The 1,153,433-nt window shown below is 36.5% G+C and overlaps 2 protein-coding genes, 1 long non-coding RNA gene and 5 pseudogenes across 7 annotated transcripts; 2 read left to right on the top strand and 6 right to left on the bottom strand.

Annotated features, from left to right (window-relative positions):
• Nucleotides 1–5,706: 5,706 nt before the first annotated feature.
• On the bottom strand, nucleotides 5,707–6,745 carry LOC129481783 (FUN14 domain-containing protein 2-like). The gene has a single exon (XM_055276932.2). It carries the CDS (start codon nucleotides 6,734–6,736, stop codon nucleotides 6,167–6,169), a length of 570 nt encoding a protein of 189 aa, XP_055132907.1. The 5' UTR covers nucleotides 6,737–6,745; the 3' UTR covers nucleotides 5,707–6,166.
• Nucleotides 6,746–347,383: 340,638 nt separating this feature from the next.
• LOC134736631 (uncharacterized) lies at nucleotides 347,384–852,218 on the bottom strand. Of its 3 annotated transcripts, none has more exons than XR_010120744.1 (4): nucleotides 851,988–852,123; nucleotides 795,252–795,365; nucleotides 651,697–651,881; nucleotides 347,384–347,798 (listed from the first exon to the last, which is right to left on the bottom strand). It is a non-coding gene; the product is annotated as an uncharacterized lncRNA (long non-coding RNA). The 3 variants fall into 3 exon arrangements; XR_010120742.1 differs by lacking the exon at nucleotides 347,384–347,798 and adding an exon at nucleotides 535,263–536,277 and having other exon boundaries at nucleotides 651,697–651,777; nucleotides 851,988–852,218; XR_010120743.1 differs by lacking the exon at nucleotides 347,384–347,798 and adding an exon at nucleotides 535,263–536,277.
• Nucleotides 852,113–1,047,552, top strand: DPH6 (diphthamine biosynthesis 6). 3 transcript variants are annotated; one of them, XM_055278625.2, is made up of 9 exons: nucleotides 852,113–852,342; nucleotides 855,880–855,974; nucleotides 859,908–860,101; nucleotides 944,574–944,647; nucleotides 948,600–948,718; nucleotides 994,198–994,259; nucleotides 1,022,758–1,022,852; nucleotides 1,031,060–1,031,147; nucleotides 1,032,462–1,033,762. In XM_055278625.2, exons 1-9 carry the CDS (start codon nucleotides 852,113–852,115, stop codon nucleotides 1,032,513–1,032,515), a joined length of 1,011 nt encoding a protein of 336 aa, XP_055134600.2. In that variant the 3' UTR covers nucleotides 1,032,516–1,033,762. The 3 variants fall into 3 exon arrangements, with proteins under 3 accessions (XP_055134600.2, XP_055134601.2, XP_063495141.1); XM_063639071.1 differs by lacking the exon at nucleotides 1,032,462–1,033,762 and adding an exon at nucleotides 1,038,636–1,047,552 and having other exon boundaries at nucleotides 852,203–852,342; XM_055278626.2 differs by lacking the exons at nucleotides 944,574–944,647; nucleotides 948,600–948,718; nucleotides 994,198–994,259; ... (1 more) ...; nucleotides 1,031,060–1,031,147; nucleotides 1,032,462–1,033,762 and adding an exon at nucleotides 876,403–878,417.
• LOC129482600 (heterogeneous nuclear ribonucleoprotein A1-like) lies at nucleotides 1,001,480–1,004,377 on the bottom strand (annotated as a pseudogene).
• A 26,333-nt stretch (nucleotides 1,047,553–1,073,885) lies between the features above and the next one.
• Nucleotides 1,073,886–1,075,246, bottom strand: LOC129482605 (large ribosomal subunit protein uL4-like; annotated as a pseudogene).
• Nucleotides 1,075,247–1,096,970: 21,724 nt separating this feature from the next.
• Nucleotides 1,096,971–1,097,997, bottom strand: LOC129482601 (histone-lysine N-methyltransferase SETMAR-like; annotated as a pseudogene).
• Nucleotides 1,097,998–1,113,323: 15,326 nt separating this feature from the next.
• Nucleotides 1,113,324–1,115,730, top strand: LOC129482602 (splicing factor 45-like; annotated as a pseudogene).
• Nucleotides 1,115,731–1,130,052: 14,322 nt separating this feature from the next.
• Nucleotides 1,130,053–1,130,436, bottom strand: LOC129482607 (nuclear transport factor 2-like; annotated as a pseudogene).
• Between the last annotated feature and the right edge of the window lie 22,997 nt (nucleotides 1,130,437–1,153,433).

Genomic DNA, 1,153,433 nt, shown 5'->3' with positions numbered 1-1,153,433 from the left:
TCACCAAACAGGGGCAGTATGTTTGAATAATAAAGATAGAACACTGGGTCTTTGTCTCTCTCAGGATTGAATAATTGTCAATACAGTCACATTATACCTGTGACTCTGAAATGCCAGCTATAGGGCTTCAATATGCAGGGCTCATATGAAGTGAAGGGGCCAAAAACATATTCTCCAGCAATTTGGACAAACTTTTCCAGAGAATTGAATGTTTGTGGAGACAAAGAAAAGAAAATATTTAAAATGTCCTGTAAAGCCAAGAAGTTTTGACCATTGCAGTCACCCAAAATAAAATGTGTCATTGTTTTACGGTATTTTAAAGTTCACTTTTACTAAAAGTGCCGTATTAACTTATACTGTAGCTAATATGGGTGGTTCAAGTGCACTATTACCTGTAAAGCAAATGTTCAGTTTTCAATTATGCTATGGTCTTATTTTCCAGAAATCTTGACTTGAATGCTTAGTCACTTTCCGTTAAACGCAGTGACAGAATATAAAATGAACTTCCCACCAGAATTGTTGGGTATACAGATATTCCCAGCAAAGACAAACCAACATTCTAAAATGAATGCTAGAAATCGTTGACTTTCTGTGCCTGAATCCAGGATATATTCAAAGGAAGAAGTCAGAGAAACAAAATAGTTATGCAATGAATGAGGTTTCCTTTTTTACTTAATTATTCTGTGTTGAGTTCAATTATCCATATTACTTGAAGCTCTATATTTAGAAGGAAAAGAGAGACTAGAATAAGGATGTTTCCAAAGTTGAACCTCAGGTTCACAAAACTCTGGATAAAACAGGAGACATTTTTCTATAGCTGAATATCAATCAGTAAAGTTTTATACTTACTTAAGTACATGTAGCATTTTCCTGCTAGGAAAATGGAGAAATTGAAATAAATCTTCAGGCTGGACATAAAGACAAAAACCTGGAGATAAGAGATTTGAAAATCCCAGGAAGAAATCTGATTTCAGAAAAGAAAGAGACTTAAAATGAAGCAAGAGATGAACGGTACCTTTTACCCAAATAATCTCTGTCCAGAATTTTTGAAAACAAACACAATTTCTGTTATTCTCTATATTAGACTTCATTTTTCTTGTCCCCATCTTGAATTATCAATAAGTTGTCCAGAAAATTCAAAAACGCAATTCTGGTGAATATTTTGTACGAGTCAGGAAAATAAAGAACATGAAGATTCTCTGTTGAGAAATCTGTTTTCTCAAAATTTTTGGTTTACTTTTTAATATTTGTGAAATAATAATATTCATGTTTTATCAAAATGTGTGGTGTTTCTCTGATCAGAAATTCTCATGTAGATATTTTAACTTATCTTCATCATAAATCTTCTAAAAATTTTCTGAAATATGGAATTATTAAAGAAACGAGAAAGAGGCATTGTGTTTAGATTTTCTTTTAACAATATTTTTCTGATGTCAAAAGTATAGATATTTATTGTCAAAAGTTTAAACTAAAAGAAAAAAAGGCCATTACCTCTGACTCTCTTTTCCAAAGGTTAATTCCTGTTAACATACAAACACATGGTTAGAATTACACATACTGTTTAGTTACCTTTTTTGTTTTTTTTTTTTTTTCACACAACCATATATAATGAGAAACCTCCTTTTAAACAATAAATGTAGACAGTTCTTTCAAATGGTTTAACTTTAAAAAGTAATAGCACGTCATATTCTTATTCTTTTTGGCTAAATCATATTTCTGTTAAGTTTTGCTGTTTTCCATTTTCATTTCCATTTATTTCCGGAGGTGAGATTCAATTGGACCAGAACGGGGCAGGGCATATTGATTAAGATTCAATTTATGATCTTTATGTTTTATTTCTGTTTTTGATCTCCTTTCTTAGCCTCGTCACACAAGATTTTTCAATCTGTACATATTTTGTATACTTAATGAATTTAATAAAATTTGTGAGTAAAATGCTATGAAGATGTTGACATAACGTATTAATATTTCAAGAAGAAAAAACATATTTAATGCCTGATATAATACTTTATTAATTTCCTGATAAAATGCTATTCTGTCCTTGATTCTTATACAGTTAAACAATACCTCGCTCTTATTAATTTAGCATAATCAAGGATTATAATCACTAAAATCATCAATACTCAAGACAATCAACTGAAAAGGTCAGGATTTCTAAGAACCCTTTCAAATGATATAAAATTGCTTTTTTATATGCCAGAAACAACCACTTAGAAATCATAATGGAAAAAAAATCTTTCAATTTATAATGACATCGATTATATAAAATACATGAGAATAATCTTAACAAGAGTAACTCGTGGTTGGTTTACCTTTTGAGCAAATTCTGTTTTTACTTCCCACTGATTCTGACTTCAAAGCAGGACTCAGTGGGTATTCATATCCTCGTCATAGGAAATATACTCCTCAAAGTATTCAGAAACTCTGTAGAATTTACTAAAGATGTCATTGACTTTTGGCTGGAAGGTTTACATGGCTTTTTCCACAAGAACATTCCCTCAGTATTGTCTCCCCCTGTCTGCCTGTTTTTTTTGTAATCTATAATTAAATTAGGGAGGTCCTGCTTTGACCCTTTTTCCATGCAGCCTTTAATCATGGAAACTAATAGGGCATGTAAATGGCCAAGATCATTTATATATGAACAGTTCATAGAAACAGTAGGGAAAGAATTGTTTCTAAAATACAACTGGAGAAGGATATAAACATATAAACATGAGTAGGAAATACAAAGCTAATAAACTAAAAAAAATTCAACCTTAAAAAAGAATTACAAGTTAAAGAAACAATAAAACATCATTTTCACTTAACAAATTTGAAATATTTTAAAAAGATGAACATGTGTGTCAGGTTTTTGTGAGGTATCACTTGTACTCTCAGTGGTAGTCAAAATTGTTAGAATTCAAACAAGAAATTTGACAATATTTTCAAGAGTCTAAAATGTAGCCAATTTTCTTGATTTAGTTCAGAACCTCATCATCTCAGTTGAAACATCCTCCTAATTAATCTCCTTGACAACAGCTTAAATCTTACCACACCAGAGAGAATTCTTCCCAAGAAATAAACCTGATTACGCCAGGCTCCCTGGTGGGTCCCCAATCCCTAGTTAATGACATTGTTGTGTCCCTTATGCAAACACATGCAGGCCATTCATAGACAACCAGCAATAGATACTGTTTATTGGACAATTATATTTTAGTAAGTTTTCTAGGTGCTTCTGAGTTTATGTCAGTTAATACTCATAACAACCCAATGTAGTAGGTGCAATTGTTGTCCCCATTTTACATGTGAGACACAAGGTAGTTAACTAACGTTCTCAAGGTCATCCAGTCAGTTTGAATCCAGAGTCTGAGCTTTAACCTCTATGCTACAAAAAGATACCTAACCTTAACCTCACCTACCAGTTTCCCTGAGCATGCTACCCTTCATCCACATGAATATTCCTCCCATTCCCTAAATGTAATTGGCTCCTTGATACTTTAGGCATAAGTTAATTATTTTGCCTAGGATTCCTGTACTCAGCCAACCACTGATACAACTTATCCTGAAAATCCAGCACTAACATACTCATCACATTGTATTATTAATTATTTTTACACCAGTTATGGCAGAAACTCTTATTCATCTTCCCCTTTTTAATGAAAAATCCTCAGGTTTCCTTGTGATTAGGTGTGGCCCTGTTTCTAAGTTCTCCCCAGTGTTCTTTGTAGTTGTGGGAGGTAGAGAAGAAAGTTCCCTGAATGTGGGGTGGGGAAGGGTGTTCTTTCTCCCAAAATCCCCTTCTTGCTAGAGCTCTAGCAGCCAGATTGTGACCTTGAGGATTAAAGATCATAAAGGGAGAAGATCAAAGAAGTCTGAGTCCTTGGTGGCTTCAGAAGCCACCATACCAGCCTGGGGCTGCTCACCTGTGTATGTATACCAGTTATGAGTAACTGTATGCAATTCCTAAGTAACCTATTTCTAAAACCTAGAAACAAAATTTTTACTTAGTATTATTATTATAATGCTTGGATCACAGTCTCTAGCATGGAGTAAGAGGCACTTCTGAAAATGCTTGTTAAATACATGTAATTTTTTATACAAGGAAAGTGTAAGTAATATTATCATGAAAGGCAACATAAGTAAACACTGGGGATTTGTGACAAATTTTTCTTTTAATCCAGGCCTGTAATCAAGTTCAAGAAGCTCTCTTTCACATCACAAGATAAGATAGCAATATAAACATATACTTCCATTTTTATAATCCATTTCCTACCAAGTTTTTGGTGCTTGGGGTAAAATGGAGAATCGGGACGATGTTGTGCTCGATTCAGGTTAAGAAAGTCCTTACATCTAAGCATTATGCTGAGGCTTGTGTGAAAGTGGGATTTATCCCTGAATGATCTTGATGATTGTTTTAGCAGTCTAATATAACTTATTTTGAATTTTATACGTTCTTTTTTGCTTTAAAAATACATGCTGCATCCAGGGAGGGATTGTGTCAGATAATCTGGAGAGCGTTGAACAAAACTCTTTACTTTTGCAATGCTTAGTTAATATTTAGATGATGATGCCAAATTGCTTCCTTTTTTATGCTGTTTACAGAACTCAAGAAGAAAACATGAGATTATTTATTGCCTAAGTCAAGTGCCCAAATAACAGATTTGGAAGACAACAAGAGATTACACAAATAAAATAAGAATGCTATTTTAAAATGCAATATCCTGAAACATACCTGATTACATACTTACGATCCTGGATTGATGGAATCAATAAAATCCGAGAAGCATTTTATTTCCACACTGGATGTATGTAGCAAACCCTAAGTCTGCGTTTTAAGAGGCTTATAGGGTACAACCGGTTTCACTTTCTCTCTGGGTTCTCCCATAGAGATATTGTAACAAAAATAAACACTCCTACTCAGATTTTTATTCATAATTCCATGATATTTGTGCATTTGGGAAACTGTATTGCTTACTTCAGTAAGCCCATCTGATTTACCTTTTTATTTTCATTTTTTATTTTTTTAAACATTGAATGTTTTATTTTAACAAAAGAAGAAAAAGTTTACAAAATATAAAAGATTCCAGAAAGCTTTGAGCTAGGGATTGAAACCATAAAGGTGATGTTAAAAGCTCATCATTATTTTGTTATGACTTCAAGAGTGCAAGTATTCAGGTAGAAATATTTCCTGAATTGTTGATCCACCATTCTGCATTCTTTCTTCACTTTTCTCGCTTAAGTTCTGACCACTTTCTGAACATAATTTGTTGAATAATGGATATTTAAAATGAAGTTTTTTCCAGATACTATGGCTTTCTTTTTTCCTCTAATAAAAACATTCCAAATCAAGCCAGTTTTGCAATTTGCTTTAAGCAGCTGCCTAAGTCGGAGGTTACTAAGAGGTGTACTCTGTGAAGTAAACTTAACTTCTTAGCATTAAAACTACAGCATTGAGCCTGGCCCAGTATCTCATCAACTCTTCACCAAAACCAGGACTCAGCTGGCAGACTGGCCCCAAGGACTGCTTCCTGCATCTAGTTTACTCAGCCAATGGTGCCCATCAAACCAGCATCTCCTGTGGGACTCTTCTGGAAGAAAAGGCCTCTCTAGTTGGAAGAGGCCTCATGGAATGTAGTTATTAATTAGGGAGAAAGAAAACAAAGTACTTGGCTGTGACAATCAATCAAAAATGGCAAAAACCTTTCCTGATAGCATAAAAAGTTCCCTTGGACTAAATGTTTTGAATTTTTTTTCATGCTTAAAGGCAAATGTATTCAGTTCCTTTCCATGCAGCACACAATAAGGTTATCTATGTGCTTATTTCTTTTCCAAATCAACAGTTTGGGACAACCTTTCAGAATCCATTCATCCTCCACGGTCAGCCATCTTGCAATGCTTTCTCATAAGTGTCTTGCATAGCGGCAAAGGAACCTTCTTGTTGACCTACAGACTGACCAAGTAGGGGGTGTACTGGGAGGAGAGCTAAGGACTATTGTCTCTTCTGCCACCATCAAGCTCATGGTGCCACATTAACTTGTACCAGCAGATGCTTATAGAAGCCACTGGGATTTGCCATGGCAGGGAGGAAGGCATGGGAGAAGAGGAGGAGGGACTCGATGTCCTATGATGGAGTGTAGAGGCTGCTGGCTGGAAAAAATCAGGAACAATGAACATGAGGTCATCTTCCTTAGGATGCCACGGCAAGCAGAAAGCCTCCGAAAAATCCCCCAGTCACTAGAACATTCTTCTTCACAAATGACACCACCTCCTCAGCTTTGCTCCTGACCTCAGTAGGTATCTGATTGCTCTTACGGATCTTCAGCTGCTCTTTGGCTTTCTTCATGTCCTTCTCCACTCGTTGCCAGTCAACTTTGATGTACCCAGTATGGTTTGCAAGCTGAAGGAGAAAAAATCCACCTCCCACAGCTGTTGCAGCCAACTTTCCAATCTTCTGGAATATGAAACCCGTGCACCATCCAGTGACACCTCCAATGAACAGCTGGGTTGCCACGCTATACTTTTCTGCTGAAGGTCCAGATTCCTGCCCGAAGAGCTTACGCCACCATGGCTGCTTCTTAGCAAATTCCGCAAGGTCCAGTGACTCAAAATTTCCCTCAAACTTTCCTTGACTGGACGCGGCCATTTCGGTGAGCTTGTCTCGCGAGGACACACGTAGAGGATCTGCGCCGTAGGACGCGGAGTGGCACGCAGTTGTCGCCACCACTTGGCTTCCGGCACGTGGGGCAGATGTTTCCATTCCCACGGCGGCAGCGGAAGAGCAATGTTTTGAATTTTTAAAAGGCTAAAAGGAGAAGCATGTCCCTGATTTTATTTTTCTCAGGGACTGCATGAGTGCCACACTATCTGGAAATGCAGGTGAGCAACGAGACATCAACATGGGCTTGACCTTTGCTTTTGGCATTAACAGAATTCTGAAGCAAAGTAGAAGAACAAGCCTACTTGTTCTTACTACTCTGCCCATGTCATCTTTTCACATCACCTTGTATACATATTGAAGAAAAACAGCAAGATCATAATCCTGACAATCAAAAAAAGCCCCCCCAATAAACAAATCAAAAATAACACAAAACAAAACTTTTTTTTTTTGTATTTTTAAGAGCAAGAATAAAGAAAAGAAAAGAATTTATTTCTGGGTCTCAAAGTTAATAAACATAATAATGTATTAGGTTGTAACTATTATGCTCACTATTCCAACCTTTTTTTTTTTAGTTTACAAAATGTATTACTGTCACTTTTAAACATTGTGAAACAAGAAATGGATGTGCACAACTCGACACTTTTCTAGCATTCTTGAACTAATTCACAAATGCAAGAAAATAAAAGAAAAATGAGGGAAATGATGAATGTAGGTAGTTTGGTGTTAAAAACTAACGCAGGAATGATGCACATTGTCACAGAAAGAAGAGGGGAAATTCCCCATCCTGTTTTGCGTGCTATGAGGGTCAAGTTTAGATAAAGATACATGAATAGGTAGGTAGAATTGGTAGCATAACAAAATTTAATGTGATGAAGAAAAGAATTCATAAGCATTTGGAAAAGTAAGGTGCGTATGGCAAAGTTTCTAGAAGAAACGAGGAGCTATGAAATGAGAAGAAATTGAATAAACAAGTAAAGATGACTTGACTTTCCAGGGGAGGTTGCCATTCTGATGGAGCCACAGAGCTTCTTACCACTCAAAAATAAAAAAAAAAAGAGAGAGAGAGAAAGATACTGTAATTCTATATTGAAGCCAGAGAATTAACAGAAATAAACAAAAATTTAATGACCTATAATTTTATCCTTCTCGAGAAGGATCTCAAATTCATGCATAGAGCCAACTGCCCGATTTATGTAGGTCATTTTAAAAAATGTTTATTATAAACACTATTAAAATCAGATCACTTTTTTGGTTAAAAAAAAAAGCGGCCAGTTAACTTTCTGTATTTTTTTTTTTTTTAGTAGAGATGGGGTTTCACCACGTTGGCCAGGCTGGTCTCAAACTCCTGACCTCAGATGATCCACCTGTCTCTGCCTCCCAAAGTGCTGGGATTACAGGCATGAGCTACCGTGCCTGGCCAATACCTCCTAAATTCTAAACACAGTAATATATACTGTACATACATTTCTAAATTTAATTTAATCTTCAAAATAATTCTATAAAATAAGTAGTATTACATATATTTTACAGAAGAAAAAACTATATTTTACTCGTCTACTTATAACAACAATAGCAATCATTTATTGAATGCCTAATAAATCATGAACCACATAATTACATTTCAGTCAATAATGAACTGTACACACTATTGTGGTTCCATAAGATTATAACACTGTATTTTTATTGTGCCTTTTCTGTGTTTAGGTATGTTTAGATACTTACATTGTATTACAGTTGCCTACAGTATTCAGTACAGTAACATACTATAAACATTTGTAGCCTAGGAGCAATAGGTTATACCAGATAGCCTAGGTGTGTAGTAGGCTACACCATCTAGGATTGTGTAAATACACTCATGAGGTTCGCACAATGATGAAATCGCCTAACAACACATTCCCTAGAAGGCATCCCTGTCATTGAGTGATGCATGACTGTATGTAGTAGGCATTGCACTAGGAACCTCACTTATTTTTACATGATTATGTATTGCCTTGTTTGAAACTGGATTTAAGGTAGCTTATTTTAACTATTCTTTAATTTTCATAGCAACTCTGAAGAGAGAAATCTTACTTTAGAGATGATGAAAAGATATCTTTACCGACAAAGTTTTATTTATCAATTTGATATTTAGATAAACAAATCATCAACTGGCAATTCTGGGGGAGTCTTTTCCTGATTGCCTACCCTTGCCTTATCCTGTTTATCGTAAGTCCTGATAGTGGCCAGAAATTGCTCTCTTTAGTGCTTGCTCTGTTTAAGATATTTACTTATTTTATAAATGTTACTTTCTGTACACAACTAGAAAATACAGCTGAATGAAAATTGGAAGAAAATTATGTTTCCTTTTCTGGAATACTTTTCCCATTCTTCATTGTCCTGCCTCTTTGAGCTGAAGAGTCACTTCATAGGGGAGCTTTCCCATCCCTAGGTCAGGTCTCTCTTTCAAATGTTCCTCTAGCTCTGCACAATTTTACCCTAAAGCCTTCAATAGCATTTTGATTAAGTAAATGCTTTTAAAAAATAAGCTTATTTACTCAATATATATTCATGCTTATCCTCGTATATGTCAGGGACTATGCTTAGTTCTATGAAGTAGCAAGTAAAACAAACATAGTGCCTCCTTTTATGTCTGTTGTCCTGAAAGAACACGGGTGCCATGAGGGTGGGCGGTGTGTCAATGGGCTCATGATCGTATTCACAGATTCCAACTTGTTTCTTGATGTATGGATATGTGAGACACATCTGTAACCATGTGATTGAGAAAGGTCGAAAGGAAAAGGATAAGCAAAGATATAACAAGCAAATGCAAACAGAAACCAGAAGGCGGTTTAGTAACATCAGACAACATTGAATCAAATGCAAAGCATATTATAATGACAATGGTGCAATCTTCAGTGTGAATCTGATATCCATATTTACGTACCATATGATCAAACACTAACATTTATATCAGTTGACAAAATAATGAACCCATAGAAGAATCTTATATATGTATGTACATATTTTTCCAACTTCTTTTTGCCGAAAAATACATAGGTATAATAAGTCACGTGAAATACCTGAATCTGGCCATCAAGTCCTGAAATTTAAGTGGGTACTTGGTTACAATTCATGAATACATAACGTATTGAAATACTGGGGGATTTATTTTTTCCTGAGTTAACAAACGCAGGTCACTGCCCTAGTTTTTATTTTTATTTTTTTTCTCTCTTCTGGGTATGCTCTGTCATGTTCAAATTCATGTCTCTGTAACTCTGAAGTCTGTGTTCCTTAAACTAAATGTAATTTCCCTTTTAATCTCAATCTTCCCTATCCTTTGTTTTCTCCTGTATGTCTATGGGTCAGATAGAACTTTGGTGGCAAGTAATAGAAAAAAGCAGAAAAGAAGGCATAAAAGCAAGGATCCCTTTTTTTTTCTCAAAGTATTGAAGTTAAATGATTTCAAGACTAGAATTTAAAAAATCTTGTTAAGCTCTCATTTAAATGTGAGGGTGTCACAAATATGTTTTCAGGCATACAAAGCATCAGAAAACATATCACACTAAGACAATCTTTAAAGAGCTGACTGTATTAGAGGTTGTACTCCAAAAATAAGAGAAATACATACAGAAGGTAGTAATAAGGTAATGGAAAGTGAGGGTGTAACTTACTAAGTGTTAGTTGTATTTTTTAAAAAGGCATGAAAAATGAAACAAGCAAAAATAAGAACTGGACAATACAAAATTAAAAATTCAGACATGCTGACCTGGGTGGGGCTGAAGGAAGAGCCCAAGTACACTTCCTGCTTTACTGAGGAGAGGTAAGGATACAGATTCAGTTAAGAAATTATTAGAGAAAGATAAACATAATGTGAATGAGTAATGAGCAGAAGAATAAAAAGTGAATGCATGATTTTAAGGTTAGAAGAAAATTCATACTAGTCAAGAGAAAAGGGAAAAGAAGAAAAATAAATAATATTTAAAAAGATGAGGAAAGATTTAACAGAAAATGGATACAATTCACTAATCAAACATAGAAATAAATTCAATTAAAATATATAATATGTAGTAGAGGAGGCATCACAAAGAGAGAGACAGCTGATGTTAATAGAGCTATACATAACTGATACTGATATTCATCCTTTCAAGGACAAAAATCTAATTTCATCACAAAGCATACCCTCTATGAAGAAAAATGTAACTTAAACACCCTTAAATAATATTTGTGTTGGATTTGAAATCTATAGCAATAATGAAATAGCCACAAACAAGCTGCCCTTTGTCAGGGTATACTCTGACACTCCATGCCAGGCTGCCTTCCTTGAGAATCTCCCCCTCGCTTAGGCTCTAAAACCTTGTTCTAGGCTGTCCAGGTGTGTGCAGAAGTTTAAAACTGGATTCATATCTTATGCCACGTGTGCCAGTAGATACCAAATGAATTAAAGACCTAAATGTGAATGGTACAACCATAACACAAAGAATAAAATGTAGGAGACTATCTTAGTGATCTAGAGGTTAACAAAAACAACTTCTCATGCAAGATTCAAAAATAAGAAGCCAAAGGTTAAAAGAGAGAGAAAAATATGACAATATCAAAATAAAGGATTCCTACTGCATAAAGAACACCATAGTCACATACTGAGAAGAGATATTTGAAACGTCTAAAACTTACAAGGAATTCGTATCTAGAATAGAAAAGAAAACTGAAAATTCCTAAGAAAACGGCATAAAACACACAAGGAAAGTGTACAAAAGTTATACACAATTTCACAGAAAAACTCGAAATCGAATAGATGTTTGAAGAAATGCTTAATAGCAATAGTTGTCAGAGAAATGTTAATTAGGACAATAATGAGATGGACTTGGCCGGGCGCGGTGGTTCACACCTGTAATCCCAGCACTTTCGGAGGCCAAGGCAGGCAGATCACGAGGTCAGGAGATCGAAACCATCCTGACTAACACGGTGAAACCCCGTCTCTACTAAAAATACAAAAAATTAGCCGGGCGTGGTGGTGGGCTCCTGTAGTCCCAGCTACTCCGGAGGCTGAGGCAGGAACCCGGGAGGCTTGAACCCGGGAGGCAGAGCTTGCAGTGAGCTGAGATCACGCTACTGCACTCCAGCCTGGGAGACAGCGAGACTGTCTCAAAAACAACAACAACAACAACAAAAAATAATGAGATGGACTTAACACCCAACAACATGCATTCCATAAGGACAAATGGAATATCAGAAAAGTAGTGGCAAGTTTTAGTGAGTAGCGAGGAATTTTCCTAGGGAAGTTTGGTACCATTTGGTAAGATTATGTCTACCTCTGCCCAACAATCAGTGAGTATCCTGGAGAAATTCTTCCCTTTCACTGCAGAGTGATATGTCAAAACAATTCTTCTGTCTTTGTTGATGGAGAATTGGGTTCATCAACAGAGAAATGGATAAGTAAGATATGGTCTATTAATATATGTTATAGAACAATATGTGCACAAAAAGCAACCAGCTGGATGTAGAAATAAAAATTTGGGTAGATTTTAAAGAACGGTGTTAATAGGACAAAAGTAAAAAGTGGAACGCAATTTATAGCATAATAGCTTTTGTGTCATGTAAACATATAAGCACAAAAAACTGTACTATGTATTTTACAAGGCTAGGTGCATATTGAAGGAAATATAGTAAACATGTTTAAGTGGGTGCATAGGAAGGCAGGGTAGTAGAAGCAGGAGCTGAACATAAAGAGGCAAACAAACAAGCGAGGGTCTTGGGCAGACTGGTGTCCCAAGCTGGGGGGTGGCTGGGGTGGTGGGAGTGGATCTCAATTGCTGGCCCCTCTCCAGCTGGAGCAGCTCTCTTTCTTGTGCATTATGAGGGTCTTCTGAGCAAGATTTCATGAGAGAAAAATTCCCAGTGCTGAAAAGCAGTTTTAAAGACACTGACCTAGTGGATAAAGTATTGTGCATAAAAGCAGGTGCCTTAAATTCCACAACCTGCCCCAACACAATCCGTGTGCCTTAGGGTGAAACCCTGAAACTGTCTGTCTTTGTTTTCCTATCTGTAAACTGAGAACAAAACACCTCTGTTTTTCTTAATCTCTCAAGATTGTTATGATAGAAAAAGAATCTGATGACCCTTGAAGTTATATCTAAAATCAATGAGTCATGTAAGACAATACCTGTTGCTGCTCTATATTAATGTGTAGAGTTGTTCCCACCCAGAAATTCTTGTGTAGCACTTGTGAGCAGTAAAAAAGTACATGGAAGCAGGCTTAGGAGTATGTCTGTTGAAATCTCTGTACTCATCCCGCCCCAAGTGAGTAATGAGATGAGGTCCAGGCTAGTTTCCTTTAGGACGAAATAAATAGTATGATTTACAAAATGTCTTATGTGTGTTACCTCCCATCTCTTTTTCTGATTTATCTCTTTAATTAATCCAATGATTCTCTAACTTTTTGGTCCCAGAGACATTTTATGCTCTTGAAAATTGTTGAAAACCCCACAGAGCTTTGACTTTTGTGGGTTATATCTATTGATATTTACTGCACTAAATATTAAAACTGTGAAATTAAAAATATTTATTAATTAATTCATTTTAAAATAATACTAACAAACTGATTTTAGTTAACATAAATAACATATTTTCCCAAACAAATAACTATATATTCCAAAATAAATATTTACCAAAAACAAAAAAATTAGGACAGTCTAATTGTTTTTATAGTTTCACAAAAATTTTTAAAGATGCTTTATAACTGCTTCCAGAGGAATATGTTTAGTAAAATGCTTAGACATCAAATATAGTCTCACAACATTTTATAGCATGGAATATATAACTTCCACCTTTAGAAAATAGCCTAACACCAAATCTTTGTCTTTCACTTGTTATTGAAGGAGTATTTTCTGTTTTAAGCTTGATGAAAGAAACCAGGAAATTTTGACTTCAACATATTTGTCTCACAAATGACTTTTATAATGAACATTAAACCTGTCTAGAATAACATTAGGTTGAACATAAAATTACTAATATTTGACTACTCTTTTGACCTTTAAAAATACAATTTTATACAGTTTTTCCTAATATTAGGGATAGCAGAGCAAAACCATTTGTATTCTTTAAAGAAATCCTTATTAAGGAGAATTTTACTTTGTTTAAGGAAGAATTTTACTTTGTTTAAGGAAGAATTTAGGTTATACTTTAAGAAAAATAGTTTTGCCATATTGGAACAGCTTCTGAAAAAGCTTCATTTGTGGATTGAGTCCTGACTAATGGTGGAAGATTCAAGATGTTCTAGAAGTTTACGATAAAGTTTATCAGTTCTCACCTTTTAAGTTTAGCTATAGTAGATAACGTTTCACTTGAGATAACTGCTTTTAATTATTTTGAAATCAAAATGCTTACCAGACATTAGGGACAGGGTTGATAATACAAATCTTAAAATTGTTTATTTTTATTATTGCTAAATAGTGTTAATAGTACTCAGTAAAATGGTACCAGTATAGCAATAATGCTTTTCTTTGAATTAGAACCTATATGTTTGTCTATTCGAAATGCTTATTGTGATATATATAATAGTGATATAAATATACATCCATGTGTTGACACTTTTTACCTACAATGTATTTCTTTTTAAACCAAAGCCCATCCTGTCATACCCAGGAGTTACAGAAAGATATTGCTCACCATCGATGCTTCATATTATAAAATACAAACAAACAGTTACTGTGTTCTCATATTTCTAATGTACTCATACATTAGAAAGCATCACTTTTTAATTTATAGGAATCTAAATTTTAATCATTATTTCTTTCCTTGAACTGTGTGCTAGTTATAAATTATTCTAAAGACACTGTGAAGTGTCAACAAATCTTATAAGACAGTATACCTCATTTAGTGTCTTAAATCAACAGTATTTTACACTGGGGGCAAGGAAACCAGGATTTTTGGCCAAAATAAGGTATATGAAAATACAGAAAGACCTTTTTTTGTCTTTGTCTTTTTTTTCTGACATCATTGTATAGAAAATTCAAAGTTCTTTTGCCATCATCACTCAGTTTTGTAGGTATCTTGGTCCATGGCTAGTTAAGATAAGACCTGCATTTATTGAGTACCTTATCAAAGACTGTTGGAAGCATCCTACCACCAGTCTTTAAAGAATGCCCATAAAGTAGAGGAACTTCTAACTAAATATAGGCCAGTAGGAGTGGAAGTAATATAATACAGAATATAATTTTCGGTAGAGAGGTCAGGTTCAAGAAGAATAATAGCCATTCAGTTACTGACATTAAGGCAGCAATAAATGGAATACAAAAAAGTGATAGAAAAACAGTGGCAGTGTCTGCTACAGCCTGGTGTTTCCCAATCCTGTGTCCCACATTCCATCCTACACAGTGTGCATCCTATTGCCCCAGGCCACCTATCTGGTACATCTGGGGAAAAAAGGAACGAAACATCGGATGCTGGCTGTGGAATGGGCTCTGAGAATTTGTCAAGAATCCTAAGTCAAAGACAAGAAGCCAGACTCTCATTATGAAGCCATGTGTCTTTTTCTTTGGGAAACAATAGAAGAGCGTAAATGTGCTCAGACAAAAGAGCATAAATAATAGCTGTGTTTTCTTTTAGCTTACTCTTTTTGGTAAGAACTAACCCCAGCTCTTTTAGCTTTTCCTCTTAGGCTATGTTTCTGGTCAAATCATTTCTGAATCTCTGCTTTCTGACTTCTGTGTTTTTTATATTGTGTCTGTGGCACCCAAAACTCATAGACAGTATTTGAAAAGAGTGTGCTAACTAATGCTGAGTCAATAAATGGAGGGTTGGTAGAGCTCTATTACTATGTATACTTATATGTACAGCCTGTGATGCAAGCAGGATGTCATAGGAAGCTGGGAATAGGCCACCTTTCATTTCCTGCCCTATAGAAGCCCATTTCTTTTCTTCCTTAGCTATTGTTCTCTCCCTGACTAAGAGATACGTTGGACAAATGCATCATAGTTGGAACCGATGTTCGTTTGCAAAATATATAATGTGATGTGTTTGATTAGAAAAACCATCTACATCAGTTTCTAAGATGTGCTCATATTAGAAAGTTAGATAAGGTGCAAAAATGTATCTTGGGAGAGGACAGTAATTTTTTTTCTTCTGGCTGTCAAATTAGTATGACATAAAGTCTTTGCTTGCTTTTCAAAAAATGTACTAATTTGTGATCTTGGGTCCAGAAATTTGGGAGAAGCATAGAAGTATTTTATAAATACTACTATTTATCAGGATGTAAGCATGAATTTGCCCTGATCTCCTTTGCTAATTGGTATCTCTCTGTCAATAATACATATACATTTTTAATAATGTTATCACAACTCCCTTCTCCTTATCTGTGGTTCTGGTCCATCTTCCTTTCATCAGTCTCCTTAACCAAGCCTCACAGGGGAGGTAGATTGTGTAGCATGGGACTGCCTGAGCTATATGCTTTTTCCCATTAGAGGCAGGGTGGTAATAAGAACTCATGTGCAGAGAAATAACTATTTATTTGGAATCCAGGACAGGGCTTTACTAAATATTTTAGATATGAGTCTTGTTTACTATTGTAGTTCTTTTGACATCATTGATGGCATGAAATGGTGGTTCAGCTGCTAAACTTATAGACATGCTATAGCCAGCAGACACATGCCTTTAATGAGAATCTTGATTCAAAGTAACTGTTACCAACATCAGCAATCCCACACAGGGTTCCCATGCTTCAGAGAGCAGTTATTCGCAGAAATTCCCTTCATAAACATACTGGGTTTCACCAACTTGTCATTCTCATGTACAATTATCTGATGATATCTCAGTAGCAGACTATCTGTGTTCTTTTAAGAGCTTCAGAAAATAACATCACAAACAAAATGCAATAACACCAGTAAGATTTAGAACTACTTGGAAAAAGACACTTTTGAACTAATTTGATTAATACCATCAATTATTCTTTATCTATTTCCTTGTTGCCACTCATGATTTGACACTTGTGGAGTAAACTAATGTTAATATAATGCATTAGGAAGAATTCCCCTCCTGAGAGCCACTGTAGCACAGCAAAGTGATGTTTAATATTTTCTATGATATTTATTTAACTAAAATGGCTGATTAGATGTTAAACAGAACATAGGTTAATGATCTTTGTTATTGGCATTATAAAAAATTAAAAAAGAATAAAAGAAGGTTAATGATGTATGCCATTATTATTACAGAGATTAAAAGCATGCAGTTGTTGGCTGCAGTGAAAAAAATGGGCACCAAGCTGTGAGTAATTAACAAAATTATATTATCCTCTAACTTTATAATTAACTAGTTTGTGTAGCTGTAGTATTTTTAAATGTTGGTCTTCATTGCCTTCATGTAATATAAAAATCTACGCATAATTTTATATCTAAATATTGGAAAGCAAACTCATAATTATTATTATTTTTTTACTTCTGAGAAAGAGCCAGTGAAATCTATAGCCACTACCAAGGAAAGCACACTAGAAGAGACGAGATACCGAAGAACTTCTAGACGTGGTGGAGTTAGTGGAGATGTTGGAAGCTTTGGAGATCTTTTTTAGCTTTGGGAACAATTAAAACTTTCGACCCTTTGACCATCTCTACCAACCCAGGAATGCTCTTTGTTCTTTGAATTGTTTAATGAAAAGACTAGTTTTCTTTTTTCACATGAATTGTTTTTATGGTTACTATATTTAGGAAATAAAAACATAGGATGCCCAGTTAAATGTAAATTTCAGATAAACTATGAATAATGAATAATGTTTTACCATTCAATGCTCGCATGCAATATTTTGTGTATATTTATACTTTTAAGTTATTTATTTATTTTGAGATAGAATTTCGCTTTGTTGCCCAGGCTGGAGTGCAGTGGCATGATCTCAGCTCACTGCAACCTCTGCGTCCTGGGTTCAAGCAATTCTCTTGCCTCAGCCTCCTGAGTAGCTGGGATTACGGGTGCCCACCACCAAGCCTGGCTGAATTTTTTTTTTTTTTTTTTGTATTTTAGTAGAGACAGGGTTTCACCATATTGCCCAGGCTCGTCTTGAACTCCTGAGTTCAGGCAATCTGCCCATCTCGGCCTCCCAAAGTGCTAGGATTACAGGCGTGAGCCACCACGCCCATCCAGGTTATTTATTTTTTTATTAGAAATTAAAATTTAACTGGCGATTCTACTTTTTATCTGGCAACCCAAATTATTTAAAACCTTCTGAACTTTATTGCACGAATACTGGCTAGTAAATTCAGACATTGGGTTTGAAATATAATATCTTCAAAGGCATAAAAAAGCAGATTTCCCTTCCTTGCAGTTAAACTGAAACTTGTACTGTTTTTCTAAAGTATACAGTCATTTGTTACATAGAATTTACAAGAATATTTACATCTATTTATGTGGAGAGAGTGTGCTTTTTATACTGTTGGCCTACATAAGTTTCTAAATAAAGGTGCCTTTTCCCTAAGTTCCTTTCTGTGTCCTTGGTATCATAGCTAGAACTTGTATGCTAATAGGGTATGGATCGAGTGGGGCGAACAAGAGGAGAAATCAGATGATGGTGAAAAGTGTGTTAAAGCAATGTATGTTTGTTACTTTGGTTACCCGTAAATATTGTCCTCCTGCTTCTCATCCTCACTCCTAGTCACAGCATGGCAAACGATGTCCAAAAAGTTGTGGATTTCTTACTGCTTATTGAAGATATTACTAATACACAGTCTTTCTATAGTTTAAAAAAGAATGAATAAAATATCTGCTAAGAAAAGCTGGGATATTTAGGCTCTGATGAAGTTTTAGTAAGCTAATTTTTAAAAGTTAATTTGTTAAACTTTATGACATTACATTATTTTTGCTTAGTTGTCTAAAGTGAGGCATTTTAAAAGAACAAAAAATGCTTGATTCAGTCCTCTTAAATTGTTGGATTTCAATAGTTTGTTTCTAACTACATGTTTTTCTAGAGGAAAAGATACACAGGTTTTCTGAGTTTTTCATTTTCATTCTTTTTTAAAAAAATTCTTACCTTGGCATTTTTTCTTAATTCACTAGACTCCATATCTTAAGCTAATTCATCTTTGGTCATGATCCAATTTGAACTGCAGTCAACGAAGGTGTAAGTTCCCAGGAGTGATAATCATTTATTTTTGTATACTATCCAGGGAAGAGTGTTGTGTAAAAAATTCATGTTTCTCTAATATTTACTCATGAGTTGAGCATGTTGACTTGTATCTTTATGTTTCAGTTGGCATTTGTTTATAGGTAAGTTTTCTTAAACTTGTTGATATAGCTCTTAAACTTGTTGATAGCCTGCACATTGAGGCCTGCTTATGAAATACTTGAAATTGTGGGCGGGGTGTGGTGGCTCACGCCTGTAATCCCAGCACTTTGGGAGGCCAAGGAGGGTGGATCATGAGGTGAGGAGTTCGAGACCAGCCTGGCCAACATAGTGAAATCCTGTCTCTACTAAAAATACAAAAATTAGCTGGGCAAAGTGGCACGCTCCTGTAGTCCCAGCTACTTGGGAGGCTAAGGCGGGAGAATCGCTTGAACCCGGGAGGTAGAGGTTGTGGTGAGCCAAGATCACACCACTGCACTCCAGCCTGGGTGACAGAGACCTAGAAATTTTGTGTTGAATCTTTTCACTCAATCAAAATTTAATTTTCACTAATCCCTTTTATTGTATGTATGCTGTGTAGTCACAGAGATACATTAAGGCCAAACCATATGATATTACCAATATTTATCTGTTTTTCATTAACAAAAATGAAAATTTCATATGGGCCAACTAAACACAAGTTCTCTTGTCTTCCCTGAAGTAACTTGGGAATGTATGCACTATAGTACATGGTAATTCATGGTAAGTTGTAGTTATGTAGCCCAATGCTTTTCATACTCTGAACATCTGTGTGAGGGCTCAGAATACTTTTATCTACTTAATTATTTTTTCAATGAGCCACTTTTAAAAAACTTTGGGAAATTTAACTCTTTTAAGGAATATTATAGAAAAATGCATACCAGTTTGAAACGCTAGTAAAATATTTTCTAATAGCTCTCATGTTCATCAGTGTAATAACAAATTCACCTTACCTACCATGTAAGACTTATGGTATACCTTGGAAAAACCACTGGAATTAATAGAAAATGCTATAAGAGTTCTGAAACGTTGATCATATATATCTATATCTATATCTATATTTTTTGAGACGGAGTCTTGCTCTGTCACCAAGGCTGGAGTGCAGTGGCGTGACCTCAGCTCACTGCAACCTCCGCCTCCAGGGTTCAAGCAATTCTGCCTCAGCCTCTCGAGTAGCTGGGACTACAGGCGCCAGCCACCATGCCCAGCTAATTTTTTGTATTGTGGTAGAGATGGGGTTTCACCATGCTGCCCAGGCTGGTCTCGAACTGCTGAGCTCAGGCAATCCACCCACCTTGGCCTCCCAAAGTGCTAGGATTACAGGCGTGAGCCACCATGCCTGGCAACACCGATCATTTTTAAAATGTTTCTGGAAATTCAGGTGGAGAGAGAAATATACATATATTTTCGAGATGGAGTCTCACTCTGTTGCCAGGATGAAGTGCAGTGGCTCGATCTCGGCTCACTGCAACCTCCGCCTCCCAGGTTCAGTGATTCTCCCGCCTCAGCCTCCCAAGTAGCTGGGATTATAGGCGACTGCCACCACGCTGGGCTAATTTTTGTATTTTTAGTAGAGGTGGGGTTTCGCCATGTTGGCCAGGCTGGTCTCGAACTCCTGACCTCAGGCGATCCGCCCACCTCGGCCTGCCAAAGTGCTGGGATTACAGGTGTGAAACACTGCACCTGGCCAAAATCTGTTTTTTAATAAAAAATAAATCTGAAAGAAAAATGGAGATGTCAATTGCTTTCTAAATTTTATACTAGATGCTAAGATATACTAGGTTGAACCATTAAAAAAATCAGCATTAATAGGGAGCAAAAATATTTCCATATTGGCAGTTTCATATAATTTAATCTAGTATGTAATGAAAAGCATTCCTTTTCCTGAAGGAAATTAAAGCAACATTGTAGTTGGATTATCCATGAAGACATGCAGTATACTTCCCAGAGGGGCTTTCCTATTCTTCATTGCCACGGGTAACTTGTTGACCCTTCAAGCTGTTGACCCTAACTTGTTGACTCATTCCCTGGGCCACTTTACGGCAGTATTTTCAATGATCTTTTATATAAGGCAAGTGAAAGCAGTGCAGGTAATAGTGGGACTAGCTACAGTAGCACACCTGTTTATGTTTACCAATATCCTGCTCTGATTAAATGAGACATCTACAAAGAAGATCACCTGTTAAGAGATAGCTCATTTGTCTCCTGTCTACAGCCAGCCAAGTGGATGGAAGTACATCAACATAGCTGGGAGCGATCATCATGTTGTGAAGTATGTGGAAAGCAGACAGGCATGAGATATGCACACATGAATTGTCCTCTTTCAGACATCAGGCTGCTACATTGCTAGTGTATGCCTGAATCCAGTATGCCCAAATAAACAGTTTAGTTTTTCTGATATTACCACTTGGATTCCATAATATGTGGTGACACCAAGATAGCGAGAAAATGAGAGACTTCAGAGCATGAAAGATTTTGCTAGCTTTCTGCAAAGCCAAAATATCTATGAAAGCACAACTAAGAAATTTTATGCAGTTACTTTTTTCCTACTCAACAGGCGTTTGTCATTATTTCTCTTTTTAAAAAGAGAAATTTTCCTTTGGAACTTGAACTGCAATTATGAATGCAAACATGCGTTATACAGAGAGAAATTCATGCAATGTTACCTACATCATGTACTTCATACTTGGGAAAGATACTATTTTACCATATTCTCTACTTATCTTTTGGGGGATGGCACTTAGGGTATTATTCCAGTGAGAAGATATAATTGTCACTGGGGAATTAGAGAAGGTAAGGTAAAGTGTGTTAAAACGAATATAGAATTTAAGCTACTGAACACATTGAAAGTGTTCAATAAATAATTGCTTTATATAAATACACATTCTTAGGCCTGACTCCCAAAGTGCTGGGATTACAGGTGAGAACCACTGTGTGTGTTCTAAGATGCAGAAAAAGCTCAAAACATTAATTTATGATAACTTATAGCTTATGACTGGGGCAGGTGTATCACCCGAGGCCAGGAGTTCGAGACCAGCCTGGCCAACATGGTAAAACCCTGTCTCTACTAAAAATACAAAAATTAGCTGGGTGTGGTGGTGTGTGCCTGCCTGTAATCTCAGCTACTCCAGAGGCTGAGGCAGGAGAATCGCTTGAACCAGGGAGTCAGAGGTTGCAGTGAGCCAAAATCATGCTGCTGCATTCCAGCCTGGCTGAGTGAGACTCTGTCTCAAATAAATAAATAAATAAATAAATAAATAAATAAATAAATAAAATAAAATAAAATAAAATAAAAACATTCTATTAAAGTCAACTTTAATAATTTCTCTCTTTAATAAATGCCTTTAACAACTTTCTGAAAGCTTCTTGTTTAAAATTTAGGTGCAGCTCAATCTAAACAGACGACATTTTGCATAATTTAACGTTTGTGTATAATTAATACAAATGACTTTTGATTGATATTTAATATTTTATATATACTCTATACTGGATTAGTATATACACAAAAACATTAGCATAATATAATTGAGTAGTAAAGTTTCTAACTATAATAATTCTTGAATATAATATTTTTAGTTATTACTTTCAGGAATAGCCTTTGAAACGTTAACAAATTTTAACCAGTGTAGTTCTTATGTAGTTCATAACAGAATGTACTATTAAGGAATACTACCTTCATAACATGTGTAGAAAGAAAATGTAGAAGTTGTATATTTGATGATGAATGAAATTTTATAGAAGAATATTTGATATGTAAGCTAAGCACATTTTACCAAATATATTATTAGAAGTTTATGTGAATGAATACACAAACATTTTTTAACGGAATAGCGTATCATTATAAAAGTGTTTGAGGAGGCCAGGTGCGGTGGCTCACGCCTGTAATTCCAGCACTTTGGGAGGCCAAGGCATGCAGATCACGAGGTCAGGAGTTCGAGACCAGCCTCACCTAAATGGTAAAACCCGTCTCTACTGAAAATACCAAAATTAGCTGGGCATGGTGGCATGTGCCTGTAATTCCAGCTACTCAGGAGGCAGGAGAATCGCTTGAACCTGGGAGGTTGCAGTGAGCCAAGATCATGCCACTGCCCTCCAGCCTGGGTGAAAGAGCGAGACTTCGTCAAAAAAAAAAAAAAAAAAGCGTTTCTGGAAAAGGAGCTAAGATGTCTTCATTACTTATTTCAAGATTACTGCAAGGCATCAATAGTCAATAGTCATAGAAATCTTACAATCCTGTTTCTCATCTGCTATTGAACAAAAATATAAGTGGTTTAGGGTACAGTTGCTCACCTATAAATTCTGTTTCAACAGATATTAGCAATTTCAAATTGTGTATTTAAAACTATGTTCATTTAGTAATTAAATAAAATATGGTTTGTAGGAGGTAATGAATTTTCATTCTCCTTTACTTATTAAAGTGCATTAACGTTTTATCATAACGATCTTGGGAATGTAACAAAAATGATCACATACAAATGTTTTGGTAGGAATGTATTCATTTCTCCAACCTAATAATAAATTTGTAATTGACAACAGTCATGAAGAGGGTGGTGAGGAAGTGCATCATTAGCAGGTAAATTTTTTTTAGTCAATCTTACAAGTGATTTCCGAAACATTGGGTTAAATATTACGTTTGGCAGAAAAAATTTGCTCCAGCTGCTCCTACATTAGTCAATGTGAATTCTATCATACGAGGCCTTCAACATTGCTCATTTTCATTGCTCTGTGAAATAATGATTATACAATTTCAAAATAGCCAGAACATAAATAGATAAAAGAAACAAAACATATTGAAAAATGATTGAGAAGTTTGAATATTCTTTACAGGATGGAAATGGGTTAGCAAATTATTCTTTCAAATCAGAGATCTATTTTCACATCATATATTCGAAAATTATCACTCATGAACTCTGTTTTGTTTTCTTCCATTATCAGTAATAACCTTAAAAATCTTTAACCTTTCATAGCACAGGTTCAGTATTAACTGTCAGATAACATGTCTCACAGGTTAATTTTTCTATTGAATTTTTGCACTTCTGTCAGCAGGCATGACATTATCGCTCTTTAATTTCTTCAGTGAAGCACATTGCCAGTAGGAAATTATTTCTTGTCTGGATTTGTGTTTTGTAACGACATGCCAAATATAGTAAAGTCTAAGATATAATCTAACTGGCATCACACTTTGTATATAACACTTATTGAGTGCATATGAATTAGAACGCAGGGTTCATTGTGCCTGGTTTTCTTTTATCATGAATCTTGTGTTCTATGTTATATTTTTCCCCTTCCATTTACTTATATATGAAAAACAAATTTTACAGTAAATGGCACATAAGAAAAGACTTTACATTAAATTGAAGCAAATTTAGGGACAATTAACTCACTAAGTAGTTAACATAATTTTTCGACAAAATTGAATTTATAAACCTGTATTTCTGTGTTTGCATGTGAATATACAATATTTTGATATAGTTATAACACTGAAAAGTATTGCCCTTAAAAATAAAAGTTTTACCTCTGACTATCATGTACATTGGTTAAAAAACATTTTAATCTTTGTAAAGAGTATAATTTAGAGTTACTATTTACTTTACTAAGAAATAACATAAAGGTGTTATGAAAATAAATTCAGATATCAGCAGTACAATATTTTCAGGAAATAAGTAATTTCTAAGGTTAACTTTAGAATATAGCACAGTTACCTAAAATAAATTTTCCAGAGTAGAAAAAAGTACAAACCTTCCACTTTTGTCAATATGAGACACAAAAACCTAAAAAATTTCATTTGTACAGAATATCTTCTGGTTTGAAATAGTACCTTTGAAAGAGATTACATGTTTATAAACATATACTTTGGCATAGGTTTACTATTTTTAATGTACTTTACTAAAGTATTGGTCTACAAAGGTTTGGAAATTAATAAAAACTAAACCCTGATCCTTCAGCTCAGGTAATTTGAGAAGAGCTTAGGTATAACAGGCTAGATGTACTGCTCGAGGAGGAGACAAAATGTTGGTTTTACAAAAATTGGAAGCTCATACCTGATATTCTCACAAAAGTGAAATGTTTAGTGGACGAACCATAGCAAAAACAACAGAAAGTAGACAATGAAAAATAAACAATATCAACAATCCTCTGCAGAGGAGGGTTGTTTAGATAATTCACGTTTGAGTGGATGGAAGAAGTTTCCTGTAAGGATTCCTAACAACAAGCCTTTTCTCCTGCCAGTTTGAGGCCCCTAGTCATCTTACCTATGTGATTCCACAAAAAAGTAAAAAAAATTAAATACAAAGTGTTTCTTGTGTAGAGTTTTCTAGACATTACCTTCTCTTCATAGAATACAAGGATATAAACTTGTGGTATTCTAAACAGTTCCCTCCCAACTTATATGCTATTATTGTTCAAGTTAATAATATTGTTAACCTTAAACCTTTTAATAAATATAAATTAAATATGGTGAGTAACCACTAAATGAATAAATATGAAATATAGCTCAAAAACTGGCAGGGAGAATTGTAATAAAAAATAGAAAAAACTTAATAAAAATAATTTCAAATATATTATAATGACATCACAATAACTGTAAATAGACCAAATTCTTCAATAAAATATACATATTTTCCAAATGAAAATGAAAAGAAATTCAGGTACGTTTTAAAATAAGAGAAACAGCTAAAATATAAAGACAAAGAAAGATTCAAAGTAAAAGGTTAAAAAGAAAGCTACAAGTCACATTCTAAATGAAATATGTCTATAGCTATATTGAAAGAGAATAAAATAGAAGGTAAAGTAAAAATTTCACCAGAAATAAAAAAGATGGCATTTTGCCTCCCAAATCTGAGCAATGTATCGGGTCTTTTAAAACCTAAGCTCTACTACATATTAAGATTTAACATAAATCTATAATAAGATAGCTTGGTAGTATGCAGAGATGGTGCATACTGGTGAATTAGAATAGAGATCCCAGAAACAGATCTCTGTAGATATTGAGATCTGATACAGATTAAAGTTGATAATGGCAAAATGATGGCTTAGTAAGTAAAAGATCATTAAATCCACATCTCACTATCCACAAAAATCAATTCTAGGTGCATGAAAACTTAGCTTTGAAAACCAGCACTTCAAAATTTTAGCACAGATTATTAGAAAATATCTTTATGCAGGAAGTCCTGGCTAATCAGACAAGAGAAAGAAAAAAGATCATCCAGATTGAAAAGGAAGAAGTAAAATTATCCTTGTTTGCAGAAGTTCTGATCTTATATTTGAAAAAACCTAAAGATTACACCAAAAAACTATTAAAACTAATAAATTCAGAGGAGTTTTAGGATATAAAATCAATGTATAAAAATCAGTAGCATTTCTATATGCCATCAGTGAACAATCTGAAAAAGAAATCAAGAAAGTAATCCCATTTACAATAGCTACACATAAAATTTAAAATACCTTGGAATTAACCAAGAAGTGAAAGATCTCTACAGTGAAAACCATAAAACATTGATGAAAAAAATTAAAGAGGATGCAAAAAAAATGGAAAGATATTCCATGTTCATGGACTGGAAGAATCAATATCATTAAAATGTTCATATCATCCAAAGCAATTAATAGATTCGGATGTAATCCCAATAAAAATATCAAGGACATTCTTCACAGAAATAGAAAAAACAATTCTAAAATGTATATGGAACCACAAAAGACCCAGAATAGCCAAAGCTACGCTGAGCCAAAAAAAAAAAAAAAAAAGAAAGAAAAGCAAAACTAGAGGAATCACATTTCCTGACTTCAAATTATACTACAGAGCCATAGTATCCAAAACAGCATGGTACTGGTATAAAAACAGACACATGGACCAATGGAGCAGAATAGAAAACTCGGAAACAAATCCATACATCTATAGTGTATTAGTTTGTTCTCACACTGCTAATGAAGACATATTCAACACTGAGTAATTTATAAAGGAAACAGGTTTAATTGACTCACAGTTCAGCATGGCTGGGGAGGCCTCAGGAAGCTTACAATCATGGCAGAAGAGGAAACACATTCTTCTTCACATGGTGGCAGCAAGGAGAAATGCCAAGCAAAGCCCCTTATAAAACCATCAGATCTCATGAGAACTCACTCACTATCAGTAGAATAGCAGCATGGGGGTAACTGTCCCCATGATTCAATTACCTCCCATAGGGTCCCTCCCATGATACATGGGGATTTTGGGAACTACAATTCAGGATGAGATTTGGGTGAGGACACAGCCAAATCATGTCATATGGTAAACTCATTTTTGACAAATGAGCCAAGAACATACACTGGAGAAAGGACAGTCTTTTTAATAAATGGTACGTGGAAAACTGGATATCCGTATGTAGAAGAATGAAAATAGACCCCTATCTCTTGCCATATACAAAAATCAAATCAAAATTGATTAAAGACTTAACTCTAAGACTTCAAACTATAAAACTACCACAAGAAAACATTCAGGAAACTTTCCAGGACATTGGACTGGGCAAATATTTATTGAGTAACACCCCACAAGCACAGGCAATCAAAGCAAAAATGTACAAAAGGGATCACATTAAAAAGCTTCTGCACAGCAAAGGAAACAGTCAACAAAGTGAAGAGACAAGCCACAGAATAGGAGAACATATTTGCAAACTATCCATCTGACAAAGGGTTAATAATCAGAATATATAAGGGGCTCAAACAACTCTATAGGGAAAAAATCTAATAATCTAATCGAAAAATGGTAAAAAATCGGAATAGACATTTCTCAAAAGAAGGCATACAAATGGTAAATGGGTATATGAATAAGTACTCAACATCATTGATCATCAGATAAATGCAAATCAAAACTGCAATGAGATATCATCTCACCCCAGTTAAAATGGCTTTATCCAAAAGTCAAGCAATGGCAAATGCTGGTGAGGATGTGGAGAAAAGGGAACCCTCACACACTGTTGGTGGAAATATAAATTAGTACAACCACTATGGAGAACAGTTTAGAGGTTTCTCCAAAAACTAAAAATAGAGCTACCGTGTGACCCAGCAATCCCACTGCTAGGTTTATACTCCAAAGAAAGGAAATTAGTATATTGAAGAGATATCTGCACTCTTGTGATAATTGTAGCACTGTTCACAATAGTCAAGATTTGGAAGTAACCTAAGTGTCCATCAGCAGACGAATAGATAAAGAAAGTGTGGCACATATACACAATGGAATACTCTTCAGCCATAAAAGAGAATGAAATCCTGTCATTTACAAACAACATGGAAGTGGAGGATATAAAGTGGCATAAGCCAGGCACAGAAAGACAAACTTTGCAAATTCTCACTTATTTGTGGGAGCTAAAAATTAAAACAATTGAGCTCATGGAGATAGAGAGTAGAATGATGGTTACCATAAGCTGGGAAGGGTAGTGGAGTGCATAGGTGAAGTGGGAGTGGTTCACAGGTTCAAAAATATAGCTAGACAAAAAGGAATAAGACTTAGCATTTGATATCACAACAGGGTGACTAGAGTCGGCAATCATTTATTGTATATTTTAAAATAACTAAATGAGTAGAACTGGATTGTTTGTAGCACAAAGAAAGGATAAATGCTTGAGGTGATGGATACCCCATTTACCCTGATGTGATTATCATGTATTGTATGTCCATGTCAAAATATTTCATGTACCCCATACATATATACACATACTATGTACCTATAAAAATTAAAAATTAAAAAAATCTTCATGAAATTGGAGTAGATGATTATTTAATATCAAAAAACCTACATTAAAGTTAACTTCTATTTATTAAAAAGGTGAAAAGACAAAAAACAGGATTAGTGTCATATAGTTTATATATAATTATATATTATGTATTATATAATTATGCTATATATAATACATTATATAAGATAATATAACTATAATATTAAAATAGAATCAATTTATATTATAAAATATTATTAGTCATATGTATTATTTGTATCACATATAACATGTCACATATAGTGTACATATTCCTGTGAATCAAAATTAAATAGACAAATAACCCAACAAGCCAGAGAAAAAGGTGTGAAAAAGTTAAGAACAGTTATGAACAGCAAAACCCATAAAGAGAAGAATGATTAATATAAAATTTATTGGTATATCTGGTAGGAAAATAGGACTTCCAAGCAAGGATGACAAATGGGAAGCTTCAGAGATATTCATAAGGTTCCAGTTACGTAAGTTGAGTGGTGAGAACACTAATGTTCATTTTATTATTATTCTATAAACTATTCATGCATGTTGCATATACCCTTCTTTATGAATGTGTAATAACAAAGTTTGGTTAACATAAATAAAAGAAATATATAAATTGTAATCTATGCGATGTTTTGAGATCTATGTACAATGTTCTTTTTTTTTTTTTTTTTGAGATAAAGACTTGCTCTCTCCCCCTGGCTGGAGTGCAGTGGCACAATCATGGCTCACTGCAGCCTTGACCTCCAGGGCTCAAGCATTCTTCCCAGTTTAGCCTCCCGTGTAATTGGGACCACCATACCCAGCTCATTTTAAAATGTTTTAGTAGAGATGAGGTCTCACTCTGTAGCCCAGGCTGGTCTTGAACTCCTGGGATCAAGTGATCCTCCTACCTCAGCTTCCCAAAGTGCTGGGATTACAGGCATGAGCCACCATGTTTGGCCTTTTAACAATGTTCTTGTTGAACATTAAGGTGCATTAAATGAACTAATCAATGAAACAGGAACAGACAAAGAAAATGAAGATATTAAGCTTAGTTGAGGCCTAGTTGACATAGAAAAATGCCTTAATTAAGTGATAATCAAGATTCTCTTTTATGTTGATAGGGCAGTATATTTAATATCAGTAATACATAGTGAACCAAAGATCTCAAGTAAATATTTCTGATTACTCATAATTTTGTCTGATAAGTAGATAATTATGTTACTTCATCAAGATACCTGCAAAAGATCTGGTGATAAATATTTGAAAGATGAATTAAACATATAAATTATCAATGTTAAGATAAATAATTTTAGGCAACAATGTAAGAGAGATCACAAAAACAGGTAAAAAAAAAAATTAATTCAGACCAAGCAGAACTGACCAAGTGGCAAACTTGCTCTGTCAAATGTATGTAAACGTCAGCTCTTTATGAGTCTTTTTCATCATAACGTGACTGATTACACTTGATCTTTTTTAAACTACAAGGGCCTTAAAAAGCATTTTTACCAAAATGACTGGAAAGGTATGTGTGAAGGCACAATTAGAATCATGATGGGATATTTAGTTGAAGCTTGACAAAATTTGCCATCAACACTTGATATAAAGGAAAAGCTTCCATCAGATGTGATAATGACTGGAAATTGTCTCATAGATTTTTATGTCTCAGTCTTCTGTGTCTTTAAATGACTATGAGGATTCTATTTGTTTGCAAAAATATATTTAACATGGCAGAAATTTTTCTGAAATTAAGAGGAACAGTGAAAATTGTTGGTGAAATTGTTGGTGAAAATATAAATATGTTAGATTTCTTTATCTCACATAATCATTACTCTTAGAGGCATATTTTTTTGTGTGTGTGCTTTTAATTTTCAAATGTTCTCCACTTTCAGTTTGTCATAAGTCTTCAACAATGTCAAAGGAATAAAGTATGACACAAAAGGTGGTTGCACCCACAGCTTATGAATTTCCATGTATTATTCTGTTTCCGACAATGAACCAAATTCATGGCTGGGTTCTTTATTGAAATTTTTTTCCTTTTCTCATAATAAGAATTTAAGTTTATGCCACATTGCATTTGAGATTAACTGGGTCTCAATATTTTAGGCTATAGTAACATTTTCAATAATCTATATTATTTGGAAAGTTTTATCATCCGATTATTGTATTTTCCTATCATCTAATTTTTACATTTGTTATCATTCAATTATTATGTTTGTTAAATTTACAATGGATATTTTCAGAACACAATAACAACAACAACAACAACAACAACAACAATCTCTGCTATGCCAGCTATTATGTCAAGCATTTAACTTTTAATTCTCATATCAGACTTATGAGATAGGCACAATTTTATACTCTTTTTACTGATGGAAAAAAATGGGGTTACAGAGGTTAAATAATGTCAGACCACACATTTAGTAAGTTGTCTGAAACATGTTATAGAACATCGAAATCACATCTTTCTGTAAGCATTACCCTGTAGTCCCCTCTTCCAGAATATTTTCTAAATATTCATCTTTAACTTCTTTTCTTGTACATTTGTTATCCATTTAACAAGTGTTCTTTTTATCAAACCAATTTCCACCATCCTATGACAGTAATAGTCCTGTTATTCTTAACCAGTGTTCAAGGACTGTGGAGCAATCATCAGAGGCTAGGGGCCATTGATCTTATTAAATTTATATTTAAATTTTATTCAGAAATTGCTCATTTTATTTTTCTAACATATATGGATGAGTTATATTGTAAGAATGTGTTGCTGAATACACATTTATTTTCCCAAAATTTTAATATGAATCTCCTCTATGCTTTTATCTATTAATGTGTATTTATATAACTATAGACGCAACTACATCTACTTATTCATACTTGAGATTATTTAACTACAGCAATACTACAAAAACAGCTTTTACCCAAAAAGAAATAGTGCAATGGAACATTTGACCCTGGAGAATTATTGAAGTTGAAAAGTTACTAGGTTTTTTCCTTTAAGTTCCACAATTAAACGTAAACTAAAGTAGATAGACATAAATACATCAAAAGTTATATATCTCTGGTTGCTTGAGCTAATGATATATTTTTAGGCACATCCCATTCTAAAATTAGTCTGCTGAAATGCAGCACTATAATCTACTTTCTGAATCCTATAAGGTGCCGTCTTAAAATTAGGGTCACAAGAAGGTGAAGACAGGCAGTAATACACTTGTTGACCCTTCACAGGAATTCCAGATAAAACCCCAGAAGTTGAGTCAGAGATAATCACAAGATCTGGAATTTACAATAACAAACTCTCCATATATCTACCTGTCAGACCTCTTCCTCTTAGGGTGGGACAAAAGGTCACTAAAATAGCTTTTTTTTTTTTTTTTTCGTAAAAATGTTTTCGCCCTTCTTTGGGAGTGGGAAGAGTAATGAGAAGTTATAGTACAAATTAAATAGGATGTTAAAATTCTCTTTTCATTGAAACTAAATTTATTCTTAAAGGCCCTAACATTTATTAAATATTAAGAATTTTTTTCAGGCCGTATATAATAAAAGTTGAGGAAGAGTCATAAAAAGAACAACAAAGAAGGAAAACAAAGTATTGATCACTCATACAGATATCAAATGTTAGAAATTTCTAAAAATCGAACACATGGAAAAATTCTAACCTAAATGAAATTTAAAACCCACACAATTTTATAAGTTTTTATGCAGCCATATTCTAAGGTGAGATAATGTGTTATTAGAAAGGTACCACACTCGGCCGGGCGCGGTGGCTCACGCTTGTAATCCCAGCACTTTGGGAGGCCGAGGCGGGCGGATCACGAGGTCAGGAGATCAAGACCACGGTGAAACCCCGTCTCTACTAAAAATACAAAAAATTAGCCGGGCGTGGTGGCGGGCGCCTGTAGTCCCAGCTAGCTACTCGGAGAGGCTGAGGCAGGAGAATGGCGTGAACCCGGGAGGCGGAGCTTGCAGTGAGCCGAGATTGCGCCACTGCACTCCAGCCTGGGCGACAGAGCGAGACTCCGTCTCAAAAAAAAAAAAAAAGAAAGGTACCACACTCAATCCTTTTTTCCACCTTTTTTCCTAGTAAATAAAAGAAATAATGAGACTACTGTCTATTACTATTATATTTTTCCTAGCAATAATGCTGACAATCATATTCTGCTTTCCGAGGATTTTATAGGCAATAGGATGCAATGTGGAGTTATATTTTTCTAGTTTTTTGGTTAAGTTCTATAATATTAACATCATGATTTTACTTGCCTTTGCAAATTTGGTATCAGCTATAGCCTAATATCAAAGAAGTAAGTCCTTATCTAATTTCTCACTTCTCCCCCTCTTGGATTGTGGTTTAAAAGGCAAATATTACAGACTTTTCAAATTATTTTCATGAAACATATCATAGTACTGTGTCTTAAAGGAATATACACAGTATGCTTGAACTTACACCTTGGTGATACTTAGTATTTCATAGCATTTCTAAAAAACAAACATTTTTCCTCTAGCCAATAATTCATTGCATGTCTCAAAGCTTCTAAGTGATCATTGAGTTGTTTAGTAGAAAAAGAATTTCAATTTTTTCAGATGATGGGCATATGAGCTAAAATCATGTAGGAGTGTTCTTGAACAAAAGTTTTATATAAGTTTTTGTGGTTGAAGCAATGGCTAAAATTACCATAATAAACTAGCTTTCTCATAAGAACAAGAACCATAAAAAAATAAAAAAACTCAGCTTTTTTTTCAAAAGTGGAAATACAGTAATATCTTATTTTCTTATTTTCATATCTTATTATGTAACTAGGACTACTAGGACTACAGAAAAAATTGTTGTTAGAGGCAATCAATATTTTCCAAAATCCAAACAATGCATGCATATTGTCACTCACCTAAAGGACCTTATCTATCTGGTATTGATTCTGCATGAGCTTGCAACTTTCCATTAACAAGAGATGCAGAGACACTAGAATAGGGACTAACATTTATTAAGATGCTATTCTCAAGGCTATTTTTCATTTTAGAGATGAAGCTGAGGGTGTGAGCCATATTTATTTTGCTCACTTTTTATCCTTGTCACCAAGAACAGTACTTGGCACTCATTAGTGCTCAGTACATACTTGGTGATTAAAAAAATATTCTGAGGCATGGATGACAATGTTGGATTTTAACTGGAGTTATGTGATTCCAGGATAGGGACTATAAAGATATAGGAATTTCTATATCTTTAAACAGTCATATCAAAGAGACTGATGTTCATATCACATGATTATAGACATAGAAAAAACTGATCAAATCGAAATTGAGTTTCTGCATTTTTATAAAGTAAGCATTTTATCACTAAATATTTAAAATGTTACAGAAAAAATATTTTTAAAGAGGCAAACTTGAAAAATCTTTCTAAATAAAGTTTGTGCAAAACAATTAGAAATGCCACTTGCAATCTAAGTTTATCTGCCAATTTGAGACTTAATGATTTTTGCTTATCTTAGGATTTTTTTCCATCAGTTATCCCTTGTTTCTCTTAAAAATATGGAAACTGGATTGGTATCAGTACTACAGTACGTGCCAATCAATGATCAAGTTTACAAAGGGTTGCTTCCTGGCTTATAGCATGTACATTCTTTTTGGTTGGTTGATGATTCGTCAGGTTATACGAGTAAAAATAACCAATAAGATGACATCTGCATTTATTTTCCCGGATTTTACTTATAAATTAAGTACATCATTTCTCCAAAGCTAGATGAAATTTCTTATCTAATTCCTATGACTGTTTTAGGAAGTTTGAATTAACAATAAATGAAACAATATTCTTTTCCTTTATCTCAAGGATTTCATTTGAAATAAGATTTCTTAATTTCTTTTTTTTTTTTTTTTTTTTTTTTTTTTGAGACGGAGTCTCGCTCTTTCACCCAGGCTGGAGTGCAGTGGCGCGATCTCGGCTCACTGCAGGCTCCGCCCCCCGGGGTTCACGCCATTCTCCTGCCTCAGCCTCCCTTGTAGCTGGGACTACAGGCGCCTGCCACCTCGCCCGGCCAATTTTTTGTATTTTTAGTAGAGACGGGGTTTCACCGTGTTAGCCAGGATGGTCTCGATCTCCTGACCTCGTGATCCGCCCGCCTCGGCCTCCCAAAGTGCTGGGATTACAGGCGTGAGCCACCGCGCCCGGCCCAAAATCTTGGCTCTTAATTTCTTTTTGCATCATTTTTATGGTCTCATCAGTTTGTGTAGCATCCTTAATTCCTTGTTGCACCTGACAAAAGGGATGATCCACCTTTTTCTTCTTTCTTTTTTTTAATTAATTTTTATGTGGATTTCAGATGAGAAAGGATGCAGTATTACTTTGACTGCCTGCCATAATGTAAAATGCAGTAAAATGTACAGCTGGTGATAGTCTATTTAGAATTTTTAAATGAAATATAAAGAAAAAGACCAGGTGCTTAATTTTTACATGCTGCATTTCATTTGAAAAATTCATGGTACCTTTTTGAATAATTTTTACTCATGCAGATGTTCTGAATATTGGAGACAGACGTTTATTTTATTTCCTTGGTTCCCATTTCACATTCAGCTTTTGCACAAAGAAGGTGGGTTGAATGGCTATATTATTTGTGAGTCAGGATTCCAAGGATAATTATTCTGAGATAATTCTCAAATGACTCATGGCAAGACCTTTCAATGATGTGTTCCTTGGTTTTTTTAGTTCAGATCTGGAGGATAATGGTTGTTTAACATATGGGAAAGGAACTTTAGGCTATTTGAGAAGAAATATATGTCAGGAGGAATGTGTTGACTCTTAAAATAATAGATAAACCCATTTGTATTCTTTGTTAGAGGATGAATCATTGCTTTAAGAACTGTGTGTCACATATTTCAGAATTGTGAAATTCCCAAATATCAAAGTTGCTTTTTCTTTTTTGCCTGACAAACATTATGAGAAATTCAGTCTGAATTACTTATAATTAAGTGCTTAGAACTTGTAATGATTCTTCAAGCTTTGTCCCCCAAATTACAAATATATCAAAAATCTCAACCAATGTCCTACCTGTTAGATAAAATGTGGAACATAGCGGGATAGCTTACAGGGACATATGACTGATATTCATGGGTAATCCATGTATTTAAGTGATGATTTACCAGTTTGGTTAATGAATGAATAGGCAAAGGACATCAGGATATGTCTTGTGAGCGATTATCATTATCAGTAATGATGAAGATGAATTCATTGTGAATTCGGTTACTTCCTGTATTTAATAATATTCATTTTTCAAAGTTATATCATTCTGGAAAAGAAAAATTACTAATGGATTTCCATTTGACAAATTATCTTCTAGTAATAAATTGTAATGCATAGTATCCTTTTAAAAAGAAGTATTTGCTCACTGCTACTTATTCTCCCCATGTTGACCCTACTAACAGGAAGAATACATATGCCTGGGAAAGAGATCCTGTTGGGCTTTGTCTACCTCTGTTTCTCATTAATTGATTCAAGTTGATGTTTAAAAAAAAATTTCAAAAAGAATGTCCATTGTCTTAAATGACTGTATATTCTTGCTATTCATAAATTTCATTCTGTTTTCCTGATTTACCCCAAAAAAAGGCAGTTTTCCTGTTGAGGTTAATTTGGGCAATGTAAAATAACCTCATCCTCTAAAAAACAAGGCTGAAATACTTTATCCTGGCTATCAGTGACAGTCATTTGTTTTTCACTATATTTAGATTTTCTCAGTATTCTTCATAAGTCATAAGTTGAACAGGATTGTGCTCTCATTTTGGTATAATGTAACGCTGCTGGCAGGGAAAACAGAAATACACAAAATTAAAACCGTCAATTAAAAAGAACAAAAAAATTTTTTCATTATTTCTGGTCTCAGTTACCACACCGTTGCTAAAAGCAGCTCCATGTGATACGTTACTGTGATTAGTTTCATCCCTGATTGTAAATGGTGCCCCAAACGTTCTTGGGCATGTAGCAAACCATTCATGCTAATACAAGCAGTTTGTGTAAGTGTGTGGGAGGTATACAATTGAATTAGTTCTGTGCCTTCCTAAACATTGACATATACACCAAACACAACACATTTTCATCATTTTCAATATGGCCCTAGGAAGGATAATATTCCTTCAGCTTTCTCTGTCTTGTAAGAAGAAACAAAGTCTTTTGTTGTTTTCCCTCATTAATTGATTCTTTCATGGATCAATGATAGCGTTGTGGTGCAGGGTGGAAAGGGGAGTGATCACTGTGAAATAGTAGAGCAGTGCATTGTGTAGTTTTGATGTTAATTGTAGGCACAAGTTCACTTATTACAGAACCAAGTGAGAAAGGCTGGGAGGGAAGAGGAAATAGCACAGGTTGTGTAATCACACATACTCACAGACACACACAGGAATCACCTAAAGGACCAAAAAAGCAGTAAAAAGTAAAACCAACAAATTCTGCCATGAAAATTCTCAAATTTCACATTTTTCCTGAATAAAGAATGAACATATGAGAGAGGATATTAAAAATTATAAGTGCTCAAAATCCCAGGTATGGAAAAATATATATTAATAACTATCATAATTGCAAAATATTTTGCTTTTTACATCAATGCTGGTAGGACATCAATGTTGCTGATGTTTGCAATTTTGGGGGAGCAAGGGTGGAACAGAAAGATATATGGAAGAAACTGAGCTTGTAAGTAGTATAGGTATTGCCTCCTTGCCATATTTCTTTCAGGAAATAAATAAAGTGATGTTTTTTGCTGATTCTTTTTTTTTTTTTGAGACGGAGTCTCGCTCTGTCGCCAGGCTGGAGTGCAGTGACGTGATCTCTGCTCACTGCAAGCTCCGCCTCCCGGGTTCACGCCATTCTCCTGCCTCAGCCTCCTGAGTAGCTGGGACTACAGGCACCCGCCACCACGCCCGGCTAATTTTTTGTATTTTTAGTAGAGACGGGGTTTCACCGCCTTAGCGAGGATGGTCTTGATCTCCTGACCTCGTGATCCGCCCGCCTTGGCCTCCCAAAGTGCTGGGATTACAGGCGTGAGCCACCGCGCCCGGCCTGTGCTGATTCTTAATACGACCAAATGGCCTTTGTTTTTAAAAGAGGAAGATAAAGTAGAATTTCACCTTAATGGAATTAAATAAATGTGTGTGTATGTGCATATGTATATATGTATGTAAATATATGCTTAGCTGAATAAACATAATGACCACTTTTGAATTTAGTGGGCTTCCAAACTCAATAATCCAGCACTTAAAATATCAGAAAAATTTCTCAGAAATAGGAAATGGGGGTCCAGTAAAGCTAAGTTAGTTAGTGCCAAATCTGACAATTTGGTCTCTTACTTTTCCTGTATCATGCCATTCTGGCGATTGGGTGAATGAAGACAAATTGTGATGCAAGCCTCAGATTTTTATTTCTGCCACTTTTCTGACTTCATGCAACTGATGACCTCTCTGTAATTTTATTTCTAACTTTGGGACCAAAATATTGTGTCTTCCACCAACTTCTTTGTAAGCATGAATCAGTTAACACCTATAAATCAGTTTGTGGCATTCAGGGAAATGTGTGATGTAAATATAAGGTAGTTGTAAAAACAAAACAAAACAAAATAAAAACCCAGAAGCTAATTTCCTTCAAAAAGCATTGATATTTAGGGAACATAATGCTGGCTTTGTCTAGCTGAGTTGCCAATATTTGGAAACAAAAGTTTTATTGTGTCACAGGCGGCAAGAGCAGGTGAGTTCTTTCCTAATGAAACAGTGAAAAGGAAGCATTGAAGACTTTCAGTCCTATATGGGCAGAAGTAAAAATGTGGGGGAGAGAAAGGAAAGACAGTCAGAGGTACTCTGATGATACTTAAGTTTGATTATCTTATTATTATATCTTAAAATTGTATATATAGAAAAATCAATATATGGGTTTTAGATTCTCCCATTGGTTCTCTAAAATCAGAGTTCCTAGAAATAGGTCATTGTATCCTTTTATCCTTTTAGGGGCCAATAGGATGTTTGTATATTAATGATGTAGAATAGAGAAATCTTATAGAATAGCTTTAATAAACTGAACAGAGTTCAAAGGTCTCCTTAGTAACTAATTTAATGTTGGTCTTTGAAATGCCTATTGTGTATTAAAGTAACAAAAATGAAATGCCTACGAAAATGTATTTGCCGCTACTAAAAAATGAATAAGCAAGTATGCTGTGTGATGAACAAGGAAATTCAATATATTTGCTAGCTTTGCCCTGGACCCTCTTTGTAAGGCTGATCCATACCAGAAAATACTGAAATACTTCCTTTATGATAAGACTATCCTATATACAAGTAAAAAAATAGCTTAAGAAAAAAAAGCACAGTGAGAAAAGGGGAAAGAAAGAGAAATGAAGGGAGGAAGGCAAAGAGGGAAGGGGAGAGGGAGGAAAAGAAAGGTAACAAATATCTATCTTGCTTCCCTGTTATTGGGATGGGGAGGGAAATCACTAACCTCAAAGGTTTTTCAGTTTAGTTTAAGAAAATTCTTAAGGGGACATTTGTTAAAAAGAAAAAAAAGGAAGTAGGGAATGCAAAACTCTATATATAACAAATGGTAAGATATGAAAAACTTATTTATACTAGACACAGCTATGGAGAGAAGCATAGGTTCTTTATTTTATTGCTAGCTGATCTATTTTGCCTGTCCTCCACACAGCTAGGTAAGCAGGTGAATGGATGAGAAGGGGAGGGGACTAAATTCGGTCCAATCTCTTCATTTCATTTGGATACGTCTTCGATCCTTCACATCTCTTTCCTCCTCTTTCCCAAGATGGCATCTGAATGTATGAGGTGGCCTCACTAACATATTCTTGAGGGAAAGGGGACCTTGGACCCATGATGTCCTCCAGCTCCCCTGTCTCTGAAAATGTTCCTTCATGTCTCTGGTGGCTGCTTGCCCAGTTGGCTTTCGTGGCTAAAGTGGCATTCCACAGGTCTGTGGGTCTGGGGGTGTGTTGTTCAGGACCCAGTGAGACTTTCTGGTTGACGTGGTCTCATTGCAGCTTCAATGTAGTTTCTATTGACACCACAGAACCCTCTGAGTCTCTGCCTGGCCTCATTCTGCTGTAGCCAACTGCCATGATGAACCTCACGGAGAATCTTGCTGGCTGTCATCTCAGCTGCTGTCTGAGACCCCTGTCCTAAAGCTTTCTATGTTTCATCCACAGTGTATAGGAAACAGAAATGGCTCCGTAAAGCTAAACTCTGCAACCCCGTTGCCTAATTACTGTGCAATCGCTGTCAGGTTAACTTTGTATGACCATCCTATTGTGTGCTTCGGGCAGTGGGATCTGTGCACCAATTTCCTCCCAGAGTCCTTTGGGCTGTATATTCTCATCAAGCTCTCAAATACACCATCTTCTTTCCAGGTTGAGATTTCACTTTTCTCACCCCCAACTTCTCTTGCTCCCTCCCACTTTTTCTTCTCACAACCCTCCGGGGCTGGATGAAGCAAGAGTTTTATTTTTAATACTTCCTCTTACGTCATAGCTATGACTTCTCTTATATCTGAGTCTCTTCTTTCCTAACTTCAGTCTTGTTGCTAAGTATTATTCATGCGCAGGGATAGAAGAAAACAGGACAGAATGGCCTAAATGTAGGGGAAAGTTTTGGAGGTATTTCAAAAGTATCCGACACATTACAGAAATAACAAGACCACCAAAAAGTTGAAGGCTGTAGGCTCTGGAAGGATGACATGGGAAAGGGTTCTAGAGACACAGACAGCGATGGGCTTAAGGAGAAAGTTGGCCAGTGACAAATTCCATGAGGAAGGTTGGCAGAAAAAATTTAACTTGCTTATATTCTGCGTTGTACTTCTCCATTTTGTGCAAAACTTAATGAAATTTTACTCCATGCAACAGCTCTGATAAAACAGAACTTCATGCTTTCTGCAGACCAGAGTAAGGAAGGAGAACAACTCCAGGGAATAGATGACTGGCAAAATTCTAGAGGATCAAACTGAGAACATGAGTTCAGAGTGAGAGGTGTCAGGAGAATTAAAGTGATTTGCCCTTCCTCTTCTACTGCACTACCATCTTCATATCAAATTCCCAGAAATGGAAAAGTGAACAAGAAATCCCTTAGTAGTGAAATTACTGTTTTTTTTTTTTTTTTTCAAGTTACCTCTGTAATCAAATTACACAGTATAGCAAGACATAATTAGAGCATACTTAACTTACAAAGAGTTTCCTTGAAAGCCTAATTCAGTTTAGGGCATGTATGCCTTTTACTTTATCTAAAATAGTTTACTTGCTTTATTTGAAGGTATTCCTGAATTGAGTGCTACAACCAGGTAGAACAGTATTTCAGAGGTCAACATCAACCATAAATATTCTTAGAGAAATACAGTAAATGCAGGTTATTTCATGTGAAGGGAACTTGATTTCAGGTCTCCTGATACCCCACCTGTATCTAAAGGAAGAGTTTCAGAGCCCACGAATTTTACCACGTGTGTTTTGTTACCACTGAAAAGAGACACCTGACTTGTGTTCACCTGAATCATTTATTATCCTTTTTCTTTCTCTGCCTCCACTCTGGGCTTTCTAGAAAGAACTTTTTGCTATAAAGTCATTTCCAAGTCATGCTTCTCTTACTGTATTCTTTCCAGAGTTAATTAGTTCCAGAATTTTCATCTTTTTTTTAATGGAATCCTAGCACCATTTTCATTAATCATTTTTGTTCTCTGAATCTTCCCTCTGGCTTCTGAGACTGCATATTTAAGGGAAACAGCCAATAGTTAATTTGTATTTTTTTTTGGCAAAATATAAAAAAGATTATCATCTGTTTTTTCTGTCTTTTAATTCAGTACAATAACTCATTTGCTTGCCTGACCACTGCATCTTATGCAATAAAATAGTCATGTGCAAATGACATTTTAGATGTGAGTTTGAAAGATCTGTATTTCATTAGGACCCCATAATGTGAGTAACTCTTTGGATACTATAGCACGGCAGGGAGCCTGTTTTATAATGCTATATTTGAAAGATATATTTATTGTTCCCCCACAAGAAAAAGCCAAGAAGAGAAGGAAAAATAAGTTAAACTTTAGTCTTGGGGCAGAATCCCTGGAGTACATTTGGGGCCATCAAAAATCTGACCCCTCTTCCCAAACGAAAGCAAAACTTCCAGGAGTTCTTAGTCAGCTTATAAACAAAGAAGAGAACATACAGAAGTAATGAAATTTCCAACTGTGGAGAAAAGCACTCATTTATTTTTTTAAGATCAAGGAATGATTGATGTGGTTGCAATTTGATGTTTGCTTTTAAAGAAACTCTTTATTTCACTATATTACCCTCTTTCCTTTCCTCTAGCTATTTTACAGCAAAGCAATACTCACCTTATTCAGACTTCCAGGGTTGGATTGAATGAAGCTTGGTTTATTTTTCTGTTCTTCCTATTCTTCACTCCCTAGTAATTCCACATTTGTGACAGTAATAAAAATTGTGGCAAAGTCATGTCTGTTTTTACTGCTAAACTTCCAACTGCTTTTGAGGTCCTTCGTTACTCCTTTGAGCACGTTCATTTAGGCAAATACATATAATACGTTTGGTTCAGTGTTAGTTAAACCCTATTCATCTCTAAATTTCAATTAAAACATGAATCAGGAAGAGAGTTTCTGTGTGTGTGTGTGTGTGTGTGTGTGTGTGTCTGTATGTGTGTGTCTGAAGACTGAATTTATTAAAAATATCACTAAAGCATTTCTGTGCTGGTGGCAAAACTAGTTTAGAATTCATGATGCTTTTTTTATTTGGTTTTTTGTTTGGTTTCTCAAGGCAGGTTTGGGAGGACTGTGCACAGAAGACAAGTAAGGCTGAGCATCTTACAATCTCCTTCTAGAATGTCCATGTTAGGACTTTTCTAAACTACACAGAGACATACACAGACACCAGAGAGGTAGAAAGCTGGTATTTCTTTCATATAGGTAATATTCCATTCCGAATTTTTTGTATGTTTAGGAACGTCTTCTAAGTTACAGTGAGAATTTATCAGAGCTGAGGGAGAGGAGCATCCTGTTCATTCCTTGCTTCTTCTAGAAAAGCTCTCTGAGGAATTACAGTAAGAGGGATCTTCACTGAGATTAATGGATGACGACAAGTATGTGTAAAGTTGCCAAGTCACACCCCAGCATTTCAGGCATTCAGGACTACACACAAAGGTCCTCAGTACTACATGGCTCTTTGTAATAGGAGCCAAATACAAAATGCCAAGTGTCAGCCACCAAACAGTTTCAAAGGTTTGCTCTAATATATAGTGATATCGCTTGTTCCAGTTACCTGGGAACTTTGAGTGAGGGGTGGCTTCATTTCTTTCTACTTTTATGCAGACCCCCTTGTCGCAGATTTCTACTTAAAGCCATTTATGACTGTAGCAGATGTTTCCGGTTTAGAAAGAGTACTTTTTTGAACCATTTCTTTCTAACTTTCTTCCCTCTCAACTCCTCCTCCTTGCTTCTCTCAGGAGCTAATTCCAGCCAGGTTGGAAATTACAAGCATGTTGTTTAGTGCCGGGAATGATGTGCCGACTGATGAGCAAAGGTAGGGCTTGAACTGGGGTCCTGAGGAATAGACTTCAATAGATTAGAGTATCAGTCTACTGAGAAATGTGCCATGCAGAAGCTTGATTTTCCTTCAGTCCAACTTAATTTTTCAGAGTCTGTAACTGACACTGGCAGTTCTGAGCCCCTCATTCCTTCAGCATAATTTATCAGCACAAGGTCAGAGAATTTTTGGGCCTGTTTCTCATGAGCGGTGATAATTATGCATGTAGACAGCCCGACTCGTATTATGTAATGCACTGAATGAAGCAGGGAGAATGGTTTTGATTTAGAATCATAAGCACCGTCACCAGACCCAAATATGTCCAGCATCCAAGTAACCCAGGAATCACCTCTCTTGTTCTGGATCAGATCCATCAACACACCCCCAATGAGGACACATCCTTCTCCTTATGACTATTGATGGGCTTTCAGCCTGACAATTCAGAAATGTGCCATTGATGTAGGCCACATCCAGGGCAGAATGCCTTCTGGGATTCCTCAGTCATCGGCCTAAGAGGGAGTGTTTTGGTGGCAGGAAATGTCTCCAGATAATGCATTCTTCTAATTTCTTTTTCAAATACTTTGCATCTTAGCTACTAATCAGGGAGGCTCCCACTTTTGCCTGTCAGAGCCATTCACCCATTTGGCTCAGGTTTTGGGTGTGAGAATGGAGGAACTATGTTCATTTCACTGCAAGGATAAGCAGATCAATGCTCCTGTCACTGTCTGGTTAGATGATATTTCACATCACTCTAAACAAAAGCATTTCCAAGTAAAGATGAAAAGTGGTAGTAAAAATAGAGCGTTTAAGTAGGTACTCTGTGCTACCCTTTCCTACTAAAAACCCAGAAGATTTTATTAACACTTAAAGCTCCTTTTTGACCCTTAGGGAGTTTTTATATTTCACAAGCTGTATAGCTTCTTAGCCTTGAAAATAATTAAAGGGATTTAGGAAGATGCTCGGGTTACCTATAACTCATGAAATAGTTAAACATAGGTAAACCAGATAGTTGAAAGTTCACATCAGAGAGGAAAAGCATTAAAAGAACACTTTAGTAATGAGTGGCCCAGGTCACGCTTCAGGACCACCCAGAATTCTTCCCTAGACATTCAATGCAGGGGACAAATCAATACCTACCAGCCTTGGTCACTTTCTCACTTTTCTTCTAAGGACTATTGCTGTTGCTTTCTTGGAAATAAAACAAAGACACTAACCAAAACCCTGCTGCTCTTTATTGAATGATGTATTGACAGGCATAGATTCACAAAACATGCTAGCCATGATATTGCACTGTGTTGTGACACTGATTTGTAAAAACAAGCATCTTAACCATTTGTCATTTTTGCATTGTTTGCCAGCTTATCTTTTCTTTAACAATTTTCCAAGGTTATTTATTTTTGTGTGTGGCTGAAGATAAATATGTTTCATTTGAAAACTCTTCTTTAGTAACATCGAGAACAAGAGAAACCCAGTTATATATTTTTTGTGAATTTCTCCAGTTTGTATATTTTCTCTTTCTCTTTACATCATTTCAATCCAATCAGATGTCTCAAGGAAGTGGATGCCAGGAATGATGAATCACTGAAGCCTGTTGGGGGATCCACACTCGAGGTAGGTGGGAGAGTGCTAGAACACTAAAGCATGCCACGGCCTCCCAACAGAGATAATACCTTATGCCTGACAAATTGAGAATTGGCATCTAATAACTTGGTATATTGAGAACTAGACTATATAAAAATGTATGTCTGGGAAAAATATTTAAATGCTATTTTAACTGCCAGAGAGAAAGCTACCATTAGTGGCTCATAGTGATGTAGTTTAGAGAAGCTTAACCTTGGTGACTCTATATGGATACCTTATACAACAAAATTAATAAGGTATGCTGGTGGTTATTCTTTATCTGTTAAGATTTTAAATAATCCATGTGATAAAAAGTCAAGAATTTATTTTAGTTAATGTCATTTTATTATTTTTGTTCTATTTGTGTGTGTTTGTGTTTCTGAATTATATAGTGTATTTTCTCCATTACCTTTCATTTTAAGCACTACCAAAAATTCTGTTACATTATGGCTTACTAAGAATGCTATTGGATGATGTGATTTTTAAAATGCCTATATAATACTAATATTTTCACAAATATATGCAATACATATATTCAAAAGCCTACTTTATTTTTTTCTTTTGTTGAAAAGAATACTTTTTGGTTAGATATTTAAAACAATCTAAACTATTTCATAAATATTCTGCAGGAAAGCAGTGTGAGTTCAGAACTGTAGTTTGTATTGAGACAGTATAGTGGAATACACCTTGTTATGTTTTGTGAAGAAATTCCTAAACACATTAGCATGGAAGTAATAATATGAATATTTTTCTTATTTTCTGAGAACGCTTCATAGCATTCTTTTCATGTTTCATCATTTTATTTTTCGCCATCCTCAATTGCTCTTGCTAACAGCCAAATTGGAAGACAGCATTAGTTTCTATCTCAAAATCTTAGAGATGAAGAGGAAAGGTAAATTTGTATTCCTTTACTAATTTTAGATTTGAGATCAGCACAGTTTTATATTTGTATACCAAATATATATAAAACGATATTTCTCCCAAGGTTCAGTTCAAATCAGTTCATCTCTCTCCCTCCATTCCCCCCAGCAGATCATGTGTTAGGGTCTATAGAATGGCACAGAGGGAGATTATTTATGCTCTACCCTCTCAAATCGAGGAGAGGGACCACCAGTAACATATGCCCTTAAGCAGGCTGATGCTTAGGAAAAGGATAGACCGTTACATGAGAATTTCACAGAAACAGTGAAACTAAAAATGAGGGCCTAAGAGCAAAGAACATAGAATTTTTATCCAGTGAAAAGTGGTTAAATTTTTTTTTTGAGTTGGTACAGTGTGTCTTGCATAAAATTTGCCACTCTACCTCAGCTAGGCAGGATGATGAAGCTGTATTTCATAAACAAATAGATGGTTATCAACAGGAGATTTCTAATGCTAATTAATTTAATTTCCTGCATCCAGGTGCCTTCTAGAAACTGTATTCATTATTATTAGGTATATCTAGTTAACACCAGTTTAATTATTTTCTGATTCTTAGCCTTGCCAAATGTAGTTTTTCCAATTTCAGTCTTTTCAAAGAACATAACTCCTGAAGTTAAAAAGGAATTCCTATCTGATGCAGAACAGCTATAATGGTACAGAAGCTGTTGAGCACTAAATCAAAATGAACTATTTCAATTAAGCACTAGGAAGGTTTTGGTGGAGATGAGTTTGAACTAGATAAGCCCTCACAGGGTTCATTTGAAGGCTTAGAGATAATGCTGTGCTGGATTAGTCTTAGTCTTCACAAAGAGGAACCTCAGAGGGTCACTAAAGTCTTCTGTCAATGTCTATTTTTGCCTCTGTGTACCAAGTGCACCCAAGTCCATTCATTGCCAGCTGATGAGAGTCTGCAGGCCTGTTTGCTATTTCGGCTAATCAGGGAACAGTTCGCAAAAACTCAGTTCTTCTTCTAAGTTTCTGGCCTCTCCTCCTGCTGTTGTGGAGGCAGTTTTTGCTGTGATGAGGTAGGTGAGATTTAGATCTATCCTAAATGATGCGTAAACCATGCAACCCTGACTGCTGTTAACCACCATTTGCCTTTGCTGGGCTCAAGCCAGCTTTTCGTTGGCATAGCTGATTTTGCTCGTGGTGAACTGGGGCAGGGGCAACACTGATTGAAAAAGGAAGTTGGCCCTTATCTTTGGCTATAAAGTTGCCCAAAAGGAACCTTTGAGCAGAATTCTCATGCTTGATTTTTTTTTTTAATAGTTATTTCCCAGCCCAACGCAGGGAAATTTCCCAAGGACCATCACGTTTTACTTTGGTAGCATCCCCAGGATTCTCTTTACCTCCCTCCGTTCCAGCAGTGTTGTGGTACATCTTCACATCTTTAAATGCTTTGCTTTCAATGCATTGGTTTTCTAGGTAAGCATTAGATTCTAAATTCAGGTGTTATGGAGCCAAACTACTAGCAATCTCTGAAAGCTTCTCATTCTTACTTCCCAGAGTTTCGTTGTGTCCTTAGCTGTTGTATTAACAATTCAGCTCTCCAGATGATCTCCCCATGGCATTTGCAACATGGGCATCTGGAATACAGTATTATATCTTTATGAGAGACACAACTAATTTTTACACATATACCAATATAAGCATTTCTTTAAAAAGTTCCCAACAATGAACACAAATAAACTAACCATTGCTAAGAATTATTTTGGGGAGTGGAGTTGGCCTTTATCTGGTGAAATTCCTGTGGACAGAGAGCTTGAGACTGGTGGTTAATTTTATATCAGATTTCAGCCAGCCGGCAGTTACTCTTGTCTGCCGGTAGACTACTTTCTCTGTCACTTGGTATTAGATGTATTACACACCAAGCAGTAATTATCTTTGACACATAATTATTATGGTTTTGATGACAAGAAAGTCTTTTCTTTGAGTGCTTTCATAACATATATTCCTGAAAGTCCAGGCTTGCAAAATGCAGCTAAAAATTAAAAGCGTTTGGATTCAGATTGAATTTGAGGAGAGGGAATAAAAGAAAAGAATTTCTTGCACATGGAGGAGAACAGTTTGAGAAGAGCAGAAAAATAAAAAGAGAGAAGGTATAGACTATTTGAAAGTTTCCCAGATGACCTCACCTAAGTAGGTTGCTGAATAGGAATAAAATCTTCAAGGGTCATTAATGCATTGGGGAAAAGCTGCCTGGATGCAGCCATGTCACTTACTCAGCAGGAAAAGGGTGCCTTTAAAATAATAAACTGATGAAGGCTTGGATTTAAAGAGAGAGGAGAGAAAAGAAGGAGACTCCCGGCAAGGTCACACAAACCACACAAATGAGTTTCTAATCTTGCCACATGGGCATTTTCCAGCTCTGAGCTCTGAGTCAACCTCAGCTGCAGGCCTGGATGAGCAGTTTAACAATCCTTGCCCCTAAAGACAGATTTTTTTTTTTTTTAAATAAATGATCAGAATCAGGCATCTTGAGTTTCTTGAGCCCGGGGGCTCTGTGGTATCTAAACAGGCAAGCGTCTGGTGCCCCTCAAGCTGTGCCTATGGCTGTGTTTCTTAATAAGTCCTGGTCACCAAGCTGTGGCTGCAGAGCTTGGTATAGGCTCACTTGGACAAGTCCCCGAAACTTACGTTTAGGAGCATCTGGGGACAGTGGGAGGTTGTGAAGAGGGTGAATAGGGTGGAGACTAGGGGAGAATGGGGGTGTGTTGGAGAGACTTGCTGAAGACTAGCATTATAATACATGGATGTAATAATTTAACTCTAGGAAGTTGATGTTATCCAGGATCTGATTAGCCCAAGAGGAAATCTACTGGGTTGGGTGATGATAATTGGGCTGTGACCAAATCTGGTTTCCTTTTCTCCATTTAGAAGTAAAAAATGTGGACACCAGGGAGTCACTTATATTCCCAAGGGTGCTCCCTCTCCTCATAGACTTCTCAGCTCAAACTCAAATAATAATAATCAAGCAAACATACTTGAATGCAGCTCTAATTTTAGTTCATTTTATTATTTAGAGATGGAGAGTGGAGGAGGGGAGGAGGCGGAGGCTGCCATCTATGACTAACACTGTCTCGCAAGCTCTTAAGCCATATTTAGTAACACGGAGTATAAAAATAAGCTTTTGGTCCAATTTTTTTTTAAGTTGACTTCTGTTTCCTTTCTACTGTTCCCTCTCCCAAAGACGGATTTAACTAATTACACTTTCAGCTGAATGCTGATAGACATGTATTTATTATCAGTGCTGTAAGCCCTGGAATTCTTTTTTCCCTCTGTGAGGCCACAGACATATATATTAAACTCCAGTCTCTGTGAGCTGTCAGAGTTATGGTCCAGCCAGAGCAGTGCAATATGATAAAGTTTTCAGGCCCTGTTTAGTTAAGACTGAAGATCTGGTACCCAGCCAATATCCACCACTCAGGGCTCTTTTCACAGTCCAAAATGATTTGGCTTAAACGTTTCCAACTGTGATGGGGTCCCATTTCAGTGATTATGCAGTCATTCACTTTTCCACATCAACATCAAAGTCATTAACAGCCGAGTATTATTGCATTGGCTGGAATTCAGTTAAGAACTAGAGGGAAGTTGCCCTTTATTAAGATAAATCATTGCCTTGGTTATGTCACCCATGAAATAATCAATTTACTGTGTTGGTTAATTTCCTTCCTCTTTGATCTGTGAATTAAATTCAACAGATCATTGTTGCACACAACTACCACTCAAAAGATGTTTCAAGGGAAAAATGCATACATATGTTCTGATTGCTGCGGTCTTACAAGTATGATAAACAACACAGCAACACTGAGGGATCAGTCCATTCTATCATGTATTTCCGCAGTTATCTTATCTTCCCAATGCTCCAAGGGCAGCGTAACACGCTGATCGAGCTGGGTGATCCTCTCTCGGAATTCCTAAAGTGTTCTGCTAAGAAATAAAATGTTAAGCAGAGCTAACCTTAATGCTTTTGGGATCATAAGCTTCTACCAAATCCAATGTAGGATATTCTTGTCTGGAATTTAGGATGAATAAGCAGTGATCTTTACAGGGATATTCACTTATAAATGTGAGGCATCCTTTAGAAGAATCTCTCTCATAAATACAAGGCATTCTTTGCTCCATAATTCACGGTTTCTTATGGGGAAAAGAAGTTGAGTGGGATGTTTTATTTTTCCTTGCTTTGGTGATTCCTCTGAGAAATATTCTTGCGCCTGGATGATTTAAAAATATATATTTTATAATGAAATATTTCAAACATGCAGACAACTATAGAGAATAATATAATAAAAATCCATGGACCCTTAACACAATTTTATCAAGTCTTAATATTGCACTTTAGGGGTGTGTGTGTGTGTGTGTGTGTGTGCATGTGTGCTTTAAGGAAATACATCTCATAGATATAGTTGAGGACTACGGTGTATTCCTTTTCTATCCTTATTTGTTCTCTGTCTCCTCAAAGGAAATGGTTATCATGAGTTCATGCATATAAATGTTTTCTGATTTTTTTGACTACATACTTTTATGACTATGAACAACATATATGCTATTTTACAGGTTTTTTTTAGCCTTTTGAAAAATGATATTACACCCTATGCATCCTTTTGTATCTTGTTTGTTTCATATACATTATATGTTTGGGATTTACCAGTGGTAACACAGGTAGATCTAAGTCACAATCATTTTAACTGGAACACAGTATTTAATTGTACAAGTATATGTAAATTTTAGCTATGTGTCTTTGTGCACAGGTATGAGCTTTTTTTCTCCTAGGGCACATACCAAAAAAAACAAAAAAAAGGGGGTGTGTAGATTTTTGGGTCATCAGTAATGCACATCTTCCATTTTACTAGACATTGGCAAATTGCCAGTTTATATTCCCACCACTAGTAAATGTGAATCCTAATTTCTCCAAACCTTCTGTACCAGAATGATTAAGAATAATTTTCTTTTTAGAAATCTGGCTTAAGCATCTCTTCTCTGGCTTCCATATGCTGTCTCCACACTGAAAATACAGTGGAAGATTGTAGCCATCATCATTCTAATGGAGGTGGAAACTGCCTAGATAATTATCTCTTAGCTCTGTCAACCTTGACTTTGTAGATCTGGCTGAAGAGATACATGTAGTCAAGATAATGGAAAAGGTTAGGCTATGGTTTGAAAAATTTGGCTAGCTCTTCATAGTCAGCTGGGGTGGAGACATCTGACAATTTCCTAGATACTTCAGGCCCCAAGCAACACTTTCTCAAAATGTTAAACAACTAACACAGGGCTGAAATCTTAATCTCTTCAATCTCAATTTGCACAGATATGACCAAACTACTGTAAAAAAATTTTTTAAGGCTCTTGAGTCATAAAAATTAAATAGCGTTTATTTGGTACTTAAGAGAATATTGAGCGTGGTGACCACTATTATCTTGTACTTAGGTTAACATGAGACACTGCATCTAAGAATTTATAATAGAAAAAGTAAAACCAATATTAACTGAAAGTAGTAGGATCAAACCTAAACATGCATAGGAAACGATACCACCAAATGTGGTTAATCCCAACTTTAAAATGGTGGTCTTCCCAAACAAGGTGACACAAGCTTCATATGAGAGACACAGAAGAGGATTCAGAACTAGGTCTTCAGCCAGACTGAATTAAGGTCACTCCCCAAGCAAGAGGGAATAGGGCCTGGCATCAGAATCCATTCTACATTTTGTATATTTAGTTATATGTAAGTATACATATTGTATAGAACAGTCTAAAAATTATATATTGACATGATTATTTTACTTTACTCTTTTGCAGATCAGGGACTGGAAATTTTCCCATGTCACTTTTGCTATTTTAGGTGGACGTTAGGCATCAAACCAAATGTGTGTTTTGTTTTTTTTGAGACTGAGTCTTGCTCTGTCGCCCAGGCTGGAGTGCAGTGACGTGATCTCTGCTCACTGCAAGCTCCGTCTCCCGGGTTCACGCCATTCTCCTGCCTCAGCCTCCCGAGTAGCTGGGACTACAGGTTCCCGCCACCACGCCCGGCTAATTTTTTTGTATTTTTAGTAGAGACGGGGTTTCGCCATGTTAGCCAGGATGGTCTTGATCTCCTGACCTCGTGATCTGCCCGCCTCGGCCTCCCAAAGTGCTGGGATTATAGGTGTGAGACACCGCGCCCGGTAAATCAAATGTGTTTTAGTGGATCCTATTTCTATTTCAGGGAGAGAGTGGCTGTGTTCACTATTCTCAATTTGCTCCATTCATTCCCCACCTACTTTTGCTGCTCTGGAATGTAGCACCCAAAGTCTTCTTCTGTCCTCTGGCTTGTGGTTGGGTTTTGCGAGTAAGAAGCACCAATAAGAAACTGGGGGGTGGAGAGATAGGTAGGGTCTTTATCCCTTCCCCACTTGCTTCCTTAGAACACTTGCCAAGCAACAAATTATTTAAAACATTTCCCAAATTCATGGTGGGAACATGAATTCTGGATTGGTAAAATACAATATCACTGGAAGAAGTTAGGTCTTAAATAATTGTGCCTATTATTATTATTATTATTATTATTTGAGATGGAGTTTCGCTCATGTTGTCCAGGTTGGAGTGCAGTGGCGTGATCTGGGCTCGCTGCAACCTCCGCCTCCTGGGTTCAAGAGATTCTCCCGCCTCAGCCTCCTGAGTATCTGGGATTACAGGTGCCTGCCACCATGCCCAGCTAATTTTTTGTATTTTTAGTAGAGACGGGGTTTCATCATGTTGGCCAGGCTTGTCTCAAACTCCTGACCTCAGGTGATCCACCCACCTTGGCCTCCCAAAGTGCTGGGATTACAGGCATGAGCCTGTAATAATAATAGTGCCTGGCCCCTTTTATTATTTTTAATAAAGGCAAATAAAGGGTAAAAGTTTTATTCTCAGATATCAAATTATAAATACCTTTAATATGTGTGAGTTTACTCAGAAACATATTCAAGCCTCAGTTTCTTCACCTACAAGATGGAGATAATAGCAGTACCTACCTGAAGGACTGCCAAAAAAGAAGATATAAGTGAATAAACGGAAAGCATGTAGCATAGTACGTAATACATAATAGGTGCGCAACAAATTTGAGTAATTAGTACCACTCATGTTTTTTTACTTCCATTTACTGTATCTTCTCAGAAATTAAATTATCACTTGTAGTTTTCAAAGTAATTGGGAAAATTTTTCCAGGGTGCAGTTGAGAGATTATCTTTGCCAACTTCCTTGTAAACACCTGTGGGTAGGATAATAGTTTTGAAAGATTCATTTTTTTCTCCTCTTATGTTTTCCAATTGGGACCCTGGGGCCAAGTAATCCTGGTTTGAATTCTGGTTTCATCTCTTACTAATAGCATCACCTTAGATAAAACTAGTTTTCTCATCTGTAACTTTGTAGGGATGTAGTAGGGAATAATCAGAAAACTCATGTAAGTCACTTAGCACTAAATAAATGTGAGCCCTAATGATATATTATGGCCATTATTATTATGTTTAGTTACTCTTCAGGTGGCAAGGATAGGGTGAAAGTGACAAAATAACAAGCTGTTGGGCTCTGCGCAGTGAGCCCGCTTCTTCCTTAAGAATACCCTGCATCCAAGGGGAACTCTAGAACCTTGCTCATTACTGCCTCCGTGTGTTTGTCCATCTTGGAAAATAGTACGCCACCAGGCGGGCTTTGCTGTATTTAGTCTATGCTAAATTGGGAGGACCTTTACATGACATATTATGTGCAGCATTTCATTTAAGACAAGGTGATGGCAGGATTTGAAAGATACACTGAGGTATACTGATTTCAGACGCCCCAAGTCCCATGACATCTAACAGCTAGGTGTCATTTTCCCCAGTAAATCAATTTGTAAGTAAAATAACTTTCAGGGAAGGAGAGAAGATAATAAAAATTCTGTCCTAGCAAAGCCTTTCCAGCTCATACTCGTTGACTTTGTGGTTTGTTTCTGACTAGAGGGAATATTCAGGGGCTGAAGGGCCAGGGAAGATGCTACTGGTGGAATCATCCTAAAACGTCTGGCACTCTCATCCACTAGGAGGATCTATGGGAACAATAAACCCAGGACAAATTCTGTTCACTTATGCCCACAGAAACAAGAATTTCTCTTTCTTTCATTTATGACTAGTTTTTGGTACTACTGATGTCAAGATACTCTGTTGGGTCACTTCTGAAAAAGCGAAAGAGTAGGGGAAAAAAACACAAGTATCAATTATGGACATCCTAGCATTTTGTGGGCTGAAATCTTTGTTGGAAGTGTCTGATATTTCAAACATACAGACTTTAAATTTTTCTAGGCTAAGATAAATGACATCTAAACAGCTCAATCTTTTTCAAAGACTTTTTATTTCAAAGATGGTCATTTTTGATGATAATTTCTCATTCTTAGATATTATTATATTAATATTTAGGGGATAAACTGGAATTTAATGGTAAATAAAGTTTAAAACTAACTACATTTGGTGTTAAATGGCCCCATCAATCTTTATCTAAAATTTACCAAAGTTGGACATTAATCTATCAAGTGGTTGGAAATTGCCAGGGTATGCCTGGCTACTTTTTAGCAGTTCATATTTTATAATATTACTGTCTCCACATTACTAACATTAAGCATAATTTCATGGCAGAAGACAATTAGATTAATGAATGACTCTTGTGTTGTCAAATCCCATGAAAGCCATTTCTGCAAAACGAACTGGAAAATCTGTTCTGTATTTTAGTTTCTACGCTAGACAAAGAAGGCCAACTCTTGTATTCAGCTACTAACATATAATCCTGCCCTGGAATTCTACCCTCAGAAAATGGTTCAATAAATTCACGTCCAAAATAAGTTCAAGTCCAGTGAAGCAGTTCATTATTCATCAGGTAGGATATGAAAGAGAAGCTTAATATTTTACTGATGATTCCAAGCCCAGTAAATTTTGTTATTTCTAATTCAGGTAAAAAGTCAACTCTCTATTACTTGTAATATTTCTGAATTAGAAGTGATTTCCTGTTTGAATTGATCACCATATGTAGAAATTTCAAGCCTTGATTATTTTTCCTCACTGATAAGTATTTTTTGGCCTGTTGAGAAGTTGATTTTCCTAGAATTATTGTGCAACAAATAACCTTAAAAAGCAGAAAGTTAGACCATTGAGTCTCATTCAGGATTATGTATGCCAGAAACTCCCATAATGTGGGTCATTTTATTAGATTGTCCTTTCTGTACTTTGGAATATGTTTCTTGCAAAGTCAGATGAAAAAGAAGACTCATATCATAGCAATAAGTGAGAAATGTTAGCCTTTGAATACAGCTGAGGTCATTGTGCCAACCTTTCATCTTATAAGAAATGATGGGTCCAGAGAACTTAAGGGTCAGGACCCAGGTAGTTAATAGCAGAAGCTGAATTAGCAGGTGGGGATTTGACTTCTAATTTAATGCTCTCTCTCCTATACTAAGCTTGTTTCCATCTCTATTACTTCTCAAAAAATCTGTCAGATAGTTAGCAAATGTTCAATGACCTAAGGTGAGTGCGTGAGACTAATGCGCTGCTGGAAGGTGAGGGAAGCTAAATCCTCAAGTGACACACGATGGGGTTGCTGTGTCACAAACGCTCCATGGGTGTTGTGGGCAGGCAGGAAGGAAGAGTTAAAGAAAGGGGAGAATTAAGCACAGCAGCGGGTAAGCCCTTCCTCTGCAATACGCTGAGAGTGAACAGTGTTTCAAACCTAAGAAGACAATTTTTCCACAATTGCCCCAGGCTTCTCATCAGGGCAGCTGGAGAGAACAGGATAAAGAAAAATTTCTAAAATCTTTGGGAAGGGATTTGAAGGCATACCAACAAAGAGAAAAATCATGAAATCATGAACAAACTTAAAGCATAAACAAAATTAAAAGACAAAAGGACAAAGTAGGAAGAGATATTTGCAACATAAAAACATAAGTAAAGTATTAATATCTCTTTTGTAGCATTGCTGTTGTTAACAATGAGAAAATGATAAACATAAATAAAAAAATAACAGGAGGTACAAGGATGTTAAAAGGGAGAGATACACTTTTTTCAATAAACATGAACAACGTTATTCTCACACAGAATCAAATAAATGAAAAAATTCAAAACATTTTTGAAAAGCTATCTTTCTTATATCAAACTACTAAAGATTAAAAATAATCAAAATGGCTGGGTGTAGTGGCTCATGCCTGTAATCCCAGCTCTTTGGGAGGCCAAGGTGGGCAGATCACTAGAGGCCAGGAGTTCAAGACCAGCCTGGCCAACATGGTGAAACCTCATCTCTACTAAAAATACAAAAATTATCTGGGTGTGGTGGCACACACTTGTAATCCCAGCTACTTGGGAGGCTGAGGCAGGAGAATTGCTCGAACCCGGGAGGCAGAGGCTGCAGTGAGCCAAGATCGTGCCACTGCACTCCAGTCTGGGTGACACAGCGAGACTCCACCTCAAAAATAAAATAAAATAAAAATGTATTGAATTGAAAGAGACATGGGTTATTGCTAGTATCACTGGGTGAGTCTTTTATTGGTATAAATTTATTAGGGAGAAATTTAACAATCTATCCTTAAAGCGTCAAAGTGGCTCTAGTTTTTGATCCAGCAACTCCACCTCAATTCTAAGGCAAAAGTAACCTAGCATGAAGTTTAAAAATGTGAAGGCCGGGCGCGATGGCTCACGCCTGTAATCTCAGCACTTTGGGAGGCCGAGGCGGGCAGATCACGACGTCAGGAGATCGAGACCATCCTGGCTAATACAGTGAAACCCCGTCTCTATTGAAAATACAAAAAGTTAGCCGGATGAGGTGGCGGGAGCCTGTAGTCCCAGCTACTCAGGAGGCTGAGGCAGGAGAATGGCGTGAACCCGGGAGGTGGAGCTTGCAGTGAGCTGAGATCGCGCCACTGCACTGCAGCATGGGAAACAGAGCGAGACTCCGTCTAAAAAAAAAAAAAAAAAGCGAAAAAAAATCTAACAATTGAGGGACTGGTTAAATAAATAAGCATAATCTATGTAAAGTGCAGTTTTCTTATTGAAAGAATGTACATATTAATAGTACCTATCTTGTTATTTTGTTGTGGAGTTTGAGGAAAATGTATGCAGTGTAGTGTGCATAGTAAGCACTCTATAGCCATAGTGTTATTATTATTAATTATTATTATTTGAGCCAGGGTCTCACTCTGTTGACCAGGATGGAGTGCAGTGGCGCGATCTCGGCTCACTGCAGCCTTGATTTCCTGGGCTCAAGTGGTCGTCCCACCTCAGGCTCCTGAGTAGCTGAGACTACAGGCATGTGCCACCACGTCCTGCTAATTTTTGTATTTGTTGTAGAGACAGGGTGTCACTATGTTGCCCAGGCTGGTCTTGAACTCCTGGTTTCAAGCCATCCACACCTCAGCCTCCTAAAGTGCTGGGATTACAGACGTGACCACTGTGCCAGGCCTGTTTAGGATTATGTACATTGTTCGTTAAAGTTTTTAAAGAAACTTGGGGAAGAATGTTCCAGGTGGATGGAAATACCGTGAGATGTCATGTGTTTGGCAGGCTTGCTCTGGGAAGAGCAGGCTGGGCTGTGTGTCTGGAGCCTGGTGAGTGCAGTGGAGCAGTGGGAGATGATGATGATGAGTTTGGAGAGGTGAATGGGGTCCGATTGCATATGGCCTTTCAGACCATGTTAATAACCTGACATCTTACATTGATCTGTTTACTGTCTTCTCCACAAAGATTAATCTCCACCAGGGCAATTATTTTGTTTTGTTCACTGCTTTACCTTAGAATCTAGAACTGCACCATTCAGTATGGTAGCCACTAGTCACATGCGGCTCTGAGCACTTGACATGTGGCTGGTTGCAATCGTGATGTAAAATATCTCAGCTAAAAAATATTTTCATGACATGTCGAAACGATTATATCTGGATATATTGGGTTAAAATATATCACAAAAATTAATTGCACTTTTTTAACTTCTCATAATATTTAAATTATACACACATTTAATTTGTTTTATATATATTTAAAAATGCGTATATGGCTCATATAATATAAATATTAAAAGCACAGACATAAAAGTCACATAGCCATCACCCAGTAAATGTTTGTTGAGTTAGTGAGTGAACAAATTTTTTTGCCTTGCTTCCGTTTGACATGACCTCCTGATTTTAAATTTGTCTTGAAAACTATGGGATTTGTGGTTAGAAGAGAACTTTTCTCTGATTAATATCTGTCCTTGCAGCCTCTCCCAGATGCTTATTTACTCCTGATCTCTCCTATCTGGCCCTTTTGAACATTGAATACACATGTGATTTGCTCTGGTTGAGGTAGAAAGTTCTGCTGTTGCCTGTGTACATAGACTTGGATGTGACAAGATTGAACAACAGCTCTAGTAGTTTGCGAATTTTAGATCCACTGTCATAATCTTGGTGGACATTGTCATCAGGATTTAGGCAACGAATACAGCAACACATAATTTATTGGAAATGTCACAAGCTGACATACATGTAAAGGAAATTATGACATTAAGTGCCATTCATAGTGAGAAACATGTATGTGTAGGAAAAAACTCTGAAGTAAAGAGGCTGATTTTTAAAAATTGGTTTAAAAAACCTGCATCTTTCTAGGCATCTCTAACTGTAGAGGGTTAAGTTTATATCTGTGCATTTACCTGTAGGGGGTTTATATGCATCTGTGTTGACCATGTATATCTTTATATAAACAAATTTTCCCAGCTATAGAAATTCAGATGAGTAAATTTTTAGAATTATAGATGGCCATAGAAAGTGTTTTCTAAGTGGATGACAGACACTGGGGCTGAATCCTGCTTCAGGCAGTAGCAAGCAAGTTAAACCATCACTGATTGACTTTTATTAACTCTGATTTGTAAGGCTGATAGGCTCAGGCTTGCAGCTGATGGACAGCTTTTTGTCGCCCAGCCAAGATATGAATCCTAGAGAAATGCCAAAGAGAAGAGACAGTGTTGTTCCCTAAAACCCATTGTGCTTTGAACATTTGCTACTGTTTTTTCTATTTTACATACCCAAGCTGAAATGTTTTTACCAATTATTTTGTCATTCTTTATAAAACTTAGTTTAATCAGACGCTGAGTCTGATCTTTGTGCTTTAGGCTATGGCTGTAAATAGCAGCGAAGTGGACATACTATTTGTTTAAGGAGCTGGAATGCATTGGTTCAGTTAAGAGAAAGCACAGAAGAATATGAACACACCATCTCTTTTCTCAACTCCTAGCTCCCTCCAAAGATTTTTTTTTCCCTAAGCTATCCTTAAATAATTTTTTATGGACTAGTTAGCTATGATTTGAAATCCTCGCATGTAACTAATATACTTATTTCTCCTTTTTGCTTCATTGAGCTCTAGGCAAAATTATGAAGCTTACTTTTGACAGCTCCCGGCTACTTTTTTCATCCAACTCACGTTTGTTGAACATCTACTGCAATGGGCCAAGCCCTGGGCTTGAAAGGTGCTTTTGCAGGCATTGTATTTAAACTTCACAAAGTTATGAAGTTGCAAGTGTTTTCATTCCTATTTTCAGATGGAGAAATACATTCTCTAGGATGTTTCTAAAATGTCTCACGGCCTGTATGTAACAGCATCAGGTCCTCTAACTCTGTTTAGTGCTTTTTCTGTCATGCACAGCTCCTCCAAATCCTTCTTTATGTTCCACTAATTAAAACCTGCTCTCTGAAATGATCTGATAATCTCATTCCCACTTAGATGTAAAGTCTGTTGAGGCTTAATGGGCTTCTAATTTCCTTTGAGATTTCTTCTTTGACCCTTGAGTTATTTAGAAGTCTGTTACTTCATTTTGAAATATTTGGAGGTTTTCTAGATATCTTATTGTTATATAATTCTAACTTAATACTGTTCTGATCACAGAACATACTCTATCATTTTGATCCTTTGCAGTTCACTAAGACTTGCTTAATGACTTATGATCTATTTTGGTGAATGACCCATTTGCACTTGGAAAGAATGTGTAGTTTGCTGTTGTTGTGCATACTGTTCTCTAAAAATATTTTAGGCCACATTATTGATATTGTTCAAATCTTCTATATTCTTACAAATTTATACTTGTTCCATCAGCTACTGAGAGAGGGATGTTATATCTCCAACTGTGGACTTGTCCATTTCTTCATTTATGTCTGTAAAATTTTTATTTATATATTTGGGTACTTCGTTATTAGTTTCATATGCATTTATGATTATTATGACTTATGGATGAGTTGACTTTATCATTATGAAATCTCCTTTTTTTATCTGCCAATACTTTTTTTAAGTCTACATTCTGACACTAACATACCACATCTCCATTCTTATACTTAGTGTTTGTATAATTTACTTTTTCTATCTTTTTACTTTTAGCCTGTCTATGTCTTAATCTTTTCAGCATGTTCTGGTAAGCAGCATATATGCAGTTAGGACTCATTTTTATTTTCTTTTTTTTTCTTATTTTCTTTATTTTCTTCCCCTAGTCTGACTTTTTTTTGCCTTTAAACTGGGGCATATATTAGTTTGTTTTGTGCTACTATAACAGAATACTTGAGATTGGGTAATTTATAAAGAACAGAAATTTACATATCACAGTTCTGTAGGCTGGGAAGTCCAAGATCAAGGTGCCAGCATCTGCTGAGGGCCTTCTTGCAGCATCCTTACATTATGGAACATGGAAGGACAAGCCAGCCTAACACTATGTGAAGCTTATGTTATAAGGGCATTAATCCCATTCACATGGGAGAAGACCTCATGGTCTGTCTAATCACCTGTAAAAGGCCCCATCTCTTAACACTAACACATTGGCAACCCCTGAATTTTGAAGGGGACACATTCAAACCATAGCATTCTGTTTCTGGCTCTCCAAAATTCATGTTCTTCTCATATACAAAATACATTCATTCAATTCCAATGGCTCCAAACATCTTAACTTGTTTCAGCATCAACTCAGAAGTCTAAAGTCCAAAGTCTCACCTAAATTAGATATTGGTGAGACTCAAAGCGTGATTCATGCTGAGGCAAATATTCCTCCAGCTGTGAGCCTATGAAATAACACAAGGTATATGCTTCCAAAATATAATGTTGGGACAGGAACAGGACATACATTTCTATTCTAAAAGGGATAAACAGGCAAGAAGAAAGAGGTAACAATTCCCTAGTAGGTCCAAAACCCAATGGGGCAAACAACGTTAAATCTTAAACCTTGAAAATAATGTTCTTTGAGTCAATGTCTCATCTTCTGGACACACTGGGGTGGGGGCTTTTTCCCCACAGCTCTGGGAAGCCTGACACCTGTGGATTTGCTGGACACGGCACACACAATCTGATGAGTTGGGGTCTTGTGTCTGCAGCTTTTCCATGCTGACATTGCATACTGGTGCCTGACATTGAGGGTTTGGCCCTGCTCCCATAGCTCAACTAAGCATTGCCCTAGTGCAGGCTTTCTGCAGTGGCTCTGCACCTGGAGCAAGTCTCTGACTGGGCCCTGAGGCTGTCCAAAACATTGAAATCTAGCTGGAGGAAAGCATGCCTCCACGTCTTGTGCACTCAGTGAGCCTGCAGAACTAGCACCATGCAGACACTGCCAAGGTTTATGGCTTGTGACTTGCAGAGCAGTCTTTTAAGCCCCATAACACAGCATTAGTCCGTTTACATTCAATTTAATTCTTGATATGTTTGGATTTAAGCTTACTATCTCGGTGTGTGTTTTCTTTTTGTCCCATATGCTTTTTGTTTATCTACTTTTCCTTTCTTGCCTTCTTGGGTGAAATGAGTATATTTTAATATTCTGTTAAATCTCTTCTACTCTAAGATTATGCCTCTTGGTATTATTTTTTAGTGGTTAGTCTAGTTATTAAAATATTCATCTTTAACTTTTTATAGCCTACTTAAATTCTACAACTTTTTAATTAGTGCAAGAATCTTAAACCATTATACTTCCAATTATTAGCCATGTCTGCCCATCATGCTTTTGTTGTCAAACATTCTATTTTGACCCAGGCTATAAGCCCTATAATATAATTTAGACTTTAAACAATCAATAATGGGTCTTTAAAAAGTTTTACAGATATCTATACCTATCTATCTCTATTTGAAAAGCTATAGGTATAGCTATATTTGAGGTGTAAAATACATTTTATATGTAATTAAAATAATTTTATAGGATTTAAAACATTTAAAAATTTTCTGTGTATATTTGTATGTGTAAATTATACATATATATATAACATCAGGATAATTTCTGAAAAATCCTTTATATTTGTCAACATATATCTCTCGTTTGATGTTCTTTGTTCCCTACTGCAAAACAAATTTTACTTTGGTATTTCCTTTCAGACTAAAGAACTTCATTTAGCATTTCTTGTGGTACAGGTCAGATAGAGACAGATTTTTTCAGCCTTTGTCTGTCTGACAATTTCTTTATTTTTTCTTCCTTCATAAAGAATATTTTCACTGGATTTAGTATCTAGGTTGACAGTTTTTTCTATTAGAACTTGAAAATGTTAGTTCATTTTCTTCTGTTCTCCACTGTTTCTGACGAATAGTCATACTTCATTCTGATTGTTGTTCACTTGAGTATAAAGTGTGACTTTTTTCTTCAGGCCGCTTTCAAGATTATATTTGACTTTTAGCACTTTGACTATGATGCATATCAGTGTGGTTTTCTTTGTATTTATCCTGCTTGGAGCTTAATGAGCTTCTTGGAACTGCAGATAAATGTGTTCATCAATTTAGCAAAATTCTCAGTCATTATTCCTTCAATTTTTTTTGCTCCATTTTCTCTCTTATTTATTTGGAACTCCAATTATGTTTTTGTTAAACCATTTGATATTGCTCCTCAGACTTTTAGATGCTGTATTTTTTCACACACTTTTCCTCTTTGCATTACAGTTTGGATAATTTTATTGGCGTGTCTTAAAGTTCACTGGTGTTTTCTTCCTCTGTGTCTGGTCTGCTGATAAGTGTATGGAAAGAATTCTGATGGACTTTGTTATTATCTGCTTTAGTTCTAGAATTTCCACTTGGATCTTTTATATAGTTTCCATTGCACTAATGACATTTTCCATTTGCTCATCTGTATCTTTCACTGGTAGATCCTTTAATGTGTTATTGTGGCTATTCACTTTAAAAAATTTTCTGATTATTCTGACATTTGGATCATATCTGAATCTGGTTCTTTTGACTCTTTCTTTTTTTAAATGATGGGTCTTGTTTCTTTGCATCTCATATAGTTTTGACTGAATGCTGTATATTCTGTGTAAGATAAATGTAGAGACCTATGTAAATAATATTTGTGCCAAGAGGAGTGTTTTTCCCTTCTTCTGTCACACTGCTAGTGTGGGCACTGAGTCAACCTATTTTGAATTGAACCAGGTTTGGGCCATATTGTTACTTCAGTAAGATTTCATTCAGCAGAGTCTTCAAATGATTAAGGGCAGGTTTAATGCATTCCCTTTCCCAGGGCTTTGGAGTTGTATGTCTGGAGTCATTTTCTCAGTTCTCTTGCATTGCCTTCATTCTTCACTTAGCAGGTCCCACACACCTATACTTAGTATGGGGAAACTTCTTGAGCTCTTTTACCTACTTCCAGCAATAGGAACCCACTGGCTGCACTCACTGTAAGACGGAGTGCCAGAAGAGTTTCTCTCACTTCTCCTCTCCATCCTCAGACTACCAGGCATTCAATGCCTGTGCCTGGCTCTGTGTGTATGTGTGTACGAGGGGCCATTTGCAGCTCTCCTGCCTTGCTTCCAGTATTTCTGGGGACACTTGGTGAAGGCCTATGGAAAAGACTTGACGTAGTTTGGTTCTGTGTCCCCACCCACATCCCGTCTTGATTTGTAATCCCCATGTGTTGGCAGAGTGGCCTGGTGGGAAGTGATTGAATCCTGGGGACAGACTTCTGCCTTGCTGTTCTCATGACAGAATTCTCACAAGATCTGTTTTTTTGATAAGTGCATGGCTCTTCCATTTCACTGTCTCCTGCTGCCATGTAAAACGTGCCTTGCTTTCCCTTTGCCTTCTGCCATGATTGTAAGTCTCCTGAGGCCTACCAAGCCATGCAGAACCGTAAATCAATTAAACCTGTTTTCTTTATAAATTACCTAGTCTCAGGTAATTCTTTATAGTAGTGTGCAAATGGGCTAATATAAGACTTGGTGGGTGGAAGCAGAATACACTTTGCATGACTTTGATTATTTTAAATTTGTTGAGGTTTTATGGCCCAGCATATAGTCTATCTTGGATATGTAGAAAAATAATGTATATCCTGCTGTTATTAGGTGGCATGTTCTATTAAAGTCAATTAAATCCTTTTTGCTTGATGCTTTCATTGAGTTCTTCTATATCTTTGCTGATTTTCTGTCTAGTTGCTCTATCAGTTGTCGAGAAAAGAGTGGAGAAGTTTCTAACTATAATTGTGGGTTAATCTATTTTTTTCCTTCAGTTCCTCCCTCAGCATCTGATGACACCCAAGTCGGGGAGGGGAGGGAACCTTGAAATCTAGCTGGAGGAAAGCATGCCTCCATGTCTTGTGCACTCAGTGAGCCTGCAGAACTAGCACCATGCAGACACTGCCAAGGTTTATGGCTTGTGACTTGCAGAGCAGTCACAACTGTAAAGATACAGATGAGCAAATGGAAAATGTCATTAGTGCAATGGAAACTATATAAAAGATCCAAGTGGAAATTCTAGAACTAAAGCAGATAATAACAAAGTCCATGAGAGTGGAGTTTCCAGCTCCCCACTCATCCTCTATTGACACCATGGGGGTGGCCTCTGGCAACTGAGTGGTGGTGAAAGTCATGACTTTCCAGTAGGCTTCTTCTGACACTACACTGCTGAGAGGGGACAGGTACTTCTTTGCTGCCAAATTGAGGGGTGACATGGTGAAGTTCTGACCCTTCACATGATATCCATTGAGAAAATCTTCTCACTACTCAGTGGGGATGAAACTCTGCTTTCTACGTGGCCTTTCTGACACCATCCTGGCAGGCTGGCAAGGGAGGAAGAATAGATTTTCAATCAGCTTTTGCTGGTATAGATATGGGTAAGAATAAGTTTTTTCTGTGGTATTTGCCTGGAGTAAATATTTGTCTAAAAGCCTTATATCTTGCTAGGCTGCCTCTTTCCTGGTCCTTTAAATAAAGAGCTGGCTGTTGTTGTTGTTATTATTGTTGTTATTGTTTGGGCCAGCTGGCACTTCATTGTGACAGCAGTTCCTTTTACCTAGTACATCATGTCTAGCTTTCAAAAGAAAAATTTCAAGACATACTAAAAGGCAAAAACACAGTTTGAGGAGACAGAGAAATTATCAGACCCAGACTCAGATATGGTAGAACTGTTGAAATTATTATATTAGAAAGTTAAAACAGCTCTGATTAATATGCTAAAGGCTCTAAGGGATAAAATAGACAGTATGCAAGAACAGATGGGCAATGTAAGCCTTAAATTTTGTACCCTGCAAAGTTATCCTTCAAAAGTGAAAGAAAAATAAAGAGTTTCTGGGACAAATGAAAATCGAGGGAATTTGTTGCCAGTGGACATGCTTTGTAAGAAATGTTAAAAGAAGTTCTTCAGAGGGAAGAAAAATGTTACAGGTCAGAAACTCAGATCTACATAAAGAAAGGAAGAGCATCAGAGTAAGAAAGAATGAAGTTAAAATATATACTATAAGTTTTTTCTTCTTAATTGACCTAACAGGTTACAGTTTGTTCAAAATGATAATAGCAACACAGTATTAGATTATGTATGCTTTGTAGATATACCAATGCTATGTATATTTGTATAACAAAGAAATGAAAGCTAAGTGACAGAAGGAATAAAAAAGAATTAGGAATATTTTGTGATTGTAGGATACTTGCACTACCAGCAAAGTGGTATAGAGTTATTTAAAAATGAACTTGCTTTAGCTGTAATTGCATATTGAAAACACTAGGACTACCACTAAGGAAAAATAAAAAGGAAGTATAACTAGTAAGCTAAGAAATGAAGAAAAATTGAATCATATAAAATGCTTAGTTAAAACCACAAAGGGCAGAAAGAAAGTAGAAGAAAAAATAGGAACAAAGAACAAGAGCAATAAATAGAAAACAGTAACATATATGGTAGATATGAATCCAAATTTATCAAATTACTCAACATCAGTAGTCTAAATATTATAAGAGAGATTACCAGAGTGGCTGACAAAACACGACACAGCTATATATTATCTAAAGGAAACCAACTGTAAATATAAAGACACATATAATTTAGAAGTAAAGAAATAGAGAAAGATATACCATGCTAACAACTAACAAAATAAAGCAGAAGTAGCTATATTAATTTCATATAGAACAGATGAAGTTAGCAGGGATAAGGAGGGGCATTATGTAATCATAACAGAGCAAATTCTCCAGAGAGACATAACATTCTTCAAGGCGTATGTACCTAACAACAGAGCATCAATATACATGAGGCAAAAACAGATAGAACTACAAGAAGGAATAGATGAATCCACTATCAAAGCTGGAGACTTCAACAACTCTCTAACAGAAATGGACAGGTCTAGCAAGGAGAAAAATCAGTAAGGGCAAAATTAAACTCAACAGCACAATCAATCAACTAGAAATAATTGACATCTATAAACTACTTCATCTAACAACATCAGAATGCACATTTTTCTCGAGCTCATGTGGAACATTTGACAAGATAGAGCATATTCTGAGCCATAAAACTCACCTTACCAAACTTAAAAAGGTAGAAATTATAAAATGTCTGCTCTCCAACCATAATGGAATTAAACTAGAAATCAATAATAGAAAGATATATGGCAAGTCCAAAAACATTTGTATATTAAACAGCACGCTTCTAAATGACACATGGTTCTAAGAAGAAATCTCAAGATAAAGTATTTTAAAATAAATGGAAATAAAATACAGCTTATCAAAATTTGTGGCATGCAATGAAAGCAGTGCTTACAGAAAGATGTATAGTATTGAATGAATATATTAGAAGAGAAGAAAGATATGAAATCAATAATCTAAACTTTCACCTTAAAATAACTAGAAAAACAAATTAAATCCAAAGTAAGCAGAAGAAAAGAAATAATAAAAATGAGAGCAAAGAATCAAAGAATTGAAAACAGAAATTATTGATTCTGTCAGTGAAGAAAATCAACAAAACCAAACCTAGTTCTTTGAAAACATCAACAAAATTGATAAGCCTCTAGCCAGACTTACTAAGGATAAAAGAAAGAAGACAGGCCGGGTGTGGTGGCTCACGCTTGTAATCCCAGCACTTTGGGAGGCCGAGGTGGGCGGATCACAAGGTCAGGAGATCGAGACCACGGTGAAACCCCGTCTCTACTAAAAATACAAAAAAATTAGCCGGGCGTGGTGGCGGGCGCCTGTAGTCCCAGCTACTCAGAGAGGCTGAGGCAGGAGAATGGCGTGAACCTGGGAGGCGGAGCTTGCAGTGAGCCGAGATCGCGCCACTGCACTCCAGCCTGGGTGACAGAGCGAGACTCCGTCTCAAAAAAAAAAAAAAAAAAAAGAAGACATAAATTTCTAGCATCAGAAATGAAAGAAGAAACATCACCACAGATCCCATGGAACTTCAAAGAATAATATAGAAATATAAACAACTCTATGTTTACAAATTCAATAACCTAGATAAAGAAAACCAATTTCTTGAAAGACACAGTCTGCCAAAATACAAGAAGAAATAAACAGTTTGAATAGGACTACCTATATCTGTTAAGGAAACTGAATCAACAATTATTAGTAACCTTTGAAAACAGAAAACACCAGACCCAGATGGATTTACTGATAAGTTCTATGAAACATTTAAAGAAAAAGTTATACCAATTCTCTACATCTCTTTGATGGAATATAGTTGCAGAGCGAATACTTCCAAACTCATTCTATGAGGTCTGAATTACCCTGATACCAAAACCAGGCAAAGATATCACAAGAAAAGAAAACTACAGACTTATATCTCTCATGAACATAAATGCAAAAATCCTAAAAATATTAATAAATTAAATCGAACAATGTATAAAAATAATTATACACTATAACCAAGTGGGATTTATCCCAAGTATGAAGGCTGGTTCAGAATTTTGAAATCACTTAATGTAATCAATCAAATCAAGCTAAAAATGAAAGGCTACAAAAGAAAAATAACATGATTGTATCAATAGATGCAGAAAAAGCATTTGATAGGTTCTCAAATTCATTCATAATAAAAACTGTCAGCAAACTAGGAATAAGGGAGAAATTCCTCAATTTGATAAGGAATATCCAAAGAAAGCTAACATTATATTTCATAGTGAGAAACTGGAAGATTTCCCACTAAGATCAGATATAAGTCACGGATGCCTCCTCTCATCATTCCTTTTCAAAATTGTACTAGAAGTTCTAGCTAGTGCAATAAGATGAGAAAAAGAAATGAAAGGTATACAAATTGTGAAGGAAGAGATAAAACTGTCTTTGTTTGAAGATGACATGATAATCTATGTAGAAAATCTGGAAGAATTGATAAAAATAACTCACCTGGGATTAATAAGCAATTATAGCAAGGTTGCAGGATTCAAGGTTAATATACAAAAGTCAATCACTTTCCCACATATCAGCAAGTGGAATGAGAAATTAAAAACACAATATCATTTACATTAGCATCCAAAAAATGCTTACGTATAAATCTAACAAAATATGTACAAGATCTATATGAGGAAAGCTACAAAACTCTGATAAACAAAAGAAGAACTATATAAATGGAGAAATATTCCATGTTCATGATTAGGAAGACACAATATTATCAATATGCTAGTTCTTTCTAACGATTTATAGACTTAATGCAATCCCAATATAAATTGTAGCAAGATATTTTGTGGGTATTAATGAGGTGATCCTAAAGTTTACATGGAAAGGCAAAAGATGGAGAATAGTCAACATAATACTAAAGAGGAAGAACAAAGTTGGAAGACCGACTTAGCAGGACCTCAAGATGTACCATAAAGCTATGATAATCAAAGGAATATGGTTTTGATAAAAGAGAAGACACATTTATCAGTGGAAGAGAATAAAGAACCCAGAAATAGGCCCACACAAATATAGTCAACTAATCTTTGACAGTTCTTTGACAGAGCAAAGACAGTTTAATAGAGAAAAGATAGCTTTTTCAAAAAATGGTGCTGGAACAACTGGACTTTCATATGTAAAAATAAATAAATAAATAAATCATTCTAGACAAAGACCTTATATCCCACAAAAATTAACTCAAAATGGACCATGGATATGACTGTAAAGTGCAAAACTATAAAACTCCTAGAAGACAACTCAGAAGAAAAAACCTAGATAACTTTGGGTATAATGATGACTTTTTAGATAGATCACCAAAAGGATGATCTATGAAAGTAATAATTGATAATCTGGACTCATTAAAATAAAAAAAATCTGTTCTGTGAAAGACAGTGCCAAGAGGATAAGAAGAAAAGCTGCAGACTGGGAAACATTATTTGCAAAATACACATTTGATAAAGGACTCTTATACAAAATATACAAAGAACTCTCAAAACTCAACAACAAGTAAACAAACAACCTGACTTTAAAAATGGGCCAAAGGCTGGGTGTGGTGGCTCACACCTGTAATTCCAGCACTTTGGGAGGCCAAGGTGGGCAGATCACCTGAAGTCAGGAGTTTGAGACTAGCCTGGCTAACATGGTAAAACCCTGTCCCTACTAAAAATATAAAAAAATTAGTCAGCTGTGGTGGCACGTGCCTGTAGTCCCAGTTACTAGGGAGGCTGAGGCAGGAGAATCACTTGAACCTGGGAGGTGGAGGTTGCAGTGAGCCGAGATCATGCCACTGCACTCCAGCCTGGGGGACAGAGCGAAACTCAGTCTCAAAAAAAAAAAAAGGCCAAAGACTTTAACAGACAGTCACCTGTCTGAGTATTAACTCATAGGATCTCAAGGTCCCACAATAGGCCATCCGCAAGCTGAGGAGCAAGGAGGGCCAGTTTGAGTCCCCAAAATGAAGAACTTGGAGTTCGATGTTTGAGGGCAGGAAGCATCCAGCAGGGGAGAAAGAGGTAGGCTGGGAGGCTAGGCCAGTCTAGGCTTTTCATGTTTTTCTGCCTGCTTTATACTGTAGCCATGCTGGCAGCTGATTTAGATGGTGCCCACACAGATTAAGGGTAGGTGTGCCTTTATTAGCCCACTGACTCAAATATTAATCTCCTTTGGCAACACCCTCACAGACACATCCAGGATCAATACTTTGCATCCTTCAATCCAATCAAATTGACACTCAGTATTAACCATCACACTCACCAAAGAAGGTATATTAATGGCAAGTAAACATATGAAAAAGTGTTCAACTTCACATATCATCAGGGAATTGCAAATTAAAACCACAGTAAGATACCACTTATCAGAATGGACATTGTTGAGATATTTCAACAATGAGATTCACATCTATTAGAATGGCCAAATATTCTAATATTGTTGTTCACTTTAACAACATCAAATATTGGTGAGGATGTAGAGTGATGGGAACTCTTATTCAATGCTGGTGGGAATGCAAAATGTACAGCCACCTTAGAAGGCAGTTTAGCAGTTTCTTATAAAATTAAACGTACTCTTACCATAAAATACAGCAATCACACTCCTTGGAACGTTCCCAAATGAGTTGAATACTTATGTCCAAACAAAAATCTGCACTCAAACATTTATGGCACTTTTGTTTGTATTGGCTAAAATTTGGACACGACCAAGACGTTCTTCAGAAAGTGAATGGATAAATAAACTGTGAGTGGAATATTATCAGCACTAAAAAGAATATCCAGAGTGGAATATTATTCAGCACTAAAAAGAAATGAGGTATCAAGCCACAAAAATACATGGAAGAACCTTAAATGCATATTACTCCGTGAAAAAAGCCTATCTAAAAGGGCCACCTGCTGCAAATTTTCAACTATATGACACTCTGGAAAAGGTAAATCTGAGAGGAGACAATAAGAAAGGATCAGTGTTTGCTAAAGTTTAGGAGGGGATGGAAGAATGAATAAGCAGGGCATAGAGGATTTTTAGGACATAATATTAGTTTGTATGATACTATAATGGTGGATACCTCTCATACATTTGCAAAAATACATAAATTGTACAACATCAAGAGCGAAACTTAATAATGTAAACTATGGACTTGTGTGATGATGTATCATTGTTGGTTCATCCGTTGCAACAAATGAGTAAATTACCAGGACTTATAAAAACAGTGACTGCCAACATTATCTTTTTTACAGCTGGTTTGATATTTTCTGATTATTATATATGACATTGGCATCATTAAGAAGTCTAGTGTCTGGAAAATAGCATTTATGTCCTAAATGTTGAACAGAAAGAACACATACATGAATAAATGAATGCCCAAATCTCAGCAAAATGGTGAAATAGGGCAAAGTTCCCTAAAAGAGTGTTTTTTTCCTTTGTTAATTACAAAGTACAAAGTTTCTAATTGGAAAAGCTCTTCGTTCGTCTTAATGAATGAGCAGCATTTATGACCTAGATAGGCCCACTAAACTAGTCAAAGAATTACATGTGTTTGGATGGGTGTCTCTTAGCCACACTTAGATGACAGGGACTGTTTGTTACTCATTTTATATCTAGCATAGAACCTCAAAGGGATGACTTTTGAACAGTAAGTGCTTAATAAATATTTGCTGAGTGACTGTTAAAAACGGATCCATTTAGTTTCCTAGGTAACTATGGCACAGGATCTCACTTTAAAGTTGGAATTTATACTTTATCCCAATCAGTAGTGTTATGGACTAAATTGTGTCTCCATTCCCAAATTGATATGATGAAGGTCCAACTCCCAGTACCTCACAATGTACTTGAAGACAATATCTTTAGAGGTGATTAAGTTAAAATGAAGCCATTAAAATGCAGCCCTAACTCAGTATGACTAAATCCTTATGAGAAGAAGAAGAAGAGACACCAGGGACACAGAGAAAGGGGATGTGAGGATACAATGACAAGGCCAAAGAGAGAAGCTACAGAAGAAACCAAACCTGCTAACACCTTTGTCTTAGACTTCCAGCCTCCAGTACTGTGGGAAAATAAATTTCTTTAATTTAAGCCACCTGGTCTGTGGTGTATTGTTACAGCAGGCCTGGCAGATTCAAGCCATTCCTTTGAATAAATAACAAGGAAATCCCATGTTTTAAATTTATGAATGTTTTATTTAACAAATATATAGATACTTCTTCAAATACCTTGGCAAACTGGCAAATAAGTATCTCTCAAATGTAAAATCTTTGTTTGATATCAATGTTTATTTTCCCCTCTATTCTTTTACCATTAAAATTAACAATATACATACATCCTATTTATTTCCCCCCAAACTTCCGTGTTTATCTTACAATCTGCTTTGGTCTGACTTGTGTTAATTTGGCACCTTTTATTTGAATTGATTGGAAGCTGAGGACCTCAAAGAGGGTTAGTCCCCAGTGCCTCCAACCATGTAATTTGATATTCAGTTCAATGTGTTCCTGCAGGGCCAGAATTGGTTTTATGCAGCAATTTTCCCTTCATGCATGTTATTTCACCCCACCCTCACCCCCACCCCAAAACATCTTAGATGACACCCTTTCAGGTTAGAACTAAGGAGGAAACAAACACTGATGGCATTTTATCAGCAGGCAGTGACCCAAGTATAACCACAACCCAAATTTCAGGGAGTGTACTTTTTTAACACTCCTACCGGAGGCATGATGATAATAAGTCAAGTCAGACACAGACATTTCCTTCAACTTTTGCCAGACGATGTGGCTCCTTGAAGCAGATTACAATGAAGTCTGTACAAAGCAAGAGGCATGTTGGAGCCTCTCTCCCAAAGGGAAAACAGTTTCCAGTCTGAGACTGACCCCGTAAGTGGAGTCAAAATCCAATGGTTGCATCATCCTTACAGCATGCTATCTAACCTGAAGGCAGCCTACAGGGTGGCAGTTAGAACACACATCCCTGGTTTCAAGTATTCGTTAATATTTTTTAAGAGGATATGAGAGAGTTTTAAAGGGTAACAAAATCAAATTTTGAGAGGACTTTTATCCATATCATTTAGTTTTTTTTTTTCCAGACAACATTTTTAGGTTGGTAAGCCTTGAACTCCATGAGTTTTATAAGATGACATACAAGACATTTTTAAAAATCATAATTACAATATGTTTGTTGCATTATTCACATCTATCTGATATAAATATGCAAATTTAGTCAGAAAATTGAGAAAAGATTTAGATGCAGTTTCCAAAGACATTTCATTTCAACTTTTGTTCTTTCTTGGAATCCTGTTTATCACCAATCAGAGTTGTGTCTGGATTTGCAATAGGTTCTGGGGACTACAAAGGAACAGAAGTCATGGTTGAAGACTTTACTCCGTTCCCACAATATGCTAGGAGCTGTCAGGCATGCAGCATTCTTCACTATCAAAACCCCCTGTTAAGTACAATTTTCTGTTCAAAATAGATCAAAATTACTTTTTTTTTTTTTTTTTTTTTTACTGTTGCCCTGTATCTTTGGCATCTCCATGAAGTTTCGTGGGTTCCTTGAGTTGGAGCAGCGGTCCCAGCCTTTTTGGCACCAGGGACCGGTTTTGTGCAAGAAAATTTTTTCATAGACCAGGGTGGGGGGATTGTTTCAGGATGATTCAAATGCATTACATTTATCATGTATTTTATTTCTATTATTACATTGTAATATATAATGAAATAATTATACAACTCACCATAATGTAGAATCAGTGGGAGCCCTGAGCTTGTTTTCCTGCAGCTAGACAGTCCCATCTTGGGATGATGGGAGACAGTGACAGGTCATCACTGTCTTCCAGACACAGATTAGATTCTCATAAGGAATACACAACCTAGGTCCCTCGCAAACACAGTTCACAATAGGGTTTGGGCTCCTATGACAATCTAATGCTGCCATTAATCTGACAGGAGGCAGAGCTCAGGTGGTAATGCAGGCAATGGGGAGTGGCTGTAAATATAGATGAAACTTGGCTTACTTTCCTGCCGTTTACCTCCAGCCATGCAGCCCAGTTACTAACAGCCCACAACTGGTACTGGTCCATGGCCTGGAGGTTGAGGACCCCTGAGTTGGAGGATATTTGTATGCAGGAGTAACAGCAATGACTCAGATTTTCTAGGGTTGTTCTCTGTGATTTAAATGGTAACCAGATGCTCTTGGGTCATGAATGTCAAGGGTGGTCTTTAGTGTTGTGAAGAAAGTCCTATAGATTTCTCACTGACTTGAATTACTTATTTGTGCAATGAGATAGTGAAATTGATTTACCCCACAATGATTTCTTATGTGGTAACAGGAAGGTTAATGGTAGGAAACCAGCGGCCATGCTAAAATGATGCCCAAGGACCAATTTAGGAGGGCAGCTACCTCAGAAGCCACCTCCACCTTTTATATCTGACACTTCGCATGACTTACATGAGAAAATGCTGACTCTTTTACATAGTCTACTCATCAGGTCCCACTTTCAGGCTGAAAAACCTCTTGGTTTAGTCTAGAATCTAGGAATTCAGGGGTATATGGTAAGAGAAGGAAGTGCTAGAGCCTAAATGGAATTTCACAAGTGATGTCATTGCTGGGGAAGAGGAGGCTGAGAATCAGCCTACCAGCTGGTTCCTTAGTGGCCAAGAGATGTGAGGAACTGATGCAAGTTTTTAGATAAACCAGAACTAGTTCAGCAATATCTAGTCTATTTTTCTGCCTTATTTTTGCCCTAGGCATTTTGACCTATAATAGTTTTAAAAAATGACAACCAGATGTAGTCCTTAAACTTATGCTATGTACGATCTTGAGGGAGGGGTGACAATAAAAATAAATAATTACATAGTTAAAAATAGTTGGGCAAAGATACAGATAAGAGAAGCTGACATATGTGGGTTACAATCAATATATTTTCTCTTAAGAAGTAAAAAGTCCCCAGGACGCCTGTCTCCCCATATGGACTTAATTAACTTGGTTGATATTCAGACTTGGTTTGGGGCTTTTTCAGGGGTGGGAGGGGCAACTTTGGTGCCATGCAACATTCAGTATTTTGATTCCAGGAAAGAAAAGTGATAATGATCCATATTCCATTGTGTACTTTTTATATAATGCAAAGTTACCAAATGTGAACATTTTAATTGGGCTATTCTAAGCAGTACCATTGTTATAGGCCTTCTTGTCAAGATGAATCTTACATTAAAACATTTCTCCCAAGCAACCACAAAACCCAGAATCATAAAAAATTTAAGAATTGCTAAAATACAAAGGACCTGTACCTCCTTACATTGTTTGTGTTTTGCATTTCACTCAGCTTGAGTAATGAAGCTAAATTTGGTTCGTTTCTTTTATACTTTGTCTGTCTCTAATGAGTTTCACTTTTGATTTTCCATGAGCTCACTGAATGATGTTGTTTTGGGGGCTTACATGGTCCTGGCATTTTTGTCTATATTCTCAACAATCTTACGTTCATGGAAAGAAAACATTTCAGGGCATACGAGGGTTTGTAAAGGCTTGAATACTTTGTCAGATGACACTTTGGGGTTAAAAAAACTTAAATAGGAAAATGAATGGAATTTTATGGAGCTTGGGTTTATTCTGAAATAAGAAAAGTCAAGCTTTATAGTCCACCAATATTTTCTCAGTTGCTTAATAAATTTCACAATTATGCTGAATTTTGTTGAAGCACTATAATATGAATGGATATGTTACAGTCTTTAATTTTTATCTGTTGATGTGTGTTATAAATCCTGGTAATGTAGGCACTGTATATATTTAATAAACACAGCTTGGATGCAGCATATCTTTCTAATAAGCATAACGCGAGCTCAGTCTGTGCCAGCTTGGTTAAACCAACAGATGATTTTAGCAGGAACAAAATGTTTTTGGTTTTCAGAGAATTCTACTGTGTTATTAATTGGTAATATGAATGAGCAATCAATATGCACCTTGCTATATGTTCTGTTAAAAGACTCATTTTAAATTAAATCTTCTAAGGTAAATAATTATTATTGAGTACAAAATGGCTGAATTGTATCATTTATGCCAAGTCTTTCTAATTATTTAGTATTTTTTAGTAAAAGGATAAGACTGCTGCCTCTGGATAGGTGACAGAAGTGGAGATTAAGCTGGCATTATCAGTGGTTTATATTCAGCTGGAGGATTACCTCACTCCCTTGCCTCTTCGCTACGTTGGGTATGCTGCCTTGTGGCCATTCTGCTGTTCATTAGCGCCTCTACCAGAGGTGTGTGGGATGAGAAATCCTAGTCAGCCCCACTTTACTCCTTGTCAGCAATTCTGGTAAAAGAAGGAGCAGGGGACAAGATTGAAACTAATGGCTGAAATGAGGTTTGAGGATTATCTGTGGTTTTCATTAGCCCTCTTCACTTGTTAACAAGCTGAATCCAGAGCTGAATGCAGTATTTTTTTTTATTCGCCTGTATTTAGTCCCTGATAAAAATTCTGGTTTGCTATTTATGCCATACTAATAAGCAGGATATAAGAAAAACTGAATATACTAGAGAACTATAACTTAGCTTTGAAAAAATGATGTTACTATATACACAGGCAAGGGTGAGATTTTTAAACACACGCACACACACACACACACATTTTTATAATCAATTCCTTGCAAAGTATCTCATCTTCTCTGATGTTTTCTGTTATTTTATTTTTTTATATGAATGGTTATTAGCATAAGACACATTAGCCTGAAAGTGCCTTAGTCAATTGTTCCAAAATGAGACAAAGAAATTTAACACGGATTTTGTAATGGTTTCATGAAACATAACTTTAAAATTGCAAGTGTTTGATGTCATTAAATAAACACAGCACTGGCCGGGCGTGGTGGCTCACGCCTGTAATCCCAGCACTTTGGGAGGCCAAGGCAGGTGGATCACGAGGTCAGTAGATCGAGACCAGCCTGACCAACATGGTGAAACCCTGTCTCTACTAAAAATACAAAAATTAGCCAGGCGTGGCGGCACGCGCCTGTAATCCCAGCTACTCAGGAGACTGAGGAAGGAGAACAGCTTGAACCCAGGAGGCGGAGGTTGCAGTGAGCCAAGACTGCGCCACTGCACTCCAGCCTGGGTGACAAAGTGAGACTCAAACAAACAAACAAACAAAAAATCGTAGCACAGCACTTCAGTTGTAGAAATCAAGAATCAAGAGTATACAACTACATAAAAAAAATTATCAGCTTTAACGTTATGTGAATCAGCTCTTGAGATAAAATAGCAAGTGTCAGCATTATATGTGGGTTGACATAGGGCAGTATCTCAAAGAACTCAGGCAGATGTGAATGGAGAGAGCACCCTGGAAATCTGTGTCAGATGACTCCGTGGCCTTGGTGAAAATCAATATACTGATGTTAAACATGCATGTGAAAAGTATGAATGAAATTATTTTGTAAAAATATGTGAGTGGATAAAGCAATATTCCCCAGTAATATATTTAATATAGTCAACTGTAATATGAAAGTATAACTAAATCAACAAAATACTGTAAGTAGACATTTGACAGTTTTATCTACACTCCTAAAATCTTTATATATATTCAACTTGTCCAAAAATGACTTCAGGATTTTTATCAGAAATATCAAGTATGATCTTATATTCAGGGTTTGTCTTATGTCAGAGCATATATTAATTTTTTAAAACCAGGTTAAATTTGACTGTGCCAGTTTTAGCTACAAGAGGCAGACATATCTCTAGGCAGACAGGGATGGGTCCCCAGTGAAATCCAACCTTCAAGCCAAAGATAGTTTAAAGCCTGAAAACTGAGCTGTGGTTCTGGATAGAGCCCACAACTGGAGTGAGACTTACCCTCTCTCTCTCTCTCTCAGTTGGTTCCTTCTGGATGATGCCTTTTAACCAGTTGAATGGTGCTTTTTCCAAAGTCTATCCATGGACCAATCAGCATGCACTCCCCCATTCTGAGCCGATAGAAACTCTGGACTCAGCCTCACAGAGGCCTACCTGCTTTCAGGCCACCTCTCACAGCTGAGGGCAACCTGCTTTCAGGGTCCCCTCTCGCTGTCCAGAGCTTTCCTTCTGTCACTCAGTAAAATTCTTCTCTGCCTTACTCTCCAGTGTCTGTGTACTTTATTCCTCTTGGTCGTGGTACAAGAACCTGGACTCGCTGAGCTGTGGGTGGTGAGAACAAACGGGCTGTAACACGCCCCCGTTTTCTGAGCTATGGGCAGCAGGTGCGAAGGGAGCTGTAACAGGCCCCCAGTTTACCACGCTACTGGCGGTGGGTGCCAAGAGAGCTATAACACGCCAGTTTGCCTAGCTGTGGTTGTGAAGAAGTGAAGCCATTGGGCGCCATTCCCTCCTGGCTGCCTTGCAGAACTACAAAAACTGCAACATTTCTTGGGGGCTGAGACCTCGCCACTCCCTGGGTGAGAGCTGTGACACCCCTTGGGGCTTGGCGGTTGCTGCCATCTCTGAGTTTTCAGGCGCCACCATGTTTCCGTTGTTTAGACACTGGTGCCCAACACAAAATTTACTCGTGGCACACCTGGTCCAGCTGTGGGCTAAGCACAGAGTCCCTTTTCTCCCACGGGATCTGGGCTGGGACACGGGCTGAGTGCAGCCTGCTGGGCCGAGTGGGCAGAGCAAGGGTGGCAGGCCTGAACAAGGCCTTAGGCAGGGGATATGGCAGGCGCAAAGATTTCTTGCTGGCAAACTGGCACCAAAAAAATCCTGTAACACTAGCAATCGAAACTGTCACTAATTGTAGAGGGAAATATAGGATTAGCCCACTACCAAGGAAAAATGACATTTGAAGAGAGTTTGATGCATTCAGCACAAATATAATACATTTTGACTATACATGCCTCCAAAATAGTCTAGGCCATTTTATGAAATTCTACGTGATTTAAACCTAGATTTTCATTGTTAGGAAAACTGAGATAGGAAAGTTTATTGAACATCATACTGTCTTTGAGATATAGGCTCCTTTGAAACTGTTCTTTGGGTGAATCAAAATCACTGCCAAAGTACACATTAACGTTTGTGAATTGACTAGAATGTTCATTTCATAGCACATAACTGATGTTGCTATTATTTTTATTTAGTCAGTTTTTTAAAATTAGGATTTAGGCAGCCAAGCATTACATGAGGATAAGGGTGATTTAGTTTTCTGTATTAATATGGCAGCTTGCATCTATTTCATGACATTTTTCTATAAGATATTGGTATTGAGAACACATTTTGCTTTTGTTTTTAATTCATGCATCAAAAGAGGTATCCTGGCTGGGTGTGGTGGCTCACACCTGTAATCCCAACAGTTTGGGAGGCCAAGGTGGGAGGATTGCTTGAGCCCAGGAGTTTGAAACCAGCCAGGGCAACATAGTGAGACTCTGCCTCTACAAAAAAAGAAATAAAAATTAGCTGGGTGTGGTGGCATGTGTCTGTGGTCCCAGCTACTTGGAGTGCTGAGGCAAGAGGATGGCTTGAGCCTGGGAGGTCAAGGCTGCAGTGAGCTATGATTGTGCCACTGCACTCCAGCCTGGGTGACAGAGTGAGGCCCTGTCTCAAAAAATATAAATAAATAAATAAATAAAAGAGACATCCTGAGCCACAGAAGTTCAACTTTGCAACAATTCGGTGGATCCAGAAAATAAGTAGAGTCTAGTCTATGACTCTCTTTGTTTCCTTTAATCTTATACGAGCATAACAATGCTCTGAGTCTCCATCTTCTTTCTGGAATTAGCCTGTGCGATCTATGAAAAAATATCTCACTCTTCATTTAGGTGACCTTGATGTTAGTCCACAAGAAAGGAACTTCTGGAGCTTTCCCTGACCAATCTGTGAGAACCTGCAAACTGGAGGCTCTAGAACCAGGCTCTAGAACCTATTGTCTAGGCCTCCCTAGAATCCCCCAATCTAAAACCAAAGCTTAGTCCAGAAAACTAACAAATGTCAAGTACCATCTTTCCTGGACAAGCCAGGAACATGTTATTTTCCTTAAGGTGACTTTGTAAAATATTTGAATAGTGTTTTTGTATTGCTGTTTTTGTATTTTGGGAATAGTCTGGAAATTGGTACTGAAATAGGTGATTGACGCCTGGGGATGCCCTGGAAGCTGAAGAATTATGGATTAATATTTGGTAATATAATGAATTTATATTTTATTTTTTGACAAATCTTTGGGAAAAGGCCAGAGTTCAGATATTACCTTAGAGAGTGTTTAGTATAAGCAGTGCAAGTTAGCGACTAGTTCATTCCACATGTCATGAATATGGGTCTGATGTGTGTTATACATCAATAAAATTTATTTTATTTTTCTTTGGATTGTCAGGCATCTTACAGCAAAATAACATGGTGGAAGGATAAGAGAGTTGAACAAGCAGCATATGAAGTGAGGTTATTTGGGAATTCCACTGCTTTGGAGAAGTGGGGACTTCAGCTGAAGCTAACAACCTATCTTCTGCACAGCAGTGAGTGAAGCCAGCTTCATGTAATGGGGAATTATGTGGGACAATACTCAAATACATGCAGCAGTGGATGTGGCACAGATGGCTAAGACGAGGAACACTATGAAGGCCACACCTTCATTATGTGTAGAAATGCTCATCCTGTTCTAGCCTGGCCACCCGGAGCAGACAGGCATGAAAGTGGAGGGCAGGGACCCACTGTCCTTGAGTTGCTCACTCTGAAGTGACCAAGTCCTTCTGGAGAGTAAGCCCTTGGAGAAAATGAATTTGGCATTATATGTCAGACTCTGCTTACTCTAGCTGGGGAGAGAGAACAGCAGTATGGAAGAATCAACCTGAGATCTACACAGATGCACAAGTTTATTAAGTCTATACAGTTTCACAAGTTTATTAATATTACTATTGTAAATCGACATTGTCCTGTCAATTCCTGTCTGTGGCATACTTACAAGTTGTTAAATGCTATATAATACCTTTGAGAGATGGGATGAGATGAATGAAAGTTATTCATTTCACTTATAGTTTTAAACAGGGAAATGAAGCACAGGCAGAAAACTACCTATGAAGGCTCCCCACGATATCTCTGTGAGTAGCAGAGCTACCAAACCTGTTGTCTTCCTAGTAGAGCAAGTGAGATCTATGCAGACCAATTACACTGGATCAAGGATAGCAACCTTCTCCCTTGGTCTCTTTATGGTGACTATTTGGAAGTCATGCCTGGTCTATCTATTGAGTTTTTATGAATTAAACCATTATATTGTTCAGATTAAAAAAATTTAATCTTGGTGTTATTAAAGCAGACAACAATATTGTTGAAATATAGAGCTACAGTATGTGTGTGAAGAATCGGGTAGGCAAAAGAGTAGTAAGAGAGTAAGGAGGAATAATGGCAATCAACATAGCTGATCTCTAAGAAACTGTTAATTAGAGATATTGTATGGTCTATTAGTTGTATAAGTTTTCAATTGCTGCTTTAACAAATTGCTTCACACTTGTTGGCTTAAAACAATGCAAATTTATTATCTTACATTTCTGTGGGTCAAAGGTCCAATACAGGTCTCACTGGGCTATAATCAACATGTTGGCAGAGCTATGTTTGTTTCAGGAGGCACAAGGGCAGAGTTCCTTTCCTTGCTGTTTCCAGCTTCTGGAGGCTGCCCACTTTCCTTGACTCATGACCCCTTCATCTTCAAAGCCAGCAACATCCCACCTCTTTGACTTTTCTTTCATCACAACTGGGAGAAATTCTATGTTTAACGGCTCATTTGATTACATTGGGCATGCCTGAATAATCCAGGATAATCTCCCTAGCTCAAAATCTATAATCTTAATCACTTCTACAAAGTCCCTTTTTCCATGGAAGGGAACAAAGTCATGGTTTCTGAAAATTAGGACATGAACATATTTGGGGAGCCATTATTCTGCCTAACTCATTAATATATTCTGTTTTTCCATCCCCCCAAATTCTCTTCCTTTTGCTTAGTCATAGAATTTTATCTTAAGGTCTTTATCAGTTCAAACTTTGCTTACTTTTTTTGTTCATTCATCCATTTGTCTATTTCTCTACTTCTTCATTGTTTACATATGTATGAAATATTTATTTAACATCCCTTCTGTGTCATATTACTCTCTGATCTCTTGGAAAAAATATAGGGAAGGCAATTGTTCTATGACTATTTCAAAAATACGTAGACAACTTCATGCTTGTTGAATGGGAAGTACTAAGTAGAAGACGGAACCCTATTGTCAGAGTAAGTATATGGAATAATGTTGGTCCTGAATTCTCTGTGACATTCATGGGTCACTTGGTTGGATAAAAGTCCTGTGATAGAGACTGTTAGGTGTACCCCCAAATCTATTCAGCCTAGGGCTGACCAAAGAGATTGTGTCTAAATTTACTAAGTTAAGTCCATATGAATTTATTAAGTCAGGGTTGGCCATCTATGGCCCATGGGCCAAATCTAGCCCCCTGTTTTTATAAATAAAGTTTTATTGGAATACAGCCATACACATTCATTTACATAGATTTTTTTTGCAGCTCTCATGTTATAATGGTAGAGTTAGGTATTTGTGATAGAATCTGTATGGCATGAAAAGCAGAAAATACTTAATTATCTGATCATTTTACAGAGTATGTTTATCAACCTCTGGTCTAAGCCAACAGGAAACTTGCAGTATCTGTTAAGGTGCTTTCAGTATTAAGTAACAGAATGTTTAACTAATAGCGGTTAAATAATGAAGAAATGTTACAGCACGAAAAGTAAGTGTAAGGTTTATTAATTACATGCCTCAAAGAAATGATCAAAGACCCAGATCTGTTCAGCCTTCCTTCTCTGCCACATTGGCAGGTTGGCTCATCTATTCATGGTCTAGGCTGGCTCTTACCTTCCCAGGCATCACATCCTCATGTACCTCATCGCAGGCAGAGGAATGGGGCCCTTCCTTCACAGGTCACTCCTTATCAAGGAAGGATGGCTTTGTTGTACCTCCATACTGACCCTGGAGGAAACTTGTTTTTTTGTGTGTTTTTTTTTCTTTACTTTTCACTACAGAGAACTGTGTCACATACTCATGGCTAATTACTGGCAAGGAGGGCAGAATGACCATGACTATCCAAAACTTATTTTATTTTATTTTATTTTTTTGAGACAGAGTCTTGCTCTGTTGCCCAGGCTGGAGTGCAGTGGCGCAATCTCCGCTCACTGCAAGCTCTGCCTCCCGGGTTCATGCCATTCTCTTGCTTCAGCCTCCCGAGTAGCTAGGACTACAGGTGCCCGCCACCACACCCAGCTAATTTTTTGTATTTTTAGTAGAGACGTGGTTTCATTGTGTTAGCCAGGATGTTCTTGATCTCCTGACCTCGTGATCTGCCCTCCTCAGCGTCCCAAAGTGCTGGGATTACAGGCGTGAGCCACCACGCCCAGCCCCAAAATTTGTTTTTTGGAACTGAGAGAGGTCCCTTTCCTAAGCACGTGGCTGCTGGGAAGAACAGCCGTACAAAACTGGCACTCTGCTGGGAAGAAAAAGATAGAAAATGGCTATGTGGCCAAGTGTCTGCCCTCCTTGCACTAGCATCTGTTTGCCAAATCTAATGCCTTTCATCTCAGATCTGCCTATGTTGACTCATTGTATCTACTCCACCTACATTTTATGCTGCCTGACATTTTCATGAGTAAAGTACCCAACTTTTGAATCAAGAAACCAGTTTTGGATTCCTGCCCATGTTTCTCTCCTGACCAAAACCTCTTATTTCTAGCACAGTGGTTGAATGAGATGCTGTGGAACTATATTAGGAGTCAAACTGACCACAATTTGTATTTCAGGTATGCCAATTACTTACTATGCCACAGGACTTTTCCTCTTTAAAAGGAATATAATAATAGATCCTATTTCACAAGTTATTATAAGGATAAAATGAAATGATTTAAATAAAGCATTTAACACAGTTCACATAGAAGCGCTCAGTGAATGTTGTGTTTTACAATTATCCCACTCCCATCATTGCACAGGATGTTCATAGTAGTACTTCCCTGAGATAAGCCTGAAATAGGACATGAGAATAATAAATTAATTATTTTCACTACTGCAATATTCTTCTTAAAGGTCTTCCTGCTTTTTCATATCCAACCTCTGTAACAGTGCCAGGTTAAAATACAAAAGGAGCAAATGTGATTAGATGGCTCTTCCCTTTAAAAACATAAAATGAGAACTTCTGCTTCTGGACATGGTAAAGTAACTGATATTAGACTTACCATGTCCCTTCTAAAGAACAGCAGGCCTGAGCAAAAAGCATATGAGGTAACTGTTCTCAAGCATCTAACAATAGGCTGCATAGAACCACGGTCCTCGAAAAAAGGGACATTCATAAAGCAAACTGCATTTACCTCACCTTCCTGCTAAGAACATCTTTCCCAATGGCAGGAGGTAGAGTCCAAGCACAGTCACAGTTTAGCTGATGAAAAGGCAGAGGTCAAAATTTAGAGATGCTGAAGTGACTAGATTTTAAAGAAAAAGGTATTTGAGAGGAGATACCTGCGTAAAGGGAGGGCCCACTAAGTCAACTTGGGAAATTACTTTGGGTTGTTTCCCAAGGGCCAGGGTGTGTCTAAATAGGGCAAGGCTTTCTGAAGTCTAGAAGAGATGGCTTGCTCTGGGGCTGAGAGGTGAGCAAAGCAATCAGAGGTCATGCAAGGCTGAAACATGGTGGGTTTCTGGTCCACCAAAAGTGAAAAGACCTCTCTGGGTACCTCTGGCATTACATGGAGGCATGAGAAAGGCCATGCCTAAGCCATAAATGGCATGCCCTAGAGAAAGAACTATATTCTAGGACTAAAGCAAAATCTAAAACAGAGTAGTCCTCACTAAGCATAAACAGTTTGATAAGATTAAGAAGACCTTCCAGTAATTTAATTGCCTTGCTGAAAATAAATACAGCAGAAAACATAATCTATGCTCTCTACAACATAAATTTAAAAATTACCCGACATGCAAACAAGCAGGAAAATATGACTGATGATCAAGTAACAAAAATTAGTCACTAGGAGCAGAGACTGGAGTGACCCAGATGTTGGAATTACCAAACATTGCCTTTAAAGCAACCATTATTAGTATGTTCAAAGATTTAAAGAAAAAGAAGACAGAATGAGTGAATCTATGGGGAATCTAAGCAGAAAAAGGTAATCTATAAAAAATAACCACATGAAAATTTTAGAACTCAAAAGGACAATATCTGAAATGAGAAATTCACATTACCAGTATATTGTATATTATAGGAAAAATCGCTAGCAAACCTGAAAAGAGATCATTTGTAATAATCGAATATGAAGTACAGAGTAAAAATGACTGAAAATAAATGATCAGAGGCTCAGTGACTTGTGGGACAATATCAAGTGGTCTCAGTTATTTGTAATTGGAGTTTATAAGAGGAAAAGGAAAATAGAACAAAAATATTTAAAGAAATAATGGCTGAGAATTTCACACTTTGATGAAAATAATCAAAGTACAGTTTTAAGAAGATCAGTAATCCCCAGGAAAAACATATACAAAAAAAACCTAGGTACATTACAGTTGAAGTGTTTAATAATAAAAATTAAAAGCTGTCTTAATAATAGAAAAAAGAGCATTACATACAAGGAAATGACAATATACAAATTATGGCTGAACTTTCGTCAGAAACCAGGAAAGTTACAAGACAATTGAAAAATACTTTTAATGTGCCCAAAGAAAATAAAACACTCAGTCCAGAGTTTAACATCCAGAAAACATTATTCAAAAATGGAGGCAAATTGAGATATAGAAAAACAAAGCCTGCATATTCTCATTTATTTCTGGGAGCTAAAAAAATTAAAAAAATTGAACTCAGGGAGATAGAGAGTAGAATGACGATTACCAGAGGCTGGGAAGGGTAGTGCGGGTGGGGGAAAGGAGAAAGAGGATGATGGTTGGTGGGCATAAAAGCGTAGTTAGGTAGAATGAATAAGATCTCATATTTGATAGCACAACAGAAATTACTACAGTCAAGAAAATTTATTGTACATTTAAAAATAACTAAAATAGAATAATTGGATTGTTTGTAACACAAAGAAGTAATAAATATCTATCTTGAGGTGATAGATACCCCATTTACCCTGATGTGATTATTATGCATTACATGCCTGTATCAAAATATCTTGTGTACCCCATAAATGTATATACCTACAAAAATTAAAAATAAAAAAGAAGGCAAATTAAAGGTAGTTTGGGTAAAAAAAATCTGAGAGAATTCTTTGCCAGAAGACTGGGACTATAAGATATGCTAAAGAAAGCTCTTTAGAAATGATACTAAATGGAAAATCAGAGCTACAGCAAGAAATGAAAAGGACTAGAAATGATAAATATGTGGGTAAGTATGAAACTTTCTACTTTCCATAGAAATTTTGAAAGACTATGGTCTGTTTAATGCAACAGTAGTAACATTTTATTGTACATTTTAAACACCGTTAGAAGTAAAATGTATAAGCAACAAGAATACTCATGATGAGGGATGAATATATGGACATTATATTAATTACAATGTTATAAGATTCCTGTATTTTATGTGAATTGATACAATATTAGTTCAAAGTAGACTGTGATAAGTTATATATTTTGATAACTAGACTAGTAGTACTAAAACAGTAATACACAGAGGTATACAGAAAAGTCTAAGAAGGAAATAGAATGACATACTGAAAAAATATTATATTGACACCAAAGAAGTAAAGAAAAGGGAACAAAAATCCGATGGGCTAAATAGAAAACAAATAACAAGATGGTACATTTAAACTCACTCATATCATAACTCTATTAATGGAAATATACTAAATAATATGAAAATTCAGAGACTTTCTGACTGTATAAAAACAATATTTAATTACATTTAAAGAGATATATCTTAATATAAAAGCATTAGAAATTGAAAGTTAATGTATGGAAAATATATTATGCAAAGAGTAAGTACAAGGAAGCTGGTGTGGCTATGTCGATATGAGATTAAGTCGTCTTTTTCTTTTCTTTTCTTTTCTTTTCTTTTCTTTTCTTTTCTTTTCTTTTCTTTTCTTTTTTTCTTTTCTTTTCTTTTGAAACAGAGTCTTGTTCTGTCACCCAGGCTGGAGTGCAGTGGCATGAACTTGGCTCACTGCAACCTCCTTCTCCAGGGTCCAAGCAATTCTCCTGCCTCAGCCTCCCAAGTAGCTGGGACCACAGGCATGCACCACCATGCCAGGCTAATTTTTTTATTTTTAGTAGAGACGGTTTCACCATGTTGGCCAGGCTGGTCTCGAGCTCCTGATCTCAGGTGATCCACCAGCCTCAGCCTCCCAAAATGTTGAGATTATAGGCGTGAGTCACCGCACCCGGCTAGATTAAGTAGTCTTTTAAGGCATAAGGATTGTCAGAGGCAAGGAGATTTACAAGAGAAAAAGAGGGGGTATTTCGTAATGAGGAGGGGTGCAATTAACTAGGAAGACACAACAATCATAAATGTATATGCATCAAATAATAGATTCTCAAAATATGTAGGCAAAATTTACATAATAGAAGAACAGATAAATTTATGATAATAATGGGAGGTATTAACCTTTTTTCAGTAATTGGCAGAAAAAGTAGACAAAAAAATTTTTGAGACGATAGATTTCAGTAACACTAGCAAGCAAGTTGACCTAACAATTTATAGAACACTAGTTTAATAACTACAGGATTACACATTCTTTTCAAATAATGATTGGTTATTTAAAGAGATATACCATATAAATGGGCTAAAAGTGAGTTTCGACTCATTTTAAAAGATTAAATTTTATAGAGAATGTCCTCTAGAATTAAATTAGAAATCAATAGCAATAACAAATCTAGAAATACTCTAGGTATTTGGAAATTAAAGAATATTTTGTATGTAATCAGTAGGTTACAGAATAAATTGCAAGGGAAATTAGAAGATATTTTGAGCAATAATAATTACAATTTATCATCTAAACACTTACGTGATGCAGCTAAGACAGTGCTTGGAGAAAAATTTATAGTTTTATATTAGAAAAGATAACACATTTTAAATAAGTGACCTAAGCCTCCTTCTTAAACTAGATAAAGAGTACATTAAATGCAAAGTTAAGTAGAAGGAAAGAAATAACAAAGATAGAAGCAGAACAAGTGAAATAAAAATTAAATGAACAATAGAGAAATGAATAGAGCAAAATGTGACTTCTTTGAAAATATTAATAAAGCTAATAAACTTCTAGCAAGACTGTTTAAGGAAAAACACTAGAGAAATAAATATGATTGAAAGAAGGAACATCATTATATATGATCTAGATATTAAAAGGATAGTAAGATAATATTATGAATAACTTATTTCAATACTATCAACAATTTATATGAAAGAGACAAATTCCTTAAAAAATAACTTACCAAAATTGGCATAAAAGGAAATACAAAATTAAAATAGAACTACATTTATTAAATAAATATATAATGAATATATTAAATGAAATAAATTTATAATTTAAAAAACTTTTCCATAAAGAAAATCTCAGGCTCAGATAATTTTCATGCTGAGATTTATTAAATATTTAGTAAAGAAAAAAGCCAGGATTACACAAATTCTTTCAGAAGACAGAGGAAGAAACACGTTTCATTTTATGAAGCTAGCATAACCTGGATACCAAAACCTGACAAAAGCATTGTCCTCTTCTCCGCAACTGAAAAATAACAACAACAACAGCAAACTTTTTTTTTTTTTAACCCCTAGGAAGCTAGGCATAAAAGAAAATTCCTTCAATCTGATAAACAGCATTTATGTATAGCTATGATTTATAGCTAACATCAGTTTTAGTGGTGAAATATTGAATATTTCCCAAGATTGGAGAAAGGCAAAATTGCCGGCATCCGCTGCTTCTATTTAATATTGCTTGCAATAAAGCAATATAAGGCAGTTAAAGCAATAAAAATTAGAAAGGAAAAGCAAACAGTGTGTATTTGCACACTGTGTGAAAGTGTGCATGTATGATATTTCTATTACACATAAAAATGCTAAGGAATCTACAAGGCAATTACTAGCCATAGTAAGTACAAATCTGATAAGTCAAGTTTGCAGGATACAAACTCAAAATACAAATAAATATTAGTTGTAGTTTTATATATTTGACGAAAACAAATTAAATTAAAAATTAAATTTAAAATTTCAAATACAATTTAAATAGTAAAAACAAGACAAACTTCATGGATAAATATAACAAAATATGTGCAAGAATGCAGCACCAGAAAGTATAAACCATATTTAAAAAATCACGGAAGATTTAATAAATGAAGAGCTGTGCATGGATTGGAAGACTGAAACGTGTTAAAATGTGAGTTCTGCTCAAATGATCTATAGATTCAATGATATAAAAATGATCTGTGTTGTAGAAATAGCTTAGTTGATTCTAAATATATATGGAAACAAAAATAATAGTCAATATAATCCTGAAAAAGAATACATTTAGAGAATTCATGCTACATTTCTTAAAGACTTACTACCAAGCTACTTGTAACCAGGATAATATTATTTCTCTTTAACTGCATATTATGAAAACATCAACATATATAAAAGATACTGAATAGCATAATAATGTAACACTCATGAACCCACCTTCCAGTTTTAACAATTATCCACTTATATCAACTATTGTTTTATCTCTATACTTCTACTTTACCTCAATTGATTATTTCATCTTAATTTGCCATCCTAAGACATCAAAAAAGTGAATTTTCCCCTAATCTCTTATGTGGTTACTCTGTGGTGTAGCTCATGTAGGAAAGACAGAATCAATTGTTTATTTCCCCCCTAGTTTATCAATTGTTTAAATGAAGATGTGGAACCCTAGCATCTTCCAGAGATGACTAACTTTTGTCTAAGAATTATCAAAGGTGCCCGAATTTAAACATACTTGATGTTTCACAGTCCATTGCAAATATATCTTTATTGATGCTCAGTTGTTCTATCTTGGATTAAAAAAGGTTGATTCAAGGTGGTTGCTGAGTATCCTTGATAGCTTTCTTGCTTGTGCTGGGATAATCTTCTATATTTCTTGTCTCACATCTGGAATTAGCAACCACTTAAAATACTTGAAATATTATTTTTTCCTTCTTATAGAGAATGGTAATGGGAGGGAAAATCTGAGTATTGGGGTGCTCATTGCTGGTGGGTTGGTCTTATCATAGACATTTGCTGTGTAGAAAACGTGTGTGTGTGTGTGTGTGTTGCTTTGTGTGTGCTGTGTGTGTGTATGTGTTATAAATAAAATAAATATGTCATTGACTTTTACCAATTCATTTTCAGGATATCAAAGTTTGTTACCTAACATATTAATCCCATATATAAAAGTAAATCATGATATTTTAGATTGGGATACAATTTTTTATATGAATTGTAATGCTTTTAATTTTGACATCAATAATAAATGAAGAGGGTGCCATTTTTATATGTCTCTTAGGTAGAATGTCTTGGGTAGAACAAGTTTCTCTGGATCACTGAATGGGCCAAACACCAATCAGTTCATGTATTTTAAGTTCCCATTATTGTTTTGTGCTAAGCAATGGAAAAATATGGAAAATACTGGATTGATTAATTGAGAATTCATTATTTTGATCACTATTCTGCTACTTGGAAATATTTGCATGATCCAGAGTGTTGAGTAGGTTACCTTCTGCAGTTACCTTTCTCAATAGTTTCCTCTGGAAAATAACATTTTCTTGATCATATTTAAACGAGTGTGCAAACATAGTCTCAAGACAAATTTCTTTTTTTCTACCAGCTCTTTTTTCTATGAGGTTTCTCCCACCCCCAGACACCCTCATAAAGAAATTCGGTAGCCGCCATTGTCAAGTGATAATAGTTAAATGGGGAACCGATTTGCTAATAACAAGACAAGAGGAAAGTAGAACTATGTTCCAGGGTGTTTGCTGAGTACTTTCACATGAAATAATAATAATACCCATACCTGAGCAGACTTACTGAAATTTTGAAACTTTCCATATATTAACACTTGACCCCGTAACCATCATTTTCACTGTACAGATAAAGAGACTGAAAAACAAAGAAGTGAAGCAAGTTGCCCAGCTCAGGTTCCATACTCTTTACCGTCCTGGACCACCTCTCAGCATGTTATCTAATCTTATTGGACATCCAGGATAATTTTTTTGATGTAGACATCACTGTCCCCATTTTACAGATAGTTAAACTGAGGCTCAGGGAGATTAAATGATGTAAGTACATAAAACTTGAAAATTTGGACCTAAGATTTCTAAATCAAAAACCTGTGTCCTCTGTTTTAGATACAAGTGAACAGAATAATTATTTAGATAAAGTAGCTTATTAGTAATATATAATTTGTCTCAGTTTTTATTTTATGTAACAGAATATTAAAATGTTATAAATTACAGAAGTATTAAATATAGAGTTGTGTATTAAAATGTATTTGGCAACTTGATTAAAGAAATAAGTAGAGGCAAGAATTTGGATGTCAGTGGTTTGTTTTTATACAGGTCAGTGAGAGCGTATTTGCCTCTTTTCTCTTAAAATAAATACATTAATAAAATGATGCACTTTTGTGTGCCATATTTTATTCTTTGCTAGCAAATTTTTTATTTTATTTTATTTTATTATTTTATTTTATTTTCTTGAGATGGAGTCTCGTTCTGTCACCCAGGCTGGATTGCAGTGGCACGATCTCGGCTCACTGAAACCTCTGCCTCCTGGGTTTAAGTGATTCCCCTGCCTCAGCCTCTTGAATAGCTGGGACTACAGGTGCGTGGCACCATGCCTGGCTATTTTTTGTATTTTTAGTAAAGATGGGGTTTCACCATGTTGGCCAGGCTGATCTCAATCCCTTGACCTCAGGCGATCTGCCCACCTTGGCCTCCCAAAGTGCGGGGACTACAGGCGTGAGCCACGTGCTCAGTCGCAAATTATTTTAAAAATTAATATATAAGAAAAATGGAACTGGCTAGTTTATTTTTATTCAAAAGGAAAACAAAAATCCTCCTGGTGTAAAGAATGCCCGGATAAGCTTAGAACCAGTTGGAATTAGGTGACCACATTAGATAAAATGGAAGTAAAATTTGAAGGATCGTTTACAGGCATTGACTCTTCATGTCTTTGGCTCTGCCAAATGCATCCCCAATCAAGAGACTCAGCCCTCCAAAAAATTCATGACATGCTGATTTCTGTATGGGTCATTTATTGACTGTAATCATAGGATTTGTGTTACTCTGTTGAAATTCAATGTTGAATATATTGATGTTAAAAAATCTGCAATCTTGGCTTATTGGCCTTATCATATTTATTTTTTAAAACCTTAGAGTCTTCATTAATAACTGTAATTAAGAAGAAAAATTATAAAACCAACTTTCTTTTCCAGCTATTTTTCATAGTAAACAAAACAGAGGTACACCAAAGACATATAAAGTAAAAAGCGATTGAACTGCATTTTAAGGAGAGGCCTGACCATCCCCTACTCCGACTGCTGCAGGCCCTGGTCAGGGGAAGTAAAAGTGACACTAGCGGTTTATCATGCTTCCAGACCAGAAAGTAAAATGAAAACCGTTACTACCTCTCGGGATGCAAGAAAGTACAAGAAAGGACTAAACCAGTTGAAGATGTTATCTCAATGGAAGAAGGAATCCTAATTAAATTGAAGTCTTAAAAGAAAGACGATCTATTTCGCAAGACTGATAGAGACATAGATTTGATGAGTCAACTTGGTCTTTTCAAGGCTTTACTCTGGCTTCTCTTCTATTTATGTGTACGATTAGAAAGATAAACAGCCTATAAGAGCTTGCTATCTACCAAATCCAACCATGCAGTCTTAAAAATTACTTCTGGGTTTACAGATAATTATTGTACCAAATAAGTTGATACCAAGAATTAGTAGGATTGGACTAGAGTCAAACCCACTGCACTTATCAAGGCTGTACCAGACCCTACTGTGTCCTTTATGTGTTGAGGTCTAAGGATATCTAGAAATATATGGCATGATCACTGCCCTCAGGGAGCTGACAACATTGTATGCTAGCAAGAGGCAAAAACAACAAAAGAGAATGTAACTTATAACTGACTGAAAGACCAGTGTGTCATTTTGAAAGCAGAGAAGGCTGATTTTGGATGAACTTTTTAATGAGAACTTGAGTTTTCGTATCTGTAAGGTGAAAATAAGACGATCAACTTATGGTTGAAATGGCAAAGATGCATTTCCTATGAGACAGCCTTGTATATACTAAGCATTCGATACATAAGAACAGTGATGATAATGCTAATAATGATATAATGATGCCCCTAAGTGACAGACAGAAAATAACTGGACTAATAGGGATATCTCTGCAAGCTGGGGTGGTTGAGCAAGGCACCTTAGAGTTAATGGGATCAGAACCCAGTGGTTCTGGGCCCCAAAGTATGAACAAAGGTGAATGAGGCAAAAATGTGACCTGTGTAAGGATCACTAAGGGATCCTTAGACCCTTAGAGTCACAGGAAGTTTATACTTTGGCCTTGGGAGCAGGTAATGATACTTAAATGAACACATTTGTCCATAGTCTCTGAATGACTCAGCCATGAGCCTCAGTGCTTACGATTACTGTGGAATTGGTGCCAGCTTGGCCTCATCAAGAATGCTAAATGTAATGTAATTTTAATGACTTCCATTGTATTTGAGGCTTCCTTGCTAAGATCCAGCATCACATTGCACATTTAAACTGACCTGGGTATGCTAATGAAGATTAATTGTTCATTGATTAAGGAAAGATGAATCACCCTATTACTGATGTGAACTTTCCTTCCTGAAGTAAAAGTGTATTGAGCTTCAAAATATTGGCTCAGATATGGTGAAAGGCTCTATTTAATTGTCTTCCATTTTATTTTACCCTGATGATAATGGTAACAAAATGCTTATTCCTCTTGAAAAAAAATCAAATGGAAGTTTTATTGTTTTTTTTTCCAAAAATATACAAAAGTCCACACACAGTGATTGAGTATAGTAGAGGGTTTTATTAACACCATTTTCTCAAAACTTGAATGAACTTGTTCCTATGAATCAACCCCAGATAGTAAGTGTTATCATTTAGGATTGCATTAAGCTGCATGTAAACAGAATCCTAAACACAGTAGCTTAGTCAAATTAGGGGTTAATTTTATGTACCTAAGAGGGAGACTGGAGAACTCAAGGAGCCGTTTTTTTTTTTTCCTCCCTCCCATTTCATTGATCCAGGTGTGTGATATTTGGCGTCTTGGTTGGAGGTTGGCTGCTGTACCAATGTACACTATGTCTGCATTGCCAGGCAGGTAGAAAGGGAAGAGCAGAGGGCCAAACTGCCTGTACTATCTGAATCAGTCTATTTTCTGCAGGCAAAAATGGCAGGCAATGTCTTTTTCTAGAGTATAATATATACCCAACATATATATCCAACATACTTCTGTTTATATCTTTTTGGCTGGATCCATGACTCATAGCTATCCACTGTTTCCCAAAAAACTAGGAAACCTGATTGTCTTTTAGCTGAGAACATTGCTTTCCTAAACAGAATTGGGATTCATTTAGCAAGAAAAAAGGAGGAGATGGCCTATGTTGATCAGCATAGTCAATGGAATGGGTTTCCTTGCTAGGCTTCTCCTTGAGGGGAAGACTCTAGAAACATGACCATGACATATTAGAACTCCCTGCAGTGTTATCGGAAAAGCAGTGGTAAGGAAAGTGGCAACCACATGATTTCCAAACCTTAGAATACTTGACTGGGGCTGGAGAACTCCTGAACTTCAAGTTCAGCTTTGCTTCTCTCAGGTTTCGACAGTTTCCCTATTGTCCCCAGGCAGATTTTCTGCTTTCATAGTAGATCCTTCTTTATTTTAGCAGTATGGTTTGATGCATGTGTGCTGTAGACATGCAGTCTACATGGCAGTAAGGCACCACATTAAAAAGTACAGCATCTAGAGGTAGAATACCTATGTCCAAACTGTACCTCTGTCACTAATTTAGCTATGTGATCCTGAGCGAGTTGCTTAATCTTACTTTGCCTCAGTCTTCCTATCAAATGGTAACAATATCCTTTTTCATAGGGTTTTCCTGGAGATTAAATGAGTTAATATATTTATCGTATTAAAAATGCCCATCACATAGTAAACACTCAGTAAGCATTAGCTGTTATTTAATTCAACAAACTTTAAGATAGATATATAAAATAAAAATGATATGAAATCTAACCTTTTGAGAGTTTGTTAATTTGGGAAGATAGATAATATAGAAATACTTGAGAACAATTTTAAGACAGATTTTAAGGAACTGCACGGTTGGGCAGTAAACTATGAGGCCCTTTTTTGCCTCTGCATTATTATTTATCTTGTTAGATGAACATGAAACTCTGAGTTTGGGCACTGAATCTTCCACCTGTTTGTATATCCAGGGCCCAGCTTATGATAGACACTCAGTACAAATTTATTGATAATTATTACAGGAAACTTAACTAATTTGAAGATCATTGTATTTTTGGTAATTGAAAAAAGACTTCATGAATTATGAGAGTTATGATCTGGAAAGTATTATAAGAATTCAGTAAGCTGAAAAGAAAAGAAGAAAAGAAAAGGGCATTCTAGTAGGGAAGGGTATGGTAGAGTGTGATGGAATGCTATGTTAAAAAGGACAATGGCAGCAATGTGTAAAATGTACATAGTGCATGGCAGATGACTGACTTACTTTATCTTGGACATGATGGAGTAGTGATGAAGCTGGTTTTATCAGTTGGTTGAAGACTAAAAAAATGTGAATATTTTTGAGTATCAGAACTGGTCTGAGACACAGTAGAAACAATTACAGATTCTTTCACAGGAAAATATCATAAGAATATTCACATTTTAAGAATTAAGCAGTGGAGTGCATAATTAGTAAAATTTGAAAAAGAAAAACTAGAGGTCAGAAGACCTATTAGGAGATGATTAAAGTCCAGAGGGGAGGTCTTAAAAAGGGCAGCTTCTCTTCAAAGGCCTGAGATTAGAAGTGCAGTCTCAGTCTCTTTTTGAGGGCATAATAACAGCTTCAAAAGGCATCCTAGTCGCTTCCTAAATTCCCTAAGGAATTCTAAGCATTTTTCTAAACACTCAAAATCACTTAGGAAGAATTATTCTTTCTAAATATGGGAAAATAAATTGCAAAGTGGGAAAAAAATAACTAGTTAGTGTATATAGGTTTTTAACCCACCTTTATTTTTAAAAGTTATTCACTTGCTGGATTTTTTGTATAGTGGCACCATACTGTAACATTTTACTTTACATGGCTGCATTTTTTATGATCTGAAGATTTTTGAAAGGATTTTGTATCCTTTATTACATGAAGCATTGTATCTCCCTTATTAATCTGTTGTCCCTTGAAGTAAGATAATTGATGTATATTTTTCCACCTCCTACATTGTTGAAAGTGATGACTTTGGTTAATACTATAGCAATTCAATGAAACCTAACAGCATGAAATCTTCCAAAATTCTCATGAAAGTTACTGACAGTACCTTCCAATAAACGAATGAATACTTATTGATTGGCTTATATGTGCTAAACATTCTGAAACTCACCAATTATATAATGTTGAATGAAACAGACATAATTCATGCACTCATGAAATCTGCCATCTAGCTCATAAGACTGATAACAAACACATAAACAGATAAATAAATAAGAAATTCCGGTCGGGCGTGGTGCCTCATGCATGTAATCCCAGTACTTTGGGAGGCTGCTGCAGGCAGATTGCTTGAGCCTAGTAGTCCAAGACCAGCCTGGGCAACATGGCAAAACCTTATCTCAAACAAAAAACAAACAAACAAACCCACCCCCCACCCCCCACCAAATAAGCCCCCCAGATTAGCCAGGCGTGGTGGCATGCTTCTGTAGTCCTAGCTACTAGGGTGGCCGAGGTGGGAGGATCACTTGAGCCTGGGAGGTGGAGGTTGCAATGAGCTGGGATAGTGCTCTGCACTTCAGCCTGGGTGACAGAGCAAGATCCTGTTTCAAAAAAAAAAAAAAAATTCTGATGAGTTATAAAGGAATTAAACAAAATGTTGAGGCAGAGAAGTGAGAAAGTGGTAAAGTGTGAGAGGAGTTGAACCTATTCAAGAGTGTGGTCACCTCCAAGGAAGAGATATTTAGGTGGAAACTGAAAGATAAAATGGAACTAGTCTTGTAAGTTTCAGGGGAGAAGCATTTTAGTAAAAGATACAGCATATGCAAAAATATAAAGTTGGTGTATCTCTCAAGGCACACTTAAAGATAGTAGGTAAAGAATTATATTGAATTTTTAAAGACAGAAGGATTTACAAAGGTATGGGCAAAATTAAGAACAATCAACTAGGGGTGGTGAAATACTTTAGTTAACATCCTGCAGAGAATAATGTTAAAGTCTGAAGAAGATATTAAAAAAAAAAACTACTTAAAGGTATTAGAGAGCAACCAACTGTAGGTAGAAATGGAAGAAAAGTGGACCTCTGAAAGAAGGAAATAACACTAAATATTTCTTATTTTACCACTGTTTGCTGGGTGGATGGCTTCAATCAGAGAAAGAGCATGCTGGCTAAGACTCAGAATGCTGTAGTTTTATAGACTTGAAGTCCCAGAGGACAAGGTCCAGAGCTAGCATAGTAGGTGTAAAGTGAGGGAAGTAATCTTGACAATGAAGGAACCAAAGAGGTGGAGAACTAAACACTCTGTGTAAACGTTGCCCAAATTCCTGGCTAACCCCTTAAACTGTGAATGCATAGGCAGGGTCTAAGGAGCCCAGCTAAGACTAAAATAACAGAACAGAAATCTCAGCTGTTGCCCAGCACAGGGACAATAACTTTTAGACTTTGAATTTAGAGAAGTTAACTGCCCACTAAAACAAACAAATAAAATATTCAACAATCTTTGGAGGAATGTCACAGAATCCAGAGTCTCTACAAGATATTATGCAAAATCTCACACTCCTATACATACAAAAAAACAGGAAACGTGACCTATACTCAAGAGAACAGGCAAACAGTAAAGACTGACACAAATTACCTGGGTGTTGAAATTAGCAAACAAGATTTTGAAGTAGCTATGAAAGCCATGCTCAAGCACACAAAGGAAAATATGCTTGTGATAGATAAGCAAAACTCAAGAAGAATAAACATAGGAACAATAAAAAAATGAAACAAATGGTAAAATGATATATATAAAAATCTACTATCAATATTTATATTTAATATAAATGGACTTAATGCTCCAAATAAAAAGGAAACTATATATTATTTATAATAGATAAATTTTTATTATAGTGGTACAGATAGGTTAAAAATGCTAAAGTAGAATTCAAAAGAAGAGTATTACCAGTAGGACCTGTATATGTATGTATTTACTTATATAATTATATTTATGTTTATATTTATTATGAGAAATTGGCTTATTCAATTTTGGGAGCAGGTTAATCAAATGCAAAGTCTGTAGAGGTGGCAGTCAGGAAGGGAAGATTATGAACAAGTTCAAATCTTACCAGCATGGAATAAGGCTTGTTGTCCATAGCTAATCTAGAAGAAACTATCCATGGGAAACAATAATAACTGCAGACCCAGTGGCTGTTTGAAATTTCCCCCTTAGGGAAGACCTAAGCTCTCTGTTAAAGGCCTTCCAACTGATTAAGTCAGGCCCACCTCAAATGAATACTCTCCATTTTGATTAATTTAATATTAGCTAAGTAGACGCTTTAATCCCATCTGCAAAATCCCTTCACAGCAGCACCTACATCAGTGTCTGATTGAAAAAGTCGAAGATGTGTATATGCTTTAAAACGTATACTTCCTCCCTTCTAGTCTCCAACTCTAGCCAAGAAATATCCTTGTAGTCCACACTTCCAACTGGAAATCTACTGGAAAGAGAAGTCTTATGACTGTAGCTAAGCCTAATCAAGTTAACATATCAAAAGCTATCAGGCCAGCAATAAGAACAAATATTTCATAGTGATAAAAAGTTAATTCACAGAAATGTATAATAGTTATAAATGTGTGTGTCTAATAAGAGAGTTTCAAAATACAATGAGCAAAAATTTACAGAATTAGAGGAAGATACAGATAATTCCATAATAATTGTTGAAGATTTTAAGGCTCCTCTCTCAACAATTGATAGAACAATTGGTAAAAAATCAGCAAGTTCATAGATAAAATGAACACCAGCCACTTCCTTCACCTACTTGATATTTATAGATCATTAAACCAAATAGCTTGCACCTAAGTTTAGAAACAAAATAAATATTTTCACCCTCAACATTCCCATTGAACACTGCATGAAATTCTCACCAGTGTGACATGGCAAGAAAATAAAATAAAGGACATAATTATTTGAAAAAAAGGTAAAAAATGTATGCATTTACAGATGCCCTTATTATTTACTTAAGAAAAATTCGAGGTATGTACAAAACAAGTATTAGAACTAAAAGTAAATGTAGCAAGATTATAGGATACAATGTCAACATACAATTATCATTAGTATTTTCATATACTAGTAGCAATCAGAAGCTGAAATTTTTAAAAAGTTTCCATTAAGATAGTGTAGACAAAACACAAAATACTTAGAAATAATTTAGCAAAATGTGCAAATCCTCTTTATTGAAAGTTATACATCATTGCTAAGATAAATAAAAGACCTGAAGAAATGTAAAGAAATACTATATTCATGGATTGGAAGACTTACTATTGTTAAGATATCAATTCTTTCCAAATTGACCTATAGTTTCAAAGCAATTTCATTCAAAATTGCTGTGGAAATTGGCAAGCTAATTCTAAAATGCATGAGAATTCAACTAAAAACCTTATAACAAGCAAAGCCATTTTTAAAAAGAACAAGTTGGAAGATTTATCCTATCTAATTTCAAAAATACCTATAAAGTTATAGTAATCAAGACAGTATGGTGTTAAAGGATATATATAAGGATATATATAATATGTTTTATACATATTTTTTTTCCACCTCTCTCTCGCTCTCTCTCTCTCTATATATATATTCATTCATATCAGTGAAACAAAATATGCAAAATATGAAGTCCAGGAAAAAACTCACATATATATGGTCAGCTGGTCAACTGATTTTTACAAAGGGGCTAAGACAATATGTGGAGAAATGATTACCTTTTCAACAAATGGTTTTGGAGAGAGATAGAGAGACTAATTTTTGTCCTTATCTCTCATCACACACAATAATTAATCATTTGGATCACTGACCTAGGCATAAAAGCTCAAATAATAAAGTTTCTTAAAAAAAAAAACCATTAAATTAGGCTGGGTGTGGTGGCTCATGCCTATAATCCCAGCACTTTGGGAGGCCAAAGTGGGAGGATCACTTGAGGTCTGGAGTTTGAGACCCGCCTGGCCAACATGGCGAAACCCAGTCTCTACTAAAAATACAAAATTAGCTGGGTATGGTGGCATGTGCGTGTAATCCCAGCTACTGGGGAGGCTGAGGCAGGAGAATCACTTGAACCTGGAGAATCCCTTGAACCCGGGAGGCGGAAGTTGCAGTGAGCTGAGATCGTGCCACTGCACTCCAGCCTGGGCAACAGAGCGAGACTCTGTCTCACAAACAAACAAATAAAAAACCATTAAATGAAAATCTTTGCATCTTGCTGATAGGCAAATATCTTCAGGTACAAAAAGCAATGATAATAAACAACATATTTAGACTTCATCAAAATTAAAATCTTCTACTCATCAAAAGTAATCATCGAGAAAACAAATAGGCAAGTCAAAGACTGGGGAAAAATATTTGCAAAACATATTTCTGATGAAGAATTTCTGTTCAGAATATATGCAGAACTACTACAACTCAATAATGAAAATGCAAACAACCTGGTTAAAAACAGGCACAAGATTAGAATAGACCCTCCTCAAAGGAACAATAAGCACACGAAAAAGAGGTCAATATCATTAGACATCAGGAAAGTACAAATAAAAATCACCATGAGATCTCATTATATTCCCCCCACAGGAATGTTTGAAAATCTTAATAAAGGAATGGTTAGAGATCCCATCATACACCTGTTGGTGGGAGTTTAAAATGGTACAGCACTTTGGGAAAACTTCTAGCAACTTATTATAAAACTATACATATATTTACCCTATGACCCAGAAACTCCACTACTGGTAATCAATCTAAGAAATGTTAAAGTATACATCAATAAGTTTGTATAACAAAGTTCATTAAAGCATTATTCATAATAGCAAAAAAATGGAAACAGTCCAGTATTCATCAAGAGGATAGAAACAAAATAGTGGCATATTCAAACAATTGGGATACTAATCAACAATGTAAGGAGCAGACAACTGATGTAAGTGCCAACATGGGTAAATCCTTGAAAACATTGTGCTGAGTAAAGGAAGTTTTCTACAAAGAGTGCCTATTGAGTAATTCATCTATGTGCATTTTTAGAATGGGCAAAACAAATGTATGATGAAAACAATCAGCATAGTTGTTGCCTCTGGAGGTGCTGGCAGTGGAGATTGGGAAGGAACATGAGAGAAATTTCTAGAGTGATATTAATTTTCTATATCTTGACAGCAGTTTGGATTATCCAGATATATAAATTTTCAAAACTGATAGAATGACACATTTAAAATTTGTGCAATTTACAGTAGGTAAATTTTACCTAGAAATAAAGATGAAACTTAAACTCTGCTAATGATATGCATGCTGAAGTGTTTAGGTGTGATATATACTAATGTCCACAACTAACTAAATTACATCAATACATATGAGAGATTGATACATAACTAGAAGGACAGATGAATGGGTAGATATGTAATACATCAAAAATAGCAAAATGTTAATTGTAGAATCTTGGCAATGAATTGGGTGAATACTATATAGTTCTTTCAACTTTTCTGTATTTTTGGCAATTTTTACAAGTAAATTTTTGGAAAAATTACAGATGATTGGAGGATCCTAAATGCAGTCTTCTCTTCAGTTCCAACCCTACTTCATATCCTACTTCATAACTGTACACCAATGTTTGAATTATAAGAAAAAATAACCTTTCATAAGAGTGGTTAATAATTACTTTAGTGATACATGTAAATGACTCCCCCATTCCATGATTGGCATGCCCAGAGTACTGTTTTTAACATGGGGAATTGCTAATGATAAAGTGGCCTCATTGCATTTGAGCTGAATATGTATGCAGACTAAAAATTAGTCTAACTTGCCTGTAGTATTTAGAGCTATCAACCTAAAATCCTAAGATTAAACATATTAATTGTTCCATATTAGCAGCATTTAAAGGAGTGGCCTCTTCAGATTTGAATCTATAGTTAACAGGTCACTATCGTGCCTCTACCTTCACCCTTTTTTATTTTATTACCTCCCTGCCTGCTGGAGGTGATTGCTGTAGAGCAGGGGTCCCCAACACCCGGGCCGCTGACCAGCACAGGTTCATGGCCTGTTAGGAGTTGGGCCACATAGCAGGAGGTGAATGCGCGTTATCCACCTGGGCTCTGCCTCCTGTCAGATCAGTGGCGGCATTAGATTCTCATAGGAGCACGAACCCTATTGTGAACTGCACATGTGAGGGATCTACGTTGCGCACTCCTTATGAGAATCCTAACTGATGCCTCATGATCTGAGGTGGAACAAGGAACAGTTTCATCTGGGAACAATCCCCGCACCCCTCTCCACTCGGTCCATGGAAAAATTGTCTTCCACGAAACCTGTCCTCGGTGCCAAAAAGGTTGATTACTGCTGTTTTAGACAACTGCACTATTTAAATTTTATATACTTAATTTACCACAAATCTAGAAGCACTTAAGATAATCACACAGAACACCTGAAGTTTTCTTACTAGAAAAAAATATTTTAAATAATAAAGTTGTATGGGATATCATGTGTCCTAAGATTCAGATTCAGGGTTGCTGAGAGAGGGCTTCCTAACCCACCCTCACCACTATCTTTGGCTGAGTATATTTACGGTGGCAATGGGCTATTTCTCAGCAATTGCTTTCTAGGAATTTATCTTTCCCTCCCCAAAGAGTGGGCTTTAAAATGAAGCACATAGTTTCTTGAAAATATCATATTAGGGTGGTTATTGTGTTAAATGCTTTCATTCTCTCACTCTGTTTTTATTAAAGCCACTCTTCTCTTGGGGGATGGGGGCAAAGACAGTCAGAAAGGGGCAAAAACACAAAAAGACAAAAACATTCCAGGAATGCTGTTACTGCTTTCATAGGTCACAGCCTTCTCTGAAAATTTGTCAGGTGTCCTCTCCCTCTATCTTGCAGGTGGTTAGAATCATAATTGGGACCTAAAAAAATAAAAATAAAATAAAAAAGTTGTGGCTGGAGATCAAAAGTTAAAAACATCATTAATTATTGATAGGCCTGGATTTTGACAAGAGCATCCTTTGGGTCAGAGATGAGTTAAGAAGCACTTAACAAATAAGCAGCCTTGCAGATTATTTTTGCAGTTCTTGTTAGAACAAAAGAAATATATAAAAAAAGATAGGATTTTATTATCTAGATATGACAATCTTTAATTCAAAAAACGATTATTGTATTATACAAAGGCTTGCCTCTCAACCAAACATTTAAAATGAATGGTAGGAAAAAAGATGATCACATAAAAAGATAGGTGGTCAATGCCAAGTGTGACATTCACGTATTCAGAGAAAAACATTTTTCTTTATCTCACTCTCTACTCCTTTTAGCTATTGTTTTGAGGGAAAGCATTTTTGTTCTTTTCAATGTGTATTCCTTTTGACCATTGTAGACTAATTTGAATTTTTTCTAAGTAGGTCACAAATAAGTTACGATGCTGCTCCTTTCTATTTTAACAGCAGCATAGTAACAGCGAGCCACGTTTTAGAAGGAGAGGCTTCTGGGTACCAGTTAGAACAGCAGTAAGAGTCGAGACATGATGTGTTCCTTCTTTATTCTTTACCCCCCACATGAAAAGGCCTTAGCCCCCAGCTTTGCCTCAGGCCAAAGCCATGAGGCCATAGCCTAAAGCTCCTGATGAATCCTTATAGACTTCTCTGGTCAGAGTTTCTCAGGCAAAACCTGCACAAAACAAATGCTTTTCACTTGATGTCTGCCTCTTGAAAGCTTGGAGCAAAGATATGTCTTTGAAAAAAACAAAACAAATTTGAAATTATGCTTATAAGGCCATTTTTTATTTTTTGCCATTTGTGTATGCAGCAAACGCTAAATATTGTATTGCCTAGCAGGAAGTCAAATACAAGTGCCCACTGTGTCTTAAATAAAATAAGAGGCATGTTCATTTAGAAACTGTGAGTGGTAATTCAACATGAAAATCTGGGGGCAAAGAAATGATCTTGGGAGCCCCTGGGCCAACCTGGAGAACTGGCACATGGGCAGTCAGCAACCTGCTTTCCTTCATTACCAATGGGATGTGCATTGCCTTTTTTCCCCTGTCTTTATTCATTTTTCAACAGCCTGCCACATGCAATATGCCAAATCTCATATAAAAAAGCCTTCTACATACACACACACACACACACACACACGCACACGTGCACACACACACGAACTAAAGAACCTTCAGCAGATCCTGACATAGACAGACAGTAAAAACAGCCATCTGCACTGAAGCCCAGGATTTATTCAATTATACTTGCCCGAGTCATTTGTTTGGCTTTGCAATGTAAAGAGTTCTGTTTTATTGTTGGGACTTTTCAGCCTGTCTAATTGTTTTCAAAACTCTTCTCCCCAGATGCGTTTGGCATTTACCAACAGTGAACAAGCACAAGCAGTGGAACACAAAAATGTGTGTGCATCAAATGAACATGAAAATCTTCACCCAGGTCACCTGCCAGAATCAGACTACGGTTCCTGGTATTTAATGGAAAGGTTAAAAGAAGTTTATAGCTTTAATGCCTGTGGCACACTGATTACTTTTCAAGATTTTGAGGATTAAAGCCTACGAGAGTCTTTTGAGCAAGTTTGAACAGTGGTGTTGGGAAGCATGAATGGCAGGTGGCTGGTCTACAAAATCTCATCCAGGTTCAAGCTTCTGGACACGATGTTATCAACACCCCACTCAGATTTCATGTTTGATCCTGAGGACTCTATCATCGCTCTAATCAAGTCAGATAATGTGGCCAATGCTTCATTTTTATTTAAAGCAAGGCTTTTGGTACTATGTATGCTTTCAGTTAAACCACATAGCTGCTTTAGCGTAGTATTATTTGTGACCATAGCTGTTTTCTCCAAATGGTCATTAATATTCTTGTTAAAAACAAAGATAGAATAATCACTGAGATTCTCTTTCACAAAGCCTCTATTCTTATCAATGGCCATATAATGCTGATATCTTTTGGGTCAAAATGGAAAGATTTCATGCTGTACTTTGAAATACAGTGTTATATAGCACAATAAGTCTATCACAGGAAATCTTAAGTTTAATGTACAAAGCATATAAAAAAACCCAGAAAATTTGAAATTTTTTTAACCAGAGATGAATCCAGTATTTTGGGTGAAAGCCTTGTTTAATGTACACCTGCTGAAAACGTTTCATACATAAACACAGATGGATATCTCTATGTATGTACATATATATGTATATGTGTGTGTGTTTCCATGTCTGTCTCTATCTTTATACCTAACTTGGAAAGTCGATTACCTTAGTAATAGTTGGGCATATTTTATCCTGGCTTTTAGCTTACAACAATTATGGAAAGTCTGAATTTTTTTCATCTGTCTTCATTTGAACATGTCAAACATCTGTTAATTTGTTCCAGTCAGAATCATTTTACCCTATAAAAGAATCAAGTGGAAGACTACTTATAGTTTGTCTATGACATTTTGTTAAAAATTAAAAGCTTCCTCCCTCCCTCCCTTTCTTCCTTCCTTCTTCCCCTCTTTTCTCTATCCCTCCCTTCCTTCCTTTCTTTTTCCTTCCCTTCTTCTCTTTTCTTCCAAGTGTCAGTGCTTGGCTAGAATTGAAAATAAACTACCCTTTCTTTCACTGTTTCCAAAAAAGTATGCAAATGGAAATTTAAAAGCTATCACATAAAAGTATATCCAAGTAAAATCCTATATGAGAGACATGAACATAAAAACAAATGCTCCTAACTGTAGAATCAGGCAAAATGCCATGTTGCTGTGTGCAGTCATGTAGTCAACTAACTCAGATTACCCCTGTGGTGTTTTCCTTTCCAGAATTATTCAGTGTCTCAGATTCAGATAGGAAGGGAATTCAGCGTCTTTCATTTCTGAGTTGCACCCATAGGTGATACACTGTAGGTGACCTTTGTATCTTTTTGTTTCCCCAAATGCTAGCCTGAAGACATCTGTCCCTTGGGAGAGCACTAGTAGATTTTTTTTTCGGGAGAAACTCTGAGAGTTGCTCAGTTTTGGTGCTTAGTTAGAAAGCTCTCCATGGGCTCAGATAGAAGCTTTCCTTTGCAAGACATCACAAGTGAAGAGTTGTCTCCTTTTATTTGGGGGAAATAACCATCAGGGTCAAGTCTTCATTTCTATGGTGTCCTGGCTGCTTCTCTATTACCTGCTTCCTCTTATCATTTCATTTTCTAGGTACGAATTTGAAACATGGTGGGTTATGGCTTTGTCTTTCAAGATTTCTTTAGTAGGATTTTGGGATCAATATGTGTTTGGAGCTGAGCAGCCAGAACTATTTCAGTTATGCCTTTGGAGTCCTGCTGCAATATTCAGAGTTTTAGAACTTTGATTTATGTGAGAATGGGATACCATAGATACCATCCCTACCAACGAATGCACTGTTTTGCATCTGTTCGCGTTGCTTTCCTATGGGTAAAACAATGACCGTTGCTAATTTATATGCTTTCTAAAAACATTAGTTTGTTGGGTATAAAATGTGGTTTCTCTGGGTTATAATACTGCTGCCAGACAGATGCATGTTTTCCATATTATTAGTGTAACTTCGAAACCAACAAAGACAGTGAATTCATTGTATTTTATTTTATTTTATTTATTTATTTTTTTGAGACGGAGTCTCGCTCTGTCGCCCAGGCTGGAGTGCAGTGGCGCGATCTCAGCTCACTGCAAGCTCCACCTCCTGGGTTCACGCCATTCTCCTGCCTCAGCCTTCCAAGTAGCTGGGCCTACAGACGCCCACCACCACGCCCGGCTAATTTTTTTGTATTTTTAGTAGAGACGGGGTTTCATCGTATTAGTCAGGATGGTCTGGATCTCCTGACCTCAAGATCCGCCCACCTCGGCCTCCCAAAGTGCTGGGATTACAGGCGTGAGCCACCGCGCCCGGCAATTCACTGTATTTTAGATACCATTTAAATCAAGAAAACCGAAGCTTGGGAAATGGCTATTGGGAATGTGAAAATACTTTTTTTTTTTTTAAATTGGTTTGTTGTTTAACGTGTACTTGAGTGTCTACTGTGTAGTCCCTTACATTTATTCTTTCTCTCAGAAATGATTACTGGATGCCCACTGTGGGCTAGGCACGGTGTCAGATGTTTGGGTTACAGTGATGAATTGTAATGGGAAGAGAAGTGTGGACGTGCCAAGAAGATTCCAGGGGAAAACAAAGCTAAACTAATACAAAACATTAGGACATTGACCTTTGTTTGAACCAATAAATATTAAGGAATTTGAAGTTATCTGACAAGTAGAGAGAGCTAAGGATGGGTTTCAAAAATTTTTCCAAGTGGTCGAAGTATATTTACAGAAGGCACTGCATGATAACAGAGAATAGTGTGAGGCTAAGTGGGTAAAACTGGGGCAACTAAGAATTGAGCTTCTCATAACAAACTTCTTGACTTTAGAGCCAGCGCAGAGTTTTTAAGGGAGCATGCGAACTTTCCTTCACTTGAAAACGTGAACGTTGGGCCACCTCCCGCTCTGTCAGATGATTTAGCTTTTATCTGCTGTAGACAGGGAGTTTGGACCAGAGGTCCCTTCTTGTCCTTCCCACTGTCACTGATTCTCTGATACATATGTTGGAAAACAGCTTTTGTCAAAAAGCAACTTGCCACAATTGGTTCTTTATGACGTTTTTCCCGACTTTGTCCAGAGTGAAGTGAGGTTTAGTCTGTAAGGAAGGTGAAGGTGACAGTCAGTTTCATGAAGGGTACACAATAGCCTGCTACAAGTGAGGTGCTGAGTCATCGCACTACTCTCCTTTTAAGTTATTAGGCCACATCTCACTCGAAGATGAAGCATTTCATCTCAGGAGTAGCTCCTTTTTATTGCAGCATTGCCCTTTTCTTTGCCATAATTAAGGTTCTGTCACTGTTTCCCTTATAAACTCCTATTTTCTGGAATTTATAACTAAAGGCTAAAAATTCCTTCTAGGCTGAAACTTGAAAACTGCAATCTGATCTTTTTACATGTTGGATTTTTTTCCTCTTCCGTAAAGGAAGGATAAGTTCAGCTGAGCTTAAAAGGGTCCTGATGTGGGAAAAATTAGACTGAGGATTTTCTTTTAGTTTCAACTCTATTGTGTCTAATGAACTTTGAGTTTACAGACTTTGAGCTTTTAAATGTTAGATATATGCCTTAAAGGACTATTTAGAAATAAATGAGGTTTAGAGTTTGTAAGAGTCTTGTCTTTACTATAATGTTTCACCAACTATACTCTAAGGAAAAATGATGAATAAAATAACTAGAAATCCCTTTTCAAAATTAGTGCATTTTTGTAGCTAATTATTTAGCTATTTCTGAGCTTCCCTAACCCAAATAGCTTTATGCCACACCTCTAGCAGTCTGATCCAAAGAGCATCTGTTAATGATGGCAAGCAATAGATTTAAAAAGTAACAGAAAATAGCAAAGGAGAAGCAATTTTTGCCTATCTCTTTTAGTTTTGGTTGAGGGAAACTGGGAACGCTGAATTCATAGAACACTGCATTTCAAAGGCAAAGAACAAGCTAAGTAGAAGTGTTACCCTAGTCCTATTGATCCTTGGGGTCCAGGAAGCCAAATTTGAATCAATTGAACTCTACTTGGTTTAGGATAAATGATTTGATGAATCTTCCCAAAAAAGTCATTTTATTTTTTCTAGGTATATAAGTCCAGGTATAAGAGAAGTTATTTACTTCACAAGAGTATGAAAACCTGAAAGGATAAACATTCATTGATTCCTGTCTCTTGCATTCATGTCTGGATGTGTCTGACCCTCAGACTTAAAAAAATAAGAAAATTCAAACCTACAAATATCATCATTTTATGCTTTCCCCTTTTCTTCCCCTAGATAGATATCCCCGGAATTTAGTGTGAATGTCCTTGCTTCTGAGACTTTCAATTCTTTATTTTTTATATAAAAGTAGGTTTCTTTTGATTTAAAAAAATGCATTTTTTATGCCAGAAGGGAGATGTTTTATGTTTCTTTTATGTTCTCTTCTTTTCACTCCACATGAATAGATTTACCAGTTTTATTTTGTATTTTCAGATGAATACAATTTCATGTTAAGCTGGACAAATTTATTCAACCCCAGTGCAAGTACAATTTTAAAAAAATAAATAAAGCAAGGTCAGGCTAGCTTTGGTTTTTTAAAAATATTTTCTTTTATAATAAATTCTCTTTCAAATGATGCCTATGTGTATATTTTGACATAATCATGGGTACAAATGTGCAGTGTCTGAAATCTAAAATGACACTGGAATATCTCTTCTTGCATTAGCATTACTTTAGTATTCCTACAACAGAGGATGATTTGGGGAAATACAGAGGCTTTCGGTTTATATATATACACCTGATTATGATTCCACTTCTTTTAGCTACAGATCCAATTTCATACCATGATGGATGTACCTCTCAGAGTTCAAAAGAAGTGATGGCAAAAAGAAGGGCTTTAAATAAGGCAACCATGAGAGCCCAAGATGTGAAATTCAAAATCAAATGCCATAGAGTTAAATGATGATCTAGTTTTTGATTTCTGCTCCAACAACTGAGGTATATTTGGGGTCTTCAAGTGTAGCATCATGTATGAAAACAGTACTAGGAATCCAGACAAGGATGACTGTGACATTTATGTTCCATTTCATCTAGTATTTTGTTTTAATCAATGACTTTAAAAGCCATGTCCTGGGAGGGCAGAGGTGTCATCACTTTAGGGGAAATAGGTAAATCACCACACACTAAAGAGGTGCAAGAATTAGGCAAAATGTTGAAATGTTGTTCTCATTTTATTTTTGGCATTATGATACTTTAGACATAGTCAAAAAGTTACTGGTGATTTCAGCATCCTGGAGATTTCAGGTGGGTATTGATAGGTGGTTTGTAGAATATTCTCACAAGAGTCATTGCATTAAAGTAACGGATGACGCTGTTGGTAGTTGACGATTATTCTACATTAAACTTAAGAAGCAAGTAGTTATCTGGCTTTTTTGCACTCATGATGTGTTTATCATAGAAATTTTTGATATGCAACAGAAGTTAATTGACTATTTCAATTTATTTGATCTCTGGTTGAAAACAGAAAGGAAAGAGAGAAAAGATGGAAGGACAAAAGGAAGAATTCATTCCTTCGAGGCACAATATTGTGCCTTCAAGATACCAAGTTTAAAAAGAGAATACTCTTTAATAAGGTAAAATGAATTGAATATTAACAGTATTGTGCAAATTAATTTACTTTGCCATGATAGTGTACATGATGGGTTTGGGTGAGGCAGGAGAATCCTGTGGCTTGAGATAGGGGGTTCTCATTGAGACAAGGGACAATACAAGGGGGATGAGGGACACAAAAGAGGAGGAAACAGACGCCAAAGACCAATTTTGATTTTGTTCTTGGATTTGTCTAATGCTGGCCTTGAACACAGTTCTTGTGAGTTCTATCAAATAGTACTGAAGAGAAATACTACTCCTTTCAAAATTTAGTTGAGTTTCTTTGTTTGATAAAATACTAGTAAGTGGAACACCCATGGAACCAGAGGCAGGAGATTGGCTGTCACTTAAGAGCTGTCAGCATCTTTCCAACTATTTTATTAAATGAGGGACATTTAATGGTACCTAAAATTTCTCTGCCTTATAAAATGCAAAAACGTATCCATTCAGTTCTATGAACTCCAAATTAAATTGGACAACCCTAGGTTTATACTTCCTATTGTCTGCATGTACAAATTGATAAACATTTTATAATATGAATTTGTGAATTTTTGGGTCACAATTCTGAGTTAGGTTAAAATCATTTTGCAAAAACTATTGTCACCTGCAGGCTCCTTGCAATAGGACGCTAAGTTTCTTTAGTAATTTTCTTTAAAATGTGGCTGTTGTAGTGTTTAGAGAGAAATCTGGATAAAAAGAACTGAAGGAACCCTTTTGGTATATTCAAAATTGAAAAGGAATATTTCTAATTCTAATGTGCCTGAGTAATTCTCAGAGAACAAAACCTTGGAGCAAATATCAAAAGGTTATAGTCTTTTATTATGATTAGTAATAATAATAAGACGAAGAAGAAGAAAAACAGTTTTTCCCTCTTAACTGCTTTTGTTGTCATATACTGGAAAAATAAATTCTAATCTAACATTTTATTCCTCCTCCATTCTCCTTGTCTCAAACTTGTGGGGTTCTCAACTTGAAAACTTATTTTTCTCTTTCAAAATGTGCATTACAGCACAAATGACTTTCTGACTTTGATGTTGTCAGAGAAACTTGGGCACTATGTAATTAAGCTTCTGCTTTAAAGTATTTCTCTCAACAAACACAGGCTTCTAGGACTAAGACTACATAATAGATGTTATTAACTGTACATATAAATAGGAAATGTGTCTTGCAAAGCATTTTATTAACTGAATGAGCTTGCCTTATTCCAAAGTCATCTCTTTGCTAATAATGACTCATGAGTTTCCTTTCCATTATTTAAAAATAACGTAATTACAGGTGATTCTGTAATAATTTGACATATCTTATATTCATATCTGAACCTATTAATTAGAGACAACATACGTATTTATAATGCGCCTTTATTATTCAAGTTAATCCCTTTAATCCTATTTGAATAGCCAGATAAAAATTAATCCCTTCAAACATCTTTATAAACAAACATTTAAAGTCACCTATTTTCATCTTTGTCCTCAGCACCTACGCTGAAAGCTTTCATGATTGATGTTGATAGATGTAATAAACAAGTGATTGGGCAAGAATAATATGCAAATTTGTTTTCTTTGCACAGAAGGGATATGTATTCACTGAAGAGTTCTCCTGATCCACAGGGGTTTAAAATCACAGAGAATCATTTTAGAGTGTGGTAATATCCTTAGAAATTAATGATTCAATCATTCTTGGGGGTTAAGTTGTCGTGGAGGTCCTTGACTGTTCCTGAGCCCGTCCATCTCATAAAATAAGCAGGCGTCTATTCGAAGACTTTCTAGACCAAGAGGACCAGGCTAGTACAAGGCCTTTAGGTTTCTCAGAGAGCCCCTTGGAGTAGGCATTTGCTAACATAATAATAACAGAAGGAAGCCACACTGAAGCCAGTTTTGGATTCTTTTTCCAGCACTGTGATCCTCACCATAAGGTCACTGGAAGCAGGGGAGGAAGCAATTGTTTTTCCCTGCTGTGAGCAATGGATTTGAACATGCCTCACACTGCTTTCATGCTGCGTTTTCTTTCCCTCCCCTTTCCCCATAACACAAGTGTAAACTGAGCATGGGAAAGTCCTTTGGGCACTAAAAATAACACAGTCTATCCACAGATCAACTGATTATCTTATTTCACTTATTTCCTCAGAATTATGCAGAGTCCATCAATTAAGTAATGATAACTTTATAAACCAGAAGGAACTAAAAAATAGGTGATATTCGTTTATGTTTTGAATATTTTTGTTACAGTGTAGAAAATTTGAGAAATATAGTAAAGTAAAAAGGAATACAATAAAAAAAATCAGCAGGCATAAACTAAGGAGTAACTATGCTTGATATTTAGTTTAAATTCTTCCCAGGCTTTAACATGGTTTAATAATGGAGATCGTGTAATAGAGATAGCATTACATCTTTTTTCATGTTATAAAAGTCTTTGACAGCATATTTTTAATTAGCTACATGACATTCCTTCTCATTTAAGAAAATTTAAGAAATTTTTAAATTTAAGAATTTAAAGAATTTAAATGTAAGAAATTTAAATTGGATTTAAGAAAAAAATTAACCAATCTCTTTTTATTGGAGAGTAAGGCTATTTTGATTTTAGTTTTGTTAATAAGAATTCTTCGAGTCTCCTTTAATGTAAAAGTATTTTATCTGTAATTATTTCCTTAGAATTTATTACTATGCATGAAATTTACTAGGTCACATCGTGTGAATATTTTTAAAATTCTTGATACAGAGCTAAATATTTCTTTGAAAAGTTTGTACAAGTTTACATCCCCAACAGTATATGAGAATGTCTATTTCTCACATTTTCAGAAACATTTAGAACTATTGTCCAATTTAAGTTAGACAAGTTACTTGCTGATAAATGCTATTTTATTTTTTGTTTCTATTCTGAGTTCTGAATAAACTAGCAAAGTTTTGTACTTAAACATTTGTTGCTTCACACTTTTACTATTTCTTCTGAGAATTGTTCTCCCTTCATCATACCCTTTGCCATTTTTTTCTTTCAATTGTTTGTGCTTCTGATATTGATTTCTAAGAATTCTTTACATAACAAGGATATCTATCAGCACCTTGTGCACCACAGTTATTGAAAATATTATATTCCAAGTTTTATTGACCTATGTATTTAATTGTTCCTGGTGTAGAGGAGTTATGAATGTTGGGAGACAATTCTGCATGGATCTTTTTGTTTCTGCACATCTTGTGAACAGAGACGCTAACAGCTTTTTGTTTTAGGACTATCTTTTCAAGGATGTTTGTCCAGCAAACAGCCCTGGAAAATAGACATCGTGTCCCCATTGGAAGCATAGGAAAGAGGATCTTAGTGCCCATGAGAAAAGGTTAGGGCTCCTTAAACTCAGGTTCCTCTCCTGTAACTCAATCCGCTTGTCCAGGTGTCACCTGAATACCTTCACATTGTTCTGTGGGAAAGGAATATCGCGGAACCGATACAAATTTGCCCTGGGGGGGTTATTAAAAATAATCATTTTGTTAATTTTATACCATCTTCAATGTTTTATTACTCTTCAGTGTTTTAAACTCTTCCTTGTTCAATTTGGATATTTGTTTTCCAAAATGTTTCTGTGTCCTGAGTATTTTCAAATTTATGATGATAAATTTCTGCAATATATTTCCTTATAATCAATACATCTTAAATTCTGTTGTATCTTTTGGCGATGAACCCTTTTTGAATTTCTTAATTTAATAATTAGGCTTGAAAGAAATTACCTCTACAATTTCTTAGTTCATTTTGTGGTTCAGTTTTGCTTTCTAATTCATGCATTTCTGCTTTTAGTTGTATTATCTTTACTCGTGGTTTGTTTTATTCTCACTGTTATTTAATTTTTGTTGTATTTTAAATTTATTCTTTTTTTTATGAAATTGTACCAGTTAGGTTCTTTTTGACTACAAATGGTATAAATGCGGACTCCAAGGAGTCTAACAATAAAAGTATATATTAATCGCTTTGTTTTTTTTTTTTTTTTTTGAGACGGAGTCTCGCTCTGTCACCCAGGCTGGAGTGCAGTGGCGCAATCTCGGCTCACTGCAAGCTCCGCCTCCCGAGTTCACGCCATTCTCCTGCCTCAGCCTCTCCGAGTAGCTGGGACTACAGGCGCCCGCCACCACGCCCGGCTAATTTTTTGTATTTTTAGTAGAGTCGGGGTTTCACCGTGGTCTCGATCTCCTGATCTCGTGATCCGCCCACCTCGGACTCCCAAAGTGCTGGGATTACAAGCGTGAGCCACCGCGCCCGGCCATATTAATCTCTTATCCCTGTTAAGTCTAGAGGTAGAGTAGGTGCTATGGATGAGTACTTGAAGATTTTATTAAGGACTCTGGTACTTTTCATCTCTCTTCTCTGTCTTCCTTAACATCAGGTCCCATTTCAGACAGGTTAACATCATGGTCACAAGGTGGCCATGTGGTAGCCAGGTTACATACTTTCTTGTTCATTTTCAGAGGAAGACAGAAAGCTTCTCTTCCAGATCCTTTTCTGTCACCTGATTAGACCAGTGCAAGTCATGGGAGCATCCCTATTTCAACAGCAGTTTGCAAGGAATGGTATAACTAATTCAATTAGCCTGTCAGGATCTATGCCCACAGCTGGCAATGGGGTGACCTTCATCTCAGTCATGAAGGGCTAGATTGATGGACAAATTTGGGGTTCTCTTAGAAAGAAAGAAGGGGTTTTTGGGTAGGCCACCAGCAGCATAAATGAGAGTCTTCAAGGCTAAAATTTATATTGTGTTTGTCCACATTACAAAAGTTTTGGTATATGACCATTTTTATTATTTAATAATCATCTGTAAATTATTTTATCCTCTTTGATTTGTTATACTGGGATGTGCTTTTGAATATCTAAGTGTTAAATATTTTCTGTTTAAACAAGTGATTGACATATATATATATATATATTCTGACTGCTCTAATTTATCAAAGTTTTCTTTGTATCTATCCACATCAATTTGTAAATGTTCCAGTGATGGGGAGCTATATATTCAGATAATTTTATTGGTAGTTAGCTTTAAGAGTCACAATAAAAAATAACTTGAAGCAAGCTCTTTAATTTTATTTATTTAACAAACACATAGCTGACCAAGTGCCAGGAAATTTTTCAATTGCTTTGTAAATATTACTTAACGTATCCTCACAACAATCCTGAAAGTTAATCCCTGTCATTATTCTATTATTCAGACGGCACAGAAAGGCTAAGTAACTTTTACAGGTCACACAGCTGGCAAGTTGCCGTGCTTATGTCTAAACATGAATGTCCTGGTCCCAGAAGCTATATCTTTAACACTCTCCTAAACAAGCTATCAACCAATAAAAAAGTAATAAAATGACCTCTGAATACAATCTGAATAGATTGAGTGGCATCAAGTCTAAATTTGCCTCTCCAGTTCCAAACAAAATAACCAAAACAATTTGTAAGAAAGAGGAGAAAAAAAAAAAAGAACTGGTAGCAATCAAATAAGGAAAAGGACACTATATCTTGTCATAGTCTTCAAAACATGGGGACTAAGGAAAAAAAAGATTTGACGGGGTTCAATTTATCTCTAAACCACTGTCATTTTCCTCTTTAGTACTAGGAAAACAAGATAAATGTTTAAAATCCAGAGAAATCTCACTGATAATGTCCTGACTTTGAGAAAGGGTTCTGAGGCGTGAGTAGATAGTCACACATAGAAACTGTTACCTATCAGCAAAAGATCTTAGCAAAGGAAGGCAATATTTGGAATTTTCCATTGATTCCTCTTGATCAGGAAGAAATGAAGCATTAAGGTAAAATATTCATAATTTCATAGGAGTTTATCTTCCTCCTCCACCAAAAGAGACACAGTGCAACTGCAGCCAGGAGCTAAAATAAATGAGACAAAGACCCCACCCCCCGACAGAAAAGGAAAATGTAAGCAAAGCTGTATTAAGATCCTCCAGGAAGTACCTACCATAAGCCTCTAATATGTAGGACCAAACACATAAATATTTAATATTGCTCATTTAAGAAGTCTTGAAAGAGTGAGGTCTTGGCTTCAGAACTCTAAGTTGAGCTGGGGAGATGATTGAAAACTCAAGGATAACCTCTTTGAGTGGGTGTGACAGAATCTATCACAACAAAGGAGATAGAGGACATTTAATGAATTTGGAGAAATTAAGACAAAGCCAAGATTCAGCAACCTAACTATATATACAATTCCAGCTACATTCTTATGCAATAGTTATTCTTGCTTTTTCATTAAACATTGGGTTGGGGTTGGGAGTTACCTGACTGAGGAATCACATCTGAACCTGATGAAAAGACCTATGCATCATCCAGGAATCCTGGACAGGTATTCCTGGATACAGTACTTGTTTTAGGGGAGGGAGACCCATATGGAAATAGGAAATAATGTAGGCAATTATACAGTTGATAACCTGAATGGAAGACTTTGGCAGAGACTGTTAGCAGCTCATCAAAACCTGTTTCTTCTGTTGGTTATATAACATAGGTGGATTATGTTTCTCAGTCTTCCTTGCAGTTTGTGTGGCCTTTCTGACTGCATTCCAGCTGACAGAATGGAAACGGAAGTAATTCCAGGCCTATGTCCCCCAAACCCATCTACACGTCATGTTCTATGTCCAGATATTCCTGGGCAGTACTTCCAACAGCCTGAGTCCCTGAATTGCTTTTCGGATTAGACTTCTCCCCATCAACCCTTTCCAAACTGAAAGCACATTCAACCTTTATGTGAACAATGAATAAGCTTCTATTGTGTTTGTGCTATTATTTTTTAATTTATTTGCCACAGCAGCTAGCCTGCTCTAAATAATATAGGAAAGCTTTTGACAAATGCCAGAAAAGATGGCCAACATCTCCAAGGTTTTTATTCACAGTTATTCACCATTTCAGATGAAGAGAGATTCCTTTTATCTTTCAGCAGTCTCAAATCAAATATCACGGTGTAGAGTTGTTGGTTTTTGTATTTTATTGTCATTCCTGCAGCATGGGGGAAGGTCAGGCCACAATCCCTTACCCTCTGAAACCACATGAAATTGCTTGTCCATTGGGAAAAGCGTATGTGTTACCAGAAGAGACAAAGGATGGGGGGTGAAGAGAAACAACTTTTGAATAGTATAATCTAAATGTACTAGTACAGATAATTTATTATATTATGATCCCTTTAGTGTAAACATTTCTAAATATTTTTTTCCCCCTTGGGTGTGTGTGTATGTGTTTTCCCCTTTGGAAGGGATAAATAAGAAACTGCTTAGCAGTTGTTACCAATGGAAAGAAGGCCTAGAACATTAAATTAGCTTTACTTTGCATTTTATACCTGTCTGTACTATCCAAAAATTTAAACTTTAAGCAGGTATTATTTTATTCATTGATTTTAAAATATTTTAAATATTAACAGATATGTATTATGAGATGACATTGTGGGTCAGATTTTCTACTTTATAATCTTAGGCATAAAAACTAATTTTAAAGAATGTGAAAAAAGTGAATTAGACAATTTTACTAACATAAAATAGTGAATGTGACTTGTTTTTTCTGCCTCTCCAACTCTTCTCTATGGGGCTGATATATACACTCTGAAGAGGTTAAGATTATTATGGTCTTATTGTTAAATTAATATTTCTAATATTATATATGAAGTATTTCACTATAACTTACTTTATGTTTAATTTAGCCTAATGCATTTATAAATCTAATTCTGATTTTATAAAATTAATAATCACTTCAGTGCTTTATACTATAATTTGTGTTTCTTCTTTAATTCACTGCATGACTATCAGATGCATGATTATTGAGTAAATTTTTCTAGAACATAGTAATACGTTTTCTGAGCCTTCTATCTGAGAATATTTCTTAATTGCCTTTGTACATAAAAAAGTCTTGGCAGACCACAGAATTCTTGGATCTCATCCTTTTCTATTCAGAAATCCAAAGATGATGAGTCTAGTGTCTTCTGGCACTCAACATTCTAAGAAAAGCTAAGGCTGATCTAATTTCTTTGTAATATTTTTTATTGCCTAGTTCCTGAAAGAAGTTTGTGTTTGCTCTTGAAATTCAATAATGTTGCCAGGATATTTCTAGGTATTAGCTATTTCTTATACACAATATTTCAATTATAAGATGAACATTTTTCATTTTATTATGTCTTAAATTGGGATACACATTGCAATCAATGATTAGAAAGGATTATGTAATATTTTAATTGGCACCAGTTTTTTAACAGTGAATTTGAAAATAATGGTATGTTTTAGAACGACTGGACTCTCAAGTTTGAGGAAATAATAAACTATGGTCTCTATTAACATATTCTCTTATTAGGTTCCTTAATATTTTAAATTATTCTTTAAGTAAATCTACATATTTCTTGATATACTTATACCTACTTTGGTTTTCTTTGTTACTTCTTAAAATATCAAATTTTCTTATCTCTTGGAACTCATTTGCATATGGGTAAGCTTTTGATTTTTGTATATACCACCTTGCTGAATTACTTTAATGCTCTACTTGTTTTTTCAGTTGATTCTCTTGGAGTTTCTATGTATGGATTCATACCATTGGCATACAAGAATACTTTTGCCCTCACTTTCCAAAATGCTTGTCTCCTGTATTTCCTTTCCTTCTTATCGGCCAGTGCTTGTTCTGATTGGTTGTTACATAAACTCTACTGTTTAAATAACTTGTGCACCACCCCATGCTATATGACATGTTTCTACTCCTCTTTGGAGTGAGAAGAAGGTAAATGTGATTCATAATGAACCTATGTGATTTATAAGTGCACTTCATATCACAAATTAGCATATATTTCTTTAGTTTTCATCAGCTGCCTCCAAGCCGATTACTCCTTCACCCTGACATTCTCCCCACCGGCTTCCTCCAAACATGGCTCATCTGAAGGCTTTCCCGTTGACCCCACTTCATGCTCTATGGTGTGAAAAATCATCATTATGACCAACTTGTATATTGTCCACAACATCAGACTAACTGTTCTAACTAAAGGACGGCTGGTCAGGTGTTCTGTGCTTAGCATCTAGAACCTTTAAGAAACTGCATCTTGTAAGAGAACTGTAAACTTTTGTGTGTTTTCTCAGGGTTCTTCTCCAATTTCATCCTAAATTCAATGTGCTTGGCAGCTATTTTTTTTATAACTTGAAGCCTAGGGTTGTGACTGTCTCCTGGTTTCATAATAATGGAGATTATTGTTTTCATCTTTTTATTTATTTTTTTTAAAGTGAGTGATAGATGTAAAGAAAAACTGAAATGACACCATGTTCTTTCCTAATGCAGCTGGTTCACATGACATTTTTCTTTTAATAAAGCTCTCTTTCGCTTTATCTTGATTGTATTATCTTCTTAAGAACACAAAGTAGATGCATTCTGAAATAAATGTATTATTAGTTTTTCTTATGTGTTTTATTTTAAAATCACTTTTTTAGGTTTGATTCCCTCCACCTCATTAGACCAATTTTTCCTTTATGTTATAGATTTTTGTAAAATGTATTATCCATATATTTTGTTTGTTTGCATATACTTAAAAGTGGAGAGAATTTGCCAGGTCTTGCCAACCAACAGACTGTGTATAATCTCTTTGATATTTTTTATAGTAATGCGGGGATGTGGTGGGGTGTTAGGATACACAGTTCAAGTTTTATGCTGGAAAATAACTTGATGTTCATAGCCTCCAGCTAAATGTGCAGTCTAGAAGGCATTTATTTAATGTAACTTGGCTGGTTTGAGGTGAGATTAACTTTATTGTTGAGTGGTATGTGCCTTTTTCTTTACTAGCTAGTTCTGCAGCAGTTTCCACACTAAAGATCTATGGCAATTTATAATTTTCATTTTCTAAGTTGGAAATTTGAATATTACTTGGGCTGTTGTTTCAAAGAGTGATTTAGCCTCAGGTAAGCCAACTCTCCATTCTAATATCCACATCCTAAAATATCTTTATGGCTATCTATACATTGTAACCCAAATACAGCAAGGCCATTGAAGAAGAAACAAAAACTACACCCTCTTTTGTGGTTTTTGTTGGTATAAGTGGCTAGCCTTGAAAAGGAATTCCACTGCTTTATGACTATAATCCTACATTTATAGAATTACTAAAGGTTTTCAAGAGCTTTGTGTCCTTTAATGAATTTTAGAGGGAAAATTATAGGGTAGGTTGTTGTAAACAAATATGGCTATATAAAGACTTTGCTATGCTTTTCTTCTTGCATATTATAGTTTTTCCTAAAAACTTCTTGAAGAATTTCTATTTTTTTCAGAAATATATGATCTAGTTTATTCCTTGACTCAGTCCTTTGCCTTTCAATTTTGTTAATATTTCTTTAACTATTTTACTATTTTATGATTTGAATTTACATCTCAGCTGAGCAAAGGAGGCAAGAAGAGAGGAATTTGGAGTTATTGCTTTCACATGTTGATTTACAGTCTTGCCAACACTTTGAAATGTTTGGATCTATTTTCCTACTACTAAGAATAATAAAAAGATCTTACATTTGTTGATCATATTTCTATTTCTCAGCAATGATAATACTTTCATCTGGGCTTCGAGATGTTAAAATCATATACAGAAATGTCAGAGCTGATGCACAAATATATTCAACACAATTCTCCTTTTAAATGGAAATTTTCATAACAGTTGATTTGGTGCCTAACGTGATTTTCTGTCAAATGTCTATGGCTTAAGGTAATCCATGCCAGGCTTTACCTTTATTTTCCTAAATAATCAAAAATTGTTTGAATTTGAAAGTTCATACCTTCTGTATTCATCTCTGGACTATAATTTCATTCTAAGAAACTGATGTAGATGATGCCCTCCCAGTGCTTCCTTGCCTCTGGAATTGAATCAGACATGGCATTCAACCTCTGTCCACACAGGCAAAATGAAGTGCAAAACTGAATTAATTAACCAGATGTCTCTAAGGAAAGTAATCCACTATTGAGGAGAAGGTAGGAGTTTGAAGCTAGAATTATTATTATTTTTAAATTGGTTAAATTCAAAACATAACTAATTGCTCAACTTGGCCAGAAAATTGGCAGCTCCTCTTTGTGGATAGGGGTATCTAGTCTTAATCTCTCAAGTGTTCAAATTCCTGTAATAAAATTCTACTAGAACTAGAGTTACTGTTTAAAAAAATCCCTGCTCTATTCTCACTGAATTCAAACTTTTCCCCCCATGAGAGGCCAATTCTTTTTCCTTTCAGTATTAACTAATTCAGAAAGAAGGGCTAAGTTAATATTTAAAGTCATGCTCCTTAAAATGTCTATCATAATTTTTAAAAAGAAAAAAAGGGACTGGGCACAGTGGCTCACACCTGTAATCCCAGCACTTTGGAAGGCCGAGGGGGCAGATCACAAGGTGAGGAGATTGAGACCATCTTGGCTAAGACTGTGAAACCCCATCTCTACTAAAAATACAAAAAATTAGTCAGGCATGGTAGCGCACATCTGTAGTCCCAGCTACTCAGGAGGCTGAGGTAGGAGAATCGCTTGAACCCGGGAGGCCAAGTTTGCAGTGAGCCGAGATCATGCCACTGCACTCCAGCCTGGGCGACAGAGCAAGACTCCGCCTCAATAAAATAAAAAAAAAAGAAAAAAGAATTCTTTTTTATTTAAAGGCTACTTCCTTCTATCTATATCTTTTCTCGGTGCATAATGCTAACATCAATGAACCTCACTGGTAAAGTTTTTGGAGGAAAGCAATGCACTTTTCTAAGCACAACAGACAAGTTGAATTCTTCTTGAAATTAAAAATAATCATGACGACATTTAAAAACATGCCTGCAATGGGTCACTGAGTGTATAAAGAAAATATAATATAGTTGATAATAAGTAGATATCCCATATTTTCCAAGTACCTTCTTACTGGGATTCATACCAAAATGGCATAAAATCCAAGAATGTTCTCATGAATTCCACATTTTCTGGACTGATTTGAGGGAAAACACTTAGTAAATAGGTGGAGGTAATTAGGTCTTGTGAACTGGAGCAAGAAAGCCTTAGGAATTGGGATTTAAAAGGGCAAGTTCAGTCAGGTGTGGTGGCTCATGCCTGTAATCCCACCACTTTAGGAGACTGAGGTAGACGGATTGCTTGAGCCCAAGAGTTCAAGAGCCTTGGCATCATGGTGAAACCCTGACTCTACAAAAAATACAAAAAAAAAAAAAAATAGCTGGCCTTGGTAGTGCACACCTGTAGTCCTAGCTACTAGGGAGGCTGAGGTGGGAGGATTTATTGAGTCCGGGAGTTTGAGGCTGTGGCAGGCTATCATGCCACTGCACTTCAACCTGGGCAACAGAGTGAGACCCTGTCTCAAATAAATAAAAAATAAAATGGCAAGTTTCTTCTTATCTGACAGAAGAAAAGAGGCAGTCCTTTGTCAATGGAGGTGTCAAATATAAAATTTAGGAAAGAAGAGGGTAGCCAGGTTGTGGGAAATCACAGAAAACAGAGTATTTACCTCTACAAAAATAAAAAAAACATTGACAAAGAGGTTCGGAGGAGATGCTGTCCCAACTCTCTCATTCATATGAGTTTTCTGGATAATTTATGGCACATATTTCCAAGGTGTTCATTGAGCAGCAAAACTTTGCCACTTTCAAGATGCTGACGTAAAGAGAAAACCAGGTGGTCACGTAAAATTTACATTGATCTGGTCATAAATGCCTAAATGGCAATTCCTTGGAGTTCATATTTTCTTTCTCTCTTGGGTCAACTTGAAATTAAGATACTCTATTTTGTTTCTTTATGGTGTAAAACTATCCAGAAATGAATATCCTGGGACTCTTTCAAGCCAATAGCAAACAGGGAAGTAAATCCATTCAATGATACATTTCCTAAAGCCACACGACTACAACCATCTGATTTTTGACAAAGTTGGCAAAAATAAGCAGTAAGGAAAGGATACTCTATTGAATACACGGTGCTAGGATAACTGGCTAGCCATATGTAGAAGAACGAAACTGGACTCTCCCATTGCCACACACAAAAATTATCTCAAGATAAATTAAATATTTAAATGTAAGACCTCAAACTATTAATATAAGAATCCTAGAAAGAAACCTAGAAAATATTGACTTTTCAGACACTGACCTTTACAAAGAATGTAAGGTCCTCAAGAGCAATTGCAACAGAAACAAAAATTGACAACTGGGACCTAATTAAAGCAAAGAGCTCCTGCACAGCAAACAAAACTTTCAACAGAGTAAACAGACAACCTACAGAATAAGAGAAAATATTTGCAAGCTATGAATCCAATGAAGGTCTGATATCCAGAATCTATGATGAACTTAAACAACTCAACAAGTTAAACATCTATAACCCCTGAGCAGTGAGACTTGCAGACAGGGGCAGCTTGGTGACCTGGAATCAGTCTGCATATACTATTCTTGGGTGTCCCACCCTACTTCTCTGAGGCTATGGTGCAGCGGGGCCCTCTCTGCTCCATCCCCAAGTAGTAATTCCGGCATTTGGAGCACCCACTTGCCTGGACTGGGAGCCTGAGCTGCCCCCACCCTTGATGGACATAGATTGTGGTGAAGTGGGTCCCTCTCTGTTCCACCCCCAGGCAGAAATCCAGGCATCTGGAGCACCCATTCACCTGTCAACAGCCTGAACCACCCCACCCTTCTTAGACATAAAACATGATGCAGCAGGACCCTCTTTGTTTCACGCCCAGGCAGATCTCCAGACATTTAGAGCACCTGCTTGCATGCATCAGCAGCCTGAGTCACTCCAAACTTCTTGTGCAGAGATCTTGGTGCAGAGGAGCCCTCTCCATTCCATGCCCAGGCAGATCTCCAGGTACTTGGAGCAGCAGCTTGGCTGGATCAGTAGTAGCCTTAGCCGCCCCATCCTTCCTGTGCAGAGATCCTGGTGCAGGGGGGCTCCAGGCAGATGTCCAGACATTTGGAGCACCTGCTTATTTGGTTCAGCAGCCTGAACTGCCCCACTCTTCTTGGATATAGATTGTGGTACAGCAATGCCCTCTTGGCTCCATGCCCAGGCAAATCTCCAAGCATTCAGAAAACCAGCTCACTTAAGTCACCCCACCCTTCTTGCGCAGAGATCTTGGTATAGGAGGGACCTCTGTGCTTCATGCTCAGGGAGATCTCCAAGTATTTGGAGCGCCTATTCACTTGGATCAGCAGCCTGACCTGCCCCATTCTTTCTGTTCAGAGATCCAGGTATGGGGAGGCCCTTTCTGCTTCATGCTCAGGCAGATCTCCAGGCATTCAGAGGACTCACTTATTTGGATCAACAGACAGAACTGCCCTACCTTTGCTGGACATAGATCGTGGTGCAGCAAGTCCCTCTCCATTCCATGCCCAGGCACATCTCCAGGCATTCCGACTACCCACTATTTTGGATTGAGAGTTTAGGCCACCTCTTATCTCTGTTCAGAGAATGTGGGCCAAGGAGGTTTTCCAGCTCCACACTTGGGCACATTTCTGAGCACTAGGCCATTTGCCATGTTCTTCCTAGGTGCTGGTGCTTGTGCTTGCCATCAGGGGATCCTGTAGGTAGACCTGCCTCATAAAGCCCCTCCCATAGTGACCCTCTTCCCACAGAGGGAGCAGGGAGCTCATACCACTGTGCACTCCATGAATCAGCCCATTGCCTGAGGCAACCAATTCATTCTCCAGTAAACAAAGATAAAGTATATACCCAGCCATGTTGGCTGCATTCAGCTCTTACCTATAAGTGCCCTCTACTGTCCTGTAGGTCAAACTGCATAGCCCAATATAAAGCCTTCCAACAGAAGTGCATAGGGCTATAGAAACAAAGCCAAAACACCCAACCCACATTTTCTACAGTCACACTACCTGGGTGGAGGTGGTGGGGAACATGGGAAAGAATATATCTCATATATATATATATCTCATATATATGTTACATATATATGTATTAGACATAACATATATATATATTACATATATAAGAATATAGATGTAGTAGGGAAAGAAGGAGACAAAAATTCTAATTGCATGAAAATATTTACAAGATAAGAAGTGCCTGCATCTCCAGAGAAGAAGGAACCAATGCAAGAATTCTGGCACCATGAAAAATCTGAATGTAGTGACACCACCAAAGGATCACACTAGCTCTCCAGCAATGGTCCCTAACCAAAATGGAAACTCAGAAATGACATAAATAAATCAAAGCATGGATTGCTAGGGAGCTCCATGAAATTCAAGACAATCCATGAAATGAAGGAAGAGATAAACATCTTAAAAAGAAATCAACAAAAGCCTCTGGAATTGAAAAAAATTTGCTTAAGGAGTTTCAAAATACGATTGAAAGCTTTATCAATAGCCTGGACCAAACAGAATAAATAATTTCAGAGCTTTATGATGAGTCTTTCAAACTAACCCAATCAGACAAAAATAAGGAGAATATTAAAAAGAATGAACAAAGTCTTTGAGAAATATGGGATTATATAAAGTGACCAAACCTATAAATTATTGGCATTCCTCAGAAAGAAGGACAAAAATGAAAAACCTGTAAAACATATTCGAGGAAATAATTCAAGAAAATTTTCCAAATCTTTCTAGAGAGGTAGACATTCAGATCAAAAAAATCTAGAGCACACATGTGAGATACTTTACAAAATGAACATCACCAAGGCACATAGTCACCAGACTATCCAAGGTCAATACTACAGAAAAAATCTTAAAGGCAGCCAGAGAAAAAAGTTAGATTACATACAAAGGGAACCCCATAACAGTGGTCTTCACAGCAGAAACCTTATATGCCAGGAGAGATTGGGGGCCTGTTTTTGGCAGTTTTAATTCTAACTTACTATTTTATATCCTGCAAAACTAACCTCATAAGTGAAGGAGAAATAAAATATTTACCAGACAAGCAAGTTCTAAGAGAATTTGTTACTAGACCAACCTTACAAGAGATCCTTAAAGGAGCTCTATACATGAAATTGAAAGAATATCTGCTACCACAAAAACACACTTAATTATATAGCCCACCAACCCAATAAAACAACCACACAATTAAAAACTACAAAGAAATGAGCTAACAACTTCACAATAGGATCAAAACCTCATATATCAATATTAGCCTTGAATGTAAATGACTTACATACCCTACTTAAAAGGCACAGAGTGGCAAGTTGGATAAAAATACAAGTTCCATCCATTTGCTGTCTTCAAAAGACCCATCTCACACATAAAAACACACACAGATTCAAAGTAAAGTGTTGAAGAAAGATATATCACACAAACAGACAAGAAAAAAGAGCAGGGGTCACTATCCTTATATCAGATAAAACAGACTTTAAACTCACAGTAAAAAAGGACAATAATGATAAAAGGCTTAATTCAACAAGAAGACATAATTATCCTAAATATATATGCACCCAACACTGGAGCACCCAGACTCACAAAACAAGTAGTTATAGACCTAAGAAAAGACTTAGAAAGCCACACAATAATAGTGGAGGACTTCAACACCCCACTGACAGTGTTAGATCATTGAGGCAGAAAACTAAGAAATTCTGGTCTTAAATTTGACACTTGGCTAATTGGATCTAATAGACATCTACAGAACACCCCACCCATCAAAAACAGAATACACATTCTTCTCATCTGCACATGGAACATACTCCAAGATCGACCACATGCTTGCTCATAAAGAAAGTCTCAATATACTGAAAAAAAAAATTATACCAACCATTCTCTTCAACCACAGTGAAATAAAAATAAAAATCAATTCCAGGAAGATCTCCCCAAACCACACAATTGCATGAAAATTAAACAACTTCTTCCCGAATGACTTTTGGGTAAACAAAAAATTAAGGCAGAAATAAAATAAATTCTATAAAATAAATGAAAACAGAGATACAACATGCCCAAATCTCTGGAATGCCATGGGAATACCAAGATGAATCACGTACAAATCTTTTTCTCATGAGACTTTCATATGAGTTGACAAGTTAAGGCAAAGACAACCAGGAGGTAATTAGGTACAGCAGGTCTTTGAATAACATTGTTTCACTCAATATGACTTTGCTATAACATTGATGAGAAGAAAAAAAATTGATTACTGGCTGGAGCCACTATCTGTGTAGAGTTTGCGTGTTCTCTCCACATCTGTGTGGGTTTTCTCTAGGTTCCTCGGTTTCTTGCCACATCCCAAAGATGTACACATTAGGTTAATTGCTGTGTTTAAGCTTTCCCAGGCTGAGTGAGGGTTAGTGTGTATGTGAGTGCGCCCTGCAATGGGATGGTGTCCTGTCCAGGGCTGGTGCCCACCTTGTGCCCTGAGCTGCCAGCATAAGCTCCAGCCACCTGTGATCCTAAACTGGAATAAGCAAGGAAATAATTATTTTACTTGTTTTTATTAATTAATTTGTTTTAAATGTTTGTATAGCCCACATTTATTTCAATGTTTAATTTTAGAAGAGTTTTGGTGGATGGAACTGGAAATCGTATGTAAGAGGAAATAAGCCAGCCAAAGAAAGATCAATGTCACATGTTCTTACCCATATGTGGTAGCTAAAAATGTTGATCTCCTGGAGGTAGAGGGTATAATGATGGTTACCAGAGGCTGGGAAAAGAAGAGGTTGGGAGAGGGATGAGGATAGGTTGGCTAATGGGTACAAATATACAATTTGATAGAAGGCATGTGTTCTAGTGTCAATTGCACGGTAGAGTGACTATAGTTAAAAATAATTTGGTATATATTTCAAAGTAGCCAGAAGAGAAGATTTGAAATGTTCCCAACGCAAAGAAATGATAAATGTTTGAGGTGGTGAATATCCCAGTTACCCTGATTTTATAATTAACACATTGTATATGTGTATCCAAATGTCACATATACCCCATAAAATGTACAATTATTATGTATCAATTTATTTATTTATTTATTTATTTATTTATTTATTTATTTATTTTTGAGACGGAGTCTCGCTCTGTCGCCCAGGCTGGAGTGCAGTGGCAGGATCTCAGCTCACTGCAAGTTCCGCCTCCCGGGTTCACGCCATTCTCCTGCCTCAGCCTTTCCGAGTAGCTGGGACTACAGGCGCCCGCCACTACGCCCGGCTAATTTTTTGTATTTTTAGTAGAGACGGGGTTTCATCGTGGTCTCGATCTCCTGACCTCGTGATCCACCTGCCTCGGCCTCCCAAAGTGCTGGGATTACAAGCGTGAGCCACCGTGCCCGGCCTTATTATGTATCAATTTAAAAAGAAGTGGTCTGGGTCTTTATTTAGAAGTTTGGTGATGTTTTTATGATCAGAAATATGCCAGTGCCTGGGCATAGTTAGTGTTTAATAAATGTTTGCAGACTGACTGAATGAATGGGATAAACTGTGCACTTAACAAGGAGCATCAAATAAGGAGAAAAGAGATGAAGAGCATAAGGTAGGAAATATGGCCTTTTTGTGGTATCCCAACATTGATATTTAGATTTTATTCTCAAGCATATAGAGAGCCATTAAATATATTTTTTAATTATGTTATTTATCCAAGAGCAGATGCATACTGTGACTTTAAAACTATCTGCTTTACATAATGGCAGCGTGCACATAGATAAAAGTGGAAAAATTGACAGTAAGGGAAAGAAGTTTCCTCTCTGATGGATAAAGTATAAAATAATCATACAAAGAATTATCTCCAATCAATCATCACCTCCTGTAGAAGAGGGAATCCTGGGCAGTAGTTTTAAAATATTCTTCTTCTACAGGCAAGCATATTCCTATTATTGAGGCTGACTTGATTTAATGTCTTGAACATTCATGGTGTAGACATTCATTGATCGTGTTTATATGTCTGTGTCTGCCTAGCGGAATACACATTTCTTGAGGTCAGGGAACAGGTCTTATTTGACTTGGTATCTTATGTGTCTTTACATAATTGATGTTCAAAATCTGTAGAATAACTGAGGAATAGGCTCCCCATATTCCAACTTTCTGATGCCCTGTGAAATAGAGAGATTTACTAAAAGACTACTCATACTACCAAGAAAAGAAATTGTTTCTATGTGTTAGTCTCGGTGAACTTTCTTGATCTGTATCTTCCCATGATAGGTATATCCATTCTCCCCTTGCTGACAGACTCAAGTTTCTGGCTGGCACAAGTCAGCGAAGCAGACCCTAAACTAGAGCCATTTTGTAAGGTAAATGCCATCTTCCGTGAGAGTGAGCATTCCTTTTCCAATGACACCTTGATCTCATCACACCTGCCTTTCCAAAGGGTTCAAATTAGAAATATTGATAATTTTTCTTATGTTAGGAAAAGAATAATAAGCCAAAATACCTGAGTTCCAGAAGGAAAAATTTAGGCTAAATGGAAAAAAGAATCTTTTAACAATTGCCATACTTAAAAAAAAAATCATATTCTGAGCTTTGCTTTATATGATGTTCAGACATTGTGCTTTGGCCTGTAAGGATTTGGGTAACCTGAATAGCCAGAGAGGCATGGTCCATGTTTGCTCTTCAATTCCATGACTCAGTAGGTTTTTTTCAAACCTAATTTGTTTTTCATGCTTTATCAAAGAATGAAGGCAAAGTTTATAAATGCATTAATGGTGAAACAGATGACAGCTTTAGTACAGGCTTCATTAGCCATGTCAGTACAAGTTCAAACACTGAGGAAAGAGAACATTTTATTAAATATCACCTGAAGACAGCAGAACAGAAAACAGCAAAAAAGAAAAATGGTCACTAAAAAATTTAGTGCTGAGGAACACACACTGTATTTTTCACCATTTGCCATATTTACTGAAAAATCAATGGCAGATTTCCTGTAGTGTGACTGTGGTGTGACAAACTCTTATTATAGGTTAACATCCTATTACACCAGTTCATTTGTGTAAAACTTTCTGCTGGAGTGGCAAATATTAATAGCATCGTCAGATAAGAAACAAAAGCTAGAGTCTTCCAGGTATAAGAGGGAAAGGGGCATCTCTGAGAATGGTGATATGTAATTTTTGTTTTTATTTTTGTATAAATTGTTATTCTCAACAAAAGATTTAAGATTGCTCAACAAAATACAGAGAATCCAATAAGACAGAATCAACGTTTAAAATAGATGAAGGAAAGGGGCAAGAAAATTAGAATACTAATAATAAGTTGGGCTTGAGAGTAATCTGTGTGCATCAAACGTTGGGAGTTTTCATTCTTGAGTGAGCTGAGCCATGGATGTGACACTGAAGTTTTGAGCAGCCAACTTAAAGGAGAATTGATCAGCTTTATGATTCACAGTGTTTAAAGAGATAAAAAACAAACCAGGTCATTGCTCATAAATATTCTAATTTTTTCCCATTCTATGCCCAGATATAAATTTATCTCATGGATTCTGAGAGAGAGAGAGAGCACATTGAAACATGGGAAACAGTATTCTAACAGTGCTTTCACAATGAGCCTACATATAATTTTCTACTACATAGCCTGATAGAATTATACCCCAAAGCAACGAAGTAATAAATCTTTGGGGAACTAATAGAATGTGTTTGAGGGGTGATGTTTCCCACCAGAGTGGCATAATGAAAGAAAGATTTTAAAGTATACCATGGACTAGATAAGCTCTATATTCTCTTTAGGCTATTTAAACTCTCTCATTCTCTCTTATTTTTTTCATTTAAACTTGAGATTTTTAGGTACCTGGACAAGGTAGCTGGTTAGTCTGGCCAAGCCATAGGCTTCAATATTTAGTCCTGCTGGGAGTGAATTTAACATACTTCCATGAATATTGAGGCGCCTGACAAGAACACCTAGAAGGCCATTCTGCATTCCACAGAAGTGACCTTAGGATGGCCAAAATTTCCCTCAGTCTCTTCCAGGTTGTGGAAAAGCCTCTTCTTGGCCATGATATTCAGAGGGAACCAAATTAACTTGATGGTATCATGTCATGGTATAAATAAAAACTAATTTATATTCTCAAATTTTTCAGTGTGACTCCACAAAGTGAATCAAATGGAAATAGCTTCCATCTCTGAAATCTGAGATTGAAAATTGATAGCACAAACTTATCTAAGAAATGTAGAATTTCAGAAATTAAGAACCATGGAAATAAAAAGATCAGGGGAAGAAAATATATCCAAGCCTCCATTGCCATTCATTCTTCCTTTATGTATCTGTTCTGCATTCCTCAGATCCTCAGATTTGTCCACCTTGCCTCACCCTCTAAACGGGCACCTGATGATGGAATGATTCCGCTGGATTTGTCTTTCCAGCAGTTAGAACGAATCTCATGATAGGCAAGTCAATGTTGGCTGAGTAAATTAATGTTGCTTTTTTTTTAGCCCCATCTATATAAGTAAAAATCACGTTGCTAGTTTAGGAATAACTAAAAGTTTTATTTTTAAATTGGTTAACAAATGAAATATTGATGTTGCATTATTAATTTAAGATTGAGATAAGGAACGAATAAAAATTGGGGAGATACTTGAGGAAAATAGTGTAAAAGTTGACAGAAAAAAATTTTGACAGTACATTTTTCTATTTTTGCTAATTATTTTTCATATATTTGAAACCAAACAGAAGAAAACAACAACAACAACTTCTTAGCTATACTGTTTTACAATATTTGTTCGATATGTGCTATCCATCATTTAATTCTTTGGTGAAGACAATAGTGACAGGGAAATGAATACTTTGCCAAAGATGGGCTTAGGAACCTTGAATATTTGTGCAGGTCCAGGGTTGTCAGTGCTGTTGAGGTTGCAGAGGCGAGAAATGAAGGCTGCAGAGAGTGAAGCGGGGTTTTAAGCTCAATAGGTTACTCTTGGGTCTGGGGCAGAGCCCATTGGGAATTAGGCACATTTGCCCTGATCCTCAACCGGTAAATGGGTATCCTCCCGACAGTTTCAAAGTGGTTCCGGATGTGTTTAACTTCTCTCTCTGTGGGGGGCTAATCTCATAAATATTTCAGCCATACAAGCAACAGTGTCTGGGGTGTAATGATCACTTTGAAGTTTGTTTGCTCGTCAGTGCATTTAAACAGTTTAAATGTTCCAGCTATAGGATTAGATGCCCCAGTGAATTCATTTCATTTACCCCCAGCAGTGGTTTCCCAATACTATAAGAGGTTTACATGGTATCAATTTAGAGACATGCTGCTTTTGAAGATTTTCCCCTTCACCCTCTCAATTTTCTACCTCTCTTAAGGTCTTGCCTAGAAAAATATTAGGGGTCAGGTTCAGTAAAAGGGGCATTATGGTTATGCCTTTCGGTCATGCAAAAGACAATTTTCTGAGTTGTCTTCTAAAGTATTGTTAGCTCAATACGTAGAAAGCAGAAAATCAGAACAAAATTAAGGCCATTTTAGAATTTGTGCAAAGATTATACATAAATATTGAACCACTGTACAGCCCAATCTCTGAATTAATCATGCCATTTTAGAATGGAGAATTTTGAATACTGATTGTTTCACTAGCTGTGCAGCAAGTTGATACCAGATTGCTTTGTAGACTTTAACCCTTAGGAACTGCAGATAGTGTATATTGCCTTCAAACATAACCCAAAAATTGTATTTGAAAATTAAGTAGTGATTTGTAGTGGTCCTTCAATGCCTAACAGTTCTATGACAAATTCTGCACACTAATTCAACACCAGAGAATAGATTAAGCCTCTCTATCTTTGGATATAGAAGGAATAAAGTTGTCCTGAGCTACTGTGTCCACTGAAAATGATCTCTGGGACCAGCAGAAATTAATGTGGAAATACTTAATATTACACATATGAAAAATTTCCGTGAAGTGAATAAAGTCTTTCATTTTGTATCATTGCAAAATGATACAAGAATATATTACTATTTTTCATTATGTTTACCCTCTCTTAAGTAGCTCAAATGACATATTTTAAAGTAAAATGTTCATATTTACAAAAATTTGGGGATATTAAACAAGTACTTTCCAAATACATTTGACTTAGAGGATTACTATTTCTTAGACATTTTTGTTGTCCTTTTTTCTGAAAAAAACACATGTTCATTTTAGAAAACTTAGAAAAAACAGTTATTAAGAATCAAATGAAAATTATACATAAAATTCAACAATATTTATGTAACCAATATTAAAATGTCGAGATTTCCCTTTTTCTTTTTGCTGTACATCTTTTTCAATAATTATAACTATACTATAAATAAATGCTTTCTCGTGTAGGCTATATCACGAACATTTTTCTTTGTGATTAAAATTGTTACTGAATGTAATTTTCATGGCTGAAGAATATTTCATTTATGAATATACCTTAATTTATTTCAATGTTTCTATTTTTGATTAGATATTTAGAATTTTCCTAACGTCATGATACATAGTTTCTATTTGTTAGAAATAGTTGTTGGGTCGGATGTGGTGGCTCACACGTGTAATCCCAGCACTTTTGGAGACCAAGGCAGGCGGATTGCTTGAAACCAGGAGTTAGAGACCAGGCTGAGCAACAAAGTGAGAGCCCATCTTTACAAAATAAAAACAAAAAATGTAGCTTGGTGTGGTGGCATGCACCTGTAATCCCAGCTACTCAGGAGGCTGGGGCAGGAGGATCGTTTGAGCCCAGGAGTTTGAACTATGATTGCACCACTGTACTCCAGCCTAAGTGACAGAGCAAGACCCTGTCTCAAATAAAAAAAAAAAAAGCAACAGTTACTGGAATCATTGGGCCATAAGTTCTGATTATTTTAAAGATTCTGAATATATACATATATTCAAATATTTTTCAGAAATAATCTATACAATCATTAGCGAAGTTAAATGTCTTAAAATATGCTTATTATCTTTTACATTTTTTTCATGTTCCTTGTCCATACTCCAGTCATTTGTCATTTGAGTATTATTCTGAGGATGTTTGTGTTATTTTTAGAGATTTTTTTTTTAAAAAACAGCTCATCATATTGGGGATATTACCTTTCTCTGTATTTGTTATAAATATCTTCCCCCAGGCTGAGAAGTACTATTTTGTTGCATCTCCTATCATATTCTTACCCTGCTGCTATAGCATCTGAAAAAAGAACCTGTTTAAATGACCTCCTTTAGAATTGTGTATTTTTATTAAAATAAGAAACAATTTTGTCCTAAGAATTTATGAGTAATTGTCTCAGTATTGTGGAGAACGGATCCTTAAATTGCTAAAGGTATGATAATAGATTTTTTTTTAAAGAACTAGATACATTTCAACTACTTTAGTCTTCCCTGGATGCTCATGCTTCTGTTTTCCCTATATGTGCCTCTGCCACACCCCTCCCCCAACCCTATCGCCACTTTCTCTCTGTTTTTCCCTGAAGGAGAAAATTTCTTTCTTTAAAGTAGGGTGAGCAATCAATTGATCTTCTCTTCCCACTGTCTGGTTAGATTACCTAGGGACTTGCAGCAGCTCTCTTAGTGTATGGCTTGCTTACCACACACAAAAGGCTCTGCATGCAGAAAATGCTAATATCACTCTGCTTGATCCTATTTTAAGGGACTTGCAGCATCCCATACTTAGTGATACCATGCATAATCAGCCAGGCAATGTTGCTTGATACGCTTTATTTTGATCTCACTTTGGTTTAGTTTGCCAACAGTGAATTGGCCTAATCTCTCACTGCAGTTATTTTATAATTATCTCAAATGTTTAAGAAATATTCTAGGCATTGACCAGGTTTTAACTTTTCTTCATGACCCAGCGGAACTTAGGTGACATCTGCTTTTGGCCTTGACTTAGTCATTTCTCTTACCCCATAATCAACACCAATTCAGGATCAAGATGTATTTTATCTTCACTTGAAACCCGGACTTAGTATTTTGCTAGGCATTTATGGAGAATTAATAATCAACACTCCAGAAGATATACCCAGATACCAGACAAGTGGAAATATTTTTGTCTCTCCTGTGGTTATTCTGATGCTTTGTAAAAAAATAATTATAATATGCATATATTTGTATATTTATAGAAATACTTGTAGCTTTGTGTTTTAGTGTGAAAAAGCTCATTCCATGGCATGACCTATGGGAGAGATTATGGAGGTCTTCAACTGTACATGCTGTAGGAACAAACACCACTTAAGCTAGGCTCTGCTTCCTAAACAAGTATTTAATCTTCTCATTAAAGATATATGAAACTAAAAATCAATGAGCTCCAGTGTTAGAGCATTTTAGTGGAACTAATGGATACACCTTGTCAACATTAGAAACTTCACTTGTGGTTTACAGTTGTACACCAAGAGAAAACATGAATCTAGAAATATGGTCTCTGGCTAGAGTAATAATTGGGCTGTGAGTTCTGGATAAGCAGGTCTCATAAATAAATAACATATGGAATACGTATTGCCAATTCACATTCTCTCACATTAAAAAGATATGGTGAACTCTTAATATAAAGCTTAAGATAAAAGATGGCAAACTTCTGCTTGGATACATGCCCTGTCAAGCCTCATTAGAAAGATTCTTTGTGCAAATTTAAACCTCTGACAGACTGATATCATGAACTATTTAAACTGAGAAATAGTTTACAAGACTTGTTTAGAGATATAAAAAAATTTCACTTCATCAAGAAAATACAAGTAAAAATAGTGATATATTTCCAGCTAAATAATAAATAAAAATTTCCAGCCATTTGAGCAAGAACAAACACCTAGAACTTGAAATGAATCTCATGCAAACCATTTTATAAATAACACTAGATTATCTTTTATAAATAACACTAGATTATCTCTAAGAAAATCTTACAGCATTGATTACCTACTACTCATTACCTACTCATTTTGCTTCTAGATTTCAAAGTTTTGTTTTCTGTCTACACTCATTCTAGACAATGCAAGTAAATAAAATGAACACACAAGATAGATTACAAGCTCCACAAAGCCAGAAACCATATCTGTCTTCTTTAAAACCTAAAGTAGGGACCACTGTATAGCAAGCACTTACGTTTTCGTTAAATCAATGAATGAAGCGTAATGAAGGTCGTATATGAGTCTTGGCTGGATTGTGAACTAATACAGCAGTCCACTCTGGCTCATGAGGAGTCAGCAAGAGGCTGTTGTGTATAGTCCCAATTCTGAACCACTGCCAGATCTTTGCTTCATTAATCTTTGTGTAGATTCGTCTCTATACATGTCATTCATGATTTTGTAGCTCTTCACTTAGTAGAAATAAAACAGCTAAATGCAAAACTCTATTAAAGTTTCAAGCTAACTAAAGGGACTTACTTTTAATTCTAACCACAAGACCAGATGGCCAGTAAGAATTATAGAACACATGTGTCTTGGAAAATGGAGAAGAGTATCTCATGCAGCCTTTTAGTCCAGAAGATGTTCTTTTTCTCTGGACACTAGGGAAAATTCTATCACTACAGGTGCAGAGAGTAGTAATTAGAAGTTTTTCAAAGGCATTTTTGAGATATCCAAAAGAAATTACCAAAACTTTAGCAGTCCCAATGCTACTCAACATATAGAAACATCTAAAACAGAATTATGAAAAAGGAAGAAGAGACTCCACACAGTCATAGAATAGACATATGGCTCTCTGCTATACTGATGAAGGCTCACACCAAAACCTTAGTGTATAGCTCACTCAAATGCTCCACTTAGTTATCCATCTGTACTTCTCTTCACAATCATTCTGGCTTTTTCTTCTTGAGATTAATGGTAATTTATACACAGTTGATTCCATAATACAGGTTCAGCCCTTTTAAGTGATTTTTATTTTTGTTTTTGTTCTTACAAAATACCAGCTTTATTTGACCAGGATGACTTAACTAGTGGACCCAAATGGTAGTTTTGTCATTATTCTGCTTTCTTATTGGCAATATAGATGAGCATAACCTTAAAAACACAATCCGCTTAGAATGAACTCACATCAAACTGCATGTGGTGATGAAACTCCATTCAGAATGATTTATTACAGGGAAACTATCCTGACCATAACCAGCCTCTTGGACTTCTTCAAAAGGTCATCATAAATAGCTGATAGAGCATCGGGTCATCTTACAATTTTGGTGGACAAAATTATACTTCCATAGCTGAAAGGAGTCATTAATAAATATTTATAAAAATAATATAATGTATATAAATGTAAATACATGTTTACAAATAAATATATCTCTTACTTTACTTTCATGTTGTGGAGTCTAAGAAGAGCAGAAAACATAAACTTCTTGTAAAGAACCTGGCATCTCTACTAAAAAACATACCCAATCTTTTTCTCAATCATAAGGAACTCTGCAAGAAAAGCTTTAGGAAAAAGCTTTTGGCTCCTATATTAGTGTGGTTCTATTTTTATTTTTTTTTTAGTCTATGTGATTTTACACTGATATTTTTAAAATCATTATGCTTACTAGCGGCTATTTTGTTTTATGTATTTTGACCTATTTAATTCTATGTAGTTTATTTGAATAATTTACTCTTAGGAAATTCAAAGCCAAATATATAAAGTAAATATTGTCATGAGGGGATGCTTTTTGGTACTAAAAGAAGATACTATGATTATGGTAAATGATAGCCACGTGGGATGGAAAGAGAAAACAACTCTCCATAATTTTTAAGAGAGGAGTCATAGAAAAGAATGGAAACAGACATTGCTCACCATGAGATATTGAACAATAGTAGCTTTTAAAGTTACTCAGAGTGTATGAAGAGTGAGTTTATTGTAAAAATGTGAACACTCATCTCTCGCTTCCCAATCCTGCATCAACAGGACTCCTTGCAATGCCTTGAAACTATAAGCATATTCCTGCCTTTGTACCTACTGTGTACAGATCAAATGTCATCTGATGAGAGAGGCTTTTTCTGATCACTTTGTAAAAAATAGCAAGATCTCTTCCTGGTAGATGTCTTCACCCTGCTTCCTGCTTTATTTCTCTGCATAACACCTGTCAATTATACAACTTTGCTTGATGCACAGCAGGTGCTCAAAAAATTTTGTTGAATGAATGAAATTATGGACAGATGGAAATGAAAGGTTCTTAAAGAAAATCTTATCATTTAGGAAATAAGCATATGCTTTATAATGCATTCCCAATAAGTGAAGTCCCTGTCCACTCATATGTTTTGTTGATGGCTTAACACTCAACCTTCAACAGCGATAATTCACGTCATGAAAAATAATGTGTTTTGCTAACAATAACTTAAGATTTTTTTTCCATAAAACTATCATTCTTCATTAGAAATATAGACATTTTTTGAAAAAGAAAGGGAATCACAACAGTAATGTTATTAGTTAAAAATAAATACAGAATGGAAACACATCTGAGAGTTGATTGCTGTTAAAAAGCGGTGTGTCTCTGCCATAATGTCGTCATTATTTTTTTTAAAAAATGAAGAAATGTATATGATAGCAATTTTAGAAAATATTGCAAAACACTAAGAACATGTAAATCATGTTTTATTTCATCATCAGAAGTGACATGTTAGTTTGACATATACCTTATATAAGTGTTTTAGATGATGCTAAAAAACATTAGTATTACATTTTATGAGTATTTGGAACCTGCTTCTTTTGTCTATTTAATGGTATATCAAAAATATCTTCCCATATTATTAAATGTTACTCTATAACCATTTAATGGTTTTATAGTATTTCACTTTATGGGTGAAAATGACTAATTTCGTCATCTCCTATTAATGGACACAAGTTGTTTATGATTTTTCGGTTAGAAACAATGTTGGGAAAAACATCAGTGGAGTAAATCTTCATAACTGTTCATGATTATTTCTGAAAATGCATTTCTACAAGGAGATATTCTAGGCCATAGGACGTATGCTTTCTCATTTACTTCACATTTACCCTCAACTTATTTTCTAGAGATTATAGCAAATTATTCTTCCAAAATCAGTGTACGTGTAAGTATATTAATTTTATATAATGAAAAGGAGAAAAGGTTGATATTTTGACAGCTAGGATAGAAATTTACTTTAGATTAAAATTACCTTTGTTTGGTAAATTACTTTAATACACGTTTGTGGTAAAAGGTAAGCTCTCTGAGGGCTTAGAGGTTATCTTGGGCCAACGTTTTAGTGGAGGGGGAATAGCTGCTTTGCGTGAGACACAGGAGAAAAAAATACATTTTCATCTTGAATCAGGTAAGATGAGTCCTGGACTAGCTGAATGGCCAGTAAAACCCCATGAGTTTGGGAGTTTCACGGGTACATGAATATCATTACTTAAAACAAAATATAACTGTTGAAATTGTTTACATCGCTGTTATAGAAACCCAACTCACGTAAAGTTAAATTTACTCTACTTGTGAAAGCTGTGTGCATGGAGTTTTTCACAGAAGTTGAAGAGAGGTTAAGTATCATTTTGAGGTCTCTGTTGGGCAGCACTTGAGTTGGTAAACATGGAAACAGGAGCCCAGGGAAAAAGGAGTCATGAAAATCAAGTGCTCAGGAATGTGCTGAAGTATTGGCAAAGAACTTGTATTTCCGATTTCTTCGGGAGAAGGAAGAGATGGGAATGGTTGAGTAAAGTTCATAAATTTCCTAGAGTCATAGAGGCCCCCAGCTGATATCTGGTTTATATATTAGTAAACTCTTGTTATCATTTTTGAAGATATTTTAACATGAATATTAAAGTTGTTATAGGAGACAATATTCAATGCCAGTTTTGTTATTGTTTATATTAAATCAATAATACTGAAAAGAACAGAACTTACTAAATCATATTTTCTATTGCTTGCAATGAGATACACACAAGCATATAGTGAATGTAAGGGCAGATCAGCATATAAAAGCTTAAGCCTAGGTAGGGTTGCCAGACTTAGAACATGAAAATATTCTATACTCACATCAAAAAAAAATGTTATTTGTTTCTCTGAAACTCAAATTTAATTGTGTGTCCTGTATTTTACCTGGCAACCTTCACCTTGGATTTCTTGTGGGGATAAAGCAATCATTCAGACAATACACTGAATGGTAACAGTGTGAATTCTGTTTGGGAGGCCAGGGTGAGCGGATCACGAAGTCAGGAGATCAAGACCATCCTGGCCAACATGGTGAAACTCTGTCTCTACTAAAAAAACAAAAATTAGCTAGGCATGATGGCAGGTGCCTGTAATCCCAGCTACTCAGGAGGCTGAGGCAGGATAATTACTTGAACCCAGGAAGCGGAGGTTGCAGTGAGCCAAGATTGCACCACTGCACTCCAGCCTGGCAACAGAGTGAGACTCCATCTCAAAAAAACAAAAACAACCGAACAAACAAAAAAAAAGAAAAGAAAAAACAAGAAAACCCACAGAACATCCTAAGTCAAAGTAATAGATTCAAAGTCTTGCAGATGACAGTTCTAGAAGATTAGGGTTCAGTGTAGTAGTTGTCTTTACTAACTAGTTATCTCATGAGGCAAGCAAACTTTCTGTAGCTGCTAAACTGGAAACCACAACAATATGGCCTAGTTCACTGCAGATGGCCAAGACCTCGGGACTATGGGATGTAGCTTCTTTAAACACAGAACTATAAGACTTTGGTTGTACTGATCTCTTGAAATGTAAATTGCTGAACACTCATTGGGTCACTGCATCTATCTGTCTGAAAAACAGGAGAGATGAAAACCTCAGAAATTTCTCTAATATGATTGACATTAGTACTCAAGAAAATCACTTCCCTGGTTTTGCTCAATGCTTAGATCTTTTGCCCTCAATAATGTTAAAGAAAGTAACTGACATTACGTATCATTATTTATTATTTAAAATGAGTTGTCTTGATAAAACAACTGAAAAACACAATGTTACCAGAGTATACTTTATTAATCTCTATTTCTATTATTTTAATGTAGCCAATTATAGAATTTAGTGCATTGCATTGGTTTTAGATTTAAAGGAACATGGGCCTGAGATCCTAGATTGCCACTTCACCTACTAGAGACCCAACAATTCCACCCTTTGGTATATACCCAAAGGAAGTGCATGTCTAAGTGTTCTGAAAGACATGTATAAGAATGTTCATGGCAACTTAATTATCAACGGACAAAAACTAGAAGCAAAATGTCACTCGATAATAATGGATATATATGTATGTCAATAAAGATAAACCAACTAGAGCTATATGAAACAACATAGATGAATATCACAAAGGCAATACGAAGTGAAAAAAAAATCCAGGCACAAAAGAAGATATACTGTATAATTCCGTTTATATAAAGTTTGAAAAAAACAAGCAAAAGTAAACTATTGTTTTGCGGATGCATGCTTAGGTATAAAAATACAAGAAAAGCAATGACCGTAAAACTCAGGACACTGATTGTCTTTGAGAAAAAGGATGTGGTAGTGATTGGGAAAGGAGACGACGGTGCACATGTGGAGCGCAGACAATGTATTAATTCTCAATGCAGTGCACAAGTGTTTGGTGTGTGAAAAAACATTGAGATGTACGTCTTTCCATTGTACAGCTTTTTTTGTATGTACAGTATACTTCACAATGAAGAGGTTAAAAAATTAGAACAAAAACCAACTTCAGCCCAGTTGAAATGAAATGATACATAATTTATAGCAGCATGAATAAATAGCATTTTCCCACAGTTCTGGTCTTGACTGTAAAATTAGCCTTGGCTATCTCCCTAGCATTAAAGAAGTGATATGGTAAGTCACAAAAACAACATCTTTAGCAGGTTATCTGCTAAAGGATAACCTTTAATTTTAGAGAAAAATAGGAGGCATATTACTGAAGATATTATAAATTCTGTTCATAGTTGGCTTTAAAGTGTCTCTCCAGGATTCTGCTTGGGATTCTTCCAGAATAATAAAACTGAATATGTTGCATAGAACTATTATTTAGCAACTGAGTTTTATAAAGGCACCTCAATCTAGATTGCTATTCAATATTGTTAGGAATATACAAGCCTATGTGCTGTTGATCAAAATATATTAATATTAGATGGTTTGTGACATTAAGCTATTAATTTTAGCAGATATACTTAGAAACTTAAAATTATAAATCTAGTTCCCTTTTTCTGATAGGAATAGTCAAACATGTGAAAAGCCTACCAAAATCAATGAACTGGGTTGAAGCTCTAGATCTGTAAATGCTTGTATGAGCATGCATGCCTTTGATTTTTTCCTCCTGTCTTTGTAACCAGGACGAGGCCGTCCACAGATTGGCTCAGGCCTTTGATGCAAACTCTACTGCCAAGATAGTGGTAGTTCCTCACTCAAGCATTTGGACTGAGAGTGGGAGACTAGCGGGGCAAAAATTAAATCCAGGCTATTGCCAGTAAAAGAGGTAATGGATGCCCACCACACTTCTAGACTGGCCTTCCCTTTTCTCTAACATATATCCTTTAAAATGACAGAGAACTCTGGTCTCTTATAGGTTGAAATAGTCTACTTTCAAATTATTTATGTATAAGTATATTCATGAGCTAACAACACAATCTCCTTGTCTACCAGCTCTTTGTGTAAACGGCTCTGAGGCTGAGATGTTATCATTAACCCCCCTTGTACTGAAGTCTAAGCTGATATACTTTGATGAAGGAAGACAATCTTTTTTTATTATACTTTAAGTTCTAGGGTACATGTGCACAACGTGCAGGTTTGTTACATATGTATATATGTGCCATGTTGGTGTGCTGCACCCATTAACTCGTCATTTCATTTACATTAGGTATATCTCCTAATGCTATCCCTCCCTCCTCCCCTCACCCCACAACAGGCCCCGGTGTGTGATGTCCCCCTTCCTGTGTCCAAGTGTTCTCATTGTTCAATTCCCACCTATGAGTGAGAACATGCAATATTTGGTTTTTTGTCCTTGCGATAGTTTGCTGAGAATGATGGTTTCCAGCTTCATCCATGTCCCTACAAAGGACATGAACTCATCATTTTTTATGGCTGCATAGTATTCCATGGTGTATATGTGCCAAATTTTCTTAATCCAGTCTATCATTGTTGGACATTTGGGTTGGTTCCAGGTCTTTGCTATTGTGAATAGTGCTGCAATAAACACACGTGTGCATGTGTCTTTATAGCAGCATGATTTATAATCCTTTGGGTATATACCCAGTAATGAGATGGCTGGGTCAAATGATATTTCTAGTTCTAGATCCCTGAGGAATTGCCACACTGCCTTTCACAATGGTTGAACCAGTTTACAGTCCCACCAATAGTGTAAAAGTGTTCCTATTTCTCTACATCCTCTCCAGCACCTGTTGTTTCCTGACTTTTTAATGATCGCCATTCTAACTGGTGTGAGATGGTATCTCATTGTGGTTTTGATTTGCATTTCTCTGATGGCCAGTGATGATGAGCATTTTTGCATGTGTTTTCTTGGCTGCATAAGTGTCTTCTTTTGAGAAGTGTCTGTTCATATCCTTTGCCCACTTTTTGATGGGGTTGTTTGTTTTTTTCTTGTAAATTTGTTTGAGTTCTTTGTAGATTCTGGATATTAGCCCTTTGTCAGATGAGTAGATTGCAAAAATTTTCTCCCATTCTGTAGGTTTCCTGTTCACTCTGATGGTAGTTCCTTTTGCTGTGCAGAAGCTCTTTAGTTTAATTAGATCCCATTTGTCAATTTTGGCTTTTGTTGCCATTGCTTTTGGTGTTTTAGACATGAAGTCCTTGCCCATTCCTATGTCCTGAATGGTATTGCCTAGGTTTTCTTCTAGGGTTTTTATGGTTTTAGGTCTAACATTTAAGCCTTTAATCCATCTTCAATTAATTTTCGTATAAGATGTAAGGAAAGGATCCAGTTTCAGCTTTCTACATATGGCTAGCTAGTTTTCCCAGCACCATTTGTTAAATACAGAATCCTTTCCCCATTTCTTGTTTTCGTCAGGTTTGTCAAATATCAGATAATTGTAGATGTGTGGTGTTTTTTCTGAGGGCTCTGTTCTGTTCCATTGGTCTATATCTCTGTTTTGGTACCAGTACCATGCTGTTTTGGTTACTGTAGCCTTGCAGTATAGTTTGAAGTCAGGTAGTGTGATGCCTCCAGCTTTGTTCTTTTGGCTTAGGATTGACTTGGCAGTGTGGGCTCTTTTTTGGTTCCATATGAACTTTAAAGTAGTTTTTTCCAATTCTGTGAAGAAAGTCATTGGTAGCTTGATGGGGATGGCATTGAATCTATAAATTACCTTGGGCAGTATGGCCATTTTCACGATATTGATTCTTCCTACCCATGAGCAAGGAATGTTCTTCCATTTGTTCATATCCTCTTTTATTTCGTTGAGCAGTGGTTTGTAGTCCTCCTTGAAGAGGTCCTTCACATCCCTTGTAAGTTAGATTCCTAGGTATTTTATTCCCTTTGAAGCAACTGTGAATGGGAGTTCACTCATGATTTGGCTCTCTGTTTGTCTGTTATTGGTGTATAAGAATGCTTGTGATTTTTGCACATTGATTTTGTATCCTGAGACTTTGCTGAAGTTGCCTATCAGCTTAAGGAGATTTTGGGCTGAGATGATGGGGTTTTCTAGATATACAATCATGTCATCTGCAAACAGGGACAATTTGACTTCCCCTTTTCCTAATTGAATACCGTTTATTTCCTTCTCCTGCCTGATTGCCCTGGCCAGAACTCCCAACACTCTGTTGAATAGGAGTGGTGAGAGAGGGCATCCCTGTCTTGTGCCAGTTTTCAAAGGGAATGCTTATAGTTTTTGCCCATTCAGTATGATATTGGCTGTGGATTTGTCATAGATAGCTCTTATTATTTTGAGATATGTCTCATCAGTACCTAATTTATTGAGAGTTTTTAGCATGAAGTGTTGTTGAATTTTGTCAAAGGCCTTTTCTGCATCTATTGAGATAATCATGTGGTTTTTATCGTTGGTTCTGTTTATATGCTGGATTACACTTGTTGATTTGCATATGTTGAACCAGCCTTGCATCCCAGGGATGAAGCCCACTTGATCATGGTGGATAAGCTTTTTGATGTGCTGCTGGATTCGGTTTGCCAGTATTTTATTGAGGATTTTTGCATCAATGTTCATGAGGGATATTGGTCTAAAATTCTATTTTTTTGTTGTGTCTCTGCCAGGCTTTGGTATCAAGATGATGCTGGCCTCATAAAATGAGTTAGGGAGGATTCCCTCTTTTTCTATTGATGGGAATAGTTTCAGAAGGAATGATACCAGCTCCTCCTTGTACCTCTGGTAGAATTCGGCTGTGAATCCATCAGGTCCTGGACTTTTTTGGTTGGTAAGCTATTAATTATTGCCTGAATTTCAGAGCCTGTTATTGGTCTATTCAGAGATTCAACTTCTTCCTGGTTTAGCCTTGGGAGAGTGTATGTGTCGAGGAATTTATCCATTTCTTCTAGATTTTCTAGTTTATTTGCGTAGAGGTGTTTATCTTTTTTTTTTTTTTTTTTGAGACGGAGTCTCGCTGTATCACCCAGGCTGGAGTGCAGTGGCGCAATCTTGGCTCACTGCAAGCTCCGCCTCCCAGGTTCACACCATTCTCCTGCCTCAGCCTCTCCGAGTAGCTGGGACTACAGGCGCCCGCCACCACGCCCGGCTAATTTTTTGTATTTTTAGTAGAGACGGGGTTTCACCGTGGTCTCGATCTCCTGACCTCGTGATCCGCCCGCCTCGGCCTCCCAAAGTGCTGGGATTACAAGCGTGAGCCACCGCGCCCGGCCGTAGAGGTGTTTATAGTATTCTCTGATGGTAGTTTGTATTTCTGTGGGATTGGTGGTGATATCCCCTTCATCATTTTTTATCACGTCTGTTTGATTCTTCTCTATTTTCTTCTTTATTAGTCTTGCTAGCGGTCTATTAATTTTGTTGATCTTTTCACAAAACCAGCTCCTGGATTCATTGATTTTGAAGGGTTTTTTGTGCTCTATCTCCTTCAGTTCTACTCTGATCTTAGTTATTTCTTGCTTTCTGCTAGCTTTTGAATGTGTTTGCTCTTGCTTCTCTAGTTCTTTTAATTGTGATGTTAGGGTGTCAATTTTAGATCTTTCCTGCTTTCTCTTGTGGGCATTTAGTGCGATAAATTTCCCTCTACACACTGCTTTAAATGTGTCCCAGAGATTCTGGTATGTTGTGTCTTTGTTCTCATTGGTTTCAAAGAACATCTTTATTTCTGCCTTTATTTCATTATGTACCCAGTAATCATTCAGGAGCAGGTTTTTCAGTTTCCATGTAGTTGAGTGATTTTGAGTGAGTTTCTTAATACTGAGATCTAGTTTGATTGCACTGTGGTCTGAGAGACAGTTTGTTATAATTTCTGTTCTTTTACATTTGCTGAGGAGTGCTTTACTTCCAACTATGTGGTCAATTTTGGAATAAGTGCGGTGTGGTGCTGAAAAGAATGTATATTCTGTTGATTTGGGGTGGCGAGTTCTATAGATGTCTATTAGGTCCGCTTGGTGCTGCAATCCTAGTCTCTGATAAAACAGACTTTAAACCAACAAAGATCTAAAGAGACAAAGAAGGCCATTACATAATGGTAAAGGGATCAATTCAACAAGAAGAGCTAACTATCTTAAATATATATGCACCCAATACAGAAGCACCCAGATTCATAAAGCAAGTCCTTAGAGACCTACGAAGAGACTTAGACTCCCACACAATAATAATGCGAGACTTAAACACCCCACTGTCAACATTAGACAGATCAACGAGACAGAAAGTTGACAAGGATATCCAGGAATTGAACTCAGCTCTGCACCAAGATGAAGGAAGACAATCTAAATGGAATGAATCTAAATGAATAGGAGGAGGCACATTTGGTCTCAGACTGGTCAAACGAAGCAACACCATTACCTCTGATTTCAGCATTTTTTCTTCAACTCTTAGTCTGGCTGTATTGTGTTGGAAAGATGTGAATGACAATACAAAGGTCAAAAAGGCACTCGAGTTCCAATACATCAGACAATAAGGATACAAACAAAGCTCCTTTTACGGGCTTCCAGTGACGCATGAAGAAACCCATTATTGGGCCATTTGTATGTTTTCTCTAAAATGGCAATCCTTGGCAGTCATGCCACAGTAATGATATGTTACAATGCCCTGCAAAGAGCTCATGCAGGAAAAGGCTGTGGAAGCTCAGCCTCCTTCCTTTTATGGAGAAAGGTCAAACTCCTGTCACTCTTGCTGACACAGCACAAGTACTAATCTCTGCACCTTGTAGTCAACCAGAAATGGTGTGGGCACATTAGACAGCTCGTTCAGGGTTCCTGACTGTTCTCACTGTGAATTAACTCAGTGCTACACATGCACAAGCAAAATCCCAGTTTAGACTTTCTTGCCTAAAGGACTTAGGCCTGCCATTTCTTCTAAAATTATAGCCAAATGGCTATGATTTGGCAGCTACCAGAGAAAAAGACTATTTTGTTGAGGCATTTTGGCTTCATTCTGCACTGTCAGAATGTTGCTGAAGGCCATGTTAGAAAGACAGAAAAGAGATGAGGTAAGAGAAAACAAATCTTACTGGAAATGTTTTCAGAGCTTCTACATTGCTGAGCAATTTACAGTTATTGACTCTTCACATGGCAATAATTATGGGACTATCAAATTAGATTCAACTGTGTATCACGTTTTTCTCTTTGATGTTGACTTGGGGATACTTCTAAGAATTATATATAGTCATGGGGAACAGAAAAGTAGTTTTTCTGTAAGAATTTTATTCTTTAGAGTGAACCACCACTTCAGAGAAATGAATTATAATGTTTATTTGAAATACATTCTCAGGGTTTTCTAAATTACAAATTATATTTGTTTTAAGATTTTTTATGTACTTATCAGTATTCATGTAAAATTTCAGTATTTTTCTACTTTGTAACAGAAACAGCATTTTCCTTTTTTTCATATCTTGGTCCTCAATTTTTATTGTATATATTGCCCATCTAAAGAAATCAACTTTGTGGGAGTATATTTCTATATGGTTATCGATTCTGGCAGTTGTGATGCCATTTTACTTTTAGTAATATTTATTGTTCTATTTTATTCTGTCATAGTTTAGGAGGAAATTATAAATATAACAGTGTTATAGGATTTTCTTTCCTACTTTGCTTTTCTCCTACTTTAGTTATCTCTGTCCAAAACTTATTGGTGGCATATTATATAGCCGTTGAAATCTGTGTTATGATTTTCCTTGGCAACATATTCCAATGCTCCACAATAGTACGGATAAAAAATGTTGCAGTTCATCATTATTATTATATCTGCATTGCACAATGTTGAATCTTTATTTTGAAGCTTGATTTAACATCCATCAATAAGTGTAAGTCTTCGAGTTGCCCAGGAAAGTAGAGTGTAAGGGGGGCAGATACTATGAGGGAGAGACTAGGATTGGTTCATGGTGAAAAAGTAGGAGAAGGTATTCTTTTAAAATCTATCAACTCCTGGGTAAGGCTTGGAAAAGGAGTAATGTAGATATTAGTCACTGTTACTGAGCCCTATAATTTAACTGATTTTAGTATTTTTCAATAATTAAAAGAGCTTTCAGAGAGTAGCAGTGAAATCACAAATGTCCCAGTAAAGGATAACAGAGAGTGGGGAAGGTGGGGGGCAGGGGAGAGAGAGAGTGAGAGAGGGAGAGAGAGAGGGAGAGAGAGAGAGAGAGAGAGAGAAACATATTCAATCCACTGTTCCTCTTTTTCTTGTCATTTCTTGGTGTCTACATAGTTTTATCATACTTGGTGCTTGGTGGTGGTCAGCTTTTTTTTTTTTTTTTAATCTCTGTGAGACTCTAAAAAGAAACCTTTGTAAAGCTGTAAGCCACTTGAGAAACTTATGCTCTGTTACATTTAATCTGGGAAGTACTTTGAGGAAGCTATGAGTATTTTGCTTTTTGCTCTCTGTCTTTAGGGGCAATGTAATAAAATAGCTGTAATAATAAGGAAAGGAAATGGGGAAGAAATCATGTGACCAAATGACTTACGGAGAAGCATGTTTCCCTGGTGTTCCCATTCATTTATCTCTACTGTATAATGCATTTTTCTTGTTTTACTGGGTAATTAAACCTTCAACACTCCCAAGTTTGTGAGGAATCTGAATCCCATTATGGGGAGATGCCTGAGTTTGATTTCCTTGTATTATTATCAGAGGCTGGTCTGTTTCAAAGGAAATGTTTTTGATAATGTTTGGAGAGGTCTCTAAGGAGAGTACCTACTCTTGGCAAGTTAAGCACTGTCACATGTCTTGGCAGGTTTTGCTGAACTTTTAGGTTAACTCCTACAGCTGTTTCTACCCTTCCCACCTAAATTTTGTTTTAAACTTATTGCCTTGTCTGCTTCTTAATAGGGCAGGATCGTTTTTCAGAGGTAGAGCTATTTTTTTCTTTCAAGTTACGTTTTTATGAAAAGGAAAAAAAGAAGAATCCACATCAAAGCCCTTATGGGAGAGAACACAGGTTTTCTGCATGTGTCTCCTCTAGTATAACAGTAGTCTGATACCAATCCAAGAGATGAATTACTTAAAAGTTACACTTTCTATTCTGACCCTTTGGTTTTAAAGCCAACTTTTGTGTCATATGTCTTTAATCTGAAATGCACAGCAAGGATCATAATTTACATTTATTTGTTGTCAGATCGAGGTAAGAGGAAGCTACAAACTTCTGTTTCGAATGTTGCCTTTCTTTTGGACACGTAGTTCTTGCATCTTTCCCCAACCCCTAACCCTTTTTTTCGATAATGAATAAGCAAAGTAGTTCTAAAGTTTTTTCTTTTTTCTGGAAAAATCACATCAGTGGTCAACTATGTATCTGACCTAAGAATGTACTCTATCTGGAAAGTAGGAGACAAGGCAATTTCACAGTGGGCCAGTCTTGAACAAGAGCTTTATTGATGCATCCAGAAACAGAAGATGCAATTTGAAAGACTGAATAGTCTTTTGGCTTCCTTAAGGAAAGTGTTTAAATCTTGAAGTAAGTTTATTTTTTTGAAGAGATCACTAACTTACCTGAGTTTTCAAAAATATATTGAAATTGGAAAAAAAGAAATATTCTAGCTAAAAGAAATAATTAGGCACTGTCATATTATGGGATTTTAGAGCAATGTGATGTTTTTATTAGTGTTAAATGATTTTATAGGTAATAACAAGACTGAATGAGAAGTAAAATTCATATTCCTTATCTTTTTTACTGAAAAATCTTTGTGCAGCCATTTAGTTTTTAATATTGTTTCTCTGGAAAGAAACAATATTAAATGGCTAAAAATGTAGGTTTTTTTTTTCTTTTAACAGTAGGCATTGTGGTTTAATAGAAAAATGTCATTTGATTATTTGGGTGACCTGGATTATAGTGGGGCATTGTTATGAACTGTGAACATGGATTGTGTACTGAACTTCTAAGTCTCAATGTCCATCTCTAATAGTGGTCACTTTAGGCTCTAATGTTCTATCATTCTATAAATACCTATTTTCTGATTATAAATTTTTGCTGGAAACCTCATTGACCTGGCTTGTATTGCTATCATTATCCTGATTCCAGTATCCCTTCCTCCATATCTGGAGCCTGGACTGCATATTTTAACACTAAGCATAATTTACTCCATTTCTCTCGCCCCAAATAAAAGAAAGAAATTTTCTGCAAGAGCACTAAAAGCTCAGAAACCAGATGTGGTTTGTGTAGACATTCATTATGAATTTGCAGCACATTATTATAGAGACAGCCAAACCCAAAGGCACACTTGGAGAAGAGAGCAATAGGGACAGAGACTTAAGTGATTCTGAAAGGAAAAGACTTCTTCAAAAATACTTAAATGTCTTAATTTTTCAGTTTGGCAGACTGGTAATACAAATTAAGAAGAAGTCCCCTTATCCCTTACCCTAACAAGGATTTCTATATTGCTTTGGGAGCTTTTGGTCAGGGTACGTGGCTTACTTTGTGCCCAGTGGCGCAATGCGTCATTGGAGTCATAGCATGCTGATTCCAAATGAGCTGGGATTGAATCTTGGCTGTGCCATTTGCTAAAACATTAACCATAGAAAATTTAAACTTTCTGAGCCTCTTTATTCTCCTTTAACTATAAAGGAGGATAATAATACCTACCTGGTCATTGTTAGAATTGGATATAATTTTCGCCTGACAAAATTATGTGCTTAATAAGCAAAAAATGGTAGCAGCATTATCAGTTAGAGTAGCTGAATACATGTGTCCTTTGAAGGTGATATGGTTTGGCTGCATTCTCTCCCAAATCTCATCTTGAATTGTAAGCCCCATAATCCCCACGTTTTGTGGGAGGGATCCCGTGGGAGGTAATTGAATCATGGGCATAGTTTCTCCGGTGCTGTTCTCACGATAGTGAGCGAGTTCTCATGAGATCTGATGGTTTTATAAGCCTCTGGCCTTTCTCCTGCTGGCATTTACCCTCCTTCCTGCAACGATGTGAAGAAGGATGTGTTTCCTTCCCCTTCTGCCATGACTGTAAGTTTCCTGAGGCCTCCCCAGCACTGTGGAACTGTGAGTCAACTAAACCTCTTTACTTTATAAATTACCCAGTCTCAGCTGTTCTTTATAGCAGCATGAGAATGGACTAATACAGAGGGGTAAATTGAAAATCTCTGGAGTTGTTAATTAGGGTGTCATAAACAGAGAAGTTGGAGACATGAGACATTATCTGTGCTGGGCATGGCTGAGGGGCACATGCTAGCAGAAAGCTTTAGGGAAAGCTTAAAGCGTGAAAGGTAGAGAGATATATTAAGTGAAATTAAAAGGTGAATTGTAACAACTCCACCTTTTAATGATAGCAGGCTCCAGGAGACAGCCTGCCTTGAACGAAGTGGGAAATTGCCTTATATCCTTCAGATCCAGATGGTATTGTGAGACAAAATACATTTTATTGTAGTAACTTTATTATTTTTCTAATATTACAGTTATCCTATGTGCTTATAGTGGATGTTGAGATTTTTTCTGTCAGGATCCTTTCCATCTTTTCTGAGAGCACCCTCTAATGTCCTTTGAGAAAAATCTGTTCCCTTTCCTGGTCTCAGCCAAGTGGTTTGCATGAGATTGATGCTACACTCTGCTCTTTGGGGGTGCACCTTGAATAGCTAAGCCAGTTGGTACATGGAATTACATCTTTGAACAGGGAATGATTTTGGAGCAGGCACTTGAAAACCTGTAAGCCTTCTTAACGTCTCAAGACCTTTGCTTGGAATGCTGGGGCATGGACTCTTTTCTCCTCCGGACTTAAAAAAAGAAGTGAGAGCTTTGAGATTGTCAGAGTAGAAAAGGCCTGAATAAAGTGATCAACAGTGTGAAAGCAGAGCATAGAGAGGTGACAGTGGGACAATCTATCACTTTCAGTGTGCACTGGCCAGTTAACAAGCACACTGAAGTTTTATTCTTGCTTGCCATATTATTTCACTATGTGCAAAACTTCATTAGTAAGATGAAAGCTTGTCTGAATAGAGCCTTACCTGACATTTTGGTTATGTGTGCCCCCAAATGTATTTTCTTTGTATAAGCTAGTTTTGCTTGGGTTTTATGAAACTTTAAAGATACTAATGATATACTTGTTGATGATTAAAAATTTAGAAATAAGCAAGGAGAAAAAAATATATTCTGTTTCTAATCTTTATATCAATAAGCCACCGTATATTTTGGAATACATATATCCAGTCATCTATTTCTGTGTGTATGTTCATGTATACATTGAAATATTTTTAAAATGGGAATGATTCAATATTGCATTCCTTGTGATCTTTTTTACTAAAATTATAGTCGTTTTTTAATATATCATTATACTATAATGTTATTTTTAGTGGTTTCATAATTGATTATATATATACTGTAATTTAGTTAGACAATTTCTTTTTTCTTTTTTTTTTTTTTTTGAGACGGAGTCTTGCTCTGTCGCCCAGGCTGGAGTGCAGTGGCGCGATCTCTGTTCACTGCAAGCTCCACCTCCCGGGTTCATGCCATTCTCCTGCCTCAGCCTCCAGAGTAGCTGGGACACAGAGTAGCAGGCGTTCGCCACCACACCCGGCTAATTTTTTTGTATTTTTAGTAGAGACGGGGTTTCACTGTGTTAGCCAGGATGGTCTCCATCTCCTGACCTCGTGATCTGCCCACCTTGGCCTCCCGAAGTGCTGGGATTACAGGCGTGAGCCACCGTGCTGGCCGACAATTTCTAATTTAATTGTCTTACATTAAATAACTAAATTGTAACTATTTTCACTATTATAAGCAATGTTGTGATGAATATATTTGTACATAAAGTTTGGCACATATTCTGAAATATTTTCAAAGGAAAAATTCTGAAAAGTGAATTTGATGATTAATGGGTTTGCATGTTTTTAAGATATTGATATATAATCATGCATCATTTTACATTGGGGATACATTCTGAGAAGTGCATCACTGGGCAATTTCATGATTGTGCAAACATTATAGAGAATACTTACACAAACCTAGATGGTGTAGCCTACTATACTCTTATGCTATATGCTATAGCCTATTGCTCCTGGGCTACAAATCTGTACAGCATTTTACTGTACTGAATACTTAGGCAGTTGTATCACAATGATAAGTATTTGTACATCTAAAATATCTAAGACATAGTAAAATATGGTATTATAATCTTATGGGATCACTGTCATATATGCTGTCCATTGTTGGCCGAAATGTCAGGATGTCATGCTTGACTGTATATATGTGGCTTCCAGGATATATATAGCAATTTATACTTCTACCAAGAGTAACTGAGAGTTCCTATACTCACAAAACATCTTATACTCACAAAAACATCATTATTACTATTAGAAATTTGTCAATATGATAGATACAAAAGGCTAGCTGTAAGTTACATTCCATATGTAGATGTGTAGACATGAAGTAGAGCTTTTGCAGCTAGTAGTGTGCATAAGGAATTTTTTTTTCTCTTAAAGCTGAAAGAATTTTGAATTATGGTCATGTTTATATGGAACTGCAGGATTAAATAAGTTGGTGGTTCATTTTAGTTGAACAAATAGCTTAATGTATCTTTACTTATTTATTATCTATATTACCTATTTTTAAAGATAGAACACTAAACCCATTGAGGAAGTGTAGTAAGAAGAAGAAAATAGAGTACTCTGTACTGTAGCAACCAATCGTTCATAACTGAGTTCAGTAAGGTTTACTTTGCTAAAATATAATGTATGTATGAACTTTTATGAATATGGGATTCTATGAAACAGGCAACATCCTGTATTTCATCTGGAGTTATTTTCTACTATTGTCACTATTCAACTAAAGGCATTTTTAAAGGTTATTTTCAAAAAGATGATCGAGTTACTTCACATATTTCTCTTTCAAAGGCTGGAGAAGACATGCTTTCAAGGATTCCTAGCAAAAGAATTGAAGAATATACAGAAGAAGATAGGGAACATAAGGAGAGGCAGGTTCAAAGCAGCATTGAATGATTTGACCCAATTGTGCCCCTAAGTCACTCTGTTTGGTCAAAGAAAGTGTGCAGGTCCTGACTTTCAAGGCACCAAACTTCCCTGTCTCGAAGGCTGAGTGATTGGGGTCACCAGAATGTAACACTTCAAAATACTCGTCTGGTTTGGCGGAAATATCCTCTTAGCAACCCACTGATTCTTTCAGGTCAGGCTTAAGGTACATATGACAGCACTGTTACTGACCAGAGAATTATCAGACCCCCAAAGATGTAATTGCTAGCAATATAAGGGGCTGTAGGAGAGAGAGATGATTTTTTTAAAATCCCATTTCAAAAATGGCTATACCTTTCTCACCTTGACAGAGAAAGTAGATCTTCCTGAAATGCTTCCACTAGCTTCTTTGTCTGGGTGACTATGAACACTTGAAGATAGAAACCTTCCTGATCCCTACAGCTATTTCCGTTAACTCATTGAAGACCAAATAATGTGTGCGCTCAGCTGCTGAACTGTTTTAATGAGGTGCCACTGATTTTAATGGGGCAAAAAGATGGATGATTTACACCAGATGTCCATAAGGGCCATTCGGGGATTGCTTTGCTGGACACATAGTACATCATGTTGCTCGTTGAATTCTTAAGGGGTTAACTTGACCTTTCCTTTAACACAGCATTAAAAATAATGTAATTTCCATTCTCGGTGTCTCTTTTATTTATATAGAAAAGCTTAATGACAAACCCACCAGGCCTCTGAGAGCAAGTTTCTCATTTATGTCTTTGCCATCCATAAACTCTAGTGGGTGATTTTGAAAGTAAGAATAGACACCAGTGGATGCTTTACCCATGAGCATGAACCAGGCTTTTATTATCAACACTTCTAGCACTGAATCATTCCAAGATGAAAGATGATTTTCTAAAAACTGTTGGTCAGTGTTGTACACCTCATTTCTAAAAAGCTTATTTCTACTCAGATAATCAATACCATTGCCCCTTGGAGTATGAAAATAAAATTAAAAATAAAAAGCATAAGCATAAATATTCTTTGAGACATAAAGTCTTAGGCATTACATTATTATTCCTTATTTTCTAGATTCTGGTGAAATACACTTCTTTACTATTTGTTAAAAGTTAGCCATCTGATTCAAAGGCTTGGACAAAGGTAATCTATTGGGGGATATAACTCTTTGGGAATGAGAGAAGAATGTATAAAATATTTACAATATTTAGTTGGTCACTATTATGGGCAATGGGACTCAGTTCTGCCAGGGCCTTCTAAGTGGCTTTATAGACTGTACCTCAGAAATGTCCACCCACATGTTTTAAGAAAGTATTTATGCACTTGTTCACTTCTGCAAATGATCTGGGTTGCCCTGTGGCATGGTAAGTCCCTGGTGCTATCAGTTCATGTATGTGTGAAGGTTGAGATAGTTCACACAACTGTCCCACCACGTTCCCAGACTCATGCTAGTCCAGGAAATAAGAACAATACATGGTACAGCTGTAGAGTCAGATGACACCTCCATGAAGCTTCTGCAATAGTCACTGGGCAAAAACACAGGAAAAGAAGATGAAAGAACACAGTGATGTACTAAAGGCCCCTTCTCTGACCAGTGGCATTATGGGTCCCCAGAAACTAGTGATAGCATATTAATAATTCCCAAAAGGTCTATGTTGTTTTTCTTAGGATCTATCACAATGCTTACTCATAAAATTATTATCGGAAGCTTTTCCTTAATAGTATCTGGCCTCTCCTTTGCTAAAGCTTCTCTGGATCTGGGAATTGACTCAAGTAAGGGAACTGGTTGAGGAAAACTTGCTTTGCATTTTGGTAGTTAGAACTAAGACTTTATTCATTAGTTCTGGAGTTTTGAGTATACAAAGAAAGTAGGACCTGAGTGAATTGCTCATCTGTTTCATTTGTAGGGATCTCATGGTAACTAATCACCACCAAAGGTATCTCTAGTTTGGAACATTATAATCATCGCTGTGGCCTTGCTGCTTATTACAGTAATCGTGTGGTTAAATGTACCTGCTTGTCCATGGGATCCTGCCATCTCTATTGAGGTTATCTTACCAAGGTTTCTTTGAGAGTCATCCATAGATTCTCTTGGGAGATATAATTAGCTTTTTGGAAGGTACATGACACATGAAAAACCTACTCCAATATTTCTGTCTTTTTCGTTCCTTGGATTTCATCTACTGTTTTTTTGTTTGTTTTTTTGAGATGGAATCTCTCTCTGTTGCCCAGGCTGGAGTGCAGTGGCGTGATCCTGGCTCACTGCAATTTCTGCCTCCTGAGTTTAAGCAATTCTCCTGCCTCAGCCTCCTGAGTAGTTGGGATTACAGGCACGCACTACCACGCCTGGCTAATTTTTGTATTTTAGTAGAGATGGGATTTCACCATGTTGGCCAGGCTGGTCTCAAACTCCTGACCTTGTAGTCCACCCACCTCGGCCTCCTAAAGTGCTGGGATTACAGGCATGAGCCACCGCACCCGGCCTCATCTTCTGTTTTAAACCAAGAGATTTATGGCATTTTATCTTAATTTAAAGGCCTTTATTGTTTTAGGTATTATCCCCATTCTCAAGAAACCAATTAACACATCTATAATAGCTCAAATAAGCAAATTTATTTTATAAAATAATGTCAACTCAAAATCTGTTCTTTTCTCTATCATGCTCTGAATCCATTTCCACACAAACCTCAAATTTCAAATACCTCCAAATAAAATCATAATGCTCGAAAACTTACTTGGAGTATAAGCCTTCTTTTTCTGCGTTTGACTTTGTAATTTCTTTCTGAGGATTTCTGGGTTCTGATTTAATTTATAGTTTAGGAGATGGTAATGGAGAATTATGTGTGTGGGGGGAGCGGTGTGTGGGTGAGGGAGTGGGGCAGAGAAGAACTGATTTCTTCTTAATAGATAACTTCCTCAGCAGAGGGTAATAGAGTCTCCAAGGAACTCTGGATTGTAACTGTGTTTAGGTTCAGCTAGGCTCAATAACCAGTCCACGGTTCTCCTCATTTCCTTGAGGTTCTCTTGTCTGCTTCTGATTTCCTCTTAGTAGTCAAGAATTGTATTCCTGAACAACAAAAACTGACTGTGATTAAGTTAGTCAGGAAAAGACATTATAGCTATCTGGTAACTCACAGAATTCACAGAAAGGCTGGAGAAATAGTCAAGGCAAGGTATAGCCACGATCCCACATCCAGATGCCAGAGCCAGCATCATTGAATATATGTTGCTATCATTGTTGCCCCTGCAACCACTGGGTATTCACGACCGTGTCAGTAAATTCTCTCTTTCTAAAAATAAACATTTTATTTAGAATGGTTTTAGATTTACAGAAAAATTGAAGAGATAGTACAGGGAGTTCCCACGTAGTCCTTGCACGGTTTCTCCTGTTATTAAGATGTTATTTTAATATGGTGTGTTTGTTACAATCAATGAATCAATATTGATCCAAATTAGCTAAAGTTTATCACTTACTCAGGTTTCCTTAGTTCCCACTTATGCCCTTTTTCTGTTACAGGATCTCACCCAGTATAATATCTTTTATTTATTTGTCGTATCTTTTTAGGCTTCTCTTAGCTGTGACAGTTTCATAGATGTTCCTTTTAATAACCTTGACAGTTTTCAAAAGTAATGGTTGAGTATATTGTAGAATGCCCTTCTTTTGGAATTTGTCTGAGATTTTTCTCATGATTAGACTGGGGTTACGAGTTTTTGAGAGGAAGACCCCAGATGTAAATTGCTATTCTTATCATATTATATCAAAGGTACCTACTATCAACATGGTTTAAGACTCTGATGTTAATCTTGATCACCTGGCTAAGCTAGTGTTTGCCAGCTTTCTCCACTGTAAAGTTATTATTTTCCCCCTTTCTCGTCTATACTTTGTGGAAAGAAGTCACTATGTGCAGTGTCTTCCTAAGGAAAAGGGAGTCATATTGCTCTCCTTTAGAATGGAATATCTATAGATGTGGTTTGACACTCTTCTGCACAGGGGATTTGTCCCTCATTACCAATTTATTAAGTTGTTTGATCACTCATTTATAGCAATATGGACTCACTGGTATTTATTTTATTCTTTGGGTTATTACCTAAAGCTCTTTTCTTTCTTTCTTTCTTCTTTCTTTCTTTCTTTCTTTCTTTCTCTCTTTCTTTCTTTCTTTCTCTCTTTCTTTCTTTCTTTCTTTCTTTTTCTTTCTTTCTTCTTCTTTCTTTCTCTTTATTTCTTTCTCTTTCTTTCTCCCTTTCTTTCTTTCTTCCTTTCTTTCTTTCTTTCTTTCTTTCTTTCTTTCTTTCTTTCTTTCTTTCTTTCTTTCTTTCTTTCTTTCTTTCTTTCTTTCTTCCTTTTTTTGAGATAGAGTCTCACTCTTCACCCAGGCTGGAGTACAGTGGTCTGATCATGGCTCACTGTAGCCTCAACCTCCCTGGGCTCAGGTGATCTTCCCACCTCAGCCTCTCAAGTTCGTTGAACTACAGACGCATGCCACGATGCCCAGCTAATTTTTGTATTTTTTGGTAGATACGGGGTTTCGCTATATTGCCCAGGCTGGTCTCAAACTGGATTGCTGGGCTCCAGCAATCCACCAGCCTTGGCCTCCCAAAGTGCTTGGGACTACAGGTGAGAGCCACCATGCCCGGCCTCAATACTTGATATGGTTCGCCTGTGTCCCCACCCGAATCTCATCTTGAATTGTAGTTCCCATAATCCCCACATGTCATTGGAGGTAACTGGTGGGAGGTAATTGAATCATGGGGGCAGGTTTTTTCCCGTGCTGTTCTCGTGATAGTGAATAAGTCTCATGAGATATGATGGTTTTATAAAGGGCAGTTCCCCTGCACACACTCTCTTGCCTGCCACCGTGTAAGATATGCCTTTTCTCCTTCTTTGCTTTCTGCCATGATTGTGAGGCCTCCCCAGCCATGTGGGATGGTGAGTCCATTAAACCTCTTTTTCTTTATAAATTACCCAGTCTTGGGTATTTCTTCATCACAGTATGAAAATGAACTAATAGAATACTATTTTCTTTACCTCACTACTCAAATTTTTCCAGCTTTAGGAGGTCTTTCAGTTGGCTCCTGTGTCCATTTGACATCTCTCTCCTTGTGAATATGTGTGTGTGTTTTAAGCACTTCCTTACTTTTTGGCACTACAGAATGCTCTGTGTCATCTTATTTATTTCCTGCTCCAGCCCTAGAATCAGCTGTTTCTCCAATAAGGCGTGGTTACTTTTATTAGAAAATGGCATTAGAAACCAAGATTTGGATTCTAGATATGCTTATGGCTACTGGGATATCATTTATTTTCGGGTATCTCAGCTGACAGAGAAGAAAAATGTATGTGTATAAACTAACCCTTGTATATGTACATTTATCTGTATCTGTTATATTTCTCTGTGTAACCATCCATAACTATAGTATGGTAAACTTGAGTTTTCTGATACCAACAAATCTAATCAATTAGTGCATAAATATTTCTAGCCTTCTCCCTTTGCTTATCTGTAAATTCTGACTGCAACAGTGAGGAAACTGGCTCCTACCCATCCACTTACTTAACTGGTCAATTCCCATATACATGTAAAACAATATCAATTTTTAACCCATTTCCCATTGCACATTTAGCAAATACAGTGCTTACATGTAGTTCCTTTTTTTAAGTCTTACAGATTCTGCTCATTTCCAAAATTACTTACTTCAACAACTTTTCCACTCACCTTCTTCAGTGAGATTCTTTGATATCTTTGTAATACATTTGAAATCTCTTGTCACAGTTGTCTTCATTCCTTCCTGGAATCCCTGATCTTCTAAATGATTTTTTTTTAAATGTACACTAAGGTTTACTTCTGGTGTTACAAGGTTTGATGTTATTGGTTTTTGCATGCGTTTTCATGGGTTTTTTTTCTTTTTTCTTTTTTTTTTTTGAGGCAGATTCCTGCTCTGTCACACAGGCTAGAGTGCAGTGGTGTGATCACAGCTCACTGTAGCCTTGACCTCCCAGGCTCAAACAGTCATCCTGCCTCAACCTCCTGAGTAGCTGGGACCACAGGCATGCATCACCACTCCCAGATAATTTTTTTATTGTTTGCAAAGGTGGAGTCTCACTATGTTGTCCAGGCTGGTCTTGAATCCTGAGCTCAAGCACTTCTCCTGTCTTGGCCTCTCAAAGTGCTGGGATTACAGGCATGAGCCACCATGCCTGGCCTTTTATGGGTTTTGGTAAGTGCATAGTATCATGTATTCGTTAGTGCAGTATCACACAGAATAGTGTCACCACCATAAAGTTACCTTGTGCTTCACTGATTCATCCTGCCTTTTCCTCCTTGATAACCACACATCTTTTTAAATTTTAATTTTATTTGTAATAATTGCTTCTTATGGAGCAGGGCTAAGCCATAGGCAGTGTGCCCAGAGTTGGTCCACTAATCTTTTTACTGTCTCTATAGTTTTCCTTCTCCAGAATGTCATGTAATTAGAATTATGTACTGTGTAGCCTTTTAGACTCATTTCTTTCACTTAGCAGTAGGCCTGTATTTAATATTCTGCCATGTCTTTTTGTGGTTTCATAGTTCATTTCTCTTTATAGATGAATAATATATTATTATATGGGTGTATCACAGTTTGTCCATCTACTCACCTATAGAAGGGTATCTTGGTACTTCCAGTTTTTGATGATTATGAATAAAGCCGCTGTAAACATTTACTTGTGGGGTTTTATGTGGACATAAATTTACAACTCACTTGAGCAAATAGCTAAGAGAGCAATTGCTGGATCATATAATAATAAGACTATGTTTAATTTTCTAAGAAACTGCCAAACAGCTTTCCAAAATGGCTGTACCATACCTCATTCCCACCAGCAACGAATGAGAGCTCCTGTTGTTTCATCCTTGTAGCATTTGTTATTTTCAATTTTTTGGATTTTAGTCATTGTAATAGGTGTGCAGTGGTGTCAGATTGTTGTTTTAACCAACAATTCTCTGATGACAAATGAGGTTGAGCATCTTTTTACATGTTTATTTGCTATCTAGATATCTTCTTTGAATTGACGTCTGTTTAGAGCTTTCGCCCATTTAAAAATAGGATTGTTTGTTTTCTTATTATTGAGTTTTAAGAGTTCTTTGCATATGTTAGATATTGTATCTAAAACACACCAGATATGTGTTTTGCAACGTTTTTCTTCAGTCTTTGGCTTGTATTTGTATTCTTTTAACAGTATCTTTCACAGAGCAGAGGTATCTAATTTTAATAAAGTCCAACTGACCATTTTTCCTTTCATGAATCATACTTTTGGTGTTGTATCTAAAAATTCATCACCAAACCCAAGGTCACCTAGATTTTCCCCTATGTTTGCTTTTAGAATTTGTATATTTTGTGTTTTACATTTAGGTTTATAATGCATTTCACATTAATTTTTGCAAAAGATGTAAAATCTATGTCTAAATTCATTTTATTTTTGCACATAAACCTCCGGTTTTCTAGCACCATTTCCTGTAAAGAGTATCCTTTCTCCATTGAACTGCCTTTGCTTTTTTGTCAATGATCAGTTGACTAAATTTGTGTGGGCCTGTTTACAGGCTTCCTATTCTGTTCCATTGAGTCTATTCTTTCGTCAGTACCACACTCTGTGGATTACTGTAGCTTTATAGTAAATCTTGAAGTTTTTGGATGTCAGTACTCCAACTTTGTTAGTATTGTCTTGGCTATTCTCTTGTTTAGTATTGTGTTGGCTATTCTCAGTCTTTTGCCTTTCCATAGAAACTTTAGAATTGGCTTGTTGATAGCCACAAAGCAGCTTGCTGGGATTTTGTTTAGGATTGCATTGAATCTATGAATAAAGTTGGGAAGAACCAATATCTTAACAACCTGAGATTATCCCAGTCTCTGAACATGGAATATCTCTCCATCCATTTAGGTATTCTTTGATTTCTTTCTTCAGCATTTTGAAGTAGTCTGAATGCAGAGCCATATTTTATTAGATTTATACCTGAATACTTTAATTTTTGGTGCTGTTGTAAATGGTAATTTTAAAAATTAAATTTTTAATTATTTATTGCTGTTACATAGGACAGTAATCGACTTTTGTATGTTGTATAAGTCTGCTATAATTATTATTCTTGTTCCTCTAGGTAAGGTGTTTCTTTTCTCTGGTCCTCAACTTTTTTCATGATTTTCTCTTTGTCTTTGGTTTTTTGAAATTAGAATATTACATGGCTAGGTGTGTGAGTGTGTGCACACTCATGTGTGCATGCGTACGTATGTGTGAGTGTGTGTGTGTGTATTGGGTATATTTCCTGTTTGGTGTTGTCTGAACTTCCTGGATCTATGGCTTCTGTCTGTCACTGATTAATTTGGAAAAGTTCTAAGCCACTATTACTTCAAATATTTATTCTGCTCCATGCTCTTCTTTCGTTTCGTATATTCCAATTATGCATATTATAACTTATTAAATTGTTCCACAATTCTTGGACGTCTGTACATTATTTTTAATTATTTTTTCTCTTTGAATTTCAGTTTGGGAAATATCTACTTATTTTTAAGTTCACTAATTCTTTTCTAAGCTGTCAATTTTATTGATGAACTCATTGAAAGCTTTCTTTATTTCTATTATAGTGTTTTTTGTTTCTAGAATTTCCTTTCAATTATTTCTTAAAGTTTCCATATTTCTTCTTACTTTACTTATCTGTTCTTGCATGTTGTCTACAGTTTCCATTAGAGCCCTTAATATACTAATTGTTGTATTTTAAATTCCTTGTCTGATTATCCTAATATCAGTATCATGTCTGAGTCTGACTCTGATGCTTGCCTTTTCTCTTCAGACTGTTTTCTCTTACCTTTTAACAGACTTTGCAAATTTTTATTGGAAGCTAGGCACTTGGAATCAGGTAATGGGGACTAACATAAATAGCCCTTGTAGGATTTATGTTAATGTGACTAGGACTTGTGTTGTGTTAATGTTTGCTGTAGCTGTAGGTGCTGGAGGCTTCAAATTCCCCTGGTATCGTTGTTTATCTCTTCCCTCTTGACTTAGGGCTTCCCTAAGTATTCCTCTTCAGAGATATTGTGTGTCTGGCAGTTTGCTCAGCTGTAAACCACTGTTATTTTACTGAAGCCCTATTGTGGTTGTGAATTGTGGGGGAGAGGGAGCATCCTATTCCAATTAACATTCAGTCTTTTTGTGGGCTTATGTCTTAAGGCTGACCTTCACAAGCTTCTTTTTTTTTTTTAAGGTATAAGTTTTATCCCCTGCCTCCTACTTCTTTCTTGGTGTCAGTATTTCCTATTTATATCCTTCAGATACATGACCACAGTTTAGTTTTCTACCTCCTGCTGAGGTCAGATAGAAATTTGAAGAGGGAGAAAGTAGCAGTAAAAATTATTATTATTATCAGCTAACTAATCTTCTCTCTTCAAGTTTCCCAATGGTTGAAATGAACCATGAGAAAATGCCTGAAAACCACTGATGATGGAGTGGTTCCCTGGGCCAGGTCTGTGGTGATCTTGAATCTTCTGAAGTCATCTCAGGATGTCAAGTTTGAAGATGGCCTTTGACAGCTGCTTTTGATGAGTGTCACGCTTCACTCACTTGTGCCGCAAGCATGTACCTCACAACTGTGCTTTTAATAACGTATAACACATAGTTTAATTAGATAGAGACTTAAATCCATCAAACCTCTCAAGCAACTACATTGTATTAGGTGCGTTCTTATATATTATCCCATTTACTTATCATTAAAAGCTTAATTGAGTAGGCATCATTAGTTCCATTTTTTACAAATAACAAAACTGAGGTTTAGGGCGATTAACTACAAACTGTCTACATATTCTTTTCTTCTAGCTGAGAGAATTCTCCAGCAAAGTCTTTTCCTCTGGAAGACATGTCTTAGTTATGGCAAAGCTGTGGGCGTATTTCACGAGGATTACTCTTCTCTTTCTGCCAGATTCGAGAGGGCATCTTTCTCAGATCTTTACCATAAAAACCTTTTAGACTCCCTGGAGATAAAGCTGACGAAAACATGGCAGCACCCTTAAACCTGTGGCTCCCAGAAGTTTCTCACTCTTACAGTAGCCTCAAACTAAGCCTCTATTCCTAGGTTAAAATTACCATTTAACTGTGTCTACCAGTTAATGACACAAGCAGCTTCTGTTCTGGGTAAGCAGATCTCAGCTGTGATTGCCTGGATATGCCTCCAGATTCTGTTGCAGCTGTTTACATGGAGACCTAAGTTCTCTGATAGATAAGAGAAATAATTCATTTTCATTTGTCCAGCTCTATTTTAAGGACAGAATTAAGACTGCCATGCTATTTCTATGTCAGAACTGAAACGATAAGTTCCTCATTGAACTCTTGGATCCATTTAAATAATTCCTGATGATTATATAGTAAACTGTCATGTCACTTGGTCAGTATAGGGTCCTCCCTTTCAACAGGCTTCTCCAACAAGAGGACACTGAGCTCTGCCTCTCACATAAAGATTCCTCTGAAAGAGCAAAGGTGTTTTGATTCTGCCAGCCAATCAGAAGACTGTCTACAAAAGGTTCGACGGCAAAATTCCAAGAATATTTCATCCAGTTGAGTATGTACCATTAAATCAATCCACTCACAGTGCTGGCTGTTGTAAAATATCACTGAGTGATCTTTTAGATGATGTCACACCCCAACCTAAATAAATGTAAGTTTCTCCTCATTTTTTTAGGACACAGACCAAAACCCTTAGTCAGGCAAATGAGTTATTCCATGATCTGCTCCTGACTCCTGCTCCGGTCAATTCCACTGTTCCTTTTATTCAATAACCTGTATCCATACTGGCCTCCTTAAGTCCTTAAGCATCTTTTCCCACTTCATAACCTTCGCATGTGCAGTTGGCTATGACTATAACATTCCTCCTTTCCCTGGGTAACTTTAGTTCATATTTAAACTTGAAGCTTACTAGTTTTTCAGTGAAGGCTTCTTGGGTCTTCAGATCAAGATTGTCTCCTTCATTGCAAGCGTTCACAGAACACTACATATTTTTTGGCAAGTATCACAACTGTCATTATTTACATTATCATGCAATTCTTTGTTTAATGTTTATCTTTTCAATGGACTATAAACTCCAGGAGGTTAGGGACTGCCTGTCTTGTTCACTGCTGTATCCCTTGTACCAGCAGAGTTCCTAGACAATATTTTTCGAATGGATAAATTATGAATAAATAAATTCAATCTTTAATTACATTTATGGAAAACTAAATCCTTGATTTAGAATTAGAAGCTACAGAAACATACAGACGCAATAATGAAATGACCAAAGATTGCCAAGGAGAAAACTAGGAGAAGATATTTAATATGAATAGTAATAAAAAATTTCTCCCATAGAGACACTCGATTAATACTTGTACGGAGACTAGATTTCTTACAGTTTTCCAGAGGTGGATGTGACTTAATATTTTTGGATACCAAAGGAAAGGATGAACTCAGAATGGTGGAGAACTCATGGCCACTCATATTACAGCATCAGTAAAAATGATTACTATTATTATTATCAACTAACATCTTTTCTCTTCAAGTTTCCCAGTGGTTGAAATGAAACATGAGAAAATGCCTGACAACCACTGATGATGGAATGATTCCCTGGGCCAGGTTTGTGGTGATCGTGAATCTTCTAAAGCCACCTCAGGATTTCAAGTTTGAAGATGGCCTTCATCTGTTGCTTTTTATGAATGTCACACTTCACTCACTTGTGCAGCAAGCATGCACATCACAACTGTACTTTTAATAATGCATAACATAAATAGTTTATTAGATAGCAATTTAAATCCATCAAACTTCTTAGTGACTACATTGTACTAGATATTCCTCTATATTATCATATTTAATTATCATTAAGAACATCATGAAGTAGGCATCATTATTTCTGTTTTTTACAAATAACAAAACTGAAGGTTAGGATGATCAAGTAGCTTAGTCATGATCATATAGTTAATTTAGTGTCATGAAGAATATATGAATCTTAGCTTTCTGAGACCCTTAAGATTATAAGCCTCATTTTGTGAGCAGCTTTATAGTCATTATCAGTATCTATGGCATTTCTGGAATTATGTTATTATTTGGTACTGCCTTATATGTAATTACTGCCCAAATTACCTTAAACATTGATGATATTAAACCTGTGCATTCATTGAGCAGTGGCACAGATGGATACTGTCTTTTTGTTTCCAATTGTATAACTATTGTCCCACACCCAATCCAAAGAAAGAATCCTGGACTCTCAAAACCAAAGCTCTTCATAAATGTACATTTAACAAGAAAAAAATGGAAGTGTGCAGGATATTACGATTCTACAAGCAGCTGTTATGCATGGAAAGTGAGCATACTTTATGGTAGTTTTTAATATCTACTCCAGCTGCAAAAGTGTAATATAATCTAAAAATTATACAGAGTAGTATCCATTGAAATGTGTAAACTTTATTGACAAGAAGACTGCTTCAGAAGAAATAGCAGAGCCCATTTTGTCAATTTTGTTTGGAGGGACATTTTGGTAAATAACAGAACAGCGCACGATAACTTATATGACACTTTAAATTGCATCTCAGGGCACCCAGCCAATTTTGCAACTTCCATAGTATGAGAAGAAAGCAATTTTGTCAAACCAGAACACAAGGCAATCTTAATAAATGTGCTATGTGTTGTTACTTACATAGATGATGTGTATATGTATTATACATACTTGTTACATAGATATAGGGACATACACACATACATACATGCACTCACACACAGTTTGTTTTTGTTGTAACAAAAACCAAGTGAGAATGCAGGTGACACAGGGCAAACCATTACTGGAATAAATGGAGAGTTTATTCTTAGAGCAATGAATATTGTACCTTACAATCTATTTGGTATGTGACTGCTTCCTCACTGAGAAATTTACCTTTTACTAGTTTGCTAAGTTTTTTTCTGTTGTGTATATGTTGAGATAATCATAATTTATCTTCTTAATATATTAGCATCATAAATTACATTAATAGGCATTTTTTCATCTTTGCATAAAATAGGAATTACATATTATCTGTTCCTTGAATGATTTATTGAATTTACTTATAAAACAATTGAATATAGGTTTTGAGGTTGTTGGTCTATGCTAATAAACACTGATCCAAATTTTTTTTCTTCTTGGACTATTTTTGCACGAAGCATATTATTTCTCTCAGTTTTCAAACTTATTAGCCTATGGGCTTTTGTTAATATTATTTTTATTAATTTAGAACTACCTTTTTGGTCTGGAATTTTTTTAATATAATTGGAATTTCTTTTATTTGCATCTTCTTTTATTTTTTGTTGAATCTGTCTTGCCAGAGGTTCATGTTAATAACTTTAAGTCTCAGCTTTCTGTTTTATAAATATTCTCTACTGTTTTTTGTTCTGGATTTAGTAATTTTTCTTTTATCTTTATTATTTCTTTCATTCCTATTTTTAGTTTTTCTCTGTGACTATCATTTAATCTTTTTGAGTTGAATGGTTAGCTTCATTTTATTTTATCTTTCCAGTTTTTCTACTTTATATATGTAACACACATTGTGGATTGTAGGGTTTTTACTATTTAATTCTAAATATTCTATTTTTTCTTTAGTATTTACTTTTAAATGCAAAGAAGTATATTACTTATATGTCATATACATGAGACTTTTACTTAGATTTTTTATATTGATCTACAGTACTGTCTTCAGAGAACATAAACTATATGATTTCATCCTCTGGAATTTTTTTTTTTTTTTAAGAGACAGTGTCTTATTCTGTGCCCAGGCTGGAGTGCAGTGGCAAGATCAGAGCTCGCCTCATTTAATTATCATTAAAAACATCATGGAGTAGGCATCATTATTTCTGTCTTTTACAATAACAAAACTAAGGTTTAGGATGATCAAGTAGCCTTGAACTCCTAGACTCAAGCGATCCACTTTAGCCTTCCTAGTAGCGAGGACTATATCCACATGCCACCACACCCGGCTGATTTTTTTAAAAAACTTTTTTTGTAGAAATGGGGCGTCTCGCTATGTTGCTCAGGCTGCTCTTGAACTCCTGGTCTCAAGCCTTCCTCCCGCCTGGTCTCCCAAAGTGTTGGGTTTAGAGGCCTGAGCCACTATGCCTGAACTCCTCTGGAATTTATTGAAGTTTCTTTTGTGGCCAAGTTCAGAACCAATTTTTGTAATGTTTTGCGTTTGCTCAAAAAGAAAATGTGTATTCTATATTTTTAAGTAAAAAAATTTTAATAAATAATATTTTGAGGTTATTAATTGAATTATTTAGGTTGTGTATATCCCACTTAGTATTTTCTTGGATTTATCTAGTTTTTTCTGAGAGGGATACATTAAAATCAACAATAAGAATTATTGATTCGCCCGTACATTGTTTTTTTAAATTTACGTATTATTTTTGTCTCTCTGCTAATTTATTTTGTTTTTAATTTTTTTTTGGTAATTTCAACTTTTATTTTAGATTCAGGAGGTACATGTGCAGGTTTGTTACCTGGGTATATTGCGTGATGCTGAGGTTTCGAGTATGAATGACCAATGAGTATAGTTCTCAATAGTTAGGTTTTCAACCCTTGCTCTCCTCCCTCCCTCTGCCCTCTGGTATCCCGAGAGTTTACTGTTGCCACCTTTATATCTATGTGCACCCATTGTTTAGCTCCCACTTACAAGTGAGAACTTGTGGTATTTGGTTTTCTGTTCCTGCATTAATTCACGTAGGATAATGGCCTACAGCTACATCCATGTTGCTGCAGAAGACATGATTTTATTCTTTTTTGTGGCTATGTAGTATTCAATGGTGTATATGTCCCACATTTTCTTTATCCAGTTCACTGTTGATGAGCACATTGGTTGATTCCATGTCTTTGCTATTGCGAATAGTGCTGCGGTGAACATACAAGTACATTTGTGTTTTTGGCAGAAAGATCTATTTTCTTTTGGACATATAACCAGTAATGGGATTGTTGGGTTGAGTAGTGGTGCTGTTTTAAGTTCTTTGTGAAATCTCCAAACTGCTTTCCCCAGTGGCTGAACTAATTTACATTCTCACCAAGAGTATATAAGCATTCTCTTCTCCACAGCCTTGCCTGGATCAGTTGTTTTTTGAATTTTTAGTAATAGCTAATCCGATTTGTGTGAGATGGTTTTGGTTTGCATTTCTCTAATGGTTAATGAGGTTGAGCATTTTCCTATGTTTGTTGGCAGCTTGTGTGTCTTCTTTTGAGAAGTGTTCAGTCGTGTCTTTTGCCCTCTTTTTAATGGAGTTACTTGTATTCTGCTGTTGAATTAAGTTCCTTATAGATTTTGCATATTAGACCTTTTTTGGATGCATCATTTATAAATATTTTCGCCCATTCTGTAGGTTGTCTGTTTCCTCTGCTGATAGTTTCTTTTGCTATGCAGAAACCTGCTTGGTTTCACTTGTCAATTTTTGTTTTTGTTGCAATTGCTTTTGAGGACTTAGTCATAAATTCTTTCCTAAAGCCAATATCCAGAATGGTGCCTCCTAGGTTTTCTTTTAGGATCCGTATAGTTTGAGGTCTTACATTTAAATCTACGGTTCATCTTGAGTTAATTTCTGTATATTGTGAAAGATAGTGGTCCAGTTTTATTCTTCTGCACATGGCTAACCAGCTATCCCAGCACCATGTTTTGAATAGGAAGTTCTTTCCCTATTGCTTATTTTTGTTGACTTTATAGAAGATAAGGTGTCTGTGGGTGTGCAGCTTTATTTCTGCGTTCTCTATTCTGTTGCATTGGTCTATGTGTCTGTTTTTGTACAGTGCCATGCTGTTTTCATTACTTTAGCCCTATAGTATAGTTTAAAGTTGGGTAACATGATGCCTCTGGCTTTGTTGTTTTTGCTTAGGTATGCCTTGGCTATTCTGGCTCCTTTTTTGGTTCCATATGAATTTTAGAATAACTTTTCCTAATGCTGTGAAAAATGATAGTAGCTTGATAGGGATAGCATTGAATTTGTAGATTGCTTTGGGTAGTATGTCTGTGTTAATGACATTGATTCTTCCAATCCATGAGCATGGAATATTTTTTCCATTTGTTTGTGTTATCTACGATTTCTTTCAACAGTGTTTTGTTTTGTAGTTTCCCTTACAGAGATCTTGGTTAGATGTATTGCTAGGGTTTTTGGGGTGTGGCTATTGTAAATAAGATTACTGCTTTACATAGTCTACAACAATATTGTGAGGAGCAGGTGTGTTACCTTTACTCCATTGTTTCTTTGACCAGTAAGTAACATATTTTGTACTTTACGACACCTTTTTTCCTTGAATTCTATTTTGTGAGAAATATTCACTACTCCAACTTTCTGTTGACTTATGTTTGCCTGACACATTATTTTCATTCTTAAGTTGTCAACTTTTTGATTTTCTTTAAGTGTGTACCTTAAAGGCCATTGCTTCTCAAACCAACTGGGGGAAAATCCAGGTATTCTAAATTTTTTATTCTATTTCTGTATCTTCCTTTTGTAAAATGCAATAAATATGTTTTCTAAAAAAGAAAATAAATAAAGCCATTCAAAATACAAGCCTGCTTTTTATTATTAGCTTAGACAGACATGGAATTACTTTGTCAAATTTCTGTAACATTTAATACATTCTAACTCAATTTCTACAGTTATTTTGTCACAGATTAGTAACAAATAGGTTACAGACAGTTACTAATCTGCATGTACTTTGTATAGCCCCTTTGTGGGAAACTATTTCTAGATCTTGGTTGTTTTGTTAATCTAACCGGAGAATCTGCCTTAATTGGTGAGTTTAATCCATTTAAATGCATTATAATTACTATTATGTTAAGATTTATTTCTGCTATCTAAAGTCATAATTTTTATTTACTTTTAAAATTATAGATATGACAGTTTCCAATTCAGACTGATATGTTGTTATATTTGTGACTCAAATACCACAAATTGTTTTGCTGATGCAATATTTTTAAAATAGTTAATAGTTCTGGGTAAAATTGTGAATAAAAGAAAGCATGTTTATTCCTGGAATAGATCGACATATATTTAAAGTGCAACCATACTTTATTTTTATACAAAACAGTTATATTCTGGGCTCAGATAATGATACCAGTGACTAAAAGAGATTAAAGCTGATTCACAGAGGGAATGAGAGGCAACAGAGAGACAGACTGTATTGATATTTGCCTGCCCTTCCCTTGATTTGGTGATTTTCGTACTTTTTGCTTTAGTTGGTTCTAATTGAATTTCTGTTGTTTGCTACTAAAAGAATCTGAAAAATAATATGGTTATTTATCAGCACAATATTATTTTACATCAAGGATAATCAGGTATCATTATAGGATGCTAGAAGGAGCAGAACAAAGATGTTTAATAAAGCCAAAATAATGAAAATTATAGCAAACAGAAAATTATTTAAAATTACGATGGATTATACTATAAAAATAAACTCATAGGAACACTCACTGTGTGAAATTGAAACCTAGTATATGGATTTTTAAAAAGGAAAATAGATTAGATTAGATAAAGAAATTGTGTGCCAAGTTAAAGTATTAAAGAAGGTGTCTAATCATAACTAAAACATTAAATCTATTCCATGTAAATTCCCTTTCTGAATGGAAAACTAGGACACTTACTTATCGTATAATCTTTACGAGGTATCATTAGATGCTCTCTGACAAGACAAATGTTTTCATTGGAAATGGCTACCTTATGATATAGTAGATGTTTTCAGGATACCAGTGTGTAATAATTTTGTCTTTGGTTCAGCTTTGGTGTAGATGTTCTTTGTAAAGTCTGCAGAAGAAGAAATTTCCATTGCAATTGAATGTTTCATTATATAGAGGTCAGGTATAAAATGTGTGCTAAGATGTCTCAGGTAATGGAACATTAATTCGAAACAATGAAATGTTAAAGAATGGTAAATACCACTACTTCTGTCTTGTGTTGTTCCTTCAGTAGAGTATGAAGTATGTGCTCTTTGATAATCAACTATAGTTAGAGATGAAGGACATGGAAATTAAGATGTAAGAGGAGAATCATTTAAGGGAAACTTTAATGAATAAATCAATATATTCTCTCCGTTTTTGAAGATTTTTAAGTTTTTTAAAATATGTGATACTCACATACATGCAAATATTGATGTGTTGAGCCTACAAAGTAAAAAATAAAACAAAAGCTAATACGTGTTTAATTTTCGGCTAATTTCCATTTATCCCTTTTTTTAATTACAATTGCTCTTTGTCATTATGGGAACCACCAGTTTCCCAACTCTCCCCTGTTCTGATCCATAACAGTTCTCCTGAGTTCATTTTCTGGTCCACCCAGCCTGGATCCCAAGGTTAAAGTTTTAGAATTGATATGTGAAGAAGCAAAAGAAAAGTCAGAAAAATAGTAGGTGTCAAAATGAGGACCCAAGATCAAGTGCTACTGCTACCAAGGCCTTAGTAAAGTCTGCTATTACTGCCACTTCCTTCCTTAATATAACAATATATTATAGCGTTAACTTTAAAATAAGAACTTAGTATTCATTTTTATCTTTTTCTTAGAGCAGAACAAGCACCTGATATATACTGTAGTAGGAAAAACTACATATTTTGTGTATGAGAATGACATTGCCTGTGTTCTCTTTTAAATGTACACTTTATTAACATTTTTTGATGTTGATTAATAATCAAGTTACAAATATATATTCATTTTATCTACTAGAAACAAATATATATTCATTTTATCTACTAGAAAATTTATTAATACTATAAATTAAGGCATTGGATTATAGAGAAAGTGCCTTTATTTATTTAGCAATTGATTATGAAGATAAAAATAATAATATTCTAGTAAAAGTCCACACGTAAGCTATTAAAAATGTCAATTAAAGAGGAAGGAAAACAGGAGTAGTATAGGATCCATACAGCTCAAAAATACTAAAACAGTTGGATATATTATCAAATTTGGTGGTAGAAAAGCAAAGCAAAAATAGTTTGAAATTATTTGCTTTGATGGAAAGTGTTATTCTTTTTCATCTTTCATCAGTTTGTTTGCTTCTCTATGTAATCCAGTGAAACCAACAGTTTTTATTGTGTGTCAAACTGACATTCAGGTAATGAAACAAATCTGCAATTCTGCTGGAAGTTATGGTCTAATTCTTGAACAAAGAGCATTTTAAGTCTCATTATGTATTTTACTGAATTGTTAATTAACTTTTAAAATTTTATTGCTGTTATTAAGTACAATGTGGAATGATTTGCAATATTTCAACATAACTCTATTTACTACAAACAATTGGAAATTATATGAATCAATATATCCTGTATATTGTTTGCATTATTAACAATATAACATAAAGAAAAATCATAATGACACAGGATTTTCTTCTCAGTCACTGCAAGCCAGGGACCTCTGGCTGGCAATGCCTCGCCTGGGCTTCACTTAGCCATGCTACCTGCTGCAGGAGATGGCCACCCACTTGGCCCACCTGATCTGAGTCTGGCTTGTGCACTGGCTCCCAAGTTCTTGTCCCACGTTCAAGAAGAATGAGGATGCACTGACAATCAAAGCATGAGCAAGGTGGAGAATTCTATTGGGTGATGAAACAGCTTTCCATGGAGAGAGGACGCAGGGGTGGTCCCACTACCTCAAGGCGTAAAAGTCTCCTTAACATGGCTGAGTATGTGGCTTTTTATGGGCTCAGAATGGGGGAGGGGTAGGCCATAGTTAATATTGAAAAAGGCAACATTCAATTGGTTAGAAGTCATTATTCAGAAAGAATCAACTGGGAAAGGGCAGGCAAACGGTAACAGAAGTTCTCACTCTGGGTGGCAGATTTCATCTGGGACCAGCAATCTGGTCTCTTTCAGCATTCAGGCTGTTTTTGGCTTGAAGGTGGGGTTTCTCTGGGGATGTTCCTATCTGCCTAGGCATTTGGCTGCCTCCTGCCACTCCCAATAACAGTGGAAGTATCTAAATAGAATGACAAAATGACCAACCATCTTCTCAATTTTAAAATGTATGGCTCAGAAATAACACCACACATCTACAACCATCTGATCTTTGACAAACCTGACAAAAACAAGCAATGGGGAAAGGATTCCCTATTTAATAAATGGTGTTTGGAAACTGGGCTAGCCATGTGCAGAAAACTGAAACTGGACCCCTTCCTTATACCTTATGCAAAAAATAACTTGAGATAGATTAAAGACTTAAATGTAAGACCTAAAACCATAACAACCCTAGAAGAAAACCTAGGCAATACCATTCAGGACATAGGCATGGGCAAAGACTTTGTGACTAAAACACCAAAAGCAATGGCAACAAAAGCCAAAATTGACAAATGGGATCTAATTAAACTAAAGAGCTTCTGCACAGCAAAAGAAACTATCATCAGAGTGGACAGACAACCTGCAGAATGGGAGAAAATTTTTGCAATCTATCCATCTGGCAAAGGGCTAATGTCCAGAATCTACAAAGAACGTAAGCAAATTTACAAGAAAAAACAAACAACTCCATCAAAAAGTGGGCAAAGGATACGAACAGACACTTCTTAAAAGAAGACATTTATGTGGCCAACAAACATATGAATAAAAGCTCATCACCACTGGTCATTAGAGAAATGCAAATCAAAACCACAATGAGATGTTAACTCATGCCAGTTAGAACGGTGATCATTAAAAAGTCAGGAAACAACAGATGCTGGAGAGGATGTGGAGAAATAGGAACACTCTTACACTGTTGGTGGAAGTGTAAATTAGTTTAACCATTGTGGAAGAGAGTGTGGCAATTCCTCAAGGATCTAGAACCAGAAATACCATTTGACCAAGCAATCCCATTACTGGGTATATACCCAAAGGATTGTAAGTCATTCTACTATAAGGACACATGCACACATATGTTTATTGCAGCACTATTCACAATAGCGAAGACTTGCAACCAACCCAAATGCCCATCAATGATAGACTGGATAAAGAAAATGCAGCACATATACACCATGGAATACTACGCAGCCATAAAAAGGATGAGTTCATGTCCTTTGCAGAGACATGGATGAAGCTGGAAACCATCATTCTCAGCAAACTAACACAAGAACAGAAAACCAAACACCACATGTTCTCACTCATAAGTGAGAGTTGAAGAATGAGAACACATGGACACAGGGAGGGGAACATCACACACTGGGGCCTGTCGGGGGTGTGGGGGGCTAGGGGAGGGATAGCATTAGGAGAAATACCTAATGTAGATGACGGGTTGATGGGTGCAGCAAACCACCATGGCACGTGTATACCTATGTAACAAACCTGCACGTTCTGCACCTGTACCCCAAACTTGAAGTATAATTAAAAAAAATAAAATAAATGGTTAACTATATCTTATTTATAATAGATTTTAATTAGTTTAACCACGTAGATGAATGCTACTATTTAAGAGATAACATTACAGATGAAAATATAATCAGAACCCTGGGAAGAGCACCTTTCTCAAGGCTCCTGATTTTGTAAAAGTATTTCATATAGTGTTGCACATACATCAATAGTATGAAATAGTTGAAAATCTATTTAAAGTATGTGACTAATATAGACCAATAATCTGAATCTTTCAGTCCCAAGACTTTTATTATACTTTCGTCTTCAAACTGTATTTATTTTCCAAATCATGTAGATAATTACTTTAACCTTCTACTTTATTTGAATAAATGCTATCCTAATATATTCACATATGTTGTTTTATTGTCACTTTATTAGAAAGAAAGGACCTTACAAAATATTCTTAGAAATTTATTCAACCCTTTCAAACAACTGGGTTCATTTCACTCTGGCAATATAATGAGATAGAATTACATTCCAATGGTATTTTTTTGAAAAGTTCATCATAGGCATGGCAGAAATTTCCAAACAGATTTCAAAAGTCTTGTTCTCCCTTTTCCCAAAAGACTTACCTTTACATGTAACCTAGATTATCCATGTCAGTTTCTTTTATGGCTTTACCACATCTTCCGTTTTTCACATATTTACATCTTTAGTTACCTGCTTTATGTATTTATGGATGTAGCTATGTATGTATGTATTTACTTGCTTATTAGCCATCACCTCTATCAGACTTTAAGCTTCATAAGGGTATGGGATTCATTTTATCTACTGCTATGTTCCCAGCATCTCTTCTAAAAACTAGAATGTAAGGTAAGGTTTTTTGTCTGCTTTACTTGCTACTGTATCCACAGCTTGTAATATACTGAATGGCCTAATAAAAAATAAATTTTGGGAGTTGATGAATATAGTAGACACTTGGTTAAAAATTTATTGAATGAATATATTAAATTATACCTACAATTCAAGATTTTTTTTCTGGACAGTGTTTCTAGGTGCAGATGCACCCCAATTTTGGTTGTATTCAGATGGTAGCAGTATGCTAATTTTACAAAGCAGCACTACAGTCTTGCGCATCTTTAGGCTTATGTGCTTTTGCAAAGTATGGCATTCAGAATTCAGAAATTCTCAATTTGATTTAAATACCTTAAATTATGCTCTATAGAGACAGAGGGTATTTCCAGAGGAAAACGGAGTTGCCCTTTTTTTGTGGGAGGGCATATCTGTGGATCTAAATATATTAATTGAAGTTATAAAAATAAACTATATCCAATATATTCTACTAACTGATAAAAGAAAACACTTCACAAGGTTTTATCTAATTATGTTCAACATTCTTGAGAGGGAGAAGGTGGGAAAAAAAATAAGTCATGGCTCGTTTTAGACCTAGATTTTCTATGTAGTCACCTGATATTTTCTCTATTCCAGGAAAATTATGAGCTAAGATGGTAGACATAATTGTGACAATTCTCCTGTTTAAAACTTAGCATTTTCTATGAAGAAGAAACCTCAATTATTTGGTGATGATAGGAGATTTGCTATGAATACCTTCACCTACTTAGCACCATATTTTGTGTCAATGCCAAGTAATAGATTAGAAACCTTGCCATTATAAAGTTAAAATTAATCAATTCTTAAAATATGGCCACATTGTCAAGTTATTGCTTCTTTGTATCTTAATAATACATGGTTTGAAACAGCAGAAGTCTGTGGAAGAAAAGGAATCATGATTTAGGGGCTAAAAATACACCTCTATTTTTTTCCCCTGCTCCCCTGTTTTTCTTTCTTTCTTCTTTCTTTCTTTCTTCTTTCTTTTTCTTTCTTTCTTTCTTCTTTCTTTCTTTCTCTCTCTCTCTCTTTCTTTCTTTTAGACAGAATACACCTCTGTTTTTCCCCCGCTCCCGTTTCTTTCTCTTTCTCTCTTTCTCTTTCTTTCTCTCCTTCTTTTCTTTCTTTCTTTCTTTCTTTCTTTTAGACAGAATACACCTCTGTTTTTCCCCCGCTCCCCTGTTTCTTTCTCTCTTTCTCTTTCTTTCTTTCTCTCTTTCTTTCTCTCCTTCTTTCCTTTCTTTCTTTCTCCTTTCTTTCTTCCTTCCTTCCTTCCTTCCTTCCTTCCTTCCTTCCTTCCTTTCTTTCTTTCTTTCTTTCTTTCTTTCTTTCTTTCTTTCTTTCTTTCTTTCTTTCTTTCTTTCTTTCTTTCTCCCTTCTCACTCTGTTGCCCAGGCTGGAGTGCAGTGGTGCCTCAGCCTCCTGAGTAGCTGGGACTACAGCTGCATGCCACCGGGCCCAGCTAATTTTTGTATTGTTAGTAAAGATGGGGTTTCTCCATGTTGGCCACGCTGGTCTTGAACTCCTGCCCTCAAGTGATCCACCCACATCAGTCTCCCAAAGTGCGGGGATTACAGGAATGAGTGAACACGCCCGGCACCCCCTATCTTCTAGCTCTTCTAAACATTCCCCACATCTACTTTCTCTAGTGGCAACTTTAACGATTAGCCCTAACTGGCACCACTGTGTCCAAAAGAGAGAAAGTAAATGGCTGGAATAGGAATGAGGGACAATAAATGAGAAGAGAGGCAAAAATACAACACATTTTCTTAAAAAAAAAAACCGGATAATTTCATTCCTTCAACAAATTATGGGCTATTTGCCTACCTAATTTGATCTTCCTCCAAGACCCCAAATTCACTCATACTCATGAATCATTTTTGAAAATAAAAGAAAAATGCATACTAAATACATGACAAGTCATGTTATGTTGACGTTTTTCTCTCTTCACTCCTGTAACTGATTTTGGCACCTTAATACAATGATGATAGCACGCAAATCCTTATACAATAACCTAGTTAGGATTCCTACAATAAATAATTCCTATTTCCATCACTTTTAAATCATCATTGCAAAAAGTAGAGTACAACAATGTGGCCTTATGTTTCTTATTTTCCAGATCAATTTGTTTTTTTTTTTTTAATTTATAATGAACACAACTGACACTTCCTAATCATATAAAACATGCCAATCCTTTCAGAAGCAAATCTGATTTAACATCAAGGAGCCTGGCTTGTGCTCACAGAGGAGATTTCCCCTGACTGATCTCCAGAAGTTTTTGGCTGGTACTTAACACATTTACAGAGTTGAGATTCAAACCAGTTTCCTAATACTTGATGGGCAAAATTCGCTTTCGACTGAGCCAAGGAATCTACTCTCTGGTCAGCATAGCAGAAAGTATGTGCGGGCAGGTGACATCGGAGTTTCTTGTTTGTATTTTTGGTGGAGAAAAGAGAAACAAATGTACACAAATGGAAATTGATACTAAAAAACTCTGGAATAAAATAGAAACTGCTGCTTTGAAGGTAGAGATGTATTCACCTTAAACTTTCAAACAGATATATGGAGGGGGAAAGAATATAGGCTTACCTTCCTATTTTGTTTTGCATCTCAAAAGAGTTTAACCTAACAGACAAATACCACTAATCCTATCTTAAGGGATACATAATTTTCCAATAAGGCACTTTGTGGGTATTTTTGGCCTGTAAAACAGATAACGGATGAGTTCTCCTTGCTAGCTGCAAGCTGGAGCTTGTGTCAGGCTTCACTAGGCACACAAGGCTCTGATTTTGTATCATTAAAGACTCATTATGTCTTTTAACTTCTGTTGAAAGCATTCATCCATAGCTCTAGCTACTGTCGAAACAATAGAGGCTCCTAGCACAGTAATGATGCCTTTTTTTTTTTTTTTTTTGGCCAGTTTAAAGAGGCTTTAAGGGATGGTTTGGCTTTCACAATGCAGAAGCAAAAAGCTACTACTCAGGAAAATATGAGAGGTTATTTCTGTAAGTAACGTCAATTTTAAAGAGTGGCAGAAAATCTTCTGATGTGAGTTTCTCAGAGCTGCGAGTCTGCATATACCTGAATGCTAAATTCCTATTGGGGAAAGATTACATTTTCCAAGGAAGAATGGCATGCCTTACTTATGCTTAACCTCAAAGAGAGAAAATACTTTAATAAGAATGAAATGGGCTTGGTGTATTGATCTTGCCAATTTGTTGGATATTAATATATATTTGGCAGTGAGCTAAACTCTCCATTGAATTCAACAGTGGATTATATGAACAGTAATTTCTACATTTGCCAGCTTTGTTTACACTTTCATTATACCTCTACTGTGTTATCTGATGCCTTCATACAGTTTTCAATCTTATAGCCACTTTAATCTTCTCCTGCACTCAGCATATCTGAGTGAGTTTGTTGGCATAAGGGAATTTTGAAGGTTATATTACAGTACATGAATCAACGGAAAATGAAATGCACTGGAGACACGATCAGCCAGTTTTAATTCATTGCAGAAAGTTATAGATACCAAAATGCATTTAATGTAATCTGATCTCTTTATTCAGTCCTGAATTTACGAGCAATTCACCAAGAGTCAAATGACAACTTTGTTTTAAAAATAGTAGTCTATATTGAATGCCATTTTAATATATCTCTGACATATTTACATTTAAAAAGTAGGGAAAAGTGGGATATTTGAACATAAATTTCTCTTCATAGAAAAGAAAAGCCTGAGAAAGATGATACTTTTGTTCATTGAATCATTATCTGTCATTATAACATAGATCAGCTTGGTGATAACAATTAAATAAATCCAGCTCATCAGTCCAGCTGATAAACAGGTTAGAAGCCCCCAAGATTACCGAGCGTTTCATTCATTATAAGGAGGAGGCCAATTGTGCCATTGTACTCGGCTCTATAAACAGCATTTATGGAAACAAGACTGCTCTTTGCCTAGAATGATCAAATTGGTTCAAACTGGTCAACAAGAAGATATGGAAAGGGGTTTCCCAAACAGCTTCTCCAACAGCGACGTGAATACATGGTAAACTTCAGTCAACTGTTGTTTGGTTATAAGATGTGGGCCTTCATTCTGCTTCCTAAATCATTTTTGGTAATTTTGACCCCATCAAAATCACTAGTCTTACCTGGGGAAAAAATAAGGTAACTTTTTCTGACTCATATTTGAGAAATCTCCCTTTCCTATATACCATAGCACAGGCATTTAAGTTAAAGGAAAAATGTGAAAATTCTACTTGCTATTTATATTTCATATACAAAATTTGTCATCTACTACAAACAAATAAATTTCCCAACTTGTGTCTCTGGAAACTTCTTATTGTTTATATAGAAAAGCTCTGTAATTTTAATAAATCCAAGGAAATAATGTTATTTGTTGTAACAACTATACTTATAGAAGTTTAGCTTACTAAATGTGGAAATTGTTATATATTATTGTAAAATAATATATAGTACTTATAGAAAATAAATATATATTTTATGTATTTATATTATTTATAAGTATAATTGTATAAATATATTTTTTACTACATATGTGAAATAAAAATTGAGGTTTTACCATAAATTTTGTGGAATAACGAGCATTTGAATGGAGGGTGTTCTGAGTGGTTGGTTGAATAGAACACTTTTGTAATTAGAACTGAATTCTGTATTACTTTAGAGTTACAACGATCATAGTAAACATTTTCCTAACAAGGCTCAGCTAGTTCTTATTTAATAGATACAAATTTCCATTCCAAGAATATTCCAAACTAAAACTGGAGCACATTTAAAAATACTCTTATTTACTCAGTGCATTTTACTCTGTTAAAAGAATGATATAGTACATTTTCCTGATGTTTGTTTTAAAAGTAGGTCAAAGAAATGGTAGGAGAAAAAGGAGATAGAGGGTTAGAAGGGGAATAATTTATTTTCAGAATCAAGGACCAGATGACTTAAAATGTTTAGTTCATAGAAATCAGGAGTAAAAACAATTTATTAGAATCATCTACCTACAGTTGTCCAAATAGGCCTATACCCACAGAGGGAAGCTTGAGCCAATCTAGTTTAAATGAGGTAAGAAAAAGAGTTTCCACCATTTCCTTTGACAGGGTGATTCTCTCAAACTCCAACAAACCTCAGTGTTAGGAAATACTTCTTAGTATACAACTTAATATTCTCTTGCTCTATTTCATTCAGTTACTCCCAATTATTCACCCTCTGCTACATTTCTTATGTGTTTATTTCTTTCAAAAACTAGTTGCCTAGTCATACACTCCTTTAATTTCCACCCATTCAAGCTACATTTAGTCCTTTATGATTTCATTATGATTGAATTCCTCCAGTCAAAGGTATTTATTTTTCTTATATCAAAATGATTTTTTTTGGTGGAAGGTAGAGCTGTGAGGTGAGTGTTTTAATTATGCTCTTATAAGTTGTATGAAGAGAGTGTAAACACTGAATGTCTCACATTGTAGCCTAAGACAACATACTCCTGAAAATCAGATACTGAGAGCTTTCTAATGTTAACCATTTGTTACATCTCTTCCTTTTGAATATTCAAAGACTTTGAATTTTTGGTGTAAATTTCAAGTGACCTTTGTTGTGCAAAAAGTGCAACTTTTCATGATGACGCCAGATTTGCCAAATAGAATGAGAATTACATATTATTTGCCTTTGAGCTGCTTTTTTTCACAAGCTTTGTAATTATTTCAATTATATTTAAATTACAAAAATGATCACAACAAAAATACAATACACTTAATGGAAAATGGAAGAACTAACACTGTCTTTGGGTGCACAGGCTTACAATGAAACAATAAGTGACTTAAATTGTCATTATTTTGTGTTAATAGAACCTTGGACTGAAATGAGAAAGATAGTATTCGAAATTGATTTTCTTTTACTTCTAGGTAAGAAGACTGGCGGTGCTGCTGGAATGAAAGGAGTGATAGAAGACAGGTGAGGGTGTGAGGAGAAAAGATAAGAACAAAGTCTTGAATAGCAGTTTGGAGGAGAAAATGCCCTTTACTTAGAAGCGAGGTCTTAGAACACTGAAATCAGTGTTTGCAAAGGACAAGAGACCCAGACAAGGTCCACTTAACGCTATCCCAAATCCCAAGCCAACAACCTCCCACCCTCTTGATATCTTTCAGCATTCTTTCCTCCTTCTCAGCAGTTTCTTCTTTTTGCCTGTATTTGGAGCTGGCTTTTAAGAGATCAAAGTTTTATCCTTTGTGGGAAAGTTCAAATTTTAAAACATTCTGAAGATAAAAAGACTTCAAGATTTCAAGTATACAGAAAATATCTTTAAACAAAATGTTATTTATGTAGATAATTATATAGATAATTACAGTCTTGTTGGGGGTGGCTTCTACTAGTTAGGGTTCTCTCGAGAAAGAACCAATGGGACATATATGTGTGTGTGTATGTTTGTGTATACGTATATATATGTATATATATACACATACACATGTATATCTTTTTGTGTGTATGTGTGCTTTTTTATACACACACACACACATATATATCCACACACACACACACATATGTATATATACACCCAAAGATATTTATTATTAGGAACTGGCTCATGTGATTCTGGAGGCTGAGAAGTCCCACAATGTGCCATCTGCAAGTTGGATGCCCAGGAAAGTGGATGGTAGAGTTTTAGACCAAACCCAAAGGCCCAAGAACCTGGAGAGCCAATGTCTAAGGGCAAGAGAAGATGAATGCATTAGCTCAGAGAGCAAACTTGCCCTTCTTCTGCATTTTGTTCAGGCCCTCAATGGATTGGATAATGTCCAGCTGTACTGGCGAGGACAATCTTCTTTATTCAGTCTACTAATTCAAATGCTAATCTCTTCTAGAAACACTCTTATGAACACACCCAGAAATCAAGTTTTACCAGTTCTTTGGGCATTCAGTTAAGTCGATACACAAATTTTAACCATCACTTGGAGTCAGCCCACCTCAAGTTTCAATTGTCTCCCAAATGTCCAAACTTATATATATATATAATGAAAAAAAATTCTGCAATTGTCAGAAATGTGTAGAACTGATTTAAGTACATGAAACCTGATATGGTTTGGCTCTGTGTCCCCAACCAAATCTCATCTTGTAGCTTCCATATTCCCACATGTTGTGAGAGGGACCCAGTGGGAAATGATTGAATCATGGGGGTGGGTCTTTCTCATGCTGTTCTCTTGATAGTGAATGGGTCTTACAAGATCTGATGTTTTTAAAAACAGAAATTTCTCTGCACACGCCCTCTCTTTGCCTGCTGCCATCCACGTTAAGATGTGACTTGCTCCTCCTTGCATTCTATCATAATTGAAAGTCCTCCCCAGCCATGTGGAACTGTAAGGCCAATAAACCTCTTTCTTTTGTAAATTGCCCAGTCTCAGGTATGCCTTTATCAGCAGCATGAAAACAGACTAATACAAAACCAGTTATGCAAATTGGCAAGTATGTTTGAGTAAGGATTCTTTGTTTCCCTAACAGCCTTAACATTGAAACTTTTTCATCTTGGTAGGAAATGGAAGCAAGAAAAAATTATGAGGGTCAACTTTTTTGAAAGATCAGTCATTATCTTGTCCTGATATTCTTTGCCTTCTTCAACAATTTTTGTTTTGTTACACCTCTGCAGTATACTATCACACCCCTTAAATTTGCCACATGAACAAACTTATTTATGTTTCTTCTTGAAAAATCATGAGTCTACTCACCAGAATAAGTGTTAAGAACAATGGTGCTTTTGAATCGAATGAATAATGCAATATTTTATTGGTGACACTCGTAAAAGGGTGAGCATTGCAAATACTACAAACATTAATATAACCTGTGGTCCTCACACCACACTTTGAAATTTGTTTTTGCAATCACCAGTAATTGAATACAATCAATCAATCATTGTTCCATTACATATGTTAATTCAAATATTTGTAACTTTATTGCATTTTGAAATTTGCTGTCTAACTAGATTGCCAATGCTATCCCAGAATGCACAAAGAAAAGAAAGCACTGTTACAGAAATCAAAATAGAAAGTAAAAACTCTGAGTGTAGTTGTGGCTGAGGGTTAGGGGGCAATGGTGCAGAAAGGAAAGCTGGGCTAGAAATGGTGCATATTAATTCATATAGCAACTACATTCATCCATTTGAGGTAATGCAAACTCATGATAAAAGTAAAATGACCAAATCCAATTATATGCATCAATTCTACCTTCTTGAGCAATTATCATTCTTTTGTAAACTGCAATTTTGGCCACTTGTGTGTACCAACCCTTAATTGTCAGTAATTCTCTAGTTTTCTAGCATTTTGTAATGAGATATTTAGCACACAACATTGCTGCTGCCAGCTATTTACCTCGTGGAATTGAATTATCAAACAGACATTAAAAAAAAATCATGGGAGGCAGCCACTTACAGCATTCTTAAATATTTTGTTCTTTTATTTGATATTTAAAGATGGCAGATTCTTGCCAGAATGTGCAGTGATCTTAAGGTCCCAGACGATAGCTGCTACCTTCCTTTCCATGTCACAGTCTCATCAAGAATTACAGAAAGTTCTCTCTTTTATTAAATAATCCTGATACAGACAAGGAAAATATGACTGCATCTACTGGTTACATAGGTATTATTAAAACTCTTCATTTTTCTCAGAAGTAGTAGGAATAGATACTGGTCATAATGCACAAACCAAGCTTTCAAAAGGTGTCTGTATGTACTTCCAAAGGACTGTAGTCTTTAATGTGTTTCTCCATATACTTGAGTCCGCCGATGGGTGACAATGTTGAGAGATTACTGTCATGGGAATCCAGGGTGGGTATGGTTGGGAAGATTACCTAGATGATTTCACATTTTCTTTCAAAAGAAGACCGTGTCACCCATTCTTCTCAAAGACACGTAATGGTTTTCCAAGAGTGACTTTCGGTGGCATTTTAAATTGGTTAGTAAAAGTGATGCTGATGGCTAGTGGAGGAGAGCTGGTCCTGGACATGGGACATTTGGCTTCTTCTGTGCCTCTGCTCCTCACTAGCTATGCAATTCATTTACACTGCCTGGGATGTGAGTTTGATGTTGAAGAGATTGAGTTCAATTTGTAAATACCTTCAAATCTCAAATTTTCTTAACTGCTAGTAATCTGTGAGTTGTGTATTTTCCCAAGCTTTCAGATGAGCTCGTGGTTACTTGAAGCTAATTTTATGTAGTTTTTACCACTTTCTGATTGCCCATTCTTGTGTTTGTTGCTTTTTTTAAAGTGAATTTTAAAAAGTGAGTAGGAGCGATTTTGGCATTAATCCTTTTCTTACTTCTTTTATTGTTTGACCCTATTTTTTTTCTCTTATTATTTTTGGACTGCTAAATTGAAAACACATTTAAAAATTTTTTGTTTCCTGATCTCTTCGTGTTTGGAATGCCTTATGTTAGACTTTGATCTTGTTTGCTTGCTCTCATAATGTTCCATTTTGTCCATGGTCATCCTGAGAAGATCTTTCTGAAATCAGCATTCTGCTCACCCTATTCTTTTTGCATTTTCTTTATTGCATATTCATCAAGGCCTAAATTCTCTATTCAGATTTGGAGTCTCTTCCAACTTACATTGTAATTCTTATTTATTTCTTAGGTTTAAATAGCATTCCATTTAATCCATTTATGTCTGGATGTCCACTACCTTATGTCCAGAACTAAGTGTATTCCCTTTCCACCCATGACATACAGTTATATACATTGGTTTTCATCCACAGTTCCTGGCTCATAACTTCCACAGCCCTTGTTACAGTCTTGGGGGGCACTTAAGGCCCCAGAAGGAGGCCTTCAAAAACAGCCTCTCTCTCTCTCACCTTTTGCTGCCCTCCTTTTTCTTGCCCAAAGCAGGACTCTAATCTTTCTCTGCCTTTCTGATTGTGAGTAATAAGACCTTCATTTGAGAAGGGGTCCTTCCCATACCCTGGAGGAAGAAATGCTGCATAGAGAGGCCAAGAAGAATCTGGACAGAACTTGTTGGGTTTCCCCACTCAGCCTATGAGCATTAGATCATACCCTTTTTGTTCAATCATTTCTACGCAGTGGTCAGTCATGCCTATCCAGTGAAGTCTCCATAAAACGTCCTGGAGTGTGGTGTGCCCAGGTGCATGAAAGCTCTGTGTCCCTTCTCTCATACCTCACCCCATGCATCTCTTCATGTAATAAGCCAGTAAACATAAGTGTTTCCTTGAATTCTGTGAGCTGCTCTAGCAAATTAATTGAACCCCAAGATGGGGTCATGGGAACCTCAACTTGAAGCAGGTCAGCCAGTTCTGGAGACCTGGACATGCAACTGGTAGTGAGGTAGAGGACAGTCTTGCAGGACTGAGCCCTCAACCTATAGGATCTGACACTACCTCCAGGTAGATAGTGCTGGAAGTGAATTGGAGGACACCCAGCTGGTGTGTGCTGCAGAACTGATGGCTTGCTTGGTGTATGGGGAGAAACCCCTGCATACAGAAGTCTTTTGTGATGATTTTTGTGGTGTGAAAGCAGAAAAAAAAGTTCATTTTCTTTTTAATTTTTTCAGACTACCCCAACATTTCTTTTTTTGTTAGACAATAATATCATTATCCACAGTCTTTGCTGCTAGAAATTTTGGCAGCACCCTCAGCCTCTCCTTTCCTATTCATCTTCCAATGGGTCAGCATCCCCATTGCCACAGCCTTGGCTTGTGCATTCCCATTTCAATTCATATCCTTCCCTCACTTCCAGAGATGTAATCTTTATAGAGTTAAGCTGTGTGAAGGGAGTTCCAAAAGATTGAAGATGCTTGTGGGAGGGATTTTGGCATCTCTTTTCTCAGCTGGTTATTTGGCCAGGCAGCTGACTTGTTCATTTGCCCTGCATCTACCTGGGCAGAGCAAAAGTAATTTGAGAGAAAGAGATGACAGCACAGAGCAAAAAAAGAGTGGCAGAGCAGCCATCACGAAAGTGCGTGAGTTCTCTTTGGGTCAAGGGGCATCACGGAAGCCTGGAGGCTAGAGCAAATGACTCACAAAGGGACTGTATATTTTGATGGGGGCAGGAGCTAAAAGATTTGGAAGACACTGAGATGGAGCTGCTTGGTGTCTGTACACAGAGATTCACAACAGCCAGAGGAACAGAGACCAGCAGCCCCAAGAGATGTATATAGAAATAGGCCTTGAAAAGGGAAGGTGCAGGATGTGTCTGTGAGTGGAGCTGTGTCTCCGAGCATATCATAAACACCCCATAGCCCCAGAAACAAGATCAAAACGGGGACTTACCTTTCCTTCTTCAGGTCTCCCCAGCCATACAGCTGGGCTGCAGTGGATCTCTTTAAATGTGGTAGAAAAATAGAAGTTTTAAACTGAAAATGAAGAATTGTAACTTTAATAACTGGAAGTGCTTGGGAGGTTTCGAAATCTGCCCAAGATGTGGTTTAGCATAGGTCCATGAGATAGGGAAACTTGACACAGTGTGAGGAGCAATGATAAAGACAAAAAACTGTACCTTCACCCTACCATTCTGAGACAGTTGAAAAAACTATCTAGTTATCACTTAACCACATTGTATGATATTTTTCTACTTACGTGTCTATTTCCCCAGCCAGGGTCTCTGTATCCCTAGTAACTTACATTTCATATATGCTCAAAAATATCTATTGAATTAATGGGGGATAACATGTACAAATAAGTCACTCTTTGAATCAGTATTCCAAGGGAGATGTGAAGGACACAAAAAGGGGAATAATTAGGCAAAAATGATCTGCAATTTTTAAGGTGATAAGTGCTATTTAAGTAGTGAAACATGTATATTCATAGCTAAAAATGACATTCATAATTAGTTGACTGTATGTATCCAATCCTTCTTCCCTCTCTATCTTCACCTCCCTTTTAATCTAAAATCTTCCACATCTACAAAAGACATGCAATGCTATTATGCTTTAGAATGCCATTTACTTTGGTTGTAGTCTCTTGACTGGCTAGTTTTGTATGTTAACCAACACTAACCTGTGTGAAGATGATATGTAAAACCGAATTAAAAGAGGCCATTGTTTCTTCTAGGTCAGCATTTTCCCTTCTTCACATTTTTTAATGCAATATTCTCAAATCATCTGACATGGTTCCCTTATTCGGTTTTGAAACTGCAAATATGAACTTTTCATGATTTTAGACCCATGTCTGTGTGAGGCTCTTTCAGAAGATCGAGTATATGTTACTTTTCTTCTTTAAAAAATTGTACTTTCCATTGCTTTCTGCTTTAGAGCAGCAAACCAATACTGCCATCCACTGTTTCTTTGAATAATCTTTTCCCCACAGTTCTCACCAAGATGTTTTGAAGAAAAACCTGACAATAAAATTAAATCCTTTGCAAGGAAGGGGAGTTTGTTAATTTTGAGCAAGCACTGCCTCAACTATCATAAAGGAATCAAACATGACTTATCTTCTTTTTCCAAATACCTCCACGGAGGAGAAACATTAAAAAATGTGACCAAGACCACGAGCAGTCTGTAGAGTCAACTTTTTTCTGGGTAACACAGGAGGGAAAAATTACCTAGTTCCTCTTTGCTCACTGTTGAACTTTGCTTCATTCACCCCTGGGGTTAAGGGCCATCTCTCACCCCAGTCACATTCTAATGCTTCAGGAGGAAAGCCAGTCTTCTCCAAGCCAGCAAACAGGGTGCCTCTCTCTGTCTTACATTCCCATCAAAGAGGCTTCCAGAGAGGAGCACATATTCCTCATATATAAATGTCTAACTGATTTTATTCCTTTCTGTTCTGCTCCACATCTATTCCACCTTTACTGTGTATCTCTTTTTAGTCTTACTCTTTTCATTTCAACTAATACATTTGTAACTAAGATTATGAGAAATTCTTTATTTTCTTCCCATATGAAATAGAATGGACCCTTTAAATGACACAGCTCAACTCAAGGGGCCAAGATTTAAGGCAGATAAAGTCATTGCTACAAGACCTTGAGATGACCCGGTCCAATTCCCTGATTCTACAAGTGAAGAAACTGAGACCCAGAGAGAAGTAAAACATCTAGAGCCATGGAATCAGTCAATAGCAAAGCCAGTAACAAAACCTGCCTCTGAACCCGTGGTCAAATATTATTTTCCTGCAAAATGCACCTTCTAGAAGCACAGTTCATATTTCTGCCCCTAGGCTACAGACATTTTAAATGGCATTAAAAAAAACATAAACCTCCCTGCAGGCATCTTTGTTCCTCCATGCCTCTCATCACTCCTCTTGCCTCTCACCTCCTGAAAACGGAAGATGCCTAGGTTGAGAAGGGATTGGCAACAGTCACCTTCTTTGTCCATTTCCCTCAGGAGGGGAGAAGGTATGGGAACTAGTGGCCTGGAAAGGGGAACAGGGAGGAGGACTGTCTGTCTTTTTGTCCTGTTTCAGTAAGAGGACAATTGAATGTTATTTTACTTATCTAGATTTATAGCTTCTGCACTAGGAGACATCAATTCCTTCATTCACTCAGGCACCATTTACGTCCGAACTGTTCTTTAGATTTATGCAGGTCATATCTCCTTATTATCTTTGAAATAGCCCTAAAGCAGGCTGAGTGGTAATACTAGAAAGCTGAGCATCTCTCTCAGTGTTTATTCAATGTTATTCATTCAGCAAACATAACCTGCTTGAATAAACACACAAATACGTGTTTCCTGTTCCCATCAGATGCCCATTCAATGAGGGGTTACCATTTTTGACTTTATGGATTGACATTGTATGGATGTGAGATTGAGCCATACAAAGCTTTACTGCAAATGATGATGGGACTGGAGTGCTTTAAGAAAAATCATTGTTTTCTCTTAACAATTTTTTCCCAAATAAGTGATTATTAAAGATGAAAGTGATTTAGACAATCTACTGGAGGCTAGTAGGTATAAAATACATTGTGAAAGGACTACAGTGGGTAGAAAAGGGCACCAATTAGTTTGGTTGTAAGGTAAAAGGTAGGAAGAAAATGACTATTTACCAAAATCCTATTATGTATCAGGCATTGTGTAAGAAATTTTGAACATGTTATTCCATTCTTCATAAAGCTGTGGAAGTCATTCTAATTATATTCACTTTTCCGATGAATAAACTAAGACTAGGAGAAAAAGGGACTTCCCTGAGTTTACTTAGCAGATAAGAGTCAACATGAGGAAAGTGTCCAGGTGTGTCTAAAGAGACGGCTTACAAAAGCAAGTGAGCTTAAGGCATACACTGGCAACAGGAAGTCAATTTACTTGTCTGGAGGGGAGAATTCATAAGGAATATTGAGGTAGGGGCCTAGTAAGACTAAAACCCTGAATGCTACATTAAAATTATTTGATTTTATTCTGTACACAATGAGGAATCATTGGTGCTTTTTAAGATTGGAAGGGTCATCGAAGTTGTGTTTTAGGGAAAGAAGTCTGGGAGTCTTGTACAAAGTGGACATTGCAAACAATAAGACCAAGTTAAATACTATTACAATAGCCCAGAAATGGAACTACAGTAGCCCCCCTTATCCATGGTTTTGCTTCCTGTGTTTTCAGTTACCCTTAGTCAACCACAGTCTGAAAACAAGTGACTACGGCAGAATAAGATATTTTCAGAGAGAGAGAGAGGCAATGAATTTCATTACAGGACATTGTTATCATTGTACTGTTTCATGATTAATTATTGTTAATCTTTTATTGTGCCTAAATTAAACTTTCTATAGGTATATGTGTATTGGAGAAAACATAATATAAACAGTCAACTCTTTGCATCTGTGGGTCCTACATCTGCAGATTCAACCAACTGCAAATAAAAAATTTTTTTAAAAAAATTCAGCAATAAAAATCATACAAATAAATAATACAATATAACAACTATTTACATAGCATTTACATTGCATTAGGTAGTATAAGTAATCTAGAGATTATTTCAAGTATTTGGGAAGATGTACCCTAGGCTATATGTAAATAATATGCCATTTTATATAAGAAACTTGAGCTGTTTTGTATTTTGGTATCTGCAGGGGGGGTCCTAGAACCATTCCCCTCCCCAGGATACTGAGAGAAGACTGTATAGGGTTTGGTACTATCCTTGATTTCAGGCATTCACTAGGGTCTTGGAATGTATTCCTCACACATGAAGGGGGACTACTATAATAGGAAGATAAAAAGAAACTATATAGGGTGACGTACTTCTTAGTTTGTTGAACCTGCTATAACAGAATACCATAGACTGGGTGGCTTATACACAATGGAAAACTGTTTCTCACAGTTCTGGAGGCTGGGAAGTCCAAGAACAAAGCTCCAGAAGACTCAGTATCTGGTGAGGGCGAGCTTCCTGGTTCATAGACAACTGTCTTCTTGCTGTAGCCATAAATGGCAGAAGGGGCAAGTGAGTTCTCTGGGGCCTCTTTCGTAAGGACACTAATCCCACTCATAAGGGCTCTTCATGACCTAATTCCCTACCAAAGGCCCCACCTCCAAATACCACATTGGGCCTTAGGATTTAACATACGAATTTTGGAGGGACACAAACATTCAATATAGCACCTTCAATTAACACATAATGGCCTGAAAATGACATTAATTAATTCCACAATATTTATCACTGCTGTAGGTATTGGCATTTTACACTTCAATAAGGAACCTATTTTTAAAGATTAAACATTTTATTTTGAAACGTGGATCTATATGCAAATTATAGGAAATAATGAAAAGAAATTGTTTCTTCTGTTTCCTAATATCTTGCAAAATTATTATACAATATCACAGCCAGGATACTGACATTAATACATTCTCATGATCTTATTTGGATTTCCCCAGGTTTACTTGTACCCATATGTTTTTTAAAAATTCTTATTTATTCTACAGGCCTAGTACTTGTTATTATGTTTAGTTAATCAGTTTCTATCATAAATCCTCATCAGTTCTCTAGTTCACCACAAAGAGAGTCTAAGAACCTTGTTAAATGCACCACTGATCACCCTTTCCTTCACTCAGGTCCCAAACCAATATTCTCAAACTGTGTTTAAAACTTACTTCTTGTAGTTAAAACCTGCTTCTGCTTTCCTTCAGCTGGTTTTTATCTATCCTGAAAGTTTTGGAAAACTTGTTAGGCTTTTTTCTGTCATTCCAATAAATACAATCCGTTAATTTACTGGAATAGTGTTCATCTTAGAAAGTCATGTATTCTCTTGGTCTCAAGACACATTCTTCTCTCCTGCAAGGGTCTGTCTATATTATGGCCTCCAAATGAAACATACCAGACTGATAGATGTTATTTCTTATTCAAATTGAGCATTGTGACTTTGAGTGTTATTTCTGATGTCTCTGGGCCTCTCAATATTATTGCCAGATTTTTTTGAGGTATAATAGACAAGTAGCAATTTTATATATATATATTTAAAGTAGACAATGTGATATTTTGATATACACATACATCATGAAATGATTACCATTATCAAGATGATTGGCATATCTGCCACATGACAAAATGCTTTTTTTTTGTGGTGACAACATCTAAGATCTACTCTCTTGGCAAATTTCAAGTATATAATACAATGCTATTAACTATAGTCACTATGCTATACATTACATGTCCAGAATTTATTAATCCCATACAACTTTGTGCCTTTTGACCAGCATCTCCCCCTTTTCCCCAACCCAGCTTCTATTAATCACCTTCATATTCTCTACTTCTGTAAGTTCAATTTCTTTAGATTTCACATGTAGCTGTGATCATGCAATATTTGTCTTTCTGTGCCTCACTTATTTAACTTAGCATAAAGTCCTCTAGTTTCATCCAAGTTGTCAGAAATGACAGGATTTTCTTTTCTTAAAGCTAAATAATATTGTATTGTGTATATATATCACATTTTCTTCATCCAGTCATCCACTGATGGACGCTTAGGTTGATTCTGTATCTTGGCCGTTGTGAAAAATGCTGCAATGAACATGGGAGTGCAGATATCTTTTCCACATGCTGATTTAGTTTCCTTTGGATATAAACCTAGAAGTAGGATCGCTGGATCATAGGGTAGTACTGTTTTAAATTTTTTGAGGAACCTCCATACTGTTTTCTATATTGGCTGTACTAATTTACATTCTCATTAATAGTGTACATGGTTCCCTTTCTCTACATACTCACCAACACTTGTTAGCTTTTGTCTGTTTTGTAACAGCTATTCTACCAGGCATGAAGTGGTGTCTTATTGTGTTTTCAATTGGCATTTGCCTAGTGATTAGTGATGCTGAACAGTTTTTTCATACACGTATTGGCCAGTTGTGTGCCTTCTTTTGGGAAAGTTTGGTTAGACCCCTTGCACTTTTTTAAATTGAGTTTTTGTGTTCTTGTGACTGAGTTGTTTGAATTTCTTACACATTTTGGATATTAACCCCTCATCAGATGTGTGGTTTGCAAACATTTTTTTTCCCTATTTTGTAGGTTGTCTTTTCAGTCTCTTGATTCTATCCTTTGCTGTGCATAAGTTTTTAGTTTGATGGAATCTGATCTATTTTTGCTTTTGTTGTGTATGCTTTTGGGATCATATCCAAAGTAATCATTGCCCAGATCAATACTAATAAGTTTTATCTTATGTTTTTTTTTTTCTAGTAGTTTTGCCTTTTTAGGTCTTACATTTAAGTCTTTTTTTTTTTTTTTTTTTCTTTTTTTTTTTATTATACTTTAGGGTTTTAGGGTACATGTGCACAATGTGCAGTTTTGTTACATATGTATCCATGTGCCATGTTGATTTCCTGCACCCATTAACTCGTCATTTAGCATTAGGTGTATCTCCTAATGCTGTCCCTCCCCCCTCCCCCCACCCCACAACAGTCCCCGGAGTGTGATGTTCCCCTTCCTGTGTCCATGAGTTCTCATTGTTCAATTCCCACCTATGAGTGAGAACATGCGGTGTTTGGTTTTTTGTCCTTGCGATAGTTTACTGAGAATGATGTTTTCCAGTTTCATCCATGTCCCTACAAAGGACACGAACTCATCATTTTTTATGGCTGCATAGTATTCCATGGTGTATATGTGCCACATTTTCTTAATCCAGTCTATCGTTGTTGGACATTTGGGTTGGTTCCAACTCTTTGCTATTGTGAATAGTGCCGCAATAAACATACGTGTGCATGTGTCTTTATAGCAGCATGATTTATAGTCCTTTGGGTATATACCCAGTAATGGGATGGCTGGGTCAAATGGTATTTCTAGTTCTAGATCCCTGAGGAATCGCCACACTGACTTCCACAATGGTTGAACTAGTTTACAGTCCCACCAACAGTGTAAAAGTGTTCCTATTTCTCCACATCCTCTCCAGCACCTGTTGTTTCCTGATTTTTTAATGATGGCCATTCTAACTGGTGTGAGATGGTATCTCACTGTGGTTTTGATTTGCATTTCTCTGATGGCCAGTGATGAGGAGCATTTCTTCATGTGTTTTTTGGCTGCATAAATGTCTTCTTTTGAGAAGTGTCTGTTCATGTCCTCTGCCCACTTTTTGATGGGGTTGTTTGTTTTTTTCTTGTAAATTTGTTTGAGTTCATTGTAGATTCTGGATATTAGCCCTTTGTCAGATGAGTAGGTTGCAAAAATTTTCTCCCATTGTGTAGGTTGCCTGTTCACTCTGATGATAGTTTCTTTTGCTGTGCAGAAGCTCTTTAGTTTAATGAGATCCCATTTGTCGATTTTGGCTTTTGTTGCCATTGCTTTTGGTGTTTTAGACATGAAGTCCTTGCCCACGCCTATGTCCTGAATGGTATTGCCTAGGTTTTCTTGTAGGATTTTAATGGTTTTAGGTCTAACATATAAGTCTTTAATCCATCTTGAATTAATTTTTGTATAAGCTGTAAGGAAGGGATCCAGTTGCAGCTTTCTACATATGGCTAGCCAGTTTTCCCAGCACCATTTATTAAATAGGGAATCCTTTCCCCATTTCTTGTTTTTGTCAGGTTTGTCAAAGATCAGATAGTTGTAGCTATGCGGCATCATTTCTGAGGGCTCTGTTCTGTTCCATTGATCTATGTCTCTGTTGTGGTACCAGTACCATGCTGTTTTGGTTACTGTAGCCTTGTAGTATAGTTTAAAGTCAGGTAGCGTGATGCCTCCAGCTTTGTTCTTTTGGCTTAGGATTGACTTGGCGATGCGGGCTCTTTTTTGGTTCCATATGAACTTTAAAGTAGTTTTTTCCAATTCTGTGAAGAAAGTCATTGGTAGCTTGATGGGGATGGCATTGAATCTATAAATTACCTTGGGCAGTATGGCCATTTTCACGATATTGATTCTTCCAACCCATGAGCATGGAATGTTCTTCCATTTGTTTGTATCCTCTTTTATTTCATTGAGCAGTGGTTTGTAGTTCTCCTTGAAGAGGTCCTTCACATCCCTTGTAAGTTGGATTCCTAGGTATTTTATTCTCTTTGAAGCAATTGTGAATGGGAGTTCACTCATGATTTGGCTCTCTGTTTGTCTGTTATTGGTGTACAAGAATGCTTGTGATTTTTGTACATTAATTTTGTATCCTGAGACTTTGCTGAAGTTGCTGATCAGCTTAAGGAGATTTTGGGCTGAGACAATGGGGTTTTCTAGATATACAATCATGTCATCTGCAAACAGGGACAATTTGACTTCCTCTTTTCCTAATTGAATACCCTTTATTTCCTTCTCCTGCCTGATTGCTCTGGCCAGAACTTCCAGCACTATGTTGAATAGGAGCGGTGAGAGAGGGCATCCCTGTCTTGTGCCAGTTTTCAGAGGGAATGCTTCCAGTTTTTGCCCATTCAGTATGATATTGGCTGTAGGTTTGTCGTAGATAGCTCTTATTATTTTGAGATATGTCCCATCAATACCTAATTTATTGAGAGTTTTTAGCATGAAGGGTTGTTGAATTTTGTCAAAGGCCTTTTCTGCATCTATTGAGATAATCATGTGGTTTTTGTCTTTGGTTCTGTTTATATGCTGGATTACATTTATTGATTTGCGTATGTTGAACCAGCCTTGCATCCCAGGGATGAAGCCCACTTGATCATGGTGGATAAGCTTTCTGATGTGCTGCTGGATTCGGTTTGCCAGTATTTTATTGAGGATTTTTGCATCAATGTTCATCAAGGATATTGGTCTGAAATTCTCTTTTTTGGTTAAGTCTCTGCCAGGTTTTGGTATCAGGACGATGCTGGCTTCGTAAAATGTGTTAGGGAGGATTCCCTCTTTTTCTATCGATTGGAATAGTTTCAGAAGGAATGGTACCAGTTCCTCCTTGTACCTCTGGTAGAATTCAGCTGTGAATCCATCAGGTCCTGGACTCTTTTTGGTTGGTAAGCTATTGATTATTGCCACAATTTCAGAACCTGTTATTGGTCTATTCAGAGATTCAACTTCTTCCTGGTTTAGTCTTGGGAGGGTGTATTTGTCGAGGAATTTATCCATTTCTTCTAGATTTTCTAGTTTATTTGCATAGAGGTGTTTGTAGTATTCTCTGATGGTAGATTGTATTTCTGTGGGATCGGTGGTGATATCCCCTTTTTCGTTTTTTATTGCATCTATTTGATTCTTCTCTCTTTTCTTCTTTATTAGTCTTGCTAGCGGTCCATCAATTTTGTTGATCTTTTCAAAAAACCAGCTCCTGGATTCATTAATTTTTTGAAGGGTTTTTTGTGTCTCTATTTCCTTCAGTTCTGCTCTGATTTTAGTTATTTCTAGCCTTCTGCTAGCTTTTGAATGTGTTTGCTCTTGCTTTTCTAGTTCTTTTAATTGTGATGTTAGGGTGTCAATTTTGGATCCTTCCTGCTTTCTCTTGTGGGCATTTAGTGCTATAAATTTCCCTCTACACACTGCTTTGAACGTGTCCCAGAGATTCTGGTATGTTGTGTCTTTGTTCTCGTTGGTTTCAAAGAACATCTTTATTTCTTCCTTCATTTCATTATGTACCCAATAGTCATTCAGGAGCAGGTTGTTCAGTTTCCATGTAGTTGAGCGGTTTTGACTGAGTTTCTTAATCCTGAGTTCTAGTTTGATTGCACTGTGGTCTGAGAGACAGTTTGTTATAATCTCTGTTCTTTTACATTTGCTGAGAAGAGCTTTACTTCCAACTATGTGGTCAATTTTGGAATAGGTGCAGTGTGGTGCTGAAAAAAATGTATATTCTGTTGATTTGGGGTGGAGAGTTCTGTAGATGTCTATTAGGTCCACTTTATGTAGAGCTGAGTTCAATTCCTGGATATCCTTGTTAACTTTCTGTCTCGTTGACCTGTCTAATGCTGACAGTGGGGTGTTAAAATCTCCCATTATTATTGTGTGGGAGTTTAAGTCCCTTTGTAGGTCACTGAGGACTTGCTTTATGAATCTGGGTGCTCCTGTGTTGGGTGCATATATATTTAGGATAGTTAGCTCTTCTTGTTGAATTGATCCCTTTACCATTATGTAATGGCCTTCTTTGTCTCTTTTGATCTTTGTTGGTTTAAAGTCTATTTTATCAGAGACTAGGATTGCAACCCCTGCCTTTTTTTGTTTTCCAGTTGCTTGATAAATCTTCCTCCATCCCTTTATTTTGAGTCTATGTGTGTCTCTGCACGTGAGATGGGTTTCCTGAATACAGCACACTGATGGGTCCTGACTCCTTATCCAGTTTGCCAGTCTGTGTCTTTTGATTGGAGCATTTAGCCCATTTACATTTAACGTGAATATTGTTATGTGTGAATCTGATCCTGTCATTATGATGTTAGTTGGTTATTTTGCTCGTTAGTTGCCATAGTTTCTTCCTAGCCTCGATGGTCTTTACAATTTGGCATGTTTTTGCAGGGGCTGGTACCGGTTGTTCCTTTCCATGTTTAGTGCTTCCTTCAGGAGCTCTTTTAGGGCAGGCCTGGTGGTGACAAAATCACTCAGCGTTTGCTTGTCTGTAAAGTATTTTATTTCTCCTTCACTTATGAAGCTTAGTTTGGCGGGATAGGAAATTCTGGGCTGAAAATTCTTTTCTTTAAGAATGTTGAATATCGGCCCCCACTCTCTTCTGGCTTGTAGAGTTTCTGCTGAGAGATCAGCTGTTAGTCTGATGGGCTTCCCTTTGTGGGTAACCCGACCTTTCTCTCTGGCTGCCCTTAACATTTTTTCCTTCATTTCAACTTTGGTGAATCTGACAATTATGTGTCTTGGAGTTGCCCTTCTTGAGGAGTATCTTTGTGGCGTTCTCTGTATTTCCTGAATCTGAATGCTGGCCTGCCTTGCTAGATTGGGGAAGTTCTCCTGGATAATATCTTGCAGAGTGTTTTCCAACTTGGTTCCATTCTCCCCATCATTTTCAGGTACACCAATCAGACGTAGGTTTGGTCTTTTCACATAGTCCCAAATTTCGTGGAGGCTTTGTTCATTTCTTTTTATTCTTTTTTCTCTAAACTTCCCTTCTCTCTTCATTTCATTCATTTCATCTTCTATCAGCGATACCCTTTCTTCCAGTTGATCGCATCTGCTACTGAGGCTTCTGCATTCTTCGCGTAGTTCTCGAAACTTGGCTTTCAGCTCCATCATCTCCTTGAAGCCCTTCTCTCCATTGGTTATTCTAGTTATCCATTCTTCTAATTTTTTTTCAAAGTTTTTAACTTCTTTGCTATTGTTTTGAATTTCCTCTCGTAGCTCAGAGTAGTTTGATCGTCTGAAGCCTTCTTCTCTCAACTCATCAAAGTCATCCTCCATCCAGCTTTGTTCCGTTGCTGGTGAGGAACTGCGTTCCTTTGGAGGAGGAGAGGTGCTCTGTTTTTTAGAGTTTCCAGTTTTTTTGGTCTGTTTTTTCCCCATCTTTGTGGTTTTGTCTACTTTTTGTCTTCGATGATGGTGATGTACAGATGGGTTTTTGGTGTGGATGTCCTTTCTCTTTGTTAATTTTCCTTCTACCAAACAAGACCTTCAGCTGCAGGTCTGTTGGAGTTTACTAGAGGTCCACTCCAGTCCCTGTTTGGCTGGGTGTCAGCAGCGGTGGCTGCAGAACAGTGGATTTTCGTGAGACCACAAATTCAGCTGTCTGATAGTTCCTCTGAAAGTTTTGTCTCAGAGGAGTACCCGGTTGAATGAGGTGTCAGTCTGTCCCTACTGGGGGGGTGCCTCCCAGTTAGGCTGCTCAGGGGTGAGGGACCCACTTTAGGAGGCAGTCTGTCCGTTCTCAGATCTCCAGCTGCGTGCTGGGAGAACCACTACTCTCTTCAAAGCTGTCAGTCAGACAGGGACATTTAAGGCTGTGGAGGTTCTCGCTGAGTTTTTGGTTGTCTGTGCCCTGCCCCCAGAGGTGGAGCCTACAGAGGCAGGCGGGCCTCCTTGAGCTGTGGTGGGCTCCACCCAGTTCGAGCTTCCTGGCTGCTTTGTTTACCTAAGCAAGCCTGGGAAATGGCGGGCGCCCCTCCCCCAGCCTCGTTGCCGCCTTGCAGCGTGATCTCAGACTGCTGTGCTAGCAATCAGCAAGACTCTGTGGGCATAGGACCCTCCGAGCCAGGTGCGGGACACAATCTCCTAGTGTGCCGTTTTCCAGGCCCGTTGGAAAAGCGCAGTATTAGGACGGGACTGACCCGATATTCCAGGTGCCGTCTGTTTCCCCTTTCTTTGACTAGGAAAGGGAACTCCCTGACCCCTTGCGCTTCCCGAGTGAGGCAATGCCTCGCCCTGCTTCGGCTCGCGCACAGTGCGCTTCACCGACTGTCCTGCACCCACTGTTAGGCACTCCCTAGTGAGATGAAACCGGTACCTCAAGCAGAAATGCAGAAATCACCCGTCTTCTGTGTCGCTGGGGCTGGGAGCTGGAGACCGGAGCTGTTGCTATTCGGCCATCTTGGCTCCACCTCATTTAAGTCTTAAATCATTTGGAGTTGACTTTTGTATATGATGTGAGACAAAGGTCCAATTTCATTCTTCTACGAGTGGATATTCAGTTTTTCAAAAACATTTATTGAAGAGACCATCCTTTCCCCACTGTATGTTCTTGGCATGTTTGTTGAAGATCAATTGATCATAAATGTGTGGATTTATTTCTAGGCTCTCTATTCTGTTCCATTGGTCTATATGTCTGTTTCAATGCCAGTATCATGATGTTTTCGTTACTATACCATCATAGTATGTGTTTAAATTAGGTGGTGTGATATCTCTAATTTTGTTCTTGTTCAAGATTGCTTTGGCTATTATGCATCTTTTGTGGTTCTATATGAATTTTAAGATTTTTTCCCGTTTCTTTGAAAAATTTCATTGAAATTTTTATGGAGATTGCATTGAATCCGTAGATCATTTGGATAGTATGGAAATTTTAACAATATTAAGTGCATAAATTCCTAGAAAATTTCAACCTACCAATACTGAATAATGTAGAAATAGAAAATATGAACAGAACAATAATGAGTAAGGAAATTGAATCAATAATAAAAAAATCTTTCTACAAAGAAAAACCCAGGAACTGATGGTTTTACTGGTAAATTCTGCCAAACATTTAAGGAAGAAATAATCCAATTCTTCTCAAACTCTTCCAAAAAATTGAAGAAGTGGAAACATGTCCAGACTTACTTTATGAGGCATCACCCTGATACCAAAGGCAAACAAGGACATTGCAAGAAAAGAAAATTATAGGCCAATATCCCTGATGAACATAACTGCAAAAACACTCAACAAAATACTAGCAATTCAAATTCCACAGCACATTAAAATGATCATACACCATAATCAAGTAGGATTTATCCCTTGGATTCCAGTATGTTTCAACATATGCAAACCAAGAATTGTGATACACCACAACAATGAAGGATAAAAAATTTTATGATCATTTCAATAAACATAGAGAAAGTATTTGACAAAATTCAATGAACTTTCATGATTAAAAACTCTCACAACTTAGATATAGGGGAAATGTACCTCGACATAATAAAGGCCATAGTGACAAGCCCACAGCTAACATCATACTCAATGGTGAAAAGCTGAAACCTTTTTCTCTAAGAGCAGGAGCGAAACAAGGATGCCCACTCTCTCCACTTCTGTTCAATATAGTATAAGAAGTCCTAGTCAGAACAATTAGGCCAGAAATAAAAAGACATCCAAATTAAAAAGGAAGAAATAAAATTATGTTTGCAGATGATGTTATTTTATATTTAGAAAATCCTAAAGATTATACAAAAATTGCCAGAACTAATAAACTAATTAATTAAAGTTGCAAGATAAAAAGTTAACATGTAGGCTGGGTGTGGTGGCTCATGCCTATAATCCCAACACTTTGGGAGGCCGAGGCAGGTGGATCACCTGAGGTCGGATTTCGAGACCAGCCTGACCTGACCAACATGGAGAAACCCTGTCTCTACTAAAAATACAAAATTAGCCAGGCGTGGTGGCACTTGCCTGCAATCCCAGCTACTCAGGAGGCTGAAGCAGGAGAATAGCTTAAACCCGGGAGGCGGAGGTTGCAGTGAGCCAAGATCACGCCACTGCACCCAGCCTGGGCAACAAGAGCAAAACTCTGTCTCAAAAAAAAAAAAAAAGTTAACATGTAAAAATCACTTGTGTTTCTGTACATTAACAACAAACTACCGTCTCCTCCCAAATTAAAAAAAAATCCTACCCCATTTGTAAGCATTAAATAATTAGGAATATATTTAACAAGGGAGGTGAAAAATCTGCATACTAAAAATATCAAACCATTAATGAAAGAAATTGAAGAAGACACCAATAACTGGAAAGCTATTCCTTTCACTCGAAACTGGTGTGATGCCGTGGGGCACTGACTGCATCTTCCACCCTTTCACTCTTGTTTTGTATTACCTTTTGTTCCCTTCATCATCCAAGGCTCTCATTGTGTCTGCTGATATCTCCTAAGACCTTCTTTTTGGAGAGGATCTACAGGCTCCTACATGGTTCATGCAGCTAACAAAGAGAAGCAAATACATGGAACTGGTGGAAACTAGGGTTTCCTGTCTATGGGAAGCAGCATAATGTGAAGAGGACTAGTTCAGAAAGCAGACTGCCTGGATTTGAACCCAAGCTCTGGCACTTACTGGCTACGTGATCTTGGGCAAATTAATTTCCATCTCTGAGGCTCATTTTCTTCATTTGTAATACGAGGATAAGTAACAATACCGTCTCAGGAGCATTAATTTAAATATTAGATAAGCAAATATAACTAAAGCACTTAGCAGAGTGTTTGGTACAAAATAAGCATCAACTTTTATTGTCAGAATTTTAAGTCATAGATATGCATGTCATATGACATTCATATGGCACCTATAGGCCTCCCGATGGCTAGATTATTTTTAGAAATTGTCTTTTCTTATTTACCAAGTCTTTTTTACCCTGTGTCATAATTGCTGCTTTGCTGGATAATATGGTGAGATTTTAAAAATATAAATTTGTCATCTAAAGGGTAAAAAAACACACATTTGCAGGGCTTTTCTTGTAGATTGTCATGCTAGAATGATATCTGAGTGTGTTTTTGAAAAAGGGAACAAGTTTAATTGAACAGGTATTATGTGTAGTCTTGTATTAACATTATAAAACTGTTATCTCAGTCTTTAAAATAACACTTCAGAGCTGTATCAATTTTTTTTCCTAATTTTGTTTTTTAAATTTGATTTTTTAAACTTTTTAAACTATTTGAGGTTTGGGGATACATATGCAGGCTTATTATGCAGATAAACTTGTGTCACAGGGGTTTGTTGTTAATCAGAAGAGGATACTAGGATGGAATAAATAACTTTCTGTACGTCATAGGTCTAATTTCTGGCAGACCAAAAGTAGAAAAAATACAGTGATCTTTATACCTTAATATATTCCTTTCTCTTTTTATTGTGTACATTCTTGGAGAGTCTGTAGTAAAAATAAGTGTCTTCTACTTCTTCCAACAAAAGTGATTAAGAAATGAGGGGTTAATAAATATATTAATGTAATAAAAAAAATGAAGATTTTGGTTACCAAATTCTTTTGTGGGAAAAGAGTTTTTAGAGGATCATTGGAAGTGAGTCTTCCAAGCCTAAATTTTCGTTGCCAATTCCAGAAAAAGCTCAATTAAGAGCCTTAAAATAATATTAACTGTTTTTAAAAATTCTTACTTTTTTAGTATTTTAAGAGTAAATTAAAATAATCTTAATAACTCAATGAAACTGTTTGCCTTTAATATTTTTGTCTTTCTTTGCATCTTACATCGATGTAGCTGTTACAAAATAATATTTTGAGACAGAAAGTGAAAACAGTAGAACCAATGATTTGGTGGTCTTTAAGAGTGCCAAAATGTTGTCAACAAAATGTTGATTCTCAGTGTGTCTAGTCTTCTTCCTATTCCCCACCCATCTATATTTCTCTGCCAGCAATCAAGCTGGTTAAAGTTGGGAAAATTACCAGATGCAGCAAATGCCACCAAAACCAAAACAAAACAAAAAAACAAAACCCTGAATTAATAGCTAGGAAAACTGTCCTCTGAATAAACTCTTGTCAAAGGCAGAGGGATTCTCAGTTCAGGGAGGGTAAATGTCCCTTGAAGAAAGGAATGGAACAGCCAGCATTCCCTGAATCCATACCTCAAAAGCCACTGCCCTTCTTTCAATCACAGACAAGCACTATTTATCTACTTGTCTAAGTTCTTCTGATTTCTGGAAGTTCTCAGCAGCTTTGTCCCACTTATTAATGATTGGTTCTTGTGCTATGATACGGTTTGGCTGTGTCCTCACCCAAATCTCATCTTGAATTGTAGCTCCCATAATCCCCACATGTCATGGGAGGGATTCTGAATCATGGGGGTGGGTCTTTCCCATGCTGTTCTCATGATAGAGAATAAATTTCATGAGAACTGATGGTTTTATAAAGGGGTATTTTCCTACACAAGCTATCTTGCCTGTGCCATGTAAGACATGCCTTTGCTTCTCCTTTGCCTTCCACCATGATTGTGAGGCCTCCCCTGCCATGTGGACCTGTGAGCCCATTAAACCTCTTTCCTTTATAAATTATCCAGTCTTGGGGATGTCTTTATTAGCAGTGAGAACAGACTAATACAGGCTCTGATACATGTTTTCTTTCCCCATTGATTATTTCATCTTTATTTTTTACATATGACCACTGTATTTTTCATATATGACCATTTAATTTTTCATGTATGACTTAATGACCACTGGTTTTGGTTATTTGTTTTATAAATGACAGAAAATCAAAGCAAATTCAATTTTGTGAAAAGAATTTATTGGGTTTATGGAATCTAAGGAAAAGTTGATCAACAATTGAACTTTGAATCTAGCTGAGAATCCATGGGATTCAACAGTCACATTTGAGTTACTATATTTTAAATATTCAACTTGTAGCACACATAGTCTGGCTAAGATTTCTAGGAAAATAAATAAATAATATGTTGCTTATTTATTTAGCTGGTTTGACATAGTATTCTAATAAGGTCTAACCAATTGCCAGCTACCACCATCATGTCATTTACCAAATTTCTTGCCACATGATTGAGATCTCAACATTTTTGTAATATGTTCAAGCTTAATTTAACTAAAGCTCCACATGTAGTTAAATGACATTGATCCATGGTTGTGTCTTTAAATTTGATAATAATGAATTTATTTAGTCATCTCACATCTGGGCTCCTGCTTACATATCTCATTCTAAAAAATGCCATGAATGTGCACCCATTCAATTATTGCTTAAGAATGTTTAGTCCACCTGACCCCATAGCTTAGTTAGCACCTAGGAAAGCTAAACTGCTAACACATATTCAGAATATAAGATGATATTCTCACAAAATAAGTCTTTACTTCTGCAAATGCTTTTGCTGCTGCTCTGTAAGTGAGTGACAAAGTAGAATGAAAAAGAATGAGAGTTCTTGACTTCTTTACATTTTTGTTTAATATTTAATTTTTAAAAGCTCATTACTTTTGAGTTAAAAAAAGAAAATATTTTACTACCACTTTACATTCCACATCAATATTTTATTTTCATATGGACAGGCATTATCTGCCAAGTTTTCAAATAAAATTTTATATTTTAATGAAAAGATATTTTAGTTCATTCAAAAACATTATTGTATGGGCTTCCATATATGAATAAGTGGAATAGGTGTTGCCATACCAAAGCTTCCACCAAAAACAACTAGAAAAAATAGATTCATTAAAATATCATATGTTTAACAGCATCAGAGAGCTGCTGAAATGATAAGAATAAGGGAGCTAAAGAATATGAGGAGGAGAGGGTCATAGAGAAGTAGGCTGGCATTTTGCAGTTTCTTTTCTCTAGTTATATTTGCAAACTCTGGGTATGAGCAAGAAGTCAAATTTCTGGACTTTCCCCATGCAGAAATCAGCAGCTGCTAAATGGAGGAGTCAACCAAGCATCTGACAGTCTTGCAGGGCCACATTAACAAAATTTGACACTTGAGAGACCTTAAATTTATGTTTTTCCTCTAAAGATATTTGCTGAATTCTGAAATTTGGGGGTGTGAGAAAATCACAATAAAATGGGAAAACAGTAGGGTTTTCTTCAATTTCCTGGCAAAGAGGTAAAGACTTCATGTCCTGCCAGGGAAAATGACTGTCATTTGAAAGCCCTGGAGAGTTATGCCATGTAAAGAAGAAGTGAATGAAAATTAGACTGAATTCAGCTAACTCCCAAGCTGGTAAATCTTCACACTACCTAGCTGAGGAAAGGGTGAAACCACTCTGAAGGATGAGCTCATCCATAGCCTCTATAATGTCTTTATGAAAAATGTATGGCATTAAAACAAAAGTAATTAAGCCTGTTAAAAGATGAAATCATGAGACTAGAAATCAAGAGAATAATCAGAATACAGGAAACATAACCAAAAGGCAATCTATCTATTGATGTTAGCAGATGTGAACTTTAAAGTTAGCGAAGATTAACAGTTTAAAGGACATCAACAAAATAATGAAGAAATATGGATTAAAAGAAAGGGAATTTTATGAGAGAATTTAGAATATATGAAATAAAATAAATAGGTATTCTAAATATGAAATCACAGTATCTGAAATGAACCCAACAGTTATATTTAGCTGCATATTCAACACAACAGAAGGCAGGATTTGTAAACTGAAAGATAAATTAATAGAAAATATCCAAATTGGAGCATAGAAAGACAAATAATTGAGAATACGGAAAAGAGCATGAGAGACATTAGGACAATTTCCAAAGCTCCCCTACACATGTAATGACAGTACTTTAAGGTAAGGAGGAAGAGAATGAGGCAGAAGCATTATTTGAAGAGCTAATAGTGGAAAATATTTCAAAACATACTAAACATAATGACCCACAAATTCAAGAAGCCCAGCAAACTGCAAGCAAAATAAATGCAAAGAGAGCCCAACTCAGGAATGTTACAATTAAATTGTTTGAGACCAAAAATAAAGATAATATTCTTTAAAATATGCAGAGAAAAAAGACATTACATAGAAATAACAAGCTTATAGTTGACTTCTCAACATGAACTATGAAAGCTGAAAGAAAATGGAAAGTGCTGAGAAAAAACTGCCAAATCCTTCATCAGAAGTTAAAATAGAATAGATATAATACAAGATCTATCAATTGTGAAAGTAAAATGTAAAATTATAGTTGAAAAGGTCTTCTTATCATTAATGACATGTTTTCTCAAGAAAACAAAAATTCAGAGATATTTTCACCAGTAAACTTTACTAAAAACAGCTACTAAAGGAAGTTCTTTGACTAGAAAAAAATTGTCTCAGATGTAAACATAAAAATGCAAAAGGCAGGAAGGAGATAAATAAATGTAATATATTCTAAAGTTCTAGCATTCTCAGACAGAGGTAAAATTAATAATTTGCAATATTTTGTAGTAGGTCAAGAATACATTAAAACATTACAATCTTTAATATCATCACTAAAATGGTAATTAAAAATACATAGCAAACAAATTAATATTGCAGGATGAATAAGAAAAAATTGATTAATCCAAAGGAAGACAGGAGAAGAGAAAAAAACATAGGACAGGTAGTCAAATAAAAGACAAATAACAGAATGGAAGAAGTAACTCTAAATATATCAGTGATTACATTATATACAAATAATATCTATAACTCTCTAAGAAAAGGGAAAACAACCCAGTAGGCAAATGAGCAAAATGTTCAAGTAGGCACTTCAGAAAAGAGAACTAACAAATGTTGAAGCGACATAAGAGGTTCTCGATTTCATTAGTCATTATGGAAATGCAAATGACAAATACATTGAGAAACCATTACACATACTATATGAATGGCTAAAGTATAAAAAAGACAGGTAAGGCCGGGCGCGGTGGCTCACACCTGTAATCCCAGCACTTTGGGAGGCCGAGGTGGGTGGATCACGAGGTCAGGAGATTGAGACCATCCTGGCTAACACGGTGAAACCCCATCTCTACTAAAAATACAAAAAATTAGCTGGGCGTGGTGGCGGGCACCTGTAGTCCCAGCTACTCGGGAGGCTGAGGCAGGAGAATGGCGTGAACTCAGGAGGCGGAGCTTGCAGTGAGCTGAGATAGTGCCACTGCACTCCAGCCTAGGCGACAGAGCAAGAATCCATCTCAAAAAAATAAAAAGATAGGTAATATTAGGGATTGATGACAACATGGAGAAATTGCAATTCTCGTTCACTACTAGTGGGAATGTAAATTGGCAAAAGAAATTTAGAACTTTTTCTTGTAAAACTAAACATACGAAATTACATTATGTAGTAAATATAAACATAATAATTCACCAATTCCTCTCCCATGTTTATATTCAGTAGAAGTGTGTATGTGTGTGTATAGTTGTGTGTGTGTATTCACCCAAAAACATGTTTAATAATATTCAAAACAACTCTATTCATGACAATCCAAATATCCATAGAATGGATACATAAATTGTGGTATATTCATAAAGTGGAATAATATACAACCGTATGAATGCAAAAAACAAGCCCACGGTTACATGCAAAATTATGCATTAATATCACAAATACTTGAATGAAAGGAGCCAGTCATGAAAGAGTACTTATGATATGATTCCGTTTATGTAAAGTTCAAAAACAGGTAAAAATTATCGGTGCTATAAGAAGTCAGGATACTGGGTTATACTTGATAGGGGTGTACAAGAGCAGCTTTTTAGGTGCTGATAATACTCTGTTACCTCATCTGGTTGCTGACCACAGATGGGTTTACTTAGTGATCATTCATTCAGCTGTGCACTGGAGGTACCTGCAGATTTCTGTATGTCAGTTATTTTTCAGTAGTTTGCTTATAAATTATTATGTACCCACTGAATACACAAGACTGAACTATGCAATTCTCTCTTCTAAATTGTTTTTTAATTATAAGTACTCTGCTAGTAACTGCCAATTGTTACATGTACTGAAAACTGAAGCGTTGAGAAACAATGGCAATGACATTATGTCAGTCACCATACTGTGAGATTTTACATGTATCTCTCCAAATCTCATAACAATCCTGCTTTTAATAATGTTACACAAAAGCAGTTTGTTTCATCAGATAAATTTATCTGAAAGTTAACTTTAAATAAAATAAGACAATAAAGATAAAAATTTTAAAGAAAATAAGACAAAATAAAACAAATATTTTATAACAAAATAATAAACCACACCACACCGAAGTTGTATGATATTCAAAAGGTTGAAAGCTACTAAGCCAAGTAGCCTAGCATTTAAAAATTTGTGAATTGCATCTTTTTCCAGGCACTTAAACAAATCACTTAGAATGTATTGAAAACTTACCAGGTGTCAGACATTTCTAAGAACTGTGTAAGTTACAAAGGAACCATATGTCTTGGTTTCATCCCTCAAGAATCAAACAATCTACTCAGGGATACAAGAGTTAAATCTGCAAAGCAACAAAGGGAGTAACACAAAGAAATGTAGTTTAAACTACTAAATTATCCCAGGTATTCCATGGGTAGTCTAAAATGAAAGATATCGATGCAGGATGGAGTGATTGGAAAGCTTATTGGAGGAGGTGGGGCAAGAGCTGGGCTTTGTGAAGGTGATTGACTAGCAAAGTTTCTTGGAGATCTAATTAACACGTGTTGTGTTGGACAGCTGAAGATTACCTGTTCTATAATAGTATGAATTGATATCATAAATGGTTCTGATGCCATTATGATGTATCATGTGTGAATAATTCATGCATAGACTAATGGAGCCATACAATGGAACTGCAGGGGTGTTACAAATTAGAATTTATGTGCATTGACATAGCAGTGAGTAGGAGCTGGTGTAGTGTTTGCCCCCCTCACTATTCCAAGCTGTGCATTGAATGCACAAAAATCTTTCTCAAAATCATTTATACAAACAGTCTTACAATGTATGCCCAAAGGAAAATTGGAGGAAGGGGGCAAAATCACTTGATTTTGAGTTTTACAATGCACCCAACTTTCTGAACATTATTTTTAAACTTGTCTTCAGTTGGAATTTTAGTTGATAATATGATTTAATTATCTCGAAATTCTAAGTGTTACAGCATTAGATTTCTTGAATAAGCCCACCATTCCTTTGCTATTGCCATTGGATTTTTCTTTTTGCCTCTGAAATTACCAGAATTAATATACAATTGGCCCTCCATGTCCATGTGTTCCAGCTCTGCCCATTCAACTGACCACAGATTTAAAATATTTGGGGGCTGGGTATGGTGGCATATGGCTGTGATCCCAGAGCTTTGGGAGGTTGAGGTGGGAGACTACTTGAAGCCAACATCTCAAGACCAGCCTGGGCAATATAGCAAGGCCTCATCTCTACAAAAAATAAAAACAAACAAATAAAAAAATCAGCCAGGCATGGGGTCATTTGCCTATAGTCTCAGCTACTCAGGAAGCAAAGGTGGGAGGATTGCTTGAGCCCAGGAATTTGAGGCCACAATGAGCTATGATCATTGTTACTGTATTCCAGCCTGAGTGTCAGAGACCTGTCTCAAAAAAAGGGAAAAAAAAAACAATAAAAATAATACACATGGAAAACATGACGTCAAAAGAACCGTTTACATAGCTTTTACATTGTATCTAGTATAAGTAATCTAGGAATGATTTAAAGTATATAGGAGGATGTGCATAGGGTTATTTGCAAATACTATATCATGTTATATCAGGAACTTGAGCCATCTGTGGCTTTTGGTATCCTCAAGCGGTCCTGGAACCAAACCCCTACAGATACAATGAAAGAACTATATTAGTTTTCTAGGCCTTTTATTGGGAGCAGGAGTGCAGCAAAATTTAACCCATAACTAGTTACTAAATAATTAGTATTTAACAAGTTATGGTGTTTTGTATTATTTAAAATAAAGAATTTATTTGACAGAGCATTTTGAAGATAACTTTTACCTTTGTCCAATCATTATTACACACCTGGAGGAGGGACCCAGTTCGCACTTTGTTATTGTCATGTTCACTGAGAGCTTCAGAGTCTTAGAATTGAAAGGGACTTTAAAGGTTCAGTAATTCTCACATGATGATCAAGCAACTCATACTAATCCGTAACAGATTTTGCTGTTCTATACCAAAGTGAGAAAAATAAAACCTATGTCATCTCTTGATTTAGTTAGCTAGATATTTACTTGGCAAAGTTAGAAACTGTTTTTTTTTTTTTTTGCAAGACTTCCCTTAATTTCAATATTCAATATTCAGTATTCAACTTCCTATATTTTTCTTTAAAATATGTTTATTTTACGAAATGATACTGGATGTTGGTATTGTTTGAAAGTCTTCACCGGGCATGATAAAAACTTAGTAAGCATTTTTTTCAGTTTCCGATGGAAAAACATTCCTGGTCTATGAAATTTATGTCTGGGAACCATTGACCTAATCTAATGACCCTTTTGTTACTGAAATTCTCTCCACAATATGCCCAGCATATTATGATTAAGAAATTCTACCACTTTTTAATATAGTACTTTCCATTGTCAGGCAATTTTTTAAAGAAGACTTTTAAAAAAAAATTCACTGAGATTTTCTTAAAAATTTTCCTGTTTGATTTTTACCTCTGAAATCATGCCAAGAAAGGATAATTCCTGTTCTAAATGTGGACCAACAAATATATAAAGTATTATTTCCCCCATGACCAAACAACCCTGTTTTCTTTGACTTCCTCATACAATATTATTGCAAATTACTCAACTTCCTTCCTGTCCTCTAAATCTGTTTTGTCGGTGATACTCAAATCCTGGATACTCAAGAATGAATACAGTATCTAGTAGAGAATAACTCATCTTCAAATCTCTAGATCTTATGTCTTTGTTAGTACACCTTACTATTTAGCCAGTTTGTCAATCATTTTGAATTTTGAATTTAATGTTTCCAATATTTTTTCTACCTGTGGCTTACTATTCTCACTCAGAAAACCAGAAAGTAGCATCTTAAGAAATGGCAGGTAAAAATTTACTTGTAGACAAATCACTCAGGCAAATTATAGAGCTTTCATTTAAATAAAAGATAAAAACAAAACAAAAACAAACTCTTGCTTCAATGTCTGGTACCTCCTGAATGGTCATCTTGTTAAATTCAGTTCTCTGTAAGGAATAATACTGGTTGGTAGTTAAAGAGTTAATTCATCTATGGACTGCTCCATTTTCGCCAAGATAGAGCCATAACATAAGTTCAGCAAAGTTCAAAGTTTATAAATAAAGTTTTATTGGAACATAGCCACACCCATTCATTTTGTGTTATCTGTTTACTTTAGCGGTATAATGGCAGAGCTAAGTAGTTGCTACTGAGGTCATATGACCCACGAAGCCTAAAATTTCTACTATCTAACTCTTTAGGAAAGTTTGTTAATTCCTGAGTGACAGGACTATTTCTACTATACATTTTGGGGATAAGAAACAAGTCAGAGAGAGTTGAAGGGAATAAGAAAAGGTGAGAGAAACTTTCATGAACACCTATAATTAGAGCAGAGCTAGTTCTCAACCTTCTCAGCAAGAGGTGAGTACTGGTTGGGAGGAGAAATGAACAGCACTGACCTAATTATTATAGATTTGACATTTGCTTGAGAAAAGATTAGTTCCATATGGCAAGGCTAAAAAACTAGATGCTACAGTGCTGAATTGCTGCAGAGGAGCAGGCAATTTTGCAGTAGTATATGTACTGTTATTTATGCATTACATTAAAGCTTTTTTTGCCACAATGTTCAGACCCCTCCCCTCCACCTTAAATTTGAAAATAAGGCAAGCCAAACAATCCTGTATTTCACTATGTAGTATTCACCAAGAGGAGATTTTAAAGAGCTGACTAAACAGATTCAAAAAAATTAAAATAACATTCATATATCCCACACTGCTTTAGGAGCAGTGAAATAAAACCCGAAGAGAAACCACTATTTGTAGTGAAATTAGTTTCTGTTTTATCAAATACATAGCAACAGGAGGCTGATTGTGCAGATGTAATTCATATCTTGGTGGTGATTTAAAAAGATCCTTTTATATTATAAGAGGTTTGTTTTTGTTTTTGCTTTTAATCTGGAAAACAAAAGAGAAACCAAGCAAACCTCTTTTTTTAATGTGTGTGAAATGTGTTGGGATCCTGCAAAGGAAATTGAAGAAAGAAAGAAAAAGATGAAAATTTGAAATGATGTTAAAAATGTCTGTGTGTAATTTTTCACTTGTGAATTAACAAACAAACAGACAAATGAGAAACTATTTTTGCTGTGCAATGAATTTGCATGGAAGACCATAAAATTTATCCACGGTGCTGTCCAAGATGCTTTTGCATGTCTATGGTGCTGCTTATCAGGCTTGATCTTCTTATTGGTTCTAGATATTTCTTTTTCATCAGAACTCTCCGCCCTGTGTTACATTCACTCGAAGCTTCAGGATGATGTCATGGATCCTGTTTAAGAAACTTCAGAAATAAAAGCCCATCTGTAGCACCAACTTTGTGACAAAACCTGAAAACTCCTGCTCTTACTCCCACAGAATACAAGATATCTATATTATATAATGTACCTTGACTGGAAAAGCTAATGGCCTACAATGCCCTTCTGAGCCCTGTTGGAACCTGAAGCAAAAGGGCAAATACGCACTTCTATCCACTTATCAAAATATTTTTTCATAATTTGAACCAAGTGCAAAAGTTAATAGAAACTACATTTTTAAAAGTGAATATATGTAAAACACTGTATTGCCAATCTCTCTGTACACTATTGTTAAATTAACCTGACTGGAGGGGAATGTGATCACGATGTGGACCAGGAATCAGGACTGATAGGAAATAACTGTTTTCATTGCATACGAATGCAGGATCATAAGACAAACCAATAAAATAACATTTGACTGATTTTAAATTAGCCTTTATTTAAAATTTTGATATTTTGGTCATCATGGATTTTCATTCATAAATTTTGGGTTTAAAAAAATATTGCAATACAGTATTTTTATTTTGACTACTGAGCTTTTTGTCATTTCTTTAAATGTGGTTACTGAGATGAGTACCTCACTTGTGTCACCCTAATCCTGGGCCTGTTAAACTGTTATTCAGATTTTTGCCTAAGATATGATGTTGCTCTTTAAGAAGCAAAAATATCCTGGGTAATCTTCTCCAATACATATATCTAGTCTAGAGTTTTTCAAATGTCCTAGAAACACTAGAATTTCAGAGATATTAATAGGTGTTCCATGAAAAATAAAGGCATTTTTTTGTCAAAGAAGTTTAAGAAATTGCATATTACATCTGTCTCTCTTTCTCTGTATCTCTCTCTTTCTCTCTCTCTGGAAACTGACAATTATACTACCTTTTGAGGTTCTGAGAAGTTCCGTGATAAAGATAGCTGCTAAAACATACTTAACCACACTTACTTGACTTGTTTCATAGAGCATCTGTTATCATCTTGGGGGATACCCATGTATTATTTAACTATTACTGCACAACAGATGACCCTAAAATGTAGTGATTTAAAATGACAATCAGTATTTACTATTCTTACAGTTTCTGTGGATCAAGAATTTGGAAGCAGTTTTACTGGATAATTTTAGCATGGGCTCTCTCATAAGATTCAGCCATGATGCTCACCAGGACTGTAGTCATCTGAAACCTCGACTGGGGCAGGAGGAGCAGCTTCCAAGGTGACTTCCAAGGTAACTGGCAAGTTGATGCTGCCTTTTGACAAAAGATTTCAGTTTAGAAAGATTTACATGTGGATCTGGCCACAAGATGCTTGAGTCCTCATGACGTGACAACCAGCTTCTCTCAAAGCAAGTGACAGGAAAGAGACATGCAGAAGCTATCCTTTTTTAATGACTTAGCCTCAGAAGTCAAACAGTATCATGCTGATGACGTTCTGTTTATTAAAAGTGAGTCATGAGGTCCAGCCCACACTCAAGAGGACAGAATAATGCCCCTCTGTTGCAAGGGAAGAATGTAAAAGAAATTGTGAATCTATTCTTAAAACATCATAGAACATAATCTGGGAAATTTTGCTGCAATCTTCTGTTTTCTAACCAGATATTTTTACTCATTGAGGGCAGAAATCCAAGCTTAATCCTAGACTCCCAGCTGGCTAGCTATGCACTCTAATATACAACAAGCTTAGGTAATTGTAGGGAATATCTGTTGTTTTTGCCTACCTTCCTCTCTGGTTACAGCAATTCACTTTTCTTTTGAGTTCCAGCCATCCACTTATCCACAACTCCATGTGGGTTTGGTGAGAACATCAGTCATGGTGCCACCAGTACCACCATCATCATAGAGGTGTGCATAGGACCAGGTGGCCAATCAGAGACCCCATTCTCTTGTTTCCAGTGATTGCATTAGTGGTAGGCACATGATCCAAGAAAGTTCTCTAATAGTTTATATTTGTTGCTGAGGAATAACAGATGCAAAATCACAGAGAGGAAAGCATCTGTAGGAGACATAAAGAGAGCCAACAGAGATGACAAACGGTAAGAAAATCCTAATGGTTTACTTTAGCCACTGGATTCAATTGTGCATGAAGCCATTTAAGTTATGTGGACCAAGACATTCGTTTATTTTTAAATCTAGTTTGAGTTGTTTTTTGTTTTGTTTTGCAACTGAAGGAGTTCCGATAGTTCAGGTATGATGGCTCAGCATAGATAATTTTTTTTTAACAGTGCCTTCCAAGCATTAGACAAAACTAAGAAATAAATACAACAAATTTATGGAACAAACTGGTCTATTAGAGACAAAATTCCAAAAATGCTTTATTTCTTTTTTCTGTATCATTTGGAGCTGTTCGTTCATTTTTCTCTACCCATGAGTTATCTCTTGCAGGTCCTCTAGCTTTTCCAGTCACTCTCAGATATGAATAAACAGTAATATATTTAAGGTAATAGAAAGGGTAGCTTTGTTTAATATTCCACACCCAAACTCTCATTCGAATGAACATTTCTCATTTCTCTGCTTCCCTATCTTAGAAAAGGCGCAGTTCAACTTTTACCGATGTCCCCACTCACTTTTCCACACCTTTTTTTTTCCAACATCCTGGGCCACTGGCTTCTCCAAAGTTGGAAACAGGTTCAGAGAGAGATTTATGAGACAGAAGCGACCTTTGGGTTTCACTGAATATTCAAATCATTGCCTTCTTCCCTGAATCTTTGGGGAAGTTTTTGGAGAGTCACACACACATGCACACACTGTTACACATTTCCTGAGACTTCTCGCTGACTTTTTCCAACCTAGGTCCTGCCTCTTTTGGCCAGCTGCTTATGACTTGATGCCTGAATTCTGGAAGTCCACTTCCACAGATGTTATTTGTTGGATTCACATTGTCCTGTGGCTGTTTCTTTCATGCAGAGTCCAGGAGAACCAAAGTCTTCTTTGAGGTCACCCTTTCCAAAGGAACCACCCATTGTCCTGCTGCACCAAACTCTGGCAGTGTAGGTTTTTCCTAGGGTGGGTGATACCTAGGAGTCACCAAGGCTGTTTGGGGTCTCTTTCTGTGAATGCCTACAAAGACCCTGCAACTCATTTTAGAATGTGAGCGTACTTAGAGTTCTTGGCTCTGGAATTTCAGCCAAAATTAGATAACAGGAAAGGTTCTAGTTTAATATACTTCACAAGTACGTCAGCCTTAGTTTTTAGGATAGATTTTGAGCAGAGGGCTTTGGTCACCACTTCTCATGATACTCTTTTTTTATTAACCCATCAACATCTGCTTCTTTCAAGGCTGGGCCTGGTGGTGACCTGGATAAGCTAAATGTATGAGTCAGGAAAGTGTGTTTTAAACATCCTTTCAGAGAAGTTGACAAGAAAGCAGTTAGCGTTCTTGAACTTCAGTCGTTTATTGTCAAATGCATGTGGCAGAGCTATCACAAATGGGTTCCCAGGAATAATACTGACAGATGCATACATACAACCACCTGTAGCTCACCTATAAAACATATTCTTTAGTTGAAAGGGGAGAAATGCAGAACAAAGAGTCAGAAAGCCTGAGATTTAAAAAGCTTCTTGAATGAATATAGTACATTTCAAAGTAGGCATTGTTAGCCTACCTTGTACAAGGATATGGCATTAAATTTTATAATTTATATAACACAAGAGATCCTTCTCCTAAGAAGTTTATAATTGCATGACAGTTAGACTGTTGATAAATGCTTGAGGGGATGGATACCCCATTCTCCATGATGTGTGTATTTCACATGGCATGCTGTATCAAAACATCTCATGTACTTCACAAATATAAACATCTAATACCAACCCATAAAAAACATTTTAAAAATGATAATAAAAGTTATACTGTTCAATAGCTTGCAAGAAGGGACATCAGAATTACAACCACAGGTAAAAATGGATACATTAGGGATGAATTTTGGAAGGGGCAAAAAAATAGAAAGCAGTTAGAAGGGGAGCACATAAATTAGGCATGAATGATTATTAGAAGATAACAGCATATAGTAAAATATAAATAAAAATATTATAATTTTCACATTAATTTAAGTATCAAAATTTTTAATATAGCTTGCTTCTTTAAAAAATGACTGGAGCAGATCATTAATGCTTGATTTTAGACTCTAAATTGTAGTTATTTGGTTTATTTTTAAAAAGGAGATGGAAACATGCTTTTTACCTGTTAGTGTAGAGGCTTCTGACTTTTGAACTGAACCAAATGGTCTTCCCTGAAAGTTCCTGAAAGCTACTTGGTACAAAGTGTTCTTTTATTGATTTTTAAAATGCTTTAATCAATAGTATAAACCATTCATACCTAATTTAAGTGCTCTCCTTATAATTGCCTTCTACATTTTTATTTCTTCCAAAATTCACCTCTAACATATCCATTTTTACCTGTGGTTATAATTCTGGTTTCCCTCCATGCTAGTTATTCAATGATACAACTTTAGTGCAATCAATGAGTCAGTTCTGTAACTCAACAAATGTTACCCTGAAAGGTGACATTCTATAATATTATCATTGTTTTATACATAAATATCATTTTATTTTCCAGTGTTACTGTTGCTAAAACTCTTACTCAGTAACAGATAAGATTAAGTCACAGAATTTCCAAATTCATCAAAAGTACTTGTTTTTGTTTTTTTAAAGCAAGATTTCTAAAAGTGAGTTTTAAATGCAAGGTCTAGCTTTATGATAGAAGTACAAACTTAAAATTTTAGGAATTTTGTTGGAATAATGTTCAAAATCCTAAATGAGGCCTACTAGGTCTTGTGCAGTAGAATATGATTCTTTTGTGGTAGCGAAAGATGGTCAATGATAAAAGAGACTCAAGATAAGCCTAGAAAACCAGTCTCTCTCCTGCTTCAGAATCTTCATTTAGGTCAAGTGCAGGGATTAGTGAAAAAAAGCCAATTAGATCTGAAGGGAGCATGCATACAGTAGGAGGATCATGAGGTAGGTTGGGGTAGGACTGTGTCAGCATTCAAGGAAATGCCTGAGTGTGGTCTTCATCCTGTAGGCAGTAAGTTGCATCCAAAGAATTCTGAGCAATGGTGTGGCGTGATCAAATCTGTGTCTGACTGCAACGTGGAAGAAAGATCTGAAAAGTACAAATTTGGGGGCCCATAACCTAGTGAGGAGGCTGTTATAATTATCTTAGTTACACAGGACACATTATTTAGTAGAATGTTTCCCTGAATTCTTACAGTTGATAATCTAGAATCAAAGCACATATCAGAAAGTTTTACTGGTAGTTGTTAGGTCAAGTGTACTTAGCGGCATCCCAGAAGATTTGTCAGTGGCTGCGTTTTGTCTGGTGCTAATGGCTGATGATAGTCCAGACTTGAGTCAGAGATTCCAATGCTAATTCTGATAAATCTTGCTTCTATCCATCCTCTCCTGGTATCCTATGCTTGGCTTCCAAATTTCATGGTCACAATAGTCTAGGCAATGAGAAAGTCAAAAGTTAGGATATTTTATTCACCTCAAATCTGATAAGTTTCAGAGTAAATGTCTCCTCTAAGGAATATTTGGAGTTTTAAGGTTGCACATAAGAAAAATCTGAAAACCTGGAAGATGTGTATCAAGTATTTTATTGAGACATGGACGCAGTATTCAAGTGGCTAAAAGAAGGCCTATTTTTGGCATAGATTCCTTTCTGTTGTGGATAATGGTCTACTTTTATTCAGTTTTGTGCAATGATCACCCAAAGGAGTGTTAAGAGAAACGTGATTTAGAGAATGATAGAACAACCTTCTGAAACAGACAATGGATATGGCTTTAATATGACAAATATTATGGATCTAGATAAGGCACTTAAATAATAATGCAGGCTTCAGATTCTCATGCTGAGTGATTCAATGAAGCACTATAAAGTCTCAGGATATTCTGGCTCTTATCACTCAAAGTTTGTAGAAATGGTATTAGAGAGATTCAGGTTTTGGATTTATACTCAAAATCATTGAAATTTTATCTTCCAAGAATAAAGAGATTTAGATTCAAGTGTTTAGAAGGCCTATGATATGTGTGTGTGTGTGTGTGTGTCTGTGTGTGTGAAGTATCAGCTTTTAGTTGGTAAAATACTGATCTTTGATGAGGGAAACCAAAATTCTTTCAAATTATATGTAATAGACATTAGTTGCCCTACAGAACTATTTTCCAGTTTGGTGAGTTACCTTTTTCCTTGATTCCTGTTTATACTTTCCAGTCCAGCTAGGGAAAATGAAATGGATCCTATTCGGCCAGAATTCTCTCCTGAAGTCTTACAAACTCAGAGGTTTGTTAAAGTGCACTAACACAAAGCAAACCAGTTTGTCTGTTGGAAAATTTCTGAGCGGGCTCCATCTCAACTCTGTTCTATTGAGAGGACCCATAGGCATTTTCAAGGAGTGTGGATTTTATGACTGCAGCTTGAGTGCAGCTGTGTCTTTTCCAATCTAGGGCCAAGAGACAAAATGCAATATGAGATTTTTAAACATTCCAAGGCCCATCTGCCATGTAACCCACTTATCTTTGTGGCTGCAAGTTCTTTATTGATCCAAAATGGTAAAGAAAAAAAAAATGGTAACAAAGGGGGAAAATGCAGAGGGAGAGAAAAGCCATAATTCCTTTCTTTTGTTGTTCTTCCAGCAGCATCTGTGAGCAATTGTCACAATTACTAGTCAAACTGTATTTGACTTGTTGCCAAGATGAATTTTCCAAAAACCCAGTGTAAACAAACTCTGCAAGTACTTCCTCATTTGCCAAGCCAGTAATTATTTACTTTGTTTGGGCCTAGCATTAATGTCAGTTCAGCTTTACAGCCTGTAATGTGTTTGTTAATGAAACTGTGAGGTCTAAAGCTACATATTAACCTTGCCACCCTTCAATTTTGAGCTCAATAAAGTTGCACCATGGTTTTGTAAACTAGTGTTGGGGGACAGGCAAATGATTAATTATATTTTTCCCTTTTCCTTTATCCAAGCAAATTGTTAATCTTTAAGCCTGCCTTGCATTTAAAAGTTAACAAACTAAAATCCAGCTGCTGGGAGATATGATATTATTTAGACAAGTCTCCGTGGCTGTTTTGATGCCATATTTGGAAGTCCTCAGCAGTGATGCTTGCACCGATGTTTAGTAACCTTGCAGGCACTGTGTGCCTCTTGAAAGGAAGGAAAATACCTTAGAAAATCTGGGAATATCTATTTGGTAAAAAAGTGATGGAATACATGGTTGGGACCTAATATTCATTTCATGGAACTAAATCAAAGTCAGGCGTTTTGAGGATATTCGGGTAATTCGGCTAATAAAGTAGATAAAAATTCCTCATAGAGGAGGAAGCCAAGAGCCTAGGGAGAAGGAGACTTCTGATTTTAAGGATACGATATTTTTCCCTCAGTCACAGTGGAATCTGTTCTGTCTCTGGTGTTAAATATACACTGTGCAGTGACTGCACTCTAGAATACAACAGAAGGCAGGTAAAAAGCTCGATTCTCATAGAATTTCTATTCCATGGGAATTGGGAGGACAGATAGTAATCAAGGAAATAAATAGGCAGATTAGTTTCAGATCAGGATAAATATGACAAAGTCAGTAAAATAAAGGGATAAAGCATGAAGTCACTGGTTTGGGTGGTCAGAGAATGCATCTTTGAAAGGGAGACATTTGTGCATATTGTGACACAGCCCCCGTTAAATGTATGGGGATAAAACTTTTCAAGAAAAGGGAACAGCAGCAAGTATTTGAGCTCTTTACTAGGTGCCAAGAAGACGAGGAAAGCTGGTGCTGGTGTTGCTACCCAAACAACTTTAGACGTGAAAGGAAAGAAGTGATGGGTTTTAGGATTACACCTTCAAGAACAGAAATTCTTCTGAAGATTACTGGGGTAGCCTTGATTTGTTTAGGAGAGGGACAAGCATGAAGGGGAAAGCACCTGGCTGATACTAGATAAAAATTCCCTGTAAAAACATCCCTTTTTATAAGCGCCTTCGTGACCACCTCCTTTTCCGAGTGTTTGAAGGCTTAAAAGCCTCAGGAACTGTCTACAGATCTGACTTACAGATGAAGTTTAGTTCTTTACTGGGGAGCTATGACTATTTGATTTACCTGACATGGAAATTGACTCTAGATAGTGGTGTCTATTTTCTCTAATATAAAGCTGTAATGTTTCAGGAAGTTAGATGATTATTTTCTCCTTTATCTCTGGAGAAGGTGTGAGTAAATCCCCCCAAAGGAATAATTTTGTTTAGCATCAGAAACTGATGGTTGTGTTTGATTATGTAGTTCTGAGCTCAGAATAGGCATTTTATGCAAAAATCGATATGAATTATGGAAAGAATCTAGCATTTTAGTTACACAGTGTAGAATTTTATAGTTAGCTACAGTGAGGAAGGAAACTACAGAAGGCAATTTCAAGAATCTTTCAGGAATCCTTTTTCTGGGGAAATACTTTACACTTAACAGTATAAGTTGATGAAAAATGCACAAATTGGATATTCTCAAAATAAATGGTGAGAGAGAAAATGTAAAGAATCTTATGAAAAATGTCAATTCCTTATGAAAAATTATATTTTAACTCCCTTGTATGCCCAGAGTCCTTGCATTCATATCTTGTTTATTTAACATATTTATTTTGAGGTAATCTTAGCTTATGCGCTAAAAATTTCAACTTGTCGTACCAAAAATATTTTTAAAATAACAGTCCTCCAACCCTGGTTCACATAATCACAAACAGAACAGAAATTGGTGGATAATTGGATTGAGCTCTGAGCTTAAAGATGAAGGAGACAAAAGCATGCCCCAAAGAAGCGTTTGATAGTCTTAGTCTTATCTGTGGATGTTTTACACCAGGCATGGAGGCAGTATTTGTTTACAATAATTTGTGCTATCTGCAGTGACATTTTATTTGAGCTGGTATCCTGTATCTAAGCCAGAACATTCATGTATAAGGGTTCGTTTTGCTCTCTCACTTTGGTTCAAATGTGATACTAAAGCAACAATGCCTCTTTTGAAGGCAGAGCTGGCAAGCTGAGGAGCTTTTTTCTAATACAGGGACACAAGCTGTAGAGCAAGAATGATAACAAGACAATGACGTGTCACGGGAGCTTTGCAACAGCTGTAGTCTTCAGAAGGTCAGAAACAGTGCTGCAAGCTACCTTTGTAGATAGAGTGTACAGAACTTAATAAACTTAACCTCACTGGATTTGGAGTAATCGTCAACCTGCTACCCCTCTGCTCATGCTTCTCAAGTAAATCTTGTAAATCCCCAGCGATATCTGAGTTTTTAAAAAGTGTCATCATTTGTGATAATAATCACTGAAAGATACACAGAGGCTCTTCCATATTGTTTATGGCTGGAATTTTAAAGAGCCACTACATAGACGAAGAATGAGGTATGTTTCCTTGTTAATGATCCAATGAGCCACACGTGTTTTCATGCATGTCATTTAGCCATTCTACGCAGATGCACACTGAGTAATGCTCCAGGCATTTCTACTTTTTTCTTGTTCACGGTCTTCCTTCTCCTCCTTTCTCTCAGCCCTTGTTTCTAGAATGTGCTCTTCTAAGTCAGTGGTGATGAAGTTGAGACTAACTTCAGTAGACATTGTGAAGCTAAGTGCTCAATGAATTGTTTTTAAAATATTTTAATTTATGCTGATGACTGCAAATAATTTTTTAAAAATTTATTTTAATCTATTTGTAAATGTTTGTGCCCGTCTCTGCAGAGTTAGGAATATGGAACAGAGAGAAAGGTTCAAAAATGTGGAAAGGATTCTATAATAAAAAATAAAATCTATTCAACAAAAATGCTTGCTTATTTTAAAAATTGTACTTGTGGAAAGCAATGATGACACTCATATTTAAAGTAGATTGAGAGTCATCCCAAGATCCCAAGATTGTAACCTACTGTATGAAAGACAAGGACTTGGTTTAACAAGTTTTTTAAGCTGGAAGAAACTCCTGGAGGCAACATAGATATTTCAGACTTTTTTTTTTTTTTTTTGCCTATGGATTTTACTGATAAACCCATATGTAGTTTAATTACCTTATGCTTATTTTAATATCAGGGTGATGGAGCACTATATCTTATTCACCACATACTCCAGTTGTACATTGTACTTTTGTCTGTTCATTTGCTGATTCATTGATTCACTTTTACTAAGTGTCTGCTATGAGAAATATTGTGAGGATAAAAGGAGAAACAAGATCGAGCCTTTACCCTTGGGACCTCCTTAGGGCACATTTGACTGTGCTCTCACATACACTTACACACATACACAGGTTAACAAAGTAGTTCGTGCACCAAATAATGACCTTGCCTTGTCTGCTTGGAATCTGGTGGTCAGAGTATGAAGAAACACTTATTTTCAGCCTGAGGCCCAGAGAGTCACTGAGATTTCTCTGACCGGATACAAAACAGCAATGAGGATGAGAGAAAGAATTTTTTAATGCTTTAGAATAAACTGTATTGAGCCTAGTAAGTTGAGTAAAATCTCAGGTTTCTTAAACTATTCAGTTCTCTACAATAAACTTTAACTCTAGATGTTAGTAAGCCATTACATCCCTCTCTGAATGCAGGCATGGCACACAGAATCCCACTCCCAATTCTTCTCTACAACCAATAGGAGAAGAAACCAATATCTCAAATCCCACAGATGTCCTCATTGGTATTTTGTGATTTTCACAGTCATTTTGTGTATACCTTCTGAACTGCAATTTAGAATTAAATTATCTCTTGTTAGTACTGGTGACCCAATGTTCTGGATAAAAATTTCTTTTGATCAGTTAAGTGATAAATTTATTGAGAAGTACATTTGAAGTACTACTCAAATATTTCTCAAATATTTGAGAAGTATATTTGTTTATACTTTGGATTCTTCCAAATAGTATTTGAGGATGCTGGGCTAAGAACAATCTTTAGCTCACATTATGCCTATATCTATTTAGGTAGACACCATGGCTTCTCTGTGGATGTGCTTGTGGGTTCATTTGATTTTAAAAGCCAAAGCATCAGCTCATGTTTTAAGATGAATAAGCTTGTAATCACACCTTATGCTGTATTATATCTCTACTTGTACCATCAACAAGACAGTGAGCTTCTTGAGGACCAGGATTATGTATTACTTATCTTTATAGCTTCAGTCCCTAACACTATGCTGAAATATAGGAAAGCCTTGAATAAATAGGACCTAAAACAGAGATGAGGAAGGGTCAGTCATGAAGGTGGCAGCAAAGTGTGATTCCAAATGCAAAGCATATTTTTGAAATGCAAATGCATACTTTCAATTTCTGAGAAACAAATTCACCCTGGAAAATAACATCTACTGAACATACAAAATTTAAATATTAACTACCATTTATTGAGCTCTGAGTGTGAATTAGAATCTGTGTGCCAAGCTCTTCATATACAATATCTTATTTAATCCTTGCAACCACAGGAGCGATAGGTAAAAGCAACTACAATACAGCAAAATAAATGTTGTGATTGTGTAATAGAAACTGCTTGGGAACAAGAATGCTTTCTGTTTCCTATTCTGTTACTGATTTGTGTCTCTGGTATTAGAACCAGGCACCGTTCTAAGTACCAGAAGTGGATTTAACAAGAAGGAAAATACTGTATTTGGGGCTTAAGGTGAATCTGAAATGAGTAAGACAAAGTCTCTACCCTAAAGGCCTATAAAGAGCTTGTTTAATGTATTTGGCATTTGGAAGAGTATTTGTACACTTAGTGACAAAAGTTGCATCAGAATATTTGGGACTAAAGCCAGACTGCAGTGGACTGAGGATGAACACAAGCTATGGAAGTGAACAGAATATATGACATGTTCTTCCAAGAGGTTGATGAAAAGAACAAGAAAGGGAAGGGTAATCTGGGGGAAATTAGGGTTGAGGGAAGGTTTTCTTTCTACTTGTTTCATTCAGAAGACGTTGAGTCCACCGTCATGTGTAAATAAGATAAAGAAATGACAAAGAGGAATGCTCTTATAGTAAAAATATAAGAAAGGTAGAAGACAGGTACAGAAATAAGCAAAAAGAAATGAATGCAAGATAACTGATGTACAATTCCATACATCTTTTTGAAAATTTAAATGAATTCCCCCTTTTTTATGTACGTGTTGAAATTCTATGTGTTATCCAGTGGGAGGCTTTGCTTACACTTCTAATCCAGTTCTCATTAAGCTTATTATTATGTTTTCATTCACTTTTCCAAGACAGTTAATATTCCTTTAAACAATCTTGTATTATAAATAATATTACTGATAAAAGTAATACATGTTAATTGTAAATAATTTGGAAAATACAGATGAGCCAAATAATTTTGTATTTTAAGTTCATTCTAAATATACTCATTATCTTTCCATCAGTAGGAATTATGATGATCATGGCCACCACTGAATCAGTCTCTCTCTTTTCTATATTTTGAAAATGTATATTGCTTTTTTTGAAATAAATACAGGATCACATAGCCCAAACTATTATAAAATCTGCATTTTAAAACAATATTTCTTAGCAATATTTCTTTTCATGTCATTCCACATAAATGTGTCTCATCACTTTATTGGCAAAAGATAATTCAATTGTAGGAATTTATTATAATTCATCGAATAATTCTTTACTGTTAGATAAAATTTTAGTGCTTTTAGATTGTACTATTATAAACAAGTATCCATGACTGCCCTTAGAATCCTAGAAGTCAATTGCTGAGTCAGAATATGCACTATGTTTTTGTGGCTTTTGTGATGTTTTTTCTGATTGTCTTCCATAGAGGTTATACTTAATGTACACAATCAACAGAAGAATATTAGAGGGGTTATTGTCCCTCACCATGGCTAATACTAGAGATTAGCATGAAAAATCCTTTTAAATATCGAATTTTATTTCATACATACTTCTTTAGGGTCCTACTTTGTATTTTTATATAAAGATTGGATTTACTTCTGTTGACTCTGTCATTCCTTGGTCGTTTACTTATACGGTTATTTGATATATTTTTGTTTTGGGGCTGAATTTCTCTTAGTGTGTGGCAAGCACACTTTTAATGTTATGTGTTGAAATATGAGCCACTTATTAGACATTTATATTCTGTAAATATTTCCTCTTTTTGTCATTTGCAATTTACTTTATAATAATTTCAGTTGTGCATACATTTCAAAAATTTGAAGTATTAAGCAGTTTTCTTTATGGCATTCCTGTGAGGCTAAGGACTGTATAAATATTCACCTAGTTTGTTTATGGTTTCACTTTTTATGTTTGAATCTTTAAACACTTGGAGTTAATTTCATTGTGGAGTATCAGGTGTGTAGTACGGATTTAAGATTATTCTTATGTTTGGCTAGTTGTCTAAACACCACTAATTGAATAATCAATCATTTTCCTCCCTGATTTGAGGTACCATTTCAAATCATATATTAAGTTCTTATAAATGACTCTAGGTGTAAATATTATAATTTTCTCAATTGATATGTCTGCCATTTCCTGCAACAATATCACATAATTTATTTTATCATACTTTGTATTGTCACTTGGACGAGATTTTCCTGTCTTTTATGATTTCAAAATATTTTGGCTTTTTAAACATATTTATTACATTGCTATCCTCACAGTTATTTTGGCAATTATATCCATACAATGGAATACTAGTAAGCGATAAAAAGGAACAAACTACTTACACAGCTACACCATCGATGAGCCTCTAAAACATTATATTCATTGAAAGAGCTAGACATGATCGATCTAATAATATATGATTTGAGTTATATGAAATGTCTAGAAAAGGCAAATTTATAGAGACAGAAAGTAGGTTAGTTTTTACACGAGACTAGGGGTGGAAATTGGAAATAACTGTAAATGGCAATAAGGGATTGTATTTGTAGGGATGAAATGCTCTAAAACTAATTTAGGATTTTGGCTAGACCATGCAGTAAGGTTACCAAAATTTATTTTATTGCACCGGAAAGGAGTGATTTTTATGATATGTAAAATACAATTCAATAATGTTGTCATTTTAAAAGAATTATTCTAGCAAATTAATAAAAATTATCACTGTTTTGTTAGAAACTGGACTATATATATTAATTTTATAACTGATTTCTAAGAATACTGTTTTCTCTTCTGAACTATGATATTTATTTTCTAGGGAATTTCTAGAACTTTATTACTATAACTTCACAGTTTTACTATTAATCCCCTAGATCATTAGGTTTTTTGTTTGTTTTATATTTAGGAGGTTGCTATTGTTGATCATTTTCCCTCATTAAATAAAATAGTGCTTATTGATAATACAAATAGAAGACTGCTTGATTTTTATGTATTTACTTCATAAATAGTCCCATTAATAAAACTGATTATTAGTTCCAACAAGTAAGCGATTCTGGAACGCACTGAAAAGTGTGAGTTACATTAGCAATCTGACTGACCTCTGGACCAGAGATTTTAGAATAACAGGTTATAGATTTAGCCACAACTTGGGTAATTTCACTGTGAGTTTTCTTCCCCCGGAAGTTGTTAGGTGGAGGTCACTTGGTCCTGGAAATTCATCAACATTTAGTTTGTCAATTTGGTTTAAATTGAGAATATCTACTACCAATATCAGACCTTGAACCTATGGCCTACCAATATGAAAATAGAATTTTAGAATGGGGATTTTTATAACAGCATGCTTAGTAAATTAACTATCTAATATGTAACAGTGATTAGCATTTCACTGAATTCAAGCATATGTTAAGAGATCACAATCAGAATCCTGGCCATCAAGTAAATTAACAAACCATTTGGCTGGGAATAGAATGATTAGCACAGGGATAATCTCCTCTATTGCTGATGATTATTGGGCTTGAGACAGTTATCTGATATCCACATGTTTCAGCAAATATTGAGCAAATCTTTACCACTAGGAAAAATAAATGAAGATTTTAGTTGTTTACATTCGGTTGCTGACATATTTACCATTTAAAGACACTCTGTTATACTAATGTACACTCTAATTACCAGATAAAGGTGTATGAGAGGAAGTTAGAAAGGTCAAGTTGTGGTAAATTTATGGAAAAAGAAGAAAGAGAGAAGGTGGTATGTTGGAATTCACTTAGAAATATGTATCATTGTGAGGAAAGATGTAAATTTTGAAAGTGGCCCTGAATTATTGGAGCAGAGAAAGTATGACTCACAAAGATATTGTGGCATGATATTGCTGTTCATTTAGAGTTGTAGTAATTTTTAACTTTTACTACTGGATGCAGTAATATCAAGAGGCATTTGACATATCTGCTGGTTCCATTGAAACACCTCCCATTGTATGACAGTTACAAAATGTTTTCCTGGATAATTAGGATTATCCCCCAGCCAATAATGTAAACCTTAATTTTTGCCATTTACCTTTTGGCACAAAGACCCCCAAACTGCAGTCTCAGTTTATCATTAAGTTGGCATTGCTCCATGGTGGAAGCATAAATCTCGCAGGTACAAAACCTCCAAATCAATAGAACAAAAAGTTAAAAGGATGGAGTAAAAGGTTATTAATGGGTTATTACTTGGACAAGCAGGTAAATTTGGAAAGTGGCTCTGAAATATTTGAGCAGAGAAGGTATGCATTACAAAAATATTTTGGCATGATAGTCTTGTTCATTTTTTCACTTGTGTCAACCGCTTGGTGTCCAGATGCTTGGGATATGGCTATAAAAGAAACAATATTATTTGTTGTTTCTAGTTTGGAGCATACATTGTTATTCTATCTAAGTGGCTTACTTTGCAATAAGATAGATGATAAAATTAGTGAATCCCATGAAATTGAGCCCATTGTACATCTTATTTTACCGAAAGTCTGTTCCTTGTTCAGGAGCAATATTGCATAAGATTCCACGATGAAGTTTTCAGAAACACCACAGATTGTAGAGTTATATATATCATGACAGATAGAGAAATAAAACTCAAATCCAGCTTGTGTCTAACCTGTGTCATAAATTAGATTCCTTGAAAAGTAGACTTGGAGATAGGTTTGTGTGTAGGATGTTCATTGAAGGGTGCTCTGGGAACCATCGACTCTGGATGGGTGAAAGGATGAGAACTGGAAGGAAGTTGTGAAACAATCACTCAAAGTTCTTGGCCAGCCCCTATAGGAAGTTCTAAATCTGGAATTGCCCTGCAGTTTTGTCATGAAATGGGGACACAGAGACTGGACCTTTACATAGTTCCATCAACAAAGTCTTTAGAGTACAGAACATAAGAATTAATCAATGTTGTTGGATCCATGAATAAACATTCCTTTCTTTCCTGGTGCTTGAATTCATACTCTCAGGGCATACCATCTTTTATCTATCTGGTTATGAAGAACCACTGTACTAGAGGCCTTCTGGTGAGAATTTTCATGGGATGTATATATGCTCATACTTTAAGCTTATTCTGAGAGGTCTTCCCCAAACCTGTTGGCCGCAACCCTTCAAACGTGGTCTAGTCATAGAAAACTCCCAGGAGTCTAGGTGTGTTGGAGGTAGTTACTACTGTGGCAGAAATGCACATGTACTAAGAGTGGGAGCAATCCATTTTGAATCTTGGGACCTAGTTGACCCTATTGCCTATTGTAATATCATTTATATCCCTACATTACAGGAGAGAAACCTTGATCATAAGGAATTTTAATCTTTTATAATGGTCAGAACCACACTTGTCCTGCATGCTTGCCTTTGCTCAGCAGCAAAATTGGTATCAGGAGGAGATACCAATTCTGTGTTCAAAGTTTTTCTCTTGCCAAGATAGCCTGGAAAAAATGTCAGTCAGTACTTCTATTCACAAGACATGCATAAATGGAAGAGACTCACTGAGAATTGTTCCCCCCACAAATGCATTATCATTTTATATATTGCTGAATTAGATTACTAATATTCTATGTAGAAATTTTGCATCCATTTTCACATTTGTGATTGGTTACACTTTTCCTCTCCTCTAATGTTTTAGTCAGGCTTTGGTGTCAAGTTTTGTTGGCTTCATGAAACAAGTTGGGAGTATTCTCTTTCATTGTTCTCTTGAAAAATTTGCATAATATTGATATTATTCTTCGTTCACATATTTGGTTGGAATTCACCAGTGATGCCATCAGAGTTTGGAGTTTTCTAATTGAGAAGGTTTTAAATTATATATATATAATTATTAGAAGATTATATAGAACTGTTCAGATTATCTATTTTTGTGTGTCAATTTTGTTAAGTTCATGACTGCAAATTTGTCAAATTTATATAAATGATAAATTCATTGGCAATATTTTCATAACATCCTTTCTGAAATATTGGAAAATGTTTGTTCCAAGCTCTCAGCAAATAATTAGGAGCCAAAGGAAATGTTCTTAAATTGTTAAAAGAGTTTTACAAAAAAATCTAAAACAAACATCCTACTTAATGGTAAATATTTTAAAGATTTTCTTTTAAGATAAAAAGCAAAGCAAGTTTGCATTTTATTACTATTATATTTAACATTATACTGGGGTTCTTAGCCCATGAGCAAGGCAAGAATAAATAAAATAAGTTCTAGAAAGGGAAGAGTGAAATCATTATTATTTGCAGATGACATAATTGTCTGTGTAAAACAGCTAAACATTTACAGACAAATTATTAGAATAAAAGAGCTTAGCAAGGTAAATAAATATAGATTTACAAAAATTTCTCTGTACAAGTAGCAACTAATAAAAATGATATTTTAAAGTATATACCATTGGTAATAGAATCCAAAAAAAGAAATAAAAGGCATACAGACCAGAGAGGAAGAAATGAAACTATCTTTATAGGCATGTAACATGATTATATAAGAAAAATATCCCCAAGAAAATTTTTAAAAATTCAAAAAAAGTGAGTAGATTTAGCAAGGTCACAGTATACAAGACCAATACACATGCATTAGCTGAATATCTGCATTCTATACATGAGCAACTGAAATTGAAAGAAATAATACCTTTTACAATGGCTTCAAATCATAAAAATATTAAGGGATGAATATTACAATGGCTTCAAAACATAAAAATATTAAGGGATGAATCCAACAAAATATGTACATCATTTATATGCTGAAAATTAAAAAATTTGGATAAATCAAGGAAAAGATAAATAAGTGGAGACATAAACCATGTTCATGTATTTGGAGAGTCAGTATTTTAAAAACATTCATTATTTTCATTTTAATCTAGCAATTCAATGCAATCCCAATTAAAATCACAGCAGGCTTCTTATATAAATTGACAAGATAATTCTCACTTTTATATGGAAATATAAACGAATATAATATAATAGAATAAAATAAAACAACTTTGAGAGAAAGAGAAAGGTTTGGAGGACTCATACTACCTGAGTTAAAGACTTAAAGTTTCTGTGGCCTAGACAGTGTAGCACTAGAGGAAGAATAATATAATTCAACAGAAAAGGATAAGGTACAGAAATAAATCTACATACAGATGCTCAATTGATTTTTGAAAAAGTGTCAAGATAATTCAATGAACAAAGAATAGTTTTATCAACAAATCTTGCAGGAACTCTTGGACATCCTGATATGGTTTGGCTGTGTTGACACCCAAATCTCATCTTGAATCATAGCTCCCACAATTCTCACAGATTGTGGGAGGGGCCTTGTGAGAGGTAATTGAATCATGGGGGGCAGGTCTTTCGCATGCTAATCTTATGAGGGTGAATAAACCTCTTGAGATCTAGTGATTTTATAAAAGGAGTTTCCCTGCACAAGTTCTCTTCTCTTGTCTGCTGCCATGTGAGACATGACTTTCATCTTCCACCATGATTGTGAGGCCACCTCAGCCGCGTGGAACTGTGAATGAGTCCATTAAACCTCTTTCTTTTGTAAATTGCCCAATCTCGGGTATGTCTTTATCAACAGCATGAAAACGGACTAATACACATCCACATGCAAAAATGAACCAGTCTGTACTCCACACCATATACAAAACTTAATTTGAAGTAGCCTTAAATGTAAAACCTAATAATGTGAAATTTCTAGAAGAAAACATAGAAGAAAATCTTTATGATCTTGTGCGAAGTATTGGTTTCATAAATAGGGCACACACATACCCATACAACAATAAAAAAAACCACAAAAGATTACTCTTCATCAAAATAAAAATCTTCTGCTATTCACAATACATTGTTAAGAAAATTAAAATACAAGGTAAAAACTAGGAGAAAATATTTGCAAAACACCTATTTGTGAGGTCTGGTATCTAGATTACATAAAGAACTCTCACAATTATATAATATAACAATAAACAACCCAATCAAAATAAGCAAAAGATTTGAGTAGACACTTCACCAAAAAGAGATATGTGTAAGCACATAAAAACATGCTCAACACTATTAATCATAAGAGAATTCAACACTAAAAGCATAAATGAGATTTAGATACTTACTAAAACGACCAAAATTAAGCAAACTAACAATGCCAAGTCAAAGATGCAGAGCAACTGGAACTCTCATATGTTGCTGTTGAGCAAGCAAATAACTATAGCTTCTTTGGAAAACAGTTCAGCAGTTTGTAACGTGGTTAAGCATCACCTTAATATTTGACCCCATAACTCAACTCTTAGGTTTACACAAGAGAACTGAAATCTTGTGTTCACAGAGAGGACCATTTGCAAATGTTTATAGCAGCTGTATTTTTAATCACTGAAATACGGAGACAATCCAGATGTCTATCATCTGAGGAATGGATAAATAAATTGTGGTACCTTTATACAATAGAATACTATTTAGCAATAATAAGAAATGAATTGTGATATATACAACAGTATGGTGAATTTAAAAAGCATTATGTTAATTTTAAAAGCCAAACACACAATAAAACACATTCTATATACCATTTATATGATATTTTGGAAAAGACAAAATGTTGGGGACAGAATTTAGATCAACTAGAGGCTAGGAGTGGAAATGATATCACAAAGTATCACAGGTCAATTTTAGGAAGCAACAGAAATGCTTTTTTTTAATCTTGATGGTGACAGCTCTGACTATATTTGTTAGTTAAAATCATATATTTAAAAATAATTTTTTATGTAAATTATACCTTAATAAAAATAGATATATACTATTTCAAATAGCATCCAGACACTAAGAAACTAGTAATAAATTTAACAAAAGATGTGCAAAATATGTGAAGAAAGTTATAAAACTTTACTGAGCAATATTAAAAAGACCTAAAAATGGAGAAATATAATAAATTGAAGGATGGAAATACTAAATTTGGGTCAATTCTCCTCAAACTGTTTTATAAATTCAATGTAATATTAATTAAATCCCAAAAGGATTTTTAAAGTACTTGACAGCTAATTCTGAAATATGTATGGAAATATAAAGTAATAAGAGTAGCTAAGATGTTGTTGAAGAAGGAAAAACAAGGTAGCAGGTCTGAAATTCTAGATACCAGACTTAAATCTATTCTAACCAAGACAGTGTGAATTGACATGGAGATAGAAAAAGAGAGGCGAAATGAAGAAATGTGTGCGTGGGAGTATTGACACTTGCTATATGACAGATGTGACACAGTACATCAGTGGAGAAATAAAGGCCTTTCAATCAATGGAAAAACCAGAAATTGAGCATCTATATAAAAAACAAGGCTGGGTGCAGTGGCTCACACTTGTAATCCCAGCACTTTGGGAGGCCCAGGCGGGTGGATCATGAGGTCAGGAGATCAAGACCATCCTGGCTAACACAGTGAAACCCCATCTCTACTAAAAAATACAAAAAATTAGCCAGGCGTGGTGGCGGATGCCTGTACTCCCAGTTACTTGGGAGGCTGAGGCAGGAGAATGGCATGAACCCAAGAGGCGGAGCTTGCAGTAAGCCGAGATGGTGCCACTGCACTCCAGACTGGGAGGGAGAGCAAGACTCCGTCCAAAGAAACAAACAAACAAGCAAAAACAGAATTAGGCTCGCTGTTGCATCATATTCAAAAATAAATTCCCAATGGAATAAATAGTTAAATATGAATGACAAAGCTAAACAACCTCAGAAAGGTGCTATAGGAGAACAACTTGCAGTCTTCAGATTGGTTAAGAGTTCTAAACTTCAACAACATTAATGTTGGCAAGCATGTGAAGCAATAGGAATTCTCAAGCTGCTCATCAGAGTGTAAATTTGATTTATCCAGTATGAAATATTGCTTGGCAGTATGTGTGAAAGTTGAATGTAAGCATGCCCTATAGCCCAACAATTCCACTGTAAGCAGCAACATTTGTAGCAGCCAAAAACTAGAAGCACCCCAAATGCCCATCAATAGAATGGCTAGATAAATTGCAGCAAGTTCATACAATGGAATATTACATAGCAATGAAAATAAGCAAACTAGAACTACATGCGACAGCATGGATTAATCTTAAAAATACAATGTTAAGTGCAAGTGTCAAGATGCCAAAGAAACCATATAGTATAACTGTATTCAAATAAAGTTCTGAAGTCAGAAGAGTGGCTACCTCTGAGGACGAAAGGGGTTTTCATTTAAAGGGACAGTTTGGTAAAGGGTTTTTTTATGGAGCTTGTAACATTCTATCTCAACCTAAGTGGAGTTAATGGGTGTTTGCTTGAAAATTATTTAGCACAAGTATTATTGTGCCTTTTCTGTATGTAGGTTATATTTCATGTAAACATAATTTGAAAAGCAAAGCACAAAATAGAAATATTTGGGCACTTACCCCATAATTATGCAGTCATGTGTACTTTTCCTAACCTTTGAGATGGAAGGTAAAATGTATAGCAGTGGCCTTTGACTATCAAATCTCTCCAGGAAGTTGGCATCATGGGCAGTTACTCAGTCTGACTTATCAAAGCAGCCACACAATGGGAATAGACATTATGGTGCTATGATTATAGTAGTCATGCCTATTTATATCTTCAGCACTATAACTCATTGATTAGCAGATAAAAACTGCTCAGTGCATGTTTTCTGAATGAATGACTAAATAAATGAAGAAGTGAATGAATTAACAGCACATCTCACTGAAGCCTACCACCTCACTGCAGAGCCTGGAAAACCAGTTGACTTCCCTGGAATAATTCCTTAATGGAAAACTATAAATAAATTTTAAGGAATAATAACCCTCAACTCTTCGGACTTTGGAGTAATTTTTAAAATAATCTATGAACCTTTAAAAGTCACGAGGAAACTGAGCCTCATCTAAGAACTACTGAATCAGTCTGCTGAGGTAGGACCCTACCTGGTGTTTAAAGAAAGCATCAGAGAATATTCTAAGTCATTCCCCTAAAATGCTACATAAAGAACACTAAATAACCAACTCTACTAACCTCACAATTATCTAAAACTTTGAGAATGTCTTATTTTCCCCTTTTCAAATACAACTTCTGATAGATTTCTATAAAAACTTACCAAATCAACCCACTTTCTACCTTTTATCGGTTACAGATTCCCATTCAGAAGCAAAATGGCTCTCCGTGGTAAGCAAATACGTAATTAAGATTTACTTTGGTTCAATGAAAATATGTCTTCTTTCTAAAGAAGGCCCCAAGGCTAGGTTCAAAGTAGGCAAGGTTAGATATGGTGGATTTATCGGTAAATTTAGCCCAGTGTAAGAGGCATGTCTTCAAACCTATTAAAGATGGTGCTTATGTGATAGTCTGTGATGTCTTCCGCCTAAGGATTTGGGCAATCCGTGCACTTTACTTCGGCCTTGAAAGTGGATTTATAAGAGAGAAAAGGAAAGTGCTGGGATTTTTTGTTTTCTTGGTTTAACACCCTCCCTTTGACCACATAATAGTCCCCAAACTCACACAAGCAGTTCCATATGGAGATGAGGAATGTCTAGCCAAAACATGTTGTTCAGCTTATTAGCCTTGGGCTGAATAAGTTACTCAGAATATCTGGCATGGCTACCCCATTTGAAAAGCAGGGGTGGGATGGCCATGTTTGCCTTTTCATTCTCCCCCTAGAGTTTTAGAGGAGAAAACAAATAGTTAGTGAGGCAACACTGCAGGCCAGAAGCCCTGTGCTCAACTGTTTTCTCTGAACATTTGAAAAGCCTCCCAAGAGCAACGACCCAGATTTCTTTGCACTTGACTGGCTTCAGAGAGACGGGCACATTGCACAATTTTCATTGTTGTCTAGTTTCATATTTGATCCTTCTTGAACAAGACTATCAAGTTGCTTTGGTGTGAATCTTGGCAGAAAGAGCTTCTTCTCTACAAGAATTTGAAATACTGCGAAAGGCTAAATAAACTGGCTCCAACTGTAAGCTCTATCGTAGAGAAGATGTAAGATCACAGGAGAATTAGAATACATCTTATTTTTGAGAACTTCTTGAGACGAAATTAATTTTTGTAAGATATAGGGAGTGTAAAATTGTGTTTAAATGTAATTATAATGTTATTTGAGGTCCCCCCCCACTCCACCGACACCCCAATCAGTTGGGTAGGAGACTCAGTTAATCCCTCTGTCTCTAGTTCATGTATTAATTGGCACATCATGCAATTATTTTGCTTACCCATTTTGGCATCATTCAGATTTACAAAATAAAGGACATGTAGCTTAGTATTAATTTTTCCATCAGCTCTTACTCATCTTGCCCATATGCTCAACCTTCTCTCTTTCTTTCTTCTTTCTTTCTTTCTTTTTTCTTTCTTTCTTTCTTTCTTTCTTCTTTCTTTCTTTTCTTTCTTCTTCCTTTCTTTCTTTCTTTCTTTCCTTCCTTCTTTCTTTCTTTCTTTCTTTCCTTCTTTCCTTCCTTCTTTCCTTCTTTCCTTCCTTCCTTCCTTCCTTTTTCTTTCTCTCTTTTTCTTTCATTTTCTCTTCCTTCATTTTCTTTTTCTTTCATTTTCTTTCCCTCCCTCCCTTCCTTCCTTCCTTCCTTCCTTCCTTCCTTCCTTCCTTCCTTCCTTCCTTCCTTCTTTCCTTCCATCTTTCTTTACCCCTCCCTGTCCTTCCTTGTTCTTTCCTGCCCTCCATCTCTCTTTCTTTTCTAAAAAAAGCCATACATACCTTAAGAGAATCTTTGAAACTAATTCTGAAGACTGTTAAATGTAAGTAATAAAAGATTCCTTCTACAAATATAATTCATAAAAGAATAAATTTTGGAAAAAAAGTTAAACCACAAAATTTCTAGACTCCCTGCCTTTTTTAGAAAAAAAATATTGACTGTTTTTTGAGGAAGATGATCTAGTAAATAATGCTGAATTCTGCAGCATTTTAACTAGGCTAACCCCCATGACAACTAAGTGGAAGACCCCTGTGGAAAAGCATGTGGTAAATTACATATCCACTTGTCCTGTAAAATAATTTCATGTCCCACTAATTCAACCCAACAAAACCCAAGAGACTAAGTGACACTTTTAGGCAGCAGTGAAGAGCAATTGTGGCAGCACCCTACAAGAATGTTCATTTTGCATGGCTGCAAAACATTTGCATGATATACAATTTGCCAATAATTACCCTGACATTTTGATGGAGCCTGACTTCCATATTTGTAAATATTTGTGGTTGCTAAGTAACCAGTTATACTTATTTACATTTGTGTACAATGTCGTTTGGTGGCAAAGGAGAGCTTTAGACTTCACAGCCAAGGGACATTACCTTCTAATACATGCCTTCTAAGGAGTTTCTAATAGAAATCTTTTATATAACATACTTATATTGAAAAATTTCAACCCTTTTCACAACTGAACACTTCTGGTTTATTATATTGCTTTTTCTAACACAGACTGTTTATATGGAACAAGATATTCTCTTCTACTCTCATTCATTCTTTCATTTCAACATACTTTTAAAAATTATTTTGTTTTAGATTCCGAGGGTACACGTGCATCTTTATTATATGGGTATATTGCATACTGGTGGGGATTGGGTTTCTAGTGTACTCATTAGTGAACATTGTACTCAATAGGCAATTTTTCAACCCTTACCCCTTCCTACCCTTTCTTCTTCTGGAGTCCCCAGTGCATTTATCTTATTTTTATGTCCATGTATACCCATTGCTTATCTCCCACTTGTAAGTGAGAACATATGGTATTTGGTTTACTGTTTCCGAATTAGTTCACTTAGGATAATGTCCTCCAGCTCCATCCATGTTGCTAAAAAGGACATGATTTCATGCTTTTTATGGATGCATAGTATTCCATGGGGTGTATATATACATATACACACACACACACTATATATATATATATATATATATATATACCACAATTTATTTATCCAGTCAACTGTTGATGGACACATGTTATCAACAGACACTTTTGCAAGACCCTATATTAGGTCCTTTGGGCAATTTGAGGATTGTCCTACCTTCTCCTAAGAGTTTAATAGAGAAGATAAGATCCATGAAAAAACTCAAGTATGCATATAACCTAATTGCCCCCAGGTCTCCCTAGCCAATGAGGACTGAAATATCCCGCCTGCTCTAATAGGAACTGCAGACAGGAAGCATCCCCGTCAAGCATTTCTGGGAGATCCTAAGGAATGCTTTCCATATGTTCACAAAACAGATTGTGAGCTCCTGTTACTATGAGGTATTGATCCTGCCTTTATTCTTCTATATTGGCTTCTTTTATTTTCGTCTTCTTCTTACAAAGCCCCTTGAACAGTCTTCACATTTATTCACCCCTCAGATACTTCGTGAGTACTTCCTGTAAGACAGGCACCCCCTTTCTTCTAGATGTAAGTAATAAACACTTTGGGAAAAGCACTCGACTCTTGGCACTTTGTGTATATGTGATTGGGGGAAGGGTTAAGGAAAGGCAAATCAGATGATTTCAGATAGTGACAAATAAGGGAGCAGGCATAGTGATACATGCCTGTAGTCTTAGCTACTCAGAAGGTGGAGGTGAGAGTACTACTTAAGCCCAGAAGTTGAGGCTACAGTGAGTTATAATTGCACCACTGCACTCCAGCCTGGGTGATAGAGCAAGAGCAAGATCCTGCCTCTTAAAAAAAAGTGACAAATAGGGGAGATGACACAGAAGTTGGTGAAAGGGGTTACAAAAAGTGAGCAAGACTCTCTGAAGAGGAGGCATTTGACTTGATGAGAAGTTGCTACTGATGTTAGCATCCATGAAGAGAATGCCAATTGCATGTCCAGGGTATTGTGGATATTGTGGTTCTGTCATTGCTAATCCTCAACTTTTGGATTGCAGATATTCCCTCAACTCCTCAACTTTTGCCATACTTTGTTATCCAGACCCCAAAGAGCACACTTGTTTCCAATACCATTATGTCTTTCATCCATACAACTCCTTCAGTTCTGGGGATATGGACAGACACCATGGCAGTAGTTCCACACCCTCATCTCCCTTCTCCCCAGGTGCTAATCAGGATTTGGGGGGACTGAAACATGTAAAATCAGGGCCTTCTTCAAGAAAAAGAACATAATATGAATACAAAATTATGTACAGAGAATTGGAAAGGAGCCAAGCTTGGTCCTTTTTTGTTTGGCAATGGGAGGATCCATGCAGAGTAACCCATATACACAGAAGCCCAGGAAGCACTCTGCACAAGCCACATTCAGAGTCTCAGTTTGAGACCCTGTGATACAAAATAAAAAGATGCACTTACTATATGATTGATAAAGGCAAAGGGAGATAGGAGTTGAGAAGAGGGAAAGATTGCATCCCAGTGGAGGCAATCAGTAGACACTTTATGCAAAATGTGCTATCTGGGCTGCAACTTAAAGGATGAATAAAATCTGCATACTCAGAAATGATGGAACAACTTTATTGAGTGCCTCATCTGTGCATAGTTCTTCCATATCCTATAACACCCTTTTCAAGAACATCCCACAGTGGGAAGCTTCATTTTACAGGTGATTATGCTAAAGGCTCAAAGTTATATAAATGATATTGCATAAGATGCTAACTTATTTAACTCATGTTTCCCACTCAGGCTCGTCTGAGTCGAGTGCCCTTTCCCTTATGCCAGGCTGACTCTCATTTTGAGCAAAGGACTAAGGATTACAAACCTTGAACAAGCATAGAAACAAACAATTGAGGTACTGGCTGAATCACAAGGAGTAGGGATCAATGAAGTTGGAAAAATAGTTCAGGAACAGGTTATTGAGGGCTTAAATATTACTTAGCAAGTTGCATTTTATTTTATATTAATACATATAAATAAACAATATCACAAATCATGGCCAAATTCCATCAGCATAACCTCTCGCTGCATGTGAATACAGTAAGGGCACATTGCAGTGAAAACACAGCTTGCATTAATTTCTACAAGGGCTACCCAGACATCATATCAACAGTGCTGAAAAATAATCACCATTTTACTGATGTTTGAAATGCCATGATGTAAAATTCGTCCTTCATCCCCTGTTAAACTCTTACCTCTGAAAGGGGCAAGAATGAGTGTATTTGAGATTATTAACTTGTTCCCTGGGAGCAGCCTTAGAGAAGCAGGCAGCATGAAAGTAGAGGCTGAGGGAAATTTAATGTCATAAACAAGAGGAAACGCCACAATTTTTGGTTGTATCCTTACTTTCCATCATGTGGCTCAGTCACACCTTTGTTCTCCTCTAAGTAGAAAGAATCCAGAGCCAAAGCCACAGGTACAATGGGTCTGTGTTTCAAGTAAGGAAGAGCCACTCTGTTCTGTTGAAGTCATCTCTGGAGCAAGCTCTAGAGCAGGGAAGCAGTGTGTAACAAGCAGAGAGGAGAGAGAAGTCTAGCAAGTGGAGGATGACAGCAGACTCCCTCCCGGGAGCAGCAGCTCCTGTGGTCTCATTGCTGGTGGGCTGTCAGCCTCTTACCAGCTGCTTCCTGGTGACTCCTGCTGGGTGTGTCTGGGAGGCTTCATACACTTTGATTCCAACTGCATTTTGTTATTCTCCTTGAGAGGTTTCTCATCTGGGATCCCATGTGGGGACTGGCAGAGGCATGTGTTTCTGTTTGTAAGGCTAGAGAAGATGTTAAGAAAAAATTGTTAAAGGAAATGCAAAGTCCATATTTTGTTCTAGAGAGAACCTTTGGGCTACTTGGTCATTAAATGTTGCCAAGCTCCATCTGGCAACTCAGCCTTGATTTTGCTATTAAGCAAAAATAAGCAACATTCCACAAAGTTGTGCAATCTGTTGACTGGACTTCATAGATTTGTTAAGAATGTCAGGGAGGGTCCATCAAGCAGTGCACACTGTACTTGTTTCTCTAGAGCATGAGCTTCTGAGGATACGAGCCACATCTTTCTATCAATTACTGAAGCTAGTTTAGTGTTTTGATTTAAATTTGTGGAATGAATGAATGAATGACTAGATTTAATCCCTGATTGAAATGAATCTTGACATGAGGCTCTTCTGCAAATGATCTTATCTGTGATCATGCAAACCGAGGAGTCCAGATTGCACGTGAGATAAAGAAATGTAACCTTGACGGAAGGAAGAAATGTAGAGCTGAAGTTTTGTTTTTTGTCTTGTTTTGTTGTTTTTTTTTGGGGGGGGGGGAATGGAGTTTCGCTCTTGTTGCCCAGTCTGGAGTGCAGTGGTGCGATCTCGGCTCACTGGAACCTCTGCCTCCTGGGTTCAAGTGATTCTCCTGCCTCAGCCTCCCTAGTAGCTGGAATTACAGGTATGCGCCACCACGCCTGGCTAATTTTGTATTTTTAGTAGAGATGGGGTTTCTCCATGTTGGTCAGGCTAGTCTCAAACTCCTGACCTCAGGTGATCTGCCTGCCTCAGCCTCCCAAAGTACTGGGATTACAGGCATGAGCCACCGTGCCCAGTCTAGCTGAAGTTTAATTCTGAGTTTTGCTTGTAAGTAGAAAAGAAATCCAGCTGGCCAGGCGTGGTGGCTCTCACCTGTAATCCCAGCATTTTGGGAGGCTGAGGTGGGTGGATCACCTGAAGTCAGGAGTTGGAGACCAGCCTGACCAATACAGTGAAACCTTATCTCTACTAAAAATACAAAAATTAGCTGGACGTGGTGGTGTGCACCTGTAATCTCAGCTACTTGGGAGGCTGAGACAGGAGAGTTGCTCGAACCCAGGAGGCGGAGGTTGCAGTGAGCTGAGATCGCACCACTGCGCACCAGTCTGGGCGACAGAGACAGAGCAAGACTCCATCTCAAAAAAAAAAAAAAAAGAAAGAAAGAAAAGAAATCTACAAACACCATCAAGTGATGATGATTAGTGTCAGACACTAATAACAGAGTAAATGTTATAACAGAGTAAATGTGGTGAAATGATCATGTGAATTTCATTCGTGCTCCTTTCCTCTTCAAAATGCTTTGATAGCTGCCCACACCACCTTCTGGAAAATAACAAACACATTGGCCAGATTTGCATCACCTTCTCTTAGAAACTGCTCTTCATCTAAAGGAACATGTTCAATTGGACAAACATGAACTCAAATCCCACCTTCTACTACTTCCTAGTTATGTAACCTAAGTTAATTTCCTTTTGTTTTTAAGCCTCAGCTGCTTTATCTGAAAATTATTGGAAAAAATAGCCCTCCTTTATCAGAAATTTGACTTTAAGAGGTTTCATATGACAAATCCTGGAAGAAAAAGACATTTTCATAAAACCAATCTAAACCCATAAAACTCAGAATTCACCTCATAATGATTCTCAACTCCATTCATTTGACATTTACTGTGGATTTTCTGATTCTTAATTAATACTATGCAATGAATGTTTATGTTACCCCAAAATTCATACATTGAAACCCTTATCCCCATTGTGACAGAACCCCATAATGGGATTAATGCCCTTATATAAAATGGAAGAGACACAAGACTAATCTGCCTGTATATACCAAGGAAAGGCCATGTGAGGACATAAAAGAAAAAGGGCTGTCTTAGTTCACAGGAATACAAGATTGATCTTGTGTCTTATCGGTTTTATATAAGGGCACTTATTTATCATTTATCTGCTATTACAGAATACCGGAGACTGAGTAATTTATAAAAACAAAAATTTATTTCTCATATTTCTGGAGGCTGGGAAGTCCAAGATCAAGGTGCTGGCATCTGTTGAGGGCCTTCAGAAGAGAAAGAGCAAAAAGGAATGAGTGTTGTGTCTTCAAATGGCAGAATACAAGGTGAAACCACTCCACTAAGCACTTTTAATAGCAGCGTTAATCCATTCATGAAGACAGAACCCTTATGACCTAAACACGTCCCAAAAGGTCCTGCTTCCCAATATGACTGCACTTGGTATCAAGTTTCTGACATGAATTTTGGGGACTACATTCAAACCATAGCTAGGGCCCTCATGAAGACCCTAACCATGCTGGCATCTGATCTCAGATTCCCAGCTTCCAGAACAGCAAGAAACACATTTGTGGGTTAAGCCACCCCATCTGTTGTATTTTATTACAGCAGCCTGAACTAAGACTATCAGTTATTTTTCAATAAGAATAGCTACTATATACTAAAATATGTAATACAATAGTCACAAGTACTAGACCCTAGCTCTGCTGCTTGCTAATTGTGTACTGTGGGCAATCACTTTACTATTTTATGTCTCAGGCTTTCACTGAAAAAATGAAGATAAAAATATAATGGTTGTTTTAGTTCATGTAAAGTGCTTAGCACAATATCACATAATAGTAAATATTCAATAAATGTTACCTACCATTATCATCTATTTACTATGCATCATCAGGCATTATACCTTACATACCTTAGCTCATTTAACCTCACAACCACACAATGAAATAGATACTACTATGTCGATTTCAGAATTAAAACAAAGCAAAACTATAACTTACAGAAGTTGAAGAACATGTTTAATGACACTATTGTTAAATGGTGGAGCCAGGATTCAAGACAAGATGCATATAAATTTCAATGCCTAAGTTATATTCCCAAACATCCTGATTTTATTGGTCTGGGGTTGAGCCCGAGAATTGATATATTTAAAAATTTTGTTGATTTCCTGTATAGCTGGAGTCAAGAACCCCACTAATCTAGAGATTTTCAGTTTTCACCTCCTCCAACCCCCTCACCCTCACCCAAAGTAATGAATTAGAATTTCTCAGAGTACTGCTTAGAAAACTGCATCTTAAACAACCATTCCAGGTGATGGTCAGACTATCTTGGCCATCATTACTCTGTGTATATATTTTTTCCTTTAACAGGTGGCCAATTCCTTAACATCATGTATGTCTTCCTCATAGGAGTATTTTTAGCATTTAGTTCAGTGCATTACAATCTTAGCAAAATAAGTTTCTATTGGTTGTTGAATGGTTAAGGACACTGTAAGAATGAGGTTGCTGAGAGAGGTTTAGAGTGTGAAATATGGCTGAGAGGACAACTCAGGTGTGGTATACAGGTGAATGATATTGAAGAGTTTTAAGGCACCTGTATTCTTGCACAGAAAGATACAGAAAGCTGGGCATAGGGCTTAAGCCATGCTCTCCATAGTACTGAACTATTTACTACGTAAATCAAAACAGTAGATAATTCAGAATAGTGCCTTAAACTAGTCATAACGACAGCCTTCTTAGTTTACAGTCAGGACAAATGAGCTTTCTTTCTTATTGTTATCTTCTCAAATACATTTTCTTTCTGCCACTAAATCTGTTGTGCTTTCAATCACCTGCATCTTTCCTCTGAATACTGAGAATCCATAATAGAAGCAAGCCCACATTAAAGGTTAGGGCTTGATTGGGGCAAATCCTTTCAACTTGCAAGATTGAATTAGCAGAGGTGGCCTGTGTGAAGTCCAGTAGATACTGAGCTTAGACCACAAAAATAGCTGACTCGAAGTTAGGACCTGGCCAGATTTCCCAGCTTTGAGAAATATAAACTGAATGTACACTTCATCAACAAACTTAGCTATTGCTTCAGTATGAAGCTTTAGACATGGAGCACTCTTCTACAGATGAAGCAAAGCCTTTTGGGTTTTTGCTTAGTTTTCAATTGCATTGGTTGCAGACGACTGTTAAAAACAAACAAAAAACCAATTCAGTGCTCTCTGGAAAAAGACCAAATATGAATGTTCTGTTTTCATTCACATATGTTTTCCATTTATTGGAAACTGTAGAAATTCATCTATGCTATTGATTCTGACAATGAGTATTAGAAGATCTTAAAAGACCTTTGGAGATTGAAGCCGAAATAAAATTGACACATTTTTAAAGGGGTTCTTCATCCCTGTTCCCTTCTCAAATACTTTCCCTTATTTTATTAATGTTTTCATGATCAGAAATGGAGGAAAAATCACCAATGTATTAGACTTTTATACACATTTCCATGTCTTTCATCTCAATTATCTCTAATATATGTGGGTGATTTTATTCATCTGGATTTGCTATATGCCTTTTTTGTTATGCTTTTGCAGTTTGTCCATTTATTTATATTTTTCTCTTTATTCTTTTTCGAGTAAGACACTGCCAAGAGAGTCTAGTACCTAATTAATGAAAAAAAGAGTCTACAAAGATTATCTCCAAGCTTTTCAAATAATATTTCTTTTACTTTTGAAAACACTCAGGTTGTTTGTGAACATGAGTTGTCATGAGGTATTGTTTTGAGTGGCCAAATCAATCACAATTTTAAAAATTTATTTTAGTCAAATTTGGGTTTTGTTTATATTTATATAGAATTATAGAAGAAAATATTCTATTCAAGCTGTTTTGATTGAATTGGAAAGACCCATCTCCCCCATCTCCCCCGTGACCTTTATTTCTTTGGAGGAGTTTTCTAGCAAGTTGGTTGCTAGTTGCTAGTTGCTAGTAAAGGTCTTTTTTTTTTTTTTTTCCAGAGATGGCATCTTGCTATGTTGCTCAGGCTAGTCTTAAATTCCTGGCCTCAAGGAATCCTCCTACCTCAGACACCCGAGTAGCTGGGATTACGGGTGTGAGCCACAGCACCTGGCTCTTTTTTAAAAGTTATTATGGTAAAAGAAACATAACACAAAATTTACCATCCTAACCATTTTAAGTGTACAGTTCAGAAGTATTAAATACATTTATAATGTTGTGCAACCACTACCACCTTCCATCCCCATAACCCTTTTCATCTTGTGAAACTGAAACTGTGTACCTGTCCAACAATAACTCCCTGCCCCTTTCTTCTCTCCAGACCCTGGCAATCACCATTCTATTTTTTTGTATCCATTTTGACTGCTCTAAGTACCTCATATAAGTGGAATCATATAGTATTTGTATTTTTGTGACTTGTTTATGTCACTTAGCATACACAAAGTTCATTCATATTGTAGCATATATGAGAATTTTCTTCCTTTCAAAGTCAACACTCCATTGTCTGTATATGCAAAATGTAAATTTTGCTTATCTTTTCATCCGTCAGTGGATACTTAGGTTGCTTCCACATTTTAGCTATTGTGAATAATGCTGCTATGAACACGGTTGTACAAATATCTCTTTAAGATCCTGCTTTCAATTCTTTTGGGTATACATCCAGAAGTAATGTTGCGAGATCATATGGTAATTCCATTTAAATAATTTTGAGGAACTTTCATACTGTTTTCAAGAGCAGCTGTACCATTTCATATTCCCTCCAGCAATGCACAGGGGTTTCAGTTTTTCTACATGCTCATCAACGCTTGTTATTTTCTATTGTTTTTGAAGGCAGCCGTTGTAATGGTTGTGAAGCAGTATCTCATTATAGTTTTGATTTGCATTTCTTTTATGATTACAGATTTTGAACATTTTTATGTGTGTATTGGCCATTTGTATATCTTCTTTGAAGAAATGTTTATTCAAGTTCTCTGTCCATTTTTAAATCTGGTTGTTTATTTTGTTGTTATGTTTTAGGAGTTCTCTCTATAAGATAGATTTTAATTCCTTATCAGATATATGATTTGCAATTTTTTTTCTCATTTTATGTTTGCCTTTATACTTTATCGATATCATCTCAATAAAGGAATTTTTACAATTTTCCTGAAGCCCAATTTGTCTATTTTTTCTCTTGTTGCCTATGCTTTGCTGTCGTATCAAATAAATTACTAACAAATTTAACACCGTGAAGTTTTTGACCTGTTTTCTTGTAAAAGTTTTATAGTTTTACATCTTACATTTAGGTCTTTGAACCAATTTAAGTGAATTTTTATATGGTATTAAGTTAATGGTCCAACTTCATTCTTTTGCATGTGGATATCCAGTTTTCCAGCATCATTGTTAAAAAGACTGTCTGTCTGCTACCCGTTGAATGAACTTGACCCTCTTGTCAAAAATCATTTGACCATGTAAAAGTTTATTTCTGGTCTTTATATTCTATTTCATGGGGCTATAATTGTTCCTCTACCACTACCACACTGTTTTGATTACTGCGGCTGGGTAGTAAGTTTGAAATCAGAAATTGTGAGTTCTCCAATTATGTCCTGTTTCAAGATTGTTTTGGCAACTTTGGTTTCTTAAGAATTTGTATGATTTTTAAGATTATTTTGTTTCTGCAAAAAAAGTCATTGGAATTTTGATGGGGATTGATTTGAGTAGTATTTTTATCTCAACAATATTAAGTCTTCCAATCCACTAACTTGAGATGTGTTTTCATTTATTTTCTTCTTTATTTTAGCAATGTTTCGTACTTTTCAGTGTATAAGTCTTTCACTTCCTTGGTTAATTCCTAAGTATTTTATTATTTTTGATGCTATTGTAAATGAAATTGTTTTTGTAATTTCCTTTTCAGAGTGTTTATTGTTAAGTGTACAGAAATGCAATTGATTATTATGTATTGACCTTGTATCTTGCTACTTTGCTGAATTCATTTATTAATTTCAACAGAGTTTTTGTGGAATTTTTAGGATTTTCTATATGTAGGATCATATCATCTACAGAGACAGTTTTACTTCTCCCTTTCCAATTTGTATGCATTCTATTATTATTATTATTATTCAGCCCAATTCCTTTAGCTGAACTTCCAGTACTATGTTTAGTAGAAGTGGCAAAATTGGGCATCCTTGTCTTGCTCCTTATCTTAGAGGAAAAGCCTTTTTCACCAGTGAGTATGATATTTGCTGTGGGTTTTTCACATATGGCCTTTATTATGTTGAGGTAGCTTCCTTCTATTCTTAGTTTTTTAAGTGTTTTTATCATTAAATGGTGCTGAACTTTATCAAATGCCTTTTCTTCATCAACTGAGATGATCATGTTTTCACCCTTTAGTATGTTAATATAGTGTATCACATTGATCTATTTTTATATGATGAACCATCCTTGCATTCCAGGAATAATTCTGATTAATTATATTGTATAATTATTTCAATATGTTGCTGAATTTGGCTTGCTAGTATTTTGTTGAGAATTTTTGCATCAATGTTAATTAAATTGATGCAATTTAATTAACATTTTTATGTTAATTAAATGGTCTATAGTTTGCTTTTCTTGTAGTCTTATCTGGCTTTGGTATCAGGATCATGCTCACCTTATAGAATAAGTTAGGAAGTATTCCCTCCTTTTCAATTTTTTGAAAAAGTTTGAGAAATATTGGTGTTAATTCTTATTTAAATGTTTGGTAGAATTCACAAGTGAAGCCATTGGGTTCAGGGCATTTCCTTGGTTAGGAGATTTTTTATTACAGATTCAATCTCCTCACTAGTTATAGTTCTATTGAGATTTTCCATCTCTTGCTAACTTATTTGTATTCCTAGGAATTTGACTATCTCATTTAGGTTATTGAATTTCTTGGTGTATAATTGATCACAGTACTCCCTTATAATCTTATTTCTGTAGAATTGGTAATATCTCCACTTTCGTCTCAGATTTTAATCATTTGAGTCTTTGATTTTTATTAGTCAATCTAACTACATGTTGTTAATATTGATCTTTTCAAAGACCGAATTTTGGCTTGATTAAATTTCTCTACTGGTTTCCTATCCTCTATTTTTTTGTCTATGCTGTAATTATTATTTCTTTCCAACTGCTAGCTTTGGGTTTAGTTTGTTCTTCTTTTACTAGTTCTAAAAGTTATAAAGTTAGGATGCTGACTTGAGATATTTTTGCTTTTTAATGTAAGTATTTATAGCTATATATTTTCTCTTAACTATTGCTTTCACTATGTCCGATAAGTTTTGGTGTGTCTTGCTTTTGTTTTCATTTATCTCTAAACATTTTCTCATTTCCCTTGTGATATCTTCTTTGATCCATTGGTTGTTTAAGGGTGTGTTGATTAATTTCCACAAATTTGTGAATTGTCCATTTTTGTTTCTGTTATTAATATACAACTTCATCCCATGTCATCAGAGAAGATATTCTGGATGTTATATAATATATCTTTTTCAATCTATTCAGACTTAATATTTGGTCTAACATATGGTCTATATTGGAGAATGTCCCATGCAAATTTGAGAAGAATATGTATGCTGTTGTTGTCGGGTAGAGCATTGTGTATATGTCCATTAGATTTAATTAGCTTATTGTGTTGTGTAAGTCCTCTATTTTCTTATCTTTTGTCAGGTTGTTCTTCCTGTTATTGATTGTAAGGTACTGATTTCTTCAAATATTTGTAGAGCTGTCTACTTCTCTCTTCAATTCTATTTTTCTTCGTGTATTTTAATGTTCTGTTATCAGGTGTATAAAAGTAAATAATTGCTTTATCTCCTTGCGCTATTGAAACTTTTATTAATATATGATGTCTTTCTTTATCTGTTTTAATCCTTTTTTATTTAAAATCTATTTTGAGGCCAAGCACTTGGCTTATGCCTGTAATCTCAGCACCTTGGGAGGCTGAGATGAGAGGATTGTTTGAGAACAACCTGGGCAATATAGTGAGAACCCATCTCTACAAAAAATTTAAAAAATAGCTAGGCAAGATAGTATGAGCCTGTAATCCTAGTAGCTGAGGAAGCCGAGGAAACAGGATCATTTAAGCCTAGGAGCCATGATCATGCCACTGCCCTCCAGCCTGGGCAACAGAGTGAGACCTTATCTCAAAAAACAAAAATGAACTTGTCTGATATCAGCATGCTGCTCTTTCTTGGTTACTATTTGCACAGAATATCTCTTTCCATTCTTTCAGTTTTAGTGTATTTGCATCCTTGGTTGTAGAGTCTCTTATAGACAACATATAGTTACAGCATGTTCTCTTAGTCCCTTCTGTCAACATCTATTATTTCTTTAAAGAAATTAATTTATTTACATTTAAACAAATTACTGATAAGGAGGAAGTTACTTCTGTCATTTTGCAATTTGTTTTATAGCATTTTGTCTCTCATTTTCTGCATTTATTGTCTTCTTTTATGTTTAGTTGATTTTGTTGTAGTAAACACTTAAATTCCTTTCTCATTTCCTTTTTTTTTTTTTGTATATTCTATAGTTATTTTCTGTGTGGTTACCATGGGGATCACATTTAACATCCTAAAGTTATAACACTCTAATTTGAATTTGTACAAGATAAACATCAATGAAATACAAAATCTCTGCTTCTTTAACAGTTCTATCCCCACCCCTTTTGGTCGTTGTCACAAAATTACGTCTTTATACATTATGTGCCCCAAAACATAAACTAATAATTTGTAATACATTAGTCTCTTAAATTATGTAGAAAAAAATGTGGGATTACAAACCAAAGTTACAATAATACTAGCTCTTAGAAATTTTTTTTAATGTATTAGTCTCCTAAGTCATGTAGGAAAACAAAAAGAATTACAAACCATTGTTATAATAGTAGTAGCTTTTATACTTGCCCATGTATTTATCTTTATTGAAAACTTTAATTTTTCGTACAGCTTTGAGTTACTACATAGTGTCTTTTCATTTCACCCTGCAGGATTCCCTTGAGCATTTCTTTCAGAGCAGGTCTTGTGGTAATGAACTCTTTCAGCTTTTGTTTATCTGGGAACGTCTTAATTTCTCCCTCACCTTTGAAAGACAGTTTTGTCAGATGTAGTGTTCTTGGTTGACAGGGCTTTTTTCTTTTTGTACTTTGAGTATATTAGTTCACTGTTTTCTGACCTTCAATGTTTCTGATGAGAAATCTGCAGATAATCTTATTCGAGGATTCTTGTATGTAATGAGTCACTTCTCTCTTGCTTCTTTTAACATTCTCTATCACTTTGGCTTTTATAAGTTTGATTTTATTATGTCTTGATGTGGGTCTCTATGATTTCATCTAACTTGGAATTCATCAAGATTCCTGTATGTTTATATTCATGTCTTTCATTAAATTTGAGGAATTTTCAGCTATTATTTCTTCAACTATTCTCTCTGACCTTTTCTCTTTCTCTTCTCCATCTTGGACTTCCACAGTGTATATTTTGGTCAGCTTGATGGTATCCCAGAATTCTTTTAGGCTTTGTTCGCTTTTCTTTATTTTTCTCTTCCTATTTCTCAGATGTGATAATTTTCCTTGTCTTATGTTCAAGTTAACTGATTCTTTTTTCTGCCTGTTTAAATCTACCTTTGAATTCCTCTAGTAAATTTTCTATTTCAGTTATTATATTTTTGAGCACCAGAATTTCTTATTGGTTTCATTTTAGGTTTTCTACCTCTTTATCAATATTTTACTTTTACCTATTCATTGTTTTCTTGACTTTATTCACATCTTTTTTTAGTTCTTTGAGCACCTTTAAGATAAAAGCTTTAAAGCCTTTATCTAGTAGATTTGCCATCAGGTCTTGTTTCAGGGAATGTTTCATTTGATTTCTTTCTTTCTTTTTAATGAACCATAATTTCCAGTTGCTTTGTATGCCTTGTGATTTTTTGTTGTTGTTGAAAACTGAACATTTAATTTAAATATGTGATAATTCTGGAAATTCTCCCTCTTTCTCAGGGTTTGCTGTGGGGTTTTGCTTTTGTTTTTGTTTTTCCTTGTTTTTGTCTTTGTTTTGATAACTATAGGCTGTCTCTGTGCCAAGGATAAGCCTGAAGTATAAGCTTAAGTTCTTCTCAGTACTTTTCTGAGCCTACATCTTTCCCTAGGTTTGCATGGTCATTTTTATTGTTTTCCAGTGGATGCAACTACTTTCGACTATCCTAGTCTTTAATGTCTCTCGAAAGGAGAAAAAGAAAAGTAAAGAGGAGAAAGGAAAGGACACAGAACCCTTAAGTCTTGTGTAATCTACTTTAGCAAGAGAAGGGGCTTGCAACAATGGTAGGAGATGCAACAACAATGATTGCCTTTCTCTTTGTCTACAGCTCTGTGATCAGAAGCAACAATCAGTGATCACAGCACATATCCCTGATATTTGGAGGACAGAGTCCTTTTTGCTTCACCATCACCTCCTGTACCATGGCTCTTATAAGCTATGTGCAGGTTGCTTTAGGAATGTGTGCACAGCTGGCTGCCATAGGGATAGAGGTAGGGGATGGGTAACTGTTATAGCTGACATTGATTGAAATTAACTATAATTTACTGTCCAAGCATTACCATGGAAGTTTCAAGCCTTTAATAGACCCAAGAGTTCCAAACTACTTATATTAGATATATTCTGTCAGTGAAGTGTTGTCTCAGTGGAAAGATAGATTCCTGGTTCTTCCTTCTCCACTATATTCCCAGAATCTTATAATGTTGCTTTTACATTGCTAAGTATTGGTCTTTACTGATTTTTCAAGAGGCCTTCCAAATTTGGAGGCATGTACTAATTTATATTAGAATAAAATAAGGAAAACCCTAGTGGGAGAAGCTCTGTATTCAAGGATAAGAAAACAGAAGGATTTACAAAATAACAATGGCATATGAGGACACATGCAACATTCACACAAGAATAGAATATGCATAATATCTGAATAAAGTAATGTTCAAACATTTGTTGCAATCTCTGTTGGCATAGCTGACTTTACTGCTCAAAAAATAAACTGAAATGGCCAGGCATGATGGCTCACGCCTGTAATCCCAGCACTTTGGGAGGCTGAGGCGGGTGGATCACCTGAGGTCAGGAATTCGAGATTAGCCTGGCCAATGTGGCAAAGCCCTGACTCTACTAAAAATACAAAAAATTATCCAGCTGTGGTGGCAGGCACCTGTAATCCCAGCTACTTATGAGTCTGAGGCAGGTGAATTGCTTGAACCCAGGAGACGGAGGTTGCAGTGAGACAAGATCACTCTACTGCACTCCAGCCTGGGTGACAAAGCAAGACTCTGTCTGAAAAAAATAAAAATAAACTGAAAGATTGGAGATATCATTAAAGATGAAGTAATGGCATTTTTACACTATACATCTTTTTGAGATCCCCTGAAAACAACAGAAAGAACAAGAAGTAGAAGGAAGCAAAAGTTCATCTTTTTTCAAACAAGAGAACTACCACAGTCCCAAACCACAAAACTGAAACATATCAGCAAAATGCTATAAAATCTAGAGCAAGATGAAGGAGGAATCTGAAAGCTGACATGTAAGTCTCTAGACCTTGAGCAGGACACAGATCTTTTCTAACTGTATCACAATCTGGAACTGTTCATCTAAGAATCCTAATATTAACATGGTTAAAGAAGGAAAGGATGTGGGTGCACCACTGAAGATGTACATCAATTCTATGTAAACTGATTTTTGACACCTCAGACTGGCCAAGGAAATAGGATTTAAAGAATAAAGAAAGCATGATGATACATTTTTTCCAGTTTCCTAAGTGAGTGAGAAAGAGGGAATAAAGGACACAAGGGCCAAAAAAAAAAAGCCTGAAGAATATAAAACATGAGGCATTTTGCCGTGAGCTACTCCAGCCAAAGGAAGAAATGGGTTGAGTGAGAAGGTGTTCAAAATCCACAAATCAAGAGACTGTAGCAATTCCTATTAAACAAGTTTCATGGCGGTTGATCCAAGGGATTGAGTCACTCTTTGTTTTGGCAGCTGAGAATCCCCAAACTGCATATTGGGAGAATATATTCAATTTCCCTTTTTACTTCTTAATTGTAGGAATCTATATAATGAAATAAAACATTATATCATAATTAAGTATGTCATGTATTTACTCAAAACATTAATTCTTCTGAGTTAGAACTGATTGACTTCTTATGCAAACCTCAGCACAGATCTTAGGAGATTTTTCTAGAGGTATTTTAAAGTTAATTCATAGAAAATTCTTTTTAAAAATGGAAATAAGAAATAAACACTCTATTAACAGAAGTCTGCAAAATGGTTCAGAATGTACCACAGCTAAGCAAGAGAATAAAGGGCCATTTCTTTCTCTTGGTAGAAAACAGGTGTCAATACCTGTTTAAATTCATAAGTCGAAAGCCTGGAGATGAGACTATAATTCTCTCCTAAATTCTTGAGATACTCCTTTTTCTTTAACTATCCGCATACTCTCTAAGTGTTTAGCTGCTACAAGTCTTTCTGCCCATTTATTTCATATTTTTATGAACTCATAAAGCATTTAGCAAATAATGTACATATTTCATTACAAGTGTATCATCATTTGTGTCATCATTTAATTGCTTCATATATATCAAGAAATTTGTTTTTCAAACAAAATTAACACATTCTTGTGTTACTCAATTTCTTGTGTTACTCAATTATAAGCTCGTATTATCCATTAATAATTCCATGCCATGTTAAATTGGGAATACCTTGGTTGTACTTTTATCTCAATGGCCAGTGAATATGCATTGTCTTTATTTTTTCACAGATTTTATTTTTTAGAACAATTTTAGAATCATAGTAAAATTGAATAGAAAGTACAGATAATTCACAAATACCACCTGCCCCATACAAACACAACCTCCCTCATGATCAACATCCCATATCAGAGTGGTCCATTTGTTGTAACTGATGAAACTACATTGATATAGCATCACCCACATCCATAGTATACACTAAGGTTCACTTGGTTTTGCACATTCTATGGTTTTGAAAAAATATATAATGGCATGTATCACCAATTTAGTAAAGTACAGAATAGTTTCGTTGCCCTAAAAATCCTCCACTCTCTGTCTATTCATCCCTCTATCACCCCTAACTCCTGGCAACACTGATTGTTTTATTGTCTTTATAGTTTTATCTTTTCTGGAATGTCATATAGTTGGAATCACACAGCAAGTTTTCAGATTGGATTCTTTCATGTAGTAATATGCATTTATTTATTTAAGTTTCTTCCATATTTTTCCACAGCTTTATGGCTCATATCTTTTTAGTGCTGGATAATATTCCATTGTCTGGATGTACCACAGTTTATTTACCCATTCACCTACTGAAGGACATCTTGGTTGCTTCCAAGTTTTGACAATTATGAATAAAACTGCTATCAACACTCATATGCAGGTTTCTATGTGGACATGTTTTCAACTCTTTTGTGCACAATTGGTGGGTCGTATGGTAAGGATATGTTTAGTTTTGAAAGAAACTGTCAAAATTTCTTCCAACTTAGCTATACAATTTTGCATTCCCACCAGCAATGAGTAAGAGTTCCTGTTGCTACACATCTTCAAGAACATTTGGTATTGTCAGTATATTGAATTTTGGCAATTCTAATAGGGTTATAGTGGTATCACATTGTAGTTTTAATTCACAATTATGTTAAGCGTCTTTTCATATGCTTATTTACCATCTGTGTATCTTCTTTGGTGAGGTGTCTGTTCAGATCTTTTGCCCATTCCATTTTTCAATTGGGTTGTTCATTTTATTGTTGTGTTTTTAAAGTTCTTTGTATATTTTGGATAACAGTCCTTTACCATATATGTCTTTTGCAAATATTTCCTCCTGGTCTGTGGCTTGTCTTCTCATTATCTTGAAAGGGTATTTTGCAGAGCAGAAGTTTTTAATTTTAATAAAGCCTAACTGATCAATTATTTTTTTCATAGATCATGTCTTTGATATTGTATCTAAAAAGCTATTGCCAAACTCAAGGTCATCTAGATTTTCTCTTGTTATCTTCTAGGAGTTTTATAGTTTTGTATTTAACATTTGAATATGTGATCTATTTTGAGTAAATATTTGTGAAGAATGTAAGGTCCGTGTCTAGATTCATTTCTTTTTTGTATCTGGATGCCAAGTTGTTCCAGCACTATTTGTTGAAAAGATTATTTATGCTCCATTGTATTGCCTTTGATCCTTTGTTAAAGACCAGTTGATTATATTTGTGTGGGCCAATCTCTGGGCTCTCTATCCTGTGTCTTTAATTTATATACCTATGTATTGTCTTTTTAAAAGCAAAAACAAGTGCTGTGAGTTATTCAAGGATGGATTGGCTATTTTATCTTTGAATTGACAGTGTCTTATGCATGATAAGTGCTCACAATACTTCTACATTTAGTGATATAATTATACCTAAAACATGGATTCAAAATAAGTACATTCTGACTGTGCCTTTCATTTAGAATGTATAATTTATATATGCTAGGTTAGATTTGTTTCAATTTTGTTAAGGAATTTTGCATCCATTTTCATGAAGAATTTTTGTCTGTAATAATCTTCCTTTTCCTTCCCCTTCCTCCTCTTTCTTCCTCCTTTCTCCTCCTTCCTCCCCCTCACTCCCCCTCCTCCTCCATATCCTCATCCACCTGCTCTTCCACGTGTGTGTGTGTGTGTGTGTGTGTGTACATATATATAACTCTTGATATAAAGAACAATTTTGAAGGACTCACAGTGTCTAACTTCAAGGTTTATTATAAAACCATGTTGACATAATGTATTGGTATAAAGACTGATAAGTCAATAGAACAGAGTAGAGAATTCAGAAATATACCCATACTTATGTGGTCAACTGCTTATCAACAAAAATGCCAAAGAATGTCAATGGGAAAGAAAATACTTTTCAACAAATGAATTTGGATTATCTAGATACTCCTATTTAAAAAAAATACCTCTGAACATCCTACACATTATACTCAAAATTAATTTGAGATGGATCATAAACAAATATAAAAGCTGAAATAATGAAGCTTATAAAAGAATATATCGAAACATATTTTCATCATCTTAGAGTAGCAAAGATGTATAAGATATGACAAAGAAGCACTCATCATAAAAATTTGAATTTCATCAAAATAAAAATCTGCTCATTTATAAACACCATTATGAAAATGCATAAACACACCATGGACTGGAAGAAAATCTTTACAATAAAAAAATGAGACAGAGAACTATGTTTAGATTATATAAAGAAATACAACAAGTCAATAAGTCAAAGACACAACCAGTACACAATGACAATAGACTTGAAGAGATATATCACAAAGGTAAATTTATAAATATTCTATAAGTACATTTAAAAGTGTTCAAAATTATTACATTTCAAGAAAATTAAAAATAAAACCACAGTGAGTTACTACCATACACCCACAATAGAGTTAAAATTAAAAAGACATCACCAAATGTGGATAAGGATGTAGGGCTACTGGAACTCCCATACGTGTCTGGTGATAATGTAAAATGGTATAGACACTTTGGAAAATGGTTTTTAGTTTCTTATTGAAAAAATGAAACTTCTCTATGACCCAGTAGATCTATAATTTTATCAATTTGCCCATAAGAATTAATGACATATTTTCATAAAAATCATTGTATGAGAATACTCTTAGCAATTTCATTCATAAAAGTTCCCAAATGTAAACAATAGTTATATAGAATGGAATACTGCTTGACAATGAAAAGGAATAAACCACTGACACATGAAAAAATATGGATAAATCCCAAAATAACATACTGAGCAAAATGAATCAATTACAAAACATATATAATCTATGATTTTATCTATAAGAAGTTTATAATAAGAAAGATTAATTGATGGGGAAAGAAATCAGAGTATGGCTGTACATTTTGGGGATACAGGTTGTCTGTGGGGGGAAGGAAACATGAGGAAACTTCTAGGTGATAGAAATTTTGTACATCTTGCTAGCACACATTTTTCAAAGCTTATTACACTTACACTTAATATCTATGTATTCAACTGTATTTGAGTTAAACTTCAATATGACAAAAATACATATATTCAACATTTATAGATATGTACACATATATAACGTGAACATAATATATGGTCAATGCAAAAACAACACGAGTATCTCAACAGATGCAGAAAACATCTTTGATAAAATTCAACATCCCTTCATGTTAAAAAACTCCCAATAAACTAGGTATTGAAGGAACATATCTCAAAATAATAAGAGCCATGTATGACAAACCCATAGCCAATGGGGGCAAAATGAAAGGGCAAAAGCTGGAAGCATTCTTCTTGAAAACTGGAACAAGAAAAGGTTGCCCTCTTTCACCACATACTACCATTAACATAGTATTCTGCCCCAAAGTGTTCTGGCCAGGGCAATCAGGCAAGAGAAAGAAATAAAGCATATCTAAATAGAAAGAGAGGAAATCAAACTATCTTTGTTTGCAGATGACATGGTCCTACATCTAGAAATCTCCATCATCTTAGCCCAAAAGTTTCTTGTTGACAAGCAACTTCAGCAAAGTCTCAGGATAAAAAATCAATTGTGCAAAAATTGCTAGCATTCCTATACACCAATAGTAGGCAAGCTGAGAGCCAAATCATGAATGAACTGTCATTCATAATTGCCACAAAAAGAATAAAATACCCAGGAATACAGCTAACAAGGAAAGTGAAGAACCTCTGCAAAGAGAACTACAAACCACTGTTCAAAGAAATCAGGAATGACACAAACAAATGCAAAAACATTCCATGCTCATGGATAGGAAGAATCAATATTGTGAAAATGGCCATACTGGCCAAGCAGTTTATAGATTCAATGCTATTTCCATGAAACTACCATTGACATTCTTCACAGAATTAGAAAAAAAGTATTTTAAAGTTCATATGGAAACAAAAAAGAGCCCAAAAAGCCAAGGCAATCTTAAGCAGAAAGAACAAAGCTGGAGGCATCACCCTACCCGACTTCAAACTATGCTACAAGGCTACAGTAACCAAAACAGCATGGTACTGGCACAAACACAGACACATAGATGGAATGGAACAGAATAGAGAACCAGAAATAAGACCACACACCTATAACTGTTTGATCTTCAACAAACCTGATTATGGGGAAAGGATTTCCTATTTAATAAACGGTGCTGAGAGAACTGGCTAGCCATATGCAGAAAATGGAAACTGGACTCCTTCCTTACACCATATACTAAAATCAACTTGAGATGGATTAAAGACTTAAATGTAAAACCCAAAACTATAAAGAACCCTGGAAGAAAACCTAGGCAATACCATTCAGGACATAGGCACAGGCAAGTATTTCATGACAAAAATGCTAAAAGCAATTTCAAACAAAAGCAAAAATTGACAAACACATCCTAATTAAACTAAATAACTTCTGCACAGCAAAAGAAACTATCAACAGAGTAAACAGACAACCTAGAGAATGGGAGAAAATTTTTGCAATCTATGCATTTGACAAAGGTCTAATATTCAGCATCTATAAGGAACTTAAATTTACAAGCAAAAACTTTACAAGAAACAACCCCATTAAAAAGTGGGCAAAGGACATGAACAATTCTCAAAAGAAGACATATCTGTGGCCAGCAAACATATGAAAAAAAGCTCAGTATCACTAATCATTAGAGAAATGCAAATCAAAACCACATTGAGATACCATCTCACACCAGTCAGGATAGCTACTATTAAAAAATAAAAAAGCAATAAATGTTGGTGAGGTTGTGGAGAAAAAGGAATGCTTTTACACTGTTGGTGGGAGTGTATGTTAGTTCAACCATTGTGGAAGACAGTGTGGTAATTCCTTAAAGACCAAGAGGCAGAAATACCATTCAACTGAGCATTCTCATTACTGGGTATATACACAAAGGAATATAAATTGTTCTGTTATAAAGACACATGCATGTTTATGTTTTTTTGTTTGTTTTGTTTTTGTTTTGATGGAGTCTTGCTGTCGCCCAGGCTGAAGTGCAGTGGTGCAATCTTGCAAGCTCTGCCTCCCGGGTTCACACCATTCTTCTGCCTCAGCCTCCTGAGTAGCTGGGACTACAGGCACCCTCCAAAACACTTGCCTAATTTTTTTTGTATTTTTAGTAGAGATAGGGTTTCACTGTGTTAGCCAGGATGGTCTCGATCTCCTGACCTCATGATCTGCCCACCTCAGCCCCCCAAAGTGCTGGGATTACAGGCATGAGCCACCGCGCCCAGTGAATGCATGTGTATGTTTATTGCAACACTATTCACAATAGCAAAGACATGGAATCAACCTACATGCCCATCAATTATGCGGTGGATAAAGAAAATATGGTACATATATACCATGGAATACTATGTAGCCACAAAAAGGAATGAGATCATGTCCTTGTCCGGGACATGGATGGAGCTGGAGACCATTAACCTTAGCAAACTAATGCAAGAACAGAAAACCAAATACCACATTTCTCACTTATAAGTGAGAGGTAAATGAGAACACATGAACACATTGGGGGGAACAACACATACTGGGGTCTGTCAGAGGGTTGGGGGTGGGAGGAGGGAGAGGATCAGGAAGAGTAGCTAATGGATGTTGGGCTTAATACCTGGGTGATGGGATGCTCTGTGCAGCAAACCACCATGGCACACATTTCCCTATGTAACAAACCTGCACATGCTGCACATGTACCCCTGAACTTAAAATTTGGAAATTAAGAAAAGCTTTAATTTGCCAAAGACCCTAGATATAATATTCACATTTAATGTTTACTTAGACATTATATGGTGAAGACAACTAAGATAAAGGGATCTCAAATTTTTTAAAAATATGCTCAATGAATAAACTACAAAATTCTGTGGATGAAAAATTCACTCATCTTTAGGTTGAAATGGTCCACTGAATATAAAGCAGAATGAATTAAATTGACCCACACATCCACACATATTTTGATCATAGTTCAATACATTAAAGACAAAGAGAAAATTCTAAAAGTTCCCAAAGAGTTTTTATACCTCAAAAAAGCAAAATAGATTAACATTAGATATTCCATCAGTAATGCAAGAAATGGTAAACTTAGAATTCTATACTAGACCACTAACGTTCAAGTGTGTATGAAGAATGAACATGCTTTTTGATGTCTTAGGACTTAGACATTTTAATATTCACAAACTGTTTCTTGAAAGATTACTCAGGATGGTCTTCTACATAAAAAGCTGATTCATTAACAAAAACAAAGCACAAAAAGGTCAAGCTAGAGATTTAGGTTGCCAGAGACTGTAGGGCAAAAATAAAACTAAAAATTAATATGAAATATATATTAATGTAAATGGTACGATAATATATCTGGAGAATCAAAGAAAATCCATAAGAGATTTCATTATAAAGCCAATACGAATGTCAATATTAAAAAAGAATGTTTTTAATATACCAGCAATAACCATCTAGAAAATAAAATGAACCCCTTTTACAATCATCACAACAAAATACATAGAAATAAACTTAAGACATGTACAGAATTTATATGAGGAAAGCTGTAACTCAATTGGACATGAAAAAAACTTGAATAAATGTAAAGAAATATCTTTTTGTTGGTATAAGAATCAGCATTATCAATATCCAACTGATCCTAAATTAACCAAATATTTTTAAAGATTTCAGTGACATAATGTTTCAGGAACTTGACTAAATAATTCTGATATTCATATGTAAAGTAAACATGGAAAAAGTATTTAGAAGTGTAACAGAAGGAATTGCTCTATCAAATATTAAGATATATTACAAAATTATAGTCATCGAAAGAATATAGACTTGTGGTATTATAGATTGGTTGCTGTTAGGAATTGAACTGTGTCTTCCCAAAATTTATTTGTTGAAGTTTTAACCCCCAGCCCCTTAGAATGTGACCTTATTTGGACATAGAATCATTGCAGTTGTAATTAGCTAAGTTAAGATGAGTACTAGAGTAGTGTGGGTCCCTAATCCAATATGACTCCTTATAAGAAAGGGAAATTTGGACATAAATATGCACACAGGGAGACTGTCATGTGAAGATGAAGCCAGAGCTCAGTTCTATGGTTTGAATGTTTTTGTCTCCTCCCAAGATCATGTTGAAATTTAATCTTCAGTACAACAGTATAGGGAGGTGTGGCTTCAACAAGTCATTGAGTCATGAGGGCTATGGTACACTTATAGAAGGGCTTGATAAAGGGAGTTCTCTTTTTGCCTTTCTGTCTTCTGCTATGTAAGGACACAGTGTTCCCACCCTCCAGAGAATGCAATGTTTAAAATGCCATCTTGGAAGCAAACAGCAGCCCTCACCTGATACTGAACTTGCCAGCACCTTGATTTTGGACTTCCCAGTCTCTAGAATAGTGAGAAATATATTTCTGCTTTTTGTAATTTACTCAGTCTCATGTGCCATGTTATATGGCAGTACAAAATAACTAAAACAACAGAAGTGACGCTTCTACAGCCAAGGAACACAGAAAAGTACAGCAAACCACCAGAAGCTGGGGGAAAGGAATGGAATAGCTTCTTCCTTACGGCCCTCAGAAAAAAACCAACCTGCTGGTACCTTGATCTTGGACTTCTAGCATCCAGGACTGAAAGGCAATACATTTCTGTTATTTAGGTCAGCCAATTTGTGGTACTTTGTTCTGAAAGCACTAATACAGGTGGAGGAAAATGGACTATCAATAAATGGTGTTGAAATAACTAGCTGGTCATTTGGATAAACGAATCGGGTATTTACCTTTCTCATACTAAGTTTAATTACAACTTTATCAGTGTTTAATATTTAAAAAGTATTGGAAGAAAACATTGGTGAATATATTTTAAAATCTTAGTGTGAAAGCATTTTTTAGCATTATACAAACTCCAACAACTGTAAAAAACTAAAAGCTACCACTTTTTTAAAGCCTTTAAACTAGTATAAGTTGTAAATATCGATAATATAAAGTATTGGCAAAGTTTTTTGCAAGTGGCACTCTGATACATGGGAGATCCTTTCCATCTAACAAAATATAAATTATATATATTATAAAAATAAATTATATATATTATGTAGTATATATATACATTCTTTAGCTCAGTAAATGCACACACAGACACACACACACATACACATATATATTCTTTAGCTCAGTAAATCATAAAAAATTTATTTCAGTATATAATTGGTCAAATACTCAGCATTATACATTATACACCCACACACACATGCACACATGCACACACACAGCGTATGTATCCATGCAGCATTATGAAAATAGAGAAAAACTAGAAACAAACTAAAGTTCATCAGTTGAGAGTGGTTAAATAAATTATTCTTCATTAATAAAATAGAGTTGTCCTCATCCATTAAACATGTGACACATCTCTATTTAACAATATGGAAAGATCTCCATGACAAATTGTGGAGTGAAAAAGCAGGTTAAGAATGAATGTGTAGTATGATCTTCTACACCTTCTGCACACACAGAAAGTTTCACCATCTGAAGTCTAGAAAAATAGTGAACAAAACTGTAATATTGAACACAATAGTGATAGAATTTAAGATGACTTCTAATTTAGTTTCCACACTTTTTATCTTATTTAATATTCCAACATGAGCATCCATTAATAATAATTCTGAGGCTATTTCCATTATTAATATAATTTTAAATAAACATGTTTTAAATATTTATTCTTTTTTTCCCTAGCAATTCTATTCTATGAATGTATCTTAAATAATTAGAGATGTACCCATGAATTTACATGCAAGGATGATATTTGTTTTTAATTTTGAAAATTAGGAAATTGCAGAAATACATAACAATGAAAAAAATTTATAACATAAATTTTGCTGTATTCAAGCAAATACTATGCAGCAATAAAGTATAGTATTATATAGGTCAGTATATAAGATTCAAATTTTGTGGGAAAACATGTATATATGTACAAATACTTAGAAAAAAAGCATTGAAAGACATATACCAAATTATTAGATGTGTTTTTTTCTCAGGTACAGAATTACATTATTGATATTTCTTCACAATTCTTTATAATAATTACATATGACAGTAAAAATATACAGTATGGAAACCTTTTTGGTTGTTGTTACATGTGTATATTCTAACAAGCACAATGTACATAATTTATGGAAAGAAATGTTTGAAATAACGTGTTCGTTTTCCTTTTCTTCCCAATCCATCTACTGTTCACCACATATCACTCCTACAAAGGCGGTTTTTTCTGGGCTCCTTCACCCTGAGATCAGTAAGAATGCCTTGTACTCACAGGAATCAAAGAAGTGTACCATCGAGGAGACAGATTGCCCTTTCCGGGAAAGGAATCTCTGTCTTCATCCTTCCTTGTTCCTCCCCCCCTTCTTATTTTAGTACTTTTGGAGATTAGAGATGTTAATTGTATGACTTGTGGAATGCAGCTTTTCTTCCAACAGCTGTGTTTATGGTATATAATCTATTAGCTGCTTATATGCCAACATTTAAAAGCATTCTGATGGATACTACTCAGCAAGGGATTAATCTTTTCCAGCATCACCCTCTTGACCTGCAAATGTACATTAGTGAGGGGGTATAATGCCTGCTCTGACATTTGTTTGCAATGCATCCAAACACATTCTGGGATGTACATTCAGGTTTCCTGGCATTGAGACAGATTGGCGAGTCAGCACTAAGACATATAGTTCCTATATGCCAGGGTTAAGAAAACTAGATCTTCTTGAGCATTTCCGTTGAGCTCTGTGCTATATATTTTCATGTAGACCCTCCCCTTAGGCTTACTCTGCTCACATCAGCCATACAACTTCAAGTACAGTGGGGGACATAAGGTAAATAAAATCTAATAAGAACAGGTTTTGATTTCCTCTCATGTGCCCTCTGCACATCATTTGGTCAGGACCACCCTAAAAAATAAGGCAAGTAGAGGATTGCCTTTCGAAACCTTCTCCACTTCTCTACCCAATGGCTTCTCTCGTGATATCTGAAATTTTAGTTTCAAATCCTGGCTTTATCATCTACTAGCTGTATGAACTTGGATAGATTACTTAAGGTGCTGAAGCTCTGTAATGGGTATCATATTACCCCTATCACAGGTATTTGGGGAAGATAAAATAAATCATACATGTGAACCAGAAGAGACCTGGAATATAAGAATTACTCTATACATGTTTATGGAAACGAAGTAATGTTTTATATTTTAAGACTGAATCTTTTGAGTCATAAACGAGTATTTTATAGTTGCTGTTTATGATTTCTCTGTTAAGATAGGACAATTCTTGGGAAGAGCAGTGTCATATGTAGAGAATAGATGACATATAATTCAGGTTACTTGATAGCTTCCTGAAATTAATAAGACCCACTTGGGAATGATCCCAAAATAAGTGTGTGAGAGGGTGAAAGAGGCAAAGTCTTTCACTAGTCAATGGATCTGATCCTCTGCCATCAATTATTATGTTTTGGCCTGGGTAATTTCTTCAGTAATGTTTCTGCTAAATATAAGCAATAAATTTCATCTGAAAACCAGTTCAGATACTCTTTTATTTACAAGTGTCTAATCTCCTGGCTTTTAAACAATTTCCATCTCTTGTTATTAAACATTTTTTTTAAATACAGTATAAACAATCCTAAGAATTTAGGTCAAAATGTAATAGCGTTTTCTACCCTTAGTCAGCTTTGGAGTTTGACCTTGACTTTCCTCACTGTGAGAAAGCAAAGAGAATGGATCAGCATAAACCTTGAGAACATTCAGATCTTGGATCAAATCTTGCTCTGCCACCTTATTAGGTGAGTGGTTTGGGGCAAGTCACATAATCTTCATCATCTCAGTTCCTTGTCTGCTCAGTGGAGATGATAATACCTACTTCAGAGAGTTGTAGTACCAATTAGGTGAGATAAGATATAAGAAAATGTGTCTATCACAGTTTGATATATTAGCAGGAATAAAATACTGGTCAGTATAATTGGCATTATTGTTGTATTTGGCTGCTGTGACATCATTCATATTTTCACTGGAAATGCTTTGAGCAGGAGAAGGGACTAATACAGGCTGCTCATGAGTGAGGGTGAACACTGAAGTTGTTGTCTAAAGTAGCAACTGGTTTACCAGGTGGACTAAAAAATGCTTCCACAAATAGTTATAAATGTTAGATATTATTTTTATGTTTAGAGAATTTATTTTTTTTTTCCTTTGAGACGGAGTCTTGCTCTGTCACACAGGCTGGAGTGCAGTGGTGTGATCTTGGCTCACTGCAACCTCTGCTTCCTGAGTTCAAGTGATTCTTCTGCTTCAGCTTCCCAAGTAGCTGGGATTACAGGCACTCACCACCATGCCCAGCTAAATTTTGTATTTTTAGTAGAGATGGGGTTTCACCATATTGGCCAGGCTGGTCTTGAACTCCTGACCTCGTGATCCACCTGCCTCAGCCTCCCAAAGTGCTGGGATTACAGGTGTGAGCCACCATGCCGGCCTGTTTAGAGATAATTTCAAATTGTGATTCATTTTTGAGATGGACTAATATTTCAATCCCCGTGATGGAACACAATTGCTACAATGTGTCAGTGCCCTCCAGCTGAAGAACACTAGGAAGATAATTCACTTGAACAAAGTTGGGTTTATGAGCTCATTGCAATGAAGGGAAACACACCATGGAGACCCTTGGGCCTCTGAGAATGATGGTGTTAGAAAAGGACTCTGTCCTTGCAATAGTTTACTGAGAATATGGTTTCCAGTTTCATCCATGTCCCTACAAAGGACATGGAGTCATCATTTTTTGTGGCTGCATAGTATTCCATGGTGTATATGTGCCACATTTTCTTAATTCAGTCTATCATTGTTGGACATCGCAAGGACAGAAAACCAAACACCACATGTTCTCATTCATAGGTGGGAATTGAACAATAAGAACACATGGACACGGGAAGGGGAACATCACACTCCGGGGACTGTTATGGGGTGGGGGGAGGGGGAGGGACAGCATTAGGAGATACACCTAATGCTAAATGACAAGTTAATGGGTGCAGCACACCAACATGGCACATGAATACATATGTAACAAACCTGCACATTGTGCACATGTACCCTAAAACTTAAAGTATAATAATAATAATAATAAAAAAGAATATCATAAGGAGGAGAAAAAAAAAAAGAAAAGGACTCTGGGACTTGAGCTTGTGTTAGGGGATTGAGGGTAGGTTCAAGAAAGCAGGGCTTTGCACTTGATTGGATGCTGCCAGGAAGGAAGAATACTTCTATGATTGCGTATCTTAATAAATCTGATTATAGAAGGCGAAAGGAATAAAGCAAGCCTAAAGCAGCAGTCATTCATAGCAGCCAGGATAGAAAGATATTTGGCCATTTTTGTGGTTGAGTCTTTTAGGAGAAGTCTTCTTTCTGTCTTCACCCATCATGGTCACAGAGCAGCCTTGTATGATATTAGTGCTTTGTGAAATTCAGTTTGGTGTGTTCAACAGGAAAACACCATGGACTGTGAGTGCCAGGCTAGCTCCTTACATTACCAGGACCTAACTGATAGTGGCAGGCCAGGTCCTGCCTGTCAAGGTTTGCTTTTCTCTCTCAGCTTCTCGTTCTCAAAGTTATTTCAAGGAAAATTCCAGTCAAAATTTTACCGACACCGCAATTCCCCAAACTTCATTCCATGCCATGGTATATAATTACTTAATATTTTCAATCAATGTATTTTAAAATTAAATGAATATATTTTATAAAGAAACTTCATATTATTATTGTAAGTTGATATTAGTATTACTCAAAAAGAGTGACATATAAAAATAAAGACAATATAAATTCTAGCCAGATGACTTTGCCCATTGGCATCTCTCTTCATTATAAAGGGAGTCTTGAGCATGTAGAGACATGTGAAAATATTACTAAACTGAAACTTTGTGTTTGTTGATGTGAAGGACTGAAAAAGAAATAGAAAATAATGTATTACTACAATAACCAACACTATTTAATACCAAGTCTGCATGACTGCTAAAATAATGACAATTGCTACCTATTTTACTGCTATTGTACACCTTTTACATTTTGGGAGACACCAACTCTTGATTCTGGACATGACTAGCTCTCTGAGTCCAAAATATACAGAAAAACATTCTTTCTTTTGGTAATTCATTCCAGCTGTGTTATTGAAAACAGTGCCTATGTGACTTGAGATCATAAGAAAAAGAATTGCTCTAATTCATTTTATTAACTGTTTAGTGCAGGTCGTTTTGCCCAGAGAGGGAAGGACCTTGTACATTGTGTGGGATTTACATAAAATTTAGTTTTAATAAACACTGTCATGCAAATGCTCTTGATTTATTTACAATTGCCTATGCTTCCTTTCATTTCTAAAGTAGCAAGATCAAATTTTGCAGAAAAAAAAATGAATCAAGAAACAGGATATTTGCATCTCCTTTCAATAACTGTATGACATTGGACACATTGCTTACCTTCATTTTTCTCATCTCTAACTGAATAGGAAAGGTTCACTTCAAATCAGGTAATGTTGCAAGGATGAAATAAAATAATAGGCTGAAAAATAATGTTTTCAAATAAGAATCAGAAGACCCCACTCATCCACTTTAATCAGCATATGCTGAACTAGGGCTTTTAGCCCTAGAGCTCTTTCTTTCTATGAAAAGCTCAGCACAGCAGTTTTGATCACACAATAGTTAATCTCAAGCATGTAACTTTCCATGATCATCTAAACTTTAGTTGTAGATTGAATGCTAAGTTGTTTTCCTTTCTTTTGAATTTTGATGGCCTTTTTCCAGATGGTGCCATGTAGTACACTGCTTGTGTTGTAGTTCTTGAAGACTTTGAAAGCTCTTTCCATCAGAGATGCCTCGCCACCCCACCGAGGACCCAGAATGACCAGCCTTCCCATATGTTTCACATCCCTGCACTCTGAATTCTTTTGCTGCCTTGCCTGCATAACAAATATCAATATGGTTCTGGACCTGGATTTCTCCCAGGTGAGCAGACTTCAAAGTAAGTGTAAGGTCTCCAGGAGAAGCTTTTTCTTTGTCCATTGCCAGCTAGCGTCTGGTTTCCTTGGTGATAGTGTGATTAAAGGAGGTGGCAAAGATAGGGAGAAAGCGGGGAAACCAAAGAGGCTTGTGATTATCCAGATCTGGAAGTGAGTGAAGGAAGGGAGACAAAATTAAAATTTCCATCTGAAACAACAAATGAGGTTGAGAATGACAAATTTAGTGCAAGTAGCAGGTTAGCAGTGACATGGCATCAACACATATACCGTAACTTTGCATGTCATTATTTAACATGTTAATATATCACTATTATATGCTCATTACTGGTGGCAGCATCACACCAAAGAGTAGATCATTATTTACTGGAGGGCCATGGCAGTGACTGATGAGAATCATATAATACAGCAGCTATCTTAGGTTTTTCATGATGGAAAGAAAGTAATACTTTTTTTTTTATGCCTGTGTGTAAGTAGAACTTGAGATATGATGGGCTAAGGTAGAATGGTCTTTCAATTCTTTTGCCAAGGGCTTTAATATCATTCCCAGCCTGAATATATAAAATTTACCTGTATTACCCTTTCAGTTATACCTTTTCACTGTTTTTTTTTCATCTTTCTTTTTAAAGTCTTTTTCCCTTTGTTGCCTCTTTACCTCTTTTAGTCTCTTCCTTCCAGGCTAAGTAGTATGTTCTCATAAATGCTGTACTTCTTTCTTTTTTGTAAATTTTTAGTTGCTACCTAATGATTACACACATTTCTGTGTATATGTGATATTTTGATACATTCATGCATTGTGTAGTAATAAAATCAGGGCAATTGGGATATCCTTTATCTCTAACATTGATAATTGCTTTGTGTTGGGAAAATTCTTAATCTTTCTTCAAGCGATTTTGAATGATACAATAAATTGTTGGTAACTACTGTGCAATCAAATAGTAGAACTCTTAAGCAGTCTGTAAGTATTTATTGAATACCTATTAGATTCTCAGCATTTGCCTGTTAATCCCAATTTGGTGGGGTACAAGTCTAGTTATGTTGGTCTAGTGTTGGCTGTTAAATCTAAGCTGCCTTCTTCAGAGCATTTCAGATAATGAAATAATGAGATCAATGGCCTGCCTTAATGTAATGGTACCTCTTTGTGGGAGAGGGGATAAAGGGCAAAATTAAGAGATGATGGGGGAAATTTTATCAGATTGTGACCTCTTTGCAAGCAAGACACATTAGCCTTTTCATCGTGCACCATTTTGTAGAAAGGTGTCTGGCACATAGAAAGTGTTCAATGAACAATGCTCACAGAAAGAGAGCCATTCACACTCCATGGAAGATGTTCACTAACATTTTGTAAAATGAACAAATGAATGGAGGAAAAAGGGGGGTAGGTCTTGCTGTCTCGGAGGTGGCAGAGGCAGAAGAAAGTCCATGTATGAGTGGACCCACGCAGTTCAAACCTGAATTGTTTAAAGGTCAGCTGCATATTTGAGTACAGTACATAGTTGAGTACGGCAGTTATTGCCATATACTTGAGGAATCTCACCCTCTTTACCCTCTTGACCATATTTGGCCCTGAGAAAAATAGACTTTCTAGAAAATTATTTTTAGAACAATATTTCCTTTTACCGTTTTCATATTGTTTCCTGTCAAAAGCACACAAGTTTCAGATTTTCTCTGAGAACAAAGGATCCCATAAGGTGGGCTATAGGGTAACCAGGACCATTTGGGGATATCAGCTCAAAATCAAAGTTCAGGAAATCCTTTATCAAGCTAATATCTAATAATTTCTGTTAGGTCATTTAATTTTGGAATTTGCTTTAGGAAGCTCCAGTAGAAAAATCTAGTATAGTATATGAAGTTGACATCAGTTTGGAATATTAGCTGCTTTATCATTTTTTCATTTTATTAGCCATTTTACTTTAAGATGTTTGCAATGGTATATAACCATTTCTACATTTTTATTTTTCTGGCCTCATCATCAAGATCATCCCCGCTGTAAAAGTTGTTCAATATTTACTAATCTAAACACTAATTACCGTTATCAAATCTTAATAGTAATATTTTATGATTTTGTTTAAAAAAAGTGTATCAAAAAACAGATGATTGGTGGCTTATAAAAGGCTAAAGAAATACATTGCTCATTTTGAAAGATGTAAATCTTATATTGCTCTCCATGAATTTACTGACAAAACCTTCTGCTAGAATCGTAATATTGGAAGGGAAACCCTTTTTATTGTTGTTGTACTTGGGAATTTGATGAACATTTAGCCATACTTGAAAAAAGAAATCTTTTACTTATTAAAAGATTAAATTAAATTAAAAATCCTTTTTAATTGAGTGACAAGGAAGCAATATGTAGTTTTCTTTAGCTACGTTGCCAAATCCTACCACAGTATGTTAATGCATTTCACAATACATGGACACATCGAGGACAGAGCCGATGGTAAAGCCTGCCTGCAGAGAGCTTGCCCTGCTAGTGAAGTCGATTGGAGGTAAACACCTGTTCTCTTCTGTTACAGAATCCTTGCCAATAGATCGTACCTGATAGATTATCTAAACTGCTCATTATTTATTTTATTCTTCTGGAGGATGACAGGAAGAATAGGTCTAAAGAAGTCATTAGAGAAATTTAGGCTCATGTGTGATTTATTTTCTCATAACCACTTCAGTGAACCCAACTCATCACCCCTATTTTATTGAATTTTGGTGAAACCTAAAATGTATTTTGGCAGTGGCCCTTTTTATTTCTTTACTTCTCAAGCAATATGAAATTTAAAGAGAACACAGTCCATATATGTTATCTTCTTTTATTCTTAACTCCTCTATGTAGTATTTTGTAAAGTAAGTTAATGTTCAGAAATTTGTTGGATATGTCATTTTTAAATATAGAAGAAATATTGTCAGAAATAAATTAATATTCCTAGGGAGTTTAACTTTTACTCTAAATTATAAAATAATAATCATTACAGATTCCAAATATGAAATGGTTTTATTGAAATATTTCAACTACAGCAGGTATTAAAAAGAGACTGTCTACCAGATGTAAAGCACTAGGCAAATATGAATTAGTTAATTTAAGTACAGTATATATAGAATTTAAGATAATTTATATATAATATATAATAAATATAATTATATAACAATATGATTATATAATTATATAACAATGATTATATAATTATATATAATATATTAATGATGTATTAATTAATATATATATCTTTCTCTCTGCATGTACTATTTATGTAGATAATATATAGGCTAACACCAGTTATCTCAAGGCTATGTTTATCTTTGAGATTTATCAAATCTAACATGGAATGGGATTTCTGAATAGTTTTAATGCATTGAATTTTGAATAGAGAAAATTTTCTTTTAAACTCACTAAGGATGTGTATCAGTCAGTAACTAATCAGAAAAATAGAAGTAACTCTAGAGATTTCATCAGAGAGATTTAATATGGGACTCCAATATGCTGGTTTTAGGAGGAGCTTACAGGAGGGGTTTATAGAGCCAGAGCTCGACCTCTGCAGACGTTGCCCAGTGGAGCTGGTGCCTCTGAGCTTGTGCAGTGGAGCTGGTTCTGAAGCACAATGTGCCAGAATGAAGGGTCATTGTTCAGGCAACTCAGACAAGTCTAGTAAGTAAAACAGAAAGAATCAAATCCCTTCCCTCATCCTCCTGCCTGCAGACCTTTCTCTGGTGTCCCTTACTAACTAAACATACAAATGAGAAATAGAGTTTTTAGAATCCCATTCTCAGTATCGCAAAGCAGAGAAGAGAGTTGGGGCCCACCAATAGCAGAATAGCTGAAAGAGGTGGCAAGCGTCAACAGAGCACCTTAGCTGTTTATCTGTCTTCTAATGCAAATGATCATTCTTCTTCAATGTCTTTTATAAATTTCTTTTTTAAAAAATATAGATTTTCTTAGATTCACACAAAATCTTTTCTTACAACCAGGCACTGAACCCCGGATCCATGTCACTGCCTTTTGTTCCCTTGCTACATCCTGCAACAGATCCTTTCAACACACACTTTCTTATTTGCACATAGCACTTAACCATGGAAAACAAACACAGCATTACCCAAAACAGTCTCAGTATGATCTAATATATTTTTTCAGCTATAGGCAATTGAAGCGTATGTTAAGAAATGCAAAGTATGGGCTTCCCAACAAAACGTGGTGCTCCAGAATTCACTTGTAAAGCCCCACTTCCTGCCAAAGTGATGGCATTCATGTAGGAGCAAACAGGGTTCATCACCTGGATGCCCCATGGAGTTTGGTGGGAGGCAGTCTTGTCTTGCATCACTTTTTCCTTCTTCAGGCTACAAGTAATTTGAAGACTGCTTCCTTTGTTATTAAAGGAATTCCTTACTACTTTTATTCTATATATGTATGTGTGATGTTGTATGCATGTGGAATCCTTTTACTTAGCTAAAATAAACTTACCTCTTAAATAATCGATGGCTCCATTCTCAGCAAACTAACACAGGAACAGAAAACCAGACACCACATGTTCTCACTCCATAAGTGGGAGTTGAACAGTGAGAAAACATGGACACAGGGAGAAAAACAATACACACCAGGGTCTGTCAGGGAGTGGGGAACAAGGAGAGGGAGACCATTAGGGCAAATACCTGACGCACGCAGGGCTTAACACTCAGATAACAGGTCAATAGGTGCAGCAAACCACCATGGCACATGTATACCTATGTAACAAACCTGCACATTCTGCACATGTATCCTGGAACTTAAAATAAAATACAAATAAATAAATAAAGTAGAGCCTCCCCCCAAAAAGAAATAATGAATAGAAATCTTAAGTAAATTTTCACCATTAGAGATTCTATTTTATTACAGCTATTCATTTTCAATGTATAAATAAAATCACAGAAAGTCCTGAAAAATAGTTGATGACTCAAGATAATAAAATAATCAAGTTTTGATTTTGTAAATTTTGTTCTTTAGATGGTGAAGTTTGCAGGTATGAGCAAAAATGGTAAGTTAAAGATGGAAATACATATAGAATATGGCCAGTGCTACAAGTAAAGGGAGTTGGCTAGGGTTGAAGAAAAGATGTTTTAAAATAATACTCTCAAGTAGAAATTCCAACTTTACCACTTACTGGTCATGTACTATTGGCCAAGATCTAGACCTAAGTGAGCCTCAGTTTCCTCATTAGGAATATTATTACTATCTACTTGATAAAATTACTGTGCAGATTGAATGAGATTTTGTAGGTAAAGGAATTTAGCCTAAGACTTGGAATACAGTAAATACTCAAGAATACTAGAGGGTGAAAAACTTTCCTGGGCCGTGTAAAAGATATAGTTCTTTGATTAAATATGATCAAATGTCTCTGTTTCCTTTCAATCTATGTAAAACATACAAAAATTAAGATCCAGTTTTCTTTCTGCCATAAGCTTGCGGCACAGTGGTTCTGGTTGTGTGAAACTGTCTTTTTATTTAAAGAATTATTGAATTATTTTAAAGTCATTTTGTAGAATATTTCTCTCTAGACGTTCCCCCCTTTAAAAGAAATTTAGAAGAGGTAGATGATGGAGAGAGGGAAATCTAGAGGACAGTGAGCCAAAACCCAAAAAGCCCTTTTGACTTAACTATGTATTCTACCCCTTCCCTGACACACTTACCGGGTTCCGAATCCACCATGCTAACAATTACACCATGGAACCTCACAGTCTGCACACACCTGATCTCACGGCAGTGAGACAGCAGATGAAAACAGACCGTTTCCTTTAGGGAGCATCATTCTATTTCTTCTAACCTACCTCCCCCTTACTTGTTTATTGAATCAGAATCTGGTAGACAAATTGCTGTGAACACAATAGAAACAGGTGATATTGCACCATGACCATTAATATTATTTTGGATTTTTTCTCTTTTTCATTCCTTTGGGAATCTGAGGATACTACTCACTGGATAGAAAACTTTAAAAGTTAAGACATTACATAAAAGTTAACTTAGAATTTTGACCTGAGTCTTTGTTCTTCTAGCTGTGTTTGTTCTGTGTATAATCAAACACTTAGCGGCTAATGTAGAAGGACTCAGGTCCTTCTTATATGGTCTATTAAACAGTGTACATCTATCACCTGCACCCCCAACAATTTTTAAGCCAACACATCCTTTAAAGCTCAGCTCATATGTCTCCTACTACCATGACAAGTTTTATCATCACGATCCCTTGCCCTGTGTGTAGGCCTGTGTCACAGTCTCCTGAGCTTACTCTTTCACATCTGCTTCTCACACTGAACCATAAACTACTTGAAGGTAGGACAATGTCTCATTGAACTTAGTACTCCGGAACCTAGCTGTAACTACCACAGCAAGTATTCCATAAATTATATATTAATAAGCTAGTGAGCCCAGTTCAAATGGCTGAATAGAAAGTCTGACACTGAATTAGGAAACAGGAATAATAAAGAACACCAGAATTGAAAAGAATATTGTCCGGCTGGATAGAAAGAGCCATAAACCTTACATAGAGATGGCGATGAGAATGTTTGTGAAGGTAAGTTGATAGAATCTCTGCCTTTTACTTATAAACAGATTTATTTTTCTGGCTCTAATAACATTCCATACGTAAGTGAAGGTCAAGTTGAATTAGAACAACAGAATTGTTCTAATAGGTCATGAAGGAAATAGAATATTGTCCAAAACAGTAATTAAGCAACTTTCAATTTTGGCCACACTTTGCTGATTAAAATCTCTTAAAAGAAAGAAATTAAATAAAAGCATCAGCAAACAAACAAAATACACCTTTGTGCCGTATGCAACTTATGGAGTACCTGATACGACCTAAAGAATGAGTACACTGAGTGGAGGGATGGAATTAGAAAAGTTTCACGTATAGACAGAATTAGTTTGGGAAAAAAATGTAATAAATGTTTTATAAAATTCAAAATTTCTTAGCTAGACATGGTAGGTTCTATACGATGTGCCTAACCCTCCCCCAGACTCTACTCATTGGTTCAACCTTATTTCCTTCCACTTTCCTGCAGACCTCATCAAAGACATCACCATTCCCCACCAGTCTTTTGCGCACATGTCCTTCTACCCCTGCCACCCTTCAGCCTCTGCCTAAATGCCAGCCCCTCCATGGCATCTTCCCTGGCTCCCCCAGTGTGAGTGATTCCAGCATCTGTGCTCTAGCATTTCACCATGTCATATAATTTATCTCTCTGTCTCCACGACACGAAAAAGTGTATCCTTGAAATGAGGGGTCTTGTTATGGTTGTGTTTATGTTTCTACCACTTAGCACCAGGCCTTTTAAAGAGTATGTGTCTAATGGATAAATTAAGGCTAAATGAGATTTTAGAAAGTTTTAGAACTTAAAAAAAATGTATTGAGGAAATGTAATTTTTGAAGATTTGGATGTGAATGTGTTACATCAATTAAGACGTATCTGGGGAAAAATAAGTAAGAGGAGAAAACTAGGCCCCAGCAAAGCAAACAGCTGAAGCCTCAGAATGAGAGGGCAGACCTGGGCTGCATTGCAATTTTTGCCACAGTATAAATCTTACTGGGTGATAAACCCAAGGAGATGTACAACACAGCTTTCACAAATCAACATTTTCTCGGTATATGAAAGATCCATTTGGAGTTCAGGCCTACCAGTTCAATACCTTTTCCCTCAATAATCATAGCAAGCAGAAGGTATTTAACTTTATGAATTATAAAATGACAAGAAACATTCCTGTATTGGTTGCAGATTCAATCCCACAACAGGTTCAAAAGTTCAGAAGCAGCTAATACCCAAATTTATCATACTATAAGTTACTACAAGAGCAGCAGTTTTAAATAATATATACTCTAAATTATTGAAGGTAAGCAGCAACAGGTAAGAACATGGTATTTTTAAGTATCCTCTTGTTTCTGAAAATGGTTTAGCACTTTTCAAATACTCCTCAGCATAGTAAATAATAAAACAATGCACACTTTAATATTAGTGAATAGCTGCTTGGCATGTTTTCTTGTAAATAGATATTTTACGTACTATTTTCTATAAATGTAATAATTATAATTGAACATTTATTGAATGCTTATTCTTTGGAAGAAACACTTTAAAATATTAACTACTCAAATTTTGCAAACATATAAAGTGCTTTCTGTTATCAAGCTCATTGTACAGATAAGAAAACTGTATATGGGAGAGCACCAAAAACAACTTCTTATTTTTATTTCCAAATCTAAACTTACTCTGTTGCCTTTGCCCGGAAGGTTTTCTCCTCTTCAACTTGCTGCTCTATTCTATGCTGTCTTCAAGACTAATGCAAATCTTTCATGCACTTTCCTACAGTCTTCTCTGATTTTTCTAGTCCTAATTTGGCTCCTTCTCTGTAATTATTCACTCATTTATTATTTTATTCATTCATCGAAACATCCACCCATCCATCAAACCTTTACTAAATTTTGTTATGGGAAAGGCTATGAGAGTTGCTGGAGATTTTGCATTAGATTTGTGTTTTTGATTCACATAGTGATTTTGTCTTCCTAATTACATCATAAACTGCTTGAGGGTAAGTACATCAGCTCAAAGCCTAAATGAGTTAGGAGATGACAAAGGATAAATTCCAAAGTATAGTTGGGGTCAGGAAGTCAAAAAAAAAAAAAAAAACTAGAGCAAGAGAAAGAAGTGTTTGAGTAATTAGGAGAACCAGGAGAATTTTCTGTATTATTCAGTTTTTCAGAGTGGTCTGTAAGATGAAGAATAAGAAAAGACAACCACCTTTGGGTAGTTAGTTGGAGTTGTAAACTGAAGTGCTCAAAGAAGCATGCGACGTAGAAGTGAGAAGCAGCCTGATACAGAGCTATCAGGAGTGATCTCGCCTAAGGCCCACTGGTGAGTGCCTCCCTATTTACAAGCACTCAATTCACAATTCCAAAAGTAATAATAAGCAAAACATTGCTGTCGGCTGGGCACGGTGGCTCAAGCCTGTAATCCCAGGGCTTTGGGAGGCCGAGGCGGGTGGATCACGAGGTCAGGAGATCGAGACCACCTTGGCTAACATGGTGAAACCCCGTCTCTACTAAAAATACAAAAAATTAGCCGGGTGTGGTGGCGGGCGCCTGTAGTCCCAGCTACTCGGGAGGCCGAGGCAGGAGAATGGCGTGAACCCGGGAGGCGGAGCTTGCAGTGAGCTGAGATCCTGCCACTGCACTCCAGCCTGGGCGACAGTGCGAGACTCCGTCTCAAAAAAAAAAAAAAAAAAATTGCTGTCCTAGCAAGTACTTCTGGAAGATGGGTTTAGCTAATGAAACATCAGTTTAAGGCCTCTGGGTAATAGTGAATGTTTACTGAACATTTACTAAATATTGAACACCTAGTGTGATTTTTATGTATTAGCTTGTCTGGGCCACAGATGCTCAGACATTTGGTCAAACATTATTCTGGGTGTGTCTGTGAGAGTGTTTTTGGATGAGATTAACATTTGAATCTGTAGACAGAGCAAAGCAGATTGCTCTCCCTAAAAAGGGTGGGTTTTATCCAATGGGTTAAAGACCTGAATAGAACTAAAAGCCTGCCCTTCCCCTAGTTCCTGCCTTTGGTCTCAAACTGAAACATCAGCTTTTCCTAGGACTCAAGCCTACTTTCCTGCAGACTGTAACTACACCATCAGCCCTCCTGGGTTTCCAGCTTGCTGTCTCACTTTGGGACTTGCCAGCCTGCATAATCATTTGAGCCAATTCTTTACTTTCTCTCCCCTTGCCCCACACAAGTCCACATGCAAACACACACACATGCACACATCCTATTGGTTCTGTTTCTCTGGAGAACCCTGACTAATACAGCATGATATGGAATTTATACACAATTTGTCTGTTAATCTTGATACCAACCTATGAGGTTGGTCCCATTGTTAGTCCCACTCAGGTGAGGAAACTGAGGCATGGTATGTTTAAGTAACATCCTAGTAAGCAAAAAAGCAAGGATTTAAACTAAAATCTCATGCCAGGTGCAAGGTTTTTATCCACAATGCACACTTCTACTGCCCCAAAAAAGATCTCTTGTGCCTGAGAAAGTGGTAAGCGTGTGGGGATAAAAGCCAGATTGCAGAGGGGTTAGGAGGTTGATGAAGAAATGAAGGCAGTAGCTTTAGATTTCTCATTCAAGTATTTGGCAGCAGAAAATAGAAAAGAAGTAAGGTGCTAATTATTAAAGGAAATAAGGTCAAAGGATGAACATTTCAATGCATGAGAACCTGTCAATGTTAGAAAGTAAAAGATGCAGAGAAAGGGACTGAAGAATGTCCATGGTTGGGAAGAAATTGCTGCCTTCCTTTTTCTATGAAAAAAAGGAAAATAATCCCAGTCATGCTTCTGACCTCTAGGCAAATACCAGGTTACCTTCTGGGCCATTTAAATGTATCCTTCATTCCTAGCTGCCAGACAGTATTTCCTTGCCTTGCTGATGAACAAGGCTCTCTGACAGATATTGACCATATAGTTGCTTTTTTCTTTCATCACCATTCAATTTGCTTAAATAAAAAGTCCAATGAAAAATGACTTCCTTGAATATATCTACGCAGCATCTATCCTCTCCCGTTATTTTTGGATGTCCCTCTGGAGTGATTTGGCTATAGGCATGTAACTCCCCGTTCACCACATCTAATATGGAAGTCTTAAATTTTTAAAACTGCCTAGGCAGTCTGTGGACAGTACAGTGCAGGTTGTCCGTTTGTGACTTGAAATCTGATACTCTGAATCGAAAGGAATTAGTCATCATATCCATCTCTATTGCATTTCGTGTCTCCTTTTCCTCCCCGTCGTTCACCAGACAGTAATGTTCTCCGATCAAATATTCTCTATAAATTGAGAGAACATTTAGCTGATTTATGGGGCTTTTAGCTATTATATACTTACCTATTCAATAAAAGTAAGTACTTACATCACATGACACATATGCTACCTTCACAATATAAGATCTTTCCTTCAAGGGATTCAGGCATCAAATTGTAATGAGATTCTTGTAGCTAATACATCACTTAAGGGCAAACTGACGTTCTGAATCTATTTCTTTTTTTCTTTTTTTTTTTTTTTTTTTGCTTTTCATCAATGGAATTCAGATCATGGCATTCTTTGTAAGATCCCTAAAATTAAGTTTTTTTTTTCATGTAAATCTGTTGAATAAATTAGAGTAACAATTTGGTTTTGCACTTAAGGGAGAAAAAGGGCTACTGACTTGGTCTTTTTTTTCAAAATTGCCAATTTCCAGAGCCGGAAGCAGAGTAAATGCTGCCAATGCGTACATGCCCTGGAAAAATCTTGAGGGAAAATACATCTTATGCTGATCTAATTTTTCCAAATTAATAAATCAATAATTAATGAATAAATATTTACTTTGTATAAATCTTTGAGTGTACAAAGAAGTATAAGACATGACCAACTGTATATTCCTTGCAAATCCATCTAATTCAGAGTTTCTCAGTGTTGGTACTATTGACACTTTGAGTCATTCTTTGTTGTCGGGGGCTGTCTTGTGCATTGCGGAATGCTTAGCAGAATCTGGCTTCTACCCACCAGAGGCCAGTGGCACTCTCTCTCTTGCGACAACCAAAAAATGTCTCTAGACATTGCCAATAGTCCCCTGGAAGGCAAAGTTCAGGTTGACTAGACCCTGTTCATCCTTATTTGCATTCTGGTCCCTTTAATCTCTGTAGCTTTTGGTTCCTGATCTGGAATGTTCTTTCCTCCTTGCTGCAAACCCAACTTTATACACATAATAACAAATAACTACCATTTACTAAATGGCTACTCCCTGCCAGGTATAGAGTTAAGTGTTTTACGTACATGACCTCAGCTATTCTTATTCCCACCTGTAAAGCTCTGAGAAGTTAAGTAACGCGACCAAAGTCCCGCAGCCAGTGTGTGGCAGAATCAGCATTTGAATCCAGTGCCACTTGACTACAGCCCCTGAGTTCTCAACCATAAAGGCAGTGTGTTACATAGTCACTCATCACTTTGTATATCTGGTATTAAGCGGAAGATGGGTTAATACAATAGAGGAAGGAGAGTTTATTCTCTGGAATTGCCTTCCCTCCAAATAGAATGTCTGGAATTTAACTCTTCTCATAAGTAAGGTTGTTAATCCATGAGTTGTTCATTGTGAAGAGAAATAGCCAAAACCTGTGACAAAGAGAAGCTACAAATTCACATGTTATAAAGTTAAGAACAAAAAGTCCATGCAGAACATCAGTTGGCTGGTAAGTAAACCCCGAGGGCATAGGAAAGACCCACCACTAGTCAGGGAGGTAAGGAATGTAACCCCCAGAAAGGACACGGAGGTGGAGAGAGCCTGACTCTGAGTAACTGGAGGAAAAACATCATTTCCCAGCAAGGAACAATTAATGATTAAATGAAATTTCTACCTACATTATCAGGAATTAATTAGGTATAGAATATTTTCTTAGGTTGAATTTGATCAATTTTTTACATGAAAAACAATTTGTCATTTTGGTTCATCTGAGCTAATTTGTATGTATTTAATATCTTTATAAATGGCTTGATTTAAGGTATTATTAAACCAGAAATACTGTGATGTGAGCATAAAAGTTTGAAAGACACTATCTATGTGTACAAGATATGGTTTCTTTGATGTTTTTTAGGTTGTCTATTACATAATAAGTGACTTACACAATTTGTCCTCAAAATGGGACAGAGTTTGCTTACTGCCTGATGAATAATATTATATTAGACAGTGTGGATAAGGCAGAAAATGATTATAACACAATTTCTAGTCCCCAAAATACTTAAAATCTAGTAGGGTAATTAAGACACATCGACAAGTAGCTGTAACATAATGCAGAATGTGGTATGTGCAATAAGTGTTCTAAAAAGGATTTCAGAGATTCTGAGGAGAGAGCATATTCAGTTTTAATATCAGAGACGATTTCTGGGAAAGAAAACATTTAAAATGTGTCTTAAAAGAGTGAGCTGTAAGGTGTAAAGAGGAGATGGAGGAAAAGATGTCATTTTAGGTACGGAGGGCAATGTAAGCAAAGATATGAGAGTGGGAGGGGAGGCTGTTGGGATCTTTTTCAATCAACAGCTATAGGTAGCATAGGAAATTTCAACACGTTTTCTTGAGCACCACCTCTGTGCCAGGCAATGTTATGTGGCATTCACGAAATAAGACTGATAAAACCCAGGCCTATGCTCAAGGAGCAGGGAGAGCTAAGACAAGAAAAGCTATTTGAGGACAGACCAGGGGGAGCTTTGAATCTGACCTCCAGACTAAGAGAGTTGCACAATACTTAACCATTTAAACTTTCAGACAGGGACCTCTGTTGCAATGTAATTAGAATTACATTTTAGGCAGATGAATTTCATAGACAAATGAATCTAGGAACATAGAGAGAATTTTTAGGAGGTTATCATAATGGTCCAGGAAAAAGATAGTGCAAGAATAGAAAACAGATTTATAAGTGAGAATTTCAGCAGGAGAGATCATCAGAATTGGGCATTTGATTTGTTGACATGTATGTGTTGGCAGTGGTTTATCCTTTTGAGTCTAACAAGCTAAATTTATCTGCTTTTTAAAACATGAGAAAATGTGATTAAATAGTTGTCTTCGCCATTGTCTGTAAACACAATTATACTAAAAACGACTTGATGGATGTATTTCAGGAACAGTAAGGGGAGGCGACGATCCTTGGCTCAAAAAGAAAACTGAAGGACTAAAATAAAGATTTTCTGGCAATTCAAAAAAGCTTTGAAGATGATAGTTTTTTTAAATTTAAACTCACAAAGCACAATAGAATTAAAATGCCTGGATTATCTGGACTAGTTACAGTCCAGAAATTGAGTCAGTGCAATTGATATAATTTCTCTCTTACCTTTGCATATTTATTTTAAATATAACTTAATGCAAACAACAAAAATCTACAACACCCATTTTTTAAATTAGTACTCAAATATTTTCTTTTCCTTTTTTTTTTTTTTTGTTCATTTCCCCAGAGTACTCAAATATTTTCAAGGGGAAATTAGCTTAAGGAATTTGTCTTGGCATATCAAATCCTGTATACTGTAAGCATCAAGAAATTTTTATTCTTTTCCTCTAACACTGCAAAAATAAACAAAATTTGCACCCTTAATATCAACATCTAAAAAATGAGACTGCTAGAAATGACATTGTTAATGCCAATACTGTATCAATACCATGCAGGCACACTGAATGTCAGCCAGTTGGGAGAAAACATCCTTTCAACAACATCCCCAGCCCAGTTCCAGCAAATTCCTATCACAGCCAAGGGCAAAACTCTAAAGACGTACTCTAATCTACAGTTCTGTCTGCCAGGCTCTAAAGTCACATGGATTAAATTTACACCCTGGAAATTTTTCTTAAGAGGCACCACCTTTCATGGCAGGTGAAAGAACCAGAGGGCGCTGATAAAATCATTGCAAAAGGAGGACTCCGTTCTACTTGTGTTGTCTGGTGATCCCAAGAAGAGAATTAAGATATGGCTGGTGTTCAAGTAGCATTCCTTCACAGATCAATAGATGACGCCAAAAGAATCAGTCAATCCAAGGAAGCGTCTGATCTCACCCGAGCAGGGCCTCATGTAGCTCAAACAGTGGGTGAAATTTTCTCCCTATTTTTCATCAAAGTGGTGTAGTCAAGGATCACTGAGGCAAGAACAAATTATTCAGCATTCAGGTATTGTCTAGGAGAATGTTGCAGGTGTCTACCCCTGCAAACCAGTTTTCCTGAATGCCGTGGAGGAAAACTTGAATTTAGTTCAAAAGCCTATCCCTTGTTCTAGGTGAGTCTACATTTAGGCAACATAAGAAAATTATCTGAATATTAGTTTTTATCCAGAATAAAAAGAATTAAGAAGAATAAAGACAAATCTTAATTTGGGGGTGGGGAGGGAGCGAGGAGAGTGATTAAAAAGTCAATGTCTTATGATTTTTAACAGAAATGTATCTAAATGAATTTTTAGAGCCACATTATGATATATTCAATATTAAATCCACGTTACCGAGGCAGAGGCGGGCAGATCACTTGAGGTCAGGAGTTCGAGACCAGCCTGGCCAACATGGTGAAACCCCATTTCTACTAAAAATAATAATTAAAAAAAAAGTAGCCGGGCGTGGTGGCAAGCACCTGTAGTCCCAGCTACTCGGGAGGCTGAGGCAGAAGAATTGCTTGAACCCAGGAGGCAGAGGTTGCAGTGAGCCGAGATCATGTCACTGCACTCCAGCCTGGGCAACAGAGCAAGACTCCGTCTTAACCAAGGAAAAAAAAGAAAAAGAAGAAGAAGAAAAAGCACACAAGTGAAAAACATGACAATAACCATTTTTAGAAACCTAAACATAACTTCGAAATGATATGCCAACCTGTTTCTCACTCCTCTGGAGATAGGAAAAGATGAGATATTTTTATCTTTATTAAGTGAAATAAAAATGAGATGTAATGAACCTCTGGACCAGGATTGTCCAATAGGACTGTCTGTAATAAAATAGAACTTTTACCCTGCTGTCTGATATGTTAGCCACCAGCCATAGGTTGCTAAGTGAGCACTTGAAATATGTGACTGAGGAACTATATTTTTAATTTTGCTTAATCTTATCAAGTATGCATTTGAATTTAAATCCCTACATGTGGCTAGTGGCTATTGTGTTGGACAGTTCAGGTCTAGGCAATGCCAATTGCTAAACGTTAGACATGTGGTCCTGAATAAAGGTAGGAGAGTGTGGCCAATCTTGCAAGACCTTTTGCTGATCATCTTCTGCATTTGGTCAGACCTTTCCTACCATAGCCGCATATTTGCCTTACTTATTTAAGTAGAATTTCATAAGCTAGAGTGAACTCTGGAATTTGAAAACCTTAAATAGCTAGATGTATGCTTCATTTTTAAAGCTTATGAAGTAGAGAAGTCATGTTTAAGAAGCCATGTAGACAGTTATTATTTAGCTAGGTGAAGAGCTTGAGAAAGATTATTATTGTTAACCAAAATGTATTTCCTTCCTATTGCCTCAGGTTAGAGGAAGAAATGCATCTCTTGCATAAATCACAGGTGGCAGTATAATATCATATCACAGATGGTGTCCAAAGTAAAAGTCAGTTTGTGTTTCAAACTGATTTGTAACAGTAGCGTAAAGGTTATAAATAGGAAAAAGAACTCAGAATGCTTTTCTCCAGGAAAACTTAAAATTAGATTCCAACAGCAGCCCCAGAAACCAAATTAACCTCTCAGTGATATTACTACATAATACCACGGCGTGAAGTGATACAACTGTACTAGAAGTTAAAATATTGAGATATTATTGCATACTCAAAAATTAGCCACTGCCTTGACCGAAACCCTCCCAGCCTTTTCCGTTTAAGACCAGCATGTCTCCCATGAGAAAATCCAGAAACTAAAGGACTGAAGCTTGGACCAGCAAAGGGCTGCCTGGACTTGAACCGCAACAGGCATTTTTCATCATTGGTCACTGCCTATGCTGTGTTCATTACCAAATAGTTTCCATATAATCCCTAGCATACTCTTCCTATAGTATTATTGTACTAGAAGGTATGTTAACTGTGGGACATATACAGATACTCCTTGACTTATGATGGGGTTACATCCTAATAAACCCATCCTAAGTTGAAAATACCATACATCAAAATGCACTTAATACTCCTAACTTGCTAAACATCATAGCTCAGCCTAGACTATGTTAAATGTGCTCAGAAGACTTTCATTAGCCTACAGTGGGGCAAAATTATCTAATACCCACCCTATTTTATAATAATATGTTGAATATCTCATGTAATGTATTGAATATTGTACTGACAGTAAAAAACGGAATGGTTGTGTGGGTACTCTAAGTAGATTTCTACTGAACGCACATCATTTCTACACCATCATAGAGGTGAAAAATCATAAGTTGTACCATCTTAAGTCAGGGACCGTCCTTGCTGGATTTCTGAAAGATCACCAACTTTTAAAACTGAGTAGCAAAGGTGTAGAATTGTATAGAAAATATATATTTCTATTCCACATTCTAAGTTCTATGCAGAAGTATGGCTAACTGCCATGTTGTTAAACTATCAAATACATACAGGTTTATGCCCTCTAAAATCCTACTTTGAGTAGCTCTGACCCAGCAATCAATCCCTTTGCCTAATTCCCATGGGTGAGGTGGTGTCCTTCTCCAGCTTTGTGCCTGCTAAGTAGAGCCCACCACTGAAAAGGTTTTCATAGGCTGAATTACAGTGAATTACTAAGAGCAATTTAAAAAGGGAGATGTATATTTTCCTAGAGGTCTGTTTTTCTAGGAAGCATTTTTGGTGGGATTATATAGTTTGGATGAGTTATTTCACATATGAAGATGATTCTTAATTTTTAATCCTAAAAACTAGGAGAAGATTAATCATTGAGAGGAAAATTGATACATTAAAAGCATTTTAGCATTAGTGCCCTACATTTTTCTAACTTCTCTTAGTTTCACCAAATTCTAAACTTCTCAGCAGTGTATGACGAAGCCTATTATAACATTATTTGTTAGATAAACCTATGATGAGTGTTTTAAACAAGTCATGAAACCTTTTGGCTCACTTCTGATAGTTATAAATTTTTATTTAGTCCCTAATCTCAGAACATTTACATAAAGAATTAGGTCATGTAACTAATATGTTTTTAGATTTGAGTTATTCTTTTGCCCTTCTGCTCCTTTGAAAACCATAAAAATATTGCATGCTACAATGTCAACTCAATCTTGTGTATACTTATTCTACTTATGTAATTTATTTGCCAGTGACATATTCTCTAGCCGTTAGAAGATATAGAGATGATGTATCATATGTATTTAACAGCAGTTGTCTTAAGAAATGAATGTGCTTCACGTTTTGCATAGTTATATGTTTTAACCTGTCTTACATACTATTCCTTGTGGATTCTGGGACTCTGGCACTAAGTTAATTAATATGATTCAGATAAAGGTGTTCCAAAGAAAATAAAGAATACCACTATTAATACCACAATCACTGTTAAGTGGGATTTTTCCACTGGGATACCATGGAAATTTTTTCTTGACCCTAAAAAGATGAGTTTTTTTTTTTTTTTAAATCCTAGAGAAAACCAGAATCCTAAATAAAAAGGGAGGATACTAGATACAATATTTATCTTTTCCTTTTACTTTCAAGTAATTACTTTGCTTTATGACCTTGCCAGCTGGACCACAACCAAGCTTCTTACACAGAGTGAGTCAAAACTAATCCATCTTCTCTATTAGAAAGGGTTATGAACTGTCCCCAACCATGACACTTTCAGAAGACAAATTTGGAAAAGCCTCTTTCAAGAGACCGCCATCAGTTAGGAAGGGTTGGTGCCTTTCAAAGACTGCTCCATTCAATACCAGTCATCTCAAAGAGTAGGGGCAATTTTCATCCCCTATTGTCAACCATCTATAACACAGTCACTGCAACATGAAAGAGAAAGGCTATTCCTTTGCGTAGATGTTTGTGAACATAATCATCAGAGAGCAAATATATGGTGAGGCAGAACTTAGCACATCAAATTCATGACATGCAGTAGGTTGGCTACCCTCAATCAGAAACAAATAAAACAATGTGAAACGTAATCAGCATCAGCAAGACTATCTCACATCTTGAGATTCTTTAGATGCATTTTTCACCTCCAAAATTTGGAAGATGACCAAAAGTTCTAAAAACATTCACACAAAGTCTGAACTGAAGGTTCAGAGAAGCTGAATTTGGAGATTCCAAATGGGGCAAAGCCAAGAAGTTAAATGGAACTGATTTTAGTCCCAAGGACCTCACTAACTAGAAGTGGGAATTAGGCACTTTATTTCTTGGAGCTTAATTTTCTGTATCTGCTAAATGAGAACAAGAATATTCTTTATTCATTTTCCACATAAAGGCTAGAATGAGACTTGGAGGAATATGTGTAGCCCCCTGCCCCTCCAATGAAGTACACATACTCCTGGTTGCAAGGTCCTTGAAACCATGGGATACCAACATTGCATCTTCCTAGAGCATCAATTTTACTATAAGATTTTGTAAGATCGTTGAAATAGTTTTGAATTTGGCTTTTTTATTAAGATAAAGATAGTTATATCATGGATTTTGTGTGAATCATTAAGATAAAATGTAAAATTTCAAAAAAAATCTTACTTTGGGGGAACTTCTTTGGCCCATACTCCAGGAACTCCAGCATTAATCATTCATTCTTGTCTGCTGTTTGTGATTCTTAACTGGAAAAGTTTGATAATCCCCATAAATGAAAGCATTTTAAAACTTAAAAGCTGTCTACAAACGCATGCTCTTCATAGCAGTCTCAATGGTAATTTTGTCAAATAAGGGAGCATCCTTGAAAACTGTTTTTATCCAGTATCTCTTTTTTATGCAGAACTACCAGTTTGTTCTTCCATTTGGGATGTTTGTCATCATCTCATGTATCTACTTACATACATACTTTTATTACACCCATTCCCCAGTAAAAGAAGTAGATCTGAGAAGCTAAATTGAGTTATCCCCAGAAATAAAGAGACTGATGAATAAACGCTGGCCACACCAGCCCAGGCTCCCCTAGGGGTCCTGAGACTGGCTGGAGCAGAGTGGCAGATGGGGTACGGTCTCTAGTCAGCCATACTCAGCTGGTCCCCTGTGTCTCCCATTCTGACTATGATCATCATCTGAATATGCATTTCAGCCTCACTTTTCTAATGCATGCAGAATAGTTTTAACTAAGCACCATGAAGATTTCAACCAAATGAACAGAAAATCTGTAGATTGTGTCCTGTATTGGAAAGATACCGATATTTATTTTAGTGCCTCCAATATAAACTCAAACTCTAGGGATGGCAAGCATGCGAGAGGCAAGAATCACTCCGAATAGTTAAAAATCTAGCTGACTTAATTATGATGCAAGCCTAGTATGAAACCCATGGCCTCCCTCTAGCCAGCTTACAAAACTTTACAGAGTGCATTTCATCAGTTAATTTCACTTCTGGTCATGTCATATGTTTTCCACTCTAATTTTTCTTTTACTCTGATTTCTTCACCACTTTTTATATTTTACCTTGTAATGTGTGTGCATGTGGTGTGTGTACTTGGCAGCAACCTTGTGTATGTGTGTGCATGTGTGTACTTGGAAGCAATCCTGAATGACATAATAAATACAATATTTTTATTTTTTATTATTTTGCCTATGAGGTTTTTTTAAAATCCAAAAGGAAGCCAGAATCCTAAATAACAAGGGAGGATACTAGATACAATATTTATCTTTTCCTTTTCTTGAAAATGATTAGAGGAAATGAAGAAAATACAGTTAAATTCTTCTTAGCAAGGTTCTCCACATTATGATTTTACTCAAAATTCCTTTTCCCTTTTCCACACCATGCATTCACACATACTAAAACTTACTTTGCAGACTCTTGTTATAATATTTGTATCTGTTTGCTGAATACCTCTTCGAAACAGGAATTTTACTGGGGTTTTTTTTGCATAGATTATTTTGTGTAACCCTCACAGATATCCCCATTTTAGACATGAGAAAACTATAATTTGTGGTCATTTTCGGCCTCTTAGCTTCAATCAAAATTCTCCCTGGTTCTGTTATTTCTAGGAAAGCAAAGTAATGCCATTGGAAGATTAATAACAATAATAGTAATTCCTTGAGTACCTACTACGTGCCATCTGTAGGTATAATGCTGACCTGGCTACATCTGCTATTTTACTTAATTCCTACAGCAAACTTGAACATGGCCCTTGCTCCTTTTGTAGCTAGAGATTCTTAGATAAAGTGAGGTTCCATGACCTGTACAAGACCCCTTAGCTACCAAGCATTCGAACCAAAATTTCAGAGCAGGTCTGCCTGTTCTAGTGTCAAATATAACATTCTTTAATTGCACCGACTAGTTCTTCATTGTTTATAAGTTGCAGGTAGTGTGTCGCCCTGATAATTTCTTTCCTAAGTTATTTTCCCGCTTGCAGAAGTTTCTGTTTATATATTCTCACCCTCAATTTTTTTTTAAAAAAGGTAATCCAACATAAGAGAGAAGAAAAATTGACAGAGAAGAGCATAAATGAATTTAAATGGAGAAATCAGGCTAGGAGCTATTTCTCTGGGATTCCTGCTTGTTTGCTGGTAACTCACCTTTGTAAAGTGGCCATATGTTCTCTCCCCACTAGCTGGCAATAACAAGCGGAACGTGCTGCTCCCAGCCCTCTTAGCTGGCCTGCTTCTCATTTCGGTCCTCTTCAGTCTAGAGGCATCACTTACAGAACAGCTGTAATCATACTATTAAAAGCAGTACATATAATTTAAAAAACAAATCCCAGACACATGTAACTACTGTATTGCCGTCTCATCTGTCTAAATGTCATATTGAGTGGGGCTACGGTGGCTGGGGAAAAGAAAAGTTGCTGCCTGCCACTGCAGTTCCTGAAGTCCAATATTAGGAACATATCTATAGAAGCACATAGAAGTGGTGATGAACAACTGTGGAAAGAATGTTAGTGATTTGGAGGTTCAAGCCAAGGAGAATACTGTTAACCCCAGCCCAGCCTCTGTATGTGCAGCGTGGGGAATCTTTAGGTCTGTAGGAGATTCAAATCCAGGTTTGGTTCACTGGGTTCCCATTGATCCATTACTTCTGAAATCACTTTGAATTCTGCTGTTTAGTTTAGTATATTATCCTACCTCTTTCTCTCCTCTTTGCCAACAATAGTTAACTAACATAAAATGTTCTGATTCAACCCATCAGGCAAAGCCAGAGATCCAAACTAATGAGTCTCAGAAATGTGAATTTCATTAAATGTTGAACAGGCGACTTTCTTTTTTTTTTTTTTTTTTGAGACGGAGTCTCGCTCTGTCGCCCAGGCTGGACTGCAGTGGCGCCATCTCGGCTCACTGCAAGCTCCGCCTCCCGGGTTCACGCCATTCTCCTGGAACAGGCCACTTTCAATCAGTTTGGAAGCTTCTGGGAATCATGAGCTGAGGTTAGAGTGTTCTCACAACTTGACCACACTCAGATGTTTACTGTGGCCAAGCTAGAACAAAAGCTTTTGTTTTATTTTATGCATCAAATTTTTCTGGAACAGAGAAGTTAAATGAGTAGAAATATGTAATGGACATTAATGATGTGATTTTTTTCTTGTCCTGTATTGTTTTCCAATTGTTTCACTATGTGTGTCTTTTTCAGTTAGTAAGTTGGAAGGTGAAGGAAAGATAGGGGCTTTGTATTTATTATCCATCATTCACAACACTTTAACATAAGCTATTTTAATTTCTAATTTCTTACATATTGATAGAGGCTCTTACAACATATTGTAACTGTTGTTCTTACAAAATGCTATGCCTGCTTCATAAATAAGTAGTTGCCTTGAAATTTTAGGCTTCTCAAATTTATATCTACAGATGACATTTGATATCCTGTTTTATTGGATAATTGATAGTGGGACAATTCTACAGCAAGAAGGCTTTATCACACTCTCACGTGTGTCTGCTCCCTGCTGGAACAGATGCAGTCCTCTCTTCAATCAGTACCAGCTAAAATACTTCACTAGGCTGAAAAGCTAAATATGTTATCTAACTGCGTAAATTGGGCATTCGATTCTGTCTTTTATAGTACCCTCGAGACTGGTTTAGAAATTCTAAGAGTCTAAAGGAATCAGCCTCATACTAAGTATTATTCAGCATCTCACCTAAAATGCCACTTCTTTGAGCACTGTGGATATTCTACAAGTTTTACATAGTCATACAAACTGGCACATGTAACTGCTTTTTAATGTTCGATATAATGAATGTGTAATCAAGAGGTAAGTGGTAGATTTCAAGACAAATAGCTAGAAAAGAGGATTATTGAATTGCATTTACAAAGTGGAAAAGATACATCAAAGGAAAAAATAATGAAAGTCATCCCAGGTGAGAAAAAGCAAGAAATTAAGAGTGTAAAATAAGCTATAAATGTACTTAAAATAACATGTGGAAGAATAAGTTACACACAAACCATCCAAATGTCCCAAGTGGACAACGAAAGAAGTGGAAGTCATGAGGAAGTTCTATTAATGTGCTGTGGTCCACTTAGGCATTATAAGTGGACATTACATATACGTACATAATATATATATATTATATATATACATATACATTTTTTATATATATACATATACATTATATATATATATATATATATATATAATGCCACTTAGGCATTATTCATCTATTCATGTTTCATGTTTTGGAACTCAGATCTTTAAGCCTCTCTAGTATGTCCCAGTGCTTTTGTGGGATTTAGTTATACATTTACTTAACTCTTCTGCTACGAGGAAAAGTTGGTAGGAGGTTGAGTTTGTGCTACATTTGTCTGTGTATTGCCAGCATGTGGCACAAAGCCCAGAACACCAACAGCAAGATTAAAAATAAAGTTAAATAAATGAAGAAATAAGTGGATGAATAAATGAATGAATTAAAAAACATCTTGTTAAGAAATTGGAAAACTCAGAATAGAGGTTAGTAGCTGATTACTAGCAATCTACTAGTTGGCCTTGAAATTTTCCTGTACATCTGTAAGTTGGTTGACCTTAACATACCATCCACGACCTAAACTAATTTTAACTTCCCTCTTTGTTAACTAGCACACAATCTTTGCCCTCAACAAAGACAATTGGTAAGATATCGGGTCCAGAATTTAGGAGAAAAACATTTTTAAAAGCTACATAAAGAGTAATTCCTCTCTCTAAAACTGCTTTAAGTCTGCACAAGAGAGCTCATAACAAATTAAAAATAGCATCTCAACAAAATTAAATATACACTATGATTTTAGTTACTATCCAATATAAAATTTACATGGATAGGAAAATAAAAGACAATGCAATACATTAAACTAGTAACACTAATTGCTTTGAGGTGGTGAAATTATGGGCAATTTCTATAGTTTTTACAATAATCCACGTTTTTCTTGATTAGTTAAAAAGTTAATTTTAAGAATACTTTTAAAAATGCAAAGTTTCATTAAGCTCTCAATAGCAAAATACTAGTTACTATGAGAAGAGTGACTTCCAAAGTAAAAGGAATGATCAAAATGATATCAGGTGAATGAGAGACTTCATAGTGGAAGTCAGTTCATGCATTTGTGGGGAGGGCAAGTGGGGAGCTCAGGATGCACTCAGGGTTTCTGGATAGAGTCACTCCCCTGGCCTATGGTCATACAGACACATTTATTTGGCCTGCACAACATGGATTAATTCGAGCAAAACTTGTTTCTTTGAATTTGGTCTGACATTTAAAGCTTGTGAAATGCCACACACAAAATAAGAACCATATTTCTGGTTTCTCTTGAAAATTGAATCTATGGCAATGCCTAATTCACATTTTTGCATGGCAACAATGATCTAGAGCTCATAAGTACCACAGCTGGTCACATTTTGTTCACTTTGGTTTTCCCCCTCCACCTAGCTTGCCACACTTGTTTATTTTCCCTGCCTGCATCTCAGGAGGCTTTTGATATCCTGACTCCATTTTAGTTCTTTTTTCTTCAAATAAGGAAACAGAAACTTGGGAGAAATAGAAATTCTTTTTTTTTTCTCTTGTTGTATGTGCTCTCTTGTGAGTTTTGTGTGAAGAGCTGGGGTGACAGCAGAAGGACTTGACCTGTAATATTTAACCAAAAGAAACGATGACCCAAATTGCCATCAGTGAGTGAATGGATACACACAATATGTGATATGGTTTGGCTGTGTCCCCACCCAAATCTCATGTTACATTGTAGTTCCCATAATCCCCACTTGTGGGAAGGACCCAGTGGAAGGTAATTTAATCATGTGGGTTGTGACCTTCATGCTGTTCTCGTGATAGTGAGTTCCCACAAGATCTGATGGTTTTATAAGGGGTTTTTCCCCTTTTTGCTCATTCTTCTCCTTCCTGCCGCCATGTAAAAAAGGACGTGTTTGCTTCTCCTTCTGCCATTATTGCAAATTTCCTGAGGCCTCTCCAGCCCTGTGGAACTGTGAGCCAATTAAACCCCTTTTCTTTATAAATTACCCAGTCTTGGGTATGTCTTTGTTAGCAGTATGAGAACAGAGTAATACAATATGTTATAGACATACAGTGGAATATTATTCGACCTTAAAAAAGTAGGAAATGCAGACACATGCTATAACATGGGTAAGTCTTGATGACATTATGCTTAGTGAAATAAGCCAGACGTGAAAAGACAAATATTATATGATTCCACTTATATAAGGTACTTAGAGTAGTCAAAATCATAGAGACAGAAAGCCGAATGGTGGTTGCCAGGGGCTGGGGGGTGAGCGTAGTGGGGAGTTACTGTATAATGGGTAGAGAGTTTTAGTTTTATGAGGTGAAAAGAGTCATGGAGATAGATGGTGACGGTTGTACAACATTATGAACAGTACACTTAAAATGATTAAGATGGTAAGTTTTATATTATTTTGCCCCAATAAAAAATTAATAACATTTAAGAACACAGTTTAAAACAGAAATGGTGAGATACATTATTGTTTCCTTTGAGTGGAATGTATGCAAGAATTTAAGATTTCATGTCAGCCCAGGAGGGTAGGATGTAGAATCTGTAGACTTTGCAAGTGGCTGAAATTTTCATAAAGTGGTAATTTTTCTGAAACTAATCCACTTCTAGAGTTTGGAAAATTAATATTTCTAAGGCAAAAGTGACAAATTTGAGAGATGAAATGGCTATTCGTATTTAGAGGTTCATTTTGACCAGGATGAATTAAATATAACTATTAAAGACATATATTCAAATTATGCCAGATTAGAAATTATAGAGTCCTTCCCAATGGCAAAGATGCATTTACCAGGCAGCAGTTTGAACTTTCCCTGGGCACTCTCAAGAATAACGCTTTTGCCTGGGGAGTGAGGGGACAGGAGAAGGAGACTGAGAAAGCAGGACAAAATTAATGACCTCTGGAACTCCCAGATATGCACAACTCAATTTTCTCTAATATTTAGAGAAGGACAAATACAGGTGAGATCAAACTAGCCAATGTGTGTCTCTTCTATCTGGGGGTGTTCATCCCTCATGACTCCCTGAAGGTGCTGGCTTTGTCATACATGCAGCTGGAGCTGCTGACTAAACTGCAGTGAGAATATAGCTCTAACCTCACGAGGGGTGTTTCTTGTCAAAAGCAAGGTAGCCATGTTCTCACTGGCCTCTGTCCTCAAGTACAAGGAAGGAGAAAAGTAAAATCTCTTTATTTTTATCCTCTTGATATGTTCAAAGGGTTTTTCTTAGTTTCCAATTATAGTTAAATTGCATTTATTATTACTTTTCATCTCTTTAGTCTATGTCATAATTACTAGGTCTCCTCCCATTTATAAATCTGGCACATCAGACCGCAATGTGCACTGTCAGCTCCTATGAGTGAAATCTATTGCACTTGCGGAGCTGTCCCACTTTTGCCTTTGTAGCAACTTTTAGACCACAATAACCATCATCAGTTTAAAGCAAGCAGATCCATTACATTTCCTCTGTTCCTACAGCCCCACATTAAGCTAATATTATCTATTTCCCAAGTGAAAAGAGTCCTTCCAGTCCTATCAATTATTAATTCCTTGCTTGCAGCTAATGTTTTCTTTGAATTATTTAAATGCATCTTCATTTATCAATAAACATAAAATGTTAAACAAAGAATACTGATGAAGGGCATTATTTAAGCTATAACATTTTATGAGATTATTTCAAGCGCCTTTTCTGATTTATTAACACAATATATTTTACAATTATTTTTCCCTCTCTAAAAAAAGTTATTCCGGGTATCATCTAGAAGTTTGCGGATTTTGTGAGTGCTGTCTTCAACTTCTATTGTGATTTTGACCAGTTTCTTTTAACATATTCTTAAATTCTTATGTATACATCTGTGTGTACCTCTCTCTCTCTCTCTCCTTCTCTCCCATTCTCTTTCTCTGTGTATATATGTATACACACATACATTTACACACAAATGCGCATATATAAATGTACATGAGTATTTTTACTTACTAATACGTGAGTTCATTATCCCTTATCTGATTCTTAAGAAATTAAAGACACAATTAAGTTTAAATCTTCTGTTGTGAATTCTACAACATTGTATTCAGCAAAGCATATTTGTATGGATTTACAAACATGTATACAAACATGAATTAGGCAAGTAGACAAAGAACAGTACTTTTTATTGTTTAAAGATACAGTTTTGATACTGAGGCAAATAAACAACAAAACTGCCTACCATTTATTATGATTTTTTAAGACTTAGCAATAGCACCCACATGTGTACATGTGCACAAACACTTATACGAATACATCCTACTTGCCTATATTGTTTCATTTTTCTGTTTTGTAACCCAAAATAAAATATGGCCTACTGACAAGTCCAGGTACAATATGAGTACATTTTTATCCTATCACCTTCTAAAATACAATGAAACTGAGTATTCTAAGTAAATATTCCATGTATACCAAATCAGAAAAATGAAATCTTTGTGCACACTGATAAAATAAAAACTTTAAGGTAATAATTAATGACCCAATTCATGCCCCTTTCACTGGCATTTATTTTAGAGTGATGGTATTCTTTAAATGTTATACAATTAGTTCTAATCAGTTCTTTCTAAAATTTGAAAACTCTGCATTCTCCGCTGATACAAATTATCCAATAAAAATCTCTATACATTTACAATCATGGTGTTATGTTAAGACATACATATATGCTAACAACAGTTATATAATTATTTTAAATATTCAACAACATGCTTTGAAATATCAAAGATTGTTTACTTCATAGCACTAAAAAAATTCAAATAATTATATACTATTTCAGCAATACAATTTTGAAGCAGGCGATGATCTTGGAAGTCATGTGATCCAGACCCTACTGTATAAAAACTAAGAAATTTGTATCTAGGAATGTTATTGACTTGCCCATGGTCATAAAGCTAGTAACACTCACTACTAAAGTTTATAGATAAATGTAAGTTTTTGCTGCATTTGCTTTGGAGGAAAGAAAACTGTACATTTCAAATGGCATATATGGTTTATCAATATTTGCTTTAGGTTGAAATTCATTAATTTTTAAAAAGTCAATGGAAACAGAGTTACCTCTCAATATAGTAAGGCTGTGATTGTATAAATGAAGTTTTGCAAACAAAAATGTAACAAAATTCAGGTAATGGTAACAAATCATAATGTGCATTGTGAACATCTGTAAGATTTTAAATTGTATGACATAAGGTTCGATAAATTATTTTGTGACATCAACTCAGGATAAGCCCTAAGCAAAATGTGAACTAAGGGAAATAGTTCTTTTATGTGCTACCCTCGTCCTTTTAAATAGTGGATAATCTCTAAGGCAACAGCTAATAATTGCTTACCTCCAGTTTAAGGCATTTCATATACAAGGTGACAGGCACTATCCTAGCCACTTTAAATAAAATGTTTTATTGTTTCTAACAACAACCGTTTTGGCCAAACTTTATTGTTTCTGTTCGATGGAGGAATCCACACTCAACAGAGGTGAAGTGATTTTCCTGAAGTAATTAAGCGGATAGGAAAATCTTAAAGCCCATGCTTTCCCATTAAAAACATGCAACTTTATCACATGAAAGCCATGAAGAGCTATCAAGGAAGTTTTGTTTGTTTGTTTAAACAGCTTTATTAAAGTATAATTGACATACAAAAAAACTCACATATTTGAAGTATACAATTTGATAAATTTTGACATATGTGCATACTTATAAAATAAGCACCCTGGTCAAAATAGTGAATATGATCATCCTCCTCCAAAAATCTATGGATCAGTTTGGGGATAACTGACACCTCGATGTTGCTGAATCTTCCTATCCTTGAATAAGGTATACTTCTCTAATTATTTAAATCACCTTTAATTTGTCTCTGCAGTGTTTTGTAATTTTCAGACTACAAGTCATACACATCTTTTGTCAGTTATTCCTAAATATTTCATATTCTCAGTGTTATTGTAAATAACATCAATTATTGATATTTTTGAATTATGGTATTTAAAAAATTCAAACATTCAATTTTAGTTGCAAAGATGTGGAATACATGTGATTTTTGCATATTAATCTTGTACATAGTAATTTCACTAAATCCATTTTTTGTTATAGCTTTTTAATAGATTTCATTGGATTGTCTACATAGTCATGTCATCTGTGAATAAAGACAGTTTTACATCTAGCTTTCCACTCTTGATGCTTTTTATTTCCTTTTCTTGCCTAATGTTTAATAGAAGTGGTAGGGACATCCTTGTCTTGTTCTTGAACTTGGGAGGAAAGCATGTAGCTTCTCACCATTAAGTATGACATTAGTTGTAGGTTTTTGTAGATGTCCTTTGTCAGTTTGAGAAAGATCCTTTCTCCTCCTAGTTTGATGAGAGTTTTTTTTTTATTATTTATGAATGGGTGTCAGATTTTATCAAATGCTTTTTCTGTCTAATGAGGTTACCATCTTGTTTTTAATTTTTAGTCTGTGTTATGGTCTGAATGTTCATTTCCCCCACAAAACTTGTATGTTAAAAATCCTAATCCCCAAGACGATGGTATTAGAAAGTGGGCTCTGTGGGAGGTTATTATAAATGGAATTTATATCCTTATAAAATAGACCCCCAGAAAGCTAGCTAGTTATTTCCAACATGTGAAGACACAGCAAGAGGGGCTATTTATGAGTAGGCCCTCATGCGGCCAAAGCTGCTGTCACCCTGATCTGGCACTTTACAGCCTTCAGAACTGTGAGAAATCAATTTCTAGTTTATGGTGTTTTGTTATAGCATCCCAAATGGACTAAGACAGTCAATTTGCTAATATGGTGAATTATATTGATTTTTTAAATTTTGTTTTGTTTTTTGAGACAAGATCTTGCTCTGTCACCCAGGCCTCACCCTCCTGGGCTCAAGTGATCTTCCCACCTCAGCCTTTTCAGTAGCTGGGACGACAGGCATGTGCCACCCCACTCAACTAGTTTTTATTGTTATTATTGTGATTATTATTACTTTGTAGAGATGGGGTCTTGCTACATTGCCAAGGCCGATCTTGAACTCCTTGGCTCAAGCCATCCTCCTGCTTTGGCCTCCCAAAGTGCTGGGATTTTAGGTGTGAACCACTACACTCAGTCTTGATTTTTTATTGTTAAACTACTCCTACATTCCTGAACTAAATCATCCTAGGTATTTTGAATTATCTTCTTTATATACTGTTGGATTCAAATTATTAAAATAGTGTACAGAACATTTTAATATGTATGTATAATTTAAATCTATGTGATTTTAAACACATTATATAAATGTGAAATATTGGTATCTAGAGTTTTTTTCTTATAATGTCTTTTTCTGGTTTTGATATTAGGGCAGTGCTGGAGTCATGGAATAAGTTGAAAAGTATTCAGTGTCTTTCAATTTTCTGGAAGAGTTTGTATAGAAATGGTATTTTCTCTTTCTTAAATACTTGGTAGAATTCACCAGTGAAGCCATTTGGACATAATGTTTTCTTGAGGGAAGGGTTCTTTTTAAGAGAAAATACAATTTCTTTACAGGTATATAGCTATTCAGGTTATCTATTTTTTCTTGTATGAGCTTTGATCATTTGTGTTTTTCAACAAATTTGTCTATTTCCTTTAAGTTGTCAAATTTTTGGCATAGAATTTTTCATGATATCTTTTTATCCTTTTAATATCTGTCAAATCTATAATGAAGACACCTCTCTCACACTTGATACTGGTAATTTTTTCCTCTCTTTTTTGTTCTTGATGTGCCTAACTCAAGGTTTATCAATTTTATTGATCCCACAGTTAGAGATTTTGGTTTTATTAATTTTCTCTATTGTTATTTTCTATTTGACTTCTTATTTAGCCTTTATTATTTCTTTTTTTCTTCTTACTTCAGCTTAATTTTCTTTCTTTTTCCCTGTTTTCTTAAAGTAGTATATGTAGTCATTGACTTGAGAGCTTTCCTCTTTTAGAATGTAGGCATTTAGTGCTACTATACATTCCCCTTCCCAATACTGCTTAAGTGACACCTACAAATTTTGATAAAATCATGTTTTCATTTTTATTCCATTCAAAATACTTTCTAATTTGAAGCAATTCATATGCTACTTTGTTTGTCCAGACTTAGCTAATAGGGTCTGGACCAGCTAGCATGGTGGTAGTGCAAAGGAAGATAAGTGAAGATACAACAGGACCTATTGACTTGCTATGGGGGCCGCAGAGAAGAAGGAAACAAAGTTCATGAAATAGGGGTATCTGGATGGAATGATAGCTTTGGTTTTGAACATGGGAGTTTTAATGTCAGAAGATATCTAACAACATTATTCACCATCCATTTAAAAATTTGAGATGAGTATTTAGGAGAGATCACAGATTAAAAAAAAATCTGGGTGTATAAGTCATTCACAAAGAGATCAAGCCAAAATATTGGATTAGAAATCTAAAGAGCACAATTCATAGAATTGTAGTTGACCCTTAAAGATCACAGGTTTGAACTCTGCAGGTCCACTTGTACTTGGATTTTTTAAAAATAAAAATTACAGAGTGTACCTGCCTCTCCTGCCTCCTCTTCCACTTCCTCCACCTCTTATGCTTCTGCCACCCCTGCAACAACAAGACCAAACCCCGTTTCCTCCTCCTCATCAGCCTACTCAACATGAAGACCACAGAGATGAAAACCTTCATGATGATCTACTTCCCCTTAATGAATAATAAATATATTTTCTCTTTCTTACGATTTTCTTTTTTTTTTTTTTTTGAGATGGAGTGTTGCTCTGTCGCCCAGGCTGGAGTGCAGTGCCGTGATCTCTGCTCACTCCAAGCTCCGCCCCCCAGGTTCATGCCATTCTCCTGCCTCAGCCTCCAGAGTAGCTGGGACTACAGGCACCTGCCACCATGCCTGGCTAATTTTTTTGTATTTTTAGTAGAGACGGGGTTTCACCATGTTCGCCAGGATAGTCTCGATCTCCTGACTTCATGATCCACCCGCCTCGGCCTCCCAAAGTGCTAGGATTACAGGCGTGAGCCACCGTGCCCGGCTGGTCTTATGATTTTCTTAATAACATTTTCTTTTCTCTAGCTTTACTGTAAGAATATCATATGTAATACATACAGCATATAAAATATGTGTTAATTAACTGTTTATGTTATCAGTAAGGCTTCTAGTCAACAGTAGGCTATTAGTAGTTAAGATTTAGGGAAGTCAAAAGTTGCACACAAATTTTCTCCTGCATGGGGTTTGGTGTCCATAACCCCTGCATTAGTCAAGGGTCAACGGTATTAGTTAACCAGTATATGAAACTCTCTATGTGCCAGGCATTGTTCTAAGCGCTTTGCATACTGAACTAATTTAATAATCACACAATCTTATGAAGAAGCTGCTACCATTATTCTCATGTTGTAGATACGAAAACAAAGACAAACAGAGATAAGCAATTAAGTAATGGAACTGGGATTTGAACCCAAGGCAACCTGGCTCCTGAATTCATGCTTCAACTACTATATTGTACTGCCATTCGACTCCCAAAAAGTGTACTAGGTGGTATCCAAAACAAGTGTCTAGATGATTATAACTTATTAAGATATTAACTTGTGTTTTGTATTCATAGTTGACAAGGATTATAAAGAATAAGCACTGTTAGACTTTTATTCTCTGTATTATTGCTTTTCTCTCATTAAAAACAAACAAACAAACAAAAAACTAGCTAAGATCTTTGTGTTTGCTTCTGTCCATTGCAGTTGTGTTTCCAGAACCTAAAGCAGAGATCAGCTAAACAAAACTTCCCTCCTGCTTTTCTTCTATGACAGCTTGTGTTCATTAACTCTGCGAAAGTATTATGCTAGGGTGAAGGACAGAGGCAACTTCTAGCTATAAAGGGAAGGAAAGCGGGCCCTGAAAGTAGTAGCAAGGAGTGAGGATATTCCGGGTGCAGTGGTTCATGCCTGTAATCCCAGCACTTTGGGAGGCCAAGGCAGGTGGATCACTTGAGGTCAAGAGTTCGAGATCAGCCTGGCTGACATGGTGAACCACCATCTCTACTAAAACTACAAGAATTACCTGTGTATGGTGGTGAGTGGTGAGTGGTGAGTAATCACAGCTACTTGGGAAGCAGAGGCAGGAGAATCCCTGGAACCCAGGAGGCAGAGATTGCAGTAAGCCGAGATCACACTACTGCACTCCAGACTGGGCAACAGAGCAAGACTCTGTCTCAAAAAAAAAAAAAAAGAAAGAAAGAGCACAGAACCGAGACATCAGTCTCTCTGCCTCAGCAAAGATCCCCTTGACACAAACGGTAGAACCATCTGACCATGAGGGCATGTAAGTTGGATAATAGAAAAGTATAGGGTGAACATAGTGGAATTAAAACCCAGGCCCTTACCCTGGTTGCCATTTTTTGAGCATTACATAAGTTTCCCAGATTTGAGATCTCCCAACATTAAATTTACCATCAGCTCAGTAGGATGGAAAGTTGGAGTAATTTGCTTAAAAATTTGATTTAAAATGATGATCAGTAAAACATGTATTTTACACCTGAATTTTCTAAGAAAGTATATACCTAATACCCTCATTCTAGAAATACATTCACTCAATCAATCTCTTAACAGGTATGTTTAAAATTCCTATTATGTGCCAGACATTATATAAAGTGCTGGGATTACAAATATGTGTAAAATACTCTTTGCCATTTGAAGGCTTCTCAGTTTGGTAATTAGGATTGCAATTAGATGCAATAAGCAATAGAGGCTTATGTGTGAAGCATTAAGAGAGAAAAGGAGATAGAACAAATTTCATAGAAGAAATTGTAGCAAATTTGGGCAACAAAAACCAAGTAGAAAGATTACCAGGTGGAATAGATTAGAGGAGACAAGAGTGTTTTCAGAAAGAGAAAAACTCCCCTTGAAAGAGCACACAGTGTGAATAAACAGCACTTTTGAGAAACACCGTAAGATCTTTGAGGCAGATAGATCACAGTTTGAATGCCTATTCTACCATTAGGCATGGAACACCTTTGGACCAAGCTTTACTGTTTTTGTTATTCTCTTTTTGAAATAGGGGTACTTACAGCCTCCTCATGGAGTTCTTGTGAGGGTGAAAGGAGATGACATACATAAAATCCCAGCCTAACCATGGGCCTTTTACATGTATTTTTCCCTACCTTCCCAGGCCATCATCAGTACAAATGTACTCTGTTCTAACCCTGTGTGTGACCAGAGGAAAGAGAACATGTTTCCAACACAGGAAATGAAGATGGAAGTGTCTTTAGGGGACAGATTAGAAAAGGCCTTATGTTCCAGCCTAAGAACTACAAACTTAGTCCTATAAAGAATGAAGTGCCATTTAAGGCTGTTGAGCAGAGAGTTTATATGATTAAATACTTGTTTTAGAACAGGAAAGACAGGACATACTGGAGGGAGGAGAGCCTGGAAGGCAGGAGGCCAGTTGGAGCTTCCACACAAGCTGAACACAAGATGATAAGGGCCTAAGAGAGAGGCCCTAGAGGTGTGAAAGAAGGGAAATGCTGAAGAGATTCTTTGGAGGTAGAAGTGACAGCAATAGGTGACTGACCAAATAAGGGACTGAAAGGAAGCCATCACTGATGACCACATGGTTTCTAGCCTTCAGCCACTAAGAGTGCTAGTATGATTGACTTAGGGAGAAATATGTTTGAAGATTTCCAGTTTTGTTTAGACATATCAAATTTGAAGAGCTTGAAGAAGATCCATGAAAAATAAGTTGTGGTAAGTCAGATGCATATATACTTGGAAAGTAGAAGAGCACTGACCCAGAGGAGAAAGGAATTTATTCCTATCTTCACTCCAAGGTATATCAAAATCTGTATGAGACATAAAAAATGAAGAGGCCTGACATTTATTAGCACAGCTTTATGAAAACATCTTCTACCTATCATGTCATTTCAAATCCCAAGATGTAGACCTAATTATTATTAGCTTTTCAGTGTTACAGATGGAGAAATCATGGATTATGACAGTAAGCTACAACAGCAGAGATTTTCTTTCAAATATATGCAAACATAATCAACAGAAGAAATACTTTTTTGGGAAAGATAAAATTAATGGTAGATATCCTTAGACTGGGCAGCAGAGAATTGACTGAATTATAAAATGACAACATTGGTGATTAACAAGGAAAAAAAAAGGATGAATACATTGTAAAACAGCCAAGAAATTATATAAGTATACGAAGAAAAATTAAGTGGGTGCTACCGATAAGCCTACTAAAACCAAAGAGAATTTAAAATAATAAGGCCTATATTCAAATATGCTGCTAGGATATTTGTTCATGTGCTCAGTTTTTTATACATTTAACATTTTTTCATTCTCTAATATGTGGCTGGTATTCAACTAAGTGCTGAGGATACAAAGATGAATTAGAAATATTAAGTGTTCAGAAATTCATGGTTTGGTGGGAGAAAGACAAAATGGTCATTTGAACTGTGTGGGAACCATTTCAATAGATATGTGTCCAAACACTTCAGAGAGTATAGAAATGAATGATAGGAAGGGCTTCCTGAAAAGATTGATGCTTGACTTAAACTTTAAAGCACAAGAGGAAAGCTAGTCTAAGGGTGCCGAGGAAGGAGATGCTAGGCAGAGAAGTTGACATAAACAAGGCAGGGAAATAAGAAACAAAGTGGTTCTCAAGAGGAATTCTGAATTCTGAGCTGCTTGGTTTGTCATGAACAAGAGTTGAGTAGACAGTATATGTGAAGGGAAGATCACGAGGAACTTGTTGGCTTCTGTAGCCTCAAGCACTTGCCAGATTACCCAGCTGCTGGGTTTTTGCAGCAAGATGGTGTCCTGAACTAGGGCCACAGCAGCAGGAATGGACACTGAGCACTTTTCCCCTGATAGTTGAAGCACTGGATCTGTTGAATTGAGATGGCTTTTGCCTCAAAGCCTTCAGAAGTGAGTCCTCATTACATTTGAAAAGATTGGATTGAAGCCATTTCAGAAAAATTCTCAAACTCAAGATCAGTAGTCAGGCTTTATGGATTGACTTGTTCATCTATCTCCCTCAAATTTCTTTTAAGAAATGACAGGCACCATTAGAGATTCCCTTCCCAGAAACCTCTGCCTCTGCTGCCACCCCTGTCCCAGCAGCCTCAGGGATACATATTTCCTGGAAGAATATTTTGTCATCAGAAGTGCTGACTGTCTCTCAGACAACCCTTGGGCCAAACAGGAAATTTACAAGTAAGCCCTCAATATAATTCCCTTTGGTTCCATATCCGAGTATAAAGCATGTAAAATGTTCCCTTCTTCCCTTAAAATCTTTAATAAGCACTTGTTGGGTAACTAAGATAGAAAACAAAATCTATACCGTGTTTCTATTCTGGAGTGAAATTCTTATTGAAGCCTACATTATAGTCACATTAATGTCACATTGGCTCCTCATGATTAATAATAGTGCAATGAATGAATTAATAATGATTGGCTACTTCACTAAGATTTTCCCTCCCCCAGCCTTGACATGAAGAGGATCCAGGGCATTGATTATCACAAATATAATGGATTGATTCATCATTTATGGGAAAAGAGCTTCTCTTCCCATAAAGCTTATTTTTCCTCCCCCTCTACTCCCGGAAATATATTATCTTTGGCAGCAACTCAAAACCATCCACAGATTATTCATTGCAGCCAACAATTATAATTAAGGATGGTGATTTGAATACTAGCCTTAAGTGAATGAGTATGTCTCACACAAACTATGTTTCATATAGAAGCTGTACCCAGAAGGATCTTTTCCTCTCTAGTCTCCCCATGAATGATAACAATTGGATAACATGGTTGCCTTCAGAATAGGATGATCAGTTATGCTGCTGGCTTAAACTGTAGATGACATATTATCTACTGTATTACCCACTGGAAACCTCAAAACCCGTTTAGGAGGTGATATCTTTATACACTTCATCTTACCTTATGGCTACTCATCTTTTCAGCATGTGTACATTAACTGAATTAACTGTCCAATTCATTCCTTGGGTTTCTTCTATGGCTTTATAGTAAACATCCCTGTTGAGAAGAGTTACACTTTTGTCTTGCTAATTGAGAAACAGCCCTTCACCACAATCTATTGTAATTAAAAGCACAGCCCTCAGGATTGCCCTCACATTAGGCCCTATCCTTTGATTGGCTAATATTGGGCTGAAACTTTCACATTTATCTAGCATTAGCTTGCTGTAGCAATTTAACATAATTGTGTTTTAATTGCATTTTAAAAAATATTGGCACATTTCCTGCCCATTGACATTTGATCCATATGCAATAAAAGGAATCTAGTGTTAACCTCAAAAATTCTACACCTAAGCTATGCATTAAGAAAATGATGTCTGTTTATTGCCACACTTCACATTGTGTTTTGTATTTTAAGTGTCCTTCATCTGCTAACGAGCTTTTGTGGTTTCATAATGAAAAGGTCAATATTTCTTCTCTAGAAAATGTGAGTAAATGGGCTATAAAAGTGGCTGTGTTTTACACACGCCTACGTGTGATACAGCAAAAATTCAACATGAGTGCCCACTAGTTCATTTCAGCCAGCATTAATAGAGGGCCTACTATGTGCTAGGCTCTGCATTGTTCAAGGCATAGAGGTATATGAAGATGAAAGAAAATGCCTTTGTTTTTGAGAGAAAATAGTAGAAAAATCATTTCAATACAACAGGATACATAGGATAATAAATATTTTTATAAATATTAATATAGATCCAAGGTAGGCAAAATAAAGAAGAATTCACAGAGAAAACAAAACTCGGGAAGGCTTAAACCAGGAGATACTCTGTGACAATTCTTATTGTCCTTCCACTATGGAAATAAAGATAAGCTGCTAGAAATTAAACTGCCGCCAAGTACCAACAGGCTTTAGTTGTTTATTTGTTTATCCAGTGTTGTGTGCTTTGTGTAAAGGTTTTAGGTATTCATGGTTTATTAAAGTTCTTTTAGTTCATATGTAGCTTTAACCCCAAAATTCCTGTGATATTATGACATCATAAATTTATCCATGAGCTGCCTGTGAGCTCTCCATAACCCTAAACTTGAAAAATTAAAATAGTAAATGACAAGAGAAAGTATTGTGAAAGTCAGCCTATCTATGTTGATTGTCTCCAAACTAAAGATGCCGTGTGAGGAGAATTGAAAGAGAACACATCTTGTTTAGGATTTTTGTAATTCAGAGGTGACCTACTCATTACAAAATTAAAACCAATGGCAACAAAAGCCAAAATTGACAAATGGGATCTAATCAAACTAAAGAGCTTCTGCACAGCAAAAGAAACTACCATCAGAGTGAACAGGCAACCTACAGAATGGGGGAAAATTTTTGCAATCTATCCATATGTCAAAGGGCTAATATCCGGAATCTACAAGGAACTTAAATAAATTTACAAGAAAAAACAAACAATCCCATCAAAAAGTGGATGAAGATATGAACAGATGAACAGACACTTCTCAAAAGAAGACATTTATGTGGCCAACAAACATGAAAAAAAGCTCATCATCACTGGTCATTAGAGAAATGCAAATCAAAACCACAGTGAGACACCATCTCATGCCAGTTAGAATGGTGATCATTAAAAAGTCAGGAAACAACAGATGCTGGAGAGGATGTGGAGAAATAGGAATGCTTTTATACTGTTGGTGGGAGTGTAAATTAGTTCAACCATTGTGGAAGACAGTGGCGATTTCTCAAGGATCTAGAACCAGAAATACCATTTGACCTGGCAATCACATTACTGGGTATATACCCAAAGGATTATAAATCATTCTATTATAAAGACACATGCACATGTATGTTTACTGTGACACTGTTCACAATAGCAAAGACTTGGAACCAACCCAAATGCCCATCAATGATAGACTGGATAAAGAAAATGTGGCACATATACACCATGGAATACTATGCAGCCATAAAAAAGGATGAGTTCACGTCCTTTGCAGGGACATGGATGAAGCTGGAAACCATCATTCTCAGCAAACTAACACAGGAACCGAAAACCGAACACCACATGTTCTCACTCATAAGTGAGAGTTGAACAATGAGAACACATGGACACAGGGAGGGAAACATCACACACTGGGGCCTGTCATGGGGGTGGGGGGCTAGTGGAGGGATAGGATTAGGAGAAATACCTAATGATGTAGATGATGAGTCGATGGGTGCAGCAAACCACCATGGCATGTGTGTACCTATGTTACAAACCTGCACGACTACACATGTATCCCAGAACTTTAAGCATAATTTAAAAAAAATTTAAACAAAGCATATAAATTTGCTTTGAAGAGCCAGCTTATGATCACATCAAGGGAGAGTTTGTTTGTAATTACATGGTACGCTACCAGAGAATTACTACTTATGTCATCTGGCTTTTATAACCTGGGGTTGGTTACATAATTCTGATTTTTTTTTACCAACTTATTTTTAGATTCACCAGTATATAAAGATATATTATTTCACATAATACTTTTAAAGAGCTGATGGAAAAATGTATCACACAGTATTTGGAACATGCAAAACATGATGGCTATATATATACCACTTTTAATATAAAAACCCTCTGTTAATAAGAAATAAAAAAGCTAATAAAAACATAAAAAGGTTTTTTGGCAGAAATATTGAAAGTAAACAGAGTGATATGCACTATTACTATCACTCCTGTACTAGAGAAAAAGTGTTTCATTTCTGATGGCGAGCTAAAGATTTATCAAAATTAAAAGAAAGGAAGAGGGAAAGAAACAGAGAAAGAAGAAGAGAGGAAGATGATTTGAAGGACAAGCATGTACATAAGTTTGCTGTTCTGTTGTTTGACTTGGTTGCTTACTATTTATTTGAAGATTTAAAAATGCAGCTAATATATAACTGCTGTAAAATTTATAGCTATATTTTATCTCCTAAATTTATCACCCTCTATTTACACCCTACAACTCCTTAGTTTGTATCTTCTATTTTTTTTTGTAAAAATCTCTTTCCTTAGAACAGCCTCTTTCATTCTCCTGTCAGAATAATCCTTCTAAAACTTAGATCTAAATATATAATTCCCTGCCTCAAAAACCTTTCAAGGATCCCAGGGAATTTCACCCCAAAATATGGCACAACTGTGTGTTTATTCTTTATTTTATCTTTGTAAAATTGATACATAATAATTGTATGTATTTATGGAGTACATAGTGTTTCCATGCACAGTGATCACATCAGGGAAATTAGCAAATCCATCATCTCAAACATTTATCATTTCTTTGCCTTGGGAACATTCAATATCCTCCTTCTATCTGTTTGGAACTGTATAGTATATTAACTACAGTCATCCTACAGTACTTTAGAACTCTAGAACTTACTCTTTCAATCTTGGTGTAACGTCGTATCTTTTCACAATTCTCTTTCTATCCTTCCCTTCCCCATACCTTTCCCAGCTGCCAGTAGCCTCCATTCATTTTAATACTACAAGATCAACTTATTATTTGCTTCCACATATGAATGACAACATGTAGTGTTTAGCTTTCTGTTCCTGGCTTATTCCACTTAACATAATGTCCTCCATTTCCATCCATGTTGCCATGAATAACAGGATTTCATTTCTCTTTATGGCTGAACAGTAATCCATTGTGTATAACACATTTTCTTTATCTATTTGTCTGTTGTTGGACACCTAGGTTGATTCCATATCTTGGCTATTGTGAATAGTGTTGCAATAAACCTGGGAGTGCAGATGTCTGTTCAATATACTGATTTTTCTTTCTTTGGATAAATGCCCAGTGGTGGGATTGCTGGATCATATAGTAGTTCTATTTGTAATTTTTTGAGGAATTACCATGCAATTCTCCACAGTGGTTGTGCTAGTTTATATTCCCATCAATAGCGTATAATAATTCCCTTTTCTCTGCAGCCTAACCAGCATTTGCTATTGTTTTGTTACCAGAGGCAAATTCGTACAGGTCTGCAGCAACTCCAACCTTGCCTCCTTGGAGGAAAGAATTCCACTGAGGGGCAGAAGAAAGTTTAAGGCAGAGGAAGAGACCAAGGCAAGTTGTAGAGCTGGAGTGAAAGTATATTTAGAAGTTTTAGAGTAGGAAAGAAAGGAAGCAAAGTACACTTGGAAGAGGGCCAAACGTGCGACTTGAGAGATCCCGGTGCCCCATCCAGCCCTTGACTTGGGGTTTTATACATTGGCATGGTTCTGGAGTTTGCATTTCGTCTCCCTTGATTCTTCCCTTGGAGCAGGTTGTCTGTATGTGCGGTGGCCTGCCAGCACTTGGAAGGGACTGCAAGTGCAGTGTTTACGGAAGTCGTGCACGTGCTCATTTGAGGCATTTTTCCCTTACCTGTCAAGCGTTCCTAGAGGAAAGTCATATACTGGTTAAATGCCACCATTTTGCCTTTTAGTGTGCATGCTTGAGCCCTGTCACCCAACTCCTGAGATTTTATCGGGAAACTGTTTGTCACCAGCTCCAGGTATTTTGTATCTATTGGGACACTGTCTTCTCTGGTGCTGGCTGTGACAAATTGTCACTTTAGAGAGACAGTTTACAACCTGACCATCACCAGATGATCACCTGACATTCCTGGGTGGGTGGTGTGGCAGGGGTGGAGGAGGGGGTGTTTCTTCCTGCCCGGCTCAGGTCTGCCTAACTACTTAGTCTAACAGTTTGTTTTTTTTACGGTAGCCATAATAACTGGGATGAGATACCTCATTGTACTTTGGTTTGCAATTCCTTGATGATTAGTGATGTTGAACACATTTTTTTCATATATTTGTTGGGTATTTGGATGTCTTCTTTTCAGGAATATCTGCTAAGATAATTGCCCATTTTAAAAAATTGAATCATTTCCTTTTTTGCTGTTATTTGAGTTCCTTGTAAATTTTAGATATTAATCCCCCATCAGGTGAACAGTTTGAAAATATTTTCTCCCATTCTTTAGGTCAGCTTTTCACTCTCTTGATTGTTTCCTTTGCTGTGCAGAAGCTTTATCATTTGATTCCATTAGTTTATTTTTGCTTTTGTTGCCTATGCTTTTGAGGTATTATTCATAAAATCTTTTCCCAGGCCACCGTCCTAAAGTGTTTCCTCTATGTTTTCTTCTAGTAGCTTTATAGTTTCAGGTCTTACATTTAGGTCTTTGATCCATTTTGAATTGATTTTTTAATAGGATAAGAGGTAGATGTCCAGTTTAAGTCTTCTGCATATAGATACCCAGTTTTCCCAGCACCATTTATTAAAAAGACTGTCCTTTATCCAAAGACTGTTCTTGGCATCTTTGTAACAATTTGTTGACTTTAGAAACATGGATAATAAACTCTGTTTCACTGGTCTATGTGTCTGTTTTTATGCCAATATTATGCTGTTTTGGTTACTACCTCTTTGTAGTATATTTCAAAGTCTGATAGTGTGATGCCTCTAGCTTTGCTCCTTTTCCTCAGGATTGCCTTGGCTCTTTGGGGTCTTTCGTGGTTCCAAATAAATTTTAGGACTTTTTTTTTTCTATTTCTGTGAAGAAAGTCCTTGGCATTTTGAAAGGGATTACACTGAATCTGTAAATTATTTTGGGTACCATGGTCATTTTAATAACATCCATTCTTCCAATTCATTAGTGTGGGATGTCTTTCCTTTTGTTTGTATCCTCTTCAATATATTTCATCAGTGTTTTGTAATTTTCCTTGTAGAGGTCTTGCACCTATTGGTTAAATGTATTCCTAGGAATTTTATTTGTGGTAGTTATTGTAAATGAAATTGCCTTCTTAATTTCTTTTTTAGCTAATTTGTTGTTCTTTATAAAAGTGCTACTGATTTTTATATATTGATTTTGTATCCTGCAAACTTGCTGAACTTATCAGTTCTATGAGTTTTTTGGTAGACTCTTCAGGTTTTTCTGTATGTGAGATCATGGCATCTGCAAACAGGAACAATTTGACTTCCTTCTTTCCAATTTGGATGCATTTCTTTCTCTTGCCTAATTGCTCTGGCTAGGACTTCTAGTGCTATGCTTAGTAAGAGTGCGGAGCGTGAGCATCCTTGTCTTGTTCCAGTTCTTAAAGAAAACATTTTCAGCTTTTCCACATTTAGACCACTGTTAACTGTGGGTTTGTCATATCTGTCCTTTATTATTATATATACAGAGGAAAAGTATTGAGACTCTTCTATATATAATTTCTTGAGAATTTTTATCATGAAGGGATACTGAATTTTATCAAATGCTCCTTCTGTACCTCTTGAGATGATTATATGGTTTTTGTCCTTCATTCTATTTATATGACGTATGTAATGTATTGATTTGCATATATTGAAACATTCTTGTATTCCTGTGATAAATCAGAGTTAATCATGGTGTGTTATCTTTGTGATGTGCTGTTGAATTCGGTTTGCCAGTTTTTTTTTTTTTGAAGATTTGTACAACTGTTCATCAGGGACACTGGCTTATAGTTTTCTTGTGCGTGTGTTTGCGCATTCATGGGTGTGCATGTGTGTGTGTGTCCTTGTTTGATTTGATATCAGAGTTCTACTGGTCTCACAGAATGAGTTAGGAAGAATTCCCTTTGTTCCTATTTTTTGAATAGTTTGAGAAGAATATATATGAATTCATCTTTAAAGGTTCAGTAGAATTGGAAGTGAAGCAATCTGATCCTGTAATTTCTTTTCTGGGAGATGGTATTACTGGTTTAATCTTATTACTACTTATTGGTCTGTTCAGGTTTTCTATTTCTTCTTGGTTCAATGTTGGTAAGTTGTACGTGTCCAGGCACTTATTGATTTCTTCTAGGTTTTTGAATTTATTGGTGTGTAGTTGCTTATAGTAGCCTCTAATAATCCTTTGTACTTTGTATTTTTGTGATATACATTGTCACATTCTGGTTTTATTTAGTTAGGTCTTTCTTTATTTCTCAGTTAATCTACCTAATGGTGTGCTGATTTTATTTTTGTAAAAAACCCTTTTTGGGCCGGGCGCGGTGGCTCACGCTTGTAATCCTAGCACTTTGGGAGGCCAAGGCGGGTGGATCACGAGATCAGCAGATCGAGACCACGGTGAAACCCCGTCTCTACTAAAAATACAAAAAAATTAGCCGGGCGTGGTGGCGGGCGCCTGTAGTCCCAGCTACTCAGAGAGGCTGAGGCAGGAGAATGGCAGGAACCCAGGAGGCAGAGCTTGCAGTGAGCCGAATTGCGCCACTGCACTCCAGCCTGGGAGACAGAGCGAGACTCTGTCTCAAAAAAAAAAAAAAAAAAAACCCTTTTTGTTTCATTTTGTTTTTTCAGACAGTTGCACTTTGTTGCCCAGGCTGGAGTGCAGTGGCACAATCACAGCTCACTGCAACCTCAACATCCTTGGGTCAAGTGATCCTCCCACCTCAGCATCACAAGTAGGTGGGACTACAGGCACACACTGCCATGCCTAGCTAATTTTTTTATTTTGTAATTTTTTTGTAGAGACAGAGTCTCCCTATGTTGGCCACGCTGGTCCCAAACTCCTGGGCTCAAGCTATTCTCTTGCCTTGGCCTCTTAAAGTTTTGGAATTACAGGCATGACGCACTGCACCCAGCCTCATTATCTTTTGTATTGGTTATTTTAGTCTAAATGTTCTTTATTTCTGCTCTGTTTTTCATTAATTCCTTCCTTTTTCTAATTTTGGGTTGTTTTGTTCTTGTTTTTCTGATTCCTTGAGATGCATCATTATGTAATTTGAAATCCTTCTAGTTTTCTAGTTTTCTGTTGTAGGCTTTTCTTTGTATAAACTTGCCTCTTAATACTGCTTTTGCTGTGTCCTATAGGTTTTGGTATGTTGTGTTTCCATTTTCATTTGTTACAGGCATTTTCTAGATTTTATTATTAGTTTATTTCTTCAGTTGTTGGTCATTCAGGAACATGTTGTTTAATTACTGTGTATTTGAATTGTTTTGATTGTTTTTCTTGTTATTAATGTTTATTTATTTTTTCCTTATAGTCAGATGTGATACTCGATATAATTTCAAATTGTAAAAAAATTTTGAGATTTGTTTTGTGTCCTAACATATGGTTAATACTGAAGAATGTTTCATTTGCTGATGAGAAGACTGTTTATTCTGTGGCCGTTGGGTAAAATGTTCTGTAAATGTATGTTAGGTCAATTTGGTTATAGTGCAGTTTAAATCTGATGTCTCTTGGTTGATTGTCTATCTAGATGATCTGCCCAATGCTGAGAATGGTGTGTTGAAGTCTCCAAGTATTACTGTATTGAAGTCTATCTCTCCCAAACAACATTCGCTTTACATAACTGGATGGCTGTTGTGCTGGGTGCGTATATATTTACATTTGTGATATTATCTTGCTGAATCGGTTTTATTATATAAGCCCTTCTTTGTCTCTTTTTACATATTTTTGACATGAAGTCTGTTTTGTCTGATATCTTTCTAGCTGATACTGTTCACTTTTGGTTTCTGTTTGCATAAAATATCTTTTTTCATCCCTTCACTTTCAGTATATGTGTATCTTTACGTGAAGTGAGTTCTTGTAGACAGCATACAGTTGGGTCTTGTTTTGTAATCCATTCAGCCAGTCTATATCTTTAAATGGGAAATGTTTACATTCAAGGTTATTATTGGTAGGTGAGGATTTACTCCTGTCATTTTATTGACAATTTTTTGTTTGTTTTATATATCCTTTATTCCTTACTTCCTCTCTTATTGTTTAATTTTATTGTTGGGTGGTTTTCTCTAGTAATGAGGTTTTATTCCTCTCTCTTTCTCCTTTGTATATCAGGTCTACTGGTGAGTTTTATAGGTTTGAATGTTTTAAAGTTGGTGGTGATCATTATTTCACTTTTAGACATAAGAATCCCTTGATCATTTCTTGTAAGGTGGTCTAGTAGTGACAAATTCCCTTAGTTTTTGCTGGTAAAAGATTTTATTTCTCTTTCATTTGCTGGATATAATATTCTTGGCTGCCAGTAGTTTTTCTTTGAGTACTTCAAATATATTAAACCATTTACTTCTGGTCTATGAGGTTTCTGCTGATAAATCCTCTATTAGTCTAATGGGGATTCCCTTATATATGATTTGATGTTTTCTCTTGCTGCTTTTATAATTCTTTGTCATTTACTTTTGACAATTTGACTATAGTTTACCTTGAGAGGGCTTGTTTGGGTTGAATCTATTTGGAATTCTTTTAAATTCCTGGACTCGGATGTTCATCTCTCTCCCAAAATTTGTGAAGTTTTCAGCTGTTATTTCATTAAATATGTTTTGTACACCTTTTCTCTTCTCCTTCTAGACACTCATAATATGAATATTCATTCTTTTAATGGTGTCTCATAAATCCGGAGGGTTTTCTTCATTCTTATTCTTTTTCTTTTCTTTTATATTTATTATTTATTTATTGTCTGCCTGTGTTATTTCAAAAGACTTATCTTCAAGTTCTGAAATTCTTTCTTCTGCTTGGTCTAGTCTGTTGCAAAAACCCTCAATTGTATTTTTTATTTGATTCATTGAATTCTTCAGGCCTAGGATTTCTATTTGGTTCTTTTTTATAATATCTATCTCTTTGTTCAATTTCTCACTCAAATCATGAATTATTTTCCTGATTTCATTGGATTGTCTATCTGGATTCTCTTGTATCTCATTGAGTTTCCCGAAGACTAGTTTTTGGATCTTTTTTCTGGCATTTCACATATATTATGATTGGGGTCTGTTATGAGAAAATTATTGTTTTCCTTTGAAGGTGTCATGTTTCCTTCCTTTTCAGTGTTTAATATGTCTCTACTTTAATTTCTATGCAACTAGTGGAAAGGCTACCTCTTTCAATTTCATAGAATAGGTTTCATAGGGAAAGACTTATTCACATGAATGGGTCTTGGAATATCAATATGTTGGGATGTGTTGGCCTTTGTTCTACTTGGATATAGTAATATAGTTTCTTCAGCTGTAATTCACAATAGTGAAATTTGCAAGTGTCTCAGTGGCCAAGGTAAGAATTTGCAGCTTGGTGGTAACATAGCTTTGCTGGGCTGTTTCTCAAGTCAGGAGTGCATTCATGCACACAGTGGGTTGGCTAACTTGGAGTGTGGCTTGCTGGGGTTGGGGCCATGACACTGTTACTCTGGCCAAGTACACAAACACATAGTTGCTTGGATACCCTGGATGTGCCTGCCAGGAGTGGCCCACAGGGCTGTTTCTCAGGCCCAGGGAATGTGTACCAGCTGCTCAGCCAGTCTAGGGGCATGTTTGCCAGAGGTAGCCTATGAGGCTATTTCTCAGGTCCAGGATGCAGATATAATGCTACTCCTCTGGCCTGGTGGCATGCCTAATGAGTAGCCTATGGGGCTCCTTCTAAGGCCTGAGATGCAGGTGGAAGTTCCTTGGCTGGCCTGGAGGTGAGTCTGCTAGGGATGGTCCATGGGGCGTTTCCCAGGCCCAGTACATGGTCACAAGGCTGCTTGTTTGGCCTGAGCACTGGCCTGAGCCAGTGCTGACCCATTATTCTTCTTCTGATTGTTTTAAATTGAAGGCCCTTGAGGTTCAGAAGAAACTGGAAGAGATTGTAGTCTGATATTCCCTTATCTATCTTAAGACTAGAAATGCCAAAAAGAACACAATTGCCTTTTATTCACTCCTTGAAATTTCATTATCTAGAGAGGAAAAGAAGACTGAAGAATACACACAAATAGACTTTTTAACAAGACAATGTCTGCTTCTTGGACTCATTTAAACTCCAAAGAGAATCATTTACATGTTACTTTCTTTCATGTCCATTAATTTTCTCTAATAATCATATATTACCCCTCAAAGGAATTGCTTACAGTTTCCATCTCCCTGCTCCCCTATGAAGAAGGGTATATAAGCATCTAAACCTTTTTGGGTTATTGGGTAATCAGTCTTCTGTAATCCTCCCATGCTAATGTACTTTAATTAAATTGCATGCTTTTTTTCCCTGTTAATTTGTCTATTTTCAATTCGTTTCAACAGACTTAGACTAAAACCTTCAGAGGGAAAATTTGAGTTTTTCTACACCTTCAATAATTCTCCATGGCTTACCAAATTAAACGCAGGTTCTTCATGCAGGCCTTCAGAATCTTCAGCTCTACGTCCTCGACCAGACTAACTTCCCACTGTTTTTTTCAGCCTGTAACTGACACTCTTTCCTTACTGCATGATCCATTTTTCCATTGAACATGCTCTACAATTTTGTTCCTGAACTTTGTGTTTATACTATTGTCTCCACATGGAATATTCTCCCCACCTTCCAGTTTCTCCTGTTGAAAATCCACCCATTTTCAAGCTTATCTTCACATGCCATTATCTAACCAGTTTCTTAATAAACATTTTTTTCTCTCTCTCATTTGAACTCTCAGGGTATGCAGCACCTCTGCTATGGCATTTGTTTTCATGCATGTGTTGATTTTTGTCTTTACAACAAGGACTTGTGTCAAACAATAAGGAAATAGAGATAAGTCACAGATTCTCACTTAACTTGCTCATAACTTCCCAGTAGAAGCCAATAAGCACACAGGTGCCCATCACATAGCGTGATAAGTATTGTGGCAAGTCCAAATTCCTGCGGCAGGGGGGAATAAGAAAGGATGAAAAGCAAATTCTCAGACTAAGTGATTTGAGAAAGACTTCCTGAAGCAAATGGCATGAGTTGGAGTTTAAAATTTGTGTAGAATTTAGCAGGGTCAGAAGAAAAATGTCACTTTAAAATAGGTTAAATGCCAAGGCCATAGTGATGGAATACTGGGCTGCTGAACTGGGTTGTGTTGCTTTATAGGAAAGGATCATTAAAGAAATATTCAAGAATTTTAAGATCCAGTTGTTAAGACTGTTGATAACTTGAAATCAACCATGCTGGGAGAATTTACACCACGGACATTGGCAAATACTATAAATCAGGGCTGTTTTGTTTATTTTCAGAGAGCCAGTGAACCAGGACATCACTGGCTGTAAAAGTGCATGAGAGGTTCAGAGAATTGCAAGTGGCTGAATGTTCTACTCTAGTTAGCAAATTATATACCAAAGTTAACCCTTTGACTAGATTGTTAGCCTTCTAAAGGAAAGGTTGATTCCTTATCTATTCTGAATTTCTCTGGCTACACCTCCAACAAAAGTAGGTAGGGACTTAGGCCATCAATTAATATAGATTAGCAAAGAATCACTTCAGACAAAAAAATGCTTCTTAAAATTTGGTTAAATGTATTTGCATTTCAATGCTTATGTTTACTTTATCTCTCATAATGAAAATAAACATATCTTGAAATAGTGTAGTTTAGAAACAGTTATCTACTCAGAAGGGGGCTAAGGGATTATTTTAAAGTGGTATTTATACAATAGATTTAGTTTTTACTTAGAACTATTTATCATAGTTTTCTAATAACTTCTATTTTATTTTTACATTTTAGCTAGGATTGAGAAGAGATCAGTTGCCCAAATTAAGAAACAGTATGCCATTAAGAAGGAGGCTTTAGAAAAGATAATTTCAAAGAGAATCAAAAGTTCTCTTATACTTGACTCAAGTTCTCTGTTTATTCCACTATGCACACTCCGCTCCCAACCATTGGTCTGGTTGACTACAGAACCCATTTGTAATATTTGGTGAAAGGAGAAATAAATTATGAAATAATAACCACCATTTATTAAGCATTTGCTTGGTGCTAGGTACTACTCTAAATCTTTATATAACTATTTTATTTAATGTTCATAAGTACATTATAATCCTTTATTTACAAGAGGAAACTGAGACTAACAGGTTAGGCAACTCTTAAAGAGCTTTGTAATAAGGAATGGCCAAATGACTGATAGAAATAAATAAATAAAATCCCTTTCATACTTGTTTGAATATAAGCTAACTTCTTCACGATATATTTTATAAACAGATAATCAAGTTGACTAGAAATCAGGGAATGAAGTAGTTTACTGAATTTTCTGATTAACTATTAAAAACAATTCTTAGTTTAAATTTTGGTTTCAAATTTTCTAAAACAGAGCCATACTTAATTTCCTTTGCAAAAATAATAGAGATTGAACATGTGATTTTTTTCATCTTTGGGGAATTTTTTAGCACCTCTACGTCACCATCTAGTTCAGTGTAGGTAGAAGAGATTTAGGTGAAACTATAGTAAACTAAGAAAATATGCCAGCCATTTCAACATATTTGTTTTACTATTTTTTTGTTTATTTTTTCCCTGAAATTTGGAGTAAAATGTAATGGTTTATTTGATGTATCAACTCAGATTCTAAGTAGTTAGATTTTTGTTATATATTTTAATATCTTAATATTATCCTAACCTACTAGGTAGAGTTTGTATCACTAGGCAGTATGGCTAGGTTGTCAGTAGCCTGGCTTGGTGACTGAAACTTATCTGATGTTTCTTCTATGCATCTCCAGTTCCAGAGCCACCATTTGAATGGCATATTTTCAAGAGCAAGAACAATTTATTTGTTGATTCCTTAGGTGTTTTCTTTCTTTTACAACATGAAAACAAAAGTTGTTCATGATATCTTTATTGTTTTTTTACCCAACCCATATATACCCCCAATTAAAATATTTAATAGATTATGTCCAATAAACAATTCTATTTATCTATAGTGTATTTAAGAGTCATCTGTCTTAGAAATTTCTTTGACTAATTGATAAGAAAGTCAAGATTATCCTTTCTTGATCCCTTCCAAAGTTTCCATTTCTGGTAGATTGTATTATTATCCCCAAACCTTCTCTATACTTCCTGTGAAAATAGTATCCATCTTGTCCATTTCCAAGTGATCCACAGTGCCTATTGCAGGGGATAGGGGGTTGGGTAGCGTATTTCTCACCAGATATCAGGATTGGCCATATGACTTAACTGGACAATGACGTGTCAGCAGAAACCTTAAGAGCCAATGCATGGTTCTGGTAGTCCTCTAGCAAAAGGTGGCAAATTGCAGAGAGAAGGTGCTCCTTCAGCAGGACTGGGAAAGAAAATAAACCTCTAAGCAGAACAGTTCAGCTGAAATAGTCAGCTGTCTTTCCAGCCAATATTCAACTTAAGCAATTGTCAAACTGTTGTTGTTGTAAGCCTCTGAGATTTGAAGATTTTGTTACCTCAGTGTAACCTAGAAAGCTGACTTGTACACCATGTAACATGCCAAGAAAACCTACATAAAATTAATCAAAGAGAGTAGGTCCATCTCTTCTCTCTCATCGTTGTTACCTTCCAGAGATATATGACCACACTGAACTCTAATTAAAGTTTATTTTTCTTTTCCTATGTGAATGAATAGAAACTTATGCATTACAAGATGGTAATCTCATAAAGGTGGGGAATCAGCATTAAACATTGTATCTGTAACTCTTTTGTAAATTCTTTGCAAGTAGTTTCCTTTACAAGTTTTCCGATGACAGTAGAAACATTTTCCACATTCTTAGGAATACTTGGGATAGTTATAAAGTCCTGAGGACATAAGCTTCCTCAAAAGACCTTCACTTTCTCTTCTGAGAGACTTTATGTACACCACCCAGGAACACAGTGATTCTTCCTTTTGTTTCTCATCTTCAGGAGAGGGTCCTTTGGTAATATATTGGCTTTAATTTCATGAGTATAGACTTCTTGCTTCTACTAACTCTAGATCTAGTTACTGAATCTAGTTGCTGAGATACTTGCCCCTTAAGACTATTCTCCTGCTTGGAAATTATAGCTATAAACTGATTAAAGAAACCACCCTCTCTTCTCTTAAAGATAGGCTTAGTTATTACTTCAGAAACAATGTGATTACACAAGATTAGTTAGATTAATCAATGCTTTACAAGGTTAGTGAGCTCTGCTAAATTAGATAGTGCCTTAGCTACTTCCTCATTTTGAGCACTGCCAAACTAATTCAACTGTTGTTGGTTTTTTTTTCCCTTAAATCCAATTCTTATTACTAAATGTGACTCCCACCCCCACCAATCCACCTTCATTTGTGAATTGGGAAGGTTGATATTTTTCCTGCTCTGTCCTGAAAGAATTTACAATGTAGTTATTCTGTCAAAAGAATGGACCTTAGTCCTCAGACCTCTGGGCTTTCCTTTGGTCTCCCCCACCCCCTACCCTGCCACCAGACTCTCAGTCGCAGTCCACCCTATAGCTTGTTAATGGTACTCCATCTATTGACCCATAACAGGACAAATGTTGATCACCCTTGAACTTTAAAAATATCAGACACTGCTAGTATAATAACAAACAAAATGAGATACAATTTCAGCTTTGGTTCTCAACTCCCCTCACCCTCAAACATTTGATCTAGGAATTACTTTTTCTTGAAAGAGTTTTCTGTCACGTTTCTCTTTGAATAGAGGTTGTACTATCCCTATAATTGTGATCTCCTTCAAGGAGCCACTTGAAAACAATTGCTCTAACATGTTATATATATCAAGATACATTTTTTATAAAGGATTGCTTAATTTTTAAGATGAGGTTTCTTTTTTTAAGTCACTTATCTTTGATTTTATTTATTCTAAAATCCTGGCAACTTATTTTGGGAAATACCAGCGAAGCTGGATTTTGGAATCATATTCCTTCACATATGGTACTAATATATCTCTGTCTTTGCCTTCATGCAACACAGCAACAGATGTCTAACATTTCTGGTTTTTAATAGGCCTCTGATCTCGGGAAGGTCCTTTTTTGGAATAGGCAATGGTATGTTTTTAAAGCTACAGCTCATTGGCAAGATTGTGTTTTACAAGATTTGTTTTTACTAATGATGTAAATTTCAACCTTGTTCTGAGATTTTCTTAACACATAAGCTAGCAGTAAATTTGCTTGCTGTAGAGATAGGCACTTGTATCATTAAAAGGAAAGCCTTTTAACATTAATAGACTTAACAGGAAAGATCAGCTTTAACTCTACCTGTAAGTAAAACATTGTGACCTGTGGTCATGAGTTTTTAATTGATACAGCCTATTTTAACTTTTCACAGATGTCCTATTGGAACAGCACTTTAACATACATTCTGAAAACTTCAGATAAGTAGTTTCGGTTCAGGATCTGTAAAGGAGAGAGTAAAGGGGTAAAGAGTTCTTGTTTAGTGAACTTGTTTAGTGGAAAGTTGGATTTGATTTTCACCATGGGTAGTCACAATGAAAATTGCTACTGAAATATTCCTTTATTATAGCATTTCAGATCTAGTTGAAAGGAGATGAATCACACAGGGGAACTTTAGTTCACATATGGTCTGAAGGGATAGACTGCAAGGGACAATACCATGATTTGTATTAGTGGATGATTATAGCCTGTTAATAATTTTATGGTGATCTACTATGCAGTCAAGATTTACATAATTATATCACATTAAAAATGATGATGAAAAATAACTGTATCAGAAAACTTTCTGCTTAACAAACACAATATTTAAATATGAGATTATTCTCTAAATACATTCAAAAGGTTCAGGCTACAGAGGCCAAAGGAATATGCCTACTTGAGCATCATCATAGTGGTTTATATGTTTAGCAGTATCGGTTATTGTGAAATAAGAATGGAATGCGAAAATTCTTTAAATAAAAAAAATAATTGAATCAAAAGCTTCATTTTGAAAATATTTTAGAGCAAACACAAGCTTTGTGGAAAGATGCTTTTCCAGACAATTATTTTGTGTTTCTTAGTTTTCCAGTTTTTAAGTAAGATAAACAGTTAAATCCAACTGTTTTGTGCTTAATATTTCAATGGCTACTTTAAACATTCAAATGGCTAGTTCAATAGGAATGATGACTTTTGGACATTGAGGAAAGAAGTCTATGTGGGTGTGCACCTGCAGATGTATGTGTGTGTGTATTCATGTATGTGTGTATCTGTGTATTGTGTAGCATTCATTTAAAAATAGAAACATTCTGGAGAAATCAATTTTTTTTAGTGTGGAAAATCATGGGAGTGGGGAGTACAAGGTATTTGGAAATCTTTCAGGAAACAAACCTGTTTAATCAAAGATCAAGCAGCTTTGAGCTAAAAGAATAGCGAGATTCAATCTGTTCTAATTTTTAGATCTCCCATCATCAACTGAGATTTTTAAAAATGAATTAAATAAGAATATAAGGAAGGTAATTATATCAATCTACTTTACTTTGGTGCAAAAAGCAATAAAATAACCTCGCCAAGTTTATACGTTGGTTTGTAAAATTCTATTTGCCTTTATTAACCATTGCTTAAGGCTAATTTCTCAGGCAAGATCATAATTTTATCCATTCCTCATGCTGTGCTTTCATCAGGGGCTACATCGAGAGGCTAAGAAATGTCATACTTCAGAAGGCTATGAGGAGGCTGCTATTTTGATTATTTTTGATGTGCCTTAATTGTCACCCCCAAAAAGTATATTTTAATAACCTTTGTCATTACTGAACAAAAGGGATTTAAATTCTACCATAAAGAGCTTTCTTCAATGTCAAACATCTGTTCTAAAACTTATCATAGCAATATACTCACTGAACTGCATGAACAAATTTGATTAGCATCAACTTCTGGGAATGGTTTCTGGCTGATTGACCTGGGGACCTTATCTTTAAATATTGGCATTGTATGGATTAGCCAAAATCCAGGAGAATGTCAGATATTAAGGCACATAATTGCAGGTTAATTGGAAGATAAGGATACTTTAATCTAATATGAACAGGGGGAAATATTGATGGTATTAACTTATTAGCTTGGCTGAGGGAAATAATCTTATTATCGTAAAGAGGACTAAGGTAGCGCTGTCTTTTTGTAAATGATTCTTTCCTGAGAAGTTTCTGTAATAAACACTTTGAATCTCTGGCTGTAAATTTTTTTAGGTTGCTTCTTTTTCTTCTTCTTTTTTTTTTTTTTTTTTTTTTTTTTTTTTTTTTTTTTTTTTGGTGCTCTCAGCCACATAGTAATGACCTATATAAATTAAGGAGGTCTCAGAAAAATCGGAATTTCTTATGTTTCAGGGAAATACAAATAGTGGTGCTTATGTAATGTAATAACCCCCTTTTTTGTCCATACTAAAGGAACATAGTGTATATTACAATTTATAAGAGTAATACTTTGGGCATATTCATGTATTTGTTGGCTTTCAAATGCCAAAAAGATTCTGGTTTAGGGAAATGGTAAGAGACATGGAGACAAAACAGAAACTTTTGAAATCTGGAGGAAATGTTCAGTATTTTAAATTTTATGCTAAGTTCTTGATGCTTTAGTTTTAGACACTCTTTAAAATGCCACTCTTCAAAACTCACATTTTCATAAAGTTATTGGAGTAGGGTAGTGGAAAGTAAAGAGAAAATTCACTTTTTTTCTAAGCACCTACTAAATGTTAGTCACTTTAAGACTTTGAGGGGGTGAGATGAGTGCTATTAAACATCCCTTCAGACCATGGAAGTGGGCTTAAGGGAAGTCAAATAATTGCTCAAGGGCATGCAACTATAAAGGGGAGAGTGGCCTGTTTCTCAGGGTTTCCCATATTATGAATTTATGTGTGAGATAAAAGTTATGTGCCCAAGACACAGTCATCTCCAGATTCCTTTCTCTATCAGGTCATTCTCATCTCCTTCTTCACCCTTGGTAGCTTTCTCTACTGGGAAATGAGTGACAAAACAAAAGAAGAAGTGTTGTTAGCAGTGGTGACCTAGTGAGTCTCATGGTAATAGCTTCAAGCAAGGGAAGCAATTCTTTCTCACTTTCTACAGATTTTCCTGATGATTATGGCTCTGACATGGATTAGTGATGTAAACTTAGACAGCTATTGTAACTTCCTTAAATCCCATTTCCTATGAAATGTGTATGTGCATGTGTGTAGGGGGAAGGTGGGCAATGAGAATTATTGCCATTAGTGAAGAATGCTAGGAATTTCAAGGATGGGATCTGTATGAAAACCAACCAACCAACCAACTCCCCAGATTCTGAGGCATCAGTAATTTTGTATTTCAATTTGGAAGGATGGTTTCCTAGGTTATCTCCAACAATGCTAAAATCATAATTCTGGTTCTCAAAATTTGGGTAATGAAACTATTTCTACTGGGTTAATCACATCAGTTTTTCTGCCAATCTCAGATCCATGGCAATACCCTGCTGTTAAGAGGTGGAAGGAGTTACAGTGGCAATATTCTGGATTTGTGATACTTCAAAATCTGAAATTTTTATAGCTAAACCATTTTTAAAATGCTGAAAACTTAATGTGTTTCAACTATGTCACATATATGCTTTTCTGATATGTCTCCACCATTTTTGAGCACTTCCTTATTCTACAACACAAGATATTTCACACTCATTTTGTAATTGCTCAGCTTTGGAATCAGCCATTTTCCCAAGGAGAACCTCTTCGTTAAGTGGAGGCTGATACTTAGAAACCAAAATCTGGGCATGGAGTATGCTCATTGGTACTGATTGCTGCTATGTATGTCTCAGTGAACAGAGCTAAGAATATATGTATGTATACACATACACACACAAATATATATCCACCTGTACACCTCTCTATATATGTATCCACCCACACATATCTATGTCTATGTCTATATCAATCTACATGTGTAATAGATTGATCAATAAATGGATAGAATATATGTAGATTGATAGAGAAATACAGATGTGTGTTGGTGGATATATATGCATATATATGTATATGGACGAGTGTTTATACATGCATATATTGAATAGACTTGTATATTATATGTATATACATGTATATAATAGATACACACACATACATATATATATATATAAGTGTAATCATGAGTTCATTCTGATAACTCCAAATCCAATCCAGTTCCACAGGGCTCATTCTAGTCTTCCTGCTTTCCAAATCTGTAAATTTCTTTTGGACAATGGGAAATCTGTTTGTCATTATGCACAATATATATACTTATTTTACTAAATCCTAGATTACACAGAAAGTAATTTCAAAATTGCTTACTCTTACCTTTGTGGGGGAAAAGAAAACTACAATCAGAGTTCAACATTGGTTTACAATTCTTTTTGTCTTTAGCTTGAGGGTATTTAATCCAAATGCCATTGCAAAAATAATGTGTGAGTCCACTCCCTCCTGTTCACTGTAGTTATGCTATTCAATTGAAATCAAATTTGGTTCATTTGGTTCTATTTATAGTTTATTTTAAGGAATTTCCTCCATTCTTTTTGATGATTTTTTAATGAGCTATTTTTTCACATGGTTCCAAAAGTTAGAACTATTTCATTAAGCATATTCAGAGAGAGGCCTGTCAACTTTCTCATTTTTTTCCGTGCCAATACTGCTCATTTCCATCTGCCCATAGAAGTACACCGTATCATTAGTTTTTAACTTGCTGTTCCTTTTGTGTATTATTTTATTTCACTTTTTTTGTGCATTCCTTTTTTGTTGGTTTTTAAATTTGCTTATCATAATGTAATAAGATAAAATAATATAGCTATTACTCATTCTTTGATACAGTTATATAGAGTAGTCCATGGAAATGCTGCAATTATTTATTCAGCTACTATCCTATGTATAGCATTCACATTGTTTATAAATATTTTCAAATTACAAACAATATTCAATAAGTAGTCTGTGTATATGTGTTTATATATATGTAGAGGTATATCTTTTGGCTAAATTTCTAGAAGTGGCATTGCTGGATCAGAGATAATAAGTTTTGATAGCTATTGACATATTCCTCTTCATAATGGATATTAATATCCCCACCAGAAAATTTTAAGAGTGTCTGTTTTCCCCACAGCCTGTCTAATGGAATGTGTTGTTATCTTTTTAATTTTTATTCCTCCGATAAATGAGAAATGGTATCTCTGTATGATCTTAACTGCTTTCTCTTATGAGTGTGATTGACTATTTTTCCATATACTTAAAGGCTATTTTAATATATATTTTTAAAATTGTCTCTTTATATTTTTGCTTATTTGTCTATTTTTATCTTTTTCCTCAATTTTTAAAATTTATACTTCTAATAGCAGTATAGCAGTATATAGAAATTTTCATTAACCACATTAAAGCCAACATTTTTATTGTTAAGCTAATTTTTGTCAGTCTAGAGGGTGTGCTTTTAACTTATATTTTTCTAGTTACTTATGAAGTATGTTGGCTTTCTGTTTTTGTTGTTGTTGTTTAGGGAAGTGTCTATTCAGGTCTTTTGTACATTTTTTATTTGATTGTCTTTCTCATAATGATTCTAATGAATTTATAATGAATTAGAATTCTTTAAGTGTTCTAGATTCTATTCATTTGACTGTTACCATGCCGCAAATATTTTCTCCAAGTCTTTTTACTGGCATACACTGATGACCCAGAAGTTCTGTTTTCATATGGTTGAAAATGTCATTTTCCCTTTTATTTAGCACTTTTTACATCTTGCTTAAGAAATCTTTGTCTATCCTGAGGACAGAAATATATTCTCCCTTATTGTCCTCTAAAATTTTCATAGTTTTGCCTTCAAAATTTAACATTTAATTCACCTGGTGTTGATTTTCAGCTATCTGATAATATGGGGATCAAATTTCTTTTTTTCAACATGGATAACCAATTGTCCGATGCCATTTACTGAATAGTCTGTACATCCCCTACTCTCCTGCAATACTAACTGGACCATAAATGAAATGATTACATCTCTATTTCATTTTAAGATTTTCTACTCTGTTAAATTGACATGTCCCTGCATAAGTAGTACATTGTTTAAAGAGTACAATATTAGTCTAAGGTTGGATATTTGCTAACACTACTTCCTCTATCAAGTCTTTTTCTTCAGGAGGAATGTGCTATTTTTGTTCCTTTACTCGTCCTCCTAAACTTTAGATCAGTTTTTAAGTATCTCCAAGTCTCTTTCTCTTGCGTTCTCTCTTGGCATTCTCTCTTTCTCACACACACGTGCACACACACACACACACACCCGTTGGCATTTTGATTGGGATTAAATTGAATCCATAGATCAATTTGAAGAGAATCGACATCTTCGCAATATTGAGTGTTGTGATCTCAGAACATGATATCTCTCTTGATTTTTATACCTTCTTTCAATAAAGTTTATATTTTTCTCCATAGGGAGCTTACACTTGCTTTGTATATTTATTCTTAAGTAATTTACATTGTTATGCTACTGTAAGTACTGTTTTGTAAATTTCATTTTTAATTCTTTGCAACTTATGTATAGAAATGAAATTTATTTGGTATTTAGGAAATGTACTATAGACAAATTTAAATGTTAATAAATCCTACATTGATTACTTTGAGACTTATATGCTAACAATCATTATCTGTGAATGTTGGCATTCAATCAGGCTGGTGGGAAAAATATTAGAGATAGTTATAGAAATAGACACAAATCTTCTTGGAAGGCCGAGAAGTTTGCATAGCTTCGGTAATTAAATGTATAGGGCATATGATGAAGAAAATAATGTGCTAGAGACATTTTCTTCTTGCTAATCAGACTTTTGAAATGCACTTGCAATAATACTTAAGATAATTCATACAGCTTTTAGTTTTTGAAAGCTAAAAATGTAAACATCACCTGTGAAAGTAACAGCTAGGGACTCTAATTTTAGTTGCTAAAAATACAAGTGTCTTTTTTTTTTAGATTTATCCAAGTTTGGGTCCCAAATACAAATTTTCTAGTAGAAAATAGTTTATGAAAATCTTTTTTTTTTACTATATTCAGCCAGCCATAAAGACGTTAGTGACATTATTCAATATACCAGTTGAAAGGAGTATATTTGGTATCACAACTGTACATTACATAGCTATAGGAGAAGCACAGCAACTGACACTGAAAAGATTACTGTTCTTGCAACATTATGTCAAATTTATATAATTTGCCAAAATTTTTAAAAATATAATTGTTATTTTAAACAAATATTTTAAATAAATTTTATGTTTAATGTTGTATCCCAAAATTCATTCTGTGACAATTTTATCTGGCTTTGACTGAATACTTATCTTAATATTTGGCAACTTAGCATTAGGAGAAAATGAGCTTCGGAAAATGCGCTCTCGGGTGCCCAGGAAGCCTCTTGCCCCTGCAGGCTTGAAAGTGCCTGCTCCTGCTGCCTGGCCTCTCCCTACTCCCGGTGCCTGCTCCAGAGCAAAGCAAAGTTGTGGCCAAGCCTGGGTGCTGTCACAACCCAGCTGGGTATGCGCGTGCTCAGAGTGGCACTGACACGCCCTGCCTCCTCAACGCCCTCCAGACTTTGGGCGCAGATGAGCATGGGAGGAAGGACAACGTAGGGCTGAGGGCGGTTCAGGGCGGGCCTGCAGTTGCCCCTTGGCACAAACAGCCTGCGTCCCATGGACAACATGTCGATGGCAGCAAGAGGCAGACAGGCTTCTGGGTGGAAAGGGGCAGGCCCGGGGTGAAGCCCCACTTTCAAGCCAGGGATGCTCTGAAGCCTGGGGACCAGGCTGTCAGTTCTGGGTGGAGTCTGCAGCCTAGAGTGATGACTTAGGTTACCTTTTCTGGGTGGGCCCATGGCCACCCATGGACCAATCAGCATGCACTTCCTCTCTGCTGAGCCATAACAGCACCCCCCCCCACCCACCCCAGCCGACTCACACACAGATATGGGGACTATTAGCTGCTGAAAGGTGCTACTACTCACTCCTGGTCTCCTCTTCACTGAGAGCTGAACACTCATCAGGATGACCTGCCTGCAGAAAGAAGCTACCCACTTCGGTCTCTGAGAGCTATTCTGTCACTCAGTGGAGCTCCTCTGCCTTGCTCATGCTCCAGTTGTACCTCGTTCTTCCTGGATGTGAGATAAGAACTCAGTGCCGGCCAAATGGCAGGACTGAAGGAGTTGTAACACAAACAGGGCTAAACACCTCCTCACCCCTTACACCATTACAGGCAAAGAGAAGGAGAGAAGAGCTGTGGCCCTTCAGGGAGCCCAGACCTAGGGACTCCCTGAGCCAGGGCTGTGATACCCTCTTTGGGGCTCTGCAGTTAATGGCATCTCCAAGCTTCTGGGCACCACAGTGTTCCCCTCCTCTAGACAAGAGTATCCACAGCAGAAACTACTTGTGATGCATCTTATCCAGCCACAGGCTGGCATGGAGCCAGCACCTGTGCCGGCCCTTGGAGCTGCCTGAACCAGTGTAGCAGCTGGCATGCCTGGCTGTGCACAGTGGCAGGATCTTGTGCTTGCTTGCTCACACACCCCTTGCTGTTCTGCACCTGGATCGTGTTCGGCAGGCATGGGATCTGGGCAGATAGTGCAAGCCGAGCACAGCCTGCCAGGTTGGGTGGATGTAATGAGCCCAGCAAGCCCAAACAAAACTCAGGCAAAGGCCTCACCAGCCACAAAGGGTTTCAGCTGGAAAAGCCACACCCTAAGGGTCCTGAGACAATAGTATCATTCAGTTCTAGATGTTTTTAACTTCCACTGTGATATCTTTTTAACCTGTGAAGTATTGAGAAATATGCTTCTTAATTTCCAAATGTTTGGTGTGGATTTGATTGGATTTTGTTTCATTAGTAACATTTTCTTATGTGTTTCAATTTTCTTGTGTATAGTCAAATAAATATGTTAGGTCTTTCTTTATGTCTGTATTTGTCATCAGTTTGTAAATGTTTTACATGTGCTTGGAAGGAATATTTACTCACTACTGGAGTGATGAAAAATTCTTTATATATGTATTAAATCAAATCGGTTTGGTTTGTTCAAATCTTCTATATTTGTATCTGATATTTTGTGATCTAGTTTATCTACTAATTACTGAGAAATGTATGTTAAAAAATATGTTACTCTGATGGTAGATTTATCGGATTCTCTCTATAGTTCTGACAAATTTTGCATTACATATTTTTCTTTTTGTTATCCCATTCATAAAGTTTAAATTGTTATATATTTCTGCTAAATTCAACTTTTATCATTTATACTGCTTTTGCCTTAAAAGCTATTTTGTCTGACTAGCATAGTTACAAAAGCTTTCTCTGGATTATTACATGCCTTCTGTATTTTTTGATGCTTTCATATTAAACATTTATATTCTTATAGTTTAGATTTACTTTTGGTAAATAATATATAGCTTTTAATTATTTTAGTCCAGTTTGAAAATTAATGAATTTAACTAAATTAAATGTTGTCACATTTTATAATAATTATAATAGTTTTCATTCATTTGGATTTTCTATTGCATTTCTTTTTTTTTCTTCGTGTCTTCTTTTGATTTTTTTTACTATTCCACTTTTCTTTTGGATTCATTTGTTTATTATTCTACTTTTTTATCCCCCAATTTTAGGAAACTGATTTATGCAATCCATTTTCTACAGTTTTAGAATGCATAAGTTAAAATTTACCCATTTCCCAGATAATGCAGGAACCTTAAAACACTTTATCTATATTTATCATTTCCCAGTTTATTATCAGCACTACAATTCTCTATTTTTTTAATCTGAAGAAATTATTATTTTTTTAAAAATCAATGTTCATTTGGATTTACCCACATATTTACCACATATTCTTAGCCATTTATTTTTTTTCTCACTTTAATGGCTGATGTGATTAATACAAGTTATCAAGGGAAAATAGGTTGGTTGTAACACAACTGGGGCATAATGAATGTTTTTGCAACCCAGGGGATACCCTGTGGCCACTCACAATACTATCCCGTCAAGTGACAAAAGTTATCAAAACGGCAATGGCCCAATACAGGCAAGACTACCAAGGGCTCTGACCCAAGAGAAATAAAAGTTTGTGTTCCCTCAGTAGGTAAAGAATCATGTTCAACTACAGTCCTTAAAGAGGAAAAATGAAACGGGAAATGAGCAATGGAAGAAGGTATCAAAAATTTTAGTCTCATAATAATTGCAAGTCCAAATGCATTTTTCCTTGCTTTGCTAGATATATTTGTGAGCGTGTGTGTTGTGAGCAGGCTAGTCAATTTTTTTTAATTCTCAACCTTTCATTCCCTTATGTTTTATAGAAGTGCTTTTAGAAACTAAATTATAAATTTGTCTATAAGATAAAGGATAAAACAATGGAATAATTACTAAACTGGAAAAGGCAAACACATTCCCCAAGGTGGACCCAGCGACGTGGGACTTTTTTTTTGAGACGGAGTCTTGCTCAGTCGCCCAGCCTGGAGTGCAGTGACACGATCTCGGCTCACCTCAAGCTCCGCCTCCCGGGTTCACGTCATTCTCCTGCCTCAGCCTCCCGAGTAGCTGGTACTACAGGCGCCCACCACCACGCCGGGCTAATTTTCCTTTGTATTTTTAGTAGAGACGGGGTTTCACCATGTTAGCCAGGATGGTCTCGATCTGCTGACATCGTGATCCACCCGCCTCGGCCAGACCTCTGCATTTTTAGAATAGGGTTAAGGGGATTTCTATGATACAAGATCTAGTTTCAAAACATAGATAGCATGTTGTTTTTCACTATCATTTGGAAGTTAAACAAAGGTAAAAGTTTGAGCATGGTTTCTGAGTAGCTAAAAGGTTAGACATAGCATCCATTCCCAACTTTTTAATGATTTGTCTCCACATGGTGATGGGTAAAAGTAGTTTATTTCCTATTATCTTTTACATTGAAAATGTAGCCCTTCGTGGTCTCAGATCTATATGGGTGGGATGTCTCCTATAATACTTTTCATCTGAGACAAGTTTTGTTTCCTCTTCTTCAGGAACCAAAAGGACATTGGAAACTGAAGCTCATGATATCCCAGGGTTAATAATCCCTCAGAGTAAAGATGGGCTCCTGGGCTCTGCCTACCTCTGTGAGTACATATTGTACTTACTTGTGGCCTCTAAGGATTCTCACCAGCTTCAGTGCATTTAAAAGACTAATACAATTATCAGTATGTTTAGATGAGTGAATATCAGGAGGAGAGTAAATCAGGGTGTTTGGCTTGACATGCTGCAGTGGGGATATTAGTCATGGCAACTTTCTTAGTCTTTACATTTTTCAAAGATCTTTTCATTTTTTTAGGAGACACAAATAATGGATTACATGTATGGCTTTAGTGGCTCTTTCCATTTCCCCTTGTGCTGCTTTGCAATGAGTTAGCTTAGCAGAGCTGACACAACAGAGCAAGAAGACAGGGTCTGAATAAAATGCAAATGACCCTCTCTTACAAGGCTTTTCCCAAGAAGGAAGTGCCTATTTTTACAGAGTTGACTGGACGTTTCTTGCCATACTTCCTATCTCCAACTTCCTAAGAAATGTGCAAAAGTTAAGAGACAGGACCTTGCTTCATGGTGCTTCTTAGGTCAGACAATTTATGGAATAACGGGCTTTGGGGAGAAAATATTTACTTATGACTCTTGGCTTATAAATTTTTTCCTGTAAACTATGCCTATACCATTTCTGGTTAGTGTTTTGCACTCATGGACTTTGCAGAACTTTTATCTTTTACTGTCTTTAATGATACTTAGCACTCTCAGCATTTTGATATCTCTCCATTATCATCTGGCATCTATTATTTCTGATGAGAAGTTTGCTGTCAGACCAAATACCTTTTTTTGTATGGGTTACTCATCCTTTCTGACTATTAGCTTCTAAAATAATTTCTTTTACATAGTCTCATAATTTAACTTAGCTGTATCTAAATTTATTTTTGTTTTTATTCCTATTTTTGTATTTGCTGTCCTTGATGCCTTGAGTCCACTTTTGATCTTAGGATACTTGGAAAGTTCAGATTTCTTCAAATATTTATTCTGCACCATTTCCTCTATTCTCTTCTTTAGGAAATATCACGTGATAAAAGGTAGGTCTGCACAGCCCACAGTCTATTTTCCATTGCTTCATTATATCCCCTCCTCTCACTTTTTTTTTTTTTTTAAATCTTGCATGTTATATTCCAGGTCAATCCCTCTTTTATGTCACTGACTTATTCTTCAACTTTGTCCAATACCAAGTAAACTACATTTTCTTGAGTGTTTGAATTTCAAAGACTGTGTATGTCCTTTCCAAGATTTCTAATTGGATTTGTTTCATATCTTCTTGGTCTTGCTTCATTTCCGCCTATTTTTGTTCCATTAGTCCTTGCTTTTCTTTAATAGAACTTATTCTTCATTTTTATTTGGGCACTAAATACATTTATATTGAAGATTTGTCAGACTGTTTCATCCCGTTAATTTCTCCCTGAGAAAATTTGTGTTCCATCTGCGGATTTTCTTGTCTGTCTTTCCCAGTATTACGTTGGGCTCTTTATTAAGCAGATCCTGGGTAAAGAATCTGAGTTCAGGTAGTTTATTTGGAAGGCAACAAAAGCACCAGTAGGAGAATGGAGAGGGGAGACAAGGAAGGAAAGCAGCCAATAAAAGATGGATCACCAAGCCAGTTACTCTTGTGTAAAACTAGAGGTGAAACTCACAAGGAAAACTCTGGGAGCCTATGTAGATCAGATCTCTCAGACTTATCCCACCCAAGGGTCAAGGGAATCTTTATGCACCAATTTCCTTTAGTCAGTTTGAGGCTGCTTCCAAAGGGCATTAATTCTCCATCACTTTTAGCATGCCAGACCAGTGGACAAAGCAGGCTTCAGTGGCCATAGGAAAACAAAGACAAAGAAAGGCAGTTGTTAGAAGTCAAACCAATGTCGTGCACTGAAGTGGTGAGTGCAAGGAGATAAGGACAGTATTTGTTACAGCATTAGCTGCTTCCACGTTTTGGCTGGTTTGTAATAGGAATTTCACTTGTTTCTTTGTTCTCTCCTTTTATGTATGATTTAGATGTTTTAGCATAGTGTTTATCCAGCCTTAAGGTCCCGAATCCCAAACCAAGAGCATACAGTAACCTTCCTGGGCTGCTGTCCCTTGACAGTGGTGGGGATAATATTGATCCAGTCAGTGCACTGCTAGGTTACTTTGACCACTTCTTTGTTGCAAGAATATGTCCATATTTGACTCCCAGCCTACAACTTGTTAAAAGCCATAGCCTTTGGCAGTATTTAGCAACTTGTTTTCAGTCTTATTTTGTAATCTAGAAAGCATTGGTTTAAGCAGTCTTGTTTACCAGGTAGCAGAATGTTACCTGTGCTCACTGTCAACCTGCTTCTTAACTTGGAGGACAGCAAAATTGTGGGTTCAGACTCTTTCACTACTTTGCATTTATTTTAATTTTCACTTTGAAAAGTTATTTCTTTCTTTTTTGTTTTTTTTAGCTTGGCTATGTTTTTTGGTCTTCTATTTGTATATTTTACCTATCATTGATGTGTTTGGGCAGAGGGAGTATTACAAATTGTGATTTTACTGTGCCATGTTGTCTGGAAATTTGCTACCTTTCTATTTTAAATAGAAAAATATAATTAATTTTTTCCATATGTGACATTTTGGGGGGAGAGGAAGATCTGCCTTTTTGTAGCCATTTATAAACACTAAGTTGCACTAAGAGCTTCTCAATGTGAATTTTTAAAATTTCATTTAGAGAAAACTGTATCTGTAACCTTTCTGTGGTCTAAATATGTCATTTAAAAATAAATCAAAGATCTTGATTCACTGTTAACTAAGATGTTCTAAAAATAACTTGTCCAATTTTTGAGATATAATAGATCACTTAGAAATTATCCCCAAAGAGTAAATGAGATTATTAAAAAATTGAAAATGAAATATCCAAGGATAGAGAATTAAGAACTAGAGAATAATTCTAAGGACTTAACCCTTTTCCACAAGTATGCCAACAGCTGTAGTAAAAACAAAGGAAGTCTACCCCATGTCCTCTTTCTAACCTTGCCCACACCCCTCTGCTTTCAATTCAAAACCATTCAAAGTTTGGGAAGCCCGCAGACTTATGTGGAATGAGAGTTCATCAGGACCTCTATGTCTAAAAGCTATAGATTAAGCACAAAGACAGGCTGTACAGACTTCCCAGGATTGAACTTAATAGCTGTAAGAACAAAGGAGCAAAATATCCTGGACAAAGCTAATTCTGGTCAAAAGATAATCTCATAGTAGGACCTAAGTAAATATTAAAATATATTTCCTCCTACCTTCTCCATATGTTACTCACATGCAGCAAGGTCACTAGAATAAATGGATATTCTGATGCATAGTAAGCCTATATCTCTTTATACATGTCAAATAAGGGAGAATAAACACTGACTCATCTAACATAGAACAACTGTTTCTTTCACATCATGAATATTTTTACTTTGCATAGGATGAAACTTTATTTTATAAAATTAATTGAACACTATTAGAAGCCACTACAAGTGAGTAATTACCAAGTCCTCATCCTCAGAAAATTTTTGAAAAATAATATCGAGCCTCACAGTCTTACTGAAGACTAAGACGGAGCAACACTTTTAAACTCCCACCATGCGGCAGACAATGTGTTAGGGTCTTATGTATATACACTTGAAGTATCATTTATAGCCTACCAGCCGAATACAGTGTTATCTTATAGGTGAAGACACTGGGAGTCGGAAAATCAGAGTAGCTGAGCCAGGATTCAAATCATTTTTGTCTTTCTTTAAAATTTGTGCTTTTTGTACCATAGCATGGTGGTATGCTCTTTGTAGGATTGGTGTGAGGGCTGGAAATGATACATGTGTATCTCCTGGCACACAGGATGAAATCAGTGTTTATTCTGTATTGTGCAATTATTATTACTGTTACTTCACACTGTGTCCAGGTGGATTAGCATAGGTCCTATGCTACCTGTATAGAAGTTATTTTGTAGAATGTCTGCTTTCCAATTTCAGTTCACCTTGTGGCCACTTACTACCAGTAGCCAAAATAAAAAAGAGACAAGCTAGCTTACTGGGTCTTTCACAGACACTTACCTCTCCGAACAATCAAAAGCCCCGGCTTATTTCTCAAACAGGTATGCAATGAGGCTTAGCAGCTGTGGATGCGTTCCCAGATCTGACTTTTGATGTAGAACTTGACCATTCTGCTGTACAAGTTTATTGAACACTGGGGTAGCACCAGGGAGAAGTAAGGGTGGAAAGGGTCATTTAGCTATTTCGGAGAATAAAATGCCAATAAATCACCATGGTATAGCCTAGTATTTGCTTAGAACCCCTTGAGGTTTCCTGGGTAAATAGCCAAGAGAGGGCAGAAAAGTGAACTTGGTTTTTTCTCTTCCTCAAAGTGCTTAGAAAGGAGCCTGGAGGCATTGGGAGGATATAGGGAGCCTTTTTCTTCTCTGTTTGCATTCTCCATCCTGTGTCTTGGGCCACTCTGGCAGCCTATCACTCACTTCAGAGTATTTTGTCCCTTTCACTTTAACTTTGTAAGTTTTTATAGATCATTTTTATTATTTTACAGAAAACCAGAGGCCCTGCTTGCATAGTAGACCCAATGAAATAGCTACATTTTAATTAAATTTACGCTGCTTTTATGACACCAGTGGGTAGCCTTCACTACTACCCGAAGAAACCCCAGAACCATCAGATGTACTTCACATGTAATTAATCTCTAATGCTCGATTTTGTAAGATGTGTAATAATGCTGCCTGGATAGAAATGAGAGCTTCAGAGAAGAGTCATATTAAAGATGAAGAGAGAAGCTTTAGGAAGAATTGGTTTTCAAGAGAGCAACTAAGTGTGAACTTTATTAAAAGGAAAAGAAATAATGGGAATAGCTTGCATCAAGTAAAAATGCTTCCCATCTTCAGTTTTTCAGTTTCTTTTATTTTGCCCCAGACAAATGTTTCAGGGTTTGTTTTTATAATGCATACCATGTGTAATGTTACATTTATAGCCTCATAGATTTAATATTTGGGCAAGGGCAAGATTTGTTGTATTCAGGAATTGAAAAATAAAAAAGGAGAGATAAAGAAAACCCCCACTGTAACTAAACCTCTTAGAATTTAAATCCTTTTCTTGAATATATTTTAGGATATTATTTTCAAATCAAGAATTTTTAATTATCAAACTAACCAATGACATATTAAAATGCTACCCAAATCACTCATGCTGCACTTTGCATTTTTCACTACACCTAAAAATGCATCATCTCACTTGAGCCTCACACACATTGGGAGGAAGGAAACATTGTTGCCCCGTGTTTTACAAAGTATGAAATGAAGAGCTAAACAGTCAAATTGTTTATCCCTAGTAGCTAACGTAACCTATGACTTCTGATTTATAATTTAATGGCTCTTCCACTCTACCATCCTGATCCTATTACCACTTCTGGACCTTTTCAAAACTTCATGTACATCTCCATATACACTTCATCTGATATTAATAACATTCTAATGATTGCTGATTAAGTTTTGGAGAAAAATTTAACTAGAAGAGATCATTCCATTACTCTCTAAAAAATTCTTAGTTATCACCATGTAGCTTTTGTGACACAAGATCGTTTTATGATACCCCCTTTTCTGGCTTCACCCTTTTCTTGGATTCTCCACATTAGATAACAGTATCTCCATCTACTCTGCAAGACATGTTAGAAACTTTAGCACTATTCTTGACTCTTTTCCCCCATTCATCATATGCAATTACCAAGTTTCTTATTCTACCTTCAAAATGCCTTGGATAGCCAATATCCCCCATTCTGTTCATTCCCACTGCCACTGCTCAGATTTAAACCCCTATGTCTTTGCTGAAATCTACCCATAAACCATAAATCTAATTTCTCCTCACTCTATTCTCAATGTGACAAATTATTGGAACTATTGTTGGAAAACTTTGATTCAATCATGATTCTTCTCCACTCAAAAAAACTGTATTTCCTTCCCTCTGCTTGCAATAGAACATCCAAGTATGTGAACGTGTTAACCATGTCTTTCCACACGTCAACCCAGTATTCTCTTCCTTTCATTCTACCCTGTACTCACAGCAGACAACTCACCAACTCGTTGTGTGCATTGCATGTGTCCAACCTCTGTGCCCTTGCTTGCGGGCAACTTCTTTCTATTTACATGGCCAGATCCATCTGCAAATGTCCTAATCATTCGCTCCGTTGAAATGATATTTTCCCTGATTCCCCCTCACCCTGCAAAGAATCTCTCGGCTTCTCTGTTTTTCATCATATTAAATATAATTTTATTATAGCCCTTTCATATTGTGTCTTCATTTTATACCTGATATTTGGAGAGCAGAGTCACATGGGCTGTGTGAGAAGGTTAGGTCCCTGCAAATTAACACTAAATTTTTTTATTGGATGTGACTGGGATGAAAGACTCACAGTCTGTCCAAGAACTAGTAACATTTAGACTTTTTTTTCTATCTTTTAAAAATATTTTCCAAGCCACCAGGAGAAAGAGTGAGAAACCATGATTTAAGTAAAAAAGGCAAGAGGAATAATACTACTTAGCACCAGTTCTAATTATGTTAAGCATAGCTTAGCTACTAGAGCCTCATTTATATGGTCACTCAAGTGGACACAAGCAGAGAAACAAAAGGTTAACCTGCCTGGAAGAATCCATGTGGTTTGGTGGGCCTTTCCAAACTCCACCTGCTCTACAAGTATTTTAAGGACATGTGTGTGCGTGTTGGTATGTATGTATTTGAGTATATGCATGTATTTCATGTTCTTGAGGTTAGTCCAGCTATACTACATTTTTTAATTCGCAGTCTGAAATATAAATATTCACTCCAACACTTAACAATACTTGCATGCACAGCTACTGCTGTGGTGACCAACTCTGAGAGGGATCCAACTGAGTTCCCTCCAGAAGCAATCCCAGATATTGTCCTGTGGTCAGAAACATGCTCTGTATAGTTCTAATTCTTTGAAATTATTGAAGACACCAGGCGTGGTGGCTCATGCCTGTAATCCCAACACTTTGGGAGGCCAAGGCGGTGGATCGCCTGAGGTCAGGAGTTTGAGACCAGCCTGGCCAACATAGTAAAACCCCGTCTCTACTAAAAATACAAAAATTAGCCAGGCGTGGTGGTGCAGGCCTGTAGTCTCAGCTACTCAGGAGGCTGAGGCAGGAGAATTGCTTGAACCCGGGAGGTGGAGGTCGCAGTGAGCCGAGATTGCGCCACTGCACTCTATCCTGGGAGACAAAGCAAGACTCCATCTCAAAAAAGAAAAAGAAAAGAAAAAGAAATTATTGGAGACCTGTTTTATGGCCCAGTATATGGTCAGTTTTGCAGTTTTGGTAGACAATCCATGTGCACTTGAAAATAATATATATTTTGCCATTCTTCAGGAGCATATCCTGTGTATATCAGTAAGGTAAATTTTGTTTGTTTTGTTGTTTCATATGGATTCTTTGCTTATTTTATCAATTACTGATCATCTTCCAGTGTGATTGCAGATTTTTCTATTTCTTTCTTGTAATTATATGTATTTTGAAACTATGTTATTAGATACATAAACATTCAGAATTGCTTTCTAGTCCTTATAGACTGACCTATTAGTTATTATGGAATATTCTTTTTTTAATTTTAGTGATGTATCTTGTCTATGGTCTACTTAGCCTTCACCAGCTTCTTTTATTTAGTGTTTTCATGGTATTTCCATTTTTACCTTTCTATTTTTATCCTTGTATTTAAGGTGTGTCTCTTGCATATATATATATATATATATATATATGCTATGTATTATTAGTTGTTTCTTTTAATCCACTTCAGCAATTATGGTCGAGTTACACTGAAAACAATTAGTGATATTTTATCTACCATATTAGTTTTCTGTGTGCCTCACTTTATGTATAAATTTGTATTTTTTTGACAATTTTTTCAGGCAATGCCAGAGTTTTACAATACTTTAGCTTCTGTTCTTTTTGGTGTCAGTCTTTTAATTCTAAATATATTTTAAATTCCATAAGGCATCATGATTGTTTTGTACAGCCATTATACCACATATTTACACTTTCTGATGGTTTTTATTTCTTCCTGCATTTTTGGCTTTCAATTTAGGATCATTTTCTTTTGACCTAAATACTCTATTTAGTATTTACTAAAAGTGGTCATACTGGTATCAAAATATGTCTGTATTTCTTTTTTTACCTAGAAATATCTTTTTGCTTTATGTTTGGAGTTTATTATTATCAGATAGAAAATTCTAAATTTAAAGTTTTTATGTTTTCCAGTAATTTTTAGAAACCATTCTCTTGTCTTCCGGAAGTTTTCATCATGTCTGTTGAGAAATCGACTGTGAGTCTTAATATTGCTCTTTTGAAAGCAATGTGCTTCCCCCCAACCCCCCTTTAACTGCTTTTAAGTCTTTGTCTTTGCTTTTCACTAGTTCTACTAAGACATTGATAGGAATGTTTTTCTATGTATTTTATCCTTCTCGGGGTTATATCACTTCTTGAATCTTTAGCTTAATGGAATTGTGCTTAATGGAATTAGCTTAATGTCTTTTGTTAATTTTGAAAAATACTTAGCCATTATCTCTTCAAAAATTGCTTCTGCCCATTCCCTTTCTCCTACCATTCTAGGACTATAATTTCATATATGTTAGACCTTTTTTGAATGTGCCAATAGTCTCTCTTGTTATTTTCTGTACCTTCTCTTTTTTATTATTTATGCTTCAATTAATAGTTTATACTCAACTCTTTTTCTTTGCCCAATCTGACATTAAACTCAAATACTAAGTTTTTAGTTTCAGTAATTGCATTTTTCACTTTCAAAATGTTCACTAAATTCTTTTTATATCTTTTATTTGTCTGGTGAAATTCATTATCATTTCATGCATTTTTTGGACATATTCATCAATGTTATTTTAAATTGGTGTCTTGGTCAGCTGTGGGCCTGTTTCTATTGTCTAGTTTTCCTTTGAGTCATCTTCCTTTTATATTGAATAATATTTATTAAATGCCAGACTTTCACAAATTAGAAATTATAAGCAATGGGAAGTTGTGATCTCTTTTCACCAAAGGTTCACCTTTTTTCCTGGTAAGCTACTAAAGGAGAAGTAGACACCTAAATCCAATGAGGAATCGATTTGATTTCAGACTGAGTTTCACAGCTCATTACATTATTCCTAACCCTATTTCACCTCAGCTCCTAGGGTAGAGACTCCAGGGTATCCAAATGAGAGCCTAGGATGTTTACGTGGGCCTTTTTTTTTCCCCCTAGGTCCTGAATTCACATTTTTGTCATTAAAGTGCACTCTATTAAGCTTTTCACCTGCCTCTTATATCATAAAGCTTAGGAACTGGCAAATTATTCAAAAGAAAAAGGAATGTGGAGTGTCAGGCTTGCATCTCTGTAACTGTTCTTCTCTCCAGAACCTTGGTCACAAATCCTAGTTATCTCAGAAGACCTAAATTCTAATTTTTGTCTCCTTAGTCCTATGAGATCACCAAAAGTTTGCTTATATTTCTTCTCCTAGCAGCTACTGTTTCCTGGCTTCTCAGCCCTTTGCCTGCCCTGCTTAAGAAATTGGCATATGTCTTAAGGAGAGAAATAGCAAGCAGAATGTTGGGATCACCTCCGAGAATTTCTCCCTCTGCAGGATTTTGGTCCCTCAAAGTTATGAACTTCTCAGAAACTCTCTGATGACTACAAGCAGATATTTTTCATATTTTACCCAGACTTTGTAGTTACTAGCCAGAGTAGAACTACATTAACATTAGCAATCACAGATTTCTGTGTTGTTTCTTTCTACTACAAAACGAGGCTTTCTCCAATAAGAAAGCCTATGGTGTTGAAAGAAAAAATATAAGCATGTTGACTGATTTTGTAAAACAAGTTTACAGAGTACCACATTAGTGTCCCAGTGCAGTACTGAATACTACATATGTAAAGAGTAACAGCACTATCTTTGTCCTTAAAGACTTCCCAGTCCATTTGAGTGGTAAGCAAATAAACATATGATGTGCACTGTGTGTTAAATGCTATCATAGACATGTGAATAGGATTCTCCAACAAGCAGAGGAAAAGGAGATCTATTTAGTGAGGGAGTCGGGAAGGGAAACAAAACAAATCCCGTCATTATGGTGGCACATTCTGATTTTCTCCATTTAAAAGTTCTCTACTGCTCTACAGGATCAAAGGGCACATCTCCCCAGGTATCACAGAGGTAGGTCAAAGTACTTTTAGCTCTTTATTGTCCACTACATATTAGTTACAAAAACACTGTAGAAAAGAATTGAATGTAACCTATATATCAGCTGGGACCTTCTTGCCCTTTGGATTTCAGGGTATAATTGGCCCAGACCCTAGACAATTCCACAGCCTATGATAGCTGCTAATTTTTGAAATTTACAATCTCAGCATCCCCAGGACTTCTGCCTCCTACAACCTTGTACGGCCTTTAGTTTTACTCCAAGTATGATATGTCAGTTTGGAATCTTTATGCTTTAAGGAATAAAAATTCCAACTCAAACAATAAGGGGATTAAACATTAAAGGGGCTTTACCGACTTACCTAACTGGAAAATGAAATTGTAGGGTAAGGATTGGTTAATTCAAGGTTACGTCATTGCTGTCTCTGAGTTCTGCTGTTCGCACTGTAAGCTTCATCTAAGGTTGGCTCCCTTGTGGCCATAGGATGCAACCAAGGCTGCATTTTTCTTCAAGTCTATATGAGAGAAGGTTTTCCTCTCAAATTTCCAGCAAAATTTCTAAATTGGATCTTTGTACAGGTAAAGTTATGCCCACCACTGAAACTATGGCTGTGCACAGGAAAACAACATACTAGGTGGGTGGGGCTATCTTTCCTCAAGTGCAAGAACTGTGATTGAAGGGGCAGACTTCCAAATGAAAATCTGGGTATCATTAGGAAAGGAGAACAAGACACAAATGCTTTGTACATAACCCAAAATATCCACTACATCCACCTAGACATAAAAGTCACTTCCCATTGGAGTTCCTTCCAAACAATGTATCCGCACACAGAGCTCTAATGAAAATTGTAGGTGTTACCAAAGTTTGTCTAAGCAACACAGAGGTATTGGTGTAATATGCATATTACAATGCATATCTCATAACAAAATTCCATCTCAGTTATGACTGCCTCCCTATCCCAATATTTTTATCAACCCTCCCTTATCTAGTATTATATCACTCAAACTTCCTAAAGAAAATATCTAGGCCTTCTGACTCCTTTTTCTTTGTGGGAAGCCTCAATACCAGGTAGCAAATAACTTAAGGTGAGGGGTGGGGAGTGTGCAGAAACTTCTACCTTAACGCTTAGTTACACACCTCTCAAAGGTAATGGCATCCTCGAAAGGAATTAGTGGAGAATAAGTATGTCTCCATCTCATTACATTAGAAGATACCTCTTTTTAAAAAGTGAATATTTTCACACAATAACTTATGATATAGTTTGGATTTGTGTCCCTGCACAAATCTCATGTCAAATTGGAGGAGGGGCCTTCTGAGAGGCGACTGGATCATTGGGGGTGGATTTCCCTCTTGCTGTTCTCATGATAGTGAATTCTTTCTCATGAGATCTGATGGCTTCAAAGTGTATGGCACGTCTCCCTTTGCTGTCTGTCTCCTGCCACCATGTGAAGAAGCTTCTTGCTTCCCCTTTACCTTCCGCCATGATTGTAAGTTTCCTGAGGCCTCCCAGTTATGCTTCCTGTACAGCCTGTGGAACTGTGAGTCAATTAAACCTCTTTTCATCATAAATTAACCAGTCTCAGGTAGTTCTTTATAGCAAGTGAAAATGGACTAATACAACTTGTGTGCAAATATATAGCATTCATCACAACTAAGAAGTGAAAACATTCCAAATGTTTATCTACTGGTGAAAGAAAAAACAAAATGTGATATATCAGTGCAATGGAATACTACTTAGCAATAAACAGAAACAACTACTGATATGTACTGCAAAGTGAATGAATCTCAAAGACATCAAGCTAAGTGAAAGAAGCCAGATGAAAAACTCCATATGCTTTATTATTCTATTTATCCTAAATGCCCAGAAAGAGCAAAGCAAACCTTATAGAGACAGAATGCAAATTATTGGTTGCCTTGGTCTAGGATGGGAATAGGGATAGATGGCAAGTGGACATGCGGGATCTTTTGGGGGTGATAAAATGCTCTAAAATTGGGTTAAAATGATAGTTGCACAATTCTATAAACTTACTAAAATTATTCCATTCTTAAAGTGGGTACATAATGATACATCAATAAGGGTTTTAGGAAAAAAATAGTAGATATGAACATGTTTTGGTAACTGAAAAGTGTGTGAAGTGAACATGCGTCTCTTACAGGTGAAAATATTAATAGTCAGGCTGTAAGTCATTTTCTCTTTTCCCTGACTCAGTGGTCATGGGAATAAGTATAACACCAGTACTTCCCTCAGCCTGGGTGTCTTTGTGACTACAATGAGCAGAGCCACCATACCGACCTGCACTGAACACGTGATGTGGTCATGAAACAAACTGCTGTTGGATAAAGCCATTGGAGAAAACAATATAAATGAAAAAAATACACATGTACAATTCATGTGAGAGGTATTCATGACATGACCGTGCTTTTCATTATAACCCAGATTTTTTTGTATCCCCAAACAGCCTAATATTGAACATGGACTGGCTTTAGATTACTCATCTTATGTCACCAAATAATGAAGGCTTTGGCAATTTTATGGATAGAAAAAAAGAATATTTTGCCTCATAGATACCACACAACCATGATATGAGAGAGTACATTTCACCTGCTTCCTTGATTTTCCCAACCTCATAGTCTTGTCACAATGAGAGAAAAAGCCAAGAGATACTTCGAGCTTCTAAAAATAATTAAAAAGTTAAACAAGGTGCAAATGCAAGGTGTCTGGGTTTTATTCAAAAGTCAAAATTATTGATGAGACATATTATTTAATGACTAATGCTGTGACATCCTTATTGCATAGCTGCAATTGAAAATATTAGCACATTGTGATATATTGGAGGCAAGCATTTTGGTTTTTATACTTTGTATTTAATTCATAAAACATTCTTTTCACTTATTGCTCCCTCTCTTCCCTGGCAAGGATAAACTCATGCACTGAACTTAGATCAGCTGTCAGAATCTGTGAGCTCTGAAAGGACCCTAAATTTGGCAGAATACTTTCCCCCTCACAAGAAATATTCCAAATGAACAAGCTGGAGTCTGGGCTTTCCATCCCTCACAACCCAAATTTTTCAAGTCTTTAAACTCCTTCCCTCTCCCTTCAGCTTTCAAGGGGAATTGCACTGATAGGTTTCTGTTCATCAAAAGAATGGAATGGCAGTGGCTCTGCTATTCCCAGGACACCTCCTGCTGGAAAAGGGCGGCTTCTCCCCTGAGAAGCTATTATAAAGAACAGTTCTCCAGCTCCCATCAGGAATATATCACTCCACTTCAGTTATTGTTCCTGTGGATTCCTTTTCCTCCTCTCTCTCCCCCACCCTCAAGCAGTTTTTAAAATCCATTACCTAGGGAGTTTCAAATTGTATCTGACCTATTGATTCCAAGAGATGGCCGTGCTCAATGGGCATGCAATACAATATACAACCTAGAGCCCAGAAAAAGGCAACTTGCTGATGAAGGAAGGAGGACAGAACAGTAAACCACAATCTGGAATTTTTAGGGAAATGAAAGAAATATTTATTAAGTGTTCTGACTTGGGGTGAGAAAATGAGAAAATGAGAGAACGAGATGGGGTATATGAAGAACCTTTGTAAAGCATAAAGCATTATGCAGATATAAGATGGTGTTTTTATTAATAATTTTTAAATGTAATCTCAATTAGTTCAGGGCTACATCTCACGCTTATATTTCATCCAAATATCTATTCTGGATTTTAAGATGCCCTGTTGCTGGCTTATATCTATAATCAGAGGATATTTGAAAACGAAAAGGGTATTATACCAAAAGCTGTTAGCTCTCACAATTTTGCAGTGCCTGGAAAAGACTTTGTGGAAGGTAGCAGGAACACCTCAGAAGCAAACACTACTTAAACCACCCTGTGATGCAGAGGATCTACCAAAGAGAAGTCTGCAGGAAAGCTGCATCTTTTGCACTTTACACTGGATATAAGTGTCTGCTCTAAAATAACTGCTATGCTATGGTCCAAAGTATTGGATAATATAATTCTGTATAATTCAACCAAATCTTCATTTCATGCTAACCTGTGACCCAATCGCTATGTTAGTGTGTCTGGGGATATTAAAAATATGTAAGACATATTTCACAACTTCAAGGAGTTAAGCATATAATGGAAGGAACTTACAATTAATTGAATTGGTTAAAAAGTGGGGTGGGGGGTGTTAAAAATTTACCAGATTTATTTTTCCTTTTATTTCCTTTAACGTATTAGCTTGGACAATCAACAATTGTCATAGTTTGGAGGAAATGTGAATATGTACAAATACAATGGAGACACCAGCTTTCATATTGTGCCTCAAGCAACAAAGCCTTTTTCTCTGTTCTGCAGAATAAGTGTCGAGACATACAGGATTAGATATATAATGTGTGGCCACTCTCCAGTAACCACTATTGAACTTCAAAATTAGTTTAGTCATTAGCTTTGACAAATGAGGAGGCTGTTATTGATTTTTACACATGTCTATCATGGGATCTATTTAAAAAGAACAGTCAATTCTAAGAAAGATTATGTTAATCTTATTGGTTTGATTTAATAATTGGAGGAGGCAGAGCAGGGAGTGAAAAAGAGAGGCCAAGCAATTGGCAGTATCTATCTGTATCATTTTCTTAAATCAATTCAAAAAACAATTTGGAAAAAAAATCAAGTCTATCTGTCTTTTCTAACAAAGCTAAGAATATATTGATAAATCATTCCAGACAATGTTAACCAACAGTTTGAGAAGTTCACGAAAAAGGACATTGACAGGAGGGATACAATTACTAATTTATTTGTCTTTTTATGGTTCAGTTAAGAGTATCTTAGGTAGTCTAGCACATGGCAGCCCGTCAAACTTCACAGGGTAGCTGTCAGAATTTTGACTGATGTACAAGAGCTCCTTGCTCATGTTTGCCCTTCCTTTCAGTGGAGTGCACACAGGTAAGACAGCTTGTTGGTAATTTTTATTTAATGCTCCCAGGATCTGTGGCTACACTTTTATTGAAAGTTCTGACAATAAAATTCCACTCCCTGAAATTTCCAAGGTTTCTGCTGTGAGCGCTTCTCCACTTAAACAAGATCTTCCTCTGGGTTTAGACAACTCTTGAGGGTCTTTTCTGATGCCTTCTGATCTTGGAGACAGCTGTTTAGTATGTTGGATATGGTTTTATTTTGTTTTGTTTTTTGTTAGCTTTACTGGAAAGGCATCTAAAAGAAAAACAAAACAGAAGGAATTAGCAGTGCAAAGGCACATCAGGGCTTCAGGGAGGCCTTCATAATTCCGAATTAGCAAATGCCAACTTGAACCCAGTTTAACAATTTTTAACCTTTTCTCCACTCCCTCTCTGTTCCTCAGCTTCAATCCAATCCACTCATTAAATGAAACTGCTCATTCCATACTAGTCCTGGATGTCAGTTCTAGAAATTTATTTTTCTAAACATTGAAAAAGGTTTTAGACTGGAAGACTCAAACAGGCTTGAGTCCTGGACTCTTCAGTGTTGGATCAGAAGGCTTTAAATTATACAGGAATTACAGACCAGTGTTCACTCCATTTTAAATGCTTGAGCAGATGTTTGAAAAAAGTAAATTGCAATATGGCCATAAAACACCTTAATGTACTAAGGGCAGGTGCCTAGCATACTTCATCTTTACTCCATCATACAATGTGATATTCAGAGACGTATTCTTGTATTTCAAAGTTCATGATCAAAGCTATCACAATTTGGTTACCAATGTGAAACCTAAAACTTGACCTGTATTTTCACACAGAAAGTTGGAATTGCTAGGGAATAAGGCTTGATTGGTAAATCTTTTGAAGGCACATTTTAATAGTTATTAGAGATAATTATTTTCTCCTAAGGTGGTAGTCATGTGGTACACTCTCACTGTAATCATATAACCTCTTATATCTGTGTAATTCCAACATTTTGGACTACTATCCCTAATAGCATAATTATTATTTCAAAATAGAAAGGATACTTTATCACAACATTAAAATGTAGGAAGTATATAAACTCAGAGTAAGTGTAGTCCTTTAAATTGAATGTTTAGCTTTATCAAATAACTAATTTCATTGTTGCATTGGTAAAGATAAACTTGATTATTCTACAGAAAAAAAAATCTAAAACCTCAGGGCTTATAAAACAACAAAATGCATTCTTTGTTCAAGCCACACGTATACTGATTTTTTTGGTTTTTTGTTTGTTTGTTTTTTGAGGGATTGATACGTCCTCCCACAAGGATGAGAAGCCTGAAAAAGCAAAAGAGCAAGGCAGCCCACACAGTGAAACGTAATATTTCTCTGTGGAAGGAACACATATCACCTCCACCCATGTTTATAGTCCAAAGCGAACCACATGACTCAGCTCTAGTTCCACAGGGCAGGAGTTTATAAAACTCTTGCATTGAGTGACTCTGGATATTAGTAGACATTACCTAGCCACATTTTTCATTGTAAAAATGAAGAAGCCCCAGTGATTTTTCCATCTCTGCCTCCTAAGTGGCTATTACACCAATTGGCCTATAGTAGAAGTTACTACTTGAATTAGGTTTCAAACCCACGTTTTCTGACTTCCAATTCATGTTCCTTCCCATAGCAAAACCTATCCCCTTAGTGCTATGATTCTTTTAAACGTGTACAAAGATAAAGATAAAAAGTATATTTATAAAGAAGTCAGAATCCAAGGAGTGCTCCTACATCTTTATCTTTTTTTGTTTCAGAACCATCCCCTAAGGTAATTATGTCAGGTGTTTTACCCTGACTTTGGATTTAAGGAAACTAAGGTTTAGCAAGAAAGTGGCTTACGTAAGATCCTATAATAATTGGTAGAGCAAGACTCCTGTCTGAATCCCCGAATCCTATTGTGTGGGGAGTCCTGGTGTTTGCCAGCCATCTGGGTGGCAGCAGGCCCTGGAGTGAGCAATGCACCCTTGAGATCTACTGCCCTGCATCTGTTTCAGGTTTGCTCATCTTCAAACTTTTTTGTTATGAACTTCTTTTCAATCCTTTGCCCTGACTTTTCTCCCACCACAGTGGGGAAATACTAAAGCTCATATCAAACTAGAGATGTGCAACACATGTTTTCCTTATGGTGTGAACTTGTGACGTCACTATAGGGCAAGGCAAAGCAAATTCAGAAGCTGCTTACAGAAGCAATGTCCCACATCGTTTGATTTCAAGCTTTTTGTGAAACTTACTAAAATTAGGGTCTAAAATATTGTTTCTGACAATTACCTTGACTTTTCGTGTTTTTAAAATTCCTAGATTTTTTTTTTTTTTTATCGGTGGAGTTTTTTTTTACATTTCACTTTAAGTTCTGGGATACATGTGCTGAACGTGCAGGTTCGTTACATAGGTATACATGTGCCACGGTGGTTTGCTGCACCTATCAACCTGTCATCTAGGTTTTAAGCCCAGCATGCCTTATTTGTCCTAATGCTCTCCCTCCCTTTCTCTCCCAACCCCCAACAGGCCTCGGTGTGTTTCCTTCCTTGTGTTCTTTGATTTTTTAATCATAATCATACAGGCTCCTCACCCTCCCTGTTTCTGACTTATATTAATATGTTTATTGGCTGAGTAACATCCAAACATCCCACTTTTACTAAGAGGCACTGGGATACTGATTGTAAAGCATAGGCAAAAATAATTTAGTTCTCCTTTCTAAATTTCCACTGATATTCAGCTATGTCTTCATGCTACCAAAAGGTTGTCTTTTTTGTCAGCCTACCAAACGCTCCCTGAGATTCTGCTACAGCATAAAAACAAGTTTTTGAATCTTCAGAGAGAATGTTTGCCTGACCTTGCCCCAAAAGTATACAAAGATCAGATTGACATATTAGAAATAAGCCTACATATTTCTATATTTTAGCTGTAGATACAAAAGTATCTAACATTTTCTTAGAAAGTTATTTTACCCTGATAGGAATGTGGTTGTTTTAGGTCTTGAAGGATTATTGGTTACCCTGTGGTTTCTGTGAAGTGCAGATGTTTTCAAGATGGTGTTACGTGTGAAAATCGTATATTTAGAAAGATTTGAGCTCTTAGACATTCCCTGGAGGTAACTAAGTTTAACACTTTGAGGTTCAAGTGAGAATACAGATATTTACATAAGATTTTACAAAAGATATCATTTTAGTTATGTTTATAATCTCTATATAGTTACTTTAATATGTTAATAGTGCACAAATTAAAATGTAATTAAGTAATGTGATAATCAAAACATTAATTTATTCAATGAAAATTGAAATGATTTCAGTCAAAGTTTATTTCATTTTTGAGAATATTTTGAAGTCATCAGTGTTTTGGAAAATAGAAAATTCACCTTAATGTGAGTTAAAATTACTGTTTCTTTCTTAACTGTAAAATGGTATGACAGTATCTCTCAAACCAACACGAAGATTAGGTACACTGTAGTTAATGCAGTGCTAATTCTGCTGACATTAGTTTAGAAATTCTTATAGATTAATATTCAGCTGTAATTAATATTCAACAAATCCAGTAACACGTTTTCATTTATTGAACTTGACTTTTCTAGCATGTCTGACACAGTTTACCATCCGTTTCTTCTTCAACATTTCTCTTTCTTCCTTTTTTTTTTTTTTTTTGAGACAGAGTCTCACTCTGTTGCCCAGCCTGGAGTGCAGTGGCGCAATCTCGGCTCACTGCAACCTCCTTTTCCCAGGTTCAAGTGATTCTCCTGCCTCGGCCACTTAAGTAGCTAGGACTACAGGCATGTGCCACTATGCCTGGCTAATTTTTTTGTATTTTTAGTAGAGACAGGGTTTCACCATGTTGGCCAGACTGGTCTCGAACTCCTGACCTCAGGTGATCCGCCCATCTCGGCCTCCCAAAGTGCTGGGATTACAGGTGTGAGCCACCATGCACGGACAAACACTTCTCTTACACAAACTTCACGAAACTGAACTAGCCTACCTTTGCTCTTACAACTCACATCCCTGATTGCTCTTTATTTTCTCCTCAGGTTTCTCTTCCTTCCTTGCATAACATACACATAATGGATATTTCAAGTCTTGATTTTCTTTCTACAATGCCTTTGTTTTTTCAAACTTTAAGTCCAGGGGTACATGTGCAGGATGTGCAAGTTTGTTACATAGGTAAATGTATGCCTCACAGATCATCCTATCACCCAGGTATTAAACCCAGCATCTGTTAGCTATTCTTCCTGATGTTCTTCCTTCTCCCACCCTCCCCCCACCCTCCGACAGGTTCCAGTGCATGTTGTTCCCCTCCGTGTGTCCATGTGTTCTCATCATTCAGCTCCCAATTATATGCGAGAACACACAGTATTTGGTTTTCTGTTCCTGTGTTAGTTTGCTGAGGATAATGGCTTCCAGCTTCATCCATGTCCCTGCAAAGGACATGATCTCATTCCTTTTTATGGCGTCATAGTATTCCATGGTGTATATGCACCACATTTTCTTTATCCAGTTTATCATTGATGGGCATTTGGGTTAGTTCCATGTCTTTGCTATTGTGAATAGTGCTGCAATAAACATATGTGTTCATGTATCTTTTTAATAGAATAATTTATATTCCTTTGGGTATATACCCAGCAATCCCATTGCTGGGTTGAATGGTATTTCAGCCTCTAGGTCTTTGAGGAATCGCCACACTGTCTTCCACAATGGCTAAACTAATTTACACTCCCACCAACAGTGTAAAAGCATTCCTTTTTCTCTACAACCTCACCAGCATCTGTTATTTTCTGACTTTTTAGTAATAGTCACTTTGACTGGTGTGAACGGAATCTAATTAAATTAAAGAGCTCCTGCACAGCCAAAGAAACTATCAACAGAGTAAACAGACAACCTACAGAATGGAAGAAAATTTTTGCAATCTGTCCATCTGACAAAGGTCTAATATCCAGCATCTATAAGGAACTTAAACAAATTTACAAGAAAAAAAAAACAATCCACTAAAAAGTGGGCAAAGGACATCAAAAGACACTTCTCAAAAGAAGACATGCATGCTGCCAACAAACATGGAAAAAAGCTCAAATCACTGATCATTAGAGAAATGCAAATCTTCAACATCTTTGTATTTAGTTACTCTATGGCAGTGGTTATCTTCAGTTCCAAATTTGCTATTTCTGCTGGACATTCTTGTAATAGTTGTCTGAACTTTAAATGTGACATTCCAAATATAACTTTTATTGTCTCTCCCACTACCAAATTTAAAAGCAGAAGCTCCCACAGACATTCACATTTCCGCCAGTGGTATTGCCAATCACCTAGTTATCCAGGCTGGAAGTCTTAGCCCTCAATTTTACAAATGTCTCACTATGAAAGTATTCTCACTCTAAGTTGTTAAATTTAGTGTTCTAACTCTAAACTATCACTTGAATTTATTTTCTTCTTCCTATTTTTCTGCAAATTCATTTTCTTCACCTTAACTTGGACTGCTGAATAGACCCCTAACCAATCTTCCTACTCGTAGTCTTTCACTTTGCTAGTCCATCCATCATACCACTTCTACATCAACCATCTCATTATTCCATCCTTCTGCTTGGGAAAACCAAACAAGAAAAAAATGCTCCCTACTACCTGGACAACAAAGCCCCAAATTCCTAACCTCACTTTATTGATCCACCTTTTCTCTCATCTTCACCTATTCCTTCTTTCTCTAACCTATTTTCTAATCTGTATCCGCTACTATTCTTATGCATATAATCTGTTTTTATCAATAAAAATTACCCCATATTTTCTGACTGTAACTTGCAATTCCCTACCTTACACCTTTGACAAGTTTTTGTGCCAGAAATAGCACAGAGTAGGGGCAGATTGCACCACTTTCTTATCCTTGTCTGCTGGACAGTTTGCCCCCTAAATACATAAAACCCAGGTGAAAATGGGACGACCGTTGGGAGGCTGAGGCGGGCGGATCACGAAGTCAGGAAATCGAGACCATTCTGGCTAACATGGTGAAACCCCATCTCTACTAAAAATAACAAAAATTAACCGGGTTTGGTGGCGGGCGCCTGTAGTCCCAGCTACTCGGGAGGCTGAGGCAGGAGAATGGCGTGAACCCGGGAGGCGGAGCTTGCAGGCTTGCAGTGAGCCGAGATGGCACCACTGCACTCCAGCCTGGGCCACAGAGCGAGACTACGTCTCAAAAAACAACCAACCAAACAAACAAAAAACGGAGGACCGGTATTGAAAATACAACTTCAAGGAAAGGCTCTATTTTGAAGCCCCTGACAGTAACATTGTCGTAGGTAAGTCTGCCTCATATGGATATATTTAAAGCAACCACTCTTTTGATACCTTCCTGTCCTATTCAGTCTGAACTCAAATTCTAACACATCCATTTAACTTTCTTTTATTCTTTAAGTTGAAAGAATTTCTCCAAGCACTTCTATAGCATTTTATTAACTTCTCTAAGGAGCTATTTTCCGTTACAGTATTATATTGTTTTATGTACCTATCTTACCCTTCATTTCTAGTTTATAAACAAGGTGAAGACAATCCGTATAACACTCATTTCTGTATATTCCATATAACCTAAAAAAGACATTCAAATATATGAACTATTTGCATCTGCTTAACTAAATTTTTTATAGTAGTGGGAGTCAAGCTAGATTCTCTCCTTTTTTAATCTGGTCCATTTCATTTGGTTTTTGTCCTGACATTATAAACCAGCAATTATTTATATTTTCATTTCACAAAGACATTGCATTGTGTCTATTATTTGACCTCTTCTCTACCGATCAAATTTATTTTTTTTTAAAGTTATTATATACTTCCTTAATACATACTGCATCTTTATGGAGAAATGTATATACATACGTACATATTCATATGCACACACTTAAATAAACATATGTATATCTGTATATATGTCTATGTTCTGACTACTAGGATTTTGTGAGATGAAACATTTCTTGGAATCTATGACAATGACTTGTGTGTTTAACTTTTTGTGTCCTGTCAGTACATTGCTCAATGCTGGATGCATAGTCAGTGCTTTATGTCTAGTATCCATTTTTAGTAAATTATTATATTTTTTGGAAACTCAAAATATGGAGCACTGATCAGTCTTGTATATGTGTACATGAATTATAACAATTTTTAATATCTGTATGTGGGAACTAAAAGCAGGATTGCTTTCCACTTCTCAATTACACGTGATCTCCAAGTCACACATAAAGCAGGAAAAATATTTAAATTACATTTGGGGAAGGCAATTTCCCCCCCAAAATCACACTGAGGAATCTGCACAATGCCATGAACAGCTACGAATTTAGAGTTATCCTAAAGCTGTCAAACATCTGCATCTTTCACATCTGGGGCAGCATCTGTTCTGTGTTGTTAGAAGAAAACAACAAAATTGGGGTAAATGCCACAGCACAATATCAAATTCTACAAATCTAACAAATGTATTTATTTATCGCCAATCAAGTGGCCAAAAAGCGGTGTGAGGCCCATACTAAGATGCTTGATAATTGCATTTCTCAACTCCCTTTAGAAAACGCTATACTCCAGGCCTGGGAATAACAAGCTTTTGCATAACAGCACTGGGGCCTATAAATAAGAAACTCATTAAGCTACCTGTAGCAGGCCTCTACCCCAGCCCTGCACTGGCTTGGGGAGCTTAATGAGGTGATAATGAGGAGAAAATGGTTTAGCTCCTTTTTGGCCTGGTTTGCCATGGGTAGCGAAATCCCAGTCTTCAGTGAAACAGCCACCATAGAGCCCAATTCATCATTCAGGGTGGGTCTATACCAGAGAAATAATTTGCTTCTAGGCCCCGAAGTTATTTGGCTCTCCTGTCTGTGGAAACAAAGCAAGCTATTCATTCACATTTGAAGGGACTGTCCGAATAACACCAATAAAGGGTGTTAAACTAGCTGGTCATTAGCATTTGAAGGGAATGGCCAAATAACACCAACAAAGGGTGTTAAACCAATCCACATTATAGGTATTGGGGTGGGAGAACTGTGCAATTCTAAGTGGATTAATGCCAGCATTATATACTCACTATAAGCCTGGCCTCCTCACTAGGGTTTTATATTCATTGCAGGCTGGACCAAACCTTGGCCAAGCTCTCCCCTTCCTTTTCCCTACAAAAACAAAACAAAACAAAAAAAAAAAAACCCCAAAAATTAAAGCAGTGAGCTGGGGTTAAGATTATAATGTTTAGAGAACAGAAGAGATCAGATCACCAATCTGTTGGGCATCCAAGCCACAGTGCCAAATTCAGCAGGATGTTCTATGGCGGTCCCCAAGAGGGGGTCGGGAGAATAGATTGGTAACCAGTTTTATTTGAATTGAGCTTTTCTCAGTTACACTAACTGATACGGCTGCTAACCCTCTCCAAGTGAAGGAAAAAACAAAAGGAAAAAGTGAAATCAGAATTTCAAGAGGAAAATGCCTCAATGATCACTCAGTCCAGTGTTTCAACCCAAGTGGAAATCCTTTGATAATGACCTTCAGGGAAGGACCTTCATCCTCTAGCTGAAAGCAACCTAGGAAAGTTAGAAAAAGCATACTTCTGGGCTACAGTCAAGGATCCAATCCCTACTGTGGGCATGAATACTATTCTACCAGGGGAGGAGAGCTACATGGTGCCCATGTGCAGCACAACCAGAATTCTACTTACATTCTTTCTTTCTTTCTTTCGAGACAGGGTCTTGCTCTGTCACCCAGGCTTGAGTGCAGTGGTGCCATCTTGGCTCACTGCAACCTCTGCCTCCTGGGTTCAAGCCATTCTCCCGCCTCAGCCTCCCGAGTAGCTGGGATTACAGGTGCCTGCCAACGCACTCGGCTAATTTTTGTATTTTTAGTAGAGACGGGGTTTCACCATGTTGGTCAGGCTGGTCTCCAACTCCTCCTGACCTCAAGTGACCTGCCCACTTTGGCCTCCCAAAGTGCTGGGATTATAGGAGTGAGCCATCGAGCCTGGTCTCTACTTACATTATTTCATTCTTCAAACACTTTTGTAGGGTACACAATAAAAAGCCTCGTTTTGTAGATAGGAAAATGGCAGTGAAGAGAGATTCAATTGCTTATCCTGCCCGATGCAGCTAGGAAGTGCTGGAACCAAAATTCACACACAGAGAATATGGCTTTCTATAACACGCAGATTGGGACCCAGGGAACCAATATACTCAGCTGAGAGGAGATGGTGAAAATTTAAAGGTAAGTTTCTAGTAGACATTCCAAGTAAATCATGGTCTATTGGACATATAAATTTATCTTTGCCCCACACCAAATCAACCACAGAGAATAAAAACCATCGCAAGCTCACAAGGACAAAGACAAAGGGAGAGATAAAGACAGCAGTTGAGAACAGTGTACATTACACTTAGCAATCCAAATACATTTACAAATGAAAGTTGAACTCTTATTATCCACAAGGGATAGGGGAAAGCAAGGCCAATAAAAAGCAACTCAGTTTATCCTTCAGAAAGTGGCACAAGATAGGGGGTATGGAGTCGGGGGTGCAGTTGTAATCTCTGAACCAAGAGGCAGGATGAAGACTGGTTCAACGTCTGTTCAGCTCCAGGAACCCCTCCACCAGTTCACCAGGCCAGGCAAATGTTTCCTCCCACACCCTTCATCACCCCAATCAATTTGTTGTTGGTTGGTCAGATTGATTCATAGTCTGCCATAATCTTAAAGCTCAGCAGGTCTGAAAACTTCATTTCCCCTTTAAATGTAATCTTCCCACTGAACTTACTCATTTTGGTGAATTTTACTGAATTCTCCCAATCATCCAGGCATGAAGTCTTCTTCAGTTTTAAATGCTTTTATTATTCAATATGTTTAATAGAGATATGAGAATACGTGTATGTTTTGAGCGACAATAGTAATATGAATACCTTTATATCCACCACATTTATGATCTAGACTATAAACCACAGGTTTGCATTTACTGCAACATTCCTTTCCTGCTCCATCTTTTGCTTCTTCCCAGAGGAAAACACTATTCTGAATTTTGTGTTTTTCATTTTCTCACCTTTAGATGTTTTGTCACATGTGTATGCATCCCTAAAGAAAATGCTGCTTATATTCACTTCCTTTTAAGCTGTGAAATATTATCATACTGTATGTAGTCGCTTTTCAAGTCAATGCCATGTTTCAAAAATTTATCCATGTCAGCCGGCGCAGTGGCTCATGCCTGTAATCCCAGCACTTTGGGAGGCTGAGCGGGGGCGGATCACTCAAGGCCAGGAGTTTGAGATCAGCCTGGCCAACATAGTGAAACCCCACCTCTACTAAAAATGCAAAAATTAGCCAGGTATAGTGGCAGGTGCCTGTAATCCTAGCTACTCGGGAGGCTGAGGCACAAGAATCACTTGAAACCGGGAGGAGGCAGAGGTTGCAATGAGCTGAGATTGCACCGTTGCACTCCAGCCTGGGTGACAGAGCAAGACTCCATCTCAAAATAAATAAATAAAAATAAAAGTTAAAAACAAATTCATCCATGTTATAGTATTTGCAGTGTTGTTACTTGGTGATATCCTGTGTATGAATACACCTCAATTTATTGTCATTTTCTTCGTTTCTGATCATAGTTCTAGTTTTTTGCATTTATAAATTATGCTGCTATGTACACTGTGTGCATACCTCTTGTATATGTATATGCAATAGTTTGTTGTTGTTGTTGTTCTTATTATTATTCTTGTTTTTATTAAATACCTAGGAATAGAATTGCTGGTCATAGGATGTGAGGTATTTAAATTTACAAAATAATGCCAAATTGTTTTCTACACTGATTGTATTAGTTTGCACTCTCAACAGTACAATATGAGTTTTCATTTGTCCCTCATCTCACTAGGTGTATCCCTGATTACCAAAAAGATTGAGAGTTTTTCATATTTAGAGAATGTTTCCTATTCTCTAAAATGCATATATATATATGCATATATATGTATTAATATATGTATGTATATATATAAAATATACACACATACATATTAGCTATACACACATAATATATGCATACATATTATGTATATATGCATACTATATATGTAATACTGTGTATATCTACATATTGTGTGTGTGTATGTATATATATATATATGCATTTTTAAAATATACTGTGTCTTTTTTTGAGACAGAATCTCACTCTGCTGCCCAGTGCAGTGGTGTGATCTTGGCTCACCACAACCTTGGCCTCCTAGGCTCAAGCAATCCTCCCACCTCAGCCTCCCAAAGAGCTGGGATTACAGGCGTGCACCATCACACTAATTTTTTTTGGTATTTCTTTTTGTAGAGGTGGGGTTTCACCATGCTGCCCAGGTGGTCTCAAACTCCTGGGCTCAAGCAATCTGCCTACCTCAGCCTCCCAAAGTGCTGGGATTTACAGAAAAATTGAGAAGACAGTGCAGAGACTTCCATATATCCTGCAGTTTCCCCCAGTTTAACATCTTTTTTAAAATGTGGTACATTTGTTACAATTGGACCAATTTTGACACATTATTATTAAATAAAATCTCCATTTTGTTTAGATTTCCTTAGCATTAGTCTAATGTTCTTTTTTCATTCTAGGATCCCATCTAAGCTGCCATATTTTATATGGCCCTCATGTCTCCTTAAGCTCCTCTTGGCTGTGACATTTTCTCAAATTTCCTTGTTTTTGATGACCTTGGCACATTTTGTTTTGGTTTTTTGAGACAGTCTTGCAGCAGTAAGCTGTGATCACACCACTGCACTCCAGCCTCGACTTTGCGGGCTGAAGTGATCCTCCCACTTTGGCCTCCCAAGTAGCTGGGATCAGAGGCATGTGCTAGTTTTTTTTTTTTTTTTTTTTTTTTTTTTTTTTTTTTCTGATTTTTAGTAGAGATAACGTCTCACTATGTTGCCCAGGCTGGTCTCGAACTCCTGTGCTCAAGGAATCTTTCTGCGTCTGCCTCCCAAAGTGCTGGGATTACAGGTGTGAGCCACTATGGCTGGCCGACCTTGGCAGTTTTGTGTATTGGTCAGGTATTTTGCTCCTCTATGTTCTCTGTCTAGGGTTTTTCTCATAATTAGACAGGGATTATGGGTTTTAGCAATATAAAACATAATATTTTCTATCAGGTTCTTTTTTTAATTTGTAGTAGCTGTTTTGATATTCTGCTATTAATCCTTGCTGATTACATATTCTTCAAGTCTGTTATCTTCTTTCACCTCTTCATATAAAACAAATTTAAAATTATAAAATAATATTTATCAAGATTTATTCTTCTTTGATTAATGTGTGTGCATGTGTGTGTCTTGCCAAAGAAAATCTTTCCAATTCTGAGTTCTTAAAGATACTCTCCTAAACTGTAATTTAAAAGTTTTAAAATCTTGACTTACACATTTAATTCTAATCTATTTAAGTTTATTTTCTTGTATTGTATAATGTAAGGTACTAAGTGATTTTTCTATATGGATTAACAATTGTTTCAGCAGCATTTAATCTGTATCATGATATTTTTCCGCGGACTATACACCACCTTTGTCATATATCAAATTTCCAGAGATGCCTGTATCTGTTTATGGCTGTTCTTTTCCATTCCATTGATTTCTGTGTCTATCCCTGCACCGGTACCATACTGTCTTAAACCACAGCTGCGTGATGAGTTTTGATATCTGGCAGAGTAAGCTCCCCATTTTATTATTCTTTAGGAGTGGCTTGATTTTTCTTATGCCTTATGTCTTTTCTATATATTTCAGTGTCTGTTTGTCAAGTTCCTTTAACAATTTCCATTGGGGTTTTGATCAAAATTGCATTGAAACTTTTCAGTGATTCAGGGTGTTTTTCTAATCCATGAATATAGTATTGCTCTTTGAGATTTTCTTTATTGTTTTTATGTGTGTGTTTTTTATAGAAGTCTTGCATGTTTTTCTTAGATTTTTAGGAATCATTGATTTGTTGTTATTGTACATTGTTACTTTAATTTTTCAAATCATTTATTGCTGTTTACAAATATTATGGTTTTGTATCATCTTGTATGTCTAGTAACCTAACTTATTGATCTAATTTTCCAAATACTGTTCCGTAACATTCTTTGTGATTGTCTATATTGAGAAATGTTTTATCAACAAATACGGGTTATGTTTCTTCCTTTCCAAATCATATAAATGTTTTGCTCCTTTTATTGTAGGGGCTAGAAACTTTAGAAGAATGTTGGCAACAATTAGTTTTAGTGTACCTCCTTCCTGATATTAATAGCTATGATTCTAATGTTTCACCATTAAGAATGTTGTTTGCCGTAGGTGTTTGGGTAGATACTTAAAAAAAAACCTTTCATTTTAGGTTCAGAAGTACATGTGCAGGTTTGTTCTACAGGTAAATTTGTGTCACAGGGCTTTGTTTTACAGATTATTTTATCACCCAGGTACTAAGCCTAGTACCCATTAGTTATTTTTTTTCTCCTCTTCTCTCTCCTCCCATCCTCCACCCTCAGGTAGGCCCGTGTCTGGCTCCCACTTATAAGTGAGAATATGTGGTATTTGGTTTACTGTTCCTGCATTAGTTTGCTAAGGATAATGGCCCTCAGTTCCATCCATGTTCCAGCAAAAAATATAATCTAATTCTCTTTCATGACTGCATAGTATTCCATGGTATATATTCACCACATTTTCTTTATCCAGTCTACCGTTGATGTGCATTTATGTTGATTCCATGTCTTTGCTGTTGTGAATAGGGCTGCAAAGAACATATGTGTTTATGTGTCTTTATAGCAGAATGATTTATATTTCTTTGGGTATATAACCAGTAATGGGATTTCTAGGTCTAGTGGTAGTTCTGTTTTTAGCTCTTTGAGGAATTGCCACACTGTTTTCCAAAATGGTTGAACTAATTTGCACTCCCACCAACAGCTTATAAATGTTCCCTTTTCTCTGCAATCTTACCAGTATCTGTTATTTTTTTACTTTGATAATAGCTATTCTGACTGGTGTGAGATGGTATGTCATTGTGGCTTTGATCCGAATTTTTCTTTAATGATCAGTGATATTTTGTTTCATATGCTTTTTGGCTGCATGTATGTCTTCTTTTGAAATGTGTCTGTTCATTTCCTTTGCCCTCTTTTTAATTTTTTTTCTTATAAATTTGTTTAAGTTCCTTATAAATGGGAATATTAGACCTTTGTCAGATGCATAGTTTGCAAATATTTCCTTCCATTCTGCAGGCTGTTTGTTGATTCTGTTGATAGTTTCTTTTGCTGTGCAGAAGCTCTTTAGTTTAATTAGATCCCATTTGTCAGTTTTTGCTTTTGTTACAATTGCCTTTGGTGTCTTCATCATGAAATCTTTGCCCATTCCTATGTCCAAAATAGTATTGCCTAGGTTGTCTCCCAGAGTTTTTATAGTTTTGAGTTTTGCATTTAAGTCTTTAATCCATCTTGAGTTGATTTTTGTATATGGCATGAGGAAGGAGTCTAGTATCAATCTTCAGCATATGGCTAGCCAGTTTATCCCAGCACTATTTATTGAATAAAGACTCCTTTCCTCCTTGTTTTTTGTCAGCTTTGTCCAACGTCAGATGGTTGTATGTGTGTGGCCTTATTTCTGGGCTCTCTAGTCTGTTCCATTGGTCTATACCAGTGTTGGGGAGATTATCAGTTAAAGAATACTCCCTTCAAGACCTAGTATGCTATAAGAGATTTGTGTTTGTTTTACACAAATATATTAGTGGATATTCAGTTTTATCAAATGATTTTTCTATATCTGTTGAAAGAATAATTTGAGTTTTCTTCTTTAATCTGCGGATTTGGTGAATCACAATTATGTTTCCTGGCATTAAATCACCCTTGAATATTCCTATAATAAATGTAAGTTGATATTTGTTTCATTTTTTTCTAAAATTGGATGTGTTTTGAGAAATTTTTGCATATAAAATCATGAATGAAATGGACTTAGAGTTTTCTTACCTTGTATACCCTTTTTCTGGTTTTGATTTCAGAGTTATACTAGTCTCATAGTATGACTCGTAGTGCCCCCTATTTTTATGTCCTCTGGCAGAATTTATGTAAGATTGAAATGGTGTGCTCCTTGAAAGGTTTTAGACTTCGCTGGTAAAACCATGTGGTCCTGGTTTTCAAATACTTTTATATCTATATAATATATATATTTTCAATGCCTTTTCAAGGCATTTATAATAAGTTATATTTTTCCATAAATGTGGCTATTGCTTTAGGTTATCTATAATATTTAAGCATTCATTGTTCCTTTTCTAATTTCTTATATTAGATGCTTAAGTTATCATTTAAAAAATTTTTTCTAATATAGTTTGAGGCTGTAAATATCCCTTAAATGTGCCACTTTTGCAGCATTGTACAAAGTTTGTTTTATAATATCTTAATTATCATTCAGTTATTTTTTCTCCAAATTCCATTGTTTTCTTATCTATACCATGTTATTTTAAACTGTATTTTTTAGTTTCCAAAGTATTTAAAAAATTTTGTTATTAATTTCTCCACAAATTGGATTGCCATTTAAAACAAAAAAGCATGGGCCTAAGGCATAGTTTTCTTGTCCCAGGACTAGCATTCCCATTTACCCCAAGAGCAGCATTTTCTTTCCTATTTACTCACATCTTGCCACTCTTACTCTGCTTTCAGGTCACTGTTCCTTTTTATTTATTTATGTATGTATTCGTTCTGAGAAAATTTCCCTTTCTTTCATGTGATTTCAGCAATGCATCAAATCGTATTTGTGTGAGCATATCCAGGATCTAGATGTTTTCTAGTAGTAGTGCTGTTTGTAATATCTGCTTGATATCTAGTGAATGCCAACAGGGTTCTCCAACTACATTTAGAAATTTATTCAAGTCAAATGAAAATACAGAGCATTCAAAAGTTTGAAATGCTGCACAACATTTTCACCTATTCAGGCTATTCTACTCTGTAGTGTTCCCCAATTGCATACTAAGAAAGGATTGAATAATACACAGTATTAGTCTAAAAAAGTTTACTTTAGCTACGTTTGCTTAATTTCAGGCTCACACCATCTCTGGTGTAGATAATTATGTGTATTGATTTAAAGTGTCTTCCTTTTCAGCTCTGACATAAAGATAAATAAATAGATGGTGTTGCCAAATTTTCTTGGCTATATAAAGAGGTGATTGGTATAGATGAGCTCTAAGATACCTTTCAGTTCTAAGAAAATATACTTGTGTCTAAAAACAAGAAAATAGCATTTCCCATGAATTACCTGCCAGAGAATAATTGAGACTTCAGTAAACATTGCATTTTTCCTGTTAGTGGAGTAGCAACTTCTAAAGTACTTTTTTTTAACCCTTTAGTTCTTAATAACAACCTAATGCTGCCCTCAAGTCACTAATAATTGTTGCTGTATCTACCTGCCATTTATGGATTGAGATTTAGTGCAGTCTCTGTTAGTAAACGCAGATGGATACTCCATCCCTAAAATCAAAGTTCAAGAATGTACCCTTGGAACAGGACTCCTGGGATAGAACAACAGCTCATCTTGCAGCCCATAACCAGACAGTTCAGAAAGACCAGTTTATTGAATTGAAGCAAATTTGAACCAGTGATATTTATGAAGGCAGAATCCAGGAAGAGGAAACTAAGTCTGTAAGGTTAAGAAAATATAAAGAGTGGCCTTAAGAGTAATAGTCATGGTCTGTGAAAACAAGCACTGAAGTACTATTTATGAAAAATACAGGTGGTATTTGGGTGCAAGTTGTGGGAAAATTCTAAGCTTTATAATTTAGGACTTACAAAAGAATAGTTTTCTTGAGCCATCGAAATGACTTGTGAAAGATTTTATATATATTAATATATATAAATATAAATACATAATTTTTCACAAGCCATTTTGATAATACAGAAAAATGAGAATAGAGTATATATGTGCACTCTCTACATATACACACAGTATATGCACTATATATAGACACCTACACACATATACACATGTATTATGTGTATGTATATAGGTGTGTAGGTGTCTCTCTAGATATATGTATAAAATGAACTTCAATAATGTATCATTATCTTTTTATAAAAGTATTGAAAAACTAGATTTTATTTTTGCTTGAAATAATTGAAGTAATGAAATACTAGAAAGTCCTTAATGATCTTTACAGGGACTTAACTATACTTAAAGATCTACAAATACATTAGAAAATAAACTTGAAAATCTTCATTTTTGAGATCAGATTCATAGGAAATCTGTACTTATAATCACTATTGGCTTTGTTATATAATAAGATAAAAATAATAAATATTACTATGCAGAATTGAGATAATTATGTAGGCAATAATTCTACCCCATAAAAATTAGTAAAATGATTTGAGATTGATGAACTGGTTTAAACCACATTACTGTAAGGTACAAAATTTAATACATATTTTTCAACTTGAAAGGTTGACAGGGGAAATATATGTAGAGGAGTGACTAAGCAGCATACAAATATTCTTTTTAAATTAGATAACAATAAATCAAAATCAATTTCTGTCATTAACTTTTTGGAAGCAAATGAAGTTAGTGTCTTTACTTTTTCAGGCTTGAAATTTCTGCTCATTCTTTAGTTTTCAATTATAAATGAAAAATCTTATAATAAAAGAGAGAAGAGATGTCTGGGTAATTTATCTTATAACATTAGTGGGTAAAACAGAGACCTCTATATAGTTCTTTGAAGAAGCAGCTCATTCAAAGATGGACTGGAATTGTCACATATCACTCTTACAAGTTTTTTCTTGTATATCAGTTTTCTTCTGGGAAGTGAATCTACAGTAATAGCAGCATTGTTTGTCAATGTCCTCCTGTGATTGTTAGCAATGCATCCTTGCACATATTGTTTCAGACAAAAAATTAGTATTTTGCATTAGAAGAGGATAATTAGGCAATAAGATACAAAAGCGAGCATGGTTATCATGAGATAAACACACACATGGGGTGTTATGAGGCACAGCCAAGTGTCTGTAATCCCTCTAGGGTATGATTATCTCATGATAACCACACACCCTGGAGTTGCCTTATTGCTATTATAAAATATCTTTATTATAGGAAGAAATTGTGCATTTTTGTGCAGAAAGGCGACAGAGCTGGCAATTTAGAATGCCGAACAGCAGTTTCAGCTGAGCTATGTGGTTTACATAGATTAATCTATCCCATTGGAATGTTTCCCCAGCCAAAAAAAATGTTCCCTAAATCCAAGCAGTCATAATCTGTAGTGATGTGCAGCTATTTGGAGCATTTGAGAAATTCCCTGCCTGCTTCTTAGGCTGCTGGCTTGATGGTTGCATGGGGTGAATGCTGAGATGCACAATGACGAAAGGATATATGTACACACTGTTCTGGAAACTTGGTGTTCTGGGAACCCAAATTGTGATTCATGCAAATGTCAAATTTCTACGCTACAATTTTATCTTGATCAGAGTAAATGTGTTAAAAAGTAGTTAAAAAGACTACTAGGTAGAAACATAAACATTGGGACGAAACTCAACAAGGTAAGGGGAGAGTTCATGAATGTCCTACGTAAGAGATTACAAACTTACTGCCAATGGACTGAAGGGGACTGAGGGCTTTAAACCCGAAGAAATGAGAGCCAAAGGAAAGTATGAAAAACATCCATTAATATCTGAATTATAATCAGGAGCGGATTTATTCTCTATTGCCCCAGAGAAAATTAATTTAAGTGGAAATCATGGGGAAGAGGATTTCATTTTATCATGAGAATTCACCTTTAAAGTTTGAGTGGTTATAAAATATAATGGTGTTTCCTGAAAAAGAAAAACAATGTTTAAGCAAAGATGAGTGATAAATTAGGAGAGATTTCTTCATTAGAGAGGTTTCCTCATATCTCTAAAACTGATTCTTGAATAAAAATTAAAGTTATGGACACACACAATATCTGAGAAGAAAATCAACATTACCAAATGTGTGAGGACTGAAAAGAAATTGTGAATCCAAAGCATATCCCAGATACCTTCTGTTGGGAGTAGAAATCAGTAGTTCTTGTATGCATCATGAGTTTTTAAGTATTCTAAATGCACTAAAATAAAACTTCATTGTATTGAGACATCTTTGCTGGTTAAGTCTAAAGGATTGGTTATATGAATATTATTAGATTTAAAAATCACAATTCTCTTTTCTATGAATCTGATATATTACTAGCCTGATATTCGAAAAGTGATGAAATCAGGGCATGGGCAGTAGACATTTTAGCTTAGTTAAGTTTCCACTGTTATTAAACAAATGTGGGGTAAACTCACCAACAGGCCAGTCTATAAATTGTGTATAAAATGAAATCAATATTTATATTCATGCGTAGGCAGCCAAATCTTCAGGGGAAAAAAGAGTCCAGAGAATTTAGCCAAGCTTTGGTACTTTCATAATGGTCATCAAAATGTGTCAAATCTAAAGTAAGACTGTTGTTTAATATAGAATATGAAATGAATGTAATCAATTTGATTGAATAAAAAAATTCTAAGAATATATGCCATGCCTTTTAAATGCAGAAAAGCCAGTAACTGGTTTAAATGTAAACATAAATTGCATCAACAGATCTCCTATCCAGCCATGGTGATGCTTCATTGGTTTCTGCATTTCACTAACTGATAAGCTTTCATGTAAAATCAATACCTCAAAGTCTAATATATTTTGCATTGTTATGTTGTGGGTTCTGTAAGCCAAAATATATTTTTGATGTATAACTCTAGGTCTTTATTTTACAATAAAACTTGCCATGGGGAAAATTTAAAGGGGCACCATTTGTTTTCTAAATACGCAACAGTATCTTTCACGTAATTGACAATTGTTTCAACGGAATGTTATCATTTCTAGTTTAAATCCCCATCTTTTAATTTAGCCCTAGGCCATACCTTTTAAAGAAAATGCCATCCATGAAATATCAGATGCTTCTACAGGGCCAGACTTGTGTACCTTCCTAGTAGAGCTGTGTGAAAAATTTCACACCTACACTGAAACTGCCAAAATATGCTTCTTCACTCTTTTCAGTACCAAGGGGAAAACATATACTTCTTCCCTTTGGGCAGTTTTGACAGTTTTAATACAAGTGAAAAGCAGGTTTTGCCAGCAAAAAAAAAAAAAAGGAAAGAGAAAGAAATCTTGAATTATAATGTGACAATCTCATAGTCAAGGGGGAGGTGGAAGGAAGAGTCTCATCCAGGGATGACCACATGATCAGCAGCATTCATTTACTTGTGGAGAAGATCAGGGCAAGTGAAGGTGCCAGATGTTTTAAAGGAAAAGCTAATACTAAATAAAAATAATAAAACATGGCAATAAAAATTTGAGCTTCCTACAGCGTTTCCCCTTAGAGTTAAATCATAAGTAAGGCCAATTACTTCTAAGAATCTATCCCACATTGACAACATTACTCCCTCCCCTCCTACCCACCCCATGTTCTGTCAACATTTAGAAATCTTCCTTGGCATGAAGAGAGAGATATAAAAATATAAAAGTCAACTAACATATCCCTGAGACATCTCATTGCCCTGTAGAAAATTACCCTTTCTTCTTCACTCTCTTCTTCTTGAAATTTTTAAGGAATTCTCCACCTTTATGAGAGAGGGAAAAAAAAACCTTATTTGCAGAAAGGTTTTTAAATAGAAAATTGTTATTTATGATGACCACTTTTCTCAAACACTGCAATTCCCAAACACTCGAAAAGTTTGGAAAAAAAAAATAATAGGTCCAGAAAATACATATAGATGTAGCATAGGGAATTCAGCCGAGCAGAGAATTCTTCTGGATCCATGAATTTCTATAGCATTTTACACTCTTTAGTCATGCTTTAAAACAATTGAACACCCAACATAAACATCAAGTCAATGGAAAATCAAATGTGCTGAACCGTTCTGCATCCACCCAAACTCATCTGGTAGAATACTATACTTTCAGAACACATGGAATGAATTTGAACTTGACTCTTATGTAAAGTCTGCACTACATGCAGTTCAAAGCATTTACATAAAGATGCTTCTTTTGTCACTTTGAAGATAGGGTTACTGTGTATTGAGAGACAAAAGTGGATGGACCTTTTACACAAAGAGGGAAGTCGCTTTTATATTGTTTGGCTTTTCTAGTGATCTTAGAAGAGGACAATTTTGAGTTCTATATTTGTTAATTTAGAGAAAAACTGCTGATGAATGTATTTTAGGATTTGCCATTTGGATTATTTTATACTTATTCATTAAATAATGTAAATAGTCATTTCAGTAAATGTTATTTTATTTCAACTTTTCTGTACCTAATCACCGTAGACTATTGAATCTACAAAACTAATGTCTGGGCATAAGATAAGCAGACACTATGCCACATGTCAACATTTTTAGTGGGGAGAGAAACAGAAAGGGAAATTTGTTTTACTGTTTGTATAGTTTTCAAAAATGGACTTTTCCAATGACATTACATAACTTTGTAGTCTCATTCAGAGTTGAGGTCAACTTTCCCTCCTAAGGACCCCTTCCAAACAACCATCTTCTGACACTATGGCTCTGGGGATTGGGGCAGGGTTTACAGTGTCTTCTCACTGTCAATGCCTTTCATTATCTCCTACTTCTCTCATCCACTGAAGTTGGTCCTCCAGCCTGCTTGTGTGTCCTCACGTCTGCTAATGCCAGCTCTAACCCATTACTGGTCCTAATACTATTTACACTGTCCTGGCACCATTCAGATAGTTACCATTGGTACTGCTTCCACAATACTGCCTCTTCTAGAGATGCGAAAAGGTTGTACTCACTACTCTGCATATCCTCACTTTCCCCATCATATCCTAGAGGCTTTGGGCGAAAAAGTGTTTGTTTTTGAAAAATGTCTCCTTTCTCTTTCCTGGTGACTCAGATTCATGTGCATAGGGGCTGAGATAGAAAAGTGGCCAATTCCACGTTATCCTCACACTGTTCCTTCTCTTTGACTACGGAGTAAAGGCTACAAGAGTAAAGTTTTGCCCTTGGCTTCCTCTCAGGACAATTTCTTTTCCAGTCACCTTCTCTGCTCAACCCACTTCCCCATCATGGACCCATACACCCAGGATACAGATACGGTTTTGTCTAGTTGTGGCAGACACTGATGATTTTTTTCCATTGTGTGTTTGCTCCTTTACTTTAGTAACAGAAACTCTCCACCAGTTTACCCCTAAATCTCAGCAAGACGTGGTAAATCAGCTAGACACTATATTCCCCAGCCTCCCTTCTGGTGACAGGTGACTCGGTTACTAAATAGTTGTGTGGTAGATTGAACAAGAAGTGACCATTTAAGGCTGACTTATATACAATCCACTCTCTTTCATTACCCCTTCAGGGAATGACAAGAGCTGGCGCAGCTGCCTTGGGCCCAGAGATGGGAGCCACACGTGGGGGATAGCAGAGAGGACCAGGGTCTGGGCTCTACAGATCCCATGGAGGAAGCAGAGCCACCAGCTTTGGACTGCCCATCTCTGAATTGTTACCTAAGGGGAAAATAGGCTTCAATGTTTTTGCCCCACTCTATTTTTGAGTATCTTTATTACAGCATTTTGACCTGTACTCCAAATAAAATACTATGGTTGAAAAGAGAGGAGGCATTCAGTATGTATTTTATTATGTACCAGAAAAAGTAGTAAATCAATGAACTCAATCAATTTTCTTCTATATTTTGGCAGGAGATGTTTGGAAGGAAATACTTTCACAATTACATCACTGAAATAGCAACAAAAGGTGACTGGACACCTTTAGCATTAGGGCTAATACAGCTTGCAAATAAACTGAACCGGTATCTCAAGACAAAAAAATGAGGTTGAATGTGGAAACAGCCTGTCTATATAAGAACTTTGTGTACCACAAAGTGTTAGTTATATTATCATCATTTTACTGATATAATGTAATAATTATTATTTGTGTTTTAGCCTGCTCAGAGACTTGAAATAACATATCTGCTAGTATTTTAAATATACTTTAATAATCAGACAACAGGATGTTTAAATGCTACATTTATTCATTCAACATATATTTGTGGTCAATATGCAGAAAGCTCTAGCAGAGGATGTATCGCAGGTCAATGTAACAGTGATCCTGAAAAAACTGATTCAAATTGTATTAATACATGTGTTCGAATTCAGATGAATAGTCACACAAGGCACTAAAATGTACATATCACTAAACGCAAATTTCTCAATTGCACATTTCTTGATCTGTGTTTGTAGATATAGAACATATGCATATAGAAAAATGCAGAGAACAAATGAGGACATAGCTTAGGAGAAGGCTAATGGGATGTGTTTTAGCAAAAAGGCCGTAAGAAAATAAGAAAAGGAATGACTGGTTTAAAGAGCAATTGAGCGAGAGGAGAAAGGTAGTTCCACGGGGTAGCATTAGGTAGGAAACTCACATTTTTTTCCGACTTGGAATCTGTGGGAAGCATTTTTAATGTTATGTACCTCTTTGTATGTGTAGCTACATAACTGCCTTGTCTTTTCATGAAGGTAACTGGTTCAGCCTGTGAAATGTTCATTGATCTAAGTGGATGGGTCTGAGGGGAAGGGCTTGTCAGCTGGGACAGCTTATCAGAAGGGAGTTGTTCTTCCCACCCACTCCTTTCTATTTCTTCCTAAACCAGGGAAAATTCCCCTGGGAGTATCGAGGCCTCAGAGGGAACATTGCAGAGACTCAGGAGATGAGAAACGGTTTGTAAATGAGCATTTAAAACATGAAAACACTCTTGTTTTTAAAGCCAATGAGTATAAAGTACCAGTAGGAGACGTGAGTTGACAGCTGGGACTCTTCATCCGTCTGGCCGAGGGATTCTGAGTCAATCGCTGACGGATGAGAAGTAGGACTGGGAGAGCTTGGGCCTGTCAGAATCTGCTCAAAATTCCTGGGCTTGACATTTCAAACCAAATTCAAACCTTCCAGAGCTTGAGATTAAAGAGAATGTTTACAGAAAAATAAAAGAGGCTTGAAAATGCTTATTAAGAGGCATCTTAGAAATCTTTATAAAGCGTCATCTGTGATTATTTATATGCAAATGAATCTGAATGTGCTTGGCATACATTATGGGGGGTTTTCAGATTTTATAAAATCATGCTGATCATGAAAAAAGAAATCCACACCCATAGAGCCACTAGAGAGTTTGAAGCAAGGGCAGCTTGTCCATTCCCTGTTTGAAGCAGAACCGGGTAATGAAGGGTACGTGAGTGCTTTTCATCCAGTCACTGCAGGACAGCTTTTGCTCCTAGGGCTACATTATGAGCCCAAAGACAGCTCCAGAGGTTCCTGGGAGCATGAGATGTGCTCAGAGCTTCAGGTTTGTATTAGAGAGGCCTTGAGCAGGAATTTACCCTTTGCCCAGAAGAAGATTCTAGGGCCCGTAATCATTCCTGTGTGTTTTGGAGTAATCTGTACTGCTTCCTTCAGGAGTTTCTATACTTCCCAGACGGTCTGGGAAGTACAAGTGGCCTCTCTCAGTAGCAAGACTGGAACCGGGATCCTGAGCCTTTGCTAATCATAGTCTGAATTGCTGAATAGGTTTCCCAAGTGCAGAAGGTAGCCAGAGAGTGGGAAACATAGACAAGCATTAAATAAAGACAAAAAACTGCCACCAGGTCCTCAAGCTACTGTAAGTAGGAAAGCCATGATTAGGTTATACAAGCTAAAACAGGGCACTTTGGAAAATTTATAGAACTACTGAGTCCCTACCTAATGATAAGTTACTAATGGTCAGGACAAGAAAGATGCATCCCAGAAGTCACAGTGGTGTAAGGGAGTTGGGCTGTGTGCTGTGTTAACAAATAGTCAGGATCTTCAGCTTTGTGAATAACCAAGCAATGCATCCCCAGAGCAACAGGTGGTCACGGGCCCATCACTCCAGCCACAGATTCCCAGGGCTGACAACCACAGGCTCATGTGTGTTTCTGCTTTTCCCTCTCACAGTCTCTTCTAAAATCAGTAGCACAAGCTCAGGGCCAAAGCTGGCACTGAAGGAAAATCTGAAATAGGCCAAAGTTTGCATTGAATGCCTGCTCCTGCTCTTCCCACCCGGCCCTCCATGCTCTTGTCCAGATCTGTTCTTCTTGACAGCAGTCATCTTGGCCAACTCTCATTTTAGGTATAAGGTATATAAGTCTCCTTCAGTCTCAGGTGCAGTCCTTATACCTAAAATTGAGAGCTGGCCAAGATGGCTGCCTAAGGTGTTTGTCTTGAAAAAGATATTATATTTAAGAATAAATAAATAAGCATCTATTCAATGATTTGGTTTCTTTTCTAGAACTCTTTAGATTATCTGTCACTGTTTCATTGTATAAGTCTGATTCACAATACAAAACAGAATTTTCCACAGATCATTCAAAAGGAAGAGACTTTTATGAAAGGAGTGTGGACAGCATTTAACGAACAATTAAAGAATGGTGAGGAGTTTAGAAACCAGCAACAGAAGAAACCATTAACACCCCTGCGGCTAAAGGAGAAAGTGAGAAAATGGGATCACTGGAGCTCAGAGAGAGCGCAGGAGGCAGGGAGGAAGGTGGCTATCTCTAGAGGAGACAAAGCAGAGAGGGAGCAGAGAGGAAATACCCCAAACACAGTCTCCTCCCGCCAGTGTCTCCCATGGGTTGAATCCAGACAGCAGAAGTCCAAGAGCAGTCCTTACGCATCAGCCAACTGGTCACGGAGCAAGACAGAGGAGGATACAGGCTGGATTCATGAATGAGATGGGATGTAGAAGAAAAATCAGGACAGGAATCTAATTCCTATCTTTTTTCTCTAGCTTGGTTTGTATTGTTATATATTTTAGTATTACAAAATCACAGTATTTCCAATCTACTACCTAATATTCAAACTCAGAGTAATGAATAATATAAATCCATCAAGTCCATATATACCAGCTTTTTAAATCATTCTCCTATTGTTGGCAATTGATGCTATTTCTAGAGTTTTTCACAGCCGTACATCTGTAATAAACATCGGCATATAAATAAATTTGCAAGTTGAAATTATTTTCTTAGAATCCTCAAGGATTAGTTCCATTAGAATTCCAGAGTCAAGGAGAATTAACATTATTAAGGCCCTTGATATATTGCCAAATTGCTTTACCAACTAGCCATATCAAAATACATTATTAACAGAAAGATAGCTTTATAAATAAAAATTTATAAATGAAAATTGCTACTTTCATTATGGACAGGACAAATAAAAGTGGAAAACAGCAATAAAATGTGAGTACAGAGCATTATAGATGAACTTTTGTTCTAGAAAATTTAAAACACATTCTTTTCAAGATAAAAATAATTATCCTCTTAGTCTTCCAGATGACAATTTTTTGTGTTTTATCTTGAATTTACAAAAGAAAAAGGAAAAAAAATCAATCTAAGTAATGTGTAACAAAGAATTGAAATATCTGCCAAACAGAATACATGACTTTAGGTAAAGAATTGTAGCTATACGTTAGACTGTAGAAAATACGGGAAAAATAATATTTTATGTGATGCTCTCCTTCCTTAATAGCTTGTGCTCTAACGTTTCCAAATCTATTTTTGAGAATAGTAGAAGATTGACATTTGCCAGCTAATAAATTCAGAAGCATGTATCTGGGCTTGCCCTCATAATTGTATAACTTATATTTAGGTACATATATCCACCCTTAATTCAACCTCACTAGAAATAAGTTTTATTTCAGCCTATGTTTAGACTATTTTCAATATCGAAGACAGTGATACTCATTAACTTTCCCATACTTGCTTTCATTGAAGTAGCAATTCCAGTTAATGTACTGTATTTTACAATGGGTGTTTATTTAGTAGGCTGAATAATAATCTGACATCTCCTGGCTTCCTGATATGGTCTTTGATGTTCTCAAATGAAGTCTGAACCCATTTACAACTATTACTATTTATGGAACATACACATCAAAACCTTTAACACAAAACAACATTCTTTGAAAAAGGACTGGGAAAAGAATCTGAACTGTTTATTTTCAAGACCTTTTTGCCAATAAGAGAAATCCTAACGTATTCCATTTTATGATCTAGCACACACATACACACACACACCTCACTTTCACACATACACAAATTGTAATCAAAATTGCTTTAGCGAAAGCTGAAATATGAGGTATTCTAAATAATTACCACAGCAGAAAAAATTATTCGTTATATATCTTATTTACAATAATCATATTAATAGTCCTCAAATTATAACATATCAAAATTGTTAATTCATTCAGAAAAAGCAAATGTATTAACTTAGCAGAATCCAAGATAATCTGATTACTGCTATAGCCTTTGCAATGTAAAATCCATACTGAATATCGTGATAACAGATTTATCAGCTAAGCAATTATTGGGTGGACCTCTTTTATGTGTATGCAACATATTTAGTAAATCTTATTATCGTATTTAGTTTAGGAAACAGAACAGAGTCTTCAGAAACGGAACTTACGTTACATTTATAGTCTGTTGTTTGGAAACCAATGATTTTCTCTTCTGGCTATTTGACATTGTATTCCACTCCTGACTTCCTTGATATATTATGCTCCTGACCTTAATTCTCGACTGCTATTCTCTAATTACTTTCTGCTAGGAGAGTTGGTAACTCCTAACATATTTGTGGAATTCCTTCTCTTCTTTGCTTTAGGGAAATCATCTACTCAGAAGAAACATTTTACCAGTTTTATTTTGTCTTCTCTCAGCCTTAATAGCCTCTCGTTGTTAGGAAGCTTCAGTTTTCTACTGAAAAGTTCACTTAGATTAACTACGAAAACCTAAAGGTGGACAGATAAGTCAGAAACTAAAGTTGGCAATTTTTCTACTCTACAACTTGATGTTTTTTTTTGTTAATTTTCCATTTTCTTTCAAGTCATTAGCAACTTTGTTTCCTCTTGAAACCATGCAGTTATTTTCTATTACCTCATCCTTAACATCATCTGTGCACTAGACATTACAAAGAGCCCTACACCTTCTTTCCATCTCCAGACTGGCCACCGTAAGTTAGGCCCCAACCATTACCATTATACTTCTGTCTCCGGAGTTGGTTTCTTCCGGTGCGTTTGCGGTCTCGCTGACTTCAGGAAATGAGCCACGGACCTTCGCCGTGAGTGTTACAGCTCTTAAAGGTGGCACAGACACAAAGAGTGAACAATAGTAAGACTTACTCTGAAGAGTGAAAGAACAAACTTTCCACAGCGTGGATGGGAACCCAAGTGGGTTGCTGCGGCTGGCTGGGGTGGCCAGCTTTTATCCCTTTATTTGTCCCCGCCCATGTCCTGCTGATTGGCCCATTTTACAGAGTGCTGATTGGTCCACTTCACAGGGTGCTGATTGGTCCATTTTACAGAGCACTGATTGGTGCATTTCACAAACCTCTAGCTAGCTACAAAGCACTGATTGGTGCATTTTACAATCCTCTTGTAAGGCAGAAAAGTTCTCCAAGTTCCCACTTTACCCAGAAAGTCCAGCTGGCTTCACCTCTGGCAGTCAAGAATTGCAAAATTAAAAAAAAAATCCTGTGACCTGGAGAAATTTGATTCATGATGGAGAAGGGCCAGATGTACGAACCCTGAGTTTATGACAGGGTATTCTGTGTGCACTGGCTTTAGTCCATTTCACTACCATTTCTCCAAACTTCCCACTACCTGGGGCTTAACTTCTCATTGCTGCTTTTTGGATAAAGCTTGAACACTTATACGCACCTAGCAGGCAAATCTTTCCAGAGCTTTTTACTGAAATACATTTCATCTGTGACTCTTTATCTTCCAAGTATGAATTTTCAGCTCTAGCTAAACTCAACTGCTCAGGCCTCTCACTTTTCAACCTCTTATTATTTATTCAAATTGCTGCCCCAGCTGGAACACTCACCACCTGGGGCCGATCTGAGTTTTCTTCTACCAAAAGGTCTTTCCTGATTCTTCAGCTACAAGTAACATCTTTTTCTGAAAGTACCTTTTGGTACATAAGTTATCTGGTATATGTTTTACATTTCTCTTAATACCAGTAACTTTTGCAAATGTTTATAACGTGTCTCTCAAGCTGTATTATTGTGTCTCACATGGCAACAAGCATTCATAACAGGGTATCCTGCTTAGCTCAAGTTCTGAGAAAGACTGTAACTTGGAGATGGGTTAATGATACCTCCTTTTAAATTTGATTTATGTAATGTACAGTCCTAAGGACAGTATTTTCTTTGCATGGCATTGTGTTTAGATCTGTAAGTCTGTTATTTCTAATCTTCACACCCCTAAGAGTTGGTGATCTTTCATGTTTACAAATAAAGAATCTTAGAAATTAATCCGTTACTCAAGGTCATGCAGCTCATAAGTGTCTAAGCCTGGTCTCTATCCCAGCCTCACCAGCCTCTATATCCTGTTTGCTTTCCGCTGTGCCCTGGTATTTTCCTGATTTGATAATTTATGTTTAAAAACAGAATAATTTCTTTATACAGAAAGTGTGTTGGATTTTTTTCTTTTAAATACAAAGGCCCAACTTTTCTCTCTGCCTACCCCATCTCTCTATCCCAACACTTTTTGTCTCTGGTATACATGTCTGTTTTGCATGTGGTAGGAGTTTCTGTGTACTTAATACAAATTTTGGAAATCCTAGCTAGTGACTCCAAGAACCTCATGGAAAAACAATAAGATAGATGGAAGATAACTTTAATCCTCCCCATCATAGTCCCCTAGACTAAGACCAGCGGGGAAAGTCTACCTACCCCACCCTCAAGGGAGTATACCAAAGGAAGGAGCTCACTCTAAGAGGTGACAGACTTTTTGGACACACACTTGCTCCAAAGATGGTTTGGTGTTGGAAGAGAGTGAAAACTTTTAACAAATCTCTCCATCTACCCCTTAAATTATTCTCTAATCCAAACATTAGACATGTATAGCCTGATGGTGTGAAAAATATTAAAATATACACATTCACAATTTCACCACTATCCTCCTTACCCAGTAAGATAGTATTATAGATAATAGTTTAGAATGCAATTTTGCCTTAGTTTCTTTTCCATTTCTGCTGCTTACTTACTACCTGACCTTGTCTCAATGCTACTATCTATTTACAAAGTGGGGATGATGTTATTACTTACTCCTTAGAGTTGTTAGCATTGGATTAAAATAAAAGAGTGCATGACACAGAAGTACCCCAAAATGTTAGCTACTTTTATTATTACTGCTTTCCAGAACTTTACGGTGATGACTGAAGTAATGGATTAGAAGAAGAGAAGAACTGAAAGAAGTTAACAGCGGCTGTTGATTTATAATTATTTGGATCGGGGTAACATTCTTATACATAAAATTCACCATTTTAACTATTTTAAGTGTATAATTAAGTGGCTTTTAGTATATCTACAATGTTGTTCAACCATTACAATTGTCTAGTTCCAGAACTCTCTCCACACTCCAAAATGAAAACCCGTGTCTTTTAAGCAGTCAGTCCCCATTCTCAGCCCCTGGCGATCACTAATCTGCTTTCTATCTTAATGAATATATCTAATTATGTATATTTATTTTAAATGGAGTTTTACAATATGTGGTCTTTATGTCTAGCTTCTTTCACTTAGTGTCATATTTTCAAGGTTTATTCACGTTGTCGTATATGTCAGTAGTTCATTCCTAAGTTATGGCTGAATAATATTTTATACACAATATTTTGTTTATCCATTAATCAGTAGATGAATATTTGAGTTTTTCTACCTAAATGTCAGCATCGTCTAAAAAAATTGAATACAGTGGAGCAGCAGAATAAGTAGATTATATTTTGGCTATTGTGTTTTTTCCATTCTTTTACTTTTTTTTAACTCGTTTGTGTCTTTGGATTTAATGTGAATCTCATATATACCATACAGTTAGATCATGTTTTTAATCCATTCTGCCAATCTTTGCCTTTTAATTGGAGAGGTTAATTCATTTACATCAAATATAATTACTGATAAGAAAGAACTTACTGCTGCCATTTTGATATTTATTTTCTACATGTCTTTTATCTTTTTTATTCTGCAGTTCCTCCATTACTGCCTCCTTTTGTGTTTAACTAATTACCATTTGGATTCTCACTTTTTTACTGCATATTTTGTAGTCATTTTCTTAGTAGTTACTCTGGGGAATACAATTATCATATTACCTGTAATAATCTAGTTTAAATTAATGGCAACTCAATAGCGCATGCATACCTTGTTACATTGTGCTTTGCAGATATTGCAGTTTTTTTTCAAATCAAAGGTTTGTAGCAACCCTGCATCAAGCAATATATTGGTGCCATTTTCCAACAGCATGTACTCACTTAATGTTTGAGTCACATTTTGATAATTCTCACAATATTTCAAACTTTTTGATTATTATCATATCTGTTATGGTGGTCTGTGATCGGTGATCATTTGATATTACTATTGTAATTGTTTTGGGGTGTACAAAACATGCTCAAATAAAACAGCAAGCTTAATAAATGTTGTGTATGTTCTGACTGCTCCACTGACTGGCCAATATCCCCATCTCACTCCCTCTCCTTAGGCATCCCTATTTGCTGAGATAGAACAATATTAAAATTAGGCTAATTAATAAGCCTACAATAGCCTCTCAGCATTCAAGTGAAAAGGAGAGTCACGTGTCTCTCACTTTAAATCAAAAACCTAGCAATGATTAGGCTTAGTGAGGAAAATATGTTGAAAGCTGAGATAGGCTTCTTTTGCCAAATAGTTAGCCAGGTTGTGAAGGCAAAGAAAAAGTTCTTGAAGGAAATTAAAAGTGCTAGTCTAGTAAATACACAAATAAGAAAATACATAGCCTTATTGCTTGTATTGGAGAAAATTTTAGTATTCTGGATAGAAGATCAAACTAGCCACAATATTCCATTCAGCCAAAGCCTAATTCACAGCAAGGCCTCTTTTCAAGTCTATGGAGGCTGAGAGAGGGAAGCTTCAGAGGAAAAGTTTGAAGCTAGAAAAGGTTGGTTTATGAGGTTTAGGGAAAAAAGCTATCTCTGTAACACAAAAGTGCAAGATGGTTGCAGCAAGTGCTGATGTAGAAGCTACAGCAAATTATCCGGAAGATCCAGCTAAGATAATTAATCAAAGTGGCTCCACTAGACAACATATTTTCAATGTAGGTGAAACAGCCTTCTATTGGAAGAAGACGTCATCTCAAGCTTTCATAGCTAGCAAGGGGAAGTCAATGCCTGGCTTCAAAGATTCAAAGGACAGGCTGACTCTCTTATTAGGGGCTAATGCAGCTGGTGACTTTAAGTTAAAGCCAGTGTTGTTTACCATTCTGAAAATCCTAGGGCCCTTAAGAATTATGCAAAATCTATGTTGCCTGTGCTCTCTAAATGAAACAGCAAAGCCTGGATGACCGCACATCTTTTACAGCATGGTTTACTGAATATTATAAGCCCACTGCTGAGACCTACTGTTTAGAAAAAGAGATTCCTTTCAAAATATTACCGTTTACTGACAATGCACCTGGTCACCCAAGAGCTGTGATGGAGATGTACAGGAAGATTGATGTTGTTTTCATGCTGGCTAACACAATATCCATTCTGCAGCCCATGGATAAAGCAATAATTTCTACTTTGAAGTCTTATTATTTAAGAAATACATTTAATAAGCCTGTATCTGCCATTCATAGTGATTTTTCTGATGGAAATGGGCAAAGTAAACTGAAAACCTTCTGGAAAGGATTCACCATTCTAGATGTCATTAAGGAAGTTACAATTGGCCAGGCACAGTAATCCCAGCACTTTGGGAGGCCAAGGCAGATAGATCACCTGAGGTCAGGAGTTCGAGACCAGCCTAGCCAACATGGTGAAACCCCACCTCTACTAAAAATACAAAAATTAGCCAGGCGTGGTGGCAGACACCTGCAATTCCCAGCTACTCAGGAGGCTGAGGCAGGAGAATTGTTTGAACCCAGGACGTAGAAGTTGCAATGAGCCAAGATCGCACCATTGCACTCCCGCTTGGGTGACAAGAGTGAAACTCCATCTCAAAAAAAAAAAAAAAATTATGATTTACAGGGGGAGGTCAAAATATCAACATTGACAGGAGTTTAGGAGAAGTTGATTACAACCTTCATGGATGCCTTTGAGGAGTTCAAGACTTCAGTGGAGGAAGTAATTGAAGATGACAGAAATAGCAGGAGAACTAGAATTAAAATAGAGCCTGAGGATTTAACGGAACTGCTACAATCTTATAATAAAAGTTGAATGGATCAGGAATTGTTTCCTATGGATGAACAAAGAAAGTAATTTCTTCAATGGAATCTATTCCTAGTGAAGATGGTATGAATTCTTTGTTGTCATTATTGAAATGGCAATGAAGTATTTACAACATTACATAAACTTAGTTGATAAAGCAGTGGCCGGGTTTGAGAGGATTGGCTCTGATTTTGAGAAAAGTTCTCCTGTGGGTAAAATGCTATCAAACTGCATCTCACGAAATCTTCCATGAAAGGAAGAGGCAATTTATGCAGCAACATCATTGTCTTATTTTAAGAAATTGCCACGGCCACCCCAACCTTCAGCAACCACCATCCTGGATAGTGATTAATCGGCAGCCATCAATATTGGGGCGAGACCCTCACCCAGCAAAAATTTATAGCTAGCTGAAGTCTCAGCTGATTGCTAGCATTTTTTAACAATAAAGTATTTTAAAATTAAGTATACATATTGTTTTTTAGATATACTGCTATTGTACACTTGATTGACTACAGTAGAGTGTAAGCATAACTTTCACATGCACCAGAAAACCAAAAGAATTTGCACAACTCACTTTATTATATTTGCTTCACTGCAGTGGTCTGAAACCAAACCGCAATATATTTGAGGTATGCCTGTATAGAAAAACTTTACTCCAACATATCTGTGCTCTGCCCTCGTGTTGTTACCATACGAAATTACATCTTTACACACTATGAACCCATTAATGTAGCTTCATAATTATTGTTTTATTCATTTATCTTTTAAGTCACATAGAAATAGAAAGAGGTATTACAAATCCAAACTATAATAATAACGGCTTTTATATTTACCTATGTATACTTTTACTGTTGTTATTTACTTCTTCATATGATATTGGGACACTGTCTAGTGTCCTTCATTTCAGTCTGAGGAACTTCCTTTAGCATTTCTCATTAGCAAGGACTAATAGCAATGAACTCCTTCAGCTTTTGTTTACCTGGGAATGTCTTAATTTCTCTTTCATTTTTGTGGGGTAATTTTCCTAGATATAGGAGTCTTGGTTTACATTTTAATATGGCCTCCCACTGCTTTCTAGCTTTCATATTTCCTGATGAGAAATTGGCTGTTAATCTTATTGTGGTGTCCTTGTACATGAAAAATTGTTTTTTTCTGTTTCTGCTTTCAAGATTTTTTTTTTTTTTTTTTGGCTTTTGAAAATTTGGCTCAATATGGATTTCCTTGAGTTTATCCCATATTGCACTTCCTGGTATCAGCAACCTATAGTAGCAATGCAATCTACCATCTTCAAGGCAGAGCTAGGAAGTACAGGATGGTAGCAAGCCTAGTAAAATAAAACAGAGCTCTTTTACTGAAATCAAACTATTATTTATTTATTAGGCATTTCTCTGGTTGTGGTAACTTTTTGATTAGATTCCAGAGACCTAAAAAACTTGATGTTGACAGTTTTTGCTAGCTTAGTCATTGCTTTGTGAAAGAAAATAGTTTGGAATTCACTACCCCTATCATTTTTGCTAATGTCAAATATAAATGGATTCATATTTTCTATTTTCATATAATTGATTTATATTTTCTAAGTCCTGTAGAATTGGAAAGGCATAGCTAGAATTTTAACAGGAAAATGAGAAAAGAGTCATCAGAACATGTGCCAGGGATCCCCAAGACCACACCTAGGTTCCATGATTCACTAGGAGGATTCATAGGACTCAGCAAACAGTTGTACTCACAGCTATGATTTTTTGTAGTTAACAGATACAAAGCAAAATCAGCAAAAAATAAAAGTACATGGGGACAAGTCTAGAGGAAACCAGGTATAAGCTTTCAGGAGTTTTCTCTAAGTGGAGTCACATAAATTGCACTCAAGTCCTCCAGCAACAAATTGTGATAATATATGTAATATGTTATTTACCAAGGAAGCTCATTCAGTGTCCAGGGATTTTACTGGTAGTTTGTCACATAGGCATCCTCTGCCTGGCACATAACAAAATTCTAGACTCCCAGAAGGAAAGCAGGTGTTCAATGTAAACCTCATTGTTTATGCAAACAGTTTAGGCACACTTAGCAATTCTTATCAATGACAGTGGTGAGAACTCTCTTGAAAGCCAAGGTTACAAACATCAGTCAGCCTTGCACACAGGCCTTTATAAGGATAGCAGTCTCAGGCCTGCTTTGTTAACTCTTTTCTGGACAGGGCACTTGTCACACTGTATTGAACTCCGGGACACAGATGAATAAAATAGATACTTAGGAAGTTTTGTTGTACATTTTGTGATGCAATTTTCCTCCTTTGTTTTCATTTGTTAATCAGGAAATTTCAATAAGACTTGCAATATTTTTCTACACTTTGGATTGGTATTTTTGCTTGGTTGCAACACTAAGCTAAGATGGATCTTAAGTTGAAAAATTCCAGTTTTATTCAGATTTTGGAAGCATACTTCAAGAGAAAGGTGGAGTATAATAAAAAAATACAAATAAAAACTGCTATCTTCAGAGTATCTCAAACGAATAAACTGAGAGCACCAGGAAACCTCACTGTAGGCTGGTACAAAGTGTAGCCCATAAGTTAGAAGATTTTTTTTTTCTTCATATCAGCTGAGTGACCACTAAAGAAACAGCCCAGGTCATCACAGTAGCCTCCAAAGTTTGGGATTCAAATAGACAATGTGGGGACACCAGAGGACAAGACAGGAGTAGTAGCTGCTATCAAATGTCCACACAAATGCATCCCAGCCATACTTTGGGACTATGACAATAAAGAATCATGTATAGGCTAAAGGAGGAAAACATGGTCATTTGTGAGCTCATGGGAGTTATCCATGGGACCCCTCTTGTCCTAGCCTGCTAGAGTTGCCATTACAAATACCACAGGCTGGGTGGCTTATATAACAGAAGTTTATTTTCTTACAGTTCTGATGCTAGAAGTCCAAGATGAAGGTATTGGCAGGTTTGGTTTCTCTTGAGGCCTCTCTTCTTCTCGGCTTGCAGATGGCCATCTTCTCACTGTGTGCTCTCATGGCCTTTCCTCTGTTTGCCTACATGCTGGGTATTTGTTTATCTTCTTCTAGGGACAACAGCACTACTGAATTGAGGCCCTACTTTTATAGCCTCATTTAATCTTAATTACCTCCTTAAAGGCCCTATCTTCAAATATAGTTACATTAGGGGTTAGAGATTCAACATATTAATGTGGGAGGTTGGAACAATTCAGCTCATAACATGGCCCGACACCCAGAATTGTCATTTTGCACCCAGGCCAAGTTCAAAGAACCAGCTTGAATAAAGTCACCATTTTTAGAACCAAAATTATATATATGATCATAGCATTCATTTCATTCACACCTCTGGGGTCCTCAGGAGGCTGGAATTCTAGTGGGTAGCCGGGTTAACTGTATTATTATTCTTCATCTTATCATATTACACTTTCTCCCTAATAGCTACTCCTTAACCTGCTCTTATGATTAATTTAGATATTTGAAAGTGATCAAATGCACCACATAATCTTTTCAACATACTCAGAAAGGAAGCAATTCCATACAGAATCTTACTACATATTTTAATTAGACAGAATTGTCATTTGCACCCAGGCCAAGTTCAAAGAACTAGGTTGAATAAAGTCACCATTTTTAGAACCAAAATTATATATATGATCATCTCATTATGATAGTATCGCTAAACCGCTTCAGGTTTAATGAATTATTTTACAAATAAATGCATAAATACATAATGTTTCTCTTCCTTACAATGAACCCTTAATGCAGCTATTCTCATGGGGGAAAATAAGAAAAGAGTGAGAAGTTTAAGTGAAATGTCGATCTCCAATGTAGCAATTAGCATTTTCAGGTAGTTTTAGGCAAAAGTCAGTGTGAGCTCTTAGAGTCTCTGATGCCTTCCAGATGAGAGAAGACATTTTAGGCTATACAGTGGTGTCAGGCCTCAGTGTCATGCCTGTGCTCTCTCAGGACATGCCCAGGCAGGTGCTATTTTCATTACAAAATAGTTCATTTAACACCCTAAACAATTTTAACTGACTTTGTTCACCTCATTTAATGTTCTCCCTGTGTTCAGCTCCACAAATATTTCAGAAGTGAAATAAACTGGGTTTCTGGGATTGCTCTGCTCAATAGGGCACCATTCATGTGGCAGCACATATGCATCTTAGCTTCTGGAGTTGAGCAGTGCACACTGCACAGCTGTACCCACAAGCCCTGGGTGTGAATGCCCTGACAACCACTGGGACTTAGCCTGGCTAAGCATGTCCAGACTTCCTCTCCAGAAACTCTAGCTTGAGACAGTTCTGCTTTTTCTCCAAACTTAATGAATACTGTAGAGAACCCAATATTATTCTACCCTCTGATATTATCTGTCTCTCCCACAGCTGAGCAATACTTTGGTGATAGCATCCAGGGCAGTGAGTTTTGGCATTATCCTGTCTAATTCTCTGTGATTTGGAAATTTTTAGAGTTAGGATTCTTAAAATGGATTGGCCTAGGCCCACTTAATTATCTATAGCTTCAGCCTAGAGGTAATAAATAAGATTAATATAGTATTTAAGGTAAGTGGCACTGGGAAGCCTCTCCATTGATTATAGAATGCGTTAAGATTTTGTCTTTCATGTCCACATGAGAGGAAACAAAGGAAAGCTGGAAGGAAAGTGATTCATTAAATGTCCTTTGTCTAAAAACCTTGGGATGTTTGACATCCTATTTTTCCTGACCTCTGAGTGATCACTACCACAGCCAGGGATAATGTTTTTAATGTCGCAGTTTGAACAGGGCCCAATATTTTAAATTAAATCCACAGATTAAGCCTTATAAATTTCCTGGTTCCGTTGCCTTACATTATTGGAGCTATTTCTGTTTCCTTTGCTTTCATAGATCTAAATAATGAAAACCCTTTATAGTTCATCCAAAGCTCACCGACTCTGACATGTGGTATTCACATTTTATGAGTAATTTCCAGGGTACTTCCTATTTTCTACTGAGCTGTATGCCAAGATAACTTCTGGATAGTGTAACAACATGGGTAATTGGCAATTATCCAGGTTTGTTTTGGATATGTTATGGAGGTGTTTCTACAAATTAAGGACCCATGCAAACAGGTAAATTTTATTATCTAAGAATAATTCTCATTGGGGAATATCCCCTTACTTTATCTCCCTTTTCATATATTTATATAAAATTGCCTCAAATGGTGCTTTCTATTCCTTTGAAAGATACCATCAATAGGTACCCAAAGGCAGCCATAATTAGGTAAGCCGGCCAATTAAACAAGCAAACACAATATCTTGTTAGCAATTGGCATCAATTGCTGGGTGACATTTTGATAAACTGCTTCAATATAATGTATAGCATTTTGGTGACTTTTCACTTCTCCAAAGGTTATAGTCTCTGAAAAGTAACATTGAGAAAGCTGATATTTAAAGGGTATAGGAAAATTCAAATAAATAGCTTGTTCTACTTTTAGGTATCTCTTCTCTTCTCACAGTAAAATCCCTGATAGTCTACTTGGCCTTTTTATTCTACTTGTTGAGGTTTCTACTATTGTAAGGGGAAGATGATACATCTTTTGCTTCCTAAAGCGGATTTGCTATCACTCAAAGCCTCGTTCTGCATTTTCAATAAGAAATTTAACAGTTGACTCATTGCGAAGATCTGTATGGCTTCTTTGCTAAGAGAGGTCTAGAGATTTCTATCCCGGTACTCATAAATGAGCCTTTTAGGAGATTTCCTCAAACCACTGTGAGGAGTGCACACCACATTGCTCATGGGTGGAAGTCAAGATCTACTCCAGCAAGACTCTAGGATCATGTTTTTCACATGATTTGCAAACTACCTATCTTAAAACAGCAACTGACGTGCTTCTTAAAAAAATGCAGATACTTGGGTCAAAGTCCACATCAACTGATTCAGAACCTTTGACGATGGAGCCAAGGACTCCTCATTTTTACAGGCTCTCCGGGTAATTTTTGAGCATACCTTTGAAAACTACTGATCTAGGCCATGAAGAACTATTTTGATTATCTGGGGAACTTTGAGCCAGATCCTGCCTTGCTTCTTCCACACATATTAAACTTGCAATATTCTCTTTCAGCAGGAAAGTCACTTCTATTGCTTACACTTTAAGACAAAAAAAAAAAAAAAAAAAAACTTGCCTTCTTCCAAAATGACCCATCCTCAACTTTTTTGTCCAGCCTGTTGCAAATGATCTGCTCTTGTACATTGTATCCTGCTCATGGACATTTTGGGGATGGGCGTAATATCATCATTTTGAGTGGATAATTCTTTCTTTCAATTGCCCTATGCAGCTTATGAAGTGCCACATAAACTTCTTGTACAGCCTCATTAGAGAAGCTGGAGAGCTGGAGCAAATGCATGGCTCTGTATGTGAGCAGAGCATGATCAGGGCATTTCTGAGCACTAATTGGTTGAACCAGCCAGTGGTCCCATTGTTCAGTCAGTGGCCACAATCACAGGAGTGCGGGTGACATAATTGTCCTTTCAAAGAAGGCTGTATCTATTTCATACTTTACCTGGTATATAATCAGTTTTATTGATTCTAAATAAATACCCGACATTTGGTTGCACAAATTTTGCAATAAAGGTTCCAGAAAGCAATTTCCCCACAACACAATAGCTGAAAATAGACTGTAGGTCAAGCAAATTGCAGAAGGTTAATGAGGCTGGAATATGTTCATATCAAGTCTCCTCATTTCCATGCACCTGCCTTGGAGGTTGATGGAGAGGCCAAGGCTCAAGCCAATAAGATCCTCATACATGTAAGGCTCAAGTGGTGGTCACCTCACACATCTCATGCAAGAGCCCTTACCCAGCTTTGAGAAAGGTGATGAGGCACATCTCTCTATCCTCAGATAACGCTTAGCAGCCTGTATAATTTATTTAAAAAGAAGAAGTGTTTATTGAGCTTCAGCCATAACTTATGGTCCTACTGCTCAGAATCTATTTTTTGAGGGGTGCTACATTTGACTACCCCTCCTTCCCCATTGTCCACTATCTCTGCAACACAGGATATCCTATCAACCTACATTGGGAGAAATTTTCTTTGACTGCTCCTTCAGGCCCTGGGTCTTATGCCAACTTACTGGTTTGTATCAATTCATGTGTTTTGTTTTCCCTCATTTGCTTTGGAACTCCTGATGTGGACTGTGCTTTCTGCTGGCGCATTTCAGTGCCACTGAAAGCTAGACTCAGTACTCAGCTGCAGCTCCTGGCCCTGCCCACTCTTACATGTCCATACTCCTTTTCTTCTTGAGTACCTGCCACAAGGTAAATACCATTTGCCAGATTCCCCTAATCAAACGACTTCTGTATCTGGTCATTCCAGATCTATCTGGCCAGTGCCTACCACGACTTAGTACTGACAGCAAAGATAAAGAATACTGAATGCATGTGACTATGAACTCTGTTCCCAACCCCCTTTAATGGCTCTTCATTGAATTCTGTAAAGCACATGAGGAGTGAAGAGATCAGTATTTTATATTACAGGTGGGGTGGTGAAAGTAATATGTATTGAGTACCTGCTGAGGAGTAGACATTTTATCTTTCTTATAGCCAGAAAATTCTTCTTGGGGATGAGAGAAGAAAAATTGAGCATATACAACAGTAAAAACTAGATATGACAAAAATTACTTTAAGAACAAAGTATGAGAGCATATCATCATTTTAAGGAAGCACTGGGCACAAGAATGTGAAATACGAAAATAGTCAAGGGACGTATAAAGAGTAATTCAATATTAAAAAATAATGCTGCAGAGGAAAGTTTAGAAATCTCAGATTCAGAGACTGGAAAGTTCAACCTTTAACACAATGAAGACAATGATCATGTCTATTGTGTTTATTACTCCGTCCTCCGTTCGACTTCATTTTTAGGACATGGTAGAAACCCAAAATACTTTTTAAATGAATGCACAAATGAATGAATTAAATAATTTTTTGGATAGCAAACTAAACTGCATTATATAGCTGAAATATGTACAGTGACATTGGTGCATCAGCTAATTTTGTCCAAAAAAAGACCTGTGTGCCTGCATCCAAAATAAATGCGGTTTTAGAAAGTAATACATTTTATTTTGCTACTTGATATTATCCCAATAAAGATTAAAGATCTTAGTCATCTATCCACCTGTTTTCTTTTAAAAAATATAAGAAAGGTTACCACTTCTGAGTGCATTAATTTACCGTACAATTTCTTAGCATGGTTACTTTTTACATTATTTAGAGAAAATGTGTCTTCCTGCTAGAAGTATTTGCATTGTATGTATAGAGTTACTTATTGCTTGGATAATGCCCTATTAATTTCAATGGATTCTTTTTGACATAAAAATGGATTTGCACTGAAGGGCAAACACTACCTCCATATGTATCCAGGCTGCATTACAATTGAATTCATCACATTATACATTTATAGGTGTCTACCCGTGTTACACTGCTGAAATGGTCTGCCATAAAAAATGGCCATGTGAAAGCTGGTTTAAATTTCATGCATTTTTACTTGCAAAGTGTCTAGTTAGATGAACAGAAGCCTCCAAGATTAAATCCTTTCCAACATGAATATGCTAACGTGACTCTCAGGAAGCAACACCTCAGCACTTCATCCAGTGCCTTTTCTTGAGATTCCAATGACAGATTTGTTTTAGGGTCAGCATGTTGGAAAGCGCGAAAAATTTATTTTTTCAAGCTCACAGTGGCACATCAAGAGAGGAAAATGTAATCTCTTTCTTGTTTGCTTTGGCACCATTGATGTTAGTAAGTGAAAGCCTCTATGTGATCTTCAAAAGCCCGATTTAGCATTTAGGACCTATTAGGTTATATCTTTAGAAACACTTGTTTAGTATATCTATTAAATTTTTTAGACAATTAAAATGTCTTTCTTTTCCTTACTTAGCCTGAAAAAAAAATGCCTATGAAGCTGACTTCAGGTTTGGAGGCCAAAAACATGTTCCTCAGGGACAAACGTGGAGACCAGACTTACGAATAATAGAAATCTTTCTGTTCAGGGTGCTTCTTTAGGAGAACACTAATTTTGTGTGATTTTTATCAAGTTTCCTTGCTTTTCCATGAGTTAGAAATCTCAAATGGAGGTAAATGTATTATGGAAAATAACAGTATACTAGTAGTAGGAAAAAAAAATCAGTAGATCTCTTCTATGACTTCAGCAAACTAAAGGGAAAAGTGTTAGTGCATTAGTGTAAGTGTTAGTATTTTGGGATTTTACTTCTGTCACAATAAAAACAAAATAGAACAGAAACTGATAAGATGAACACCAGATTTAAATCAAAACCTATAGGTTTACATTCCAGTTCTGTCCTTCCTAATTGCATGACCTCAAAAAAGCCATTGGCTTCCGCCGTGTCAGTTGTTTTACATGTATAATGGGGATAAAAGTACCAATTTGCATCTTTATACAGGGTGGGCATCCCTAATCTAAAAATCCCAAATTTGAAATGCTCCAGTGAGCATTTCCTTTGAGCATCATGTCATTGCTCAAAAAGTTTTGGATTTTGGAGCATTTCAGATTTCAAATTAGGAATGTTCAACCAATAAGTATATAATGCAAATATTCCAAATAAAAAAATATGAAATCTAAAACACTTCTGGTCCCAAGCATTTTGGGACCAATTAAATAAGATATGTATGTTATAAGCTTTGGAAATTTTAAATTAATGGTATTTGTTATTATTTATTAAACTCACATTATACTTGCTTTTACTGGCTTGTCTCTTAATTCTCTTAGGTTTGGGGTTTTTTTTTTTTTTTTTTACTTTTGATTTCAGGAATTTAAATATTTCAGTATTCAATTTTTCATGCCTTAAAGACTACAGGTTTTTTAGGCATGGCCTGTGAATTCTGAGTCATATCTTTTTTGGTTAAATTAATACAAGGTGGCTTTATTTATCATGATGTATTAATGGAATATGAATGAGGCACAGTGTATAAGAGTATCAGCTCCCTATGTGAATACATGTGGGTCTGTTACATATAGGGGACATAGTGAATTGTGAGATGCTGAAAGTGTAGGTGTTCCGCTTCTTTTTCTCATTTCTTCCCTTCTATCAAAAAAAGTTATTAAATACCCAAGATATAGAAGTAATACATATTAATGCAGATCAAACTGGCTTATTGCAAATTTTAAAATATAGGGCCCATACTATTCTTTTGTCCTCCAATATGTTAAAAACACGTATTTAGTAAAACTGTATTATAACACTCAAATTAGTTCGATTTTTTTTTAAAAAGCCTTTTCAGAGAAGTTAGCGGGTCAAAGATAAGGTGGAAAATTAACAGTATCTTGAGTTACAAAGGACTTGAATTCTTTCTGTAGCTGGGAGTTTGAAAACTATTAATCATGTTATAACTTAAAAAGATATAAACGTGTACCAAGCAGAAAGAATTCTGTTCAGGTCTGCTGGCTCAAATACAATGGGCTGAATAGCAAAGTCCTGAGATTTCTTAGATGCATAATGTTCTTACAAATGGTCCATGCTATGCTAATAAAACTATTGTGACTGGGAGCTTTTGCAGTAGAAACTGACAGATGAGGCAGAGTTAAGTACTTTTTCAGACAAGCTACTACAGTAAATCATTAAGGCACACAAACAATCATCCTTCATCAGCGTGCAATTTGTTTCATAGCAATTGCAAATCGAAAACAATGTAAACAAACAAATCGACAACTAATGAACATCCCCCACCGCTTACTGTAAATAGATCTACAACTTTAGAAGAACACTTTATCCAACACATTGTCAACTCATTGTAAACACATCTACAACTCATAAACAACTCATTACCCAGTATGTTGTCACCTCATTGCAATTAAAGTTGAATGCTAACTGTACTGTATGTTCCCGCTCTGAATCAGATTATACCCAAGGAAGAAAATGCTAAGGAGAGCCAGTTCAGGAATGAGAAGCCTTTTATTTTACTTCTTCCTCACATCAGTTTGACTTCTTAAATTATTTGCCAAGGTTTACATAGAAATTAAACTGCATTTTTACCCTTTCCTCAGGTAGCCCACATTTTCCATTTACATAGAGAAGGCAGTGGTTTCTCAGCACAAGTTTCTTTCACAGAGGAAAAGTAAATGTGTAAAGTATTCCCCAAGCAGTAGTAAAACTCGCAGCTTTTACTGTAATTGCTTTGTGTGAACTGCATTTGGCATCCTTACCTGGTATATAATCTTTTGGTTAGGGCCAGTGTTTTTTACAGTCTACAGGATGATTATTTTTGGAAAGCAAACATGAACTTATGAATGTCACCACAATTTTCCCTTAATGTTAACTACGTAAGGATTTAAGTGGGCTTATTCACCATTCTGATTTACATAATCCTTATATCACATAGGAAGTATTGCCAGATTATACGGGTCTGCCTATGTGTAACATACATGCAAATACATATACAACACATAAATAGATTTACCAGCGATTTGACACATTAGAAGGGTAGATTTATGAGATGAGGGTATACTTTTATAGTTTTTTAGTTTCTTATTTTTTTTCCTTCTGATTCAGACCAAGCTTCAACTGTCTTGGTTAATCTGTAAGAGGAAAGGATTTGAATTGGAATTCTACTAAATAAAAACGATTTACAAGCTCAATATGTAATCCTATGTAAACAATTATATGTATGATTTAACATGTTTATAAGCATTACATTCATGCCAGTCAACACAAAAGGACTCTGAGGGAGTAGAACAACCTGTGATTCAGAGGTTTGAGTTCTCTGTCTGGCTTTGCTTCTAAGAAAGTAGATAGTTTTTAAAGTTGTATTCTAAAATGTCAGTCTTAGATTCCCCCCTGGAAGATTAGAAAGATTACCTCTAAAGTTTTGTCCAACTCTAAGTTTTATTCTGAGTATTTTTAAATATCTATAGCAGAGGTCCCCAACTCCTGCACCTCAGACTGGTACTGGTCCACAGCCTGTTAGGAACTGGGCCGCACAGCAGGAGGTGAGAGCCCGGAGAGCATTATCGCCTAAGCTCTGCCTCCTGTCAGATTAGTGCGGCATTTAGATTCTCATAAGAGCACGAACCCTATTATGAACTGCACATGCGAGGGATCTAGGTTGCATGTGTTTGAAATGCTTGTTCTCTAGTGCCATAAAGAAATAGTACTTGAACATAAATTTAATTTTTTTAGCAAGGCTATTTTTAATTTTTTGTAGAAAGGGTATACTTGTCAACAGTTTTGTTATGAGAGTATATTGAACAAAGGAGACAAGGCTATTTATAACCTGACGTGGCTACCCTACTGCTGTGTCCAGTTTTTATTGGCTGGAACAAGACTTTATGTTTTGTATGTGTCTCGACTAACTAGTAACTTAGAACTTTTTAAAAGAGGCAAAGGCAGAGGAGAACAAAGGAAGGAGGAAGTAACTTGTGGAATGTTGAGAAAGGTAAAAATACCTCTAAATAAGGAAGGGGAACAGGCTATGACTTAATGTTTGCTTGGACTAGTATAAGTATGTTAGGGCAAATATTTAGGCTAAATTGTGGGAGTTAAGAACATAAAGTATATTAATTTTTTTATTATGGCTAGTAGATATTTAAGAATGTTGGCCAGGCGCGGTGGCTAACACCTGTAATCCAGCACTTTGGGAGGCCAAGGTGGGCAGATCACCTGAGGTCAGGAGTTCAACACCAGTGTGGCCAACGTGGGGAAACCCTGCCTCTACTAAAAATATAAAAATTAGCTGGGTGTGGTGGTGGGTGCCTGTAGTCCCAGCTACTTGGGAGGTTGAGCAGGAGAATTGCTTCAACCCAGGAGGCAGAGGTTGCAGTGAGCTGAGATCACGCCATTGCACTCCAGTCTGGGTAACAAGAGCAAAACTCCGTCTTAGAACAAAAAAAAAAATGTTAGCACAGGTCTTTGAATAAATTTTGTTTTTAAGAGAAGTTACTATTTATTCCTAATTAGACAGGAAGGAAAGTCTGTTTGAAGAGGAACCTCTACTTTACTTTTCACAAATGCTCTTTATGAGAATCTATTGCCTGATGATCTGAGTTTGAGGTGGACCAGTTTCATCCCCCAATCACCGACCCCCTCCCCAATTCACAGAAAAATTGTCTTCCATGAAACTGGTCCCTGGTGCCCAAAAAGGTTGGGGACTGCTAATTTATAATATAGCTAGCACTGGGGTGCTTTGGAGAATATATAAGATGAAATGTTTTTTATCTTATGAAATCATGGGATGCTTCAAGTCTTTAGAGCCAAATAATTAAATCTGAATACATTTCTGTCACTTGCTAGCTGTGTAACATGTCCTTTCTGACCCTTAGTTTCTGTAGCTCTAGAATGAGATTGTAGGATTATTGTGAGGATTAAAGATTAAAACACCTGTGAAGTATCTAGTGCAATGCCCAGTGATGAACAAGTATTCAAAAAATAGTAGTGATTATATTGATAATGATGATGACAGATGACAATGGTAATGATGGTGATAGCCAAACTAACTTACTGTCTTAGAGGGAAAACCCAGACCAATAATCTATCCGTTCATTCATTCATTCATTCAATCCTATATCCTCTTCTATTATCCTCTTGGCCATTATAGACAGGTCATGATATTACATGTCATTCACATTAATATTTTCTTAGGAAAATAGTTTTTGGATGAGCCATGGATTTTCTAGTGTATTCTTCTGTGACATATTCTAGGATGAAAGTACTCTAAGTAGTGGTGCAATATTGAAGTATGGCCTCCAAATTTAAACAATATTAAAAATAAAGATAGTATTTTTTACTGCAAAGGAGACTTTTGAAAATTTTCTTATATATACCACTCTCATAATAAGTCAATATACTAAATTATTAAAAAGACTGACAGCTTATTATAGTATAAAGCTCAAAGAATACCGCTCTATTTCTTTTAAGGTATAGGGAAATTGTTTCTCTCTTCTTCTACTCCAAAAAGGATCTCATTTACTCCCCCCTCTTGTCTTCGTCTAATATCAGAAATGGAATCTTTGACATTTTTCATAGATTTAGCCTTCTATTTCCATAGGCTGAAAAATCTAAATATTATTTATAAAAAGGAATATGTTAGAATTAAGACAATTAGGGCAGCCATTTGTGAGACACGGTTTTAGAGAATGGGGTCAAGGACTTAGGGGAGTTGGGTCATGTAGGATCTTTCAGGTTAATGTCAAGACTTTGTGCTTTGACTGAGATGAGATTCTTCCAGTGCTCTGTGCTGAATAGACTGTAGTGGTGGTTGGGGTGGCAGAGGAGGGCAGTGGGGGGCGGTGCTGGGGAAATAGTAGAAGCAGAGAGAGCAGCCAAAAGCTTCTTGTAATAATCCAAGCAAGAGATGGTGGAGGCTTAGACCAGTGTAGTGGTGGTGGGGTGGTGAAAGGTGGTTGGGTTTGTGATTTTTAAAGATCCAGGACTCAGAACTTGATGATGGGTTGGATGGTGTGGGAAACGAAAAATGAAAACAGAAAATTAAGTGTCCTACTGAACCGGACTTACTTGACCAGTTAGGCAGTCAGTTCATCTCTCTCACCCTCAGTTCTCTCATAGAGATATTATGAAGATTAAATGAGATAGATGGCACATAATTACCCCTCAACAAATATTAGTTTTTAATTCTTCATCTGTCTTTTGCGATATCAAACATTCTAGAAATAGTATTCTGTTCTCTGAGATTGTGACACAGATCATTTTATTTTATTATTGCTCTCAGTCAATGATAGATAGACAAGATGCCACAAAATAAATTCTAGGACAGATAAAGAAAATGATCATATTATGTCATAAAAAACTAAAATGTATTAGATATTCCAAAGCAGATACATTTAAAATCCACATTTCTTAACCAAAATTGGTGGACTGCTGGCAGTAATGGTTAGTCTTACAGGCCTGAGCCAGTAAAGAGGCTTCCCAGTGCAGCCAGTCACGTGCTCGTGGCAGCAACTTCCCTGAGACCTGGAGCCATCTGGAAAAATTGGGCCTGGCTTCAAAATGGCTGCCAGCTTCCTCTGAAGCCATATGCAAGACAAATGTCTTACTTCCTTGGGACATTCTGACCTAATCAAGTGCTCAATTGTTTGTTTGTTTTCAAAGATTCTATCCGATTTCAAATATTTCTATCCAACTACCTTTGGGTACAGCAAACTAGCTTGAGATATTTATTCTCAGGTTGTCTGGTGCTCAGCTCAATCATGAAGAGAAAGTGCTTGCTGCAATGTGCTTTCTAGGAGGGTCAAACTCTTGTGATCACAGATTGCACTTCTGGCTCTCATGAATGATATGTTCATGAAAGTAAACAGGGGAGAGAATGGAAAACACAGTAACATGATAATAGCCAGTGTTTACTGAGCATTCTCTGTGTATCCTTCACTGTTGCAAGTATTTTACATTTAATAGCTCACGTGCACAATACCCTTGTTAAATATCCTGATGATGTCCATTTCCATAAGTTAAACTAAAGCATACACAGGCTAATTTTTTTTTGTCCAAGCACAGCTAAGTGGTCAAGCCAGGATTTGAACCCAGGTGTCTAGCCCGAGGCTGTACTTTAAAGCAGTACTCAATTCTGCTCCTATCATCATGTTCAGAAAAATAAATCAAGGAACATATCAACTCATACCGAGCCCATTAAAAACATTTATCTGCATTAGGAGTGGCATCTCATTAATACTAATATAAAGAGAGTAGGTGAGCTGAAAGGCAGATGAAGGTCTGAAAGCTTATTTACACTCCAGGCCTCTGGGTGGTAATCTCTACCATTTAAATGACCTAAATCCCTAATGCTGTAGTATAAACCATGTTGTTTTAGAGTTCTCCGAGACCATCTTTAAATCAGCTGTTCTCTCCATTGCCAGTCAGGTTAGAGCTTCTGGGTGGCCTTCCAGGAAAAATTCAACTAGAACAGACTGAAGAGTTTATGAAATAAAAAGACAAGATGACAAGATCTCAGCAGGAAAATAATATTATACCCTTCATGTGAAAATAATCGGAAAAAAAAAAAGTTCATTCTTACCTCTCAACTCTTTCTCCCTTCCTCCATCCATTCTGTCTTTGTCTTATACACCTAGATTCCTCTTGAAGCCTATTGAATTTCCAGATGAAAATATGTGCTCCAAATGTGCTAATATCTTCCATGTGTGTAAAACAGACATAAGCACATTATGCTATAGGCAATAGGCATTTAAGACACATAGTTGCTAAGATTTGAATCCTATGAACTTTATTCAACCAGGATGCTGTATAAAATGTTGCACAATGTCATATCTGCTCTAAAGTGGGGATTATAATGATTTAGACTCTAAAAGGAAGCAAAACTCGTGATCCTCTATAAAAATGAACGTAAATGATTTTAACAAAAATTTTATTTTTTCTTTATTATTTACTTTTTATTTTAAGATTGAAGCTTCTTAGTAATATGCATTCTTTCAGTGAATTACATTACTTACAAAAATCTACAGCTTACCTATGGTTTGAAATTTACAACATTATTGGTATTTAATCTCATATTCATTTCTGGAAGCAATAGAAAAGGAAACTTCATAAATGCAAGCAAACATTGATTGCATTGGCAATATGGAGCTCACCAAAGCCAATGAAAGTTCAGGCTATACATTGTACTTAAAACAAATGAATTCTGCCAACCTCCACACCATCTGGTTATTTTTTTTCACTTTTCCATAACTCATCCTGTTCTCTCCTTCTGTACTTTTCTTATCCTTCTGCTTCTTTTAAGTCTCATCCTAATTTGCCCATTTTGTCACCCAGCTGAGACAATCTCAGACCTTTTCTCTAAGTCTTGGCTGACTTTATGTTAATTCCAGATAACTAGCTATGGCTTAAACATGAAGATAGATAAATTGTATATGAAAATCTGTTGAACAAATGGAGATGCTTTTAACAAGCACCTAATCTTTGTTTAAATAGATTCTGTTTTCTTTTGTCTTCCTACATAAATAAGATCATACCTGTTGGCCTCCTTCTATCCCTTATCCCCCAAACTGAAAAATCCCTCAAATTATTAAGCAAAGAAACATTCATTTCTGGGCACTATGCTTTAATATCTACCCACAGTGTTTTGTCTGCTCTGCAGAAAATTTCAAAAATGCAAAAAATTGGCTGGGCAAGTTTCATCACATCTGTAATCCCAGCACTTTGGGAGGCTAAGGTGGGAAGATTTTAAGAGTTTGGGACATCCTGGGCAACAGAGTGAGACCCTGTCTCTACAAAAATAGATAAATAAAAATTTTAAAAATGCAAAAAACATAGAAGAAAAAAAGTCATTGATATGAAATTTCCATTGAAAACACAAAATGTTCCAATTGTTGGACATTTAGACTATTTTCTATAAACAGTAATGAAAATTCTTAAACATAAGTAGTTGTTGATTGTGACTAAAACATATATTTTCAACTGTTTCTCATCAAATTTCTGTAACCCAGGAATTTCTCAGGAGGTAGCTTATCAAACATTCAGATCTCTTAGACTTTATCTCCTCCCTTAGAGTCTTCCTACCTACAACATCTACAGAAGCTACATTTTAAAGCAACATATTACAGCAAGTTCTATATTATAAAATATGTTTATTAAAATAATGGTTTTATTAACTTTTCAAATCTATTTATTAAATTTATACAAAAGGGACTACTAATGGAGCATTTTGTAAATAAATGCCTTATGAACTTCGGTCTCATAGATGTCTATGAGATTTCTCATAGGAAAATGCTAGCAGTTATTATATTCTACTTTAGTTACCATAAATGTTGAATGTCTATGAGATTTCTCATAGGAAAATGCTAGCAGTTATTATATTCTACTTTAGTTACCATAAATGTTGAAAATACATATCCAACATGTATAACTTACCTAATAAAAATAAATATGTGTTAATTTGGTTTGTCCTTTTTAATACGTCATTTCTCAAGTCACCATATACAGTTTTGGAAATATTTATTTTATTTTTAATTTTCACAAAAAGTTTGTCAACATACACAAGAAATTACACCTTAACAAAAATTTCTAAACCATGAAAGAATCAAAACTCTGAATGAGATGTTTCAGCCGTCAGATTTGTGACCCATGTTTGCAATGAGTGATGGATTACGAACGAAAGGGTTAAGCTGTGCACGCTGGTAGATGATAGTGAGGAAGTAGGTTCAGGACTCCAATGTTCACATAGGTCAAGGCCTAGTGGAGTCAAAGTTCAGGGATACCAAGAGTACAGAAAGCAGGGGACCTGGAGAAACATGCCCTGGAGAATTTCAAGGAAGTGAGGTCTAAGAACACTGTTTGGAGCTAGGGACTAGGCTATTGTACCAGCCCTCACCCAGAACAGAGACTAACATCATAACCCTGAATCAGCCTCTTGGATGGTGCTTACTATTATTGAAAAGGTTGAAACTGGCCATAAGATAAAAGTTGAAGGGCTCTTTCCTAGAACTTCTATGACCTAGCTAATCCGAGCCACCAGGGCACAAGATTCAGAAGGTTGTAATAGAACATTAAAGCAAATGGAACAATCCAGGACTGGCTTATCAGGAGGGCTTGGAAACAGATTAGACTAGAGGTAAGCGAGCACACTAGGCCTTGGCCTGCCTGAAACTTGGCCTCCTGCTTGTGGCCCATTAGCACACACACGCCATAAAACAATCAACTACAGAGTGTATCAGAATTGGGCCTTTAAACCAAAATAAAGATGTGTGAGAGATGTGTGAGAGTCATAGAAAAACACAGACTCTGAGACAGAGCAGCCAGACTCCAGTCCTACTCCTGCATGGATTAAATGTGGCATTCATTCATTGATCAACCTCTTGGAACCTGATTTTCTCTCATATAAAATAGTAATAATAAGTAAGAGTAGTAATTCCTTATAAGTTCTATCATGTATTAGAAACAATCTAAAAAAGGTAAGACATATCAAATATGAATAAGTAGAAGGCATTATTACTATAATTATTATAACTATTACTTAAAATTCTAGGCTAGAAATAGAAAGTAAAGAGAAGAAGCCTTGAGTTTCTTAAATAAACACCAAAATCCAGTGATATTTCTCCCTCCACTACACTTCAGTGTGTCCATCCAACCACCTGTCCCCAAAAGCCTGATACTTGTTATTCAGTTCTGAAGCTCTTAAAACCCTGGTGACGTTAGGATTCTTTTTGTTGTCTAAGGTCAAAGTTGTTAAAATTGCATAGGTGAAATTTTGTAGTAATCAAGATACCATTTACTGAGAACCTACTTAATTACCATCATTGTGTTAGGTGAACCTCACATACTAGTTCTCATTTTATATTCACGAAACTCTATGAGGTAGATATTATTTATTTTTTACAAATAAGCAACTGAAGTTGAATATGATAATGGGAATTTTGTTGATTTTGTTCAATAATACGTCCCCCAGCATTAAAACAATGCCAGGCATATAATAAACATTCAACAAATACTGTTGAATAAATACATGAAGACCTTTATCCATGATCACCTAACTGGCAAGATATGGCATAGGGAACTGACAGGCTATGGAATATGCATATTAAGTGTTCATTTGAGTGCTTGCTTAATCACAACTAAACATTTACATATATACTTTGCCTTTCTCTTTTTCAGACGTATGGATTCTCTTTTGATTCTGAGTTTTCAGAAAAAGCACTCGTTTCTGAAATTTCTGGGCAGATTCAGGAGAAATTCACTGATTTTTCACTAGTCAGTCATTGGTTCTTTATTCTATGCCTACGTTTATCAAGAGCTCACCAACTTGAGGTGCCTGTGGGTCCTTCTTATGGTGTTATGAAATAGGTTGACTATGATATGAATATGGATTAGAGATCAGAAAAGAGGTCAGGAATAAAGTTGCATATATGGAGTTCATTAACACATACAGAATGTTCAGCAAATATATTTGTGGAATCAACTGGTTCACTAAGCCACTGAACTGGATCTGGTCATTGAAGAATGACCTGCAGAGTGAGAAGAGAAGAGAAGAAGAAATAAACATGGATGGAGCAGCCTACAAAAGGTAAGCAGAAAACTAGTTCACAAGACACATGGAGAAGTAGCTGGAAATGTGGGAGAAGAGCTGGGAACAAGTGGCAACATGGCCACGAAAGCCAGTGGAAGTACAGTCTTCAGGAAGAACTGAGTGATTAATTTTGTCTAATTCAATTACAATCAGACAAGATAATTGAAAAGTCTCCATTGTATTTATCAGGTGGTGAGGCAGTGATTTTTTTTTTTTTTTTTTTTGATTACTGGCATGAGAAGTCATAGTGTAATGTGTTTCAGGAAAAATTAGGTGGTAAGGTAGGAGCAGTGATAGACACCATTCTTTCAAATACGTTAACTGTGAAGCTAGTGGAGTGGTTGTGCAGTAGGTAGATTTTCAAAGTTTGAAAGACATGAAGACATCAATATGGGGAAGAGGTTGAAGCTGAAGATAAATCCAATCTGGACTCTGACAGAAGCCTTTGAGGGAACTGAGGAGGAGGGTAGGACTAGGCTTGGAATGTGCAGGGTAGTTAGCCATCTGTGCCTTGAGTAAGAGGATGCAGTCTTCTTACATCAAGTTAAAAGAGGTGAAAGGAAAAGGATGTCTGTAAATTTGGCGGAATTTTTTCACATATTTTTTGCAAAGAGAGGTTGTGGAGTATAGGCTTGAGGAAAGCAGTGGAAACTTGAGATAGTTGTAAAGAAAAAAGAAGATTGAGCTGGCAGGCAGTGTTGAGAACCTAATAAAGTTGGTTCCCAAATTTTTTTTTAATTTTTTTTTCTATTTGGAAACAATTTCAAAATATTCCATCACAGATTAATTTCTTGTAGCTGTAAGATGACCAACCATAGCAGAAGATCAAATGTCCTATAATGGAGTGTTTTGTTGGAAGGAAGACTTAGTGTCTAGTTAATTTTTCAGCTAACTCCTGTACAACATTGGGTGAAATGCAGTTCTTTGATAAACAGGAGTGAAATATTTGTTTTCATCAGTGGCAATTGCAATAGTAGTGAAATTCCAGAATACCACAAGTAAAATGCTCACAATATCTTTCCAAATTGCAGCAAATATATAAGGGTATTGGAGAAGAGTATTTTATAAACTGTATTTTAAATATATATACAAGGATATTGTAAATACTCTCGAAACCTTTAGTCTCTTAGGAAAAAAAAAAGTAAAAATCAGGTTATTTAACCCTGTTAAAGCTCTATATACCACTTCAAAAATCAGACCCCAAATTAGTGATTTTTTTTGGTGGGGGGCAAGTTTTGATTAGAGATCAGCTAGAAGTTTTTGGCTATGGCAGATGTCATGAATAAACTATTAATTTGGGTTAGGGAAAACTTGATATATTTCAGACTTGACATATTCTAAACATTACTGATATAGTTTAGATTTCACAGCACCTATTCAACTTATCAAAGTTCTCTATTCAGCAGATCCTGGAGAGTTCTCACCTGGCCATTAACATTCCCAAGTGGGTCCCTATTTCATAGCAGAGATTTACTTTCAAGGGGATGAAATCCTTTCAATTATTTAATAATGCCTTATGTGACGTATTTTTAAAAAAACATTAAAAATGTCACTCAGAATCCTTCCTTATTCTTAATTCCACTTGGAGGGAAAAAGAAACTTTTTAAAGAAGTGTTATTCAGAATTATTCCTAATGCCACTTGACGGGAAAGGGGAATTAAGTGAAGCCATAGTGGAAGAGCTGATAAGAAATGTCTTAACACAGTATTCTCACTTTTAGTGTCAAGCATTCTGTTTAATATTGTTACCTATCAACCAGCCATTCATCACTCACCAAGTCATAAAACATTTATTTTGAGTAAGACACAGTACAGGGTTCTGTACTCAGATAGTTTCTACCCTCAAAGTGTTCACAGTTAAGAAGAGTAAAACAACAGCAGCAAAATGATGACTAACCATTAGCGCAAACATGGATGCATGCATCAAGCACAGAAATAACACCAAGGAGGGAATGATTTTCTCCACTGGAGGGTCAGAAAGGCATTTCAGAGAAGATAACATCTGAATTGGCATTGGAAGTATGAATGTTAGTTCACTGTATGAAATTAAATGAGAGGCCTTCCTATTTTACAGGCAATTACCATAGCAGAGAATGGAGATCACTAGGACATAATGCCTAAATCAAAAATCTCACATTCTCCAAGTTCCCCCAACTCACTCTTTTGATCATTCCTGTATTTTGTGCTTCTATTGTACTCAAAAATAGGGGCTTATTTGTACGTTCATTTTTAATTGTCCTCAAATTGCTTTCAGTTTTTCTTGCTAAAGTAGAATTTCTTATTCTGACTCCATCTCAAACTAAGGACTATTTTGTGCACAATGACCTTAAATGCTATTTGAATGAAATTCCATTCATAATAACCTGTATGTATCATTTTGTCACTGAAATGAAAAATGGCACATGGATGAGATTCAAACATGGTGCCTTAGTGGAGCCAAAATTCTGTTGTACATGTTTTCTACATGAAAAGATCCAGAACAAAAGGACTCATTATCAGATTACAGTCTCAAATAGAAACAGTTGGGAAATTTAAAGCACTAAAATAAGACAATAAAGAGGAAAGCCTACATGTTGGACTGCACAGATTTCTTGGAACAGATAATATGTTTAAAGTTATTTAATTGACTTATTTTGATATTTAAAATATTTACAGTACCTATTTATGCCTTTAAATAATCTCCTCTTTATCAAAAAAGATCTATTTTAGATGTTAGTCCATTTTCTGGCCCTAACCTTTGCTTTAACTTTTTTTTTTTTTAATTTAAAGCACACATTGCTGTCTTAGTGCACAGTTATCCCAGACACTTTTTGAATAAAAATTCTTCAAGAGGAAATCCTGGCTTCATTACAATTCTCTTTTTAATCTGCTAAAATCCATCCAAATTTGCTTTCTCTAATTGCATAGGAGATTTAGAGAAACGTCCAAGAATCTCCAGGACTTGTAACCTTTTTTTTCCTTCACTTGTTTCCAAACTGTGTCTGTGTTGTCAGACAAAATATTGATATAGCTTGCTTAGCTAGATTTAGTAGAATCTAGGACAGTGATTTATAGAGCAGAGGCAAATCCATGCTAAACCTCAAGGTCTGGAAGTTTAAGGTTTATGTTGATATCTATTTGGATCAGTATTTCCTCTACTTGCTTATAAAAGTAAAATGATGTGTGAATAGGTAACCAAGAAACACAAAGCATAATGTTTACCATTACTATGCTTGCCACTTGCATATTAGAAGGTGTGTTAGTACTTTAAGGATTCTCAAAGTGAAAACATGTCAACGCAATAAACAAGGGCAGAGTAGTGCTGAGAGTACACTGAAGATTGAACAACATCTTTTTAGACTGAGAGGGACAGAAAGCAGGCTGCAGGCAGATGAATTTCACATTAGACTAAAAAAGGAATCTGAGCACATCTGGAATCTGAGCACATGTATATGTATGTATACACACACAGATGGAGCTGACAGCATATATGGCACAGACGTGTGTGTGTATGTATATACATGCACACAACATAAGCACACGTGTAGAGTATGTGTGTTTCTAAATATATACACATGGACTATTATCATTGTCCTCGGGGTATCAGCTTGTCAATCCAACTACTGAGAAACAGGCCAGATTGGCCTTTTGCCTCTAGCAGGATGTCCCGAGGTAGGCTTTTGCGTGTGGCAGGCAGCCAGTACAATACATCACCACAGCTGGATTAGGAGGATAACACCAACAAGGCCAGACCAGGAATAGGAATAAATCCTGATGGTAGAATTGTGTAGGGGATTTTAGAGATTGCTTATCTTTTTTTAAATCCCAAACCACTATTTCCACAGCCAAAACGGAAGGAAACAGTTGTCATTCAGAAAAGGGTGAAGAAAAGGACAGTGGGGCGCTGGAACTAGGACATGACCTATGATGTTGAGACTCCAGCCAGCAGTTACAGACTTGGGAATATTGCAAGACAGAGTTCAAAGGTGTCCAAGAAAGGCCTTTAGTGTTTGGATCCTGGATTCAAGTTTCCTGGCCCTATTTACTGAGCTTTTCCCCAGGAAGTTAAGGATTTAAAAATAGCTCCAGTGTGGGGTGCAGGTTTACACAGTGTGTTGATATCTTCATATATAAGCTAATAGCATCTACCTTAAATGAACAGAACTTGTTCTATCCTGTAGATCCTGACGTTTAGTCTTTGGGTTTTAAACTGATTCTCAAGAATCTGCTTAAATCAGATTATTTTCTTCAGGAAGAATTGGAGTTTAGTTTCCCAGTATCTACTTTGGTTACTACTTTAACACTTTAAAAATCTCAGAATGATTTTTAAATAATAAGCTCATAACAATACAAGAACATTTTGCTTATTAGCATAACCTTTTACCAACCACATCTACTCCTCTTATAAAAATATAAGAATTCAGAATTTGCACTTGGTGGCCATCTGTTTTCTCTCTGAACATTACTTTTAAGTCCCTTTCTTTGGGTTGTTATTAAGATATTTTAAATCATGATGTTCTTGCACAGCATGTCAGATAGAAATAATGATAATAAAATAAGTGTGTAGAGCAATTTACTTAGAAACAGGAGAGAGCAAAAGAAAATTAGCGAATGTTTAATTCTAGGCAGAAGGCCAAACTATCCGAAACCCCCTCCTCCATCTGCCCTTGCCATATTTTTAAAAACCCACCTTCAGGAAGTATAAATTTCTTTGTCTACAGCAGCAAAGTTTCCACGGAGTAATGTGGAATGCGGGGGTTAAGGTCAAGGCCCCAGAACCAAACTGACTGAATTCAACCCCCAGCTCTGCCACTTCACGGCTGAGTGACTTTTGGAAGAGTACTTAACTCCTCTGTGCCTTGGATTCTCCATCTGTAAAATGGGGGTGATGTTAGTCTAATGGATGGGTTTGTTGTGAGGCTTACCTTAGTTAATGTGGGGAATGCATTCAGAACTGTGTTTGCAAAGCATTAGACAGCACATTGTAAGCCTCAAACTGTTGGCTATGAAGACTTTTGAAGAATGCCAACAATCATAGTCATCTGGTTCATTAGTCTGCCTTTAGTTAAGGCTGTGAAGGTAGTCTTTAAGACCTTTATAGGTGACCACTTCCAGGTGTATTTGTATTCATGAACATGCTATTTCCTAATACATCTGGAAAAAATTTATCTGCTCATCCTTAACTCCTTATTCAACTCTTCTTAATAGGAGCAAAGGGGATTTCTGTGGAGTCAGCACAGTATCATGTCCCTGGTTCCCTCTGGTTAGTGTATATTTGGACTGTGGCCAAATCCCCACTAAACTTTATATTAATCATGTTCATTGGATTCCGCTGGAAAAGAATGATAAAAGAACTAGGGAGGGAAGCATTTTTATTAGAGCTCAATGTGTATTTTTTTTCTCTAAACAATGAGCATTTGGGAACTGAGCTTCTATGTTAGCAATATTTGTATCTTAATGTAAAATAATTGCATCAGGAAGCATTTTGGTTTTAGTCCAACTTCAGTGCCTTTTAGAATGTGCTAGTATATAGCTATCCAGGTGCATTTTTATTGCACATTCTCATAGCAGGCGGTGCATGGCAGATGCTTTTACAAGCACAGTTAGGTGCAGAGCTGACCAAAGCTAGAAAACCTCACTTATTGGACAGACAAAGATGATTCAAAGCTTCACAACTGTTTATTCCCCATTACAGTATTTAAATGTTCAACCTTTTTGTTCTCCTAATCCCTGAAATAATTATGAAAATCTACTTTTAAGTTAGATAAAATGTTCCTTAGTGAGTTAAATTATATAATTTCAGACTTGCTGTGACTATTGACATTTGAAAAACAAATTTTCTAAATATTATTGGGATTTCAATTTAGCACAATCTACTTGAAAAACACATAAAAGAGATTGTCTTCAACAATTGAGACTGTTACAGCTTTCCCTTTTATCCTCAAATTGTATATTTATTCCAATTTTTCGACTAAATTTTGTTTTAATACATATGTTAGCATCCTTGTCTTTTATTGATTACCATGTTACTTCTCTGTAGTAACAATGTGTGTAAATTAAAATCTTATTTATTTTTATTTGGTATTAGGCTCTACAGTAAAAATATTTTGGATTTGGTTACGATTATTAATTTTATTGGTAAACAAATTATGAAAACAGCAGAAATAAGTTATCAACCTCAATAACAAAAATTATGTACAATAAATTTCATTATTTCATTGGACATGTATTTCTTAATGACATGGATGTGTCTGGCTTCATTTTTAATTGATTTGTGTGTTTACAGATGAACTTTATTGCCAGAATTAAATAGCACCATATCAATTATATTTATTTTCTCATTCATCGTTATTAGAACTGAAAAATTAGGCTGGGCGCAGTGGCTCACGCCTGTAATCCCAGCACTTTGGGAGGCAGAGGCGGGCAGATCACAAGGTCAGGAGATTGAGACCATCCTGGCTAACATGGTGAAACCCTGTCTCTACTAAAAAATACAAAAAATTAGCTGGGCATGGTGGTGGGCGCCTGTAGTCCCAGCTACTCAGGAGGCTGAGGCAGGAGAATGGCGTGAACCCAGGAGGCGGGGCTTACAGTGAGCCGAGATTATGCCACTGCACTCCAGCCTGGGCGACAGAGCGAGACTCCGTGTCAAAAAAAAAAAAGAAGAAAAAAAAAGAATTGAAAAATTTTGTTCACACAAATAGAGAGATGGAAATTAAGGTTTCCTAACAGCATGCCATCTCAATTCTTGGTAGTCCTGTGAGCTATATGCCAAAATATCACATCCTAATATATCATCAAAAATTATTTTTAGTGCTCTACATCTAGCAACTTGAATAGATACTCCTTCAGTTTTACTGAAAGAAAAGAAATATATACAACCTGTCTTGCAAAATTCTTTGTCACCCAGTCATTACAGTCATTCATTGCCTTGATTTCTGGGAAATATACCAAGTAGGCTTTACCAAGACCTATCAGATAGCCATTCATTGTTGTTGCTACTCATTCATTTTGAAGCATTTTATTTAGCCCTGATTCACTCAAAAGAAGGTTGGAAAAATAAAAATATTGTTAATTTCAATACACCTGTGAATATATTTTAAAATAAAAATCCTTTCATCTTATCACATACTTTGAATATATTTTGTCAAAACTTGGAGCTGAAAATTCAGTTCATTCCATTTTGGGAAAATATTCACCATTTAACTTACATGGTATTGTCGGTTCTCATTGTCTAAAACCAATCAATCAAATCAAACTGAATTTTTGATATTAAAAAAGTCTGATGTTATTTTTCAGTTCACAAATATGTTATTACATATCCCTGTGACAGCATCTTACTTCTGAGCTCTAGTTCTAAGATACATTGTGTACATAAGTCAGCAGTAAGTAGGTAGCTAGTTATAAAGATAGATCAGGCATGGAGATTTGCCTTAAATTTGTCACCTTGAAGAAATTAGGCTACCCGACCCTTTCTATTTCTGCAGGCTCTCTCTTTGCTTTGTTTTCAAGGGGCTCCCCAGTGGGAACCATTCATTGCTTGACAATATTTGGCAGAGGAAAAGGGCAAGATTCTTGCAAGAATCCCATTCTTCCTTCTTAACAGACATATGCTTAAGAAAGAGAATGACCTTAAAATTTATGGTGCTTTGATTACAAGTGGTGTAACAGATAACAATATTAAACATTATTCCTTCTTTTGGCATGCTGGAGCGTTTTGTACCATAGGGCCAGACGAGTGAATGGGAAAATTTCTTTTCAAAAGCAGGAGAAGAAGGACAATTATTAAAGAGGAGGCAGAAGAGGAGAACGAGCATTGTGTCTCAGCCACAGGCCTATTACCAGACAGAATTTCATGTGGATGTTGGAAACCAGCAAATTGATTTCCTTATAACTATTGCTACCACAAAGACCTTAGAATGGCATACAGCCCAAGTACATGTATCCCATGTGAAGACTGCTAGATTATAGGACTCTAAGTCCCTCTGCATGTGATCTTAGCAATGGAACTAGTGCATATCTCATACTTAGGTAGGAAAAGGGACTACCTACTTGATATGATTTTAAGAGCTCGAGGAGCTTCTCTGTAAACCCCACTGCCCCAGGTTTTGATGCCTGAAATTCCACTACTAAAGATTCATTTTACTTTTATAACCTATAAAAGTGCTTTTTCAATCCCTGGGGAAAAAGTCTTTGAATCATGTATCCTTATAACTTTGCACCTTACACTTATACTTTACAAGTGTGAATGAGATTTTGATCCTTATCTGAAAACATGAGAGTGGGACAAGTATAAAGATTGAAGGAGGTAGAAGGAGATAATGGCATAAAAAGGGCTTACCGTACCCAGACTGCTTCATTTTGTTTAAGGATCATTATGTGCTGTGGCTTCTAGGTCCAAGGGACTCTTGACATCTATCTGTGAGTTTCTATGATCCATAAATGTGGATGAGCTTAACTGCATGAATAATATCCACAGTTTATTGTGTGCTAACATACAGCAACACACAGCAATTGTGTGTTACAGAGTCCCAATCTCAGTCTAGGTTGTATAGATATTTTATTACTACTTTAAACTTTGAAAGGATTCCATGTGTTAGGTATTATCATCCTATTTCAGGAAACAGAAGTGTTCTCTGTTACACAGCTAGTATGTTTGCCTGGTTTCAATGTCTACAGTCTTTATACTATATGTAAGTTGTCTTAATTGGTAAGACTAGGCCATGTTACACAAATACCAGATATCTTTCCATTCTCGTTGTTTTGCTTCCACACACAATTATTAGTGAGCAGTATATGAAAGTGAAGATGATTTAGGGAGATGCAAGAGAGTTAGCATCACACATTCTACAGCTATCAATCTCAGGCATAGCTCTTGTTCTTAGCCTCTTTTTGGCATGAGGTGGAACAGTCTCTTCTTCCCGTGTGTTCTAGTTCTGTTGGCTCTTTTTCTTCTCTTCCTGGACATCATGATTTCCAACCTCAAATGCCTCTCTCCTCTAGTAAAGAAACTCATTAAGGTTGAAATTCTGTCCCCGAACTGCATACCTTTTATTCATTCAAACCAAAGCTATGACAAAATCACACCCTACTATTACTCTTCGAAACCATTTAGAACTTATTATTGTGCCTTTGGCATGCTCTTTAAGGATCTCATGCTCATTTCAAGGAGCTCCTCATGGAAATGTTCCAACAAATGTGGGCTCCCTACTTCAAGGAATTGTTAGGCCTACTGCTAAGATGATCAAATATTATTTATGTTGTTTGCATTATAATTCCATGTTAGGTAGGTAATACAAGTGAGCAATGAGGCAGGAGATGGTCACTTTTTAGTATTCTTCATTGCTATACAGAATCAGAAGATGATAACTTCTCTGTATTTTTCCTTTGTGAGTATAACACCTTCCCTATCAATTTCACAAAGTTGTTGTGAGGATCAAAATAAATTACTTATGTTTTCCTTGAAAACTATTTGTTCTGAAAGGTATGAAGTACTATGCAAATTGAAATGACATTTATCATCATTATTCTAACAAGTTCATCTTTAAAGAAATTAGGATGTTAGGCAGATGAGTCATATGAAAATAAACTCTCTGGGTCTAGAAAAAGATCTGTGTGTAATCATTTACTGAACAAAGACAAGTAAGTCACATGTGCATCCAGGCTTACAACCCCTGGCTTATAGGAAAAAATTATAAAAGAGATAATATCTAAACTTCTTATCAACATAGAAGGACCTTCAGAGTTTGGCCTGTCCTTCCTTTTCAATCTCACCTTCTCTCTCTCTCCACAACCTATACTAACCCTCCTGAAAGCTTTACACCTTCTTACATCTGTGTCTTTGTACACGCCGTCTCCCAAGCCTGGGATTTCCTTTCGGGTTTGTTGGATGAACTGCCACTCAACCTTTAAGACACAAATCTGACTTCCCAAGGCAAAGTGAATTGTGTGGTTCTCTCTACTGCGTACTCCTGCAGGGTTTGGCATGCAGGCCTACTGTACCTTTTTTTTTTGGAGATGGAGTCTCGCTCTTTCGCCCTGGCTGGAGTGCAGTGGTGCGATCTCAGCTCTCTGCAACCTCCACCTCCCGATTTCAAGCAATTCTCCTGCCTCAGCCTCCCGAGTAGCTGGGAATACAGGCACATGCTGCCACCCCTGGCTAATTTTTTGTATTTTAGTAGAGACGGGGTTTTACCATGTTCCCCAGGCTGGTCTTGAACTCCTGAGCTCAGGCAATCTGCCAGCCTCAGCCTCCCAAAGTTCCAGGATTACAGGCATGAGCCACCATGCCTGGTTGCAGGCCTACTGTTCTAATTATTCCTGCTAAAAATTATATGCCTTGGCTGTCCGCTTTTTGCTAAGCAATTTATTAAGCACTTTACATTGCATATCTCAAATGTTAGTGATTAAGGTGTAATCATTTGTTAATCTGTTCATTCAAGTTCATAACAGCTAGCTTTGTTGGCTGCATGAAAATAGAACCTTTCCAGGAAATGTCAAAAAATAATTTTGAACAAATTAACATACTGAAAACCCAGTTTGTGGCAAGCACAGTACTTGGCACTGGGATAAGGTAAGTGGGAGAATTTCTGTCTTTAGGGAGGTCACAACCTAGTGGGGAAGCAGGCATTTAAACCAACGGTTGCAGTTTAAAAAGACTTAACATAGAACAGGAGAAACCTGACACCTCCTAAGAGTGGCCATGCATCTGCTACCAAATGATAAAGAGAAACACGACAGAGGAAAAGCTTAATGAAGCAGGAAGTTATTCCCGGTGCTACAAGAAAGTGGAATACAAAGTTTTGCCTATACAGACAAAACTTTGGGGCACACTGTAAACTTGGGGTTGCTTTGTAAAGTGACAACAAATGTCATGAGGTCATAGGGTAGTTCACAAAATATTGATCAAAACCAATAATTTTTATCAGCAGCTTCTCTAAAGCCTAGAGCTCAACTAGGAAAAGTTGCCATCTTGCGCCGAGTATTCCATCTACCTTCAAAATGGAAAATACAAACATGAACAACACATTTGGGGTGACCGTGACCACCTGACCTCCCTCCTACCTTAGGAGACATTTTTCTCATTCCTCAACTGGAACTCTTGCAGATTTTGACCTAGGGATTATCAATAGCAGAGACATTTCTCTCTTTCTCATTCTGTTTCCAACTGCAGAAGAGGTCACTGATAAAAATGAACACTGTTATGGTTTGTTTGTGTCCTCCGCCACTTCATATTCCTCTGTTAAAACCTAATCCCTAATACAACAATATTAAGAGGTGGAGAATTTGGGAGGCGATTAGGTCATGAAGGCATAGCCCTCATGACTGGAATTAGTGTCCTTATAAAAGAGGCCCTAAGAAGCTTGTTACCCTTCCACCACAACTCAACTAGAAAGTGCCATTTATGAAGCAGAGACCGAACCCTCACCAAACATGGAATCTGCAAGTGTTACAGGAAAGGGCTCCCAATCTAGACCCCAAGAGAAAGTTCTTGGATCTTGCACAAGAAAGAATTCAGGACGAGTCCGCAGTGCAAAGCAAAAGCAAGTTTATTAAGAAAGTAAAGGGGTGAAAGTACAGCTACTCCACAGACAGAGCAGGGTGATCCTGAAAGTACGAGGAAGAATGTGCCCACCCTAGGTACAATATTTGTTTATATTCAGGATAAAAAAAGATCATGAAGTGATGTGCTCTGCTCCAAGGGTTTGTAATAAAGGATTAATTTTCTTAATTACTATATTTGGCAAGAATCATTATTATTACCTTTAAAGCAAAATTAGGAATGCCTTTGTTCTCAAGGACATTCCCAAGTCTGGGTCTGTTTAGTAAACATTATCAATCTGTTTCCTTAACTGTAAACATCTAGAGGCTAGGAATACCTTTCTGGGAGTGCAGCCTAGCAAGTCCCAGCCTCATTTTCCTAGCCCTCACTCAAGATGGAGTCGCTCTGGTTTGAACGCCTCTAACACTGGTGTCTTGATCTTGGACGTCCTAGCCTGTAGAACTGTAAGAAATAAACTTATGTTGCTTATAAGTCATTCAGTTTATGGTATTTTGTTAGAGCAGCTCAAACAGACTAAGACAAACACTGAGAATGAAAAGTAGCCTCAACACAATCTCCAACCAAATCATAACCTACTACCATACATAGACTCCAAATTAATGGACTTTTACAATAAGACATGTTCACATTGTTAGAAATGAAGAAATTATTTATTTATTTATTTATTTTTCGTAGAGACAGGGTCTTGCTATATTGCCCAGGCTGGATTCAAACTCCTAGCCTCAAGCGATTCTCCTGCCTCGGTCTCCCAAGTTGCTGGGATTACAGGCATGAGCCACCATGCCTGGCCTAGATATAAAGAAATTATATCAAAATGCATAATACGAAACATGGCAACATTTTAATTAGATTTAACAGAGCTTCACATAAATTAATACAGGACGCATCTGAAATATGATTGACAAAAACTGTAGTGTAGAAAGTTGTAGCTGAGAGATTAAAAATATAAACATCTGTTTAGACGTTAAAGTCATGGAGGCAAGTGTTTGTCTTAGCTATTTTGTTCTGCTTTCTTTTGTTTTGTTCAACTCGTTCATGGGTAAGAGGAAGAGAAAAAAATCATGGCAAAAATATAAAAATCAATTTTAGTATATGCTGTATTTAATATATATTAAGATTTTAATACATGCTAAAGTTAAAAATGTAATGTATATTGATTTGTTCAAAATTTGTGTTTGACATTTGTTGGAAAGTTTCTATTTTAATACAACTAACAAACTTAGTTGTTATTAATTTGAATTAACAAATTAGCAAGTGATTACACCTTAATTACAAGAATTTGAAATATTTAATGTAAAGGGCCTAATAAATTGCTAGAAAAAGCGGACAGCCAATGTATCTGGGTCTTCAAGGATGAGTGGCAGTTCATCCAACAGACCAGAAAGGAGATCCCAGGCTTGGGAGAAAGTATATGCAAAGACAAGGACATAAGAAAGTGTAAAATGCATAGCAGGTAGTTTAGGGTGTGGAGAGAAAGAGAAGGTGAGATTGAAAAGGGGGCAGAAGCCAAACTCTGAAGGTCCTTTTATGCCATGATAAGGAGTTTAGAGTCTCTGTCATTTATCATTTTTCCTACGATCAGTGGTTTCAACTCCAGATGTACACGAGTTACCTGGGGAGATTTAGAAAATACTCATGATCATCTCCCTGCAACACATACCAACACATAGACAGATTTTGCAAATGCAAATATAGGACACACGGTTAAATTTGAATTTTAGATAAACAATTATTTTAGTCAAGTATGCCCAGTGGAATATTTGGGACATACTTACAATACAAAGTATTTATCATTTCTTTGAAATTCAAATTTAACTGGATGTCCTGTATTTTTTTCTGGCCACCCTATTCCATCAGAACAAGGGAATAGAATCTCTGAGGTGGGGCCTGGCCACCTGTGTTTTGTAAAGCTCTCCAGGTGTTTTTCATGGGCAGGCAGGGTTAAGAAGCGGTGGTCTAAGTAATGGACAGTCATCCAAGTATTTCAAACAAGGGGGTGGCATGTTTAGAAAGACCACTGTATAGAGACTGGAAGAGGGAGAGGCTGGTGGCAGAAAGATCTGTGAAAAGATATTGCAGGCATCTCGCTTAGAGATGCTTAAACTAAAGCAGTAGTAGTGAACATGGAGCAAAAAGAAGATCCTTGACCACTGGCATGGTGACTAATAACTTGTGGGGAGAAAGGGGCACACTAGGAGCAGAGGATGGCCACTCACCCTCCTTAGCTCTACTCCTTTCCTCCCTCCTATAGCTTGGGTTTCAGCACAGCTGCTAGGCGACCATGGACAGGATACTTATCCTGCATAAGACTCAATAATTCTTTTATAAAATGGGGAGGGGGTAATATTTACCTATTTTGGAAAACTGTTGTAAAGATTAACAGAAAAAAATACATTTAAAACCCTCATTATTTAATAAGGCATGCTAAGCACCCAATATATTCTGGCCGTTGTTACTATGTTGTTGTGATTATAAATTTAAGCAGATTCTAACACTTCTTTCTCTTCGCCCTCACATCCTCTCTCCAGTTCCTTGCTGTTTCTGGTTTCTTATTCCTGTTTCTCCCCCCTTTTCTTCTCCCTCCCTCAAAAATGGCTTTTTGAATTCTAGAGTGTCAGGAGTTACCTGTTCAAGAGCCTATTTGCTGAGGCCAGTTTAGACTCACTTAAGCAACAGAAAGATAGAATCAGGCTGAATGCGATAGCCATTACTAATTCCAAGACTAAGTAACTGTAGAATGGTTTAGAAAATCACAGAACTGTTCCACGATTCCATTCTTTAGATAGCTGAAGTAAAAGAATAACAGGCTCCAAGAATGTCACAATGAAAAGAGGTTTAGCATGTATAGACCTTCTACAGTGTTACGTAAATCAATATAATACCTTCACATAGGCACAAAGTTTTTACTTAATTCTTTTAACCTGTGAAGATCTCCCTTTACATCCGGTATTCTGGAAAGGCTACAGGGAGAGGAGTCAAGTGGGCAGGTTCTTTCCTGGATGGATCCTGAATCAAAAATAAATTAATAAAACTTATCAACATCGTTTTGGGAGCCACCTGGGAAATTTGCATATGGAGTGTATCTTAGATGACCACACGAATAAATGCTTATTTTTATGGTATGGTATGGCAATGGATTATGGTTAAATGTGAGAATCCTCTTATTTTTAGGGGTATATCATTATAATGCCTATAACTTACTTTTAGATGGCTTAGCAAAAATAATTTGAAAAATAAATACACATACAGACACACATAGATGAATACATATCTATTCATCATATATATATATGTATATGAACATGTGTATGTGTATGTGTATGTGTGTGTATAGAGAAACAGAAAGGAAAACACAACAAAACTGATGAATCTAGCTGAAGGATATATATGCGTTTGTTACGCTACTTTTAAAAAGAAAATAAATTTAAATTTAGAATAAAGAAGAAGCAAGAAAAGTACATTGAAAAATAATTAACGCAGAATATTGTGGTAATGATTATTATTGTCAAAAAAAAGGTGGAGCAGCTTCCAGAATCAGACAGAATTTGGTTCTAATCTAAGTTGGATCACCTGTTTATTAGCTAGGGAACATTGGGCAAATTAGAGAATCTCTCTAAGCCTCAGTTTTCTCATCTATATAAACAGGGTAATAATAACAGTAACAAGAATAGCTAGGTGTTATTTAACTGTCATTGTTGTAATGATTAAATAATAAAGGTAATGTATTTAGCCCCAGTGACTGGCAGATGCTAAAAGCCCAGAGCTCTCTTTGACCATTGTAATATCAGAGGACCTGAGAGTAAATTCAGGAAACAGCTGTATGTTCACTCTATGATTTCCACTGGGTTACTTTTTTCTTTAGGATTTTTAAAATTTGTCTGCAAGAAACTGGGACATCAGTAAAAAGCTAGACCACGCTTTTGCAGGATAAATAAGAAGAAACAGAAAGCCTCTTTCTGTAGAGTAGGTAGCATAAAGGTGGCATTCCCTCTCACTGTCATCTCTAAAGCCAGCAATAAACAAATGATAAAAAATGTGCTCGGAAATTTCAGCTCTACAGCAATAGCTGAAACAAAAGCAGAAAATTGTAGCTCTCTGTGTAATAACTAAGCCTCTCATTATGTGCTGCTGTATTAAATATAAAACATTTTCATTTCCTTTGTATAGGAAATTCAATAGGGCCTGAAAAGGGGGTCAACCAAGTGGTGTGACTTTCACAGTAAAATGTGAGTAATGCTAATATTCCTTTTCCAACTCTTGAGTGACTGCAAACAACCAAACAGATAAAATGTAGCTTTCATAAAACTGGAGGTTTGGTGGAGAATTAGCATGAGACTTGTGCTCTCCACTTGTTAGGGGAAGTTTGGCCAAGAGCTCAGATTTATGCCATGAAATTTAAATGGTTTTCTCCTGAGATTTTCTTGACAATATCATTGTATGTGGCTGAGTTAGTTTATTGGCACCTTTGTACGGGGATTGTTTTTGGAAGAGTGGGGAGAGTGTCAGGTAGGGGTGAGGGTAACCTATTTCTTTAAGAAACCCAGAACTTATGAGGCTCTAGGGAAGTTTAAACCCCGGAATTTGGAAGAGTAACACATGCAAGAGACTCCAAATGGTGAGGCAGAATCAACAACATTTACAAAACTACGTTGGGAAAAAAATAACATGGTAAGATCACAGTTCTTTTGTTGGGGTGTTTATAACATAACACATGGCTTCATCTCGCCAGGCTTCTGAAATGAGAATCATATTGCTAGAAGATTTTTATGGATCAGGCTTTAAATTCACATGCAAGTTTGCAGGGAATTTTGTACAAAGACGAAACTCAAATTGAATTAAGACCCAGGTATTTTAGCATCCAGGAAAGGTTATTCATGGTGTGCCTGATACAATTTTACTAACTTAGAAACAGGAGATCACAGACTGAAGTTAAGGAGGGAGGTTAGGCCTATAAGAAATTCAAGCAGAATTTAATTACAAAAAGGGTGGCAGAATAATGGTGCACATAGCTAAAGGCAGCAATAGATGCAGGAATTGTAAATCAGCTCAAGCAAGCTGAGAGAAAAAGGAAATCAAAAGGAAAACAAATCAACTTTCTTAAAAATATCCTAGGGTTAACTTGAGCAAGTCTCAGTGGATCAGAGAGTCAAGCCTTTATCCTTTCAACGTCCCTGTGCTTTGAAAAAGTCACAGAAACAGCAGTTCATTGATTTCCACAAAGGCCAAAGACCTGTGTCATCCACCCAATTGAATTCTTTTGTGCTCTACATGTGCTCACCCTATATTGTCTGTCCCCTTACAATTTTATCTCCCCATGTATACATTTCTCACACCCTGGGTAGGACACAATTATTTCATTCTTGCCAACATTCACTATATAATCACCTTGGGAACTGACATTTCATTCTTGTCCTTGCAATACACAAGAGGAATTAAAGGTCCACGTCCTCTGTCTTTAACGTCCTATTCCTTCCATGCATTTCAAGGATAGTAGCTAAATATCATTGCAAGAAAGAATTCATCTCAAGCTGAAACTTAAAAAAACACACACACATCCAATAATAATTATACTGTTTTTTAAATAACTATATTTCTGGACAAGGAAATAAAAAGAAGCAAGGCCAACATAAAAATGCCAAAATAGCTGAGAATGCTTGGGAGATGGAGCTCACAATGGGACTGCCAGAAAGCTTGAGCTAACATTAGAAACATGTGAAAGCTGGCAACTCAGGCTCACGTGGAGCTAGAGAAACAGTGTTTTTGTATATTCCAGTTCCTGTTGGTTCTGATCCCTTGAATGTTGCTTGGGGTATTACACTCCCAATTCCAAACAAATTTCAGCTAAACCTCAAAATATTTTCAATGATAAGAAATCAAACATGATTTCTACTAAGCCTAAGTCAGCTCCAATTTCAATAAATCTTCAAGAGTCTATTTAGAATAGAGAGGTGTTAACAAAACTCTCCTAGGAAAGCACTGACCATTCTTAGAGCTAATTTTCAATGGTTTTTAGTTTTGTCTTTTTTGGCTTTATATTCTTAAGTGAATTCACTCCTTCTCTGTTGCACCTCTCAACCCAGCTTCTAATACTTCTGAATCAGGCTCTTTATTTTTTTAAAAGTAACCCAATTGACATTTATTGGGCAGGTGTTAGCCAGGCGTCTTCTCTGTAGGGAGAGAAAATTATTTTAGAAGATTCCCCCACTCTCCTGCCTTTCCGACTAAGTGAATTTCAGCACCTGATCCAAATCACGAAGGTCATCCATTAGCAGAAAGCAGAAACTAATTTGGCTTTCCCTGGCACCTTTTATACTCCGTGATCATCTAATAGTTTGCATAGAGTTAAGTGGGAGCCTTAGACAAGAATAGTTTGTATGCAGGTGGCACATTAGAATGTCACCAAGTTCTTCCAGCCAACTTATAACATATTTTAGATATAAGGACCTACCGAGAGAGTGGCTGTTCAATTTATTGACTAGTACACTTTGCATTTAATTTTTTGCTAGATCCCAAATAACAATTTCTGCTCTTAATTAATAAAATAGTAGCAACACAAATAGATTTATGGTAGGTTTTTCTCTTTTGTCATGCTGTCTTCTCTCCTCTGCCATTAGTTCAACAGACTATTACTTCGAAAGAGTAGACCTGTATTTGATTGGCATCATGGTTACTGTGACATCCTAGATAGAGATGAAACATGTGGGTAGATTTACCCTCTGCCTCCCATTGGCTTCTTCCATAGAAAACAAGAGAACAGATTGATCAAGAAAACACAGAATAAATAAAGGTGAAGAATCTGCGGAGGCAGCCCCACATGAAGAATTGCATTAGTTATTTTTAGATTTATGCTTAGAAGACAAAAAAATCTATATGAGCCCTTGCCTGCCTGTATCTTCCCACCAAGCTTTTAAATATATATATATATTTTTTCTTCAATTTAATCACTTTGACATTATTCCAGAGAAATACTTTTTCATTCTCTCCTATTGATTTATAACTTCTTACTTTTCTTACCCTTGTCAAAACTTCTCACATATGACCCAAGAGCTAGGGAACCAAAATCAGTACTGACCTGTTTTGAGTGTCATTATGTGGTGATCTTAAATGACCCCTAAACACTTTTGTCAATATTTATTGATGGGATCCACAGGCGCTCTGAGTGATCCCACTCTGGAGAGGCATAAACCAATGGCAAATTGAGCAGGGAGAGGAGGTGGTCCTGCTGTAGGCCAGGCTTGGTGAGGCAACATTGAGATGCTCAGGGGCCATTGATAAAATGTCAAACATTTCAAATTTCTGACTAGCTCTCTGGCTAATGCCATGCTAAGCAGAACATGACTATTTCCTCCAAGGAACAAGCGGACACACAAACATACAGAAATAAACACAGACTCTTTCCCTTTTCCCCCTCTCTCACACATGCGCATACACACACACACACACACACACAGTCTACAGGGAAATTAAGCAGTGCCAACGAAACACTGTACTGAGAAAGTTCTTGGATAAATTAACAACGCAATTACATTACATGACATGCCACAAGATGGATGAGGAAAACTTGGCTGGTATTATGTTCTGTTTTCAAATTGCAATTTATTTGAGGGTTTTAATGGATGCCTTATTAAAACATCTCGGCCCTGGTCAGGTTTCAGCATATGTCACAGTGGCCTGTGATTGATGACACCCACTGCTGCTTCTCTTGCACATTTGCAGGGAATTTAAGCAAAGAGGGAATGAGCTGAGGCCCAGCTTTGTATTGATCGTGAGGAGGTGTGCTGCCTGGGAGCACAGTCTAATAACATTCTCTTAGCTGAACTGCTTCACATGAAGGCATTTATTACGAGAACTAAAATGTTATATTGCTCAGAATAAAAGAATATTGTACAAACAAAAGAGTTAGCAGTGAGCGGGGAGAAAAAGGCTATGGCATGCTACGGACCATGCCTCGTTATCTTTCAGAAGCCACATTTCCAAGTGTTGATGGGAAAAATGAATAAAACTGTGCTTCTAAAAAAGGAAAAAGAAATAAAAGAAAAATGATGTGAGCTTTTTTTTTTTTTTCTGCTTCCTTCGACCAGTTATATGTAACAACTGAGTTTCGTGATGGACAGAATGCCAGAAGAGGATTGAGAAAAGAGCAGCCCAAAAGCCGCCTGGAAAATAACGAAATATCAAAATTCATTCTAGGACATTCCTCATGGGGCCATCTGAAATCTTTCTTATTTTAATACATGTTGTAGTTACATTTTTTACTAGTTCCCACCTATCAAATTTGTGAGAGCTATTCATACCTGAAGAGCATTTGTTCTTAGATCCACACTATCAAAATTTAATGGATTTCTGTCACGTTTTAATTATAAAAAGGATTACTCTTGAAATCTTACTACTTAAATTGTTGTAAATCCTTATCTTCATTGTCAAGAAATTTGTATTTCATACTATTTATTCAGAAAAGCATGATTCCAATTGTATAAATGTCATATACATGTATATATCTAGTCATTTAAGAAAAGACTGGAAGGATAGAAAACAAAAGGGTAGCAGTGTTATCGCTAGGAAAATAAATAATGGATGAGAAAAATTTTTGTCTTATTTGGGCTTTTCTGTAGTTTCCTAATTTTCTACAACAAATATTTAATATTACTTTTAAAATCAGAAGAAAAAAGCATTTCAAATAAATTTGTGATGACTTGGTTTATAAAAGAGTAATCAGAAATGGATATATTTTTGAAAGTCTAGAATGAATATAATCTCAAAGACAAGGAATCATTTTGCAGTAATAGGTGAGTATTTCATAGTAAGCAGAATCTGTGCATTGAAAATTTTAAAACATCAGTAACAGGTGAGACAGAATGCAAATATCCCCATGCAATACAGAAAAGCAAGTAAGAAAGCCAAAAACAAGAAAGAAAGAAAATGTGATGCATTCCCAAACTCTGATAATGTTAAAGTTTGTCAATCCCAGTCCAAAGGATTTTTTTTTTGCTTGACCTGCTATGATTGCCATTATTTGAACTGCCACATTTATTATTTTGTTAGCCTTTGAGGGCCTATAAGCATCTCACCTAATTATATTGAATCACCTAACATCACAGCCAAAGCCAAAGCGGGTGAGAAAATGGCCAACAGCCTTCCTTGAAATGGGAAAAAATAGTTAAAGAATGAACAAACAGCAGAAACCAAGAACACTCGGGAAAGACAACTTTATGAGTCTCCCAGGAAATGGATACCGAAAACATTTTTTAAAAGTTGACAGAAATTGTTAAGTTGGAAAAATGGATTTCCTAGTATTGTCAGTTGAATGTACCTTCTAATGTACAAAATACCAAATTTACAGTCTTGGAATAGATTGTGATAGCTTTGGTGGAGTGATGCTGGGGAAAAAAAGGGTAATGTTACTTAACCTCCAAGGCCCCTTTTTCTCTTGGACTTTAGATTTCATATCCCTCTTCTATGTCATCTCATGGCCCCTCATCTTTTGTGACTGAAAGTCTGTTTATCAAAAGGGAATATCGTTCTTTTTCTTTTACTACAGAAGTGGTTATATGCTATCACAAACTGTAGGTTTCTTTGTTCCAGAATGAAGAGCAGTTCTCCAATCTTGGAGAATTACTTTCACTTCAAGTCAATGAACATTGATTGAACATCCCCTGTGTCATGATTACCTCTTTGTGGCAATAGATGTCTTTGAGAGCCAAGATCTTCTCATTATGAAATACATACACCCAGGCATGCCACAGGTTGGCAGCCCAGCAACGCCAGGTTATAACTAAAGAATTGAAGCAGTGGCCGGGCGCGGTGGCCCATGCCTGTAATCCCAGCACTTTGGGAGGCCGAGGCGGGCGGATCACAAGGTCAGGAGATCGAGACCATCCTGGCTAACACGGTGAAACCCCGTCTCTACTAAAAATGCAAAAAATTAGCCGGGTGTGGTGGCGGGCACCTGTAGTCCCAGCTACTCAGGAGGCTGAGGCAGGAGAATGGTGTGAACCCAGGAGGCAGAGCTTGCAGTGAGACAAGATGGCGCCACTGCACTCCAGCCTGGGCGACAGAGCAAGACTCTGTCTCAAAAAAAAAAAAGAATTGAAGAGTGCAGTGATAAGATATGGCCTCTGAACTTAAAGCACAATATCTTTTAGGGTAATTCACACATTGTATCAATGATAAGTTAATACTAATAAAAGCACTGTGACTCTGGGGTTGGGTACTTTGATAACCTCAAACTCTTTTGGTTTCATTTGGGTGATTCTTTAAATCTAAGTTACCAGAACTATTTTGAAGTGAGGGGTGGTCTTGCTAGTATTTTGCCTGAAAAGAAGCCCTTGCCCTTGCTGGAAGGAGAATAAACAGAGCCTTCACCAGGACAAATCCATCAGGAAAAAAGTAGAGGGTGTGTGGCACTTAGGGGAAATTTTCTTTTCTTTCTTTTTTTTTTTTTTTTTAGATGCAGTCTCGCTCTGTCTCCCAGGCTGGAGTGCAGTCGTGTGATCTGGGCTCACTGCAACGTCTGCCTCCCAGGTTCAAGCGATTCTTCTGCCTCAGTCTCCCGAGTACCTGGGACTACAGGCACCCACCACCATGCCCGGCTTTTTTGTATTATTAGTACAGACGGGGTTTCACCATATTGGCCAGGCTGTTCTCGAACTCCTGACCTTGTGATCCACCCGCCTCAGCCTCCCAAAGTGCTGGGATTACAGGCATGAGCTACCGCACCTGGCCTAGGGGAAATTTTCAATAGCACAAAGCAGGTGATGAGCTCAGAGGTGTAGAGACAACGTTGGGAGGCACTCGGGATGGTGCAATTTTCAGGAGCAGAATCTCATGACACTGTGGGGCACAGAAGGTAGAAACATGGGGTGAGAGGAAAAAATGAACACAAAAAAAGGACAAGAGAACCCAGAAGTAAAAGGAGAATACTGCACAGTACACGAAGTCTAATTGAGGACACTGCTCTTTGCGTAACTTCTAGATTGAGCTCCATGAAACACATATATAAGTCGATGACAGATGGAAACTCAGATTGCTACCCAGTGGTGGCTAAGTTGATATCACCCTCTGGCTCATAACAGGTTCCATCAATCACTCCATGGGCAAATGTTATTTGATAACCAAACCAAATCAATCTTCATATAATCCACTCATGATTTGACTTTCCCCTTGTGTAAGCAGGTTCATGGTGGTTTGTGTTATTCTTAAGTAATTCCTTTGCATTTTCAATTTAGGAATCTATATTATTTAGGGTTCTTGCTTACATTAGAGACCAATTCTACCTAAATTAGTAAAAGACTATTTCTTGAAAAACTGTCAAGAACCTGGGAGAGTCAATGAGAGGTTAGATAACGGGAAATGGAGACCAGTAGATCAGCAGAGGACTGACTAGGGCTGGATGGCCTCATTCGCATGTCTGATGATTACATATGCAGGGAAGCCACTGGGTTATGGGTCTCTCATCTTGCCTCATAGCCTAGGCACTTTCACATGGTTAGCTGGGTTCTAAAAGCAGCCAGCAACAGAGCGCACCCCCAATGTGCAAGCTCTTTTCAAGCCTATGCTCACATCATGTTTATTTACGCCCCGTCAGCCAAAACAAGTCCCACAGTCAAGCCCAGAGTCGATGTACAGGGGAGCCACAACGGCATGGATACAGAAGCTGTGATTCACTGGGGGTCATTATATTTAAACACTCAGCTTCTAGCTTCCATAACGAAGGGGAAGTGCCTGGAATTTTTCTTCCCTAAAGCCTATTCACGACGAATGAATGGAATAAAAGAGAATAAGGTGATATTTGGAAGAATAATGGATAATGGGTGGCCAAATAAATGACAAATAGCCACCGTGGAACCTTAATTAGATTTCTGAAATGGGATTAACTGAAACCAGATAGACCCTAGTTTTATTCTTTGGAAAACTCTGGAGTACAGACAGGTATCATCTGTAAGGGATTTGTGTCTTTCCTAAATGACCAGTGTCTCATTAAAATGCATGTGAACTTTCCAAACAAGCCAAGAAAACTATGAATTATAATCTTGGTCTATTTTTTAAAAGCAGCCATAATAAATATTCCTCAACTGATTTAGGTTACATCTGTTCACATTTCAATTCTTATGTCTAAATGAAAAATAATAGAAGCCAAATGTGAAATGTATGTTTTAGAAGAATCTCACTGCTCTAGAAACTTGTTATGTGGACACACTGTTTCTTTCCCTTTGCTTTGTAAATAACAGTTACTGTACAAAACCACACTACTCAAAGTGCATAGATAGATGAAAATAAGTAGATATTTTCTGGCAGTGTAGTGCACAAATATAACCTCTCAACCTGCAGCATCCAAAGGTTAAGTCGCAAAACCGAGTCCATTAACCTTTCTAAATGGTTGTGATATTAAAAACTGACTCTTAATAGCTAAGGGTCATCATCTAATGCAATAACCATCAGCAATAAAGAATTATGGATTAAGAACATTATCTATCTATAAAACAGTCATTTATGACACTTGTGCAGAGACCATCTCTAAAATGCACAGATACCCATGGCCAAGAGTTCAGACCTAGTAATATACATTATGCTTTTATTAGTTGTAGTTATATTAGTGAGCTTTTAAGAGAAAATCATAACATTTTTAAAAGGTTTGGGGTGTTTACTTCAAACATGAAACTAACAGAAAATTTTCAGAATTCCCTTTCATTTAGCTGTAATTCAGCCAGGTGGGGCTAATTAACTAAAAATGTCAAATACAAAAGAAAAGAAACATGCTTTTACATTGTCTAGTTCCTGTGTTACAGAATTTGGACTCATCTACGTAATTGAGGAACAGCCTCTTACATAAAAGCTTATATTTCCTTTATCAAGTAGACAATTCTTTATTTGGATTGAGTTTTTTTCTGTTTTTATTATGACTTAATTAATTCAATATACACTAATGAGATAATTACTATGGACCATCCGCAGGTATATGCTATGTTTGAATCCCACAGATATGAAGGAAAGAAATATTGATTTCCTCATAAAGACTCGTCTTCAATCAATGTTCTTAAAGATCAGAAATTACCACAAAATACAATCTTCTTAAAAAGTAGAACTATAAAATTAACCAAAATCAGCTATATTTGCTAAACATACTGTATTAATCTATGTTTATAACCTACAAAAACAAAAGGAAATGTACTCAAGGTTTAAATCACAGTGGACCTTGTTCTAAGGAAATGGAGAAAGGCAAAGAGAAAAAAATTAAACAGACAGACTATTTGGAGGTGCTTTGTATTTTACTATTTTCTTTAAACTTTTGTTGATAACACTTTTGTGTTTTTCTATGTGTTATTTGAAATTAGTTTACATAGATTTCCCCCACTAGAACTATACAATGTTCAGGGTTCATAATTAATGCCCCATACCTATATCATTTGTATTTGATGTTCCAAACTAATATTGAAGAAAATGCCATTGTTCAAAAATGCTGAATAGATGCATTACAAGGGATCTGCTATTTATGTCAGATTTTCTAACGTGTTTAAAAATGCATTTACTGTGAGGCCAGCATCATTCTGATACCAAAGCCTGGCAGAAACACAACCAGAAAAGAGAATTTCAGACCAATATCCTTGATGAACATTGATGCAAAAATCCTCAATAAAATACTGGCAAACCGAATCCAGCAGCACATCAAAAAGCTTATCCACCATGATCAAGTGGGCTTCATCCCTGGGATGCAAGGCTGGTTCAACATATGCAAATCAATAAACGTAATCCAGCATATAAACAGAACCAAAGACAAAAACCACATGATTATCTCAACAGATGCAGAAAAGGCCTTTGACAAAATTCAACAACCCTTCATGCTAAAAACTCTCAATAAATTAGGTATTGATGGGACGTATCTCAAAATCATAAGAGCTATCTATGACAAACCCACAGCCAATAGCATACTGAATGGGCAAAAACTGGAAGCATTCCCTTTGAAAATGGGCACAAGACAGGTATGCCCTTTCTCACCACTCCTATTCAACGTAGTGTTGGAAGTTCTGTCCAGGGCAGTCAGGCAGGAGAAGGAAATAAAGTGTATTCAATTAGGAAAAGAGGAAGTCAAACTGTCCCTGTTTGCAGATGACATGATTGTATATCTAGAAAACCCCATTGTCTCAGCCCAAAATCTCCTCAAGATGATAAGCAACTTCAGCAAAGTCTCAGGATACAAAATCAATGTACAAAAATCACAAGCATTCTTGTACACCAATAATAGACAAACAGAGAGCCAAAATCATGAGTGAACTCCTGTTCTCAACTGCTGCAAAGAGAATAAAATACCTAGGAATCCAACTTACAAGGGATGTGAAGGACCTCTTCAAGAAGAACTACAAACCACTGCTCAATGAAATAAAAGAGGATACAAATAAATGGAAGAACATTCCATGCTCATGGGTTGGAAGAACCAATATCGTGAAAATGGCCATACTGCCCAAGGTAACTTATAGATTCAATGCCATCCCCATCAAGCTACCAATGACTTTCTTCACAGAATTGGAAAAAACTACTTTAAAGTTCATATGGAACCAAAAAAAAGCCCGCATCGCCAAGTCAATCCTAAGCCAAAAGAACAAAGCTGGAGGCAGCACGCTGCCTGACTTCAAACTGTGCTACAAGGCTACAGTAACCAAAACAGCATGGTACTGGTGCCAAAACAGAGACATAGATCAATGGAACAGAACAGAGCCCTCAGAAATAATGCCACATATCTACAACTATCTGATCTTTGACAAACCTGACAAAAACAAGCAATGGGGAAAGGATTCCCTACTTAATAAATGGTGCTGAGAAAACTGGCTAGCCATATGTAGAAAGCTGAAACTGGATCCCTTCCTTAAACCTTATACAAAAATTAATTCAAGATGGATTAAAGACTTACATGTTAGACCTAAAACCATAAAAACCCTAGAAGAAAACCTAGGCAATACCATTCAGGACATAGGCACGGGCAAGGACTTCATGTCTAAAACATCAAAAGCAATGGCAACAAAAGCCAAAATTGACAAATGGGATCTAATTAAACTAAAGAGCTTCTGCACAGCAAAAGAAACTACCATCAGAGTGAACAGGCAACCTACAAAATGGGAGAAATTTTCTGCAACCTACTCATCTGACAAAGGGCTAATATCCAGAATCTACAGTGAACTCAAACAAATTTACAAGGAAAACACAAACAACCCCATCAAAAAGTGGGCGAAGGACATGAACAGACACTTCTCAAAAGAAGACATTTATGCAGCCAAAAAACACATGAAAAAATGCTCATCATCACTGGCCATCAGAGAAATGCAAATCAAAACCACAATGAGATACCATCTCACACCAGTTAGAATGGCCATCATTAAAAAGTCAGGAAACAACAGGTGCTGGAGAGGATGTGGAGAAATAGGAACACTTTTACACTGTTGGTGGGACTGTAAACTAGTTCAACCATTGTGGAAGTCAGTGTGGCGATTCCTCAGGGATCTAGAACTAGAAATACCATTTGACCCAGCCATCCCATTACTGGGTATATACCCAAAGGATTATAAATCATGCTGCTATAAAGACACACGCACACATATGTTTATTGCGGCACTATTCACAATAGCAAAGACTTGGAACCAACCCAAATGTCCAGCAACGATAGACTGGATTAAGAAAATGTGGCACATATACACCGTGGAATACTATGCAGCCATAAAAAATGATGAGTTCATGTCCTTTGTAGGGGCATGGATGAAAATGGAAACCATCATTCTCAGTAAACTATCGCAAGGACAAAAAACCAAACACCGTATGTTCTCACTCATAGGTAGGAATTGAACAGTGAGAACACATGGACACAGGAAGGGGAACATCACACTCTGGGGACTGTTGTGGGGTGGGGGAGGGGGGGAGGGACAGCATTAGGAGATATACCTAATGCTTAATGACGAGTTAATGGGTGCAGCACAACAATATGGCACATGGATACATATGTAACAAACCTGCACATTGTGCACATGTACCCTAAAACTTAAAGTATAATAATAAAGAAAAGAAAAGAAAAAAATGCATTTACAAGCAACTTGTGAATATGCATTCTCCCATCTCAAAGAGCTATAAAGAAGTCATCTTCAATAACTCTTTTTAAGGGTTGCTTGTTTTTTCCCTCTGCTTCTAGGAATCAAAGCTCTCATGAGTTCATAACCTGAGCCAAAGAAAAAGGTAGGTGATACCCTCCTGGACAATAGGATCCTTAGCTTCATGGTCTAATTCAGATCATCTGGGTGCACATTTTCACTCAAGAATCCTTCAAAATACCTATCCCCGATATCTCATGATTCACTGGTTAGCATGACTAACACTCCTGATTTAGTACTATTACCTAATGGATAAGGCTAAAAAAAAATGTCAAATTGAATTGCTTAAAAAATATCCCTTAGGCCGCCTGTAATCCCAGCACTTTGGGAGGCAGAGGCAGGCGGATCACGAGGTCAGGAGATTGAGACCATCCTGGCTAATATGGTGAAACTCTGTCTCTACTAAAAATACAAAAAATTAGCTGGGTGCAGTGGCACATGCCTGTAGTCCCAGCTGCTCGGGAGGCTGAGGTAGGAGAATCACTTGAACCTGGGAGGCGGAGGTTGCAGTGAGCCGAGATTGCGCCACTGCACTCCAGCCTGGGTGACAGAGCAAGACGCCATCTCAAAAAAAAAAAAAAAATCCCTTCTGCATTGTGACTCTTTCCCATATCCACCCCCAACTTCTTGTTACCCCAGTCTTAGTTGAGACTATGTTATAACCAGTGCCCAAAAAACTCAAGAAATTCTATGGGTTTGAGTTAGTAAGTCATATTAGTAAATCACATACTGGTAAGCTATAAGCCATAGTCAAAATTTTAAATTAAAAGAAGAATATTCTCCAAGACCCACTGACTAATAATCACAGAAACATAGCTTGTGATTTTTTTCCCTTTTATGGAAACCTAAATGTTTATTTGACATACCAGAATATAAGATCCTTGGAAGTAGGTTTTATATCTTATTCATCTTTGCACTCAGTATATCTAACCTAGTAATCAGAGCTCCATAATGATATTTAAAATTAATAATAAGTATTAAGCATCATTTAGTTGAACGTTCAGTGCATTTCAACAGATATTAACACATAATAAGTTCTTGAAGCACTCATGTTCTCAATAGGACCACTGTCATGGTCTGAATATTGGTACCCACCTAACACCCCCTACGAAATTTTATATGTTAGAATTCTATCGCCAAGGTAATGGTGGTAGGAGGTGGGGCCTTTGCAGGCAATTAGGCTATGAGGATGGAGCCCTCATGAATGGACTGATGCCTTCATAAAAGAAGCCTGAGACAGACCCCTGGTCTCTTCTATCAGGTGAGAGTACAGCGAGATGCACCATTTATTAACCAGAACGTGGCCTCTCACTAGACATTTACTGTGTTGGTGGCTGGATCTTAGACTTCTCAGCCTCTAGAACTGTGAGAAATGAATTTCTGGTGTTTATAAGCCATGCTGTTCATGGTATTTTGTTATAGCAGCCCAACCAGACTAAGACAGCCACCAGGTAGAAATGAGTAGAGGGTAGACACCTTGCTTTCTTTCAGTAAATTTCCCTTAGGACCTGTCCTTTAGTGTGGCAAGTTTGCCAGATTGCTTTCACCACAGGATGTTAAAACAACATAATCATCAACCAAACTATGTTAACCAGAATCCCCAAAGGCGTATATTTTATGAAGTAAGTAGAAGCAATGCAATTTCCCAATGAGTACAATGTCATTCTAAATACTATTGTCAGCAGTTCAAGTTCTCAAGGGTGCCTAGTGTATTATCTATTCATATCGATATCTTATCTCTTCATACCGATATCTAGACTTTTCTTCTGTAGTTATCTTTGTAACTTTTATAGTGACCTGTTGAGATTTCCAAAATAGCATATGTTCCTTTTCGTTTTTTTCTGCTTCTGCATCTTCGTCTTCATCTCTTTTACTCCTCTCCCCATTTTTCTCCCGTTCTGTCTTCGCACTCTCCTTTTGATTTTTGTAAACTGCAAATGGCAGCAGGGTAGATTTTGTGTTTCTCCAGATTTCCTCAAATTGCTGAGCATCCAAGTTTTATTCTAACCACTGTCTACTGGATCATTAAGCAGATACTGATATAGAGGGAAATGAATTCTTTTATATGAGATATCATTCTAAAGTGTAAATCAAGTCAATCACTTTTTAAGTAATTATACAGAGGAGTATTTTAAATAATCCTGTAAGGAGGCATTCTACTTATTCCAACAATACAGATATTACTCAAAAAAAAAAAAAACTGGGAACTTCTCTGAAGTCTTCAGGGCCTATGAAAAATTTTTTTTTCAATACTCATTTGGATATATAAATTTGGGTGTTTTATATTTTTAGATGGTTCAGAGAATTGATTGGATAAACAGTAGCTTTATTAGTCCTCAACAGAAGTCAGAAGTTTATTACATAGAAATATTTTTAACATTAAGTCTTCTTTCAGATAGAAATATGATTCTGCTTAGATAATCTGGCAGGGTTTGCCTTCCTTCTGTGATTGAGTTTCCATATGACTGATAACAGTCATAGGCACCTAAGAAGGGAACTGTCTCTGCAATCCTTTTATGGATTGAGGATCTTCTAAGAAAGGGTAGAAAGTAAAAATGATGGGGGCCTTTTCCCCCTAGGCAGCTCCTCCGTAATGACATTCAGTTACGGACCCTGGAATGTTAGCAGACAACATGAATCCCTTTCCTCTATTTCCAGTTGGATCTCCTAAAAAAGTCATATATGTTAGTGCATTACAGTTCTCTGATCTTGGGAGAGCCTTCCTTATTTGTCCAGGACAAAGACCTACAAGTTTATGTAGAATCTTATTCATTTTCATGACTTGTTTACTGCTATTCTTTCTTCACTCTCATTCCTACACCCAACACAGCTCATGACATATGAAAGCATCTGATAAATATTTGCTAAGTAGATGAATGAAGGAATAGATGGTAAACCCTAGCTTATTGTCCACTCTTCCTATCTCCACAGATGCACTACAAGGGAATAAGAGTTGGGATACTCCTTAGGATATAGACTCTCAAAGGAAATACCCAGAATGTGATGATATTCCCTCTTTTCCTTTCTCCAATTTATTTTTCAAGCAATTTTTCTAGGGAAAATAATTCCTCCGCCCTTGCCTCATTTTCTCATCTAATATTCTTTTTTTTCTAAATAAAAACTATCTAAATGTATCTAAATAACATAGTGGCTTGTAATCTATTTCTTCGAGTTCAAAAAATTGCTATTGCTCTCAGTACCCACAAAATAACATCTAAAATAAATTCTCTGGTTAAATTTTTGTATGTTAGGCTTTCTTTTCATAGAGCCTTCTTGGATGCTTATGCTGTCAGCATCTCAGAAGGTTCTTACTAAAGAGTTAGGATTTGACAGGCAAGCCAACTGTGCCAATTATCAACTTACTGCCTTTCATCTCCAAAGCCACTCTTCATTGCCTGCTTGTGATCCTGGAACATTCCTTCCTTGCCAGTGGGCATGAGGTTAATCTTTGTTAGTAGAGGGTGCTGGAGGGACACTGGAAAAGGAAAGGGGCCCTGCTCCTGCCTCCCATGTGCTTTGTTTCTTCCTGTTTCTGCAGCGCTGGGATGGTGTGTGGGACACCAAGTGGAGCCCATCCCCTGTGAGTACCATGATAGCAGAGACGTGGTTTTGTTATGGGGCCTACCCAGCCAATCAGACTCTGGTAAATCATCATTAATACGTCTAAGTTCATCATTATTTTTCAAGCAATTTTTCTAGGGAAAATAATTCCTCTGCCCTTGCCTCATTTTCCCATTCTCCTTACCAGTGGTTGGTCTCAGGATAAACACGTGATCAAGTTTGGGATGACAATATATGATATGTGAGGAGAAATATTCTAGAGACAATTACTTCTAGGAAGGATTTTTTTATTTAACAAAAATACACAAGATAAAAGCAGTTGCAGTTTCTGTCTCTAGTGTTGGCGTATGGAGATGTGATACCTGGAGCTGAGTGGCCTTTTCAAGACCAACAACAATAATAGTTGTCATGTTGAGAATGGCAGAATGGGAAAAGGAATAGAATTTAGACCTTAGGCGATGCAGTTGAAATACGGCATTATTCAACCCTGAGATACTGACCTTCAAACTTCTTATTATGTGACGCACAGAAAAATTAAAACAACACATACTGTTTGGGATATTTGTAGTCTTCTAATTAATTGCAACCTAAAACATCCTAACATTTCTCAAAACAAATTTAACAAGCACTTCCTGCTCCACACCTGTGAACCCAGGAATCTGGTTTGATTCTGCAAAAGGCTAATATCAATCTTAGGCCCTGAAAATGTACTCCTAGGACTGCTTGACAGGAAGGCTACTTTGTTACATCTACTATAACAAAGATGAGATCTAGAGATTTTTATTTTAAGACATGGAAACAAATCCCTCTCCTGACTTTAGTTCTCTTTATGCTTTCCATTTTGGTCACTTTAATTTCTTAAACCATGGAAATGGTTTTTCTTTGTAGCATATAAAAAGGCAAAATAGCAAAGTAGTTTAAAGCACAGGCTCTGAAGTCAAAAGGTTTTTGTTCAAATCATATCTCCTCTATATTGAACCCATTATATAACATACATAAAATAGGGCCTCTGTTTCTCAGCTTTAAATGGATATAATAGGATCTGCCTCATAAGATTGTGCTTGGAGCATAGCCATGATTGTGGTGACCTTATTTTGCATTCATAAAAACCTCAATTAATTTTACCTTGACAAGCAGACCACCAATAGACAGACTCTGGGAATGATCAGGACAATTCAGATGAAATGTTGGAGGCTTGGAAGGAATAATTCTACATGAAAATATACCTATTTATTTGGGGCCTCATCAAGAATTCTGAGCAGAATCTCACATCTTTTGAAGGAAAACTGGATTCTTAGGTTACAGCACAAACTAGCCCTCCATGCAAATTCATGTACTGATGCAGGGCTTCTTCACTTTTGTACTAGAAAGGACAACACTGATGAACCTGAATAGCTGAGAGAGAGAGGGGCTGGTTGAATATCATCCAGCATCTCCACTACATGGTGTGTGTTTAATGTGATGTCTGCGAAGAAGAATGGAGATAGAATATTTCTCATGCTTTGAGAAGCAACGACAGCAACAAAAAACATTGAAAGCTCTGCCTTTTCATCTGTTTCCCCTTACCTTTGATTTTTTTTTTTCCAGGTCAAATGGTAACAGCACTGAAAATCTGACTATAAAATAGGCAAACAAATCACAAAAGCCATTTTCTCTCAAAATATACACAGGCACCTCATGTAGTGGTGGAGCTTACAAAAATTAAGTAAATAAATAATGGGTGAACACTGCCATACATTTCAATGCCTCACTCATATCTTGGGATATTTGCAAGTGTGTATTTGCAAATACGTGCTCCCGGGCTTTCACATATCCAAATTCCAATTCTGTGCAATTTAAATTGCAAATATTATATAGTTAATGTGCAATTTACACAGAGACTCCAAAAATGTATCTTTAGGGCACTGACACTACACACGGTGATTTTTTTCTTGGTAATAATGTGAAAACTTGAATTTTTAAATTGTTTCCTTTAATAATAATTGCCAGATTTAGCACTGCAAATGGTTTGACAAGGCAATAAAGCTTTGTGACTTTATAACCCTGTGCTTAAACTGTTACGCCATGACATTTGGTGACCATTAGGTACATTTAATCTGATAGATTCCCCCACACACCCCCACTCACATTCCACACCTATAAACAGTAAAAAGACTCTCAGAACGTTGGGACAAATTTTGAAAAACGTTCCATGGTTCCCTGTGTCCTCATCTCATTATTAAGTATTCAATTGTGCATTCCAGGAAGAAGCAAAGGAAGCAATCATGTTTGAGGGTTAATTCCAGGAGTATTAGACAATCATGACTGGAGAAGGAGCCACAGAAAAGCTAATAGCACCTTTTAACTCTCTTAGAGTAACTCTTGAGATTTATGCTGCACTAATAATTACTTGGCATACAAGATCATCTGCACTCTTGTTTTTTATTAAATTCTCTCTGTCACTGGAAAGGACACAGTTACGTGGTTTGATATCTGCCTGTACTATAACGTAGCCTTTGAGGAGTGCTGTGTTAAATACAAGCATGAAACAGGAGGAAATGTATTTTCTGACCTTATGGGAATTTGATATCTAACTAAGCATGGACATGCATTAAATCAAATTCTTGTCCAAATCTCTTGAACTAAAAAACTGCTTCAGGAAGTGTTTTTTTGTTTGTTTGTTTGTTTTTTTAACACTTTATCTTCATGTGAAACAAACCTCAGACAAAACGCTGAGGTCTTGCTCAGGGGAAAATTGTTAAAATACAGCACAGCAGAAACACTAGGGAAACATAGTATTTGCCTAACAAATTTCACATGATGGTCTGCAATGCAGAGCTGGTAGACCTGTCAACTTTGTACCTGAACACTTACCCTTCTCTATGATTTGATTTGGATAAATGTGGGCTGTCTAGGATTTTTATGTGTCCCTTTATTTTTCTGATCATCTCTAAACTGTGCCCTTAAAAATAATAGCCTTTTAGAATCACTAGAAAACTAAAATTTATCTTTCTTACCTTATGTTCATTTTTCTCCAAAACACACATATCTTGTGTTTTCAACATAAAACAAAATGTAATCAGCCACTTACAAAATAAATCCGGTTTACCCTAATAGAGTTATTTTTACAAAAAGAAGCTTACATGCAAGTATGTAGATGGCTAATAAAGGAATGTCTATGAGATATTTTCCCTGTCCAAGAATGCCAAGACCTCCAATATTTTTTTCTAAATTCCCTGTTAAACTAATTCTGTGTGATAGGCAAATATGTCCTCCACATGCTGCTGAATTAAAATTCAGCTTTCAGTGAATAAGATTAATTGCCTCTTCAGACAAAGCTGGATTTGCGCTCCTATTAGAGAAAGGGGAGGGGGAGAAGCAAGGGGCAGGGTGCCAGCTAGACTGCAGTATTCAGTTACACGTGAAATGATTTGTAATTCTGAGTAATCACTTAGGACAAGCCCTTGCACCATTTTATCTATACATGACTCTAGGCCAAAGTCAATACTCATAGTAAAATAATGAGATGAAGCTAACTGAGCCCTTTTATTAATGCTCCAAGGAGCAAATCTGATGCTTGAGTTGCTCCCATTGAAAGTATCTACTTCTTTCTAAAAAATGAACAAGTGGGTCAGGATGCCCAGTAGCAGCCAGGGTACCTGTTTCAACAAAATCATAAACAACAGACCCTTCCTGCCACCCCCTTTTCTGTTTGTGCACCAGGCTTCACCCAGCTGCAGGTGAAAGCACATGAATTTTGCATTACCTCTAGGCTCATTAAAGAAATCTGGCTCTCTCCTAATAGTTTCCCCTGACTTAGGGGACACACATACAACACACACACAGCATGATGAACCTTAAGAAAAACAATGCATAGTACTTCTGCTTTCTTTTCATCAGTCTTATGAAGAGAAGCGACTGTTCTAGCAAATGCACAGCTTGGTGACAGAGTCAGCATGCAACTGTTAGGGAAATGAGATGGATAACCAGCTGTCCCAGTTTCCTGGAAGTGGGGCATGGGAAAAGAGTGGGTAGTGGAAAGGAGGGGGAAGCAAGGGTGTAGGGAAATCCTTGCTTTTAACCCCCAGATTTTGTTTTCCCCTTGTATCACCATTGGTCAGGTGACCCATCTGACAAATAGATACTAGCATTAAATAACTCCCCCACTAAGTAGCAGGCGATGTATTGCTCTTCTCTGTGCTATTGAAGGCCTAAAGGATCACTAGGAAGATTTAAAAACACATTTTCCTTAATGTTGTTTTCTAAAACTCGGAGAGTGAGAGAAACAAACTAATTTATGCAGTGGGTAACATTGTGTTTTATTGGAAAAATGCAATAAAATGTTTCTACTCTTCACAGAAAAAGAAATGTCTGAAGTGACTTTTGCTTATAAAGGCAAAAATCTCCATACATATGTACTCCAAAATCAGACAACATAGGTATAATAGATGAAAGGATATAAAGACACCTACATTCAAATTTCAGATTTGTCACCTATTAGGTGGGTGACTTTCCCAAATCTGTTGGGTATCTGTGAGTACAGTTCTCTCATCTATAAAGGGAGGATTATTATAAATTTACAAACAAATTTGTTGTGAAGGGTAATGCTTAGTTCAACATCTAACATGTAGACGTGACTACGTGCATCTCTCCCTTCCCCGCATTAAACAGACCATATAGAGACTTCAATTTAATTACTCCTTCTAACATTTATCTGATTAGAGCTTATAGTAGGTGACCAAAATAGCTTTTTGGAATGTCATTTCCATTGTGTCTTCATCGGTAGAGATGCCAGCTAATGTAAAATTGCCCACTGAAAGGCTTAGATGAAGTGTCAACCAAATAATCAGTCATGAGCCACAGAGAAATTACTGAAGGGATTCTAGGACCTCCACACGAAATACATGCTAAGTTCACATTCATTACATTTTTCTCAGCCATCACTTGGTTTTGCACACATCCTGAACTAGGAATAGTATTTTTTTAATGGTGATATCCCGTGACTATGTAGCTAAAACTGTCCTGGAAGAAATTTTCAGTTTCTTGAGGACTCGAAGTATGCAACACACATATTCATATAAACACTCAGCAACTTGCTAGATGATATACAATAAGGCCATCCGAGTAAAAGACAAAACACATGCAAAGTCTCCAACACTTCAGAAAGCTTGGTATTAGGGACACCTGCAAAAATTTGGTGTGATTGGAAAGCAGAGTGTAGTTGGGGGAGTGGAAAAATGGGGGGAAGGAGGGAGATAAGCCAGAGCCAGTCAGATGGTGCTTATCAGCAATTCTGAAGTGTTTGCACTTAATCTGGAGACCAGAAGCTCTCAAATTTTAGTGTGAAAAAGAATCACATAGGGAGCTTGTTAACAATACAGAGTCTAGGTTCTACTACCACTAATTCTAATTAAGAATTTCTGGTGTGGTTCCTTAGCATCTGCTAACAAGCTTTCTAGGTGATTTTGATGGAAGGTGCTACACAAAACTCACTTTGAGAAAGACTGCTGCAGGATATGGGAAGTCAGTCATTAGGGATTTATCAGAGGAGGGATATAATCAGATATACGGTATAAGAAGATGAACAGCTGCTGGAGGATAAATTGGAAGGTACCAAGATGAGAAGGAGGTGCATAATCAAACTGAGAAGCTTTTTCAATGGGGCAGGAGAGAAATTATGGGGCCACTGAACTAAGGAAATAGCCATGGGACAAGAATAAAAGGGAAGAGATATAATAAGCAGGACTTGGTGATTTACTGCTTGGAGAAGGGAAGGATCTTAGATGACTTCAAGTTTTCTGTTTTGGGTTTTGCTGTAGATAATTATATATTTGTTGAAATAGATTATATAGGAAGATGAATAACTTGGGGGATAGGAATTACATTTTGGACACGTAAGGTTTAGTAAAGTGGCTTAAAGCATGGCCTTTGGGTCAGATAAGCTGAGTTTAAAGCCTTACTCTGCCACTTTATTTCTGTGTGACATAGGCAAGTTGCTTCCCCACTCAAATGTAAAATAGGTGGAATCAGAAATTTTGGTGAGTAGAGAAGTTAAAAACTCAGCATAGTGCTTGAAAGGAGGTGCTTTAAAGATGTTAATAATATTCATGATTGCTATTAATTTTAACATCATCGTCACTAGCTAGCTGGAGGTATTCCAAAGACAGATGAAAATATCACATAGATGAATGTTAAAACTTTATTACAGATAAGGTCATCCAGAGAGAGAGAAACATTTGAAGAAACCAGGACTGATAGAATCCAGGGAAATGCAAATGCTTCCACTAATAGATGAATTCAATGAAGCTGAGGAGTGGTCAGAAAAAAAGAAAAGCAGAAGTACTGTAGGTCAAGTGTGTAGAATAGCTTAAGAAGGGGAAAGTTGTTAACAGTGTCATATGCTTTAGAAAGGTGAGGTAAAATAAAAGCCAAAAAATGTCTATTGTGTTTGACAAATGGAAAGACTTTGGTGACGTTAACCAGCATGGCTTCAACGATTTTGGAAGAAGACTGTTCTCAGGAGGTAAAAGTAAATGGGAGCTGGGGGGATAACTAAAGTAACTCTGTAATGGCAGAAACGATATGATAGCAAGAAGAGTCAGCAGGCGGAAAAATATTGGGATTTCTTTTTTAATAAGAAAGGGCCATAAGCACATATTCAAGCTTGAAGAAATGACCCAGTGGAGAAGAGAAAGACAAAAAGACAAAATCACTGATGCAGGACAATCTGAGAGGAGAAGTAAAAGAATGTAATAGAAAATAATACCACGGGCCAGGCCGGTGGCTCCAGCCTGTAATCCCCACACTTTGGGAGGCTAAGGTGGGTGGATCACTTGAGGTCAGGAGTCCGAGACCAGCCTCGCCAATGTGGCAAAACCCTGTCTCTACTAAAAATAGAAAAAAGTAGCCGGGTGTACACCTGTAATCCCAGCTACCCAGAAGGCTGAGACAGGAGAATTGCTTGAACCTGGGAGGTGGAGGTTGCAGGGAGCCAAGATTGTGTCATTGCACTCCAGCCTGGGCAACAGAGTGAGACTCCATCTCAAAAGAGAAGAAAGAAAAGAAAAGAAAAGAATACCATGAATTGGTCCTGGCCTGTCAGTGAAGGGAACTACTTCTTTGGCTCTGAAGGGAAAAACATCGAAGATTGGTCCAATTTCATTAGCCTGCCATGGTAGAATATAAAGCTGAGTGTATTCCTGCCAGAGAATACCAAGTTCCTCTCTAAAATTGGAGTAAAATCTCTGGTGAAGGTGAAGCAGATGTACTGGGAGGCGAGGCAGGTACTGGAGGAGAGAATTAAGAATTTTGAATAAGTAATAAGGGACAAGAGAGTTGGCCAACAACTTGTAAAAGTCACCAGGCAGCAATGAGACACATAATAATCTGTGTGCTTACTTGACTTTCTCTAGCTTTCTCTAAAGCTTGAGTGGTTGTAAGATCAGAGATGGATAATGGGTTTAATTTAGTTACATTTTCTAGAGCAGACATGGTAGAAGGACAAGGCAATAAAAGATGGGATAGTGTTAGAGAGAATGAAGTTAAAATAATAAACCAAGATTTAGAAGAGAAGAAAGTGAAGGTATAGAAAAGCTGATAGACAGAAAATTCAGGGATCCAGGGAGTATGGAGCTCAATAAGGCAGAAGAACAAGAAAAGAAGATTAAAAAAATAAGAAAAATAGTAAGAATTGAGGGATTAGAGTATAAATTAGGGGCATATAATTTCAAACGTGAAGTCGCCTCACATGTCGATAAAATATTGTGTGTTAATGAACAGGGCTGACATTAAAACATTTAATGGGTAGTGTAGATGGTTCAAACACTGCTGCCCCAGCGCTGAAGCCAGGCCTTGGTGCTCCTCTACACAGGACCAGGAGTCAACCCTATCATTGCTGGAGTATGGGGAATGCTGGAGGGGTTCCCAGGGAGCGAAGGTTCATGCAGAGGGAGGGAGCACCCAGGTGTAAGTGTTTAGTAACCAGCACAAACATACTTTACTATTTGCACAGGCAGTATATACTGGTTGAACACCACTTCTAACCATAAACTGAGTGAGTGAAGAAGAGGGAAGCCGAAGACCACTGGAGTAGAAGAAGTTAAGGAGGGTGTTGGATGTGTCATCCACAAGAATGTGGAAAACATTCAGGATGATTAATATAATTAATATAAAAAAATCTAGCAGATGCTTAATTCTTCAGTGAGTGAAGGTCAGTGCCTTGGTGACTGAAGCAGCAACGACGAAGCAAAGAAAACAGTATAATCTAATGGCATGGCAGTCACAGAAGGACAGGAATTTCCAAATATATGCAGAAAAATCAGTGCTCAGTGAGTGACAACTTGAAATTAGGAAGCTGACTATTTAATTCTGTAGAATAGAACAAACTATTCTCTTTGGAAATATAGGCATCAGGAGAGACTATTCAAGGTATTTGGTTTTGCTTTTATTTTCCTTTCTCCTCCAATGCATAGACCAAAATCTGAGGTTTACTTTCTGCCTCTCGGCCTGGAATATTTGGCTAATGTTCATCTCAGCTCCCATCTCATGTAACTCCTGGGTTCTGTCTATATAGATAGATACTGTTGTTCTTTGGCAACATGCAAGATAAACAGATTCTGAATGTGCTTATTTGATTGTCAGTAGGAGATGTTCTATTTGCCTTCCATCTAAAATGGGGCCATGTGAACAGGAGCCGTGGTGGTTGTGGATGCGATGGTTAGAACCCTAGAGATTCCAACTCTGTACAGATTTTTCCCTTCTACTCTTCCTTTTTTTTCTTCCCCCAACATACTATTTCTCATGTCCTTTTGTCTTTCTATTTCCTCTCTCGTTCCCTATTTAAATCTAACGCATGTTTTAATATTCTGAAACCACACAGATGCCCCATTCCTTTATATCCAAACCTGGTATCTTCTCAAAAACAAAAACACATAAATAAAAATTGACTTATTTGGGCACTAGGGAACCTAAATCTGTATCATTAATTTTGTATATATTCTCATTAATTTGTATCATTAATTTGCCTCTGTGTCTTATAAAACCAAATTTAGTTGCTTACTTTGCAAGTTTTGGCAAAGGCCTCTGATCATTCAAACTGGCTCCCTCAGTTTCCATATGTGGGAAAATATCCATCATTTACCCCATCATTCTTCTGAGTCTGTTAACAGATTTAATAGTTTAAGCTACTATGTTACAAAGGAAATACATTTTTAAAGTCAAAATAAAGCTGGTATTACTGTAATAGTGGCATTATTGAAAACATCTTATGCAAGTATCTACAATGTATGCTAAACGTAAGTGGTTAAAATGATTTAAAATGAGTTTTTATTGTAAATTACGAATAAGAACATATAAACATTTAAACCCTACCTTTGAGTGAAAATTGACTCTTTGAGGAATTTTGTCATTTAGCAAATGTCTTATTTTATACAACATAAAGGGTAAAAAGAAGTGTTTCTGCTTAGGCTTGAATAAAACCAAAAATATATTCATTTAATGTATATAAATATGTGAAGTAAAAAGTGAGCCTTTTCTATATTAAATAAAATAAAATAGCTAATAACTCTTGTTGTTCCACTTAAATTGTTATTAGAAAAAGAGTACTTTAAAACCCTTTGTGTGTGTTTTTTTTCTTCCTTCCTCTGAATACTTTGGATAGAAAATCTTAACATTTTATTTGATTATTTAAGAGTTCTCTTTGGAGTGGCAGTAGATAGAGATATCATTATGTATAAATAAATAATTGGAAGGTTTCCATGTCCAGATAAAATTCTAAAATCAGATAAGTGGTTTCATTTTATCTCTTATTATTTAGTGGTGGGAGGCCTAGTTTTCCCCTCCCCTCAATGGCCTGCAGTTCTCCCAAGATTGCTCCCCCGGGCTCCCCTGTGGCTTGAGGGATGTTTTCGGGATCTCATCAACCCTTTTAATCTGATTGCCATTCTGCATTTTAATCTCTGCTCCTAGGTCCCCTCATAAATTGGGAAGTACTACATTGCCTCCCCTTTCTCTCCACCTCCTAAGCCACATGCAGTCCACAACAGTTCAGGAGTTACAAAAGCCAGATTATAGATCTACTTCATTATAAAAATGTGTTTGGTGGCACTTTTTTTCTGATAGCCAATAACGTAAGATTCAGTAAACAAACTTATAATTGCTTATGCCATTTAATAGCCTGATGGTCGCCACTGATTGGTGCATGATTTATTAAAAGGTAAATAGAATTCATTAGTTCCTATCTTAATTTTTTAAACAAATATTTGCTTAACACCTAAAATATGCCAGCAATTGGGCTGGCATTAAGAATACAAAGATGAACAAACATGTTCTCTGGCTTCAAAAAAACACAGTCAAGTAAAGAGACAGTCAGGTAAATAATTATAAATAATTATAATAGAGTAAAACAAAACATAAAGTATACAATTTCATTTGGGCCCAGAGGATGGATGAACTGACAGGACTGAAAAGAAGGTCAGAAATGGTCCAGTTGGATATCATATAGAAGATAATGTTTGAACACTCTTTGAAGGAAGAATATGAGATAATATAAGAAAGTTACGTCAGTCACAGGTGTATACAAAGGCTCAGAACGGAAAAAAACCCACAGGAAATAGTTACGTACCTGTCAGTACTTTGGTATATAGAGAATGTAAGATGCCTGTTTATGTATCACTAAAATTGACATCATAAATTCCTGTGAGGCAGTAAAGACTTTTTTTTTCAGGATCAGGATTTCTTCAACTTAGTATGTCTTTGAAGTCCCATGGTAATGCAGAAGGGGGCAGGTAGGGCTGCCAGAATCGTAGAACACTACATTGGATTCATAATGCCTTCCAAAATCAAGTAATGTGGCAACTCAAGCCCATTTAAAAGGGATACCACTGACAAACAGGAAAAAGATAGAGGCACAAAATGCATGTTATCCCTTCATAGCCCTATCACAGCATAGAACTGAATTTGTAGAAATTTAGAGAACTGAAATACCAACAGAGTTCACCACCAAAAACTACACCACAAGCAAATTCATTCTTTCAAAGATCCTACTTTCTTATCACCCTTGCATCCTTCTGGAGCACTCTCACTGTAACGATCCTTTGACCTCACAGAGGAGTTCAATCTGTTATCCTTATCACTTCATTTCTATCTACCAAGCCCCTCAGGAATTCACTTCTCTCCTTCAATAGATCATGTTCCACAGCCCCTATGTATAATGAATATTTTGTAAATGCCCTCAATTCCCTGGGCCCTTTCTTCTTCCATCACATTCACCTTGCAAATTCCAATGATGCATCCAACGATGTGTTGTCTCTGGGCCAACATCGGCGAAACTGAGATCTGCTGGACGAAAATTTCCTAACAGGGCAGATTGAGATCATAGGTAATTAATGGTCACCAGCCTCAAACGATGATTTAACACCGTGAGACCAAAGTGATCTCTCACTCACCACCACAGTGACTATCTACTGCTTTCTTCCTGTACCTCCAATTATCCACCTCCTTTTTTTCCCAGCAGATAACCTGATCTTCTCTTTAGTGGATCATTACCATCAGCATTCATATACGCTCTAATATCTCACACTTTTTTTTTTTTTTTGAGATGGAGTCTTGCTCTGTCACCCAGGCTAGAGTGCAGTGGCGCCATCTCGGCTCACTGCAAGCTCCGCCTCCTGGGTTCACGCCATTCTCCTGCCTCAGCCTCCCAAGCAGCTAAGACTACAGGCGCCCGCCACTGCGCCTGGCTAATTTTTTGTATTTTTAGTACAGACAGGGTTTCACCGTGTTAGCCAGGATGGTCTCGATCTTCTGACCTTGTGATATGCCCGCCTCAGCCTCCCAAAGTGCTGGGATTACAGGCTTGAGCCAGCACGCCAATATCTCACACATTTTTGAAAAAATGAAAATCAGAACAAAATTTTGACTCCACATGCCTCTCCAACTGATACGTAATTTCTCTTCAAACCAACCTCAACTTCATCACTTACCAGGGGAATCTTGTTTACACACTCATTATTCTTTTTATTATTATTATTTTTTATACTTTAAGTTCTGGGATACATGTGCAGAACATGCAGGATTATTACATAGGTATACACATGCCACGGTGGTTTGCTGCACCCATCAACCCATCATCTACATTAGGTATTTCTCCTAATGCTATCCCTCCGCTAGCCCCCCCAACCCCATGATAGACCCCAGTGTGTGATGTTCCCCTTCCTGTGTCCATGTGTTCTCATTATTCAACTCCCACTTATGAGTAAGAACATACAGTGTTTAGTTTTCTGTTACACTGTTGGTGGGAGTGTAAATTAGTTCAACTATTATGGAAGACAGTGTGGCTATTCCTCAAGGATCTAGAACCAGAAATACCATTTGACCCAGCGATCCCATTACTGGGTATATACCCAAAGGATTAAAAATCATTCTACTATAAAGACACATGCACACGTATGTTTATTGCAGCACTGTTCACAATAGCAAAGTCTTGGAACCAACTCAAATGCCCATCAATGATAGACTGGATAAAGAAAATGTGGCACATATACACCATGGAATATTATGCAGCCATAACAAAGGATGAGTTCATGTCCTTTGCAGGGACATGGATGAAGCTGGAAACCATCATTCTCAGCAAACACACTCACTATTTTAATGGTTATTGCTGATGATTTCTACATCACCAAACCAGTTCTTGTCTTAACCTCTCAGCAGCATTCAAAAATTTTTTCCCACTCCTTCCTTCTGGACATAACCTCTTTATTTCTGCAGTAACACACTCTCCTGGTCATATTTCTATTCCCTTGTTTTCTTCTTTCTCAGGCCCAAAGTAGAGTCTGAGTGAAGATTTAGGTGCAAGTAGTTGATGTAACAGGTGACTCAAGGGGACAGGTGTTAGGGACTTCAGAGAGTGAGATAGGCAAGGAGGATGAAGAAATAAAAGTGTGTTATGAAGGACAACATGTTAGGCAAGAGGAATAAAGAGATTAGTTCCTTTGTGGCCTTCTGAGAAGGATATAGAATTTTTCCCCATAATGGCCCAAAAGACTTTGCCATTTCTTCCTTTTTAACCCATCAGTTAATTTTTGTGCTCCTTAAGATTCAGACCTGGGCCAACTTTTAAAAAATCACTTTAATATTCCTCCTCAGTAATTTCAGACATTTTCATGCTTTAAATGGCATATAAATGTGTATGACCTTTAAACTTGCATCAACCACATAGATTGCTATTCAAGGTATAACTTAACTTTCTCCATGACATCTCCATTTGGAAGTTTGTCAGGCATCTCATATTTAGGATCCCCAAACTAATCTCTTGGCCTTTCACCAATCCTGCCCCAAACCTGTTTTTTAAATTTCCAAATATTAATAAATGGCATGTCCATTCAGGCAGTTCTACAAATGGAAACCTGGGAATCATTTTGAAAATCATTTCTTCTTCCTACCTCCATCTAATCCATCACCAAGTTCTAGCAATTCTACAACTAAACTGAATTTCAAATCTGCCTCTTTTTTTTTGTTTTTCATCTTATTCCTCATCTAGACCCAGGCAAGAGTCTGTTTCCATTGTTGTTCTCTTATAATCCACTCTGCACACAGTACTTGGTGTAATATTTCAAAACCATTAATTGAATTTTATGACTCTCCTGATTCAAGGATTTAATTATCTTCATATATTATTTAAGTAGGTAACAATTTGTACTGGTTTTCTTGGGGCAAGTCCTGGTTTACACCTATTGCTGCAGCTTAATTATCATCAACGTCCACTTTAGTTCTCCAAAGTGTCCTGTTTTTAACAATAAATTGTATGGTCATTCTACCCTTAAAATAAAATACAACGTTTCTATAAGAACCACTCCTAACTCATCTCACATTATTACACTGTAGCCACTTTGAAAGTACCAACAATTTACAGGTTCAAGGTCTTTGTACTTTCTGCCCCCCTGAGTACAATACACCCTCTGTGAGCTCTCCTCCTGGGCAACTCTTACTCTTTCTTCAAAAATTCGCTTAAGGCCACCTTCTAAAATAGGCGTTTCTCAGTTCTGTTACATACATCATTTCCATTGGGACATTGTTTAGTATCGTCTTTTCATTCCTAATGCACTGATAAATATATTTGTACATTTATTTGTTAATACGTATCTTCCCCTCTATATAGTAGGCTCTATGAGGACAAAAAAAACATATCCTCCATTTAGTAATGTATATTACTGCTAAAATAGTGCTGAGTCACATTATGGGTGTTCTCTAGGATTCTTGAAACAGTAGAGAAGAGAGGATAGAGAAAAACAAGTCAAGATCCTTTAATACACTCATTTTATAAATCTGGATAAACAAAACCTCTTATTACTCTGACCTACTGAAGTGCAATGAAGATGTTCATAGAAAATGCGAACACAGAAGACATACATGAAATTTTCTAGAACTTTATGAAAATGAACAAAGTTATCTAAATTTAATGGAAAAAGAAACAAATTCCAGAGACAATATTTTTAAATGCTTTGGTAAAAAAAGGAGGCTTTACTAGCTTTTTTAAAACAGTAAATTAAATAGATACAATACTTAATGAAAAAAAAGCTTACAACAAAAAAGCATATAGAAATATATATCAAATTATTCTCTGATTAAGGATCATAGATGGATAAAGTTTTAGAGCTGGAAGGACCCTGGCCATATGCTAGTTCAATTCTATAATCTTGCAGAGAAGGAGGCTGAGGCCCAGGGAGCTGAGGTAAAGTTATAAAGTCAACAGTAAGAAAAGATCTTCCTGCTTTTGCATAATCAGAAAGGTCTATGGCAAAAATATTTGTTAATTTACTAGTAACTCACACAAAATGTAGTAAACAGGTACAACTTTAGAAATAAAAATAAACACACTAGGTCTATAAGAAGTTAGCCTTTAAATAATCTCTTCTACTAAGAACTATCTTCTATACCCCATCGGTCTTATAACCGAAAGAGATTAAAATGTTGTGATTAAAAAATACACATTTATATCTATAGCATCCATTCGCAAAGGTAAATTATTAAATTATACTTCAAGAGTTTTGCTCTTGTTGCCCAGGCTGGAGTGCAGTAGCACCATCTTGGCTCACTGCGACCTCCGCCTCCTGGGTTCAAGCGATTCTCCTGCCTCAGGCTCTCTAGTAGCTGGAATTACAGGCGCCTGCCACCACGTCTGGCTAATTTTTTGTATTTTTAGTAGAGATGGGGTTTCATCATGTTGGCCAGGCTGGTCTTGAACTCCTGACCTCAGGTGACCCACCCTCCTCGGCCTCCCAAAGTGCAGGGATTACAGGTGTGAGTCACCATGTCCGGCCAAAATAAAGTAGCTTTTTCAATGCAATAAAATAACAACTATATTGTCATATAGTTAACAAATTACCTTATTTTCTTTAACAAAAATTGTTCTTTATTGGGTTTCTTCCTTTTAATGAATTTTATTTTTCACTTTATGACATGTCTTTATGTAAGTTATTCTAACAGTGAACTCACAGTCCCTTACTAAATTTTAAGTCTTCAAAAACACATATTTCACAGAGGAGTAGTTACTTAAAGAGTTTATAGCATCATATACTGGATGCTTTCTTTGCACGTTAAAATCACATATTCCTTTACAGAAAGCTCACACCATTTGTTTTTCAAAACAAAACACGTCACCTATCCATCTCTCTACCCTAAATAGGAAAGTCATATTACAATAAGAAGAATGCCCCCCATAGAGGACCCATCACTGCCATACAGCAGCAGGAAAGGCAAGGTGAGCACAATGGCATATGTAACACTGCAATGTCCCATTGCAACTCCTGAGACTCAGAGGTCAAATATTTTCTCTACGGACATTCTATGCCCTCAGGAATTCCTCCACAAATCCAGATCTTACACACAGCATATTATTTGTCTGACTCCAGAATGTGAATATGGTCTGCTAATTTTTATGCTGTACCCTGGTTTTAATAAATGTTTACATTACATATTTAAATATGAATATTAAAGAATGCAAGTGCTTTTAGTACATATTAAAGGGAACATAATTTCTTTACAATAAAAATACTAGTCAAAGAGTCTCGGTAATACAACAATTGACTAAAATGGAGAGATAGATATGGAAGAAATTATTTCTCCATCAAAGCTCTCCAATGTAGGACGTTTTTTCAAACTGGAAAACTTGCCACGCAGAATATTCTCCACCCCAGAAATATAAGCCAGTATTTAGCAATTATATGAAAAACAACTTTGAAGGCTGGTAAGATCTCTGTGTGAGGTTTTCATTGCAAAGACCTTATTTCAGATATGTCATGTCTAACTAGGAAATTGTAATTATTTTGATAGAAGTTCAGGGCTCGACTTCTTTTCTTGAATATTTCAGCTTCCCTTCTTTGAGGTGGGAAAAGTGACTAACGACACCCTGGAAATGATTAACTTAAAAAGAAACAGCTAAGAGTATTTGATCTTCTTTTGATGAAGTGTGAATACTTGATCCTTTTCCCCAAAGTGGAACCGGACTAAGCCAGCTCTGAGAGAATGAAAAGAGTGTGAGTAGAGGAGTGAGAGGAATGCATTTGTTCTTGTTCCTTTATCTCAGTGAAGCTACTTTAACTGGTGGAAACTGCTGATAGTCAATCTCATATTTTCACTTGGCGTTTGACATCAATGTTGTCAATAGAGACATAATTGTCTCTGTCAAAAGCATCATTCATTTCCAAATTGCAGAGTTATTTACAGTCGTGTCTTCACTCAATGTAACACTACCGCTCAACACTCAGCTGTTCCTTCTCTGTTTTAACTAAACATTCGGGCAGACTTTTAAAGAAGCTCTATTTTAGATTAGGCTAACAACCCGAAAATGAACCCAAAGAGAAAAACTTCTCTTGTCCAAATACCATGTCGACAAATGGATAGAATTTTTCACAAAAACTGGCATTTCAAAATGAGTTCTGTTTGGTAAGGGACATGGCGCTGAAAAGCGACACTTATAATGACAGCAATGTGGATCCCCAATAAAGAAGACTGGGTTGTATTGTGCTATAATTATAACCATTTTAAGTGTGTGTGTGTGTGTGTGTGTGTGTGTGTGTGTGTGTGTGTTTAATCTGGAAATCAATTATAATAATATTGCTTCCAGTTAAGCATCTACTATAAATCTCTGTTTATAGAAACATGGTTGATATGGGTCTTTGATTATAGTTAAATAGGAAATATTGTGAGGAAAACTTAGTCTTCTGTTTCTAAGGACCCAAATGAGTAACTACTTACTTCATAGTTTCTATGCACCCAGCATGGTGCTAGAAGCTGTCTAGCATATAAAAGAATGATGGTGATATAAACGAAATAAAAACTCATGGAAATCATGCAATGTTTTTTTGAAAAAACTTACTGTAATTTGGTTGTCTCACCCTCTTCTCTTTCAGAGAACAAATCTTAGTGTATCAAAAAGAAAAAAAGGAAGAAAAAAAACCTCTGTATTTCCCAAAGGCAACTACTTATGTCTTGTTACTAGCAGAAGACATGATAATGGTAAAGAGGCAGTGGGTGAAATTTGGAAAATTGGAGGCAGGTTTCAAGCTAATTTGATAGATTTTGATAAACAGAATTTTGATAGTGCTTTTCCTAAGAAAAGTATTACTATAAATCCATGTGGGATCCCTTACCCTTGATGAAAATGTACCGAGTAGATAAACTAAAATATACATACATACATACATATATACATATATCAAGCACTCCAAATATGTTTTTGTCATCTGGACAAATTGGAACTTGGATTATTTTGAAACCAGTGCATTTTTAAGTAACAACAGCTACTACTTACTGTAAGCCTATTGTGTGCCAGGTGTCTTGCATACATGATCTCATTCAAGCCTACACTCCAGACCATAAATGTATGATCATTACTCACATTTCATAGATTAGGTAAGTAAGGTGTGCAGGGATTCAAGGATTTTCTTAAATCTTTGTAGTTAATATTAATAGTGGTTAGCTAGCATTACCACCAATGTAAGTAATAGGATTTTTACATGGATTTTTCTCTTTCACATCTCACAACAACACCGAGGTAGGAACTATTAATATCTTCATTTTTACAGATAAAGAAACCAATAAAAATCTTAGCCTCTCAACAACTCATGTTGTAAAGGACCTTACTTAGCTCATATGTGATTGGGCTGGGATTTAAACATGGTTTTCTGGAGTTTTTTTTTTACTCCAAAACCAAGGCTTTTATCAACTAGCCATACCAATCACTCCAAGATCAAAACTGAAGTTTGAATTCATATATTTTGTTCTCAATAAGGGCACAAATTCCATCTTACCTTACTGTCCTGATAGAAGTTTAAGAATATCAAAAAGTTGCCGTGATCTCTATCTGGTCGTGTGGTTTCCTTTTCTCTCTGTCTTCCTCAGCCCATTCTTACCCAAGCCTACCCAAGACTCCTCAACTCTCTATTTCGTGAGAAGCCCTCCTTTTATTTTTTTTTTTTAGTATCATAAAGTTTTAGGGAACAATGCTAATGTTCGCTTTTCATTTTATTGTGTTCTCCCATCTTTGCCCAGCTTTTCCTATAGTACCTACAGCACTAGGAGACCAGGCTTCTAAGAATGTAGACCGTCCTTCCTGCTGATAAACTGCATTATAATTTTGTCCAGTTCATTCTGCATCTTGGTATAGTGACTGGTGCCAAACCACAGTACTCCTATATTTTCTGCATCTGGTTATTTTGTAAGGGCCTTGGTTTTATATTCTCTTTCACTGCCCAACTAGGTTGCATTAACCATAGCCCCTTCTCCTTTCCTCTCAATCTCTTGCCTTCCCTGCCCCAACGCCACTGTTTTCCATACATTTTTCCATATATTTCATTCACTGTATTTCCCTATATTTCATTAACATTTCTATTTTCACATGTGCATTGCCCCATGGCAGTCCATTTTGCTCAATCCTCATCTTCAGATCTCCATATGCCCCCACCTCACTATTTTCTCACCCATAAGCATGAAAAAGACTTTGGATCCCACTTTTTATTACATACACACAGTTAAGATAACCAGAAGCAATATCTCTAACTATAGAGAGATTCATACATAATATTTGTGGGATGTTTTTAATGAATACATCTTTTACCATAATTGTTGTCTTTGTACACGTCTATAATTACATGTGTTAGGCTGGTTCACCTTCCTCCTCCTTACATTCTTGATTAAAATTAAAAAAACAAAAAGTCCAGTTTATAAGCATTAGTTATTGAATTGTCACCTTCTCACTCTGCTTATTGACAATAATTTGGAAATAGCAAACACTGTGTCTGATTTATTAGGCCATCCATTTACCATGGCCTGGGGCCACTTCTAAGTGATTAATGGTGTGTGAGGTTGTTGCAATATTAAAAAGATCAACCTGAACCTTAACTCTAGGCATAACAAACCCTTCAGAGCCTTACAATAATTTTGCTTATTTTTTTTATTTCTAGATGTCAACAATGAAATAAACAAATCCTTATTACTCCTTAACTTTGAAATATTAATAACAGGCTTAAGTAATTTATCTAAAATTCAATACCTATAGTCATTGTGGAAATCTGCATGTCTTGTGAGATTTGTTAGCCAGTGATGAGCAGCCTGGGATACACACACATGCCTGCGCTTGTATAATTCCAGCTGAGAATGAAAGAATCCTTTTTGGGGACATTTTGCTTTAAAGTATTATAATTCTGTGTTCTATGGGATATTTCAGAATCCTTCCTTAGTTATATCTTTCAAATAGCAATTTATAGTCTACAACGTATTTTTAAAATTATTATATTTCACTTACTTTCTTCAAGGTAGCTAGTGCAAGTAATGTTAGAAATGGAATGAAACTGGGGAATACTAAATGATTTTCAAGGTCATCTACTGATTGTGGCCTTGAACCCAGATCTGATTCCTAGTTCATGGTTCTCTCTACCATGCTTACCTAAATATTAGACCAGACATGTAATACCTACAGTGAAAATTAAGCTTTAATCCTTTAAACAGAAACAAAATTTAATATATTCTATCATACTGTATTTGATCTGGTGTGAAGGGAGAAAGGAATATTCTGATTAATTTTACTTTCTGGTTTCCAATTTCTAAGAATTTAAACCTGGAAAAAATACATTCAACATCATGAGAGAATTTAAACTTTAATCCAAAGGGCACTTCAAAATCTTATAGTACTTTAGAGTTGTAATTTTTCCATTAATTTTTACTGTTTCATAGAGATAGTGTGAGCCAAGAGATTTCCAATGGAACAGTACACCAAAGCACCTTCTTTTCTACATGGCATTACCTTCTGGCTGCATCCATGTGAATAAACCACAAAGTAGTAAGAATTTTTTCAGAGCAGAAACATGTTATTTTTTAAAGCTTGAGACAAGATCTCCCTCTGTTGCCCAGGCTGGAGTGCAGTGGTATAATCACAGCTCACTACAGCCTCAACCGCCCAGCCTCAAGTGATCCTCTAACCTCAGCCTCCTCCTAAGTAGCTGGGACCACAAGCATATACCACCACACCTGGTTAAATTTTTTTAGTTTTGCTTTTTAATGTTTTAAAAACCATTTTTTTTGGTTTTACTTTTTAATGTTTTTTGTTCATTTTGTTTTGCTTTTTAGAGATGGGGTTTCACTGTGTTGCCCAGGCTGGTATGAAACTCGTGGCCTCAAGCGGTCCTCCCATCTCATCCTCCCAAAGTGCTGGAATTACAAGTGTGAGCTTCCATGCCTGACCCAGAAACATTTTAAATGCCTGCACTTTTTGACATAAAGAGTTTTTCATTGTATGAAAGGACTTCAATTTTTCTAAGGGCTTCTCTCTCATTAAAATAATGGTTGCAAATATTTTGAAAATACACTTTAATATACTTGAGGATGAAATATTTACTTTAGATACATGCAGTAATCTTCAGCTCCACTTTGAACACCAAGGCCATAAATATATTGTGCTTGTCTTTGATTCTGAGTGATCTTAGATGTTCAGTGAGGAAGGTGAGAAAGATGAGGAAGATCAAAGCTAAAATGAATCATAACAGGAATAAAGTTAACCCCCAAAAAAGTAGTTTTTATGGAGTACTGGTTTCCGATTGAGGCTGTACGTAATTACCACAGACTTGGTTTGAAACAGTATAAATGTATTACCTTGTAACTTAGGAGGTCAAAGTCTGCAAGGGGTTTTATGGAGGAGCTAAAATCAGGGTGTTGGAATAGCTGTGTTTCTTCGGAGGCTCTGAGGAAGAATCCCTGCCTCCCCTAGGATAGCTTCTAGAGGCCACCTACATTCTTTGGTTCATGGCCGATCACCCCAGACTTTTTTGTTTGTTTGTTTTGTTTTTGAGACGGAGTCTCACTCTGTCGCCCAGGCTGGAGTGCAGTGGCGCAATCTCGGCTCACTGCAAGCTCCGCCTCCTGGGTTCACACCATTCTCCTGCCTCAGCCTCTCCGAGTAGCTGGGACTACAGGCACCTGCCACCACACCCGGCTAATTTTTTGTATTTTTTTTTTTTAGTAGAGACGGGGTTTCACCGTGGTCTCGATCTCCTGACCTCGTGATCCGCCTGCCTCAGCCTCCCAAAGTGCTGGGATTACAAGCGTGAGCCACCGTGCCCAGCCCACTGCAGCCTTTTCTTCCACTATCGCATCCTTTTTTCTGACTGTAAACCCCCTGACTATAATTTATAAGGACACTTGTGATTATAATAGGTCCATGCATAATCCAGGATAATCCTCCTTCCTCAAGATCCTTAACTAATTAAATACACAAAGTCCCTTTTGCCACGTAGATCTTGGGGGTTAGAACGTGGACATCTGTGGGAGGTCATTCTGCCAAATACTGTATGCATAAAATATTGTAACTTTTAAATAAACATTGAGATAATGACATTTTTTAAAACAATACTCTAATGTAGAATTGATTTCTTTATACGAATATTGTGATCTGTGTAGGAAGGGTATGAGATGATAATACCACCTGGAAGTTATTTTTACTAATCAGTAGTATAGTTGATTTACTAATCAAATGTACAGTATATTTCAGCTGAAAGCAGCTCTCCAATGTGGGAGTGTGTGTTTTCCCTTACGGAGCAGCATACAGAAATTTAAATTGTGAAAAAGTGTTTTAGGCTGAATGTGCACTGTGGAATATGTTCGAAACAAAGTTTTCCATTAAAATTGGCATTTATGAGTCTCTTGCTAACAGCTACTACAATGATCAGCTGTGACCTCATTAGTAACATGAGCAGTAAGGAAGGCAAATATGTATTGTTAAACTGGTTTCCACTCTAACGGTGTTCTAGTGAATAAGGAGTTAAGGAAATGTCGTGCTATCCATATTAACTGAGATAAGGCACAGGATGATTTTGGCCTCTTGTTCCAGCAGTCTCATACCATGTTTTTAAAGTTATTTTCTTTCGCTCTGTCGCCCAAGGCTGGAGTGCAGTGGCGCAATCTCGGCTCACTGTAAGCTCCGCTTCCTGGGTTCATGCCATTCTCCTGCCTCAGCCTCCCGAGTAGCTGGGACCCACCACCATGCCTGGCTAATTTTTTTGTGTTTTTAGTAGAGATGGGGTTTCACCGTGTTAGCCAGGATGGTCTCGATCTCCTGACCTTGTGATCCGCCCACCTAGGCCTCCCAAAGTGCTGGAATTACAGGTGTGAGCCACCGCGCCCGGCCTTTAAAGTTATTTTCAATAACACTTAGCAATTAAGAAGCTTAAAATTACATGTTTTAAGACTTGGAATCAAATAACTTCACTTTCTAAAGACTTAAGGCAATGGAAATTTTTTCATTTTAAATTTCACTTTCATTCTTAATTATGACACTCTAGGAATCTCTGTATTTGTCTTTTAAGGTAATTCTTCTCTTGGGTATTATAAAATGTTTGTCTTGTCTTTATGTTTGTTTCCCTTGATTCTATAAATTGCATCCTAAAGTCCAGAAAATGCTGTGTATAAATATATATTATTTCAGTGGCGTGCTGGGGGCTGGCTTGTACCAGCTCCTGAGACTTGATTTTGTGTTCCTTTCCTCCTAGCTCTGAGTTCATTGACAATGTTGGTAGCTTGAAATGGGCCGTGGTGGGAGTATTTACACCACAAAATTGGCAAGCACTCCAAATAAGGGCTTTTTCTTTCCCCGAGAGCTGATTATTAAACATTTACTAGCATTTTTCTGCATACACACACACACACACACACACACAGAGTGCTAATTCAGTTAAGGATTTAGGCATATTCTAATTAATCATGGTTGATCAGTAGCCAATGTGATTTCTCCTAAATGATATAATATGACATATTTTGAACTGTTTAATCTTTCCCAGATCTTAACGCTGTATTATAGTTTGTTCATATCATCACACAATTAAAAGACAAAGATAATATAGGAAAATAAATTTCTACTTCGCAATACATATCAATTAATATACCCAATATAATGATAGATGCATTAAGAAGGACACGTCACTGGTGAAATATTCTTGCCAAACATGTATAACTTTAGTCGAATCATGAGACAATATCAGACAAACCCAAACTGAACGTCATAGTTAAGAAAATGGGTGAAGTTTTAAGGACACGTTACGAAACAAATCATCAGTACTCCTTAAAAAAAAAAAAAAATCAAGGTATTAAAAGACAAGAAGATTGAGGAAGTGTCACATACTAGGGGAGATTAAGGAAATGTGACACTAAATGCAATGTAAAAACCTGATTAGATAATGATCTAGAAAAGGAATATTAGTGTGAAAATGGGCAAAATTTAAATAAGGCCTGTAGATTAATAAACAGTTTTGCACGAAAGTTACTTTTGTTTCAATAATTGTTCTATGCTTATGTGAAATAATAACTTTAGGAGAAGCTGGGAAAATGATGTACAAAATTTCTATACTCTTTGTAATTTTTCATCTGAAACCGTCTAAGAATACCATGACTGTGTATTGTTTAAAATGTTTTTTAAAAAGAATATGTTTTGGAAGTAGGAAACTCTGGCTTTGAATCCTGATTGTATAAAACTTGAGATTTCAAACAAAATGTTTACATTACTTTGTATTTAAATTTAAATTTACTTTTCTTATCTACGGGAGAGGTGATAATTGAGTTCATTTCACAAAACGGTAGCAATCAAATGATGTTTTCTAAACCTTCTAACACAATGCCTGACATATAGTATACACTGAATAAATCATTGTTAAAGAAGCTTTATGATTTTGATGTTGGAGAAAACATAAAACAGTTAAAATGTATTGACAGTTAGAAGGTTCTGAATGTCCTTACATTGATCGTCCGTGTCCTCAAACAGACATGATTATGAAGAATCAAAACTAGCTTCCAAAAGAGGCAATTAAAAGCTTCCACGGGCATAAGGGCCACATTCTTGGGTCTAAAAGAAAGAGTATGAGGAGTTATAGAGCTAGATTAAACTGGCCCAATGTAGTATAAGCTGTACTTTGGGATCTGATCCTGTAAACACAGTGTCATGTCCTGGCCATTCAACCCTGGAGGCACAGATTTCATGATTTCTGAATTGGATAATAACACAGTTGCCTGCCAACTCCTATGCAATCTCCCAGCATTGTACAAGCATATCTTCCTGCATAAATGCCAAATATACGGCAGCTTAATTTTAATCATGTATATTTAGAAGTGTGTTGTGCTTCTAGGTTTACCAGAAATTTTCCTTGGTGACAAATACATACTTCCTAATAAGTTTTGACCCTGTGGGCTAAAGGCAAAATGTTCAAAGTAATGCTACCCCAAGACCTGTGCTCCCACTTGCTTTATCTGTATGTATGTACATATATGTGTACATATGTACATAGAAAACATTTATACATATATGTATTTTATATAGAATACTTCTTAGTTTGGTTCAAACATAAGCAGCCAGAGTCACTTTAAATGCTAGTGAACACCATCATCAATGCATGTGTCAAAACTCTGTCATAAGTAATAAAAAATTAATTTAAATAATTAAGAAAGGTAACCTTTGCTTTATTATGCTAAGCTCTCAGTATTCATTTTTCCTTATTTGGATTGATCACAACTTCCAAATATTATGACCAATGAACTTGAAGAGGTACATTGCTCTTGAAATGTGTGTAAATTATTTTAATAAAAATTTCACCTGCAGACAAAACCATCTACTTCCATTCTCTGCAACCTCATTCTTAAAGCAAAATTTACATCACTTAGATACTAATCTAATGACAGGACAATAACCAAATGGCCCAACAACATCAGTAATATGAAAATTTAACATCATGAATAATCTTTTCATAATTGCCAGGAGGAACTCAATGAATTGTCTTAATTGTATCAGAAAGCCTCATGCATGTGGTTAGGTCTAAAAACACAGGTTTCTGAATATCAGTTGAAAATATTTTTTACCAGGCCATTTTCTACCCAGGCTTGTAGAAAGCACTGTGTAATGGGAGCAACCGCAGATTCTAAGAACAGCTTCCAGCTAGAGTCCAGTCGGCTATTCATCTTTGTGGCTAGGAAGGAAAGAAAATTCTCAAGTACCTTCAGGGGTTTTATAGATACTGTTGCTTCAACTCAGTATTTCTGGTCTTCATAAAACAAGAGTGCCAAGAATGACATAGTGAAGCAGTCAGTTTATTCCAAATGCTGAAGTGCTTACTCTACCTTGCATTTTACAAGTTTACAATTTTGGAGCCATTTGAGCTACTCATTGGCTCAGTGGTGCAATATTTTTTTAAAGTTATTTCTGACCATAACAGACACTTTAGACCTGCAGTGATGAGCAAGCCCCAGAGGCAAAATACAATAAAAATTTAAGGGCTGTTCGGTGAAGCACTGTGGCTTCTTTGTGGAGGAGTTGAATGGAAGTGGGAGGGCTGGCCTGCTATGTGATTATTTCTGACAATGCTGTTTGTTTTATTTTCATTTTATTGAAGTACTTTGGGGCATTGGTAGGTACGATCCAAAAGAAAAATAAACTTTCATCTAAGATGTTAAAGTTTTTTGGGGGAAGGATGGGTGGTGAGGCGGGCACTGTTCTTTTTTGATCTAATAAATGCTTTTTGAAGCAGATGAGATATTCAGAAATGAAACTCAAATTACCTTCACTATGCTTCATACCAGTCGCTTGTGATTGACTTTCTGTCCATATGAAAAAAGATGAGACACATTTAATTCTAGATTTTGATTATTTTAGCTAAATAAAGCCCAGTATATTCCACTCTTCATTTTATGTGATAAACTGTAATCTATTTCTTACCATAAAATCTGGGTGTATTACAGTGTTATTAGAGGTATGCTTGCTGTCTCTGAAGACATCCATAACAGGAAGCTAGTGCTACCTGTGTTGGTATTGTACTTCACTAAATATATAAACTGAATTATAAACAATTCAGATTAGCTTTCATTTGAGAACCACAGAGTTTTAGTGGGTCCTAGGCTTAGCCAGATATTATTTTATGGATATGTTTCACAGATCCCTTTCCTAGCAAAAACAATTAGTGTGAATGTTCTTATACTCTTCACTCAAGAGTAATAGTTGTGAAAAAGAAAATAAATAATATTTTTATATTATACATACATATGCTATAATATATAGCTTTTTGTAAATATAAATACATTATGTATGCACACATACATACTGGATGATGTATTTATTCAAATGTGTATAGACACATATACATATACCCTTTCATCACATTTATTGATGAGCACTGGACCGTGACACCATGACAATTGTCTGTCCGTACTGGAATACTGAAGAATTTGCTAACGTGACAATTCACTGGCAAAGAACTGAAAGAGCTCTAAAATCACTCAGGAAACTTTGTCCATCACACTCTCCTCTAACGCTTCAAACTTCCCTTATCTCCTAGCTTCTTCCTCTTGTCAGCCCAGAGGAATACTCAAGTCTAGCCTGCCTGTCTTTGAGAAAAGAAATGTATTTTCTCCTTGACACATTGGTGTCCTACTAATCTCAAGGATTTCTGCCGATATTTTTATTTGCCTTATAATCAAGCTTCTGGAAAGAATAGTCTACATCTGCTAATTTCTTGCCACCTTTTCACTCAATTCCCTATAAACTGATTTCTGCTTCTACCAATCATTTGAAACTATCTAATTTTCGACCTAATTTTCAAACTGGCTTCTGGCATCACTCATCTACTAATGACTCCCAAAGGACCTCACTTGATAAACCCACAGGTCAATAATTTTTCATCTTTCTTAACCTATCAGCATTTGACAAAGAACCACTTCCTCTTTCTTGGAATACTTCCCTCTGTTCTGGGAGGTTATACTCTCCTGGGTTTCTTCCCACTGCTTTAGTTGTTTCTTCTCAGCCTCCTTTCCAGGTCCTTTTTCACCTCCCAGTTTTCTGAACAGTTAAGTGTCTGGGGGCTCACTCAGTGAACTTTGTCTCTTTCAGATCAACTCTACTCTTGTGGATCTCGTTCTATAACAATGATTAAATATCACCTAAACACTGTTATCTGAACTCTAGACTTATATGTCAACTATTACAGATATTGGACTCCACTTGAGGCCAATATTGATCTCAGTCTCACATTTTCAAAACAAGTTTCTTTTCTGTTGTTGTTGTTGACTTAATTTTTTTTTAAATTTCAACAGTTTTTTGGAAACAGATGGTTTTTTATTACATAGGTAAGTTCCTTAGTGGTGATTTCTGAGATTTTGGTGCACCTGTCACCTGAGCAGTGTACATTGTACCCAATGTGTCGTCTTTTATCCCTCACCCCTCACACCCTTCTCCCTGAGTCCCCAAAGTCCATTATATCATTCCTATGCTTTGGGGCCCTCATAGCTTAGGTCCCATTTATGAGAACATATGAAGTCAAAACCAAGTTTCTTATCTTCTTAAACCCCTCACTCCATCTCAGTTAGTGAAAACTCTAGCTTTCCATTTGCTCCATGCCAAAAACCTTGGAGTCATTGTCACCTCTTCCATTGTGGTCACATGCCACATCTAATTCATTAGCAAATACTGTCAGTTCTTCTTCAAATACATCTTGAATCTAATTGCTTCTTCCTTCTTCTACCTGTACTACCTTGTTCAACGACCATCATCTCTCTCCAGGATTATCAGGATGGTCTCCCCACTGATTATTCTACTTCTATCCTTTCCTTATTCAGTCTATTCTAACATAGCCTACAACATGATCCAGCAAAAATATGAGAGATCATGTTATACTTCTGCTCAAAACTCTATAATGGTTTCCCATCTCAGTCAGAATAAAAGCCAAAGCATTCACCATAGCCAACAAGGCCCTGTATGATCTGGCTCACTCTTCACCTCCTGCTAATCTCTTCCTCATTCTTTTCTAGCCTCGCTGCTCTTCTTCCTTTTCTCAAACGTGCCAGGCATTTTCCAGGTTCAGGGCCTTTTCACATGCTCTTCATTCCTTCTACCACACTTTTCCTTAGATATTCACATGACTCACTTTATCTTCTTTATACAAGTGTCATCTCATTAAGGCCTTTACAGGCCACCAATTCAAAACTGCAATGCCACCATCCCTGTCATCTGCTTTAGTTTCTCAATAACACTGACATCCATTCACATTTTTAATATTTTAAATGATCACCTGTTTAATATATTCTACCCCACCTTACCCTAACACCACTGGAATACAAACTCCATGAGCACAAAGATTTGGATCTGTGTTCTGTGTCTACTGATGTAACCTCTAGAACAGTTTGTGTGCCTGGAATATAAATGAATAAGCAAATACAGGAATGAAATCTACATTTCTCAGACACATAATTTTAACTAGACATTTGATATCTCATATGGCTGCCCACTGCTGTCTGAGAGAGAGATCCACAACCAAACTCACCATTTCACTAACAAGCTCAAACCCCAGTTCTACAAATTATCTGTTAAGAAACTGCACTGGGTCCTTGCTATCTTTTCCTATGAAATAGGGATAAAATTCCCTACACTCAACATTTATTCTTTCCCTGACTTCAATCTCTACTTTGCTTTTTCTTCCACCTCCATAAGTACTCATTTGCAGTCTCTTGCTGGATGGTATTCCTCTTCTGAGTGTCCATTATATGATGATATTTCCTGCTCATCCTTGTAAGCTGTGTTCAGACCTCTCCGCAATAGTCTTCACTGCTGACTCCCCTCACCCTACTGCTCTACTCCCACATATCCTGCCACAGACTGAATGTTTGTGTCTCCACAAAATTCGTATTAAAACCCTAATTCCCAGTGTGATGGTATTTGGAAATGGAGCCTGTGGGAGGTAATTAGAATCAGATAAGGTCATGATGGTGGAGACCCGGCGAAGGAATTAGATCCCTGACAAGGCAATGAGGGGAACAGAGCTCTTTCTCTCTGCTATGTGTTGATTCAGAGAGCAGGCAGCCATCTGTGAACCAGGAGGAGGGCCCTAACCAAGAACTCAATCATGCTGACATGCTCATCGCAGACTTCAGCCTCCAGAACTGTGAGAAATAAATGTCTCTTGTTCCAGCCATCCTGTCTATGGTACTCTGTTACAGTAACTCAAACTGACTAAGGCATATCCGCACACGCCAGCTCAGCACCCTGGCCAGGCACTAACATTGTACTTACCACATTGTATTAAGAACACCTTTTACTGCTCAATTTCCCCTATAGAATATAAAATGCCCAAGGACAAGAGGCACATCTTAATCTTAATGTTAATCTTAATCTTTGGAGTCCCAAGGTCCTGGCAGAGGAACAGACCCACGTTAGGTGCTCAATAAATTATTACTGAATGATGAATGAATGAGTGAATGGATGAATGAATAAATGAAGTAATATCACAAAGAATATTGGAAGTAATGACAATGTTTTCTTGCATACTTTGAGATTTGCATATTTTTACTGGAGCATTTAATAATATAGCTTACAGATGAAAAGTCACAGATTTGTGATCACTTAAAACATGTCTCCACTACTAAGCTGGTGAGAAAGCAAATAAACTAACTTAGTTTGACCTGAAATTATCCAGTGAAACTCTTATGTCAATATTTTGCAACTTTTTGGATAAAATGGCCTCATGACTTTCACAGAAAATTGACAGTGAATGTAAAAATATAATGCAGGAAAAATTGTCGTCTCTTGTGTTTCTGCAGTAAAGAGAGTTTAAGGAGGTCTTGGACCCTGGCCAATGGCTGTATAATTATTTACTTTCCCCCATTTGCTTTTCTTCCCTCTATATTTCACTTGACAAAGACCAATGTTTAATCACATTACCTTCATTAACTGTATTTTCATTTAAATGACAGAGTTGAAAAGAGGTAATAGTCTTAGAAATATGCTGCTCTTCCATAATCCACATTGCCACCTGTGGAAATCTTACAGGAAAGCTATTAAGAACGGAGTCTGATGCTGTGGCAGTAAAACTCACAGTATGTACTCATTAGGTTTGTTCTTTATGTTGCTTCAAAAACTATATTCTGTTCTTTGAATATTACCATTAACTTTCATAATGTGCAGCCTTCATAATGTGCAGTATATATGGTTTTAAAGAGTAACATAAAAATATAGATGTATAAATCAAGGACAAAAAAGTTAATTGGAATTCCATCATTAAAAAAGAAGATAAAAAGATAGTTTCCCCACTATTTTATATAAATAGCATACCAATATGATTTAGGGAAAGCTTACATTTATTGACCATGCTTATCACTGTATTAATAAGTATAATGTGATTATACATTTTTCCCTCCATGGTGTTAGATGCAGAGGTTTTGCCTTGCCTTCATTCATTGGGTTTGGGTTTTTTGTTTAGTTGAATTTAAGAGATTCCTTTGAGGGAGAACGCTTAAACAACCAATTTGATGTTTATATATTGCTTTGAAATATTGAGATTAAGTTGCCTTAAGAATCTGAAGATGTCCTCTAACTTTTGTCTGTATCATGTAAAAAATGGGTTGGATGAAAAATAAAGAAACTATAATGTGCCATTTATATAATGATAAGAATTATTTCCAAAGATGATTTTTCTAATTTTTGAGTGGCATTAGCTGTCTAGGCAAGGCCAAGGGCATTAATTATAGAGAGGATGCTAGGGTGGAATACTTATGTACCTTTCATTGTTATAGAACTTCATTTGGGAGTTGATATCAGTGCTGTCTCCAATACCATTCATCTGACACTTGGTAAATGAGTTGTCAGTAAAGAAGAAAATATATTAATAGTTCAGATCAGTTGAAATAGGTGCTCTTATGTGTTTTACCAGAAAATTCCCCCTTCAGTTAACTCAATATCTTTTCTGACACATTTTTGTTGCACTAAAGTGTCTTTTATGGTGTGTCAGAGTTATGAATACTGATAGACCTTCTCTTAAAGTGCCCCTCAAGTTCACTGCCATTTGCTCATTAGGTTTGCTTTTTATTGCATGTCAGAATGTGCCTCCTTTTACGCACCTTCTAATAAATGGGAATTGATGAGAACCATGTCTCCAGAGCAGGCGGTAAATTCAAAGGTCTTAAATGAGGAAGTCTGTGAAGCATCCAAGACTGGGGCACGTGCCCGTGGATCTTGATCTGGCATACGGGGCATAGCTTATTTGATGTTAAGATTGAAGAGGCGCACTTTCCTAAGCAGTACTTGAAGTTCAGAAATGGAAACAGTCCATTTCCCCATTGATCAAAGGACAGAAAAAGCTATCTTTTTAGAGATGTCTCCAGACTCATTTTCAATTGAAATTTATTTATATAAGTCACACAAATTGTAACTTTGCAGGAAGTGTTAGTATACTATTTAGAACTCTACCATAAAATTTGTAAGGTGAAGGGGTCAGTGGTAGATGAAGATGTAGCAACAAAGAAAACGATGGTGGTTACTACCTAGCAGTGGAGTCAGGGGACTGGCATGTATAATCACTGGGTCATTTGCAGAATGTGAAGATGAAACTATAGCTGAGGAGGCAAAGGGATAGGAGAAAAGAGCAATGCCTCTGTCTCAGGTAGAGTTCTCTGTTTGGCTAAGCACAGTCTGGAAACCCAACCCTATGCTGCCAAGCTCTGGGAAACATCTGACCACCATCAGCATCTTCAGAAGGCAGCTCTTTAGCTCATGGACATTTGCTGAAATGGCCTTGGTAAGCACCTATGATCATGGAAAAATATGTGAATTAGGTTTGCTGATGAAATGAGATATAGAAAGACGTGTGTTATATGAGTTTCTAATGTGGCAAGGAATAGCTTGCTGACTCAAAAAGAAGGCAGAAAATCAATCAGCCAGAAAGTTGCAACTACCCAACAATAATCCATTGGAAAGAGAAGGGAACCCAGAACCCTGAGGGCTTTTCAGAAATTTCAAATTAGTGTTTCTCAATTATTTGTCTACTACTTTTATGGTTTGGTTCATATCCACAAAGTATTATTAATTTAACATTTTTATTTAAATTAGCCTTACCCTGTATAACAATATATGTGATATACTAGTTTTATATTTTCTAATATATACTAAAATAAACACATAACTATGAAAATTAAAAATTTAGTAACCCCTGGTCTACCTTAAATCTTCTCACGTTCTGCCACTGGGACAACTTCCGTGCTTTGGGGACGCTATGCTAAATGAAAAGAGCAAAATGTCTCTCACATATTTTGGAGAGGACCAGACCTGCAGGGTCTGGGGAAGGGATTTAATATTATTTGTTTGTAGTTTAGACCCTGCCTGCTTCCAAGAAGATTTGGAAATTAACACATGTATACAATAAGACTGTTAAAGTAAAAAATGTATAAATATCAGAACCCTGCAGAAGAGGAAGCAAATATAATGTCCCTCCAGGCTGAAATAGTTACCAGGTTGAGTATTAAATTTAGCTCTGTGCTTTCTGGAAAGGTTAACATTATATCTAACTTGCTCTTGGGCTTTATGACCTCTGTTGAGCCTTGTTACCTAAGGGAGATACCCATATGGAAAAACACAGCATTCTTTTTCTATGTTAAGAAGTGTTGAAGTTTCCCAGAATTTCTGTTGAAAATTCCACACACCCAGACATCAGTTGCAAACCTGACAGGTTTTGTTAATAGGAAGAGTGGGAGAGCTGGATCTGTCAAGGTAAGCAGTGTGTATGAGAGTCAGTGAGGCTTGAAGTGGAGGCTTGCTTGGCAGAGGTGAGAGTGCATCTGAGGCTCAATGTCATGAATCTGTGGGCAGTCACAACTGCTAACTCCTGTCTAGTGCTGTGTTCCAGTTGTCTACTGCTGCATAACAAGCCACCTTAAAACTTCAGGCAATTAAGACAAAACTTATTTAATATTTCTTAAGGTCAGGGGATTGATTGTGCCCCGTTGGTTGGTTTTCACTTGAGGTCTCTCAAGCCCTTACCAGCAGCTGTCATCTAGGCCTGCAGTCACCCAAAAGCTCAGCTGGGCTAGATGTTCAACACGGTGCACTTGCATGTCTGGCAGTTGATACTAGCTGTCGGTTTTTGAAAGCTTAGCTAGGCTGGAGCACCGAATCATGGCTTTGTTGTATGGTTGCTGCTTCTAACTGCAGAGACTGGGTTCTTGGAAGAAATGTCCTATGAGCAAATATTCCAAAATGCAGGGATCAGGAGTTGCTGGGCTACTTAAGGGCCACATGCAGAACTTCAGTTGTATATTATTGAATAGAGCAATCACATGGCCTACTCAGATTCAAAGTGGTTGGAAAAATAAACTTCTAATGGTGTAAGGACAAAATCACAATTAAGAAGAGTGTGTAAAGTAGCAAATTATATTGTGACCATCTTTGGAAAATATAATCTATCACATCCTCCAAGAGCTCTCTGTACTCTGGAATCAAAGCAGATATAAAGAATACAAATAGGTATTTTGGGAATATTATTTAAGGCATGGCATAAAGTCATGTAAGCACTGAACTGTAAGTTGTTGTGACTTTGACATGTAAAGAAATTGATTATTTAATTGTGAGGACAGGAAAGAGTTCTAGACCAAAATTCTCCTTCTGTATATTTTATTAGCTGTGTAGCCTTGGGATAGTAACTGGGCCTTCTGACTGTGTCTATATAACAAGAGGTCTGGATTGGATGATCTATAAGAGCCATTATCATTCTTAATAACTAGGAAACCATGAGCTTGATGCCTATGTGCTTGCTGTGGGTCAGGGAGAATAATATGGTGAATGAATTGCTTATAAATCAAAATAACACATTTTGAACAGGGTTTGCTTTTCTGGGAATCAATAATTGACATTAAATACTGTAGAGAAAGTTATTGATGACATTGATTGTTAGATTAGTCCTTTGGCTCTAGAGTCAAAGGCAGGCATTTCCTAATGATCTTCTATAATATACAAACTTTTAAGTTTCTTTTCTATGTATTTCACTCCAATGTGAACTCAAATAATCTCTGACCTGCTAACAGATGTGGAAGCTGACAAATTTATTTGTAAGCAGAATAATTACTGCTTAATATTGATTTGTAAATCCACACTGCCATTCATTGAATTTCTCCAAGTAGGAACAAGATATATCCAAGTCTACGACTGTGGATGGCTACGTGTGGATCCCTACTTAATACTGAATGAGACAATGCATATCTGTCACAAGGTAATAGATGATAGCTGTATCTAATTGCAGATAAAAGAGGACCAAGCCAATTGACATCTCTCTGCTCTCAAGAAAATAATGTGAGCAGCACATAAACGTGTCCTGTGTTCCACACAGGTGCCAGGGGACTTTGGAGTTGTGGTAAATGAGATGGATTCTCTCCAGTGAACAAACCAAGAAAGGGTTGGAAAACAATATAAAATGGTCAGACATCTTCTGGATAGAGATTGTAGAGGAGTTTGGCATAGGATATGAGCCTTGCTAGCTTTTTCTATAATGACAAGTTTAAATAGGACCAACTTGCATTTTTATAAACAGGAATCACTTCCTAGAATTCTAGGTTTTCCCAAATCAAACTCCTGAATGTCAGTCTCTCCCACTTCAGTCATGGATAACTGCCCTCTCTCTGAGCATTACACCATATTTATCTTAAGGAAAATGATAGACCAGTTTGTAGCATATCCTAAATTCTCCACTTAAATTGTGCTGAAATAGACACACAATGGGACACCATCAACTAAGCATCCACTGAATGACTATTACATACAAGACACTGTATTGGAGGCTATCAAAGGGTATATTCATTCATTCATTCTTCTTTTTTTTTTTTGCTTATTCCATGAACATTTCTGAGTGCCTACTCAATGACAGTCCCTGTCTGTTGTGAGAAAAGATTTTAGTTGTCTATCTAACAACCATTCATCCTACTCCCTCACATACACACTATTCCACAGAGGCAACCTGGTATTCATCTTAAAGGCAACAACTCTGGGGCCAGATCACCTGAGTTACAACCCTGCTGTCACTGCTGAATAACTATGTGACCTTATTTAATTAATTAATTTATTTATTTATTTGATACAAGGTCATCTTGCTGTCTCACCAAGGCTGAAGTGCTTTGGCACGTCCATAGCTCACTGCACCCTCAAACTCTTGGGTTCAAAGGATCCTCCAGGTTCAGCCTCTTGAGTAGCTAGAACTACAGGTCCACACAATCACACTTGGTTAATTTTTAATTTTTTTTTGTAGATATGGAGTTTCACTATGTTGCCCAGGATAGTCTCAAACTCCTGGCCTCAACCCATCTTCCCACCACTGCCTCCCAAAGTACTGGGATTACAGGCATGAGCCGCTGTGCCTGGCCCTTAAGTTATCTAATATCTTGATAAGTTATAGATAATAACCACCTCATATAATTTTTGTATTAAATGATTTAATACACATTTCTATATCTCTTTATATATGTTTAATAACTCTTAGAATAGTGCCTCCCATGTTGTAAGTGCTGTGTAACAGTTGATTTTGTTCAAGTCTTCGTAGGCCATATTCTTCAAAGGAGACTAAGTCCCTTCTCAGCTGAAGGTGCATATCAACTCTGGTTGAAATGACTCATGTAAATTCCATTCCTCTTGTCCATGATGTAATGTTGTTCTGTCCAGTAAAATGTGAGGGGAAGTCTGGAGTGGATTTCTAGTACAGTTTTTCGGACTTTTATGAAAGAACATAAGGAAGAGATGGTCTATCTTCTCACCTCTGGAAGTTATTGTTGAGGATATAAGATTGGAGCAACTTGGGGATGTGAGGGGCCACATAAGGACAAACGTGAACATTCCAAAGATGGCAGAACAAAATGTAGAAATGGAATGGGTCCCTGAGGCCTTCACTGAGCCCTTGAATTCAGTGATCTTGGAACATACAACAGGACTTGTCAGATAATAAAGATAACAAAGCCCTCATTGTGTGAGTCATTTTGCTTGTTTTCTGTTACTTGCTGTTACGATCATCAGGTGAACTGGCACATCATTCTTCCCTGACCATGAGGAGTCATGGCATCATTAAAATTTCTTTTTTATTTAAACAAATATGAGAAATGAAACACGCTCAGACTTTCTAGTAAAGAAGAACAAAAGCCCACCTCAGAAGATGAATAAGCAAGCCATATACCCTAATTCAGGTGTGTGGTATTTATTTTAATACATATAAAAATTACAATAGATAGAAGTGTAAAATGGTGTGAGATTGATTTCATCAGTCTTGTCACATAAGAAGAATAAATGCTCTGGGTCGCTCTCACACTGCACAACGACATAATAAACAAGGAAAACATGGTCATGACTCCTTCTGTATGAGAGATGCGATAGTTGATTAAGTGCAATCTATTAGTAGCTGCCAGTAACAAGAAAGGTTAATTTGAACCAGATAGTCTCAGGTTTCAACCTCTTCTATGGTTGCAAATCTGGATAGGCGTCCTTTGCTTACTGGATCAAGCTACTGACAGGCAGATCTGAAATGGTTTTGGCTTCTCCCTGTGGCCCCAGAGCCAGGGAATCCAATAATAGTCTTTTCCCTTTAACTCTCAAACCTAGGGATGATAGTGGCTTTTTGCTACTGTAATGTCCTGATTGCCTCATTATCACTTGTTTGTCTTCTCAGCACCTCCCTCTATTAAAATTCCTCCTATCTGGGTGACTGTTGTTGTCCTGATTGATACACTATCCTTGGTTCTTATTCTGAACTATGGAAATTATAGACATTAGTTGTAACATCCTAGACTCAACCTTGACTTCTCCCAGTGATCCTACCTTTCCAATCATTGATGATCATACCATCTTCGGTTGTATTTCAGAAGGGACCTACATGCCCCTGATTTCATGTATTCCCCAGACAAGGTCAACCTGGTTGAAACACAGCCTCACTCTAGTATATCAATGTGTAATTAGTTCATTGTTTCATTTGACCTATGAATAACTATGACCAAGAGGATATCAGAATTTATACAAAGCCATGTTATTTTGGAATTCTAATATAGTTTACTTTGCTATATATGATGGTGTTTTCATGCGGAGACTTTCATATATAAATAATACAGAAAACCTTTAACATGGACTGTCCCACATAAGCAAAGCCACAACAAAAAACACATGAAAAGAACTATTGAAGGGCGAATGGTGGGTAATAAAGTAATGGAAATTATGCAATAAGATGCTAGAGAGCCAGCTAAATCTAAATCTCTAACAAGTCATGCAGAGTCTTAAGGTTGCAGCCCATGGCAATGGAGAATTTTTGGGTGGACCTCACTCTGCTGTGCCTGCAGAGGGGTTGCCCTGGCTTTCTATCTTCCTTACTGAGAAGAATTTTCAGCAGTTCAATAGAAAACGTTTACTGGGGAAAGGTGGTATTTTACATAATGATCTTCCTGCATTTGATTCCACACATGTTGTTTTGTCTTTGAAACATGCTAAAAGATGTATGTAAGCTGTCTGGCACTTTGTGCTTTTATAACCTGTGTTGTTTCAAATCCACAGCAAAGCAATTTTAAGTATTTGGGATAGCACTTTCTTATGTCTGTTCTTTCTTTCTCCAGGCAGATGAGCTCATCAGACACTATTAGCCCTAGCCATAGATGTTTACAGGTAAACCACTGTCTGAACTGAACTAGTAAAACTGCTCTAAGCTGCAGATTCCCTGAAAGTAAAGTATTAACTATCTATCATGTACTATGATGAATGAAGCCCATTAGATAAAGAAAAAGTCTGTTTTATTGATTGAAAAATAATTAATCTTTAAGAAGGTGATAAGCCTCATTTTCCTCTTCATATTTGGAAGGATCTCGTGTCTTGAGCTTTGGCGTGAGCATGCTGAGATGGCTGAGTGCAAGAACCACAGATGCTTAAGAGGATATGATGGAAACTTCTAGGTTTGTTACTAAACCAATTCTCTAACTTTTAAAGTGGCACAATAAGAATAATGGGGTTAAGATGTGTTCTGAATTTTCTATAGGAATATGTACACAAAATCAGATTCTGCTCTACAATGTAACAATTTTGGCAATTTCTCGAAATACCACTATTTGTTCCATTATGGTTTGGTACCCAAGTTAAAAGTCTCTCCATATCAGAAGGATGTCACTTATGGGAAAGAAGAAAGAAAAATTTACTTTCTAGAGTATATTATTTTGGAAACACAATGTATTGTTTACCTATAATAAAATATAATGGTAATATTCAAACATGTTCATATCACCTTGTTGTATTTTTAAACTATAATTTTTGGCAATCATCAAGGAAGAAGACACAACAATAGGGTGGCATTGCAATTACAAAACAAACAAAACAATTCTCCCAGGCATTTCTGATGCAGAAGAGTTTGGGGATGTATGTCTTGGCAAGTCCAAAAATCAAAATGCAATTATTCTTTATATTTGGTTTTGTATTTTACCAGTGATAATGTAACAATTTTACCCACATATAGAACATAAGTAAATTATGCTACAGGCCTTGCAAAGCAGTATATTATTTTGTATCCACAGAGCTAGGTTCACACAACTTCTGCTTACTAGTTGTGTGACTTTTAATAAATATTTAATCTCTATGACTTTACCTTTCCATCTGAACAATGGAGATAATACCTCTCTCGTAAGATTGTTTGAGTAGTCAAATAAGACAATGTAAGGAAAATGATAACTCACAGTTAATGCTTACTTACAATTCTCATCTAGATGTAATTTCCCTTTTTTTTATCTTAATACAGAAATCTGAACACTATGGTCTAAACAATGTTCTCTGAAACAAATAATTGCAAAAAGTAAAATCAAGGCTACCACCAGCCTAGAAATGAAGGATTTGGTAGTTATTCCTTCTCCTGCCCTAATCATTCAGTTATTGCATTACACAAAACTTCCCAAATGTCCTACATGTCCATGATTACAACTTCCTTAGGACTTTTATTAACAAAGGTAGTGCACTGAACAATGCTAATTTTAATGTTCAACCAACGCAATAACAAAAAAACAGAATTCCTATTCCTTTGTTTCCTGGACATTATGTCCTGTAGTAACATAAAATGTCATCATATAGGTAATTGCCTATCCAGCTCTGCATAAGACTGGCTTTGAACCTGTGTAAGTGTATACAACTAAATTTGTCTAATCCTGCCTGATCTTGCTTTGATAGGCTGAAACCAGGTTGACCATACGTGTGTGAATGGCTATTACCCTGTTGTGCCTTGGGGCACTGTGGTGCAGGTTGTGTGTACATAAAGAAAGGAATTCACCTGAAATAGTGCAAATGGATTGTGAAAAATATTGGAATCACAAGATTTCAAACCCTTACTCATTTATTTACACAGCCAAAATGATAGATATTTGTTATTTCTGAAATAAGTAATGTAATGAGCAGACAGATGAAGAGGAGGGGACTTTTAGAGTATTTCTATACTTTTCTGAGTTACTAATGCAAATATCCTGGCCTTCTCATCCATAAATACCATCTTGCAGACGTTCCATCTCTCTCCTGAGATACAATTAAAAGTTATAGAAGTTGTCATTGAGGCTTCCAACTTTGCCTGTCACCCTTTGGTTTTGTTACTCTTTTTGTTGTCTTAAGTTTCATGGGTAAAATGGAAAGATGCGTCTCTAGAGCTTTTGATCTTAAAATTCCAACGAAATACTGGTAAATTGCTTTATCATTTTGGGGGAATAGTAATACCACTGATGTCGTAACCATGAATAGAATAATTTAATGACAAATATTGTCGATACTAAGAAATTTTAAGTTTACTCCTCCACAATATCTCATCCTGATGTGGTATCTTCGTGATGACAATATTAATAATACATAAACATTTTTACTTTGTTTTGCTGATATATTTATATATAAATGTATGTATGCATGTATGTATGTAGATATGCTTTACTAAGGAGACGGGCAGGGGATATATGAGAGGAGAATCTGCTGATCAAAGGGCTCTACCTGATACCAAGTTAACAGTCTACCTGGTCTTCCCTATCTACTCCCCATACTCCAACTTAACTAGTTGCCATGACATTGGTAGACAAAACTCAAGATAATCATAGGCTCCCTACTGGTCTGCCACTATGATGTGTTTAGAATTCAAGTCTTCCCAGATCCTCTTTAGTAGCCCAAATAAAACAGCAACAATAATAAAGGAAGTTCTACTGCTTTAAAAAAAAATTGTGAAATGTAAATAAATTGTTAAAATAACTATTTTTCTAACATAAACCTATAATAGAGAAGAGTCTGAGTCAGGGCAGCTGCATTAACCTTAACACAATTAAGAGCCAAACAATTACACACACACGGCCTACCAGCCTACCTGCTATTTGCTGACCCTGCATAGGGGACACATATGTGTCACAACTGTAGTCAGATCAGAGTTGAAGGCAGAGCCCTGAAATTCACATTTTGTTAAAAAGGGGTGTTTTCTGAAGCATATTTACATCTCAGGCTTACATCATGTCTTTACATTTTATAAGGCATAATTTGAAATTTTCTGGCCCACTCAGCTGTGAGCCAGAAGACAATGGAAGTATTCATTACTTTTGGCATGATTCTGTCTGTTCCTAGAAGAATCTCAAACTGTCGTTGACCTCAACACATTTTTCAGCTTAAACCCCCATACATCTATGTAAGTCAATGTGTTCTTTTTGTACTTTTGCATTCTACTCCAAACTCAGCCACAAAAGTAAACTTTTGGCAAAAATGGTTTAGGTTCAGTAAAATACCAAATAGGATTTGCCAAAAGTTATTGTCTCTTATATTTAAGCCTCTGCCTATTCTGGGCAAAAGGCAACCCACATGTCTTTAATTCATTTATACTAAATGAGGTGAAATATTTTGTCAGTAGTCTGCTGTCTAAAGACGTTTTTGAGGTTATTGAATTAAGTTTCTTTTCCCCTTGTCTTCATGTCCCCATTGATCTGAATCCAAATACTTACTTTATAACTAGTGAAGCTCAAATAGTAAGTGATTCTTTTCAGCTTAAAGCCTAGTAAAATGTATACTCTTGTTTCTCACTCTTTATCAAAGTATTTATGACCTGATTATTTATTTGAATATAGTCTTCAAATACTTAACAAAATCTTACTAAATTATACAGTTTTCTTTGATGCTAAAACAGAAAAAAGAAACCTGAATATAAAAAAGCATGTCCCAGTTTGTATCAGAATAAAGATTAAATAATCATCTTCTTGTTCTTTTCACTATTTGACTCTACTTTAAATAAATTAATGTAGATTAACAGTCTGTTTTTCTGTTAGCAGCATCCAAAACCATGATGGGTCTTTTCCCATATTAAATATTAATATATAGATTTAATATGGAAGAGTTGGCTTTTTCTGACCACTCTTTCAACCACAACCATACATATCCAGTCTCTACTTACAATTTATGATTTTTCTTTGAAAATAATTGAACACATCTGTTGCAATCCTGTTCCAGTATTGCAAAAAATAAAAATTAAAAAATGTAAATTCCGCTGAAAGTCAGATATGCTGATAACAGTCTGCAGCCTGATACACTTGAAAATACTGCACAACATGCAAAGGAAATTTCATGAAATAATAACCCATAAAAGAGTTATGTGAAGAACAGCCATGGACCTATAGAGTCAGGGCACTAAAGCATGGTGACAGAAACTGTTTTCCAAAGAAATAGTTTCCCTAACCTCAATCTTTATGTCAAATTGACTGAACCCATGTCAGAAAAAACTTTTCTCTAAACTGAATTGCTCATATTGCTGCTTAAATCTATTTTACCTCATCAAGTCATCTGTAAACACTCAGTCAGCTGGATCCCAAGCTCTCCTATAGTAACATGTTATGTCCTGAAAATTATCAATGGGCTTGGGAAGAGTATGAAGAAATGAGACACTGATAACTGCTTCATGATGGAACTGACTAGAGATGGGAGAACGGAGCACAGTTTATTGGGCAGTTACATGGATATTGAAGCCAGGGGGCTGCGGTTTAAAACCTCACTCTGCTATCTACCCACATATTATCTTTGGATACGTTACCTAACCTGTCTGTGCCTTCGTTTACTCAAATAAAAGAAAGACCACAATGGAAATTATTTTATATAACTGTCATAGAATTAAATAAGCTAACACTTGTAAAGCAACTGTAGCCCACTCCCCCACTGCCACCTTACAAACAGCTCATTCATTCCCATTTTTTTTTTTTTTTTTTTGAGGCGGAGTCTCACTCTGTCACCCAGGCTGGAATGCAGTGGCGCCATCTCGGCTCACTGCAAGCTCCGCCTCCCAGATTCACACCATTCTCCTGCCTCAGCCTCCTGAGTAGCTGGGAATACAGGCATCTGCCACCACGCCCGGCTAATTTTTTTGTATTTTTAATAGAGACGGGGTTTCACATTCATTTCTATCTCTTTGTCTTTCTAGAGCCCACTGCCTGTGTCTTTGTCAAAACCTGCCCAACTAAAGCATTAAAACCAGGCTACCTATCTACCTCCTCCTGGAAGAGCTCCAAGATTAATTCTATTTAATGCCAATTTCAATCTTACCTCAGGACTTGAGTAATGATTAAAGTATTTTTACAGAGATCTATTGTTTTGAAATCATATCATTTTATATGTCTGATGTCTATCTCCCCAATTAGAAAACCAGCTCCAGAGCAGAAATATATTTCTCTTTTGTTTCTTGCCTACTCTATTTCCTTATCTTTACGACACACGCACATACTTTAAAGGTCAAAACCATTTACTTAGTTCATTCATTTAAGAAGTCAATGTCACTAAAAGAGACATTTAATCTAACATGTTTTAAAATTTTTATCAATACATAATAGTTGTTCAAAGGTATACGTGATATTTTGATATAAGTATATAATGTGTAATAATCCAATCTGAGTAAAACCTCTTTATTATTTCTTTGGGTTGAGAAAATTCCAAATCTTCTAGCTATTTTGAAATATACCATAAAACATTGTTAGCTATGGTCACATTATTGTGCCATTAAACACTAGACCTTACTCCTTCTAACTGTATTTTTATACCTATTAACCATTCTCTCTTCATACCCCCTCCCTACTACCCTCCCCAGCCTCCGATAACCACCATTCTATTCACTACCTCCATGAGATCAATTTTTTATTAGCTCCCTTGTATGAGTGAGAGTATGTAATATTTCTCTTTCTGGATACAAATAAAATTTACCATCTTAGCCATTTTTCAGTGTACAGTTCAGTAGTGTTAAGTATATTCACTTTATTGTGCTACTAATCTCCAGAACTCTTCTATTTTGCAAAACTGCAACTCTGTACCCATTAAAAGCTCCCCCCTTCTTCCTTCCCCCCATCCCTGGTAATTCCTATTTCACTGTTTCTTTGAGCTTGACTACTTTAGATGCCTCATAAGTAGAATCATGCAGTATTTGTCATTTTGTGACTGGCTTATTTCACTTAGCATAATATCCTAAAGCTTTGTCCATATTGTAGCATGTGTTGGAAAACCCTTCCTTTTCAAGACTGAATAATATTCCACTGTAGGATAAACATTTTGCTTATCCATTCTTCCATTGATAGACACTTAGGTTGCTTTCACCTTTCAGCTATTGTGAATAATGCTGCTGTGAACATCAGCATTTGCCATGTGCTATATATATCTGAGACCTTGATTTCAATTTGGGGGGATATATACCTAGAAGTGAAATGGCTGCAAAAGAGTTTGATATCTAATAGTTATAGATATTTTCACACTATTAAAGAAATCATTGATGCTCTATTAATATTATAGTCAGTTATTGAATGTCAGACCTGATACTAGACCCTGGGAATGTAAAGATCAATAGGATGTGGTCCCTACTTTTAGAAAGCTCACAAGATTTCAACTTCATGATGTATAATTGAGTGCATGTGAGCCCTAAGAAAGAGGAGAAAGGCTTCATGGGGGAGGTCACTTTTGAGCTGATTCTCAAGTTATAAGTAGAAATTTACTAGGTAGAGGATCAAGGAAAGGCATCCTAAGGGAAAGAAACAACAGGTACAAAGACACAAGAGGTGGAATAGCACAGTAGACTGAGGGAATCATGAGGCCAGTGTGGCTGTAACGTAGGCTACGAGGCAGGAACCAGAGAATGAAGAACTAGAGTGAGGCCAGATTGAAGTCTGATTGTGAAGGACACTGAATGACAAAGTAATAGTTAAATTTAACTTGTAGGCAAGGGTCCTTTCAGGAAAGTACTGATGTGAATTGCTTCTGAGAATAAGAGAGGGTGGTGGGGAAGATTGGTGCCAGAGATAATAGATACAAAGCCATTGAAAAAGCATAGGCAAAAGATAATGAGGGCCATCTTTTTGTTTGGTTATTTCTGGTAAAAGTGACTGCTGAAAAGGGTGTGGGGAGACAGAATACCAGAGACTAAACTCTTGCTATTCCCTTATTAGCTGTCACTTAACCTCTCTGAGTTGTGGGATCCCATCTATAAAATATGAACAATAATACCCAGAGGATTATGAAGATTGAGCAAAGTGATGCTTATGAATGTGCTTTGTAAACTGCCACATTATGTGCAAATGTAAAGTGATCTCAATATTATTGTTATATACTCATCAATCTGATAATTTATTCAGAGAAGTGCATTATTTTAAATGTATTTTCCAGCTAACAAGTTATTCTATTTTCACTAATAACACAAGGTTGAATAAATCAAACCTCATTAAATAGAAGTCAATTCTTTCCAGTCCCTTGCATTTAAAATTAATGATGTAAAATGGTGTGGTAGGAAAGAAAATGGAGCTGACCAATCATTTCTGATCTACATGGATCCATTTTTGCCCATGTTTTCTCCCAGTTACATGACCTTTACTATCAGTGAGGACTACAACTTTTGGACATGTATAAAACCCAAAAAAGTTCTTTTTGTGTAACCCTTCAGTTTTTTTCAGCCATACACACACAGAAAAGATAGAAATATGGAATATTTGTCAAGATGATTTCATATCCTGCAGATGGGCATTATAGAAATGCAGATGCTGTTGGGTTATTTAAAGTGCTGTGGATGCAAAGGAGGACATTTTAGTTTTGAACTGACATAGGCTCTAGACACAATGATGATAATAGGAGTTAGCAAGACTCTCCATTTATTCCATGCATTAGCAGCCCTGAGTTGTACATTTCCCAGCTACATCATGAGAGGAAGGCATGGCAGCCCTTGAAGGTGTGTGTGTGTGTGTTTTTTTTTTCTCCCTGAGAAGAGACAGAAAGAAAATAGCAATTATTTTTCGAATCTAGAATAAATTGCTAAAAATTTGACTTGGAAAAGTAATCATGCAATTGTGAATACTCTTCCTTTCACTATGTGAGGGGTCAGAAGCATAACTGTTAAAACGATTTTGAGGGAAATTTTTAACTAAGCAAAAGAGTTAACATGTTAGTCAGAAAGTAAGTAGTAGGTCGTTTGCATTGACTGGGCCATGTGTCAATGTTTTTGGCACATATAGTTTGAGTAGGATAGTAATCCTTGATATACAGGGTAAATTGCTTAGCATTTCAAATATCCCTTCAGTTTTGGGGAATAAGTAGTGATGAAGTTCAAAGTGTGGCATGTTGTACCCCGTCTTCAGATACGGCTGCAAGTGTGTACTTATCTGTCTAGCATTAGAATCCTGGACGGATTTCTTTTACTGGCTCTGTCTCTGGTTTAGTAGAGCTGCCACCTAGGATGCCATCTACTTCCAAATCAAAAATTATCCTTCTTCTTGGTTTCTCTTGCCACAGAAGTATCATTTTTTTCTTTCAAATACTGTTTGACTTGTTACTTTTTGCCTCCAAATAATAGTTGGTATTTTATTTACATTTTTTGCCTTCATTGTTTCCAGAATGAATGTGAATCAGAATTATAGTAACATTTTAGTACACACCTTAGTAAATATTTTCACATATTCTGTCTGTTTGCTTTCTCTCCCAATATCTTTATCTATGAAGATTTTTTCTTTTTATCTCTTGTGGTCCAACCCTTTTGCCATGTCAAGTTGATTCTCACAGTTAGAGAAACGATTTGGAGGGAAATTTTTAACTAAACAAAAGACTTAACATCAGTCAGAAAATAAGTAATGATACCCAATATCTTTAACTCCCAATATGTCTAATTATCTATGAGGATATTTTCTTCTTATCTCCTGTTGTGTAGACCTTTGGCCATCTCAGGCTGGTTCCCATAGTTAGAGGAAACTAACAACAGTGATGTGAATACCTTCTCTATTAAAGGACACTATTTGGTGAAATAAATCCCAGTGAGATAATTCCGACATTTTCCTCAAAGTTACAAATTAAAAGTTAAGTAGACCATTACAAACCAGTAGAGGTAGGTTAGTCAAATTCAATCAAAACCTAGAGCTTAGGCACAGCCAGTAGGTAAGAGGGTGATAAATAAGAGACTGCATAAAAGCTGCTGCTACAGTCAGCAGGACATCTTAAACAACAACTGTATCCTAAAACACACCAAAACAGATAGGAAGGGAGGGAGGTAAATAGCTAGCTGGATAGACAGATAGAAAGACAGACAGACATATGATATCAGTCACTGAGAGGTCAATCTGTAGAAGAGAAAAAAATAATGTTATTTAGGCCGTGTCATATTCCTAACCATTTCAAATACCTTAATTGGTTAATCATGTCCATAGCAGATAAAATCATAGATAATATACGAAAAGAGAGAAACAGCCTTCATGTATATACTTTGCTATCCTTTAAAAGGGCCTATAATTCACCATAACAATATTCCCCTATAAGCTTCTGTGAAGCAAGTTCCCTGTGCACTGGGTACTAACTTGTCTGAGTCCAGCAAGACAAATCACGCACATATACAACAAACTGCACAAAGTGAGTTTATTACTTACAGATAGACAGCAAGAGACAACAGAAGCTTAGGATTCAGGGTGAGTTCGTCACCCAAGACTCGGGAAAACGCTATCCAGAACAGATTTCTTGTCTGCAGGTGCCCCACTTGCACAGCAGCTGAAGGACCGCAGAATGCAGCCCACTCTGGGTTTTATACCCTGGGTCCATGTGATTCACTGGGCTAAAGTGTTGTAAAGGACATACTGTTTCTTAGAGGAGAGGGGACTAGAACAGAGTCCAGGCTATCTGGTCAGTCTCTTCCTATCTCAGGACATTGCATTCTCACCACATTCTAGAGTTATTCTGAGAATTGCAAGCAAAAAAGGGGAAGAATTGCATCAGTCTGAGGCTGCCCACTGAACTGCTCTTTAGCAACATGTTCTAAGCTGTCAGAAAAAAAAAATACCACTTTATATTTATTTAGAGACCTTCCTAAGAATCTCCCAAGGTAATTTTGTTAACGGGTTGCACATCAACCTTGGAACTTGATCCCCTACTTGGGTAGCTCTGCTCTGGTAGCATCCAGCATGTGGAGAGGCAGTGCAATGTAAAGCAGGAGTTAAATGCTGTCATTCTGGAGCCAAGTTGACTGGCTTCAAATTTTTTGCCCGAGCATTCATTAACTGTGACTGGGTATGTTGCTTACCCCACCATGTCTCAGCTTTCTCATCTGCAAAATAATAGATTCTCCTCCTTAGGGAGGGACTCCACGTTACAGAGTGTTAAAACCACTTACAAAACTTGGTACAGGTTTAAAAAAAAAAAAAAAAAAAAAGGACAGAATTACTTTCCTTCCTTTTTCTATTTTTCAAAGCCAAAGTCCTGCAATATCTAGGGTACCTGACTAATGTTGCTGAATCAAAATTCAAGCAATACTGGAAAAAACATCTGCCTTCCATTCACATTGGCTACCACTATAGCTGAAAGCAGTGCCACAGTTGCAAGATTTCACACGTGGGCTAAAGAATCCAGCCAAGTCTTTGAGTTACTCAATTATCCTAATAGCAACAACGAGCTGTGTTAAAACTGAAAGCCCTCCTTGACAACTAGTTGAAACTGGGTCCTCTAGTCACATACTCTCAAATCATCCTGTAATTCTCCTTTGTCATACCTACCACGATTTTATTTAAATAATTATGTAGTGTCCACCACCCCTCTGTTCCTGCCATTACCCAGCCCTCATGCCCCAGAATGTAAACTCAATGAGGATTTATCCAGTCCTCCAGTGTTTAACGTAACACTTTGGGCAAAGCAGGTACTCAATAAATATTTACCGAATGAGTAAATGGTAGATGGCAATTATATACGTGCATAGATTTAGATATTTTCTACTTTTAAGTGTAAGCTATGAGTCAGGAATGAGACCAACATCCATGTCCATATTGTCAGTTTCAAAGTCAACTATATGCGTCACCATGTAAGTGTTCACTCAATTCATCTGAATTTAACAAACACTTCTTGAGTACTACCATGTGCTACAGTGCTCAGGATATAGAGATGCTTTCAACAAGTTCACCCTCCCCACATACCCTTTTCCCATCCAGATATATCAGTGGGCAAACTTTATATTACGATTTCATTAAACAAGCATTTGTTGAGTAATTACCGTGTACTCTGTTAAACACCTCTAGCCTGTGTTTCTTCCTTGGGTCTTCTTTTAATGGTACACACAGGAACACTTGCTCTCTTTGTTATGTATTGTGTGACTTTGCCTGTGAATAATCATTTCAGAGGAATAAATGGGTTCTTCCGGGTGAGCCACCTGTGTTTGCAGCAATGCTATGTATTTGTTGTACATAGACCAGGAAGTGTTGCAGTTAAAAATTTAACTTGGTTTCTTTTTTTTTTTAATTTTTTTTCATTATACTTTAAGTTCTAGGGTACATGTGCACAACGTGCATGTTTGTTACCTATGTATACATGTGCCATGTTGGTGTGCTGCACCCATTTTTACCCTCCTGAGTTCCTTGCAAATTCGATGGCTTGCCACAGCAGCATGCTCTCCAGTCAGGGAGTCTATCATTTCCATCTTAAGACTCTGCTGTCTCAACATTTAACTTGCAAGGTTGCTATGGCAGGGAACAGAAACCATGGAAATCTCACTGTTCTTCTCTTTGGCCCAGACTGACATTACACTTATTGTCCATTGATCAGAGAGAGTCACACGACCCTACCTAACTGAAAACGGATCCAGGAAGGAGCAGAGAACCAGACATGTCTGAGTGCTAAAAGTCTTTACCACACTGTTATATTATCCTTTTGTCAGGAGCAACTTGAATCAGTGGAGAGAACTGTGAGATAATCACAGACCACTAAAGCTGGACTTGATTAGAGAACATCTTCCATTCTCCGATTTTGCACCAGAAGGGACTGAAGCGAAAAGGTTACCCACAATTTCAGAACTAGTTAGAGGCAATACAGTAACTAGAAATTAGGTATCCAGAATCCCTAGCTGCCATGCTTCTCACGGCACAGTCCCCCGTCTTTCCACATGAGCTCCTCATCAGTAGGAGGCAGCAGAATCAAATAAAAATAGAGCCTTTATGGGGCCACCCAGAGCCAAGCATTTCATATCAGTTGATTAAATGGAGTAAGAGCCTTCTATCTAATTTCAGTGGAAATTCCAGTTCCTTGAGCTTTCTATTTTCATGCAGTGTATTATTTGCAATGAGAAATTCAGTAGGCAGGAACTGAATTTTGTTGAGCCCTGAGGCCTGGATTTTAAATTTTTATTAAGTATGTATGTTGCCCTCCCACATCAAGCACAGATACTTAAATTCTGGTTTGGAAAATTTGCTGGCATTTGTTGGGCATATATGAACTGCATTGTATCCTCTGGCACAGATAGCTTAATTTATATAGGTTATTCTCCCCTATTTATAATTTTTAGTGATGTTGAGAATAGATTTAGAATTTAGCAGTTTAATTTCCCACATTAGCTGAAAACACATTTGGTAGAAGAGAAGTTTTTAAAGAGAATATTCTTTAAATTGCCTGACTTGGGGTTCAGGTCATAGGATGCCAAAATATACTGAATTGTCTGTCTCTCTTCTTCCTTCACAGTCCCCTCTTTTCATGTACCTAGACCAAACATGCTTCTCTACTCAAGGGCCCTTTGTGCACTGACATGAGGGGTGACAAAAGAAGGTGGTAGTGGTAAACATCTTATTAGCAGGAGATGGGATCCATCAGCCTTGACATCAACTAAACCCCAAAGTGCCCTCTGATGCGTGTATACATTTGGATGTTCTTACAGAGCCTTCTGGAGGCACAGCAGGCAGGAGCACAATTCAGGCCATTTCAAGTGCCACTCCACAACCACTTCTGAACATTTCCCAGGAAACTTCCTTCCATCCTTAGAAGCTCCCTCAGCACAGCCTCTCCCACCCTGCCTAGCAGTCTGAATATTCTAATACCATTCCATTTTCTCAAAGTCACCCAATATTTAAAAAAAGATGAAAAAAATTAAGATTAGGTCTCAGCTTTCTCCTCCTTTTCAAATTCTGCTTCTTTAGCCCAGTACCCTCCAGCTGTGCATGGAGATCAGTGACTTTTCAGATCCAATGCCAACTTCAGTCCAGAAATTGGCTGGCAAGCATTGCCAAGAGACCAGGCAATTGGCCGGTGCCCTCTGATAAATGTATACTTCCCCGTCCCTTCTCTGTAAACCAATTAGCTTCTTGTGCTGGCATGACTCTCCCCAGTCTGAGCCAATGCCCAAAATGGGAATTCTAGCATGCAACTCAATATGCTCCTCCTTAGCAAAAAGACAGCTAAAGAGAGACTTTAATCATAATGTTATACAAATTAATTGAGAATAGAACAGGTAAGATTTATCAGAGTAACTAGATCACACTCAAGACAATACCCCTTTGCTTAGAGCCCACAGGTGCATGTGGCATTTGTCTGTGAGACACCATATTTATCCTTGATAACCTTTATTTATTACCTTGCACTACATTACTGGGACCTTGTTCAGTTCATTGAACTTCCCTGGGCTCCACCCCTCTGAGCTGCAGAGTGGGGATCTAATATAGTTGTTGTTCTTTCTCACACTGTACAGAAGTGAGACGTGGTTATTAAAATGCTTTTAACAATCATAAAATAATATACAATAATTACAAAGTCATTTATTTTTTGCCAGGGTATTAAAAGGTATAACCATTTGAAAACTAATGTGTAGTATTACTGCATCAGCTAGAATTACACCTGGCTGCCTGTGACAGAAAATCCAAAACAACAGGTGCTTCTATATAAAATATGTTCATATTTCTCCAATAAAGTGTCAAGAAATGAAGTTTGTTGCTGGTAAGATACCAAGAAGTTACCCAAATTTCTTCTAGTCTGACATCCCCATAGTGGCATCTCTATTCTCACAGTCCAAGATGGCCCCTAGACCTCCAGTCCTCATATCTATATTGCCGATACCAGTAAAGAAGAAAGGAACAAAGAGAAAGAAGGGACAATGGATATATGCAAGCTTGCTTTTAAGGAAATATTCTGAAAACTGCCACACAAACACTTCCACTTAAATATCATTAGCTAAACCTTAGTTAAATGGTCACACTTAGAAGCAAGGGAGGATAAGAAAATGTCTCTTCCAGATATCCATGTGTCCAATTTAAAAAATCAAGTGAGAATGGGTTTTAGGGTTAGCAACCAGCAGTTTCTGCTCCACCTAATAAAATTGAATATACATATACCCTATGACCCATCAAGGCCATATGTAATTACATGCTTTATAGAAACTCTCTCATATGGCTAGACAGAAAAACGCACAGGGGTTTTCACTGTAGCAGTTTTTCAAAGAATAACATTGTCTGAAGGAAAGGAATGAGTAAATAAATTGGTTTATTCTTAGTACAAATCATACATCAACATACATGAGTTAATTACTTTCATTTACATAAATCAATCTAGATATATCTCAAACAATTTTGAGTGGAAAATAGCAAGCTAAAAAATATATATGAAGTATGACACTATGCAAATTTTAAAAATACATGGAACAATACTATTATTCTTTATGAATACAATTATATATAGAGAAAAGGTTTAAAATACATCTGGATGACAGACCACATATACAATGGTGGTCCCATAAGATTCTAATATGGTATTTTTTACTGTACCTTTTTATGTTTAGATATGTTTAGATACACAAATTCTTACCATTGTGTTACAATTGCTTACTGTGTTCAGTACAGTAACCTGCTGTACAGGTTTACAGTCTAGGAACAATAGGCTACACCATATAGCCTAGGTGTGTCATAGGCTACACTATCTAGGTTTGTGTAAGTACACTCTATAATGTTCAAAATGCCTAATGACACATTTCTCAGAACATGTCTCCCTCACTAAGCAACATATGATTGTAATTATAGAATTCTAGGCAAAATACTTATCGGCTGTAGTTGCTATCTCTTATTGCATTACCTTTGGAGTCATAAGGTAGGTGCCAGCTAAGTATGTAGAAAGTCAGTAGAGATCCATTCACCCCAAAGAGTGGAATATGTGTACTGACTTCCAAAAATTGCCTAGTGGTTAACCAAAGGTTCTGCACAGACCTCTATTTCAGGTGACAGGTTAGAAACTATTACCTATAAGCAAGGTACAGTTTATTTTATATCTTTTGGATTATCTTAAAAGTTTCTTATTCTACTGCTAGAGATTCTTTCCTTTGGCAATTCTGTGCCATGCCTTTCCACGCTTGAGAAAGGGAGGGACATTCAGGGAAAAAATAGAGTTAAAGTGAATTTTCACTAGAAGGACACACACTAAAGTTAGAACTAGTTCCTGCAGAAACTTCACCTATAACTAAAGAAAAGTCTACTGCTCATTTTTATTGGGTATTAGTGAAATACATACATCATTTATTGACATAAAGGTCTATATGTAAAGAAACAAACTGATTTCTTTTAAAGTCATAAAAATCAACTATCCTCTGACTAAATAGAAAAGTTTTCTTAAGTAGAAAACCTTTCCACTGATTATTAGCCTGCCTATAAATTTCAGCTTTCAAATGCCATAGGACTATATTCTTGGTCTTTGCAGAATTTCTCCCAACAGATTCCTATATGTACAAAAAGATTCATACAAATGTGGGGGTTCCATTACAGACTCCAAAAGAAGATCTCTTTCCCTTCTGCTTTTTCTTGGTTTTATGTACAGCAAGGAAGAGTTCGCAAAGGAAATTCCATTCCTACTCTAAAAATTGAAATGGCAGCTTCTATTTTAGGTGGTCTTAGCATTAGTTATTTTCCAAGGAGAAAGAAACCAGTGTTATTTTTCTAAATGAAAAGAAGCTAGTGAAAAAAATTAAAAATATTGCTTGGTTTCCAATTCTTAAGGGAGTGGTATCCAGAGAAAAACAAAATGCCTTATTTCGATGTCATTTGAATGTCCAAAGTTGATATCTTTCACAAATGGAGTAGATACCTCTGTGGCTTGCCTGGAGAACTTTCAGAATAGCCTCCAAACTAAAACTATTTTATTCACCAGCTTGCCTCCATACCTGAAATCCCTACTAGTTATGTTCTTTTTCTGTGCCTCTGCATTCCTTATAAGAATTCTACAACTTCCTTAGGCCGGGCACAGTGGCTCATGCCTGTAATCCCAGCACTTTGGGAGGCCAAGGCAGGCGGATCACCTGAAGTCAGGAGCTCGAGACCAGCCTGACCAACAGGGAAAAACTCTGTCTACTAAAAATGCAAAATTAGCTGGGTGTGGTGGCAAATGCCTGTAATCCCAGCTACTCAGAAGGCTGAGGCAGGAGAATGGCTCGAACCCGGGAAGCAGAAGTTGCAGTGAGCTGAGATTGTGCCATTGCACTCCAGCCTGGGCAACAAGAGTGAAACTCCATCTCAAAAAAATAAATAAATAAAAATTTTAAAAAAAGAATTCTACTACTTCCTGCTGCCAACAACGCAGCAAAGTTGACAACATAATATTTGGTAAAATAATATACCTGATTACTAATAGTTTGTTCTTTTATTTTTGAGTAGCTTCTCATTGTGTGTGTGTTCCAAATGTTATACATCCATTCACCACTTGATGACTATTTGGGTTTTTCCACTTTGTACTATTATGAATAAACCTGGTATGGACATTCACATTTAAGTCTTTTCATGAACACATGCTTTCATTTTTCCTGGATAAATGCCAAGAAGTGGCGTCAAATGGTAAGTGTATGTTTGACTTTATAGGAAATGCTGGGTCAAATGATAAGTGTATGTTTGACTTTATAGGAAATATCCAAACTGTTTTCCAAAGTGATTTTATCATTGTACATTCCCACCAGTACTGTAGAAGGTTTTAGTTGGCCTATGTCCTCAAAGTAACTTCTGAAAGGAAGATAGAAAAGAGTAACAAGAGGAGACAGAGAGTTTAGTATAATATAAACCTCTTTACAGGATCTCCCAGTGTTGAAAACTACCTCCTAGTAGCTGCCCTTCTCTCTCATCTACCTTGCTTGTTTCTGTCTACAGATGTTCAAAGATGGGTATTACCCTAAAAAGAGAAGCATCCATCTCCTTGGCTAAGGCAAAGGTCTGCCTTAGATTATCAAAGTGTTTGGAGGCTGTTTACTGGTTTTCTTCCTCCCGCCTTTTCAGATTTATCATCTGTCCTGATTCCTGTTTGCCTACATTTAAGACCTTTTTACACCTCCTTTAATCTCTGAGTTGTGCCTTCCTTGCTTGTCATCTGCCTGATGAACTTGTTTTTATGTTTCTTTTTCATTAGTGCATGGACTCCGACTTCCCTACTTTGTTCATACTGAAGGTTTTATTTTGACTCTTCTTGAAAAATGGCCTAAGCTGGCTGGGCACGGTGGCTCACGCCTGTAATCCCAGCACTTTGGGAGGCTGAGGCAGGCGGATCATGAGGTCAGGAGATCGAGACCATCCTGACTAACACGATGAAACACTGTGTCTACTAAAAATACAAAAATTAGCCAGGCGTGGTGGCAGGCGCCTGTAGTCCCAGCTACTCGGGAGGCTGAGGCAGGAGAATTGCTTGAACCCGGGAGGCAGAGCTTGCACTGAGCCAAGATCACGGCACCGCACTGTAGCTTGGGGGACAAGGTGAGACTCCGTCTCAAAAAAAAAAAAAAAGAAAGAAAGAAAAATGACCTAAGCCAATTTGGTCACACCTATTATGACCTTTTTGGTAGATAATTATAGCCACTATATAGAATTATAGCCATAGCCTCTCCAACGTGAGCAAGTTTCTAAATTCTCCAAGATATGGTGACATTTATGAAACACATTTTTAATAGCAAGCAGGCACAGAACAGTTTACACAACTTGCTTTGTAAGTTCAATGAAACCCTAGTTCTCTGTCCTTTTAAAGATGCCTACCTTATCTTGCGTAGGAGATTCACTAGAGGCAGATGGATCAATATCAGAAGCAGAATTTCATGTCCCTGATAACCTACATTGGAATGAATGGCTAGATACAGGATAGAGCCACAGGCACCATCCTTGAGGGTACAGGCTAGATTCATAATTTCTATTTATGAAAGGGTGGGGAATGTTCTAAAATACTCTATCCATTCCACATACCACGAATACCACTCATTTCACCAGTAAAAGCCTACTTTTAAAGTTTATTATGCCAACTAATGAACCACAAATTTCACCAATGAAAACTCCTTTTTAGCTTTCACTCTAACATCTGGTGCTACTCAAAGATAATATAACCAAAAGCACTTATAATAGGCATATTTAGGGCATGGACCTTCTGAAAACATCTGGCCACCTCTGAAAATCAAATTTCTGATTAGAACAGTATATAGCATGTTACTTAAACTAAGCAGTACCCACATATACACACACTACTTAATTTTTTTTGAAAAAGTATTTTAAAGTATATTGTAGATACCATAACAACCCTGGAATCCTGCCTTGGAAATAACATTTATTGAACACCCACTATATGCCAGGCAGTCTGCTAGGTGTTTTATAATTATACTTAACATACCTCATCTAGAAAATTATAACTCGAGAAGTAGGTATCATTATGCATGCTTATTTTAAAAAGAATTTTAATTTGCCCAAGGTCATCTGAGGCAGTAGAGCTGGTGTTAAAATCAAAGTCTACTGATCCTCACAGTGATATTTTAGCTAATTTTCAGTTTAAGTGATATAAACACATTTTTTTTCTGGGATCTACTCAAAGATATAACTCTAAGTCACTGTTTTTTAAATCTTTTGTTTGTTTTTTAATCCTTCTTATACTTTTTTGGTTAGTAGATAGCTTGAAGAATCTAATTAAAGTACTTGCCTTTCTCCCTATCAGAATGCACATACATGCCCAATTTTGCCAATAACTTCAAAAAGTTGTGAAAACTTCCTTTTTCCTCCCAAGGCCCTGCATGAATCTTAGATTAAGAATGTTTGCAACAAGGAATGTTAAATGTTTCTTTACTATAGGATTGTAATCTACACTATTTGCTCTGGCTTTTTTGTTTGCACTTCTGAATGTGTTACTTTTTTCTAAGATACGACAGCTGTTTACCTTCTCTCTGATGGTGCTTCTTCATTTTGTAATGTCTCTGGACATAGTTGATTTGCAAAGACCAGCAGCAGGAACCCCTTTTTGGTGACTACACTTACAAGGTGTGTGTTATACCATTTTCCCTGTATTCATATCTCAGAAACACTACCTGATGACTGTCCAAAGCCACTATGGAAACACAGTCTCCAAACCAAAGGCCCATCCAAGATTCAACTGGCCATGAAGTGGCCTCACTTTGATCACCTGAGCACAACATCACACCTGTATTTTTCTGTGTCCCTCCAGGTTCTTTAATGCTATTGACATTATATGAACTTTCCTAGACTTGGTATGGTGGCAGGTCTCTGTGTCATGTGACAAAAGTCCTTCTCTAAAGCCAGTCTGTGAACCACTGTTAGCATAATTTAAACATTAATTATGAAAACTGTCCCCCAAATGCCATGAAAATAAATAAACCACTGAGCCACTACTGAGCAAACTACCTTACTGCTGAGGCTTAGACAAACAGTAGAATGATTAGTAAAAATGCATTACTAGGCTCAATTATATTTCACACAGTATTTGACAATCCATAGGGCCCACTTCTGTTTCCCCCATAAATAAGATATACAATTTAATGGTTCTCTTTTATCTCACACATCATAGAGAATCTGCAAGAACATCACTTAACCTCTTCAATTCAACTTTCACAGGCTATATACTTACAGATATGAATGAACAGAAATAGTAGCAGTTTTGATTTTTTGCTATGAATATGTACTTTTATATTGCCTCTGATAAAGTGAAAATATATATTCCAATATGGGAAAATTGCCAATGCCATACATTAAGAATGATTCTGAAGCTTACTGAAATACAACTAGCTACGGAATTTGGCATTTTTGGTCCATGCTGAATCCATTCCAAAGTATTTCATTACATAAAAATTACTAAAAGAACCTCATCTCAATTGAGTTTTTTCAATAATTCAATCTTCAGGCATATGTAGAAACATCAGCATGAAAATGAAATGATAATGCAAGGTAACCACATACGAATTTATTCTAGGCAGAAATTAGTGAAAAATGATCTAGTATTATAACTATTCTCTGCTAAAAAGGAACTTGTTTTTTGTTTGTTTGTTTGAGGCAGAGTCTCGCTCTGTCGCCCAGGCTGGAGTGCAGTGGCGGGATCTCGGCTCACTGCAAGCTCCGCCTCCCAGGTTCACGCCATTCTCCTGCCTCAGCCTCCCGAGTAGCTGGGACTACAGGCGCCCACCACCATGCCCGGCTAATTTTTTGTATTTTTAGTAGAGACGGGGTTTCACTGTGTTAGCCAGGATGGTCTCAATCTCCTGACCTCATGATCCGCCAGCCTCGGCCTCCCAAAGTCCTAGGATTACAGGCGTGAGCCACCGCGCCGGCCAGGAACTTCTTTTTTAATCCATTCGGTGATGATTCTTAAAAGAGGCCATCCACTATAACGTGATGATCAAGCACGTTTTGGCAACACCAGATACAGGCAACATTTTGAGAAGCTGCATTTTCCTAAAAAATATCTTTGTTTTCCCTGTAACATTTCAAAGCATTTTGATCTTAGTTTTTATCTCATTCTTACTAAACTTTACTAAATTTAAGATTCAATGGGTCAATCAGTTTTTTTCTCATATATGAAATAGGGGCAGTAACAGTAACTACTTAATTTTCTTGTTATGCAAATTAAATCAAATAAAAAGCCTGGCATAGAAGACTTCTGGTTTCAGCGCCAACATAGAAAAAGCTTGTAAATTGTCAACCCGGCCCTTACAACAGAAAAGCCTGGACAAACTACAACCAAAACACTTTTTTGGACCCATTTTTAAAACTGAGGTCATAGGCAAATAAGCACTCCACAATCTAGAGAGACAGACACAACTAGACAGACACAGCCAAGATCTGCCTACCTGGAACATACACAGCTAGAAACGTAAGTGATAGGAACACTTATATGATAATTTTGGTGAACTGCTGAAGGCAAAGCGTGGACAGCATGAGAGTGAGGAAATTCCGAGAGTTTCAATGTTAGGAGGGTCCCCATATTTTCATGGGTTTTACTTCCAGGAATCCCACAAGGTTCTTATGATAAAGATCAGAGAAAGATTTCCCTCTTATATCTGGCTCTGGCAAGGGATGGGGAAATGCAGTCATCAACATGAAACAAGCCTAGAGCTTAATTCTTTATAACAAAGACCTATTCTCCAAGATAGAAAACTTTGCCAAGGAATACTCTGTTTACCTCAGTTCCTATCACTCAATACAACATAACTGGTTTTCAACAAAAATTACAAGGCTAATAGGAATGGAAAAGCTACGTAACTTTGGAAGAAAGCATGACAGAGTCTTATCTCAGCTAGCTCCTCCCACACCACCAGCCCACATACCTCTGGCATCAGCCCTCTCCTCCTCTCTGTAGACTTCCTGTCTCATCTAAGGTTAAAAAGTCAATAGAGTAAGTATTAATCCATTCTCGTGCTGCTAATAAAGACATACCCTAGACTGGGTAATTTATAAAGGAAAGAGGATTAATTGACTCACAGATCCACATGGCTGGGGAGGCCTCACAATCATGGTGGAAGGAAATGGAGGAGCAAAGTCACATCTTACATGGCAGGAGGCAAAGACAGCTTGTACAGCGGAACTCCCATTTATAAAACCATTGAATCTCATGAGACTTATTCACTACCATGAGAACAGTATGGGGGAAACTGCCCCTATGATTCAATTATGTCCACCTGGCTCCACCCTTGACACATGGGGATTATTATAATTCAAGGTGAAATTTAGGTGGAGACACAGCCAAACCATATCAGTAAGGGATTCAAGAAAATAGATTGGAAATTCTGAAGTCATGGTGAGGGGTGAGGGTAGGAGTGAGAAAGTTATGCCATGGAGAAATAAAAACTTGGGAAGGTCCAGAGACACAGGCCCGCTGAAAGACTGAGATTTAATCATAAGACAATAGAATGTCTCCCTTCCCCATACCTGATCACAACACCAACAGAACTTCCACTGGTGTATGATGATAGTGGATTACAGCTAAAGAGCTGCAAGATGCAGACTTTCTCTGGGGAGTATCTAGAGAAGCCCAAAACTAAGAAAGGAGACAAAAGCTTCAACACTAGAGAAATTTGAAGTCTCTGGCACCTACAGCTACAGCATACATAAACATAGTCCAACCACTAGACTGACTTAATCCTCACACTGAAGTCCCACTTATCTCCATTTCTACCACCCACTGCAACACAAAAGTGAACCTTCCTTAACATATAAATTTAAAAAAAATATTTAGGATCCTGGGGATTTCCAGGATGTAATGGGGAATGTGACAAAATAATCTCACTGTATTATAAATATATAAAACAATCTCACTGGAGGAGGTGAGGGGAAACAGTGCTTACTAGTGCAACTTTGAAAATGAGAGGAGCATGCAAGACTAAAGACAACAGAAACTGTACATAATACTGTGCTCAATTGATTGTTTCCCGTGAGGGTATGAGTTAACAATTCTGCTACCACGATACGTGTATACTGGAATTTAAAAAATAAATAGATGGCTGATGTTGGGAGCCAGGTTTCTTACTTTGGAGGGGAAGTTACAAATAGGCAAGAGATTGAGGCTAGAATGATCCATGATACAGTGGATTAGAATAGGGGACGTCAGTATTAATTTGTGTGTACCCTAATAAAGATACTGATGGTTACATATAGAAATATGTATAAATATGTTTATATACACAGGTTAGTATACACACTCATTTCCTTGCTTTGTCAACTGAAAGGACCAAAAGTTGTAGCACTTGGTTACAATGAGCATGCCTAGTATCCAGATCTTGGTTTCCAGTTCTCCAATAAAGGGAATCAGGAATCTTAGAGAAGTGGTTGAGTCTTAGACTAGAGCATAAGATGTACAAGATAAGCATGAAGCATCTTATAGTACCAGATAGTATGTGGACAGCATGAGAGTGAATTCTTTCTCTCTCTCTCTCTCTCTCACACACACACACACACACACACACACACACCTTATAACAGGGCATGGTCAAGGGACACAGGAGCCAACTGAAACAGCTCCCAATTGTCAAAGCTGGAATAGCTCGAACCAGAAAGTAAAGTATTATTAGATTGTAACGTAAATAAATAAATTAGGGAGAATAGACAAATGCCCCATGTAGGAAAATTCTAAGTAATTTATGTAGATACTCCATCCTTGAGAGGGCAGAACATAACTCACTACTTCTTATAGTGGGGTATATATAGTGACTTCCTTCCAAAGAGTACAGTATAGAAAGGGAAGGGGGAATAGTAACTTTTATAGTCAAGAGAACTGACACACATCACCTTAGCCAGGAGATCAAGGTTAACACATCAACAGTGATGTCATTTTGATAGTATGTACCCTTGATATGATGTGATGAGAATGACACTTTACCTCTATTTTCTTCCTCCCCAAAATCTATAATCCCAGTCTAATCATGAGAAAAACATCAGAAGAATACCAATAGAGGAACATTCTACAATGTATACCAGACTCTGTAAGACTGTCAAGATCATCAAAAAACAAGAAAAGGCTGAGAAACTATCACAGCCAAGAGTAGCCTAAGACAACATGATGACTAAATGTAATGTATTCAGGATAGGATCCTGGAATAGAAAAAGGACACTAGGTAAAACCTAAAAAAAAAAATCAATAAATTATGGATTTTAGTTAATAATGTATCAATATTAATTGTGCAAATGTACCATATTAATGTACATGTACCATAATAATGTACCTATAATAATTATTTCAGTCAGGGTTTCACTCTGTCACCCAGTCTAAAGTGCAGTGTTGCAATCAGGGCTTACTGCAGCCTTGACCTCCTGGGCTCAAGCAATCCCCCCACTTCAGCCTCCCAAGTAGCCGGGACCACAGGCGTGCACCACCATGCCCAGCTAATTTTTGTATTTTTTTGTAGAGACAAGGTTTTGCCATGTTGCTCAGGCTGTTATTGAATTTCTGAGCTCAAACAAGCTGCCCGCCTCAGCCTCCCAAAGGGCTGGGATTACAGGTGTGAGCTACTGCGCCTGGCTTTAATTAAAAGTATTTGAAACTGAGCGCCAGGTATAGGGGAACTCTGCACCATCTTAATCTTTCTATATCAATGTATTCTAAAATTAAAAGTCTACTTTTTAAAAAGTAGGTAGCATGATCTCTACCTCATGGAATGTACTTAATAAATGTCAACTGTTATTATCTTCTACGTGACAAATACTAAGTCACCAGGGATTTCTGTGGTCAAAGAGAAGTCAGATAATTATTAGATGCTTAAATAGAATATTGACCTGTAATTAACCTGAATAATTCTAGATCTAAAAAGAAATGACTAAATCATAGATTAGCCAGATTACCAGTCTCTCATTTTGCTTCAAGAGTCAACCATAGAATAATATGAGAGTCAGAATATAAGGTAGAAAAAATATAAATCCTAAGTGATTTTCTCTCTTAACCTACAAGCCAAAATGAACAATATTGCCTACTACCAAAAGCCTTGTATTGCTTTCAGGGAGATGTCATCTGGTCCACTTTTGAAAGCTTGCTGCATAGTCCTCACAAGGTCATTTATATTTCAATAGTAAAGACCCTTAAGGTATAAGCATGCATGCAATATTACTAAGGCTCAGAGAGGCCGTTTAAAAATATTGGAGGAGATAAGAGATGTGAATAGAAATAATCGAATATTTCATTGGATAATTATCTGCTTTTTAAAAATTACTAACATTCCTTGGCATTCATCCCTTTTCTCATCTTTCAAATATATCCTTTTGAGAAATTTTAAGTTGCTGAAGATATTGTCAACTAACCATTCATTTACAATCAGGGCCATGCGGGGCATGGGGGGAAATGTTGCAAAGCTTTATTTCAAGACTATTTTTCACTTTACAAAATGAAGAAACTCCTACAATTTCCCGTAGCTTTGGATGAACCACATAAACATAATCTCACCTCTGAGTTTACTATACCTCACCCAACCTTCCCATGTTTTGTCTTCTAGATAGGTTGCAGTTACCAAGATTTGCCTCCATCATTTCTGATTTCTTCGTACAAATAAATTCATAGACTCATGACAAGCCTTGGATTTAAAGGTTTCATTGTGCTGTTAATGGAGAAACTAGCACACAACCTTGCTTCTGCCATTGCCCACCAAGGTCTGTCTTTTAAAAAAAATTTATGGATTAATCAAAGCCATTGCCAATATTTATATTTTAATACTAAATTTACCCATCAAAGATGATATGTAAAATATTGAATTATATATAGGATACAAAATGATCTAGTTTTTAATACTCCAAAAATATCTGCCCATCAAAAAGTCCCTCTGCATCCTCTTCTCATTAGGATGCATAAACAATAGTACATATACAATGGCTACACTGGCCAGTTTAAGAGTTTTTCCCAGCATGAGTTATAAAGCTAGTCAAGTTAGTCATGAGAAGGCTTTGTTTTCTAGCACACAGTTTTTATTCTCAGAACCACCTGCTTTAAGCACGATGTCAACACATCCCTAAGTGTACATTTATACTAAAGTATATTTCCTCCCCTTTCAGCAGTATTTACATTTTACTAACAATGCCTAAAGACTTTCTAAAAATCCCATGAAGTTAAAAGGTGCAACTCTGTAATGGTGGAATTTTATACTCAGATAATGGAGGGAATGGAAAGTGGAAATGCTCAAAGCTGCTTCAAACGCCAGGCAGGCAGCCTCGTGTTCTACTGTTTTTCATTTATTTTTTGTATATAGCCTCTTGCTATGTGAAATCACTTCACTTTGTCTAAATTATATTTCTTTTATAAAAACAGAGTTTGAACAGCATTAAATGGCATTTCAATAAAATCCATATGTAATTCCATCTCAAGCACAGATTTTGCAAACATTTTTACATTGCTAGATTTTATTTTAATTGTTACAAACAGTAAATTTACTTTCTTTGCATTCCACTTCCTAATGTGTTCATTCATTTAAAAAAATACTGAAGTACCTACTATGTGCCAAGTACTGTTCTAAGTGTTGGAAATATATCTTTGAACAAACAGATAAAATTCCTGATTTCATGGAGCTTACATTCTGTTGAAGGGCAGAAAAATGTACACAATAAATATAATACCTAAGAAAATGATACATGCTATTTTTTAAAATAATAAAGCAGGGTAAGAGAGCTTAAGCGTGAAGACTGAGAAGAAAGATAAAATATAAGACAATATAGCGGGGTAGCTATACTTGCATGGTGACATTTGAGCAAACACTTGCAGGAGATTAGTTAGACATGTGGGCATCTGGGAAAAGATACTTCTAGAAAGAGCAAATAGTCAGTGCAAGTTGCAAAGTATCTTGCATGTCTAAGAAGCAACAGAGAGGCCAGTATGGCTAGGGCAGAGGGAATAACAAAGAGGGTAGAAAAAAATGATGTCAGAGAGGCAATAAAGGCCAAAAAATGTAGGGCCTTGTAAGCCATTTTAAGGATTTTGGCTTAATTATTATGCAATTTTCGGCAAGTGGTTAACCACTTTAAGGCTTACTTTATTTAATATGTAGAAAGAGGAGCAATCAACTAAAAAAGAGGCACTGCTAATAAACCAATATGAAGTTGAAATGAAATAATAAACATTAATTGATCCAAAATAAGGTCAAAAACAAACACATAAAAAGAGGAAAAAAAAGGAACACAAAAGATGGAGATAGCACAATTAAACCCAACCAAAAGACAATGATCATTTCATTAAATGTAAATGGTCTAAATATATCAATTAAAGAACATACTGTCAAATAAATAAAAAACTAAAATCTAACTATATGCTGTCTATAGGAAACATGCCATGAATATAAAGCACAGGAAGGTTAAAAGTGAAAGAAAGGAAAAAGATATATCATACTACATCTAATAAAAAGTAAAGTTGGGGTAGCCATATTACTACCAAAGTAGATTTCAAAGTAAAAACTCTTATGAGGACAAACATCACAATAAAAAAGAAGACAATATACCAAACATAACAAATCTAAATGTATCTGTACCTCATAACAGAACTTCAAAATATAAGCAAAAGTTTATAGAACTGAAAAGAGAAATGGACAAATTCATAGGTATACTTGGAAATACCAAAATTCCCTTCTCTATAATTAACAGAATAAGTAGACTAGAAATAACTAAGAAGACTTGAACAACACCATGTACTAGACCTCACCAACATTTGTAGAACACTACACCCCAAAATGGCAAAATACACATTAGAAAATGGGCATTGAATATTTACCAAGCTAGCCCATGTAAAAAAATATTAATAAATACAAAGAGACTGAAATTGTAAGATGCATATTCTCTGACCACAACACAATCATAGCAGAAAACAATAATTAAAAGATATCTGGAAAATCTCCAAGAATTTGGAAATTATGCAGCACATTTCTATATCATGGGTCAAAAAGAATCACAAGGGAAATTATAAAGTACTTTGTACTGAGTGAAAATGATAATACAACGTATCAAATGTGCAGAATGTAGTCAAACATGCCTTAGAGGGAGATATGCAGAATAAATTACTTATAATCAAAAACATGAAAAATTTCAAATCAAGTCTCAACTTACACTTTAGGAAACTTGAAAAAGGAAAATTAAAACAAGCCAAAGAACCAAAAAAGAAAGTAAAATTAAGAGTAAACATTAATAAATAAAAAGATATATCAATGAAAGCAATGAAAATAAAAGGAGAGATACATCAATGAAAGCAAAAGCTGTCCTTTGAAAACACTAATAAAACTGATAAAACTCTAGAAAATGTGGCACATATACACCATGGAATACTATGCAGCCATAAAAAATGATGAGTTCGTGTCCTTTGTAGGGACATGGATGAAACTGGAAAACATCATTCTCAGTAAACTATCGCAAGGACAAAAAACCAAACACCGCATGTTCTCACTCATAGGTGGGAATTGAACAATGAGAACTCATGGACACAGGAAGGGGAACATCACGCTCCGGGGACTGTTGTGGGGTGGGGGGAGGGGGGAGGGACAGCATTAGGAGATACACCTAATGCTAAATGACGAATTAATGGGTGCAGGAAATCAACATGGCACATGGATACATATGTAACAAACCTGCACATTGTGCACATGTACCCTAAAACCCTAAAGTATAATAAAAAAAAAAAAAAATTTATAATGTAAAAAAAAAAAAAAAAAACAAAACTGATAAAACTCTAGCAAATGTAAATTGGAAAAATGCAAAGAAAAAATAATTACCAAGATCTAGAATGATAAGTGGTTCATGAATAAAGATACTACATGCAATAATATGATAAAATATTTTGAACAACTTTATGCTAATAAATTTAAGAGCTTAGGTAAAATAACAAAGTTGCTAAAGAACACAAACTTCCAAAGTTCACTCAAGAAGAAAAAGAAAACCTGAATAATCCTGTTTTAAATAAATTGAATTTATAGTTTAAAACCTCACAAAGAATACTCAAAGCTCTAATAGCTTCACTAGTGAATTCTATCAAATGCTTAAGGAGTAAATACCAACTCTACACAAACTCTTCCAAAAATTAGAAGAGAACACATCAATTTTATTTTATAAGGCTAGAATTGACCTGATACCAAAACTAGACAAAGATATTAGGAAGTAAATGGAAGGAAAAAAAATGAGAAAAAAAAAACAAAAAACTAGAGACCATTATCCCTCATGAACACAGGCACAGCAAGTGCTATTTTTTTAGCAGATTGAATCTGACAATACAGGAATACCTTGTTTTATTACACTTTAATGTGCTTCACATATATTGTGTTTTTTACGTTGAAGGTTTGCGGCAACCCTGCACCAAGCCAGTCTATAGGTACCATTTTTCTAACATGTGCCAACTTAATGTCTCTGTGTCACGTTTTGGTAATTCTCCCAATTTTTCAAATTTTTCCATTGTTATTACATTTGTTACACTTATCAGTGAGCAATGACCTTTGATGTTACTGTTGTAATTGTTTTGGGGTACCATGACCTCCACCTGTATGAAACCGTGAACTCAACTGGTAAATGTTGCGTGTGTTCTGACTATTCCACCACCCGGCCCCCATCTCTCTCCCTTTCCTAGGGCCTCCCTGTTCCCTGAGACACAATATTAAAAGTAAGCCAATTAATTACCCTACAATGGCTACTAAGTGTTCAAGTGAAAGGACGAGTCACATGTCTCTCAGTTTAAATCAAAAGCTAGAAATGATTAGGCTTCATGAGGAAGGCATGGAGAAAGATGGCATATAGGCTCAAAGCTAGGGCTTTTGCACCAAACAGCCAAGTTGTGAATCCAAGGAAAAAGTTTTTGAAGAAAGTTATAAGTACTACTCCAGTAAACTCGCAAATGGTAAGAAAGTGAAAGAGCCTTATTTCTATATGAGGAGAGTTTTAGTGGTCTGCATAGAAAATCAAACCCACCACAACATTCCCTTAAGCCAGAACCTAATCCAGAGCAAGGCCCTAACTCTCTTCAATTTTATGATGCTGAAAGACTTGAGGAAGAAAAGTTGGAAGCTAGCAGGGTTTGGTTTATGAGGGATAGGGAAAAAAGCCATCTCCATAACACAAAAGTGCAAGTGAAACACCAAGTGCTGATATAAAAGCTGTAGAAAGTGACCCAGAAGACCTAGTTAAGATCATTGATGAAGGTGGCTACACTAACAGATTTTTAATATAGACGAAACAGCTTTCTATTGGAAAAGATGCCCTCTAGGACTTTAATAGCTACAGAGGGTAAGTCAATGCCTGATATCAAAGCTTCAAAGGACAGTCTGACTTTCTTGTTAGGGGTAATGCAGCTGATGACTTTAAGTTAAAGCCAATGTTCATTTACCATTCTGAAAATCCCAGGGGCCTTATGAATTATGCTAAATCTATTCTGCCAGTGCTCTCTAAATGAAACAGCAAAGCCTGGATGTCAGCACATCTGTTGACAGCATGGTTTGCTCAGTATTTTAAGCCCACTGTTAAGGCTTACTGCTCAGAAAAAAAAGATTTCTTTCAAAATATTACTGCTTATTGGCCACGCACCTAGTCACCTAGGAGCTCTGATGGAGGCTCTGATGGAGATGTACAAGAAGATGAATGTTGTTTTCATGTCTGCTAACACAACATCCATTCTGCAGCCCATGGATCAAGAGTAATTTCTACTTTCAAGTCTTATTATTTAAGAAATATATTTTGTGGCCAAGGGTGGTGGCTCACACCTATAATCTCAGCACTTTGGGAAATTGAGGCAGAAGGATAGCTTGAGGCCAGGAGTTCAAGACCAGTGTAGGCAACATAGTGAGACCCCTATTTCTAAAAAAAAATAAATAAATAATAAAATAAATAAAAATAAAGTAATGCATTTTGTAAGGTTATAGCTGCCATAGATTGTGATTCATCTGATGGATCTGGGTAAAGTAAATTGAAAACCTGCAGAAAGGACTCACCATTTATGATGTCATTAATGAATTCATGATTCATGGAAAGAGGTCAAAATGTCAGCACTAACAGGAATTTGGAAGAAGCCGATTCCAAACCTTATGAGTGACTGACTTTCATGGGTTCAAGACGTCAATGGAGGAAGTAACTTCAGATATGGTGCAAGTTAGAAGAAAACTGGAATTCGAAGTGGAACCTAAAGATGGAACTAAATTGCTGCAATCTTACGATAAAACATAAGGATAAGGATAATGCTTTTTATGAATGAACAAAGAAAGTGATTTATTGAGATGTAATTGATTTCTAGTAAAGATGCTGTGAACACTGTTGAAATGACAACAAAGGATTTAGAGTATTACAGAAACATTGTAGATAAAGCAGTGACAAAGTTTAAGAGGATTGGCTCCAATTTTCACAGATGTTCTGTTATGGGTTAAATGCTGTCAAATAGCACTGCATGCTACAGAGAAATCCTTTGTGAAAGGAAAAGACAATCAACATCACAAATTTTGTTGTCCTATTTTAAGAAATTGCCACAGACACCCTAACCTTCAGCAATCACTACCCTTATCAGTATGCAGCTATCAACACTGATGCAAGACCTTCTACCAGCAAGAAGATTATCATTCGCTGAAGGCTCAGATGATCATTCACATTTTTTAGCAATGAAGTATTTTTAACTAAGGAATCTACTTGTTTTTTTAACATAGTATTATTGGACACTTAATAGATGACAATATAATGTAAATACAACTTTTGTATGCACTGAGAAATCAAAAAAATTATGTTACTGACTTTATTGCAATATTTGCTTTATTCCAGTGGTCTAGCACCAAGCCTGTGATACCTCTGACTATCGCAGAACCTGTCTATAGAACCTGCCTATAAAAAGATAATGCATCATAATCAAATAGGGTTTATCCCAGCAGTGCAGTGTTGGTTAAACAATTGAAAAGCAATCAATATAATTCACCCTATTAATATACTAAAATGGAAATTATAGGACAATCTTAATAGATGCATTAAAAATGTGCCAAAAATCTATACTAATTCTTGAGAAGAATGATCATGAAATTAAGAATAGAAAAGAACTTCCTCAATTTGCGAAAGGGCATATTTGAAAAACTTGCAGCTTGCATTTACTTATTGGTGAAAGACCTTGTATGATCAAGAACAAGGAAAAGATTCTCTCTTCCACCACTTCTATTCAACATTATACTGACTATCCTTACCAATAAGAAACAAAGTAGGAAATAAATGGCAGACAGGCTAGAAATAAATAAAACTTTATTTGCAAGCAACATGATCATCTGTGTAGAACATCCTAGTAAGTCTGTAAAAAAGATACTACAGTTAATAAATGAATTTAGTAAGATCAGCTGTTAGAAGGTAAATATAAATAATTTAATTGTATTTACATATACTGACCATTAGAAATTTTAGCTTAAAACTATGATATCATAAAAATGTGAAATACTTATAAATTTGATAAAAGATATATGAGACTTGTACACTGATAACTGTAAAATATTGTTGAGAGAAATCAAAGATGATTAATACAGGTAGAGATATGTCATTATCATTGATTAACATACTAACACTAGTGAGTTTTCCAATCACCCTCAAAATGATGTATAGCTTCAACACAATTTAAATCAAAATTCCAATAGAAATTTTCATATATTACTGGTAGAGATACAAAATAGTATAGCCTCTTTGGAAGTTTTTTACAATGTTAAATATAGATTCACCCTACGACTCAGCAATTGCAATCCTAGGTATTTACCCAACTGAACTGAAAAATTACATTTGCACAAAATCCTAAAGCAGCTTTATTTATAATTGCCAAATGGTGGAAATAGCCAACTCAATAATAAGACAAATAATTCAATAAAAAATAGGCACAAATATAAATAGAATTTGACTAAACAACACATAGGGATTCCAAATTAGCACATGCAAAAATACTCAATAGTGTTAGTCATTAGGAAAATGCAAACTAAAGCCACAAGGAGATGCTACTACACACCTCAGTAGAAGAGCTAAAATTACAAATACTGACACCACTTAGTGTTGGCAACAAACTCATACACATGGCTGGTGGAAATGCAAAGTGATTAAGCCACTGTGGAGAACAGTGGCATTTGGTATTTGTTACAACTATTTGTATAGACATGTATTTTCATTTCTCTTGCGCAAATTCATAGGAGCAGAATGTTCCAGGGGGCTTTCCTAAATAGTGGATGATGAATTACATGGTAACAATGTAAAGAAATAAGTACCTTCCCAGAGTTAGAAAATAAGAGAGCCAAACAATGAAAAGCAGGAAAGTGAACAGTGATGCCTGCAAAACAGGAATGGTGAGGGAATTGGTGTGGAATACTGGAAAAAGAACAGCTCCAGTGTTGGGTAAAATAAATGATTCTATTTTCTAAGATAAACTAGAGGGGTGCGGCCCTTGAAAGGGACTAAGGAGAAGAGCTGACGCTCAGTTAACTTGTAAGTGCACAGCCTTTCCAAATTGGTCCTGAGCCAATAAGCAATCCCAGAAATGTAATAAAAAATCAAACACCTGCAAAGGTCATGAGATGTTACCCTCCAGGAGATCAGGATGTACTCCACTCCTGATTCACAAAATCTGACGTGGTTTCAGGAGCTCTTGCTGCCACGAGGAAGTCTTTCTAGGCTGAGCCAGTCCTATGGGTCCACAGACACACAAGCGCGGTGGGTTGTGGGATAGGACTGGGAACATGCAGGAATCAGTCATTTTATTGGCTGAAGCATAAGGTGTATAAAGGGGAAAATTAGACTGAATAGGTAAATTGAGGTCCGACTAAGAAGGACCCTGAGTGCCCTCTTTCTGATTTCTATTTTATATTTGGTGCTTAATACCAGGATTTCCCAGTTGGAAGAATAGAGAGTGACATTATATTAATAAATGCGTAACTGCATGGCGAAAACATTCTATAGTGAAGTGTAGCTGTGTCTAATTATTTTTGGGCTACACATTGCTGTGGGCATTCATTGCAAGCTACAAGTGCCATAACTAGGCTTTACTGTAGGAATCTAAGTGTGTGGATCTATCTTTCTAATGCAGGAGTATTTGTGTTACTGTGAAGGAATGACTTAGAAGAGAGAACCCAGTCCCCTTCATGCCTTTGCTCATAGAATTTGTGTTTGTTTGTTTGTTATTTGTTTTTTGTTGTTGTTGTTTTTCTTTTGAGACGAAGTTTGCTTCTTGTTGCCCAGGCTGGAGTGCAATGGTGCAATCTCGGCTCACTGCAACTTCTGCCTCCCAGGTTCAAGTAATTCTCCTGCCTCAGCCTTCCGAGTAGCTGGGATTACAGGCACGCGCCACCACACCCGGCTACGTTTTTGTGTTTTTAGTAGTGACGGGGTTTCACCATGTTGGCCAGGCTGGTCTCGAACTCCTAACCTCAGGTGATCCACTGGCCTCAGCCTCCCAAAGTGCAGGGATTACAGCCGTGAGCCACCAGGCCCGGCCATCATACAGTTTCCTTTGCCCTGAATATCCACTCCCTGAGTCCCTTCATACCTACATCCTATGGTTTAGTGGCTAAGCAGATGGCCTGTGGAGTAGGTGAAGGTCTGTTCACATAAGAGCTCAGTATATGTTAGCTATTGCTATTAATACTCATCCTTCCAGCACAAATGCCAATCCCTTGATAATCTCCCTTTCATGTCCCCCACATCTCTCCCTCCTAAGCTAAAAATTCATCTCTCCTTCCCTTCTAAAAATCCATATCACTTTGTCAGTGTCTACTTTTAATTTGGCACTCCAATAATCTATGTAAGTTCATTATCCCCCTTGCTAGGTGGTGAGCTTCTTGAAAGCAAGGTCCGTGTCTTCTCCTTCACGCCCCTCATTTTGGCTGAGATGCCTTACAGTAGGTGTCATAGTGAGTGTTTGTGGATCATGAAGCCACAAAAAGGCACTACTTATCTTTTAAAGATATTTCTTCTCTTGTTATGGAAGCTGAGAATTGACAATATGTGAAAGTTAATGACCATTATGAAAGTGTTTTCCAATGTACCAGGTACTCATATTTGAAAGTAAGTTGCCCTCTCCATACTGCAAAATCAAAAAACAATACATAAAGAAATCTGCACATCCGTGCAATGTGTGATAGCTACCCTGATTTTGCAGAGATGTCAAGGAAAAGTCACCTCATTTTTTTTTTGGCTGAGGAAACATATGCTATTCATCAGCATAATTTTTATGAGAGATAACTTTAAGAACCCCACCTTCTTAAAGAAAACCCTAGTAATTGTTTTTTATTTATTCTAAATTATGAGAGGCAAAATTTATTACTAATTCCTCAATTATTTCATTATGCAGCACTAATAAAAAAATCTTGACATCTCAATTATGTTTAGCAAAGAATCATGTAATTTAATAAATAATTTTTGACTGAAGTGATTATTTACTTAAAACATAGAATATGCAGGAGGAAACTTAAATAATATTTTTCCTGTGCCATATAATAAAATAATTGTGCAATTAGTAATAAACAGTGTGCAAGAATGACAAACGTTTTATTTAAAACTTCGGGAACAAAAGCATATCACTTGTGCTTTTTTCCAAGCGAACAAAATCCTATGCTATATTAATCAAAGGGGTTTTTATATGCCTCTGGCAGCAGTGTTTTAAAGTAAACCCTTAATATCAGATCCCAATCCCCAGTTTCAATTTGCTTCCAATGGAAAGGACATTAGAGTTTATAAAATACTCCTTGATTACTTTTTTGAAGGCCTGAAATCTTGACATGTCCGTGACTTGCTCACACTGCATCAATATACAGTGGTTGAAAGAGCAATACCCATAGTGAACATTGCCACATCGACTTACAGAATCATGCCCTTGAGAAAAAGCCTGAGAGAAAAAAGGAGCACCAGGCAGTGACAAAAATGAAATAGAACTGTCATCTGGCAGTTCTTCATAGTCCGTCAAGGAAACTATTAAAGATGTACAAAGAGCCAGAGAGTGCTTGGGCAAAGGTTGTTAAACCACCACTTCAAGGGCAGGTCACTGCAGGCTGCTCAAGACTTAGTGAGGAGACCAGCCAGTGCTCACTAAGGACTGTGGTGCCCGCCGTTTGTGCCTGTCCCTTGCTGGCAGAGGAAATGGAGCTTTTTCATCCCCTGGTAATTCAAACTGCGGACTTTAAAATAAACTGTAAGTCAACTCTCAAGTATATCCTTTTTTTTAGTAACAGAATGGAGATTAATTTTTGGACTGGTTCAGGAATTATATAAAAAACCTGTCTGGTGTTGTTTAAGCCAAGTTCAAATATCAGTTTGGCCCATTGCCAATTTGTAGCACCTTAGCCAAATTATTTAGCTTCTCCGAGCCTCGTTTTCTCCTTTTTCACACACAGGAAGTATGAAATCAGAACTTTTTATTTTATTTTTCTCTCATTTCCATCTGCTATATTTTTCTTATGGAACACTTCTGTTACCCCTTCTGTGTCCCCCTCATTTGAGTTTCCTAAATCCTAAATCCCTTAGGTCAGATGTGCTTTGCTGTTTGACAGCTAGTTGTTCTGAAAGTGGCAGGACATTATGGAGATTGGGGAGCTTTCAAGCAAACTTCTCCATCTAACCAGCACCCTATACACACACACACACACACACACACACACACACACACGTACGAGGTGTTCATGTGTTTTTTCCTGGAATCATGCATACCTGTTTTCTAGGGAGATTATCATTATTCCTGAGGCCTCTGTTTATCCCTCAAATTATTCTAATAGCCAGAATTTCACCTAGGAAAGGAGGAGCAAATGCTACATCCAGGCATTTATTTGGGAAAAGTAAAGCCTTTTCTTTCTGTTTATATCGCCCAGTGTAGATCCTTATTACACAAAGTAGAATTGGGGAAATTATCTAAAAATAGAATGCATTTAAATGTCATGCTAATGGCACATGTATACATATGTAACAACCCTGCATGTTGTTCACATGTACCCTAGAACTTAAAGTATAATAAAAATATATATATAACAAATAAATGTCATGCTAAGTAATATATAGCTGACAAACACATATTCACCCTACATTTCCTTATAATCTAGAACTCAAAATAAAAAACCAAGTAAATTATAAAGAATTACTATCAATTGAAAGTAAATAAGACATCTTGAATATGGAAGACAATAGAAAATTATAGTTCAGTTTAAAGAAATTAAAAGATTGGATTCAGTCACATGTAGTAATTAAATCCCTAATGTGAGTATAGGAATATTGGAAGTTGAAATTGTATTGTATTTTTTGTTGTAACAATCAAAATTCTTGTGGCCATTTTAAATTCAAATCCCTTTATTTTGGGTAAGGGAGCAGTGTTGTTCACAGACCTCTCTAGAAGACATTTTGCTTCTAAATGCAATTCAGAGTGCTCATATAATCTGAGGCAAAGCAGGAACTTTTTAAAGTCATTTTTGGGTAGGAGAAGAGTTTATTCCCATCTCCTTTTGTATCCATTTTAACCATTTCTAACTCTTTTAATTATAACCTGCTCTTACTTATCCCAAAGACTTTGTTTTTTACATAAAGAGTACCATGTCTAGAATAACTTTTGACTTTCATTCTAATGGAGTTTTCAGCTTCTACTACACTAACTATAGTTTAGGGAGTTATTTTGGAGGTATTTCTCTTGTTATTCTCATATCAAAAAAGTATACTATAGACTTATATTCACATAAGGATACTATAGATTTACAGCAATAAGGTTTTTTACAGTTTCACTAATTTCTCATGCAGACAGGCCTTTTTTTATTTTTTCTTGTTTTGAGATGGAGTCTTGCTCTATTGCCCAGGCTGGAGTGCAGTGGCATGATCTCAGGTCACTGCAACCTCCTCCTCCCAGGTTCAAGTGATTCTCCTGCCTCAGCCTCCTGAGTATCTGGAATTACAGGCTTTCACCACCACGCCTGGCTAATTTTTGTATGTTTAGTTGAGACGGGTTTTTACCACGATGGCCAGGCTGGTCTTGAACTTCCTGACCTCAGGTGATCTGCCTGCCTTGGCCTCCAAAAGTGCTGGGATTACAGGCGTGAGCCACTGTGCTTGGCCAGGATGACTTTTTTTTTTAATACTATGATTCCCCTATATTCTTCTGGCAAGACCAAACTACACCATTTTAACCCAAAATGTTCTATTTCTCATAACATTAGGAGATATAGAATTCAATTTACAAACTTGGCTACATACATAACTACAACAAATAATATAATGCCAAAAACATCAGTTACAAAAGCATAATATAAAATGAGTCATTTCCTGCTGAATGGAAGGTTTGGAAATCGGCCATATAATCTAATTTTTCTTGAACAGATCATCAGGGGGCTATCATCACTGTCATCATGATTGTCACTAAATACTTTTACCAGAGACCCAAAGCTTATGCATTTGAGAGAATGGCCTCTTCCAGAAGAACTGATTCTGCCTTTTATAAATTTACTTTCCAAAATGGATAAGAGAATAGACACGAATAGCCTTTAATTCACAAATTATAATTTTGGGTGTTTTTTTTCCAGAGCGTTGCTTTAAAAAATGTTTCTTTTTTTTTCATTTCCCAGTTTATATAACCAATAAGTTCTTTCTCTTTTAAAACAATACAGTGTACATTGTTCCTGACTGCACATCATGACCAAAAAGAGAGCAAGATACATATAAAAATTTAGCAAAGCTATAGAAGCCATTGTTCATTTCAGTGATCACTTAATACTGAAGTTTTGTATTGGCTAATAGTCTGCCAAATTCTAGAAATTGTATGCAGGTAATGATGATAATAGTGAGAAAGAGGAGAAGAAGGAGAATGAATGCACTTTGTATGAGTAGTTCACATATGTAATCATATTTAATATTTATACAAGCTTTTTGAGGCAGATATTTTCTTCTTTTTACAAATGAGGAAACGGAGGCACAGCAAGTAACCTGTGTGAGGTCCCATAGTGAGTAGATCCCCTAGCCAGTCGGTAGCAGAACCAAGATCCTGAATCCTGGACTGTTTAATTCTAGACCTTTCATTCTCAATTTCTTATAAATTGAAGATACAAGAAATGCACACATAGAAAAGTTCATGAACATGGCCGCAGAGTACTGTGGATCCATTAAAATACCAGCTTCTAGAATAGAGAGATTACCCCAGGTAATTTTTTTATGCCAATTGTGTAATGTGGGTATAACTGTAAAGGTGATTTATGAAAGATGAGAGTGTAGTGAACTGGCACTATTACAACAAAATGTTTAAAGAAGGTGGAACTGGAGAATGAGCAAAATCTTTATCAGCTGAGATTGGAGTATAGGAGTTGGAGATGGTACACCAGAAATACACTGAGTACGCACGTGGGTAAAAATTGCACATGTATATCTTTGGTGAAGGGATAGCTGTGAAACTGTTTCAAATAGCATCCTAATCACTATTACATTATAATTTAATCCCAAATATTGCATGGGACATACTTGTATTAAGAAATATTTTTTATCTGAAATTGAAATTGGGCATATTAGATTTTTCTTTGCCAAATCTGGCAATCCTATATAGCACATTTACCTGATTTTTATTAATGTCTAACTGCTTCAGCCCTGGCCCGCCCATACCAGAATATATATTCCATCAGCTCAGGAACCTCATCTATCTTGTTCCCCCACCATATCCTCAATACGTAGAACAGTGCCTGGCCTTGGTATAATAGGTGCTCAATGGATGTTGTGAATGAAAAGGAAAAAGGTTTTGTATTATTTATTTGTTTAATTAAATTTCAAAGCTACCATGTTTGATAGCAGAGGGACAGAAAAAGAAATTTAAGGTTGAATTGGATCATGAAGGATGGGGTTCAGGGAGGCAGTAGGTATGAAAATATAAACCTAGGTAAACTGGAAAGCAGAAAATGTGACAGCATAAACAGAGGGGCTTTGGAGAGATGGGTAAGGAAGAGGTGGCTAAGCCCTTACCTGGGAGGAGTGGGAGGGAAGAAAATAGAGTTTTATTAATGGAGATAGGAAAAAATGAGGGAAATGACACTGTTTGTTGGTAATTTTAATCAAATAAGCAATGCAAACTCCTTAGAATTTTGGTTAAGGATGACAATTTTTAAAAGATATAGAGAGAGACCCTTCTAACCTATTATGGATCTTGATGTACATGAAAAATGACATGAGTAGCAACAGATGTTCTCCTTATAACTTTTTTTCCCCAAAATACCAACATGGATTAGAAATGTGCAAAACAAAAGATTCAAACTAACCCAAATTCTTCTAATTCTCTAACTGCAGTGACACGGCTGTAACCAATTTTCCTTTTAAGTTTAAAAAGGGGGAAATAATTTTATCCAGATTAGTACTGCCATTTTTCAGCCCATGCAATATAATACTATGGAGTTGCTCTTAAACTAAAAAGTCAAATTTAAGTTGCGGACACAATTAGGCTATTTAAACCATGGTTCTGATAGATGTATTTAGAAGTTTCACAACCAAGATAGAATAATGCAAATTTTCCCCAATTCATTAATTTAAAAAGTCATATTTATTTAAACTATTGCTCTTGTGGATTTTTCTTGTACATTTGGCATCTGCCACTCTTCATCTAGCATAAGATGGCATCTGATTTAGCACAAAATGGTACATTACATAATTTTAAGCTTTATATGTCAACAATTTATGATGTTCGGTAAATGCCATCATGATTTCCAGATGCTTCGCCACCTGAATCAGATTTAAATGATGGCAAAATCTTTGATACAGATGCTTGAGAAATAGAGAGGAGTATATATGTTCAAATATGTCATCTCAGCTCAAGCTCAAAGAATACCTCCTCTCCAGCCAGGCTGCCAATTTGGAAATGCATTAGTTGTCACTTATATGAGAGCTAAAAAAAGTTGATCTCATGGAGGTAGAGAGTGAAGTGATAGTTACCAGAGGCTGGGAAGGGTGTGTGGGTGGAAGGAGAGATGAAGAGAGGTTGGTCAATGGGTACAAACATACAGTTAAATAGAAGTTATAAGTTCTAATGTTCCATAGCAGAGTATGGTAACTATAGTTAGCCACAATATATTGTATATTGCAAAGTGTGTAGAAGAGAGAACTTGAAATGTCCCCCACACACAGAAATGATAAATACTTACATATTCTATGCATGTAATGAAATATCACATGTACTGCATGAATATGTAAAAGATTATGTATCAATACAAATATAGATCCTCCCCAGTGGGAACTGAATCCTACTCTGTGTTAGTGCAGCAACATTTACCTGAAGGCCACCAAAGGGAATAATTATCTTCACTGTCATAAGAAATACTAGTAGACAGAAATTAACAACTTAATCAAGGCAAATTATCAAAGAAATACCAGACAACTGGTTTGTGCAAGGTAAGGTGTCCTGAAGCTTACAAAGAAGTGAAAAATACAATGCCTGCCCCCAGTGAGCTCAGAGCCCAGTTGGCAAAATGCCATGCAAAGATAACCAGGTTAACAGTACAATACTTAATGAGATATCAGTTTAAGAGATGGTGAGAAGATACACATATATGCACTTTGACGGTATATCACCGCAACGATTTGAAATGAGAAAAGATAATGGTCAAAGGAGAAATGCAAGAAATGAAAAGAGAAGAGAAGAAAGACGAGAAATGGAGAAATATTTCCAGCCTCTGCCTAGCCATGTGTTATAGAGTTCAGTGACTGCCCCCTTACAGATTTCATTATCTTTACTACTTGATTCATAAATTTAAATTCATTTCTTGGTTTTATCATTGCTTTTGGTCAGTACTACCTACTGAGAACTAGTCTATCTGCTAAAAACAAATTATAAAGAGTATCAAGACCATGTTGGATCTACCTCTTCAACCCAGCAGAGAGTTGGAAATACAGTAGGGGCTCAGTAAATGGTGAATTAGTTAGTTAACCAAATGGTGAAATACTACTTCTGGTCAGGCACAAAGCTATGATCTACATATGTATACATTAGGTAGAATTTACCAGAGCACATTTTATAAAATATTCACTTAGATGTACCATAGAGGGACAACTTCTGAGTTGAAATAATTTGGAAAATATACAATATCCCTCATAGATATTCACCATGCATGTTAACATTAAGGGTTTAAATTGTGGTTTTATTCTAGTTCCAGAAAGGAAAAAGTTGCCAGGCAGCTAAGACACTTGAAATTAAAAAATATTTACTACCTTTGTTATGAATAAAATCGAGAAGGGGAATTTCATAAAACGTAAATCTGATTTACATATAATTATTTGGTACATATTTTATTGGTAATATGGTCACTCTATGGCATTCAAGGAATACATAAATCATAGAGTTTAGTAGCCATTTTTGGCTTTAAAACATTCTACTTAATGCCTAAAATAAATTTCTGAGTTAGTAAAATCTTTAAAACCGTAATAAAATCTGGAAGGAAAATGTCAAAGGGGAGTTTCATGTACTATAGATATATACACACTACACATGTATGTGGGAGAGACCGAGTATGTGACAAGAGGTCAAGTCATCTTTGCACACCTAGATTAGTTGGGCAATCACATGAAATACAAATTCATCATCTAGAACAAATGTATGTGGGACCATAATCAACATCATATAAACTTAAATAATTATGTTCTGCAAAGCAGGTACAGGATAGTACCAATCATAGCAGTAAAACATCAAGAAAGTCACTTCTTCTTTTGTCTTATAAATTTCATGAAGGAAGTCTTGCATGCTCTGTTGTTGCAATTAAGTATGCTATTTGGATACCTTCAATTATCTTCTTTATTTCTGAAAACTGATTACATTATTGACAATGACACAAGCATTTCAACAAATTACAAATTATTAGATAAATGTTCAATGGTGAGTGATTGAGGGTCTTGGGGCTAATACTTCAATGAATGTTATATAAAAGCAGACTCTTACAGTTTCCTGACTAGCTGTTGAGAGATATTTTTATTTTTGAAATCCCTATTCCCCAGCTTAGTTCTTGTTATTAATTGTTTTGAGTGCTTTTTCAGTAAGTGTGACTCACTTAATTTTTAAAATAAACAAACCATGTCTGTTTTAATTTTGTACTCCCAGTCCCCAGATCAAAGCTAGATATTATCCTAGGTGTTCAATATCTAGTCATATTCAACAATGAATGTCAATGGACCAAAGAACAACTAACTTCTGGCTACCCATTCCATAATATTTGGGAGGAGTAGTAAAAGTTCTTTGTGATTGATAACATTCTCAGAAATGCACACAGCATCTTCCTGAGTTAATTAGGAAACTCAGGAGATCCTGTGTACAAGTTGCCTATCAGATATATTTTAGGGTTATGGTAAATGTTAGTGGAAGTTCCATAAAAACCATCTACAAATCTCTAGTTCTGCTTAACCATTTAGATGGTGTAAAGCATGACAGGACATAGTACCCCAGTACCTCAAGACAGTGTTTACCACCATTATCATTAATGGAACATTATGATTGCTAAATCCCCAAAATCCTGGACTATCTTATGACTGCACTTGCAGTCCATATGGCCTCAGTGGATTGCCATGGCACTGCCTACTTTCACTTATCCTAAGCATGATTTTCCATAAAATGCACTGAGTTTGACAAAGTTCTATTTAATAATTATTTTCTATGGGCCAAAATATCTGCTAGTTACTATGCCTGACCAAGCATTTCTTCTTGAGAACTTATAATCTGGAATAGACAAAGTTTTAAAATGTAATATGTCATTAAGGAATATAACAGCTATATTTTTTCATAATAATGCACCATAACAAAGCATGCCTGTACTGAGTGCCTTAAAAATATTAGCATTTATTTCCTGCATGAGTCTGTGGGTCATTTATTTAGGGCTTGGCTGTCCACCTCTTCTGATCTCAGCTGAATTTGCTCATATAGCCAAAAGTCAGCTGGCTACTGCTGATCTAGGATGCATAGGCTGGGATGGCTGGGGTGATTTAGTCCTGCTCTATGACTCTCATCCTCCAGCATATTTTCATGGAAATTGCAGAAGAGTAACAGTCAAACAAAAATAAGCACAGGCTCTCAAGCCTGCGCATGTGTTGCATCTGCCAACATCCCATTTACCAACCAAGTTCGCATGGCCAAACTTGTCATGGGAGTCGGGAGATTACAAATCACATAGCATAGGGTGTGGATACAGGATGGGATGACAAATTGGATCCATTACTTCAATCTACCACTGGGCGTAACTACTATAGAGAAACACCAAGCAGGGGAAAGGGATAGAAAGTGAAGGCATCAGGTAGCGTGATGCCTCCAGCTTTGTTCTTTTTGCTTAGGATTGTCTTGGCTATGCAGGCTATTTTATGGTTCCATATTAAATTTAAAGTAGGTTTTTCTAATTCTGTGAAGAAAGTCAATGGTAGCTTGATGGGGATAGCATTGAATCTATAAATTACTTTGGGCAGTATGGTCATTTTCACAATATTGATTCTTCCTATCCATGAGCATGGAATATTTTTCCATTTGTTTGTGTCCTCTCTTATTTCCTTGAGCAGTGGTTTGTAGTTCTCCTTGAAGAGGTCCTTCACATCCCTTGTAAGTTGTATTCCTAGGTATTTTATTCTCTTTGTAGCAATTGTGAATGGGAGTTCACTCATGATTTGGCTCTCTGTTTGTTATTGGTGTATAGGAATGCTTGTGATTTTTGCACATTGATTTTGTATTCTGAGACTTTGCTGAAGTTGCTTATCAGCTTAAGGAGATTTTGGGCTGAGACGATGGGGTTTTCTAAATATACAATCATATCATCTGCAAACAGAGACAATTTGACTTCCTCTCTTCCTGTTTGAATACTCTTTATTTCTTTCTCTTGCCTGATTGCCCTGGCCAGAACTTCCATTACTATGTTGAATAGGAGTGGTGAGAGAGGGCATCCTTTTCTTGTGCTGGTTTTCAAAGGGAATACTTCCAGTTTTTGCCCATTCAGCATTATATTGGCTGTGGGTTTATCATAAATGGCTATTATTTTGAGTTATATTCCATCAATGCCTAGTTTATTGAGAGTTTTTAGCATGAAGGGGTGTTGAATTTTATTGAAGGCCTTTTCTGCATCTTTGAGATAATCTTGTGGTTTTTGTCATTGGTTCTGTTCATGTGATGGATTACATTTATTGATTTGTGTATATTGAACAAGCCTTGCATCCCAGGGATGAAGCCGGCTTGATCGTGGTGGATAAGCTTTTTGATGTGCTGCTGGATTCGGTTTGCCAGTATTTTATTGAGGATTTTCACATCGATGTTCATCAGGGATATTGGCCTGAAATTTTTTTTGTTGTTGTGTTTCTGCCAGGTTTTGGTATCAGGATGATACTGGGCTACAGTAACAAAAACAGCATGGTACTTGTACCAAAATATATATATAGATCAATGGAACAGAACAGAGCCCTCAGAAATAATGCCACACATCTACAACCATTTGATCTTTGATAAACCTGAGAAAAACAATGGGGAAAGGATTCCCTGTTTAATAAAAGGTGTTGGGAAAACTGGATAGCCATATGCAGAAAACTGAAACTGGACCCGTTCCTTAAATATAATACAAAAACTAACTCAAGATGTATTAGACTTAAATGTAAGACCTAAAACCATAAAAACCCTAGAAGAAAACCTAGGCAGTATCATTCAGGACATAGGCGTGGGCAAATACTTCATGACTAAAACACCAAAAGCAATGGCAACAATAGCCAAAATTGACAAATAGGATCTAATTAACTAAAGAGCTTCTGCCCAACAAAAGAAACCATCATCAGAGTGAACAGGCAACCTGCAGAATGGGAAAAATATTTTTGCAATCTATCCATCTGACAAAGGGTTAATATCCAGAATCTACAAGCAACTTAAACAAATGTACAAGAAAAAAACAAACGACCCCATCAAAAAGTGGCCAAAGGATATGAACACACTTCTCAAAAGAGGAAATTTATGTGGCTAACAAACATATGAAAAAAAGCTCATCATCACTGGTCATTAGAGAAATGCAAATCAAAACCACAATGAGATACCATCACATGCCAGTTAGAATGGCAATCGTTAAAAAGTCAGGAAACAACAGATGCTAGAGAGGATGTGGAGAAATGGGAACGCTTTTACACTGTTGGTGGGAGTGTCAATTAGTTCAACCATTGTGGAAGACAGTGTGGCGATTCCTCAAGAATCTAGAACCAGAAATACCATTTGACCCAGCAATCCCATTACTGTGTATATACCCAAAGGATTATAAATCATTCTACTCTAAAGACACATGCACGTGTATGTTTATTGCAGCGCTGTTCACAATAGCAAAGACTTCAAACCAACCCAAATGCTCATCAATAATAGACTGGATAAAGAAAATGTGACACATATACACCATAGAATATTATGCAGCCATAAAAAGGGATGAGTTCATGTCCTTTGCACGGACATGGATGAAGCTGAAAACCATCGTTCTCAGCAAACTAACAAAGGAACAGAAAACAAAACACCGCATGTTCTCACTCATAAGTGGGAGTTGAACAATGAGAACACATGGACACAGGGAAGGGAACATCACACACTGGGGCCTGTCGGGGGGTGGGGGCCTAGGGGAGGGATAGCATTAGGAGAAATGCCTAATGTAGATGATGGGTTGATGGGTGCAAGAAACCACCATGGCACATGTATACCTATGTAACAAACCTGCATATTCTGTACATGTATCCCATAAATTTTTTAAAAGACGAAAGAAAGTGAAGGCATCTGGGAAGGAGCCAAATCAGGTGACACTTGAGCAGAGATTTGAATTAAGTGAGGTAGAGAGCTATGTGCATAGTTGGGAAAGAGAATTCCAGATGGGGCCTGTGAAGAAAAGTGACTCCAAATGCCATGAAGCCATCTTGTATTTGGTGTGATTAAGAGACAGCAAGCAAGGTAGAGCAGGGAGAGAGGAAGAGAGTGGCAGGAGATGAGAAAGGGAGCAGGAGGTCAAATGAACATCCAAGGAAAGACCAGGCAGGGCTTGTGGACCCTGGCAGGGACATTGGCTGTAATGATGAGTGAGACAGAACACCACTGGAGGATCATGAACAGAGGAATGACTCCATCCTAACTTGTTTTTCAAACCTTCTCATTTCTGTAAGGAAGACCAATTTTAGGGAAGCAATGGTAGAAGCACAGAGGTCAGTTAGGAGACCATGTTCCTAATTTGTCAGCAACATGATGGTTGATGAGTTACGAGTATAGTGTAAAGATGGTGAGTTGGGATGATATTTGAATACTTTTAAGGTAGTGCTGAGAGGATTTACTAAAACTTGAGGTTGATGTGCTAGTTGATATTACACATGCACATATACACATATTTTCAACTACTCATTAAAATATGAGCATAGTTAAAACAAATAAATGATCATCCTTGTAGCACCTAAAATCATCCTGTTCCTCTAGAAGGTGGTACATAAGGCTGCACCTTGGAAAACACTGTCTCTACACATTTAGATGGATCATCCAGGTTAAAACTCCAAAATGAATTAGATGGTCAACAACTCTTGGATTAAAAGCTCACAGACTATTAAATTCTATTGGTGACTGAAAATATAAACTCAAATGACAAATTTGTTGTACTAGAACCTGGCAAATGGAAAATTTTCTTCCTTCGTTATTAAAAAAGCAAATGCTTTCTAAGTCTTTATGATTTCCCCATTATCACGGAAATTTGACATTGGTTTCTCACATCAGGGAATTTTTCTCAAAGTGTTTAATAACCTAGGCTTTACTTCCTTGGTTTATTACGTTTACAACTTGGAAAGCTCCCAAGGTTTCTCCCTTGTAGGAACAGAAGTACACACAAATCTCAAAATAATAAGCACCTCCTACTGTAAGGAAAGGTGCTCTGGAAATGTAAAGAGAACAGGGTACCGCCACTTCCCCCAAGATTGTCAGACTCTTAATATATTTTATTCTTGCTGTCACTTTATTTTATGAAAATGAAAGGTACTTTTTACAGGTATTAAATTTTAATTTTGCCCCAGAAAAAGTGAAATTCTCTATAAAAATTATAAGTTTCCACAGCAGCAACTTCATAAAAATGTATGATCTTGCCCCTCAGGGTGCCTCCTCACTTGTTTGAAATGAAAAGCTGTTTGTACTCATGGTTGGAAATACACACATCAGAAAAGATAAATCATGCAAATATTTGCAAAGCAGGAACAGTAATTGTTTGGAGCCTCAGCAGTGAGCTGCTGCACACCACCGCAGATAGGAATGTTGGAGGAGAACTCCAAATGACAACTCCTTTGGCCAAAGAAAGCCAGGACAGAACACCAATCTTACAGACTGGTAACTACCAAAAGCATCCCCGGTATGTTCCCTTAGGAATTGAGTTTTGACAGTCATATTGCCAAGTATTATTAGAGTTGAAATAATTTTTCTTAAACATCTGCAAGTGGCACTATGGTAGACAGGATTTAAAAATTAGAACTGGCACTTTGGTATCAGGTGGCTATTTGCCCTGGCAATGTTCTTCCCTGCTGTATTCAAGGAATGCTTTTATGAAGCCTCTGATTTATTTTGTTTTATAGTTTAAGGAAGAGGAGACACTATCCTTTACTTTTTGTAAGACATTTAACATGTTAAAAGAAAGTCTAACTTAAAATGAGATGTAATTATTGTTACATTAAAGGATGAGGAAGTTGACTGGTCCTATTGGAAGGTTTTTTTTGTTTGTTTGTTTTGAGACAGAGTCTCGCTCTGTCACACAGGCTGGAGTACAGTAGTGTGATCTTGGCTCAGTGCAACCTCCGCCTCCCAGGTTCAAGTGATTCTCCTGCCTCAGCCTCCCAAGTAGCTGGGATGACAGGGACGTGCCACCACACCTAGCTAATTTTTGCATTGTTACTAGAGATTGGTTTTACTATGTTGGCCTGGCTGGTCTTGAACTCCTGACCTCAGGTGATCCACTGGCCTTGGCCTCCCAAAGTGCAGGGATTACAGGCATGAGCCACCATGCCCAGCCGAAAGATTCTTACCAACAGCATTGGGGAGGGCTTAATGGCCCTATGTAGCTGACTGGAATATGATGCTGTGTTTATCTGGGTGCTGGACATGAGACCTTGCCATGAGACATACCTAAGAGGCAAACAACTCCTCATCTATGCATCCACCTACAAATCTCTACCATAAGAGACAGAAGTAGGAAAAGAGAGAGTTAATGTGATAGCAAATCAGAGGTTCCTGACAGGCTGACTACACAGTGAGTGGGGCCCTTTACAAAATAAAAGTGTGGGACACCTTGCTCAGAAGTTTAAGAATTTCAAGGTGGCAGCAGCAGAGATGAAGCAAACACATGGCCCTGTGTGACTGTACGGGTGACATTTTATCAATGAAGCTGGCCCTGATTCTTGACATAAGGAGTGTAGGCCTCAAAGAATTTTGTGGCATCTTTTTTGGTATTTGGGCAAAACAGCTACAGGACATCTTGTATCTTGAAAGAGGGGACTGAGAGACTACTCATTTTGGTGAATTCAAGAACTGTATCTAGCAGTGCTTTCTGAATTGAGTATTTTGAAAACTATAGAATCTTTGTATTATCATTTAGTTTCCTATTTAAAATAGTCATCTTGGAGTAGGAATAAAGACAGGCTTAAATTTATTTAAGTGTGAGAAGTCTCCTGTATCCTATTTCTTAGAACTTTGAAGGCCAGGAGCAACTGTTAAGTCATCCAACAACTTCAACTGCACCTGTGGTCATAATAACACTAAATACCATGCCTAAGAGAATGGTACTAAGACCCCTCCCTTGCTTCCCCTGATCCCAGATTTTCTCAGCTTCAAAAATTCTATATAAATATATATTACTCATTTATGGTAGATGTTCCAAAGAAAGCATGAGAAATTACCAGAAACAATATAATAAACAACTCCTCAAATAAAATAAAATAACACGAGAAAAAAGAAACAGTATTTTTAGGTATGAACTTTCTGTTTTTACTAAGTAAAACCATTTACTTCCTGGTTTTCTTTTAGTGATGATACATATTATTTCTCGAACATTCAAACCACTGAACACTGTCATACAATATATTCCCATAATTATAGTGATCTCTGTTTACAATTATCAAACTTCCTTGATGTGACAATGTCTGCCAATTTTTAAAGACAGAAAGGTATTTTGCTCTTTCATGTTGAGTCAATAATAAAAAATAAAACACAATTTTCTCCCCTACACAAATCCAATCAGCTCAGGAATACTCTCACCTGAAAAACCAAGATAAACCAGAAATCCTTGAGATGCCCCCCTCATCTTCCTACTGGGTCATTCAGTGTGTCTTCAAGGCTGACCATGATAACCAAGTTGTGCTGTTTTCACCCACATAAAGTGTTCCTGAAGGAGGGGGAGGAGACGGTGAGATGTTCCCTTGGTACCCACCTCTGGCAACACTCTGATCGTGGTGTCAAATGGATTTTGAATAGTCAGCTCTCCATTATCTGCACTGTCAATCTTCTGCTATAAATCTTGTTTTCAAGTTCTGCTGGGATAATTGAACTTGATATATGTGGGCACAGCTAACTATCTTTTGTTTATTTTTGCCTTCCCATGCAGCCTGCCACCCAGCAGGAGGCCCTTCAAAACTCAGTCAACTACCTTCACCAACCCAGGAAAGGTGTGACAACTAAATAGAGTCAAATCAAGGCAGCAGCAGTGAGTTCTGTTTTGGCTGATTCATCATGTGAACCCTCCCTCACCTATTATCCTTGGGATAGAGTCAGGTGCAGGGAGTGACTCAGCATTTAAGGAGTACAGTAGAGAGGTTGCACAACTTTCAGTTTCTCTGACTGACATCAGTGCATCACCAAATGGCTTCCTGATAAGAGTTCGTTGTTCAGGCTTGGCTCCTGCCAAGAACACACTGCTGACTTCAGAAGCAACAGAAAGCAAGAAAGAAGTCACAATATCTAAGATTCTACTAGTTTCACCAGCATTATTATCAGAAACTTCCAAGACACGTATACAATTTTTTTTGCATGTGATTTTCACTTGTGTTAAGCTTGTAGATAACCTCTTTTTGCTGAAGATCACTTATTTCAGCCATTGTAATTCTTCATAGGATACTGGTCTGAGTGGGAAAAGCTTAAGGGCTAAAGAGAATCAGAAGGAAAGAAGGAGTCTCAGCCACAGGCCTCAATGTCCATTTCCCACATGTGGAAACACCAGGCAAGTAGCCCCTGCTGTTTAAACCACAGATGCCATAGGGTTTTGGCCCTTTCTGCAATGACCGCTTAGAAGTTAGGAACTTAACTTGCTAAAAGTGCCACAAATTCGCAGAACATACATTGTGAAGCCACATGATACTGGATTATCCTTGGTGCTGCTCCTTTCCAATTAGCCAGGTAATCCAACAAAGACATAAATACATGCTGCCTGGCAAAGGCTCTCATCCAGGAAGAAAATGAACACTGGCACCATAATAAAGACTTGACTTTATCCTGACTAATTCACCTGAAATCCATTTATATTTTGATATCTTATACTGAATTAATTTTGATATCTGAAGGCTTTTATGTCTCTAGGGAATGTCAAATTAGCCCTGAGGAAGGAAAGTTCAAATCACAGAAGACAGTGTCTTTAATCCAAAATGTTATGTGCAATGTCTTGTGCCTCCCACTCACCATTACTTATGAGACAATACACTTTAAACTTGCTAAAAATGGGCCCAGCGCAGTGGCTCACGCCTGTAATCTCAGCACTTTGGGAGATCAAGGCGGGCGGATCACGAGGTCAGGAGATTGAGACCATCCTGGCTAACACAGTGAAACCCCGTCTCTACTAAAAATACAAAAAATTAGCCGGGCATGGTGGCAGGCACCTGTAGTCCTAGGAGGCTGAGGCAGGAGAATGGCGTGAACCCGGGAGGTGGAGCTTGCAGTGAGCCGAGATAGGGCCACTGCACTCCAGCCTGGGCGACAGAGCGTGACTCCGTCTCAAAATAAATAAATAAATAAACTTGCTAAAAATGAGGAGGCAACGCTAATCATCCAAACTAGACCTTTCTATTGCAGAGCAGAACTTTCCTATAAGCAATGCTGCAGACTTCTGAAAAGTTCAGGGACCGCTCTAATTAATAATATCAAGGGAAAATAGAGGCTTTAATACTTTATTTTGCCAATCCAAAAGCATCGGTGGTATAGCCATAACTCTTGGCATCAACAAGGACTGTACACCTACCTACTCTATCCTGTTAGGACATTTTTGGTCTTTCATATGACAATGACTTGCAATAGGTAGTCACTGTCTTCTGGCAGGGAGTGAGGCAGAAAAAAGGGGAAACAAGCCCCAGCAATTACTGTGCAGTACTCAAATCTGCCTGCCAACAGGAGAACAGTGATTTGTGAGACACATCAAGAGGTGCTGGCAAGATCAATATGTGGAGATCCCTCTGATAGAGGAATAATGAGTTGACAAAGACCAGTGTTCAGTTGGGTCCAAGCCCAATAAGATTACTGTTCAGCATCATCAATATTGTCTCCGTTTGGAACTGACACAATCAGACTGGAATCAATTGTATTTTCCACAACACTGTCACACATGATTTTAAACTTTGGCTCACAACTCTAGAGGAGCTTGCAGATGTTGGCAGATTTTTGCCAACTTAAGGGATGTCATTATTAAGTAGGAGTTTCACCCCACGGTAATTTGTGGTTCTGTGTTTCTCTGAGGTCTATGTACTGAAAAGAGAAGACAAGGAGGAAGAGACAGAGGAGATAAGGGACTAAGAAAAGAGATTTTTTTTTTCTTAATCCCTCCCTTTTTTGTTTTTTTTAGTGTAATGACCAAATACGACATGTAAATGTGTAGGCCATTTCTTAGCGTCAGCTTAATTTAAGTTGGGGATCAAAGATTTTTCCTGAAACATAGAATCATGAAAATTTTTCAGCTCTGAAGCAACATAACAATAAAATTGTTATGTTTCATCATCAAAAGGCAGAGGGGATAAGTACATGGCTCTGTCTAGAAAATATTAGAAGTTGTTCAAGGAGTTAGAAAATCTAATAAGCAATTTGATTCTTAAACAATTCCCGCAGTCCCCTCCAATGTGTTTTATAAGCCATTACTCCCACTACAGAAAGCTATCAACTTCATGTTTCCTGAGATCCATTTATTCAGCCCTGCCCATATGGCCATCCCAGACCTCTGATACCAGCTGAGTGATGTAGCCATCCAGAAGCGCCATGCAATACATGGCCACAGAATTAAATCCTTATAATTTGATAAGAGACAGGGTGTAGATTTCTCTTTTGCTACAAGCATACGGAACAATGACTGCTGGATCTTTCCCACTCTCCATCTAAATGTAAACTCCATGAGCAGCAAGTGCTATAGAAAGACAACCAAATTTGCAGTGCCAGACTCCCCAGATCAATAGGTTTACACTGTACTTAACAAACTCAGGTCTTTAAACCATATTAAAACTGTCAGTAGTCCTGTCCCACCAAACTAATCACAGTCACTATAGGGTCTCTCTCCCCACTTCAGGATGACATCAGTATTCTGTGATTTCATGCAAAGCAGACATTTACAGTGGTCTTTCTGGTCTGTGATTACCACCACTGATTATCTTCAAGCCCATGTGGTCCCTAAGAAGCAGGCTTGTGTCTATCTTCTTCAACAGGATATCTTTGTGGAATTTGGTACCTTGATAGCTGTAGCCCAGCCTTCTTAGGTGAATCAAACCTAAGTCATTTCCCTTTGAAGTCCTGTCTTCCCACCCTTAGGCCCTGTGAAGAAGGGGAAGCACCCACCCCAAGGTATCCTAACCACTGCTGCTTTGCCTGGTGGGGAAATCGCCTTCCTTTTCCTCCAAGGCTCTCATTTCTCTCCATTTCCTTGGGATAATCTCCTCAAAGAGTTCAGGTTAGAAAACAAGGCAGAAAAGGAACTTGTCCTTGGGTTATTTTTATTTTAACTCCATTACAAAGGGTCCCAGAACAAAAAGGTGAGGTTACCATCTCAAGGTGGGGTTGGAAAAATGAGAACAAAACACAAATTAAAATCTCAACAAATTATTCTGTCAACCTCCAGCTAGGTGGCCTTGGAAAAGTCCCAGTAAAAGTGCCGGTACCTCTAATCCTCATCAAAATTTTAGATCTAAAAAAAAAAAAAAAGAAAAAAAATATTTCTGAGGATCAAAAGAGGGCAGGCATATGAAAATGTTTTTTGATGCTAAATATTAGTGGTAGCAGTTATTCTTGATTTTGTAATTTTGTAATGCCCCTTGCGTAGCAGATACCAATTTGCAGCTGGGAGATGAAAGAGAGAAAAGAGAGTCCAGCCTTCCATACACCATTTCTTACGTAGTTTGGATCTGGTCTGAACAGACTGCTATACTGAGTTCCATGCTAACTAAAATCCCTGGAGACTTGGCAAAGGCATCACTTTCAGCACTCCTCTGGCTGACTAAGAAATGCCAGTGCCTCCATTAGGCAAACTCCCATAGGAACATCTCCATTCTCTGGGGTTCTCCTGACATCAGCTTGGCCTTAAAGATTATGAGCATCTAGGGAAGGAGTGGGGAAATGTCAGTGCGTGTGTTTGATTTGAATCTCTGTATGTGTGCAGTGTTGAAGACTTGAGTGTCCCTAAATGGTATTTAAATAAATGCCAATGTTCAGGGCTGGCTTTATATATAAGCGGGTTAGGCCTCTACCTATTTGACTTAAACACGCCAAAGCATCCTTGGCGGGAAATGGAACTCCTATCAGGTAGTACTCCAGCCCTAGAAGTACTTTCTTTAAAAATGTTGAACTTGACTTGGTTAAGATATTGCTTCATACGTTCTTAGATAGACAGCAGCAAGAGTTGGCTTATCGGACCATCACACACCAGGATTTGGGGTTTTAAGAGTCAAGGAAAGAGGAGTAGTACATTATCAATATGAAGGGAAGAAAAACTCAAAGCACAGATGGGGGAGGGGTTCTGGTGGGTGCTGAGTAAAACAGGTAGAATATCAAAGCAGAAGGCCTTGTATATCTAGAAGACAGGTAGTGGCCCCAGGAACTAGGTAGGAGAGCAACAAAGAGAAAGTGCCAACCAAAGACAAAAAGGAAAAACACAAATGATTTGTCTGTGCCACAAATTGCTTGGCAAGGTCTTTCCCCCATTCACATTTGATTCCACTGAAATTGATATCACAGACATTTATTTTTTACTCATAAAATATGACAAACATGACCTGAAAAGACTCCTCTAACACTAGGAACCACCTACTTGGTTTGTAGACCTTGTCTGTAGTTCAGATCCACCATTTATTAACTATAGGCTCACATCACTTACACTCTCTGAGCCTCAGTTTCTTCACTTGGAAACTGATGATAGTAGTATCTGTAGGAATCCGGCAGAACAGATCTAAGTACAGATCTCAGAGGTCCAACCATTTACTTTTTAAATAATATCATAGGAGAAGCAGCAACAGATTCCTTTCCACAATTTTCCGGCAATAACAGAAGATAAATTATGTTAACCTGTAAGTTAACTTGTGACAAAGGTGGCATCCATCTTAAAGCAGGCCAGGCTCATTGTTCTAGGTCTGTCTCCTGCTTAGAGGATCCAAAGTGAAAACCACATTTTAGAGATTCCAGTTGCCTGTCTAATGTGTTCCCATGGGTGTCACATGTTTTTTTCTACAAATTCAATTGATGGGCAATTGTGATGAGAACCCCAAGGAAGATACAACCCCTACAACATGAACTGACATTTACAAATGTTCCTTTACTTTCCACCCTTTTCTGCTTTTTCAGATTCTACTCAGAATTGATTCCACACTAAGAACTGAAATCAGGGCTATTCAGTGAATCACTCAGTTCTTTGCTAGAATGGTGGCCTGACCCTCTGTAGAGTCATTCTTAAATTATAAGGTTTATAGGAAGCAACTGGAGGAAAAACAATTTAACACAGATGATTCCTGAGGTCTTTCAATATGTCCAGTCATTTTTCCTGTGAGCTTTCCAGAAAATACTCTAGACTTAAAGATTAAGAACTACATATTTCCTCTTCATCCTTGTATGTTGCAATTCAATTTTATCATTTTCTACTCAATATGCCAAATCTCATGACCTGAATAGATAGGATTTGGTGTTGTTTTCTGAAGGTAAATGGCAAGATATCACTAAAGAAACTTTTTCAGAATTATTATATCCTTAATGATACTCTAGAACCTCGGTTTTACCAAATTGTACAAGCCTTATAATAAAACATATCTATATGTTACATACAAGGAGTCAAAATTTTATGGAAAATGTGTATTATGAAAAAACTATTCATGGATTTCAAAATTTTTTACATCAAAATAAACTCATATTAACTTGTTAAAACATGTCTGAACAAGATCTAGCTTGAGGCATTGAGAAGGCTAAGACATCAGTTTGAAAAGAGCCCCTATCAGAAAAACATGAATTCTGCTAAAATTGAAGCAATGTTACCAGAAAGGGGTCCCCCCAATCCATACCCCAAGAGAGGGTTCTTAAATCTTCCCCAAGAAAGAATTCAGGATGAGTCCACAGAGTAAAGTGAAAACAAGTTTATTAAGAAAGTAAAGGAATAAATAACAGCTACTCCATAGATGGAGCAGGCTTGAGGGCTGCTGTTTGCCCATTTTTATGGTTAAAATGCTAAACAAGGTGTGGATTATTTATGTCTCCCCTTTATAGACCATATAGGGTAACTTCCTGACATTGGCATGGCATTTTTAAACTGTCATGGCGCTGGTAGGAGTATATGTCTCACAGAAATTCTGTAGGACTAAGTGAATTAATTCATGTGAAGCACATGGAACAATGTTTGGGACATGGACAGCAACAATTAATGTTAGTTATTTTATGAGAAAATATAGATGCTGTGTTAAGAAATTAAATACTTTATATATGGTGAACTTTCATTATGGATATTAAATGTTATTATTTATTAAAACCCTAAATTAGGTTTTAAAATTAAAGCTGCTAACAAATTACATTTAAATAATTTAAAGCTTAATAATATGGAAAAAGATTTCTAGGAGGGGTATATTCACAACTTTTGAAAGAATATTGAGTTATTTCAGTTAACCGGGACAGAACAAAAGACATTAGGAAGAGGATAAAGCAAACTAGGAACCACAAACTGAAGGGAATGAATTGCAGACTTTGAGACAATACACATCTGGTGAAGGGAAATTCAATAAATGAGCATTTAAACAGGCATTCAGGAGTCTTACATAACCTAATGCAGAACACAGGATGATGGTTCAAGACCTATAATCAACGAGATAAGACAATCTAGATAATGGTGATATATTTATCATCTTAGCTAGATTAGCACTGGGAGAGATCTATGAGCAGGTAATAGGAAAGAGGGGCCCAGCCTAGAGGTAAGATACAAAATCAAACTCCTGACATGGGAGAGAAAGTCTGACGAGAACGAAGGGTACAAATACTTTTACGACATCACCACAGGAACTCAGGTCTAGGGAATAATGGAGATCTAGTTATGAGAAGTGGAGCATAAATTGGTGGCTAGTTCCTAAGCAAGTGGTATGCTCCAAGGGAAAGATCCGATTTTCTGGGTCTGTGAGTTTCCGTAGTATAAATGCTCTCAACGTGGCTGATTGTAAGCTACTTACGTGACATCATCTAGCTGGAATTCCTGAGAAATTAACAATTGGCTCTCATGAGCTGGTATAAGTCAGCTCCATTATACCTGGAAGCCTGCTTTTTAAAATGTAGTCAAAAGGTTAGGACAGGCAAGGAGTTAGAATTTCAATGCTGAATCCCCAAGGGCTAAGCTAGAGCTTCTTCATTCCTCCTGCCAAAAGCCAAGTTTGATCTTAAAAAACTAGACAAGGCTGAGCTTTTAAAATGGGCAATCAGGTAGCCCCACTAAAAACAAATGAGCAAGCCTGAGAAAATCTGGGCTGACTCCCCTACAGCTGCCCCCATACCTGCATAGTTTGGATCAGAAAAAGTGAATCCATGTAATCCTTAGCCACCAACACTAGCTGACTAGCCAGTTCAGGCTCAACACAGAATATCTTGATTAGCAGCATGGACTCCTGATTCCATGATAGAAACTGAATTGATAAATGCTTTTTTAGGAAAGAAAATGCTATTTCATTTTTACTCTTATAAATGATCCCATTCTTCCGGAATAAAGTTGAAGAACAACCAGTGACAATAACGTTAATAGTTAGCATTACTTGAGAAAATGCTGCACAACTGGCACAGTTCTAGGCTCTTTACTTTTATGGTCCACACTAACCCCTATTGAAGTGGCTTCAATCACTATTCCCTGGAGCCCAGAGCCTCTTAGAGATGCCTGGGGCGGGGTGGGGGGGCACTGAGGAGGGAAGAGAAAACCAAGGTGCTGGGGCTTTGCATTCTCACTTTCACTTAAGCAGAGTGGCTCCACTTTCATCTGTTTATGTACTGAAATTTCATGGAAGATTTCTTTCCAAAAAGGACCTCTATTGATTTTTTTAAACTGAGAACACAAAAAACCTCAAAGTAATCCTATAATTTCACTTTTTTCTTGCTATAAAAAATTTTTTAAATCTAAGATAAAAGACACATAACATTTCCTATACATATCTGTACCTCCCTAAGGTAATTACCTTCCAGAAGCTTTGTGTTGTTTTTATTGTGTCCACTTATTAAGGTAGATTTTACCTTCTATATTTAACATCTGAGGAAATTTATACTTGCCCAGACTAGAAACAGATGAGCAGGGATCCTAACTGAGGTTTTTCTCTTATGTTCTTATGGACAAAAATAGGCAGTTACCTCTTATTCCCTCATACAAAGACCGTATAAATTGGTCCCTTTGTCTTTCTGTGAAATCCAGCGGTACAGCTAATGATGACATTCACCTCTGCCTAGTCTACCACTTACATCTAAGTCAACTGTCCCCCAGAGGAGGAAGCCCCACACTAAATTCCATAATACACAATACATACTCATGGGAAGGGAATAGACCAGATAGATGGTTGATGCTCTGGCCCCATGGGTTCATATAGTTCTTAAATGTTATCTCCTCCTTAGGCCAGGCTTTTATCATTAAGCATTAATACTACCTAAAAAGGATAAAAGATTGTCATAAACTTTGAAAGATTTCAAGAGCAAATAAATGCTAGCTTATCAATTTCAGAGTCAAAGAACATTAAAATTAAATTAAAAATATACAATTAACCTAATACATTTTGAATTTGGACTAATTGTTTGAAATTCAAAAGGACCCCAGGATATTTTTCACTTGAAACACAGGAATAAAAAATTTATACTAAACAGGCAGAGTTTGCCCTCAAGGTTGAAAACATTAATCATCATGCATCTAACTGTTAACTGTAAAAAATCATTTTTCTTCTGATTTAAAGGGAATTATTTAGTGAGTGTTTTTAACTTCTCTGCTTTCTCAAGCAGAAGCAGTAACATGGGGTCAGGTTCTGGGCTCCTGTGCCCCTTCACGTCCCCTTTCTCTACAAGGAGCTGCCTTTGATATACAAGGGAGCTTCTGGCCCAAAGAATGCACAAAGCCCAGGAAGAAATGAGGCTTCTAGGAATGTAACTGAGATTTAGTTACTAAATTCAGGAAATAATTGGAGTTGAACAGTCTTTCTAAGAAGAAGGTATATTTTAGCCCCACATAAAAATGAACTTGAGGCAACAATCAGTAGGGAAAGGTCTTCCCAGGACTCTCTGAAGCTTTCCACAGTATTCAGAAGACCATCAAGCTGGAAACAGCTTTTTTTTTTTTTCTTAAAAAAAAAAAAGGTTTTTCATAGGTTGGGTGAGAATATTTAGTACCAGGAAGGAAATAGGATAAACCAATATACCTTATAGTCTATTTACATAGGTTTTCCATGGAGCCAAACCACCACAACTACCTGACTGGCCTGTAATGTTATTGTTAGGCTCTTCAGTACTGAAATTTCCTTAGGTAGGATCCAAGATAGCTTTCATGATACAAACTATATTCCACAAGTTATATTAAAATAAGACTCAAAAGGATTCATTATCTCTGATTCTTGGTTACAGATTTATTTCATCTGAGACAAGGAAATTTCAGATTATTTTTTAAACTCTCTGGTTCTGGACAACATACCTGCCCGATTTTGCTTTGGAAAACACCCTTTCCTTTTATAGATATGGATTTTAGAAAAATGTCCATTATTAATTGAGTTTTTGGTTGCTGTTTTTTTAACAGTAGTCAAAACTTTGGGCAAGGGCTATCTACTAGGATTAATCCTCCTCATATCTTTGACTAGTGAAGCAGGTCATTTTTATACTTCTAAAATGGTTATTATTTGCAGTGTAGTGAATGCAGAGATTGTAGCAACATGTTCACTTTCTAGTCAAATTCTAGGATGTTTACTTTGGAAATATGGCTAGAACAGATATTAATTTGTAGCTAACTTCAGTGCTTTTTCATACATTTTTCAAAAATGAAATATATTGAGTAATTTACTACACGCTAAGCCCTGTGCTACTTAGGAACACATACTTTACAGGTACTGTAGTATTATGACTTTCATAATTTTGAAAAATGCCAAATTTCATTAGATGTCAGCAAAAATATATTTTTTCTTCCCATTGAAGTTCCCAGATACCCTGAATTGCATCCATAAACCCTGATCAAGGCAGGGTTGTATAGATTGTAACAGACACAGTCATTTGTCTGCCTGTATCCCGTCAGGTTTCTCATCAAGTATACTAGCTCCCAGTGTGCTTGTATTGCAAATACCCAGCCTCTGCATCTACAGATGGAAGGGAGTAAGGGGCTTTATGTTACTTTGTGGGCATCCCTTAAACAATGACTGACCAGTACAGGGGTCTAAATAATCTTAACTTCTTTTGCCACTGATTGGAATACCTCTAAGTTGTGACCAACGTGGTCCTCAGAGGACCTCTGTGTGGCTGAGCCAAAGTTACCATTCTTAGATCTTGCATCCTTCTCTTCTAAGTCCCTACCAATTTTTCCCAGGAACACTTCCTAAATAAATCACTTTCACAAGAATCCTCATCAGAGAATCTGCCTCTGAGGAACCCAACCTAAGACACAGGTCATGGTAAGACTTAGATCAACAAGATATAAAATTACTTATATGCTCCAGCTTACTTTATGTAAATAACTACTGTAATCAACAAAATACTCAAATTCATGTTAGACTGGGAAAGATTTAGGACAAATGTATGGAAAGTACTTTCACTTTTGATTACAGTTAGTAATTTGCATTACTAACTCTCCCTCTGAGAACGTCTCTGATAGAAGAGTAGAAATTTTAAAAAGACTGAAAACCAACAAACTGTAAACATTAGAGTAAATATTAACCAATATTGACTGCATAAAAGTAATAATTGTTTTGTGAATGTATGTGTGTTTGTATGTGTGTGTGCATTCATGTCTGTTCTAAAAAGAAGGTAGGGATAAATGAAATAAAATTATTGTAACATCTTTGCATTATTCAACAAGAGGATAGAGTACTAATTAGTATTAAACATCTGTAAGTCAAGAATGCATGCTGTGAGCTCTAGTATAACAAAAGGACAGTAAATGAACATATAATTTCCAACCTAACAGAAAAAGTAAAATTATGAAAAATAATTACTCTAATAGAAAATAAGCAAGGTTTAAAAAAAAGAACAAAGAGTAAATGGAAGAAACCAGGTGAACAGATAGTAGACTTAAGCCAAATATATCAATCAATAAATTAAACATAAATAGAATGCTTCAATTAAAGACAAAAAGATTGCCAGACAATCATAGATAATAAAACCCAAATATTGCTTCAGAGATCTATCTAAAATATAAGGATTCAAAAGTTTTAGAAATAAACAACAAAAGCTCATTTTAATATTATTCACAGTAGAATTTAAGGCTAAAAGGATTGCTAGAGGTAAAACGAACACTTAATAATGATGAGACATAATTCACCAGGAAGATATAATTCTAAATGTATTGTAGTTAACATACCCTCAAATATATATAAAGTAAAAATTGACAGAACTAAAGAATTAGACAAGTGAACAATTTCAATAAAGAGTTAACACCTTTTTTAGTAAGTGATAAAACATATAAAAACTTGGAAGCGACACAGAAAAATTTAATGATATGATCAAAAAGAAATGTAATTCAAATATATAAAACAAAGTGGCCACCAATTTCAGAATATACATTCTTGTTAAGGATATATTACATTTTTTCCAAATTTACCATATATTGGGCAATAAAACAATTTCATACAATTTCAAAATAATATATAATATGACTTCATATTATATGATTTTCAGATCTCAATGCAAATAAGATAGAAATCAGTAAAACTATAACTGACAAATCCCCATATTTTTGAAAATTGGGCAATATACTTCTAAATAATGCAAGGATCAAAGAAAAATTTAAATAGTTTGAGATAACATGTGAAACTAAATGATAATGGAAATACGACCTATTAAAACTTGTGGAATGCTGCTAAAATTATTTGTCAAGGGGGGTTATAGCTTTAAATGTATGTATTCAACAAAGAAGGAAGACTAAAACTCAAAGCTTGCATCTTTAAAAATTAGAAAAAGAATAGATATTTAAGACAGAGGATAGATGGAAATACATAAAGAAATTTAAAAATAAGTATTCAATAGATAACATCAACAAAATCGAACTAATTTAAATTTTTAAAGATTAACAAAGTTAAATTCCCGATAAAACTGACAAAATTTTTAAAAAATTCGTTAGTAACCAATATCAATGTGAAAAAGAAACATCATTCTAGATCCTGCAGATATTAATGTTACACCAATAAATTTAAAAATCTAGATCAAAATTTCTAGAAAAATTCAACTTAAAACTAAGCAAACAATAAAATTTTGAATAAATCATCTGTTCATCACAATACACTGATAAGAGAGTTAAAATGCAAACCACACAGTGGAATATCTGAAACATACATAACTCATAAAGGACTCCTTCACATGGACATTTTAAAAATGTAAAACTTTGACAAATCAATAAGAAAAAGATAGCTACTTATTAAAGATAGGGAGTAAACATATGAAAGGGTGTTCAAGTCCATTAGTAATAAGGGAAAAGAAAATTAAAGCCACAGTGAAGAGTCAACTGATCTTTGACAAAGGGTCAAAGGCAATACAATGGAGAAAAGACAGTCTTTTCAATAAATGTTGCTGGAACTGAACATCTGTATGCAGATGCAAAAAAAAAAAAAAGGTGAGGGGTTACAAAAGAGATTACAGACCTAAATGTAAAATACAAATTTATAAAATTCCTGGTAAAAATTCCTAGAAAGTAACATAGGATAAAATCTAGATGACCTTGGGACTGGTGATGACATTTTAGATATGATACCAAAGGTACAATCTATAAGATAATTGATAAACTGGACTTCATTAAAATTAAACTGGACTTCATTAAAATTAAAAATTTTTGGACACTGTCAAAGAACACAAGCCACAGACTAGGAGAAAATATTTGCAAAAGACCTATCTGATAAAGGACTATTAATCCAAATTATACAAAGGTTTCTTAAAACTCAATGACAAGAAAACAAACAGCCTGATTAACAAATGGGCCAAAGAATTTGACACCTCACCAGAGAAGACATACAGATGGCAAATAAGCATATGAAAAGATGCTCCACATCGTATGTCATCATAGAAGTGTAAACTAAAACAATAAGATACCACTACACACCTATTAGAATGGCCAAAATCTGGAACACTGATAACACCAAATGCTAGTGAGGACATGGAGCAATACAGTTGCTAGTGGAAATGCAAAATGGTGTAGATACTTTGGAAGACAGTTTGGCAGTTTTTTGGAAAACTAAACACAATTTTACCATATGATCCAACAATAGTGCTCGTTGGTATTTACCCAGATAGTTGAAGATATAGGTTCACAAAAACCGGCACACGAATGTTGATAGCAACGTTATTCATAATTGCCCAAACTTGGAAGCAACCAACTTGCCCTCCAGTAGGTGAATGGATGACCTGTGGTACATCTAGACAATGAAATATTATTCAGCACTAAAATATGAGCTATCAAGCCTTGAAAATACATGGAGGAACTTTAAATGCATATTACTGAGTAAAAGAAGCCAATCTGAAAAGCCCACATACTATATAATTCAAACTATATGGTATTCTGGAAAAGGCAAATCTATGGAGACAGGGGTGTCAAAGATCAGGAGATGTCAGGAATAAGGGAAGGAGGAGAGATATAGGCAGAGCACAGAGGATTTTTAAGGCAGTGAAAATACTCTGTATGATACTATAATGGTGGATACAAGTCAGTATACATTTGTCACACTCTTAGAATGCACAACACCGACAGTGAACCCTAATGTAAACTATGAACTCCAAGTGATAATAATGTGTCAATTTAGGTCCATCAACTAACAAATATACTACTCTGGCAGGAGATAATAGTAACTGGGGAGGCTATGCATGTGTGGGGCCAGGGGTAAATTGGAAATACCTGTACCGTCCTCTCAGTTTTACTGTGAGGCTAAAACTGCTCTAAAGTCTATTATGAGACACAACCACAATGATTACTTAAAACATTAAAAATAACTAATGACGGTGAAAAGGTAGAGACATGAAGACTAATACTCAGATACAAAAGAATGCACGCTGCATGATTCTATCCATGTAAGTTGAAAAAGCAGATAAATGAAATTTCACATTTAGGTTGTAAAACTATAAAGAAGCGCGAGAAAGCAAAGATGGTGGTTACTTTAGTGGAAAAGTAAGAGTGGGCCGTGACTGGAAAAAATATTCTAAGATGCTGGCAAGTGGTGGCCACTTGGCTGTTTCTTTTTCATGGGAAGTTATTGAACTACACATTTTTGCTTCATGAATTATTCCATATATATGTTATGTTTTAAATTAAAATAATTAGTTGATTTTAATCTTTTAAGAGCAAGGAAATAAAATTAATGTTTACCAATTTAGGGAATACTAATGTTATATAGTTTCGGTTTTGTTGCTTTATTGTTTGAATGATCGTATTCCATTCCATAAATTCAGAACATTATAATATTTTGGCAACTCACAAACAACTGGTAATTGGCATTTCTCAATACAAGTCTTCAAAAATCCTAATAAAATGCTGCTTAATTTAAATTTAGCCTGTTCTCTGCTAGATATGAAGTAGGGCATTTGGGTTAATCAACTCCTCTGAATAATAGAGTTACTATCTATATCATACATGGGTTACACATTTTTAAGATGTTAGAATCCATTTTTAAAAATCATTTTGTGCAAACAATACTGAGCATAATTAAACTGTTAGTGATTCAACAAACAAAATTACCTCATTTGAGTACCTTTAAATTCTTAATGAGCATCAATTGTCAATGTACTATTAGCGTACAGAAGGGCTGGGGAAACTAAGTTTTGGTGGACAGGATTTCATCTAAGAGCATTTCTAGTTAGTGTTCCAAAGGGCAAGGGTAGTGTCAGCTTACCTAGGAAATTGGAGTTTCATTTAGACAATGTTCAAAACACATTTTTTATTGAGTCTCAGTGGTAAGAGGATTGCCTTTATTTTCACCTCTTTCCTCCTCCATGACAATCTATCCCAATCTAATTTGTAAAGCCTTATTAGTGCATACACACACGCATGTACACAAAGAGTGTTTGGCTTATATTTATACAGATTTTTAGAGTCTACGCCTGTTTTTCTTCTCTCCCAAGACCTTTCAGGCTTTTCTTTTTGGAAGTCAGAGTAGCCGTTCACAGAAATATCATGAATAGCATGGTATACAAAACACATTCTATATAATAGATATTATGGTACTGTGAATGCAAAGATAATGCTACTATGTGTTACTGTCCTGATATTAAAGAGGTAATATAAATTATTCTACAGATGAAACTGCGTATTATAACTTTTCACTGCTAGTTTTACACAAACTCTGAAAGCAATTTTTAATTTCTGTGCATAAGTTGAAATGTAAAAGTATTTGTTTTTCATTACAGCTGATTTTCAAAAGTAAGGGCCTTAAAAAGTTAATACAGTTAAATTTTAATTTAACCTAGAATTATGGAACTGTACTCTTAGCATATAACCCACCCCCCACCTCGCCATACACATGCCCCCACACATACTGTATCACAAAAGAGAGAAAGAAAAACACCTACGCTGAACTTAACTTACCACATTTTTATTATCATGGTTAAGGTTTACCAAGGACTTTCAACCATCTTGCAAATCCAATGACAGCCAAAAGTAAGTAAAGTAGTTCAAAAGCAGAGCAAGCTGACTCATAAAGAGCCCTGCTTCCGAGAACAATAGCAAAGGGTGTCCTTCTAAGCTCAGAAACAAAGAAAAAGTTTGAGCTAAATCCAGATGATTTAACTTTTGCTCATGAAAAGTGTATTTCCTCTACCTGTACTATACTCTGTTCCTATAAGTTTGACATGGCTCTGGTTTAAATACGATAGAAACAAAGAGAGGAAGTTATGTTTGGTATCCTTTACATTTACGTCTTCAAGGTTGTTTGGAAATCTTTTAGGCAGTCTTCCTTTCTCCAAATATTCCCTTCCGCTGTTTCTTTAACTGGAAGGGGTTTTTCATTTTATACACTGTACATTTCCAAAGTATGTATGGTTCTAGGCATGGTATTTGCTTTCCTTAGAGATATGAATCGCTTTTGTTCATTTACCTTCTTTGAAATTCATTTCTAGTAGCTGCAGAGCTGCTGCTATGGAGTGTTAATAGGCTTCTAACATAGCTGTCATTTCAAGTAATAGGTGCCAAGCTTTCAGCAGCTTATTAACACATTATAACAGCAACCCCTATACTAAACAAACAAATTGCACAGAGGAGGACACAAGCAAAATTAGTGTGTACAAATATATATATTCATATGTATACATACATACAGTATATACTTAGGACTCATCAACATATTTGGTTCCATACATGATTAGACCAGAATTGGCACTTTGTTTTTTATGAATATTCACAGGGAGAAAGAGTGGATCGGATTTGTATTTGGTCCCAAATGTGAGACGAATACAAACTGGTATAATTACTGAAAGATTTCCATCCTCTCAGCCCAGCGACACTCAAGACCGAAAAAATTGCAGACTTGTGGTATTTCACATCATGGAACTGTGCTAACGTGATCTTTCAGCGCCACTTCATGGGGGATGCTGCAGAGGAAGAAAAAGTGGAAATAAGCAAAGAAATACACCAACTGGCAAAACTACTGAGAAAGGAAGAGATACAAATATGAAAATATGCTTCTAAGAGTCAAAATTTGCATTTGGATATGAACACTGGACCAACTCTCTACAAACACAAATATATTCTTCCAGATGCAGGGGCAGACATATGTACAGATAAATATGAGAATGTATATTCACACATGCTTTATGTAAATATGAATAAATACACACACGCACATATACACATATATACATATGTATGTATATATAGATACACTGTCCTTTACAAGTGTTTATATATTTAATGGTTGCATAAAACTTCCTCACAGCTTTCTGGAAGACATATTTCAATAAGGGCTCTAAATTTTACATTGTAGTAAAAGCTGACCTTTTTTGAGTATAAAAAAATCCCAGAGCAATTTATAATCATGTTGTAATATATTTGGAGGTTGTAAATATATTAAATCCAACTTTTAAATCAGCTGGACAATTTTATAAAATTTACTAAAATTTGTAGTATTAAGGAGGATGACTTGATGGCCTCTGGTTATCTTGCAAGATTTAATGTGTGCTACTTTTTATTGTTACTAATAATGACAGGTGGCATTATTAATTGTTGAGTAAGTACCAGTGCTGAGCTAGTAATGTTATAAACTGCACATACTACTCTGAATATTTCTAGTATCTGTGAACAACTTTCAAATCTGGGAAAGTAAGAGAAATTCAAAACAAAAAGCCAAATTTAGTGATAGAATTAGTTAATTGAATAATGACTGACTTTTGCGATAGAAATTATTTCTTCACAATACTACTCTTGCTGGACTAGATATAACTTGACATCATAGCTAGAAGAGCAATTATTTTGAAGCCTGTAATAAAAGATAATAATCGATTTTAAGAAACTCCATTACAAAAAAAAAATGCCCTGGTTATATATAGCTCAAACCCAAGAATGACTGTAAGAAACTTTTAATTCTTACTTGCCATTAGGGTACAGTTTACAGAAATAATTAATGACATTTAATTCAGCAAACAGCATTTTCTTTTGAAGGTAGATACAGTAACATATAGATAATTAAGTCCCAAATTTTGAGGTCTATTCTGTGGTTCTCCCAACTATATCCCTTGCGTTGGCTCTCATCTTACCCTTGTCTAGCAAGGAGTTTGTAATATCACCTGCAATGTACTTCTCTTGCATTTTATAATTCAAGTTGTTTTTCCTACCTAAAGAGCCTTTGGAAATTAAAGCATTCATTTTATTTTATACTCTGGAAACCACTTAGTGAATTATAACCTCAATACTGCCCTCATTTTAGATGTCTCAGATCACACTATTATGCATGCATGCTACTCATAGCATTATATAATAAGCTATTTAAAGACTATGTCTTCAGCCAGGCGTGAAGACTCATGCCTATAATCCCAGCAATTTGGGAGGCCAAGGTGGGAGAATTACCTGAGCCCAGGGGTTCGAAACCAGCTTAGGCAACATAGGGAAACATCATCTCTACAAAAAAAAAAATTTTTTTTTTAATTAGCCAGGCATGGTGGGGTGTTCCTATAGTCCCAGGTACTCAGGATGCTGAGGCAGGAGGAGCCCTAGAGCCCAGGAGTTTGAGGATGCAGTGAGCCATGATGACACCACTGCTCTCCAGCCTGGGCAAGAGAGTGAGACCTCATCTTTTTTAATAAAAATAAAATAAAGACCATGTCTTCTAGACTACAAGCTCCTTGGGAGAGGCCTGTGTCTTATTCATCTTTGTTTCCCTAATATCAAGTACAGTACCTGATGCATGGAAGCTGTTCCATAAATGTTGAATTCATGAACAAATTAATGAATAAAGATCAGGTCCTCTCTACAATTTCAAATGTCTTAGCTCTCACTGCTTGGTCAAATCCAATTTCATTTTCCCATAAATATCTACTTCTAGTTCTAACAACGATCTACACCTTAAGTTATAGCCAGAGAAAGAAAAGTGTCTGCAAGTCAGGACCTCATCCCTTTCTAAGAACTTCTCCTGTTTCTTTGCCTGAGTAAACTGATGCCTACAAAAAATAAATACGCAGTAGGGTCAGGGCCGAGGGGCCTTTTGTGTGATTTTAGTAGAAACATTTTTTATAGAAAAGTATCTGCAATAGCCTCCCAGGAGTTTGGTCAACTCACCCCAGAATTTGGTTTCCAGTGACAGTTATATGATATATGTGTGAAAATAATGGGTAGTGGTTTCAGGTTATGAATGTTATTTTGGTTGACATTCCCAGCAACTACCATGATTTTAAAAGAGAAAAACAAAAGTAAAAAAAAAAAAAAAATAAGTAAATAAGAGAAAGAAGAAGAAAACTAAAACAAAAGAACCAAAACCTCCAGCTACATATTTTATAGAAACTACTCAAGCCAGTTTGGAAAGGCTGAATGCCACATGACCCATAAAATATGAACTTTCAGTTTTCAAATGATGAGGGGAAGTTGCTCTGTGTTCTCACCAGAGTGTTTTTAATATCTCCTCTATAAATATATATATGATTAGACTATGATTATAACTCTATATATAATAAAGGTGGGTAGCAAAACGTGTTTTCTACCTCAACATTGTTTATGCTATTTTAATAAGTTGAATAAACTTGGGAAACTAAGAAAATGTCACTTTTCCAACTCTTCCAGGAAGGAATCTGACAACTGCTACATAATCACTGAAATGCTGCAATTTGTTAAAATGCTCCTAACAATTTTTTTCAGACTTTTATCCAAAGGCTAAAGTATGACAGAGAGAGAGCGAGAGAATTGGGCTAATGATGATTAACATATTACAGAGAGGGAAGGCTACCATGATTAATTTCAAAGTCACAGTGCTAGGGAGTTGGCACCTTCACAGAATCTCTGATCAGGGGAGAGAGCAGGAGTTTGAAAAGAGTGCAAAAAAACACAGCCTTTAAAATAATGAACAGCTTTCCCAAGTCTTGCCATACTGCAAAAACACCCATACACCACGTATGCAGACAGTTCTCAGGGGCTCATAAATTAATTTAGTGACAAAAGATTGTACCCAAGTGATAAAGGTCCAGTACTACGATTATCTTTATGGATAATTGGGGCCATAAAATAGTTCCAAAGCACCTTTTATTTGTCATCTGTTGACAATTCAACCAATTCTCCTGTCTGCCATCCTCCATATTTAATAGGTCCCTATCGAAGTATGCAACACGCTCGTTCGTATGGGAAGAATGTCTTCATATTGTTATGCCATTGCATATCCTTTACTTCCTTATGTTGTTCATCAGTCTACCCCCTGCTCTTTTTTTTCTATGACGCCTCTGAGATGGTACCCATAGCAACACCCCTGAGAAGAAGGTGAAAGTGAAGATGCTGCAGTCATCCCCAGCGCACAGTGCTGACAATGCCAGTCATTAATGCAGCAGCTTCTGCCTGCTCAGATCTCGCTCGCTCCTCTCTGGTCTTGTTTCCCTCCAGTAGCAGCCACAGAGCTCACTCACGGAGATCCAGAGACTTGCTGTTAATGATTTGTCACTTGTTTAGAACACCTCAGGATGGCAGGTCTGTATAATCTGCCCTCAATGGCACTGCCAGCTTGCATTAGGAAACAATTACTTAGTTTATGACTAGTAAAGTAGGCACCAGAATTTCCAATTAAACTCGCATGTTTCCAAAGGAGCCTGGGTGCCCCTGTTTTTCAGGAAAGAACAGATGCCCCCATTAGGGACAGTTCTACTCACTCCTGCTTCAGAGTAAGCCACGTGTAAATCAGTACCATCTAGATTCATAAACTGGGGGTGACAGAATACGGAGAATGATTTTATGTGAATTCAGTCATTGCCATTTATTTAGGATCTCACAGTTTGTTAAGATCTGGGTAAAATGAAACAATAGACACTTGCCTAAAGGCTTTTATAATATAGAACAAACAAAAGACACTAGCATGTAACATTATTACTTTAATCACTACCCGCTTTCTTTGTGTGTCTGTGAGCACATGAATTGGAGAAGAAAAAAAAACAATGATTATGGATTTATTCCTCTTCTTTTATGTTCTGAATAAATATTAGAATCCATAGATTGTTTAATCAAAATTAAGAGGTTTCACTATAAAAAACAGTATTAAATATTTAACATCAAATATAAACATAAGATTGTATAAACTGGCTAATTTAAAATGTTTTACATTGAGTAGATCTTGACCTAAATATATTCCATGAATTTGAAATCACTATATTTATTGAAACACAAGTTTTTTTCATAGCTAAGAAAGGTCAGATGTTATTGAACCTCAACTCCAAAAAGTTACAGCGTTTCCATGTAATAGCTCTCATAATATCATATGATGATAATAATAAACTTAGAATCTTATTCAAAATTCCAGGAAGAGTATATAGATATTTAACCAAAAGTCTGCATGCATGAATATCACATATTTCTAAATCCCGTTTCCGCTCCCTCCAAAAAGGGGAGGAAAACTATCCATTTATCAGTAGCAGTGTGAAAGGAGAAGATTTATCATTTTAAATTTTTCATTGCAGATGGTTTTCATTTTAAAAGGCGGGGAAGGATTTTTTTGAAATCATTTTTTTTCTTAATGCAATTGAGCCAGACGTTTCTCGTAAATCTTGTTGCTTTAGTAGACAATACTCAATTCTCTAAACTTTATATGCAATATCCAGCTTTTTTTTTTTTAAGATGCTCCCAGGCATGAAAATGAAAGCCATCTGAGAGGTGGCATCATATTCAAAATATGCCATCCTGGCTACTCCCCTTCTCCTTAGCTCACACTTCATCTAAGATGTTCCTCTTTGCACTCAAACAAAATGGGGAGTCTCAGTGAGTTTTTAAAAGATTTCTTTCTTCCTTTTTCGGGTAGGGGCAAATAAATGAGCCTGCCAGTCAATATATCTTTCAAGTTGGATAGCAAACTGTACCCAGTGATTCACTGAGGTCATTGAGTCAGAGAGACAAAATAAAAAGCAGACCACAGGGGAGAAAGCAGAGAGGGGATGCTTCCTTTGTAATTAAAAAAGAATTATTTGATACTTGATTTGAATTTCCTGCATGATGTCACTCTCTTTAAGGAAGAACAATTTAACATTTGTGGTACAGCATTGGGTATTTCCATCGAGCAAACATGATGGTACTGTACTTTAGATTCATTGTTATTCTTAAAGTACATTCACTGTCCATTTTTGAGGCATCAGGATCCCTAAAAGATGTACCTTAAAATGCCATCAATCAAAATTTGCCAAATTTACATGACAAGCTTGTTCTAAGGTGCATTGCATATGTATATGTCATAGCTATCATAATTTTAAATATGTATCATATATAATGATGTATTCGTATATCATATATATCTTTCTTGTTCTCTATGTATCTTCTAACGGGAGTTTCCTTGTTATTTGACCAGATTAAAAGGATTGCTTTCTCAGATTCTGGGTTTGAGTCTCTTATGAACTTTTATGACCAGCTTTAAAGATATAAGGAATTGTATAAAATGCAATCACTGATTGGCATGTATTTTGTAAGCTCCAAGTGGGCAATTCTAATGATGAATTCCACTTAAGATTTTATTAAATCAATATGTATTCATATTTGCAAATACTTCAAAGAGATGCGACTGAAAATTCAATGAAGATTTACAGAAAGTTCTTCTTTTTGCAGACAACAAGAAGTTCTGGCAGGTGAATGGAAGCTAAGCTCTCCTGGATGGAGAGTGTTAGAAGAGACACTGGAAACTCAGTCCCATGATGCTCAGTTTAGTGTTCCTATTGTTACAACCTGTGATTGCACACAGAATGAGTGAACAAGGAACATCTCAGCAATTGGTAAAACGATCCTTCACCAGCCAGGACCTTTTAAAAGAATTGTCTTATAACTTCATCTTAAAGAGCATCTTCTGACATTTGTTTGCTGAAACATACATTACACTTCTGCTATCTCATTCCTTTTCCACATATGCTTCCTAAGACTGGCTTTATATTATTAAAATATGAAAGTTACTGGGAAAAATAATTCCACTTTCAAGCTGTAGGCCTTTTCCTACAGCTCAAAATTATCACATTTATTTGAAAGAAGTTTCTTTAAAACATCTGGAAGATATACTAAAGTGATAAGCTGGGAGAAAAGAAATCCTTTGCTCCAGGAATACATTCTTAAATATAATGCTGAAAAACATAATACAAACAGGAAAATGAAAATCACCCATAATCCTATCACTGTGAGATTATATTTCCTGCATGATATATATTTATTTTTCTAAATCAAACCTCATTTGGCATAGGACCCAACCCCCTAGGAAATCCAACTTAAGTCATTTTTTTATTTCCTCTCCTTTATGATCTTACACAGAACCATAGAACTTACATAATCCAAAAAACTTTGGAAGAAGGATCTTCCAAATTGTCCTTCAGTCAAGTGTAGTCTCCAAAACAATGATCATGGTCAACTCAAAGGTATGTTCCTGTTGTCCCTTTCAGTCATGTAGACCCACTGCTCTTGCTCAAGGCCAGTTTAAATAATCTTTAAAAGCATACTTTTTATATGTGTATAATGTTCCATCCAATGGTTATGTCATAATTTCCTTATTCCTATAATTCGACATTTAGATTCTTTCAAGAATTTGTTATTACTTGTAAGCTATAAAACACTGCAGATACACACAAATCTTTGGCCACATCTCTATTTTATAAGGATAAGTTTTTAGCAATAAGATTCCTGTATTAAGTACAAATAGCTTTAAGGATCTTTATTCTAACATCAAAATTACTTTTCAAAAATGTTAATGTATTAATAACTTAGTTTTTACAAATATTTGTTGCAGATTTTCTTGTCTGTTTCATTTTTATTGAAATGAATAGCTTTAATTTTTATGCAGTCAAATTTATGCATATTTTTCTTTGTAGTTTTTTCTTTTGTTTTATGCTTAGAAGTCCCTTCTGTATCTGAAAATCTAATATTATTTTAATTTAACACATTAGTCAAACAAAAATGCATTTGCTACAAAGAATGAGCTTAGAACCTCTTTCCCCCCGCCACCACCCCAAATAACTAATCAATTCCCATCACCATTTCCTTTGCCCAGTAACTTACAGTTTTTTTTTTTTTATATGGGGGGCCCAAATATCCCTATGTGAAGATGAGCATTTGGGTCAAATGAGTAAGAAACTTACTTCTGGGAAAAATTTAAAGGGGGCACAAAAAAAACCTTCAGTAATCAATATAAATAATATTTCAATACAATATTTGAAAAATCAAAACTAATGCAAAAATTTCAAATAAGCAATACATCAAAATTTTAAGAAAATTCAGAATCGAGTCCTGTAGCCTTCTGGTGTCATTCTTTAAAATCAAATCTATATGAAGTAACATGATTGCTAGCAGTCTCCCCAATATTTCCAGGGATACCTGTAGGACGTACATTCTCAGAGTGCTTACATCTCATGCCAAACCCTTGCTCAACTGTCCAACACTTGTGACCATCACATCACCACTCTGAACAGCTTCATTCTTAGCAGGGACACAGTCCCTTTGTCTTTATTTCCCAAGGCACTGCTAACGCAAGGCTGTTACACTTAAATTTTTACTGAAAGTTTGGAGGTAATTGCGGGAGAGTACAACACAGACCAGGAAACACCCCAAGATTCATTGTGAAACATCACTGCATCGAAAATTCTTCAATGGCACCCCCAGATCATGGTCACAGTGATTCCTCCTTAATTGGCCAGATGCCAGGTTGATATCTCCATACTGATTTATCTTCCCTATCACGTCTTTCCTGAGCTCAACAATTGTCAGCCTTCCTTCCCTTTTTTTTCAGTTCAGGTTATCACAGGAACACCAAAAATCCTTATTTCTTTACTGTGTAAAGTAAGCTCCTAGAGTATTGGCCTTTGTGTCAGATAGTGCTAGTTCTTTCTTCATCTCTTTCCCCTGGCCCTTAGCATTTCAGAGCTTGCCAGTCTGACTTCCAACTAACAGCACCTCCATTTACTTACCTGAGGCTTTATCTGACCACCAAATTTTGTTTTGTCTACAGGAGCAGCAGGTTGGAAGTGCCTAGAGAGTAACAACCTATCCTTCTTCCCAATCCAGCACCCTTAGACCAGTAACTGAGAGAATATGCTGTGTAAATACGCGAGTGGTCTCATCTTCAGTTGGAGTGGATGAGTCTATAAGTGTATGTTTTACACCAGTGCTCACATTTCCCCAGCAAGATCAGGCTCCACTTGCCCACAGTGGTAGGGTGCTTGATAAAAACTATCTGGGCCACCTTCCCTCCCTGTCTTACTTCTCTGCTCCCCTGCCAATATTTCCTGGGATCGCTAATCAACTACTTGTGGAAAAATACTTATCTCAGGGCCTGCTTTCTAAGATAGCATTCATGGCTAAAAGGGCAGTCTAGCCCTCTAAGTTTAACTTTACAAAGAACAGACAACTTTGGCATCACATTTTTTCCTTTATAATGCTTCAGATTTGGTGGATTAAGGCCCTTGGTTGAATTAATTCAGCCCTCTCCCCCATCAAAACAGCCTCTATAAGCAGGAAGGGATTAGATGTTTGGCAGGGTCTGAAAGAGATATAATAATATATCTTCTGCTACCCATAGCAAACTCCAGAGGATGTAGCTTTTAAAAATCTTTCCATTTCATTTAAATTCTAGTACGTATATATTAGGAGTCTTTTTCCCCCTAGCTTCCATTTTTATTTTCATTGATCCATATGTCAGTACCATAGATTTTATTATTATAGCTTTTACTATGTTTAAAATTCTACATCAATTTGTCTTCAGTTTCTGCTCCCCTCCCTTTTATTTTATCTGGTCTTATCCTTTTTAAGATCAAATTTAAAACAGTTGTAAAATTTAAGAAAAAAATTCTGTTAATTTGGAATAAAACTAAATTAAACCTAGAAATTAGGAAGAAGCTAGTTTTTGAAAAATTTTTTCTCCATATTGGAACATGATATATCTCCCCATTAATCAGTTTTCTTTTATATGTCTCAGAAAAACAGGGGTTATTGCTTCAGATAATAAAGCACATCTTTCTTATTGTTACAAATATGAAGTTCATTTGGCTGCAAATATGAAGCACATATTTCTTAAAGTGAAATTAGAACAAAAGCTAAAAATAAAGGTTTTTATTTTTCCATGGTGAATTCAACCACAATGTGGTACAATGAAATGGATATTTGCTGCAAGTATAGTGGTCTGTTTTGGTTTATAGATAAAAATTCAAAAAGTTTTAATTAAGAGATGGCTTATAGCTCACAGGCAGACTTAATAGTATTAAAGATACACAGCTTTTGATTTCAGAGACAATCAACAGGGTAGACAATGTAACACCAAAGTTATGACTCCTATTTTTTATGTTTGAAATTTCACATTTGTTCATACTCCTTTCCAGAAATAATTTTAAATACCTTAAAATGAAAGATATGTATGATAAGATTAATTAAATAAGAATCAAGAAAATGAGAAAGAAGCATTTTTCCTTTCCCCAAAAATATTTATTTAAATCAAACTGTATTTCATTTAGATACTTTTAAGTTCTGGGGCTAGTACCAAGTGATCTGACTCTTAAGCATAACACTATGTATTACCTGAGAGATCACAAATCTTAGAAAAAGTATAGACCCTAAGAGACAGGGTGCAATACAATTAACTCAAGAGAACTTCAAGTAGCCAGTTTTGCTCTCAGGTACTTAGGAGAATGGACTTCAAAACCTGTCTTTGCCTTTAACTTGCTATGAAATATTAGCCAAATCATTCAGCCTATCTGGGACTCTAGTTTTTGTTATTAGAAAAGTTATAGATTCTAGCTCTCAAATCTTTGGTCTAAAATGACACTTACTCTGAATAGTTAAATCTGGGTGACTTTCCAAACCATTCATAGTTACTTAGGTAGCCAGCAGTTATTCAGGAAACGTACTTTTTTAAAAAACCACTTATTGAGATGTAATTTAAATACCATAAAATTCATCCATTTAGAGTACAATTCAATGATATTTTAGTCAAAATCCTCAATGTGGGTAAGTTGAAAGGGTTATTTAGACCATAAATTCCCCTTACTAAATGGTAAAAAATTGATAAGGCCACTCAAGTCATATTTTCTCGATGTGCGTTTATTTGGAATACTTCAAATTCCCATGATATCAGACATCATGCTTAAATATAAGTCTACAAAGATTTCAGAAGCAAAATTTATGTGAGGGATATTCAGGGTCCTGCTTCAGACATTACAATAGGTAAACCAGTTTTAGGTAATAGACTCACAATACAGATGGTATAGCTCAACATCCTAACAAGAGAAGAGAAGGACAGGTATCTAACCCTATATGCCTCTGCTCTGCTATATGAGCCTTGGCCAGTTCTCTCTGCCTTCATTGTCTCATGTTGGATAAAAGTGTGATCAGTTATAACATAGCCCCTATTATTATAAATATTATAGACATCTTTGTTAGTTAAATATCAATATGAAATTAACTGTTCTCCAAATTAAATATTGGTCCTTAGATAACAAAATGTATGTGTTTTGATGGGAACCAATGGAAAGACATATAGAAAAATATCTACATGGTAAAATTGCAATCAAAAGATTCATATTATTAATTTGAGAGTAATACATGTACAAATGCTTCCAATTATTTCTGTGGAAATTTTTTACTGGGTTTATTTGAACTCCCCTGTGCAGAAGGTTCTGATATGACTCATTGTATTCAGCAGAAGTAAAATTCAATTTCATGGTTGATCTGTATAATCTGCTAAATTCAATGTTTGAAGGCTTTCTACTTATGATACAAAATACTGACGTAACATGATTTTGGCTGGTGTGATTCCCGCTTTCCACACTGGATTCATTGGTCTGAATTGAGATGGATAGAGATGTCAGAGGAGATGGGTGGTGATCATGTGGACATTGAGCTGCTTACTGAAAGAAGAAATTCACGTTTTCACTGCACATAGATGTGTTTCAAAGCCACATGGTCTGAATAGTACATACGTCCTCACATTAATGATCAGTAAAATAAATATTTATTGAACACCTATTATAGGCAAAACCCTGTGCCAAGTGCTGTGGCAAGTGCAAAGATGAATGACAGGAATCCTTGACTTACAGTAGGGTGAGAAGTATGCATAAATAACCTTAATTGAAAGCTGACTAGAAAGGACATTGCAAGAGAACGGGGGAAACTAACTGGATGAGGGTTCATGGAGACTTATTGAAAGAGCACAGATTTGAGCCAGGCTTTAAAGGTAGAGCTTAATTACTGACCTTAATCCGAATTAAGTCACCATGACTAAATAAATTTTAATTAAAGGCATTAATTATCAGTAAAAGATTTGCCAAATCCTCTATGTGTATACAAAGTAAATATTAAGCCACATGCTCTGCACATTGTATTTGTGGAACGCTCTTTAATATGATTGTGACAAAAATTATAGCACAACAGTGAAAATATTTAAAACAAGAAAAGTCACTGCCTCATGTTATGTATAAGATAGAATCTTCAAGTTAGAATATCTTAAGGCTTCCAGCAAATACGGTATGTGAGTAAGATTTCTTTTTTTAAACAATAGCTGTGTAATGAACTCCTCAAGTGAAAATCACAAATGCAAAATCAAGATTAGGAAGTTATAACCTGGAATTTAACACACTGGAAATAGTTGGGTCTCCATGTGCTATCATCTGCCCCTGACTATTAAGCTTTCATGGCACCGTCTCTGGTTCCAGGTCACTAAGCACACCACCCTCTAGACCACTGCCATACCGTCACTTTCCCAGGATGCTATTGATGTATGATGCTAAATTATCACATAATGAAGGACCAAATTCTCAGCCTTTTCTAATCTTCACAGAAAATGAACTTTAATTCAAAACTACCACTGGCTAATTAAACTTTCCTGTGATCTAATTTGCTCTAATTATTTCCTTAAATTGAGATGTAACCAGGGTTATATAAAATTATCCTAATAGAAGATTGGATTTTACTCTGAGTTTTAAGCTACAATAGGAGTTTCTGAATTGTTGCAGCCTGTTGCTGGATGTGGACACCAGTCTACAAAAATCAGAATTGTGCAAAATAAAATAAGCTTTTTCTTCCTCTTTGAAATCTTAAGGTAAAGTTTTACTCTCCGAAAATACTAAAAACTGAGGTTATACTGAACGATTTTGATATAGATCCAATGGAAAACTGTCATCTAAATTCAATACATTGATCACAAAATACTAACTATAAGACAAATTAGCTCTTCTTGAAGACTATGAAATCCAATTATGTGCTGTATTAGAAGATTCTCTATCAAATTGTATTTTCATATCTCTGTGGCACTAGGATGGTAATTTTTTTTTTTTTTTTTTTTTTTGAGACGGAGTCTCGCTCTGTTTCCCAGGCTGGAGTGCAGTGGCACGATCTCGGCTCACTGCAAGCTCCGCCTCCCAGGTTCACGCCATTCTCCTGCCTCAGCCTCCCGAGTAGCTGGGACTACAGGCGCCCACCACCACTCCGAGTTAATTTTGTTTGTATTTTTTAGTAGAGACGGGGTTTCACCGTGTTAGCCAGGATGGTCTCTATCTCCTGACTTCGTGATCCGCCCGCCTCGGCCTCCCAAAGTGCTGGGATTACAGGCGTGAGCCACAGCGCCCACCCTAGGATGGTAACTTTTAAAAAAATGTCCCATGTTTCTTTTTTGTAGGAGGGAAGGAAAGGAGAGAGCAACAACCTCTGGAAGAAATGGAAGTGGTTATCACTAATGCAAACATATTACATTGAATGAAAATCTTCTTTCACAGCTTTGAAGCAAACACACAGAAGACATGAAGAAAATGAGTCCACAGCCCAAATTATTAAAACTAGAGTTTGGAACCTAGGATATGCTTCATTTTGGCTAACTAGATCCCTTCCTAGTTATGCTGGTGCAAACTTTGTAATAATACACAGTCTGGACTCCACCAATGGGAATAATTACCATCTGTAGAAGTATTATGAAACTGCCTTATAAAAGTTTTTTATCAAATAAATATATAAAATTAAACTCATCTATATTTTTAATGTACCTCATTGTAGTTCATTATGTAAGGGCCCCCATATGTTCTGTATCATTAGTGAAACATTCTCAGTGGTGTAATGATGTAGTACATACACATGGGGTAAAGTAATGCGTTTTTTCATTTCTTCTGCACATTTCATTACAGAGTAGAGATGCTGCAATTTTTCACTCAAGATTCCATTTTGGTGTGGAAAAGAAGAAATAGACCTGGAGCCAAAGCTGCATCCAATTTCTCTAATTTTATGAGTCAGCAATTGATAATTTGCTGAGGATAACTTTTCTTAACAGTCCTCTTCCTTATCAGTGCTCAGGAAAGGAAGGACACTGTAGATCCTAGTACTTCTAAGCCAACCAGGCATGTATGATTTCTGAGGAATATGAATGGATAATTGTACCAATGATAAATTGCGGCTCATGCCCCAATTCCTTAAAGGGAAACTGCAGTTTGTGGCAGATAAGAAATGTAGGATCCCATGTTTTCCAAATTTAGTTCTCTTTAGTATTTTTGCTGTAGAGATGATCCATTTTCTTTGGCTTGATTGGTATAACTACAGCTTTCTGACGACTTCATCAAAAAGAAAGCTGTTCCACAGAGTGGCCTCTGTCTTTGGGTGATAGGAAAGGCTGCTTCACAGCTCATAGGATACCTGTGCACTGTTCTCATGGAATTTTTTAATGAAAAGTTACAAACCACCACACAGAAATACAAAAGACGTCTTAAGTATTTCCATGCGATGTTTCAGGGCCCCCACTGTTTATACAGTTGTTGCTTCTCCACTTTGCCTAGCTTTTTATTCTCTCCTTTGTTGTTTACTGAGAGTAATAAAGGGCAGCTGGCTCCTTATGGTTTGACTACCACACTGGCTGTGAAATTTCCTTCCCCTGTCTCCCAGGCTTCTTCTCACCTTGGCTCAGTTAGGTTATGCAGTTGCAGCAGGAGCCCCAGAGCTCTGCCCTCCTTACACCCCTGTCCCTAACCTGAAGATACCTCCTTTCAAGAAGGAAGTCTTGTTATTACACATTATTTTACTACAGAACTACTGTTGAGCAGAGAGGACCAACTGGGCTCAATTAAGCATTTCTTGGCAGTATGGGTGGCTGTCTACTGTAGGTTGATACCAGAAAACATGCTTTATTTTTCTGTGGGTCTACTCAGCAACATGTACTTTTCCCACTTACCATCTGCAAATATCTGATCTCATTTTCTGTTCCTTCTCTTTAGGAGAACTGTAAAAATTACTATTTTCTTTCCTATGTTAGGATTAGAGAACTGGGTCGGGGAGGGAGGTAAAGGAAAAGGAAGAGGCAGAAGAGACCCCCATGAGTTATTGGGAAGAAAAGTTAAAACCAAGAAGCCAGCAAGTCCCAATTGTCTACTAAGTGTCTCTAAATAATAAAGCAGGGAGACAATAATGTTGGGCAGTTTCTGTTTTCTGTTCAGCATCACCTCCTTGTTTGACATTAAGCTTGATGTCTACCAAGGCCATGGTAGACCAGTTCCTCCTGCACTCCTCAAGCTGGAATCTTTGCAAGACATCCAACACACAGATGATGCCTCGGCTATAGTACTTTGTTCCAACAAAAGCCAATGAACAGCAAACTCCCTGGTAAGCTAATGAACTGACTTCCCTCAAACCCAATCCGCTGTTTTGTTTTTCTACAGGAAATTTTATTCTCTTCAGTGAGGCACAGCACTCATAGATAAATTATAATAAGGGCTGAGCTGGAACACAAGTGTATGTTTGCTGCCTTCCCTAACAGATTTCAATTCATCCAAAGGGCACTGCATCTAGTATGTGATATTCTGTTGATAGACAAATAATGTCCTACATACAGCTGTGCACATTGTTACACAGATGTTGGATTGAGACTACAGTTGATACAGTTCATGTGCAGAAAGAAAAAGAACAGTCTATTAGTGCTAATTCTCTTTCTTTCTTAAACAGGTTCACTATTTGACCCAGACCCTCCACTTGGTTTATCTGTAAAATATACTAGATCCAGTCTCTTCTTGTTCTCTTGATTCAGAAAGGAGTTAATAGAGCTAAAGGTTTTGGCCTTTTGCTGACACCTCCGATTCCAGACTTTAAACACGAATGCTCTCACTTTCCCCAGTCTCTGAAACTACATTCTCTGGGGACTGGGAAGTTAAAGCTGAAATTAGATAGCTACAAGTGCTAACACCTGCTACAAAGTTCATCTATTTTTGCTGGCTTTACAGCCGTGTTGGCATTTCAGCAGTTTACTCAGTGAAAGATGGAGAAGGGCGCCATGGCCCTGTCATGGTGTGCTATCCTTTTTCTCAGTGGCTTCTCATTTTGCTGCCTTACGAGCCCGCTGCTTCAACACTGTGACCCAGAGCAGCTGCTCTCTGGCTTCTGCCTTACGACCTGCAGGAGTCAGACCAAGGGAGGTGGCCACAAATGCCTTACTCATCTGAGGGAGCCAGAGGCACTTGCAGGTGACTTCAGAGAGTTTTTTCTTTTTCATTAGCTGGGGGGCAATGAGGGAGAAGGCCTACTATCCTAGTCTCAGGGAGATAAAAATCCCCAATTTGAGGTTTTAGGCTGATGCAGAAAATAAGAAACGTAAAAAGTGGCTTAAGAATCACTCCCCAAAGAGAAAAAAGCAACGGAATTGATCTCAGCTGGGAATCCCTATGCTTAAGAGGTTAGGAGAGGTGGGAGAAGAGAGAAAATTGGCAAGAATGAGAAGTTCTGGGCTCAAACCGATTGACGTGACCTCAGTTTGCTTTTTCATTTTGAAATGCCATTGAGGAAGTGAGGTACCCAGCCCCAAATGTTCTACTGTCCCCCTACAGCTGCTCCTCCTGAACAGAGGCAAGCCCCACAGTCGGCACAGCAGCATGAGAGTATCGTCGTTGGAAGGTGGCATCCGGTTCCTGCTCTACTCACATCTAGTGGTACAACTGGAATCAGGTTACGAAGCTCTACTCTTGCAAAAACTCTCAACATTAAATGGCCTCTTTTATGTTCTAACCTGCTTCTCCTTTCATTCATCTCTTTCCTTTCCTCCTACTTGCCAACTCTTCCTCTTCCACTCCACCATTTAGAAAACTGCTATCCTTTGGCCCTTCTGTTTTCTGGAAGCACAGGTCATGTCCTGCTCTGCTACTTAGTAGTCTGCCCTAAGTTGTTATTTATAACTCATTTCTTGAGCCACATCTAGTGGTACGGGAGGGACCCGACCTAGTGAGTTCGTTTTTCCTCTCTCCTTTTTCACATCTAGAAAATTGCTTTCTCATCCCAGCAAGGTTTGACTACATCTCTTTCCATCTAGTTTTGCAGCACAAAAACAACTAACTGTAATTCTCAATAAATTACTGGATGCTGGTGGGGAGGGTCTGTAATAAAAACTATTCCTAATACACATATGCATTCAAAGGTAATTTCTTTGTCCTCTATAAAAGTCCTATTGCCCCACTTATGTTAGAGCAACCAGAGGTCTTAAAAAGTAATTTCTTTCAGCTTCATTTTTCTGGAATGAAATCTGAGATTCAGAAAGATATATTATGTCCAACTTCCTGCCTTTCTCTTAAAACATTTTTAAAAGATCTGCCTTAAAATGAAAATCTCTCAGCTCTAGGTTTCTGCATGTAGCTGGAGGAAACAAAGTAGCTCTTCCCCCTCCTTTTAAGTTCATGCTAAATTGCCTTGAGACTGTCCTCACCTGGAGGCTGAAGCTCTGATGGGCAAATCCATCCATCTGTGCCAGAGGCCCGCTGAAAGTACAATCTCATTTGCACCTGCCATGATTTTGGGAGCCCTGCATCATGGAGACAGAACACAGGGCTTTGTACATAGAGGGCTGACTTCAAAATGCAGCTGCAGATGGAAGCACAGCAAGGGCTTGTGGGCAGCCAGGATTTTCTCATCACCAGTGAGACAATGAGAACACCACAGGGTTGACGATGACTTCCAAACAGATACCCTATTAGGGTGGCCTAGGAAACACAGTGGGTGATTAACGTTTCATCTCTGGGTTCTGAGCCTGACTTACTTCCACTAAAAAGGCATTGAGTGGCAGCACGTGGCTTCCCCTTCCTCCCAATGCCCATCAGGTTGGGCTGTGATCAACACCAACCCAGAGCAAGCTCAGTGGGAATGCGGCCCATGATGACAGAAGCAGAAGGGAAGGTGCCTGACACTGCCCTGTCTGCCTTTTAAGCCACTAACATTAGCCTTTTCATATGCAGATAAAATTCACCCAAACTATTAAAGAGCAAAGAAAAAAAAATTTCATCACTATTACATGGATGTTCTGTCAACAGCAGTAACAGTAGCAGTTACAGAATAACTACAGATAATTACAATCATTTAATTCAAAGTACCAAGTCACTTCATGCAGAACATGACTCATTTATCATTATTGACCTTAGAAGAAGCAAATTTACCCAAATCAATAAAGGTTCCAAATATCCATTAAAGCAGACAGAGATTGGTTACAAGTGTTAGGAGCTTCTATATACCTGGATTAATAGGGGGAAGTAGATCTGGATGCTTTTGATTAATGAAGAGATTTTTTTTTCCTTTTGAGACAGTTATTTGAAACAGAATTGATCTTAATTTCTCCTTTAATTCATGTTATGGAAAGGCAGTTGTTTTTGTTAAGAAGTTTCATTCCCATTAGTTGCTGAAACATAGTGTAATTACGAAGAGAAGTAATCTATAAACAGGTAGAGTTCAACTTTGTTTTTAATGGACTCTTCAGGGCTCCCTTGAATATTCATGTGGCAGAGATCAGTCTGGTAGGAATGGACCAGACATCATTGTGTTTGTCTTTTAAACTACTGTTGTGAGCTTCTTCACACTCAGATAAAATTCACCCAAATTATGAAAGAGAAGAAGAAAAAAAAAATCCCATTACAATTAAGCGGATGTTCTGTCAACAACACTAACAGAAGCAGTTTCAGAATAACTACAGATAATTACAATCTCCCTGTTGTAGAAATGAGAAGATTTAGGCTGCTTTTGAGAGTCTGGTATTCAAAAATAAGGCTGTGGATGGAAATTGAGATAATAAGTCAGTTCTGTCACTTGAGCATCAAATAGTTCCAGCTGATTCCCAGGTGTGTTACAAACATTACCTCATTTAATCCTAATGCTGAGGACTGAGAGGTTAGAGACGGGGGAGGTGAGAATTGGAGAAATTCTCTGCTCTCCACTATATACACAGTTTAGAACATGCCCCACCCAGCAGGTCAGTCTAAGGTCCTAGGATAGAGAATTCGGACTTCTGTCAAAAATGAAATAGATCATGAAATGAGTTAGCATGAAATTAGTTGTGTGAAAACAAATTATAAGTCTATCTGTTCTGCTGCTGTCAAAATTGTGAGACTTCATGACAGAAACTAAGAATTATGAAAAACTACAAATGTCATCCCATAGGAAGACCCATTACGACAATGTCCAATTGTTCTCTCACCCCTTTCCCACCCCTCTGGGGCCTGTACCCCCATCTGCTGGGAGAGGAACTGAGGCAGGCTCCCCCAACTTCACACAGCCAGCAAGGATGGGGCTGGCATTTAAGTCCACATGTGTCTGACTGCAAAGGCCATCCTCTTCCCACTGTATTGTGCTGTCTTCAAGGGTGTTTAGGGGATCCCTACTAGGCCAAGCATTCCACAAAGAGATCATCTGGAAGAACTAAATCAACATTCTTAAATGGGTTTTGGATGTTCCCTACCCCCAAGAAGAATAAATGATCTTTCCCCCTCCTGCAGGGGTTTCTCAGGATCAGGTGCAGCATAGCCCACACTTTACATTGATTAGTTCTTGTAAAGAAGCCGAATTCCACAGACCTCTCATTGAATATGGAGTTTAAGATCCTTACTTGAAGAACTGAGAAAATTTTCCCCAGCTAAAAGTCCAGCACCACAGGAAATCCAGGTACTGGCAGGGAGGGAATCAGCTGGAACCTCTAAAGAAGCAATTGCTTCCTTAACACCATCTGGGGAAGAAAAACTAGAGAATGGAGGCTGAGAACATGGAAGGAAGCTCTAAAGGAAAAGGGAAAAATGCACAAGAAGCCTAAGTCCCTGGGACTGAAAATTTGTTCCATTTGTGTTTCTCTGTAGGAAGAAATAAAGAAATGCTGACAAGGCGTGCCAGGCTGAATCCCCTGAGCAGTTGGCCTGTTTGACTTTGTGTGATGGTGGGCCAACCTGTGTGCCTGCCGGCTCACACCACTGTAGCTCTTCAAACACATTCTATAGATCCCGCTAATAAATTCCGTTTGGCTGCAACACTTTCCCAGTTCCAGGCAGTCGCCTCTGAAGTGTAAGTGCAGCCTGTCTTTAAGCCAGGCTACTGCCACTTACTGGTGATCTGTACCTCTTTGGAAAACTAATCTATGCTGCATTTAAAGGCAGGAAGCAGAGTTTGAATGAAAATGCAGTCCCATGGCTAGGGGACACAGCTCTCACACCTTCTGCAGCTCCAGAATAAGTGCTATGTTTTAAAAATATATATGTATGTGTTGGCAACATTGAAAAGGGGGCTAAAAAAACATCCCCCACAGAAGTGAGAGCAGCAGCAAAAGAAACGTTAGCGCCCTGCTGACGGGAACAATAGAGCATATGGACATCACACTGCACTTGCCAAGCAGACGAGGGCAGGATGATCAAAATGGAGTCAATCTGCTTCTCTAATAGCAGAAGAATCGCCTGTGTGAACACTGTCTCCAAGCGTGCAATGAAGCTCTTTAATTGCCTAAGAAAGGAGAGGGTTTGGTTCACATTTTAGCTAAACGTACTCCTTCCACTGGATGTCTTTATCTCAGAGCACTTCCTAGGGTGAGTCTCAGGCAAGTCTGAGTCCAACCATCTTGGACTTTAGTGCAAAGTCTTAGGTGGATCCACACACCTAAGACTTTCCACTAAAGCAGAATATCACCTGGGAAGAGGTCTCACTCAGGAACCATTCTTGGCTGGCATGGAGGTGGAGCTGACTCAATCACTGCATAGACCAAGTCCTGCAAAGTTCAGCTCAGGCTTCCCACCAAGTGGCTTCCTGATTCCTACCTCCTTCCTTCAGTATCCAATCCCATTTCCCTTCTCATTATGGCTGCCCTTAGAGCAAAGAGCAGAGAGGAGGTTAAAAATGAGATTGTGTGATCCAATCACTCTAAAGGTGCCTTTATGTCTACATTATTAGAAATTGTTTTTGTAGTAGTGTTATTGGATATTGAGCAGACTTACTGAGGTCAGCAGATACAGGACATTGAGATGGTTAAAGACTGAGTTGAGTGAAGTGGGCCTGACACCTTCTCACAGAGGGAAGTTCTACAAGCATCAAAATCAGATGGTAGGATGGACCAGACAGGAGAAGTTCTGGACTAGTTGCCAGGTGGAGGACATAGGCCGCTGCACGAAAGCACAAAGGCATGGAAATGAGTCTAGCATTCTAAAATCATACTAGTTCAAGAAGAACAGAAAGGGGGGTCGCAAGCACATTGCCAGAAGGTAACTGGAGTCCAGGATTCAATCTAAGTCTTCAATGAGTGCAGGACAGGAAGTGATTAGACTACTAGGGAATGTATGAAGAAACCCCATATTCATTCATTCTACGGACACTAGAAGACCTGATATATACCAAAACCTGTGCAGATAAAGTCTAGGAGGTCTGAAAGTAGATTTTAAGCACTTAATTAGGACTAGACTTTAGGAGGGTGGAAATCCTGCTACTGGGGACCTATGAGGTCACTTGAGCAATCTAGCCTCTGAAAAACTAGGGATAAAAATTCAGGAATCTCATTATGACTAGTAGAGAGTGCCAGAAGGGTAGCAGTTTTTTTAATTCTTGTACACTGATATAGTCCAGTGCTTAGAATAAGGTCTGGCAAATAGTAGTTCTAGTAAGTGTCTGTTGAAAGAAAGAGAAAGAAAAAGCAAAACATGAGACTAAGATATAGAACTGAGAGAACGTGGTTGTAATGTAAAATTCATTCATGTGGTCTGCAATATTAGTTACTTGGGTGTGTTCATTTGGGGAAAGTTCCTTGAACTGTATACTTGGGATTTGTGTACTTTTCTATGTAGATTTTTGTAGTTTCAATGAAGACTTCAAAAACATAAACTCAAAAAATCAGTCACTGACAAGCTGAGATATAAAGATAAACCAAAATGATTACCATAGAACAATCCTTAGTTCATATAGGTTTGTCCAAAAGTTAGTCTTAAAAACTTAACTCTCAGAATTACTTAAGTAATCTGGAGATTAAAATACTAAGGTTCCTGGGGTAGAGGAAGGAAAGTCAAGCAATCTACTAGCATGAATGTTTAAGCCTCAAGGTCAACTCTTCTTTTTCAAAGTTTTTCATTTTTAGTTACAATGGCAATTGAAAGGGGAAAAAAATGGCTTGATGGAGCCCATCTCCTTTCCTGAGAATCAGCTTGAAATAGATTTCACATTGCTGTGGATTGATTAGTAAATTGTTCACCTTATAACCATGTTCGATTGGTACTCTAGCTCCCTGTTTCTTGCCCTAAGATTTTTTTTTTCTTTTTAATTCAAAAGGCACAGTGAACCTAAGTAGAGGCCTTTGGTCTTTTACTCTGGTCCATGGCTTAAATACTATACACTGACACAACTTCCAAATATATATTTAAAGCACAGACTGCTCCTCTGAGCTTCAGACTTATGTATCTATTTAACTGCCAGTTCCACGTCTCAACTTAGATGTCACACAGGCATTTAAAATTATCCCACAAATACATTCATGTTTCTTAATGCCCACTCCCTCCTCTCCAGTCCAAACTGCTATCATGTTGCACCTAAACAGATGTGAAACTCTCCTTCCTGATCATCCTTCCAACCCTGTGCTTCTACCATCTATTTTCCAGACAAAAGCTAGAATATTTTTAAAACATTAATTGAATGACTTTACTTTCCTATTTAAAATGTTACAATGACTTCTCATTGCACTTCCATTATAAGTGAAACTTTTTCTCATGATATTGGAATCCCTGAACAACTGCACCTATCCTCTAATTTCATCTTTTATGTGCAGTTCTCTTCATTATCCATAGAGCTGCAGTCAAAGTGGTCTCCTTCCAATTCTTCAAACCTGCAAAATAGTTTCCTGCCTCAGTGCTATTGCACAACCTGGAATGCTCTTCCCCTATCCTTTCCATGGTTCAGTTTTCTTCTTTTCTTGGTTCACAACGGAAACATCACCTTCTCACAACCTGCTTTGATAAGATTTGTAAGAGGGGTTCTCTGTAGTCCATTGTCATTATTGTCCATTCCAGGACCCTATTCATTTCATTCATAGTACTCATCATGATCTCCTGCTATACATCTGTGTTTTTTTCCTTGCTTTTTCTTGTTTATCATCTGTCTCCCACACCAGACCAAAACCTGAGAGGAGCTCTGAGCCAAGGCTGTTTCATTTACCACTATCAACTGACTACTGGGCAAATGTCTGACACATAATAGGAACACAGCAAATACTACTTAAATGAGTTAATGTGTCAAATTTTAAAAGGGAGTAGAATGTGTTTTAAAAGGAAGAAACAAAGGAGGAAAGAATAAAAGGAGACAGCAAATGGGCATCAGTAGTACCTTAGATGAGGTGAGGCAGAATCAGAAAATGTTGAGATATTATGAACCAGCTGTAGAAGAAAGAAAAACCCCCAAATCAAAAACTGTAATTTCCCATCAGACATAATTTGATTTGCCATAATAGCATGTTGTTCTAATTAAAAAACATTTAGTGTAAACAATGGCTTTAAAGAAAATTAATGTAGTCATAATTGTATAGTTAAGGCAGTGCTAACAATTTCAATAGTGAAACCTCCCTAGTTTAGTGGCTTAACATTGCAAAAGCTTTTTTCTTGCTCCCATAACAGTCCAATATGGGAGTTTCTAGTTGGATAGATCTCCTTGAAGAGATTAATCAGATGCTCCACTGTCTTGAACATGTGACTCCCACTATTCCCCTTCGAGTTGACTCCCTCCCAGGTAACTGGAAGGGGAAAATAACATGAAGGGTAATAAGTGGAGAAGATTTTATAGATGAAGCCCAGAAGTGGGCTGTGTCATTTCTGATCGCATTCCATTGGCTAGAACTCAGCTTCACAGCCTCATCTAGCTGCAAAGGAGCCTGGGAAATGGAGTTTGGCTTTGTGTCCAGGAAGTGGAGGAAATGGGTGGGAGATCAGAGAGTAGTCTGTGTTACAATATTCTTTGTCTTTGAAAAATGCCTTTCAAATGTTTTATTCAAGTTGTCAGTTAAGTGAAAAGAAATAGTGTTTACAGCATGTGAATGGCAACTCTAAAAATAGAAGGCCCATTTAGTACATACTTTATGACAAAAATTTCCTCAGGTGCCCTAGGTCAGCTTCCTAGAGGTCCTAGTCAATCTCCCTCATTCATCAGTGAGCTGTAGGAGACAGTGAAACGTGCTCTCGGCTGGAGTCCCTAAAGTGTTAATGTGCAAGGTCTGTGTGCAGAAGGCAAGCTGCCATAGATCTCACTGACTTTGGCAGCAACTCAAGGGTTATATTTTTCTCAGGGATGAAATATTCTTGGATAATTGTTCCAACATGTGAGACCCAAAAATGTTTTTTGTAGAAAAGATCTCAGGAAATAGAGACAGACAAAAATACCTACTAAGTTATCTAGTCCACCTCTTGGGAATCCAAGCAGATTTATATACTTCAAGATATTTCACAGGATAATCCAGCTGCATGTGGAACAGCTAGTTGTGGACCTCCCTGTCAGCCTGCCTTTATGGTGCATGATACAACCATGCACGTGCACAATCATCATCCCTCTCAAACACAGGCTGAGTCGGCTTTATGGGTGTGCATAGACTGAACAGATGCCTATGTAATATGGCATGAGAGATGCTGGAAAAAAGATTCCATGTCAAAAATATCTCCCCACCTAGTGTGTAATACTTTCTCAAGATGCTACTGTAAATGAATACCTTAATATGAACCTCTCACCTTTGTGTGAAATTAGGTTACCAGGTCCTTCTTCTCTAGCACAATTTGCCAAGATCAGGACATTAATATTTTAAAGATAAAATAGGATATAAAAAGATAATTATGGAATATATGACCCCGTACAGGAAAAGGAAGCCTGGGAAGCAGCTCTGGGCACCTGTGCATGAGAACTAACTGTGCAGGAAAGATATTTGTGTCATTGTAATATGCTTATGTAAATAACCAGTCTCTTTCACATATTAAATACAATTATGGCAATCAGTTATGCAAGATCAGTGATAAACTATACTTGATTCCACTTTAACATCAGAATAGATTTCTGTAATCTATTCATGTATTCTATTTCAACTATATTTCTAGCTCAGGCCTACAACTCTTTCTTGGGAGTCTCTTCCAGTTCCCCCATTACACAGATGACAAACTGAGGTCTGAAGATATAAAGATTTCACAACGACAGAGCCACAACTATTACTCAAGTCTCCAGATTTCTCATTTGTGGTTTTTTATAGTGTGTGATGGCATTTAGTATTTATTATTATACTAAGCGCTGAGTAAATTAGGTTATACAAAGAAAAAATACAGTAAGTGCCTGCTCTCAAACATCTTTCTATTAAAAGGGAGAAATTAGGCCTACACATATCACAATAAAAATTAATTAATGGGAAATATTGGCCCCATTCTTGATGTTTCCTTTTTGTGATAAAAATTCCAAAAACAAAAGTCACCCCAGTCTTTACTCTGCCCCTGGGGAGGTAGACTTTAGTTTGGAAAGAGTAACTGGGCATATGTAGTTCTGTTCTGTTCTCCTTATGAGCACTCATAACTAAAGAAAGCTCAAGTTCTCTGTACCTACATGCCCTCAGTCTTACTGCTTAAGATAAAGTAAATAATCCTGTCTGATTTGGAGCATCAGTTACAAAGCACAATTTATTTTGATACTAAGCCAGTTCTTTCAACGTAGTCTTTCTTCTTTGTCTTATTCCTCAAATTCTTTAGTTCCATATGGGGAGAGAAAAGTACTGTTTACTGGTGACCCCCTTGGACAATATTCTCTAATGGTTTGGGGCTCAAAATAAGGTAGAATATAGGCCTTATGACATCACTTTAAAGGCATAGAATGGGAGAAGAAGAGGGTGTCACAGGTCTGGAAAACTACAATAGATCTTAAGATACTGGACTGTGCAGATAGGAGAATTTGAGGAAGTGAAGTTTTAAGCCTTGCAATTAGATGTTCCAAACCAGAGGTTTCAAATCAAAGGTCTTCAAAGTCCAGGCAGGTAAAAACATAAATATGTGCAGCAAATAATTATAAGACAATAAAATAATAAAACATAAATAAGCTTTTTCTTTAATTCTTGATGGTAATCAATGGGTCAATCAAACAAAAAAAATACCTCTATGAGAATATTTAACTGATCTAATCTAAACTATTCTTAACAAGTATACGTCCAACCTATGCTTGGATACACCAGGTGTCACGGCCTCTTGAGGTGAACCATGATGATCAGAAATTATTCTTCTATGAAAGCAAAATCTGCTTCCTTGAAGATCACACATGTCCTTGCTAATTTCATCCTTGAAGTCATTTAGAACTAAGCTAATTCCACTCAGATCTTAGAAATTTCAAGGCAATCCGATTTTAGGTGTCATCAATAGGAGTCAATAAGGTGTGTTGAATAAGGGAGGGGATAGTCTTATGTTCCCCTGCACTAGTGTGAAAATACCTATAATATTGTATCCTATAAAATGTGGGAACCACATTTTAAAATAAAACCAGATGGAATGGAACATGTTTTCAAAGGTGAACTACAATACAAGGATAGTGAGGGAATTTAAAAAAAAAACACATCTTTCAAGAGGACACTCAGAAGGAGATCATCAGAATCAGTGTTTTTGTCTACTTCTGACTGAGTGCCCTTGTAGGCTTTTTTTTTTTTTTTTTTTTTTTTGAGGCAGAGTCCCGCTTTGTCACCCAGGCTGGAGTGCAGTGGTGCGATCTGGGCTCACTGCAAGCTCTGCCTCCCGGGTTCACACCATTCTCCTGCCTCAGCGTCCCAAGTAGCTGGGACTACAGGCACTCTCTACCACTCCCGGCTAATTTTTTGTATTTTTTTTTAGTAGAGACGCGGTTTCACCGTAGCCAAGATGGTCTCAATCTCCTGACCTCGTGATCCTCCTGCCTTGGCCTCCCAAAGTGCTGAGATTATAGGCGTGAGCCACCGTGCCTGGCCTCATAGGGCTTTCTTTTAAGGTTCTCAACATTTTATAGGATACAATATTGCAAGTATTTCCAAACTAGTGCAGAAGGACACAGAATTATCACATTCCATATGTTACACACTTTATTTGCTCCTATTTGTGCCACCTAAAATTATATTACTTCAGAGTGGTTACTTTGAACTAAACTATCCAGATCACCTTTATTTATATGGCTGGTAAGCTACATAGCCTACTCTATGCTTGAATCATTGAACACAAAATATTTTTTATGTTCAAGTTCACCTAGTTAGGGCTGGCCCCTTACTGCAATTAACAAAATGCAACAAACCTTTGAGTTAAGATGCACCCATTGGGTGCATCTCCTCCCTTTGGGTACTAAGAATTTACAGATAAAGTTCCCTGCCATCAGACAGCTCACACAGACTTCAAGGACACTAAGAAAGAAATAAAAGAAACCACAAAATGATAAACACTCTGATGGAATGCTTATGAAAAAATGCCTTTGGAATAAAGAGGAAGACACATTTTTACACTAGTTGGAGGCTCGGGGGCATTAAGGAATGCTACAGAGAGAATACGTCATTCAAGCTAGGCCTTGAAAAATGGGTAGTAATTTTTTTGGAATCAAGAAGACATGGAGGAGGAGGAGGTTATTTCCAGATGATGGAGCCCCTTGAGGAAAGTTTTAAGCTGTGAAAAGGCAGGACACATGAAGAAATTGTTGGACAGCACAGAATACATGGAACATAATGGCGAGAAACAAAGACTGCTGCTCCAGGCTGGGAAACACAGACTCCCGGCTGAAGGCAATGGAGAACCATCAACAGGTTACAAAGCAAGGGTATGGGGAGTCTGTGTTTTGTGGTTCCTGATTCTATCGAGCAAATTATTTATTATTCTTTTCAGACTTCTTCTCTCTAACTTCTATTTGATATTGACTCGTACGTTTTGTCTAAGTTGTTGATTGAAATGTTGAAGTGGACACCTCAGCCAGCTCCCTCATGTTTACATCATTCCACTCATCTGGTGACAATGGAAATAGTGAGGATAAGATGAAAAAAGGAGCCTAAAGAAAAAAGTGCCATGCTCTGGACATGAAAGCATGTTAGAACCCAGTGACACTCTAGTTATGTAGATTGATGTAAAGGCAGAATCAAGGATCATTTCAAGGTCTTTAGCCTGAGTCAATGCAGAAAATGTAATTCCAGAAACAGAGTGTGATTTTTGAAAACAGGAGAGAGATGAGTGGAAATGTGCTGATTCTCTCTTGGGGGCTATTGAATATCAGGAGTTGGCAGGACCATAAGTTACAAAGGTCTCAAAGCCTATTGTACATTCAAGATGAAAGTTTGGGTGAGAGATCGGAGCTGAAAATGGAGATTTGGAAGTCATCCACTTGGATGTGTATCTGAAACTCTGAGAGCGGACAAGGTTTTGGAAGTGATGAAAGATGAAGTTAAAAATAATTAACTCAACATGATTTGTTTTGCTTACATCTCTCATACTACTGGATTGTAGGTGGAGAATGCAAACATATGACTTTTTAAATTTCTCTTATCCATCTTAATGATCAGGAAACATTTAAGAATAATATCAGAGGAATTGAGGAGAAGTTGAAACATTCAGGGATTGCCACCCATAGGCTGATTCTTGTCTGCATAATGAGGAGTCAAAGAAACATAACTGAATCCAGATTATACTGTATGCTCTGAGTTTGAAATGATGTCTGCCAGAGTTTGGTTTGTTTGACCCTCCAAATCTCATGTTGAAATTGGGTCACCAGTGTTAGAGGTGAAAGTGTTTTGGTCAAGGGTGCAGATCTCTCATGAATAGATTGATGCCTCCCTGGAGGAGGGAAGGTTGGTAAGTTCTTACTCTATTAGTTCCTGCAAGAGGTTGCCCTAGAGCTGGTTGTTAAAAAGACCCTGGCGCCTCCCCTCTCTCTCTTGCTTCTTCTCTTGCCATATGATCTGTGCAGCTGTGGGCTCTGCTTCACTTTCCACCAAGAGTGGAAGCACCCTGAAGCCCTCACCAGACACAGATGTTTGTGCCATGCTTCTTGTACAGTCTGCAAAACTAGGAGCCAAATAAATCTTTCTTTATAAATTACCCAACTTCAGGCATTCCTTTATAGCAACAGTCAATAAATTAAGACAATGCCCATCAGCAAAATGAATCACCTTCCTTCCCTTAAATATTTTCCCATCACAGATTTTTTTAAATGGTGCTGATAAAAACACAACCAGAAAAACCTTATGCCAGTGATGCCATTTGTATTTAATAAAATATGCTTTAACATTTACCCTTGAGCCACAGAAACACTAAGGTTCTATTTATTATTTTGTCATTGACTTTGATTAGTGTGTCTTGAACCCAGCTTTAACTCTGTAAGAGTGGGTATACACACAAACACACAGTGTACTTTGTTTTGTTTTGCAAATAGCTCCTCTCCACCAAAAAAGTCTGATTTCAAAGGTTTGTTTATAGTAGGAAATAACTACCTGAAGCTCAATTTCTTCACTTTTTCCAATTCTCTGTTAGAAAATTCATCTCTAAGTCACTGTGAAGTACTAGGAAAAGCTGGATTTGGATATTGTTTCCTATCCATTTTTTTCTACAATTAAAAGTCTGGTACAAAATCATTTTTCAATTTAATATTTCTTTGCTCCCAGCATCCTCCAATGTGTGCATAGATATTCACTGTCCCACTGCATTTGAGATTACTAATTTGACGGGGGAGGGCTCCCATTAATATTGTTCTTCTTTAGCAGAGGTCAACTCTCCTCAGAATCTCCTTCAACGTAGCTTGACCAGGGACGAAATTTATGAATTTTGAAAATATTGTCAGTCAGCATTGAATGCATTTACCCATTTAAAATGAGTTTTGTTTCAATGCACTTTGCTGTCATCCATGGTAATTGGAAAGTCAGTTTGAGATATCTTCTAATGTGCTTTTTAAAATTGACCAAGGCTGCAGAAGCAGCTTCTTAAACCAAATATAATTAATTTCTGTCTGTCCAACCTGATCACTGTAGGCTGACAGTCCCTCAGTATTTCTTATTTTTAATGTATTTTTTTTTCAGTAGAGTACACCGTCTTTTCATCTCCCTCTGTCCTCCTGCAAATTGGCACTTTCTGTCTTCTAGGAGGCTCAGTACCATCCAGTGATTTTCCTCCACTTCACAGTAAAAGGCACTAAACTGGGGCATCCACAGGAAAACACACCCACCTAACTGTATAGCACATTCTCTTTTCTTTCCCTGAATCTTCCTCCATGTGATCTTTATGGTTTCGATAGCTCTCAAGTGTCAACAGAGACCTGAAACTTTTCAACCGTTGGCTGCCTACCTCATTCACTCTCCATTCCTCCCAGGCAGCAGCCTAAGTAGAATGGAATGTCGAAGCACCTGATTGGCTCAGGGACGGAGCATCCATTCTCCAGGAATGCCCTGTAGATACCAATTGAAACAGCATCATCCATAAAAGTAATCCATAGACCCATTTGCTTTTCATTTTTGGCTTATGATAGCAATAATGACTATAACACAGGGCCCAGGAATTGATGACCAGCTGGGGTTAATGGCCCTTGGCTGCACTGTGGGCTATCAACTCCCCCAGCTGGTCATTAATCCCCAGGAAATGCCCCATACCTTGATCGTTATTACTTAATTAATGCCTCTTTCACTTTCAGCCTAAGTGGTCAGAGCACGGTAACCCTAACAGCAGCTTGCAGTTGGAACTGTGTATTTCCACTCAAATACTGGAATTCCCTATGGCTGCATACATATTTTAAATTTTTCCTAGAATAGTTGAGTATGTTTGCCTCGGGCTTTTTTTTTTTCCCCTTATAAAAGGTTGGGGGTTGGTAGTTGTGAGGGTTTACTTTTCAAGTGACAATTTGCTACTTGCATATAAGAACTACAAGGTCAAAAGGAAACGAGAATGTGCTCATCTTGCCTTTTGTTTTTAGGTTGTCTAAATTGCTTTTTCTTCAAGAGATCTAAATGCAGAAATAAACAGGAAAAACAAAGGGGGGCTCCCCTTCTGCTGTTACTTAGAACAGACTTCACAGTCCTTGAAATGGCATAATAACAGAATTTATTTGGCTGTTGTAAAACTTCAAGTGCTCTCATAACTAGTTAAATAACACCTGGGATAAATATTCTCATAGTATTAGCATTATTATGTATCATATCTTCAGAGATTGCTATAAAATATCATCAAAGAATAAGTTACCACGCTGTCAAAGGAGATAGATTTTGTTCAGTTTAGTGGTGACTGGCAAATGTGAGTAAAGGAAAAATATGGGAAGTTTTGTCTTAACACACAATTACTACAAGGAACAAGCCATATGCTGCTTTGGGTCAGTTGGGTTTATACACAAAGAACTGCCCGTTTATGAGCCAGATATCAACCCCAAGTGATCTTAACTTCTTCTGTCTCAAGGAAATGTCTACATTTATTCTCAGCAGAAGCATAAAAGAAATGCAATCCTCTCCTCTTTGTATTCTGAGAGGAACTGATGTTATCTGGAGAAATATGTTTCTAAGAGATTAGCAGTGATTCATGACCATCAGAGGCTCAAGCGTGTAGAACAACTTAGAGGAGATCATTTGGGAAGATCCAAACTGTAATGCTTTATCTTAAAGTTTACTTTCAGAATCACACATCTCCGGGATGGATGTTGTAAGTAGAAATGGACTCTCACCAATGGAATCATTGAATCTTAGGGCTGGACAAAGCAGTTTGCAGCAGTCATTTAGCTCCCTGACTTAACTTCATACAGGATTAAGCATACTGGATCTAACCCCAGTAGATAAAAATCTATCCTGAATTTAGTTGTATGACCACTTCCCTAAATGTATCCTAAAGATAAGCAGTTGTAACTGATGGATAATTTTTCCATGTAGACAAGCTTGAGTTCATTGTCTCTTCTGTTTTCAGGGCAGATGGAAATTCCTTGCCTAGCCTAGATTTTTATAAAATTGTCTTCTCCTCTAGACTTCTAAAGAAACAAAGTACCAACTTCTTTATTTTTTCTTCTGAAGTCTTTTATAAATTATAGATTCAAGGGAAGGGGTATATGTGCAGGTTTGTTACATGGGTATAATGCATAATGCTAGGGCTTGAGCTTCTAGAGAGCCCATCACCCACATAATGAACATAGAACTTAGTAGGTAGTTTTCCCACCCTCTTGCCCTCCCCACTTTTGGAGTAGCCCTCCCCTACTGTCTGTTGTCTCCATCTTTATGTCCATGTATACTCAGTGTTTGGCTCCCACTTATAAGTAAGAATGTGCAGTATTTGATTTTCTGTGTCTGAGTTATTTCGCTTAGGATAATGGCCTCCAGCTGTATCCATGTAGCTGCTAATGACATAATTTCATTCTTTTTATGGACATGTAGTATTCCGTGGTGTATGTAGATACACACACACACACACACACACACACCACATTCTCTTTATCCAATCTTTATCCAACCCAGTGTTGATGAACACAGGCTGATTCCATGACTTTGCTATTGTGAACAGTACTGTGATAAACATGTGAGTATATAGAGTACAAGTGTCTTTTTGATAAAATGATTTCTTTTCCTTAGGGTAGATAGATACCCAGTAGTTGGATTCCTGGATTGAATGGCAGTTCTATTTTTAATTCCTTGAGGAATCTCCATACAGTTTTCCTGAAGTCTTATTTTCCTACAATTTTTCATCTTTGTGTCACTAGTTTCTTACAGTTTCGTAAGATCTGCTTTTGGTTGTGTGTTTGCAGATTGTGTGTAGATCAAGCTTTAGGATCTGAATAATGCAAGGTATTAATTGAGAATTGCCTCATGGCCCATGGTGTCTGTACTGAATCACAAAATATTACAGTCTAGGTCCTTCTCTGTTGATGACCTGTCATATGCTTGAATGGCTCCAAGATGGGTGCCCTGTGTCATTTTTCCAGCCTCTCTATTCCACAAGCACAAAGAGTGTTTACTGTAACTGCACACTGTACCACACATGGAGCATACAGAGCTTCAAACAAAAAAAGGTAGAGTCCATGCCAGCGAAGAATTCACAAATTAGTTTAGAAGACACACAGATAAACAGACCCGAACAGATAGTTCACATCAACAGAGCTGTTGCTCTAATAGATAGGAAGTTCAGAGGATCATAGAGAGGCATTGGAGGGGCACCTAGCTCAACTGGAAGATTTAGGAATCATTCCCCAAAGAGGTAATATCAGAACTGAATTGTAAAGAAAGAAAGAGAGTTCATGAAAAGAGAAAAGAAGTGTGTTCCAGTTAAAAGGAGCAGCATTTATAAGGGCACAGAAATATGAAAACAAGTAGTCCTGGAAAATGGTCCACGGGTTGACATTTCTGTTGCTTCTATGTCATCTTCTACTCACTTAAAAAACTTCTAAGTAATTTCTTGCTGAGTCTCCCCAACCCTGATCCTCTTCCTCTCTCTGGATACTATTTTCCACCTGTCATGCTATGCATCCTCCCTCTTCTGCAAGTTCCTTGGGCAGGTCTGGTTTCCAGGGCCACCTCTGTCCCTGTCTGATCAGCATGATAAACTCTGCACTTCTGTTCAGAAACCTCTTCTCCCTCACCCTGGACACGTTAGGTGATGTTAGTTCAACAGTTACACATCCCACACTTGCAGCTTATTGTAAGCTATTTTGTATTGTTGATTTGAGGTCAAATTATTCTGTCCCCTATGCAGTCATACACAAAGGATACTTTTTAAAAAATCTAATAAATTTTATCTTAGAATAATTTGGAACTACAGAAAAAAGCAAGTATGCTACAGAGCTCTCATATACTTCATACCCAAATTATTATAGAACTTTGTCACAACTAATTTGAATAGTAATACATTATTAATAACTAAAGTCTATTCTTCATTTAGACATCCTTGCTTTTTCCAAATGTTCTCTTATGGCTCTAGAATCCCATCCAGGAGACCACCTTACATTTAGTTATAAAGCCTTCTTAGGCTCCTCTAGATTGTGACAGTTTCCCCAACTTCTCTTGTGTTTTGATAACCTTGGCATTTTGAGGGGTGCAGGTCAAACATTCTGTACAATGTCCTTTAATTTAGGTTTGTCTGATGTTTTCTCACAGCTAGACAAGGGTTTGGAGAGATTTGGGGAGGAAGAGCACAGAGGTAAATTGCTATTTTCATCACATGATATCACGGGTATAAGCTATGAATGTGATCACTGATGACTTATCAACCGGACTCATCACACTTGATCACCTGCCTGAAGTAGTATGTCTCAGTTTTCTCTACTGTATAGTTACTGTCCTATATCATAAAAACAATATGCATAAGCCAGTATAAATCTTCCTTTTTTAAGCTGTTTTTCCCTGGTCCCATAAGTAAAAATGTTTTATATTTTAAAGGCTTAAAAATAGATCGACAGAGTAAATATATTTACTCATGAAACATAAAACTCTATATTACATTTAGATGTAAGTGAGATGCTTTTCTATACTGCCCTCTTTAGAACAGAGTCCCTATGAGCAGCCCATACTTACGGTGGGGAGTTTATGTTCTACATTCTTGAGGAAGGAATATATACACATAAATTAGTTGAAATTCTTCAACAAATACTTTTTTTAGTGTACAAAATTCATTTAGTAATAATAATAATGTAATATATAAAATCTGTGACTATATGTATTTCTGAAAAAATGATAGAGATAGAGACAGATGTAAATGTAGATATATAAAAGTCTATGTTATGAATATGGAAGGGTGTATAAGAAACTAAGAACACTGGTTGTGGTTGCCTTTGGGAAGAAGAACTAAGGGTGTGAGGCACCTCATGTACGACTCAATACAATATACAATTTTATGTTTCTTGAATTATTTACTCTGTCCATCCATTTTTAAGTCTCTAAAATGTAAAACATTATTATTTATGGAACTAAGTAAAAACAATGAAGAAGACAAAGGAATAGTCACATTAGCTTATGAATATTGCTTTTATCATACAGGATAATGCCAGATCAGTGATCTCTATGACCACTCTTGGCACCTGAAAATAGATCACAGAATCTTTCAGAGTATACAAGGGAAACATCAATGTTAGCGGCTGGTTTTGATAATAAATAGTATACGCCAGAATTGTATGACTGTGTTCGGTGGTAGCAGCAATTGGGCAAGATAATCAATAGTCTGATTAAAAAAAGAAAGCCCAAGAGTCTTCTAAGCCTAAAAAGTTGATTTGCTATTTTAGTACATGTCATTGAATGTACAAACTACCCTAGTCATCAGATTTACTAGGAGAATTACCTTCCATGTAGGCTTCAACGAAGATTAATATTGCCGTTGATAAGGAGAAATGCCTATGGTAGGTTATTCTCTTGAAAGGTGCTTTTCTCTATATTGTCTAACCAGTGGTTCTCAAGGGATAAATAATTTGAATTGTATCTCATAGTTGCATTACAGAATTAGTGTTTGTTTGTTTTGCTTTTGTGTTGAAGTAAGCTTTCACTATTCCACATAAAAGATAACTACTCTATATGTGAGACAAGGGTTATGTTGCTCAACAGTTCATTAAAGAGAATAAACTAAACCACTTAAATTGTTTAAAATAACCTTCTAAATTTGGGAGCAAAATATTGTGGCAAGAGTTAATACAGATGTAATAAGAAAAAAAATTTAAAAAGAAGGCTAAATGAAAGGATCCAAATGAAATAAAAGCAAGAAAAGTAGGGTACTTTAAAAATAAAGATCAAAATGGACCATTGATCTCTGCTTAGAAGGGAGAAATAGACACTGGGAAGTCAACAGAGGTGTTAGCGCCTTCAGAGCAGGGACTCCTGTAGATTTTACATGCCTTTCGACACAGAGCTTTGCATAATTAAGGACTGATTTAATATTAATATTGTTTTTTTTATTTTGATGCATAGTCAAAGAGAAAAAGAAGAAATAAGGCTGACCAAAGAAAGTAGGTCAGGAAACAAACAAACATGCTTTTAGAAAACAGGGCTACTGAGAGCACTTTTTAGACCTTTCAGTTGTCTCAAGAAGTCATAGCTTCTCTTCAGCTTAATGCATATGATCCTAAACATCTTTTTAGAATTATATCCACCACTTTTATTTGGACAAAGCCCACACTACACAAAATCGCATGCCAAGTTTCAACTAATATCACATTAACTCTCTGCTTTCTCTGCCATAACATACTGTAATAAATGGAGAGTTTGTTAACTGGGAGGGGATTGTAACTTAGTCCTTATACCAGACCACTATAAAATTTTATCAGTGCTGCTCCAGTAGGGATAAATACACAAGTAAAATTGTCTTCTCCTAATATGTTATTTCAAGTCAGTGTCAAATTTACAAATGGAAGTAAAAAGTCTGTTAAGATGAAACCCTTACTCTACAAATTTACCAATAATTGCAACAAATTTAGAATTTATATCATGGTGAAGTCTAACAAATTAGACAACATTTGAATAAATGTATTATATATCCCTGAAATCTAATGTGGATAACACATATGGAGAGAGAATGACTTATCTGATTAAAAGAATGAAGTCATTTTAATTTCTAATCAATGTGTTGGTTACTAGGATTTATAGTAACTGGTATATAAAGAATCTTAGTCATAAGATACAAAATAAGTATTTTTATTGCAATTGTACTATCAAATGGTCGTATGGACCTTGGTCTAAAAAGAGATTGTATTCTATCTAGTGTTTCACTATTTCTAGTAGATAAAGCTATGTCATTAGGAACTACATATTGATTTTAATTAGAACAGGCACTACACCATTAATATGAGTTGTGATGCCACTAAGACAGTTGTCAAGGGGGGATTAATTAATTAATTGTAAATTAATTAATTGAAAATGAATCAAATCAACCTAGGAAAATGAATATAGAACTTGGGAAGGGGGAATTAAACTCACAAACCAGATTGAAAACCCAAGGCAATCTAAATTGTTAATCAAGACGGGAGAAAATTAAGCAACTCATTAAAAGAGAGTACGTGTTGTTTTTCAGAAAGCAAGGTAATAACAATAAAAGCCATGAACTAAATTCAAACATTTTCCTTAAAATAGTATATAAAATTCCAAAAAAATGCTAAGATTTTGCCAGTTTATGCTACAGACCTGGAAAAATAATTTGTAGTATTTAACACTCTTGACACTCATCACAAATTAGTCACTTTATTTTCTGTTCATGGCTAAAGAGGAAACACTCTCAAATGCTTGAAAGGAAATGAATACATTAAATTGAAGTAAAGCTCTGTTATATAGAGAGAGTTGTGCCCTGCTTTTTTTATGGGTTTCTCTCTAGTTACTGGAATCCATTGTTTATGAAACTCAATGCTTCCAAACTGAGCAAAATGGATAGTTGACTTACAAGAAAAGGTTATGTTCGGAAAAAAAAATTAAACTTTACAAATTCAACTATGAAAAATATAGATATAGGTGGGAAAATCTGACAAAAACATATATTTCTGCTATGGGGTGACGTTTTTATTTAAAATATCTTTGATATTTCTATGTCTATAAAAAAGAGAAAATCATTAGGAGACAATCGACAAAGAAAGATGATGTGTCAATTATTAGGACTGAGATAAAATATCACAAAGTGAAAATTAAAGTCATATGTTCATGAGACTCTGATTTCTAACAAATACATGTTCCAGATAGTCCTCACTTTTCACAATGCTTTTCCAGAAGCAAGGCATCGAAAATGAATGCTAAAAAGAAAAATCCTGTTTACTCTGGCCGTATTTTGTCTGTAAACAGACTCTTGCCTCTGCCAAAACATAAGTTGAAACCAATTGTAACAAGCAGTGCTACACTTTATTAGGTCTTTGTTAGAGAATTAATTAACAGAGTGCCAAAATTTGAGGTGGTGAGAAGAGGGCACGCTTGTATGTGCACTTCACACGTTTAGAGACTATTTGGTCAAATGAGTGTGCTGCATTACAGCACAGACTTCTCTGACTTAACCTTTAAGGCAGACTATGATATGGCCCTGCCTAGATAAAGTGCCTCTACTCACACAAAGTCAGCTGCAATCTGTCCTATAACAGTTCACACTAAGCCTGTAGTAACCACAAAAAGACACTATAAATGCTTACATATGAATTAAGTTTCTTAATTTAATGACTACTTATTGTGCACATACTATGACTTGTGCACTATTCTGGAAGCCTGGGATATGTTGATAAACAAAATAGACAAATATTTCTGACCTTGCAGAATTTATATTCTAGTTGGCTGACACAGAAAACAAAAAATAAAAGTAAAAGTAATAAGTAATGTTTCATATTAGAAATAAGTTCTGTGGAAATAAAAAGGAAAAGGAAATCAGGTTATGGGGATTAGGAGAAAAGGTACAATATTAAATAGGGCAGTCAGGGTAGGCCTCATGGAGAATGTCACATTTAGAATGTTCTTATTCCAGAAAGAAGAGATGGAGAAAAGCCCTAAAAGGGACACCAGACTTGCATATTCAAGGACCAGCAAAGAGGCTGAGGAAACGAAGAGCCAGGATATATGGAGCCTTGTAGACCACTGTCAAGACTGACTTTCCCTTGAGTGAAATGAGAATGATTAAATGTTTTTGAATAGAAAATTGATGTGGTGTTATATTATTACGTGATGTTACTTATGTCTCAAAAGGATTGCCACAGTTACTCTACTGATCATAAGGGAAAAGGGTAGAATCAGAAAGACCAATTAGAAGGGTACTGTGATAATCCAAAAGAAAAATGATGGAGGCTCAAGCCTGGGTAGCAGCAAAGGCAATAATAATTCGTCTAGTGATCCAATTCTAGTTATATTTATATGGTAGAGCCAACAGGATTTGCTAATGTAGTGGATATTGAATATGAAGGAGGGAGGAAGAGAGAGAGACAATCAAGGATGATACCAAGGGTTTTGGCCTCAGTACTTGGGAGGATGGTATTGCCTTCAACTGATGGGGAAAACTGAGAGCAAGTTTAGGAGGAAAGATAATGCTATTAAGATTTAGATACTTAGAGTTTGAGATGCCTAATATATATCCAAGTAGAAATATAGAGTAGACTCTTGATTTTATGAATCTGGAGGTTAGAAAAGAGATCTGGGCTAGATATAGAAATTTAGGGTCTGGATGTAAAATGATTTTTGATGCCATGACACTAGATGAGATTACCAAGGCAGGGAGCATTGAAAGAGAGTAAAGAGGACCAAGGTCTAAGCACTGGGACACACCAATATTCTACCCCCTGGGTGAAAGAGGAAGAATCAATAAAAGAGACAGAAGGACTGACCAGTGAGGTAGGAAGAAACCTAAGAGAAGGTGGGGTCCTGAAAGCCAAGTGAAGAAAGAAACTCAAGAAAAGCCAGGAATAGCGGCTTATGCCTGTAATCCCAGCACTTTGGGGGGCCGAGGCAGAAGGATCCCTTGAGCCCAGGAGTTCGAGACCAGCCTGGACAACATGGTGAAACCCTGTCTCTACCAAAAAAAAATACATGCATATATACACACACACACACACACGCATACACACTCACACACACACACACACACATAGACAAATTAGCCAGGCATGGTGACACATGCCTATAGTCCCAGTTACTTGGGGGACTGAGGTGGGAGGATCATCTGAGCCTGGAGAGATCGAGGCTGCAGTGAATTATGATTGCACCACTGCACTCCAGCCTGGGAGACAGAGTGAGATCTTGCCACAAAAAAAAAAAAAAAAAAAAAAAAAAGTCTCACGAAGATGTTATCAACTATGTTGACATGTTGCTGGAGGTTAATGGAGTAAATTTACAGAATGCAGAACCCACTCATTAGGATTATGGCAGTAATTAACTAAAGATTCTTTATCGACATAGTTACATATGATCCTAATCTCTAGGGTTAGATAGGGACTCAAATCCCAACATCACCACTCATCATCTTCAGCTAGTTGCTTCATGGTATCTGAGCCTAGTTTCCTAGATGTCAACCTCACAGATCTTCTGTGAAAATTCAGTGAAATGATTTATGTAGAATCACCCATGAAATGCTTGTGAAGGAATAGGTACTTATCACTTTAAATATAGTAATACAAAGAATACAAATATTAACATAAATGCAAATAATTTCACAATGATTAGATATATTAATTTTATAATATTATTCACCATATTATATATTATATGACTTCTGCTATTTATATTACTGAAAATTCATTTACTCATTTGTTCTATGTCTTATTCAATTATGTATCCAATATTCTTTGGCATTTACTGTTTGCCAGCCACTAGCACCCAAGAAAACAAAGATAGACAAAACATAGAACTTATCATTCCTACAATTTAAAGTACACCAGACCCTGCAATAAATATTCTAGAGTTTATTTTTCCACTTCCTGTGGGGAATTTGAGCAGTGGCTCAATCCCCTACCAGGCAGGTGACCTTAAATAAGTTACACAAACACTCTGATCTTCAGAAAAATGGGACACACTTTCTCTATTTGCAAGGTGGCAGTGAAGATTAGCAAACATACATTAAATCTTCTAGTATCTGTTACTAAGTAGACATTCACAGAAGTATAAGTCTTATTATTGGTGCTATGAATTCTTTACCTTCTCTCAAAGAGACTACAGACTAGCTAGAAATGAATCATTCATGGTTTCCACTTGTATTGGTAGTTGACAAGTTTTTATGCCAATATAACTGATACTTTGACAAACAATATTCTGTCTGTTTATAATTACTTATATCCTGTTTCTTTTCACAAAGGATTTGAAACAGCTTAAATGGAGATTTTATAAAGTGGTAGTAATAAAAATAGAAAATCAAGAATGCATATATGCAGAACTATATGCTATCATAACCTATTTTTCTATTTGGTCATTTCATATTTAATTCAGAGTGCCCTGGTATCCAAAACTAAAGGGAAATATAATCAGTAAAAAACAATTCTCATTATCAATAAAGAAGAAGATTCTGGTGGCTCACCAAAAGCAAAGTTTGTTTAACATTGAACTCTAAAAGAATATACCTTAGTAGAGGCCTCATAGACTATATAGAGAGTGATACAGACTAGAACCTCAATATTTTTGCAATAAATTTAGATATGGATATCATACAAATGTTTTCTTGTATGACCTTTCATGTGAAAATGGAATCCTAATGTAAAAAATAATTGAATAGTGATAATTCTATGGCAACATAACTAACACAAATAGGTAATAATCATATTGCTTGAAAATCCAAAAATGCTCACCAATTTTTGTGTGCATTTTTATATCTTTTATCCTTGTTTATTTATACATTATATATGTACATATATACACATATATTTATACCATTTTAGAATTGCTAGAGAAGTGAATGAGTTTTAAATCATCTACAGTAAGTATGGCTTCTCTTCTCAGATTTTCAATGGGAGCTGAATGGCAGACAAAGGCTAAGAAATGGTGTTCTGTACTGTCGGATGAGAGCAAAAGAATATTTTTTAGAAACCAAACTAATGAGGTTAGGGTGACATTCTATTAGAAAATGTGTGACCTTTCCAGGATTTTCACTTAGATGGACATCCAGGTAGGTACATTCACCAAGATGGCTTGCAGACCCAAAATTTTTCTGAGAATTTTTAAAATATTTGCATGGCACTTTATTTATTATTTTTATGTTTATAGATTTAGGGATACAAGTGCAGATTTTCTACATGCATATATTGCATAGTGGTGAAGTCTGGGCTTTTAATGTTCACCTGAATAGTGAACATTAGACCCAGTAGTCAATTTTCAACCCTCACTTCCCATCCCACCCTCCCTGCCACCTTTTGTAGTCTTCAGCAGGAAGTCTGGATCAACGATCACGTAAACAAATGCTCCTTTGAAGTCCCAATGACAAATCCATTGGAAATGTGTCTTCAAGAGTATAACACTAGAATTTTCTTTACATAAACCCATATACTCACAGAGATCTCCGGGGCCTGGTTCACATGTGAAAGAGAACATCCAAATCTTGCTGTTCTCGATTTTCATATTAATTTCTAACATTCTGGCTTGCAAAGATTTTTTTTGTTGTTGTCTCTTGTATTTGTGGTTGTTGCTGCTGTTATTAATTCCCCCTCCATTTTAAAAGTTACTGGCCAATTCTGATTTTCCTTTAAAGATACTCTAGATGTTACTGGGGAACTGTCAGAAGTAATGAAGAAAAATCCTAATGTGCTGTCCAACTGAAGTCCATCTTTTGAGAGGAAAAACACTCATAATGAAAATGAGTTGACAGCTTACTTGATGATATTTACAGCTGGATATGACGTCAATCGGAAGGATAATACAGATCAATTTTAGTGGCAAGCAGCTAAGCACGCTTATTGATCTGGCGGCTTGCTACTCTACAAATGGCAAAGACCATTAATATGCTAGCACCCGGGACATGGAAGAAGCATAAAAGAATAAGTGACTTTGAGCCTTAAAGAAGATAATTTAAGAGTGCTGATTTGAGGATCACAAGGGAAAGTGTGAATTCATGATTTAACCTCCATTCACTACCTCTCAACTAAAAATTGATCGCCATCCTAGGAGTCATATTTCATTTGAGATAAATTTAATATATTTCATAATTTCCTCTCTCAGTCCTTTGCTTTAAGGGATGCCATTTGCTGTCCAGCTAATCCTAAAGTAGTTTTCTTTTTCTTCTGGAAGAACAGAATCACTTCTGCTAAAGAAGTGACCATGTAGATGAAAGATGAATCAAAAGCATATAAGAAAAGGTCTGCTTCCGTATTTCCTTTCTACCCTATAAGGACAATAATATTAGTCCCTCCCTGGAATATAAAAATGGATAAGATCATGTCTATTACATGCTGCTAGAAGACATTTATTTTAGAAACCAGTAAAGGCTGTCAGTAGTACCCACATAGTAGTCAATATTACAAATATATATCACTTGAATGTGGCCGCTGCTATTGAAACTAAACTTTTCCTACTCTGGAGGACATGTGAATACCCCACGGCTCACCAAATACACTTTTCATTCAGACATCTTGCATTGTATTTTAATATACCTAATGGAGTCTTACCAAATGGATGTTAGGTGGGCTGTCTGTAATAATGAACTTCCTAACCTCTAGAGATGCAGTACATCTGCTCAGATCAAAATGTGTTGTTTATGAAGCTCCCACACTCTGGAGACATATGTACAGTACCAATGTGAAAATAACAAGTTTCAAACTCTTCAAATGGTTCCTAGTCAGCCAGTAAGGAAGCATTAACCCTCACAATGTGGAATAAATTCTTCTGCAAATTTACAAAAGGTTTAAATTCTTAGTAACAGTATCTGATGTACAAAGACATCTGATATACACGGTCATCATTGATAGGGAAAACTGATAAATTTCAGTCTCAAGAGCTTCTTACCTTCTTGTATGAATCCAAATAGCCAATTAAAGTGAGAATAGAGAACTAAGTCAGGAATTCATAATGATTTACAATCTCTTACAATCAATATTTTCCCTTCTTTTCTTAGTGCTGTTAGATTGAATGTGATTCTGATTTGTTCTTTTAAGAAATAAATAAACAACCACTTGCTTCACCAATATGCATATTCTCCATACCTATTGGTTAGCATCCAGTGATGACCCTCATAAGACATTTGAAGCTACTGAGCCATTTATAAATCTTGGTATTAATCTCCAAATGTAAAAAGGAAGTTCCAGATATTATAATACTATCACTACTTTATTATTTTCTAAATGCCAGTTCTACTTTGTCCTGAATATTTTTCCTATTACTTTATTTATTAGGATTATTACTTTACTCTCTAGCAAAGTTTGGATAAATTAAAATAATTTCTTTTCTTGAAAGCACATATCCTATTAATAATTTTGAGGTGAGTGGATATTGGGAAAAAATCCCTAAAATATTACAGATATGTACCTTATTTCTCACATCCTTTTCTATAAGGTAACACAATATTAGAATGTATTAATACTCATATGGTGTAACAGCACTCCAAACTCCAACACTTATGAAAAATGGTTTATTGAATAAATGAGTTAGTTCTAACAAAGTATGAGAATATGAAATGTCATATTTCATACATCAAATGTGAAAGACTTTAAAATTATCAAAGATGTTAAAAATTTGTTTAATTTTAAATTAAACATTTTAAATTTAGAATTAAAAAAATTAGTTCCCCGTGTAGAGATCTTTCACTTCCCTAGTTAGCTATATTCCTAGGTATTTATTCTTTTTACAGCAGTTGTGAATGGGAGTTCATTCCTGATTTGGCTCTCGGCTTGATTGTTGTTGGTGTAGAGGAATGCTAGTGATTAAAGATGTTAACAGTGAAAAATCTCAAATAAGCTGAATGCCATTGGTGCCTTGTCCACAGACTGGGTTGGTGTGAGTTGTCATGAATGTTGGAGGATTAACCTTGACATTCCCAGCCACCTTACCAGGAAAATATTACATATACATGTGTGTGTGCACACACATACACACACACAAGACACAAGGTGGAATGAACAGCTTACAGCCAATAACTGACTCAAATGGAGGTACAATAGGCCAAGTCCTTACCTAATTATAAGAGGCTCTGTCTATGGTACAATATTTGCTCCAGTATTCCCTGTGGAATCAGGTTGAAACCAGAAACATCCTTGCTTAGATCCTTTTCCTACCATATCCTAATTCCTCTCTACTTTTCTCTGATGACTATTCACTTAATAAACAATATACACCCAAATTCTTATCTCAGGCTCTGCTTCTAAAGAATCTGAACAAAATATCAAGCAAGTGCTGGAACTGTCAAACACAAGAAAAAGATATACTTCTCATGCTCTTTTGTAACAAAGAATATGTTAGCATTAATTTTATTTTGTTTGTTTTAGTAGGCAGTTTTCGAAAAATGTTAGTATAATAAAATGAAACCATGGCAATCGATGGAATAATTTCATACATAAGAATTCATATTTCCAGTTCTAGAAATTTTAACTTGCTGTGAGTTCTAGCCTTGATATCTGGCCTCTTGCTACCCGCTAAGGCCAAAGTTCCAGCAGTGGCTTTGCTGAAGTTTATTTCCAAAGCCCATACAGATCACTCAACTTCCCCCTTCACTCAGCCTCTATCCTGCTCTATTCACTATTTTATATTATTATATTTACCACTTCCAGGGCAAGGACTTGAGCAGTACCTTAGACCATAGAAGTTATTAAATATCTGTCCAATCTATTCATTTCACTACATGAGCTAATAACTGAGGTACAAAAGAGAAAGCAGGAAAAGAGATGTCCACTCAGTAACTACACAGCTAGAGAGAAAAGAATGGGAAGTCAGACATTTCCATATCAGTTCTACGGGAAGAGACAGAGACCCGTTCCTAATCATTGTCACTGGCTCCAGAGAGAGCTAGAGAGGAGGGGGGATGCCAATATTAAATTACTCATGACTCCTCTTGACCTCAAAAAAGAATATTTATTTCCCTTCAGTTCACATATGCTGCCCAGAACTGAGCTTCCTGGAATTTCTATTAAGAATCTAGATTACATAGCAATAATTTTCAGGTGCCACAATCTCTACTAATAGTAAGTTGCAAAAGAAGTGGTACCCTGCGGACAGCAGAAAGGAGACACGTCATAGAACAGTCCAGAGCTGCAGAGTTTTGGAGACAATTTGAATGGATATGAATGACGGATAGAATTTACAAGAGGTAGAAATCACAGTCCAAAAATTCCAGGTATAAGAAATAGACATTTTCTTATTTTTCCATAAGCCAACTTCATTTCTCTTTCAAGCTTATCCTTGATTCTGCCTAGTTAGCAGAAGATTTAATCTTCCTATTTGGAGAGGCTTCCCCTCTTCTTCCCCAAGGTTAGTTAGTGTTCGAGGAGATCTGCATAGGGCGGGGGTATTTTGAAAAGACCTTGTGAGTAGGAAGGGAGCTATGGCTGGTAGTCATGGTTTGTGGGTGACTTGTCTCTTGTTCCTGTCCACTCAGCTCCTTGGACCAGCAGCCTGCTTGCAAGGCCTTTCCTGTGCATTTCTATGGGGCTGCCTAGATGCATGTTTCAGCCATTCCCTCTTTGGGTCATGCCAACTGTGCAGGCTGTAGCGCCCCTGTCTCAAGAGCTTACTGCCCTCTCCACTCTCATCACTAATCTGTATCTCTTCTCCTTCTCCTGGTCCAGGGGAATGTTTTGTAGTCTCAGGAAAAAATCTTTCCCTTTTTTCTTAATGTTTGCCACAAAAGCACTCTCTTTATCTTGTAGTTTCAGGTGTCTGTAGGGTCTCAAGCTTGTTGGGGGTCTCAAATTTTGTCTGCCATCCAGTGGCAGATTTTCATAGGGGAATAAGTGTATATTTTGCTCTTGGGTTCTATCCTTATTTCTTTTCTAAGAATCACGTGCTGTGGTCTGAATGTTAGTGTCTTCCCAAAATTCATATGTTGAAATCATAACCCTTGATGTTATGGTATTAGGAGGTTGGGCCTTTGCAAGGTGATCAGGTCATGGCCGAGTCCTTATGAATGGGATGAGTGGCCTATAAGTGAAACGTCAGAGAGAGCCTCACTCCTTACTGTGACGGCACAGTAAGAAGGTGCATCTATAAGAAATGGGCCATCACAGAACATTGAATCTACTGACATCTCCTTATTGAACTTCCCAGCCTACAGGACTATGGTTAATAAATTTCTGTTGTATATAAGCCACCCAGTTTATGATATTTTATTATAGCAACCTGAATTTGCTAAGACATAAGTAATATGTCTTCTAATATCTCCAATTAGAAAAGCTCTTACAAATCACTATTTCTCAGAGATGGTGAGTTCGTGTCATCTCCAATTTTAAAAAGTTGATGGTCCAACTTGAAATTATAGAAGTGTATTCCTATTTAACTGTTCTTACTCATGAGGTGATTGACTGTTCCCAGAAAGGCCCACGAAATACTCCCTTTGAATGTTTACAGTCATGATTCCTGTACATTGAAAAGTCTGTTAATAGTATACTTGTGTGTCTTTCTACCTTTCCCATTAGAAAGTGCCTGCCAAGTAAATCTTCAACATTTCCAACATAAAAAAATGAGAATGGAAGAGGACATTCTTGGCAAAGATAAGAGGCAAAGAACATAGGCAGCATTTTCAAAAGATGCTGGTTTAGCCTTCAGACAGAACCAACAAGGGCAAGTCTAGAGCCACTTTTAAAACAGTTTTAACAGTTACCCATGTCAGAAATTCCAAAAGCTGTGCATTATGAGAAAAGTTATTTTACTATGCGGGAAACAAGTTTTCATCCATGGAATTAAAGAGTTAAAATATTTTCTTTCTTTAACTCCCAACCAGTAAAATTTCTTAGAAATCGTAAGAGATGAAATGGAACCAAGTCAAAAGTCAGTCCCTTTTCTTTTTCATTTATTTCAATCTCTTTTCACAGAGACAACCATTGAGACAAGTATTTTTTTATGTCAACTCGCTGAGGACTGACTGCAGTCATCAGAAAAACGCAATAATTGATTTCAATAATTAATTCTTGCTTGCTGAAGTAATGTTGCTTATGCACTTCTCCTCAGGCCCCAGTTAAAAGGAATTCAGAGGCAGGAGTGCATAAACAGCTACATTACTTTGGGGAGCTAAAGTCCCCTAACATACTGTAGATTTGGGAAGAGCTTTTAGGCCTGGGGCTATTTGAAGTTAATTCCTATAAGGTCCCCTGTTACCTCATGTTGTCCATGATTTCCTAACCACTTCAGAGAAGTAGAAAGCTGAGTGGAAAGCGAGACACTTTTGCAACAATTGATCTCATCTCACTCAGAAAATATACCTTTGGACTAGACCAAAAGCTCTCTCAAAAACAAGAGAGAGAAAGGGCTCTGGAATGGAGGGCATCAGGGAGGAGGAGAGCTGGAAGAGGAAAAATAGTCGGAGACGAATGTCAAGAGAAAAAGTGGAGAATGCTACTTGGGAAACCAAATGACTGGCCTCTTTCACTGAAAGGATTTCTAAAACCCAAACTACTTCCAACTGTAGTCAAAAATGTTAAAGTAGAGTCAGTTTATGGCCCTTTCCTAAAGGATTAAATAGTCTATGCTATCTTGCTTGCCCAATCCATACTAAAACTAAACTGACTCCATATGACAATATTTTATTATTTCCTCCAAGCTATTTCCATACATCTTTTAAAATAATGCTTTGTACACTTTCATACAACCATATAAAGGTAAAACTGAACTCAAATACTATGCTATAGAATATTTATTATTAATAAAAAAGGCTGTTAAGTACCCAGATCTTTGCAAATTTAATAGTGAAAAATAACTTTAAACCTGCCCACAGATATACCCAGCTCCCCTTGACCCAAAATGTGTCACAACATAGACTTTTCACTAATTGGGGAATTTACAACCCCAAGCCGATTGTGATGTCAATGTTTTATTGTAAATTAAGGCCGATAAAGGACTAGAAAGCATAAATGGAAAGCAGGCCCTTATTAGGCACTGGCCCACTCATAGTCATGCCCAGGTACAAGAACCAACCTCTTGTTACTACTGGTCCCAGGGCGATAAAGTTCCTGATGTAAAGAACAGATTAAAAGTAAAACTAGACCAGATGTTTTTCCTATTAGATGGATTAAGTCAGACCAAACCTAAAATTAGGAAAACATGCAGGGATGATTTACTGCTGCGCTGGGTTGGGTGGCTGCGCTGGGAGCCGTAGCCAGTGGCTGCAGAGCCAGATCTCTGTTTATTAATGGGACTGTGGGAGCAGGAAGGCCTCGCCTCTGACTGCTCCAAAACTGCTGAACGAGGACTCCAGCCTGGTGATGAAAGCTGCTCTCTGAAGGTAGACCCTCAGTAAAAACATTAAAATCTACTTCAAACACAGCTGATGGTATAAGGGGTAGAGGAAAAGGCCAAGTTTACTATCTTCCTTAATAAAAATTCTCAGGAATAAAAGTACCAAATTAGCCCAGCTCAAAGGATTGTTTTTCTTAAACTCTTGTTATGACTGAGAAAGTCAACTTCATTGAGACTTATGTAGGCCAAACTCAGACAATTCAACCCCAAAGTGTTACTTTGCATGCTGAGCTCTGAGAGTATTCAGTGGAATATTGATACCTTAAGAGTCAGCCAATTTTACCTCACTGGATAGAAGCAGTGAGACCAGTTTCAAAAAAATAAAGAGTCCCGCTGTTGTTATAACCACTAGTTCTTTGACGAATGCAGCAGCAGCTGAGTGTAGCTTCTTGCCCGGAACTTGACACAAGAAGAAAGAATTATTGGAATAGCAGCCTGTTATCTTGAAATACAGGAAAACCTAAAACATGTTTTCACAGACAGTGAATTAAGTGTAATATCAAACAGTCTTTTTGACAGGTGCATCTTGCAATAGTCTTCCTCAAAAAGTACTAAATTGTTCATATATTAGGCACTTTTCAGTATCTGCAAGTTAGTTTTGTTGTTATTGTTTGTATTGTTTAATCTTTTGTTTTGCATCCTCAGAATCAGCTTTAATGTAATGGAAAAGATATTTGGATACAAATCCAGACCTGGGTTGGAACTCATGAGCTGTCACTTAATAACTATGACTTTAGATATGTCACACAAATTCTATGAGCCTGTTTCCTTATTAGCAAGAATAACCTGAAATGTACGTCCCAGGATGGTTATATGGGTGAGATAAGATGATGCCTGTAAAGAGCACAGGGCCAGAGAATAGAAATACATTATCAATAAGTTTGCACCAACTATATGCTTGCCCACCTCCTTTATATTTGCAATATTATGCCAGTTGTCATGAGAAAAGTTTGCTGAAGATCACATCAACCACAAGGCTTGCAAGAAAGCAAACCCTCAGGGTTCTCCCAACCATACCCACAGTCATGGGGGCTCCTGGGAAGACTATGTTTTTCTTGCTTTTTCAGAGAGAGTATGCTAATGATTTTTCAAACTTTTACATTTTTTCATCCTTCAAAAGTCTTTAGAGGATTAAATGACTGTCACCTTTTGCTGATCAGGACTGAGTTATGGTAGACTCCATGGACATATGGCTATGCCTAGAGTCAGAACTGTCCTCAGGCAATCAAGGAGGTCCAACTCACATGTTGGTAGGAGAGTAGGGGATATAGACAAGCCCCAATATAAGACCAATAACCAGCAAAGGTTGTGTACATGGCTGAAAGCTGAATGCCTAAGCTGGACCCAAGAGACAGGAAGGCAAATGAAGGGAAGTCACGGCTTCCAGGGAGTTAAGAAGCAAGCCAGGGAAAAGAATTAAAGATAAATGGACACAAAAAAGAAGAAAACTAGTTCTGTCTCTTTTCCTCTCTCCCTCTCTCTCTCGCTCTCTCTCTAGCATATACAGACACATACACACACACACGCACTGATACGATAGTACCTCCAGTTTTTCCTTTCTTGCTGCAACAGGAAACTTCAGAGAACAATTTTTATAGGTGAGGTAAAATGACACAACAAATACTGTGCTGAAATTTTTAAACAGGAATTTGGGAAATCTGTTGTTTGTATTCATAAGCTGTTTGTCAGCAGATGGAAAAATATTACTTTTGAAGGAACAAATGGTTACTACCTAATTTATGGCATATATTAACTCAGAAATATAGCTTCCCTATTACTTGGGGTGGTGGACACACATCAGAAATTACCATATAGCAATGTGAGTATTTGTTGTACCTGGACATGTTAGTTTGGACCTCATGTGTGTTGCACCAACGATCAGGCACACCACTTTGAAGTGTTGGAAATTATAAATTATTTTCACTTGTAGAATGCCAGAAATGTGACCTATATCTAATATGACAGACTTTATTCCAAAATAGACATAGTCAATGCATGGCATGGTTAGAATACGTAGTAAAATAGCTACATATTGTAAAATAGCTACAATAATGTGCTGGTGGTGGTGTCATTTAATGAAACTTGAAATTTGTCATTTCAGTTGGGTTCTTGATATTTAATAAGATTCCTCAGGCTTTGGGGAAGGATATTTAGTCTCCCAAAAAGAATATGTCACTAGACATTCCATGTTAGAATAAACATATACTAAAAGCATCATTATTTGTGATCTTCCTTGTACTTAATATTTCCTTCTTAAGTCTAAAATTCTAGCTAATCGAGTTAAGTGCAAATTTATGTCACTGTCACAATACTTAATCTAGCTTTGCACTATAGTATACACAAATGTACTTGCGAGTATGAGGAGGCAATGGAGTTAGAGGAGAGGGTCATGTATTTATGTGCTGGTGAAGGATCTCTGTAAGACTGTCATCACTCAAAAGCCACGGTCTCCTTCAGAACAAGTTACCCCATCGCTAACCACATTTTTTTAGTGAAAAATGCTGATTAGTTCATAACACCCACTCTAGGTAACACAGACATCTCTCTAATTTTTTCACATAGTAATGAATATTCTAGATTTTAAAGAACTATTGTGGAAACTCAGCAGTTAATGGATCATATTCTGATTATACACTATTTTCATTAATACTTAGTGTAGTCCTATATTGACCTTTAAAAGTAAATGATTTAAGTAGATGAAACATGTTTGATATCCATCTTTATCAAAATTCCAGATTATATATCAAGGCTTATAAAGGGCATAGCTTCTGTGTTCTTTTTATAACTGTTGCTACAGTAATCACAAGGCTGAATATGATCTTGAGAACTACCTGCACATCCAACTGTCTAGAGACAAGACTACACTTAATCCAGAAAGATAGCTGTTCATCCTGTTCTTTAAAACCTCAGAGGAAGCATATAGTCCTTAGATTATCATGGTAACTATGCAATATCTGTGAGTAATAATACAACTGCCTTTTTTTATGGCTACTGCATTAAGAGTATTTCTGCTCATTCCATTTTAAATTCTGTTAAAATGTAAGTGTGAATTCACTGTTAAACAGATGTATAACCTATGAAACTCAAAGAAGAATAGAATTTCAAAGAATGAAAATTGTTCTACATGAAAATCTTGTTCTATTACTTTGGAAGTATTAGACTGCTAAATTAATAAAGATGTTCGGGTGTAATTCTTACACAGTGAAATGCTGAAAATGCCTATAAAGTGAATCATATTGAAAGCTCTCTGTTTAAAGGACCCATGTAGGAAATACTTTAATAAAATAAATATTTTTATGAATTCAAGCGAATATTTGCCTAAAGTGATACTCACCTGTATTCAAGTTTATTTTCATATTCAAATTAACTGTCACACCAAATCGTATTGACCCCTTTTCTACTGGGCCATGAGGAAGTCAAATTTGGACCTACAAAAGGGACACTAGAGATACCTGTGCACAGCGCAAACTTTCAGCCTGATATTTTTTATTACAGGATTGTTTTTAAAGTTATTTACAGCCGGATGCGGTGGCTCATGCCTGTAATCCCAGCACTTTGGGAGGCTGAGGCAGGCAGATCATCTGAGGTTGAGAGTTCAAGACCAGCCTGCCCAACATGGAGAAACCCTGTCTGTGATTAAAATACAAAAAAAAAAAAAAAAAAAAAAAAAATTAGCCGGGCATGTAATCCCAGCTATTCGGGAGGCTGAGGCAGGAGAAATCACTCGAACCTGGGAGGCAGAGGTTGCGGCAAGCCGAGATCATGTCATTGCACTCCAGCTTAGACAACAAGAGTGAAACTCTGTCTCAAAAAACATAAAAAATAACAAAATAACAAAATAAAGTTATTTATTTTTTACAAAGTATAACATTATATAATACAAAATTCAAAAAGGACAAATGAGGATAGAGTGAAAATTAAGTCACTCTTTGTTACAGGCTGAATTTTATCCCTTCCAAAACTTATATGTTGAAGGCCAAACCCCCAGTACCTCAGAACATGACTATTTGGAGGTAGTAAATTGAAATGAGGGCTTTATGGTGGATCCTAATCCAATCTTACTGGTGTTCTTATAAAAAGAGGAAATTTGAACCTACAAAAGGGATACTAGAAACACCTGTGCACAGAGGAATGACCATGTGAAGATCCAGCGAGAAGGTGGCCATCTATAAGCCAAGGAGAGACCTCAGAAGAAACCAAACCTTGTTGACACCTTGATCTTGGACTTCCAGCATCCAGAACTTGTGAGAAAATAAATATATGTTGTTTAAGCCATATCTATTGTACTTTGTTGTGGCAGCCCTGGAAAACCAATACATCATTTCACCACCATTCCTCAGCCACGTAATTGGCTGGAGGCAACAACTTTTATGACTTTAAGTATTATTCCAAGGAGATGTTATGCAATATACAAGCAAATATAAGACACATGCATATGTAATACTATACATTCTGTTCTGTGTCTTCCGTTTTCACCTAGTAATCTATTGTATGTTCATTTCATATCAAAATTATTATTTCATGGATACATAATGTTCCCTTGTATTAATATACTATCATTTATTTAACCACTTCTCTATTAACGGATATTTAGATTGATTCCAATACGTTGTTATTATAACACAGAGTACAGTGGATATTGTATATGTGGTCACATTTGTATGAATATATTTGTAGAAGATATTTCTAGAAGTAGAATTGCAGAGCAAAAGATATGTGTATTTAAAATTTATAACAAATTGCCAAATGCCTACCATAGAAATTACAGTAATTTAGACTCATACAAAAACAATATGAGAGAGTGGCTATTTCCTCACATTCTCATCAACACTGGGATGTATAAAACTTTATATATGGTATCTTATTATAAGTTTAAGAGTATTTCTATTATTATGAATAAGATTAAGCTTTTTAAAAATCTTTTAAGCACTATTTGGATTATCTTTTCCATAAGCCATTTGTTCATATTCCATTCACTTTGTACTATTGGATTAATTTGATAAATTCCTTACATATTAAAGACATTAGCCTTTGTTCTATAATATATGTTTACCAATTATTTTTTCAGAGTTTATTTTTTTTGTATGTTTATGATGCTTTTCTCATGTACACTTTATGGCAAATTTTTCAAGTTTTTTAGGTTTCTAAGTTATCTCACATTTAAAAAGGTATTCCCCACTCTGAGATTTTTTAAATCTCTATTTTCTTCTAGTAACTTAATGGCTTCAACTTTTTCATTTAAATGTTTGATCTATCTAAAATATATTTTGTTAAAAGAAAGGAGGTAAGTAGAGCATGGATAATTTTTAAAGATGTTTAATTTCATTGGCCCAGTACCTCATTGAATAACCCACATTTTCCTCATGGATATGGAATTTCACATTTATTACATACCTGTTTTATTTTTATCCATTCATGAACATTGGTTCTGTTTCATTTCTCTGTGTGTATACTCATTTCAATGCCTAAGAGTTTTAGTTATTGTAGCATTATAAGTTTCAACATCTAGGAAAGCACAAATCTGATGACTTTTCTACTTTTGAATTTCCCTGACTTATTTATGTATATTTATTCTTCAGAAATGTCTTTTACATCAGCTTGTCTAGTTGCCAAGAAACCACTTGGATGCCATTAAATGTATCGATTATTTTAGTAACAATTGATACCTGTAGTATTGAGTCTATGTAATATTGAAAAATTCCTTTCTAGTTATAGCATCTTAGCATTTCCACTTAGTAACATGTCGTTTCCTTTAGATCAATTTTACATATTAATTGTTCTATTTACTGCTAGGTATCTTACCATTTTGTTGCCTTTTTAAATTGAAAAGTTTTGAAATGTTCATTAAAAATACTGAAACTGACATATAAATACAGAAATCACATTTTGAGACAGAAATGAGATTATAAATAAACAACACTTAATCACACAAACAAAAATCAGACTTCTCATTTGCAACATTTGAAGTTACAAAATGCTAGGTGTCAAAAAGAGATTACTGATGGAAAAAGATTAGTCATACATCAGGAAGGAAAATCATTTTAGACTACAAAAAAATGGAGAGCAATCACAGAGTCACTCTGTGTCAAAAATAAATAAATAAATAAGGACTAACCGAATACAAATGAGCCAAAAATCAGACTTTGTAATGATGAACGATGAAGAGGAGAAGGGAGCATGACAATACATGTCAAATGATAGATAGATAGACGTAGACACTGAAAGATAACAGAAATATGTTATATGAATGTTTTTACATCATTTAAAACTGAAAACAGAACAAAACAATACAGTCCAGAACCAAAAAACCCACTAAAGTATCTAATTGAAACTTGGAAATTGGGTTAAGTAAGAAGTAAGAAGAAGAGGACATAAATGTTCTAAAACTTGATAGGGGCTGCAGGTGTGGGGATGTGGGGAGGATGAGAGAAGTAAAATTATCCCAACAGTTTCACTATTTGGAGAGGTGAGAAATGAAAGAAAAATAGGGTATCTTGCTGAATGAAATGGTATCTTGTTTTCAAACAATAGTAGAAAAATAATGTGCCTGAACATGACAGCTGGGAAGGGGACCATAAATCACATGGAAAATCAGAAGAATTTCAAAATTTAACCATGATGAGCAAAGAGAATAAATAACAACTTAAGTGAATCAATGAAAATAAGATAGAAGAAAATGAGGGAGAAAACAGGTTAAATTAATACATAAAGTAAAATGAAAGGCATAAAATAAATCAAATTGGTCATTACACTAAATAGACAAAATCACCAATTAAAAGATAAAAACTACCAAGTTGGATCTACAAAACAAAATCGGTTCTATGTAGTTAATAAGAAATATACTTAAATTTAAAAAGAAAAATTGAAAAGAGACATGAGGCAAGTGCAAACCAAAAAATAAATAGTGCTATGGTTTAAATATGTCCCCTCCAAAAGTCAAGTGTTGCCAATGGATGGTATTAAGAAGCAGGACCTTTAGGAGGTAATTAGGCCATAAGGGCTCCTCCTTCATTAATAGGATTAAGGCTCTTATAAAAGAGGCTCTAGGCAGCATTTGGTTAGCTTGTCCTTCCACCTTCTGCTATGTGAGGACACAGGATTCCTACCCTCTGGAGGATGCAACCCTCACCAGGCAACTGAACCTTCCAGCACTTTTATGTTGGACTTCCCAGCCTCCAGAATTGTGAGAAAATAGATTTCCTTCTTATAAATTACCCAGTCTCAGGTATTCTATTAAAGCAGCACAAATGAACTACGGCAAGTAGTAGTGGCAATATTATTATGAGATATGCTGGAATTTAAGTACTTGAATAGTTGTAATACACTTAGCTTTTGTTCACATTAGTATGGGAATGGGCTAACTAAAGTTAAGCATATTTTAGGTTCAAGATGTCTCTCTCGGAACCTAGAATATGCCAAAGTACCTGGTTTATATACCTGGGAATGTATAATTTAGCATTTCTCAAAATTATTTGATTACTTTTGTGCAGCAAAGGCAAGTGAACTGTGGAATTTCCTGATTTGGGGGATGAGGAGTGACAATTGCCCAATGCAATCCTCTAAGTATGAAACTGCAATGTCTGTGGTAGTGCTCAGGTTGTTTTCTTTTGATCAATTCCTTGGATATTTTAAGAATTTCTTCTTTTAAGAACTACCACAAGACCGCATTTGAGTTTTAAATTTTGTTGCTTTTTTTTAGGCCTGGTAAAAATGACTTTGAAAGGTATGGGAAGTGTTTACTACTCCATATTTGATTTTTTTGCTGGGATGGTGCTGAAACAAAATATGGGAATAGGTGTGAGCAAGCACACAATTTAAAAATCAATATGGGCTGGGTGTGGTGCTCATGCCTATAATCCCAGCACTTTGGGAGGCCAAGGCGGGTAGATTACCAGAGGTCAGGAGTTTGAGACCAGCCTAGACAACATGGTGAAACACCGTCTCTACTAAAAATACAAAAAAATCAGCCAGGCATGGTGGCAGACACCTGTAATACTCAGGAGGCTGAGGCAGGAGAATTGCTTGAACCTGGGAGGTGGAGATTGCAGTGAGCCGAGATCATGCCATTGCGTTTCAGCCTGGGTGACAGAACAAGATTCTGTCTCCAAAAAAAAAAAAAGAAGAAGAAGAAGAAGAAGAAGAAAATCAATATGGACATGGACATGGACATTGAATAAAAGTGGAAACAATTCAGCACCAAAAACAAGGAAATCCAAATCCCCATGCTACCTGCCACCAAGTAAAAATGGAGCTATTTTAGTCTGGTATTTTCCCCCCAGTGCTTGAAATATTAGACAGAGTTATCTTAGAGCAGCATCTCTAAAAACTCTGGCTGGAAGAAGCACAAGAGTATGATCAACCAAGCAGCAAAGACTTCGAGGATATATGTGAATTTAGGGGGAGAAAAACAAATAAAAGGCAAATGGCTCATATAAAATAGATTATTTCTTAATCACCAGACAGTTTAAGGCAGATGTATTTCTTCTTAGCTGGTGGCTCCCTACCATGTGATAATTCAGGAAAAATGGTGCCTTCTCCTTTGCGGCTCCACAATCTTCTAAATCTCTTTAGCTATTTGCATTTAGCCAGCAGAAAGGGGAAGGAGGGCATGAAGAATACATGCCTGCTTCTCAAAAGCCTTGGCCCAAAAATGGCACAGATTATTTCAACTAACTTTTCACTTACTAGAACCCAGTCAAATGGCTTCACCTAACTGCAAAGGAAGATACGAAATGTATTCTGCTTAGGTAACTGAAAGAAGAAAAATACATAGATTTGGTAAGCAGCTAGCAGTCTTTGCCAAAAAAGGCAATGAATCTTCTATCAAGCAAGACATCAAGGTTCTGCATGGTAACCTGCAAGATGTAACTGAAATAGCACAAAATAGTGCCTGGAGAATGGTAAAATGGAGATCCAAAGAGAAGCAAAAAGTGTACTTTCTTTTGTTTTATTTTTCCTACAAATTAGTTCCCCAGACAAAAATATCATTTCTTTCTTCTTTATTTATTTTAATTGACAAATTAAAATTGCATACATTTATGATGTATAACATGATGTTTTGAAATATGTATACATTGTGGGTGACTAAATTAAGTTAACTAAATATGCGTTACTTCACTATACTTACCATTTATTTGTCTTGAGAACACTTAAAATCTACTCTGTTATCAATTTTCAAGTATATAATACATTGTTATTAACCGTAGTGTTCATGTTGTACAGTAGATCTCTTGAACTTATACATCCTATCTAACTGAAATTTTGTATCTTTTAACCAACATCTCCTGACCCACCTCCCCAGCCCTGGTAAGTAGCATTCTACCCTCTGCTGCTATGTGTTCAACTTTTTAGATTCACTTTCCATGACCAGATAAACCCATAGGAGCAACTCTACCATGAACAATAAGTAAACCATCCAGATTCCACTGTGCAGGTGAGGATAGTTACCACCAACACCTCCAAAGAAACCACAAATCTGCTCCAGAAGACACTTAAGCACTAAAAAGAACTGCCTCTGTGTTGCATTGAGGTTCAAATTTTATATTAATAACATAATGAAAGACCCTGGTTACTTTCTATAAGATCAGTTAAGACAAGAGCCAAGGAAAAGGATATACACAGATGTTTAGTACCATTAGTTTAATGTCCACATTTTAAACAAATATATCAATGTGAGATATATTTCCTTAGCAACAGTTGATACAAACAAGATCAAGGACAACTGAAGCAGTCATTGTCCAACATTCTTAAAGGTTAAAAAAAATTCACCCTTCCAAAAAGTTCCTGGTAAAACTTCTAAAGTTTAAGGAGAATTTGGATCTCAGAATCTGGCCCACGGTCCAAAAATATGGGACCAATGGATCTGGAAAATATACACATCTGGTATCACGGTAAAAATCAGGTATGGATAGGTTGTCCTCCTGACAGAAGAAACCATCAAGAACTACAGAAATGGATCAGCATGACTATGCACCCCATAACAGTCTATTTTCACCAGGATATGGTGGGGATCTCTGAAGAAAGCCCGGAACTTAAGTAGAAACATGGGGTTTTGCTGACACTTTTAGGTGAAGAGGAACCCAAAAATCTTTGCAGTACACCAAAGAAGGAGAGACAAAATATCTCGGTTTGTACTCATGTTCAAAACAAGGTGTTGCCTGCTCTTTTGACCAGTTCAACTCTCTCCAATCCCTTCCTAACAATGTGACCAATCCTTGATATTGCTGGTGGTCCTCTATCTCCACCAGATAAGCCCGGCAATGGTTCTTGTCTCCTTTACCAGCCTGCATCGTTGAGACTACCTTTTGGAATCTGTAGTAGGCTAGCTTGATTCCACCCAAACCCTCATGGTATTCTTCTCTACATTTTCTATTCTCAATATTGTGTATAATAAAAAGAAGTGGGGTGAAGGCAAGAAGTTAAAAGAAGTAGGTAATTAAAAAGAGCTCATACAGAACCCAACTCATTGACTCTAGGGACTAAAGGCTCTATCCATATATTGTATATTTGCCCAATACTCCAGTTCTGAGTAAATGCACAATATTGTTTGACTAACTGGAAATGAACTACCAAATCAAAGAAAGAGTCTAGTCTATCAAAAAAACAGCTTGACTCTTTTGGATTGATTCAATCATTCAAAATCATTTGATGCATGTAAATAGCATTTCAAAAACACATAAGGCTTCCAGTTTTAAATCAGGGATGTAGAAAGCTGGAAAGAGAGTTATTTCCAACTTTACAACATGATAAAAGCTGGAAAAAAAAAATAAGGCCAGGTGTGGTGGCTAATGCCTGTAATTTCAACACTTTGGGAGGCCAAGGAGGGCAGATCACCTGAGGTCAAGAGTTCAAGACCAGCCTGGCCAACATGGTGAAACCCTGTCTCTACTAAAATACAAAAATTAGCTGGGCATGGTGGCATGCACCTGTAATCCCAGCTACTTGGGAGGCTGAGGCAAGAGAATTGCTTGAACCCGGAAGGCGGAGGTGCTGTGAGCCAGGTTCGTACCACTGCACTCCAGCCTGGGTGACAAAGTGAGACTCTGTCTCCAAAAAAAAAAGCGAAAAAAAATGACTCTTACTGAACTCATCATAGCACTCAGGTTGACAGACAAAGGACTGACAACAAATCTAGAGAGAGACATGTGCTTACAGGAAGAAACAGGAACAGAGTCTTGTTTACCTGGGAAAGACATTCCGAAACACTATATAAGCTGGTAAACAGATTAGGCTAGAACATTTCTAACAAATGCTGAGGGGTTAGTGTGACATAGTGTGTGAGTGCAAAATCCCAAAAAGGATCACCAACATAAAGGAGCTTGTACCTTCTTGCAAGTTTTTTCTCTAGGAAACTCATAAGGAAAGTTAAGAAAAATTCTGAGAAATCTTGTCCTATGGTGCTGGTTGTGGGAGAAGAACAGAAACCACTATTAAACCTTCCCAAAACCATCTCCCCTAAGGAAGAGAAGCCTCAATACGCAATAAGAAGGCCATCAAAATTGTAACATAAAGACAATGATAGAAATCTACTGCAACTGAAGTAGAAGAAGGAGCAGAGGAAAAATTTCCTTCTTGAGGAATGTGTATGAAGATATGCTAGGCCTAGCATTGCATCTAGGCCTCCCTAATACTGACGTTTAATCGAAACATCAGAGAATGTCCCTCCGTACCACCCACCACCACATATTGAAGAAAAATAACAATGAAATATAGCTGAGAGAGCTGCAAGAAACAGACTGTCCCTGACAAGCAGCATACAGGGAAGTTCCAAAGCCAAAGGGACAAGCAAGAAATCACACAGGGAAATTTGATGCACTGAGGATAACCACAGCCATAACAGACTTCATAGCCAATCTAAATCTTGACTAGATTAACACAAACACCCACACTAAAGTCCTAGCGAAAGGAAAGCCATGTTTATCTCTATATTAAAAAGATTACCTAAGTATTATTGCTCTATTCAACATGTTTAGTTTTCAACAAAAAATTATAAAACATAAAAAATTTAAAAGACAAGGAAAAACAAAAGAGACATTGCAATCATCAGAACCAGACTTAAATATGACCAAACATTGGACAAGGAATATAAAATATCTATAATTAATATGTTAACAGCTCTAATGGAAAAGATGGATGACATGCAAAATTGGATAGGCAATTGCAGCACAAAGATGAAAACTCTTAGAAAAATTCAAGTGCTAAAAACATTCTAGAAATCAAATACACGGTCATAGAAATGAAGAATTTCTTTGATGGCTTCATAAGTAGACTTGACACAGCCAACGAAAGAATGAGTGAGCTTGAAGATATGTCAGTAGAAATTACCTGAACAGAAACACAAATAGAAAAAAAGAACAGGGAACAAACAAAACTGTGAATCCAAGGTCTACTGGATAATTTCAAATGGTCTAAAATATGCATATTTAGAATCCCAGAAGGAAGAAGTAGCAATGGCATTAATGGGACAATGAAAAAAATATAAAGATATAACGGCCAAGAATTGTCCAAATTTAACAAGTGATGTCAAACCCACAGATTTAAAAAGCTCAGAGGATATCAAGCAGGATAAAAAAAATTAAATGAAAACATACCTGTCATGTCATATTTAATGAAAGACAAAGAGAAAATCTTAAGAGCAGTCATAGAAAGAAAGAACATTAGCCATAAAGTAACAAGATAATTATTACAATAAACATCAGAAAATAAGTTAAAAAAGGAGACAATGAAGTTTTACATTTAAAATAACTGTCAAGCCACTATTTTATCGTCAGTAATAATATCTTTTTAAAAATTAAGAGTAACTAAAGAATTTCTCAGAAAACAAAGCAAAACACTGAGGAATCCATTTGCATCAGAACTTCTCCAGAAATTTTAAAGGAAATAGTTTAGGCAGAAACAATACATCACTGCAGCATGATAAGGAAAGCTTTTAATAAAAAAATTTTAAAAGAATATGATATAGGACAGAAACTTAGATATACACAAATAAATTTTTAAAACATCAGTAATAAAATAGTTTTTAAAATTTCTTCTAGTTGCTATAAAAGTTAAATAACTAAATAATAGTGACAATGTTTATGTATTTGTATCATATGTAAGAGTAAGGTGTATAACAACAATGGCACAAGGGGTGGGAAGGAGGAATTTGGAAAACACTGGCATAAGGTTCTAGCAATAAACATGAAGGACTATAGTATTATTTGAAGATGGACTTACCTAAATTAAAACTTCATATTAGTCCATTCTCACACTGCTATGAAGAAATACCTGAGACTGGGTAATTTATAAAGAAAAGAGGTTTAATTGACTCACAGTTCCACATGGCTGAGGATGCCTCAGGAAACTTACAGTCATGATGGAAGGCACCTCTTCACAGGGCGGTGGGAGAGAGAATGAATGCAAGCAGCAGAAATGCCAGACGCTTATAAAGCCATCAGATCTAGTGAGACTGACTCATTGTGACAAGAACAGCATGGGGGAAACTGCCCCCATGATTCAATTACTTCTACCTGGTCCTGCCCTTGACACTTGGGGATTATGGAAATTACAATTCAAGGTGAGATTTAGGTGGGGACACAGAGCCAAACCATATCAAACTTATATTACAAACCCTATTAAAACAACTAAAAAGTTTTTTAAAGAAGTATAAATAGTAAATAAACAGAGGACATAAAGTGAAATTATAAAAAATATTTAATTAAACCCTGGAATACAAAAAGGAGGAGAAGAAAGCAAAGAATTAATAAAACAAAATAGGAAAAAGCTAGCAAGTTGGTAGATTTTAATCCAGCTATATCAATAATCACTTTAAATATGAATGATCTAAACACACCTATGGCTGTCAGAATGAACAAAAAATGCAACACAAAGCAGTATGCTATCTCAAAGCAACATACTTTAAATGTAAAGACACAGATTAGATAAAGTAAAAGGATGGTAAAAATTATAGCATGTGACCACTAACTGAAAGTGAGCCGGAATGACTATATTAATTTCAGATAAACTTCAGAACAAGGGATATTATTAAGGATAAGGAGGGACATTGGATAATAATGAAATCAATTCTACAAAGGACACAAATTTTAAATGTGTATTAACAATAGAACTTCAAAGCACATGAGGCAAGTACTAAGAGAAGGGGAAAAAAAGAAATAGACAATAGATGAGCTCACAACTAGAGTAAGGAACTCCAACATTTTTCTCTCAGTAATTAATAGAAGAAGTAGGCAGAAAATCAGTAAGGAAATTGGAGACTTAACCAACACCATCAGCCAACTTAACCTAACAGCTATTTACAAAATATGCCACCCAACAACAGCAGAATACACATTCTTCCCAAGTGCATGTGAAACAGTCACCAAGATAGATTTTGCTTTTTGTTTTTGGGTCGGGGGTGGAGGCATGAAACAAGAAAATAAACTTGAAGGAATAGAAACTGTACAGAATGTGGTCTCAGACTATAATTGATTAAACAAAAAATAAATAATGGAAAGATACCTGGAAATGACCAAATATTTAGAAATTAAACAGCATGCTTTAAAATAATCTGTGAGACACAGAAGGCTCAAAACAATTAAAAATATTGTGAACTAGGCCAGGCATGGTGGCTCACACCTGTAATCCCGGCACTTTGGGAGGCCAAGGCGGGTGGATCACCTGAGGTCAAGGGTTCAAGACCAGCCTGGCCAACATGGTGAAACCTCATCTCTACTAAAAACGCAAAAATTAGCCAGGCTTGGTGGCAGGCACCTGTAATCTTAGCTTCTCGGGAGGCTGAGACACAAGAATTGCTTGAACCCAGGAGGCAGAGGTGCAGTGAGCTGAGATTGCACCATTGTACTCCAGCCTGGGCGACAGAGTGAGAGTCTATCTAAAAACAAATTTGTGAACTAAAAGAAAATAAAAATACAAGTCAAAGTTTGTGGATGCTGGTAACACAACATTTAGAGGAAAATTTATAGAAATAAATGCTCATATTAGAAAAAATTTAAAGTGAGTAACTGATAATATTAATGCAAGCAGAGGGCAGAAAAATATAGAATTGCACACCATTTTACTCAAATGCTTTTAAAAAACTCAACTAGGATGTTGAGGGATTCAGGATGGAATGCAGACTGTAAAAAATTAGTCTAATTATATCACACATGTCTATGATATAAACTCACTAAAGTGCAGGGTTCGGGGATTGGGGCAGGAGGGGAGGAGCTAACCTAAGCAACTGTGGAAATGGTAATTTTACTTGATATGGCAAAGCTAAAGATAAAAAGAACTGCACATAGCCATTGTTCTCTAACCATTTTTCACACCAGGAGTGGGTTAGCAATTCTATACATATGTCATATACCTTGCTTATTTGAATGTATTTACTTATATGTATTTATTTGAATGTATTTACTTATATGTATTTACTTATATTTGAATGTATTACTTATAAATAATTTCTAGATAATGGGAGCCAGGTTTCTCATTATAGCAGGAAGAGATTACAAATAAACAAAGCAGAGGGGGAGATTTGAGTGAACCATGTTATGCTGCATTAGAATTACAAATATCAGTATAAATTCGTGTTTCTTTTAACATATCACTAGAAAGATAAACAAATGTAAATGTGTATGTTAGCATACATAAAATATTCCCTAGCACTATTCACTGAGAGGGTCTAGACACAGTGAATCCCCGTTATAATGAGCATACCTAGCACCTAGATTTTGATTTCTAAATATAATTCTTCAATAAGAAAATCCAGGGTTCTGTTGAGAAATGGGTGATTTTACAATTGGAACAAGAAAAATACAGGATGAATCTGGAGCATGTTGTAGGGTCAAAAAGGAAGTAAGTATTCAAAAATCTAAAAATAAGAGAGGATGGAGACATGTCAAAAAAGTATAGGAGCTAACATACACCTGAACACTCCTCCTGAAGGCCTGAGGATGGGCCCACTCAACCTGCTGCTGCCATCACAGCTGCCACCCACTCCCACATGCCACCCGCAGGAGACTGGCTTACCCAGCTCATCCCAGTCACTGCCAATACCAGCACAGGCAGCTTGTAATCTAAAAGGTTTTCCTGCCACTGCTACTGCCATAGCCCACGCCACACCCACTGCCCAGGGGTCCAAGGACCTGCTCATTTACCTGGCCCACTGCTGCCACTGCCAGCACTTGAGCAAGATGCCTGAAGACCCAGCAATCAATCTGCCTGAATCCGTTAACACTGTCCTTATCATATGTCATCCAGTGGCCCAAGAAAGACAGGCCAGATCATACCACCACTGGAGCCCAAAGACTGGCCTACCTGGCATCCCTATTATCAGCAAAAATTCACCACAGCCTCCGCTAATAACCACACCATGAACCACTGAGAAAATTACAGACAACACTGACACTGTTTACAGCCAAAAATCATACAGAGAAAACACTACTGCACATACCCAGAGTCAAAGCCAAAGTACCCTACCCAAATAACACCATTGATACATCTTTAGAAAAATCCTCCCACATGAAAGCAAACTCAAAAAACTGGAAGAAGCAACTGTTACACCAGATGTGTGGATGTCAATGTAAGGACAGAAGAAATATGAAAAAGCAGGGAAATATGACACTTCCAAAGGAAAAAAAATATTTTCTTATCAATAGATTCCAATGAAATAAAAATTTATAAAATCCCCCAAAAGAATTCAAAATAATAATATTAAAGAAGCTCAGTGAGATGCAAGATAATGCAGATAAATAATATAAAAAATAAGAAAACCAATTAAGGATATGAATGAGAAGTTACCAACGACATAGATGTCATTTAAAAAAAAAGTAACCAAACAAATATTCTGGAAACCAATAATTTATTGAATGAAATAAAAAATACATTTAAAAGCTTAAGCAGTAGACTAGATCAAACAGAAAAAAAGAATTTTAGAACTTGAAAACAACTCTTTTGAAATAACCCAGTCAGACAAAATTTTTAAAAAAAAAAAAAGAATGAATTTTAAAAGCCTATATGACATATGGAACATCATAAAGTAACCAAATATTTAAATTTCAGGTGTGTCAGAAGGCAAACAGAAAACAAAAAGAATAGAAAATTTACTTAACAAAATAATAGCTGAAAACTTCTGAAGTCTAGCAAGTGATTTAAATATCCAGATAAAGGAAACTCAGCAATCCCCATATAAATGCAATTTGAAAAGATCTCCATTTGCACATTATAGTGAAACTGCCAAAAGTCAAAGACAAAGAGAGAATTCTAAAAATAGCAAGAGAAAAGTATCTACTCATTTATAAGCAAACCACCTTCAGATTAATAGTGGGCTTCCTAGTAGAAACCTTACAGGCCAGATGTTATCCATTCTATCTAACTATATTTTTGTACCCATTAACCAACTCCACTCCCCCAACCCTACTGCCCTTTCCAGCCTCTGTTACCCATTTTTCTACTCTAGCTCCATGAGTTCAATTGTTTTAATTTTTAGATCTCACAAATAAGTGAGAAAATGCAAAGTTTGTCTTCTTAGGCCTGGCTTATTTCACTTAACATAATGACTCCCATCTCTATCTATGTTGTTTCAAATGACAGGATCTCATTCTTTTCCATGGCTGAATAGTACTCCATTGTGTATATGTATCATATTCAACAATAATTTGTTGTACATTTAAAAATAACCAAAAGTGGCCTGGCGCGGTGGCTCACGCTTGTAATCCCAGCACTTTGGGAGGCCGAGGCGGGCGGATCACGAGGTCAGGAGATCGAGACCACAGTGAAACCCCGTCTCTATTAGGGCACCTGTAGTCCCAGCTACTCGGAGAGGCTGAGGCAGGAGAATGGCGTGAACCCGGGAGGCGGAGCTTGCAGTGAGCTGAGATTGCGCCACTGCACTCCAGCCTGGGCGACAGAGGGAGACTCCGTCTCAAAAAAATAAAAAAAAAAACATAAAAATAACTAAAAGTATAATTGGATTGTTTGTAACACAAAAAAGGATAAGTGTTGAGGTAATAGTATCCCTTGATGTGATAATTATGCATTGTATGCCAGTATCAAAATATCAAATGGACCTTATAAATATATATATGTGCTATGTATGCACAAAAATTAAAAATTAAAAAGAAGAAACCTTAAAGACCAAAAGAAAATGGGATGATATATTTAAAGTGTTGGAAAAAATCGCTAGCTAAGAATATTATATCCTGTAAGGTTATCCTTCATAAATGAAAGAGAAATAAAGTCTCTCCCAGACAAGCAAAAGCTGAGGGAATTCATCACCATTGGACTCATCCTGTAAGAAATGTTTAAGGGAGTCTTAAACCTGGAAGCAAAGGGACAAAATCTATCATCATGAAAAACCATTAAAGTATAAAACCCACTGGTAGAGTAAACACACAAATAAAGAAAAGAAAGGACTCAAATGTTACCACTATAGAAAACCACCAAACCACAATGTTAACTGAACAATAAGAGAGAAAGGAATAAAAGACATACAAAATAACCAGAAATTAATTAAGAAAATAACACAAATAAACCTTCACATGTCAATAATAACCTTAAATATAAATGAATTAAACTTTTCTCTTAAAAGATATAGACTACCTGAATGGATCAAAAAACATGACTCAACCATATGCTCCCTCCAATAAATGCACTTTACCTGTAAAGACACATATAAACTGAAAGTAAAGGAATGGAAAGCTATTCCATACAAACGGAAACCAAAAGTGAACAGGTATAGCTATACTCATATCAGACAAAACAGATTAAGTAAAAAAAAAGAAAGCAAAAAAGATCATTATATAATGATAAAGGGCTCAACTTAGTAAAAGGATATAATACTTCTAAGCATATATGCACTCAATACCACAGCACCCAGATATATAAAGCAAATATTAGACCTAAAGGGAGAGATAGGCTCCAATACTGTAATAGTTGGGGACTTCAATACTCCACCCTCAGAATTAAACACATCATCTAGGCAGAAAATTAACATAGAAACAGTGGATTAAACTGCACTTTATACCAAATGGACCTTACAGACATTTACAGAACATTTCATTAAACAGCCATAGAATACACATTCTTCTCATCAGCACTTAGAATATTTTCCAGTTTAGACAATATGTTGGGACACAAAACACGTCTCAACAAATCTTTAAAAATCAAAATCATATCAAGTATTTTCTCAGGCCACAATGTAAAACTAGAAATCAATAACAAGAAGAACTTTGGAAACTGTATAAATGCATGAAAATTAAACAGAATGTTCCTAAATGACCAATGGGCCAAGAAAGAAATTTAGAAAGAAATCAAAATATTTCTGAAACAAATAAAAATGGAAACACAACATATCAAAATCTATGCAATACAGCAAAAGCAGTGCTAAGAGGGAAGTTTACAGCAATAAATGCCTATGTCAAGAAAGTAGAAAGATTTCAAATAAACAATCTAACAATGCATCTCAAGGAACTAGAAAGGCAAAAACAAACCAAACCTAAAGTTAGTAAGTGGAAAGAAAGAAATAATAAAGACCTGAGCAGAACTAAATAAAATAGAAACTAAAAAAGTACAAAGAATCAACTAAACAAAAAAATGGGTTTTTTGAAAAGATAAACAAAATCAATAAGCTGCTAGCTAGACAAACCAAGGGAAAAGAAAGAGAAGATCCAAATAAGCAATCAGAATTAATACCACAGGAATACAAGAGATTATTGGAGACTATTATAAACAACCATACACTAAAAAACTTGAAAACTTAGAGGAAATGGATAAAATTCTAGACACATATAACCTACCAAGATTGACTCAGAAAAAAATAGAAAATCTGAACAGACAAATAACAAGTAATGAAATTGAATCAGTAATACAAAGTCTCTCAACAAAGAAAATTCCAAGACCAGATGGCTTTACTGCTGAATTCTACCAAACTTACAAACAAGAACTAACACCAATTCTCCTTAAGGTATTTCAAAAAATTGAAGAGGAAATAATTCTTCCTAACTTATTCCACAATAACAGCATTACTCTGATTCCCAAACCAGACAAGGGTGGAACAAAAAAGAAAACTACAAGCCAATATCCCTGATGAACACAGACATAAAAATCCTCAACAAAATATTAGCAAACTGAATCCAGCAGCGCATTAAAAATATTATACACCATGATCAAGTGGGATTTATCCCATGGATGTAAGGATGGTTCCACATATGCAAATCAATAAACATGACATATCACATAATAGAATAAAGGACAAAAATCAAATTATCATCTCAGTAGACACAGTAAAAGCATTTGAAAAACTTCAACACCCCTTCATGATAAAAACTCTCAACAAACTAGGCATAGAAAGAACATGCCTCAACATAATAAACGTCATATATATCACACACCCACAGCTAACATCATACTGAATGGGGAAAAGCAGAAAGCCTTTTCTTGAAGAACTGGTTGAAGACAAGGAAGGATGCACACTTTCACTACCCCTATTCAATATAATACTGGAAGTCTTAGACAAAGAAATCAGGCAGGAGAGAGAAATAAATAGCATGCAAGTTGGAAAGAAGAAGTTAAATTGTCCCCCTTTGCAGATGACATGATCTCATATCTAGAAAGACCTAAAGACTCAGCCAAAAAAATTCATATATCTGACAAATAAATTCAGTAAAATTGTAGGATACAAAATCAACATACAAAAATAGTGTTTCTATATACCAAAAAAGAACTAGCAGAGAAAGAAATCAATAAAGCAATCCCATTTACAATAGCTAAAAAAACTAAGAATAAACTTAACCAAGGAAGTGAAAGACTTTTATGAGGAAAACTACAAAACACTGATAAGATAAATTGAGGAGGATACAAACAAATAAAATGACATCTCATGCTTATAGATTTAGAGAATTAAAATAATTAAAATGACCATATTACTCAATGCAATTTACAGACTTCATGCAATCTCTATCAAATATCAATACCATTTTTCACAGAAATATTTTAAAAATCCTAAAATGTATATGGAACCAAATGAGTACCCAAATAGCCAAAGCAATCCTAAGCAAAAAGAATAAAGCTCAAGGCATCACATTACCTGATTTCCAAATATATTACAAGGCTATAGCAACCAAAAGAGCATAGTATTGGTATAAAAACAGACACATGAAACAATAAAGCAGAATAAAGAACCCAGGAAAATCCATGTATTTACAGGCAACTGATTTTCAACGAAGATGCCAAGAGCATAAATTGGGGAAAGGACACCCTCTTCAATAAATGGTGCTAGGAAAATTGGATATCCATGTGCCGAAGAATGAAACTGGACCCCTATCCTTACCCCTACAAAAACCAACTCAATGTGGATTAAAGACTTAAACATAAGACCCAAAATTATAAAGCAACTAGAAAAAAACATAGGGGAAAAGGACATAAATCTATGCAAGGATTTTTATGGTTAAGACCTCAAAAGCACAGGCAACCAAAACAAAAATAGAGAAATGGGACTGTTTTAAACTAAAAATCTTCTGCACAGCAAAGGAAACAATCAACAGAATAAAGATACAGCCTGTTAAATGGGAGAAAATATTTGCAAACTATTCATCTGGCAATAAACTAATACCCAAAATATACAATGAACTGTTGGCATGAATGTAAATTAGTACAGCCACTATGGAAAACAGCACGCAGATTTTTCAAAAAGCTAAAAATAGAACCACCATACTATCAAGCAATCCCACGACTGGGTATTGATTCAAAGGAAAGGAAATCAGTATATCAAAGGGATACCTGCACCCTCATATTTACTATAGCACTATTAACAACAGCAAAGAAATGGAATCAATCTTAGTGTCCATCAATGACAAATGAATGAAGCAGCTGTGGCATATATACACAATTGAGTACTATTTGGCCATAAAAAAAGAAGGAAATCATGTTATGCACAGCAACCATAAATGGAACTAGAGGTCATTGTGTTAAGTGAAATAAGCCAGGCACAGAAAGACAAATATTCCATGTTCTCCTTCATATGTGGAAGCTAAGAAAGTTGATCTCATGGAGGTGGAGGGGAGAATGAAAAATACCTGAGGCTGGAAAGGGTGAGTAGGTGGGCAGGGAAAATAAAAAGAGGTTGGTTAATGGGTACAAACACACAGATTAAAAAAAGGTAAGTCCTAATGTTCTATAGCAGAATAGGGTGACTAGTTAACAACAATGTACTATACATTTCAAAATAGCTAAAAGAGATGACTTGAAAGGGTTCTAAAACATAGAAATGATAAACATTCAAGGTGATGGATCCCTAAATACCTTGACTTGATCATTACACATTCTATGCATGTAACAAATTTCACAGTATCCCATAAATATGTAAAACTATTATGTATCAATAAATAAAGGATATAGGAACCAACCTAAAAAAGCTCCCACTGGTCAAAGCTGTTGTTTGAGTATCAAAATTAACAAAAATAGTATTGTGTTATAACCAAAGGAGTAAAATAAATACTCTTGGGTCAATACTGATATAAAGACATGAATTAATCAATTAATTAAGAAATGACAAATATTTACAGAAGAGATTCAAATAATATCTGTAGATATTCCTCCGTCCAAGAGATAGAGTTTAATTTCCTTCCCCTTGACAATAAACTGGACTCAGTGACCAATTGCCAATGATTAGTGTAGAAAAAAATATTAGTACTTTTACAATGGAGAAATTGAGCAGACATCACCTTAAGTAAGTGACTAGGGTTGACATCAATATTGGTAAGTGCTGTTGGTGTCATATACTTCCTTATGTGATAAGAAGGGTATTTCACCTCTGTGGTATTCTTCCAAAAACCCATAACCCCAGCCTAATCATGAGAAAATAATCAGACAAATCCAAATTGAAGAATATTCAAAAAAATTCCTGACCAGTACTCCCCATAACTGTCAATGTGGTAAAAAAAAAAAAAAAAAAAAAAAAAAAGAGTGCAGGAGGGAATTGCCATAGGGATTAAATAAAGAGACAAAGATTAAATATATTGTGGTACACTGGATTTGACGATAACACAGGAAAAGGACATGCTGAATTCTGAATAAAGTCGATTAATTGTATTGTTCCTATGTAAATTTCTTAATTTTCACACATGTACCATGCTTATGTAAGGTGTCAGCATTAGGGGAAATTAAATGGAGAGTACACAGGAATTCTATGTACTAACTTTGCAATTTTCTATAAATCTAAAATTACTGCAAAATTAAAAGATTTTAAAAATATCTGCCAAGCATGACTCTATAATATATGAGTGGGATTTTATATAATAAAAATACTAATACTTTATTAAATCATATGAACATATACACACACCAGAATTGCACAGAAAGAAATGTTATTTTTTGGAAGAGGATGCTTATACTCTAAAGTTACTTTTACACTTATAGAAATGTTCAATGCAGTGTATTGTTTAAAACTAACATGTGTGTTTGCTGTTGTGCTGATATGCTCCTTAAAGTCTACATAGGCATGAAGTCCTTGCCCACGCCTATGTCCTGAATGGTATTGCCTAGGTTTTCTTGTAGGATTTTAATGGTTTTAGGTCTAACATATAAGTCTTTAATCCATCTTGAATTAATTTTTGTATAAGGTGTAAGGAAGGGATCCAGTTGCAGCTTTCTACATATGGCTAGCCAGTTTTCCCAGCACCATTTATTAAATAGGGAATCCTTTCCCCATTTCTTGTTTTTGTCAGGTTTTCAAAGATCAGATAGTTGTAGCTATGCGGCATCATTTCTGAGGGCTCTGTTCTGTTCCATTGATCTATGTCTCTGTGGTGGTACCAGTACCACGCTGTTTTGGTTACTGTAGCCTTGTAGTATAGTTTGAAGTCAGGTAGCGTGATGCCTCCAGCTTTGTTCTTTTGGCTTAGGATTGACTTGGCGATGCAGGCTCTTTTTTGGTTCCATATGAACTTTAAAGTCGTTTTTTCCAATTCTGTGAAGAAAGTCATTGGTAGCTTGATGGGGATGGCATTGAATCTATAAATTACCTTGGGCAGTATGGCCATTTTCACGATATTGATTCTTCCAACCCATGAGCATGGAATGTTCTTCCATTTGTTTGTATCCTCTTTTATTTCATTGAGCAGTGGTTTGTAGTTCTCCTTGAAGAGGTCCTTCACATCCCTTGTAAGTTGGATTCCTAGGTATTTTATTCTCTTTGAAGCAATTGTGAATGGGAGTTCACTCATGATTTGGCTCTCTGTTTGTCTGTTATTGGTGTACAAGAATGCTTGTGATTTTTGTACATTAATTTTGTATCCTGAGACTTTGCTGAAGTTGCTAATCAGCTTAAGGAGATTTTGGGCTGAGACAATGGGGTTTTCTAGATATACAATCATGTCATCTGCAAACAGGGACAATTTGACTTCCTCTTTTCCTAATTGAATACCCTTTATTTCCTTCTCCTGCCTGATTGCTCTGGCCAGAACTTCCAGCACTATGTTGAATAGGAGCGGTGAGAGAGGGCATCCCTGTCTTGTGCCAGTTTTCAGAGGGAATGCTTCCAGTTTTTGCCCATTCAGTATGATATTGGCTGTGGGTTTGTGGTAGATAGCTCTTATTATTTTGAGATACGTCCCATCAATACCTAATTTATTGAGAGTTTTTAGCATGAAGGGTTGTTGAATTTTGTCAAAGGCCTTTTCTGCATCTATTGAGATAATCATGTGGTTTTTGTCTAAAACACCAAAAGCAATGGCAACAAAAGCCAAAATCGACAAATGGGATCTCATTAAACTAAAGAGCTTCTGCACAGCAAAAGAAACTATCATCAGAGTGAACAGGCAACCTACACAATGGGAGAAAATTTTTGCAACCTACTCATCTGACAAAGGGCTAATATCCAGAATCTACAATGAACTCAAACAAATTTACAAGAAAAAAACAAACAACCCCATCAAAAAGTGGGCAGAGGACATGAACAGACACTTCTCAAAAGAAGACATTTATGCAGCCAAAAAACATATGAAGAAATGCTCCTCATCACTGGCCATCAGAGAAATGCAAATCAAAACCACAGTGAGATACCATCTCACACCAGTTAGAATGGCCATCATTAAAAAATCAGGAAACAACAGGTGCTGGAGAGGATGTGGAGAAATAGGAACACTTTTACACTGTTGGTGGGACTGTAAACTAGTTCAACCATTGTGGAAGTCAGTGTGGCGATTCCTCAGGGATCTAGAACTAGAAATACCATTTGACCCAGCCATCCCATTACTGGGTATATACCCAAAGGACTATAAATCATGCTGCTATAAAGACACATGCACACGTATGTTTATTGCGGCACTATTCACAATAGCAAAGAGTTGGAACCAACCCAAATGTCCAACAACGATAGACTGGATTAAGAAAATGTGGCACATATACACCATGGAATACTATGCAGCCATAAAAAATGATGAGTTCGTGTCCTTTGTAGGGACATGGATGAAACTGGAAAACATCATTCTCAGTAAACTATCGCAAGGACAAAAAACCAAACACCGCATGTTCTCACTCATAGGTGGGAATTGAACAATGAGAACTCACGGACACAGGAAGGGGAACATCACGCTCCGGGGACTGTTGTGGGGTGGGGAGGGGGGGGAGGGACAGCATTAGGAGATACACCTAATACTAAATGACGAGTTAATGGGTGCAGGAAATCAACATGGCACATGGATACATATGTAACAAACCTGCACATTGTGCACATGTACCCTAAAACCCTAAAGTATAATAATAAAAAAAAAATAAATAAAAAAAAATAAAGTCTACATAACGAGATACAATTCTTGTGGTTTTTTTTAAACCTTGCTGGGATTCCATGCAGTGATAGAGATGCCTTTAAGAATGTTTCACAGATGCTTCAAATCATTCATTTCTCATAAACATATGGGGTCTATTCTTCTGTCACTGTGTGTAATTCCTATTGACACTAATGGGAACTGTGCATGCATTTCACTATAATTTGTCCCCAAACAAACTGAAACTCATCACTGTTGAGATGAGAAGCAAAGCAGCAACCAGAGGAACTGACTCCCTAAAACTCAGATTCTAGAATCTTTTCTCTCAAAATTCCAGTTATAGAAAGTTAATCTGTCATAATTTCAAGATAATAAACTATAATAAGTCAAAATATAATACTTATAGATATATTATTTGTAGGGCATGGTATCTTCCTAAATAAATTACCTTTATTCAACTACAATAGAAATAGCTCAATATTTTGGAGTACAACCGAAGAAAAATGTCAGTGCTACAAAAATAGCTATAAGGTACTAGTTGGTAAGAGTGTTATATATTTTGAAGACCTCTATTCATATCTCTATAAATTAACTGCTCATTTTTTCAAATGTCTTTTTACAAAATCGTGTCCCCATTTTTAAACATTAAATTAAATGTAGATTTTTTTCTATTTAAAATTTAAGATTATAACACGTATCCACCAAGAAGGAGAATCTTAAATTAAGGAGATTTGTTCACTGTTCCACGGTCCCATTTCCACATCAGAAAACATAACAAAGTTCCTACTTGTGTATCTCAGCAGTGTCATTTTGGCCAGGTTCCAAGATGTAGGGGGTTGCTTCAGATCTCAGTGGGAGGCAGCCATTATGTGTTTGGGGGAAGCCATTTGAAGCTGGCAGGTGAGCCAATTCTATCACCGAGGAGAAAGTACTGCTAGTAAAGTCACCTTGTGACAAATGTCTCCCTGCTGTGGGTTAACTTCCAGAAAGAAGGTTTAGAGAACACATAACAGTTCACAACAAGGAAATCAAACAAAATAAATTGGGCATAATTTGACACTGTTAAAATAAGAAGTGTCACTAGCGCTGCTATGAAGTGGGAGTTATGAAGAGCTTCTGCAGAGATTAAACATTTAGTTAGACAATAAAATAGCTTGCTGGTCAAGCCAAAGACATTATTCTTAATGCTTAAACTGATGGAAACTAGTGAATAAGTCTTTTTGACAAGCAGGGCTGCCAGAGAGTAACAACTGGGTCTTAAAAAGCATGCATGTATTTATGTAATTGATAAGTCCCAAGCAGAGAGAAATAGCAACATTATAAAAGATAAAAAATAGAAGATGATGTTTTAAAAAAATTTTCCAACAAATTGCAGAGAACTGGCCAGAAAAATTATTGTACAGAAACATGATTTTCTTTTCCAAATCCACCTGAATCTTGGTAGACTAAAGAGAAATATTTCCACATTACAGTGTTTCTCATACTAAAATAAGGTCACTCAATTTTCAAACAAATACTTCCTCAGCATGTTCTGAAATGGTTTAAGCTGTATGTAAGGAATGCCTAGTGGAAAGAGGATGGAACTAATATGAAATAGTTCAAACAGAAATGTTGGCAGAAATTAGCAAAAAGTAATAGCCATAAAATATAGTGAAAGCATATTCAGTGTTTTTTTTTTCCACCTCTGCCCATCCCTCTCCCATTTACTAACAAAAAATATTCCATATATGCTTTTGTTTACAGGTGCCCAGTACTCGCATTCAGGCTTTTACTCCGCCAGTGCACACCTACTTGGGACAAAACCTTATACCTCACCTTTTAACTTTATTTATTAAATTCTAGTTTACCTGAAATTACTATTAGAAAGAAAGTCATTAAATTAAATGAATTCACACTAACATATGAATCACTACCCTTGTAAATTGTTTGCTATCTAAAACAGTGTTTCTCAAAGTATGGTCTCTGGATCCATGTACCACGCTAAACACTCACAATCTGGACCCACTGGATCAATCAGAAGTGCTACCTATCAAACCATTTCCCCTAGGTGATTGATATGGAACAAAATTTGGAAAATCAATGACATAAGGAATCATTGTCAAAGAAAACACTGATAACTCAAAAGGCTGGCCTTTAGAATTTCAAGAGTAATTGGGGGGTGGTATTTTGTGAAAGAGATCTTTGGCACTTTTCAGATCATACCAGAAGTCACTATCTTGAGTATGTATGGCCTTGGGTCTGGGTGAGATAGACAATGTTATTAATAAACTATGGCTAGTATGACTCCTTCAGCACAGATTGTGAATGGTCCTTGAAATCAAGGAAGAAGAGTAAAACAAGATTTACATTTGTCCTGATCATTTAGCTTGTAGATTTGTAACACTGATTTTCAAACACATATTGAACAAATAAAATCATAGCCTTTGGCCACATAGTGATGACATAAGATACCATAAAAATTACTCATATTTGACTTTCTTTGACATGCAAAGAAAATGCGAACAAGAGCAAAGTATGCTCTATAAATATAACTTCAATGATCAAAATAAGAACTCTTAGATTATGATTTGGCCAGCTGAGATGATGTTTCCCCAAACGCCTTTTTCCAGGAATTTGTCCATGCTTTCTCCTCTACCTCACTAAATCCTGCCTATTTTGAATCCAGCTTGAATGCCTTTTCCCTGTCTCGAACCTTCAGCTTAGATTCGTCCTCCAAATTCTCATAGCATTTGATCATGACTATAAAGATATGTAGTACTTTCTCTTTTTTATTTTATTTATTTATTTATTTATTTATTTATTTTATTATTATTATACTTTAAGTTTTAGGGTACATGTGCACAAAAACCAAACACTGCATGTTCTCACTCATTGGTGGGAATTGAACAGTGAGAACACATGGACACAGGAAGGGGAACATCACACTCCAGGGACTGTTGTGGGGTGGGGGGAGGGGGGATGGATAGCATTAGGAGACACACCTAATGCTAAATGACGAGTTAATGGGTGCAGCACACCAACATGGCACATGTATACATACGTAACAAAGATATGTAGTACTTTCTAAGTTGTATTAACGTTATATGTGTGTATGTATACATATTGTTATATGTGTAAATATACATGAATATACACATGTGTAATATACTTATGCACATATACACACACTATATATGTGTATTCGTCCATTTTTATACTGTTATAAAGAAATACCCCGGACTGGGTAATTTATGAAGAAAAGAGGTTTAATTGACTCAGTTCTGCACGGCTGAGGAGGCCTCAGGAAACTTACAATCATGTCAGAAGGGGAAGAAGCATGTCTTACACAGCAGCTGGCAAGAGAGAGCAGGCAAAAGCAGGTAAAAAAAACTGTCTTATAAAACCACCATATTTCTTGAGAACTCACTATCACGAGAACAGCATGGGGGAAACTACCCTCATGATCCAATCACCTGCCACCTGGTCCCTCCCTGGACATGTGGGGATTATGGAGATTACAATTCAAGATGAGATTTGGGTGGGGACACTGAGCCAAACTATATTAATATGTACATACAAATATTAGTATAAATATATTTTTAAAGCTTCTATACTTGAACATGAGCTGCTGAAGTGAAGGATTCTGCTATGCTAGATGAATTAGACACGCTAAAATGAAGCACATTCCAAACTATGCCTAAGGAAGGAAATGAGGGGAATAGGGAGAGAGGGAGGAAAAGAAGAAAGGAAGGAGAATTCTCACCAGAGAGGCTGCAAGGAATTTTAAGACTTTGTTAGTGCAACCTCTGCTTTTAAGCCAACTACCCATTAAATGAGGAAGGTGGGCTTCTATGCATTTCTTCCCTTCTCACTTTTTAGGAATTTGGCTATACTGCCCGTATTCATCTCTCTGAATGCAATAACTTACTCAATGTAGAATACTTTTTTATTCCAAACTAGGTCTTTCTTTCTAATTTCCTATTTCCATATACACAACTAAACATCTCTACCTGATTATCCCAAGAAAATGAGAAATGTAAATTTAATTCATCCAACTTTTACTGGACACCTACTATATGCTAGCTCCTCTTCTGAGCATTAGAGATACAGCAGTGAATAAAACAGAATGAGCTGTTGCATCACAGAGCTTACATATCTATATGATAAAAGCCACATAGTAAAATATATAAAGAATTAATTCAGAAAGAGAGTAGAGGCTGCTTGAGGAAGAGGGTTTGCTAATTTTGTAATGCAGGGAGGTGACTTTTCAGCTGAGATTTGAATAGAGGAAACAAGGCAAGTGGGCTACAGGAGGAAAGTCCATTTCAGACAGAGAACAATAAGTGCAAAGGTCGTAAGGTATAAGGAGACAGCTGAAAAGACAGTGTAGCTGGAGAGGATGAGTGAGGAGGAGAGTTAGAGAGGTATCCAGGGAGACCATGTGGAAGTTTAAAAGCCATGCTCAGGACTTTGGATTTTATTCCTTAATAGGCAGCCACTGGAGGGTGTGAGCTAGGGTGTGACATGATGTGGCTTATGATTCAAAAGAAGCATTCTGCCCACTGCAGGTGCAGGGCATGTGGAGAAGCAGGGAGACTCTTTTGTCGTCTCTTGCAATGATCCTGAGGAGAGATGACTTGGGCGGGGCAGAAGCAGCATATAATCTGAAGGTAAAGGCAATAAAATGTACTGATAGATTGGATATAGGGAGCAAGAGAGAAATCTAAGAGCTAGATAAATAGCAGTGTGATTTTATAACACAGGGAACACTAGAAAAAGATCAAATTGGTGGGCAAGCAGTTTCTAAAGTTTTCTGTTTTAAATATATAAAATGTGATATTAAATACCTAGGTGCAATATTAGATAGGTAGTTAGATATGATTCTAGAATTCAGGGGAAACGTCAGAGCTAAATAAATATGGTAAACACATTAATATAAATGGAATTGACACCCATGTAACTACGGGAGAAGACTTAGGAAGTGAGAATACCTAAAAAAAAGAAAAGAACCAAAGGAGCCAGAAACTCATAATTCTGACACACAACCCTCTCCTTCTGTAGTTCCCATTTATCCTTCAAGTCTCAAATAGTAGCTTTTCTAGCAAGACTTCTCTATTCTCTGTTCTCCCACAGCATCCTGTACAGACTTTTGCAACAGTGCAAATGACACATATGGGTGGCCTTTTTAGCATGCTAGCAGACTGGAAACGTCTTGACCTTAGGACTGTCTTAATTATTATTATATCCCCATTAAGTCTTTTGTTAGCCAAAATGAATGAATGAGCATTTGTAACCCCCATTAATTAAATATGTGTGTATATGGAATTTAAAGATTCACCAGTGTGAAGCAGAATCCTTTATTTTCTTTTAGCTTTGTTCAAAAACCAGTGAAGAATTTCTCATATTATAAACTCATAGATTAATAACATTCCAATGAGGTACATATAATTTTTTGAATAGAGCACAAAGCCCCTAAAGGAAGAATTACAAATAAATCTACTGTAAAGATGTCCTAGTACCCAACAGTTATTTTTCCTGATCCTCTCCCTCCTCCCACCCTCCACCCTCAGGGAGGCCCCTGTGTCTGTTGATCCCCTCTATGTGTCCACGTGTTCTTTTTGTTTGACTCCCACTTATAAGTGAGAACATGCAGTATTTGGTTTTCTGTTCCTATGTTAGCTTGCTTTAAAAAAAAAAAGAAAGAAAGAAAAAGATGTCCCATCAGAAATCCAAAACCAATTTGGCTCAATTTTTTGGCAAGAATTCTAAGCACAATGAGTGGTTAAAGTTATAGGCAATGAGAGCAAAAAATCATGTAGACCACGCCTTGAAACACTTTAAAAAACTGGTAACAATTTGACCTATATTTTCCCTTCTTTTTCTCTGATCAAAATAGTCTGCTTTACTTTTCGACTATTATGGGAACAAAGTAAGTGTATCGAATTGTCCATTTTTTAGGAGAAACTATAAATGTAATAATTTACACAAAGCCTTCTCTAAAATCAATACATTTTATCCTAGGACTATTTTAAATCTAAAATTGATATTGTTAGGCACTGATTTATACAACACTTGAAATCTGCTGTTAACAGACATATAAGAGAAGAAGTGAATATTCCTGGCATACAACAGCAGATTGAAGGAAAACGGGAGAATAGTGTTTTACTTCTCCCATGTTCGGTAGGAGATTGAAAGCTTTATCTGAAGTCTTGGGGAAGTTGTTAAGACTATAAGGACAAGTAATGAAATGTCTTTAGACAATGTGGTGATGAAATTTTAAGAGACAAACATAAACAGATAGTGGTAACTTTCCAAATAAACATTAATCCATTAGGATAATTGTTACTCAATTATTGCCAAATATTACAAAAACAAAAATAGATGAACAGCTCTCTTTCCTTTTCTTCCACCACTTGCTTTCTTCTAGTCATCCTCTGACACATCAAAGCTACAGCCCTTCCCATTCCAAGCCCCACTGCCCACATTAAAGTTGAATAACTTCAGAGTGGTGAGAGGAGCAAGTCATAAGCACCTGCCTTGGACTGTGTGATTCTCACAAGGTCAATGCTTCATAATCTGTTTATCTCAAAACACTAATATATTTTCAAATGTTTGTAGGTGTTCTTGAAAAGATAGTTCCATAGTCAAAGGGTAAAAAATACTGAAGTGAGCAAAGTTAAACAGGTTGGTTTATTTATTATATGATATTAATTCTTATTGTATCTAAGATATTTTGAGCATTTCCTGTGCACCTGGAACTATGCTAAATGCTTTACATAAAATATTTTATGTAATCTTCACAACAAGCTAGGGAAGTAGATACTACTATTCTCTCTGTTTTATAGTTGAGGAAACCAAGGGTAGAACTGTCTTAATTATTAGTTTGATAGGTTAAGTAGCTTGCCTAGTTTTGGGCAGGGCTGAGGCTCAAACTAGGATTATTTAACTCCAAAGCCAAGCAATATATTTAACCAGTTTGATATATAGTCTCCCTGCAGGATTATTATCAGAGCATTTAATAGGCTAGTGTGATTGTGAATTTCCAAGAGGGAGATGCAATAAACAGCGTTTCCCACTTATTGGATTCTAACCCACCTTTTCTCTACAGAATCCTGAGCCACCTGCAGAACGCTGTTTCCTATTCTACCCCTAAGGTGAGGATAGAGTTTCCCTTGTTCTCTCTCACCCTTTTTTGTCATTGTCTTTTCAAGAACAGTCCTATAGTTGTGCATTTTATACTCCTTTAGGACCTAATTCCCAATTAAAGAAAGACTTCTCCCTGCCTCCAAAGCCAAAATATTCATATTTCTTAATATCTTAGTCTTGGGATAATATATCTTGTACCTCTGACTCCTTCTTGGAGTAGTGGAAGCTTCTCATGAAGTTTTTATTATTTTTCCATGGCCCGAGGGCCCAAGAGAAGTCAGGAACTTCACCTTTTATCATTAGTTAACATTTCCTGTGTCTTATGTCAAGTCTTCTGTGGGGACAGATACTGTCTTTTAGTACATTTCATAATGTTTACCAGTGTGCTGCACACAGTAGGCATTCAAGGGTAATGAGGGATATGGCCTCTCAGGTCCTTTCCAGAACTAGGAAATCTATGTTCATATTTGAAATATAATTTATTTTTCATGCATCCTATCTCAAATGCATTTCATTTTGAATGCATACCAAATACATCAGTATTTAGTTATGCTTTAATTGGCCAGCTTTCCAAATACCCAAAGAAAGCAGGAGAAAGCTCTCCAGTAGCTAACTGTGATGATATTAAACTACAGAAGTAGAAGTTTTACTGAAATTTGCTATTTCATTTCCTCTTGTTTCCTACAGTTTATTGAAACTGACACATATGAGTATTCATGTTCTTCTTACACAAATTTTAGTGCAAGTAAGTATAGTGTGTTTTCTACATTTGTCACCCTTTTAAACTCAACCTTCTGAAAATCCATTAATGAAAAGCTGGCTAGACAGAAACTTAACAGGGTTCCTTTTCTTATCCCATGACACACGTGCCTCTTAAAATAGATCTTTATGTAGGCCTAATTGGTAATGCACATGCAGATGCATAGTTAGTTGCCCAATTGCCCAAGCAACCAGGTCGCAATGGGTGTAGATGTATTTTTCTTAGGATATCTGCTGGCAAATAGCTTCAGTGATTTAGCCTGTGGAAAACGAGCTCTGTTTTGCTTAATGTTTTAGGTTAGGGAGTGGCTGGCAGCATTCTGTGAAAAAGTGACACTTTCAACACTGTAAGTGATTTACTGACTTTATTTAACAATATCTAAACCATTTTAACCAACAGTATCATATAGCTTGGCACATTATACCACTACAGATCTTCCGGAAAGGATGAAATGGCCAAATATTTACATGCATTCCGTTTTCTTTACATATTTGTATTTCTACCATTTTGAAAATTAGAATATAAACATTCTGTTTAAAAATCTGTTCTCCCCCACATACTACATATTCAAAGAGCAAACACACTTTTTCCCTTTGATGTGTGTGTGTGTGTGTATACATATATATGTAGGTGTATCTGGGTTTCCATACTTTAATATCTATGTCCACCTAATAGCCCAAACCCTTTGTTTTATGATGTGGAGCAAAATTATAAAATCTGCTGTCCCTGTAATTACATTGCCCTTTGTCGTCTCTTAAAAAAAAAAAAAGAAAGAAAAAAAAGGTTGTGTTCAAATTTTCCCCCTGTTTTATTTGCACCCTATTAACAACTGTTACTGGAGCTTTAATTATGCCCCGGTGATTGCGGAGTTGTGGCTGACTTGTGTCATTTTCCTCCCAGGGGATGCTTTATAATTACCAGCATCCATCGTGGCTGCCTGTAAGCTGATGCTTTTTTATTACCAGTTCAATAATCACTGCATCCTTGCGAACATCTGCTCTGCAAGCCATGCATCGGGGGTCCCAGCGCCTGTCACTTGATGTTCCCTCACCACCGTGACCTTGGTGCCCTCGCCTTCGGTTTATATCTAATTTGTTTACCAGAGGCTCTGTCCAGAAAGTCTCCCAGGAATGCAATTAATACACTAGATTTGCAAACAAAAGAAAATTTTGCCCTTTCTCTCCTTTCTCTTTTTCCAGATTATTGTCTTACTCTTAGATTCCATAATTCCTATTCCTAGGAGAATGAATCCGTTTAAGACTTGCCAGAACAGAGAGAATGAGACATGAGTTTATTTGGGAGCTATCCTCCTGCTTGTATTGAAAGTAAGTAGATATTTTAATGGTAATTTTACCCCTGAAAATATAGGATGGTGACTAGTGAGTTACAATAGGAAATTTTATATTGTATATTTTATATTTATATTGAAGTATATTTTATACTTCATTCATGTGAAGGAAAGGACAACTCGTTTGTCCCCATTCTGATTTTATTTTCTTCCTGACCCCTGTCTCATCATTTACTTTCTTATATTAAATAAGCCTTGCTGCTCTTTGTTTTGTGGAATAATTCCTTTCTCTGCAACCACTCTCCTTCTTTTGGGCCTTTTGGGTTCCTTCTTCTGTCTTTTCCTTCTTGCTTGTCTCCTTACTTTACCAAAATAATATAAGTCAAAGATAAAAATGGGTAAAAACAACACATCTCAGGCATAGCTTCTGGTCATCCTGATGGTGCTTCTCCCTTCTGACTCACTATTTATTATTAATACAGCTAATCTGGGCACTGCTTACTAATCCTGGCTAGGTCTGATTTCTTTAAATAAAAACTAAAGTTTCAAAGTTTCAGTTATTTTCATAAGTATATCAAAAACTGTGCTGCTATATTTGGAGCAGACAACAGAACATTGACCAGATCTACACAGTCATTTGACATGCACCCATGGCTTTACCCTTTCACGTTTGTAGGTAAGTGACACTGCAGACCTGGTGAGACTGTTTCATGTATGTCTGATACAGTGCATGTATTTGCTGAACCACCTAAACCATAGTAATTCCTAAAATCTCAAAAGTAGAAACAGCATAGGTTAAACTTGCAGCAAAGTCAGGGAGAAGGAAGGTTGTCTATGCTGCCTCTGCCACTGCCCTAGACGAGCATTGAAGAGAAGGCTCAACCTCGTTCTCTGTACCCATAGGACCCAGTGTTCTACTTAGTCCATAGTGTTCACTGACTAAATGTTCCTTCAGTGATTGGATTACTTACTTGTAGATGAAATTCTATTGTAGAGTCATTAACATAATATACCACTTAATCCCAACCTAGGATGAAAAATATCCACATGCGCATGCACGCACGTGCACACACACACACATACACAAACACACACATACACAAAGACTATTACATAAGACCTTGAGACTTACTGGTCAAGACCATCATTCAAATCCATGAAGTTTAGTTTAACTTCCATGGAGTTAGTTTAGTTTAACTTCCATGGAGTTTAGTTTAACTTCCATGGAGTTTAGTTTAACTTCCATGGAGAAACAGAAACTAATTGCACTCCCAGGAGATGAAAACGAGGCCGACTGCATAAGAACAAGTACTAAGTAGGACTCTCTTCTTCTCTTACCTCCCACATGACCAAATCTCCACCCAAGAGTCTGAATAATGCTTCTGTTGACTGCAACCAAGGGCTACATTTTACAGGGAGTGAGAGAGAGCAGACAGAGTCATGCTGCCTAAACCTGGCCCAACTCACCTACTAGCTTAGTGGCGAGATCTAATATCTAATCTAGCATCTAATGCAGCTGTGGAATATCTGCCCTGAGTCGCTAGTGTAAGACCTGGATTTGAACTTCAGGACCTAGGAGATAAAGTGGAGACAACCATAAGGCAAGTAAAAAAGAGAATGAGCATAGAGAAAGAAGAAAGGAATGGAGGGAGGAAGCAAGAGAAGGAAAGAGTAAGAAAGGAAGGAAGGCAGGTGGGCCAGACACAGCCAATAAAATTCATAGTTGGAAGATTAATTCACTACAGATAAAATGAAAATAGTAGCATAATCTACAAATTTCTTTTTCAAAAAAGATTATGGTTAGGACTCAAATAATTTTTGAAAAACTAACCCGAATCCCAAATGTGTAAAAAGATATCATAAAAGAAAACAGAAGTAAACAATATTAAGTGGATGTGAAAAAGAAACAATTAGAAATCCAGAAAACGGAAAACTATATTAAATAATTGAAATTTTAAATCTTACAAATTAAACTTTAAACTTCATATTGTTAAATATAGAATGGGTAAGTTGGAGGGCAGGCTGCCCCCAGCGTGGGAGCCAGCCTGAGCTCGCTTCTCCAACACCACCTGGAGCTTGGCACACATGGCATTCAGCTTCAGGCTGCCCTTGTGATTGGCCACCATGGTGGGCTTGCCTGCAGGTGGGTCTGTGCACCGGGTGCCCTGAGCTGCAGGGATGCAGGAGGGCATGGAAGTCGGAGGTGTGCAAGCCCAAGCACAACCCACCCTCCTGAACAGTCCTGCATCCCCCAAGCTGCAGGCCTCCCCCATCGACTAGAGTGCCATCAAACTGCCCTGAGACTGCCTGGCCCGTGTCTGACTGAAAAATTGCTCCAGAATGCAGCACCAAAAGATTAATAAATTAAATAATATGAAATAGTAGTTGAGACAACAAAATTAACTTATGAGGACCCAATGTACATTTAATATGAATTCCAGCAAAAGAAATTGGTGGAATGGCAGAGAAATGAAACTTAAAAAGGCAATGCTGGAGAATATTCCAGGTTTGAAGACAGACAGGTCCAGTACAGTTAAAAACATCAAGGGTTGGAAAACTAAACTGTGTATAGTACTATATTTTTCAAAATTCGCATTATTTTGAAGAGTTTTAAAATGTTCCAACAATAGAAAAGTCATGAATAATAAATGAGAAATTGCTTATGTAACCCTTCTAGCCCATCACTGAGTATACTTTACATGTGTTCAATTTTATTTTTTCCTTTTATAAATTTTTTCTTACTATTTAATTTGTTGAATTGTCTTTATGACCGCCACTTTTTAAAGAGAACATGAAAGTCATTTGAAAGTAGAGACCCATTTTAGATACTTATCCCAATTTTCGATGTATTTAGCATAGAACTTTGTTGATGTTGCAAACTTTAAATCCCTGAGAGTCTCTAACACACACTGATATTTAAGACAACAAAATACAAGGTAAAACTAATTTTCACAGCTACAGTCTATGACGGAGACAGGACAGAAAATTGATCGTTCTTACTGCCAAATAATATTATTTGCTAAAGCTCTTAAGATGCTTCTAATGCATGTGCAACATCCTCACGAAATTTTTATGGAGAGAAAACTAGCTAGCAGGGATTAATATTTGTATCTGTTTTTTAATAAGGTCATAAAACTCAGTTAATACAAGTATAAACCATAAATCAACATATGTGGGTAGAGGGAATCCTAAATTTTAGAAAGTGATTATTTCCTCAGCAATTAGCAGTTTATTTTAGCACAGTTGAGGGTCTAGGGATTTGATGTGATGTTGTTGTCTACCCACGAAGGCAGATAAGCAGCATAATTACCTTCTGCCCCAGGACATGGAGTAAGGGAAGACGGACAGAAAGGACAGGACAAGCCAGCAGCATCTATTCTGGTGTCAGTATGTGAATGTATAGCTGAAACAGGTGATGGGCTTGTCCTGTACCTTAAAGTTAGGATATGAAGCCGTATCAACAGCTGACATCATCATAAGTGGGATCCAATATTCCCTCACTTCAGCCCTTAATGGCTTCCCCCAGCCTTCCCTACTATACTACTGCTACTACTACTACTATAGATTCCTGACTGCTTCTGATCGCCATAGCACTCTCTGCTTCCTTCCTTTGTTCTCCAATTTAGTGTTCTGCCTTCCTTTGCAGGACTACTGGATGTACATCGCAGTCGTCAGGACCCCTTGCCTCTGAGTAAACCCATAAGGAGTGCTGCCATCTGGTTTTTCAAACCCAGTGCTGAAAGAGGGCTCAATTTTCTCAAGTGAAACTAAGGTCAGAGCAGAAAGGGACCAGAAAATGCCTCAATTGCAGTGTGGTAGAGAAAGCTATTCACAGGGAGGGGTACTGGGAAAGTTGTTGGACACTGGTTGCTGCTGACCACAGTACCCTGTCAGAAGCAGGTGCTGGAGAAGCAGCCCATGTCACAGAGCATGGCATTGGAGAAGCTGCCTTGAGATAAAGGCAGAACTGGCTAGATAATTGCAGGGCCTAGTACAAGACAGCAACAGCAGAGCACTAAGCAATCATAGGGCCTTGAGTGACTGCACAGGCTGCATGCCCCTGAAGGTGGTCCTGGGTGTAGAAACTGGGCGCTGGAGAAGACACTTCTGCTATAGGAGCCAGATGCTTAAGATGCCATCTCTGCCATAGGGGTCTGCCAATAGAAGCGAACAGGAACCAGGAAGGAAAAGTCCTTCCTCCTGCAGTGTCTTCCCGGTGCCCTCAATAAACATAGCTTATCATGGTGCAAGCAAGAAAAGGAAAAATATTTAAAACGCTCACCTATATTTTGCAGATCAGTCAGTAATAAGTGAATTTGGAGCTAAGGGACAATTCACTGATAACTGGCACAAGTAGCTAAGGCCAGTGGCACCAAGATGTGGTAAAATCCTTGGCTCATCTCAAACTCAAATCCACAAATCTGACCTCACAAACATTTCTCTATTCACTTTTTGCTGAGAAGGAAAAAGATACATTTAAAAACATTAGTTGGTTCATTCCGGTTTCCATCTAGGCGTAATCAAAATATTACTAATGCTCTTAACACACAATTTTCTTGACCAGAACAAATACAGCCTTAGGCCCAGTTGTCCAATCCTTCAATTCGTCTAAATAAGCATACCTAGACTATGAAGTTCTGCCAATTTAATGTCCTGCCCTTTATTCACCAGAGTGCATTTCTATCTCTAATAGTTTTCTGTTTTTAAAATAAGAGAAAAAAGTTGAGTCACTCATTCTGTGGTTGTTAGTTGGCTCAAAACATTTCACTGAAACACAGGATTAGGATGCATTTGACAGACAAACCCATTAGGTCTTTGCCTGCACTGGGCAGATTCTTGGCTTCTGTTTCTGTTACCTGATTGGCAAGTGATTGAAACTGATTGATGGATGTGGCAGTGAAAACCCCACTGCGTTAAACCCAGAATGTGTGGTTTTACAAAATGCATCACTTAGACTAAGCGAAGGGATTCACCACAGGCTGACTGTGATCAGTCAGAAAGGGTGCTGCCCTCACTGCTAGCACAATGGTTCCCTGCATCATGACACTTGGAATGTACAGCCTGTAAAGGAGAGGCTGGCAGTGAAGCTGGTCAGGCCTTAGCCTGGTGTATGCTACCAAGGCACAGGGAGGGGGCCACAGCCGTGCAGCTCCTGCCAGGGAACCTTCCTCATGCTGCACTATTTACAGTGATGATGAGGGTCTGGGGAGAACAGGGAGATGAACAAAGTTCTGGAATCTCTTTCCTCTTAATCTTCATCCCTGTGAGCGGTACATGGCAGGGGTGCCCTAAACCTGTTCCCTCTCTTCTGCCTCACCTTTTATACTTCACTGTGCACTTTAAACTCCATAAAGGCAGAGGGCAGAGACGCACTATTTTGCTTTCTCGGTCTGTTTTCAGATGCTGAAACAGCATTTTGCACTGTGATATGGTGCTATACATAGCACTTTTTAAACCTTGGACCTCAAAATGCTACTTCCATGAGGACAGGAATTTTCATCTGTTTTGTTTGCTGCTACATTCCCAGCACCTAGGAGGACTGACACTCCTGTGAACTTTAGTAATCCCCTTTCCCTGTCCCCCTTTCTTAAGAACACTTTACTTTGGACGTGATAGTATGGGATTTCCTGCCTGGTCCCCTCCCTTTTACTCCCCATTGGATCTACATTGGTACCTCCAATCCCTCAATACCTTTATGGTGAGCTCATGAGCCCATTCCATGACAATGTTGGTTTCGTTCAGGAGTAGCCAATCAGAATCCTCCTCTGAGATATTTCAGTCTGTTACTGAAAGATAGATTTAATCCATTCCGGTGGTAGAAGCAATGAAGAGATAAAATTTAGGATTTGTCTGTAGCCATGTTGCCTCACAAGAAAGAAGTGGTACCACCTGGATTGAGAAAATAAAGTCTATACAGAAGAGGTGGAATAAAAAGATTGAGTGACGGAATCCTCATAGTATCCAGGACTCTGGTTTACAGTTGTACCTGAAACCAGCCGCATCTCTGGCCTTTCTATGGGTTCAATCTTCAATTCTTCCTGGGTTTCCATTAATAAGTAGATCCTCTTTCACCCAAGCCAGCTCAAAGTTTAACTACAAGAGTCAGACACTCTTGCCCTCCAAGATCTATTTACACACAGCAGGCAGGGTGGCATTTTTTAAACATCTCTCTGCTTTATTAGAATTCTCTGATGGTTTTCCACTGCATCTGAAATAAAATCCAAACTCCTTAAGATGGCTAACAAAGCCTCTGCCTTCTTCTTTAACCCCACCCTGCTCCACTCTCCCTTTTCCGCCTGTCCTCTTTAAATTCCTTAATCATGGTCTTTGCACAAGCTGGCCCCTTTTCTGGGAATACCCTTTCCTCCCTCTTCATTTGCCTCGGTCTTTCTTTTCACTCAAAGCTCAGCTCAAGTGCTGCTCCCTCAGAAAGACCTTTCCTGATCACCTGATATAAATGGTCACTCAACCACCCTGTATTTCCACACATTCTCTCATTTTTGATAACAGAGAATTATCTTCCAGGTGGTATTTTTCTTATTTACTCATTCTTTATTATCTATCCTTTCCACCCCCAGTCTCCACAAGAACAGGGACTTCATGTGTCTTGTTCACTTGCGTGTCCCCAATGCCTAGAACTGTGCCTAGCACATAGTTAGTGTTCAATAATTCTGTCCTGGATGAATACATTGATAACACACCTTGTCATCCTAATACCAGCTGTCCACCAGGCTTCAAATGAAGAGGAGTGTAGCTCCTCATAAATAACAAAAGGTTTGGGGACCTGTTCATGCTACTAAAGTGCCTTTCATAAAAATACTTCACCTTAAAACCACAGTACATAGGACACTCTATTTGGCATTTCATCCAGTAGAAGGATGCAGGGTAATTATATTATAACTACAAACATGACTGCATACCTTAGTTGGTTGGGAATTAGATATTAGAGATGTGCACATGAACAAGACATCATCCTACTTATTCCAAAGGACTGCTCAATTAAGACTGACATGAAGAGGTATGTAAAATAAAATAGGTTATTTTTTCTAAGTCCTTACTACATGCCAGGCACAAGGGTTGACATGTGTTACCTATGACGTAGGTACTGGCCAAGGTCTCAGGCCCAGTTAGTAGGAGCTCCAGGCTACAAACACAGGCAGTCTACTCCATGCTCTTGACATTATTCCACACCATCTATATATGCTCTAAGTACACCAGAGCCATCAATGACATTTGGGCAACACGAAAAGAGCTGTTATTTAATTATTTGATTTGGTAATACCATGTAGCCCACAGCTGCATATGTAAGGGCTAGCTGAGATCTTAAATATGCTCAATAAGTAGTGAAAGTCCCTGGAATAAGGATAATTTTCTTTTCAAAAACTATAAATATTAATGATACCATGCAGCCAGACATGGGGCATTGGGGGAGTAAGGGTACTTCTTCATTCCCATTCTCATTATTCCATTTCAGCTCATGAATAACTGGATGGAGTCTGTGGTCTTCTTTCCAAATCAATGAAATGATTTTCAGGTTAGAAAAGTAATTCAAATTTACTGTCCATATATCCATGTCATTTCTATCCCTCCTCTAAACCTGATATATATGATTATTTAGGAATGCTTCAAGTTTAAAGCCAGTGTCTACATGATGAATATGCAGGTCCTCAATCAAACACTCTGATTAATGATAATGTGATCATTTGTCAATGTTAAGTTATCAACATTCACAGAAGGCCAAGCATGCTGCTTTCCACCCACAACCCCAATCAAAGCTGGCTGGGTCTCCACCCGCAAGAAAAACATCAGCCCTTTAACACAGCATGTCAAATCACCTGCTGATGAGTCAAAGGAGTAAGAAAAATAGTATGTGTGTTTGTGCTTAAGTGCTGCCTTATTAAAAGTGGTTTCCGTCGTTTCTATGTATTGAGGGAACACTCACTTATGGAGAGCAGTTCAATGTATTCATAAGAAACTAATTTTTAAAAATCCTATTGTTGTTCATTTCTCCTTTAAGAAACTGATATTTTTGTCCAATAATGTACTTTTGAGCTTCAGTAGCTCAATAAAAAGGAGTCCTTCCTTTTCCATCTCTAGCAAGAATCTAGAAAAAAAGAAAAATACAGACCATAGTTTTTCTGTATGCACCAGTAATTGGGCCATTGTAAAGGCAAAGTTGGTCAAATATATCTCTTTGGTGGAGAATGTAATTTTACCATATCACCATTGACTATCCTAAGTAATTTTCTGAGAACAATTATAATTCATTTTACTTTACTTGACCTCAGTAAATACTGCTTTGAAATTAAAAACTACGGCCAGGCATGGTGGTTCACGCCTGTAATCCCAGCACTTTGGGAGGCTGAGGCGGGCAGACCACAAGGTCAGTAGATCAAGACCATCCTGGCCAACTTGGTGAAACCCTGTCTCTACTAAAAATACAAAAGTTAGCTGGGCATGGTGGTGTGTGCCTGTAGTCTCAGCTACTTGGGAGGTTGAGGCAGGAGAATCACTTGAATCCGGGAGGCGGAGGTTGCAGTGAGCCGAGATCACGCCATTGTACTCCAGCCTGGTGACAGAGCAAGACTCTGTCAAAAAAAAAAAAAAAAAAAAAAAAACCTACATATCACTGTACTGACTTCATTACACATCTCTGAAATATCTGAGGACAATAAATTCAACAGTGTTGCTCAAGTACAAAGATGGAAAGCAAATGATACAGGTTTGATGCATAAATGGCCACTCAATCCTGTATTTCCATACATTCTTTGGACAAGTTAGTTTCTTTATTGAGCCTCAGTTTCCTCACCTGTAAAATGATTTGGATACCTAACACATGTGGTCCTTGTAAGTTGTACATAAACACTTATGTAAATCACTGACCATAGTTAAGACTAGCAGATACCCCACAAACATTATAATAACTATTATTCTTATCATTAATAATCATTTATACTATTATTATAATAATTTATATTCCTTGTGAGAAACTGAAGGATTGTATCACAGGCAACAAAGATTATTTAAAGTTGAACTTCACTGTGGTCTTTGATAATTAGGCATTTTTCTCAGCAACAGTCTCATCTATTCTTATTCTTAAACATATTAAATATTCAAATTGCACTACCCAGTTGTAAATATATTCTTACTACTGAAACACGTACATAAATGTAAGCAGAATTAATGCTTAGTTGATGTATTATGGAAGAGAAGAGGTCTACTAAGTAAATATCACTTAAGCAAACTTACACAACTTTTATTTTTCCATTGCTTTCCATGACTTTTCCATAGGAAAAAAGTCTCACAAGTAATTAAGTTGAAACACTGAAATGAGGAATGGTGTTTACATACTTAGCAGTATCTTCTTGGCTATGGAATCCCGTCCTTATTTACTTGCCTTCCTCTCCTATCTTCCTTATCTTGATTTTTTCCAGGCCATAAGAATGTCTGCAATTAATAGTGACCGTCTAACATGTATCTAAAATGTCTAGAATTTACTTTTCTAACCTTCACTTGGTCTAACTTTCTACAAATTAGCAGAATTGGGATGTGTTCATACCTGTTTTTGGTTACTCATGTCTTCTAATAATCTTAGCATAATGGCTGGGGAACTGGGCTTCAAGGCCATACTGTCTGGGTTCAAATCCCAGTTCTGCCACTTACTGTTTACCCTTAGACAAGAGACTTCATACTGTAGGCCGAGGGTATCTCATCTCTAAGTGAAAATTATAACATTAATCCCTATCCAAAAATATTGTTATGAAGACTAAAGGAGTTAATCTGTCTGCTTAGTGACTGCCACATAAGAATTACTTAATGAGTGTTTGCCATTATTATAACAGTTGCTACATTTTTTTAGCTTAAGATATTTTTCAGGCACAACAAAATGGTTTTATGACCTTAATTAGTGCTCCCCTTTTTTCCCAACTTAATGGCTCTAAATTTCTATAAAACATCTACTTAAAATATAGTCTTAAAAGTCTATGGTATTTGCTATGACCAATATTTTTCAACTAGTGAATATCCAACATCAACTTAGCAGACTAATTCTACTTCGACAGTTTTTTTAAACCATGTTTTATTTAACTAATCAATATTATTTATTATGGTTTATTAGCCCATCAAATGCATGATTCTTAACCTTAATAAGGAGAAAAATGATATGCTTATAATTTACTCTGTCCTACATAGTTAACTGTTAGCAGCAGAAATATTTTTAAGCTGACTTAATTGGAGAGAAGTAAGCCACAAATGAAAGGGAAATATTTACAATCTAGAATGTTGCCCTTGTCATTTCTTCAATTACTTCCACCTTTAGAAATGCATTATGGAAATAGAAATTTTAAATTACCTATGAGGGCCGTCAAAATAAGTTCTGTTAGTTTATCGAGTTTTAAAAATCTTTGTAACCATAAAAAAAGATTTGAAGCATTTTTATGAGGTCTGAGATGCAATGTTTAGAGCTAACAAACTAGACACTTGGGTAAAGTCTAACCATTCAAAACTTCCGTGAGACTTATGAAATCTGCATAACATAGGAAGACCATCTGCATTCCTGTCATGAAAGTTCCCACTGAGTGTCGTTCAAACACCAGTAAGAGTTTCTTACGATTCTCAAATGGTGTATAAAGTATCATCACATACAGTTTCTTTCGTATCAGGAGACAAACTTTGCCTGTCTTACCTTTCATCCTAGCATAAACCAGGTCTCTTACAAATCATTATTTGAGATGGTTATCTATCAGCCTTGAAGTCTTTCTTCCAGCTTGGGTGGCCACTCTAGTTAGGGTTTGTGCCTTTCATTGGCATGGTACTTTACTGACTACTTTTGTACAAAAGATATCTAGATTCTATTAAATTCTCATGGTTTACTAATTAACTTCCGCTCATTCCTGTTGCATTCTTTTTTTGGGTTGTATAAATAATTTCTATTATTTTTATTCATCACCACAAAATGACATGACCTGCTTCTTTCTACAGGCCTGCTGTGTTTCTCAAAATAGAAGATGAATCTATAAAAGAGATATGCTTCTCCCTATTAATGCCAGCTTTTTACTTAAGCACCAAATTGTCAGAGGAAACAGAACATGTGTTCCCCCAAATAAAACAAAACAAATCTCATTAATAAAGAATATTTTTATCTATGAAAAAGAAAGGCAGAAGTTTCAGAAGATCAGTAACCTCTGACATTAAAAATCACAGTATCACAAAGACAAAAGCAATGGCATCATTTTCATTTCAATAATGTGTTTCTTTCCCAAGTAAAAAAAGAGGCAATTGAAAATGCAACTTTTGTTTATTCTCAATGCATTAAGGAATGAAAGTATACTCAAAATTGGTAATTTTATTTATTTTCATGAGGAAAGAGGAGCAGATTCTTCACCAATACACTTTTTTTATTATCAGGTTAAAAGCATACTTCCTTGAAATCTTAGTATTAACCCTTTACAACAAGTTGTCCATTTTTTTAAAGTCTAGGGAGGATTTTGCTTTGTAGCAGGAATATTAGGTAAGTAAAAAAACATATTTGCTAATGAGAAAAAGTTATAATCGGCATTCCTGCTGCTCTCACTTGCTTTCCCACTTGTTCTCTCTTCACTCAAAATCCAATGTTATTTACAGTGGACTTTGGTTTGAAATTCATGCAAATAACGCCGTGTTTCCACTGTTTGTCAAAGGTAAACAGGCAAACTGCTCCTGAGTCACAAGACTGGTTTTTGCCAAATTTATTAAAAGACTTTATGTTCAATTTTATAAGAGATTGTCAGTACTTCTTATTTACAGCAATTTCCTTTCCCAGAGACCAGGCTCGAAAACACTGTCAAACCAAGTCTGTACCTAACATCACTGGTGACTGATCTGGGACAGACCCACAGTGTGTTCTGTGCTTGAGGATCATCAAAAAGACAATTCAGACTAGGACTAATTTTGCCTTTACTCCGGTTCATAACTGAACCAGCAAGGAAGTACTATAAAGGATATATAAACTAAGAAGATGATCAAATGTACACAGCTCCCCAGTGCCTCTCTAACTCCTCACAGAGATGTCCCTAAAGTTCAGTGATCAACAGGGACCACAGACAGTGAGAAACTGCCAAAAATGAGAAACGGATGCCCAGGGACTCAATTTCCTTTCTACACGTAGTCACGTCCACATATAGTAAAGTGACCACAGTCTACTTGACCTCTGTGTAAGGACTTCTTGCCATAATTGCATCCTTCTTACTCTATTACACCTGGGTTGGCAGGCCTATTTTTTTCTATATCTGGCTTAATAAAGACAGATATACATCCACTTCTGCATTCAACCTATTATAAGTTGTTTTGGCTGCAGTACATGAAGAAAATCTAGCATCACACAGATATGTAAATGGAAAAGGAAAGAAAAATATAGTAACCTTTTCAGATAATTATTCTTCTTTGACAATACATCAACAATTGGTAGTTTCTTAAAAGTTGGTGGCGTGGAATCTGAAACATATCAATAAGCTTTTCATATTCTGTTACATTAAAACCCACTGATCTATCTTACATTTACATGAATCTTTTATCCATGCATAATTTTGTAATATTACAAACTGGTCATTTGGAAAATATTGCTTTACCAAATAATACAGATCTTCAAAATGTTGATATATTTTTTGTACAATATCAAAAATCATATTTGACTATGTAACCACCAGTCTCGTAAGACACTATGTATGTATGTACATACTGGAAAGCAGTTAAGCTCATTGTGGAGGAAACGAATTTCCCCAAATCACACAAGAGCTTTTCCTCAAGATAGCCATTGTACTTTGATATACGACAGTGTTTTATGCGTATTTTCCATAAATTACTAAAAAAGTACTCGAGGATTAAGATTTAATAAAACTAATCATTTTTGCTTCATAAAAGACATTATTAAATAAAACATATTTATTTTACTGTGAGTGCATGGTGGTGATAAATATAATGACCACTAGTACAATTTGGTGCCACATTCCTACAAGGCACTAGCAGTTTTATCCAACAATGTTTTCGTGCCATAAGTGCAAATAACAAGAAAAGAAAATATTGACCAGGACAAAACATCAGATTCAAAACAATGATTCAATACTTGCGTAATTCCAGTGCTTTGAATATTTCAACCACTTGTTTGTTTGACAAACATTCACAAAAAAAAAATTATATTTGGGTGATTAGCTGGTGGTAAGACCTCCTGGTATCATAAGCAAAACATAAAGCAAACATAAGCAAAACAGCAAGTCCATCCATGGCTGTAGAACCCCCCTTTTGAGAGACAAAAGTACAACACTGCCCATGAAATATTAACTCAGCCTTCCAGTTTATAGCTAAATCTTTAATAAAATGAGTCAGTTGGCACTGTCATTTTTTTTCTTTTTTACTGATTTTTAATCCAGCAGGCATACAGCAATGTCTATTGTACAAGCTATTGTATGGAGCTTCTCCAGCCAAGGCACTGTAATAACTTACCCTGCAAAATGATTCATTTTTCATTTCTAGTTTGAAAAATTGTAATAAACATTTTTTTGCTTTTTAATGAGCTTAGCATGTCTACATGAATGTCTCAATGATGCTGCAACGTAGCTGATACCCTAATAATATTCAAAAATATTCTAGTGCATAAGATACAATGACGATTTCTAGTATGTATAAAGCCAAGGATAAGATAGCTTTCATCATATTTTCCTCCCTTTTTTACATTTTATTCCAATTTATTTGGTGTAAACCATTCTTCCATGAGATTTCACCTTTTCAGAAATTTTAGACAAAACACACAACTACTTGGGAAGACAAGCCTTCTAATCTCCTATCTGTAAACCAATAATCAAACTTTAAATGCAAGAATATATTACTTATTTTTTTAATTTCCAGGCTTTCTTGAGATATAACTAGCAAAAATCATATATGTTTAAAGTATACATGTTTTGATATATGTGTACATTGTGAAATCATTACCACTATCAAGGTAATTAACATAATTATCTTTTTTTAGTGATAAGAACATGTGAGATTTACTCTATCAGCAAATCTGAAGTATACAATACAATATTGTTAACTATAGTCACCTTGCTGTATTTTAGATATGCAGAACTTACTCATCCCACATAACTGAAACTCTACCCTTGGACTAATATCTCAAATTGATCATTTTTTTTAATTTTTAGAATAAATAGCTCTAAATACTAAATACAGTTAAAATAAATTTTAACATTTATAAAATATTTAAAAATATTTTTCTTAATATTATTGCAAGACAAGACACAAACTATACTTCTTGTATCTCTGTATAGGTGCAGAGAAAGTTTCATCACTTAAAAATAAAAAATTTATTGAACAATAATGAGTTGCAGAGATTACAGATGGCATAATCACAAATAACTCGTGTAAACACCATAGAAGTGATAGAAAGCAAGCAGTTCATATCTAAAACCACACATATATTTATACCCTCAAACCACTCTTTTAGAAAGTTCCATTAAACACAAGAATTCACCAACAACAACAACAAAAAAATCTACTGGTTGTCAGATCACTAACACCAGCACAAGTTAAGTGGTATCTGGAAAGCTTTACTGTATGCTCATGAGAGAATGGAGGAGAAAAGGCAAATATTGAATTATTATTATGTATTATTATGAAAACAGCTTTCTTTTTGCAACATCCTAAAAGGATCTCAAAGAACCTTTGGAGGCCCTGAGCCACATCTTGAGAATCATTGCATATATATTATTATAGACAGAATTATTTTATCATTTGTTTATGAGTTACAAATTTTGAACAGTGAAGTAGCTGGAACTCTGGCTCAGCCAACTAAATCCTGGCATGACGAAAAACAAGATTAGAGGTGAAAAACCTAATTAATTTCACCTGGAGGATGGGACTCTTACAAACATATTATACTGTCAATCATCTAGCAGTTTTGTAAGCTCATAAGTGAGCATGAATAAGATTGTGACTTCCCAAAGTTTTCAAGTCTGACACATTTTTTTGAAGATCAAAAATACTTTCAAATATCCCATATGATAGCAAATGTACTGTTTTTAAGTTTCCATTCATTGAAAAAGGAAAAGGCAATTGTACAGACTACACGGGATAATATATGTAAACTGCTTAGCATATGCCAGGCCCATAGCAAGTGCTAATTAACAATCTAGTCCTCCTTACTCCAAGAATGTCTTTCCTCAACCTAATAAATAATAGAAAATTTACCAAAAATTCTAGGCAATAATTCAAACTCTGAATCAGTGCAACAAAAGGCCTCCAGTGCAAAATTTAAAGAAATATATATTTATTGTAGCAAGAAATTGCAAATTGTTGAGAAAGATTCAAGCTGGTTCCAGATGAGGCAGAGACAACCTTGGATTGGCAGCAAACTTCAGGATTATGTGTATGTAGCTAAGTAAAGAACATCAAAAGTCCCATTTGTAAAAGCCATTGAGGTCTTAGTACTTCCGTATTTTCAGTATTATAGAACCTCTAAGTCTATGGGTAGTTATCTCTTCCATCCACTAAAACTCCAGTGTATAGAGTATTTGCTTCTATAGATAAATGTCATTCTGGCATGTAAATGACACTAGTAAAGCAAGACATTCTTTCAGCTATTTTCCAAAGGGCAGTAACAAACCAAATACGCTCTGAATTTATTAATTTTCTATTTGTATCTCTCAATGAACCCATCCCCACTGCCCTTAGGCAGACTTTAAAAAAAAGAAATTCTTAACACAATTAAATCAAAACATGCCACGAAAGTGATCAGCAAGACAAACAAACAATAAAACAAATATCAACTCATTCTCAAAACTAATGTCACCTTTTAAAACAAACTTCCCTGTTTCAGCATTGACTTCCCTATAGCATATGTGCCAGCAAATTGATGGGTCTTGGCTATGAAATTAAAATGCCCAGAATCTGTTAAATACAGGAAACTGGTTCTATAAAGAACTATCTTCTATTTCAAATGGAATGTGTATTCTACACTTCAGATTTTAAATCCGTGACAAGCAGGACTTGTAGTCTAATGGATGGCTTCAGAGTCAGAAAACCTGGGTTTATGGTTTGGCCCTATCACTAGTAGTTGTTTCTTAATAGATATTTATTAAATGAATAAAAAGTCATTGTGATACACTCATAAAAGCCCATGAAATAGTTAAATGACAAGCAATTTAAACAAAAACCACAGCACGGGGGAAAAGAAGGAAACTTATACTGTGGCAAATATGATCTAAACGGCTTTTAACTAAAGAGTCTTTTCTGGAGAGTTTCTGCTTTCTGCAGGAGGCAGAAATATATATCAATCCCTTCCCACCAGAGCAGCACACAGAGAGGATAAAGTATTTAAGGACAATATTGGTAGGTATATTTACAGAAATTAGAGAATTTTAACAACTCTTGGAGTTGCAATATCTGTAAGAATTTGTGCGACAGCAAATTCAAACTTAAAGTAACTAACCTATGGAAATAAGTGCAAACCCTGAAGTTATTTTGCTGTAAACTGTGAACTCCAAACAACTACAAAGATGGAGAATTTCATGCAATTGGTACACTATTGCAAGTACAAAAAAAATCATAGGTGTGACATGGAACAACATAGGTAGTGATGGAGAGTGGCTTAACAGGTAAGAGTCCACAAGTGATTTGGAGGTAGGAGACCACAGAGGAGCAGAACTCAGATCAGGAGAAAGACGTAGTCACCTCTTGCTACAACTACTAGTTAAGATTTTCACATGCATCTTCCAAGAGGATCAGCCTATTATATAAGAATATTACACACAGCCGGGCACAGTGGCTCACATCTGTAATCCCAGAACTTTGGGAGGCCGAGGTGGGTGGATCACCTGAGGTCAGGAGTTCGTGATCAGCCTGGCCAACATGGTGAAACCTTATCTCTACTAAAAATGCAAAAATTAGCCAGGCGTGGTGGTACATGCCTGTAGTACCAGCTATTTGGGAGGCTGAGGAAGGAGAATCATTTGAACCTGGGAGGCAGAGGTTGCAGTGAGCCGAGATCACACCACTGCACTCCAGCCTGGACAACAGAGTGAGACTCTGTCTCAAAAGTAAAAAACACAAAAGAATATTACACACTTTAGTTTTAATAAGCCTTAACAATAGAACTGTGATCTAACTATTCTGAGATCCAAAACACATCAGTATATCTTTGTGTGATATGTCCAGTTATTTCAGTTGAATTTATCTTTTTAACATGTCCTGCTTTATGTGACATTTCTCTCCTTGGCAAACTTCATTCTCTCTAGGCAAAAAGATGATTCATAGAGATAGCTCATATCAAAATTTTTATACATTTGAGTGCTGTTACTTTGGCGAGTTTTTTGCTTACTTTGTTTTATTTTTTGTCTTAAGCATTACACTTGTTTTCTTTTGTTCAGTAAATTTATAGATTCTTCAGATTGCTACTGCTTCTTGTTTTCTTGATTTCTAGCAATTTCGCACTTTTTAAACTTGCCATGAAGAATTAAAGTAGGCAAAAGAGTATAAATCACAGACTTCTCTATATGGCTTGCTTATTGGCAGTTTGGTAAGTATATTAAAAGATTAAGATCATTAATTAATCCAGATTTTTGGTATTTTGTGTATTTTCATTATTAATCTTCTTTTTATTTTCTTTCCCTCCTACAACTAAAGGTTGGCCCTTTAAATAATTACCTTTGTCTCCTGTCTGCACAACCTTGATTAGCTGTGGATCTTTTTTCTGGTTTGTTGATGTCTTCTGCAAATGTTTCACTCTCACCAGTGAAAGCTGAAACTGAAGCAACTTGAGAGGTACTTTTTTCTTAACCTCTCCAGTGAATTTTCATCATGTCTTTTGACACACTTAAAAAACCAGATTACCAGTCCTGGGCTGCAACAGAACAGAAGGGTTTGCAACATTCTAGAAAACAACAGCTGGAGCTTGGACTTCCATACTTTGTTTCCATTGAGACATTTGTCCTGCCTCTACACCAACATTTTTTGCACAAGCAGTCTTCATTTTTTGAAAGTCTGTGCTCCTGATTTTGAATTTAAGAAAAAAACTCCACTGGTCTTTTTAAACTAGAGCTCAGACTCCCAGACATTAGTCTACCCCTTCAAGAAGTGGAACAAGCCGGGCGCGGTGGCTCACGCCTGTAATCCCAGCACTTTGGGAGGCCGAGACGGGCGGATCACGAGGTCAGGAGATCGAGACCATCCTGGCTAACACGGTGAAACCCCGTCTCTACTAAAAATACAAAAAATTAGCCGGGCGCGGTGGCAGGCGCCTGTAGTCCCAGCTACTCGGGAGGCTGAGGCAGGAGAATGGCGTGAACCCGGGAGGCGGAGCTTGCAGTGAACTGAGGTCGCGCCACTGCTCTCCAGCCTGGGCGACAGAGCGAGACTCCGTCTCAAAAAAAAAAAAAAAAAAAAAGAAGTGGAACAAGGTGGGGAAGTGAAGTGGAAGGCAGGCAAGCTGAGAAAGTGTTCGACTTTCTAGGCCTTGGTGAGTAGAGACAGGGTGAGTACTTTCAGTTCTCTCGTGAGTACAATGCACTTAAATCCAAATACAAATGAATATTAAAATGCCCTTCCAGAGACAAATACAAATGCTTGGGGGATTGTCTCCCTTCTATTAGCGCAGGTCTGGAGAAGTTTACAGTATCTTACTAGCCAGAGATACCTACTCTTGTACTCCTTACCCTCTCAGAAAATAACTAGACCAGAAATGCCAGGCTCTGCTCTAAAAGCACTAAAAACTTCACTAAGCAAATAAAAGTCATTTCCTAAAATCACTGTCATGGTGAGATTTCTAAATCTAAACAAAACAATGTATTAAGTTGGTGCAAAAGTAATTGTGGCTTTTACAGTTTCTGTTGTTGTTGTTTGTTTTTCTACTCTTTGCAGATTGAAGCATTTCTGGGTGTTTTTTTTTCTCCTCTCTAAACACAGATCTTCAACTAAGTCATAAAAACAAAGTATGTTCACCTTTTACAAGAGAGTTAGTCATTGGTCTCTTACAGAAAATGTCCCTATCTTCAGCTTCCTTCTACTCTTTTAAATATATTTTCTATGGAAACAGTGGCTACATTTAATCTGATTCAGAAACCTATCCCTAGTAACCAGCAAAGGAAAATGTTACAGCTGGGCCAGATTACATGGTGCTCACTTTGGGCATTGTGTATTTTTGTGTGTTTGTGTGTATGTGTATTTGTTCATTTATGTTTAATGAGCACCTGTGGAGAGACATCATAAGTAAGTCAATATTTATTCTCCCATGTGCTTTTAAGAACATTTGGCAGGTTATTTGTTAAGGGGCAGGAGCAAAGGAGATGGAAGAGCATACCCAAAGCTTTTTAGCATGTCCTGCCATTTTTATACAGAAAGCATTGAACAGATGGCTGTGGCTTCACAAAATTCTGGTTTCAAAGTTGATCACTCTTAAAGGAGCTTGGATAACTCTTACAAACTCTGGTGATTTAAACCAAACTTTTTTTTCCTCCCCTGTACAGAGTAAATCCAGTTCCCAGTATGCTTTTGTCATTAGCAAAAACTCTGAGGGTGGTTTCACAGGGATTTTTATGCATTGTTCTATGTTCTTTGTTTGATTTATAAACTGCTGAGGGGAAATGGGGTCGTAAACCTAATCCAGGTTTATGATATAAAAGGGCAGCACATTTTAGAAACACCTTGTGGTCTTACAAATAGAGTTAACTTTAAGCAATTTATTTAGTTAAGTAACTGACTCAACTATGTATTAAATTGCTGCCAGTTGGAAATAATGGAGCTTGGCAGTTTTACTGTCAAATATAGTGAGTATAGGAAAATATGTGGAGACGGGAGACTTGCAAAAGAACGAGCTGTTGCAGCATTTAGTGATGGAAAAATCAAGTAATTCACCTTGACTATACTCAAAGGGAAAAAATTGAAAAGCAAGCTTCCACTATTAAACAGTTAATTATAGTGTGTTTATGTGTATAGGGCTTGATTGTTAATTGCTTAAACTAAGTTGCTCTATAAAGACAAGTGCTTGTTGCCTGGATTCCTATGTGCTTAGAGGTTGATCTGAGTGTTGAGCTGGTCTGTTTTCCAGGGTGTAAATTGATTGACATAAATTTAAAGTCTGGATTTTAGAAAAGAGGTTTTACAGAATGTCTTAAGCAAAAGATAAACTATGAGGGAAACCCATAACTTCAATAGTAAAAGTAAAAATCTACATGCTCTGTTTTACTATGACTTTTGAAGGAGCATTTCTTAGTCTCTTTATTCAAACCAGTAAGAAAAGGAGAAGAAATAAAGTAAAATAAAATAATATTTGCATAACCTATTCTGGACTATAAGATTTTACATCTTTAGAGACTTTGCGACCAGTTATAGAAAATAAGATCCCTGGGAAAAGATCCAAGAACGTGTAATAATTTGGGCTGGAGCAAGGAAGGCTGAGGCCTAATATAACAAGGTCTTCAGGCCTGTGAAAATTATTATGCAACAGAGACAACCAGCTCTTCTATTGGCACATGAACATGGAGCTTAAATTGGCAGAAGTTGCAACAGAAATAATTTGGGATGAAAATTCTAAGAATCAATAAGTTTCTGTTCTTAAGGTTTTTAAAAATTAGATGCTAGGATTCTACAAATGTCATAGCAGTATTTCATATGGAATATAGACACACACTTAAATTTTGTATTAACAATTTATGTAAGCTTTGGCAATCAAGACTTTGAATTTGATCAGAAGTATAATCTTCAGGAAAACTATCACTATGAGCTATAATTGCTTAAATTGTGTTAACCACAGCATGTAGTTTAGTTAAGCTGTTGGTTTATAAATAACCAGAAGATAAAAAAAAAATGGCAAAAAGTAAATCTTGTGTCAGGTAAGGTCATTCTGTCCTTTACATTTAGCTAAAATTAGCTCAAGGTCCCTTGTCTATGTCTTTTGGAAGGTCCATGACCTCCAAGATTTCCAAGAATTTCCCAAGCTGAGGGCCCTGTGGCTTCAAGTTACTTTGAACTTGAAATTCTTTGTCTCACACTTGGGTCTCACACTGCAGTTTAAAAATAATAATAGTGTTAATGAAATACAGTGTTACAAGGCATTGTATGAACAGTAGACTTTTACGTCAAACCAAATTTTCATTCTTTTTAGAACAGCTTTGTAGGCACACTGGTGTTGTCAGACATAAAGTTCTGTTAAGCCAGTGAGCCTTGACTATACTGAGTAGGGATGGTCTACGGAAAAGTGTAGCCAGTTTCTGTAATAAATCCTGGAAAAGTATATCAAGTCAATTCATAAAGCACGTCACCAACATAAAACCAAGAGCAAGTTTCCCCATGTCTTTCTTCTGTTGCACACTGTCCAAATTGCAGAAAAAGGGACATCTGATAGAATTCAGAGGGAGAGTAATTAACTGAAGGACAGCATGCAGTTTTGAAGTAAATTGTGTCTGGTTCAAATCATAGTAGAGAACAGAGCTTTTTGTTCTTTCCTTCTGTGAACTTCAAGCTCAATGGTGTAAAAACTGTTCAAAATGAAGTAGCTCAGTTGATGAATTAAGCTAAGAGATAAGTATGATCTTAAAATGATATACTACCTCAAGAAAGTCATTTTATCTTTCCCATTAGTAATGACAGTAAAAAAAGAGCATTCCAACATTTCTTATTTGTAATAGTGTCTGTTTATTTTCTTTTATCAAACATAAGGCTTTTCTCCATTATTCTTACTAGCTTTCTTTGAGTTAAAAGTATAGCCCTATAAAAAGGGATGAAATCACCTGCCCATTGACTTTCTACTCAGTAAACATTTTTTTTATTTTCTTCAACTACAACTTTCATAATTTTCCTAGTCACCATTCTTCTCATCTATTTTTACATCCCTTAGTTTGCATGTCAGCCCCAAATGCCTCAACCCATCAGTTAAATTAGTTCTGTTTCTGCAACAGCTCACAAAAGGGTTTATTGGTGAAACTCTTCCTCTAATCTAGCTCTTATTGCTGCATGTACTATTTCTTTATTGACCTTAGTTTGGAGAGCTTTAAAATAATACGTATCAGCAAGGGTTATATGCTTTCTAATCATATGTTTTCTCCTGCTAATCATTCAGTTACCTGATTAGAAACAGATGCAACCTATTTGAAATGTGAACTTCAGCGAACTGCTAGTAATGGTTGCATATTTTTTAGATACTCTATGTATATGTTATGAAATGCCCTAGAAGGTTTTCAATAATAAGCATTTGGATTATATTTTATAGTTGCAATGTTTTTCCTGCCAAATGAGCCATTCCAACCAAAACAAACTGACAAACAAAACAAAAAATAAGCAACAGCAACAAAGATTCAACCAGCATTGAAAGCCACAACACTTGTAAGTAATCTGCAAACAAGAGTACTAGAACTGCAGTAATACAAATTTTAAAACAGAAAAAGCCTCTGCCCTCAGTTTATGATATATTGAAAGAAGTAAACACATCAACCACTATTTATAACTTGAAGCAGAATATGATAATCACTTTCATTAAAGTACTTACAAAGTGTTATGTAAAAAAAGAAGAGAAAAAAATACTTTTGTCTAGGGAGAATCAGAGAGGGCTTGATGGAAAATGTAGCGTTTGTGTTGGATCTTGAAGAAGGAGTAGGATTTCAGTGGGCAGAGATGGAGAGAAATTCTAGGTTCCAGCCACAAGAGCATCAGCATCTACCTCTAAAAAATCCTCAGGGTCCATGCCAATTTGATTCACCCCTAATTTTACCGATAATAGGTTAAATTACTGATTGGAAAGAGGTTGATATTTTGTTGAAGTAATCCATATCAATAGCACAGTACAAATCAAAGGAACTTGAACTGAGCCATATTACAAACTACTTTTGTACAACTCCCAATATAAATATACTCAAATATTTGTTTAATCAGACTGCCAACGAACTAAAATTTTCTTAAAAGAAAAAAAAAATGTCCAGTGACCCTCTTCAAATCAGAACTGAATCTACGTGGGGTTTTTCTTTAACTTTTATAAATACAACAAAAAATTAAAGCAACCAGTATGTTCTCCAAATCAAATCTGAGCTAAACCAATATTGATTACATCTGGTTCATATCTGTGGTTATCAATAAAGCACCAATTACATGACCAAAATTTGGAAACCAAATTCTAAATCTTACTAAACTGAGGTTTTTGCAACAGCGATTTGACAATTTGGAGAGTTTTTAATTTAGAAAAATTCTCATCAAGGGCAAAACAAAGTACAAAGAGTTCCTGAGCTTAAATTCCTGGTTCAATATTTAAACTGTATTTTCCTTTGTTGCCAAATGATTCATTTGGACATTGCAAAGTAAATATGAAAACATCTGGGGGGATATTTTTGCCGGGCGTTACTTACTAATAAGGACAACCAGATACCTAAAAATGTGCAGCTTCTTAATGAATAAATGCTTGTCAAGTGACTGCTGAGTTCATCTTAACACATGCTCTTTATACACACTGGCTCTCTCAGTACCATGAGAAGCAGAGAGGCAGGGATCTGATGACTAAATAGACCTTTTTATTCATTGCTTTGATCTACCACCAATTCTATTTAGTCATCTCTGCTCTGAAAACCAAATTCCTTTATAACTCTGAGGGCACATGATGGCTTGTTTTGGCACTAACTCTGTACAGCTAAAACTCTGGGCTACAGAAGCCAAAAGATTTAAGAGCCTCTCACCTCACAAACTTGAGTTTCAGGTCAGGGCAGTGACAACCTGTCAGAATCTTGTTTGTGGCACCCAAGCAAGCCAAGCGCATGGACAGCGGAAATGGCTAGAAAAATCCTCAGACCCTTTTCCTCTTGGTCATTAATTCCATTGATTATTTTGGTGTTTAAATACTAAGACAGGCCCTGGTGCCAGCCCAAATACAACTAGTCAACTTATATTTCCATTGGCCTTTTAGAACATGCAGATGTACCAAAATCCTAAAACACAGCTGAGTTAAAAATTAAAAAAAAAAAAAAAAAGAAGAAAAAAGAAAGAAGCAAGGGGGAAAAGTGTTCCAAACAAACGAAATGTTGATCTGCCTTTTATTAATTTCATTTTTTATCTTCTTGTGTACAGACGTTTGACAGCTGTGACATTCATGGGCAATGCATTTGAAAAAGAAGACATAAATATTCAGAGACATATTAGAATGCTGTTCAATGTAAGCACCTGTCTACTTAGTGTTGACAGAAAATCATTTACTTTGCTTTATGCATGTTCCCTCCAGAGACCACAGAGGTCCTATTTTATTTAAAGAGCTGGTCCTAACATCAGTGCTTGCTCTTGAAACTGCAGTATATGCAGCTAATTATATTTATTGAGGAAACAATTTTGTTTTATATTTTCAATAATACTTAAACAATTTTGTCAATCTTGACCTCAGAAATGATTTTCCCCAAGGATTCAGTTAACCAAAGACTTCATACAAGGCCTGAAACCAGTGTCCTTACACTACACTGTTGCCATTATCACCTAGGGAAGTTTTTGAAGCACAACTTTCAGAGAGAAGTGTGCGAGGAAAGACTGCAAGATCTCTGTGGGTCTAAGGAAAAACATCACAGTCAATAAAATCCATGCTAGCATCCACATATACGCATTTATTATGTATTATAGTGATATAATCTGAGAAATTCATATTGCATAAAACAATACATCATTAAAAGCTACATGAATCATGACTTGTAAATTAAATGTATCAAATTTGGTGAAGTTTTTGTTTCTTTTCTACTTGGTAAACCTTTGTTTCTTTTCTACCCTGGCCAAATCAGAAAAGTAATCTCAGATCTTGAGTGAAAGGGTGACCGCACATGGAGAAAAGGAAAGGAAAAGAGGGAGGGAAGGAGGGATGGGAGGAAGGGAGGGAGGGAGAAGGAGAAGGAGAAAGGAAAGCAGAAAGGAAGAAAAAGAGAGAGCGAGGGAGGGAGAAAAGGAGGGAGGAAGAGAGGGAAGCTAACCTTTATAGGGACACTGAGATTACTGTGAGGTGACCTCGTTAGGTGATTTCTATGTGGCCCCAGGAAGCCGTCTAACTTGTTCTCAAGCGATTAAAATAGGCATGCCTAAGTTAAATAATTATTCCCCCAGAATAATTTCCTTTCTTTACTTGAAAAAGTATGGTTTGCCATGGGTTGACGCTTGACTACTGAGAAAAATCCTTTAGCTGAATCTCAGGTCAGAATTAGAAATGTACCATATCATCAGAAACATAATGAAACACAAGCGGGAGTGAACAAAGCCTAATTTTTTGACTACGACATTTCTCTCCATTTTAGTTTTACCTGACATGAGCATAGAGTGATGTTAGCTCCCCTGATGTGGCGCGGGTGGATGAGGCTTGGGGGAAAGGCAGACAGAGACCTGGGAGCTCACGACTTCCAAAACCTTACAATGCTGCCACCTACAGGCAGAAACTTCTAAAGCGGATTCCATCCATACTGTGTTTTCCTACCCTTAACAATGAAAAACACGCAAGATTGTGGTAGAAGACCAAAGCCCCAAACCCAGAGTCCTGTAAAGAGTTAAGTCACCAGGTGATGTGAAAGAACAGGCCCTTTAGCTTAGCTAGTTCAGTGCCGTTACATAATTTAATTAGGATCATCACACGGCAACCGAAGCTGTCTAGAGGAATTATGAGCCACAAGTTCAGATCACATGTGAATCCCTTTGCTCAATTAAAGCTAAGCAATTTTTAAGGTTTTTTTTTTCCTCTTTGCAGTATATGCAAAGAGCAGTGAAGCGTGGCCTGCATATTTTTCACATTAAAATTATTACATAAAGCCTGTAGCATTTGAAATACTTATGGAAATGGAAACGTTACACTCTGACCTTGGGCATTTAAACTTCGTCATTTTTAAAGCTATTGTTGCCATGCTCTCCTTTGTTCTAAGAAAATTACTGTGGTTAGTTATAATAGCTGAATGAATAATTACTGGGGGAAGAAAAGAAATATGTAATAGTGTCGAAATGATTCTTGAGCCTACATTCTCCTAAACAGAGTTTTAATTCTGTTTTGAAGTCCCAGCATTGTGACTAAAGGCATTATCCTACTTCTCTCTTCTCTACTGTAACTGCCAGAAAAAGTGATAGCTTTCTTTCTCACTAGACTATTCAGTCTACTTACCTTTATGTCAGGAGAAACTCTGCTAAGAACTGGATGATGGAAAGAACTTCTGGAAGAGTCTGATTCTAGGTTGATCTATTTTTTACGATGTAAGTACATGTAGCACCAAGCATATTAGGCAAATGTTCATTGTCAAGTTTTCTCTACACTTTTAAACTACCCTTGAGCTTTTAGCTTTTTTTCTTATTAATTATATCAGAAAACAAGAAAAACGGCAATATTTTCTATTTTTAACTGTGTTTTTAGACGTATATAATCAGATACAGAATAATAATTTCAGTATTTTAAAATTATAGCATGGGATCATATTTGTTAGTCATATTTATTAAGATTACATTTTCACATCAAGCTACCAGAAATTTTTCAAACTAATGGAAGCTTAGAGTTAATTTTTAAATGTTTAGTTGGAGGAATAAGTATTACCCTTAATAAAAGAGCATCGTAATATAAATTGCAGTACAAAGATGCAAATAAATACATGTCAGTGCTAGAAAATACATTACATTTAGTTGAGGATCTCTAGAACTTGGAGTAGACTGATTGATTGATTATAAAATCCCCGGTATTTCCATATGTATTAAGACAATTGAAATTAGAATGGACAATGGAACTTCCAATAAATACTGTGGGAAATTCTTCACTAACTTACAGATGAAAGATAACAGGCAAAACTCATTTTACAGTATTATAGTCTACTTATTATTTGCAACAGAAAAAAAATTCTGAATTTTAAGGGCACACACAAACATTATATTGGAATCACGTTACTTATTATTTTCTTAGATGAGAGATTACACACAATGCAAAAATGATGCAATCTTTTTTAAAAATTTGAAAAAGGTAAATTTTCCTACTTTTGCAACCAGATATTTGCAGGATTAACAACTCCTTTAAACAATAGTTGGATTTAACCATAATCAGAATATAAATACAATAAGACATAACTAAGGGGAATACAATTTTTTTAATTTCCATATTTGCTACAATAAATGTTATGCCTAGAAATTTTATAGCTAACAGAAACACAGAAAATACTATACCCAGAGCTAGAAAACTGTTTCAGTACAAAGCAAGTCTGATATATTACCTTCCAAATACACAGCATATCCCTGGTAAAGTTGTAAATTATGGTTGCAAATGAGGCCACAAACAAAATTTTGCTCAAGGCATGAATCATAAATTCAAACAATAATCATCTCCTACGTGAGGCACAACTACTTTGTTTACTTCTTAGACACTGTTTCCTAAACATGAAGATGAAACTAGGTCAAGGAAATTTAGCATCTTTTTCTCATGAAGCATGCTATGATATTGGGTGGCACTGCCTTATTTAAAATTGCACAAACCTTTTAAATATTAAAAATCTATTTTAGAGTAGAGTCCTTAAGCATTTTGACATTTTACCTGATGATGACACGATATCATTAGAACTATAGCCATTAAATGAGGAAAAATAAATTATTTACATTAGTTACCACTGGAATTCTACTATGTTTTTTGTATCAAAAATAAAAGGATATTTAGCTAATGTTAAATGGTACTTTTAATCTATTTAGTTGATCTGATGGTTTGCTGTTGCTTGCACATATCTAGGGAGTTAAATGTTTTTCTCTTTCATATTTTTAGAATTTCTAAAAGCCTAATTCTACTAAGACTTTTTTAAGCACTAAGCTTAAGAAGAATGGCCTTTAATTAAGTCGTTCAAATCATAGAAAGAATCATGATGTTAAATCACTTAAACGCAAGTTCTGAGAATTACCTCGGAAAAACATACAATTGTAAAATATTGTTTGGAATAAAAATTTGAACATTAACTTAACAATTTTTATTTGTGGACAATAATGAATAGCAGTATGTTCACTCATCTGTAAGGTCCTTTAGTGTCAAAAACATTCTGTTCTTTCAGCAATTAATATCAATAATAATAATGATGATGGTCACATTGATTAAATGCTTACAATATACTAGGAACTGTGCTATGTATTTTATATGGATTATCCTATTTAATTTCACAATAACTCTTTAAAGCAGAGATCATATTTATATCAGTCTTACAGACTATGAAACTGAGGCTTGGAAAGAAAAATGCCTTCTCAATGGTCACTCTGAGCCAGGCACTGAGCAATCAGAGGTGAGCTGAAGGGCTATTTACTGAAGAAACCAATAATCTATTCATTAAAACTTTCTATCAGTATATAAACCAAGGGGGACAAATAAAATTTGATTTGTTGCAAGCCTATTCAATTGAAATTAAACAACGTATGGGTACTCACATGGAACTAATAAGCTGGCACAGTGATCTACATAATGCAATCATTCAAAAAGTGTTTATTGATACTTAAGTACCACTCTCTGCTAGATGGTGTGAATTCAGTGCTTGGCAAAATGAAGGTATCTTTGCCCTCAATGAGCTTTTACAGTAGTGGAGAAAACCAAACAATTTTTAAAGTCTACAAATAAAATAATTAAAAAATCAACCTGAATAGAGAATAATGTAATCTGGGCAAGTGGTCTGAAGATGTTTCTGAATAGGTGACACTTGCACTAGGACCTTAAGGAATTGCCACGCTAGGACATAGTAATGCCAGAATTATTAAGAAATATTTTTAGGCAGCTAGATAGGGTAAACGTTCTTGGCAGAAACCAACAGAAAGGCGGCTTAAAGAGCCAGGCTGGCAAGCTTTGATATGCAAATGCTGGCAATTAGAAACAGGGTCTACACAATATGGTCATTCCCGCCTTCTCCTTGTCACCAGGTGTGCCAAGTGTCATGACCACTTCCAGATAACACCATGTGCTCAGAATATCATGGCAACCTGCATTTGCATATTAAACAGGTAAGGTAGGAGGGCCAGGTTTTTCACTGGCTACGTGAATGACACACCTGGTCAAACCAATCCCCTGGGCCCTGTGCAAACCAAACACTGCCTCCTCCAGCCACTGATACAACCAACCATTTTTCCACCATACATGGCATTCCTCTCTGTTCCAAGCCCTCCTCCCCCTTGCCTCTTTACAGGGGAGCTGTTTTCTTTTTTCTTCCTTCTTTCTTGCCCATTAAACTTTTCACTCCTTAAAACCACTTCATGTGTGTCCGTGTCATTAATCCCATCGGCGCGAGACCAAGGACCCTGGTGTTCCTCCAGTCATTGCAGTTGTATCAATAGGACGAGTATTCTAGTCTAAAGGAAATGCCATGTGCAAAAGCCTTGAGGCTAGAGAAACCAAAGTGTAGCATTTACCAGAAACGTGCATGGTAAGTTAATGGGTGCAAAATGAAGGCTCTTTGTTTTCACACCCACTCCCAATTTTTCCTTCATAGTCTATTACCTTCATCAATTTCTCTTGGCCTTCACACCAACATTCAGTCAATAACAGGTTTTAGCTTGGACGTGTTATCCCGAATCTGTCCACTCCTTTCTATTCACCATCCTAGTCCAACTTATTATGATGTTTTGCCCGGACTACGGCTCTAGCTCCCTAACTGGACTGCCTGCTTCCAAATGGCCTTCTTCAATTCTCCCCACAGCAGCCAGAGTCATCTTTTGACAATGTGAAGCAGTTCACAAAACTACCCTATATAAAGCCCTCTAATAGTTTATCTGTTCTTCTTTCTGGTATCTGCAGGATGGGTTCCATCTTGTCTTTTGGATTTTCACTTAAATGCCACCTTCTAAATGAGCCCTTCCCTCATGGCTTAATCCTCAGGTGAAATCTACTCACTATAGCACATCATATATACTCCTTTTAACTCTTTGTGTATGGCATATCTGCATCTCCTGGACATAAGCTTTTTGAGGAGGAATCTAGACTGTCTTAGTCACTGTGTCTCCATCACTTAGAACAGTGCCTAGCACATAGCAGACATTCAATTAAACTGAAACGATTGGAGTAGTACACAGAGGTCAAATAGTCTATGGATTTTTTGACCACTATAAAAAGCTGGGAGCTTTATTCAAAATTTAATAGAAAACTTTTGGAAAATTCTGAGCAGGATCAGAAGCTCATGCTGGTTATTGCTGTTTGAAGAGTAGATTGAAGAATAGCAAGAGCAGAAGCAAGACAGATTAGAAAACCAATTCAGAAATCCAAGTGAGAAATGGTTTTGGCTTGGAGTAGGGTGGCAGTATTGGCAACAGAGGAGAAACTGATGGACTTGTAATATAATTTCAATTTGCTGATGAATTAAATGTGAAAAGGAAGAAAAGTGAGAAATTAAGAATTATTTCTAGATTTTTATTTATTTATTTATTTATTTATTTGCCCAAGATGGTGGGGAGGGAGGAGTTAGTAGACCTGGAGGTAGGACAACAAATTCAAATTGGATGCATTTAATCACCTTGAGCCAGACCCTAAGTTTCTGGTAACACATTTAGGTCTGTTTCAGGTCTAGTATTTCTCCACTGAGGGGCAATTTAAATAAAGGTTGACCTATGAACAGAAACAAATATCACTTTAGCAGATATCCTGCCTAGATTAGAAGGCACCACTATGAGATGCAAATAACAGCCCATGAATGATGATAAACATTTAATTCTTCCTTTTCTTATTCTGGTTTTCTAAAGAAGCCAAAAACAATTTTGTTAGGAATTTCCAGCCCTAAATGTAAGAAAGAACTCACAGATCGATAAGGCTTTCACTGCATTTAATTAAAAGAAGATTATGCTACAGGTTTTTACTCTTCCATTTCTACTTCACAGTTCCTGTGCACCAGGGGTATGTGGGACAGAGAGGAGGAGTAGAGCTCAGCTGATGTCACTAGCAGCTGTGTGTTAGTCACTGCTGCTGAGGGGGACCTGAGGGTATGAACCATGGTACTGGAGCTGGAGGAGGAAGCCTTTGTGGGAGTGGAAGAATGACAGTGATTGTGGAAAAACTGTGCTTAGAGGAACAAAGCAGGAGAATGGAAAGAACCTTGGGTGTCTCTTGGCTCTAAGATGAAATGAAATGATGCCACAGTTGACTTGAAGATTGATCCTCTACTAGATATCAAATTATTCAAAAATTAAAAATCACTTTTCAGTGATATTTTATCTTTATGACAAAGGTAGCCATTATATTCATCTTCATTCTTCTACTAATATTGTTTACGAAACAAGAATCTATCAGCTCTAATTCTAAATTTGTTAATGTCTAGTAAACAAAGATTTAGAATACAAAGCAAAGATTAAGAATGCAACTAAATGACAACAAAGACGTCACTTTGGATGTAAATCATTCTTAACATTCTTGCATAAAAAATAAAATAACTATTTGTTGATAATTTCTCAGGTAAAATAGAATACCATAGTCAATGTTATACTTGACATAGATGATTATGAGAATTGACTGATTAATGTTTCCAATTATAATATAATGTTGTAAAAAAGGAGAGACCACCAAAGTTAATGTAATTGTTGTGAACATAACTGAATTTCAATAGTAACCTCAATACATAGCCAAATGAAACACGGACAAAGGAAAAGCATACATCAATGTAAAAATCAACAAAATAAACTAGAAATTTCATTTACAACATTTCTGTATTTTTTAATTAAGAAATGTGACCAAGGATGTCCACTTCCTGTTCACTCTAGGTGATTTAAAGTACTTGAGGCCAGGTGTAAAGTACAGGGACAGGAGCTTCTCTTCTTCCACACTACTGGGCCCACTGGGCCCATTAGGGATTCTAAGTCTCCTGGGACACAAACAAGTATATTCCTCAAGGGTCCAAAGATATGGCAAGCATAGATTCAGCCCCTAAATGGTACTGACTCCCTGTTTGTAATAACTGTGCAGTAATGCTGGTAGGACAAATCCTCTCTGGCCTCCATTTTGGGGCAGATTCTGGTTCTCTGGTCTACACAGCTCCTGAGTACTTGAGTGTTTAGCCTCACATCAGTTCTTCTCCCAGGTTACTAGCCACAGTGCCTTTTGACCATAGGCTGCCTGGTGAATAATATTCAGGAATGGAGGACTCATGTCCAAACCTCCTACCCCCACTCTCCCTGTTCCTTCTCAAGTTTCCTCTCTTTATTTCCACCTTCTCTACCCTTTGTCTTTCATCCAGAAAAGGCTTCCTCCTACTTATTTTCTCCCCATGGAACTTAATATCCCATCTGTAAGAGACTGTCAGCAAGGACCCCAGCATTCAGCAACATGTAACGTATTTGCCCTCTCTGCAGTAGTAAGAGCCAAATCCCCAATCTGTGACCACCTTTCCCTGGAGAGAGAGGAAAGGTTTTTACTCCTACTGCTGTCTCAGTCATTTTTAGAATGAATGAGATGGCTTGTGAAAAGATGACATTAAACAAGTAAACATATACACAGAGGGACATATGTTCTCATACCTGATTATGAACACTGGCATTTAAGCAATTCCTTCTGGTCAAGTGACTTCTTAAATCTTTAGATCTTATTTCTTCTCTCTCCTGTAAAATAGCAAAGAGTGACTCCCTTGATAGCAATGCTTTCAAGCATCAGGAGATTCTCAGAAAAGTGTCTCATTAACCTGGAGAAAGGTGTGATTTTCACCCTAAACCAAAGAAAATAAAAAATAGGCTTTACCAATATTAACCTGACTCATTTTTCACATAGCAAAAATAGTATATAGAGTGTTCTAGGATTCCTAGTGTCCTTCAACCCCTTCAAGAAAGGAGACACGATTTCTAACGATATATTCTCTCTTAAAAAACAATAAAATGAAGTGGTTCCTGTTCTGCACCTCAGGTAAATATATGTGTTTATTTATAGTGAAGCCATTTAGGCATAGATACAGCTGAAGAACGGAGATATACCTGAATAATTGAATAGAACTCAGCATGGTTGTAAAGTCCACCAGACCCTCCTAATAGAAGAAATGCTATCTGCCACCTACCCATTTGAATATATTTGAAGAGATCTTGCCATACCTTGTTAATGTTAAAGCACGTTATGTTGAACTAGATTTTAATGTAATTTAGATATCATTTATATTAAATACAGCTCTCTCTTGCTTTTGAAAATGTATACTAAACTCATACTTCAAAACTGACTGAGACCTCATCTGCTGAGTTTCAGCCTGGATCAAATTTTTTATAAGCTAATTGTAAATCCCTAAATATGGAGAGTAGTGATGAAAAGTGTCAGCTAAAAAAATGATAATAATACATTCAATAAATCTTTTTTTCTAGTTTAACCCAAACTACACATGAAAAACAGAAGCATATAAATTCATACCATGTGTAAATATAATGGCAGAGTAAAATCCAATAGGAAATACACGTCAGAAGCTGTGGCCTGAAGTATACAGGTATGGTAAGCATATCAAGTGCTATTTCTCTGCCTCTCATAATTTCATTGATGTGTGCCATCCAGTCTTGCTAATATTTGGCACTCTTTTTTTAGTAGGCTATGAAACAATCCTGTGAGCTGTGTCAGTACTATTCTTATTTTACAAAGGAGACACTGAGGGAAAGGATGGCCCCACAGCTAGTCAAAGTAAGTAAGAGAGAGTCCGTACTCTTGATTTCACTGCTCTGCACATCAAGAGTCAGCAAACCATGGAGTTCACAGTCACAAAGGAGCCAAAAGCCATCAAGCTACCTGAAAGATTGGCTTCTGGACTCAAGAGAAAATGCTGACATAGATAAAATATGATTCTAGCAGGCTCTTTTTTTTTTTTAGAAAAATCCATCAATAACAAGTTCATGTGGTTTTCCTCCCCTTATGTTTGTTCCCTTTTTCCCCTGCACTGTATTGAAGGACCATGGCCACAAGTATGAACTGGTTGGCAAGGCTACATATGTATCTGAATTAAATGTATGTATAAATTACAATGCCTATGAAAACAATCCTTTGTATCCTTAGGCCACCTTCAAGATAACAGTCTCATACACCAGAAGTCAACTGATTTGTGATTAAAAAATAAAGAATGTGACAGTCACCGAATAAATGAGTAGTGATTGACTAAAAAGAAAGAAGTAGTGAAGGAATGGAGGAACTAGAAGAGGTAGCACAGCCTCCTAAAAAGTTTGGCTAAACTCTTAGAGACAGCATACCATTTTTTATAAGTCAGACTTACAGGAAAGGTGGAACATACACACCATTAAATACCATGCAGCCATAAAAAGAATGAGATCATGTTCTCATAGAAAATGTGGAACATATACACCATGGAATACTACACAGCCATAAAAAAGAATGAGATCATGTTCTTATAGAAAATGCAGAACATATACACCATGGAATACTATGCAGCCACAAAAAAGAATGAGATCATGTTCTTTGCGGGAACATGGATGGAGCTGCAGGCTGTTATCCTTGTCAAACTAATGCAGGAACAGAAAACTAAATACCACATGTTCTCACTTACAAGTTGGAGCTAAATTATGAGAACGCATGGACACATAGAGGGGAACAACAGACACTGGGGCCTACTGGAGGGCAGAGGGTGAGTGGAGAGAGAGGATTAAGAAAAATAACTAATGGCTGGTAGGCTTAATATCTGGATAACAAAATAATCTGTACAACAAACCCCCATGACACAAGTTTACCTATATAACAAACCTGCAAATGTATGCCGAACTTAAAATAGAAGTTAAAAAAAGAAGTATAAAGCATTACTCTTATTCAGAAGAGGCATACAATGCCATCAACAGAAAAAAAAAAAAACCCGCTGTTGGTGACAAAATAAACTCAAGAGCTTACAAAGCAATAAAATCAAGAATGAAAGAAAAATGGTAAATAGTGAATTCTCATAATGTGATAGCAAAATTGAAAAAGTAAGGATTTGGAGTCATATGATCAGGGCTAAATCACTCAGTGGCCAAATGAGCTCAAGGAAATTCTAAAATTCATAAATTCTTACTTTTTTCACAGGCAAAATAACACACCAGTAATCTTTGCCACAGATGTCATTTATGTGGATTAAGTTAGTTATTATAATCCAAAATGAGGTCCAGTGGAAACCTCATCAGGAAAGCCTTGTGACTAAAGTGTTAAGTCTAAATTCTAATAGTTTATTTTAAAGATGTTTCCTTATCTATATCCTGTCACTACAGAACCTAGGAAATTCAAGATGGTGACTGGAAAGAGAGATCTCAAGCCATGTTGAAGTAGAATTGAGTAACTGAAATAATTTATAAAGTCAAGGAAATTAAAGAAGAAAACAACTAGTTACTTACCTAGACTTTCAAAATACCTCTAAATGTACAGAAGTATTGCAACCAAGAATTCATTCTAACTCTTGTCAACCCACAATAACAGCAAGGCCTTTATGTGGAGGAGTAGTATAAGGCAAAGCTTGACAGTTTATCTTGTCATTCCAACAATCAGCAATGTTTATTGAACATCTGTAGGCCTTCCCAATGCCATGATATTACAAAGTGCTCTAAAATTTTTTCGCTTAACACATATCATATTTTTTTCTCCTTAACCTCCTCCAATTTAACTGATCTCTTTGCCTCCCAACAGCCTGAGGTGTGGAGGCCTGGCTCATACAAGAGCTCACAACTGCTGGTTCTGTAATCTCCAGGGTTGCTGCAGTAGCAACATTTACATTTTCATTACTGACACTTCCCAACCAGATAATATCACTTCATACATTGTAGACCCTCTGAGTCTTCCAGATGCTTGGCCTCTGATCCACACAGGCCTGTTATCATTAGACAGTTTCCCTTCACTCTTCTTGCACTGACTAGCTTGCGAGGCCAAAGATTCACCTTACTTTGACTTGTGACCCACTTCTTTAGCGTTTCCCATTGGGAGCAAGATTTCAGAGGGAGTCTAAGTATTAGAACGCCTGGGTACTTTCAGTTGCACCTGTTTTATTCTTTATGAAGTCATTAGAATTTGGCTGAGAGGACTGACAGCAGGTAAGCACTGAGTTTCTACAAGAGTAGCTCAGCATGACACTTTTTCCTAAAGTGCAATGGAGTGCATCCTGTAACAGAAAACTTAGCCACTGTCAACGATCTTTTAGTTTTATAATTTGGTGTTCCCACATTATCTCTCCTAGGATTTCTCCCTCTAGTCTTGACACTTCCTTCAGACAAACTCTGAAAATTGAATGGGAGGATCTTGGGTAGGAAGAGCTGGGGAGAAAGTGTCGAGAACCCTATATAAGGAAATGAAAACAAAAAAGCATCTGCAGTCTGTATTGGATACAGATGTATGCAAGGCCGTGACTCTGTCCTGTAAAATTCCCAAGAATGCACCAGCTGCATATGGCTTCCTAGTAGGATGGAGAACAGAGATGAGATCATCTAATAAGCCCTCCTTTACTATTGGAAACAGAGTTATAAATTGAGATATTGTCCTGGATCTATCTGATACCTCAAAAATTAATGAGCAACAACTATGGGAAGGGGATTGGGCTAGGGTTTGGGACCATGTTTCTTCTACCTGCCCCTCTTTTCCTACCCATGCTCATAATCATGGATTATTAATTCTCAGCTGGATTCTCAAGATAGTTTTCTAATAGATCTCTCCTCTTCCAAAGCAGCTTTTACACTACTATGGGATTGATTTTTCTAAAATATAACTTTGATCATTTCATTCATCTGATCAAAAGCCTTCAGTGGTTCTCTGTTGTATACTCAATTCAGTCCAGTGGTCTCAGCTTAACAGTTAAGACCCTTTACAAAATGGCCCTTTTCCACCTGCCTTTCCCCTCTGGGCACTCTGGTCTAGCCTCTGACTGTAGCCCACAAAGTCAGCAATTTTATGGAATCTCCAAGATAAGCAAGGGCAAAGCAGCCAAGTATGGTAAGGCATCCTGGGAGTTTCCTCCGTGCTTAGGAACTGATGAGATGCAGGAGTATCCCTGTTGGAAAGGAGGCTGGTGATAGCCAGTAAAGTATGCAAGAATGATGAAGCTAGGAAAGACCTTCCAACCTATAGACAGTGGAAATATTACATATTTCATACACATCACTCAACCAGATAGTTCTCACAAGATGCTACTCTCAAAAGAATAGAGCTCACACCCATGCAAAGCTAGTGATCCCTCATGTTTGTATAGGAGGACTTTGTGGTAACAGCAATTGGGCCCAGCTTTTCTTCTCTCCCTCCCTTCCATTGACCTATGGACTGATTGCTTGAGCCATCACTTTCTCCTCCTTAATTGGAGAGTATTCTTTTGTTTTTTTTTTAATAACAGCTCCATATTACATGAGAAGACGACCTACTGCTTTAAATATCATCACCCCACTCAGTAGCTGATGTGGTTTGGCTGTGTTCCCACCTAAATCTCATCTTGAATTGTAGCTCCTATAATTGCTTCATGTTATGGGACAGACCCAGTGGGAGATAATTGTATCATCAGGGTGGTTTCCTTCATACTTTTCTAGTGGTAGTGAATAAGTTTCACAAGATCAGATGGTTTTATAAGGGGAAACCCCTTTCACTTGGCTATCACTCTTGTCTACCACCATGTGAGAAGTGCCTTTCGCCTTCTGCCATGATTGTGAGGCCTTTCTAGCCACACGGAACTGTAAGTCCATTCCATTAAACCTCTTTCTTTTGTAAATTGCCCAGTCTCAGGTATGTCTTTATCAGCACCATGAAAATTGACTAATACACTAACATTCTGTGTGACTGTGTGCCTTAAAAGTGCATGAAAGGGGCCGGGCGTTGTGGCTCATGCCTTTAATCCCAGCACTTTCGCAGGCCGAGGCGGGCGGATCACGAAGTCAGGAGATCGAGGGAGACCATCCTGGCTAACATGGTGAAACCCCGTCTCTATTAAAAATACAAAAAATTACCCGGGTGTAGTGGCGGGCGCCTGTAGTCCCAGCTACTCGGGAGGCTGAGGCAGGAGAATGGTGTGAACCTGGGAGGCACAGCCTGCAGTGAGCCAAGATCGCGCCACTGCACTTGCAGCCTGGGCAACAGAGCGAGACTCCCTCGCAAAAAAAAAGAAAAAGAAAAAGAAAAGAAAGTGCATGAAAGGGGAACACTGAGAGCACTCGGTCCCCACCTCCCTTGTTTAGACCTCCCCACTCCATTTCCCATGAAATGCAGCACAAGACAATTAGGTCTGTGATTCTCACTTCTAGTCAATGCTATATTGGAGGTCTAAGACAGCGCAAACGAGAAAGAACAAAAAGGTTTATAAAAATTGAAAGAAATAAAGCTCTTTATTTGTTGATGAAATGACTTTGGTTAAATAATCTACATACACTCCTAGAATTAAAATCTTAGCCAAGTCACAAGATACAAGGGCAATGTACAAAATTAATTATATATCAGCAAAAACAATTTTAAAAAATGTTTAAAACCATGTAAAATATCATCAGAAACATTTAATACCAAGGAATAAATATAACAAAATGTTGTGTGAGCTGTCTACACAGAAAATTATAAAATAATACTGAAACTTCAACAATGGAGGAATATATAATGGTTGTGAACTGGAAGACTCAATGCTCTAAAGATCTTTCTTCTTTCTCTTACTTTTTTTTTTCATTGTTGTTGTTGAGACAGGGCCTTTCTTTGTCACCCAGGCTGGAGTGCAGTAGCACAATCATGACTCACTGCAGCCTCAAACTCCCTGACTCAAGCAATCTTTCCACCTCACCTCGGCCTCCTGAGTAGCTGGGCCCACAGATGCACACCACCATGCCTGGCTAATTATTTTATTTTACTTTTGTAGAGATGGTGCCTCCTTACATTGCCCAAGCTAGTCTCAAGCAATCCTCCTTCCTCAGCCTTCCAAAGTGCTGGGCTTTCAGGTGTGATCCACTGTGCCCAGCTCTCTAAAGATCTTAATTCTTCTCAAATTGATTTATAGGGTCAATCAGAATCACATCAGGTGGAGTATTCTTGGTGGTGGTGGTGATGGTAGTGTTTTGCAGAGGAGAATGGTGCATGTGTGTTAACAAAATAACAAACTAATTCTAAAAATGTGTATGAACATGCAAGGGGTCAAAAATATCCAAGAAAGTCTTAAAGAACTAAGCTGAAGGATTTATACTATGAGATATGTAAACTTATCATAAAGCGATCGCATTAAGACAGTGTTATTGGCACAATAACCAAAAACACCAATGGACAAAAGCGACCAGAAACAGATCCATGCATATATAGATACCTGCTTTATGACAAAGGTGGCACAGAAGTGTGGTGAGAAAAAAAAGTGGTCTTTGGAGTCTAATGGAAGTCCATACAGAAAAAAAAACAACTAATCTCGATCTCTATACTTCATACTATACACTAAAATCAATTGAAGATGGATTGTAGCTCTAAATCTAAAAGAAAAACCAAACAAACCTCTAGAAGATAGCACAGGAAATAACATCACGAGATTGGAGGAGGATAAACATTTCTTAAACAGGACGCAAAGACCACTATCATAAAGGAAATGATTGATGACTTGGAAGACATTAAAATTCGAAACTTCTTTTCATTAAAGACACCATTTAAGGAGAGAAAAGGCAAGCCACAGAGTGGGAGTAAATAATTCATAATATGCATACCCAATAAATGACTCATATCCAAAATATATAAAGAATTCCTATAAATCAATTTTTTAAAACCAAGATAACTCAGCAGAAAAAATAGAAAGAGATTTGAATAGGCTCTTCACAAGAAGATATCCAAAATACAAAATGACCATATGAAAAGGTGTTCATCCTCATTAGTAATCAGGGAGAGGCAAAGTCAAATCACAATATACCACAACGTACCCACCCCAAATTGCTGAAATTAGAAACCCTGACAATGCAAAGAATTGACAAGGATATGGAGCAACTGGAGCTTTCCTATGCTTTTACTGGGATGTAAATTGGTACAATTGCTTCAGAAAACTAGCAGGATCTACTAAAGCTAAATGTATACAAATCCTAAGACCTAGACATTCCACCTAAAAAACAATTATATACGTGTGTATCACAAGACATATACATGGCAGATCCTTAAAAAACTAAACATAGAATTACCATATGACCTAGCAATTCCACTCCAAGAGAAATGAAAACATATATGTCCACATAGAAATTTGTTCGCAATGTTTATGTCAGCATTATACAAAAGGTAGGAATAGCCAAAAGGTGGAAAAAACCCAAATATCCATAGATGAAAGAAAGAACAAATTAAGGTATATCTATACAATAGTATATTATTCAGTCATTTAAAATAAATGAAATACACATACTACAACTTGAGTGAACCTTGAATCCATTATGCTCAGTGAAAGAAACCAGACACAGAGGTCACATATTGTATGATTCATTTTATACGCTGTGTTCAGAACAGGAAAATCCATACAGACAAAAAACAAATTGATGGTTACCATGGGGCAGGGGCGGGCGAAATGAGGAATGATTACTTCATGGGTATGGGGTACTTTTCTGGGGTTATGAAAAAGTTCTGAAAGTAGAGAGAGGTGGTGGTTTCACAACATCGTGGATATAGTCAGTGCCATTGGACTGGTATACTTTAAAACGGTTAATTTAATGTTATATGAATTTCACTTCAAGTAATAAAAAAAGAGAACTAAAAAATGGCCCTTTTCTCTCTTTAATTTCATCTTCTCTGGAAAAGGTATCCCTGTTTTATACAGGGAGTCCTTACTGTGCATGATACTGGCACAAACTTCAGTTACCACAGTTAAGTTAAGTCAGATTACACCAGGCCTCCCCAAAATGGCTCAATTTTAGTTATCACAGTGTATTAACTGTGAATAACTGTATAAAGAACAAGCTTCACATCTAGTGCGTTAGTCCACAAATCACTATGTAAATAACAGATATGCATCCTAATCAGTGACCAATTGCATCACTTCTGAAAGTCTGCCAGTGATTGGTCACTGCACTTCTGTTATTCAGTTCCTGCCCAGACAGTGAATATAGTTGTGTTGCCTTGCAGTCTCCCAGTGATAAATCCATATGACGTTTTATAAAACTGGAGCATTGAAAGAAAGAATTGGCCAATAAAGATGAAAATGAGGAAATGAAAAGTGATAACATCAAAGTGAAATTCTAATCTAATGTAAATGGAGTTATGAAAGAAATGGTTGACCATGAGACTGTTAGCACAGTTCCTTAATCGGGTGGGGCTACTATAACAGAATACCATAGACTGGATGGCTTCGAAACAACAGAAATTTATTTCTCACAGTTCTGGAGGCTGAAAGTCTTAGATCAGGCTGCAAGCATGGTCAGGTTCTAATGAGAGTCCTCTTCCAGGCTGCAGATGGCTGACTTCTCATGTCCTCACTTGGCAGAAAGAGGGTGAGGGAGCTCTCTGGGGTGCCTTTTATAAGGGAACTAATCCCATTCATGAGCACTACACCCTCAGGACCTAATTACTTTCCAGAGGCCCCACCTCAATACCATCACACTTGGGGCCAGGATGTCAAGATCTGAATTTGGGGGTTGCAGGTGACACAAACAATATGGCTCCCTTTTGAGAGACTCAGGATAAACCACCAGAAGAACTTAGTGAAGATGAACTTATCAACATAGATAGAGAAGCAGTTTTGATGAAAAAGGATGAAGATATTCCAGAGGCAGTGATGCCAGCAAATAACTTCATATTAGAGAAACTCGCAGAGATATTTTATGACATTGAAAGCTCAAAGGACAAAATGTTTGAAGCTGATTAAAACTTAGAAAGCAGTATGACAATATGCCAATGCGTAGAAAAAATGCTCACTTCCCCATGTAAATTATACAACAAACACTTTTACAACTACTCTTGTAAGTTTTTACCAAAAAAAAAAAAAAATGTTGTGCAGTTGACCCTTGAACATTTGTGGATTAGAAGTGCTAACCCCCTAAAATTCCCATATAACTTTTGACTCCCCCAAAACTTAATTGCTAATAGCCTACTGCCAACTAGAAGCCTAACTGATAATATAAACAGTCAACTAACACATATTTTGTATGTTACGTATATAATTATATACTATATTCTTACAATAAAGTAAGCTAGAGAAAAAATGTTATTAAGAAAATTGTAAGAAAGATATATACATATGTGCTGAGGAGGAGAAGGAAGAGGAAGGACTGGTTTTGCTGTCTCAAGCCTGGCAGAGGTAGGAAAAAATCCACATGGAAGTGGACTCACGCAGATCAAACCTATGTTGTTCAAGGGTCAGCTGTACTTTAATTCTTAATGTTTCTTATGTATACTAAATCTTTTTTCATTTACTTATATATTTACAATTGACAGTAAGACAGTTTTTACTCTTCTGACAAAAGAATTTAAAGTCACAGGGCCGGGTGCGGTGGCACACGCCTGTAATCCCAGCACTCTGGGAGGCCGAGGCGGGTGGATCACCAGGTCAGGAGATCCAGACCATCCTGGTTAACACGGTGAAACCCTGCCTCTACTAAAAATGCAAAAAATTAGCCAGGCGTAGTGGCTGGCGCCTGTATTCCCCACTACTCAGGAGGCTGAGGCAGGAGAATGGCGTGAACCCGGGAGGCGGAGCTTGCAGTGAGCTGAGATCGCGCCACTGCACTCCAGCCTGGGCGACAGAGCAAGACTCCGTCAAAAAAAGAAAGAAAGAAAGGAAGGAAGGAAGGAAGGAAGGAAGGAAGGAAGGAAGGAAGGAAGGAAGGAAGGAAGGAAGGAATTTAAAGTCACCGAAAAAAGAAAGGAAGGAAGGAAGGAAGGAAGGAAGGAAGGAAGGAAGGAAGGAAGGAAGGAAGGAAGGAAGAAATTTAAAGTCACCGAACAATTATATTATGATTTTTCCCATTGATTATTAAGCCCACTTTGCATGGTTTCAATGCCAATTCTGTGATCCCACCTCTCTATCCAAAGCTACAACAGCCTGTACTCTATTTTGTATAGTCCGTATTTCAGTCTAGATACTCACTATACCACCAATTTAAAATATTTGTATATCTCTTAGCAGTATTTCTGCCATATACTATTAGCTAATTTTTTTCCACCACTCCTTCCTGGCTTAGTGACTTTGATCATGATATTTTTATACTCCGTAACTACTTGTCCTTACAATTTAAATGTACACTCCTTCATCAAGACATTTCCTGATTTTCTGCTCACTAAATTAAAGTGACCGCTTTCTCCCTCCTTTGAAACCTCTCCCTACTATAGTAAAAAATACTGCCTGATTAGCAACAATCACCTCTTACCATACTGCTAAACACATACATATAAGAAAAAGGACAAAATGGACTAAGAGAGGAAAAACTAGAACTTCTCTTCTGTTTTTCATAAATATAAAAATCCGAAAGCAGAACTTATCTATAAAACAGATTAAGGCTTTTTATTTAGGTATTTATAGAACACTGAATACTTCTAAAACATTTATGTTAAGAACAAAGTCTACATGAGTTTTATTCCTCAAGGGTGTGAGAAAAAGACAACATTGTACAAGTAAGTATTTTAGCAGTCACTCCAACAACCTCCCAATTGCTGTGTTCAATTGCACTTTTATACATTGCCCTTGAATAAATAGTTGCTTGGCTCTGAAATTTCTTGAACTGACAGCTCTTTTTTGAAGACCTCACAAGACTTTAATAAAGACAGCTAAAAAGCAATTGATTTTCCCCTGGTTGAACTATGTATTCAAAAGATTGGTAAACAATATCTACCATGCTCTCCCTTAAGAATGCATCCTTTGATTTGTTCTTTGAAGAAAAAAAATACACATAAGTCAATATTTGTTTTCTTTTTATAATAACCATATACAGTGTTTCCTGGGACAGTAGTGCAATATTGCTACTGTTGTTTGGGAGTAGGAAAAATAGTTTTCTGCTCACATTCTCCTTCTATGTGATTTACATGAAATTAGTTCTAGCTAATATCAACTTCTGTCCACCTCACATACAACATACTACGTTACATTGCCAGGTGCCCTACATCGAATGCCACCCCATCTATGGTGGTGGACATAGCAGCAGCCATTGTATTTATAACCCCATACTCTTGGCCATAGTTGATTAGACCAGGAGTGTGCACCTGCCTCAATCTCAAACAAAGTCCCTTCTCTTGGAAATTGGATTTTGAACTGAAAGGTAGTCCTTTTTGGGGTGTCTGGATCTGTGAGATGTAGGCTTAGAAATATGGAAAGGAAATTTCCCTTTGTCATGCAGGGGAAAAAATCAGTTTTCAGAGAGAGAGAAAAAAGTAGCTTTCCTGGTTTCAACTCCTTTCTAAGCCCAAGTTTCTTCATATTACTGGGTTCCTATTAGACATTCCTTTATTCTTATAATGAATTCCCCTTGCCTGCTTAAGCTTATTAGAGTTGTGTTCTGTTACCTGCCACTATGACAGCAAAAACAAGGAATATTCTAATGCAGCTGTTTAGAGTTCATTTCTGAAATAAGAATAATGATGACATTATTATCACAAATCTCAACAGCAGATAAACAGAAAAATGAATACCCCCCCTTTTTTTTTTTTTTGAGATGGAGTCTTGCTCTATTGCCCAGGCTGGAGTGCAGTGGCACGATCTCGGCTCACTGTAATCTCTGCCTCCCAGGTTCACCATTCTCATGTCTCAGCCTCCCGAGTAGCTGGAACTACAGGCACCCGCCACTGCACCTGGCTAATTTTTTTGTATTTTTAGTAAAGATGGGGTTTCACCGTGTTAGCCAGGATGGTCTTGATCTCCTGACCTTGTGATCCGCCCGCCTCGGCCTCCCAGAGTGCTGGGATTACAGGCATGAGCCACCACGTCCAGCCTGAATACCCTTTTAAAGTGAGAATAAACTGTTAATTATTTGTACATAAAAAATGTGCAAGCTCTTCCCAAAAAGGCTTTGTTACCTGTCCTAAGCTTGCTATGTAGGTCTATACCGCTAATTTGCTACAGGCAAATTGACCTGCAACTCTCTAAAAGCGCATCAGCCTTTCATATAACAATCAAGCCTTTTAGACCTGCAAGTAACTCTCTATCTAAGGAGGATATGTGGTCTCAAACACTCTAGTACATCTTTTATCTGAGACACTCTCGTAAATGCATAACAATTGCAGCATCTTAACAGAGTCTGTGTTGGTTTCCCTGGTGCCACAAAATTCTTACTGGAGACTACGTCTCTAATCTGACCACTGACCATAATGGTGCTTGTTTGCTTCCTGTCTAATATTATTTACCTTTAGAAATGTTCTGTTATTGATGTTTTTGAAAGTTCAGATTTTCTAAAACGGACTTGGTATTCTCTCCCAGAGGATTTTTTTCTCCATTCAATTTCTTGTGGGTTTTTAACCTCATTCTCATCACTAAACAGCATACAGGAACAGAGCAACAAAACTAACTATAAATTTGAGGAGCTGGGTAAATGGAACCAAAACATAGGGATAGCAGGGAGCCAGTTTCCTAAGTTTAGCAGACAATGCAGCCAATTCTTAAATGGGCCCTCAGCCCATTCTTAATTTATTAAAAATAACATGATTATACAATCAAGACTCAGAATAAAGAGTAATTTCTCCTTTTCTAGAAACACAAATAGTAAGGTTTTTTTTCCAGTATTTGTATTTATTCCTGAAAAAATTTTTGGATATTATCAGATGTTGTAAGAGATATTTAGCCTACAAATTTTACTGGTCCCAGCAACATAGTTCAATCTAACACTTTAAATAATCCATCAATCAGCTAATCATTTCATAATAGCCTAGAAAACAATTAGCAAAGTGATTAATTTACTATTCTACTGCCAAAGTTAATAATTGCTTGCTTTTAATTATGATGTATTCTGTTTTGTTCTAAAGGCTCTGTCTCTACTGTAGATTAAAATGTATTTGATTTTTATAAATATGTTTAAATGAAATAGAACATTTCACAGCAGGAATATGGGCTCAGGTAATCTTTTCAAAACTGACATTTGATTTCAAAAAACAGTATTATTTAAACAAAAAATTATAAAACAAAGCAAAAAGAATGAGAATAAATGTTTTTAAAGTACTTTTCTTACTAATAGTTATTAATACACAATTTATAATATTGACTGTCATTTCTAATTCTACTTATCAATTACCAGTGTAATTATATTTTGAGTTTAGCTTTGATACTAACTGCAACAGCATGGTAAAAATTTTGAATAAGAAAAAGTTGAATGAATACAAGCATGGGCACATAAGCTAAACTAAATTCAACTTCATCATCCCATATAGAAAATGTAGCTTTAATAAAAGAATATTTAGTATATAACACTTAAAGTTATAAGAAAACATGTTGAATATGAATTACAAATTAACAAGTTATAAAAACACATATTTTAGCTGCTGTGTAATGCAGCATGAAACTTCCTCAAAAAGTTAAACATAGAGTTACCACATGATTATACTTCTAGGTGCAATTAAACTTCAAGGTACATACCCAAGAGAATTGATAACTGGCATTCAAACAAAAACTTGTACATGAATGTTCATAGCAGTATTATTCACAGTAGCCGAAAAGTGGGAAAAACTCAAATGTCCATCAACTGACAAATGAATAAACCCAGTGTGATGTACCCATACAATGCAATATTATTTAGCCATAAAAAGAAATACTGATACATGCTACAGCATGGACGAACCTTTTTTTTTTTTTTTTTTTTTTTTTTGAGACGGAGTCTCGCTCTGTTGCCCAGGCTGGAGTGCAGTGGCGCGATCTCGGCTCACTGCAAGCGCATGGACGAACCTTTAAAATGCTATGTTAAATGAAAGAAGCTAGACACAAAAGGCCACATTTACTATTATTCCATTTACATGAATTGTCCAGAATAGGCAAATCCATAGAGACAGAAAATAGACTAGTGTTTGCCAGGGGCTGGGAAGAGGGGACAATAGGGATTGACTGTTAATGGGTATAGCGTTTTTTAGAGAGATAATGAATATGTTTTAGAATTCGGTAGTGATGGTGGTTACATACCTGTGTGAATATACTAAAAACAACTGAACTGTACACTTCTAAAGGGGAATTTTATGGTCTGTGAATTATATCTCAACTTAAAAATTATATGAGAATAAAGTTTTTTCAGACAAGGAAAATTAGATAGAACATCACCAGTGCATGTGATAATAGATAACTCGATTCTGTGCATCATATTTTATCAAAAAATGGACTGAATGCAATGAATAATCTGTATATACAGAAGCATCCCCTCACAGATATTCACCATGCATAAATAATACCTCCAGGAAAAAGTGGGAGCCACATTTTAAAGCACTGGGTGGAATCCAGAGAAAGAGAATGCCACACTGGGCTTCAAGTAGGCACAGAAAAAAATAGTATTTTACTCTGGAAACATTTTTGGGGCTTTGAATCTGTAATCACTAGAAGCCTGCTAAAGTAGAAATAGGAACTTAGAACAGCTTGTGGAAAATGAACTGAAGTATCCATACAAATTTTGATACTAGTTTAGTGCTAACCACTCAGCTGAGTCCCAGTAGCCATGACACTTGTGCAACCTATTTGTGTCCCTTGTGTTAGTTCTAACGCCAGCCTTTCCCCCAAATTTTCTATACCACAAAATATTCAAGAGAAAAAAGAAAATGAATTTTCAGCCAATGATGCAAGTGAACGCTGTTGGGGTTTTTCCAGTAGCTGCTAGAACATTGCACCTTTTCAGTACAGTATCTTGATAATGCCAATACTCATTTTGTGCCTTCTCTAGACAGAGCCTTCTATCTCCAAGACTGCCTCAGAGAATGAGATCCCAATTCCTTAGAGTAAGAGTGTGATTTGTTGAAATTTATCTGTAGTCCCAGGCAATGTCAGTATACCAAAATGGATGCATTTAGTGTTAACTACCTTACTAGCAATTTCCCTTTTGAGCACTGGAATGTGATAAAGCATTAGAGCTTTACTCTTTGGAGTGAAATGTAATGCTGCATGGGCTGCAAAAAATAGATTGGAGAGAACTTCTCGCAGCCATTTGTCCCAGTAATTGACCAATAGAGAACAATAAAGCAGTATTCCTCAATACCAATATCCTATTGGAGCATCTTGCCCTTCCTCTTACACATCTTATAAATTGGAATGCTAGTAGGACAAACACACTTCTCCATTAAATGGATAAATTTGACCCCTTCGACATGAACAACAGCAGCACAGCACCTACAAACAACAATGAAGAGATCCATTTCCATTGCTTCCCAGAACTTGTGGGCCTCTTTAAGGGCAAAAGTAATCTTTTCACGTTCTATCTTGAGACAGTGACCAGATTGGCTCTGAAGCTCGTGCCTACATTCATCACATTCTGACAGTAGACATCTCCAGTTAACTTTCCTTCCAAGTAACTTCTAAACTTTATAAAATTAAATAATCTGATGAAAAACGTCAGAAGGTATAACCACAGAAAGAATATCATGGCCAACAGAGAAGTGAGGATTTTGCCAAAAACTGCTACTTGCGTGTTAAAAATGCATCGTGCACATCTGCAATAAGAAAGGATCCTGTTCCTCTGAAAAGGATAATCTCATAACACATCATTTGATGTGAAAGATCACCTAACAGCCTACTCATTTTTGACCTAACCTAGTGCTCTGTTGGAATAGTTATATGGAAGAAAAAAAGCATGCTTTTTCCAGGTAACAGTCTAGTAGTTTTTCCCGCCTCAATTCCTCTTTTTCTCTGCTATCTCTGGCCCCAGCATGTGATTTTTTTTTAAAGCATTGCAAAATGTCAATACACAAACAAAGGAGACCAGAAGCAACCCCCTGCTATCACAGAATCTTGTTTTATAAACTGAGAAACACTGACATGTAATGAAACCTTATTCCTTTTTTTCCCCTCCTCTTTGTAAATGATTTGCTTCCCCCTCCTTCTTCATGTATAAATAAACAGAAAAGTGTCTGTATATTTGGTGTTTTTTCTCCTTTGGTCTTCATAATCAAGGGCTATTAACAGCAATAGATCTTATCTGTGGAATGGCAGTCCCTCTGCACCTTCGGTTCAGGTTTTTGTTTATGCTTGGCTGCCATTGTGGCTGTTCCTGATAGTTTTAGGTCAGCCATGACAGACTATGGGTGACACTAAATAAACAAGCTGGGAGTCTGGGACCAGCCAGGAAGGAGTGGTACTAGGGCTCATGGTTTGATTTTCCTTGATTAATCACCCCTTTTATTTAGAAGAACTTATTGTGTACAGTACCTGCTTGTCTGGCTAAGCAAATTACACTATCAACCAGCAAGGACTTAGAAATCCTCATAAACAAAGAGAAACAAGGAAGACAGGTACAGCTTACTCAACTGCAAAGTGAAGCTGCTGGCTTTAGCAGCATGATCAGGGCTGTTTATTTATTTTCAAATAGTGTATAGCTCTTTCTTCTGCTGCTTGTTATCCTGCTCTGACCTAAGTAACCTTGTCAAGCCACCTCCCAGGTTGCCCAGATCGCCACAACCAGCAGACTAATCATTCTGAATGATAAGAAGGACCATGAGTTTTTTAGTGATCAGTGTGTCAGTATCCATCTTGGCTCCCCAGAAGCACTCTTTGTGTGTGTGTGTGTGTGTGCACGTGTTACAGCTACTAGGTTTAGAGAGGTGGCTGCCGAATGGCGCCATGCTTTATTGTATTTTCTGCTCTGCAACTCAGTTCAGAATCATCTCCTGTGTTTCTACTGTAGAGCAAGCACTACAGCACTCACTGTAAAATCATCATTATCAATTAATTTCCTCAAATTGGGCTCATGAATTAAGCAAAGATTTGTGACTTGCATAGCTGGCTATAACCACCTGAGAAGAAAACAATTTACTCCTCAAACTATACGTAGTGTAAAGACATGACTGTCAGGAATATTGAGAATCTTTGGTTCACATTCAGCAGGTTAACTAACACAACGTCCTGAGAATTGTCCACATTGCAATAACAAAGGTAAGTATAATAATAAAATTCAGAAAAGTACCAAATAATTCAATTAGAAAAACAACTACTACCAAAAGCTATGAACAGAGAGTTCATGGACAAATATGAATATAGACCTTTACCAGTCATTAAAGAGGAATAAATATCAACATTATTAAAATATAATTTTTCACCTATCAAAAATGCAGCATTTAAAAATCACGGGTGATACTCTGTACTGGTGAAATTATGGTGATTTGGGTTTTCTTATAGTCTCCTGCTGCTAATGAGAAAATACATTGACATGATCTTTCTGGAAAGTTAAAAGAATTCCTGTGGCCACCATCATATTCTAAGGCAGTTCTTAAACTTTAATGTGTATTAGAATCACCTGGGGATCTTTTTAGAAACTCATGTTCTGATTGAATAAGTAAGTCCAGGTGAGGACTGAGCCTTTATTTCCAACAAGCTTACAGGCAGTGGGAATGCTGCAGGTTCAGAAACCACACTTAAATTGAAAGTACTAGGAGGCTCCCCAGCAGTTTCCCCAGAAAGGCTTGTACTATGGAAGTGGATGTGGAAGGCAGGCAACAGCAAACAAGTGGTGACCAGGGTATGAGACAGTGAGAGAAAAGGATGACCCAAAGTACAGCCAATGCTTTAAGCCTAGAGCTTTCTTAAGAAGTTGGTGAGTTCTATTTCGGATGTGATATTTGGAAGAAACCAATGATGTAATCTTAAGGATATTTGTAAAAGGCAGGGGGACAAGCACGTATAGAGCATCAAAGAATGTTTAGAGTAGAGGCATAATAGGTTGAACCACATGAAACTGCCAAGAGTCAACCACTTTTAACCTATAAAAATAGCCATTTCATATGGTTCAACCTGTTAAATTTGAAGATTGGTTTAATGGAGATGATAATTGGACATATGAAGGTACATGAGACTAGCAAAGCTAAGCAGGAAGACTGAGGTTGGGAAATGTCCACATTTAGGGAATAAGCAGAGAAGGTGAAATAAAGGGTCTGTGTTGGTTTGTTAGGATTGCCATAATGAAGTGCCACAGACTGGGTAGATTATAATAAAAATCTATTTCTCACAGTTCTGGAGGCTGCAAGTCGGAGGACAAGGTGTCATCAGAGACAGTTTCTTCTGAGGCCTCTCTCCTTGGCATGTAGATGGCTGTCTTCTCCCTGTGTCTTCATGTGGTCTTCCTTCTCCACATGTCTATGCCCTAATTTCCCCTTCTTATAATGACACCAGCAATATTGCATTAGGGCCCACTCTGATAACCTCATTTTAATTGAATTCCTCTTTAAAGACCTGATCTCCAAATGTAGTCACATTCTGAAGTACTGGGGGTTAGGACTTTAATATATGATTTTGGGGGGGCAACACAATTCAGCCCATAACAGAGACAAATAGGGAATTTTTAAAAAGATAGAATGAGCCAGCATTGCATCCTCAGAGTCTGGAAAAAACAGAGTCTCAGCAGTGAGCCCCATATACAAGAATGCAATGTGAAGATGATAGATGAGTTGTTGGAAGGGGCCAATGGACTCGAGATTTGAAGGTCTTTGCTGACATTTGGAAAAGCAGTTTGAGTGATAAAATTGGCTGTGGACTCAGTCAGAATAGGAAGGGAAAAGCAGTTTGAGTGATAAAATTGGCCGTGGACTGAGAATAGGAAGGGAAAGAGGTGAAGACATCATAAGAATATTAAAGAGGCCAATTGGACCAAAGAAAACAAACATAAATGTATGGCAGTCCTGGGTCCAGACCCAGTATGAACTGAGAAACTTCATTTCTCTTCCATTGAGTGACTTCTTCACTTCCCTAGAAAGAAGCCCAAATTTCATTATCTTAAACAATGTGTAGTCCTATTTCCTATCACCACGTCTATAGTACCATTCCTGGTGCCTTTAGGATAGAGTACATATTGTGAGTATACACAGTGAATCATTGACAATTCACCCCCCTCTGGTAGATGGAGTTTACTAAGGACCAACTTCAGAGAGAGGAAGGAAAATGGCTCTCTTTAATCTCAAAACATATCTGGGAATGAAAGTTAGCAGTGAGTCATTCAAATAACTTATGATTATATGACTGTCTTAATCTGTTTGCATGGCTGTAACAAAATACCATAGACTGGGTGACTTAAACAACAGACATTTATTTCTCACAGTTCTGGAAGCTGGAAGTCTGTGATCAGGATGCTGGCATAGCTAAGTTCTTGTTAAAGATACTCTTTCTGGGTCAGGCACGGTGGCTCACACCTGTAATCCCAGCACTTTGGGAGGCTGAGGCGGGCAGATCACAAGGTCAGGAGATCAAGACCAGCCTGGCTAACATGGTGAAACCCCATCTCTACTAAAAATACAAAAAATTAGCCAGGTGTGGTGGTGGGTGCCTGTAGTCCCAGCTACTTGGGAGGCTGAGGCAGGAGAATGGCGTGAATCTGGGAGGCGGAGCTTGCAGTGAGCCCAGATTGCACCACTGCACTCCAGCCTGGGTGACAAAGTGAGACTCCATCTCAAAAAAAAAAAAAAAAAAAGAAAAGAAAGAAAAAAAGATACTCTTTCTGATTTGCAGGTGGCCATTTTCTCCTTGTGACCTCACATGGCAGAAAGCAGAAAAGGAAGCAAGCTCTCTAGTGTCCCTTCTTATAAGGTAACTAATCCCATTCATGAGGGTTCCACCCTCATGACCTAATAACCTCCCAAAGGCCTCACCTCCTAATGCCACCACACTGTGGGTTAGGTCTTAACATATGAATTTTAGGGAGATACAAACATTCATTCCATAGCAATGACATCATTTACGTAACAGCACATGCCACACCCCAATCTGGCAGAGAAGATGCAGTTTTTATTTTCTATAGAAGTTTTATCTGTCCTCATGACCTTCATATCAGTAGATATCATGGAAAAGGAAGTAAACTTAATCCAAATAAAAATATTTTAGTTCAAATATTCAGCTCACTGATAATTCATTCTCCATCAGGATTGTCTTAAGTATTCTCTTTTGGAAATTTAGCCACTTGCAGATTTTGACACCTTTTCCCTTCTCTTATCAAAATGATATTTGGGTGTATGTTGGAGGCTGGGGCTTATCAGGTCTTTGTGGCAGGGGTTGGAAGGAGCCCTCAGACCTGACAGTGACTCTAGCCTCTCTGGTCTCTGCTGTCATGTCTCTTTCTCACCAGGTTGCTACTTTCTCTGAAGGCATTCAGGTCTGAAGTCAGTAGCTGGTGTTTGGCTCATTGATGAGTTAATGTATGGCTCATTCCCACTTGACTGTGGCCTGGAGGTGACCCCTGATTCACCTTGACCCTTAATGTTGACTCCACACAGGTGTCCCGCACTTAACCGCTGCTTTGGTTTACTTTACCAGAGCAGACAGCACGGTAGGCCCACTGGACCTCAACCATCTCAACTAGAATATGAATTCAGCAAAAGCAGAATTTTACCAGTAGATTTTACTCACTGCTATATTCCCAGTGCCTACAACAGTCTCTAATGCATAGCTGGCATGCAATAAATATTTGTGGGTAAATGAATGTGCTAGGATTGGCTCTTGCCATGCTAACGAAGGAAAATTCTTCCTCTCGCTCTCTTCTTCATACCTAGTTCAAGTTTATTCGTCAAGACTACAAAAATCTTTATTTGAATATCAGAACCTGGATGTTAATTCTTTTTTTTCACTGTGTATCACTTCTCTAATGAGTCTTAATGCTTTCTCTTTCCACCCTTATCCAGAGGCAGATAGTTTCCTCAGCCTATAGATCCTTTCATTTCACCAGCAGGGGTGAAGGCATAAGGAGAAAATGAAGTTACTTTTCACATTAGAAAATCTGATGGGACTCTGCCTCTCCTCTTACTTCTAGGGAGCAAGCCGGCCTGCCATACACACCCATTCACCATAAGTCACAGTTGCTTGTGACTAGTGACTAAGCCCATTGGGTCCTGGGAGTCAGCTCCACCAGCTCATTCAAATAAAGTACTCGGGAATATATTGTTTGGATTTTATCAGTAGTAAAGATGATCTTTCAGGACTCCACTAGCTCACTGCTGATTTATTTCTTGATTAGTTCGGAATCTGGGCACGAAAGAGAAGAGTTATTTACTGTTCTGCCTCAGAAACCCCCAAAATTTGAATTTCCTCTTCAACCTCAATACATAAATGCATACTTCATCATTAGATAATGAAAAATCCAAAGTGTGCATAGTACAGATGAAATAAATGCCTAGGTTGAACCGTTCAGCATGTTGCAAAGTATAGGCAATAACAGGGCTTCAGCATCCCACTGCTGTCCAGCCTCATCCATTTGTGTCCTTCTTGGCCAGAGCCACTTACAGCTTGCCCAGATTTTGTAAAGAAACAAATTTCAAGAACTTTTTTGTTAAAGAGGGGGAGGGGGGAGGGATAGCATTAGGAGATATAACTAATGCTAAATGACGAGTTAATGGGTGCAGCACACCAACATGGCACATGTATACATATGTAACAAACCTGCACGTTGTGCACATGTACCCTAGAACTTAAAGTATAATAATAATAAAATTTTTAAAAAAAAGATCAGCATTATAAAGTTCTTCATTGGCTAGTAGTAATGCAATGAAAGTTGGGAAACAGAGAAGCTTACTTAGTTCATATCCTAGGCATTTCTCTGTGCTCCATTGCCGTAGCTGCAAACGGAACGAGTGGACTAGACGAGCTCTAACATGCCGTTCTATAATTTTTCTAGACAGTTTGTCCTTTTTATCTCTTAAAATAAGAAAATAGTCTCAGCTAGAGGGCAAAAACTTTCATAAAGTCACCTTTAAATTAAAGGCACTTCTAAACACTATTTTTCTAAACTAAGTAAAATTACCGTCGCATTCCTTCAGAGATATTATTTGCAAACCAGTTCTGAGTGGTAAATTTTTGCTTCCAGAATGCATTTTAAACAGTGACGCTTTTCAAAAAGGGTTTTTTGGCCAGAGTAGTTGATGCCAGGATAGTTTAATTAGTTATGCATTTGCCTCCTATCCAGGTCCAATAAATATGCATTCATCAGCACAGCTGCATCACAGCATGCACATTTAAATTAAAGGGGCTTCCTCAGATGCTGGGGCAATCCTGGCATCTCTTCCCTTTGCCAGAACCCACATCAAATCCTGAATCACTTGTCTCCTTGGAATAATTTCATAGGTGTCTTCTTGTGACAGTCACAAACATGTTGCCAGTTTTGATTTTCATATTGTTGCCTAACAACCTGGGGATTATTTTATAACTACAATAACAGCACCTAGTTTTTTAAACAATTTTGAATGTTTTCTCTCCATCTTAAATGATATACCTCAATGGAATTTGGTAAAAGAGATTCAAGAACAATTGCCCCATGCTTTTATGTTCACTACTGCTTTTCTAGAAGAAAACGTCATTAACTGAAAGTGAAATTAAGCCCCAAAGATACTTTCTTGTACATTAAGTTTCAAATGTAAGTTATCTCAGCTAATAGACATCAGAAGAGCAGATATTTAAAATAAGATGCTATTTCTGGAGTGTTAACATTTTTAATGACATAGATATTATTTTGTTCCCAATCAGAAATTCCTAGCTAACAGGGAAAAGGACTATGTCAGTTCTGACCAAGGCTGTGTCAGTCTCTGAACATTCATCCACAACTTGGACGTGACATAAGCAATGACGGATGAGCCAACATGCTGTTTGCTGTCCCCTGCAGAGAGGGCGGGCTTCCTTCTTTTCCAGAAAGACAGGGAGACAAGGATGGCAAGGAGATGGATGAGCACTCATAAGGCACCCGCAGGGGCACTGTGTGTGTAACAAGCATCAGTGGCACCTGCCACCACATGGAAACAGGCCAGGAGTCGTTAGGACCAGCACCAACTCCTCCTAGACTGGACTCCTCAGGGTGGAGCCAGAGCAGAAAAGACCTCTCTTAACCACCTGCCAGTCCCCTCCCATGGCATTAAGGTGGCAGCAAGTTACAACTGCCACCATCCCCCAACATTGTTTGCAGTGTGAGTATCTCAAAGACAGCCACAGGATGAATGAAACAGAAGGGAATGGCACAGGGGAGAGAGGAAGAAGTGAAGAGAGAGATAGAGAAGAAGATCTTAGTTTTTTCTCCTACTGTTCACTCCTTTAAATAATGAGAAGTTTAATGGTTTCCGCAGTTCTAAAATACACCTATGCCTGCCAGTTTCCTGAAGGTTAATTGCTGCCGCTGGGGGAGCTGCCCTATATTGCACTGCCTTTTAATGACTTTCTTGTAGGCAAACACCAGAAGAGGCCTGCCTGCAGGTGTGCTGCATGCCTGAGAGACCCACAGCCCCTCCCAGGAAAATAATCAAAACGAGCCTGAGTTATTGGAAAATTTTATTAGTGATTGATATTCAGGGGCAAATGTTGCTAGACAATTTCACATTTTTATCTGTCTTATAGGCTTTTTTAGTGAAATTTTCAATTATACAGCAACTGTTCTTTCCCTGTCACCTTGAAGTTTCTGTACTATCCACAATGTGTTCGTACAATTCATGCCTTTGAGAGGTTGACAAGGAAAGTGAATGACATAAAGCAGCCAAGTCCTGGGCCACAGACACACTGTTTCCCTTTCCCCTGGACAGAGACTCCATGTTCAAATCCAGAAATTGAGATACACTGACACCTGTCTGAAACAGGAAATTCCAGGACAGAGAATTACCATAATTTTTTACAACAAACTATCTCCTAGTGACTCCGGAATTAAACTGACCTACATTCAGTAGGATTTCTAACCTGAAAAGTGGTTGTTAAAAATGTATGCCTTGCCATTCTTTGAATGTAAAAGAAAGAAACTGTTACCAGGCAAAGGAGTTAGTTTTGCCACTCATTTTTCTAGTAACATCAGAGTAATTACTTGCTTTCCTTTAAAACAGTTCTCACCTACATGGCCCTCTCTCATATCTTTAGTCAATTAACAATGAGACTCACACACATACACTGGTGTTCCCCTACTCAAACTATTCATGGAAGGAGGTGGAAAAGCAGGCAGCCACCCCTGTGGTATGTACAAGGACAGGAGACAAGACCTCCCTCCACTAGTCATAATATGCTAGAGGGGCTGTCCTGGTTATCATTACAGCTTCATTTCTTTAGTTCTGGAGGGAATTTCTATCTTCTTTGTTTCCACTTTTATAAGACAATAAAATTAATAGTGGCCACATGTCTTCTTTGTTAACTGTGTAAGTGCAGTGTGGCAAAATACACACAGAAACACAGCAACAGGTTTAGTGTGGAAAGATACGTTGTTTTATTCCCAGCTCCATCAGTGTGAATTTGGGTCAGGCACATTGTTTCCTTCTGCTCCAGTTCAGTCATCTATACAAAATGGAATTAATACACTCCGCCCCACCCATGTTCCTGGATGGTTGTGAAGGTCAAAGGAGATCATTTATAGAGGAATGCTGTGTAAACTATAGAGGCTCTGTCCATTCAATGTGTTATCATTATCAGTTAATATCTTGGTGACGATTAAGTAATAGCTTAGTTACCTCAACTCTGAGACCTAGAAAAAGATGCCTGGAATGAGGTGAGCAGTTCTAAGCTGAAGAATGCTGAGCATGATGAGGAGAAAAGACTATGAATAAGGGGTAAGGCATCTAGAGTAGTCCCTCATTAGTAGTATTCATCAAATATGTATAGTATGCCTTTTCCAGGCACATGGAGGGATTTGATTTCCCTGCCCAATTTAATGACAGTATGGCCGTATTATTTACTTTGCAACAAAATGTAAGCTGAAGTACTGTTAATCAACAGGATACCTCCACCAACTTGGGTCTTTGACAGGTTATGATGTACAGAAAATCTTTGCTAACTCACATTAGACACAGAGCATCAGTAAGAAATAATCTTTGTTGTGTTAAGTCACTGAGATACTAAGATCATTTGCTAGCTTTATTCTGCTGGTATAGATCAAAAAATAAACTCTGTGCACTAAACATCTGCTTAGATTCACCCCTGTCTCTGCTACACTTTATTTCCTGCTTTTTGATGGGAGAAACGTTGGTAATTGGTTTTCCTGTGAATAATTTACATTTATAACACTGATTCATGATTGGTCTAATCAGTAAGTTTTCTTTGGTTTATTTTACCAAAAAGTCAAGAGTAGACGCATTGTGGCTCAATTTGTAATTTGCTGAACATTTGGCAGTTTATCCTGATGCAAAACTGAGCGAACTTCTCTGTGCAGGAAAAGGCAACTTTGAGGTCTGGCAAATAACAAATAAATGCTAAACAAATTCTGGAGGAATGTTAATGGAGAAAGTCAAATCATGTTAGTTTTCACGAAAAAGTTTGAAGCTTAAAGAAATGTCATAAAGGATGAAAAGGGTAGATTTAGTAGCAAGAAGAAGGAAGAAATTTTAGGAAGACTAAAGAGCAAATTTATAGCCACAAAAGGGCCCACCCTGGTCTTGACCATAGGTGGGAAAACCAACTGGAGGATATTTGAGGCCAGTGCCATCAGACACCTTTGATTGTAATCAATAAAAGCCAACTCCAATTTAAACAGAAAACAAAGTTTATTTGAAAGATAGTGAATAGCTGACAACATTGTAAAGAAATCTAAAGGAATAGTCTCAACAAGGATGAATCAAAGCAAAATTGGAAGTCCAGAGTGCAGGGAAAGACAGACAACCTCCTCAGGGATAAGTGAGCTTCTGCCTCTTTCTGGTTGCCACTTTCAGGCTTTCTGTCACTCTGCACTTGTCAAATTCCAGGAAAAAGGACTGAATCATAGACTTTAGCATAGGCTATAGCAAGGGCAAGACACCTTGGTAGACAGTCCCAGTAGATCATGCAATAGAACAAGCAGATTCCCCTGTACCCAAATTGAGATGATGTCACCCAGAGAAACGAATGTTGAGTAGGAAAAAAAAAAAGAAAAAAAAGAAAAGAAAGAAAATGTACACCAAAACCAAGCAACAGAAATGTAGTCCTGCAGGGCATTTAGATTTGGCTTACAAAATAGCTAGAAGATGTAGTAGAATTGGCATTCCCTAAATAATGTTTATAGAAGATTAAGCTTACTCTTATATATAGGTTATAAAACGTTTAAAAAAGATAAAAGCAGTAGATAACTACACTACTAGGCACCCATGTGACACAGTTACGGCCTATAAAGTGCTGGTTTTTCAAGAGAAGAAGAGATTAACTTGAACCCTCTGAAAAATTGTTGTAAGTATGTTTGGACTTGGATTTGGGGGATTGAAAGAAAATGGAACTTAAGATGACTCACGCTGCAGCAAGACAATCAAATTATGTAGAAGAGTTTAATACTGAGCAGATAGTGGTAATTAGAAATGATTCTCATTTAACAACTTTGAAGGCAACAGACGAATTTCAAGATTCCTGCAAGTGATTAATCTTTTCTCTACATGATAAATTGAACTGAATTTCTATGTTGGGACTCAGTGAATGCTGATGGGCCCAAAAGTCTCCTTTTAAATCCATTTTTTAAAAATTCATTGCCTCTCTTCCTTCTATTCATAACTGTAAGAAATGTTCTTCAGATTGTGGAGAGTTCTAAATGGATTGATTGCTTGTTTTAAATAGCTCTCTCATTTCCTTTGGGGAAGGAATTGTACTTTTAAGAAGGCCTGCTCTGAGCCATAATGCAAGATCATGATTCAGGGCTCCTCTTATATTTTCAAGCAGGAATATGAAATGAGACACCTACATTACCTGAAGAGAGTTAGAATTTTTCTCAGAAGACAATAGACTTTGCTGTTTTATCTGAATTGGGCGTGTGAATGTGGGGTATGTGAATTCACATCCGGGAGCCCTCAAAGAAAGCATAGGAAGGGCAGTGTAGGGAATGTTGAGAAGCATGAGAAATTAAGCACTAAAGGAGCAGAATATATCCTTCTAAGGAAAGAGGCTATGACAGAGAGGAGGGGAGATTTAGGCTGACAGACAAGGAAGTGGGAGGATAGAAGTTTTCAAAGGTTAACAACTTAATGAATGTTAAATTTCCAAAAATAGAAAAAATAAGATGTATGTTCTCATTTAAGAACTCGACACTCAGAGTTAAGAATGTTATTTTACTTCAATAATACAACTCCTAACAGAGAAAAGAGCCTGGAATCTAAGTATTAGGGTTGAAATATACCTTCTCTTAGGAATCACAAGTTCAAAGTCCAGCTGGCTCCACGGATCTCCCTCCAGTCCCACAGAGGGACTAACTGAAGAATGGGCTGTGAGGAGAGATCTTTATTGGGGTCTTTCAGAAGAAGATCTTCAGAACCAAAATATATTGTAGTTTGAATGGACTTAAAATGAGTCTCTGAGGCTCAAGACTCTAAAGAAATTCTAACTCTTGGGGAAGGTTTGGAAGGCTTTTTATTTATAATGTTCACAAATAAAAAATGGTAGCCAGCTGTTCTCCTGATCTGGTCTTTGCCAAAACCAGAAGAAGAAAGGATCTTAAATCACAAAAACAGGATTGTTTAAACATAAGGAAAGACTTGCTACTTTGGTTCAGTAGAAACAAACATTGTACTATGGGGTTCAGGAAACACAGATTCTAAGGCAGAGCTTTGCCACTATCAGATTAAAGAGGACAAATTATGAAAAGTGTATGAGCCTCAGTTTCCTCTTCTTTAGAATAATGGTGTTGTACTAGATTCTTATTCATGTCACTTATATAGTTAGTGGCAGAGCTGTGTCTGGAATCCATGCTTCTCAATATCATCCACTCCCTTAATCCATTATCCATCTCCAAACTGCAATAAAAGGCTTGATACAAACTGAGGAAAGAGAGATGAAATTTTGTTTGGAAAAAGATGGTTAGAGCTGAGCATTTGAAGGGATGGGGTGCTTCCTTACTATCATGCCACATTGGGGAAATGATTCAGTGAAACCTTAGAAATGCTGAAACTGGTACCTGACTTTCACCTAGAAAAGTTGAATGATGAGTGAGTGACTTGAGTTGCCTCTATGAACACAGTGAAAATAAGCACAATGGATACAAGATACCCTTTGATCAACAACAGGTAAGGGTACTTATTTCCCATAGGTGGAATACAGCAGCAGGTCTTTAGTATTTGAAAACTTCCCACCCAATAGATGGAATAGACTAAAAGCCTCTGTAAATGCAGGAGAAGCAGACCAGAAACAGGAGTCAGGTGCGGTTATTCAGAGGTGCATCACCTGTAACAAGGCATGATGTGGCATGAGGTCTCTGCCATGAATCTGAAAAGAACCCACAAGGTCTTTCATGAAACACAGAACCAGTACCTTTCCCTGGGCCACACATAGGACCCCAATGACATTAGAACTTGCTCTTCCCAACCTCTTCAGGGAGAACTACAAACCACTGCTCAAGGAAATAAGAGAGGACACAAACAAATGGAAAAACATTCCATCCTCCTGGATAGGAAGAATCAATATCATGAAAATGGCCATACTGCCCAAAGTAATTTATACATTCAATGCTATTCCCATCAAACTGCCATTGACATTCTTCACAGAATTAGAAAAAAACTACTTTAAATTTCAAATGGAACCTAAAAAAGAGCACTTATAGCCAAGACTATCCTAAGCAAAAAGAACAAGGCTGTAGGCATCACACTACCTAACTTCAAACTATACTATAAGCCTATAGTAACCAAAACAGCATGGTACTGGTACCAAAACAGACATATAGATCAATGGAACAGAACAGAGGCCTCAGAAATAACACCACATATCTACAACCATCTGATCTTCGACAAACCTGACAGAAACAAGCAATGGGGAAAAGATTCCCTATTTAATAATGGTGTTGGGAAAACTGGCTAGCCATATGCAGAAAACTGAAACTGGACCCCTTCCTTATACCTTATACAAAAATTAACTCAAGATGGATTAAAGACTTAAATGTAAAGCCCAAAACCATAAATATCCTAGAAGACAACCTAGGCAATACCATTCAGGACGTAGGCATGGGCAAAGACTTCATGACAAAAGCACCAAAAGCAATTGCAACAAAAGCCAAAAATGACAAATGGGATCTTATTAAACTAAAGAGCTTCTGCACAGCAAAAGAAACTAGCATCAGAGTGAACAGACAACCCACTGAATGGGAGAAAATTTTTGCAATCTACCCATCTGACAAAGGTCCAATATCCAGAACCTACAAGGAACTTAAACAGATTTACAAGAAAAAAACAACCCCATCAAAAAGTGGGCAAAGGATATGTACAGACACTTCTTGAAAGAAGACATTTATGTGGCCAAGAAACATATGAAAAAGAGGTCATCATCACTGATCATTAGAGAAGTGCAAATCAAAACCACAATGAGATACCATCTTGCACCAGTCAGAATGGTGATTATTAAAAAGTCAAGAAAAATAGATGCTGGCGAGGCTGTGAATAAATAGAAATGCTTTTGCACTGTTGATGGGAATGTAGATTGGTTCAACCATTGTGGAGGACAGTGTGGTGATTCCTCAGGGATCTAGAATCAGAAATACCATTTGATCCAGCAATCCCGTTACTGAGTATATACCCAAAGGAATATAAATCATTCTACTATAAAGACACATGTATGTTTACTGCAGCACTATTTACAATAGCAAAGACATGGAACAAACCCAGACCATCAATGATAGACTGAGAAAAAGAAAATGTGGTACATACACACCACAGAATACTATGCAGCCATAAAAAAGAATGAGATCATGTCCTTTGCAGGAACATGGATGAAGCTGGATGCCATCATCCTCAGCAAACTAACACAGGAACAGAAAACCAAACACCACATGTTGTCACTCATAAATGGGAGTTGAACAATGAGAACACATGGACACAGGGAGGGGAACAACACACACTGGGGCCTGTCAGGGGGTAGGAAGCAAGGGGAGGGAGAGCATTAGGACAATTACCTAATGCATGCAGGGCTTAAAACCTGGATGACAAGTTGATAGGTAAAGCAAACCACCACGGCATGTGTATACATACAAACCTGCATGTTCTGCACATGTATTCCAGAACTTAAAGTAAAATTTTTTTAAAAAGTAGCATTTAAAAAAAAAGAAATATCTCTTCCTTTCTCATTATACCTCTTTCTTGTACCCAACTTTCAAAAAGTGAAATTTTAATAGTATCTGAAAGTTAGAAAGTAGGTAAAGTGAAGGAATAAAAACAAGGGGGGAAGGAAAGGAGGGAGGGAGGGAGAGAAGGAAAGAAACTTAGCATAGTCCCTTTCCCTACCATAAACTTCTTTTTTTTTTTCTTTCTTTTTAGACAGAGTATTGCTCTGTTGCCCAGGCTGGAGTGCAGTGGCTGTAATCTCTGCCCATTGCAACCTCCGCCTCCCTGGTTTAAGTGATTCTCCTGCCTCAGCCTCCTGAGTAGCTGGGACTACAGGTGCACACCACCACACCAGTTAATTTTTGTATTTTTAGGAGAGACAGGGTTTTGCCATGTTGGCCAGGCTGGTCTTGAACTCCTGACCTCAGGTGAGCCACCCACTTCAGCTTCCCAAAGTGCTGGGATTATAGGCATGAACCACCACACCCGGCGCCTAACATAAATTTCTAAATATGGGTCAAGCCTGAACTGCTGAGCCACAGTGGGGAAGGGAGAAATCTGAGATTGGATGAGAGATTAAAATTTTGATCTTAGGCTCAAGTGGATTTAAAATATTTTTTAAAGAGGCGGGTAGACTATTGTTCAGCAATGACTCACTCCCCTTTAACTCTGGAGGAGTATGCTGCCCTGCTTATTTAAGCATTGGGTTGGAAGTGAGTATGTGAACATTCCAAGCCCAGACCTGCAGTTGAAATCATGAGTGTTTTCTGTCACTCTCCGGGAATTCCTGACTTCACTAAGAGAAGAACATGCCCCAGAAAGCCTGCCCCTCCAGCTGGGACCTCATAATGAGACAAATGGAGTAGAGCTATATCTTAGTCAGTTTGGGCTGCAATAACAAAATGTCTTAGACTGGGTGGTTTATAAACAATGGAAATTTATTTCTCACTTTTCTAGAGGATTGAAATCTGGGATCAGGGTGCCCTTATAATCAAGGCCCTCTTCCAGGTGGCAAACTGTCATCTTCTCATTGTATCCTCACATGGGCAAAAGAGGGTGAGCTCTCTAGGGTCCCCTTTACTCATTCGTGAAGGCGCCACCTTCATGACCTACTTGCCTCCCAAAGGCCTCACCTCTTAATAGCACCACGTTGAAGGTTAGGCTTTCACCATTTGAATAAGGGAGGGGGTGACACAAACATTCAGTCCCTTGCAAACTACTACAGGCAACTGAACAACTGCAGCCTGATGCAGAGCCACTCAGCTGAACCACTTGCCGATGAACATGAGAAACAAAGCTTATTGCCTGAGTTTGAGGATGGTTGTTGTACATCATTATTTTAGCAATAGCTGACTGAGATCAATAGTAATACATTCACATAGATTAAAAGTCAAGGAGACTAAAAAGATATTCAGTGAAAAGTTTCCCTCTCTCTACAGTTATTCGAGCCAGCAACTCCTTCCCATCAGCAAATGTTTGTATTACTTCCTTGGTGATATTCCAAGTGATATTTAATGCATACGTAATTAAATATGAATATATACGCTTTCCCTTTTATTACATATAGTTTATGGTATTCACTCTCCTGCTCTTTTTCCCCCTTAACACTTTGTGTCAATATATAAAGAACATCATTTTTTGCCACAACATGGTGTCCATTATATTAATGTATGGATGTTAGTTTCTAATACAGTACCTGAAAAGGATCAAAACAAGTTAGGAGATCTGCCCAATATATCGTCCAGAGGCAGTCATGGAGAAATGATGGGATGTGATTGAAAAGCTATATCAGCAGAGGATAAAATTGTTTCCTGCCTTGAACCCTACTGAGCCTAGACCATTCAATAAGCCAGTTGTTGTTGGGATTAAAAGTTAATATATATATTAACTTAGAAAAGTTAATATATATATTAACTTAGAAAAGTGTCTGGCGTATATTAAGTGCTCAGTATATATTTAGTATTACAATTACCATTTTCATAATCTGCACCCTTCCTTCTCAGGTTCACCCCAATCAATATATTGGAACCTCTGAGGTGGCATAATTTGCCTCCTTCAATCCATCCACCGACTCAATTTTTTTAATAGTTCTTATTCCCCTTGACTTCTCTGCAACATTGAAAATGATTTTCCCCTCCTTCCCCTCTGTCCAGCTTTGGCTGAACTGACCTCGCACTATCAAAGTTTCAAGGGTTCTTCTTCCACCACTCTGAGAACTGCTATGCTGTGTCCTCATCCCTTCTCATTGTCTATGTTTCACATTGGACCAGCGCCATATAGATTTTGGAGTCAGAGAGACTGGTTCAAATCTGAGTGATATGTTAATTCTTATGCAATCTGGGACCTTGCTGAGCATCATTTTTTTCTAATACATAAAATGGAGGGAATTACACATAGTCCACAAGATTTTTGTGAGATTTAAATGATATAACATAGATAATGTGCATAGCACATAGTAGCTTCACAATAAACGTTATCTCCCTTAACTGCAATTTTTTTTATCCTCCCTTTCCCTACTGAGTTTTTGTCATTTCCATGGTTTCACCAGCTATCTCTAAGTAAGTGATCCCCACAACTCTATGTATCACCTCATCCCTATTTTACAGACAAGTAAACAAAGTCTCACCTTTTCCTGTGTCCACGGACCTGTTAGACATCACAAATAAATGTCATTGGCCTCTCCATTGCAACAGATCCAAACCAGTCTTTCTTCGCCCACTGATTCCCAATTATTCTGACCCCTTGTCCCTCGCATTTCTGTGAATGATGCCAGTTACCCATTCTTCAAACCTCGCAGCCCTCTTCAATTCTTTCCTCTCCCATTGCTGATCTTTCCATTCATTTGCCAAGCCCACACCTTCACAATGATTCTTACAAAATAAAAGGTTTTCAGAGCTGGGAGAAATTTTCATGATCACATAGGAAACCATCTCCATTCCACAGATGAAGCAAACTGAGACCTGTAGGAATAAGGGGAGGTTTAATTGGAAGAGAGTTTGGACCAACATCTAAGTCCTCTGACATACAGGACAGTGTTCTTTCTGTGACACCTCACTGATAGACTTATTTCTCAACATTTCTGCTGCCTCCACTGTGGTGCAAGCCATCACTATGCCTGTTCCTTTGTGACAGCAGCCTTCTACCTCTCTTTCTGGCCTCAATTCATCTACCCTTCCTGACAAATCTCACGATAGCACAGCTCTTCCGCCATTAGGCAGGAGTATGGTGTCTGCCCTGGTGCCCACAGTGTAGACCTACAGGACTATTTTTCATGCTTGGTCTTTTATGTAATCACCTTCACGGCTTCAGTCATATTCATATTCACATACATTTTAACATTTATGTAGTAGTTTTCTCAACTGAGCTTCACATGGACTCACTTTTTTTCTACTTAACTTCATTCTTAGCAATCATCATCTGTGAAATCATGAGTTGGGTTCACTAGCATATTTGTGAATGTATGTTGAAATATATATTATCATTAAAATTAAAAGATACCTTCCTGTTTGTCACCTAAAAGCATGTCAAGGACCACATTATGGAGACACTAAATCAGCAAATCAGTGAATATTCAAGGATGACAGTATTTGGTGTGAAGAAAATTTTCAAACAATTAGAATATTCTGAAAATGAGGTACTAAGTTTCACTAGAGATATGCAAACCAAGATTGGTAAATAAGGGATGTTGTAGAGGAAACATATCCAATAGAAGCTTAGCTTATCTTGAAGGTTTTGACTAACCCTCAGAGTCCAGTAGTTTTTAGTTTGCTACTATCAAGTTAATGTTTTGTAGAATCCACTTTAACTCAGCTTTCTTCCATGAAAAAAGCTGTAGTTGCTTCCTATTGTCTTCTAAATAAGGTATGTTATGAAATGAGTGACTCACTTCTTCCTTTTAACTTACTAAAGTTTCTAGTAAATAAAACCTGCTTGTTTATTTAATCAACTTCTTTTAACTTTCACTCCTCCAGGCATTAATTTTAGTTTCCCTCCAGAAAAAAGACACTTTCAACCCCAAGTCTAAGGTTATTCCCTAAGGGGGAACCCCATTGGAACTAATAGAAGGCATGAATGTTTTAATTCTTTTGGAGTTATGAACATTTACCTCATACTAGATCACAGAATAAAGCCTGGGGTACTCTCATTCTTTAATTTCTATTCTGTTTTTGCTTCCCATTTCTTTTAAAAATAAAAACTTCAACATTCTCAAAAAAGTGAGAAGACTCTAGACTACTACTCTCTCTCTCTTTCTGAAGAAGAGAATTTATAGCTTTTAATGGTTGTGAAAACCAGGAAATAATAGAGAAATCATGCATTCTGCAGGAATTCTCCTGAGTGTATTAAATTAAACTGACAGCGTTGATATCGCTATTCATGTTGAAATAATTAGCAATTCTAAGGCTATTAATGGTGTATTGTATCACTGTTTTAGAATTGGTAGGATGAATGCAAAAACCTTTTGGTGACTTTTGCTCCTACTAAAATTTAATTAGCCTTAGTTACTGACCTCATGTTTTATGTAACAGTACACTCCAAAATGATCTCATAAAGAATTGAAGTTTTGGAAGAAAATCATTCTTGCTTTAAAAACTAGCATCACATAAAAGTTCTCTGAGTGTTTTTTAACTACTTTTGCAAAGTATTCTTATAATTGCTAAGATTACCTATGGGACTGACTGACTTTGAATTTAATTGAAGTAAAAATGCGTCTCTTTGACAAGGTCACTTTTTAAAGTGGAGCTGCACTACTCTGCATTACGGTTCTGATTTTTTTCATTCTAAATTAACTATGATCTATAAAATTATCGATAAAGAATAATACCTTGGCCATCAAATATTAATAATGATTACAAGAGATGAAAACTACCTTAATGCGCATAAAATTTATGGTTGGTAATGATCTCTACTAAATCTGCAAGACTGGGTCTGTACAGTGAAGAGTAGGCAATGTAATAGGGATCAATGGCAGGATCTAATTCAGATCTTGCTCTATAAGAGATTTGAGACTATGAAGTCTACCCTAGCTGAAATTAAACCAACCCTTAAAACAAAACAAAACAGGAAGTACCACAAATGGTATGGTGGCGTGGTGTCACTGAGAGTAGATGAGAAGTTAGCCCACCAAGAATTCCATGTGGCTTATTTGGAGTTTTTAAAAAATACCTTATGATTGCATGTTGCTCTGAAAGCACATTATGGTAATGACTATTTTGTATTACTAGCTAATCATTTTGACAATTTCTTCTTTTTTTTGTATTATTATACTTTAGGTTTTAGGGTACATGTGCACAATGTGCAGGTTTGTTACATATGTATCCATGTGCCATGTTGGTTTGCTGCACCTATCCCATTTTGACAATTTCATAGATATTGGACTTTCTGCTCCTTCAGAAAGTTGCTACTAAATGTACCCTCCCAATTCCAAGAAAAAGGAAAAGTATGTTCTAATCTTCCTTCTGGTAGGTCAGTTGGCCCAGAAGCTTACACTAAACTTCCTTCTGATTCATGCTGGGCAAATGACGCGCAAGAGCTCAATATGTTCAGAATGCAATGTTTGAGCTACATGTGGTTCTTTAAGACTTATTTCAGGATACAAGTTTATTATGCTAGGAGATGCAGGGCACATAGTAGTGGTGGGGCTCTCTTTGTTCATAGTATTTGCAAAAATCAATTAAGGCAGGGATGGTATTCCAAGATGATTCACAAACTGTGACCATTGAAGCATTAGCTTTAAGGAATGAAGGAAGCAGCCTGGTGGGTTAGAAAGAGCATCAGACCAAGAGGTAAAAGAAAAAAACAAACAAAATACTGGTTTTGAGATTCAACAACGTGCAAGATGCAAACAAGAACAAATCACCAAATTCCTATGAGCTTTAGTTTCCTCAGTCATAACATGAAGTTAATATATATTGACTCCCAAATCAAGTGAGTTAATAGATATAAAATATATTTGAAATCCCAGGAGCTATACATATATAAGTTGCTGTTATTACTAAAGGTAACTCAATTTTACCATGTAAGACCATGTGCATCATGTGGGACTCCCTGAACCGGGACATGTGGCCTACACAGACATACCCTTCTGGTTCTATCCCATCTCCACACAGAAGAGAGAGTTGTAAGAATTCTCTATGTAGCCAAGTAATTTATTGTGCCCATGATTTATATCATATTACAATCAATCAACAAACTAATATTGACTACCTGCTCTGTGTGGAATGGCGTGTTAAGCCTCGTGGAATTTCAAAAAAATTAATGAAAAAAGATATATCATTGAATTAAAAGTACTGAGCAGACACATGAACAAGATAAAGAATGCTTAGAAAAAAATACAAAGTCAAAGGAAGCTATCTCGGTGTTCGTAGATGACTAAACTGTATCAATAAAGGAGGAGTTGTTGAGGAAGAAACTTGTTAAAAGGTCCTAGGCCTAGAGTAGCAGAGTGCAAGGGGTAAAGGTATTTTCAGGGAAAAATAATGGTATGGTACAGCAAGGACCTATTTCATGGCTTCCTTCAGTGGCCTGTTTAGTCTCACAGTCATATATTCACCCCTTACTTCTCCTCCAGACATTTGTCCAATAAATAACTATAGCTTTAGTACTGCAGAGATCAAATATATATATATATCTGCTTTCTAGAAGCATAAGTCCTAAAATAAAATTAAAGCAAAAATGGACTCTTATTAGAAAGATTTTAGAATCTTCCACATATGCACATCCAACAACAGAGGGCTTCCTGGAAAAGATGGATTTTTATGTAGAGAGTTTAAAAGGACACATATGTGCATTCCTAGCTGCTCCTTTTTCTTTGCAGAGGTAGAGCGAGGTTTTCTTTTTTCTTTTTATTGTAGATACAACAGTACAGCACTAGAGGCTGAGAATGTGAGTGTTACATGCAGTGAGACTTGCTGAGTGACCTTAGGCAAGTCACTTACCCAGCCAAGTCTCAGTTCTTCCACTCAAAATAAGAATTTCATATGTTCTTCATATAGCACATTGAATTCTCATGAGGTAAAAAAGATGAATTCATAAAGATGAATTATTTGCTGCTATTAAGATTCTCTTTAAAAAAATTTCAAAATATTTGTAAGAAAACTTTTCACCCTTTGAGTACAAAATTTTCACAACACTTACTCTTTTCTATATTAACTGGAACTGAGCCATGAGAAAGTCCACTATGTATGAGAAAGGCTGAAAATGAGACTCAGCCCTTGTGAAACAGAAGACTCTGTCCCTGAGACATGCAATGCAATCCAACCAAGGAGAGGAGGATTACTCCACCTCATCGTGGAGGACTGCTCTTCTGCTCTTATTGAAAATTTTCTACATCCTCTACTAATTATTCCTAAATGTACATATAAATTAGCCACTCAACAAGAATATTTAAAATTGCCTTCCAGGCCGGTCATGGTGGTTCATGTCTGTAATCCGCACACTTTGGGAGGCTGAGGCAGGCGGATCACTTGAGGCTGGGAGTTCAAGACCAGCCTGGCCAATATAGCAAAATTCTGACTCTACTAAAAGTACAAAAATTGGCCAGGCATGGTTGCACACGCCTGTAATCCCAGCTACTCAGGAAGCTGAGGCAGGAGAATTGCTTGAACCCAGGAGGCGGAGGTTGCAGTGAGCCAATATCGTGTCACTGCACTCCAGCCTGGGTGACAGGGTAAGACAGCCTAAAAAATAAATAAATAAAAATAAATAAAATAAAATCACCTTCCAATTATATTTCTGGACTTCAGCCTCTCAAACTGTTCAAGAAGAACAAATAGAATTCCTTCAAAGAAAAACTAACTTCTCAGGGGTCTTTCCCATAGACTGATAAGGAAAAGTGACTTCTTTAATGAAAGTATAATGTCATAGAGTGTAGCTCAAGAAAATGTGGAAGAAGTTATCTGATCTGGAGGCCTACTTTTATTATTATTATTATTATTATTATTATACTTTAAGTTTTAGGGTACATGTGCACAATGTGCAGGTTTGTTACATATGTATCCATGTGCCATGTTGGTGTGCTGCACCCACTAACTCGTCATTTAGCATTGGTTGTATCTCCTAATGCTATCCCTCCCGCCGTGGGAATTGAACAATGAGAACACATGGTCACAGGAAGGGGAACATCACACTCTGGAGGCCTACTTTTTTAAAAAGTAACATGTGAGTAGAAAATCATGAAGACTCAATATCCTCAACAATTCTACATGGGTTTTCAAAAATCAAAATTTACCTGTCATCAATGTCATAGAATGGAAGAAATGCTATTTTTTATTTTCTCACGTGAATTTTAGATAACAACTTGAAAATGGATTCTTGAATTGACAGTGCCAGTAGTCAAATCCCATCTTCTAACCTTATCCCCAGACAAGGTCAGGGAAAGCTCTTGAAAGTGGCTTATTTTACATCGTAGCCTCAGGTTAAGCCAAAATAATCCAGGAGGAGGAAAACAACAACCATAACAACAAAAAAATTCCCACAGTGAGCTACACACCCCAGATGCCCAGACTTTCCATGGGATCTTAAATAAGGGTCAGAGGTCAGTGCTAAGGAGCCTGGTGAAACAGTGAGAACCAAGATCCTGTTTCCATTTTAATGCCCTTATGTTTATGTTTTGCGTTCTGCAGGGGAAAGGCCCAGACATTTCCACTTCCAGGGAGGCCAGAGAAAACTGCACTCGATATAGTAGTTTGACAGAAAAACAGGGGTGTTTCATTGGGCTAAGGGTAATCTCAGTTCAAAAAATACAGAACTACCAAAAAGTACAGTTAGCTGAAAGTTCACATCCAATGCTGGCCTAAAATTAAAGTACCTTATGAAAATAAAGGCCATTGTTTTCAATCTGCTCCTTCACCTCTCCACCCACACACCTCCAGAGAGGGCTGCTTGTGTTTAAATTTAGCAGCAATGTGAGTTACATAATTGTCATGCGCCAGCTCAATGTCCCAGTCTCCCAATTTGTCATGCCTGACCTTCCTATCACACTCTGATAAACTTCATGCTATTACAGCTGCTTATTTTGTTTATCTTAGAGACTGAAATGATAGTTTATCATTCATTTAACTTTACCTACTTTCTTGGCCACTTACTTCAGTAAAAACTTGTTTTTCTTTCTACAAAAAAATTTTCTCCCGTGGGTAAAATGCTGGACCTTAAAGTGCCATCTCTTTCTCAGCTTCTGAACCTTTGGTGACCTTGGAAACTAGATTCAAATCAATGCTTCATGTAGTTCCTGAGCTTATCACTTTTAGATAACTTTAACTTCTGGTTTCCAGGCCAGGCCTCACTGGAAATCCTGGGACAACATAAGCATGTTCATTCTAGAGGGAAGTCCAGGGGGGATCGGAAATGCCACAGTCTCTTCTATCCTGACCTTACCAAAGGTCTAGTTGGTACTGGCTGGAATTCAGGAGGAGTGAGCTTCCCTAACCATCTTGTGGCTGAACAGATGAGAGAAAATGACAGGACAGCCTCTCCCAAAAGAGACAAGGAATGTGGTTATTTGGTCTAGGTCTACTACTAAAAATGAAAGAAGTCACAGGCCCTAATGGTTAGCAATTGCTAATAAAGTTTACTTTTACTGTGTGCCTAGTCCGCACAAGCCCTAAGATAGGCCCTTTATGTGGATCAGCTCCTTGAACCCCTCCGCCAGTTCTACAAGGACTAGTTATTGCTGTTGTTAGCTACTGTTATTCTCCCCATTTTATGGATGAGAAAACTGAGGCTTAGGGTGATTAATCTTAAAGTTAAAAAACTAGAAATGGCTAGAGGCAGGTTTCAAACCCAGTCTGACTTCAAAGCCAGCCATCTGTTCTCTTCACTATGACATTCTCTGTCACAATATGACCAGGTGCCAGAATCACTTGAGGAATGCTGATCCCCATTTCCTGCACCTTCTCTACCACTTCCCAACAAGATTCTATTTCAGAAGGCAGGTTGGGTTGCAAGCATCTACACATTAAAAAACAAGTAGCCTGCCCAGGTGGTTCCAATACAAATCAGAGTTAGAACCAATGACTACTATAGATGATAATGTAGGTCAATAGATTTTGTGAACTCTGAAGCACTCTATGAATGCTTTTACAATCAATAGGCTCCTTGTGACAGCGACTTCATGTTACAGATCTTTGCATTATTTCTTCCCCACTCACTCATTGAACAAATATATTCCAGGAACAGCAAAGGCCTTTCATAAACGTCAGAAAAGGTCTCTGGAGGCAACAGATCTTAAAGACAAGCTCTGTGATTCCATATGATAATGTGCACACAGTGGGCATTCAAGCAGCAACTACTGAATTGTTGAAGAATGGTAGGATATGAGGGATATAACAAAAGAAATATTTGTATGTATTGCTTTGCTTTAACCTTTTAATTGTTGTTTGGGTCAGACATGATCTTTGAGAATCACCCTTTTGGTGAGCTGCTACACAAAAAGAACTTCTACTCTGCATTGACTCTGTCAGCACTATTACCCCAACCTCCTTTCTTTTCAATACTAAACACCCGTTTCTATTGGTTTGGTGCACAAACATAATGCTTCCTGCTCTTCAGTGAGGAAGATACTTTCACTTTTCTTTTATCGTGCTGGTGATGAGTTTATACTCTTCACCCACACTTTTTGTGGGCCATTAAAATTCATGAAAAGTGATATTTCAGTTGGCTGTGTCCCTAAGTTCTCAAATTCCAGTTTGGTTTACCTCCAGTTTCCTGCTAGCCATACATCAAGCATTTCTGTTATGCTAGCCAAAAAAGCAAACAAAGAAACAAGATGTGGGTTTGTAATCCTAAAGTCATGGTTTGTACACTTGGAAATTTTTTACAAATTTTGTAAAATTTTTCTCTTTTTCTATGTTTGGTCTTGCTTTCTATGTCTGATAAACAGGAAGTGCCTCAGCAGCAGTCAGCAGTCATAAATTAATTCAGACTTTCAGACATGTAAACTGTTTCTACCAAAAATAAAAGTATATCTTATAAATTAACATATCTGAGAGTATATACTTGAGGTGATTCAAAATACATTCTTTCATCAGACAAAATCTCACTTTAGTGATCAACTCTATTAACCCATTTTCATACCATCCTAGACTCACTTTTTTCCTAAAATGATTTGAAATATATACACATAATAATTATCTTCTTAAAATGAAACAAACAAGATTCCAATCTTTCTTCCCAACCCCCCCAACTCCACCCTATAAGTTGCTTTTCTTTTAAAATATAACTGATTTCAGGAATTTGCCACGATTTTTTACATGAGTAAGAAAAATAAGGAGTATAATATTTGAAAGTAATCATTCAAAAGTTACAAACATATTTAATATTAAACATTACCCCCAAAATTTAAGTCCTTCTTTGAGTGTCTACAATAGGGGATACCCACTGGAATCCGATCTAGGATCATTTGTTTAATTGGGAACGTGGCCATGAATTTGGGAAAAGAGATGAGGCCAAGGTTTATTTACCCAGATCCTGCTCCTGTTCTAAGGGCCCTTGCAGTCCATGGATCAAGGGAAATGCATTGTTATCAAAGGAAATGGAGAGGAAGGCCCAAATCATCTGGATAGTGAGCCTCCTGTCAAGAGCCTAAACTTGCCTCTTGAGGGGCAAACTGGAAACCAAGTGAAGCTCAGCACTGTCTCTGGACCAGAGAACTAGAAATTGGGCCTAGAGTTTTCTCACTTTGTTTTGCTGTCAGACTATAAACAAAGATATTTTTATTACCTTCTGAACAATTTCCCTTTCTAAACACCATTTGTCAATCAAGTTTGGGCATGCAGAGGATGCTTGCAGGGCCAGGAAAGAAAACTTCCCGATAGATAATTGTGTAGTATCCAACCCCGAATCCATGGCCTATTTTTCAGTATCTTCTGCATACCAAACACTGGGAATTTAATGGAAAATAAGAAAGGCAGGGTGATGAAAGATAGTATCAAAAGACCTAAGATGAGGCTGGAAACTATGTCTCAAATAATAGAATAACACTGACTCAACCAAACTATTCTACTAACTGCAATTATATCAGAATTTCTACTTTCTGGCTTCACTGGAATTGAAGATTAAATTTTTACAAAATAAAAAGAAACAGAAAATCTACAAATCTATTTTACATTTGAATTTCCATTTACTGTATTTTGTCTTTTTGTTGTTATTATTTTTTTAAGAAAGGGTCAGAATGGATAGCTTCTAGAGGAAGTAGCCACTAAAATCAAACTTTCATTACCCTTATTCATGACCCCACTGGAGCCAGATGTCGTAGGGATCTTTGCAACCCACAGATGAGCACTTTACCATGAGACAAGTTTGTAAGAATAAATTTTGGGGTATGGAACAAACTCTTTAAAAATAAGGCAGTCCCACCTTAAGCAAATACATGTTTTGAATAAACTCTGTTCTCTGGAGCCATGAGGAGCCTTTACACCTTAATCATTTGAGATATCTTAGAGCTTGAGACAGTTTCTTCCTCATTGTCAAAGTGATCCAAAGTGATCTTCTATCAAAACCATCTCTTTTCCAATCTTGTCTAAAAAGAATGGGTATTTCTTTTTATTTTTTAAAGTCGTCTTAATGAAAAGAGAATTAAATTTGTCTTTTTTCCTAAGAAATATATTTCCTACACCCTTACCCCCCTTAGCCCATTAGAAAGTTACTACGTTTTTACAAAAAGAAAAATAATAATAATAATAATGTTGAATCTGAGGTCCCATGGGAACTGACCAGATATAAATAGAGAAAACAGGATTTGACTCCTTTGGGGCAGTTTTAATACCAAATGTTCCTATTTGTGTTTGATTAATTGCTCTCAAGGTGGTTTTTAACTCTAGAAAATGCAGGCTTTATAAACTTCATCCCCAAGGATGCAAAGTTACTTGTTTCAGGAGTATATGTAAAAATTCATCTTATTATTATATCAATTGGGTCAAATTATAGCACTTCAGAAAGCATACATATGCTTTTCAAAGAGGGTAAGGAAAGGGGGCTCCTGAAAGTCTCTCAGAAAGATAGCACAGTGGGAGGGAAACAGAACACCCTTCTGTTTTCCATTAAAGTTATGTTCTGCACCAAGTTTGATTGCTAAACATCTGGCAGCCTTTTGTCTGATAACATAGTTCAATAGGGTGGACAGTGCTAAGCCTTTGAGCTCCCCTTCTAACTCTTAAGTGGTAGGTGAACAAGACAGGAAGATAAGAACTCTAGATTTTTCTCTTCTATCAAAAGTGGCAAAAGAGGTTTATGGTCTTTCCTTATTATTTTTATTCTTGGAGGTTCCACTGTTCCCTTTTCCCTGAATAAGGTACAGGAGAAACTATGCGGAAACTACTAAAATGCTTTGCCCACCTCCACTGCCAAGAACTAAGCCTTCTGCCTTTTCATTCACTGCTGGGAAGGAACCGATATTCATGATCATGTCTTTAAATGCTTGTATTGGCTGAAAGAATGTGGGGTAATTTATAGTGAAAGAAAAAGTAGAAATGTCCAAAGTGAGGAGGTCTGAAAGATTCTTCTACATCCTTTGGCTCTGATAATGAGATTATGCATCATTTGTTTTCTGACAACTCTTCCCTTCATTAAACTAGGCTATCATTTCCAACAACAACAAAAACTTATTTATGAAGCTGGAAGAAATTGTAAAGGTCACAGACCTAACTTTACATTTTACAGATGAAGGAACTCTGTCTCAAAGAGGCAAAGGGACTCATTCAATGAGACACAGTTACATAAGAGTATTTGAGGGGATTCACAAGATGCATATAGCACAGTATTTTTTACAAATAAGGAAATAGTTGTTTATGAAAGGAGGGAGAAACAAAAGCCTGTGATATTACCCCAAATGTGCTAGAGTCCTGTATAGATAACTAGAGATATGTTGGCTATAAGTCTACCTCTGAGATTCCTAGCAGCCAATGCAAAAAAGAAAAATGATTTGTTACCTAGTCACTATCCATTGATAAAAACGAATCAGTTTTTACCTGGATTCTCAGTAAGAAGTTCCTGCATTACAATGTAACTTACCCCTAGGTAAATGTATGCCTATAATAGTGAATGTCATGGGGATCATGCTCCTCGAAGAAGTCTTATGGCATAATAGATAGTAAGCTTCCTAGATACCAAAAGGATTCCATTTAGGTGCATTGCTTTGAAGTTTGGATTATTCAGAAAGGAAATTTGCATGAAGAAATGAAAGGTGTAGAGCTCTTTCAACGTACACTTATCAAGTATTTACTTTTGGCCAGGCTGTATTCTCAATGCTTCACGTGCATGAACAAAATTCATCCTTAAGGCAACACTATGAGATATATACTATGTCTTCCCATTTTACAAATGGGGAAAATAGGTACATGACTTGCCCAAGTGCAGCTCTTGAGGGCTGGCTCCAAAGTCTGAGCTCTAAGCCACTACATGCCACTGGCCAGTACTGTCAGAGGCATTTGAACCAGAGCACCAGAGTAGCTCCATCTTGAATAGGGGCTGGAGAAAATGAGGCTGAAACCTAAGGGGCTGCATTCCTAGATGATTAGGCATTCTAAGTCACAGGGTGAGATAGAGGTCAGCACAAGGTACAGATCATAAAGACCTTGCTGATAAAACAGTTTGCAGTAAAGAAGCTGGCTAAAACCTACCATAACCAAGATGGCAATGAGAGTGACCTCTGGTCGTCCTCACTGCTACACTCCCAACAGCACCATGACAGTTTACAAATGCCATGGCAACATCAGGAAGTTACCCTACATGGTATAACAAGGGGAGGAACCCTCAGTTCCAGGAATTGCCATCCCCTTCCCAGAAAACTCATTAAAAATCCACCCCTTGTTTAGCATATAATCAAGAAATAACCAAAAAAAAGGGGGCAACGAGCGGCCCATGCCACCGTTCTACCTATGGAGTGGTCATTCTTTTATTCCTTTACTTTCTTAATAAACTTGCTTTCACTTTATGGGCTCACCCCGAATTCTTTCTTGCGCAAGATCCAAGAACCCTCTCTTAGGGTCTAGATCTAAAGCCCTTTCTGGTAACAGTACCAGTACTGCTTGACTCCCTAGTAGGGCATCTCTCTCTCTTATGTGTTTTCTGTTCTTCCAACAGTTCTCTACCTCAAGATCTACTAATCAGCAATTATTGATACTAAAAAATATCTTTTTGGCGAATAGTGTTGTTTCTCCAACTTGTACACCAAACACAGCTGAAAGCTAACATTTTTAAGCCCTGGATCTACAATGAAGAGAAACCAATTCTCCAAACCAATTGTTACCAAAACCAATCAACCCTTAGAAATGCTGAAAAGGACCGTTTTCTTCTGATCTCTGTAGGAAAATAGAACAAGAAATGCAAGTAAAGTTCCAGGGCTCCCAGTGAAATAATTCACCATAGAAAAGGCTCCTGACACCACAGGGAAAAGCACTTCTGCTAACACTTCGAAATGTCCCTTAACCATGCTCTTCTACTTTGTAATGATTGCATGTTTTCCCTTTGGGCCTACTAAAGTATTTAATTGCAATTACGCTCATTTACATAGCAGATGAGGCTAATTGCTGGTATTAGTTACCAAATGTATGCTTGTATTGTGAGTGTGAAAAAAATGCCCTACAGAAAAGAAAACGACTGTGCCTCTAATTAAGGAGTTATGAAGTCAGAATGAGCTGGTTCCAAGATGTAAATATGAAATTGAGGGCTTTCAGAACTCTATAATGGTTTTTTATTACTCCATCTCACTTCCTTGATTACACACAATGTTTAGGGACTAAAGATAAATACAGTGCAATGTTCATAGTGCTGACCTGATTGCTAGGCATGTTCTCTCACACGTAGAGTGAAATAAACGCAGTTGTCTTGCAAACCCATGATAAATGGCGGGTTTTGAGTACCTGGTCTTCATTTACTTGGCTATTCAATTGCTAATTCTGGTTCCACTTATTGCAAAAGCAATGCTGGCATCCTCAAATACACACAATTTGGTATCCAAAGCTTGTTTTGTACATGTAGTGTAGAATAAACAAAGAAATCATAAAATGTACAAATTTTGGGGGGAGGGGGAAGACTAAAAGTTAGAAATCTCTAGGCTATTTTGGTCTTCCTTGATTAATTTCTGTGTAGGTACCATAATGCCTAAAAAATGGAATTCTGTGGTGACTTACCTTGAGGAAGCTTCCAATTTCATTGGGGAGAAAATTTACACACTTGAAGCCATCTCCATACATATAGTTCCCTATACATTTCATGCCTGGAAGAATTTAAGGCAGAATGGTAGCCAACAATAAAAGATGGCAATATTTAGTGCTAACTGTAACCAGTTCAGGGGGTCAGAGAGGCGAGTTGTCAGAAAGGACAAGAGGCCTTTGAGTAGGCATCATAAGAGAATGTTTGCTTAACAAAAATCTGCAGTGAACCAGTAGTCCAACTCTCACAGCACTCCAGCTGCCGAGACTAACAAACTCTGGTGTTAAGAGTTTTTGTCTCCCGTGATGATTTTTCACCTGTACATTTTATTTTCCAGTTTCTCATTCCTTTCTCTTCTTTGTTCTGGATCCTCGCCACGACATCCTATGCCTCCTCATAAGTGAAATTATTTCATTAAAAAAAATAAACTTTTCAGGCTTTAAAATAGACTTGCTTAATTTTCTTTATACTGAATGCTTAGTATATGGTGTAGCGTTCAGTTACCTACACAGGTCACTTCATGAAATGAGTCTGGCTGTCAGCCAAGCTTCTGCCTCTCCCTTTTCTCTATGAAAAAAAAAAAAAAAAAAAAAAAGATGGGTGTTGGGGAAGAAAAAATAAGGGGAAGAGAAAGAGAAAGGATGAAGAAAATCCTCCTAGCCACCAAAAAAAAAAAAAAATTCATTCCGTGGATACCACGGCCTCACCCTCCTTAGTAAGCATTCTTTTGAAACACAGGCCTTTGGTAAACTAATCCCAGGTGGTATGATGACAGGGTCAGCAGAGTGTTATTTTTTAAACTTGTGTGAAAATTTATTTTGAGTTTTATCTCATTCTCTGGGCACTCAGGCAGTGCAATCACTAAGCTCTGGTGCCAAATGTAAACAGGACATCCTTTCAGATATCGAGGTCCAGCTGGCGAGAACACACACCCTCTGCTTTTTGCCCTGTTCGGGAAACCAACCCTAGTCCTTTCACAGAGAGATGCTGGAGCAGGGGAAACCTGCTCCTGCATGTGAGATGTAAACAGAATCCTTAAAAACATCTTTTTTATTGCTATTGTTTGATGGGTTCCTTACCATCTCCTAATTCTTCTTACACCACAGCAACACCTGCAGGCTAAAATTGTCACAAACTCTCCATGGTTGTGATTTGTCACAAAGTTTTACATTTACTTGAGATAGTTTATATCTTAGACCATGGGATCAGAGACTGTTAGGGCTAGAAGGCATTTGAGAGCTCATCCAGCACAGTTTTCTAATTTTGCAAATAATAATAGATGCTGAAGAGTGAAAAAGAGGCGTATATAGCCTTTGAGTAGCCCAATCTTCAGATGAATTGCTGCCCCGTATACTCACGGAAGCAGGTGGGCTATAAAGTAACAAAAAACATGAAGCCTAATTGGAAGGAGCTATATGTATATGCATATTTTTATCATTTATCTGTATAACACAACACCAGAAAAAGTAAAGCTAGTATACTAATAAGAGCTCAGTGAGGTACAAGTTTCAAGTAATGTAGAGGTTTATAGTTTAAGGGCATCAGTGAGAAATAACTAGTCAGGAAATGCTTTAGGGAGGAGGTGAAATTCCCATAGTGCTCCCTCTTCCACACCGGCAAAGGGGAGGAAATACTCGCACCCAGGAGTTTGAGTGGCTGACTCCAATTCTTGCTGATAAAAAATTTTATCAATTTTTATCTCTACTGCCATTTTTATTTTTATTTTTAACTTGTCTTCTCGTTGTTTCCTACTCTGTTGCATCAATTCAGGGAGCCCCATTTCAAACTCTATAGGACTACTCTCACATGTCTGCTCAACTCACTGACTCATCTCTCTGGAATTGCTCATAGGAGTAGCTCCCCAGCTGGCTGATGTATCATTACCTCACTTCTCCACTCACCCTACCCAACTCCACTGCAAAGAGGTGATTAGATCAAGGATGAAAAGCTGATCCACTTTAAGGTCATCCACTTCTCTTAGGAATTTGAAATTCAATGATAACAGAGTTCCATTAGTTTTTACATTCAGTTGGAAGTATGGGGCTGGGTGCAGTGGCTCACACCTCTAATCCTAGAACTTTGGGAGGCCGAGGCAGTAGGATACTTATAGCTCAGGGGTTCCAGATGAGACCAGCCTGGGCAACATAGTGAGCCCTCATCTCTACAGTCAAAAAACCCGCCAGACATAGTGGATACCTGTAGTCTCAGCTACTCGGGAGGCAGGGGCAGGAGGATCACTTAAGCCCAGGAGTTTCAGGTTGCAGTGAGCTATGATTGCACCACTGCACTCCAGCCTGGGTAGTACAGTGAGATTCTGTCCCAAAAAATAAAATAAAATAAATGGAAGTATATCAAGTGCCTCAGAGACCCGAATGCCAGCCATGTGTACCAGAAGCAGAAAGAGTTGGAGAAAGAGTACTTTCTGGCTTTCCTGACTTTCCTAGGACTGTTTCAATCTTTTCCAAGGGCTAGCTACACTCCTGCTCTCAGGTACCCATCAACATCTCTATATTCCTATAATAAATTCTCAATATTTACTTAAGTAGCTTGAGTTGTTTTCTGTTACTGAAAACCAAAGAGTTTCAATTAAAACTCACATCCTGGGCTTGAATATTTTCCCATTAATTCCATCTGGCCATCTGTCTAATTCTAGAACCACCCAAACCCAAGCATTAAGAGCAAGTTCAAACTAGTCCATTATTGTTTTCACCCCATAGATCTGTCAAAGGACTAGCAAGGCCAAGTTCAAACCAGATTTAAGAACAGTTAACTAAAATCAGATTACTCTTAGCAGCTTTTCAAACATGCAGTAATTGAATAGAAAGAAGTAATCATCGGGGTCTCCAATACAGCCTAGCTCCTAGTGTATTGACTTATCAGAGCAATCTCACTTTAAATAAAACTTGAAATAATATTTTTATTCTATGCCTTTACACTCTCACATTTGTATAATATGGTAGTTTGCTTAAAAAATCAGTAAAACAAATATATGCTTATGCAATAGTATGGTGCTATGATTTAAAATAAAACATTTACAAAAGAAGTTTGGCTTTATAATGAGATTCCTAAGTAAATCTGATTGGAGAATGGACTGGCTATGGTTAGAATTGATTTTGCTAATATCATGTTCAGGTTTGAAAAGAGGAGCACATCTATTTGAAGACTGAAAATTTTCACTGGTCAATCAACACACACTGTCTGTAGTCAGGTGAACATGTCAAGAATAACACTTTTCAAGACTTTGGTTCTTGCAAACAGATTATTTTCTGAAGAATCACTAATTTTCTGTTTCTTCAAGAAGGTCACAGAGACTCTGAAGCATCACATTCCCCCTCCCATGCCTGGGTACCAGTCCTCCCGTCAATCCTCCATCATTATGGTAACACTGCCCAGGACCGAATCTAGGCTACATTGTGAAGCCAAGCTCTGTTTCAGTGTCCTCTCCAAAGGTAGGTTCTCAGAATCCCCATGCTACCTCTTCAGACCAGGAATCCTCCCTTTCATTATCCCCATCTCCACCCTCAGCAATTTTTTCCTGGACAGTGCCCAGTGCTTTTGACTTCACCATTTTCCACCACCATTATTTACCTTTCCAAGTCCTTTTACGTTAGGACCTTGGTGTCTGCTGATAAAATGGCAAGTATTTAGATGGTTCTGATACATTAATTCACTACCTCCTTTGGCTAATTAGGTTTACATTTGAAGACGGCTTCTGGAGACAATGTTTATTAAATTTCAGAAGGTCCAGAATATGTTTTAATCCTTTTTTGCATATCCTATAAAATGCAATGGGGTACAGATCTTGTAGTAGCTGCCAAATATAAACTTGGATTGAATTCCTGAAGATAATTAAATTAGATTAGTTATTCTAGGTTTTTCTCAATGTCTTTCACCTATCTCTCCTCTTCTTTCCCGCATATCCCATATGGTCATGCCAGATGAGGCTACATTAGTCAAACTATATGTGGCTCTAGGTAAAAATCATGTAATATATCTAGAATTTATTAGTTTGTTTCTGTATTATGGCCCTGATGAAATCATTTGGACATACTGTATCTCAGTTTCCTCCCCAGTTAAATGGGGTTACTATTGATCTATTATTCATAGAGTTTTTGGTAACATTCTGTTTTGTTAAAACACTTTGAGAGCCTTCTAGGAAAACTGTCAGAGAAAACTTAATATGTACTATTAAGGTTTTTTTAAAAAAAAGGTACTGAGCACCTATTGTACACAAAGCACTGCATCAGTTATAAAAGACACAAATATGACTAGTATTTTCTAAATTTAAAAAACTACACTCTAATGTGGAATTTTATAATAGATTATTCTACTAATGATAAAACCACAATATGAGCAACAATATTTCTTTAACTGCTATGGAAAAGAGACAAATTTTTTTACTTTTTTTGTCTTTTTTACTTGTTTTTCAGAAGTTTTCCCATAAATAAATGAGAAAAAGTTATGAAGAACCTCACAAATTACTTACAAGTTGTGGCCTAAAGAACATAAGCGAGTATCTGAATAATTTCCTACGCTTGATTAGGTGGCTGAGCAGAAACTGACCTTCTATCTATAGAACTGTCCTTTGAATGCCATTTGTCTCTGTGGACTCAAGGAATTTACTGTGGAGTGCCTTGCCAACAGATTGTTCACCTTGTTAATATTAACCATGAACTTCAGGTCCTGCTGTATGTACTCAAAAGGCAATATAACATAGAACATCAAAGCCCAAGAGACAGCTGAAAAGAAATGAAGATAACAGTTAAGCTAGGGAAAACTGGAAAACTTCGAGTGGCTCTAAACAGAGTTCCCCCCACCCTCGTCACACAACACACTGACCCTGTCACATAGTTTGGTTGCTAGGTTGAATTTATATTATTCCAAGAACTTCCACCTCTGGAGAACATATTCAACTGGAAATGACAAGTGTTACAGGGAAATGCTAAAATTTTAACACATAAAATTTGAACACACAGGCTCCTTCAATCAATATTATCTTATGGAAAATCTCAGAAGTTTTAAGGTCAAATATGCTAGAGATATTCTGAACATTCATCAAAGATGCTGTTGTTAACAAGTTAACAACATTGTTTTTCTTCCTAATTTCTGTTCATATGGAGGGAATGCATTTCTGAAAAGAATGTTCTTTAAATGTTCACTCAAAAACATGCAAAGAAATTTAAGAGTGAATCATATTCTCCCATTCTGCAGTTGGAGGCTGACCTGCCAGCAGCTTACTCAACACTCCAAAGAGAAAGACTTTTCTTGTCTAAGAGTGCAGATAAAAGCTCTCATTTCAAAACTTTCCTCTCTTTGTAAGTCATAGTTCTTTGAGTCAGGACATGAACCTAACATTAAATGCAGCTGTCCAAGAAGTAGGTGTGCACAGGAAATGGGAAGGTGATAGGGAACAGCAAAAGGGCATTTTTATCTGGTCTCCGGGAAGGCTTGTGGAAAATTTTCCAGATATTTTATGGAATGACAAGAGAGGTAAAAAATTCAACCTTGGAGAAATATGGCAAATTAAGGCACAGAATTTTTATAACTTTAGGCATATAAAAGTTAATGGGGTGTGTGTGTGTGTGTTCACGCAGGCACAAATATACCTGTCTATGTGTTTTAATTGGTGAGTGCTAAAAATAATTCAAATCTTAGACAATTATGTTTTTTCTTTTTTTATCCAAATATTTTAATCCAAATTTAAGTTATGGGTTCAGTTAATTTTATCTGTTACTTTTCTGTGACCTTACGACACAGTAAGAATCTATCACTCAATCAATAAGGAATTTCTCTACTTTCCTGCTTCCAGATATTTTCTATGATAATTTTTCCTGACCACCACTCTCTACCCTTTTTTGTGTGTCTACTTTGTGAATTCAGCACACCAAGTAACAGAATTGGGTTCTGAATATCAAACATGCGTTGCATTCTTGTAAAGAAAGTGAATATGATTTATTAAAAATTATATTCACCCTAAGACATACAATTCAAAAGTTGGAGTAAAGTGATGAATCTTGGACATCACTGTAACTCTGCAGGCTACACTTTTTCATATTGACCCTTGACCTGGTCTGCTGACAAATTTACAGTTTCAGAGAAGCCTGGAGTGTAACAAAAAAGCTGATATTCTCCCTTTGTATCTGCTCCTTATCCCTTTGCATCATTTTGTGTTAAAATAGCCAGCTTGTCAAGTGTTTGGCCTTTCAGAGATGAGCACTAGAAATACAGGAATACATAGATGTCTTTTTATATAGGCTTTTTCCACCAAATTTAGCTGCAGGGAGATATAAAAGACAAATGTGTTGACAAATGACAAGATGTTACTCACTGTAAAAATATTATTGCATGCACACAATTTCCTGGTATGGGGCATATATTGACTGCAACTTTGTTCAAAATGAACTGTATATTAAGAGAAACATCTTGCTTTGTGATCTGTTCTAGCTTGATTTGGAATTCTCTGAAAGCAGCTGTTTTAAAAAAAAAAAAAAAAACCTTGCCCTAAACCTAATAATCACAAATAGACATGAATTTTCCCATGAGAGGCCACAAATTAAAAAATGATTTTATTTGGATCAAAAGCGGTTTTGGCCAGAAATAGATAAAAATATTTCAGATAAAGTATGTGAAGGATGTGGCTCTGGAGACACATTAAGGAGTTTAACTGCCAACCTCTGTTGAAATGAGTGTTCTTCAATAATGATGTACAGATAGGCATATGGCTATTGAATTTATTATCTATATTTCACTTAAGCCAAAGTCTTTAAGGACAACTTTGGCATCAGAAATAGCATTCATGTTTGTGAGGGCCTCAAGGCCCTCTTACCTCATAAGTGTTAATGTATAATTGATTCTAATGTATTGATTACCCAAAGAATATGTATTGAAGTTCCAATGTCTATGAGCAATAATAAAAGGATCATGTAGTCTAATTTCTTATTTAGCTGAACTGAATCGTCTTTAGTATATCAACTATTAAAATGATATAATTATGAATTCATGCATAGTAGTTTTTATTCTTCATCAAACCTTGGCATTCTGAAATCTAGGTTAATATCACATCACAAAATCATTATGGATGAATCAAATTGGAGCCAGTATCTGGAACAATTATATATAAACAGAACAAACCTGAACACATTCTACTTAAGCAATCTGGGGCTCTTGAACATATAACTCATTTGGCTTTTAAAAAATTATGTCACAGAGGGCATCAGACCTCTGCTAGGGTTATGAAACTAGATGTCTTATTCTAGTGATCTCAAACAGTTGCGGCAAAATAGCTCTAGTTGAAGGTTATTCAGTATTCTGCATGTTAATTACAGTTGTCCCAGTGGTTTATGTTATGTCTGGAAATAGCACGACAAGCAAGCCCATTCTGGATTAGACAAGGCACCCGGTAGACACAACACTGAACTCAAGGTCTGTATTTGGGCATTGGCATGAGCAAATCCTAACTGTGTTTGGCAGAAATGCAGGTCTAATGATTCTTTCCAAGACTAATCCAAACATAAACGAATGACTGGACTTGGTGAAGTCTTTGGCATACTGCATTTCAGGCAAGAAATAGGTCCACTACTTTTTCCATTCTTTTATTTAAAGTCAGTATTTGATTCTAAATATTTCCTACTCCCTGTGCTAGTCTACATATCTTACAGGGCTACCACACAAAGAGGCAAATATTTTTCTGTGGGGTGGGGATTCTATTGAGGTCAGTGTTTCAGAGCTTGGTACAGGATGTCCCTTCAGCATTCTGAATCCTGGCTCAGTGAAATCACTGATAAGCCAAGCCTTTACTCTTGATTTCCCACAGAGTTGAAAAAAGTATAGCCGAAGTGACTCAGGAGAAATGGGGAAAATGTGTTTTCCCAGCCCAGCAAGCTCCTCCTGTACTCCCCCACCAACCAACATACTCCCACACACTATCTCTGGCTCTTTTTTATTTTTTTCTTCCTCTTTGGCTTATGTTGTTCTTTTTTGGTCCCTGGCCCTAGTTATGACAGCTGATTGACATCGCTGGCAGTTCCCCTTGTGTCTGGTTAGGCAGAATTCCCCCTGCAAAACTAGGATACAAAACAAAGAGCAGACAACAGTGCAGAAAGGAAGGCTGAACAAAACAGAACCAGGAGAGATGCAATATTGTTTGCTGAAAATATTTTTAAATTTTTCAAAAAGAGGGAGCAAACCTTTAAAAGATTGTTTTAATCGTCTATGTTGCTTTTTTCTTCCCTCCTCTCTTTCTGGCCATCCCTTCCCCCCACCCTCTACATACCATTTTTGGCTTCCATTTCTCCATCTGCGTTCTTCCTTGTATTTTTTTTTCCTGAGTCATAAACATTTTATCAGTCAGAGTTTTTGCTATTTCTGACCTTTCTCAGAGCCAAACATTTGTTTTATCTTATTTATTTTTCCACCTGAAGAGTTAAATCATGATGGTATCAAGTAGAATTATGAGCAATTATTGCTCTACCTCCTCCCATTTAAGACCTATCTTTCACTGTCCTGAAGGAAACTAGATGTTTTGCTGCTCTCAACACTCCCACTATGCAGAGTCCAACACTCCCATCCAAAGATAGTCTTTTCTAAAATTTTTTCACATGATAAATGGACCTCTCTATTTTCCCTCTACTTAACCATCTATTAAGTGGATAATTTCCCTGAGAAGTTCCTCTCAGTTCTCTGTCATATTTCAAAAGATCACAAACAATTATGTTCATTGAGGTGTTGGTAAGTTAATATATCATCCTTTTGCTAGTACATTCCTTTCAATAAATACTATTAAGGCAAAGAAATAAATATCAACTGATGGAAACTCAGGCTTCAGCAACAGGACTTTTGAGTTATTTTCTGGTTTTATAATAATGGCAAACACCTATAATTTTAGGGCAGAGTTTTGTCAGGTGTATCAGTCAGGGTTCTAGCAGCTCCTTAATCTTCTTTTTCTTTCAGCAACTTTGTATAAAATGTGAATTTAACCTTTATGTTACTCATGTTAATATACTTCCATAGTTTCTCTACCTCCACAGAACATTCTCTTATATTATTTTTGTGTATGGTAAAAATACATGATAAAAGACTTGCATCAAGAATTTTAATGAACTCCTAAAACTCAACACTAAGAAAGAACAAGGGCTAGGCACAGTGGCTCACACCTATAATCCCAGAACTCTGGGAGGCCGAGGTAGGCAGATTGCTTGAGCTCACAAGTTGGAGACCAGCCTGGGCAACATGGCAAAACCCTGTTTAGATAGATAGATAGATAGATAGATAGATAGATAGATAGATAGATAGATAGATATTCAACAATTAGCCAGGCGTGGTGGTGCGTTCCTGTGGTCCCAGCTACTCACGAAACTGAGGTGGGAGAATTGCTTGGGTTGCTTGAGCCTGGGAGGCAAAGGTTCCAGTGATCCAAGATCGCACCACTGAACTCCAACCTGTCTGGGCGATACAGCCAGACTTTGTCTCAAAGAACAAAAAAAAGGAAAAAGAAAAGAAAAAACAAGCAACCCAAATTTAAAATGTCAAAGGACTGAACAGATACTTCACCAAAGAAAGTACTGATGGTAAAGTAGCATATGAAAGGATGCTCAATAGCATTAGTCATTAGAGAAATACAAATTGGAGCCATAAGATAACATGACAACCTATTAGAATGGCTAAAATTAAATGACTATGCCAAGTGTTGCTAAAGATGTGTAGGAACTGGAACTCTCATACACTGCTGGTGGAAATGCAAAATGGTACAAGCACTTTGGAAAACAGTTTGACATTTTCTTTAAAATTTAAACATACACCTACCTAATGATCTAGCCATTTTACTCCTTGATATTTACTCAAGAGACATGAAAGCATATAGTCAAACAAAGACTTATAAACAAATGTTCATAGCAGCTCTATTTGTAATAGCCCCAAACTGGGAACAACATAAATGTCCATCAACCGGTGAATAGATAAGCAAATTGTGACATTTCTGTGCAATAGAATTATACTTATCATTAAAAAAGAGCAAATTGATAATATGCACAAGCAACAACATAGACAAATCTCAAAACAATTACACTGAATTTTTTTAAAAGCCAGAAAAAAGGAATACAAAATTGATGTCTTAATTTAGATAAAACTCTAGAAAACTGCAAATGAATCTACAGTCACAGAAAGCAGACAATAATTGCCAGAAAAGGAGTGGAGATGGGCAGGAGAGAGGGTTCACAAAGAGGCACAAAGAAGCTTTATAGGGTAATGGACACATTCACCCTCTTGAGAGTGATCTTAGTTTCACATGTCAAAATGTGTCAAATTCTACACATTAAATATGTGTAATATATTGTGTGTTAATTATACCTCAATAACACTATTCAAAATCAGTATGGTGGCTTGCCTTCTAAAATTTCTTTGCTCTGTTTTTCACCCCTTCCATTTAACTGTCCTCTTTTTCTGTTAAATTTTAATCTTATTTCCAGCAATCTTTCCTTGTGGTAGAGGGGCCCTGTCCTAGAAAGCAGCATCAGTTTTGAGAGCTTATGGGAGCTAAACAAGAACCATGAAACCCTTGAACTCTTCTGTTCTTAGAGTGAGCAAACTCCCACATTTTAGTCACTGCTATGAAACTGGCCTTCCACATTTCCAGGGAATACCTGTTGACTATCTAGGGGCTCTACTCTTCTCACCCCATTGCTTCTCCCTACTTTCTCCCTCACTGATATCAATGGCATGCAGCTCTTGTGTCTGTAAATGGTTTTTCCTCATTCACTTGTCTTTTTTTTTTCTTTCCTGAGATGGAGTGTCACTCTGTTGCCAGGCTGGAGTGTACTGGCATGATCTTGGTTCACTGCAAACTCCACCTCCCGAATTCAAGTGATTCTCCTGCCTCAGCCTCCCAGGTAGCTGGGATTGCAGGCGCCCATCACCTTGCTCAGTTAATTTTTGTATTTTCAGTAGAGACGGGGTTTTACTATGTTGGTCAGGCTGATCTCAAACTCCTGACCTCAAGTGATCTGCCCGCCTTGGCCTCCCAAATTGCTGGGATTATAGGCATGAGCCTCTGCACCCGGCCTTGTCTTTTGAAGTTCATGGAGATATCTTATCACCCAGTTTTATGTAAAATGTTGTCTATGGGTTGTTTATTTTGCTGTTCTTTGTCTGTTTTCATACAGACTTAGAAAGTTCCAAAAACTAGGCTGCCACTGCTGCCCCCATCTTCTCAAAATCCCTAGATGACATTTTTCTGAGATTTTTTTTTGAGTTTTTGAAATTATTCTTGTCAGGCATACACTGGTTGCTCTGTTGGCAAAAATCAAATACTGTGCTTTGGTAAGGCCATACATCCTAAAACTTGTCATTTATTAAGTAGTGTATATTGAGCATCTACTACGTGCCAGATTGGTTTCAGATTTGGGGGCTATAGCAGCGAACAAGGTAGATATGGTCCCTGCTCTCATGGAGTTTAAATTTAGAAGAAGAGACAGACTGACAAATACAATAAATAAAACAAACATACTAACATATTATTTCAGGTTTGAAAATTATCAGCATGCAAGTAGTAATTGAAGCTTTGGCAATAGATGATGTGACTCGGGGAGAGCATGTTGAATTAGAAGAAGCAAAATTCCCAAATAATTTTAAGATTTTAGGTGCAGAATTAGAAGAGAACAAAAAAAGAAAAGCTACAGGGGTGGAAGTAGGCCAGGAGAGATCAGAGTTATGAATGAAAATGGAGAAGAGTTTGGAAGAGGGAGATGCAAAATGATTATTTCATATAGCTTGTCCAGTAAGAAAGGAGATAGGATAATAGCAGAAAAAATATGCAAACTCCCAACAGTGTGTTTTGTTATTAAGAGAGAAATTTGGTGGTTTTGGGTTTGATGAGGAAGCAACAGGGAGAGAGAGAATACAAAGACAGTGATTTTGTACCACTAAATCCATGTATAAAGCACTCTTAAAATTTCCTAGCATGCTTTGTTAAAAGTAGGGTCAGGCACTGGGTATACAAAGATGTAAGACTCTATCCAGTCCTGCCCCATAAGATACTCATAGTCTAGTAGAGAGCGTAGGCAAGTAGACTTAATTTATTAATTACATTAACCATCTTAAATTGGCTGCATCAGCACTGAGTGCTAGATTGTAAACTAGTTGGTGGAATTTTATTCCTGGAAGGGACCTTAGCAAGTATCTACTTTCTTTTTTATATGATTAAACTGAGTCATAAAACATTTAAATAACTTGTCTAAGGCATAGCTCATTAATAGAAGATTCCCGATTAGGAAGGAACATTGTCCAGACTCCCAGGGATTTTTTTAACTTATACAGTGTAATATCTTACTAAAGGCATGCACATTTATGTTATTTTAAAATACCCTATGCATGTTTAAAATATTTAAAAATCTATATGGTCGATTCCAGAAAAAAAGCAGACATAGATAAAGCTGAAACTATCCTGCTATCGACATCTAGAAATAATAATCTAAAAACACAACAAAATTTTTAATGCATATCTAAGTTTGAAAGAAAAAAGGGAAATCCCAGGTGGCAGAAACAAGGGAACTGAAAGCCCTAATTGTAAGCACATGAGCTGACTCTGCAGCAGCCTTCGGGTAGGGTCCTCAAATTTGGCAACAGCCAGGGGCTTAGGATTGCAAAGCATATTCAAGAACAGGGAATAAGACTTTGGGCCTTATATGATGCAAAGATTTAGAACTAAAACTGAGCACAAAGTCAGGACCTTCAAAGCCACATCTTCAGAGAAAAGGAGAATAGGAAGAAAATAGACCACCACACAAGGGATATGTCAAGGAAGCTTGTCTATGAGCTCCAGGGAAAAAAAAATGATTAATTAAAATCCCAAGTCTGTAACACGCACAGACTTAAGACTAGATGGAATTTATATAACCTTCATTGTTCAGGGTTCCTCAGATGAGAAACTAATAAAAAAAAAATTGGCCTTAGGGACACAAGGCAGAAGTAAAAGTAAAACCACTATGGAGAGATACTTAAGTACAGAAAGCAGAGAATTTACACACACACACACACACACATTCACATGCACACACACACCACCTCTAAAGACATTCTCATATTTAAAAGTTACAAAACACACATAAGCAAGACCCAGTAACAAAATCAGTGGGAGGATTAACTTCTTGTAGCAAATATTCATTACCCTCCTAGCATGCCTTGGACCTTGGACATACCATTTCATGTTTCTTGTCAACTTTCACCTGTAGGTATCTGTATATCTTTGCCTGAGGATTGCCTCTAAATTAGCAGCATAAGCCTTGAATACAACTGGCTACATGTTCCAAGGAGTTAACACTCAACCAATGACTAAGATATAAACACCCCAGCTCCCTTACTCCTAGGCAGAGGAGGGACATGCGATTAACTCTGAAGCATGTGTTCTATGCTATTTCCCACACACTTCCTTCATCTCCCAAATAAACCACTTGCACTTGAATCTTCTGAAGGTTGACTTCTGTAGACATCAGAAATAATAAAATAATAGAATAATAATTTGAATAAGAATATAAAATATTTAATATTTAAAAGTGTTAAAGACATGAAAGAAGGAATAAAAACATAGGTAAAGAACAAAACTTGTGCCAAAAGAAGAGGCAAATTTAGAAAAGAAATGAAAAAAACTTAGAGAATAAACAACTGCAATCACTGAAACTTCAGTAAATGGGTTAAACAGAAGATGAGATACAGATACTGAGAGTCAATTAGTGAACAAAGGCATAAATCTTGGGAAACTACCAAAGAATACAGCACAGGGAATACAAATTAAAAGAGACCAAAAAAAAAAACCATGAAAATGAGAATAACAGCTATAGCGGATAGACAGAAAAGGGCAAATATATTTCTAAAAGATGATTTAAAAGAAATGGGATAGAGAAAATGATATGGTTTGGTCTGTGTGCCCACACAAATCGCATGTCGAATTGTAATCTCCAATGTTGGAGGTTGAGTCTGGAGGGAGGTGACTGGATCACGGGGTGGATTTCTCATGAATGGTTTAGCACCATCCCCTTAGTACTGTTCTCATGATGGTGAGTGAGTTCTCTCGGTGAGTGGTTGTTTACATGTGTGTAGCACTCCCCACCCCTCTCTTGCTCCTGCTTTTGCCATTTGAACTGCCTGCTCCTGCCTTGCCTTCTGCCTTAAGTAAAAGCACTCTGAGACATCCCCAAAAGCAGACTCTTCCATGATTCCTGTACAGCCTGCAGAACTATAAGCCAATTAAACCTCTTTTCTTATAAATTACAGTCTTATAAATTAGCAAGAACTTATTAATACAGACAATATTCAAAGATAGAAATGGCTTAGCATTGCCTAACTTAAGGGAATGCCTATATAAGGCAAATCATTTCAAGCACAGCAGACTTCTCTCAATAGTACCAATAGATACTAAATAATATCTTCAAAGTGTTAGGAGAAAATAATCGCCAACCCTGAATTCTATGCCCAGCTAAACTATTACTCAAGGCAAACTAAAAATATTCCTCAGATGAACAAAAACTGAGAGACTCTCCATTTACAGACTATTATTAAAAGAACTACCAAAAACTGGACTTTATAAAGAAGAAAATTATGGAAGAAATAAATGGAATATAGGAAGCAACAATTATCAAAGTAACAGATTAAATATGTAAAAAAATCCCTGAAGAAACATTGACTATAAAAAGTAATGGTCACTTATGTAGAAGGAGGAACTAAAACCAAGGTTGTTCTAAAATACTAAATAATACTAGCATGTAAATAGAGATGGTAATACAAGTTAAAATACTCTAATGATCTTGATCTTGTATTGCTTGAGAGGAAGACCAATATACTGATCATTTTAAACATTGTTAAGACAAGCATGCATATTAAAAATGTCAGGATAACTACTACGAAAAATGGAAAGTATTTCTACTAAACCAGTAAAGAGAAAGTAGGAAAATAAAGAAAACATTATCAATCCAATGTAAAGCAGAGAAATAGAAACAATGAACAACAACAAAAGGCAAACAAAAAAAATCACAAAAGAGGCTGTGCACATACATACACATCGGTACTTACCATGATAATAAATGGACCAAGAAACTTTCAGATTGGATTTTTGGAAACTAGCCATATGATATTTTATTTTGTTTATTTTGCAACTTTAACTTTTTTTCTATTTTAGATTAAAGGGATACATGTACAGGTTTGCTACATGGGTACACTGCATGATGCTGAGGTTTGGGCTTCTAATGATTCCATTGCCCAAGTAGTAGACATAGTACCCAATAGGTGGTTTTTCAACACTTGCTCCCCTCTCTCCTAGTTATATGATATTTTAAAAAGACTCAAAAATATAGCATAGATAAGAAAAATAGAGAACTAATAGTAAAATGCCATGTTTTAAAAAGAATATTATCAATAATTTAAAAATGAAAGAAACCATTGAACAGTTACACAAATTCATATTGTTTAGCCATTGCTATTCAACAATTAGCTATTGCTATACAACAAACCACCCCAAAGTTCAGTGGGTTAAAAACATAACTTTTATAATTTCACATGAGTCCGGTCAGCTGGGAACTAGTGGGGATATGGGCCAGGATCAGCTAACTTTGACCGGGCTCACTTGCATCTGCAGACAACTAGGGAGTTGGCAGGACTGCTAGTCCAGGATGGCTTCATTTGGATGCTAGCTCCTGACTGAGGCAAGGAAGAGGATTGTGAATGGGTTGCATGTCTCTCATTATCCAACTGGCTAGCATGAGCAGTGGCAGGATTCTAAGAGAGAAGAGAAACACAAAAGGCCCCTCGAAGTCTAAGCTTCTAAGAGGCACACTGGTATTTCTACTTTACTCTATTAGCCAAAGCAAGTCACAAGACAAATTCATTTTCAAGAAATGGTAAAAGTGACTTCATCTCTTTGTGAGAGGTGCTACCAAGTGACAGCCAAGAGCATAGATGTCTATGGAGGCCGTTAATTGGGATGATCAATACAATCAAAATACCACACTCAGAAAATACCAACAAAAATAAAGTTAATATTATTATAATATTAGATAAAATAGATTTTAAGGTTAAGAGCAACAATACCAGAGTCAATATATATTATGAAAAATGAACATATCATCAGAAAGCTATAATAATATCAAACTATGTCCACCTAAAAAAACACCCTAAATAATTTGACTGAATTCAAGTGAAAAAATTCACAAGTTTACAATTATACTGAGAGATATTAAGGAACCACACAAGTTAATAAAAAAATAAAAATTTATAAGTAATGAGGATATACAAGATGTAAATAGCAATATAATCACAATCTAAGGAAACCATATAGAACTCTGCATCTAAAATTTAATATATACACAGTACTTTTATGCTTATATTGGAACATTTACAAAACTGACCATGTATTTGGCCCAAAACAAAGTCTCAATGAGTACCAAAAACTTTCTATCATGCCAACCATATTACATCTCTCACCACGTCACAAAAAGAGAAAAATCACAAATATATATGAAAAATATAGCTAGTACCTCAATAAAAATGTGGTACCCACTCCCATCCCCCCATAAAGGACCCTTCAGTTTGGAAATATAAAATGCACAGGATAATAGATAAAATTGAAACTGTCATGGGAATTAGCAAAATATTCAGATGTGAAGAACAATGAATATGCTACACAGCAGCATTTAAGGGCATTGATAAAGCAGTACTTTAAATATCTGTTAAATATGGGGAAATGGAAGTGAGAAGAACAGGGTGAAAAGAGATGTTCAATTTTTAGTGAAAATATTCACTGTTTGAATATTTTAACATTGTAAATGTACACATAAATTACTTATGTAATTAAAAATAAACAATTCAGAGGAAAGGGGGAAATGGTTAATTAGAATGTGATTTTGGAAAATAATTCTAATAGGAAAACTTCAAATATAAATGTACATGCATCCATATATACGCATTCAAGAGCAGTCTAGTTGTTGAAACTTGTACTCAGGAGAAACAATACAAGGCATGTTTGCGTACTACATACAGATCCTTCCAATATGTCCCTTGGAGTGATTCTAATGACTCCAGGTTTGTATTATTTTCATATTGAAATAGCCCTCAATAACAGCTAACAAAGACTTCATTATATAAAGATTCACTTCATTTATTTAACATGTTAATTGTGTGCCAATCACTATGCTAGATTCTTGGATATAACAATGAATATGATCATAGTAATTTCCTAATGAAATTTGGAATTAGTGGAACTTGATGGGTGTCTGTGCTCTATATTCAATACTAGAGATATCAGGAAGTCAGTGGTAATACACTGTTTCTGGAAAAAAAGAGAAGTCAAAACTGATTAAAAATGCAATAAATTAGTAGACGTCAGAAAAATCCAAAGCAAAATTAGCAAAGATAAACACAGAGAAAACAATGGTGGGGGTGGACTGGGTGGAGACATGGTTTTTCCCCCTGAAATAGCCTGCATGCATGGACTTTTAGACTATGAAAATGTCCTTTTTCCACCCCCACCACACAATTACAACCACCTGTAAAATCTCTGTTTTGTAATATGTGTCCTACCCTCACTCATGTACCCCAAACAGCAGCGGCACATGCATTCCAGAGGTATGATGTGTTTCCCTCCATCAAAACAGTTTTCAAAATTAGAAGCATTTCAACTGTTCTGAACTTGTTATTATCATACTTTCTTGCTGCGTTTGAATTTAATCTTCCCAATTTCACTGACAATTACAAAGCATGCAGGCAAATTTTCTAAGTAGTTATGCCTAGGGGTTTCCATAAAAGTAATGTTCTTACAGACCATCAGAGCATTGGATTGACTAAATGGTTTCTGAGAAAAAGGTCAACAACAGCTGAGCATGCCAAATTAGACTGAAATCCTAAGTATTTAACCCACTGAGGTATAGAAGAATAACATGTGGACCACCAGAAAGAAGCCACAAAGGTAGTTGTCTTTATTATATTTCTAAAAACATATACAATCTGTTGGGCAAATAACTGTACTAGAAGAAATAATCTGAAAGATTAAGACAAACACTTGAAATACAATATTTTAGAAGGTGAAATGTGGAACTTTAACCGAAGTGCTTTCGGAGTATTCATATTTAAAAAGGATTTCCATTTTCATTTTCCAAAGAGACTTTTGGAATAGCAAAGGAAATACAAAAATATTCCACATTAGATAGGAAAACAGAGATCCAAAAAAGTAAAGTGACTTAACTAGGGTCATACATTAGAATTTAATGTCTCTGTTATTAGCAAAAAAGGACAACAAACCTGTTCCTTCTAGTCATCTTTAACCTGAGGACCATTGTACTACAAATTTAACTCCATCACTTAGAATTCTCCCCAAGTCCTGAATTTTGATTGCTGAATTTACAAAGTATAAGATACACTTGAAACTAGGTCTCTTCTTAGATTTCTGAAGTCTGAGGCAAAGAAAAAAAGGAAACTGGTTATCTATGTTGGATATTTGTGTATTCTCTGATAATTATTGATTTTGGTTCCTTAGTAACAGAGGCACATGTGGCTGGAGACAAAATAACCTACTGTCTGATCAGAAGATGTTACAATGATGCTACTCAGTTGAGAATTTCTTTAATTTAGCTCCAGATAAGAGATAAATACTTACATGCTGAAGGGATATAAGAGAATAAGTGTCAATGCATTGACTTGAATCTTTGGCAATAAATCACATTCTTTGGGCCAGTTAGTTGTGAATAGCTAATCACTTCAATACTCTCTTTTACTGCATAGAGAAGATGAGCCCCTGCTAAATATTTATAAATGGCAATTGTCTATACAAACTATGCCATTTTCTGATGTGAGGGAATGCAAATGAGACTGAGCAAAGAACTAAAAACACCAGCTTGCTTTTCCTAGGAAAGTACATCCTGGGATCCTTGGCACCTTTCTATTTGCTATTTCTATATTAAGCTAACCTTGAGCTAAAGTACAGTGGGACAATGAAAATAAATGAAGAGCAAAAAGCATGTGGAATGGTTAAGGAGGGCCAAGATCATCAGTCAAGTATGTGTGGGAGGAACAAAGAGAGAGAAATCACAGAGTTTATCATCTAGTCTGAGAGGGAACATCTACACATTTGGAATGATTTATCAGGTATGACAAATGACTGGCAAATGTAAACTACTAAGCAAAAACGTCGATTAACCAGCACCATTAAGTGATTAGCATGAGTTGCAATTAATTTTATTTTTTCAATTCATATGTGTTTAGCTTGGTGGAAGAGGAGATTGAGAAGCAACACACACTTTTATTGTTTAAAAACTTTCTAAAATATGTTTTTGGACCTTTGTTATTCTAGCAAGCGTAGTTATAGTAACCATGGATATTCAATTTTCTGAGACAGCTCCCATTTCAAATATTTGGCCTCACTACTTCTGTAAGTATATTTGCACAAGACATGACATGTTTCCAGATTTGAGGTAGATGATCTCCATTGAATCTTTCATTCAGGATTTTGTAAAGACTTGAGGCTGTCAGGCTGAGCATCAGCAATCTCATATACAGAGGCAGATTAAGAAGTGACAACAGATTGCCATAAATGCATGCTACACATGAATTTAGTTTCTTTTGTGAAAAAGAAATCTATGAATTTATTTTATTAACAGTTTTTCCTTAAAAATAAGGCATATCAAAAAGATTACAGTTTGTTCAAGACTTGAGTTCATTGATCTAACAAAGAGGTCACAAACATAAAGGAAACCGTGTAGAGATTTTATCATAATTAATGCAGTTATTTCAGACATTGGACTTGAGTTATGGCTATGAAAATATAAACTGTCATTTTTGATTCATCACAGTATTAATTATAATATGAGACAAGACAACGTAGGTTAGTCCACTCAAAATTTATTCCCAAAAAGTTTTTTCCTTTCCTCCCTCTACTCTAAAAATTGGTAAGTTAAATATTCAATTTCCCGGCCCCTATTATAACTAAGATGGTCATGTGGCACAGTTCTTCATACTAAGAGATAGGATGAATTCTGCTGAAAAGTCTTCCCTTCCAGAATAAAAAAGGCAAAGCATTACAAGATAATACCTTCCCCTTTTCTTGCTTGGAAGACATACAGAATAGATAAAAGCTTAATACTCTTCTTACACTAATGAATCAACACAGCAAGTAAAACATGACAACCTCAGAGAGGTGGGCCCTGATATTGTTAAGCTGCAATGTCACTGCCAAAAGCAACCCATTTCTGGCCTTTTTTGTATGCAATAACAAAAAAACCAATAAGCATCTTTTTTCAGCTATTGTTTATTCTAATTCTTACAACTGAACACACCCGTAACTACTATTAATAAAAATGTCTGCTGGGCGCGGTGGCTCATGCCTGTAATCCCAGCACTTTGGGAGGCCGAGGCAGGCAGATCACGAGGTCAGGAGATCGAGACCATCCTGGCTAACACGGTGAAACCCCGTCTCTACTAAAAATACAAAAAAATTAGCCGGGCGCGGTGGCGGGCGCCTGTAGTCCCAGCTACTCAGGAGGCTGAGGCAGGTGAATGGGTGAACCCAGGAGGTGGAGCTTGCAGCGAGCCAAGATTGCACCACTGCAGTCTGGCTAGGGCGAAAGAGCGAGACTCCATCTCAACAACAACAACAACAACAACAACAACAACAACAAAGTCTTCTTTTTTTTTTTACAAAGTTTAATAAGGGCACTTTCCCATGAACTGTTCTCATTGTTTCTAACCACAAACCTGTGCAGTTTATACTATACTATGCTATACTAAACTAATACTTAAGTATTATTCATAGCAGTAGTGTCAGTAATAACAAGTATAGTAATAATACAGCAGCTTAGATTTATAGCATTTGCCATGTGCTGCTAGTATACTAAGGGTTTTGTAAGCATTATCTCATCAAAGCCCTAGCCTTTTAAAATCATCCTCAAGATTTTTCTAAACTATACGTTTCAAAAGCACATGTAAATTATTCTTATATAGTTACCAAATTCAAATTTAAAGTACAAATAATTCTTAGACATTTTTTAAAGCCAAATTTTTTTCCAAGAAACATCAGTAAGAGGCATTGTAGCCACATTTGAAAAAGAGGGTGTTCTTTCTTTCACCCAGCCCATCAAGTAGAGTTTAGTACCGCTCATTTGCTCCCATAATGCCATTTGAATATCTCCACCAGACGTTTTGCCACATTCTATTGCAGTTAGAATCTGCCTATCTCCCCCACAGGATTTTCTTTTTTTTTTTTTTTTTGAGATGGAGTCTTGCACTGTCGCCCAGGCTGGAGTGCGGTGGCGAGATCTCGGCTCACTGCAAGCTCCGCCTCCCAGATTTGCATCATTCTCCTGCCTCAGCCTCCCGAGTAGCTGGGTGACTACAGGCGCCCGCCACCACACCCGGCTAATTTTTCTGTACTTTTAGTGAGAGACGGGGTTTCACCGTGTTAGCCAGGATGATCTCATCTCCTGACCTCATGATCCGCCCGCGTCGGCCTCCCGAAGTGCTGGGATTACAGGCGTGAGCCACCGCGCCCGGCCCTCCACAGGATTTTCTTACGCACCTTTGTTTGGGTGCACCTAGCATACTTCATATAACATTGCAACTACTCAATACATATTTTTCCAGTAAACAAATAAAACTTTTAAATATCATCTTTAACTTTTTTCCTGTAATAACTCTGCTCTTTGCCTTCAGTTGTTTCTTTAGGTTATATTGTCCTCTAAATTTTTGCCTCTAGCAAAATTTCTGAAAAATATGAAAAGGGCTTAGAGCAATTTGACTTTGTGATTGTGAGGACTGGTGCACTACCAGGATGTTAGCCTATTTTGTTTAATTTATTAGGGTGATGAGCCTCTGACTTTCCTTCACCTCATTAAACAAAAAGGAGTCAAAATAATAAATTTGATGTTGAGTCAAACTACTTGTTTCACTTAAGGAATTGCCAGTTCAAACAAAACAGTGATTGAAGCACAGTCTATGTCCAGATTATATGTTTGAAATGTGAAAAATAATTCCCCATAGGCTAAGACCTCTCTATACCAGTTGGTGTTTTTCCAACATCAAAATAATGGCAGAAGACTGGACTCTGGTTCCTGCCTGTGATCCAGGCACTTTGGGAGGCCGAGGGGGGCAGATCACTTGAGGCCAGGAGCTTGAGACCAGCCTGGCCAACATGGCGAAATCCGTCTCTACTAAAAATACAAAAATTTGCCAGGTGTGATGGTGCACGCCTGTAATCCCAGCTACTCAGGAGGCTGAGGCAGGAGAATTGGTTGAACCCAGGAGGCAGAGGTTGCAGTGAGCCAAGATCGTGCCACTGGACTCCAGCCTGGGCAACAGAGCAAAACTCTGTCTCAAATCATAATAATAATAATAATAATGGCAGAGGTTTTTATAAGGTTAAACAGTATATAAACATAAACCCCCCTCACATACACATATACACATTTACACTCACACACATATTTCTATGAAAATGTTTGGCTCACTACACCTGTGCCAGAATCAATAATACTGTTAAATTTCAACTTCAGGACCCCTTAAAAATAGTAACAAGGCCAATAAAACCCCAAAGTTGATGGGGGGAAAAAAAAACATGTTTTGTCTCTGAATCCTTTAAATAAATGATTCACATATACAAGATCAGCCAAATTTGGCTTTTATATTTACTATCCTAGTGTGCTTTGTATATTGAGAAAGCAACAAAATTTTTCAAATTTCAAGGAATTGCATTTGTGTCATTAATAACTGTATTCTTGGAAATAATCTCATTATTCTTGCTGTCATAAGATTTTACACAAAGGGTTATGTAAATATTATTGGTCTATGTCTTGTTTTGACCATTATTAGTTTGCAATTTTATGCTTTTTAGAATGCATTGAGTCATTAGATCAATAAACATAAAAGGAACTAAGGAAGGAAAACTAATTGCTGTAATTGTTTCATAGGTCTGAAAAGCTATCTGTGAATAAATTTTTTCAATGAAAAAACTCAGTTATAAAATTTTGGTTGCTTGTGGTTAAATTGCACATGTTTGGGATTATATTATATAAGGCAACAAAATTGTGAGCATCATCTTTCCTTTCTTCCTTCTGAGCAAGAAAGATCCCCAAAGTAGCTTTGAGGATACTTTATTTATGGGCCTGCTAGTTCAGGAGCCACACACCAATTCATCATGCTCCTGCTCTGTGCCATCTGTTATAAATAAATATCCCTGCCTGCAACTTTCTGTCGGGGCATGTGTTTACTGTTATGCAGATGAATGCAATATGGGAAGACATTAAAGTTAAAAAAGAGAAAAATTGCTTATGAAAATGTCTATCGAACGTATATATTCCTACTACTTGTGTACAAAGGCTCAGATCACATGCAGGCCTCTAGCCCAAGCAAGCACTAACTCAGAGCTCCTCGTTTACCTTGCAACTACCTGGGGAATTGCTGAAAACAAGCTGGGCCAACACAGCCAGGTTAACAAAGATGTGCACCACAAGCACCTTCTTCCCTGAATCCTTTTAGCCATTTCATACAACATATTGTTGTAACTTTGGGGAAAGAAGGACAGATAGGTAATGTGGAAACAGTGTTAGAGAGTTTTGAAGGCAGCAGTCAGCATGCAAGCTGAAGAGTGAGGAGAAGCCTCCAGGGGTCTGTGAGAAGTAGAAAGACATGGTCAGAGCTTTCAGGAAGCAAAATAATTCTGAGAAGTGTGCAGAAAATGTTTGAAGTGGAGAGCGCCTGGGAGACTGGGAATCAAGCCAAACAAAAAAATGATGACAGTGACTCTGAGCTCGAGAAACCCTAAACAACCTCTGGAACTAGTTACTGAATGCTCACAAACCTAGGCCAGTAGAAGCCTTTTTTCTCCCAGAGCATTTTATGCCTCTTCTAAAGCATCTTTAGTCAATAAAATTAGGATGAGGAATCTGAAGACATTCATTTGATTTTTGGTTGCTTCAAATTATTGTTTATATATTAAGTTTATATACTGTTTATTAATACATTTATCACTGATTAAGAGTATATATAAATATAATAATGTTGTGATTACTTTTCATACCAGTAGTACATGTAAAAAAAAAAAAATCATTGTTTTCAGTGGTGAAATACAGTGCTACTTAATACAGGTAATCTTACCTTAAAAATCTGTTTACGGTCATGATTTACTCTTGCTTTTTTTTTCATAGTTTTTTAAAAAAACTATATAACTTAGCTGTGAGTTTTTTGTAGATAAGTGTGGCACAGGTAGAATATTTACTTGATGAATCTATATGAGGAAAGGGTACCTCCAAATTAACATAAGAGAATACATGATTTTCTGACTTCAAGAGGAGCTGCAATCCTCATCCACAGTGTGTCATTAAAGCAGTCTCTTGATCCATTTTTAAAAGTCTCTTCTACCAACATTTTAGTATGCTGCAATGTTTTCTGTTAGTCATTTTATTATTTCCTTTAAAGATTTAATTCAATTCTTTTTGATATGCTTCTCCAAAGATTAATTGTTCCTATCACTTATCTTTAGAATAAGATGACTCCTTAAGAATAAGCCCTGATCCTTTCCTTTTCGATTGAACTTAAATATTTCTGGTTGGGAAGCAGGGAGTTTGCAGATGAATTTAAATTAAAAAAAATCCATTTTATTGACTATGGATATCATTACTTTAACCATTTTTTTTTTTTTTTTTGCTCATAGCATTTTCCAAAATTTTGAAAGCTTCTAGAATGCTAAACTGCTTATTAGAAGAAGTAAGTTGCTAATAAGAAAGCACCTACAATTACTCATTATTTACCAAATTGCTTGATTCTGGATTGTAGTCATTGCTAAAAGTAGTAAACACTAAAGAATTGTAGAAAAATATTAATTAATGCCCAATTACACTTCTCAATCACAATCTAAATAGATTCACAGGTCAGGAGTGTAGACACTACCTGTGTATTTCTCCAACTGGAAAAGCTACAAATTAAGAAACAACTTTCACACCTGGAACCTTTATAGTGGCAGAGTGAATTGTACTTTTCACTCTCACATTCATTTAAGCTACTGCACCAGCAGTTATTGGAAATAGGCTTTGCACTAAACAAAATTCACATTTGAGTAAAGTTGAGTGTGCAGCATGATTACATATGGCTAGACCTTAGATGGTTGGGGTGGGTTGGGGATGGTTGCAAGTTTCAGGACATGATATCTTCTACTTTGCCAATCAGGCTGAATGTTTCTTATTTCCTTTCCACCTGAACTGTTTGCCAGATAGGAGATGGCAAATAATGAAACTGATAGTAACTTTCCAGTGAGTAAGAACAGTCCCTTCTATCTGAGAGGAAGAATGTCGGGTCTGCAAAAGCCAAGTGATCCACAGCACCCAAGAGGAAAAACACCCCAAGTGACTCCAGCACCTTGGGGCTCCTCCCCAAACAAGTCCTGTGCTGCTATCAGTTTTGATAAGCAGGCTTTCCTCACCCATGAGGCTATAACATGATAATGTCATTCAATAACCCTCACACCCTTTCCTGCTATTTGTCCAGCACAGGAAACTAAGGATTTTCTTGTCGTGTGGACACAGCGGAAATATCCAGCTAGCAAATACTGACCCTCGCATGCAAACAGACCCATATCCTCTTTCCGCCTGACAACTTCCTTCCTGCATGCTAAGAACAATCTACCCTCCTTTTTTTTTTTTTTTTTCCGGACTTTATACTAACTACTCTGAAAGCCCTTGGGGAGAAGACCAAAGTAAACTTCCACTCAACAGCTGGATTTTCAGACAAATAGGCTGACATTAACATGGGTGAAGGTATTGAAGATGCCCTCTAAATATGGTGACATTGTATTGGTAACTGTATCTACACACCACAAGGAACCCCTGTGCTTTGCAATTACCTGAAGAATTTGGCCTTTAAGGACAACCGCACTAGATGTTTCAGATCCAAATCTAAAGTATTTAAAATTATGCCATAGGTCAGAAAGGTCTCTTCTCTAGCTATACTGCAGAACTTGACCTGTTATTATACTATTGTCTTTCAACCTAGGAATTTAAAGATATAGAAGTTTACACCTAGAGAGGCAGAGGATCTTATGGTTGCACATCCAAATCAGCAGCTAAATCTACTTTGCTCATCCAAGCAGCTTCTTACTAGAGATTTTCAAAATCACTATTCATTTTTTAACTAGGTGGTAAGACCTGGAAAGCTAAGTTGTTTTACTAGCTAATCACATCTCACACCTTAAGCAAAGGCAGTGTGGCTTTTCAAATTTCTTTCTGAAATACTGAAAGCTTAAGCCTCATGGTCAAACAACCTGGTGAGTGTAGGCTACATTTTCTCATAAGAATAACTTGCTGATATTCAACAAACACAAAACTAAGCTCTGAAAGCCTAACCCAAATCTGAAAAAAAATGTTTCTAAACAGGCTTTGCATCCTTCCATGGAATTAGTTTCTTAGAATTTGGTGGTTTATAATGGGCAAAGTTAAAAAGCTCATTGAATACTGTTGTCAATAATTCCATTTGGTTTAAAACATTTTACTTCCTGGGCAAACCTAGTACCAGGATATGCCACTGCAACTAAGTCTCAGAGGTGTGCAAAAGGCACGAGAAGGCTATTAGTTGAAAGCAGTGCTGCCAAGCATGAAGTTTATCCTCAGCTGCCTCTTGCCTCAAATGTCCTCAAATACTCTCCCAAACTCAAAACTTCTACATATAAAATGATACCTAACAATGGCAGACAAGAATAAACACTGACATTCCTTTGTGGCAGTTGCAGAACTGGTAAATAGTATTCATGGCCAAATGATTACCTTTTATCAATTTATCCAACTGATGAGTTTTACATATCTAAACCACACATAAAAATTTATTTTAAAAAATATAAAATAGTAAAGGAAGGTAAAAAGTATTTTGGGTGTTATCACCAGAATTCTAGTGAGGGAGGGACTAAAACTCAGTCTTCCAACCCCCAACCAATGATTCAGTTGATTAGATATTTCATCATCATGATCAACTAGAATAATCATAAACATGATATTAAAAATATCCCAAACACTAGTTAAGTGTTTATTTTCTGCCAGGGAATGTTCTAAGAGTCTACATGAATTATCTTATTAAAACCTCTCTACAACTCTAATAGGCACATATTATTATTTTGAGGTATTATGTTAATATCTGATACTTACTGCATGTTTACCATGTAAAGGGCACTATTCTAAAAGAACTAATTAAATAATCCTAACAGAAACCCTGAGATGGAAGTGTATCACCATTTTCACAGATGAAGAAGCTGAGACAACAAGACTAAGTAACTTGGTCACAGTCATAGAACTAGTAAATGGTGAGGCTGGGCCTATAGGAATCAGGGAACCTGAATTTCATCACTCTAAAATTTAGTCAGGACCTTGAGTGAGTCACTGAGTCACAGGTTCCTCCTCTCTAACATGGGTCTAAAACTAATTTCCCCTCCCCCCGGACAGGGCAATTATTTGGGCCAAATGAGAAAAGGTGTATGAGTAATTAACGTGAAATTTCTCTTACTCTTTACAAACACAATTTAAAAACACTAGAGCTAAAAGACAGGCTGTATGCCAATTAAACATAAAATCCACATTGCTTGTCTTGCGGCTTTTTGTTTCTTCACTTTCTTTAATGATTTCTGACATTTTCATAAGCTAGTTCAAAAGAAAGCAAGCCGTGCCATTTTGAGAGCAAAGAGCAATTTACTTTCTAATTGATTGTATAAAATGTCAAGAAAATGAAGAAAATGGAAATGGTATTGGCTGCAGCCATAAAAACAACCCAGTATAACTTGTATGAAAGTTCTCAAAAAGTGCTTTTAAAAGAATAGAAACGTAAACATCTATTCTAGTTATATGCTTAAAGATGCTGCTACATCAGCTCTAATGTTTATCTCTGGAAGCAAAGAAGCGCTGGGGCCAATTTTAGTTCAGTGCTTCCTAAGGGTGTCCTGATCTCAGAGTGAAGGTGCAGGGTAGGGGAATAGGGATACTCAGCAGCTCCATCACCAGCCCTTAGACTTAGGGATGCTCCTGCATGCACACATATACACACATGCACACACACACACACACACACAAACACATGGCCCCAGTTCCACAAATACATCTCATTGGAATACTGACCCTCTTGGGAGTAATGGGTGGCACATATGAATGAACACACACTTCTGAGTGGATTGTCAGTTTGAGTTGAGAAGATGAGATTCCAGAGCTCGAGAGAAGCGTCGTTTTAATAATTTCTCATATTATCTTTATCTTTTCTTCCTTCCATAAGGATGGCTGGAGGGTGGTAATAACTAATGCTTATTGAGTACGTTCCTTACGTAGGTGCTTTGCTGAGTTAGCCACATTATCTCTCCTAATACCACATTCCTCACTGTAGATGTTGTTATGATTCCCATCTTAAGCATAAAGAATTTGAGGAACAGAGAGGTTAAGAGTGTACCACTTGTAGGTGACGGAGCTGTGATACACGAACCTACAGTTTGGCTCCAGCTTCCATGTGCCAAATATTAACGGATAACTTCTGACAAAAAAGAATAACAATTAGAAGAATAGAAACCAGTGAATTTATTTTAATAAATCAACAGATAGTTGTGCCATGGTAGGTATAGAGTGTGAACGAGGTAGCTATGTCTTATTTTTGTCAACATGGAGCTCACTGTCTAACAGAGAATATAGATACTGAATATGTAATTTTAAGTGTGTCAAATCTTCTTTAGAGTTAAGTACACGTGCTAACAGCATCTCTCAAGAACCCTTAACCTAGTCTATGGGATATCTGAGGAAGCAGCATTTACACAGAAAGGAGAAGGATAAATAAGTATTATGTAGATAAAAGGTGTATGAAGTACCCTGCAGAGACAGCAAGCAGTGTGGGTGCGAAGACAGGAAGGAGTATTTATTTTAGAGATGGGATCTGGCTATGTTGCCCAGGCTGGAGTGCAGTGTTTATTCACAGGCACAATCATCATAGCTGCACTATAGCCTCAAATGCCTGGTCTCAAGTGATTCTCCCACCTCAGCCTCTTCGGTAGCTGGGATTACAGGCACGCACCAGGATGCTTGGCCAGAAGGAGCATTTCAATATAAACCAATTCCATACATCTCTACCCACAGGCTACTCAAATGCAAAGGATGATGCAAGTGTTCTGAGTCAACAAAGATGAGTAAGGTAAAGCCACCCCATTCAGGAACTCTCAATCCAGTGGGAGAGGCAAACCCATACATAAATGCAAGAAAAATGGGAGTAGCTGACATAAGAAGAGTCAAACAAGAAGACGTAAGAGGATAAAAAGAGAAATTAACATTGATGTTGAAAGAATCTTTCAACTGGTCCTTGAGGGATGGGCGTAACCTTCAAAATGTGGTGAATTCTCCACACCTGAATGGAGAAACAAATGGGACAGCAGAGGTTAGCCTAGCAGGTGATGAAAGCGCTGTAACTCCCCCTACCAGCCCTCAAAAATATATGCATGAGATCCTAAACCAAGGGAATCAGAAGCAGCTAATGAAAATCAAGGCATGGCCATGACAGCAGCAGGGAGAGCAATAGGAAAGGGCTGTGCTGAGCAAATTCTTGGCATTGTTCACAATTCGTTGTTACCTTCCCAGGAAGTGTGATACTGGGAGGGCAAGCTGAGTTAAAAGGCAGAGACAAGAAGGGGTAGATATCTGCAGCAATGTGAAAAGAACCAAAAAGGCAAAAAGAGAGTGAGAAAAGACATTATCTTGCCTCAGGGGACAACAGCAAAAAACATAGTCCAGAGACCTTTTTATAGTTGTGACCACACAGCCCCTGAAACATAATAGCTGGCCATTGTGTAAGTATAAAGAGAATATGAAAGCCCCTGAAATATATACGTGATCTGCACAGAAGCAAAAACATGAACACAGTCAAGTGAAGGAAGAAGCTGAAGAACTGACCTGTGACTAATAAACAATTGTCAGCTCCCTAGTACAACATGCTATAATAAATAATAAAAAGTAGAAATACACCTGTACAATATGCCTGCAAGAAATAATAATACATAACAAACATTTGTACAATAATTTATAGTGCCTGAAGCATATATTTTGACATCTATTATTCCAACTAATCTTGTAAACCACCTGTGAGATAAATGTAAATCATGTCAAAATGGAATGCCAGTAGATATGTATCTATTGAGAGATAAATGGCCAAGAATAAGATTCTAAATAGGTGAATCTGGTCCTAGACCAGTCAACCCTCTACAAGTTCCCTGAATTAAAAAAAAAAAAAGTTCAAGGGAGCAAAAAACTATTTATTACTACAGTAATTGGGGCTTTGACCCCAACACTGACATAAGACTCTAAAATTCTGGTATGAGCCATGTGGAAGATTTCCTTCACCCTAACAAAGTAGACTCAAGTAGAGGAAAGTGAAAGCAGTTCTCGGGGCTTATATTGCCTCCTACCACCACAATCCAAAGCTGAATATCAGATCTAGCCATTCTAATGAAAGAAAAAGCCAAAGCAGAATGCATATGCCAGTGGGAAGTAGTAGAAATTGCAAAAGCAAGGGAGTAGCTGCCCTAGATTTCAGCCTGGACACTGATGACCTCTTCCAAGTCACTCTCACTTCACCAGTCACATGTTAGCAAGAGAGATGGCCTATTCCCCCTAAAGGGACTTATCTAAGCTCATGGAGTGGGGATGGGGGAGCAATTTAAAAGGGCCACATTAGTATGTAAGCCAGCCTTTAACCTGGCACAGCCCTTGGCACTGTGACAACAGCATGAACCCAAACAATTGATAGCAGCATTCCTCTGGAAAAGAAGCCCTCAGTTTCTCCTACAGAGAAGTATTAATATCCCTAGGGGATGGTTAGTGGGTATAAAAAATTAGTTAGAAAGAATAAATAAGATCTTAGTATTTGATAGCATAACAGGGTGACTATAGTCAACATAATTTAATTGCACATTTTAAAATAATTAAAAGATTATAACTGGGTTGTTTGTAAGACAAAGGATAAATGCTTGAGGTGATGGATTTCCCATTTACCCTAATGTGGTTATTATGCATTGCATGCCTGTATCAAAATACCTCATGTACTCCATAAATATTATATATACCTACTATGTATCCATAAATTTTATATATATATATATAAAATTTTTGAAAAGAAGTATTAGTATCCCTGTTTCATAGCTATCAAATGACTTGGCTCAGAACATGCAATAATAAAAAGTGAAACCAAAAATGGAATCTAGATCTCCTACTACTTTAAATGCCCTACTCTTGGTTAAAATGAAAATTTGGGGGGCTTATTAAATTAAATCTTCATAATGTGATTTGTATATTCTCAAATAATACCTTTGTTTCCAAAGTCCCACTCAAAAACTCATTTTTGTGGCACAAATGCCTTAAGCAAGGTAAAATAAAACAGCAATCTTGTCACCATGCTGATGTCTTCTTAGAAACACATACGAGGGTCTTTGAGGACCACAGTCCAAGGCTCATACTGCTCTAGTTGCTGAATGTGAGGAGGGCACAGAGCAGCTGCGGACCTGAGACCACAGATATTTGGTGATCTTGAAGCAGGGGCCCTGGCTATTGTGTTTCTCAATATCTTTGCAAACACAGAGGAAAGCATCAGTAGTTGTGAATCTCGTTCTAAGAATCAAGGTTCTGTACTCAGATGCTATTATGACCTGTCGAGAAGTTGATGGGTATGCTTTGGAAGCCATTTTAATCTAATATTTTGCCTATGAGAACTTGTTTGGTTTTAATAAAAGTCCTCAATAAAGATGCATTCTTCAGTACATCATTTCTCTTGCTTCTAATTTTAGAATTTGGTATATAAAAGCTAAGAGAGTGTGAAGGAAATAGATGGCGACCTTATGACATTTGGCATGATTTCTGAGGCAGGTGTCAGATAGGTTCATAGGTACTATCTTGCCAAATTTTATCAAAACCTAAAAGACAAAAAGAGACAGAAAAAAATACACACTTTATAACTAACATCAAAAAGGAAGTCATTTTATTTTTAGTACATTTGCTTTGGAGGGAGAGCCAACTAATTGGAAAGAGTCCATAATTTAACCAACATCAGAACTCCTCATTACATTTCCCATTGAAACTTAATAAATGTTAGTTTCCAGATTTACTGACTTCACCGTTTTCTCCAGTTAATGATCAGCAAGGACTTTTTATTAATGTAAATGAAAACAAAATGAAGACCCGAAATCCTGTGATCAAGAATTGATTTTTGGCGGACAAGCAAAATTGTTTGGTCTATTTTTATGGTTGATATAATTGTATTCAAAACCCATAAACAATGTACATCCACGTCAATACTTTTTCAGCTGATCTTTGGTCATAAACTTTAATTAAAACAAAACATCCCTTAGGTAAATCAAAGGAAGTGCCATTGAAATAATATAAACACCCGAGGAAACCTTGGGCTGTTTCCACACTCAAGTCTGATTAGATGAAAAAGCACTAAGCACTTGTGTCAGCAGACTAACCAATAGAGTTTATGATTATGCGAACTGCCTCTAGTATTAAAGATCTTTGGCACAGGTTCTGGGAAAGGTTGTGCCAAATTTCCCTATTCCAAGAGAGAGTTTTCCACTTGGAGGCTGTCGTATCTATAAAGGCTATCTTTCACGAGCAGGGTGTCCTCTATTTAGCTGTCAGAAGGCCTGTCTATCGCAGGATTCAGACTGTCTGTCCCATTTGGCTGATGTCATAAACTTACGCTAGAGTTATGGCAGAGAAAACATGTTTTCCATTACACCCGCACCAAAGTGTTGATTAAGGTGGCACATGTCAGACCTGGGAGTAGCCAGCATTCGAAAACAGTTTAGACCTTTTACAGATGCTGAAATTGTTTCCAGAAAATTCAGTGTCCAACTTATCTTATTGTTCCTTTTCTTGTATTAAGAGAGAAAAGAACCTAGGGCCTTTTGTGCTTATTTTTAAGCTAGTACTTTAATTTTGAATTTTTATTTTTTACCACACTTGGGTTTTGTTTTGTGTTTGTGGTCAAATAATCTTTGGATATTTAACAAATGGATTCTATACAAGGCAAAGGTTTCAAATTTTACTTGAGATTTAGTGTTCTCTGTAAAGGGACTTTAAGAAAATTATTCCTAACCTTTTTAGAATGCTGACTTCTTTAAAAAAATCTATTATACGTTTTAAAAGTATTATATATTCTTTCTTAGAAAACAATTGTGTGGGATCACAAACCTTACCTGGCACACTTAGAGTTCCAAGGGTGTCAGGTTAATGACTCTTACCTAAGTGAAGACTGAAATAATCATATAGCTAGCAGAGGATATTTTTATTTGTAAGTTGGAATATAGTTCCTCCACAAAACAGAAATACCAATGAGCCCATGTATTTTAGCAGCTGCTGGGGTTTGGTTGATTCTTCTTGTTCGAGAAAGTAGGAAAAAGCAGAGACTCTTCCAAAGGCCAGCAAGCCCTTATGTATAAGTCCTCTACAAAAGACCAACCCCTTGCAGAGTATATTGATTGCTAAGGACCATTAGCCAAAACTGCATCACTTCCCTTTTGGGAAATATACAGACCACAGCTTTAAGGTGACAATGACTAATGCGGATATACAGATCCTGTGGATATACAACATATACTACGGATATACAAAAAAGGCACAACTAGTTTTTGCCTTCAAGATAAGTACATTCCAGTGGAGGAGACAAAATTGTACAGATAGTAATAGAAGTTGATTGGCCCTAGGACACAATAACACAAAGTGGAGTGGTTCCAGAAGTATGTAGGGTTATGGATGACAAAGGCAGGAGGGGTTTTCTTGTGCTTAGATGAGATTCCTACTGAAATGAGTTTTAAGTTGAATAAGCATTACCCATCAAGCAGGGAGAGTAGAGTTCTAGACAGAAAGAACACCATGTGAAAACATGTGGCAATATAAAATAGTGTGACACTTTAAAGAAAGTTCAATAGTCCGGTATATGGCTGAGACACATGATTCTATGGAAGGAATTATGAGGTTGTGCAGATAGGAAGGACCATGTTAAAGATTTGAATTCTACCATGAAAGCAATGGAGAGTCTGAAGCATTTTATGTAAAGTAATGACATGATCAGATTTGTATTTTGAAAAAGGGTATGAAAAAATGGTTTGTAGGTGAAAAGGTCTAGAACAGGGAGCTGCTCATAGGCGATTGCAGGAATCTCTGTGGAAATGGTGGAAGGTGTTTCCTAAGTCAGTGGCAACAGCGATGCAAGAAAAGAATACAAGAGATATTTAGAAACAGTTTTGATTACTTGGTGATGGATTAGATACGGAAAGTAAGGAGAGGCATATCTGATTATAGCTCCCAAACTTCCCTGATTCCCATTATTTACACCAGTAGATTTCAACTGGGGGTTATTTTGCCCCCCCAGGGAATATAGTAATCTGGAGACATTTTTCATTGTCAGAAGAGGAGGGGATAAGGAAGGCAGAAATGCCACTAAGCCAAGGATGATCCACGGGACAGCCCCTCGCAACAAGGAATTATCTGATTTGAAATATCCACACTGCCAAGGTTGAGGAGCCTTGTTATACAGCATGAAGTAGATCTCTTGCCCTAAAATTGAAAGCACTTTACAATATTACCCAACTGCCTTTTCAGACTAAATTCCTATCTCCCTACAACTGCTTTTGTAGCAACCAAGCAAAAATGACCTATTTTGATGTCCCAAACATGCCTCTCACTTCCTATCTTACCAATCTTGGTTTTACTCTTATCTTCTCATCCAGAAACATTCTCCTTGGACCCATAACTTGCTGTCAAAATGCCACTACTGTCTCCTCCACAATGTCTTTCATAATCTGTCCTCCTGGATAAACTCCCTCCCTCGTCTGCACCTCTTTTAGGCACTTATTACATATACCTTGTACATGTAATGCTAGCTGATTGACATTGTCTTATCCTACTGCCTGAAAAAAGAACCTGATAGAGCAGCATAGTGCCTTCAACAAAGTAAGCATGCAATAAGTACTTGTTGAAATTAAGTATGATTTTCTAAATATCAGTTGTCTGAAATTGTCAATGCCTCGGCTTCCTTTTATGCATGTGGGCAATTTGGAGTTGACAGGTTCTCATTTATAAATGCTAAATAATATGTAGTGCCAATAAACTGCAACCAATGCTTAGTTCTATAAATGTTGTATTTTATTAATACACCAATCACAGACAAACAGAGAGCCAAATCATGAGTGAACTCCCATTCACAATTGCTTCAAAGAGAATAAAATACCTAGGTATCCAACTTAAAAGGGATGTGAAAGACCTCTTCAAGGAGAACTACAAACCACTGCTTAATGAAATAAAAGAGGATACAAATAAATGGAAGAACATTCCATGCTCATGGGTTGGAAGAATCAATATCGTGAAAATGGCCATACTGCCCAAGGTAATTTATAGATTCAATGTCATCCCCATCAAGCTACCAATGACTTTCTTCACAGAATTGGAAAAAACTACTTTAAAGTTCATATGGAACCAAAAAAGAGCCCACATTGCCAAGTCAATCCTAAGCCAAAAGAACAAAGCTGGAGGCGTCACGCTACCTGACTTCAAACTATACTACAATGCTACAGGAACCAAAACAGCATGGCACTGGTACCAAAACAGAGACATAGATCAATGGAACAGAACAGAGTCCTCAGAAATAATGCCACATATCTACAACTATCTGATCTTTGACAAACCTGACAAAAACAAGCAATGGGGAAAGGATTCCCTATTTAATAAATGGTGCTGGGAAAACTGGCTAGCCATATGTAGAAAGCTGAAACTGGATCCCTTCCTTACACCTTATACAAAAATTAATTCAAGATGGATTAAAGACTTACATGTTAGATCTAAAACCATAAAAACCCTAGAAGAAAACCTAGGCAATACCATTCAGGACATAGGCATGGGCAAGGACTTCATGTCTAAAACACCAAAAGCAATGGCAATAAAAGCCAAAATTGACAAATGGGATCTAATTAAACTAAAGAGCTTCTGCACAGCAAAAGAAACTACCATCAGAGTGAACAGGCAACCTACAAAATGGGAGAAAATTTTCGCAACCTACTCATCTGACAAGGGGCTAATATCCAGAATCTACAACGAACTCAAACAAATTTACAAGAAAAAAACAAACAACCCCATCAAAAAGTGGGCGAAGGACATGAACAGACACTTCTCAAAAGAAGACATTTATGCAGCCAAAAAACACATGCAAAAATGCTCATCATCACTGGCCATCAGAGAAATGCAAATCAAAACCACAATGAGATGCCACCTCACACCAGTTAGAATGGCCATCATTAAAAAGTCAGGAAACAACAGGTGCTGGAGAGGATGTGGAGAAATAGGAACACTTTTACACTGTTGGTGGGACTGTAAACTAGTTCAACCATTGTGGAAGTCAGTGTGGCGATTCCTCAGGGATCTAGAACTAGAAATACCATTTGACCCAGCCATCCCATTACTGGGTATATACTCAAAGGAATATAAATCATGCTGCTATAAAGACACATGCACACGTATGTTTATTGCGGCACTATTCACAATAGCAAAGACTTGGAACCAACCCAAATGTCCAACAACGATAGACTGGATTAAGAAAATGTGGCACATATACACCATGGAATACTATGCAGCCATAAAAAATGATGAGTTCATGTCCTTTGTAGGGACATGGATGAAACTGGAAACCATCATTCTCAGTAAACTATCGCAAGGACAAAAAACCAAACACCGCATGTTCTCACTCATAGGTGGGAATTGAACAATGAGAACTCATGGACACAGGAAGGGGAACATCACACTCCGGGGACTGTTGTGGGGTGGGGTGAGGGGGGAGGGACAGCATTAGGAGATATACCTAATGCTAAATGACGAGTTAATGGGTGCCGCAAACCAACATGGCACATGGATACATATGTAACAAACCTGCACATTGTGCACATGTACCCTAAAACATAATAATAATAATAATAAAAAGAAATCAAATACACTTATCTGTACAGCCCATCAACTACCTCAGAGTTTCATCCTTAAGTTCTTCTTCCAGTCCAGGTTTTGGATTTGCTTGGTAAAGCAGATGCTTAAGATTCCTTCCACATCTTTACACACTGATTTACCTGTCTACCAGATGTTCTACATTGCCCTCCAACTGCTCATTTGAAGCTATTTAATTCTGCAATACATGTTTCACGGCTGATATCCTTAGAACATTTTTCTGCCTGGTAAAATAAAACCTATTCCTTGTCAGCCTAATAGATGCCACTAAACTACTTCGTAGAAATACTGGGAAATATGAATGGCATGGATGACCAAGACTTTGCTTCTGGATTTTTACCTTATTGCCTTTTGACTTTTATAAGACTTACTTAAGGACAAGGATTGAATATTGCTTACTCCTCTGAGGCCCGTGCATTCATGACAGGCCTATCCTTCACCAGGGCACTAACTTATTTCTCACCACCTGTGAAACAATTTTTTTCAAACCTTGTAAGATCTATGAAATTGAAAGAAACCTGTTAATCACCTATTACTGTATATGGTGAGGGTAAGCTTGGCAGTCTGGTTGCTGCCGCTGTGTTTGGCCTTGGGCTATGTGCAACACCCTCAACATCAGGGCACAGGCAAATCTTCAGCAGGCAAAGTGGCTTAAAAATCAAACTATCCTCCAAGCTATAGAGACCTTCTCTCTGTCTGATATAGCTGGTTTTAAAAAAAAATATGGGCAAAGTATGCTTTTTCCCAAAACAGACTTTTGTGAATTATCTGCACCAGGTGGCTGTTATATTCAGGTCAAAAGGTTATGGCCCATCTCCGTTCTCCCAAACAGTTGAGACTTTGTGGCATTTGGCTTCTAGGGATGAAGCTCATTGTGTGATTCAAAGGGTAAATGATAGGCTCTGATTTTATTCTTCTGTTTTAGTCTATACTTAGTGCCAATTAATATTCTAGGAGATAGATAGATAGAGATATTAGACAGAGAGAGAAAGAGATGTAAAATAAAGTCTTAGGAGGCCAGTTCTTCCTAGGAAGATTAAAAGTTGGAGGAGAAAAAGTCAAAATGCTTTGATGTTTCCTTGACCTCGTTATTCTAGTCAGAATTATAAGCCATTTACTTCCATCCTCCCTCCTCTAAGGTGATCTGGGTAAAGGCATTTTTCTTATCTGTGCCTAACCAAAGGTGAACATATTTCACTATAATATAAGCCCCTGAAGACCACGGGGCTTGTATGTCTTTTTAAGTCTTATTCATCTTTATTCGTCTTCACGCCAACTGGCCCAGAGCTTTGCACGTTTTAGGTTTCCAGTAATTGTTATTGACTTTACGTTTTGTCAGCCTGTGTTATGGAAACAGGTGTGGTATGAAATGGCTCTGCCAAACCTCTCTGACTACAAGTTCTCTCTGTCTAAGTGTTGAAACTTCAGTTTTCAGATGAAATTCTCAACTAACATTTATCATACTGATTTAAAAATTCATTTGTATTTTGCAAAATTTGAAAAAAGTTAATTTTATTTAGAAAGAAAATGAAGAGAAATGGAGAAAATTATTACTATTAGAAAAGCAAGAGACAGATATTAACTGTCAAAATGACTCAAAAATGTGCTGCCATTAAATGTTGTTAATTATATATTTTATCCAAGTGTTTAGATTGTCCAAATGTGTATTTTGATGCATTGTTTCAGTAAAGTAATAACATTGAAATGAGACATAATAGATATTTCACTGGGACTTTTATTCCCAAACCAATATCTCTAACAACATCCTTCCAAAAATGTTCAAATAACATTTAAGGTCTACTTCAGCACAAATTCAGCCAATATAAAATGAAGTACTTATTTGTCCATTATATGTTAAATATTAACAACTTGTATAAGAATGATTTTATATACAAAGTCATAAAACACTTTTTATATCTTCCAAGAACCTCTACAGACTGCTTTGATTCCCATAATCTTGAGGTGAACAGAAAAAGCGTTGTTTGTCCAAGTTTACAGGTAAGAAAACAGTGGCACATAATTTTAAATAACTTGCCTGAATACATCTTTTTTTAGTAAGGGGCAGAGAGAGGAATGTCACACTTCAAATTTAATGGCAGACTGTGCTTGACTGCTCTATTTGTATCACCAGGACATACATCGCAGAGTGTGAGGACATGCTAAACACTCAAACGTTTGAATCATTCATGTATTCAAAAGTGATTTATCAAATACTCATAATGAAGGAAGGAAGGAATAAAAATCATCTGACTCTAAATGAGGGTTTTATCCAAGCTGTACAGATAGTAAATTTAGAATCAAGGTGGAAGATGCTGCCATATACCTCCAGATTACCCTTCAAGACTGATAGATTCTTTCTTTCAACACAGATTACAGTTGTGTCTCTCTCCAGAAATTGCCCTTGGTCAACAAAAACTGCCTAAGTTTGTGTTTTCTTTGGGGGACAGCTTGTATCCAGCGACTGGTCAATGCAAGGTTACCAAGCCCTTTCCCACAATTTAGGATATCTCTAAAGGATAACCCTAGCTTCAATACTCCCTGTGGGATCATCAGAGGCTGCTACTGCAACCACATTGTAGCTCAACATCTTCAGCTGCCGAATCACGTGGCCCTTGCTTCCTCACAGGTGTTGATCCTGAGAGGGCACCTCCATAAAACTCCTGCATTCAAATCTCTACGTCTCAGTAAAGTCTGTTCCCCCAAGACCCTGAACTGTGACACTTGGTACCAGAGTCACATGGGGCAGAATCTAAAATGGGATTTTGACTCTTGGGACCCACTGAGCGACCCACTAAACTTTAAGTTTCAGGTGTCTCTTGGTCACTTTGTGCTCCTCAGACCAGCAGGTAAGGAGAAAAGTCACCATCCTGACAGACACAATTTACCTTGAAAGTCAGGAGGAAGCTCATCTGTTTTTACACACACAGGTCAAGGGGCTAGGCAAAGTGATGAATACCTGTAATGTCAGCCCTCTGGGAAGCTGAGATGGGAACAATGCTGAAGCCTAGGAGTTTGAGGCTACAGTGAGCTATGATCACACCACTGCACTACAGTCAGACCTAGTCTCAAAAAAGATGAAGAAGAAGAAGGAGAAGGAGAAGGAGAAGGAGAAAAAAAGAAGAAGAAGAAGAAGAAGAAGAAGAAGAAGAAGAAGAAGAAGAAGAAGAAGAAGAAGAAGAAGAAGAAGAAGAAGAAGAGGAAGAAGAAGGAGAAGAAGAGGAAGAAGAAGAAGAAGAAGAAGAAGAAGAAGAAGAAGTTATTGTTGTTGTTGTCTGGTTCCTAGGTGATCCACTGGGGCATATCTTGGCACTCTAGTTGCCAATTTTAATAATAAATGGACAAGTACCTAAGCCATGGCCTGAGAAGATCACAGTGACCTTGAGGTCATAGTTGAGAGTTTGGTGACCCTTCCAGGTAAGTTGCCTGGCCCGGCAGAGTTAATCAACGATGGTGAGGGGAAGTCTGGAATGCATACTTGAGCAGAGCATTGATGAGTATCAGGTACAAGCTGTACTGCCTATGGCTGTTGTACCTCTAACCTTTTTCTTTAGGGTTTCCCCAAGAAAAGAAAGCAAGTACAGAGAGTAGGTCTTCCCAGATAGGGTGAATTTATTCCACGAAAAAAATGAATTCAAGTGGCAGAAGGAGTGTGCTGTACTAGATGCTGTGGTGTGCCTCCACATCTCCCTCAGGGCCAAGCTATCTATCTCTTCAACTCTGATCCTCCCCAAGAATTACCCTTGGCCAAAGGAACCTGCTTGACCAAGTTCATGTTCCCTCTCCAGGGAAAGATCACATCCAATGATTGAGCAATATAAGGGGACAAAAATTTAATCCCCTTGCCTCCATTTGGGATATCTCTAAAGGAATATCCCATGCTCCCTGCGAATTGCTTGAAACTACTGTTGGGGCTGCATCACAGTTTAGTTTTCTCTCTGCCCATCCTGCTTTCCATTGCTACTCAATAAACTGCCTGCAACCAAATAGCCAAATTAGAGCCTGTTTTCCAGATTCTGACAACCCCACCTTTGATAACCAAGAATCCAACTGGATATTATTTCATACTTTATATTATACATCCTTAAAAGTTCCAAAATTTGTTGTTTTCTTCCTTTAGGTTAAAATTTACCATTCCAGTGACAGAAGCAAAAGCAAACATCAAAATGACTACTTCATTTTTCCTCTAATGATTCTGGTTCTTGGGTTGTGATAACCTTGCTTATCAAATAACTGACTATAACACTATTGAGCTTTAATTTCATCTTATGCAGCAGCTTTTTTAAAACAGCAAATATTTTATAAGGCTTGTCTTCCTGCTGACTCAGAACCCATGTGGTAGCAGGTCTGACAAAATAGATTGTCATGATCTATTAAATCAATAATCCATGCACTAAAGAAAATTTACACTATAATTTCCACTCTAGTCTCCAAAATGCATCACTACAAAGCTTGGGGGAAATGCTGGCTGCTATAACCAGTGCATAAAGTGGTAATTTCTAGGGATTTTTATTTCATAAGTGATACTGAAATAAATGAGTAGAATTTAGTCTTAAGGCATTCTAGTCAATCATTCCAAAATTTAGCATCACAGAACCAGAGAGTCATCAAATTGAATGGGACCTCAAGAGATCATGTCATGTAACCTTACTCAAAAAAGTTGCCTAAATTAATTCAAATACATTCTTCTCTAAGATTCTCTTACAGTTTTCCAAAGAAGTCACCCATTCCAGGACTCCAAAATCCTCGTTGGTAGTAAATTCTTTCACATGTAATAATAGGATTTTTTAAATTTGCTGTGTATTGCAAAAATAAAGCAGCTGGCCAACATCTTCCTAGTCATCTTTTCTATACTTGGAGAAGAAAAAAGACTCTTTCAACTTTTCTTTAATAAGCTTCTTTTAATCTGTCATTAGATTGTATTTTCTAAGCTTTCATGCATGTTTTAAATCTTTCTGTTAAATATTAGAGGAGTTAGAGTGAAAATTTAACTAATCAAATAAAAATTAGTAGAGTCTTCACCAGTGACATTTCATCTTATTCATGCTAAATAAAATTGATTAATTTGTGGCTGACACAGTTAATTAACTAAAACCACCATTCTCAACCATGGGGTCACAAGCAAGTAAACAAAAAGTCAGCACAGTAAAGACAGTAGACAAGAAAAACAGCTTGGGTTCTAAATAGCATCTTTGAATAACTAAATCAACAGCAGCAATAGCACATCTCCAAACTTCTTGTTATATGGGGAGAATGAAACCCTGATGAAGTCACTACTTTTGGGTTTTCTGTTACTTGCAGCCCAATCAATCTTAAGTGATACCACAATCATGATGAAGAAATATTCACTGTGTCATTTCTACAAAAGATGTGCATTCCAGCACCAGTCTTCCCTTCTTAATGCAAATGTTCAGTCAGCAGTGCACTGTTATCCATTTATGTTCATTTAATTAATGCAGAGTCTTTCTCAAACTATATGTTCTTTTTCCTCCTTAACTGCACCACTCTATTCTGTTTGAAAGAGGGCAGGAAATGATTAATGCAGTGATGGCAAGACAGAAGTCATAGAGTAACTAATAGAGTCTTGGTTTTAACATTACCACATGTTACTCACAGAAATTTGGGAGAAAATTATGGCATGCTGGCTTTGGGTGGGTGGGTGTAGAGGGATGAGGGCAGGGAGAAGAATCTTTAGTCATCTCAGTTGCATCTAAATTGTTTTTTCCGTGGGTATCTTATTTTCATTCTTCGCCACATGAAAAGTAATGAGGCAAATACTGAAACCTCACTCAAGATACTTTTTTCAAATAATTTCTGGCAAAGGCAGTTTATTTCCCAACCAAGAAGGATTAGTTTTCAGTACCAACAGCCTTTTTAATAAGATTAGTCATCCCTTGGGTGGCCCTACAGCTTCAGTTCCAGTGACAGCATCATGAGATTCCAGTTTTTGCTTTTGTGGCCATAGGAGGAAGGCATTCACAAATATCTTATATGCGCCAATGTTATCAGGAGGCTCAGAATATTACCCTTCTTAACACCACCACTACCTTACCACAGCCACCACCAATTGCTGTAGTAATAACTTTCTTTGGCGGACGTTATTTATTTCTTGGGTTTCCAGAAACAAATTTACTTTACAAATGTGAAAATATATAGCTAATAGAAAAACATGCTTTTCCATGCTAATATTTTCAGATATTTGTACAATTCAAAAAATTAGAGAGAGAAAAATAGAGAACAGGGAATAATTATGTACAGTGTAAAATGTTAGGTTATTTTCATTTTCATTGAAGACTTTTCTTACTCCTGAGCTTATGAAAGTAGTGACCATGAGCACTGAGTTTTAAATAATTGTTTTTAGGGTTGATAGTTGAAGAAATGAGAACTCAGTAATAATCTTTAGACTGTGATATGGCTTTGCTAACTAAGGTGAACCCACTCCTTGGAAAATAAGACAGCCCTGGCTTCACTATAAGAGTACACTGAACAATATTAAATTAAAACATCCTATTCCTTCATACACTGTTTATAAGCAGATTACTATAAAATAACATTAGAGGTCATAATGGAAATATAAATAACATTTGAAGTTTATCCCTCATTCTTTTCATCTTTCAAAGAGGAGTGTATAAGGTCACTTATAAGTAGAGTGTCATACATCTACCTGCCTTCATTGGCCCTTAGATGGTCAGAACAATTCTCTGCTTTAAACGGGAATTCGTTTAGTCTATTGAAAACTGTAGGATAAGCCAGTTTCCCTATGAATCCTTTGTAAAAATATCAAAATAAGTGAACAAAAGATGCCAAACTCTATCAATTTGCTACAATCAGACCAACTTAAGCACAAGTTTGTACCTTGCCCAATTCCATCTAAAGACTACATAATGAAAAAGCTTTTGACAAGTTGATTAATAATCCTGAGCTGTTAAAGTTCAGCTGAGTGAGCAATTAAACATTCCAAACAGCAATGAACCTTCAGAAGGTAATTTATGATAATTTTATGCACAAGAGCTCAGTGGCTTTTTAATTTGATAGAATGTTAGTAGCACAAATTTCTAACAAGGGAGTGTCAGGGTTCCATACATCACTGAGATTACTTAAACATTTCAAACGTGGCTGATGAATGAAGTTTCTTGAGATGTGGGGAGATACAGAAGGTGTTGGAAGGTTGAGATTATTCATCATATCAATTATTGAAAGTGGATGCACTGACATCATGCTCCCTGATCATATTTTACGTCCACAGTAAAGATAAGTCAAGCTTGAAATAACAGACTTTCCTAACTACAGTATCTGCAGGTGATTCACCTCCCTTTATTTCCCTCTTCTATTTCTCTACACTTTCCTTCAAACTAATTGTCACATCTTTCATTCCTACCCAGATTTTTAAATATCCAGACCCCTTACTTGAAAAATCAGAGAAATAATAAGAATAAGGGCAAGAAGAGAAGAGCAAAAGAGAAAGAAAGAGAAGTGAGAATGAGTACAAAGCTAGAATCATAGACTCACAGGGTCAGAAAGAACTGATGGAATAATTTGGTTTAGTTCCCCCATTTTTACCAATACACATACATGCACACACAAATACACACACTTCCATGCATGCACATGCACACATACAGATACACACCTCAAATAGGGATATCTCCTCTACCACATCCCCAGCAAAGCAATGGCCATCCAGCCCCCACTCTTTTAGCACCTCCATCCTTGAATTAACACAGCACATATCTGGCAGCCTTTTTTTTTCAGAGCACTAAAAAAAATGACACGATCTGTTTTAAGCAGAAGTAAATTCCTTATTGCTGCAATTTCTACCCTAGAATCATTGAATTTTAAAACTAGAAAAGACCCCAGAGATCATTTAGACTATAGTTCTCACTTTTAGCTCATGGAGCCTCATAATCATTTGACCCTTACATTATTTTTTTCTCTCTTTTTTTTATTTAAATGAATTGCTCACTTTGAACACTGAGCTACTTTGCACAAAATCAGGATTTCTACCTTAAAAAACTGAAAAATTAGAAGCTCTGGAAACATATTCCTCCATAACTCTCATAGCAACATTTGGCTGCTGTTTGGCAGCAGCTGCCCATTTAAAGGAGGCATGCTCTCTCCATTTAATCACAAGCCCTACCACCCTCTACAGTCTTACCCCCAGGCAGATTTACTCATGTATGGCACCAGCCAGGGCCACATAGAAATTTGAGTTTGTGATCCTTGACTTATATTAACTTGTTTTTTATAATCGAAGAAATGAAGCAAATGGTAATAAAATGACCTTAACCAAGGTCACCCAGCTAGTTAGGGGCAGAACCCAGATCTATTAACTCCTTATCCAGTGCCCATTTCATTATACTACAGATTTAGTTCAGCTCATCTTTCTCATCACTAGAAGCGTTTTTCTTATGTAAAAAAAAAGGGAAAATAGATTAATCTTCTCAAAATACAAGTTATGCCTCTATATCAATTTCCATTCAGGCTAAGTTTAATCCATAAGCAATTAAATATTCTTGACATGGGTATGTTTTGTTGTCTACTCACTTCTCGCCATTTTTGATAAGAGATTTCTGCTCTAAAATCAAAGTAGCACATTAGAAATTGCATCATTGGAGTAATAGGTATGGACTATCTTTATACCTATTTCTGTTTTCTTCTATAAATGTTATATATTTACATAGCAGATACCAAATGCTGACACAAAGTCAGTTTTATTTCTCTGCTACAAACACAAAGATTGAGTGTAAGATCATGGTGACTCTCTTCTAATGCTTTTATTTCATCAATGAATTGGTAAAACAAAACCAAACAAATAAACACAAGCTCATCTAGCTATCATCTCTGCAGATGTCGTTTCTTGGTAATGTGCTATTATAATTCATGTCAGGTAAACAGTCTCGCAGATGAAGTCAGAATTATTCAGGCAAGTTTCTTCATACCACCCTGTAAAGCTGTTTCCCTCACACGGGGAACTTCCACAAAGACTACTTGTTTACAGAGACCATGTGCATCACAATCCTCTTTTGTGTTTCTCCCTCCTTGGTACCAAGCATATGTTTTTAATGTTAACACTCCCTCATCTATAGAGACCATCTGCTTATTAAAAAGAGTGTTCTCTTCCCTTCTAAGCCAGCTTTTTTCATGAAGCGTCCTCTCTGCTAGTTTCACAGATTTAGGGGAAAGAGAAAAGGCTATGATCATCAAGTCCAAATAAGAAGGTTTGGGGATCTACAGGGGCTTTGTACAAGGAGTGGAAGGTGCTTGTGTGAATCCTGAGAAAGAGAGATGTCACATACCCAAATGCCTGAAGCTGTGCTTTTTCTGCCCCCGTAGTCAAGGGATAAAGCTTAATGGTCCTGTCTCCACTATATTACCACCACCTAATCCAATAGATCCAGGTGCTTTATTTTCCTTCTTTGCTCCTGCGCCCAATCTCGGCAATGCAGATGTTATGATAATGAGATGTAGATTTCACTGAAAACAATGCACTTAACCTTGAAAGTCGAATAGCCATTGGTCAGGCAGATGAAGGTTACTGGGCTACAAGCTGAAAGAACTCCATGTGCAAAGGCCTAACGTAAGAGCATGTGATCTACAGTAGTACAAATTGCTTGGTATTTTTAAAGCTTAGGGAATCTATAAAGGAAAAGCATGAAACAAACAAAAGAGAACTGGAGGAAGATGAAATCTTGAGCATAAAAATGTCGCCCCTATTTAAGACTGATTTGGCTGGTAAATCCTAAGTTTAAATTTTGATACCTCTGGTTTGAGAGGGCAAGATCTCAATTAAGAGACCAAGAAAGGGCAATAATAGTTGTTGCACCTGCCTTGCTTTAGAGATTCAAGGAGAATAATCTTGGCACAAAGTCCATGTTGGAGGTTGTGTGTCCAAGAGCACAGGAGTCCTGAAAAACCTCAGCTATCATCAGTTTTGTGGAGGTTTCTCCACCTAAACCACAGCTGCTGTCCACAAACTCTCTCTGGATCTCCTAGAAAAGCATGGGTTGAGAAAGAACGTTTCCTAGGTTAGAGTAGTGAGCTTTTCCCCAGGGAAGCAGTGCCAACTGATATTTGAAAGAAACTTTGTAACTTAATAGGGAATTACTATAGTAACAGGGAGTGGGCAATGGTGAGGAGCATCAGTTAGCAGGAGAGGGAAACACACCTCTTGTGGACTGAACCACCAACATCCCACTCTGCAAAGAGAGAAGTGGCCAGAAAATGGCAGGAAAAGCAAACTGCTTGTATGCAACAGTTATCTTCCCTATGCCAAGGACATTATAAAGCCAGGAGAGGAACCGGAGAAATGTAGTTAGTTAATATGTCCAGATACTGATATGTTTTTGAGAGTAAAAGGAGACACAATTAACAATTGTAGGATGGCCGGATGCGGTGGCTCACGCCTGTAATCCCAGCACTTTGGGAGGCTGAGGCAGGCAGATCATGAGGCCAGGAGATCAAGACCACCCTGGCCAACATCGTGAAACCCCATCTCTACTAAAAATACAAAAATTAGCTGGGTGTGGTGGCATGTATTTGTAATCCCAGCTACTCAGGAGGCTGAGGCAGGAGAATCGCTTGAACCTGGGAGGCGAAGATTGCAGTGAGCGGAGATCATGCCACTGCACTCCAGCCTGGAGACAGAGCAAGACTCCATCAAAAAAAAAAAAAAAAGATTGTAGGACAACATTCATAAATTAGACAGTTCAGCACACACTTGGACAAATGATCACTCTACTTAAGATAACTAGATTTAAACTTCCTCTCCTATCTGATCACTCTTATCTAATCTCTCTTCTTGCCTGTCTTCTCCCTTCCCAACCCCTCCTTGACTTAGAGGTCAGTATCACCACCCACCAAGTGTCTAAAGCCAGAAACTAGATTCCTACCTTTCTCTCAGCCCCTAATGTTACACCCTTGTGGTACCCTCCTCAAGGGTTCAATGCATGCCTGCTGCACTTAGAAAAAAATCTAGACCTCTGATCGTGGCCTACAAGGGCTTACATAATCTGGCCCTTGACTATTTCTTGAATCTTATCTCATGCCATTTTCCCTTTTTCTCTATCCCTCTGAACTTCTTTCAGTTTCTAGAGCCAGCTAAGCACTGTTCTGCCTTGTGGTCTTTGCACAGCCATTCCTTATGTCCATTATGCACTTGCCCTAGTTTGTCATACACCTGTCTTCTCTTCCTTCTTTTTAACCCAAACATCCTCTCTAGGAGTAGGCTTTCTTGACCCCCATCTAAAGAAGTTCTCTCTCTCCTTACCCATGCATATCAGAACAGCCTTCTTGTTTATCAATTTGCTCACTTGCATATTGTCTGTCTCTCCCACTAGTAAGGAGAAAACAACACTGTTCTGTCCATGCTAAATTGCTAATGACTTGGCTTAGCAACAAGCTTTTGGTAGACACATACTTACTCCTTTAAAAAAAAAAAAAATGTTGACTCATTGAACAGTGTCTACGGCACTTTCCACCATTAGAACCTACCATCCTTAATCAAGATAAAGAGGAGGAAAGGGAAGATAAGAAGCCTCCAGCGCCACCTACTACAAAATAAAACTAGACCAAACATCAGAGAACAAAGTTTCATATTCTTAGTCTCTCCCTTGAGCATCCTTCAGGACTTTCAACTCTCTTCTGAAGAAACCTCATCCTAAACAATTATGGAGACCTGTATGGGGTCCATTTAAGGCCACCCCTTCTAACTCCCAGAACTATGCTCCTGCTGTCTCTGGTGTTTCATAGATATCAGCTTGATATACTTTGAACATGGCTAAGAACCAAAACTGGGCCTGCTGGTGGATTTCTCATAGCCCCAGGCTAAACATCTTTAGTTATCTGACAATCAATATGCACGAATGTAATTATTTGTTTTCTAGGAGTTAGATGAACAAGATCATTCTAAATTCCCATGTTATTAATACATGGTAATGAAAGTGAAATATTAATGACTTAGTCAAGTGTATTAAGAATTTGAAGTGCTGTGCAAACTGAAAACTTGCATCTTAGAGGGGGGAAAAAGCTCAAATGCACCAGATGGCTTGGTGACAGCCATTTTATTTAGTGCAGTCTCAGCAGATATGTTTGATAGCCTTCAGGAAAGGCCATCAACTATGCAAGGGAGGGTGCTGTACCTGATTGTCTGAGAGGGCTGTGCCCAAAGAAATCAAATGGATGGAGCCGAGCCGTGCTTCTTTGTGTCTCAAGTGTGCTTGGCCCTGAATGAGATATTAGGGCATCTCGAGCTATCTGTGAACTCGGTGGCAAAGTCTGCTGCTTCCCCCGCCCCTCCCCTGCACTGAGCTGTCATATCAATGCCTGGCTTTAGAGTAACAATCGTTATACCTCTTAAAATGTGATAGAGTTGAAAGAGCCCCAGACTAAGAGTCAGCAGAACTGAGCTCCAGCCAGCCTGACCACAGAGAAGATGAGTGGCGCTGAGCAAGCAATATCATAGCTTTGGGGTGAAGTTTCCTCACCTGTAACCTAAAGACAATAAAATCCACCTCTCTGTCTCACTGAGGTTGCTGAAAAAGTTAAAACAAATAACATTTTGTAGTAGATCGACTATGCCAGTAGCAGAGGATGAAATTGTTTTGAGGCTGGATTTGCTTTCTCAACTCTGATACATTTTTGTGTCTGGTTTATTCATACTTATACAAGAAGTACATCTCTCAATAATAGGTTCCTCTTGTAGTCCATTTTTACTCAAAGATTTTCTGTCTTTAATTTTCTGGATGATCTATGTATATACTAGGACATTATAAATGCCTATATAGACATTATATATGCCTATTCTGTTATGTCACTGTACTATCCTTAATTATTCTGCCTGATAATATCAAGATGAATTAAGAGCACAAAGGCAAAGACAGGAGGTTTCTGTCTAAATCTACGTAGATTTAGAAACCTCCTCTCATTTTTACCTTCTTAAAACGAAACCAGTTAATTTATGTACTCATATATTCCCCAGTCTGGTGCCATAGCTGGATATTCAGCCACAATTTCCAACCTCCACCCAGGATCTGGAATCCTGGTTTACCCTAGAGCAAACAAAAAGAATTGGCCCATGTCACATGACAGACTATAGAAGGCAATAATGATTAGGATAATAATAAATCAAGTACAAGTAAAGGGAGCATTCTCCCTATTGAAAAAGTAGAGATTATTTCTCTATCAATTCTATGGAGAAGATTCCCTTAGAGCCAGGAAATGTCAGCCAGACAGGAGTTTCCCAATGAGCTTTGACTGAGAAGCTGAAACTCCTGTTCATTCTTCAATGGAAAGGGTCTAGTAGTTTAGAGTAACTATTGATGTGTTTAAAGGACTTACAGAATTTTCTTATTAGCCCACACCTATCTCCTGATCTTAATAAATCACAGAAGTCAGTTTACTACTGGATACTCATAAGGGAATCTGAAATGTAGAAACTCTGCTAGCTCAATAGACATTTACATTTGTTAAACCTTAATCTCTTTCTCATTGCTAAATTCTGTTTCTGACTTCAGATTTGTATCTTAAGATTCTTTTGGATTTTATCACCTTATTTCCTCTGGTTGTACCCTAATGATTTCTTCTTTTAGCTATCCCTAGTTTGTTAACTTATCCATTCAACAAATATCTACTGAGAGCCTACTATATTCCTAGCACTGGCCTGGACACTGAGAAGGATACGTATGAATGCAAAGTCTCTACTCTCAAGGATCTGATAATTGAGTCAGAGTTCACATCATTCAAATATCTTTAATGATCTCATCAACATACACAAATAAAATCATTACTCTGTAATAATCGTGATGAAATAAGCTATGCATCAGTAACAAATAAACCCCCAAATCTCAGAGCCTTAACACAGTGAAGATGTATTTCTCACTCATGTCACAGTCTGATGTAGGTATCTTGGCCTCTCTGTGTTGGCCTCGCTAAGTGAGGACCCCAGAGACTCAGGCTTCTTCCAGCTTAAAACTCTGTCATCCCAAAGCTTTTCACTTCCAGCCATATAGAGATGTAATGTCTCTCTTACTCTCCCCTGCCTTCACCCAAAGTGATGCAATATTTCTGTTCATATTCTATTAGTGAGAATTAGTCACACCCCACCCAGATGCATGGGATCTGTGAAATATTGAGGAGTGCATGAATTTTTCTGGCATACTAACATTCTCTGACGCAGTCTTCTAGGAAAAATAAGAACAAACCCCAGACTGTCATATCACTTCATATTTCACAATATATGTAAAATACTAATGTCCACCAGCAAACTAACTTCTAGCACAATATCTGATACATAGCAGGCACTCAATAAGTTTTGTGGAATATAGCAAACAATAAAATCTGTAGTGGGGCTAATGATTTATACAAATATCAACATATGTATAAGTTAACAGTCACTTAAAATACAAGAAAGACACACACTATACCATTTCACATTGCCCTTAACTGGCAAGTTGTACAGATAATAGGTACTTGAGAGATGGGAGCAACCACCTTAGACTGCAAAGTAAAAATGTTTTTTTTTTTTTATTGTGGTGGAACTTAGCAGAGAAACAGTAAATATTTGAACACGGAGAAAGGTGATACATGGTAGAGAACTTTGCGATTAAAGACATATAAGCAGGCAAAGGCAAAGTGTATGTGAGAATCAGTAGGTCAAATGACTTGCTTAGATAGGAACACAGTTGTAAGAAAGTTATTGAAAGAGAAATTTGGAGAAAAAGATTCAATAATTTAAGCTTAAGTGGTTATCTGCTCCATATAAAAATTTTGAACAGAGGAGTAACAACATAGAGGTTGCAGAGGTAATGTTGGTTCCTATTGCTATTGTCAAGCCAGCCTGTTCTAGATGGTTAGGCTAAGTCCCGCATCAAAATAAAACAGGATAAGTACAAAGAAAGTATAGTCTTGTACTAAACCAATGTAAAATAACTGCCCAACATTATGGGAATTAAAAATCTATATGGATTAAGGGGTATAAGCCTTAAAATTGATATAACAAATTTTGGCCACTTTTGAGAGTTTTTTGTCTATGTCTATGAAGGATGAATAACTCAAAGGTGAAATAAAGATACAACTGAGTTGGGTGCATTAGTCAAACAGTATATATTGTCTAATTACTTAGGGAAATTATATATCTGTATAACTTATGATTATGTTAAAAACATTTCTTTTTTAATTGTATTAAATTGTTTGAACTTTTATTTTAGGTTCAGGGGTACATGAGCAGGTTTATTATATAGGTAAATTGTATGATACAGGGGTTTGGCATACAGATTATTTTGTCACCCAGGTAATAAGCATAGTACTTAATAGGTAGTTTTTCAGTTCTCATCCTCCTCCTACCTTCTGTCCTCAAGTAGGTCCGGTGTCTGTTCCCTTCTTTGTGTTCACATGTATTCAATGTTTAGCTCCCACTTGTAAGCGAGTACATTCAGTATTTCGTTTTTCGTTCCTGTATTAGTTCACATAGGATAATGGCCTCCAGCTCCAACCATGTTGCTGCAAAGAACATAATCTTGTTCTTTTTTATGACTGTGTAGTATTCCATTATGTATATGTACCATGTTTTCTTTATCAAGTCTACCACTGATGGGCATTTAGGTTGATTCCATGTCTTTGCTACTGTGAGTAGTGCTGCGTTGAACATATGCATGCATGTGCCTTCGTGGTAGAATGACTTACATTCCTTTGGATATATGCTCAACAATGGGATTGTTGGGTCAAATAGTAATTTTGTTATAAATTCTTTGAGAAATTGCCTGACTGCTTTCCATAATGGCTGAACTACCAGCAGTGTGTAAGCATTCCATTTCCCAGCAACCACACCGCTATCTGTTTTTATTTTTTTCTCTCTCTCTTTTTAATTAGTCAAGCTAGTGGTCTATCTTATTTATTCTTTCAAAATACCAGCTCCTAGATTTGTTTATCTTTTGTATGGCTTTTCACATCTCAATTTCCTTCAGTTCAACTCTTGTTTTGGTATTTCTTGTCTTCTACTGGCTTTGGGATTGGTTTGTTCTTGTTCTAGTTCCTCCAGTTGTGATGTTAGGTTGTTAATTTGAATCTTTCTAACTTTTTTATGTGGGTGTTTAGCTCTATATACTTCCCTTCTAAAACTGCTTTAGCTGTGTCCTAGAGATTATGATACATTGTATCTTTGTTATCATTAGCTTCAAAGAATTTCTTGATTTCTGCCTTAATTTTATTGTTTACACAAAAGTCACTCAGATTGCTTAATTTCCATATAATTTTATGGTTTTGAGTGATTTTCTTAGTATTGATTTCTATTTTTATTGCTCTGTGGTCTGACAGTGTGGTTGGTATGATTTTCATTTTTTGAATTTGCTTAGAATTATTCTGTGGCCAATTGGGTGGTGGATTTGAGTATGTGTCATGTGCAGAGCAGAAAATGTGTATTTTGTTGTTTTTAGTGGAGAGTTGTATATATGTCTGTTAGGTCCATTTGATCAAGAGTTGAGTTCAGGTGCCAAATATCTTTTTAGTTTTCTGCCTCAATGATCTGGCTAATATTATTAATAAGGTGTTGAAGTCTCTCATTATTAATATATGGTTATCTAAGTCTCTTTTAATGTCTCTAAGAACTTGTTTTATGGTTTTGGGTATTCCTGTGTTGGGTAGACACACACACACACACACATATATATAATAGTTAGATACTCTTGTTGACTTGAACTCTTTAACATTATGCAATGTCCATCTTTGTCTTTTTTGATCACTGTTGGTTTAAAGTCTGTTTTGTCTGAAATTAGAATAGCAACCCCTGCATTTTTCTCTTTTCCATTTCCTTGGTAGATTTTTCTCCATCCCTTTACTTTGAAACTATAGGTGTCATTGCATGTGAGATGTGTGTCTTGAAGGCAGCATACAGTTGGGTCTTGCAGCTTTATCCAACTTGCCATTCTGTGCCTTTTATTGGAGAGGAAATGGGCATATATAATTGGATGCATATAGATATTTTTCTGTTTCTCTTTGGAAAGTTTGTTTTTTAAAAACTGAATAAACACACAAAAATCGAATCATTGAAGTAGTTGTTCAATTCATAAGCATATTCAGTAACGGTTTCCTTTATATATTTTTTATTGGTGCATTTAAATATGGTCCTCTGTTTAAATATTTCAATTTGAGACTCTTAAAAGTGATTTGAAAAGCACTTGGTTGCAAAGTTTATCCCTAGCAACATTATTCTACTTTATCTTCGGTTAATTCCCAAAGTAGCTAAGTACTTTGCTGGGAGTTGAGAGATTTAGCTTACATATTTGTGATCAAGGATGATGACATTGAGTCTCATGAAGCTACTTATTTTTTATTCAAGAAAAAAAAACACTAACAATTATTTTCAGTAATTTGAAGAATATGGCCAAATGTATTGGAGTAACAAATGAATGATTGACAGGACTAAATTCATTTAGTCAATGTCCTGTCCATAAGGCAGAGCAGTGGTTTTCAAACAGTGTGGTACCACCCAATTGGTGAGCCATGACATCAAGCTAGTGGGTAACAGACCGTGTTTTTTAGAAAAAGAATAGAATAGAATAATTCAAGTATTAAAGGCAGATATTTATGGAAATTTTGTTTTAATTATGTGTGTATATGTATACAGACACAATATAAAATTATTTTTTACTATAGGTCACGGCCAAGAAGTTTGAAAATCACTGACCTAGAGACATAGTAAAAAATATGCATACCTTAGTCATACCAAAATAAGAAACTGGTTAATACTATTCTATGTAAATTATACTATCAAATCACATCCACAAATACACATTTCTTCTTTCTTCTTTTTTTAACTTTTATTTTAAATTCAGGAGTACATGTGAAAGTTCATTATACAGGTAAACTTGTGTCATGGGGGTTTGTTGTTCAGATTATTTCATCACCCAGGTATTAAGCCTAGTACTCATTAGTTATTTTTCCTGATCCTCTCTATCCTCCCACCCTCCATCATCCAATAGGCCCCAGTGTGTGTTGTTCTCCTCTATTTGTCCATGTATTCTAATGATTTAGCTCCCACTTATAAGTAAGAACATGTGGTATCTAGTTTCCTGTTCCTGTGCAAGTTTGCTCAGGATAATGGCCTCCAGCTTCATCCATTTTCCCTCAAAGGACATGACCTTTCTATTTTATGGCTGCATAGTATTCCATGGTGTATCTATACCACATTTTTTTTGTTCAGTTTACCATTGATGGGCATTTAGGTTGATTCCATGTCTTTGCTATTGTGAATAGTCCTGCAATGACCATATGTGTGTATGTGTCTTTATGATAGAATGATTTATATTCCTTTGGGTATATGCCCAGTAATAGGAATGCTGGGTCAAATGGTATTTCTGTCTTTAGGTCTTTGAAGAATCACCACACTGTTTTTCACAATAATTTAACTAATGTATACTCCCATCTACAGTGTATAAGTGTTAATTTTTCCTCACAACCTCTCCAGCACCTGTCATTTTTTGACCTTTTAATAGTAGCCATTCTGACTGGTGTGAGATGGTATCTCATTGTGGTTTTGATTTGCATTTCTCTAAAGACAATAATGTTGAGCTTTTTCTCATATGCTTCTTTTGCTGCATGTATGTCTTCTTTTGAAAAGTGCCTGTTCATGTCCTTTGCCTCTCTATTTAATGGGGTTTGTTTTTTTTCCTGTAACTTTGTTTAAGTTCCTTATAGATGCTAGATAGTAGATCTTTGTCAGAGGCATGGTTTGCAAATATTTTCTCCCATTTTGTGGGTTGTCTGTTTACTCTGTTTATTGTGCTGTGCAGATGCTCTTTAGTCTAATTAGGTCCCATTTGTCAATTTTTGTTGTTAACACAATTGCTTTTGTTGTCTTCATCATCAAATCTTTGCCCACTCCTATCTCCAGAATGCTATTGCCTAGGTTGTCTTCCAGGGTTTTTATAGTTTTGGAGTTTACATTTAAGTCTTTAATCCATCTTGAGTTAATTTTTGTGTATGTTATAAGGAATGAGTCCAGTTTCAATCTTCTGCATATGGCTAGCCAGTTGTCCCAGCACCATTTATTGAATAAGGAGTCCTTTCTCCATTACTTATTTTTGTCATCTTGGTTATGGTTGTAGGTGTATAGCTTTATTTCTGGGCTCTCTATTCTCTTCCATTGATCTATATGTCTATTTTTGTACCAGTACCATGCTGTTAGTATAGTTGGAAGTAGGTAGCATGATGCCTCCAGCTTTGTTCTTTTTGCTTAGGATTGTCTTGGCTATTTGGGCTCTCTTTTGGTTCCACATGAATTTTAAAAGTTTTTTCTAATTCTGTGAGGAATGTCATTGGTAATTTGATAGGAATAGTACTGAATCTGTAAATCGCTTTGGGCAGTATGGCCATTTTAACAATATTGATTCTTCCTATCTGTGAGCATGTAATGTTTTTCCATTTGTTTGTGTCATCTCTGATTTCTTTGAGTGGCATTTTACAATTCTTGTTGTAAATATCTTTCATCTCCCTGGTTAGCTGTATTCTAGGTATTTTATTCTTTTTCTGGCTTTTGTGAATAAAACTGTATACCTGATTTGGCTCTCAGCTTAACAATTGTTGGTCTATGGGAATGCTAGTGAATTTTGTACATTGATTATGTACAGTGAGATTTTATGGAAGTTGTTTATCAGTTTAAAGAGCTTTTGGGCCTAGACTATGGGCCTTTTAGATATAAGATTATCTCATCTGCAAATAGGGTGGTTTGACTTCTTCTCTTCCTATTTGCATACCTTTATTTTTTTCTCTTGCCTTATCACTCTGGATGGGACTTCCAATGTTATGCTGCATAGGAGTGGTGAGAGAGGGCATCTTTGTCTTGTGCCAGTTTTCAAATGAAATACTTCCTGCTTTTGCCCGTTTAGTATGATGTTGGCTGTGGGTCTGTCATAGATGGCTTTTATTATTTTGAGGTATGTTTCTTCAATACCTAGTTTATTGAGAATTTTTAACATGAAGTGATGTTAAATTTTATCAAAGGTCTTTTCTGCATCTATTGAGATAATCATGTGTTTTTTGTCTTTATTTTTGTTTACGTGACAAACTGCATTTATTGATTTGCATGTGTTGAACCAACCTTGCATCCCAGGGATAAAGACTACTTGATTATGGTGGATAAGCTTTATGATGTACTATTGGATTCAGTTTGCCAGTATTTTGTTGAGAATTTTTGTATCGAAGTTCATCAAGGATGTTGGCCTGAAGTTTTCTTTTTTTGTTGTGTCTCTGCCAGGTTTTGGTATCAGGGTGATGCTGACCTCAAAGAATGAGTTAGGGATGAGTCCACCTACTCAATTTTTTTGGAATAGTTTCAGTAGGAATGGTACCAGCTCTTTTTTGTACATCTGGTAAAACTGGGTTATTAATCCATCTGGTTCTGGGCTTTTAGTGGTTGGTAGGCTATTTATTACTGATTCAATTTCAGAGCTTATTTTTAGTCTGTTCAGGGATTCGATTTCTTCGTGGTTCAGTCTTGGGAGAGTGTATGTGTCCAGGATTTTATCCATTTCTTCTAGGGTTTCTAGTTTGTGTCCATAAAGGTGTTCATAACATTCTCTGATGGTTATTTGTAGTTTTGTGGAGTCAGTGACAATATCCCTTTTGTAATTACTAATTGTGTTTATTTGGATCTTCTCTTTTTTTATTAGTCTAACTAGTGATCTATCTATTTAATAATTTTTTCAACAAACCAACTCCTGAATTTGTTGATCTTTTGAATGTTTTTCATGTCTCGATGTCCTTCGGTTCAGCTCTGATTTTGGTTATTTGTTGTCTTCTGCTAGCTTTGGAGTTTGTTTTGATTCTCTAGTTATTTTAGTTGTGATGTTAGGTTGTTACATTGAGATCTTTCTAACTTTTTGATGTGGACATTTAGTGCTGTCAATTTCCCTCTTAACACTGCCTTAGCTGTGTCCCAGATATTCTGGTACATTGTATCTTTATTCTCATTAGTTTCACATAACTTCTTGATTTCTCCCTTAATTTCATTACTTGCCCAAAAGTCATTCAGAAGCAAATTATTCAATTTCCATGTAATTGTATAGTTTTAAGTGATTTTCTTAGTCTTGATCTCTAATTTTATTGTACTGTAGTCCAAGAGAGTGATTGTTATGATTTCAGTTATTTTGCATTTGCATAGGAATGTTTTGTGTCCAATAATGTGGTTGATTTTAGAGTATGTGCCATGTGGCAATGAGAAGAATGTATATTCTGTTGTTTTGGGGTGGAGAGTTCTGTAGATGGCTATCAGGTCCATTTGATCCAGTGATGAATTCAGGTCTTGAATATCTTTGTTAACTTTCTGTCTTGATGATCTGTCTAATACTGTCAGTGGAGTGTTGAAGTCTCCCACCATCATTGTGTGGGAGTCTAAGTCTGAAAGTTTCTAAGAACTTGCTTTATGAATCTGGGTGCTCCCGTGTTGGGTGTGTATATATTTAGAATAGTTAGGTCTTCTTGTTGAATTGAACCCTTTACCATTATGTAATGCCCTTCTTTGTTTTGTTTTGTTTATCTCTGTTGGCTTAAAGTCTGTTTTGTCTGAAACTAGGAATATAATGTCTGCTTTTTTTCTGTTTTCCATTTGCTTGGTAGGTTTTCCTCCATCCCTTTATTTTGAGCTCATGGGTGTCATTGTCACTGCTTGTAAGATGAGTCTCTTGAAGACAGCATACCAATCTATCCTGGTTCTTCATGCAGCTTGCCACTTTGTGCCTTTTAATTGGGAAATTTAGCCTATTTACATTCAAGTTTCATACTGATAGGTGTAGATTTGATCCATGTTAGCTGGTTATTATGCAGATTTGTTTGTGTGGTTGCTTTATAGTGTCACTGGTCAGTGTATTTAAAGTTGTTTTTGTAGTGGCTGGTATTTATCTTTCCTTTCCATATTTGGCGCTTCCTTCAGGAACTCTTGTAAGGCAAGTCTCCAGGTAACAAATCCCCTCAGCATTTGCTTGTCTAAAAAGGATCTTATTTCTCCTTCACTTATGAAGCTTAGTTTGGCCAGATATGAAATTCTTGGTTGGAATTTCTTTACTTTAAGAAAGTTTAATATTGGCCCCCAATCTCTTCTAGCTTTCTGCTGAGACATCTGCTGTTAGTCTGATGGGCTTCCCTTTGTAGGTGACCTGTCCTTTCTATCTAGCTGCCTTTAACGTTTTTTCTTTCATTTTGACCTTGGAGAATCAGATTATTATACACATCTCTTCTTTTTTTTTTTTTTTTTTTTTTTTTTTTGAGACGGAGTCTCGCTCTGTCGCCCAGGCTGGAGTGCAGTGGCGCAATCTCGGCTCACTGCAAGCTCCGCCTCCCGGGTTCACGCCATTCTCCTGCCTCAGCCTCTCCGAGTAGCTGGGACTACAGGCGCCCGCCACCACGCCCGGCTAATTTTTTGTATTTTTAGTAGAGACGGGGTTTCACCGTGGTCTCGATCTCATGACCTCGCGATCCGCCCGCCTCGGCCTCCCAAAGTGCTGGGATTACAAGCGTGAGCCACCGCGCCCGGCTATACACATCTCTTCTTAAGGATGCCGGGTAGATTTTGAGAGCATATGAGTATTACCTAACAATTTTTACAGACAAATTTCTCTCTTGACTCTGCTAGGCCTATTTTTTCTTGTTCTTCCTCCTCCCCCTCCTCCTCCTTTTCCTCCTCCTCCTCCCCTCCTCCTCCTCCTCCCCTCCTCCTCCTTCTTCTTCTTCCTTTTATGGAGACAGAGTCTCGCTCCGTCACCCAGGCTGCAGTGCAGTGTCATGATCTCGGCTCACTGCAACCTCTGCTTCCCAGGTTCAAGCAATTCTGCTACCTCAGCCTCCCAGGTAGCTGGCACTACAGGCACATGCCACCACGCCTGGCTAATTTTTTGTATTTTAGTAGAGATGGAGTTTCACCATGTTGCCCAGTCTGGTCTTGAACTCCTGATCTCAGGCAATCCACTCACCTTGGCCTCCCAAAGTACTAGGATTACAGGCGTGAGCCACCGTGACTGGCTGGCCTATTTCTTCTTAATGAGAAAAAATAAATTGGGATTAAGTAGTTCTGCTTTATCTGTTATTCTCACTCCATTTGCTCCTAGCAGAAGGCCAATGCTTTCTTGTTTTTCCTATACAAAGCATAACTGAAACCAAGCTCCTTTTGGACACCCACATTCACATCAGACTCCACTCCCTCTACCTTTGGTTTCCAGATCCCATTCAAATTAATTTACCCCACTCTCTATATCAATCCTGGATCATGTACCTTTTCTTTTATTTTTGGCTAATTATCATTGAAAAGATTAATTCACTTGAGATCTATACAGCAACAGTAAATTACTTAGCTGTCTCCCCTCTTCCTCTCTGATATTAATAATTTCATACCAGCAGATGGTTTTGCAATAGTTAACCGTCTCTTCTGGGGTCCTTTGGTGAGCAGCCTTGAATTCAACTTGCCCAACCTTTCACCTTTTCTTGTCTTATATTCCTACCTATGTTGCTAGAACAAATCTCTTCCCATACCATTACTACTTTATTTTTCACTGACATCTGGTCTAATTCATTTTCTAAATGCCTATTCCCTCTTAGTTCTCAGAGATACTCTTGGCTTTTTGGTAAATCCTTCATTTTCTTCTGCCTCACTTGACCTTTCTCCTTGGCATCCATGCATGATTCTTTATTCTTCAATTCAGTTTGAGCATTAAAGCCCTGTAGCTATTCCCTGCTTAACAGTCCCTTCAGATTTCGGTATAGAGTATACAGTTTTTCTCTTGACATTATTCTCTACCAACCTCTTTGCTGCCAAAAAATGGTGACCTAGTTTAAGTAGGTCTTTATAATGACAGTTTTCCTCATTTCTTAAAATATTAGATACTTTCCCAGTAGTTATTTCACTTTTTAAGAAATACTAAGTTATTACTGTGTAATAAATGTATGTTCTCTCACCATGATAATAAATTATAGGATAATTTAATTTGATGAATTTTAGAATTCTTTTTTTTTCCTTTACAGAAAGCAAAAAAGTGCTAACAATCTTGAAGTTCTGTTCTCCCTTTCCTGTCCTTATATGGTGGGGTGCTGTTTCCTTTACAATTCCTCACTGAAACATCCCTCACAGCACTTCACTTGCCTGCCTGTAAAGAGGATCAATGATATTTTAACACAGAATCACCATAAGCTTAGCAAAAGCAACCCAAAGCATATTTTTTCAAACTGTTGACTTGTTTGACTCCCACTTACCTCCTCTCTGAATAAGCACAATTTTCCCTTTGTCTGTGTGCCATTCCCTCAAACCCAATGCTATCACATACTCAAGATCTCTCTTAACATGGCAAAAGATAAATCTGATAGCCGATGTTTACTCATAGGCTAATAACTTACAGTGATACCTCTCACAAGAGAACCTGATAGAAGAAGGTAATATTTAATTCAAATATATTACTTTCACTGGGAAAGCCAGGCTCTGTGACATGTTTCAAGAGACAAATTGAAAGCAGAGGTAACTTGCAAATTGTACCACATAGGTGACTGATTTCTGCATCCTCATGTAGGTCTGACCAAGAGCCCAATTTAAACAAGTCCTTGTTTCACTTTCTCTATAGACACATCCATATTCTAGGAAGCTTGCATCTCCTATCAGGCAAAGGCAGCCCATTTCCTATTTCTCATTACCTCTCTACTGAAATAAAAACAGAGCCCAGTGAAACTTCTCATACACCTTGGGATTTTTGGAATGCAGACAATAATCAACTATGAAGAACTGGCTAACATAGCTCCTAATTACTAACTCTGCCACATTTTGATTGTTCAATAAATTTAAGAACATAAACTAAAATGGAAAGGATATGAATTCCAGGTAGAATACAATACAAATTTATAGAGTTTTGCAAAACCCTTGCCCCTTGCAAATAAATTTACATGCCCTTCAGCCTAAGACACAGTGGCATCTGAACAGTCTCAGGGATTAACAGTTTTAAATTCTGGTTGGACTCCAGATGCCAGCTGTACAATACCACCATCCTTCTTTAATAGAAAGTTATAAGTATCCAGAAGTCACAGGAGTCTGGCTGGCTTCTATCCAGGACAAGAATGTAGAGGAGAGGTAATCAATATGCCCTATCCTGTCCTGCAAGGTTTATTTTAAAGATTACTTTGAGTTATGGTAGGGTCTTTGTGAAATAGATCATCCTTACAGAGTAAAGCAGATCCATGGAGGTGTCCTGGATGGGTCTTCAGGGAACCAGAGCAAAATGTCAAGAAGCCCTCGAAGTCTCTCTTTTTATTTTATGAGGAGTAGAGGGTCGATAGTAGTGATTGGTAGAGCCCAGTTGATGAAAAGGTCCATAACATGGGAGGATGCTTCCAGCAGTGATTGGCAGAGGGACCAGGTTGCAGCTTAGAGGCAAGAATTAAAGTTGCATAAGCAACACGAGCTGAGCCCAAACACTGGGTAATCTAGAAATAGCCTTGTCAGAAAAGCCATGCTGGAGAGAATTACAGAAATCAATTTTGGTTGCAAGCAAAGCCTTGTTTAAAATTTCAGCTTGCTAGATACTAACAACTATGAGAGATTCTTCGATTCAAGAAAATTGGAGGCAAATGCTTTGGGATACTACTGTGTGATTGACATGGTTGAGTTCCAGGAGAGAAATGTGGTATCTTCGTAATGAGGTTGAGAAAAATCTTCCCATACTGCTACACCATAGTTTCTACTATCACTGTAAATATTACTAGTAGGTGAAATTAAAATGTTTATGAAAGTACTTTATAAACTTTAAAGCATTTACATTTGTAAATAGTTGCTATCCATTTACTACAACATTAATTTATTCTCTAATAATTAGTAGAATTAGTGGAATCTTTTTTTAAGTCAATAACAGCTTGTGGTAGGTGAGAGTATATTTTGTGACAACTGAAAAACTTAACAGAAAACAATTATTATAGGACAGCTTTTTGTGGTGACGAGAAAAACAGATAGAAACTATTGGAAGTTCATTTAACTCTTGATCCTGACCAGATACAATATGCACAAAGGCTAATTTGACTAAAGTACCTCCTCATAAACTCTGGATCATATAGGAAATTTCTCGTTTCCATTGTTTTTAGTTACTACAGCTCATCTCTACCTTCAATGCTTATGTTTATCTGTCAGCTTGTGAACGCACTCAATTCATCCTGCAGTTCCTTCTATCTTTGGAGCCAATTTACAACCAAGTCTGCTTTGATTTCACCTTCATCTTCAGTATAACTTTTAACCCCTTTGCAATCTGGCCTTTACCTGCATAATTCCACTGCAACCAAATTTCTCCAAGCTTACCAGTGGTTTCTTCTGCATCACACTCTTTTACACTCTGGATGACATTAAATGTTTTGATATCCTGCCTCCCTTTTAAAAACTGGTTCTTATCTAACCTCTACAATTGTTTCTTCTCTTCCTTATTTAAATCTTCTATAGGTCTCTTTCCCTCCCACCCACCTGCTGTCATTCATGCTTTAGTTTTTGACCCTACTGTAACGGCTCTCTGTCTTTTCTCCTTCAGAAAATTTATCTATTCTTGAGGGTGCAATCACCATCTTTATCTTCCAAATATTATATGTCAGGTAACAAATCTCGTACATCTCTGCCTATTAATCTTCAAAAACCACTGCTTTGTTCATGTTGTTCTCCATTTTTAAGAGATAACACATATGCCTGGATTCATTCCTTCTAATCACAATGTTCTCATTTCCTTAATTACATGTTATTATCATTCTCTGCTCCTGAAATATTATCCCTGTTTTTGCCATTAATAGAAATTATGGGCTTCTCTGAGACTCATCCTCCACAGTTGACCTCTTCCATGAGCATGTCTTGATGAATCCTAGTCCAACAATGATATGGCCTCATTAAATGTTTCTACCCCTTTTCTATGCCACACAATCATTACCTTTTATTTCTAGTTTATCTAGATAATCAGTCTCAAAATATAACACACTGCATGATCCCATTCATATATTTTCACAAAAACAAAGCTACAGTGATAAAGAACAGATCAGTGGCTGCCAAGGTTTGGGGGGAGACTATGACTGTAAAGGGATAGCACAAGGGGCTTTTAGGGGTGATAGAACTGTTCTGAATCCTGATTGTAGGGGTCATTACACAAATCTATTCATGTGTTAAAATTCATAGAACTTTACATCGAAAAAGTCAACTTTACTGTGTGATCATTTGAAAAATAAAATTTTAAAAGGAGTTAGGGCTCTGGATAATGTTTTCATCTTTTTTTCATTTTGAAAACTTTGGAATAAAAAAGGAAGCTCGTCAAAGACTAGAGCTGGTCTGTGGATAGTTTTTAAGTATCGGACTTATCTTCTGGGTTCTGTATGGCTCCACAATGAGGGTGTGGGCACATGTATATTGGCCATTAACTATGAAAAAAAAAAGCATGAAGTAAAATAGAGTTTTACAATAAGTGCCACTCGGCCAATTTAGCAAATAGGCAAAAGCAATCCTCCCAAAATATCTCCTCATAGATTGTAGCTATGAGTGACCATGACTGTAAAAAGAAAGCTAAGAGTTAAGAGAAAGGCACCCAGTATCAACTCTGAAGGTGACAGAACTTAGGAGGCATCTCAGGTCACAATTCTTTCTCTTAACCCTAGGTCATTAATAATTGGTAGAGTCTGATTTCACCAAGATTCTATAGCCTATCTGTGTTTTGGGGTTTGGGGGGCGGTTCTTGTCTGTTTTTGTTTCTGTTTTGAGACAGGGTCTCACTTTGTCACACAGGCTGGAGTGCAGTGGCCAATTTTGGTTCACTACAGCCTCCAACCTCCTGTGCCCAAGAGATCCTCCCACCTCAGCCCCTGAAATAGCTAGGACTATAGGCACATGCCACCACGCCCAGCTAATTTTTTCTATTTTTTTGTAGAGACAGAGTTTTGCCATATTGCCCAGGCTGTTCTCAAACTCCTGAGCCCAAGCAATCCACTTGCATTGGCCTCCCAAAGTGCCAGGATTAAAGGCATGAGCCACCACACCCGGCCTGTGACTTTATTTCTTATCTTGATAGAAGCAATTATATTTTTACACTGCCACAGAACAAATACAACAGTGACTTGTTTCACAATTTATGCAGCTGACTTCATGTACTTTTTGACAACATTGTCATGTCTCTGAATTATAAATTTTTCTCCTTCTGCAGTTTGGGGTCTACTGGGGGATGAGGGGAATATATTATCTGTAATTCCCCTCTGATGTTACATTAATGGTTAAGTGCCTGACTTGGGGTGAGCTTTACCAAAAACCTTCAGTCTTCAGTCTTTTACAAGTCTCCTATAATCTTCTTCAATCAAAAGTTACCACCTCAGGAACCTTGCCTTCTTTGCAGGCAGCTAGAACTTCCACAACTTTTTGTTAGGCAGAACTTTTCTAACCCAAGGCATGATCAATATATTTTAAAACTAGAGGCAGTCCCCTTTGCTAAGGTTATCTGCAACCATTTCTTTTATTGCCGCTCACAGTTGGAGATTTTCTTATTGAAATGTAATCAGCACCATGATAGCCTTGCCACTCTCGAAGCTCCCAGTGATCTCTTCAGAACCTTGAAGTACTCCTCCTTGAGGAAGGCCGGATCAAGCAATGGCCCCAGGCTCTCTGTGGGACACCTCAGATATTATGTGATGGGCACTTGCCCCTCTTGAAGCATCTCATCCAGGCTTGCTATTCAAGGTTCAAATGCTTCCTTCCCAGGAACAAAAACAGGCCTGAATATAGTCTCTTTTACAGACACTGGGTTCAATCAGGGGAGAGCTTTTTTGCCTGTAGAATGCCTTGTTTCAAGGCTTTGGGCTTGACAACCATCATGTCAAGGAGCCAATCAAAGGCCCAGCATATCAATACTAACTCTCCCCTCTACCTCAAGCAGTATTTCCGCATTCATATGGGCACTGTCCCAAAACCATTTTCTCAAAAAACTCTGAGGAAGTTAAGGAAAGTTTATTTAACTACCTCCAGGAGTTTACTCTTGGTAGTTTACTTAACTACCCATTAGGTAGTACAGTTGGCTCTGTTACCACTGGGAGGCTATATAACCCTATTAGAGAATTGTTATAAAGCAAAAAAGCTAAGCCAGAGAGTACTAGGCTTTGCACAACTTTGAGATTATTCTTAATGCCCCATTGCTCATGGCAAAGTACACCCCTAAATTGCCAGGAAACACCTCCCTAGCCCCACTGTTGGAGAATTAGCACAATAGCAATGGAAGAGAAAGGATATCGAAGAGACAAAATTAGGGTAAACATATTGCTCAGCACCCCAAGAGGGATCTCCAACTAACGAGGGATGGTTCCTCACCCTTTTTTTTCAGAGGGAAAATTCTGAAGCATACTTTATACAGTCTCCCAAGGTGCCATGACAAGACTAAGCCTCCATTGCCCATAGAGGAAACCCACACATTAATACACGATTCATTGGCTTCCCCTTCCATCCCTCACTTCCTCACTCCCTCACGATGCTTCCTGAAGTAACCTTCAAAATAAATTCCTTGTGTCCAATTTATCAGAGTATTTGTTTGGGGCAAAATAATTTAACAGAGTGTCTGCGTCTCATACACAAATTTTTTTGTGATTTCAACTTTCCAGGCTTTCTGCTGATTGGATGTGATTTATTTTTATTCAAAGAATATTTATAGACAGCAGCAATTTTATATTATGCATGCCCCTGCATCTTTGGAATTCTTAGATTACAAAGAGAAATAAGAGCTGAAAATTAAATACACATACACGTATTAGAATGTGTAAAATAGGAGTAATAAAAAAGTTGTAAATGCGAGAGGCACAAAGAAGGAGCTCAGAGGACCAGGATAGAAGGACTAAAGGAGCTGACAGTGGAGCAGGACCTTAAAGTGTAGCAGGAATGCGGCATCCAAAAGTCCAAAAGAAGTTCCAGGCAGAGGAAAGGATGAGTGAAGACACTGAGTCAGGAAAGCACAAGGTGTGTATAGGAAACAATGAGTAGTTCCGCTTATTCCAAGTACAATATGTAACAAGGACAAGTAGTGAAAGATTAAAATGGAAAGGTAGGGTATTGTCAGATCATGGATTCCCAATCTATGCAGGGTATTGGGAAAGCAATAGCATATCATTAAAAATATTTGAAAAAAATAATAGAAATATCGTATCTTACATGTCTCAGTTTATCAGTCGAGGTATATTTACCTTTACCCCTTTACACCGCTGACCCTACTTCTCACTCTATCAAGGCTTCTTGCTTTTTTTCCCTTCATAGCATTATTATAATATGATGTTGTTTTTGATTAATTTCTATCTTATTATTACTCTCCCTCAGTGATATGTAAGTCTCAAGTGACCTATTTAATACTATGCATTTAGTGAATTTTATAGCATCTTCCAAATAGTAGGTGCTCAATTTAAATACGTTGAATATATGAATGAATGAGTGGTCATGTTTTCTAATGGTTCTGACACTTTATCTGATATTTCTCTGACAAAAGACTAAGCACACTTCACTTTCTCCTCCTCTCATACAGTGTATTCAAACTCAGATCAAACCTACAATGTCCCAGGCTTCCAGACTCACACAGATTTAACTTTAATTATGGTTATATGTGATTTGAGAATGTGCCAAGAGACTTACCTGACAGCCTCTACTATTCTATTTAATCAAACTTGAACAGAGGACTTGGCTATTTACGCTCTTGGTGCATGTGAAGTTCCAGGCGGGAAGGTTTTTGTTGAGAGCCTGGCTGGTTGATGTGCAGAACTGGTCCTTCCACCAGGTAGGCATTTCCTGCCACTTCATAGGTTAACCCAGATGAGTAAAGGAAGGCAATGTGGCATGCTTTTTTTCTGTTTGTTACAAGTTTTCTATTGTTCTAGCCAGGCCTATGTCTCTATAAGTCCATACACCCTTGGTTAGAACACAAGTCTTTGTATTTTTGATATTGACTCTTAACATTAGACACTGAATGTGCTATAGGAACCTGAGTCTCTCATTTACAAAATAAAGAAAGGATTCATGTCAACCAGAGAAACAACTTCTCAAGGCTTACTACAAAAGAATGAAACTCTTGAGCAGACAGACGGCATCTGTGACCACCTGGCCTGAGCATAGGTCATTCCTCCAACAGCACAAGAATGACCTCAACACATTATTGCAACACTCTTAGGCAAGAGAATGTGTCAAAACTGGCAGCTCCACCAACTCGGCTAGAAACGCAACACATCAAAAAATGATTGGGGCAGCTAAAGAGGAAGAAGGTGCTTCTCTCTATGCAGAACCCAGAGTGACATGCCCAGGAACTCAAAGAAAATCAGGGTAGTTAATCACTAGCCATGTTTAACAATAGCAGTGATCACAACAGAGAGAAAAATAGAAAAAGGATATCTCAAGTTAAATGTAAACAACAAAAAAAATGGCTAGATAAAAGGGAAGAGGGATGAGAATAATCTTGATTTCATTCTGAAAATGCAGCCTTTCCAGCCTCCATTGTTCATGGCCTCATGTTTCAACAGTCCTACCAGTGTCTCCTGTTTTCAGTTTTCCAGCCCAGACTCCCAAATGCTTCCCTGTTAATCCATCCCCCTTTTTTTACTTCTCTTTTTCTGTATCCTCTTTCCCTTCTTTTCCCTTTCTCCTCCCTGTCACCCCATACTTGTTAAAATCGTTATTTGCATATAGTATTCATAATAACTTTATTTCGTAGCAAAGTGACTTACATGGGGGGGGCACTTTTGATAAATATTCATTTAAGATTACTTTTCTCCCTCTTTTGCCACAGCTCCCCGCCCCACTAACCCATGGAGCCACCATTCTTTTTGTAGTTCACAAAACGAATGAAGTGCAAGGATTTCACTTCAGTAAGAAACAGGAATCAGGACTTTTGTCACTGACTTTCATGAACTGGGCTTCCAACTTTTAAATGTGGTGCATAATTGACACTTTGATACTTTTAGGCTATGGTGTATTCTCACACTCTCGTGGGGAAAAAATACTTGCTGACACAATCAGGAAACAGATGGTGACAAAGATCTTATACTTTGGTGCCAATCAATATGTTTTACTTGCCACTACTAAAATCTCATTTGTAGGACCCAGGAATTTAAAGGAATTTTTCTGTTCTTTTTTTCTATCCTTTAAAGTCTATTTTTAAGATTCTTCAGGGCTTAGAAGTTTTATTTCATTTTTCCTTTTCAGTTTTATTAATGCAATTCTAGAAGGGTTTTAGCTTGTATCTGCCAGAAAAAAAAATAGTGAATTTAAAGTGTTTTCTTCTTTATTGTCAGTGACAGAATAATTCTCTTAACCCTTTCCCCTAACATTCAAACACCTCCCTTGAGTATAACTACCCTAGCCTTGAATAAATAATGTTTTGGATAATGATGAATTCCACAATTGTGCAATGAGATAGCAACAGAAATGCTTATTCCCATCCCTTCATAACTGTTGGTTTACAAAACAGTGACTACCTGTCAACCAATCAAGCGAACAAAAGGAGTATTTCTAGAAGGGGTAGACAATAATATTTTAATCAGAATACAAAAAAATGAGTTGGAACTTTATGAGGAAAAATAATCAGATATCATATCTGATTGGGAACTCCTCCACTGAACCAAGTTTCTGAAAGGCAGGGATAATGTTTTATGCTACTTCAGGGCCCACACAGCCATATTTAACAAATATTTGCTAAGTTGACTCTGTAGCAGTCTGTGAACTGGCTAGATAGATGTACACCAAAAGAAGATGTACACCTTGTTTATGGAACCCTAATATCTTTGATTTGCATTGTGACTTTGAGAGTTTGGAATGCCTAGAAATGTATAGGTAAGTTCATCTTTATGCAGCATCAGCCTAAGCAACTATTGGAGCCAGATTTAATTAGATATATTTTCTTTCATTGTACTTTTCTCCTCCATGTTCAAATTGGTTATTAATATCTTGCAAATAATTTAAAAATATTTGTTGAGTATGAACTTCATGGAGGATACAGAAGAAGAAAACTGCAATGTGTTTATCATACACTTTATGCCAACCACACATAAGCTACATAACTTAACCCTCAAAACAACTGTGCAAGGGAACTGTTATCATTATTCCCATTTCAAAATGAGGGAACAAAGACTCAGAAATACTAATTAGCTAGCCTAACCCTATACAGATTGTGACATAGCTGGAATATAATCCTAAATCTATCTGGCTACAATGTCTATTGCACAGGCAGACTAATTTTACTTTAATTTCCTTGAGTCTACACCAGCTGTATGCTCCTATTTCTAAGATCATAAACAAGTCATTACTTCTAAACTCTCAGTTACTTCTCTAATAGCTTACCCAGCAAGGTTTTTGGCTCTGACATCCTAAAAGAGCTCTTCTGATACAGGTTGGGTTTTCATCCTTATTCCCAGTCCTTCGCAGAAGTTCATAAAAAGTCTGAAAGTGTCCCAATCTAACTCTGTAGATCAGACTTCCTAAAAAATTCTCTAAACCCTAAACTGATTACAATCTTTCATAGAAACAAATGCATGACATAAACATCATGTAATTCTTCTGCTCAAAACCTTCCAATAAATCACCATTTTCTTCAAAGCAAAAAAATCTTTGGCTTTCCAACGGCCTATAAGGCATTGTATTATCTGGGCCCTCCTCCATTACTTTTCCGATGGTCCCTCCTACTATTTTCTCCCTGGCTCATGATTCTCTGGCCGTGCTTCCTTCCATGAGTTTCAGTCCTGCTCCCCCATCAGGGCCCTTGCATTGACTGTTCCTCCTACATGCTGCATTCTTCACCAGCTACACAGATAGCCCACTCCCTTTTCTCCTTCAAGTCTTTCTTTGAAAGTCACCTTCTCAGTGATATCTGCCCTCATCCTCCCATTTAAAATTGTAACCAAACATAAGCAAGAGTTCTTAATCTCCTTTACCCTGTTAAGCTTTTTTTGGTAATATTTATCAATTTCTAACATACTTTATATTTTAATTATCTCTTAGGCTCACTATTCATTATCTGTATCCTGCACTGGAAGTAAGCTCCACAAGGGCAGGAATTGTTTTAAATTTTGCACATGAGCATATCTGAAGCATATAAAACAATGTAAATAATAGGTACTCAATAAACGAATAGCTACACATGTGAAAACATATATATTTATGTGCTCTCAAACATCTGAATTTCCCAGGAGGAGCACAAAACAATAATAAGAATTATAATTATCTGGTTTATGAATTTAGATTCTATCCACATGACTTCATATTTCTTTTGCATGAAAAAAATCCAACAAGAATAATCAAAGATCCAGCTGCACACATATCTTCAAAAGGCCATTAGATACCATATGCATTTTATTTTATAATAAATTGACTTATTTGAATTAGAAACCTCAAAGTTCATGTATCAGGGAAAATCTCTCACATAAACTGAAAAGTATATAGAGATCAACATAAAAAGGCCATCCAGACTCTACTTTGTTTTTTCATCTGTCTGTTCATCGTTGAGTTTCCTGCTGCCTCTTTAAGTCTGTGCTATTCTCTTAGGTGTAGTGCTCTATTTCTCCCAACTCAAGAGGAAAACAGTCTCCCATCAAACATGGTGCTGTGGCTCAGACTTCCCTAAGCACTGCACCAGATTTATTGCTAGCTTCATCACTTATCAATAAAACCGGCTTACACACCTTGCTCTATCTCGACAGCCGTTTCTCCAGACATCAGGAACCAAGGTTTACAAAGACTCTCGACTTTATCTGGGCTCTGTGATGTACAATATCATGGCAACGAGGCATTTTCTCTTTGTTCTGGGGAAACTTGAGCCATAATGTGCCAGACTGGTGTTCATGCTGATTGTGATAAAGAGCCACACACTCGAGCATTTTCTCTCACTCTCCTCTCTTCTTTTTTCTCTCCTCTCTCTCTCTTTTAAAGAAACAGGTGTTGGCATGGATTAGAGAAAAATTACATCATTTCAAAGAGAAGAGGAGGAATGGAAAGGAGAAAAAAATAGGGAAAAAAGTGGCAACCAGACCCAAATACATTTGCACATATAAAGCTGTTCTAATGAGAGCCAAATTGATTTGACATTCAGTGGCAGTTTGAAGCCAAGAAAAGCAAAGCAGCCTACAAAAGGCCTAGCTCATTGTTTATGGAGTGTCATACTCTATCATCTGTGAGACCAATAACAGGGATGGGAAGACCTTTAAAGGCAGGGTGTGTGCTGGGAAGGGCTGCGTAGATACCACCAATGTCAGATCTGATAGACGGATTGTACACAGCTTCCTGAGCTGAGATGATGTTTGTCAGATAAGGCAGATATCCTCTGCAGATTACAGATTAGCTAGCAAATTTGTAAAGTGTTAGCATTCTTTGAGGACATGTGCTATGCTCAGGGAGGCACATTTTGTGTGGGTCTAGGAGAAAAAAATTCTCGTAAAACTATTAACCAACAGAAGAAGGTAATGAATTACATGTCATTCAAATGGAACCATATGCATGATATTGTAAAAGCCACATAACCATCACAAATAAGGATAGTCCCTTCACAGCCAGTAATACACATTGCAGGTATGCATATGTACACAGTTCACAGAATGAAGAAAGTCATATTAAAATAGAAATTATTTCCATTAGCCTTAGTTTTCAAAAAAGAAGCTATATAAATGTTTGGTCATTTCAATACTGTTGACTGGCCAGGGATTTAGTATTCTGCAGCTCATTGTTTAAAATACCTGAAGAGGAATGAGGTGTTTATTAAATGTCAGCACATGACAAGGTGGATTAAATAAGTCTTCCTAGAAATATGTGAAATGCTAGAGTGTTACAGTCTGTGTAAAAATAAGAGTTTTCTTTCTCCCTATCCTCAAGCCTCAAGCCCAGCCTATTACTTTGATATTAGATTCTGTATATGATTCAGATATTAGTGTTTACTTTTGGACTTCACAAAGGAAAGCTGATTTAATTGCAGAGTATTGATGAGTGATCTCAAATCAAAAATTTCTGCCTCTTTTATCTCAATGTTCTAAACACTCATAGGGCTAAGAATAGAATTTGACCTTAAGTAATTTAGACTTCAGAGTGTCTCTCCAGCATGAATTTTACAGCAGTATAAAATAGTGTGTATATAAGACAAGGAGTAAATACCAAAATGGTGTTGCAGGGAGCATATTAATATATCATGAATAACCAGAACTCCTATGAATTTAAACTTATACATCTTTAATATAAATTCAAAAAGATAAAAAGAAAAGAATTATTGTTGAAAGGAAAAATAATAGCACAAATTGAGATTTTATTATTCACATTTATCTTGTACAGCCGTACGATGCTTACTTGATATTCTTTGGGACTCAATATGGCTTGATGTTCCTTTGCCCCATATGATGCTGAGGGTCATGGGTGGGAGAAATCTGAATAATCACACATAAAAAACAATTGGAAGAGTTTACCAGGACCTCTGCCCCTAGTTACTTGCATTCAGATAGTGAGTTATAGACATTTTATAGCACCTTTGTGGAGCATAAACACCTTATTCTGAGCAAAACCGGAATCCCTTAGCCTGTACCCTGTGCAGTATATAAGAACGAAAGCTAGGGCCATGGCCAGGCTGAGACACAATGTTTGATACACAGCTTTTCTTCCTTCTTGTCACCACCACACCAATGGAATCACCATATGGAATTCAATTCTACAAACATTTACTGTGCCCACATTGTCTTGATGCTGGAGATACATAGTTAAATAAGACCTTATTCCTTACTCTTATGAAGCTTTATCAAAATGTGCAGAGTATTAGGCAAGAATCCCTCTTGCTCCCTCGAGATCTCAGGCCCTCTCTCCACCATCTGAGTGCATGCCATCTGGTTGCATAACTGTATGCCTCACTGAACAGAAAGATAAACATTTCTTAATAGGGATCTGATGGAGCTGGAGACTCAGAGAGTCTAAGTGAACAAGTATGAAAACCTTAAATTAAAACTCAGCCACCTTCGCCTATGGATCATGTGGCCAAGGAAAATAGGGGTTCAAAATAATAACTTCTAACTAATTGTATAGTGCTTATTTTCAAAATGACTTCACATAAGTGATTTTCTTTGATAATGTGTAATAATTTGGTAATTTGATGGGACAATTAGGATGTGCATGTGTTGGAAGATGTATGAATGATAGTTATACTCAATCTAAGAGAAAGATCTGGCATGTGTGGACCCCATAAAGAATTCATCCAAAAGACAAAGATTCTTCGGAAGTACCCCGGCCCTCTAGGTAAGATTTGGGCCCCATGTTTATTTTGGGATATAAATTCATTTTTTTTTTTTTTTTTTTGAGATGGAGTCTCTCTCTGTCGCCCAGGCTGGAGTGCAGTGGTGCGATCTCGGCTCACTGCAAGCTCTGCCTCCAGTGTTCATGCCATTCTCCTGCCTCAGCCTCTCCGAGTAGCTGGGACTACAGGCGCCCGCCACCACGCCCAGCTAATTTTTTTTGTATTTTTAGTAGAGACGGGGTTTCACCGTGGTCTCGATCTCCTGACCTCGTGATCCACCTGCCTCGGCCTCCCAAAGTGCTGGGATTACAAGCGTGAGCCACCGCGCCTGGCCTTATTTTGGGATATAATTTCTACGAATAGCAATAAGAATATAAAAATGATTTATATTCTTCTATATGTACGTATTTCATGGCTTTGAGAAACATTTTAAGCATAACTTGGGTTAAGTTGATTAAGACAGTCTATGTGTTCTATAAAGCATAGCAATTAACACGATTATCACTTCTGAGTCTTTATCATATAAACTGATTCCTGCTAATTTTTTAAGCTAACGTAGCTGTCAGAATAATTCTGCCCTCTTTGGATTAATAATTAATAGTAACAAGCCTGGGTTTAAGTATTGTTTCTGCCTCTTACTAGCTAGAAAACCTTAAACATTTTAATTATCCCTTCTGTATCTTAATTTCTTCATCTGTAAAATGGGGATAATAAAAGAGGAACTATGGGCTGGGTGCAGTGGCTCATGCCTGTAATCCCAGCACTTTGGGAGGCCGAGATGGGTAGATTACCTGAGGTCAGCAGTTCAAGACCAGCTTAGCCAACATGGCGAGACACCATCTCTACAAAAAAATACATGATGGCGGGTGCCTGTAATCCCAGCTACTCGGGAGGCTGAGGCAGGAGAATTGCTTGAACCCGGGAGGCAGAGGTTGCAGTGAGCAGAGATTGAGCCTCTGAACTCCAGCCTGGGCGACAGAGCGAGACTCTGTCTCAAAAAAATAAATAAATAAAAGAGAAACTATAAAGATTAAAACCAAAAAAAAAATTGGTAAAAGCCACACAGCACATATTAAACTAATAATGCCAACAACAGTAACTTTTAATTTTAGAAATAATCCCAATAATATATTTTTTAAAATTCAATAACTGTTCCACTGAATTTGTAGTGAAAATGTTGATGGTAACATTAGGGAAAGATGAAGAATGGTGGAAGAAAGTTTCTGATCATCTCTCCTCATCAAATCAAATGATATTCCTTTTAAAAATGCTGGATTGTATCTTTTCTTTTTTTCTTTTTTTTTTTTTTTTTTTGAGATACTGTCTCACTCTGTTGCCCAGGCTGGAGTGCAGTGGAGCAATCTCAGCTCACTGCAATCTCTGCTTCCCTAGTTCAAGAAATTCTCCTGCCTCAGCCTCCCCAGTAGCTGGAATTACAGGTACACGCCACCACACTTGGCTAAAAAGTGTTGGATTGTTTCTACATACAACATATTCTTCTACCTACATGTGTATTTGTTGGCACATGAATATGTGGTTTTCCATATTGGCCATATCATAGCCTGTTTTTTGGTGTAAAATGTTATCACATCACCTCTTTGTGGGTTTCTCATTACGTATGTTGTCACTGCCTTTTCTTACAGGCCATGGCATGTCTTTCTGTAAAGTTCGTCACCCCATCATTGGTTGAATCACTCCAAAACTTAATAGCAAATATTACAAATATGCTGCTGTGTGACAGAAGCAAAAGCTATAGAGAAATATATGTATTCATTTTCTCAATTTTGTTGAGAAGCCCTCTACTGAGCCTAAACACAATGACAATAAATAGTTACTCTAACCAGGTGCCAAGAAGTAGGTATTACTACCATCTCTATGCAAGAGATAAGTAGGAAGGGGTGTAGAACAGAAGAGATGAATCATATAGCTATTATGTGGCCACGCCAAGACTAGCTCCAGCCTCTCATGCCCTTAACCCCAGTAGCACATCCTCTTGGGATTATGTCTATACTGTTACCTCACATGGATAATAGCCTTGTGTAGTTGAGCTATAATGGACATCTCTCAGAGGCAACAAACTGGCTGCCCTTTCAGATCCAACAATTAGTGATTGCAAATCTGTGGCATGTGCAGCTCCACAACTTCAAGTTTTACAAACAGAGAGAAAGTAGACCATTGATACATTCTTTGTACACATTTCCATTTATATAGATTAGTGGAACTTGTCATATTTTTTGGTAATTATAAAGTTTTGATAAAATATCTTTATGCTCACTAAACATAACATTAATGATAAAAAAAGATAATGATATACATAAAAAACATTCACTGATGTGCATGAACCTCACCAGAAATCTCACATTCTACTTTTAAATTTACCAATACATAATTAATTGGGGTCTTTCAAGTAGTTCACATGACTATGCTTAACAGAAGCTATTGTCTAAATAAGTTTTTTTTTTTGTTTTTTGTTTTTGTTTTTGTTTTTGTTTTGAGACGGAGTCTCGCTCTGTCGCCCAGGCTGGAGTGCAGTGGCACGATCTGGCTCACTGCAAGCTCCGCCTCCCGGGTTCACGCCATTCTCCTGCCTCAGCCTCCGGAGTAGCTGGGACTACAGGCGCCCACCACCACGCCCGGCTAATTTTTTGTATTTTTAGTAGAGACGGGGTTTCACTGTGCTCTCGATCTCCTGACCTCGTGATCCACCCGCCTCGGCCTCCCAAAGTGCTGGGATTACAGGCGTGAGCCACTGCGCCCGGCTAAATAAGTTTATAATGTGACATTACTAAGCACTTGGCGAGCTCTTTTGCCATTATTTCTTTCCCCATCTCCCTCTCAATTACTTTGCACACAATGCCATGTTGAGAAATGGCATGTGAAATAACAGAAGACACCTGATTTTAAACTGATACAAGAGTTTGGCACTCTAAAAGACATAGTTTACTGTTGGATCTCAATGAGCTAAAAAAGAAAAAAAAAAAAAAAAAAAAGCCTATGTTCCTTCCCAAACCAAAGGGATGTATTTCTATTATTTGGCAAGCTAGAGCAGGTTCGTCATTTCTGACTCGGTCACAGGACATTTATCACATTGAAGTCTCAGATATTTGAAACTTTAGTTCTCTGGCAAGCACAAGTAGATCATAGCTCGTAACATTGAAACAGCAACAAAAAAATGGCTGTGATTAAACAAAATGTCACAAAATTCATCATCATAACCTATGCATAGGGGCTGAACTCTCAGAACATATTTATACTTGATTTTTCTCTAGTCCAAAAGAATCTGTTTTTACAATTTCCAGTCCCACAGCAGATTAGATGCAACAAATTAATTAGTTATTTGTTATTTGTGGGCACACTGAGAGCACTACAATGTGCTGGTTGGTGGTCTGATAGCAAGAGGAAATGTGGAGAGATGTAAAAACAGACAAAACTCTAACTATACTCCCACCTGGGGCCATTTAGCATTGGAGCAAGCAGCCACTCACAAAGCAAACCACACAATATTACGTGGATCATTAATATATTATGGAAAACTATGATTTACATCCACAATGATTACCTTGTGTAAATAGGATGCCACAAAAATTTTGTTGAGTATATTCTTATTCTGTATAAGACGGTAAAACAAGTTTCTAATATTAAAAAAATTGCCACGTGAAATGCTTCAAATATCATCTTAGTTTTGATATGTAAAGGATAAACACTAAAATAACCAGAATGCCCAAACACACAGAAAAGTATGCATTCCCTGTGGGCTCTAGACTATTGTGATTTTATTAAATATAATTGTTTTTGAAGAATAATACTGGTATGTCTGAACTGGCTGGCGCCCTTAACAGCTCCCTTTCTACCCACAAACAAAGCCAAGGGCTTTCTATAACCACAGTTCTAATACATGTTCCAGAAAATATCTCTAAGCTCCATTTCCTACCCACCCTTCAAAACCACTAGCTCTGGCTTGGTGTCCCTAGTCAATACCCTATTGCTTTGTACCCACTTTATGTGTCAATGTTCTGCTTAGTTCCTAACTCTGGCTTCAGCCCTAAATATAATTAGCAATCCCATAGCTGCATGCTTTCAAAGTAGTACTGTCTAATAGAAATAAAATGTGAGCCACATATGTAATTTCATAGTGGCCACATTCAAAAAATGAAAAGAAACAGAGACAATAAAATTTGTGATATATTGTATTTAACTCCATATACTGGAAACAATCATTATAAAAATCTTGAGATATTTTACATTTTTTTTACACTAAGTCTGAAATTTGCTATATATTGAGCACTTACAGCATGTCTCATCTTGGACAAGCTACATTTCAAAAGTCCCACAGCTACCTGTGGCTAGTGGCTACCATATTGGACAGTGTAGCTCAATAGCCCTTGGACCATGATCACCCTCAACTCCCAGGGCACCTACCATGGCTGGAGCATCAGATTCCCTGGTGGTCTCTGAGAGTAGTTTGTGCAGTATACCACAAAATTATTCACTAGACTCTCTGTGTATGTATTGGTATGTACCTAATAATCTTATTTTAAAACAACTTTGCCGTCTATATGTTTTCCACGAACAGTTTTAAATCCTGTTTTTTCCGCTTGGCTCTTACATCAACTATGTGAGGTAGATAAAGGAGGCATCAATTTCCCCATTTTATAGATAAAAAAATTGAGATTCAGAAAAATTTAGCGGTTTATTCAAGGTGGTTTATTCAATGGGAACTTAGTGATTTCTTTATGGCTCTTTCTGTGGTTTCTTATTATCCTTTAAATCAATCAGAGGATGGGCTGGGTGTGGTGGCTCATGTTTGTAATCCCAGCACTTTGGGAGGCCAAGGCAGGAAGACTCCTTAAGCCCAGGAATTCCAGGACAGACTGGGCAACATAGTGAGATCCCGTCTCTAAAAGAAATTTTTTTTAATTAGCTGGACATGGTGGTGCATGCCTGTGGTCCCAGCTACTTGGGAGGTGGAGGTGGGAGGATCACTTTAGCCCAGGAGGTCACAGTGGCAGTGAGCTGTGATCACAACACTGCACGTCAACCTGGGTGGCAGAGCAAGACTCTGTCATACATGCAGCCAACAATCATACGAAAAAAAAGCTCAACATCACTGATTATTAGAGAAATGCAAATCAAAACCACAGTGAGATATCATCTCACACCAGTCAGAATGGCTATTTAAAAAGTCAAAAAAAAACAGATGCTGGCAAGGTTGTGGAGAAAAGGAAATGCTTATACGCTATTGGTAGGAATATAAATTATTTCAGCTATTGTGGAAGACAGTCCTCAAAGACTTAAGGACAGAAATACCATTCAACCCAGCAATCCTATTTCTGGGCATATACCTGGAGGACTATAAATCATTCTATTATAAAGACACATGCATGTGTTTGTTCACTGAAGCACTATTCACAATAGCAAATACATGGAAACAAGCTAAATGCCTATCAATGATAGACTAGATAAAGAAAATGTGGTGTATATATACACCATGGAATAGTATGCAGCCATAAAAAAGAACAAGTTCATGTCCTTTGCAAGGACATGGATGGATCTGGAGGCCATTATCCTTAGCAAAGTAACCCAGGAACAGAAAACCATGTTCTCACTTATAAGTGAGAGCTAAATGATGAGAACACATGGACACATAGAGGGGAATAACACACACTGGGGCCTATTGGAGGTTGGAGGGTAGGAGGAGGGAAAAGATCAGGAAAACAACTAAGAAATACTAGGCTTAATACCTAGGTGATGAAATAATCTTCACAAAAAAACTTCCATGACACAAGTTTACCTATATAACAAACCTGCACATATACCCCTGAACTTAAAATAAAAGTTAAAAAAAAAAAGAAAAAAATGTGGATGGAACTATTTTTTTATTCTTGGATGCAAATTCCCAAAGAATGCAGACATTTAATCAGCAGAATTCGTATTCACTCTTTTGAACAATGATATCAACTATGTATTGAAACATGCACAATCAACCCATAGATATCAAGAATTATAAAAGAAAGTCCGCATGAAATATGTGGGAAAGAAGTTTTCTCTTCACATATAAGCAGAACTAACAGTTGGGCAATGATTAAATCACATTGAGAAACCTCAAGGACACATAAAAAGGGAAATTCTTTGGGAGGTTTGCTTCTTGTTTATTTTTTAGAAATGAAGTGATCTAAAAAGAGAGGACAAGCTCATTCAGTTATAGCTTTCATCTAATTACCACAAACTCTAATGCAAATTAGACTGTAGGTCTGCTCAATGTACATTTCTGTGCTTGCCAAATTGTGTTTGGCAATGTGGTCAAGCAACAGCAGATGCACACTGGACCGAGTTTTCTTGGGCTGTTCAATAATTAGGAGGACCATGTATTATAATAAACCACATCCCCTTGGCTAAGACTTGGATGCAAATTGCACACTAATTCACTTCCAAGTTTTTTGGAAGCTTTCCAAGAGAGATGAAAATCAGGGAAATATACTGTTTATTTCAGGAAATTTGTTTAAAACTAAATATGGCTCATTTATAAGAGGCGTTGAGGAACTCCATAAGAAATGTAACAATAGCTTTTTTCAAGTTCCACTCAGCAGGAATAAGGATGTGTTAACATTTCCCTTTGAAGAGCCTTCCTGTGGTACATGCCAGTTCTAACCATCTCCTTATAAATGCATTGGGAGAGTCTAAGTGGAGAATAAACAGCAGTTTTCTATATCTGTAAAACATCAAGTTGCTCAAATGGAGGGTGAAATCAGTTCAGCTAGTGAGACTTAGTCTACATTTTCTGCAACTGACGGATAGGTAGCAGTCTGCTCCTTAGATCAGAAAGTGAACAAGTTGAAACTTCTGCAAAGCCAAAACATCCATTCTAATAATAAAAACCTTTGCATCATTTCAGCTGGCATTAATCCAGTGATTAAAAACATTATCTAAAATGGAATATAAATAAATTTTAAAGGGCAATTTCTAATAGACCAAATCATATGCCACATTCACTGCATATCTTCATCAACTTGCAGTGAGACGCCATTGTCTCCCAGCAGCAGTCCTATTAACAGGTACATCCAAGTGTGTTGTTAAGGAGGCCTGCACACCTGTCCCCAGCCTCTGTCTCCAGACTCCATTTTTAAAATTATTTGCTTGAGTCCAATATTAACTCCGTCACTGTCCTGGGTCTATGTATGCCAACACAGAGATGCACTGCTGTGATCTTCCTTTCAGGCAGGACTTGCTGCACAGCTGTAGGGAATCCAGTTAGGAGACTGCCTTCAGCTGTCCTCTTTTTCAAGAGCCACCTTAGCTAAAGAGACACACTTTACCTGAGGTCATGCCACTAGGTAACTGAACAAGGCCACTGAAGACAGTTCAGGATGACTCTAAGAAGGAATATTTTCTCCAGAGCTCTATTATGCTCAGTTCTTCACCTTTCTTTCGTAAATGTCAATCTCCAATAAACACTGAAAATTCCATTCATAGTTTGCTTCCAGAAAACCCAGTCTACACCCAAGTTTCTGTCAGTGCACTTATGCCCACCCTAGACCTATGACATGCAAGCTAGAATTTGACCATGTCTTCCAATTGAACCAGACACTCCAGTCTCTGATCTTGGTATCCCCTTCAGGATTCACAGTAAATCACTCTTTTTGGGAGAGTCTCCAACTCTTTCAGACCTGATCCAATCAGCCACTTAACATCACTCTTCAGATTAGTGTCTATAGAAATGATGAGTACAGACTTCAGCAGTGAATTCATAATTGCAGTAAGTAATCATTTTCTAAATTTTTGAGACAATCATAAATCACATGCAGTTGCAAGAAATAATATAGAGAGAACCTATATACCTGTTTACTCAGTTTTCTCCAATGGCAACATCTTTTTTTTTTTTTTTTTCGAGACGGAGTCTCGCTCTGTCGCCCAGGCTGGAGCGCAGTGGTGCAATCTCGGCTCACTGCAAGCTGCGCCTCCCAGGTTCATGCCATTCTCCTGCCTCGGCCTCCAGAGTAGCTGGGACTACAGGCGCCCGCCACCGCGCCTGGCTAATTTTTTGTATTTTTAGTAGAGACGGGGTTTCACTGTGTTAGCCAGGATGGTCTCAATCTCCTGACCTCGTGATCCGCCCACCTCGGCCTCCCAAAGTGCTGGGAATACAGGCATGAGCCACCGCACCCGGCCTCCAATGGCAACATCTTGTGTAACTATAACACAGTATCACAACCAGGAAACTGACATAAATACAACCCACTGATATTATTCAAATCTCACTAGTATTATATGCACTCAGTTGTGTTTCTGTATGTCTGTAACTCCAGGCAATTGTATCACATGTGTAGGTTTGCATGACCACAAGACCACTACAACAGTCAAGACACAGAACAGTTCCATCGTGAGAATTCTTGACACTACTTTTTGTAGCCACAGCAACCTCCCTCCAAACTCCTCTGTCCCCTTAAAATCATTTATCTGTTCTCCATTTCTATAATTTTATCATTTCAAGAATGTTATATAAATGAAATCATACAGCAAATAACCTTTTGAGAGTGGCTTTCCTCACTCAGTAGAAATCCCTTGAGATCCATATCTAAGTTATTGCCTGTATCAATAGTAGTGTCACATGGAAAGGATGTACCTCAGTTTGTTTAAACATTCATTCACTGAAGGACATTTGGGCTACTTTCAGTTTCAGGATAAGTTAAAGCTATGCTGAATATTCACCTACAGGTTTTTGTGTGGACATACATTTTTGTGTACGGAATAAGTGCGTTTGCTGGATCATATGGTAAGTACGTGTTCAGCTTTGTAAGAAATTGTCACTCTTTACCAGACTAGCTGTGCCATTTTACATTTCCACAGCAATGAACAGTAATCCAGTTTCTCTGCACAATCGCCAGGGTTTGGTGTTATCACTATTTTTTATTTTAGCCATTCTGTTAGGGGTGTGTGATATCTTATTGTTTTAATTTGTCCTTTCCTAACAGCTAATAATGTTGAGCATCTTTTCATGTGCTTCTTTGCCATTTGTATATATCATTTTAGTGAAATGTGTATTCATGTTTTTGCCCATTTTCTAATTGGATCTCAAAACAGCTGGGTTTTGAGGTTTATTTCTAGATTCTAATACAAGTTTTTTGTCAAATATATAGTTTGAAAATATTTTTTCTCAGTCTGTAGCTTGTGTTTTCATCTTCTTAATAGAGTCTTTGACAGAGCAAAAGTTTAACATTTTGATAAGGTCGTCTTGATAAGAATTACGTTTTATGTCTTAGAAAAAAATACATGCATATAGCAAAAATAAAATTCAAAAGTCTAAAACTCAAATAATCTATTGATTATAAAATAAATACTATGTGTTTTCAGAAGACAACTGCAAATGATTTTTAAAATCAAACAGCAGCAAGCTTCACTTTGCAAACTAAGAAAAGTTATGAAAGACAACTAGGATGTATAATAGTAAATATAATTAAACATTTTATTGAAGAATATTTGCAAATGATCTAGTTCCTCCCAATTCAATGAGATTCATGGTTATTTTATAAATGGGGATAGCCTACATTGCACATTTTAAATGAATATTTATTCATTTATTTGTTTAACCAATATTTTGAACATCTCTCACTCCTTTATTTATTTATTTTTTATTATACTTTAAGTTCCAGGGTACATGTGCAGAACGTGCAGGTTTGTTGGATAGGAGCTGCAGAAAGTGCCATGGTGGTTTGCTGCATCCATCAACCCGTCATCTACATTAGGTATTTCTCCTAATGCTATCCATCCTCTAGCCCCCCACCCCCTGACAGGCCCTGGTGTGTGATGCCCCACCCACCATGTCCATGTGTTATCATTGTTCAACTCCCACTTATGAGCTCTCACTCACTTTCATTCAAAAATCCTAATGATGCAAGTTTACACTGACTCTTCAACCAGTGATGTGATAATTCTATATCATACTACAGTCTTCAAAAGATGTAAAATTATAAACTTCCAATTTTTCTTCCAAATCAGTTCTCAATTTGTTAAAAATTAAGGAATATCATCTAGTTTTATGGTGGAAAAACGTCAGTAGTAGGTGTCAAATGATATAGTAGTTTAGAACTGCTCAAATGTAAAAATTATTGACAGCACCAAACAATTTAGTTGAGATGAAGTTGAGAAGAATTATGGCCTCCAGAATAGCCTTAAGAATGCTAGATAATATAAGTGGACAATGGAATAAAACATAAAATTGAGTGCAGATGAATGTAAAGTAATATACAATGCCAGGAAATTTTTAAATAATTTGTAGAGGCATTTTAAAATAAAGCATCACTTTTAAAAACAGTTTTTATAGTTATGTTGGCCTACTTATAATAATATTTCTGTTTAGAATTGTAAATTATTTTAAATCACTCAAGAACAAACAAAAATATTATGAGTAGGCCAACATAACTATAAAAATTGTTTTTAAAAGTGAGCGATGCTTTCTACTATGCAAGAATAAAATAACAATGTGGAAAATACTGGAATATTTTTATATTCATTTTTATATGAAGTATATTGCATAGAAAACACTAAAATCAAGCTGGTATTCTTACCTACTAAGGACTAATTTCATCAAGGTTATTTTATTTTATTTTTTAAGACAAAGTCTTACTCTGTCACCCAGGCTGGAGCACAGTGGTGCAATCATAGCTCACTGCAAGCTCGAACCCCTGGGCTCAAGTGATCTTCCCATCTCAGCCTCCCAAGTAGTTGGGACTACAGGTGCATGCCACCACACTTGGCTAATTTTTAAAATTTTTTCAAATAGAGATGAGGTCTCGCTTTGTTGCCCAGACTGGTCTCAAACTCTGGGGCTTAATCAGTTCTCCATCTCAGCCTCCCAATGTGATAAGATTACAGGCATGAACCATTCTGCCTGGCCTTCCTCAAGATTTAATAGCAATAAGCATATTATTAAAAATAATTAAAAGAATGTCATTAAAACAATGTATTGTCGGATAGTCTCAAACTTTGCAAATGGATACCTCCAGAAAGGAGTTTCTGTAAGTGATTGCAACAATAATATGTAAACCTGGTAGATGTGGAGTAGGCACATTTAACTATGTAGACTGGAGAAACAGAGTAAGCCATTCCACAGATATTGACAAACAGATGCAGAGATTAGAAACAGATGCAGAGGAAAAGAAAGTATTGCCTGGGTGGCCAGTGAATATAAATTCCTTATTCCTACGGTTTGGTTATATTCCTGCCCTTAAGTGTTATGTTATGTCCTTATTTATTATTTATTTATTTACTTATTTTGGCACTTAAAATGTATTATGTCCTGTCATGACAAAGTGATAGGTAATTGGATTTACTCTACTTTTTTAGACAATTAGAAAGCCAGACAAAGGAAATTAAATGGAGTGGACATCAGACAATAGGAAGGACTGGTCAGTAATCCCTGAGACAAAGGGAACACATGATTTGAACTCTATAAGTTCTTGAACTCACTAATTGAAGAGATTTTCCAGGCCATAGCACAGGGAAGGAATTCAAAACAAAGACTGTAGTCTTGCAGAGTTTAAGGGACAGAATTCAGAGTTTTGAGAGGCCAAGGTGCCTCAAATTTTAAAAGAGAAGTACCTGAGAGGAGAGGAGGTTGCTTACAAGAGAAAGAATAGAGAAAGCTGGGGAGCTACAGAAAGATTCACCCTTGAGTTCTTGGCTGAATACTGATCTGCACATGAGGGTGAGGCCAGAAAAGGAACCATTAGAGAAGAGAAAGATCAATCCTGGAAGGCCACATTAGCCCATAATAGGTTCTAATCTCATCAATCAATGTAGAAAGACCTCCTAATACATGGGCGTGGGGTGTTGCCTTTATAAAGACAGCAAATTAGCCTAGATAAAGAATGTCTGAACCCTTGCTACCAAAGCTTGAAAAGAAATCCTAAAGGATAAAATTGAGTCCAAGCAATTTAATTGTATCTGAGAACCAAGACCTCAAATATTTAAAGAACTACCTCCACTGCCAAATCCAGAAGACTATAACATAAAATTCATGTGCTAGCATCCAATCAAAAATTACATGCAAACAAACAGAAAAATATAACCTATGGGAAACACCAATTATTAGAAACATATTAAAAATACATGTATAATAGAATTAGTTCAAAATAATATTAAAATAGCTAAAATAAGTATACTCTATATGTCAAAGAAGGCAGAGGAAAGTATGAACATGTTGGGAGAGAATGGAAGACAAAAAAGGAAAAAAAATTCTAAAGGTGAAAAATAAAATATGTAAAATAAAAATTATACCAAATAGTATTAAGAGCCTTACAGAAAAGAATAAGCCTTTCAGAAAACAGATTAGTGGACTTGAAAACAAAACAATATAAACTATACAAAATGAAACACACAGAGAAAATGGTAAAATAAAAATCAATAGAACATCAGTGGGTTGTGGGAAAATATTAACAAGTCTAACATAAGAAAAATTGAAGTCTCATAAAAGTGGTGGGGAGGGCGGGGGTGGGACAGAAAAAAATATTTAAAATAACATGAAAAGATTTCAATTTCATAAATACTAATAAGCCAAAAATCTAAGAAACTCAAGAAAACTCAAGCAGAAGAAAAATTTTAAAAAACTATAAAAAGGGATGTGATAATAAAATTAATGTAAACTAGGGGAGAAATCTTAAAAGCAGACAGAGAAGTCAGATTCATAATGCATAAATTGAAATAAGAATGCAGCATGCTTTTCTTAAGAAACAATGCAAGCCAAAAGAAAATAAAAAACATCTTTAAAGTACAAAACTATATCTCTGCCAACCTAGAATATCATACCCATAAAGTATATATATATATATATTTTTTTAAATGAGGATTAAATAAAGACTTACTCTGATTTAGTAAAGCTGAGAGAATTCATCACCAGCAGACAGGAACTACAGTAAAGATTAAAGGAAGTCCTTTAGGCAGAAGAAAAATAAAGCTAGATGGAAATATGCATCTACTCAAAGAAATGAAGATTATAGGCAAGATAAGTATGTGACAAAATAGGAAAGACATTTTTTCATCTTTTATCTCTTTAAACCAAAAGTAATAATCATAGATTATGGGGCTTGTAAATGTGGAAGTGAAATTTATTATAAAAATAGCACAAAGACTGAGAGGAGCAAAATAGAAATACAAGATTGCAAATGTCTTATATCATATGTAAAATGATATAATATTATTTTAAGATAGGCTATGATAAACCAAAAGTACATAATATAAACCCTATAACAATCATATTAAAATAAAGTGAAGTATAACTAACATGCTAATCATGGGGATAAAACATAATTATTTTTTAAAAGTAATCTGATAAGAAAAAGTAAAAGAGAAAAAAGAAACAAAGAACAAATAAAGTCCAAATAGCAAGATGATAGATTTACATATCAATAATTATCCAATGATTTAAACCCATATAATACTATCATTCAGTGATGGAAATGGTCAGTATTGTGACTGTGGTAATGATTTCATCACTGTGTATATGAGTAAAAACTGATCAGATTGTATACATTAAATATGTACAGTTTGTGTTTCAATTATGTCTTAATGAATTTGTAAAGTAACCAAAGATAGAAAAGTAAATTCAATTCAAAATGGCCACAAAATATGTATTATTTCTAAATATCCCAAGTAAAAGGCATGTATCAAGATACTTGAAAAAATAAATGATGCCAAACTCTTTAGAGCCACATAGTCTAAAAGAAACTCACTGGACATATAAAGATAGAGACATATTAAAAGTTAAAGGATACAGAAAAGATACACCATGAAAACATTAATCAAAAGAAAGCAGAAGTAGTTATACTAGACAATGTAAACTTCAGAACAATGAATACTACCAGGGATAGAGAGGGTCAATTTCTAATGATTGTGGGGTCAATTTATCATGAAGTATTATCAATTATATACGTGTACTTATATTTATCACTGAACTTAATAACAGAGATTCAAAGTATATGACCAAAACCTGATAAAGCAAAAATAGGCAAATCCACAATTAGAGATTTCAATATCCCACTCTCAATAACTGATAAACAAATTTGAGAAGCTATCAGTATGGCCATAGAAGACTTGAACGACATTACTAATCAATTTAATCAAGTATATATTTATAGAACAGTCTACCAAGCAGTAGCAAAATACATATTCTTTTCAAGCGCACATGAAATGCTTAGGAAGATAGACAATTTTGTGCCATAAAACAAGATACAATAAAGTTTTAAAGATTGAAAACATACAAAGTGTGTTCTTCAACCACACTGATTTTAATTAGAAATCAATTTTTTTAATGATACTTGGAAAATCATTGAATATTTGAAGTTAAATGACATATAACTAAGTAACTCCTAGGTCACAGAACAAAATCACAAAGTAAATGAGAAAATATTTTTAGCTGCACAAAAATAGAAATGCAACAAAAATATTGTGAAATGCAGATAAAGCAGTGCTTAGAGAAAAATGTATGACATTAATTAAATATGTATATTAGGTAGAAAAGGAAGGAAGAAAATCAGTCATCTAGGCTTCTACCTTAAGAAATTAGAAAAATGAGCAAACTAAACTGAAGTAAGAAGAAATAATGTCATCAAATTTATAGCAGAAGTAAAACTTGAGAGGAAAAGCAAGAAAATCACAAGAGAAAATCAAGGAACAGAAAACAACAGACAATATCAAAAGCTGCTTCTTCTAAAAGAACCATAAAACTCCTAACACTCTAACCAGACTCATAAGGTAAAAAAGAGAAAACACAAATTACCAATGTCATAAGTAAGAGAACAAACATCACTACAGGTTCCACAGGCATCAAAAGACTAATAAAATATTTTAATAAACAACTAGATGCCAATAAATTTGATAACTAAGATAAAATGGAAAATTTATTTGAATGATACAATCTACCAAAACTGACTCAAGTAGAATTAGATAAGCTGAATATTCCTATATCTGTTAGAGAAATTGAATTTGTGATTTAAAAACTTCCTATAAAGAAAATCTCAGGCCCAGGTGGCTTTACTAATAAATTCTACCAAACATGTAAGAAGGAAATACAACCAATTCTATACAATCTCTTCCCAAAGGTAGAAAAGAGTTCTTTCCAATTCAATGATACAAAAACCAGAAAAAGAAATTACAAGAATGTCTACCTTTACTACTTTGATGCAATATTGCAGTGGAGATCCTACCCAGAGCAATAGAGCAAGAAAAAGAAATAAAAGGCATACAGATTGAAAAAGAAGCAAAGCTGTCTACATTTGCAGATAGTATGGCTACTTTTATTGAAAGCCCTAATGAATCTACAAAGAAGCTATGGAGTTAGTAAGCAAATTTAGCAAAGTCACAAGATACAAAGCAATATGCAATTGTATTTCTCTATACTAGCATTGAACAATCAGAAACTAAAATCACAAAAATACAGTAGGCAATTACTTAAAAAGTTAAACATTCACATGCCATTCCATTTACAGGTATTTACTCAAGAGAAACAAAACACAGCCATTCCATTTACAGGTATTTACTCAAGAGAAACAAAAGTATATTTCCACACAAAGACTTGTACACAAATGTTCATAAGAGCTTTGTTTGTAATAGTCATAAATGAGAAACAACCCAATGTCTATCAATGGGTGAAAGGAGAAAAAATCCTGGTGTATCCATGCAATAAAATACTACTCAGGGTAAAATTAAATGAATTATTCATAACTCAACAACATGGATAAATTTTGAAATCATTATGTTTTGTGAAAAAAGCCTGAAATAAGGATAATATTGGATTATACAGTCTCCATAAAATTCTAGAGCATACAAACTAATATATAATAATGGAAAGTAGGTTAACAGGTATTTGGAGCTAGATGTGGAGAAAGTGATCAACTGCAAAAGGCATGATGAAATTCTGAAGTTTGATGTAAATATTCTTTGTCTTGACTGTGATGATGGTTGTATAAATAAATAAAAACCTATCAAAATATATATTACATATGTATAGTTTATTATACTGCAATAATAGTTCAATAAATGTATGAAATAAGTAACTGTTGGATATAGAAAAATAAAGAAAATAATTCAATTAAAACTTGCATTAAAATATGAAATAGTCATAAATTTAACAAAATATGTATAAGACCTTTCCACTGAAAACTACAAAACAGTATTAAAAGAAATTAGAGATGCTTTAAATAAATACTTATGTTCCATGCTCATGTAACAAAAGAATAAATATTGTTAAGATGTCAGTTCCCCACCAAACTAATCTATCGAGTCAGTGCAATCACATTCAAAACTCAACAAGCTTTTTTCAGAAATTGACAAATCAATTCTAAAATATATATGGAAATTCAAAGGGCCTGGAATGTTCAAAACAATTTTGAAAACAAAGAAAAAAGTTGAAGAACTTACACTACCTGATTGTAAGACTTACTATAAAGCTATAATCACTAAGATGTTAGCATAAAAAATAGATTAATGGAACGGAAGTTCAGAAATAGAGCCAAACATATATGATCAATGATATTTGGTCAAAGCGCCAAGGAAATCCAGTGTGAAAAGTTAAATTCCAATGTGTTGGAACAACTGGGAATTAAATATTCACACACACACACACACACACACACACACACACACACACACAAAGACTACAACCCTGGACCCTTACTTTTTATATACAAAAATTTAACTTGAAATGGATTATAGACTCAAATTTAAAATTTGCTAAAGCTATAAAATTTCTAGAAAAAATATAAGAGAATCTTTTAGTCACCTTAGATCAAGCAAAATGTACTAAATGGTACTCAAATTTTACAGACTATAAAAAATTGATAAATCATACTTTGTTAAAATCTTAAAATTTTTCTTCTTCAAAAAACACTGTTGAGAAGATATAAGGGAAAGCTTGGGTCTTACTCTAGACCTACAAAATCAGTATCTCCAGGAATGGGGTTCCACATGTCATTTTGAATCATAACTGTTAAGAATTATTGCCTCGGTTCTCCCCGGGAGGCGGAGCTTGCAGTGAGCCGAGATTGCGCCACTGCACTCCAGCCCGGGCGACAGAGCGAGACTCTGTCTCAAAAAAAAAAAAAAAAAAAAAAAAAAAAAAAAAAAAAAAAGAATTATTGCCTCGGTTCTCAAATTAAAAATCTGAAAATTTCATTATATAGTACCATATTGATGGCCTCCGCATAGGGCCAAAGAAGACTCACAGGGAGAAATAGAAGATAGATATTTTCTACGGTAAATAAGAAAATTAGATCTAGAGAAGAAAAAGACTAAGGGATTGATAAATACTGGCTTGCAAATACATGAATAATCACTATGCAGTGACCTTGGCACAGAGTCACTGCATAGTGACTAAAAAAAAAAAATAGTTATTGATATTAGGTTTCCAAATGAGATCCAGGAATCTTCTCAAATATTCATTAAGGTAAGTTATTCCTCGTTAAAAGACATGATCTTAACCACAAGAAGTTAATCTGCAGAACTGAAGTTTATCTCCTAGATAATTACTTGAGAAGTCATTCTGTGAAGCTGGCAATAGTGACATCAAAGTCCATTTGCCAAGAAGGGCCAATTCACAAATTGGGCATCAAGAAAATCCCTCCATAAACACAATCTATATCCTTCTGTCCCCTTGCAAAGTTTTACTGTGTTAATGTAAAATTGAAAAACTGCAGTGCTATAGTTTCTCTTTTCTCAGTCTACTTATAGGTAAGAGGAAGATGTGGAAGAGTTTTAAAACTGTTTGAATTTATGTGTATCAGACACAAGGTCCCAAGAGATGTTCCATGTCTGTCTGCTCTGTGTCTGAATAACAGTTTTTAGACATAAGGTAAATATCTAAATAATAATCTACCCCAGAAACCAACATCATAGAAAGAATGAAATAGCTGAAATTTTATTTATATTATCTACCCTAATTTCTCCCAACTGAATATTGAAAGTCAGGATGTACACATCTGAAAGAATACCACAAAGCAGGCACTTTACAAATATTAACTATTTTATTATGATAAAAGTGATGCATACTCATTTTAGAAAATACAGCTAAATGCACACATAATTATTTATAGTTTTGCCACCCAAAGATAATTACAATTGATACTTATGTATCAACCATGTGTGCACTAACACATCCTTAACATCAAAATGGAAGCATCTAGCATATATTGTTTGTGATCCTGAAAGGTGCATTCTTCTGTTAATATGTAGCTATCTCTAATTTTCCAGCTATTATGTAGAATAAGATTCAGCAAACCTTAATGAAACTTATGGTCACAAAGAAATATAAGAATAGATTCCTGGCCAGGGTTCACATCCACCAATTCTCTATATTGAGAGTTTGGTAACTTGATTTACCTAATTGCAACAATGATTATTTAATTGGGTTTCATCCTGCTTGTCATTTTGTAATCTAAATATCATTTTCAATGGAACTGCCTTCCCTTTTCTTTATCCCGAATTCTCTCCACTAGAAACTACAACATTTTATTTCGTTGCAAAATGGATATTAATTAGCAGCAGAGATCAAAGAATCCTGTTACAATCCCTTACGGAAATTATTAAGATTCCTTTTCTACTTTTTCATGAGTCTTTGTCCCAAAACTGAAGCAATAACTTGGTCACATTAAAAAAAAAAAACTATACAAGAAGGAATTATTATTGTTGCTTATTCCTGCTGTCCTTTTTCCATGACCACAGGGAGCCAAATACTAACTCTTTATTGGATTTGTTATTGGAAGTGTTGCCAACATGCAATTGGAAAAAGAAAACAATTGAGCTTCCTAAGTAGACCACAGAGCACAAATCTTCAAATTAGCTCCAATAATTAAGGCATCTTGTGAAGGGCTTCAATGACAGGATAAACTCATCTGTCCCTAGCACAAGACCCATATCAATTACCCTGGGTATGAGGAGGCTGGTACACAACAAAGGAAATCAAAATACAGAGGCTGACAGTCTAGACAAAGCCTGACTCTGGTCAAAGGCAGCCTCTCCAAGTGTTATCTTTAAGCCAAGTGGTTTTAAATAAGTTTAAATACCAACAGGGGGTTAATTTGAAATCAGTTTGATTCTATTTTTGAATTAATGCCTTTAAAAATCTGCTTTTATAATTTCTGCTTATCAAGGATTGCCCTTCTGGTATAAAAACCGAGCCAAGACTCAGTTATCAAATACTATGAAGGGTTCTGTTAATTAGATAGTTTATCTGTGATGAGTTGTTGACACTGAGATGATGTGTGTTAAATAATTTTAAAATATTCTGTGGGGCACTAAGTTGGTGGCTTAAAGCATTATTCTTCAATTTTTCAGGCCCTGCTTTAAGTCAAACTAGAATCTCTTAGTATAAATTAATGTGAATCATTTCTTAAATATAGAATCATTCATATCTCAAAATTGTATGTATGAGAGAATAAATCTTCTGGCGCTCTTTATTAGGCTGCTGTAGACCATTCTAACTAATCCAGCCTCTTTCACATGATGGTTGGTCTTTAACTGCTTGGTACTGACTGCCAGGAAATTCATCATTGCTGTTATTAAACACAATTCTCAGGATTTGCTCTTTTTATAATGTTTCTTGTAAAAGCTTTTTGTGTGATTTTTTCCTCTGGCTTCTTGTTCTAATTCCATATAGGGCAACCCAGGAGAAATCTCAGACACTGAAATATTTTTACTCATGTAGGTAAATTAAAGCTCCAGCTGTTAAGGGTTTTTCTTTCTGTCTGTCAATTTTCTTTTTCAAGTTATGGTCTGTGAAGGCAGAGGCCAAGAACAGTCCACGGGGAACGGCTTGGAGCCTTAGAAAAAGCTGGTATCCTTGTATTTTCTAGAGGAAAAAATATTGGACACCAAAGTTTAACATCAGGAAAGCTGCTAATTAATTAGACCATAAATTGTTAAAAGCACGAATCATTCATTATCATCTCTGGGATTTCATTTTAAGCTCCCCTTTAAATATTGATTTTATTTACCACTTTGTTTCTTTAAATTTTTGCTCTTTTCTTTTCTCACACATTCTCTAAGAGACATGATATTTTGTGTCTCATAGAATCTGAAGTCCTGAGGTTTTTGTTTAATTAATAGTCATAATGTGTTTAACTGGTATGTACATGACTTAGAAAAAGAGATGGTTCTTTCAAGGTAGTGAAGCTCTCTGCAAAAAAAAAAAAGAAAATCGCTAAATTCACAGGAATCCTTAGTTCATATTCTAATGTTACCATTATCTGTGGCCTCAGGCAAGTTGACTGCTGAGGTCTTGGTTTTCGTATTTGTTAAATAAGGAGATTAGAATCCATGAATATCCTTTCCATGTCTAATAGTCTATGATTCTCTTTATCAAAAGAACTTACTGTAGTGAAAGAATAAAAATGGAGTTCACATGAGGAAATAGCTGGCAGGCAGCCATTTGAAACTGTTTTTGTTCATTTGCTTCAAAGAAGATTTTGAAGAAAATTATCAACAAAGAAAGGAGAATACTGGCAATCAGGTAAGAGAAAAGAACACTAGACAAGGAGTGGGGATCCAGTTCTAGTCACAGTTACACCACTGATAACTTAGTGATCATGAAAAAGTTATGAAATTGAAGATTCTGAGGCCAAAGATTGGACTCAAAACTGAAAAAGTTTGATTTTATTATGATAGTCCCTTTGACTCCCAAACTGCTATGATTCTATAAAATGGCCCCAAAGTCAGGGAAGAGGATAACTGGAAATGTCCTCACAGTTATTGTCAATGAATTCTATCCTTTCATTTCTGATTAGGGAACATTGTTCAAAAACATCATGTCCCAGACCATCAACTCAGAAGTAAAACATACCCTTGGGGACCCTAAACAAATGCTACAACCAACAGTAACTTTCTGAATCTGTAATATTTTAGTTTTAATGATGGCAATCTCCATGTACTCACCCTGAGAGTTAAGGATTATAAAGAAAGTTGTTCCATATATTTATTTTGTTCCTCCTCTAAATTTCTTCTGTTCATTTTTTGACCCAGAATATAACTGAAATAGCTAACAAAAATCAAGCCACTACTAAAAATATAAATCCTAGTGGTAAATCTCAAGATGATTAGGACATGTGAAGTATTTGTACTCTTTCTGCAAAATTTCCTAGACTGTCTAGGCACCCTCTATCATATTGAATTTTTGCAAAATAGCCATATTACCTGCAAGCTGACAATACTCATGCATTCCAGCCTTTTGACAGAAGAAATATTTTCATTAATATTTTTAAGCTCTGTATCAGTGTAAAAACTCAAAAGAATCAAGACTTAAAGGGAAAAACCTAGCCAAAAAAATGTATTACAGAGGATAGTTTCCAGATTTTAATGATTTACCAAGTGAAAAATATAAAAAGTAGTAGATTTTTTTTTCTTCCTAAAACATCAAGTACTGGACACTGCCCAAGGTAAGACTGCAAAAGCAGATGGTGTAATCATCCATTCCAGATAGTTCTGCTTCTTTTCTGCTTGTCTCCCTTGGAACCCAGCCAGAAGCTTCTCCTTTTTCTTCAGGACATTGATGCTTCCCCTATGCTGGGACCCTCATTTTTTCATAAGTCCTACTTTGGAGAAGCAGCACATTCCAACAGCCCTTGCTTTGAACCATAGTATAAAAGATGTAGGCTCTGTTCTCAATTTCTTCATCGTCCTGGTATGAAACCTGGTCCAAATACTTTTAGCCAACCCCTCTTAATCCCATGCTTTGAGTTTTCTTTGATTGGTAAAAGAATAATTGGCAACATTTGAATTCACTGAATGCATATTTAATGCATTAATAATCATGATCCATTATACCAGGACATAGAACTCACAAATAAAGCTGTTTAATGATTAAATAAGAAATCAGTACTTTAAATTTTCACCCATAGAGTTTTTGGATCATAGCAACCAACTAACTTCCATTAGCCTCCTACACAACCATTTTGAAATAAGAAACCAGAGTAAAGGTTAAGGGAATTTCTTTAGGCCACAGTGCAGATTTAGGTAATAACCTCTTTCCTCAACATAAGTCATTTACTTTAAAACTCCCCAAACCAAAAGGTTTTCAATGTCAGTCTCTAAAATATTCACAGTACCCATTAAGCACAGCAAAAAAAAAATCTCCAAATACTCATGATTTTAAAATAAATCATAACCTAAACTATGTTTTAATGCCTAAAAGGCCCAGTAACTTTAAAATTGTTCCCTCAAAATAGGCTCTCGTATTGTTTTCACGTTGTACCTCCAGTGCTTGATACACAACAGAGATAACAAATTTATATTGAATGGATGATGAATTGTTGACAGTAGTCTGAAATAAGGTAGCACCAAGAAAATGAGAAATTGAGCGAAGTGGATTGTCTGTAGGAATATTATAAAAATAAAAATACAAATAGTTTGTAATAAGGTATGGAAAATATGTTGAAGATGAGGGAACCTAAATGAGTTTCCCAGCTTCTGACTTAAGAGACCAGATGATGCCATTCAATGAGACAGGAAATATGAGGGAGAGGGAGGCAGGTGGGTGCATGGTCAATGAGATCAAGATTATATGTGCTAAATCAAAAACTATCATGGAACATGGAGGGAGAATTATTTGATAAGAAATTGGATATACATATTTGAGTTGAATAGAGACATTTGTGACTTGGAAGTCATCATCATGTGTATCATAATTGAAGTTATGTCAATGAATGTGATTACCAATGTGATGGTTAATTTTAGGTGTCAACTTGGTTAAGGGATACTCACATAGCTGCTAAAGTAAAATCTCTGGATATGTCCGTGGAGGTGTTTCCAGAAGAGATCAGCACTTGAATCCGCAGATTAAGTAAGGAAGATCTACCTTCACCAATTTCATCCAATCTGTTGAGGACCCAGATAGAACAAAAAAGCAGAAGAAAGGTGAATTCACTTTCTCCTGTGGGACTGGAACATCCTTCTTCTATCGCCCCTGGATGTCAGAACACCAGGTGTTCAGGCTTTTGACTTTGGACTGAGAGTTATACCATTGGCTCCAGTGGTTCTCAGGACTTTGGACTTAGATTGAACTATACCACTAGCTTCCCTAATTATCCAGCTTGCAGATGATGCTATATCATGGAATTTCTTTCTACTTTTTTTAAATACACACACACACGCACGCACACACACACACATTTTATTTTTTTATTTTATTTTATTTTTTGAGGTGGAGTTTCACTCTCGTAGCCTAGGCTGGAGGGCAATGGTGCAATCTCGGCTCACCAAAACCTCTGCCTGCCGGGTTCAAGCAATTCTCCTGCCTCAGCCTCCCGAGTAGCTGGGATTACAGGCATGCACCACCCACCACACCTAGCTAATTTTGTATTTTTAGTATAGATGGGGTTTCATCATGTTGGTCAGGCTGGTCTCAAACTCCCGACCTCAGGTGATCCACCCACCTCAGCCTCCCAAAGTGCTGGGATTACAGGTGTGAGCCACCGCATCCGGCCAACACACACATATAGTTTAGAGACAGGATTTCATTTTGTCACCCATGCTGGAGTGCAGTGGTGCAATCACGGCTCACTGTAACCTCAAACCCCTAGACTCAAGCAATCCTCTTACCACAGCCTCCTATATAGGTGGGACTACAGGTGTACAACACCATGCCTGGTTAATTTTTTATTTTATTTGTTTTTTGTAGAGACAGGGTCTCATTATATTGCCCAAGCTGGTCTTGAGCTCCTGGACTCCAGTGATCTTCCTATCTCAACCTCTCAAAGTGGTTGGATTACAGATGTCAGCCACTACGCCTGGCCTCATGGGACTTCTCAGCCTCCATAACTACATGAGCCAATTCCCATAATAAATCCCCTTTTTTATATATATATAAATATGTATATATGTCCTTATTAGGTCTATTCCTTTGAGGAACCCTGACTATGATACCAAGGGAATAAGTACAGAACAGTATTTCAATATAATTTGAAATTAGTGTGAAGCCTCCAACTTTGTTTTTCTTTCTCAAGATTGTTTGTCTATTCAGGGTCTACTGTAGTCTCATATGAATTTTAGAATTATTATCTTTTTCTATTTCTGTGAAAAGTGCCATGGAAATTTTGATAGGGATTTGCACTGAATCTGCACATTACTTCAGGTATTAAGGATATTTTGACACTACTAATTCTTCCACTCCACAAATACAATATATCTTTTTATTTATTTGTATCTTCTTTAATTTCTTTCATCAGTGTTTTATGATTTTCAGTGTACAGATCTTTCATTTCCTTGATTAAATGGTTATTTTATTCTTGCTGATGCTATCACAACTGGGATTGTTTTCCTGATTTCTGTTTCAGATATATCACTGTTGGTATAAAGAAATGGAACTAATTTTTGTCTATTGATTTTTTTTTATCCTGCTACTTTACTGACTTTATTAGTTTTAACAGGTTTTTTGGGAGAAGTATTTAGGGTTTGCTACATTTAGGATCATGTCATCTGCAAATGGGGATAATTTTACTTTTCCTTTACAATTTAGATGCCTTTTATTTCTTTTCCTTGTCTAATTGCTCTAGCTAGTACTTCCAGAACTATATTGAATAGAAGTGGTGAGAGTGGGCATCCTTGTCTTATACCAGATCTTAGAGGAAACATTTTTTCTCATTGACTATAATATTAGCTGTGGGCATTCGTAAATGGCACTTATCATGTTGAGGAAATTTCCTTCTATACCTATTTTGTTGACAGCTTTTATCATGAAAGGATGTAGAAATTTGTCAAATGCTTTTTCTGCATCAGTTGACATGGTCATGTGCTTTTATCCTTCATTCTGGAAATGCTGTACATTACATTGCTTGATTGGTACATTCTTAAATGATTGTGAGGGTTGCTAAATTTTTAATTTGTCAAGGACATTAAAAGTATATATAATTAGCCTTTACTATTATTACTGTTTCATAGAAGTAGAAGACAGATATTTCGACACAAAAAAAGTATGGATAACACAATCCTAAAACGAAGGACAGTCCTCCCAATTAACCAATTAACGTAGATAAAAGACTCATTACACTGACCTTCACTGAAAAAATGGCTATCATGAAATGACACTATTTGAGGACAGGCATTTGGGAAGAACCGGTACCAGTGTAAACAGATTTCCAAGGACAAACACTCAGGGAATGCTCATCTTTAAGTGCTCATCAGAGAAGAAGTCTACCAAAGAGACTGAAAAGCAGTAAATGGAGAAGTAGAAAGTAAATCTAGGGAAGTGTGACATCCTATAAGCCAGGAAAATGTTTCAAGAAGCATGCAGTCAACAATTCAGATGCCACTGAAAGCCAACGGACGTATTAACAGAGAGTTTGCTGATATCCTAAGTAAGAATAGTTTTATACTAAAATAATATGATGTGAAGACTCCACTTCTGGGCTGACTCAGGCATTACAACAAATTTTGTTGAGACTTCTAAATTCAGATCAATAAGTATTTGCTGACCACTTAGTGGGCCCTGAACTGTTTAACAAAGCCCCTGAGCAGTTCAAAGATTAGTAACATATTTCCTGTCCTCAAGAAACTTGTAGTCTCAGGAGAGAGATAAGAAATTAACCCCATGAGTTTGTCCTTAAGGTACTTCATATAAATTAAATCACACAATGTTTGCCCTTTTAAAATTGATTCATAGGCCGGGTGCGGTGGCTCACGCTCGTAATCCCAGCACTTTGGGAGGCCGAGGCGGGCGGATCACGAGGTCAGGAGATCGAGGCCATCCTGGCTAACATGGTGAAACCCCGTCTCTACTAAAAAATACAAAAAATTAGCCAGGCGTGGTGGCGGGCGCCTGTAGTCCCAGCTACACGGGTGGCTGAGGCAGGAGAATGGCGTGAACCCGGGAGGCGGAGCTTGCAGCGAGCCGAGATTGTGCCACTGCACTCCAGCCTAGGTGACAGAGAGAGACTCTGTCTCAAAAAAAAAAATAAAAATAAAAATAAAATAAAATTGATTCATAATAGATATGCATATTTGGGGTACATGTGATATTTTGATACATTTATATTAATGTGTAATAATCAAATCAAGGTAATTGGGATATCCATCACTTCGAACATTTATCGTTTCTTTATGCTAGGAACATTCAAATTATTGTCTACTAGCTGCTTTGTAATAACAACAGATTGCTGTTTACTATAGTCACTCTGCTGATTTAATGAAGACTAGGTCTTATTTCATCTATCTACCCGTATTTTTAGTACCCACTAATCAACTTGTCTTCATCGCCTCCAACCCCTACCCTTCCCAGCCTCTGATAACCACCAAACTGGTATACAGAAAGCATTCAGCACACACTAACTGAATACCCGCTGTGCAACATCTACATTGATCCATCACCAACGGTTATGTTTTGTATCTTATTTTCTGATTTTAACCATTTTACTTCTAGCAAATATGTCAAATGTATAAAGAGGAAAAACAAGAAGGAATTTCTACCAGGGCAGGGAAAGCTTCATGATGGGCACGAGTTCACAGGGGGGAAAATCATGTAATTAGATGTTAGCAACTTTCAACCCCACCCGCCCATCAAGGACAGAAAAGGGAATAAAGGTTGAGTTGATCAACAATGATCAATAATTTAATCAAGTGTATCTATGTAATGAGGCCTCCAGAAAAACCTAAAAGGACCTGATTTGATGAGCTCCTGGATTGGGCTGATGAACAACCACTGCTGGGAGGGAAGTGTACCTCAACTCCATGGGGACAGAAACCCTTACGCTTAGGACCCTTCCAAATCTTGTTCTATGGATCTCTCCATCTGCTTCTTCATTTTTATACTTTAATATATCTTTGTTATACAGTGATAATAGTAAGCAAGGAGTTTCCTTGAATTCTGTGAGCCACTCTAGCTAATTAATATATGCCAAGGAGTGGTGTCAAGGAAACCCCTAACTTATTGTTAGTTGGTCAAAAGTACAGGGCACAACTTGGGACTTGTGATTGGCATGTGAAGTGGAGGGCAGTCTTGTGGGACCAAGGCCGAAAGCTGTAGGATCTGATGTTAACTCCAGGTAGAGAGTGTGAGAATTGATTTAAATTGAAGCATACTTAGCCGTTTCTGCTGAGTACTGGTTGTTGGTGGGGAGAAATCTCCACACATTTTGATGATCATAAGTGTTCTGTGTTGAGGGAGTTTGTGAGAGTAGGAAAAACAGTTTGTTTTTTCCTATTCAATTTAGTTTTGGCCAAATGAGGGTAGATCAAAAATAGTATGGAATATGATGACACACTTTAGTCTGATGAGGTGATGTTTGAGGATAGAGCTGAAAGTTGAGAAAATTTCTACTTAAAGTGAATGAGAGAGTGATTAAGAATCCCAGGAAGAGAATAGCATGGGAAAAAAGTATTTCCTTCCATTTGTGGTTTCCTTTCAACATTACCAATCTATAAATGTCTGATCTTTGGATTATTCTTTGAATTGATTATCAACATCTTTCCAGTTTCCCAATTAATAATAATTTAAATAAAAATTTAATTTGTGTATTAAAAATATAAATCAACATAAAATTGTATGGATTATCACCAAAGAAGATATGCAACAGCCAACAAACATATAAAAAGATACTCAACATCATTAGTCATCCAGCAAATGCAATTCAAAACCACAAGATACCACTTCATACCCATTAAGATGACTAGAATTAAAACAGGCATACATGCACACATACACACACACACAAGGAAATCACGAGATACTTTGTTGGTGGGAATATAAAATGAGGCAGCTGCTCTGGAAAACAGTATGGCAGTTTCTCAAAATGTTAAACATAGAGCTACCATGTGACCCAGCAATTACATTTCTAGGTGTATACTCAACATAATGGAACACAGGTGTTCAAAAAAAACTTGTACATTAATGTTCACAGTAACATTATTCATAAAAACTAAAAAGTGCAAAAAGTGGAAACCCAAATGTCTATCGGCTTATAAATGGATGAACAAAATGTGTTATATCTGCATAATGAAATATTATTCAGCCATAAAAATTATTAATATATACTACATTATGGATAAATCTTGAAAACACTATGCTAAGTGAAGGAAACCAGACACATAAAGCCACATATTGTATTATTTCAAATATCCAGAATAGGCAAATTCATAGGAGACACAACGCATACTAGTGGTTGCCAGGATTGGAAGAAATGAGGATTGACAGCTTAATGGGTACAGGGTGTTTTGTGTGTATGGTAGGGGAGAGGGGGAGAGGTGGTAGAAGTGCTTGGGAATAAGATAGTAAAATAGGGATGACAGTTACATGACATTGTGAATGTACTAAAAGCCATTGAATTTTGCACTTTATAGTGGTCAATTTTGTGCTATGTGAATTTAAAAAAAAAAAATCTATGGAATACAATGTGGCTACAAGAGCCATAGGAGAGTTGCCAGGCACTGTGAGAATATAAAGGATGATAGAGCAATCGGAAAACTAAAAAGTGTGACAGTTTTTGAGCTAAAATTTTAAATGCAGAGACAAATACAAAAGAAGATTTGAAATGCAGAAATAGATACAAAAGGACAAATAGCAACAGAAGCCAAGAGAACATTTTCAGTAGGGCAAGAAATGGCGGGAAAATATAGCTCATGTTCAAAGAGCATTTGATGGTCCTGTTTGGCAGTCATAGAATACGTGAAAGGTAGTAGCAGTGAAAGAAAAATTAAGGCCATGTAATTTGGAAATTCAAGTGCTCTCTCTTTCTACAGGGTGTAATTTCTTCTTGGCAGTTAGTAGTGACAGCACATTGTTTGAAGTAGGTCTTAAATGCAGATCCCTGAAATTATTCCCACAGAAAATGTCTAAATTGGGAGTTTTTTCTATGCCCTTCTTCCTCACATTTTTTTTTACTTTTAGTAAGCTTAGGGTAAACAAGACAATAATAAAAAGCTCTTGATACAGTGGGAAAAGGGGGTCTGTTCTCCCACACAAGTCCTTTGCTGGATATAAAATTCTTCAACATTGGCAAGCAACATCAGTGTTCTTATTGTAGATTTGTTATTTTCAAAACCCAAAGCAGCCTCAAGTTAGTAGTGTAGTATTCTCCTTTCCATGATTTCAGAAAATGTAAGTAGTTTAGCCATTTTCTTCCTATATGTCTAAATCACAGCAGAAGACATAGATACCATAGGTACCTAAAACATTGTTGAAGGAATAAGAACTCTCCAAGCTTATGAGATGCATAGGATGGAAATTAGGCTCCTAGTTAGAAAGCATTTCATCAGCATACATGACATACGTCAAGTTAAATAATGCCAGAGCAGACCTCTCATCTTCAGCTACTCTTTCTTACTTAGAGCCCTTAGACAAATCACTAACATCTGATTCTGATTCTGCATTTCCATGATCTTCATTATCATTTGAGTCATCACCAGCACACAGTCATGAAGAATCTACGTGCATATAAACTGATTTTACTTTTAATTTACATAAAAAGCATTATATCTACCTCTGTGGCAGACACACGCTAAGGTGGCCAGCCTGGTCCCTACCTTCTGGTATTCACATCTTTATGTAATCCCCTCCCATAGAGTGTAGGAAGGCCCTGTGACTTGTTCCCAACCAGTAGAAAATGGTGAAGGTGAAGGGATGTAAGTGATTACATACATGCAATACATACTATTATAGCACCCAAAGTGCTAGAGTTTCTTTCTTTCTGTTGTTGGCTTTGAAGAAACAAGCTGCCATGAATCCTAAAGATGCTAGGAAATGAATCTGCTAATAACCTAAGAAATGTGGAAGCAGATCCTTCCCCAGTCTAGCCTCTGGTGAGAACCCAGCCCTATCCAACACCTTGGTTGCAGTCTCATGAGAACATATTTTGAGGAACCAGTTAAGCAACATTTAGGCTCTTGTCCCATGCAACTGAGAAAAATAATAAATGTGTTCTTCTAAGCCATTAAGTTTGTGGTAATTTGTTATGCAGTATTAGAAAAACAATACAACTTCCAAGAAGCACACTGTTTAAAACAGATAAGGAAAGAAACACTGTTATGCAAACAAAAACATTAACCAAGTATATATAGCTCCAGGGTTTTTTATTCTCTCTGTAGGGAAAAAGAAATAGCATAAAATTTATTATTTTTTAGCAATTAGAGAGCTTAAGCATGGGAATATCTATAAATTCTCAATGTTATGGAGCCAAGTAAGAGGAGTGGTATGTCACGACATCCTAGCAGGTAATTTAAGTATAGTTAGGAAAGTTCTTATGCCCCCAGTTCTCCTCAACCCAATACCAGAAATAAGCCCTTTATCATTGTGGCCTAAGACTGAATTCTGGGTGTATGTACATATTCCTAAGAAGGAAGACATCTTAAACAATTACCAATGATTTTTACATATTGAGAATTAAATTTTATATGAGAAGTGGGGAAAACCATGCAAACTCTGCTGGTCAGGCCAGCTCTATCTTTATAAGTATGCCTTTAACCCAGGAAAGCTTTCTAAATACACAGACAACCAATACCTCCAAGAATATACTAGGTTTTCAGACCTGAATACTGAACCATTCATTTCAACAGCTAGGGTGTTTCCTTGTCCTCACTGTGTTTCCTGGTTATGTCTCTGCCTTATCCTTTTAGTTGACGCATTGACTGACTACTTTCCAATTTCCCACCTCAAAGCATGGCTTTATTGCTTTTATCTTTCCTACCACTGATTCTGATATTTCAATGATGAGTGTCTAGATAACATTCTCTAGGACTTGCCCTGGTAATAGTGAAGTCTCTTAGCCAGCAACTCCCTTGAGCAACATTCATCCCTGCAAATAAGATCCAGATATAGGCACCTGAGGAGAGAGGGAAATGGTGTTCAAGAATGAGAAGGAAAGTCCATGAACTCAACTTTACCTAATTTTGCATAATTTAGCATAAATTCTGTGTAGTTCTTATTAAGTTATCTACACAAGCAAATATTTAAACCCACTTGAACTTGGACTATCTGATTTCTCTCCACTGTCCAGGACTCAACAGTGTTATCTGTGGGAAATAATGAGAAGAGAAAGTTCTTACTTTCTCCTAATTCATTTCAATGTTTATTAAATCACTGTTACATGCAAGGCACTTTGCAAAGTACTATTACAGTCTCAAAATGAATATATCATATCCCTTCTAACAGGTTGCAGGAGAGAAGATAATTTAAATAAGCAGAAAAATAGTGCTACGATAGAGGCACAGAGTGATAGAAGGAAAAGATTACACAAGACTGGAGTAATCCTAAGTGTTGGGGGGAAAGGAGTTAAAGAAATTGATCTGTGATCCATTTCTTCCTGAAGACGGTTCTAGAAAAAGAAGACAGTGCTTCAGTCTAATATCCTTGAAAATATAAAAACTGGACTTCTGGGCAAATTGAATAATGATGCAGGATGTCTCTGGTTTAGGATTGATTAGGGTAAACAAGCCTACAATGTATGGATTTATGATGCATGGCTCCCTAGAGAATGTGACATAAGCTATACAACTCTCTGGAGCAGGAAGTGGAGATGTTTCCTAACTTCAATGCTGTCCACTGTTTGAGGTGACCTGCAGCCCTCATTAGAGACCTCATCTATTATTCTGGGTTGGAGAGTACATGTCCACAAAAACAAGAATGTGGGAAGTCTTGTGGAATGTCCCAGCCTTTTCTCTGCTTGCCTGTGTCTTGAATGCTTGTATCCTTGGAATTAGTTGTGAAGCTTGATACTGAGAAAGGTCTCTCATTTGTGTGAGTGATTTGACAATCTGATCCTTGGTGTTAGCTCAATCCTCACAGAGGAGGTAGACTTGAAATGAGCTTCAAGAGGTGTGCAGGATTTTAAAAGGCAGAGATAAAGAAGCTGGCATTCCAAGGAGAGGAAAAAAAATAGGAACAGGGATAAGAAAGTAGAAAACCAGAGTTTGTTCAGACCATAATACACCTCCTAGTTTGGCTGGAGTATACAGTATGTCTAAGGGAAATGTAATAGATGATAAAGCTCAAAAAGTAAGCTAAGGACTTTGAATTTTAGAATGCAAATTTTATACTTAAATCTGTAGGAAATGGGGAGCCATGGAAGATTGTTTTAATGAAAATAATTACAGAATCACAGCAGAGCTTTAGGTAGATTTCTCTAGCAGCTATGTGCCAGTTGTTTCAGAGCACAGAAAATTTATCCATATTGAGGCATAAAAGGCTTAGTTCAAGTATTCTCAAATGAGCTCCGTGAACTCAGGAGGGTGAATATATTGGCACAATTTAAAGTTCTCCTTGAAGATTCTGTTGATGTTGTTTGCTTGTTTTGTTTTAACATTTAGAAAATGTTTTGGATTCATTTGGTGATATTTTTAAAATGCATATTTAGGATCAGCTAGATAACCATATTATAATTGGATATTACCACAAATTTCAGTGCTCTAGCCTTCCTTCTTTTTTATCATTGTATTGATATCAATTACAATTTAAGTTGTCATGGACTAATAAGGAAAAATAAAAGAGTCTTTAAATGTAAATTTGTATTCATACCTAGGGAAAAGTAAATATTTTTATACTTATTTTAATTTTTTTTAAGTTGTGGGAGAATCGTGTCATTACAGATTACCTTGTAGTACATATTGAATGAATAAATATTGAATGAACTTGAATGAATGTTTTCCCTTACCTCTCCAGACTACTTCCTCTATCCTACTCTTTTTATTATGTGCCCATGATCTTCATCAAGAGCCTTTCTCATACTCTGGTTTGTTTTTTTTTTTTTTTTTTTTTTTTTTGGTTAGGTTCAGTAAATGGGGATCTATAGCAGGAGGTTGAAGAGTGACAATAGTGAGGTCAGGGCATTTATTTTGCTGGTTTCCTCCTGGCTGTCTTCCTGTAAGTTAATTATGTCCTTTCTACAAAAATCACAGATTTTCTAAGTTTTTCCTCTCCTATACCTGCAGCCACACTCTCTATGTTCTGATCATTGTTTCTTCATTTGCTTCTACAGCCTTACAGATGATAATGGCTCTTCACTGTTGCTGTTTCTCAACCCTCTTTAGTTTCTTCTAAGCCAGTCTGTACCTTTGTACATATTTCCTTTTTTAAGTCCTCTTTAAGTACTGAAATGCCATTCATTTTCTGCCATGATCTATCTAATACAATGAACCTCAATAGTCATTAATATGTTTATTTTCAAGTATCAATTTGGTTCTAGCAAAGCAGTATCATCTGTCACATTAAAATAAATGTGTTACTTTGAATCATATTAGTTTTATAGTTTTATTTGTATTTAATATATAAATTTGTTTTGGCTTTATAGTTGTATCTGAGGTCTAATCATAAGATGCTAGTTTTATGTTTGTACATATTTAAGTAAATTAATGATAATAATAAAAAATAATTTAAATCAACATTAAGCATTCTTGACATTTTTCCACCAGGCCATATATCAGTCAAATTTGATAATCACTAGCTTATATGGTTTTGCTGTCTTCTCACCCAAATCTCATCTTGAATTGTAACTTCCACAATTCCCATGTGTTGTGGAAGGAACCCAGTGGGAGGTAATTTAATTATGTGAGTGGGTCTTTCCTGCACTGTTCTCATGATAGTGAATGAGTCTAACAAGATCTGATGGTTTTAAAACAGGAGTTCCCTACACGAGCTCTCTCTTTGCCTGCTGCCATCCATGTAAGACATGACTTGCTCCTCCTTGCCTTTCACCTTCCACCATGATTGTGAGGCCTTCCCAGCCACGTGGAACTGTAAGTCCAATAAACCTCTTTCTTTCGTAAATTGCCTAGTCTTGGGTATGTCTTTATTGGCAGTGTGAAAATGGACTAATACACTAGCCTAGCTTATTGCTTCCAAAAGAGGTTCCAAAACATCTCTAAAAAGCATCATAAAAGTTGTCAGAGTGTGAAATGGACTACTGATAGTAAATACATCAAAAGCCAAGAACTTCATAAAGCCCATTTATAAATGATTTCAGAAGTAATGGCCAGCAACAATTGCATATTCTTCCACCCCCACAGAGATCTGAGAGGGCCTACATGAACCACCATAGTTTTTCATGAATAGCAATCTCCAAACTCCACATTGGAGCATTGCACTTAAAATGTCTTCAAATCAAGCTAGTGAAGTAAATTCATGATTTGGCATACCCCTCTACTCTAAATGCATAGCAAGTATAAAAAGAAAAAAAAATACATAGCTATATATTTTTTTAAATAAGCATCTATGTGGACCAAAAATTCATCATAGTGGTAAGTAGAGCTGAAACCCCTGGCTTGCTAGGCATCAGGTCCAGAAGCACACTGGCAGCAGGCAGTTCCATTTCAGAAGCCTAAGGTACTCCAAATGAAGGGCAAGCTTCACAACTTGTAGGCAAAGGTTAAGGGAATTTCTGCTGATTGATGATTGGAATTTAAAAAGGCATTAGGCCCAGGGAATTGGGATGACATCAGCCTTGTAGTAACTGAAAAACTTGCCTTTTGGCTTAGTGAGTGAATCTTCAGTATCCCAAATATCATGAAGGTAGAACTTTGAATCATCATTTTATAACTTGGTTCTGCATGGGGATGGGGAACCAAGTTATAATATGATACTTAGTTATATAAGTTGTTACTGCCACTTACCCTAATACACTCCCATTAGATGTGGTGGCAGGTAGTATACTAGTTAGGGCAAGTGACAGTACCAAATCAACCCAAAATATCAACAGATTTACACAACAAAGTTTTTTTTGACATTCATAGCACTCTTTAATGCAGGTCAGATGATTCTCCTTGGCAACTGTCATCCAGCAGTGACTTGGGAGTCTGAGATGATTTGATACAGTAACGCTAACAATTCAGTGTTCTTTTTTTTTTGAGCAACAAAGCTGTTTATTTCACCTAGGTGCAGGTGGGCTGAGTCTGAAAAGAGAGTTAGCGAAGGGAGATAGGGGTGGAGCCATTTTATAAGATTGGGGTAGGTAAAGGAAAATTACAGTCAAAGGGGGTTGTTCTCCGGTGGGCAGGAGTGGGGGTCACAAGGTGCTTAGTAGGGGAGCTTTTGAGCCAGGATGAGCCAGGAGAAGGAATTTCACAAGATAATGTCATCAGTTAAGGCAGTGTTCTTTACATTCATTGATGAGACAGAAAACATGGCTATCTCATGTCATCTCACACCAGTTAGAATGGCTATTATTCAAAAGTCAAAAAAATAGATGTTGGCGAGGTTGCAGAAAAAAAGGTTGGTAGGAATGCAAATTAGCTTAGCCTCTGTGGAAAACAGTTTGGAGATTTCTCAAAGAACTAAAAATGGAATTCCCATTCGACCCAAAAATCTCATTACTAGATATATATTCAAAGGGAAAGAAATCATTCCACCAAAAGAAACCGGCACATGTATGTTTATCGCAGCACTATTCACAATAACAAAGATATGGAATCAACTCTGGTGGCCATCAACAGTGGACTGGACAAAGAAAATGTAGTATGTATACACCATAAAACACTATGCAGCTATAAAAATAACAAAATCATGTCCTTTGCAGCAGCATGAATGCAGCTAGAGGCCATTATCTAAGTGAATTAATGTGGAAACAAAAAACAAAATACTGCATGTTTTCACTTAAAAGCAGGAACTAAACACTGGGTACACAGGGATACAAAGATAGGAGCAATAAAAACTGGGAATTCTGAAAGGGAGGGGGAGGGGAATATTGAAAAACTACCCATTGGGTTCTATGTTCACTACCTGGGCTACAGGATCAAGAGAATCTCAAACCTCCGCATCAGGCAATATATTCATGTAAAAAACCTGCACATGTAACCCCTTATTCTAAAATAAATAAATAAACAATATTTAAAAAGAAAAGAAAACATGACTATCTCACATAAACACTTAACTGTTTTTTGGACTCAGAGTGATACATGTTACTTCCACTCATAGCCTATTAGCTAGAACTAGTCACATAATCCTAAAATAAATACACGAGTGAAAACATAAGAAAGTACATGAATATTTGCTAAGCAGGATCCAGGTGGATGAGTCTTCAAATTTTCTAGAGAAGTGAATAAGTCCAGAGTGAGAGAGAAAACAACCACCTTCTTGTGCAAAATAAGCTGCAAACCAATGTTTCAAAACATAAGAAGTAATGTACCAATAAGCAAGAAATCATAAAACAACAATTAGACCATCCTGGCTAACATGGTGAAACCCCATCTCTACTAAAAATACAAAAAAAAAAAAAAAAATTAGCCGGGCGTAGTGGCAGGCGCCTGTAGTCCCAGCTACCTGGGAGGCTGAGGCAGGAGAATGGTGGGAACCCGGGAAGCGGAGCTTGCAGTGAGCCAAGATGGCGCCACTGCACTCCAGCCTGGGCGACAGAGCGAAACTCTGTCTCAAAAAAAAAAAAAAAAAATTAGAACATGAATTGCTTTGTATGAAATTAATCTCATAGAAAAGATTGCCAGACTTTAAAATAAGTGTATTTTGCATCTTCATAGAGATAACTGAGTTAATAACTTCTACTTGGAAATTAAGTATGAAAACAGAAGAAATAAAAATTTATATCAAAATGGATCAATTAGAAATATAGCTATTGAAATAAAAAATGCAATGGGTAGATGAAACTAAATTAGATGTAATTGAAAACAGAATTACTGGACAGTAGGAAAAGGAGTAAGAAAAAAAATGCACCCAATAAGCCAGAGACAATAAGACAATAAGCCAGAGACAGGCTTTTAAAATAGGACAAGCAATTTTGAAATGTAAGACAAAATGAGCAATTTACACATTCTTCTAATAAAAGTCTGAGAAGAATAAAACAGAGGAAATGGATGAGAAGCACTATTTGAAGAGATCATTGTTAATAATTTTTTTAAATGGAAGAAAGACATGAAATAGAGAATGCATTCCTAATTACTGGATAATAAAAATAAGTCCTCACCAAAACTCATGCTAAACTGCAAAATACCGAGGATTTTTAACAAGCCATCTTAAAACCTACCTTGGAAAATATTTTAACTGCAAAGGAATAAAAATAGGTTCACAAAGATTTCACGTCTAAAGCAATAAAATCCAGAAAACAATACAACAATATCTTGAAAGCACTGAGGAAAAAAGACGTCAACTTAGAATTTTATATCTGCTTAAACTATTACTTCAGAATGAGGCAAAATCTGCACATTATTGGATCTACCAAGACTTAGAGTTTACCACACACAGACCCTCCCCATAAAATTAAGGGAGGTACTTTATCAAAGAGGAAAGTGAACCCAAAGGAATATATGTGCCACGAAATGTGTGAGAACAAAAGCCCATAAAATTCTAGTAAAGAAAAATAACTATTGGCCATACAAAACTAATGATAACTAATAACTGATGTTCAAAAGGCAAAATAAAAATTTGAAATCCATAACAAATGAGAGAATGATCAAGAGTCCTTAAAGAATGTGAAGTCCCCTATCATGTTGCTTTCCATTGCTTAGGATTTCAGTGTTAGAAAACATTAGAAGATGGTGCCAGCCACAGGGGCTCAGACCTGTAATCCCAGCACTTTGGGAAGCCGAGGTAAGCAGATCACTTGAGGCCAGGAGTTCGACACCAGCTTGGCCAACAAGAGGAAACCCCATCTCTACTAAAAATACAAAAATTAGTCAGCATGGTGGCACACACCTGTAATCCCAGCTACTCAGGAGGCTGAGGCACAAGAATTGCTCAAACTCGGAAGGCAGAGGTTGCAGTCAGCTGAGATCATGCCACTGCACTCTAGCCTGGGTGACAGAGCTAGACTCCATCTCAAAAAAAAAAAAAAAAAAAGAGAATATTAGAAGTAGGGGAAAAGGCTCAGGAGTGATAGAATCATGCTGAGCTCCAAGTAGGTGGTTGTGCTTGACCTTGATAGAATACGAATTTTTCTGTGTGCCTTGGTGTGTTTTTCCAATCTCATTTATTTTCCAGAATTTGAAAGAGAATAGGGACTGACCTAGTTTCCAATTTTGGAGTCTTTTAAAATATTTTCTATTAATCCAGGTAAGTGATTGTATTTTGAATATTTATAGAAAGTATGACTGTTTTTGAGATTACAAAGAGATGTTAGGCTTCTGACTTCTGGTGGGGAGAAGAACGGTGACAGTATCTTTGGATACACAGTGACACAAAGATGGGAACAATAAAAACCCATGAATCATAAAATCGCACACACACACATGCTCACAATCATTATGGGCTTTCACCTATGTTACCAGGTTGCTATAGTTCAAAAGTGTAACAAACTGCATGAGGCATCACAATTGCTTCATAAGGGAGTCTTACTTAAAATTCAGTTTGCCATCAGCAAGTGGTAAAGATGAAAAGAATCTTATAGGATTCATAGTTTGAATTAGCTTGTGAGGAAAAGAAGGTTTTCTGCCAGGAAAAGTGGAAGATGTTGCGTAGTATCTGCCATTTTTAGTTTTAGTTACTGTAATTGTTCGGGGTCAGTGAAATCAAACTTTAGGTATTCGAGTCTTTTTTCTGGCTGAACTTTTTTTCGTAATTAAAAAGCAAAAACTTTAGGAGAGTTTATTTGTAACTGTTGTTGGATGGTGGGATGAAACAGTTACAATGAATTCATCTATATCTCATTATTGCAAGCAGCAAATAAGTCTGTTGTGTGTGATAGTGATTATAAGAGAGAAACAAGTAGAATTTCATTGCAGAAAAATATTCATTATATAAAATTTGTTATAAAAAGATCATTATATTACAGAGAAGCTCATTGAATTGAATAAGCTTTGTTACATAGAATACCTTTTTTAATATAAGATACCATGACAATTTTTACTCTTTTCCTTTATCATATTTTAAGCCCAAGTCATGTGAAATGCAATGGTCAGTTTCTTATAGCTCTGTGGTCTGTGTCATAAGAAAAATGCAAAAAGTAATAAATTATTGAGGACATCAAAGTAACAGAATTCATGCAATGACAATGTGAAACACATGGGAAATGTGGTTTCAAAGAAGACCATGACTTACAAATTTTGGGATTTCTGGACTGATTTCTTGAAGCAGAAAAAAAATAATTTCAGCAGACTTTAATCGCTCATTGCTGCAAAATAACATTTCTTTTTTAATATAGATTGGAAATGGATTTTCAAGGACCTATATAATTGTTCTCAGAGCCATAGCTGTGGCTTCCATTTGTTCTTACTATTTAAATTCAACACCTGCTGAGAACCAAAATTTCTAACCATGTAGGAGGAAGGAAAATATTAGATTTCATTTTACCATGAATGAACCCAAATCAGTTTGACAAAACTGAGCTAATTCTAGCTTCCTGCCTAGTGACTCCCAGTAAAAAGAGCATGAGTGAGACTATCAGTCTTTATCCCTATTAAATAAGCTACTAATTTGTTACTTGTTACTTCAAGTCATGGGGTGAACAATTGAACACACATCAGACTAAAGCTAGGAAAGAAGTCATGTCTAAGTGCCACAAGTTCAGCCAAGTTGTAATGAGACATCATAAGTTTACAGAAGGAGAAAAGTGTCCAAGACGACATGGAATTCAAGGTACGACACAAATAAACAGAACACCACCAGAAGAGACTGATCTTGTGGCTTAGGAGGCGTACCTTGCATTACTCTTTAAATTCCTTTTGTGATGCAAAATGATCACTGTAGAAATAGAAAAGAAATATAATGGAAAAGAAAAGCTTTATGTATGTTTAAACTTAAATAGAAAACAAGGCAGTTGGCAGTTAAATGCAAAATTAATGGTGATTAAATAGATAACTAAGCCTATATCATTTTCAAGAAAAGTCAAATGCTTGTTCACTTGGCCCATTTGAAGCTTATGTTTCATTATGCTGTTCGGCTATTGTTTCTGGAGGTAGGCATTGTGTACATACCAAAATTTGCGGTCAACAGACCCTTTAGCTCTTGTCTTCCCAGAGTCAATTTACTCTAGATTTTTGTATTTGCTACAGATTTCTGCAGCTACTATAGATTTGTCTAGCATGTATTTTTTCATGTTTTACTGAATCTATTGAATCCAATTATATATTATTTTAAAGACAGTCTAGTAAAATGAACACATAGCTCTAAATAAAGAATCATCATTAGCGGCCTTTCATTTCAGAATGTAAGAACAATGAAAAGGCAGATTGATAATACACAATTTCACCTGTGAGACATGATTTTCTGTTTACACGTGATCAAAAGAAAAACAAGCTTACTGACTTAATACAGGCCATTTTTCTAACTCAGCCTTAAGTGATTTCGACCTCAAGCTTCCTATTTTCAAAGACATTGAGTCTTAAGGGACAGGCTCTATTTTAAGCTAATATGTCAAATTGATCAACTTAAAAATATATCTACCTGTGATGTACGTCTCAAACAAAATCCATAAGAAAAAATTGACAGTGTTTGTTGGAATCTAGATAAATAACCCCAATAGAATAACACTTTGAGTTAAAATAAAAAGATTTAGGTGAAAGATTTCTAACTTTTAGAAGTTCATAAACAGGAACACCAAAAGAAAATCTCTCTCTCTATCTATCTCTCTCTCTCTTTCTGTCACTCTCTCTCTCTCTTTCATCGGCTTTTACTCCAACAAGTACTTCCATTTTTAGCTGTGAAGAATTGGTTGATTTGAAGTTGTGCCATTGTCTTCTAATTAGTGGTAAAGATTCAAAATAGTAGCCTCTGTATTATTTAGTGTTAGGCAATAACTGGGCATTTACTGAAAATACGGAGAATTTGTGCCCACTGGCCCTTTAATTGCCTGTGAGTTAATAAGTACTCATTAATCAATTTGAAAAGGAAACAAAATTCCTACTGATTATCATGTGAGCAATATTGCTGGACCCTGGTAAAATGTGAAGTAAGTAAAGTTTTTTTTTGGATGCCCTGTCTTCCCAACTACTCCATTATTCTTCTTCTCTTCCTCTTCTCTTCCAACCTCCCTCCCCAACCCATAATAGTGACAATTTTAGCCCAAGTAGAAGAGGATATACGCAAGGCAGTTGTTTTGGAGAGAGGGAGGATTTTCAGCAGATAGGACTTAATGACAGTAACTCTGAAAATAAATCATATGTGTGACTAGGTTAAGATGCTTCTAGGATGCTTTCTACAATTTTCAGTTATTGTTTTGGTCTTTTTCAAAAAACAATCAACCAGACAACAAATATTGATGATGTTCAGTATATTTTGTAGTAAGAGTACACCTTGTTTATTCCCCTGGTCCTATAAACTAACCACACTTAAAACTACCTTTTAATGATAATTCTGTTTTTACATGGTAAGGTAAGAACTAGAACTGGCATCTAAATACTTGATGTTCTAAGTTAAAGAAACACCAGTAATTACAGCCAGCATATTCCTTCTAGGACTTACAGAGAGACACTTTTCTAATGTAACCACAAAGACCACCAACACAACCACCTTAATCAATAAAAAGAAAGACTTGATATGGAAAAGTTGAAAATGAAGGCAATTGCTTTCCCATGGAGTAGGGCTGATGGCATACTTCTTCTTGCCAAAGTAGAGGAAGGGCCCAGGAGAATTATTCTCAATGATTGCTGGAATAGTCCTGCCCGCCACTAAGTTGTCAACTGCTGATAATTTATTTAAAAGTTTCCAGGCTACTCAGCTGATGCTGAGTGTGAAGAAAGGGCAAGAGGAATGTGGCATATGAGAAAAGGCAGTGAAACAGCCTGTAATTCACTGTTAAATATGGACCATGATCCATGATTTTCTATGTAGACCATGAGTTAAATGGCTGGGCTTGACCTCTCTTGCCAGTATCAACTCTCTAAGCCTGTTGTACAAACCAAGGGGACCCCACCAGTAAGAAACTATACAGTATATGGCTGTGAGAATCTTGGAAAAAGATTAACACCAACCTGAAGCTCTCATTCCAGGAGATTATGGAGAGGGCATTACCAGGCCCTCCAAGAAAGCAGAGAAGAATGATGGCCAGTAAGCATAAAAAGAGAACAGCCTCTTGAAGGGAAACAGGTAAGAAAGGAAGCTATGTCCACCAGAGAAGTGCAGGAAAGAGGGAAGGAAAATGAGCCATAAATATAATTGAATATAGAGGGAAAGGGGAAGGTTTTGAATTGAATGTAAAATGAAACCTGCAAAGCACACAACACTGAGTTTAAAAAACCAGAGAGACTGTTCTGATAAGTGATTGGAAAGTCATGGAATTGAAGGTAGCACCTCAGCAAAAATCAGAGAGGTCAGCATTGCACAAAGTTATCAGAAAAATAAATCTATTTCATGTTTGTCCCTCAACAAGTTAAGGCTCCTCAGTGAACTCATTACAGATCTTTAAACATTTTATCATATCAAAATACATTTTAGAATGAAATAACTCCCTGAAAATCATACCACACTAACACATTGATATCATTTTCATAAATTTCTTTTTAGGGTTTGCACATATGTATAGTTATATATTTTATATAGTTATATCCATACCGTAATCTAAATTTTGTCATGTTTTATTTCTGTATCATATTCTAGCTAGCATATTATGATCATCCATTGTAAAAGACAAATTACATTTCATTGTTTTATAATTCATAATTCGTAACTATTATCCTATTTTTAAATATTTGTTTCTAAACTTTGCAGCTATAGATAACAATTATTCTCAGTTCATGTGGTTTTTATTATTTTATTGAGTTATTTCTTAGGATTACTGGTTAAAAACATTTCTCAAGTGTTTTGCTATAATTATCAAATTTATTTCCAAAAGTTTTACAATGCAGCTAGCAATAGATACTGGCTTCCCCACAATCTCATCAGTATCATTGTATCATACTATCATTGTTTAAAGTTTTGCTTACTTTAAAAGACATGAAATGGGCCCTTATTGTTGTTTAAATCTGAATATCTTGGATTCCTTATAAGAGTGAATATTTTCCTTGTTTACTGGTTTTATTTTCTCCTGGATAAGTTGCCTCTTCATATCCTTTGTTCATTTGTCTATCTAAGATTTTCAGGTCATTCTATGTATTTAAATGAGCTTTATATAGTTTGAAAATATTAACTCTATTCCACTTTAAAGCTACTTATACTTCTCTCATTCTAGCCTTCCTTACAGCATGTATGTTCATGAGTGCAGCACAAACATCTCCTTACTGTCAGGATGGTCCTCTTGTATTTAATTGTTCTCACCTTCTAAATTATTCAAAGGCTCATGCCATTTGGGAGGAGAGGTTCATCATTTAGTACATGATTCCCACTCAAGTAATTACATTCTGCTAATTGGGGATATTCCTGTGGCATTCCTGAGGGATAGGATTCTCTGGGACTAAGAGGATTATTTTGGACAGTCAGGGACAACGTGCTCCATGTGTGGGCAAATAAATCCTTCTCTGACATTCCTTGTCCCTTGAAAATTATTGAAAAAGACCTATTTACATTCACCCAATACATCCTCATTCCCCACTCCCATCCCAGGGCAGAAAGTCTGGGCATGTTATGCAGTTCAATAGAGAGAAAGGCTTCACATAGCCTTAGAATGGGACTTGCATGGAAGATAATAGGATGGGGACAAGTGAGTGTTCTAGACCAAGTAACAATAGAGATAATGCTCCTTCAGATACCTCCTGTCTAGATATGCCTAGAGCCTAGGCTCTGATTCTGTAAAAGTAGTATCTTCCAGCAGCACAAGTAAAGGGAGGATTCTATGCGTTTCTGTGAAACATTAGAATGAGAGTTTCTGCTCACATATTGAGGTATAAGTGTCCCTTAGAGCCCTTCTTGTAAAATCAAGGAAGTTGTTCTGGCATCCTTAGCCTGACTACTATGCAGAAATAACATTGCTACAAGAAGAAGTCAATGAATATTTCCCATAAGCCTTCTGTTTTGCCAAGAATGTTAAGCCTGCAGGCAGAGAAGCAAAATTATAGGAGAAAGTAGGGTGGTGAGCAGTAAATACATGATAAAGCTGTGTGGTTTGCAGGTGAAGACAAATTGTTTTAAAGATTATAAAGACTTTCTGGGTGTACATACAACACTCACGAACATCTGACAACAGGTCTCCATTGTTTCATTCATAAACAACTTATTCCATCCTCCTTTGCTAGTTTCTTAAATTTATAACAGATCAGTTTAAATTATACCTTTCTGCCAAATATCTCCTGACATTACATTAATGAAAGGTTGGTCAAAATGAAAAACTGATGAATTCAAGAAACAGCCAGAAACTTATTGAAGATTTGGACATCTCCAACTCCTGACCATTATTGACTTATATTTCTATGAACATAAAACCACGGAATCACATAATTCATATAGATCACCTGCTAAAACAGTTACTGTTCCATCAGCACATTGTCAAGTATTAAGGAAAGATTATTATTACTTTTATGCCACTCTTGGTAAACAAAAACAAGGTCCTACACTTAGATAAGAAAGACAGCTGTGCACATGAGTGACTAAATAACTGAGGTTAAGAGTCCTTGACTCAAAAATACCTCTTTTAGTCACTCTTTCAGTAACTGCTGAAAGCAGAGATTGACTTTTTGGCAATTATCCCATTAAACTGTAAATAGTCCCCAAATAGGACAACATAGAAAAATATTGTCAACCATTCACATTTTGATACAAATTTCATTATGATACTTCTCAGAGAACTATTTATAGAAAATGCTTTTCAAAAGAGAAATAAATTAAAAATTTATCCAGAGAATAGAAAATACTAAGTTCAGGGCAGTATGAAGGCAATAACTTTTTTTTTCCCCTAAGTCAAAAATGCAAGATGAAAATCTATCAAGGAATCTTCACCTATTGGTCAAATTGTAAAAACTGCAAGGTCTGAATTAACTCAACCATGATAAAAATGTCCATTTATATTGTTACCCCATAGAACTACTCTGATTCTGAATTTATATTTCAGAAGGGTGAAATCAAAAGAGCCCTGCTCAGATTTTATGTCCTGGTAATTAAACTAATTTCCTTTCTTCAGTCCTAGAGCAAACATAGCTAGTTGCCTATCCAATATCTTTCCTAACTTTTGTTTTTCAATAGGACCCTGACTTTTTGGAGAGGCAGCAATCTGTCCAGCTAAAAATACTTGTTTTCCCAGACTCCCTTGCATCCTAATCAGGTGGCACAGTCCTGCTCTAAGAAATGTAAGCAGACATCTGCTGGGATTGATGAGAAAGCTGTTGCTTTCCTGATATAGTCACCATCCATTCCCGCCTCCCTCTTCACTCCTTTATCTTTCATTTTTGTTTGCTAAAATATTAGCATAAGACATGGCGGGCAAGCATCTTTCTTGCAATCATAAGATGCCAAGATTGAGGGCAAAAGCCTACAAACTATGTCTGGCAGAACAGAAACATGGAAAAATTTAGGTTCCTGGTGGCATGATTGAGCTGCCACACCTAGTCTGTACAACCTACTCCCAAACTTCTTGCTACAGGAACCAAAGCCCTGCCTGTTAGGGTCACTGGGGCAGTTTTCTGTTAGTTGCAGCCAAAAGCATCCCTAACAGGTTCCCTTTGATCCTGTTCTGACCCTACACAAATATCACATACAAAAAGATATTAGGATGAAATTTATTAAAATTTGCTTCAAGTCTTATCCTGTGAATTTCAGAGCATACACACATAAAGAAACTCTACTGTGATAAACTCATCACCTGTTCAGATCCGTGTTCTCTCTCTGACATGCCATGAAACACTGATTTCTATCTCCCATTTAACAGATATTTATTCAGTGCCTACTACATTCTAGCCACAAAAGATATAGAATTCTTCCATTATTAGAGCTTATCTCCAACTTTCAAAAAAAATCTTGTTTTCTAAGAAATATGCCCATTGATTGTGGTGATGTTGACTGAATATTTCTTTTCAACTGTTTAGCCTGGTATCATATGGAATATAAAGCATCTGTTCTATATAGATTGAAGAATAGAATTTCTAAAGCAAAAAATATCACTAAAGGTGCACTGAAATTTAAAAGCAGGAGGTCCATGAATGAGTGCTGCAATATCCAATTTAAAAAAATCTTATCTGAGTAATGAAGTTTTTAGACATCTACAGTTTTACTGTTTCCTTTTGCATTCTTTTATTTATCTGAATAAAGTCAAGTGATGGATAGAAGACAGCCCTTCCTGATGCTCAATAAAAGGCATGTTTGTGTATTAGACACTGTGGGAAGTATTCTAAAAAGCACCAAGCTTGCAAAAGATGTAACCATCTAAGCTCCCCAGCTTCATGACAGCTTAAATCATCTATTAGAAACTGCCAGTCGCATACTTTTTGACTCTTTTTGGTGGGATTTTAGGAGTGTCTAATGTTTAGGGATGAGCATTCTTTGTGATTTAGGTAGAGACTGATTTTAACTTGCTTTTTCCCTTATGGACACAGCATTCTTGGATTGGTCCTGAGTGTTCCCCTGGCTCCATAATGGATGGGCCTCTTATGGAAATAGTCAATTTGGGAAGGGTCACAATGTATAATATAATAATCCTGTGTAAATTATAAGAAACTGGAGTGGAACCCAAGCATACAGTAAGTCATTTATGAATACAACTCAGAATGCATAAGGCTGGATGCACTATATTTTCTACAAGCTCGGCTCCCTGCTATGATTTAAATCTAATAGGATACACAGGCTGTTTGTTTGTCTTTGTATTGGCAATATGCTTATAATAAATTGTATGGCTTCCATGAGCATACTAAGGATTGAGTGAATTAATTTTCTTGTTTGGTGACACTAGCTTGTCCTATTCCAATACAAAGCATAGATGGTGTCAGAATTGAACTTGAGCATCAAATATGAATATGTGCACTTACATTTGAATATAGTCCTATGGGCTCTTTCTCATTAGACTATTAAACATGTATGTACACACACATACATGCACACCTAAATATATATATGTACATATATATGTGTTTGTGTGTGTGTGTGTATATATATATATATATGTTTGTTCTTAGAATGGTCCGTATTCTGCAGATTAATGTAGTCTATATATGCCTCTACTTTCCCAGAAGAGTACATATTGTTTCTAAAGGAAATTAATTTAGAAATAAAGTGTTCCTTCTCTGAAACTTCTCCTCTGAACGTCTAGAAGTAAAAACTCTACGCTGCATGACTTGACCAGGAAGCCACACTTGAAAACTATGCCTGTCCTATTCTTGAGGTAACATTAGGTCATAAATATCATTTAGACCGTAATGCTTTAATATCAAAATAACTTTGAAAAAATGTCTTTTTAATTATGTTGATAATATGATTAAAACATAATATTGTGTACTTTAAAGGACTTTGCAGTAACTCTAAAGGCAGGAGAGATGTTGGGGTGTGTGTGCCACTTTTCCCACCTTCACATATGTACACCTGGAGATCCACTTTTACTGATGAGTTATCTTTAAAAATTACAGGCATATGAGGATAGAGGAAGAATCTAAGAATACTTTTCAAAGTAAAAATATAAAAACAGTTAAAGAAAGCAGTTAAATTAAAACATTTTTAATTCAATTACACTTATAATAGCTTCATTAAATGTATAGTCTTTAATTGGCTTAAAAGAGAAAAATACTACCTTTTGCTTCATGACAAGTGTTTGGTCAAAATATACATGGTTATACTTGTTATCTTTCCTTTTAATACTACCAAACACATAAACACACACAGACACACACACACACTCTCCAGATAAACCTGAAGAAGACTGGTGGATGCAGCCATGGTCTTTTTGTTTTGTTTTGTTTGTTTTTGATACAGAGTTTCACTCTTGTCACCCAGGCTGGAGTGCAATGATGCAATATCAGCTCACTGCAATCTCCTCCTCCCAGGTTCAAGCGATTCTCCTGTCTCAGCCACCCGAGTAGCTGGGATTACAAGCGGCCCCCACCGCATCTGGCTAATTTTTGTATTTTTAGTAGAGATGGGGTTTCACCATGTTGGCCAGGCTGGTCTCAAACTCCTGACCTATGGTGATCCACCTGCCATGGCCTCTTAAAGTGCTGGAATTACAGGTGGGTGCCACCACGCCTGGCCACATCCATGGTGCTCTAATGTAACTCTTAATCACTTCTATGTAGTTTATCCAGTCACAAATGATGCAGAAAAATGGGAAAAAGGTGAGACTTGTTCTTATCTTCTCTAACAAATAAACTCATTAAATTGAATTATTAATAACTAGAATCACAACATAAGCAGTTAATAATTCTCAACTCAGAAGAAGAGGTAAAAGGGTGGGGTGCTTTCCTGAGCAGAAAAATATCAAATCCTAACTGAAGATCAGATAATGCCTCATGTTGGAGAATGCTTCTCTAGGGGATATGCATTTTATTATATTATCATTGCTATTGTTGAGGCTATTATTGCAACCATCCCTGTCCTTAGATGACATGAGTTGGTTTTGCATGTTCCCTCATCTATGAATCTATGCCTAGATGAAGTAAGTATCTAGACTACCGATGGGGTCTGATATAGATTCAGCAAACCAAATTTCTAAGTATATACCCTTGTTCTGATAGCAGATTAATACCTTGAAGTCTAAGAGTCGGTGCCTAGGTCCTCTTTGTTTCCCTTTACTTTCTGTGTTGATATGTCTGAACAATAGGTCTAAGATAACTCACCATAACACTCAAGGTTCACATATACAAATAAAGATTATTTTTCACATTAGATTTCCCAGAGAGAAAATTATAAGAATACATAAAATATTGTTGATAAGTAAAACAAATGGTAACAACCATAGCAGTTTTTAACATTTAACAAATGATTTCTAAATTTGCAATTTCATGATTGAGTTCTTTTTTAAAATTTTTTTATTTTAATTTTTGTGGGTACATAGTAGGTGTATTTATAGGGCACATGAGCTGTTTTGATATAGACATGTAATGCATAATAATCATGATTGAGTTCTTAAATCACAAAATGTCTCCAGTCATTATAAAGTTTGTATATTAATTGACAATATAAATGTCTTCAAAAGTTAGTCAAAAGGTTATCAAAACCAAGCCTTTACTGTGGAATTAAAATCTACCCTATGCATGGACTTTTACATTTTATTGGGTTATTCACCCTCAGTTTTTCTAATATATCTGTTAAAATTTTCTTTCCTCCAAATCTGGCTATGTTATTCTGCTGAGGGCTTGGCAATTCAAATAGCAGCTCTGAAATTAAAACTGTTGTTGATGTTTTATCCTCTTTGTATCATTTACCCCAAACAGGCCTGGTAGCTATATGCCTGGAGCTAGGTCAGGGCAGAGAAGGCTTCTAAGCCAGCTCACTGCAGCTTAGAATGCTGCAAGCCCATTCCAACCTTCCTTCTCCAGCATTAAGTGGTGGGCTTCCTCTGTGCCATTTCCACACTTGTAAATATTTTAGTCAGTAGGATCCCACAGGAGCAGGGAAAAAAATCTGACTCTTGCCCTTCTTTCGTTTCACATCTTTTTTTCTCGTTAGAGGGAGAAAAAGGATTTAAAAAAAAAAAAATTTAAGGCTTTGATCCTGAGAAAAACCAGTTAAACTTTAAGACTTGGTATTTTTCAACAAAAAAATCAGATATTCCTCTTCAGAAAGTTTAGTCTCAACATTGTTATGCTATAAATCATTGATTTCTAAACTTTCAAATTTTATGAACCTGAATATTAATCAACAATGTAAAAAATTAGGAAATTGACAGAGTTGCCAACTTTTTATATTCCCTCTTTTCATTTTCTCACATGATAATTTTAACACATAATCACTACATTTTATCACTTTAGTATCATGAAAAGACAATATGACAATGAAGTAGTAGGAAGAATCACTGAATAAAATGCAGTATCTTATTAAATTGAATAAATTTGACTTAATACAATTCCCAATACTTTGTCTTTCTTGTTTTTGCCAGCCCAATGGAAATATCTTCACTGGTTAGCACCAACTGATACACATTATAAGCATATTCCGAATGAGCAGAGAGACTGTTTTTTCAGTTACTGGTAAGTTTCCCATCATTCTTTGCAAAGTTGTATTAGAGTTTTGAGTACTAGAAAATATTTGATTATAATGATGCACCAATATCTTGCTTCTCAGAAATAGAGATCATTAGAATTTCAGTGACCTTCCAAATCCACTGAGTAGATGCTTTCATTCTGTAGATAAGAAAATCAAGGCCCACTGGAACCCCATTTCTAAATACCACATAACTTCCCTCAACTACAGGTGTCAGGCTCCATCTGTTTATAGCCATAAGATAGCCTTTCAAGTTTATAGTCAACATTTGGTGTTTAATAGGTATCAGATACATTCATGTGTTATTTCAGTTAATGCTAATTACAACCTTATGCTGTGAGAGTTAGCAGGCCCATTATACAGATTAAGAAAATAAAATTCAATATGTAACTAACTTAATCTCATATTTCTAGGAAGAGGTAGAGTGCCCATTTAATGAGACTTTCTCCAACTTAATTTTTATGCTTTATAATTCAACTAACAAGCATTTATTGAGTAGCTTCCATAGGCCCAGCACCCTGATTAGTGCTACAGGGAAAACAGAAAAAGTGTAAAACATGGTCCTATCCACATGAAATAAAGAAAACTATTGTTAAAGATAGCCAGATAAATATTAACAGGTGGGATATATCCACCTTTTTGCTTCTCCATTTTCTATGGAAACCTCTGTCTTTGCCAGCCCAGTTCCCAAGCATGTGATACAGAATTGAGAAAACAGGGAGAAAAAGACAGGCTTGGTCAGCGGAGAGAAATGGGTTGGACACAAAGCACCGAAAGTAGGGAGAACTGAGATTTTCAGAAAAGTTTTTTGGAGGGAGTTGGTGGTGAGAGCTCCAATTCAGCTTTGAGGTGTAAGACCATCAGGGAGAGAGAAAAGATCTTTAGTGAAGTGTGGCTATGGGTTAAAAATTTCGTATCTTTAGTGTTCTTCATAAATAGACATAAAGTTTGGAATTCCTTTTTAGTAATTTTTGGTACCTGATATATTTATTGTACCTCAATCTATTATTATCTCATATCTATATCTATATCTATATCTACATATGAAAGCACAAAGTTTGGGGCACAAATACTCCTGAGGGGCATGTGGGTTACATAGTAATTATATTCTTACATTTCATTAGCATATTCATCTTTTGGGAAAATATAGATACACATTATCTTGTACAGTCCACTCAAGAACTCATCGAAATATGTGGAAGCTGTGGCTTACTAAAGGGATTTTCCCCAAAATTATACAATTAATAAAGTAACAGGATTGAGATTATAACCTCAGTTTCCAGACTCTAAATCCAATACTTTTATCTACCACATAGGCCATGTAAAACAATTAATAAATAATATAAGAAAGGCTATAATTTAGTACATGTAGGTCCATGCTTGGCACAGACCAGGGTCTCCACAAATATTTGTTAAATGGTTGAATAAATAAGTGCTAAAATGTGCAGTAGACTCAATGCACTGCCGAAGTTCGTATAGGGAAGGCAGAGACCTCCTGGGCAGGAGCTGTCAGACAAGAGATAGAGGCATCCCAAGCAAGGCACAGCAGGGAACTGCGGGGGATATTTTTACAAAAGAGCGAGGAGGCTACTCAGAGAGACAGGTGATGTTTGGGACAGGATGGGAAACAAAATGGTAGGAGATTATTACAATTTGCCAGCTAGGTTGAGGATCTTAGAGCTGACAGGAGAAGAAAAAAGAATCCCTTGAACTTCCCCTGCCCTCCTTTATTCATTAGGAGAAGAGAGAGTGGAAAAACTGTATTTTAGTAAGAGTAATCCACTGTGGTACATGTCTAGGAACACAGGGTGAGTTAGATGGATGCCCCTCCAGACCCCAGCACACTGGCTTGATTCCAGGCCATAATGACAGCTCCTTCTCGCAAACTTTCCATCATTTCCTGTACATGGTTAATTTTTTTACTATGTTATCTACTGCATTGTTGGATGAAACTGGGATTTATTTTATGTCACAATGTTTTCATATACTTAGGCAAAACACCCCAGTGCCAGCCTTGTGTTTAAGTCTCATTTCCCCTTGAAGACAAAGATAAAAATTGTTTTTTATAGCACAGTCTTTTAGTCTCAGAAATCATTTACTAATTGCTCTTTTAAAAAAATTAACTTTCATATATGTAGAAGGTACAATCCCGATTTCTTATGTGCATGTATTGCATACTGGGGAAGCCTGGGCTTTTAGTGCACCATCGTTCAAACAGTGAACATTGTATACAATAGGTAATTTTTCTTTTCATTTTTTTGGAGACAGAGTTTTGCACTGTCATCCAGGCTGGAGTGCAATGGCGCAATCTCAGCTCACTGCAACCTCCACCTCCTGGGTTCAAGTGATTCTCCCGCCTCAGCTTCCTGAATAGCTGGGATTACAGGCACCCGTCACCATGCCCGGCTAATTTTTGTATTTTTAGTAATGATGGGGTTTCACCATGTTGGCCAGGGTGGTCTTAAACTCCTGACTTCAGGTGATGTGCCCGCCTCGGCCTCCCAAAATGCTGGGATTACAGACATGAACCACCGCACCCGGCCCCAATAGGTAATTTTTCAGTCCTCACTGCAGTTCTACCCTCCTACATTTTGTAGTCTCCAGTGTCCATTTTTCTACTCTGTATGTCCATGAGTACCAATTGTTTAGCTCTCACTTATAAGTGAGAACATGAAGTATTTGACTTTCTGTTTCTGCTATTTCACTTAGGATAATGGTCTCCAATTCCACCCATATTATTAAAAAACACATGATTTCATTCTTTATTATGGCTAAGTGGTAGTCTGTGATATATATATATATACTGATATATATATATACACACACACACACATACCATATATATAACCCATTAATAGGTTGACAGGATTAGGTTGTAACTGGGGATATTTGGAGACACAGACTTGAACTCACTCAACTTTTAGTGAATGTTTAAGTATGCATTGTAGTTCTGAACTTTTTTTACCATTAAGTAAAGCTTTTAGAGTTCATTATATTCCATAGCACCCATTTTGGAAATATTTTGCTTATCAAACAAAATTCATTTGAAGCAATATTAAGCTTCCTGTTTTATTACACATACACATCTGTTAATTAAAACCTCCATTCATTATGAAGAACTAGTATGTAATCTTGCTGAACTGGTAGAATTATAGTCAACAGTCAAGAGACCTGTTTAAATAGCCTATGCAGCCTTATCATTGTGGTGGATAATTTCCTTTAAAGTTTAGGAATGTTGACTGTAAAATTCATGGATTCCCCAACATTATCATCACAGTCATGGTAGTCCAGCAAGCCTGGGCTGAGAATCACGGATTAAATACCTACAAGGCACTGATCTTGGTGCTAAGTGCTGAAAATGTGAAAATAAATAAGCCATGGGTCCTTCCTTAGTATGCTCAGAGTTTAATTTCTGATATGACTAGCCTTGCCTTTTGAGCGCACAATAATACCTGACTGGATTTCTCACTGAACCACCCCATATTTATTCTGTTTATTTTCTTGACCATCTAGGGTTCTCCCAAGGGCAGACCACTTAAGAACTTTTATATTTTCTTATGGCATAATGTAGGCATTTCTCATCTGCCAGGGGATCTGGGAGCTGCCTGAGAGCAGTCTCTCCCAGGGTTACACTAAACAAGAAGGCAACACTTTATTAAATTAAAATCACTCAACATAAATTGGACTGGTCTTTGGATTTAAATCCTAGCTCTTCCACTTTTGAGCTAAGGGACTTAGGGCAAGTTTCTAACCTTCTCAGTGCCTCAATGTTCTTATCTGAAAAACTGCAATAATAATAATACTTGCCACCTAAAGTTTTATGAAGATTAAATGATATTATGTATATAAAGCATGTATTATAATATTGGCAACAGTGAGTTCTTAATAAATTTCATCTATTATTGTAATTATTAAAGAGGAAAAAAAGAGGAATGGAAATATATGGATCTTTAGCCAGAAGAGTATCAGGTTTGAGGAGAATTAAGCAAAGGATAGGTGGAGATAGATGGACAAGAGCAAAGACAGAGTGACGAAGGTGAAGCAACAGGGCCGAAAAGTTTGAAGGATGTACTACAGGACTTGGTGTCTCTCTTTTCTGGGTAATTTTTGGTAACTGCTTATAATTTTAAATATCTTAGTATGTTTAAAATAGAACAAACATATATATTGCTTGTTTTAGGGAAAAGATGTCTTTAGGAATTATAGAAAGATATGTAGACAGATGTTTCCTTGTAATAGTTCAAATAAAGATGAAATTAATAGTGAGTCTAAATAAGGCCAACACTTTTAACTTCCAACTCTTCGAAAATTATTTTTCTAAATTCTAGTTGGATTAACAAGAAATCAAAATTCATTCTGTAACCCTGGAATTTGAAAGCTATTAGTTCCCTGTTGCTGCTGTAACAAATTACCACAGGTTATGCCTTCAAACAACATGCATTTATTATCCTACAGTTCTGGAGGTCAGAAGTTTGAAATGGTTCTCACTGGGCTAAAATTAAGGTGTTTTCAGGGCTGTATTATTTTCTGGAGGACCCAGGAAATAATCCATTTTCTTGCCTTTTCCAGCACCTAGAGACTATATACACTCCTTGGCTCATGGTTTGTTTCCATTGTCAAGACCAGCAATGTCCTGTCAAGTCTTTCTCATATTGTATTTATTTGACACTGAGTCATCTGCATCCAGTTTCCACATTTAAGGATCCTTATGATTACACTGGACCCACTGGCATAATCCAGCATAAGCTCTCCCCAGCTCAAGGTAACCTAATTAGCAATCTTAATTCCATTTGCAACCTTAATGAGTTTGTAACCTAAAGTCATGTAACCTAATATTCGGGGGTTCCAGGATTAGAATATGGTCATTTGGGGTGGGCCATTATTTTGCCTACCATTAAGAATGTACAGTACCAATTTCATTCTTCTTGAGCTCTTCATGCTTACAGAACTCAAATATAAGAGATCCAAATTTTGCATTGTCATAAATACGGGCAATTAATTAATGTCATGAATGAAGATTACTTCTAAAGTCCAATTAGAAAACAGTTCCTCCCACTTACTAACAATTTGGGAAAATTGATTAACCTTTCTGTGTAATAATTTCCTCATTTTAATTGAGAATCATAATATCTACTTCATATTGTTGTCAGAATTAAATAAATTAATGTATGTAAAAAATTTAGGATGGCGTCCAAATTGGAAAAGAAGTAAAACATCTCTGTTCACAGATGACATGCTCTTACATGTAGAAAATCCTAAATATCCCACACAAAAACTACTGTTAGAAATAAACAAATCCAGTAAAGTTGCAGGATACAAAATCAACATTCAAAACTCAGTTGTGTTTCTATACACTAACAATGAGTAATCCAAAAAGGAAATTAAAACAATCAATTTACAATAGTATTGAAGAGAATAAAATACTTAGGAATCCACTTAACCAAGGAGTGAACTTGTACACAGAAAACAAGAAAACATTACTGAAAGAAATTAAAGAAGATGCAAATAAAAGGAAAAGACATTCCATGTTCATGGATTGGAAGATTTAATATTGTTAAAATGTCCATATTACCCAAAATAATGTATAGATTCAATGCAATCTCTATTAAAATCCCCATGGCATTTTTTACAGAAATAGAAAACACTATCCTAAAGTTCACCTAGAACCACAAAGGACCCCAAATAGCAAAAACAATCTTGAGAAAGAAAAACAAAGTGGAAAGTCTCACACTTCCTAATTTCAAAACATTTAACAAAATTACAGTAGCCAAAACAATATGATACTAGAATAAAGACTGACATATAAACCAATGGAAGAGAAGAAAGAGCCCAGAAATAAACCTACACATATATAGGCAAATAACCTTTGATAAGAGCACCAAGACTACACAGTGGAAAAAGAACAGTTTCTTCAATAAGTAGAGTTGGGAAAACCAGATGTCTACAGGCAAAAGAATAAAACTGAACTCTTACACACACAAAAATCAGTTCAAAGTGAATGAAAGACATAAATGTAATACCTACAATTATAAAACTCTTAGCAAAAAACATGAAAGACATTTTTAAAAGCTACATAACATTGGTCTTTGCAAGGATTTCTCAGATATAACACCAAAAACACAGGGAACAAAAGCAAAAATAGACAAGTTAGGACTACATCCAACTAAAAACTTTCTGTACAATAAGAAAGCAATAAACAGAATGAAAAGGGAAACTACAGAATGGAAGACAATATTTGCAAACCATATATCTGATCAGGAGTTAACATCCAAAATAAAAAAGAAACACCTACAACTCACTAGCAAATAATAACAATAACCTGATTTTTAAAATGGGCTTAAGACTTGAAAAGACATTTCTTCAAAGAAGATACACAAATGACCAACAAGTATATGAAAAGATTCTCAGCATCACTAATCATTAAGGAAGTGCAAATCAGAACCTCAATAAGGTATCATCTTACACCTGTTAGGATGGTTATTGTACACACACACACACACACACACACACACACACACAGAGAGAGAGAGAGAGAGAAAGAGAGAGAAAAAAAGACAGAGAGGGGGAGAGAAAATGAGAAGTGTTGACAAGGATGTAGACAAGTTGGAACCCTTATGCACTCAGAGTGGGAATGTAAAATGGGTTAATAGCTATGAAAAACAGTAAAAAGCTTCCTCAAAAAGAATTAAAATAGAATTCACATATGACCCAATAATCCCACTTCTGGGTATTTAACCAAAAGTAGTTAAACCAGTATCTAGAAGATATATCTGCATTCTAACATTCACTGCAACATTATGCACAATAGCCTAGAAATAGAAATAATCCAAATGTCCATTAAGAAATGAATGGATAGAAAAAATGTGATATATACATATAATATTATTCAGCCATAAAAAGAAATTCTGCCATATGCTATAACATGAATGTACCCTGAAGACATTATGCTTAGTTGAAATAAGCCAATCAAAGGACAACTACCGCATTATTGTACTTACACGAGGTATCTAAAGTAATTAAACTCATGAAAACAGGAAGTAGAATGGTGATTGCCAGAGGCTGGAAGAAGGGGGAAATGGGGAGTTGCTATTCAACAGATATACAGTGTCAGTCATACAAGATAAAAAAGTTCTGGAGATCTGTTTCACAACATTGCACTTGTAGTAACAATTCTGTACTGTGCACTTATAATCTGTTTAGAGAATAGATCTTATGATTTTTACCACAATAATAAAAAATTGGACAACATATGAGTTGTGAATATATTTTAGTTGCTATTATTAGTCAATTTTGTGATCTATATAGTTTCTTGTTTATATGTGGTTTTATACATTCATCAGCCATTACCAATTCATCTATTAATTCAGTCCATCCACTTATTCACCAGCATTTTTGGAACATCTATTGCAAAATGAACAGCATACTACAATAATAGGAATAACAAAAATGTCTTACAATTGCGTAGTGCCATTTGCATTTCTGTAAGTTTATCTTGCCTGATCCTACTTAGATGAAATAGTTCCTGCTGTTAGGTCTTAGAGTCTCCTTGAAGAAAACAACAAATTACGTACAAATTCAAACACCATAGATATGGTATTGAAATTTTGTAGTATTGTGGATGGGCACTCACTCAGGCTTAATTCATTAAGTGTGAGTCTCTGGAATTAGGAGCACCAAAGCAGGGAATGACAAAGTGTCTGCCATCTCAGCCTACATTGAGTTCTTCTTTCATACAGGGTTGTGAAGACTAGACTCAAGAGGTTAATGAGACCCCAACAGTTCAAACAATAACAACAACAAAAGTGGGGAAAGAGGGAAAGGAACTATGGTGGCTATAATACTTCCATAAGTTCCTCCATCAAGCAGGGAAATCTACCGTAGACATTTCCGGGTCTATGCTTCCAAATAAGGAGTGGTGAAAAAAACCCAGAAACAAAATTATTTGTACAAAATTTGTCAGGTTGAGACCTTTTATAAGGCAGACACTGTGCCTCCTTCCCCACAACTGGTATTTTGATATATCCACTCACTTTCTCATAGGTTAATTATTGATTTTATAGTCACTTCACACCTTAGAGGATGGGGTAGGAGGAGTTTGAGTGGTATCCCCAAGATAAAGAAAAGACCAATATAACACAGATGGAATACGGAACCCAAAAAAGAAACAACAAATAAAGGCGTAAGGTAAGAATTTCAGCTTGAACATTCCATTCCTTGCACTAATCTCTTGAGTCTGACTGCCCATCGGGAGCTTTGCTCTCAGGTGGATTTCTGAAAGGAGAAAGCCACCATTTGCTTGCTATACCCTGGGGCCAACCAGCTGCCAAGTGCCAGCTGAACAGAGGTGTATCAAGAGGCCTGCAGTCAAAAGGCAGCAGGATGGCCAATTGCCATCAATTTCTGCAGCAAGTCTGGCATCTTGGCATCTTGCTGCTCTCCCCCTCCCCCAGGTTAATTGCTAAGAACCTCAGCCTTGAAAGCTTATCCTACCAACTTCAGCTACTTTCTCCTTTCCCTGTAACACTCTAATAGCTTATCTCCTTACACCCTGGTAGTAAAATGAAATCTCATATACCTGGTTCTACTTGTGGGACCACCTAAGCTCTAATGTAAATGTTTCTCTCCCCCCTTGCAACATACTCATGGGTAAAGGCAGAATTGCCACGTCCCCCTTGGACCTGATTGCTAGGCAACACTCAGCCATGTGAATTTGTCACTTCTGTTTGGCGCAAATTTCAATTTCACCTCCAACTGTAACAACACTGCTTGATATATTTTAGATGCCACTGTGGTTGGATGGCATCCCAGGAAAGATGTGAAGTGCTACTGCCAGGAATGAATGATTGGCATTGGGTAAAGCAATTCTCTGAACTCAGCCTTGGCATACCATTAATTGTTAAGTCTGTTCTGCTACCACCAACCTCTTGTCAGAATCATGTCTATTGTAAGCCTTTGCGACAAGAGTCCAAATGGTAAGAGTTCTCTCCCTCTGTAAGATCCGAATTATGTCGATAATGAAGCAGTGGATTTCTCGGTTCACAATATATTACTTTCTACTTTCATCTATCGGCTGCACTTTCTTGAGAAAAGAAAAATAGCTGCACGTCTGAATATTACTAAGCTAAGAGCTACTGTGTGCCAATTCAGGTTCTAGCCCTGAATAGGAAACTTACCTTCCCTTTGGTTCTTTCATCACAATCTGCTTTTATTTGTGGTAACAATTAAATGCTACAATGAAGAAACAAGTTATTAACAGCAGATAAAATTAATGCTAAACATACTCTGCTAAAAATAAACATAATATTCTATATGTAAAATTTACATACTGCCATTAGATCTGAAAATATGCAACATGTAAATGATCATAATTTTTGAATAAACACATGCCATTACTGGCAAAATATAATGCTATAATTCCCAAAGTCTCCATATAATGTTTATATATATGTACATTCATATTGAATATTAGTTGCCCTTAAAAACATTCAATTGCCTATCCACCTACTTTGAGTATCCTTAAATACTCCACAATTACACATTCGACCCTAGAGATGCTACTGTGTGGAATGATTTCCTTTCTGTGTTCTGTGCTAAGTAATGGTGAAAATAGTAAATCTGTTTTGAGTCCCCTTCAGCCCTTATGTCCACCAACTTTTCAGTCAATTTATTATTTTTTTCCCTCAAATCAAAACATCTTCAGAAAGCTTGAAGATATTTTCCTAGAATGAATCTAATTAAATAGGAGACAGTCGGCTATGCGTAAAAATAGTATTTCAGAGTTTACGTGCATTCTCTGATCCATTGGAAACAAAAGGAGTTTCTGTAACAGTGTGAATGAACCATGAAGTGTGCATGTCCTTTTAAGAAAGGCCAAGGGTGCAGTTCTATTTTCTTAGCTCTGCTTTCATATTTATGTGTCTCATTTCCAGCTCATTGCTGATGCCTCAGTTGCGCTATCCATCACCACTTTTATCCTCCTTGTTCCTCAAAAAGAACATAAAATCCTTTTTTATGTGGTGGTAATATTATTGCAAATAAAAGCAAATACCAAAATCTTTATTAGTCTGCCAAAATAATAAACTATTTAATAAAAGCATGCTGTAAAAATAAGGTCATTTGCATCACTCAAGTTACTTGCAGGAAATACAGAGAATTATTGGTCAAAAAAGTACAAACTGACAGCAATTATTTCTGGTTGTTCATCTGACACACTGTGCAATAGGGTTAAAATTTTGTTGATATCTTGTATATTTTGAGTTTAAATGCCTTTAATATTGCTTAAAACCGGTTGAACACTGGAAAATGAAAAAAGTTCAACCCTCACAATATACTGATTCCCTCGTTATAAAAATAATTTTGGTAAGGGAGAAGAACTAACTACGCTGATTTCTTTTTGGTACCTTTTTCACAAATGTGGAAGTTGACCTTCTGATAACCTTGATATCCCAAGATTTATTGCCTAAATATTTACCATCTTAATATCCAATATTAATTTTATTTGCTGTGGATTTGTGTCTGTGCTTCAGCCGTATAATTTTTCCCCTCTTTGTATTCACCTTTTGTCATTTCTGCATGCACACCAATATAAGATGTTTTATTTGAGGTTAGTTTAATAGTGAAAGTTAACAATAAATGTGCTATTTCTAAATAAATGTCTAATGTTTGATCTTTTAGCCTATTGTAATATAAACGTACCAATTCTTTTTCCCTTGCAATTTTTATTCTCAGCTGCAGATTTGCAAATATATTATTGATATGTTTGTAACATAGCAAAATCAGTAGCCATGGTGAGGACTAAAATATCATTTGTATAGTTTTTACATTCTCAAGAACAACCTGTATACCAGTTCTTCTGCATAAAAAGCAAACATGGCAATTAAATAAACATTATAAATCTTTTCAAAAATCGGATATTATTTACATTATTTGTTCCATGATGACATTTACAATCAAGAAAAGCGCTTCAAACTCCAGTTATCACTATTTTAACTTTATAAAGCCTTTTGTCTATGGTTGTTTCTTTAGGCCACAAACTGACCATTGCCAGTTTTACTGACATCAGGTTAACCTAAGAAAATGAAGTGCTATTTCTGTACCAGGTAATAAACCCATGAGATAACTCAACTATGAAAATGTGGACAGAAGGCTGGTTGTGGTGGCTCATGCCTGTAATCCCAGCACTTTGGGAGGCCGAGGCGGGTGGATCCCGAGGTCAGGAGATCGAGACCATCCTGGCTTACACGGTGAAATCCCGTCTCTACTAAAAATATAAAAAATTAGCCAGGCGTGGTGGTGGGCGCCTGTAGTCCCAGCTACTCGGGAGACTGAGGCAGGAGAATGGTGTGAACCCAGGAGGCGGAGCTTGCAGTGAGCCGAGATCCCACCCCTGTACTCCAGCCTGGGTGACAGAGCGAGGCTCCATCTCAAAAAAAAAAAAAAAAGAAAAGAAAATGTGGACAGAAGAGATAATACTTTGGGATGTAAACAAAGGCAATTAAATTAAGATACTGTATTTTATGGCTAAATTGTGTCCCCCCAAAATTCACATTTTTAAGCCCTAATCTCTAATATCTCAGAATGTGACTATATTTGGAGATAAGGCCTTTAAAGAAGTCATTCAGCTAAAATGAATTCATATGAATGGGCCCTAATCCTATCTGACTGACATCTTTATAAGAAGAGAAAATGTGGATACACAAAGAGACCCTGGGATTGTGAAGCACAGAGAGATGACCACATTGAGAGACAGCAAGAGGGTAGCTGTCTGCAAGCCAAGGATAAAGGACTTGGAGGAAATCAACCCTACTAGCACCTTGATCTTGAATTTCTAGCCTCTGGAACTGGAATAGAATTTCTGTTGTTTAAGCCTCCCAGTCTGTGGTATTTTGTTATGACAGCTCTAGAAAACTAATATATTATGCAATATAAATACGGATTAAAAAAAAACTATTTGTGACACCAAATCAAAGACAGTATTTATTTTGGCCAAATCTACTACCCAAATGGATTGAAGATACACAATCCAACTGACTGTATGTAACTCATTCTCATGGTAAAACAAACATCCAATCTGAACCCTTATCTGTGTTGTCACACAGATACAGTCTGAAAATCTTGCTCCATATTTAAAGTTCTTTGTATCTCAGGAGTTCTTAATATAGAGTCCATAGACCTTTTGGTATTTCTTATATGTCACATTTTGTGGGCTTTGCATATATTCATTGTAATGAGAAGTGTGTCAGCCCAAAAGTTAAGAACCACTTAAAGTTCAGGCCACTGTTTCTATTTGACCGGTTAGTAGACAATAGAGATTGTTCCCTGATGGAAATAAAATCTAATGCTATATGTTTTAACTAGTAGATTTAAATGGACAATGAGATATTATTAATGAATGAACTGGCTGTTCCACAGTAAGATGTTTGACTCAGTGAAAAAAGTCATGAGACTTGAAATTGTTGTCAGAAAACCACATAAATCATTTTGTTCTGGTAAGCAAATGTTGCTAAGACAGCTTAAAGGCCTTTTGCCTCCAAGTCCATGAGAATCACATAAATTCTGAAGAATTTGCAATATAGTAGGTCTTAAGGAAAACATCTACAAATCTGGTGAATCATATTCTACACTAAGAAGAGTCTGAGAGTAGATATCAAATTGGGGCCAAGTACTGTGTCTTAGTGGGTGACACTGTGGGATAGTTCACAGTTCTTTCTTAATATCATGTGCAAAAGATTAAGAAGCTCTCCTGATAGAGCTGGTATCTCCTTCTCAACTAACACTTGATGGCTTTGTCAACTGTTAATTTATCTAAATTCTGGATTACCATCCTTCTGGATTCATTCAATTCAGTACTGGGGATTATGCCCAGGGGAAAATAACCGAAGGTGGAAGAATCAAAAGAGCTGAAATGTAAAATCTCTGTAATGCTGCTTTAGGTTCCAGCTACCTGCTATAGGACATATCCTGGTACTGCAACATAGAAGGAAGGACATCTTCCAATCTCTACCCACTCACCTGAAGAATCCATTCTTACTATAAGGGAAATGTCTGGTAAAAAGACTAGAATTCCTACTACTAAAAGGAATGTGTGTTTGGAGCATTGTAATCTGGTTATAAATATAAACAAGGATTGATTTTTATGACATATGGCACTTTTTATAAATTCCTATTTTACCCAGGAGGAAATTACAACTCAAAGATGATAAAGGTCTCAAAGTTCATAGTAGCCTAGTATTCAAACCTGGATTTAGCTGGCTCCAAAGTCAGTACTTTTTCCACAATATCAGGTGTTTCTCTGCCTGACTCATTCACTTCTTGTTTTGTAAAATTTGGCAGGTTTCTATGCCTATATTTAAGATTGCCATCTAAAGAGTAATATTATCAGACCTCAGATAAATAAAGAGTACATGTTTGAGGTGGTAAATGAAGCATAGGCAGAAAATTAAAGAGCCTTCCACAAAAAGCCCATAGCTCTGTCTAAACAGTTGAAATAAAATATTTGTGGAGATGGGGAAAACCAAATCAATTTGTAAAATCCAAGAAAATAGATTATATTTTGACTGTGTAAACTAGATAATCACAACTTCCCACACCCATTTCATTCCATAGCATATGCTTAGTACATACATTTAACTAATTACGTAACTATTAGGTAAATAATTAGTCAAGTAACTAATTAATTTAGTGACTAAAGAAAAGATGATACAACATTGTATTAGTTTTCTATAGTTGCTGTAACAAATAACCACAAATCTACTGGCATAAAACAACAGAAATTCATTGTCTTATAGTTCTAGAGGGCAGATGTCCAAACTCAAGTTTAACTGGGCAAAATTCAAGGTGTCAGCAGGACTTCTTCTTTGGAGGGTCTAGTGGAAAATGTGTCTGTTTCCTTGCCCTTTCCAGCTTCTAGAGCTGAATTCCTTGTATTCATTGACTTGTGGCCCTTTCCTCCATCTTCCAAGCCAGCAACAAAGCATCATCTTGCTTCAGTCATCACCTTGCCTTCTATTCTGTTCTGCAGTTGAATCTCCCTCTGCTGCTCTCTCATAAGGACACTTGTGATTGCATTTAAGGCCCACCTAGATAATTCAGGATAATCTCTCCATTTCAAGATCCTCAATTTAATCACATCTGCAAAGTTTCTTCTGCCATATAAAGTAATATTCACAGGTTCCAGGGGTTAGGACCTACCTGGATATCTTTGAAAGACATTATTCAGCTGGTTCCAGGCATTCATAAAGAATCTATCTGTATTAGGGTATACTGGACAATTGAAGCAGTTATCCAGGTATTTTAAGCAAATGTCTGGATATTTTTAAGGGCATGGTAATAATGTTTATTGTTTACTCTGTGACAGGCACAACTCTGTTTCACATACATTGCACAGGTGAATAGCGACAAAACAAATTATGAGATAGGTTCTTTGTTATTCCCATTTTATGGATGGGGAAACTGAGGCACACAAAGTGAGATTACTAATTTATCCAAGGTCACAACCACTTCTCTAAATTATCCAGTTTAAACATTTGCATAAATTACCAAACTTATTTCTTCTTCTTGCACAAAAAAAAATTTTTAAATGTCATTTCATATTGTCCATGAGATTATTTCAATACCGTATGTAGTTTATGGACTTACAGCAGCAACATGTTCTTTGTATCAAAGTTATTTTCAGACAAAATTTAGTTTCCTTGCTTTGGTATCCTTACTTGGAATGGTTTCTTAACAATAAACCCACTAGTGTCTCATTCCTCTACCAGTAATGATAGTCCTAATTTTACTTCCTGAGCACCTTTCTTTCCTCCAAAGGCTGCAAAGTTCAGGGTAGAGTTACATAGTAATAGAGAGCAATTTCTCTTACAAAAGAGGCATGAGAGAGATAGCAGGCCTTGGCATATGCTCCGCTTCTGTTGTTACCCAATAATTGCCTGCATCTATTTGGTCTTCTCTGAATGTGCTCCTCATAACTTTTAAAACTTCTTTTCATACTCTTGTTTTCAATGGTCCCATAAAGGCTTACCAATGGAAATCTGTTTCCTTTATCCATATATGTCATCTATGTCCTCGTTTTTCTTTGTCCCAGAGACAGGGAGAGTGAACAAAAACAGCTCCGTTGTTTAAGATCCTTTACACACATTCCTTAATCTTTGGAGCTTTCTCTAAATCTGTTATATGATGATGTGTGGGGAAAGAGAAGATCCTTTTATTTAAAAAAAATTATTCCAGAGTTCTGTAGAAGACATCTTAAATCATAGGAAAGTTGTAGAATTTGAAGATGCAACAAAAAGTTAAGTTTGGTCCCAAATCCATTGGCAGGGATTACGGGTTTTATATTGTTTATGGATAGATTTCAAATTACCTCAAGCATGCACAATTTGTTATATCATTGAATTATTTCCTTCTAACATTGTCAGGTTATAGAATTGTTCTGGGCACTTGAACTTAACTAAGTGGAATGACCCTGCTAGGGAGAGTTTCATATGCTATACACAAGAAGAGTTTTCAGCAGACTCTGGCCTTTCGACCCATGATACTGTTAGTGGTTTATTACATTTCTCTCAGTCTCAAAGACATAAATATATCACGGTAATATTATGCATACAGGAGATAGCCAAGAAATAGCACCTTAATAAAATGGTAACTAATTGGCTGTGGTGATTGGTCAAGTCATGTTCAAATGAAACCTATAGGAAAAGGTTGATTTATTTTTTTTTAACTATGAACAACGCTGAAAGCAGATGATACTGAGAGCCAGTAAAGTCAACAGATCCATGAAGTTTAGAGATTAATTAATACAATGGTAGAAATCCATGAGATAATTAGAGAACCAAGACATGTTACACTTTAGGCTTATTTCAGCTTGCAGGAAGGCACTTATTTTAATAGAGCTGGAGAATTACAGATTATATATACACACACAAAAGAGAGAAAAAAACTGAGAGCATTGTTCTTATTATTCTAAGTTTAGGGTGATCTGTAAAGCTTTTTAATTAAAAAGTTAAGAAGAAACATCTGAAACAGAACAGGAAGCAGGTTCCTCAAGTGACATAGCAGTTTTCAGTAGCATCAACTGTTGCAGTGAAAACAAAGATTTCTAATCTTAGAACTTGGCAGGTGAGTAAGTAACAGATTTCCCAATATAATGTTTTGATTTTTGAGAAATAAATGGATTTGTGATTTTTTCTCTTTTGCCTGTTTCACATTCTTTCACATATTTTATTAATCACTTGGGATGTTGATTACAAATATTTTTAATTAAAATAATTATTGGTTCTCTATTAACTGAACAGTTTCCTAGATCTTTTGCCTCTTTGAGGATCTGTAAGGTAGTTTAAGTCTGCGAAAGCATGTATGTCCTTAAATACATTGATATGAAGATGTACATAGGCCTGTGCATGTTTATGTTTAAAATGGAAGAGAGGACCTAATTAAGAGGTCAAGGTTTTTAGTAGTAGAGTTTCTTTTTGAAAGTTATTGGCTGGTCAACTTATTAATTTCTCTCTCAAATTTTTTATTTTACTGATTGTGAATGTTGGGAAGAAGGTGCAGAGTTGTTTGAGGTATTTTTACGCCCTGCAGCATATCATCTTAGGTTTCTTTCAGAGCAATGAATGTTATATTAATGAGGGCTGTTGTCAATGCAATCCCAATAAAACTGCCAATTAAAACAAGAAAAGGTATTTCTAGAGAATTTTTAAACATAAATTAGACAAGTAATTGGCCTATATAAAAATACATTAAAAATAAATTCCTCATTAATAAAATGCTTTTGAACAGACTGGATTCCATGTAGACATTTTGTTCTTCCTTATAGTCTCTACACAAGCCTTACAAATATTTCTGTATTCACTTGTCACTGCAAGTAACCATGTGGGCATCAGGAATAATAACTATAAATTTACTGTCCAAATATATACATCCTGAGGTGAGGGCAGGTAGGGAAAATACTGAGCAATTCAATTTTTGAAAATTATTTGCAAGACTGCTATAACACACTTTGCAGAATGAAAACAGATGGTCTTTAGGATTTGCATTATATTGACAGGGAAATTATAACCCAGAACACTAAGGGTATTTTTTACTATGATGGCAGAGGGACCCAAGCCAGCATATCAGAGAATATGGTACTTTCCCCTGACAAAGTAAATTGTGAAAATGCCAGATTTCCACGATATTACATCTTGCAGGATAAAATCATCTAACTTAGTAAATGCTTTTAGTTGTCTTTCTTCAGTGGGTCAGAGCCCGTTACTTACTGTACATTATTTTAAAAATAACAGTATAGTTTGTTGTGAAATATTTTATGCCTGAAACTATTAAATGCTTTCAAACATCAGTTTATTTGCCCTTAATGATTAACAAAGATTTTTAAATCATTGGTAAGTTTTTCATGACACATTTGGTTGAGATTATCTTAATTTTTAGGAATAATATAAAAATAACCACACCTCTGGTTATGATTAATATTAAGCCAATTTGGTATGCATAAACTTGGTAATCCTCTAAAAACTCTTAAATTCCTATAGACTCAGTATCTTGATTTAAGCAAGATTATTTTTTCCTTCTCTTTAGAAGAAAAAATATTACTTCTCTAAAACTACCACTTTTCCTTATAGATCACTTAAGTCTTTTATCCATTCTTGTTTCAGACAAAACATAAGTGCTGCTACCTTAGCATGTATACTATTTTTTAATTTTTATTTATTTATTTGTTTTTGAGACAGATTTTCCCGTTACCCAACCTGGAGCGCAGTGGTATAATCACGGCTCACTGCTGCCTCAAACTCCTGGGCAAGGAATCCACCCATGTCAGCATCTCGAGTAGCTGGGACCACAGATGCCACCATACCTGGCTATTTTTTTTTATATTTGCTATGTTGCCTAGGCTGGTCTCAAACTCATGGGCTCAAGCCATCATCCCATCTCGGCCTCCCCAGATGCTGGCATTACAGGTGTGAGCCACCACAGCCAGCCAATCTGTATCCTAATTGTGGACCCTAGGTTAAGAAGTCTTGCTTAAAATGTTCATTAACACTTTCTGATAGTCTCTCCATGCTTTGTTTTAAGAGTACCAAGCTTATCTTTTTTAAAATAAGTTTTACAACACAGAGATGGTCAGCCCACCTCACAATCTTTGTCATCATCATTGCCATCGTAATCAATACCATAGCCACATGATCTCCTATTGTCTTGCCCCAGCTGACACTCCACCCACTACCAACGCCAGTGATAAGCTGAGTCATCGTGTTGTAACTGCGTGTCATGAATTACAATTTGTGACTCATCTTCTTCACTTATCTACCCAACAAACATGTTCAAATGAGTCACCTCATTTTTTCTTTCATACCAATATGATCTCTCTCACAATTACGTCCCCAATTACTATACTTCTTAGTGTTCTTCATAGGAATTCAAAATGTGGTTTCTGAAGCATTTAATATAAATAGCTAAAAGACTCTCACAATCATATTCAGCAACAAGACAACTTGTTGAAGTAAAATAATTTCCTAAAAGAACAAGAAATGCAGCCTAATCTTGCTTACATTAATTACATTTAATGTCTATGCTATTCACTCTTATACCCAACAAATATCTTTAAACATTTTCTATGTACCAGGTAAACAAACATGAACTGGCCATATAGTAATAAGGAAGTGTGTAGGTTATTCTGTTTGCCTTCCCAAAACCCATCCTTCATCCTCTGCCTTGTCCTCTGCCCCAAGGGCTGATCTCTGTAAACTGCATTAAAAGGCTCCCTTACTGTCTAACTTTGTGTGGGATTCAGCCAGCGGGAAGCATTGGCAGGAGATGGCAGGGTGGATGAAGAAGAGATGAGTCTATTTCTTCACTTGTGATTTCCCTTTCTTGGTGCACTATTGTGGTGGTGGCTGTATTCCCTCTATTACTAGAGCTCCTATTGACTGACCCCATTTTCTATTACCCCAGCCTCTGAAAAGATCTAATGATACCATTTTCTCTCCCTGCTTATTCAGACCTATTGGTGCTATTGCTTTCCTAGTGTTGCTAGTTCCTGGAAATCTCAACATTCCTGTTAATTCCTTAAAGTTTCCCACAGCACTGTGAAAAGTCCCTTCATTCAATATTTTTCAAACCTGTCTCCTGCCACTAGATTGACTGGTACAATAGAACTGGACATTCTTTGCTTTCATGAAACTGACAATATACTCCAGAATACAGACATTTAATAAATTATGACCACAAAGGGTAACGTGCTATGGGACCAGATAAAAGGGTATCTTACCCAGCTTGTGATAACTGAAGAAAGTTTGTTGTGTGAGATGTTAATGATTATACATCTGAAAGTACAGAGGCAAGTATGTGTTTATTTATGTTTTGGCAAATAGGGTCCTCTGTGTCTTTGCATCAAGAAGTCTGTGAACTAAAACACTAAAAAGAAAAAATGTGCAATGTATTTTATCTGTGAGGATAAGGTAAATTTTGCCTAATTCAATTTTACAGTTAATTCTCCTTTACAGTTTGCCTAATTCAATTTCACAGTTAATTCTCTCCTAACACCCTTAGAAGCCACTTCTACACATGCTTGCTAGGGTGCTGCCCATACAAACTGGCAAGACTCTTTAGTCCCTGAGATAACTCAGCGACCTCTAAAGTCTCAGTGGTTTGCAACAGAAAAGGTTTACTTTTGTATAACTGCTAAACACAATAAAATTTTAATCTATCTTTTTCCACCAAAAAGGCAAAGCCAATGAATAGAAATTTTATTGATGAAATGAAAGCTCAAAGCGATTGTAATTAAAATGTTTAATCTAATTCTAACATATTACTATAATTGCAATAAAATTTTCAAAGTTTAAATTCTCTTTTTAGAGGCTGGTTTTTTAAGTTCTTCTTGCAAATTGCTCTACTTCAGAGGAAAATGGGTTTTCCATTTAAATAAAGTAATTTATTCAACTATTCCTGTTGCCATTGAGTTGCCACTTAGAATTTAGTTTGTTGGACTTTTGAATACATCTAATTACTCAGAAATAGCAGCTGAGTAGAGAAGGCTAAAGAGAGAATGAATAGAGAAGGCTATTCATGAGCTTTTACCAGAGCCATGAGATATTGCTATGAATGATTGCAGGCTATATATGTTCTATGATGAAAAAAAAATGACAGATGGGCATGATGTTCATGATGCTTCCAATATTTTCAAAGCTGTAGCCGACCAGTTTCAAATGATTGATTTAGAGTCCAGAACATTTATATGTTTGGACAATATTTGAGGAATAAAAATAGGTGTAACAGTGGGCCTGATGTCATCATATTTTAAGCTCATTTTACAGAGAAGTTCTTGATGAAGAGAATCAGTGGTTGAATATGTATGTATGTATTCCCTACTTTTCTTGCAAAATGTTCTTTTCCAATGAGATTCTCAAAGGAAGACCTTTTTTTCTTTTTTAATGGATTATTATTACAGTTCTAGAAATTCAGAATGTGACAGCATATGCCATTTCTTTTTAAAAATTGCAGGGTAGACAGTTTTATGATCCTGAAATTTATAATCCAGCTTGAACGTCAGGAAACCTGGGTTCTAGTCCCAGTGCTGCCACTAACATCCTGTGTAGCCAAGCACTACTTAACTGATATATCTGTGTTTCTGTTCTTTCATTTGTAAATTGAAAAGAAAATATTTTCTTCAATCTACTTCACAGGAATATTAGGAAAAACAAAACAAAACTTGTTAAAGTACTTGTAGCTTTTCAAAAAAAAGATGATCTGTAAATCCAACTTACAATTACACAACACTATATATCCCATCAGACCTCAGACATCTTCTTAAATCAAATGAACAATGAGTGAAATTATTTAAAAAGACCCTAGAAAAAAACTTTTCAGGTAGATATACTAAAAAAATCAATTTATCATTTTAAAACACTCTAAAGTTATTCTACAATGCAATATTACAGAAAAGACATCTGGCAATGGAAACTGGAATTGGATGCAGAAAGTCTTATATTCAATACACTAAGTGACAATGAAATTCAAAAAGATCTTCATCATCCATCTCCAAACTGTTGAGACACCTTAACAGTAGAATGTATAGGACTCTGGCTACTAATTAGGGGAAGAAAGTGAACGAAGGAAAGTTAACGATTACTTTAGAGACCAGATTGGTGGAGGGTGATGTCCTTAAAAAACAAGAAACTGGTGGAAGAATAAATTGGGGTGACAAGAGCAGGAATGTGGCATGATGAGATATTGACCTTAGTTTTGAATGTGTTGGACAGGCAGGTGTCCAGTGTTCTTTAAGTTATATTACAGTCATATTTTGGAGGTGCTTTACCATGTTAGCTAGAATTTAGAGACCCTAATATGTTTAATAAAGCCTTTCAAAAATCTATATTATTCACTATACAATAGTTAAACAGAATGAGATAAATCTATATGGAGTGGTACTACAGAATAATGTCCTAGATATATGTGGAAAAACAAAGTACAGAACAGTGAATATAGTATGCTCCCCTTGGTGAAAAATAAAAGTGATATATGCTTATATATTCATAAACTCATCCTGGAAAGATACAGAAAAATAGGTAACATGCTTCCTCACAGGAAGAGACCTGGGGGACTGAAGTTCTAAGGCGGGAAAAGACTAATTTTATTCCTTGGTCTGAAATCTACATTGTCTGATATGTATATAGCCACTCTAGCTTTCTTTTGAGTAGTATTTGCGTAGTATTTATGTTTTTTTCTATCCTTTTACTTTTAATCTGCCTGTGTCTTGATATTTAAAGTGAGTTTCTTATAGACAGAGTATGGCTGGGACTTGCTTTCTTGTCCAGTGTTTCAATATGAATTTTAAGTGTTTAGATATTTACGTTTAATGTGATTATTGATGCTGGGTTTAAATCTATCATCTTGTTATTTGTTTTTTGTCTCAGTTTTTCTTCCTCTTTTTTTTCTGACTTCTTTTAGGCTATTTTTATATGATTCCATATAAATCTCCTTTTTGATTTTGATATAGTTACATATAAATGTCCTTTTTGAGTATTTTGATTTTTATTTATTTATTTCTAAGACAGGGTCTTGCTCTGTCACCCAGGCTGGAGTTCAGTGGCACGATCTCGGCTCACTGCAACCTCTGCCTCCTGGGTTCAATCAGTTCTTCCTGCCTCAGCCTCCTGTGTAGCTGGGTTTACAGGCACATGCCACCACACCTGGCTAATTTTTGTATTTTTAGTAGAGACGGGGTTTACCCATGTTGGCCAGGCTGATCTTGAACCCATGACTTCAAGTGATCCACCCACTTTGGCCTCCCAAAGTACGGGGATTACAGGCATGATCCACCATGCCCAGCCCTTTTTGAGTATTTTTATATGATTCCATATAATCTTTCCTTTATTTCCTTTATGACTTATTAATGATAACTCATTGTTTTTTAATTTTTTGTTTGCTTCAGAATTTGCATATGACAGCTGCTATGATCAGTGTATTTATATATATTTAATCCTCATCTAATTAGGAGGTATAAGTAACCCTATTGTACTTATACAAGTACAATATGCATATGACAGCTGCTATGATCAGTGTATTTATATATATTTAATCCTCATCTAATTAGGAGGTATAAGTAACCCTATTGTACTTATACAAGATAAAGAAAAAACATCTTGCTGAAATTACAAGTTAATGCCTCAGAAACAGAATTCAAACTCAGATTTGTCTGACTCCAAAATGTACTTTGTAGTACTAGGGATATACTGGAATAACCCTTCAGCCTTTTATATAGTCGATTGTAAAAAGGACACAGTCCAAACAATGAACTGTTAACATATTTTACATTATTGAATATATACCTGGAGACTGTAAAGAGGTAAAAGCTCTAAACATAATGGATTCACAGAACTTGAAAATAAAGTCAAGATTGTGGTCTCTCTCTGAAACATTCTGAATAGAGTAAAACAGATGATGAAGAAATGAGCTATTTGCAGAGGTAATAACTTACCCTTAAGGTAAAGTTTCAAATATCTTTTTTTTTTTTTGAGACAGAGTCTTGCTTTGTCACCCAGGCTGGAGTGCTGTGGCACAACCATAGCTCACTGCAGCCTTGACCTCCTGAACTCAAGCAATCTTCCCACTTCACCCTCCCAAGTAGCTGGAACTACAGGCACATGCCACCACACATGGCTAATTTTTTTTTTTTTTGGTAGAGACAGGGTCTCACTGTGTTGCCCAGGCTGGTCTCAAACTCCTAGGCTCAAGCAATCCTCCCACCTTGGCCTCCCAAAGTGCTGGGATTATAGGCATAAGCCACCATTCCTGGCCTTAAAATATCTGATAACATTGGATCCACATTTGCACAGAGCAGCTGGAGCCAAGTGACGAGTGAGTAGTGGTTTGCCACAGTTCTCGCCATTTCAAATTGTCTTATACCAAGCCATCTCCCTCACTTATGTTATCTGCCTAGTTCCTAAAGCTTTTGAATTTGTCACTATCCATTATGGAATAAAGAAAAAGATTTCTAAAAGAGATAGAATGACTCTCAGGTCTATAATGTTTAGCAATTACCCCATATATCAATTCATGTAATACAACACAACAATTTGAGTCTTTCAGAAAAAAAGAGTTGATCAGCTTGGAAGTACAGAAAAAGGAGATTCAAGAGGTCAGTGATGGTAATTCCCTTCCAAACATATCTTAGAATATTTAGTCAAAATAACCAGCTGTCCATTTCAATGAAAGATATAGTATAGCGGTTAAGAGCTAGACTGCCTAGGTTTGAATACCGGTACTGGCACTTACTAGCTTTAGGATTTTTGGCAGTCCATTTAATGTCTTCGTGCACAGTTTCCTCATGTGCAAATGAGGATAACAATATATCCTACTACATAAATTTGCTGTGGCATTTAAATGAGTGACTGGCCCATGGTAAGCTGTAATTATTAATATAAATACATCAGATACTCATATCCTGATGCCCTAAAATTTATGATCCAAATAATCACTTAATTCCTTTTTTCTTAAATCCTTACTAGGCAACTTCTGATGGCTTCCTGTATGGCATGACTTTAAGCAGAATATATTTAAATCCTTTCAAGGTTTCTGAGGAGTAACCACCTGTAGCATTCTTGATTTGATTATCTGAGTCTTTATCAATCAGTATATCGAGATGTGCTGCCAAGAAAGCAGAATTCAGTGACAGCTTGCAACTTTTATTACTAGCAACAGTGTTTGGCTATGGAGAGTTTTCCTGGCAAAGGATGGAGGTTTTTTGAGGCTGATTTTCTGTTCACCTATTTTGCTGGCCCTACAAGCTAATCCATAGTCACTCAAGTAACAGTCTCAGACTGTAGGAAGTGAGCTCACAATGCCTTTGAAAAGTGAATCTTGAGCAAGTCATTTTAATATATTGCGAAAAGAATTACTTTAGACTGCACTAATCAAAAGAAAAAAGTCTTTTAATTTATTGACATTTACTGGGCTGAAGTTGCCTTTACACTATCCATGTGGAAAATTATGAATGTAGGGGTCTTGGTAAACGAACTGACCTTAAAATTTGAGCAAATTACATGTAGGCAAATAAATGCTACTAGTTAAAAATGTTTCCTCTATTAACTTACAGTAAAAACACTTAGCCAGGATTCAATATCAGTATGTTAGTATGCTCAAGATTAGAATATTTGTTTGGAAGTAAATTAAGGCATTTCCTTAAAAACAGTATTGTTTATAATTTAGACTTTCACAAATTTAGGTAGGTTCTCCTTCAAGCACTATTCTAAGTTTGAATTAACTCTTTATTCTACATTTCTTACTCCAGCAGGGCGCTTCAAATGTTCCCGCTCCTCATATGATTTTGTGAGAGTCACTGTCTTGCTCTGGCAGCCTTACAAGTGTTCCACTCAGATCTCTCCTCAAAAGCACCTGCTGTGGAGAGCCCAGCTGACTGACAGCCTTCAGCTGCCACACCTTTGGATCCATTGTGGAGTTCGTGACAAACCACGCTTCTCCTGGCTGCTTCCAGGCTTCGATTGAGCAGGTACTACAACTTGGCTTCCTGTCTGCAAAGATTTAGCTGGCACCACTAGCAGAATGCCTCTCTAGTCACAGAATCCCACCTAGCAGAGCATCCACAAGAAAACTTACTTTATAGAAAAGGAGGTACAGGAGTAGGCCATGTCCATGAGGTCTAATTGTTTTATCATATACTGCACTATTTAGGTGAAGTTGGCCTCATAGAGTACTGGAAAAGCCTACTTAAGTCACAGCGAAATCAGCAGCTCAGAGACAATAATCTGCAAGGATGGCATGACATCTCTCAGCATTTGGTATAGGCACTAATCAGAGATTTCTACATGGCACTGTGCCTCTAGTAGGACAAATACATGGATCTAGGAACCAAAAGGTGAAATCACAAATGACTTTATTTACAATCACTCCTAATAACCCACTGGAGAACTCTGTGCTTCACCTCTCCCAATTCTGGGTTGAGTAGAATTACAGGTTTTCTGTCTTGCAAAGGGGTAGAGCGGGAATCCATTGAACTATAAGCTATGTATAGTATGACACTTTTGGCTCTTTGCAGCCAGGGGCCAGCAAGCAAGGATAATTGATTAGTATGAGGAGGTAGGGCCACCTTTACACCTTGGGGACAAGGAGACATACACATGTGGAACTCAGATGATCCACTTAGGTGCCTCTTGGTATGCCTTTACCTAATTCTAACTGTGAATGGACACAAACTACAGTCATGGACTGAGAAGAGTATGATGACAAAAGCCCAAGACCACTTAGGAGTGAATGTTTAGGTCATGCCACCAAGTAAGTCAACAAGATCTGCTGAAGTGAGAGCTGAGAGTGATGGGAATATACAGTGGATAGTGTAGGACAGGGTAAGTACTAGTGTGGTCCCAGACCACCTGTGATGATAGTTTGTCCTATTAACTTCCCTTTCCTAAATTTATCCTAGAGAGGTTTACAGAAATCATGAAGCGACACCATGAACGTTATTATGAACTGATTTACAGTCTCCACCTACTGCACTTTTGGATTCACCACTGAGTTTGCACCGGCCTAAGTTTTTCCTGCACTGCTCTCAGAGAGTTACTGAGCATAGCAGAGATACTAGAACTGGGCAATTTCTGACCAATTTGGAATTCCTCTAATGAACAACTTTGGCTTAGGACTCCCCATTGACCTGGCTGAGTCTCTCAGAATGACATTGCAAACAGGTTCTTTCAACCTATTCTTCCTTCCCATTTTGCTTTTTCAGATTTCGACCCCCCTGCATTCCAATCGGAGTCTCCCTGCCTTCTCTTGCTCGTCTCCCTTTGTCCTTCACCGGCATTTTCTCTAATCTCCTGCACATGTAATCCTGTCTTGGCATCTGCTTCTCAGAAACCTGTAACTGACAAATTGGGTGTTGTTTTTAAATTTCAGCAAAAGAAAATGACACCCACAAAGGTGACTACAATGAATTAAGAAAGATTCTCAATGGGAAAAGTTAGAGCATGGCCTAATCTCTAGTTTTTAACAAGTTTTTCAGGGGTCAGTAATTAATCTGGTTTTGTTCAGTTAGCTATAAAAAAAAGAACTTCAAAAATATGTATGAATCTAAGAATAACTTTGATGGCTGGGTCAAGACCAATCTGACATATATTAATTTCAGAAATGCCAATATGTCTATTGAACCAGAATGAATTGAACCTACCGTTTTTATGGTGGCTTTGATAGGACATTCAAGCACAGAGCCTTGTATGGTAATGCTGAGAGAAAGGCACAAATGTGAGGAAATGTAAAAATTTTTAAGAAAACACATGTTGCAGTGTTACATTAGGCAACCAGAAACATGCATTAATTTAAAGAATTCTGGTAGAAAGTTTTAAAAGGAGGGAATAGGTGCTGAGAGAAATTTTGTTCAAGGGGTAAAAAGGACGTGGAGGAGAGATACTACAAGGTGCTAGGAAGAATCCGGGAGGAAAGCAATACCATCAAGCTAAAAACTGGGTGACCTTGGAAAACGGCCTCAACTTATTTCCTAACATACAGTTTAATGCCAGGATATACACACTGTAATAAACCTGTTTGTTGAGGATGTCTTAAAATGAAGCCTACAGAGCGCAGAGAGAAACAAAAATATAATCCTAAAGATGTAGTTTTAGGAAGGTAGCCTTAGAATCTTCTCTCTTTATCCCTCTTGGGAAGTGGCAAGGAAAAGATATCCCTTGGTGGAAAAGACAATCCATTGGCATCTTTGGGAGTGCCTATTTTATCAAAATCATTCATCATGTTCATTACTGCTATTTCACACAATGTCCTGAAAAATGATGTCAAGCAGCCACAGTAACCTGCCTTATTTTGAAATTCCTCATTTTGGTTTTCCATGACCCTGGATAAACTGGCCTCATCCTATCTATTCAACTTATTTTTTCTTCTTTCCCATATACCGTTCAAACTAGTCAAGCTAGTCTACCCACTGTTGTTCAACACACCACGCTCATTCTTGCCTTGCTGTCTTTGTTTGGAAGTTCCGCGCATTCCTGTTCAATTCTGCTCATCTTTCAAGTCCCATCCTCATTCCAGCCATTACCCTGTGAGTTTGACTCATGGGACTCTTGCCATATACATTACATAACTTGTTACTTTCAAAATATGTTCTCTTAGATTACTGTTATAGGATTTATTTAAAAAAATAATTTTAGGCAGATAGAGAGGAAAAGGGGTCCTTGGAAAGTTTTTGTCTCTTTTAAAGCAGCTCCAGAAATGTTTCTTGTCTAGCAGGAAAGCCCTTGCTCTTAGAGCCCGGCTGGCAACCTTTGATATGCAAATACAGGCCATTAGAAACCGGGTCCACACAAACATGGCCATAGCCACCGCTGTCCTCTTGCCCTTGCCCCTATATGTGCCTGGCAACATGGCCATCCCCCATATCGCCACATATGTAGAACATCAAGGCAACCTGCATTTGCATATTAAAAGGCTAGGGTGGGAGAGCCAGGTTTTTCGTGGGCTAAGTGAATGACATGCCTGGTCAAACCAATCCCCTGAGCCCTATGCAAATCGGACACCGCCTCCTCCAGCCTCCTCATATAACTGGCTGTTAACCCCGGCACTGGGGGTTTCCTCTCTAGGCTTTGGAGCCCACCTCCATGTGTCTCTACAGGGGAGCTTCTTCCTTTCTTCGCCCTTCTTTCTTGCCTATTAAATTCTCCACTCCGTAAAACCACTCCATGTGTGTCTGTGTCATTTTACCCAATTCGGCGTGAGACGAGAGCCCTAGTGGTTCTTCCACTCGTTGGAGCTGTTATCATTGTAAGTGTGTGTTTCATGTATTTATCTCCTCCAGCTAGACTGCAAACTTCTTAAATACTTGACTCATCTGGTAAATATTCATAACTGCAAAATCTTAAAGCTGTATGATTCTAGATGCTAAAACTGATATGTAGACTGTCACTGCTCTAGTCACCCCTACTATTAGAGTTGAGAACGTCAAAATAAAGTTGAATGCTTACTATGTACCTGGCATAATTTTAAGTTCCCTACAAATATTAACTTACTTAATTCATGCCTTTGGCATCATCCTTCATGACTTTCTTTCTCTTATATCCCGTATCTAATTTGATTCTATTGGCTCTATCTTCAAAATAGAGCTGGAATCCTCTTACTTCTCACCAAATTCACCATGCTGATTCTAGGCTCCGCCATCTCTCTACTGGAACACTGTAACAGCTTCCTAATAGGTGTATTCTCAACACTGCAATCCTTTTAAAATTTTAAGTCACACCCTTCAAAAGTCTGCAATTACCTACAAGACCCTATATAATCCTTCCCCTCCATCACCTTAACCTGCTCTCCACTACTCTCTGCTTTGCTCAATCTGCTCCAGCAACATTGATCTGCCTTAATCTTCCACAAACACACAACGCATCTAGAGCCTTCGATTTTTTTTTTTTCCTTGTCTGGAGCACACCCCAATCATATACACAGCTAACTCTCCTTATTCAAGTTGGCTCAACTCTCATCTTACCAATAAGGCCTACATAGACACTATTTAATTCTGCAATTTGCCTCTCCACCTCTCTCCTGACTCTCCCCCACCCCACCCCGCCCCTTTCTAATAGCACTTCTCACTCTTCAACATACTATTTACCTTTAAGATATGTATTGTCTGTTCTCTCCATCCCCATTTAAGCTCTATGCCCGGAATGCCAGGCTTTTGTTTTATTTACGGTTGTATCCACAGAGTCTAAAACAGTGCCTGGTACACGAAAGGCACTCAATACATACTTGGCAAATAAACTCAGAAGCTAGATTTTCTTTCTGCAAGGCCATTGCTCTTTGGTGAAGAGCCTGTCCTGGCCTTGTCAAATACACAGGCTTGACCAAGAGCCAAAGCCACAGAGGGCCTAGAGGTGGGGGGGCTAGCCCCAGATTTAAAAATTACCACAGCCCCTGGGGATCTCAGTTTCACATCTGGACACACAGGTTTGGAGGACAGAGGAGATGTAAGTTAAAAAGCAAAAGTGTACAGTTGTTTCTGTGGGAGATGGGTGAGGAAGGACAAATTTCTTCTGCGCTTGCACGTCCGCAACTGTGTCAATTTGCAGCAACTGGGACGCTAAATCCCCTCTTACCAAAACAAATCCTGCGCCACTGGGCTTGGGCTCTGCAACGCGGACCTTGCCCTTCCCCCGGCAGCTTCAATGCCCTCACTTAGGTGGTTAGGCCGTGCCTAAACCTCATTCTTTCCTGGGCCGAGATGTCCCTGCCACACGGTCAAGGTGCCAACGTGCCGCACCCTCCGCGCTCAGGTGTCCCGCAGGCAGCCGCGGGGCTCGCAGCGCCGATCCGCGGACAGGCGGCGGAGCGAACACCCGGGCGAGGCCCCGCGGTGCGTCACGTGAGCTGCGGCGCGACCTCCTGGCTTCCGCCCGCGCCCGCCGCACGCACGCGCACTGCGCCCAGTATGAGGGTCGTGGCTCTGATCAGGTAATGCGGTCCTGGAGCTGCCTCCCTCCTCCCATGCTAGCCTCTCGTTCCTTCCAGCCGCCGCTAGCGCCGAAAGAGTGGGTGTCTCTGTCTGAGCCGCGCGTTGGGGGTTCCGCGGCTCCTCCGAGCCATAGAAGAGGCGGAGCCTTCGCTATTGCCGGCCCGCATGTGCCTCGGTCCCTGGCTGACGCGTCTCCTCTCTGTCTGTCGCTGTCTGGTCTTCCAGCCCTCAAACTTGGATTCCCATTGGATTCAACTGGGAAATTTTTAAAAAATACCGACGCCTGGGCCCCACCGCCAGAGGGATTGGTTTAATTACTTCTGTGCGGCCCGGCGCCTGATTTTTTTTTTCAAACCCTAATGAGCCGTGAAGTTTGGAGCCACTGCCTTATTCCACCAACTCAGTTAATAACCCTCGCCCTTTCCCAAACCTCGCTTTCTTCGTCCTCTTCTGTAGTTCCCTTTGGTCAGCTGGGTCCTCCGTAGCCTGGCTTCCTCCCTAGTTGTAACTGGTTCCGCCCCTCCCAAGAAGTCCACCGCTCCCTCATCTTCACAGATGTGGATTGCTTATGGCATGTGTGTGTTTCTGCCTTTGGGCACTCAAGTACAGAGATCTCTCTTCGTGGTAGAGACCGAATTGTACTAGTCTTATGCTAGATCCAGTTGCTGTTGCTTCGGACTCTCATAATTGCTTTAGAGTGACCTTACCCTATACTCCGTATTCCAAAAGGAGTTTGATGTCTGTAGTAACCAAATCATAAATTTAAGTGTCTAAATAAGTCCCATGACTGACAAATCAAAAACCCGCTTAAATATTTCCATACTCCATCTATAAACTGAGGCAGAAGGGAACACACTAGCAATATTAAAAAGTTAGACTACTTAAATATTTGTTTCATGAGATTTTGCCCTGTAGAGTGTCTTAGATACAGTGCAACGATGTGTTTGCTTTTGTAATCCAATTGAAGATTTCATAAACGTTTTCGTTAAGTTCCTTAGGTAATTGATACTGGCTGTAAGTATTGACCTATTAAGGACTTGATACGACATTTCAAACCTACTGTAGTGTCTGGAATATTCCGGTTCCCTTTCCTTCAATGTCATTTTTAGGAGACTAGACCATAATGTCACAATAATTGTTGTTGTTCAATAAATGTCCTCTGTAACATGAATGATTAAGCTTTAACCATTGTGTCTTACTTTAAGAATTAAAAGTACCCCAGGAAGTGAATAATTCAAATTTACATCGCTTGCCAAACGTTTAACGATTAAAGTAAAGCACAACAAAGACTTAGAAGTATTGGAGGGGAGGAGAGAAGACTGGTAGAGTCAGTTACACTAAATAACCTGTAATGTGCATATGTTGCTTTATAATAAAAAAATTTGCTAAGAAAAGCAACGTTGGAAAATTCTTGCTAAAGTGTAAGCTGTAAGGACATATGCTGTAAGTATGAATACATAAGCATTTACCTGTATGCTTATGATACAGATGCCTATGTATTCTATATATATGCATTATATGTAATTATGTGTTATAAGTGAATAAGTGAAACTGGGATTCTTACATATCTTTCTAAGAACACTACTTTCCTTTTTAAAATTTATTTTTTTTATTATACTTTAAGTTCTAGGTTACATGTGCAGAACGTGCAGTTTTTTTACATAGGTGTACATGTGCCACGGTGGTTTGCTGCACCCATCAACCCATTACCTGCGTTAGATATTTCTCCTAATGTTATCCCTCCCCTAGCCCCCAAACCCTCACAGGCCCCGGTGTGTGATGTTCTGCTCCCTGTGCCCATATGTTCTCATAGAACATTATTTTTCTAATAAATAAATGAGTCTTTGAATTTTATAGTTGAACGTTATTTTGAGGATTATCCAGGCAGACCATTCATTAATTTGCAATGAAGTATGCAAACCCAAGCACACTGAATAACTTAGCTTAGTATCCCAGAGTTGGAAACTAAAATGGAGCTGTGAGACCTCTCACCTAACATACATGTGTACTTAATGGAGTTCTAAGAGGACAGTAAGGTACTCTGCATTTCCCAAGCTTGTCTGATATTCAAAACCTTGTTAGAGTAATTGGTTAGTATTTTGTTGGACACCAGTGTTCCACAGAACACAGTTTGGTAAATACTACTTAAAACCATATTTGAAATGTTGGCATATTTCAAAATAAATTGTCAGACTCAGTTCTGATTCTGGATGCACACCCTTCAGTCTTTAATATCTGAAACAATTAGTCCTATCTTTTTATAATGGGGAATCAGAGCAGTAAGGTTTGATACGGGAAGTTGTGGAAGACCTACTTATGGGGATACCGAACCTAAAGAGGAAGAATGGACTTTTTAAAACTTCACTTTGGCCCTTGCACTCTCCTTCCACTTGAGAAGTTTTGGAATGAGAGTTGTTATTGATGGGAGGGTGTAAGAGGCAGAAAATGTTGAAAACTAAGATAAAAGGCAACAAGGCCAGTTTCTGGGGTCCTCAGTTTCTTGAGCTATGAAGAGGTCTAAACATTGCCTGGGGATTTGCAGGCCTTAAGCAAATATTGGAAAGAAGGGAAACAGGAGGAAAAAGAAATATGAAAGGGAGAGAGGCAATGATAAATGATAGTGGGAATTAGGAGAATATTAAACCACAATCGCATATAGATTGCCATTCAGCGGTATTATAGATGAGCTACTGCTTGTCTTTACTAAGTGATATGCGTCTGCCTCAGGTAGATTTAGAACCAGAATTTAGAAGTTCCTTTCAATGTGTTACTAGATTTATAGCTCAAGCCTTGTTCTGCTGCCATCATATATATCTATTATGTGTATGTGTATAATATATGTATATATGTATGCGTGGTGATGGCTGAAGTACTGATAGTGCTGATGTTTCACATCATCAGTGTAAGTCAGCATCTTGTTTTTTATCTCTGCAGAATTTGAACCCACCAAGTGTGTCAAACTTTGTCATTAGCTAGGTACTCAAATCTTTAATTTGATCCCTTAATTGCTGATGGCAGCCATTTGTTAGATTTCTTATGGTGGAGCAGAATTTTTTTTTTTTAACTTTCTCATAGAGAATAGTTTTTTTTTTTACTTTTTCAATAATTTCTATGAAATTATTTTATATATATATATTCCTTAAGTGGAATAATATATATTATTATATATATTCCTTAGGTAGAATATATATATTTCATATATAATTATATAATAAATGTTTAGCTGGGATGTAAATTGAAATCATTTTCTATTTGCAAAGCACTTCAAATATATTTGCTATCACAAAGCAAAAAGTTACCATATTTTGTTTAGAATATTCTTATTATATATAGTTTCTTACGCTCCTGTGAGTAGCAGCCCTAGATACTCAGATTCCGTTGCTCAGTTTATGATTTAGAAATTAATGGTTTTTTTTGCATTGTAATATATTCTGAAAAGTCAAGTAAATAACATGTTCTGTTTTGATATCTAGTGATTTTATGTTGAATAATGGTCAGTAGCATGATATTGGTCTCTTTATTGATTTATTTTTTAGTGGTGGGAAGGACAGCTGCTATAATATGATGCAGTGCATTGCTGCTGGGCATCAGATCGTTGCTTTAGCAAATCTAAGACCAGCTGAAAACCAAGGTAAGTACATGTCTTTATTGGGAAGTTGCCTAAATGAATGAAATTCCAACTTCATAATTACATTGTACAGGTATACCGTACAAAGACAACAAAAAAGAACCAATATATATTAAGCACCCGTTAGATGCTAGGTTCCGCCTAGAACTTAGCATTAAGTGTTTTCACTTACTTATTTTTTAATTCTCATAACCAACTTCTATAGAGATGCATTATTAATCTTAATAGACAGGGATCCTGAAGCTTGGAGTTTGTCTGAAGTCAACTAGCACAAACTTGTAGAGTTAAGACTTGAACCTTCTTCAAAGTACACTGCCATTTTACCCCACCACATTTCCAAGTACTGTAGGCAGCATAGAGGTAGATAAGATATAGTCTCATGCCTCAAGGAGCTTGAGAAGTAAGACACATATTGATAAATGATGTATTAATTTGATTATTAAAAGGATACAGTTTACCTATTTTAGATGTAAGCCAGAAATGTGAGACTTGAGAGAAGCATAAAGCAATGCATTCCCACTTTTCATTTGTCTGTAGTAACGAGGGCATCCACATATAATTCACAGACTTCATATTGGCTACTTTTTTCATTCTTGTCTCCAATGAAATATCCCCAATTACAGCTTTTGAAAAAAGAAGTATATTCACCAATTTGCTTTTTAATGCTCTTGTGTTATACCTATGAAACTACAGATATTAACTGCTAAAATGTAAGAGGGAGAAAAGATTAGCACTTGTATGACTTTTGTATTACTGCTTCTCACAGGACTCTTCTAGCAAGATCTTTTTATTATCTCTTTTACTTCTTTCCAGGCTCCATGTTTTTGCACTGTTATTTTAAGATTAATTAAATGAGTAGTATATGTGAGAACATCGGTCGTAGTTCCTGTCATGAAGTAGGCATTCCGTAAATTTAGCTGAATTGGAATCTGGCTAAATACTTGTTTTATATCTCTAAATAGATTGATTATAAGCTTCTTGAGAAGAGAGATCATATCTTCTATCTTCCTTTTATTGCTGCTCATCACTTGGGACGGCTCTATGCCTCTGGTAGGAGTTCACGCAAAGTTGATTGGTGGACAGTTGTATAGTGAACTAATTTGGATTAGCCCTGGAATAGTGAGCAGTTATTTCAGTCAGATATTTGAATCTTCTTTCCTTCTGTGATTAAGATGTAAGTAATGCTGGAAGTCGTGTGGAAAGATAGAGATTAGAAATATTTTATAGGAAGAAATGGAAAGGTCCCACAGAGAGTCAGAGGTAAATGCATATGTTTGGATTTTGTGCAGCAATTGATGAGTAACAGATGGTTTTTTTAGAAGTGACGGTTTTTGAAAAAGTTCCAGCTTTAAGAAAGAGAAAAATCTTTGAGGATGAGTAGGAACTGCACTCTTAACTTCTGTATTATAAAAGAAGTAGCAGAATCTCCTGTTAGGTTTACCAAAGGAAAGAAACTCCCTTGTCCCTTGTGGCCAGGGAGGCAACTGGGACTTTCAAGCTATCTTGTGAAGTTAAAAAGCAGATGTTTATATAGTATATAATACATACATGGTGTATTATAATTTCATCACTGGAGTTTCTATCTTGTTTTCAGCTTTCACATGAATTATTTTACTTACCTAGTACAGAATCATTAATATGTAATCTTCCTTGTGTTCATGGTTCACCAGCAGGGTGGTAAAATGACAAGCAAAGTATATCTTTAAATTATACCTCTCAGTAGAATAGAGACACTTACTTAGAATATTGTTAGTGAGAAAAAATTTAATAGTAAATAGAATTAGAATATTCTGAAGTAAAAAGCCTGGAAAAGGCAGTTGAAACAATAGTAATTGTTGTAGAAGAAAACAGATGGCTGTGGGTTGGTAGATGGAGGTGGTTTAGCTAATCTTGATGAAAATCAGCAGGACATTGGGAATTATTGAACAATTCGCTGAATGACTTATTTTCCTATGAGTGTTATAAAAGAAACCTTAGTGAGGAATGACTGGTAGAGATGACTCCAATGTCCAGCAAAGTTTTCAATGGGTGGTCTGAAAAGGAATTTATTCCCATCAATGGAGATAATGCGAACTTGTCATAAAATTCACAAAACCATCTCTTTAGATTTGTAGTAGGAACTTTTGTGGCATGTTAATTGAGTTGCTTCAGGCAACAGGGGAGCCTTTGGTTTTATTTGATCTCACACTATTGTTGCTCTGTAGCTTCCATTAATCAAAGTTACAATGTGGTTAGGACTAAATGGAGCCTTAAAGAAAATTATCTTCTAGGTTTTTGAAGCCAGTGAAATGTTTTACTTATTATGCTAACATCAGAATGTTTCTTGCCAAGAAGTCCAAATTTCTTTGAGTAAATTGGTTTGATTGTATCAATATCCTTTAAAATGAATATATTTAAAGATCCAGTCTAATTTTGAGATGAGAGAAGGCTGAAAGGTTTTTAGGTAACTTCGGCTATGTTCTCTACTTCCTGCTGGGACCAGGAGTGGAAACATTTATAATAACAATGTGAGTAATATTCTGAAGGAAGCCAGTCTAATAATGTGTGAGTTCAGAAACCTGTGAGCCAGAATGGGGTAACACATTTTGATGATTTTGATTGTTGAAGGGGCCCTTGCACTATCACTTTTCATTTCTTTTGATAGGAAGTTTTCACATTTAATGGAAAGCCTGGACCTGTTTGACTTATATTCATACATACACACATAGGTATATGTCAAAATAACTATTTTGTAATTTTTTTAATAGCATTTTGTGAACATTTACCATGTCATTAAATATTATTCTACAATAGCATTTCCCGTATGTCTTTAGAACAAAAATACCCCCATTAAATTTAAGTGTTCTGTGGGTAGATAAATTTGAGAGATAGTTCATATTCTCTGCTCTTACTGGAGTACCTGAAAGCATATTAGCTTAGGAAGATTTACCCACAGACATCCATTTAACACTTTTTATCCCCATGTTTTATAAACTTCTTTAACCTTAAATCTTTTTATCATCCCATACCTATTAATGTCTTATGGGATTTATATTCCACAGAACATACTTTAGAAAATGTTCTTCAACATTATATTAATGGCTGCATAGTACTTTATTATATGAATATACTATAATTTCTAGTCTATTATAAATAATGTGATAAATATCTTTGCAAATAATCTTTGTATATATTCATTATTCTTTTTCTAAAAAGTAGGGTTACGAGATCAAAAAGTCTATTCCAGTATATTTCTAAGTTCATTTATATCACCCAAAGCTCTGATGTGACTCATCTGTTTTGAATATTTTACCCATATTGATATTTGTGGAATCTTGTGACAACCACTGATTATATTATTGATTAGCTTAAGATGTCATGTTTCTATGCACATTTGTAACTGCTCTAATGCTCTAACAATGTTGAATTTATATCTATTTACATGTTTTATTATAAGTTACTGAATATCTGAATATAAAATATACCAAAACGATCTGAAATTTTTCTTACCAATATTTGTCTCTTATTAACTAGGTAGATATTTAATTAAGAAAGGTTTTTTTCTACAAGTCTGGATGACTTCATGAATAACCTTGAATGATTTGTAAAAACATTTATGTAATAAAAATCTTTAACTGAATAAACTAATCAGAATTTATTGGATATTTACTCTTCTCTTTAAATGTTTGCCTTATATGGTACAACAAATTTATGTATTAATACATTTGTATTTGTAATTAGTAGTAGAGATTATTAGGAGTGATATGAACTAGATGCAACTACAGACACATGTGCAATTCTTATGTTTTTATTTTACTACATAAATGCAGAGAAATATAGTATAGCAAGCTTTCAAGTTCTGTGTCGACTATTCAAGCAGTAAAACCTGGATGGGCTTTCAAATCCACTTTCTTTTTCACTCTCTTTTGCTAATTATTTCCATTTTAATTGTTGCAGTGGGGTCTGATGAAGTGGATAGCTACATGTATCAGACAGTGGGGCACCATGCCATTGACTTGTACGCAGAAGCAATGGCTCTTCCCCTCTATCGCCGAACCATAAGAGGAAGGAGCTTGGATACAAGACAAGTGTACACCAAATGTGAAGGTGATGAGGTTGAAGATCTCTATGAGCTTTTGAAACTTGTTAAGGTATGCAGAGTAACCAATTAAGTATATTGGATTTAGTGTGTAATTTAACAAATTACGTTTGCCGAATTATTTGGTAATCCATAATTTGCAATTGTTAGTAGCCCAACTATTCTTTAAAAGGATGTTTTGTCTTTTTTTGGTTAGAAAAAAACTCCAAATGATTAGTATGCCTTTATATTAAATGATATTTAAAAATAAGACGTTTTGTATAGTTTGGCATCCAGGATAATCAAATGATTATCTAATCAAAAGAAAGATTAGAGCTGATGGCCATTTAATCTGTTTATTAACAAATATTTTTTGAATGCCTACTATATGCCTGGCATATGGTGCTAGACACTGGGGATACAGCAGTGGGCACATACGTTAAAGGCCTATTCTAATGGAGCTCACTTTCTAGTGGAAGAGGACAGACAATAAACAAATAAATAACATGCTTGATAGTGAAGAGTACTATGAGGAAAAATGAAGCAGAATCAGATAGCACATGATGGCAGGGCATAGCTGTGGAGGCGGTGCTACGTATGGTGGTCAAGCAAGACATTTCTGATAAGGTAACAAGTAGACGTAAAGAAAATGAGAGACTGAGCCTTGCTTAAATCTGTTGGAACAGGTATGAATTTAATGCATAAGTCACAGAATGTAAGAGTTTGGCAGCCATTTTGCACTCATTAATTTCTAGGAGGGTATATTTGGGCTCATATATTTGATAGTTACTATACTCAGTAAATGGTAATTAATAAGGATAATTTTATATTAAGCAATTATCTTTTCATTTTTATTGATAGCCAACTATTTGAATACAGTTCAGTATTCTTCTAAGTATGAATTTTTATTCAGTCCGTTACAATTGATTCATATAAGGTAGATTTGATGAAGTAGGGAATTCAAGCCAGTATTTCTTGATGTCTTGCCATTTTTCACAAGGGGAAGGAAAGAAGATTTCTGTCCCTTCCTCTACAAAGGGACATTGCATTTCACTTTCTCACTCTTCAGAGAAGTTCAGTTTTTTCAGAAGTTATCTCATGAACTTCTGTCATGAAAATTTTCTAGTTTCAAGTAGCTACTTAAATGACATACTTTGAGTTTCATACAAATCAAAAGTTAATTGAGGATTTTGATTTGAAAAATATATGAAGCACTGAAATTCTTTTAAAATTTGTTTGACTAAAATAGTTCTTATTTTGTATGTCAGAACATTTTGTTTTTTTCTAAAAAGAAACTGATAAGAAAAACCCTTAGAGTAGTTCCAAAATTTTCTGCTTAGTTATGGATAGCATAAGAAGTAGAAACTTTCGAAAGGAAATCACAAGGACCTGCTTTCTTCCCTCTGGGAAGATACATGCTAATAAACATTTTGATTATCAAACAAGGTAGAAGGCTTAAAAGAATCCTACTTTTAGGTCATATCTCCAAAGGGTGCAATTATGATCTTGGCAGTGTTCACTCTGAAGTGTGAAATACTGAGTGTAAATCCTGCATTTTCAAAATTTCTTTCTCATGGTACAAAGAATTTGGGCATTAAGTGTTTATATAAACCAATATTATAAAATGATGAGACTCACTCTAAAATAATTGGGTTGCTTAAAAATCACAAACCTGATCACTTTGGAAAAACTCCGTGATAGTAACAGCCCTCCAAGAAAGAGAGATAATAAATTACTATTAATAATAAATTTAATTTAAAATGGGCAGATTAGCAATAAGAAGAAATTTTCCTTTCCATCCATGCTGTCTTTGGAGAAATGGATGCTTTGCCATTATTATCTTTATGCTAACCATCAGTTATGACATAAATTAATGCTAATGTTAAATTCTTGACAACTTATGCTTTGGAAGTTTGTACATGATAATTATAGTTGAAAGATATGTTATCAAGTTGTCTGGGACTAAATAGTTCCTTCTTTTCCTGTGTAGAAATATTAATTTTACTATAGGATATTTTAAGGACATAAATATCAGAAATATATTGCTTTTATGCAAGTGATTGTATAACTAGGCTTTTATAGTTAAATTCATTTATGAAACACTGGTGCAAAGATTCCAGTAGAGGTCTTACATATTCTAATGATTAACTGAGTAATTATGGAAAAAAACGAGTCTAAAAAAGCTATAATTTTTTAAGTTAGTCTTTACTTGTTCTAAGAAAAAGAAAGAACTGCATTTTTTAATCCTTTGAGTATTAATGGAGTATGGAAAGCATTTAGATTTATTTTCATTATAAACATTTATTTATAACAGGTTACAGCTTTGCAACTTTCACACATAAGTCTTGTTTTTGTAACGTTTTCCCCACAAATATTAAAACTAATTTTTGAATAGATGTTCCTTTTTGCAAAGAGTTTAATTTACTAATTGCTGAAAAGAAGTAGGAAAGACTTGGAAGAATTTGTAGAGTTATAAGTTTCATAACTATTTTGTAGAAATTATGACACCTAATAGAAATGTAATAAGCCTTTGTCTCATAAATTAGCAGGTGACTCTGACAGCCAGAGGTATTTATCTCAAGTTGTTTGCAAAAGATTTTTCATGTGGCTAATCTTTTATTCTTTAGAATTTCTTTACTGTTAAAATGTAACCAGTTCTTATTTAGTTTAGTTTAATAGATAACTGTATTATTTCCTGAAAATATAGTAATTTCCAATTCTGTTTGTTTTCTTTTTAAGTCACATGAGCAGTGTAATAGTTATAGAAAGATACATGTAAGCACTATGTCTCTATAGGAAATATATGTAGGGATTATATTCTTTCTGTTCTGCTGGGTTGGAGCTACTTTCTGGATCTGATGTCTTCCTTTTTCTTGGTTTATTCCTTAGTTTCAGTATAATCTATATTTAAGAAACTGCCTTAGGGGACTTTGGAATCTTTCCATTTTGAAAATGTTCCTATTCTGCTCTCATATTTTATTGATTTGATTGAATTTAGGACTTTAAATTGAAAGTCATTTTTCCTCAGATCATTGACAGCATTGCTCCGTGGTTCTCTAGCTTTTTGCTGATACTGGTGTGATTGTTGTTCCTTTTTAGGGGGCGTGTTTTTCTTCTCTGTTAACTTTTATGATGTGTCTTTATGCTTGGTGTACTGAAATGTCACAGTAATGCTGTATTGAGTGTTGTTTCTCCTGCGTCGCTTCTCTAAATTCCTATTGAGTAATGACACATCCCTTGTCCTCTTTCTCCGATTGATGGTTTGGGGATAGGCATGTAATCCAGGTGATAGCCAGTCAGAACATGGCATTCTTCTGGCCATAGTGATTGGATCAGAGATGGTTTTGTTAACCTATGTTTGTAGAGTGAAGCCTAGAATGTTGGATAGTTGGCAGAAGATAAGCTCTCCTCCTTCTGTGCAGAGAGATGTGTGGATGTGAGACCTAAAACTGCCATAGCCATTTTTATTCTTTTGATGGGAGAAAACTTGATGTCAAATCTGATACACAAAATATTGCAAAGCCAATAGAATTGCAGTGTAAGGATGGTTCTTCCTCTAGTTGTTTGATAATTTGTTCCTTTTGATATTCTCTGTTCCCTTTTGCTGACACTCTCACTAGTCACATATGAAACCTTCTAGACTGAATCTTCATGTATCTTTTTTTAATGTATTTTCTATCTCAGTGTCTTTTTGTTGTACGTTCTGTGAGATTTCCTTTTTAAATTTCCCTACTTTCCTGTTAAATTTTTCTAAATTTTAGCCATCATATTTTCAGTAGTCAAGAACTTTTCTTGTTTGTCCCTTGTTTTTTAATAACAATTTATTTTTCTTTCTATAGATGTAACATCCCTATATCCTCTTAAAATACAGATATTTTAAAGATTGTCTTTCATTTCCTGAAATACTGGTGTTTTCTTTTCTTTTCTTTTCTTTTCTTTTTTTTTTGAGACAGAGTCTTGCTGTCGCCCAGGCTGGAGTGCACTGGCGCGATCTCGGCTCACTGCAGGCTCCACCCCCTGGGGTTCACACCATTCTCCTGCCTCAGCCTCCCGAGTAGCTGGGACTACAGGTGCCCGCCACCTCGCCCAGCTAATTTTTTGTATTTTTAGTAGAGACGGGGTTTCTCCGTGTTAGCCAGGATGGTCTCGATCTCCTGACCTCGTGATCCGCCCGCCTCGGCCTCCCAAAGTGCTGGGATTACAGGCGTGAGCCACCGCACCCGGCCTCTTTTCTTTTTTTTTTTTGAGACAGAGTTTCACTCTTGGTGCCCAGGCTGGAGAGCAATGGCACAATCTTGGCTCACCACAACCGCCGCCTCCAGGGTTCAAGCAATTCTCCTGCCTCAGCCTCCTGAGTAGCTGGGATTACAGGCATGTGCCACCATGCCTGGCTAATTTTGTATGTTTAGTTGAGACGGGGTTTCTCCATGTTGGTCAGGCTGGTCTCAAACTCCCGACCTCAGGTGATCCGTCCACCTCGGCCTCCCTAAGTGTTGGGATTACAGGCGTGAGCCACCACTCCTGGCCAGTATTGGTGTTTTCTTTGAGATATTTTTTTTCTTAGTTTTCTTCTCTTTCCTGTTATAGGCTTTTCTCTGATGTTTTAGTTGCCTTTTCATATCCAAGAATAATACAAGAGGAAAGCTGACTGTGAATGCTTTTGACTCTAGAATTTTCCCAACCTCACATCTCACACTTGTTATTCCTGGAGTTCAGGATAGTGTGGCCTAGTTTGGTTCCTTTCTTGGCTCTGTTCTCTTCCATGCAAACAGTAGATTATGGCTCTCTGTGCTGACTGGTCAGTCATGGTTCCTTCTTTATCTGCTTTCTAACTTAATAAATTAATTGAAATCCTTTTTTCATTGGTTCTTTCCTTCTGTTTATTATTATTGACAGTAATAATTGAGGAATTAAAATTTTAATAATAAATATTAAATACATAAACAATAAATTTAATAATAAAAATAACAAAAATTATTTTTTATTATTGACAGCAATCTAAAGGTAAATTTAACTTCAAGATAACTAGATATAGGACCCAAATTTTATAATCAAAGTCAAGATTTTTTTGTTTTGTTTTCTGTTTCTCTCTTACGTCTACTTTCTGTAGACTCGCTTCTCAGTCAAGACCTTGTAATTAGAGGATGGCTCCCAGTTGTATTCTTCTTGGTTAAAATGTAGTAGGAAAAGCTCCAGTTTTCATTTTAAATAGCTTAAAGGGGAATCTTAATTGATCTGACGTGTAACATATTCATGAATCAGTTGTGGTTGGGAGAAGATGACTTTGATTTGGTAGGCCTAGATTGTGTGTCATCCTAAACTACGAGATGGAATCATGATTACTAGGAATATGTTTACTAGGAGTAAAGGAAGGGTGAATCTCCAAATATAAATCAGGCTGTTGCTGGTAGAAGGGTGAACTGTGGCAGGGGGGCAAAGAGTAAAACGTTTCCTAAAAATGTGTGGGTTTCAACTTGGAAACCATCCTAGATGATTCTTTTTTTCTTTTTTTTTTTTTTTTTTTTTTGAGACCGAGTGTCGCTCTTGTCACCCAGGCTGGAGCACAATGGTGCGATAGCTCACTGCAACCTCCGCCTCCAAGGTTCAAGCAATTCTCCTGCTTCACCCTCCTGAGTAGCCGGGATTACAGTCGCCCGCAATCACACCTGGCTAATTTTTTTTTTGTCTTTTTAGTAGAGACGGGGGTTTCACCATGTTGACCAGGCTGTTCTCGAACTCCTGACTTCAGGTGATCTGCCTGCCTCAGCCTCCCAAAGTGCTGAGACTACAGGTGTGAGCCACCATGCCCAGCCAATTCTTCTTTTTTAATCTCTTCTCTCTTCCCTCTCTCCCTCCCTTCTTCCCTTTTTTCCTTCCTCCTCCTCTTTTTTCGAAAACAGTTGGACATTGGGGCTAAAGCCGTAAGCTTATAGTTAAGGACCTGTATATTCAGTTGCTCATGATTTTTCCACCGTAATATTCCACTGGCATGGTAAACTAAACAAGTTCAAAACTTGTTTGTTATCTTCCTACACAAACTTGTTCCATATTCTGTATTTCCTTAATTAAAAGATCATTTACCTCATCATCTAAGTCAAAACCTAGGCCTTACTATGAGACTTCCATTTTTTCTCAGTCGCTTTCTCCACTCCATCCCCCTCAGCCATCACCATTATAGCTCCAGCACCTATTGATAATGCTGATATGACTTTTAAAATCTGACCCCTTGACTTCATTCTCACCACCTACTGGTTTTTCATCTGTAGTATGCGAGAGCCTCCTTATCAACTTGCCTTCAGTATTGCCCTATGCTCCATCCACCTCTTCTACCAAGTTGTTGGCAACTGATCTGTATAAATGCTTAAATGACCCATGATTAAGATACAGTCCAAACACATTAGGCTAACACAGAAGGCTCTTTAAGAAGAGGCCCTGGCAATCCTGCAGTCTGATCCTGCTATTCCCACACAAGCATCTCTGGGATCAAGTTATAATGAACTAATTAGGTTTCTAGGAGATTGCTTTTCATGGCTGAGTCTTTGGCTGTGCTTTTCTTTATGCTTGTCTCTTTGTCCTCCTGAAGAACCCCTTCTCACCTCATATTCTTTTGTGAAACCTGCCCTAATTTACCTTCCTCCTTTCTGTTCCGTGGCAGCTTGTCTATAACTCTACTGTGGCTCTCATTGCATTATTAGGATTGTTTTTGTGGCTGTCGCTTTTGCTAGATTGTGAGACCTCAGAAACATGATAGTGCTGTTCATTTTTGTATCTGTCCTACCAGAGTTCCTGACATATGGAGGCTCTTAAAAGAATACTGAATATTAGAAGAATAAGTTTGGTAAAAAAAATGTATCAAATTATTCCAACCTAGGCTGGGCACAGTGGCTCATGCCTTGTAATCTCAGCACTTTAGGAGGCCGAGGCGGGCAGACCACTTTTAGGAGTTCAAGACCAGCCTGGCCAACATGTTGAAACCTCGTCTATACTAAAATACAAAAATTAGCTGGGCGTGGTGGTGCGTGCCTGTAATCCCAGCTATTCAGGAGGCTGAGGCGAGAGAATTGTTTGAACTTGGGAGGCAGAGGTTGCAGTGAGTTGAGATCACACCACTATACTCCACAGCCTGGGCGACAGAGTGAGACTCTGCCTCAAAAAAAAAATTTTTAATATAATTATCTAATACAGGGGAGCCATGTTACTATGATATGCGATATAAAACCATTGGCAAATTCATTTTGTGTTTTGTTTTCCTATTTAGAAGCTTAAATGGAATGGGCATCATAGTGGAAGTTTTCAAAATAAGGCATCCCATCAGTGTAACCACTAACTGTACCAAGAATAGTTTCCTTCTGCACACTACTTTATGAAAATGCTGAGCAGAAACTCTTTCAAATTAGTTTTAGTATATGCATTTTAGAAAACCTGATTATGGTGGAAAATTACTTTGTGAATCTGTTTTCACTTCACTTCATGAGGGAAAAACCTGAGATTGTTGGGTGGCTCTGAGGCAAATCTGAAGGGTCTGGAGTGGGAGAAACATATAAGATGGACTTAAGATTTTCAGGGAGGATGCAGACATAGCATTAATTAAACAGGCACACAGCCCTGTACAAATTGCCCCGGCTTCTCAGAATTGCACAGCTTGCCTCAAGCCCTTTCAGTTCCCAGGATTTTGGATATTAAACCTGGTCCCTTGGCATAAGAAATGCTTTTCTAGTATTGACTCTGGACTCTATACAGGAAGAATTGGCATTGGAACAGACCAGTGTCATTTTCACTCCCAGGTGCAGCTTTATTGAGGCTGTGCCATATCTGGTCCTTTCAGATGATAAAGTCAAGCGTGCATGAGGAAGTACATGAAGGAAGATCTGTCTGGAAATAAAATGTTGTACCATATTTGTCAATTACTATAGTTCCTAAACTTATCACAGGTACAAAGCCTTCATCTATAAATTCCCCCTAAAGCCTGGAAAATGTGACTCCCTTGTTTTGGCAAAATGATCATTCTGTCTCTTCAACCTTGAACTTTTCTCCACTTGGTATCAGTGATTGTGTGTATATATTGCACATGCACATATATACCCTTTGTATTTCTCTTTTCCCAGAGTCAATGCCTCTCTATAAATTTATCAGCTGACTTATTTTTATGTCCTATATTCCTTTCTTCTACAAACTATGGATTTCTTCCTATCTTATCATCTACTCTATGTATCTTACATTGTGTTGGGTATTTTTGACTTTTCTTTCAAATTTCTTTATATTTTCAATCTCTAGTTGACTGGTTGGTTTTTTTTGTTTGTTTTTGTTTTGTTTCTGTTTTGTTTTTCCTATGCTACCATTTATTTTTAAAGAAACCTTTTGTAGATGTCTCCTTCTGGAGTTGTGTTGTCTGGGATGCTATGTGTAGATCTCTGTTCTATAGTCTTCTACTTCATTTCTAGGCCTGTAGTTTATCTTGTCTTTGCCATATTCTTACTGAATGACTGAGAATACATTATCCAGATTGATAAGCATAAATTGCTTTATTTCTTTATTGTTGTATATTTTTGAAGCACGTGACTTTATTTGTGGTCACACAATAATAGATCCTGAACTGATATTTTTATAACAACTTTACCTTTTAAATTGGGAACATCTTCAGTCAGCAGATTTGTCGTGCCTAAATCATTAAATCGTCAAAACAACAATGATATTATCAATAAATACTTAGTGGTGAGGTTTTTTTTATTTTTGGATAGAAATGGTTTAATAGGAGCTTGTTCTATGATGTGCTGATGTAGGAAAATATTGAGTGAATAAAGAGGAGTTGAATAAATGTCTTAGTTGAGCTTGACATTCCTGTTGATTTTAATGTATGCTACTACTATTTTTCTTAATCCTCTTATTCTTTCATTTGTCAAACATCAATTCAATGCTTATAATGTACCAGTATTGGAAAGTAAAAACACGTATGAGACATAGTCTTTGCCCTCACAGACCCTGAAAGGATAAGACACATACACAGAGAAATTAATACAAGGTACAGTTGCCATTAGAGCATGCAATTAAAAAGTTATGGGAGTTCAGAGGGTGAAAAAATCCCATTTGGGGGATCAGAAGGGCCTTATGGGCAAGTTACATTTGATATCTGATAGGGTTTGGCTCTGTGTCACCACCCATATCTCATGTCAAGTTGTGATTCCCAGTGTTGGAGTAGGGGCCTGGTGAGAGGTGATCGAATCATGGGGTGGGCTTCCCCCTTGCTGTTCTCATGATAGAGTTCTCCTGAGATCTGGTTGTTTGAAAGTGTTTAGCACCTCACTCTTCACTCTCTCCTGCTGGCCATGTGAAGATGTGCTTGCTTTTCTTTCGACTTCTGCCATGATTGTAAGTTTCCTGAGGCCTCCCTAGAAGCAGAAGCCTGTACAGCCTGCAAAACTGAGCTGATTAAACCTCTTTTCTTTAAAAACTACCCAGCCTCAGATAGTAGTACGAGAACATACTAATACAATATCCTTGAAGATTATTTGGATTTTGACAGATGACAGACATTGGAGGATGGCTAAGAGAGTGTTAAAAATTACGGGAAGTTCTTAGCCAAAGTCATGTAAGCAGGAAATTAGGAAATGTATTAGGGAAATAGAGTGGTTCAGTTTGATTTAGGGTTTAAACTTTGAGGAGTAGTGGAAAATAGGTCTGTAAAGGTTGATTAATACCAAAAAAGAGAGTGTCTTAAATTTTAGGTCAAGGATTGTTCAGATGGTGGAAAGCCCCTGAGGTGGTATTTTCTAAACTCAATTTAATGAGTGACAACTGTTGTTATAAAAAATGCAAGAGCCTAGAATATAATAGAAGATATCAATTTGCATTGTACATAGGTTAATTATTGTTTTATGTAATGTAATAGATATGTACAGGCACATATGTGTATGCTAGGCTATTACATTGTACATTTCTTCCTGTTCAACAAATTCTTGTGGTCATCAGGGTGAACTACTAATATAATACAAGAAATGGATTAGAGATAGGCAACTCTGTAGATGAATTCAAATTAAAAACTAAGATACTGGGTATCTGAAAGGTTTTGAGAGCCTGAACTTGGGGAATGCCAAGGGGAAAGGTGAAAAGGGGACATTCTAGAGAGATTGATTGGATTTGATGATGGTATTTAAATAAATAGTGACAAAGAGTCTATATAAGGTACCTTGTAAACTGACAATTCCACAGCTAATTTATATAGTTTTTACTGAGCAATATTGGTAATCAAAATGAATTATGATAGCTATATATTATAAATATTATGATCCTACATTTTATAGCATCCTGTCATTGTCATCTCTTTAATCTGGTAAAGGATTGTATAGGAGATGCTTCATATCAGTATGGGTTCATTTAATCAGAATCAATTCTTAATACATTTTGGTCTTGGTTGTTCTTTTATCATTTAAAATTTTCTTCATAGGGTTATGTGAAATGTATATCAACTGAAATAATTTATCCTTATTTCTTAAAAGCACCTAGTGTGGATTCACAGAAGTAAGCAAAACTATGATATTAGTATCTTTTCAAATAATTTATATAGATGAAATTCAAATTATTGCATTATTTTTGATATGCAATTACACATATGCCGGTAAATCAAGCAAAGTATAGTCTTAATAGATTCTGTAGCCTTTTGGGCATCATAACAGATTGAACCTGGCTTTAGACCTATAAATTAATTGACCCCTTAAAGTTTACTTCTGGTCTTTCTCCAGTCTCTCATCCCCTATAATTTATCCTTTAAACTCCTGTGAGATGAATCTTTCTAAAGTGTAGATTTAATCACATTTCTGTTTCCATCAGACATTCATTGCTTAGCATCATTCTGCTAGGTGCTCTGCAATATGACTTCAGTTTATTTTTTGTCTTTTCTCAGATTCTCCTACAGGTAAGCTATGTGCCATCTAAACTAGACTATTGTCAGAACTCATTCTTCCCCATACGGTCCATGCCTTTCCTGAATAGTGCTGCGTTTTAGTCAGAAATAACTTCTCCTTTCCAACTCCTTCTTTTGCATGACATCTCTTTCCTGATGTCCTCCTCAATTCACCCTACTGAATATAGTATCTTCCTTCCTTAAACCCTCATGTCACATTTTAACTCTCTTGTAGTACTTAGTCTAGTTTAATACACAAAGCTAAGATTTTAAGAAAATCTATCTTGTGGGTTTTGTTTTGTTTAAAGATTATAAGTAACTGGAGGAATAGGGATTGTATTTCATTATTTTTATTTCCTATGAGACTCCATACAGCTCCTAGACTGTAATAGGCATTGTGTTAAACTCTACTCCTCTGGAATTCAGTTGTTCCATCTATAAAATGTGGGTATCTCTTTCTTCTTTTCTTATTTATCTGTTTTGAAAACAAATGAGAATATATTTGAGAGCCTGTCATCCTCATTTTAGCCTCAGGTCTTCTCCTTCATTCTCTATCTTCCAGAATAATCTAGTAAAGTCATTTTTTTTCATTGCATACAACATTCCATTAGTATATTAAGTGGTAGCTACAAGTGGGCATTGAGATGAGTGTAATTTTCTTGACTTTATTAGTAAGTTAATGCAGAGAAGAAAACGAATGATAAACATTCAATTGTGAAAGAGGTTTTAGTGGGGGCAAATTTATATTATAGATTGGATTGAATTGATCCTTCTACATTTGGTGCCTATAATTTTGGGCCATCCTTAGCCTGTTTTAGACTTCTTCAGTCAGATAATTCAGCCTTCCAGGAGACATGTAGAATTAATGTTTTCTAGTTTCCTGTGTGAGTTAACTGAGGCATGGGCCATTTCAAAAGGAGATAAAGAGGGTTAACCTAAAGATATCAATGGTTCTAACAGGTGATTTTTTTCCATTAAAATTTGTTTTGGCATATTCTTTTAGAATTTAACTCCATGCTTGTCTTTAAAATCTAAGCAGTATATTTTGTGTGAATTCATTTGTACAAAGCCTCAAGCAAGGACTTAAGTGTGAAAGTTAGATGAACCAAGTTTAGAAAATTCAGACTTTTTGGCGTATATGAATTAAAAGATTTAAAAACAGTTCTTTCTTCAGAGGCAGTAGAATGGGGCCATCATTTGTGCTCCTGTATGTAAAAGCAATTAACTATCAACACCAGCAGAATTATGCCATACTTATTTGTATACAGTGCTGAGCCATGTGGTCACTTTGTATACTCGTACACAGTGGGTGCTCGATGAGCAGTTGTTAAACTTAGCAAAATTAAGCCTATCTAACGTTGACAAAATTATGCTAATATTGATCCCCATAGATATCTTTCAAAAGACATTGACAATCAGAAGAGGCAGAAACTATCAGACATTTATTTCCCTTCCTTGTGCAGAATTTGCTGATTTTTCTCTGCTCCCTACTATAAGATTGGTTTTGGAGCCATTGAAATGCCCCGTGGTCTAAGACCAGTTCTCTTATGGATTCTTTCCTAGGTAGTAATTTTGCAGGGAGGTGGGGAAGGGAGGGAGAACAATGATCATTTGATAAATAACCCATGATCTTCCCTTTGAGCCTTTCATGATTTATCTCTTTAAAACATTTTTATTGGCCTGATAGCCATTTTTTGTGACATCTTTAACCCTTATCCAAGTTCTTCTGATTTTGAGTGGTCATATATCCTGGACGTGATTACAGAAAGCATTGTAATAAGGATCAGACTAGTAGATTTCATCTAGGATAATGTGCTACTTTAAGATAGGATTTATTAATCTGGAAGGGAGAGGTATTCTTGAACTCTGAAATTTTATGCAAATGTTTTGTAGGTGTAAATTTTTCTGGGAGAGGACAAATTTTTTTTGAGATAGGGTCTTATTCTGTCACTCAGGCTGGGGTGCAGTGGAGCTATCATGGCTCACTGCACCCTTGAACTCCCAGGTTCAGTTCATCTTCCTGCCTCAGCGTCCTGCATATCTGGGACTACAGGTGCATGCAACCATGGCCGGCTAATTTTTGTATTTTTTTGTAGAGGTGAGGTTTCACCATGTTGCTCAGGGTGGCCAAATTTTTGTCATAGTCTTACTATGTTCTTTTCAAAAGTTTAACAGCTACTATTTTAACCATCACTTTCAGAAAGCCTTGTAGCCTGAGAGTATTCATAAATACTCAATAATTAGTCATCCCCTGAGTTTGTAACACATGCTATGCTATGTGCTATGAGATCAGATGGGTCTTGTGGGGCTTCCAAAGAGTGAAGAGTCACATGAGGTAGATCCTGAGAGCAGACGAGTATGCTGTTCATTTCCCAAGAAAGACATTAAGATCTAAAAGAGAAGGGAGTATAAAGCATCTTAAATTTTAGGTAAGAAGTGATGGGGGCCAGGGATGGGACAATAGGCTTGGGGACATGGCTTGTTCTAAATAGCCTTTGGATTTTATGTTGAAGGAGAGAAGAATAGGGATGTAATCAAGGCATTGCTCTTGATTTCCTCAAGTGTAGCTTTTGTTTTTAAAAATTTCTATTGCATTATTTACTTTTGTGGGTACTTATTATGACTTGTTTTATATAATTATTTGCGTTTGTAATATATTCTCCCTGTTAGTTTATAACCTCATGAGGGTAGGAACTGAATGTTTTTCAAATTTGGATACTCTTCAGTGCTCATCATGGTGCCGTGTCCATAAGAAGTATTCAAATTTTTTTGTTGTGTATTTCCTCCAGGGATGATGTGAAGGGTTTTTATATCAAATAGTCAACTTTATGGCAATCCAAGGGAGAAGTTTTTCTCAGGACCTCGTATTTGTAATAGTTTAGCCTTACCATAACTATTTGACAGTTTTTATTGCATGAACACTGTAAATCATGCAACTTAAAGTTTCCTCTTTATATTGATTGCTGGAAAACCCAGAGCCATGTGATTTTCTTTCAGTTATCTGTGTCTTATTGTAATTATAATTGCAATTTATGTAGCACTATCTTCTAGGTACTGCTATAAGCTCTATACACATATATTCTAATTTTATCCATACATCAACCCTTTGCAGATAAGTAACCTGAGATACAGAGAGGTTAAGTAACTCATCCAAGGTTACACAGCTAAAAAGTGGTAGAACATGTACTTTTAATCACTATGTTCTGCTGCCTCCCAGAATTGCGTTTGTGTTAATTCATGCAGATATTACTATATTATAGTACATATATAGTGCATACATAAACCAATAAGGTATGTGTAAATTGACAGTGAGGCGGAGGGGAAGGCATATGGTTTGATAAGGGGTTAGGGTTATTAAGTCAGGGATCAAAGTGATCTATCTGTGTCTGATCTTGTTTCAGGGCTCTCAGAATAATTTTAAATAATTACTACTCAAAGTGTGGTCTAGGGATTAGCCTGGTGCTAGTCCATGAAGTGTTTTGTTCAAGATAAGATATATAGAGAAATTGAAAATAAGCATTTAGAAACTTTTATAGTAATATGAAAGAGTAATTTTGTTTCTTTTGAATCTAATAATAAAAATTTGACCTTGTATTTTGTATTTTTTAAAAATTTTAATCTTTTAATTCATTTTGTTGTATTTTACAAGTTTCTATCTTTGAAGGGTTGGAAATGTAAAAAAAAAAAGTGGTTTATAACACAGTTTGAGAAGCACTGTTTTAGGTAATAGCTTTGCAAGTTTTTAAACTGGTTTGTTTGAATAAGAAAAAAAAAACATGATCTGTGGTTTGAAATTGCATTTTAATCTAAGCCTGTTTCTGAAGATGTATTAGGAATTAGTAATTTGGGTATTGGCCACTTTCATGGTTCTGTGATAAGAGGCCCTAAATTGAATTGATTTGGATGGGTGGAGGGGGACATTTTTCATTTTTGTCTTACACTTAGTGCTTTTCTCAAAAGTGACACATTTTAATTAAATTCTTGATTCAAGATAATAGCATGAGGAACTTGTCTATCATCCATAGTTACAGACTCCTTTCTTGACTTATCATAGTAGCTAATAAAGCAATTCCAATTTTAGTATGCTCATAATTGTTCCTTGGAATCACAGAACAGTAAAAAGAACAACAGAACATTGCTGATGATGCCAGCTTAGTATCATAAGTTTTTCCATTTATGGAAAGCAAAGGTAGCTTCAGAGATATATTTGCAATCCCAGTTAAGTTTTTAATTTTTCTTTCTCTTTTTGGATAAGTTGGGAAGTCTTGTTCTATAATATAATGTTATAAAATAGGTTCATGTAAAGCTACCAACCTTAATAGGATCTTTTAATGTCCATACAATTAACATCTCTTCTTTAAAATAATCTCTTATTGGTGGGATTAGTATTCAATGGGGAATTCCTCACTAATTTTTGGATACTATTATAAAAAGCATGTCTCCAAATAGAGATATGGGCTAAGGATATGAACAAGCATTTCACAGAGAAATACATTCAAATGACCAAAAAAAAAAGAATGTTTAACTTCACTAACTCAAAAATGCAGCTACACTTTGACAGAAATAAGAAATAATAATGATTTTGAAGAAACAGATACCCTTATGTACTGCTAGCAGCCCTGTAAATTGGTTCAATATTTCTGGATGGTAATTTGACAAAACTCATCAAACACAAAAAAATACACTCCTGTAATAGGCAATTCCACCTTGGGGAATTTATAACTAAGGAAATAATTAAAAATGTACTTGAAAATTTAGAAATCATTGGCAATGTAAATTATGACGTATCTATACAGTGGGATGCTGTATAGCATTAAAAATGAACTTGCAGAAATACATCTGTATATATTTTTAAGAGAAGGAAACAGATTAGGGAATGCTCTGTATGGTATAGTAACATTTTTCTACAATGCATTTGTGTAAGTACATGCATAGAAAAATTATCTGTAGGATATATTTTAAGTCTATGGGCAGAATTAAGAGTATCATTTTTGCACATTTAATTTTTCGGTGTTTTTCTCTAATGAGGATATATTGCTTTTGAAGCTTCCTTGTTGAAGATTTGGCATCTACTTAAAAATGCACTGAATGGTATTGGGGGAAAGGAAATCTTTCCTATTGATTATCAAATCAACAGGATGTCAGCCATTCCCCAGGTCCTTTTTGAAGGTTCATGAGGAGCCTGTTTTTCTTTCAGGGTTGGTTCTTGAAAGCTTGTATGTGAGAGATTTTATTATTTGATTTTATTTTACTTTATCTTTTTGCTGTGACAAATGTCTGTCGTTTTCTAAACAAGAAAGCCGGTGTCCCAGTTAGGTGCATTGAGTTATTTTCATTCACTTGCAGTCCTGTTGTATTAATACTGAATAAGCAGAGACAGCCTGACTGGTGGTGAAAGATGGTAATCCAGCCTCAGGGCTTTTTCTGGTCAATCCTAAACCTCTGATTGCCACGTTTTCCTAATTTCCCATTTCCAGGGCATCACTAGAGTGACCTTGCTTGCTGAATATGATGCTCTGAATCTCCAAGATTTTCACATGCATTTGGAAGTGGGCAGCCAGGCGATTGTTTACAGGACTCCAAATGAACTGTGCACTCACAGCAAGTTTGATAAACACACATTTCCTCCTTTTATCAGTGAGATTGCAAAATGTGAAGTATGAGTTTCCAGTTTTACTCATTCCCCTCAACCCTTTTCCTGTTTAAAAACTTAGACATACTAATTGGATGCTGATCTGTCCCTGTTTTTCATTCTGCTTGCTGGTAGTTGACGGCTTAGTTCAGTACTTACCTAGGCAAGATTTGGCAAACCTTCAAAAATAAACTTTCCATGTATTCAACTTAAAGGAGATTCATCCCAAGGAATGTAATGTGAACACTAATTAACAGTAATGACTGCTAATCACTTTGCTTTTTATACTCCTTTAGGAGCACTGCTATTATCCAATGTAGTTAAGTAAAATGCTTGTATATGAATCAACAATGTTGCATCCTTTTAGCAGCTATTGCTCACAATCAAGCTTTGCATAAATTAAAGTTGACTAAAATTGATTTTAATATGCTGCTCTTCTTCAATAGTAAACTAAAATATCTAGTTAAATATCCTGCATATTAAAAATACATTACCTGATATTTTTTGCAGTCATCCTGTGGTAGATGAAAAGCAATATTGCAAATACATTTTCTCACAGTTCATGACACTTTCTTTTAGATTTCTTCAAAATTGAACACAACTCTTCATAGTCCTATCAGCACTTTGATTCTCTTGTAAGCATTAATTTTGTTAGATCAATGAAAAGTAATCAGCCTATGTTTAATTTTTCTGAATTTGTTCATTTATTTCCTAGAGGATCTTACAGATTCTTTAAATGATATAGTCTATTTATATAAAGTTGGTTCATAGGGTCGTACATTCAACATTCATTAAAAAGGGTTGTTTATTATGTTTAGTGAATTACAAGACCATTATAAAAGCTTTCTGTCTATTTACATGCATTCAACGTACCTGTGACTAGAACTGCCTTGCCTTAGGAGGTGACTAAGCAAAACCCATAAATTAATAATTTAAGGGAGCAATACTCAAGTAGCATTTCAGTTAAGAAGTAAAGCCTCTGAGTCAGTACTAGCCACTTTAACAATGCCTTACTTTTTGACTTTTATTGGCTGAAAATAACTTGTTAAACTGGAGCTTTTGTAATAAAATGAAATCTACATACCATCTAAAGCCCCTTCCCCTCCTTTTGATTTATGAGTAGGTTGACATATTACTGGAGAATTTTTAACACTTTCACAGTTCTGCACTTTGATTTCAGAGAAGGTGCTAATCTCTCTGGAATTTTGAGAGTGACAAAATGAGTTGTATACTGTTTTTCCAGGGAATTTGGGTTTCTTTATTAGAGGCCTTAGTTTTATTATGGTACCTGTATTAATGTGGATTTATCCAATATGTGATATGGTGGTGTGATTAGATATACATTAATGGAGGTTTTTTTTTTCATTGTACATATTCTACTTGGTTTGATCATGATATTATAATTCTCACAGCTAATGTCCATGTTTCTACAGAGGTTCAGCAATTCAGGATATTATTTTCAAATTACCGAAATGAGATAATTTAACTCCCTTTTACTTTTGCATTATTTTTAGTGGAAAAAAATTAAGTGGTAGTATTATAAGAAGCTTTATGCTGTGTATACTAGTCTTATTGTATATATGTACTAAAAGAACCTTTGACACTATACTTAATTGGATTTAATTTCAAAGAATTGTAACAGGAATGATGTGAGAGAATAGAAAATATATGGAACTTAATTAAGTGCTGTCCATATGTAAAGGTAAGATTCATGACTATTGTTTGATGTAACTTATTTATTTTACGTCCTGATACTGTTGCATAATAGCACAAAATGCATGTCTATGAGGAAAAACTTGCTTTTTCTATTTTGCTTTGAGTTTTTATGTGTAATAAAATTATGCATAAAATAGGCAAGGATTTCAGTTTTGAATCTTCTTTTTTTTTTTTTTTTTTTGTAGCATGTTTACTTTCATGTGAGAGTGATTGATCTGTAGCTGTCATTTTATCCAAGAGGGGACAAATGGAATTGGCCTTTTCGACAAAAGTATGCAAACAGACTGCATTCTTTCTGTTGATAGAATTATGGAAGGATTGCATGAGGTGCCACATTCAGTTTCCTATTGATTGTAAAGAGGATTCTGCAGTGGGGTGCTGTTTCCAATGGATAAGGAGGTGCTATGATTAGTTACCTTTCTCATGAAAGCACTACAAAGGGAAATGCAAAATGTGTGCAGTGCAGTCTTCTCTATTTGACAGTTGTTTTTGTTAAGTTTTTTCCCCCATTGAAGTCCAGCCTATTTTAGAAAAACATACATTTTAGTTTTTTCCTCTTTATATCAGGCTTAGATTTCCATGCATTTGACCCTTTAGAGAAATTACACGTTATAGACAGTTTTCTTTTTCTCAGCCTCTATTGTAAAGCTTCAAAGCTGATGCAACAGTGCCCTCTATAGTCTTTTAGTGAACATTAGACAGATGTAGATGATTTCAAATGTTCAGGTAAGAAACAGGACATTTAAATTTAATTTTTGTTCAAACAAGAGACCCCTTTTTCCTAAGTAGACATTCTTGTTTTTCACTAGTGGCTTTACTTTAAACAAAGAGAACAAAAGACCATTCTGAGTTTTCATTTAGAATTATTGGCTGCTGCTTCTTTTTATCCCTTGGTAAATCTCAAGTTTTATCAGACGTTCATCAGAGTAATTTGAGAAAGATGGAATCTTACAGGCTGTACTGTCTGTTCATGAAGTATCTTTTTGAAGTTGAACTCTGATAGGAGTATTTTTTAAAAATAATTTAGTTCCTTTGTACTTGTTTTTTCTATTTAATTAGAATCTGAGTGGGCTGCCTAAAATTTGACTTCTATTTATTCCTGAATTGTGTAACCCAGTCGTTATACATGACATTATTTAAATTCAAGCCAAGGGAGTTACACAATGACTAAAATGTTTGTCATTCATTAGCATTGATTTAAATCTTAGATTTCCTTTTCTCTCTTTTTGGTTACCTTTTTGATTGTATATATTGATAGCTAAGTTTTTCATTGTAAAATGCAACTAGATGTGAAGTTATGGATAATAAAAGCAGGAATCATATTTAGATATGATTAGAAGAGAAAAATTTTATGGATTAAGTTTATTTTGCTTCTGAAAGTGTTTTAATGAAAAGATCATGGGCCCAAGTCCTAGTTTCTTCGTGTATTCACTATGTAGTGTTGAACACGTCTTAACCCCTGCGACTGCTTTCTCTTCTATAAAATGGGAGTAAAAACACCTTATCCTTTAATGTTTTTGTGAGGTATTAGAGATAATATATTTAAGTTGGCTAGGTCATTAGAGAGGCTCAAATGGTAACTTTATTTCCAGAACCACAGTGGGAAAGTAAATGGCTTTTATCTGAGTAAGTTTTAATATAGAATCTAGAACACATTTAATGCACTTTGGATTTTAAAAGTCCTATCTGGCAATTTCTGGATTTATGTGAATCTGAAAGTTGGGATAGCATTTCTTGGTAATGTAAACTAACATAATGAGATGTGCATTCAGTTTCAACTCCCTACACACCTCATTCCCAAACTTTTAAAATAAGCTGTCTTTAGAATCTTTATTTTAGTAGAAATTTACCCACAAACCAGTATTTAGCAACGTGTGAAAACTGATGATAAAATTCGAAAAAACAAAACAAAACAGGAGTTTAAAATTTTTCCCCTTTAGTGTATCTGAAAATACTTAGGATACTTTTTCAATTATCTGGGTTCTTAGTAATAATAGTCTAGAGCCCTTATTTGTGTTTTCTAGCTATACAGCTTTTGTTTTCTCCACCAGCTACGAAGAAGACTGGTGTGTAAAACAGATGAAAATGGAGCTTTTTTGGTTGAAATGGAGATGGGGACCTAGAGTCCCTCTGTTTCAAAGCAACAAAGTTTAAAAGCCACTTGGTCCTTACAGTTTATGTATGTGTGTGTACACTCCTTTTGTGTAAGGGCTTTGCCTTACTTTAGTTTGAATTCATAGTGCCTAATTCTGTACCTGGCACATAAAAGATGTTCAATTAATGTGTGCTGAATACAGAATTTTTTGAACACCAGGCCTTCCCTTATTGATTTCAAACACCTCATGCATAAAAATGCAACTTTATGAAGCCATCTAATAGTAAAGTAATTGTTTCTCTGTGAATCAATTAAAACAAACATACTTCTGGCATAATTCATCAATTTAATTTCTTTAAAGTAAAACATTGTTTTAATTACAAATAATTATAGGAAATGAATAAGAAATATTCGGAATGTGTCTTCAGTATGATTAAAAGCTGTTATATACCACAATGATTGGTTTAGATTCAGACACTTCAAATGACCTGATGATAAAAATAATCTTACACAAAAACTTTGGAATTGAATGTTCTCAATATTCAGTAAATTGTTGTTTTTCATGTAAAGTTCTTATTTATGTTTTGTATTGCTTTTGAGTAATCTTGAAAGTACTATTATAATAAGCCACCTATTGTTTTTTGTATATCACTTTGGTTAAAACTGAGAACTGTGAAAGTATCTTTTTGTCACTATAAAGAAGGAACCAATGTTTTAAGCTGATAGAATGAAAAGGAACAAATTCTTAATAACCAAATATGGTAGTTCCTCTTAAAATAATGACCAGTTACAGTAAGAAATATGTTTAAAATTACATTCTGGCTTACAAGACGGACAAGATGCTGTCTACCAAAGAAAAAAATTGAATAAGATATTTTTTCTTTGCAATGAGAGTACCAAATTAAGAATCCACTTAATTAAAATAGTGATAAATGTAGATTACATTACCGAAGACAGTGAAATACAGCTGCTCTATCTACTGAGAGCCTGCATAATTTACCAAGACTGTACAAAGAAGCAATGGAGCAGCCACTGCAGACTGTTCCAGGAAGCATCCTGTTTATTCTACATACATTTCTTTTTTTAATTAAAATGTCAATGATAATTTTATTAGCAGTCCTCCAAAAAAAATTCTTTAAATTTTTCCAAGGTGGTAGAATATGAGATGAGATCATTACAGCTGCTGAATGAAACAGATTAAACCTGAAAAAAATAGCAAGCTATTATATTTTATTAATTCAGTTTTCTTTATTATGAGTTGATATTGAAGTATGTGATGATGTCTGTATATTTTTTCATGTGAGTCTTGCATGAAAGAAATTTGTGGCAAAATCCTTGAATAATATACATTAAAAAAAATCTTTTGGAACCACAAGCAAAATGTGGGTGGAGTCAAGTAGTACTGCTTACAAATAAAGGTGTAGGTATGTGTGCTCTGGAATTCTTAAGGTGAGACAGACACCTCCTAGGAGTATATTAGAATCAGCTCCATGCTATTTCCTCTTCATCTCCATCACTGAGTTGTGATTAGGGTTACTATGTGGCATGTGAGTGAGTGAAACCAAAAAAATGATTGCCTGGAGACCAAAAAAGTGGTTGAAAATCTGTTACACTGTATGTTTTTATCCTTTAATGATGACCAATGATATATTCATAATTAAATAGAGTTTAGAAAACCAATATTGTGTTTACCAAGAAATGTTGGTGGGTTTTTTGCCTTTGAGGGATAAGTGGGGACTCTAGGGTTGGACTTGGCTTTGTTCTAGGTTCCGCTGCATGGTATGATCTTAGTTTAGTTAACTTCTCTATACCTTGGCTTTCATATTTGTAAAGTAAGACTAGTAGTAGTACTTACATCATAGGGTCATTATGAGCGTTTAATGGGATAATCCATGTAGAATAGATCATGTAGGAAGCATCAATAAATATTAACTATTACATACTTGTCACTAGAAAAACACTTTCTCTTTCATTGGGGCCATAGAGCATTGCTCATATTTAACTAACTTCATAAGATAATTGTTATGTGTCATGGTTTCTCTGTTGATCTGGTTCTTAGAGAATTTAGCTGTGCTCTTCTGTCTCTTTAGGGGTATTGTGTGGTGGAAATTCTACTACTCCTTGTTTTGTCTTTAATTGTGTTTCTTTTTAGTACTTAATATATCAGCTGCTTTGGCAGTGATGAATATGATCTCAAAGCTTGTGCATTTCAGTATGTCTGCTTTGGGCTTTGCTTTAGCTTGATACAAGGTAAGAATTAATTAAATATTTTCCAGGGCTTAATTTTTCTAAAGGGTCTTTCGAGTGACCACCTATTAAAAACTTCTTAACTAGGAAAGTTTTGTGGGCAAAAAATGGACGTATCACCAAGAATTTGAAAAGTTTGTATGAGAAAACAAGGTCTCACTTTGTTGTCCAGGCTGGAGTGCAGTGCTACAATCATAATTCACTGTAGCCTCAAAATTCTGAGCTCAAACGATCTTCCACCTTCAGCTTCTTGAGTAGCTGGAACTACAGGTGAGTACCACCACACCTGGCTAATTTTTTTTTTTTTAATTTTTGTAAAGATGGGCATCTTGCTATGTTACCCAGGCTGGTCACGAACCCCTGGCCTCAAGGAGTCCTCCCACCACAGCTTACCAAAGTTCTGGGTTTATAGGTATGACCCACTATACCCAGCCCCTATGAACTTTTTCGGATGATTTTGTTCTATATGCTCTTTCCTTTGAGTGTCAGTAAAATGATGAATGAAAGAGAGGAAAAGAAGTCACATGCTATAATATATAACTATTATTTATAATGTTTACACATGCTGTATAAGTTGTAGAATGTTAAGATACATTAGCTTTTTTTTTTTTTTTTTTTAACCTTAGTATTTCAGGCATTTTTCTAAGTGCTAAAGATGTAGCTGATTAAGGCAACAGATGTAGGTGATTAAAGCACAGTGCCTGTCTTAAAGACTTAACACTGAGTTTTAGGGCGGGAAGTTACTGCTATATATTAGTCATAATTATTTGTGATGAATTCTTTGCTTTTCTAAAAATATTCCACATTCCCTGTATTTTTCTTACTTGTTCATGACTTGGCATCTGCCCTTCTTTGTCTGGCCAGTATTACTAAGTTTCTCCAAAAAATGCTGTCTTTTTGAAGGCTCAGTATTGCTCTATCTGGGCCTGTTGGGGACTTATAATTCTTCATTTAGCTTATAATTTTGATTAATATCTTGAAATAATTTATCAGTTTATCAGTTCAGGGTTAGAGTTTATAGGATTTTTTCAGAGATAAGTTTCTGTCCCCTGGTCTTCCCCAATAGAGAGCAGATAATTACATATAAACATAGTTTTTTTAGTGCTTCCACCAAAGTAACACTATGTGGTATTTGCCATAGTGAAGTCGTATGATTCAGAACTAAAATTAAATCAAACTTCCAATTCAATGTATCCTGAGGTCGTGGATCAGAAACTATTTCCTCTTTTAAATTAATTGCTTTGGAAAGTGAGACATCCCTCCTTATTTAAGGAAGCATCATCTTATTTATCAGATATTCTTTAGGGCTATCATTGGTTCTATCAAAGATTAGGTAACGTTCCGTAAATTTTAATTTTAGGCTAATATCAAGGGACTTGTTTTCAGATGTTCTTGAGCATTTCTACTTATGTAGAAATTTTGTCTCTAGCTTTAAATGGCTCCTTTATGCTATTTTGCATAATACATCTTCTCAAACTGTTACTTGCGAATATTTTAAACAAAACAATGTCATATAATAGGTAAAACTAACTTTGTGAGGATTCTACATAGTTATAAGATTTTATTTACATAGTTATAAGATGCCAAACTTATATTGATGCTTTCTTCTTTATGGTTAATTGAGAATTACTGAGTCCCTACTGTGTATGCAAATCACAGCTATTAGCTGGATTCCTGGTTTTATATAACAAATTTAGTATGACTATAAAGTTTCCAACCCTTTACTCCATGTTGTTATTCACTTAGAATCAATTGATCAGTCAAGCAGTCTGAAATGGAAATGGTTATGAAGCATTAGCAACCAAGAAAAAGACTTTTATGAAAATTTAAGGGACAAATGTAAGTTATAAGTTACTTATTAACATAATAGCTAAAATATTGTTTTATAAAAAGATTTTTAGCTTGTCAATTATATATATATATTCGAGTGTTATAATGTTCATTATCTGGACATTTTAAACATATGCTTTAATTATGTTTGGGAAGAGAAAAGAGTAGTCTCTGTATCTGTCAACTTTGTAGAAAACAAAGTTAGCATCTATAAAGTTTGTTTTGTTATGATTTGATAAAGTAACCAGTTTCTTTCGTCATAGTTAAGATTTGGAATAAGCCTCCTAAGACTAAGTGGTGTTGTAATTTATTTTCTTAAATTATTTACCGCAGTTATTTGATACTTTTGCATAGTAAAAATAACAATGGCATAGATGATATCCTTTTTGCTGTCTAGTTACTGTAATAGATCTGACTTTTCTACATTATTTTATTTTAATTTTTGATGTTCATCTGTCTTCTACCTCTTAGATAGCTGGAAGAAAGAGCATCTCTCTTCTGGAACTGGGTTTTTAGTACTCCTCTTATAAGTGCACATGCTTCCTTTATTCAGTGGAATTGTATCTTTGTAACCTTGCAGGGTACTCGCCCATGATCTTCCTGCCTTGTTTTTTATTGTCTAAATTCTTTGTTAATTTTCTTGATACTTAGAAAAATTATGTTTTAAATTTAAAAAATAAAAGTATAAAAATATGAAGATGTTGCTCAAAATTCAACCATTTCAAGTTAACATTTTGACATATTTTTATGCATGCACATATATTTAACACACACATCGATGCACACACCTGTGTGTGGCATTACTGTACTTTGTACATTCCTTTTGTTAAACTTAAAATTATCAGAAACATTTTTCTATGCCGTGAAAATCTCTTCAGTAAGATAATTTAATGACTACTTAATGTTCTATCATGTACCTGTATAATTTTTTTAATGATTCTCTAATTTTGTAAATTAGGTAGAACCTAATTTTAACTGTAAATAATAGCACTTTGATGTGATCCATAAATTATTGTCTACATTTTAAAAAATTAATTCCTTAGGATGCATTTCCAGATGCAGAATTAATGGATCAAAGTATATGATTTTTTTAAGGCCGTTGAAACATATTGGCTGGTTGATTTCTATAAATAATACACCTGCTTCTGAATTCATTATTTGTATTTTAAAATTCAAAGTCTTTTTTTAATGTATCTGAAACCTTAACTTGAAATTGTTTTTATAATTCCTGGCATTTGGTGAACTCAAGGTGGGAATAGCATTCTGCCCATCTTTTGACTACATTTTATTCTTGGAACAAAACCAAAGAAATATATGTTAGGGCAATTCAGTCATGTTATACAAGGCATAAGGTGACTTTTTCCCTTATTGTGAGAAGTCAGTTTCCAGGGATTTAAGGCGGCTAAAGTAGATTGATGACCAGTGGCCTCGTGTGCTAGATTTTAGTATACTTTATACTAAAAATGTGACATGTGGATGAACACAGATATCGGTATAGACATTCATAGATGTTATTTTTTAAACAGTTAGAGATGTAATGCTACTTTTAACTTATTTTTTCTACTAGGTTCTGTTTTCCAACTAGCCACACTTTTCTGCTCCTGGATATTAACTGACTTATTTTCTATTGGCATCATTAAGTTTGGCAGCATTTAAAAGTGATTTCTGATTTTCTCTGAGTACATCAATGGTGGTAGAATATTGGCTTAGTAAAGGTAGTTTAATCATTTTGGGCATTTTTTTATATGAAACGTAAGATTTTAGGTATATTTCACTTTGTACAAATTATTACTGCAGGTTTAAACACTACTTTATCCCATTAATATCCCATAGAAAATACTTTATGTTCACTAAATATCCCATAGAAAATACTTTATGCTTCCCCTTTTTTATGAACTTTTATTATTAATGTTGACAGTTTCTATTATGGCATTAAAAACAAAACAAAACTATAGTGCTACTATTTTAAACCTAGTTACTGGATTAAATATTATAATAGCTCATTTGTAAGAATAAAATAATGTTTATTTTGTGGTAATTATTACTAAATCATTATTTAGACTTTGCAAAATAATATATCACCATCTTGGAATTATAATACCTTTCTCTTTTGGTCATTTTAGTTTCTTAGACCTAATTCTCTCTATTTTTGTACTTTTGATGCAGTTAGGGAATATTTCCTTCTGTGACACTTTTTTTTTTTAACGATAATCTCTTGGTAGTTTCTTGTCAGTGATATGAAAATGCTGCTATTACACTGACTTGAGCATGGGGATAAGTAGGAGTGTGTGCGAGTGTTGTTGAGAGGAGTATCGGAGTATCGCTGCTCTTTTCGAAGCTGCTGGGTTACTTTGTTTCTTCTGCTTTTCAGCTATAAACACATGTACATATTCACACTATGTACAGTTTCATGGTTCCATTCTCCCCCTATTCTTTTTCCTCTCATTCGCATTCTATTTTTTTCCTCTCCTTTTTCTCTTTCATTTCACATGTGTGTATGTATGCACATACACACGTAAATGAATTTTCAGGTGTTAAAAACAAAGAATGTAGACAGAGATCTAGATTCAGTTTAAATGCTTAAGTTGAATTTTCTCTTTTTTTCTCTCCTTCATTAGATTATGGTCATCTATAATATTTATGTCTTTTTATGAGCACTGGTTGTTCTGTCCCTTCACTGTTTTATGTCTCTTGGTGAAAAATAAGCTGTTAAACCAGATAAACTCTTAGATTAGAAAGTCTTAAACTTGAATATGCAGACAGATCATTTGGGGATCTTATTAAAAATTCAGGTTCTGATATAGTTGGTCTGGATGGAGCCTGAGATTTTTCTAACAAGTACGCAGGTGATGCTGAGGCCGCTGGTCTGAGGTTGCATTTTGAGTAGTCAGGTTTTAGACTCTGGTTTCTTGCAAAAGAGTATCATTTATTTAGAACAGGAATATTTGGGATTCAAAGTCAGTTTCTTCATACATTAGCTCTGAGTCCAGTATCTACAAGGATGGGACGTATATTTTCTTTTAAAACCTAATTTGCCATGTTTCCTCACTTTTCTTTGATTTAGGCAGTTTTAAGGCATAAGAGTTTAAAAGATTTGTGAGTTTGGGATCTTCTGTGATGGTCTCACATATAGCTTCCCTAATTTAGTTTGCTACTTAGTGTAGACTAATGATGACATGTATCAGGGTTTTTGGTGATTTAATTTTATGGTATATTATCTCCAAATGATGGTTGAAAAAATTTTCTGCTGGGAATTTTGGAGTTCAAGGTGAAGGGTGGGGAATTGGGAGCAGGGATGCAGTACCTAGGATAAATCTGAGAAACAGGTTACTGCATTGAAATGCTTTTATCCTTTCTCATCCCTATGGTTACCACTAGAAGAATCATGGACAACTGAATTGAAATGAATTACTTATTGAATGTAGGAAAATTACCTGATACATATGCAGGAGTTGTTCCAGTTATGCTTTTAAATAAGATGTCTTTTATGTCTTTTAAATAAAGAAATCCACAATTTCCTATACAAAAATGGACAGAGCTTCCAGCAATAAAGATGTATGTCAGAACCTGCATAGTGATTAGAAGGTGGGCTGGTTTCAGAAAGGAGATGATACGACCAAGTTCTGCAGGCTGGCCCATTATTTGTAATACAGTAGTCAAATGTGACCATCATCAAAACACCTGTTTTTTGTTTTTGTTTTTAGAGTCAGGATTTCCTTCTGTTACCCAGGCTGGAGTGTGGTGGCACCATCACAGTTCACTGCAGCCTTAACATCCTGAGCTCAGATCCTCCCACTACAGCATGCTGAGTAGCTGGTACTACAGGCACACGTAACCACTCCTAGCTAATTTTTTAATTTTTTGTAGAGACAATGTCGTGCTGTGTTGCTCAGGATGGTCTCAAACTTGTGGCCTCAAGCAGTCCTCCTGCCTTGGCATCCCAAAGTGCTGGGACAATAGAGATGAGCCTCCGTGCCCAGCTACCTGAATCTTTAAAGCTGGTAGTTGTAAAGTTTCTTGGTTTACAACATTGTTGAGGAAAAATGATTAAATTACCTAATGTGGCTGGTTCCTGAGGTAGCAAAAGAAGTCACATACTCCAAAGAAAGATAAGTGAGAAGGCTTTCCCCTTGCTTAAGCACTATGCTTGGAAATTAATTGTATTTTAATTTAGGACAAAAAAATATTAAGCATAGATTTTGTTTTTTCAAACCTTTTCAAACACTATTTTAAATCTAGGTACAACATTTAAGTTATATTTCCAATCTTATTTGTCTATGTACTTTCAATAAACATAGATTGCCCTTTCTTTAGTCAGCCTACATTTAAAAAGCTTATGTTTTGCCATAATACAGTAGAATTATTTGTGATAATGTTACAAGTCTCTGAACTGCATGAACATTATCCTGCTGTTTTATTGTTTTATAATGTAAAAGTAAATGCAAGCATTAAGAAATGTGCAGTGCTGTCAGGCTCCTTCAGGATTTAAGAAAATTGCTCTAACTATTGAAGAACTGAAAATAATCTTTCCGGTCGCAAAGAGCAGTAGTTATAATATTGCCAAGCATTTTGCTTTCTTTTTTCTCTAACCATAGTGGTGATTTGAGTCAATGCTGAAGAAATTTAGGTTTTATTTTATTTCAACAAACTGCTATTGCCTTGTAAGAATTACATATAAAACAGGATGGTTAAAAATGGGAAGAAAATAGAGGACTCATTCTTAACTCTTTCTAAGCCTAATTCATAAATCTGTTTCTTGTAATAGTAAAAATTGTATAGGCCAGCTTTTTTATCTGACTTGTGAATTTGATATAATAGGCACAAATACTGTGTGTTAATCACAAAACTGTGAAATTATATTGTGTAGCAAGCTCTTCATAAAAATGAAACAAACATACAAACAAAATCTGAAAGCCAAAGGCTTCCCTAAAAGTTCTCACATGGGGTTTTGAATTTTTAAAATGAAAGGAAGTAGATATTCCTTATGGTTTTTAGCCTTTTGTCCTATATGTTTAAAAATATTTCCATTTAAATGCAGATTTTGATTTTTCCATCTGGGACTAGGTAGAAGCCATTCTGTTACACTACTAAAAGAATAATCTACTTTAACACAATATTTCTCCCTAAAGGGATGGTCTTTTCTAGTCATAAGGTATTATTTTTCTCAGAATGATATTAACATTCATGATTTAGCGATTTTATCTTGATTTGAAAGATGTTTTGTTCTGGCAGTGAAAGGGATTAGGAGAATGTCATGTGTATCCTATTGCTAAAAAATAGCCTTACCTTGCTCAAGATTAGGTATTAGTAATTTTTAAAGTGTTTTGGGATAGGCATATGATGTGTATTTTTATAATATAAAAAAACTTTAAGCCCAGTGAAATGGAAATTGCCAGATTCGTTAAACATCAGGTTGTACAAATATGGTTTTTTGAATAGATCAAGTAGCATGTTTGAGAATTTCTGAACATGTTGTAACATGTTTTGCATTCATTTTCTTTATGCCTCGTAAGGAAGCCTTTTGGATATATAAGAAAATCGTTAGAGCAACTAGTTACTGCATTCAGGGGCATAGATGTGTTTATTATGCCTCTGCATCAAAATTTATTAAAACTTTAAGATAAAAAGGGATTACATTAATTAAATGGAATGTCTCAGGCAGAAGAAGGAAGGCTCTGAAGGCCTTTTTGCTATTTGTTGGGCAAAGTCTTGGCGTGCAGAATGTAGCTATCCAAGGCTTAAAGCATATTGGGACCTGGTGTGAGATGCCAGCACCATGCCCCTAGGCACGCTGTCATTCAGCCGGCAGATTAATTAACCAGCGGCTGCACGGTCCTCCTGCCGAGCCTCTTTCAGTCAGCCCATTCTTGAGGCAGAAAATACGAGGGTTTAAAAGCCTGGAACATTCAAAAAAGTTTTTTCTCTTAACAAAACCAGAGTGTATACTGACAATTTTCTAGGAATAGTCTTGCTCACACACATACCTATCCCTATACATATACATGTATATGTATATATAGGTGTATATATATGGGTTATATATTTGTATGAATATATATGTATACAATTTTTATCTTTGCATGAATGAGTGATTTTAACAGATTAAAGAGTTGAAAATCCAACCAGAGTATAACAGTCTAACCTCCAGAGAGAATTTTTCTAGTATCAGTGTGCATTCTTTAATATTTCTAATTAATGATTTCCTAAATCACACTGGATAGCAAGCTGTTAATTATGATTTAATAGTAGCAAATTAATTTAGGCAGTTCAGAATTGTACTGTATTAACAGATACATGTTTTAATTTAGTTCTTTTTACTTTGAAATTTTAATAAAAAATTGTTTATGGGGTTAAATTTTAATGTTAATTTTTATTTCGCTGTTATTGGAAATATTCACATGCACTGTTAAAATTCAAACCTGCACTTATAAATATATAAAGTTTCAACAGTCAACTAAAAAAGACACATTTATATATCTAACTAATCACAACTATGCTCATTCAAATTTTCATTAAAATTACTGTTTATTTTCAGCAAGGACATACCTATTCATACATACATAGAAATTATTGTGAGAGAAGGGCCGGGCGCAGTGGCTCACGCTTGTAATCCCAGCACTTTGGGAGGCCGAGGCGGGCGGATCACGAGGTCAGGAGATCGAGACCACAGTGAAACCCCGTCTCTACTAAAAATACAAAAAAATTAGCCGGGCGTGGTGGCGGGCGCCTGTAGTCCCAGCTACTCGGAGAGGCTGAGGCAGGAGAATGGCGTGAACCCGGGAGGCGGAGCTTGCAGTGAGCCGAGATCGGGCCAGTGCACTCCAGCCTGGGTGATAGAGCAAGACTCCGTCTCAAAAAAAAAAAAAAAAAAAAAAAAAAGAAATTATTGTGAGAGAAATAAAATTTTTATATTATAGTATTTTGCTTAAAAAATACTTTTAACATATCTTGTATATTCATCTTTAGAATGAATGCATTAAATTTGTGTCTTTTCTCTTTTCAGTTTAGCTTGTTTTGTAATTATATTTAACATCATTAATAGCTTATAGATCAAATATTAGTGTCTGATTATTTTCTAAATATAGACCAAAGTCGATGTTTGTAAGAAAGTATTTTGTTTGTACTTTAAGAAAAACAAGATGACTAAATGCAAAAAAGGTATGTTTTCATTTAAATTATTTTAGCAGTGTAGGATACAAGTTTCTCCCATCCCAACCTTTTTTTTTCTCTGACACTGTCATATTTTTTAACACTCTCACTAGAATTTATTTTGTTGTAGTAAATAAAAGACAAGTCATTATTAAACAGATTTTGCTGTTAATTCAATGTATGACTACCCTTTGCCATAGGTACTTTTAAGGGCTTTTATCCAAAATAAAATTCATTAAAAATGCAATTTAAAAAATCTATTGTTAATGACTACTTGAGTGACTGGCTCATAATTGGTTCATTACAATAAAAAAGCAACTATTTAAAAATCATGACAATGAGCTACAGTACAGAGTGAACACTTCGTCGTAAGGCTCTATGTGATTATAGGATCCTGAAGGTGAAGCGGAGAAGCATGTAAATTGGAGATTCCAGCACAACTTTCTCTTTTATACCAGTACAGTGAGTTCAGGTCGTGACCTAGCATGGGCTGTAGAAGTAGGAGCCCCTCTTATTTACACTGTCCCATGCTGAAGAGTAAACTCAGGTAATATAGTCCACTTAAATGCTGGCACTCAGACTCTTCTTTGTTTCCCTTCCCCAGAAATCTTTACAGTTGACTTAAATTACAAAGTTGTAATCAGGAAATCTTTAGTTCTGTTGGGGCAAAACTAACAAAGACAATATTGTCATACAAGCCATCATTATTACCTGCCCTCTTGTTAATGCAGGAAAGCATGTAAATAGCTCTTTTTCAAGCTGCAGAGTTTTTTTTAAAAAAGCATTCCTAGAGATTTGCTTTTGTTCAGCTATTTTGGTGATTTAATATTTGTGTTATTTTTAATTAATTAGTTTTAATTCATTTTAGTTTAGGCCATGGTTCCTAAATAAGATAAAGATATAAACTTGATGATGCAGGAAGAAAAGTAAACTTTACGTGGTAAGTTTTTTCCTTAACAAATCAAAGTTTCATTTCTCTTTTTGTGTCTTGGGCTTGCCAGTGATTTGACATACTGTGTGTGAACTTTGCAGTGTCAAACTTTGCAATGTCAGATGTCAGCTGTTCTCTTTAGAGTATAAAATTTTAAAATACTGACAAGTGTAAATAAAAATGGTCATTTAATCTCTCTGCTTAGAGTTCCACCTATAAGGCAAAAAATCTTGATTTTCAACAGTAGTTTAAAGGGCTTCTTTAATGAGCCCTGTATTTCCAAAATGCTTTTCCTGTTTGAGGCTAGAAAAACAGTAAAAGTTTTAAAGACTGATGACTCCTGCTTTTGTTTAGTCTACAACAGCAATATTAATGTTGCTTTTGTGTTCTGGTGACTGACTTAGGTGTAATTTTTCATTACATGTATTAAAAGTTGAATTATTTTCAACCCTGAACTTTAGACCAGCCCATGTGCGAACTTAGAGTATAAGCAAGGCAGTAAGTTCAGGATCAGAATCACTCAAGGCCACTCACATTATTAAATGCAACCAGAGAATGTTGATATGAGGAGTTTAATATAAATTAGAAAAAAAACTTTCAATGAGACATTTAACAGTTTTTAAAGAAATAAGACAAATTTAATTGACCTTATTGTAGCTTAAGTAACCAAACTGCTGGGGTATTTCATCATTACTCTCTTCTGTGCTGCTTTGCGTTCCTCTCATCATCTTATTCTGTAACGTGTGTATTCTTTTTTTTCTCAATAGGGTTAAGAAGAAGTGCCTGCAAAGGAAACAACCATTTAAAGCATAGTAGAAATCACATTGCTTTCTGGTTGCATTTTTCTTTAAAGATCTAGTTAATCCAGTTTATCTTTACACTTACAAGCAAAACTGAGCAATGCACTTCCCACACTTGAAGCTGAAACAGCTTCAGTCCACCTCACATTTATACACGGCTGAACATGCAAGCTGATGCCTTTGTGATTTGTAAATGTAATTTGATAAACCATTTGGTAAATGGCTATGTCATACCAGTGCCAAATATTTTATACATGTACGAATTAATGTAGCTGGGGAAACTATTCAGATTGACACTTCACTGTTTGGTTCATGTGGATACCTGGTAATGTTTATAATTTGATGGCTATTCATGCTTAAGTCTTGTGGCTTGGTAGTAGGCCTAATATTTCGGACCTTTTTTTACTTTGTTATTTTTTATTATTTCCTCAAAGATTGCTTGTGTAGGTTGAGTTCTTTGTTCACTGTCACTTCAAGAAAGAGGATCTATACTTGTACTAATATTTAAACAGATATATCTTTGTATATTGCTAAGTGTTGAGGCATTTCATAGGCAAACAGTGATTAATTAAGATTATGATGTCTCCTGTGATGTATTAATTTATCTTTCCATTTCCAGGACATATTGATTTTGAATATTAAAGAAGAGCTGCATCCATTCATTCATCAAATGTGTTCTGAGTATGGGATATAACTATCTGTAAAAGAATGACCCAGATTTATTAGAGCTCATAGTCTAGATTATGAGTAACAGTACAATATTATATTGTTATGATAGAGGTTTTTTTTTTTAAAACAAATGTTGTGAAAATATAGAAGAAGAGAAAGACATCAGTTTTACCTGGGGATGGAGCAGGATGGACAGTTGTAGAAACAGATGAATGATGATTCATCGAGTGAGAAGATGACTTTCCAAACTGAGAGAACATTCTATATGGAATATATTGATGGGACAAAACATGGCACATACCTCTCATAATTTGGTGTGAGTAGATGACATATATAAGTAGTGGCAGGAGGTAGGAGTGAGAAGGTAATTTGGAGGCAGGTTGTGAAGAGCCTTGTGTGCCTTGCTGAGGAGTTTGGAGACCCCATTCTGTAAGTAATGGGGAGTTTTTGAAGGTTTGTAAGTAAGAAGCAAAATGGATAGATTTGTATTTTGTAGTACTGTATAGGAGGTACAGAGAGGAGAGATAGGGGCTAGGTCTTTTGAGATCTTGAGATTAAGTTATCTCAAAATAGAAGATAGTGACACTAAAAAGGGTTAAATCAAGACTGGATAAATTGATGGTAGAGATCATCAGCATATAATTAATAATCAAAGTCATGTGAAAAGCTTTCCTGGGTATTAAGTATTTCATAGTGGAAAATAACTTGCGTTCTGGCACCTGGTTCCCCAGCTGCCACTTACTAGCTTTGTAACTTTGGACAAGTTACTTTACCTCTCTGTGCCTTTGTTTCCTCTTCTATAAAATGGAGATAAAAATAGCCTACCTCGTAGAATTGCTGTGAGATTGAATGAGTCAATTTAGTGTTCTTGTCATATAGTGTTTCAAGATGAGAGACATTTAGATATGTGTATCAATTAAGAAATAGAAAAAGTTATTGAAGATACAGGTTAGAAAAAGAACAATCAATTGAACAAGATCCAGGAAGATTTGGAAATGATGGGATGAAGAGCACAGTGGGCCAGCTCTGGATAGAAGAATATGGGTACGTTTAAAAATGAGAAATAGAATGATAAAGGACTGTTAATCTTACAGCTGCTATTTTTGTCCGTGGTCTTGGAGGCAAGATCATTTGCCTCATGTGTTTGGAGGTCAGGGAAGTAATGAAGTGCTTTGAGGAGAATTTTAAATATTTAGACTGATCTTTTAAGAGCAAGGAAAAGGGGACTGAGGATTGTCAAACTGCCCAGAGTCCAGGTGTGGTTAGAAATCAGAAATGTGAAAAGGGGATAGTCTTTTTAAAATTTAACTTCAGTTAAATTGAAATGTAAAGTAATTATGTTTGGTAGGTGAGATCACTTTTTAGGAAGCAGATTACTTACTTACTTATAACAAAGGTATGTAACAGTATATTTTATTATGGAATATATAAATAAAGCATTCTAGGAATCATAGCTGGCAACAGTTGCTAAATTAAATTTCTATAAGAACTAACCTTCCATATTTCAGAGGGGAGGATACAAAATTAATATGAATTTAAATAAATACAGCTGTTCAAGGACTATTTTTTCTGGACAAGAAATAACAAATGATGCAGTCACTTTATGATGGTCACTTAAATATATCAGTGAGGCCAGGCACACTGGTGTGTGTGTATGTGTGTATATATATATATATAATTATATATAAATATATGTAATCAGTGATGAAAAAATATCATGCCAGAAAACAATACATAGAATCCAATAGTCCTCCCACCCTAGTATTAATAATTGTGCTAAGTAGAAATAAGCATCTAGATTCCTATTTAAATGAATTGAAAACCAAGTGAGATCTTAACAAATAAGTTAAATAACTGTGTAACATATTGTTGCAATTTTTCTTTATTGCGTATAAGTTGCTTCAAGAATTAATCCAGTTAGCTTTTTTAGATTTTTCAAATATTCCTCTTTAAATGTTTTTCTCTATGTAATTTAAAAAGCAGTTTTCTGTTTTAATTATTAAGAATAATATTTAAAATACTACCACTTGGTTCATGTTAATATATATTACAAAGGATTAATAAATTCTCCAGTGTTAACTACTTACTATTCTTTAATTGATGAGAAGTGGAATGCTTATAGTTTAGATTCATCAATATAAAACAAACAGAACTCTGAATGGGAGATTATTTGTCAATGGGGCAACAGTGGTTGGCAGTAGTAATGTAGTGATTCTTGTGGTATTTTGTTTTGTTTTGTCTCACTTTGCTTATTTTTTCTTTCTTTCTTTCTTTTTCTCTTTTTAGCCTTTGAGAAAATTTTAACACTTATAAAAGGAGAATAGCATTAGGAATCCTCATGTAGCCATCTCCCAACTTCAAAAATTTTCAACTCAGAGTACTTCTTTTACAATGTACATATTCCTGTGATGTCTGGGTGCCGATGTAATAATGGCCACATCTTAATTATAAATATAGAGAAGTCTAGAATAGCATTTAAAATTAAGGATCAACTTGTATAAACAGATGTTGAAGAAATAAGTTTTATTTTTCCCCATATCTGAGCATTTTTAAGCCATTGATTTTATTGTTTTCCAGTTAGAAAAACTGAAGCATCATAATTCTAGGTCACTTATCACAGAGATTTAAGTCATGTTGCTAACATCTACCTAGATGATAAAAATTGAACTTCCCTTGGGAATGGTATGTGCTAAACTTAAATTGGATGAGTTAAGATCAGGGTTGAGAACAGCTCTGATCCATTAAGTAGTCCTTTTTACCCTGCTTAGAAAAACTGTGGGAACCATTTTAAAATATAGCCACACTTAAAAGTACATGAACAAAATGAAAATCAGAATGACCTTCTACATTTTCTCTAGAAAGGTAATAATTATTAAATATCATATTTTAAGTTTCTGAAGTTTTTTAATGAACAAAAATATGACCAGATTTTTGTTTTGTGGTTAACTTTTTAGTAACATATTTGCCCTACTTGTTAAAAAACAAAGAAACAAATAACTGTACTGACTTTCCAATACTCAAATAAACTCAATGACTCCTAAAATTTTTCTCTAAGTTCTTTGTATAACAGAGACCAAGCCTTTATTTTTTACCAGGAAGTTGAAGAAAAGTTGTAATATGCAATTAGTTTTTCTGTGGTTTTCATCTTTTATGTGAAACATAATGAAGATTCCTAGAAAAAGTTTACACTTGTCAGAAATTGACCCCATGTCGACAGTCTGGGGAACTAACTGAATGTCTGACTAAGCTAAACTCATCTAACAAGAGGACTGCTCTGGTATTCGTGAGCATCACTTTGCTAAAGAGGAAAGAAACAAGATATTAATAAGAGAGATTATTTTTAATAGAAAGTGCTATAAATGTGAAAGTAAGCCTCTAATGTTTTTCTGTATCTTATTATTATTACTGATTGTTACTATGATATTAGGGGAAATATATTGTGAAAAGAGAAAGTTTGATGAGGTGGGAAAAAGGGAAGAAGTAAATGAACAATCTTCTGAAATGAGAAATTCATAAAATATATAATCAAACAGTTCCATTCTTTTAATGTTAAAAATTAATTATTGGCCGGGCACGGTGGCTCACGCCTGTAGTCCTAGCACTTTGGGAGGCTGAGGTGGGCAGATCATCTGAGGTCAGGAGTTCAAGACCAGCCTAGCCAACATGGTGAAACTCCATCTCTACTAAAAATACAAAAATTAGCTGGGCATGGTGACAGGTGCCTGTAATCCCTGCTACTCAGGAGGGAGAACCCGGGAGGCAGAGGTTGCAGTGAGCCGAGATCATGCCACTGTGACAGAGTGAGACTCTATCTCAAAAACAACAACAACGACAACAAAACAGTAATTATCACAAAAAGGGAGCGCATACTAAAATCTGCTGACTTGTAGTTTGTTTCTAATAGAAACAAAATTATGGAAGATATCACGTGAGTGGGCATGTTTTCTTACCCATATTTGGGTAGCCCTGTTATTTGTTAAATGAATAAATAAATGCCAGTGAACAAAAAAGTAGTTTAGCTTTCATGTCAACAAGTATGTGGTAAAATAACCCATACTGCTTGTAGAAAAATAAGTTGGGTTATTATTTAAATCACAAAAAGGATTCTTGAGTCAATGTATACTTGTTTTTAAAAATAGCCCTAGTGCTGTCATTCTCCTTGATCACCAGGCAGATGCAGTTCTGAAAAAAGGTAGTGAATGTCAAATTAAATTGACTTGGATCATATTGAGCTCCTTGTTAGTCTGCTGAAAACATTTGCAAGGCGAGAGTATAGTCATCAACAACCCATTCATTGATTGTATCAGCATGATTCCGCTTGTGAAAAGTGTAAGGTTCAAGACTTAGAACAGGAAGCTTCTGATCAAAGGAGAGCCCATCACTATTTCCTTGAAGTGAGATCCTATCAATATTATATAGAGTGATTATGATACTGATTATATTGTAGCATGGACTGATATATTTATTATCTTGGATAAATGGAGGGCTTACTTAAATAAAGGTTTGGACCAAAATATTCTTCATTCATGATAGGCGTAAACTTAGAAAAATATGACACCTCCTTTAAGATGATAAGCTGCACCTCTTACCTCATCAACTTCTTGACCTCTTTGCACTGTGGAAAACCACATCAATACAGTCTGTGTCGACACGTGGAAGACTGGATGATTTCTTTAGCAAACTGGTTGTTACTGGAATGGTACTGCCAGGAACCTCATTCTTGCTTCTATTGGCCTGGCTGCGCTATTAGCAAGTTACTTCCTGAGTTAAATGGGAAGCTTGCCAGCATGATACCTCTACCTATTCCCAACTGGCAGACCTGCCAAACACAGTGGCCAGAAAGCGATAAAGTAAATATCCGATAGATCCATGAATCTTATTTCTCTTTGCTGCTGGAACTAGTATTTTCCTTAATACTGAAGTTTATTTGTTGGTATGCTAATGATTTTGGTTATAACAAGCATGCTGTTGACATTAGGGGCTTGGACCCTCTATAGCAATAGCTAGGGAACCATCTTTTTTAATTCTTCCCTCATTATCTTCCTCCTTTCCCCAAAACACGATGGAAAAATTCCTATTTCACGCCTAAACCTTTCCCCAGATTTCCATAGAAGTGGGATAGGGAATAGAGATATTTCTGTATGCTGTGTGATGAATAAAATTCGTACTTGCCCCAAATTTGGTAGACTGGGACAGAGGAGGTACAAATACCAGCCCAATAATGCGTTTGTAACCAAAAGATTAATTAACTCTCATAATCATCAGAAAAAGAACCTGGGGGGAAAGAAGGAAGGGAGAATCCTTCCTTTCTGAAGCTCTGAAAGTCCTGACCTTAGAGTAATTTATTTGGTTCTAGTCATAACTTCTCAAGTGAAACTTTGGCAAGAGCAAAGGGAAGTGGAAAGAAATATAAGTAGTAGGGACAAGTTTATTCAATATCTGATATTCTAGACCAGTCAAGAGACAAATTTAGAAAAATAGAAAAGTATAGACTGGCTTTCTCAAGGAGTAACAACTACTGGAACTCACTACTCTAGGAGGTTGCAGTATGGTGGGAATGGCTAATTATCCCATTAAAAGGAATCTTGTGGAGTCTTGAAGTACATTCTAAAGCCTATATATTAACATATATAACAGGTTACTTTTTTTTTTTTTTTTTTTTTTTTTTTTTTTAAGAGATGAGGCCTTGCTGTGTTGCTCTGGCTGTTCTCAAAGTCCTGGCATCAAGTAATTCTCCTACCTCAGCCTCCCAAGTAGCTGGGATTACAGACTTGAGCAGCTGCACCCGGTTTAAGATACAAAATTATGTATACACTTTGACGACATCTACATAAAAAAAGCTATATGAATAGAGACTAAAAGGAAATACTTATAACTTGGGCTGCATTATTTGGATTGGTAAAATGTAATTAGACTTGGCATTGTGAAGAAGTTACAATATATAAGGTCGTGACTGTTGTTTAGAATTATATTTGAATCAGTAAGGATCATATGTCTGTTCCCATTCCCATCAACAAGGACACATGTACACTTCTCACTGGTGGCCATTTCTTATACTTCCTGGGAAGTGGGGGAGGTGTGTGGGATGGGGTGAGGGGAAGAAGTAGAAGAATCCTGGATATCCTTAACATTATGCTTTGATAACCATGTGATGATCTGTGCAAAAATCTGTTTTTTTTATGGTAATAAAGGAACAAGAGAATTCTTTATTTTTCTGCCCCAAGAAGTGATTTAATTTTTAAAACTGACAGTAAGGAGGAAACAGTGAAGGCGAGATAGAGGAGTAAGAACTAGTACCAGTATAAGCTGATGACTTGTTATAAACGAGGGACCTGAAATATTATATTGTTGTTGTTTTTAAGCATTTTACCATTCTAGATGTTTCATGGCAAGCCTTTCTGAGGGCTGACACTCAGGGACATGGTGAGAAGCATTTGAGTTAGTATTAAGGTTGTGGGTTTTTTAATTTCAGGACTGAGGAAAGTCTCTATACTCAATGGAGAGAAGGTGCCAACTATTAAAATATGAACTTGCATAGTGCTGTACATAATAGTCTGCTCAACCTATTGAAAGTAAAGGGGATGGCTTGCAGGTTAACTAATATTGCATAGTCTTCCTTCTAATATTGAAAAAAGAAGAGTGTAGCTCAGTAACGGTCAACAATAACAGACTATTTTAACAGATGGAATCTTTTGGTTCGTTATCATCAATTCATGTATTTGGTGCTTCTAAACTTTTGTACTTACATTATTTTTACACTATTGGATAATGTTAGTAGAATATTGTCTTTTAAGTATCTGTTACTTTTAGGAGATAGTTTTGGAATGACATTGGATAATAACTAAACAAATTTGAGTTAGATTATTTTTGTGTCTTGGTTTTATTACTTTTAGCTATGATTTTGGACCATCCTCTTTTCTCTCCATTTTCCTGAGGGTTGTTTGAAATTTTTGTTGATTCACAGAGTTAGTGGTCTTTTTTCTTTTCCTTTTCTTCCCCAATAATACAGAGACTGATTAAAAGTGGGTATATTTTTACTTGTCGTAAATCAACCATGTTATAGAACTGTGCTTTCTCAACTTCTGACTATGGATATGGCTATTTTAAAAAACTTATGGTTAACCCTTTTAGGGCAAGGAAACTTGTTGTATGAAAAAGGAACACATTTTAGAGAATAGAGCCAATTCTAACTCTGCTGTATAACTTTATATCTTGGTGTTAAAGCTGGTTTCCAGAATGGGTAACTAGTTAGGAATTTATTCTTGAGCAATATGACAAATAAAAATTTCACTTTAAAAATAAGTTCACTAATATCCATTTCTCATATTTCCCCTTATTAATTTATTTAACAAATATTTGTTGATTACTTATTGTTTGACAGGCCCAATGACCATTTCTAAGAATGTAATGGGGAGCAAAAAGAGATGCACTGTTTGTGAGCATCTGCTTGGAGTGTAGTAATTAGTCTATGTTAATTACTAATTAATTATATAATTAGCTATTAGTATCTACAGACATTAATCAAATAAACTATCTAAAACATAAAATTGCAGCTATGAAATATGCTCTAAAGGAAAAGTACAGGAGGCCATGACAATGAATTTAAACTGATTAAAGATTAGGAAAGGCTTTGTTGAAGAGGGGCTTCAGTGTAAGAGGTTTCTCCAAACAGGCAGCATCTGAATAAGTTCCAGAAAGAGTTTCAGTCTGAGAGATAGTCATAAGCAAAGACCTCTGGCAGGTAGAAGAGCAGCTTGGTGGGTGGTATTAGGCTGAGAGAAAGCCAGTGTTGCTGCAGTGCCCAGAGTAAAAGTTGAGAGTGATTATGTGAATGGCTGGAGAAGTAGGAAGTAAGTCCTGCTGGTGTTACGTACTGTTATGCATTGTGGTTTTAATTTGCATTTCTCTGATGAGATTGAAAATTTTTTTCGTATGTTTACTGACCATTTTCATATTTTTTCTGAATCATCCTTGGTCAAGTCTGTTGCTCATTTTTCTATTTGGTTCTCTTTATCTCATATTCATTTGTAGAGGATATATATATATATATATATAATTTTTTGAGATGGATGTTTGGTCTTGTTGCCTAGGCCGGAGTTCAATAGCCCAATTTTGGCTCACTGCAACCTCCGCCTCCCGGGTTCTAGCAATTCTCCTGCCTCAACCTCCCAAGTAGCTGGGATTGCAGGTGCCCGCCACCATGCCTGGCTAATTTTTTCTATTTTTAGTAGAAACAGGTTTCACCATGTTGGTCAAGCTGGCCTCAAACTCCTGACCTCAGGTGATTCACCCGCCTCAGCCTCCCAAAGTGCTGGGATTATAGGCGTTAGCCACTGTGCCTGGCCAGATTTTTATATTTTTAATACAAGTCCTTTGTCAGATACATGTATTGTAAATATCTTTTATTTTGGTTAGAAAAATAAATTCAAGTTAACAATTTTTTCTAAGTAATTAGATAAGGCATTTTATACCTTGTTTAAGGAATCTTTTTATATCACAAAGTCATGAAGATAGTCTCCTGTACTATCTTTTAGAAGTTATTGTTTACTTACACGTTTGATATATACTTGAAGTTGATTTGTGTATGATGTGAGCTAAGGGTAAGGATTCATTTTTTCCCCCATAGGGATATCCATTTGTCTCAGTACCATATATTGAAAAGATTCCACTATACCATGTTCTCATCTTTGTCATAAATCAAGTGACTATATATGTGTGGATATGTTTCTGAACTCTTTATTCTATTCCATAAGTTAATTTGTTTATTCTTGGGCCATTAGAAAACTTTTTAAATTAGTGCAGCTTTATAATAAATCTTGCTGTCTGGTAGTGTAATTTCTCCAATTTAATTCCTTTTTAAGAGTGCCATAACTATTAGGATCAAGTTGCCAGTTTCTACAAAAATAATCTGCTGGGATTTTGAATGGGATTATACTGAATCTATAGATTCATTTGAGAATTGACATCATCAGAATAGTGAGTCTTCTGTCTGTGAATCTAGTACATTCCTCCATTTATTTGGGCCTTCTTTATTTCCTTTGTATAATATTGTGGCATTTGCTGTGTAGAAGTCATGCACATGTGTCTTTAAAATTATGTCTGAGTGTTTTTGATGCTAGTGCCAGTATGTATTATTTGCTAGGGCTACCATAACAAAGTACCACAAGCTGAGTGGCTCAGATAACAAATTTATTTCCTCACACTTCTGGAGGGTCCAAGATCAAGTTTTCTGTAGGATTGGTTTCATTCTGAGGCCTCTCTTCTTAACTTGTAGATAACCCTCTTCTCCCTAAGTCTTTAAACAGTGTTCCTTTGTATCTGCGAACATGTCTGTGTTATAATCTCCTCTTCATAATTATAAGGATACTGGACATATTGGATAAGAGCCCACACATATGACTTAATTTTACATAAATGCCACTTTAAAGGTCTTATCTCCAAATACAGTCACCATCTGAGGTACTGGAGTTTAGAACTTCAACATATGAACTTTGAGGGGACATAGTAGAACCCGTAACATGATACTATCAAATTATATTGGTGACATATAGGAATACAATTTTAATTTTGAATCTTGACCTTGTATACAGTGGCCTTGCTACTTCACTTATTACTTTTAAAAGTGTATCTATTAATTGTTTTGGGTTTTCTACACACATGATCACATCACCAGTGAATAATGACATTTTTTTTCCTGATTTTAGGGTGAAAGCCTCTAATATTTTACCAGTAAGTATGGTAACTTGCTGTAGGCTTTTTATAAACTGTTTTTCCAAATTGAGGTAACTCATTTATTGTTCATTTGTTAAGCAAGTTTAAAAAAAAAATCATGAGTCGACTTTGAAATTCACACACAGTGTAAGTGTTAACCATGGAGAAAACTTGATAGGATGTATTGACCGATACTTTTGATATAGTAAATAGTGGAAAATAAAAATTTTGTTCATAGGAAATTGAAGTTTTGTGATGTTTCTTAGTTTCTATGAAATTTGAAAGGAATGATTTAGAGAAAACTGGGAAAATTACTTTGAAGGGTGAATTTCATTGAAAAAGTAAAATATTCAGCCACCTGATTTTCTAAAGATCCAGGTGTTTATAATCATCAGCACTTGAGTAATTTTAATGTAATTTTTATTTCTTTAATTTTTGCCAAGTAGGCAGGTTATTGTTATCCAATTTGTTTTCAGTTAATAATAGAAATAATTCCTCTAGATACTTTGCTTTGATATTTTGAAGTTTGATACTTGAAAACAGTGAGTATGTACAAAAAGTTAAACTGTGGATTACACAAAGTGTTATTTGGAGCTATTCAGAATCATTAAAAAGTATGTCTCAGATGATAGATGTTTAGGACTAGTCATATGTAGTATTAATGGCAGTAATATTAAATAGTAATAATAACTAAAGGCAATTTTTTAAGCAATTAAAATATTCTAGGTGCTATTGCAAGTGATTTACATGTGTTAACCAGTCCTTAAAATAATTCTCATAATACTATTTTATCCCCCTCTTTTACAGATAAGGAGACTAAGTAAGATACAGAAAGATAACTAGGAAGATAAAGGCCACACAGCTAATAAATGGTGGAATCATGATTTAAATCTGGGCAGTTGGTTCCAGAGTCTGCTCTGGAAGGCTATATTGTACATGCTGGGATATAAGTCTTTAATTTTAAAAATAGAAGATTAAATGAAGAATGGTACATTTTTATCCCAGACTCAAAAAATACAGCAGGAGCAACAAAAATTAGTTTTCCACAATATGACTTTGTTATTTGCTAGGTGCGTAGTCGCTCTCCCTGCTGTCATTCCTAAACCATTATTCAACCCCCATCCCAACAATCCTCTTCCTACACCAAACCAGTTCACATGCTCTTGATAGCAACACATTGTTTGGAAGTGAAATTAGATATAAGGAAGAATCATGACCCTCAGTTTCCATATTAATAAACAGTTGAATTCTTTAATCTCTAAAATTATAGAATGGTTGAACCTAATCTTCAAGATTCTTAAAAATGCCTGAAATGACCATTCTGGTATCTCTGAATGTCCCATTCTACTTCCTCATCTTTCTCCTGTTAAACCTCTTTTTCTTCAAGTATTATGTATTTGAGATAAAAGCTTTTTCTGCTCATTTTAAATGCAATTATTTTTGTTATTGTTGTTTCATTACTAAGATTTTAACTACTGCTTTCTGCTCTTTTTCATTACAAGCATATGTAAAGGTATCTCAGTAGCTCAGTAGTTAGCCTATGGAATCTAACCATCAATTATAATAGGTTTGTGAAGTATAATTCTTTTGTGGGTGGATGTTTGCTTACACACTTCATACAATGCACTCATTTAATATTTGTGGCAGTTTCACTTATTTAGAAACAATAAATGATCCAATTAGCTTTTGTTTGTGACTATAAATTCAATTTCTGACCAAGGAGAACCATCTCAAATGTGCTTTATTTTGATTGCAAATGAGAGAATGTTGGTGGATTAGCATGAATGTACTACCCTTGGACAAATAGTTTAAAGGTAGTGGCCTTTTTATGGTAGGAAATGGCACTATCTTTTTTAAATGTAAAAGATAGGATAGCAATAAAAATCAAATCAAAGTAATTTGTACATTTGGCTGTATATTTGTAACATTCTGTCTTGTGTCTAGTAAACCAAAATAGTGGAACTTAGTTTTCTTTTTTTTCTCTATACCTTTGCTCTGATGTTTTAGTGTAGCAGTTACAAGCCCAGACTCTGGAGCTAACCTGTCAGAGTTCTGACCCTGGTGCCATATGGCAGTTAGCAATTCTGTGTTCTTGAACAAGTTATTTAATCTCTCTGTACTCAAGATTTCTTATTTGTAAAATCAAAAATCAAAATAGGAATAAAAAATAGAAAAGCATACCTTATGAAGTTATAGTGAAGATTAAATAAGATAAACATGTTAAATACCTGGCAGAGAACATACATTTATTTAACAGGTCAATCATGGTTATAATGCTTCCAAACTTGAAAATCTCAGTCTGTGGTGGCCAGTGAAAAGAATCCTTTGGGGAAGGAAAGTGTTTCTGAATTTTAGACACTCTTATTCCTATAGATTATTATTACCAATTACCCAGTGAAGCTTTATGGATTACCTTCTAGCACTTATATGATATACAGTTTTCATTTGTTAGCTGGTAGATATTCTCATGGCTGAATGAAAAACATGAATCACATAACAGGTAAATGAATAATCTTCCTTCATTGTCCTCTGTGATAGTGAATTTCATGCCCGTATATCTAGTTAAACATTATTTCTGGGTGTGTCCGTGAGAGTGTTTCCAGAAGAGATTAGCATTTGAATTTGTAAACAGAGTAAAGCACATTGCCCTCCCCGCAATGTGTTGAAGGCCTTAATAGAACAAAAATGTGAAAGCAGAATTCCTCCTCTCTGCCTGTCTGCTGGAGCTGGAACATAAATCATCTCCTGCCCTCAGCACTCCTAATTCTCAGGCATTGAGACTTGGACTGGAATCTACACCACTGGCTCTCCGGCTCTTAAGCCTTCAAACTAATCCACTTGCTTTCTTGGGTCTCTTCTTGCAGACAGACAGTCCCATAATCTTCTCAGCTTTCATAATTACATGAGCCAATACCTTATAATAAATCTCTTCCTCTCTCTGTCTCTTTTTAGAGCTATAGATCTATAGATACATATAAAAGATATATATATGTATGTGTATATATATATACACACATATATGTATATACACATGTATATATATACATACCTATATGTATATACACGTATATATATACATACATATATGTATATATATACACATACATATAAATAGATCTATAGTAATATATAAGATGTATAGATACATATATCTTTATACACACATATAAATAGACATAGTTATATAAAAATATATGTCTATATATAGATATTTATATGTGCATACATACATATAAATTAATATATCTAGATATAGATAATATATATCTAGATATATAAAGATATTTATATGTGTGTGTATATACATACACATAAATCTCTTTTTGGATCTATAGATCTATAAGATCTATATAGACATAAATCTATATATCAATATATATATCGAGAGAGATTGTGTGTGTGTGTGTATGTACACCTATTGGTTCTGATTCTCTGGAGAACCTGAATAATATAACCTTATATTTGTGTTGACCATGGCAGGTCAGATGATTAACCAACAGTGCCACTAAGGAAGTAGTTATGAGAACTTAACAGAATTTGGTTTAGGACAGTAATTTCACTAACAGTCTCCATTGTAGAAAATTTTTCCTTATATACAAATCCAGTCATTTTACTGTTGGCCAAGCCAGGTTGCCAGCTAACCTGATGGTGCTCGTGTTTACTCTGTGCCAGGGACTGTATGTAGGCGTTCATTAACTTTCTTGTCCCTATTGTATAATCTTTTACTTGTCTTTATCCTTCTATCCATTATTTAACATTATTTATGTTGTGTGTGTGTGTGTGTGTGTGTGTGTGTGTGTATGTGTGTGTGTGTGTGTTTCTCTTTAAGTTTCTGCTAGCGTTTGAATGTCCCCTCCAAAACTCATGTTGAAGTTTAATTGCCAATGTAATGATATTGGGAGGTGAGGCCTTTAAGAGGTGATTATGTCATGAGGGCTCTGCCCTCAGGAATGGATTAATGCTATTATCATGGGAATAGACTTGTGATAAAAGGGTAAGTTTAGTCCCATTTTCTCTCTGTTTCTCATGTATTTGCTTGCCACATGGTGTCTTCTGCCATGAGATGACCCTCACCAGATTCCGGCACCATGCTCTTGGACTTCTCAGCCTCCAGAACCTTGAGCTGAATAGACTTCTGTTCTTTATAAATTACCCAGTCTGTGATATTCTCTTATAGCAGCAGAAAATGGACTAAGACAATTCCCAAAGCAAGCTGAGATGGCACAATGTGTTTAAGCAATGTGGCTTTCGTCAGACATCACATTCTTCCAGATATAATTTTCCAAACGGAAAGATGGCTCAACATTTTCTATTATTATTTTAGATGAAATGTTCTGCAATATGTTGTTGATATTGTACTGAAGTAAATACTGTATGCTCAAGTCTCTCAGGGACCCTCATGAAAATGAGATGCATGTCCCAGGAGGCTATCTCAGAAAAGAGAAATTCTAAGTAAAATAGCATGAATGAATCGCACACATGAATTTACTGCAAGAAAATATTCTTTTGTATAATCATGGACCTAAAGAAATTTGGCACAGCAGATTGCTGTCATTATATGGCTTTATGTGGTCACACACATATGGCTTAAAAACATAGCAATTCATAACTGTTCATTTTTTGGTCAAATACACTGAAGGTATTATGTTTTATATTGGTGGGGTATAGTTCATGTATTAGTTACTCACATTCATTTGGTCTACTACAAACCTCTCTTTATGACCGACATTCAGCCTGTCTTCTTATTTGTTTTTCTTTCTTTTCTTTCCTTCCTTCCTTTCTTCCTTTAGGAAGAGTAAGAAAGAGCCACAGGAATCTCAGACTTTACTGTGTAAGTGAAGTACAAATTAACCCAATGATTGAAGTGCAGTTGAAAAAGAGCTAGTGAGCCTGGAAGAGATTTAGGCCAAGTAAGAAGATAATTGCTCAAATAGTCTTATAGCCTTGGGGTGTTTTCTTTACATTTGGGTGCCTCTTCTACATAAAGGATTTCTTCTGGGCTTATGCATATTAAATAGTTTTGTTTAGCTATTTGTAAAAAGTAGTTTCTTTTGATACTTTTAAAAAGTAATCATTATAGATTTTTAGTACAGAAAAATGTATACAGCATTAAAAAATGTATAATCCAGGTAACTCTTATTCATATTCCTTTTAAAAGTACATTATTAGACAAATAAAACGGCACATGAAGGTAGAGAATTTTGTCTATCCTCCTAAAGCAAAATACTTTATAGTTTTTGTATAGTGTTCTAGAAAAAATGGTTTAATATCTAATCTTTTATTATTAGACAAAAGAGATCTTATTCTGTATACACTGTTGTATGCTTTAGGGTATTTTTTTACTTAACATTATGTTGCAGAGAACTTTCTAAATATTTGCTCTTGGGTAGGTATTTTTTATGATTATTCAGAAAAATTTAAACATGAGAAAGATACAGACTCATCCCTGCAAAAGATTGTGAAAATAAGTTCTGGCTATAATTCTAGTTCATATTTATTATATGCCTAATATGCCTTTGAGTAATATATTAATTGAGTCTTGGTCTACAAATGACAGAAACAAAGTTAAGCTAGTTTAAGATTCAAAAAGTTTCAAGGACAGAAACAAATTTAATGAAACTGGGACCAGGGATTGGAACACTTTCAAAAAATTCTTATTTCTCATCACTGCTTCTCTTTGCTTAGCCTTTCCATTTTCTTTGAATAGACTGGTTTTCTCAGATCCCCAGATCACATGGTAAAAAATATGGCTGCTGTGTGGTTTCCAAGATTATATCTCTCTGTCAAAGTGTCCATTTTAGCCTGAAATTGAAATCCTTTAGTTCCAATTTCAAATTTCTGAGAAACAGAATACCCACTATTGAACCAGCTTGGGGCACCCAGTATTGAACCAATCAGTTATTGACAGAGGGACATCATCTTACAAAAAAAGTCTGTGGGTGCCACATGGATGGTGAGTGGTAAATAGATAAGGAGTTATCTGTTCAGCATTTTTTTTCCTGGCAAAAATGTATTTACTACATTCATTGACTGAACGTGAAAGCTTCTAGGTGACTTTATGGTTTGCTGTGCACAAACTTGCAATATGAATTGTGTATTTTGGGGGAACATAGTAAAATACAAGTCTCTTTATCTCTGAATTACAGTGTCTATATCAGTCATATTTCATAATTCTGTTTTACTCATAATTTCCTTTCCTCATCATTTTCATCTCTTTTATAGCCTCATAGAACTTTATTTTACATAATGTACAATTCATGTTTTCTTTTTCAAAATTATATTTAACTACTGATATGGTTTGTCTCTGTGTCCCCACCCAAATCTCATCTCAAATTGTAATCCCCATGTGTCAGAGGAGGGACCTGGTGGGAGGTGATTGGATCATGGGAGTGGTTTCCCCCATGCTGTTCTCGTAATACGGAGTGAGTTCTCATAAGATCTGATGGTTTAAAAGTGCGGCTCTTCTTGCTCACTCACTCTCCTGCTGCCATGTAAGACATGCCTTGCTTCTCCTTTGCCTTCCACTGTGGTTCTAAGTTTTGAGACCTCCCAGCCTTGTGGAAATGTGAGTCAGTTAAACCTTTTTTCTTCATAAATTACCATGTCTTAGGTAGTTCTTCATAGCAGTGCGAAAACAGACAAATAGAGAAAATGGGTACCAGGAGTTTGGGGCACTGCTAGAAAGATAACTGAAAATGTGGAAGTGGCTTGGAACTGGGTAACGGGCAGAGGTTGGAACAATTTGGAGTGCCCAGAAGAAGACAGGAAGATGTGGGAAAGTTTGGAACTTTCTAGAGACATGTTGAATGGTTTTGATCAAAATGCTGATATGATCAAAATAGTGATATGGACAATGAAGTCCGTGCTGAGGTGGTCTCAGATGGAGATGAGGACCTTACTGGGAACTGGAGCAAAGGTCATTCTTTCTATGCTTTACAAAGAGACTGGCAGCATTCTGCCCCTGCCCTAGAAATCTGTGGAACATTGAACTTGAGAGAGATGACTGAGGCTATCTGGTAGAAGAAATTTCTAAGCAACAAAGCATTCAAGATGTGACCTGGCTGTTTCTAAAATTGTATGCTCATATGTGTTCACAGAGATAGTCTGAAATTGGAACTTATGTTTAAAAGGGAAGCAGAGTGTAAAGATTGGGAAAATTTGCAGTCTCACCATGTGATGGAAAATAAAAACCCACTTTCTGGGGAAAAATTCAAGCTACGAGCTGCAGAAATTTGCATAAGTAAGGAGAAGCTGAATGTTAATGCCAAAACAATGGGGAAAATGTCTCCAGGGCATGTCAGAGATCTTCACAGCAGCCCCTCCCATCACAGGCCTGGAGGCCGAGGAGGGAAAAATGGTTTTGTGGACCAAGCCTACTGCCCCACTGCTCTGTTCAGCCTCACAACATGGCATCCTGCATCCCAGCTGCTTCAGCTCCAGCCATGGCTAAAAGGGGCCAAGGTACAGCTCAGGCCATTGCTTCAGAGGGTACGAGCCCCAAGTCTTGGTGGCTTCCACATGGTGTTGGGCCTGCAGGTGCAAAGAAGACAAGAGTTGAGCTTTAGGAACCTCCACCTAGATTTCAAAGGATGTATGGAAATGCCTCGATGTCCAGGCAGAAGTCTGCTGCAGGGGCAGAGCCCTCATGAAGAACCTCTGCTAGGGCAATGCAGAGGGGAAATATGGGGTTGAAACCCCCACCCAGAGTCCCCACTGGGGCACTGCCTAGTGGAGCTGTGAGAAGAGGGCCACCATCCTCGAAACCCCAGAATGGTAGATCCCCTGAGAGCTTGCACTGTGTGCCTGGAAAAGCCACAGGCACTCAACACCAGCCCATGAAAGCAGCTGCAGGAGCTTTAACCCTACAGATCCACAGGGGTAGAACTGCCCAAGGCCTTGGGAGCCCATGTCTTGCATCAGCGTGCCCTGGATGTGAGACATAGAGTCAAAGGAGATTTTGGAGTTTCAAGATTTAGTGGCTGCCCTGCTGGGTTTCAGACTTGCGTGGGGCTTGTAGGCCCTTGGTTTGGGCCAATTTCTCCCATTCTGAATGAGAGCATTTACCCAATGCCTGTACCCCTATTGTATCTTGTAAGTAACTAATTTGTATTTTATTTTACAGGCTCATAGGCAGAAGGGACTTGCTTTGTCTCAGATGAGACTTTGGACTTGGACTTCTGGGTTAATTCTGGAATGAATTAAGACTTTGGGGAACTGATGGAAACACATGATTGGTTTTGAAATGTGAGAAGGACATGAGATTTGGGAGGGTCAGGGGCAGAATGATATTGTTTGGCTCTGTGTCCCCACCCAAATCTCATCTTGAATTATAATCCCCATGTGTCAGGGGAGGGACTTGGTGGGAGGTAATTGGATCATGGGGGCAATTTCTCCCATGCTGTTCTCATGATAGTACGTGAGTTCTCTTGAGATCTGATGGTTTAAAAGTGTGGCACTTCCTTTCTTGCTCTCTCTCTCTCTCCTGCTGCCATGTAAGACATGCCTTGCTTCCCCTTTGCCTTCTGCCATGATTGTAAGTTTTCTGAGGCCTACCCAGCCATGCAGAACTGTGAATCAGTTAAACCTTTTTTCTTCATAAATCACCCAGTGATATGGGTTGGCTGTGTCCCCACCCAAAATCTCACCTTGATTTGTAATCTCCATAATCCCCATGTGTCAAGGGTGGGACCAGGTGGAGATAATTGGATCATGGGAGAGGTTTCCCCCATGCTGTTCTTGTGATAGTGAGTCTCATGAGATTTGATGGTTTTATAAACGTCTGGCGTTTCCCCTGCTTGCACTCATTCCATCCTGCCTGGTTCTCCTTTGCCTTCTGCCATAATTGTAAGTTTCCTGAGGCTTTCCCAACAATGTGGAACTGTGAGTCAATTAAACCTCTTTCCTTTATAAATTACCCAGTCTCAGGTATTTCTTTATAGCAGCATGAGAATGGACTAATACACCCAATCTCAGGTAGTTCTTTATAGCAGTATGAAAATGGACTAATACAACTACTTAAGCTAGTTAGTAATTTCTGGCATTCTAAAGTCCAGAACCCATTTGGAGGAAGATAGTGGGTACAGGGAAGGAAGAGTCCTGGATTAAGAAGCAGAAGTTTGGGTGTGAGCTTTGAGTTTACCGCATACTCATCATATCACCATAATCCAAATATTGCATACAATGGTAAACTGTCAAGCTTGTCACAGGCTCATTGTGGGAAGGGGCAAATGAGGTAATGTATGTGAGAATATAAACTCAAAGTATTATATCCAAACAAGTGATTTTTCAGCATTTGACTTTGACACAGGGAAAATGAAGCATGGGCAAGGAAGTTTTACCTTGCCAACTGATCAGCAACTAATGAAGGCATGTGATTTGGTGGAAGAACAATGGATAATTGAAACAAACAGCTGGTTACATTTATGATATATATAAATGAGAAAATTAGATTAGCTGTTAAAGATTGCTCATATCAGAAGATAATCCATGCTGATGTTTTGAGCAAGAGGTGAACCGTAGAATAAACTTGACTTTCTAATGACCCTATCTTGGCAAAGAAAAGTGAGTCAATTTAGTTATTTTGACATGATAACATATCCTCACATACAATTTGTATAGTAATGATTTAAACATTAATAAAACAACACATGGCAACACAAAAGATCTCAATCACCTTCACCAAGATTTTCTCATTCTAAATTTCTGATGTATTCCCCATGTGCCTTCTAACTCCCACTTCTCTCTCTACCACCCGTGGAACTTTTTGGCTCTGCTATTTACTAGCTGTGTGATCTTGGACAATTTTACCTATCTGTGCCTCAGTTTTCTCATTTTTAAAATTAGGATAATAGTGGTACCTACCACAGAGAATTGTTGGAAGAATTAAATTACATTAATTAAAACATGTTAAATGTTTAGAACAGTGTCTGGGATGTGGTAAGTAGTCAATAAATGTTAATTTTTTTTCATTTAATGACATTTTTATTATTTTGCTACTTTCTAAAAAAGCTTCCTAAATTTTGTTAAATGTAAGAATTGCTTTCTTGCATTTAGTTTCTGCAAATAGAATAGTATTTTCTCTTTCTATTTAAACGTTTATTATAAAAGGTTTCAAATATACACAAAAGTAGAAGGAATAATATAACTAATCCAATTATGGTAGGTGGCTTCTAAGTTGGTCCCCAGTGATCTCTGCTTCCTGGTATTCATGCCCTTTTGTAATTTCCCTTTGCATGTGGGCTAGACCCGAGACTTACAGCAGATGTGATGAAATTCCACTCTGAGATTAGGTTACAAAAAAGTGTTTCTTTGTCTTGCGTGCATTCTCTCCTGCTCTCTTGCCCACTCACTTTCAGGGAAATAGCTGCCATATTGTAAGCTTCCCGATGGAGGGGTCCACATGGCAAGAAACTGAGGGAGGCCTCTGGCTAACTGCCACTGAGCATCCTCATTCTAACAGACCACAAGGAACTGAATTCTGCCAACAGCCATGTAAATGAGATTAGAAGTGCCTCTTATCCCAGTTGAATCTTCAGATGAGATCATTGCCCTGGCTGACAGCATGACTGCAACTTCATGAGAGTCTTGCACCAGAGATATCCAACTACACTGCACTTGGATTCCTAAAGCACAGAATCTGTGAATTAATAAGTGTTTGTTTTAAGCTAATACATTTTAGTGTAGTTTCTTATGCAGCAATAGGTTGCTAATAGATGTAAAAATTATCAATATATTGCTAAACTTGTTCCATCACTATTTCCCTACCTCTTATTCATTGTTTTTTTTTTTTTTATAGATTCACTGAGGCATACTTTGAAGCATGCTCTAAAATTCACCTATTACAAGTGTACAATTCAATAGTTTTTAGAGTTGTGCCATCATGTCCACAATCCCCCTGTCACGTTGCCAATTTGCAGTCACTCTTGCTCACATATCTCAATGCCAGGCAGCCACTAATTTTCTTTCTATAAGTCTGTAGATTTGCCTCTTTTGAACATTTCATGTAAATGAAATCATCCAATATGTAGTCTGTTTAGCTGGCTGCATTCATTGAACATAATGTTTTTGAGGTTCATTCATGTTGTACACATCAGTACTTCATTTCTTTTTGTTGCTGAATAGTATTCTATTATACCAATATATTATATTTTGCTTATTCACAAATTAATCGAAAATTGAATTGTTTCCATTTTTGGCTAGTATATGTAATGCTGCTGTGAATGTTCACATATAAGTTATGTGGACATGTGTTTTCATTTCTCATGAGTAGATATCAGAAATGAAGTTGCTGGGTTGTATGTTAAATTTGTACTTTCAAACTGCCAAGCTGTTTTCAAACATGACTGTACCATATTAAATTTCCACCTGCAATGGATAAGTGTTTCCTCCCATTATCTTCACTATTTGTTATTGTCTACCTTTTTGATTATACACATTCTAGTGAGTTTGTGTTGGTATCTCATTATGGTTTTTTTGGTTTTGTTTTTTTGTTTTTTTTTTTTTTTTGAGACAGAGTCTCGCTCTGTCGCCCAGGCTGGAATGCAATGGTGCAATCTCAGCTCACTGCAACCTCTGCCTCCTGGGTTCAAGCGATTCTCCTGCCTCAGCCTCCTGAGTAGCTGGGATTACAGGTGCACACCACCACACTTGGCTAATTTTTGTATTTTTAGTAGAGACGGGGTTTCACCATGTTGGTTAGGCTGGTCTCGAACTCCTGACCTCATGATCCACCCACCTCAGCCCTCCAAAGTGCTGGGATTACAGGCATGAACCACCGCACCCAGCCTCATTGTGGTTTTAATTTCCATTTCCTGATTACTAAAGATGCTGAGCATCTTTTTATATACTTGTTGGCCATTCATCTGTATTTTTTGGTGGAGCATCTAGTGAAATCTTTTGCTTATTTTTAGTGATTTATATTCTTATTATTCAGTTGTTAGAAATTTGAATATAAAATTTAATAGGTAATTTTATAATTTTAAGATTTTAAATACTTAATATTTAATTTTTAATATATTCTGTGTAAAAAAGCATTTTATCAGATGTATGATTTGCAAACTGTTTCAGTTCATGGCTTATCTTTTCATTTTCTTGATGACGTTTTTTGAAGTGCAAAATTTTAAAATTTTGGTGAAGTCTAATTTTTCTGTTTTTTTTCTTTTATGGTTCGTGCTTTTAGTGTTTCTAAGCTGGGGCTACTACAGTGTGTTCTTCTAAATATTTTGCAGTTTTAGCTCTTACCTTTAAGTCTACAATTTTTTAGTTATTTTTTGTATGTGGTGTGAGGTAAGGGTTTAAATTTATCATTTTGCATCTGAATATTCAGTTGTGTCTATACTTTTGTTGAAAAACTATCCTTTCCCCATTGAATTGCCTTGGAATCTTTGTCAAAATCAATTGGCCATAAATGTAAATACTTTATTTCTAGATTTATTTCTAGACTTTAAATTCTGTCTTATTGACTTATATGCCTAGTCTTACTTCAGTACTACTATTTTTATTATTGCGGTTTTGTAGTAAATTTAGGATGTTTATTAATCAAGTAGTATAAGTTTTCCCACTTTACTAAGAGGTCTTCTCTGCACAGCCTCAGGTCAGCGAGGATTTGAGGCCAGCTTGACCTTTCTGGTGACTCCAACATAATGTGTGTGGAGCTTATCAACTTATTTTATGCTATCTTATTTTTCAGCCTACCTGTTAAATTCTTGTATAGTCTGAAGATATATTGCTTCACCCAGCTAGTACTGCAGCCTCAGGCTAGCTGAGTCACTGGTTTTTTCAGTTCATTTGCCAGGAGATCACAGTTGTTACAGACAATGCTGCTGGATGTGGGGATTTTTCTGGTCCCACTTCAAATCTAGTCAACCCTCTCTGGCAGTAAAACTGCTGTTTTTCACAGCTTGCCCCACCTTGTTATGGGAGTGGCTCCAGGCAAGGATGCCACAGACTCTCAAAGCTCAGTCATTTTTCGTTTATAACTTCTTAATTTGGTTTATACCTTTGGTCAGTTTCCAGATCCTTGAGATAGTTGTTTATCCAGGTTTATCATTGCTTTAGAGAATTTAGGATTTGCCAAATAATAAATCTACCATATTGAAATCCTGCCTTATTTTCTTATATAGCCTTTTATTATTTGATTTTAATATTTTAAAAGTTATAAACCTTTTTAAAAGAAGGTAAATAATAAAATGGCCCCCATGTACTTATTAGCCAGCTACAATTAAGTTATAACCCATCTTGTTTCATTTATATATCCACTTACTTTCCTCCTTCTATTATTCTTTCGAAGCAAATCCCAGGTCTTATATTTCGTTTGCAAATATTTCAGCATCTATCTCTAAGTGATAAGATTTCCTTTTTAACGTAATAATTACACCATAATCATGCATTAAAACAGTTCACAGTAATCTCTTCATTACATATCCAGTCAATATTCAAATTTTAAATTGTTTTACAGATATCTCACATTGTTTTGTTTGTTTTTGTTTTTACAATTTTTTTGTTTGAATCAAGATCCAAAGAAGTTTCATGTATTGCAATTGGTTAATATGTCTTTCAAGTCTTTTGTAATCTATAATCTTCTGTAATCTTTTCTCTTTCTCTTTCCTTCTTCTAACATCCTTTTTCAATAAAACAGGTTACTTGTCCAGTAGAGTTTTTGACAGACTGTTGAAATCCCCACAGTGCAGGGCAATGTGTTGCTTTGTTCTTTATGATTTCCTGTAACTTGGTAGTTGGATCTAAAGCTCTGCTGTGTAATGTGGTAGCCACTAACCACATACTGTTATATAAATTTAAATTCTAATTTGTTAAAATTAAATAACGTTTAAAAATTAGTTCCTCAGTCTCACTAGCCACATTTTAAATGTTCAATAGTCACATGTGGGTGGTAGTTATCTTGTTACATAACACAGATAGAGCATTTCCATCATTACAGAAAGTTCTGTTAGACAACACAGATCTGGAAGTTTGATCAAATTCAGGTTTGATTTTTTTTTTTTTTTAAAGAATACTCCACATATGGTTGTATGTTCTTCCCTCAGGAAACATATACTATTTATATTTCTGATTATCTTTTTTTTACATGGTGGTATTACAATTCTATCATTCCTGTTTCGTTTATTAGCTGAAATATTCCGTAAGGAGAGATGCTCTTCCTATTATCTGGTTACTCAGTGGTTACCCAAAATAAGTTTATATAAGAAAGACAGGATAAATTCTTAATTCTTTTCTTACTTAAAAATTATATTTTTAAAGACTATATACCCAATCTTAATTATAAGATGATTTAATTTCTGCTACTAAATTATGTTAGTGGAATTATTAAATTAAATATTAGTATGCTTTATGTAAAATATTATTGAGCTTGTTTTAAATAGCAAATATTTTGCTCATGGATAAAAATGTTAAACTACTATGTTTTAAAGGCCATTCTGTGTAAAAGTCCACAAACCTATTTCCTATTTATATAGCTGGTATGGGATAGAAACCTACATAACCTTAAGATTTAATTGTGGGTATTTATACTTCATCACTGCATGAGAGCTAGCATTAGTTTATTAAATATTGGAAAGCTTGTTTTGGTCAAATTCAGTTTTAAAAATCATCATCAGGTCTCTGATGAAGGTCATCCTTATATAGGATTTTCTTAAAGAATTGTCTGTAGGCAACTCTTTTATAAATATTTGAGCTTGTAAATTGCTTATATATTTGGCTACAAATAATCATCTACCTAATGTTAGAATTTTTATTTAACTGTTGTGGTTATAAAGTTTTCTTGTGCCTCGAACCCATCCCAGGGGAAAAATTAGATTAGTACTATAAAATCAGAAAGTTTTTCAATATAAACTTTTGTTTTTTTTTCAAAGTTTAATATTCACCTACTTCAGTTAATGCATGCCAAAATAAGTTGTATTATTATATTACTTTTTAAAACAAAGCATGTTTTCACTATTCAGAAAGATACACTTGAAAATATAGTAAATTGTAATTGTAATTCAATCATAAATATATTTTAAATAAATGACTTACATTCTTGTTTTCTTTTTAGTTAACCTAGAGAGTGGGTCCTAGTATTATAATTATATTGTCTAATCGAAATGCTTTTGATAGTGTTCTTTTCAATTAGAATTTTTAATATGTGTAAATCACTGTGCTTTTCATTTAAATAATCTGTTAACAGTCTTGCATAGATTTGAAGTTGTGAAGAGTTAAGAGAGAGAGTGTAGTGATCATTAACATGAGACCTGTAGGGGTCAAAGGGAGCAGGCATTAACAATTAAACCCTGTGATGTGAGAGGAGACCAGAAAGCCCTGGGGATCGCAAGAGGCAACTAGATTAAGTCACCTCTTGGTGACCAGTTTGAATTTCATCCTGTAACCCTATGATAATTTTGTAGTTGCTCTTTGGTGAACTCTGAAATTTGTAGAAGTCGTGGAGGAGGAGTCTTAACTTTAACCAGGGTTAGTGCTTGATGGATTCTTATCATCAAAAGCATTTCCTAAAAGGTACATGTTGCCGCTTATAGCAAGCTGGAAAAGCAAAACCACTTCTCTGCACTTCAGATTAATTCTTGACTAAAAATAGTTATTTCAGAGGGTCTACAATACACTTTTCAATGTGTCGAGAATCAAAACTTTAAGATTCAGTGGGATGATCCTATACTCATAGGTAGGCAGTAAATTTTAAATTATTGGACTCCTTTACTTTATATGGGTCTGTGATATTTAGCTTATATTTGTATAGAATTGGCCCAATTTTCCTCTGGTCACACAGGTCTACTTATTGAAAAGTTGCACTCAGTGAAAAAGAATGAGAATCTTGTTACAGTTGAATACATTATCTGGTCACAGTAGAAGAGAAGAATAAAGATGATGGGGTGTTAATTTGAAATTTTCTTTCTCAGAGGGTTTGAGACTCCTGTTCTGCTTTATAAATGGATTTTTCATAGCTACTGCCCATTATGTCTTTCAAAGATAATTTTCTGTTCTTTTCAGATTTAGTTTCTTTCTTGCAGTTGTTACTAATATCAGTTTATAAAATAGCCTTCTTCTGTAGTTAAAGCAATCTTAATTAGGAATCTGAGAATGCTTTGAAAATCATAATATGCTCTGAAAGTTTAAGGGGTTGCCAGCCTATCTATCTAATAATTGTAGGAGCTTTTAAATCTTCTTATTAAAATAATCAGGCCCTTGATAATATGTATTATTTTAACTGGTAATATTGCAAATGACTATTGGTGCTCATTGTTGCAGGTTAAAAATGATCTCCTTTCTTAATTAATTTAGTATCTTGTTATAGTTTTAGACTACCCCAGATTTTGTTTTAATTGATGAAATTGCATTGAGTTCCTCTGAGGCCCTAGGTAGAACTGTGCAGATTAATGATATTGAATTCATACATACCTTCTCTTAACAAACCGTTAAATATATGGTTTACTTTGTATAATTGTTGAAGTATTCTATTAGAAATAGTGTTGATAGTATTAAGTTCTTTTCAATAAAACCTGAGAGTATAGCTTTAAGAATTCCATTTCCCAAATCCACTGCATATTTTTACAGTCTTTATGTGGGGTGTGTGTCTGTGTGTGTGTGTGTGTGTGTGTGTGTGTGTGTATGTGTGTATGTGTATGTGTGTATAGGTAAAGTATTCCTAGTGTTTTCTTTACATTTTTTTCTTTAAAATTTTAAAGATAATTTGAATGTCGAATATAGCATTTCTTTCTACACATTGTTACAGTGGTAAGCAGTTGTGTTTAGTTATAGGCTTATCAGTAACCTTTACACATAATGTGATATTGTCTGAATGTCTTATTTTGTTCAGCTTTCTGTGGCACTGATGAAGCCTAAGGCTGCTGTTTCTTTGAGTTACTGATAATTTTTTGTCTGATTAACTGACACATTTAGTTGAAATCAGACACAGCCCTTAGGCTGGGCATGGATTTAATTTTAAAAGTACCAGAGGTTTGCTCTGTGTGCTATTTAATCATCATGTTTATCAGGCAAAGAAAAATTACCGGAAGGACCATAGGGAGAGGGTTATCTTAAGGAGCAGTAGCTTGGGAGATTGATAATAGCTACAAGGTAATTTACTGCTAACTTTTACATTCATTAATATAACATTTCCCGCTAATAATTACAGTGCATGTAATATACTAATTAAATTGAAAGCATTATCACTAATTTTCTTTTTGCTGAACCCTAAGATGGCTGGATAAGAAGTGAGAATGTGAAATTGAAGAAAATCCATGTAGTCACACCAATTTAAACAATTGGTTAGTTGGCCAGTGAAAACATTTTAGAGATAGAAAATGAATCACTATGAATGTTTAGAAGAACTAATTTTAGGCTGTGACAAGGAAATGAAATCTGTAAATGAATGAAATCACTGGGTACTGTAGGTTTTTAAAATATTACACTGGTCTGACCTATAAAAGTAATACATCTACCAGGAACCAATGCATCATACTATCCATGTGTATGATGGCACCACTCTAATGAATGAATATGCTGTGTTGATGGAGTACACTGATACCATGCAGGCTTTGCAGTACCTATGTTTGTAGTATACCTCTTAACACTTGGTATTATAATTCATTTTTTCACTTCAAAAAATATTTCGTGTTGTATAACAAAGTGCAACAACTCCAAGTTAATATTTAAGAGAAAATCCACTCCCCTCAAATATTCATTAAGAAAACAACAGCAAAGAATCTAAAAAATGATTTATTTGAAATTTTGTGTAATTCAGATAATAAATGTTATACTTTGATATATAGTTATTGTATTAATTGTACATTTTAATCTAAAAGTAAAACTATAGGGTTTTTTCCCCTCCACTTTCATTAATGATATGCATAGGGTATAGTAAAAACTAAAATAATCATTTCAGCTTGTATGAAAAATAAAACCCATAATTAAGAAGTCTTGTCTTTGTAGATATAATAAAGTATGCTACTGCTAAATATCTATTGTCATAATTTGCAAATGTATTTGTTTTTGTTTTGTTTTTGAAAGTCTCATGTTGTGTTCGTTTTTAGAGCAGAAAATGTTAGTGGTTTCCATGGAAAGAAAATACTATAAAAATGAAAAGAAAAGCCAGTGTTCTACTGCCTATTTTTCATAGATTATTTTTCTTAACATTTACTATTCTATAACTTTGAATTTGATGAAGGTTTGACAACTGAATAAATGCATTGTTATTTATAATACACTTTGTTACTGGCAAGTGGAATTCAATCTCAAGTCACTTTGTCTTGCACCTAATTAATCATAGGACCTTGTTTTAAGGAAGTTTCACCTCTAACTAATGTCAGAATAGATCTTGATGACTTTGTAATCATGAAGTTTCAGTGTAATTTATTTTTTCTTCTGTACCTTGACTATAATGTAGTAGCAACAAACTAAAATGGTCAAGAAAAAAATAGAATCTTTGTGCTTTTGTGTGGATTTTTTAAAAACTTTAGATTATGTTTGAATGATCGTTTTCTAATTTCTGGTATTTCAGAATTAAAGGTCATTTCTAGCTTTTATTTATAGTAATTTCTTTAATAACCTACTTTATAAAAAGTGAGACCATATTTCATTTATTTAACACAGCAGGATGGAGTCAAACTGAACCTTCTCAGTTCTTCTGTGTTTCCATTATCCTAACTTTAGGCACAACCACATCCCAACAGCTCAGTTTTGGAAAAATAGGCATACAAAGAAGTCTCAATCTCTTATTTACTAATGAGGGAACTGAGATCCAGAGAAATTAGGAATCTTGTTTAAAATCCCACAGCTAGTCATTGTTAGAAATACATGCCTAGTAAGATGCATTTTTTATGATGAGATCTCGATCAGCTAGGAATATTTCTTACTTGTGTATATCAACAAATGGTTTTTATAATTTGAAATGGCCATGTATTTTTAAAAATTTTTATAAATTAGTGAGCCTTCTCTTTCCAAAATATTTTCTTTTCTTCTGTACTGTTTGTAGAGCTACTCAGAGTGATGTCTTAATGTTTTGTTCTGTAAAAATATTTTTGTTCTTTTCATTTACTGTTTTGTATTATTAATTCTCTATTCATGTATCTTTTCTCTAGCTATATATAAGCTTCTTGAGTGCAGAGACTGTGGCTTATATCACTTTTTAATATTCTCAGTTTAATTTTTTGTTTATATTTACTATTATTATTTTTGCTCGGCCACTCTTACCTCTTTGCTTGACTGCTGTTCTTTAATTCATTCTTTTTAACGTTACTTTCCGGTCCCTCTGGTGCTTTAAGTTGGGAAATTAAGGATATTAAACTATTAATGTAATACAACTATCAGAATAGGAAATATTTCAGAGTAACATCATAATTTTCAATTTCTTTAGCAACAACATCAGAAAAGTCTACTTTTCTGTCATAGACCATAAAATATTAAATCCATGACCAAAAAAATATATAATTCATCTTAACCAATGTTTCCACAATAGCATAGCAGTTTCTTTAATTGTCACCGGATAGTTGGTCGGTCGTCTTATTCCATGCTTCGTCTGAAAAGACTTTAGCAAATTTGGAATCCGGGCTCTGATTAGGTTCTCCAATTTTATGATTTCAGATTTTGATTGTAGAGCTAGTTAGAGAAGCTAAATAAACATTGATGTCTACAGATTTCAAAACCACTTCTGATGTTTGCATTTATTTCTAGATCTGCCTTACAGTTGATATGTGACCATTAAACTAGAAAATCACATCAGCAATCTCTTGGATATACATGCAGTTTAATACATGGAAATAAGTAAGACCTATAAAAGACCATCTCCATGTGTTGTTTAACTCTTATTCTCCTTTCTCTCTCTATTTAATAAAATATTTAATGTTTATCAGCTGGAACCAGGAAAGCTGTGTATTTCAATTAAATATACTTTACTATGTCTGCAGTGGTTCAGTGCTTCATTATTCAGATGCAAGGGTGAGGTTTGAGGAGGGACCAAATCAAGAATAGTGGTAGTTGTTTAAACTTTTTTTCCAGCTGTTTTTTCTTTTTTTTTTTCTTAATCCCAAATGTGATTGTATCCAAGTTTTTTATTATTGATTTCTTAAATTAATAACTTTTAAAATTATCTCCTAGGTGTGATACTTTACAGGGAGCACGAGGTACGGTATTCTAACTATTTCCTTCCTAGGACTGGCTTTTATATCCCAACTATTAATATTAAAGATCTTCTGAATGTACACATTTCATGTATTTACTACTTTTCAGAGCAGTTGTGGGGCTGATACTTACTAAGTAATGCTGACTTATTGATGACTAATAAACATTTTAAAAATTCTTCATTTTAATTTTTTACATTTACATAGTGTTTAAATATACTTTGAAAGACATGCTGTTGGTCAGCAATTTCTTTTTCTCATGGTTCCTAAAATGAATAGCCAAAAGATGATCTATGAAGAAAAACTGGCAAATAGATCTGTTTTTTAACTTAATTAACCTAACCATGTGCAGGTTACCCTTAAAAGAATTCTGGAAACCAGAGTCTGCCTTTAAACTTTGCTGTTATGGCTACTGGTGTTTTTTATTTAAGTTTATCAAGGGCAAAAAAGAGTGAAGAATATAACTGGTCCTCAGTATTTGTTTCTCTTTTGTGTAATTCCATATGTTTATGTGGCAGTATTTTGCTAGTTTTGAAACCTCGTGACTCTAGTTATAACAGCACTTCAGGCAGTAATATGTAGATCAGGGCTAATTAGAATTTTTCTCTTGTATTTTTCCTCTCTCTTAAAGAGGAGAAAAATTTAACTTGGTTTAGAAAGCAGTTTCCTGCCAAACTTGCTAAGGGCAAAGATTTAGAGGATTTTGCCATTGTTGATGTTGATGTTAATTTTTGTTTATTGAATGGGCAACACAGTCACTTGGTTCAGAATTCACAATGTTCATAGGTATATCCTCTTCCTATCCTACTCAGTTTCCTTCCCCCTCCAACCCAACCAATATTGTCAATTTCTTATGTATCCTTCTAGAAATATGTCTACAAAAGCTTGCACACACACACACACACATACACACGCACTGTGCACAGTGTTCTATCCCTTGCCTTTTTTGTATAATGTATCCTGAAGTTCATTTCATTTTTAGTAAAGAGCTTTCTCATTTTTAATTGTTGTGTAGTATTCCATTATATGTATATATTATTTATTTAACCACTGCCCTACTGAGGAGCATTTAGGTTGTACCCAATCTTTTGCTATTACCATGAATATCCTGGTACATATTTTGTTTCATGTGTGTGAGTATATCTATAAGTTTTTAGGTGGAATTTCTGGGCCTAAGAGAGTGGCATTTGCAATTTTAATAAATATTGTGATAACCCTAGTCCAGGTACACATATTGGTATATGCTTATCAATATATATATCTGTTTTTCTACCCTCCTTAATGCTCTGTGAAAAAGACAATCTGATTTTTCATGAAATTAATGAATTTTTAAAAATTATTGAGATAATTGGGCAGTTTTTTGAAGAGATATTTATGTTTATAAGGAGAATGAAGCTGGATAGATTTTAACAGAGTTATGTTATTTCTGATCTAGGCTTTTACTTTCATTCCCTTAATGAAAGGAACACATAATTGAATGATGTGGATTGGAGTCCTTTTCCTAATAATGATGCCTCTGATTTATTTGGTAAATGAATGCAAATCACAGTACTTGCTTCATCTTTAAAGCTGGTACCAGGACTTTTTTCTTTCCCAGGATTGTTATGGGCTTTATATAAAAATGAGACAATTCCTATTTATTGAATAATATCCATAGCATTTGTTAATTAGGTTTATATAAACTCGGATTCTGTTGTTACCCCTGGCTCCTAGCAAAGTGTTTCATAGTTTGAAACCAAGCATCTTAGAGATTGCTCCCACTAAGTTTTCATATTGAGTACAGGCATTGAAGTTGCTTCTGTTACTTTGCAGATTTATTCCTAAGAGAATCAAAAGAAACTTTTAAGTAGAGGTGGTAGCCCTCAATTCCTAACCCTCCCGTGTGGTGATACTGGATACCACTGAATTTTGTGATGTATTTACCACATCTTTTTTTTTTTTTTTTTTTTTTTTTTTTTTTTTTTTTTTACTACATCTTGTTTGTTAAGGGTTATGTATTCTGGAACGTCTTTGCTAGATGTTAAGCTCCATGATGAAGGTAGGGATGATATCTCCTATGTTTTGCTCTATCTGGAATGCAGAGCATATATTTGTTGAATAATTTGCTGAGTGAAAATAGTCTGTTGGGACTTGTCTCTTGCTGATTTTTAAACATTTTACCTTGGCTAATTTTGTCTATTTTATTTTATCTTTCAATTTTCCTTAAATGATTACATACTGTTAAAGTTTTTATGCTCATCTTGGGCCTTGTTGCCACCTTTTTGCCTTCATACTCATTGTTAGCCCCTTGCAGGTACTGTTTGGTGTCCAGGAGGGCTTAGTCAGCTTAAATGTCTGTACTGTCATTAGCTGGCTATGGATTTGGCCAGTTGGAGGTACTGGGGAGATTGGAGGGCACAAGGAGGGGAAAACTGGTTCTTCCCTCTCTCTCTGCCTGAGTAGAGTCATTGCTGTTGCTGAGTTGACACTTTCTCCAGCTCCTATTGGACAGGTCCACTGAGCTTCCTTCTACAAGGGTACCTGGTTCCTGGGTTCTAGTAAACTCTTTGTCCCAGCAGGCAAAGGATAGTAACTGCTTCTGCTATTGTTAATCCGTGTGTTCCTTCACTGTCTCTCTTTGGTTTCTCAGTTCTGTCACCTGGGTAATCAATTCCCTGTCCTTCAAGAAAATGTTTAGAGTATTTTATTTTTCTGTTGGACCCTGATTAGTATAGTCATTGAAGTCCTAATCTTATAAAGTTCAACTTTATTTTTTTTTATTTATCTATTTTTTAGAGATAAGGACTCGCTATGTTGCCCAGGCTGGAGTGCAGTGGCTATTCACGGGCATGATTGTAGCACAACACGGCTAAAGCACAACGTTATTTTCACAAAATGATAAATTAAAATAAATGGTCATGCTTTACATTTATTATTACAGGGCCCACACAAATGACTGAATTCTTCTCATGCACTTTTTTTGATTGAAGATAAGGCATTATACTGCACACTACTATGTGGATACTAACAGAATCTAATAGAACTTAGAACATGTATAGAAAATAACATGTGTAAAGTATATCAAGAAATGTACAGAGTAAGAGATATAAAGGATTTAAATGAGAGAGAGCTTCTGATCAGTAAGATGAAATATGGTTTCATAGGTTGTGAAGAATGAGTAGGATTACAGTAGGTGGAAATTGGTTGCAGAGGATGGATAGAAAATTCCAAATGGAGAGAAGAGTAAGAACAAAGGGTTGAACGAAGAGTAAGAACAAAGTAAGAAATTAGCGTGTTCAGCCAAATAGTAGATGGTAATTAAAAGGATTTAATGAAAATAAAGGTAGATTAGAGAGAAAAATTTATTTGGTAGGTAGGGAGGTGTGGAAGGATTGATTTTAAGAAGATAAATCTAATAGTTGTATCAATTGGAGGGTGAAGTAATTAGAAGTGGAGAAAGCAGTGATGGCTTCGTTGACATCATTCTAGGGAGAGCTGAGAGGATCTGATTTAGGAGCACTGCAGTGAAAATGCTTGATTTTTAGTACTTTGTGACAGGATTTGGGGAAGCTGTAGTTCCAACATCTCTCTGGCGTCAGATAAGCACCCAGAGAGAGTGGAGAGAGTCTTATGTTACCTGTATATCTTAAGCCTGGGTGATGCTAGTGGCAGAAATAGAGAAATGAGGAAGCACAGAAGGGTAAGGGAGAAATAAGTAGTATTTGTATTGCTCTTTATGATTGAGCACCTTCACATGTTACATTAGTTGCCTCACACAACCCTATGAACTAGATGTTATCTGTATTTTATGAGGGAACTGAGTTGATGAGAGTTAAGAAATTTGTACAAGATTTTGTTAATGTGTATGTTGTAAAGCTGAGCTTTTTAACTCAGGTCTTCTATTTCTCTATTTTTTTTCTAATAATTCACTTTAAGTTATGTATTCTTGTGACCACAAATTACATCTCCTAATTAAGATACATTTAATTTTGGAGGTATTTTTCAAGACAAGTTATACAGTTTTTAAAAAGTTTTTCTTTAAAAAGTACAGTTAGTATGTATAATTAAAGATAGGAGTTTTTGTTTTGTTTTGTTCTAAGTTCACTCCGTACTTTTAAAGACTATGAAGCCGGATACTTCTCATGGCTTTGTTATTCTTGAAGTGGATAATGTTTCTGTTTGTTAGCAGAAGTAAGACTGGATTGGGAAATGGCCTATCAAATTCTGTCCATAGTGGTGCTGCCGACGTGTTTTGTGAACCTGTGTAAGTCACGCTACTTACTTTTGACTTAGGACCAAACGTGTTACCTTTCTCCTTGATCCCACGTTCTTTTCTAGCAATTGCACCATCTCTTCACAAGTCTTTTTGAAATATTTATTTTCTTTCTCATCTCCCCTTTTCTTATCCTGTTTCAGTTTAGTTCCCATTAACATCAATTTATTAAAACTTCTCTTGGCAAGGTCAGTAATAACCAAATCCAGTGAACATTTTTTATTTTTTTTAAATCCCCATTTTTTTCATTCCTCGACCTCTTTGTGATAGTTGGCACTATAGACTCTGCCCTTTAAAACCTCTTTGACCTTGGCGTCTGTGATAGCCCTTTCTTTTGGCTTTTCCGTCTATCCCTCTGTTCTTAGTTTTTATTTATTTGTTTGTTATTTATTTACTTATTTAGTCTTTTTTGAGACACAGTCTTGCTCTCTCACCCAGGCTGGAAGTGTAGTGGTGCGATCTCGGCTCACTGCAACCTCTGCCTGCCGGGTTCAAGCAATTCTCCTGCCTCAGCCTCCTGAGTAGCTGGGATTGCAGGAGCACACCACCATGCCCAGCTGATTTTTGTATTTTTAGTAGAGACAGGGTTTTGCCATGTTGGCCAGGCTGGTCTCAAACTCCTGACCTCAAGTGATCTGCCCTCCTCAGCCTCCCAAAGTGCTGTGATTATAGGTGTGAGCCTAGTTTTATGCCTGGCCTAGTTTTCTTTTAAGACTCTTCTTTCCCTGCTCACTTTGTAAATGTATATTCTCGGGGCTTCATTCTTCACCCTCTTCTTTCGGTTTATATGTTTTCACTGTTTATCATATCTCTTCACATGGCTGCAGCTACCACTGGTATACATATTTATGTTACCTGATTATACCTGTTTTTTGAACTCCATAACCAACTCTCTACTGGATACCTTGCATTGAATGACCTAAAGGCACATAAGATTCAGTGTCCAATTGGCACTCAACATCTTCCCCATATCTGTGTATTTCCTATCTATCAGTGTGATTGCTCTCTATCAAGTGACCAAGCCAAACACTTGGGAGCATTCTGGGTTCCTTTCTCAGCCATATACCTCCAGAGTCTATTACTCATTCCTTATAATCTTATGAATCTGCCCTCTTCTTGTCATAACTACTGCCTTAGTTTAGACCTTTATCATTTCTTACTTAGATTTCTTTAGGGTTCCTTGCTTTTAACTTTAAATTGCTTTTAACTTTTTTCTGATCACTACTCCTATACAACCTTTTAAAAATGTGAGTTCAGCTATACAACAATGTCAATATACTTAATGCCACTGAACTTTACACTTAAAAATGGTTAAAATTGTAAATATTATGTTATATATATTTTACCAATAAGAAAAGTAAATCCAATATTTATGTTATGCTTGTCTCAGTAAATCTTCCTTTCCTTCCTTGTCAGAATGTAATCTAAATTCTTTACTGTGGCCTACAAAGTATGGTACATAATGCTGTTCATGCTGTGGTTTCTGCCTGGCCTGTTGTTGTTGTTGTTGGTGGTGGTGTTGTTGTTGTTGTTGTTTTGAAGCAGAGTTTTGCTCTTGTTGCCCAGGCTGGAGTGCAATGGTGCGGGGTCTTGGCTCACTGCAACCTCCGCCTCCCGGGTTCAAGCGATTCTCCTGACTCTGCCTCCCAAGTAACTGGGATTACAGGCACCTACCATCATGCCCAGCTAATTTTTGTACTTTTAGTAGAGACAGGGTTTCACCATGTTGGCCAGGTTTCTCTTGAACTCCTAACACCTGTTGATCCACCTGCCTCAGCCTCCCAAAGTGCTGGGATTACTGGCATGAGCCACCGCGCCCAGCCTCTGCCTGGCCTTTTCGTCTCATCTGCTAACTGTCCCCTTTTCACCACCCTTAACCTTTCCATCATTCTTACCAGGTTTTTTTCCCCCTCTTGCTTTTTCTGTTACGTGCCCCATAACCTCTGATAATCCTGTCCATTGGGGTTACAGATTTGGTCCCTTAAGTCTCTTTGTTTATGACTATGTTCAAGCTTTAGCTCCTTAGTCTTGACCCCCACCCCAGAGATTTCCCTTGCTCCTACCATGAAAGGGAGAATGGTAGATGAGGATAGAGAGATAATGGGGGATCTGTCTTATTTTGAGTGAGATATGACTTAGAGGGTTTTGAGCAGGCAAGAGAGTTAGCTTAAGAACATGGAAGAAGCACTGTGAGGCAGAGGCTGGGATGGTCTGTGACTCGCTTGGAGTGGATAGACAACTCAGTGATTGTTCCCTGCACAGATATTCACCTGGTGTTTAATTCTACATCTCATTTATTATTGAGAAATCTGGGGCAAGTTATGCAGCTATTCTTGACCTCTTTCTCTTCTGTAAAATGAAATTAACAAAAGCTCTCTTGAAGGATCGTTAGGATGATAAAATGAGGTAACGCATAGCATAAAGAGATAAGCACAATGCTTTGCAGATAGTTTCTTGGTAAATTCAGTTTGGGTGAGTGAATGTTGAAGCAGATTGAAATTTGAGAAATAGGCTTACTTGTATCCAATGAAATATTCTTCCAGAAATTCAGTTTTATGAACTATGAAATTTATTTGATATTTATTTAGACAGCCTGTGCCACTTAACAATGTTTTGGTTAACAAAGGACCACGTATACAGTGTTGTTTCCGTAAGATTATAATGGAACTGAAAAATTCCAATCTCCTATTGACGTCACAGCCATCTTAATGTCATAGCACAACATTTTACTCGTGTTTGTGGTGATACTGGTGTAAACAAATCTGCTACATTGACTGTTTATTGTTATTTTTGAGTGTACTCCTACTTATAAAAAAAGAGTAAGTGTAAAACAGCTTCAGGCCCATCCCTCGGAGGTATTCCGCAAGAAGGCCTTGTTATTATAGGAATGACGGCTCCATGCCAGTCATTACTCCTGAAGACCTTCCGGTGGGACGATATGTGGAGGAGGAAGACAGTGTTACTGATAACCTTGACCCTGTTAGGCTAATGCATGTGCTTGTGTCTTAGTTTTTTTTGTTTTGTTTCTTTGTTTGTTTGAGATGGAGTCTCACCCTGTCGCCCAGGCTGGAGTGCAGTGTGGCGTGATCTCGGCTAACTGCAACCTCCGCCTCCCAGGTTCAAGCAATTCTCCTGCCTCAGCCTCCCGAGTAGCTGGGATTATAGGCGCGCACCACCATGCCCAGCTAATTTTTGTATTTTTAGTAGAGATGGGGATTTCACCATGTTGGCCAGGCTGGTCTCAAACTCCTGACTTCAAGTGATCTGCCTGCCTTGGCCTCCCAAAGTGCTGGGATTATGGCATGAGCCACCACATCCAGTCTTGGGTCTTAGTTTTTAACAAAAAAGCTTAAAGAGTAAAAAATAAAACGTTTTAAAAATAGAAAAAAGTTTACGGAATAAGAACATAAAGAAAATATTTTGTATAATTTATTTATGTTTTAATCCAAGTGTTATTACAAAGAGTAAAACACAGATTAAAAAGTTAATTAGTAATAAAGTAAAAAAATTACAGTAACCTAAGTTTAATTTATTATTTAAGGAAGAATTTTTTTATAAATTTCATACAGCTAAAGCATACCATGTTTATAGTCTACAGTAGTGTACAGTAATATCCTAGGCCTTCGCATTCACTCAACATTCACTCAATGATTCACCCAAAACAACTTCCAGTCCTGTAAACTCCAACCATGCTAAGTGCCCTTTAAAGGTGTATCATTTGTATCTTTTTAATTGTATTTTTACTTTATTTTTTCTATGGTTAGATATGTTAGATACCCAAATATTTACCATTGTTACAATTCCCTACAGTATTCAGTATAGTAATATGCTGTACAGGTTTATAGCCTAGGAGCAATAGGCTATACCATATAGCTGAGGTGTGTAGTAGGCTATTACCATCTACATTTATATAAATACACTCTATGATGTTTATATGATGAAATTGCATAATGACTCATTCCTTAGAATGTATGCCCATTGTTAAATATCTTACATCTGTATACATTTCAGTATGGTCCTATTATTGCAAATGAAATTTTACATCAACGATTTTTTTCTTGGTAGTAGTGGTTTAAGTGTAGATTTTAGAATATTATACTCCTGTTTATGTAAGTTTCATTTTAGTTATCTCAAACTAATCAAAGGACAGCTTAGAGAATGAGTTCAGAAAGCAGCTTCTGAACAGGTTAAACACTACCAAACTGAGGTGCTTAGAAATGAATACTTTTTGAACGTGTTACTTTATTCTCCCAATAAGCAATTAGGAGAATAAAGGATTGAATCATATACTTTTTTCCTTATTTATTTTTGTTGCTTGCTGTTGTTTAGGCATTTCACAGAAGTCCTCAAAATATCACCTTTTATTTATTTATTTTTAATTAATTTTTGTTTTTTTGAGACAGAACCTTGTTCTGTTGCCCAGGTTGGAGGTCCAGTGGCAGGATCACTGCACAGCCTCAGCCTCCCAGGCTCAGGCAGTCCTACCACCACAGCCTCCAGAGTAGCTGGGTATAAAGGTGTGAGCCACCATGCCTGGCCCCACCTTATCTTTTTAGCAAAAAGATTGCTTCAGAAACTCAAGGAAAATAAACAACTGTAGTGCTAGACTTCCATTTAGTTTCACATGTAGGTTGAATTTGATCTGGGATGACTTCATACTGTTGCAACTAAGATGGAGACTTAGAAGTAAAATAACACATTGTTTTAAATGGATATAACTGACAAATTATTATGCTCTTCTGCAATTTCTTTGTCATTTTATTTTCAGCCTTAACAACTTTTTCCCCTATTTCATGAAAGCCCACGATGGGAGATAATAATACTACAAATTAGTGACCTAATATTCTGTCATGAGCTCACTGTTTAATGGGGGAGCTCCAGATGGTGATCATTTTCCATTTTAGAAATTTTTTTATATTGATGATTTTAAGAAAAAAAAGCTTTTTTAACTAGTCCAGCAATATTTTAATTAGATTCCTGAATATATTACTTGGAATTCTAAGTGTCACTTTCAGAATCATTTTATTTAAGATAATATTCATTTCTTTGGTTATTTTTATTAGCCTAGACTTGTGTAATTCTACCAAAGTGAAAAATTTGAAGTTTAAGGAAAAAGCATCTAATGCTATACTTGCCATATAAATTTCTCGCTTAGTTATCCAGGCCCTAGAACATCGTTGGCATTCACAAATGTTTATTAAATAATGTCGTGTTACCAGAAGTCCAAATATTGCCACTCACAGCTATAATGCAAGTGTGCTTCTTTAATGAATGGTTCGTATTAAAAATGTTAGAATGCCTTTCAGATGAAAAACACTTTGAATTCAGAAGGTCTTTTTTTTTCTCAACAGGCAGGAACTCATTAACAGAATAAAACTGGTAACTGAGGCATTTTTCAAAGAAAATTATATCCCCGATAAATGCAAGCTGCATATCTTCTTATCTTTGTAATAAGTAGGCCGAGTTTTCATTTATAAGAAAGGACCGCTTGTTTCCAATTTACCTTGTTGGCTCTGTGAGCCAACGTTTCAATATTGAGACAAGTGGATATTGAGTCAACAGTCTAATTTGTGTCTAGATTTCTACCTTTAATCCCTTCTGCTAAACTTGTGATCATCACTATGACCATATGGCTGAATGTCTTCCTCATCCCAAACTCTGTATTGGTTGCCTTTTAGCTGTATGTAATATGGTAGAAATTTGCATATGAATAACACAACGTTGGGTACATTTTATAGTAGAAGTCCATTTCCAACCTCATGTGTGTATGTTCTTGACACTTTAATGCACTGGTTTTGAGAGTAGTCATTAACAAATCTTTAGGACTAGGTTATAAACTCTTACAGACAGGTCTACGTTTTGGTGATTAGAATAGGACTATGACATATTAGGCCCTTATTGATGGGTTGTTTAATAGAAGATTCAAGCACACAGTCGGCTACCAAATAGAGACCAACAGTTAGGATTGTGAGGATTTGTTGGCAGATAAGTTATTTATATTTCTTTTTAGAACCAGATTTGTTTCTTTGAAAAAAATATTTGTCAGATTTTGTACATAAATGCTATGTTAGGGAAGATGTTGGAAGACATCAGTAGGAGCAGTTATCTGTTATTAATCTATTTTCTTATCATCTAGAAGAACAAAGAATCAACATTTCTGACTGTTTAGTATCTGGAGTATAATTTTTTTAAAAGAAGTATTTCCTAATATTATCCTATAGGCGAGAATTGTCTCCCTTGTGGTCTGTTATAATGTATATAGACTTATGTCATATTTGCCTTATTTCTTTTTTTTTTTTTTTTTTTTTTTGAGACGGAGTCTTGCTCTATTGCCAGGCTGGAGTACTGTAGCACAATCTCGGCTCACTGCAACCTCCGACGCCCTGGTTCAAGCGATTCTCCTGCCTCAGCCTCCCAAGTAGCTGGGATTACAGGCACGTGCCACCACGCTCAGATAATTTTTGTGTTTTTAATAGAGACGGGGTTTCACTATGTTTGCCAGGATGGTCTCGAACTCCTGACCTCGTGATCTGCCTGCCTCGGCCTCCCAAAGTGCTGAGATTACATGTGTGAGCCACCACGCCCAGCCATTTGACTTATTTCTTTATGTGTCCATTCCTCTGCATTTCTTATCACTGGATTTTAATTTTTTTTTTTTTTTTTTTTTTTGAGACGGAGTCTCGCTCTGTCGCCCAGGCTGGAGTACAGTGGCGCAATCTCGGCTCACTGCAAGCTCCGCCTCCCGGGTTCACGCCATTCTCCTGCCTCAGCCTCTCCGAGTAGCTGGGACTACAGGCGCCCGCCACCACGCCCGGCTAATTTTTTTGTATTTTTAGTAGAGACGGGGTTTCACCGTGGTCTCGATCTCCTGACCTTGTGATCCGCCCGCCTCGGCCTCCCAAAGTGCTGGGATTACAAGCGTGAGCCACCGCGCCCGGCCTTGGATTTTAATTTTTTAAGAACATCAACTGTGCTGTTTTCTAATGTGTTTTAACTTTCCTAGTATAGGACCTGTTACAAAGTGGGACTTTTAAAATTACTGTTTGATAAATATATGAATGATTGTGCCTGACAGCTTACCAGCACATGGGATAAGAGATGAATGTATATATATCCATAGGTACATTTTTAATATCATTTCCCTCTAATTAAGAAAGTAATACATGGGTTGTAAAAATACTTAAAATATAAAGTTGGAAATAAAATAGCAAAAATGAAATACTACTCAAAAATAAGAATTATTACACTTTGGTCTATTTCTGGTCCTCTTTCTACACTTAGGGCTATTTCAAAAAATACATATTTTAGTATGTACTTTATGAACATTTGCTTTGCTTAGCCTTATATCATTAGTAGTTCCTTGTATTACATGTCCTTTGAAAATAGGTCTTTTAATGACTGCTTTGTTTTCCCTCTTCCAAATGTACCACAGTTCATTGAGCCATCCTTTTGTTTAGGATTTTGGGGTTTTCTAATTTTTGTTTCACTTACATGTAGAATATGAATATGATAAATATTTTTATATATAAACTTGTGCACATTTACAATTATTTTTATAGACTGCATTTCTGGATATAAATTTGAAATTTCTGGGACTATGAGAATAAACATCATGAAGGTTCATGATACCCACTACAAAATTATTTTTCAGAAAGGATGCACTAATAACAGCCCCATTGGTGGCATATGAGATTATGCAATTCCCCATACACTCATCAACTTTTAATCTGAGTATTAATCAAATTTTACACACACACACACATACTCGTATATATCTGTTTGACAAAAAGTATCTAATTTTAGCTAATATTTTCTTTGTTTTTTTAAGAGGTTGAAATTAGTTATTTGTATTTGTTCTCTTAAAAATTACCTATTATCCTTTCCTCATTTTTACTACTGATGTGTTAATTCATCCCATATTGATTTGAAAGACAAAGATACGCTTTGTTATGTATATTACCAAATGGTAATTTTATTTCTATTTATTGCCTTTGTTTTAGGTGATTGTTTAAGTACAGAAATACTGTAATTTTATGTAGTCAACATCATTCAGTTATAAATATTTATTTAATATTATACCAGGTACTTTTCTAGAGCTGAGATTACAGTGGGAATGGGACCAAGTACCATCATGGAGCTGAGACAGACATTTTAAACATAAATATTTAATTTTTTAAAAATGATGTAATTTCAGGTAGTACTGTGAAGAAAATAAAGCCAGGGCAAGGACATAGAAAGTGATGGTGAAAGGATAGGAGGGATATTTTAGAAAGAGAAGTCCTCTCTGAGATATTTTCACAGAGACCTGGAAGAAGTGAGGGAATAAGCCACATAAATTCTAAGGAAGGTGTTTTACAGGCACAGGCAAAGGTGAGCCCAGAGACCTTGAGATGGAAACAAGCATAGGTGTTTGAGGAGCAGTAAGGACTGCAGTGGGGATCAGTGGAGTATATTTGGGAGTGCAGTAGTTGGTGGTGATGTCAGAGAGGTTGGCAGAGTCCAGGCATATAATACCTTTAAGGCTATCTGCAAGGAGCTTGGATTTTATTCTTAAGTAGAATGGGAAGTCACTGAAGGATTTTGAATTGGGGAAGCTTCATGCCATGGCTTGTGTTTAGAAAGATCACTCTGTTTTTGGAGATAGACTGTAGGGAGGAAGAATGGACTTAGGGAGGCCAGTTAGGAAGCTATGGTAATAGTCAAATTAAGGGGTGGTGGTCATTAGGACTAGAATGGTAGTAGTGGAGGTGATGAGAAGTGGCTGGAATCTGGGATATTTTTGGAAGGTGAAGCTAACAGAACTACTCATTGATAGGATGCATGTCATAAAGAAAAGAGAAATCATGAGTGAATCTAAAGTTTTTGGCCTGAATAACAATATACATGTTGTGCCATTTCCTAAAATGAGGAGCAATATGGAAGATTTCTGTGTGGGATGGATATATGTGCTGGATCAAGAGCTTTGTTGAATCTGCAGCCTAACTCAGAATTCAAAAGTGTTTTACCTAGGATATCCAAATGCTGGAATTTCAGGGGGAAAATATAGCTTTCCTTCTATATAGAAGAGAGTAAGTGGTTCTTTGAAGAACATTACCCTGTTTTTCCTTTTTCAACCTAAATTTTTTAAAGCTTCCTTTTACATATTCTTGGTTTAAAGAAATGTTTAAGAAATACAAGAGTATATAAAGTAAAAAGTGGAAGTCTGTACCCCTTTCCCTCATTCTCCACCCATTCCCACTCTCCAGGGTATCATCACTATTAGCAGTGTGCCATGTATACTTCCAAAAGAAGACTTGGTCCTTCTTTCCTTAAAAAAAAAAAAAGATCACAGCTAAGAATTTCTTTCATTTTATTTAAAAGACCAAAGGCTGCACTTGACTGATACATGTACAGCATGTATGTGCATGTGCATGCATACTCCCATGCACTCCCAGTTGCAAAAATCAACTGTTTACTACATAGTGCTTCCCAGCCTCAGTGGAGGAACTTGAAGATTGCTGTGGCTTTTCTTTGTACATTAACAAAAATGTATTCTGGCTGGGCACAGTAGCTCACGCCTGTAATCCCAGCACTTTGGGAGGCTGAGGCAGAAGGATCACGAGGTCTGGAGTTTGAGGCCAGCATGGTGAAACCCCATCTCTACTAAAAGTACAAAAAAATTAGCCGGGTATGGTGGCACACGCCTGTAGTCCCAGCTATTCGAAGGCTGAGGCAGGAGAATTGCTTGAACCCGGCAGGCAGAGGTTGCAGTGTGCCAAGATCGCGCCACTGCATTCCAGCCTGGGCGACAGAGTGAGACTCCATCTCAAAAAAATAAATAAATAAAAGTATTCTGAGAACCATGGTTGATCATCTAGACTCAGCTCTTGGATTCTTAAACATTGTATTGATATATTTATTGGCTCTTTCTGCATAAATTCTTGATATTGGCTCTTTCTGAATAAATTCTTTTGCCTACAGATAGGTGTGGAAATAGTTCTAGTAATGAAACTTTTTTTTTTTTTTTAACCAGTTTGTGAGTATCTGTTTGCTTTAGAAAGTGCCCTCTCTATTGTTAAAATTGTCGACATAGGTCAGACAGCTGCCTGGACTAGCTTCCCAGCAATCCTGCAGGTGTGATTCATATTGACAAAGATTGGGGAGGAAAAGTATTCTAAGCAACAGATGGGCCTGTGATGCCTGCTTGTCTAATTTGGTCATAGTTGACTTTGTAAGAATCTGTTAATGTCCCATATTTACAAAGTGAGGAAGATAATAATAATCTACCTCAGAGCGCTGTTGAGAGCAGTAACTAATATAAATGTTTAGTGACATTATGCACTGCTGTTTCTAATACTCAGTGATGCTATTGCTGACTTTATTTCCTGAGTTGAACTTATATGTCATCATTTATAGTGATAATGGCCTAAGCTGAATAGTTTCACTTGTATCGGAGAGCCCTTGTGGTTTAGCAATGTGTCAGCCTATCTAGGGTCCAGTCTTTGTCTCTAACTTCTCAGTTACTAGCATTATTATCTTTAATTTCTATTTTCTTCCCCTTTGGTCTGTACTACTTGATGAGCTTTTGGTTATCTTGATGACAAGAATGTAATTTAATATGAATTAAAATCTCCAAATTCTATTAAATTTAGTAATAGATATTCATTCACTGATTATACTTTTTTTTCCTCTGAGGATCTGAAATTCATTCTTTGAAGAACTGGCAGTGTATGTGTCTTTCCTTCAAATGTTTATTCTTTTTTCCGCTAATCATGACTGCAGCTTTCTCCTAAATGGTCATAATCAACCCCCTAATGGTAAAATACAATGGTTTTGTTGAAGTTTCTGTAGCATATGGTACTATGTCAATAAGAAAGATCACAGCTGTGGTTGGTAGACAGTCCTTAATTTAAAGGCTTGGTGTTTTATTTACCAGCTTTGTTAACTTGAATGGGTTAATCACCTTGGTTTTTTCACATGTAAAATCAGTTTAATAGTATTTTGGGTTGTTATGAGGAATAACTGAAATAAGATATACAAAGTACCTAACATAAATCTTAGTGCATACTGGGTACTTGGTAATATTGTTACTTTGTCCTTGCCTTTTCATCAAAATTTTCTGTATATTTGTGCACACACCGTTACTTTATCCTGATTATATCTTCTGTCATTATGACCACTCTTTTCCAACGTCTTCACTGGGTTTTCCTTCTCTTCCCTCTCCTTACATGTTGGTGTACCCCCGGGGTCTTCCACTCAGCCCTGTTCTCACCCTATATCCTATTTCTTGAGGTTCTTGTTTGCTCCCGTGGCTTCAAGTATATACTGACAACACCCACATATATTCCTATACTCTCTTTGAGCACCAGAGTTATATTCAGTGTACCTAATAGTTGTATCTATTTGGATAGTGCTATAAACTAATTATGCCCCCCAACCCAAATTCATAGGTTCATTGAAGCCCTAACCTCACATGTGATGGTATTTGGAGATGTATTTGGATGGTATTTGGATCTCCTCTGGGAGATAATTAGGTTTAGATGAGGTTATGAAAGTGAGGCCCTCCTGATAGAATTAGTATCCTTGTAAGAAAAGACACCAGAAAGGAGTTTGCACTTTCTCCCTGCCACCCCTGGAACCATGTGAAGACACAGCAAGATGACGACCATCTACAAGGCAGGAAGAGAGGCCTTAAGGGAGTCCCAGAGAATTCATGCTGGCATCTTGAGCTTAGACTTCTGGCCTCCATAACTGTGAGAAAGTAAATTTCTGTTGTTTAAGCAACCCAGTCTACATGGTATTTCGTTGTGACAGTATGAGCCACACAAAGATACCTAGCAAACAAATTGAATACAACATATGCAAAACTAAATAGAGTATTTTCTTTTAAAACATGTATGTATTTTCTTTCTCAGTTAATAGTCATTTAAGGTAGAAACATTGGTCCCATTCTTTAGGTTCTCTCCTTATCTCTCTCCAGGTTTGAAGGGAGAGTGGGGCTGCAAAGGGCACGAGGAACTGTTTGGGAATAACTGAAATGATGTCTGTCTTGATTATGGTACCAGTTTCACTGGTTTCAATCCAAAATGATTGAATTATGTATTTTAACTGTATGCAGCTGATTGTGTGTGATTATACCTCAGTTGAGTTGGTTTAAAAAATTTGTAGGGATAGGGTCCCAGAGTCTATATTACTAATTTCTTGTAGCATACTTGGTTTTATTTCAACTATGACACAAGGTGATTTCATTTGGCTGCCTTTATGCTGTCTCAGTATATCTTTTATGGTAGTAGCCATTCTCTTTTTTTCTCTGCTGACACTTCCATTGCTATTGTTTATTTACTGACTTTTTCTCCCAAATGATATGGGTCAGGGATCAGGACCTGAACCTAGCTATGTCTTTTCTAAGGCGTAGATTGACTATGTGGTAGATCTTTATCTTTTAAATATCTATTTTGCCCTTTATTTGAAGTTTGTAGTTGCGTTCAAAATGATTAAGGAATCAGCAGAAGGCATTCTTATCCCTGGATTATTCAGGTCTCACTGTGCTGGAAAACTGTGTTGCAACTCTACCTAGAGTTGCATGTCAAGGGTTAGTAGGCTAGTCTTGAGAAGTCATAATGAGAAAGAGTGTTAAAACCCATGAGTGAAGGGCTTTGTCCATAAAAATGAAAGAGTTAGGTTTTTATCCAGTAGTAGCAGTACGGTCAGCCCTCGTATCCACGGATTCACATCCACGGATTCAACCAACTGTAGATAAAAAATATTATGAGGAAGAACCAATAAAATATAAGAATACAACAATAAAAATACAAATTTTAAAAATATAGTATGGCAACTATTTACATAGCATTTACCTTGTATTTGGGTATTATAAATAATCTGGAGACTAAAGTTTATGCAAGGATATGCATGGTTATATGCAAATACTTCACTATCTTATATTAATGGACTTGAGAATCTGTGGATTTTGATTTGAGGGGGGATTTCTGGAAACAATCCCCCACTGATAATGAAAGATGACTGTAGTAGTAGTCAGTAGTAGTAATAGTAGAAGTAGTAACACAGGTAGTTATAGAAGTAATAGGAATAGTAAAGATCATAATAATGACAGAAGAAAATATTTGCTGAATGCTTACCAGGTGCTGGATACTGTGTTATTTACCTGAATTATTTTATTCAATCTCCACAATAACCTTGGAAAATAGGAATTGATATTTTTTATCCTCACTTTGTAGATGAGGAAACAGACACAGAGAAATTCAGTAACATTCAAAATCACAGAGCTTGTAAGTAATAGGGCTGGATTTCTACCAGGCAGTACTAATTACAGTTACTGGGCCAGGTGTGGTGACTCACACCTGTAATCTCAGCAATTTGGGAGGCTGAGGCAGGCAGATCACTTAAGGTCAGGAGTTCAAGACTAGCCTGGGCAACATGGCAAAACCTTGTCTCTACTAAAATACAAAAATTAGCTGGGCTTGCTGATACAACGCATGCCTGTAATCCCAGCTCCTCAGGAGGCTGAGGCACAAGAATCACTTGAACCCAGGAGGCCTCAAAAAAAAATTATTGAACAAATACAGCTAATGATCTATATATAGGCTCAGTGTTGAAGAATAGTCAGAGTTTACTTAGTGCTGATTAGTTAAGTGTTATCAAATAAAAAATAAAAAATGGGGCCAGGCACGATGGCTCAAGCTTGTCATCCCAGCACTTTGGGAGGCCAAGGTGGGCGGATCAGTTGAGTCCAGGAGTTCGAGATCAGCCTGGGCAACACAGTGAAACCCCTTCTCTACTAAAAATAGAAAAAAATACCTGGGCATGGTGGTACACGTCTGTAGTCCCAGTTACTCTGGAGGCTGAGGCAGAAGAATCGCTTGAACCCTGGAGCTGAGATCACCCCACTGCACTCCAGCCTGGGCAGCAGAGGGAGTGAGGGAGTGAGACTCTGTCTCTTAATAAATAAAATTTATTTTATTTATTTATTTATTTATAAATAGTGAGACTCTGTCTCCCTCTCTGTCTCAGAGGGAGTGAGACTCTGTCTCTAAATAAATAAATAAATAAAAATTAAAAATACATGAAATAGATGGGAGTAGAAGAGAATTCCAGAGAACGCATGTATACAAAGAAGAAATTGTTTTAGGGTTGTGATGAGCATTAAATAAAAATCATGGCCGGGCACGGTGGCTCACGCTTGTAATCCCAGCACTTTGGGAGGCCGAGGCGGGCGGATCACGAGGTCAGGAGATCGAGACCACGGTGAAACCCCGTCTCTACTAAAAATACAAAAAATTAGCCGGGCGTGGTGGCGGGCGCCTGTAGTCCCAGCTACTCGGAGAGGCTGAGGCAGGAGAATGGCATGAACCCGGGAGGCGGAGCTTGCAGTGAGCCGAGATTGCGCCACTGCACTCCAGCCTGGGTGACAGAGCAAGACTCCGTCTCAAAAAAAAAAAAAAAAAAAAAAAAAAAAAAAAAAAAAAATCATAGCACACTAGTGAATGGCAAATGGATAATAAATTCCAATTATTATTTTAATAGTAATTTGACAGCCAGGCGCAGTGGCTCACGCCTGTTATCCCAGCACTTTGGGATGCCGAGGCAGGTGGATCACCAGGTCAGGAGTTCGGGACCAGCCTGGTCAAATATGGTGAAACTCTGTCTCTACTAAAAATACAAAACTTAGCCGGGCGTGGTGGCACGCACCTGTAGTCCCAGCTAGTCGGGAGGCTGAGGCAGAAGAATCGCTTGAACCCAGGAGGCGGAGGTTGCAGTGAGCTGAGATCATGCCACTGTACTCCAGCCTGGGTGGCAGAACAAGACTCCATCTCAAAAAAAAAAAAAAAAAAAAATATATATATATATATATATAGTAATTTGACTTAGTTAAGGAAGAAAACACCAGTGGCTTTTGTCTTTGTTTCCATGATCTCTAGAGAAATGCACACACTCCTATACATCTATAATATTTAGTACTTCATTATTTTTATAGCAGAACTTCAGATAAACATCTATGTGGTATAGGAATATAACTAAAATTTTGATAACATTATTCAACAACTCTGATCTATAATGTATTTACATTTAATAAGGAACTCTATGGCATGACTTTTTCTAATGAATACAATGACTTTTATGAAAACAAAAATGGCTAGGAAGGTCAGGGAAAGGTTATAAGCAAATGTTCTCACAAAGTTGCTGAAATAGGAAAGTAAAGGAAATAGCTCTTTTCCTGAAACCTTATCTGATAAAAATAATTGTTTTATTTTGGAGTGATTTGGGCAGGTATTTCTCTATCATTTTGGAGGGCAAATTTTAAATCGACTTTAAAGACATGAAAAATTCCTTTTTTGCATTTTTGTTTATTTGTTGTGGCATCCTTTTAGGTACACAGGGTTATTTCAGTATGACTTGAAATACTAACTTTTGTTTTATGTGAAACACTTTTGTTTTTCTTTCTAGTTGTCCAAGTTTGGTAAGACCAGAGTATTTATGATGAAGCGATCTCTCTGAAGTAGTTTCTTTTGTACACCCATAGGCTAGGATGGATTTTCTTTTACACCTATTCAGAGAATTTCTATTCAGTTTGTTATTAGTAATCACCCCCTAGTCGCTTTCTTCATATCTGTTTTCTAGATAACAGTTCCCTAGTTTACATCCATATTGTGTATTATTCTTCCCTAAGTGTATTATCTTATACTTCTTTACATTAAATCTCATCTTGGACCTGCCCTTTCAAATCCCCAAGTTGTCCATAATCCATCCATGTACTTGATTGATCTTGTTTTGTTTTCTTTTTAATCCATTCTAGCTTTGTATCATCTGCAAACTTGATCATACTTGAATTTACATTCTCCTCCAGCTCATTAATGAGTATGCTAGACAGGATAGTCGTCATTCCTGTGGAACAGTGCTGCATATACTGCTGGATGCTCTCAGTTGCAACTATGTTGATAATAATTCATTGCTTCCTTCCCATGACAGAATTCTTTATCTACAGTGCTATACTGTTATCCAGGCAATGCCTCTACCATCTCTGCTTTCTGGATGCTCCTATTTCAATCATTTTTCTCTAAGATTTACAGAAAAATTATTGTGCTCCCTTATCTATTTATGCCATTGGTTAATTTTTAAAAGAAGTTACTCAATCTGGGAAAATATTGTCCTTAAATAGAAATTTCTCAAAAGTTTCCATCGAACATCAGTGAGTCTTTAAAAATACGTTAAGTGTGAAACATTTTGGAAGTGCTGCCTAAGTCTTTGCTTTCTCCATGGAAAGGGATCTCTAGTTATTTAAATTTTAAGTAAAACCATAATTATTTTTCTCACAGCTGAGAGAATGATTTAAATATATGCAAATTTTTTCTGAATGTCGATTATATTTTCAGTAAATTACTCTGGTTTGAGGTAGTTTTCTAGATGAGACACAGTTCATTTATAATTTTCAGAGCATGATGTGGAACCATTTGTTACTTTATTTTTAAAGTTATGGTTTTTTTCTTTATTTTCAGGAAAAAGAAGAAGTAGAGGGAATATCAGTAGGTGCTATACTTTCTGACTACCAGCGTATTCGAGTGGAAAATGTGTAAGAAAACATTAATTTGTTAGTTTTAAAAGTGTATGTATTTTAAGAATGTGAATAAGTGAAAAATCAATAATCGTATTCAAATTACAAATAGATATGGTAGTCTACATGCTCCATGGAACTAAATGTATGTATTTACCTAAGTAACAAAAGTCATGCTTTTCCTTTTTTCTATCCTTATATCTCACAGGAGGAAACAACTTATTTAGTGTAAGGAAAAATAATCTATAATAGAATTGAGACAGATTTTTTAGTGAGAAGTATTCTCTTCATTTTTTTCTTATTTGATTTAGTATATCCTGTTAATCTCTTTTAACTCATCATTTGTAATAAAAATCAAGAGATAATAAAAGGAATACAGTAATATTTTAAAGAAAAAATGTTTACTAAGGAGTCATCTCCTCTTTGGTCCATATAATTCAGTTCTTGTCCAAAAATATTTATCTGATTGAAATACTTACATATAAAGCCATTCAACTTTCAAGGAATATTTAGGATGTTCCTCCCGTCGTCCTAGCCCCTCTCTACTCCCCTAAGGGAGGGAGCACTAGTGAAGCATTTAGTCTGTAGCTGCACATACCAAAACAGTCAATTCGATTGATCTATTCAAAAATCATGAGGTTAAATGATAATATTGGTTATTTAATGTTGGCCTGGCAAGATACCAGATACCACCTGAATGAATTTACTTTTCATCTTTAATTTATCTAGATAAATACAATATTGTATGGAGATTCTGGGCATAATTATATTAACAAAAAAATTGGACTCCATTATTTTTCCTAAGCACAATTTGACCTACAAATAAGTGATTTTGCTAGTCAAAAGGACAAATAGAATAAGATAATGGCTGTATTTATATAATATTTTTATATTCTTGATAAAGAAACATTCCTACTTACTATCTCATTTAAAATCTACATATTAATAGATTTGAAAACTTAAGTTTCATTTTTATTTTATTTATTTTCTCTCTAATTGGTGGATTTAGGGCAGTTAAAAAAATACAGAATTTTAAGAGTGAATGAAGGGAAAACAAGGTAAAGCATAGTTAAGTGAAGAGAAATATGATCTTACATTTTAGAGGTGTATCAGAATCTCTGGACGATGGATGATGATGGTGGAGTGGAGAAGGAGGTCATGTGTATTTTGAGAAACTTTTCCTTACATTCTACCTAGATGTAGATCTACCATTGAGAACAACTGATCTACAGATGGAGATGAATTGCATATCCCTTAAGCCAGACATTAGAAATAATAGTATTGTCATCAAGTTTTAGATCATATTCTCTGAGAATTATTTAGTTTAAAAATTAGTGTTTTTTAGTAAGTTCAAACCCACAGGCTTTAATGGGTAGCCAAACTGGAGATAGGGATGACATCTATTTATGAAAGTTAAAAAGCCAAATAAAAATGTGCCCCTGATTAGGAAGCTGCCTGTTACATATATGTGTATATGTATATGGAAGAAGGGCACGTCATGCCCATGGGTAGAGACTTTCTCAAAACACAATCTCTGGTACACTTCAAAACACAGTTGAACAGATGAACAGACTTTATATTATAAAGCATATCTGCAATTATTTTATCCTTGAAACTTCAAAAGTAATGTTACTGGGAGTCCATTGGTCCACAAACTCAATTTTGAATTAGCCTATGCCCAAATTTTAGTTTGTGTTGTATTATTACTAGTTCTTGCTATCCTCTTACCCAGTGTTTAATGCCTACTAATCAAAACAGCCTCTCTACCTTTTTAAACTAAGATTTATTTTTTTATGGACAAAAAGTTTTTTCTTCCTGTCCTTATCGTAAAATTTGTGGTTGCTCCTTTGAAATTCCTCAAAATCTCTTGACTATAGACTTAAGTAAAATTTTTTAACCTATTTAAGTTCTTTAACAGTTCAAAGTATCATGGCTCAAATAAACTTACTCTGTAAATCACTGCTGAATTTGAACTTGTGACATCTATTAAACACTTTACATTCTGAAGTTATGTTTGTATTACATGGGTAGTTCACATTTTATTATTTTTGTATTTATTAACTGCTTCAGCATTGCTTTAGATGTTCTGAGACATTTTAAAAGGGAAAATTACATGCAACAGTCTCTGCAATGAGGAAGGTTTTTGTTTTTTGAAAGTCAGGGTATATGTAAATGAAAAAAATAGTGATATTTTTAAGGCCATGTGTGAGTAAATGACCAAACATGGTACATTTAATAAGTATTGGGATCTCTGAGAGAGAGAGAGAGAGAGAGATCAGTATAGGCCAGAGTAGTCAGCCAAGCAGCCTTACAGATGCTAGGGACGATGGATTTTGCTTATAAACCTTATAGATACTGGGTTTTAGAGCTATATTCTTGGTTTGAAATCTGATCTCAGCCAGTTAGTGTATGACTTGGGCAAGTCACTTGGCTTTGACTATCATTTATTGAATACCTATTTTATCCAGGCATTGTACTACATTATCTATATTACCTTTAATTCATTAAACAATTATAGTCCTCTCTGAGAAAGTGACATTTAAGCAAAGGCATGAAGCAAGTGAGAACACAACTAGTGTAATAGGCAAGAATGAGCAGACAGCAGTGGTAGGATGGAATGAGAAGAGAGTAAGTAGTAGGAAATAAAGTGCAGGAACTAAACAGGGTGATATCCATGGATTGATGGGGAGCCACTGGAGGGTTTTGAGCAGAGGAATCCTATGATCTATTTTATGTCTTTTTTTTTTTTTTTGAGATGGAGTCTCACTCTGTCGCCCAGGCTGGAGTGCAGTGGCGCAATCTCGGCTCACGGCAAGCTCCGCCTCCCGGGTTCACACCATTCTCCTGCCTCAGTGTCCCGAGTAGTTGGGACTACAGGCGCCTGCCACCATGCCCGGCTAATTTTCTGTATTTTTAGTAGAGACGGGGTTTCACCATCTCTACTACGAGCCAGGATGGTCTGGATTTCCTGACCTCGTGATCCACCCATCTCGGCCTCCCAAAGTGCTGGGATTACAGTCGTGAGTCACCGCGCCCGGCCTGTTTTATGTCTTAAAAGGATCACATTGGCTGCTGTGTTGAAAATGGATTTTAGAAGTGTGAGGGTGGAAGCAGGGAAGGAAATTAGGATGTTGACATGAGAGAGAATGGGTGGCTCAAACCAGGTTGTTAGCAGTGGTATTAGTGAGGAATGATCACATTCTGCATTGTGGTAGATTGGATGTGGAATGCGAAGAAAAGGAAAGGATGATTTCATTTCACATCTTTTAATCCTCTTAAGAACTTTGAAAGGAACTATTTTTGCCCCTATTTATGAACTAGGAAACTAAGCACAAGGGCTTAGATTTTACTTGACTTCAAAAGCCATGCAGCTAGAGTACAAAATGAGGTTTTAAATTCAGATGTGTCTTCACTCCAAAACCTATATTTTTTCTACTTTACCAATAATGGAAAATATCTAGTACAGTGCCTGCAGCATTGTACTTATTGTTCTTACTATTTTCTTTTTATTGAAATTCTTAAAAAAAAAATTCAAAGTTAATAGATAAGAATAGTTCACATAACTGCAGTTATTGTTAATTTAATCAATATGTGGCTATTTTATTAGGATAAATTATTTGCCCACTTTACATATGCTTCAAAATTTTGATACCCATGAAAGTTTTAAAAATGAGAGTATACTGGCATTTGTAAACTCTTGTACATAGATTTCTAAACTAAGAGTCTTACTAAAATTAATATTTCTAGTGTGCCTGGAAATTTCATTTTTATCAGTTTATGCATAGACCTTGGAAATTAAATATGTTTATGTTGTATATATAACTTCATTGTGCAAAATATGTTTTTAAAAGCATTTTCAATGCTAAAATCCTTGAACGAAGCATTATGTTTCAAATCAAAGTAATTGCTATGGATCCAAGTATAAAACATTAAGATATCATCTGACTTTCTTTTTCTTTTTCTTTTGTAGGTGTAAAAGGCTTAATCTCCAGCCTTTAGCTTACCTTTGGCAGAGAAACCAGGAAGATTTGCTTAGAGAGATGATATCATCTAACATTCAAGCAATGATCATCAAAGTAGCAGCTTTGGGTATGCAGCCAAACTATCAAGGGAGCTGTTTGTTGCCACATAGATGATCTCAGTTCACTAATAAGTAGTTAAAATGAACTAAGAAAACTGATTTAGAATATAAAAATGTGGAGTCACAGCTGAAGAAATTGAGTAAGCACCTTCCTTGCATAAAGAAAGGGAAGTTTTAAAATGGTCTTTTGACCATTTGCCGAAGTGATTACTAGTAAGGCTTTTTTTTTTTTTTTTTTTTTAACGTATAACAGGTTCTAAAACTGATATTGTATTATAGTCCTTCAATTTAAGTTCTTTTTCTTTAGGGTTTGGAATTTAGACTTGTAGGAAACAGGAAATACAAGGGTTATTTTTGTTTTGTTTTGAGGTTTTTTGGAAGCTTCTTACAATATGTATTTGACACAAAACATATTTTCCTTGTATTTTTTAACATATTTTGCATAATGCTAAAATAGAAAGATGGTTTTGTTTTTGTTATAAAAAATAAATAGGGTACTGGTTTTTGTTGGGGATGGTGAGAAAATTATGTTTGAGAAAATGTTATCTGATTAGTTAGCATAGACACAGCAGGCAGGTGGTAATCTGATTCAAGTATGGACATTACATATGAACACATTTAATTTATTTGGAATTTCTATAATTATATTCATTTTTGAGAAACCATAGGGTTTGAGCCTAGTCCGTTCATTTTGTGAACCTGTTATAGAAAATGCCCTGAAGCCTGAGAGTTCCCAAAGCCTAAATCATGTACCTCATTTGAGAGTGTTTACCTTGCTGATCTCTGAAATAACAAGGTCTTGAGCTGTAGAAGATTTTATAGATACATTCATTTTTTAAATAAAATTAAGAGAAGTAGTACAGACCCCATAATGTTTCTCCGTGGTAAATACCAAGCTACTCTATTCTTGCTGAAGTTGAGGTGTTGTCTTCAGGTGAAGGCTTTATTTAGTGAATCTGTAGTTGATCTCCTTAGCTGTTAAAACGAGAAAGATTGAGTGGTATTATGTTTTTATTTCTGAGAAAAGGTTGCTGAGCAGCTCTCATGATTAACGTTCTCATTATAACTATATTTGTCATATGAATTTATATGTGACTCTCTACAGAGTATTCCCTCTTGCTTTTTCTTTGTCTCTCACTGTCTCTTTGAATTTTCTAAGATTACATAGTTCCATAATGAAGTTTACGTGACATCTCACTGAAAGGTACACATACTATTCCTTTTACTGCCAGATAGATAAAAGACTGGATTAGAACCCAGAGAGACCTCCCTTATTGAAAAGATAGTCAAAGAATTTGACCTTATTGCCATCTTTTAATAGTATATGACCGATATTGTGTGTTCTTTCATTTCTATCTGTGCCTCTCTGTAGGGATTAGAGATGGGGAATTAGCTTTATCAGGCCTTTCGGTAAAATGTAAAAACTGAGCTGATTTGTCTTTGGCATCTCAGTAACGAAAATATAGATCTGATTTTAACATTTACAGCACATGGTTTCTACTGACTGCCTATAGGTGTGCAAAGATGAAAGTTATTCTTTAGAATAATATTAAAGAAAGGTTTATTAAATGGCACCGTACTTCTGAAGACATAGAAACATATAAATGATGCAATATAGGTTGCTAAGCCTTTTTCCTCCCATTTAAAATTGTCAGACAATTTTAAATGGATTTAAGCCAAAAAAAAAAGGGACTTTTTTTGGATTTAAGCAAAAAAAAAAAAAAAAAAGAAAAAATGAGACAATAAAACCTTTCTGTGGGGGTGAGGGATTAGTAAAATTTTGTGGACCATTTTTCTATGAAATGGTCTTATAATAGAAAAAGCTCAGTTCTACATGAATGCATACAAATATATTTTTTATAATTATGTTACATAACCTTTATGTCTTGTAGGCATCAATGAACTCATAAAATTTCTGGCTTCCTTGTTTCATTATAATGTTTTAAGGGACTCATCCATATTATTGAATGAAGCAATAGTGTGTTTATTTTATTGTAGTATAGTGTTCCCTTGTGGGAGACTGTAATTTAATTAAATTTAATTAACACCACAATTTAATTATCCATTCTATTATTGATGACATATAGGTAGTAGTATCCAGTTTGGCACTGTGATAAACAGTGCTGCCACAAAGTGGTCATCTTACACATTTTCTGTCCCAGACCTAGAACATGCCTTTTTTTTCAGGAAGCCCTGATTTCTTTGAATGTGAAATGATATATGTCTGTATGTGTATATCTAATGACTCATGAGTTCATGATATTTCACAATCAAATTCAAGACAACATAAGGATTATAATAATTCTGTATTCCATCGCTGCCCTCTTTCTTCCACAGTGAATCTTGATTATCAAGGTCACAAGAGATATTATTTATTAGAAAATCCCATAATTTTTGGGAACAAAAAGACCAAATAGCAGATCTATTATCCATTCTTTCCAGTAACTGGAGTAGGCTTTCTGGAAAGAAAGAAGAAAGAACTTCTATAATCTTTCTATAAACATATAATTATAGACCTCATGGCAAAAAACACACAAAGAAACAAAAAATCACTAATGGTATTTACTAAAGGGGAAGAGTATCTTTGGACTGCTTTTAGCAGGATGTATCTAGTTGCTAAAGAAGTGAGAGAAATGATAAAGGAAGAACGTGAGACCACTTTTACCTATTACTGGAAAACCACCTGTTTCTTGAAAGATATGTCTGCAAAGTAACTAAATTGATCACTAGAAAAACTATACTGGTTTAAGGGTTAGTTTATTCAGTTAAATGATGGTGTAAGAACATTGACTATGAAAGGAAATAATGCTAGGACTCTACTTATAAGGTTTCTAGGATTGGGATATAGGAATGAGGTGATGGGGGAGGAGGCAAGTACACAACTATATATCTTTCCCATTTCACACATTTTTTTTGTTAGTTTTGCCTGATCCAATGGTCCTAGGCCCGAGTTTAAAGTTGCACATACCAAAGGAAAGTGTTGTCAATGCACAAAACGCAATATCAATACCATTACATTTGACAGTGCATATTCTTAAAGGCCTTTAGGAGTATGGATAACTTCACTCTGTGTAGGCAAATTAAGGCCTATCCATAAACACAAGCCAAGTGTCTTGTGATTCTTATCTGTCAAATCCTGTAATATCTGCCAAGGAGAAGTGCTAACAAGGCTGCTGTTTTACTGTCCCTGTGGGTTTATAATACAACTGTTGAGCCAGTTAGCCCAATAATGGGCAAAAGGGTGTGGGTCAAAACAGGTAATAGATGGAAATGGGGGGACGTATAAGAGATGGAAAGGCATTTTAAGTGAATTCAAGTTCTATGGAGAGATGTAACCATGTGGCCTTCCCTGGCAGAGCCTCAGAGCTAGAAAATAATAAGGTATTTGGTATCTCTCCTTGGTAAATACCAAGCTACTCTATTCTTGCCGAAGTTGAGTTGTTGTCTTGGATATCTCTCTCAAATTTGATGCTAACCTAACTGATGTTGAGAGAACACTCTGGATGTGTTTTCTGGAGAGAAGGGAAATTGGTGATATATAGCTCTACTTAATTCCACCTATGGCCTGTAATCCCAGCACTTTGGGAGGCCAAGGCAGGCGGATCACGAGGTCAGGAGATCGAGACCATCCTGGCTAATGTGGTGAAACCCCATCTCTACTGAAAATACAAAAAAATTAGCCACACATGGTGGTGGGCGCCTGTAGTCCCAGCTACTCAGGAGGCTGAGACAGGAGAATGGTGTGAACCAAGGAGGCGGAGGTTGCAGTGAGCCGAGATCATGCCACTGCACTCCAGCCTGGGCGACAGAGCAAGACTCCATCTCAAAAAAAAAGAAAAAGATTCCACCTATGTAATCTAGAGGAATAAAGTGGCAGAATGCCCCTTGATGACTCAATGTAGGAGCAGTTCACTACAGTTACCACTCATTTCTTGGTTTATAGGCTATCCAGTTGTCCCTTGAACAACAAGGTGGTTAGGAGCACCAACCCCCTGCACAGTTAAAAAGCCACTTAAAACTTTTGACACCCCAAAAATTTAACTACTAATAGTCTGCTGTTGACCAGAAGCCTTACCAAAAACATAACAGTCCATTAACACATTTTGCATGTTGTATGTATTACATACTGTATTCTTACAATAAAATAAGCTGGAGAAAAGAAAATGTTACCAAGACAATTATAAGGAAGAGAGGCCAGGCACAGTGGCTCATGCCTGTATTCCCAGGACTTTAGGAGCCCAAGATGAAAGGATCGCTTGAATCAGGAGTGTGAGACCAGCCTGGGCAACATAGGGAGACCTATCCCTATAAAAAGTTTAAAAATTAGCTGGGCATGGTGATGTGTGCCTGTAATCTCAGCTACTCGGGAGGCTGAGGTAGGAAAATCGCTTGAGCCTGGGAAGTCAAGGCCTCAATGAGCTGTCTTTGCACCTCTGCACTCCAACCTGGGTGAAGAGCAAGACCCTGTCTTAGGAAAAAAAAAAAAAGGAAAAAAAACCATAAGTAAGAGAAAATACACTTAAGTACTGTACTGTATTTATCAATACTGTAAATTTATGTCATCTGTTTACAAAATGAATCATTGTCTGAAATTGCAGGCAACTACAGCTGCAGATCTCAATCTACAGAACATCAACTTTTTCTTATAATGTCATGACTTTTCTCTGCGTCTTGAGAACACATCCAACATCACTAGTGGCAGTTCGTATGGGTCCCATGGTGTTACTCGAGGTTTACAGTATTTACACTAAACACAATGAAATATATGCAAGAACCACTAGAGATCACTTTTTACTGTGATACACAATTTACTGGAGACAGAAACTGCTCTGCTCATGCGGAGATGATTAGCATCACATAATATTTTAAGCAGACACTAGCAACACTTGAGCTCACCGCAGTGGCAACGTAAGTTGGCTACAAAATTAATACAGTAGTAACAATAGATAATAATAGTTAATTTTATGCAGTTATGATTTAATGCTGCATCTTTGTTTACCTTTCTCTCACCTGTGAATGATATGTGCGTGTTTTGATAAATTTTAACCTTTTATAATAGATTTGTATATATTTTATGGTAGTAAATGATAAAATACATGAACATCTACATGTATTTCATGCATTCATGGCATACCTTTCTCTTAATTTTTTCAGTATTTCTAGGCTACATGGTTCATATGTTGAGTTTTTTCAAATTGTCACACATCTCTCCAAATATACTTATTGAAAAAGATCCATATATAAGTGGATCCAGGCAGTTCATATTCGTGATGTTCAAGGGTCAACTATTTACCATTCAGATCTCTTTTTTTTTTTTGATGATAATGATTTGACTATTACTAATTAAAGTACATAGATGGAGGATTCGGAACAGTAGGGCTTCTGCACTCCTTGTGGACATAAATCAAGACAATATGTTGCTAAGACATCTACCTACGTATAGTGGAGAGCAGATTTCTACTGCCTGTTATAGCTTGATTTCCTTCTAATATAGAATATGTGAATGTGAATGGAATTCATTTAAGGGAATTGGAAGACCACCTTGAGGGAGATGGATATGGATGTAATGTAATGAATAAATATTACTAACAACTCCTCTCTGGAGTTACTCAGAGTATGTTTGTGAAAAGCCTGTGACATACCCAAAGAGAGCTGTATTTGATACATAATATACCAAATGACAATCTCATGGGACTTTTTTGTGTGTGTGCAAACTATTTTTCTAAATTGTACAGGTTTTACTAATGTACCATGTTGTTGCTTGATGAGTATTGTCTCTGCTGTCTTGATGTTCTGAAGGCATTTTTAGTAATGGTCTTGAGGACCATTACTAATATCATACCAAATCAGACCAAAATAATATTCCTTAAAGCTCGTGATGAAAAGGATTTGCTAATCCAAATAGAGACACTAGAGGGAGCTCTCTTCCAGGAGACTGGCTGCATCTGGAAATGGCCCTAGAGGGAGAAGAAAGCTTTAAATGACTGGACTAATAGATTATTTAATGGAACATCATATTGGTCAACAGTGCAAGAAGAGGGCTTATACTCTTATGCAGGAAAGACTTTTAAATATTCCAATTGCTATGGAAGTTGTTGTTTTTAAAGATCCATTGCCAGCAGTTCTAGTAGCCAAGCTAATATTGAAGAAAGATTCTTGAATATTCCAATTGCTATGGAAGTTGTTGTTTTTAAAGATCAATGACCAGCAGTTCTAGTAGCCAAGCTAAGGATGCCCACTTATGGGAACACTATGGTTAGCCTAAATTATGGGACATTGCTGAACAGTGTAGCCTTTATATTTGTTCTCCAATGGCCCAAGTATCACAGATAAAAAGGGAATTTGTCTTTCTCATGCTACACTGATTAGAATTGGAAGGATAAAGGAATGACATTATGTTATCCTGAAGGGAGCTTATTGCATAATGACATCTGGAAGCCAATAACTTTTAAAACCTATACTATGCTATATATAATTATATCCTCAAGCCAAATGGAATCCCAAATTTATTGAACAATAATCTCTAGTCACTAACCTAGTCACTGTGACTATGAATGTGCATTAAAAAAAGTTGTTTTTGTTGGGAAGAAACAGAGAATGGTACTGTGATTCTAATTGACCTCGTGTGCTAATCTGGGCCAGAGTATAGCAGTGAAGGACCTGGAGAACTGTTCTGATGGTCTTGGAACTCTACCTTATTTGTTAGGCTGCCTGATTACTTCTCTTCTTGAAATTATCAGAAAAGGTTGAAACTGGGTAAGGTGTCCAATTTGTTTGAGTCTGATTTGACAAGCTAATATCTTGGTTTAACTCAACTTCATATTTATTTTGTATTACACTATAAAATAAATACCACATTGTATGTGGGGCTGTAGAGAACATATTCTATGTTTCTGCACAGTTAGGACTTTCTGAGCAAATTTTACAGAAACTTGAGACCTAGGCTAAAAGACGAGCTTTAGAACTTAATTTATGACTGAACAGATAAGTGAAAACTCCAGAGAGACTTACCTTTCTAGAGTTATCTGTTTACATTTCAAAGGAAGGGTTGAGACCGGGACCTTGGAGACATCTCTTGGGTTGTAAAGCTGGAGACACTAGTGTTTCCCCTCAGGAAGATTTATTTACATTCCAAAGTGTGAAAGCACATATCCTTCCCTTTACTTTTCCAAGGAAACTCTCAGAAGGGAAGGTTTTTTTTTTTTTTTTTTTGAGACGGAGTCTCGCTCTGTCGCCCAGGCTGGAGTGCAGTGGCGCAGTCTCGGCTCACTGCAAGCTCCGCCTCCCGGGTTCACGCCATTCTCCTGCCTCAGCCTCTCCGAGTAGCTGGGACTACAGGCGCCCGCCACCACGCCCGGCTAATTTTTTTTTTGTATTTTTAGTAGAGACGGGGTTTCACCGTGGTCTCGATCTCCTGACCTCGTGATCCGCCCGCCTCGGCCTCCCAAAGTGCTGGGATTACAAGCGTGAGCCACCGCGCCCGGCCCTTTTTTTTCCTAAATCAGTACTCGGATTTATTTTTCCAGACCCCTTGCCTATGGTAGATGAAATTACTTGCTCCTGGAGTAAGAGCTGGGGCAGAGAAAAGTCAGAACAGTATTATTTACTTACTCTTTGTAATAAAAATAATGTGTTCTGCTCCAGGGAACTCTTGTTGGGACTCAGCATTCCAGTAGATATAGATATTATATTAAAATGTTAACAATATATGAGACAATTTCAGAATAACAATGCTAATGCCACTACTGATGGTATAATTTCTGAGAACAGTTAAAAATAATTTTTGTATGTGCTTTTCTGAATTTCCCCTCTCATTTTTAAGAGATCTTTTTATCTGTATTGTCTGAGCATATAGCTACTATGACTATACATTCCTTATGTTTGAGTTTTATGGAAATGTAATTAATACACTATGCACGTCACCCACTTAAAATGTACAATTCAATTTTTTTAGTGTATTCATAGGTTGTGCAATCATCACCACGGTCTAGTTTTAGAATTTGTGTTCCCCAAAAAGGAATCCCATGCTCATTAGTAATCATTCTCAAGTTACCTCCAACCCCTGCCCCACTGCTCCCAGTTTTAAGCACCATGAGGACTTTGCGGCTTCATATCTTTATAGATTTGCCTATTCTGGATAGTTCATATAATTGGAATCCTACAATATGTAGTCACTGTGAGTGGCTTCTTTTACTTAGAATAATGTTTTCAAGAATCATCCAAATTATAGCATATATAATTGAGTTCTTTTTGTTGCCATATAATATTCTGTTACAAAGATATACCACGTTTTATTTAGCCATTCATCAGTCCATGGACATTTGAGTCATTTCCGTTTTTTGTTTATTATGAATAATGCTTCTATGAACATCTGTGTACAAGTTTTTCTTTGGACCTATGTATTCATTTCTCTTGGGTATATACCTAGGAGTGGAATTTATGTGTCATATGATAATTCTATTTAACATTTTGAGCAACCACCAAACTGATTTCTAAAGTGGCTGTACCACTTTAGATTCCTACTAGCAATGAATGAGGGTTCCAGGTTTTCACATCCTAGCCAACAGTTAATTATTTTCTGTCTTGCTTATAGCTATCCTGGTGAATGTAAAGTTGTATCTCGTTGTGGTTTTATTTCGCATTTCTCTAACGGCTAATGATGTTGACCATCTTCTCATGCATTTATTGACCCTTTGTATATCTTCTTTAGAGAAATGTCAGTTAAAATCCTTTGCCTATATTTTAATTGAATTGTTTGTCTTTAGTGCATTGTAGGTTTTCTTTAATATATATTCTGAGTATAAGTCTCTTATCAAATGTGTGATTTTAAATATTTTCTCCCATTTTTTGGGTTTTCTCTTTACTTCTGGGTGGTGTCCTTTGAAGCATAAACATTTTTGGTTTTGACGTAGTCCAATTTATCATTTTTTGTTTTGATTACATGTTCTTTTGATGTATTTCTAAGAAATCATTGCCTAACTTGATGTTATGAGATTTACTCCTATGTTTTCTTCTAAGAGTTTTATACTTTTAGCTCTTACATTTAGGTATGTGATTTCCTGGTTCTGTCCTTTTCCCACTGTGTGTGTGTGTGTGTGTGTGTGTATACACACACAGCTAATCATTTTTTTTATTATACTTTAAGTTCTGGGATACACGTGCAGAACGTGCAGGTTTATTAAATAGGTATACATGTGCCGTGGTGGTTTGCTGCACCCATCAACCCATCATCTACATTAGATATTTCTCCTAATGCTATCCCTCCCCTAGTCCCCCACTCCCCAGGAGGGCATGGTGTGTGATGTTCCCCTCCCTGTATCCAAGTGTTCTCATTGTTCAACTCCCACTTACAAGTGAGAACATGTGGTATTTGATTTTCTGTTGCTGTGTTAGTTTGCTGAGAATGATGGTTTCCAACTTCATCCATGCCCCTGCAAAGGACGTGAAGTCATCCTTTTTATGGCTGCATAGTACTCCATGCTGTATATGTGCCACATTTTCTTTATCCAGCCTATCTTTGATGGACATTTGGATTGATTGCAAGTCTTTGTTATTGTGAATAGTGCTGCAATAAACATACATGTGCATGTGTCTTTATGGTAGAATGATTTATAATCCTTTGGCTATATACCTAGTAATGGGATTGCTGGGTCAAATGGTATTTCTGGTTCTAGATCCTTGCAGAATTGCCACATTGTCTTCCACCATGGTTGAACTAATTTACACTCCCACCAACAGTGTAAAAGCATTCCTATTTCTCCATATCCTCTCCAGCAACTGTTGATTCCTGGCTTTTTAATGATCACCATTCTAACTGGCATGAGATGGCATCTCATTGTGGTTTTGATTTGCATTTCTCTAATGACCAGTGATGATGAGCTTTTTTTCATGTTTGTTGGCCGCATCAATGTCTTCTTTTGAGAAGTGTCTGTTCATATCCTTCACCCACTTTTTGATTGGGTTGTTTGTTTTTTTCTTGTAAATTTGTTTAAGTTCCTTGTAGATTCTGGATATTTGTCCTTTGTCAGATGGATAGATTGCAAAAATTTTCTCCCATTCTGTAGGTTGCCTGTTCGCTCTGATGATAGTTTCTTTTGCTGTGCAGAAGCTCTTTAGTTTAATTAGATTCCATTTGTCAATGTTGGCTTTTGTTGCCCTTGCTTTTGGTGCATAAGGCACATATTCCTAGTGGCTCCTCCCCATTCTCCCAGTGCGCATGCAGACCCCCCGTCTGTTGCAGGCATGCCCAGGCAAGACCCTGTGCGGGTTCCCTTATCTGCCTCCTGCCTCTATCATTCCCCCCTCTAAAGAAGGACATACAACTGCCATTAGGATAAGGATAGAGATAAGGATAAAGACTGAACTTCACTGCATACTGCTGACCGGGGGTACTGTTTGGGGAAGATGGAATCAGATCTCCCTCAGAGGCCTATCTAAGGTTCCCCGGTTAAAGGGGGCCATTGTTTGAGGCTCCAGTTGCATGACTGGAGTTTGATGGCCTGAAGGCAAGAGGAGATAAACCTGGTTATTAGAAAACGTGTCAAAATGGAACAAAAAGGGGTGGGTAAGGACAGTTTTTAAATCCCAAGGCTGTTGACATGCCTAGATAACTGGTGGCTATAGTCAGGGTTGCTAAGATTTGGGTGCATGGGGCTTGGCTTTAGTTAGCCCTGTTTGTCTTATTTTCCCAAAAAGGAAACCTCCAGGTTATGGGCACCCTATTTACTCCCATCACCTGGCAGGATTTTCAGGATAATTGCTCAGAATTAAAATGTTGAACCAGATTTTTACATTACCCATCCCTTTTGTTCGTTCTGAGCTGCAGCCAGAGATTGCTGGTTGGTTCACAGGAATAAGCAGTGTAAGCCTAAAATGTAGTTAATAACTTAAAAAACAACTAATGAGTCTGGAATTTAATGATAAATGTATAAATTTTGAAACATAATTTCTCTCCAGTCCTCATTTTTGTTAAAAACAAAGCATAATAGGACTGAGTTGTTTGCAAAATAACTTTAGTCTCATACTTGGCCCGATTATTTGTGTAATGTGGAGCAAGAATAATTTTTTCTACATGGGCTTTTTAAATTGGATTTTATGGAACTCTATTCCACAAGGAATCTCAGATAGGACTTTTTTTTTCCTTTTTTAAAGCCAAGCCCCACCATGGGTTTGTACACTCTAATGACTATGAGTTGGGTGAACTCCTCTCTTCTTGAGGTCCCAAGAACATGGGGCTCCTGGACCTGTTAGAAAGTGACATTCTTTACTCACCACAGGTTAGGAACTTTGTCCAGGGACTATGTAGACAGGGTATCTACTATAGACAGTTTTCCCAAGCGGTTTTTATTGGATCTGCAAGTTGAGCTTGATTCCTTAAAAGGAAGCATACCCTTCCAGTCAAAGCCTTGATGAAACAACCAGTTTCTCCAATTGCATCCTGTTGCAAGAGAAAATGGATTCTTATTGCACTGATGCAAATAACCATATTTTCATAAGTTAAGAATGCTGCCAGTTTCCAAATACTAGAGAAGCCAGGCAGAGAGAAACAAATATGCTCCAAATTTTGTTCACAAGAGTATACCCCACTCTATTAAAGGCTATAAATAGCTCAAAATAAGTTGCCTTGACTCTGAAAAACAAAATAAGTATCAGCAATGTTTTAAAGAAAAGTTTAAAAAGCTTACTCAGTTTTTCATTAGTTCAGTCCATTCCATTAACTCTTGTTCTGTTTGATATTCATCAACATTTCAGCTATTAATATCAACCCTAATTTTCTAATGAAATCTTATAGACAATTCTATCCAATCTTAACCAGTTTGACCATGAGGTGAGATCTTTATAAACCTTTTATAACTCTTTATAAATTTTGCTAAAAAGCAGATTAGTGCCTTAGGAAAACCTTGTTGTGCTTTTATTTCAATGCTCAATTTACAGAAAAACCATATAATACCCTTTTGAATCTAGTCAGTGTTCACACACAGAATTTCTTTTGCAAGATTAATTTTTAGAAACCTTCCACAACTTGTTTAAACCTTTGGCTTTATCTTACCTAATTTAAAATAATCCTATAAACCTAGGTAAAAAATTACATTTTGATGGCATTTGCATTTACCAGTAAACTCCAAGGCTGTTTCCATTTCTCAAAGACTAAAGTCACATGAACTAAAAGGGGTACCACACTTTTTATCTTCCCTTTAAAAGATATTTGATCTAGGTGCTTATTTTCCTTTAGGCCAATTAATAAGAGCTCTCTTTTTGTAGACGTCTCACACAACACATATATAACCACACAGACAAACAGAAGCAGATCCAGTAGTTATAGGAGTTTCTGTTTGCCAATCTCCTAACTGGGTTATTGGCCTCCAAATGGGGCCCTTTAAGAGTAGGGCTAGGCCGGGCGCGGTGGCTCAAGCCTGTAATCCCAGCACTTTGGGAGGCCGAGGCAGGCGGATCACGAGGTCAGGAGATCGAGACCATCCTGGCTAACACGGTGAAACCCTGTCTCTACTAAAAATACAAAAAAAATTAGCCGGGCGTGTTGGCGGGCGCCTGTAGTCCCAGCTACTCGGGAGGCTGAGGCAGGAGAATGGCGTGAACCCGGGAGGCGGAGCTTGCAGTGAGCCGAGATCGCGCCACTGCACTCCAGCCTGGGGGACAAAGAAAAGACTCCGTCTCAAAAAAAAAAAAAAAAAAAAAAGAGTAGGGCTAGGAAAGCATGCAGTTTCTAGGGCCTAACAAACAGGTATAGCTGGAAGACAAAAACAAATTTTGAGAAAGATTCATCCACCTCTAATTCCTGGGGCTCCATGAGGAAAATGGAGGCTTCTCCCAAAATGGAATCCATGGCACCTTTTCTGTTTTTCCCAAGGAATCACAGGCCATTGCTTGAACCTGGGACGTGGAGGTTGCAGTAGGCTGAGATCGCACCACTGCACTCCAGCCTGGACGAAAGAGAGAGACTCCATCTCAAAAAAAAAAAAGAAATTATCTTAGGGCCTCTCATGTGTGCATTAAGGGTGGCAAGACAAAATGGAGAAAAAGAATTCAGTCAACTGAGAAAAAAACTTTTTCCAGAAAAACAAGATACAAGAAGAGAAAAATATAAAGGCCTTTAAATATACCTATGAATTGGGTATCCATTTTTAATTTAGCTCAGTGCTGTTTATGAAAATCCATTTAAATCTCTTATTATCCAACTTTAACCATGCCAAGTGGCCAGTATTTTGGCTTTCAAACTTTACCAAGGTAACCTCCCAGGGACTCAGAGGAAGGAAAATTCAAGGTGATTTGTGGAGGGGAAGAGAATCAACAAATGGTAAAGGTCATGCAAATATCAAACCAGAAAGGACTCATTCCCTAAGCCAGGACTGAACCTAGGCTGCCATTGTAAAATGGCAGAGGCTAGAACAAAGCACTGCCACATGGTTACAGGTCATGCTTCCAAGGACATAAAACAAGATAGAGGCCTACAGCAAAGTTTGCCACTGACTGGTTTGCTGGCCTGGGTTGAACAACAGGCCTGTGGAGTACTGGGCCTGTATCCCATCCTAAGGTACCCTTCTTTCTGACAGAACCATGCAGAGTGACATGCAAAGCACACCAGTTTGGCTATAGTTTAAGACCAGCCTCACAAATCCTTTTTCATAATTAAAACTTTACGGAGAATATAAACAGCGATCCTTACCATTCCCTTTACCGGTTTGCACCAGGAGAGGGAGGCCAAAAGCCCAACTGGTAAAAAAAAAAAAAAAAAAAAAGTCTATTCTTTTGCCTGCATGTCAGGCTTCCGGGTTCCCTTCTTCCAAGCTCAGTCCCAAGCCAACCAGTTTAAGGTTTGGGAAATTAACTTTTCCCAGTTTGGAGCATATATCCAAGAGGACTATTCTGTAGGGGGACCCAATTACTCATCTGTGAAGAAAGAACAGAGGAGGAAAAAGGAAAAAGAAGACATTTTTTTCAAAGGAGCCCCAGGACTCAGGATGCATTCAAAAGAGGTTCACAATGAAGATGAATGGCTACTCATCTAGAAAGAGGGGAGCAAGGTGCTCCTGGTTCCATTTTCTTCCTAGTGAATACCATGGATATGTAAGGGAGAGAAAGTGAGGCATCCCTCTTTCTGTCATCTGAATATCCCTGAGGCCCAGCAACTGTGACAGGGTGCCACCATGGGCGTCAAAGTGGCTTTTACCCATGTAAACATGGGTGCCTGGGGGTGGGATTATCCACTGTTACCCACATACACCCTGTCTCCCCTGCTGTTAGTAGCCTTCGAGCTCCGAAACTTGGAATTGAGTTTGTGACAAAAATGTGTCTCGGGGGCTGCATGGACTCCTTATCATAAGCCAAATGCTAAGGAGAAGTTGTGGAATTGAGTCCTCCAAGGGAGAGAAAAGGGTGTCCCGGCCTAGTAAAATGTCCTCTAAAAGGGAGAGAAAAAAAAAGCCTCTTGCATAAACGTTAACTCCTGACCTGGTGGAGAAAAGAAAAAAAAAAAAAAAAAAACTTAAATGCAGGGCTGTGTTAACTGAGACAGGATGGAGAAAAACAAAAAAAAACTTAAATGCACAGCTGTATTCACTGCTGACAGCGTGGAGGAAAGAAAAAGATGCCTGAGCAAGAAACCTCTTATTCTTATGCAAATGGATTTCTCCAACAGGACAGAAACTTTTTCTTTTAAAAGAGATGGAATCTTTTCTGTCACCCAGTCTGGAGTGCAGTGACGAACAGAGAGAGAACCTTTTTTTTCTTTGAGACGGAGTCTCACTTTGTCACCCATGCTGGAGCGCAGTGGCGCCATCTCGGCTTACTGCAAGCTCCACCTCCCTGGTTCATGCCATTCTCCTGCCTCAGCCTCCCGAGTAGCTGGGACTACAGGCGCCCACCACGACACCCGGCTAATTATTTGTATTTTTAGTAGAGACAGAGTTTCACCATGTTAGCCAAGATGGTCTTGATCTCCTGACCTTATGATCAGCCCACCTTGGCCTCCCAAAGTGCTGGGATTACAGGCGTGAGCCACTGCGCCCGGCAGGAGAGAAGTTTTCAATTGCTGTCAGACAGAGCTAGACCCCTCGGCCAGGGAGTGAGGAGACTCCATGGAGGTGTCTCGAGGTATGCTGCCCAGCTGGATGTGCAGGGCCTCTGGCCCCTGAGACTGCCCTGGGGCCAGGGCAGCAAGCTATGGCCATATGTGCACCTACAGCCATTGGGGTGGAGGTGGACCACTGCTATAGTAAAAGAAAAGATAGGTGCCATTATGGTCCCCCAAAAAAGAAGGAAAATGCCATAGAAAAGGCTGGTTTGGACCAAGGCTGACATTCCCAAACCCCGAGAGCAATGGAAGGGACCACAGTTTCCTCTACTGTCAGAAGAAGTGCACGGACAAGAAGGCTCAGAAACAAAAGGAAAAGAGATTTTTTGGTCCACATTTTACTCACCCCTTCTCATGTCCCCGTATGGACCACCAAAATGATGCAAGATTTTTTGCTCCTTAGTTCAGCTAAAATCTGGGTTCTTGTCTCACAACCAAGAAAAATTAGGCATACAGACACAAGGAAGGGTGAGGAGGACAGATTTATTAGGCAAAAAGAATGCTCTCAGAAAAGAAAGAGGGGGTCCTGCCAACATGCACCCACGTCACAGATTGAATACCAGGCCACCACACATGAGCTGAAGGGGCCTGACTCCTCCCGCTGCATAAGGCATGAATTCCTGGTGGCTCCACCGCATTCTCCCAGTGCTCATGCAGACCCCCAGTCTGTTGCAGGCATGCCCAGGCAAGACCCTGTGCAGGTTCCCTTTTCTGCCTCCTGCATCTATCGATTACAGCTCAATGTTTGCCTTTTTTGAACCCCGTTTTAACAGTTGTCTACATTTGATTGTCCAAAACTCAATAATTGTCACAAGTGTAGGCTATGGTGCGTTTACACCTCTACTTGTTATATTTCACGATGTACAGAGAAACCTTTAGGTCAAACTTAAAATATGTAAGGAGGCAGCTTTAGGCTAAACTTGATTTAATGTTATGCACCACCCAGGTGTATTTTTGTGGGAGGGTCATGTAGATAATCGACCGTTCTACTGGGGAAGGAAGTTTTTTACTTTATTTCTAACAATACATTACTTAATTCACCAAAACTCATTAGTGACCATGCACAGTGGGTCACACCTGTAATTCCAGTTCTTTGGGAGGCTCAGGTGGGCAAATGGCCTGAGCTTAGGAGTTCAAGATCAGCTTGGGCAACATGGTGAAACCTTGTCTGTACAAAAAAAAAAAAAAAATTAGCTGGGCATGGTGGCATATACCTGTAGTCCCACCTACTTGGGAGGCTGCGGTTGGAGGATCACTTGAGCCTGGGAGCCGGAGGTTGCAGTGAGCCGAGATCACGCCACAGCACTCCAGCCTGGGCGACAGAGTGAGACTCTGTCTCAAAAAGAAAACAAAACAAACAAAAAAAAACCTTAGTAGTAATTTATGTTTCTTAATTATATCTTTTTTCATCTTTATTGCTTTGAATTTTGTTTTGATATTAATGATAGGACCACTGCAACCTTTCTTTACATTTGCCTGATACATTGTTGCCTGTTCTTTCATTTTAACTTTTCTATGTGTGTGTGTGTGCATATACTTTTAGATGGGTTTTATAATTGGTGTAACATTGGATTTTATTATTGACCCAATCTTTGTCTTAAAAAGTTTAACCTACTGTTTTTACTGGTATAATCAATTAATTATTTCTTAATTTTTCTACTTATTTTATTCATTTTATGTCATCAATTTTTTGTTTACTGCTTTTCCCTTTATTTTCTACCTTTTGCTATATGGAATATTTTAGTGCCCTCTGTTGTTTTGGCAGTAATGCATTCTATTAATAATTAGCTTTAATCTTTTCAAAGGTGTTCTTTAAATGATAATTTTTAAAATATCAACATCAAAGTTGTAATAGTCCCGTTTTATCACTTCCTAATCAATATAAGGAACTGAAGAGACTAGGCCTATAAGTGGACCAGAGACCTAGTCCTATTAGGTATCCTTACCTCCCAGAGATAGAAACGACTGACCTTTGACTCAAACTGGCCTGCTGTATTTTTTTCAGAAATGTATCTGCTGTTTTGGGTCTGATTTGTACTAGTTTATAAGCTGATAGTAGAGATGGATATAAACATTTTCACGGCAAGATGCTTTGGTACCCTGACAGTTGATTTATATATTGTAGAGGGCAGCCTTGTACAGTACATTTGGGAATGTCACAACCACATGAAGACATCTCTACCTCCCTTCTCTTTTCTCTTCCACAGACACATATATTAAGGGCCCAAATCAAGTTCTTAGAACAATGGTTTTCAACTGTGGCTGCACATCATTGTCACCTGTTGAGCTTTTAAACATCCCAGTGACCAAACTGCACTCCAGACCAATTGAATCAGAATATCTGGGGATGGGACCCAGATACATGTAATTTTTTAGAGCTTCAATATTAATTGATTTTAATATAAATCCAAGGAAGAGAACTACTGATCTAGTGCAGAAGTCATCAAACTAAGGTGAAATCTGATTCACCACCTATATATGGAAATAGAGTTTTATAGGAACACAACATGTATATTTATTTACTTATTGTCTATGGCTGTTTTCATGCTACAATGGAAGAATTTAGTAATTGTGAAAGAACCAATTTTGCCCACAAAACCTAAAATATTTACCTTTTATGGAACATACTTGCCAACCCCAATGTAGAGAGACTCAACAGGATTTTTACTATAACTCTGCAGTTTTATTATTAGCCAGATGTCTTCAAGGGAATTTTAAGGCCTGGAGTCTTGGCTTTCTGCTGAGAGAATGCCACTACTTCTCCTGCTTTGAAAAGCTATCTTCATAAAGTTGAGTTTTTGTTTATTCTAACAAACAAAAGCAAGTTTGTATCCTTGCCTATACTTGTTGGTGTGTATGTCAATTGCTATCATCCTTTAATTTTTCCAATCCATTTTTCTACCTTTTCTGATTCGTCAAGTTTGAACCCATATTATTACTGACTTTACAGTTCATTATTATTAGTTATATATATTGCTTCTCTTTAAACAGTGAATTTGACATTTGTATTTAATACTCTGATTTGTAAAACTTCTTTGACACAATTATATATGTGACTGGGTTTTGGCATTTTTCACTATGTCACAACTTCCCTATTCTTTTTTTTCAGCTTTTATTTTAGGTTTAGTGGGTACATGTGCAGGTTTGTTACATGGGTAAATTTTATGTCACTTCGGTTTGGTGTTTAAATGATTTAGTCATTAGTCATTTACGCCCAGATAGTGAGCTCAGTACCTGACAGTTTTTTGACCCTCATCCTCCTCCTAACCTCCACCCTCAAGTAGGCCTCAGTTTCTGTTGTTCCTCTCTTTGTGTCCATTGTGTACTCAATATGACTTCCCTATTGAACCCTTTATTTTCTTCTTAATTCATTCAGGTGGAATATGTCTTCAGTACCTTTCTCAAGAATTGTATATATTTTCATTTCTTCCCCTCAGCCCCAATTATCTTTCTTTTGTGTTAACACAAGAAAGCTAACACATTGATGGATAATTTGAGTTTTCCCTTTTTGTAAGTAATTTGCCTGAAAACTTGTTTGTCTTATGTATGTATTTTTTTTGTTGTTGATAATTCTGTTTTCTATGAAAATACCTGTTTCTGCCCTCCCTGGGATGTAGGAAATGCTTTCAGTTTGATACAATTTCTGCCATCCCAACTGCCATAATAAAGCTCTTTTTTCTTTTTCTGGTTGTGCTCATTGGGTTAATTTCTGGTAGGAACTGTGCATGGCTAAGAACTCTATTACAGATGTGAATGTAAAAAACATATCCAGGAGGATAGTGAATGATGACAGAAAACCCCACTGTAGCAAACACTACCAAAGAGGAGGACTAGCACTTCTTTCAGGAATGTAAAGCAATAATGTACACTTACATGAAATATTTCACATTTTTCCCCATTTTAAACATCATATAGATTTTTTTCTTCTTTTATATTCCTCTAACTTTCATATACCTCTACGCTTTATGCTTATCTGGAAGACTCTTATCCATATTTTCTTCATCCACCTTTATAGCATTACATCAGTGGTTCTCTACCATGGCTGCACATTAGAATCTCCTGAGGAGCCTTTGATACATATTTATTATATGCAGCCCCAATCCCACGTAGTTGGATTTGGTTATTCTGGGATGAGTCATAGTAAGTATTGATTGGTATTTGTTAAAAGTTTGCCAAGTGAAATTACCCAGGCCTGTAGTCCCCGCTACTCCAGAGGCCGAGGCAGGAGAATGGTGTTAACCTGGGATGTGGAGCTTGCAGTGAGCCGAGATTGCGCCACTGCACTCCAGCCTGGGCAACAGAGCGAGACTCCGTCTCCAAAAAAAAAAAAAAAAACTTTGCCAAGTGATTGGTTCTAAGGGGCAGCCAAGATTTAGGACTACTCTCTGCTTTTTATGATAATTAACTGTGATTTCTCCTTAGACTTTTCAATTTACGTCTAACATCAACATGCTTGTCCCCATTATATTTCTGTCTTATGGATTCCTTATGGATTTTTTTCTCTAATTCTTGTAACAAAATTGTTGTTCCAGGAAAGTATACCTAGTTAATTTGGGCCTTTATAGCCTCTGGCACCCTGCTGTTTATGTGCCTTAGCTTAAGGAGCACTTCTTTATTTGATTATGGCTTAACTTGATTTTCAGGAAAGAGTACTGGACTCGAAGTCAAAATCTGTACATTTTTTTCCCTGATTTAATCACTCGTTAACCTTGCAACCTGGAGAATTCACTTCACCCCAGAGCCTCCATTTTCATAACCTCCCTTTTATCAGTAAAACAATTGTTCTACCACTTATCCTAAAGATTTACTACTAAAATGGGGCCATATGTACAAAAGTTTCTTGAACAGTTTAACATATTACACACATTATTACTGCTAGATAGTTATAGGGGTAATTATGAGTGACTTTTGACATACATGAACAAGTGAACTCATTGGTTAAGCTTTTTTCATATCCTTCGTTTGCCGCTTTGTTTTTGTATTTGACAAAGAAGAATCTTGGGTATTATATAACTTTGTGCTGCAACATAAATTCAGTTACCTCTCTTTTCTCCACCTTTAAAAATTATTGAGAGTTTTTCACACAACAGATAGAATATAGGCAAGAAAAATAAAGTCTATGGTTTTCAATGGAACTGGAACTAGGAGGTTTTGCTTTTGTTTTTGTTTTTTGACAGGCTCATAAAAGTCACTGTCTAAACTGGGTAAATCTTGGGGCTTTTGGCTTCCTATACTGTACTTGTAATTTCACATTTTTATTTTCTTTGTCACATTAAAGATATTTCAGATAAGATATAGCTATGGGTTTTAGGAAACTGGAGCAGTATCACAATTTCTAGATAATAATTTTTTTTAACTGACCTTAAAACATTTAACTTGAAAGTTACAGGAAATGCATTTATAGTTGACATTGATGATGACTTACACTAATTTTTCTGGAAGGAAATGTTTGTATTAAGCAGTTGAAAACATAATTATAATGGTTATTGCACAAAGCCCAGCTTTATAGGGTCTTAAAGAACAAATACTACAAATAGTTTTAGATCGTGATTAGATTAAAAATCACTGGTTTTATTTCATTTTATTTTTTTGGCTACAGGATAAAGAAAAGATCTTATCAGAATAAATTTCTCACCTGCCTTGGGCAGGAGTCATTAGATGTAAGCAAATTTAATGGAGCCTGTGTGCTCTGGGGCCATTCAGCTGTGCTTCAATAATTGCATTTTTTTTTCAGTATGAAGGTTGTTTAACATATCAAGTGACAAAAAAAAAAAGTTAAAGTACAAGTTGCCTATTTATCTTTTAGGTAAATAAACATAGGTACTTTATAAACTGAGTAGCAGTGAATGCATTAACAAATAATAAACTCCAGTCAGGAGAAGAAAATGCTGCTGATGGTGTGCAATTATTATTTCTGTGTCCCTCCTTCATTAGCATTCACATGAGTTCAAACTGCTTCTGTCCTTTTTCCCCTTCATTCAATTTACTTTCACTGGAAAACTTTAAGGTTCACTTAACATATATTTGAACAGGTCAATATCATTTTTGATGATTTGTTTTTAAATTCAGCCTTTACAAATAAATTAGCAAGGTTAACTTACTCCAAGATCCAGATCCACATTAACAAACGAATTTTTTTCTTGTTTTTTTCCCCCACAGACTGGATTTCGGTCTTCTGTCCACAATCTTCTAGGATCCAGCCTCTGTTCAATCAGTGTTTTGATTTTACAACTCTAACTCATAAATATTACACACCAAAGTAACAGCTAAGATAAAACAGCGTTAACAAAATACTATTCATATTAGGAACAGATTTTTTTCATTACAGATATCCTTTCAATATTGAATTCTGTTTCATATTTAAAATGTAATTTAATTCCCTTATATAGTTTTTCAGAGACACATCTCTTGAGGAAAGATATCATATTCTGTATATCTATAAAAATGTGTATGTGTAAGGGTGGTAAGATAAAACAAATGACTTAATAATTAACCCATAATTACTTAGACAAATGGACCTAATACGAAGTTGATAATAGGCCAGTATCAACATGGGAAAAGGACCCTATTGACGTATGATATCGTTATTTCTTTATTCAACACTTTTCACTCTTTTAAACAGCTGTTTGAATGAGCACTTGAAGGACATGCTGATAAAATTTGCAGGTGACACAGTTGTTATTGAAATAGCTAATACTTTGAATAATAGAATCAGAATTCAGATTCATATTAAATTATTGGAATTAGGGACTAAAAATGACTGGGTAAAACAAAATAGGGGTAAATATAAACAGTTCTGAATTTCAGTCCCTAAAACCAACATCGTAAAATCAAATGGGAGAGATATTACTAAACAATAGCACTGAAGAGAAAAGTCATAGAGGTTTCATGACAGTATGCTTAGTATGTGTCAGTGGTACATTGTGGCTGCCAAAGCAGCTAAGGAGATCTAAGGGGTTCTATTAACAGAGTTAATGTGGAACATTGTGTTTTGTTATAGGCACCTTCATTTAAGAAGGTTGTGGCTGTAGTAATTTAAGGAAAAGGCAGTATTCCGTAAACAGTTGGATCTCAATTCTGTGCAAAAGGCATTCATAGAAAAAATCCTGAAAACTAAAATGATAATGTATTAGCAACATATCTTCAGAAATTTTTTAATATGAAAAACTTAAATTTTCTTTTTTATGTTTTTCTATATTTCCTACAATTAACAGAAATTGCTTTTTTTAAAAGGGAAAGATTGCATAAAAGTGGGACACAGAAACAAATGTAATTCAGTGAGTAGAGAGTGACCAGAACAATGAAACGACAAGCAGTGGTGCCATATGAGGGCTATTTAAAGGAGCTATATATTTAGCCTGAAGTAAAGGCAGCAGGTTACTGGGCCAAGGAGAATGAGGATTTTTATAGCAATTCACAATGTTTGAAAATCCACTGGTACTTTCTTTGGCTTCAGAGGACAATTCAAAGAGCAAGTGGAAGTTATACAGTGAAACAGGTCTTAGTGTGTGTGACATACGAACTTTCTAACATTTGGAGCTCCCAAATCATGACCCAGGAGATTGCCCCAGGCCCATGGGTAGATTTCTTCAAGATTCTACTGCATGTCCCTTGTTTTTTTACTGTATAATACTGCTTATTTGACAGAAGAGATAATTGGAGTGTGTAGAAATGTTTTAGCTGTAGACTAAGTTTGCTTTTTGGAGAGAAATTCCATTCTTCCTTGATGGCTTCTGGCTCCACCCTTAAAGGATGAAGATTTGCCTCTATCAGATAATTTCAGAACAATATGCAACTGGCTCTGAAGACAGTTTTATAGAAAAATTTTTAGAAGTAGTTTGATCCAGGACATCAAACTATTGGATAAGCTATATACTATTGGATAAGCATATGGTATTCAAAGGTGACAACTTCAAATGAGACAGCCCTCATTTAAATACATAAAAAAATCTGTCTTATTACTGTATCACTTGTTAGTGTTCATTAAAATTTGATGCTTACACAGACACAGTGATGAGAAACTAAACTCATGTGTGGCTTTCAGATTCTATTTGATACATAAAAATCTTGCTGCATGCTTATTACACCATTGCCTCCTGGCCTACTTTCCTTCTTGGTTTGGGAGCTCACCTTCCCTTCCATATTCTTAGGCTGCTTCTTGTCTGTAGTGAAATTCCTTTTTTGTGTGTTTTTTCTTTTTTTTAATTTGAAGGTGATCTATGCTTCTGGAAGAGGTAACCCCATTGTAGGGAAGAAAAGAAAGAGAAATTGTCCCTGAAACTTTGTTTTCATTACTTAGCAAGTTTTACAATTAATGACAGAAGTTTCTCTTGTGGCCTTTCCTTCCAAAGACTGTGCTTATTTATTTTCCCCAGTAGTCTCATGTGACCTTGTTAAAAGCTTCATGTAATTCCCAAATAAATTACATTTACTGGTTTACTTCTATCTAGTATTTTATTGACATTTCCAGATAAGTTTAATAGGATGGAGAGAAACAGTGTTCTCTTTATAGACTCAGTGGGCAATTTGACCTTAGCAGGTTAACCTTATCCTGATGTTGAAGGAAGCTATTCTTAATTAGACTCTATCAGTTTCTCCATTATCACCAAGAGAGCCTCTGGTCTGTAATTCCATAAATCTTAATTCGATTATTTTTCTTTCTGAAAGAAAAGCTTCATATTAGCAAAATCGCAATATTTGGAAATGCTTGTTTTCCAAATACATTGCATATCCTCATCTGTAGCTCAGCCATTTCACACTTTATTTCCTTCAGAAACTCTCAGTTGAATACCATCTGGCCATGGTGATTTATTGCTGTGCAATTTCTCAAGTTGCTCTATTATTTCCTCCTAGGAGATTGCTCTCTACTACTACCCCACTGTGTTTCTCAGAAAGTGCCCTTGGAATAGTCGTTTCCTCACTATCCTGTACAGCAGAGGTCGATGCAAAATAAAACTAAGCTAAACTTCTCTGCTTCTTACATCCTCTAAACTTCACATCCTCTTTACTTGCTGTCCTCATTACCAGAGGAGAAACTCAGCCATTAGTCCTACCACTCATGGTGTCTAGTCCTTGTGTTACCTTTTGTCTTTTTTTTATCTTTTTTTTTTTTTAGATTCTTTCTTCCCCTGACAGTACATTTTTGGTAATTTAATTCAGGGGGAAAAAATGTCATGTTATAAGATGTTTTAGATATTTTCAACGTGTTAATAAATGTCTCTATGGAATTGTTTCCAGGTTGTTTTTTTTTTTTTTTAAACTATCCACAAATTTCTCTTTTGACCTTTCAGATAATGTCACAGTACATATATCTCTCATGGCCAGTGTCCTTATATGTCTTCCTAGAAACCTGGATGGTTTTTAAACTTTTTGCTTTTCTCTCAGAGGGCTGCTAACCAGATTTTTTCTTCAGATTTTTAACGTATACTTTTTGAAGTCTCACCTTTTGGGTTAACATTAAGAGATGCCCATACCAATTAGAACATGAGCTTTAATTGTGCAGACTTCCCAGTTTCTGAGTTCTACTCCTACACATACTCACCTGTGGTAATTCCTATATGTTACATTAATCTTACTCCTCTTTCATACCTGCCCAAATAAGCCAAGATAAGGTATGTTAATTAATGCTTCTACACATCGTGTTCTTCTGTCATTTATTTGGCTAATAATGGACACAATTAAAATCATTCATTGCAATAACCTTAAGAAAAGAATGCTGAACAGTAAAGGTTAAAAGCAATTTGTATTATTCTTTTATATTCTATAGTTAACATTTTTACACCTGAACTTTGTTCACATAATTATTTTGTTTAAAAAGGTTACTTAGTGTGCTTTCAAGTAGAGTTGTGATTTGAGTATATTTCTACCTTTATGCAAAGTACTTTAGCAGAGAATTTTTGAATTTTATAACCGAAGTATTGAAACATCGAAAGTTGAAACTTTCAAAACTTCCAAAATGTGTTGTAAATTATCTACCATTTTCAACTTAAGAAAAAAGAAATAGTTAAATATCAAATTTCGAGTACTGTATGTGTGATACAGTCTTTCCTTAAGTTTCAAATACAAATACCACCAGTCACACAGCCACCTGAAGAGAGTCTCTATTTGCTCAGTTTATAAAGGGGAGTAACAGATTATAACAGCAGGGGAAAAAAATGCTGATTTTGCATATTTTATTGCTAGCATATCATTTTCTTCACTAGGTAAGGCAGGCTGTCCTAAAAGTAACTTAGGCATATAACTTTTTGGTGCTGGTTATATGGATAAGATATATATGGATATATGATATATATATATATGGTATATATGGAAAGGATGTCTTTCTTGAATTTTGGAATAGATTGAGTCTATCCATCCCAAAGCTACTTTGTACACACACACGCACACATCCATACACACACACACCCCCATACACACACACTTCCATATATATCTTATATATGGATATGTATGTACATTAGGTATGTATATAGGTATGTTTTATACATATATATTACCTGCCAAGAAATATGTGCTATATCGTAATTCTAAAACTTGTCTTTCCACCCGTATCTCAACCAATGGCTCCAATTTCTTCTGATCTTTAAAAATAAGAAATATGTTAATTGTAATATTTACAAATAAATAGGAGAAGATTCTATTTTAATGAATGCTAGTATGAAAGTTAACCCTCTGTAGTAAAACATATGGCTCTGTCAGGCAGCTTATATTATAATAGCTTTCATGATAATACGTAACAGTTAATTAAAAACTCCTTCTGAAAAGGTAAGCCAGCAAGTGTTTTTCTGTTTCTCTATGTAGCAGTCAGATTACTTAATGGCTGTACTGTCCAGGAGGATATTTGTACCTTAATACAAATAGCATTTCTTATTTGGCATGATTGGAAAGTGAGACATACTATCTTAGCTGAGAGCCCAACATTTATGTATTAAAACTTCTTGGAGCAAGGGTATGTTATAAGATTTTCAGGGCTTGTCCTCCAGTGAATTGTCTTATAGAAAGTACTACTTGTATTGGTTGCTGTCTCAACTATATGTGAGTAAATTTGCAGAAATGTACGTAGGTCACATTCAGTTTAATTTTACATGAGAACCAGATAAGGAATTCTATCTCACAACACAAGGTCTGGAGGACGTTGTAATCAGCGTTCTCCAAAGTTTCCTGTACTTTCCTTTCTAGCAAGTTATTCTTGTACTGGAGAAGTCATAGGACAGCTTTTTCTATTAATTTGATTCCATCTTCACTCAAGCAGAATTAAGTTCAAGTCCTAGGTATATTGATAGTATTCTTTCCCAGCTTTTCAGTCCTGATATATTCTTCTCCTTTATTCAGTAATCTTTTCAGTGGTGTTTTCAATGGGGAAGAGAAGAAAAGGAAAGAATTAGATGCCAGTGCTTATGTAACCATCTTGCCCAGAAGTATTATTGGAGGATTTTGAAATAGAAAATTATCAGATTACACTACAAGGCAAGGATACCCACTCTTGCCACTTATATTAAACATTGTACTAGAAATCCTAGCCAGAGAAATTAAGCAAGAAAAAGAAATAAAAGACATTCAAATTAGAAAGAAGAAAGCAAAATTATTTCTACTTACAGATAATGTCATACATATTGAAAATCCTGAAGACTTGGCAAAAAAAAAACCTGTTAGAACTAATACATAAATTCAGTAAAGTTGCAGAATATAAAATCAACATACAAAAATCAGTAGCATTTCTATATGTAAATAACAAACTATCTGAAAAGGAAATCAAGAAAACAGTCACATTCACAATAGCAACAAGAAGAATAAAATAATTAGGAATATCTTAACCAAGAAGTGAAAGTCTTGCACACTGAAAATTGTAAAATATTGCCAAAGGAAACTTAAAAAGTCAAACATTAATGGAAATACAGTCATATTCTTGGATTGAAGAATTAGTATGTTAAAATGTTCATATTACCCCAAGTGATCTACAGATTCAATGTAATCCTTACCAAATTCTCAATGACATTCTTTATAGAAATAGAAAAAAAAATTTCAAAATTCATATGGAACCACAAAAGACCACAAGTAGCCAAATTAATCTTCAGGAAGAAGAACAAAGGAATCAGTTTCTGATTTCTAAACATATTATAAAGCTACGGTAATGAAAACAGAATGGCACTGGCATAAAAACAAGTGTAGAGACCAATGGAATAGAATAGAGAGCCTAGAAAGAAATTTACACATCTGTGGTCAACTGATCTTCCACAGGGGTGCCAAAACATACAATGGGAATGGATAGTCTTTTCAATAAATGGTGCCAGGAAAACTATCCATATCTACATGTGGAAGAAGCGGACCCTTATCTCACACCATATACAACTCAAAATAGATTTAAAACCCTTATCTCACACCATATTCAACTTAAAATGGATTTAAAACTTTAATGCAAGACCCAAAAATGTAAAACTACTTGAAGAAAACAAAGGAAAAAATCTTGTCATTGGACTGGACAATGATTCTTTTTTATATAACACCAAAAACAGGCAAGAAAAGCAAAAATAGACGTATAGAATTGCATCGAACTAAAAATCTTCTGCACAGCAAAGGGAAGAGCAGAGTGAAAAGGCAACCTGGGGAGTGCAAAACAATATTTACAAATCCTGTATCTGTTAAGGAGTTAACATTTAAAATATATAAGGAACTCATGCAACTTCATAGCAAAAAGACAAATAACTTTGTTTAAAAAAGGGCAAAGGACTTGAATGGACATTTCTCCAAATGAGACGTACAAATGACAAACAGGTATAAGAAAAAGTACTAAATTTCACTAATCATCAGGGAAATGCCAATCAAAACCACAATGAGGTATCATGTCACACCTGTTAGAATGAGTATCAGAAAAGTGCAAGATAAGTGCTGGAGAAAAGGGAACCCTTGTATACTGTTGGTGGGAATGTAAATTGGTGCAGCCATTATGGAAAACAGTATGGAGATTCCTCAAAATTTTTTAAATATAACTACTGTGTGATCCGGCAATCACACTTCTGAGTATATATCCAAAGGAAATTAAATCAATATCTCCAAGAGATATCTGCACTCCCATGTTTATTTTAGCATTATTCACAATCACTACGATACGAAAACAGCCTAAATGTATGTCAGTAGATGAATGGCTAAAGAAAATGTGGTATATTTATATAATGGAGTATTATTCAACCTTTAAAAAGGAAATCTAACCATTTGCAACAACACAGATGAACCTGGAGGACCTTATACTATGTAAAATAAGCCAGATACAGAAAGATAAATACTGCATTGTATCACTTATATGTGTGATCTAAAAATGTCAAACTTATAGAAATAAAGAATAGAATGGTAGTTACCAGAGGATGGAGAGGAGAAGAATTTGGGAAGATGTTGATTAAGAGGTACAGAGTTAGTTATGCAAGAGAAACAAGTTCTGGAGATCTAATTACAACAGTGTGTCTATAGTTAACAATATTGTGTTGTATACTTGAAATTTGCTGAGAGGATAGATCTTAAGTGTTCTCACAACACACACACAAATGGTAACTGTGTGAGGAGATGGGTATGTTAATTTGCTTGATTGTGGTGAATATTTTACAGTGTTTACATATATAAAGTCATCAAGTTATACACCTTAACTATATACAATTTTTAATTCTCAACTGTATCTCAATAAAGCTGATAGGGGAAAGAAAATGACTAGACCAGATTTGCATTTTGAACATTTCATTATTACTATAAGTTCATTAGAATTTTGGTATTCCTCAAGGCTTTTTCCTGTATCTTCTCTTCTCATTTCATATGTTCTCCTTGAGATTTCACTTCATGGCTTCTGTTTCTGTATACCAAAATCTAATTAGATAACTCTTCTCTGATGATGCGTGGGAAACTTAAATACATGTCAATTTTAACACAATTAATATTGAATTCACCCTTTATTGTCCTTCCCAAACCTTCATCTATTTGATTTATATATATATATATTTGAAGGAATAACGCTTGGTGCCATCATCTTTTAATTTGCTGAAAGCCGAAAACCTGAGACTCATTCTTCCCTTTTCTGCCTCCTGTATTCCCCACATCCAATTCACCAGTATTATATATCTTACCTACCATGTGCTGCTCTCAAATCTGTTCTCTTCTATACTAATGCTTTGTCTATTACATCCTCTCTCATCTAGTCTGTTGCAGCACCTTGTTTATTTGCCTTCTTACCTTCAGTCTTATTTTCTACCAAGGAACTTGACTGAAGCTGGAATGATCTTTTCAGAAGTCAAATTGGATCATATCATTGTTTTGTTTGAATTTCTCAGTATTCTTTGTGACCTTACTTTGAAGCATAAACTCCTTAAAATGAAACAGAAGGCTGTATAGGACCTGGCTTTTGTCTACATTGTTACCTTCAACTCTTCCACCTTCAGACACTCTCTACTCGAGCTTCTTTCAGTTTCCAGTACTCATCATCTTGAAAACTGATAAGAAACATTAGGAAAATGTTTCAGGAATAAATATTTCAAATCCCTTCTTTTAAAAAAAAAAATTCTCTGTGTTCCACACATCTTTCACTTATTATTTGTTCTGTACACCCCAAAAACTTTATAGTAATTTTTAATGTACAAAAAAGGAGTATTTGAGCTATCACCAGTAACTGCATAACTATACTTAATATTATTTATTGGTGATTTATTTCACATATGCCATTGATCTTAAAAGTGAATCTATAAAATATCTAAGTCTACTTTATGTTACACAGAAGTAAAATATCAGCTCATAGATTTTAGAATATTTCTGGCCTTGTAAAATTGATTTAGAAGTATTCCCTCTTCTTCAATGTTAGTTGTCTTGAAAGAGTTTGAGAAAGATTGCTATTAGCTCTTTAAATTTTTGGTAGAATTCAGCCGTGCAGCTATCTGATCCTGGGCATTTGTTTGATGGGAGACTTTTTTTGTTGTTTTTTTGTTTTTGTTTTTATTTTTTTATTTTTATTTTTTTATTTTTTATTATTATACTTTAGGTTTTAGGGTACATGTGCACAATGTGCAGGTTTGTTACATATGTATCCATGTGCCATGTTGTTTTGCTGCACCCATTAACTCGTCATTTAGCATTAGGGATATCTCCTAATGCTGTCCCTCCCCCCTCCCCCCACCCCACAACAGTCCCCGGAGTGTGATGTTCCCCTTCCTGTGTCCATGAGTTCTCATTGTTCAATTCCCACCTATGAGTGACAACATGTGTTGTTTGGTTTTTTGTCCTTGTGATAGTTTACTGAGAATGATGTTTTCCAGTTTCATCTATGTCCCTACAAAGGACATGAGCTCATCATTTTTTATGGCTGCATAGTATTCCATGGTGTATATGTGCCACATTTTCTTAATCCAGTCTATCGTTGTAGGACATTTGGGTGGGTTCCAACTCTTTGCTATTGTGAATAGTGCCGCAATAAACATACGTGTGCATGTGTCTTTATAGCAGCATGATTTATAATCCTTTGGGTATATACCCAGTAATGGGATGGCTGGGTCAAATGGTATTTCTAGTTCTAGATCCCTGAGGAATCGCCACACTATCTTCCACAATGGTTGAACTAGTTTACAGTCCCACCAACAGTGTAAAAGTGTTCCTATTTCTCCACATCCTCTCCAGCACCTGTTGTTTCCTGACTTTTTAATGATGGCCATTCTAACTAGTGTGAGATAGTATCTCACTGTGGTTTTGATTTGCATTTCTCTGATGGCCAGTGATGAGGAGCATTTTTTCATGTGTTTTTTGGCTGCATAAATGTCTTCTTTTGAGAAGTGTCTGTTCATATCCTTCGCCCACGTTTTGATGGTGTTATTTTTTTCTTGTAAATTTGTTTGAGTTCATGGTAGATTCTGGATATTAGCCCTTTGTCAGATGAGTAGGTTGCAAAAATTTTCTCCCATTCTGTAGGTTGCCTGTTCACTCTGATGGTAGTTTCTTTTGCTGTGCAGAAGCTCTTTAGTTTAATTAGATCCCATTTGTCAATTTTGGCTTTTGTTGCCATTGCTTTTGGTGTTTTAGACATGAAGTCCTTGCCCACGCCTATGTCCTGAATGGTATTGCCTAGGTTTTCTTCTAGGGTTTTTATGGTTTTAGGTCTAACATTTAAGTCTTTAATCCATTTTGAATTAATTTTTGTGTAAGGTGTAAGGAAGGGATCCAGTTTCAGCTTTCTACATATGGCTAGCCATTTTTCCCAGCACCATTTATTAAATAGGGAATCCTTTCCCCATTTCTTGTTTTTGTCAGGTTTGTCAAAGATCAGATAGTTGTAGATATGCGGCATCATTTCTAGGACTCTGTTCTGTTCCATTGATCTATGTCTCTGTTGTGGTACCAGTAGCATGCTGTTTTGGTTACTGTAGCCTTGTAGTATAGTTTGAAGTCAAGTAGCATGATGCCTCCAGCTTTGTTCTTTTGGCTTAGGATTGACTTGGCGATGTGGGCTCTTTTTTGGTTACATATGAACTTTAAAGTAGTTTTTTCCAATTCTGTGAAGAAAGTCATTGGTAGCTTGATGGGGATGGCATTGAATCTATAAATTACCTTGGGCAGTATGGCCATTTTCATGATATTGATTCTTCCAACCCATGAGCATGGAATGTTCTTCCATTTGTTTGTATCCTCTTTTATTTCATTGAGCAGTGGTTTGTAGTTCTCCTTGAAGAGGTCCTTCACATCCCTTGTAAGTTGGATTCCTAGGTATTTTATTCTCTTTGAAGCAATTGTGAATGGGAGTTCACTCATGATTTGGCTCTCTGTTTGTCTGTGATTGGTGTATAAGAATGCTTGTGATTTTTGTGCATTGATTTTGTATCCTGAGACTTTGCTGAAGTTGCTAATCAGCTTAAGGAGATTCTGGGCTGAGATGATGGGGTTTTCTAGATATACAATCATGTCATCTGCAAACGGGGACAATTTGACTTCCTCTTTTCCTAATTGAATACCCTTTATTTCCTTCTCTTGCCTGATTGCCCTGGCCAGAACTTCCAGCACTATGTTGAATAGAAGTGGTGAGAGAGGGCATCCCTGTCTTGTGCCAGTTTTCAAAGGGAATGCTTCCAGTTTTTGCCCATTGAGTATGATATTGGCTGTGGGTTTGTCATAGATAGCTCTTATTATTTTGAGATACGTCCCATCAATACCTAATTTATTGAGAGTTTTTAGCATGAAGGGTTGTTGAATTTTGTCAAAGGCCTTTTCTGCATCTATTGAGATAATCATGTGGTTTTTGTCTTTGGTTCTGTTTATATGCTGGATTACATTTGTTGATTTGCGTATGTTGAACCAGCCTTGCATCCCAGGGATGAAGCCCACTTGATCATGGTGTATAAGCTTTTAGATGTGCTGCTGGATTCGGCTTGCCAGTATTTTATTGAGGATTTTTGCATCAATGTTCATCAAGGATATTGGTCTGAAATTCTCTTTTTTGGTTATCTCTCTGCCAGGCTTTGGTATCAGGACAATGCAGGCTTCATAAAATGTGTTAGGGAGGATTCACTCTTTTTCTATTGATTGGAATAGTTTCAGAAGGAATGATACCAGTTCCTCCTTGTACCTCTGCTAGAATTCGGCTGTGAATCCATCAGGTCCTGGACTCTTTTGGTTGGTAAGCTATTGATTATTGCCACAATTTCAGAGCCTGTTATTGGTCTATTGAGAGATTCAACTTCTTCCTGGTTTAGTCTTGGGAGGGTGTATTTGTCGAGGAATTTATCTATTTCTTCTAGATTTTCTAGTTTATTTGCATAGAGGTGTTTGTAGTATTCTCCGATGGTAGATTGTATTTCTGTGGGATCGGTGGTGATATCCCCTTTTTCATTTCTTATTGCATCTATTTGATTCTTCTCTCTTTTCTTCTTTATTAGTCTTGCTAGCGGTCTATCAACTTTGTTGATCTTTTCAAAAAACCAGCTCCTGGATTCATTAATTTTTTGAAGGGTTTTTTGTGTCTCTATTTCCTTCAGTTCTGCTCTGATTTTAGTTATTTCTAGCCTTCTGCTAGCTTTTGAATGTGTTTGCTCTTGCTTTTCTAGTTCTTTTAATTGTGATGTTAGGGAGTCAATTTTGGATCTTTCCTGCTTTCTCTTGTGGGCATTTAGTGCTATAAATTTCCCTCTACACACCGCTTTGAATGTGTCGCAGAGATTCTGGTATGTTGTGTCTTTGTTCTCGTTGGTTTCAAAGAACATCTTTATTTCTGCTTTCATTTCGTTATGTACCCAATAGTCATTCAGGAGCAGGTTGTTCAGTTTCCATGTAGTTGAGTGGTTTTGAGTGAGTTTCTTAATCCTGAGTTCTAGTTTGATTGCACTGTGGTCTGAGAGACAGTTTGTTATATTTTCTGTTCTTTTACATTTGCTGAGGAGAGCTTTACTTCCAACTATGTGGTCAGTTTTGGAATAGGTGTGGTGTGGTGCTGAAAAAAATGTATATTCTGTTGATTTGGGGTGGAGAGTTCTGTAGATGTCTATTAGGTCCACTTTGTGCAGAGCTGAGTTCAATTCCTGGGTATCCTTGTTAACTTTCTGTCTCGTTGATCTGTCTAATGTTGACAGTGGGGTGTTAAAATCTCCCATTATTATTGTGTGGGAGTTTAAGTCCCTTTGTAGGTCACTCAGGACTTGCTTTATGAATCTGGGTGCTCCTGTGTTGGGTGCATATATATTTAGGATAGTTAGCTCTTATTGTTGAATTGATCCCTTTACCATTATTAATGGCCTTCTTTGTCTCTTTTGATCTTTGTTGGTTTAAAGTCTATTTTATCAGAGACTAGGATTGCAACCCCTGCCTTTTTTTTGTTTTCCATTTGCTTGATAGATCTTCCTCCATCCCTTTATTTTGAGTCTATGTGTGTCTCTGCACGTGAGATGGGTTTCCTGAATACAGCACACTGATGGGTCCTGACCCCTTATCCAGTTTGCCAGTCTGTGTCTTTTAATTGGAGCATTTAGCCCATTTACATTTAAAGTTAACATTGTTATGTGTGAATCTGATCCTGTCATTATGATGTTAGTTGGTTATTTTGCTCGTTAGTTGATGCAGTTTCTTCCTAGCTTCGATGGTCTTTACAATTTGGCATGTTTTTGCAGTGGCTGGTACCAGTTGTTCCTTTCCATGTGTAGTGCTTCCTTCAGAAGCTCTTTTAGGGCAGACCTGGTGGTGACAAAATCACTCAGCATTTGCTTGTCTGTAAAGTATTTTATTTCTCCTTCACTTATGAAGCTTAGTTTGGCTGGATATGAAATTCTGGGTTGAAAATTCTTTTCTTTAAGAATGTTGAATATTGGCCCCCACTCTCTTCTGGCATGTAGAGTTTCTGCCGAGAGATCAGCTGTTAGTCTGATGGGCTTCCCTTTGTGGGTAACCCGACCTTTCTCTCTGGCTGCCCTTAACATTTTTTCCTTCATTTCAACTTTGGTGAATCTGACAATTATGTGTCTTGGAGTTGCTCTTCTCGAGGAGTATCTTTGTGGCGTTTTCTGTATTTCCTGAATCTGAATGTTGGCCTGCCTTGCTAGATTGGGGAAGTTCTCCTGGATAATATCTTGCAGAGTGTTTTCCAACTTGGTTCCATTCTCCCCGTTATTTTCAGGTACACCAATCAGACGTAGGTTTGGTCTTTTCACATAGTCCCAAATTTCTTGGAGGCTTTGTTCATTTCTTTTTATTCTTTTTTCTCTAAACTTCCCTTCTCGCTTCATTTCATTCATTTCATCCTCCATCAGCGATACCCTTTCTTCCAGTTGATCACATCTGCTACCGAGGCTTCTGCAATCTTCGTGTAGTTCTCGATACTTGGCTTTCAGCTCTATCAGCTCCTTTAAGCCCTTCTCTCCATTGGTTATTCTAGTTATCCATTCTTCTAATTTTTTTTCAAAGTTTTTAACTTCTTTGCTATTGTTTTGAATTTCCTCCCGTAGCTCGGAGTAGTTTGATCGTCTGAAGCCTTCTTCTCTCAACTCATCAAAGTCATCTTCCGTCCAGCTTTGTTCCATTGCTGGTGAGGAACTGCGTTCCTTTGGAGGAGGAGAGGTGCTCTGCTTTTTAGAGTTTCCAGGGTTTCTGCCCTGTTTTTTCTCCATCTTTGTGGTTTTATCTACTTTTGGTCTTTGATGATGATGGGAGACTTTTAATGACTGATTCAATCTCCATAGTTATTATTGGTCTGTTCAGATTTCCAGCTTCTTTGTGATTCAGTCTTGGTAGGTTATAGGTTTCTAGCAATGTATCCATTTTGTCTAGATTGCCCAATTTGTTGTTATATAGTTGTTTATAAGTAGTGTCTTATGATCCTTTGTATTTCCGTGTTACCAGTTATAATGTCTCCCCTTCCATTTCTGATTTTATTTATTTGAGTCCTGTCCCTGTTTTTCTTAGTCTGGCTAAGGATTTGTCAGTTTTGTTTAGCTTTTCACAACAACTCAGTTTTAGGCCAGGCACGGTGGCTCATGCCTGTAATCCCAGCACTTTGGGAGGCCGAGGCTGGCAGATCACAAGGTCAGGAGTTCGCAACCAGCCTGGCCAATATGGTGAAACCCTGTCTCTGCTAAAAAATACAAAAATTAGCCAGGTGTGGTGACACGTGCCTGTAGTCCTGGCTACTCAGGATGCTGAGGCAGGAGAATGCTTGATCCCAGGAGGTTGCAGTGGGCTGAGGTCGCACCACTGCACTCCAGCCTGGGCAACAGAGTGAGACTGTCTAAAAAATAAAATAAATAAAATAAAATAAAATTCTGTTTTATTGATTTTTGCCTTGTTTTTCCAGGCTCAATTTTATTTGTTTATGCCCTAATCTTTGTTATGTCATTTATTCTGCTATCTTTGGGCTTGTCTTCTTTTTCTAATCCTTTGAGCTATAATTTAGGTTGTTTATTTGAGATCTTTTTTCCTTTTTGACGTAGGCATTTATTGCTACAAACTTCCCTCTTAGAACTGCTTTTGCTGCATCCCATAAATTTTGGGATATGTGTTCTCATTTTTTTTGTCTCAGGATGTTTTTTCATTTCTCCTTTAATTTCTTCTTTGACCCAGGAAGATAGGGTCATATGCTCCTTCAGGAGCATATTGTTTAATTTTCACGCACTTCTTAATTTTCCATGATTCTTCCTTTTATTGATACCTAGTTTCATAGCATTGTGGTTGAAAAAGATACTTGACATGATTTTAACCTTAAATGTGTTAAGACTTTTTTCTGGCCAAACATATGATCTATGCTGGAGAATGTTTCATGTGCACTTGAGAAGAATTTCTATTCTGTTGCTGTTGAAAGGAATGTTCTGTAAATATCTATTAGGTTCCTTTGGAAGTAGTTCAAGCCCAATGTTTCTTTATTGATTTTCTGTCTGGAAGTTTTATCCAATGTCGATAGTGGGGTATTGAATTTCCTGCTATCATTGTGTTGCAGTCTATGCCTCTTCAGACTTGTTTGCTTTATATATGTATGTGCTGCAATGTTGGGTGCATATATATTTACCATTGTTTTATCCTCTTGATGAATTGGATCCTTAATCACTATATTATGACCTTTATTGTCCTTTTTACAGTTTTCGACCTAAAACCTATTCTGTCTAAGGTTAGTATAGCTATCTTTGCTCTTTTTGTTTCTATTTGCATGGAATATCTTTTTTATTATTATTATTCCTTTAGTCTATAAGGGTGTTTTAAGGTGAACCGAGGCTCTTGTAGGCAGCATATAGTTTGGTGCTCACTTTTTCATCCATTCTGCCTCTCTATATTTTTGATTGGAGAATTTAAAACATTTACATTCAAAGCAAAGAAGTCACAGTTGAGATAACTCATAACACAACCTCTAAGAGTTGTAAGCATTTAAGTCTAACTGTAGAAATGGAAAATCTGAAAAATTGAAATAAGATCCTTCCTGAAATAGTCACTTTCATATATGTAAGCTCATTTTTTTAGAGATTATATGACCAGTCTTCTTATCTGTTCTTTTAAATAAAAATTCTGTCATTTTATTTCTCAAAGTAATTATAGAATAATAGTGTGTTCAGTGGGAGTCTGGGAACAAATAAAAATTATATTTACCCACAAAACAATTCGAGTTTTAAAAATGGTATCTACTTGTTCTGTTAGCCAGTAAGCCTGGTAGAGATAGGATGAGATTTCAAGAGTGAGTGAGTGGGTGTGGGTGTGTGTGTGTGTGTGTGTGTGTGTTTTAGTCTGAAAGATACATGAAGTATTCAGTTCCTGTATTCAATGGATTTATCAAGAATTATAGACAGACTAGAAATTGCTTCTCAGAGTGATTATACCTTTTCTAATATCACCTACTGATTTTACAGTAAAACTCTAGGCTACAAAGGTTGAGATGAGAACACAATTCACTTTACTTGACTCTTAAAAATAGCATTGTCAACCATTTTGTGATGTCTCTCTCTTCATATATTGGGCTGTACTAAAGAGATAAACTTCGACTTGCTTTCATGACATAGATAATAAATTGATATAATTCAGCTGAGAAGTTGAAAAATGCATTGAAAATAATTGGGCATAACATTGTAGGGTTAACATTTATTCATAGATGATGCAATTAAATAAAACAGGCATTAACTTCAAGGTCAGTAAGTAAAGTAATAAAATTGAATATTTTAATTGAATTGTAATTGCTTCCCATTGATACATGCAAGTAAAGTAAAATAGATGTCAGCTCTGCAAATTATGGTTCTTCCTCCTAATTAATTTCTTAATTCTGCATGGAGTTATCATTGCCTAGATCTTGTTGTGAGTTTATTCATCCATCCAGCTTCCATCAAGGAATGTCTGTATGACATGATGAAATGGCTAGGTGTCAGAGTTTACAGTAAATTTTTTCTGGACTTTGGCAAAAATATTGTTAGTAACTCAAAGTAACACATTCATGTATTAGAGTTAAAGTGTACTTTAACATCATCATGGATCCTATGGATTATAATCTTCATTAATATTGATATTTCTTGATACTGATATTTATGTTAACATTAACTAATGTAATTGTCTCAGTGATTATAAAGGTTTTTATAGGGAGATAAATACATAAAGACTCACATTCCATAATTAACTGGTTCAAGAGGTAAATTGTACTGACCGCTGGGATTTTGGTGAAGCACAGTTTATGTCTGTTCACGACCCAAGCTTTACTAGAAAAGAGACACCTAAATTGAATAAATTTTAAAAAGAATAATCTTTTCCAAGGACTGAGGTAAATTGAAGCTTTTAGATAAAGTTGAATTGCATTGAAAAAGCCCATGAGCTGTTGTGGCTTTTTCAGAGGCTTTTAATAGCTCCTCCAAAGGTTTTAATGTAATGCAGTTTTGTGTAAAATAAAATGAGAATGATGATATTACAAAGATTAAGAGAGAGATTTTTAAAGCATACTGAAATTGTATTGGGTCTAGATACTAGGGTTTATTTAAAGAAAAAGAAAATTGTGCCTTTTGGACCAGCTGCGTTTACCAGTTAAATGGCTACTGCTTAGAAATTGAAAATGGAATGGATGTGTAAGATGGATTTTAAGTTTACTGAGATATTGTTATATATTCATATACTTTAAAATGGATATACTTTAAAATTCATATACTTTAAAATAGGATAGAATTATTTGAGTGCAAATATATTGGTATATTAGCATCATTCTTCAGTTGTGCTTAGAAACTTAAGTGGGTTCTTCTTGTTGGTAAAGTAAATAGAGATGCTGTGATGTCTAGCTTTTGTGTCAAAATTTAACTCAGACATTGACTTTTTTAAAATGTTTCTCTCTGAACCATTTAAAACAAAAATTTAAAATAAGTCTATTGAGAAATATATTTTATTGATGCTAATATGACCCTGACCTTCCATTCTAAATTAAGAAGGATCATTCAGAAATCTTTGTGTGTATCATCTAGTTAGAAAATACTAAAACCAAAATACATAAAATAAAAAACTAAAATCTTAGAGCTTCATAATTATAGATAAGCTAACAATTTTTCACACTAAAAAGATCTGTTTTTTCAGATCTTTGTTTTAAAATTATTTTAATAATTATCTTATTCCATTTAGGGAAATGAAAGCAAATATTATAAACTCTGTGCATACAATGCTTAGATGTTGGTAAATGAGGAAACTTGTGGAATATGTGGAAGTGTAAGAAAATTAAGTATTCAATCTTTAATTATACTTATAAAAACAATTACTATGGGTTTTGTTTTCATGTATTAATAGTTTGATATTTATGTAATCATTGGTATGCTAAGCATTAAAGAATTTCTTGAGGAAACTTCTGTATCTGAATATATTCTGGAGTAGGATGAATAATCTTCCTACAACATCCCTAATATCACCCGGTGCATAATAGTTTCAGATGATTTAGAAGAGATCTTAAAGATCAGGGTGGCTTCAGGCCACTGCTTTTGCAAGGACAGTAGCTGGAATTGCTAGGAATCTCTGAATTTTATCCAAGAAAATATATTCTGTAAACAGTCTGCAGTACATGGCATATGGACAGTGATCATGAGGTCCCCAATGACTTGTCACTTTCTAATGAACAGAAAAATTGAAGCAAAGGCAGACTGTGCTCAGATAAAGTATTCAGATATTCAGATAAAGTAACCAGCAAGGCATCAGGAGAAAAAGACCTATGTAGTTATCATAATCAAGTACAGTGGAACATGTTTGCCTGATAGAAGTAAATATTATATGCTGTGTTGAATTAAAGTATTAAAATCCATTCATAAGAGTATGCAGGCTATTATATTGAATTTAAACAAGTAGTTTCCTTACTAAAACCTAGACATTTTATGGAAAAGAATTATAGTCTGTTTAAATAGTATCACCTCATGATACTATAGGAACACCTAAATCATTGTTCATGCCAAAAAAACCTGCCTAGATCACCTGACATAACCTCTGAAAAATATGTTTTAAAATTGTTTTTCTTACATCCTGCTAGTTCCTTGGTTTTAAATGTCCTTTGAAACCATCTTTCATGTATGTAAAATGTTGTTTCTATTGTTCTGCCCTGTGTGAAATGTCTAAAACAAGCTTATTCAACCTGCGGCCCAGGACGGCTTTGAATGCGGCCCAATGCAAATGTGTAAACTCTCTACCATTATGAGATTTTTTTGATTTTTTTCCAGCTAATCAGCTATTGTTAGTGTGAGTATATTTCATATGTGGCTCAAGACAATTCTTCTTCCAGTGTGGCTCAGGGGAGCCAAAAGATTGGATACCCATGGTCTAAAACATCAGGCCCATGAATCATAGCAGCATATACACCCTCACTAAACTTTACACAGACCCTATTACCAAACCTGTAGGTACACATGAAGCTTATTTTATTATTAACTCTGAGAGAAAAGAAATTTGGCTCTTAAATATTTTAGGTATTTTCTAGTTTTACAATAATCTCCTTTTGTAGTGAAATGATCTCTAATATGTCTTGGGAAAATAGTTGAAAATTTTTCTCTAATGTTTTAAATGTTATTTACTTCAATGATTTTAGCTTCATAGAATTTTTAGTGCTTAGCCCAAGAATAACTAAATTGAAAATACTTTCATGAATATAGAAAAGTGTTTAAATGACCAACTAATTTTTACCAAGGTATACCTGTGTGAAGATCACAGGTTCATGTGGAAAGTGTGCCCAGTATGTTTTATATTTACATTATTTACTGACTCATATTTAAAGGCAACCCAAATGACTTTATCCACTGTGGAATACAGCCATCTCTGAAATGAGATGTAACTGCTGTTTCTATACTTCAGCAATTCTGAACTGGGGCTTGATACTCTGCAATGAATTAAAAGACTGCAAGAAAAAATGAGATCTTATGGTGCCTACCTGTGTAAAACTGTATGCTCTTAAATTCCCTTTCATGCCTTATAGGCATATATTTACTTCCAGACTCGTGCATAGAATGCAAAACACAAATTCTCAAATTCAATCATGGGAGACTTTTTAAATGATGCCCTAATGCTGACTGTGTTATATGTATGTGTTGCTACACACACACACACACACACACACACACACACACGCACACAGTTGGAGGGAAGGCTAAAAAGTGACTTCCAGCATGCTGACCTTGTATATTCATGCTTTGGATTTTAACATATTTCCCAAACCCATGGCAGTCATAGATGAATATAAGAAGGAAAAATGTGAAAAACGTAATTGTACTGGAAAACATTGTAAACATCTCTGTTAGCTAGAAATGAAAAGACAAAAAGTAGAGAACAGGACTGAAGTTGTGTGCTATGATGTAGGGATCCAGGAAGCAGGCAAAAGCAGTTGGGAGATCATGTCCTGTTGGGAAACAGAAATGGGAAGTGCCTTACAAGAGGGAGAACCTCAAAGAGATCAAGAAAGATATAAAATCTATTTGTTTAAAAAAGCAATTATTAGAAAAATAAATTGCCCGGAATGAAATAGTAACAGAGTGATGTGAAAACCAATTAGAAATTTTAGAAATGAAACATAGTCATGAAAAAAAAAACCTCAGTGGGCAGAATAAATGCTAGTCACGTCAAAGAGAGAATGCGTGCAGCAGAAAAAAAGAGAAAAGTAATTCACCAAGAAGGCATAAGAGAGGAAAAAAATAGAAAAAGCCACAGAGAAAGGAAAAAAATAGAAAATGCAATTAAAACATGGAGGCTAGATCAGGAAATTGAAATATTTGTATAATAGGTGTTTCAAGGAAAAAATAGAAGGCAGAAAAGCAGATATAATAGCTGAAAATGCTCTAGATTTGAAGAAAAACATGAGTTTTTGGATTAAAAGTACACATTAGGAGCTGTCCAGTACTAATTAAAATAAACATGTGCCTAGACATATTGAATTAAGATTGCAAAATGTACTAAGTATGTTGAAAATTGTGTCATAGGTACATTGAAAATTGTACAATCTAGCATATAGAAAATAAAGATTCCTTATATGGGAGCCACTATCAGACCGACATCATAATTTTCATTAGGAACAACAAATGCCAAAAGTAATATATTGCAACTAAACTATTGTGAGAGTAACATAGAGACATTATGAGACCTGTAAAAACTGGGAGAGTAGACCACTCACAGATCATCAGTGAAAGAATAAAGAACAAACTTCAGTTAGAAATAGATTGATTCAAGGAGAAATGAATGAGAAACAATAGTGAGCATAAACATTGTAAAATATGTTGATAACCTTAATTTTTGTTGCTAAAAATAATGAAACAAAAATTCAACACAATAATAACAGTAATGATGAAGCCTGTTTAGTGCCTAGTTAAAACATACTAAGTTTTGGTCTAAAGGATGCTAAAGATACTTAATACATTAAGACTTTAAAAATATGGTTTTGAATGTATGTAAAAAATCACAGATGATTTTCTGAAAAGTAGAAATTCACTCTATAGCATTCTAATCAACAGAGTAAAACATTAAAATAATTTTTAATTCAGTATGAGGCAGAAAAAAATAAAAGAAAAATATATAAAGCTTAATGTACAGAAAATTTATACTAAGATGGTAGAAACAGGTCCAGCTATATAATATAAAATGATTAAACTCAGTTCTTTAGAGTCATATTTATAAGATTAGGTGGAACAAAAGAAATCCAATTATATGTGGGCATCTAAAACAAAAACTACAAAAAATTTGAGAACAAATAATGGAAAATATGTATAAGAAAGATATTAGCAAAAGAAAGCTGGTGTCACAATGTTCATAGAAGACACATAGATTACAAGATAAAAATCTGATGGAGATGAAAAAGTCACTACTTCTTAATAAGCGGAATAATTCCATCAAAAAGTTTTAGAAATTATGAGTTTGTGCACATATAACAACATAGCTTTCAAATATATTAAGGAAAAATGACAGAATTATAAGAAGAGATTATTAAAACCAAAATCATAATGGATTTTTTTTATCTTATTATTAGAAACTGATGGTTCATGGAGATCAAAAATTTTTAAGGCCATGAAAGATTTGAACAGCAAAATTAACAAGTACGATCATGATTTTATGCGTTTAGGTACATAATCTTGCTTTCAACAGATAGAAAACACACTTTCATTCGAGCAGAAGTGGAGCATTTATGAAATTTGATCATGCTCTAGACCACAAGGAAACTTTACCAAATTTTTTTATTTTATTTTGCTAAAGCAGTTGTAGGTTCACAGCAAATTAAGAGAAATGTACAGAGATTTTCCATATACCCTGACCCCATACCGCATGACCTCCCCCATTATCAACCTCCCCTGCTAGAGCAGTACATTTGTTAAAATTGTTGAACTTACAATGACACATCATAATCACCCAAAGTTCATAGTTTACATTAAGGTTCACTGCGGGTGATGTACATTCTATGGGTTTCGACAAATGTATAATAACATGTATTCATCATTATAGTATCATGCAGAGTATTTTTCTACTCTATAAATCCTCTGTGCTCTGCCTATTTAACCTTGTCTGCCCCCTACCCAGAACCCCTGGCAATCACTGGCCTTTCTACTATCTTCATAGTTTTTTCTTTTCCAGAATGTCATGTAGTTGGAATCATACAGTATGTAGCTTTTTCAAATTGGCTTTTTTTACTTAGTAATATACGTTTACGTTTCCTCCATGTATTTTCATGGCTTGATAGCTGCTTTATTTTTAGCACTGAATAATATTTCATTGTCTGGATGTACACAATTTACTTAGTCGTTCACCTACTGAAATACATTTTGGTGCTCCAGATTTTGACAATTATGAATAAAACTGCTATAAACATCCATGTGCAGGTTTTTGTGAAGACAAGTGTTTTTAATACCTTTGGGTAAACACCAAGGAACACCACAGTTGGATCGTATAGTAAGAATATGTTCAGTTTTGTAAGAACTTGCCCAGCTGTCTTACAAAGTGACTGTACCATGTTGCATTCCAATCAGCAATAGTATTGCTGTACATCCTTGCCAGCTTTTGGTGTTGTAAGTTCTCCAGATTTTGGCCACTGTAATAGGTGTGTAGTGGTATCTTCTTCTTGTTTTATTTGCATTTCTCTGGTGACATATGATATGGAGGATCTTTTCATATGCTTATATATATCTGTAGTGAGGTGTCTGTTAAGGTCTTTTGCCCATTTTTAAATTGGATTGTTGTTTGCTTATTGTTGAGTTTTAAGAGTTCTTTGTATATATTAGATAATAGTCCTTTATCAGATGTTCTTTGCACATATTTTCTCCCAGTCTGTGGCTTTTCTTCTTACTCTCTTTACATTATCTTTCACAGAGCAGAGGTTTTTTAATTTTAATGAAGTCAGCTTATTAATTGTCTCCTTAATGGATCGTGCTTTTGGTGGGGTATCTTAGAAGTCATCACCATACCCAAGGCCATCTAGATTTTGTTCCTGTTATAGGAGTTTTATAATTTTGCATTTTACCTTTATGTCTACAATCTATTTTAAGTTAATTTTGTGAAGAGTGTAAAGTCTGTGTCTAGATCCATTTTTTTGCATGTGGATATCCAGTTATTTCACACCATTTGTTGACAAAACTGTCTTTGCTCTATAGTATTGCCTTTCATTACATTAACTTTTGTAAATGAAACTATGCCAATATATGTAAATATGAATGTAAATATCCAAAATGAATTCATTTATTTCATAGCCCACTTGTGACAATGTGATTTTTTTTCCTAGCTGGTTAGTCTTGGTGTATGGAAAGCATTCATATTGCTCACACTTGTCTCCCACACCCCATTACCTATATAAACTCTGCTGTTATGTCAGTTGAATATCTTTATTAAAGGTTATGCACACACTATTGGCACAGTAATGATTTTTCAGAGTTGTCTCTACCTTAACTTGAAAAATACAGTGTTGCAAAGGAGTCATTGAAATGAAATGTCATTTAGTTTAATAATGCAATTATTTATGCCCATATGCTACTATTAAGTGAATTAATTACATAAGCATAACAGTCTACTGCTATTTTCTACTCTTATTGTCTAAGAAGTTTGAAGTTTAAATAAAACAGGGATAAATCAGAAAATTAATGCTGTTGTCCATCAGTAAAATAAACCATAACCATTAAAATATAAAGAATTAAAATTTCATGTAATTGAAATGATACTCTTTTTTTCTATCCTAATTACTGTTCCTCAAAATGGATAAAGGAATTGAAACAATGCATCTGGTAGTTGACACAGTGCAACTGAAATAAACAGAAACTTACTTTTCAGAAGCAATAAAACCAGTTACCCAAGGGGAATAGAAAAGTAAATACTAGCAAAGTACATTTTACTTTATGATCAAAGCAATTCAAAATATATACACACTGCTTTTCTAGGCGAGGAGGGGCCAAGGGAAGGGGAATGTGTCTTTAAAGTTCCTGTCTGATAGTTATCTTTAAAAAATGTAACCTTTCTTGGCAGGCTTAGATCCTGATAAGCATCTTGGGAAAACCCTGGATCAAATGGAGCCTTATCTCGTAGAGGTAAGAATTTATACTAGATCTCAAAATATAGCCATCTAAAGGAGAAAATAAAATAATACTGTAATACAATGATTACAAAATTTATTTTATTTTAGAAAAAATCAAATACATTGATAATATGTTTATGAAAAAATTAAACTTCAAATGGAAATGAAAATGTTTAAAATTATAAAAATTAATTACCAACTTGTTAACCCAAATATGACAGTTATACCTAAAAAGAAATTACTGTCAGAAAGTCTATTTTTATTAAAATGAACACTGTATTCTATATAAAATGTGCTATACTATTAAAGTATCTGATAGTTTCTGTGATCACATGCTTTGCCATCAGAAACAGGAGTACAAACTTTCTTTAGAGATTAATGTAACCCCTTCTCTTTTACCAATTAGGAAATTAACTTGCAGCATAGTAAAAAAAAATTATCCCAAGATTTCAAATTACTCAACTTCTCATTGTGAAACCCTAAACATGTTCTAAATATTAAATATTCAGTTGTTTTCATTTACTCTTTCTATTAAATGTACTATATTTTATTAGAGTTTTAGAACAAATGTTATGTTTAGTCTGGCAATGCATCATTAACTAGAATGTTTAATTATTACACTGTGAGGAGTATTTATATTCTACCATGATGATGGAAAAAAGAAAATCTCTCTCCTATGAAAGAACCTGTCTCTTTTAACAAGTCATCATTTTCTTGTCCCATGCTCTTAATTCATCAGTATTGTCTCTGGGCTTTGTTAATACCATTGCTGTGATATGAACTCTTAGCAGTTACACTTTTCAATAACTTCATGGGTTTTACCTTTTTTGGGGAGTTATTTGTAATTGATTATTTTATGGTTTATCAATCAATATGTACCAAATGCCTAGAAATCTCCGAAATGTTATTTTTTTCATAGTGTTAATTCCTTAATAATTATTATTAAGCATCTAGTATATTCCAGGCAGATAGTAAAGATTAAAGAAAAATGAAATGATTATGTAATTGTGACAAATTATATTTGGTTTCTAGATAATTTGATGTCATTTATTTAAGTCAATTTATGGAACATGGTTGCTTTCTATGCTTATGTGATAGGACTTTTCTCACAGCGATTTGTTCTGTAGCTCCATTATATCATGTTTACATCTGTTCACTGCCATCAGACTAAATTTAGCTTCTACCAAAACGTTGTATAAATTTATGGAAATGAAAGAGAAATTCAGAAGTGAGAGACTGTGGCATTAGCCAAAGTTATTGGCCAAAAGAGCTATTTCCGAAATTTGAAGTCATAAGTTTAGATTTTAAGTGTGTTGCTATTCTTTGTAGAAAAGGCAAATAAGGTTTTGAGAAGCACCACGATGTTGATTATGAGTTAACCTGGGTATTATCATAGGATGTTTAAACACAAAATGCAGAAACCATTTTATTCAATGATTCTTCAGCAAGTTCCTCAACTTGGTCTGGCAATCTTATATTTCCCTAGAATTATTTTCTACCCATTCTCCATAATGGTAATTTTATTCCTTCTCCACTCTCCTCAAATTTAAAATCCCTTCACCCTCCCCCTTCCTTTAAGTGGATGATGCATCTTCCTTCACAGAGGAAATAGAAGCCATGATATAGGAAATCACCCTGCCTCCCTCCCAACCCCAGCACCACCCCTACTAATTTCCCTCTACCTACAGCCTATCCTTGCTTACTGTAACTGGGAGAAGTGTTCTTTCTTCTTTATATGGCTAAGGCCCTACCTGTGCTTGGATTCCATTCACACTTGCCTTCTCAGAGATCTTGCAGTCAACCCACCCCCTCTACTGTCTTTATTCTTGCTCTCTTTGTCTCCTTCACATCAATATTGAAACATAATACAGACTGTCCCATCCTAAAGACCCTCTTTCTCCACCCTAGTTTTTCTCTGACTACCTCTCTTTCTTCTTTGCTTCAAAACCAAAATATTTAGAAGTGTTATCTGTATTCATTGTCAGTACTACTTCATGTCTGAGATGCCTCAGGTACCTGGAATCTGTCTTCTCATTCTGCCTCTAAACGGATACAGTGCTGACCAAAATCACTCATCATACCCATTTTCCAAACACAATAGATACTTCTTAGTCCTTATTTACCAGTTACAAACACATCTTCTTGAAATGCTTCTACTTACATTCATGGAACCACACTCTCCTAGTTTTTCTCCTTTCATTCTGGATAGTCCTGCTCTTTTTCTGATTCCTAGTTTAGGCTCCATTTTCCCTCTAGAAACTTTTTCTAGGTAATCTCAGTCACTCACTTGACTTTAACTATTAGCTATATTCTGATGACTCCCAAGTCTTTCTGGTCCACATTTATCAGCTAAGCTTCAGTGCCCACAGATACCACAAATTCAATCTCTACATACTCGATGGTAGCCTTGATATCCATCATTTTTTGCCATTCCCTTTGTCATCACCTTAATTCAGATGCGTGTTACTTCAGGCCTAGAATATTACTGACACCTCCAAATTTGGCTCTACCTTCTATTTTATTTCCCAAAGAATTCCTTTTGCTTCTTGCCTCAAGATAATTGTACTAATATATTCTACTGTATTTGTGTCACTCAGTCAAAACTTTAAGTGAGTCCTCATTGCCTACAGGCAAAAATCCAAATTCTTTAGACTCCTCTTTCCCTCACCTACTACATCTAACTCATTAACATGATCTTGTCTGCTGTATTTCCAGAATATATTCTATTACAAATCCAAGCACTTCTCACTGTCTCTACTACTACCACCATACCATAATCACCTCTTGTCTGGAATACTACCTCAGCCCCTACCTGATCTGCTTACTTCCACCATTGCCCTGCAATGATCTGTTATTTATATAGATGTCAGAATGATATTTTTAAAGTGTAAATCAAATCATACTCCTACTTTGTTTAAAATGTAAGTGGGTTCTTGTTGCGATTAGAATAACATCCAAACAGCTATGAGGTCACAACTTGTGAGACCCTATATGATCAGCATCCTATCCATCTTTTCAGGCTCATCTTCTACCGTTCTCCCATTCTCTGTCTCATTCCCTTAGCTGTAGCCACATAGGTCTCTTTATTACTTAAACACACTTTATTCACCCTTTTTCTCATTAGGACCTTCCCCTGCCTGAAATGTTTTGTCCACAGTCTATCACTGGTTAATACCTTCTCATTATTTAAATGATAACTCAAATGCTACCTCCTCAAAGAAGCTTTCCCTGACTACCCTAGCGAAAGCAGATCTCTGCAAATTATTTTATTTGTTCATCTGTTTACATGTGTATTACCTACCCTGTACCATTACTATGTAAGCTCCAATAATCTTGCCAAGATTTTGGCAGACGTTAGTTCTTTAGTTCTTTCATTCAGTAGCTTTTCATCTCTCCATCTGTTCATTCATTCATCTCATTTTTAAATTATTGAATATTTGTTGAGGGTCTATTATGTGACAGATGCTATGGTGAACACTAAATGTACGTGATGAGTTAAACAAACAAGATACTTGTTCTTGAAGAGTTTACAATTTGCTATAGTTGTTTTCAGACCTGAGGGTGTAATTCACTGGAAACCTTCTTTAAAAAATGCATAAATTCTTTTTCCATCCCCACAAATTTCCGCTCAGGGGGACCAAAAATCTGACCTTTAAACAAGCACGAGGTAATTCTGTCACATTAATATAGTATGTAATCTTCTAGTTTCTCAATACCACTGACACATTTCAGCTCCTGTCTTTCTAGATTTCTCTGAAAGAGTGTGTTGCTTCTTGAAACTGTCATCCATTGGCTTCTGTGAGGCTATTCACTCCTGAAATCTTTCTGAGTACTTCCTTAGTTTTCCTTTGGGGCTCTCCACGTATACTCCACCTTTTATATATCGTGGTTCCCTCCATAGCCTTCCTCCTGTGGTGAACTGAAATAGTCTCATGACTTCAACTACCAGTTTTATTCTTGTAATAACTAAGTCTATTTCTCCAACATTTTCCTGTGTTCCAGACATGTATATGTATTCAGCTGTACCTCCACACTGTCATCTATTAAATGTCCCCAAGCCCCTCAACCTCAACAGCAGAACTAAGCATTTCTTTCTTATCTATGCCATTTTTATGTTTCCTGACACTGAAGGACTGGCCCCATTGTCTGCTCAGTTGTTCAAGTCAAAAAAGCAAATTGTAATAAATAATTTCATATACTCCTTTGTTCCTAAGAACCTAAGTCCTTTTAATTCTACCTTCTTAATATCTTATATTTCCTCCCTTTTATCCTCACAGTCACCACATTAGCAACTCCTGTAGATTATTGCAGCAGTTGTCTAGCACAAGTATCTCCTCCCTGTCTTGCCCCTTGTCAGTCAATTGTCCACAGTACCATCATGATACATATGAAATGCAAAGCTAATCATATCATATTACACTTTTACTTATAAACTTTGGAGTTGTTCCCCATGCTTCAAAATAAAATTTAAACTGCTTACCCTGACACAATCTGTCCTTGGGGAAAATGAGGCTTATAAGATAGGTAGTCAATGGAATATTCCCTATGCTTCATCAATTTTGAACTATCGATGGTTTCCCTAGAGTGAATATCTCCTCCTACCTCCATGTTATCCTTCCCTCTCTGCATGCATTATCCCTCCATCACTCAGCTAAATCTCTCTTTAAAATCTCAATTCAAAGCTCACTACTGTGAGGTTTTCTTGCTTAAATAAGCTTTCTTTGAGCTGCCATTTTTCTCTTGCCTCATGGCATGTAATATTTATCATACTGTTTTTTTCTTTTAAATAGTGTGTATTAAATGTAAAATTAAAACATGTGATACGTGAAAAATAAATTCAACACAATAAAATAATGAAAAGTCTTCCAGTGACACCAAGCCCCTAGTATAGAAAGAACATACCTCACATTTGATAAAGTTCAACATCCCTTCATGATAAAAACCCTCAAAAAACTGGGTATAGAAAGAACATACCTCAACATAATAAAAGCCTTATATGACAGATCCACAGCGAGTATCATACTGAATGGGGAAAAACTGAAAGCTTTTCCTCTTAGATCTGGAACATGACAAAGATGCCCACTTTCACCACTGTTATTCAACATAGTACTGGAAGTCTTAGCTAGAGCAATCAGACAAGAGAAAGATATAGAGCATCCAGATTGGAAAAGAAGAAGTCAAATTATCCTTGCTTGCATAGGATATGATTTTATATCTCAAAAAACCTAAAAAGACCAACAAAAAACTATTAGAACTGATAAACAAGTTTGGCAAAGTTGTGGGACAGAAAATAAACAAACAAAAATCAATAGCATGTCTATTTGCCAACAGTGAACAATCTGAAAAAGAAATCAAAAAAGTAATCCCATTTACAATAGCCACAAATAAAATTAAATACCTAGGAATTGACCAAAGAAATGAAAGATGTCTACAAAGAAAACTATAAAACACTGATGAAAAAATTGAAGCAGACATTAAAAAATGAAGACATTTCATGTTCATGGATTGGAAGAATCAATGTTATTAAAATGTCCATACTACCTAAAGCAATCTGCAGATTCACTGCAATCTCTATCAAAATACCAATGACATTTTTCACAAAAATAGTAAAAAAAAAAAAATCCTAAAATTTATATGGAATCCCAAAAGACCCAGAATAGCAAAAAGAACAAAACTGGAGAAATTGCATTACCTGACTTCAAACTCTGCTACAGAGCTATAGTAACCAAAATAGCATGGTACTGGCCTAAAAACAGACACACAGACCAATGGAACAGGATAGAGAACCCAGAAACAAATCCACACACCTGTAGCAAATTCATTTTTGACAAAGATGCCAAGAACATACATTGGGGAAAAAAAATCTCTTCAATAAATTATGTAGGGAAAACTAAACATCTATATGCAGAAAAATAAAACTTGATCCCTCTCTCACCTTATACAACAGTCAAATCAAAATGGATTAAAGCCTTAAATCTAACACCTCAAGTTATGAAACTCCTACAAGAAAAAATTGGGGAACTTCTCCAGGACACGGGTCTGGGCAAAGACTTCTTGAGTAATACCACCCCCCAACCAGGCAACCAAAGCAAAAGTGGACAGATGGGATTGCATCAAGTTAAAAAGCTGCACAGTGAAGGAAACAATCAGCAAAGTGCAGAGACAACACACAGAATGGGACAAAATATTTGCAGACTACACATCTGATAAAAGATTTATAGCAAGAATATAGAAGGAGCTTATACAACTCTATAGGAAAAAAATCTAATGATCCAATTCAAAAATGGGCAAAAGAATTGAATGGACATTTCTCAAAAGAAGACATACAAATGTCAAACAGACGTAGGAAAAGGTGTTCAACGTCATTGATCACCAGAGAAATGCAAATCAAAACTACAATGGGATATCTCTCACACCAGTTAAAATGGCTTTTATCCAAAAGATAGGCAATAAATATTGGTGAGGATGTGGAGAAAAGGGAACCCTCATATGCTGTCTATGGGAATGTAAATTAGTACAACCACTCTGGAGAAGCGTTTGAAGGCTCCTCAAAAAACTAAAAAATAGAGCTACTATATGATCCAGGAATCTCACTACTAGATATATACCCAAAAGAAAGGAAATCAGTGTATCAAAGGTATATCTGCACTCCCATGTTTGTTGCAACACTGTTCACAATAGCCAAGATTTGGAAGCAACCCAAGTGTCCATCAACATGTGAATGGATAAAGAAAATGTGCTACTTATACACAATGTAGTACTGTTCAGCCATTAAAAAGAAAGATTCTGTCATTTGCAACAACATGATGGAACTAGAGGTCATTATGTTAAGTGAAATAAGCCGGGCACAGAAATACAAACATCACACATTGTCACTTATTTGTGGGATCTAAAAATCAAAACAATTGAATTCATGGAAATAGAAACTAAAAGGATGGTTACCAGAGGCTGGAAATGGTAGTGGGGGACCACCAGGAAGGTGGAGATGGTTAATGGGTACAAAAAAAAAAAAGAATGAATGAATAAGCTGAGCATGATGGCTTATGCCTTTAATCTCAGCACTTTTGAGAGGCCAAGGTGAGTGAATCACTTCAGTCCAGGAGTTCAAGACCAGCCTGGGCAATGTGGCAGACTATCGACTACAAAAAATATGAAAAAACAACCAGGCAGGGTGGCACATGCCTATCCCAGCTACTTAGGCAGCTGAGGTGGGAGGATCACCTGAGTCCAGGAAGTCGAGGCTGCCATGAGCCATGATTGTGTTACCATACTCCACCCTAGGTGACAGAGTAAGACCCTGTCTCAAAAAAATAAAAGAAAGGATGAATAAGACCTAGTGTTTGATAGCACAACAGGGGGCCTATAGTCAATAATAATTTAATTTTACATTTTTAAATAACTAAAAAAGTGTAATTGGATTGATTCTAACATAAAGGATAAATACTTGAGCCGATGCATACTGATACTCCATAAATATATATATACCTACTATGTACCCATAAAATTAAACAATTTTTAATGCAAAATTTAAAAACAAAACAGCAGAAAAATAAAAATAGCTATTGCTGAAAATTCAAAATATAATAAACTGTAGGAAAGCAAATAAAAACCATACCTTTCTTGCCCTGTGGTGTACATGATCCACATATTGATGTATTCCCTCATGATTTATTTCCTGAGAATTTGTTTTATATACAAGGTTATGTAGTTAAACACTTGTGTATATTTTATTTACATAATGGAATTCAACTATACATACAATTTTGCCTCCTTTTTCTTCTAACATGCCATGTTCATTTTCCTACATAACTAAGTATACTTTGAAAAGATATTAATTAATGGCTGGGTAGATTTTAATCATTTGTATTTTACATATGAATGTATCATTATTTACTTATGAAATATTCATAATGAGATAATTATATAAGATATTATAAGTTATCTGTTGTTGGAAAGATTGGTTTTTCTAAATCATTGAAAATAACATTATGATTGTCATCTTTTCTAATAAATCTTCATGCACATATCTGGTTATTGTTTTCTTAAGTTCCTAGGAATGTAATTTCTGGGTTAAAGAATACAAAACTTTAAGACTTATACACTAACTACTCCATGAAATAATTTTAGCCATTGTTTCTTAAACTTCTGTAGAATTTTTAAATTATCTTAGAAGTGAATAATGGATTATATAATGGTTTTATGTTTTGTGGGGCTTTATGTCCTAAGACCATTTTCTCATTTTCCAAAAAGAAGGTGAATTTTAATACAAATTGCACTATTAAAGGTTTAGAACTATTCTTTGAACAGCTTCCTTGTTTATTAATAGTATTCTAATTGTGTAATTTTTTTCAAGAGAATTAGTTTATTGATTACACATGATAATGGGTGATATACACGCTTCAGTCCCATCTATAATTTTATCTGGTACCGTTATTCAATTTAGGTATATTGCATAGGATGTGCCAACAATCATTTTTATAACCAATAATTCCATGATTTTGCTTGGGTAATCCCTTTTCATGGTGAACTTCAGGTCACAACAGTAACTATCAGTTCAACTACACAAAGGTTTCTGAAGACAATGGCTTCTCCGCACAAGCAGGTTGTATATAAATTCCAAATAGAACCTGGCATCACCCTGAAGGAATTCTAACTTCACACTGTTGGGGAAATTTACCAAGATGGCTTCAGAGTAGACTAACTACACAACACATTTTTTAAAAAGACACATTTATTCAGCGTGATGATTAGACTATTACATTTAGCAATCAACAGCATGGGCACACAAAAAAAATCTACATTAATACCCTTTGTTGGAATGCTTTACACTTTCCACAGAAGAGAAACTAAAATGACCTGTTATAAAACTCGTCACAAATAGTCTTTGAGTCTTTTGCCCATACACATGAGTATTTGTCTAAAGCATGTCTTCTTTGTAGCAGCTAGGCCCTGCCACCACTGTGCTTGACTGAGTTCACAAATCTGTTATAACCTGTAGTTTCCCTGTCAACTTCTCTGGCTCTCGTCTCCTGATAAGCTTTGTTTCCTGGCAGTAATTAAAATCTTCTGCCACTGTCATAGCTACTGCTGCTACTGGAACCACCATAGCCACCTTGGTGTCGTGGTTTGACAAAGTATTGGCCTCCACCACCATAGGAGCCAGAGTTTCTGCCTCCAAAGTTTCCTACCTTCATGGTTCCAAAATTTGAAGATTGATTGTTGTAATTGCAAAAATCATTGTAGCTTCCACCACCTCCAAAATTGCTTCCACTACCACCACCAAAGCCACCTCTGCCTCCATTGTTATAGCTGTCATAGCTGTCACTCCTGCCATAGCCACTGCCCTGGTTTCCATAACCCTGTCCACCACTTCCATAGCCCCTGCTTCCTCCAGAGTAACCAGGGCTGCCTCTTCCATAACCACCATCATTACCAAATCCATTATAGCCATCCCCACTGCCACCATACCCATCAGCACCACAGCTGCCACCAAAGCCACCATGACCACTGAAGTTTCCTCCACTACCAAAGTTGTCATTCCCACCGAAACTATCTCCACAACCACTACCAAAGTTTCCAGAACCACTTTGTCCTCTTTGGCTGGATGAAGCACTAGCCATCTCTTGCTTTGACAGGGCTTTCCTAACTTCACAGTTGTGGCCATTCACAGTATGGTGTTTCTGAATGACAGTCTTATCCACGAAGTCATGGTCATCAAAGGTTACAAAGGCAAAGCCCCTTTTCTTCAATTTTTCTGTACTGTTGAAAATAATCTCTTAGGTGATGTTCTTCTGTGTCTTCTTTAGTGCCACCAACAAATATCTTTTTCCCAGTTAAGTGGGCACCTGGTCTTTGAGAATCTTCTTAGACAGCTCTCTTTGGTTCCACAACTCTTCCATCCACCTTGTGTGGCCTTGCATTCATAGCTGTATCCACCTCCTCCACAGTGGCATATGAGACAAATCCAAAGCCCCTGGAATGTTTGGTGTTTGGATCTCTCATTATCACACAGTCCGTGAGCATTCCCCATTGCTCAAAATGGCTCCTCGGGCTCTCATCGGCTGTTTCTCAACCCTCCAATAAGAGCTTCCTCAGCTGTTCAGGCCCTTTTGGAAACTCTGACTTAGACATGATGGCAGGGGGAAGAGAGATTTAACGATGCTTCCTCGGTGGCGTCCACTGGCAGAAAGGTTAATTTTGTAATATTTTTAAATGTTAGTCAAGGTTTATATTCTCAAATGGTTCTTCAGTCTTTGATACAGAAACAGCCTTCCATGTTGTTTTCGATATTTACTTCTATGTCTCTGATTGTACGTTTGCATTACCACTTCATGATTCACCGCCACCACCACTAATATTTGCATTATTTATTGACTTTCCACTCTGGAATATGCAGATTTCACTGTGTTTACTCCCTTTCCCTCCATTACATATGTGTTCTCTTTCCCTCCTTCCATCTTCCTATATTGTTATATTTCTATTCTCATTAGATCAATATCCAGTGTTTATATTACAATAACTGTAAAAACCCACTACACAGCTAAGTCAGGTAATAAACTCTGGTAATAAACCTTTCTTTTCCTGTACAACTTTTATTTTTTCTCTTGAGTGAATAATTGTCTTGTTTCATTTATTTGGTAGTCTCTGTACTTACCACAAATTCAGCGCTACACTCATTGCCAGTTTTCTAATCTCTTAACCAGATGTTCAGACCTATGAAGTATTTTGTCAGTTTCTTCCTGAAGAAGTCTTTTTCCAGAGCCTTCTGACTTGATCTAATCTGAACCAGGTTCTCGCTATGCCTATTATAAGGCTAACATTCGGGCATGTCCTCATAATACTGGGGTTCCCTTTACCTTCTTTCTGTGTTGGGAGTCCTTGTTGCCTGGATCCAGTGTTTTCCTTTGTTAAGTCTTATTTTTGTGAAGCACATTCTCCAAGAGATTTATAAGAAAGAACCCATGGGCGTAAATTTTTGAAGACTGTGCATACCTGAAAATGTCTTCAATCTTTCCTCACATTTGATTGATTCTGTAACTGGTCATAGAATTCTGTTTGGGAATGATTTTCCTTCTGGATGTTGATAGTATTGCTTCATTGCCTTGTAGCTTGGTGTACTGTTGAAAAGCCCAAAGCCATTCTGATTCCTGACTAAATGTATGTGATGACTTTCTCCATATCTCTCCATTTCTTCTTTGGAAGTGTATAGGATATTCTTTTTGCCCCTAGAATTGTGACTCTTAGGTGTATCTTGGGTGTGTATGTTTTTATCCACTGTGCTGGAACAGGAATAATATTCAGTTTGGAAATTTGAGTTGTAGGAAGTTTTCTTGAATTATTTCATTGGTGTACCTCCCCTCTGGCTTTGCTTTTAGAATTTCTATTATTCTATAAATTCTTTATTTCTGTTATTTAAATGGTCCTTAACTTTTAACTTTTGTCTCCTAGTTTTGATCTAATTCATTTTGTTCTTTCTAGAATTTCTCAATTTTGCTTCTTATCTTGTTTTTATGTCATTTTTAATGTTTAAAAGCTTATTTTTTTGTTCTTTAAATGTTCTTTTTATTTAAATCTATAATACCCCATCCTTAATGTAATATATTCTCTAATCTCCCTAAGAATATTGATAGCTTTTGTTTGTTTTCATTTTCTTCTCCCATGCATAGTCTATTTTCCTCACTGTTTGTTTTGGTCTCTAACTTTCATTTTAGAAATGTTCCTCAGATTTCTTGTAATCTGTGTTATTATGCTAATATGTAAGAGCAGGGAGCCTAAGAATTTGATTGTAAGCACTAGGTATGTGGATGGGGCTTTTTGACCCTGAGTTTTACTATAGGGGAATTTGAAGTAAAAATAAACTATTTTTTTCTCTATGCTTGCATACCACTCAACACAACACTTGTGACACCAGATGTGTGAGGTTTTTCCCACACAACAAGCAATTCTCCAGCAGACACCAACTGTCTGTCTGACTATTCAATTTAATTCTGATACCACAGATTAAAGGTTCAGTCCCACAAGACTGCCACCACTTCAGATGCCAACCACAAGTAGTAGGTTGTTACCTATACTTCTGACTAACTGGCCATAAATCAGGCATTCCCATGACGTTTTTCTTGGGTTCTATTAATTTGCTAGAACAGCTCACAGACTCTGGGAAACACTTTACTTACATTTACTGGTTTATTCATAAAGGATATAGTTTAGGATATAGATGAACAGCCAGATGCAGAGATGCATAGGGCACTGTGTGTAGGAAGGTGGCACAGAGCTTCCAGGCTGTCTTTCAGCGCACCATCCTCCAGGCAGCTCCATGTGATCAGTGATCTGGAAGCTCTCTGAACCCTGTCCTTTCAGGTTTTCATGGAGGCTTCATTGTGTAGGTGTGATTGATTATGTCATTGGCCATTGGTGAGCAACTAAACTTTCAGCACTTTTCCATTTCCAGGTAGCTAGGGGATAGGGCTATAAGTTCCAACCCTCTAATCACAAGGTTGGTTTCCCTGGCAAGCATTGCCCATCCCAAGGCTATCCAGGAGCCCACCAAGGGTTACCTCATTAGAACAAAAGATGTTTCTATCACTCAGGAAGTTACAAAGGCCTTAGGAGCTCTGTCTCTGGAACTGGGGTCAAAGACCAAATGTTAGAACAAAAGATTCTCCTGGCACTCCTATCTACAAGAGTATTAGGAGCTCCATCTTGGGAACCAGGGGCAGAGAACATATATTTATTTCTTACTGTTTCACAGTATCACAGAAAGTATAGCAAGACTACTTAGTCTGAGCTGTTCATATTCCAAAGCAAAGGATTCTCCATTCTCCTGTCTTGAAGGTGATAGCATGCTCTAATTTGCTTTTTTCTAGGAGTTGATTGGGAAAAATAGCTAGAGGTCTCAGAATCTTTTGTGTGTGTATGTGTGTGTGTGTATGTATATATAAATTGATTCCATCTGTTTTTATTGTATACCTCTGTCCTTAACTATGTCTCATTTCTCCCAGGCCAGTTCCTCTGTTTATCTGCTGCAGGGAATAAACCTCCAGCATTCTGCCAGGGTAGAAGAGAAGCAGTAGCCAGCTTAGAGAGGGACCTAAGAATCTGACTGCTTCTTAATTAGTGCCCTTTTTCTTTCCCTCTGACTTCCAGAGGTACCTGGTGTCACTAGCTCCTTACCCTTTTGGTTATTCTACTGTGTAAATCAGATTGGTCCTCAGCATTCCCCATTGTTGGCCACAGGCTCAGTGTTCTTGGTCCTGATAAATTGGTTAATGCTGTCACCTCCTCTCCTGTGTTCTCCATCTCTGTGGGTTTATGCCATTTTATGAAATATTTTCCAGTAACATTTTAAAAGGGAGTGAGAGTAGATGCGTGGGTTCAATCTACCATCTTTACCAGTAGCAGTTATTCTTTGAGATTTCTTGTGATCATCTAAGTAAAAGCCATGTGCTAGATGGAAGAGCAAAATTATATTTTTAAAAATTGTGAGTGTATAGGTTTAGTTGCTCTTTCTAAGCCAACTGTCAAAGAATTGGGAAATCTGGCCTCCAGCCTTGAGTCAAAGGTAAACAGAAATGTATTGACTACTTAAGAAGCATACCACTCTGCTGGGTGCTGTAAGAGCTAAACCTGGATAAATGCAACTTAGATTTCAAGCTTAAAGGTTGTTAGGGCATGTATTCACTTTTAACAAGAAAGACACATATTTAAAAATATAGACTTCCTTTCCTAAATTATTCCCTGCCTCATAAAAGATTAGATCCAGTTCTTGTTAACTGACAAATTTTCTTCTCACTTTTCTATAGAAGTTAACTTCTCTTCCTTATAGGTTTGACAAAAGCACAACTTGCAGTCCCAGTTACCTATTACTTAAAAAACAAAATGGAAAGAAAAGTTCACAAAAATTGATTTGATGTTGTGGGTGAGAAAGACAGAATTTTAAGACTTGTTCCCTGCAGTGTGACTTTATGGAAAAAAATGCCTTTAACTGACGTTGGAAGTCAAAAGGGTTTGGAACATCTTTGAAAGAAGATTTTGAATTTTGAACATAACCAAGTTGGAAGGATATATAGAACTTTGTATAACTTTATGGTTGAGACATCCAATGGCTATCATAAATAAAAATTATAAGGTATATTAAAATATATAGTAATAAGTAAGACAGTAAAAATCATGGATCACAGAATTTCAAGGAAAAAAATTACATGTTGTGAGAGAATTCAGAGCAACTTCAGAGATAAATTGATAGTCCTAACGAGCTTGAAGGATAGATAGGATTTTTGACTGGCTGGATTGTTATAGGTAAGAGAACAGTTTGTATCAACACATGGGGAAGGAGAAACACAATGTATTTTCAGAAGTTAGTCTCACTTATTTAGAATATATTTTGAGTATTGAAGGGCAAATGGGCCTGCAGCATATTCAACGTTAAAGCCCAAGACTAACTGCTTCCCCTTCTGTTAGGTCGAATGGGACTTGGTTAGTTTCTGCTAGCGTGGAGATAAATCATATTATGGCCAGAGGTCATGATGGTAGGAGCAGCCAGAGGAATTCTTGCATTGTGATAAGTATATATAAATTGATAAAGCTGACAAAGGAATTTGCAGTCATATTGTGAGAGATTTTGAATACTGGAGGAGGATTCAATTATGGGGCTTGGTAAACAATGAGGAGTAACTGAAGGTTTTAAAGGAAGAGAGTGGGATTCTCAAAGGTGTGTTTTAAGTAGTGTAACTGGCAGTAGTATCTATTGAGATTTGTAGTAGTATTTGACAAAAAGAGGTGTGGGTCCTCGGCAGTTAGTGGCTATTCCAATATGACCCTCTCATTTCTCTGAAAGCATGTTGTAGATGAGCTGTTAGTTGATAATGTCATGTGGTACTGATAGAATTGAATGATAAGTATGTGTAAGAACTTCTATACCCAGTTCTATGCTAACTGCTACGTATATGGACTTCTGTGTCCAGTTCTATGCTAACTGCTATAAGAATTACAAAATAAATCAAAGACTTGGCATTTTCCGTGGAATGTAGAGTATAGAACGTGAGGGGGGGAAATCCCTAATAAATTTAACTAGGTAAAGTCAAACTGATACTTACTATAAGAGCACTTGGGAGCTAAAAGATGGAAGATGCCCACATGACCTGGAGTAGCTGAGGAAAGGGTTAGAACTGATTTGAAGGATGGGTGAAATCTACATGGGTGGTGGCAACAAAGTGAATCAATATGAATGAAGACTCTTTGGCAAGAAGGCATTCAAGGACAACAAAGAAATTTGGTCTAAATGAAACTAAGAGCTGGTGTTGGTAGATGCGTAAGAATAGGTTAGGTGGGAATGTAAGGCCCATTCGTGAAGAGGCTGGAGAGATGGGCCAAGTGATTTGGGGTAAGAAATAAAATTTAGAATTCTCTCCAACTGTGATTTATATTATTGAAAGAAATCTCAGGAGATTTAATCTGGCAGCAGTATTCATGGATTAGGAGTAGAAGATGGAAATGAAAAGGAGTGTAAAATGCTGTTATGGGAAACAGGTGTGAGAGCTCACAGTATTTAACCATTGACAGTAAGGATGGAGAGATGGAACAAAGCTGAAAGAAAGATTTTTATGGAAGATTGAAAAAGAAATTAGCACCAAATTGCCAGGAGCTAGAAAAGAAAAAATTGAAGATTAGTCCACACATAATGATTGGGAGAACTGGAAGCATTTATTTCTGCAGAAGAGAACAGGGTTGAGAAAGAACATGATAAGTTTGACCTTACACATATTTAATTTTAGATAATAACATATAAACCAAAGGCATATGTCTTTTAACCTATCAGACTGGAGCACAATTGACATGTTCAGGCTAAAGACTAAGGTTTGTTATCTATCAGGATATTATGAAGAGTCAAACATAACTTTAAGTCCTGGTTTTGTTTGGTTCTAAGCTGATAATTTTTGCAAATCAAGCTAGTTTTTACCTCTGGAAAAGAGTTAAAAATAAAATTAGCAGCGCCTTTATTGAGTATATGTTATGTGCTGGACAGCACTTTTGGCATTCCATTGACGTGGTTTTATTCCTGAAAACAGTTTTCCTATGAGGTTGGTACTATTGTCATCTCCATTTTACAGATCACAAGTTCAAGGCTCAGAGGAAGCACTTATATAACCTAAGGTCATGTAGCTAGAAAGTGACAGCCAGGATTTGAATGAACCAAGAACTGTCCGTCTCCAAAGCCAGTGCTTTTAACCAATGATGCAATGCTGCTTTCACTGTGCCTCATTATAACATGCACTGTACCCACTCTTAGAATTCAGTTGTGTTTTTATTAAGTGCTTACTAAGTGCTGTACACTGTGCTAAGTGCTTTTTATGCATTATTTTATTTAATCATCTATGAGATCAGTACTATTATTTACAACGAGGAATCACTCATGGGGTGAGTATTTCCATTGCCCAGCTGGGAAGTAGCAAAACTGGAATTTATGGTTAAGTTTATCTGATTTCAAGCCTGTGCTCTTTTTTATTTTTAAAAGTCATTTTGAGTATTAAATAAGATGATAATATAATTATCTTAAGTCATAAACCAAATAGTCTTTAATTAGTAGTGATCGTATTAGTATTAGCAGCAGAATAGCATAAAGGTGATGGTTGAAGCCATGGAGTGCATGGTGCTGTTATAGGGAACACATTAAGAGAGAAGAACATATTCTAGAGAAAACATTGAGGGATATTTATAACTTAGGAACAGCAGGAGGGAAAGGAGTCAGAGAAGCATAACAATAACTTAGAAAATATAGTAATGTGGAAGCCTGAGGAAGATAATTGAAAAGATTTGAGACATAAGTGGTATTATATGCCACATAAATTGGAAAAGGATAAGGCCTCTGGACTCTCCCAGAAAACTACTACTCATACTAAGTTCTCTATATCAGTAAACAGAACTACCATCTATCCACTTTCCAAATGCAGAAAGCTGAGAATGTTCCTAAATTTCTTTTTTAACTCTCCTCAATCCTCCATTCAATTAATTGTTAATTTTGATGGAGTTCAGGGCACTACCCCAAAATATGCCACCTTGACATTCGAGAAAACAGCAGAAGCAGGAAGGCCACTTTCTGACCTCCCTCCATTCATTTTATGGCCCTGAAGTGGGCCATAAAAGAATCCTTTGACTTTCCCGTAAGTCATAAGACCTTCATTCCGGAGCCATCCTCTCTACACCCAGAGGAAAGGAATGTCACACAGGGATACAGAAAAGAATCTGAACTAATTGGCCTTGCTGAGTTCCACCCCAGTTTATTGCCATTAGATCATACCCTTTGTCCTCCATTCATAGTTCTGCACAACTCAAAAAAAAAAAAAAAAAAAAAAACTGTTTCCTGTTTCTTTGGATCTTCATTCCATTATGAAGTCTTCCCATGTCATATAAAACTTATTAAATACATTTGTATGCTTTTCTGCTTTTCTTTTCTAATTCATCTTTTGTCATAAGTTCCTCAACCATGAACCTTGTGATGGAAGACGAAGAGATACTACATTTTCTCTCCTACAGTTTCAGCCTCCGAAGAAAATCTCTCAAAATATGTACTCTCTCCTCTCCATCCCCACTGCTACTTGCCAGCTTGGGAAACCTTCACCTTCTGCCTAGATTCCTCCAGCAACTGCTCAGTTCTTTTTGCTTCTAGACTTACATCCAGGCCCATTCTCCATCATTCATCCAAAATGATGTTTCTAAAATGCAGATGCAATCAGGTCAGTTTTTTGCTTAAAACCTCTCCATGGGTTCGCTCTGACCTTAGGATAATGACTTAGCATGGCTTATGAAGCCGTGTAAGACCTGTCCTCTGTCTAGACTTTCAGCCTTGTCTCACTGCCATTACTCATCCAGTTATGCTCCAGCTATGCCAAACTCATTTAAATTTCTAGTACCTATCATGTGCTCTTGGATTTAACACATGCAGTTTCTTCTAGAATACTCGTTCCTTCTCTCTTGCCTTCTCTCTTCCCCCTTCCATCTTTCAGGGTTAACTTAATCCTTTAGAACTCAGCTTCAGTTTTATTTACTTTAAGACTTTTAGCTTCCTTTTAGATTGGTACCCTGCTTTATACTGTCACAGCATTTCATGCATCTGCCAAAATAATCACTACCCTATGTTGTAATTGCTTATTTAACTTTCGGTCTATATAAGACAATAAGCTGTTTTATGCAGGATACATGGCTGCTTCCGTTTTTATCCCTAGTACCTAAAACAATACTAAACCTAGAGTAGATATTCAATAAATACATCCTTAATAAGTGTTATGAATGAATTATCTTCTATGTTAAGAATACCATTTATAAAATGAAATTGTGATTTTTGTAAACCTCATTGTTTCTTCTAGGTGGAGGTGGAAGGTAAAGAAGTATGAGTTTCGCTTTTTTTTTCCATTTTAAAATGACTGACAGATAAATGAGACTGATTTAAAAGAAGAAAAAGCTGGATTTAATAAGAAATTCAACAATTATGATTATTACAATCTTAGGGAAATCATGATGCTCTTAGCCATTCAGTTCAATAATCAGCAGTATTCCAATGGAGCTATCATGAATACGAATATTTATCTATATAAATAAGTGTGCCAGAAAGAAAATAGATTCATGTAAGTAATTTCTTTTTAATTTACTAGGAATTCATTTTTAAAATGCTGAAACTCCAAGGCATTCTTACAAACCATGAAATCACCCAAGTTAGCCACATCTGTTCAAATGTTTTTAAAAGCTTACCCTAACAGTAATTAGATGGCAACTCAATTTTCACCATCTCTAAAAGAGAACACAGCACAGTTTAGATATATGTGACATTGCGGTTGGGATCAAGATGGTCGAATAGGAACACCTCCAGTCTACAGCTCCTAGCGTGAGCGACGCAGAAGATGGGTGATTTCTGCATTTCCAACTGAGGTACCAGGTTCCGCTCACTGGGGAGTGCCAGATGGTGGCTGCAGGACAGTGGGTGCAGTGCACCGTGCGTGAGCCGAAGGAGGGCGAGGCATCGCCTCACCTGGGAAGCTCCAGGAGGCCTGCCTGCCTCTGTAGGCTCCACCTCTGGGGGCAGGGCACAGACAAACATAAGACAGCAATAACCTCTGCAGACTTAAATGTCCCTGTCTGACAGCTTTGAAGAGAATAGTGGTTCTCCCAGCACGCAGCTTGAGATCTGAGAACGGGCAGACTGCCTCCTCAACAGGGTCCCTGACTCCCGAGTAGCCTAACTAGGAGGCATCCCCCAGTAGGGGCAGTCTGACACCTCACACGGCCGGGTACCCCTCTGAGACAAAACTTCCAGAGGACCGATCAGGCAGCAGCATTTGCGGCTCATCAATATCCACCGTTCTGCAGCCACCACTGCTGATACCCAGGCAAACAGAGTCTGGAGTGGACCTCCAGTAAACTCCAACAGACCTGCAGCTGAGGGTGCTGACTATTAGAAGGAAAACTAACAAACAGAAAGGACATCCACACCAAAAACCCATCTGTACATCACCATCATCAAAGACCAAAGGTAGATAAAACCACAAAGATGGAGAAAAAACAGAGCAGAAAAACCGGAAACTCTCCTCCTCCAAAGGAACGCAGCTACACACCAGCAACGGAACAAAGCTGGTCGGAGAATGACTTTAACGAGTTGAGAGAGGAAGGCTTCAGAAGATCAAACTACTCCGAGCTAAAGGAGGAAGTGTTCAAACCCATGGCAAAGAAGTTAAAAACTTTGAAAAAAAATTTGACGAATGGATAACTAGAATAACCAATGCAGAGAAGTCCTTAAAGGACCTGATGGAGCTGAAAACCATGACATGAGAACTACGTGACGAATGCACAAGCCTCAGTAACCGATGCGATCAACTTGAAGAAAGAGTGTCAGCGATGGAAGATGAAATGAATGAAATGAAGTGTGAGGAGAAGTTTAGAGAAAAAAGAATAAAAAGAAACGAACAAAGCCTCCAAGAAATATGGGACTATGTGAAAAGACCAAATCTACTTCTAATTGGTGTATCTGAAAGTGACAAGGAGAATGGAACCAAGTTGGAAAACACTCTGCAGGATATTATCCAGGAGAACTTCCCCAATCTAGCAACGCAGGCCAACATTCACATTCAGGAAATACAGAGAACGCCACAAAGATACTCCTCGAGAAGAGCAACTCCAAAACACATAATTGTCAGATTCACCAAAGTTGAAATGAAGGAAAAAATGTCAAGGGCAGCCAGAGAGAAAGGTCAGATTACCCACAAAGAGAAGCCCATCAGACTAACAGCTGATCTCTCGGCAGAAACTCTACAAGCCAGAAGAGAGTGGGGGCCGATATTCAACATTCTTAAAGAAAAGAATTTTCAACCCAGAATTTCATATCCAGCCAAACTAAGCTTAATAAGTGAAGGAGAAATAAAATACTTTACAGACAAGCAAATGCTGAGAGATTTTGTCACCACCAGGTCTGCCCTAAAAGAGCTCCTGAAGGAAGCACTAAACATGGAAAGGAACAGCCGGTACCAGCCCCTGCAAAAACATGCCAAATTGTAAAGACCATTGAGGCTAGGAAGAAACTGCATCAACTAATGAGCAAAATAACCAGCTAACATCATAATGACAGGATCAAATTCACACATAACAATATTAACCTTAAATGTAAATAGGCTAAATGCTCCAATTAAAAGGCACAGACTGGCAAATTGGATAAAGAGTCAAGGCCCATCAGTGTGCTGTATTCAGAAAACCCATCTCACGTGCAGAGACACACGTAGGATCAAAATAAAGGGATGGAGGAAGATCTACCAAGCAAATGAAAACAAAGAAAGACAGGGGTTTCAATCCTAGTCTCTGATAAAACAGACTTTAAACCAACAAAGATCAAAAGAGACAAGGCCATTACAGAATGGTAAAGGGATCAATTCAACAATAAGAGCTAACTATCCTAAATATATATGCACCCAATACAGGAGCACCCAGATTCATAAAGCAAGTCCTTAGTGACCTAGAATGAGGCTTAGACTCCCACACAATAATAATAGGAGACATTAACACCTCACTGTCAACATTAGACAGATCAATCAGAGAAAGTTAACAAGGATATCCAGGAATTGAACTTAGCTCTGCACCAAGCGGACCTAATAGACATCTACAGAACTCTCCACCCCAAATCAACAGAATATACATTCTTCTCAGCACCACACCACACCTATTCCAAAATTGACCACATGGTTGAAAGTAAAGCACTCGTCAGAAAATGTAAAGGAACAGAAATTATAACAAACTGTCTCTCAGACCACAGTGCAATCAAACTAGAACTCAGGATTGAGAAACCCACTCAAAACCGCCCAACTACATGGAAACTGAACAACCTGCTCCTGAATGACTACTGGTACATAACGAAATGAAGGCAGAAATAAAGATCTTCTTTGAAACCAACGAGAACAAAGACACAACATACCAGAATCTCTGGGACACATTCAAAGCAGTGTGTAGAGGGAAATTTATACCACTAAATGCCCACAAGAGAAAGCAGGAAAGATCTAAAATTCACAGCCTAACATCATAATTAAAAGAACTAGAGAAGCACGAGCAAACACATTCAAAAGCTAGCAGAAGGCAAGAAATAACTAAGATCAGAGCAGAACTGAAGGAAATACAGACACAAAAAACCCTTCAAAAAATCAGTGAATCCAGGAGCCAGTTTTTTGAAAAGATCAACAAAATTGATAGACCGCTAGCAAGACTAATAAAGAAGAAAAGAGAAAAGAATCAAATAGACACAATAAAAAATGACAAATGGGATATCACCACCAATCCCACAGAAATACAAACTACCATCACAGAATACTATAAACACCTCTACACAAATAAACTAGAAAATCTAGAAGAAATTGATAAATTCCTCAACACATACACTCTCCCAAGACTAAACCAGGAAGAAGTTGAATCTCTGAATAGACCAATAACAGGCTCTGAAATTGAGGCAATAATTAATAGCTTACCAACCAAAAATAGTCCAGGACCAGATAGATTCACAGCTGAATTCTACCAGAGGTACAAGGAGGAGCTGGTACCATTCCCTCTGAAACTATTCCAATCAATAGAAAAAGAGGGAATCCTCCCTAACTCATTTTATGAGTTCAGCATCATCCTGATACCAAGGCTGGCAGAGACACAACAAAAAAAGAGAATTTTAGACCAATATCCCTGATGAATATTGATGCAAAAATCCTCAATAAAATAGTGGCAAACCGAATCCAGCAACACATCAAAAAGCTTATCCACCATGATCAGGTGGGCTTCATCCCTGGGATGCAAGGCTGGTTCAACATACAAAAATCAATAAATGTAACCCAGCATATAAACAGAACCAAGGACGAAAACCACATGATTATCTCAATAGATGCAGAAAAGGCCTTTGACAAAATTCAGCAACGCTTCATGCTAAAAACTCTCAATAAATTAGGTATTGATGGGACGTATCTCAAAATAATAAGAGCTATCTATGACAAACCCACAGCCAATATCATACTGAATGGACAAAAACTGGAAGCATTCCCTTTGAAAACTGGCACAAGACAGGGATGCCCTCTGTCACCACTCCTATTCAACATAGTGTTGGAAGTTCTGGCCAGGGCAATCAGGCAGGAGAAGGAAATAAAGGGCATTCAATTAGGAAAAGAAGAAGTCAAATTGTCCCTGTTTGCAGATGACATGATTGTATATCTAGAAAACCCCATTGTCTCAGCCCAAAATCTCCTTAAGCTGATAAGCAGCTTCAGCAAAGTCTCAGGATACAAAATCAATGTGCAAAAATCGCAAGCATTCTTATACACCAATAACAGACAAACAGAGAGCCAAATCATGAGTGAACTCCCATTCACAATTGCTTCAAAGAGAATAAAATACCTAGGAATCCAACTTAAAGGGATGTGAAGGACCTCTTCAAGGAGAACTACAAACCATTGCTCAATGAAATAAAAGAGGATACAAACAAATGGAAGAACATTCCATGCTCATGGATAGGAAGAATCAATATCGTGAAAATGGCCATACTGCCCAGGGTAATTTATAGATTCAATGCCATCCCCATCAAGCTACCAATGACTTTCTTCACAAAATTGGAAAAAACTATTAGAAAGTTCATATGGAACCAAAAAAGAGCCCGCGTTGCCAAGTCAATCCTAAGCCAAAAGAACAAAGCTGGAGGCATTACGCTACCTGACTTCAAACTATACTACAAGGCTACAGTAACCAAAACAGCATGCTACTGGTACCAAAACAGAGATATAGACCAATGGAACAGAACAGAGCCCTCAGAAATAATGCCGCATATCTACAACTATCTGATCTTTGACAAACCTGACAAAAACAAGCAATGGGGAAAGGATTCCCTATTTAATAAATGGTGCTGGGAAAACTGGCTAGCCATATGTAAAAGCTGAAACTGGATCCCTTCCTTACATGTTAGACCTAAAACCATAAAAACCCTAGAAGAAAACCTAGGCAATACCATTCAGGACATAGGCATGGGCAAGGACTTTATGTCTAAAACACCAAAAGCAATGGCAACAAAAGCCAAAATTGACAAATGGGATCTAATTAAACTAAAGAGCTTCTGCACAGCAAAAGAAACCACCATCAGAGTGAACAGGCAACCTACAGAATGGGAGAAAATTTTTGCAACCTACTCATCTGACAAAGGGCTAATACCCAGAATCTACAATGAACTCAAACAAACTTACAAGAAGCAAAGAACCCCATCAAAAGTGGGCAAAGGACATGAACAGACACTTCTCAAAAGAAGACATTTATGCAGCCAAAAAACACATGAAAAAATGCTCATCATCACTGGCCATCAGAGAAATGCAAATCAAAACCACAATGAGATACCATCTCACACCAGTTAGAATGGCGATCATTAAAAAGTCAGGAAACAACAGGTGCTGGAGAGGATGTGGAGGAATAGGAACACTTTTACACTGTTGGTGGGACTGTAAACTAGTTCAACCATTGTGGAAGACAGTGTGGCGATTCCTCAGGGATCTAGAACTAGAAATACCATTTGACCCAGCCATCCCATTACTGGGTATATACCCAAAGGATTATAAATCATGCTGCTATAAAGACACATGCACACGTATGTTTATTGCGGCACTCTTCACATTATCAAAGACTTGGAAGCAACTCAAATGTCCAACAATGATAGACTGGATTAAGAAAATGTGGCACATATACACCATGGATTACTATGCAGTCATAAAAAATGATGAGTTCATGTCCTTTGTAGGGACATGGATGAAGCTGGAAACCATCATTCTCAGCGAACTATCGCAAGGACAAAAAACCAGACACCATATGTTCTCATTCATAGGTGGGAATTGAACAAAGAGAGCACATGGACACAGGAAGGGGAACATCACACACCAGGGACTGTTGTGGGGTGGTGGTAGCGGGGAGGGATAGCATTAGGAGATAATACCTAATGCTAAATGACAAGTTAATGGGTGCAGCACACCAACATGGCACATGTATACATATGTAACAAACCTGCATGTTGTGCACATGTACTCTAAAACTTAAAGTATAATAATAATAATAATAAAAAGATATATGTGAAACAATAAACACACTTTTATAGAAATGAAAATTATATTATAAAATAAGTTTTTAAAGAAATCATATTGCCTTTTTTTTATTATTATTATACTTTAAGTTCTGGGATACATGTGCAGAATGTGCAGGTTTGTTACATAGGTATACACGTGCCATGGTGGTTTGCTGCAACCATCAACCTGTTATCTACATTAGGTATTTCTCCTAATGCTATCCCTCTCCTAGCCCCCGACCCCCTGACAGGCTCTGGTGTGTGATGTTCCCCTCCCTGTATCCATGTGTTCTCTTTGTTCAACTCCCACTTATGAGTTAGAAGATGCAATGTTTGGTTTTCTGTTCCTGTGTTAGTTTGCTGAGAATGGTTTCCAGCTTCATCCATGTCCCTGCAAAGGCCATGAACTCATCCTTTTTTATGGCTGCATAGTACTCCATGCTGTATATGTGCCACATTTTCTTTATCCAGTCTATTATTGATGGGCATTTGGGTTGGTTCCAAGTCTTTGCTATTATGACCGTGCTGCAGTAAACATACGTGTTCATGTGCTTTATAGTAGAATGATTTATAATCCTTTGGGTATATATCCAGTAGGGTGGCTGGGTCAAATGGTATTTGTAGTTCTAGATCCTTGAGGTATCGCCACACTGTCTTCCATAATGGTTGAACTAATTTATACTCCCACCAACAGTGTAAAAGTGTTCCTATTTCTCCACATCCTCTCCAGCATCTGTTGTTTCCTGACTTGTTAATGATCACCAATCTAACTGGTGTGAGATGGTATCTCATTGTGGTTTTGATTTGCATTTCTCTAATGACCAGTGATGATGAGCTTTTTTTCATGTTTGTTGGCCACATAAATGTCTTCTTTTGAGAAGTGTCTATTCATATCCTTCACCTACTTTTTGATGGGGTTTTTTTTTTCTTGTAAATTTGTTTAAGTTCCTAGTAGATTCTGGATATTAGCCCTTTGCCAGATGGGTAGCTTGCAAAAATTTTCTCCCATTCTGTAGGTTGCTTGTTCACTCTGATGATAGTTTCTTTTGCTGTGCAGAAGCTCTCTAGTTTAATTAGATCTCATTTGTAGCTGTTCCTTCTCCTCATCCCTGCGGGCATAGGGGTGGTAACGGCTATGCCAGTGGTTCTCAATGAGGGGTGGTTTTTTATTTTATTTTTATTTTTTTGAGACGGAGTTTCACTCTTGACCCTCAGGCTGGAGTGCAATGGTGTGATCTTGGCTCACTGTAACCTCCACCTCCTGTTCAAGTGATTCTCCTGCCTCAGCCTCCTGAGTAGCTGGAATTTTTTTTCCACAAATGTCACCTGGCAATGTCTGCAGACATTTTTGATTGTCATGACTTTGAAGGCTATTAGCATCTAGTTCCTGGCCTCGGCCTTAAGGTTCTCTCTATACTTCTCTTAATGAACTTATCAAATGTCATAGCTTTAAATATATCCGTATAACAATAACTTAGTGAAAGAATAGATGGCATGAAAACTATGTATTTTTCAATGTAGTTTGTTATTTTATGTACTTAAATTATGAAAAGAATCATGAAAATTCATTGAGAAATTAAACTTTTCAAAAATCTGTTAATGATTTAGTATTTTTCATTACAATGATACTGATAGAGAAACTTATCAAAGAGAACGGCAAAAATTGCATTTGGAATGATTAAGTGCTAGGATACAATAATCCCAATTTTGAGCCGAAGACAGAGACCTGAGATAGGTTAGGAATAAAGTTGCTGTTTTCTATGAACAGTGTAAATATTAGTAACACTAACTTTTAGAAAGCTAAATAGAAAGGTTGTACACCATAAATAAGTATCTGGAATGTGCACATCTGGATGCTTCACATACCTAAACTGACCTTTCTATCACATACATACGTCATGCTTTTGTGCTACAAAGATTCTGCTTTTTAATAAGGTACTGTGTCTTAGAAGATTCATTAAAGAAAGTGGCTGGCATAGGCTTTACTTCTTGAGGAGGTTCTCTCAAGATGTCAAAGGGCCTTTGAGCTGGCTAAAAGTAATCCAGCAAAGCTGAATTTTTCTCTGAGTACTTATGTCTATTAGAGCTTGAAGCTTGTAGAATTTAGAGAGGCCACAGAAGATATTGTAAGGATTTAGTCATACGATTTCTTGGTTCCTCAGCCATAGAAACCACTGGGTTCTTTATCCCAATTTCTTGACTTGGAACCTATGTGTCAATACTGGTGAATCAGTAATAGAAAGGGAGAAGAGATTGTGCCTATTCATTTATAGAGGCAATATCACTGTTGCATCATTAGTGTGTGATATTAAAATACAGAGTACAGTATATTTGGTAAGCTTCAAGAGACCAAGAAGATTGTCTCGTTATCTTGTTTACTTTTGAAACTTCATCATCTAGCAAGGCCTGGCTAATAATTATTTTTCAAAAAGTGTTTGTCGAAGAACTGACTGAACGAATGGATGTGATAGAAATATTTTATGTGAATTGAAAATATCACTGGGTACATCCAGATTTTAATAAGTCTCCTCTTGAATATATGAGTCTTTTATAATGGTAATATTTTGGTTTAACATAGCAGCTTACATTATTTTACTAGGGACTAACAGAACCACTTCTATAAGATAATAACCATACCAAATTTAATTTAAAAATCAAGTTATTCTTTGGTGGTGGATTACAGAAATTATGCAGAACTTCAGTAAAACATTTTCTAATAAAAGAATGCTAATAAATGATAAGGTATACTCCCCACATAAAGAGAGTGGTCATAAGTTATAAAGGTGTGATTAGAAGGTTCATTTGGTGGAAAGTTGTTAGAAAGGGTGGTTAGCACAGAGTAGAAAGGAGAGTGCTCCCCAGCACTGATGCCAGACATATGCCAACCAGATAGGAGATTTTTTTACTCTCATTATCAAGACTATTTAAATGGTATGGCTTATATTTAATGCAAATCATAGGTTTTTTTGTGTTTTGCTGCTTGGTTTTTTTTTTCTTTTTTTTAATTTCAGGTTTGATTAGACAAATTTATAAGTTACCCAACCTTTCTTGTAGTTGGACCTTCTTAAGGCTTGTCTGCAGCTTTGGAACTTTACTAGTTCTCAGTGCCCTTGGAACTTTCCTAATAACAACTGCAAGCATAATAAACATGTATTTGACTTCCTTTTGTTCACGGGCCTAAGGAAAGGCCTTATATTGCTTTTTTGTATCCTTGAGAAATTCTCTAAACACAGATTTTCATTCCCTTCCACTTAAAGGCAAAGAGTTGGGGGAGCCCAATTTGGCTGCATATATTTTTGTTTATTACATTGTGACTGAATCTAGCTTTGAATCTGAAGCTAGTGTCATTCCCCAAATTTACAATAATCTTAATTTTGTGTGTGTGTGTGTGTTTTGTTTTGTTTTGTTTTGTTTTGACGGAGTCTCACTCTGTCGCCCAGGCTGATCTCGGCTCACCGCAAGCTCCGCCTCCTGAGTTTACGCCATTCTCCCGCCTCAGCCTCCGGAGTACCTGGGACTGCAGGTGCCCACCACCACGCCCAGCTAATTTTTTTGTATTTTTAGTAGAGACGGGGTTTCACCGTGTTAGCCAGGATGGTCTCGATCTCCTGACCTCGTGATCCACCCGCCTCGGCCTCCCAAAGTGCTGGGATTACAGGCGTGAGCCACCGCGCCTGGCCTCTTAATTTTTTTTTGTATAAGAGTTTTGGCATTCTTAGGGATCCTATGCCTTATGATAACATTTTTGAAATGGCTTTAAACATGTTTTAAGCAGAAATATAATTAGTTTTCCTTACCTTGCAAACTATTTTGGAATTAAAGTTTTTTGTATGGATTTTTCAGGACCAAATAAGAGAGCATTTATGCTGTCTAATTTTAAACTTCTTTCTTGTTTTTTGTGTTTTCCTATTTTCAGCTTTCTAAGAAGTATGGAGTACATGTTTGTGGAGAAGGTGGAGAGTATGAAACTTTCACTTTGGATTGCCCTCTATTTAAGAAGAAAATAATTGTGTAAGATATCATTTCAGCATTTTCTTTTTTCCCATAAATTTAAGTGATGGAAGCAACTTAACATTAAGCTTGAGGCAACTTTTGTTGGGAAAAATAGAACATGTCCTCTAAGTTCACAAACACTCAATTTGTTTAATACCAGTGAAGTCGTCTGAATACCTAAATCAATACCTGACAAGACGAGGCCTTCATAGAAGGCTATAAACTTTTTAGACATTGCACTTTCGTTTACTTGCTGATTATGGCCTGCAGTAAAACTGGTACCTACACACTGACACTTTTATCCTTTCATGAAGTGTGAATTGCCTGTATTATTTATCTTTCATTACAGCTACATTTGATAAACTGCCACATCAGTAGCCTGTGGGTTCCATTAACTCCTTCCTCTTTTTTCTTTTTCTTGGCTTTAACAACTCAGAATAGTAATGCTAAACATTTCTCTTCAGTTATTTGGGGTTATTTTTACACATAAACTTTGTTTTAAAATGAATTTAGTTGATGGTGAGTAGTGTGATTTCTTTGCCATAAATTGTTAAAATTAGTGTAGTGAAAAACAGAAACTTTCTTCAGTTCTTTACTTTATTATCCATGCTCTAATTTATGTTGCTCTCTTTATATGCTAAGAGAACACTATCTGCTTTTCTTAAGCCTGTATGCATCATGGAAAAGATTGTCAGAGTTACGCTTGATTGAATGGAAGGCTTCAATATTTCTAACACTAAGACTTAACCTCTTTGTACGTATCAGTAATGAGGGAAGAAGGGATCTAAGAAAATTAAGACAACAACTCCAGGTGGATTTTCTTAAAAAATGCGTTTATTTCGTAAAATATGACGACATTTTCATTACCATATGCAATATTCATGCACTCTTCTTTCATATTCTTCTAATTTCTTTTCCATTTATAATCAACATTATCATTATTTATTTGACAAATACTCATCAAGTACCTATTACATCCAAAGTGTTCTCCTGGGCACAACTGATGTTCAAATAGTTTCTGCCTTCAAAAGGGTGGAAAAAGACATCTGTGTGTAATTACGATAAAAGGTGGTAAAAAATAAGTCATAAGTTTGTTCATGGGAGAGGACATATTTCTTTTGCCCATGATGATCACAGAACAATTAATGAGTCAACTATTGATAACTTATTACTTCTATGAAATAATACTGTTATTCTAGAAAAACATTTGCAAGCTAGTGTGAAATTATAGTAGAAAATTTGGGATATATTTACTTATTAATATAAGACTAACCAAATTAGAAAAAAAAAGCACAGCAATAAGAGGAAAACATGCCAAAGAATAATACTTTCTCCATTTGCCAGACAAATTGAGGTCCCAGAGCACCTGGGAGTCTTTATGGACAACATGGAATTACAAGACATGTACTGCTTTACATAACCAGAAAATATGTTTATCACAGTATTTTATACCTAGAATATGAATCCTTTTCAACCTCCTCATTTTGTAGACAAGGAAACTTAAGCCTGACAGAGACAGTGGCATGAAGGGAATTACTCATGCTGTTAAAGAGAAGATGTCAGGGAAAGTGGTTAGAACCCTCTAGTGCTAAAATGAGCTCTTCAGTGCAAAGTGTGAGTAGAACTCTGCAAGTTGCTGCCCTGCTCTGTAGGTGTTCTTCCTGTAACCAAAGAGATGGACAGGCAAATCAACAATAAGTGATAGGTACTACCACGCAGGTATGTACCTTGTAAACACAAAGGAAGCCCTGTCTTTTCATTCTTACTCATTTATGAGTTAATCACCAATCTAATTCTGATGCTTAAGCATATTCTTTGCTTTTTTTTTTCTTCATAGGCTATGCCTCACTTCAGCTTCATACTTTTCTTTTGTGATACCTTTTCTCTAGATTGCCTTCTCATTTCTGACCACTTTGCTAAATCCTTTCATTTTTATATGCTTTGGTTGCCATTGCCTCCAGTGCTTGTTGTCATACTTGTCAGAGCATACATTAGGCTATTTGCTAAATATTGTTGGACTAATTTATAATTTGTTGTTGTTTATTTTTGTTTATATATGGTGTTTCACATACTTTTATATATTTTTTGTTAGGTTATAACTTGAAGTTATAGGTTAGGAAATATCCTCATTTGGCAGAAAAAGGATATCACTTAATATAAACAAATCTCCCCTCCTCTTTAAAATTGAAATGTCCTAAGCATACCTGCCTGATATACAATAAATGCGAAGATGTGAGTGAACATGTTTTCTGCATTCTAAAACTGTATGTAAATGAAAGTTATATTATTTAGATATAATCTTCCATATAATACAATTAAAAGATGAGCTTAGTTCCTGTAACTATTTTTTAACAGTTGAGTATTAATAATTCTGGATCCAATCATTTAGAATTCATTTTGGGGACAAATTTTATAACTTCTGTTATATTTGATGTAATAATGGTCTGCCACAATTAGCATGCAACTAATCATTTGTTAGGAATCCTACTTCAAACGTCTGGTTCAAATGACATTTTATTTTTTACAAAAAAAGACTACCTCTAAGGCGAGAAAAAATAAATTTTACATGCAGACTTATTTGATTATAGTTAGATATCTTTTTTGAGGCAAGGGAGGGGCCAGGTGGGCCAATGTAATCATGAGGATCCTTAGAAGAAAGAGGCAGAAGGGTCCGAGTCAGAGAACGGGATGTAACAACGGAAGTAGACTAGAGTGACATGGTGCCATGAGCCAAGAAATGTGGGAAGCTTCTACAAGCTAGAAAAAGCAAGGAACAGATTCTCCTCTAAAGTCCCAAGAGAGAATGCAGTTGTACCAATACCTCGGGGGTTTGTTTGTTTGTTTTTAAATTATACTTTTAAGTTCTAGGGTACATGTGAAGAATGTGCAGGTTTGTTAATGTAGGTGTGCACATGCCATGGTGATTTGCTGCAGCCATCAACCCGTAACCTGCATTAGGTATTTCTCCTAATGTTTTCCTTCCCCTAGCCCCCCACCCCCGACAGGTCCCGGTGTGTGATGTTCCCCTCCCTGTGTCCATGTGTTCTCATTGTTCAACTCCCACTTATGAGTGAGAACATGCAGTGTTTGGTTTTCTGTTTTTGTGATAGTTTGCTGAGAATGATGGTTTTCAGCTTCATCCATGTCCCTGAAAGGACATGAACTCATCCTTTTTTATGGCTGCATAGTATTCCATGGTGTATATGTGCCACATTTTCTTTATCCAGTCTATTGTTGATGGACATTTAGATTGTTTCCAAGTCTTTGCTATGTGAATAGTGCCACAATAAACGTACACGTGCATGTGTCTTTATAGTAGAATGATTTATAATCCTTTGGGTATATACCTAGTAATGGGATTGCTGGGTCAAATCGTATTTCTAGTTCTAGATCCTTGAGGAATTGCCACACTGTCTTCCACAATGGTTGAACTAATTTACACTCCCACCAACAGTGTAAAAGTGTTCCTATTTCTCCACATCCTCTCCAGCATCTGTTGTTTCCTGACTTTTTAATGATCGCCAGTCTGACTGGCATGAGATGGTATCTCATTGTGGTTTTGATTTGCATTTCTCTAATGACAAGTGATGATGAGCATTTTTTCATGTCTGTTGGCTACATAAATGTCTTCTTGTGAGAAGTGTCTGTTTATATCCTTTGCCCACTTTTTGATGGGGTTGTTTGTTTTTTTCTTGTAATTTTGTTTAAGTTCTTTGTAGATTCCACGATTGAGTCTTTTTTGTATAATGAAGTAATTTAGAGAGATCAGTGTGGTTCTAGAAGTTTATTATGCCAGGTGCAGTGGCTCACGCCTGTAATCACAACACTTTGGGAGGGCAGGGCAAGAAGATCACTTGAGGCCAGGAGTTCAAGACTGCAGTCATCTATAATTGCACCACAGAACTCCAACCTGGGCAACATTGCAAGACCCTGTCTCAAAAAAAAAACAATATGAATAACAATATTTAAAAAAATAAATAAATAGAAGTTTATTATGAGATACCTTTTGCCCAAATTCCAATTAACATTTTAAAATGTTTTTAGGAAAGACTAGTATAACAGCCTTTGTCTGGAAATAATTTTTTATATTTCTACCTAGAACAGTTTACAATTCACTTTTTGTATCTATTAATATATGAAGTCATTCACCTCTAGATACAAATTTTGAGATGAGAAAATGAGTTTTTTCCCTGAGAAGCCCTCCTGAGAAGAATTATAGCCTAGCTTTTAAGAGAAAAGGATAATTGTAGGTCCTCAAATTAGAAACCTGCTCTCTTATTACTTATTTTACATATATGTGTATATTCATAACTAAAATCTTAAGGTCATGTTAATGAAAGTAGTCATTTTCTTCTCTCTGTTCATGTATACATTTTATGTCAGTATTTGAGATAATTCTATAGTTCTGTTTTAATCATCAATATCACTGTGTTACTGCTACAAAGTTGCCACATATGGGATGGATAGATGATGGATGGATGGATGGATGGATGGATGGACGAATGGATGGGTGGATGGAAGAATAAGAATGAAAAAAGAAGAAAGGAAGAACCAAATCCTATGGTTAAAACACTTTATCTTCATTTTCATCCCCACCTACTCATATTTTCTGCCCACTCAAGGCATAACTCAATACAGAACACTGTAATGTCATGTTTCAAAATGAGGATAAAGCAAGTACTTTATCTTATTTGCCTTCTTACATTGATTCTGTATCATCTGAGAATTTATTTAAATTTATGAGCTATTTTCCTTATATTTAAATTTTCAGACCTAATTTTTATTTTTATTATGGTAGGGATATCATATAGTGTTATTGGTGTATATATATGTGCATACATGAATATGTTTATATATGCAATATGCATGTATGAGAAAGTGTGTACAGTCATGAGTCACTTAACAATGTGGAAACATTGTGAGAAATGCATTGTTAGCAATTTTGTCATTTTGCAAGCACCAGAGTATACTTAAACAAATCTAGATGGTATAGCCTACTACATACCTAGGCTATATGCTCCTAGGCTACAAACCTGGACACCATATTACTGTACTGGAGACTGAATAACTGTAACACAGTGGTAAATATTCATATATCTAAATGTATCTACACATAGAAAAGGTTCAGTAAAAATATGATATAAGAAATTTTTTAAATGGTACACCTGTACAGGGCACTTAACATGAATGAAGCTTACAGGACTGGAAGTTGCTCAGGGTGAGTCAGTGAGTGAGTGGTGAGTGAATGGAAGGCCTAGGACATTACTGTACACTACTGTAGACTTTAAAAGCACTGTACACTTAGGCTACACTAAATTCATTTTAAAAATAAAATTGTGCTACAACATTATGACAGCTGTGATGTCACTAGGTGATAGGAATTTTTCAGCTCCATTATAATCTTATGGCACCACCGTAATACCCAGTCAGCCTTTAACCAAAAATAGCATTATGTGGCACGTGACTATATTCACATGAAGATAGGTAATTGAAAAATCATTGTGAGTTTCTGATAGTTTCACTAATTAGTGTGTAATTGTGAGGATACTTAACAAAGTTTAACTGTACATTCTTTTATTCAACAAATATCTAATGAATATTAGGCAATGTACTTTATATAGAGCTCAGGATGGGGTAGAACAGGGACAGGCAGACAAAGATGAGCAAAACTGGTTCCTCTCTCAGAAGAAAGGCACACAAACACATAATTATAGTGTAGTGGATGTGTTATGAAAGAGCTAAAAATGCAATACTAAAGCACATAGAGGAGAAAACTACCACTGTCTGAGGATGTCAGGGAAGGCTTCATGGAAATAACATTTGAGATGTCTGTGAGGATAAGTGTGAGTCCGTGGGGAATATCTGTATACCTTTTAGTGAATACAGAAACCATATGTTTGAGCAAGAGAGGTAAACAGTGGTTCGGTCCCAGCCTAGCATAGTTGTCCTTTTAGAGGAGAGGTGGGGACAAAGACCATGGCTGGGTCTCAAGAGGGAATACCATTTTTTTTGTTTTTGAGGTGAGAGGTAGGGCCTGACCCCAACACCTCAGGAGGCTGGTATCAAGGAAGAGAGGCCCAAACCAAACCCAGCTACCCATCTGATGTTGTTAAGTAAGGGTGAGCCTAGTGTAGTAATGAAAGAGAACACGGGCATGCTCTTGGCTGTGGAAGAGACCTAGCTATATGACAGGTGGTAACTGCTACACTGATTAATGGAGAAAGGAAAGGAGGACAGCCAGCTGGGAAGCATTTTTGCTGTGGCACAATTGTCTTAGTTTTCTGGATTAATCTGAGGATATTCTGGCAGATTCTGCTTTCAGGATTCAGAGAAATCCATGAAGCAGAGACCAGAGTTCCTTGAAATTTGAGTGTCACTGTGATAGTATATGAGAGAGAAGAGCAATAGTGAGTGGTATTAGTCTACTTGAAACTAAAAGCTGTTCATTTGAAATCTAGTCTCTCCCAGTTGACTCTTCCTTTGTATAAGTGAATGAAATTATGTTAGTCAATTAGAAATTATGAATTTAATAGAATTTATAAAAACCAGAGTATTCTTCATTTAGTGCTCAGAATGTCGTATGTTCTCCCTGGATAATAATCTTGATTCAGATCATTTAAGCTATTTGCTGTCATCCCTTTGTTTCTAGTGGGGATAACTGACATGAGAAGGGAGGACCTAAAACCCTTTCTACTGAGATAGTATTAGTTCAGGTTAATTATAGTTTTGGCGCACCACATTGTCAAGAATATCAAAACTAAGCTGCCTGAATTAGACATAGTTAAGGCTCAGGGTCAGTGTCCAAGGCTAAAGTCTGGAACAGATATATTGACATTTAATGTAAGAGTAAGATTGTATAATAGGAATTGAGGTTTGATTAAAGAGCCAAGATAGGACCAGAGCAGGCAACTGTGGAGGAAATGGAAAAACAGTAAGACTAGGGCTAACAAACCAAGTTGGGGTCAAGCCAGAGGGACAGATGGTAGCAAGCAGGAGGGCCTCCTCTGTACTTTCTCTTTCTGCTGCTGTTCCTCATCATACCTGGAGGCATCTTTGGTTGATGTAGACTGTGAAGGCAAATTATATGTTTCCATCAGGATCCTGAATCTGAATGATTCTATGTCTGTTATAAGTTGCTTTCCTTTTAATGTCATAGAAGCCTTTTTAATGTTATTTTTTCTAAGCATTAGAAAGATACATATTTGATACTAAAGGTTCATGAATGATAATTGGGGTTTTTAATCATCAAACGTACTTTTTTCTTGATCTTTCAAGTGGAAAGTAAACATTTTGCTTATGAAAGTTTAATAATTTGGAGCCGAATATTTTGAGATTTCTTCTATTGCCACCAAGTAACTTTGCATGATACAAGTCGATTCAAAAATATTTTTACATTAGTGACAAAATGTCAGTGTCAGGATTTATTTTACTGTACTACAATGGTCAAAATGCTAACTATTAATATAAACAATAGAAGTACTTCCCAAGGCATTAAAGTGATATGAGGAATTTCTATTTTTAAATTTTCAGTTGAAATTCAAAACATTATTACTCTCTTAATAAACAATAAAAAATAATTAGTTATTAGAACTTTACACATAATCTTAGTTATTCATATGTGCTTTACAGGGTATCTTTGATAAAAGTTGAGTTAATTTACATGTATCCATTTGGTGCCAGCATGCAGTTCATACCATTTTACCTGAATGTGGTAATTACTATGTCAATCAATTTTAATAGCAATGATACTGCAGTGTGAAGAGTTCATCTAGAGCTTAGAGTCATCACCAGTATTGCTTTTGTGAAGGATAATTGAGATTTTGTGTGAAACATTGAATGAATTACCTCTTGAAAATGAAAGAATAATGAAGATAAAGCACTAATGTTTAATGCTTAGCCTATACCGAGCAAATGTGTGAAAACGAAATTCAACAAGAATTTAAGTCTTAAAATTGTTCAGAGAGCTTTGAGTGAACCTGAAAGTTGAACTCTTATGTTCTTATGAAGATAGAAAGCCTCACTGTTTTTTCTTAAAAGCTTAGTATACTTGAACCTTTTCCCAATTAAATACTGAATTATTAAAAATATTTATTAATCACTACATGTTGTATACCAATGGAGATAAATATAAAACGAGAATGTCCAGTCTCTTCTAGTCAGTAGGAGAAGTGATTTGTCACAATTTTTGTAGCATATAAATGTATTGTAAAATTTTTGTATTTCAGGGATTCGTCAGAAGTAGTCATACATTCAGCTGATGCATTTGCACCTGTGGCTTATCTACGCTTTTTAGAATTGCACTTGGAGGACAAGGCAAGTAAATCTAAGATTCACAGTGATTTCAATAGAAATTTGAGATATATACATTGGCTTTGCATATATAATTCTGTAACAACAGATGACAGGAAAAAGAAAATTGATTTTTATCATTAGTGTTTTTTTTTCAGCCCCTCAGTCAATAACTAAGAATTTTACAAATGCTTATAGTTTTGAGAGTTATATATGATACAAAAGATACTACATTTATGAAAAGTTTGCGGGTCAGTTAAAAAGGGAATAGTATATACATTAAACAATGAGAGGACAATACAAAACCAAATATGAAATCATCTAGCAGGATCACATTTAAGTTACTGTACATAAGCATTAGGGGAAGGGTTTGAGGATAAATTGGATCATCATTATTCAAAGCTTAAGAGAGGAAAAGGAGAAATAAAACCTTTACAAAAATATCCAGGAAAAGAGAAGTAAAAATGAAAGATGGAAAGTGAAGCAAAATTACAATAAAGAGTTTTATTTTAAATACACTGTCAAGATACAGTAAAATTTTAATTTAAAGATATCTTGTGGAATAAAGTTCTGGATTAGATTCCTTGATTGAGAGGTCTGATCCTTCAGATGTTGCTTTATATTAGTTACCATAAAAATGATAGCTGAAATTATGTGAAGAAATGAGTGTAGTGACAGAAAAGGATTAGAAAATGTCTTATGTATATTTAGTGTTCTTTCCCCCAAGTCTTGAGGCACACCCACAGTTACATATTTTACATCATAGGAAATCCGAAGGAGTAAGAGGATTAACAAGAATTCGGCAAAAGTAGGGAAAGAATGGTAATGCCAAAAATCTCAAGATGAGAGGGTTTCTGCAGGTGAAGATAATTATTGGTGCCAGTTCTCCAGAAGAATGACAATGGGCAGGATTAAAAATAGGTTGTGGAATTGGGCTGGATGATGACTATTGGTGACCTTTTATCAAAAAGCTGGTAACCCCCACAAGAATTAAGTTACACTATCCAAATGTTTTTCAGATTTACTTGAACCCCTAACTTGTAGTTTTCAGCTACTTTTGCTACCATGTACACACACACAAAGTCAAAAGCACTGAATTCATGTGTAGACACTCCAGCCATTCTATGTTCAGCTCTACCCGAATAGCTCACTGTTCACCTTGTTGTTTTGGTATTTGATTGGTCTTCAGTATGACACCTCAAAGACGCAATACTGTTACCTGAAATAGGCTGCGAAGATAACAGTATTTCCGATAATAGTATTACATCTTTGAAGTGTCATATTCACTGACACTGAATAAATATGTTGCATTTTCCTTCTTTTTTTTTTTTTTTTTAGGTGTCCTCAGTGCCTGACAACTACAGAACATCTAATTATATATATAATTTTTGAAAAGTGTTTTGGAACATTGTTCATTAAACCACCATTTCTATACAAAAAAATTGCACAATATTTTCTCAGTTACTATAACTAGTTTTTTTTTTTCTCATGACTTTTTTTTTTTTAGAGAAACATACTTTCATTAGAAGTTAGTGGAACCATTTATTAATTGGGAAAATGTCAATGGCACGTTCATTAATAGTGCCAACTTTCTTGGAATTCACTCTTTCTCTTTTGTTAACACATCTTCCCTATGACCTTTTTTTCTTTTATTACATCTATAAACCCCATTTCTGTAGCATTTCTTTTTTTATCACACTAGTTTCTTTTCTTCCTTCTCTCTTTCTTGTTCCAATCCCTACCAATAATGTCATGATGCAGAGGCATTTGAAAATGAAGATGAAAAGATGGTCACTTTATTTAGCCAGTCAAGCTTTTATTCTGCTGGGTGTCGCCAAAGTGATTTATCATTTTTGTTTTAAATATATTCATGGTTGAAGTGTTTCAACATTATTGGACAATTAGGAAGAATGTCAACTCTTACAGGTTATTTTATAACTGATTTTTAAAATGCTGTTTTTCAGTATTACCTGTGTTGACCTTAGAAAACTTCTATTAAAAAATAGACTTTATGTTTTAGAACAGTTTTAGGTTCACAGCAAAAATAGAGCAGAAAATGCAGAGATTTCCCATATACCCTCTACCTCCACACATTCACAGCCTCCCCTACCATCAATGTCTTATAATAGAGTGGTACATTTGTTACAACTGATGAACCTACATTGACACATTATTATCACCCAAAGTCCATAGTTTACATGAGGGTTCACTCTTGATGTTGTACATAATATGGGTTTTGACAAATATGTAATGACATTTGTCAACCATTGTAGTATTATACAGAATAATTTCACTGCCTTAAAAAATCCTCTGTGTTTTACTTATTCATCCCTCCCTCTCCTTTAACCCTTAGCAACTGATCTTTTTACTGTGTACATAGTTTTGCTTTTACCAGAATGTAATGTAGTTGAAATCATACAGTATATAGCTTTTCAGATTGGCTTCTTTCATGTATTAATATGCATTTAGGTTTCTCTATATCTTGTCATGTATATGTAGCTCATTTTTTTTTTAGTGTAGAATGAAATTTTATTGTCTGTTTCTACCACATTTCGTTTGTCCATGCACCTATTGAAGAACATCTGAGTTGCTTCCATGTTTTGGCGATTATGAATAAAGCGACTATAAACATCCATGAACAGGTTTTTGTGTGAAGATAAGTTTTAAGTTTTCAGGTGTATAAATACCAAGGAGCACAATTACTGGATCATATGGTAAGATTATGTTTAGCTTTGTAAAAAAAACTGCCACACTGTTTTCCAAAGTAGTTGTACTATTTTGTATTCCCACCAACAATGAATGAGAGTTTCTGTTGTTCCACCTCCTGACCAGCATTGAGCATTGTAGGGATTTTGGACTTTTGCCATTCTAGTAGGTCTGAAGTGTTCTCTCATTGTTGTTTTAGTTTGCAACTCCCTAAAGATATATGATGTTGAGCATCTTTTCATGTTTTTTTGCCATCTGTGTATCTCCTTTGGTGAGATGTCTCTTCAAATCTTTTGACTATTTTTAATTGGGGTTTTTGTCTTATTATTGAGTTTTAAGAGTTCTTTGTATATTTTGGATAACAGTTCTTTATCAAATATGTATTTGCAAATATGTTCTACCGTTCTATGTTTTGTCTTTTCATTCTCTTAACAGTGTCTTTTACAAAGCACAAGTTTTTAATTTTAAAGAACTCCAGCTTATCAATTCTTTTTTTCTAGTATTAAGCTTTTAATGTTATATCTGTAAAATCATTGCAAAATCCAAGGTCATCTGGATTATCTTGTCGAAATTTGATAGCTTTGTGCTTTATGTTTATGTTTGTGATACATTCTGAATTCATTTTTGTAAAGGACATAACATCTATATATAGATTCGTTTTTAAAAATGTAGTTGCTCAGTTGTTCCAGCACCATTTCTTGAAAAGACTATCTTTTCTCCATCATATTGCCTTGTTCTTTTGTATATGTGTGTGGTCTATTTCTGGGCTCTCTAGTCTGTTCCACTGGTGGATTTGTCTCTTTTGCAAATACCACAGTCTTGATTACTATAGCTTCACAGTAAATATTCAAGTCAGATAGTGTTCGTCTTCCAACTTTTTTCTTCTTCTGTATTGTGTTGACCATTTTGGGTTTTTTGTCTCTTCGTAAAAACTTTACAGTTTTTCCATATCCACAAAAAAACTTGCTTGGATTTTGACTGGGATTGAAGATCAATTTGGGAGGGATTGAAGATCAATTTGGGAAGAATTGACATCATGACAATATTGAGTCTTTTTATCCATGAACATGCAATATCTCTGTTTAGTTCTTTGATTTCATTCATTGGAATTTTATTTAGACACCTTTTTTCTCTTCATTGTTATAGCTTAATATGTTACATGTTAGCTCAATTAGGACTGTTTGGGATTTTTCTAATTTTTTGTCATATAACAGGTTTAAGTTGGTATTCTTGGTGTGAATTCAGAGTTAGTTGATATGCCTGTCAGTCACAGGGTCCAGGGCTAAACTTTCACATGTTGCCAGCTTTACTCCTAAACTAACCCACATGGTAGAGAAGGAATTCTTTAGACAGAAAATGAAGTATGACTACCAAAAGAAAGATGAATAAATGCTGGAGAACAAAAATGTCAGGTACTCTTCTACATATTTTATCAAAATCACATGTATTTCAGACACATCTTAACAAATTAACATTCCACCCCAAATATTAGTAATATCTACAATGCAGTACCCTGAATACCGCTCTGAAAATCAATCTGTTTTCTAAATTCCATCAGTTTTCACTTGCTTTATAACACATTTGCAATCTAGCTTGACCTTAATTACTTTGATGAACTGCTGTTGGCCTTTTTTCATTCTTCATAATCCTTAATGCCTTTTCTTGATAATATTGGCCACCATCTCTTTGAAAATTTCCCCTATAATAGTCATATGCCTCTGTACTAGTCTGACTTTTCTTCTGCCTTTCTTGAGATTTCTCCTATCTTCTTCAGTAGCTTCTCTTCTTTTTACCTTCGGCATGCACATATGCTGCAAGTTCTTTTTATAGATCCATTCTTTTCTTTTTCAATATTTTCTTTTTCTGGAATTATGTATTTTCCGCAAGTTTACTTTTCACCTCTTTATCCAGATTATTCTGAAGTCACTTTCTAGTCTTTCTACTAATATCTACTTTCTCCTATATCTAGGTTCTTATTTCTGACTGGCTGCTGCACGTGGCTACCAATACATGTCATTCTCATTATGTACAAAACGTGAACTCATTTTCCCCTCAAAGTGTCTTTATTCCCTATTTTTGTTGTTTAACACAACTGTTCTCCTCACAGTAACTCAAGCACAGAATGTTAGAATCATCTCTTAAGCTATCCTCTCATTTACTATGAATATTCAACTGATTATCTAATCTTTTATATTCTAGCCCTAATATGCACATATTTCCATCCCCATGCTTATCTCTCATTAAATTTATATCTTGCCCAACTCTTGGACAAGCTACAACTAATTCAAATCCTTGCTTTCATATTCTCTATAGTCAGTTTCACTGCCATATAGATTTTCTTTCTAGTGTATGACTCCCTGCACAAAATTCCACGATAGTACTTCATTATTTTCTAAGTGAATAAGATGATTAGCCATGAATGGAAGGCTATCTGACATATGGCCATAGCATCCTTTTTCAGTCTTGCTCCTGGGATTCCCCTACCTGTCCACTTTGCTCTAGTACTACTGAACCAATGGCTGTCTTACCAGCTTTCCTTTGTTCTTCTCTTTTTAACTACTTAATCCTATAGAATATGCAAGATTGAACTCAAATACTCTTACACCTTTAGGCACAAGAGATGAACTGCCCTGTCAATTTGTTTCTCTTCCTTTCTTGTTGCAAATAACCTTATATTCTGCTTTATGTTTAGTTGTTGAAGGACTTATTCTTTCTACTAGGTTACATACAGATGTCTTGACTACTGTTCCATTTTCATCTTCATAACTTCTGTAACAGCTGTTAGTTCTAATAAGAACTTTTTAATTTAATTGGTTGTTATTTTCATACTTTATTTTTTATTCATAAAGAATCTTACAGGTGTGTCTCCATTTCACATTATATGCCATTTAATGAGTTCTATTTTTTTTCATTTATCTTGTTAGAGAAAAATGCTTTAAGCAAACTAGAATGTAAAATAAAACATTTTAAAATAGTTAGTGTAAATTTTGATTTATCATTTAGACTTTCACTTTACATATGATGACCCTTAAACTTTTCTATTAAATAATTAATCTACTTAAATTTTACCTTTAAGTTAAAATTTTAAATTATTTATATGAGTGTAAAAATGATATCAACTAAACATGGGATTCTAAACAAAATAACCAAATAATAGAAAGCTGTGAGATAAAAACAGAGAAATATATTAAAATTTCCTTGGGGCCCCAACTTTATTGCTTATGGCAAACTTGATAGTAAAATGTACCATGCATCACTGCAGTGACAGGCTTGAGAAAATGAAAAATCCAAAGCTTTACATAAATCAATCAGAAAATCATATTAAAATGTATAACCTTTAACAGAAAAATCAGACTTTTACTTGCAACTACTCAGAAGGCTCTTTCTTCCTTATAAGGTTGTTTTAGATTTTCTAACAGCTTTATGGAAAATAGTATTTTAAATTAATTATTAGCAAAGCAATTGTATTTATAGAACGACAAAGTTCACCGGAATTTAACCTCAATTTTATTAATGTTCCCTACTTTCACTTAGTATTTAATTGTGCTCTTGTTGAAATAATTTCCTAAGTACTAATGTATCCTATAATCAGCACTTAAGTTCATTTTTTGTTGAAATAATTTCATGGGACAATTATATATTTTATATAATAATAAAAGCACACACTTTTAAAAGTTGTCACTTTTAAAAACGTCATCAGTCTTACAGCCCATTCTTGGCTCTTTCATTTTATTTTGCTTTATTTGAGATATATCATCAAATGCCTTGAAAAACTTTATAATGTTTAGCTATCTCTGTGTTTTTATTTTTCTCTTCAATCCAGCATATATCTTGAATACCTACTCTGTTTAAAAAACTACTAGGTCTACATGGAATCTAGTATAAACGTAGGTAAATTACAGAGTAATTCTAGTCTTAACATTAAAATGAAGTTACCACTGTAATCATTATTCCCAATGTTATGATTACAGTGACAGATAACTCTAGTTTTGCTAACCTGAACTGACGTTATGGCCATAATATGTTGTTGATTCATGGTAAATGGTGATGTGTGAGTTATGATCCTGTTTTTCTCAAAATGGTGGTGGAGGCCGGGAGCTTATATGTTTATTTATGTATGAATGAGGATAGTAAGAGATGGCATATAATCACCAGACTGATAGTATTGGATTCTTTGGGGAAGGGAGCAGGAAGGGAGTAAACAGAGAAGCTTAATTCTTTATATATCTGTAATCTGTGGCTTCCTACAATGAGCATGTATTTTTAATTTTTTTAAATGTCTGATTAAGAAAATTAAGAGAGAGCAGTATAGTGAGTTTCAGTGCTAAATAAACACTTAAATGTTATTCTTCAACATTTCACTAGTCTTGGTAGAAAGAGACAGTAGGGCCCTTTAAAACTTTCCACTGAACTCAGGTGAAAACATTACTCAAAATGGGGGATTGAAATCTAGTTGATCCTATAGATAAGTCTAAAAAAAGACCCCTTCAGAAAATTTTATATATATATATATATGTATGTATACACACACACACACACACACACACACACGATGACTAAAAGTGTTGGGATGGTAGGCCTCTTGAATATGTTGTACATGGGAATTTGCTGTCATCACTCATAGCAACATGTATAAACTCAAGGATCCCATCCATAGAGGTATGCTGCCACTGCCTCTATACAACCTACAAAATATTTCCTTACAAATAGGACAAAGAAAGTAAGAAGATAAATGATGACTTTTATTTGCCAACATTTGGTTCAGCACAACTTTCCTACCCTGTCTCTCCCCACCTTTGCCCTTAGGCTAAGGAGCAGAAAAGTGATTTGGCAAGATGGAGCAAGGTATTTACCAGTCTAAAACCTAATGCTGTAAAACTAAATGAGACAACTTGGGGCTTGAATGGGTGCTGGGCTGTAGGTACTGCTGGGTCACTGTTGCTATAAATGGTCACTGGAGCAGATTAATAAATCAAGGATCAGTTTCACCCACATTTAAAGGACTACTTGACTCATTTCTGTCTCTAGTAAATGGACTTTGGTAGTAACAATGCCATACCATGATGATATCATTTGTGTCGGGAATCAAACTGGACAATGCAAGAGTGTTTTTGAAGCCTAAATCTATGGAAGACATATCAGTTTGGGAGAGGATAATAATAAAAGTAACAATCAATGCTTCCAAACTCCAATTGACTGTCTTTTTTAGATTTTATATTTACTTAGTTGTTATGCTAACCAATTCAGCTTTTTACTGTTGCTGTTGTTGTTGTTTTAAGAAATAAAATTTCTGATTGCTGTTTTCATAAAGTTCCAGTTTGGTGATTTCTAATAAATGATAATCCTTATATGATTTATTCATTCAGAACACATTTATTGACTGCTTATTCTTATATGCATGGCACTGTTTAGACATTGGGTGTACAATAATGAACTGAACAGTTAAAAAATATTGCTTTCATGGAGCTTGTATTCTATGGAGTGAGACAGATAGAAAAGTAAATAAAAATACATTAGAAGTGTTGATGAGAAAGTTACCTCACCGACCATGGATTTGGTGATTGGGTTTTAGGGAATAAGTGTAATCTAGAAATCCTGAAGTACTTATAATGATAGATTTAAGCCCAGGTTGAGGGTCATATTACCAGTCCTTTTGGTCACATTGGCAGATGTTAGTTGTGAGTTGTGTTTGAGAAAAGGGGTTAAGGTCTTTCCAGTATCCTGTAGATATAGCCAAAGAGCAATTCAGTGAACTGGAAAAGAGGTCAGAAGAAAATATTCAGAATGAAACATGAAGAGAAACAAAGATAAAAAATACACGTAAAAGAATTAAGAGGCATGGAAATAGTGAGAACGTCAAAAATATATGTACTTAGAGTGTCAGAAAGACTAGAGGGAGAATGGGGAAGGTGCAATGTTTGAAAATGTAGTAGCTAAGAGCCTTCCAAAATTAGCAAAACACACCAAAGTATAGATTCAAGAAGTCTTATGAACCCCAAACAAAATAAAAATAGATATTCAGGCACATGATGGTAAAACTGCTGGAAACGAAAGAAAAAGAAAAAAGTTGAAAACAACCAAAGTGGGTTAAAAACAGGCTACTTTCAAAGAAGCAACAATTAGAATAGAAATATTGAAGACAGTAGTCAGTGAAATCAAATTTTTATAGTGCTAAATGAAAATAATTGCCATCCTAGAATTCTGTACCCAGCAATAATATCCTTCAAGAATAAAAGTGGAGGAATTTCCAGGATGACAGTAATCTGTCAAAATTTATTTAATAGTTCACTTGTGGTTTATCCATTTTGCTGTATGTAATTTTTCTCTCAAGATATAAATACTTAACTCTAGTTAATAACATGCATGACACAGTCTAAATAAGGAGTAATGTCTGCAACTTACTGGGAAATGCATTAAAAATATAAGATGGATTGATGGCGAATGATAGGTATGTGATAAATATAACAAAGTGCTAAATGTAGAGTGTAGGTAGTGGATATATAGGTGGTCATTGTAAAATCTTTTAGGCTTTTCCACATATATATAACTTTTTTCCTCAAAAAATGTTGGGGAAAAAACATGAAGCTAAAGATTTTTCAAACAAAAACTAAGAAAATTTGTTTCCAGAAAATATCCACACCAAAGGATAGTAAAGGATATTAAGGCAGAAGGAAATTATTCCAGATAGAATATCAGAGATGCAGGAAAGAGATCAACGAGAAATGAAAAGAGTAAACATGAGAAAATATAAGCAGATATTAACTGTATGTAAGAATAACATAATGTCTCTTTGAGTTTAAAATCTACATAGAATTAAATAAAAAGCAGTGCACATAACTAAGGGTGTTAGGGAAGTGGAGTTAAATGGTTAAAGTTTTTGCATTGTATATAAAAAAGGCAAATGTTGAGATTCATGATAAACCTCATAGATGTACATAACATGTCATAAAGTCTAGGATAACCACTAAAATAATATAAATTAGTATCATCTAATGAAGTAGGAAAAAATAGAATAATGAAAAATAATTTTAAAAGGCAATAGAAAAAAAGGCAAAACAGTAAAGTAAAATAAACATAGAGCAACTAGCAGAAGCAAATCATGGGATAAGATTATATATTTAAGTGCAAATATATCAATAATTACATTAAATATTATTGTACCACTGTTTCACTTAAAGACAAAAAAAAATTAGATTGACTAGAAGGCAAACCCAGTCTATGCTCTTTGAAAGAGACACCACTAAAAATAAGGGCACAGAAAGAATGAAAGTAAGAGTGTGAAAACATGTGCATGCAAAAGCTAGGCAAAAGAGAGTTTATGTAGATGTCTTTTAATAGAAGACAAAATGAATGAAAAGCATTATTGTAAAGTACACTGCAATATGTTAAAAGGCTCAATTCTTCAGGAAGATATAACAATTCTTAATTTGTTTATATATAATTACCATCTTAAAATGTGTAACAGAAATTGACAGTAGGGGATTTCCTCATGACAACCTTGTAGTCGTAGTTCAAGATTTTTGCATGCTTCTTTCAAGTATTGATTTTAAAAACAGACAAAATCATCAAGGATATAGAAAATCAAAATAACACAATTAGCAAACGTGACCCTACAAACATAGAAACACGATGCCCAACAAGTGCAGTACACATATCATTTTCAAGGAAACTAGAAATTATACGAAAGTTAGTTATACCCAGGGCCATAATGCAAGTCTACAAATGTCATAGGAATGAAATTATACAGGGAATGTTATATTACAATAAGATTATGCTAGAAGTCAGTAATAAAAAAATAGATGGCTAGAAAGAAATACACTAGTAAGATAGCAGAGTGGGAAGTCACCGACCTTATTTCCCCATGGGGACAACAGTATATCCTTCAAAGAGCCTTTATGAGAACTCTAGAAACCAGTTAAGTCACACTACCCCAGACAAGCTCAGAGTCAAAAACAACCACACTGGGTAAGAAAAGCCATCTTGTGTCAACTGTGATGCCCCCTCCCCAAAAACAGCACAACTCGGTGTGATCAGAAAGATCATGGCTTCTCCCTTGGGAGGAGAAAAGAACAGTGGAATGTTAAAGGTACATTCCAAATCTTTGGGGCAATGACTAAAGGGACTGGTTTGTGTCTCATCAGACTTGGAATGCAGACAGGGTCCTGACATACTTTGGATGCCTACAAGTTACAAAGAAAAAAGAGAGTTTAGAAGCTTATTACGATGCCAGAAAACTGTCAGTAATAAAGATGGAGGCCAGCAGAGCTTGCCATATTTGGGTTAGAGTGACCAACTCATGTTTCTCCCACAGGAGGGTAAGAGAAGGGCAGAACATGTGTCCAGTATTCCAGATTTTCAGATGGCTACCCAAATGTCTGGTTACTGTCTCTCCTGACTTGGAGTGCTGACAGAACTGACATGTTTTGGATTCCTGAGGGCCACAGAGAACAGAAAAGAAAGCTGCAAAGAGAGCTCAGTGGCTTTTAATGGTTCCAGAGAACCTGTAGCACTGCAGACAGACACTCTACAGAGTAAGAGATCACAAGCTGCTGAAAAGGAAACTGGCAAACTTACCTCCTTGTGAAATTACATGCACAAACCCAGGAAAGAGGCATCCCCAGAAAAGGTTTAAGAGGACCCAAAATTTCTAACTGGGTTGACTGGTGAAGGTCTTCCCCTGTGTGAAGCCACTTTATAAAGATTGGAAGAGACATTTGCTTTTTCAAATGCAAAAAATGTAACAAATAAGACACATAAAGAAACAGGGAAACATGACCCAATCGGAGGCCCAAAATAGATCTTCAGAAACTGGCCCTGAAAAAATGAAACTCTACTAATATGAATTACTTGACAAAGAATTCAAAGTAATCATTACAAAGCTCAATGTGCTATAAGAAAACATAAATAAACAACTAAATGAAATCAGGAAAATGATGCATAAACAAAATGAGAAAACCAACAAAGGAATAGAAACTATGAAAAAGAAATAGAAAATCTGGAACCAAAGAATATAATAACTGAACCAAAAAATTCACTGGAGAGGTTCAGCAGCAGACTTGATCAAGCAGAAGAAGGAATCAGGAAACTTGAAGTCAGGTCATTTGAATTTTTTGACTCAGAGTATAAAAAGGGGAGAAAAAAAGAACAGTGAAGAAAGCCTAAAGAACTTATGGGACATGATCAAGCAGACCAATCTATACAGTATGAGAGTATAAGAAGGATAAGAGAGGGGGAAAAAAAAAAAAAGAGGTTATTTAAAGAATGGCTGAAAATTTCCCAAATCTGAGAAATGATGTAGATATCCAAATTCAAGATCAAAGGACTAAAAATAAGACAAACCTAAAAAGACCTGCACTGAGATACATTACAATCAAACTGTTGAAAGTTAGAGAGTGACATAGGCAAGATGGTGGAAAATGAGGTTCCCCAGCTCATATCCCTCAATATTAACAATAACTTGGCAAACATTCACAGACAAAAATGCCCTTGTGGGAGCATTGAGATCCAAGTAGGAGGATGCAGAACCCCAGTGATGCCCAAGACTTTGGAGGGCCACTTTGAGAAGACTAGCCTATGCCCCAGTGGCAGGCTAGCTGACAGTGGCCTCAGCTGCATGTCAGTAACAGCCCTATTCTCCTGTAGTCTCAGTTCAGGACACACTTGGTCTCTGTCCTGCCCACGATCCCATTTGCCAGGGGACATGGGAGGAGTCAGGTTGGCTTATACCTTCATTAGAAGGCCAACAAACTTAGTCCTGGCTGTGGATCCTGAGACCTGTGACTCAGCTACAGCCCTGCTTTGCTGTAGGGAGAAGTCCTGCCTAGCCAAGGACCTGGTAGGAGATATGCCTGTTCATTCCTCCAATGGCAGGCCTGCTGACCTCACACCCAATTTTGTACACTAAAGTGGCCCTTAAATGGGCTGTAGCCCCAATCTACCATAGCCCAGAGACAGTCCTGCCAACCCAGGGGCCTCTGGGAGACACACCCATGTATGCCCCCAATCTACCATAGCCCAGAGACAGTCCTGCCATCCCAGGGACCCTCTGGGAGATACACCCATCTATGCCCCCAATAGCAGACACACCATTGAGGTATCTGGCTGTAGACCTTGAACTGGTCCTGTGACTTAATTCCATTTCCACTCTACTATGGCCTGGGGACAGTGCTACCCACATATGTTACCTTCAAAAGACACATCTATCCATAGCCCTGGTAACAGGCCTGCTGAACTCATACCCTACCAGAATGCTGAAGCAGCCCTGTGACTTGACTCTATCCCCCATCTATTGTGGTTAATGGGCATCTAGTAGGAGCCATGCCTATTAAGACCCTTCTAATGGACCTGCCATCTGCAGACCCAGAAGTCCTCTTGTGACCCAGCTCCAACCTTGCTTGACCATGGTTCCAGAGGTAGTCCCATCTGATTGGTACCAGGCAGGAATTGTGCCCACCTGTGCCTGCAGTAACAGGCCCTCCAACTGTGTACCTGACTACAGACCCAGCAGCATCCATGTGACACACCTCTAGCCCCAGTTAATCGTCATCTTGGAGGCAGCCCTATCAATCTGGGGACCCAGCAGGAGAAGTTTTTTACCTGCAAAAATCAGTCTGTAATGACTGGAAAAGGTGTTTGCTCTTTCAGATGCATAGACAACAATGCAAGGCTACATAGATTGCAAAAAATCAAGCAAACATAACCACAGGAAGTGAATAAAGCTCCAACAACCAGCCCTAAAGAAATGGAAATGCATGAACTGCTTGACAAAGAATTCAGAATAACCATTTTAAAGAAGTTTAATAAGCTGTAAGAGGACAAAGATGGACAACAAAATGAAGCCAGGAAAACAATACATGAATAAAATGGGAAGTTTAATTTTGAAAAAAATATAGAAACCTTAAAAAAAGAACTAGATGGAAATCCTGGAACTGAAGAATACAATGACTGAACTGAAAAACTTAGAAGATGACTTCAAAAACAGACACAATGAGACCCTCTGAAGGAAGCGGACTTCTCCTGCAGGACCCAGGAGTCCCCCCGCCCAAAACTGTGAGTGCCCCAACTGCAGAAGTGGCAAAGGGAGACCTTCCTCTCCCAAACATGCACCTCCACTGGAGAAACTGAAGGTCTGTTTTTGGGAGAAGTTTCCGACTAGCTGGAGCTGAGTCAATTTGGAGAGCCAAGCAAAATACAGGGGTGGAGGAAGCAGCAGAAAGGCCCTGGGAGCTCACTGGGTCCTCTAGCAGGCCATTCCTGCCTGGCACCACAGGGATCCAATGAGAGAGAAGCAGGGAGTAAAACTACACAGGGAGAAGCAAATCTCTAGCTGAACTTTGTAACAATTTGAACAGGGTGAGAAACCTTCTGGCCAGAACTTGGGGAAGGGCGCAAATCTGGTGTGCAGACTCCACAGGCAGGGGAAGAACCAAGCCCTTTTCTTTCGCAGCTTGGGGGCAGACAGCCTGCAGTAGATTTTCAAGCCTGTATTGCTGTCTGCCTAGAAACATCTGGGGGGTGTTGAGGGGACATGGTGGGGGTAAGACTGGCCCTTGGGTTTGCTGGGAGCTGGGTGAGGCCTGTGACTGCCAGCTTTCCCCCACCTGTCTGACAACCTGCATGACTCAGCAGAGGCAGCGATAATCCTCCTAGGTACACAACTCCAGTGACCTGAGAATCTCACCCCTATCCCCAACACCAGCCACAGCAAGACCCGCCCAAGGAGAGTCTGAGCTCACACACACCTAGCCCCACCCCTACCTGATGGTCCTTCCGTACCCAACCTGATAGCGGAAGACAAAGGGTATATAATCTTGGGAGTTCTAGGGCGCTGTCCACCACCAGTTCCTCCTCATAATACCACAGCTGATGCTCTCTGGAAAGTGCCACCTCCTGGCAGGAGGCCAACCAACACAAAAATAGAACATTAAACCACCAAAGCTAAGAATCCTCACGGTGTCCATTGCATCCCCCGCCACCTCCACGAGAACAGGTGTTGGTATCCCTGGCTGAGAGACCCATAGATGGTTCACATCACAGGACTCTGCAGACAACCCCCAATACCAGCCCAGAGCCAGACAGACTTGCTGTGTGGCTAGACTCAGAAGAGAGACAACAATCACTGCAGTTTGGCTCACAGGAAGCCACATCCATAGGAAGAGGGGGAGAGTACTATATCAAAGGAACACCCCATGGGACAAAAGAATCTGGACAACAGCCTTCAGCCATAGACCTTCCCTCTGACAGAGCCTACCCAAATGAGAAACAACCAGAAAACCAACCCTGGTAATATGACAAAACCAGGCTCTTCAATGCCTCCGAAAAAAATCATACTAGTTAACCAGCAAGGGCTCCAAATGAAGAACAAATCCCTGATTTACCTGAAAAAGAATTCAGGAGGTTAGTTACTAAACTAATCAGAGAGAGACCAGAGAAAAGCAAAGCCCAATGCAAGGAAATCCAAAATAAGATACAAGAAGTGAAGGGAGAAATATTCAAGGAAATAGATAAAGAAAAAAAATCAAAAATTCAGAAAACTTTAGACACACTTAGAAATATGAAATACTCTGGAAAGTCTCAGCAATAGAATTGAACAAGTAGAAGAAAGAAATTCAGAGCTCAAAGACAAAATCTTCAAATTAAACCAATCCAACAAATACACAGAAAAAAGAATAAGAAAATATGAACAAAGCCTCCAAGAAGCCTGGGATTATGCTAAACAACCAAACCTAAGGATAATTCGTGTTCCTGAGGAAGAAGAGAATTCTAAAAGCTTGGAAAACATATTTGGAGGAACAATCAAGGAAAGCTTCCTCAGCCTTGCTAGAGACCCAAACATCCAAATACAAGAAGCACAAAGAACACCTGGGAAATTCATCACAAAGAGATCTTCACCTATGCACATTGTCATCAGGTCATCCAAAGTTAGGACAAAGGAAAGAATCTTAAGAGCTGTGAGACAGAAGCACCAGATAACGTATAAACCTATAAACCTGTCAGATTAACAGCATATTTCTCAGCAGAAACTCTACAAGTGAGAAGTGATTGGGGCCCTATCTTCGGTCTCCTCAAACAAAACAATTATCAGCCAAGAATTTTGTATCCAGTGAAACTAAACATCATATATGAAGGAAAGATACAGTCATTTTCAGACAAACAAATGCTGACAGAATTCGCCATTACCCAGCCACCACTACAAGAACTAAAAGGAGCTTTCAATCTTGAAATAAATCCTGAAAACACATCAAGACAGAACCTCTTTAATGCATAAATCACACAGAACCTAAAAACAAAATACAAGTTAAAAAGCAAAAACAAAAATAAAATGCACAGAGGGAGCCAAAATGGCCAAATAGGAACAGGTCCAGTCTACAGCTCCCAGTGTGAGCAACACAGAAGACAGGTGATTTCTGCATTTCCAACTGAGGTACTGGGTTCATCTCACTGGGGAGTGTCGGACAATGGGTGGAAGACGGTGCAAGACAGTGGGTGCAGCACACCAAGCGTGAGCCAAAGCCAGGGCGAGGCATCGCATCACCCGGGAAGCACAAGGGGTCAGGGAATTCCCTTTGCTAGTCAAAGAAAGGGGTGACAGATGGCACCTGGAAAATCGGGTCACTCCCACCCTAATACTGTACTTTTCCAACAGTCTTAGCAAACGGCACACCAGGAGATTATATCCCACACCTGGCTCGGATGGTCCTGCGCCCACAGAGTCTCACTTTTTGCTAGCACAGCAGTCTGAGATCAAACTGCAAGGTGGCAGAGAGGCTGGGGGAGAGGCGCCCGCCATTGCCGAGGCTTGACTAGGTAAACAAAGCGGCCCGGAAGCTCGAACTTGGTGGAGCCCACTGCAGCTCAAAGAGGCCTGCCTGCCTCTGTAGACTCCACCTCTGGGGGCAGGGCATAGCCAAACAAAAGGCAGCAGAAACCTCTGCAGATTTAAATGTCCCTGTCTGACAGCTTTGAAGAGAGTAGTGGTTCTCCTAGCATGCAGCTTGAGATCTGAGAAAGGACAGACTGCCTCCTCAAGTGAGTCCCTCACCCCTGAGTAACCTAACTGGGAGGCACCCCCAGTAGGGCCAGACTGACACCTGACATGGCCGGTTACTACTCTGAGACAAAACTTGGAGAGGGATGATCAGGCAACAACATTTGCTGTTCACCAATATCCGCTGTTCTGCAGCCTCCGCTGCTGATACCCAGGCAAACAGGGTCTGGAGTGGACCTCCGGCAAACTCCAACAGACATGCAGCTGAGGGTCCTGACTGTTAAAAGGAAAACTAACAAACAGAAAGGACATCCACACCAAAAACCCATCTATACGTCACCATCATCAAAAACCAAAGGTAGATAAAACCACAAAGTTTGGGAAAAACCGGAGGAGAAAAACTGGAAACTCTAAAAATCAGAGCACCTATCCTCCTCCAAAGGAATGCAGCTCCTCACCAGCAACGGAACAAAGCTGGATGGAGAATGACTTTCAGAAGTTGAGAGAAGAAGGCTTCAGATGATCAAACAACTCCAAGCTAAAGGAGGAAGTTCAAACCCATGGCAAAGACGTTAAACACCTTGAAAAAAGATTACATGAATGGCTAATTGGAATAGCCAATGTAGAGAAGTCTTTAAAGGACCTGATGGAGCTGAAAACCACAGCACAAGAACTACGTGACGAATGCACAAGCTTCAGTAGCCGATTCGATCAACTGGAAGAAAGGGTATCAGTGATGGAAGATCAAATGAATGAAATGAAGCAAGAAGAGAAGTTTAGAGAAAAAACAATTAAAAAAAACGAACAAAGCCTCCAAGAAATATGGGACTATGTGAAAAGACCACATATACATCTGACTGGTGTACCTGAAAGTGACGGGGAGAATGGAACCAAGTTGGAAAACACTCTGCAGGATATTATCCAGGAGAACTTCCCCAATCTAGCAAGGCAGGCCAACATTCAAATTCAGGAAATACAGAGAATGCCACAAAGACACTCCTCGAGAAGGGCAACTCCAAGACACATAATAGTGAGATTCACCAAAGTTGAAATGAAGGAAAAAATGTTAAGGGCAGTCAGAGAGAAAGGTCGGGTTACCCACAAGGGGAAGCCCATCAGACTAACAGCTGATCTCTCAGCAGAAACTCTACAAGCCAGAAGAGAGTGGGAGCCAATATTCAACATTCTTAAAGAAAAGAATTTTCAACGAAGAATTTCATATCCAGCCAAACTAAGCTTCATAAGTGAAGGAGAAATAAAATCCTTTACAGACAAGCAAATGCTGAGAGATTTTGTCACCACCAGGCCTGCCCTAAAAGAGTTCCTGAAGGAAGCACTAAACATGGAAAGGAACAGCCGGTACCAGCCACTGCAAAAACATGCCAAATTGTAAAGACCATCGAGGCTAGGAAGAAACTGCATCAACTAACGAGCAAAATTACCACCTAACATCACAATGACAGGATCAAATTCACACATAACAATATTGACCTTAAATGTAAATGGGCTAAATGCTCCAATTAGAAGACACCGACTGGCAAATTGGATAAAGAGTCAAGAACCATCAGGGTGCTCTATTCAGGAAACCCATCTCACATGCAGAGACACACATAGGCTCAAAACAAAGGGATGGAGGAAGATCTACCAAGCAAATGAAAACAAAGAAAGGCAGGGGTTGCAATCCTAGTCTCTGATAAAACAGACTTTAAACCAACAAAGATCAAAAGAGACAAGGCCATCACAGAATGGTAAAGGGATGCATTCAACAAGAAGAGCTAACTATCCCAAATATATATGCAATACAGGAGCACCCAGATTCATAAAGCAAGTCCTTAGAGACCTACAAAGAGACTTAAACTCCCACACAATAATAATGGGAGATTTTAACACCCCACTGTCAACATTAGACAGATCAATGAGACAGAAAGTTAACAAGGATATGCAGGAATTAAATTCAGCTCTGCACCAAGCGGACCTAATAGACATCTACAGAACTCTCCACCCCAAATCAACAGAATATACATTCTTCTCTGCACCACACCACACCCATTCCAAAATTGACCACATAGTTGGAAGTAAAGCACTCGTCAGCAAATGTAAAAGAACAGAAATTATAACAAACTGTCTCTCAGACCACAGTGCAATCAAACTAGAACTCAGGATTAAGACACTCACTCAAAACCACTCAACTTCATGGAAACTGAACAACCTGCTCCTGAATGACTACTGGGTACATAACGAAATGAAGGCAGAAATAAAGATGATCTTTGAAACCAAGGAGAACAAAGACACAACATACCAGAATCTCTGGGACACATTGAAAGCGGTGTGTAGAGGGAAATTTATAGCACTAAATGTCCACAAGAGAAAGCAGGAAAGATCTAAAATTCACACCCTAACATCACAATTAAAAGAACTAGAAAAGCAAGAGCAAACACATTCAAAAGCTAGCAGAAGGCAAGAAATAACTAAGATCAGAGCAGAACTGAAGGAAATAGAGACACAAAAAACCCTTCAAAAAATCGATGAATCCAGGAGGTGGTTTTTTTGAAAAGATCAGCAAAATTGATAGACTGCTAGCAAGACTAATAAAGAAGAAAAGAGAGAAGAATCAAATAGACACAATAAAAGACAAAGGTGATATCACCATCGATTCCACAGAAATACAAACTACCATCAGACAATACTATAAACACTCTACTTAAATAAACTAGAAAATCTAGAAGAAATGGATAAATTTCTTGACACATACACCCTCTGAAGACTAAACCAGGAAGAAGTTGAATCTCTGAATAGACCAATAACAGGATCTGAAATTGAGGCAATAATTAATAGCTTACCAACCAAAAAAAGTCCAGGACAAGATGGATTCACAGCTGAATTCTACCAGAGGTACAAGGAGGAGCTGGTACCATTCCTTCTGAAACTATTCCAATCAATAGAAAAAGAGGGAATCCTCCCTAACTCATTTTATGAGGTCAGCATCATCCTGATACCAAAGCCTGGCAGAGACACAACAAAAAAAGAGAATTTTAGACCAATATCCCTCATGAACATCAATGCAAAAATCCTCAATAAAATATTGCCAAACCGAATCCAGCAGCACATCAAAAAGCTTATCCACCATGACCAAGTGGACTTCCTCCCTGGGATGCAAGGCTGGCTCAACATACGCAAATCAATAAACATAATCCAGCATATAAACAGAACCAATGACAAAAACCACACGATTATCTCAATAGATGCAGAAAAGGCCTTTGACAAAATTCAACAACCCTTCATGCTAAAAACTCTCAATAAATTAGATATTGATGGGACGTATCTCAAAATAAGAGCTATCTATGACAAACCCACAGCCAATATCATACTGAATGGACAAAAACTGGAAGTATTCCCTTTGAAAACTGGCACAAGAGAGGGATGCCCTCTGTCACCACTCCTGTTCAACATAGTGTTGGAAGTTCTGGCCAGGGCAATTAGGCAGGAGAAGGAAATAAAGGGCATTCAATTAGGAAAAAAGGAAGTCAAATTGTCCCTGTTTGTATATCTAGAAAACCCCATTGTGTCAGCCCAAAGTCTCCTTAAGCTGATGGGCAACTTCAGCAGAGTCTCGGGATACAAAATCAATGTGCAAAAATCACAAGCATTCTTATACACCAATAACAGACAAACAGCCAAATCATGAGTGAACTCCCATTCACAACTGCTTCAAAGAGAATAAAATACCTAGGAGTCCAACTTATAAGGGATGTGAAGGACCTCTTCAAAGAGAACTACAAACCACTGCTCAACAAAATAAAAGGACACAAATAAATGGAAGAACATTCCGTGCTCGTGGATAGGAAGAATCAATATCGTGAAAATTACCATACTGCCCAGGGTAATTTATAGATTCAATGCCATCCCCATCAAGCTACTAATGACTTTCTTCACAGAATTGGAAAGAACTACTTTAGAGTTCATATGGAACCAAAAAAGAGCCCACATTGCTAAGTCAATCCTAAGCCAAAAGAACAAAGCTGGAGGCATCACGCTACCTGACTTCAAACTATACTACAAGGCCACAGTAACCAAAACAGCATGCTACTGGTACCAAAACAGAGATACAAACCAATGGAACAGAACAGAGCCCTCAGAAATAATGCCACATATCTACAACTATCTGATCTTTGACAAATCTAACAAAAACAAGAAATGGGGAAAGGATTCCCTATTTAACAAATGGTGCTGGGAAAACTGGCTAGCCATATGTAGAAAGCTGAAACTGGATCCCTTCCTTACACCTTATACAAAAATTAATTCAAGATGGATTAAAGGCTTACATGTTAGACCTAAAACCATCAAAACCCTAGAAGAAAACCTAGGCAATACCATTCAGGACATAGGCATGGGCAAGGACTTCATGTCTAAAACATCAAAAGCAATGGCAGCAAAATCCAAAATTGACAAATGGGATCGAATTAAACTAAAGAGCTTCTGCACAGCAAAAGAAACCACCATCAGAGTGAACAGGCAACCTACAGAATGGGAGAAAATTTTTGCAACCTACTCATCTGACAAAGGGCTAATATCCAGAATCTACAATGAACTCAAACAAATTTACAAGAGAAAAACAAACAACCCCATCAAAAAATGGGTGAAGGATACGAACAGACACTTCTCAAAAGAAGACATTTATGCAGCCATCAGATACATGAAGAAATGCTCATCATCACTGGCCATCAGAGAAATGCAAATCAAAACCACAATGAGATACCATCTCACACCAGTTAGAATGGCGATCATTAACAAGTCAAGAAACAACAGGTGCTGGAGAGGATGTGGAGAAATAGGAACACTTTTACACTGTTGGTGGGACTGTAAACTAGTTCAACCATTGTGGAAGTCAGTGTGGCAATTCCTCAGGGATCTAGAACTAGAAATACCATTTGACCCAGCCATCCCATTACTGAGTATATACCCAAAGGATTATAAATCATGCTGCCATAAAGACACATGCACACGTATGTTTATTGCGGCACTATTCACAATAGCAAAGACTTGGAACCAACTCAAATGTCCAACAATGATAGACTGGATTAAGAAAATGTGGCACATATACACCATGGAATACTATGCAGCGATAAAAAAACGATGAGTTCATGTCTTTTGTAGGGACATAGATGAAGCTGGAAACCATCATTCTCAGCAAACTATCACAAGGACAAAAAACCAAACACTGCATGTTCTCACTCATAGGCGGGAATTGAACAATGAGAACACTTGGACACAGGAAGGGGAACATCACACACCGGGGCCTGTTGTGGGGTGGGAGTAGCATGGAGGGATAGCATTAGGAGATATAACTAATGTTAAAGGACGAGTTAAGGGGTGCAGCACACCAACATGGCACATGTATACATATGTAACAAACTTGCACGTTGTGCACATGTACCCTAAAACTTAAAGTATAATAAAAAAATTGAAGGAGTTCATTATCACTAGGACTGCTTTACAAGAGTTTTAAAGTTGAAACAAAAAAAAGCTAAGCAATAATACAAATGCATATGAAAGTATAAATTGTATGAAAGCTAAACATAAAGACAAACAGAAAATTGTAATACTGTAATCATGCACCTTAACATTTAATACTTACATAAATTAGAAAACAGAAGTAGTCAGAATAACTATATCCACAAATATTTTTCAATTTAAACATAGAAAGAAGCAATATCTGGCTGTGTGAGGTGACACACAGCTATAATGCCAGCACTTTGGGAGGCTGAGATGGTAGGATTGCTTGAGCCCCGGAGTTTGAGACCAGTATGGGCAACATAAAGAGAGCTCATCTCTATTAATTTTTTTAATTAGCCAAGTGTGGTTGTGAGCACCAGTGGTCCTAGCTACTCAGGAAGCTAAGTAGAGAGGATCCCTTGATCCCAAGTATTCAGCGCTGCAGTGAGCCATAATTGCACCACTGCACTCCAACCTGGGTGACAGAGTGACACCCTGTCTCTCAAAAAAAAAAAAAAAGAAATAAAGTCTGACATCAATTACATAAAATGTGTGTTGGGGAGGAGTAAAATATAGAGTAACTTTACTGTTACTAATGTAATCTAAGATTACACTTCTAGGGTAATCTTACTACACTAGTGAGATTACTGTTACTAGTGCAATCTAAGATAAGTGGTTATTAGCTTAAAACAGACTGATGCAACCATAAAATATTTTATGTGATCTCCATGGTAACCACAAAAATAATGTAAAGTGGATACACAAAAGATAGAAAGTAATAAAAGCACATCGCCATGAAAAATCATCAAATCACAAAGTCAACATGAGAAGAAGAGAGGAGCAAGAGAACAAAACAGAAAGAAAAAATTAACCAAATGGCAAGAGTGAGTCCTAACCTATCAATAATTACTTTAAATATAACTGTACTAATTTCCCAAGTCAAAATATATACAGTGGCTAAATTGAAAAATAAAAAGAAACAACAAAATCCAACTATATGCTGTCTATGAGAGACTCACTTTAACAACACACATAGACTGAAAGTGAAAGGATGGGAAATAAATGTCATACTAATGGTAACCAAATGACAGCAGGGGTTGATATACCAGTCAAAATAAACTTTAAGTCAAAAATTGTCACAAGAGGCAAAGAAGGACATATAAGGATTTAAAAAGTCAGTTCCCAGAAAGATGTAATTTTATATATATTAGGTGAATATATGCAGCAAGCTTAAAGAATTGAAAGAATTGCAGGGAGAATTAGATAGTAACACAATAATGATAGAGATTTTAATATTCCAATTTCAATAATGGATAGATCAGCCAGAGAAAAGATAAGTAAAGAAACAAAAACTTGAACAGCACTCTAGACAAATTGATCTTTATAGATAAATGCAGAGCATTCCACCCAACAATAGCAGAATATACATTCTTCTAAAATGCCCACAAAATGTTTCTAAAGATTATATGTTAGGCCACAAAACAGGTCTTAACAAATTTTAGAAAATTGAAATCATACCATCTATCTTCTCTAACCACAGTGGAATGAAACTAGAAATCAATAGCAAAAGGAACACTTGAAAATTCCTAAATATGTGGAAATTAATACACTCTTGAATGATGAATGAGTCAAAGAAGAAATCACAAGAGAAATAAGAAAATATCTTAGGTCAAGTGAAAATGAAAACAGAACATAGCCAAACTTATTGGATGCAGCAAAAGCAGTTCTAAGAGGGAAATTTGGAGTAGTAAATGCCTACCTTTAAAAAGAGAAAAGATGTCAAATAAAAATTCTAATGTTACATCTCAAAGAACTACAAAAGTAAGAACAAACTAAACTCAAAGTTAATAGAAGGAAGAAAATCACAAATATTAGAGCAGAAAGTAATGAAGCAGAGAATAAAAACAATTTTAAAAATTATCAAAACTAAATTGGTTTTTTGAAAAGATCAATAAAAGCAACAAACCCTTAGCTAGACTAAGAAAAAAAGAAACCAGACTCCAATAATAAAAATCAGAAATGAAAGAAGACATTGCAACTGATGACACAGAAATACAAATGATCACAAGAGATTTCTAGAAACAACTATATAATAATAAAATTTGACAACTTTGAAGCAATGGATAAATTCCTAGAAATTTACCACGCCTGACTCGTGAAGAAATAAAAATTCTTTGCAGACCAGTAACTAGTAAGGAGACGTAATCTGTAATCAAACAGGTCCCAACAAAGAAACGCTTAGGACCAATGGCTTCACTGAAGAATTCTTTCAACCATTTAAAGAACTAACAAAAATCCTTCTCAAACTCTTGCAAAAAATTTAGAACAAACCTCCAAATTCATTTCAGAAGTCCAGCATTACCCTGATAACAAAATCAGGCAGATACTTTAAGAAACGGAAACTACAAACCAATATCCCTGATGAATGTCGATGCAAAAATCTTCGGCAAAACACTAGCATGCTTAATTCAACAACACATTAAGAGTTACACAAATTACTTTTAGAATGCAAGAAGATGGTTCCATATATGAAAATCAAATTAAGACATCACATTAACAAAATAATGGACAAAAACCACATAGGCCAGGGGCAGTGGCTCATGCCTGTAATCCCAGTACTTTGGGAGCCCGAGGTGGGCGGATCATTTGAGGTCAGGAGTTCAAGACCAGCTTGGCCAACATGGTGAAACCCTATCTCTACTAAAAATAACAAAAATTAGCCAGGTGTGGTGGCACACGCCAGTAATAGCTACTCCAGTGGCTGAGGCACAAGAATTGCTTGAACCCAGAAGGCAGAGGTTGCAGTAAGCCGAAATCACTCCACTGCACTCCAGCCTGGGTGACAGAGGGGGAGACCTTGTCTCAAAAAAACAAAACAAAACAAAAAAACAAAAAATACACGCAGTCATCTCAATTGATGCCAAGGAAGGCATTTGACAAAATGTAATACCTTTTCATGATGAAACTACTAAACAAACTAGAAATAGTAGGAAATTACCTCAATATGGTAAAGGCCATATATGAAAAGCTTACAGCTATTATTTTTCTCAGTAACAAGTGAAAAACTGTAAGCTTTTCCTCTAAGGTTGGTAACAAGGGAAGGATGCCCTCTCTCACCACTTCTATTCAACGTAGTGTTGGAATTCCAGATTAATTAGGCAAGAAAAAGAAATAAAAGAGATCTAAATCAGAAAGGAAGAAGTAAAATTAACTCTGTTCACAAATGACATAATTTTATATATAGAAAACTCCAGAGATGTAATACACAAAACCCAAAAACTGTTAAAACTAGTAAATGAATTCGTAAAGTTTCAGTATACAAAATTGACACACAAAAATTAGTTGCATTTCTGTACATATCAGCAAAATACCTGAAAAGGAAATTATTAAGAAAACAAATATAATTTACAATGGTATCAAAAAGAATAGCATACTTATAGATATAGTTACCCCAGGAGGCAAAAAACGTGTACACTGAGAATTCTAAAACATTGCTGAAAAAAATTAAACAAGACACAAATAAAGGGAAAGACATCCCGTGATCATGGGTTGAAAGACTTAATAATGTTAAAATATTTGTACTATAATCTACAGATTCCTTGAAATCTCTATTAAAATTCCAAAGGCTTTTTTTCGGAAATAAAAAAGGACTATCTTGAAGTTCATATGGTATCTCAAAAGACCATGACTAGCCAAAAAATCTCAACTTCCTATTTCAAGAACAAAAACAAAGCTGTAGATATCACACTTGCTGATTTCAAAACATATTACAAATATACAGTAGTCAAAACCGTATGATACTGACATAAAAATAGACCTATAGACCCATGTAACAGAACAAAGAGCCCAGAGAAATCTTTATGTGTATGGTCAAATGATTTTCAACAAAGATGTCAAAACTACACAATGGGAAATAGTCTCTTCAACAAAAGATGCTGGGAAAGCTGGATATCCACATGCAAAAGAATGAAGTTGGACCCACTCTTACACCATATACAAAAAGTAATTAAAAATGGATTAAATATCTAAATGTAAGACCTTAAACTACAAAACTCCTGGTAGAAAACATAGAAGGAAATGTTCATGACATTGGATTTGGCTGTGTTTTACTGGACATGACAACAAAGGCACAGACAACAAAAGTAAACATAGATGAATGGGACTACATCCAACTTTAAAACTTTGGTGCAGCAAATGAAATAATCAACAGAATGAAAAGCTTGGGAAACCAAATACAGAAAGTATCTGCAAACTATATGTTGGTAAAGGGGTTAATACCCAGAATATATCAAGAATTTCTATAACTCAATACCCAAGAAAATAATAATAATCTAATTTTAAAATGGTCAAAGGACTTGAATAGACATTTTTCCAAGGATGAAATACAACAGCCTACAAACATATAAAAAGGTGCTCAACATCACTAATTATCAGGGAAATGCAAATCAAAACAACAATGAGATATTACCTCATACCTATTGGGATGGTAATCAACAAAAACACAGAAAAATAACAAGTGTTCTTGAAGATGAGGAGAAATTGGAGCCCTCATGCACTTTGGTGAGAATGTAAAATGTATTTTTACATTTTACATTCTCACCAATATGGAATACAGCCAATATGGAAAATAGTATGGCGGTTCCTCAACAAATTACAGCTACCATATTACACCACAATCCCACTTCTGGTTGTGTATCCAAAAGAATTGAAATCCGATATTGAAGAGATATTTGGACTCCAAGTTCATTGCAGTATTTTTCACAATAGCCAAGATGTGGAAGCAACCTAAATGTCTATCAACAGATGAATGGTTAAAGAAAGTATAGTATATCCATACAGTGGAGTGTTATTCAGTCTTTATAAAAAAAAGAACGAGGCTGGGTGTGGTGGCTCACACTTCTAATTCCAGCACTTTGGGAGGCCTAGGCAGGAGGATCACTTAAACCCGGGAGTTTGAGCCAGCCTGAGCAACAAAGTGACACCCCATCTCTACAAAAAAACAGACAATTCTGTCATATATGACAACATGAATAAACCTTGAGGACATTATGCTAAGTGAAAAGCCAGCTACAAAAAGACAAATATGGAATGATTCCAATTATATGTGGTATCTATAGTAGTCAAAATCTTAGAACTATATAGTAGAATAGTGTTTGTCAGGGGCTGTGTGGAAGGGGAAAAGGAGAGTTCAATGGGTTTAGAGTTTTGTTGTACAACAAGATGCCTATAATTAATAGTACTGTACTGTACACTTAAAAATACTCAAGATTGTAAATTTTATGCTATAACAAGATACTTGAGAGGGGAGGGTACCAAAAAAATTTTTTTAAAGGGTAAATTTTATTGTGTGTTTTTTACCACAATAAAAAAGCTAGCTAGAAAATCTTAAAATATGTGGGAATTAAAAGCAATAAATATCTAAATATATGGAACAAGGAATAAACATAAAGAGAAATTAATAATTTTTGAATCATAAGCTAATGAAAAATTTCACATATCAAAATTGTGAAGTAATGTTAAAGCACTAGACATTTATAGCCTCAAATGTATACATTGGATAAAGGGAAAGGCTGAAAATCAATGACCTAAGCATTCCTCTTAAGAAGGTAGATAAACAATAACAATTTAACAATAAGAAACAGATAAGGAAATAAAAAGATTAAAATAAGAAATTAAGTCGAATATAAACACACAATAGAGAAGTCATCGAAGTCCACACTCAGTAACTGAAAATACCTAAACTTCATCAATCTCTGGCAATACTGATTGAGATATAAAGAGAGAAGGTAAAAATAATCAGCACAAGAAATATTAAAGACATCAAGTAATTCCTTCTGCCAACTACTGTCTGCCAATAAACTTGAAAACTTAGGTGAAATGGAAAAATTTCTAAAATACTGCAATATCAAAAAATATGGCAAATCTGAATAGTCCTATATTTATTAAAGAAATTAAATCTATTACTAAATACCTTCACACACTTCCAAGAGTAGATGACTTCACTTACACATTTTGCCAAGCATTTAAGGGGCAAATTGCTGGTTTTGTAGACATTTTTCCAGAAAACAGAAGGGGGACTCAGTGAGGTCCCTATATAATCTAGACTCTGTTAAGTATAACCAACATTTCTGTTGGAAATGTTTTGGAAAAGATGACTGCATGTCCTTTCAATGTTATTCTACAGTATTGTTGAACAGGGCCACTCAAGGAATATTTAATTATCTAGGAGATGCACTTTCATTTCACTTACTATTTACTGATTATAGCCTACACTCTGTGAAGTTACTTATGAATATATAGATTTTGTCAAGTAAGGATGTAAATAGTTTCTGTCAAGTAGAAAAGATAACCCCAAAAGTTATAATTTTATCACCCTGTAGGGCATTAATTCATCAATCTTATTCTAGAGTTATTTCATTACATATATATCTTCTCTCACATTGTCTTGGACCAGCTTTACTCAGTGGGTGAGATCAATCTTTACTGATGTTGAATATACGTTCAATCTATATTTGCATTAGAGTCATGTTTCTAAGTTTAAAAATATACTTGGAAATAATAAAACCTGATCGTGCCAGGAAGAAGTAGGAACATTATAAATCAGTCTCATTCATGAACATAGATTTAAAAATCTTAAACAAAAAATTATCAATAGTATCTGGTGATATATAACATGAATAATACATCAAATGCAAATTAGGTTATTCTAGGGATGCAAGGTTAACTTAACGCATGAAAATTAGTCAATTACCTTACCATATTAACAGAATAATACAGACAACCACACATAATCATGTGCAATAGATAACAACAAACATTATGCGTCGGTGGAAAATGATGGTAAAGCTTTTCGTCTGAGTTTAGAGACAAGATAAAGATGATGGAAATGACCGCTTGTATTCAACCAGTGGAATGGGCAAGAAAAATAAATAAATGTATAAATTAGGGAAAGGAAGAAATAAAACTATCATTATTTGCAGTTATGACTCTATAAATAGTGCAAAACAAATCTACAGAGATGTTCTTAGAATTAATACTGAAATCGATAAGGTTTCTGGATACAAGGTTAATTTCCAAATTAATTTTATCTGCATACATCACGAAATGGAAGATGAATGAGGCTGCCTTCCACTTTCATGTCAAGTGACTTTGGGCGTATCTTCTAACTTCTATTGTCTTGGTTCGCTCATCTATAAAATATGGATAATAATACTATATTCTACTGATTTTGTTTTTTCCATATTTTAACATCGTTGATTAATTGTATTCCGTATTTTAACATATATGCCATATTTTTTCCTAGTCAACCATAAAAAACATTTTCCTCCGCAAAATGGCTGTCTTCTCTAATAGTTTCCCAAAGGCAAAGAGGATTAAAATCATTTTAGAAATATGATTCCCCACTGTTTAACAAGTAATTCCCCAGGATTAGGTCCAAAGGTAGTTCAAATTTAGTTTAAGATAGGAACTAGTATTCGCTTATATTTTTGCACATTCTTTAACTGCGGCCTAATATATAAATGAAGAATTTTCTACCTTCATTGTAGCTGAATAGAGTTATTCAGTTAGACAGAGTATGGTGTCCAGTTACCTACTTTTTATTTTGTTTATAATTTAAACCGTGGTCCACAAACATGGAAATACAATGTATTATATCATATGCTATTTTACTCTTTTTTTTATTCAATTTTATGTCCGTCATTTGGTCATTTAACTGAAGATCTAATGAGAGAATATAAAATCCTTTTGGAATCTAGCATTTTTTGTAACATCCTTTTAAGCCTCTCCTGAATGGTTTCCTAAAAGAACGGGGGATGGTAATTGAGTCTTTCCTGAGAGCTTTTGAAACACAGCTTGCACTTAACTGGAGACTTTCCTTATTCAGGTCATATATTTATGTATATTTTGAATTTTTGGTTAAGACTTTTGACCCAAGCCTAATTATAAGCTAAGGGTCAGTTCTATTGTGTATAATGGGGCTTTCAGCTTGGAACAAATATTTTTCTAAAGACAGAGAACATTTTTAAATGGATTTAGGATCAGCAATTCACATTTCCTCTTTGAACTTAATGTATGTCCTGCCAATCCTTTTTCTTTCTAGTCTGGCTTCTCTTTATCATCAGTGGTAATCATAAACTTCTGGAAAAAAAAAAAGACATTTTATAATAAAACATAGACTTGGTGTTTCAAACTTATCTTAATTGACTACTTCAGGTTTAATTACAAGTTGTTTAACCTGCCTTAAACACACGTAACTGTTACTAAACATGAAGGGTAATGAATGCTTATCCAGAGAAAACCTAGGTCAATCAGTTTAGTCCCATTGATGTTAGTTGAGTGGCCTCCTATGTGCAAAGCTTCCTGCCTTCCTCATTTTTTTCCTAGTAAAATCATATTTTCACATGTGAAACAAATGTTAGATAGTGCTTTAAATATCATATTTCCGGATTTTTAATTAGATTTACTTGGGCCTTGTTTGGCATATTTTTACAGTTTTTCTACAAGACTACATTATAAAGTTGATGAGAGATTATTTTTCTCTTATTGACTGCTAACAGTACAGTATATACAATGTCACCAAATCCAACATTTAGTAGGCACTCAATAAATATTTGTTAAGTTAGCCTTTAAACTTGTTAAAGGATCAATTATTTATCTAAGAATCATCTTCTAAAGTAGTCTATTCATTGCCACATTTATAAAGTAGTTACGGAATCATGAGGTAATATATAATAGGAAATAAGACAATGATGTACCTAGAAAGACATCATGGACTTTTGTGTGGTATTCATAGAAGCAACATCATCTCTTTTTACTTTGTGTGTATATGTAACTACATACCCTAACTAAACATTAGGGTGATTATTTAAGAATAAAGTGAACATACTAGAGATAACTCATTGGTGAATGTGGAATCATAAAGTCAAAATCATTCTGAATTGCTTAGTAAGGATTTTAAAGAAAATAATATTGGATATTTAAGAACTTTACCTGGTAATTTAAATGAAAACAATATTCAATTCATTACAAAAATGTATTTTAAGAATTAAGGCACAAATACAGATAAGATATGAGTTTTGCCTTGGCAATGTATTATTTGTTAAGATATCTTACATTTTGTTGTATTTCATCTAATATTGATGTGAACATTGACTAGATAGTTGATAATATTAAGGAATTATTATTTTTAAGTGTGACAATGGTATTCTAGGTATATTCAAAAAGAAATAGAGTTCCCTAGCGTTACTTACTGAAATATATATGGATGAAATGCTATGAAATCTGGAATTTGCTTCAGTGCAATCACAGTGAGGGTAAGAAGAAGTGGGTGAAAGTATAGATGAGAAAGAATAGCTTTGAACTGATCATTACTAAAGCCAGGTGTCAGGACTACTGCAGAGAGCTGAGTTCTCATTTGACAATATCTTAAAGAATAAAATCAGATAACCCATGAATTAATGAACCTCCTCTTAAAATTATAAAGAAAAACAGACCTGATGAAGATGATTAATTACCTTAGTTTTCTAAATTCTCTAAATTATTGGCTAGTTTTACAGGAAAATATTGAACATTTTTTCTGATCTTCTTATTATGAAAACCCATATAATAACAACACTATGTTTTGATATGAAAATCCAGTTTAAAACCCACTTAGAAACCACTTTGGAGGGGCCAACATGGCCAATTAGAAGCAGCTGCAGTCCATGGCACTATCAGAGAGGAATGAAAGCTTTCAGTGAATTTAGCACCTTCAACTGAAATATCCAGGTTCTTGCATTGGGACTGACTAAGCAAACAACTCAACCTACAGAGAATGAAGAAAAGCAGGGTGGGACAACAGCCCACCCAGGAGCAGCATGGAGCCAAAGGAACCGCCACCCCTAGCCAAGGGAAGCAGTGAGTGATTGTGTGGCCCTGCCCAGGAAACCACACTTCTCCCATGGATCTTTGCAACCGATAGATCAGGAGATCTCCTTGTGAGCCCACACTACCAGAGACTTGCGTCTGATACACAGAACTGTGTGAAGTCTTGGCAGAGCAGCCACTCAGGCACATACAGAGAACCAGGAGTTATACATATTCTGGTCCCGGGATCTCCAGCAAGGCAAGAGATCCATCCATACATATCCCTAGGAAGAGGGTGAATCCAGGGAGCCAAGCAGCATCATTCTGAGGGCCCCACTTCCACAGCACCTCACAAGTTAAGACTCACTGGCTTGGAATTCCAGCCAGTCAATGGCAACAGGCTGAAGTCTGCCTGAGATGGGACCGAGTTCCTGTGGGGATGGGCAGCTACCATCTCTGCAGTTTGGTCCACTCAGCCATTCCAGCCTGCTGGCTTTGGAGAATACAAATGGTCCAGATGAGGAAGGGTGCCCCCCAATGAAGCACACCTGCTCTACCAAAAAGCAGCCAGGCTGCTTCTTTAAGCAGGTCCCTGATCCTGTTCCTACTGACTGGGTGAGACCTCCCAAAAGGGATCTCCAGCCACCTCCTACAGGCGTGTTTGGAACAGCAACAGGTGAGTACCCCCCAGGAGAGAGCTTTCAGAGGAAGGAGGAGGCTGACACCTTTACTGTTTCTCAGCCTTCACTGGTGATGCCTCCAGGCACAAGAAAAACGAGGCAAGTAGGGTCTGGAGTGGACCCCCAGCAAACCACAGCAGCTCTGTGGAAGAGTAGCCTGACTGTTAAAAGAAAAACAAACAGAAAAAAACAACATCAACAAAAAAGACCCAATGAAGCACCATTCTAACATCAGCAACCTCAAAGATCAAAGGAAAATAAGCCCACAAAGATGAGAAAGAATCAATGCAAAAACACTGAAAACTAAAAATGCCAGAGGACCTCTTCTCCAAATGACTGCAACACCACTCCAGCAAGGGCACAGAACTGGGCTGAGGCTGAGATAGCTGAATTAATAGAAGTAGGCTTCAGAAGGTGGGTAATAATGAACTTAACTGAGCTAAAAGAGCATGAAATATTCTTTCATTTCTAAGAATAATGAAAAAGCAAATACAGGAGCTGATAGCCAGAATAGCCATTCTGGAGAGGAACATAACCAACCTGATGGAGCTGAAAAACAACATGAGAACTACACAATGCAATCACAAGTATCAATAGCAGAATAGACTGAGTGGAGGAAAGAATCTCAGAGTTTGAAGACGATCTTTCTGAAATAACACAGGCAGATAAGAATAGAGAAAAAAGAATAAAAAGGAATGAACAAAACCTCCAAGAATTATGGAATTATGTTAAGAGACCAAACTAATTACTGATCAGGGGTACCCATAAAAGACAGGGAGAATGGAACCAAGTTGGAAAATATACTTCAGAATATCCTCCAGGAGAACTTCCCCAACCTAGGAAGACAGGCCAACATTCAAATTCAGGAAATGCAGAGAACAACAGTAAGATACTCCATGAGAAGATCAGTCCAAAGTCACATAATCTTCAGATTCTCCAAGTTCAAAATGAAAGAAAAAATGTCAAGGGCAGCCAGAGAGAAAGGCCAGGTCACCTACAAAGGGAAGCCCATCAAACTAACACAGACCTCTCAGTGGAAACCCCACAAGCCAGAAGAGATTGGGGCAAATATTCAACATTCTTACAGGAAAGAATTTCCAACCCAGAATTTTATATCCAGCCAAACTAAGCTTCATAAGCAAAGGAGAAATAAGATTCTTTTCAGACAAACACATGCTAAGAGAATTTGTCACTACCAGGTTTGCCTTGCAAAAGCTCCTGAAGGATGTATTAAATACAGAAAGAAAAAACTCTTACCAGCCGCTACAAAAACACACTGAAGTACACAAACTAGTGACACTATGAAGCAACCACCTAAACAAGCCTGCAAAATAACCAGCTAGCATCATGATGACAGGATCAAATTCATACATAACAATACTAACCTTAAATGTAAATGGACTAAATACCCTAATTTAAAGACACAGAATGGCAAGTTGGACCAACAGCCAAGACCCATCAATGTGCTGTCTTCAAGAGATCCATCTCACCTACAAAAACACAAATAGGCTCAAAATAAAGGAATGGAGGAAAATTTACCAAGTAAATGGAAAACCAAAAAACTCAGGGGTTGCAATCCTAGTTTCTAAAAAAACAGACTTTAAACCAACAAAGATCAAAAAACACAAAGAAGGGCATTACATAATGGTAAAGCGTTTGATTCAACGAGAAAATCTAACTGTGCTAAACATATATGCACCCAACAAAGGGGCATCCAGATTCATAAAGCAATTTGTTAGAGACTTTCAAAGAGACAGATTCCCACACAATAATAGTGGGAGACTTTAACACCCCACTGACAGTATTACACAGATCATTGAGACAGAAAATGAACAATGATATCCAGGACCTGAACTCAGCTGTGGACTAAGTGGACTTGATAGATATCTACAAAACTCTTCACCTAAAAACAACAGAATGTACATCTTGTTGTATTGTACAACACTTACTCTAAAGTGGATCACATAATCGGAAGTAAAACACCCCTCAGCAAATTCAAAAGAACTGAAGTCATAACAAACAGTCTCTCCAACCACAGCACAATCAAATTAGAACTTGAGATTAAGAAATTTACTCAAAACCACACACAACTACATGGATATTGCACAACCTGCTCCTGAATGACTCTTGGATAAGTAATGAAATTAGGCTGGACGTGGTGGCTGACACCTGTAATCCTAGCACTTTGGGAGGTCAAGGCAGGCAGATGACCTGAAGTTAGGAGTTCGAGACCAGGCTGGCCAACATGATGAAACTCTATTTCTACTAAAAATACAAAAATTAGCCAGGCGTGGTGGCACATGCCTATAATCCCAGCTACTCGGGAGGCTGAAGCAGGAGAATTGCTTGAATCCAGGAGGCAGAGGTTGCAGTGAGTCGAGATCACGCCACTGCACTCCAGCCTGGGTGACAGAGCGAACCTCCATCTCAAATAATAATAATAACAACAATAATAATAATGAATTTAAGGCAGAAATGAAGAAGTTCTTTGAAACTAATGAGAACAAACAGACAATGTATCAGAATCTCTGGGATGCAGCTAAAACTGTTAAGAGGGAAATTTATATATATATATATATATATATATATTTTTTATTATACTTTAAGTTCTAGGGTACATATGCACAATGTGCAGGTTTGTTACATATGTATGCATGTGCCATGTTGGTGTGCTGCACCCATTAACTCGTCATTTACATTAGATATATCTGCTAATGCTATCCCTCCCCTGGACCCCCACCCCACAACAAGCCCCAGTGTGTGATGTTCCCCTTCCTGTGTCCAAGTGTTCTCATTGTTCAATTCCCACCTATGAGTGAGAACATGCAGTGTTTGGTTTTTTGTCCTTGTGATAGTTTGCTGAGAATGATGGTTTCCACCTTCATCCATGTCCCTACAAAGGATATGAACTCATCATTTTTTATGACTGCATAGTATTCCATGGTGTATATGTGTCACATTTTCTTAATCCAGTCTATCATTGTTGGACATTTGAGTTGGTTCCAAGTCTTTGCTATTGTGAATAGTGCTGCAATAAACATACGTGTGCATGTATCTTTATGGCAGCATGATTTATATTCCTTTGGGTATATACCCAGTAATGGAATGGCTGGGTCAAATGGTATTTCTAGTTCTAGATCCCTGAGGAATCGCCACACTGACTTCCACAATGGTTGAACTAGTTTACAGTCCCACCAACAGTGTAAAAGTGTTCCTATTTCTCCACATCCTCTCCAGCACCTGTTGTTTCCTGACTTTTTAATGGTCACCATTCTAAGTGGTGTGAGATGATATCTCATTGTGGTTTTGATTTGCATTTCTCTGATGGCCAGTGATGACGAGCATTTTTTCAGTGTCTGATGGCTGCATAAATGTCTTCTTTTGAGAAGTGTCTGTTCATATCCTTTGCCCTCTTTTTCATGGAGTTGTTTGTTTTTTTCTTATAAATGTGTTTGAGTTCTTTGTAGATTCTGGATATTAGCCCTTTGTCAGATGAGTAGGTTGCAAAAATTTTCTCCCATTCTGTAGGTTGCCTGTTCACTCTGATGATAGTTTCTTTCACTGTGCAGAAGCTCTTTAGTTTAATTAGATGCCATTTGTCAATTTTGGCTTTTGTTGCCATTGCTTTTGGTGTTTTAGACATAAAGTCCTTGCCCATGCCTATGTCCTGAATGGTATTGCCTAGGTTTTCTTCTAGAGTTTTTATGGTTTTAGGTCTAACATTTAAGTCTTTAATCTATCTTGAATTAATTTTTGTATAGGTGTAAGGAAGGGATCCAGTTTCAGCTTTCTACATATGGCTAGCCAGTTTTCCCAGCACCATTTATTAAATAGAGAATCCTTTCCCCATTTCTTGTTTTTGTCAGATTTGTCAAAGATCAGATGGCTGTAGATATGTGGCATTATTTCTGAGGGCTCTGTTCTGTTCCATTGGTCTATATCTCTGTTTTGGTACCAGTAGCATGCTGTTTTGGTACCAGTAGCATGCTGTTTTGGTTACTGTAGCCTTGTAGTATAGTTTGAAGTCAGGTAGTGTGATGCCTCCAGCTTTGTTCTTTTGGCTTAGGATTGACTTGGCAATGCGGGCTCTTTTTTGGTTCCATATGAACTTTCAAGTAGTTTTTTCCAATTCTGTGAAGAAAGTCATTGGTAGCTTGATGGGGATGGCATTGAATCTATAAATTACCCTGGGCAGTATGGCCATTTTCACGATATTGATTCTTCCTATCCATGAGCATGGAATGTTCTTCCATTTGTTTGTATCCTCTTTTATTTCATTGAGCAGTGGTTTGTAGTTCTCCTTGAAGAGGTCCCTCACATCCCTTATAAGTTGGACTCCTAGGTATTTTTTTCTCTTTGAAGCAATTGTGAATGGGAGTTCACTCATGATTTGGCTCTCTGTTTGTCTGTTATTGGTGTATAAGAATGCTTGTGATTTTTGCACATTGATTTTGTATCCTGAGACTTTGCTGAAGCTGCTTATCAGCTTAAGGAGGTTTTGGGCTGAGACGGTGGGCTTTTCTAGATATACAATCATGTCATCTGCAAACAGGGACAATTTGACTTCTTCTTTTCCTAATTGAATACCCTTTATTTCCTTCTCCTGCCTAATTGCCCTGGCCAGAACTTCCAACACTATGTTGAATAGGAGTGGTGACAGAGGGCATCCCTGTCTTGTGCCAGTTTTCAAAGGGAATGCTTCCCGTTTTTGTCCATTCAGTATGATATTGGCTGTGGGTTTGTCATAGATAGCTCTTATTATTTTGAGATACGTCCCATCAATACCTAATTTATTGAGAGTTTTTAGCATGAAGGTTGTTGAATTTTGTCAAAGGCCTTTTCTGCATCTATTGAGATAATCATGTGGTTTTTGTCCTTGGTTCTGTTTATATGCTGGATTATGTTTATTAATTTGCGTATGTTGAGCCAGCCTTGCATCCCAGGGATGAAGCCCACTTCATCATGGTGGATAAGCTTTTTGATATGCTGCTGGATTCGGTTTGCCAGTATTTTATTGAGGATTTTTGTATCAATGTTCATCAGGGATATTGGTCTAAAATTCTCTTTTTTTATTGTGTCTCTGCCAGGCTTTGGTATCAGGATGATGCTGACCTCATAAAATGAGTTAGGGAGGATTCCCTCTTTTTCTGTTGATTGGAATAGTTTCAGAAGGAATGGTACCAGCTCCTCCTTGTACCTCTGGTAGAATTTAGCTGTGAATCCATCTTGTCCTGGACTTTTTTTGGTTGGTAAGCTATTAATTATTGCCTCAATTTCAGAACCTGTTATTGGTCTATTCAGAGATTCAACTTCTTCCTGGTTTAGTCTTGGGAGGGTGTATGTGTTGAGGAATTTATCCATTTCTTCTAGATTTTCTCGTCTATTTGAGTAATGGTGTTTATAGTATTCTCTGTAGTTTGTGTTTCTGTGGGATGGATGGTATATCCCCTTTATCATTTTTTATTGCGCCTATTTGATTCTTCTCTCTTTTCTTCTTTATTAGTCTTGCTAGCAGTCTATCAATTTTGTTGATCTTTTCAAAAAAAACCACCTCCTGGATTCATTGAGTGTTTTGAAGGGTTTTTTGTTTCTCTATTTCCTTCAATTCTGCTCTGATTTTAGTTATTTCTTGCCTTCTGCTAGCTTTTGAATGTGTTTGCTCGTGCTTCTCTAGTTCTTTTAATTGTGATGTTAGGGTGTGAATTTTAGATCTTTCCTGCTTTCTCTTGTGGGCATTTAGTGCTATAAATTTCCCTCTACACACTGCTTTGAATGTGTCCCAGAGATTCTGGTATGTTGTGTCTTTGTTCTCGTTGGTTTCAAAGAACATCTTTATTTCTGCCTTCATTTCGTTATGTACCCAGTAGTCATTTAGGAGCAAGTTGTTCAGTTTCCATGTAGTTGAGTGGTTTTGAGTGAGTTTCTTAATCCTGAGTTCTAGTTTGATTGCACTGTGGTCTGAGAGATAGTTTGTTATAATTTCTGTTCTTTTACATTTGCTGAGGACTGCTTTACTTCCAACTATGTGGTCAGTTTTGGAATGGGTGTGGTGTGGTGCTGAGAAGAATGTATATTCTGTTGATTTGGGGTGGAGAGTTCTGTAGATGTCTATTAGGTCCGCTTGGTGCAGAGCTGAATTCAATTCCTGGATATCCTTGTTAACTTTCTGTCTCATTGATCTGTCTAATGTTGACAGTGGGGTGTTAACACCTCCCATTATTATTGTGTGGGAGTTTAAGTCTCTTTGTAGGTCTCTAAGGACTTGCTTTATGAATCTGGGTGCTCCTGTATTGCATATATATTTAGGATAGTTAGCTCTTCTTGTTGAATGCATCCCTTTACCATTCTGTGATGGCCTTCTTTGTCTCATTTGATCTTTGTTGGTTTAAAGTCTTTTTTATCAGAGACTAGGATTGCAACCCCTGCCTTTTTTTGTTTTCATTTGCTTGGTAGATCTTCCTCCATCCCTTTATTTTGAGCCTATGTGTGTCTCTGCACATGAGATGGGTTTCCTGAATACAGCGCCCTGATGGGTCTTGACTCTTTATCCAATTTGCCAGTCTGTATCTTCTAATTGGAGCATTTAGCCCATTTACATTTAAGATTAATATTGTTATGTGTGAATTTGATCCTGTCATTATGATGTTAGCTGGTTATTTTGCTCGTTAGTTGATGCAGTTTCTTCCTAGCCTCGATGGTCTTTACAACTTGGCATGTTTTTGCAGTGGCTGGTACCAGTTGTTCCTTGCCATGTGTAGTGCTTCCTTCAGGAGCTCTTTTAGGGCAGGCCTGGTGGTGACAAAATCTCTCAGCATTTGCTTGTCTGTAGAGGATTTTATTTCTCCTTCACTTATGAAGTTTAGTTTGGCTGGATATGAAATTCCGGGTTGAAAATTCTTTCTTTAAGAATGTTGAATATTGGCCCCCACTCTCTTCTGGCTTGTAGAATTTCTGCCGAGAGATCAGCTGTTAGTCTGATGGGCTTCCCCTTTTGGGTAACTCGACCTTTCTCCCTGGCTGCCCTTAACATTTTTTCCTTCATTTCAACTTTGGTGAGTCTTACAATTATATGTTTTGGGGTTGCTCTTCTTGAGGAGTATCTTTGTGGCCTTCTCTGTATTTCCTGAAGTTGAATGTTGACCTGCCTTGCTAGGTTGGGGAAGTTCTCCTGGGTAATATCCTGCAGAGTGTTTTCCAACTGGGTTCCATTCTCCCCATCACTTTCAGGTACACCAATCAGACGTAGATTTCGTGTTTTCACATAGTCCCATATTTCTTGGAGGCTTTGTTCATTTCTTTTTATTCTTTTTTCTCTAAACTTCTCTTCTTGCTTCATTTCATTCATTTGATCTTCAATCACTGATACCGTTTCTTCCAGTTGATCGAATCGGCTACTGAAGCTTGTGCATTCGTCACGTAGTTCTTGTGCCATGGTTTTCAGCTCCATTGGGTCCTTTAAGGACTTCCCTTCATTGGTTATTCTAGTTAGCCATTGGTCTAATCTTTTTTCAAGGTTTTTAACTTCCTTGTGATGGGATCAAACTTCCTCCTTTAGCTCGGAGTAGTTTGATCTTCTGAAGCCTTCTTCTCCCCACGCTTCAAAGTCATTCTCCATCCAGCTTTGTTCTGTTGCTGGTGAGGAGCTGCTTTCCTTTGGAGGAGCAGAGGTGCTCTGATTTTTAGAGTTTCTAGTTTTTCTCCTCTGGTTTTTCCCCATCTTTGTGGTTTTATCTACCTTTGGTCTTTTATGATGGTGACGTACAGATGGGGTTTTGGTGTGGATGTCCTTTCTGTTTGTTAATTTTCCTTTTAACAGTCAGGACCCTCAGCTGCAGGTCTGTTGGAGTTTGCTGGAGGTCCACTCCAGACACTGTTTGCCTGGGTATCAACAGTGGATGCTGCAGAACAGCGAATATTGCTGAACAGCAAATGTTGCTGTCTTATTGTTCCTCTGGAGGTTTTGTCTCAGAGGGGTACCCGGCCGTGTGAGGTGTCAGTCTGCCCCTACTGGGGGGTGCCTCCCAGATAGGCTACTCAGGGGTCAGGGACCCACTTGAGGAGGCAGTCTGTCCGTTCTCAGATCTCAAACTCTGTACTGGGAGAACCACTACTCTCTTCAAAGCTGTCAGACAGGGACATTTAAGTCTGCAGAGGTTTCTGCTGCCTTTTGTTTGGCTATGCCCTTCCCCCAAAGGTAGAGTCTACAAAGGCAGGCAGGCCTCTTTGAGCTGCCGTGGGCTCCACCCAGTTCAAGCTTCCCAGCCAATTTGTTTACCTACTCAAGCCTCAGCAATGGCGGGTGCCCCTCCCCCAACCTCACTGCTGCCTTGCAGTTTGATCTCAGACTGTTGTGCTAGCAATAAGCCAGGCTCCGTGGGCATGGGACCCTCCGAGCCAGGCTCAGGATATAATCTCCTGATATGCCATTTGCTAAGACCATTGGAAAAGAGCAGTACTAGGGTGGGAGTGACCCGATTTTCCAGGTGCCTTCTGTCACAGCTTTGCTTGGCTATGAAAGGGAATTCCCTGACCCCTTGTGCTTCCCAGGTGAGGCGATGCCTCACCCTGCTTCGGCTCAGGCTCAGTGCACTGCACCCACTGTCCTGCACCCACTTTCCGACACTCCCCAGTGAGATGAACCCGGTACCTCAGTTAGAAATGCAGAAATCACCCATCTTCTGCGTCGCTCACACTGGGAGCTGTAGACTGGAGCTGTTCCTATCAGAATTTTATATTATTACACTAAATGCCTACATCAAATAGCTAGAAAGATCTCAGGTTAACAACCTAACATCACAAAAAAAAAAAAAAAAAAAAGAGAGAATCAAGTGCAAACAAACCCCAAAGCTAGCAGAAGACAAGAAATAACTAAAATCAGAGCTTAACTGAAGGAGATAGAGACACAAAACCCTTCAAAAAAATCAATGAATCTGGAAGATTTTTTTTAATTAATAAAACATTTAGATCACTAGCTAGACTAATAAAGAAGAAAAAAAAGAAGAATGAAACAAACAAAATCAGAAATGATAAGGGGGATATCACCACTCACCCCACAGAAATACAAACAACCATCAGAGAATAATATAAATACCTCTATGAACATAAACTAGAAAATCTAAAGAAACAGATAAATTCCTGAACATACACCCTTCCAAAACTGAACCAGAAAAAAAATTGATTCTCTGAATAGACCAATAACGAGTTTTGAAATTAAGGCAGTAATAAGTAGCCTACCAACCCAAAAAATCCCATGTCCAGATGAATTCACAGCTGAATTCTACCAGAGGTACGAAGAAGAGCTGATACCATTTCTGCTGAAACTATTCCAAAAAATTGAAAAGGAGGGTCTCCTTTCTAACTCATTCTGTGAGGTCAGCATCATCCTTATACCAAAACCTGGCAGAGATACAACAACAACAAAAACCTCAGGCCAATATCCTTGATGAACATCAATGCAAAAATCCTCAATTAAATACTGGCAACCCAAACCCAGCAGCACATCAAAAGTTTATCCACCATGATCAAGTTGGCTTCATCCCGGGATGCAAGTTTGATTCAACACGTACAAATCAGTAAATGGGATTTATCACATAAACAGAACTAAAGACAAAACCACATGATTATCTCAATAGTACAAAAAGAGACTTCAATAAAATTCAACATCTCTTCATGTTAAAAACTCAATAAACTAGGTATTGAAGGAATATACCTCAAAATAATAAGAGTCATACATGATAAACCCACAACCAATATCATATTAAATGGGCAAAAGCTGGAAACATTCCCTATGAAAACCAGCATAACACAATGATGCCCTGTCTCACCACTCCTGTTCAACATAGTATTGAAACTTCTGGCCAGGGAAATCAGGTAAGAGAAAGAATTAAACGGTGTTCAAATAGGAAGAGAAGAAGTCAAATTATCTTTGTTTGCAGATGACATAATCCTATATCTAGAAAACCCCATCATCTCAGCCCAAAAGCTTCTTTTTTTTTTTTTTTTTTTTTTTTGCCTGTATAATCAGGTCTTTATTCAAAAGAAGCTGTCCGAAATGATTTGACCTTTATGGAATAATCAAATTCAAGAGTTTATGCAGCAGGCTTCTTTTCCTCTATAGTAGGTTTCTTTTCTGCAGGCTTCTTTTCAGGGGCTGGTTTCTTGGTAGCTGCTGCCTTTTTTCCCACCAGAGGCTTCTTCTGCTTCTTAACACCAACAGCAGCCTTCTTTCCTTTCTTACCTACCACAGGCTTCTTGCCTGCAACCGCCGCCTTCTCATCTGATTTGGCTTCTAGTGCTGCTGCTGCAGCAGCTGCCTTATCCATCCGGAGCTTGTGATTCCTGGCCTGGCGAAGAATGGTGTTCCGGCGCATGGTCTTTGCATATGGGTTTAGCTTCAACATGATTCTCAAGTTTTTCAGTGGGTTCTTCTTTAGGACTCTGCGATGAATCTTCTTGCTTGGTGCTCGAAGGGCTCTTTGGATCTCTGGGCTTTTCAAGATTCTGCTAAGATCTGTGTTAATCATCTTGTGAATGGGAAGATTATAGTTACTCTTGAGAGAAGCGGCTTTACGCCAAGTGCCATACAATTCATCTAACTTCCGGAAAGCACTTTCAGTCCAAATGCAGAAACGTCCCACATGCCCACCAGGAGCAAGCTTCAAAATGTTCAGCTTGCTTACATTAAGCAGAGTAATTCCAGGGATGTTTCTGAAGGCCTTGATCATACCATTATCCTCATTATAGATGATGCACGGGCCTCTGCGCTGGATACGGCAACGGTTTCTCATTTTGCCTTTGCCAGCTCTCATTCGCTGAGAGGCATAGACCTTTTTGATATCATTCCAGGCTTTAAGTTTCTTAAGGAGCAAAACAGCTTCCTTGGTCTTCTTGTAGCCTTCAACTTTATCTTCGACTACCAAAGGAAGTTCAGGAACTTCCTCAATACGATGACCTTTAGACATGACCAGTGCTGATAGGGCTGAGGCAGCCAGGGCAGAACAGATGGCATATCGTTTTTGGGTTGTGTTCACTCTACGATGCCAACGGCACCAGGTTTTGGTTGGTGCAAACATTCGGCCTCCACGACACATGTTTCCAAAAGCACCCTGGCCAGAGCGGTGAGTCCCACCACCTCGAACTCTGGGAATTCAAGCCACAGCTCTGCCAGTACCCCAAGACTCAGCACTGGTCTGATGACCTGCTAATTCACTGACAGCGTAGGGCTGTCTGTTGTTTTTGCGCAAGTTGGTGTGAACAAAGTTCACAATATCTGGTCGAATAGGAGCCTTGAATACAGCAGGCAAAGTGACATTTTTGCCAGATGACTCCCCTTTTTCGGACTACATCGATATCAGTGGGCAAGCACACGCCATGGCAGAGAGATGACACAGCCGTGCTACTTTCAGCCCGGATGCTGCCACAGGAAAAAAAAAGCCAAAAGCTTCTTAAGCTGATAAGCAACTTCAGCAAAGTCTTAGGATATAAAATCAGTGTGCAAAAATTGCTGACATTCCTATACACCAACAACAGGCAAGCAGAGAGTTAAATCATGAATGAACTCCCATTCACAATTGCTACAAAAAGAATAAAATACCTTGAAATACAGCTAGCAAGGGAAGTGAAGAATCTCTTCAAGAAAAACTAGAAACTACTGCTCAAAGAAATCAGAGAGGACACAAATGGATAAAGATTCAATGCTCATGGATAGGAAGAAACAATATCATGAACTGGTCATAGTACCCAAAGTAATTTATAGATTCAGTTCTATTCCCATTAAACTACCATTGACATTCTTCACAGAATTAGAAGAAACTATTTAAAAATTCATATTGAACCAAAAAAGAGGCCAAAGAGCCAAGACAATCATAAGCAAAAAGAACAAAGCTGGAGGCATTGTGCTATACAACTTCCAACTATACTACAAGACCACAGTAACCAAAACAGCATGGGACTGGTACAAGAACAGACACATAGACCAATGGAATCAAACAGAGAACTCAGAAATAAGACTGCACACCTACAACTATCTGATCTTTGACAAAAACAAGCAATGGGGAAAGCATTCCCTATTTAATAAATGATGCTGGGAGAACTGGCTAGCCATATGTGGAAAATTGAAACTGGACCCCTTCCTTATACCATGTACAAAAACTAACTCAAGATGGATTAATGACTTAAATGCAAAACCCAAAACTATAAAAACCCTTGAAGAAAACCTAGGCAGTATCTTTCAGGACATAGGCATGGGCAAAGTTTTTTTTCTTTTTTTTGAGACGGAGTCTCGCTCTGTCACCCAGGCTGGAGTGCAGTGGCGCAATCTCAGCTCACTGCAAGCTCCGCCTCCCGGGTTCATGCCATTCTCCTGCCTCAGCCTCTCCGAGTAGCTGGGACTACAGGCGCCCGCCACTACGCCCGGCTAATTTTTTGTATTTTTAGTAGAGACGGGGTTTCACCGTGGTCTCGATCTCCTGACCTCGTGATCCGCCCGCCTCAGCCTCCCAAAGTGCTGGGATTACAAGCGTGAGCCACCGCACCCGGCCGAGCAAAGATTTTATGACAAAGATGCCAAAAGCAAAAATTGACAAATGGGATCTAATTAAACCAAAGAGCATAGCAGAAAAATAAAATAAAATAAAAAATAAAAAAACTATCAACAAAGTAAACAGACAACCTACAGAATGGGAGAAAATTTTTGCAATCTATTCATCTGACAAATGCCTAATATACAGAGTCTACAAGGAACTTAAATTTACAGGAAGTAAATAACCCCATTAAAAAATGGGCAAAGGACATGAACAAACACTTATCAAAAGAGGGCATACATGCAGCCAAAAAACATGTAAAAAAGCTCAACATCATTGATCATTAGAGAAATGCAAATCAAAACCACAATGAAATAACATGCCATTCAGAATGGTTATTATTAAAAAGTCAAAAAACAAGAGATACTGGCAAAGTTGTGGAGAAAAAGGAATGCTTTTACACTGTTGGTGAGAATGTAAATTAGTTCAACCATTGTTGAATATGGTTTGGCAATTTCTCAAAGACCTAGAGGCAGAAATACCATTTGATCTAGCAATCCCATTACTGAGTATATACCCAAAGGAATATAAATTATTATAAAGATACATGCACACATAGGTTCATTGCAGCACAATTCACAATAGCAAAGACATGGAATCAGCCTAAATGCCCATCAGTGAAAGACTGGATAAAGAAAATCTGGTATATATACACCGTGGAATACTGTGCAGCCATAAAAAAAGAACAAAATCTTTTCCTTTGCAGGGACATGGATGGTGTTGGAAGCCATTATCCTCAGCAAACTAACATAGGAACAGAAAAACCAAACACTGCATGTTCTTCTTTGTAAGTGGGAGCTGAATGATGAGAACACATGGACACGTGGTAGGGAACAACACACACATGGGCCTATTGGGGGCATGGGGTAGGGGTAGGGAAAGCATTAGGAAGAATACCTAATGGATGCAGCACTTAATACCTAGGTGATGGGATGATCTGTGCAGCAAACCACCATGGCACACATTTACCTATGTTACAAACCTACACATCCTGCACATTTACCCCTGAACTTAAAATAAAAGTTGAAGAAAAGAAAAAAAGAAATGACTTTGAAAAACTAGAAGAAAATGTACTTTATTTTGCTATCATAATATACAAATTTATCTTCAAGCTATATTTTTGGGTATGTACCTATTTTAAACCAAACTTAATTAGAAATTCAAGGGTATTAGAATTAATTGATGCAAGTTGATCTTTAAGGTATCTTTAGATCATTTTTACCTTTTTTAAAAAATGTTTCTTTTTGACCTGAAATTGGCAGAATCTTATGTAAGTATCCTTCCCTCTTCCATTTTTAAATACAAATTTAGAGGACTTTGAAAAATTAAAAATGGACATCTGTGGCCTGTTTGGTGCCCATTAGATCCCTATAGTATTTAGATCTGTGTTTGGTTTTCTGTTCCTATGTTAGCTTGCTGGATAATGGCTTCCAACTCCATCCATGTCCCTGCAAAGGACAAGATCTTGTTCTTCTTTATGGCCGAATAGTATTCCATGAGGTATATGTACCACATTTTCTTTATCCAGTCTATCACTGATGGGCATTTAGGTTGATTCCAAGTCTTTGCTATTGTGAATAGTGCTGCAGTGAACCTATGGGTGTATGTATCTTTATAATAGAATGATTTATATTCCTTCAGGTATATACTCAGTAATGGGACTGCTGGGTCAAACAATATTTCTGCCTCTAGGTCTTTGAGGAATCACCACACTGTCTTCCACAATGGATGACCTAATTTACACTCCCACCCACAGTGTAATATGCAATAACAAATTTAACCTAGAATGAATATAAGTTTAATTTCTTACAGGTATGCTCAGTGCTTTAAGTTTCATCATGTATGTTACTTTGGCCAGTTTTGGACAAGGTTATTAATTTATGTATTAACTAATTTATGTAATTGGAATCATTTATTAATTGTGCTAGCCTATTACTTTCTAATGATGGCCTGACATTGCATGATCAACCTTTTTCCTACTGGAGTATTTTAATTGATGCTTTTTTACTTTGTCTTTTCTTCCTATAATGGCTATATGATATTTTTCCCTTTTCTTTGAGCAATTCATAGCCTAACTGTATGCCTTTTGTAGTATAATACTTTTGCTCCTTTGCATGATTGCAAGATACCAAGTATTCATATCATTGCTGTGTGACTTCTGTTATTTTACATGGTCATTGGCCACATTACATCACCAATATCAATCTGTTAGCCATTCTCAGATATTGGTCTTTTTCATTAATGGATAAACTGCTCACTTTTTTATGTTTTAGTTTCACTAAATTTAAATTGCACTTAACTTATTCAATTTCAGCTTTTTTTTTAGCTTCCTGATTCCCCATTTCTTATTCTGCTCGCTAATCTTTTTCCTTCTTATTTGACATCCTCCCACAAGCTGTGTATGGATAACTGCTCATTTGAAGTGAACTGTATGAGGGTAACATCCTTTCTTTAACAAAGGAAGAGGACTGAAATGAAACTTCACCCCCCATCTGGAAATCTTTGACTCCCCTTCTACAAAATAGTGTATATTTGAATCAGTTATATTTTCTTTATCTCCTTTATTGCTTTGTAGTGTAATTGCACGTGCATGCACATACAATTACAAACTTATTATGACTCCTTACTTCCTAATTTAACAATAACATTAACAATAATTATCGTCACTAATAGTACTGAGCATCTACTTTGAGATAGACACTCTTTTGAGGGCTCCATATGTTTTATATAATGTAATTCTAAATTATCAATTATTGAATATTACTAAGTACTGTCCTTGTCACGATTTTGCACCTGGTAAGTTGCAGAGTGGGAATTCAAACATAGGCATCTGACCCCAAGGCCTGAGCAATTTTAACTGCAGTAATATATGGCCTTTTAAAAAGTACAATTAAGACAATGTGTTCATGATGCCAAAACAACCAGTTGAAAAATGTGGAACTAATCCAAGCCAGATTGTTCTTTATTGAGATAAAAAGGAATAAAACTGATCAAATTATATTACTTTCCATTTAATTCATTTTGTAGTGCAGATGCAATGTGAAAATTGGTTGTCATAAATATTTTTTCTTTCTTTTAGCATCATTGGCTCCTTTTTTCTTTTAACATTCAAATTTATCCTTTTGCCTAATTTTTTCATTAATTTCTTCTGAAAACCCACATACACTCACACACCAAAAATATGATAATTGGAAATGATATTGGATTGGTTATATGAACATGTGAATTATTTTTATAAATTATTTTCTGATATTTTAAAATTTAGGAATAGAATACAAAAACTTTATGTTTATGAAGAGTCTTATCAATTTCCATCCTAGGAGCTGATTCGAAGTAATGTAAGGAGTTTTTGTAGCTGACTTGGCATCTGGAGCACAGGATTTTGGTACTCCCATCGTGTGCTGTTGTCCTATCTATGGTCACAACTACAGTGGTGCCAAACAGTTTTGGACACACTGACAGTGCTCTACCAAAAGCTCCGGGCGTACATTTCTCCATTCGTCTGCCTCAAGGCTTTCTCTGAAGCCAAAGGTGCTCCCTCAGCTCTTGTGTCAGGGAAGATTGGAAGGGTGAGGGACTTGCCACCACCTGCAGGAACCCTCAATAATGGAGACAAGACAGGATATTGAGAATAAAGGCACCAACCTGACATCCTTCGGATGAACAATTTTAGGGCACATTCTACAGAGTTCCTCAGAAAATCCCCAGTAGAATTGATCCTTGGCTGCCCAGATCATTAAACAACTCAATAGCATTATTGACTTTTCCTTCCCTGTCTCATTCTTCACACTCTGCTTTCTGGAATTCATCTTTCAGAAAAATTACCAACATCCAAGTTCAAATGTTAGACTCTCTTTTGGGACAACCCAAACAAAGATAGGAATTTAAAATTAAATCTTCCAATAACTTATAGCACTCAGTGTTCTTCTAAATCCTGCATTTTAATTTCAAATTTTCAATGGTACTCTAAAAATCTTTTTAGCCCTATGTACATGTTATGTAGTAGCGTGATTTATCTGTTTCAGGGAGATGATAGATTTATGTATACCTGAAATGTACATTTAAATGCTTCAAATCTATATTTTAATGTAAAAACTCTTGAACTTTGAGATCATTTAAACAGCATTTGTTACTGTATGTTTATCTTCTCTAACTATGCATAGTTCACTTATTAAAACCCAGTGATAAAGGAAGGGACATATTTCCTTAACTTGACATTTCATTCTACAGGCTGTTATTTTTTCCAGGAATTCTGTTTTATGGGACTATATTAGGAAAGTGTTTATTTGACATCTGTCATTATAGGTCTCATTTACTGTTTTCTTTATTTTATCTTACTCTTCAAGGTCAAAAACCAATGTATTCAAGAAAACCTCCCACCAGTTACCAGTGGACTAGCAGCATCTGAGCCACGTTTCTCTCATTCAGTGGAGAAAGCATGTTACATGCAGCTGCTTAAGCCTTTTCTTTTCTCCAAGGTGCTAATTTAGTTAGTATTTAGTAAGAAAATTGCTTTTAAAAACAGAAAATAAATTAACAGGTTTATTTTTCTTTATGTTTATTCTTCCCAAAACCTGAATCTATAAATGTCTGGTCTTAAATGATGTTTAATGATTAGCATTGACTGTCTGGTGATATGTATTTATTTAGAAATTCAAAAACATCAAGGTTGTAGAGAGAAAAAGTAAAACCTGTGGATTTGAATTGTGTCAGAAATGTATTCTAAAGCTTTATGCAAGTAACCAAGGCTCCTTTCTATAGTCAGGTCTCAGACGCATACGTGTATGTATGCCGGGTAGGTTGTCTGCTTCCTAAAGTACTTTTGCTAACACCATAATTTTAAATTAAGTTTTTCAGAAAGCTGTTCCTGCTGTACATTTTGGCATCTAAGATTAGGTCAGTGGCCATAAATCTCATTTATGTACTTAATGCAAAGGAGATATTGCTGTCTTGGGAATCATGGGAGCCAGATTCCTTACTTTGCCCCTCTTACAAGATATTGACATATAAAACAAAATGCTTCCATTTTGTTTTGCATCTTTCTTCATTTAAAACTTTAAATAAAGAATGTTTATGCAGGGTTCTTTTTCATTCATAAAAATGGAAATCACCCTTAGTGTCTGCATGAGTAGGTTTGTATTCTTGTTCACGTATTCGCATGATTGATTGGCCCATAAAATCTTTACATTTGGCTTGTGCAGCTGAGTTCATGGCTGAATACGGAATGATAAAGGAGCTTTAGCATTTTGTAGAAAGCAAAGAAATCATGCCTTCTAGATGGCCCTTAAGCTAGCTTTTAACTGCCTGGAAATCAAGTAGAAATATATAATCAAACTTGTCATTAAAACACAGTGTTTACTGTAAATCTTTGGGGCATAATCTGTAAATTAATGCAAAAAATTCTCTAGTATTTGTTTGGTTGTCATTATATTTGCATGGAAATCTGCCAGTCCAAACATACATTTTTTTAACCTTTCTATCCATCGGAAGTTAAAATAGAAATGATGGATTGTGTCACTGACCAGTCCAGCAGCCTATTTCTTTCAACACATTACTGTGTATTTACTGTTTTAGCTATATTGTTTTCAATTTCTGGCAAATAGTCAGTTTTTGATCCTTGGTAGAAAATGTCAGTGCTCACATTTCCTGTGGGGTTTTGGCCTTTTTGTGAAAAGGTAGGGGAGAGCTAAGTGAATTACAATGCTGTCATCTGAAGAAACCACAATGTATTTCTTTGCCAAATTTTAGCAAGAACAGAACTGATCATCTGCTTGTACAAGCCTTTCCTTGAACCCTACCAGCAGTTCACTCAGGCTTCTCTGCCTGTTCTCTTTCATGCTGTGAGAATGTAGCATACAGAAGTCCTTTTAACCTTCCCTTTGCAAGGTTAATTGATTTCGTTAACCACAAGGAAGATAAATTTTGTCAAAGGAATTTAGAAATCTAAATTTAGAAATTCAGGTATTTAGAATTTCACAACTAAGCTTAAATAATATTAAAATTAAAATAAGTTGCCTCAATGCAAATAGTTTATGGAGAATGCTTGTCTTTTATTAATTTATTGAAAACTGGCACCTCTCTCATCCACAACTCTATTTCCCTGCATTCTATATATACACAAATGCTATCTGCTACTACCAGATACATTTGTGTATAATAATCTTAGAAATCAATACATTCTGAGTATTAATAATAGCTAATACACATTGTAATTATCTGGTATTATAGATTATCATGCTTAAGTGTACCTCAATCACCATGAGTCTGTATCTTCTAATATCTTTTACTGACTGATATGGTTTGGTTCTGTGTCTCCACCCAAATCTCATCTTGAATTGTACTCCCATAATTCCCATGTGGGAGGGACCCAGTGGGAGATAATTGAATCATGGGGGCAGTTTCCCCCATACTGTTCTTGCGGTAGTGAATAAGTCTTAAGAGATCTGATGATTTTATCAGGGGTTTCCACTTTTGCATCTTCCTCATTCTCTCTCTGCCTGCTGCCACCCATGTAAGATGGGAGCTGCTCCTCCTCGCTTTCCACCATGATTGTGAGGCTTCCCCAGACACGTGGAGCCGTAAGTCCAATTAAACCTCTTTCTTTTGTAAACTGCCCAGTCTCGGGCAACTTATCAGCAGCATGAATGGACTAATACACTGACCCATAAGGAAGTGTCTTTGTTTGGACTAATGACATTATTTTCCTACCTATTTGGAACAACTCATTTAAAAATTCTCAATATTAAGAATTGTGACAACAATTCTTCTTTAGTTTTACATAACTTCACGTTATCTTCTTAGATAAATAATTTGAGTCTTTATTTCCTCTTAGTACCTTGTTCTCTTATCACCTTTTCTTTGATCAGCCATATCCAGTCTTTCCATAACATTATTTAGCAATACTTTCAAAGCATCTACTCTGTGTCAAGTACTATGCTAGTTGCTGGATTTAGTACAGAGAATAAAATAGACATTTTCTGTACTCACAACGTTTAGAGTCTAGCGGGGAAAATACATGTAATTATACAAAGTAGAGGAGAGAGAGAGAGACAAAAAGGGAAAGAGAAAGAAATACACCTAACTCAGATTTTTGCATTCCAGGTGTCAAAGGGGTTACCAGGTGAAGACGGCAGAAAGAAGGAGAAAAATGGGGCCTGTCAGGGATAATTAATAGCATTTTAAAGCCTAGGAGCAAGAGAAAGTATGATGACACAGAGGATCTGAAAAGAGTGGTAGAGGCTGTGATAGACTCTACCTTTTCACAATGAGGAAATATGGAGCTCATTAATTTATATATATATAGATAAGTTATATATATATATATAAATATATATATATAAGTTTGCCTGACTTCGTCCAAGTGCATGGAAGTTTTGATGGTTCATGTTGCAGTGAAGATGAGTGAACTAAACAGGGAAGCTCTTACGTTGTAGAGGAGTTTAAATAAACAAGGTACAGTCGTAGCATTATGCTGTTATAGCTGGAGGGTTTGCAATGTATTTGATCAGGAGTTAAGCAAATAACTAAAGAGTCAAGTGGTCATGGTATAAGTTGGTAAGTTTTGATATGGTGAGGTAGAGAGTCAAACTAGAGAGGGGCTGCTCAGTCTGATGTTACTCAAAATACTCTATTTATCTAACAAAGCATGGGCTTAAAACCTCTGAATCAACCCAACTGTCTTATTTCCTAGCTGAGGAAACCAAGGCCTAGAGAAGTTAGAGACCAAAGTCTCACAACAAGTGAGCAGCAAAGATGGGACTGGAACATGTCTCCTGACTTTCACTTTGCTCACTTGCCATTGTTTAAAGAACCTTTTCTAGAGGCCAGGCACGGTAGCACTTTGGGAGGCCAAGGTGGGCAGATCACGAGGTCAGCAGAAAGAGACCATCCTGGCTAACATGGTGAAACCCCCGTCTCTACTAAAAATACAAAAAATTAGCCGGGTGTGGCGGCAGGCACCTGTGGTCCCAACTACTCGGGAGGCTGAGGCAGGAGAATGGCATGAACCCAGGAGGCGGAGGTTGCAGTGAGCCAAGATTGCGCCACTGCACTCCAGCCTGGGGGACAGAATGAGACTCCGTCTCAAAAAAAAAAAAAAGAACCTTTTCTAGAAATTTTAGTCAGTACTTTTGGAGAAGAAAAATTATATTTTATTTCAGAAAGTCGATTTTAGGAAGCATTTACAAACTAGACTACAACTGCTAAGCAAGAACTAAAATGTTTAATAAGCTGCAAAAGCTTGCAACATTACACATAATGTAACCAGCGTAAATTGCAGAATACAAGATTTGAATGATTAAGGCAGCTTCCTTATATGGAAATTTGGACATTTTATAGGGCCTTTGCACTTGTAGTTCTCCCAAATACTAGCATGGCTCACTTCTTCGTGCCTCTTAATGTCACCTTCTCAGCAAGGTCTTTCCTGGCTACTTTATGAATGCCACACTCCCACTCTAATATTTCCTCTGCTGGTTCCTTGCCTTAAATGTCTGTTTAACTCATCCCTGTCTAACATGGGGTATATTTTACTTCTTTAGTTTTTCTTCACTGTCTGTGATCCTCAGCTAGAATGTAGGTTCTTAGTGAGGTAGAAATTCTGACATCCTGAAGGAACTCAGTAAGTATTTGTTGAATACTACATAAAACACAAGTATTTTGTCACTTATAAGACTACTTACATGCCAGGCATGGTGGCGCACGCTTGTAATCACAGAACTTTGGGCAGCTGAGGTGGGAGGGTTGCTTGAACCCAGGAGTTTGAGACCAGCCTGGGCAATATAGCAAGACCCTATCTCTACAAAAAAATTTTTTTAAAAATTAGCTGGGCATGGTGGTGCATGTCTGTAGTCCCTACTACTCAGGATGCTGAGGTAGGAGGATCGCTTGAACTAGGAGGTTGAGGCTGCAGTAAATCACATTTGCACCACTGCACCCAGCCCAGGCAACAGAAAGACCCTGTCTCTTAAACAAACAAAAAAAATTCTTTTTAAATTTTAAAAGATTACTTGGCTAATTTTAAAAGAAACTAAAAGTAAAAACTGATTTATTATGTATGTAACTTAGTATTTCCATATACAAAATTTGCAAATACAATTGAGCTTTAATAGGTAGTTATATTTTGTATTTGACAAATAGAAATGAGTTTTGACTTTTTTCAAGAAAAATGATAATATGTTTATGCTATTTTTATATGTGGATATGAAAAAATTCAATGTTAGAGGAGAGAATATAATAAAAAAGTAATGGTGAGACAGTAAGTTTACACATGTTCAAGTTCACTGACAATTTTCTAAACTCATAGTGCCAATTTCTACTTCCATCAGCAATGTATTGTTTTCGTTCCATATCTTTGTCAACAGTTGGTACTGTCAGGGTTTTTAAACTTTTTTCTATTCTGATTGGTATATTGTGGTATCTTGTGTTGGTATTAGTTTGCATTTCCCTAATTACTACTGAGATTGAACTTCTTTTCACATATTTATTTGCCATTTTGTGTCTTGTCTATTTTTCTGTTGTGTTATCTGTCCTTTTTATCGATGTACATTATTTCTTTATATATTCTAGATATGAGAACTTTGTCAAATATTTTTGTTGGAGATATCTTTTCCCATTCTGTTGCTTGACTTTTCACTGTTTCAGTGGTATCTTTTATGAGCAGAATTTGTAAATTTAGTGCAGTACAGTTTATTATTTTTCCCTTATGGTTAGTGTTTTCAATGTCCTCTTTAAGAAAACATTTACAAGTTCAAAGCCATGAAGAAATGTTATATCTTCTAGAAAGTTTATTGTTTACCTTCCAGATTTAGATCTACACTATCCTCCCTCCTCCACCCCCAGCTGATTTTTGTGGATGGAGTGAGATTAGGTTTAGCTTTTATGTTTTCCGCATGTACATACAATGGAATCAGCACTGTTGATGTAAAGGATAATTCTTTCTCCCGGGCTCTGCAGTGTTACCTTTCTCATAAATTAAGTATTCATACAACTGTGTCCCTTTTTCCAAACTCTTTTATCTGTTCTCTTGGTCTAATTGTTTATTTTTGTTCTAGTAACACAGTGTCTGAATTATAGTAACTTTTAAGTAAGTCTTGATATTTAATAGAATAAGTTCTCCAGCTTTGTTCATTAGAATTATCTTGGTATTTTTAACCCTTTGCATTTCCATGAATATTTTAGATTAAGTTTGTCAATTTGAATAAAAAAAAACCCAGCTGGAATTCAGATTAGGAATGTATTAAACATATAAAGTAATTAGGGGAAAATGTCAAACTTCAAACTCTGAACCGTAAATGCTTAATCACATGTGCTGCTAAGGAACCTTCAAATCCAAAAAAGAGAAATCAAGGGCACCAAATGTAACAAACGCCTGTACTTTTTCCATCTTTTTGTGATTTTTTGCACCGGGCTATGTAAAAATTCTTCAGCTCAATCTTCCAGCTCAATAAGCTGATGATTATATCTGTTCCTTCTGCTATTCATCCCAAGTCCTAAGATTTTGTTTTATTTAAACTTGTAATTGTTTCACTTTCATAGCAGCCAGCTTTGTTAAGACAGACACATCTTCCCTAATTTATCTGATACTAATTATAATAATTTTATTTTGTTTCCCATATTAATTCAGTTTCCTAAAAGGTAAAATTCTTTTGTTTGTTGAGTTCAATGCCTCATGCCTCTTTTTTGTGCCTGTTTTGGTTTTCCTTCAATTTTGGTAATTATTGACTATCAGTTTATATTTATGGGTAAGCATCTTGATTCCTGATTACTGCTATCTGCAATGTATGTTCTTACTTTCAGTGACAATCTTTTATCTCCTGGTCCTGAGTGCAGGCTCCAAATATAAGAGCTGTCTTTGGGAGACAGGGGAGAGGAAATGTTAGAAGTCATAAAGGGAACTGCTAGAAAAGACTGAGAACAACTTAAGTAACAACGTTATAAGGCACAGTGGAAGGAAGGAGCGGTTTTGTATCTAAGTAACTGATGCACTTATCTGTATTATATTCTTCAACTTATTTTTGTTGAGTTTAAGAAAAATAGAGTTTATCTTTCCCTCCCATTCCTCCTACTTCTCCAGTTAGCAATTTCTATTTGTAATTCTTTTGAAAGATGCCTTATAACTTTATGCAATACACTTATATCTCTACTAATATAGCATCTTCAGATATTCTCCATTGCTCTATTGTCCCCTAACTATAAATGGTGAGGAATTAGCTAAATTTTATTTGATGTTTACCATATGCTAGGCACTGTATTAACTCATTTATCCTCACAACAACCCTGAATTATGTACTGTTATTATCCCCATTTTACAGATGATGAAGCTGAGGCATCTAGAAGTTAGCGAGGTCAAATTTACGTAGCAAGCCAGTGGTGGGATACACTCAAGCACACTGGCTTTGATGCCTCTGCTTTACCCTCTTTGCAATATGGCTTCTCTATAGGTCAGCAAAATACCTATATTATAACTCTGTTATTGAAGATTATATAAGAATATTAGTTACTTTTCTCAACCTATTTAGCTATGAAATTTTAAATGAGAAATTTAAGTGTAGAAATTTGTCATATGTTATAAAATTATTTCTGGCAGAATTCTGATAGCAATGGTTCCTCAGTACTGATGCTTAGCAAATATGTATTGGATGAATTCTTGTGCTGCATTTAGTTATTTTATTAGTAATTGTGAAAATAATTCTCCTGTACTGTTAAAGCAATTTGATGGTAGAATAACTTTAGAACATTAATCCTTACTTTTAAATGAATTCTTCTTGGGCAAACAATACATAAAGATGAAATGATCCAGCATAAAACTTTTATTAAAAAATGTCTAAATGTGGAAGTAACTAAAGAGGTCAGCTGGCAACTGCACTGTTTTGGAAAGCTACTGACTTTGGGAGCAAAGTGATGTTGACAAAGTCACCTCTACTGTTCAGATTTTGAAGTTTGATGACATCCTGTGTTCACTCTGTAAATAAAAATACCTTAAGAAAAAAAAAAGGAAACAAAATGTTTTCCCCTCCTTCCCCAAATGGCACACTCTCTTGGCTGTAGTCCCATAAATATGTTCATTGAAACAAAACCAAAAATGTGTAAAGCCAGACATAAAACCAAAATTCTCTATAAGAAAGCTGACTTGAAGACATTCATAGAAAAGTGACATGTCTAAAGCCTCTTATACCTTAATAACATCATCCTTAAATAGATTTTTTAATGCCATGTTCAGAATTTGACCTTAAGTTTTAAAAAATCCAATTTAATTACTTTATGTCTCCACTATATAAGATTTGAGAAGAAAAGGATTAAAATCCATCTCAAAGTCATTCGTGAGCATTGTTTTCATTATTTTTTCTCTTATTCTTTTATTTGTTGTTTAAATAACATAATATTTGAATGAAAATCTTAAAAATTCTGTTCAAAGGCGTTGTTAAATTCCTTTTTATTCCTTCAATCAAGTAGGTATAACCTGAGATAAACATGATGTTCAGAGGCATATAATAGAGTTCAGAATATAAGAACAAGCTGATGATCAAGTAGTTTCCTACCAATCCAGGACATGTCCCACAGTACAGAACAGTTTGGAAAATATGGGAGAAAAATTAAGAGATATAGAGGAGAATTTGAGGATGTCACACTTTCAAATAAATAGGAATAAATAGGTGGTGGTAGAAAAATAATTTTTGAAAATAGAAGAAAATTGTCCTTAGTTTTAAAAATATATGATTATTCAGATTAAAGCTCCCACCCAAAACTTGTTAGATGCTGTCAGGGTTATACTCTCCAACTCCAAAGAAAAAGAGAAATATAGTGATACAGAAAAGACAAGGAAAGGAAATTTTAAATAATATAGATATGACATGACCAAAAATTATTAGAAATGGTTGTGAAACTGCCTTTGCAAAATTATGGTAGTAAAAGAAATCTGACCTAGTTGACTCCATTTTGCTTCTGACCTCCAAGCCATCCTTAGTCATTCCTAGGCGAAGGCCAAGCTAACCTTGGGAGGAATTTAGTTTATAGTTTAAAGCAATTATAACAATAGTCCCTCCATAATCTAACCCTCTCCTTGCTTAGAGACCAAAAATCTCCTTTGTAAGAATAGGATTATGGGAAGGCCTTCAATGTGGCTAAAATGTAGGGATAGTGTCTATAATCCCTTACTGCTCAAGATATCATGTGGCCAGAGGTCACAAGATTAGTGACTTTTCCAGTTATTCCTATAGATAACATCACTATGTAGAAGCTAAGATTGATTTTTAAGATATTTTCCAGACTGACCCCACGTGGACCCATAACTCATGACTCAACTGGTCCTGCAGCCCCACCGGAGGTAGACTCAGTGCATGAGGGCTGTTTTCCACACCCTTGTGATTCCATCCCCAACCAATCAGCAACACCCATTTCCTGGCTCCCTGCCCACTAAATTCTCCATAAAAACCCTAACGCTTGAGTCTTTGGAGAGACATATTTGAGTGATAACTTCAGTTCTCCTGTGTGGGCCGGGTTCCCGTCAGTTAAACTCTTTCTCTACTGCAATGCCAGAATCTCAGTGAATTGATTTTGTCTGCGCAGTGGTCAGGAAGAACCCATCAGGCAATTACAGTGGCAGTACAAATTGAGAAATGGGAAGAAACGTGTCTATTCAGAGTCATCTCTAGATGAATGACATAATATTAGGAGGACTCTTTTAGAAAATCCATAAAACTGCCTCTTTTTTTTGAGATGGAGTCTTGCTCTGTCGCCCAGGCTGGAGTGCAGTAGTGCGATCTCGGCTTACTGCAAGCTCCGCCTCCTGGGTTCACCCACCGTTCTCCTGCCTCAGCCTCCCGAATAGCTGGGACTACATGCGTCCGCCACCACACCCAGCTAATTTTTTTGTATTTTTAGTAGAGACGGAGGTTTCACCGTGTTAGCCAGGATGGTCTCGATCTCCTGACCTTGTGATCCGCCCGCCTCGGCCTCCCAAAGTGCTGGGATTACAGGCGTGAGCGACTGCGCCCAGCCAAAACTGCCTTTTTTCTTACCTTCTTATTGAAGTATTCCCACAGAGAAGAGAGCACAAATCAAGAATACAGCTTAATGAATGTTTACAAAGTGATCACACCTGTGTAACTATTACCCAAGTCAAGAAATAAAACATTATCAAAACCACAGAAATTCTCCCTTCTTTGTGCCGTTCGCAGTCATTGTTGCTCCCCTCTTTCCAGAAGGTAACCACAGTTCTCAAAATTAATACATAGATGATTAGTTTTGCTTGTTTTTGAACTCTATATAGATGAAAATATTTGGTATTTACCCCTATGTATTCTGTTGTGCCTGGCCTCTTTTGAAACCACCTTTGCAAAATTATGACAGTAAGAGAAATATGACATAGTTGATTCCATCTTGCTTCTAGCCTTACAACATGGCTGTCTTCACTCTGTCCTTGGCATAGGCCAAGCTAACTATGGGAGGAATTTAGTTTATAGTTTAACCTTAAAGCAAGGGTGATGATAGTTCTCTCCAAAGCTAAACTGCCTTTGTAAAACTATTGAAAGACTGCAAGATTAGGACTATGGAAGGAAACTGAACTCTGCTAAAATGTAGGCATAGTTTCTATAATTCCTTACTGCTCAGAGGTCATCATGGGACCAGAGGTCACAAGATTTGTGACTTCCCCAGTTGCTCCTGTAGATGACATCACAATTGAAGAACCTAAGATTGGCCTTTTGAGGGTTTTCTTCAGACTTTTCCATTTGTGATGACCAGCTGACTCCACTCATATCCATAGAATTTAGGGAGAGTCTTCAGAGAGAAGGTCAGGGTTCAGAAAATTGACTGAATATTTTGAGAGCTTTTATTTTTTTCTCCCTACCAAAATTCCATTGAAATGACAGAAGAAATATAAAATAATAATAAATCTATAGCAACTTTAGAAAGCAGGGAAGAGTGCCATCAGCAGTGTGAGTTTTTGGAAGGTATAAAAGAAATAGGATAAGGTGGATGGCTAATTACAACAAAGTTGACCCTGCAACTCCATAGATAAGGAAAAGATTCTGCAAAACAAAAGGAACCATGAAAATAAGCCCAAGATTAACAACTGCAGGGAACAAGACGGAATAGGTTATGTCTGGAGAGCCAGCTATTTAATTATAGGGTAGAAAAACAACTGCACCAGCATTCTGCTTGCAAAGCAGTTGGCTTTCTTATATACGAGATAAAGCCACAAATACAGAAATCTAAATCTGATGTGGGAGATTCCCAAAAGAGCCTTTGATTGGGTAGAGTCTCCCCTGACTTATGGGCCCCAAAAGAGAAGGAAGTGTATACACTCAAAAGATATCCAACTATGTAAGCCAGCTGACAGTGTGTGCAGAACCCATGTAATCATCTACATCCTTGGAGCCAGGTGAACATTTTCACTTGAAATATATTCCAGCTAACAACGTAAGAACCATACAAAGAGGCATCGAACTTAACAAACAAAATAATATATCCTTTGGGAAAACAAAATTAAATTGGGAAATAAATGAAATTTCAGAATTATTTTACTTAATATTTTTAGTGACATTCAAGCAGATAATATGTCTGAAAAAAAGCCGTGAAAATGAAATGATTAGTGATTTTTAAAAAATCAGTAGTTGGGCTGAAAAGTAGAAAGAACAAACTGAAGATCAGTTTAATGAACTGAAAGGTTGGACAGACTAATTTTCAGATAGCTCCATGTAAAACGGCAAACAGGAAAAGAGTATAAGAATTTGTTATGCTTAACATCATTTCTTTTCCTTTTTGGGTTTTGCAAATTCTCTTGTAATTCTTTTTCAGTCTTTCTTTCCCAATCTTGCTTTATATTTTCCAGAAATTTCTTACTGTTCTTGTATGTTGGTAGCACACCTCTACCTTTGCAGCATTTCTAAAAATATATTTTATTATATATTGTTATAAATAAATATATACTATATAAATAAATATATATAAGAAATACATATATTTCTTGAGACGGAGTCTTGCTCTGTCACCCAGGCTGGAGTGCAGTGGCTGATCTCGGCTCACTACAACATCCACCTTCCATGTTCAAGCAACTCTTGTGCCTCAGCCTCCTGAGTAGCAGGGATTATAGGCATGCACCAGCACGCCTGGCTGATTTTTGTATTTTTAGTGAATACGGGGTTTCTCCATGTTGGCCAGCCTGGTCTTGAACTCCAGGCCTCAGTTGATCTGTCTGCCTCAGCCTCCAAAAGTGCTGGGATTACAGGCGTGAGTCACCGCGCTCAGCCTCTAAGAATATATTTTTAGATTTACCTTTCTACTGTCACCAGGAGAATTTGGAAAGGGATGAGACATAAATACTTAAGTTCAATTGGTCACCTTGAACCACAACAATATAATCTTAAGATTTTTTAAATTCTTTTTTTTCAGCATCTACATTAAGAATACATATCATCTTAAGATTTGAGGGAAGAGCCTTTCACATTCATTTCCTTGGGGTTTTTTAATTTTCTTTTACATTTGGTTTATTTTTCAGAGTGTGCATAGAAACCATGTTGCCAGAAGTACTTTTCTCAGTAGATTGCCTTGTCCACGAGAGTGACCTGAAGATTGGTGATGGTCTCTCTCCACTTAAAACAATCCTGCACATTCAGAGTATTTCTCACTAGGCAGCTGCCAGCACTGGACAATATAGTTAGTCTATGAAGGTTAGTAGACTTGCTTAAGGTTTTTTTGTTTTTGTGGCAACCAAGTAGATGAAGTAAGTTGACCAGCTGGCTCTTTTTCAATAACAAGGTTTATAAATAAAAATGCATTAGTGATCTCACGTGTGTATATTGACAGCTTTAAAATGCAAGACCTTGATTACAATCCTATGGAAAAATCCCATAAAATATATTTATATATTATTTCATCCAGAAAAAACTATTCCAAATACATTATACACAGATTTTTTGGTAAGTAACTGAAAATAAATAAAATTTATTTTATATTACAGTTTTAAATGTGAAAATGATTCCTGGGTTAGTTTCTGCAGTAGAAGACTTCTAGTGGTCCTTATGTGTTGTAGTCTTAGTTTAGGCTATGAAGCAAAGATATTTGTTGTTTTTAATTCTTGATTTCTAGCTTAATTAAATAGCGGTCAAAGAATGTACTTCATATGATTTTAGTTTTTTTAAATTCGTTGAGGCTTGCTTTATGGCCTAGCACACAAACAATTTTGGTAAATGATTTATATGCACTTGTAAAGAATATGTATTCTCTTATCATTGTGTGCACTGTTATATATATGCCAATTAAGTAAAGTTTACTAAAAGTTTTCTTTAGATCTTCCATATCTTTGCTAATTTTTTCTTTATCAGTAACTGAGAGAGATGGTTGTATGGATTTGTTTTCTCCTTTAAGTTCTGTGAGTTTTTGCTTTAGTTATTTGAAGATATGTGAAATCAAATTTAGAACTATTTTCTTTTCCTGATGGATTTTCTTTTGCTACATGTTCCACTTCAATAATAAAATAACTGGCCGGGCGCGGTGTCTCACACCTGTAATCCCAGCACTTTGGGAGCCCGAGGTGGGCAGATCACGAGGTCAGGAGATCGAGACCATCCTGGCTAACACGGTGAAACCCCATCTCTACTAAAAAAATACAAAAAATTAGCCAGGCGCGGTGGCGGGCGCCTGTAGTCCCAGCTACTCGGGAGGCTGAGGCAGGAAAATGGCATGAACCTGGGAGGCGGAGCTTGCAGTGAGCCGAGATAGCACCATTGCACTCCAGCCTGGGCAAAAGAGTGAGATTCTGTCTCAAAAAATAAATAAATAAAATAAAATAAAATAAAATAACTATACCAACTTTCTTTTGCTTAATATTTCCATAGTGTATCTTTTTCCACTTTTTTATTTCTAACCTTTCTCTATCCTTATATTTAAGGGATATGCTTTTTAAGCAACATCTGGTTGTACTTTTAATCCAGTTTGAAAAAATTTGGCTTTTAATTGGAGCGATTGCTTTTAATATAGTTACTGATATATTTGTGTTTATACTTATCCTCTATTTTCTGCCTGTCTCTCCTGTTATATGCTCCTTTTCTTTCTTCTTTACAATATTTAAGTTAATTAGGCATTCTTCATTACTCTATTCCCCCCTTTATTTGTTTATTAATTATACATTCATTTACTGTGTTTTACTGCATATGCTGAGGAATACAATATATTGCCTGGACTTATTACAACCTAATATAACTCCTCAGATATTTACACTTCTTGGACAAGGCTAGGTCTGTAAAGTATTTTAACTTTATTTATTACCATCCTTTGTGTTATTAATCATTTTAGTCCTACATATGTTTTAGCTCCCAGAAGACAATTACTGTTTTTTACAATCAATAACCATTTATATTCACCCACATTTTTATTCTTTCTGTCATATTTCATTCCTTTCTGAATTTCTATGTATCCATTTGGAATCTTCTTTTTTTCTTTTTTTTTCCTCTTTTTTTTTTTTTTTTTTTTTTTTTTTTGTCTAGAGGAACTCATGTTAGAATGTATTTTAGTGAGAATATGCTGGTGAAATTTTTACATGCTTTTGTTAGTCTGGAAATGTCTTTATTTTGCCTTCTTGTTTGGAGAGTATTTTCCTCTTTCTTTCTTTCTTTCTTTCTCTCTCTTTCTTTCTCTTTCTTTCTTCCCTTCCTCCCTCCCTCCTTTCTCTCTCTCTTTCTTTCTTTCTCTCTCTCTCTTTCTTTCTTTCTTTTTTTCAGAGTCTCTCTCTGTCACCTAGGCTGGAGTGGTGCAGTGGCACAATCTCAGAACACTGCAGCCTCCGCCTTCCAGGCTCAAGCAATCCTTCTGTCTCAGCCTCCCAAGTAGCTGGGACTACAGGCACACGCCACCATGCCTGGCTAATTTTTTGTATTTTTTGTAGAGATGGGGTTTCACCATGTTGCCCAGGCTTGTCTCAAACTCCTTGGCTCAAGCAATCTGCCTATCTCAGCCTTACAAACAGCTGGGATTACAGGGTTGAGCTGTTGTGCCCAGCCCTGGAGAGTTTTTTGCTGGGTATAAAATTCTAGAAAGACAGTTCTCTTTTGGCATCTTGAAGATGTGTTTCCATTGTCTGTCTTTTATTATTTCCATTAAGAAGTCAACCATAATTCTTACTGCTATACCTTTGAAGGTAATGTATAGTTTTGCTATTTATCTGTTTTCTGGTTTTTTTCTTTGTCCTTTGTCTCTGGTTTTCATGAGTTTTACTGTGCTATACCTAGGTGGTGTTTTCTTTGCCCGCATGTCTTTCACTTTGGAAATTCTTTGCCTTAATTACTTAAATTGCTCTGTCTTATTTTTTTCTCCTCTGCTCCCTCTGGGACTCTAATTAGATACACCTTTTTACCAGGCCTATATAGCTATAATCTTTTCAGTACTTCCATTCTTTTTATTCACCAAGTTTCAGCTTAAATACTTTCTGGCATTTCGTCTAAATCACTAAGCCTCTCTTCAACTTCCAGTATTCTATTTAACCTACCTATTAAGTCCTTAGTTTCAGTGATTACATTTTTTTAAGTTTCAGGTTGCCTTTCAGTTCTTTTTTATACCTTCCAGCCAGCTCTCTGTAATCTATAAATTATTCATCCTATCATCTATTTTTGGCATATTAATCACATGTCTTTTTTAAAACAATTTTTTCTTGATGTGTAACAGATGTACATAGTTTTGGGGTACATGTAAATAAGTTAATACATTCACATAATTTGTAAAGATCAAATCAGTATACTTGGAATATCTATCACCTTAACTTTTTTTAAGATTCTAGAAACACTTGAATTATTCTCTTCTAACTATTTTGAAATGTACAATAAATTATTGTAAACTATAGCCACCCTAATGATTTATCAAATACTAGGTCTTATTTCTTCTATTAAACCATATATTTGTACCTATTAATCAATTTATCTTCATAGTTCCCTTCCCCCTACCCTTCCTGGCATCTGGTAACCACCAATCTACTCTCTATCTTCTCAAGATCAAGTTTTTTAGTTCCTACATTGAGTATGAACATGCATTACTTGTCTTTCTGTGCTTGGCTTATTTCACTTAATGTAGTGACTTCCAGTTCCATCCATGTTGCTGCAAATGACAGGATTTTGGCCTTTTTTGCAGCTGAATAGTATTTCATTGTGTATCTATACCACATTTTCTTTATCCATTCATCTGTTCATACACACTTAGGTTGATTCCATATTTTGACTGTTGTGAATAATGCTGCAATAAACATGGGAGTGCAGATAGCTCTTTAACATATTGATTTCCTTTCTTTTGGATATATACCCAGTAGTGGAATTACTGGATCATATGGTAGTTCTATTTTTAGTTTTTTGAGAAACTTCTATACTGTTCTCCATAGTCACTCTGCTAATTTACATTCCCACCAACAGTGTATGAGGGTTCCCCTTTTCCACATCCTCACCAGCATCTGCTACTGCCTGTCTTTTTGACATAAACCATTTGGACTGGGGAGAGATATGTCATTGTTGCAAAGTAATTGCAGTTGTGGACTGTGAATTTTAAACCATTATAACTATGCTCAAACACATCTTTATTAATCAAAATAGGAACCATTACAATCAACACATTTTTGCCAATAAGAAATAAGTTTGTTTATTCCTGTAGTGTAAAAATGTGTGCTTTAGGATTCAACAAACTCTTGGAAAGCATTTTCTTCATTCTGCTGGTTGTAGAAGCATTTTCCCTGCAAAAGGTTGTCAAGATGCTTAAAGAAGTGGGAGTTGGTTGGTGAGAGGTCAGGTGAATACGGTGGATGAGGCAAAACTTTGTAGCCCAATTCGTTCAACTTTTGAAGTGTTGGTTGTGCGACATGTGGTCGGGCGTTGTCGTGAAGAACTGGGCCCTTTCTGTTGACCAATGCCAGCTGCAGGCATTGCGGTTTTTGGTTCATCTGATCCATTTGCTGAGCATACGTCTCAGATGTAATCATTTCGCCAGGATTCAGAAAGCTATAGTGGATCAGACCAGCAGCAGACCACCAAACGATGACCATGACCCTTTTTTGGTGCAAGTTTGGCTGTAGGACGTGCTTTGGAGCTACTTCTCGGTTCAACCACTAGCTGATCATCACCATTTGTGGTATAAAATCCACTTTTCGTCCCATGTCACAATCCCATCAAGAAATGGTTCATTATTGTTGCGTAGAATAAGAGAAGACGACACTTCAATACAATGTTTTTTTTATTTTTGCTAAGCTCATAAGGCACCCACTTATCTAGCTTTTTCACCTTTGCAATTTGCTTCAAATACCAAATGACCATAGAATGGTTGACATTGAGTTCTTTGGCAACTTCTCATGTAGTTGTTAGAAGATCAGCTTCAATGATTGCTCTCAGTTGATTGTTGTCAACTTCCGACAGCTGGCCACTATGCTCCTCATCTTCAAGGCTCTTGTCTCCTTTGTGAAACTTCTCGAACCACCACTGCAGTGGACGTTTGTTAGCAGTTCCCAGACCAAATGCGTTGTTGATGTTGCAAGTTGTCTCCGCTGCTTTATGACCCATTTTGAAGTCAAATAAGAAAATCGCTCAAATTTGCTTTTTGTTTAACATCATTTCCATAGCCTAAAATAAACATAAAATAAATACAAGTAATAAGTCATTAGCAAAAAAAAGAGAAATATGCATTAAAATGATGTATGACATAATCACATGTATTTAAAAATGTATTCCAGTATCAAATGGCAAATTTCAACAATGCTAAAACCACAATTACTTTTGCACCAACTTACATTTCTCTAATTACTGATGTTGAATATTTTTTCATATATTTGTTGACCATTTGTACATCTTCTTTTGAGAAATGTCTATTCAGAGCTCTTAACCATTTTTTTAATTTGCTTTTTTTTTTTTTTTTTTTTTTTTTGCTATTGAGTTGTTTGAGCTCCTTATATGTTCTGGCTATTAATCCCTTGTATGATGGATAGGTTGCAGTATTTTCTCCCATTCTGTGGGTTGTCTCTTCACTCTATTGATTGTTGTCTTTGCTGTACAGAAGCTTTTTAGCTTGACATGATCCCATTGGTCATTTTTGCTTTGGTTGCCTGTGCTTTTGATGTCTTACACAAAATAAATATTTGCCCAGACAAATGCCCTGGAGTCATTCCCCGATGTTTTCTTCTAGTAGTTTCATAGCTTCAGGTCTTAGATTTAAGTCTTAAGTCAATTTTGATTCAGTTTTTGTGTATGAATAGCCCTGTGCACACACAACATGATTTTTTTTAGAAAAACCTAAAGATGCCACCAAAAAAAATGTTAGAACTGATAAAAGAATTCAATAATTGCAGGATACAAAAATCAGTAGTGTTTATATACACCAACAACAATCTGAGAAGAAAATCAAGGAAACAATCTCATTTGCAATAGCTACGAATAATATATAATACCTAGGAATCAATTTAACCAAAGACCTGAAAGATCTGTACAATAAAAAGTATAAAACACTGATGAAAGAAATTGAAGAGGAAACAAAAAGAAAAGATGTTCCATGCTCCTGGATTGGAAGAATTAATATTGTTAAAATGACAGTACTCCCCAAAGCAATTTACAGATTCAATGTAGTCCCTATCCAAATACCAAGGATGTTCTTCACAGAAATAGAAAAAAAAAAAAAATCCTGAAATGTATATAAAACCATGAAAGACTCCAAATGGCCGAAGCAATCCTGAGCCAAAAGAACAAAGCTAGATACATTACACTACCTTATTTAAAAAAAAAAAAAAGTTTTTTTTTAAACTGAGTCTCACTCTGTAGCCCATACTGGAGTACAGTGGTGCGATCTCACCTCACTGCAGCCTCCACCTCCTGGGTTCAAGCCATTCTCCTGCCTCAGCCTTCCAAGTAGCTGGGATTACAGGCACCTGCCACCATGCCCAGATAATTTTTTTGTGTGTATTTTTAGTAGAGATGGGGTTTCACCATGTTGGCCAGGCTGATCTCAAACTCCTGACCTCAAGTGATCCACCCGCCTCAGCCTCCCAAAGTGCTGGGATTACAGGCGTGAGCCATTGCACACAGCCTGACTTCAAAATTTACTACCAAGCTATAGTAACCAAATCTACATGGTAGTGGTATAAAAACAAACACATAGACCAATGGAATAAGCTAGAGAACCCACATATGAATCCATACACTTAGAGCCAACTTATCTTTGACAAAGGCACCAAGAGCGTACAATGAGGAAAGGACAATCTCTCCAATGAATGATGCTGGGAAAACCAGATAACTATATGCAAAAGAAGGAAATACAGTTCTTTTTAATTTTAGCAAATAATTTCAATAAATGAGTCAGCTGTGGATCTGGGTTTTTTCCCCTCCTGTCCTGTTTTGTGTCATGTCTGTTATTCCTTTCTTTATTAATGCTAAATGTTGTATTTGTTAAACTATAGTGATTCTGGATAATGTTACTTCTCTCCATGAATCTGTTTGGCCAGTAGAGTGTTGACAGATTATCTTAATTCTGGGACTCAATTACAGATTTTGTAATACTCAGCCTCCCTCTTGTTTATCTCTGCTTTTCCAGTATGTGGACACCTGGATTCCCATTTGAGATCCTGGGGTTTTTAATCAGGGTCCCTCTCCCTTGGAAGTTTCTAAAATCTAGTTTTTGTCTCCATAGGACTGAGACTGTGGATAAACCTTGCTCAGTCCTTCACTGGCTTTCTGCCTACCTTATTATACTCTTCTGTAATTCAATAGTTGCACAAATTATTCAGCAAATAATTTCTTATTCTTCAGCTCATTTTTCTTTTGGAAATGCATATTTTATTGTTTGTACTAGATTTTATAAAATAATTACATGCATCATAAAATATATGCTTTTAAAATATAGTAGCTTTCGTTATCTCAGCATTTAAAAAAAGATGAAACTTCTTCATATAGTCTGTTTTCCCTGGTACCCAAGTAAAGTTTGTTTGTTTTTCCTGTTCTATTTTTTTTTTCATTTTCTTAACCAGGCTTCAGACTCTGTATCATTAAAGTAGTTATTCGTGTTTGGATAGTCATAGGATTATAAAATTTAGCGTTGGAAGGAACCTAAGACATCATCTTCTGTTGGCTAACCTCCCACACAGTGCAGAAATGTTTTCTGCAGCATCCTTGGCATATGCTCATCCGGTCTCAATTTGGATATCTTCAGCAAAGGAGCTCATCATTTCCTGAAACAATCCATTCTGTTGGACAACTCTATTTTAAAAATCCTTATGTTGAGCTAAAATATGCCTCTTTGTAACTTATACTCATTTAATCATTGTTTCAAGTTTTCCTTCTGGAATAAGTCAAAACAAGAGAACATTTCAGATAACTGTACTTAAAGCAGATCTTAATGCCGTTCCTGTCTCTCGCTCTCTGTGTGTATGTCTTTTTTTTTTCTTTCTTGTCCCGAAGCATTGAACATAAATTTCTAAACTTGGATTAATAGTCATAAGGAGGCATCTATTTGGTATTAATTGTTAAATTAGCTTTTTCATAGGCAAATTCCTCTGATATTTGAAGACAGAAATTTTTTGTAATTATCTTGAATGATTTTTTTGTATAGAAAAAAGAGTAAGAAGACTGCCCTTTGTTTTCAAAGATGATACTATATAACCACTTGTGGGGATGTAGAGAAAAAAAGCAGTCTTCAATTGCCAAGATGTGATTGAAACCTGAGGGTGTGCATTTTTGTTTTCAGTACTTGTAAATTGCCTTTAAAACCTGTTGTTTTTAAATTAATAATTACCATAATCATATGGCACCTAATGTTTATTGAGTACTGCGTGTAATTCATGTATCTTATCTCTCCTTTTAGAATTCTCCTTTTAGAATTCTCTTCTCAATAATTCTCCAATCTCTTTTAGTATAACTTATAATCTAGTTTTTTTGGTTTTTTGTTGTTGTTGTTGTTTTTGAGACGGCGTTTCACTCTTGTTGCCCAGGCTGGAGTGCAGTGGCGTGATCTCGGCTCACTGCAACCTCCTCCTCCCAGGTTCAAGCAATTCTCCTGCCTCAGTCTCCCGAGTAGCTGGGATTACAGGCATGCACCACCACAGCTGGATAAATTTTTTTTATTATTTTTTTTTATTTTTAGTAGAGACGGAGTTTCTCCATGTTGGTCAGGCTGGTCTCAAACTCCCGACCTCAGGTGATGCACCCACCTCGACCTCCCAAAGTGCTGGGATTACAGGCGTCAACCACCGCACCCAGCCAATTTATGATCTAAATAGAACAGTGAGCGTTAAAGAAGGTACTGTTAGTAATCAGAAGGTAGTATTAGTAATAGTCATTCTTTTTAAAGCTGAACTTCAGGTTATTCTATCAGCTAGTAACTATTACACAGAAATTTATATATACGTGACATATTGTTTTGAGTAGCTCTAAAAGGCATTCATATAAGGTTATTATGTCCTGTCCTGTTTATGATTTAAGCTTCCACCTACATCCTAACCCCTTCTTCACATTCATAATTGCAATGTAGTTTTGTAGGCAAAAATTGCTACTTTTTTTGTAACCTGTCAAAAGTGAAAACAGATCCTCTTTTCTTGCCCCACTGTTCCTCAGCAAAATGAGAGAAGCCACAGGGCATGCAAGGCTGGACTGCCTACCCTAGAACAGTCCCTTATTGGCCCTTTTTAAGATGTGCAAAAAGGTGGAGTTTGAAGAGTTAAAGCTGTTGTAATTATAACCCTTAAATTTCCAGAGCCTGGTTAGAGGACAGCATGGGGAACACCTAGTGCTTCAATTATTTTGCAAAAATGCCATTTTTGTGAAATGAATCCTGCTGTCCCTAAAGAATATCCATTCTCGTTCTACGTGGTGTTCTCAATCTTGGCTACAAAATTAAGTGGTGCTGATGCATGAGTTTCACTCTGATTTAATTGGTCTGGAATGAGTTCTGGGTTTCCAAGTGATTCAAATGTTCACCTAAGTTTGAGTCACTGCTCTAAAACTACTGTAACACAGGAGAAAAAAAAAGTTTTCTTCTAGGCCCAAAATTTGTGATTTCAAGAGCTGGCATAAGAAAAGTGCTACCGACAGCCAAAAAGTACACACAGGAGGATCCCACTGATTATAGATATTCACATTTCAAGATCAACACATCACTCTGAAACATCTGATTAATTCTAAAGGTAACTTTCAGAAATGTGCCAGGCAGTTAAAAGTGGAAGGGATTTTATTCTTACCAAAAAATATGTCTTTTTAACCTCAACCTGTGAGGAATCACTTTTAAGATCTACTGTTCAGAAAATAAACAACTTAATGAATTAGTTCCATTTTGCAACATTTCATACTCTAAAAATTTCATCAAAGAAATGATTGGCAAACTTTGAGGAAAATTGGTTCATCTAACTTCCTTTTATTAGTGGAGGAGAAAAACAGCATGAAATACTTGTTTCCCCGTATGCCTTTTTGCTCTTTAAAATGGGTTTAAGGCAGTTACTATGAATTCTGTCTCTAAGAAGGCAAGTTTCACACAACTAATTTTCATTAGGAGTGATATGAGATAATTATCATACAAACATGCCTCCTCTTTTTATGCTGTCTTTTCAAATTTATGCATTGCCACCATCAGTCATTCTACCTATGCTAGCTCTAGGATGGGTTGAGGAAAATATTTTTTTCACTTGAATATTAAATATTCTTTTTCTTAATGACCTACTTCATCATGTCCTTTGCTCTGTTTTCTTTTCCTGATATCATTTTCTTTTCTGAGAAAATTATGTCTAAAAACGGTAACTGCCAAATTATGTTTGACCCATTGGTTAAGCATTTCTGATTCTAACTGCTAGAATGGAATGAATCTTATAGGAGCCAGCAGCTTAGCTCTCACACCAGACACTGGTCCAGAACACTGCCAGAAGGCTGCACCACAATCAGACTTCAGTTGTGAGAGTTCTTAGTTTCCTCACGCTCCTCCCTCTGTGAAGTATATTTAGCTGAGCTTGTACATATGACTTCAGTTCATAAAAAGTTTACAAGTGCAGCTGGAATGCTTAGCATTTGATTGTTACATAAATAAGCATTTGAGAACATATGTAAACTTGACAATGTTAGTACCAGATGTTCCAGTAACACAGTAATGTACTTTGAATGTCCGTTCTCACTCTCAGCTTGTTTATTTTGGCAGTACTTCTTTATCTGCTAACTTTCAGATAAGTATATATTTGCTCTCTCCATAGTGTTGATCCTCTTATTGTTACATTCAAATTACATTTATTATATTTAGTGTAGAAGTACAAATAACAGAAGCACTAAGACCTAAAATCACTTTTACATATGTCTCCTTAAAATACAAACTATCTCAGCTCCTAAATGTTTATGGCATATAAAGAAGAAAGAATCTTCTCTGGGTATAGGTATAATCTCAGTAGGAATTGTCTTTCCAATTGTGGGTTATCCAAGTACTTTTTTTTTCTTTTTGGCCACCAGGCACTTAAATTAAGAGATTTCTGTTACTGTAAAAATTACCCTGCCTTCCTCAGGTCTTCCCCACCCCTCACCATACCTGACGATTGTTTTGTTTTCCTTGTTTTGGGAGGGTTACTTTATTTTATTTTTGGTTGGAAATAAAAATTGTATACATTTATGAGATACAATGTGACATTTTGCTATACATTTACATTGTAGAATGATTAAATCAAGCCGATTAACATATCCATCACCTCACATACTTTTTTGTGGTAAATCATAGAAGCTTTTGACATTCTAGAGGTTTTATTTATTTATTTATTTATGCAGTGGCAGGATCATAGCTAACTGCAGCCTCAACCTCCTGGGCTCAGGTGATTCTCCCACCTCACCCTCCTGAGTAGCAGGGACTACAGGCGCATGCCACCACATCTGCTAATTTTTATATTTTTTGTAGAGATGAGGTTTCACCATGTTGCCCAGGCTGGTCTTGAACTCCTGGCCTCAAGCAATCCTCCCACCTCAGCCTCCCAAAGTGCTGGGATTACAGGTGTGAGCCACCATGCCTGGCCAGAAGTTATTATTTCCTCAGAGGTTCATTGTGCAGTTATTTCAGACGTGCAGAAAAGTAGCATGAATAAGAATGATACTAGAATGTTCACATGTCTATATGTTTTGTACCGTCATTCACCTGTTGCTGACATTTGCTCCATCTGCATTACCAGACAATTGTGCTCACTCATTCTCTTTTATCTCGCTGAATATATATGTGTGTTTCTGTGTTTGTATATATGCATATATATACACACACATAAGATATGCATATATGTATATATGTATACACATGCACAACACATTTTTTCTGAACCTTTTGAAAAGTAGTAGCATGGTCCTTTACTCCTATATACTTCAATACCTGTTTCCTAAAAATAAAAATATTGTCTTTTATACAAGTAAAGTTAAAATTGATGGATTTTTCAAATCCTTCATCTGTATTTCAATTTTGTTAGTTAACCCAATGATTTCCTTTATACTGTTGTTTTTCCTCAGGAAAAACAGGGTCAGGACTGTTTTTAGGACTCAACCTAGGATCAGGTATTACATTTAGTCTCTTCAGTCACCTTTAATCTGGAGCATTTCTATAAAGCTTTGTTTTGCTTTTATAGCATTCAAATTTTTGAAAACTGTAATTCCATCTTTAATAATAGAGAATTATTTGCTTTTGGTTTTACATGATGTTTCTTCGTGGGTAGATTCAGGTTACATGTTCTGTGCCAAATACAGAGTGAGAGATGATGTGCTCTTCTTAGGGTGTCACATCAGCAGGCACACTATATCCATCTGCCCTCAACGGGGATGTTAATTTTGATGACCCAGTCAGAGTAGTGCCCGATTTCTCTACTGTGTGGTTATCAGTTTTTCTCTTGCCACTAATAAGAAATCTGTAGGGAAACAATCTAATGTAAATATACTAGATTACAGCTTTTTAAATGACTTGAACTAAACATATTTTTATGATTGTACTGTGCACGGTCATACTATAAAAGCCCTAAAGTTGCCCAGACTTTCCTGTCTACTTTTCTTTATCCCTGAAATGCTCTCTTTCCTCTTGGCCACCTTGCTCTGAAACTGCCTTTGTTCTTAAGGGCCACGTGACAACATCCACCCAGTCTTTTTGCTTCCTGACTTTTCTCAGTCTGAGCCTGATTTCTGCAATCAGGCTGAACGTGTTGGGTGTGTTCTCTGCAGGGAGCTCTGCTGAGGTAATTACAGGTTCTGGAAACCACAGTGACCTGAACTTTACTGAGGGAGGTAACCTATTTGGAGACAAAGTCCAAATATGGTCAAGAATGAAAGCAAAATTTGAAGCCAGAAAGTCACTTCTTAGCCTCAGAATGGGAGGTTATGTAAGGTCCCAAAAGGGCAATCAATCATGAAATTCAAAGCCAAAATCAACAGGTTGAGAGACATGGTACAATTTGTGTTAAGGCAAGAGGTTTAGAATTAATGCCCTGAGGTTGATAGAGGTCTGTCTTTACGTGAAAAACAGCTCTGCAGCAAAGACACAAGCCTGATAGCCTAACAGAGCCTGACTCTGCCCTGCTTTGGCTCTGAATGATAGAACACCATGACTCAATAAGGGGCATGACCTCAGAGAGGGTAGAGCGGGCTCCCAATAGGAGTAAGCATAGTAACGATGCATGGTGCAGTTCTAGAAAGAAAAGAGCCAATTGAGTTCATCACTTGAATTATTTCCCTTGGTGGGAAATGTATTTTATTTCTATGTAATACTATAAAAAATATTTTAGAAACACACCGTATTATAAACTTCAAACTCACCTCAAAAGATAGAGGAGAACAAGAAAAACGTGCATGAAGTTAGTAAAAATGATCTAATTAGCATTCTTATAGAATGAGCTGTAGATTTACTGGAGTCTTACTAAAAGGAAAAATACCAGAGCACCAGACTAGCACATCAATCATTTGAGATTGTCTGACAGTCTTGAAGAGGATATCCTGGCTGCAGAAAGCACACTGCTGTCTTAAGGCTAGGGGCCCAGGTCAGAACATAGTAAGAACAAAAGATGAGCAGTTTTGAAAGGAACCAGCTGGCTTAAGGTGATCCAAAGTGCACAGATATTAAAACCTTAGTGTTCCAGCAATACAGTTACCCAAAACAAGAATAACAGAATAACCACTACAAAATTATAAGACTCGATTTAGCTTGTTGACCCTTGAGGTCTGAGTATTTATGTCATGCTAATTTTTTACTACTTTAATATAATTTTATTTTGTGTCTTCTGGTTGATGGCTATAAAAAAAAACAAAATTTCTTATAAAAGTTGAAAACTAAATTGTAACTGATCTTTGTTAGAAATATGTATGGAATTTTGTCTATGTGAGATCTTAAAGATCTTTCGTGCTTTTTAAATGGTCTAAGCACAATAACCAATACTTTATAATTTCCTGGGTAATTATGTCAAACTTCCTCATACTTAATACAGGTGGTTTTATGGCAAGTCAAGAGATGGTAGATCTCAAGTCAATTATGAACTTCCTAAAGTGGTAATTGAATGTAAAACAGAATAATCTAAAACTGAAAACCAAAGTGGTTTGAATCACGGGAATAATCAGGAACTAAAAACATATGAGATTTGGAAAATGTTAATTTTGTTGTTGCACAGTGTCTGTGAGTATGTGGTTAAAGTCATGAAAAATAGCTCAACATTCTTTAAGACCTTAGTCATTGTTTTCTATTTAATGATGTTGAACATTTCGTGAGTGTAAGGGGTGTTATTAATAATTATTTGGAGGCAAAACACACCCTAGAAAAGAGTTACTGTGTGCCCTTTAAAGATATTTGAAATGAAGCATCATCTATAGTAGAACCAACAGCATACTATCTGACTTGAGACAACAAGTTTACTTACTCACCAGATATTATCAAACACTTCAAACCTTTATGGATATCTCAGTAGCGTTAATGAGTACATGAGTTGGTCATGTAAAAATTCCATGTTGCATTCCCCATACCATACAAGGAGATTTCCCTTGCTCTCATATGAAGATGTGAAAACAATAATATTAAAAGTGTCCCTCTGTGACTAGTTGTCTATATTTTCAATTCTAGGACAGAACAGCATAAAATAAGCAGAATTACAAATTTGATTATCAGACTCTGTAAGTATATCCCGTTCGTTTGTTATTTGTATTCAGAGAATGTGAGGTTGAGACTATGTAATTTAGCTGCAGCTTGCTGGGTTTGTTTTTTTTTACCATCAAAATAGCTTCATAGAGATGAGCTTTGAAGAATGGCTTAAACATACTGTTTTTTTCTTTCTTCTCAGGTTAGTGTCACTTCAAAAATAAAAATAAAAATAGGCACTCTTACTGGAACATCAGGAGTAATGCTGGGTATAAACAGGATTAGAATATACTTAACTGTGGTAATCCTTCCCGACACACATAGAGATGAATTGATAACCGGATTTGGCATTTCAAATATTTTTTACCCAAGGCAAAGGCTTTAGGGTGTTTTCTCGGAATTAGAGAGTTTAGAGATGAAAAAGGTGCCATTTATTATTTTCTCTTTTTGTCAGCTTAGGAATTCTCTTTGCAATCATGTTTATAATACTGGGCCTGTCTGTTCTTAAATGTTTCACCTGTTGAAGGTTGTTCCATCAGAGGATGTGCTAAAATCTTAGACTGTGTGTACCAGAGGTTTTGACTGAATAATATTCTGGTAAAATCAAGTAAGGTAATGTATTGGAAAGGAACTTGGGCTTACAATCAGCAGTAGTGAGTTCTAGTCAGGAATCTGTAATATAATTTGTACATGATCTTGAGCAAATCACTTAATGTCTCTCAATTTTCCATTTCCTCATGTGAGATGTGAAAGGTTTTGGCTAGCCTATATTATTCAGTTCGTTAGATAATCAGATAAATATCATTTAATCAAATTAACCACATCAGTGTATCAGTTCAGCCAAAATATTTGTCATTTATATAAGAAAGACTATAAGAAATCAGAAAACTGGATTTTTATTTTCTTTTTTTTTTTTTAGTTTTAAAAAATTGTATTCCAAGAAATGTGACTGATAAGTACAATTTGTTCATATCTCAACGTATGCAAGTTTCTACATAGAATTCCAACATTCTAGTTTAGGATTTTCAAACACTTTGATCATGCCCACAGAAATAAACATATTTTACATCATGACCTACTTATGCATATACACATATATTCAACTACAGCAAAATTTTGATAAAATAATGTTTATACTTATATTTTAAAAAAATTTTGGGGGGTATAATTCATATAGCAAAGCAAATTCATATAGCAAAGCAAATCCTGTGTGCAGCTTAATGAATTTATACATGGGTATATATAATACCTATCATGTTACCACAGCCTCAATGAAGACATAGTACATATTGAGCCCTATTTTCTTAACATTAGTACTACTTTGCCAAGTAATGGCAACTTAAAAGATCTTTCTCTCAAACCTGGCAGTATTATACCATTTTTGCTACAATATTATTTTCAGGAATATAATCACAGCTTACCTATTACCAGGGCCTTAGAATATAAATGAAAAAAAATGATTAGCTTTTACAATCCTACTTTATCCTGGGACTCAATAAAGAAAATTAGTATCCTTCTTTAAAAAAAGGGAAAAAAAGATGACTATATTCCCATTCCTCCAAAATATAGAATATTCAAATGAAGAGTAAATAGACACTAACCTCTCCTCCCTTTTTTTTTTTAACTTCAGAGCTAACTAATCTGAATAATTTTCTCTTCACCAAAACTGGTAGAATATTTTACTTTATCATCAGGTTATTTTTGATTGCAAAGCTGTAACCTCACAGTATACTTATACTGAAAAATGCATAGGATTTGGAGTCAGGAGATCTAGCTCCAAGAATCTGTTCTATTACCTCATATATGTATAATTTGAGTAATTTCTTTAAAGGTTTGAGGAAACATTTGAATCTTGGTTTCCTTATTACTAACAAGGCAGTAGCAGTAATATTTGTCATTGCAACGTCTGTTGGTAAGAAATTAAATAATGAATGTGAATCAGGAAGACTAGTATGCCTTCTTATTAGCGCTATTATAAAAATATTTTAAAATATTTTATATTTAATAAATTGTATTACTTTTATCTGACTACATATAGATAACATCACACCTTTATAGACAGTATTATTAAGTTCAAATATTAAAGATGGAAGGAAGAGGAATGGAACTAATATTTCTGGAGCACCCTGCCACAGCATCATGATGGAAAAGTCAGGAAGTGCTTTATTTTCTAACTCCAATGTAATGTACTTTCTAACTGCTATGTAAGAGACAATGCGCCACCACATTATCACCTGTGTAAGAGAAGGAAACTCAACCCTTTGGGGTTCTTAAATTGTAGAACAAAGAAGAGTTGCCCCAATATGGAGAAACTATAGTTTTTCTTGACCACTTCCTTTCTGCACCATTTCTCCAAATTTTATTTTTTGATATAGAAACCGTTATAAGTATATAGCTTACAAGTCTAATCAATGTGGCTCCACACAAATCTGCAAACTGATTTGTATATAAGAAGACTCTATTCAAGTTTGAATTCAGGTGGATATTTAGCTGAAATGCCATGAGAAAAAAAAAAAAAGAAAAATCGTCTTCATTGTGAATTTGAGATAATTACTTTCAAAAATCACTGCAGCCCCAATCCAAGAAGGGGCCACAAGGTTTAATTGTGGGTGTGCTATTTACAGATTAATTAGGACATTTAAGTTCATTTTTTATACCACAGAATTAATCCCATAAAAATTAGTTATCTCGAAGGAGTCAGTTGTCAACTCTGACAGGATCTCTTTGCCATAATCTATTAAAATGCTGCTTTTATCTTGTCTTGCCTGTGTCATATTTTATGGATTTTTTCATAAACACTGCCTATACTTCATAAATGTCTCAATTTTCTAGTCTATTAACATTACTTCAAAAGCAATTGATAAAAGAGTAGGGCATGCATGAAATAATACACCAATAATGTGAAGTGCTGGAGGCAAGAACAGTGGGTAGGATCTGCACAGCTTGTGAGCTGAAACAATGAAAGGATGTTTTATCTACTACAATAAAGAAACAAATGATCATTTTTGATAGTAGAAAAAAGATTGCTAGTAATTGGGCCGATGAAAAATGGGTTATACAGAAAATACAGCATAGTTTGAAAATGATAACTGAAATGAGAAAATAAACGTCCCCAAGTATATATTTACATTAGTGGAAAGCTTTTCCCTTTTGTTACCAAAGATTTGGTATTCAGTTTGATTTGTCTTAGTTCTAGATGTGATGGTTTATTCTATATATAAATATTTCCTTTGTATGCATATATTTTTACCAAACCTATATATATATTTTATGTGTTGACTACAATAAATGTTGGAATTTGGTTTTTTCATCTTTTTAATTATTATCATTATTATTTTGAGATAGAGTCTCGCTCTGCCGCCCAGGCTCGAGTGCAGTGGCACTATCTCAGCTCACTGCAACCTCCGCCTCCCAGGTTCAAGCAGTTATCCTGCCTCAGCCTCCCAAGTGGCTGGGATTACAGGCACATGCCACCACACCCAGCTAATTTTTTATAGTTTTGGTAGAGATGGAGTTTCACCATGTTAGCCAGGCTGGTCTAAAACTCCTGACCTCAAGTGATCCACCCACCTTGGCCTCCCAAAGTGCTGGGATTACAGGCATGAGTCACCACACCCGGCCTAATTTTTTTATTCTAGTTTTTGAAGTTATTTTAATTTTTCTTTTAATGTATAGATGATATGTCTATAGCATCCTCTTTAGATTTGTTAAGCCCTAATATAAGACCTAATATAATGAAATAAGAATCTTAATTTGGATTTGTACCACAAATTTAATTGAATAAACTGACTTTTCAAAAACTTATTTGGTAATTATGTATTTAAATCAACTAAATGAAAAGCGAAAAGGAGAAAAGTCACTGAGCAAGATGCAGAATTCCTGATTTTTCTTTCATGTTATTCTTCGTATTTTACCACCTGACTTAGCTAAATAAAGCCAGATATTGTCTGAGCTTTCATTCTTAAGGCATCATGTTATAAACAGAGTGACCTTAGACCTCAGTATGTCAGCACAGTCCTGGTGTTTTCCTGTAATTATCAATAGCTCCTTCTTTCACTTTCATAAGTGTCCTGGCTTGGATGACAAAGTCATGGTTAGCTATTAAAATATGTGATCAAATAAATATTGGAAGAAATGTTTGAGTAATACATACGGTTTTAAATTTCTCTAAACCTACATAGTACTATGTAAAATAATTAGTGTGATTTAGTGTTGAGAAAAGTCTTTGGTTCTTGATTCATATAATTCCTTTTTTTAACTTGGAAATGAGACCATTTTCTTGTTGCTCAGATCAAGAAATAATCTCAGATAACTCAAGTGTGATCATTCAATTCTAATACTTGAAAAGAAGATGATTTTTCTCATGCCTTGATAGATGGTGATAGAATACATTGCTGAATTGTCCTAGTGGCACTCTATAAAACAGGTAATGTAGTGGAGTGAAGTACAGGACTCATCATAATGATGATGCCATGTGTGCCTGTAAGCCTACAGGGGCACAGAAGATCATGATCAAGGGGGATTCTTTAGTTCTCAAATGTTGCAAAGAATATTTGAAACTCCCTGTCCTTGGCACATAACTTACGGAAACAGTCAACAAAATTATGTGGGAAATATCCAGACTTACCATATGGGGTGAAAGATAATACCCAACATAATAGTTTATTAACTTGACTTAATTCCCGCTTCTCTCCATTTGTCTTTTCCCACATCAGGAAACAGCATAAATACTCACCCGGTTGCTCAAGCCAAAAACCTAGGCATTTTTCATGTTCTTTTTTGTCCATTACATCCATAAACAAATGCTGCCACTTTAGTCCCGGAACCATTCAGAACTACCTGCTGCTTTTCATCTCCGTTCTTACGATCATAACCCAAGCTACCTTCATTCTTCTCTACGGTTTTACAATTGCCATGTTACCTGCTCTGCCTGCTTCTACTCTGGCCGCCTCCTCCATGATTTATTCTCAATGTAGTACTCAAAATGATCTTTTAAGAATGTAAATCTGATTACACAATTCAATAGCTTCCGTTACATTTAAAACAAAACCCAAGCTTCTCACTGTGGCCTATGAGTACTGCATGATTATACCCTTGTCTGCCCCATCTCCTACATTTTTTCATTCTTCACTGTGCTCCATCTTCCATTTTTGTTCATTCAGCGTGCCAAGCTTGTTCTCATTTGCTGTTGCCCCTGCATGGGTGGCCTAAGACAAATGATTTCCTTCCCAAATATTTGTGAAATCCGTTCACTTCTCACCACTTCTGTGCTCACAGCCCTAGTACAAGCTCCCATCGTCACTCACCCAAACTGCCCTAGCAACTTCCTCACTGGTCTCTGCGTGTTAAATCGGCTATCCAGCCAGGGTGATATTTTGTTAAGTGCGTGTTTGATTGTGTTGAGCCCCCTAGAACCATATTCTAGGAGCTGAACATGCAGCGCTGGCCTGATAGAGTTCATATTTTATTGGAGAAGCAGATACCAAGCACACACAAAAAAGAATAATTTCAAATTCTGCTAAATACTATGAAGAAAATAAGTAGAGACTCAGTGATAGAGAATAATTGAGGCGAGATCCATTTTTAGATTAGGGAGTCAGGGAAGCCTTTCCCTAAGGTGTATCTATGTGAAGAGCTGGGGAGAGGCAGGAAGGAGTCAGGATTGGGGAAACATAGTGAGTGAGAAAGAACATGTTAGAGATGGGGCGCGCTCTTCCGGCAGCCCGCGCTCCCTGACCCCGCGCCGCCCAGCGCCCCGCGGACTCAGCAGAGGGTAGTGCCGCCGTGGGCTCCTGCCTCCCCGGCTCCGCGCTGCCGCCACCGCGGCCCATGGGCAGAGTCGGCGGGCGGGCCGGCATTAAATTGAAGAAAAGATGTCCCTGTACGAGGAAACCAGTGACTCAAAAATAGAAGGCTGGTCCAAAAACTTCAAACTTCTACAGTCTCAGCTTCAGGTGAAGAAGGCAGCTCTCACTCAGGCAAAGAGCCAAAGGACGAAACAAGGTACAGCTCTTGCCCCAGTCATTGACCTAAAACGAGGTGGCTCCTCAGATGACCGGGCAAATTGTGGACACACCACCGCATGTGCCAGCTGGGCTGAAGGATCCTGTTGCCAGTGGGTTTTCTGCAGGGGAAGTTCTGATTTCCTTAGCTGACGAATATGATCCTATGTTTCCTAACGATTATAAGAAAGTAGTGAAACGCCAGAGAGGAACGACAAAGACAGCGGGAGCTGGAAAGACAAAAGGAAATAGAAGAAAGAGAAAAAAGGCATAAATACAGACATGATGCACGTGAGTTTTCAAGGTCATCTGATCCGGATTCTGATGAAGATGAAGATTAGGAGCGAGAGAAGAGGGAAACAAGTATGCAACTCCTTCCTCGCTAACTTGGGGGGCATGGTGGCGCACAAGATCATACAGAAGTACGGCTTCCGGGAGGGCCAGGGTCTGGGGAAGCAGGAGCAGGGGCTGAGCACCGCCTTGTCGGTGGAGAAGACCAGCAAGCTTGGTGGCAAGATCATCGTGGGTAACGCCATGGAGAAAGATGCATCCAAGAAGTCAGATTCAAATCCACTGACTGAAATACTTAAGTGTCCTACTAAAGTGGTCTTACTAAGGAACATGGTTGGTGCGGGAGAGGTGGATGAAGACTTGGGAGTTAAAACCAAGGAAGAATGTGAAAAATATCTCAAAGTTGGGAAAAGTGTGTTGTTTGAAATTCTGGTGCCCTGATGATGAAGCAGTACAGATATTTTTAGAATTTGAGAGAGTTAAATCAGCAATTCAAGTGGTTATTGACTCGAATGGGAGGTATTTTGGTGGACAGGTGGCAAATGCATGTTTCTACAATTTGGAAAAATTCAGGGTCTTGGATTTGGCAGAACAAGTTTGATTTTAAGAGCTAGAGCACAAGTAATCTCCGGTGATCCTTAAATGAACTGCAAGCTGAGAAAAGAAGGAAAAAGGTCACAGCCTCCATGATCGTTGCATACTGAGACTCTTGGAGGGAGTTCTAAGATATATGTTGATTGATCCCTTTTTTATTTTGTGGTTTTCTAATATAGTATAAAAATCCGTTTAAAAAACAAAAAGAAAATGTTAGAGATAAGACTGGAGAGATGGGAGGCAGTAATAAGAGATAAAGAGCAGTGGATTTGGCACATAATCTGGAGGTAGAACTAACAGAGGTTGCCGATGATTGGTGATGGAAAGGTAGAAATTAAGGATGAAACCTAGGTTTTTGCCTTGGCCACCAAATAAATGGTAGTCTTATAAATTGAGATGGAGAAGAGTAGGGAAGGAGAGGGTTTGTTAGTGGAGAGAAATCAAGTTTTTTTGTGGGGGGTGGCTGGAGCAGGTTAAATTGACTGTATCTAGTAGACCTCTAAGTTGCTGTATCAAGCAGGTAGACGATTGTGAATCTAGAACTCAAGGTCAGGGCTATAGATATAAAATGGAAAAATCACAGCATATAGATAGAGATTAAAGTCTAGGAACTGAATAAAGTCACCTATAGAGAAAAGATAGAGAATTGAAGAGGAGAGAGATCAAGTCCTATAGCACTTTTAATAAGATCAGGCAATCTCCCTACCAAAAAAAACGTGGTCTCTCAGAAGAAATGAGAGACTGGGGGAAAAAAATAAAGAATTAGGTCAAGGGACAAATGCTGCTCTGAATACAGTAAGAAAAGGACAGGAACTGGCCTCAGGATTTGTCAAAATGAAAATTGTTGAGAACTTAGACAAGACCGGATTCAACAGATTGGTGGAGATAAAAACCTAATAGGTTTAAAAAAAAAAAAAAACTGAAGGAGGGAAAAGAGTGGATATAGATTTCACTTTCAAGGAGCTTTGCTATAAAGGGGAACAGAAAAAAGGCAGTTGACAGAAAGTTGAGGACAAGGGGCTAAAAAATATTGGTTTCAAGTTTGGAGTCATTATAGCATTTTTTTATGTTAATGGGTATAATTCATGAAAAAGGATAAAACTGAAGACACAGAACAGTGAAATCATAATTCCAGAATCTAAATATTTGTGTTGGCAAGATGGGTTGGAACTCAAAGTGGAGTGATTAGTCTTAGATAGGAGCAGGGATAATTCTATTGTGATCCTAGGGAAGGTGCAGCATGTGGGCTCATCAGGCTATAGACTTGGCATTGGGAAGGTGGAATAAGAAGCCAGGCCATCAGGTTAGAGAATATGAGAGAAAAAATGGTTGTCACGAGAAAGTTAAAATACTAGGAAAATATAGTAAGATTAGGCAGCATTAAATGCCTGCTTGAAATTTATCATCATAAATGTAATGTGAAATCTGTCTCCAGTTATGTGTTTTTCTCTAGCAACATTCAGGAGCTTGAATAATGGCACAAAGTAGCTGGAGAGTTGGGTGTAGCTTTGGGGATTTTGACAAGAAAATACAATAGAGTAGCAAGGAGCAAAGGAATTATGTGTATGATTAAACTGATAGAGCCTAGAATCTGAGCCAGATAAAGAAGGACGTGAGCATATTGGGAGTGAGAGTGGTATAGTAAAAAGTGGTAGGGTCAATAAATTGGAGGTCTGAAAGAGATATAAAAATTTTAGAGGAACGGAGCTAGAATAAGTAGGCTTTAAAATTAGAAGATGGTAGTTAGCAAATCTGCACTTAAAAATCAAAATTTTAGAAGTAATGTGGTTACTGGTGATGACAAGGCCAACCAGTGTTTCAAAAACTTTTTAAAATGGACACAGTAAGGCCAGGCGCGGTGGCTCACACCTGTAATCCCAGCACTTTGGGAGGCCAAGGCGGGTGGATCACGAGGTCAGGGGATCGAGACCATCCTGGCTAACACAGTGAAACCCCGTCTCTACTAAAAATACAAAAAATTAGCCGGACTTAGTGGCGGGCGCCTGTAGTCCCAGCTACTCGGGAGGCTGAGGCAGGAGAATGGCGTGAACCCAGGAGGCAGAGTTTGCAGTGAGCTGAGATCGCACCACTGCACTCCAGCCTGCCTGGGTGACAGAGCGAGACTCCGTCTCAAAAATAAAATAAATAAAATAAAATAAAATAAAATAAAATAAAATAAAATAGATATAGTAATATGATGTTCAAGGCAACTCAATATGCACAATACATACATAATATGTAACTGAAAAAATTATGAAACAATATTTACCTGACTTCATTCAATAAACTCTGATATTTTAAAATCTATTCTCTGTTACTTAAAAGGAAAAAAACAGGTTATAACTCATTAAATTGATTTTTATGATTACTAATGAATCAGACTTTGCATTCTGAAAACAGCTCTGGTGACCATGGGAATGAGTGATTGGTGTGGGGTGGAGGAAAGGATTGTTGGTATTATAGAATTCAGACACCTGAGAGTCCACAGTGTCAGATGGATTATCTACCTAGATGTGGAAGCCATCAAGGATGAAGACAGGAGTAATGGCATAGAGGAAGACAATGAAAGTGGTGGTGTAGTCTGGTAGTGGTTTGTGCTTCAAAGAGACTGGAGATTTTAAAGAGCTAGAGAAGACACATTACCTCCAGGTCCTAGAATGTGGGTGGGAAAGATAAAGCAACTTTCATTCTGAAGTACTCAGGAAAAGATGCAGACTTAGAGTCCTGTCTTCACTGTGAGCAAAAAGGAGAAGAAAAAGTCAACAGAAATAACTGTGGACTTGGGGGGATTTTGTTACTGAGAGATTCTGATTTCTATAAGATCCAGGGAAAGACTTTGGGAGGTCAGAGATGGGTAGCAGATGGGTTTAATGAAAATGACTTGGGAGGCTTGGACTGAAATTAAATGCAGGCCTGGTTAGTTTTGATAATAGCACAATGAAAAGTGGGTAGTGGCCCATATTAGCCTTCTTCACAGGCTTGGTTTCTTAACTAGTTTGTAGAGGTGAGATCATGATGTGTTAGTTAAGGAAGACCAGCCTCCCTGGGAGCAAGGTAGTTCCAGCAACTGCCCTTCAACTCTGAATAGCCAACATGGCACTAGGAGGGAGGATTGGGACTGTGAGGAAAGGCAATGTCACTGAGCCCCGTGAACTCACCATGCAACAGACCCTTTGCACATATCTCATCCTGTTCCCTGACTAACTAGCTGTTTGTCTTCTCTTTGATTTCTGTACAAGTCTCATAGCTTTAGGAAAACCTTCCCTCACTCCAGTGGCCCCCCGATCCAGTTCTTATAGCTCTCTGCACCTCATCTTTATCTCATATGTCACGGCTGCAGTTTTATATCTATCTGTGGGATTGTTTTATTAAGTTTCACTCCTTCGCTAGACTAGGCTCTGTGTAAAAGGGACTATACCTGTTTTGGTTCACTATTGTATCTCAAGCACAGTATATAGTGTGTAATAGGTGCACACAAAGATAAATTTAATGAACTAATACAATCAGAGTTAGCAGACATTGAAGACAAAAAACGGCAAAGGAGACTAAAGAGAACCAACAGGAGGTACTGCTGAAGTTGAAGTTGCAAGGAGGGTTTCTTGTTGCAACTAGTAGGGTCTACAGCTCAATCTTCATGGACATGACCCAACTGATCTTGAAAGGACAATACTACAAACCTACTGTCTGAAAGCAAAGAACTATTTAAAGACTATATTAATAGCAACAGTAATCGCCAGAGGGATATGAGATGGAAATTTAGGGGAACAACAAGTCTAAGGCAGCTTCAAAGGCAACTCCCCCAAGAATCTAGTCCTAACTAAGGAAACAATTATTATAGTTCTTCAAGGACTGAGGGAGTAGGATAGATTCAGGAAACAAGAGGTGCATTTGGGTTGGGGATGGAGTAGGACGAAAGGGGGATAGTAGTGGCATTCCAGCATTTTCGAAGCAGGGAAACAACTGGCTATATACGGAGTCAATTCAGGAACTAGAGCACTTTGAGGAGTGTGGCCGTGCCAAAGCCAGTTCACTGAGAAAGGGCTGAGTTAGTCAAAGTTGGAGCAAACAACTAGACTGGCTGAGATGTGAAGCTCTCTCCCTACTGAGTAGGACTTAGAGCCTAGAGGTTTGATTGCCAGTGGTTTTATGGTAACTGTGCCCCTTATGCTAACAAGTGTCACCCAGGATAAATAAGACAATGATGCAGAATTAGCTAATCTTGGACAAAAGTCCTAACAAAGTTGAAGAATCACCACTAGGGAAGATTTCATTCTGTTTCCATTTTAATTCTGCACCAGTCAGTGACACCATTACATTCCTTTCACATCCACCACCTCTGTGCGTTTACAGTGCATCCTCTTCCTTTGTCTTATTAAGACCTGCATTTCAGAAGCGATTTTTCCCCCTTGCTAGATCATCATTCAATAGCAGACTAGGACACCCCTGAGCAATCACTGAGTTTCATCTTTCTGTCACAGAGGAATTCAGTGACTCACCTCTTGCAACTACACTAACTCTTTCAGGCCAAGAGGGCACTGGTCAGCGTTTTGGAGGAAGTAATTTACTAAATGGTGCCCTTGTGGCCAGAAAGACTCAACACACATAAAAGGAGAAACCACAGACTCCACTTCTCCTGCTCAGAGTGTTGGAAACAATTAGGATTAATTATGTGTTTTTGTGTGGAAGTGATGATATGAATTTCAATGGCATACAGGAAAAGGAGATAAGCCTATTTTTTTAAAGAAAATAGTTCCGGTTTAGGTCCATTATAGCTGCACAGTGTCATTATGAGATATGAGAAAGAGATAACTAAATTATTCATAATTTTATTTGTGCTCTATTCTTTATTTTTCCTGGAAAATGTCCCTATTTGTTATTAAAACTAGCACGTTTTATAAAGAGATTTATGTTAATTACACAGAAAGCTGCCTTAGTCAGAATAGTAAATTCTATAGTGAATTTCAGAGTTTTTAAAATGTGTGATCTCTATGCTGTAGAATATTTCTTGCTAATGGTTCATGCCATCTATATATCTAGTGATCTTTGAACCTTATGTTCATTATTATGGTTATAGCTGTACCCAAATGGCAGCATATTATTAAAATATGAGATAATGATTGAAGAAACTAGACATAATTATGCTTGTAAAGGAAAACAAACCTTCTAGGAGTAAGTTTTTAGAAGGCAAGATAATACCTTTAAAATGTTATACTCAAAGTAAACATATTACGACAGATGAGAAATGCCAGATTTTCAGGCAAAGGGTGAGAAACTGAACTAAGTTTCAAAAGCCATCTCAAAAAAGTTGTTCACTTTAAAAAAAAAAGTATATTTTCTAAAAAGTAGCAAGTTTCCCAGCATTTCTTTTTTAAAAATATGCATTTTCTGTTATTCAAATGAATAAATATAAAATTATTTCATTTTGGCACTTTCTAAAATCCTGATCCTACCAATGGGTAAAATCATCACTAACTTTGCAGTATTGACTTTTAGCTCTGTAGGCCTACTTCCATGTCATGAAGGCCAACAGCCTGAAAAAAATAATAAAGACTTATCCCAGTCACCAGTTGAACAAATTCTGTTATCATATTAGTCCTGAACATTTAGCAGGGAAAATAATATCAAATATTCTCATATCAAGGTACAGAAGTATCAGTCTCATGGCAGACCCAGACTTGGAGGGCTAATGTTAAGCTAGATATCTTGCAGAATAACCAAGAGTAGATCATTGATCTACTGAATCTCTTTAGAATGAGATATATTTATTATTGGTTAGGACCAGGTAGACGATTTACATTTGTAGTGTGTGGTTAACGTGATAATAAGTTAATAACACTATCAGGTGTCTGGAGCATGCTTACTTTGGGTACAACTATAAAGAATACATTTTTAGCATGGTAATTTTTTCCCAAATTCTTTTCATCAAAAAAAATGATTTATGAGAATGCTTTTTGAGATTACATGAACATTTAGATATTTGTATTGATAATTTTTTTACACTACTTCTTTTAGGGTTCAGTTTTGAAAGCTCTCCTGAGAAAGGAGGAAAAAGCATTTATATGAGGAAGCAAGAAGACTGGAAATGAATTAAGTATTAGAGGAGTAGAGTGGCAGTGACTAAGGTCAGAAAAAAACTAAGTGAGCAAAGAGAACTGAACAAAATAGCAAAAGAAGAGAACAGTGGTGTATGAAATAGGAAATAAAGTGAGAACTATCTCAGAATAGAAGAAAAATAAGACCCAGAAAAAAATATATATCTCTCAAGAAGGTACCTACCTGACAATATAGTTTCCATTAATCTCTATCCATATACCCTTCTTCATATCTGTCTAGTCATTCATAGGCAGACAAGGCTGAGCTAGCACCTTAAGCCTAAGATATCACATCATCTTTTGTAGCTGAGATGCTGGAAGTAAATCCTGGAAAATTGGGAGGAGGTGAGAACATTAAGAGATTATAAGAAAATTTAAGCCATTTTTCTTCTGACTTAATTTTCATCTTCATAAGAATATCTTATCCAAATGAGCATAAAATATGAAAGAAGAGCCAAAAATTAACAAATAACAGGTCTCCATAAAGACAAGAGTGTGATGCTGTGGAGTTTTGTCATAACATAAAAATCTGTAGAAGGTTAGGATGTTTGTCACTTTTGGTTTATGTGATGCTTATTTTTTGTCAGCATGTATAATCCCAAGTAATTTATTATAATAGATTTTAGAAAGTAAAATAAATAATTTAACCTATCCCATTCTCATGTAGTTTCTAAGGATTCCCGACATAAGTCAAATGTGTCTAAAAGAAGCAATGTCCACCATGTAAGTTACTCACAGACAATAAAGGAAGTTGCTTACCTGGGCTCCAAAACCATTAGCCATCCCTTGTTGTCATTCACCTGGATTACTAACCAATGTTTAATATCTTTTTCCTACTTATTGTTGATTTTCAGCTTGTAGGCATATAGTTTTTTATTTTAAATCACTATCAAATTGTGAAACTTAACAAAAAATGGCAGTGGGTGATTTTTCTGTAATGCTCCTGCATTCACTTCTTTGAGTGTTAGGTTAATTTTTAGCTAATGGTTTTGGAGCCTAGGTAAGCAACTTCACTTATTGTCTGTAAGTTACATGGTGGATATTGTTTCTTTTAGACGTATTTTACTTGTGTTGGAAATTGTTAATATTAACTACACGAGAATGTGATAGGTTTAATTAATTATTTTGCCTTCTAAAATATATTATAATTAGTTACTTGGGATTATATGTGCTGACAAAAAAAAAGTATCACACAAACCAAAAGTGATAAACATCCTAACCTTCTAGCAACAAACAACTATGGAATGCACAAAGGGCGGATGCTTTAAGTGGCAGAAAGGGGGACGGAAGTAGGTAATTATTTGTAGCAATGCTTTTACTGTTGTTCGAAATGAGACAGACTAACAGTGGCAGCAGTCATTTTGCTGAATCAAAGTCCATGTTAGTCACATTATACACTGCCACAAAAGGTTGTTAAGGCTGGTATTAGCATGTACCACTGAGGACATTGGAAGGACTCGATCTGTCACACTAAATCGCCTTCTTGCCCTCAACCATTGAAGTCTCCAGCTCCTCTGACATGTTCTTTCATTAATGGCCTGGCCTTGACAACTGATCCTAATTGCCTCTGAACCGCACTTCATGTATTATTGGTGTCTGCCTGCCCTGGTTCATGTCAACAAGCCACAGCATGTGCAGGGTGTGCCCAGTGCCTTTGCAGAAATGATGTTCACATCGTCATATTCCTCTGAGGGGATTGGGTCTCGCTGGGAGTAAAGTAGAAAGCTAAAGATCTTCCTGTCTCTTCTTTGTAATACCTTAATGTTGATTTGTGCTGTGTACATATTAAGCTCATCTAAGGACTCACTAAAACATTAAACCAATTATGCAACATTCATTAAGGCACACATGTAAATGCTGACTTAAATTTGCCCTTGTTTTAGTAAGTGGTAAAATGTGCGTTCACTGCAAAACCTTTTCAACTTTAGTTAGTATGGCTTACATTCCTTTTCAACTTTAGTGTGGTTTACTTTTATTTTGAGTGTGCGTAGCAATTTCAATTTAATGTATGATAATGGCCAAAAGAGCCTACAATATAGTTTCCAGGTAGAAGTACGCATTAGACCAGAACTCCCAGAAGGAAATTATTGAAGGTTTGAATAGGATATTTTAGTCTTAACATTTATCAGCAGATTTATATTTACTACATTTTCTAAAAGTAGCTAAAATAATCAATTTTAGTGCATTACATGTATTTAAAACCTTTATTTTGTTCTGACATTTCAGGAAACATTCATAAAGGACAAAACAGTTTAGATACATTTTAATTTATAAGATGAGTTATTTGCTTTCAGCAAAATACTTTAGAATCTAAAACATAACCTTGGAAATGCTCAAGATATTTACCTCTTTTTCTGAAAATGTCTCTGAGATTTAAAATTTGCCTCATTCCTATGACAATTTTTTACAATCACATCTCTGAACAATAATATGAGATTCTTTCAATCTTTTCATCCTTTTTTATTTATTGAAGGCAGTTTTCTGGTGAGCCTTTTAAGCATGCAGGTTCTACCCATGATCATAAAAAATAAATCACAGAAGCTCTTCGGTGCTAGGTATCATTTAGCCTAATCTAGACAGTGACATTTGGGCCACTAACAGCATAATCATGGTTATTGCTACAAATTGCTCCATGTTTGAGTTTTAATGTTATAAGTAAATTATGCCAGGGGATAAAATATATGTTTCTTTGGGAATTAAACATGTTTATTTCAGCAATGTGGCCATGGAATAGCACGGAAACCTTAAGCTTGTTTCATGTAGTAATACTGCCACCTTCTGAAGCCCAGAGGAATTGTCCTCAAGGTTAGCTGTTTTAAGAGACTTCTCAGGTAGCCATTTGTAGTGATCCAGCAGCCTGAAACTTCTAAGTCTAGAAACCATCTGGCTTTTATCATAGAAATGATAAGTTTGACTTTAATCTTCATTTAAAATAAGTAGAAATGAATACAGGTATCCAACAGTCGGTAAAAATACTATTTCCTCTTTTCATTTTACCCCCAAAAGCCTTTTATTTTCTGGACTTTAGAACTATCTTTTTTTGGTGATGTGTAGTTTCCTGTTAAAAAGCTCAGCTGATGTAAAGCTAATTCTGATATGGAAGTTACACAGCAAGAGCGGATGCCTGGCAGAAGTGGGGCAGTGGTGGCCACAGCTGGGATTGTGAGAAGGGGATGGCAAATGTTTTCCTATCATTCAATCAGACAGTATGCCCTTCAGCAGAACAACAAGCCTTCCTGATTCTTTAGAATTAGTGAGATTAGCATGAAGCACATAATGCAGGATGATGGGTTTTGTCATAATTTGCATTGTCCTGGAAAAATGCGGGTTGATAGAGCGATGCGTCTTGGAGCATGTCATGTCCCACGGGCAGGTCACAGAGGAAGCTTGGCAGAAATAATTTTATGATATGTGCATCAGTTGCAAATGCTTCATAAGTAATTTGTCAAAATAAAATAAATACAAAGTGGTTAGAAAGGTAGAGAAAGTAGGGTCATTGTAAACGTAACTCAAAAAAAATTAGATTATGTCATCCTCAAATATCACATTTTTAGTGATTAAATGAAAATACATACAATGAATGACTAGGCTTATTCTCCTTTTGGTTTTAAATTTCCAAAACCTTACTGGTAAGTCTTTCCTTTTTCCTAAAAGTAAAATCTTCCCTAAAAGTAAAATCTTACTGGTAAACCTTTCCTTTTTCCTAAAGGTAAAATCTTGGAAAATACATGTGTGTTTCTGCAAAGTTTATTTATGAAAGCCCCTTATAGAAATTATGAAATATAGCTACATTAGGGAAGGTTTTCTGCGAGTTTGCATCTGACCTTGATAATGTTCCCAAACTACAGATAGGAAAGGATAATCAGTATATAGTTGACAAAATGAACATGACACTGTTACTTATCTGCAGCAGCATTTCTGGAAATGGGCATATAGAATTCAGACAGGCAAGGGGAGCATGCTTATTTAGCATAGCATTGCAAGAATGAAAGGTCCAGTGTCAGGTATTGTCCATGGTTTATTTATGGAGTACCTGACAGTGATGCCACTGTCTTTGATATTTAGAAATTTCTTCTATCCAAGAACATTATAGCTAGTGTTTACAGGTTATGTTATTTATCATTTCAATATCTGCTTCTACTGCACAAAGACATTTTGCAATGTCTCCTTTATTTGTCTTTATACATTTCAAACAAAAGATTAATGGTGGCAGTTCAGTAACACTGATCTTTTATGACAGTTGAACATTTGTGGGTTGAGGGTCTAATAAGAAAAAAAAATTAAGTGAGGAGTTTAAGGAAAATGAAAAAAATAATCACTTGTGAAAATCAAGCTTATAATAAAAATGTATCTTCTTACTACACTGTTCGTAGGAAGAATACTCATTTTCTCAGATGGTTATAATTGTAGAATTAGGTTTTATGAAAACTAAAATTACCCTAGGGCACAGCTCAACATGAATAAATCTTTCAACACCCAGATCTGGAAACATGATACACACGAAACTAATAATGCCCTACAATTACAAGTAGATCAAGAAGAATTGTGTGAAGTTTTTAAAAAACATTATTTATTGAGTTCTATAACATGAAAGTGACTCCAAATAATGTTAGTTCAGACTATTTTAAATCATTTGTTGTTTGTAAAATAATAGCCCTCTATATAAACCTCATATGTTTTTAAACTTACCCTCCTGTCTATAATCTTCAAAACTGACTGCTTTCAAACAAACTGTTTTACTAATCAGAGATAATAAGTGCTTTGTGGTGCCAATTGTTAAAAACTAGATTTTTCGTGAACATTATTTTTCTAATATATCATCTCTTGACTCATAAAAAGATTTTTTTAATAAACCCTGTTTACTGAGTTGTAACATTTCAGCCCAATTTCAGCATTGTGGATATTCTGTACAATATTTATTTCATGGAGAGTTGGTATTGTAGACTTCAGTCTTGTGTCACATTTTAACAACTTTTTTCTATTGTCTTCTTTTTGCTGTATGCTACTGAGTCAAAAAAAAAAAAAAGGCACCTGTTGCTTCTCCCGTGAAATTCCTTTCCTCAGAGGAAATGTGCTTGCAGTGACAGATAATTTGCCTTGGTTAGAAGTTTTCTAGCATTTTCCCCTAAATAGCAAAGCCATAATACTCTTAGATAATCTTCAGGGGAGAACAAAAATACCTCTTAGTTCTCTTAGCAGAAAATTATGATAGATAATTTAAAAAAGAAAAAACTTTTTCAAATAAGTATACATCTCTCCAGTCCCCTCCCAAAAATTTTAATAAACTAAGGATTTAAATTCCACCTTTTCAGACAAAGTTTTCTAAATTGAATAAACAGGATAATGTACTGGATAGATCAATTTTTTATTGTCTTTAGACTTTACAATTCTTTTACTCTAGATAATAACCACTAACCTAGCAATGCTAGTTTAACTCTCAATGTCTTATGAACTATTTATTCAGTCATTTGTTCATTTAGTCAGTATATGCTCCTACTGCTTATGGTGCCTATTCTATGTCCTTTGAAGGATGCTGTGCAAGAGTTTATTTCCCATAGGGATGGAGAGTGAAGTGAGCAGAGAAGGCCCAATCAATGATTTAATCAAGAGGTATTCTTTGGGCAAAGCACCTCATCCAGAGTTAATGGCATTGCCACTCTGCAAATGAGTCTCAGAAAATGAAGAGGTAGCTAAAGGAATTAGCTTATTAATGTGCTATCATCACATCTGGACTGGATCCAGTTCTTGGTGTTTGTCTGGAAAATTCACTGCTGCTACAATACTGTAATACCTGGCAATTCTCATGTTAATGGAAGGGTAACTAGTTTGTGTTTTTTAATCTACCTAGTCTGTGCTGAAACTCAAATATTTATTTGACAATAAAGTGATGTTTTTTTACCTAGGACAGGTGAATTCATGAAGCAAACTATATTTGTTTTCCATTCTGCTTTCACTAACTTGTCTTTAATAAAATCATTGCCTCAAAGATTATTAATAGCATTTGGATGATTTTTCCATTTTGCCCCAGCTTCAATAGCTGCCTCTATGAACTCTTATTATCATTTCAGAGTTATTTCTTTAGGATTCTTTATAGTGAACAAGGGGTCTCAGGTAAAAAAAAAAAAAAAAAAAAAAAAAACTCAAAGATAAATGATAATTGAGTCAGTCCAGAATCTCATCAGGAAGAATGTGCCGAGAAATCTAGTCTAGGTATTTCTGGACATACAGGTAACTTCCTCGAGTAAACAAGAATGTTAGCTAAACAGATTTCCACTTAATTTGATACTATTTATTTCTAAATATAAAAGAATTAGATTAAGTAATTACTTAATTTTCATTGAAAATTTTAATTTGAAAAGTACTTCTTTCGAGAAAAATGGTGTATTATTCCATTTTCACACTGCTCATAAAGATATAGTCAAGACTGGGCAATTTACAAAAGAAAGAAACTGTAATTTACTTACAGTTACATATAACTGGGGAGGCCTCACAATCATGGCGGAAGGCAAGGAGGAGCAAGTCACATCTTATGTGGATGGCAGCAGGCAAAGAGAGAGAGCTTGTGCAAAGGAACTCCTCTTTGTAAAACCATCAGATCTCGTGAGACTTATTCCCTATCATGGGAATAGCATGAGAAGGACCCGCCCCCCATGATTCAATTACCTCCCACTAGGTCCCTCCCACGACACGTGGGAATTGTGGGAGCAACAATTCAAGATGAGATTTGGGTGGCGACACAGCCAAACCTTATCAAATGGCTACTATAAGTTCTTTGAAAAGTTATTGGTACTGGAAAATAGGAAGAAATCAAGGCTAGGAATAAAATATACTTATTTTAGATACAGTTTTTTTTTTATCCCGACCAGGGAGATATCTCTAATGCATCTCAATGTATATACATTTTAGGCCAGGCATGGTGGCTCACACCTGTAATCCTAACAGTTTGGGGGACAAAAGTGGGAGGATCACTGGAGCCCAGGAGTTGGAGACCACCCTGAGTAACATAGCAAGACCTCATCTCTACAAAAAATGAAAAAATTAGCTGAGCATGGTGTGCACCTATAGACCTAGCTACTTGGGAGGCTGAGGCAGGAAGATTGCTTGAGCCCAGGAGTTCAAGGCTGCAGTGAGCTGTGGTTGCACCACTGCATTCCAGCCTGGAGGACAGAATGAAGCCTTGTCTCAAAAAAAAAAAAAAAACAACATACATTTTGGAGACTTCACCCATGAATTTTCCTTTTATATCTGTCATAGGTTTGCTTTTTTTTAATACTAAAGTGATCATACTTGTTTCTGGCTCAAACTTGCCATGCAACCCCTGAAGTCCTTTTGCTAGGACTGTAGGGAAAGGAGGTATTTCTTCTTTCATTCATTTTTCCAAGCTCACCACTCCCCCAAAATATAGGTCTGCTGGCTGTTACAAAATAATTTTTATTGTATGTATAATTTATATTGTAAAATATTTCTGAAGTTATAAGGTAAATAAATAAAACAGTAAGTGCTCTCACTTTTTTCTTTTCATTACTATTTAAATCACCATTTTTATTGTCCAGAAAATTTTTGCAATCTATTAGTCCATGATGTAGACACGTCTCCTTGGACTATTTTAGGATAAAACTTTAGCCAAATAACACATTTTACCTTAGGGGGAAAAAAAGTAGCACTTAATTTCTTCTACACACATGTTAAGTTTATTGCTCATAGATGATTTAGAAGGGTTTCTTGTTGTATATATTATATGGAAAAGACATTATTTGTAAATATGTGATAAGATTATGTTGTACGCTTAGTAGGTTGGGATGTCATCAAGCTCTCAAAGTTTCTGAAAGTACGGGGCAGCTGATGAGTGAGGATAGATGACAAAAGAGAAAAGTCGATAGTTTGACTTTGGGAGATGATCAGATCACACTTGAAATGGAAAGCTTCCCTGTTACCAGAAGAGAACTATGTCCTGAAAAGAAATATTGTTCTGTCCTGTTGGCCTCTCCGAACTGGATTAAAAGCAATGGATTTTAAAATTTATGCTTAATGAAAGAATAAAACGTCTGAAATTACTACAGCAAATATAAAGATAAAGAGACCCAGAAGAATCACTAGTGTAATTTTTGGAGAACCATTTCCCCCCACCATCAATTTACATCGCTATGGCTTTTATCTTATATATCTGATGTCGAAAGTCATTTTCCAGGGCATTCAGAAGTTGTCTAAGACTGTGTGTGTGTGTGTGTGTGTGTGTACGTACCATCTGTGCCCAATGAAAAAAGTAAACCATCTTTCTTCCTAGAAATGGTGGCCATCGTTTTTACTTTAGGTTGAACATATTTTGGTGTTGGTGATAGGATTCTAGAGGACCCTTCCCTGGGTTTGGTGGGGTGGGAAGAACCATATAAGAAGTTATTCACGGGCTGGGCGTGGTGGCTTATGCCTGTGGTCCCAACACTTTGGGAGGCCAAGGCGGCGGATCATGAGGACGGGAGTTCGAGACCAGCCTGGCCAAGAGACCAGCCTGGCCAATATGGTGAAACCCCATCTCTGCTAAAAATACAAAAAATTAGCTGGGCATGGTGGCGGGCACCTGTGATCCCAGCTGCTCGGGAGCCTGAGGCAGGAGAATTGCTTGAACCTGGGAGGCGGAGGTTGCAGTGAGCCGAGGTCACGCCATTGCACTCCAGCCTGGGCGACAGAGTGAGACTCCGACTCAAAAAAAAAGAAGTTATTCAGGAGCACCAAGAGAAGTGGGGAGAGCTGGTAACAGAAAGACACATAAAGCTTGCTTCTGACCAGGAAAGGGAGGTAATGTGATAGAATTAAGGGCCGGGAACAGATGGTATTTCCCTCCAAGCCCATATGACTACCATGAGAGAAAACCCAGAATATAAATGGGAAAAATAAGTGAAGAAGCCTGATTCCACTAAATAGTGGGACTGTTTTTAATCACAAGTTTTTGTAGACTTACTTACTAAAGAAACTGATCAGGGACCAGGCTCAAATCCATAGAAACTCAGTATATAACTCATGCTATGCTAAGCCGCTTATTATTTAATCCTTACAGCTGTCCTTTTAAATGAATATTATTATTCCATTTTTGAGTATGGAAACTGAGCTTCAGAGAGGTTGTGTAACTTGTCCAGAATTACATAGCTAGTAACTGGTGGAGTAAGGCCATTAACCTCGACTCTATTTGACTTCACACCTATGTGTTTATCATACAGTATTATTCAAATTTGGGAAAGAAGGAACCCAATACGAAAGTAAAGACTGAGGTGCTTTTTTTTTAAAGAAAATGTTTGTGGTTTTATGGTATCATGAGGCATTGAAACATCTGAACAAATCAATGTCTGGTGGTGAGGCATCTGCTTTCTCCTTCCCTTCTGTCATACTTAAGTCTTTCAAGGCATGCATGGTACAACCCAAACTTCTTCCTTCAGATGCAACTAGTCTAACATCCAAACATCATGCACAACACCTGGGTGGCAGCATTGCACTACGCCCACTCCCACCATGGCCCTGCTCCTTTGGCATGATATGTGGAGCATCTGGAGGAGTGTGATTGGTATTGGAAAGAGGAGGGAAGAGGAAACAGCATGACTGCCTGGTTGGGAAGAGATCAGCCCAAGATGTGCAGGCCAAGCCTGAACATGTCATTGGTGCAAACTCAAGTATTGTTGATGTTTTTCAACAGGAACATCTAGCTGGTGGAGCCCCATGATGGGGTCTTCATCCACCTTAAGCTGGCCCACAACCAGGCTGATGATGCAACTGGCGTGGGCTGATGGTCCTGCGCTGTGATGCTGTGCTGGATTTTTTGGAAGGGACGACTAGACAACTTCTCCACAATGGCAGCTTTCCCCTGGAATTGCTGTCCTTCTCACGTAAGGCATGGCACATCAATGTAAATTGCACCTAGTTGGGTTTTCTCATTATGAAATAACTGGTAGTAATGCTGAATGAAGCTGGATCCAATCTGCTCCCAGATTGGCTCATCTCCCATTCTGGAGCATCACCCAGCCTCATTGAAATCTGAAGGGTTGGCACAGTGGCAGCAGCAGCATGACAACCCAGCACAGTCTGCCAAGACTGAGCTTCTTCAAAAACTATCTGTGAAAACTGCTGGGTGTGGTGGCTCACACCTGTAATCCCAGTGCTTTGAGAGGCCGAGGTGGGAGGATCGCTTGAGACCAGGAGTTCCAGACCAGCCTGGGCAGCATAGTGAGAACTTGTCTCTACAGAAAAGTAAAAATAAAAAAAATTAGCCAGTTGTGGCAGCACATACCTGTAGTCCCACCTGCTTGGGAGGCTGAGGCAGGAGGATTGCTTGGGCCCAGGAGTTCCAGGCTGCAGTGAGCTATGATCTCACTGCTGCATTTCATTCAGCTTGGGCAACAGAGCAAGACCCAGGCTCATTTAAAGACAAAAAGAAAAACTATTTGCAGAAGCTGAATCATGTAGGAGGAGTAGCAAAAACAAACAGTGAACTAGAAAATTAGTTTTTTTATAAAAAGAGAATGGAAGAGTTGGGGATATGCTTGGAGAAGCAATAGCTAATGAAATGAGTTGAATAATATTATATTCTTGAATATTATGTAGTCTAAATTCTATGAAGCATCTTGGTGAGAATAATGCTATAGTTGTTCTATTACTAACTGAAGACAATATACAAGGAAATTGATTTAAGTGAAAATAAGCAAACAAACAAAAAAATCAAACAATTTATTGCATGGGAAAATGTCTTGACCAGGGGACAATGAAAGGCTAGTGTAAGCTACCTGAGGTATCTACAGTAGATATCTCTGTTAGAATGGTCACTCCAAACATATTCTTCCTTAAGCTGTATTGGCCCTCAGAGATTCATTGCCTGACTCATACATGATAGTCAATAAATATTTTAGGAATGAATGTATGACTGGAGCCTTTTTCTCCCCAGCCTGGGAATCCATGAATGTCTTGCTAAAAGTGATGATACCTGAAGAGTAGACCAATGTTTTGGATAGAATAATGGATTTTAAGAAGTCATGACTTTGTTAAAAGCTATAAAAAAGAAAATGAGTTGTCTGGCTTCCAGCCTCCTGCTTAGGTCAAAAGCCATGTCTCTTTTTGGTCATTTTTTTCCATGAAAAAAAATTATTATTAGCATATGTTTTCTCAATTTAAAAAAAAATTATTTTGGGTCAAAATATGCCAATACATATTTAAATAACAATGTTTTGAAGTTTTCAGGCTATGTTTCTCTCGGGTCTTTAATTTTGTGAGCTATTTGGGTGATATACCATAATTATTTTTAGAATGGTTGCATTATGTTTATAGTTTTAAAAGGAAGCAGTCATAAAATTTGCCTTTGAGGTCTCCTAAAAATAAGAGTTTGCTTGAGGGAGCAAGACTTACATGACCTTTTGATTTTTACAGGACAGTTCACTCAGAATTGTATGTGAAGTGGTAGTAAAGGACAGATAGGTAGACAATTATTTGCCTATTTTAATATCATATTTGAAGCATTCACCAGTAGAAAGCATAGAAAAGTAAGTCAACTGTCTGTCCAACAAAGATCTAGATGAGCTAATACATTTGCTGTAATATCTGGGAAAACTTGAACTTTTGAAAACTGATTCTTTGTTATGAGAGCTATGAATAAAATTGAAAGACTTCATAAGATTTTCATCCTCAATGAATGTAAAAGAGAAATTTTTTTTTACCTTACCTACTTAATAATGCATTAGGTTTTAGTAAAGCTTCTAGAAATTTAAGTTTGAAATTTACACCTTTAATATGTTTGAGATAAATTGATAAATAGTTCTCTGTAGCTATGAAAACCTAATATGGAGTAATCCAAATTTCACATTTGCATTATTATCATTAACGCTGATGTGTACTGTTGGCATGTGCACAATATGAATAATTCTATGCTATTGTCTCAGTTATCAGTATATTCTCTCTCTCTACTTTTTAAAAGGCTAACCATTTTATAAATTCTAGCTTAAATCACTTCTCTTCCATGATACTTTCGTCCCAGTCATGAGCTACAAGTGATTTTTCTTTACCCTAACCTCCAATATTACTTATTGCTTAAGATTCTTTGGTTATCATTTGCAGAAGCCTACTAGTGCTGTTTAAGTCAACAGTAGGAAATGTATTATTGTGATGCTGTGCTGTCTTTCAGAACATCAAAGTAGAAACTGTCTAGCCCTCAGAAGGCTACTGTGAATTAGAACTAGACCCAGGAAGCAAAATCAGAATAATTATGATAGGAAAGATTTATGTTATCGTATTAGTCTGCTTGGGCTTCCATTACAAAATACTATAGACTGGGTGACTCAAACAACAGAAATTTATTTCTCACAGTTCTGGAGGCTGGGAAGTCTAAGATCAAGGTGCCAGGCAATTTGGTTTCTGATGAGGGCTCTGTCTTCTCACTGTGTCCTCATATGGCCTTTCCCTGGTACATGTGTGTGGGGAAAGAGATTACTCCCTCTTTCTCTTCATATAAGGTCATCAGTCCTATTGGATTAGCTGACTTTATGACTTCATTTAACCTTAATTTCTTTCTAAAAGCTGTCTCCAAATACAGTCACATTGAGGGTTAGGGCTTCAACATATGAATTTGCGGGGTGGGGAGTTAGTTCTTGCAACACTATGAAGAAGTAACTGAAGCTGGGTAATTTATAAAGAAAAGAGGTTTAATTGGCTCACAGTTCTGCAGGCTGTACAGGAAGCATGGTGCTGGCATCTGCTTGGGTTCTGGTAAGGCCTCAGAAAGCTTACAATCATGGTGAAAGGCAAAGTGGAGCAGGTGCATCCTATGGTGAGAGAGGAAGCAAGGGGTGGAGGAGGTGCCACACTCTTTTAAACCAGGTCTTGCATTAACTCAGAGTGGGAGCTCACTTATGGGGAGGACAGCACCAAGCTATTAATGAGGGATCTGACCTCATGACCCAAACACCTCCCACCAGGCCCCTCCTGTAACACTGGAGATGACATTTCAATGTGAGATTTGGAGGGAGCAAACTTCCCAAACCATATCCTTCTGCCCCTGGTTCCTGAAATCTCATGTCCTTATATGCAAAATACAATCATCCCATCTCAATAGTCCCCCAAAGCCTTAACTTATTCCAGCATTAACCAAAAGTCCCAAGTCCAAAGTCTCATTTGGAGATTAGTTCTTTCCTATGAGCCTGTAAGATTAAAAAAAGTTATTTACTCCCAAGATACAATGGTGGTACAGTTATTGGGTAGACATTCCCATTCCAAAATGGGGAAATCAGCCCAAAAAAAGGGGCAATAGGCCCCACACAAGTCTGAAACCCAGTAGGGCAGTCATTAAATCTTAAAGTTCCAAAATTATATATATATATATATGTATTTTTTTTTTTGAGATGGAGTCTCGCTCTGTCGCTGAGGCTGGATTGCAGTGGCGTGATCTCGGTTCACTGCAACCTCCACCTCCTGGGTTCAAACGATTCTCCTGCCTCAGCATCCTGAGTAGCTGGGACTACAGGCAAGTGCCACCACGCCCAGCTAATTTTTTGTATTTTTGGTAGAGACTGGGTTTCACTGCATTAGCCAGGATGGTCTCGATTTTCTGACCTTGTGATCTGCCTGCCTTGGCCTCCCAAAGTGCTGGGATTATGGGCGTGAGCCACTGTGCCTGGCCCAAAATAATCTCCTTTGACTTAATGTCCTGCATTCAAGGGTGGACTCCCAAGGCCTTAGGCAGCTCAACTGTATAGCTTTGCTGGATGCAGCCCACAGGGCTGCTCTGATGGGTTAGAGTCCAGTGCCTGTGGCTTCTCCAAACTGAGGATGCAAGCTGCTCCTGCCTCTACCATTCTTTGGCCTGGAAGACAGTGGCCCCCTTCTCACAGCTCCACTAGGCAGCGTCCTGGTGGGGACCCTGTGTAGGGTCTCCAACCTCACACGTCCCCTTGGTGCTGCCCTACTAGTAGAGCCTCTCTGTGAGGGCTCTACCCCTGCATCAGGCTTCTGCCCAGGCACCTAGGCTTTCCCATACATTATCCAAAATCTAGACAGAAGCTGCCAAGTCTCCTTCACCCTTGCATTCTGTGCAGCCACAGGCTTACTGCCACATGAAAGCTGCCAAGGATTATGGCTTGCAGTCTCCAAAGTGGCAGCCAGAGCTGTACCGGGCCTTTGAGCCACATCTGGAGCTGGAGCAGCCTGGTTGCAGAGAGTAGCCTCCAAGGCTGAGCAGGGCAGCGGTGTCCTTGGCCTGGTCCCTGAAATATTCTTTTATCCGAGCCTTCTGGGCCTATGATATGAGGGGCCGCCTCAGAGATTTCTGAAATGCCTTCAAGGCCTCTTTTCCCATTGTCTTGGATATTAGCATTTGGTTCCCTTTTAGTCATGCTAGTCTCTTTAGCAAGTGGTTGCTCCACAATCTGCTTGTATTCCTTTTCTACCATGTACCAGGCTGCAAATTTGTCAAACTTTTATGCTCTGTTTCCCTTTTAAATATGAATTCTAACTTTAAGTCATTTATTTGCTCCTGTATCTGATGATAGGCTGTTAGAAGCAGCCAGGTCACATCTTGAACACTTTGCTGCTTAGAAATTTCTTCTGCCAGATACCCTAGGTCATCACTCTTAAGTTCAAATTTCCACAGATTCCTAGGACATGAACACAATGCAGCCAAGTTCTTTGCAACAGCATAATGGGTAACCTTTACTCCAGTTCCCAATAACTTCTTTATTTCCATCTGAGAGGTCTTCAGCTTGGACTTCATTGAAGTTGAATGTTGATATCTCTTATCAACATTCTGGTCATAACCATTTAACTAGCTTCTAAGAAGTTGGAAACTTTCCTTCATCTCCCTGTCTTCTTCTCAGACCTCTAGAGTCTTCCAACTTCTGCCTGTTACCCAGTTCCAAGACCACTTCCACATTTTCAGGTATCTTTATAATAATACCCCACTCCTGGTACCAATTTTCAGTATTAGTTCTTGCTTTACTATAAAGAAATACCTGAGGCTGGAGAGCAATCAGACAAGAGAGGGAAATAAAAGGCATCCAAATCAGTAAAGAGGAAGTCAAACTGCTACTGTTTGCTGATGATATGATTGTATACCTAGAAAACCCTAAAGACTCCTCCAAAAAGCTCCTAGAACTGATAGAAGAATTCAGCAAAGTTTCCAGATACAAAATTAATGTACAAAATTCGTAAGTCCCCTATACACCAACAGGGACCAAGCTGAGAATCAAATCAAGAATTCAACCCCTTTTACAATAACTGAAAAAGAAATACTTAAGAATATACATAATCAGGGAGGTGAAAAACCTCTATAAGGAAAACTACAAAACACTGCTGAAAGAAATCATAGATGACACAAACAAATAGAAACACATTCCATGCTCATGGATGGGTAGAATCAATATTGTGAAAATGGCCATACTGCCAAAAGCAATCTACAAGTTCAGTGTAATCCCCATCAAAATATCATCATCTTTCTTCACAGAACCAGAAAAAAAATCCTAAAATTCATATGGAACCCAAAAAGAGCCCACATATCCAAAGCAAGACTAGGCAAAAAGAACAAATCTGGAGGCATCACATTTTCTGATTTCAAACTACACTATAAGGCCATACTCACCAAAACAGCATGGTACTGGTATAAAGATAGACACATAGACCAATGGAACAGAATAGAGAATCCAGAAATAAATCCAAGTACAGCCAAATGATCTTTGACAAAGCAAACAGAAACATAAAGTGGGGAAAGGACACCCTATTCAACAAATTGTCCTGGGATAATTGACTAGCCACATGTAAAATAATGAAACTGGATCCTCATCTTTCACCTTATACAAAAATCAACACAATATGGATCAAGGACTTAAATCTAAGAACTTGAAACTATAAAACTTCTAGAAGATAACATCAGAAAAACTCTTCTAGACATTGCCTTATGCAAGGATTTCTTGACCAAGAACCCAAAAGCAAATGCAATAAAAACAAAGATGAAGAGCTGGGACTTAAATAAACTAAAGAGCTTTTGCATGGCAAAAGGAACAGTCAGCAGAGTAAACAGACAACCCACAGAGTGGGAGAATATCTTCACAATCTATACATCTGAAAAAGGACTAATATCCAGAATCTACAATGAACTCAAATTAATAAGAAAAAACAAACAATCCCATCAAAAAGTAGGCTAAGGACATGAATAGACAGTTCTCAAAAGAAGATATACAAATGGCCAACAAACATACGAAAAAATGCTCAACATCACTAATGATCTGGGAAATGCAAATCAAAACCACCTTAGTCCTATAAGAATGGCCATAATTAAAAAATAGAAAAATAATAGATGTTGGCATGGATGTGGTGAACAGGAAACACTTCTGCACTGCTGATAGGAATGTAAACTAGTAAAACCACTATGGAAAACAGTGTGGAGATTCCCTAAAGAACTAAAAGTAGAACTACCATTTGATCCAGCAGTCCCACTACTGTGTATCTACCCAGAGAAAAAGAAGCCATTATTCAAAAAAGATACTTGTACACACGTGTTCACAGCAGCACAATTTGCAATTGCAAAAATGTGAAACTAATCCAATGGCCATCAATCAACAAGTGGATAAAGAAACTGTGGTATATATCTATGATGGAATACAACTCAACCATAAAAAGAAATGAACTAATGACATTTGCAGTCACCTGGATGAGATTGAAGACTATTATTATTATTATTATTATTATTATTTACTTTAAGGTCTGAGATAGATGTACAGAATGTGCAAGTTTGTTACATAGGTATACATGTTCCATGGTGGTTTGCTGCACCTATAAACCCATCATCTAGGTTTTAAGTCCCGCATGCATTAGGTATTTGTCCTAATGGTCTCCCTCTCCTTGCTCCCCACCCCCTGACAGGCCCCAGTGTGTGATATTCTCCTCCCCGTGTCCATGTGTTGTCATTGTTCAGCTCCCACTTATGTGTGAGAACATGTGGTGTGTGGTTTTCTGTTCCTGTGTTAGTTTGCTGAGAATTATGGCTTCCAGCGTCATCCATGTTTCTGCAAAGGACATGAGCTTATTCTTTTTTGTGGCTGCATAGTATTCCATGGTGTATATGTGGCACATTTTCTTTATCCAGTCTACCATTGATGGGCATTTGGGTTGGTTCCAAGTCTTTGCTATTGTAAATAGTGCTGCAATAAACATACATGTGCATGTGTCTTTATAGTAGAATGATATATAATCGGCCAGGCGTGGTGGCTCAAGCCCATAATCCCAGCACTTTGGGAGGCCGAGGCGGGCGGATCATGAGGTCAGGAGTTCGAGACCATCCTGGCCAACATGGTGAAACCCCGTCTCTACTAGAAATACAAAAAAATTGGCTGGGCATGATGGTGGGCACCTGTAGTCCCAGCTACTCGGGAGGCTGAGGCAGGAGAATGGCGTGAACCTGAGAGGCGGAGCTTGCAGTGAGCCGAGATCATGCCACTGCACTCTAGCCTGGGGGACAGAGCCAGACTCTGCCTCAAAAAAAAAAAAAAAAAAAAGAATGATTTATAATCCTTTGGGTATATACCCAATAATGGGATTGCTGGGTCAAATGGTATTTCTGGTTCTAGATCCTTGAGGAATTGCCACACTGTCATCCACAATGGTTGAACTAATTTACACTCCCACCAACAGTGTAAAAGCATTCCTATTTCTCCACAGCCTCGCCAGTATCTGTTGTTTCCTGACTTGTTAATAATCATCATTCTAACTGGCATGAGATGGTATCTCATTGTGGTTTTGATTTGCATTTCTCTAATGACCAATGATGATGAGCTTTTTTTCATATGTTTGTTGGCTGCATAAATGTCTTCTTTGGAGAAGTGTCTGTTCATATCCTGTGCCCACTTTTTGATTGGGTTTTTTTTTTTTCTTGTAAATTTGTTTAAGTTCCTTGTAGATTCTGGATATTAGCCCTTTGTCAGATGGATAGATTCCAAAAATTTTCTGCCATTCTTTAGGTTGCCTGTTGACTCTGACGATAGTTTCTTTTGCTGTGCAGAAGCACTTTAGTTTGATTAGATCCCATTTGTCAATTTTGGGTTTTGTTGCAATTGCTTTTGGTGTGTTAGTTATGAAGTCTTTGCCCATGCCTATGTCCTGAATGGTATTGCCTAGGTTTTCTTCCAGGGTTTTATGGTTTTGGGTTTTACACTTCAGTCTTTAATCCATCTTGAGTTAATTTTTGTATAAGGTATAAGGAAGGGGTCCAATTTCTGTTTTCTGCATCTGGCTAGCCAGTTTTCCCAGCACCATTCATTAAATAGGAAATCCTTTCTCCATTGCTAGTTTTTGTCAGGTTTGTTGAAGATCAGATGATTGTAGACATGTGGTGTTATTTCTGAGGTCTCTATTCCATTCCATTGGTCTATATATCTGTTTTGGTACCAGTACCATGCTGTTTTGGTTACTGAAGCCTTATAGTATAGTTTGAAGTCAGGTAGGATGCCTCCAGCTTTGTTCTTTTTGCTTAGGATTGTCTTGGGTATATGGACTCTTTTTTGGTTCCATATGAAATTTAAAATAGTTTTTTTCTAATTCTGCAAAGAAAGTCACTGGTAGCTTGATGGGAGTAGCACTGAATGTATAAATTACTTTGGGCAGTAAGGCCATTTTCATGATATTGATTCTTCCTATCCATGAGCATGGAATGTTTTTCCATTTGTTTGTGTCCTCTCTTATTTCCTTGAGCAGTGGTTTCTAGTTCTCCTTGAAGAGGTCCTTCACATCCCTTGTAAGTTGTATTCCTAGGTATTTTATTCTCTTTGTAGCAATTGTGAATGGGAGTTCACTCGGGGTTTGGCTCTCTGTTTGTCTGTTGTTGGTGTATAGGAATGCTTGCAAGTTTTGCACATTGATTTTGTATACTGAGACTTTGCTGAAGTTGCTTATCAGCTTAAGGAGTTTGGGGGCTGAGATGATTGGGTTTTCTAAATGCACAATCATGTAGTCTGCAAACAGACAATTTGACTTTATGCTAAGTGAAGTAACTCAGGAATGGAAAACCAAACATCGTATTTTCTCACTGATAAGTGGAAGCTAAGCTATGAGGATGCAAAGGCGTAAGAAAGATACAATGGACTTTTGGGGAAATGGTGAGGGACTCAGGGGAAAAGGTGAGAAGGGGGTGAGGGATAAAAGACTACAAATTGGGTGCCATATATACTGGTCAGGTGATGGGTGCACAAAAATCTCACAAATCACCACGAAAGAACTTACTCATGTAACCAGACACCACCTGTTCCCCAGTAACCTATGGAAATTAAAATTTTTTTTTTAATTTTAAGAAATACCTTAGGCTGTGTAATTTATAAAGAAAAGAGGTTTAATTGGCTCTTGGTTCTGCAGACTGTACAGGAAGCATGGTGCTGGCATTGCTCAGTTTGTGGTGAGGCCTCAGGAAGCTTACAGTCATGGTGAAAAGGCAAAGGGGAGCTGGTATATCACATGGGAGCAAGAGAGGGAGCCATGAGGATGGGGTACCGCATTCTTTTTTTTTTTTTTTTTGAGTTGGGGTCTCACTCTGTCACCCAGGCTGGAGTGCAGTGGTGCAGTCTCGGCTCACTGCAACCTCTGCCTCCCGGGTTCAAGTGATTCTCCTGCCTCAGCCTCCCGAGTAGCTGGAATTAAGGCATGCACCACCATGCTCAGCTAATTTTTCTATTTTTGGTAGAGACGGGTTTCACCATGTTGGCCAGGCTGGTCTTGAACTCCTAACCTCAGGTGATCCACTTGCCTTGGCCTCCCAAAGTGCTAGGATTACAGGTGTGAGCCACCACACCTGGCCCCACATTCTTTTAAGCAATCAGATCTCACAGGAACTCAGAGCAAGAAGTTACTTATTATTGTGAGGTTCCAAGCTATTCATGAGGGACCCACCCCCATGACCCAAACACTATGGGTGTTTGGCCCCACCTGGAACACTGGGGATTACATTTCAACATGAGATTTCAAGGCACAAACATCCAAACAATATCAGCAAGGACATAATTCAGTCCATAACATTATGCTTCCTAGATGCTAAGCTCTTATTATAAGCACTTTAGATATAAAGTCGTTCCTTAGTTTCCATGGGGGAAAACTTACAGGACCCCTATGGACACCAATATTGACAGATACTCAAGTGACTTATATTAAATGGCCATAGTGTCTGCACATAACCTATATACATCCTCTTGTATACTTTAAATCATCTCTAGATTAATTATAATATCTAATACAATGTAAATGCTATATAAATATTTGTTATACTCTATTGGTTTTTTTGTGTTGTTTTTTATTGTATTGTTATTTTTATTGATTTTTTAAAATTTTTGATCTGTGGTTTGTTGAATCCACAGAAGCAGAATCCATGGATACAGAAGGTGAACTGCATTGTCTTTAATGTTCGCAAACACCCTGTAAAATAAATACTATTTTACCACTATTTCATAAATAAGGAAAACAAAGAAAACATGAAGTAAGTAGCTTGTCTGAGGTTACATAGTTTATAAATGATGAAGCCAAGTTTAAACACAGCTGTCTGGTTATAGAGTTCATGCCCTTGAACACTGAGCTAAACTGCCCTGCTGAAGCCAACAGGACTCCCTTCTGTCATCTCTGTTTCTATCTAGGTGTTTGCTCTACCTTGCAGCGTAGCTTTCTCTGATTCTTAAGTCCATGGGAGAAACATGCCTAGCCCTCAGCCCCAGAGATTCCATGTTTCAATTCTCAATCCCCATCCTGTATGTCTGGGACAGAGAATTCTACCACCATCGTGGGTCAGCTTTGCCCTGCATAGTGCCTGACAATATTGATTGAAGAACTGAATACTTGAGTGGTCACTATGTATTACTCTAACTGCCTCTACTCTATAGGTGTAACTTTAACTGGCAAAATGGAGGAGTCATGCTCTGTTGGTGCTTACTCATCTTGTTATCCTGTTATTCTCCCCTGAGATGGCACCTCTATTCAGATGCTTTCCTTTGAAACAACTTTAATTGATATGGGTGTTTTTTATCATATGTTTGTTTTTTCTTCTTGCCCTGAGGAAATGTTTGCAAAGAATATATTTTCATATCCCTTTTCTTCAAGTTATGAAATGAAAACTACCCAATTGGGGGTGGGGTTGATGAAAGCCAGAAAGGGTGAATAATGCCTGTTTGTTTGTTTGTTTGTTTAACTCCATTGACCTTTTATTTAACCCTTCTATTCCTATGGGAACTGTCAGAGGTTTGGGCAGCATGGCAGCTTTTTGGGATAAGGTTTAGTTTCATACTGTGAAAGAAGTTTGGCTGAACTAACCCTTTTGTAGGGAAGCCTTATGTTTGGCTGTCAGTGGTTTCCTAGACATATTTATACCCTACCTCAATTCTAAATCCTCTCTGTCTGATTAGACCAATAACTAAAAACATGCAGTTTGTAGGTAGATGGTCTTCACTTCAGCTCCCATTTCTATCAGTTTACAAGCTTTGTGACCTTTGGCAAGTTACTGAACTCTGTGTTTGTGTACTGAGCTATAAAATGAAAAGGATCAAAGGATCTTTACATCATAAAACTGCTATGAGATTTAAATAAAAATGTATCTAAGTATCTTGTCTGTGTTAGAAGCTCAACAATTGGCTTTCTTCTCGTTTCCTTATTAGGAGAATATAACCGTAATAAAAATATGTAGTGGACTAGATCCTTCTAGGAAGTTGTCATTCCCTGCAAACACAAGAGCATTTCGAAGGAACATTTAGTATTTCAAGATATTAGAGTGTATTAGGGAAATAACTCAGGTTTTTTCTAGGTGCCCTTAAAGAAGTAAACTAGACGCAGCCTCCACTATTGTGGACCAAATGCATTAACCAAGTCCAAAAACTGTAGAAATAACTACTGAAAAATCACTGTAACTGCATTATCAGATTACTACTTGAGGCACAATTCATGAAGGCTAGAAAAAATGTATAACCTTAGATCCTACCTACTTCTATTCAAAATTTGAGAACCAAAGCCCAGATGGTTCTATTTACCATCGAAATTATCTCACCTTTAACTTACAATACAGATAACAAAATAGCTGACAAGATCAGCAGAACCAATGCACTCCATTGATAATATTGTTTCTCTGAAAATGGTTTTCCACTTCAATGCAACATGGACTAAAGACTGTAGTAAGTAATCTTTTATTTCCATTCTTTCTTTTTCTTTTTTATTTCTTATTTTCCTAATTGGTGCCAATAGATACCATTCTTTTGGTTGCTAATAGACAATACTTCAACTCGGTGGATTGCATCTTATATTTCAGTTAATGTTTAGAGTTTAGAAGCACACCCTTAACAAGGCTGGACGCGGTGGCTCATGCCTGTAATCCCAGCACTTTAGGAGGTGGAGGCAGGCGGATCGTGAGTTCAGGAGATTGAGACCATCCTGGCTAACACGGTGAAACACCATCTCTACTAAAAATACAAAAAGTATTAGCTGGGCATGGTGGCGGGTGCCTGTAGTCCCAGCTACTCGGGAGGCTGAGGCAGGAGAATGGCGTGAACCCAGAAGGTGGAGCTTGCAGTGAGCCAAGATCACGCCACTGCACTCCAGCCTGGGCGACAGAGCAAGACTACGTCTCAAAAAAGAAGAAAAAAGAAACACACCCTTAACAATGTGAAAGGAATAAAGAATACATAAAATGAAGTCCTGGCTGGGCGCGGTGGCTCACGCCTGTAATCCCAGCACTTTGGGAGGCCGAGGCAGGCGGATCACGAGGTCAGGAGATGGAGACCATCCTGGCTAACATGGTGAAACCCCATCTCTACTAAAAATACAAAAAACATTAGCCAGGCGTGGTGGCAGGCACCTGTAGTCCCAGCTACTCGGGAGGCTGAGGCAGGAGAATGGCGTGACCCCGGGAGGCAGAGCTTCCAGCCTGGGCGACTCCGTCTCAAAAAAAATAAAAATAAAAATAAAAAATAAAAAATAAAATGAAGTCCTGAAATTCACAGAAATAGGTTTATCTTTACTGACTAAAAGCCCTAAATAAGTCTAAACATCTCATTTTGTTCAAGGGTTTCTGGGGTTGCATTGAATTCTCCTTGCTCTTAGAGAGATTTAATCAGACCATATAATCAGATAGTTTGTCCTAAGAGCAAGCAATAACTACTAAATTTAGGAAAGTTCATAAGAAAACAGTGAAGAAGAAAAAAAGGAATATAGATTTTACATTTTAAGGAAATGGAATGATTTAACTTAGGAAGGAATAACTTTGAGAAGAACTAATAGTCTTCCAACATATGAAATAATTTATTTAGGTAGTCCTCATAATATGTTTTCTATTTTTATAGGATATCGGGGATAAGTCTGAATAGCAGCAGACTTGGGGACTGATATTGGGGAGTTATTGTGAATGAGCTGTCAATCAATATAATTATTTTCTCAGAGACTTACATAATTAAAAAGGTGATTTTCATGTTGGAAACATTCATCTTGGCATTATTTTACATGAAAGCTATTTAATATGCTTTATTTTAATCTATTTGATTCTCCTCTGCCTAATGGTCTTTCCTGCCCTCCTCCTACCTTGCCAGCCTTGTTTTTCCTATATGATTTTCCTCCTCATGTGCCCTAACAGTAGTTAATTCTACAAAGCCCAATTCCTGGTCCTTTGTTCTTTTTATACCTTTTTTTTTCCATTTTTTATACTTTCAATTAATTGGCCCATCTGTCCCTAAGGTTCTGTAACATGACTTCCTGTTTAACTTCCTTTTAATCTTATGTTTTCAAAAATATATAGTATTAGAAGATATACTGTAACCACCTCACCTTCACTAAGTTTTTTCTACTTTCCCCTAAAAAAACTTTTTTTAAGCAGCAGAAGAAAAAGACTCCTCTTTCCCATTGTTTTTTTTTTAGAGCTGCAAACTCACAAATCTTACAGGCTCCCAAAATAGGAGACCTCAAGTCACTTTTGAATATTTTGTCATCATCTCTGCATTGAATATGTCACCCATTCTTTCCTTAATAATATCTCTCAGACCTGTATTTTCACCTTCATTCCTACCATTGCTATTCTTACCACCTTATATGTGCACTACTGCAGTTGCCTGTCTGTTCCATCTAGCTTCAATCTTCCACCTTCCTACTTCTTGCTGCAAATATGGCTACACCATTTTATTTTATTAACGACACACTCTTGCTCAAACTCCTTCAGTTTTCTTTTATTTATTTTTTTATTTTTATTTATTTTTTTTGAGACAGAGTCTCGCTCTGTCGCCCACGCTGGAGTGCAGTGGCACGACCTCGGCTCACTGCAAGCTCCGCCTCCCGGGTTCCCGCCATTCTCCTGCCTCAGCCTCCCGAGTAGCTGGGACTATAGGCGCCCGCCACCACGCCCGGCTAATATTTTGTATTTTTAGTAGAGACAGGGTTTCACCATGTTAGCCAGGATGGTCTTGATCTCCTGACCTCGTGATCTGTCCACCTCGGCCTGCCAAAGTGCTGGGATTACAGGCGTGAGCCACCACGCCCGGCCTAGTTTTCTTTTATATACTACACACCAAATTCAAACAGTTTTGCTTTGCTTCCATTAGGTTATATTGGTAGCACTAGGATCCTATCTGAGCACTGGACTAAGAAACCCAAGAGTCTTCATACCTTCCTCTGCCATAAATCTCATGAGGCTCCCAAGGGAGATAAATACACAAAAAGTGATGGCAAATGAATAAAGATGGGTTATATGTAACATTAACAAGGTGTCTGAAACCATCAGGCTATTCTCGAAAACTGATGAACAATTAGAAGTTTAGGCCTAAACATAGCTTCTCCATCTCCAAAAGGCAGATGTTGCCACAAACAAATCATCAAGCCTGAGATAATTAGAATTCCCCGGAAGCTAAGAGCTCTTAGGATTGGGGAAGATAGACAGAGACCAAGAGGCAGGCAGTAAGGAAGTAGGAATAAGGGCCTGCCTTGAAAAAAAGCGTATCCCTTTGCCTGATAGGTGAAAAAATAGCATCAGCAGCAGAGGAGAGCTAGCTGAACCAAGAAGGCCTCAGTCCTGCTGCAGATCTAGTTTCAGTGATAGAAGAGAAGAAGCAAAGAGCGCTCATCCTTGTGTGTGACCTTTTGGCACACGTAAGTAAAAATGGTCCAGTGCGGATCAAGGCATCTCACCCAATCTGATTAGCAGTTCCTCCCTGCCCACTCACAACAGTTTACAAGGCTCTTTGGAAGCAAGCCCTTGGCAGCCTTATTTTTCGTTGCTCTCAGTTTTATTTGTTTTTTTACTGCACTTTATACTGTCCATGCACATTTCCACTTCTTGGATTATATCTTTTATTTATCCTATCCTTCATGTATCCAAATCCTTGTATCCTTTCAAGACCAATTTATGACTGGCCTCCTCATTGAACTCTACTATTGCTGCCCACAGTGATTATAAATGCCTCCAAATTTCTATGAATTTTATTATTATTTTACTCAGTTTTGCGCCTAATTGTCCACTAATCATTTTATTTCTGTATTAATGTTGTGTATTATAGTATATATGTATGTAAACTCCTTGAATGCATGAACCATGTCTTTCTTTTCTTTCAAGTAAAGCTCCTAGCATAGTACCTATTGTATTGTAGAAACACAGAGCTACAAAGACAATAGAAAACAATTATTACTGATTATTAGTTGGTTAATTAAATAATTACCTTTTGATTCTTAAGTTATGTCTATGTGGTACTGTTAAAATAAAATCATAATGGAAGTATATAGCCTGTTCTACCTCCTTTAGACATTTGATACCAACCAGGAGTAATATTCAAAATACTTAACAGGCATTATCGAACTAGCACTGGCCAATCAGAACAGATTCTGACTGCTACAATATTAAATTTATGTTAGTTGCTTGACAGTGCAAACTCTAACTAGTTCAGAACTAAAATAAATTGAAAGTTTAGTCTCTGATTTGCCAGAGATTAACAGTCTGTAGCCATATATTATATATCTTAGCTGACTTTTTATTAGCCTACCTACAAAGCCAATAAAAGCCAATTAAGCTAATTGAATACTTAACCTGATCATGCTTTCCTTTCCCCTCCTGCTATAATAGCCCTCCTGTTTATATATACCACATATGATTGCCTCTTTCATATGCTGTCTACTTCAAACTTTGATAGACTGATAAGCATCATATTTGGAATGTCATGGTTCACAGTACATGATAAGCATCTCCATTGGCTACTCCTGTAAGTTTGCTGTTACAATACCCAGCATTACTGAATAGCAGCCTGTGCCCTGGGAATGATATAATTAAGTCCCTTCTGATTACTTCTTAGGTAGAAATTACTTTTGGCCTATGTGTTTTTAGATTACACATACTTTTACAAAAACATATTTTTGTAAAAGAACATTTTGTAAAGGACACATGTAAGAACATCTGTCCTGGAGAACTTGTATTCAGAGTTAACCAGTTAAAACTAAACTAAATTGTTTGTAGAAGTAGCCCTCTGCAAACTTCAGTATCAAGAAAGCAATTTAGGTGTTTTGTTACATTGAGTCAGTGACACTATAATGTTACTTCACAATACTGCTACACCATGACTATCATATGACAGCAATATAAAAGAAAGACTTTTTTTAACTTGTCAATTTACTTTTTAAAACGTGTTTTTTGCATTGGTTTCATATTTTACCTGTCAGGTGGTGAAAATTTGTATTTCTAAACTAAACTGTCAAATGTTATGGGGATTAGTGAGTGTGTTTTTAAACACAATAGATTAGTTTCAAATCCCAAAGTAAAAGCTACGGAATTTTTTTTAAAGACAGAGAAATGTCTTGCTGGGTGCTAACACCTTCAGAAGCTATTATTACAGTGTAGCTGAGGAGGACTCTTGCAGATGGAGAGAGTAATGTTAAGATTCACACCAGACCTTGTCCTTCTATGCCTTTTCCCCCTGTGCAAAGGAATCTGTCAAATCTTATTCCTTTCTTTGAAGAAATGCCTAAAGAATGTCAGTTCAGTCTGGCTACACTTAGACATCATGTGGAATATTGTGGATGCCTTCAAGAGAAAAAGACATTCTGAAAAATGTAATTTAGGGGTTATCAAAAGGAAGTATTTTGGCTTTTTGTGACTGGCCTGAAAGTTTACTTCTTTTTCATAATAATGGTTTCTTACATTTATACTGTGCTTTTTTTTTCTTTCAAAGCATTTTAAGATTGAATATCTTATTTGATTCTTATTATATTCTATATTTGATTTGAAGTTATTTTACTATGTTTATAGTAAAACCACAGTACTGTTATTTTGTGTTTTCTGACCGCTAGCTTGTGTGGTTATTTTTCTAGATGGATTATTTTTCACTGTATGGACTATAGACAGCATGGCCCAATCTAGAATGACCTAACTGTTTCTCTTAGTAATAATTAGGAACATCAGAGTGTAATGTACTTTCAGTCAGTTCCTTCTGAATGTTCAACAAGACTCTCCAAACCCTGCTTTTCATGTTATGCTCATAATCTGCCTATGGAGGCCAAATGTCTCAACAGTAAAGTCTTCCTTGACCCCCAAAAGAGTTAGGCACTCTACCTTTCTTCTCTCAGAACATCTTGCACATAATATTGACATTGGGAATTCAATTATAGTTCTATGTCATACATATCTCTGTATTCTCAGTACCTAGCTCAGTAAATGTTTGTTGAATGAATGAATGAATGTACAAATGAACATGCGTGGTATGCTTTGTTGTGCCAAACTGGTACTTTATTTAAAGGCCATTCCACCTGACTGCTGCTGGGCTCCCACCCACTGAATCTCAAATTCACCAACATGATTGGGAGATACAAGAGCTACTTAAGGAATTTCCTTACTAACTTCAATTAAAATTAAAAATGGTAAACCTTTTTGTTTTTCAAATAGTACTTGTAGACCAGTATTTTCAGAGGAGAGGTCTAAGAATCAGACAAAGTCCATTATGCTTTATGCAGGGCCATGGGATAATACAGAAGAGATATTAAAGTGTTGGGTAAATCAGGGTAGAGGCTATAAATGCTGTTTTGAGAAAAGCTTTGAAAATAATGAAGAGGAAGAGTAGCATTGCCTCTTGTTATTGCCTCAAGTAGAAAAAAGAAAAATTTAGGTGAAATAAATGTCAGATGGAATCTAATTCCTAATAAGCAGATAGTACTAAAGAAAACAAACAAAACTTTATTATTTGTTTTAATAAAGCATCCGAGATAGATTATGCTCCTTCCTCCTTGCTCTAGAGGGGGGGCAACTAAGAAGTACTTTTTAAAATACTTGTGTCCTTTTTTTATCCTGGAATAAAAAAAAAAAAAAAACAAGGCTTAAATCCGTATGAGTGAATTTTCTGTGTGAAAAGTCAGCATGGACTAGAAAAAAAGGCCCTTTAAAAATTATAAACTGTGCTGGGCGCGGTGGCTCACGCCTGTAAGCCCAGCACTTTGGGAGGCCGAGGCGGGCAGATCACGAGGTCAGGAGATCGAGACCATCCTGGCTAACACGGTGAAACCCCGTCTCTACTAAAAATACAAAAAAATTAGCCAGGCATGGTGGTGGGCGCCTGTAGTCCCAGCTACTTGGGAGGCTGAGGCAGGAGAATGGCATGAACCCAGGAGGCTGAGCTTGGAGTGAGCAGTGATCGCTCCACTGCACTCCAGCCTGGGCGACAGAGCGAGACTCCATCTCAAAAAAAAAAAATTATAAACTGTGAGGCCAGGCAAAATGGCTCATGTCTGTAATCCCAACAATTTGGGAGGCCTAGGTGGGAGGATCACTTGAGTCCAGGAGTTTGAGATCATCCTTGGCAACATAGTGAGACTCTGTCTCTGCAAAAAATAAAAATAAAAAGTTAGACAAGTGAGGTGGTGGATGCCTGTAGCCCCAGCTGCTTGGGAGGCTGAGGCAGGAGGATCGCTTGAGTCCAGGACTAGACTGCAGTGAGCTATGATCATGCCACTGCACTCTAGCCTAGGCAAGAGAGTGAGACCCTGTCTCTAAAAAAAAAAAAAAAAAAAAAAAGGATTAATTATGTTAAAATGTTTTCTTGTTATATTCCATATAAAGTGTTTTTTGGCATTATCCTCTTATGAATTCAGAGGAAATATGGAAGAATCTTCTAGAGTTAATTTAATACCTGTTTATTTCTCCATATATAGTCTCACTGGAGGGTTGTGAAGATTAATGAGATGTTTATAAAATGTCTGAGACCTCTAGAAGAAAGGTGATATGTAAATAAGTATTATTAGTAGTAGCTCTATGATAAGCTAATGATTAAAATTTCTTCCTTAGTTATCAAAAGTAATGAGTTAAAATCCATTGAGAGGTTTCTCTTCATTAGAAACTTTTCACGTATTTTTTTCTTCATGGTGTCAAATAGAGATCTTACTTTCAGCATGTAATTATCCACATCAAATTATAATTCCTTCAGACTTAAATATTTTATAGGCATATTCATTATTTCAGTTTAATTTTCTAATTATTTGTAAGGGCAAAATTCAGCATGATTCTCCCACTTTAGTTTTCTACTTTAAGACATGTAAGCATGAGAGTAATTTAGCAGCTGACTCCTAGAAGGTACTTTGGTAAAGATCTCTCCACAGAGTCTGGCAAGAAATAAAGAGATGTTTATAAAATTGGGAACTAAAGAAATCTTACCTAAATGGCTATTCATTAAGATATATTTTTTTTTTCTTTGAGACGGAGTCTTGCTCTGTTGCCCAGGCTGGAGTGCAGTGGCACAATCTCTGCTCACTGCAAGCTCTGCCTCCTGGGTTCACGCCATTCTCCTGCCTCAGCCTCCCGAGTAGCTGGGACTACAGGCACCCGCCACCACGCCCGGCTAATTTTTTGTATTTTTAGTAGAGGCAGGGTTTCACCGTGTTAGCCAGGATGGTCTTGATCTCTTGACCTGGCGATCCCCCTGCCTCGGCCTCCCAAAGTGCTGGGATTACAGGCATGAGCCACCGCACCCGGCCAAGATATCTTTTTTAAAAAAATCACTTAGAAAACATTTTTTAAAGACTTATGGCAAATTAGTAAGTATGAATTAAATGTATTCTGAGCCATTATTAGAATTAATTAGAAATTTTTATGAAGTGTGTTTATCTTATTTTTTAAGCTCATTGGAGATTTCCTGAAAAATTGTGATACCACTTTTTAATGGGAAATCTGGAAGGGCTCTAGAGGCCACCATGTAATAAATTTAATTTAAATCCTTAATGAAATAGGAAAAAAAATATAACTATATATAAACTAATAGACTCATAGAATCTTGAATTATGAGTAGTCTTTCTAACACATTCATTGGTTGTATTTCACAGAACTCCCAAAGTAGTAAACACAGAGAAAAGTACAAGGACCATCATACACAGTAGTTGTCATGAGGACCCTTTTTGTATGTCTCCACCCCATCACCTTTGAAATATAGATGCTATATATGTAGTAGTTACTTCTCTTTACTACTGTAGCTTCAGGTGAAAGTATTTTCATCTATGTTTTGGACCACTCTAACTTAAAATTTCCATTCTTTTTTGTAATTCATAGGAAGAGTTTCATTTTTTTTTAAGAGAGGGTCTTGCTATGTTGCCCAGGCTGGAGTGCAGTGGTGAGATCAGGGCTTACTGAAGCCTCGACCTCCTGGGCCCAAGCCATCCTTCCACCTTGGCCTCTCAAGTAGCTGAGACTACAAGCATATGCCACCACACCCAGATAACTTTTTAATTTTTGTTAGAGTTGAGGTCTCACCTTATTGCCCAGGCTAGTCTCAAACTCCTGAGCTCTAGCGATCACCCCGCCTCTGCCTCCCAAAGTGTTGGGATTACAGGTACGAGCCACATGTCCAGCCTTTTTTTTTTAAACTAACTTTATAGATTTACATTCCTACTCCATCACGAGACATCAACATTGGTTAACCTAAGCACTTCTACCATATATGTAAAGTTTATGCCAAATAATTTTGAGAAGTTAAGAGTTAAATTCAACCTGAACTAAAAAACACAGAAAAAAGATCTTCAAGAGAAGGAAGAAGGAAGTAACAATAACAAAAACAAAAACCCTTAATGCTAACAAAGCTAGGTAATACTGGATTTCAGATCAGCTGAACGTTTCCAGTTCTGCATGACAGCAAAGAGAATGGTGTGATTATGGCACCATGCTCAGAGGCACGCTGTATTGCTGTACTGCATCAGGAAGGATAAACTCTGTCTATAAAAAGCTGGTGAAACTGCCTAAGGAATGTATTTGGGGCATCTCATTAAAGAAAAAAGTTAATCATCTAGGAAGGAAATGGGGCAAGAAGGACTGAGGTATGCAGAAATAAATTCCAACAGGAACTGATATAATAGATTGTGGGTTTTGACTTCCGGGAATTTCCTTTTGTAAATCAATAGTCAAGACATGAATAACTATAAGAATGGGTAGGTGTTAAAATGTGATGAAGAATATATAAAATAAATGGAAAGACTTAGAGTTATTCAAGAAAAATTAATGAATATCACTAAGTGACAATTTTTCCAGAATCCTAGACAGATCATATTGATGTCCTTAGGCCCAGTACATCTGGAAACAAAAGGATACTTTGAAGGAATTGAGAGGCTTTCTGAAATGGATTGCCTGAGGTCAGAGGCTAAAAAATAAGACCAAAAGATAACACAATTGTAAAGGAACTTTCCCCTTGAGATAGGTAAGGAGGTAAAAAAAAGAAGTAGGTAAAATAAATGAAAATTTGTATCTGAATTTTTAATAGCGCTGAAGTGAGGTGGAATCACTGCATAGAATCACTTCATTTATCCTAAATTTACAGGAAAAACATTTTTTTATAAATGAAGTCTTCAGATTACTTGAGTTTAATATTATCTAATAATATTAAATTTCATATTACTTAATTTATTATTAAATAATAAATTATTTAATTTAACATTATTTAAATATTTTAAATAAAATTCTTCTAAAATATATTTCACTTTATCCTGAATTTTAAGAAGAATCTCCTGGCCGGGCGCGGTGGCTCACGCCTGTAATCCCAGCACTTTGGGAGGCCGAGGTGGGTGGATCACGAGGTCAGGATTTCAAGACCAGCCTGGCAACATGGTGAAACCCTGTCTCTACTAAAAATACAAAAATTAGCTGGGCGTGGTGGCAGGTGCCTGTAATCCCAGCTACTCAGGAGCCTGAGACAGAGAATTGCTTGAACCCAGGAGGCGGAGGTTGCAATGAGCTGAGATTGTGCCACTGCATTCCAGCCTGGGCAACAGAGCAAGACTCTGTCTCAAAAAAAAAAATCTCCTGAAGATTTTATTTGTTCTTAAAGATACATGGTGGCATGAACATTGATTATTTACTCTAAAATAGTAATTATCCCAAAGATTATTGGGGTTAATTGGACTATTTTTTCCAGCTTGGATTTCTGAGCATTTGCACTTGCTTTATGTAGGTCTTATGTCTCCTCCCTGGCTACCATTTGACTTGCTTTCACTTCTTAGTATCATTTATGAGCTGACTCTAGTGACTCCCTCTCTGCTTCTTTCCAATTTGTCGTGTTCAATATATTACGAGCAGAAAATCCAGACAAAAAGCTTTGTGTGACCATAACTAAAGTAAAATAAGTTTTCAAGAAGCAACTAAGAAACTGAGATTTATGAGCTCAAGCATGCAGTTCTTTTAGGACTTATATTGGCTGCTCAATAGCTTTATTTTGGAGAGGAAGCTGGGGAGGAGCTTACTTCGAGGTCCTTGACTGCATTCTGTGTAGTAAACATTGTGACATCACATATTTCTATATCTCAGTTAACTTGTTTGAAATTGTCAGTGTCATCACTATTTCAAATATAAAAAGGAGATGTAGAACGTGTTCCAGAGCTGATGCTGTGAAGCTGTGCTTTATAATTGAAATCTTATTATCTATTTTATATTACTTGCAATAAATAAATACTGTTAGTAATTACAGGAATGCATACTTTTTTATATGATTAGGTTTGCGTTAAAGCAGCTGCTCCCAGGAGGAAGTATAGTGT

The sequence above is a fragment of the Symphalangus syndactylus genome, chromosome 5, assembly GCF_028878055.3.
Source record: "Symphalangus syndactylus isolate Jambi chromosome 5, NHGRI_mSymSyn1-v2.1_pri, whole genome shotgun sequence".
Lineage (NCBI taxonomy): Eukaryota > Metazoa > Chordata > Mammalia > Primates > Hylobatidae > Symphalangus > Symphalangus syndactylus.
Note: the sequence above shows the minus strand (reverse complement) of the source record. Positions and strands in the feature narration are given on the sequence as shown.

Bases quoted from the DNA above. Each gene is read 5' to 3' on its own strand.
- DPH6 (XM_055278625.2), top strand. From the start codon at position 852,113: ATGTCCCTGCCACACGGTCAAGGTGCCAACGTGCCGCACCCTCCGCGC. The intron at 852,343-855,879 runs GTAATGCGGTCC...TTTATTTTTTAG, and splicing joins AGGGTCGTGGCTCTGATCAG to TGGTGGGAAGGACAGCTGCT. The intron at 994,260-1,022,757 runs GTAAGAATTTAT...TCCTATTTTCAG, and splicing joins TGGAGCCTTATCTCGTAGAG to CTTTCTAAGAAGTATGGAGT.
- LOC129481783 (XM_055276932.2), bottom strand. From the start codon at position 6,736: ATGGAAACATCTGCCCCACGTGCCGGAAGCCAAGTGGTGGCGACAACT.